Source organism: Aricia agestis, chromosome 20, assembly GCF_905147365.1.
Source record: "Aricia agestis chromosome 20, ilAriAges1.1, whole genome shotgun sequence".
Classification (NCBI taxonomy): domain Eukaryota; kingdom Metazoa; phylum Arthropoda; class Insecta; order Lepidoptera; family Lycaenidae; genus Aricia; species Aricia agestis.
Genome location: NC_056425.1, coordinates 4,904,308 through 6,057,740, shown reverse-complemented (window position 1 = coordinate 6,057,740; position 1,153,433 = coordinate 4,904,308). Strand labels below are relative to the sequence as shown.

Sequence of the window (1,153,433 nt, the reverse complement as noted above, 5' to 3'; positions counted from 1 at the left end):
CAACACTCTGGTGGAAAGCAAGATCAGTAAGGATGCAGTTGTATCCATCAGAACGACAGAAGATTTGGAAGAAATTATAGGTACCTATATAAATAACATCCAGGAAGTATGTGAAGAAACTATTCCGAAGATAGGTACTCATAAAGGCAAACCAGTGCCGCCATGGTGGGATAAGTCTCTAGAACGTCTTAAGAAGGACGTACTAAGGAAAAAGAGATGCATCCGAAATGCGGCACCATCGAGAAAAGATCACGTCATAGAGGAATACAGAGCCACGAGACAGGAGTACAGAAAGAAAATGGAGGAGGCTCAAACAAACAGCTGGAAGGAGTTCTGTGCGACCCAAAAGAAAGAAAGTATGTGGGGCGGAATTCACAGGATAATTGGGAAAAGTGCAAGGAACTAGGAGAACGTGTTACTAAGAGACACAGAAGGTAACACGCTAAGTCCGGAAAGATCCGCGGTCCTACTGGCCGAAACATTTTACCCCGATGATTCCGAAGAAACCGACCTCCAATATCACTACTAAAAAAAGGAAGGAAAGGACTATTAACACCACGAAACACAGAACGTGCACCATCACTCCCAGGGCCATCTACTGAGACGCCGAAGACAAGCGCGGAAGTCTGGGCTGAAAAGGAAAGGGAATTAAGGAGACAAAGGGCAGCTGAAAAACAAAAAGAGATCGTCATCGCGGCCAAACAACAGACCTCAGCCGCCAAAGTTGACCAGCATCCCCATCGGCTGGTCACAAAGGAGAGCCGACACTTTAGGAGAGAGTCTCAAAAAGGACTCGAGAAACAGCTGCTCCTACGACCGGACACACACCCAAGCAAACGCGCTCAGCAGATTCACAAATGCCCCAAAACCACCGCAGAAAACACCAAGAACACAACACCCAACAAAGGCACAGATAGGTCTGGTCAAGAGTCCAACCCTAAGGAAAGTCGTAAGACAAGAAGATCACATGATCAACGCGTTCCTTGAATACGTAGCCGTACTAGAGGCGAATAGGACCATCAGGATCAAGGAATGCGAAGATATCATGAAGTCCACCAAAAAGGCAAAGAAGGCCTCCTACAAATCCTACTAGAGGAGGCCCATGCAACGGTCCACAATAAGAACACAGCGACCGTCCTTAGGAGACAGGATATGACTACCCATATGGCGGCGTACAGCGCCACCTCAGGAATAGTCCTCCTGGACGAAGACCGGACCAAAAGGAGAGGACAACCCGTCTATAACATCCCGTCTCGCGACCCCATCGTCGTCACCACCAGGGGGACAGAAATATGGCTGGAAGACAGGATCCTACAAACATCCCAGATCCTGTCTGAGGTAGAGCCCCCCGACGAATGGACGATCCCAGCAATAACTTGGATAAATTGAGTCCCGGGTTGCGGGAAAACGACGTGGATAGTCCAAAACTTTAACGCCGAAGAGGATGTAGTTGTAACGACAACAATTGAGGCAAAGAAAGACCTCGTGGAGAGAATCCGGGAAAAGCCAGCCATGAAGCTACGAGGAGGGTGCGCACAATCGCATCTCTCCTAGTAAATGGACCGAAGGGACTCGAAGACCTGGAACGCAAGAGGCTGCTTGTAGATGAAGCACTTATGAGTCACTTCGGATCCATAATACTGGCGGCGCAGATCACCAAAGCCGAGAGCCTGCTATTAATAGGGGACGTAAACCAGCTCCCCTACATTGACCGGGATAATTTCTTCGAGCTGTATTACTATCGCCCGTATCACCTCGCAGACGTCACCGAAGATCTTCTCTGTACACATAGGTGCCCGCAAGATGTCGCCATGGCGCTCAAGCAAATACACAAGGGCATCTACTCCTCAAGCAACATCATCAAGTCCCTGGCAATAACACCCATGACCGGGACGGAGATCCCTAAAACCGACACCAACACCCTGTACCTGACTTACACACAGCTAGAAAAGTCAACTCTGAGAAAGTCAGGTAACGGAATAGGAGAGGCCTCAAAAGTTCTTACAATACATGAGGCCCAGGGATTGTGTTACAAGAGAGTGTACGTCATCAAACACCAAAAGAGGAAGTTGCAACTACACGACAGTGCTTTACATGCGGTGGTTGCCCTGACACGTCACACGGAACATCTAGTCTATTACACCGACGACATGGATGACGCGCTGGGCAAACTCATAAAGGGAGTGATGGAAACACCTGTTAAGGCCATCATGGAGTACAACGCCAAGATGGCCATCAAGAACCGGGACCATTCCACCATCAAAAAACTCGTCTCGGTCAAAGCTCCATGATGGCAACAAAACTGACAAAATATCGGACTAACAACAACTACGAATCAAGAAGAAGACATCAGCCACTAACAGGTGGCCCACGATGACGCCCTCACCACCAACAGAGGGCAGAGGACATCAGCCACCAACAGGTGGCCAACACAATATAATACCGGATTGAAATCAAGAAGATGACACCAGCCACCAACAAACACAAAAAACCAACCAAGGTGGCAAACACAAAAAACCAAACAGCAAGCCTCACGCAGTGAGTGGGACCGGCATGGACCAGGACTCTTTAACACCCCAGATACTCCACCCAGCTTTGGTGACCCCCTTACACCCGAGCCAATGCCACAACATCGAAAGGCAAAGGGTGGACGCAAATCGAGAGGAACTGGAAAATGCCGGACTTACCCCCTGGGCTCCAACTGAGGCCCAAAGAACACAACAAGAAGATGGATGACATCACCCCGGAAGATCCCAGTCAAGAAGATGACTTCCGGGAAGATGACAGCAGCCACCAACCAGGTGGCCAACACAAAATATCCTCAACAATATCAGAGGGTACGACACTTAGAGCCCCTTCAGGGCAAATTACTGAATGTTTGACGCGTATAATGTATGTTACTTGAAAGTTACAATGAAAAAGAAACTCAACAAAATATATTAAACTTAACAAAGGCACGGGCCACCTAGACCTGTGGAAATGAAAAAAATATAAATAAAAAATAAACCAAATTTGGAAATAACATGTTTCCAACGCGGGAGTCGAACCCACGACCTCCGTCCAGTCAAGAGCCGCGCTCTATACCACTAGACCACGGAGGCGTTACCTGAATATTGCTGTATTAAAAAATTTTTTTTTGAAGTGAACTCAAATCGTGATCGGGATCTGATCAAACATTCGTAAGACAGATGCCGGAGAGACGAAGGAGAAGTCATTCTTTCTCTATCTACCGCGTGTCAAAATGTTGTAACCATGTTTGTGTACGGCAGTGTAACAAATGAACATCGAGTTTACAACATAAACGATAGTACTTTATACTGATAAATAAAGCAATTCGTGTGAAACTATTCATCAAGTAACTAGTTCAAAATACACAAAGGAACACAAACTTAATATTTAAGTTTCTACTTCCTCCGGAAATCCCGGATCCGTTGTTTCTGTTGTTTCAACAATTGCTTCAGACCACTCTGATTTAAACGCATTCCAACATTTTTTACGTAAGCGAATTTATTTGTATCAGTATACAGGGTGTAAAAACTAAGTGATAACACTTTAGGGTGTGTAAGTGTGTATGTGTCCATTATATGGAGTTCACTGTGAAAATGCCCAAGCGCTGAATTAGCAAGTTTATTTGTGATTTGTATGGGCAAATACGCCTTGTGTTGTGAAGCGTCCATAGATGTAAAATGACGCTGGGGCGCTCGCGCTTGCCCATACATATCACAAAAACAAATTGTTCATTAAGAGGAGTCCACACCGCCCTTTTTTCCATACAAACGTTGTCCCCTGTTTCCTCCCTGGATAATGCTAGTAGAGTTATAATTTTTTTCCTGAATATCTACGACCACTAATACAATGTTCTTATGTTTTCTTTTTTTTTCATAATTTAATTATTAAATAAGATATGAACGTTCAAAAACCCAGAAAAATGGCCAGATTTTCCGCTGTGTTCAAACGTCCAGAAAACAGAATTGGCTAGATTATACAAAAAAAAGCAAAAAATAGGAACACAGCTTAAGCCTTTTTTTAATCTTTAATGAAAAAAGTACTTAAATCGGTTAAGTTTAGGAGAAGGAATCAGGGGACAACGAATCGTTGATTTTCTGGATTTTCTGCAGTTGTCTCTATCGCGTTCTGCGGTATAAGCTTGAGGTAAGGGAGACAGCTATAGATATTACACGTACTTTTTTTTCATTTCTCTAGCCCCTGGTGTATCCTCTTAAGCGTTACTTTCCCAGTGAAGTCTTAAATACTGCATGAAATTTTAATGGTTGTTTTCCCGCAATAAAATGATTCTATCTTAGCAGTACAATCGATTTGTGAAGTTTTTTTTTATTCAAATCATAAATAAAATTCGGCCGGGTCATAGCCGCTCGCGCCTATCGGCATAAAGTTGCCATAGTACGTCATACAAAATATTTTTTATTTTCAAATATTAAAATGATTCATGATTCCATAGTACTACTATAGGTAAATCGTTCTGCTGTGGGAAAACAACCACTAAAATTACATGTATAAGAGACACTTACACACCCTAAAATATTATCACTTAGTTTTGTTACACCGTGTATAAAATTCAATTGTGCCTAAAATGGCACCACTTTGGTTTTAAGGGGCTTACCACATACGGAAGGTATGATCAGCCGGGCTAGCACGGCCACCAGTAGAAATGCGAAAGTATAGACAAACGGTGGAGATAAATTTAAGGTGAAGTTCCGATCTTTTTTCGTTCCGAAAAATTCAATTAAAATGACACTTTATGACAGACTAAAAACCTAAAAATTCAAATAATATCCTACTATATATGACATATATTATAGTCTGTCATAAAGTGGCATTTTAATTGAATTTTTGTCGGTCGCGATTAGCCGCGGTAAATATCGGAACGGACCTTAAGTTTATGTCCACAGTTTGTCCATACTTTCGCATTTCTACTAGTGGCCGTGCTAGCCCGGCAGGCCGTCTGATCACACCTGCCGTGTAAAGTATCGAGTCAGTGTACACGGCCAATAAGATTGGCTGAATTCGACCGAGAGCACCATCACGCCACTCTACTAGGTATATAGCATAATCAGTCCCATCGTGATTGGTGTTCGTTCGAGTTGAGATCGAGTCGAGAACTCAATCGAGTGTCAGTAGTAGCGTCGTATTCGTCTCACGCAGGGTATTCGCACCCGGGGCACGGTATAATTTACATTTTCTTCAATTTAGCGAACACCAGCTGCAATTCTTTATTGACTCATTGATCACTCACCGACAGATTTTATAAGCCCAGGTGAGAACTTAGAACTCGATCAGAGAATGCGGATTCGCCGCTAACTATGAAAATGCCTTATTTTTATTAGTCGTCCGTCCCACTGGGTTATGAGAGTAAAGGAATAGAGAGTGCTCTTGTGTACTGCGCACATACATGGGCACTATAAAATTACTCCTGCGTAGCTGGCCTGGTTTCAATGGAACCGGCCACCGTCACCGAAACCGGTGTGGGAGCTATTATTATTATTATTATTATTACAGGGTGAATAAATAAGGCAGTAAGTACTATCAGAGAAGTTAATTCCTAGACGTAGTTTGGTCACCTATTGTCAAACCTAGCCGCAAATAAAGTTAAATTGACATAATCCGACCAAATGACGTTGGTCTGTCAACTGCTTAGGAATCAATTTCCTCAGATATACACTCAAACGCCCACAGACACTTTTTATATTAAACTACGTTTTATTTCATTTTGATAGATGGACCAAAGTAGATTTTATGATAATTCAATTTCCAGTAATTAATTCTCTTTGAACCTGTGGTTTTAAAATTTAAATTATATTTCAACTTCTGAGCTGTTAATTCAGATAAGGCACTATCGAAATTTATGGCTCGACGAACTTAATTGGCAACTTGATATTTTAAAAATTCAATACGTGAAATATTTTTTTATAATTTGTGAAATATGCATCTATCTACCTCTATGTTTCGTTCAATGTTTCTAAAGTCCGGTCTACACTGTATAATTATTGGTGATTGTAAAATGCCACCATGATTGCAAAGATTGCAAAGCTAACAAAGCCTTTGAATCCATTGTGGGTAATTTATGCAGTATGATTATTATTTTTTTCAAATGTCCTTAACCCGTATGTTTGCCCAAGCACATACGACATTCTCACAACATAGTCGGCCTCTATGCGCCGGTTTCCTTGCGATGTTTTTCCTTCACGGTACGAGCGTCTGTATTATGCACTTAAGATCTGAAAATGTCCCATAGGTACGCCTCCACCCGGGATCGAACCTGCACCCTCTCGAGTGCGAACCAACGGTCTTCCCACTGGGTCACTGAAGCTACCTACAAAGCATTTTATTTATTCTACCGAAAATGCTCTTTCCTTGGTGTCCAAAAATTCTTTCTGTATCAAAAAGATGTAATAAATTTCTTAAAGCTTTTACTTATAACTGTAATATTAATACCTATAACATCCTCCTACGTCCTTTCCCGGGACTCAAATATTTTATGAATACATATAGGTGACAAACGAAATGCGATGATGGCGCAAATAAAATATGACTTCAAAAATTGGCCCGCCCTTTATAGATTTTCATTTTTATCTATATTAGTAATAATATAATAAATGCGAAAGTGTGTCTGTTTGTTTGTCTGTCTTTACGCTTAAACCGCTGAACTGATTTTGTTGGGTATGTTATTGTAGATACATACCCAACAAAATCGATACTTTGAGTCCCAAGTAAGGACATATTATTATGACACTTATCCCGGAAAAATGTACGGTTTCGCGATAAACGCTTTTAATTTCAGAGCTACTTCCTGGCATCAATGATTAAAAAAATAAATCGAATCGAAATAATAAATATTTACATTTTTATAATTATTTGTCATTTTGACCAAAATATGTTTTTTTTTATGAAATAAGGGGGCAAACGAGCAAACGGGTCACCTGATGGAAAGCAACTTCCGTCGCCCATGGACACTCGCAGCATCAGAAGAGCTGCAAGTGCGTTGCCGGCCTTTTAAGAGGGAATAGGGGAGGGTAGGGAAGGGAATAGGGGAGGGTAGGAAAGGGAATAGGGTAGGGGATTGGGCCTCCGGTAAACTCATTCACTCGGCGAAACACAGCGCAAGCGCTGTTTCACGCCGGTTTTCTGTGAGAACGTGGTATTTATCCGGTCGAGCCGGCCCATTCATGCCGAAGCATGGCTCTCCCACGTATAAAGTTCCTCCATGTTTTACTTACATGCTAATAATGATTAATAATAATTAATTAAAATAATAATTAATAGCATAGTTAAATCAAATCTAGTATTACTGAGTTATGTTATGTACTTGTTTGTAACTACTTCTTTAACGTTTCTGACAGTCACAATCCGAAATAACGTAAAAACGTTTATCAGGCCACTTGTTGCTTTCCAAAACTTTATAGGACGAAAGTCTTTTCTTTAAACACAGTGTATAATATATTTTTAAACCTGTTCACATGAAAAATCACCGATTTGTGACGTCACTTCAGTGGCATTTAGCCACCAGTCGCCCAAGCAAAGGTTTGGGGCAATATAAAACGGTTAATAATGGTAATGCTATTGATTCGCCCATAAAACAACCTGTGTTTTATCATGGCCCATAACTCCGGGTGAATAATATCGTAATTCGGTGTTCTAGTCGTTTATTGACCAAATATTACTGGGGAGCGGTTCGGTAAAGATTTAATATACTTTTTAGTAGACGACGGAAAATTACTGGAGGCTTTAAGAGGGTTTTCGGGCTGACGTCATCACGTTTAGGCACGTTATGATGGGACGCAATGGAGCGGGCCGCATTTTGCATACGTGTTTTTAACTTATCACACTAGGTTACAAAATGTGTATGTATTTTGAAGTGACAATCCTGCTACGAAATGCTAAAATTGGTACAAAATAACAAACATGCTGCGAAATAACAAGATCGCTACGAAATATCAAATTTGCAACGAGATGGCAAAATTGTTACGGAATATCAATTTTGCTACGAAATGGCAAACTTGCTAAGAAATCACATTGAACTAAGCTACTATGAGAGACAATATAACTTACTCTACTACTTAATATTTATACTATGGTTTTAACGTACGAGACATTATTTACAACGCGATGTAGCACCATCTTGCGAGACTGCGGTCTTTGCCATTTGCAACAATTATGTCGTATGTTACATAGTTCTGTTGTGAACGACATATTACATGGAGGTAACTGTTATTTTGTATTTATGCTTCATCTGGACATAAGGATAATTGCACGTAAATATAAAATAGTTTTGTGCATTTAAATCTGGTTAAAATTGGGAGCGAAAGGCTTAATTAAAGGTATATAAATAAAATTATTTTTACATATTGTAAGTACTGCTAAAACTCGTCCACGGCTGAATCGATTGGCTTTTTTTTTATGAAATAAGGGGGCAAACGAGCAAACGGGTCACCTGATGGAAAGCAACGTCCGTCGCCCATGGACACTCGCAGCATCAGAAGAGCTGCAGGTGCGTTGCCGGCCTTTTAAGAGGGAATAGGGTAATAGGAGAGGGTAGGGAAGGGAAGGGAATAGGGGAGGGTAGGGTCAAGGACACATCTAAGTTACTCTACTGTATGTTATTCATATTGTACTATTACTGACATCTCCCAACGGACTAGCGATATCCACAAATACGAATCCAATATAGCTTGTATTGGATTTCTGAGGACTTTCTGAATCGTTTGTATATACAGTGTGTAACAAAAATAAGTAATAATACTTTAGGGTGTGTACGTGTTCCTTGTAGAGAGTTCACTGTGAAAGTAGCAGCACTGAAAGACCAAAATTTTTTTTCACTTTTGTATGGGCAAGGGCCCGAGCGTCACGAGTTTTCCCATACAAAAGTGAAAAAAAAATTTGGTCTTTCAGCGCTGCTACTTTCACAGTAAACTCTCTACAAGGAACACGTACACACCTTAAAATATTATCACTTATTTTTGTTACACCCTGTATACAAGAACTATTAATGTTGTATAATACAGAGAGATTTCAGATAGCAGATATATATCAAAAGAAAGCTTACATGGGCTTAATGAAAACAATATTTCACGGACACATTTTTAGTATAAAAATTAAAAATTTGCCGATGACTTTAGCCAGAGCCTTAATGCCAACTGTTGAAATCCGTTCTGTAGTTTTGTCTGCGAGTGCCAACCATCTATCCATTCTTATAAACATGCACATTTATTTTAATGAAATAAGGGTGCAAATGAGCTTACGGGTCACCTGATGGAAAGCAACTTCCGTCGCCCATGGACACTCGCAGAATCAGAAGAGCTGCAGGTGCGTTGCCGCCGGCCTTTTAAGAGGGGATAGGGTAATATGGGAGGGTAGGAAAGGAAAGGGTATAGGGGAGGGAAGGGAAGGGGAGGGAATAGGGTAGGGAATAGGGTAGGGAATAGGGTAGGGAATAGGGTAGGGAATAGGGTAGGGAATAGGGTAGGGGACTGGGCCTCCGGTAAACTCACTCACTCGGCGAAACACAGCGCAAGCGCTGTTTCACGCCGGTTTTCTGTGAGAGCGTGGCATTTCTCCGGTCGAGCCGGCCCATTCGTGCCAAAGCATGGCTCTCCCACGGCTAATCTTGGTCTTGAAATATTCTGTTAAAATTAGACCAACATCCAACATATTGCACACGTTTCATAATATTGACAGAAACGTTGTCAAACGCCGAACAAAACTTCTTGTTTACTGTCTCTGTTGGTGCTGCCATCTAGCATGAACAATTGCAGTAATATATTATACTTACTTCATTGAGAATTAAATTCTCAATGAAGTAACTTAATAGTACTATATATTTAATAGTATATAGTATATTTAATGGTGCTTAATAGTATATACTTATATTATAACGAGCTTTTGCCCGTGGCTTCGCTCGCGTTAAGAAGTATTATTATATACAAACTTTCATCCCCTATTTTAACCCCTTGGGGTTGGAATTTATCAAAATCCTTTCTTAGCGGATGCCTACGTCATAACATCTACCTGCATGCCAAATTTCAGGCCGATCCGTCCAGTGGTTTGGGCTGTGCGTTGATAGATCACCATGTCAGTCAGTCACCTTTGAGTTTTATACATATAGATTATATAAAGCCCTTTACATTATTTTTGTATAATATTTTTTTTTTGAGTGAGTCGATAAACAGTTTCTAAAATAACGAGAGTGAGATGTTTTCTATGAATTTCTGTAAAATATATCGAACTTTGATCGGTTCAACGAAGGGAAGATTAAAAATAAAGTATACTGCAAAAATTATCTTGGAAAACTAGTTAACTAACATTATCGGACGATCCGCCATCTTGTATCTATTTCTTGCTTCTTCTAATAACTTTCTTAATTTAGTTAAGAAAAAATGAGCTAAAATTACATTAAGTTATCCTGCTATTTTAACAAATTTTCAACGTGGTAGAGCCATGCTTCGGCACGAATAGGCCGGCTCGACCGGAGAAATACCTCGTTCTCACAGAAAACCGGCGTGAAACAGCGCTTGCGCTGTGTTTCGCCGAGTGAGTGAGTTTACCGGAGGCCCAGTCCCCTACCCTATCCCCTACCCTATTCCCTCCCCTTCCCTTCCCTCCCCTATACCCTTTCCTACGCTCCCATATTACCCTATTCCCTCTTAAAAGGCCGGCAACGCACCTGCAGCTCTTCTGATTCTGCGAGTGTCCATGGGCGACGGAAGTTGCTTTCCATCAGATGACCCGTAAGCTCATTTGCCCCCTTATTTCATTAAAATAAATGTGCAAGTTTATAAGAATGGATAGATGGTTGGCACTCTCAGACAATACTACAGAACGGATTTCAACAGTTGGCATTAAGGCTCTGGCTAAAGTCATCGGCAAATTTTTAATTTTTGTACTAAAAATGTGCCCGTGAAATATTGTTTTCATTGAGACCATGTAAGATTTCTTTTGATATATATCTGCTATCCGAAATCTCTCTGTATTATACAACATTAATAGTTTTTTTTTCAATATATTTATTCATAAAAAAATCTACATATTATTGTTACATTTTAAATCTCACCAAACTAATTGTTTGACGGCGAGATGCGCTCATCAATAAAGTTATATAATATGCTAAAATACTTAACTATACGTAAACAAAATTATCTTCTAATCTTTAAGTTACAAAACAAGAAAATAAGAAAAATATAAAAATTTAAAAATAGTATGAAAATATAAAAATAGTATGTTTTAACTAATATTCTAACACTAAATTATACTTCTTATAACAAACTTAATATTAAGTAATCAGTACATTCTTTCACCTCTTCTTAATTAATGGTGAAGACAACTTTTCTTCAATTCTTAACACATCTAAATTATTAAATATTTTAGGAACTATGTATTTATTCGTCCTCTCCCCATAATAGTTATATATCTTTGGTTTTTTTAGTCTTTGCTCTCTTACTCGTCTAGTGTTGTATTTATTTTCTACTGGTTCCTTATATTTGTTATCATAATAATACTGTAATCCTATTAGGTACTCAGTCTTTTTGTCTATCGGTAAAATCTTACAAACTTTAAATAACTTCTCATATTCTGTACTACACTCATATTTTTCCTTTTTGGTAACTAGATATTTCAAAAGTCTATTTGTAATTTTTTAATACTGTTTAAGTATGTTACGAATGTTCTCCCGTAAACAATCAGCCGATATCCTATCAACGAGTCTGCTAGTGCATAGTATACCATTTTTAAAGTCTCCATGTTTAGTATCCTTTTTAACTGATAAAATTTACCTGGTACAGATCTTAATCTATTGCATACGTCAGTTATGTGAAGTGCCCAATTAAAATGTTTATCAATTTTAAGACCTAGATACTTAAAATTATCCACGTAACAGATCGCAGCACAGTTGCAGCCCGATTTGTTTACGTGCAAACATTCATATGAATGTCCTATTATTTTTATTTCACTATCTCTAGTACTTTTAGCTTCTAGTAGGTCTTGTATATATACAAACGATTCAGAAAGACCTCAGAAATCCAATACAAGCTATATTGGATTCGTATTTGTGGATATCGCTAGTCCGTTGGGAGATGTCAGTAATAGTACAATATGAATAACATACAGTTGAGTAACTTAGCTGATGTGTCCTTGAGATTCAACTCGTTTAACACTAAGTTTTAATTCTGATGCTGATACAAGTACTGCATGCTATTTTGTATACGGGGTGTAACATAACTATAAGTGCTTATACTTTAGGGTGTGTATGTGTTCCTCGTAGAGAGTTGAAAGTAGCAGCGCTGAAAGACTAAGTTTTTTTTCACTATTGTAAAAAAGTTTAAAAAAATTGGTCTTTCAGCGCTGCTACTTTTACAGTGAACTCTCCACAAGGAACACATTTGTATACCCTAAAGTATTATCACTTAGTTTTGTTACACCCTGTATAATTACGTAATATAGGTAATATCTTTAAAATAATTATAGTGCGTCAAGAAAGTCATGACAGGCGGAAAAATTTTCTAAACGTAATCACGCTTATAAAGTTTTTTTTTGTATTTTCACAGAGAACGCTTATTATATTTTAAATATTGCACCTTGCACATTTTTATCTCGAATTAATAAAGTTTTCTTATTTTTTATTTCATTATAAATTTTGTCCCGCCTGTCATGACTTTCTTGACAGACTATATAACCAGCACGAAAATAAGTCATTTGTCAAGTAAAAGCAAACATTGAGTACCTTTTTTCCAAAACTACGAGTGGTACCCTAGCACCAAACAAAACTCAGGATTCAATTTGATTTCATTATTTTGACGAAGACGTGATCGTTCTATTAACCAGGCACGCTACTGTATATTGTTTATACTGTGGCAATAGCCACTATACGCCTCGTTTGAATCTGCTATTACATGATTGCACCCGCGGGTTAATATTGCGAAAACACATTAATTTTATTCCTTATACATTGAACTTGGTTACATTAGTAAAAGGTGCAAAAGAGGGTTAAAACAAAAAAAAAAAAGTTGGAGCAAACTGCGCAAAAGGTTTTAGCTCGTAATTTTTTATCAATACATATATTTATTCCAAGGATAACATAACAATACAAACACAATTTAAATATTTTAACGAGATATATTATAATAAACAAAAGTGGTATCTTTGCGTTGCATACAGTGTCCCAAAACACTCTTTGGATTAAATTAAGATGAACAACCCCCGATAAAAAAAAAGTGGATAAACCCAAGTTTTTTAGTACTAAGCAGGCTGATTATATCATATATAAGAAAACTCTCGATAGTCTCAGATTAATTTACTCAAAACAATAAACCATAAATATCAAAATCGGTAAGGGCGTTCGATGCGTTAAGCGTGCGCCCGGCGCGGCCACCCGCGAGGCGTGCTTGTTTCATGTCAGCTGCGTTGCGTTGAGCGGGTCAGCCGTCGCACGAACTATGGCGAGCGCACGGCGCGGGCGCCCGCGACGGGCAGCCGCGCCGTGCACACGCTCAACGCAGCGAACGCCCTTTAGAGGGCCTTAGTTTGGATGCTACGATACCACGGACAGACAGCTGTAGACACTAGACACAGTCGGACAGACAGATACGTTAAGCTTTTATTTTATTCCTTTGTAGAGCCAACTGCAGGACTGAGGTATTAGGTATGTGTTCATTAGTTTTTATTTTCTTATTAATTAATACTAGCTATTTGACCGAGCTTCGCTCGGTATTCGATAAAACACGAATAAAATGACATTTTCTTAAATTGATTCCTAGCTAGATCGATTTATCGCTCCCGAAACCCCCTATATACTAAATTTCATGAAAATCGTTGGAGCGGCCAATTGCCAACTTTACAATCATGGATGGAGGTTATGTGGTTATAAAATAATATGGAGTATACCATATTACGTGGCATTGTGTGGTATCACAGACACGTGATTCGTAAAACTTAATAATATCCCATATGTATACTGAATTTGGAAACAGAAATAATATTCTTCTATCCAAATGCAAATATTCGTTCTGCTTACATCAGGTGTACACAATTAAGGTATTTAACATATTATTTATACTTAATTTAAAAATCACATTGTTCTGGGTTGTACATGGTTATACTTATGTCCTAGGTTTTCCTTATCTTATCAGTGTTTTGTTCTATTTTCAGCTCTCAAATCATATAGCTTAGTACATACTTGTAGCTTCATCAAAATACCTTTTGGGTCTTTACACGTGGTGCACACAATACAGGTACCTACTTAACCTAAATTAAAGTTAAAGTTACAGTTATAGTTAAAGTTAGTTGGTGCAACCCAACCTAACTTACTAAGAAATAACTCCTGTTTTTGTCCAGATGTATTACGGTATTGGTGTCGGATTCTCCTGGGATGTGTTATTTCTGTATGGAAAACATGTCCACGACCGTCATACGAATGTGTTTACTTCGATCCGTCTCGGTTTGTTTTCAATGGCAATGACTAGTATTCATAATATCTGCGTTTAAAAATAATATGATAATTTAATATTACTGTAATATTTTCACATTAGAGGCAGCAGCAGCATAGAAAGTGAACAAAAAGTTTTGTACGACATTTCTGTCAATATTCTAATATGAAATTTGCATAGTCGCATTATTTACTGTATAGTGCTAGTAGCGTTCGTGAAATTTTTATACCATCTTTTATATTTTCACATCATATACAAGATTGAAAAGCACTGATATATGCAATGCAAATAAAGACAAAAAAACATGTACTAGTAAGTTGAGGCCAAAAACTAAGTAGTTGGATGATCCAATATTTTCATGTTGTGTACATTTCAATTTGATTAAGTAACGTCGTTTCCGTTTTCCTATTTCGGAATCCACTTCTGCAGTGCGATCGTGCCAAAACCTACAATCTAGATCAACGACGTACTAAGTTTCTGAAATGGTCAGTTTTTCGATTATTTATAACCTTTATTTTTACCAAACTTTCCCCTTTAGGCTCAATTCACATAGGGGCAGAGTCGAATCGGCACGATGCGTCACGTTTTTTTTGCCTACATGTTGTAGGCAAAAAAAACGTAATTCATCTCTATTATTATATTATTAAAATAAAAACTTCGCTCATCGACAATATTTTCATAGCAGAATAATTTCTGGTATGAAATATGGACTAACATGTTTTAGCTCGCTAATAGAGCCTTAGCTTTCCACTAGAGAATTAGCTTATAGAGTTTTAGCCCGCTAATAGGGCCTTAGCCCTCCAATAGAGTCTTAGTGCACGTCTGGAGCGCCTTTTTTTTGTTTTTTTTTTCCACAGGCCTAGGTGGCCCGTGCCTAGTTTCTTTTCATTGTAACCTTCATGCTCATGAAGCCTTAGCCGTCTTAAGACGCCTTAGCTTGCTTAAAGACCATTAGGCGGCTAATGTAGCCTTAGCTCGCTTATGGAGCCAAAGTTTACGGTTCACGCGTGATTAACGAATGTTGACGCAACGGAGTTGCAGGTGTCATTTAGTAATAAATAAAGCTTTAGAAAAGCGCTTAGCATTAGCACTACCTACTAAGCACATTTTATCACCTAGATTCTAGGTCTCCAAAAGTGCACCTAGGTGATCCACAAATCATACCTCCGGCTGGCAGTCGGCCAACGCTTAGGAGATAAATAACATTACACATTCAGGGGTTGCGGGACTTTTAGCACTCCATTATACTGGGATTTCAAAGCTGACTTAAAAGTTTAGTCTTCGGTTTTCATAAATATTATCTACAATTTACATCAACTTTATAATAATATATTATATTTATGATTACAATCAATTCTAATACTTAATGCCTTTATAACGTTCGTTATAAAGGCATTATGTAGATATTATAATTATTGATTTACACGCGGTAACAGACCTGAAAAATCGGATAATTAATTAAAATTATAACGCAAATATTCAATGTCAAATCAATATTATTCACGATTATTTAAATCTATATATATAAAACTCAAAGGTGACTGACTGACTGATTGACATAGTGATCTATCAACGCACAGCCCAAATCACTAGACGGATCGGGCTGAAATTTGGCATGCAGGTAGATGTTATGACGAAGGCATCCTCTAAGAAAGGATTTTGATAAATTTTAACCCCAAGGGGTTCAAATAGGGGATGAAAGTTTGTATATAATAATACTTCTTAACGCGAGCGAAGCCGCGGGCAAAAGCTCGTATATAATATTATAATTATGTAGGCTAAGCCTGAGGGGCTAGACTACCCGAACTACTCGACTAAATTACGAAAGTCTGCAATCCTGTAAATTTATTTGCTTCGAATATAAATAGATAGCTGTTAATATGAAAACAAAAATGTAAATGTCTTAGTCTAGAGTCTAGACCTTAGAAAAATTTTAATTGTTTTACTGTAAGAAACTGTTAATGTGCGACAGATTAATCTATATATTATATACAACTCAACGGTGACTGACTGACATGGTGATCGATAAATGTTGGGCTGTGCGTTGATAAACGCAGCAGCAAAATAGGGGATGAAAGTTTGTATATAATAATACTTCTTAACGCGAGCGAAGCCGCGGCCAAAAGCTCGTAATCTAATAAAGTGAAACTAAGTGCAAAGTGCTTGCTATGTTATGTGGGTACCTAGCGAGAGATAAAAACGGTCCAAAATATATTTTCGGCAAAGTTTTTACAATTTTATGGCCGCTGCAAAGTGCCAAAGTGTCAAATCTTTGACAAATATCAGGGGCCAATAAAAACTTTTTTGCTCACACCAACACTACGATAAGCACAAAATGCACCTACGAATCTCCAAAGTTTTTATTGTTACCAATAAAATCTTATCAAAGGCCTTCTTTTGTTCACTTCACTTTGTTTATTATCAAGAGGCCACTTTTTCCGGTTAGGTATTGTAATTGTATTATAATATTATTATGTAAGTTTAAGTTATAAATGAGGAAATTAAAAAAAAACCTGCAGTTAGCGAGTTGATGAATTGTTACCAAGATCTATCGTCCATCGTGTCAGCTTTCAAACAAAAAATTAGATCAAAATGGGTCTAATCGTTTGGATTCTACAAAGCCACGGACAGACAAGACATGTTAAGTAAAACTTGTAACCCCTTTCTTTTTCGTTGGGGTTTTAAAATGTGATACTAGATAGTAACACACGTGGGAGAGCCATGCTTCGGCACGAATGGGCCGGCTCGACCGGAGAAATACCACGTTCTCACAGAAAACCGGCGTGAAACAGCGCTTGCGCTGTGTTTCGCCGAGTGAATGAGTTAACCGCAGCCCAATCCCCTACCCTATTCCCTTCCCTGCCCTCCCCTATTCCTTTCCCTTCCCTACCCACCCCTATGACCCTATTCCCTCTTAAAAGGCCGGCAACGCACTTGCAGCTCTTCTGATGCTGCGAGTGTCCATGGGCGACGGAAGTTGCTTTCCATCAGGTGACCCGTTTGCTCGTTTGTCCTCTTATTTCATTTAAAAAAAAAGTAAATACTTCGCCGCCAAAAAAAAGACACAAGGAAGATCAGATTCTTAGAAAAATACTTCTCCGTAGGGTTATTATATAGGGTTGCTGTAAGAGATTTTTTTAGAAATAAATAGTTCCTTTGTGTCGTCTTTCCATGTCAATAATAATTGTACCTTTATGTTTTTTTTGTGTGCAATAAGAAGTTAAATAAAAAAATAAATAAAATATAAAATTTTAGTGAACTAGAAAGACAATCTAGCGTATAATAAGATCAAGAGAACATACTTATACAGAGTTTATGAAATTTTCTGAGAAAGGATTATACTATCACTATGATAGATGGTGCCCTATTCAACTTTATACTTTGTTTACTGTTTCATGAAGCTTGGGTAAATATAGATATAGGTCGCTTGGGGTAATTTTTCTAAAACTTACTTCTAAACTACTAAAAGTAAAGCGTAGGAGGATCCGTGTGAGTTAAACTTTACTTTGTAGTTTACGCACATGCCCTGTTATTATACGTGGGAGAGCCATGCTTCGGCACGAATGGGCCGGCTCGACCGGATAAATACCACGTTCTCACAGAAAACCGGCGTGAAACAGCGCTTGCGCTGTGTTTCGCCGAGTGAGTGAGTTTACCGGAGGCCCAATCCCCTAACCCCTACCCTATTCCCTTCCCTACCCTCAACTATTCCCTTCCCTTCCCTTCCCTACCCTCCTCTATTAACCTATTCCCTCTTAAAAGGCCGGCAACGCACTTGCAGCTCTTCTGATGCTGCGAGTGTCCATGGGCGACGGAAGTTGCTTTCCATCAGGTGACCCGTTTGCTCGTTTGCCCCCTTATTTCATAAAAAAAAACGCACATGCGTACAACAATAGTTTTTGACTGATGTAGAAATTTAGGGTTTAAGAGGAGTCCACAACGCGATTTTTTCCATATAAATCTTGTCCCCTGTTTCCTCCCTGGATAATGCTAGTAAAGTTATAATTTTTTTCCTGAATATCTACGGCCACTAATACAATGTCCCTATGTTTTCTTTTTTTTCATAATTTGATTATTAAATAAGATATGAACGTTCAAAAGCCCAAAAAAATGGCCAGATTTTCCTCTGTGTTCAAACGTCCAGAAAACAGATTTGGCTAGATTATACAAAAAAAAAAAGCAAAACATAGGAACACAGCTCAAGCCTTTCTAAAGAAAAAAGTACTTAAATCGGTTAAGTTTTGGAGAAGGAATCAGGGGACAACGAATCGTTGATTTTCTGGATTTTCTGCAGTTGTCTTTATCGCGTTCTGTGGTATAGGCTTGAGGTAAGGGAGACAGCTATAGATATTACACGTACTTTTTATTAATTTCTCTAGCCCCTGGTGCATCTTCTTAACAAAATACTGGTCATCCTTTTTTTATCCATCACGTCACGTTGTTTTGTTCTTATCCATACTAATATTATAACTGCGAAAGGTATAAGGTGTGTCTGTCTGTCTGTCCGTCTGTTACCTCTTCACGCCCAAACCGCTGAACCATTTCGCTTAAGCCTTGTATGTACTACTTTTCATGCCGGAAAATTTAACGTTTCCCACGTGATAAACGAATTTTGGCGCAATGGAGATGCGGAGATCAAGTTTTTAGGGTTCCGTACCCAAAGGGTAAAAACGGGACCCTATTACTAAGACTTCGTTGTCTGTCCGTCCGTCTGTCTGTCTGTCTCCAGGCTGTAACTCAAGAACGGTAATAGCTAGAGAGTTGAATTTTTTACAGATTATGTATATATGTTGCTGCTATAACAACAAATACTAAAAACAAAATTAAATTATTATTTAAAGGGACCCATACAACAAACGGGATATTTTTGGCCTCTTTTGCTCTATATCAATAATGGCAACAGGTAGGTTGGGTACTTGGCCAATTTTTTATAGCTAAGTATTTTCGCGTTATAAAAGTGATAATTATTATGCTTACATACCATTATTTTGTGTCTTGCGACAGAAGACATATTAGTTTAATAAGTCTTGCGTAGTTTGTCCTTTGTGTAAAGTTCGCTGTGAAATTAGCAGGGCTTTATTAATTACTTTTGAATTCTATATTGCTATGAGAAATGTCCGAACGCCATGAATTTGCCAAAAACTTCTATTTAACCTCAGTTTAAATAGAATTCTTTGGAATTTGCCCATATTTTTGAACCAATTATAATAAGGTTAGTAACCGTAACACAAGGTAAAATATTAATGATAATATATTACTTTTGAATTAGTGTTACGCCTGTTTACTCCTATTAAATTTTTTAAGTTAAATTCACGAATAAAATATAATTATAATATGATATTATTATTATTATTTGATACTTAAATGATAAAATATGAAAATTTCTCCATTTCTATTTTTAATTAATTCTTTCTTTTTGCTTGCGAAAAGAAAACAAACGATTCGGAAAAAATGTGACTAAAGAATAAAATAATATTTGCTTACATTCCTTAATGAGTAATTTAGCCTCTTTTCCTTTTCCAGGATCTTAATATCAAAGGTAAGAAATATAAAAGGTAACATTAATAAAATTAAATTGAGAAATAAACGGCTGAAATTGTAGGATGAAAAAAGGAATTATTTTATGAAAGATTTATTAAACTTTTAATCGAGTTCAAAAAAAGGAGGAGGATTCTTAATTTCACCATACATTATTATAAACTTTTTTGTGTATGTTCGCTGATATTTGTCGTTTGCCAAACGATTTTAATTCTATTTGTTGGAAAGAAGACATTTCAGCGGTGTTTCCATGATAAGAAAATACTGTTTGGTCATTACTCGTTGTCCGTTTTTTTGTTAAAATTTTATCCTACAATTCTATATATACCACCAAAAACGAGTCTGTCTGTAAATCTCGACAATATTACCAGTGACCAAGAATGTGCGGTGGCCATTACAAGAAAACAAAGGATAGTGTGGCTGGCTTATTAATTAAAGGGAATCCTTTGATGCTCCCAAAGGATTCGGGTAACACAAATATACGCAGGGCGAGATTGCGTTTCCTTGTAACATATATTGTGCAGTTCTCTGGTGTTTGATGACCAATAGTTTCTAACAAAACAAGAAATGGACGCGTGAATTGGGTCAAAAGGAATAAAAACCACTTTCGTTGGGGTAGTATAGTCCGTTTTGATAGTGACAGTGTATACTTATGTTTTTCTTGTTGCCGCTTTGTAGTTATCCCCAAAAAATGCCTCCTGTTTTGAGCGTTTTGATGGTTTTTAAGGCGACGCGACGCCTTGATAATTTGGCTGTAGCGATATCGACTTTTCTCAGCAATGACTAAAGCTAAGAAATTAAAGTTCATTGTCAGTATTCATCATGTCTTTGTCTTTGAATTACCAACTTTTATAACACAGAATAATCATTCAAAAAGACCTCTGTAAAAAGAGATTCCTATTTTGCCAACAGAGGAGAGTGATTTAAGCTTTCCTTAAATAAGTTGGTTCAAGCGTACACTTTAATTTGCCCATAGCATAAATGAAATGTATTTTATGATTTTTAAATTACGCGACAAAAAGCATTTTGTCGCTTACACCCTTTTCTCACTATTTTTTGCTTGTTTTCTATGAGAGGCCCAGCCGGCCTCCGAAACTTAACCGATTTATGTAAAAAAGTACATAAATCGGTTAAGTTTTGGAGAAGGAATCAGGGGACAACGAATCGTTGATTTTCTGCAACTGTCTCTTTCGCGTTCTGCGGTATAGGCTTTAGGTAAGGGAGACAGCTATAGATATTACACGTACTTTTTTGTCATTTCTCTAGCCCCTGGTGTATCCTCTTAATGTAGACTGATTCGATTTCGATGAATGATAAAATAATACTTTTTTATTATTTTTTTAATCAGAAGATTGTATGTGTGTATGTTTATCGCTTCTTCACACAAAAATTTATGATTTAATTTCGGTCAAAGTTGGCAATGAAATCCTTCCCTTGAAATCATATAAAATTAAAAAAAAAATTCAAAACAGGGATAGGACAATGATCTTTTTCTGATTCTGGACTGCATTAAACTCCAAGCAGATATAGACAGAGTGCTAAGTTGGAGCAAGCAAAATCGCTTGCAATTTAATATTAAAAAGTGTGCAGCTATATCTTTTACCAGGGCGACATCTCCTGTTGTATATAATTATAGAATCGGCCAGGAGGATATACACAGGGTGTCGGACGTACCCCCCGATGGTTGCACGCCTTGTCGTGGCGGTGGGGCTCTAGTAACCGCGGCTTGGACAACCGCGGTGAAGGAAAGAGGCAACCAGGGCCGGCCGGTGTCGCCGCCTGGCCCGAGGAGGGCGCTCCCAGCGGACTGGAGGAGTCCGCTGCGGATGCGCACCGAGGTGGGGCCGCAGAGGAAGAGGCAAGTAGGTATTACGGTGCGCCGCTTGCCCTATCCTCTGCGGCCGAGGACGGATCGCGGGGGGGGGGGGGGGGGGGGGCATTGTGGTAGGTTGCCGCTTTCCCTACCCCCCCTGCGAGCTGGCGGGGCCGTTCCGCTTCAACGGCATTGGTGGGGCCGCAGAGGAAGAGGCAAGTAGGTATTACGGTGCGCCGCTTGCCCTATCCTCTGCGGCCGAGGTGTGGTCGGTGGCAGAGCCACAGATTTGATCTGCCACATGGCCTCCAAGTAGCAGACTCGGGGGGCGTCTGCTACAGCCTTGGTGGGGGCCGAGGAGGAGGGCGCATGTGTTGTGCGCCCATCGTGGTGTCTTCGTGCCGCTGGCGGGGTCGCAGATGTGTGTATCGTTCCTGTGGCCCCGTCAATATGCGGCGCGGCGGTATACCGTGGTCTCATTAGCTACGGGAGTCCCACATAACCGCTCGGGTCGCCCCCTGCGCCTGGGTGGTATGCGTAATGCATTTCCCCCTCCGGGAAAAAAAAAAAAAAAAAAAAAAAAAAAGGGTGTCGGACGTAAAAGACCTGGGTGTAAAATTGACCGCAGCGTTAAATTTTAAGGATCATATTAGGGATGTATGTACAAAGGCCTACAGGAATTTGGGCTTTATATTGCGTACGGCGCGTGGTTTTAAAAATGTTTATGCCATAATGGTGCTATATAATGCTCTAGTGAGAAGTCATCTGGAAACTTGTTCTGTGGTATGGTCGCCTCACGAGATTAAATATTGTAAGATGGTGGAAAAAATACAGAACAAGTTTGCTAGGTTCCTGTATCTACGACTGTACGGTGTATATCCTTTCTATCCCCTGTCTTACCCGACGTTGTTCGTGCTCGGTATGGTAGGGTATACACAGCTGCGGGTCAGGAGGGATCTGGCACTGGTCTTGTTTGTGGTTCGAATTATGAGAGGTCCTCTGTACAACCCGGATATACTAGCATGGGTCAACCTTCACGTGCCACACAAGTACGTGTGGCGGCAAAGACGACCTTCTCTGCTCGCAGAGCCCCGCGCCCGCACCAACCTCCTGCAGCAGGCGCCGCTGACGCGGGCACTGCGCTACATTAATGTAGTTGCGTCAGAAACTGACGTTTTCTGCTTTGCTCAGAGTGAACTCACAAGGATTGCTATGTATAAAATAAGCTATTGTTCAGTTTCAAATTGAGGTACAATCATTCTTTGAATATTATTTAGTGGTAAGTTTTATTTTGTATGTTTCTATCGCATTGGGGTAAACCTGTAATGGTAGAAATAAGTATGGAAATAAATAAATAAATATTAAATATCTTTTGTCTAAAATAGGTTAGTAAAAGAATGTGCAGCTTGAATATTTTTATTTCCTTTACAAAACTGAATAATAAGGATGATGCCAAATGAGCGTAATTTTTAAGTTTGTTTTCATTCGGATGCGGATCAATCGAAGTCTATTAATATTATGGAAATTATCTAATACGACCGGAAATCTGCGATGAGTCATGAATTGTTCACGGAAAATATTCCACTCGTTTGGCTTCACTCAGGTGGTTTTCCGATTTGCATTTGAACGAGGGTCACATTTCGGCCTGTCATTCGACAGGGGTTGATTTTTGAGAAAAGTTTATCTGAGCTTTTTTGCTCTACTTGGCGCCCCCTATCGATTGGTATATTCAAAAAGGGTGGTTATAAGAGGTTAAAATTTTGACGAAAAATTTTTTCCATAGTGCCCCGTTTCCTTCAGTCCAACCCAAATGTGTGCCTTACGCTCTGGAGTAAAGGTTGAATTTGTTACTTATGTTCAATTTTGTGGTACTTGAAATATTATGTATTTTAAAACAACATTAAGTATATTTTTTTATATTAAAATCGCTTTGAAATATACCAAATAAATAAGGACATAACGTGATGACTGATGATATTTTATGGTGTTTGTATCCATATACAACCATGTGAGTTGTGACATTGGTGACCCTGACATGGTAGTGATGATTGTATTTTTTTTAATGAAAATAAGGGGGCAAACGAGCAAACGGGTCACCTGATGGAAAGCAACTTCCGTCGCCCATGGACACTCGCAGCATCAGAAGAGCTGCAGGTGCGTTGCCGGCCTTTTAAGAGGGAATAGGGTAATAGGGGAGGGTAGGGAAGGGAAGGGAAGGGAATAGGGGAGGGTAGGGAAAGGAATAGGGTAAGGGATTGGGCCTCCGGTAAACTCACTCACTCGGCGAAACAAAGTGCAAGCGCTGTTTCACGCCGGTTTTCTATGAGAAAGTGGTATTTCTCCGGTCGAGCCGGCCCATTCGTGCCGAAGCATGGCTCTCCCACGTATAAGGAATCCGGAGTTCTCTTAGTATCTTCGGAACCATAGTATACCTTGGTGCAAAATCTTGCGTTTTAGTAGCATATGCTTAGGATGCTTCTCATAAAACCAAAATCACCATATGTTTCCATATAAATTTTAAGGAGTTCCCTCGATTACTCATGGATCCCATCATCAGATCACCACTTTTGTGAAAATGGGACCAAATTGGAGTGAAACTTAATATAACAAAATAAAAATTTTGAAAATCGGTTCACAAACGGCGGAGTAGTGGTCGAACCTACAAAAAAAATTGACGAAAATTTTTTCTAAGTATTTTTTCCATAGTGCCCCGTTTCCTTCAGTCCAACCCAAATGTGTGCCTTACGCTCTGGAGTAAAGGTTGAATTGGTTACTTATGTTCAATTTTGTGGTACTTACTTGAAATATTATGTATTTTGAAACAACATTAAGTACCTATATTTTTTTATATTAAAATCGCTTTGAAATAAATCAAATAAATAAGGACATAACTTGATGACTGATGATATTTTATGGTGTTGTGTGTATATTGTATCCATATACAACCATGTGAGTTGTGACATTGGTGACCCTGACATGGTAGTGATGATGATGATGATGATGAATGTAATTTGCATAGTAGCATATGCTTTCAGTTCTTAAAACAACGCCTAAACCCCCAAACTTGTATCTATAAGAAATCCGGAGTTATCTTAGTATCTTTGGAACCATAGTATACCTTGGTGCAAAATCTTGCGTTTTGGTAGCATATTCTTAGGATGCTTCTCATAAAACCAAAATCACCATATGTTTCCATATAAATTTTGAGGAGTTCCCTCGATTACTCATGGATCCCATCATCAGATCACCACTTTTGTGAAAATGGGACCAAATTGGAGTGAAACCTAATATAACAAAACAAAAATTTTGAAAATCGGTTCACATACGGCGGAGTAGTGGTCGAACATACAAAAATAAAAAAAAATAAAAAAATAATCCACAGCCGAATATATAACCTCCTCGTTTTTTGGAAGTTGGTTAAAAAAAAGACCGGTTGCACTCCGGGAGTGCCGGCAGAAGTGAAAACTTGATTATTAACGTTGTGCATTATTTTTTTTACCCATTTTTTATGAAAATCGATTTTTAAACACTCGATTTTTTTATTTAATCGAAACCCTTACAATCGATTAAATTTTTAACCCATTTTTATGAAAATTAAAAAAACGATTTTTTAAATTAAGTAATCGAAACCCTTACAATTTTATTTAACCCATTTTTTATGAAAATCGATTTTTTTAATTAATCGAAACCCTTACCAATCGATTAAAAAATATCGACAATCGAAAAAAAAACGATTGTTCGATTAATCGATTTCGATGTTACAACACTACCTCCAACCGTCTTACGGTTTTTCGATCAGCACGAGAATCTGACGCGAGTTCCACAGTTTTTACCCATCCCACAAAAGTGCTCAACGCCGCTAAAGAAGTTTTCACTTTTAAAATATTGATAAGCAGCAAAGACCTACCTTTGCAGTTAGTTGATAAGATAGCATAATATTGTACATAATATACTGAATATACTGAAAAAAATCGTTTAGTGAAAAAAAACCCTTCCTTTTATCTGTGTAAAAAATATGTTTGCTCCGCTGTGTCTCGTGTGTACCGACCTGAGTACATAGAGGGCTAGATAAATTTTTAAACTATACAAAAGCCCTTTGAATATGCTAACACGTTTTACACTTTAAACCAACTTTGCGATTTTTGTTTTACTGGGTATTTAGACAACTTGTGTTGGGTAATATCAATTACGAAGTTAGACATCATAACGAATAGCATTCATGGTATTTTTATAAATGCAAAAGTGAGTCTGATTTTCTAAAGATCTGTATATGTGTATGGGCACCTATGTATACAGATGCACCTATAATCTATATATACTATTAGAGAAGTTGATTCATATCACGAACCTACGTATTATGGCTGCGTTTTGTCAAATCCAGTCAACATGACGACTTACATTGAATAACACATATAATATTATTACTAGCTATTTGACCGAGCTTTGCTCGGTAACCGATAAAACACGAATAAAATGACATTTTCTAAAAATGATTCCTAGCTAAATCGATTTATCGCCCCCGAAACCCCCTATATACTAAATTTCATGAAAATCGTTGGAGCCGATTCCGAGATTCCATTATCCAGATAGACATTCCAAATATCTATCTTATATCTTTAAACGAGCAATTCTTATATATATACAAGAATTGGTCGTTTATAGATAAAGGATAGACACAATCCGACCAAAATATGACGTAGGTCTATTAACTGATAACTATGTATAAATTTCTTCGATGTATAAATTTCTTCGACCGGTTTAACCGACAGATGGCTGAAATTTAAACCGCTGAAGCAATTTTCATGGGTGAATAACAGTTCCGGGAAAATTAATATATTAACATAAAATGCAAGTTGACTTAGTACCCTGCTTTTCAGAACATGCTCATTGAATCGCTTAATGTTTCTCTTCACTTTAAAAACCAACCATATTGTGCAAGTTGAAAACATCTTTAAAAGGACGCTTTGATAAATCCACATTTTTAAGTACTATTTCTAGAGACGTAGTCTTCATAATGTTATGTGTTTAGTGCATGAAGTAGTTAACTTTTACTGTTGAAGAAATATAGCACACACAAACAGTAGGTAATACTCTATAATCTATATTATACCTCATTTTATCGTCTACGTATGGTCGGCCCCCTTAAAAAAAACTAAAGCGCTTATTATTAACCCTCGGTTGGTCGCGCTTTTAAAATAACGCCGTTGGTCACCTGGGGTCTTTGAAAGCCCAAAAATTAAATGACATAAAAATGGCATAAATTTATATATTTCTTAACTTTTTTCTGTAAATTATTGTTATTTAATTCAATGTTAATCAGATTTAATCAAAAGATTAATTATATTTTTAATACTTATAACCAAAACTTCCAAATTAAAAATAGAAGTCAAAAAATTTCAAGTGGAAACCGTGAGTTGGGAAAGTTAAAAAAAAATCAACATTATTTTAAAATTGTGATAAAACGTGTAGGTAACTAAAATAACAGTTAAATTTCCTATAGCTTAGATTGAAATTTAAAAAGCTAAGTCCAAATAACATATAAACTATTGAATGTTAAACATTGACAAATTTTCAGCAACAAAACCTTATATATTTTACACATTTTCCTATTCTAATACTTTAAACGTCTTATAAATATACCCATTTCGGTGTGAAAACTGCATGAAAATATCAAATCGAATTTAGTTACGCGGTCTTTAAAGTACAGTCTTTAAAGACCCCAGCGTGAATAAACACATCTGTAACACATAATACATGTACGCGAGCTCAGATTAGTGGCAATTATATCGAAATATAATTTCTTTTAGGAAGCTACCTAAAGAGCGGAGTTGCTACGTTAATTTAAATATAGTTTTTTCTCGATTTCGCAAACTCCGGGCTTTTAAAGACCCCACGCGACCAACCGAGGGTTAAGAAGATTTTCAGTGAGGCTGTAGTATATATATTTGGTTAGCCAATTTTGATTTTGGCTTTCAAATTACTGCGATTTCCTTCAATCAATGAATCCAATTAATCAAAGCCACTAAATGCTATTAAGTTAATAGTTCTATTATGTGATTTGAAGACTAATTGTTGGTAGTCACGGCAGCTAAGTTAATCACTAAATCTTCCCAGTAGTGGCTCTCAGCACGAATATAATGATCTATAGATCTAAAGCCCTCGGTACCGCAGTAAGCACGTTCCAATTGGACGCTATTTAATTCTGTCATTGGTAGATGATAATTTTAAGTGGGTTTTTTAACTTATTTTCCTGTTCTGAGGTTTTTAATTATGTTTTTAAATTAATTAAATAAAAGTTTTTATAAATGTAATAAAAGAAATTGGAGGTATGACTAGCAATTATTGCAAATAATACTAGTCATACCTACGTCCTTATAATAACAAGTTTACAAGTAGATAATATTATTATTGTTTTATCTATATATTATATTAATACGTGAAAGAAAAACTTCGTATCCCTTTTGACGAAAATACGGAAACGTAGGTGAATGAAATTTTGCACAGTTATAGTTTATACTGTGAAGGAGTGCATCGAGCTAATATTTTTTGAAATTATGCTTTTATCATACATTTTTGAACAAATAAAACATTACACACACTACAATACGCACACTCAAGAAGATGACCGATTTTTGAGTGACAAGCCTATACATACGAATTAATATACTCTTTTATTTATGGTTGAAGTCTGTTGACAACAAGTTGACAAATTGAAAATGGATTATAGTTTTCTTATTGATACTATTACGGCCGTTCCCAATATTCAATCTATCTCTGGTTTGACATACAAGCGATCGCAGCTAACATTGAATTGACATAAAATATATGTCTCTAATGTCTAATGTGAGGTATTTCTTATCTCTAGTAGGGCAAAACCAGAGATAGATCAAATATTGGGAATGGCTGTTAGACAATGCTTAAAACACGACCAGATCATGAGATCAGCTGAGGCCCAGAGACAAGAGTTGAAAAAAATATGATGAAGTCAATATTTTTTACAAATTATAGGTAGTACTCCTAATGTCATTGAAACTAAGGTCGAATTTCGACCATTGGGCGATCTCTAGTTTTAATAAGAGCCTGCACAATATTATGATTGTGTCTATCCTACTGCAGGACTTTTTGATAATAGAATTTTATTTATTAAAAATATATAATCTGGGGGCACGGCAATGCCCCCGCCAAGTCGAGCAAAAAAGCGGCACGGCCGTACCATTCTTTTCTCGAACCAATTCAGGCTCTTTTTGACCCCTTATAACTTCATTGTCGATAAACCAACAAGCCTGAATTTTCAGCTGCTAAGCAAGCATTGTATAAACACGGTATATTTAAAATTTAATTCAATTTGAACGAGTAGTTTAAGAGCTGTAACTTGTTAAAGTTTCTTAATTTTGTCACTGACTGACTGACCGATCACCAAAAGTCTAAGACACTTCTAGCTGACATAGAACCTTCAAATTTAGTATATAATTAGTGTTTAATGACTAAATCAAGGGAAAATTCAAATATTTCAAAATTTCTGTCTAGTTTTCTAGATACACTAACTTCGTAAATAACTTTGTAATCCCATATAAATGTATAGGATTACAATGTTACATTTGCGGTTTTTGAATCATTGTACCCGTACCATCATAATATCTCCGGTTTATCGTCGGTAGAGAGATATCTAGTCTTAATTAAGGGAAAACCTAATAAACATTTCATGATTGCTGTCCAGTTTTCTTTTTCTTTCTCTAACTTCGTGAATAACCTTGTAATCCCATATATTACATGTATAAGATGACAAAGTTACATTAATTGCAATTTATGAATCATTGTACCGGTACCATCGATATTTCCGTACGTATTTTCGAAGGAGTAATAGTTGTAGATCTATAAGATATAGGAAGGACAATCAAACAAACACACTTTCGCATTTATAATAATATTAGTATGGATATTGGATAGTCATGAAAAGCAAGTATTTTTAATATCTATATCTATGGACGCTTCACACCACGTCAGTCTGGCCCCGTGCTAAGTACCTGAAGGACTTGTGTTACAGGTACCAGACAACGGAAATATATTTAATACTTTTATACTATACATATATTTAAGATTTTTATTATATCATACACATATTTAATACACATCCAGACCCGGGAACATTGAAAACTTTTTGTTCCGTCGGCGGGATTCGAACCCGCGACCCCCGGCTTGAGCTACCGACGTGCTCACCACTGAGCCACAGAGGTCGTCGAAGTAGTATAGTAATACTGTATACATAATGATTATATTATTATTAATTGGTAGTTTTATTTGTTTCTTATAAAAATCGTTATTGATATTTATAGCTGTAGTAAAAGGTACCAAAAAGGAGAAAAGTAGGACTCTACAAAAATGAGTGTGATCCCATCAAAAACATCCTGTAAAAAAACCAAGTCTCGCAACTCAGTTTTTATACCGTAAAAATTTATGAGATCCATGCAATACCAAGTCGGTTAATTTATTCAGTCCCTACCTAGGGGACCTTCTGTCTCAAGTTATTACGTAAGTTGTTATCATATCAATATTAAAAATCTTTTACGTTTTAAATAAATAGATCGACTTGGACATCGCATGAAAACACAATGTATCTTACAATTTATACATAATTATTATATTATTAGATTATTTAGTTTATTGCGCTCCATGCGATTGATATATTATACTAAACAATCTAATCATGCGATGTCCAAGTCGATCTATTTATTTAAAACGTAAAAGATTTTTAATATTGATATGATTATAACTTACGTAATATAATATTTTAATCGTAATATCATATAATATTTTAATCTTAATGTCTTCTTAATAATTTTTATTAACATCAATACACAATCAGACGCTACAGTTTTTTATTTCGTTCTCCTCTTATTTACATAAGTACGAATGCTCCTTACAGTTATTAATTAATAATATTATTATAATATATCTATGATAACAATTTTATACCTGTAATCATCAATAATTTTTATCATTCAACAATCATCTTTGAAAATGGACACCAGACTACAAGAATTTACGTAAAATATTTTATTTAAATAATTAAATATTCAAAAATTTACATAACGTAAAATTCTTGTAGTTTTGTACAGTACGAATAATCTTAGCTTAAGAGCCTGCTCATATTATGATTTATGATAATCATAACTTACACTAATATGACATTTTTTTTATGAATACTGATGATGTAATAATAGATATTTTAAAATGTAATTTACACACTAAAACAACAATACACTAAAACACTATAAGAGTCTGTAACACACCACACATCAAAACACGCTTTTTTGTTACTGTGCTTGTTCATACATGTAGAAAACATTTTTTTCAATAATAAAGTTTAAAAGCCGTATCACCACTTCCTGATAAGTGACGAATAGACTATCCACCAATTAACTTGACAGATCAAGTATGGAGAATCTGTCAAAACGTTGTGAATAGCCTATTAATTGAAACAGGCCTTAAGAGTCTGACTTATAACAAATTAAGCCTGTTGCCTCTTGTGAAATTGATTCCTATGCAAATCGGGGACCTAAGTAGTTTGGTTGCGTTACGTCAAACCCAGCTGACAGATCACAATTAACATTGAATTGACATATTCGACCAAATAACGTTGGTCTGTCAATTGCATAGGAATCAACTTCCTCGATGGTACATGGGTCGATAGTCGTCTAACATTATACAGAATGTAACAAATTAGGTGATAATACTTTAAGGTGGTGAAGGTATGTGTCCCCTGTATAGATAATACTTTAAGGTGGTGAAGGTATGTGTCCCCTGTATAGACCTAGCACTTTCAATGTAGCAGGCAGCAGCGCTGAAACAGTAACTTTTTAAACTTTTGTATGAGCAAATTCACGACGATTGGGACACACTCTTTACATTACTACATTATTATATTTTCAAGAATTCAATCTGAGCAAAAATACGATATCTAAAAATGTTCTCGATAGAAAAAAAGTTAATATTTTGACACATTGTATAAAAGTCTATCATTGAGAAACCGACCTAGCAGTTTTTTAAAAAGACGAAAGACGGGCGTGAATGTGAAGAGAGAAGGACGATGTTTGATTTTTTGGGTTAGTCGCCCTCTTAAGTATTATTACTTTGTTTTGTTACACCTGTATTTAACTTGCATTTTGGCGAAGCTATAGGTTGACCTAGTGATGTCAACTTCAAGACTTCGAGGAATAAGGGTAAATTCACATTCCCACGTTACTCGTTAACGCAATGCGATGAATTTTAAGATTCCATTGAAATATGAATATTATTTACTACACAAAAAGATGTACCATTAATGGCTTATCAAAATTCAAATACATCGCATCCACGCGTCTATTTTCAATGTGAATTAACTCTGAGGAATATTGCTAGGTATTTTGTTTGACTTCGATTCTTTGGAGCACAGTAAATTGACCTATCAGCGAATTGCATATTTCGAATATCGACCCCCCATTGGTTAGTAGGCAAATAACGGGCCATTTGAGCCTTCTTATTGGTCAGCGAGGATTTACAGTAACTTCACACAAACTGATGCATAACAAACACAACGTGTTTCTCCTGTGTCGTCTTGTTTCATGGAACCGACGTCTTCGCTCTGCAAACAGAAAATCCAATTAAAATCTCCATCCAATTTTAAATCACAATTCTGTGGTAGTCACAAGTACTGTTTACAGCTTAAGACGCTCCCCCTACGGAGATGCCTTATTAACTCATAATTTGAAAGCTACAAAATTATAATAAAAATACAGCAATGATCTTCAGTATAATATGAACGTTCCTTTCATAGTACTGTTACTAATTTCCTATTTTTGTTTTTTATTCTCATGATATCAGCTTCCAAAGTAATACCTACCAATTTATTTATTCATACATTCAGTATTTTCCTAGTATTTACAAATAACGGTTATTTGAAATACACGCCTATAGATCGACAATTTCATTAACTAGGTACATACTGGACGTTTTAAATTTATTAGGTCAATTTTGAATTAAGATAATTAAAAAAAAAGGATTTTGGCGCGATCTCGGCAACGCGGTAAGTAAATGTATGGTCAAGGTCGTTTGCTCAGGGGATGGCCTTAAGGTACCATTCTGATCAATGTGGTAAGCGACCGCGACCGACACAAATTAAAATAAAATGGCACTTTATGTTTCACTAGACGTTCCACGCGGCTTCGCCCGCGTAAATTAGATATAACACAGAAAAAATAGTCCACAAAAAAAGCCTATGATCCTTCACGTGGTCTACTTCTTATCTGATCCAAATAACAGAAAAAATGCTCTAGTAGTTCGTGAGATAAGCCCTTTCAAAAATTTTCCCCCGTTTTTTCCACATTTTCATCTATTTCTTCGCTCTCATTAGTTTTAGCGTAATAAAATATAGCCTATAGCCTTCATCAATAACTGGGCTATCTAACACTGAAAGATTTTTTTAAATAGGACCAGTAGTTCCTGAGATTAGCGCGTTCAAATAATTTCCCCCGTTTTTTTTCACATTTTCCTCTATTTTCTCGCTCCTATTAGCTTTAACATGATAAAATATAACTTATAGCCTTTCTCGATAACTGGGATATCTAGCACTGAAAGAATTTTTTAAATCGGACCAGTAGTTCCTGAGATTAGTGCGTTTAAATAAGCCTTTTCAAATAATTTCCCCCCGTTTTTTCCACATTTTCCTCTATTTCTTCGCTCTTATTAGTCTTAACGTGATAAAATCTAGCCTATAGCCTTCCTCGATAAATGGACTATCTAACAATGAAAGAATTTTTCAAATCGGACCAGTAGTTCCTGAGATTAGCGCGTTCAAACAAACAAACAAAGTAACAAACTCTTCCGCTTTATAATATTAGTATAGATTTTCTACCGACATTAGTCCGATTAGGTTACATGTCCTAACCCAAGTTATATTTTTACCCGTACCATAAAAGTGCACAACTCTAAAGGACCACTTCAATAAACTCATAGATTACTCGTGGACTTTATTAATCTTTGAATCTTTTAAAATAAAATTCTTAGTCAGATTTCATTTAATTACTCTTAGCATTTTGTACAATGTTCTACTATTTTATAGTACCCTTGGGAATCCAAAATTTCTTTTGTATTCATTAGTCGGGGACAAAAGGGAAGAGATTTAGTCCTCATTAGGTTTTTGCTTTTAATCCTTTTTGTGCTTCTTAATACTTGGTATTCATTATTCATAATTATTAATTAGCTATTAAATAAGGGTGATTAGAGTAGATATTACATTCAAGAAATTGTATACCACTGACATCTAAGGGCCGCCCTACACCGGAATGGCAGCGGCGAGGCGAGCACTTTCAGCGTCATATCCGGTGTAGCGCGGCCCTAACGCCACCGACGCGACACTGCGAACTGCGAAACAATTTAAGCCACGCGACAATGCGTTATATTGCATCTCACTCTATTCCTCTTTCGCAGATAATTCGCAGTTCGCAGCGTCGGTGGACTAGAGGCGTGACTATAGGTTTCATTTTCTATCGAGTACCGACATATTATTTGGTCTAGTGACCAACACCCCCGCTGCTTTATAGTGGCGTAAACCAAAACGAAATCTATGGCCTAGGTCATAAAGAGGAATTTCATTTAAATTTTTGTCGTTTACGTTTACTTATGAAATCGAAAAGTTCCTCCTTTTGCGACAATCGAAATAAAAGTAATATAGGAGTAGGATAAGCGTAATTTAGATGATTTAAATGTGCTTTTTCATCACGATAAAACGTTTTATTATACCCATCTCTCACATTCGGGTGGAAATGTATGAGATAACGTGTGACGGCGTTATGACCGATCTCATACATATTAGCAAATTATGATAATACCTCTAAACATAACAATATCGTTTCCTGGAGAGCTGCCAAGTTGCATTCATACAGGGTAGGTTCCGAAATGTTACCCAGTGTACTCGAAATGTTCATGACGTAGAATCGACGTCATACTGTTAATGAGCGTTTTTGTTATTCCATTTGCCACCAGGTGCCGCTATGTAGCCTTACGGTTAATCGTGTCAAACTGCTGTCACATGTAACAATACAGCTGACATGTGTCACGATAATATCTCTATTTGACACGATAGACCCTAAGACTACATAGCGGCATAGTCGCAAATGGAATATTAAAAAACCCTCATTAAGTCTGAAATATACGCTAGTGCATTGACGTATATGACTTTGTTAAGATGTCGTCATATTACGTCACACTTGTCTCACCAGTCGCACGCCAGTACCACAATAGACATAACGACCAGTAGTTCGACTGCAAAGAGACGGACAGGTTTCAATATCTGTCAAATTCGTCGGGTTTCACTAGGATTATGAACGGAATGTGCCTCGCGCTGGCTGATATAATTTATTTTTAAATATTTAAAATAAAGATTTCAAAATTGGATTCTGACAATTTTAATCGCATGTGCCAAAACACAAACAACAATACGACCAAAGAGGAACACGTCCATCGAATATGTCATAGTTTTAAATTCGTAGGTAACAAGTTAACAACCCGTTAGTAACGATTTTCGTCATAATACGTCAAATTTAAAAATTTAAACATCAGTTCTAAGTCGACATACTCTATAATTCTGTCTTCTCTGCCAGTACCTACAATATGGCATGCCTACATGACGTCTTTAACACTGGCAACTGGCCAGTATGCTGGGTTTTGTTTCAGAACCTAAGCACAATTTCATTCTACCGACGTCGACAATTTTATTGGGTTTTGTTCAATTCGGTGCGATAGTAAACTATTTAGGTATTGTTCATTTTTAAACCTGATCAAATGCCAATATTAAACGTTGCCAAGGACCGTTAATATGCTCAGTTTATAGCTGACGCTATTTTTTGCACTTTATTGTACGCAAATATATTGTAAAATCCGATAACATTATTAACAAGTGAATTTTATTACTATAGATGATACTTTGTTTATTTCTCACTTTTTCCGTATATTTGTAATATTTTACTATTATTTACAACCATTTTAAGTATTACTTACTTAAAATGGTTGTAAATAATGGTAAAATAATACAGAAAGAGATGGAAGATTTACATACGTATGAAGTCCGTCCGAGTGCGAGGGCTGCGGCGGCGGCCATCTTTGTATCTTGGCGCGCCACAGAAGATGGCGGAACGTCAGGCGAAACTGACGCGACATGCAGCAGTACAGCACGAAGTTGATCGCGCCGTTCATCAGAGCGAGAGCGTCCATTATCTCCCCGAACAGATTGTAGCAGCGTTTGAAGAAACATCGCCCTAGGAGCCCGCTCATAAGGCCCAGAATCCCCTGCGGGAGTTCCGTCACTAGAAAGAGAAGGAGAACCGCAACGAGCATCTTCGTCGTTCTATTCGTTCTTTTGTCTCCCTTGCACTTCCTCTTTTGCGCTTTATCGTTGATCGGGCAGGCGTTGTATACTCTTATCTTCTTTTGGTGCTCGTTCGCGCTGTATACTTCCTTTATCAGCCAGAGGCTTATGAGAGTGAGAATGCAGCAGGGCAGTAGTTTTATCACCACCGCGTGCACCCAGAAGTTGATCTGGTATAAGTGGCCCTCGTCATCAGAGTCGACGTGGTACAGAACAATGGGACGGTTCTGTTCCCAAACTATCGCTGTGTGGACGTCGAAAACCTGAAACAATATCACAAACGTTAGAGTAATAGCTAACAAACGTTGAAAGGTAAAATCTTTGTCTATTTGCGCTGGAATAATATAAAAGCATTATGCTTGTTGTTTTATCGTTCGGTGAACTCTGTGGCTCAGTAAGTTGGTACTTCGATGCTCAAATCGTAAGTGGCGAGTTCGAATCCCGCCGAGAGGATAAAAGCTTTCAATGGGCCAGACTGACGGGCGCGCGGGCGGTGAATCGTAGTAAATATTAGAATAGGCGGGTCCACACCAAGCGAGCCGCCTCGGCCGCGGCCCGCCTCGCGCGGCATGCGCCGTACGCTCGCTTGGTGTGGACGTTGTTCGGCCGAGGCGGGCGCATTCTCGCGCTCGGGCGAGCGCGCGCGCGCGTCCGAGCCGAGCGGTGTCGGTTTTTTGAAATGCTCAAAGGCGCCTCAGTTGTTTGCCGCGCGCAGTGTGGACGTCACATGTTTTGGTACCATCGTGTCTTTGTGCTCAACTGAGCGGCTCGGGCTGTTCGAGCGAGGCAACCTTGCTGTGTACGCTCGTCCGCCTCGCCCTCGGCGAGCATGCCTCGGCCGCGGCTGCTCGCTTGCCACGCGCAGCGGGCCTCGGCCGCGGCGGCTCGCTTGGTGTGGACCCGCCTAATAACACGTGACGTGGACGCTAAAATAAGAATGACCGGTGCATTCACCACTAAAACAATTTTACGACTAGTTAACACGGTAATAGTACAATCATAATAGAATGTGCGTAACTAATAAAAACTTACTTTTTTTATGAAATAAAGGGGGTAAACGAGCAAACGGGTCACCTGATGGAAAGCAACTTCCGTCGCCCATGGACACTCGCAGCATCAGAAGAGCTGCAGGTGCGTTGCCGGCCTTTTAAGAGGGAATAGGGTAATATAGGAGGGTAGGGAAGGGAACAGGTAGGTGATTGGGCCTCCGGTAAACTCACTCGCTCGGCGAAACACAGCGCAAGCGCTGTTTCACGCCGGTTTTCTGTGAGCCCATGGTATTTCTCCGGTCGAGCCGGCCCATTTGTGCCAAAGCATGGCTTTCCCACGTCACAAAACGTCTTTACTTTATACCGGTCTCCAGTGTGACTACTGACTACAGTTTATTTTTAATCACGGTTTTATTAAAGCATGTCTTCGACAGTTTTAGGAGCGTACTAATCAATAATTATATAACATAAAAATCTCTTTAATATATAATAAAAATCTCTTTAATATATAATAAAAATCTCTTTAAAATATAACCTCTGTGGCTCAGTTGGTGGGCTGTTGGTAACACAAGCCGGGGGTCGCGGGTTCAAATCCCGCCGACGGAACAAAAAGTTTTCAAAGTTCCTGTGTGGATGGATGTGTATTAAATATGTGTATCGTGATAAAATAAAAATCTTAAATATATTATGTATAGTATAATAATAATAATAATATAATATCTATGGACGCTTCACACCACGTCAGTCTGGCCCCGTGCTAAGTACCTAAAGGACTTGTGTTACAGGTACCAGACAACGGAAATATATTTAATACTTTTATACTAAACATATATTTAAGATTTTTATTATATCATACACATATTTAACCTTTTAATCCCCAAGCGGCCGGATCCGGCCGCCACAGATTATACTGCAGCCATTCCGTCTACACCCAAGCGGCCGGATGTGGCCGCGCTCTTTCGTTCGATTGAATTACGTATTTCGTTGACTTAGAGACTACTTTTGTATGAAGAAGTTTGGTTAGTTATGATCTACGATAAATTTGCCACATTCTGAATGCAAAATATTATACAATCTGTGGTCGACGAATATTTGTCAGTCATTTGAAAATCGTGAATTTTTCGTGTGTGTTCTGCCATGTTGTGTTGTTTGTTTGATATTATTGATGGATTTAACGAATGTAAGTAGTAAAATAGTTTAATTTATTAATTATAATTTATAAATAGTTTTAGATAATCATTTGAAAGAAATACTTACATCGTAATAACTTCTAGTTTACACGAGAAAATTTGGTTGTTATTTATGTGATTTGAACGCGATTTGTTTAATATTTTTGTAAATAATTGACGTTAAAAGCGTATATTATCGTGTACAAAACGATTTAGATCCTAGTAATAGTATATAATAGTATCGTTTTAGTAAAATAATCAAGATAAAAATTACCTATTTATAACGGCTTTTTGCCGGCCGCGGCCATTTTGAACTTTATTTGTATTGCACTAAGGACGAAGTTTGCTTGTGTATAATACCAAAACCGGTTTTTATTACTCTTATCTCTTATCTGTTTATTGATAACAAGTTAAGTTGTTTCAAAGAATTGTTTACATAAACAGTTTGTATAGCTCTGTGTTATTGAGATTATAATAATGTATTAATATATTTGTTGCGAAATAGTTAGAAACATAGATTTCAAAGTTTACAGTGATGAGACAAATATCACATCTGACTAAATACTATATTATGATGGCTTGATAGATAGAAAATTTAACATATATTATAATATTTTTCACACAAACATAAAATATGGATTAGATGTAAGGTTATTACATTATATGTACAAAGAGGGTAGGCCGAGCGCCATTTTTTTTTTGCAAACCACGTACCCTACATTTTTGCAAAGATTTTGGCACTTACTGAAGGGTTAATACACATCCAGACCCGGGAACATTGAAAACTTTTTGTTCCGTCGGCGGGATTCGAACCCGCGACCCCCGGCTTGAGCTACCGACGCGCTCACCACTGAGCCACAGAGGTCACAGAGTATAAAAGTATTAAATATATTTCCGTTGTCTGGTACCCATAACACAAGTCCTTCAGGTACTTACCACGGGGCCAGACTGACGTGGTGTGAAGCGTACATATATATTATTATTTAAAAAAAAATTGTCGTCTGTTACTTCTTCAATAAAAAATCTAAAATACCTCATCCAAATAAGATAATTCGTTCCAGCGTGACACACAGATAGTGTAAACACATTAAATATACGGATGGATATAATATACATATAGAATACTATCTATACGTGGGAGAGCCATGCTTCGGCATGAATGGGCCGGCTCGACCGGAGAAATACCACGTTCTCACAGAAAATCGGCGTGAAACAGCTCTTGCGCTGTGTTCCGCCGAGTGAGTGAGTTCACCGGAGGCCCAATCCCCTACCCTACCCTCCCCTATTCCCTTCCCTTCCCATCCCTACCCTCCTCTATTACCCTATTCCCCCTTAAAAGGCCGGCAACGCACCTGCAGCTCTTTTGATGCTGCGAGTGTCCATGGGCGTGGTTTGCCTGGTGGTGCTTTTCATCAGGTGATCCGTTTGTTCGTTTGCCCCTTTTTTTCATAAAAAAAAGAATATACGGTTGGACGAACAAACATACTATCAATTTGCAATATACGTGTAGTGTATAGTGTTTTGTTCGTAGCCTTCGTAGCTCGTAGCGCCTCTACGAGCTACGCGCTACGAAGCGCTACGCGGGATTATTTAGATTACTCGAAACATGGCCGAGGCGCTTACTATTCATAGCTTTGTAGCTATTATATCCATACATATTGCTATCTAATATCTATATCCAAGTTACTATCCATACTAATATTATAATGCGAAAGTGTGTCTGTCTGTCTGTTACCTCTTCACGCCCAAACCGATGAGCAAATTTTGAGGGATATAGAGATACTTTGAGTCCCGAGAAAGGACGTAGAAAAATGTACTACAAATGAATTTCTGCGCAACAAAATTGCAGCCGTTATCTTGACGACCTCTGTAGCTCAGTTGATTGGGCTGTTGGTAGCTCAAGCCGGGGGTCGCGGGTTCGAATCTCGCCGACGGAACAAAAAGTTTTCAAAGTTCCTGGGTCATGGATGTGTGTTAAATATGTGTATCATATAATGAAAATCTTTAATATAAGTATAGTATAAAAGTGTTAAACATATTTCCGTTGTCTGGTACCCGTAACGCAAGTCTTTCAGGTACTTAGCACGGGGCCAGACTGACGTGGTGTGAAGAGTCCATAGATGTTATTATTATTTGTATTAAATAAAAAAATTGACGCCCCCAGCTCCGCCAAACTCTGCGGGAACCGGTAACATTTTTCCGGGGTAAAAAGTATACTAGGTCGTTCCCCGGGACTCAAAGTATTTCCATATCAAACAGCAAGATCGGTTCAGAGGCTTGGGCGTGAAGAGGTAACAGACAGACACGCTTTTGCATTTATAATATTAGTATGGATGTTATAGTGTGTCTGTCTTAATGTTACCTCTACGTCCTCACCCCTAAACCGTTTAGGTAAGACTTGGTATAGAAATATTGAAGTGCCGGAAAAGTGTATTGCATAATAGCCGCTATATTTTGTACCTGGATATTTCAGTGAGGAATAGCCGAAATTCCTAACATAGTATTTCAGTTATTTTACTCTTACCTCAAAATAGACCAAAACTTAAATGCTTAGGATTTACATAGAGCCAACAACAATAATTAATATACCCAAGTTGCAGTAAACAATCTGTATTTTTCATGCTCACAGCATAATTTACGTGGGAGGACTTCCCTTCCCATCCCTACCCTCCCCTATTACCCTATTCGCTCTTAAAAGGCCGGCAACGCACCTGCAGCTCTTCTGATGCTGCGAGTGTCCATGGGCGACGGATGTTGCTTTCCATCAGGTGACCCGTTTGCTCGTTTGCCCCCTTATTTCATAAAAATATTTGGACGTGGGAGAGCCATGCTTCGGTACGAATGGACCGGCTCGACCGGAGAAATAACACGTTCTCACAGAAAACCGGCGTGAAACAGCGCTTGCGCTGTGTTTTAAAATTATATAAACGAATTTCCACATTAAAATGTACAACTCTAAATTATACGCCAGGCCTTCAAACTTCTGTGAAAAGTGAAAACATCCTCATACAGACATAATTAATGAGAAATCATTACTTTTTTAACCGAGGAGGAGGTTATATCTTCGTCTGTATAACATTGTCTGGCCAATTTCAAATTATATTATGTTAAATTTCGAGTGCTAAGGTCACCCAAAGAGGTACTTATAATTTTTATTATGGTCAAAAGTTGATTCTTTAGTAATAATCATCATTATCGAGAAACTGATGATAATGATGAGAAGATGATCCGGTAAACATCGTATCATTTCCCTCCTAAAACTAAATGATAAACCTTCGCTAGACTTCCATAAACATTTAAAGACTAAAATTAGCCAAATCGGTTCAGCCATTCTTCGAGTATTAGCAAGACTAGCAAAACGTGAAATTCATTTTTTTAATATAGAAGATGGATTAATTTATTTTCTACACAGTGTAATAAAACAAAATAATAATACTTTAGGGTATGTCCATGTGTCCCTTTAAATATGTAAAGGTGTACCCAAGCGTTTAATAAATAATCGGCCATGTGCGAGTCGGACTCGCGCACGAAGGGTTCCGTACCGTTAAAGAGCAAAATAGGCCAAAAATTGTGTTGTTTTTTGTTTGGGAGGGGGTTAAATTTTTATTTCATTCTAATTATTAAAGTGTTTTTAATTATTAAAGTACAGATATAATAATTAAGGCATTTTTGAAAATTTCAAGTACCTACCTGTTTCCATTATTGATAACGAGCAAAAAAACAAAAAAAAAAACACGTTTGTTGTATGGGAGCCCCCCTTAAATATTAATTTTATTTTGTTTTTAGTATTTGTTATTATAGCGGCAAGCGATATACATAATCTGTGAAAACTTCCGTAGTCTAGCTTTAGCGGTTCTTGAGATACAGCCTGGAGACGCACAGACGGACGGACGGACGGACAGATGGACAGACAACGAAGTCTTAGTAACAGGGTCCCGTTTTTACCCTTTGGGTACGGAACCCTAAAAAAAAAAGTTGCTCTTATAGCGTTCCTACGTTCACGGTACATACGTAACCTAAAGTGTTTATCACTTTATTTTGTTTCACCCTGTTTAATATTAATAAGAATTGACTCACCAAGTACGTAGGTATACAGAGTACGGGCGGTATGAAGAAACTGCTCAGTATAGCGGTACTGCATCGCCTCTCTGTACACAACACGTGACTCCTGTCCGAATATCTGTAAGAATATACAATGGGGTTTTAAACTTTATTCATAGGGAAATGATAGACGTCATTTTAGTTGGGCTATATCATACAGTTAATATACCTAGCGGAATAGAGCAACAATCTCGAGCTGTCAAACGAAACCGAAATTGGTTTCATCTGTGTGTAAAAATATGTGTACGTATACACTTACACAATCATGATTGAACATGAATTCTATGAGATTAAATTGTCAACGTGCGGTACGTGCCGACTGGACGTCAAAAAAAGAGTGCTGCTGTCATGTATCACACATCTCTTTTTACCACGCAGTGTTACTGATAGTGACATTCTGCTAGGTGTATTAACATTATGGGCTATATCCACCAATCGAGGAGATCACAACTATGTACTTGAACACACATATGTACAAAATATGCAGTTCAGCATATTATTATTTAGAGTAGGTTATGTAGAGTAGGAATGAGATGATCGCGATCTAGTTCACAATATGTTCAATGCTGAACATAGCCCGATAAAATGATTTAGGTATGCTATGCTGCTATTATTATAAATGCTATTATTATTTTACTTAGGAAGTATAAAGTTGACGTTGGCGTTTGATAAAGCTTAATACTTTACAATAAGCTATTACAATAAGAAGCCTCAAAAATAAATTCTTTCATACTACTTCTTTTCCACTTTCCTTACAAATTTTCAATCAGATTCTCGAGGGGGATTAAATTTTTATTTATTTCATAAAGTTCATAACGCCGTTAAAAAAATTTTCACTTTAAAATAACAAAATAAAAATATCTGCTTCGATTTTAATACAGATTTATTTAAATTAATGCAGTAAACTCTCAAGCCAACAGTCATAATAATAAACTCTAAAGAGTAGAATTTTCAAGGTTCATAAAACACAATGTTTCACCGAGATCATAAAGTATTTTATTAAAACGTGTTACGTATAAAAACATAAAAATTAAAGGCCGGAAAACCACATTATGTTAATGTATGATACACCGAAATATAGCGACAAAAGCGCGACTTTATACAAACACTAAAATACGTTATGAGTTTGATGTTGTAAAATACTATTTTTGTATTTACTAGATGCAATTTTGTTTATATCAACGTCAAAATAAAAGATGAAAACTTTTAGCTTTGCTTTAATAATATCTTAGAGTTATAATATCCTTAATTTCTTCCATCACTGCTAATTAATTTTTCTCTTATGCGTATTGTCACCCTCGCAAACTAATATGTATTCTGTGCCCGCGCTTGGATTTGGTCCGCATGCGGGTGACAACATGCTCCACGCACCAATGACCACGCACGTGTTTCCCGCATGGCAGGTAAAACCTTTAGAAATGATAGGATGCGTGCAACTTTCATGCGGACCATCCGCGCTCGGGCAATGACACGCATGACAGGAAAAGCGCTCTACGCTTGTATACAGAGTGCATTTAAACCTTCCGGCCAAATTTCGATATATTGATCCTTGTTAAAAATAAAAATACACGTATTTTACTAAAACATGTTGAGAAATAGCTTCCGAAAGTTTTCCTTAAAGGCACCAGAATTAATGGACACTACGCTTCGCCGGCGCGTGCCGCGGCTGGGCCTCCCGCGCCCCGACCCGCGTTACCCCCGCTCTACTCACCGCCGTGAAGTGACCGTTCTGCAATGATTTTAAGTGGGATAAAATATGTTATTGTGAAAAAAAATAACACCCTATTTTTTGGTTAAATGGACTCTCCTAATGATACCTAAGCCCTAAAAAAATTTGGCAGGAAGGTTAAATTGCACTTGTAAATACTCACTTGATAGCGATATATCTCCAGATTGCAAGGGACAGGGTCAGACAGATGGATGCTGTGTGGAAGACCTGGGCGAAGTGCATGTGGAACAGCAGGTACGCCGCCCAGCGGTACGGCATCTCGCGTTGGCCGGGGAGGATCTAGAACAAAGTTAGTCATACGGGTGACACATACGGATTGGTTTGCGGTGGATACTATGAGGAATTAATTTCTTATTCATACATATACTTTTTTTACATTTAAAATATTTATAAGACAGCAACTGTCTTTATTCTGTTTAAACCACGTTCAAACATCCATCCGTCCGTCATAAACCAAAATGCTACTAAGGCGCAGCGCAGACGACAGACTATACGTGATGCACTTTTTAGTCCGTGGAAATAGAACATAAATGCAATTATATGCAGTAACGCACACGTCTGCGCTGCGCGTCGTGTGCGTTACTGCATATTATAATTGCATAGGTTCTATTTCCATGGACTAAAAAGTGCGTCACGTATAGTCTGTCGTCTGCGCTGCGCCTAATACGGACTGAACTTCCGTATTTTTCGTGCGTTTATGGTAAAATTAGACTCTTATGACACCTATTCGTTCGTTGATTTTCCAAATACACTGTTTAACGTAGCGTGATGTAACTACCCCGGATTTATAAGAGGCCGTATAGGCCGCGGCATAGGGCGGCGAAAATAATATAATATCTATGGACGCTTCACACCACGTCAGTCTGGCCCCGTGGTAAGTACCTGAAGGGCTTGTGTTACAGGTACCAGACAACGGAAATATATTTAATACTTTTATACTATACATATATTTAAGATTTTTATTATATGATACACATATTTAATACACATCCATGACCCAGGAACTTTGAAAACTTTTTGTTCCGTCGGCGGGATTCGAACCCGCGACCCCGGCTTGAGCTACCAACGCGCTCACCACTGAGCCACAGAAGTCAAAATAAACTAGCCTACACTCATAAAAATATAAATTCGGCACTGATTACTAAAGAAACGTCTAAACTTTTTAATTTTAAGTAGTTTTAACTGCTCACAGTTATCGCGGCCATAACTGTTCTCGTCGTGTCAGAAACAGTTAGACTAATAAAATTAGTTTTTAATGGAATGTTAAAATGACTTTTTAATTAAGACTTTAATTACTAATTAGATGTTATCCAAAATATGATTTCTGTGCGCAAAATAAATACCGCGAAAACTGTTAAGGCGACGCCTTGATAATTTGGCTGTAGCGATATCGATTTTTCTCAGGAATGACTAAAGCCATTAAGAAATTATAGTTCATTGTCGTGTTATGCTATAGATAATTTTAATTATCTATAGCATAACACGATTGGTCAACTTTTATAGCACAGAATAATGAATCAAAAAGACCTCTGTAAATAAAAACCGGCCAAGTGCGATTTGGACTCGCCCATGAAGGGTTCCGCAGCAGCAATAAGGTTTGTTTCTAAGAAATTAAAAGGTTTCTGATTTATTTCTATATTTCAGTTGATTTAATGAAAGTTAAATTATGGTGTACCATTTATCATCTATAAAAAAAAAAAAAACTACTTGCTAGATCTCGTTCAAACCAATTTTCGTTGGTAGTTTTTATAGTAATGTACATCATATATTTTTTTTTAATTATCGTGCCCCTACTTTAGAAGTTAGAGGAGGGGGGCGCACTTTTTACCACTTTGGAAGAGTCTCTCTCGCAAACTATTCAGGTTAGAAAAAAATGATATTAGAAACCTCAATATAATTTTTGAAGACCTATCCATAGATACTCCACACGCATAGGTTTGGTTGAAAAATTTTTTTTGTTTCAGTTGTACCTATGGGGTCCCCTAAAATTTTTAATATTTTTTCCATTTTTGTATCAAAATCTTAATGCGGTTTACAGACTACATCTACTTACCAAGTTTCAACAGTATAGCTCTTATAGTTTCGGAGAAAAGTTTCTGTGACATACGGATGGACAGACAGACAGACAGACAGACATGACGAATTTATGAAGGTTCCGTTTTTTGCCATTTGGCAACGGAACCCTAAAAAAGGGATTCCTATTTTGCCAACAGAGGAGAGTGATTTAAGCTTCCAAAAGTACATAAATTGGTTCAAGCCTACACTTTAATTTGCCCATTGCTTAAATGTATTTATTGTTTTTAAATTATGAGACAAACCATGTTGTCGCTACGCCCTTTCCATTTTTGTTGTTCCATTGCTTGTTTTCTATGAGAGGCCGAGCCGGCCTCTTATAGAAAACAAGCAATCTAAAACATATTAAACACGGTTTTTTACTTTAACGCGGCGTCACTTTAATACGGCATATTATGCGGCACATTTATGTGCGGCAGCTCCGTGCGTTTTAGCTACTTGTTTTTCCCTTTGAGGACGTTAACTGTCGTTAACGTTCTCAAAGGGAGAAATGACTAAAACTTACAGAGCTCTGGTGGACTAGCTTTAATTAGGTTATTAGAATCAGCTGATGATGATCACAGTTATTGCAGAATGTTTCGCTATCATGTCCGGTGATAAGATACGAGACCACTCAAACATTATGGACGAATAATCGATATCACTGTGATTTAGTCTACGAATAAAATAAATAATTATTATCGCAGTAACATTAAATATATTTTTTTGTTTTTATTAAATCTAAATATTATTATGTAAAAATATTATGTCATATTACATTTGAAAATGCGGTCTACACCTACGGTTACGGTGCTAATTATACTCTCGTTATAAAGAGTCTGAGGTTCTGAGGTTTTTGACGTGACAACGTCTAAGGGCCAACCCCACGTACCACAACCACACCACATCGCAACGACAAAATGGCGTCGAGCAGTGGTTACGTGTGAATGGTGTCGCTGCAGCTTTTTGTAGTTGCGTTGTGGTACCGACAAAATGCCGACGTGGTTGCGTTGTCGCCAGTGGTTGAGGTGGCGCGATGTGGTTACGTACGAAAGTCAATGAAACGGAAGGGGGAAGAGCGCAGGCGGTGTGCGCGCACTGTCATTGCATCGACGCAACGTTGTGATTGAGATGTGGTCGGCCGTGGTTGCGATGTGGTCGGTATCACACAATTAGTGGTCGACTACGACTGCAAAATGTGTTACGTGTGAATAGTCCAATTTATTTACAATACCAAATATACGCCCGACTACGTGGTATGGTATGGTGGTTGGTGGTCTTGTGGTTGTGGTACGTGTCGGTTGGCCCTTATAATTCGATGGAGCTGGCTGCACGCACGAAAAAACATGACTCATGCGGCGTTACCTCGCTCTGAGGTGATCCAGTATCTATCAAACAAATAAAATTAACATTTTCCTTTGAAAAATGAAACCATTCCATCAGTATTTTCTTATGAAGTTGTCACGTTAGAACTATCGTCAGGTAGATCGTCAATAAACCGACTTCACGGACAAACGTTTTTTTTACTGGAATTTGTTTATTCACTAGCAGATTAGCTAAGCTGCCCTGATACCAGAAAAGACCGCTACGTGAAAAATACGTTATTTTTATTTTTTTATGTGTAAACTAAGCAGATTGTCAGCTTTCTGGTTCTATTTGACTTATATTTTTAAGTTTATTAGTTTCTGAGATAAGTTGCCGCTATAAGACCCCTTTTTTCAGTTTTTAGAGATGGCCATAAGATAAAAAGCCGCTAAACTAAATTGTTAAGCTATAAACATGTTATAATATCTTAACTGATGTTTATGTTAGTAAGAATTGAAAACATGGTTGGGGAACTACTACAGAAGAATGCCGTGAAATGGTCATGATAAGTATAAAAACCGTTATTTAACTATAACGACCTTAATACGTAGCAAATTTTTGCCCAGAACCATTTCCATTATAAGCAATAAAACGGCTAAATTATCGTCATACACTAGAACCACGTTATGATATCTAAACTGTTTTTAAGCGTAGTAGAATATTAATAAATCAAAATAAAAAACTATACTACAAAACTATGACCGTCATTTAACTTAGGATATTATTTAAATATTTGCATGATGGCATTTTATAAACGCGGTTTAATTAAAAAACTAAACAAAAAGACCGCTATTTAAGTTGATTTAGAGGAGAGCGGGGGGGAAAGCGAAGAAATACAGGACAATAGAGGAAAGCATAAGAAAATCATACTATTTGACCGAGATAATATAACACGACACATAGAATACTTTCATCCAACAGTTTCACACTACAGGAGGGAGCATGCTCCATTGAGAAGATACCTGCCAAGTGATATAAACGTAAAAATGATGCACGAAAATTTTTTAGAGAAAAATCCTAATCAACAGATGTCTTACTATTTATATAGAAAACATTTAAGGTCTTTAAACATATCGTTTGCTAGACTTGGCAATGAAGAGTGTGAGATCTGCGAAGCTCACCGTATTCATTCTGACAGCGAATGTCATGACAAAGATAATTTACCTACTGATTGCCAAGTCTGCAATGATTATTTAAACCACAAAATGCGAGCAAAAAAAAAGCTAGGATGTTATACAGTAAACATAAGAACAGCAAAAATGAATCGCACTTATATTTCAGTACAGATCTTGAGAATATAATTATGTTGCCGAGACTAGACACTTTTAAAGAAGTCATATTTTGTCAGCGCTTAGTAGCTTACAACCAAACATTTGCACCACTAGGGAAATCCAATGATGAGAAACCCTTAGCGGTTGTATGGCACGAAGCTATAGCTGGAAGGAAGCAGAATGATATCATCAGTGCGTTTAAAGCTTTTTTCAATAAATATCGTGATACCAAATATTTTGATTTGTGGCTTGACAATTATTCGGCACAAAATAAAAATTGGCTCCTCTATTTCTTTTTGGTTCATCTCATTAACTCGGATGAAATAAGCGCTAACAAAATAATATTGAATTATTTCGAAAAAGGGCATACGTATATGAGCTGTGATCATTTTCATCACCAAGTAGAACTCTCCATGAAGAAGTCAGGCAAACTCTATGACTTTCAAGATTTTGTTGATTGTGTCGAAAAAGCAAATTCTGGAAAGGTAGCTGTGAAAGAGATGCAATTAGGAGATTTTATCGATATATCTGACTATACTTCTAATCGAAGAATTCAAACTTCAACACCAAGAGTGTACATGAAAAATATCGTTCAAGTTAGTTTTGAACGAAAAAGCTACAATATGTTTTACAAATCGGATTTTGACGGCGATTATACTGAAGTTTGTTTGGATAAAAAAATGGATCTGTTCCCGAGGTGCTGACTCCTAGAGAAAGTGCGAGAGGAATATCAGAAACAAGAAAATTGAATATTTTAACCAAGTTAACCAAACTTATGCCTTCTCATAAACTTACATTCTGGAAAAGAATACCAACTAATAATATAAATAACGAAGAGACTGATTAATGATTAGGTTTTAATATATCTACTTTTTGATCTCTCATAGAAGTAATGTTTTTGATCTCTTTACAATTAAGTTTTTGATAAATATTTGATAATTATATTTTATTTTAGATGTGTAATATTTTTTAAGTTACTTTTTTATAATTTTCATATGTTTAGTTATGGTACTGTACTAGAAATTATTAGGACTGAAGTCAGTAAGAATTCTATTGATTGTTATGATGTTTACGTAACGTCGTTTACAATTTATTACCAAATAATAAATTAAGCATTTAAGTTTCTTTCACAAATAAACAATTTGTTTTGATATTATGGTTTTATTTCTGCTCAAATTTAATTTTTTTTGCTGTTGCATTTTTGATCTAATGGTCTTTTCAGCTAATGACTAGAATTATTTGAAGTGGAATACTTAGTTAAAATACAGTTATTAAGTGGGTAGTGCATTTAACTGCTTTCTTTTTTAGTATTATACTGATAACTTTTAAACCAATTTTGATTAAACTAATCAAAAATGCCGTTGACGTCACATAATGGCGTTTTTAGATTGATGAATCTGTTTCTTCTCAGTTACGTAATAATCTATAAAGCAGTTAGGCGACATAGCGGCATTTTTTCGTATGATTCATGTAAAAAATAGATATATCAAAATTTAAAGACAAAAATCATACGCTAAATGGCAGTTACCATCGAGGTAACTGCGTTTTAACCTAGCAGCGTGAATGAAAAAGTTATTTATGGGCTAAGCTAAACCAGAAATATGTATTTTAAATTACCTTACAAACATATTAAATAGAAAAGGAGAACATGAAAATATTCTACGTAACGTCACTTATTTTAATCAATAATTAAATCTTAACTAATCATAATACTTTTCAAGAAATCTGTTTTCCCGCTATTTTTGTCAATTACCAAAAGTTGCGTTTTGCACGTAGCGGTCTTTTCTGGTATCAGGGCAGTAAGATAAACATCAACCAATCAACAACCTGGTTAAGGCGACGCTTTGATACTTTGACTGTAGCGATATCGATTTTTCTCAGCAATGACTAAAGCTAAGAAATTAAAAGTTCATTGTCAGTATAATACCCATAGCACAACTTTTATAATACAAAATGATCAATCAAAAAGACCTCTATAAAAAAGGGGATTCCTATTTTGCCAACAGAGGAGAGTGATGTAAGCTTCCAAAATTTGAACATAGATTGGTTCAAGCATACACTTTAATTTGCTCATAGCTTATATGAAATGTATTTATGGTTTTTAAATTACGGGACAAAAACCATTTTGTCGCTTACGCCCCTTCCATATTTTGCTGTTCCTTTGCTTGTTTTCTATGAGAAGCCGGGCCGGCCTCTCATAGAAAACAAGCAATCTAAAACATATCCAACACGCTTTTTTACTTTAACGCAGCGTCACTTTAAAATCTCAGTAAGTCAAGATAATTTACAAGTCAAAAATGCCTTGGTCTTTGACGTGGGATCAAAACACTTTATTGCTTTCCTTTCAAATTCAAAAGCCTACTTATAATTCTGAATGGATGTTTCACGTCAACGAAACCTAAAAATTCGGTAGCCGAAATATCCTGTCATCATATTTCGAATATCTTTTGTAACTGGGCCACGTAATATTTAAGGGTTGATTCTGAAATTGTCCAGATTTACATAATTCCATGAAGTATTTTGTACATTCGAGACGTTAAGACCAGAATATTAAGTCAGCGAAGTCTATTTTCGGTACCTCTTGAAATTCCTTGATGAATTTACAGCGCTTAGAGTAAACACAATTTGAAGCTAAGCTGTTTTCGAGGTAAATTCTGAAACATATTTTTTAATATTTTTAGAGATTTCGAGACTCTCTGGTTGTCTGATGAAAGATATTAATGCAGTATCTTTACTCTTTAGTTTTCATAAGTGGAAATTCGTTATAGGCATTTAAAATTCTTATTTAAATAGTTAATGTTATTGCTTGTATCTGTGAGTTTTCCAAATAAAATTAAATAGACTAGGATTGGAACGGCATTGGCGCAACATTGATAATTTATACTTGACATAATATATATAAACCAGGTTCCTTTTAAATCATTTTTATTGTAAAATACCTTAAAATACATAAAAAAATCTTCTGAACAGGTAACGGTAGCTATTTAATTTACTGATATTATGCTAAAATATATAATTTAAAAAAAAATCCTGAGGCGTGATGCACTTAAAGTACATTAAGATGTGAACTATAAACCTTTGTACGCTCTGGATTTATCTATAGGCAGTATAGGCCATGCCGCTATGGCCTTTGGGCAGCAGCGTCCTAGGATTGCGGCAGAGTTCGTACATAGGGGCAGCAAAATTAAAGTGCCATATACACTATACAGTGTACTCGTAAAAGAGCCATAGACGACTCAAACTATAAAAAAAGTATTTAACTTACCATATACTTGTAAACAGCAAACGGCACGTACTCCATCATGACGAAGATGTCGGCCACCGCCAGCCACTTCAGCAGCCTGTTGATGGGCGCCGCGGCGAGGTCGCGCCGGGTGAGTACTGCCACATTCAGGGCGTTCGCAAGACTTCCGAAGAGACAGATCTGAAATATTCAAAGTTTAATATCTCGATCGTGGGTATCGCAGACACAATATATTTTCAAATGCGGCAGCCGCGATAATACGCCAAAACGGCGTATCCCAATGGTTGCAAATGTTTTGATATATAATTTAAATTACGTGTCACGTTACGTTTGTCCGCAAAAGGCTGCAAAATTGGTTCTTAAATAGTCGCTGTTAAGCATTTTTGCCCACCCAGAAAAAAATAATTTGTTGAGTTATGAATGCAGTCTTGTTCTTAATGATCTAAAGCACATGGCTGCATTCATAACTCAATCCGTAATTTTGTTGTGGGATGCTATAGAAATGCTCAACAGCGTTCAAATATTAAAAGCTTTTATCTTTAAATATTCATAATAATTAGTGTTTCTTTTCCCTTTAAATATGGAATCTCGGAATCGGCTCCAACGATTTTCATGAAATTTAGTATATAGAGGGTTTCGGGGGCGATAAATCGATCTAGCTAGGAATCATTTCTATAAAATGTCATTTTCATCGGATACCGAGCAAAGCTCGGTCAAACAGCTAGTGATAACATGATATAATTTTGTTTGTGTAGGTTTGTGTATTGTCTTCAACACACATCTTAATATATATATTTCTTGTGTGCGTGTGTATGTGACTGAACTCCTCCTAAACGACTGGACCAATTTTGATGAAATTTTTTGTGTGTGTTCGTGGAGATTCGAGAATGGTTTAGATTTACAGTTTGGTCTACTGGAAAATGTTTTTTCAATTAATTTCTTATTTATAAGGAGTTGTTGATTTTGGAATGTTTTACATTAGATCCGGCGGACGGCGCTATCATCGCATTCAATATTATTCTATTTCAATTTTAGTTCGTGCTGACAGATGGTGCTACGATTAATTTGAAAAAAATTTTGTTATTCAATTCATGTGCTGATTAAAATATTAAATAAATAACACATAGGCTACAATTTTAACCGACTTTCAAAATGGGGGAGGTGTTATGTTCGTTTTCTTATATTCAACGATTACTCCGCCGTTTGTTAACCGATTTTCAAAATTTTTCTTTTGGTATATAGGGTATCATCCCAATTTGGTATTATATTCAGAAAAGTGGTGATCTGATGAAGGATCCATAAGTAATCGAGGGAACTCCTCAAAACTTATAGGGAAACATATGGTGACTTCGGTTTCGTGAGAAGTATTCTAAGCATATGCTACCAACAAGTAAGATTTTGCACCGAGATATACCTGGTATACCGTGGTTCGGAAGGTGCTGAGAGAATTCCTGATTCTTTATAGATACAAGTTTGGGAGTTTCGGCGTTGTTTTAAGAACAGAAAGCATATGCTACTATGCAAATTACATTCTTCATCATCATCATCATCATCATCACTACCATATTATACCATTTCATAGTCTTTTAGATCGAGACTCGAGTTTGTCAAGCGATAATTAAAAAAAATCTATATCTACCTAATATTATAAACCTGAAGAGTATGTTTGCTTGAACGCGTCAATCTCAGAAACTACAGGTCCGATTTAAAAACTTATCTCAGTGTTAGATAGATCATTTATCGAGTAGACTCATCATTTATCGAGAAGGTTATATTATATTATTACTCTAAGACTAATACGACAGAAGAAACTCAGGAAAATGTGGGAAAAACGGGGGAAATATTTTTTATGGGAAAATGTACCTACGGATTCTGTAAAATTTCTAATTTACGCGGGCGAAGCCGCGCGGGACATCTAGTTATCCTATGAAAAACGAGTGAAGGTTGCGTATTATCTCTTGTATATTTTATAAGTAAGCCGGTATAAACTCATAAATAAAGATAATTAAGCTCAATATTATGGACGAATGGATGTGAAGTAAGGGCATCATCGTGTATAATAATAATATTGTTTATACTTAATACAATTGGTATTATATCATTGTGTTTAATTATAATAATAGTAAATGTATTTCTAGTTTACTAAGTCTTTCACTGTAAACAGTTTTTGTGTACAGAAATTATTAAGTAAATAAAATAATTAATACAGTAATTATCACGGACGTAAAAAAAAATATTGAAAATGCCGTACAAAAAGTATCCTCATAACAGTGTAAAAACAGTAGTTTTTAACAGTAGATAGACAGTATACACAGTATCTATATATTAGGGTGGAGCGAAAAATGTTTTTTGTTTTTATATTTGTTTCGGCATACCTATAAAAAGGTGTTGTTACTGTTCACAAATACACGTACAAATTTTTATTTAGATCATAATAAATTTAAAAGTGCCCCCAACGTCATGAACTTTAGAGAAATTCGAAAAACTTTGTCAAAAACCATCAACTTCAAATATTGCAAAATTAACGCTGAATTATATTCTGAGTATTCCATTACGTTCGTAACTGTTTAAGGTTGAATATTGCTCAGATAGATGAGGAGATTGAGGCAGGAGAGGTGATTTCATTGCACTTTTCAATTGTTGTCTGAACGCCATAAAGTGCGCGCTATTATTGTAACTCTGCTTGTGAGAAACAGTGATTTTAAGCACTGCTCACAAGAAAGTAAACTCCTGTAAGTAATATTTTTAAGTTCCTGTTCACTTATTGTTGATAAAATACTATTTTCGATATAATTTATACCTAGTATTTCTCTTTATTACAGTCACAATATGTCGTCAAATCACGAAAAGAGACATGTTATCCCGTTGTTGGTTTATCGGAGAAGTTACCAATTTTTCAACTAACGACTCGTATTTCTGTTATAAAAATTACATAATTATTAATTGATATGAATCAAAGCTGGACAAAACAACAAAAGAGCCGACAGTTCATGATGTATCCCAAAGACTGGCTACGGAAATTTTTCATATCTGGCGAAAAGCGTCGCTTCCCAAAAAAGAAGTATATTATTTACTTGATTAAAGAACTGCAAGAAAAATGATGATAGGCCGTGTAGATTTAAATGTGACAAAAAATATGAAGAAAATAAAAATACAAGACTAAGAATGACTTCGTAACAAAGAGATAATGGATCCTAACTAGACGTCTTGTTCTCGTTCTTTGCATGATTCTTTGCACTTAACAACCGAAAGAACGAGTTCCAGCGATTGTAGCTTCTTCTTGTAGCTTCTACAAGCTAATCAATCGCCAAAATAAGTAGCTGCTCAGCTACCTTGAAAAAAAAATTCAATTTTCCATCATTAGCTCTCGTATGCGAACGTACCTGAGACTCTGACAGAGCAGCTGCTATTATAGCTTTATCTGCTTCTTTATCTGTGTTAAAAGATGTTGATTGTTGGTATTATTATATCAAAGGATTCTAGTGCTGTCATTGATCGTTAAAAATGCGATGAGAAATAATAAAAAACAGATCACACACGATGCAGATCGCAAATATAAAAGTATACGCAGAATTTATTTTGATGGCAGAAAAGGTGGCTGTGATGGTACAGTTGTGAATATAGTTTTCAAAGGAAATGTTATTCGTTTTATGGAAGAAGTAATTAACAAACAATTAAAGTAGTTTTTTGTTTGAAATGCCTAATTGTGAAATAAAAAAACAATTTAATACCAAACTTTCACCGTTTTTCTGATGATCATTCCTTGATAATATATCATAAATATTTAAATTTTCTCGATAAAAACATTAATACCACTAACCAGAGCCTGTAGTCAAGACCTTTTCTTTATCGATTCTTTATAGAATCGTCGATCAAAATGTATAGAATTGACATTAGACGAGTCGAACGTCAACAGTCGAAAGGCATCGGGCTCTTATTTAACGTATTACAATGTAGTTTTTTTTACAAGAAACAGCAAATATAGAAAAATACTATTGGTCAAAACTAAACCAATGTTTTTAAAAAAATCGTATTTTTCGAATTTTCAATTGGGTTGGGGCACCTCATAACATCAAGACAAGTAAACTATATTTTGTATGCAAAATTTTCTCATCAAAAAGCAACTTTCTATTGTTATGCCATTAAAAAAAATTAAAAAAAAATTTCTTCATACATTATCGCTCCACCCTAGTATGTATGTCGCAGCCAAGTGGTTAAAATAGCCCTTTAACTGAACAACACCATTCAATCACACGGCTAGCTTTTTGATTGAATATTTGAGTCGCTCAAAACGTTCAACACTACAGCTGATTTTAAAAACCGCCGACTAATTTAATTTGTTCAGCGCTCGCCACTGCGCTGCGGTGCGTTTTATTTACAATATAACGTCAACTAGCCGGTGTTAATTGTCGTTGTTTCAGGATTTTTTTCGGAAAGAAAGTAGTGCACATTACAAGTATTATTAATGATACAGAAATTATGGGAGCACATACGAGTGATGTGAGTAAATCAAAATTTAAATACATTTTAGAGAAGAAATTACGAATTATGAAATGCATCACCGAGGCATTTATTGCGACTCTATAAATAATAAATCAAAGTTTTCCTATTCTCTCAAATTACATATTAAACTAATGGTCACCTTAGTTAATTTGCCATTTAACCAGTTGGCTAAGCGTCATCTAGCTGTAGTGTTGAACGTTGCAGACAACAAGTCAGCTAAACGATTGAATGGAAGTGTTCAGTTAGCTAGTTCAGGCTAGCTGTTTGATTGAACGGCTATTTAAACCAGTTGGCTGCGACATAATAATATACACAGTCACAGTATAATATTATTATGGCACAGTCTAGATAGGCACACCGCACAAGTTCAGATAGGCTATAGCCTATCTGGACTTGTAAAATCACAAAACGAAAGGAGGACATAATACCCCCCTTCTTTTTTTACTGAAGGCGAAAATGTATGGCTAACAGCGGATTTCGTTAGCAGTTTGTAAGTTTTGGCTTAATTAATTGTATAATTGCCGTCAATTTTTTATGATCTAATGCTAAGTACTCACATACGGTTTTGCTCGATAGTTTTACTCCAAATCGAAGGAAATGACATATTTGACATATTTAATTCCATCGTACCGGCGAGCGGCTCACAGCGAGCCTTCGAGCTGTCAGTTTTGCGGTCCACACGGTGGTTATTGCTCGATTTGGAGTAAAACTATCGAGCAAAACCGCATGTGAGTACTTAGCATAAGACTAACCAAACCATGACAGACTAACCAAACTATTAATGGTTTGGTTAATCTGTCTTAAATATATATTATTATCTATTAATTAATTTATTCTTTGCATAATTGAAAAATACGTGGGAGAGCCATGCTTTGGCACGAATGGGCCGGCTCGACCGTATAAATACCACGTTCTCACAGAAAACCGGCGTGAAACAGCGCTTGCGCTGTGTTTCGCCGAGTGAGTGAGTTTACCGGAGGCCCAATCCCCTACCCTATTCCCTTTCCTACCCTCCCCTATTCCCTTTCCTTCCCATCCCTACCCTCCCCTATTACCCTATTCCCTCTTAAAAACCGGCTACGCACATGCAGCTCTTCTGATGCTGCGAGTGTCCATGGGCGACGGAAGTTGCTTTCCATCAGGTGACCCGTTTGCTCGTTTGCCCCTTATTTCATAAAAATAAAAAATAAAAAAATAATAATACCTAAAAGAAATATAATTACCAGTAGCCAAGCTAACCCAGACTTAATAACGTATTGCAAATTTCTCGGTAATCATTAAAATTTTCCCTGAAAATCTCCCTTTAAATAATAATTCTTTGCGAGTTGCGACACTCTAAGTACTGGCTTTAGTCATTACGTGGACGGTTCCCAAAGTTGTTGACTTAGCCAATATTCAAGACGGTAAATACTTTATACTTTAATGTTACTTTCAACGTACATTAATTATATTAATTAATTAAAGTTTATTAACTAGCAGATTCTGCAAATGTTGTTTTGCCTTAAAATACGCTTGGGAATATACTTGAGACTTGAGAGCACTGACCTCTATAATACACTGGACAGGCTATGCCGTACAAACTGACAGCTATTTCTTATGCCGCTTTGACGCGCCGCGGTGAGCGTACTGTGAACTAATTTATATAGAAAATGACAACCGCCATTTGCAAAATAGTAGTTCCAAGTACACTCACTACTGCTTTCACATAGCAATCAGCGCCAATATGGCGACTTTCAAATAGGAATATTTTATTGATAGCGATCGCCTATCCAGTGTATTATAGAGGTCAGTGTTGGTAGGGCTTGCAGCGACGTCTTCCGTTTCTTATCAGCACTTATCAGCGCCAATATGGCGACTTTCAAATAGGATCATTTTATTGATAGCGATCGCCTGTCCAGTGTATTATAGAGGTCAGTGCTCGAGAGCCTAAACTAGCCCAAGAGCCAGTGACAGCCAGACTTTCATTATTTTATAAAAGCTGAAAGTTTACCTGCATAGAGGTAAAAACGAGCAGAAACTATGGAAGTACTTATCGAAGGTCTACCTTACCTTGGATAAAGAATAAAACTCATTTTTTATTCTTATTTCCTTCGGGATAACTCTAGGATCTCGTCTCTCACATCCGGACACTTATTGATAGTTGCTCACCTTTGCCAGACCACTTCAAAATCAAGTAATTACATGACTTTGAGGAAGTCTGGTAATTTACAATACAAAATATGTATTGTAAATTATTCAATTATTTTACAATGCATAACAACTTTATGAATTTTTAGGGTTCCGTAGCCAAATGGCAAAAAACGGAACCCTTACAGATTCGTCATGTCTGTCTGTCTGTCTGTACGTCCGTATGTCACAGCCACATTTTTTCCGAAACTATAAGAGCTAAACTTGGTAAGTAGATGTGGTCTGTAAACCGCTTCAAGATTTTGATTCAAAAATGGAAAAATTATTAAAAATTTTAGGAGTCCCCTAGATACAACTAAAACAAAAAAAAAATTTTTCATCTAACCTATGCGTGTGGGGTATCTATGGATTGGTCTTCAAAAATCATATTGAGGTTTCTAATATAATTTTTTTCTAACCTGAACAGTTTGTGAAAGACACTCTTCCTAAGTGGTAAAATGTGTGTCCCCCCTCTAACTTCTAAAGTAAACTTCTTCACGATAAGTCTAAAAAAAATAAATGATGTACATTACTACAAAAACTACCAACGAAAATTGGTTCGAACGAGATCTAGCCAGTAGGTTTTTTATACGTCATAAATGGTAAACCTTAATTTAACTTTCATTAAATCAACTGGAATTTGAAAATAAATCAAAAACCTCTCAATTTCATAAAAATAAACCTTATTGCTGCTGCGGAACCCTTCATGGGCGAGTCCAACTCGCACTTGGCCGGTTATTTTAACTTGACTTGGTCTCATTTCAAATTATACCCTAAGAGACATAAAACGTGGCATGCATGCCATTTAATGTTTCGTAAGAACAATTTTTCAGTTTATTTTCTCTGGAATTTCATCTTTAAATACCATTTAATATCCTGGAATCCCGCCCACAGGAAATTAAGGTTATAAATTCCTGATGTAAATGGAGTCTAGATTTAAAAAATATTCCTATTCATAATATTCCTATTTAAATAAATAAATAAAAAACTTCTTAGTGCAATATTTATGCAGCTCAATTCTTTTTTTATTTCTAGTATCGATTAATAGGAAACGTTTTCAAATTTGAAGACGTGAAACGACGAAGTGGGTAAGTAACAATAAAAAAAAACTAACATTTTCAAATGTGTTAACTACCCACTTCTACCATACGAGAAAATTATTCGATACAAACAAATAACACATGCTGTTTTTGTTTTTTTGTGTAGATATTATATAATAGCTTCACTTGACTCTGACATATAAAATAGTTTTAGCAAACAAAGTTATTTAGGAAATTGTATCAAGAAAAACAATAATATCTCTATTAAGAATTTGGTACCTTTTCTTCTTTGTATTTGTTTATACAGCAAAATGAGTACGCCCAATCCCCTATCCTTTTCCCTTCATAATAGGGAATAGGAGAGGGTAGCTCTCCTATTCCCTACCCTACCCTATTCCCTCTTAAAATGCCGGCAACGCACCTGCAGCTCTTCTGATGCTGCGAGTGTCCATGGGCGACGGAAGTTTCTTTCCATCAGGTGACCTGTTTGCTCGTTTGCCCCCTTATTTCATAAAAAAAAACCGTAGCGAACATTGTTATTTGTTATAAATGTGAGGTGTGACTGTCTGTCTGTTACCGTTTTACCCCCAAACCGAAGGACCGATAATGGTGTGTTATGGAGATACTATTTGAGTCCCGGGAAAGGACATACTGGATACTTTTTATCTCGGAAAAATGTACGGTTCTCGCGCTATAAACAAATTTGAAACGGCGTTGCGGGCGTTATCTAGTCTTGTTTTTAATATTTTTCTCAGGATAAAACTTATTTTTTCATCTTTTAAATTATTCATCCCATCGTGTTTGTTCTTGGTTTTTAATTGTTTTTACGAACTTTTGAGAGTTGAGATCCTTTCATAAGAATCTTATTTACGATTTGTTTGACTGGCAAATAAAAATATTTGAACATGAAATTAAAAATTATGTTTATCGATGTTAATAATATTATAGATAGACATTAAACCTCACTTATCATATAAAACTTGTTAATTGCCCTTACTTACATTGTAGATAATTTATAAGTAATTATTTTAAAAAGGATAAAATACTGTTTAACAGATAATGACCACACGATTGCCAAGGCATAAATTTTCAATACGCCATTTTTTCAACATAGTCGACCTAGTCCAGAAAATATAATCTGTATACTTAAGTACTTAAGTATATAAAACTCAAAGGTGACTGACTGACTGATTGACATAGTGATCTATCAACGCACAGCCCAAACCACTGGACGGATCGGGCTGAAATTTGGCATGCAGGTAGATGTTATGAGTTATGACGTTGGCATCCGCTAAGAAAGGTAAAAAAAAATTGATAAATTCCAACCCCAAGGGGTTTTAATAGGGGATGAAAGTTTGTATATAATAATACTTCTTAACGCACGCGAAGCCGCGGGCAAAAGCTCGTATTATTATATGGCTGTCAATACGTCTACTCTGGTCTGGGTCCAACCATGTGCGGGTTTCCTTGCGACGTTTTCCTTCACCGTAAGAGCACCCATGAACATTATAGTTATTTGACGTCAAAACGTAATTATCTAATCATTTTCATGTATTACTAAATTGCCAAATATAAACAAATCAATCATAATTTAGCTAGAGTGGGCAGTGAGTAACGTCAACAAACAACTCGGGCAAACACGCTAATTGATTTTCGAGAACCTTCCAATTTCAAATTCAAATAATTATAATTAATACATTGAGATAACACATTTGAAATTGGAACAATTCCTACTTCTTCTTTTTATTTTTAATTTGCCATAATATATTTGAAGCATTAGCGTTTTCGGTAACTGCCCCGGGGCAGGGCAGGCAGGGCGGGTCGAACGGATACGAAATTAGCCGAAGTTTAAATTAAGAACATAAACTACGTATTACACTTATAGGTACTAAGTCCACGTGCGTCGTGGATTATCGGTTTTGTTCGGCTATTTCCGTATCCATTCGGCCTGCCCTGCCTGCCCTGCCCCGGGGCAGTTCCAGATGCTGAAAACGCTTTGAGCGCGGCGATCGAATCAAGAAATTCCGTAACGAAAATAAACCTAACACCCTCCTACTCCGATCGGCACAGCACTGCGGCGTTGAAAGCCGTGCATCGTCTAACGTCGTCGTTTTAGTTCGGCACTCGGCAGACTTCATGCGACTAGATGCGTGTGCATGCGACTAGACATACACGAATTATAATTGCATAAGTTGATTAAAAATGCTATTTACAATAGCTTTACCGCGGCAGTACTCGATTGCCACACGTATTTGCTTTTTTTCAGATTCTACATATAATGCTACCATGCTTTTTAATGTTTTCGACAGGAGTTTGCTAAAGTCAAAGTTAACCAACCACAGATAGAAAATAAATATTAATATCCCATAGAAAAATTTGTAATTCCTGCTATAATAAAACATTAAATATATCTATATATATAAAACTCAAAGGTGACTGACTGACATGATGATCTATTAACGCACAGCCTAAACCACTGGACCGATCGGGCAGAAATTATCATGCAGGTAGATGTTATGACGTAGGCATCTGCTAAGAAAGGGTTTTGGTCAATTCCACCCCCAAGGGGTTAAAATAGGGGATGAAAGTTTATATATAATAATACTTTTCAACGCGAGCGAAGCCGCGGGCAAAAGCTCATAATATTATAAATGTGAAAGTGTGTATGTCTGTCGCTTACTTCTTAACGTCTAAACCTCTGAACCGATTTAGCTGAAATTTGGTTTGGAGATATTTTGAGTCCCGGGAATGGATATAGGATACTTTTTATCCCGAAAAAGTGTGTGGTTCTCGCGTTATAAATGAATGCGGTTGAGGGCATTAACTAGTTAAAACATAACTATTTTTTACTAAAACGCGTATTCTTTGCAAGAATTCCGAGCGTAAAATTCACTCTGTATTTTACGTCACAATAATTTATCTGATCCGGTACTTTGTTCCGGCGGATGAGCTTTGACAGATTCTTTGTCGGGAAAGAAGCGACTCTGATGACAATACTGTGTTCCGGTGTCCCGAAAAACTGATTGTTAAATGAATCGAAAAACGTGGTTTGAGAAAATTACTAAAGTTTATCATAAGCAAGCAAAAAACCGTTCGTTTCCTGTCAACGCAAACTACAAAATTGTTTTCTAACATAACGTTTGTTTGACGATTATGGGAATACAATTTTGCCGTGCAAAATAAAACGCCTGTCCGTCTGTCTGTTTCCCTTTTTCATGCCTAAACCTAAACGAGGTTTTTGGTAACATCCTATATCAGACAGAGCTCAGTCCTGAGTCCCTAGCCAAGCGTTCGATAACATAAAGTCGATATTCGACTAACGTCAAATCCATAATTTTGAATAAAAATTCTTTAAGGAATAAAGAAAACCTGTTGGGTAGGGTCTGAAATAGGACCCATCTTATTATTTCAGACCCTAGCCCCAACAATATGCTTGAGTCCTATATCACGCATATTGTCCGAATATTAAAGGCAAAACAAAGTTTACCTGATCAGCAAAAAAATAATCGGCCAAGTGCAAGTTGGACTCGCGCACGAAGGGTTCCGTACCGATACATAGCAAAAATAGGTTAAAAATTGTGTTTTTTGTATTAAAGTACACATATAACAAAATAATGTGACAAAAATTTAAGTGCTTCTTACCTCTTGCCATTATTGATATAGAGCGAAAACGGCCGAAAAAATCACATTTGTTGTATGAGAGCCCCCCTTAAATATTAATTTCATTTTGCTTTCAATATTTATTGTTATAGCGGCATTAACAGATATGAGATACACATAATCTGTGAAAATTTCAGAAGTCTAGGTATAGCGGTTCTTAGATACAGCCTGGAGACAGACGGACAGACAACGAAGTCTTAGTACTAGGGTCCCGTTTTATTCTTTGGGTACGAAATCCCAAAAAAAGTGTTTAACTAGATGACGCCCGCAACTCCGTTGCGCCAAAATTCATTTATCGCGTGGAAACCGTACATTTTTACGGGATAAAAGTATCCTATGTCCTTTACCGGGACTGAAAGTAACTCTGTATAGAAAAAGTGAAGAGGCAACAGACAGACACACTTTCGCATTTATAATATTAGTATGGATAAAGTAAAAAACTCTGACGTGGGAGAGCCATGCTTCGGCACGAATGGGCCGGCTCGACTGGAAAGATACCACGTCCTCACAGAAAACCGGCGTGAAACAGCGCTTCCGCTGTGTTTCGCCGAATAAGTGAGTTTACCGGAGGCCCAATCCCCTACCCTTTTCCTTTCCCTACCCTCCCCTATTTCCTTCCGTACCCTTCCCTATTCCCTTCCCTACCCTCCCCTATTACCCCTTAGAAGGCCGGCAACGCACCTGCAGCTCTTCTGATGCTGCGAGTGTCCATGGGCGACGGAAGTTGCTTTCCATCAGGTGACCCGTTTGCTCGTTTGCCCCCTTATTTCATATTAAAAAAAAAAACATGAAATCCGTTCACGTAACTTCTCAGCATCTATACCTCTTTATTCACGGTCAGAACACTCTGATGTAATCCCAACGCGTCGTATAAAGTTTATGACTTTTATTTCTGACTTTTTATAACTGTTTAACAGTACGGTTGTTGTAAAATTACCGTAAATGAGTCGATATCTTGATTTTCAATTTCGTTTTATTGATTTCTTGGTTACATCGAAACAACGAGGCAATGCTTAGACAAAATTAGAAAATGTAACATTTGTGACGTCATTTTAATTAGTAGTTTACCTACCAGTGTGGAGGTAATAGGAATTATTTAAAGACTGATTGTGACGTGACCGTTTATTGTAGGTGAGTTACAATTTTGCGAGCTTAAAGCGAAGTGTGTTCCAAATTACAAAAAGATGACTATTTATATATAACGTTGATGTTCATTGTCATTGTCATTCCTGTACAAATTGGGAATAGTGCCGCGGCCTAGAATCCTAGATGATGAGACCTAGATGATGCAACCATGAGTGACAAATAATAATTATTTGTTAACTATATTATAACTTAACATAAAATATACAATGTGCAGCACAGTAGTAAGTATTGAGATTTATTTATAATGGCTTCTTACAAACGAACGGCACTTGTCGACGCGTGCCGTGACAAGTGCCGTTCGTCAGTAAGAAGCTTATGATTGTACATACACTGCACTGCATAATTATTTATCCTCAGTAGTTCTCAGAGTCGCACGAGAGTCTTCTGTTTATAACAAAAATCTAACTCTGATACCAAATTACATCTAAATCTGTTCAGCCGTTTAAGCAAAGATGTAACAGACAAACAGAAATATATACCGAAAGGCAGACACTCCTTCGCATTTATAACAACTAGCTTTTTGACCGAACTTTGTTCAGTATTCGATAAAACACGAATAGAATGATATTTTCTAAAAATGATTCCTAGCTAGATCGATTTATCGCCCCCGAAACCCCCTGTATACTAAATTTCATTAAAATCGTTGGAGCCGATTCCGAGATTCCAACTATAAATATATAATATACTAGCTGTCCCGGTGCACTTCGTGTCACTTTTAAACCTTCCCTGGACTTCTACGAATATTTTAAGACTAAAATCATCCCAATCCGTTCAGCCGCTTTTGAGTTTTAGCGCGACTAACACATTTGAAAATCCATTTTTATATATATACAGTGAAAAAAAAATTCGTCTTTCAGCGCTGCTACTTTCACAGTGAACTCTCTACAAGGAACACGTACACACCCTAAAGTATTATCACTTATTTTTGTTACACACTGTAGATATACAAAAATTGCTCGTTTAAAGATATAAGATATTTATAGCTCGATATAAGATATAAGTAAAGATTTTAATATTACGTCAAACTTGTCAGTGATAAAGAGCTCATCCCCGAAGCTCATCCCAAACAAAAACACATTTGAACTTCCAACTTATGTGCTTCGTGATAATTTATTCGTACCTGTTCTGTCTCTTTTGACTTTCACCATTATTCACAACTGGAAACAGTAAAAGGACGTAAATAAATTAATACTGAAACGACAAAATATACTGACAGCCGTTGAGAAATTGGTCTAGACGTACCTATAACAAGTAAGGTAATGTTACTTGGAAGTATTTAATAGCTTCTTTTGTAGACATAACATTATATTTTTATAACCTGAAGATGTTTCTAAATACTTCGTGCACCCAAAAGAAATCTCGTGACAAATAACATTTTTTTTTTTTGGGATAAAAAGTAGCATAGTTCTTTCTTTATGTCTTTGGCGTTTATCAAAATCGGAGTACGATGCAAACAATATTAATATATAAGGCAAACAAGAAAAACCGTTCCTCTTTATTAGAATGGTAAATAAGGAAATAGTTACAGGAAATGTATGAAATCAGAGTATTTCATAGATCTCGAATAGAAAATTGAAGGTATACGGAAATTGCACAATAGTTTATTGTTTCAAACATTGCTTACGTTTCATTGTTATGATAGACTCCAATATCAATACTTCCATATCCATGCTTGCTAATATTATAAATGTGAAAGGGTGTCTGTCTGTCTCCGAATTATAATTGCATAAGTTAGTAAAAAATGCTATGCAATAGCATTTTTTATTAATTACAGCGGCAATCCCCGAGTGCCACCTGGATTAATAATATTGTATTTCAATTATCCCACGTATACAATAATAATTATGGGAGAGACATGCTTCGGCACGAATGGGCCGGCTCGACTGGAGAAATACCACGTTCTCACAGAAAACCGGCGTGAAACAGCGCTTGCGCTGTGTTTCGCAGAGTGAGTGAGTTTACCGGAGGCCCAATCCCTACCCTATTCCCTTCCCTACCCTCCCCTATTCCCTTCCCATCCCTACCCTCCCCTATTACCCTATTACGCACCTGCAGCTCTCCTGATCGAGTGTCCATGTGCGACGGAAGTTGCTTCCCACCAGGTGACCCGTTTGCTCGTTTGCCCCCTTATTTCATTTAAAAAAATCCTTGGTGCGAAAAACCTAATAAGTATATACAAAGATAGCAAAAAAGGATATGGACGAATAGCCCATAGACTGCCCCAAATTACATAAATTTTCTCTCTTCTCCACGCCTACTCAATACCGCTTATCATATTTCGTGTTGACTCAGTATGTTGACTTTCATACGAGTTAATTAACGATCGATTATTATGTACTGAAACTAATAATACTGTTTACACTAATAATTGTAATTGGTAAGTACATAGAAGATAATAGGGACCATGCAGGAACTATAGAATTATATTTTATCAAGCATTAAATATCAAATCAGTAATAATTAAGTTTCGTATTTAGGCAGTAGGCAACATTTTCTGTGTAAAAGAGAACGTACAGGAAATGTAGATCTTAGGGTAGGGGATGTATCATATAAATAAGCAATTTCAAGATGGACGACGTCGCCGTCGACGGCCTCGTAAAATATGGTGAAATGAAGTGGATGCATCCAAGCCAGGCTGGCCTGCAGTGGCGTTAGAACAAGACGGATAGACCTTGGAGGAGGGAGGAGGAGGAAAAGTTTCACACTAACGACATTATAGTTTGCAGCACCTTCGTGGTGCGTTCCCTATCCGTGTTTAGTTTACACTGTTTCCGTGCAAACTAAACATTAATAGATTTAAACGGTCGCACTCTGTGACATATTTTAATACTAACTCAATTTTAATGAAGAGTAATACATAAACTGGATATATTTTATGTCAAAATCTTCATTAAGCCAAAGTTAAGCAAATAAGTTATGATTAAGTCCCTCTAAGGACGGTCGTAAATTATCTACTAATTGAAGAAATCTCTATTTTGACGCTGATATAATATTTTGATTACCTTACGAGAATTTTCGAATAAAATTCTTCACAGAAGAATTTAATCCACTCGAAAAATTGTCCCCACTTACCTTTTTAACCCCCGACAAAAAAGAGGGGTGTTATAAGTTTGATGTTACGAATAACATCGCATCACAAAGCGCTTTATGAAGTTTTTCTTAGAAAGGTTGAGATATGACGTCATCTATTTTAGGCCTTCGGCCGTTGTTCCACTGTTCCATCACCGTCACTGACAAAAATTCTAATAAAATGCCACTTCATGAGTTTAACAGCGCTTGCAGCGACGTCTTCCGAAGCTCGGGAAATACGATCGTTGCCAAAAAATTACGAAAATTTCTATGCGCATTATCACTTTGGGTGCACTGTATGTAAATGACAGCGCGGCCGCACCGCTATTAAATAAATCGCTTGTGATCTCGCGGTGTAGCGGCCAAACCGCTTTTTCGCGCGGACCAATATAAATCCAGCATTATGGCGCATTTTCACTGGCCGCATGCGTGGTGCGATCATGCCACGACCAATAGACATGCGCCATTCGTTGTCATAGACTACCCGTATGCTGTATACCGTACGAGTTAACGACTAATGAAAATGCGCCCTTAGTAATAAAGTACTAAATACATAGCGAATATAATACGAGATGTTCTTGTCTTTGTCTGGCATATTGAAAACCTTACAACTCATATGACAGATTAAAGCAGCGATCCTTGCTGCAGTGCATTAATATTTTGCTCTGTAACTGCCGCACTAAGCGATATTGATAACTTAACTTTAATATAGTAAAAAAATTGTTAAGATGAAGTTAATCGTCAAAATAGCTATTTTATTGTCATAGTGGCCGCATGTGGCCGCTTGGGAGTTGAAAATAAGCCCTGAATTGTTTCTTTTTCTTAAATTAGATACTACTTTATATTTCCGAGAATTCGATCTGAGCAAAAACACGATATCTGAAAATTTTCTCGATAGAAAAAAATCACAAAGATGCATCTAATTTTCACGAATTTTTCATTTCTTTAACACATTGTATAAACTATAAAATTCTATCATTGAGGGATCGACCTAGCGGATTTTTAAAATGTTGTATATTTATCGAGTTATTGAGAAAAAACTAATTTGGCGATGAATCCGCGTCGTCCTTTTTCACCTGGCATATGAAAGACGAGCGTGAGTGTGAAGAGAGAAGGACGATGTTTGATTTTTGGGGCTAGCTAGGAGGGCCCTAATGTAAAGTAATCATCTCTAATTCTAAAGTCTGAACTCTCTAGAGTCTAGAGTGCGGGCCTACGTATTAATTTTTTTTTTTTATGAAATAAGGGGGTAAACGAGCAAACGGGTCACCTGATGGAAAGCAACTTCCATCGCCCATGGACACTCGCAGCATCAGAAGAGCTACAAGTGCGTTGCCGACCTTTTAAGAGGGAATAGGGTAATAGGGGAGGGTAGGGAAGGGAAGGGAAGGGAAGGGAATAGTTGAGGGTAGGGAAGGGAATAGGGTAGGGGTTAGGGGATTGGGCCTCCGGTAAGCTCACTCACTCGGCGAAACACAGCGCAAGCGCTGTTTCACGCCGGTTTTCTGTGAGAACGTGGTATTTATCCGGTCGAGCCGGCCCATTCGTGCCGAAGCATGGCTCTCCCACGTATAGCTGCGTAATTTCGTAGTCGTGCTACGCCGTAGCAGAACTACGAAAGCGTAGCAATAAGCTCATCGCACATAACACCAACTCGACGCCAACCTAATTCACAGCATGGCATGGAAATGTAAGCTATATTATTAGGAGATAAGAGCAACTTTTGCCTAACTCACAACGCGTGGACAGCCAGTCGGCGAGTCGTCGTCAACTAGTTGTTCGCTTGTTAGTAAATAAACTCCTAAGTAACACAACATAAAGCTGAGAATTCAATGTCATTCTGTGAGTTGAGTTGGAGTGGAGTCGGTGTAATATGCGATGAGTGAGATGACCTCACCAGTGAGATAAGCTCACTCACTCGGCGAAACACAGCGCAAGCGCTGTTTCACGCCGGTTTTCTGTGAGAACGTGGTATTTCTCCGGTCGAGCCGGCCCATTCGTGCCGAAGCATGGCTCCCCCACGTATAAAGTTTAAGACGTTTAAGACGCTATCTTATATTTAGTGACCCTTTGCCGGTTAAAATATCTTATATCTTCTCGGTCGGTTAGTTTTGAACCGGTACTATATCTTAGGACTTTTTGAAAGTATTTGGAAATTAAAATATATTTATTTTATAACATATATTTGATTATACGCTGTGTTATATTTATATTTATTAGTAAGAGGGATATTTTTCCGCTTTTAATAATAATAATAATAATGTTTATTCGACAATATGACACAGCATTACACTACAATGATAAACTACACGTTACAATACAAAGAAAGGAAATTAAAAACATCACATACTTACGCAAAAGACACAAAATTATAAAAAAAGAGAAAATAAAAAAGAAGGAATAATACATGAGACACGGTGATAAGACAGTAGGTATGCATAACGTAAGGACGTAAACTATGGGGACATCCCCATAGTGCTTATGGGTCAGCCATACGAGTAGTGTATTGTTATGTCTATTGTAGAAAAGGATACCACTCAGGCTTATTACCGTGGTGTACACCACAGTGCCTGGTGTTATGTGGTTCCTAATAACAGTCATCTAGAAATAGGGACAGATATGCACTCAGCGTTAACATTTTAACCTAACTAATACAATTTTTTTAACTTAAATCGACCGGATTCGTTATGTCATTATTCAGTTTAATCATCATTATTAGCCCGGCCGCACATTGACCGAATTCTGATCAGAAACAGAGGAATTCCGCCGGACCGCCACCCCGCACACTATCCGAAATATCCTTCCGGCGAGTTCGAGCTCACTCGGCTCAGTACAAAATGTAAGAGACAGCGCGGACGTTCAACTGTTTCGTATCAGAAATTTCGGACAATGTGCGGCCGGGCTAAATCTTAACATAATAAAATCGTAGGAAACTCAAAACTATGTGATATTGAATATTTTTTAAGAAGAACACGTGGGGTGTAATTTGCAATCGATATCGAATCCAAACTTAATATTATAGTTTTTAGAATTTTTATCTGTTTGTCTGCATGGATTTACTTTGCATGAATATAAGAGGTCGGGTCAACATATAGGCTACATATAATCACACTATCTTATACTTTTGGTGCTGTAGAGGCTTCACGCAGACGACGTCGCGAGCAGCAACTAGCAAAATATAGAACTATAATATAAGTATATTTATCTTCTACAAAGTTTCTTGTAATTAAAAACTTGGGTTCACAGTAAGTTCTGCAGTTCTTCGTTGACACTTGACGTAGTCGTTTATGGATAAGTATTTATATTCTTCGTTTAAATTAAAGACAATCTTGTCTCTGTATTTTATTTAAAGGTATGCATAATGGGGTTGAACGAGGGTTGAACTCAGAAAAGCATGCAGATTCTAAAATATGTTGTCAGGAGTTTTATTTATATATTTTTTTATTTGCCGAAATATGACTCCATGGAAGATTCAGAATCATAACCTGCATGCATTTCTGAGTTAAACCCGAATCAAAGAATGTAGTACTCAAATTTTTTTGCATACTCAACGCTAGTCGCCGCGTTACACCGGAATGGCAGCGGCGAGGCGAGCACTTTCAGTTTCATATGATTTTAAACTTTATCTTCATTTTTGTAATGCATAGTATCGCTTGAGAATTCTACGGCCGCTCGTGGCCGCTCGTTTTTGTCAAGCGATACTATGTATTACGATAATGAAGATAAAGTTTAAAATCATATTATGACACTGAAAGTGCTCGCCTCGCCTCGTCAACTGGCTTATCCTGACCGACTAACTATACTATCGATCGATATATAACAGCTACTAATATTATTATATGCATTATGTTATTACTAGATGATGCTCGTAACTCCGTTTAAAAAGTATTATATGTGTTTTCCCGGGACTCAAAGGATCTCCATACCAAATTTCAGCAAAATCGGTTTAGCAGTTTGGGCGTGCAGTGGTTACAGACAGACAGACACACTTTCGCTTTTATAATAACTAGAGATCGCCCAATGGTCGAAATTCGACCTTAGTTTCAACGATATTAGGACTACTACCTATATTTTGCAAAAAAATATTGACTTTATCATATTTTTTTCAACTCTTGTCTCTGGGACTCTGCTTACCTCAGACTGGCCGTGTAAGCATTGTCTAATAGTATCTTAGATTCAATAAATATAACTATAATCCATTTTCAATTTGTCAACTTGTTGTCAACAGACTTCAACCATAAATAAAAGACTATAATTCGTATGTATAGGCTTGTCACTCAAAAATCTGTCATTTTTCCTAGTGTGTGTGTTGTAGTGTGTATAATGTTTTATTTGTTAAAAATATGTATGATAAAAGCATAATTTCAAAATAATATAAGCTCGATGCACTCCTTCACCATATAAACTATAACTGTGCAAAATTTCATGCACCTACGTTTCCCCGTTTTTCGTCAAAAGAGATACAAAGTTTTTGGCTCACTAATATATAGAAAATTATGGATATATACGCACTGTTGAAAGATAATATTAAATCCGATTAATCTCCACATCAATCAAAAGGTATAAGGGAGGATAGCCCTTAACTAATTATACTCGATTGCTGGTATGTCAGAACTTCACTTTGATTATAAATTAATTGGCCCTTAACATGACTCAGTCAATCTATTGTGCGCTCAATATCTGAAGCTGTGTGCCCAGGACATAAGAGCCCTACATTAATAATAAATTAACAATTGATCGGTATAACGATCATCGGAATATAATTTAGGTAGGTAGGTTTAAAGGTCAATGTATACGCCTTTACAATAAAATCCCGGAAAACGTTCAAAATCTATCAATTAATAAATTTAAAAAAGTAATTAAAGAACGTTTGTGTGCCAAAGCCTACTATACGGTCAAAGATTTCCTAAACGATAGCACATCTTGGGAGTAGGATGGCTGCTTGCAAGGCTGCTTCTACATTTATTATATGTGACTTACAATTGTGTATTCATATTGTATAGATTAAGTTATTTACATTGTAAATTTTATTTTTTTAAAAGACAAATTTTCCACTTTTTTACTAAAAAGTGGCCCCATGCGAGTTTCTTACGCCGGTTCTTCTCGCCGGGTTAGTTCCCGAACCGGTGGTAGGCAACATGTAGTTCAACATTCTGAAAATATTTGATTCAAATTTATTCAGAAATAAAACAATTTTTATTATTTTATTTTATTTTAGGAGCAGAGGGCGCTACTAGCACATATAACAGTAAATCTGACCAAAATCTGTCATTTTTTATGAAATAAGGGGGCAAACGAGCAAACGGGTCACCTGATGGAAAGCAACTTCCATTGCCCATGGACACTCGCAGCTTCAGAAGAGCTGCAGGTGCGTTGCCGGTCTTTTAAAAGGGAATAGGGTAATAGAGGAGGGTAGGGAAGGGAAGGGAAAAGGGGAGGGTAAGGAAGGGAATAGAATAGAAGATTGTGCCTCCGGTAAACTCACTCACTCGGCGAAACACAGCGGAAGCGCTGTTTCACGCCGGTTTTCTGTGAGGACGTGGTATTTCTCCGGTCGAGCCGGCCCATTCGTGCCGAAGCATGGCTCTCCCACGTTACGTCATATCAGAATTCAGAAAGTTGACAGAAATGTTGTAAAACGTGGGAGAGCCATGCTTCGGCACGAATGGGCCGGCTATAATAGTATACTCTTAGCTATGGCGGCTTATGAGAGCTCGCACATTGCTTCCAACTATACGATTAAGTCGGTCAACTTGAAATTGTAAGTCTGCGGTCGCTCTTAGAAAGATGCTTGTGTAAGTGTATACGTAAACAAATTTTTACACACAGACGTAAATCAATTACGGTTTCGTTTGACAGCTCGAGAATGTTGCTCTATTCCGCTAGGTATATTAAATTTATGATTCCAAACTAAGTTATAGGTGACTTGTCTGACTGATATTTACCAGCACTGAGCGGCAGCGTTTAAACAAAAAGAACTAGACCATAATCAGTCCACTTCTTTGGGCGCTACGATGCCACGGACAGACTCACAGATAGGCATGTCAAATTTAGAACACCCTCAACGTCGGGGCCAAAAAGATGTTAGCTTACTTAAATTCTATAGATAGACCAGATTTTGTCCGCGGCTTCGCTCGCGTTAAAAAGTATTATTTTATACAATCTTTCATCCCCTATTTTATCCCCTTAGGAGTGGAATTTATCAAAATCCTTTCTTAGCGGATGCCTACGTTATAACATTTACCTGTATGCCCAGCCCGATCCGGTCCAGTGGTTTGGGCTGTGCGTCGATAGATCACTATGGCCGTGTTCAAACCAAACTGACTGTATGCCGCAGAATGTGAGCAGGCTCACTGTGAGCCCCAGTGTAAACGTGAAAATAAACGGTATCGAATGTCCGCGCCTACGCTTAGCGTAATAATGTCTTGTCGGTTAGGTGTGAACGAAAAAGTGAATATGTATGGAAATACAATAAACTGCGTAAAGTTCGCTCACTTTCAGCGGCTGACAGTCAGTTTGGTTTGAACACGGTCAGTCAGTCACCTTTGAGTTATAATATATTTTTAGATAGAGTGTGTCCGCCACCGCCGTCACCGGTACGCTTGGTTTTATTGTGTTCTACGACCTACAAAGCAGCGGCGGCATGGGTCGCTAGACTAATGTCGGTAGAAAATGAAATCATAAAGCCTAGGTCATAGGGCCAGGCCACAACACTGCGTTGCGGCGTCGTATCGCAAAAACATCGCACAGAAATGCGATGCGCTGTTACAACGCAAAAATTTCATCGGAAATGTCGCTGATGCATCGCAAAGGGGTATGAAGATTTTTATATGGAGCCTGGCCGACCTACTTTCCGCCATTGTGTTTTTCCGCGTTTACGAATATTTTTTTCAAAAATAGATAGCTGCTAACATCAATACAAATAAAATATTCGTGAACGCGAAAAAACACAATAGTGGTACGGTAGGTAGGCCAAAATCTTCGTACCTCTTTCCACGATGCATTCTGCGACGTCATAGATTTTCGAGATGCGACGTCGCAACGCAGTGTTGTGGCCTAGCCCATAAAGTGGCATTTTATTTAAATTTGTTGTCGGTTACGTTCCGATGACGGCGGCGCGGCACAAACGGCTTTACACCACCCCTCTTTTTTCGTGGGGGGAGAAAATTTAACTTACATTACATGCATATACTTACAATGAGACTGACGTATCCGTGTATGCCATTATATGCCAAAACGACGTCACGAAAGCCATCACAATAGTCGCAGTCCGTCTTGCTCAAATTCAACTTCGTGCGCCAACCGTCGACTAACTTCACTAGCGTTCCAAAATCAAATGTATCGTTGTTTGGTTTCTTCAGGGCTGTCATCAACTTCGCTACGCTGACGTCACTTCTGTTCTCTTCTCCGCCCATCATCTCCTCGAAGAGGCTCGACAGCGTCTGCGTTATGTTCGTCATCTTCTGGAACAAATTATACATTCACAAGACATTCTTGCTAAAGGCAGGGCCCGATCTAATGGGCGAGCCGGGTATTTGCCCAGAGCGGCAAAAATGAGGGGCGGCGAAATTGACTTATTCCTAACTTCCAACCTAGCCATCCACCACTTAAATTTGAGAATTTTACCAGCTAACCTACCTTAAGTTTGCTAGTGGAAATATTTGAGTATTTTACTTAAATATTCCTCCCATTTTCCCCCAACAAATATGTTTCTGTATATGTAAAGGGCGGCGAAAATGATCTTTGCCCGGAGCGGCTAAATGGCTAGATCGGGTCCTGGCTAAAGGTGGCTTTCGGATCTTTGCCGCGAGCGACCGCGACCGGTAAAAATTCAAATAAAATGCTACTTTATGATATAGAATATAGGTATTATTTTCCACTGACATTTGCGTGGCGACCCACGCTGCCGCTGGCGGCGGCGTAAAAACTAGTGGTAGAGTAAAATGAAACCTAAAGCCTATGTCATAAAATGGCATTTCGTTTGAATTTTCATCAGTCGCGGTCGCTCGCGGCAAAGATCCGAAATCCACTTTAATATTATAATTGAGGAAGTCTGTCTGTTTGTCTGTCTGTTAGCTGTTCACGTCTAAACCGTTAAACCGATTTTGCTGAAATTTGGTACGGAGATACTTTAGAGTCTCCGGATAGGACATATTTTCTGTCCTGGAAAATGTATGTTTCCCGCACGATAAACGAATTTTGGCACAACCGAGTTGCGGACGTCAACTCGAAGGTTATAATTAAATGCGAAAGTACGTACAATGTCTGTTTCATATATCTGTTTGTCTGAATGTTTCTTCTTCACGTTAAATCTGCTGAACCAATTAAAATGAACTGGACCAATTAAAACTCTAAATATTTACATACCGAATTGGTATACGGGTGATATTAAGAGGTAGAGGGACGGGAGAGGACATAGGACAGTTTTTGTTTCGAGAAAATGTACGGTTCCCGCGCCGCATACCAATTTCAGCGCGGAGTTGCGTCGTCATCTATAGTAAATAATAATTATTGTTCATTACCAAGACATAAATTACAATTATACATCACAACAAAAATAAATTATAATTACACATCTGCGACGTAAAACACGGGATTTGGAGGTTGATTTATTACTACATAGTACATTAACGTAATAGGAGCGTTTGGATTTACTCAAGCTTTGGGACATCTTCCAATGGGAATTTTATTACTTTATCGGTAAGTCTCTAACGATCGGAACAGTCGCACTAGATAGTTTATGAAGCATGTTATTAATGTTCACATCTAAAAGTAAAGGTAGGCATTCACGAGCGATCCACATGGCTCTCGCGCCATTGGCTCGATACTCGATGTCATGCCGAGCCAAATTCATGGCATTCACGAAAACGCCCGCGAGCCGTTCCATTTGATCATTTTGAGTGTAGGCGTCGACAGCACCGAACGTGTTCTAAACGCAAACTAAAATCAAAATAGCGTCTTTGGCTCGCGAGTAACACCATTCACGAACGAGCGAGCCATATGGCAATTGGCACGACGGCTCAGACCGACCGGACCATTGGTTTTTTGCATTCACGAGCGCGCCGCGCCAATTGGCTCGGCCGCGCAAATTCCATCGCGTCGAGCCGATCCATCATGGACGAATTTTGGATCGACGGCGTGTCAAATAGATCGATGGATCGCTCGTAAATGGTGGCCTTTAGTCAAAATTTCAGCATTGTGATTAGCGATTAGCATGGTTGATAAAATTTAAAAGTAATAAGATTTGGATAATTAAATATTAATCATGGGTACAATTACACAGAGAAAAGATGGTTAGGCTACTTATACTGTCACAAAATGCTTTTGTGGTACCCTAGTGGCACCGCACAATTACCTTTTGCACTTTCAAAGCTGCGGTCATTATCTAGTTTAAAATAAACTTATGTCTAGGATTATAATGATAATACTTTTCTTACTCTAACTTACGTAAAAAAAAAATTAAATACTAATTGTAATTATTCTTAATTTCACATAAAAATAGCCCTGAATAATATGTTCAATTTCAACTCCATATAACTAAATTTTTAAAATAAAAGACCTTGATGGACGTACAATAAATATCATAAGATCATAAATAAGGATTCCGTTTCTTCTTGAGCTACGGAAACTTAATATAATATTTTATAACAATGAAGCTTAAGTGCACTCGTGAAGGTCTCAGCCATGAAAAAACATCAAAGACTTTTTTAACGTGTAAATGGGTCACGGTAGAGGGCAAAAGTATAAATATTTATGAATAATTAAAGCACATGTTTTACCTTTTTACTTTTTGATTTCTAAGGGCCCGGAAGTGGAGTTTTGGCATCCAAATTGCCTTATTTGGGATTTGTAAGGATAATGTTGTGATGTCAACCGCAGTCTCAGTAAATAGTATCCCATAAAATGTTTGAGTGTAAAATATTCTGATAAAAATATTTTCCACTCCCTTGGTTGGCTGGGCCGAATTAGCTAAAATTTGGCGCAGATATACCTCTAAGAGTCTAGAGAACATAACGGGAAAGTTCTGTATTCTATCCATACTATAAATGCGAAAATGTGTCTATCAGTCTGTCTGTCTGTTACCACTTCACGCTCAAACCACTGAACCGATTTTGGTGAAATTTCGCATGGAGATACTTTGAGTCCTGGGAAAGGACATATGATACTTTTATCCCGAAAAAGTATCGGTCTCTGCACAATAAACGAATTTTTGGCGCAACGGAGTTGCGGGCGTCATCTAGTCTTTATATATAAAACTCAAAGGTGCTTGACTGACATGGTGATCCATCAACGCACAGCCTAAACCACTGGACGGATCGGGCTGAAATTTTGCATGCAGGTAAATGTTATGACGTAGGCAACCGCTAAGACAGGATTTTGATAAATTTCCAAGTTAAAGTCCAAGGGGTTAAAAAAGGCGATGAAAGTTTGTATATAATAATACTTCTTAACGCGAGAGAAGCCGCGGGCAAAACCCCGTATCAAATAAATCGATTCATAGGCAGATGGCGGACTTACGTACTCGTACTTAACTTTGGTCGTGTTATGTGAAGCTCAGTTGATATATCACAACTATACTCTACTCGGGCCAACTTGTCGCTAGCGGTCATTGACACCCTGTCAAAAACTTGTAATTTTCCATATAAACCGCGATTGACAATGAAGTGTCAGATATTGTCAATCGTGGTTTTATATGGAAAATGACAAGTTTTCGACAGGAAGTCAAAGACCGCTAGCGACAAGTTAGCCCGAGTGGAGTATAGTTAGGGAACATACCCATACTACGTGACCCATTTAGGGGGGGGAGCGGGGTCTTCAAAATACTACGCTCGGTCACAAGTGGGGGGGGGGGTCTAGACTTAGTCAATTTCGCCGAAAGAAACGTCATACGAAAAAATTTTTCTCGACATTTAATACTTGACACTGGCATTTATTATGGTTATTTATTGCCAAAAATTATTCTTAGCAATACCACGTGAACAATTGAAGGGGGGGGTTCTTGGCATATACTACGCGTGGTCACCAGGGGGGGGGGTCAAAAAATCTTAAAAAGGTCACGTAGTATGGGTATACTCCCTTACATTGACTTGACATAACGAAATTCTCTGACATGGGAATAAGTACCAACTTCTCCGGTATATTATAATAATTTAATATCGCGAGAATATTGTATTTAAAGCGTACAAAGTTAGAAAAACCTTTAGAAAAAAAAAATTAAACGAACAAAATTGTTTTTATTGTAGAAGATATTTTGTCGTTCGTTTACGTAATGCTTGCACCTTTGTTGGCACAGTGACTGTGACTCAGCCAAATTATCGTTGTGTACCGCCCCGTGACGTAACATGCAGACAGACGGAAAACCGATCATTATTTTTTATTACTTAATGTCTCGGTGAACTTAGTATCACTTAACTCAGGTGTTCCCAATCTTTTTCAGCCTGCAGCGCAATTACACGTCACTATATTTTGTCACGGCGCCCCACTCTACCTACAAAATGATAGATAAATAAACACATATTTTAATGATTCGGCATCTAATGGCTTTACATTATAATTAACTTCGCTTCGCTCGCTTCGCTTCGAACCTTTCGCTTCGCTTTTCGAATCTTCTCTTTTTCGAATTGCTTGACAAACTCGAGTCTCGATTTAAAAGACTAAGAAATGGTATAATATGGTAGTGATGATGATGAATGTAATTTGCATAGTAGCATATGCTTTCTGTTCTTAAAACAACGCCGAAACTCCCAAACTTGTATCTATAAAGAATCAGGAGTTCTCTCAGCACCTTCCGAACCACGGTATACCAGGTATACCTCGGTGCAAAATCTTACTTGTTGGTAACATATGCTTAGAATACTTCTCACGAAACCGAAGTCACCAGATTCCCTATAAGTTTTGAGGAGTTTCCTCGATTAATTATGGACTCTTCATCAGATCACCACTTTTGTGAATATAGTACCAAATTGGGATGATACCCTATATACCAAAAGAAAAATTTTGAAAATCGGTTTACAAACGGCGGAGTAATCGTTGAATATAAGAAAACGAACATAACACCTCCCCCATTTTGAAAGTCGGTTAAAATTGTAGCCTATGTGTTATTCTGATGTATAAGCTATATTATTGTAAAGTTTCATTAAAATCCGTTCAGTAGTTTTTGCGTGAAAGAGTAACAAACATCCATACATCCACACATCCATACATCCAAACAAACTTTCGCCTTTATAATATTAGTAGGACTAGCGACCCGCCCTGCCGTCGCACGGGTATAAAATATATATAGCCACTGAAAAAATGATTAAAATCTATAGCCTATGATCCTTCACGTGGTCTACTTCTTATCTGTGCCAAATAACATAAAAATTGCTCCAGTAGTTCGCGAAATAAGCCCTTTCAAATAATTTTCCCCGTTTTATTCACATTCTCCTATTAGTCATAGACCCAATTTCGACAACCTCTGTTTGTTAAATCCTAACAAGGCATTACTTAACGAACCTTGGAAAATTAAACAGACTGTTAAAATACTTATGTCCCACAGTAAACATTTAACAGCGGATTAGTAAAATATGCAATGTTAAGTGAACAACGAGTGAACAACTATCAATTCGTTCATTCTTGTTATAAGGCGATGAAATTGCAATGTACAAGATTATTACGACATGTTTGCTGCAATGTGTCACTTTCTTCCATAGTAGTATAATAGTAGATAATGCGACCAAATTAAAATATCACTGATCGCATACATTTGTTACGCTATAATAGTTCTTCTTAATTTAACAGGTTAATAATTATTATCTGTCAAAGCTGAAAACATGAATCATAATACAAACTTTTATTTACTTATTTCGGTTTGGAATTTTGATACAAGTTAGTATATTTGCAATGTCAAGGAAAATCCGAAGGCTGAATTTTTGACAAAGTGAAAATAAGTAATTATTCATAACTATGAAAATAATTAATAATAAGGACGTAGCGGAAACATGGCGGAAAGACTCAAAAGTCAAAACAGATTCTTTTATTGATATTGCATATTATTGTCTTTGAAAGTTGTTATTTTGGCTCATATAACAGCCTGTTAAATATTTAACGGACCTCCATAGCAGGAATTAAATTTAACACCGTGTTAGGTGATTTAACATGACATTAGGGCATGGTGGAACGCTCGATAGCTCTAACAGGCCATTATCTGATTTAACAAGCCATTATTTATTAAACATTGCTTGATGAAACTGGGTCTTAGCGTGATAAAATATAGCCTATAGCCTTCCTCGATAAATGGGCTATCTAACACTGAAAGAATCATCAAAATCTGTTGCGTAGTGTTAAAGATTAAAGGGAACAAAGGGACATGAGGGAAAAAAGCGACTTCGTTTTATAATAATATGTATAGATATTATTTGTTTATTCTATATTATAATATTTGAGGATCGACTCACGACGCCCTCTTGAGTCTTGCCTTGCCACGGCGCACCAGGGCGCCGCGGCGCACAGTTTGGGAAGTCTTAAATTTTCTCACCGCATAACCTTACCGACTTCCAGCAATATTTCTAAAGTTAGCCAAATCAATTCTGTCGTTCCCGAGTTTTAGCGAGACTTGTGTGTGATGCTAACTGGCTTATTTGATAATTTCTACAACCCTTAGGTCCTGTAAAATTCCGGAATAAATTATAAATCCAGCACTACCCCAAATTTTGTTCGCCAAATATTTAATAATTTATGATCAATTTCAGGTAGAAATTTTAAGGTAGGTATGTAAACAAATTGTTTACCGAAGGTATTTTAATTAATTTTCTCGAAACGGGAACAGCTGGCCTCTTAGACAAAGTATCTTTCGTTAAAAACGATTAGTCTAAGAAAATTAGTTTCAAAATCGTCGGTCCGTCCAAATAATTCATGTACTTTCAAAACTACATGAATTATTTGGTCTGAATTCCTTAATAATTTTCCCAGGCTAGATGACGAAATATATCAATGATCAATTCCACCTCCAAGGGGTTAATTTTGTATATAATAATACTTCTTAACGCGAGCGAAACCGCGGGCAAAAGCTCGTAAAATATATAACTGTACATTATACAGCAGTCTTGTATACAACAGAATAATCTCAGGTGCTGATAACAAGAAACCGCTCTGTCTAAATAGTGAACACAGAAATATACTTGAATTAAACACATACAGACTGTACATCCAAAGTACAGGTTGTACTTTGGATGTGACCCATTTTGAATAAATAAATAAAACATTATTTTATTTTTATTTAAGGTACATTCTTACTTTCTTATCTTGCTAAATATTAAATGCGAGAGTTTGTGTGTCTTTCTTATTGTTGTATCTTCAGCAGTAGCAATTTTGTATATTTAGTTACTTTAAGGCCCGGGATTTTATTACCGCCCCAAAATGTACGGTTCCCGCATGATTAACGTTTTTCTGCACAACGGAGTTGTCAGCAAAATCTTGTTTCATACCTCGTAGAGTCAAGAGTCTAGACGTGGGAGAGCCATGCTTCGGCACGAATGGGCCGGCTCGACCGGAGAAATACCACGTCCTCACAGAAAACCGGCGTGAAACAGCGCTTGCGCTGTGTTTCGCCGAGTGAGTGAGTTTACCGGAGGCCCAATCCCCTACCCTATTCCCTTCCCTACCCTCCCTTATACCGTTCCCTTTCCATATTACCCCTATTACCCTATTCCCTCTTAAAAGGCCGGCAACGCACCTGTAGCTTTTCTGATGCTGCGAGTGTCCATGGGCGACGAAATGTGATTTCCATCAGGTGACCCGTTTGCTCGTTTGCCCCCTTATTTCATAAAAAAAAGTGAGTCGCTATGCAATTTATATTTAACTAGCTGTTGCCCGCGACTTCGTCCGCGGCAATAATATTATAGCAGTATGTCTACAGGGTGATATACCTCAAGCATCGCGCTAGCTAGAAAGTTGAAATTTCAAAATATGTATGAACAAATATAAAAATTTAAAATATAACCTCCTCTTTTATTGAAAGTCGGTTAAAAAGTTGCCTAAGTTACTCCTTATTATATCCGCTATCTGCCAAAAAAAGTCCCGTTAAAATTGCCCCAGCCGTTTCAGAGATTAGCCGGAACAAACAGACAGACATACAGACAGACAAAAATTGTAAAAAGTGCTATTTTGGTATATGTACTTACATTAATATGCATGTAGTAAAAAACGGTTCTTTCAATATTACAAACAGACACTCCAATTTTATTTATATGTATAGATAGATGTATTATATAGATGTATAGACTAGATGACACCCGCAACTCAGTTGCGTAAAAAATCGTTTACCGCGCGGGAACCGTTTATTTTCGCGGAAAAAAGTATCCTATATCCTTTCCTGGGACTCAAAGTATCTCCATACCGAATTTCAGCCAAATCGGTTCAGCGGTTTGGACTTTAAGATATAACAGACAGACAGACAGACACACAATACAATACAATACAAAAACACTTTATTGCACACCAAAAAAATACAAAGTAAAAACATTTATACATAAAACAACAATTTATAATAATGCACAAAAGGCGAACTTATTGCAGCTAATAAGCAATCTCTTCCAGTTAACCATTTGTTTATCGAATGTCTGTTAGAGATTGCGAAGATTGTGTAGGTGTACAAACCAGGTAACTTATTACATTTAACTAGGGTATGTTATTCGAATATTCGAATATTCGTTTTATTCGAATATTCGACGATTTTATTATTCGAATAATTCGACCACAATTTTTCGAATAATTCGAATAGTACTAATATTTTTCCATACATGCTTATGTATAAAACAAACCTTGAAACTAACAATAATATGTTATAAAAATTAATCTGGCAATGTTTCTAAACACAATTATATCTGATATTACCTTATAATATTACGGTAGGTACTCGATAATCCGACAAACCTTTTGCACGGCCATGTCGGATTAGCGGATTTGTCGGATTATAGAGAACTCCATACATTTCACAGATTAAAATACATGAAAATCACAATGTTTTAATAATAAGGTTTTATCTTAACTACAAACTATTTTCCTAAAGCAAGTTACTTATCAGCAATCTGTAATCGTTACCGTTGCATGCACCCTACGAATAATAAAAACTAAGGAAAAGTAACTCCGTCAAAAAACATGCTCCACAATACTTGTCAAAAAAGTGACGTTGCATGACAGTTCGAAAGGAACCAAATTTAAAACGGTAATAGTATGGGACTTATGTTTCCTTAGTTTTTATTATTCGTAACATGCACCGTCATAAAAAAATACGTACCTTTGTAAAGATTGGGCAAAATAATATTTATGTACCTAAATTAACGCCGCCGGTACCTGATTAGACAGGGGCCGGATTAGCGGAAGTCTACTGTAATTTATTTACTACGGTTATTATAATGTATTAGGGGTATTTAATTTTTTACATATTCTTAACTAAAACCAAATAATTGGTGTATATTTTTTATTTGCAACACCGAAAAGATGCCATGATCATCGTCGTTCAGAACGACATGATCTTGTCGCTTGCCAATTCAGTCTGTACTTTGTTTTTATTAAAGAATCACTATTAATGCATTGTAAAGATAAATTAAAAATTCAACATTTCTAATTTGTGTGCAAAAAAAAATGTTACGTAATACTGATTTCGATACAAATACAATCTTGCTGATTATATTTCAGTAAACATAATACGTAAATATTTTTACTGGCAACACCGGAAAGACGCCACGCTCACGCGCAGTTTCAAATATGCGACGCCATCTTGTCTTTTGTCAGTTGAGTCGCTTCTCGATAACGATGCGCATGTCGCTAGTGAATAGTGATATTAAATAGATATTAAATAAATATGTTTTAGTGTTAAAGTGTTTGTTTCAACTTTTATAAGAGTGGACTGTAAGGTGAGTACCGATTTTTAATGTATATTGAGCTCTTTTTAAGAAGCGAAAGCCACGTATCCATCATAAATGTTTTAGACGCCTGCCAGGTTATTCAAATTTTTCGCAATAAATGATTTGTTATTAAAATAGGCTAAATAATACAATTCCCTGATACTCTCGTACACTGACTTGCCATTTTTTAAAACTAAAGCTTTCATTAAAGCGCCAAATAAATATTTTTTCCATTTGTATTTTTTTTCAAACACAGGTGTACAAAATATATTTATATAATATATATCGGTTTATAAATATTTTAGTACATATTCATATATCCATAATATTCTCGATTGAACTTAGAAATTTAAAAAATGAATGAATTAGAAATTTAAACTAGCGCAACATAATGGCGGCTTCAAAAAACGCAGACAAAATCATTTTCGAAAAAAATCCCCGTGGCGTAGTTGAAAAGTCGTCTGTTTGGCAATATTTTCTTCGCTCTACAGATGGATCATATGCGGAATGCCAATTATGTAAAAAAATACTGAAGACCTGTAAATCTACTACTCCCCTTCGTAACCATCTAAAACTAGTTCATTCTATGGACCTTACAAATAAAAAAGAAGTTGAAGCCAGTTCTTCTCAAATAGGTGAAGCTTCATCCAATTTAAATAGTTCTAAAAAACGAAAAATTGGGGACTATTTTGAGCAGAAGGAAGATAATTTGCAGTCTGCCGTATCGAAAATGACTGCATTGGACGGATTACCTTTTCGAGTATTTGCAACGTCTGAAACACTGAGAAATCTTTTCAAAAAAAGTAATTATAATTTACCTGCAACACCTAATGCAATAAAGATGATAGTTATGAAGAAACATGCCCAACTGAAAGAAGAACTAAAAATTGAAATAATTGAAATGAAAAAAAAACAGAAATTTTCGGTCAGCCTTGATGAGTGGACATCTACGAGAAATAAAAGATACATGAATGTCAACATCCATTCACAAAAATTTTGTAACAAGCCCTTTAGAAACTTAGGGCTGTCAAAAATAAACGGTCGGGGCACTGCAATAAACTGTCATAATGTTTTGACAGATAAACTTATTGAATTCGGACTTTCTCTGGAAGAAGACGTTGTGTGCATCGTCACAGATGGTGCCCGAGTTATGCAATCTTTAGGCCAGAGAATTACAGCTCAAAGCCAACTGTGTTTGGCGCATGGAATTCAGTTAGCTGTTTTAGACGTTTTATATAAAGATCAAAACACGGACGATATGGACATAAGTTATACAGCCGAACTTAACGAAAGTGATGATTCGGAAAGTGAGAGCGGTGATGATGGATTTGCACCATTCATAGAAAATACTACTAGACCTCCACTTACAGTTTACAAAGAATTAATATCTAAAGTAAGACAAGTAGTAAAGTACTTTAAATATTCGCCCACTAAAACTGATCATTTAAACTCATATCTGGAAACTGAAGGAAAACAGTTAGGTCTCATATTGGACTGCAAAACGCGTTGGAGTAGCCTGGCAGACATGATATCAAGATTTTTAGCCATAAAAGATGGTGTAATGAAAGCTTTGATCGATTTAAAAAACGATACTACTTTCAACAGCATTGAAATTGATATTTTAAAAGACATTTCAGAAGCTTTAAATATTATAAAAGCTACGGTAAAAGCAATATGTAGCGAAGATGCGAACATGCTGACTGCAGAGACTGCTTTGAAATTTATGATCGACGAACTAAGCGAAAGAAATAATATTATATCTCTCCAGTTAAAAGAGGCTTTAAAAACCAGGATTATTCAACGCAGACAACCTAAAATTGTTGGAACTCTTAAATACCTACATAGCCCCATAAATTTTTATGCAGAAAGTTCATGCGATACCTTCGAAAATCCTTCATTTAGCACCATCTTAAAATTTATAATGGACATTATAAAAACATATTTTCGCCCTGGGGAAATTGAATCGATAGACTCTGATGAAGATGACGTAGTCCTCAGCTTATATCAAGAAGAAAAAAGAAACGAAAAATCATTGCCATTAGAAGACCAATTAAGAAAAAAGATAGATGCATGTTTGTCAACACCATCGACATCAACCAACGTAGATTCTGACGACTTGGAAACTATTTTACGTATCCAAACGGCATTGTTTGATAGAGGGGGGCCAAGAAGTGAATATTTGGATCTAGTATATGACTTATTAATGACTATCCCACCAACAAGCGTAGAAGCCGAGAGGGTTTTTTCGTCCACAGGTTATATTTGCAATAAACTAAGAACGCGGTTAAATGACGATACTTTAGATTGCCTAAGTTTTCTTAGATCTCACTATCAAAGACTGAAAAAACATTAAAAGTATATTATAATATTTCTACTTAATTGTAAGGTCCGATTGTTATTATTGTTTTGATTTTTTTATCAAAAAGTTGTTGATTATGGCTATATTTAAATTGTCAAACAAATTAATACCTATTATGTGATTTCTTGTTGTAAGACTGATTGTTATGCTGTGATGATTTTTATTATTATTTATAAATGTAACGTATTCATATTTTTTTGTTTATTTTAAAGTATTTTTATCTATTATTAGATTACTCGGAAATTGAAGTAAAAAAAAATGAAAACATGTCAAAACTGTTTCGTAAAATATTATAATAAATATTTACAATTTTTTATTTTAAAAAATTTAATGTAACTTTATCTCCATGATCTCAATTACGACAGATTTTAAAAATTGAGATCTATTTAAATTACTATTTACTTACCTTCATTAAAATGTTATTTAAGCAGCGTATACGTATTACGTAATCAAAATTCTCTGTTTTTATATTATGTAACAATAAATATTATGGTTTTTTAAAACAGAAGGCATAGTTATTCGATGTATAAGTTTACGTAAGTTGTAAAGAATTGAGATAGCAAGAGTTTCTAAATAAAACATAAAAAATATCAACTCAGGATATTGTTTTTTTTAATTACACGAATTTTCGATTCAATTGTTCAAGGTGTGCATGCTTCACATTAACGGTTTGAAACATTATTTCGTCGATTTTAAAAATATTTAGTTTTTACGATTGTTAAACTTTAACTTATAATTATATAACAAACGATTTGTTAAATAAATACTAATTCTTTTTAAATAAAAATGCTAAAACTCAATATGGTTCTTTTATTTATGTGTTAAATACCAATTTTTCATAAAATACGAAATATTCGAATATATTCGAATATATTCGACAATTTTTAGAAATTATTCGAATTATTCGAATAGCAAATTTGTCGAATAATAACATTCCCTACATTTAACTAAAAAAATAATACAGAAACAATTTTAAAGCTTACGCATTTATAATATTAGTATGGATTACATAAGTAACAAACAGCTTGCAAGCACCTTCTCATTACTCAGTACTAGGGTATTATCAATTAAGAAGAATTCTCTATAAACCCTTTCATGATTTTTTTTGTAAACAAGTTTATATAGATGTAAACACAAAAACCATTAATCATTGTACAAAATGTAAACAACATGTGTTTTTTAATGTCTGAAACTTGGTTTTATTGCATGAGATATTTTGCCAATTGATGTAGTTCTGGGATTTTAAAATTACCGTAATGTTTAAAGTATTTTTAAATTGCTATAAAAATACTTGTAAAATACAAAATTGTTTTAGTAGTAAATGTATGGCTCCGAATTTATGGTGTTCTCAAGGAGATAAAATAACATAATTAAAGACAATAATGGTATACATTTTTTAAATTAAAATATTCATTTATATTTAGTTGAAAACTTATAATACTTATCAAAATGTTTATTTACTTCTTAATTTGTTTTTAAATTGTTAAAACGTCGACGTAAAGTTTTAAAATAATTAACAAAAACTTCCAACATTAAGCTCAACCAAAGGTAAAAACTCACCATTTATTATCCAAGTAACCACATTATCAACCACTATATCCACTTTATTATAATACTATCCATGGTTATGTATTTTTATGGCAAGCGAAAATGTTGGGAGAAAAGCTGTAAGAACGCTTTCCCTCTACGACCAGCCGGAACGGACTGAGTTTCGCCAAAATTCGCGCTTCGAAGTTTGAGTATGATGAGGGAAATCTGATAATACTGATATTAAGCGGGTTTTGAATACCCTGTATAATGGGTTATAGTGCCTGATAGTGATTTGTGAAGCTGTATTATGTTGTAATTAAGGAACTTGGTAAATTGAGAGCATGATTCAATATTTACTATTTTCCCGGTAGAGTGCTGGAATAATTTAGTTTTTATTAAGAATAAGAGCGTTTATTTTCATAAGTGATTATAATGAATAAATGAAGATCATAAATAGGTTAAGGTACAATATAAATTTATATCAAGTTAATTTTTAAAAAGAGTTGTTAAATACTTTTACATGCTTTCTAATAAAATAATCCCGGGCCCCATGCGAGTTTCTTAAGCCGGATCTTGTCTTTGGTTGATTGCCGAATCGGTAACAGGCATCATGTAGAATTTCTAAAAGTGTTAATTTTAAAAAACAATTCATTTTATTTTCATTGCGTTTTCAATTTTATTTCAAAATAGTCTGGATGTTTTTAATTAGTAAGAGATAGTATACTTTTTAATTAATATTACTACTGTATCCTATCTATATATCTATACATATGGGTGGTTCTACAAAAATTGGGTAACTTTTAGGGTTATTTTGTTTACTGTAGTTTTTATGGTAAATTTAGACATCTTTGGGTTTAAAAGATGGGTAATATAATGAATATATTGTTGCAAATCGGGACAGTCATTTTTTTGAGTACTTTTTAAAATATTTCGATTTTTCTGAATTTGACTGCCAGAGGACTGACGAGGGTGACACAGTACTGATATATAATGCAAACATATTAGAAATATATGACATTTGTGGCATTTACTAACCGCTTATATACTGTATTAGTGGCAAAGAAATGCTGCAGTTCTTAGCTGACAATATTACAAACTGAACATGATTAATAGGTATTTGACCATGTATACGTGTTTTTTTGGTGAAATTTTTTGCATTTGAAAGTTACACAAAGGACTGACGAATGAAACCTATGACAAAGTTTCCCCTCTTTTTTAAATACATTGTAAATATTTTTACATTATGAAAGCCCTGACATTCATCATTACGTACATTAAAGATTGTAATTATATATCAAGTTTTCTGAAATTAATCGTAGAATCTCATGTACAGTCTCTTGATTGAACGTTTTTGGGTTTGTGACAGGCCAAAGTACTGACGTTTAGAGCATACTCTTTCAATTTTATACAATTTCTAATTAAATTACGTCTCTGAATTTGAGTGACCAATTAAAGGAGATTACATACTTTTAAAATTAAGTATAAAATCTTTAAAATATAATGTGATTTAATATATTATATTGACTGGTGACAGCGAGTTACCCAATTTTTGTAGAATCACCCATATAAATAAAATTGGAGTGTCTGTTTGTAATATTGAAAGAACCGTTTTTTACTACATGCATATGAATCTATATCTATACACATAAATAAAGATGGAGTGTCTGTTTGTAATATTGAAAGAACCGTTTTTTACTACATGCACATGAATCTATATACGCTACATACACCAAAACAACATTTTTTGTCTGTATGTCTGTCTGTCCATCTGTCTGTCTCTCTGTTTGTTCCGGCTAATCTCTGAAACGGCTGGAGCTATTATGTCGGGACTTTTTTTGGTAGATAGCTGATGTAGTAAGGTGTAACTTAGGCTACTTTTTGACCGACTTCCAGGAGGAAAAGGAGGAGGTTATATTTTACTTTTTTCATATTTGTTAGCGGACTATCCATCTTTGTTATTATACTATGTTGACGCGGACGAAGTCGCGGGCAACAGCTAGTACATAATATTATGCTGAATTAAATTCATAAAGCATAGTGGCTTTATGAAACTAAACATGAAATCCTAAGCTGTTTATTATGAAAATACGAATTATTGTTTAGTTTTGATTTGATTTCACATTGACCTATCTGAAGGTAATGCCGAGATAAATATGTATATTGAAATAATAATATTCAATTAATGGTATCTGAATTCAAAACGGTTACGCGTAAGGGTCAGTTCATACTTCAACGTAATGATGCGCTGCATTTTTTAATAATCCATCCAAACCTAAACTTCATTTAATAATTCCCGCACCGATTCTTGTGACGGTGGCTGATTTTATTGAAACGAAGCCAGTTACGCAGGAGTTATTTTATAGTGCTCAAGTGTGTGCGCAGTACACAAGAGCACTGTATCTTTCTTTACTCTCATAACCCAGAGAGACGGACAACCGACATGACTGGCGATCAGGCGCAGGACCAACTTTTTACATGCCCATCCAACGCATGGACCATCTTACTTATCAGACAATCAGGTGACTTGTGAAAACTTAAAATACAATAATATCTTTCCTGTGTAGGAATCGAGCCACAAAACCACGAAGGCATTTATTTACTACTATTCCAATATTGAACTCACGTTGTTCGCTCTAAAGGGTTTCCATAACTAAGCCAAAAGAATTTATAACTACATAAAATTCTTTCGGCCCTATGCCTCGTGTCGCGGCATAATCTGTCAATGTCCAACTTAATAATTTTATTCCACACATTGTTTTGGGGATTTTTCTGTGGGCGTTACCCTTCGTGATCTCATGATCCCATCAAGTCTTGGTTGTTTATAAAAATTATAATGATGGAAAATCGATCGAAAACTTTCACTTATAATACCACAAGAGCTTCAAAATTATCGGGTTTTTCCGTCCCAAATGTCGGCCAATAGAATTAGAATTTGTTTTTTATATATAGCAACTACCAGAGAAAATTTTCAAAAAATTATCAGTATAATACCATGTAGGTTGTACCACGTGACGTCGAATGGTGCAATTCTATTGGTCGATATTTGGGTCGGAAAAATAATCAGTTTAGAATGAACGCTACTACCCTTAGCCAACACTTTACATTTTTGATGAGCTTCTCCATGCAAAAGCGATAAAAAAACGTGTTAGCTGGAGGCTGATATTATTGAATCAAAAAAAAATAAGCAGTACTGTGCACTTTTTGGCAACGGAATAAAAAAATAACCTAATACAACTCAAAGAACGCAAAACTGACCGCTTGAACACTTGACCGCGTGACCGCTCTCTGTCTGATAGGTCCCTAAAATGTACTCCTGATATTTCGTTTATAGGCCGAATCAAGAAATTCCGTAACGAAAATAACCTAACAGTCCCCGCTCGTACGATGCCAAACTTCGGCAAAATAAAGGATTGTTGATAAGGTTCCAGGAGCTTGGACATTTTTTTGGAAATTTCATGATCTTTAAGAATCAATTTTTCAATTTTGATTATCTCAAATAGTTTTCGAAATATTTAAAAAAAAACCTAACCCTACTTTTTTCGTTTAATACTTAATTGTTTATAATTTTTGCATTTTTTTCAGCAGGGCTTGGAATTTTGATAGAATATTCTAGATGGTATTCCGAATCGGATGAGACTAAAATCATAATTTTCGGTGCATGAGATCAGGTTGCGTGCGTACGACGTAAGCGAATTATAATTGCATAAGTTGATAAATATACTATGCAATGGTGTACAGCGGCAGTCCCCGAGTGCCACACATATATTTTCGTTACTATACAGTGTGTAACAAAAATAAGTGATAAATGATAATACTTTAGGGTGTGTACGTGTTCCTTGTATAGAGTGCACTGTGAAAGAAGCAGCGCTGAAAGACGATTTTTTTTCACTTTTGTATGGGCAAGGTCTCGAGCGTCACGAGTTTCCCCATACAAAAGTAAAAAAAATGGTATTTCAGCGCTGCTACTTTCACAGTGAACTCTCTACTTTTTTTTTTATGAAATAAGGAGGCAAACGAGCAAACGGGTCACCTGATGGAAAGCAACTTCCGTCGCCCATGGACACTTGCAGCATCTGAAGAGCTGCAGGTGCGTTGCCGGCCTTTTAAGAGGGAATAGGGTGAGGAGGATAGGGATGGGAAGGAAAGGGAATAGGGGAGGGTAGGAAAGGGAATAGGGTAGGGGATTGGGCCTCCGGTAAACTCACTCACTCGGCGAAACACAGCGCAAGCGCTGTTTCACGCCGGTTTTCTGTGAGAACGTGGTAATTCTCCGGTCGAGCCGGCCCATTCGTGCCGAAGCATGGCTCTCCCACGTCTCTACAAGGAACATGTACACACTCTAAAGTATTTTCACTTATTTTTGTTACACCCTGTATAGTCATCGTAATATATCCCGAGTCACGTCTTTGACAAAAAGCGATCTTACAATAACAAAGTGTTAATATCGAAACCTATGAATATCAAATGTGAAAAACACATTCGATATTGCGATGCGACCTTCAGGGCCCAGTGGTCAAGAGGACAGACCCTTGACAACTAATGGAACAATCTCCCGAAAGGATAGCGTTTTGTATTGAGGTGTAATGATATTGTACATGGAAAAGTAACAACATTTGTTTGATATGACCGAAAGAAGTTTTTTTTTTTTAATGAAATAAGGGGGCAAACGAGCAAACGGGGCACCTGATGGAAAGCAACTTCCGTCGCCAATGGACACTCGCAGCATCAGAAGAGCTGCAGGTGCGTTGCAGGCCTTTTAGAGGGAATAGGGTAATAGGGGAGGGTAGGGATGGGAAGGGAATAGGGTAGGGGATTGGGCCTCCGGTAAACTCACTCACTCGGCGAAACACAGCGCAAGCGCTGTTTCACGCCGGTTTTCTGTGAGAACGTGGTATTTCTCCGGTCGAGCCGGCCCATTCGTGCCGAAGCATGGCTCTCCCACGTATAAAGAAGTTTAGAACTCTTTCGAAAAGAAAATTGGATTAAAGTTTTTCCTAGCTCAATTCAACTATCTATAAATAATCTATATTATGTATGTCTGGCTGCTATCTCTACACACTTGATCAGCCCCGTTTTGGTAACAGAGGGGTTAGTGCGAGTTTTATTCGATCATACGCGTCGAGCACGTTAACGCGAATTTATATGGAATCAAAGCAGCGCCATCTACTGGCTAACGTGGATACTGCTTTAATCCCATATAAATTCGCGTAAACGTGTACGATGCGTCCGATCGAATAAAACTCGCACTAACCCCTCAGAGCTCGTTCCGTTCCGTAGTCAACAATGTTTTTTTTTTTTTTTTATTAAATAAGGGGGCAAACGAGCAAACGGGTCACCTGATGGTAAGCAACTACCGTCGCCCATGGACACTCGCAAAATCAGAAGAGCTGCAGGTGCGTTGCCGGCCTTTTAAATCATTTAGAGGATTGGGCCTCCGGTAAACTCACTCACTCGGCGAAACACAGCGCAAGCGCTGTTTCACGCCGGTTTTCTGTGAGGCTGTGGTATTTCTCCGGCCGAGCCGGCCCATTCGTGCCGAAGCATGGCTCTCCCACGGACAAAATGTCCGTCTGTCTGTCTGTCTGTCCGTCTCTCCGTCTGTCCGTCTGTCCGTCTGTCCGTCTGTCTGTCCGTCTCTCCGTCTGTCCGTCTGTCCGTCTGTCCGTCTGTCCGTCTGTCCGTCTCTCCGTCTGTCCGTCTGTCCGTCTGTCCGTCTGTCCGTCTGTCCGTCTGTCCGTCTGTCCGTCCGTCCGTCCGTCCGTCCGTCCGTCCGTCCGTCCGTCCGTCCGTCCGTCCGTCCGTCCGTCCGTCCGTCCGTCCGTCCGTCCGTCCGTCCGTCCGTCCGTCCGTCCGTCCGTCCGTCCGTCCGTCCGTCCGTCCGTCCGTCCGTCCGTCCGTCCGTCCGTCCGTCCGTCCGTCTGTCCGTCTGTCCGTCTGTCCGTCTGTCCGTCTGTCCGTCTGTCCGTCTGTCCGTCTGTCCGTCTGTCCGTCTGTCCGTCTGTCCGTCTGTCCGTCTGTTCGTCTGTTCGTCTGTCCGTCTGTCTGACTGTCTATCCGGGGTTTTTCTCATAGACAATAGGACCCACAAACCTATAATTTGGCATGAATGCACATAATAATGATGCCGACAAAATGGTACTTGAAATCTTAAAAAAAATATGTTTTTTTTATGGTACCTTCCCTATACACATCAAGCGGGGATGAATTTTTTAGGGATCCGTTCGTGAACTTTTCGTTCAAATTTCTTTGAAAGTAACTGAGATGATATTGTTAGTAATGTAAAACACGTTGTAAATGTACATTCATTGACCATACAAAAATTAAAGAAAACTAGCGGTACTACGGAACCCTATATTGGGCGTGGCCCGACGCACTTGGCCGGTTTTTTTTACTTTTTAGAATATAATATTTGGTATTTTATCTTTTGTTCTCCTTTTTGTGTTTTATTTAATACAATTATTTTTACCCGACTGCCAGGAGGATTAAGTTTTTATAGGTATTTTTACTTCAATATATTTTCTTTAATATTATAAATGTGAAAGTGTGTCTGTCTGTCTGTTAAATCAGCTCTTTACGCTCAAACTGCTGAACCAATTTTGCTAAAATACGAAGATACTTTGAGTCCCGGGAAAGGACACATACATAGACATTAGACATAGATAAAGGAATTTTTGCTGAACAAAGTCTAGAGAGGTTAGTGTCACCAATTAGAATATTACACTTTTGCGCGAAACATTAAAAAAGCAATAAATATTTCCATGAAAAATATTTCGCTCAAGTATTTCTTGATAAAATGTATTTTATTGTTATAAGTCCAAGCAGTTAAAAGTTAAAAAAAAACGAGTTAGAACTGAAAACGTTTATCATTCAGGTGCTTATGAAATGAAAAACGTTATTATAAATTCAATTCTTTCATATAATTGAGGACTTAAGTGGATGAAGTGGGTTACTAAGATTTTTAATTTTTTTTAAAGTTTTTGCATAAATGGAGGCTTTAGGGGAAAATGATTTGAAATAATCGGCCAAGTGCGAGTCGGACTCCCGCACGTAGGGTTCCGTACCATTAGAGCAAAATTAGGCCAAAAATTGTGTTTTTTGTATGGGAGCCTGCCTTATTTTTTATTTTATTTTAATATTATTATTAAATATTAAATTACACACATAATTAAGGACTTTGAGAAAAAATCAAGTACCAACCTGTTGCCCTTATTGATATAGAGCAAAAAAGGCCAAAAAATCACGTTTGTTGTATGGGAGCCCCCCTAAAGGGGGCCCACTAAAACAAAATAAATTTAATATTAAAATATTAAATTTATTTTGTTTTTAGTATTTGTTATTATTGCAGCAACAAATATACACAATCTGTGAAAAATTCGGAATTCTTGCTATAGCGGTTCTTGAGTTTCTGGAGACAGACGGACAAAATCAAAATCAAAATCAAAAATATTTTTATTCGGAGTAATTTTTTTACAAAAACTTTACCGAACGTCGATACTACGGTGCCTACCACCGGTTCGGGAACTAACCCGGCGAGAAGAACCGGCGTAAGAAACTCGCACGGGGCCATCTTTTACTAAAAAGATGGAAAATTACAATTTAAAACATATAACAGTACAACACGGTCACCTTCATGTACATTACATCCCGGGATGTATATCTTTACATTATATTAACCTGACGCACCACTGGAATGTACATGCAAGCATCGTAATGACGTCATCACACGACGACAGACATCGAAGTCTCAGTAATAGCACACGGAACCCTAATAAAAAAGATGTGAATGTTATGCGTAGCCACATATATTAGCCAGATGATGAAGTAGGTAAGTTACAAGGTTTGTTCAAATTATAAGTAAAAAATCGGCCAAGTGCGAGTCGGACTCGCGCACGAAAGGTTCCGTACTAATATAGAACAAAATTAGGCCAAAAATTGTGTTTTTTGTATGGGAGCCCCCCTTAATTTTATATTTTATTTTAATATTATAATTAAATATTAAAGTACATATATAACTAAAGATTTTGAGAAAAATTCAAGAACCTACCTGTTGCTATTATTGATATAGAGCAAGAAAGGCCAAAAAAATCACGTTTTTTTTTTTTTTTTTTATAAAATATGGGGGCAAACGAGCAAACGGGTCACCTGATGGAAAGCAACTTCCGTCGCCCATGGACACTCGCAGCATTAGAAGAGCTGCAGGTGCGTTGCCGGCCTTTCACGAGGGAATAGGGTAATAGGGAAGGGTAGGGATGGGAAGGGAAGGGAAAAGGGGAGGATCGGGAAGGGAATTGGGCCTCCGGTAGACTCACTCACTCGGCGAAACACAGCGCAAGCGCTGTTTCACGCCGGTTTTCTGTGAGAACGTGGTATTTATCCGGTCGAGCCGGCCCATTCGTGCCGAAGCATGGCTCTCCCACGTATGAAATTTATTCCCACATTTTTGTATGGGAGCCCCACTTAAATATTAATTTTATTTTGTTTTAAGTATTTGTTGTTATAGCGGCAACACTGCCGTCATAAGAAAAAAGGCCGCTAAGTGATATTCGCGTACTTTCAGGTTTTGAGTCCACTGAACTTAGTTCCTTTTTTTTATGGGGGCAGAACAGATATGCATAATCTGTGAAAGTTCAACTCTCTAGCTATTACCGTTCTTGAGTTACAGCCTGGAGACAGACAGACAGACGGACAGACAGACGGCCAGACAGACGGACAGACAGACGGACAGACAGACGGACAGACATCGAAGTCTCAGTAATAGGGTCCCGTTTTTACCCTTTGGGTACGGAACCCTAAAAAATAAGTACTTGCCCTTATGTTATAAAATGTTAGTTATCTAATCATCCATTTACGTCTTCAATTACATTTTAGTTTTGATGAAATATTTCATAAATTTCAATTAAAACTTAATACTAACGTAATAATTCTGAGCCTATTCATTATTCAAGTACGAGGCCTACTACAACCTCTTATAGCAGTATTATTTTAATCTTACTTTATGATTTCGTACCATCACCTCTTAAAAGTAAGATTACTTTATGATTGTTCCGTCAAGACGTTTTGTGACGTCATGTCCCAATATCATTCGCTCTCAGCGTACCATGAGCTCCATTTTAACACCGTTTGACAGACGAGCAAGATTACTTTAACGTCAAACTAGCGATCTTAAATCCGCTGTGAAATATCAACTTTTTTAAGATTGTTTTGCATTTTTTACTGTTTTTTAGTAAAATTATATTTGAAAATTGAGTACGGTACGACTTTAAATTACGCATATTATGTATTAACAAGAAAAGTCTTAACTTTATTTGTATTTAAAGTTTACCATGTACATAAAAAACGGCTTTTGTTTTGAGATAACCAATGAATTAAATATTTACGTACCTTCTATTTACCTTATAATAGAAAATATCGAAACAGTCTTCAAAGTCGCGCAACTCACACACCACTTAAAACTTTTTTGTTTTAGCGTACCACAACAACACTTCAAGTCTTAATTGGGTTTCAGCATTAGTTTTTCAACAATTTAACTATTTGATTTAATTCCTATTGTTAACAATTTAGCGCTGAATCGGTTTAATTTATTGAAATATTTTGGTTTAGTACCATTCAAATTCTCTACAGTCACTAATAAGTTTTTTCTACATTTGTTTAGACTAATTAGACACTTCATTTGTTTACACAATCGTGTGAGAGTGACAAAACGCTTTATAGCTGCTATCTCGCTTCCACCCATGACAATTCATTTGTTTACACAATCGTGTGAGAGGAACAAAGCGCTTCATAGTTGCTTATCTCGCTTCCACCCATTGATAAATGTAAACAAATAATTTGATATCGTTCGTTCTTTCCCATCACTTAGCAGGAATAAAACAAGATTGTTTTCATACACCTTAAAAAGTTCATGGTACGAATCAAAGTAAGGACTAAGGTTATTGTAATCTTACAACAAAGTGTTCTGGAAACATGATAGTTTTAGGAAAGGTTGTGGTAGGCCGCCAGGTCTTTAATCAAATAAATGTATTGTTTCACCAAAATATTTGATCCAACTGGAATTTACTTTAGGCTTCTAAATAAATTATTCAGTAAATTATTCAGGAATTAAGGAAATCAGATCATTCTAGGGAAACAAATACCTATTTAAAGTGTCTGCTGGAATCGGATAAGTCATGTCACTAAGGATCGATAGTTAACAATGAAAAAATTCACGTCCGCGCTATTTCGCACCGCGGCGCTGGCTGCTATTGTTGCTAAATTTCACTCGATGCGAAATAATACTCGACGCGATCGGTGCAATGCCGTGATTTTTAGCAATTAGCAAAGCAATAGCACACAGCATGCTATTACATTAAAATTAGCATGTTAATGAAACTAATTGTGAATAGCATTAATTACCATTTTTACTGTAGGTCCACTTATTGGATCATCAAACAATATCTTTAATGGTACTTTATCCCACATAACATCCTTATCGTCTCCTGTGTCCCTTCCCGGGATTTGAATATTTCAATACCTAATTAATTAAAACTGCTTCTCTAAACAGTCGCAAATTGTTTGATCAACACGTTTGTGAAACGAGACCCTTCTCGTTAAATGTTTAATTTATTTTGTTTTTGAAGAAAACTGATATTATGGAAGTTAGATTTAAGAGGATTAAAATAAAATAACAGGACGGAGCGTTTGATGAAAGATCATGTATTCGAGAGAGAGGACCACAGATTATACACAGACTATAGATGCGTTCATTATAGAATATAAAATAATATTAGGATGCGTTCATATTTCATCATGCTCCCTTGAACGCAGACCCATGCCGATCAGGAACTGATGATGCTTCGGTTTTGCCAAGGCTTTGGTCAGGCAGTCAGCAAGCATCATGTTTGTAGGTATATATTCAACATGAATGTCACCGGACTTGACCTTGTCTCGAATGAAGTGGTGACGTACATCAATATGCTTGCTCCTAGTATGATAAGCAGAATTACCTGTAAGTTTAATTGCACTTTGATTATCACATAATAAGGTAATACTAGTAGCCTTAGTGGAAGGCCACAATTCACAGTGTAATTGTCTCAGCCACAGAGCCTCCTGAGTCGCAGCTGAGATAGACATGTATTCTGCCTCGGTAGTTGACAGAGCAATAGTTTGCTGCCTCTTTGAGTTCCAAGATATGGCAGCGTCTTGACACATAAAAACATATCCAGTACAGGATCTTCTTTCTTCTGTACAGGATGCCCAATCAGAGTCACAGTATCCTATAATTTCCTGATTAACAGTACTTTTGTATAATATCTTTAGATTCTTAGTTCCTCGAAGATAGCGAAATATTCTTTTAACTGCTATCCAATGTTCTGATGTAGGATTTTTACTATAACGGCTAAGTGTATTAACAGCATAACAAATGTCTGGGCGTGTTCCCTGAGAAATATACAATAAGCAACCTATGGCTTCTTGATAGGGTACATCCACTGAAACATTATCTGAAAATTTAAGGTCACATTCCATCGGTGTTCCCACAGGTTTGCATGTCTCCATTCCAAATCATTCCAGTACATTTTCTATGTTTTTAGTTTGATCTATGTAAATTCCATTTTCATCATATTGAATGCGCAGGCCAATGTAGTAACTAGCTTTTCCCAAGTCCTTCATATTGAAATTTCTTAATAAATTACTTTTAATATCATTTGCAAATTCTGCATTGTTATAAAGCAGTAACAGGTCATCAACATATACAGTTAATAACAGTATATTTTCTTCAGTATGAATATAGTAAACACATGGATCCAACTGTGACTTTTTAAATCCAATTTTGAATAAGTACTTATCTAATTTTTGATTCCAAGTTCTACTTGCCTGTTTCAAGCCATAAATACTTTTGTTCAGTTTACAAACTTGGTCTCCTTTTTCATAATTAGGTGGTTGTGTCATGTACAACTCTACATTAATTTCACCTTGCAAGAAGGCTGTGATAGCATCGAGCTGTTCAATCTGTAGGCGATATTTAGCTGCCATTGCAAGTAGATATCTGATAGATGTTAGGCGTACTACAGGTGCATAAACATCACTATAGTCAATTCCATATACCTGTTCATATCCTTTTATTACCAATCTCGCCTTATATTTAGTAATGTTTCCATTTGCATCTAACTTAGTTTTAAAAACCCACTTACATGGTATTGCTTTCTTTTCAGGCGGCAACTTACAGAGCGTCCAGGTGTTGTTTTTTATTAACGAATTATATTCAGAATCCATTGCATTTTTCCATTCTAGTGCATCTTTCCTCTCCATATCTTGCTTTACAGTCTGAGGGTCAGGCGTCAGAGCACTATTCTTCAATAGATTTCGACACAGGTAAGTAGATAGTGTCTTATTCTTTCTCGGTCTCAGGTTGTGGCTGATGGAGGCGGTGGAGCTCAGATTGACATCATGTTCAGGTAAGTAATCTTCATCTTTATCATCTTCATAATATAAACTATCATTATCTACGACTGTACTAATACTTTCATATGAGCTTCCATCACTATCTATGGTTTTATCTATGCTATCAGTCTTTTGTTCTTCACTAGGTATACTCTCAAGTGGCACAAGTGCAAAATCCTTCTTAATAACTTCCTCTAAGAATACTACATCTCTACTTCTGACAATTTTTCCTTGTTCTTTATCATATAGTCTGTAGCCTTTAGATTCTGGACAATAACCTACAAATATTAGTTCCTTTGACTTACAATCCCATTTTTGTCTCTTTTCCTTGGGTATATGCATCATCGCCGGACAACCAAAGATTTTCATGTGTTGTAGGTTAGGCTTCACACCTGTCCACATTTCCTCCGGAGTTCTAAAATTTATTAATTTAGTTGGTGAGCGATTAATGACATAAGCTGCAGTAGCAACTGCTTCTGCCCAGAATTTCTTTGGCAAATTAGCATCAATAAGCATACATTTGGCTCGCTCAACCAGAGTACGATTCATTCGTTCACTCATACCATTCTGCTCAGGTGAATATGGAACAGTGAGCTGCCGTTTGATACCTGATTCTTTACAGAATTTATCAAATGCTTCATTAACATATTCTTTCCCGTTGTCACTTCTCAATGATTTAATCTTAGTCTGTAGCTGATTCTCGACAAGTGTCTTAAATTCTTTAAAGTAACTGAGAACTTGAGATTTAGAATGCATAAAGTAAACAAATACCTTTCTCGAGTAGTCGTCTATGAATGTGACATAATATCTGGCACCGCCGAGAGACTTTTCCTCCATGGGGCCGCATACATCCGAGTGTATTACCTCCAGAAGGCCTGAAGCTCTTGTGCCAACATTCTTGAATGGTTTTCTTGTTTGTTTACCTTGTAGACAAGTATTGCATGTCACATTTTTCTCCTCTTTAATTTCTAAATCTATTCCTGTAACAGACTGTACAGTGCCAATTAATTTCTTAGTTTGTCCATCATAGCTTTGTATATTTACTTTGCCACAGCCTTTCACGGGCAATGTTTTATTATCAGCAACAGTGATATGACTTATTGAAGCAGGTTCAAAATCATAAATCCAGTCTTTATTGTTAGTCATGTGCATTGCAGCCCCTGAGTCAAGGTACCAGCAGCTTTTTGTTAAGATAGGGGAAGCAGAAAAAGCAGCGACAAATCCAGAAGTCTCATTCGACTTGCCTTCTTTCTTATAAGTTGTAACACTTTGACTTGAGCTTTGTGAGCGACAATATTTAGCAACATGCCCATATTTATTAAATTTAAAGCACCTGGGGCCTTTGCCTGAAGACTTACCAGCCTTTGCTTATAACTTTTGTAATTTGAATAAAAAGCACCGGAGTCATTTTCATTTTTGACATCTTGTAGTATCTTTGTTTTCACTAAATCTGTACTTATGGTCACACCTGAGCTTTCCATTGCCATTATCATGGGCTTGTATATTTCTGGTAGCCCTGCGAGGAGGAGCGTACCCAGCCACTCTTCATCAACATGAAACCCAATGTTCCTGAGCTTGTGTGCACAAGTTATTACTTTATTTACATAGTTCTCTACATTACCACAGCTTTCCAGATCTGTAGTAATCAGCTCTCGCAACAATACAACCCTTCTTGTCAAGCCGGGGTCATCAAAAGCCTTACGCAAATTGCACCATACTTCTTTGGCAGTTTTTGCCTCTTGAATGTGGATATAATTGATCGGATCAACCAACAATATAATTTTTGACTTAGCTTTGATGTCGTCACTTTGGGTAAACTTTGATCCTTCCTTATGTTCAACGCATTTCCAGAGTTCTTCATGTTCTAGGTACGTCTTAACAGCAAAACTCCATGTGGTGTAATTGTCACGCCCTTTTAATTTTTCTATTTGTACCATGTTTCCATTCGTTGCCATTATAAATAATGATGGAAATATCTCGTCAGTGAAAAATTAATGAGTTTATTTCGGTGCTGAAAGAAAATACCTGAAACCTCGCGAAATTACTTCAGCCGGAAAGAGGTTATACAACAAATTACTTTATTTCGCGGAACTATTAAACTTTCCCTAATTCTAACTATCCGGGCGTCAAAAGGCCCATAACCTGAAGAAAACTGATATTATGGAAGTTAGATTTAAGAGGATTAAAATAAAATAACAGGACGGAGCGTTTGATGAAAGATCATGTATTCGAGAGAGAGGACCACAGATTATACACAGACTATAGATGCGTTCATTATAGAATATAAAATAATATTAGGATGCGTTCATATTTCATCAAGTACCTACACATTCTGTGAAAATTTCAGAAGTCTAGCTATAGCGGTTCTTGAGATACAGCCTAGAGACAGACAGACAGACAGACAGACGGACAGACATCGAAGTCTTAGTAATAGGGCCCCGTTTTTACCCTTTGGGTATGGAACCCTGAGAAAGGATATTTTTTTTAGTTTTCCTTAGCAAAATAGGTACTCATAGCTCACACTGCCGTATAGGGTGAAGACGTATCTGGCAGAAACACAAACATAGATAGAAACACAGACAAATAGACTGAAACACTTTCACACGTGACTTTTAGACGTGGAAGAGCCACGCTTCGGCACGAATGGGCCGGCTCGACCGGAGAAATACCACGTTCTCACAGAAAACCGGCGTGAAACAGCGCTTGCGCTGTGTTTCGCCCAGTGAGTGAGTTTACCGGAGGCCCAATACCCTATTCCCTTTCCTAAACCCCCCTATTCCCTTCCCTTCCCATCCGTACCCTCCCCTATTACCCTATTCCCTCTTAAAAGGCTGGTAACGCACCTGCAGCTCTTCTGATGCTGCGAGTGTCCATAGGCGACGGAAGTTGCTTTCCATCAGGTAACCCGTTTGCTCGTTTGCCCCTTTATTTGATTTAAAAAAAACATTGTTACAGCCATGACATATTTTGTATCGCTTGGAATACGTGACGAAAAAGAATTTATTTTATTCCTTTCCGGAATAGAAGCTTTAGTAACTTTTTTGTTCGAGTTTCGTAAAGATTTTCCTCATTTCCTTTTGATAACTTTGATCTTTCAAAGAGATATATTTTTACGATTCGTGTAGAAAAACGTATCATTTTCAATAATTATTATTGATTTTAATGTCGTGTCATGTAGAATATGAGTATCAGAAAATATTCAACAATATGAATATTTTGTATAGTATCATCATAGAATACAGTGCTATTTTACTGTAGTATACACTACTCGTAAATCGTAATATAAATATACCAAACTTAAGATAGAAAATCATCTAGTTCTAAAAAAATATTTAATATTAATTTGTGCAGATTTTTTTAACACACGGGAAAATTTTGACGGCAAAATATCTAGTCCTAAACTCCAAATAGCCGAACCTAAACATACGAGTAGCATTGAAAAATAATACAGGAATTTATGAACTGTATCCGAGGTTGAAACTTATGCAGATTAATTTCCAACTTCGAAAAGTTCGATGTCAAACTTGTGGTTGTGTGAGTGACTCCAAAAGTTGAAGTTTTCATCAACAGACCGCACAAACCAGCGCGCGAGGTAGTACTCGGCGTACGAGCCACTGACCACGACTTATTGCTGTAAGGGTTAATTTATACAAGCGCAGAGTCGAAGCGAAGCGAATTATTAAAACTGAACATAAGAAATTCAACCTTAACTCCAAAGCGTTAATGCACATAATTATTACTTCTGAGAATGTAAAAAGGCAAGCGCATTCGCGCGCACTTTCGGGAATTCGCTTGACCACCGCTTTTTGGTGCGCGCGCATTCTCGCGCATACAAGCGCACACGAGCGAATCTACGCCTCATCACTATAGAGTATAGGAATCTTCGAATCCGCGCGCATTCGTTCGACTTGTTGCGAATTTGACGCTTCGACGCGCTTCGCTGCGCTTCGACTCTGCGCTTTTATAAATTGACCCTTAGGTACAAGTTGGGGGCTTGTTCTGGGGCTCCAGTACTAGAACGTTCTGTAGATGTGTCGCGACACAACAGTTGTTGCTGTAGCTACCAGTCCCGGTGAAAAGTAGCGCGTTTGCACCGGCAGCATGTGCGAGCTCGAGTTACATGAGTTGGTAAAGCTAGATGAAAAGCATATTTGGCGACTATGACTACCAAGTTTGACGCGGGTAAATATTAAATTTGCATATAGAAATCTCAGATCAAACGACATGTAACTTCGTTTTATGTAACTGAAGTCACTTTAGTTACTCGCTTACGCACACATATGCGTCAAACTACGCTAGATTGCATTAAGTTTTGTTAGTGGACTGGCCGTAAGATTAAATAATTTAACTCACATATTGTAAACCATCTTTTTTTTTTATAAAGTAAAAAGTGACTTGGCCTGAATTTACTTTGTGGAATCAAACAATACGTGATGATCATTTCAAACAACATAAGTCAAATATTATCGCAGACAAATACAGAAAAATATAGTATCCTCTGTATCAACTTAACAAGGAGCTTTATATTGACTGTGTATTGACTCTATGACTTTAGCAGACAGAAAAATGGCGAGACAGAAATATTTAGCCGAAACTATTAATATCCTTGTATAAACTCCGCCGACCTTGGGATAGTCTTTCATTAGCTGTAGGTTAAAACATTCGGCTGATTGTTTACTGATCATCATCATCAACACAACACTATCAGAGAAGTTAATAAGCAGATGGCGGTCCTACGTAATTTGGTTGGGTTATGTGAAACCCAGCCAGTCACGAGTCACTATTAACATTTAGTCAACCTACGATACGTTATTTGGTCGGATTATCCGACCAAATAACGTATCGTAGGTCGCGGGCCGCGGCAACAGCTGGTAACCTTCCGAATTCCGATCGACGCGGCAAGAGACCGCGACCGACAAGAATTCAAATAAAATACAATTTTATGAACTAGGCTATAGGTTTCATTTTTCTCTACGCTACTACAAAGCAGTGGCAGTATCGGTTGCTAGACCAATGTCGGTAGAAAATAAACCTGGGGGGTGAGCCCACCTGCTCTATGTGCCTATTTGAAGCGGAATCAGCGCCCCCAATGCGGGGGAAGAAAACTAAATGTGACGTGACTTGCAAATGGCCGCTTAATCGTTATTGGTTGTCATCACTAATATTAGTTCCAAGTACTCTCACTACTGCTATCAGCGCCATTATGGTGACTTTCAAACGTCATTTTTACGTCAGATTTAGTTCTCTCCCCCCGCATTGGGGGCGCTGATTCCACTTAAAATAGGCACAAAAAATAGCTGTCAATTGAAAGGGAATAAGTGCAGCGTACTTGTATAATAGAGGTGAGTGACATAATCAGACCAAATAACATAGGTCCGCCATCTGACTATGAATCAATTTCCTTGATAGTACACGCGCCTATTGCCTACTAGATGACGCCCGCAACTCCTTTGCGCCAAAATTCGTTTATCGCACGGAACCGTCCATTTCTCTGGGATAAAAAGTATCTCGATACACAATTTCAGCAAAAGCGGTTCAGCGGTTTGAGCGTGAAGAGGTAAATTATTAAATATAAAATAAAAATTAAAAATATAAAAAAAAAATGTAATAATAAAATATTAAATAAGTATTATTTATAAGTATGGATTCTTGTTTCTATCATAATACTTTTAATGCAATCCTACACTATTTTATAAAAATAGCTATTATTAATGTCATGTGGGTGGTGGTATTTTCAACAGGATAACAGAAACGAACGCAAATTAACTAATTGGTGCCTATTTTTGGCCTGTCCAAGAATTGTTATTGTACATCACACCTACGATTTCAAATTATAATTGAATCTGATATCTATATAAAGCAGAAGAGATAATAATTTGAGCGAAACATAGCCATTTCTGTGTAATAAAAACCTACACAAAGTGAATAAAATTAGCTTCATTAGACTAAACTTACTATTTCACTGTTTATATTATTTATTTTACTCGTTACATATTCCTAATATAATACAATTTCTAATACAATAATTTCCTTAAACAAAAGTCAACTCAAAGAACACGTTGTATTTAAAAAAAAAGTTATAAAAAGTTCGAAATCATTTTAGACACAGAGAATGTAGAGTTGCAAGAGGTTTTTGGCGGTTGATGGAATCAGACTAGCGCTGCCATGCGTGCGTAGCAATAATATTATTATGCTTTCACTTGAAATCGTCGTTCAAGTCTAAGGGTTGATACAGATCGCAACGTGACGAGGCGAGGCGAGGCGCGGTGCGGCATCAATTTGTATGGATTTGACAGATTTCGATTGCGCGCGTCTTGCGAATCTGTCAAATTCATATAAATTTAGAAATGCATCTACGCGTCGCGTTGCGGTCTGAATAAACCCTTATTTGGAATGTGGTCGAAATTAAAACGAACCGTGGCTCAGTTTCCAATGCATCTGCTTTTGTTACACGCATGAGTCGTGACAATATGATCCACACCCCAAAACACGTTTGTAGATATAATCTATCTATTTAAATATACATCACAACGCTTTGTTACTTTACAATATAAACTGCCCATAATCTGTGACTTAAAAGCAGATGATGCAGTTTTTAAATTTACTTACTTGAAGCAAAGATCCAAATTAATTTGTCGGACGAAACAGTTTGTATTGATTTACTCCTTATTAAAATCCTATATTATAACGCCCGCAGCGTATTGTTGAGCGTCCTAATGATTGGCCTTGGCGTTCATGTTCCGTTGTTCTGGACTATGCCGACTATGTTGCGACATTTAAATCTTGTCCCAGGCACTACAGTATTCGAGGAGTCGCTCTGAAAACACTGTATAAATCATCCACAACGGATGTAAAGGCCTGATTTTATAATTATGACTAATTTTTTTCGGGATAAAAACTGTCCTATGTTGTTTCCCTGGACTTAAGAGATCGTCATACCAAAGCGTGAAGAGACAACAGAACTTTTCTATTCAATCCAAATTTTTTTTTTTATGAAATAAGGGGGCAAACGAGCAAACGCGTCACCTGATGGAAAGCAACTTCCGTCGCCCATGGACACTCGCAGCATCAGAAGAGCTGCAGGTGCGTTGCCGGCCTTTTAAGAGGGAATAGGGTAATAGGGGAGGGTAGGGATGGGTAGGGATGGGAAGGAAAAGGAATAGGGGAGGGTAGGGAAGGGAATAGGGTAGGGGATTGGGCCTCCGGTATTCAATTCTATTCAATCGCATGTGTTCTGAGTAAGTTTTTGTATATTATGTAATATATAATATATTTTGAATAGGTTATTGTGTTACATTCAAAGCATGAATTCCGTCAGACAGCGTTTAGAACAATTCAAATGTGTCGAGTGTATGAACATTTAATAACAGAACTAAATTCTAGCTCGCGCTGAGACGTTTTATTCGAATTTAAATGCAGAATAAAATTTTTAATGAATTTTTAATGTTATTCGTTTTGTATAAAGCTTTTTCTGGTATAAGAAAATGAAGAAAATAATACTGTATAATATTATTTTAAATAGACCCGGTGAACATCGTAATTTCGTAACACATCACCAGGGCCCCGTAAGGGCTACTGGCGCATGTGTACAAAAAAAGGATTTTGGCGCCCCTATGAGTTAGACAAATTTTTGGGACCTTAGTGTTGGCGCCCCTAAAGATAGCAATTTGGCACCCCTAGAGGATGGCGCCCGTGTGCATTGCACACATTGCACATAATATGGTAGCGGGGGCCCTGCATATCACTAACACTACCCCCCTAATATAAACCTTAATCCTTGTACTTTCACGAATATTTCGACTAAAATTAGTCAAATCGGTTCAGTTTTCATTTTTATTTAAAACTCGTTTCATATAGATGGCATTTATTTTCTTCACATTTACTTACTTAGTAGTTAATATTGTACCCGTTATAGAAATTCATATTAAGAGCCTGTTTCACCAGTTTCTGATAAAGCGCCTAATAGGCTATTCACAACTTTTTTGACAGATTCTCCATACTTGATCTGTCAAGTTAATTGGTGGATAGCCTTATCAGGAACTGGTGAAACAGGTCCTAAGACGTGTTATTGAGCATTATATTATACGCTCTCTATAATAATAATATTTTCATAGCAGGTACTTAAATATTAGAACAATAGAGATTACAGGGCGTTAAAACAAACTGATAATACTTAAGGGTGTATGTGTCCCTTGTAATGTATAGTTTAGTCTGCGTTTCCAGTTTCCACCAGAGATGTGTTGCAAGGAATGTGTTTTTGAGAACCAATAGAATCGCTTCATTGACGAGAGCTTGCCATAACATCGCTCAGCGCGGCGATGCTATTGGATCTTAAAAACACACTCCTTGCAACACATCCTTGGAGGAATCGCAGCCTTACTTTTAGTATATCAGCGCTGACATAGCACAATTGTTTGTGATTTGTATGGGCAGTAGCACCAGCGTCATGAATTTGGCCATACAAAAGGTAAAACAAAAATTTCTCACTCAGTCAACCCTATACAGGGGATTCATACACACCCTTAAGTATTATCACTTAGTTTTATTATACTCTGGAAACTATATAGAGGTTATATAGTTTACAAACTAGTTAGTAATAACAAAGTAAAATTATTTCGTCAATGCTATCCAAAGGTCTAAAGCCCTAAAGCCCCACTTCATATTCTGTCTATATTGTACTAGCTGTTGCCCGCGACTTCGTCCGCGTGGACTTTAGTTTATAGTTGTTCCCGTACATCGATTAATTCGTTTACGCGCAAATCAGAAAAGTATATTGTGTAGGAACCGCACATTTTTCCGGTGCAAAAAACATTCCTTGTCCCAGATTCAAATTAGTATCCCCAATCTCCATGCCAAATTTAATCAAAATAGATTAAATAGTTTAGGCGAGAATCATAAAAGTTTATTGTGCTGGAACCGTACATTTTCCGGGACAATATGTATCCTATGTTCTTTTCCGGGACTCAAAGTATCTTAATACCCAGCAAAATGGGTCCAGCCGTTTACGCGTGATGTCGTGACCACGCGAAATATAACGTTCCGCGCAGCTTCGCCCGCGTAAATTAGATATTTCACAGACCAATGAGTCCACAAAAAATAGCCTATGATCCTTTACGTGGTCTACTTCTTATCTGTGCCAAATAACAGAAAAATTGCTTCAGTAGTTCGTGAGATAAGCCCTTTTAAATAATTTATCCCGTTTTTTTCCACTTTTCCATGTATTTCTTCGCTCTTATAACGTTATATTTCTTCGCTCCTATTAGTCTTATCGTGATAAAATATAGCCTATAGCCTTTGTCGATGAATGGGCTATCTAACACTGAAAGAATTTTTCAAATCGGACCAGCAGATCCTGAGATTAGCGCGTTCAAATAAGCCCTTTCAAATAATTTCCCCCATTTTTCCCATTTTTTCCTCAATTTCTTTGCTCCCATTAATTTTAGCGTGATAAAATATACCCTATAGCCTTTTTCGATAAATGGGCTATCTAACACTGTAAGAATTTTTCAAATCGGACCAGTAGTTCCTGAGATTAGCGCGTTCAAATAAACCCTTTCAAATAATTTTCCCCCGATTTTTCCACACTTTCCTCTATTTCTTCGCTCTTATTAGTCTTAGCGCGATAAAATATAACCTATAACCTTTCTCGATAAATAGGCTATCTAACACTGAAAGAATTTTTCAAATCGGACCAGTAGTTCCTGGGATTAGCGCGTTCAAACAAACAAACAAACAAACTAACAAACTCTTCCGCTTTATAATATTGTTACGTGCTAGGGTTCGAGGATTTGGAGAGAAAGACCTGGTGACTCTCTTGAAGACTTTATTAACACTGCACTAAACACTAGGTCACAACACTTAGCACTAAGTCCAAACACTAATCACTAGGTCCAATCACTAAGCACTATCACTGTCCTAGGTCGTAGCCAAGTCGCAGGTTTCACTGGTTCACTCACTATTGTCACTCCGAAATCGCCTTGATGAAAGCTCGAAACGAACTGAACTTGCCGGGCCTGCCTGCGGCTCTTTTTATATGGCGAGACGAATTCCAGAAATTTCCCGATTCACGTAAACAAGTAAACAACCGTGGGAAATTTCTAGGCGGCTCGGGCATGTACCACAATAAAACTGCCGTCCTTGCGATAAGTGCAGTAAGTTGAATTTAATTTAGACCTTATGGACTCAGTCATAAGGTCTAAATTCAAACACGCTAACAAATAAAGGGTAAACACGTAAACAAACATTGGACCTTTTTAGAAGGTTCGAGTATGTACTTGCGCACCACGTGTCCGTATACCATGTACCGTAACACTACTCCCCTCTTAGAGATGCTCGTCCCGAGCATCATTGTTACTGCCATGGTAACGCGCCAGACGGTTCCTACGACTACTCCTGGTCTGTGGTCCCTTTACAGCAGCGCAAGTAATACATCTGTGGCACCAATCCTGCACATCATCTCTCCAATGCAACCAGAAGAATCGTTCTCGCACTTTCCTTAGCATCCTCTTGACGCCTAGATGACTCCCTGATACGCCCTCATGTATCTCGCGGAGAACATCTGGTACTCTTGCCCTTGGGACAATTATCTGAAAATAGAACTCTCTGCCGTTAGCCTTCTGCCATTTCCGGTAGAGTAGTCCGTCCTGAAGTATCAGACTGTCCCATTGCTCCCAGTACGCCTTAGTGACAGCGCCAGTGGGTGCAACCTCACTCCAGATTGGTTTTATGTCACCCCGTTTCTTCCATGTGATGATGTGCCGAAGGTCGTCATCTTTTTCTTGAGCCTTTCTCATAGCTTCATTCTCCATGTGCCCCAAATTACTTGTTCTCTTTGTTCCGCTCCGTGCCTGGGAGGTAACAGTTACCGGGGCTTTCTCCGCGTCATCCAGTACTCGCCCCTTAGTTCTGGATTCTATTCGTTCCCCATGACTCCGGGTAGGGGACGAAACCGCTTGCTTCTTCAACTCCTCCATTTGTTCCTCGATCCTTTTTATCCTTGCCATCTGGGTCTTCTTCCGCGGACAGTTTAGCTGAAGATGGCCCCTCTCACCACACTTATAGCACATGGCTTCAAGTCTTTTCCTCGTAGAAGCCTTAACTTCCTTGACTTCTTCAGAGACCTTGTGGATCTTATGGGTCTGCCGTATGTCATGGCGCACAGCCTCGACTTCCAAAGCATGCGCTAATGCTTCCTTTAGCGAGGTATGGTGACCAAGTCTTACTGCAGCCCTGACCTCCAAGTCTTTGATTCCGTCGACAAATCCTTGAACAATATTTGTGTCGACCATCTTGGTGTCGGCTCCTGGATATGCCTTCCTGACGAGTTTTTCAATTTCCAACGCCCATTGTTGAAGTCCTTCTCCTGAACGTTGGACTCTGTCACGCAGTTGGGCACGAAACACGTGCTCCAGGTGTCGCTCCCCGTATCTGGATTCAAGTGCCTCCATCAGGTCTTGAAACCCATTTCCTGTATGCGCTTCTAGGACCGACAAAGCTTGCCCTCTGAGCGCAACAGTGAGAGCGGTCAGGCGTTGTTCATCATTCCATCCGTTTGCGGTAGTAACAGTCTGAAATTGCCGACGATAAGCGTTCCAAGAAGTAGTGCCGTCGTACGGTGGCACCTTTACTCTTGGTCCTTGCGCCACACCAGTGACTCCACTAGACACCGCAACTCCCGTAGTTTCTAGGCGCACTACTCTCTTCTGTAGTTCTGTGAATCCGGTTTTCAAATTTTCCACAACCGTCTCTAACCCAGTAACTCGTTCTTTCATTACGTCGACATCTTTACGAAGCTTAGTCACCGTGTCACTGACATCCTTTATAGCTCCAAGGGCTTTTTCTTGGAGGTCTTTTTGTTGCTCTTGTGATTCTCGAATCGCTCTGATTTCAGCACCGAGCTTGCGTTCTTGTGACTCTTGTAAAGCGCCGAGCTTGCGGTCTTGTGACTCTTGCAAAGCGTGAATTTCAGCTCTTTGAGAATCTTGTAAAGCGCCGAGCTTGCGGTCTTGTGCCTCCATCATTGCCTTTTGAGAATCTTTCAACGCCTGACTTTCAGCTTTTTGAGACTCCTGCAAAGCCTGAATTAATTCAATTATGCTTTCCAATTGAAGAGCCATTTGAGGGGCCGTAGAAACTACGGGCGTAGCAGGATAGATGGAACTAGTCGACGGAGCCTGAGCAGGCGGGGCCCAGTGGGCGGCGCCAGTGGGCGTGGCCTGAGTGGGCGGGGCCTGGTGGGCGGAGCCAGTGGGCGTGGCTACGGCCAAAGTGGGCGGAGCCTGGGGGGCGTGGCCAGTGGGCGTGTCCCGGTGGGCGGAGCCAGTGGGCGTGGCTTCGCCAAAGTGGGCGGAGCCTGGTGGGCGTGGCCAGTGGGCGGAGCCATGTGGGCGGGGCCAGTGGGTGGGGCCTGCCTCTCAGTGGGCGGAGCTTGGTCCCCAGTGGGTGTGGCCTCCGCAACTCCTCTCTCGGAGTCAATGGCAGCAGCTCGCTGCGCCCTTGTCCTGACACTCCCCTTGAAGTCCTCTCTCGGAGTCAATGGCATCTCCAAATCGCACTTCTGACACCAGTTGTTACGTGCTAGGGTTCGAGGATTTGGAGAGAAAGACCTGGTGACTCTCTTGAAGACTTTATTAACACTGCACTAAACACTAGGTCACAACACTTAGCACTAAGTCCAAACACTAATCACTAGGTCCAATCACTAAGCACTATCACTGTCCTAGGTCGTAGCCAAGTCGCAGGTTTCACTGGTTCACTCACTATTGTCACTCCGAAATCGCCTTGATGAAAGCTCGAAACGAACTGAACTTGCCGGGCCTGCCTGCGGCTCTTTTTATATGGCGAGACGAATTCCAGAAATTTCCCGATTCACGTAAACAAGTAAACAACCGTGGGAAATTTCTAGGCGGCTCGGGCATGTACCACAATAAAACTGCCGTCCTTGCGATAAGTGCAGTAAGTTGAATTTAATTTAGACCTTATGGACTCAGTCATAAGGTCTAAATTCAAACACGCTAACAAATAAAGGGTAAACACGTAAACAAACATTGGACCTTTTTAGAAGGTTCGAGTATGTACTTGCGCACCACGTGTCCGTATACCATGTACCGTAACAATATTAGTATAGATGAATTATATAGTACTCGTACCTAAGGCCCGTATTTATAAACTGCTGTTATATGATACGCCCTCAGCGTTTTAAGGTATTCCATAATCTGTTTTCCATACCTCCATATCTAAATATACAGGGTGTAACAAAAATAATTGATAATATTTTAGGGTGTGTACATGTTCCTTGTAGAGAGTTCCCTGTGTACTTTTGTATGGGGAAACTCGTGACGCTCGGGCTCCTGCCCATACAAAAGTTAAAAAAATCGTATTTTAGCGCTGCCACTTTCACAGTGAACTCTCTACAAGGAACACGTACACACCCTAAAGTATAATCACTTATTTTTGTTACACACTGTATATAACTCAAAGGTGATTGACTGACTACAGACTAACATAGTGATCTATCAACGCACAGCCCAAACCACTGGACGGATCGGGCTGAAATTTGGCAGGCAAGATGTTATGACGAAGGTATCCGCTAAGAAAGGATTTTGATCAATCCTACCCCCAAGGGTATAAAATAGGGGATGGGAATTTTGTATGAAACTGTGTCAATTTAAAACCGATCGGGCTGGCACTTTGATACCTAATTAATAATAATACTTCTTCGAGCGAAGCCGCGAGCAAAAGCTATTATAAATGCGAAAGTGTGTCTGTCTGTCTACAACCTCTTCACACACAAACTGCTGAACCGATTCTGCTGAGATCTTCCGAGAAAGGAGGATACTTTTTATCCCAAAAATGTACGGTTCCCGCACGACGTGGGAAAGCCATGCTTCGGCACGAATGGTCTAGCTCGACCGGAGAAATATCACGTTCTCATGGAAAACCGGCGTGAAACAGCGCTTGCGCTGTGTTTCGCCGAGTGAGTGAGTTTACCGGAGGCCCAATCCCCTACCCTAATCCCTTCCCTACCCTCCCCTATTCCCTTCTCTTCCCATCCCTAGCCTCCCCTATTACCCTATTCCCTCTTAAAAGGCCGGCAACGCACCTGCAGCTCTTCTGATGCTGCGAATGTCCATGGGCGACAGAAGTTGCTTCCCATCAGGTGACCCGTTTGCTCGTTTGCCCCCTTATTTCTTTAAAAAAAAAAGATAAATGAATTTTGGCACAACGGTGTTGCGGGCGTTGGCGTCGAGTGTGAGGAGGTGACAGACAGACAAACACACACTTTCGCATCTATAATATATAAGTTTATATATTAAAGAAAACTCTAATTGTTTATATGTTTGAGGTAAGAGTGGTTTATTAATATAGGTATAAGATCCTTTACGAATAAAATAACTGAACTCTCGTTGTTTACACAGAGTATCTGGGAAGCCTTATACAAGATGCAGTATAAATAGAAAAATATGAGAAAACGTCTACACGTGTACGTTCATGCTTTTGTTTTTAAGGTTCCGTGCTCGAAGAGAAAAAGGTTCAATTAGGGAAGAAATACTTGTGAAGCCGTGAGCAACTTATTCTTTTGATAATTCAAAATAGTTTTCTTAAGAATTATTTTTATACTAAATACTTTTTGAACATCTACATTGATGGCTACTGGTTCTAAAGAAACTGAGAACTAACCCAATCAGACTGGCGTAAGAAACTCGCACGGGGCCATCTTTCACCAGATAGGTCCAAGATAGGACTGAAAGATTATTCTGAAGTTTAAAGCATAAATGCAAGTTATGAATTTTTCACAGCTGATAATATATATCTGTTGCGGCTATCACAGCGAAGAGTATAAGAAAAAATAGATAACCCATACTACTTCCAAACTTTTGAAAATAAATTTTTTACTTACAAACAATTTTTATACAGAAAAATAATTTTAATGTCATTAATAATGAACCCTTCGTGCACGTGTCTGACTCGTTCTTGGCATGGGTTTTGTTTCTATACTGTACTGTAATTTTATATTAATTGCTAGATGACCCGGTGAACTTCGTACCACTTCCCTACTTATTTATTTAACATAGCGGCATCTATTGAATATTTACTCAATCCAGTCAATAGATATCACTATTTGAGTCAAAAATCTGAGAAGAATGCTTTGGAGCGAACAGATAATATTTACTAAGGGCCTGTTTCACTGCTTCCTGATAAGGCTATCCACCAATTAACTTGACAGATCAAGTATGGAGAATCTTAATCGAAAAGAATCGTAATTTTATACGTGGGAGAGCCATGCTTCGGCACGAATGGGCCGGCTCGACCGGAGAAATATCACGTTCTCACAGAAAACCGGCGTGAAACAGCGCTTGCGCTGTGTTTCGCCGAGTGAGTGAGTTTACCGGAGGCCCAATCCCCTACCCTATTCCCTTCCTTACCCTTCCCTATTCCCTTCCTATCCCTACCCTCCCCTATTACCCTATTCCCTCTTAAAAGGCCGGCAACGCACCTTCAGCTCTTCTGATGCTGCAAGTGTCCATGGGCGACGGGAGTTGCTTTCCATCAGGTGACCCGTTTGCTCGTTTGCCCCCTTATTTCATTAAAAAAAATAAAAAAAAAATCTGTCAAAAAAGTTGTGAATAACCTATTAGGCACTTTATCAGAAAGTGGTGAAACAGGCCCTAGGTATCAAAATATAATTGACAAATAATAATTTGCAATAAAATAATATTGTGACTATAAATTATTATTGAGATGTAATGCATAGCATTACATCTCAATAATAATTTATAGTCACAATATTATTTTATTGCAAATTATTATTTTCCATGTTAAATCAAATTGCACTCGGTGTACAAATCAAATTTTAAATCGGTTCAGTAATTTACGAGTCCATCACGGACAAACATCGTGATACGTAATTTTTGTATTTTAATAAAATAAAGTTGCAATACATCATTTTCGTACAGCCCTACGTGCTACGCGCGTAGCACGTACAGCCTGTAGCCCTACGTGCTACGCGCGTAGCAGTGCTACGGCGTAGCAGTGCTACGGCGTAGACTACGGCTCTCGTAGACTCAAGCAAACTTGTAACATAAAAACTTTTTTTTTAATTTTATGTAGACCATGGACAGAGGACACGTTTGGGTACCGGAAAATACACACGTTTTTAACAAAAGGTTAAACGTTAAAGGTTAACGGTTCCTAAGCAACAACTTGTGCTTATTAAGTTGCAAACAACATAATACATTATAATATTATTATAAGTGGCACGCTGAGAAAATTATCTAACACAAAATACAATTTGATTGAAAATAAATTAAGATGAAATAATTATTTTCAAAGTTGATATAAAATTTGTTTGTCAAGTTTAATGAAAATATAAAATAATTATCGAAATAATTAGGTTTGAAAACTTTTAATTAAGTATAACACCTTTGAAAGATCTTTGTTGGTGTTATTTAACCAATCAATCCCCAAGCCACATAGCGATTGAAAATCTATTGTGTCTGCGATTCCCATGATCAAGGTATTAATGCTATTTAATGTGATCGCACATATTATATCAACACGCACGCACCGAACACGCCGCATTTCGTGTAAGTGTCTAATCCCACTAGGCCGAAGAAACGCGGCTGAAGTTCGAATGATTACGCCTGCAATGTATTTTAATGTTGTAATTCGGCCGCGTATTTTCGGCCTAGTGTGTTTAGACACTAAGGTATAAGCGGTGAATTCGACGCGCACTGTGGCACGCACAGCGCTGACTTATTTTTAATATTATATATTATGAAATCAATAAACGAAATCTACCTGACGTAATATTATACAACACTAGGTTCTATTTTAAGTCAGGCAGATCTTAAAAACCTCGTATGTCAGAAAACTCCTGGCTTGGTCTGAAAATTTTAGTTTTGCTCTCAAATTTGGCAAAATAACATATTCATTTTGCAATCTTTTTTTTTTTATAAAATAAGGGGGCAAACGAGCAAACGGGTCACCTGATGGAAAGCAACTTCCGTCGCCCATTGACACTCGCAGCATCAGAAGAGCTGCAGGTGCGTTGCCGGCCTTTTAAGAGGGAATCGGGTAATAGGGGAGGGTAGGGATGGGACGGGAAGGGACTACGGGAGGGTAGGGAAGGGAAAAGGGTAGGGGATTGGGCCTCCGGTAAACTCACTCACTCGGCGAAACACAGCGCAAGCGCTATTTCACGCCGGTTTTCTGTGAGAACGTGGTATTCCTCCAGTCAAGCCAGCACATTCGTGCCGAAGCATATACCACGTATAATACTAATAGATAAAATTAAATAAGTTAGCAAAATTACATGATGTTGTTTGTTCCTCAACCTTTTATAAGGGGTGTTTCAAATAAGATATATTAAGCCTAAAGGCGGTGACTCAGGGTGTTATTTTGAACATTTTTATATCTACGACTTTTGGAAATTGGTAAAATAAAATTTGCTTTTCCATTGTAAAAAAATCACGTGACGAACTAAGTTTCTATGAAGAATCAATATTCTTTTCGCGAATGTCAAAAAGTCGTAGAACAAAAGTCGTTCAGAATCACCCCTTGAGTCAACATCTTATAATAATAAAAATATACGTGGGAGAGCCATGCTTCGGCACGAAATCGGCTCGACCGGAGAAATACCACGTTCTCACAGAAAACCGGCGTGAAACAGCGCTAGCGCTGTGTTTCGCCGAGTGAGTGAGTTTACCGGAGGCCCAATCCCCTACCCTATTCCCTTCCCTACCCTCCCCAATTCCCTTCCCATCCCTACCCTCCCCTATTACCCTATTCCCTCTTAAAAGGCCGGCAACGCACCTGCAGCTCTTCTGATGCTGCGAGTGTCCATGGGCGACGGAAGTTGCTTTCCATCAGGTGACCCGTTTGCTCGTTTGCCCCCTTATTTCATAAAAAAAAAAAAAAAAACTATGGAGGCTTCACACCACGTCAGTCTGGCCCCGTGGTAAGTACCTGAAGGACTTGTGTTACGGGTGTCAGACAACGGAAACATAATATATTTAAGATTTTTATTATAATACATAAGATTTATCATTTAATACATATCCAAGACCCACGAACATTGAAAACTTTTTTGTTCCTTCGGCGGGATTCGACCCCCGGCTCGAGCTACCAACTCGCCCACCAACTGAGCCACAGAGGTCGTCGAATCTCTTTCGGCTTTATATACGGCATATTATAATTTGAAACACTCAGCAAAGTATTAGGGAAGTGGTAATATTGCCTGCCGCTCACATTTCAATCATAGGAAAGCCATTAGTGAAACTAAATATTTTAACAAAAAACGTAAAGGAATGTATTATCTTACTTTGTTACGAAAAAATACTGACAAAGGGACAAAAGGATCATGTAATAAGAAGCAATAAAGGAAAAAAAATCCTTGAATACCTGTTCCCGGGTAAATCTTCGTAAAAGGGAAAACTAACACCATCTAATAAGGCTTTTTGCATCCATCCATACTAACACTAAAAATGCGAAAGTGTGTCTGTCTGTTACCTTTTCAAGCCCAAACCGATGAACCGATTTTGCTTCAATAGCACATACGGTATTCTCACAACATGACGTGGGAGAGCCATGCTTTGACACGAATGGGCCGGCTCGACCGGAGAAATACCACGTTCTCACAGAAAACTGGCGTGAAACAGCGATTGCGCTGTTTCACGCCGAGTGAGTGAGTTTACCGGAGGCCCAATCCCCTACCCTATTCCCTTCCCTTCCCTCCCCTATTCCCTTCCCATCCCATCCTTACCCTCCCCTATTACCCTATTCCCTCTTAAAAGGCCGGCAACGCACCTGCAGCTCTTCTGATGCTGCGAGTGTCCATGGGCGACGGAAGTTGCTTTCCATCAGGTGACCCGTTTGCTCGTTTGCCTCCTTATTTCATAAAAAAAGAAAAAAAGTGGTCTTGGTCGATTTAGTGCAGAGGAATGAACAGGCCAATAATTCATCTGGGACTAACCATATGCGGGTTTCCTCACCGGACACAGATGTATTTCGATGTCTTCCTTCGCCGTACGAGCGTCCGTACTGTATCCTTTAAATTCGAAAATATGTCTCATTAATACACCCGGGATCGAACCTGCACCCTCTCGAATGCAAATATTACCCGCTAGAAACGCCATCTAGATAAATAACGTCATAATTATTATCATGTTATTTGACGTCGGTTTTCCGCCTTTTATAAAAATAAATTTTAGGCAGTAAGCATTAAATTGTCTGCATGTAATTTCAATTTTGTGAAATATTATTAATATTTAAACCTTTTGTACCTCGTGGTTTGTGGTACGCCTTGGGAATAATAAATTTCTCCTTCTAACCTAATTAACGTGCAAAATATCTGAATTGAAATATAATAGCTAAAATGTTGGTTTTGTTGAAACGCAATATAATATACAATACTTGATAACAACCGCAACTGCGTTGCGTCAAAATCAGTTTATCGCGGGGGAACCGTACATTTTTCCGGGATGAATAGTATCATAATGTAGGGACCACACATAAGTGCATGCTTGCATTATTAACTTGTGTTACGTGTTAACTACTTTTGTTATGTGTTTTATAATTAGTCTCTCTCTAACCTCCGTATGAGGAACTTATGAATTGTGTTTTGTGAAGACAATAAATAGTTTATCCGGGGCTTGGCGTTTATTTTATCTTTCTGTCATTAAACTCAACATTGGTGACCCCGACGTGATCCAATGTGGGATTATGCGTGGCCGCCACAAAGGAAGATCTTACGTGGTATGCCCGGTCAGGCCGAAGCCCACGTGATACATCTCAGCTGTCGTAAATATACCGACGCGCTCAGAAAACTTCGATAACGCGATGCAGGAATGTTAGATGAACTGTGGTTACCGCCACAATAATATAGGAAAGGATCCCAGAACTCAAAGTATTTCCACTCCAAATTTCATCAAAATTGGTTTAGCGGTTTGGGTGTGAAATAAGGTCAGTCGTTATGCTGTCAGTAAGTCAAATAATAGATATACAGACAGACTGACAGACACACTTTACCATTTTTATTATCGACTAGCTGTCCCCGTGAACTTCGTGTCACTTTAAAACCTTCCCTGGGCTTCTACGAATATTTTAAGACTAAAATTAGCCCAATCCGTTCAGCCGTTTTCGAGTTTTAGCGTTGTTAACGCAATTTAAAATCCATTTTTATATATACTTCTATAGACTAGCTGTTCCGGCAAACGTTTCTTTGCCATATAAAGTATTTCGGCCGTTTATTTTATTGAAGTGACTAAATAAGTATGTCACCATGACAACGTCCATCGCTATCCCGTCGCTCAAACAATGGTTGCCGTCAGTCTCGAGTTGTAATAATTTACTATTATTTATTCAACAAATGCACTTATCAATATAAAAAGTACCCAGTAGCCGATTCTCAGACCTACTGAATATGCATATAAAATTTGGTAAAAATCAGTAAAACCGTTTCGGAGGAGTACGGTGACCAACATTGTGACACTAGAATTTTATATATAAAAAGATAATGTATATACCTACAATGTAATAAAAGTAAACATAAGGAAGTGATAATAGTTTAGAGCCTAAAGTATTATCACTTCTTTTAACCCTAAAGTTTAGGGCATGTATGAGTCCCTTAGTTCACTGTGCAAGTAGCAGCGCCGAAAGAGTTAATTAAAAAAAAATTGTGTTTAGATATAAAAAATCATGAAAATCATGAATTTGCCCATACAAAAAACATAAATGCTATTATATTTCTGCGCTATAATATTATAAGTACTCATTGGCATAACATGCTAATATTACTAATGCAGTGTCTCCATATAATGTGCTGATGTGGACGACATGCCATCATAAATATCTCTGACCAGATGTTACTACTTACTATGTAATTCTATTAACATATCACGTACAAACCATGTACTGTGAAGAAATTAAGTAATTATTATGATAGACTGTTTGAGGACAAAGACAATAAATATTTCCCCCGGTAAAATATACGGTTTCCAAGTGATAAATGAATACGATAAAATCAGTGAGGAAATCAGCAGAAATACAAGTCTAAAGGAAAACGTAAGTACATTACTCGTAATCACTAAAACACCCGAATCTATGAAACGTTCTAAACAATGCACTTTGCATTTTGCACCTTGTTCAACTTCAAAGGAAATAGAATAGTAAAGTAAATATCTTATAGCCCGTGGATGTACGCTGTCGCCGGTCCGTCAATAAGTGCTAGCGGGAAGCCATCGCGACCGCGACGTGACCAGTGAGTAGTGACTCAATTCAACACGTTGCTAAGGGTTGATTCAGACCGTAAAGCGACGCGTAGATGCATTTCTAAATTTGTATGGATTTGACAGATTTAAATTGCGCCAGACGTCTTGCGAATCTGTCAAATCCATACTATTTTAAACTTTCGCGTTGCATTATAATTAAACTTTTTTAATCGGGACTTAACGCGACTTATTCTAGTAGTAATGCTACTACGAGTACATACTTTTTCTCGACGTTTCGGCCGTGTTGCAACGGCCGAAGCGGACTGCAGGAGCGCGACGTCTTCATTTGCACCGGGCGGTTTGTTCTACGACTACCCTCGAGTTGTCCAATATTTGTGTTCCAATACACTGAAAGTCAGTAGGTTCACTGCGACACACAACAACCGCCCGGTGGAAACGAAGACGTCGCGCTCCTGCAGTACCTACGTGACCACGGCCGTTGCAACACGGCCGTGTGTGTAAAAAGTATGTACTCGTAGTAGCATTACTATTTAAATAAATCGCGTTAAGTCCCGTTTAAAAAAGTTTAAATCCATACTAATTTAGAAATGCATCTACGCATCGCGGTCTGAATCAAACCTTAGACCATGGTAACGTCCAAGCAACGTCAGGCGCCTCTACGTCGCTGCAAAGCGCTGTTTTTCTTAAAGTTAAGTTTAAAACAGCGCTTGCAGCGACGTCTTCCGACGCTCGGGAAATACGATCGTTGCCGAAAAATTACAAAAATTTCTATGCGCATTATCACTTTGGGAGCACTGTACCACAGTATGGTTATACTGTTCTAAATAAGATAAACAAGAAAATCTAAATAATTATTTACCGTTGTAGTCCATACTGAGCTTTGTAAAAGTGTTGAATTGAGTGTAAGGAATATATCAATGGAACAAAATAACACAAAACTATTACAAACATTTATTTCTTTTAGTAATGATATATTGTAGATTAACAATAATAATAATTAATATAATTATTTAACGTTATTTTATACAATCGTAAACTAAAAATATTACAAAAATTATACAATATATTGACTATAAATGCTGTAACAGATTCGTATATTTTCCACATATTTATAATAGCTATTTAAATTATTATATCTTACATAATTAAGTATTTTTATATATTATGTCGCAGTCATCTGGTTAAATCTGCTATTTGATTGAATGACTAGCGAATTCATCAAATAAAACCATTTAATTTACAATCAAAGACATGACGAGTTGGCCTTTAGTTTTGACGTTAAAAGTTACAATCAACAACTTGAAGAGTTGGCCTTTAGTCACCCAATGAAATATTTTTATTCAGTGAACGCGCTAGTCATTCACTCAAATAGCAATTTTCCCGTTTTTTCCGTTTTCAATTTCCCGGCCCTAAAGCCTCCATTTACGCAAAAAATGACAGTTTTAAAATTGTTATACTTACCCGATTCATCCACTAATGTCTTCAAATTCTCTCCACACAGTAGTAAAAAACTGAGATCTTTATAAAAGACAGACATTTATAGATAAAAGAGGAAATTTTACTGTGAGATATTCAATTTATTTTTCTTTGGTGCGAGAATATATTCTCGTGATACAATTTATTTGAATCAACCTTTGTTATATTTACCTTTTTGTTATTATAATATGGTCGCTGTTAAGCATTTGTGTTACCCTCAACAATTTTTGTTGAGTTATGAATGCAGTCTTATTCTATATCATTTAAAGAACATGACTGAATTCTTAACTTAATACGTAATTTTTTGAGGGATGATACACAAAATATGCTTAACAGCGTCCATATTATGCGGATCCAGATGTGGATGTGGATTATGGATACGTCTTATAGTGATGAATTACTTAGGACTTACATGAGACTTTCAGAAAATTATAATAATGATTTATTCATGCGTTCAGACAATACACATTAAGGGCCTTATCACACTGGCCATTAGCGAGCGATTTGAAAGCGACGCGATTGCGCGGCGTGCACGCAGCTTGCCTTCGGCGTTTTGGACACTCAGCAGCAAAACGGATTCTGACGTCACTCCCTTATAGACGAGTCTACTATAACATATATAATAATAATCTGTGTAGACGAGGTACAAAATGGCGTCCACGCCACGCCGCGACGACGCAGTCGCGTCGCTTTCAAATCGCTCGCTAATCGCCAGTGTGATAAGGCACTAAAGAATTATCAATTTTACAAAATTTCGATAAATAATAATTTTATCTGTTGTTTTATTGTACGTAAGTAAAAATTATTATATTTTATTACGAAAGAACTAACAGACAGTTGCGTAACTCAAACATAAGGCATTTATATACAACAGCTAATAAGTTTCTTGACTTAGTAAAGACGAAATTAAAAACCTCTTACATTGGACTGAAACCGTTAATAGTTAATTTTATACATGATACAGTTTATTGACTGTATCATGTAAAATTATTAGTTCATATTTATATAGGACTCCGTCAATATTCATATTTTATTTACATTCTCATAGGGCCCTTACAAATCCTTTTTATCCTAGAAAACCCTTCTCAAAGAATACACCTACAGAGTACAAGCTTATAGCATAACAGCATAAGAAACGGGAAAGAATCGACATACTGACAAAATCTGTCAGTATGTCGAATTTTTCCCCGTTTCTTATGTTGTTATGCTAAGCTTGTGATGAAATTCTTCTTTATTCTTCCGTAGAAAGGAACCACTTCTACAAGTTGTAACAAAACTTAGTGATAAGTAATACTTTAGGATGTGTATAGGTCCCCTGTATGGAGTTCGCTGTAAAAGCAGCAGCGCTGAAAGAACCATTTTTTGTTATTTGTATAGACAAGCGCCCGAGCTTCATGAATTTTGCCATACAAAATAAAAATAAAAAAGTTACTCTTTCAGCGCCGCTATTATCACAGTGAGCTACAGGGGACCCATACACAATATCCTAAAGCATCATCACTTAGTTTTGTTACATCCTGTATAGTGACCATGCCTACTAGGGTTGCCAATTAAAGTTTACACATAAGTCGTCTGCAGTTCCGTCTGCGAGCTCGCCCTGGGCTTCTCCCGCCACAGGATCTGTCGGAAGGTGGTCCTGAACTGCTTGGACATGGCACAGTACAGGACGAAGTTAATGGCGCCGTTCAGCAGGGCCAGGGCATCCATCATCTCGCCGAAGAGATCGTAGCAACGTTTGAAGAAGCAACGCCCTAGCATGCCGCTTAGGAGACCTGTGGGAGAACGTCTAATGATATATTACATAATATTAATCCTTACTAATATTATATATGCGAAAATGTGTCTGTCTGTCTGTTACCGCTTCACACCTAAGGAGTGAGCACACTGAGACGGGCCGTGCCGGGGCTCAGCGTGCCGGGGCTCATCGCAAAAATCCGCCTCCATACAATTTGTATGGAAGCGGATGCGCGTATCGCACACTGTGTCGGGGCGCAGCGGATTTCCGCATCCATACAAATTGTATGGAGGCGGATTTTTGCGATGAGCCCCGGCACGCTGAGCCCCGGCACGGCCCGTCTCAGTGTACTCGCTCCTTTAACCACTTCGATCACAGAGATCTACATTAGTAAAAGCTTAATTTTTTTGGGTACATCTATCTTTTTTATGAAATAAGGGGGCAAACGAGCAAACGGGTCACCTGATGGAAAGCAACTTCCGTCGCCCATGGACACTCACAGCATCAAAAGAGCTGCAGGTGCGTTGCCGGCCTTTTAAGGGGTGATAGGGGAGGGTGAGGAAGGGAATAGGGGAGGGTAGGGAAGGATTTTTTTTTTATGAAATAAGGGGGCAAACGAGCAAACGGGTCACCTGATGGAAAGCAACTTCCGTCGCCCATGGACACTCGCAGCATCAGAAGAGCTGCATGTGCGTTGCCGGCCTTTTAAGAGGGAATAGGGTAATAGGGTAGGGAAGGGAAAAGGGTAGGGCCTTCGGTAAACTCACTCACTCGGCGAAACAGGCCGAAGATGCCGAAGATTGTCTCTCCTACGTCAAAATATTATCCATACTAATATTATAAATGTGAAAGTGAGTCTGTCTATCTGTTGCCGCTTCACGCTTAAACTGCTGAATTGATTTTGATGAAATTCGGTATAAAAATACCTTGCGCCCCTATAGAAAGGACATGGAATAGCTTTTATCCCAAAATGAACGGCTACCGAGCGATAAACTCGTTTTGACGCCAGCCTACCTAGCATACGCCAACGAGATATCTCACTCTCGAGATAATTAAATTTTGTCATTATGAGACGAGTAGTTACTCGTCTCATAATGTCAAAATCTCGACATTATCTCGACCAACCTCTATAAAAATGTGTTATTTCGATGATAGATCTACGCGAGAAAAAATGTTGGTCATGCTAGGGTCAATAGAAATGAAGAGACAAACCATCAAACATCGAGAAAACATGTAGAGTGAGATATCTCGTTGGCGTATGCTAGGTAGGCTGGTGGTTGCGGACGTCATGTAGCATAATATATTATGTAATAATAAACTACTTATAATATTTAAAATTAAATAACTATTATTAGAACTAACCCATCAATCCCCAAGTGACACCCGACTGTCACTTAACAATTGAAAATCAGCTATTGTGTCTACTCCACGATCGAGGTATTAAAATTTTTTTGTTACATTAATATCATCATTTCTATTCAAATAATATTTTATTGTACGTTTTAAATAGCGTGGCTTCAATAGAGATATATTTCGAGAAAGGTATTGGAGGTTTTTCCTGGAAATCCTGCCCTCTGGCGTAGCGGGAAATCAGGACATAATTACGTCACGACGCCCGGCGCCCCCGCTAACTGCGATGTAGCGACGTTGACACTTCGTATTATTAAGAGGGCGACTAACCCCAAAAATTAACCATCGTCCTTCTCTCTTTACACTCACGCCCGTCTTTCATATGCCAGGTGAAAAAGAACGACGCGGATTCATCGCCAAATTAGTTTTTTCTCAAAAACTCGATAAATATACAACACGAGCTTTTGCCCGCGGCTTCGCTCGCGTTAAGAATTATTATTATATACAAACTTTCATCCCCTATTTGAACCCCTTAGTGTTGGAATTTATCAAAATCCTTTCTTAGCGGATGCCTACGTTATAACATCTACCTGCATGCCAAATTTCAGCCCGATCCGTCCAGTGGTTTGGGCTGTGCGTTGATAGATCACTATGACAATCAGTCAGTCACCTTTGAGTTTTATATATATAGATTTTAAAAATCCGGTAGGTCGATATCTCAATGATATAATTTTATACAATGTCTTAAAATATTAATTTAGTTCAATGCACGGTTATGGCAATAAATGAAAAATTTGTGAAAATTAGATGCATCTTTGTAATTTTTTTCTATCGAGAAAAATATTTTAAGATATCGTGTTTTTGCTCAGATCGAATTTTCGGAAATAATATAATGTAGCATCTAATTTTAGAAAATGAAACAATTCGGGGCATATTTTCAAGTATAAAGTATAAAAATAAATTATAAAATCGACATTTTAAGGTTAGTCGCCCCCTTAAGGGAGATCGCAGACGACAGATTATTTGTGCGATCGAGTCTGCGGCGCCCATACAGTCGGCATGGCGCGGGCGCGCGGCCGTGCCGACTGTATGGGCGCCGCAGACTCGGTCGCACAAAAAGTATGTCGTCTGCAATCTCCCGTAACGTGACAAATAACGGGTAGGTTCCGAAATTTAACCCAGTATAACTGCTCTCATGACGACATTTGCGTGATTAGTATACCATCATACTGGTTTAATTTGGCATTTACGGTAATCGCATCAACGATATCTGGGGTAGGTTCCTAAATTCAACCCAGTATGCTTTAGGCATTACTCATGACATACAGGATTGACGTCATACTGATGATTTATTCCCAAATATACTGCCAGTGCATTGACGTATAATATGACTTGGGATGTCAATTGTCATGTTATTATATTATGACAATCTGTATGACGTCGGCTACACATAATAAAACATCTTTATTTTTAATGTACCGCTCCTCAAGTTGCATTTCGTTGTAAGGTGTACGTCGATTCTACTATAAACTAATCCTATCATAATTATTCTAATCCCTTTATTATAATAACCAGCGGGGCTTAAATGGTCGCTTTGGAGAGTCATATTATGAATCATAATATGATTAATTTTTTTTCAATGGCAAAATGGTCACTCTGCTTGCAATTCATGTCTAGTAAAACGTACTAATTTGGCATTCGTCAATTTAACAGTTTTGACAATTCATTTACTGAATAGATTGAGAGGAATTGCTATCAATGTGACCAGCCGGCCTCGCCACGCTGTTCTAAGTTTAGATGTCAAATATTTGAATAGCTGTCATACTCGATTTACACTCGCGCGCGAGCCACGAGGCGAGCCGCAAGACGCGCCGCGAGCCCTGAGTGTAAACTCGAGCTCGCGGCTCGTCTCGTGGCGCGGCTCGCGGCTCGCAGGGCTCGCATCGGAAGCGATTTCCAAAGGAGCTCGAGGGGGACGCGAGCTTTGTGTTTACACTCGCGCTTCGACGCGAGCTGCGAGACGCGCCGCGAGCCGAGCCCCGAGACGCGAGTGTAAATCTCGTATTAAATAAAAGTTTCGTTTGTTGTCTCGAGACCTTTTGAAGAGAATCACAACTTTATCAATACGGCATTTCATTCTATTTTAAAATAACTTTTATCTCTTCAAATATCACTCCATCGAAGCACATTATCACGTTTCTATTTCTGTAATATTTATTTAACTTTAAATTCAACGAATAAGAAACCAACTTTGTTTTATTCTAGCTGTGGATAATAATTATGATCAAATCGTAAGCGCTGCATTAATCAGTAAATTATGTACTGGAAAGACTAAGGACCACCAAGATACAGGCTCTGCCTAGTTTGGGGTCCATTGTAATTTGTATGGCTTACTACATAACTAAAACAAAACTGTATAATAAAACAATTTACCTAGATATTGTGTGTAAACTAAAGTTACTTTTGAAAAATATTGTAAAAATGTTATGTTATGTAATGGTTCAGAAATAAAAGAATATTTATTAAAAAAAAAAAAAAAAAATTATTTATTTATTGTGGTGACTGTTTATTTATTTTGAACTTAGAATAAGCATGCAAAAAGTTTATATTATTGTTTTGAGTGAAAACTTTGAAATAATCTTTATAAATATAAAATGTTATGTAAAGTTGTTTTTAAAGCACTCTCCTTTTTTAACTTCTTTAAAAATAATTGAGCAGCTTTTGTTAGCTAAGAACCCTATATTAAAACAAACTAAGCTTTTAACCTTCCATAGCTCGACTAAGAAAACAACATCATTACCTTCGATCACTAATATACAAGATACACAGTCCCATACAAAACCTCTCGAAAATCTGTCGCCGAGTAAAAGTGTTTAAAAAAGTATACATTTATCTAAAATCAACCTTAATTATAGTTATTAAAGATATTTTTATAAAACAATGTACAATGTGTGTTTACAAAGCAATAAATTTTTACGAACGACGCACGCTTCAAACTAAATTCAACCATCGTCCATATGTCTTAAAGTTTAAATTATTACAATTCCAAAAAAGCAATAATTTTACGGCCGCATGTCGCCGCTGGAACAGGGTGAAGTGAAGTATGAGTGGATCGACTCCACTCGAGGCCGGCTGGGACATGTTTCCCAGCGGAGCGTTCGAGCACTACTAAATCGAAAGTCCACCAGAATGTTGCATTTGGTGCTCTTTTAGTGAGGTCGTTTTTTGCCGCGGACTGTGTATCTTGTATATTAGTGATCGAAGATTATTACCAAACAAAAGACTCACCAAGAATCCCCTGAGGGAACTCCGTGAGCAGAAACAGCAATAACACAGCGACGAGCATCCTCGTCGTCCTATCCGTTCGCCGCTCAGCCTTCGAGCGCTTCGTTGGCTTCCTCGTAAATATATTCCCATTGGACGGACAAGCGTTGTAGCCCTTCAACGCTTTTTTCCGACTCTTCGTCCGGTATAGGACTCGGATGAGCCAAGCGCTGATCACAGTGAGTATGACGCAAGGTAGCAGTTTGATGACGACCGCGTGAACCCAGAAGTTGATCTGGTAGAGGCTGCCGTCGTAGTTGGAGTCCACGTAGTATACCTTGAGGGGAGGACGGTCGAAAGTGTAGTCTTGGTGGATGCTGAACACCTGAAATTCGAAGACGTAGCAGTGAACACCTTGAAAATTATGAGCTAAATAAAAGATTTCATAGGCAGATGGCGGATGGACGTTGGTCGGACTCTAATCCGATCCAGTAGAGCTACTATGAAACCGTTTTGAGACTCAAACAATCGAATGAGATACCGTGTCCTGCTCTAACAACATCATTTCACGTTTGTTAGAGTAGGACGCGGCATTCTCGTACGATTCTTTGAGTCTCAAAACTATGCGTTTTCGTCTTCAATTTTCGTCATCTTCTTTCATTCAACTTTCATTTTGGCGCATTCAATAATTGAATGCGTCAACGAACGCAACGCCAACATTGTCATTTTTGTTTTTTGGATACGGTCAGAGGGCATGCGTCGCGAGCATGCCTCGCGTTCGCTGTTGACTGCGCTATAACGCATGCTCTTGACGAACAGAAAACGGCACAGTGTTGGCAAGCTATTGACCAACAGAGACGATAGATACATTGAGGTTGCGAGGCGTTAAGTTTTAATTCAATTCAATTCTTTTTTTTTTTTATGAAATAAGGGGACAAACGAGCAAACGGGTCACCTGATGGAAAGCAACTTCCGTCGCCCATGGACACTCGCAGCATCAGAAGAGCTGCAAGTGCGTTGCCGGCCTTTTAAGAGGGAATAGGGTAATAGGGGAGGGTAGGGAAGGGAATAGTTGAGGGTAGGGAAGGGAATAGGGTAGGGGTTAGGGGATTGGGCCTCCGGTAAACTCACTCACTCGGCGAAACACAGCGCAAGCGCTGTTTCACGTCGGTTTTCTGTGAGAACGTGGTATTTATCCGGTCGAGCCGGCCCATTCGTGCCGAAGCATGGCTCTCCCACGAATAAATTCATTTATTTCAGATTTTCATCCATAGTGTTAGTTACAACAATATGTCCTTATTCTAGTGTTAGTAAAATATAAAAGAAATTGGAATTTAATGTGCCATTCATTCTTTGAACAAGCTGCCCGCTGGCCTACACGCGCGTTTGTGAAAACTGCGATCAGCGACATTTGAGGTATAAAATCGAGCCCATGATCGAAAATTTTTGCTGAAAGGAATCGGCGCGCGGTAACGCTCTCTTGCGACTGCTAGAAGAGAATCTATCCCTGGCCTACTATTTCATCTTTTTATTAGGGTTCCGTAGCCAAATGGCAAAAAACGGAACTTTAATATTTTATTTTCACCAGTCTTCGGGAGTGCAATCCATTTTTGACCGACTTCCAAAAAGGAGGAGGTAATACGTTCGGCTGTATGTATCTTTTTTTAGGCTGCGTTTCCACCACAGATCCAATAGAATCGCCGCGCTGAGCGATGTCAGGGCAAGGTCATGTCAATAAAGCGATTCTATTCGTTCCCAAAAACACATCCCTCGCAACACATCTCTGGTGGAAACACAGCCTTAGGCTATTGCATACGAGTATAGCTTTTATCGCGGGTTTTGAGCGCGGTGACCGAATCAAGAAATAACGTAACGAAAATAAACCTTACACCCCCTACTCCGACTGGCACAGCAGAGCGGGATTGAAAGCCGTTCATCGTTCCAGGTCGGCAGACTTCGGCACGGTGTTTGTGTGCGTGCGGCTAGACGTATGCGTGTAGACTAGCTATTGCTAAGCAATTACCACACGTATTTTTAGAACGAAGTACCTTATCGCGCGTTAGGCGTAATATAGGCGGCTAGACAGAACGATATTTGACCTCGACACTTTTTATTAGTACCTGCATGGTAGGGCAGAGGGCGTTGATAGTGTTCCTGTGCGTCAACTAGATGGCGTTTTTTGAGAATAAACAGCGACGCGTTGTTAGTATTCCTGGGCGTCAATAAATGGCGTTTTTTTAATAAAATTTTTGAGTGCAAGTATATCATGTATACAGGTTTTTTGAACATAAGAAATAACTTCGTTCCATTCGGGTGTCCCTTGACACCTCTCAAGTTTTTTTTTTTTTATTAGAGAAGGTCGATCTAGTAAGTACTAATCAAATCGGATAATTCTTCGTTGTCCAGTAATTAAGAATGTAATTCATTACTACCGCGGTGAAGCCTGAAGCAATCGGGTACAAATCCCAGTAATCCTTCACTAATGACCACAGGCTGGCATTGATTAAGTCGAAGTGAGGACGTAATGAGACTGTAAGTCCAAATTGAACACAATAAAATACTAGTGGGATATCTATCGGCTCGTTTCTTGGAAAAAAAATCATTTTTGCATGTTTTGTAAGTACTCGTATATGATATTATATTCTTATAATAATATGTTGAAGATAAGGTCGCTAAAATTCGTTTATAGCGGTTACTACCTCGTATTTCCGGTATAAAAACTGTTACGTAGTATATGACATTCTCTTTGATAAAAACTATCCGATTTCCTATTTCAGGATTTACTGACACACAAAATTTCATAAAAATGGTAAAGCGATGTAAAAATAAAAACGGGCAAAAGGCCCACCACACATTCCCACCACTACAAATCCTGTGTCGCCAGGATCAACAGTGGTAACCAACCACGAAAACCCTTTGATATGATCTCAGGGATGCCCGAGGGACAAGCTAAATCTGTCTTGGGACCCGCAATGAAATTAATCAGAATAATGATAGGAGGAGTAGGAGATAATATCTAATTTCCCTCCCCAAGCACAGCGGGAGACAGTCAAATTGTAATGACATTATAATGTCCGAACAAGAGTGGGAGCACCACGGGAAAAAAAGCGATGTAAGCCTACATACTGAAAGACAGACTGAAAAACAGGCTGATGGACTTATTTAGCATTTATAATAATACTAGCTGTTGCCCGCGACTTCGTCCGCGTCAGTAAAATGTGATAACAAAGATAATAAAAAAGAGAAAAAAAAATCCCCTTTTTAAGGTTCCTTTATAAAAAAAGTTAAATATATCCTCCTCCTTTTCGGAAGTCGGTTAAAAAGTAGCCTAAGTTATTCTAATGTGCCTAAAAAGTCCCGTCAAAATCGCTCCAGACGTTTCAGAGATTAGCCGGAACAAACAGACAGACAGACAGACATACAGTCAAAAATTGTAAAAAATGTTGTTTTGGTGTCTGTACCCTATATACATTCATAATATTATGCATTTAGTAAAAAACGGTTCTTTCAATATTACAAACAGACACTCTAATTTTATTTATATGTATGTATGTATGTATAATTGTATAGATGTATAGATAAAATATGTTTCCCAACATTGCTACTATGTGTCGTAAACTTTAGGTCGTAAAAAAAATTAAAAAAGAATATTCCAGATTCTGCGTTAGATGTAGAATATTCGACAAGTGAATATTCACTGTGATAGTTACTGCAACGACATTCAAACGAAATCCGCAACAACCCCGTACTCTCACGTTGTGTGTCTATTAAAATGATATATTGGATTCGCAGAATAAAACGTGTATAATAACTCCATAGAATAAAACGTGTCAGATATACCAGTCGGTTGGATTTCGCTTGAAATCTGGTCGACAGTGATGTTTTAAGGGCCCGGTGTGCCCGCACTACCTCGAAGGCTCGAACTAGCGCCACCCACAATTTCTTTTTTTAGAAAACCAGACTTTAAATAATCAGAACAGTCATGCACTTGATAGTCTTGATAGTTGGTGATTGTTATAACTTTTTTTTTGTTCAATAACATTCATTTACGACAATTTTTGGCTCCAAAAGTGGCCGTTATTTGAAAATTCTTCTAAACAATAAAATATTGATTATTGAAAAATAAAAAGTTACAACAAAAATATTACACGCTTTACCTAGCGCTCATATTTTTTGTTTTTTGAGATTCTAGAAATAGAATTAAATTATTATAAGGAAAAGTACTGCGGGCCAGTCGCAAATCTCAAAAGTCATGTCACATAACGATGCGTTTAGTCAATTTCCATACAATTTGGTTGCCAAATTCGCTGTTTAAGTTATCGAATGCAATTTTACTAATTCCTTAGCTTAAGTGCCATATCTACAATCTTTTAGCTCTGTCCAAGGTAGCCAATCGAAGTGATCGATGGCATGACGCAAATAATTAAAGTACGAGGTTCGTCCCGCCTTAATTAATATTGCCTTTGGGGTGTTACTTTCGCCAATCTTTCATTGACTAGCCTACCTAGCATACGCCAACGAGATATCTCACTCTCGAGATCAAAATCTCGACATTATCTCGACGAAACTCTATAAAAATGTGTTATTTCGATGATAGATCTACGCGAGAAAAAATGTTTGTCATGCTAGGGTGAATAGAGATGAAGAGACAAACCATCAAACATCGAGAAAACATGTAGAGTGAGATATCTCGTTGGCGTATGCTATGTAGGCTGGTATTGCCTCGACGAAATACAAATTATAATAATTTAATGATTATAGCTTTAGGATTTGTATCACGTAATGTTTTGTTGGCAAACTTAAATAATATTTTTGGCTCCAAAAGGTTGTACTGAAGGTAGCTTTTTAGGTATGACATAGGTACAGAAGTTGATTCTAAATAAAAACCATAAAAGCAGTTTTGCTTGTATAAAACTCAATATGAAAGTAGAAAAATGTAAAAAAATATATTTAGTACATTTTATAATATACTTAGTACATTTTTTTATATAAACTCTATGTGTATTTAAGAAGTAGGTATGTATAAAATTTCACATTTCTCTATAGCTTATTCTATTAGCCAAATATCAAAATATATAATAATCAAGTGTGCTAAATACTTAATTGAGATTTATCTAAAACTTAAAATACACAAGTATGAAAAAACTAAGTGAAATCTAATATTAGTACATGTTAAATTATTTTTTAATTGCAACATGGTGCCATAGATAAATGTCTTAATTGTCCTATTTGATCTGTCAATGTCAACGTCATTTTGTCATTGCCCTTGTCCTCTCTCTTTTGTATCTGCCATTCTGAATATAGTATTGTTCTCGTATGTTTTCTCGTTTTAATTTCCAAATCCAAACGCTATTAGTTAAAATAACAGTAATTTCCATTAGTACAGTTATTATTACCCTTTACTACGTTGCCATGTTCAAACTAAGTTTATTAATTTTTACAAACTACATTAAGGTTGGGTTGCACCAGAGGCGTGGTTAAAGTTAAAGTTTAACTAAAGTTATTTTTATAGTTAAATATGGCGTCCTTTGGCTTTAACTTTAACCGGAGAAATTCACGTATGAGCGGAGGTAAGGACGCCATATATTTTAACTTTAACCAAAGATTTGACATTTTGCACTGTAGTTAAAGTTAAAGTTAGCTGGTGCAACCCAGTCTATGTGTACTTAATTCATTTATGTACAGTCAGCCTGTTATGCATTACAATGCCCTAATAACATTACTATACTATACAGGGTGCAATTAAACCTTCCTGCCAATTTTTTTCCAGGGCTAAGGTATCACTAAGAGATTCCATTTAACAATAAAAAATTGGGTGTTATGTTTTTTTCAATGACATATTTTATCCTATTTAAAATCGTTGCAGAACGGTCACTCGCGGCGCGGGAGAATGAGAGGGGGTAACGCGGGAGACGCATCGTGTCCATTAATTGTAGTGTTTTTTAGGATAACTTTCGAAAGCTATTTCTCATTATAAAAGAAAAAATACGTGTATTTTTATTTTTAACTTAAAAATTAATAAAGGATCAATATATCAAAATTTGGCAGGAAGGTTTAATTGCACCCTGTATTATACAGGTAAGTTCATAATAATGCCTCCCACACTGGTTTTGGTTACGGTGATCGGTTTCGTGAAACTGGTTTCGCCTTCGTAGGCCGTAACCGTAGGATTGATATTTTGATAGTGCTAGTGTATGTGCCGTACACGAAAGCGCGCTCATGTTCTTAATCTTATAATTCTGACGTGAACGTGAGCCAAAAACTTTGTATCCCTTTTCTATTCTTTTTACGAAAAACGGGGAAACGTTGGTGAATGAAATTTTGCACACTTAAAGTTTATATGGTGAAGGAGTGCATCGAGCTAATATTATTTTGAAATTATGCTTTTATCATACATTTTTTTAACAAATAAAACATTACGTCACACACTACAACACACACACTAGGAAAAATGACAGGTTTTTGAGTGACAAGCCTAAACATACGAATTATACTCTTTTATTTATGGTTGAAGTCTGTTGACAACAAGGTGACAAATTGAAAATGGATTATAGTTTTTTTTATTGAATCTAAGATACTATTAGACAATGCTTACACGGCCAGTCTGAGATCAGCTGAGACCCAAAGACAAGAGTTGAAAAAAATATGATAAAGTCAATATTTTTTACAAAATATAGGTAGTAGTCCTAATGTCGTTGAAACTAAGGTCGAATTTCGACCATTGGGCGATCTTTAGTATACTCAGTTACGTAAGTTCATCATCTGCCGATAAGTACATTTCTCTGATAATAATTATAGGGTATACTATCTGAGGCTTCGTTTAAATATCACGTTATCACATTTCTGGTAATCATCATCAACAGATGTCGTGATTTTTATCACAGGATTAGTGGTTACTTATGAAGGTACAATCAGAGAGTTGATTCATAGGCAGATGGCCTACGTAATTTGGTTGCGCTATGTCAAACCCAGCCGTCAGATCACGACTAACATTGAATGGACATATAACCCGACCAAATGACGTATCCGCTGGACAGGTCCGTCATCTGCCCCCGAATCAATTTATTCGATGGTACTCACAAAGTATGAGGGTATGCACAGCACGGGTGGCAGGAGGAAACTGCACAGGATAGCCAGCGAGCAGCGCCGGTCAGAGCATAATGATGCGCCATGCGACGGGTACCTTGGAGAGGGACAAGCATACATTTAGAAAGAGGCAGCTATAATTATTATACTACTAGACTATATAGATAGATAGATTATGGAGATACTCTTTGCTAGGATAGGCTATCTACAACTTTTTTGACAGGTTCTCCATACTCTATCTGTCAAGTAAGGTGGTAGATAGCATATCCGGCACTTATCAGGAGTGGTGAAGCAGGCCCTTAGTCTAAAGCTTATTTTTGTTGATGGTTCTTTACTTCAGCAACATACTGTATTATTCTTGGTACAAGTGCAATATAAAACAATATACGTCTTGTCCTGGTGGAAATATGAGCAATATTCTTCATACTGTACATAGCTGGTGTACTGAACTCGACCTTATTCATATGGGGACAGCGTTCATAAGTGATAATACTCGTATGAACGATGTTATTAGGTGTGCTTCTCTCTTGGGTATTTTTATTTTTAAGCGATGTTTTCTATGCTAGTTATTTTCTATTTTATCTTCAACTTAGATATTTTTTGATCATGATATACTACGTTTTAGTAACAGATGTTTGCCAGGACAGCTAGTATTATATTATAATACTAAAAATCTGCTTTAAAATCAATAAGTACTTTTGGCTTTAACTTAATCAAGTAAACGAGTAAGATCTCTAGATCAAAGTCCAAAGTTGCTTGTATTTCAAGAGATAGTTGCACTTGCATCGGAAAATTTTATATATTCTTTTTTAAACTCTAGCTGGTAGCTGCAGCAATGAACTATCTGAAACTGTCAAACTTTATACGCTTTGAGCATTTTTCAAGCTTTCTGATTTCATAAAAACTATTTTGCTCAGCAAATTAAGTCATCAATCATCATCAACCTTATCCATAATTTTTAACAAATAGCATTTTCGGTCACAAGAATCGACTTTTGTAAAAGCCAAATTCTTGTAGATACGTTATATTCTGTACAGGTTTACAAAGCTTTTCTATAAAGCTTACAATGTAATCATCGTATATACAGTATACACAATTTATCTATTTGCCCATTAGCGAAATATGACGAAATTTTAAAAACATGTGAACTATCAAGTCCACATGTTTTTAATTTAGTTAGATACAGTGCAAGAAACTAAACTTTATGCCATAACGTTTGGTTTCTTGCGCTGTATCTTTGGTTGGTCTTGTTAGAGAAAAGAAGAAAAGAGAAGAGAAATGGCAAAAATGATCTGAATAGCAAAAGCGGAAGTCAAGTAAAAACTTCGATTGCAGATTCTTGGAAATCTACTGTTAATGCGGTCAAATTCGACCGCTTGGGAGTTGATAGTTTAATGCTATATCAACGTAGAAAGAATTTAATATCACCAGAATTAATTTTGATTTGATACACGAGGCTGAACCAAAAATAGATTATGAAATTAAGGAAAATTGATATCAATCAAAGTAATGAAAACTCTAGCTATCAGTTACCAAATATAGTAATTAATAGCTCTTCAAAGCGGACATAATATTTTATCATTACAGTAAGAGGAAATTACCTTGCTTATCATGATAGACCCTATAAAAGCCCGTAGGCCTGAAAATTTTATACCTATGCAATGTTATATAAAAAAAACCTGGAGAATCCATACTTCCTTACTAATATTACAATGCGAAAGTGTGTCTGTAAATAAATAAATAAACGTTTATGGGGGATTTTGACCATTACACCACAAGAATAATACAATTGAAAGACAAAAAAATTGAACGTAAAATTGAACGTAATTGTATATGTCGTAGGATGATTTGATAAATCCGTGTTTTCGCGAAATCCCTAGAATTTTCGCGAAAATTCGATTTATCAAATCATCCTACGATATCGTAGGATGATTTGATAAATCGAATTTTCGCGAAAATTCTAGGGATTTCGCGAAAACACGGATTTATCAAATCATCCTACGACATATATAACGTTTATGTTTTTCTGTCTGTCTGTTACCCTCTTCACGCCCAAACTGCTTGAGTGATTTTGGTGAAATTTTGGTATATGATATGAGACATTTTGTGAGCCGATAAAGGTCATAGACTAATTTTTCTTGCTGAAAAATGTACAGTTTCAGTGCGACAAACAAACTGAAGTTGTGGGTATTGTCAAAACTGTCAAACTGACAAATGTCAAATCAGTACCTACAAAAATATAGAAATGAATTGCAAGCAGAGTTGCATTTTGCGATTTTAGAAAAATGAATTATATTATGATTCATATCATGATTCTTCAAAGCGACTATTTTAGCCCTGCTGGTATAACTATTATAAATGATTGTTAGCTATCAGGCATATATTAATATGTGCACAGGCATTCTTTTAAAAGTGCGTTTTTTACACAGCTATAATATTTTTAACTGTGAAATATCACCGACTTTTTTGTATGTTTCAACGATGCGACATCTATTTGTTCCTTCACAACCTTTCTTAAGCTATACTCAGTCACGGATTAACCCTTTATCAAATTAATCAATTGCCTAAGGCAGGGGTTCCCAAGCTGTACGCCGCGGCGCCCTGGTGCGCCGTGGAAAGGCAAGAGGGGCGCCATGAGTCGATCCTCCACCATTATCCAAAACCACAAATATGTACTGTAAAATAAAAATATAATATTAATTATGCAAAGCAGGCAGATGATTAAAATATATTTGTTTATTATTACTTATTTACCTGCTTAACCTAAGGTGTTTATTTATGTATATTTTTGTAATAGCTAGCTAGAGTGGGGCGCAGTGACAAAATATTGTGCTGAAAAAGATTGGGAGCCCCTGGCCTAGGGCATAACGTCTGAGGGGGCACCAGAAGAGTAAAGAGTCAAAGACCGATTCTAGTTGAGATAATAATATGGATATGGATGTCCCACAGGCATGGATTAATCCGTCACTGGCTATACTTGTACTATCCTCCACTCGGGCTAACTTGTCGCTAGCGGTCGTTGACTCCCTGTCAACAACTTGTCATTTTCCATATAAGCCCCGATTGACAATGAAGTGTCAGATATTGCCAATCGTGGTTTTATATGGAAAATGACAAGTTTTTGACAGGGAGTCAATGACCGCTAGCGACAAGTTAGCCCGAGTGGAGTATAATATATTGTATTTGGTGCTATATTGTGCTATCTCTCCGAGACCACGTAGTTCGAGTTACCGATGCGACATTTTTTACGTTTGGAAGAATTTAATACATCGTAAAACACGTACCTAGCGTGAATGCAAAACTTTTTATAAAGGATTTCAGGCATAGTAAGCTCACGTGTTGAAGTTTAAATAGCTGAAAATAAGCTTTGTGTAAGTTTAGAAAGCGCAGTGACAAGTGCTATGAAACGAGCTTTTGTGTTAATTTCTGGTATTCAAATTGTAAAATGAATAATATTAATACATAATATTTTAACCCCTATTTACTTACTTTACAACAAAACATTGTACTTAGGGTATAACTTTTTAACGTTGTTCGTGGCGGCCGAAAAGGAAGATCTTCCAACTGAGCGAGATAGCATGTTTGGTTGGTTGTATATATTATTATGTCTTGCCGTTCGCCGAAACTTCGATAGCGCGATGTAGGATTGTTCGGCGAATTGTGGGTACCGCCACAACTTTATTGTTTGTTTATTATAGTGTGTTTTTTTTTATTAGACAAAGGTTAAAGTTATTTAAAGTTTAAGCAAACTTTGAAATAAAATATGGGCTCAGAAGCTGGTAGTTTTTAATTTCACCTAAAGTCATGTTTAATTACAAGGATTATTTCCCAAGTGTGTGCGTGTTATAGTATTACATTTTTAACTAATACATATTACACAAACATTATGGCAGTAGAAAGTAATACTTATCTTTAACACGTCAAATAGAGATGCTTCTTCAATCATGGCCCGAGCAAAAGTGTCGGAACACGTAAAGAACAGTTTTTTATAACGTGTCCCCACTCTTCGACCCGCCCACTGGTACAGTTTATACAAAATAATACTAGTTTCATTATTAGCATAGATTCTAAACTATTTACATATTTTTAAAACAATCATAAAATCATAATATTTATGTAATATGTATTAGTTAAAAATGTAATACTATAACATGCGCAGTTAACAAGAGACAGATGACCGACACGACTGGTGAGAGATCCGCTCCTTTTTTAAGCCCATCCGACGCATTGATCAACTTTCTTGTGAGAAAATCAGGAGCCGATCACATGATTTTTTGTATTGTCCTAACTAAACTTGAAAACATGGGCGATCGAACCCACAATTCACAAACTCGAAGCCAAAAGCCACGTTCTGAAACACTGGACCACGGAGGCGGCTCAAGATTCCTTACATTTTAAGTACTCACTTGATGGCCAGGTATCTCCATATAGCCAGGGTGAGGGTAAGCAGGATGGAGGCAGTGTGCAGCAGCTGGGTGAAGTGCATGTGGAACAGCATGAACACCGCCCACGAGTACGGCCGCTCCGCCTGTCCGGGGAACAGCTGGAAATATCATCAGCCATCAGCCAATCGATTTCAGTCAAATGTCATACTACAATTCTTTCTCAATTGGGAAGGGGATAGGCAAATAAAATAATAAGTAATATCATAATTATAAGAATGTGAGAAGAACGCAAATAAAGTTATTAAACTCTTCTTAAAAATCATGAGTGTTTTCTCTCTCCTCTCTCTCTCTCTCCCTCTCTTTGTTTACTGCTTAATAAATGACATTCCCTGTTTTTAGTATGTTAGGTCACACTGTAGTATACAAATACATTCTCTTTGGTCACACTGACCAGGGAATGTCACCGTGTGACTTACGTTAATATAAAATTTTTGTTGGTTAATAGGTAACGCGGGTTAGATCGAACAAGGCATGAATCAATTAATCCATCCATACTGGTCCATCAATCATCCATTGAGAAATTTGTATTTTATCACAATTGTAACAACGGTGATGATTAAAACGTTGAAAGTAGATGGATGAATTTACTGTCACACCATTAACGAGATAATCTTGTAACTTGTACGGTGTACCATCGTAGAACTTGATTCATAAGTAGATAGCGGACCTATGTGATATTGTCGCGTTATGTGAATTCAATGTTGGTCTAGATCTCCCGGCTGGGTTTGACACAACGCGACCAAATTACATAGGTCCATTAACTGCCTATGAATCAACTTTTATGATAGTACTATCAGAGAAGTTAATTCATAGGCAGATGGCGGACCTGCGTAAATTGGTCGCGTTGTATCAAACCCATCCGTCAGATCACAGCTATGAGCTAACATTGAATTGATAGATCTCGATTCTCGACCAATAGCTTTGTCCACGTTGTGCCTTTTTTTTGTTCAACAAGGGCATGCGTTTGCTATTTGAGGGACAAATGGCGCTATGTAGCTGCCGTAGAGTATCAATCGTCGTGTCAAACAGCTGTTACGTGTCACGAAATAGCTTTCACATGTCACGATATAGCTGTCATATATGTCTGTCTGACACGACATTTGACACGAAAGACCCTACCGTCCCTCTGGTGGCAAATGGTATCGAAAACCTTCATTCACGTAGGTCCATAAACCTATAATACGACAGTATATATTATAAGTCTATGCGTAGGTCCGTCAACTGACTGTGAATTTTCTTCGATGGTACCATCGAGGAACTTGATTCCTATGCAATTGACAGACCCACATTATTTGGTCGAATATGTCAATTCAATGTTAATTGTGATTTGTCAGCTGGGTTTGACGTAACGCAACCTAACTACTTAGGTCCCCGATTTGCATAGGAATCAACTTCTCTGATAGTACATACTAAATACCATTCTCGGCAACACGCACTAGTACATATTATCCTTATTTCTGTCTCTTTTCAACTCACCAGATACCTGTATATGGAGAAAGGGACGTACTCCAGCATCACAAAGACATCGGCCACCGCCAGCCACTTCAGCAGCCTGTTGATGGGCGCCGCGGCGAGGTCGCGCCGGGTGAGTACTGCCACATTCAGGGCGTTCGCTAAGGTACCGAAAAGGCAAATCTGAAAGATATATAAACATTTTGGGTTTTTAATCGTATTTCTTCATGCAAAAGATATATAATTTTTTTTACATAATATAAACGAGCAAACGGGTCACCTGATGGAAAACAACTACCGTCGCCCATGGACACTCGCAACATTAAAAGAGCTGCAGGTGCATTGCCGGCCTTTTAAGGAGGTCGTATTGCTCCGGAAATACTGCTGGTGACATTATAATTATTGATTTTAAATATTGCACTAACAGAGTAATGAATAATGATTGATTCATGCAAGGTCGATCTACGTAATTTTGGTCAGTTTTGTTAAGCCCAGCTGTTAGATAACGACTTTCATAACCCAAAGTACGTTCTTATCCGCCATCTACCTACAAATCTATTCCCCTTATAGAGTATATAACTATGAAAGACCTGGGGGGTGAGCCAAAATCTTTTCGTTTTCGCTTCGTTATAGAATCGCCGATCAAAATGTATGGAATTGACATAAGCGTTCGTTAGTATGACGTTGACGTTCGACTCGTCTTATGTCAATTCCATACATTTTGATCGGCGATTCTATAACGAAGCGAAAACGAAAATGTTTCGGCTAAATGGCCTGCTTGTCTTTATTTAGCACATCGAAAGGCAGCACCAGCATAGGCCGTAAAAAAGTTATATACGACGTTTGACAACGTTTTTGTTAATATTCCGATATGAATATTAGTGGTAGTAGCGCCCTCTTTACGACCTTTGCGTAAAATTCGTTGTGTATAAATATTTATATCATAAACTAGCGACCCACACGGCGTCGCACGGGTATAAACAGTGACGGATTAACCCTTAATCAAATTAAGCAATTGCCTAGGGCATCACGTCTGAGGGGGCACCAGAAGAGGCGAAAAAAAATTCCGTCCTTAGGGCATCACGTCTCACTCTAACTTCACCAAAAAACACACCAAAAAGTTTCTAGGAGAAAACTAATGTTTTTAGGCGGTAAAGGCTTAAAGACCGATTATAGTTGACATACGAATAGGGGGGCCCACAGGCATGGATTGCTTAGGGCATCAAGTAGTCTTAATCCGTCACTGGGTATTAAATATATAGCTACACTGAAAAAATGATTAAAATCGATAGCCTATAATCCTTCACGTGGTCTACTTCTTATCTGTGCCAAATAATATTAAAATTGCTCCAGTAGTTCGCGAAATAAGCCCTTTCAAATAATTTCCTCCGTTTTTTCCACATTTTCCTATTAGTCTTAGAATATAGCCTATAGGAAGGCTGTAGCCTTCCTCAATAAATGGGCTATCTAACACTAAGAGAATTTTTCAAATCGGACCAGTAGTTTCTGAGATTAGCGCGTTCAAGTTAGCCCTTTCAAATAAATAATTTAGGAAAAACTTTCCTAAAAGTAATTTAGGAAGCTTTCTCATTTCCTGATCTAATTCGTTGAAAGGCAAAGTTATAATGACGATTCACTATTCAAAGAAAGGAGTTTGTTTGGCTCTTCAACTCCAAATAAATTAACTGTTCATACTCGTCTCTACAATCTACATAATGCAGTTTCAGTCTAGCGTCTTTGAAAAATTTTATAAGTAGATTGGATCACAGGTCACAAAATGTAGATATAAAGTGTTTGTGACTAGCATTGTGGTTTAAAATCAGCAAGTATGATATATTTTTTTTTAATAATTTCTGGCCATTAATTTTACTCGCTCTCATTCATGATTTGTGATCAATTTCATATAAACGTAGAGTATAATTTTGCGGTTGGGGAGAGTGATTTCGGAGGCCTAATTTTTAGTACTTATTTGAAAAGAGAACACAACCAGATTGGCCAGTCTTTGGACTTTTCGCCCACATCCATTTTTATGTTATTATAAAAAAAATATAAGCCTACGATTTGCCTATAGCCAATGATGAAATACTCAAACCAGATATGTTACTACCGCGCGCGTTGTGAAGCTTCAAATACGGCCCAATTGGGCAGTCTGTTGTTTAGTCTGCATCGAGCACAGTCACGAATGTGCCGCGTCTTGTCTTACCTAAATAAATTGAAAATGACGTCGTGCGTGTATCGAAAATGCACCAATTATGACTCGAAAGTAAACAAAACACATGGAATCTCTTACCACATGTCTTGATTGCAATAAATACCTCGATTATTTACATTTTCAATTTTTTTTTCGGAAAAAAACGATTTTTCGTCATAGCTCAGGCGAAGAAAGAGACAGCGATACGATTCGACATTTAAAAATAGAACTGTCTCTTTTACGTAAATGGTTTTTCGTATCTTTTGTTTCACTCATCTGTCAAATTTGTCAATGTCTGCAATTTTGAATTTGAAAATTGTTCGGAAGAGATTTAAGCCGGAAAATAGTATGGACGTAACATATCTGTATAAGTAGAATATCATTGACTATAGCAGAAAAAAACATACCAAGAAACTAATATATCCATGGACGCTGTTATACGCCAAGATCACACTTCGGAATTCCCCCGCGCAGTAATCGGTAAAATCGCACCCTTTTACCGACACAGTAATATTGTATTTGCTTCTCATGTCTTCTAGAACCTTCAGCCATTCTCCTATGTCACTGTTGTTGTTGGTCAACAGTGATATGAGTCTTGTGTTGTCGACGTCCGTGTCGTTATAAGTTGTGTTGTACCGCTGTCTCTCCAGCATGTTGGGTGATTCTCAAACTGATCTTTGAACTGTGACGCGAGCCATTGTGTACCTGCAACAAAAGAATATGATAGCAATATAGAAACATAAAATGACATTATTTTTTTTTTGCGTTTCAATATTAGGTATTTTAGAATCTCGACAAGTGCAAGCGGATGATAGATTAAGAAGGATGTAAACGTCTTATGTTATAAGTAAATGCGAAAGTATATCCGTAAATCGCTGAATAGAATTTGATTTTGGTGTATGGGTGAATTTCCCAAACGCATTTTTTACGAAGCTGGAATGGAAATGGCAGTGTAAAAACGCTTTTCAGGATGAAATTAGATGTTATCAATTAGTTTGGGTATATTTTATAAGACGCGACTGTCATATTTTTTTTTCGACCACAATACATTTAAATAAAAAATTCTAAGAGTGGAATTTTTACCTTCGGTGACGTACCTAAACTTTTTTTAGTCCTAATTTTGTTAGCGAGGCAAAAACTAGAAGTAGTACATACACAGCGATTATTTTGTTCGATTAATAATTTCTCAGAGTCACAGAAATTTATTTTCGGTGATTTAAAAAGAAACGTGAATGATTGTCGAAAACAGGAGACTTATACAGGGTGTAACAGAAATAAGTGATAATACCTACTTTAGGGTTTGTTCGTGTTCCTTCTAGAGAGTTCACTGTGAAAGTAGCAGCGCTGAAAGACCAAAAAATTTTTTCACTTTTGTATGGGGAAACTCGTGACGCTCTGGCCCTTGCCCATACAAAAGTGAAAAAAAAATTTCGTCTTTCAGAGCTGCTACTTTCACAATGAACTCTCTACAAGGAAGACGTACACACCCTAAAGTATTATCACTTATTTTTGTTACACACTGTATATTATTCTAAAACTCAAGTGCTATAATATAGTCACGCATTCCGAACAAAATAATATGGTTTGCTGTGTCACTGCGTTTTCTCGCTGAAGAAGTTACTTCGGTGACTCCCGACAATTTTCCTAACATTTCCTTGACTGAATTTATCATATTATTATGATTGAACTACGTCATGAATGGAACATTTATGAATTACTAAAATATATTGCCCGAAACCTCGCTTCGCTTGCACAAAAAATTGTTTATCGTTATAAACAAATTTTTGTGCTAGCGAGCTGTGTTTTTCCACAAAAAAACTCACGTGTCCTAATGGCCTACTTGGCCTTTTCTGAGATACGTAAGTATCTTTATATATTTTTTTTCAATGGTAGCGTGAAGAGGCGACAGAAATAAACACATTTAAAACAGGCTAGCAATCCTGGCCCCTTAGACAAAGTCCCTTTCATCAAAAACGATGACGAAATTCGTTATCAAAATGTATGTGGTTTGACATAAGTCCACGTAAATGATATTTCGCTTGCGAAGACTAATGTCAAATCCCATACATTGTGATAACGAATTTCGTCATCGTTTTTAACGAAAGGGAATTTGTCTAAGGGGCCTGTTCCAAACGATAATGGTGGGATTCGATTACATTTCCTGCGTTTCGGGTTTCCGTACGTGATATTTGGGTAAAGTTCCGAATGCAGAAGCTTTTAATGGATGTAAAGATGTTTGATATTTGAACTGCTGTTGACCGCGTTTCGCGTCGTGTGTACAAAAGAATTCGTAAAGGCTAGTAGTAAAGCTAATAAATACTACTAATAAAACATCGCCCAATGGTCGAAATTCGACCTTAGTTTCAATGAAATTAGGACTACTACCTATATTTTGTAAAAAAGCAAGTGGCGGACCTACATTAGTTAGTCAGGTTATGTCAAGTCAAGATTCGGAATCTGCCCGATGGACTTGACATGTTCAGGGGCGTCTTTCCCTTAGGTGCAATGTGTGTGGTGCACGCGGGCGCCGCAGTCCTAGGGGCGCCGAGCGCCGCTTGCAGTCGGCGCGCGCCCGCGCTGGCCGGCCGCCACGGCCCCTGCTTTATTGACCAACGCAAAAAGAACTCCAGTTTGCAAACATTTTTGTGTAATATCCGAAGCTCTTCTTATATTTGTAGAATTACAGCAAAGCAAGACGCGCCATGAGCGGCTCGGCTTTTGCAATATAAATATTATAATCTTTATTTTTCAACGTGAAATGAACCTTAAAACACATAAATGAAGATTATATTATTTGGTGTAATAGTGAGTGTCCTATCGCTCGTTTATTCAAAATAAGTAGTGGGAGGATTTGGATTTAGATACAAAAAATCACAGTGTTCTAATTTAGAAAACAAACTGTGCCATGCTGGCTCTTCGGATGTAGAGAAGTTAGAGCTCTTCAATGAAATCGAATTAATACCGATGTTGTGATGATGTGATGTTTAATAAATATAGAACATGAAATTTAAAGTAAAATTGAAGTACCTACTTAAGCGATATAAAATTTACGTTTTGGGGTTAGGCTTGTTAGGGTCAGTCAAGACTCAAGAGCACATCATGGGCAAAACCGAAAAAAGCTTCAATCTACAAACAAATAACAATAGAGTTTGTTGTCTATATTATATTGGATAAATTTTACAGTACTTATGTGGTAGCTTGATGTGCTGTTATAGTTCGTCTGGTGGAACGAAAGAAGCCACTGCTTAGAGTCCTCACCCTTAAGCGGCCGAACAAACTGTACTTTTACTTTGTACCCATTTCATTTTGACCGCGCGCGCGCTTATTAGGGGGCGCTAGGGTAATGTTTGCACACGGGCGCCACATGGGCCAGAGACGGCCCTGGACATGTTAATTCGATTCAATGTTTTCACGCTGGAGACAACACCAGCATAGACAGTAAACAAAAAGTTTTGTTCGACGTTTGGCAACGTTTCTGTCAATATTCTGATAATATGACGTGTGAAACATATCGAATTTGGTCGGATTATTTACTGTATATGCTAGTAGCGCCCTCTGCTCTGACCTAAGCGTAATATTGCCTATTACGAACGTCTACCATCTGCCTATGAATCAAATTATCTGATATTTGCTAGCACAAAGCCAGCATTACTAATACAATAGCTGGAATAGCGCTTATTGGGTACATGTAGTCGTGTCATGTACTACACCTACATAATCTAATGCCAGGGGAATACTCGTACATGCTACATTTAGCACAATACACGGGATTCGGAATCACAAAGAACATTGTTCAAGGTTCATGTCATTGGTTGTAAACATAATATTACAGTACACACTCAATTATTTAAGGTATACCGACGCGGCGCGGAATGGAGTGGAAGCGACGGTATAAATTGTGCGGTGTGCTTAATAAGTTATAGTTACTCATCATATTATCAGAATATTGACAGAAACGTTGCCAAACGTGGGAGAGCCATGCTTCGGCACGAATGGGCCGGCTCGACCGAATAAACACCACGTTCTCACAGAAAACCGGCGTGAAACAGCGCTTGCGCTGTGTTTCACCGAGTGAGTGAATTTACCGGAGGCCCAATCCCCTACCCTATTCCCTTTCCTACCCTCCCCTATTCCCTTCCCTTCCCTACACTCCCCTATTACCCTATTCCCTCTTAAAAGGCCGGCAACGCACATGCAGCTCTTCTGATGCTGCGAGTGTCCATGGGCGACGGAAGTTGCTTTCCATCAGGTGACCCGTTTGCTCGTTTGCCCCCTTATTTCATAAAAAAAAAAAAAAAAACGTCGAACAAAACATTTTGTTTACTGTCTATGCTGGTGCTGCCTCCAGCGTGAAAACATTGAATCGCATTGACATGTCAAGTCCATCGGGCAGATTTCGACTCTTGACTTGACATAACCTGACTGAATAATGTAGGTCCGCCACTTGCCTTTTTTTTGGTCGGGAAATGCCCGGTAGCGTTGGGGAAGGACCACCGGGGTATGTGGGACTTGCTACGGCCGAAGAGATGGTAAGTGGCCGCAGCTGTACCCACTAAAACCCGACCGTGTTCCTACTTCCACGCAGGACGGAGACGAGCGGGCCTATTACATGTCTTCCGAAGCTTCCGTCCACTTGCCTACGAAGTAATTTCTTCTATAGTACAAAATTATAATTATTTGAGGGGCTTAAAAAACTTGTGAGTTGTGGTACACAAAAGTGTTAGAATTCTGCTTCTGTTTTAGTATTTGTGGCGGCACCCATAATTCGCCAAACATTCCTGCATCGCGCTATCGAAGTTTTCTGAGCGCGTCGGTATATATACGACAGCTGAGATGTATCACGTGGGCTTCGGCCTGACCGAGCATACCACCTAGCTCGGTCGGAAGATCTTCCTTTGTACCGCCACACATCATCCCACATTGGTGACCCTCGACAGAACACGCCTCCTTCATCATCATCACTCATCACATCACACATCATCCCACATATTAAACAGCACAACACATATACAAAATCTATCTTACGAGAAGAAAAGTTGCTTAATTAGGAGTGTATTTGGAAAACTGTCAAACTAGATTGTAACGATATGACAGAAAAGTATCGGTAAATGCTATAGTTGTAAGCTGTGCGTATTTATCTCTGCCTCTCTCTCTCTCTCTCTTTTTTTTTATATAATTTCGTTCCAACCGGGTGTCTCTTGACACCTCTCAAGTTTATTTTAAATCTAGAATGAAAGGACCTTATCATAGAACGATAATGCCGTCCTAGCTTAATAAAGTTTATTATCAAATTAGAGGTTGAAACTAATCCTACAATCTTATCAAGTCAGGCTCAGGCCAGAAAGTAGCGTCTCGACGAAGCTTATCCAAACTTCTCCCGACGTTTGAGATGGGTAAGTATAACAAAATATTTAGGGCTAAGTATATAATACTTAGTAAGTCTAAGGTAATTCCTGCATAGTCTCATAAGGGACTTGGGCTGATTTCGCAACACTCTTGTTAGGTTAGGTTGCCTGGGTCTTAATAGCCACAGATTAATCCTTCGGTCGGGGATTCTCGGGAATGCTATTGTATTCTACTGCTGTCGCGAACACCGGTGCTCGTACGGGGCTTGATGATTTTATGATTAAAAACCTGTAACTCGGCTACGTGAAAAATATAAAATATAGAGAAAAATAGCCTTTAACACCTGCGGCACCAATTATTCTCATATTCTATTACCACCTTGTTTAACTTGTACCAGTATTTAGCCGCTACGAGGACACATACATACATAAACAAACTGAATAATTTTCCTCGCTTTTGTATTAAAAGAAATCTCTAAACTGAATCTCAAACTCATGATATAAGTTTGTGTGATTGCATACCATCATAATGTCTTCTCTGTTACATACTAGTTACATACTAGATGTCCCGCGCGGCTTCGCCCGCGTAAATTAGGAATTTTACGGAAACCGTACTTTTCCATAAAAATAGCTCTTATGTCCCTACTCCCTTCACTTGGTTGACTCTATATCTGTGCCAAATATTGCCATAAAAATTGCTCCAGTAGTTCGTAATTTCTAATATTTCCCCCGTTTTTCCCACATTTTCCTGAGTTTCTTCGGTCGTATAAGTCTTAGCGTGATAATATATAACCTATAGTCTTACTCGATAATTAGCTATCTAACACTGAAATAAGTTTTTAAATCGGACCAGTAGTTCCTGAGATTAGCGCGTTCAAGCAAACATACTCTTCAGGTTTATAATATTAAGTTTTTTTTTCAATTATCGCTTGACAAACTCGAGTCTCAATCTAAAAGACTATGAAAAGTACCAATAACATTATAGGCTCATAAGTCATAACCATGGGACGATGTATGGTATAATATGGTAGTGATGATGAGGATGATGATGAATGTAATTTGCATAGTAGCATATGCTTTCCATTCTTAAAACAACGCTGAAACTCCCAAACTTGTATCTATAAAGAATCAGGAGTTCTCTCACCACCTTCCGAACCACGGTATACCAGGTATACCCAGGGCCGTAGCTAGGGGGGGGCATAGTGGGGCAATGCCCTACCTTAAAATCACAATGCCCTACCTTAAAAATACCAATAATCGGCCAAGTGCGAGTCGGACCCGCGCACGAAGGGTTATACCGCGCACGTACCGTTGTAGAGCAAAAATAGTATGGGACCTACCTACCTACCTAACCCTTAATTTTTTTTTAACTTTTATTATTAGGTATTTATTAAATTACATATATTATTAAGACCTTTGTGAAAATTTCAAGTTACCTACCTGTTGTCATCATTGATAGTTAAGCAAAAAATGTTAGAAAAATCACGTTTGTTGTATGGGAGCCCTCCTTAAATATTTAATTTATTTTGTTTTTAGTAGGTACTTGTTGTTATAGCGGCAACAGAAATACATAATCTGTGAAAATTTCATTTCTCTAGCTATTACCGTTCTTGAGTTACAGCCTGGAAACAGACGGACAGACATCGAAGTCTCAGTAATAGGGTCCCGTTTTTACCCTTTGGGTACGGAACCCTAAAAAGGAAGACCTAAAGGACTTGCATTACAGGTATTAGACAACAGAAATATACTTTATTCTTATATAAACTATACATTATATAGTTAAGATTTTTATTATACCTTTAAAAACTTTTTGTTCCGTTGGCAGGATTCGAACCCGCGACCCCCGGATTAAGCTGCCACACGCCCAACCATTGGGCCACAGAAGTCGTCGATAATAATTCTTTGTTCTGTGTATAGATGGCATTTGAATCACGATTACATGAAGCGATGCGTCCATTTAATTATAATAGTATCTGTGAATACCATAGATTACAATATCGGCAATCTTTCGTACGGGGAATCCCAGTTAATAAACATTTTACATTACCGAAAGGTTGTTTATGATTGTTGGTTGTTTGGTTCAAGTGAAGTAAAGTAAAGAGTGTTTTCTTTAAAAATAAATACAGTTCTTTTTTGTATTGACATAATATTAAATTGAATATTCTTTGATTTCGCGATGGATATACGGGCTTTCTTTGGAAAAAAACGGAAGGTTGAAGAGCAAATTGACGACGAAAAACCTCACTGCTCAAAACAGGTGAAAGCGCAAAATACAATCGCTACTCGTGGATCACTACATCCAGAAGTTTAACCATATTGTTCGCTTGTTCTTCGTAATTGAGGATTTAATAATATGTAGTTCTTAGATATAGTGCTCATGCTTTGTCACAGAATTTTTTTAAGTATCTAAGAATAACTATTGAATGAATTGAATACATCATTGACCTAGAGATAAATCAAAACAACAAATACTAAAAACAAAATAAAATCAATATTTAAGGATTCATGTTTTTTGGCCTTTTTTGCTGCATAGTGATATTAATGGCAACAGTAGGCACTGGACATTTTTGCGAAATCACTTAATTAATTAATAATACAATTAAAATAACATTTATATTTAACGGGGGCTCAATTACAAAAAACACAATTTTGGCCTATTTTTTATCTATAACGGTATGAAACCCTTCGTGCACGAATCCGACTCGCACTTGACCGATTTTTTTTGCTTCCGCCCTACCTGTAACCGACGCTGCCCTACCTCAAATTTGACTCTAGCTACAGCCCTGGGTATACCTCGGTGCAAAATCTTACTTGTTGGTAGCATATGCTTAGAATACTTCTCACGAAACCGAAGTCGCCACATGTTTCCATATAAATTTTGAGGAGTTCCCTCTATTACTTATGGATCCTTCATCAGATCACCACTTTTGTGAATATAATACCAAATTGGGATGATACCCTATATGCCAAAAGAAAAATTTTGAAAATCGGTTAACAAACGAAGTAATCGTTGAACATAAGAAAACGAACATAACACCACCCCCATTTTGAAAGTCGGTTAAAATTGTAGCCTATGTGTTATTCTGACGTATAAGCTATATTATTGTAAAGTTTCATTAAAATCCGTTCAGTAGTTTTTGCGTGAAAGAGTAACAAACATCCATACATCCACACATCCATACATCCATACATCTATACATCCAAACAAACTTTCGCCTTTATAATATTAGTAGGATTATGTTTACATTCGTAACTTCATATAGGTAAGTATCTAAATATACAGGGTGTAACAAAAGTAAGTGATAATACTTTAGGGTGTGTACGTGTTCCTTGTAGAGAGTTCACTGTTAAAGTAGCAGCTCTGAAAGACGAATTTTTTTTTCACTTTTGTATGGGCAATGGCCCGAGCGTCACGAGTTTCCCCATACAAAAGTGAAAAATTTTTTTGGTCTTTCAGCGCTGCTACTTTCACAGTGAACTCTCTACAAGGAACACGTACACACCCTAAAGTATTATCACTTATTTTTGTTACATCCTGTATATACTGTACTCGGCGACACGTCATGGCGGTAGCCGTCATTGACTCCCTGTCAAAAACTTGTCATTTTCTATACAAAGCCGCGATTGACAACATCTGACACTTCATTGTCATTTGCGGTTTATATAGAAAATGACAAGTTTTTGTCAATGTTCAATGACCGCTACCGCCATGTTTCGCCGAGTACAGTATAGTAAAGAATCCTACTCCAATTTTCCATTTGACATTACGTGCAAAATGCACAGTTTTTAAGGCCAGAACCACGTGTAAAAATTTACACATAAATCATTAATCAAAAATCATTGGAACGAAATGAATTTTAATATTGTTAATTTTCGCGTCATTCAGAATTATTGACATGAGGGGAAGAAGCCGGTAACTAATATTTCGCAACATAAAAACAATAAATCAATTTTCCCTTATAAGTTTTAATAAACCTTGTAACTTAGCTACTTTATCATCTAGCTAATATATCTATCTGACTACATATGGATTTTATAATAAAATCCACATTTTTTTATTTCAAAATTATTTTCCCCTGTTTATTCTCAAAAAACGCCATCTAGTTGACGCACAGGAATATTATCAACGCCCTCTGCCCCTACCATGCAGATAGTAATTAAAAAGTGCCGAGGTCAAATATCGTTCTGTCTAGTCTCCTTTACGTCGAACGCGCGATAAGAAACTTCGTTCCAAAACGGAACTTTTAAATTGTTAGTTACGACTTACGTGGTTCATCCACTCATTTCTTCAATTATTGAGCTCATTTCATGTATTTTCGTATCTCAAACAACGTAATTGTATATGTAAATACCTACCCGGCCTTACGCAAATATAATTCGTTGAAATCATATTAATATTATTTCATTTTCCGCTATTTATTTGATCAAATATTTGGTTTCTACTAATAGAACAATCAATGGAAGGGGCCTCATCTTGGCTCCATTGGTTCATAAGACTATATTGTAAATATTATAGGAATACTAGCTGTCCCGGCAAACGTTGCTTTGCCATAATATTTAAAAGTAGGTAAAATTTCGCCCATATTATTTTATTGAAGTGACTAAATAAGTATGTCACCATGGCAACGTCCATCACTATCCCGTCGCACAAACAATGGTCGCCGTCAGTCTCGAGTTGTAATAATTTACTATTATTTATTCAACGAATGCACTTATCAATATAAAAAGTAGCCAATAGCCGATTCTCAGACCCACTGAATATGCATGTATATAAAATTTGCTTAAAACCAGTAAAGCCGTTTCGGAGGAGTACGCGGCCTAACATTGTGACACGAGAATTTTATATAAGTATTATAAGATAATTTTTAGGCTATTGTATAGAGCGGGCTTTGAGCGCGGCGACCTAATCAAGAAATTCCGTAACGAAAATAAACCTAACACCCGCCACTCCGAACGGCACATGTGCCTGTCGGTGCGGCGCGGCGTTGCCATCCATCGTCTAGTTTAGTTCGAAACTCGATACGGTGTTTGTGTGCGTGCGACTAGACGTATGCGACTTATAATTGCTTATGTTAATGAAAATGCTATGCCATCATATTTTTTGGTTTTAAAAGAATCTTGGAAAAGAAGCTAATCTTCATTGATTTTGCATTCATATTGTTGAGTAAATAAACAGTATTGTAGCCGTGTATTTTGTAGCATCATAAGCGTCATAATATTGTAAATTTGATGGAAGTTCATTAGAATATGGCCGCCGACCGCCCGCTCGGCGCCCAACCCTACTGGCGATTAACCCTGATGTATATTGTGTACACTATAAACTAGTTAATAATAACATAGTTTATGTATTAAGTACATAGTAATGTTATGAATTCGAAAGTGTATTTGTGTCTTTAAACTTAAACCGCTGAATCAACGCCTTTTTAAAAGCTTTTATTTAACTTGCTCTGTATGTATGTAAGTATGTATGTTCGGGTGAAATCTTGGAACTCAATTTTGGAGTAGATATATTTAACTGATCGAGCTGAAATTTTGCAGGCGCGTTTAGTTTGGATGACAATACATGATATTGTATGTGATATCACTCTAAATCCAATATGGCCGACCATCCAAGATGGCGAAATAGTTATTTTCTATGCAGTTCTACAATATGGATATTAAATGAAAGGGCTTTTTGAGAGTAACTCGAAAACGAATGTAATGTCATACTACATCCAATATGGCGGCTCATCCAAGATAGAGGTATACTTAGTTATTTTTAATACACTTCTGCAATATGGGTATCAAATGAAAGAGCTCATTGAGAGTAACTTGGAAACGAATGTAATGTCATTCTTCATCCAATATGGCGCCTCATCTAAGATATGGGAATATAGTTATTTTTAATACACTTCTGCAATATGGGTATCAAATGAAAGGGCTCATTGAGAGTAACTCGGAAACGAATGTAATGTCATTCTACATCCAATATGGCGGCTCATCCAAGATAGAGGTATACTTAGTTATTTTTAATGCACTTCTGCAATATGGGTATCAAATGAAAGGGCTCATTGAGAGTAACTCGGAAACGAATGTAATGTCATTCTACATCCAATATGGCGGCTCATCTAAGATATGGGAATATAGTTGTTTTTAATGCACTTCTGCAATATGGGTATCAAATGAAAGGGCTCATTGAGAGTAACTCGGAAACGAATGTAATGTCATTCTACATCCAATATGGCGGCTCATCCAAGATAGAGGTATACTTAGTTATTTTTAATACACTTCTGCAATATGGGTATCAAATGAAAGAGCTCATTGAGAGTAACTTGGAAACGAATGTAATGTCATTCTTCATCCAATATGGCGCCTCATCTAAGATATGGGAATATAGTTATTTTTAATACACTTCTGCAATATGGGTATCAAATGAAAGGGCTCATTGAGAGTAACTCGGAAACGAATGTAATGTCATTCTACATCCAATATGGCGGCTCATCCAAGATAGAGGTATACTTAGTTATTTTTAATGCACTTCTGCAATATGGGTATCAAATGAAAGGGCTCATTGAGAGTAACTTGGAAACGAATGTAATGTCATTCTTCATCCAATATGGCGCCTCATCTAAGATATGGGAATATAGTTATTTTTAATACACTTCTGCAATATGGGTATCAAATGAAAGGGCTCATTGAGAGTAACTCGGAAACGAATGTAATGTCATTCTACATCCAATATGGCGGCTCATCTAAGATAGGGGAATATAGTTTTTTTTAAAGCACTTCTGCAATATGGGTATCAAACAAAAAGGCTTATTGAGAGTAAATTGAAAAGTCATGTCGTGTCGCGTCGTGTCGCGTAGTAGTACGTAGAAGTAAGTACGAAAAAATTAAGTACGATTTCTTAAAGACTTAAATTAAGTTAATGAGATTTAACAAATTCTTGAAATAAAACAAACCACAATCAAGCAGAGATAAGAAATCTAGTCAGAGATTTAACTAAAAAATTAATTATAAGTCTCGCGACAAGCTTTTATTATCATGCAAATTGTATAATATATTGAGGTTATAACTTAATAGTTAGAATTTTTAAAGGGAAATTTATTTTCTTCTTTTTAAAGTATTTAAATAAAAGCTTTTTTTCAAAAAGTTTTTTGCTTATAATTTATTAATTTTTAAAACATTTTCTTTTGACTCACAAGAGCTCACAAGCTTATTATTCTCTTATCGCCTGTTATTTATTATGTCAAAACAATTTTTGGCAGGTCAGCTAGATATATTATGTCCATTGTCCATACTAATACAAATGCGAAAGTGTGTCTGTCTGTCTGTTACCTCTTCACGCCCAAACCGCTGAAACGATTTTGCTGAAATAAGAAATTGGTAGGTAGATAATAGGTATGTAGAATGTAAATACTTTGGCGCATTGGAGTTGCAGGCGTCATTTACATAATTAATTATAAACTACACTTAAAGCTCTTCTCACAACTAATTGTGTAATTAATATACTTACTTAAGTCAATTGACATAATGTCTGTATCGCTAAAAGATTAATTAATACAAATTGATCGCACTGTAATTAATTATGCGATAATTGCACACACACCCAACTAGACACACAGACAGATTAATTATTGATCACTATGAACATCTGCAAACGACAAAATGCTTATCTGACCAGGCACATCTCATTTTAAGGCGACGCCTTGATAATTTGGCTGTAGCGATATCGATTTTTCTCAGCAATGACTAAAGCTAAGAAATTAAAGTTCATTGTCAGTATTAATCACTCTACCTAGCAGATCAAGTTAATGTAAATTACTTATTAGTATTAGTTAGGCTAGATTGTAATAATTATAAAATACTTATAGAGGTATTTATGTAAAAAAAAGTATTCATCATGTCTTTGTCTTTGAATTACCCATAGCAAACACGATTGCTCAACTTTTATAACACAGAATAATTAATCAAAAAGACCTCTGTAAAAAAAAGGGAACTCAATTTTGCCAACAGAGGAGTTATTATTTGCGATTTAAGCTTCCAAAATTTGTACATAGATTAGTTCAAGCATACACTATAATTTGCCAATAGCTTATATGAAATATATTTATGGCTTTTAAATTACGCGACAAAAACCATTTTGTCGCTTACGCCCTTTCCATTTCTTGCTGTTCCATTTCTTGTTTCGATCTAAAACATATCCAAAACGATTTTTATACTTTAACGCGGCGTCACCTTAAGCTAGTCTATTGGTCGTAAAGTGAATCGCTGTAGTGTGTGGCGATCACCGGCGTCAACTGTTGTATAAAAAGTGAAAACTACAGGAAATATTATGCCAGTAGCGGCGTCTTGTGGTTGTGAATTGTACGGGCTGTATATGTATGAAACGAAATCTTTGAACACGATTTTTACCTATATCCAGTAAGTTTCTAACTATATTTAGCGCGTTGTTAAATTCCGTTTGTTTCTGCGTGACTAATTAATTCGAAATTTGCATACGTCATATTAAGAGCCAATGACAATGCAATAAATTGGTAATTTAAAAAAAATTGGTTCCCGCACGATAGAGCTCGACAAGTGATCTAGTTGTAAATACATTAGTATCTTTATTTTTAACCGAGAAACTAAAAATTATATGTTCGGCTGTGGAGTGTGGATATTTTTTTGTTGACCGTACTCAACGGCTATCAGAACATGTACTGTTATCTATCGTTATTAAACTTATGCGTGTAATATTTCATGTAGTTGTAATCAAAGGTTTGCTGAACCACTCCAAATTCATCGATTGCAGGCGGTAATGGCTTATTGGAGAACAGAGCTTAAAACGCGGTATTTATACGTTGGCCATGATGGACAAACATATCGAGAATGTTTTAGCATATTCGTCATAAGCACAGAGGTATTAAACCACCGTTTGTTTCTGATATATTATATGGTCATAAGGCCTAAGCCAACGTCGATTGTGTATGCTATAAAGCCTTCATCGGGCTAACGCGTTGAGTGAGCGCATTGGGCCAACGCGTTGAGTGAGCATATTGGGCCATCGCGTTGAGGCCTACATTGGCCATAAGTTAGGAGCGACATTACATTACCACTACATCACGTACTTTACACTGGCTTAATGGGTTGGCCCAATATTGTTCCAAAAGGTACAGCGAGCTTAAGAGATGAGGGAACACAATCATGGTTATTTGTTAAGATGCTCCCTCACCGAGAGCATTCGCTTGTAATGTAACGTTACAGAGTCTAGCATTACATCAGTGAGGGAGAAGAGTCGAGCATTACAATGCGCACCTTGTAATGATACAGTGTGTAATATCTTGATACAACTTGTAACATCAATGCTACGTGTCAGTGAAGTCAACTTGTTGTGAAATGCTCAAAGTCGAATCTATAATGATACATTACACGCGAATGCTCTCGGTGAGGGAGCACCTTTATTTTTTTTATGAAAAGATGGAAAGCAACTTCCGTCGCCCAAGGACACTCGCAGCATCAGAAGAGCTGCAGGTGCGTTGCCGGCCTTTTAAGAGGAAATATGGTAATAGGGGAGGGTAGGGAAGGGAATAGGGGAGGGTAAGGAAGGAAATAGGAGATAGTAGGGAAGGGAAAAGGTTAGGGGATTGGGCCTCCGGTAAACTCACTCACTCGGCGAAACACAGCGCAAGCGCTGTTTCACGCCGGTTTTCTGTGAGCCCGTGATATTTCTCCGGTCGAGCTGGCCCTTTCGTGCCGGAGCATGTCTCTCCCACGTCAAAATATAGACCATGGTGGCCTTATTCTATATATTTTTGTTTTGGTTTTTTCTTAGGCTTCTACCAAATTTTGATAAAACACTAAAGAACCCATTCATACACATTGTGAAATTCATACAATGTCGATTCTTTTATCTCCGTAATTATCATAACATAATATTATTTTGTACAATTCATAAAAAAATTATTTAGATTGAAAAGAAGTCATTGTTTTTGTTTGAACTGATACATAATAATTTATCATTCAATTTATATTAATTACCGAAATGATAATGTTATGATAATGGTGGCTTTTAACATTGATAGTGTGTTTCGGTCATGAGGTCGAATACGTGAGTCTGTTCTCTAGAGATGAGAAAATATTCGGTCAGTATTCGGTCGTAACTCGTACCGCATAAAAACAAAATCATGTTGTAGCCTTTAGGCTTTAAAATCCATGCTTATATTTTAAATGTGAAAGGGTGTCTGTATGTCTATTTGTTTGTCTGTCTGTCTGATGCCTCTTCACGACCACATGAACCGATTTTGTTTAAAGGTATGCGGATGCTTTGATTCCCGGGAAACTCATCTAGCTTTATATAAAACTAGCTGTCTCGGCAAACGTTTATTTGCCATATAAAGTATTTCGCCCGTATTATTTTATTGAAGTGACTAAATAAGTATGTCACCATGGCAACGTCCATCGCTATCCCGTCGCACAAACAATGGTCGCCGTCAGTCTCGAGTTGTAATAATTTACTATTATTTATTCAACAAATGCACTTATCAATATAAAAAGTACCCAGTGGCCGATTCTCAGACCCACTGAATATGCATATAAAATTTGGTTAAATCAGTAAAGCCGTTTCGGAGGAGTAAGGTGACTAACATTGTGACACGAGAATTTTATATATAAGATACAATTTGATGCCGGCAAGTCTGTACTGCAAATTCGTTTATCGTGCGGGAACCGTACATTTATCCAGGAAAAAAGTACTTATCATATTTCTCTCTCTCTCCTCCATACCAAATTTCAGCAAAATCCGTACAGCTGTTTGGGCGTGAAGAGGTAACAGACATACACACTTTCTTCTTATGGATAACTTTGGGAGCCGAATCTAATATTCGGTATCTTGTATTAAATATTTTAAGTTAACACGTCTCTAGGAAAATAAATGTAATAGTAGATTAAATTATTAATTAAGATAAATAGGCGCCGACGTCAAAAGCCAGACAAAATACTAAAAGCAGATAAAATGTCAAATGTTTAGTGGATTATTTATGATAATGGAAATTAATTTATATTCGATTATTTAATTTAAAAACATTATCTTTAATGTTCGTGAGTTATTACTTATTATAATACCACGAAAACTATTTTTTTTTTATGAAATAAGGGGGCAAACGAGCAAACGGGTCACCAGATGGGAAGCAACTTCCATCGCCCATGGACACTCGCAGCATCAGAAGAGCTGCAAGTGCGTTGCCGACCTTTTAAGAGGAATAGGGTAATAGGGGAGGGTAGGGAAGGGAAGGGAAGGGAATAGTTGAGGGTAGGGAAGGGAATAGGGTAGGGGTTAGGGGATTGGGCCTCCGGTAAACTCACTCACACAGCGCAAGCGCTGTTTCACGCCGATTTTCTGTGAGTTCTCACAGAAAACTCTCAGTGGTATTTATCCGGTCGAGCCAGCCCATTCGTGCCGAAGCATGGCTCTCCCACGTATAATATTTTAGACTACTTGTTAAAAAGGGTTTGTTTATTTTTACTCGCTAATCTGAGGAAATACTGCGGATTTGAATTGAAAAATTAATTTTGTGTTGGAAAGTCCATTTATCAAGGAAGGCTATATACAACACCGCGGTTCGACCAATAGAAGAAATTAATTGGAAAAAAATGATGAAAATGTGGAAAAAGCGGGCAAGATTAATTTTTTGCACGCTCAAATTTCAGGAACTAATGGAGGGATTTTTATGAAATTTAGCACAGACATAGAGTAGACCACGGGGCAGAACATATTATGCTATTTTTGCGGGAAAATGCACGGTTTCTTCAGAGTTCCTTGCTTACATACTGAAAACGTCTAGTTATATAAAAAATTGTTCTCTTTATGTTTCTGTTGTTCTAGCCTCAATACTTACTGTACTCAATTAAACTCCCCCATAGGACAGGCCTCGCCTAGTTTGGGGGATCGTTATTTGTTAAAATGTTTGTAAAATTATCATGGTGAATAAAGATTTTTGTATTTATATATTATATCCAGTAAATCCAGGCACGTTCTAATTAGCTGTACATAAAGACGGTAATGACCAGAGATAAAACTGACATCAACATGAAATGAAACACGTTACGGCTTTATTATAAACTAAGGTACATTCATTTTTTACCCGACTGCGTCAAAGAGACCTTAATGTTTTTTTTTACTCTAGCTAGAGCCTAAGTGCCTTATCACACTGGCGATTAGCGAGCGATTTGAAAGCGACGCGACTGCGCAGCGCACACGCAGCGATTGCGCGGCGTGCACGTCGCGACAGCGCAGTGTCGTCGCGGCGTGGCGTGGACGTAATTATTTTGTAGTACTCGTCTATAGACACAGATTATCTAAATATATAAAACTCAAAGGTTACTGACTGACATGGTAATCTATCAACGCACAGCCAAAGCCGTGGACGGATTGGGCTGAAATTTGGCATGCAGGTAGCTGTTATGACGTAGGCATCCGCTAAGAAAGGATTTTGATCAATTCTACCCCCAAGGGGTTAAAATATTGTAGAGCAAATAAAAAAAACCGGCCAAGTGCGAGTCGGACTCGCGCACTGAGGGTTCCGTAAAATTTATGGTTTTCGTAATTTTTCCTTTATCTATGCTATAAGACGTTGCTTCGTACCAAATTTCAAGATTCTGAGTTCACGGGAAGCACCCTGTAGGTTTTGATTCCCTTGCAAGTGTCGAAAATTTGCGGCATAAACGGCTGTATCTTTTGATTGCGTTGGCTTAGAAGTTTGATTTTTTCACAGCTTCAAGGGACAGTAGACCTGAGTAATTGATATAAATTTCAGCTTCATACCTCCACGCGTTCCTGAGAAAAAGGGTCTTGACAGACGGACGGACGGACAGACGGACAACAAAGTGATCCTATAAGGGTTCCGTTTTTTCCTTTTGAGGTACGGAACCCTAAAAACACCAGACAATATATCTGGGAAAGCCAAACGTTGGATTATTATACTAGCTGTTGCCCGCGACTTCGTCCGCGTCCACAGCAACATTTTTTTTTCACAATAAATATATTTTTTAATAAGAAAGTATCGATATGTTACTTCTGGTAAGTACCTCCAAGAGTATATATGTACAAAGTTTTATTATGACCGCTTGAGACTATCTAAACAATAATAAGATCAAAACTATGTTTTTAAGGGAGATCGCAGACGGCACACTTTTTATGTGATCGAGTCTGCGGCGCACATACAGTCGGCATGGCGTCTCCCTGATGCACGCTATTTTCATAGCAAAACATGCCGGACTGTCATGTTATGTCATGTAGCAACTAACAACCCATGTAACCATGTTTTTGAGCCTACGAATAATAAAAACTATATTATTCGTAGTTTTGAGCAAATAAATATGATTGATTGACGGTTCGTCAAGAAGTTTTTGCGTGAAAGCTTAACAAACATCCAAGCTTTCAAATTATAATATTAGTAAGGATATTTGCACTGATTGGACTACGATTATAATACGAATACTAGATTGATTTTGATAAAATTAGTTCCAGATTACAATTTTAGAAAAAAAAAATCAATAAGAAAGCAGCAAAGTGTAATGAAAATCTAGAGTCTTCTAGTCTTTTCGGCATATAGAACTCCCCCGGGGCAACGGATACGAAATTAAGAACATTAACTACGTATTGCACTAGTACCACAAAAGACATAACTACCAGTAGTTCGACTGCAAAGAGACGGACAGGTTTCAATATCTGTCAAATTCGTCGGGTTTCACTAGGATTATGAACGGAATGTGCCTCGCGCTGGCTGATATCATTTATTTTTAAATATTTAAAATAAAGATTTCAAAATTGGATTCTGACAATTTTAATCGCATGTGCCAAAACACAAACAACAATACGACCAAAGAGGAACACGTCCAGCGAATATATCATAGTTTTAAATTCGTAGGTGACAAGTTAACAACCCTAGCGACTATTTATTATTCGTAGCCTAGCGACGATTTTCGTCATAATACGTCAAATTTAAAAATTTCAACATTAGTTCTAAGTCGGCATACTCTATCATTCTGTCTACTCTGCTAGTACTAAGTCTAAGTGCTTCGTGGATCTCCGGTTTTGTTCAGCTATTTCCGTATCCATACCGCACCACCGGCAGTATTTCCGGACCTATACGACCTGCAAACCTTCAAGAAAAGAGCGTATTCCCTCTTAAAAGGCCGGCAACGCACCTGCAGCTCTTCTGATGTTGCGAGTGTCCATGGGCGACGGTAATTGCTTACCATCAGGTGACCCGTTTGCTCGTTTACCCCCTTATTTAATAAATAAATAAATAATTCGGCTTGTCCTGCCCCGACATAGTATAATAGCCCCGAGGCAGTTCCAGGTACCGAAAACGCTAATAGACTGTAAATCAAAATATACTTAGCTACGGTTTATCATCTATAATCAAGATTTTAGTAATACCCTCCGATGTGGCTGTTTTATATATTTTTTTTTGTTTATCCATTTGTATGGAGCGCGAACTGTAAGGACGCCCATGGGGCGCCCACACAGAATCTGGCCAGTATAGATTCTGCTTTATGAATGTTAAGTAGATGGTCTATTTTTAAAAATAGAGACGCTCGATTATCCGGACAGCAAATATTAGGGGCTAGTTATTATAAGGGATAGTAATAATATAAGCTACAAATGATGATGATGATCATGAATCATAATGAATGATGATACAGCAAGAAAACGAGGTACACTTCACGACTCATCAATAAAATATAAAAAATACGGTCAAGTTCGAGTCATTCGCGAACACACGAAGGATTCCGTGCCATTACAGATTGAAAATATTATACCAACTTTTTTTATTGTTATTAAGGAGCAAATATATATTTAACTATTTTTAAATAAATTTTCCAAGTGCCTTCCTGTTGCATGTTGTAATGACACCATATCGATCGAATCATGATTGATTTAGAGCAAATAAAGGCCAAGAAATATTAAAATATTTATTGTGTGGGCTCCCATAAATATTCATTTTATTTGGTTTTTAGGGTTCCATACCTTAAGGGTTAAAACGGGGCCCTATTACTAAGACTTTAATATCTGTATGTCCGTCTGTTTGTCTAACGGCTAACCTAAAGGGGACGCAATCGGGTACAAACGGGACACCGCATTTTTATCCTTTAGGTACCATTAAAAACTAAAATCCGGAAAACCGAGCGCCTACTAATAATAAAGTTTTATTGGAGAACTCTACGGGAATCGGACATCTGTCTTTGTTAACATAATATCAACAGAAAATGTTACGGGAATATTATTTATAACCTCTCTGTTTCTACGGTTCGTTACTCTGATTATTTCCAGTTTATTCTTATGATATAATATTTTATTGCGTTCAATGTGTGCCTTTGTCGATAATGTGCATTAAAACCACTGAAATATAAAATATTCAATACGAATACTTGGTTTATAATAGCCTATTAATATATTATGAATAAAAGATATTTTTTTATATCTGCAGCAGTACCGAATTTATATTTTTATGAGAGTAGGCCACGTATGGCTATTTCCGCCGCCCCATGTACGTAATATGTACGGTTTCTATGGACCGCATCGTTATAGACCGCACCTAGGCCGCGGCCTATAACGACCTATTTATAAATCTGGGGCTGATCTGCAAGTAGGTATAGACTATAGCCTTTAAATAAAGTTAACAAGAATAGGGAATATAGCGTAAAAGTCGGAGCAGAGGGCGCTTTACTAGCACATACAGTAAATAATCCTTCGATCACTAAAAATAATCCGACCCAAATCCAATATGTTGCACACGGCATATTAGAATATTGATAGAAACGTTGTCAAACGTCGAACAAAACTTTTTGTTTAAGTCTATGCTGGTGCTGCCGTCGATCGTGAAAACATTACTGTAATTATAATATTATAATATAAATAAGCTAAAATGGGACTGGGCGGGCCATACAAGCCGCATGCATCCTGACCGCTGGGCAAAGATCACCACAGACTGGGTACCTGATGATGGACGACGCCGCCGTTGCCAACCTCGAAAAAGATGGTGCAATGAGCTAGACCAGAGTTTCTCAAACTTTCGGCTCCACGAACTCCTGTTAAAATTTAGAGGTGACAGCGAAGCCCTTAGTAACTAATGAAATCCTTTTGAAATCAGCTTTAAGGGTTTCATCTATGGACATTTCTAATAATGACTCCCTGCTGTGGAATGGCGAACCCCTAGGGGTTTGCGTACCCCACTTTGAGAAACCCTGAGCTAGACAAATACGAGCTAGGTTGGCTACGGCTGCTTTGGATTGAGATGATTAGAAGACTTTGGAGGAGGCCTTTGCCGAACAGTGGGACAGCATAGGCTGTTTAAAAATAGTTATAGTTAATTCGCTACAGTATTCTGGTGAAATTAAACTTAAAAATGTATGGATTTACATTTTTATGTTTAAAATTTATAATATCCAATAAATTATCCAATTTATTTTCAAACTGTGATTTGTGTTATTTTAATAAAAAAGCCTAAAAAAGGCAATTAAAATTTCCGCCCAAAAGTTTCGCGCACACTTTGTCGGCGCGTGCCGGGGCGGGTCGGGGCGCAGCGCAGCGCAAAATGCGCTATAGCACACTATTGCCGGGTCGGGTCGCATCGCATTGACGGATTTTAACGCTCACTGTGCCGGGGCGTGCCGGGGCGGGTCGGCGCGTAATGCATTGACGGATTTTGAGCCGAGGCTTGCCGAGCCGCATTTCATCACATCCGCGCGCCGCTTGCTTGCACGCTGTTGCCGGGGCGCAGCGGGTCATGTCGGGCCGTGTCGCATTGACGGAAATCCACCGAGCAAAAATGCGCGCCGTGGCGCCCCGGCACAGTGTGCGATACGCGCATCCGCTTTCATACAAATTGTATAGAGGCGGATTTTTGCGATGCGCCCCGGCACGCTGAGCCCCGGCACGGCCCGTCTCAGTGTGCTCACTTCTTTAACGGATTGAGTTTTTGCGATTGGTTCGATCATTCATGAATCATGATTGATTATATTATGTATCTAATAATCAACAGTTCTGTACAGTTACGAGTACACTGTCGCAGTGGATTTCGTACCCAAAGGTAAAAACAAGACCCTACTATTAAGACCTCGCGTTATCAGTCCGTCCGTCTGCAGGCTGTATCTCAAGATCCTCGCTAATGAACTATTATTTAAGGGGCTCCAACACAACAAACGCCTTTTTGGCATTTTTTGGTCGATATAATATGATGGCGTAGGCTGTTGGAATGTTTACAAATTATTCAATATTATACAACTAGTTAATTTAGTGTTTTATTGTAATTTTATTTATTTATTTATTTATTTATTAATACAACAAGATGAAAAAAAATATATATTTAGTACTAACAGAAAAACCACGTAGGTTTAATGACGTAGTACAAGTTATCAGTTTACGTCTCTGTACGAAATTTTTAGAAGTAAGATGAGTGCATTCCAATAGTATTACATAATATTTTGAAAATTAATATCAATGTTCCGAAAGAAAGTAAGATTTTAATTTATTTTTTATGTTAGAAGGAGTTATGGCAGTTATTAATTCAGGTGGTAATTGATTTAATAAGCGCGGTATTAGATATCTCGCCGTCCTCTCACCGTACACATTGCTCGCGCGCAATTTTTTTATTGCGTTTTGTAATTCACATTGTATTTGTAGAATAGGGTCCTATTTTGCCAAATTAAAGTTTATTTATATAATATTACGAGCTTTTGCCTGCGGCTTCGCTCGCGTTAAGAAGTATTATTATATACAAACTTTCATCCCCTATTTGAACCCCTTGGGGTTTGAATTTATCAAAATCCTTTCTTAGCGGATGCCTACGTCATAACATCTACCTGCATGCCAAATTTCAGCCCGATCTGTCCAGTGGTTTGGGCTGTGCGTTGATAGATCACTTTGTCAATCAGTCAGTCACCTTTGAGTTTTATATATATAGATTTATTTTAAATAAGTACTTTAATAATTAAAAATATATTAAAAATTAAATTAATTAATTAAGGGGGTTCCCATAAAAAAATACATTTTTGACTATTAATTACGCTTTGTAAACATTTTAATCTAAAATAAGCTGAAGGAAAATAATTTTAAAATAATTTTTCAATCAGGTCACGGTAAGCTTTTTTAAACTTTTTAACTTACTTAAAAAAATCGCCCAAGAACGAGTGGTCTCGCGAACATATCGTGCGCGAGACCACTCGTTCTTGGGCGATTTTTTTAAGTAAGTTAAAAAGTTTAAAAAAGCTTACCGTGACCTGATTGAAAAATTATTTTAAAATTATTTTCCTTCAGCTTATTTTAGATTAAAATGTTTACTTCAGAAATATTCATAATCTCCCCTAATAATAAGCTTAACGCCTATTCACTAGACACTTTTATAACGAGGTTGTTGTAGGCAGAGGAAAATTAGAAAATATAAACTACCTTATAAACTAACTTTTTTACAAGAGAAAGGATTTTATTTCTTAGTCTTATGTAGGGTTAAATATTTCTTGATGGTAGGTAGGACATTTAAAAAATGTAATTTTAATAGAGTAATTATTTTTTATTTTATTAACTACGAGCTTTTGTCCGCTGCTTCGCTCGCGATAAGAAGTATTTATTATATACAAACTTTCATCCCCTATTTTAAACCCTTGGAGGTGGAATTGATCAAAATCCTTTCTTAGCGGATGCCTACGTTATAATATCTACCTGCATGCCAAATTTCAGCCCGATCAGTGGTTTGGGCTGTGCGTTGATCACCATGTCAGTCAGTCACCTTTGAGTTTTATATATAAAGACTAGATTGCGCCCGCAACTCCGTTGCTCAAAAATTCGTTTATAAAAGTTACACTTTAGGGTTAGTCGCCCCTTAAGTTTAGACATTTAACTCTCTTTTGTTACACCGCGGCAAAGTTAGTCGTTCTAAAATAAGTTGAAATGCATTAATTCAGCTACACAAGTAATACATAAATTAAAATATATTAAGCCGGGAGCTCAATTCGCGCTGACATACCGTACAGTCGGAGGAAATAAGTGCTGAGCAGCCTCAAAATAAAATCGAGAATCGACCTAATGTAGATTATCAAGGTTACGTAACTTAAAAATATTGTATCACTTATTACTAATAAGCATACATATTTTCACATTTTTGACAATCATTTTTGTTTCGTAATAATATTTTACTTCACAAAAAATTATCTAATGATACCTCTAAAATGCTTCCAAAAATAAGCAAACATTTACGACTGCACTTAAGAGACAGATGATTTAATAAGGAGCTCTGTCAATCTCCTTTACTAAGGAGATTGACAGAATAATCTGATAATGAATGTTATGGGGATGTCAAAATCTCCATTTCATACATTTTTGTTATTAATGTTCGTCTCATAATGCGGCAGTTAAAGTATTAGTACGAAGTATCATATTATTTATAATCCCGGGACATAACTCTTCCTTTCGGGTTCGCCGCAAACGGGTAAAACCCAACAAGATAATACAGATTATAACATAAAAATGGCTATAAAAGACAGGAACGATAAAGTCCTAAGCCACATGGCGGGTAGATTCGACACAGAACGATATCTCTTTAACACCCTAGAAACTCCACCCAGCTTGAGTGACCCCTCTCCACCAAGCCAATGTCACAACATCTAAAGGCAAAGGGTGGAGCAGCATAAAATCTAAGAAAAAAGTGTCCATGGCGTGATGGACCACAATTAATTAAAATTCATAATATTATTTCAATTATCCTTGGTGCGAAAAATCTAAATAATAAAATAACAAAAAAAGGATATGGACGAACAGTCTATAGACGGCCACAATTTTATAATAATAAAAAAAAAAACAACATAATACACGTTATTGATTCAGTTGAAACTTTACTGTATGTTAGATTGTCTGTGTAATACAAAAACTGTCCAACTAAAAACAGGGCCCAGCTGTAGCCCCAATCATCATCATATTACATTAATCCGCGAGAGAAAAAATTTGTATCACTTTTGACGAAAAATGCGGTAACGTAGGTGAATGAAATTTTGCATAGTTATAGTTTATATGGCGAAGGAGCGCATCGAGCTAATATTATTTTGAAATTATGCTTTTATCATACATTTTTTTTACAAATAAAACATTACACACACTAAAAAGTGCACACTTCCATATTTTTCAATGACAAGTCTATACATACGAATATTATACTCTTTTGTTTATGGTTGAAGTATGTTGTCAAATTAAAAATGGATTGTTTTTTTTTATTAAATCTGAAATAGTCAATACTTTAAACGGGGAGCCAAAAGAAGATAATTAAGGTCGAATTTCGACCATTGGGCGATCTTTAGCAAATATACGAACCTAGATGACCCGGTGAACTTCGTATCACTTTCCTGCTAATACAGACCTTCCCTGAACTTACACAAATATTTCAAGACTAAAATTAGCCAAATCGTTTCAGCCGCTCTAGAGTTTAAGCGAGACTAACAAACTTTAAAATTCACTTATATTTAGACTAGATCCCGAAACTAATGAAAAAAAATTTTTCTATATATAATCTAACGCTCATCATACTCACATACGGTTTTGCTCGATGGTTTTACTCCGAATCGAAGGAAATTACATATTTGTCATATTTAATTCCATAGGAGCCAGCCTTCGAGCCGTCAGTTTTGCGGTCCACACGGTGGTTATTGCTCGATTTGGAGTAAAACTATTTATTTTTGTAGCATTACATCTTTTGACAGAATTCAAAGTCGTATACGTAAAACAATCAGTTTGGCGGCTTATGCGAAAAGGTGACGAACAGCACTTTCACTATTAATTCATCGGTCCTCATACGATCACTGGTGACTAAGACACAATATAAATTCTATTGTGTCTCGTTTTTCCACGATCGACAGGTTAATTATATTTTTACGGATTATCTCCTAATTTCCTCGACGGTACCTACTTTCAACACAGTAAACTAAGCATGGCTTAATAGGACTTGCTGATGTGGAATTAGTCATTTTCCACCATTTTATCTAATCACTAATGGTTTATTCATGCTACTGTCTACTGGCTGCCTATCTAGGGACTACTCTACATAACTCTATCAAGTAAATTATTTTGCCGAGCTTGGACGTTTTTGATAAAGTTAATTTGTCGCTCAAGTTTCGATATGGTTTCGATTCTCTTTCAGTATAAATGTCTTAAAAGTTTAAACGCTTTTTGAGTAGTTTAAACTCTAAGATTTTCAGATTCAGTCAGCTACATATTGTTAACTAGAAGTTTCCCTTAGCTTTTCAAATCAGTATCCCGCTGTAATGGTAAATTTTCCCTACATTAAAAATATCCTACTTATGTCCTTTCCTGTGGTACTTAGCGTCTCTGCCAAATTGCATTAAAATTGGTCCAGAAGTATAGACAAAAAACTTTTCTCTATATAATATTTCGTGTTCAGACTTTAAACAAATTGTTTAAAGTCTGAACATTAAGCGGCAGTGAAAAGCGGTTTCCTGGAAACACTTGACTTGGATTGTGTAACATCAAAATGATTGTCAAATTCGTCCGCTGTATAATGTTATTAGTTGTAGTCGTCCTTAATAAATTGTTCCAGAAATTTGACAAAGCTGTAAACAAAACAATTTACGAGTAATTAATTAAAAGATTTGAGTCCATCAGGTACTTAGCACGGGGCCAGACTGACGTGGTGTGAAGCGTCCATAGATATTATTATTATTATGTTTGTGTAAGGCATTCCTTGCTCACGGGCAATTAAATCCCGGACCTTTGGAAGGCATGCGTGGGGCCGAAGCCAACACGTAGAGGCATGTTACACAGTTTTAATCTAAATGTAATGTGACACTGGCCGGCGACTCTCCTGTCCGCACTATGGGAGTACGAGTGATATGACCAAGGAGAGCCAGCGGCCAATGCAGGACTATTACAGGGAATGGATATTGGAAATGATACCGGGCTATGGGGGTGAGGTGCTAGTGGACTGGATAACTGGGACTATGGAAGGACTATAGTCGTAAGTATTGTAATATCGTGGTAAGGTACGTCATAGTAGGTAGGAAAAAAGTGGCACGCTCGTATTCATACAAATGGAGCAACGTGCGGTATCTATTTTGATCTATGTCTATGATATCAGCTGAGAGTAGACAGAATACTATTTGCTCGAGAAAAGTTTTATTTGCTGTACAAACTAATTAAATTTTAAAATGTTTGTTTCATTGATACGAGTATGATAACAGTACAATAATTATCGTTTAACTTTATACTTTACCTACGTATATATTATTACTGCAATGTTTTCACGTTAGAGGTAGCACGACAACGTTTCTGACAAATCAAGATGGCCCCCGGCCATCAAAAAGCTAAGCCATACTCAGTACTCTTCGAATAATAAAATGGCCCGAACAGTTTACAGTGCTTACTCGAGTATAGCTAAATTTTCGTTGTATTTGAATGCCGGCTGTCGCCTAACAATTGAAAATCTATTGTGTCCGCGATTCCCACGATCGAGGTATTAAGTCGCCATAAAGCTTGGTGAAAATGGTGGAAATATGAGTGGAATTTTCCAGGAAGTAGAACAAAGTTATTATTTGCACCCCTGTATTTTCCCCATTTAGAGTTATATTACCTGTCACACAACCCTTATGACAACGCTATAAGGTTAAATATCGTAGGAATTCAGGGGTGAAATACTGAAGTAGATAAGTCAAATACAAGCGGCCCTTTGGAACAATTACACTTAATTGCTTCTGCTGTTATAACAATCGTTTACTGTCTTGTTAACAGGTGCCTTACTCCCGAAACTGATATCGATTTCTATTTTCGATTTCAACGGTTTTTGACACTTTAGACATGCTTTAGACATCTAAAATAGAGCTATTTTAGATGTCGAAAATCATATGAAAATGTATGGAATTGACATAACACGAGTCGAACGTCAACGTCATATTATTAACGAACGCGTCATTTCCATACATTTTGACCGGCGCGGCGGCGATTCTATAACGAAGCGATAACGAAAAAGTCTTGGCTAAATGGCCACTCTGCTATTTTAACTAAAATTAGCTTCGAGCCGGTCCGGATCTAAACAGTGAAATCGTATTTCGATTCCTCCTATGTAAATAACACAGACCAACAAAATTGAAAAAATGTTGCCTGAAAAAGTCTGTATCTGTAAGAGCTTTGTGCCCTGATCATAAAAACTAGGTAATTGGCCGAGCTTTGCTCGGTATTCGATAAAACACGAATAAAATGAAATTTTCTAAAAATTATTCCTAGCTAGATCGATTTATCGCCCCCGAAACCCCCTATATACTAAATTTCATGCAAAATCGTTGAAGCCGATTCCGAGATTCCAATTATATACAAGAATTGCTCGGTTTAAAGATATAAGATATTATGTTTCTAAAAAATTTTCTATCAGCTCAGGTTCTAAATATATTTCATACAGAATTTTCAAAAATACAAGATAAATAGAATTTTAAGATAACATACCCAAGCTTCGTAAATTATAGCCACAGGTTAACACAAAGTTTGGACGATATCTCTAAGCAAAATAATTGTTCTAATGTTCCCTTACCGTCAGAAAAACTTTTGTCTTTTCCGGGGATTCAAAATACCAGCTCCTAACCATTAATTTTTTTGCAGCGGTTAAACTGTACAGAGATAAATGATAACAGAGAGACAAACGTACTTTTCAGATTATAATAGAGACCATAGACCGCAGCCTCGTTCGCAACGAAACTTATCGATAGCGCGGGAAACGTAAATATTTTTACATTTATAAATTCTATTATAATAATTTTTATTTTTATTTATTTATAAATGATCACATACAGTAAAACACGCACTCAAATTTATAATAGAGCCTTTCCCGGGACTCAATGTAACATGACACCAAACTTCATCAAAATCAGTTCGGCGGTTTTAAAGCGTGCAGAGGCACAGTTATACAAACATACATAGACATTCATATTACGATATGACACAATTTTTTTTTCATAGTAAGTATTTATTTCAAAATAAACCAACGTGTTCATACTTAAAGTTCTACTAAACTTCTCTAAATAGAGCGCACTAAATATTTATACGTACCTGTTTACAGAAGTAGCCTCACACGGAAACATAAATAATAATTAACGAAAATACACTCCGTATGTTTGTTCGTGCACTGTTTACGGTACGGATAAGATAAAAAAGTTTATTCTTTCGCCTCAATTCGTGTACGGTAGCGCGCTACGCGAACGACGGAGTTGAACTGAGGTAAAACGCGTTTGTTACTTGTAGTTTTAATTATTATTGATAACCGAGGCCTCGATTTTAAGAAATTAATCACCACTGTATTTACTATTTTACGTTACGCACCATGAATGATTTGTTTCATTTCTCTTCTTTTTTCTTTTTAAATAAATTTGTTAATTGTTTAATTCTCTTTCTATTACTCTTTCTTATCTTTTTATTGTCCCTGCTCTGGGCCAGGTGACAACACTTGCACTGAATTCAAAGTACTGATACTAATTAGAATTAAAAATTACGTACTCGTCTCCAGTACAGCACTGTAACAAATTACTAATTATTGTTTCCATTATAATGTAAACAAAAATGTTCATAACTACTGACTAGTTCCAAAATAAAGTACTTAAACTTATTTTGGAACCTTTTTTTTTATGAAATAAGGGGGCAAACGAGCAAACGGGTCACCTGATGGAAAGCAACTTCCGTCGCCCATGGACACTCGCAGCATCAGAAGAGCTGCAGGTGCGTTGCCGGCCTTTTAAGAGGGAATAGGGTAATAGGAGAGGGTAGGAAAGGGAATAGGGGAGGGTAGGGAAGGGAGTAGGGTAGGGGATTGGGCCTCCGGTAAACTCACTCACTCGGCGAAACACAGCGCAAGCGCTGTTTCACGCCGGTTTTCTGTGAGAACGTGGTATTTCTCCGGTCGAGCCGGCCCATTCGTGCCGAAGCATGGCTCTCCCACGTGTGAACTAGTCATGAACTACTACAACTTACAAGCAATTGAAAAAGAAGTAGTAGGTAGTATAATGTTACTACACTATGCTACTGTACTACTGTACTACTGTATTTCCGGACCAATACGACCTGCAAATCTTCAAGAAGAGAGCGTATTACCTCGAAGGTCGAATCCAACCGCTTGGGGGTTTAGAGGTTAAAAGCCAACACGCACCTGCAGTTCTTCTGATGTTGCGAGTGTCAATGGACGACGGTAGTTGCTTTCCGTAAGGTGATCCGTTTGCTCGTTTCCCCCATATTTTATAAAAAAAATACGAACATATAGAGTACATTTTTGCTTTGCTTCAGCACAACAGCTTTGTTCATACTGTGCCTTTTTCTGTCCGTCAAGGGCATGCTTTATAGCGCAGTCAACAACGAACACGAGGCATGCCCGCGACGCATGCCCTCTGACCGTATCCAAAACTTTCGCTTTGTTATTAAAAATGGGAGTTGGCGTTGCGTTCGTTGACGCATTCAATTATTGAATGTGCCAAAACGAAAGTTAAATGAAAGAAGATGACTAAAAATTGAAGACGAAAGCGCATAGTGTGGATTAGCTGTCTACACTGTGCACTTTCATCTTCAATTTTCGTCATCAACTTTCATATTGGCGCATTCAATAATTGAATGCGTCAAGGAACGCAACGCCAATAATGTCATTTTTGAAGTTTTGGATACGGTCAGGGGGCATGCGTCGCTATTATCATACATAATCGACGTCGATCGTGCATAAATTCGCCATTTTGATGGCAATCATGATTGCCCCACATAGCCCAACGTGAAAGGAGGGACAGTCTAATATCTGTTAATCATGTAATGTCCAGCCTACACATGTAAAAGGATTATGACAGACAATATTTTATCATTTTGCTTTTTTGTACCTAAAGTTAAAATTTGTTTTCCATCAGGTGATCCGTTTCCTCGTTTTCCCTTGAAAATAAATTGAATCCGATGTCCAATTTTTTAAACATTTAACAATTATTTACAAAGCTTATTAAATATCCCGATTTGCTTAAATTATTTTTTATCATATTGTAAGCACTTGGATGTTTTATCTTTGTTTATAATTGTTACGGGGAAATGAAAGCTACATTATAAAAGCAGCCCCATATGACGTCACATAAAAAATGACTTCTTAGTGCCTTATCACACTGGCGATTAGCGAGCGATTTGAAAGCGACGCGACTACGCAGCGTCGTCGCGGCGTGGTGTGGACGCCATTTTGTACACTCGTCTACACAGATTATTATTATATATAGTAGACTCGTCTAGGGAGTGACGTCAGAATCCATTTTGCTGCTGAGTGTCCAAAACGCCGAAGGCAAGCTACGTGCACGCCGCGCAATCGTGGCGTCATCGCGGCGTGTGCGCTGCGCAGTCGCGTCGCTTTCAAATCGCTCGCTAATCTCCAGTGTGATAAGGCCCTTACTAGTTACTGCTTTCCTAGCTTAATAATTGGTGCCCAGCCCCAGGGAAAACACAACACTGCAAAACAACATAATTTAAATTATATCACTCTTCCATGTGGTTTACCAGTTCCTGACATAATGCATAAAAAAACTGTATGAAATATATTATACAGAAATATTGTATTGGATTGTGGTATAAACAGCGAAATTATAAAATACCAATACGTTGCAAAATTCAGTGTTACGCCTAGGGTCAACAGTTCAACACACACGACACGTAGATGCATTTTTAATAAATCTTATATCTTTAAACGAGCAATTCTTGTATAATATATTATCTCGGAATCGGCTCCAACGATTTTCATGAAATTTAGTATATAGGGGGTTTCGGGGGAGATAAATCGATCTGGCTAGGAATCATTTTAGGGAGATCGCAGACGGCACACTTTTTGTGTCTCTGCAATCTCCCTCGCGAGTCTGCGGCGCACATACAATCTGCATGGCAGACTCGATCACACAAAAAGTGTGCCGTCTGCTCCCTTAGAAAATGTAATTTTATTCGTGTTTTATCGAATACCGAACAAAGCTCGGTCAAATAGCTAGTTTATACTGAATTGACAGACTTCAGCTTTGCGTGAGACGTCTTCCAAATCCATACAAATTTAGAAATGCATCTACGCGTCGCGTTGCGGTTTGAATTGACCCTAATGCGGTCCGGCGGACCCTAAGGCTAAAAATAATAACGCTCAAATTGTTCGGTTTTGGACTTTGGACAAGTATATTATAGATAGGTTTAATTCATCAATTCGCACAAAATTTTGCTTGTCATTTCAATTGGAAACTGGAAATACCCTCTACGCAACAGGTGTAACCACAAACGGGTCAGATATTCGAATCATGTCAAATACAAATACCCAACTTTTACTTGTAAATATTTAGTTATCTGTTCTATTACATTATTAGGGTGTTTCCAAGGTCAATGATTAGCATATTTTTAAAAATAAATAAAGGATAAGTACCTTTTGAATTTGTTTTTGTTATGAGTCTTAAAATTTGCATAGGCAAGTCGATTAAAAAAAAGTCTGAATATTTGTATACGACTCGATAAGTTATGCAAATTATGATAACTTTTCATATGAAACCATTTTCTGAAACCCAATATTTAACATAGCTATCGAACAAGGTTCTCCCGCGATGCTGCATACAAACCATATACAAACTATGCGAGGTGTGACATCATAGCTCGCTGACACTTTTTAACCCCCGACAAAAAAGAGGGGTGTTATAAGTTTTAAGGAGCGTTTTGGGAAGGTTGGAACTTATATTCCAGATTTTAAGTGTGAAGGTATGTCTATCTGTTTGATGGAAATGAAGATATCTTGAGTGTCTAAACACACTAGACCGAAGATACGCCCGCAATGTATTTTAAATTACCGATGACACACTATTCCGTCGCGTTCCGTCCGTATTTTGTATGCGTTGACGTAATCATGCGGAATTTACGCCGCGTTACTTCGGCCTAGTGTGTTTAGAACTTTAGAGTACACTGAGACTCAGAAAAGGACGACGTAGGATTGGTTTTGTTCCGAAATTATCCGCAGCTTCGGAGAATAAGCACGAAAAGTAAACATTGGTTGCCTTTTAATTTCTTTCACTTCAGCCACCATTTTCACATATATTTTGGTCCAGTAAAAAGTCTGCTAGGCTTAGAACCACCATCCCTAAGGATTTCATTTATTTATATCTATTTACCTAATTGTTAATCCTTAATCGATCCATAATAGATCCATGATTTTTCACCTAGGTGTAAATAACATCTGCCTGCGAAGAGTGGAAGACCGAAGAGTATAGACGGGTTTTTAGTGGGTAGGGCTGCGGTCAATTCACCATCTTTACGGCCGCAACGAGTCCTACATACCCGTAGGACTCGCTGCGGAGTTGTCCCCAAACCCTCCGGCATGCGCAACAGCATTCCCCGTCTCAAAAAAAAGGTGTAATTAACATGAAGAGGAAAGATTTTATTGATTGCACCAAATGCTCGACAACTACCCGACCGATTTTGATACAATTTGGCACAAGATATAGAAAAGACTACCGAAGTACATAATAATATAAGATTTTTATGACGTGAAAATGAAAACGGCTCCAACAAAATGTTGTTCTCAGTGTATGAAATTGCTTTTCCTTCCTTTTTAATTTTACCTCTGTGGGCCGTAGCCCGTAAGTAACCTATGAGGAAATTGGACTGAAGTGACTAAAGACGTGTTAAGCGCCACGCTCACCACAAAATACTATCATTTTATAAAAAAGTATAACGTCACATGAAGTCATGTCGTCTACAAAGGCTTTTCAATAAACTGCACATGCAGTTTAATAAATTATAAAACTTACTCACATTAATAAGTTTCTTAAATCGTAGTTTACTTCTCAAAGTAAGACTCAGAGAGAGATACATTCCTAAATTAAGAGAACGCTAAAATTTTGTGGTGTCTCCCCTCTCCATATAATATCTAGAAGGAGAATATGCTATTTTACGAGATTCATAATATTACGACTTGCATATTTTGTATAATCGTTAGCTTTCAAATTGGGAGCGTCAGTCAAATAGGACTTCAAAACTGGGTCAATGGTAGGTAGACTTCTATGATAGCCAATAGGAAAATGTGCTTTAACTCGTTTATTTATTTATTAATTATTTTATTATACATATCTAAAGTTTACAATTCTGACAAGTATTTTCTTCCCGTAACCGCGTTGTGTAGACGATAATATACAAATGTGTATGTAATTTCGTATTACCAATAGGTTTATTAGTTATTGCACATCCCATTGTAAGTAGTAGACTATTTATCTATTGTGTAGTGGCGGCTTACTTACATCCATATAGGTACTCGGCGCCGATATAAAGGAGTGTATGTGCCAGGACTGCCAGCTAGTTTAGTAGGTAACTGAAATTCCTTATTAAATTGTAATGTAATATCCATACTAATATTATAAATGCGAAAGTGTGTCTATCTGTCTGGAGAGGGATACTTCGACTTTCGAGTCCCGGGAAAGGACATAGGATACTTTTTATTCACGGAAAATTGTACAGTTCCCGTGCGATAAACTAATTTAGGCGCAACGGAGTTGCGGGCGTTATTTAGTTTATTTTTAACAGGCTTTTGTCCACCACATGTTTCCACCACTGCTACTCCTGTAAGCCAAGATCGACGGCGGTTAGCGGTAATCAACCACAGAAAATCCTTTGATATTATGATCTCAGGGTGCCCGAGGGAAATTATAAAATATCTTGGGATCCACAACGAAATTGATCAAAAGGAAAAGGAGTAAAAATATTCCAGTTTCTTTTTTTGTTATTCTAAAATTTTGCACTTGTTTATAAAGATAATTTGATCTATGAGAAATAGATAAACTTGTGTCCTTTACAGAGTTCAAAAGGTGCAAAAAGTAGAGTTCCCTTTGACCCTAGACTGGACGCAAACACAAGCGACTAACGGCCATTTCCAATATTTGATCTATCTCTGGTTTTGCCCTACTCTAATTGCCTGTCTCTAATGTCTAATGTGAGCTATTCCTATCTCTAGTAGGGCAAAACCAGAGATAGATCAAATATTGGGAACGGCCATAAGACTTTGCATCATCTATCAATTTCCACCAGTGTAAAATCCCTATGACAGTGAATAAGCCTTTTTCTGTTCCCTATAATAGTTTATTGTCCACTCGAGCCAGGCATATTAAACAGGTGATCAACATATAGCAGGTAAACGATGCATCATATTAACATATAATGCACCGCATACTAAGCTGGCGAATGTTTGTGGTTGAGAGATGGACTGTATGACTAATAAGTAAATACTTATATCGAAGCCACATTCATTTTTTGAGTTAATAATGTTAAATTAAGGTAGGTAAGTATTTAATTTCGTGTGTGATACAGACACACACACATACTGTATGTCAAACTTATAACGCCACTCTTTTTGTCAGGGGTTGGGTTAGTTTTTATTATTCGTAGGTACGAATAAAAATGAGTGGAACTCTCGCACGAAGGGTTCCGTACCGAAACAGAGCAAAAATTGTGTTTTTTGTAAGCGACCGATGTTTTTTTTTATTTTAATATTATTATTAATTATTAAAGTACATTTATAACAAAAGAATGTGTGAAAAATTCAAGTGCCTACCTCTTGCCATTATTGATATAGAGCGAAAAATTCCGAAAAAATCACGTTTGTTGTATGGGGGCCCCCCTTAAATATATTTTTTTTTCAGTATTTGTTGTTATAGTGGCAACAGATATACACAATCTGTTAAAATTTAAGAAGTCTATCCATAACGGTTCTTGAGATACAGCCTGGAGACAGACAGACGGACAGACAACGAAGTCTTAGTAATAGCCAATAGGGTCCCGTTTTTACCCTTTGGGTAATGGGTACGGAATCCTAATAAAAACTAAGGAAACGTAACTCCCTCTTCAACCATTTTGAATTTGGTTCCTTTTCGCACACTACAATACGGCAATAGCAACGAAACACTACTCAAATTTACCAAATAAAGCCTTTGACATTCATTGTCACTTCTATAATATTTACACAAAATTGTGTACCGAATACATGCAAGTACGCTTGTAATAATAATAATAATAAAACATTTATTCATGAACTATGGACATTACACCACACTACATTACCAGAAAAAAAAACAAAAAAAAAACACAGAACAGTTAAAATTATGTTGACATGGCAATACAAAACAGTAGTCTAATATGAACTGTAACTAGCCTAACTAAGAATGAACAAAAAATAAAAATAAGAAAAGTAGCAAGTAACAACCATTTCAATCATAACCTAGCAAGCAAGAGTGTTATGGGAAGGTAGGAGGTGTAATGCTCAAGCCATTGAAATGGAGTCCACTCAGGTAAAACGACTATGGATAACCACAGTCCCTGATATTCTGTGGATCCATACTGTCAGGCGCAAAACAGACCACCCAAGGCTACAGTGTCGCAATTTAAAAATAAAAATTTAATTGTACATATTCGGGTCACATTTTGTAGACTCATAGACAAATTTTGTGACACAGGTACTCTTCCTTAGTTTTTATTATTCGTAGGGTTACAATAATAATTAGATTAAACTGTTAGTGCTGGCTGTAACCTTAGATATGAAGGCAGCAAAAATCCACCACAGATTAAAGACAGTGTTACTGATGATGATGATTACTCAAAGCGCTATTTTCGGTTTTTTTTATTTGTACCGAAATGCTCAGATATTGTTCAACAAGCAGTTAATAACACAAATCTACATAGATTTACATAGTCTGTAGCGGTGTCTTTGATCCTAGGTATAATTACAAACGGAGCCATCTAGCCACAGACGTTTATCATCATCATCATTTTCATCATTTGCATCACGACCATCAACTGATTAGACAATCCAAAGCGCGGATAATCTACTGGGATCCAGGTAATATGTATGGAGTTCCTATATAAGACTACGAGCTTTTGCCCGCGGCTTCTCTCGCGTTAACAAGTATTATTATATAGAAACTTTCATCCCCTATTTGAACCCCTTGGGGTTGGAATTTATCAAAATCCTTTCTTAGCGGATGCCTACGTCATAACATCTACCTGCATGCCAAATTTCAGCCCGATTCGTCCAGTGGTTTGGGTTGTGCGTTGATAGATCACTATGTCAATCAGTCAGTCAGTCACCTTTGAGTTTTATATATAACCTATATTATAGATTCTTATATTATTGTCTTCACTAAGCATTTTGTTTTACTTCGAGGATCGTCTAAGCTGGCTTCTTTCAGTTTAGAAAGAGAACTTTTCACTTTAGGAGCCATAGTTGCTGTGATCTAATAAAATAAATTTAAAAAATCGGCCAAGTGCGAGTCGGACTCGCGCACAAATGGTTCCGTACCGTTATAGCGCGAAGTATGGCAAATATACAGTGTTTTGTGTGTGGCAGCTCCCCTTAATTATTATTTATTATCTTGTGAAAATTCCAAGTGTCTACATGTTGCCATTATCGATTTCAAGCCAAAAAGGCCAAAAAAATCAGATTTCTTGTATGGGTGCTGTGTTGTGTGTTTGTTGTTATAGCGGCACCGAAAACACACAATCTGTGAAAATTTCAGAAGTCTAGCTAAGCGGTTCTTGAGATACAGCCTGGAGACAGACAGACAGACAGACAGACAGACAGACAGACAGACGGACAGACATCGGAGTCTCAGTAATAGGGTCCCGTTTTTACCCTTTACTGAAAGGGTAAAAACGTTATCGATACTCAATACCGACTACGTAAATATTTAGTATAGCAAGTGACCACTAGAGGCGCTGTAAAATTTACCTTACTAAATATTTACGTAGTCGCTATCGAGTATCGATATATACTATAGCTTTAATCTCATGGTAGAGCTACAGTAGCTCTACCATGAGATTAAAGCTATAGTATTTACGCCCGTGTTTGTTGATAATATTATAAAGTTTTCAAATACGAAAACTTCCTCAGCGCAAATGAAGAAAAATGTGCAAATTCAATACTTTATTCTTCAAGGAATCTCCAATAAACATGGCATGTTCGAGGCCCATCTGCTCAGCTTGAGAGGTAATTGAATTGTGTTTTAATTAATTAACCAACCATTAATACTAATTTGAGTGAAGTTTAAGGGGGAATGGATCTAAGCAAATTGATTTATAAGATGCAGGGATGAATTCTAAGCGTTATTAAAATAGATGATGGATATACCTGCCAGAAGAGGCAGGTATATCCATCATCCATTTTAATAACGCGTAGTCAAAAAAAATTTTATAGGGGACCCTCAAGGCATTGGGGACCTCAGGAATGGGCCCCCTATAATTTATTTGGTGGTAGCTACGCCCCTGGCTTATTTATGTGCACGGCGGCAGTGGCATAGTCTCTATAACTAATGTCTGCCACACCTACACGGTACGGCCTACCGGAGAGGTCCAACTGTGCAGGTATGCCTGCGCAGGTAGACCGGACCGTGTGTGGGAATAGACCTGTGTAGTTTTATCGACCTGCGCAGGCGACCAGCACAAAATCTATTCCCACACACATTCCAGTCTACCTACACAGGTAGACCACTCCGGTAGACCGTAGCGCGTATGGCTTAGGTACATTACGTAGTAACTACTTACTTAACTTAACTTTGTGCTATAACTATCGGCTAAGCAGCCCAGGATTAATAAATAGGCCGTATAGGCCGCGGCCTAGATGCGTCAGCTTCCCAAGGGGGCGGCAGATTTCGTAAATGGGTGGCGAAAATATAGTGCATGGCAGCTACACTCATAAAAAATCCAGTACCACAGCTAAGAAATAACCATTCCTCTCGGCTTTAATTACCTTCATTTACGAAGTACTTCATCCGAATTCCCAAATAATATACATATTTTTTATATTGCAAGAAATTCTCAAAAGGCATAAGGAATAGTTGTACTCTGCGATGCGACTCGGCATAGTGTTCACGAACCTTAATATAACATAAGTAGATCATTTTTATTTTTTACTAGATGACGCCCCCAACTGCGTTGCGCAAAATTCATTTATCGCGGCGGAACCGTACATTTTCCGGGATAAAAAATATCCTATGTCCTTTCTCGGGTCTCGAAGTATCCCCATACCAAATTTCATCAAAATCGGTGTAGCGGTTTGGGCGTGAAGAGGTAACAGACAGACAGACAGACACACTTTCGCATTTATAATATTAGTGTGGATTTTAAATAGTTTTTAAACTGTGTCCAGTGTCACTCAAAATGCAACGTGGGAGGACATCTGCATTTGAGTGATGGACAGAGAAAAATTATAATACAAATACAAGCATTGCGAAATAATGTTCTAAAGTTCATAATATATTTCTATTACATAAGGGCTTCTTTTTTATAAAATTAGGTGGCAAATGAAAAACCGGGTCACCTGATAGTAAGCAACAACCATCGCCCATAGACGCTCGCAAGTTCGCAACATCAGAAGAGAATTGCAGGTGCGTAATTGCCGGCCTTTAAAGACTAAGTTTGTTTCACCACTTCCTGATAAGTGCCGAATATATACGTGGGAGAGCCATGCTTCGGCACGAATGGGCCGGCTCGACCGGAGAAATACCACGTTCTCACAGAAAGCCGGTGTGAAACAGCGCTTGCGCTGTGTTTCGCCGAGTAAGTCAGTTTACCGGAGGCCCAATCCCCTACCCTATTCCCTTCCCTACCCTTGCTTATTCCCATCCCTTCCCTTTCCTAACCCTATTCCCTCTTAAAAGGCCGGCAACGCACCTGCAGCTCTGCTGATGCTGCGAGTGTCCATGGGCGACGGAAGTTGCTTTCCATCAGGTGACCCGTTTGCTCGTTTGCCCCCTTATTTCATAAAAAAAAAAAGAATAGGCTACTCACCACTTAACTTGACAGGTAAAGTATGTAGAATCTGTCAAAAAAGTTGTGAATAGCCAGGCACCAGGCACTTTATCAGAAAGTGGTGAAACAGGCCCTAAAGCTTCTGACCAAATTAAGGGCGGCTCCCATACAAGAAACATATTTTTTGGCCTAATTTTGCTTTATTAATGGTACGGAACCCTTCGTGCGCGAGTCCGACTTTTTTATTAATTAATTCTTACACACTTGCAACTCCTCTGGTGGTCGTGCAGTGTTCTGTTGTCATAAGGCAACCATTATGCTCCTACTACATTAAAACTTCCAGTCAATATTTGCTGCTCAGATATTAGTTTAATATAGTTTTGATTTGATTTGCGTTAGCGAGCCCTCTCGATAAAATCCAACTTCATACACACACACACACCACAGTCCATACTCCATGATTGAGACGCTCCCCCTACCGAGATGCCGTAATTTACCGTTTCTAGAGTATATTTAATATTATTATTTATTTACTCATAATTCGAAAGCTACAAAATTATAATAAAAATACAGCAATAATCTTTGCAGCATATATGAACATTCCTTTCATAGTTATTAATTTCCTATTTTTGTTTATTATGCTCATGATATCAGTACACATCAGTTATATCTCCGTACATTCAGTATCTCCCTAGTATTTACAAATTACGTTTATTTGAAATTCACGCCAATAGATCGACAATTTCATTAACTACATATTTGCCGTTTGAATTTTTTAGGCCAATTTTGAACTAAAATATGTAAAAAAATTGAATTTTGGTGCATTCTCGGCAACGCGGCAAATGTATGGTCAAAGCTTTTTGGGCTCAGGGGATGGCCTTAACCCTTAATCGGGCCTAACGAAAAAAACAGTTTTGCATGGTTTAAGTAGATGTTCTTAGGTCAATTAGGATATCAGCTGTGTTTATTAAATCAATTATAAATAACTGAAACTGAAAATAATTATGTTTTTACTGGTGGGAAATGATTTCCCTTTGCCTGTTTATGACCAGCCAAGGTGGGAAATTATTTACCTTTGCCCGATTACGTCTATAATAAAGCTATAAATAAATAGACTAGTTAGTTACGCTGACTCTACTTTTGTATTTATTTTCCTCAATAAATGTGCACAAAATTATTTGAATTAAAACGAGCTTAAGTATTAGTATCCGAATAAAGGATCCAATAAACAATAAAATACCCAATCTTTTAAAGTTACACGCACTTGGCAGTTGGCCGGTTTTGTATGTACCTAAGTATAATAATATGTTTAACTGTAAAAGCTCGAACTTCGGCAAATCTTAAGATTTGAGTGTAAATCTTAGGATTTACCGACACGAGTTGGTAAATGTAAGTATTTCTAAAAATACGACGATTATTTCGAACATTTACCATTTCAATTCGGTTTATGCTAGGTTTTACTACTGTCATTTGGTAAATGTTGGTTTTAGGAATAAAACAAAGAGTAATTCTTAATTATTAACCTTCATGAACTTCTAGACAAAACAGGTAGGTACATAAGTATAGTTATTATAGACGAAGACGATAGTAATGAATAATACTAACCTATTTAAATTATTTTCATACAGCATACAACATCTCTGAATATCTCATTCGCCGGCCCATTCGTGCTGAAGCATGTCTCTCCCACGTTTAATACCACTTTATTATTATTATAAGCAGTCTGCAGTGTCCCACTGCTGGACAATACCACTTTAATATTTTTTAATAATTTATTAAAATAAAATAAAGATTAATACCAAAAACACATTTTGGCCTGATTTTGCTCTATAACAAAACGGAACCCCTCGTGCGCGAGTCCGGCTCGCACTTGGCCTTTTTTTTTTCAACATAATATACCGTGACATTAACGTAAATCCTAAGATTTACCAACTACATGGTGGTAAAAGTTCGTATCGCAAACCAGCATGTCAGTACATATATAGTTTTGTTTCAACTAAAAAAGTTCTAAGTGAACGAATTAAAAAGACTTTTCAAAAAATCTTTAGACGGTCTTCTTTGTATAAGGGTTCTCCCAAACTCCTTTATCGACCTAATAAAGAAAGGAAACGTAAATTGTTATTATCTTTATAACGATGATATTATAGCATCAAAACTCCTCCTCAAAAGCTTAGGTATAAATGGCTATGGAGTAAGGACATTAAAAAAAAATATTCAATTCAAACTTCAATGCTTCTTTTACAAAAGATTTACGAGATTGTGACTGTAGGTATTATTAAATCCAGAATTCTTTCAAAAACTTTAAAATTATTACCGCCTCATTCATAGGCAATTTCATAGGATTAATTAGTTGGCTGAATTTACTTTTTCTGAACAAAGTTGTTCAGAAAAGTAATTAATTTGACAAGGTTCCATTATATTCTTTTTCCTGGTATTTTCTTATAGCAATATAGCTTTATGAAAATATGATATTGCTATACATACAATATTAGGCAGAAATAACTGAGCATCATAAAAATTATTGAAAATGAAAACAATATTAAAACTAATAAGAACTTAGCTGGAGCTTTATTCCCAATGTCTTAGATATTTTTTCATAACTGCTTTTGGTGTTCTATAGAATTTTATTAGTGCAAAAGCACCACTGCTGGACAACGCCATCTATCAGTAATTATGCAAGACAGCTAGGTTAGAAACTTCCATTTAGTTACAGAATTGCAGTATAGATGGTGCTACTTACAAAATGTAAAAAAAAATCTCAAAATTCTTTGAGACTTTGTTGTACCTTTAGGAAGTGGATTCCTATGCAATTGACAGACCAAGGTTATTTGGTCGAATCTGTCAATCAATGTTAATTGTGATCTGTCAGCTGGGTTTGATGTATCGCAACCAAACTACTAAGGTCCCCGATTTGCATAGGCATCAACTTCTCTGATAACACATAAATATAATCTTTCTTAAATTTAGCAAAATTATTGATTACTGTCGAGTGTCGAATTGAGATTGCAATTTCTTTTTGCTACATTATTTTCTTTCCCTATTTTCAGCGAACCGCCTGGTTATCATAGACAATTTTAGAATGACAAACACAGATGTTTAATCTGTGACATCTGATAACGTAAAAAAACAAATAATTGTCTATAGCGCGTCAAAATGGCTGCTTGTAGACATGTCCTTTCGGGATTTCTTCTTTGTTTACTATAAAATTATGTTATCCGTTTATATTTTTTGACTTTATTGTGACAAAATAGAATGTTTATGGACAAAACATTCTCGTACAATCGTTTGAATGTTTACGAGTGTGTGATTTTATTTACAACAAGTGATAGCAGACTCACCTTGTAAAGAGAAAATGGGGAACTGTTTTAGTAGCACAAGAGAGAAGGATTCCAAAAACAAAAATGAGCGAACAAATCCTCACGAGGAGGATCCTAGACAGTTCCAGACTCCCGTGCCGACCCCGCCCCCGGATCCGATAAGGTCCACGATTAATCAGGGCCCGGACACGAACGAAATCACTCCCACCCGAATATTTGTTGCTCTTTACGATTACGATGCTAGGACGGACGAGGACTTGAGTTTTAGAAAGGGCGAACATTTGGAGATCCTAAACGACACGCAGGGAGACTGGTGGCTAGCCAGGAGCAAGAAGACGAAGCAGGAGGGCTACATTCCATCCAACTACGTAGCCCGTCTACAGTCCATTGAGGCCGAACCGTAAGTAATCAAATCTGTTTTATGCAATCATTACTGTAGTGAATGGTTCCTGCGCGATTTCTATTCCTTAACATGCTTAACAGTCAAGTTTATAATTACCCAGTACTTGTTTATTCATAGAATTTGAATGTAAACAAATTTCCTGACAGTAAATACAACCTAACAGAAAAGAATGACTTATGAGGAAACAGCATTGGATTACAATTTTTATGTATTTCCATAAAAAAAACTGAAACCCAAGATTTTGGGTTAGTTTTTTCTAATTCTGAATCAATGGCATATTTTGTTCATTCATCCCATACATTAACACAACCAGACAGGATCATAATGTGTAAAACAATTAACCACAGAATATGATTCATAGGCCGAGTGAAAGTATATATGTGTAACTATAACAGCTATGTTTGTGTTTACTAGCATATTTAAACTTGGAATTTCCTAATAAGATATTTCATACTTGTAGGCTACAGCAATAGATATCATAGTTTTAATTCGATACTAAATTTTATGTTTTAACTAGGTATGATCAAATTAAATTATGTTTTTTTTTGTATTTAACTTAAAAAAAAAAACAAATAGTTATTGATTTGGAGATGTAGAAATACTATCAAAATTGAAATAATAGTATGACTAAATATGATTCTGATGCACATATTTTCATTATATTATAAAATTTACTCACACTCAAATAAACAAATACTGTAACTGTGATGACAGTTTGCCTGTAATTTACGAAACAATATATTCTTGCTCATATGGAGGGTGAACAACCTCTACTTATCTATTATGCCACTTGTCTATTTTACACCTGCTAGTTTGACCTTTGTCCTTTTAATATTCACTTACAATAGGGCTTTTAACCGACTTCTCAAAAGGAGGAGGTTTTTTGCACAGCTACTGACATTCTAAAAAGGAGGAAATTTTTTGCATAGTTACTAACATTTTGCAGTAGGCTAACATATTGTGCAACATTCATACAACTTTGGTTATTAAATCAAATAAATAGACTGATTCTATGTCATGCAGTAATGCTGCATATATATATATAAATAGATTTTCAATTGTGTTAGTAACGCTAAAACTCGAAAACGGCTGAACGGATTGGGCTAATTTTAGTCTTAAAATATTCATAGAAGTCCAGGAAAGGTTTTAAAGCGACACGAAGTTCACCGGGACAGCTAGTAAAATAATAAAAATACTTAACAGTATTCATAAGCAGTATTTGCAAAGACTTAAATATTGTGGTTAAGTCTTTCGGTTTTTATATTACTCAAAGGATGACTGATGAGTAGGCTTTTGTGATATTTGGAAAGGTTATGGACACTTTTTCAGGTCAATGTTTGCATAGCTTAATCAATTTACAGAATTCCTTGTGACTCATTTACTGTGCGCTACAATGTTTGTGTGACTCTTTTTGATTTATTAATAAAAAAAAACATAGTTTGAAGTGAATCATAGAAATAAAAAACATATTTTTTTATTTTATTACATATTTACTAGATCTAAGAGAGAAATTTAATAAAGGCTTTAAGCTATGGCTACTTATCTCTTTCAATTAATGCAATTTAAAATCGATACTTATCTGTCGGATATCATCTAAAATTCTTATGTCGCTCTTGAAACATGTGCATTGAAATTTGAAATTGAAATGAGATACCAATATTAAATTTGTAGCTTCAAGTGAAAGAGACAAGCACAGTACATTCCTTGAGTTCTTAGAATACATTGGGGACCATGGGACATATCAAAAAGTTGTATTAGAAAATTTGCAAGGGAAAGTTGATATGTAAGTTGTCAGACTTAAGGTATTATGACGGCTTCTATTAGATTAAAGATTTTATTTAGATTAGGTTCATAAAAAACTGCTACACTTATGTAAGGTGTATTTTTTGCAAGTGATAGCATATCATAGTACTGCATGTCACATAATTTTATATTGACGGGTTATATAATGACCTCAATGGAAAAATTTACTTTCTTCGTATAATTTGACTAGTTTGTCTATTAATTAGTTGTACATTCTAAGCAGTCATTTTTTAGTAATTGAAAATGATGACTGAATAAAATAATTAAAAGGAAAAATCTATAATTTTTATTTTTTTATTTAACCGATGATTTTAGAAGTTTATTTATCACAAATTTACTTGAAATGTAAAATATATTCTAGAATCTAGTCTAGTTCTCTAGTACTAGAATATATTTTACTTTAGAATATATAAATAACTCTTTTATATACTTCTGATCAGTAGAAATTCTATTAGTCTATTAATAGCGCTAGTCTACTCAAATCTGACCCTAGGTGCTGTTCACCTATTGCATCACCCAATTGAATATTCATATTGCAGTATTACTAATTATAGTAACTAGATACTCTATCCAATAAACTGAAATTAGGAAAAATTAATGTGAAACTCTGGCAGAGTTTACTTGAAAGGATTTTTCATATTTCATAATTTATTTGGTCACCAATAAATTATTATTGTTCAATATTTTGCTAAAAAAATTCTTTAAGTATCCTTCCGTCACTAAACCGTTACAGACATTTTAGTTAAGCAGTGTTCTAATTTTTATATATTTTTAATTATGTTCTTAATATTTTTAAAAATGTTACCAGCCTTCTATCATAGTCAAAAAACGGAGAAATGCTTAGACAGCAAAATAGTTAGTAATCACTAATCAGTAACAACCTGAAGGGTTAGTTTGGGACTTGTTTTTACTCTTTGAGAATGAAATACTTAAAACACTTATTATTTTTATTTACTTGCTTAAAATCTCTATGTACTGTACTAAAATGTTATTTACAAATAGAAATAAAAATACTTTCATAACATAATATTATATTTGCAATATTAAGAAAAATAGGAATTTGGTTGAATTTGTGGTTTATGATTATCCAACTTAATGTTAGGTTGTTAAGTTATTACATTATTTGTACAAAGGTTCTTAGGAGGGTAGGTCGCCATTTTTTTTTATTAGATTTTGACAGGATTTTGATCACGATTTTAATCAAATCACGGGGTTAATCAAAGCAATATACGCAAGCATTCGCTAGATGGCGCTACTGGTAGTGAAATCTTAACTTATTCTCAATATCATTTTTAAAATTCATTACCACTTACCATAAGTCATCATTTTATCACTAATTTTATTTTACCAAAAAACACATTATTTGTTGAGGATTTGGAGGATTTTAATTCTTTTTTATGAGATAAGGGGGCAAACGAACAAACGGGTCACCTGATGGAAAGCAACTTCAGTCGCCCATGGACACTCGCAGCATCAGAAGAGCTGCAGGTGCGTTGCCGGCCTTTTAAGAGGGAATAGGGAAGGGTAGGGATGGGAAGGGAATAGGGTAAGGTAGGGAATAGGGGATTGGGCCTCCGGTAAACTCACTCACTCGGCGAAACACAGCGCAAGCGCTGTTTCACGCCGGTTTTTTGTGAGAACGTGGTATTTCTCCGGTCGAGCCGGTCCATTCGTGCCGAAGCATGGCTCTCCCACGTATATGGTGCAGGGCCGACTTTTACACGCGCACACACGTGGGCACTATAAAATTACTTCTGCGTAACTCGCCTGGTTTCATTGGAACCAGAGTGCTCTTGTGAATTGCGCACACACTTGGTCACTATAAAATTACTCCTGCTTAACTAGCCTGGTTTCATTGAAACCAGAGTACTCTTGTATATTGCGCACACACTTGGGCACTATAACATAACTCCTGCTTAACAACCAGAGTGCTCTTGTGTATTGCGCACACACTTGGGCACTATAAAAATAACTCATGCGTACCTGGCCTGGTTTCATTGAAACCAGAGTGCTCTTGTATATTGCACACATACATGGGCACTATGAAATGACTTCTGCTCAACTGGCCTGGTTTCATTGAAACCAGAGTGCTCTTGTGTATTGCGCACACACTTGGGCACTTTATAATTACTCCTGCGTAACGTGCTCTTGTGTATTGCGCACACACTTGGGCACTATAAAATTACTCCTGCGTAACTGGCCTAATTTCATTGAAACCAGAGTGTTCTTGTGTATTGCGCACACACTTGGGCGCTATAAAATTACTCCTCAGTAACTAACCTGGTTTCAGAACGCGTCGTGGCCGTTTTCATTAGGGTCACAACATGGATTCGCGTCGTGGCTGTTCAGAACGCGTCATGGCTTTTCTTGATTACCACAACGCGTTGTGGTCGAATAGCACGTCAGCCACGACACGAATTTCGCTATGTGGTATTTCTGTGATTACCAGAACGCGTCGTGGCCGTTTTCACTAGGGCCACGACTCGGATTTCGCGTCGTGGCCGTTTCACTATAACCACAACGCGTTGTGAGCTATTTTTTCGCTCACTGAGCGTTTTCGGTCTTTGAGCGTAACATATATATTTATAATTGGAATCTCGGAATCGGCTCCAACGAATTTCATGAAATTTAGTATATTGGGGGTTTCGGGGGCGATAAATCGATCTAGCTAGGAATCATATTTTTTAGAAAATGTCATTTTATTCGTGCTATATCGAATACCGAGCAAAGCTCGGTCAAATAGCTAGTATTGATTTAAATAAATAACAAGTTAACCACATTAACCAAGTGGTTACTATTTTTGTGTTGTGCTAATCTATTTTTTGTTTCATAATTTTTAATCGTTTGTCGCATTTTGAAAAATTTAAAAAAAAGACAGTATTAGTAAATTAATATTATTATTATTATCATTTTGGGCTAAAAAATGTCTGGACCACAGCCATAATGTAACTTCTAGGCTTTGAAATAAAATGTCTAGCTTAGGTTAAACATATTGAATAATTAACATCAGCGGAAAGTTGATAATAATAATCTAAGGTCATGCAAATACTTAAAAAAATGTAAAATGTGAAATAATCATGTACAGTCTGTATAATGGCTTGTCACTTTTCGATCTTATTCCTAATGTAATAGAGTTGAAATTGTAACACGGCGATGGGGCCTGTACCTAGTTTGTAACTTTTATTAGGTCGATTGAGATAATTATCTATATAATTAAGTATTAATTAATTATTGTTGAGCATGCAATATGCTAATACATACTTTGTTTAAAAATATAGCTTAATATAAAATATCCATCCATCACTTTCATCACAATATTATAAAGGCTTTTAATATGGTGTAAGTACTTAACTTCGTAACGTCGACATGCCTAAACAACTGAACGGATATAATATAATATTATCTTTAGCATATTAGCTATTAGCTTTAGTTTTGACTTTATGGCTAACCTTATTCTCGAAATAGAACAGTTTTTAAAACCTGACATTTAAATAGGCAAGTAATATAATCTCATGCAGATATTTGTTTGCAGTTAGATTAAATTTTAAACTTAATGAAACGGAGTACTTATAATGATAATAAATTAATAATAAATGTTTAGTATAATATGTACCCGATTACTAATAAATGCTGTTACATATGCTTTGAATAGGTTATACAGTGTTTTGTCTTCTTCAATCCAATTAAAAATGTCACTTGTGTGACAGGAACAAAACACTGTATGGTGTATAACTATTCAAAGCTTATACAACGTTTATTAGTAAGGGGGGTACAGTTTAGGACTGGCATGAAATTCATTGAATTTGTATGAAATTCAACATTATTGTACGAATTAGTATGACCTTGTTGCTACAATGTATGACATTCGCGAATCGCGAGTTCAATACGCTTATTTGTATTTTGCATATTATTTGTAATCGTTATTGTATCGAGGAAACACGATTAGCTACAATCAACAAAAACGTCCTTACATAGTTCCGTTATTGTATTGTGAATTGTGAATTGTGATCGATGTATGTTTGTGAATATTCTAGAACGATCCCACTTCACCCTTAGTATGAATAAGTTAAATTAATACTTGAAAACACACTAGAGAAAAACACATCAGCCTGCCTAGCATACGCCAACGAGATATCTCACTCTACATGTTAAATTCTCGATGTTTGATGGATTGTCACTTCATATCTATTGACCCTAGCATGACAAACATTTTTTCTCGCGTAGATCTATAATCGAAATAACACATTTTTATAGAGTTTCTGTCGAGATAATGTCGAGAGTTTGACATTATGAGACGAGTAGCTTTTAATTATCTCGAGAGTGAGATATTTCGTTGGCAGGCTGATGTGTTTTTCTCTAGTGTGTTTTCAAGTATTAATTTAACTTATTCATACTAATCGCAACGCCTCCTTGGGAGAGTGGCTCTTGACTCGGAGATCCTGGGTGCGATTCCCGCGTTGGAAACATATTATTACCAAGTTTGGTTAGGACAATGCAGGCTGATCACCTGATTGGCTGACAAGTAAGATGATCCATGCGTCGGATGGTCATGTAAAAAGTTGGTCCTGCGCCTGAGCCCGTACCACGAAACGGTTTTGAGACTCAAACAATCAGACGACAATGCCACGTCCTGCTCTAACAACGTCATTTCACGTTTTGAGACTCAAACAGAGTCTCAAAAGTCAAAATCGTTTCTTGGTACGGGCCCAGTAGCTCTACCATGAGTTTATCTCTCGCCAGTCGTGTCGGTCATCCGTCCCACTGGGAATAGAGAGTGATCTTGTGTACTGCGCAAACACCTGGGCACTATAAAATTACTCCTGCGTAACAGGCCTGGTTTTCAATGAAACCGGCTACCGTCACCGAAACCGGCGTAGCAGTTATTATTATAAAAGCAAAAGTATGCCCTTTCCCGGGACTCTAAAGTATATCCATGCCAAATTTCAGCATAATCGGTTCAGTGGTGTGGGAGTAATAAGGTAACAGACAGACAGACGGACAGAGAGACAGACACACTTTCGCATATTTTATATATTTACTAGTATGGAAGTATGGATTAGTAACTAACTAACTATCCTTAGCCGTAGGGTGTGAGAGGTCACAGTTTTACAAATCCGAATGTATTGAGAAAACTTGTACGGCCCAAACCTCCTTTATTGATACGTCATACGATGATCATAATATCTTAACTTACCTTAGGGCCTGTTTCTCCACTTCCTGATAAGGCTATCCACCAATTAACTTGACAGATGAAGTATGGAGAATCTGTCAAAAAAGTTGTGAATAGCCTATTGGGCACTTTATCAGAAAGTGGTGAAACAGGCCCTAAGTCTTTTAAGTCCCTTTCTTTCATACAAAGGGCATATCGACAGTTATCTTTCAGTTAACGCCCTTGTTGGCACGGCCGTGAAGCCTTGTAAATTGCAAACATTATTTTTAATTACACGCAGACAGGCTTTTGTTTTTTTTTTCATATAAAATTAAATCCTTAGAAGCTTTGAAGACCTTTTGTAGATGATTTTGCTTAAGAGAACATGTATTCGGAAATTTCAGCAACGAAGAACCAAACATGGGATTTTTTTTTTAATGAAAATAAGGGGGCAAACGAGCAAACAGGTCACCTGATGGAAAGCAACTTCCGTCGCCCATGGACACTCGCAGCATCAGAAGAGCTGCAGGTGCGTTGCCGGCCTTTTAGGAGGGAATAGGGGAGGGTAGGGTAGGGAAGGGAATAGGGTAGGGGATTGGGCCTCCGGTAAACTCACTCACTCGGCGAAACACAGCGCAAGCGCTGTTTCACGCCGGTTTTCTGTGAGAACGTGGTATTTATCCGGTCGAGCCGGCCCATTCGTGCCGAAGCATGGCTCTCCCACGTATAAACGCGGACCACGGATTTGCGTCTGAGCTTCGCAAAATAACATGGCGCTTGCAATACCCTATGTCATATGTTTGGCATTTGGGCATTTCGTTTTAACTTTTAGTGCTTCGCCGTCGAAACTGACGAATTTCACTACAAAGGCTCCATCTTTTTTGGACTCATATACAGTGTGTAACACAAATAAGTGATAATAATTAAGGGTGAAAAAAAAATTCGGTCTTTCAGCGCTGCTACTTTCACAGTGAACTCTCTACAAGGGACACGTACACACCCTAAAGTATTATCACTTATTTTTGTTACACCCTGTATATATATGGAAAAAAATCTTGTCTACTTTATAACGCATATCTTTATCCTCGTCTACCTATACGGTAAACTTATTAATGAAGTAGGAGTTGGGCAATCCCCTAATTCATACTAATAGTTGCCGATAGGGTAAAACCATTAAGGAAGTCCACACTGCACATGGAAACAGTTGTTTATACGCGCAATTTGCTGGGCAAATATTGCTCGCCGCTAACTATCCCCGCTTGCTTAACGGTCCCCCATTAACTCCCAAACAGGAATCAATGTTGCAAACATACCGTGGGGTTTTGCGGGAGTTGGTTTTGTAAGTGTTGGAATCAAAGTCGGTTGTGTTTTTGACCGTGGAATCGTTTAACTATAATGGGCCCAACTTTTGGCTACGGAGTGTAGGATTTGTTTAACGGAGATTTACTCAACTTCAATTGCAACTTATTTAAACCTAGCAAAGGCACAAAATCACTCTGATAATATGCTGTCAAGGGTGTTTTGTGTTAATTCCATTTACCTTAAGTGTAGCCCATTAAATTGTAGTCAACATTTTAGACCAAGCTAAAAGCCTCTTCCTAAAAGCCTGTCTAAATCTTTTGGAAACCGTTCCATGGTTCTGGCGTTTTCGAGTAACAGACGTATGGTTTTTGCGAGTAGGCTGAAATAAAGAGATGTATAAATAGTTGTTGATATGCGCACACGCATGTGACAGGAAGTCGGGGGATTCGCCGAAGCTACCGACACCGACATTTAACACCGCATTCTGATTAACAATTAGCAATAAACGATTTGCATTTGTACAGTGATTGGCTACTGGGTACGGGGTACTGAGTTGGGTCATATAAGAGTTTGCTTAGAATTCCACGCTAAGCAATATTTTATTTTCACTGTGATTGTAATAAATAATAATACTTATCTTGCTTATTACTGTTAACGTATGTCCTTTACGCTCATCCACATATATACGTCAAGCGCCCAACACAACCTGATCATTTGTGGTGGAGCTGGAGTATTATCTCTTCCTAAGGTTATTATATCTTCATCTTATAGTATGGGCATTAAGGTGTTCTTCGCACGAAAACTTTTAAGAATTGAATACCCCGCACTCGTCTTGCAATATTAACAATATTTGATACCCACCTGACATCAAGCTCAATTTCATCCGCTCTACAAATTAATGTGTTAAATTGCATAGAGTCTGTGCAGTATATGGAATAGACTACATTGTCTGCAACAGGCAAGTTATAAAATAAATACAAAAATAATCTATAATTGGCAGTAAAAAGATGCTCTAATGATTCTAGAATGTCCTCGAAATATTTACTGATGGATGGGGGAACAATTATAATTGCTACCCGCAGGCTATGCTAATAACACCTATGCTCAGACAAAAACAAACCCGTAAATAGCAACAAAACTGTGAAGTATGTGAACTGTAAAGATTTACTGGGTTAAATGTATGAATTTTAATGGATTTGGAGCCTTTTGGCAAATGGAAAATCCAGATGTTTAATAGGTAAAATAGAGGCTTTAGGATTAAGGTAAAGTTAACGTTTTCGTAGTAATCTTACAAGGTTATGCGTAAAATATGAATCAATTCAAAGTTTTGCAATCACGAATGATCATATTTTCCTCGTTTATTTTTGATTTCTGCTATAAAAAAAATCAATGTCCTGTAAAGGAAATATTTTGTCATCCACAATTTTTGTTTGATCTTCATTCCACTCGGGACGCCGGACGAATAACTAACAGTGTATGTAGATGCATAGTATGAACATTGAACAAGGTGCTACTCTTCCACTTCCGGCTTTTTCAACCGAAATCCATAGATTTTTGTAAACCTCAACTACATGTTTTTTGCGAGGCATTTTTAAAATACTGCTACAATCAATAGCGAGTTTTAAACAATATCTATATACGAATAAAGCGGAACCGAATACGAACAAAAATATGCATCCAATCATTTTGATAAATATTCAAAGGAATTCACATAATATCCACTACACAAATCAGTTTGTAAATATACAAATTAAATGCGAATTCCTCAATATCTGATTCTAGTATTACCGGATCATCGGGTATTTGATTGTTCTATTGCGACGTCTTATTTGAGTTTCGAATATCTTATAGTGAAAACTGTGAAAATGACCCCTTGCTGCACGTAAACGAATATGCAAATAAATTGTGTGTATTAAAAAAATATCGTTAATAGTTAATACCCTGTCTCAGGTTTTTTTGGAAGGAGTTTCTCTTTATTAAAATAGTGTTGATTGGTTACATTTGTAACCAATTTGTTTTCTATTTAATTTTTCGCTAGCGAGTAGATAAATCCCGGATGAGTCGAATGGAGAACGGGCATCAAAGTTTATATAGAGAATTACATATTACCTTCTGAAAAGGTCTGGTCCTGCGTTGGCCAGAGTTGATGATAATGGATTTGATTAGTCTCTTATCATTTCAAGTTTTTTATTTTATTGGTATGCCGAACCGTGATGTTACCAAATTTATTTGTTGCATCACTCCGCGTAGATACAATGGGTGATCTATTTTTAAACGGATTCGCATGGCCTGAATGTGGCGAAGTATGTGGGGCTATAAATCTCTAGGCGGATGGTCGATTGACCCACCATTGAGCTAACGGCTTCTCAAAACCCACATTTCCTAGTTGAGGGACGGGATGCAGGATGCTGAAGGAGTCCACCGCCTAGGGTTGCCAACTTTCACAAGAAATAAAGTGTACCTCTGAAGTATTTTAAACAGTATTTTAGAAAAATGATCAGTATCAATTTATTTATTTACTCTTTTATAAGATCTTCTCGCAAAAATTCCTAAAAAAAAAAATATTGTCTGAGCGTTTAAGTTTAATACGTCAATCGTCATAATAATAAAGTGTTCACATTTTGATGCTGAAAACAGTATTTTGTACACTTAATTTTTGTCAACAGTAAAACGTATAATTTAGTGAAAAACACTATAATTGGCAACCCTGTCACCGCCCCGTCAGTAAACCTACACTCGGCTGCAACTTGTGGTTTTAGCCATCCATCCATCCATTTCTAATTTTGAATGAACACTAACAATGTGTACTTAAAACTGTTGTTTAGAAAGTATGTCATTATGTTTGTATTATATTGAACTGAATCGCTGCGTTTGACTGCGTGCACCTTAAATCTGAGCATGGGATTTTAATGGCAGAAAAGTAGCCCCAAAACTTGACGATATTTTTAAAGATGGGAACTCTACAATATCAAGTCATAGCTTTACCTAGACGATATCTTAACCTTTTGTAAAAAAATAATCAGTCAAGTGCGAGTCGGACTCGCACACGAAGGGTTCCGTACCGTTATAGAGCGTAAATACCTAGGGGAAAATTGTGTTTTTTGTATGGGTTGTTTTTTGTCTTAAGAGGATACACCAGGGGCTAGAGAAATGAAAAAAAAGCACGTGTAATATATATAGCTGTCTCCCTTACCTCAAGCCTATACCGCAGAACGCTATAGAGACAACTGCAGAAAATCCAGAAAATCAACGATTCGTTGTCCCCTGATTCCTTCTCCAAAACTTAACCGATTTAAGTACTTTTTTCATTAAAGATTAAAAAAAGGCTTGAGCTGTGTTCCTATGTTTTGCTTTTTTTGTATAATCTAGCCAAATCTGTTTTCTGGACGTTTGAACACAGCGGAAAATCTGGCCATTTTTTTGGGTTTTAGAACGTTCATATCTTATTTAATAATTAAATTATGAAAAAAAAGAAAACATAGGGACATCGTATTAGTGGCCGTAGATATTCAGGAAAAAAATTATAACTCTACTAGCATTATCCAGGGAGGAAACAGGGGACAACGTTTGTATGGAAAAAAGGGCGGTGTGGACTCCTCTTAATTATTTATTTTATTTTAATTTTATTATTTAATATTAAAGTACACATAATATACTTAATTGAGGATTTTGTGAAAATTTTAAGTGTCTATGTTGCCATTATGGATTACGAGCCAAAAAGACCAAAAAATAACGTTTGTTGTATGGGATTAATTAAGCCCCTCTTAAATATTAATTTTATTTTGTTTTTAGTATTTGTTGTTAAAGCGGTTCTTGAGTTACAGCTTGGAGACATACAGACAGACGGACATACATCGAAGTCTCAGTAATAGGGTCCCGTTTTTACCCTTTGGGTACGGAACACTAAAAATGAAACTGTACCGTCCATAATAGTTTTAAACCAAGACATCCTTGTTTTATTTTCCGCATATTTGCGTTAAATATGTAGTAGCATTAGTGAAGTAACCCAATAGAATTTCAACTAAATTAATAACATAGAAAGTAGCACGGAGCCACTGATAATATATGTATTATTGTGATTAATCATTACATAATACCAAACAAAATATTGGTCTGTAACCTTTCACATAACATCCGATTTGTAGAAGTTAGGGTCTGTCATAGGTTCTCACTTCTCGGTCGTTGGCTTGTTGCATCATTCGCCAGTATTCAATAGCTCCGGCTATTTACCTAGGATACTTAGTCAACCTGCATTCGATAACGAAGTTAGGAATAAATAATTTTTCCATTTTTGTATTAAAATCTTCATGCGGTTCACAGACTACATCTACTTACGAAGTTTCAATAGTATAGCTCTTATAGTTTCGGAGAAAAGTGGCTGTGACATACGGACAGACAGACAGACATGACGTTTATAGAAGGGTTCCGTTTTTTGCCATTTGGCTACGGAACCCTAAAAATGTGTAGGATTTGATGTAGAGCACAGTCACTTAGCGACGCGTTATTTCAAATGCCATGTTTCCAAACTATTTTGACTGGATATTATCGTTTCACTAGCTTTTTAATCCTTCGATCGTGGATTCTTGGAAATCTAATGTTATTCTATTGTGTCTCGCTCACCGGTGAGCTTATAGGGCTTGATGGGTTAATTGATTAACTTTTAGACGTTAACTAATCAAAAGGCTCCGAGCCGGAAGAAGCCGAACAATAGTCCTTCCGCAAAAATGATCATGGATGATCCACGTAGGTAAGTGGGGTTCTAGGGCCCTAGAGATTGATTTAAGAGAGAGCAGTGGCCGAGATCAATGCAATTAGGGTCACTGCAGACGATGTGTCGCGTACGAACGTCGCCCCCTTTTTACATGCTGGCTGCTGTTGCAGTTTTTGATGTGACTCGGCCCTATTTTTTAAGTTCCTATAGTAAAAAATTATAAGCGATAGTTTCAGGGATTGTGGTAGAACTTACATTAAGACAGTGATTGTGAAATCGAGGCAAATCGCATGTAAATAATCAATTTTCTAAAATAAGTATAATTCGTCATTTTAAAAATTAGAATATTGTTCTATAAAAGATTTGAGGAACTTGGTATAATAAGTCGCTTACATAATAATAGCGGTAAAACCCAGTGACGCCTACTGTCGAAAAACTAAAAGTTTATTCTAAGAAACATCAGATAATCCACAATAATAATAGCAGTTACCAGATGTAAAAGATAAGAAATGAAATATACAGTGAAATCAAATTGCAAAAATGAAACACATGACTTCTTTAGAAAGTAGGGTGACGCTAACTTTCAAGATGGAATATTTGGACAATTCTGTTGGTAGATTTATAACTTGTCTAGATTACTAAATTATCTATAACGATGCCCGCGCTTTTTATTAGATTCCAATGAGCACTCTATTATTATACTAAAAAACTGCATTTTGGCGTGTGTTATGGCTCTTACGGCACGAGTGGGCCGGCTCCACTAGATCAATACCAATTAACTGACAACAGTTAGCGCTGGTGTTTTCTTTCTATCAGGCGGCAAATTTGCTCGTTTCCTGGTTTACTTGAAACCTTTGCCATTTCTCGCAACGTGATCAAATTACACGTCTTGTAATCTGTCCATATCGGAGGCGGTAAGTGTAAAAAGCTTTAATTAAACTTGAATGAATTAATACATAACATTGTCGCCAGTAATCTGGTTAGGCTGCCGATCCGCCCCGTCGCCAAGAAAATGATAGCTTCCCTTGACTGCAGCCCGTTTGGAGTTATTTAACAGTTGAGGACCCTTTATGCGACCGTCATAAGGATCACTCTCTATGGAAGTGGCAGGTAAAATATGTCTGAATGGACGGTAATGCAGGGGAAAATGCATCGCACGCGCAGACGTACGATTAACGGCCAGGCGCCACGAATCGCCTCCCCCACGTCACGGATTTATGATGGCGAAATTATCTTATCACACAGATAGATTGCGACTAGATTAGATCTATTTATACCGATTAGATATACGGTGCAGTGCAGACGTCATGATTCGGAAAAAACAACAGTCAAGAAAATGTAAAACTCTTTTTGATGGGTTTGTGACAGGAAACAAAAATATTCTGTTGAAATGAGTCCTTAACTTAAACCATCTTCTTCAAAATTCGCAGAGGCTGAAGACTGACATCACCTGTAGTAGGCGTGAGGAATGCAAAGTCACTCATTGGATAATCGCACTTTTAGGTTGCCGATTGATAAAGGCAAGGCTGAACGCAAAATGGCTGCAGTTCGATAAGGCCAATTTTCTGAATGACTTAGTAAATAACAATTCATTACCTTTAAGTATCTCCATGCCACTAGCCACGAGGGCATATTAACGACAATGCCTGTAGGTGATTATAATAAAAACTGAGGTTCCACGATAAAACGTGATAACAATTACGTGGGTCGTGACGAAATAAAGGATTGTTTTTGTATTTAATTGGTTACCAAAGGAAATTTCTCAATTGTTTGACTTATTACGTATTTTTATCTTTTTGCTTCAATTCAATTATTTGTCTATTATTTTTGGATACAAAATTTTCTTGATCGTTTTGTTATAATTGCTCGTCCGGCTCATTTTGTATCACTCATTAGTTACAAAATCACATTTTATAAACTTTATGTAAGTTTACTTTGATCGTTATCTACTAATGGAGCACAAAGTAGTTTTATTATAGGTTTTCGATCGGGAGTTTTATGTCCCCCTATGGAATTACCTTCATTATGCCGGCTAGATTTAGTGCAATTGTCATTACTTTCTCGTACGATCCCAGTGGCGCCGATGGCTTACAGCCTGCGATTATTTTTAGATTAGAAATGGGCCCAACCGCTTTACGTAATTGAACGAGTCGCATACGCGGCTAGATCCAGAGTGTTTGCTTCTAAATATAGACACGGTGGTGGCGTGCAATTATACCTTATTATCGCATGTTTCCACTGGAAGGTAGGCAGCCTTTGCAACGATTATTATTAGATGTTGCAGTTTCTTTAGAAAGTCATGACGAAACTGAAAATGGCGCTTAATTTTAAAAATGAATATTTTGTCTTCATGTTCATTTGGTTTAGGGTACAGTTTAGTGTACATTTTAATTTGAAAACACACTGACCTCCATTATACAAGTACGCTGGACTTATGATACCCATTAGTCATTACCCACCTGCTTTTTTGTGCCTATTTGAAACGGAATCAGCGCCCCCAATGCATAGGGAAGAGAACTAAATCTGACGTCAATTGCAAATGGCCGCTTAATCGTTATTGGTTGTCATCACTAGTACTAGTTCCAAGTACTCTCACTACTGCTATCAGCGCCAATATGGCGACTATCAAACGTTGTTTTTACGTCAGATTTAGTTCTCTTCCCCCGCATTGGGGGCGCTGATTCCGCTTCAAATAGGCACAAAAATAGGTGTCATTTCAAAGGGTATCATAAGTCCAGCGTACTTGTATAATGGAGGTCAGTGTGAAAACATCTTCCGTTGCTACAAAAACTTTACTTGTCATGCCTACCCAATTCTCAGCTCTACCACAGAATAAAAAACATTAGCAGTCTAAAAGTTAAACAAGTGTCATCAAACTACTGATGACTAACACAAGTCTGTGGTATCTGGTAACTGCATTTTAGACAGAAGGCTTTTAATGTCTTAGTTTATCCCCAACGATTAAAATTTATAGCATTGCAGGACTCGTCGCTGGGTCCTATGCAGTTAAAAATAAAACTACCGTTTTACAGACTAGGTACAGATTATAACGACCAAGCACGGCTTCGGAATGTCCATAAACGCAGCAATTTCTCATAATAGTCCCTGCTTTTTTTTCTTTTCTTATGCAAATGTATGTGGTCACAGAAATTGCCTCAATGCAGAGTTATTTTTTTATGTGGACAGTGGAGCCATGCTTGTATCATTTGATACCGGTTTACGCTCCATACATACGAGTCGAATACAATTGCATTACAAGGAACATAAATAAAAGTATCCATGGTTGCGGCTTTGTGTGACACACGTGAAAAAAATCAGCCAAGTGCGAGTCGGACTCGCGCACACAGGGTTCCGAACCGGTATAGAGTGAAAGTAGACGAAAAATTGTGTTTTTTGTATGGGAGCCCCCCTTAAATATTTACTTTATTTAATTTTATTATAAATTATTAAAGCTCAAATATAATTAAGGATTTTGTGAAAATTTCAACTGTGCCTAACTGTTATTATTGATTACGAGCAAAAAAGGCAAAAAAATCACGTTTCTTCTATGGGAGCCCCCCTTAAATATTAACTTTATTTTATTTTTAGTATTTGTTGTTATAGCGGCAACAGATATACACAATCTGTGAAAATTTCAGTATTCTAGCTATAGCGGTTCTTGAGTTACAGCCTGGAGACAGACAGACGGACAGACAGACATCGAAGTCTCATAAATAGGGTCCCGTTTTCACCCTTTGGGTACGGAACCCTAATAAATGATGATCGATAAACAAGTAAAATGCAAAAAGATAAGAGATATGTAAGTATCTTTAGCATAGACCACACAGCTTTTTTAAACGTGTCGTTTAAACATAATTGTTTAATTGTGACTATACAAATATCACCTAATTACAGCTGGAACAGATGTTAGCGCCTAGCACCTACGCGTCAAGTCGCACCCGTGTCATGGTCAATTATGTGTGGATGAACCTCAAGACCGTGAAAAAGACTTGACACAGATCCAATGTAGTACACAGTGCAGGCTGGAGTGTTCGTCTGATAGCACTTTCAATTATCACTGCACCATCCCACGTAGGGTTGCCAGGTGAGTCACGAAAAAATACCGGACAACCTCAAATGGGGGGGGGGCCGGTTTGTTTGTATAGTAGGTCGCAAAAATACAGTTTTTTATATTATTATTGCGGTTATAAAATTGAGTACATATCGAAATAAAGGTAGGAGCTTCTAAAAAAATCAAAATCATCTAAAACTAGGTACAAGTAACACCGACGTTCCTCAAAATACCGGACATTGTTCTGTTCGGTATGACCGTTTATTTTTTACCGGACAGGCCCCGAAAATACCGGACATCTGGCAACCCTAATCCCACGCTCGTACCACCCGATTATTTTTAATCCGATGTAATTTCACTGTCAGTGGACTTTCTCCGGTTCCTCGTTTTTAGGGTTCCGTACTCAAAGGGTAAAAACGGGATTACTAAGAGTTCGATGTCTGTCTGTCTGTCTCAAGGCTGTATCTTAAGAATGGTGATAGCTAGATAGTTGTTAAAGATTATATTATATTTCTGTTGCTCCCATACAGCAAACATGACTTTTTGCATTTTGTTCGATATCAATAATGGCAACAGGTTTACTTGAAATGTTCACAAAATACACAGTTCCATTTATATTTTAACTAGCTGTCCCGGCAAACGTTTCTTTGCCATATAAAGTATTTCGCCCGTATTATTTTATTGATGTGACTAAATAAGTATGTCACTATGGCAACGCCCATCGCTATTCCGTCGCACAAACAATGGTCGCCGTCAGTCTCGAGTTGTAATAATTTACTATTATTTATTCAAGAAATGCACTTATCAATATAAAAAGTACCCAGTAGCCGATTCTCAGACCCACTGAATATGCATATAAAATTTGGTTAAAATCAGTAAAGCCGTTTCGGAGGAGTACGCGGCCTAACATTGTGACACAAGAATTTTATTTAAAGATAATAAAAATATAATAATTGAAATAAGTTATCCAATGTAAAAAATACAATTTTTGCTTATTTTTGCTCTATAACGGTACGGATAACTGAACCTTTCGTGCGCGAGTCCAACTCGCACTTGGCCGATTTTTTGTTTTGCACAAAGTCCCCCTGTCAAAGAATCTGTCACTCTTTTCGCCTTAGCAACGGCAATGATGCGATTCCAAGAAATTTAATACCCTCTTGAGAGTTCAATTCGAGGCATGCCGCATGTCGTCGTACGGTTCGGATCCTGGTACGGCGATGATGTAAAGAGCTTTCAGTTGTATTCTTCCGCTGGCCTCGATGTGATTAGAAACGTTAGAAGCGAAAATGATTTTTTGCCACCTGCCAATTTTATTTGGTAATGAACCGTCGTGAGTAGTAGATGCGAATGCGACATCCGCAGACCGCAAGTGAGAGTTTGCGCGGCCCGTTGGTGCGTGCTTAATTTTTTCTATGATATGTTTCATACGTAATAAACGTCCGGTAGCTGTTTATCAATAAGCAAAATCATTCTATTGATACTTAAGTCTTAACATCATGTAATCCACGTAATGCCAATTAGTATAGCTGCTTTGCAATGGAACTTTTTCAAATGCTATTCGCCTTTTACATGAGATTATGTTGTGTTTTACAAATTACTTATAGTCCTGGCATTTTAGGCTTCTCGAAAATGAGAATAAGTCTGACCCAAAATTAAGATGAATGCAGTCTGAATAAAATTTTAAAAGAACTGTTTCCAACAATAAAAATATTCAGGTAGACATCAGTAACCTAGATCTTAGTCTGGGTACAACAAAATCACCTACATAAAATTGTATTGCAATCCTGGCTTGCGTTCTTGTTTTATGATCTGTGGACTGTGGATCTGATCGTGGACACGAGTCACGACACATACATTCACTTGTGTAGAAAACTCGATTATTATAAACTGCGATGTTACGCGTACCATCATTGAGCAAGTATTATTTGAAATCATCAGTACCCATCAACCACTCCGCCGTCGACTGCAGGAAGAGGTCCTGAGCCGCGGCGGAGTGGTTCACATTAGCCTGTAGGACGCCGAGATGACCAGTCATTACTCTGTCATCTCGGCATCATGCGCCACCAGCCCTCTCCCGGATGGAGCAGCCGGGACGGAGCCCGGAGGGAATGCAAGTATCGACATCAGAAGTTATTAATTGTTAGTCATTATTATTTTATACTTTACTACTACGTATTGTACCATCTTATACTAGGAATTAGGATATATTATTATTTTTTAAATGTCTAAATATTTTCGTCTGCATGTACAGACGCGCCATTAGGAACGAGTTACGTTCGTAAACTAATAAATTCTACATAGTTGTTTGTATAATTTGTTCATTATGAATATTATAATGACGAGTTATGTGGCCCGCGAAGACGCCACGTCCATATCGGGTTTGGTTTTGGTGTTGCACGAAGGAAACGCCTGCTAGGTCGTTCGTCGACCCGCGCCGAGCGATTGTACAGCTCCATTATCCACTGTTTTGCTGCATCGTGACATTCCTTTGTAATCATTTTGTAATGTAGGTTAAGGCTCTTTCGTTGCTCCTTTGGTATTGTCTTCGCTCTTTATTGCTTCAGTTTTTTGTTGCACTCTGAAACGGAATTTTGGGCTAGGTTATGGTTGTTTAGGAGCGTTTGCTTCTTTATTATCGTTTAGTCGCTTCAATTCGTTAACGTTTCTCAAATAATGTTCTCTAATTTGTTTGTCTTTGTGTATCGAAAAGATTTTTTAAATTCTACAGTTACGTTGGAAGTTGTGTTAATTTTCAAGTCAATGTCGATAGATTTCCCAATGGTTATCAGTGACTCTGAGGCTGTCACAAACGGAAACTGGATTCTGACCGTAACCCGCTTTTGAATTATTTAATAGTCGTTCTAAGAATTCGTAGCTGATACTATGTTGATTTTCATCTTTCGTAAGCTTCTTCAGATGTTTGGGCTTGTTGAATCTTTAGCAAATAAAAAAGTATTTTATGTCAAATGGGATTTTGACATAAAATACTTTTTTATGTCAAAATCCCAGCTTTAAAAATATCTGAAACCACAATATGTAACGCGTACAACTAGCCAAAAATTATTTACCAATTCTATGGAAGCAAACTTTGAAGTAGTAAGTAGTAACGCCACTTGTTATTGAGAATGATAATATTATTGTTCATTCTATGGAAGTAAACTTTGAAGTATTAACGCTACTTGATATTGAGTACGATAATATTACGTTCCTTCTCTTGCAACTAAAACCCCTGTTGAAGTTATCTTAAGTTAATGTTTGTGCAACAACCGATTATTATTTTGTAGGTTTTTAAGTGCCCTATAAATTCTTCGCCGTTGTCTTTTATTCAATAGCTTCAATATGCTTTTGACATGTTCTTAATAAACCTGAAGTTAACTTTACGTCTAAGAATTATACAGTTTACGTGATTGAATTTGATGTAGTTATTTTTAAGAATTAATTATACTTATACCATTTTTAATGTTCTAGAGACTAGAAAGCTGCCTGTAGACATTTTTAAAAGATTGATAGGACCAGAATAATGAGAAATTATTATCCATGTTTAATTTATAATTTTTGCATCACTACAGTCTGTATTAGTCTTGCTAATTCTTCAGCTTTCACTTTAAGCCCAATTTCATCAACGTCTGTTAGTGTTAACAGCTTGTTAAAATGTGTTAGCGGATGTCAATGGACAAGCTATATGATATTATATTTATTTATTTAAATCGGTATATTATGTTAGTCACTACACATTATTTTAATAAGTGATTATTATATTTTAAATAGTAATGAGTAAGGTACTTGATTTTGACAAATAGTTGGTTATAAATGGCGGGAGGATTATTTACTTCCGTTATAACTTCCTCTTCTCATATTTAAGTAAATAATTATCTTAAATATGGGAAGTACATTAATTAATATTTAGAACTATGTATTTAATTTATTCTTAGCCATTTCTAATTATTTTACTATATTTGAATTGTCAACGGAAGTTCGTTTCTTTTGTGTAAAATGGTATAAAAGCCAGACATATTGCATTGATTGATTCTTTCTGTAAATAACTTTGAGACGTGTAAGGTGAAACTCTGCTCGAATAAATACCGCTCAATGTATAATTATTCAAGGCTTTTATTACTCTCTAACATCTGTCATGTCTTCTCTTTCATTCATAAGAAAAACGAAAGAGGTAACGTGATACTAATTCGAGCGTTAACTTTAACAGTCGTTGGTGAAATTGGGGCTTAGACATTTAAATGTTACAGTGACAGGTTCACTAAATTCAGTACCTGATAATATATTTTTTATTTTAATATGTACATTTGTAAATATGGTGTTAACCTTTATCAGAGAAGATTTGTAAACGAGTTTTAAATGTGACGATAGTATTAATTACCAAGCTCGTTTTAAGGTACGTTGATAAGATAATGGCTAAATAATGCTTTAGCAAATCAAGAAGAATTTTATGTCAAAATCCCAGCTTTAAAAATATCTGAAACCACAATATGTAACGCGTACAACTAGCCAAAAATTATTTACCAATTCTATGGAAGCAAATAGTAAGTAGTAACGCCACTTGTTATTGAGAACGATAATATTATTGTTCATTCTATGGAAGCAAACTTTGAAGTAGTATGTTACGCTGCGGATCCCTATGAAGAACGCCGACGCAGCACCCGACCACAGTCACGCGGCAGCGGCACGAGGCGCGGAGTCAGCATTCCTCAGTTTACAGCATTTTTGCAATAGTTATTTCGCGTCACTTATTATTCGATCGTCGAATAGTCGAGTCAATTTAATTATAGTTTAATTATTGTAAGATTTAATTAATAAAATATTTTAAGAAATTTTGGTTTTTTTTGGAAGTCGAACTGCTGCGAAATATAATTGGCGCAGTCGGTAGGATTCGGAAGTAGCCCTCGTAAAGGATATCGCAATAGTGCGCGTGCGATCGCTACTTGACTTCCAAAAGTCTTTACCGAAGAAAGAAGAACCTTCGCGCAGCAGAAGACTGTATCCAGCCATCGATACGCCCAAGAAGAGCCGAAATGCAGCTTATGTGAGTACTTTTAGAATCACTCTGAATTTGCTCCTTTCTTATCCTTTAAGTACTTAATTTTATTTCCAAGATTTTCCATCCGCGACAATCGAGGACTTCTAGAATTAGTAGTAGATTTAAATTTTTAGATACGATTAGAGAAATTAGTGAAGAAAATTCAAATTTAAATATGGCAACTATGGATGATATTTTTAAAGCATTAAGATTAGTACCAGATTTTGATGGAAACTCGAATGTCCTTACTAGATTTATTAAATTATGTGATCAGCTCGTAGAAAAATTTGTAGTTCCAGGGAATGATTTAATTAATTTAGCTTTAATTAATGGTATATTAAATAAAGTAACTGGACCTGCCGCCAGGTTAATTAATTCGAATGGCATACCCGATACTTGGCAAGGTATAAGGACAGCTTTAGTGAATAATTTTTCGGACCAACGTGATGAAACCTCTTTATATAATGATCTTGCACTTTTGACACAGGGGTCTTCAACTCCACAGGAATATTATGAAAAATGCCAGAACATTTTTAGTACCTTAATGACTTATATTAGTTTGCATGAGACGATTTCCACTACTATAGAGGCAAAACGTAATTTATATAAGAAGTTAACCCTGCAAGCCTTCCTACGTGGTTTAAAAGATCCTCTAGGTTCCAGGATACGCTGTATGCGCCCTGAAACTATTGAAAAAGCCCTTGAATATGTTCATGACGAAATGAATATAATATATATGCAGGACAGAAATGACTCACATACTGACCGACGTAATCATCATAAAACTAATAATAATTTTAATATGCCCGGTACATCTCGTTCATTTAACCCTCCACAACCACCACCTCAATTTTGGCAGCAACGACCTCAAAATAATATGTGGCAACCTAGGCCTATGTTCAACCAAAATCAAGGACCTTCTCGTACTCAACAAGTTTTCCGTGCTTTACCCCCAAATTTTAACCCTCAGAGTAATGTCTTTAGAATCCCCAATAGAAATAATTTTTCATCGAATAATTTTGCACAGAATAATTTTGGACAGAATAATCAGAATAATAATAATTTTAATAATAGTAATCAATCTAATAGACCTGTTCCTATGAGTGGTGTTAGTCATTTTACCCCTAAGCCGTTACCCTTAAGAGGACATGACTGGACTAAACAGGGAAATCCGCCCCCATCGAATTATTTTAAATCCCGACAGTTAAATTTAAATGAGTGCTATGACCAGACTTACTGTGACCCTTACATGTACTATGACCCTAATGAATATTATACAGAACCCATTGAATATCCTTATGACTATTACTATGACCAACCTTCTTTACCTATGACTGAAAATAATATTAGCTATGAAAATTCTGACTCTCAGGACACTGAAAGCCAAAATCAAAATTTTCAGAAAACCCCGAAATCAGACAAACCACGATAGAAATTAATTTACAGACTCAAAGACAGTTACCGTATATTCAAATTAAAAATCCTCCACTTAAATTATTAATAGATACAGGAGCCAATCAATCTTTTATAAGCCCTAATGCAGTTAGTAGATATTTTCCTAATTTTCCTTGTAATTATGAACCATTTGAAGTGACCAACGTACATGCTACAACCCGTAACGATTATTCTATTACAATACCTTGTTTTTCAGAATTTAACGACAGAAATAATATAACTTTATTCATTTATAAATTCCATGACTATTTTGACGGACTAATTGGACTTGACTTACTTGACAAATGGGAAGCTAAAATTGATTTAAAGAATAGAAATTTAATTACTACATTAGCCAGTAATCCAATTTTAATGTACGATTCAAAAAGTTGTAATTTATATGAAGATATAATTCCCGCTCAAAGTTCTAAAATAGTTAGAGTTCCTATAAATGTTCATGACGGAGAAGCAATAGTTAACGAGCAAATTGTGTGTCACTGTAAAATAAGAGATTGCATTACTAAAGTTAAAAATAATAGAGCTTATATACAGGTAATTAATGAAAGTCCAAATGATGTAATATTTTCTTTAAACCAACCAATTAGTGCAGAATCTTATAATGTAGAATGCCATAATTATAATATTGTTAGTGATAGAGCAAAAGCAGTTTTATCTAAACTTCGTACTTCTCATCTTAATCCCGAAGAAACTAAAAATATAGAAAATTTATGTGCCCGTTATGCAGATGTATTTTATCTAGATGGAGAAACACTTACATTTACAAATAAAATTAAACACAAAATTAGAACTACTGATGAATCCCCTGTACATGCTAAAAATTACCGTTATCCATACGTCCATAGAGAAGAAGTTAGGAACCAAATTAATAAGATGTTAGATCAGAATATAATAAGACCTTCAGACTCTGCATGGAGCTCTCCTATATGGATAGTACCAAAGAAGGCTGATGCGTCTGGAAAAACTAAATGGCGTCTCGTAGTAGATTTTAGGAAACTAAATGAAAAAACTATCGATGACAAGTATCCCATCCCCAATATTACCGATGTATTAGATAAATTAGGCCGATGTCAATATTTTAGCACATTAGATTTAGCAAGCGGATTTTATCAGGTAGAAATGGATGAAGCAGATATTCAAAAAACAGCATTTAACGTAGAAAATGGTCATTATGAATTTTTGAGAATGCCTATGGGACTTAAGAACTCTCCAGCTACTTTTCAAAGAGTTATGGACAATGTTTTAAGAGGACTCCAAAATCAAATCTGTTTAGTTTATTTGGACGATATCGTTGTTTTCAGCACTTCCCTTCAGGAACATATGGTAAACCTTGAAAAAGTATTCCAGAGACTTAGAGAATCGAACTTTAAAATACAGATGGATAAATCAGAATTCTTAAAATTAGAGACAGAGTTTTTAGGACACGTAATTAGTAACGAAGGAGTTAAACCCAATCCAAATAAAATTAAAGCCATTGAAAATTATCCCTTACCAAAAACCCCTACAGAAATTAAGCGTTTTCTCGGATTTTTAGGTTACTATAGAAAATTTATTCCAGACTTTGCCAGAATTACTAAACCCATGACCCAATGTTTAAAGAAAGACAGTAAAATAACTTTAGATGAAAATTATATCAAATGCTTCAATCATTGTAAAACTTTACTATTAAATGACCCAGTACTTCAATACCCAGATTTTACCAAGGAATTCATTTTAACAACAGATGCTTCGAATGTTGCAATAGGCGCTGTGTTATCACAAGGTGTTATAGGTTCAGACAAACCCATTGCATATGCTTCCAGGACTTTGAATTCAAGTGAAACCAACTACAGTACAATAGAGAAAGAGTTATTAGCAATAGTGTGGGCGACGAAATATTTCAGACCGTATCTTTTCGGACGTAAATTTAAAATAATAACCGATCACAAACCACTCCAATGGATGATGAATTTGAAAGAGCCCAATTCTCGCTTAACGAGGTGGCGCTTAAAACTTAGTGAATATAATTTTACAATAGTCTATAAGCAAGGAAAAAGTAACACGAATGCCGATGCCTTATCACGTATAGAAATAAATATTCATGAAGATCCAGGTTTAGAATTAGAATCTATTATAGCTAATATGTCACACGATAGCCGTACAGTTACAGCACCTGAAATAGCAGAATTATTAGATGACTCCAGAACACTTACCGTTCACACTTCCGACGAAAATCCAATTTTAGAAATCCCAATTACTGATGAACCCTTGAATAAATTCAAGAGACAGATAGTTTTTAGTATAGTAGGCGATATTAAAAGAAAACCCATTTTAACAAAACCCTTTGACACTCATACTAGAATTTCAATACAGTTATCCGAGTCAAATCTAGAAGAAGATGTAGTTAATGCAGTTAAAGAATATGTTCATCCCAATATTAAAACACCTTTACTTTTTAATCCCCCTTTGGCAATGTATACAGTTATTCCTATTTTACAAAGAATGTTTAAAAGTTCAGCTATGAATTTAGTTTGTGCAAAGAAAGAATTAGAGAATATAAAGGAATATTTAAAGCAACAGGAAATAATTAATAAGTATCATGATGGTAAAACAAATCATCGTGGTATTAATGAGTGTTATCTTGCCCTTTCTAGTAGATACTATTGGCCCCATATGAGAGAACAAATTACGAAATTTATTAATGAATGTATAATTTGCGGACAAGCCAAATACGATAGAAACCCTATAAAGCAGCAATTTAAAGTAGTTCCCCCAGCCAGTAAGCCCTTTGAATTAGTTCATTTAGATTTATTTACAGCTCAAAGTGAAAAGTTCCTTACAATAGTCGATTCATTTTCAAAGTATGCTCAAGCTTATTATTTAAAAGATGGTACAGCCATTAGTGTAGTTCAAGCTTTACTTCAATTTAGTACCCACCATGGATTACCCATAACAATTATTACAGATAATGGTCCCGAATTTTCCAACCAATTATTTAGCGAATTTATTAGGTTACATAAGATTCAACATCATAAAGTTGCACCGAATACACCGAATGAAAATGGTTTAGTCGAAAGATTTCATTCAACTCTATTAGAGCATTTACGTATACTTAGATTAGAAAAGAAACATGATTCCGTAGTACTTTTAATGCCTTATGCAATTTTAGGTTATAATAGCTCTATTCATAGTTTTACAAAATGCAAACCAATAGATTTAATTACAGGACATTTTGATCCAAGAGATCCTTTTAATGTAGACCTTACGTCGCATCTGTTACAGCAGTATATGGTAGATCATAAAGAACGTTTGAAATTAGCTTACTCCTTAATAAATGACATGACTACTGAAACTCGTAATAATATAATGGACAATAGAAATAAGAATAGAGAACCTGAAAAAGAATACTTACCTGAACAACAAGTTTTTATAAAAAATCCTTCAGCATCCAGACAAAAATTAGCTTCTAGATATACTCACGATAAAGTTATGGCAAATCTCCCAATTCATATTTATACTAAAAAGAAAAAGTTACCCATAGCAAAATCCCGGCTGAAAAGAGTGCCTAAAAGCGCTCAATTGTTACAGGACAATACTGACAATACTGACGACTCTACATCTAAGCAGAACGCAAGAAATTCAACTTGAGACACTTGACGACGGACCAGGACTCTTACCTTTCAAACTTGGACAGACCAGGATCATTCACCAATATCACACCTTTTTACAGCATGTTAACCTAGAAGACATAGAATCTAAAATTAATTTAGTGTATTCCCAAATTCAAGATTTTCGTCCTTTACTTAACAATAAAACCCTATCCTTATATGAACCACATTTAGAATATCTCTCAGGCAAATTATATAAAATTACAGAAATATTGCAAACGTTTAAAGTTTCGCGTGTTAAAAGAGGTTTGATCAATGGACTAGGATCTATTATAAAAAGTATATCAGGTAATCTTGATTATACTGATGCAATTAAATATGAAAATGCTTTAAAAGTTTTAAAAGAAAATCAATTTAAATTAGAATCTGAATATAATAATCGTATTAGTTTAACTAGAGAATGGTTACAGCATCATACTAAAATATTAAATACTATTGTAGAAAATCAAGATAAAATTAATAAGACTTTAAATTATATAATGGAAAAAGATTTTAAGAGAGAAACTGAATTAATTAAATACGCTCATTTATCTCAATATCTTTTAATTTTAGGTGATAATATAGATAGTTTAACGATTGAATTAGTTAATTTAGGAAATATGTTGAACTTGAGCTTTGCATCGAGCACAGCACATTCAATTATTAGTGTAGCTATGTTAAGAAGTATGATTTCGAAAATTAAAGTTTTATATTCAAATGAATTTACCTTAGATATAGATTTGAGAGAATATTTTAGAGTTATGAAATTTGGATATTACTATCTAGATAATAAAATAGTTTTAGTTTTTAAAGTGCCGATTGTCCTTCCTAAACCTATTGACCTTTTCAAACTCTCTGCAGTTCCTAACCGAAATCATCAAATTCTTATTCCCATGTCTCCTTATATAGCAATTCAGGAAAGAGATTCTAGGTACATAGAAACAGAATGCTTAAAAGCTAATTCGGCATATTATATCTGCGAGGAGAATCCTGCTCATACCTTCAATAATCATGATGAATGCATCCACACTCTTATTACGAAGCAGCAGCTCTTGCCATCCTGTAAACTTACCTTTATATCCCAAGAATCTGAAGCATTCGAGCAATTAGACCAGAAGCACTACATTCTTAGTTTTCCGAAATCAACTAAAATTCAAACATCCTGTGGAAAATTGCAGTATAAAACTCTAAATGGAAGCTATCTCGCTATTATACCTCAAGGCTGTTCCATCCAGACTCCAGAATTCACTATTTCAAATTCAAATGATATTATTAAAGGACAACCCTTAAGAATCTCAGATATCGTTCCTGTAAAAGAAAATCAACCCTCTGAACATATTTTAAATTTGAAATCTATCAACTTAGAAAAACTTCATAAAATAAATTCAGAAATTATGGCGCAACCGAAAATTGATTTAAGAAGCTCTCAAGATTTATCTATCTATCACACTACTATTCCTGTATATCTGATATTAATCATTGCTATCATTATCTGCATGACTATGTTCCTGTATCAGCGTTTTAGCAAGTTGCAGCCATCAATGGAGCACAAAGAGACTCAGAATCCTGGAGAAGTGAGGGTTGATCCATCAAGCATCCCAGCAACAATTTTAAGAAAATAGTTCCTGATCTTCGGGGGGAGGTGTTACGCTGCGGATCCCTATGAAGAACGCCGACGCAGCACCCGACCACAGTCACGCGGCAGCGGCACGAGGCGCGGAGTCAGCATTCCTCAGTTTACAGCATTTTTGCAATAGTTATTTCGCGTCACTTATTATTCGATCGTCGAATAGTCGAGTCAATTTAATTATAGTTTAATTATTGTAAGATTTAATTAATAAAATATTTTAAGAAATTTTGGTTTTTTTTGGAAGTCGAACTGCTGCGAAATATAATTAGTAAGTAGTAACGCCACTTGTTATTGAGAACGATAATATTATTGTTCATTCTATGGAAGCAAACTTTGAAGTAGTAAGTAGTAACGCCACTTGTTATTGAGAACGATAATATTATTGTTCATTCTATGGAAGCAAACTTTGAAGTAGTAAGTAGTAACGCCACTTGTTATTGAGAACGATAATATTATTGTTCATTCTATGGAAGCAAACTTTGAAGTAGTAAGTAGTAACGCCACTTGTTATTGAGAACGATAATATTATTGTTCATTCTATGGAAGCAAACTTTGAAGTAGTAAGTAGTAACGCCACTTGTTATTGAGAACGATAATATTATTGTTCATTCTATGGAAGCAAACTTTGAAGTAGTAAGTAGTAACGCCACTTATTATTGAGAACGATAATATTATTGTTCATTCTATGGAAGCAAACTTTGAAGTAGTAAGTAGTAACGCCACTTGTTATTGAGAACGATAATATTATTGTTCATTCTATGGAAGCAAACTTTGAAGTAGTAAGTAGTAACGCCACTTGTTATTGAGAACGATAATATTATTGTTCATTCTATGGAAGCAAACTTTGAAGTAGTAAGTAGTAACGCCACTTATTATTGAGAACGATAATATTATTGTTCATTCTATGGAAGCAAACTTTGAAGTAGTAAGTAGTAACGCCACTTGTTATTGAGAACGATAATATTATTGTTCATTCTATGGAAGCAAACTTTGAAGTAGTAAGTAGTAACGCCACTTGTTATTGAGAACGATAATATTATTGTTCATTCTATGGAAGCAAACTTTGAAGTAGTAAGTAGTAACGCCACTTGTTATTGAGAACGATAATATTATTGTTCATTCTATGGAAGCAAACTTTGAAGTAGTAAGTAGTAACGCCACTTGTTATTGAGAACGATAATATTATTGTTCATTCTATGGAAGCAAACTTTGAAGTAGTAAGTAGTAACGCCACTTATTATTGAGAACGATAATATTATTGTTCATTCTATGGAAGCAAACTTTGAAGTAGTAAGTAGTAACGCCACTTGTTATTGAGAACGATAATATTATTGTTCATTCTATGGAAGCAAACTTTGAAGTAGTAAGTAGTAACGCCACTTGTTATTGAGAACGATAATATTATTGTTCATTCTATGGAAGCAAACTTTGAAGTAGTAAGTAGTAACGCCACTTGTTATTGAGAACGATAATATTATTGTTCATTCTATGGAAGCAAACTTTGAAGTATTAACGCTACTTGATATTGAGAACGATAATATTACGTTCCTTCTCGTGCAACTAAAACCCCTGATGAAGTTAGTCGTTAATTTTTACGGAACCCTGTAATAAGAGGATCCTGAATTTTTTGCGCGTTCTTATTTTCAAGACGTAATATTATGTATTATATTTTCGCTATAATAATATTATAAATTCCAATAATTGAAAGGTCATTGTAGCAATTTAAACTTGTTTCGTCTTTTTTTATAGTCTATGTAGACAATCAAAAATATATAAAAGTAAATATTCGTACTTGAAAATATAATACAATGCCTAAATTAAAATCAAAATAAATATGCAATTAATGTCAAGAACTCAGTGAATATTAAAGATAGGGTTTTTTCTTGACGATGAATAATTAAAAGTTAAAAAAGCGCTCAACTCTAGAATGTAATAGTTTATTATGCTATCGTTTATAATTAATAATCTCTAACACTTGTTTTCCTTTATCAATTAATGATATCATGATACCTATCATTAAACTAAAAACAAACGTTTAATTAGTAAGTAAGTGAAAAAGTAAAGAAGACTCACTATTGACGTTTTTGCTAGCACGTCGAGTCGTAACAATTAGTAAAGTTAACATAAACTACTTCCATTCTAGATAATCCTATGGCCACATACATGTAATCGCTTATTAGCAATCCAAAAAAAAAAAACTAGCAGCCAGTCGCCAGTTTATGGGGCTCGAGCGTTTGGGTGCAACAAACTATTCATTAGAGTTTTATTCTTAGAACAGATAGCCTCGGATGCGCCCGATAATTGTCTATTTTCTCTATCGTCTAAGGTAGAGGCTTCGCCTTCATGATTTTGCGGGGACGATTTGCGCTTTTTAGTCTTGTTTTAAAGCTGAGAATGCGCAGGACACGAAGGCGCCGGCGAGTCGCGCCGCAACTTTCTACCTTAGCGTCTACAACGCTCTTAAACAGTAATCTGCACAGATTGACCATCAGGAATGTTACGCCAGGCAAATTAATTACAAATTACGTTTGATTGACAATTTCTACGTGTCCGGAAAACCCCAGAAACTGTAATTTGTTTGACTGCAACGATTTGCTTGATAGATGATGAATATAATTTTAATACTGATATCGAAGCATTGGTGTTACGTAGCAATGTTTTGAAAGCAACCTGTTCAGGATTATTTTGACAGAATAGTTTTACTTTACATGGAATATACGAGAAATATGGGGCATATGAAAGGAAAGGAATTAATGATGGTGGACGCGCCCCAAGGAGGTATTTGTTTACATTTACCAATTCCGAGTAGTCGGTAACCGGCCGGGCCGTGCCGCATCGGATTATGTAAATGGCACGAGGGATATGACGAAGCCTTTTAATTGTTACGACAAATAGCTGTGGGACGATACATTACCATAGGATCAAGAACCTTTACTGCATTTGTACAAACTCTCAGCTGAGTCTGTACGGCGTTTAGAGTTTTGGGAGGCAGGAAGGCTATTTATTGTATTTTAGATAAGGTGCATTGGAGATATTCCGAAAATGGCAAATAATTACCAAACAGAAAGTAATTTTGAGCTCTGGCTACATTAACCGAGACGCCAATTTAATCACCTCCCCCGCTTCCTTTCCCTCGAGCCGTCAGCCGGCAGTGTATGTGCGCTAAGTTCATTTTTTCGCGCCAAGTGCAATTTTATGATTTTTTTGGGATTATCGAAATTATCGAAATTACCCCGTATTGTTTTACACAGAAATTAGGTAAGTTACGTAATATTTTGTTTGTTTTAAAGAAGCTTTGACGTTTTTTGCTTTCCTAAGAATAGGTTATGTTGCTCTAGTTATGATTTTTAATAAACATTCGAAATAACCCCAGTGGGGTAAATTTGTTAACGAAATTTCCCCAAAAATTTTTTCATAGTCTTTTGCAGGGGTGCGCAACATAATATAATATTCCGATTTGATGGTCCTAAAATATGGATTGTTCTATTTGTAGGACAAGGTTACTCTTGAATTATATAACTATTAACCTATCATTATACAAAAAAACAGCTCGTTAGGGTACCGTTTTAGTCGTTTTAGTTCACTAATCAACAAAACTTAGTTGACTACGGAACCCTAAAACGCAACCCTACCCAGCTGATTTTCTGTATATTGATAGGTTAATAGTTCTATCTCTGTTAGCTACCACTTTCGAGAATTTACGCAGAGGAAATTGTTGTTCGTCTTATCAAAATGAAGCTGCTTACGAAAAATTTGCTCGATTGTAATAAAAAAAAAATGTTCTAGAGAACCTGTACGTCTATATAAAAATAGTTTGAGTGAAGAAGCCACTTTTATTATTTGCAGGTGTCAACTGCTCGGGAGCTGACTGCTGACGTGGTTTTTAAATGCAGAGCTAAGGCCCTAGCCTTTCCACTGCAATTGAAAACCACTTCCTTTTTTTAATTTAGTTTTAATTTTGATTTATTAGCTATTTACGAGACTGAGGAAAAATTATTTTTATTTTGAACAAAAAATGTGTATAGTTTTGCTGGGTACTAAATAAATACAATAATATCTAATGTTGGTTTTTTATTGTTCTTATACTATTTATTTATTTGCTCCAAATGTTGAGGACATTTGCGTCCCCGATGGGGTATTTTCGAAAATTTTTCGATACAAAAATTAGTTTGGTGTCTTCTATGGCTTTTATGCACAATGTTTTTGTATGGGGTAAAATAGAATAAAAATAAATATGTGCCTTAAATGTATTTTTACATTAGGTCGTGTTTCGGCTGTTATTCGAAATTACCCCTTGAGTATTCGAAATTACCCATGAAAAGTAAAAATAGAGTCATATTTTAAAAGGTTATATCAGAATCCGTAAATACTTTTGAACTAAAAAATATACAAATCACATGGAAATATGTTTATTATAACTAAAATGTTACAATTATAGGTAACAATATATACAAATTCGTCTTCTAAAGTTGAAACAATGACACAATATACTTACTCACTCTTCCAAAAAATTTACGAGATTGCCCCAATGCACCTTATATTATCTAAAATACAATAGCCTTCCTGCCTTATATATAACAAATTTATTAATACCTACATAAAACATTCTACTCCACTTTCCAGCACCTCTGACGGTTATCCAAGTTCAGCCCAAGCAGCTGCTAAAATAAGTCCAAAATCTTCGAGGATTCCGATATTTTAAACAAGAGGAAAAATACTTCCTTAAACATTAGTTACAATTCAAATCACACACTCCTGATGCCGAAACCCATTCAGCAAGACAAACTCTAGATTTTAGAACAACCTAACCCTGAAAATGGAGGATTTAACGCTTTAAAAATAACAAAGGGTTTAACTAATGAAATCAGTGAAGCGTATAAATTAACAATGACAGTCGATTCATAGTGAAGTATTATCGTTCTCTTGGACTAATTGTGTCATAAAATTAATGACTTACGTCAATCGCATAAATTGTTTGAATAACACTGAATAGTGATTGTGATGGTAAGTCATGAATGCCCAGAATATAAAATTTTGGACCAGAAAATGTGAATAAAACATAATCGTGTTTATGAATTTTCACAGCCGTAATGGATTAAGTAATAATGATAAATCTCCGGAGTCTAATCTGTTATACATTAGAATTCCCACCAGGAAAAGTAGAAAGAGACTAATGGAGTGCGCTTGTCAAAAAACGCGTATGTCGCTGATTGCGGCGCCGCGACGCTGGCGCCACCGCCGTGTCGCGACCGTTCCACGAACTAGCGACCAGGGCTGCTGCAATAGCTAGACGACCATTTAGACTGTGGACTTACTGTGTCAGCGTGGGACAAAACGACGAAGTGATAACCCTAGGTAGACATAAATATGCGTCGACAAGCAGTCCGCGTCGTTTCCGTGCTGAGAAGTCAGTTTCAATAAAACATTCGGCTGACAAAATTATGTACGCTCCTTTTGTCTGTAAACAATTCGTTAATTTACACGACGAATTCAAAATAAGTTCCGATGTCGACCTCGCTTAATGTAAACGATGTTGTAAATAAATGTGTTACCTCAATATTTTCAGAAAAGTGCATTTCCGACAAGGTTGACCGAAAAACCTTCGCCTTCAACTGTATAGTTTCCAAAATTGACTTTCTTTTTTTCTTTTGTTTCACAATTGTTATGAGCATGATATCACTAATACACTGACATTATTATTATCTTTATTCGTTTATTTCTCACGTCAACGTCACATCCTAATGTTAGATTTTGACGTCAATGATAGGTAATTATTGTTGATATCTAGATTTTTTATTTATTTCCTCTTTTACAGATTCATCAAGTTTTAGATAAAACTGTTCACATCGATTTCAGTTATCTTTTCCATTGTGTTTCCATTTGTGTATTTCCTCTTTTGTGTCCACTATAAATATAACGCTTCCTTCCCGGAAATTTAATTTTCAACTAAGCAATTCAATGGTAGTCACTGTTGTATGTAAAGCGATTTAAATGTCATTCATTTTTAAGACTTTGATGAGGGTTAAAAAGTTATTTTATAACTGAGAAAGACCGCAAAGGTTTGAAACGTTATAATGATTTGTACTACTGATTTTTTGTTAATTATTATTCTAATATTGATAAGGGCAGAATTTATACTTTAGAACTATAGAAGATAGTCTAGTAGAAAAGTAACTAACCTATCTACTAGACTATCTAAACAGAATTGTTAAAAGTAACAAGGCTCAATATTTTTGGAGGAATTTTAATTCTGGTCATGTCAGGCGCGTTGACACTTCTGCCTAAAACTCCCCTTCTAAATTAATAATTGGGAACTCCTGATGGAAGAGTTACTATGATTATAATAATCGAAGTGTTTGAACGAGCAGTAGATTTTTCTATATTATGTCCAATTACATAATCTAGCTAGTATACATATTTCCAATCGTTGCTTTGAATATTGCTGAATAAGTTGGCCGTGACATACACTGATGATAGCTAGACCAGATTAAAATGTCATAGACGCACTAAATAGGTCATTAATCAGCATTGACAATGCTACGAGGGCTGCTATTTATGTATCCGGAACTGGCCACTTACAAGAACAATATTTAAAAAGTAATTACAACATTTGAAAATAGAACTCTTTGGTTGAAGAATACATTTTGTTTCATGTGACTGTCAATTATTTTTCCATTGTGGCGTCATTTTGAAAATTGCGTGTCTTCATTTGCCATGGATTTAACGCGTGAACATTTTCGTGCAATGATTTACTACGATTTTCGGCGTGGGCTAAATCAACAACAGTGCTTTATTCAACTCACCGCAACTTTTGGAGATGAAGCACCATCAAAAACCACTGTTTATCACTGGTACAGTGAGTTTAATCGTGGGCGGTCTATGCTCACGGATGAAAATAAAGAAGGTCGCCCAAAAACAGCTGTTGTCCCACAAAATATAGATGCTGTGCGGGAACTAATAATGCGTGATCGTCATGTTACATATCGCGAGATAGAGGCGTCCTTAGGCATAAGTATGACGAGCATACATAAGATATTACACGAACATTTGGCTGTAAAAAAATATGTTCGCGTTGGATTCCGCACAACTTGACAATCGATCAAAAACGGGCTCGTGTCGATTGGTGCAAAAAAATGATAAAAAAATACAACCGTGGTACGCCAAAAGCCGTTTATAATATCTACACAGGTGATGAATCTTGGATCTATGCATATGACCCCGAAACTAAACAACAGTCAACGGTGTGGGTGTTCCAAGATGAGCCGAAACCAACAAAAGTTACTCGTGCAAAAAGTACTTTGAAGCAAATGGTCGCCTGTTTTTTTGGAATTAATGGACATGTGGCTACAGTGCCATTAGAGAATCGTAAAACGGTTAATTCTGAATGGTATACGACCATTTGTTTACCAGAAGTCTTTGAAGAAATAAGAAAGGACAACCGACAACGCAGAATCATATTACATCACGACAATGCTAGCTGTCACACCTCAGCTGAAACAACTCAGTTTTTGGAGGGTCAAAAGATCGAATTGACTGGTCATCCGCCGTACAGCCCTGATTTGGCACCTAACGATTTCTTTTTATTTCCATACGCGAAGAACAAATTACGTGGTCAACGTTTTTCGAGCCGCGAAGAGGCTGTTGATGCGTTCAAAATGCACGTTTTGGAGGTACCTCAATCAGAATGGAAAAAGTGCTATGAAAATTGGTTCCAGCGTATGCAAAAGTGTGTCGATCATCGCGGCGAATATTTTGAAAAGCAATAAAACCATATTAAATGATATATGTTTGTTTCTTTTTTTAATTCCGGATACATAAATAGCAGCCCTCGTAAGCTACTAGTCAAGCGTTGCGATAAAAAATCCTCAGGCTTTAAAAGCATACAATTTTTCGTCTTTTTAAATATTTTTTAAGAAATAAAAATTCATAAACAATATGTCGATTGGAATTTGATTCAGAAACATTTTTGATTATTTTTACTTCTCATAATAAATATTTAAAAAATACCCGCAAAACCTGATTCAAGAATTGAAGAAGGATGTATGTTGTACCGTAAATTACCTAAAAATGACAAAAACTAGAGTTCATCTGCATAAGCAGTTTCATATGTTTATGCAAAATGGTTCCAAAAATGGAAAATTTGATCACCGCACATGTCAAGCCACATGGATTATGTAAAATAAATAAAATATTGATAAAGCATGGTAAGTATTTGGTCAGATTCTCAAAAGGGAAATTTTCTTATCGCCTAGGATCCCTTAATAGAAGGACCTTCACCGAGCTGGTTAATGGATAAAAAGTAATTACGTATGTCAATAAATTAACTGCAAGTGAGTTGCCTAAATTTCAGTCCAGAATAAAAAAAAATAGAAAAATATTTTTTTTAACATTTCGCTGGTTAATAAAAAAATTCTATACCAATCGAAAGTATGGAGCCCGTAGAATATGAAAACGTTAGGTTATCCATTTTTTTCCTGTTTGGGAATGCAGGTAAATCGATACTAGTACCGATCTGGTTAATACTTAATTGCATATTCTACGGGCTTCATACTTTCGATAATAGTATGGAATTTGTCTATTAACCAAACCAGATAAATGTAAAAAAATATTTTTTTTTATTTAATTTTTTTATTCTGGAGTGAAATTTTTAGGCAACCCACTTGCAGTTAATTTGTTGTCATACGTAATTGAATATGAAATACTTTTCATCCATTAACCAGCTCGGTGAAGGTCCTTCTATGAAGGGATCCTAGGCCATTAGTTGATTTAATGAAAAGTTTATTTAATAAGAACCAGATAAGATTTAGCCAATTTTTTCAGACAAATTTTATTATTTAAATGGTAATTTTTTCAATTAGTCTATGCTGTCTCAATGGTAAAATTACAAACAAAAAATTAAAAAGTTTTATCCTCTTATCTAACCTACCTTCTAACAGTAAAAGACTTATTACGTATAAGTATGTAGGTACGATACGCTTTAAAAACTATCTCAAATGAAACAATGGCGAAACGAACATTTAGCCTTAAACCTGACTTGATATTTGTGATGATGTAAAGTTCAAGTCCATGAGTTACATGTTTCTATGCCTGCAACATGACTCGTGACTCATGAGAAGTAACTACATTTTCGTTGAAATTTGTCATTAAACATAACTTGTATGGTCTGGGCCACTTTAAGTGCAACATACGTCTTTATACCTTCAAAACCTACCTAAACTAGTATGTACAGAAAATTTTTAAGTCCTGATGTTTCCGAATTTTCCCAACGATTCGATTTTCCTCCTCATAAAAATTTGAAAAGTAGATACTTTCTTCCGTGTAAGACGAAAATGTAACGTCTCCGAAGCTGTGAATTCGAGAAATAACTGTAATGTAAACTGATAATAATTTTTCCCTGTTCCAAACGATCCTTCAAAAATTCCAGTTGAAAGTTTTCTTCGAATTCATACGTCAATGTTATGAGTGACGCTTGCGATTCGTGCATATTCGTTAAGTAGTTACGAACGATACTAAATTCTTATGTTACGAAATACTCTGAGAAATCTGTAATCCAAGGCGTGCAAGGCAAAGGCCGCGTCTGACGTCCAAATTCTTGGTAAGAATCGATATAAAAAAGAATAGAGAAAAAATGTTGAGTAACACTTGAGTACGAAAATTATTACACTTTTCATGCACTTTTTCCACTTTTATTAATAACAATTATGTTTTACACGGCCGGTTTCGATAAAATCATCATCAGATGTAGTGCAGGTAATTTTAAATTTTTAAATAATTGGTAAACAAAAATAGGCTTGTCAGCGTCATGAAAAATTTCTACCATTTAAAAGTGGAAAAAGTGCATGAAAAGTGTATATTATTACTGTGAAACATGAATTTCCACCAAGAAGTTACGGTACATTCAATATCATATATTTGAAAATTATTGAATCATGAATTAGACAGCAAGACTTTTGGGACAATGTTAGTGTCTCTTTTTAGACATTTTGCTTCCGCTTTTTAATGTAAGCCATCCATCCCGCTTTACATTCTTGTGAGGAGCGTCATTAGTAGAAAAATAAACATTTCCTCCGTACTGACCTACACGAAGGATAAGGTGTGGATAATTAATACCTGATTTGTCTGTGCCATATACGAGATGCGCATCGCAAATTACACCGGCGCCAAACCTAACTGTTGATCGGCTTTAGCACCCCGGTCCCCGCACAACTCAGCTAATTAACTCGAGCTGCAGCTAGTTTAATGACAATGAAAATAAGTCACGCTTTGTGCGAAATATTTTAGGGTATATTTAGACTATATTTTGTAGTAAATACGAAATTTGAATGGGACAGTAATGAGAAGTCAATTATGGAGAGCAACATTGAATGTTCATTAATTAGTGAAATATAATAGAAATACCTGTGTTTGCTTCGGGTATTAGATAAAAGTATTTCTATTGAATATGATTGGCTTACAAAAGTCACTCTCGATGATTAACTGATATTCCTACTACTTGTTAAATAACTGTTTTACGTAACAGCATGAAATATTTGGCTTAAAACTTAATGAATTGAGCTCGATGTGAATATAGATGGTTCTTAAATCTAGTGACAAAAAGTAGCGCACAGAGTGAGCGAACGTGCTACTAATTCCTTATTGCAAAATTTACGTAACTCAGTTTCAATTTGGAATGGATAGCTTTTTGGAATTGGAGAATTAACGCTCTACAGCTTAATAACTAAACTCGCTGATTTCTCTTGTCTTGTCACTGTGCCACACAAATCTCCAAAACGTAAATTAATTTAAATGTTGTCAATAGTGACAAAACTCAAGCAGATCACACACATTTCTTATGTAATCAGCTGATGATAAAGTAATTAGGATGAAAAATGCCGTACGAATCATCGGAGATGGTTTATGGTGTAGCGCAGTGGCGGGGCGGGCGCGGGCGCAGAGCGCGCTCGTGCGCGTGCGACTCTCACCGGCTTACCGCTTATCTCTCGTGACCTCCGCCGCGTCCGCACGCGTACTCGCGCCACGGTCCGCTCGCTCCGACTCGCGCCGCGATCGCGATATGTCGCCGCATCGACGGCCCATTCATGTGCTTGAATATCGATTTACTCTATATTTCATGAAAAGTCTACGTCTAGATTTATCGTACTGAACAAAGTGCTAACGTATTTGTTTTTCTAAGACTGAAGTGTTATCTATAACTTAGCCCTCGAGGTACGGACTCGACGATGGTGTCGGAAGGGGCTTTGCCCGTAGTATGGTGTATGCGCGATAACCAACTTGTGCCTCATCAAGTGTCGGGTGTTAAATTACAGGGAGCCGTCACTGGGGCACACATTGCTGCCGTTACAGACTTTTTGCGTATGGTCAGTGGGACTCCTATTATCTTACCTCATACGGCAGTCTCTGAAAATATAGACTATGACACAACTAAAGAGAGCCAGAGTACAACGAGACGACGAAAAATGTCCATGCAGGTCGAAGTTCCTTGTGTGTTTTTGTCCGAAAGCGCATTACAGAAAGCTAAAAGTAGAAGTAATTCTTTAGAGGAAAACACTATGTTAGAAAACTCTTTAGCGATAACACAGGAGAATCCTGACGTGTCCCATAGTGCTAATGTCGAAAGCCCTCTGCTGGACAGACAAACGTCTGAAAATGATTCTCCGCGAATTAGGATTATTGAATTAGATAAATCTAATACAGACACAATAAAGAATGACAAAGAACCAATGCAGCGAATAACTAGGATAATCGAATTCGAAAACGACGATGAATTCTCATCGATCACGTCGGTGAGGGAAGAAGATACCAAAGTGCCACAAAAAATTACTAGAATAATAGACCTCAATGCCCCAATTACAACAATAGTAGAAACAAATTGTGATCATGGTGATGAAAGTTTAAAGAAGAAATTTAGAGTAGAACCTGTCAAAGAAGAAAGTTTTCCAAGTATGGCTAAGATCATAGAAATGGAAAACGAGAAGTCGAATGAGAGGAGGATATCCCTCACGAGCGAACGAGAAATTAGCAGTGGGAATTTCGGTAACAGTAATGACGATGTTTTTTCGAAACCTAAAACAGTACAAAGAAGTAGACTTAGTGTTGACTCGTCCTGTTCCGAAAACTCTTATGCTAATATAGAAACGATAAGGAGTTTACAAGATTTAAGAAAATGCGATTTGACTGACTTCAATAATAGTCTAGATTCTTTCACGAATTGCAAACCTGTAATCCGGTCTCGGTTTCGAAGGAAAAAGAATTCTGTTTGTTCTATCGGTTCTTCTGACTGCGACGAAGAGGTAGATGTAATTTTTAAATCAAAACCTAAGTCTAGTCAATGGGTAAGTTTAGATTGGATACCGCCCCCGACAAAAGAAGAGCCAGTCATAGGACAGACTAGCTACAAAAGTGATTTCATATCCAAATGGTTAGCGGACCAAAATTCTCAAGAATCGTGTATTCTTTCTGACGAAAGAAGAAGGAGCCTTCCTCCGAAATCAAATGAGATTTATTTACAAACAATGAGACGATTCAGTGATAGCTTGCAAATATGCAAAGAAGATGCAGCTAGTGATTCTCCTGCTACAATTAAATGGAAATGGCAGGATATGGTGAAGAGGCATTTACAAATATTAAAAAGCGACAAAGGTTTTCGCCGCCATAGAGGCAGCTGGGTACGCCCTGGAAGCCGACTGTCAAACTCTAACGCGAACAACAATTCTGAGGCTGCCCCTTTAGATAACTACATGAAGCTAAACTCTATGCCGTAAGTAAACGCAACATTTCTCATTATAAAAAATCCACAGCCGAACATATGACCTCCTCCTTTTTGGAAGTCGGTTAAAATACTAGTCATATTTGTAAAGAAAACTTATTTTTTTAGATTCTTGCTTGTCTATGCAGTGGGTCGCATCGGTCCACTTAATAATAACTGGCTGGACAGGTCGACCATACTTTAGCTTAAGAAACTGGTTATAAAATTTTGGCCGCAGCGATGCAAGTGCACGATAATCATTTCTAATATCGGTATAAGTGTCGTTATGCTAATGTATGCAACTATGCACTTAAATAATATGATTGAACGCATCCGAGTAGTTTACTGTTATTTTATCTTTTCACCAATAAGCGGAATATTTTGTGTTTTCGATAACAAAACAAGAACTCAACTTTTGATAGCGATGTTCGTGCTACGAAAGCGTTCCTGAGGCACGCACTTCCGCAAGGCCGTTCGATTAGAATGCAGGGTGCTCGCGTCCAAGGCTATGTTACGCGGTCGGTCGCTGCACCAACACCCATCTTCCTGTAAACAGTTTGGCGATCGAAAACCCATACAGGAAGTGACTCGTGAAGGTGATGCCTACAAAATTGTATCTGCCCGAATCGGAAGTATTTTTCGTAGCATCTTTTGTTCTTTGTTTGTTTACTTCCTCACTAATGATTATTATATTATATCAGTTGGGTTTTATTTTACTGGCGCTGTAAAACGAGCCAACGACGAGGGTACGTGGGAAGTGGCGGTTTGTTACGCGGATGTACCGGTGTCGATTTCGCTTATTAGCCTTGGTGGTTATCTGATGTTGCACAATGGATATATGCAAATGTAATGACAAATGAGAATAATCGTTCGCTCTAGTTGTCCCATTAGTTAAATCAATAGAGCTTTTTGGGGTCAAATTTTGCCCTTTGACATTGATCTAAAAAAATTAAGATAATCGAATTCAAAACATCACTAAATATACTCTCCAAAGTTACGGGATTCATGCTCAAACTTCAAACCCTATCACATACATCTTATCTCTTTGGTCGTCAAAAGCTCTTCACATGCAGTTGGCTTTATATCATGAAGCGTACTTCACTGTCACAGAGCGTGCAGTGCACTCCAAAAGTGCAAGGACCCTTACCAGATAACATCGGTACGCCCTCTACACGGGCGATCCTCTATAGTCTATAAGATTTAGCATTAGCAGCATTTTAGCTGCAGCACTTTTTCTTCAAATCGAGCACAAGGCAAAGCACGTTGATTTATTGTTTGTACAGTTCATTTCATAAATTGCTTATTCGGCTCGCGTGCGAGATGACTATCAAAATTAAACATCATTGGGGGTGAGGCTGACCTGAGTATTAATAAGTTCTCCTCACCTCTGCTTCATTAATTTATATTGAAGGTACTACGTGTCAGGTCAAAGTTTGTTCGAAGGTTGGGTTATGTTATGACTTATGTTTAAATTGTTATTATTACATGGTATTACATAAAGTTCGTCACTCATATTCGTACTGTCTACTAAACCTACTTTTCTTGAGGGTCTTTGGTCAATTCACTCCAATGTTTAATATTTTACTTGTATGAAAATATTTTGAATCATTTTAAGGATGGAAAATCTTTTTAAAAATAACATCTGGTATGTATGGTACGTGTGTTTCTAGCCAAACTACCATAGTTTTAAAACTACTCAAGAAGTTTCCAGTTATAACACTGCCCATAATGTGGAATATCAACGAAACTATTGTATGAAACTTGTAGGCCCTGCAATGCGTACAAATTCACACTAATATTTACCTTGTATTGCAAACGCGATTTTCCCAGAAAGGTACTGTACAATATTTGAAAATTGTTTATGCAGCTCATATCTACAATGCACTTAAGCATTTCCTGTAATTTTCCTTCTCGTTTTAATGACAATGTACATCTCCTGTGATTTGAGATATACAAAGTACAGACAAACATACGATTAGTACATAGCCTGTAATATTATAACTTCTTCTTGTTTTATGGTCTGTACAAAATTGAGACTAAAAATCAAGATTGTAGATGGCTATCAAGAAACCTCCCTTTTTATCGCCGGCGATAAGTCAAAGAAATGTAAAAATCACGTATCGAATTGTCACCTTATCGATTTTACCTCGGGACCGATTGTTATCAAATTAAATGATTTATACGATACACTGACGTAACCATTAAATAAACAGCACTCGCCAGTTCTACGTGTCTAACGGTGTTTTGTTTGAGTGTAATTATGCAATATTATTAATTTGTACTTGAAACATTGTTTTGTGTTTTTTTCTTTGTTGAAGTAGACGGTTATTATGATTAAAACAGTGGTGAAGTTTCATTATGCGATGACTACAAATGTTCTTCGTACAAATCATGCAATCGAACTTAGTATTCGAAGCTGAAAGAAAACGCAGTGTGAATAAAAAGTAAATATATCCGTCTCGTTCCACACATAATTTGCTTTTAAATTATTATATGCGTTGCATAATCTGCTTCAAAATGCGCTGAGTATCTATGCTTAATCTATGTTTTATTTATGTTTAAAAAAAAACTTAAAAATATTGAAGAAGAACCAAGGCTGGGACTGCTAAAGTCCCATAAGCATAAAATACTAGTTACTCAATTGAAAATATAGTGTTAATTTTTAGGCGGCATGTTATACTGTACTTATACATGTCATCCAATAACTGGCCTCGGTGCAAAAACAACATTTTTGCATTTAAGTCTTTCCGCTGGGCAAAGATCTCAACAGAGTGGGTACCGGAAGGCTGGCACGATGAGCTGGAAGCATACCAGCCAGGCTGGCCAGCGGTGGCACAAGAACGAGCATAATGGAAGACCTTGGAGGAGGCCTTTGCCCAGCAGTGGGACAGAATAGGCTAGAAAAAAAAAACTTTACTAAACTTCTGCCACATCTAATTTCAACGTCTATGCTGGCCCTGTCTGCTAAGCATGTTCATCGTAAGAAAGGTTTTCTTAGGTAGTATAGACGACTTGACAGATGAGAGAGAGATCAGTTTGTCCCTTATATCTGCCAGTGTTTCTATTCTTTCACATTTCTACTATGGCCATGCCAAGCCTAGTGCTAAGAGTGATAACATTAACTGGCAGCGTGCTGACGATGATAGAAGACGCACGTGTAAAGGACGGCTTATCACGGCGCAAGCAGATCGCCAGAACAATACAACTGGTTTTTATGGTGTATTTTTTGCTTTGTTTGTGCACGCCATACCCGTGCACGCGATGATCTCGACTGTAACGGCTGGGAATATTTCCATGGTGGAATAATCGTCTGGAAGCTTGTAATTGAACTACCAGCTATTCTTGTGGAACTATAATAAAGGTTGCCAGTAAGTTCTTTCGCGCTCCTTTGTCGTGCGGAAAAAAAATCTGTGTAAACTATCTATATCTTATTCCTTCGTTCCTACATACCAAACAATGATAAAGTTCTGTGATTTAAGCATTAAGGTTCAGACAGACAGACACTTTGGCATAAGTTATTGAATACTACTAATCGCCAGAGTTGCCTAAGAAAATTCTATGAAAAAGTGTAACTACAATAATTGAAATTCGATAATGTTACCAATACAATTCCTTCTTAGTCTTCTGATAAGGCTTAACTCAAATGAACGTTAAACTCGTTCAAAACTGCTAAGGCTACGTAAGACCCATTAGACGTTTATTTATAGGTTAAGTTCTCCGATCTGAACCGTCATCCCCTACCCAAACAAACAGCAATAAGTCTTAACGACTCATTGTCAAGTTCGCTGGATGTTTTTGGCGCACTAACGTGTTGCTAAATTGCTCTTTTATCATTCCATTTATGTACAGTGCCTTTATATGATGTGTTTATATTGTTGTTATGATTTATATCGATGGATATGTTTCGGTTGTGAATTTGTGCGAACGACTTCTGTATAATATTTCGATTAAGCTTTGAAGTTTTCGAAGGAGCTAATGAGGTTATAATTTGATCTCAAACACAGCTTATCATTTTTTTAAACCATGTAATTTAAATTTCGGCTCAAATGGATAATGGGTACCCTTTACCTTTGGTAACAAATACTGACTTGTGTTAAGCTTTGACATTCAAGTAATTTATCATGCTTATCATATTTTTATGAAAGAGACTTACTCGTTTCATTGTATCCCTTCCTGTGTTATTATTTGTGTTTCACATTTCCGTGAATTTCTGAAAAGAAAATGCCCCGCATCCTTTAACAATCCTTGAACGTAATTTATTCTTGCCCGCATCGGCGTTATATTTTATGTGATTCGTTATATTTAATTTGACAATAGCTTCTGTTCCTTATACAACCTCTTGTCTCATTATGGACAAATATAAGCTATTACGAACGTGTAGGGGCTATCTTCAACTATAATTGCCCATGATCGACGCCATATTTTGTGATATTTGCATACAGCTGCATAATCATGATTATTCATCATGACCCACATTGACGAAAGGGATGCCGACTCTTCAACTTTAACTTCTTTTGGCTTAGCAGCATTTCACTCATTATTCATCCAATTGTGATAAAGCTGTACACAATTTTTGTTGACACATGCATTATCGTAAGTTATAAATTATTACGAGAACAGATAATATAGTTATTACCGCCGAGTGTGTTCAATAAGACTTGAAATTTATTAATTATTTTCAGTGTATGCTGTATGACTCTTGCATGTTCAAGTCAATCTGTCATATGAATGACTTATCCTTATCCGTCCAATCCTTTTCAATGAATAACGGAGAGACCTATATAACATGCAAAAATACCGTTTATTTTATTATCTTTAATGGGGTTTTCAGTTCAAGACTACAGAGGCCTTGCACTAAATGACGAACGCAATTTATTTGTACAATTTGGCTTAGCCTACATGAATAATGTTCATATTTTCTTGAAAGCCTTTCGAGACAGGCTTTTTCCTTGTTGGCTCTCCAATTTCAGTTTCATTTTTCACACCATTTCTTTAGTTGAAGATGTGTGATTATTTAACATTACCGTAAAGTTCTTTTATCTTAAGTAGGTTTTTATTGTCTTGTCTGGATTTTCTTGAAGTCTAGAATGAACCTGCTAAAACAAAAACCTTATGATTAAAGCACTGAAAAACCCCTTTACGACCGGATACTAAGATTATAAACTAATCTATAGTCCATAAAACAAACATTTGTTTTTACTCCATGCGAAGTAATTAAATTTTAATTATTGCTCGTAAAATATTTATAGCGAACCTCGTAAATAGGTAAGGTGGTTGAGGTGTGAATCATCCTTTGTCACTTTCTACGCTATATTTTATTATTTTAATAGTCAGCATTCTTTAGGAAAATGACCACATCTACTTTTCTAATGAGTTAGATTAGATATTTTTCGCATCTTGCTTTGCACAATAATTATTAGTTAATCTCGATTTCTAGCCATGAAGCGCTTCATGATAGCGTATTGCTAAATTCACTTATACTCTTGAGCTTAAGTGAATTTTGAAAAAAGTCCTAGGCCGATAGTATTGAGAAAGTTTCCTGACGTGGGAGAGCCATGCTTCGGCACGAATGGGCCGGCTCGACCGGAGAGATACCACGTCCTCACAGAAGACCGACATGAAACAGCGCTTCCGCTGTGTTTCGCCGAGTAAGTGAGTTTACCGGAGGCCCAATCCCCTACCCTTTTCCTTTCCCTACCCTCCCCTATTTCCTTCCGTACCCTCCCCTATTTCCTTCCGTACCCTCCCCTATTCCCTTCCCTTCCCTCCCCTATTACCTCTTAGAAGGCCGGCAACGCACCTGCAGCTCTTCTGATGCTGCGAGTGTCCATGGGCGACGGAAGTTGCTTTCCATCAGGTGACCCGTTTGCTCGTTTGCCCCCCTATTTTAATATAAAAAAAAAGTAATAATAACGACGCGATGATAACAATTATTATGACTCCTTGACAATGAGACATCTATAGATAGATGAGAGCTACTTCAATTGTTACATTGCAATTACAATGACGCCCCGCATCCTTCGAGGCTACATTACTTCTTTGCGTTGCGTTGTCGCAGCATTAACGCTTCGTTATTAGAATATGTATATTTTATGATTGATGCTTCGTCAAACGCCATGTTTTGACTTTCAGTTCAACCTTCAGTTAACTCTGATTGGAGGACATACCAAATTTTTGGCGAGCCACAACAGTAGTTTACACCCAAAAACTGTGGCAAAAAATTACCGGGAAGCGATAGCTGCGAAAATATTTCGATACAAGCATGAGCTTTTTCCAGCTTTTTCGCGTGACATTTGCGTTGCATCGTCAACCCGACGCAGACGTCGACGCAATGCGTTTTTCAAATGCCACGACGCGACGCAACAAAGCAAGGAGGCCACTTACTCTTGACAGTACCTAACCACCCACCTTAGGCTATAATAGGCAATTTGCACGGACACAATTGCACTTAATTAATTCCACATGTCTCGGCATGGGGACAATTATTGCCTTATATAAGTCGCACGAGGGTAGCACGGATGTCGCCCGCCTGATGAATATTGATAGGAATACCTCTTGAAATATTTAATAACTATTATTAGTAAATTGCTCATATTAATTGGTACTTTGTTGTGATAATTTATTTGAACTTCAACGAGTTGTTTATCAGTAATAGGGTTCGTTGAGAAATCGTTTGCTGCGAATGATGTACCATGGAGGAAATTGATTCCTAGGCGGTTGACAGACCAACGTCATTTGATCGGATCTTGTCAATTCAATGTTAATTATTGTGATCTATCCGCTGGGTTTGACTTAACGCGACCAAACTACGTAGGTCCCCCATCTGCTTAGGAATCAACTTCTCTGATAGTACATAATATTTCGTAGAGTTTTGTTCTGATTTGGTTATTAGGAACCAGCACTTAGCAAATGGCTGATGTACGTCGTTAGAAACTAGCACATAGTTCGAGTGATGAAAAACCTTATAACTTAACTGGCAAAGACTTGAAAAAGTTTTTGAAAGGAATCTCAAATTTTTAAATTGGAGCATCTCAAGAAGACAAATAGAGATAAAGATTAGTTTTCAACTTTTATAACTAAGTTGAAGCAAATTCTTTTTGTCACTTATTCAGCATTTTTATTAGTTTATACCTTTTTTATACAGTTACTGCTGTGTTTACTTATTATGCTCTTACTCTTAATTCTAATAGGGTCATATTATATGAATTTAAATTTAAACTAATCTAACATTTGCATTTTGCACGTTATTGTTTAAACTTTCAAACGTCTTCAATTGAAACATGTAAAATCAATATAGCGGATCAAGACTGACTTAATAACCTATAAAATTTAGAAAAGTGTTAGGTTTTTCTACTTATACGTTCTTGTTTTGTAGACTTTTGTCTTCGCTGTAGACCTACCTGTAGACTAAATGAAAAAACTGTACGGTTGGTAAAAATATATTTCTTTTGATGTAGATCGAATCTTCTCAAGAATATATTTTTCAAGGTCTTACACTTTCTTATAAATTGTTAATGAAAGTTTTAAATGAAGAAAATAGTCTTAATATTTATTAAAAAAAAACCTTAAATAAATTGCCTTTAGCAAATAATTTAAAAATAAAATAATTGTATAATTTATTAATTAAGGAATTTAGAAAGTAAGAGCTGGAGTTACTAAGAGGAAGAAATAAAAACCTATTGAGATTTCAAATACTATCTATTAGTTGGTGGTTTACCTTGCTACTATTGCTACTAAAAGTGAAAGTTTTTGACAAAGATCGTCTCAGACGGCTGTAGGTACCTTTATAAGCGTTTGGTTCTGCTTAGAAACCGATAAAATCTATGTTAAAACATCTATGGTCCCAACTACGATGCTAGTTACAGAATACAATACTTCTGTCATATTATAATGAACTGTGAGATGATGCGATTTGAAATAATTTTCTCGTTTCATGGTAAACACCATAAGTTGCTTTAATATTAGACCACAAATACCTACGTAAACATTAAAATTGAAATATACACGGTATAACATATTTGAATAGGTTACTTTTAAACTTTTTAGATATGATTTTTAGATACCAAACGAATGAATTGGAGTAACCAAATATGAACTTAATACGGAACAAAATTATATATACTTATTATTAAATATACTATTATATTTATATTATAAATATATTATATTATTAAATATAGTATTAAATATACTTACTAACTTATCTTGCAATTTACTTGCACTATCAATGTTGCATTTTATGAAAATGCAACAAACAGTGGAGATTTCACTTACATTTTAATTTGCAGGCCAAGGCTGGTAGTCTAGAGTTAGTTCGTTAAGCTTGTGAGAGTTTAATAACCGCTTTGTAATAAGTACAGAAATAGATCGAACGTGTCTATTCTCCAGGAGCCAGTGCTTCCCAACCAGTGGGCCACGGATCCTTGTGCCTGAAACCCTGGGAGAGCATAAAAAATGCCAAAGGGTTTTTTTTTTATTGTTTCAATAAATAATAGTCAGCAAGTTTTGTGGTTGAGTAGATACTCTAAATTACCGTTAGTTGGATCAACCAACTGATATAGAAAAATTGCAAGTGTATTGCATGAAGGGGCATGAAGAGATAACAAGAGCAGTATTTTTATCCTACCTAATCAGAATTGTTTGTGGCTGCAACTAATCTAATAACTGAATGCAGGATTGACCACTGTTACAAACCACGTCAGTATTTCTTTAGAAACGGATCATGAGGCATAAAGTCAGTTTTTGTAAACCATATAGGCGCCATTTGAAAGGTTGGGAAACCCTGTTATAGGCCTAAGTATCCAGGACTAGTTTTATGATGTAGAATCCGATGACTCAACGGCTGGCGATTAGCTTCAACGCTTGAACCATCGTTTCTCCCGACTTAGCCTTGTATCGATTTTTCTTTACTTTTCGTGACAATTTTTGTTGCAACCGATCGTGGCGTTTTTAGAGTATTTGTTAATGTTCCTAAATAAGTACTAGAGATTGGCAGTGACTTTTAATTATTTCCATTGTTGTGGTGTTCGTTAATTTTATTTAATGTTGCTACTTGTTCTCCAAAATCTTTATCATATTTACCTGTTTTCATTTTCATAAGCTACAGATTTATTATAAGGAAAACATTGCATTGTAGTAATAGGTCTCAGATCAGCATAAGTTCACAATTAAATCAAATGATGCCTAGTTTTTTGTATTTTTGACTGCAATTTATACTGTATTTACTGGCTTACATTTTACTGGCTGATTCAATTACATGGCATGTGGTCACCAATGTCAAAAATCTCATAACCCATGAAAAGGGCACCGTTTTATTACCGAGACCTTCTCACGTGTGGGCGTAGGGTCAATAGATAAGTCCAAGGCGATAGGAAACGCTCTCAGAATTGATTCAACATAAATTATCCTCGTCCTATGATCTGACGGGAGATGTTCCTCTATGATTCATTGCTTGGGTTCCGATTCTAATACTTTGAATGTCCTTTCGCATGCTATCTCACTCGCGTTTGAGGCGGTATGTGTGCGCGTGATTGAGATAGACTGCAATGGAAGAGACATTCGAGGTATAAAACTTGACTTCCTGAGCTTTTCGGCAAAGATGTGCGGTTTTCCAATGATTAACCTTTCGATCGCGGAAAAACGAGCTACAATGGCTTATCTATTGTTATCGCGGCCGGATGTGGCCGCTTGGGGCTTCATGAAAGGGTAGATAATGTCCACACAAAAGCCTGTACTTGCAACTGTTGCCGTTTACTCATAAAATATTGTCTTGGTTAGTGGCTCATTCATGCTGAATTTACTTCAACTTAGATGACTATTATTATTTATTACCATAACTAGATTTTCTGAAGTATGACGCATGCAGTTTCAATTCATGGTTGTTTTTCGTAGTATGCATTGTTCGCCGGCTTAGTTGTTCTTTGTAGTTTTAAATGGTTTTAAAACTAATCGATTATGTTAGGCGTCAATTTTAGCAGTAAACATATCTTTAGGAACCTCTTTTAAATAACAACTATATTCATAACTAAAAAATTCCAGAAAGGTCTTCTTCAGTAAATAACTTTCTTCTCTTCATCAGTTTTCAATTGAAAATGAATTGGTTTTCATAAGGCGCCCATGTCCCACTTACTATTGTGCAGCGGTATCTGTCTCACGATCTTTTCCTTAATACTAATTGAAGGATGCTGCTTCTTGGAATCCGCTCCGAGCTCGCCTGCAGCGTCTGCAATCACGAATGAAAAATAAATGCAATTATTGGATTATGAGTTATGACGGACGATGTACCTTGGACTAGAATTATAGATTTATCTTTTTAGAGTTCCGTACCCAAAGGGTAAAAACGGGACCCTATTACTAAGACTTCGTTGTCTGTCCGTCTGTCCGTCCGTCCGTTGGCTGTAACTCAAGAACCGCTATAGCTAGACTTCTGAAATTTTCACAGATTGTGTATTTCGGTTGCCGCTATAACAACAAATCCTAAAAACAAAATAAAATTAATACTTAAGGGGGGCTCCCATACAACAAACGTGATTTTTTCGGCTTTTTTGCTCTATATTAGTAAAGGCAACAGGTAGGCACATGATATTTTCACAAAGGCCATTATTTCATGTCTACTTAAATAATTATTAATAATATTAAAATAAAATAAAAATTTAAGGGGGGCTCCCATACAAAAAACACAATTTTTGGCCTATTTTTGCTCTATAACGGTACGGAACACTTCGTGCGCGAGTCCAACTCGCACTTGGCCGATTTTTTTTAGAAGTTTTTGCGTCGTGGTCATTAAATTCTTCTTTATGTTTAGCTTTATCTTATTTACTGAGGTTTAGGTTTAAGACATTTTTATAGTGTATTCCTGTATTGGCCAAAATTAAGGTAAAAATTTCTTGTTTTTATCAAGCGTTTTTTGTAAGGATTTTTACTAAAAACTAAAATAGTATGGTTAACCTAAAAGTGCATTTAAATAGATCATATAGACATTTTATCTTTATTAGGATGGTTGGATTCTTCTTCAGAAGACAACGCCCTAGGCTAAATTATAGGTTGATTTTAATGGCAATCCTTAAACTGTAATGGCAGTTAAGCCAATAAGCATTAAGTTATGGAGCCCCACATTGGTTAGGCGTATTTTTATTTAGGCTCAGCACTTTCATCAGGTGTTACCGGCAACAATGCCCTCTCGTCGCCGCTACACTATGCCTATTGAATGCTAACTACTGGGGTTATTCAGTCGACGCGGTTGAGTCGGTTGAGTCATTGGCGTTCTAATTTTTACACTCGGCGAATTACCATACGCAAAGTCTCGTGTCCTTAATGCTATTTAGCGCAGTCAACTGTGACTTCAAACAATAATATTGCTAATGCCTTCTTTCAAATATTAATTTTGAAGAAGAGTTAAAGAAGTCAATGTATGAACTAACCTCAATGTTTCGAAATTCTAATATTTTTTTTGCCATCATTGTTACTTTAACTAAGACCGCCTTTTTGCAAATTAAGGAACAAATGTCACGACTCACGTATTGTATTTATTTCTGTGCAGATATAAAGTTTATTTATTTATTGCTAAGTACCTACAGGTATCGACTATTTGATGTGGACTCTTCCTGAAAGTCTATGTATCTTGACGCAAATAATAAATTTACTCTTCTCATACGCTAAAGATTTTCCACCATGTGTTTCATAAATTTTATTACCAGTACACACTGTTTATTATAATAGTTGAAGAAATATAGACTTTAGTAAGGCATTTGACCGAATCGACCACTCTATCCTATTGCAGAAACTTTCCATCGCAGGTATACACGGGAACTTATTTCGATGGTTTTCGTCTTACATCAGTAACAGGTCGCAAGCAGTAGCTCTTAATGGCTTTATGTCAACCTGGATGCCAGTGCCCTCTGGTGTCCCTCAAGGATCCCTTCTGGGTCCCTTATTATTTTCAATATTCCTAAATGATTTATATCTTGTTTCCTTCATTCCAAACTGTTACTTTATGCCGATGATGCTAAAATAATAAAATATATTTTGTCACTTAGAGATTGTTGCCTTCTGCAAGAGGATCTTAACAGATTGAGTCACTACTGCACAATTAATAAACTAGATTTAAATGTATCCAAATGTTTTGCACTAAATTTTACCCGTAAGCCTAAGTTAATTAATTTTAAATATACACTTAATAATGAAGAATTACTTAAGAAGAACTCAATGAAAGATCTGGGAATAGTCGTTGACACTAAGTTAATTTTTGATAAGCACGTTGATTACATTGTGGACAAAGCTTCAAAAGCTTTAGGGTTTATCATAAGATCTTGCAAACATTTTAAGAACACCAAAACTATTAAAGTTTTATATTGCTCTTATGTGCGCAGTCTTTTAGAATATTGCTGTGAAGTTTGGAATCCACAATACAATACTTATATAATAAGAATTGAATCGATACAAAAGCGCTTCTTAAAATATCTTCAGTTTAAATGTGGACTTAATCTACCAGATTATGAAGCGAGGTGTAAAAAATTTCATTTTCTACCGCTACAATATCGCAGAACTGTTTCAGATCTAGCATATTCTTGTAAAATTATCAATAATACTGTCGATGTACCTGAATTGTTAGGCCAATATAATTTTAATATTCCTATCCGATATTTCCGTAATTTTGTGCCGCTTTACGTCCCGCCTTACAACACGTTTTATCGTCGCAATTCTTTTATATATAGATCAAGCGCCCAACTCAATAATTTTATTATAAATAATCACATAGAAGATATTTTCTCTCTAAAACCCTTAAAAATTAGAAAAGTATTGACGGATGCGTATTTCTCGAATTAATAAGCCCTAATAAACATATCAGATCATATTATATGAACAAGCCATTATTAAAAATTATTTTACTTTTTACTTTTGCAGTGGTCTTCTTATTATATATATATATATATATATATATATATATATATATATATATATATATATATATATATATATATATATATATATATATATATATATATATATATATATATATATATATATATATATATATATATATATATATATATATATATATATATATATATATATATATATATATATATATATATATATATATTACCAACCTTATTATTATTTAGCGCAAGTTAATCTATACTAAGTATACAAATAATTTTATTGTTCTAAATTTAAGTCAACTTTTGAGTTCTTGCCATGCAGAGCTTAATTTTCACTTTGCTTTAGTTACTATTTATATTTATTAGTGGAAACTTGTTATTGGCTCTCAGTTTTGTAATAGTTTTAGTTATAGTTATTATTATGTAGCTGTAAGTTTTCCTAAGAAAATAAAAATAAATAAAATAAATAAATAAAATAAAATAAAATATCCGACAAAAATATATGAGTGCTATTTCACCTTGTTCCATCTTTTGGTATGTACTATATTTTGCTTATTCTTATTTCTTCTTTTCAGATGGTACTTCCGTAAGATAAAGCGAATCGAAGCAGAGAAGAAATTGCTTCTGCCGGAAAACGAACATGGCGCCTTCCTCATACGAGACTCGGAGAGTCGACACAACGACTTCTCTTTATCAGGTAAATTGCTCCTAATTACTATTTTGATAACGACTATAATACATTAGCAATCAAAATAATTGGAGCCAAAGTTGGTAATATAAGTCCCTGTTATGGCCCATTTACACGGGTGACTAAAGCCGCACGATTTACGCCGCACGGCGAAAATTGACCGTCTAAATGGCAATTCGACTTCGCCGCATGCGGCTAAAGTCGCAAGCCCCAAAGTCGTGCGGCCAATGGCCGCATGCGGCTGGTGACTAAAATCGACCGTGCAAACGCTCAGTCGCAAGCGATCGCTTGCTGCGAATACTATAACTGTCGACTGGTGACTTGCCGGGTGACTAAAATCGACCCGTAATTAGGCACCCGTGTAAATCGACCATTATAACCAAAGTTTTGTATCTTTGGGAATGATGACACTACCTGTGGTAAACTTACTAGAGTAAAAACAATCTTTAACCCTATCACATATAAAGATATAGATGCAGCGTTTAAATTATTCAATGTTCGCTCTCTTTGTTAGGTATGTGACTTTTACAGGTATACCAGTAGTGTTAGCACGGCGACCAGCGGAAATGCGAAAGTATGGACAAACTGTGGAAATAAACCTAAGGTGCCGTTCCGATCTTTTTTCGTTCCGAAAAATTCAATTAAAATGCCACTTTATGACACACTATAGTATATGTCATAATGTAGGATATTATTTGAATTTTTAGAACTATAGTCTGTCATAAAGTGGCTTTTTAATTGAATTATTCGGAACTAAAAAAGATCGGAACGGCACCTTAAGTTTATCTCCACAGTTTGTGACTATAGTCTGTCATAAAGTGGCATTTTAATTAATTTTTTCGGAACGAAAAAAGATCGGAACGGCACCTTAGGTTTATTTCCACAGTTTCTCCATACTTTCGCATTTCCGCTGGTCGCCGTGCTAGCACTACTGAAGATGCAATCCTTGAATTGAACCAGCCTTAAAGAAATATTGATCATGGGCCGCGTTATCTTTGTTAACTGTTCTGTCGTAGCTTTTCTGTACATGTCTTTTTGTTCTAAGTTATATTTCCACGGCCTTAAAGCCAACAACCGTTCTTCATACTCTATGTATTGTCGATGGTCAAGATGCGCCATTGCAGATGTTTTTCAGAACCAAAACAGTTTGTTGTGTGTTTACAGTTTATACTTTTTGTACTATTGTTATCAGGTGAACATTTTGTGGCAAACCATTAAAATATGATCAGGTAAGACAAAGTTAGAGCTTTACCAGTCATGAAATTTGCATTTTTTTGAAACTATATATATTTCAAAATTTTAACATACTAGATGAGACCTTTAGATTTACGAGATTAAGGGGCCCGTTTCACCACTTCCTGATAAAGTGCGAAATAGGCTATTCACAACTTTTTAACAGATTCTCCATACTCTATCTGTCAAGTTAAGTTGTGCATAGCCTATCCGGCGCTTATCAGGAAGTGGTGAAACAGACCCTTACGAATGTGTATGCGTTGGATTTAATGGCATTGTGAAATGATTTTCAACACTAAACTTACTTCGTTGATGGAATATTTGGCAGTTCGACTCTACATTATTTTATTACCCATCTCTTTTGTGTGCCAATATAAATTTTAGTGTCTCGTCTCGAGGCTCGGATCGTATCTACCACAGTAGGCCGTTTGAGTATCGTGTGTATATGTTAACACAAGGAATAATAGAGTTCTAGTTGCGATTTTTGAAAGTGGGTCAACAGACGTGAGGCGTTCAGCGGTTATATTCATTTTTATTTTTTTATTCAAACATTTATTGCACACAAGACACTATTTACATAGAAATTGACACAGAAAAACGACACAAAGGACTGCTTACTTCCAAAGAAATTTCTTACAGCAGCCCTACGGAGAGAGATGTATATGACAAATACGAAATTAAACTTTGAATCTATGTTAACTCTATGCTTTTACTCTATGTCCGTACGTTTTTACCCGATTCCAATGGAAAAAGATGTTGTTTTTGGTACAGTTACGCCGTTTTTGACAATCACTCCCTATTCCCTAACAATGAGCGATGAAGTAATCTTAAGATTTTACCTACGCTTATTAACTCCTTTGATCTAACTTAGGTGACGTATAAATTACAAGAGAGGAATGGGTCCAGTAAAAACTTTTTGCCTTAAGAGGGCGAATAACCCAAAAAATCAAACATCGTCCTTCTCTCTTCACACTCACGCCCGTCTTTCATATGCCAGGTGAAAAAGGACGACGCGGATTCATCGCCAAATTAGTTTTTTCTCAATAACTCGATAAATATACAACATTTTAAAAATCCGCTAGGTCGATCTCAATGATAAAATGCATGCATGGTTATGGCAATAAATGAAAAATTCGTGAAAATTAGATGCATCTTTGTGATTTTTTTTCTATCGACAAAATTTTAAGATATCGTGTTTTTGCTCAGATCGAATTCTCGGAAATATAATGTAGTATCTAATTTTAGAAAATGAAACAATTCGGGGCTTATTTTCAAGTATAAAAATAAATTATAAAATCGACACTTTAGGGTTAGTCGCCCCCTTAAAGACTACAAACTAGAGTCTAGCCTCTCAATGAAAATGGGCATATTGTCGGTCCCATTGTAGTCGCTATTACTAGATAGCTAGGTTTCTAAACATAATGATAATGGTTATAATATTATATTAAAGACAGATTTTTGCATAGTATAAAAATAAAAAACTTTGAAACCAAAACGTTTAGGTACTATTTCCTATGCGAGTGCATACAAAATTACGTGTATAGTATCCAAAGTAAAACCTACATTTGGGTCGTTGGCCATAATTCGTAACAATATTAAAATAAGATCGGTGATGAAAATACATGTATTTTATGTAACCGTAACAGTTTGAGAAAAGATGGACCACACGTGGCTGAATCTAGTTCACTGAATTAAGTAAAGTGTGAAGTGGATAGGGTCATTTCACGTTGTAAATTGTAATGGAGGTGGTGGAGTCGGGCAGATTGTTCCAATTTCGAATTTTTTAAAATGCGGTTTTTATAAATTCAAAATTGGAACAGGCAACTCGACCGCATTTTTATCGACTCAATGTGTTCTTCATAGAAAATGATAGAAAATGGAGTACAGTTTTGAAGCCTCTTTTTGGGGCCAAAATCTCAATTGAAGCCACCATCTTGTAAAATGCACTCGAAAGACAGCTTCAAGATGCTGATTTCACTAGTAATTATAGAAGTATGTAAATCAAAATGAGACATTAGGTAGATAGTACAGTTCAAAAGTCGACACTTTCATCTGACTCGAACATGGCATATGAAACATGAAAACTATAAAATGATAATTTAAATCCCACTGAAAAGGGTACGCAATAAAATAAACCATAAACTTTCCATCGTTTCCATCGGAAATGTCAAGTACTGATCGTAATTGCTTCTTCCTGAATTCAGACTTTCTGAACGTCTAACCGCTTTAACAGTTATAGTATTGATTTTTAATACGTGTTAGGTTGCGTCCAGATTAGACATGACTGTAAGCAATAATAATCATAGGATTATTATTGGTTACCAATAATTCTATGGTATTATTGTAACCAATAATCTTAGGATTATTGGTTACAACCCCCCGCGACTAGAATATAAGGAGGTACTAACTACAGCACCCATCTAGGGATCAGACACAAATTTATTCTACTTAATAACACCCATTTCAAGAATGACGCACAGACAACAGGTTCCATGAAAACAATCTGTGCGATATTTTTATTTCGCCTTCAATGTAGGAGGCAGATATCTAGACACATTCACGTTCAAGCTAGGTTTTCTTAGAAGTTCTTGCGGTTTTTCCAGCATGTAATCAAGGTTTTTGAGAACTTAACAAGTTACGAGCTTTGCGTTGGCCATTGGCGTCTTTGAAATGCTCCTTTTTCTTCACCTGTCATATCAAATGCGGGAGAAAGCCTTACGGCCGTTCCCAATATTTGATCTATCTCTGGTTTTGCCCTACTAGAGATAGGAATAACTCACATTAGACATTAAAGACATATATTTTATGTCAATTTTGAGCTATTCCTATCTCTAGTAGGGCAAAACCAGAGATAGATCAAATATTGGGAACGGCCGTTAGGGCGTTGGATCGTTACGATCTCTTTGTGAATGAACTAACTTGTGGGGGTTGCTTATATTTTCTTTGTAAGAGAAGTGTTTATACCAGTTCGTTCACAACTGACTGAAGCGTTCAGTGAAGGTAATAAGTAATAGCCTTAAGGCTGTGTAAGTGTCCGCCCTTATAGACAAAGAAATTCCTCGAGTCTTGATTCACAAAGACATAACTGGGTTAGTGTGGTGGATTATGATTCAATCGTTAGTTATTTTGTGATTCTGACTACAATGTAAGGTTAAAGGAATACGGCACTACAGCACTAAATGGGAAATGGTTTTGGTCATATAGTTCTAATCTTTTAACTTTGACCACGTGTTCCTTGTTCTGTGTCCTAATATATAAGAAACTAGATGATGCCCTTAATTTTCGCAGGAATTCGTTTATCGCGCGCTAGTCGAAATTTTTTCCTGCACACCGCCGACTGTCTTAACTTAATATGTCCCTTCCCGACTTCCCGAGTCCCGAAGTAAGTGTCACAACTCCAAACTTCATCCAAGTCGGTTCTACAAATTAAGCGTTAATGGATATAAAATTCCCATTTTATATCCATTGCCATTCATTTTCCACGATATCATAGGCGCCTTGATAGAGGCGCTAGCAAATTCGCGTCCACGAGTCACCATGATGCATGCTCTTTACATTAGAGCCATTTAAACCGTTTTCGGGGTTTCCTCGTCTGAAGAAACAGTCTGCGTGCGGTCAAGGCGTTGACGTAATCGGTACAGCGAGACTGACGTGTGTGCGGTGTGCAAATGTGTGTTGTCACTCTACAGCCGTTACTACGTCTGCGACACGTACATTCGGTACTCCTGATTGGACCTTAATGCCAACAACGTAAGGGTTAGAGTCAGAAACTGGGTAATGCCTCTGCAGCACGTAGGCTATTAACTAATTGCCGCTGTTTCAAATCGGGCGGCTGACTACAAAGTAGCTGGCGTCTGCACGTTTAAGGCTGTTGGGCAAAAGTCGCGGTGACTTTGGTATGAGATTCGCAAGGTTTTGCTGACAGCAAGGCGATTTCGACCCTAAGTTCAGTGCCAAGTACTCTTATTACGTCGAACAAGTTTGAGACGATTGTTGAACTTTCTTAGCAGAAGTTTACTGTTCATCTATTCAAAAACGTTGTCGATTGGTTTGACGGCAACCAATCATAAGCGCTATTGAACAGATAAACTTCGGACAAAAAACTCAAAAAACGGGCTTGACTGGGTCGACGAGGAACGAACGAATAGACGCATTCAAAGTGGACCCCGAACGAATCGGGGTCCAGTTCGAATGCGTCTTTGGAATCGTGTTATCCAACTTCCACATCCTCTAGCTATACTTCAAGTTGATCTATTATCTAGACGCCAGATGTCTGGAAGACTGGTACCGTTAGCGAAGACTGGCGCCACCTTATATGGATGTTGCTTAGAGCCGATGCCTACCATGGACAGGACTGGTAAACTTTAGTTAACAGTTGATTAGGTTTGCTGGTTCTAGCCAGCCATCAATCTTTCGCAAATCATTGATGTTCTAATTTGCCTTAAGCGCTTAAAGTTCTTTATACATCAAAACCAAATGCCTAGAAATCTCATGCATCATCTGTTGTGCTGTCGTAATTTGTTGTTATACAAGTTCATTAAAACTATTATACCCTGAACCTGATTTACAAAGGCTGTACGTTATAGTAGATTAAGATGTACTAAAATATTTGATAAAGCTCAAAAACTTTTTGAAAAGTAGAAAATTCTAAGAAGATCTAACCGCCAATTAAGCAACGTTTAGACGTTGATATACACTGGCCTAACTGGTTTCACATTTTTTACGGACACTTGCAAAAAATAGAATCTATTCTCGATAGACTTCGTTCAATGCACCTTTGCTTTAGAATTTAGATTAAGGACTTTAAATAAATTAATTTAAAAAAACGTATACACAGCCAACACTTTCTTTTTACCTGGGTTTATAATCAAGTTGAATTTGTTAATTTGGTCAGCGGTGCTTTTTTTAAAACATTTAGGGCCTGTTTCACCACTTTCTGATAAAGTGCCTAATAGGCTATTCACAACTATTTTGACAGATTCTCCATACTTGATCTGTCAAGTTAATTGGTGGATAGCCTTATCCTAAGGCATATATGCAAGCATGGCTCTCCCACCTATAAAATTCTACATTTGTTACCTACTAATCAAATTATTCTATGTACTGCTTAGGTCTCCGGGGTTTTTACTGTATGTTAAATAGTAATGTAATTATATTCACCTACCTGTCAGCACGTAATAACACTAATAACACATTATTAGATTAGCATAATACTGCGTTGTTGTACAAAAATCAATTAATTGCATTGACTCATGCAAATATGATTAAGAAATAAAATACCTGAATAGTGAATATGCTTCGAGAAACCAAAGTTGTAGCTAACGGAATAGTAACTGAGTACATAACCATTGACAGTTTCGACAGAGAAATTATAATTATAACGAGCTTTTTTTACAAGATTATATACAAACTTTCATCCCCTATTTTAACCCCTTGGAGGTGGAATTGATCAAAATCCTTTCTTAGCGGATGCCTACGTCATAACATCTACCTGCATGCCAAATTTCAGCCCGATCGGTCCAGTGGTTTGGGCTGTGCGTTGATAGATCACCATGTCAGTCAGTCACCTTTGAGTTATATTTATATACTAGCGACCCGCCCCGGCTTCGCACGGGTATAAAATAAATTATGGCCTAGGTCACTGAAAAAATGATTAAAATCGATTCAGTAGTTTGATTTTAAATAATTTATATTAATTACTACCCGTGGCCCGCATTGGTCGGTACTGCCGCAAAAGCTACTTACGTCCCGCAATTTTTAAATCTCTAATGTCTTCGAAAATATTCATTTAAAATTAAAATCGTAATAATTATGCTGTAAAGGGACATAATCAATAATGTATTTAAAGTATTTAATTGAATAAGGATTATTGCCGTATTGGTTAAAATCGCTTCGAAAATTAGCCATTATTTGAAGTTAAAAGTAAATGACAAAAAAATATGTTATTGTGGGATATATCCATAAGAGATATACTGATACGTGGGAGAGCCATGCTTCGGCACGAATTGGCCGGCTCGACCGGAGAAATACCACATTCTCACAGAAAACCGGCGTGAAACGTGTTTCGCCGAGTGAGTTTACCGGAGGCCCAATCCGCTACCCTATTCCCTTCCCTACCCTCCTCTATTCCCTTCCCATCCCTGCCCTCCCCTATTACCCTATTCCCTCTTAAAAGGCCGGGAACGCACCTGCAGCTCTTCTGATGCTGCGAGTGTCCCTGGGCGACGGAAGTTGCTTTTCACCAGGTGACCCGTTTGCTCGTTTGCCCCCTTATTTCATTAAAAAAAAATGTAGAGTCGAGTATGCGTAATTTTTTAGGTTTTCACAATATCGGCAATTTTTATTTTTATCTTTTTTTATACTTTTGGCATAAAATTGACTTTCTACCTGAATTACTCCAGTAACTATACGTTACTGGAGGAACTAACGTTAAAAATATCATTAAGTTTAAGGCCGGCATAAATAGTCAGTACTCAAGATGCATCTCGGTCTCAAGACACGGTTCAGGCTCTGTGATTGGTTGGCTGTCAAAATTTGGACCAATCACAGAGCCGATTCGCGTCTTGAGACCGGGTCGCATCTTAAGTACTGACTATTTATACCAGCCTTAAAGTTTCTCGTGCGTTAAGAGGGCAACTGACCCAAAAAACTCTTCACACTCACGCCCGTCTTTCATATGCCAGATGAAAAAGGACGACGCGGATTCATCGCCAAGTTAGTTTTACTATGAATAAAAGACCAACTTTATTGACTATGAAAAAAGTATTTTATATAATTTAGGTTTTATCAATGCCTTTTTAGATAATAAAATATGTTAAAGAAAAGACAGCAAACTTCGAAGATCCAAGCAAAAATGTGTCTAAAACAAGGTTTTTTGTAAAAAAGAAACCATCGAGCCTTTTTTTTTAGTAATCGTGTTTTCGTCTTGAGAATTTAATCTTCATGAATTGAAGTTACTTGTGTAAAAAAATCTGTTTTCTAGACCTTACTGATTTTGAGATCTAGGTTTAAATATGTAGTCAAGTTAGGGTCAGGTGCATTCTTAAGTTTAATTGTTATTATTACCTGTATAGACAAAACTCCATAATATTGAATTTTATGTGTCATTAATTTCGTGGTTTGGACCATAAAAAAGAATAAGGATATTTCTCAAAGCCGGGCCCGGCGTCAAAGTTAGTTCTCCCAAGTCCCACGGTTACGCCTAGTTCCAGTGAATTGGCGTCAATAGGTCTCGTCATCACTAATATTTATGTAGGTATGCACTATGCAGTATTTATGAGATCTCCGTTACTTGACGTTGTCAGTCTTACGTCAATTTGATAAAGGTGATCGCACACTTGTCACACAACGCCACAGTCAGCAATCTATAATATCCAACCATAGCTCTCTATCCAACCAATGCTCGGTTTCTAAGGTTTTTTGACCGCAGTTAATTTATTCAAGCGCATTTGATTGGCTTAATTTGAAACGAAAACCCAATCAACTGCTCTAGAATAGGTAAGCTCCTGTAAAAATCCTAGAAAACAAGCAAAGTTTATCCGCCTAACACGGCGATAGGTTTCAGGATTCTTTTGTAAGCGACCGAGATGTTATTACGTCGAGATGTCCTGTTCATACGGTACCTTACCTTCCACGTTTAAAACTGACCGTTTTCATAATATTATGTCGAGTCGGCACATTTGTCAGTATCAACTAAACTGACCACCTCATTTCAGTCCGCGACGGCGAACACGTAGCTTACCTTCCTGTTTAAAACTGACCGTTTTCATTTGTCGGGCCGGGCCATTCGTCAGCATCAACTAAACTGACCATCTCCATTCCAGTCCGCGACGGAGACACGGTGAAACACTACCGCATCCGGCAACTCGACGAGGGTGGGTTCTTCATCGCGCGCCGCACCACCTTCCGCACTCTTCAAGAGCTGGTGGAGCACTACAGCAAGGACGCCGACGGCCTCTGCGTTTCGCTGAGCAAGCCCTGCGTGCAGGTTAGTGAGGTTGGAACGGCTATGGGGGTCTTGTACGGGTACAGCAGGGCAGCAATGATAAATAGACTGGCTTATGTCCGGTTGTTGAGTTTTTTGGCAGAAGTGTGTTCCTTCAGCAACGTATTTCTTTGAGGGTCAAGGTTGAAGCGAGCAGGGTTTTTGACGCACGGCGTAAAAAGCTGATGCCTGATTTCTGTGGTTTTGATAGAAGTTTATTCATTAAATCATAAAATATGTCGTGTTTTATTGGTTGGTGTATAACGCGTAATCAATTACTAATTAATGGATAATTTCCTGCTTAATACCAATGACTTAAAACCAAATGCGAATGAAATGCATATATTTTTTGAATTACTTACTATAATTTCTCTGCAGCAGGAAAAGTAAAATCTGCAGTTCGGAAATTTAATAAAAAGCGCTTTCAGATTATTAAACGTCACAATTTAACTTCTATTTTCCTTAGAGTTCGCAAATTATAGTCGTTTAAGCGTCTTATAAGTTATAAATAAGGTTTATATAATACGTCCGTTCATCGTGGAACAAGTTTTATAAATAACTTTTTATCGTCATATTGGTAAGCTATTTTTAGCTTTACATAATCTTCGAAGCTAAAAATAAGTTGAAGCTATAGTGTGTTTGTGCCACTTATAACTGTACGATGTAAAGGTCGTATATGACTCGCTTATGTAACGAATTCCTTGCGAGGAATGTAACTAGTCCAGACTCCAGTGTGAGCGCGGCTTAACTTGGGTTGAGGAAATTGAAGATGACTTTATTTTTAAAGGATCAATTATTTATGAGTCGTGTTTTCGACGAATAAATTTAATTATTGGTTATAATAATTTTGTGGCTCTAAATTATGTTTCCTTTGGTGTGATTAGTGATGACACAATAACAATATTCCAGTAAGCATAGGTAACGTTTAAATTATTAAACTGTATTAAATTATGTAATAATTCATTAAATAAATGTAGCGTTTTCTAGTAGGTAGGATAAAGACATTTCTGATAAATGATTTAATAATCTTTACTGCTCTCTTAATTGATTTATTATTGGAAAAATTGCGTAATTTTATTAGATGACGCATAACAGGTGTTAATAATTATTTCCAATGCAGTTATAATGTTATAATATGACACAGCTAATTTCTAGACGTTTGTAGCTCTCAAATAGATAATCTTTTATGACACAGCTTATTTCGAGTCGTCTACTTGTTTGTACAAAAGAATTGACAATTACGTACAAATTATGTACACTGTAGACAACTAAGTATTATAATAATGGATTATAATTGATCCTCGCTTTATTATTACATAGTTACTGCCAATGTCAAAGCATTTACTTATATCTTCAAACTTCGAATCAAATATCTGTTAAACGCTAAGTACTCACATACGGTTTTGCTCGATCGAGCAATAACGTCGAGCAAAACCCGCGGCTCGGGCTTTCGTCCACACATTCAGCATTGCTCGATAGTTTTATTCTAAATCGATATATTTAATTCCATCGAGCCGGCTCGATGCGAGCGGTCGAGCGGCTCGATGCGAGCCTTCGAGCTGAGAGTTTTGCGGTCCACACAGTAATTATTACTCGATTTGGAGTAATACTATCGAGCAAAACCGCAATTGAATACTTAGCAAAAGAGAGTGCAAAAGGCTTAGATCATTTTAATTTGTTTTTTTATTGATTTCATCACAAAGGTAACTTTAAAAATATAACAATCATAAATTATCTACTAGAGTCGGTATAAGGATGAGAAGGGGAAGAAGAGAAGTAACGACAGATTAAAAAATAATTTTTATCCGTTCGGTGGCCTTAAAATTCACGTCAATTTTTTTTAATATTTAACGAGCTTTAAATAATTATACACTTTCCTTGCACTTTAAATAATTATACACAATTTTGTAATAAATATATTAAAATAAAGTGGAATACTTTATTTTAATATATTTATTACAAAATTGTTAAATACACGACCAGTTTCGAAAAATCGATTAACGAGCTTTTGCCCGCGGCTTCGCTCGCGTTAATAAGTATTATTACATACAAACTTTCATCCCCTATTTTAATCCTTTAGGGTTGGAATTTATCAAAATCCTTTCTTAGCGATGCCTACGTCATAACATCTACCTGCATGCCAAATTTCAGCCCGATCCGTCCAGTGGTTTGGGCTGTGCGTTGATAGATCACCATGTCAGTCAGTCACCTTTGAGTTTTATATATATATAGATTTAGGTAGGAAAATAAGCCTTCAAGATTTTACTTCACAAAGTCATGCCTTGTATTCTTTCAGCTGCACATAAAAACAAAATAATTTACCGCGTAAAATTACAATTTTGACACTCAACCTTGAATTAATTTGAAAGAATCGGAAGTATCCTTTCCCTTTGTTTTTGTTGTTCAAAGCCGTGAAATATTGTTGTTCGAATTTTGAATTTTGTTTGTTGTGCAACAACAAAAATTTTCGTAACTGGGTATACCAGTGTTGATTCGATGACTTTTCGAGGTCTTCGATTACTTCTTGATGGCCAAAAGGAAATCTTGATGCTGGATATAACACAGCAAATGCTTCAGTTGTTGAACTCAAAGATTATTTCTTAACTTGAGCACAGAATATATATTAGTAGTAGGTAACAACTTGAGCAAACAAGACTAAACAAAAGCAAATCTGGTGCCTTACTCCCGAAACTGATATCGATTTCGATTTTCGATTTCAACGGTTTTTTGACATTTTTTAGATGTCTAAAGTGTCAAAAAACCGTTGAAATCTAAAATCGAAATCGATATCAGTTTCGGGAGTAAGGCACCTGTACATTGTCTTATCATTTTGAAAACGATTTGGGCGAATGATTAATGTTAAAAAAAAATCATAATTACCTAATTTATATTTTGTAAAAGATACTTAATAAGCAAGTTAATGTTACAAGGTTCTTAATTTTGAACGTCGTACAGAGGCCAGTTCAATGCCTGAAAAACGCCTTGAAAGTAAAAAAAAAAACAATAAAAAAATCAACAGTTATCGCGAAAATGGAATGAGTACGTATGCGCTTCGATTTTCAAGTCCCTTTGGTGACGGAGACATTGGTAGTTAAATGATTACTATGGACGTTATTGGTAGATCACGATATACTGCTTGTGATCCATAGATCATCTATACATATTATAAAACAAAGTCGCTTTTTTCCCTCATGTCCCTTTGTTCCTTTTAATCTTTAAAACTACGCAACGGATTTTGATGATTATTTCAGTGTTAGATAGCCCATTTATCGAGGAAGGCTATAGGGTATATTTTATCACGCTAAGACTAATAGGAGAATGTAGGAAAAAACGGGGGAAATTATTTGAAAGGGCGTATCTCGCGAACTACTGGAGCAATTTTTATGTTACTTGGCACAGATAAGAAGTAGACCACGTGAAGGATCATAGGCTATCGATTTTAATCATTTTTTCAGTGGCTATATATTTTATACCCGTGCGACGCCGGGGCGGGTCGCTAGTACTTGATAATATTGTTCTCATGCGCAGATTGTCCCGTCTAGTTTCGCCGAACAATCCAAAAGTTGTGCGTCGCCAGCAAAATGTAAATAAATCATGATCCCCGACACTTGCAAAAAATACAAAGTTTTCACTTTTTATTTTGCATGTCACCTAGTCGATAAAAGAAAACACTTTCACTGGTTTAAGGTCACCCATATTCCGATACAATTTGGCTTACATAAATTAATAACCAGTTACCGAGAGAGAAACTGGCCGAAGGGATCAAGTTCGATGTTACCTCACTTCCGATGTCCATAGTCCATTGTGAACTTGTGGCATGGTCGCCCATTGACCTACCTTTGACCCTTATTAAATAAAATTTAAACATATAATAATAATATTATGAACATGATTCTGGGATGAGGTCAAAGTCACGTCTTTGTCATGTACGGATTGTATGTGGACGGTTATAACTGTGTAGGTGAATATCAAACCCGGCAAGTCACACCCATACTCGAAACTGAACTCTTGTCGATTTAATAAAATTGTTTAAAATCATTTTTCTCACAAAATTCAATAGAATTTTGTGGGAAAAATGGAACAACGCAGTATATACAAATTAGTATGGTGAATCCTGAAAGAGCAAAGAAGATGTCTGTGTCAAAAGTTAAAAAGAAAAATGCCGAGAATAAAGTTAAAAAAAACATCTTTCTCTCATTTGCCAAGTTTCGCTTATGGTGGACATACCGGGATTTGATATTTGCCTACACAACTATGGTTGCCACCTTTTATTTTTGCATTTAAAGTACATTGATTACTCTAAGTAAAAAAAAAAAAGTAATACACAGTATAAAAATAAAGTACAATTTATTTTTCTTTAGTATTATATTTGATCGATAAATTTCGTTTAACGAAAAATACTTACGACTTCAACAGAAATCAAATTATAGGAAATAAAGTATTATCGCGTACCTACTTTATCTATCTTCTTTACTTTATATATATATATATATATATATATATATATATATATATATACAGGGTGTAACAAAAATAAGTGATAATACTTTAGGGTGTGTACGTGTTCCTTGTAGCGAGTTCACTGTGAAAGTAACAGCGCTGAAATACCAAAAATTTTTTTCACTTTTGTATGGGGAAACTCGTGACGCTCGGGCTATTGCCCATACAAAAGTGAAAAAAAAATTTCGTCTTTCAGAGCTGCTACTTTCACAGTGAACTCTCTACAAGGACACGTACACACCCTAAAGTATTATCACTTATTTTTGTTACACACTGTATATATATTTAAATCGCCGAAGACTTGTTGCGTCTTTTCAAAGTCGAACCCTATGGCGTCTACCATTTCCAATGACTTTTTAATTGTTATTCGTGCGAATATAGTTACATTGCTGTCATGTGAATTCTATTGTCGACGAGAAATTTTGTTTACGTACGAAAATTAGATATTCAATTTGAAATAATTCTCGCTGGTTTTTTGCTTCCGTTCTCGATGGAAATCATGTGACACATTGTATATTTTTGTATTCGTTCCATGCATTTAATCGTTTTTCCTACATCCATTTAAATGTATGGATATATTGATACCGTATATTGTACTATATTAATTCCATGCATTCTACTAATTAAATGACTCCTTACTATATTTGAGATTATATCGGTACCGTATATTATTTTTGTATGTACGCCATAAACTGTTGAGTTTGTTGCTTCCTCCTAACCTTATATGATCGATACATACATAGGTATCTATATAATAGATCCCAATAAATTCATTGCGTGATGTGGTCTCTGTCTACCCCAATGAGGGACAGGAGTGACGATATGTATGTATGAATAGAGAATCATCCCTCTTTATGAAGTCGATTAAAATGAAATACTTATTTCTATAACTTGGAGTACATAACAGACATTAAAAACAAGTTATCCCTATATTACATAGATTAATTAAATTTTAAATTATAATTAGGTAAGTCCGCTAGGCTAACTAAAAAATATTAAGGATAATTATGATAGATATGATAATTATGTGAGCGTGTTTCTTCTGAACTTAAGTATGAACACAAAATAAAACAATTGTTCCGGTAGTAGGTATTTTTAAGTTTTATTGTTTAAAATAAAGTAGGTGCAATAATAAACCCATAGTCATAATAATCAAAGTGTCGGACAAATCAAATACACCGAAATAGGAACATAAAAGTAATTTAAGAAATTAACAATTTTAAGAACGACCAGTTGAGAGGCTAATTTACTGTGACATTGACTATAATTAACTTGTGTATGTAAGCAATACTAGTTTTCAATCGTAGCTCTGCCCACGTGACAAGTTGATAAAATTTAACAAATTGAAATTCGTTATTAGCCGTTTAGGCGTTAAAAAAATAAAACAAAAATGATTAGAAAAATATTAACCTGAAGAATCACATATCAGACATACCTATCAGTACAAAGTCTCAAAAAAGGCCCTTTAGGCGTCGAAAAGAAAAATAAAAACGCTTAAAAAATTATTAACGCACCTATCAAAAATAAGATAAATCAGTCCAAAATCTCAAAAATTTACACAACTACACAAAAATTACACAACAATATATATACTTTGTTTGTAAATTTAAATTATGGTTATTATCTATAATAGTACCTATTATTTCTGTTCATTTGTTTTGTACAAAAAGAGGACGGTATTTGATTATAATACAAGTTCACAATAATAATAATTTTTTTCGTAAGTAGTAGGTTAACGCGCGCGCGTAAACAAACACGACGCGACGTTGCGTTCTGTGCTGTGACAGTCATAGTCCATCATGGTTGTCGTGATTGATGTAGATCGTTTCGATCGTTTTTTGTATTGTTTATTGTATCTTCTTCTTCCTAGTCGTATCCTCATGGCTGAGGGACGTGACCACCAAAATTTGCTTTTTGGGATAGGGCTCTCCACTTGTCTCTATTTTTGACCTGATGAAATGCCTCCTGGAACGTGCAGTCAGCAGCCTTGACAATCGCGTCTGTCCATCGTGTAGCCACTCTGCCTCTGCCTCTTTTCCCCTCTAATGGCCCAGCTAGTATGAGACTCTCAAGATTATTAGGCTCCCGGCGGGCTATGTGGCCAAAAAAGGCAAGTGATCGTTGTAGACAAAGCGTGGACAGGCGGGTGGTAATTTTGAGTTGCTGAAGTATAGACGTGTTGGTCCGGTGTGCGGTCCAAGGGATGCCGAGCATTTTACGCCAGCACCACATTTCAAAAGCGTCAATCTTAGCTCGAGTACGTGCTTTTAGTGTCCATGTCTCGGAGGCATATAAAAATATTGAAAAGATTAGGGAACGCATTAGTGTTATTTTTGTGCTACGATAGATGTTCTTATTCTTCCATATCTTTTCTAAGCGCCCAACCGCAGATTTAGCCATCTGAGCCCGTCGGACTGAGCCTCTCGCAGTTACCATTGTTGCTAATCAACGATCCCAGGTAGACAAACTCCTCTACGGGTTGGAGATCTTGTAGTAAGGATGTCTTTTGTATTTGGTTCAGCTTATCGACGTACATCAGTTTGGTTTTATTGCGATTGATTTGGAGGCCAAAGTCTCGACTAATCTTTTCGAGCCGCGCTAGAAGTTCAGCAAGTTTCACTTCGCAAGTACTTATAAGCGTGGTGTCGTCAGCGAACCTTAGGTTGTTGAGAAGGTATCCGTTAATTTTAATACCATCCTCCCAATCTTCCAACACTCGACGCATTATATATTCGCCTACGAGGTTGAACAGCTGTGGAGAGAGGATGCAACCCTGTCTGACACCACGCTCTGTAGCAAACGGCTCTGACAGATCATTGTCTAATCGCACCCTTGATCGACCTTCCAGATAGAGGTTTTGTACCAAAAATATGAGATGATCGGGGACGCCCAACTCTCTCATCACCTCCAGCATTTTGGACCAGACGATGCAGTCAAAGGCCTTAGCGTAATCCACAAAACAGAGTACTATTGGGACATTGAATTCTCTGCTCTTTTCTATCAGCTGACGGATGTTTAGGATTTGTTCTCGGGTACCCCTGCCCTTTACGAATCCCGCCTGCTCTTTGGATATCTGTCTAGTTATATAGTGTGCCAATCTGTTGTTTATAACATGGAGAAGAATCTTACTGGCGTGTGAAATTAGTGAGATGGTCCGATAATTTCCACACTTTTTAGTCCACCCTTTCTTATGTAGTGGTATCACGAGAGATTCTGTCCAATCGTCTGGCCACTGTCCTGTTCTCCATACTTTAAGACATATTGAATGCATTACTCTGATTCCAGACTTACCCAAGCTCTTAAGCACTTGTGCCTGTATACCATCTCCACCGCAAGCTTTTGTTTTGAGCTTATTTATAGCTGCTTCTACTTCATGGAGAACGATGTCGGGTTCTTTATCTGTAAAATCTAATCTAGTGTCAGGTTCATCAGCGTCATATTTGTACAGGTCTTGGCAGTAGTTCCTCCATCTTGTCATCGCTTGTTTCTTGTCTAAAATCAGGTTACCCTTTTCATCTTCTATGTTCCAAGATTTTGATTTTCGTTCCCGTGTGAGAATTTTCACCTTTTGGAACATGTCTCTTGGATGTAGGATATCAGAGTGTGTTTGTATATCTCTACATATGGAATTGATATATGCATTCTTGTCATGTCTACAGAGACGCTGTACTAGTGAGTCAAGTTCAGAATATCGCTGTTGTTCTTCCTTTGAACGAATTCCTCCAGTCTTTAGAGCCTTTCTTTGTGCGATTGCCTCCCAAGTGGTCATCCACTCAGATCTAGGGTGTTTTACTTTCCGTCCATTTGTGATTGTTCTAGTTGTCTCTTCTAATGCGGCCTTAAGCTGATTCCATGATGTATTGGCTGAGTCAAATGGGCAATACGTTTCACTGTCCAGTCAAGTTTGTAGTGTGTCCTCAAAAGCTTTCGCTTCTTGTGTTAGAAGAATATTTTTGGATGGTGGAGGCTTTGAAACTACTTTGAGGCGGACTCTGTATTGAGCTATTAACAGCTGATGGTCGCTGCCACAATCTGCACCCGGAAAAGTCTTTGAGAGAGTTATGCACGACTTCCATCTGCTGCTGATTAATATGAAGTCAATCTGATTTTTATGACCTGTTGGCGATCGCCATGTCCATAAGCGTCTTGGATGTTGTTTATATGCCGTGTTAGTTACGAATAGTCCTTTTTCAATGCAAAACTCTAACAACATCTCACCTCGACTGTTGCGGGCTCCTAAGCCGTATTCCCCAATAACATTCCTTAGGTGTTGATCATTATCAGTGTGCCCTATCTTAGCATTAAAGTCTCCCAGGATGATAGTACATTCCTTCTTTGGTAACGCTTTGCAGGTTAATTCTAGCTCGTGGTAAAATTCCTCCATCTCTTCTTCGGTGGCTACAGTGGTCGGCGCATAGACCTGTACAAAGTTAATTGGGTGTGGATGGGCTGAAATTTTTAAGGATATAATTCTATTGTTGATGGTATTATACCCCAATACCTTGTCTCGTAGCCAGCTAGCAACTATGAAGCCCACACCACTAAAACTATTGTCTTGCCTGTCAGAGTAGATTACCATATTTCCTTCAGGTGTGATGTGGTATCCGTTATCTTTGACATGGGTCTCACTCAATCCTAGTATAGCCAGATTATAGCGCTCCATCTCCGCTTCAACAACTTCGGTTTTTCCTGGCCTTAAAAGTCCACGGACATTCCAGGTTCCTATTGTTATTGCCCTTCCCTTGGGTGTTAGCTTGCTAGAGTAAGATGTTATGTTTCCAACAGTAGCAGAGTTTCTGCAAGCAGCCTGCTGGTTAACTGACCTGCAGTCGGTAGCCAATTTTACACCAGTCGGCCCGGAACTAAGCTGGCGCCGAGCGTTAGTCGGGTCGCATGACATCATATTATCTCTGGTGGCGTTCTTAATCATGGTGGTTTTCTTGGGATTATAGTCGCGGTAGTTTCCCGTTGCTTTCCGCGCTAGACTTTTTGAGGGTATTTAGTCCTCAAGGCCACTACTGCCTAGGAGTCAGGTTATCATATCCGCCGCCTGAGACTCGGCGTTGTTACTCGTTTAGCACCACCCGGGGGGTGTAGGGTAGTAAAAGGTAATTCCTACGGACGCGAGTAACCACCGCCCCCGTTTATTGTATCAAGTTTGATTAATTTTAAACATTGATTTAATTTGTAATCTAATTTTAATTGCCTGAAATGTAAAATCAGCGATATGCGATCAGTAGTTGGGAAAGGGTCCGGTGGCTTTAACACAGGTTATACTGTAACCTAGCTAAGCTGCCGGTTGCGATCTTAACATTCTAATATAAAAAACCATTGAAAATAAAATAATTTGCATGTTGTAATTGTCTAGATTAAGGTTTTTATGTTATCGAGCTGAATAAAAGTACATTATTATTATTATAAGTATGCCATCACAGTTACTATAAATCTTGTCAAGGGTGTCGATTTATGAATGAAGAAAGTCACCAAGTCAAGATTTTAAAAAAATCTCAGAACACTGTACAGTGTACAGCCTAGCCCATGACCCGGTAACCACTTGACGTTGAGTTTCGATGCACTTGTTTGGGCTATTTTCTCATTACCGTGGCTTTCTAATAGCGAAAGAATTATTTAAATTGGTTCGGTCTCGTAACTCGTAAGTTAAATAGTAATAAGCAAACGATTAAATATTTCGTCTCTACAATATTAGTAAGTATAGATATTTAAAAATACATTAGTCCCAACCCAATTCGCAGTCTAAACTCAGTCACTGATGGGCTTTTGTTTAAAATATACAATAGGTAAGTACTTATCAAAGAAAATCATATACGTAGGTATGTAGGTAGGGACATAGTAGTTAATACAATCGATCCAAAATACTTTTAGACAGGTAAGTATATAAACAGTTCAACAACAAACAGGACACTGGACGTCAGGATAATGATCGTAAATTGCATATTTATTTGTAAATAAATATGCTGCACCAGAAAAATGAAGATTTATATAGCGATTTTATGTTCTTTCGTTTCATAGGTAGAACAAAATGATTTGTAATAATATTGATATTATTCTTGGTCGTTGCACCACAATTAAAACATTTTTTTTGTATTACAAAATGGGTCGACGGCCAAGGCCATTTTATTTTGTCTTTAAAATAGTTTTTAAAATCACTTTTAAAAAAAAAACGATCTACATCAATCACGACAACCATTGACACGACAATCTAACACTGAAAGAATTTTTCAAATCGGACCAGTAGTTCCTGAGATAAGCGCGTTCAAATAAGCCCTTTCAAATAATTTCCCTCCGTTTTTTCCACATTTTCCTCTATTCTTCTATATCTTCGCTCCTATTATTCTTAGCGTGATAAAATATTGCTTATAGCCTTCCTCGATAAATGGGCTATCTAACACTGAAAGAATTTTTCAAATCGGACTAGTAGTTCCTGAGATTAACGCGTTCAAACAAACAAACAACCTCTCCTGCTTTATAATATTGAAGTGTAGATAACATTTTTACTACTTTTCTTACTATTCTACTACTATTTTTCGAAAATGTGTCAAATAACTACCTAATTGCAATATCGACATTGCATCGATTCGATATATTTGTTCCTGTTTTCCTGAAATACAGTTACAGATTTGATCATTATTCTGAATGATCGTCATTATGTTTTTAGGGCTATTCAGGAAAAAGACGTTCAGGAAAATGAGGAATTCACTAAATTCGTTTATAATTAAGTATTGATATAAAGAAAATTATTAAGAACTTAGAAATGTTGCGGGCCTTTATAACTTGGTATAAAAAAAGTAGTGAAAAACAGACAAATGTTGGCACACATCGAGAAATGTAAATGACGTCTTATTTGGAAATTTTTGTAGAACGTATTTCAAAGAGAGAGAGAGAGCATAAAACGAAGACCTCTATCCACACCAAAACACTGCGATCAAATAAAGTGAGCCAGCAGATTTTATCGCAAAATAGGTTTCAACCCGTCACGTTGAGTATATCGGCAAGGCATTCAAAACAAACAATGCGCAGGACAATGACGCGAATTTTATGAACATTTTAAAAATATAATTTTTAGTTATTTAATGTAAGTTGATGTGTTATTTGTTGGTATCGGATTCTTCTCTTCTTTATCTTCAAATTAACATTAAATTTTTAATCCTTTCTAGCTCATTTTTTTTATAAATAATAAATTGTGAGCGGCAGTATCGAAACGACACGCAAAAATTTCATAATGTGGTACTTTTTTTTATAATAACTTTTGAAATAATAACTCTACTTTCAAATAGTTTTAGCAGCATTTTTGTAAGTTAATTAGACATTGAAATGTGTAATGTTACATCAAATTTACGAAGGCGTTGTGAACCCAACTTTGAAGACATGAATTTAGTCTCTCTCAAATATTCGCCCCACTACACAATATTTATACCACAAGCGTCATTACGTCCGCGCTGGCCGGCAAAAAATATAAACAAAAACATGCCCTTGCATGTCGCGTGCGGACTCCGCCCCCTCGCCTCTGTCACCCCCGCGTTTCCTCTGGGACGATGTCGTTTTGTGGGACGTAATTAAATCACACATTAGAATTGATAAAAACTTTATTATATACAGGAATCCACATTATCGGCGTGTTATACATAAACAAAGTATCGAATATACGCCACCGATATACGGCGCACAGTAGCGACCTCCAAAATTCGCGCGCCAAATAGCGGAACTAAGAAATACGCCGAAAAGCACTCCGGTGACAAAACAACGTCCATGCCAATATTTCACCCAGCCATTGTACTAACCTTAACACTACTTCTGGCTAAATTTGAGAGATAGTCAATCTTGCGTCCGTATACAGGATGCAACAAGTCAGTCGGACGCAATATCATCGGTAAAAACCGCCATGTAGGACGTAATATCAACTCCGGGGTGGAAATATATATATATATATATATATATATATATATATATATATATATATATATATATATATATATATATATATATATATATAAAACTCAAAGGTGACTGACTGATTGACATGGTGATCTATCAACGCACAGCCCAAACCACTGGACGGATCGGGCTGAAATTTGGCATGCAGGTAGATGTTATGACGTAGGCATCCGCTAAGAAAGGATTTTGATCAATTCCAACCCCAAGGGGTTCAAATAGGGGATGAAAGTTTGTATATAATCTTGTAATACTTCTTAACGCGAGCGAAGCCGCGGGCAAAAGCTCGTTATTAATATAAAGTACAGAGTACAATTACCTTAAATAACGTACAATATTTTATTATAAAGTACAGATGGCAACCCTAGTTATGACTTATATCACAGTCCTTTGGACGCATCCTGGATGCTGTGAAAAGCTTGTTTTATAAACTCAAAAAAAATACAACTAGGACGGATTTAAAATGTAAAAAAATAAAAAGTACAGTATTATTATGTTTGTGGCACTTAAGGCACTCAAACTTTGTTTTAAGATTTTCTAGAAACTCGACTGCTCATCAAAATTTCGCAGAAACGACGCGACGGCCTTGCCGAAACTTCGACGTGCGTTTGACCCTAGACTTCTGTATAATATGTCTTGTAAATGTGTATAATATAAATATGTTGTATAACATTACACATACCACAAACGAAATAAAAGCAACATTAGTTAATTAATTGCAAATTAGAATATTATTCAAATTTATTCAAATGTTTGGCGCCAACATTTTATTATCGACTTGATCTATGAGTGAAAGAAGCTGCAAGTCCATTCGGAGTTGTTTTACCTGCGACAAGACTCCTACGTGGAGGACATAAGGATGAAACTACGACGTGATATACAAATATAATAAAGTGAGAACGTCGCATAGGCAGGCGCGTCGAAAAACATTAAGCATTTTGAAACGTTCGCAAATATGAAATAACTTATGTAACTGCGGGTTATCATTACCTGTACAATATATAAATAACTAGAGATCATAATGTGAATGATATAAAGTCAAAATTGGCAAGTGAACTTTTGTGTGGGACCGATGATATCCCCTTCTATTTTGTTATGCTAAGTACTCATATACGGTTTTGCTCGATAGTTTTACTCCGAATCGAAGGAAATGACATATTTGACATATTTAATTCCATCGAGCCGGCTCGAAGCGAGCCTTCGAGCTGTCAGTGTTGCGGTCCACACGGGGGTTATTGCTCGATTTGGAGTACTTAGCAGTGGCGGATTTACCAATAGGCTAAGTAGGCTGGAGCCTAGGGCGGCAGATTTAGAGGGGCGGCAAATTTAGCCCCATTTTTTTTTATCTTACAGAAATAAAAAATTCCACCAAAAACATTTCTTCCGAGACGACCACATATTAGGTTAACGGTTTACCCTGTGAAAAATATATGTGATCTCATGTAGATCCAAGCTTCTGAATCTACACGGCTTAACTCTACTGACTCTAACTTAAACAAATTCTACATACCAGTAAATATGTATGGCATCTCCGTTTCGCTACCGCACAGGGTGAAACCTTGTGTGGTCGTCTCAGCAAAAATTTTCAAAAAATGTTTTTGTTGGGATATGATTGTGAACTAAATAAACTAACGTATTGAATTTCAAAGGTCTGTTATAGGGGCGAAAAAAATTGAATAGCCTACAGGCGGCAAATTTGTAAATCTGCCACTGGTACTTAGCATTACTTTGTTGGACTTTACTTCCCTTTTAAAACTTTAAAGAATCGTCCTTTATTTTTTTGCAGAGATTTTATACTTCACAAGTTAAATAATAATAGATAATGATAGAAGTATGTATAATAATATTATACAATAATTATTATTGGTGTATTGTTTCTGCCATCATTATTACTATTCTGAATTAATTAGCCATTATAATTGATTGCTGAGATTCTTAAAATGTACAAGGAAAAGTAAAACTAGATTGATAATATCAAATAAGAAATATTTTTATATTATTTTCTTATTTAAAACCGGTTGCATTTTTATATTTAAATAGTTTTATATGAAAACTATGTTGTCCTCTGCTATTTCTTTATATATTGATTAGGTTAGGTTAGTATTTTAGACTAAAATTAGATTCCACGTATGTCAAAAAGAATGATCGGGTCGGTAATATTTTAGCAAAATATTTTTAGCTTATTATTTGTGATGGCAACAAAAATTTTTTGTTTGTTTTTTTTCTAAGCTCTTGTCTATTTAATTGATAATGCGTTCGATGTTTAATTTCTCAACGGATAAACTCTCTTCGTAATCTGTATTTCGACACGTTTAGTTTTGTAAGGTAGCGAAATAGTACTAGAATCACACTACGTACGTGCCGCGTTATGATGATATGGCGTAATCACGATAAATGGCATATGATTAATTGAGTTTAATTATTATTAAAGCTAATTAACATAGTATAATAATGAATTATAGTATAGCATAATAATTTTATTATGTGTACTTACTACATGTTGGTTTGCAAAATTGTGCTAAGGTTCGCTTATCGTGCGAGCATTGTAATGTTTCTGGGATAACAGTTAATCCATAATATAAATCGAAGAGGCAATTAAGGCTAAACTCATGTCATAAAACTTTATCATTTATTAAGTACGTCATTATTTAAATGGGGATACTTGAGTCACGGAAGTTACAGACCTGTCTATATCAGTTTCCTAGACCCATTGTAATTTGCACCCAATACCCATACAAATAACCCCATCCCAAACATCTTATGGCGGCTGTACACAGTACACACTCGTGACTCGACGAGAGGCTCTCGCCGAGATCCTGGGCCGTACATGCTTGCTCAGGGGCCGTACCACGAAACCGTTTTGAGACTCAATCTACCGAGAATGCCGCGTCCTAAATTAACAAACGAGAAATGACGTTGCTAGATTGGGACTAGGCATTCTCGTTCGATTGTTTGAGTCTCAAAACGGTTTCGTAGTAGGCATCCTGGTTTTCCTCGCGAGAGCCAACGAGACGAGGACGAGAGCTCCCGGTGGCCGGTGTACACACTCGCGCTCGGCATGTCTCGGGGTGTCTCGACGAGTGTGCTATGTGTACAACCGCCATTATATTGGTTCTTATCTAAGTATCTGACATATTTATATCGAAAAATCTGGTGAAAATCCTGTCAAAAAATTTAAGAAACCTTAATCGATACAAAGCTAAATCGTGGAGAGGTGATTGAGAAATAAACTAATATTCTAATTTATAATATTAGTAAGTATAACACCATTAAAATAATGATGGTGATGATGATTGTGGCCCAGAAAGTTATTGTTGTCCGCCATTTCCCCGTAAAATTGCAGGAAAACTAGTTAATGTGGCGCCAGACACCGCCATATTATGCAAATGCGTTACATCAGCTCATCACATTCTCCAACGTCGCAATATTATACCGAATTATAATAAAAAGATATCATCATTTATTTATAGACACTTCTATTTTTTAATTCTAGTAATTTCGAGTTCCGTGAAGTACCTACTTACTTAGTATTTAATTTTTATGCATATGTAGCTACATGAGGCTACGCTTGCGAAAATAATGAAAAACTTACGTTACACACAACAGACAAATTTTAAAAAATGCTCTACGTCGTGCATTTTCGGAATTAAAAGAGCTCATCCTCATCAGATTACGAATAATACCAAACCAATACTTGTCCAAAAGGCTTTTCAACAATTTATATCTCATTTGTCACTGGCTTCATGATTTGGACCTTAGCTAGATTTGATCTAATAATTTAGGAATTATTACATTATTCCTGTTTCTTCAGTTTGCGTTAAAATTGCATCTTTTAGTTGCTTGCTTAGTTTTCCAAGTGTATCAGTCGTCTCGGTGACATATGACGCCTACAAGAAACACGAGCTAAGTGTTTTCCCTGTGCAGTTGGTTAACGGTTTTTCCAAGGCAACCGCGTTTCGCAATCTACACCGCTTTCCTTGACTTTTCAGGTTTTCCTAGAGTTCTATCGATAGATCATTTGCCGGATTATGTAAACGAGTAAGGCTAAGTTGTCGGAATTAGATTTCATAGTAACTAACATAATGAATGTAAATGTGTGTCTGGCTGACAGTCTTATTTTTTTGGAGGTACGGCAGTGCCCCCGTCAAGACGAGCCAAGCGAAGTGCAAGGGCACTACCTACCTTTTCTGGCAACGTTTCATGTAAATTTTTTCGCCTAAAGTCCTTTTTTGTGTTCCTTGATAGGACGGAGAATTTTAACCCCAAAATGTACGATTCCCGTACGATATACGAATTCCGGCGCTACAAAGTTTCCGAAAAAGTTTAAATATAATTCAATGTATACTGAAGTTAAGAATTATATAGAATTACAGACCAAACGTTTTAAGCACTAGAGAAAATCTAGCTAATGAATGACCATTTACTGTTGTCACAGAACGCATTCATTGTTGTTATGTCATATTGTTATTGTTGTCACATATGTTTATTAAATAATAATAATAATAACCTCAAGTTATAAAACACCTATAAAGTCATGTAACATAAAGTAAGTGTTTTGTAATAGCTAACAAAGTATTCTCACATCGGTGTTAGAAGAATACCTTCATTTCTCAACCTGAATTAAAAATCTTTTCTCCGCACGTTCGTTCAATTGAAAAAAAAATTGTTTTGTTGGATTCAAATTATGTATTTGAAAATGGGCCCCTTTATTTTTTTTATTACACCTTTTGAAATCTTCCTTTTTTTTGGTGCTTGTATTTTTTTTCCAGGTACTCACTAAAACCAAATTATTCTCTCTAAAGTCATTTAATTAAGAGCTATCAAGTCTTTGCTCATAGAGTACCTGAATCTCCTACTTTTTTTTATAATGATTATCGTCATATTAAAGCTCTTTATGGTTCAATTTTTGTTTCTCTCGGAAACTCCATAAGACTTTGGTACGGCTACGGTACAGATTGTAGTCTAGATTATAGAAGAGTGGATATTCTATGTTTAATCCCTAGGGGTTTAAAATCTACACTTTCAACTACTACCCTTAATGTACCTTTGTTATGAGGGCGGGGGTTAAAAATCTAGGAATGCACAGTCTAGGGCCCAGTCGTATGGCGCAAACGTTCATTCTGAAAGCGTCAATGAATAATGGTATTAATACATAAGGACAATACACAATGTACAGTAAAACAAGGTTGTCACGAGTCCGACGTCGGTTTCCACTGGCGACGTGATCCGAATACATAACCCTGTACCAGGGCTGACCACTGGGACTTTTTTATGACCAAATTAGAGAGCCTCCTAATTTGAGGCTCTAAAAAGAGTTAGGTGTGCCTGTCTTATATTTTTCTTGGCATAGGAGTTAGGACTATCTCCAACGCTATGAGGTTCATACAACTATTGATATTAGGACGTTGCTTCTATTATTTTTTTCTAACTGCAAAAATCGCATTGTACTTGCTATAAACTTAAGAATAGCATTCACCTTAGGGACGGAATATGATAAAAAGGACGTAAAAAGACAGTCCTCGACCTCGAGGTCCGAGAACTGAGACCCAATGAGTCAAACAAGGCACAGTTTATCATGTTACATAATGTTATATTAAATTTGAAATAGGATTTTATACGATATTACATTAATTTTTGTTGGCAACCCTGAACAGTATCCATTGTGACCCCCCTCGTCTACTGCACCGAGCATCGGTTACAGACCTCTGATGTAATGTCACACCGACAGTTTAGACGCGATTAGTGAGACTACTAACAGCTGTAGCAATACAATTTACATGGAAAACTGCAAAGACGGGGAAATTGTGTTGTTACAAAACATTATATTTATATAAAATTACTAGCTGTCCCGGCAAACGTTTCTTTGTCATATAAAGTATTTCGCCTGTATTATTTTATTGAAGTGACTAAATAAGTATGTCACCATGGCAACGTCCATCGCTATCCCGTCGTACAAACAATGGTCGCCATCAGTCGCGAGTTGTAATAATTTACTATTATTTATTCAACAAATGCACCTATCAATATAAAAAGTACCCAGTAGCCGATTCTCAGACCCACTAAATATGCATGTAAAATTTGGTTAAAATCAGTAAAGCCGTTTCGGAGGAGTGCGCGGCCTAACATTGTGACACGAGAATTTTATATATAAGATATTATTAATGTTACAAAACAAGTTCAACTAGAGGTGTTGCTAAATGAAAATTAAAATTCGCATTTTCGTGCGAAAAAAAGCAAAAAGCGTGAAGATGAACCCAACGAAATCGTAATGTATTTATGGGAAATGTGAAAAACTTTTTGAGAGATTTTCAATTTTTCACTGTAAAACAACCTGCCTATGTTATAGCTTAAAATTGTTTTCTTGTATTTATTTGCTAAGATATTCATGTGTAAGTTTAACTTAAGGCTTTAGCACTTGGATTCAAATATCAAAATTCAAAATTTATTAATTAAGTATATTACTTACGAAAACAATAATTTCTACCCTCGATACTTTAGGCTTAAATTCAAACGTTTGGCAACATAGAAGCATTCGAAATGTGAAAATGCAAGTAACTGCCTCAAAGCAGTTAAGCTTACACCGCACAGTTTGAACAAAGAGTAACGTTTGTTTTTCTTTTATTTTATGTTGATAAACACGAAGACGGATTTGCATACGGTAAGTCCTGTGTGATTAGTAGACGCGTGTGTAGAGTAGATATACTAGGCTAGCCTAAGCTAGAATTTCATATGAGGCCTAAAGCAATAAGATATTACATGAATTACAGTAAACAAGGTGGTAATTAGGATGAACGGACAAAGTGAAATTATAGGTTCTTGTTGTCAACATGGAATTCTAAAAAGAGCTAAGAAGCTGACAAAACGATTGGTATCCGAAATAAACCAAAACGGAGCGGCAAAATTAGTTTTATATAAGGTTTGTAAACTACTCGAGGGCAAAAAATTTGACTTGTTGGATGCCGGAATGAAATAATATTTTTCCTGGAAACAGCTCTGTTGCGCGGTTAAATTTCACTAAGCTCTTATTGCAGTGTTTCGCCAGTAGGTCACTGGGCCAATGCTCGAAATAGTCAATTGCTGTTTGTTAATTTGGACTGGATCAATACTGGGATAAAGCCATATTTTAAGTTCTGACTCATCCTCAATATTCATTGTTAGATGACACAATATCTAGTTGTATGAAGTACATAATAATTATGATACTTGTTTGCTAGTTTTACATGCAATGTAATCAATTTAGTATATGAGTTTAAATATATAGAGTAATCTTGAATTCTGATTAACTTTTTTTTTCCTCAATTGAACTATTTACCACGTTTATTTGATAGTCGAGGTCATTAAAAAAATCGCAGATCTAAAGTCGCAACTCGCACTAGTTAGAAACGCGGTCTTTAAATAAGTGGGGTCTAATATTTTTTTTCAATCGTCGCGGCTCGCGGACAGTGACCGGCCATTACCGCTGGTTTCTAGAAAACACCTCGCCTCGCCTTCCGGCGAAGGCATCCTCACATTGTTAATCGCTCGTATTGAACTTAAGCTGTGAGAAATTATTATTGTTATCGCCTCAGAATACTTTAAATTCCTTCATAGTTGTGGAGTATTTAAAATCAGATGCTTCATTTGCGATTTTCACTTGCTATTACCAGATTAGAATGCTTTAGGATGTGATCATTTATATTTGGGTATGCAACATTTTTATTTGTCACGCGTTTTTCACTACAGCGATGCTTAGTTGCTTACGTCATATATGCAGATCCATTCCAAAAAGCCGAAATAGCATTTTGATCTTATAGTTCACAATTCACGTACCCAGTAAAATGAGAGCGAAATTATTTTCAAAAGCAAGCTTATAAGTGGAGCAATGCCGGTCAAAAGCAACTTATCGCGGGTTCAAACTATCCCCATACAGTTAAACTGCCTCGTTTTATGGCTTTTAATAAATGCTGAGCTGGCGCCGCGCCAAACCAATTAATATCGATGCCGTAAAATAAATTATAAACTATTAAACCTGACTATAACGTCTAATTGCTAAATGAATGTTATTGCTAGTAATGTGTTTAGGAATTACCTGAGAGCCAACTAACAGGTTCTTTCCATGGCGGACTAAATAAAAGCGTTATACTACCTAGCAGAGGATTTTCAATTGCCGTTCGACATGGATATGAAACTTATCCCTTGCCTATTGGTCATTGTTGACTCGCGCCTACACCAGTTGGAACTTGATTTTATCCGATATCTAAGTCTAACGGCATTGTTATTTAGGCCCCAGAAAGTAAAAAAAACGGCACTAGTAGTCAGATGACGAAAGCGTTTGTGGTGATATTGATCTTAGAATAAGATGCTATCATTCCAGACCCTTAGCACTCCCATGTAGCTCGCAAATCAATACATCCAACTTTAATTGAATGTTCAACTAAGCAATATCTCTCTTTTGTTTCTAGGTAGAGAAACCCGTAACGGAGGGATTGTCACACAGAACGAGGGACCAGTGGGAGATCGACAGATCCTCGCTCAAGTTCGTCAGAAAACTAGGACATGGGCAGTTCGGTGAAGTGTGGGAGGGCCTGTGGAATAACACCACCCCCGTTGCCATTAAGACGCTCAAATCCGGGACGATGGATCCGAAGGATTTCCTGGCTGAGGCGCAAATCATGAAGAAGTTGAGACACGGCAAACTGATACAGTTGTATGCCGTGTGCACGCTGGAGGAACCGATCTATATTATCACGGAGTTGATGAAGAATGGCTCCCTTTTGGAGTATTTGCAAGGTATGTTGGTTGTTGCAATTAAATAGTTTTCAATTAAGTAATTTGAAATAGAAGTATGTATCTGTATTATCTGTATTTGGACGAAAGGACGTACAGAATTTCGAGCGTATGGTGTGTTCTATGCGCCGTGCGCGCAGCGTGCAACATCAAAAATCTGTCAACATTTTGTAAACAATGATAGCGCGTACAAAGCGGCGAATGCAATTAAAACTTCTCAAATACAGTAATTTTTAAGTTATCATAAAGGTTCTGATAGCAACATAACTCCTATCGGACTATAATATGGCTTTTTGTAACATTCCCACCCGTTCATTCTAGGTAAAGGACGAGGCCTCAAACTGCAACTGCTGATCGACATGGCGGCTCAAATCGCCGCCGGCATGGCTTTCCTCGAATCCCAGAACTACATCCATCGGGACCTCGCCGCCAGAAACGTGCTGGTCGCAGAGCCCACCGTAGTCAAGATCGCCGACTTTGGACTCGCTAGATTAATTAAGGCAAGTGGATTTCTTATAATATAGTCGCGGAGATGGTGAAAAATGAGCCTATAGTCTTTCGGACAAAGATTAAGGCTGGGACACGCTATTGGTAGATGAGTGAACAGACATATTATTAGTCTGGAATTTATAGGTTGCAATCTGACACGCTATCGATAGATAATATTGTAACGTGCCCAAAATGCCTTTTCCAGTTTTAAAGCGATTTGAAAGTCGCACGCGGCCCTTAGCACGGTTTTGACTTCAAAGAACAACACTGGAGGAAAAGGCAATGCGTTGCGAATTTTTCGAAAATGTTAATAATTTCATCGGCTCTTATAAGAGCCGAAAAATCTCCTAGTTTATAAACTAGGAGATTTTTTGCGTAATTTTTCGTTCAGCACGATACGTAAAGGAGGTTAGGCATGACCCAGTAGGAATAAGCACCAATCGGTCATTACGATAACCAAGTACGAGCGTACACGTTTACAACTACACTGGAACTGCGCCATTTCCCTTTGAGGTTAATCACTATGGGTGGCAAACCTCACTTGCGGCTAGTTAATGGTTACTAACAATGTACACGGAGAAAAGTGTCACTTGTTAGCCGATGGGGACGGAAGGTCGGTTTTTGGTTGAAGCCGAAGCCGACTTGACGGTCTTCGAGACGCAAGTTCAAAATATTGATATAGAAACACGGACAGATTTTAGGGATTAAGTGGTAAAGTAGCAGATTTTCTGTCTATTCTTAGATCACACAGTGCAGTTTGACTACAAGTAATTTTTTTGTTCAAATATTTAAAAACAGAAGTACATTTATTGTTTACCAGCTGTCCCGGTAAACTTCGTGTCACTTTAAAACCTTCCCTGAGCTTCTACGAATATTTTAAGACTAAAATCAGCCCAATCCGTTCAGCCGTTTTCGAGTTTTAGCGCGACTAACACATTTGAAAATCCATTTTTATATATAAGATAGATATTTACTGTAAACCAGACAAAATTATAAAATTTTGGTATGTAGGAGTTTGTTTAACGTCAACGTTTGTTATCTCAAAAATAAACTAAAGTTAGGCCGAATAATAGTCATTCTATTTGGGCCGAAAGTGGCCGAAGCCAAAGCTAGAGTCGGACTCTATTAGCTGATGTGTTTCTAATACGGACCCAAATGACGAAATGATGAAGTGAAAACGACCCGATGATTATGTTAATGATCTCGTTTTTATCGACGGCAAATATAGAATTAATGACTTTTGAGAATCGGACTTCGTTTGATACGAGCTGACATGTGAAGTGAAAGTTTGCCTGGCTAGATTCCTAAGTAGTCTAGGTCTTTAGGCGTTGTAAGGCTAAGGTTGTTTTTTGAACACTTATAAGTTGGTAATCAACATGATTGCTTTTTTTGACAATAGTCTAATATATAAAAATAAGTCGGGTATTCCTTCCTGACGCTATAACTCCAGAACGCACGAACCGATTTCCACGATTTTGCATTCGTTGGAAAGGTCTCGGGCTCCGTGAGGTCTATAGAAAAAAAATATCAGAAAAAAACTTCAAGAGAAAAGCAGGAAAAGAGGGAAAATCATTTTATAGCACTTTTATTTGACGGTCAAGCAATCTTCCATCAGAAACTGTGGCAAAAAATTTTAGAACTGTTCTAAACTTTGTCTACAGTTAACTGATTAAATAAGTTAATAATTTATAGGAAACGTGCACAACGAATATTATGCCATGTGGTATAGTCAATCCGAAACTTGTACTTAATAATGATTTACATGTGCTGCATCCTATAAACTCTTCTGTTTATACAAAAAAAAGTGGAGTCTACTAGCGCCGCAAACCCGAAACTTTACTATATTTCACTAGCCGTGTCGTGTGCCTAGTTTCTGCGCGTTCCCTAGTAGTGGAATTACAGATCAATTGTCTGCGCTTATGCAACGCCGGCGTTTGCACATGAACGGCTGCTTACGTCACGTGCCATCAAGCCGGCAATTGATGGATTTCAATTTGCACAACCAATAACATCCAACCGCAAAATATCGGTTGTGATTTATTGAGGTATTACTCAGAGATCGCGGATACGTAATAGTCGATTGAAATGTTTCGACAAATACGAACGGGTAAATGTGAAATGGCTCAACCGATGAATGTCTTCTAATATAGCCAGGAGCTACATTATGTTGTACGAGATTTATACTCGCGCCTCGTGGCTCGGCTCGCGGCGCGTCTCGCAGCTCGCGTCGAAGCGCGAGTGTAAACACAAAGCTCGCGTCCCCCTCGAGCTCCTTTGGAAATCGCTCCCGACGCGAGCCCTGCGAGCCGCGAGCCGCGCCGCGAGACGAGCCGCGAGCTCGAGTTTACACTCAGGGCTCGCGGCGCGTCTCGCGGCTCGCCTCGTGGCTCGCGCGCGAGTGTAAATCGAGTATTATGGTGTTAAAGAAAACCTATCCAACACATAAAAAAGTGATGACGTACTTTTGTTTTAGTCCCCAGGTGTCTAAATACACTAGGCCGAAAATACGCGGCCGAAGTTCGGCATGATTACGTCAGCAATGCGCTACGCATACAATATAACGCGACCCTTATTTTGGCATGGTGTGTCATCAGCAATTTAAAATACATTGCAGGCGTAATCATGCCGAACTTCGGCCGCGTTTTTTTTAGACCTAGTGTGTTTAGACACTAGAAATAGTTTTTTACGAAATTATCAAAATTGAATCATCGAAAAAATTGATTCATAGGCCGATGACGGGCCTATGTTATTTGGAGGAGTTATGTCAATTCAGTATTAGTAACTAATACTGAAACTACCGTACTAATATTAGTACTTACTGTTGTCTGATTGATCTGGATTTAAAAACCGCGACCAAATTACATGTTTACCTTTATCAAAATCGGCCCTTTAGGCTGCGTTTCCACTAAAGCGGAGCGGAGCTTAGCGGTGCCCGAATTGACCAATCGTGCTATTCCAGCGGAATGACAGCGAAGCGGAGCGAAGATTTCGAGCATGGTGATTGGTCAATTCAGCACCGCTCCGCTTCAGTGGAAACGCAGCCTTAGACTGGTAATAGACTAATCACGGACCGCAAGTTGCAGTCGGGACCGACTGCTTCAGAACGACCGCGTTGAAATTTGTACCGACCGCTCAAGGGCTCGAGCGGTCCGTGTATTGCGGATATGAATTTTGTGGATATGAAAACTGCAGATCGCCGTGCGGCGACCGCATTTTGCAGTCGGCTTCGACTGCAAGATGAGCTCCGTCTATGGCCGGCCTTACTTTCGGAGTATTTTCAATAAAGCTAACAATTCCTCGTTATAATAATTATTTATTTACTAATAAAAATATTGTTTAACAGGAGGACGAGTACGAGGCGCGCGTTGGCGCCCGTTTCCCGATCAAGTGGACGGCGCCCGAGGCGGCCAACTACAGCAAGTTCTCGATCAAATCCGACGTGTGGTCGTTCGGTATACTGCTCACCGAGCTCGTCACGTACGGCCGGATACCTTATCCAGGTGGGTGGAAATGGTTGTATGTTACATGCGGTTACCGAGTGACACTAAAAAACAATAAGTTCAAAGTCACTTGGTAAATTCGACTGCAAACTCATAGATTAAAAAGCCGAGGGCTTAGCAGCTATTTGTTTCATAAATTATTTATATATTAGTTTTTAGGGTTTTCGCAATTCTGGAGTCCAAAATTGCTATAGGTACCAAAATCAAGGTAGTCGCAATTCTAACGTCGTAAACTTGGACTCCACGTCAACATAATTGTGAAGATGTCACTGCTTTAGTGCTGTAAGAGTAGTATATTATCATCTCATCTCATTTTCACTAATTTCATTTCGTGCTGTATTTCACCTGTCATTGGAAGTCATCTAACCTATAAGTTACGATCGTTTGTCTTTTATTTTAATGTACCAGATGACATTCTGTTTTTGAATCGTAATAAATAAATATTATAATTAAATTAATAAGAATGACAAGTGAGATAAATGTTTTGGCATCAATCATGCTTATATGCTTATGTCTTATCCTATGCAAGTACTTATAATGCTAACTCTATCCAATTTTCCAGGCATGTCGAACGCGGAAGTCCTGCACCAAGTAGAGCACGGGTACCGCATGCCGTGCCCGCCCAACTGCCCCCCTCCCTTATACGAGATCATGCTCGAGTGCTGGAACAAGGACCCGTTGAAGCGGCCAACCTTCGAGACTCTCCAGTGGAAGCTGGAGGACTTCTTCACGATGGACAACTCGGAGTACAAGGAGGCGTCCGCCTACTGAGCCCGGCCCTCCCTGCCGGCCCACCGACACGCACATGCGATACACGTTAGTATTACATAATATTGATCCTAGATGCTGCGTAAATAGCATGTTATTACAAGACAATGGTCTTCTTAACTTCGTCTGGTATATTGGAAAGGTCACATGACGAAGATAGCCGTATTTACGGCACTGTATGAACAGTGCCGTAAATAGGGCGGTGCCACCGGTGCCCAGGCACAGGGCGCCGACTCTGGGGGGGCGCAAGAATGGCCAGACCAGGGAGGCCTGTACATATAGGCAATGTGGCATTGCTCTGGGCACCTATATTTAAAAAATAACATCGGCGCAGTTATAGAAGCTCGCGCAGGGCGCAAAAAAGGCTATGTACGGCACTGAGTATGGAAGTGTATTTTAATAAAACATTTTATTTCGTAAGAAAACAACTCTCATATTTGTCCTATCATCGATTTTAAAACTACTCCCGTCAGGACTAATGACTAAGGAAATTCTAATGATTACTTTAAGTCTAAATGGAAATAATATATTTCCAATTCGCTTCTAGAATCCGGGGCTATACCACATGCCGGAGTTGCACCTGCAGCTGCACGGCAGCGCGTCGATGCAGCACCTCGCGCCGCACGCCAGCGCGTCCATGCAGCACCTCGCGCCGCTCGCGCCCCACCCGCACCACGCCCCGCGCCGCGCGTGCCCGCACCACGCGCGCACTATACACCGCGCGCGGTAGACGCGCACGCACGCACACACACGTCGCTCGTATGCACACAACGCGATACGCACGTCGTTCGTACGCACACGTTAACAGCTAGAGCGTGATATTTTCGTATTGTGGTAACAGTAAAACAGAGCCTGGACTGCGACGCGACGCGTAGATGTTTATAATATAACTAGCTGTCCCGGTGAACTTCCGAGTCACTTTAAAACCTTCCCTGGACTTCTACGAATATTTTAAGACTAAATCAGCCCAATCCGTTCAGCCGTTTTCGAGTTTTAGCGCGACTAACACATTTGAATGGATTTTCAAATATAAGACTTTGTATGGATTTGACAGATTTGCAAGGCGTGTCACGCAATTGAAATCTGCCAATTCAGTACTTTAGAAATGCATGTACGCGTCGCGATGCGGTTTGAATTGACCCTCATGCGTCGTTACTATTCAGCCCTGGTGGGCAGGGTAGTGGGCAGCGCGAGAATGTAAAAAGTTGTGGGCTGAGTGTAAACGCTCGCTCGCGTCGTTACTGCCGCAGAATCAGGGTAATATTGCGGGCAGCACGAGGAACAGCGGCTGACCGGTTCAGTGGCTGAACATAAACGTCCCATTAAAGTTGAGAACGCACTAACTACACTGCGGCGGAGCGACGCGTTACTTCACTTCCATATGAAACGAGGGTACCGTGGCGCATAAAGAATATTTGGCCGTGACGTTTCGCGTTTCTTATTGCTGACATGTCAGTTTGCTATGTATATCTATAATACGAAAATATCATGACAACACCAACTTGTTGACAACAAGGTTTGTTATATCAACAAGAGGCTGCATATGGCGAATCGGGTAAAAGCGGCGGATATATTTTCTTATATGCGTTATCACTCTATGGCTTTTATCCGAGGCTTTTTAGTTGTGAGTGCGATGCGACTACATCTCTGTTCACCTTAGTCTGCAGTCGATGCGGTTGCTTTGTTTCAATGTTCATTTTGTGTCAATACGTAACAGACAAACAACGTGCGAGCGACTCGGCTGCTACGTAAACATAAATCAGTGTTTCTCTGAATCGATTTTTTACTAACTTTTTTACTAAGTACGGTAATATTTTATATCACTGGATATATTTACGTAACGGCCTAACATTTTTCATTCATATACGTACAAGACGAAGACGGCTAGCGATAATTCTCATCATGTGAAACGCCTAAGTCAAATATTGATAAAGTCCTCGTAATTTTAGGCTTCCATTCCATAATACGGCTTAAATATATATCACAGAAGCTAAATATTAAAAGTAGATTTAATACTGAAAACAATTTTACACGCTTCGTATTTGTATAATTTTATACTTTAGTGCTGGCACTAACTTAAAATTACTTTGCCTTCGGGCTCATTTTATTTAGCTCATCGATCACCTTAGGTCTTTCTAGAAACATTCTCTTCTAACCATCGAAAATGTCTATCCTTACACTACTTCTTTATATTTGTCTAATAACTGATTTGCGTTTGAGAATTGTTCATAAAAATTAGATACTGGCGACTTAGGAAATACTTTCGATCATGTGATTGCTCAAAATAGTAACAAAATTGTCGAAACAAATTTTTGTAAAGGTGGTCGAAAACAATCGAAACTAAAGTTCGGTTATCGAATAGGGAGAAAATTTCATAAATGGATAACGCTCTCTTTTTCTATCGCTCACGAAAACATTGACATCGAGGTATTTACCTCGTACTTTGTAGGAATAAGATACTGTGAAAATCGTGTGGGGATGAAAGAGATAACATGCGTTAGGCCTCTATCGCTATTAGATAACCATTCTTTGAATGTGGGTAGATATAAAAATACTCATAAATCATAATAAATTGGTGTAATGTCCTATGAGTACTCATATTCGGATTAGTTTCTACCCACATTTAAAATGTTCGAAATACTAGTAAGTTACTAAATAAATTTGAGTCTAGCTTTTTCACTCATGAAATCATCATAGTAAATAATTATAATTAAAACTCATTTATTTAGTAACTTAAAATTTAAATGAGTATACCGTTTCACGATTTTAACAACAACATGTTTAAGAAAAATAATGAACACTAAGTATTACCGAATCTATGTTCTAATAATATAGATATTACTAGAAATACGAATGTTAACCGTTTACTATGGTTATTAACTGTTTGTTATAATAATAGTTAATATTTAGATATACTGTGCATTTTAAGATTCCCAAGTTGTATTCTCTGTTCCCGTGCATGGGAAATATTTTGTAATGTTATTATCAAGATGAATGCAACAGAAATGGCAACTTATTAAAAACATTCATAAAATAATTTTGATCTAAATGTATATATACTATAATACTATACGGCTATAATGTTACTAATTTAAATTTCAAGTTTTTGCCGTCGCAAAACAAATACAATAGCACATTCTCAGGCCGGGAGTATTTTTTTTTTTACATTTAGAGCAAAATGAATGGAAACGTATGTTGCTTCATCGTTGATAATTATTATAGTGAGCTTGGGAAATCACAAATCTAAGGACATTGAATGGTTAGCTTTTGCGACCAAATGCACTGCCGTTTAAGCAATTACTTCTCGGTCGACAAGTTAGAGTACGATAGGATAACCCGATTTTTCTCTAAGAATCTATAGAAAGGAAATACTGACTAAACTAGAGTGTTGTCGGGCTGGCATAATTGGATCGACTATAGTCTGAACTACGAGGGTAGACACTAAACACCCTTTGGAATGTAAAATTTCCATTAAATCTTGTTACTTGCATGGGGGTTTTGACCATTTAAAACTTGTTTGACTTAAGCGTACGAACGAGTACTGAAAGGCAGTTTTTATTGGAAGACTTTCACTCTAACATTGGAAACATTAATAAAAAGAGGTTGCAGTATACGCCCTTGTGTGACGCCGAATTCAATAGTGCTAGCCTGACATTCGATGCTACCGTTGAATATTTTATATGAAGATTTGTATGTGATGTTCGTTTTGCTATTTACGTATTGGAACAGCTTTGTTTCTCGTTGCGAGTGCGGTGGTGTGTGTGTGCGAGTGTATGTACAGTGTGTACAGAGGCACTTGTGTGTGTCAGGAGGATATTTAGGTCCGGCAGGGAACGTCGATTGACGATGGATTTATGTTTAGATGTTTATGGATTAGGTATTTTTTCACCTTTGTGAAAATCATGTTTAACCTAGAATATTGGTGATAGATGCCAAATAATCCTATAAAGAACTGAATTTTTATATTATTAAACGTTCTGAGGGTATCTAGAAGTATTTATGATTGCATATTTGACATTAATTTCTATATTATTTCAACAGATGTTATTTTGACGTATTGTGCCAATATAGAATAAGACGTAAAGACTAATTACTAAAGAATATAACATCTATGGTATACATTGGCCTAAGGAAATAGATTTTATATTACAGTATAAAACATATTTTATCATTTGTTAATGCACTAGTCTGTGCGATATTTATTGTATAAATAACCCGGTGCCTAGCGTCGTACCCTCAAATATATCTGTAAAATAAATCCTCAGAACTTTTAAGTGGAAAAGTATGTATCAATGTAAGATTTATCGATTTAAAAATTATATTATGTCACCAATACAAGAGATGATTTTTGTATTTCACACACTTTATGTAAATAGTATCGAATATTTCACAATAACGGAGTGATGTGTGTACTGCCGACTGGATAAGTTTCACAACCATTCCAATTGGGTCGCAATAATGTACTATAGACAGGTAGCGAGTTAGTTCAATGATCGCACAAATAAATTAGCATAAAATTGTGCCTCAAAATTATACACGTACTGATTATGACTGGATCGGTAGAGAAGCGAAACGTTTGTTTATATCCATTTCCTGACGCGTTTGCGTCGCACAAAGCGAATAGTGTTTCAATTCAAAAAATCCATTCTTTTAAGTATTAAGATTTATTTTTAAGCTGATTATCTTTTGTATTATTTTGATAATTTATTTAGTGTATTATTTATAGCTGTAAATTCGCTTCGCTTTGCTTCGTCGTCTCTACGTGTAAGGCAATAACGCGTTAAGTTAGCCAATGTCAAGTTACGCCATCACAATTAATGTAACGATGGGTCGATGAGGGTAGTCGTAAGCCTGTTAGTTGATCGACTGATGTTAGTCGAGCTGCTCGAGTTAGTCTTATTACCTCCGAGTATCGATTAAATAATTTAAGTTGCTGATGTTACACGACCACCGTTACACATATTCTCTCCCTTCGACGATACGACGGTCGTCAGTGTAACATCAGTGGTACGGTTATGATTATTATATTTCACTTATTTGTAAAGATTTTTTTAACAATAAATATAAATGTGGAATACCTTTGAGTTTTATTCAAATCATTGTTTTCAATTTGTGGCATATGTTTCTCAGTCTTCTTTTGTGGTCCTCGGTTAGAGTTTCTTTTTCTTGAACTAGACGTGACACTTTATCTTCTAGAGAAGATACCGCTTCTTCTATTACGCTTGAATCAGTTTTAGCTTTTTTAGGTACTGGCTCCTCCATAATATCTACTTCGTCATTAGTTTCACCTTTTTGAAAATAAACGTTTTCTGCACTTTCATCATCACATATATGTTTAAAAGCGTATTCAAAGCTAAAATCGCTCTTTCCTGTATTATTATCGAGGGTATTCTTGAAGGCTTCAAAGTCCTCGCACACTTCTTTCAAAATACTATCTTTTTTAAGATGTTCTGTAACGAATTTCTTCAAAGTTGGTTTCGATACTGCAATTATGAAGAAGCGTCGCAGAGTATCTTTATTTGCTCTCAAGAATAAGTCATTCAAATCATCGGAAAATTCTTCGACAAAACAGAACGTACTAATGGCCATTAACAATTCGCAGCATAGCTCAAACAGAATTAATGTAACTTGAATGTTTTTGACTTCTATAAGCTTGAACACAACATGCATGGTCTGAAAAGCAAGATTTTACTGAGTGTAGTAATCATCTGTATGAATTCGCCAGTCAACTACATCTTGGCAGTTCATGAAATAAAATTGGTTAATGAATCTGCTCACTATAAAAACGTTGCGTAATTTTTTGGAAATAAGTACTAGTATCTTATTTCCAAAAAATTACGCAAGTATAGCTTTGAAAATCCTAAACGCGCTTTTTAGTTTTGTTATATTTTGTTTGGTTGGTTGGTCAATAAAAATATTAAAACCACTGACCTCCATTATACAAGTACGCGTACATAATAGCTTTGTCCACACTGTGGCTTTTTCTGTTCGTCAAGGGCATGCGTTATAGCGCAGTCAACAGCGAACGTGAGACATGCCCGCGACGCATCCAAAAACCAAAAATTACAATGTTGGCGTTGCGTGCCTTTTTCTGTTCGTCAAGGGTATGCGTTATAGCGCAGTCAACAGCGAACGTGAGACATGCCCGCGACGCATCCAAAAAACAAAAATGACAATGTTGGCGTTGCGTGCCTTTTTCTGTTCGTCAAGGGCATGCGTTATAGCGCAGTCAACAGCGAACGTGAGGCATGCCCGCGACGCATGCCCTCTGACCGTATCCAAAAAACAAAAATGACAATGTTGGCGTTGCGTTCGTTTCAATTATTGAATGCGCCAAAACGAAAGTTGAATGAAAGAAGATGACGAAAATTGAAGACGAAAGCTCCTAGTGTGAACATAGCTAATGGAGGCGCTCACGATGCGGTGTTGCAAGTATGTATTGGTGGAGCTCGAGTCCGTCGCTGCTATGGTACTGCAATACGTTGCGGCGCCGCACTCACCGTGTGGTCGGTAGTCCGGCGAGATGATCAGCGGGGCTAAAATGGTCACATTTAGCAATTCCTCTCAATCAATTCAGCAAATGAATTGCCAAAACTGTCAAATTGACAAATGTCAAATTAGTACGAATTACTAGATATGAATTGCAAGCAGATTTGTATTTTGCGATTTTAAAAGAATGAATCATAACATGATTCATAATATGATTCTTCAAAGCGACCATTTTAGCCCCGCTGCGGTGCGGCGCCGCACCGCGGCGTGCCGCGTGTGGCATGGCTCTAACACTGTTTGTTGGCTGAGGAATTGATAATTAAGATAATAATGTTTTTGCCTTACCCACCTTTTCTATACTTATCCCCTCGAAATGATCTATAAATTTACATGTGCAGCTTGCAAGGGCTTCTATATATTTGAAGAACACGATGTTATTATTCAGGCAATTCTGTATGGCAGCACTGGGACAGCATTTCAACCAACAGTTAACTAAGACCGCCTCAATATCCTTTAAATCTCGGTGGTTGGTAGTACAGTTGGCCAACAATTGAATGTTTTGTATCTGAAAATTCGTATTAATATTATAAATGCAGTATCTCTGTCACCAATCACCACTAAACTTTTTTTAAACAAACTGTAAATTGTGTTTATTGTGATTAGTGGATCGGTTAATGAGTTGTGGCATTTAAATCCGTAGTATAGCGCACAATGAGCGTAATTTAGCCCTCATTCGCGCGATCGTTTTTTCAACGGACGTTGAAAAAACGTTTTAACGCAAATGAATACCCTTAAACAGTGCTCCAAAAGTGATAATGCGCATAGACATTTTAGTAATTTTTCGGCAACGGTCGTATTTCCCGAGCGACGATAGACGATATTGTATTTTCTAATTGCACTGCGTTTAAGTTACATGTATTAGTCAAAGTTCGTCGTGATATTCCTGTAGCTTTTGTAACACGGTCATTATTGATTATTGTATAATGCATCTGTAAGGGGGATATTAGATTATCATATACCGTATATTGGATCCGAGATCATTGAGTCAATTATATTGGATAATTTAATATAGATAAATGATTCATTTCCTCCTTGATCATAGATTTTTGACATTTGCTGAGAGATTGGATCCAATACGGTTATAGAAATAGGTGTTGCCAGTTATTTAATATAAAAAAAGAGTTTTTAATTTCTTGTTCGTTAATGTTTCAAATAATGTAATGTAAGTAATTATTTTTCTAATTATATACTTGGATAATCTTGCTGAAATAACAAAAAACAAAAAAATGACGATGCCTTTTGACAAATCGAATTCGCTGAGATCTAGTAACCCTGACGTGTTGAAACCACATATGACGTAAAATAGGATCAATGAAATATGATAATGTAATATTATGCAGATATGATCAAATGATCGTATATATTGGATGCTATTTAAGATCATATAAATGATACAATATAAATGATAATATTGTAATACCCCCCTAACACGGTCATTATTCACGGTCACTCACGCGCATTATTAATTTTGGAGTACCTACTGTAGTCTGTACCTATTTATTCACATGAAAGCGTTTTTAAAACGGGCCTTTTTTTTATCGACCACGTCCACGTCGATTTTCGACTTTGAGCATTGGCGTTAAATCACAGATAACTAAATAGTTATTACGTGTAGCGCCAACGACAGATTTTAACGCGACAATTTTTAAACTCCCCTGCTAACGAGGCCTTAGATTAAAATACAACATTTTTTCAATTAATCTGATACACTTACCGCGACATTTAAATCGCCAACACCCATAGACTTTAGCTTAAGAAAATCTTGTAAAGATGTTAAGCAGCGATCCGTTACAATATTTTCCGCTGTAACCCGTATATTATCCGGTAAATGGACCATCATTACCGTCCAAACTGAGCTATTTCTTCTATCTTGAATGTTACACTGCCTATAGATTAGTATCTTCTCATCATATGGTAGATTCTTGAACATTTTCTCTATGGTATGGAGTATGTACTGTTTCTGTGGTAGTATTTGGAACATTTTATTCGTTTCTAACTTCTGATAATTTCTTATTAAACCAGATAATGTATTGAGTTGTAATTGTGTATTGTTCCTAAAAAATGGACAGACATGTTGAGATACATTTCGAGAACTTTAAGGTGCGACCATATTAGAGAGAAGACTTCTTTCTATGTTGGGCCATAATAAATAACCACGATGACCTGTTTAAAGCATGCACAATCGACGACGACCATGGGCAATCCTGTTTTTCCCGACATGGGCCAATGTGGAGCCGCATGTAACAAAATGTATCCTCTTTCCAATGAAAAAATAATCATCAGAAACCGTCTACAAACGGCGAAGTTACTAACGAACAGACAAAAAAGGTAATACGGCCGAATCGATAAGCTTCCTTCTTTTTTGAAGTCGATTAATAAAAAGGGAAAACAAATTAAAACTTATTAATCAGGACTTAACGCGACTTATTCTAGTAGTAATGCTACTACGAGTACATACTTTTTCTCGACGTTTCGGCCGTGGTCACCAGGGGACTCAGTCCTCGCAGTCCCCAGTAGGAGCATAACTACTAGATTAAGTCGCGTTAAGTCCCGATCAATAAGTTTTAATTATAATGCAACGCGAAAGTTTAAAATGTTAAGGGAAAACAAACCTGCATAAAATCACCCACAAATCCGATGCAAAAGTCGCACTGTTATAATCAATACTCAATAATGTTTGAAATAATATCTGCTCCAATTTCGTATACTGTTCTTGTGAAAATGATGTAGCAAACGCCACAGTATGTATGACTAAGTACTGATACAGCTCATAAAATTTGTTGTTTAGTTTCAGTCTTGTTGGGTTAGTAAATAAACTTTGGCCTGTAAAAATATAACATTGTAATAACAATAATAAATTTATATTAAGAGATTTAAAGCCGATAAAGTTAAAAAAATATATAAATTATTTACATTTAGGTAAAAGTAGAAATACTTGTTCAATCAGTCTCTCCTTATTTTCTATAATTTGATGAGTATTCTGAATGATTTGTCGCATTATATTTGTCAATAAGAGAATATACAACACATTTTTGGAGTGCACAGGCAGTGTATAAACATACTGAAAGAAAAAACAAAATTAAAATATATTATGAGGCACTAGCTTTTGAGGACGCAGTACGCGCAGTACGCGCAACCAACCTATAATATTATCAATACATAAACTGAGCTTTGAAAAAATAACTAAAATGAGTAAGTGTAATACTTGTAACAAAAACGTTAATAAAAAGAACCCAGGGATCCTATGTGGCACGTGTTGTAAGTGGATTCATGGCGGATGCGCAGGACTTTCCAACGACCAGCTAAATGTTCTCGTCACGACGGACTCGGTGGATTGGAAGTGTAAGAACTGCGCCGGAACCAAACTTAGAAGATTGTCGGGTATAATACCGGAAGATGATGAGGATTATAGCGGATCCGCAAATAATCAAGCTCAAGAAATCCTGAACATCATCAGAAGAGAGGTTAGCCAGGTGATCAAGGACGAGCTACAACGTACTTTCGATTTTTATTCCGAAAAAATAGACGAATACGAAGCTAAAATAATTACCTACGAAAAAAATATGAAAAAACTTGAAAACCAGTGTACAGAACTACGCAACAATTACAAAAACCTATTTCTTAAACACGAAGTAACCGAAAGCAAAATGAATCAAATATTACAATCTCAGCTAATAAACAAACTGGAGTTGTGTGGTATTGAGTCCGGAAATAACAACGTAGAAGTCATCGTGCACAAATATGCCCAAATCATTAAGCAAAATCCAGATGACATAATAAAATCCTATAAAAAGGAACCACGCCATGCCGGAATCAAAAAGAACGTTCCGCCTTCCATCATTATTCAACTGAAGGAAGGAGCACGAAATTCTTGGTTGGAAACCTCCAGAAAAACCGAAGTTACTGCTGCAGCCATCGGTCTAGAAGGAAGTAGAAAAATCTATCTACGTGAATCGCTGACCCCTGCCACTGCATTTTTACTCTGGAAGACAAAAGAGGAACTGAAAAATGAATATAAGTATATCTGGTGCAAAAATGGATCGGTTCTAGTAAGAAAAGACGATAAAGGTAAAATAACTTTAATTAAAACTGAAAAGGACATTGAAAAAATTAAAAAATGAGCTAAAACAATGTAATACATATAAAAAAAATGTACTTACAAAAATATCAACCTAAGATATATTAATAATAGGTATAAAAATTGTAAATGAATACCTTAAAATCAATAAAAATGGATGACATAAATAGTAAAATTATTGAACTTAACCTTGGGAATTTAAACGAATTTTTGTATAATATTCCCTTGTATGAAAATTTCTTATTGTTCTTTCATGTTAACATTAGATCGTTAAATAAAAATTTTGCCCAATTAGAGCTAATTGTAAACAGTTCAAAATCCATTATCAATTTTATTATCATAACAGAAGCTAATATACAGGAAGCTATGTCAAATCAATTTAATTTACCTAGTTATAATTTACATTGCGAATTACGCAGTAATAGAAAAGGTGGTGGTGTGTTAATGTACATACATAAGTCTTTAAATTTTAATAGATATAACAACTATACTTTTAGATATATGGAATGCTTAAGTGGTGAGATAGTCATAAATAATTATACTCGTATCGGTTTATGTGCCATTTACAGACCTCCTCAGACATGCAAAAAAAAGTTTATTTGTGAATTAGATAACATGATTAAGAAATTTGACCATAAACATAGTTGTATTATTATAGGTGATATTAACATCGACTTAAGTCAATATAGCCCCATCGTCAATACATATTTAAATTGTTTAAGTAACGTAGGCTTCGAGTGTGCCATATCTCAGCACACACGCATAGAAAAGTATGGAAATTCAATTAGCAAGTCGAGTATCGACCATCTGTTTATTAGAAACGTTAACAACGCACTTGCATACAGCGCGGTGGTGCACACCGTGCCGGCCGATCACTGCGTTATCGCGGGTGCCTTGCCGGTCCCGGTCACACCATCCGCCGGTGCGCCGGCGCGTGTTGTTTATACATCGATAGATAACATAAAACTTAAAAATGAAATTTCTTCCATTGACTTTAGTAAATATCTGTCTCTTACGGACCCTAATACGATTATGTCGTTATTACTTAGCGACTTTAATTCATTATATGACGCCTGTAAAATTACAAAAAGTGTCAACACAAACTCAAAACGTAGTTCTTGTGCATGGGCTAATCAGCGCTTAAAGTATATGTGTGCTGAGAGGGATCGACTATATAAGGAGTGGCAAAAAGATGAAAATAATTGCACTAAGCGCCTTTACTTTAATTGCTATAGGAATAAAACAAATAAATATGCGCAGTTTATTAAAAATAGATTTATTATGGCTAATGTTTGTAAGAATTTTAATAATCCGAAAAAAATATGGGAAATAATAAATAAAATTTCGGGAAAAATTGTTCAAAGTATTGATGACATCCTACTCAAATATTTTAAACTCGAACCCCTAATTATAGCTAACAACTTTGCAAAGAAATTTGAGGACTCAATCAAAAAAATTAAAAATATTTGTAACATTAAATTATTAGATTCAAGAACATACGAAAATAAACCTACAATGTCAATTAGATTAAAGCGGGCTACTCATGAGACAATAGCTAAAATTATTAAAAGTATAAATATAAACAAAAGTCCCGGGCGCGACGGCATTCGGGCCCGTGACATAAAATCGTCCTCCGAATTATTGGTTCCTGTCCTGACGCACCTGATTAACTGTTGTATTGATACGGGTATATACCCGGATATTCTTAAAATAGGTACCGTTAGACCTGTATATAAAGGGGGTATCCATAACGACTATAATAACTATCGCCCCATTACTATATTATCGTGTATAGACAAGGTAATAGAAAGATTTTACGATGATCAAATATCATTCTTCTTTCAAAATAATAATATTATTAACCATAAACAGTATGGCTTTCAAAGAAAACGGAGTACGACAGAGTTGCTACGAGATTTCACTGATAGGGTTAACGGCTATCTTGATCAAAAATTTCAGGTAATTGCGCTGTTTATTGATTTTTCAAAAGCGTTCGACGTTTTAGATTTTAAAATACTATTCCAAAAATTATCGAACGCAGGGATTCAAGGCCCCCTTTTGAAAATACTCAAAAATTATCATACAGACCGATTTACGGCTGTTAAAGTTCTCGATAAGTATAGTGATTTGCAAAGCACCGAGGCGGGCACGGCACAGGGGTCCACGATCGGCCCTGACGAGTACCTGGCCTACGTTAACGAAATGTGCAATTTAATATTAGAAGGAGATATCTATCAATTTGCCGATGATACGTGTCTCTTAGTGGCTCATAAATCGATACAGGAAGCTCAAAATACCATGCAAAAAAATTACAATCTTATTTGTAAATATGCGCATGATGTGGGGCTTATAATAAACTCACAAAAGACTAAATTCATACATATTCATTCTGCTCATAATTTGCCTCTCATCTCCCCCACGATTATAGCACATACTCATGATTGTTTCCATTCAAATGTAGTTTATAACGCATGTAATTGTCCAGCATTGGAAAAAGTAAATCAACATACATACCTCGGTCTCATAATTGACAACCGACTGAGTTGGAAGCCACACATAGACCATGTATGCTCGAAATTAAGATCTGTACTCAGTAAAATCTATATTCTTAAATACAAGTTACCCTATAGAACCTTAAGATTATTTTATTTATCGTTGGCCCAGTCGGTTGTTAACTATGGTCTGAGTAGTTATGGAAGATCGTTTGAAAGTCACTTACTTAATATACATTCATTAACGTTACGCATATTAAAAGTGATTGTACCTAAAACGGTTAAAAATAAATTTAAAACAAATGAGGAAGGCTTATTTGAGTATTGTAATGTCATGCACATTTTTGATCTTGTTAAATTTGCAGTTTTAAATGAAGTTAATGACCCTACACTTTTAATAGAAAAAATAAGACCCAGCATTTTAAGACAAACCTGTAAAACAAAATTTGTTAAGCCAAACTGTAATAATTATTATGGAAGCAGAATGCTTAAGACATTAATACCTTCATTTGTAGAAGAGCTGCCAGAAGACCTACAAAAGTTGTATCGGGACAAGTGTAAATATAGACGGCAACTTAAAAAACATCTATTGAGTAAACTCAACTAATGCGACCACATCTTGTCCAGATAAACTCTTTGTAGTTTTTGAGGCAAGATTTCTTGTATTCTGTAGTATCATTGTATACAATATTGAACAAAATAAATAAATAAAAAATAAATAAATTTCTTTCTTCCTTTCTTTATTTGTATCACTACAAAGAAAAGAATTCGAGGTAATTGTAAATGGTACTTATACTTTAGTTTAGATGATAAATCCGTGAAATCCACGAAGACGCGCCCTACTATTCCTCCTAATCGTATATAGTATAATATGTGTGTACTGTAAGCTTTCGCCAATGTTTGAGTGTTATCGGTACACACTAATTACCTATGAGTGCACGCTCACACTACAATAAATAGACCAATAATTAAGAGAAAGCGTCACGGTCAAAGGGAAAGATGCTCACCCAAAAATTGGTGGGGCGCGTCTTCATGGATTGCACGGACTATATATATTTAGATTCAAGCAAAATAACTAACATCAAGGAATTCTTCGCTCAAAATTTCCTTTACTAAATTATCCACTGTTGACATTATAAGGCCTTCTATAAGATTAGAGTGTTCTGCTGCTTTTGCGTCAAATACCTCGTCTTTGTATCTAAAACAAAATATATAAGTAAATTGGTGAAATTCAAAACTTTTGTCACTATTTAATACTGAATAACAGAGATAGGATAAACTATTTATCATTATAATACATTTTAGGCGACTATGACACAGGCCTTGCTCAAAAAGACGGCGTTGCAGAAAACCGGCGTGATATGAACTATGAACGCACGTGAAAAACCTCAGATATTGTGAGCGTGGCGTAGATAATATAACTCCCACACCGGTTTCGGTGACGGTGGCCGGGACCTTCGAAACCAGGCCAGTTACGCCGAAGTACCGATGATGACCTCTGTGGCTCAGTGGTTGAGCGCGTGGTCAGCGCTCAAGCCGGGGGTCGCGGGTTCGAATCCCGCCAACGGAACAAAAAGTTTTCAAAGTACTTAGCACAGAGCTAGACGACGTGGCGTAAAGCGTCCATTTTATAGACGCGCAAAAATGTGCGCAATACACAAGAACACCATTTCGTAACCGTCATAATCCAGTGGGACGGATAACCGACACGAATGGCGAGAGATCAGGAACAGAACCGAGTTTTACATGACGTGGCGTAGATGCTGAGGATCAGACGATCCATTGATAGTTGTATAAGAAAATAGCCCTCTCTTTGGCCCTAATATAAAAAAATGTGAAAAGGCTTTACTTACTGATAAACAAATAGAATCAGTTCCAGAATATGCTCGTTTTTGTAGCTCAAATTTTTGAATATGCCGGCCAGCTTGAACAATATTTTAATAACAAATGCTGTAACTTTTAGAGATCTCACAATAACTTTGTCATCTTCCATTTGCTGAAAAACAAGAATAAATATTTTACTGAAAAACGATAATAATTTAAAAGCAATATCTCAGAGACATCATCATGGACCATAATCAAAACCATGTCAAAAATGCTATCATTTATATTTTATGGAATAAAAAGGTTTATTGTATACTAGCGACCCGCCCGGGCGTCGCACGGGTATAAAATATATAGCCACTGAAAAAATGATTAAAATCGATAGCCTATGATCCTTCACATGGTCTACTTCTTATCTGTGCCAAATAACATAAAAATTGCTCCAGTAGTTCGCGAGATAAGCCCTTTCAAATAATTTCTCCCGTTCTTTCCACATTCTCACATCAGTCTTAGCGTGATAAAATATAGCCTATAGCCTTTCTCAATGAATGGGCTATCTAACACTGAAAGAATTATTCAAATCGGACCAGTAGTTTCTGAGATCAGCACGTTCAAGTTAGCCCTTTCAAATAATTTTCCCCGTTTTTTTACACATTTTCCTCTATTTCTTCGCTCCTATTAGTCTTAGCGTGATAAAATATAGCCTATAGCCTTCCTCGATTAATGGGCTATCTAATACTAAAAGAATCATCAAAATCCGTTGCGTAGTTTTAAAGATTAAAGGGAACAAAAGGACATGAGGGAAAAAAGCGACTTTCGTTTTATAATATGTATAGATTTTTGGCTTAGCTAGTGGCTTTAAAGTTATAATTTGTCTTAGTTGTAGAAGTGACCTACATACAGCTTAGCTTTACCTGAGCTTTTTAGCTATAGTTTTTTAGTTTTAAAGATAAATTAGCCGAATCGGTTCATCCATTCCCGCGTTTTAGAGAATTAAGTAAATATTAGAGAACAACAAAATTTAAAATTAATTATTTTTATAGATATTAAGTATATAAATGTTTTGGCTATTATAAAAACCAATAGCATCCATACCATACCTCAAAATTCATATTATTTTTTACAGTAGCAACAACATTCTTAGCGCATTTATTGAAAATATCAGTTGTTTGTAAATATTGAGCATGTTTTTCACAGATAGCGGTGTATGCTTTCCAGTGCTCTGCCATAGTTTTAACATCTAGTGCCTGTGCTATATCACAGATGTTTAGATTGATTTCTAAACCTGAAACATAAAATGATGTTTGTGTATTGACTAACGGCCGTTCCTAATATTCAATCTATCTCCGGTTTGACATACGACCGATCGCAGCTAACATTGAATTGACATAATATATATATCTCTAATGTCTAATGAGAGCTATTCCTTTCTCTAGTAGGGCAAAACCAGAGATAGATCAAATATTGGGAACGGCCGTTAGTGTCTAAACACGCTAGGCCGAAGTTACGCGACGTAAATTCCGCATGATTACGCCCGAAATGTATTTTAAATTACTGATGACACACTATTCCGTCGCATTCCGTCCGTATTTTGAATGCGTTTGACATTGCGAACGTAATCATGCGGAATTTACGCCGCGTAACTTCGGCCTAGTGTGTTTAGACATAGGTAGTATTTAAACTTTTAAATTGTAACAGTGAAAAACATCTAATAAGAAGTTTCTTTATTTGAAATTCCTTAATTATAGTAGGCTAATAAAATTCTCAATAGCCTACTATAACATTAGTAACGAGAATTTCAAATAAATAAAATGTGTATTAAATAACATGCTTTTGAAACACCCTTTAAAAAAATTAAAAAGTGTACAGCTTAACATAGAACCCTTTTTAAAGTTAGATAAAAATAAAATAGCCTCCTTTTTTATTGGAGTCAGTTAAAAATACAATGAACATACTTGCCAAAAGAACTGCTTGTTCATCCTCTACGTCCAAATCAATTACGTAATACTTTTCCAATATCATTAAATATGTTAACTGCAATTCGTGGCATGAGCGAAACAAATCTTTCAGTTCATTTTCCAAACTTCTTAGATAGATACCATACAATTGTTCACTGGAATTGTAAATAATATTATTCTTATTAACTAGTGATCAAGATTTTTTTCCTATTATCTTATATCTTTAACTAGCAATTCTTGTTATAAATATAGCTAGGAAACTTATTTTCTTTATGAATGGTAAATTAATGGTGATAATATTTTACTAGCTATTTGACCGAGCTTTGCTCAGTATTCAATAAAACACAAATAAAATGACATTTTCTAAAAATGTCATTTTATTTGTGTTATATCGAATACCGAGCAAAACTCCATTAAAATAGTTAGTAAAATATTATCATCATTAATTTACCATTCATAAAGAAAATAAGTTTCCTAGCTATTTAGGCTAAATGGTGAAACAATACTTAAAATTAGGTGACACTTTTGTCACACTCTGCCAAGCAGTCAGGGAATAGAGAAGCTTTTGAATTTATCATGTGTTTCTACTCAACTATACATTATTTATTTAAAGATTTTGAAGAGAAGCAATATTTTTGATGAGCAAATATTATTAATAATATTTATTAGACTGTAATATTATAAGCTATTAAACAGTATAATCAAAGTTCACTTACCTATTTTTACAATGGTTGAACACTGTATAAATAATGTTACCAGTCATTGTTGGAAATGTCTTATTAGTGTTGCATGATGTGAAAGAACATTTCTCTAAATTTTTCAGGTGCCTGGCCAACATTTTTAGAATAGTTATTGCATTTTCTAACATAGCCCCAAGTTTTTTTTCATCAGTAAGTTTCTCCTTTAGATCAATAATAATGTCAAAGGTCTGTAAATTTTAAAATCAGTGTGTTAAGAAGAATACTAGACCTTTAAGTGCCAAGGTAAATGCAACAGGAATATGCCTTGCCATGTATGTGATGGAAATGGTCCATGGCCTACTTGTTTAGTTCATTAAATATTACTGATACCTACACTGCCTTTTTGACACAACAAACCTTTCATCCCAGTCAGGTCAGGTCACAGATATATTAGATGATCTAGGGCCTAATCAATGCTATTTGAACTTTGACTTGAATTCCAAAACTTACCACACAGTTACACACATGGACATGTAAAAAAACTAGTTTTTAGAAGTCTGTGGTTATTGGATATGAGTCAAAGTTATGGAAAAATAAATGTAGGAACAATGAAACAGGTGCAACTTGCCTGAGTTAAGCATTCTTCACAATCCTTCAATATTTTAGTTAGGTGTTCAGACACATCTTCAGATACTAAGTTGAAACAATCTTTTAACTCGGATATGAATTCTTCATAACATAAAGTATCTATCTGGTTTCATTTAATTAAGGAAAATAAAAACTTTACCCTCATAACATCATTAAACATCATAATTTAAATCACTTAAAACTAGCAAATGAAGCTTCAGGTAATGACTAGGCAATTTCATGTTTTTAAAATATGTTTTCACCATAAACTTATAATATACTGCATTATAAGTTTATGGTTTTCACAGATTTCTATTAATTTTATGAAAAGGATACAACGCAATCCACTTCTGAAAAAGTTGTAGAAAATTGAGAGTTGTCCATCCTGATTGTTTTCTGTATAATGATAATGTAGTCCAAATCTAAACATTCCGTACTTTAAAATCGTTTACTGCATTCACGGTTTATTTATAAGAACGCTGAACGACCAAATTAGGTGTTTTTGATAAAAAAAATATAGAAATTAACTTGAAGTTGAAAATAATGCGGCAAATTTTTTTGAACTTTCCTTCACCTTCTTCTTTATTTCTTTTTTTTTTTTTCTTATTATGGCACTTCGGCTATTTAACCATGGCCAGTGTCGAGTATAATATAGCAGGAAAACAATATTCTGTAGAGGCCTCCGCAAGTTTATGGCCTCCGCTGCCGGCGCCGGTTGCCGAAGTCACGCGATGTTTGCCGAATAGGCTGCCGGCGCCTAATAGGCAAACATCGTTTGTCGAATGACAGAATATTATGGTAATGATCAAAAACATCAGTCTTGAGCTAAAGGAGAAAAGTACAAAATATAATAAGGTCATAACTAGTTTTTATTATTCGTAGGTCATACATAACTCATAATATGTAAGGATATTATAAGTTTATGGTTTTTTTTTTATGAAATAAGGGGGCAAACGAGCAAACGGGTCACCTGATGGAAAGCAACTTCCGTTGCCCATGGACACTCGCAGCATCAGAAGAGCTGCACGTGCGTTGCCGGCCTTTCAAGAGGGAACAGGGTAATAGGGAAGGGTAGGGATGGGAAGGGAAGGGAATAGAGGAGGGTAGGGAAGGGAATGGGATTGGGCCTCCGGTAAACTCACTCATTAGGCGAAACACAGCGCAAGCGCTGTTTCACGCCGGTTTTCTGTGAGTGCATAAGTATATTTTAATGGTGGTGATGATGCTGATAAAATTGTGATCTGCATAGTAGCATTAATATAGTACCATAGTACCTTTGCTTCTTTATACAACGCTGAAACTCTATAACATGTATATTGTTTAAGGAGTCTGAAGTAATGGAGAATGTTACTAGGTATGCCAAATTGCTTGAAATTTTGTCACAGTAAAGTCTGTATGTACGGTATACAAATACACTAGTTTTTATTGTAGTCAAAAATACCTAGTAGGTACTAGTAGTTTTGATTATATAGGCATTAAAAGTTTGAAAAATATCAAGTCCCGCTAACAGTCCCGTGACAAATGCGATTTTTGGCATTTTTTGCTCTTTATCAATAACGGCAACAGGTAGGCACTTGGAATTTTCAGCAAGGCCTTAATTATATGTGTACTTTAATTAAAATAAAAATTTAAGGGGGGGCTTTGTTGGCCTATTTTTGCCATATAGCGGTACGGAACTCGTCGTGCGCGAGTCCGACTCGCACTTGGCCGATCATTTATTTGTATTTTTTAACCGACTTCCATAAAGGAGGAGGTTATATGTTTGTCTGTTTATATATATTTTTTTGTATGTTCAGCGATCACTTCGCCGTTTGTGGACCGATTTTCAAGATTTAATCCGAATTTGGTACCATGTTCATAAAAAAGGTGATGGAATCCATCGAGGTTAACGAGGGAATTCCTCGCTATCTATACTAATATTATAAATGCGAAAGTATCTCTGTCTGTCTGTCTGTCTCGCTTTCACGCCAAAACTACCGAACCGATTGTAATGAAATTTTGTATACAGATAGTCTAAAGCCTAAGAAAGGACATAGGCTACTTTTTTATCGGAAAAAAGGGTTGTAAGGGGGTGAAAATACGAAAATTTGTTCAAATTAAGTTAGTTCCAATAATTCATACTAGATGGCGCCGTGCGTCTCTTACATCGCGCTAACGCTTGCCCAACATCTTTCTATAAGAGGTGGTATCATCATACATTCGAGTTTTTTTCGATTGTAATTTCTTTTTTCACGTTATTTAATAAGTCAGTACTTTATATTATATATAGTGACGTAAACTTAAACCTATCAATGATAAATAGTTTATGGGTAAAGTTGTGTAATTGGGGGGCTAAATAAGCTTTAAAATTTGGCATAATATATAAAGTTTAATTTTAAAAAATGAAATATTATGTGCACACTGCACAGCTGTTTTGATTTAAGGGGTACCAGGGTTTTTTTTTATAAAAGGACGATTCCATTATCACGGGTGCAACATTTTGACGCACTTAAAGCGTCCTACTGACAAAATAAAACACATTTATTAATAAATTATCTTTTGAAGGGATACATTTTAACTAGTTCAATCATAAATTGTAAATGAAAACTAAAATTAAATCTAAGAAAAGCCACAAAACATGTTTGAAGTACTATCGTGGGTGCAACCAAATTGGTCCTCTATTAAGAACTCGGACGAATTCATTTCAAAAGTGTTTAAGACAAAGAATTTATTTAACTAGATAAAATTAATTTAAGTAATTAGTACTGGGAATTATTCACAATTTTCACGATCGCGGGTGCAACATCAGAATATCGCGGGCGCAACGAGTCTAAAGAAATTGAATTAATTCATAAGTCTGCGACTAATTTCTACATTTTTGATATGCAATACATAATATTATTAGTAAATTGTAATAATACTATTTAAAATTTTATTATTTTTTAATTATCAGTCATTTATCGATCTGAGAAAAGAAATCATCTAAATCACTAAAAACAATTAAATAATGTAACTTAAGCAAACCTTTTTTGATGTACCTACTGTTATAAAACCGAACTACAGCACACATTTAATTCATAATTAATATTTATAATTTAAAAGAATAGGGGAGAATTATTAGTAAAAATATTTTTTTCAAAGAAAATTATTAAATATTTATGATATTTCCTGTCATTTGTAGCATTTCTTCTAAAATATTTAAAAATAAAAGAATATAAATCATCATTTTGAAACATCTGTTAAGTAATACATGAAATATTTCGAAAAATATAAAACACGATGTGACTCCATTCAAATTTTTATAAATCTTGTGTTTAAATTACATGTAAAGTATTAATAACAAATATAATCTAACGTTATTGTTTACCTTATTAATATGAAATGGCAATTTTCCTTTAATAATATTTGAAAACTATTTCAAAATTGTTGTTTTTTTTTGCACCGAAATATACCCCGCGTTCCAGATGACGTTAGAAACGCTCACGCTCAAGACCGTAGTTTTTCCCGTTCCACTAGCTTGTGAGCGTCAGTGATACAAACCCAAGTGGAACGGATTAAGGATCGTTTTGAGCGTTTTGAGAAAAGTTTTAAAAAAGAACTATATTTTTTTATACATAGGTACATTGAACCGAACTTGGATATTACGATCCTTTTCTTCAAGTCGTAAATAAAAGTAATTTTATTGTTTATAGTTACATTTATTTTAATAAAATATGTAGGTACATAATATTATAATTGTTTCGTTTTTAGTATTACATTTTTTCACTTAAGTAATCATATTTTAATATAGTTAAACTTTTATTATATTTGAGTTTTCACATTGAATCATATTTTAATAACAAAACCACATATTTTGAATATTGACTATTGTCACAATATACATATAAACGTTAGGTAACAATACCGCTTAATGCTTAATCAAGTACGAGTAAGTCAACAGGTATAGGAGAGATGAGATGTTATTTAATTTATTTAATTAAAATATTATTTGTAATGAAATAATATAAAGTTTTTTTGTCTCTACTCTCTCCTGAAAACTTTCCAAACATGGCTTTCGCGATAAAGTTACGTTAAAATTAAAAAAAAACTAGAACGCCCACTTTGACCCATCTTCGTCAAGGGTAGTTTTGAGCGAAAATGATGACGTCATGAGTGACGTCATAGCCGCTATCAAAACGACCCCGGTCGCCAAAGGGAACGGCAGAAGGGGACGTTTTGAGCGTTTTGGTCAAAATTAACGTCATCTGGAACGCAGCCAGAAACTTATGTTATACAGTCAATATTATGTAATGAAATTAGGGTTGTTGAGGAAGTGATTATGAGGAAGAGGAGGAGGAAGAGGAATTGTCACGTGCAAATTTAGAGGATGCGGATGAGGAAGAGGATGCGGATGAGGAAGTGGAAGAGGAAGTACGTCCATATAGTGGCTGCGTTCCAGATGACGTTAATTGACGTTGATTGACGATAAAGAAAAAATGGCGGTGTTTTGTAGAGGCTGGGGGGGGGGGGGGGGGCTAATATTACACGTGGGAGAGCCATGCTTCGGCACGAATGGGCCGGCTCGACCGGAGAAATACCACGCTCTCACAGAAAACCGGCGTGAAACAGCGCTTGCGCTGTGTTTCGCCGAGTGAGTGAGTTTACCGGAGGCCCAATCCCCTACCCTATTCCCTTCCCATCCTTACCTTCCCCTATTACCCTGTTCCCTCTTAAAAGGCCGGCAACGCACTTGCAGCTCTTCTGATGCTGCGAGTGTCCATGGGCGACGGAAGTTGCTTTCCATCAGGTGACCCGTTAGCTCGTTTGCCCCCTTATTTCATTAAAAAAAAAAAAAAATATTACCGACAAATTTGTGGCAAGAGCTCCTTAATTTAAATTAGGAAAAGAAAGTAGGTGAAACAATGGGGGTGTTAAAACATATTTTGTTCTCAAAGTGGGCAGTGGACAAAAAAAGTCTGGGAACCCCTGATATAGCACTACACTTCGGTCTCATTTCGATTTTCGATAAAAGAAATCAAATTATTAGATTATTCGCACTGCGTAGTACACGCGTAAACAAAACAACGCTTGCTATGTTTGGTACTACTAATATATATTCTGTGGCTATGTCAATAAAATTAAAACAAACAGCAAGCTTGCTCAGCGCGGGTGGCGAGAGGGGAGGTCTCACTCGCCCGTTCGATCCGGCATCGCGCTCTGGCGTGTGCGTTGCCATGATTGGATACGCGACGCGCATGCGCAGTAAAATTTCTCATAAATTCCTCCTAAATTTTGAGGAAGCGATAGCGGAAGAGGATTTTTTTATTTTTAGTTATGAGGATGCGGTAATGGTTGAGGAGCCCAAAATATTGCGGAACTTCTTCATTATGAGGAGGAAGAGGAATCCTCAGCAACCCTAAATGAAATTCAACTTAGAGATAGTGATTTAGAGTAAAAATGATCATGTGTTGCATAAGCAGTTTTTCTCGCACCGTTTGATGATATCACTTCAAAATGCTCTAAATCATTCAAATTACAATTTTTACTCATAAAAGTTCTTTTGCTAGTAAATAAACATCTTTTTATTTATAATTCAATAAAAAAATGTAACAAATGCTATACTTTAAAAATTCGTGTTGAGGGTCGTCTCTAGCGGAATCGCCCAAAAGCTTTTGACACCAATTTTGTTGACATCGCGCGCTACAAACTGAAGTCCACGCGGACGAAGTCGCGGGCAACAGCTAGTTTATATTAAAACCGCTGTCTGGATGATAATATTGTGATTCCATTATTCATAATCTGAAGTACATATTTTAAATGTAAACTTATAGTGTTTTTGGATAAATAATGAAGTATTTCAAGTAAAATATCTTACCAAAAAGTAAGATTTTGCACCAAGATTTGCACCTGTGTAAGGTGGTGAACAGAACTCCAACCTCCTTGAAGATACATGTTTGGGGGTTCCGGGTTTCGATGTTGTTTTAAGAACTGAAAGCATAATATGCTACTAAGGATATTAGTTTATTCGTCATCATCATCACTTTCCTCACACCACGCATCACCGTATTTTGAACCTATTTAGTACTTTTCATAGTTTTTTACATAGACATAATATATACTTTTAGGTTGAGAGTTGAGACAGATGCTTTTGATCAATACACTGTCGTTTGATGACTTATTTTTGCGAAAAATAATGAGGGGTTTTCATTTATATTATTTAATTTTATCGATCGTGGAATAACGAGACACAATAGCTTATCTATTGTTATCGCGGCCGGATGCGGCCGCTTAGGGCTTCATGAATTAACAAGAACTGAAAGCATAATATGCTACTAAGCATATTAGTTTATTCGTCATCATCATCACTTTCCTCACACCACGCATCACCGTATTTTGAACCTATTCAGTACTTTTCATAGTTTTTTAGGTTGAGAGTTGAGATAGATGCTTTTGATCAATACACTGTCGTTTGATGACTTATTTTTGCGAAAAATAATGAGGGATTTTCATTTATATTATTTAATTTTATCGATCGTGGAATAAGGAGACACAATAGCTTACCTATTGTTATCGCGGCCGGATGCGGCCGCTTAGGGCTTCATGAATTAACTAGATAGCGTAAGGATAGACACTTTTAGATTTTCTATTGGTTCCTCACCGATCTGAAATTATCTGCAGGTTGGCATCACTGACTACATATGGGTTCTGTTTCCAAAAAATATCAGTGTACTGTCAAGTGTGACATTCATCAAAATATCTTAAACCTAAGCGATCATTGGCCTAAGCGATTAAGCCAGTATACTGGTAATAGTTCAGGAACACGCTGACATAATAAAAACTTGTCAAACTGAAAACTGACAACTGAAAGACTAGTAGACGAGGTACTATTGAAAGACTTCTGGCGGCCATGTTACTTTGAAACTTCTTCTACTTTTTATTGTTGGTGTGGTTTTTATTATTTTTTCCCAAATTGTGTTATTTGGGTTTTCGATGTTCATAATTGGTAAAATATTGGCCATTAAATATCCGTTATCGTGCAAAAGTGCAGGTAAGATGTTGTCAAAACCAAAATTTATAATTCCTGTGACATTTGGTGTGAATATCGATAAATAGGGCTATTTCTTCCGTGAGTTTTAACTAAAACATCATCATCATCATCGTGTCTTTTTCAAATTGATTTTTTTTTATTAAATAAGGGGGCAAACGATCAAACGGGTCACCTGATGGTAAGCATCTACCGTCGCCCATGGACACTCGCAACATCAGAAGAGCTGCAGGTGCGTTGCCGGCCTTTTAAGAGGGAATACGCTCTTTTCTTAAAGGTTTGCAGGTCGTATCGGTCCGGAAATACTGCTGGTGGCAGTTCATTCCAGCGTTTTACAGTGCGCGGCAGAAAGTTACGCGAAAAACGCACTGTGGAAGACTGCCACTCATCAAGGTGATGAGGATGGTATGTTTTTCGCGTGGGACGATAGCGAAAAGTTGCAGGTGGTATGATTCCGAACAATTCCTCAGAGCACTCCCCGTGATACAACCAATAGAGGATGCAGAGTGAAGCTACATCTCGGCGTAATTCCAAGGGGTCCAAGCTGTTTGAAACACTATGACAGTCAACAATAATTCGAGCAGCCTTTCGTTGGATACGATCCAGAGGGAGCAGTTGGTATTTTGGCGCCCCTGCCCAGAGATGAGAACAATATTCCATATGAGGCCGAACCTGCGCCTTATAGAGTTGTAGGCGTTGATCCGGACTGAAGTACTGTCTCGCTCTGTTAAGAACACCAAGCTTCTTCGAGGCTAATTTGGCCTTACCCTCAAGATGATATCGGAACTGGACTTCACTCGATATGTTGACGACAAGTATCTCAATGCTAGGGGAGATGGTTAAAGATGTGCACTCGAAACGAGGATAAACGACCATTGGTGACTTTTTAGTGGTGAACGCGCAGACTTTGTATCAAGTTTTACATTCTTTTGCCCACTTTTGTAGAAATTATTGATGGTATTGCCTGGTATTACCGATAGTTGTCTACCCATACGCCATCTAGTTACTAAAATGGAAACTGTTTGACAATCAAATTAAAAAAATAAGAAAATGCCTCATTTATATGGCAAATTATATACATTCATTCCAAAAGTTAAAAAAAAGTCAGCTGACAAGTGACAACTGACATATGTCAATAATTGTCAATCACCACAGATTACTAGTATAAATTTGTCAATCACACGTGTTTTTGAAGCACGTTTTGTTTAGTTCACCGGTTTCAGGCAATGTTATTCAAAAATAAAATTATTTTTTACATTGCAGACATAATTTAAAGAAATGGCTGCAAATTTCCTAACCGCTCTCAAGCACATACAATTAGAAACGAAGAATTCTGATTTAAATAAATCATGTCAACAACTAGCTGTAAGTAAACATTTCTAAACATGGTTCATTATTTAACTTATTTTTTGCCATAAATTTATATTCTAAAAGCTATTACGTACATTTCAGGATGCACTAAGGAAGAATGCCGTAGACATAGAGGGTGCAATCCAAAGATTATCAGAATTTCTCCTTGACTTTGAGGATGCCTTGCTATTCAGAAATTATTTATCCAACATTTTGCTGGCGCTGGTTACGCATAAAATACCCTTGAAGCCGGTATTCTCTAACAAGGAGTACGATTTGTGCTCTGACTTGGAGAAAACAAAACATTTGGAATATTCAGTTGTACTTGGACTTCTGAGTGATCACCCTGATATTATTCAGTAAGTCACCTATTTCCTACTGTGAACATACTAATGTTTGATACATTAGGTAATAAAAATAAACAAATTTTGCTTAAATTAAATAATTAGAATAAGTATGTATTGCCACAGTAGAATAGTAATAGAATTAAAATGCGTCGGATGGGCATGTAAAAAGTCGGTCCTGCGCCTGATCTCTCGCCAGTCGTGTCGGTCTTCCGTCCCACTGGGTTATGAGAGTAAAAGGAATAGAGAGTGCTCTTGTGTACTGCGCACACACTTGGGCACTATAAAAGTACTCCTGCGTACCTGGCCTGGTTTCATTGAAACCGGCCACCATCACCGAAACCGGTGTGGGGAGTATTATTACCCATTGTAAAAATTGACTGTTTTCCCAAACAAAATATCCACAAAGTAAAAATATGTAAAATACAATTTGTTAAATTTCAGATATGCACTCAAATATTTCCAAATCAATGCCGTTCCGCCTTTTGAAGTATTTATCCATCATGAGGACTCGTACAATGTGGCCCCAAAGAAGCGGAGACTTCTGGACTGCCGGCAGAAGATTAGTGACTACCACATGGTCTCCTGCTGCCATTCTCTGCTAACCAAACTACCCAAAGAACTGTCTACTAAATGGGATTGGACTAATTTTGTGATAAACTTTAGCCAACATGAAAATCCACAGATAAGATGGTAATGATTTATACATTTATTTTATTATTATTATAAACTTAAATAATAAACTTCATATAACCCATCAAGCCCCAACCGGCACAGCTACCGCACAACAATTGAAAAGCTATTGTGTCTGTGATTCCCACGATCGAGATATTTAATTAGTGTTACATAATACTATTACTGGTTTGTCTACACACTGCAATTTTTTTATTAATATGTAACATTATTACATATTTTAAAATAATTTTGATGTATTGCTTCATTTACAAGTCATAACAAAATAAAGTTTACCAATTGCAACTGAACCAAGCATTGCAAATACAATGTAAACTCCATGTAATGTCACTCTATTTAGCGACAAACTCTCTAAAGCGTCAAAATCATTTGACTTTGGTTGGCTTAGCTTACCTACCATACAACAATACACGCTGTATAGCATCACTCACACTCTCAATAACAACAAAATCACAACGATTGAATAATAAAAAGTACCTTTTAAGTAACTAATATTAGTATAAACTGCACAGCTGTGTACTTTTTTTGTTGCTTTACTATCCTAGCCCGCAATGAACTTGACTTTCGGCATTTCGCATACTGAACTTTCTAAGAAGTTATTTCTTTTGTTTACAAATTGGGATTGCTTGCACGTGTAGACTGTTTTTGAACAAAAAAGTATCTAAGCAATATCATTTTCTCAGTTGCTGATAAACTTCCAAACAGTAAAGGTTAGCAAAAAAAATTCACTGTATATTGACGGAAATTCTTTGATTTTTCTTCTCTCCATTTAACGACAACTCTCTATAACGTCATAAAATGCACAGTCCCTTCAGTGACGTTATATATATAGAGTTTACACTGTATGTACAGCCACTGCAATAACAAGATCTACGTTATGGTGTGACACACATATTACTCTTAAAATAAATTAATTTAATCTTAATATTGGTTTTATTTACAGGATGGTCAAAGAGTGCATAGTCATATTGACAAACATGACAGAGGCCCAATCTAAAGTACTTTCAACCAATCTAAGCATAACTGATTTCACTCCTAACATTCCTCATTATGTGCCAAAATTCAACAATGGTGATAATGATGATTTGAGCCAACACATTACCAATGTAGTTAACATTGACGGCATCTTATTACCCATTTATGATGGAAGTAATGTTCAGAGTGGAAATCTGGTACCAGTTAAGTCAACACAGAATAACTTGAGGAGTTTAGCACTTGCTGTTGCTTCAGGTAAAATATTTGCATACTTGTTGTAATTTTATATCACACAGATGTCCTGACCTGTCTTTTGCACTCTCTAGACGATGATTCAGTATTACATGCGTTACATGCTGTAATGCATGCATGATCGTTTATTGTAGTGATTGATGCCAATTACATGCAAACTACGCGCTGTACATTGATTGACAAGTTCTTCAATTTTTCGTCCTGCAGGCTGCAATATGTGCATTACATGCACACATCGTTTCGCGATCGGCATGTCATCCAAAAAATAATACTGTCATGTAAATGCATGTAATGCTGAATAACCATGTAGGGAGTGTTTTAAGGTGGCTTTCCAATCTTTGCTGTAAGTGACCACAACTGACAAAAATAAACAAAAAGCCACTTTAATATGTCCTGGGCTAAAGGTTCAATTTTCTTGCGACCCATACCGCTGCGACTTTGTAGTGGCGCGGGCATAGAGCCAAATGAAACCTAGGCCATTTTATTTGAATTTTTGTCGGTCGCGGTCACTTGCCGTGTTGATCGGAAATGTTTTCTTGTTCAAATCGAAACCATATTATTATTTTTTTAAATTAATCAACTAGAGAAACATTATGTAATTGACAGAATTGTAAATTACAACTTTTTACTTTTAGGTAACTCACTCTGTCTCATGGGACCAGTTGGTTCCGGTAAGACGAGCCTTGTGGAACATTTGGCAGCTATAACCGGGCGCAAAGGTGTCGCGTTCAAGAAGGTCCAATTAGGAGATCAGACGGACTCCAGGATGTTACTAGGCTCGCACCAATGTACTGACATACCGGGCGAGTTTGTATGGGCGCCGGGTGTTTTGACTGAGGTAAACAGTGGCTGAATTTTATCGGTATTTGGAGAGATAAATTTTATTTTAAATACTTACTGATAACTAAAAGATATTTTTTTAATGTTTGCAATGTATAGGCTCCGAAACTACTGGACCGACTTTGATGAAATTAGACATAAACAGAGTAGGCTACAGGGAAGGGCACATAGGATGTGGTTTACCGAAGGTTTCGGGGGAGACTCCGGAATGAAGCGCGCGTCACGTCGCCGTTAATTCGTGATAATGTGTAGTTGTTAAGTTTATATAATTTTTATGTATGTTAGTCATTAAGGTATATATTGTATGGGCCTACATAGCCTGATTTAAATAAATAAATTAAAAAAAAATAGGAATTTTTTCGCGGGAAATTTTGCTATTGATAATGATGATAATCGTGATGCATACTTATAACTGTAAGCAGTGGCGGCCTTACCCAATGCGAAGCCCCGGGCGGAATGTCTTTGCGAGGCCCTTAGTCTTACGAAAATATACCTTGCGAGGCCCCCGGCGATTGCACTGTTCGCTACCCCCTAGGGCCGCCACTGACTGTAAGGCGCCGATATAGTTCATTCTTAAAAGAGAGCAAGTATATAATGTTAAAACTAAGCATTTAAAAACAGATTTCCCATCAACATATCTCATCAGTCATCACCATTAGTGCTATTAAAGTATTTATAAATCTATTTATTTCTAATGTACATGATTTCTAGGCGGTCCGAGATGGTCACTGGTTGCTTCTAGAAGATATTGACTGTGCTGCATTGGATGTGGCATCTACACTCAGTTCACTGTTGGAGAGAAAAACCCTTTGTGTGCCGGGGTATAGAGATGCATTGTCTGTTACACCTGGATTCCAGTTGTTTGTTACCCAAAGGTAAGATTTCTGTCTTAAATACATAAATCCTTGTACCAAAAAATAGCTATAGAGAGATGCATACATTACCATTTAACATAAGAGACAGTAGACCTGCAGGCATTATTATGCGGTTCCCTAAACAGCAGACTCTAGAAAGACAAGAATATTATCATTTCTGCTACTACTACCTTGCTATTGTAACTTTTCTAATAATTTACTCGCGTTAAGAATGCGCTAATGATTTGCATAATATTGAAACTGAATGGTTTTTTTTTTTATTAAATAAGGGGGCAAACGGGTCACCTGATGGAAAGCAACTTCCGTCGCCCATGGACACTCGCAGCATCAGAAGAGCTGCAAGTGCGTTGCCGGCCTTTTAAGAGGGAATAGGGTAATAGGGGAGGGTAGGGAAGGGAAGGGAAGGGAATAGTTGAGGGTAGGGAAGGGAATAGGGTAGGGGTTAGGGGATTGGGCCTCCCCTAACCCCTACCCTATTCCCTTCCGAATAGGTTAGGGGTTCCGAAACTGGTGAACGAGAACACGGCTTAAGCGTATTTTTTTTTTCCTAAGAACACGTAGTTTGCTGTACGTTGACGAATATATTGCTATCACGTCACTATAGAGTTCACGTTCTATAGCGTTCTTGCGTAAATGCGATAAAAGGTATTTACTGCTAGAGTTAGTAAGACAAGTTAGCAGGTGTGGTCCGAAGGGAGGGGGGGTCACAGGGAACATGACCCCCTCCAAAATCTAAGGTCAAATTGAAAAATCTCAAAATCTTGCCAAATAATGAAAGAAAATTTCTAGTTATCCTATAACAGCGATAATTTTTTTTGTGTGACCCCTCCAAAACTTCAGGCTGCGACCGCACCTACAGGTTAGGTTATACGTTAGTTAAGGTAATTGTATGGTTGGTTGGTTGGTTGTTTGTAAGGTTGGTCCATACTTTTTTCTATTATTTATTGCTATTGCAGGACCGTCGTGACCAACTACGGATTTCAAAAGAAGTTATCGAACTCAAGTGCGTTACTTCAAAAACATTTAACGCAAATAAACGTCGAGCCTCTCTCGAGGTCCGAAATGGCAGAAATCATACAAATAAAGTTTCCCAGTCTTACAACAATATCGCCCAGAATGATAGAAGTGTTCATGATGTTTTCCATGGGTAGCCACGACTCGTCGTTACAGAATCTGGAGTCGACAGAAAAGGATAACACATTGTTGGTCAAAAGAGGTTCTAGGCTTATATCCACTAGGGATCTTATGAAGTGGTGCTCAAGATCAGTCGTCGGTTTCAATGTGACGTCAGCAGAATCGGCTCTAAAAGTCCTCCAAGATGCCTTCGATATATTCACGTCATCGATATCTTCTATAGACGACAGACTGGAGCTAGCCAAGAAAGTTGGAACGTGCTTAGGCATTGTCGAAACGAAAACAGAGTTCTATTTCAAGAACTACAAACCTAATGTGTCTCTTCATCCGAATTCCTTAGAGGTCGGTCGAGCGTCGATCCCAAGGTTGCACAAAACTTTGGAGCGACTAAACTTTGAGACAAAAGATGTTGTGTTCTCTTTCACTCGCCAGTCTGCTGGGTTGCTTGAGAAAATCGCTTGCTGTGTAGCGGCAAGTGAGCCAGTGCTATTAGTAGGTGAAACGGGTACAGGCAAAACATCTTCAGTGCAATACTTAGCTAAGCAGACCGGACATAAGCTAGTCGTAATAAACATGAACCAGCAATCCGATTCTGCCGACTTACTCGGCGGATACAAGCCAGTGCACCTAAAGTATATAATACAACCGATAAAAAACGAATTCCTCGACATGTTCAAGAGTTTCTACAATGTGGAGAAGAATCAAAAGTTCTTGGGTCACATAGACACGTGTTTTGAGACTGAAAATTGGTCGGCGTTACTGACTTTGATGAAACAAAGCCACAAGTCCGCTGTGAATCGAATGAAGAATGTGAAACAACAGGAGAGACTGAAGATTTGGCTAGCTTTTGGTTACAAATTAGCCAAGTTAGAGCAGCAGGTTAAAGCAGAGTTGAAGTTAACCTTCGCGTTCATAGAAGGATCCCTTATCAAAGCAATGCAAGAAGGTTACTGGGTGCTTTTAGACGAAATAAACTTAGCATCCGCAGAAGTGTTAGAATGTTTGGCAGGTCTTCTAGAAGATAAAGACGAAACTATTGAGTTACTAGAAAAAGGGGACAAGAAGCCAGTGAAAAGGCACCCTGATTTCACATTATTTGCGTGTATGAATCCGGCTACGGATGTAGGCAAGAAAGATTTGCCTGTTGGTCTTAGAAATCGCTTTACTGAGTTCTTTGTGGATGAACTAACTGAGAGAAATGATCTACTTTTACTTATCGGGGACTATTTGCGCCATATGAACTTAAGCGGTGCAATTTTAGAAGCGATCTATATGTTTTACTCGTCAATCAAGAAAGAAGCTAGACTCAACTTGGTAGATGGCGCTGGTATGTATTATTTTTATTCATGGTCCTCTGTCTTTGTCTATCTTGTTATCCAAACTAATATGTCAGTCTATCTGTTACTTCTTCAAACCCAAACCGCTAAACCGATTTTCCTGAAAGTTGGTATGGAGATACTTTGAGTCCCGGAAAAGGACATAATATAGGATACTTTTATCCCAAAAAAATGTACACTTCCCACGCGATAAACGAAATTTGGCATAACATAGTCGCGGGCGTCATTTGGTTTAACAATACGTTGTTGGTTGTGTAAATATTTTTATTAGTACTGGGGGGTTAGTCAACCTTCTATCTTTTTCTATCTTTTTTAGGTAATGCCCCCCACTACTCCCTTAGAACTTTATGCAGAGCGTTGACAGCCGCCGCTAAAGCCAAATGTGGTACCGTGTCGCGCTCCTTATATGAGGCGTTCTGCCTTTCCTTCCTCACACAGTTGGACAGAATGTCACATCCGAAGGTTGAAGCTATGATAGCCAAGTAAGTTGTAGCTAAGTATTAAACGTAACATATTTGTTTCATACTCACAAAAGTAATAAAATGAAAAGCATTTAACAGCATACATAATGTATAATAATGGCTTGCCTTGATGGGGTGATATGAATTTTTTTTTTGACATTTCACAGTTTTCAATCACTATATGAACAGTACTTAAAAGTATATAATATTATTAGCATTTCGGATATTTAAGAGAATTTTGCAACTTCTTTTGTATTTCAGGGCTGTCATTGGTAAGAAAAACATTAACGCAGTTCTAAAACAAATCATTCCCGAACCTAAAAGTTTGGATCAAAACTACCTGCTATTCGAAGGCCATTGGATCGCTAAAGGAAAGCTAGATATCAATATACCTGATGACTATATCTTGACACCGACTGTTAGAAAAAATCTACGTGACATAGCCCGTATTGTGTCACTGAGTAGACTCCCTGTATTGTTACAAGGTGACACTTCGGTGGGCAAAACGTCTCTTATCACTTACATGGCTAAAGCCTCAGGAAATTACTGTGTCAGAATAAATAATCATGAGCACACCGACTTACAAGAATACATAGGGTCATATGCCACTGACGCCAATGGGAGTTTGGTATTTAAGGAAGGCGTTTTGGTAGAAGCGATGAGAAAAGGCTATTGGATTATCCTTGACGAACTCAATTTGGCTCCAAGTGATGTTTTAGAAGCCCTTAACAGAGTGCTAGATGACAATAGAGAACTTTACATCCCAGAAACTCAGGAGACGGTTAGAGCAGATCCTAACTTCATGCTTTTCGCGACTCAAAACCCACCAGGATTGTATGGAGGTAGAAAAATGCTTTCAAGGGCGTTTAGAAATCGTTTCGTAGAGTTACATTTCGATGAAATACCCAGAAAAGAGTTGGAAACTATTCTTCATCAACGCTGTCATATACCAATGTCTTACAGCAAGAAAATGATCGAAGTTATGGCAGAATTGCAAGTAAGAAGACGTGGCTCGGCCGCGGTGCAGGGAAAAGATGGGTTCATAACCCTAAGAGATCTATTCCGATGGGGCCAAAGATATAAACACGCGTCGAAAGACAAGCTGACAGATGAAAAATTCTACGACTGGGATCAGCATATTGCGGACGAAGGTTATCTGGTCTTGGCCGGCAAAGTGCGACAGGCAGACGAAAGGGAGATCATAGTTGAAGTAATCGAGAAACATATCAAAAGGAAAGTTAGTCCCAACAATCTCTTTAGTTTGCACCAAAACACTTCCCCAGTTACAAAATCGATCCTAGAACTGCTATTGAACAATCAACTAGCAGAGTTTTCTCATGTTGTGTGGACGTACAATATGCGAAGGCTGGCAGTGTTGATAGCTAAAGCGTTTACCTTCGATGAGCCTGTTTTATTAGTTGGTGAAACGGGCTGTGGCAAAACAACGATATGCCAAGTTCTAGCGAAGTTGAGTCAAAGACAACTTCTGTCCCTAAATTGTCACATGCATACGGATAGCTCCGATTTTCTTGGTGGGCTTAGGCCTGTACGCCAATATAAAAACGACGGTAGACTTTTCGAATGGGTGGACGGACCTTTAATAAAGGCAATGGAAAATGGACACTTATTTTTAGCTGATGAAATATCTCTAGCGGATGATAGCGTTTTGGAAAGAATGAATTCTTTACTTGAGCCCGAAAGACAGCTGGTGCTTTCAGAAAGAAGTTTGGAAGACAATAATGATATACTAGTGATAACTGCACATAAGAATTTCCATTTTATCGGCACAATGAATCCTGGTGGAGATTTCGGCAAGAAAGAACTTTCACCAGCGCTACGCAATCGTTTCACTGAAATATGGTGCGACCACGTTACTTCCAGGAGTGATTTAGTAGCAGTATTAGAAAAGAGTGTAGTTAAAGGCATCTCTTTGGGTAACCAAGAAGATGGAAGCTCCGGTATTGGAAACAGTATTTTAGATTTTACTGATTGGTTGAAGAGTTCCGAAGTAACAAATAAGTTTCCATTCAGTATACGTGATTTGCTCTCTTGGGTTGAGTTTATTAATACCACAGTTAATAAAGAACTGCTTGATGTACCAGAAGCGTATATTCATGGCGCTTGTATGACGTTCTTAGACTGTTTTGGAACTACCTTAACTGGGCACATAGATACACAAACATTGATTGCAGTGCGTAAAAATGCAATAAATTTCTTACTAGCTCAAATTAAAAATGTCGGTAATGATACTGAAGGTCTTAAAGAAGTGTTATTTAATAAGCAACTGAGTCTTCAAACTGCGTCATTTAATTCGAAATTCGGTATTAAGCCGTTTTATATAGACCTTGGATCGTACAACAATAATGACGAAAAGAACTTCTCTTTTACTGCTCCAACAACTGGTTCGAATACCCTGAGATTATTACGTGGCTTACAATTGAATAAAGCTATCCTTCTAGAAGGAAATCCGGGAGTTGGCAAAACCAGTTTAGTCACAGCTCTGGCAAAGTCATCAGGCCACAAAGTTATCCGAATTAATTTGAGTGACCAAACGGTAAGTGTTTCTAATTCATATAATATTGTTAAATATATTTTGTTTAAAGCTACAATAAAAGTATAATTAAACACTTATTTTCAGGATATCACAGATTTGTTTGGAACAGATCTACCAACAGAAGACGGTTCGTTCGCGTTTAAAGAAGGAGCTTTTCTCAATGCTCTTCAAAATGGCGACTGGATTCTACTCGACGAATTGAATTTAGCACCCCAATCTGTCCTTGAGGGCTTAAACGCCTGCCTTGATCATCGAGGCGAAATCTTCATACCGGAATTAGGAAAAACGTTTAAAGTTAAACAACAAACCAAGTTGTTTGCATGTCAAAATCCCTTAAAACAAGGCGGGGCCAGACGTGGTTTACCAGTATCTTTCCTCAATAGATTCACACAAGTATACATTGATACTCTCACTAAAGAAGATCTTTTATATATTGTTGAAGCACATTATAATCAAATACCCAAAGACATCCTTCACAAAATAGTAGAATTTAATTGCCGTGTTTCGAAAGAAATTACTGAGTTACAATATTGGGGACATAAAGGTGGTCCCTGGGAAATGAATCTGAGAGATATTCAAAGATGGTGTGAAGCCATGATTAAAGATAAGGAGGATGGAAAAGTAACATCGCCAGGAAAGTTTGTAGATATGTTATATGTCAACCGTATGAGAAGCGAAGAAGATAAAGAAAAGATGATTTGGACATACAATCAAGTGTTTGGACCTAAATACGCTAGAAGCGATGAAAACCCACAATTCACTATTAACGATGAAGAAATAAGATTTGGAGATGTAACTTTACATAGAAATAACGAAAGAATGTTTAGCAACAAGTATGCAATAGAATCTGATCTGCTTTTACTCAGAAGTCAGATGGCTTCACTAAAAGCAGTAGCTCAGAACATAAAAATGAATTGGCTTTCAATATTAGTTGGTCCAACAGCTACTGGTAAAAGCAGCATAGTACAAACAATAGCTGATTTAACGGGAAATGATTTACACATAGTTCCAGTAACATCAGCAATGGACGTTTCTGATCTTCTGGGAGGCTTTGAACAAGTAGATTTTAACAGAAACTTAGAAAACTTGTATGATAAAATTGAAATATTAACTATCGAAACTACTAGAGCAATTTGGTTAACAGAGAAACCTAATAAATGGAAGTTAAATAAATTATTTAGTAACCTTTATGAATATAAGAAAGCATTAAATGAAAAAGACACCAATGAAATGGAGAAATATAAAACTAAACTAACTTATTTAGTAAATCATTGTAATAAACTGTTAGAACTCAACAAGACTTATAAATATAGAACTGAAGACGTGCAAATTATAATGAGTAAAGTAAAACATTTAGATGGTAAAATATCTAAATTATCTTCAGTGAATGCGGGTGGAAAATTTGAATGGATAGATTCGTTACTAGTCAAAACAATGGAAGAAGGATCTTGGCTGCTTTTAGACAACGTTAATTTAACTTCAGCAGCTGTTTTAGATAGACTTAACGGTCTATTAGAACCAAACGGTGTGCTAAGTATACCAGAAAGAGGTGAAACAAGTGAAATAAAACCACATCCTAATTTTAGAGTATTTTTCACTATGGATCCGAAGTATGGGGAGATTTCTAGAGCGATGAGAAATAGAGGTGTTGAAATTTACTTATTAAGGCCAGAAGATATGGATCTTGGTCTGTCTGAGACGATGGAATACTTTGATTTGATTGCGCTTCTGTCTTCTTGTGGCCTTCCGAGTCAGTATCATGATATCTGCATTAGATGTCACGAGTCTATGACGGCGTTTATTCAAGGTAAGATTTTCTCTCCATTTATGTTTAATTAGTAAAACTACTCTATGTAATGCCTTTTAAATATTTATATTGTTAAATATTGTTAATGCATACAAATTCTCTATTCCTTCCGGACTACTAGTAGGTTCTTAGATTTGCTAACAAGGCTTTTAATTTCAGGATTTGAAAGACCAACAATTTCACAACTCTTACAAGCATCTCGTCTGACTTATCAACAACTTGTGCGCGGCATTTCATCTAAAACGGCACTTCTGAACAGCTTCTCTGATGTTTACATAAAACCTAGGAGCGGTAGTGATTTTACGTCCAATGTAAATAAATCATTAGCTGAAATGAAAAATGCTATGCTTAAAGAACTACAGAATGAACTAGAAGAAGTATATAATGATATAGAAGATATCACAGGTCATACTCTAACAGTGCAGGGTCTAACAACTAACTCTGCTCGTGAAATAGCCAAACAAACTGCTTATCCTATAGTGAAACTAAATCTAGTTGAACCCAACGTTCAGAATACACTTCACAATTTATTTAATGTCCTCATAGGGTTCCAAAAGTGTCCATCAGAGTATCTAAACATCTTCTTTAATTCGCTAGAACAGGATATAAGTAACAAAAATTTGCAAGAATTGATTGCATATACTTACAATAATTTAAGAAATGAACCTGATTTAATTTCATACAAACGATATTATCCAGAAACATTTATTTTGGATACTGAAACAACTACACAGAGTAATATAAGTTCGGCGTTGTTGTATAATAAATTACTCAAGAAAGTTTCACAAAATTCTATAGTAACTAGTGGCTTTTCTGCGGCTGATTATGCAAACGCTGTTACATCAGGCAAAATCACGGATGACTTTTCAGAATATCCCATACTAAAATATTGTCAGACATATCTACAAGTAATTGACAATTATATAATAAAGACTATTAGAGCGTCACAGAATTATTTCAATGATAATGTATTGGGCCATATCATGCAACTTTTGAACTGGAGGATTAGATTCATAAAAATGTGTTCACAACCAATTTTCATAACTAGTAAGAATAAAAGAACGCCGATTTTGAAGGAAGATATAATTCCACTGTTGCAAGTGCATAGTAAATGGATACAGAAATATTTACTGGAAGAGCTGTTTAAATTACCACCAAACAAAACGTTGAAACAAAGTTTCCAACAAGAAATAGATAAAATGAACATATATGACGATCAAAGCAAAACGAAACTTGTAAAAGTAACAAAGAAACTACGAAAGTTATACGGTCAACCAAAACTTTATAAAAACGACACGGAATATGATATTTGCAATTCTAGAAAAGAATTAAATAAAAATATTACTATCGATATGAATCAACCTGTAGATAAACAATTATACAAAGTACTTACCAACCCCGTAGGTTTCTGTACTAGTGAACTAGCAATTGATGTTCCAGAAGAAAAAATAGTTAGCACACTTAAAAATAGCATACTTGAGTTAGTAGAAAAAGGTAAAGATGATAGTATACTACATAAAGATGTAAAGTTACTACCAATCAATTTCTATGTAATAAAAAGAGTATTACAACTTTTAAAACCTTATTTGCTGCATGAAGTGAGTGGAATACATGAGGAAGAAACGAATAATGATCAAGATGTGTCAGAAATTCTGGCGAATGTAGTCAATTTTGGTAAGGAAGCCAAAGGATTCCCGCCCGTACTTCTAAGTCAGTTGGAAATTATTCAGAAAGTTGCGAACAAGTCTGATCCTCTGTTGATGCAAAGGTATGTAAAATACTGAAAATATTAAACACAGTCATGTGGTGGTGCTGGCTTGAGTGGACAAAAATACTCTTATTTTATACCCTTACTTGAGATGTCTAAAAAATATAACTTGAAATGTCTAAAAAGCGTTAACCATTGACTACTATTACTTAATCTACTGATTCTATTATAGATCTATTGATAATTTGTTAAATTGTTCTTTGTGACGAATTGAATAAAGCATCCCATAGTTTCCTGTTCATAGGCCTTTTATTATCCTTGTCAAGCATTAACTGTCAATTTTAAATTTTCAGAACATCCTCCTTGATCGCATCGTTTTGGGACGAGTTCTACAGGCTTCTAGAGAGTTCCCCCGATCTTTATCCACTGTCCTTCTTCAATGTTAACGATTTAGTCCACTCTAATGACGCTTTGGAAGCGATCCCAACCAACAACAGACGGGTGCCAAGTAATTTGCCGCTCATGTCCTTCTATATTGACAAGTTGACTACATTTTGTGATGAAGAGAAACGTAAGTTTAAAACAGTTGTTTTTTTTTACTTGTAAAAAAGGAGGTTGTTATGTTTGGCTTTGCAAATACATATTTTATATGTTCAAAGTTACTCCGTCGTTTTTAGGACGATTTTTATAAACCTCTTCGTGAAATCTAATAGCAAAATTTATAAGTACACTCTTTTAGATACGTATTTTTACTTTTAACACCTCCATCGTGGGTATCGCAGACACAATAGATTTTCAATTGTTATGCGGCTGCCGCTAGGGGATTGATGGGTCCTACATCAACATTTATAGCTTCTTTCACTACCTACTCTCTAGCCGCCAATTCACATTGTTTTACAACTAAAATTCACATTATTAAAGTATTGTAATCCATTGCTTTTCTCTATTCAGTTCCTATTTTTTTATAATCTTAATGCATAATATTTCTACCAGATTCTCGTACTCAATTGGCATACAAGAAGGTAGCGTTAAGAGATCGTGTGGACTACTCCTTACAATTGCAAGCCTTGCAGAATGTTTTGTGGAAGAATATCGGATCTTTGGATGTTGCTGCTGCTATGAAGTTGTAAGTTATTTTGCCGCCTTTTTAGTTTCAATTAAAATTTGTCATATTGCCATCGGTTTATAAATTGTAATGCATGGAAGTCTTAAAGATAGAAATATTTTATATCGTAAACTTCTATTAAGGGACAACATTTTTTTATGTAAAAAAAGTTTCTATAATTTTAAAAGTCGTCATTTTAGTTAGAAAGAAATTTAATTATTTTCTTTTGCAGAAAAACCGACGCCACATTTGAATTAAACAAATACGAGCAGTTATTGAGATATCTTTTCCAAAGTATTTCGACTCAACCTGAAATCATTGATGAAACAGATGATTTAATCAAGACAGTTTTTAAGGAACTAGAGAATTACTTTAAAGATTTCGTCCTTATAGAGTTGATTGTAAAAGCTAATGTTGTCTATGAAAATCTTAAATCTGAGTTATTATATTTCCAAGAATCAGCAACGAAAATAAAAGTAAAGATTTTGACTGCTCAACTCGGATTGTTAACTAGCATTATTCTAGTAAGAATAATGTCGGAAATAAACCCTATAGATCATGTAGAAAAGTATCGATTGAAAATCGATTATATCGGCGAAGATATCGATATGTTTAACATACTACTAAGCACATACTATATACACGGTGTGGTATCTGGGACTGTCAGTGAGCAAAGAAACGTGGAAAACTCCACGCAAGTGTCCAAAGATTATTACAAAGAAGGTACAGAGAATAGAGATAGACTGAAGAAGGTTCATCCGCTTTGCTCAGTTGTAATGGAGTTAATAAGTAAGACAGCGGAAAAAGTTCATAAGTATGCCTCTGGTAATACTTATAGACCTAAAGAGGTGGCTTACAGCACTTTTGTCAAGGTAAGAAAACTATTAAAAACCGATACTTATGTTTTAAATATTTAAACTCTCTAACTATTAGAAAAACTAGACAAGGAAGCTATTCAACTTTGGAGATTTAATTTTTCTTTAGATTAGTATTTCGAGTGACTTTACCAATGTATCAAATAAGGACAAAACATTGTATAGCGTATCCATTGTATATTTTTTTATAAATGAGGGAATTAATGTTTTTTATCGATGCATGAGTAATCGATTTTTAACCTTACATTGTATATTTTTAAGTGTTTATATTCTACTCGTTTTTTTACAGGACTGCCGACATTTTACAAACTCAGTTCTTGCGAACAAAACTTTGACTTCTATGATCACGAACCTAATAAAAACCAGCAACAAGTTATCCAACGATAATATACAGAAAACCATAGACAAATCATCCATAAACGAAGCTAAAACTATCATCAAAGAGTCCACATCTTGGTTGCACTCTGTCAGAGCGTTTTACAAGAAAATAGACACGGCATACTCCGAAGCATTCCCAGATTTAGCAAAACCCTTGCAATGTACGCTCGCCCAAATTATATACTCTGTGGCGAATTTGACAGATGCGATTAGAGAGCTTATTGCTAAGATAGAACAAGGGCCATTGTTGCATGAAATGCTGGTGAACTTAGTGGTATATCCGAATGTGATACCGAAATCGGAGAGCGAGAAATATTTGAACAGATTCGTGACGTCGAATTTCATGCAACTGTTGAATAGAAATGTGATTGCTGGTAACGAAGATTTTTTCAAAGCTGAGCTGGAATGTCTAGAGTGAGTTTAAGTTATTTATACCTTAAATACTAGAAAGTAGTCCTTACTTTCTTCATTTCTATTTGATAGTAAAAAAAAACTAAAGTTAAAAAAAATCGCAGCAATTACTTTAAAAACATTAAAGCAGTCTGCAGGATAAATACAAATTCTATATTATTCCTTCTCGAGTCTTGTCGCTATCACTCTCACAAAAAATATAAGCATTTCATTTCCACGTTATGTGATCAGAATACCGATATATTCAAGCGCGTTTTGCATTTCTCTGTGTCCTGCAAACAATTTTATTTGAATACATAAATTATTATAATGCACAATTTTTTCTTTTAAATTTCAGAGTTCTCAAGATGAATCTCTCCGAGTTGAGCATGATATGCACCGCGCAGGCGCGCGTAGACACAACCGCCATGCGGGCAGTACTGACGACGCTCGGGGCACTGGTAAAGGCCTGGGAGAAACAGAGAGAGAGCATAGAGAGACAGAAAAAGGATGAGGAGGCGTTATATGTGACAAAGTCAGTTACTTTTTTTAACTTAACAGAATACACTACACTAGTAAGGTCAATGGGTCTAAACACATTAGGCTGAATTACGCCGGCGTAAATTCGAGCTGAGATACGGGCTGAGACGAGTTCTGGAAAGATCCATTCTAGATCGCGTAAGCAAGTGTATAGTGTTTCTAGAAAATACGAACATGTAATCGTACACCTAACGCCATCTAGTATCGAGTAGGGGATTTATGTTGTCTGTGTTCCTTCGATAAATTTCGCTGGTTTGACGCTAGATGGCACTATATCATGTCGCAAGTCCGTAGCAATACGTATGTAACTGCATGCTGTAATTAATGTATTGAAATATTATGTATTTAACTGTCACTTTTTAATTTCAGATCAAAATGCGAAGATGAGGATGACGATGAAATAGCATACGAAGAGATTATGGAGATGTTCCCATCGTATTCCGAAGACGATTTCTCAGATTTCAAACCTCCATCCTTAGAACAGAAGGTTGTTAAGAAACCAACAGAGAAACTAAAATACTTGCTATCTCCTGATGACGTCACTTTAATATACAAATGGCACTCAAACTTAGTGAAGAACCTGACAAACGCGGAATGGTTAGCCAGCCCGAAAAAATTGGTCGGCAATGATGTGAAATCTCCTATATTGCTGAGGTATCCTACGTTTAGTCGGATTATACAGGAGGCGTGGGACGCGATGGATGCAGACTTTGAGGGTGTCGCGTCGCCAAGTTTGTTGGTGCTTATAGCGCATATCAAGGCTAATATAGATGGAGGTAAGTTTCCTATTTACTAAAGTATACACAAATATAATAGATTTAAATATTTTAGTATTAGGATATAAGATAAGGAATACAGAGTATTTATTACGTTTTCGGACTTTGTAGGATGACACTCTTGAAAACTAGCTAAAATTAACTGCATATACTTAAGCGCCAAAGCATTTTTTGAAGCAAGTTGTTATTACAGAAAAAGTTAATTATGTTAAGGGCCTGTTTCACCACTTTCTGATAAAGTGCCTAATAGGCTATTCACAACTTTTTTGACAGATTCTCCATACTTGATCTGTCAAGTTAATTGGTGGATAGCCTTATCAGGAAGTGGTGAAACAGGCCCTAAGAATCGTATTCTATATTCAATCTGCAAGTCTCAAAACGGAATTTTAGTGTACCAGAATCGATATTTTATATTTTTCTAATATTGTCGCTGTCATGCCATCAAATTTTGATTTGAACGTGAAAATGAAATCCAAAATGTAACGTTAATCGCAAGTGATTCGACAGGGGACGAAAAACAATACTCGGCCCTATCTTAACTCATGCACATACCCTTATAAATTGTGATTATCTTGGATATTATTCCTAAAATCATTTTTTTAAATTCATGATCTTTGCTTATTTCAGAATCGTCTCAAACCAAATGTGATTTCTACCGCTCTGCCTGGGTCTCAGAGACTAGAGAATGTCTGCCGCTGCTACAGAAAGTCAAAGACAACACCAATGAGTTGTTGGACCAATGGCCTGACTTCCCCACTTTGAAAGATGTAAGTTTTATTAAATTTTTGACAATGAAAATAACATCAGACAAACTCTAGGCCCCTTACACACTGCGACTTTTAACAGCGATGCAGTCGCGCGTTTTTGAAACGCGCGACTGCATTGCGACACCAGCAATTTTTGCATCGATGCTGTCGCGCGTTAGCATCGATACACACGCGCGATACCAGCAACGAACAGATTTTTGCATCGATCGCGATTGCATCGATACTGCATCGCTACAGTTCAATGGCCAGCTTCTGAATCGCGACAGCATCGCTACTGTATCGATGCTTAGAGTAGCGCAAGTGTGTAAAGGTGGACCATTTGCGACTGCATCGAAGCTGCATCGCGACTGCTTCGCTGTTAAAAGTCGCAGTGTGTCCTTGGGCCTTAGATAGCATAAAATATGTAGTATATTATGTCGCGCGCCCGTAAAATTCGTTTCTGTTTCGCGCGAGTCTCATTTCAAGAACACGGCCAAGTCTGTCCTTTGTCATTCTCCGGGACTCATGTCTCCATAACAAGATTTCATCAAAACCACGGGTCAGCGGTTTGGGTGTGAAGAAGTAACAGACAGACAGACACTTTCGTATCTATAATATTAGTATGAATTAATATAGATTCGTACTTAGTTCCAGTTATGCAATTTAAACATTGTTCACGTAATATTTTCAGATTATCGTAATAGTCGACAGGATCCTAAGCTTCCCGATCACAAGTCCAATATCGAGATTCCTCACTGGTCTAGAGTTACTTCGGGACAAAATCGAGGAGTGGAATAAGAATGCACACAAGGAAAACAACATGATAGACATTTCTCTGGAGGTGGGCCAACAGATTGTGAACTGGAGGAAACTGGAGATGACGCATTGGAAGGAGTGTCTTAATAGCTTGTATCAGAGGTAATAAATATATTTGAGGAATTTCGGAAACCGTAAATTAGATTAATCGTTAATCGTTAAGAGCAAATGCGAGAGCAGTTACCCGATTTTGATAAATAATTCAGTGTTATTTAATGATAATTGATAAAGTTCGAAACCACATTCCAAAGCAACGTCAAACTATAGCATGATGACGAACTGATTGATATAGTTTCAGCTAATCAGAAGCGTTTGACGTTGGTTTGACATAAGAACATATGTTGGTTTGACATAATTTTGGTCGACCTACTTGTCCGCCATTTTTTTAAATCGCGTTCACGAATAATTCTTTCAAAAATGGATAGCTAACATCAATACAAACAAAAAATAATCTTGGACAAAACCGCGTAAAGCGTCACATTTAGAAGATATGAGCTGCCAAAGTTTTACTGTTGAAAATAAATAATTTAAGATATTGCAACTCTAAGGTTTCCAAGTGGCTTCAAAGTGCGATCTAGCTCAAAGAAGTGTACCGAAGATTTATAAAAAAATATCGGAAAAGCACTGAATCGTCAATACTGAGACTTTGCAGTAGCAGTTTCTCATTAGGTAGTTGATAAAATATTGTTTGAGCTAGATTGCACTTCTCATCACGCGACGGCGTGCAATCCATATAAAAATATTCATACCCCTTTGAAATGTGCTGTCTTTTGCAGCTTTACTTTTAAAACATCACGTCGCTACACGTTGAGTTATTTAAGCTTTGGTTAACCTACTATACCTACTTATGTTTATACGTCTGCATTTAATAAAAGTCCAAGGCGTATTCGTATGTTCTGATAATTTTTACTAAATAGCTTGCTTCATTACTAAAAACCTTTAATAATTTATAACAGAAAACAAGCTGAAGCACACAAGTACTGGTTCTACTTATACGGCGTGATCTCATCATATCTGGACGACAAGCCGACGGGCGAGGCGATATCTTCGTCTCGGGTTATAACCGTACTCAAAGATTTCATGGAGATGTCCAATTTGGCTGAGTATGAAGTGAGATTGGACATAGTGTATGTGTACCATTGTCATTTGCTGCATATGGAGAGTAGTGTTAAAAGAGGTAAGGTATATCTTCTATCTTTGTCTAGTTTAATAGTAATCAAGTGTTAATAAGTCTTGATACGTTTTCCAAAGCATTATCTGTATGTTAAGTAAACATGTAGAATACGGATTTAACTTTAATGCGTACATTGAAATTTTAAATTTTGCAGAGAGAAAAATAATATAAATGTTGATAGGCGTAATAATAACATAATATACAAAGACAGTTTTATTATAACATTGAAACCCTTTTTCTTTTCAGACGAATTAATATCGATACTGTGGAACACATACAACTACTACGCTCAGTTTTTGCCACAAGTGACCACTTATATCAAAGAGAAACGGGCACCCATAGAGAAGAAACTTCGAGACTTCGTCAAAATATGCACCTGGGACCGCGATCTGAGCTACTGGAGTGTCAAGAGTACTGTCGACAAGGTTCATAAAGCGCTGCATAAACATACTAAAGAGTTTGAGGTATGTTTTGTGAAAATTTATTATCTGCGAGCCTCTTTTTGTTTTGTCCTTTTCCGTTCAGTAATTTTAATCACGACAGTTGTTGCGTGACATTAGTTTTACAAAATACAAGCTTTTGCCCGCGGCTTCGCTCGCGTTAAGAAGTATATACAAACTTTCATTCCCTATTTTAACCCCTTGGAGGTAGGATTGATCAAAATCCTTTCTTAGCGGATGCCTACGTCATATCATCTACCTGCATACCAAATTTCAGCCCGATCGGTCCAGTGGTTTGGGCTGTACGTTGATAGATCACCATGTCAGTCAGTCACCTTTGACTTTTTTATATATAGATATGAGCATGGCACAAAATTAATCCAGTGTCATGTCATTTTCTTGATGACTAGATGACGCCCGCAATTTCGTTTTGCTAAAATTCGTTTGTTGCACGGGAACCGTACATTTTCGGAATAAAGAGTATCCTATGTCCTTTCCCAGGACTCAAAGTAACTCCATACCCATGCAAATCGGTTCAGCGGCTTAGGCGTCAAGAGGTAACAGACAGACAGACGCACTTTCGTATTTACAATATACAGGATACAAGATATGGGTATTAAACATAACTAATTTCGTGTCACTAGTTTCGTAATGTAAATTCGGCTTATTTTTATTTTTTTATTTTTTTAGAAAGTTCTAAAGGAGAGCGTGCGGGCGCAACTAGTTGCGCCGGGCGGAGGGGCGGGGCTGTGGGACAGACCGCGACGAGGAGCGGCTGCGGGCGGCGCCTACCTCATAGACCCGCTATTGCACCTACCGCAAGCGAGGACGCTCAAGGTATATAGATTAAGGTCCAACTAAAAACCAAAATGAAGACTTCTTAGTAACTTCAACTAAAAACAAAATGAAGACTCGCAGTGACCAAGGCTAGCTATTTTTCTCAAAGAGTCTTAGGGTCAATTGAGACCGCAACGCGATGCGTAGACACATTTATAAATTTGTACTAAATTGACAGACTTCAATTGCGCGAGACGTCTTGCAAATCTGCCAAATCCATTCAAATTTAGAAATGCATCTACGCGTCGCGTTTCGGTCTGAATTGACCCTTAGCCTGCATGATAAAGGCGTTTTGCGATGCTGCTACGTAATGAGGACATCCTTGTACGATTTCATACAAAGAATTTTATTTATTTCTCTGTGATGTGTCACATCACTCCGCTACAATGTAGTTACGACCTACGCTTATTGCGGTCTCACCTAAAAATATCCTTTATTTATTGTTATGACAAAGAAAATGCTTTATTACTTTTTAGAAAGAAACATCTCAACACTAATTTTTAACGAACACAATAATAACGTATTTTAGCTAATAAACCTAATACAGTCAAAGGGACCGAACATGTGGCGATTTCACTCTAAGCATATCTTAGAAATACGCTACTTAACTTTCTAAAATATGTTCGCCGCCCTTTTCATCGTTGTGTCCACAACATTTCTGAGCTGAAACTCTATTACGTTGCAGCGAAGCGAATTTAGCGATTAACATGTGTTATGTTCGGGCCACACTAACGAGAAACGCCGTTAATTATCGCGTTAATTCTAAAACATGTTATAGCATTATCGCCTTTACATGCCACTAATTAAAGGCTATAATGCTATAACATGTTTTAGAATTAACGCGATAATTAACGGCGTTTGACGTTAGTGTGGCCAGGCCATTACGTTGTTTCTTGTCATTGTCCATCCGGTAACTTACCTTTAGCTTTTTTTTTCTTTTCAGAAATACCTAGACGTATCCGATCAGCCGCTACCGATGTTATCAGACAGCAGTCTACTCTCAAAGATACCGAGTCTGTTGAACAAAGCTAAGGCGCTCTGTAAGGACACTATAACAAACACCGCCTATCCCTCGCTAGTGCAGGCTTTGGATGATTTCGTCACCTTGGTCATTGAGACTTCTGCACATCTGGGATCCTTGGAGGTAATTGTTAAGTTTGCAGGGAAATTTCCTTGGAAATGTCAAAATAGCTTTGATATAAATATTTTACGTCATTGGTTGATAGGGCATTTGCACTAGTAATTCTTGGGAATAAAATTTTATTTTCTGTAATGCGTATTGACATTTTTTTTAAACGTTTAATTGTATGATATAGATACTCGTAAATGATTTTCTGATTGATGGTTGTTACTCATTCTATATAATATGGCGTTATAACCAACTATTTGTTATTTAGTTCTTAAACCTTAGATATCCAGTGAACATACATTTTAAAATTCACATTCATTGAATGAGTAGAACCATGGAAATGTATAATTCGTCTATGGTAGAACGCAAAACTTTACATAGATTACCCAAGTTCTATCAAGTGGAAACAACATAGAATGTGAGCTATATCTAAGACACACATTTTTAGCTATTGCATAGCTTTTATCGCGGGTTTTGAACGCGGCGGCCGAATCAAGAAATTGTGTAACGAAATAAACCTAACACTCCCCGCTCCAACCAGAACGGCGCGGTGTGGCGTTGCCAAACTTCGGCAAATGTGTGTGTGCGACTGGACGTATGCGAATTATAGTTGCATAAGTTGAAAAAAAAAGTATTTATGATCACACTGATATACTAAATTCTAAAATAATGTTTTCAGGTCGACTCCACAGCACCCAAAGAGAAGCAACTGTCACAAGCGAAGAGTTTCGTCCAACAAAAGAGGAAGGCGCTGGCAGATCTATTCAAATACTTAGCTAGAGTGGGTCTCAACTATCGGACTGGTCTAGTCATGTTGTCGGCTGACGAAGAATTGTATGACTTTACTATACCGCCCGTTGATTTAGAAGCGGCTATGAGCTTCTTGAAGAGCAGGTAATTTGATTTTTGTAAGCTAGAAAAAGATTGATCGATAATTTTAATATTTTCTTTCAAGTCTCGTGGTGTAGTTTTAGCCAAGAGCCCTTCTCTTAATTAATAATTTAGGTATATTATGTTTGTTCAAGTACTCAAACTACTAATTCGATTTTCACAAAACTAAGGCCGGTATAAATAGTCAGTACTTAAGATGCGACCGGTCTCAAAACGCGGTTCGGCTCTGTGATTGGTCCAAATTTTGACAGCCAACCAATCACAGAGCCTGAACCGTGTCTTAAGACCGAGATGCATCTTGAGTACTGACTATTTATACCGGCCTAAGGGCCAGTTCATTTTTACCTAGTGATGGCCAAGGTAACATAGTCTTTATTACCAACGTACTAAGGTTTTAACTGTTGATTGTATCAACAGGCGATGTGACGCCTCCATGTCACAACTATGGTCGGGCTGCGAGCAATACTTCAACATCAACATAGCGCGGCATCGACACCTCAGTGAGGCGCTAATTTCACCACACAAGGACTTGGGCGTGCAGAATATTGAGAGGGTTAAAGGTTTCGCCGCGCAGCTAATGGTAAGTACTGCTTAAATTGAGTGTTTGCCTATAATCACATGAGCAAATAGTCCTCTTAAGATAAATACAGGTATTACAGAAATAATGAATCCTATATTTGCTCAAGACACAGAAGAGATACAAAGTGACAAAAACAAAAGAAATAACAACATAGAAGGAAACAAAAAATACATGCAAATGAAGCTAATACATATAATAATTATGTAAAATCGTGGTTTCAATAATTCGCTTCTACAAGCATGTCACGTCAGTGTGACATTTTATTTATTTTATTATATATTTGATTTTCTATTTCAGAAACTGACAAATACACAAAAGAAGTCAATATCCAAGTACTCTAGATATATGTATGATTTGCGATATGTTGTTACAAATATTACTAATGCGCTAGACCTAGATGGTGATGAGATAAACATATGTGCAGTTAAACAAAAGTTACATCTACTAGCTGATTGCTACGCTAACACTAGTGTACTACTTGACCAATTCGTTGCTGTATTAAAAGCACTACCTGAGAAGACACTTAATAGCTGTGAACCACAATTTGATACTGTGTTTTCTAATTCACCAATCGCAAACTGTTTCAAAAACTCAGAAGAATGGCAGGAATTGTACAGCCAAGTTAAAGCTATCATAAATATAGTGGATAAACAAAAAACGATCGTTAATAAAGTAATAAATTCAGTACCGAAACAAATTGGAAGAAACGTAGAAACGCCAATCGCTTCACAGAATTATATTGACGTTACTAACGATGCTACAGCTAAATTGAAAGATGTTATTGATAAGAGTGAAAGCATTCTCATTGCGTTTGATTTTAAACTTAGAACTAATATTTGTGGCGATTACAAACCACAGCACCCAGTATTAAGAAGTATTAATGGATTAGTTGATTATCTTCACGGTACAGTTAAAGAAATAGAAAAGCTAGACGCGCCTATGGATACAAAAATGGATGAGGACCAACAAACAACTATAGTAAATCAAACGGAAGATCTAGTCGCTTCCATGTTACTTATCATACAATCTTTATACAAAAATCATTTACCGATTGAAAAAAGCAATGAAAATATAGACGTTCTTAATGCCATAGATGAAATTATAGACGAAGGAAATAAAGAATCAGAGTCTAAAGATATTTTAGAAGAGAAACATCTAAAGGAGCTACTACAAGAAAAATTAACGAATGATTCAAGAATGTTGCAATTGGATTCATTGATAACTAAAATGCGTACTTTGCTAGTAAATTATGTTGAATACGTCGCTTCTTCAAACTGTATAGAGGATGTGAAAACTGCTGTTATGAGACTAGTACCAATTATGGAGCAGATGGTGTTGTTTGTGCAATACTTTATATCTCAGAAGGTGGCAGTCCATAGGGTGTCCTGCAAAATGCTGTCTGTTCTATTGAAGATCTTCTCCGATTTGGCTGCTAATGGGTATGTTTGCTACTTATTATTTTTATAAATTAAATAGTGCGATAAACAAAGAACAAGTTATCTTAATTATATATTTTTTTAATAAACACTGGTAAGGGTAGCCAAATAAAGGGAAGGAGAAATATTTAGAGCTATAGCATTGTAAACTAAACTATACGTATAGTCATAATGTCGAAAATATTAATGACTCAAGGACTTTTTCCATTACCATTCAATAAAACAGCACTGTTATTCCACATTTTTTACACTGCTATGTTTTCAGTTTCTGTCGTCCATCGGATCTAGACATGGAGGAAGGTGAAGGAGAAGGTGGTCCTGGCAAGCTGGCTGGCGGCATGGGTCTGGGCGACGGAGAGGGACAGAAAGACGTGTCCGAAAGAATAGAAAACCAGGTTAGTCGTCAAAGTAGACTCGAATAATTTGTAAGACATTAAGCATTGTTAACGAATGAAAGATTATAAATAACTAAATATCCATGTTAAGTCTTTGTTATCTATCTTTGTTTTATACGTTGTAGTTAATCCTGTTTTATGCTTCTGTAAAGCACGTTTAATTTTTCTAAGCAGCCAGTCACTAGTCGTAAGCAGCACTTTGTCTTTGTCCGAATCGCACTACTCAACTTTACTAAAGAGTGAATTGATGAAAACATTGTTTTATCTCCAAAGGACCAACTAGATGACGCTCAAAAACCGGGCGAAGAGAAGAATCAAGAAGACAAAGATTGTAAAGAAGAAGAGAAGGGAGTTAACATGACTGACGACTTTGACTCACATTTACAAGACGTCGAAGGCAAAGGTAAATTAAATTATTATAATTTTATAAGTCTCCAATGATCACTCCGACTCCGACTTAAATAAATATTTTCTTTTTTAATTTATTATAGATGATAAAGATTCAGACGAAGAAAATGACGAAGACGATGCTGATAAGCAAATGGGTGAAACAGAAAACGCTGCTGAGAAGTAAGTATTTGTGGAAGCATAAAAATCCTGAAAAGCTAGCGTTAAATGCAGCAGTGTTTTTTAATGTAGAGTCTAGTAGTAAGCAACTTTTAATGTCATATTTAATGATTTACAGACTGGACCAGCAAATATGGGGTTCCGAAGATGAAGAGGACCCTGAAGAGCATAATAAAAAAGATAAGGAAGAACGAGGTACGGGCGAGAGCACTGGAGAAAAAGAGATGGGTGCTAAAGAACAAGAGAAAGGGACAGACGATGGATCGGATGGTAAAGATAAAAAGAAACAGAAAGATATCAATGAAATGGAGGAACCCGAAATTGATGATGATCAGGTTAGTCATTTTACAGGGAAACTAAAAATACATAAAGAAAGTTAGAAGTATATAGTATAGTTATTGTCACTACTACAGTTTACTGATATTGAATAGTTAATATACTCATCAATACACTTTCAGATTGATCCATACCACGGCAATCAACAACAATATCCGGAGCCAGAAGATTTTGATTTACCCGAAGATATGAATGCGGATGGTGAAGAAGGGGAAGATGATAAGGTACTTAAGTTGTATGAAATTGCTAAGGAAAATGTCGTCGAAATATGTATGACCAAAAATTAGTCTTTTAGTAGTTGAAACATGAAAAAAATCTTCGTTCGTGTAAAAAAGTTTAGACACTTAGAAAAGTTTATACACATTTTCGGATGCTTCGTACGACACTAATATTAATAATTGCATTAATTAGGACGGTGAAACAGAAACGGAAAATCCATTTGACATTGACGTCATGAAAGACAAAATACCTGAAGAACAAGACGATAAAAATGAAGAAGACAAAGAAAAAGACAACAAAAACGGTCTAGAAGTTTCCAGCGATGAGGAAGATGGCGACGATAATACAGAACAACAGGTAAGATCACTTACCATTATAATTATTGATGTTAATTTAAACGATCACCCCCTTACTCCACACAAATCAAATACAAATCCAAACTTTTAGACGTTATAGTTATATATTGTTTGACTATAACGTGTATAGACTGTAGATGTTTTATAAGTAAGAAAGTAAGACTATAAATGTTGTTTAAGATGTGTGTAATGCGCATATTAAAATTTAAAAAACCTTATCTAAATGCAAATATATTGCCTTTAGGATAACGAAAATCAAGAAGCAGAAGACGGTCCAGAAAAAGAATCTAAAGACGAAGCGGAAAATGAAGATGAAGAAGGTGACAACGAAGATAATCAAGGAGATTTAAATAAAGACGAAACTCCGGACGAACAACCAGAACCGGAGTCCAAAGAAGATAACTTACCAAAGAACAACGATGATATCAACGAAGAAGATAAAGTAGAAGAGAAAGGAGAAGATCCGAATCCTCAAGCAAATCCGTCCAATGATGATCCAACTGCTGAAGATAAAGCTGAAAACGCAGAAATGGAGAGAGGGACCAATGATAATGTTCAAACGAACGCGGAACAAGCTAAGGACGATGATGCGGCGCCATTTGTAAGTTATTATTCTATTTTAAAAGACTTTTGTTGTACATATACACGCACACAATAATATAACTGAAACTATGGCATAAAATGTGGCCTTTTCGACACTTATAAAATAATATAAAGATTTGATGTTTGCGATGCGTAGCATTAATAAAATTACTACACTACTTGTCTTATATTATTCGGATTATAATAAAGATTTATATCAGTAATTCCAATTTCGAATAACCAAACAAAATTATATTTAACTATCTGTGCCCTGCGGTGTTACCCGCGGTTGATTAGGGAAAATGAATAGTGATATTTTCCCACACTAAAAAGTAGCCTATGTGTTAATCCAGGGCATAACTATATAACTAACTAATCTAGGGCTTAGACGAGAAGAAGTAACAAGATTTAAACTCGCAAACTTTCACCTTCATAATATTAGTGTCATTGACCAATAAATTACTAAATATTTTATTATTAAAACTTAAACAGGAGCAAACACAAGAGCAAGTTGGCGAAGACCAACAATCTACTGGTCGCGCGGAGTTGGACAAAAGCGACAAAGGTCACCGCGGCGACAAGCAGGCGACTCGTGCCGAAGCACAGAACAGTCAGAGACGCTTCGAGAACAAACCCGGCAAGACTGACCAGGAGAGGACGCTTGGTGAGTTTATGAGTTTAAAAGAAAGTTATGTGATTAGGTTTGATTACGTTAAACTATAATATGACTACATAAATTATCCCTATGTTCCATTTGCAATAATAAATACACATTTGGCAAAAGACAGTGTGCCGAGTGTGAGTTTTTTGTTTCACATTCGATCGTGAGCTCGTTTGGCGTTTACTAAGATTTTGTGAGCATCGCTAGGTGGCGCTGTACAAATCCCATTCAAAATCTTAGTAAACGCCAAACGCGTTCACAATCGAATGTGACACAAAAACTCACACTCGGTCCTCAGAAGTCTGATATTATGACTGTCATGTTAGTATTGTCTTGGAAAAAAAGACAGCGTTTGGACAACAGCTGTCCTGATATGTCCAGCCTGCCTAGCATACGCCAAAATCTCGACATTATCTCGACAAAACTCTATAAAAATGTGTTATTTCGATGATAGATCTACGCGAGAAAAAATGTATGTCATGCTAGGGTCAATAGAGATAAAGAGACAAACCATCAAACTTCGAGAAAATATGTAGGGTGAGATATCTCGTTGACGTATGCTAGGCAGGCTGGTATATTACTCATACCATCATCACGAATCATCTGTCACCTTTATGCTCGATTTACACGGGTGACTAACGGGTCGATTTTAGTCGCGCGGCAAGTCATCAGTCGAATCGCCTGCAGTCCAAGGCGAATCGCCACCCCATTTAAACATTCTACAAAAATCGCCTATTGCGCCCGAGATCTCCGCTATGTATTTGCAGCAAGCGATCGCTTGCGACTGAGCGTTTGCACGGTCGATTTTAGTCACCAGCCGCATGCGGCCATTGGCCGCACGACTTTGAGGCTTGCGGCTTTAGCCGCATGCGGCGTTGTCGAATTGCCATTTAGACGCTTAGTGTTAGTGCGGCTTTAGTCACCCGTGTAAATCCACGATTATTCATCTAAAATCTAAATCATTAGTTTTACTTCAGTGCTACGTTAAAACCAAAATCAGCGTTCCTATTGGCTTTGTCGTGGTTGAGTAAAAACTACTTGTGTAGTCTGCCAAAGTCACTCTCCTCTTAAAGAAACTATAAATAATTGTCTTTTCTCAGGTGACATAAACGAGAAGAAACACAAGAAAGCACATACCATGGAGCAACAGGACGACGGTGTAGATGATACAGGCGCCGACGGGGAGAAGGACGCAGACGCCTACCAACATACTAAAGAGGGGAAGAAAGATGATATACAGGTAACCCGTAACCCCCATATATATATATATATATATATATTGGAATCTCGGAATCGGCTCCAACGATTTTCATGAAATTTAGTATATAGAGGGTTTCGGGGGCGATAAATCGATCTAGCTAGGAATCATTTTCAGAAAATGTCTTTTTATTCGTTTTATCGATAATCGATAAACTGAAAAATATGACTCTTCCTGACCTTATCTATTGGCGAATAATAATACTATTTTGTTGGCAACTAATTGTTTTAACGACCAGTAGATGGCGTTATTAAGTAACACGAAGTCAATGAGTGTTTGCTATACCGAGCAAAGCTCGGTTATCCAGGTACTTACTATGAATTGCAAGCAGACTTGCATTTTGCGGTTTTAAAAGAGTGAATCATAACATGATTCATAATATGATTCTTCAAAGCGACCATTTTAGCCCCGCTCTTCTCGCGCGATAACCGAATTTTTGAGCAACTAAATTGCGGGCACGGCGTAGCATTCATATTGGTTATGCAGCCGAGCGAAGGTCATTTTTTTCTTTGTTGTTTATGTGATGATTTCAGTACGCTAGACAAAGATCTTGTAATTTCGAACAAAATTCTAGTTTAATACAAGGGTTATAAAACTAGAGATCCCTCTGGTTGATATTTGCACATAATTGTAATTCATATAACTGAATTTCATACGGCTTATTTCGCTACTGAAACAGAAAATTAAAAAAATATTACATGACACTGAATTTGGAAGAAGTTTTTAATACTTATACTTTATCTTATTACATTTCTAAGGTGGTGGACGCTGCTACAAAAGAACAAGCAGACCAGCAACCAACCCTGCAGCATGAAGATGAAGAAGGAGAGGAGATGAAAGAAGATGATGATGTAGCTATGGACGTTGATGAAGATATTGAGGTAAATATTTACTATTAAAATATGCAATAGTTAACCATAGAAAAACTTTAAAGTAAAAGAAATTTTGCAGATTTAAAAGCACCGTTACTTAGAACAACTCCGTACTATAAACAGAATATTTTGTGCCCTATGTCAAATGTAGTGTGCTTTTTGGTTACGTGCGAAAGAAAAACAAACATTATTTTAGGTGTTTTTTTTTTTTTTTTTTTTTATTAAATAAGGGGGCAAACGAGCAAACGGGTCACCTGATGGTAAGCAACTACCGTCGCCCATGGACACTCGCAACATCAGAAGAGCTGCAGGTGCGTTGCCGGCCTTTTAAGAGGGTATACGCTCTTTTCTTGAAGGTTTGCAGGTCGTATCGGTCCGGAAATACTGCTGGTGACAGCCCATTCCAGAGTTTTACAGTGCGCGGCAGAAAGTTACGCGAAAAACGCACTGTGGAAGACTGCCACTCATCAAGGTGATGAGGATGGTATGTTTTTCGCGTGGGACGATAGCGAAAAGTTGCAGGTGGTATGATTCCGAACAATTCCTCAGAGCACTCCCCGTGATACAACCGATAGAGGATGCAGAGTGAAGCAACATCTCGGCGTAATTCCAGGGGGTCCAAGCTGTTTGAAACACTATGGCAGTCAACAATTCGAGCAGCCCTTCGTTGGATACGATCCAGAGGGAGCAGTTGGTATTTTGGCGCCCCTGCCCAGAGATGAGAACAATATTCCATATGAGGCCGAACCTGCGCCTTGTAGAGTTGTAGGCGTTGGTCCGGACTGAAGTACTGTCTCGCTCTGTTAAGAACGCCAAGCTTCTTTGAGGCTAATTTGGCCTTACCCTCAAGATGATATCGGAACTGGACTTCGCTCGATATGTTGACGCCAAGTATCTCAATGCTAGGGGAGATGGTTAAAGATGTGCCCTCGAAACGAGGATAAACGACCATTGGTGACTTTTTAGTGGTGAACGCGCAGACTTGTGTCTTGGCGGGGTTGAATTGGACTAAGTTACGTCTACCCCATTCAGAGACCTTCTCCAATGAATTCTCCACCTTAGACACAAGTTCGTTTCGACTCTCAGTGACATTTTGCCGAGAAATATTAGGGGAGCCGGTATATACAGCATCACCTGTACTATCATCCGCATAGCAATGAATGCCTTTGGTTTGTAACATGTCATTGATATGCAGTATGAATAGAGTAGGCGATAGCACACAGCCCTGAGGGACACCAGCATTAACAGACTGAGTTTCCGAGCATTCGCCGTCAACTACGACCTTTATGCTTCTGTCTGCTAAGAAACTAGTGACCCACTTACATAATTTCTCGGGTAGCCCGTATGATGGAAGCTTTGATAGCAGCGCTTTATGCCAAACCCGATCGAAGGCCTTCGCAATGTCCAAACTAACAGCCAATGCCTCTCCCTTCGACTCAATTGCCTGAGCCCAACGATGAGTCAGGTATGCCAAGAGATCACCAGCCGAGCGACCCTTACGGAACCCGTATTGTTTGTCGCTTAGCAATCCCTGGCCGTCCAAGTATCGAAGAAGCTGGCTATTGATAATGGATTCCATTATCTTCGAGAAGAGAGAGGTTATAGCGATTGGTCTGTAGTTGGAAGGATTTGAGCGATCACCTTTTTTGGGGATCGGGTGCACCAAGGCTGTCTTCCAGGAAGCCGGGACGATGCCAGTGGAATAGGAGAGCCGAAAAAGACGCGTCAAGACCGGAGCCAACTCTGGAGCACACTTTTTCAACACAATAGGCGGGATTCCGTCAGGCCCACTCGACTTTTGGATATCAAGGGAACAGAGGGCTTTTCGCACTGAGCGCTGATGAAACCGTATATCCGACATGATGCTCGTGCATCGCGGTATGGTCGGCGGTTTCTGCCCCCCGTCACCCAGGGTCGAGTTTGACGCAAAGAGCTTGCCCAGAAGATCGGCTTTGTCTTTTGCGTCCTGGGCCAACGATCCATTTCCTACGTGTAGGGATGGTAGGGTTGGCTTGCAGAAATTTCCTTCAATAGCTTTGGCCAGAGACCAGAATGCACGGGTTCCCGAGGGGAGGCGCTCAAGTCTCTTGCCAATTCTATTGACGTGCTGTTGCTTTGCCCGAGTAATCTCTTTCTTGAGGGACCTAGAGGCAAGGTTGTACTCCTTTTTATATGTGCTGGTATTTAAATCTCGAGCAGACACTGCGTTGGCCCAGGATTGGTAAGCCTCCTGCTTCCGGCGAGAAGCTTTTTTGGGGGATGAACCAAACCAGGGACGAAATCTGCCGCCAGTTGGCACTACAGAGGTCGGAATGAAAAGTTCCATCCCCTGCATCACCACATCGGCAACAGAGTTGGCAGTGTTGTCGAGATCATCCGGCGAGAAGCACACGTGCCCCCAAGGATAGGATGCAAAAAACGACCGCATCCCATCCCAGTCTACTGACTTGTAGTGCCACACACGACGGTATTTAACAGCGCGCTGTCTTAACACCGTCGTAAGTGGCACAGAACTCCTAACAAGGCAATGATCCGATGAACCAAGTGGTGCGGTTACGGATATTTGGTAGCCGTCAGGATTTGAAGTCAGCAGGAGGTCCAACAAGGAAGGATTCTGACCATCCACATCTGGGATTCGCGTAGGCGTAGTAACCAGTTGTGTCAAGTCGTTCGCAAGGGCAAAGTTGCAGACAGATCTCCCCGCGTGATCAGTTTTACTGGAATTGAGCCAGTCGGCGTGGTGGGCATTAAAGTCGCCAAGTATTATGATCTCTGCGGATGGGATCTGCCGCTGCACAAAATCTGAAGCAGCTTGTAGGTGCTCCAAGAGTCGGTCCGTCTCGGGGTCACCACTATGGGACCTATATAGGCACGCATAGACGCGAGGGTGGTCGTCGCAATCTATGCGGAGCCATAAGTTTGATAGGTCCATGACCTCAAGATTGCTGAGGCGGCGAGAGCTGATATCATCTCTGATATACACACACACTCCAGCTTTGGGTAGAAAGGAGTGCTCGAGGTAATACCCTGGGTGGGAAAGGTATGATGTGTCACTCGGAGATGATATCTGCGTCTCGGTTAAAAAGAGCAAAGCCGGCCTTGCCGTCTCAAGGTGGTAATGGACGGCATTAAGGTTGGAGTGTAATCCCCTGATATTACTAAAGTCCATGTTTAATATCGAGGGGGGTGCCTTTGTGTGTTTGCTCTTGCCCCGAGCAGATTGGAGCGCAGTTTTGCCCTCCCCAGAATACGAGGGGCAGCCTGGACGTCCACGTTCAGTTCCAGGGGTTCCTGAGCATGGACGTCCAGAGAGGGATTCTCCAACGCAGTTGGTACCCTCCTGGGGTAACAAATTGTTTTTCAACTGCGGCATTTCTAGGGGGGGTAGGGGATTGGGCCTCCGGTAAACTCACTCACTCGGCGAAACACAGCGCAAGCGCTGTTTCACGCCGGTTTTCTGTGAGAACGTGGTATTTATCCGGTCGAGCCGGCCCATTCGTGCCGAAGCATGGCTCTCCCACGTATAAAAGGTGTTATATAAGGTGTTATAATCATTTGTTTTGAATGTAAATTAATTCTGACATAACTCTGCTCTTATTGGCCAATAAAGTTGCGGCTGCGCAGCCATTGGTGCGAAACAGCTGTCAGTGATAAAACATTTGACTAGTTTCTTGCAGTGATTAAAATTGTCTTTTTTATTTTTTAGATCGAAAAATCCGAGGAACTAAAACCAGAGAAGATAAAAGAAGGTAAAGAGCAGGACGAGACGAAGTCAGGCAAGAACAAAGAGGGAGACGACGCGACGGGCGAGACGGGGATAGAGATAGAGGGAGACAAAGTTGTGACTGAGACTGTACCACGAGGGCGGGACACTACTTATCATACTAGGTAAGTGTTATTGTTCGTTTCTTAAGTTTGTTAAGGCTGGTAAGTACCAGATTGCATAATATTTGAGATGGGGAAGGGGGGATGTATTCTTCACTTGTTTCAGTGTGATCTGATGTCTTGGTCAAATCAAATCTTACCAAATACAGTGACAAGTATACTATTACATGTTTTTTTATTTAAATATTTACAAGCGCTTATCGCTGGCGCGATGTTAGTGTCTGCCGCCCGATATAAAGTAAAGAAAGACTTCCGAATAAGCTGAATGATAAACTTAATCATTGCAATGTATGTCACAAATTGCTGAAAGCAATAAAACTTTTATAAATTTCAGGGACATTTAACATTGAAAAATTCTGTGTCCATTATTATTATTAACAGATTTTATTCCTTTTTCATTACAGGTTGGAAGAGAACAAAGAGTACGCTGACGATCTCACCCTAGAGCAGTACATACAATCTCGCCAATCTATGTCATGTGTGAGCGGGACGGGTAGCGCGGAGGCGGCGGGGGCGTGGCGGGGGGCGTGGCGCGGGGCGGCGGGCGCGGCGCGGGCGCTGTGCGAGCGACTGCGCCTGGTGCTGGAGCCGACTGCGAGGTCGAGGATGGCCGGTGAGTGATCACGTGCCAGGCTATGCCGTGTGTGAGCGGGACGGGTAGCGCGGAGGCGGCGGGGGCGTGGCGGGGGGCGTGGCGCGGGGCGGCGGGCTCGGCGCGGGCGCTGTGCGAGCGACTGCGCCTGGTGCTGGAGCCGACTGCGAGGTCGAGGATGGCCGGTGAGTGATCACGTGCCAGGCTATGTCGTGTGTGAGCGGGACGGGTAGCGTGGAGGCGGCGGGGGCGTGGCGCGGGGCGGCGGGCGCGGCACGGGCGCTGTGCGAGCGACTGCGCCTGATGCTGGAGCCGACTGCGAGGTCGAGGATGGCCGGTGAGTTATCATCAAGCATGTACTTTTACGGAATGTGACAACTAAAGTCTTACCTAAATACTAATATTTTATGCAAATGCGAAGGTGTCTTTGTGTTTTAGTCTGTCAGTCTATTACGTTAGAAATTAGAAGCGAATGGAAGGCCTCAGTTATATCCTTTTAATTTTAGTAATCTAATAAAATATGTTAGGAAGACTTTATATGGACTACGGAAAGTAGTAATAATTCTTGCGCTATTTGCTTCTAGTGTTTTGTGAGTGTCAAACATGACAAAGCACTCAATAACTTAAGATTATTATGTAGTGAAAATAAATAAAAATTTCCAGGTGATTTCCGAACTGGTCGCGCTATCAACATGCGTCGTGTTATTCCATACATCGCCTCTCACTTCCGCAAAGACCGTATCTGGCTGCGGCGGACTAAGCCGGCCAAGCGCGAATACAAGATCGCTATAGCTATAGACGACTCGAGTTCCATGGCTGATAACAGGAGCAAGGAGCTAGCGTTTGAGAGCCTGGCGCTGGTGTCGCAGGTAAGGAATAAATAGATTGATCATGTATATGAGGGAATTGTAGCTGTTATGTTTGTGTTTGGCTACACCAATAAGAAAAGCAGGGCGATTCTTGTTCGACACGGATTCGAAAACTTTACCGTGCGGTCATTAGCTATGTCCGCACTATGCACTTTCATCTTCAATTTTCGCCATCTTATTTTTATTCAACTTTCGTTTGGCTTTTTCAATAATTGAATGCGTCAAAAAAAGCAACGTTAACATTCTCATTTTTGTTCGGTTGCTTATTGTATGTTGTAGCATGTGCGACGAGAACATTTAACTGTGTGGAATATGTGCGGCTTATTTGGTTATATAAGAAATTCCAGAAGAAACGAACAAAGCGAAAGTTTTGGATATGGTCAGAGCGCATGCGTCGCGGGCATGCCTCGCGTGCGCTGTTGACTGCGCTATGACGCATGCCCTTGATGAACAGAAAAAGGCACAGTGTGGACATAGCTATTGGTCAATGCCCAGCGCGGCGAGCGATTACTGGATGTCGCGCGATGAAGACTGAAGTTTCCGAATCCGAGTCGAATTAATTATTATTAATTAATCGTGAATTTATTTATTAATCGTGAATCGCCCTGTTGGTGTCTTGGTAAGAAGACTGCAGTAATATTGTGTGCGTGAAAACGATATACTAATATTGTTGTATGCGAGTAAAAGAGACAGGCAGTTAGTTATATGTGAATGGCTGAATTTCACTCTGTCCTGCGGCGAACTATAAATATAATACACAATATACTTTTTCCTTTTATAATCTGTATGCCAAACAATGCATAATCATTTATTTAGTCTTATGCTTTTATACATAAGTATAGTTGTGTATATTTATGTTAAAAAGCTAATTTGCATTACGTATTTTGGTCTTGACTTTCTTATTCTCTTTCCAGGCACTCAACCTGCTCGAATCGGGTGACCTAGCAGTGCTTAGTTTCGGCGAGAACCCGAATCTACTACATCCATTCACCGAGCAATTCTCAGAGCATTCGGGCTCGAAGATTCTAGAACAACTGCGCTTCGAACAAACCAAGACTAAGATTGCTCAATTACTGGACTTCTGCACTGTCATGTTTGACCAGCAATCTGCTAGGAGCGACGCTTTGAATGCTAAATTGTTGGTTATAGTGAGTGACGGTAGAGGGATATACTCGGAGGGGGAAACGAAAGTGTTACAAGCCGTGCGCCGCGCGAGGCAACAAGGAATATTCCTGGTATACGTCATCATAGATAATCCGGACAATAAGGTGAGATAGTGCAACTTAAAATCGTTTCTACATTTTAGTATAAATCTACTCGCAGTAAATAAGAAAAGATGTTTGAAAAAGATTTTATGTTACTTATAAAAATCAAATTAAATGGAAAAAAATATTCTCTGCCCTTAAACAAAATTAATATTGCACAAGTAGTAGGATCATTGAAGTTCTTTTATGGACAGGTGGCGGACCAACGTTATTTGGTCGTTTTATGTCAAATTAGTGATAGTTACTTTACGTTAGAAGAGACATTACTCAATCAAATTACTTAGCTGACTTAGCTCCATGATCTATTTAGATGATTTCTTACTACATAAAACTTTACTTCATACTTTTTGATATAAATAAATAAAAACATCTTTATTAAACACAGAAGGGACAAAACACAGCCAGAATTAAATAGGAGTATTACAAGTAAATTGACATGACGCACACAACAAACGTACACCACTTAAAATGAAACAGTACTTACTATTTATTTTCTTCTTTTCCAGGACTCCATAATGGACATCCGTCGGCCTGTGATGGACCCCGTGTCGAACACTCTCAGCGGCTTCGTCCCATATTTGGACACTTTCCCCTTGCCCTTCTATCTCATATTGAGAGACATTACCGCTTTACCGAATGTGCTGGGTGACGCGCTAAGACAGTGGTTTGAATTAGCCGCTAATACAACTAGCTAGTAAGTAATATTTACCACTAACGTACGTGCAATTTATAACGGGGCGCAGCGCGGCGGGCGCATTATTTTTATAATCTATCGCGCATACCTTTTCTTATAATTTAGAAATAAAACATGTAGGGAAAATGCCTGATGAAGTGATGACTTAGCCCGAGTGCGCACTAGCGGCCATCGAAAGTATGGTGTGGCCGCTGGCCGCCGTGCGGCCAGGTGCGCGTCGTCTATGGCGGTTTCATACTAAGGTATCTATCTCGATGGCTGCCGCGACCAGGGGCCTTACTCCCGAAACTGATATCGATTTCGATTTTCGATTTCAACGGTTTTTTGACATTTTAGACATCTAAAATATGTCTAAAAATGTCAAAAAACCGTTGAAATCGAAAATCGAAATCGATATCAGCTTCGGGAGTAAGGCACCTGGCCGCTGCGGCTTGGCCGCTAGTGCGCGCCCGGGCTTACTCCTGACAGAATCAGAATCGAATAAGATCGATCTCAAAGCCTTTGCTATTTCCGACATATATACTAGCGCTAAATCGTGCTGCGGCTCAATTTGGAACTAATTCGATCTCAACGGCTTTTCCCACTTCTGACAACTATACTAGCGCACGATCGTGCTGCGGCTCAATTTGGAACTAATTCGATTTAAACGGATTTTCCCACTTCTGACAGCTATACTAGCGCACGATCGTGCTTCGGCTCAATTTGGAACTAATTCGATCTCAACGGATTTTCCCACTTCTGACAGCTATAGAGAGATCGCAGACGGCACACTTTTTGTGTGATTGAGTCTGCGGCATGCAAACTGTATGTGCGCCGCAGACTCGATCACACAAAAAGTGTGCCGTCTGCGATCTCCCATACTAGCGCACGATCGTGCTGCGGCTCAGTTTGGAACTAATCAGACTCGTAAATCAAGATCGTATCAGTTTTGGGGGTAAGACTGCTGCTGCTATCCATTGTTAGGTGCGCGTATTGTAACAATAGAGAGCGGTAACTACCGACACTGCTAACTAGCGAATAAAGAATAAATTGTAGCACACAATATTGTTATTTGTATGTAACAACTTTTCTAAAATGTTATAAATAAAGCCAAAGTCCATTTGGTTAAGATGTTTTGTTTAAGATATGCATTTTGTTAAAATCCGCCTCTGGATGCAGATGTAATGTTGTAAATAGTGAAGCAATAAGTATTTCTCGAAGAGGAAAATATAGGATTAAGAAATAATAATACAATTAATTTTATTTTTTGTATTCTATAAGACTTTATGCGGCGAAAACATTTTTTTTTCGTTATAGTATATTTTGAATTGCTAAGAAGTGCCTCTATTTTTATTTTCTTCTGTGGGTATAGATTTCTTGTAAACCGTGTACACGTTAAATATTTTACAAAATTAGATTATTATAAGTTTATTTTGACATGATGTATTATGTCGGTAAGAACTGAGAATACTGGACGTAGAGGTAGACGTAGAGTATGTTTATGTTTTCAAAATCATACAAATATATATTTTTACCAAAAGAAATAATTGTTTTATATTTTATACTTTATATATTTAATTATTTATTAATATTGTAGCATTTGCTTTCCATGCCTACACGCTTCTGTAGTCTATTTCCTTAGTTTAGACAAAATGTACTTATCGACTTTTTCAAAAGCTTTAGTCTTGTATGCCACAATTTCTAACAGAAAGACGATAAAACAAGTTACGTAGCCTATGAGCAAACACAGAATACAACTCAGGAGCTGGTTTATAGTGAGCGGGGTAGGATCAAGAATCCTCAAAGAATTCATTAGCGGTTTCTTCATAGTATCTTTATCCAGTAAGCCACTTTCTAAGAACCTTACCACCCAAAGTGATATGGACTTTTTGAAAGCGGAATTCTTCTTCATCCATACCACCACTGGTACTGTCATTATGGAGTCAGGTATGACATGGCCGCATTCTTCCTCGCTCCAACCTTGGGTCAGGCAATACGCCCAAGCGTATTCTAAAAACATTGCGAAGACAAATTTCGTCCGGCCGTCGAGTACATCTCTGAATCTCTCTACGTACTTATCCTGCGTTATTATCTCATAGTTTTCCTTTATAGTCGGATCGTGTTCAAAATGAACAATAACATCCTCTTTTCCGCCGAATCGGTAGCCGTTTTCGACCGCTTCTTTCACGCTGAGGAATTTCCCGATCGTCACGTTCGATTTTAGAGCGCCGATTAAAACGCTCTGGTACGCGCTTCGTATGACGAATGTGAACCAAATCCACAGGCCGATAATGTAGAAATCCCTGAAACGTGTTGGCGCAAATCGTATCGTCTGACCCATCATAATGCCCCAAGAACGAAACGCGACGTTTTGCAACTTGTCGAAATTCTTAAAATAGCGACGACAAAACCGCTTCACACTTTTCAACTTCAGGATCAGCGGTAAGCTATTTACAGGTACAATCACCAGTAATAGTATAAGCCAGAGATATCCGCTGAGGGGTGAGTATAACGGCCACCAAATAGGCGCAGGTTGCGGCGGGGGAGCCAACCATCCTAGTCTTACCCTGAAATAGGGGATAGTGAAGTCCAGCACGCTGAAACCGTCAATGCCCAAAGTGACGGTACAAGTAGACATATTGGCAGTTCCTTTCAGTATATCACTGAGCGCAGCAGACCAGTTTTTTGACGAATCAGAATCTATATTTACGTAGTCTATACTCGTAGTAATGGGAGTGAAATTCATAGCAGCACTGAGTAACCTTGTAAGACTTTGTTTAATAACTTGTAAAGTAACTTTTTGCTCTGTTATAGGATGAAAGAGTTTGTCCGTTGATATGTAGAGGGGACAGCCGCGCATATTTCTAGTTTTATCAACATACAAGTTTTTAACACTTGTGTTAGTATACTCAATAAAACTGGGCTGAAAGTTATGGCAGTTGAAATGATCTTTGTACGGATAGTAGGTATATAAAGCGATTCTACGGTTACTATCTCTAGTAACTACAATAACATCCGTTACATAGTACTTCCATAGAATTTTGTTGATGTTGGCCAGTCTATGTGGATAATACATGATCATTATCAGAATTTTAGCGCCACTGTGTAACAAGGAGTTTCCTTTTAGATCCGGCGTGAGTTTGTCCAGAATTTTCATAAAGGAGTTAAAGGATTTCACTAGAACAACCACCTGCGTTTTAGGCGATTCGTCGTTCGTTTCTATAGTCACAGTTCCTTTGTAAGTTGATATGAATTTATCGATGTATTCTCTAGGAACATCTTTGGAAACTATAGTCGTTTGGACTCGAAAATTAAAGTTATTATTAGCTATATTAATTGCACTTTCTATAATATCAACCTGTAGGTTTTCTTTGATTTCAAAACCTGTAGCGGACGAAAATATGAGCAATATGAGCCACATTGTTGTAGTAAACAGTAATACTAAAACGCGTGCACTTTTATATCATTGCTTTGTGCTAATCATTTGTCATCTTTTGTTTCCTAATGGATGCATTTTAAACTGCATTGGCAAGCTTTATTTATGAAGGATAAATGCTTTGAAAATATCGAGAGATGGTTATCTAGATTCGTAGAAAAAACTTTAGTAAAGTAATAATAATAGTAATAATCTTACAACCTATTTACCGCAATTTTAACTTCTTAGAAATATTATGCTAAATTAAAAACAAATTAAAATATGATCTGTATATTGTCAACCAAATTGAACATTGTATCTTTAATTTGAATAAAAAAAACAGAACTTGTTAACATTTTAGGCCTATAGTAAGATTATAAATAATAATTAATTTTAATAATAAACTTCGCGAACTATACCTAATAGCATGGACACTAGAAATCAAGAGGATCTGTGTAACGCAAATGGCCGCCAAAAAAATCAAGATGGCGCCGAAGTTAAAATTATAGCTTATCTGTCAGCATTTTTTGTTACTTTAATCCTGTTTTGGTGCTATAATTGCGACAGCATTCTATTCACAACTCTCAATTTATAGTAACCATGTTCTGAATTAAATATTAATATAAATTAATTGTTTCAGCGAAACAAAACATAACCTATACTATGCACCGCTTACAACTACTACTCATATACATACAAATGTACAAAATGGACTTACACATTGTGTGGAGGGGTATAGATTTTGTGTAAACCATTTCGTAATCAACAAATATAATAGCAAAATATAAACTATTATGTTTATAAAATATACTAAATCATGTGTAATATTAAATTATTTCGAATATACTATCTGCATATGCGATGTTCCAATTGGAGGTTTATTTCGAGCGCAGTTCGATGAAGGAGGGTTTAATTATTGTTATAAATAGAAGTGTATAAAATATAATAAGGGTTAGAATACATTTTATTCAAGAAAGGCAATAATATTTATAACGGAACACCGTAAACAGTAGATAGTAAAATCATTAAATTAAGTAAACAAACGATACAAGTTGAGAAAAAATACTTCCTACACATATTTTTGTCTTGCAGTAGTTTTTTTTTAATTTTTAATGCTTTAAAAACGTTGTGACATTTTTTTATGGACTTAAGAGTTTTTTTCTCAACATGTATTTTAGTGCAAAGGAAAGCTTAATAATTGACACTTGATATCGCTGTCTTCGGAAAACACAATAACAATTACCTCGTTACAAAAATATAGGTAATAAATTGATTATATAACTATCAAATTTGATCTAAAGTGAAGGCATCTTGGTGCTTTAGATATCACATACTTAATAGACTTTAAATGACTGATAATATAAGCCATCTCCTTTGGGAAACTGAATCCATTCAAAATGTCGGCTCCATAGAAATAAATCAAGATAGAACGGCTAAGCGGGTGGAGTACGCGTGTTTCAATCTTGCTCTGTCGTGCAAGATTCGTTGAACGTTCATTCAGTCAGCGCGCACGTCTCGACTTGATTACTACGGAGTGGTTGTGCAAAAATGCCTCATTGTGCAGTGTCTAATTGTAAAAACAGGAGTACGAAAGTAATCGGTCAAAAGGAGGTATATCTTGCCACGGGTAAGTTATTTGTTTTAACTAAAAGCAAAGCAAAAATTGACACGAGCGATTCCTTAGCAACGCACGCGCGTCGCCATTCTATCTTGATTTATTTCTGTGGTCGGCTCAATTTTTTTCTGACTACCTTCGCCAAATAGATATTATGTGGACGTAATTTTTATCCATAATTGTAAAAGTTGAGTATAGAAGTATGTAGTAAATGCTATTTAAATATTGTGGTAGTGTTTTAGGAATATCTAAATTTTGAACAAAATGCTCAACGCCAACGTCGTTTCGACGACGCAAAGGACCAGTGTAACTTCGTTCTAAATTCTCATAATTTACATTCTGCATTGTAAAAAGTGACAGCCGTTTAGGGAGCCCCTAATTTTAAGCTTCTATTGTGTGTATGTGTGTACAGTGTATATTTGTATTAAAATTTTGTATTTCACTTTGCTTCCTTGGACGAATGGTTATTTGTCTCATCAGTCTTTTCGCCATCCCCGTAGAACTTTGGCTGGAAAAGAAAAGATATATATTTTCGTAACATTACTTTGGTGTTGGATGGTGCCATCAGTTCAGATAGTTATAGTGCTATCAATATAGTTTAATTAATTTTAAATACGTATCAATACAGGGTGCAATTAAACCTTCCTGCCAAATTTTTCCTTAGAGAGCTTAGGTATCACTAGAAGAGTTCATTTAACCAAAAGAAATTGGGTGTTATTTTTTAAATGACATTTTATCCCATTTAAAATCGTTGCAGAATGGTCACTCGCGGCGGTGGGTATGAGCGGGGGTGACGCAGGGGGAGGCGCGCGCGTGTGGGTACGTCACGCGCGGGCGACTTGTAGTGTCTATTAATTGTAGTGTTTTTTAGGATAACATTCGGAAGCTATTTCTCAACATTTTAGTACTGAGTGATTATAAAAGAAAAAATACGTGTATTTTTATTTTTAACAAGGATTATACTATATTAAAATTTGGCAGCAAGGTTTAATTGCACCCTGTATAAAAATGCTTTATTTAAGAGAAAATATTCATCAATATTTTGACACAAACCAATTTATTCTTACAAAAAAAAAATAGCTGGGTCAATTTTGATCCAAACAGTAAGAAGACATACTTTTTCATAATATAAAAAAGGTGAAAAAGGCAAAAAGTAAAATAAAAAACAACAAACAACGGAAACAAAAACAATGCATGAACATATTATTGTGTACTAGATTATGTTGTATGATTAGGGCATACGGGGAAATCAAAATTTAAAAAATCATACATATTTGTTAGCATAAACTTAATTATTAAAACTAAAACAAAAACTTATTATGTCTTAAATCTAATATTTTAAAACGTGTATTTATAATACAGTGTTAAAAAAATATCTTGAGTGATTGAAGGCGAAAAGGCAAAAAATTGCAAAAGTTACAAAAACATGTACAAAATTGTGTCAGATGTTGCTTCAAAACCATGACAACAAAGCAAGAACCACACTCCAAACAGCAACACTAGAGAAATACGGAAAATGCGATGACGATGTGAAAAAAAAATCACACAAAAAGTGGGAAAAATCTATGTGAAGCTCTGACATTGGTCAATATGGAAGACTTACACCAACTCAGTATTCTCAAATACTATACGGTCGTCACTTTATTTCCGATTCCGTTTTTGACTCCGTTATAGCTAGTGAAACCCTAAAAATAAACATCTCTTTATACACAGCAGATACTGTCTGACATATGGGTCTATTTTGACGTAGATTTTGACCCAATAATTTTTTTTATGAAATAAATTGCCTGAATTTTATTTAACGTTTTCTAAAAATTTACTATTTTTGCTGGCTATTAATTAATTTTATTAATATTTTTTGCAAGTTTATTAATCCAAGTTAAGGCTGTGTGTAATATATTACTATTCACACAGTTTCGCAAGCACTTTCTGTGTGTGGGTCATATTTGACCTCAATCGTCGGTACACCTACATCTCGACGGCGTGCAAGCTTAGTTTTGTCTCGTCGTGTTAACTTGACTTGGTCGAATTCTATTATGTACAAAAACTATCTCGTCGTATTCTCACCTCGTCGTGTTTCTCGTCGGCGTTGTCGCGGTCGTCGTCGTCGTCGCTGTCGTCGTCGGCCGACGAGTCGCCACCGGACCCGGCCGCGTCGGCTACCGGCTTGCCTGAAATTAAATGCAATAAAATATTGAACTATGGTTGGTATAGTGTCCATAGTGTTGGCACAATATTATTATTATTTTGACTACTCATGACGTGACCTTGACATTTCACTCTCAAGTTTCACTTCAAAATATTTTGATTCGAATAATTATTGAAGACGTGCGTTGAAGAACACGATAAGTAGCATTTTGTAACATACGGACATTTATACATAATAATTTGAACAAACCTTGTAACTGATCTACTTCATTATCTTGCTAATACAGTGGATTTCGTTAGTAACGACCTCGGTTGTAACGACATTTTGGTTAATATAGCGACGCTAAACTTACGCTCCTTGAATTTAAAGCATACTTTCGTAAGAATGCGGATATTGTGACTCAGTCGACAAAGGCAAAGACTCGTTTGTAAAACCATTAAGCTTTCTTATTCTTTGTTTACGTTCACAGATATTCAAACAAATGCTTTGCTTGTTACATGTAGGAATGCTAAGCATGTGCATTTTGTAAAAAAAATGAATCAGTAAGACAACGAATTCCAATGTGTAAACAGTGTTTCTTTTACCTGTAAATATGGCTCCTAGACATAAATTTACAACCAATTACAATTATTATCAGCGGAGGCAATAAAAATAAATAAAGACTTAGTTCTGTTTACTTGGTGAAGGCCAAAATAATTTAGATTTAGAAGGAATTATGACAAAGGAATACACCTTACAGCGTGCACTGAAAACTAAACTTAAACAGTGCACTATAACACGTTTTTCAATAAGACCCATCCATGTATAATTTTATTATTTCGTGTATTGAGACCTCCGGATATCGCGACGACATTTACATGGTCCCTTCGGCGTCGTTACAACCGAAATATACTCTATATTTGGCTACAATACTTATCGTGTTCTTCCACTCACGTCTTCAATTGTCACGAAGAGCTTAAGACCTAATTCAGACCTGTTTCTGCATGGGTGACGGGCAATTTCACTGTGTCTAAACTAGCACTATATTTTTAACACACTTTTATTAGCTTGGGCTGTATGTATGTAACGGAATCTTTGAGAACGATTTTTACCTATCTCCAGTAGTCAGTTATAACTGTTATAAGACAACAACAATGCAATAATTTGTTAAAATTATCGAATAAAAGCGTGTTTTTTTTAATCATATTTATGTTATAACACATTAGTATACAAAAGGGCGTGTACACACCGGGCGGGGCCTCCTGCGGCGCGGCGGAGCGGGCTCGCTCGCGGTTCAGCTCGTCGTAGCACTGCAGACAAACCCGCAGCGGCTTGTCGCTCTGACCGCGCAGCACCCAGCGCTTGGACGAGCACGGCCCGCACACTACAGACCCGCACTTGCGGCAGTGATGCTGTGGAATGTAGATAAATTTATCTAGATAACTTAGAATGTACACATTGACAGATTACGGTGACGCCGCGTTAAAGTAAAAAACCGTGTTGCATATGTTTTAGATTGCTTGTTTTCTATGAGAGATCGGCCCGGTCTCTCATAGAAAACAAGCAAAGCAAGCAAAAATGGAAAGGGCGTAAGCGACAAAATGGTTTTTGTCGCGTAATTTAAAAATCATAAATATGTTTCATATAAGCTATGGGCAAATTAAAGTGATTACTTGAACCAATTTATGTACAAATTTTGGAAGCTTAAATCACTCTCATCTGTTGGCTAATTGGAATCCCTTTTTTACAGAGGTCCTTTTGATTAATTACGAGGGCTGCTATTTATGTATCCGGAACTGGCCACTTACAAGAACAATATTTAAAAAGTAATTACAACATTTGAAAATAGAACTCTTTGGTTGAAGAATACATTTTGTTTCATGTGACTGTCAATTATTTTTCCATTGTGGCGTCATTTTGAAAATTGCGTGTCTTCATTTGCCATGGATTTAACGCGTGAACATTTTCGTGCAATGATTTACTACGATTTTCGGCGTGGGCTAAATCAACAACAGTGCTTTATTCAACTCACCACAACTTTTGGAGATGAAGCACCATCAAAAATCACTGTTTATCACTGGTACAGTGAGTTTAATCGTGGGCGGTCTATGCTCACGGATGAAAATAAAGAAGGTCGCCCAAAAACAGCTGTTGTCCCACAAAATATAGATGCTGTGCGGGAACTAATAATGCGTGATCGTCATGTTACATATCGCGAGATAGAGGCGTCCTTAGGCATAAGTATGACGAGCATACATAAGATATTACACGAATATTTGGCTGTAAAAAAAATATGTTCGCGTTGGATTCCGCACAACTTGACAATCGATCAAAAACGGGCTCGTGTCGATTGGTGCAAAAAAATGATAAAAAAATACAACCGTGGTACGTCAAAAGCCGTTTATAATATCTACACAGGTGATGAATCTTGGATCTATGCATATGACCCCGAAACTAAACAACAGTCAACGGTGTGGGTGTCCCAAGATGAGCCGAAACCAACAAAAGTTACTCGTGCAAAAAGTACTTTGAAGCAAATGGTCGCCTGTTTTTTTGGAATTAATGGACATGTGGCTACAGTGCCATTAGAGAATCGTAAAACGGTTAATTCTGAATGGTATACGACCATTTGTTTACCAGAAGTCTTTGAAGAAATAAGAAAGGTCAACCGACAACGCAGAATCATATTACATCACGACAATGCTAGCTGTCACACCTCAGCTGAAACAACTCAGTTTTTGGAGGGTCAAAAGATCGAATTGACTGGTCATCCGCCGTACAGCCCTGATTTGGCACCTAACGATTTCTTTTTATTTCCATACGCGAAGAACAAATTACGTGGTCAACGTTTTTCGAGCCGCGAAGAGGCTGTTGATGCGTTCAAAATGCACGTTTTGGAGATACCTCAATCAGAATGGAAAAAGTGCTATGAAAATTGGTTCCAGCGTATGCAAAAGTGTGTCGATCATCGCGGCGAATATTTTGAAAAGCAATAAAACCATATTAAATGATATATGTTTGTTTCTTTTTTTAATTCCGGATACATAAATAGCAGCCCTCGTATTCTGTTATAAAAGTTGACCAATCGTGTTATGCTATGGGAAATTGAAAGACAAAGACATGATGAATACTGACAATGAACTTTAATTTCTTAATTTAGTTATTGCTGAGAAAAATCGATATCGCTACAGCCAAATTATCAAGGCGTCGCCTTAACAGTAACTTACCCTCCTATTGAGTACGGTGAACTGTGTCTTCTTGCAGTGCATGCAGATGGCCGCCTCGTTGTCCGGCACCCACACCGCCGCGTGCTCCGACGGCGGTTGCTTGCCACCTAAAAAAATAAAAGTTTTGAATTGTATTAAATGTCTCTGAGTACGGACTGCGGCCGTTATACATTTTAAACAATAGGGTTTATAATATTAAGTCTATACTTAATGATAAGGGACTGATCATCTTGAACTAAGAAAACCTGACTTTTTTAAAATCACATTACCGGTGTGGATATGTAAATTTTTGGACCAGAAATGTGATTCAAAGGACAAGTTGGAAGCCGGCTGCATGAAGCGGCAGCAGACGACGTGTCGTCGCGACACCACTGGTTTCTATGTATTTCTATGTAAAATGTGTTGCTAGCTGCGGAGATTTTTTTTATAGAAATACACAGTATACCAGTAGTGTCGCGACGACACGTCGGCTGCGGTTGCTTCATGTCGCCCGCTGCCGACTGGCACCTCAATTGAGAGATTTACATGAAATTTTATCTCGTGTTATGAATGTTACATAGTGGTTACTTTTGGGACGAGAAACCGGCTTACCAGCACCCAGGATGTTCATCATAGAAGCAGTTTCTTTACGTCAAAGAATAAATAGTCACAGATTGACAAAAGAAACTTGTCAGTTTATCGCCAAACTCTGTCAGTGTTTCTTCAGTCAGTACTTATGATGTGACCCGGTCTCAAGACGCGGTTCGGCTCTTGGTCCAAATTTTGACAGCCAACCAATCACAGAGCCTGAACTGTGTCTTGAGACCGAGATGCATCTTGAGTACTGACTATTTATTAATACGGGCCTAAGTCTCGTTTTCTGGTAAATTTAATCTAAAGCACTTACTTTTCCGTAACAAGTCCTCTATGCATTTCTCAATGTGTGCCATCCATTCTTCTTTCTCAGTGGCCGTGGCCGCGTACACAGCGAACGACTTCGAAGCGGTGCGAATAAGCCAACCGTTGCGGTACTCTGAAAAAAATAATATTTTTTCATGAATTGAACAGGTTTTTTTAATATTAATTTTGGTGCGTTGAATATAGAGAATTATAATAGGTCATTCCATATTGTAAAGTAAAGATGCAACAAGAAAGTCATGATTTTTAAATGACGGTTCAAAATTGGAACAGGCAGCCCGATTATTTCCGGGATTAAGAGTATTCTTTGTCCTTTCCCAGGACTTAAAGTAATTATTTGGAAAATATAAATGTGAAAGTGTGTCTGTCTCTCTGTCACCTCTTCACGCCCACATAGTTGAACCGATTTCGCTGAAATTTGGTATGGAAATACTTTGACTCCTGGGAAAGGACAAAAGATACTCTTTATCCCAGAAATAATCAGGCTGCCTGTTCCAATTTGGATGTTTAAACTATAAACTATAGTTTAAACATGCATTGTATCACATCAGCTCGTCAAATTGTAAAGTGAAGTGACCCTAAGATGAAGCTTTGGTCAGACACAAATCACAATATAGATAAGAAAAACCCAGCAATACATACAAATAATATTTACTGAGTCACGTCATTGACTAGCACTCAAATAAAAATAATATTATTACACTCTGAGTCATAATGATAATGGTGTATATGATTCACAATTCACCAAGGTTTACTTTTATAAATTTTAAAAAATTTGATATAACTATTCTTTCATAAAAAAAATTAGGTAACAATATAAACTACATTTAAACAGTTTAACAACCTCTGTGGCTCAATGGTTGAGTGTGTAATAAGGGGGCAAACGAGCAAACGGGTCACCTGATGGAAAACAACTTTAGTCGCCCATGGACACTCTCAAGTCTCAGCATCAGAAGAGCTGCAGGTGCATCGCCGGCCTTTTAAGAGGGAATAGGGTAATAAGGGAGGGTAGGGAAGGAAATAGGAGAGGGTAGGGAAGGGAAAAGGGTAGGGGATTAGGCCTCGGGTAAACTCACTCACTCGGCGAAACACAGGGCAAGTGCTGTTTCACGCCGGTTTTCTGTGAGCCCGTGGTACTTCTCCGGTCGAGCAGGCCCATTCGTGCCAAAGCATGGCTCTCCCACGTCAAATGTGTACTAAATAATATGTATGATAATATAATAAATATAAAATAGGTATGGTATTAAAGTCATAAATGTATTTCGTTGTCTGGCACCAGTCCTTTAGGTACTAAGCATGAGACCAGACTGACATGGTGTAAGTGTCTATAGATATTATAATAATATTAATTAATATCACCAATCATCCAACATGTAATTTTACAAACCATAACAAACATACATACACTTCTAAAATATTTGATATTTTTTGTCTTGGTATGGTAAAAATAACATCTTATCAATAACATCTTACAAGATAAACTATGAAAAGGTGCATGACCTACTAATAAGTACAAAGAAAGAAATAAAAACAATTATTTTTTTGTTTCAAACTTTTAAGTTTTTATTAACATAGTAAATTGAAAAAAAATTTGTATATTTTCAAATATTTCATGTAAGGCAAGCATGCATCAGTCTAGGTTAATTGTACTGTTGCCGAAGCATTCCTTTACTTGGCTGGAAGTCCAGTCCCTTATGAGGTAAATCCAGGATACCCTTCTAATGCTAATGGCAAATCGCAGGTGGCTTTAGTGTATAGGGTTACTTCTATGATTTGAAAAACCAAAAACCACACAAAATGCCACACTTTCTATTTGCATAAGTACAATGAATGAGAGAGGTTACATGATAAACTTCAATCCACTATTTACTTTAGTTCAGACTGGTGCAAGTAGAATATTAGAAAGGAAAAAGAAAATTACTTACGGCCTTCATCCTTTAAAGACTCCAGTTTGACTTCTTCCAGTGGAATCACATGTTGTTTGTTATATTTCTTTTTGTTTATCACAATGTTGCCATACACCAATGTGTCGTTGAAGAGGAAGAATTGACGAGCCTTAGGCTTCTTCCGGCACATTTTTGTCAGGACACCCTCGCCAACGAGCACTCTGCCCTTCTCTGCCAATGGCTGAAAATTTATCATAATATCAAGAATCATCATTCTAAGTTTAATGTAAGGAATAGAAAGCCAACTGATGTCGGATATTACAAAATAGCTTTTTTGCTCAAGTTGCTCTTTTTGTGATTGACAAACATTATCATGTTAAACTAAAAATTTTATCATGGAGTTCATTAGTTATACAATTAAAACTTTCACATTGGTACATAAATTTTTATTTTCGTAATTTGAGATAACTGCTAGCAAAAATAATCATGTTGATAAAATGATATCGAACCCACGTAATGTAGGTACTTGTTACAGACTTTTATCTTGCTTTTTGTCGGTTGATAATAGGGGAAAAGCTGACTTAGTTTTATCTTCAATATGCCTGCAATAAAAATAATACATACCTGTCCAGAACTGCCGAAGCAGTTCTCGACCATAGCAATTCTTCTAGCATTTGCTTCACTATTTACTGTAAAATGGAAAGTTATCACATAAAATTTCAGTAGGTACACAACTCTAAATTGACGTCAAACAGTGAATGAACAAACAATGTCATCCAACAAAAAATTACATTTTGCATGGTATTTGAACATCAAGGTAAGATATTGTAGCACTTAAATTACATATATATTACCCACCTAAACGATCCACCATTATATTAGCTTTTATTTATAATACTATTTCGACGGATATATAGAACAGCAAAAATTACGGTCTACAAAATACAAATGACGGATAAAAAATGTGTCATTCAGTAGCTGTCATTTCATAGTTTTTTATGTTATCTGAATATGAGGCAAATGTATTTATTTTTTCAGAAAATTAAAATACGTTATTATAATTTATATGTAACGATTTCTTAACATAGGATTTCCGTGTTCGTAAATCGTTGGACGTAGCGACAATAATATATAATTAATATAGTTGTGAAAATTTTTTTTAGTTTAAAATACATGACAAACCATAGACTAGGAAAAATCATGTGAGTGTACTTCATTTTCTGAATTTTGACATTATTCATTGACAAATTCTGGTCGATACCAAAATTATTTTGTTCGTAGTTTTATAAAATAAACGAACAAAATGGCTTTTACAATTTGTGGCCCGAAACTATCCCTGTGTGGACTTGTATTGAGTGTTTGGGGAATCATCCAACTGGTATGTTTAAACATTTTTCCTCCTAATTTATTTTACCAAGTTTCACACTGAACTATATGAAAACTTATCTATACAGACTCTCATGGGCGTATTTTACCAAATAAAAGCAGTGGCTCTGCTAGAAGATCTTCCGCTTGGTGAGGCACACAATAGTATCGAAGACTTCGTTGCTGAAGTGGAACTTGGTTACTCAACGGTATGACTTGTTAATTTGTTATAATTTGCGCTATAGACCAGTAATTTGATGCTAATTGAGTAAAATTTGTGTATTATTCTCTTGTTTTAAAGTTTCTTGAAGAAACTAAGCTTGGATTCTTGGAGGTTCAAGGTCAAAAGAAAATAAATACACACTATTTTGCACTCTTCTTACTTACTTTAGTAGGTACCTTTTTAGTGGAGCGTAATCGTTGCGATGTACTTAATCTTGTTTTCCTCAACACACATAACATAAAAATCCACATGAAGATATTGTTTACAGCAGTGTCCATCCATGAAACTTATTAAAAGTTCATGATACTATTGAAGCTGTTGTTGATATAAGCTGTACTCAATTATATTTCTGTCTTACATTTCGATTGTCTATAATGTAAAATCATTTTCATTTTCAGAATGCCCAGAACTGCTGGATTGCTGCTTTGCTGTATGTCATCACATTACTAGTTTCGGGTCACCAGTTTTGGATGAATAACCGCTCTTCAGTTAGCATGTAAAGTTAAGAATACACAGTATATTAATTTATAAATAGTTCCATTCCATTTTCAAAGTGCTAGGAAATAATGGCACATGCCTTTCTAACATGGCATAGTTTCTCAAGGAATAAAAGTGAATTTATTTTATTCTTACCATGTATATTTAAAACACACAATATAAGATTGAGAAATTATAAGAATGCATTTTATTGATGTGTCATAAACATGAGTATGATTTCTTCAAATAGAGTATTATTTGATCCATAATGTTATAAAAATGCTGTAATTAACTATAGGTATGTTGTAAATTGGTTCTAATTGTTTTTCTCCAATAAATTATAAATGTTATGCTTAGTATGCTTTTATTTTATATTTCTCAGACCTAAAAAGTCTTTAAAAAAATTGTGGTTTTCAAATGATCAATGTCATTTGTCGAAGCAAGAGTTCAAAGGCTGTCAAAACATAAAACTCTGCAAAATCATAATAATTGCTCCACAATTGCTCATAGTATCACATAGTATGAATAATGGGTTTTTCATATTGTTGTAGTGTTAGCTGTCTGATTTTGAGCATTTGGGCGGTTGTGCAACTGGTATTTATAAAATACTATTTTATTATATTCTTGGGCACCATCTCTGAAATTGGGTACAGAATCCAGATTGGTACATATCCATAAATGGGGCTCCTGTCCTAAACAATCTTCATTATAATTTCTAATCGAGTTTGGCATATGTATTTACAAAATAGGACAACAATGTAAACAAAAACACCAAAAAGAATTTAATGACTACATGAAAAACACCACAACTGTGTGGACAGGAAACCTATATGGTTGCCTGGCCTAGTATTTATTGACCATAAAATTTGGCTTTTATTCCTAGTACTTAACAATATTTTAAGGTGATAATGGGAATACTGTTCAATATGGAAGTTGTTGCATTCATAGATGAAGCAGAAGCCAGTGTCTATGATGATTATGAGGATTTTATTATGAAAACTAAACAGAACTACCAGTCGGTATGGCTTATTATATTTGGTTTTACTAAAATAATATGGAAAGCATATTAATTTGAAACTTGTTTGTACAATAAGTATTATTTTTGTCAGTCCAGCGTAATCGAGTTACAAAATGCAAAATTAAATATTTACCTGATGAAGTTCATCAGGTAAATATTTTTTCAAGGTTTCAAGAGAAGACCATGAAACATTGCTGTGTTAAAAATGTACGGCTTCCCAGGATAATATGTAATTTATATTATCATTATCCGCATGTTGTAACGTGACGTTTAAACGCTGCCATCTAGTCTACTAGCCAAGTATTTTATCGGGGCGAGATTTTTATTTGGTTAGATAGATGTAAGGAATTTTACGGAAACCGTACATTTTCCCGCAAAAAAAACAGCTTATGTCCCTTTACGTGGTCTACTCTATATCTGTGCCAAATAACATAAAAATAGCTTCGTTTCGATCGTGAGATACCTTTCAAATAATTTTCGCCGTTTTTTTCACGTTTTCCTCTGTTTCTTCGGTCCTATTAATCTGAGCTAGGGGGGTACCTATTACATTATCATTTATAAGTATATGATCATTTCTATGATCATATATAGGATGCAATATATCATTTGATCATATGTGCTTATTACATTATCATATTTCATCAGTGTTGCAGAAACGACATTTATGAAATCGGTGTTGCTACCAACTAAAATTCATTTTTAATATGGCTTGTTTTTTGTTATTTCAGCAAGATTATCCAAGTATATAATTAGAAAAATAATTACATTACATTATTTGAAACATATTAACGAACAAGAAATTAGAAACTCTTTTTTATATTAAATAACTGGCAACACCTATTTCTATAACCGTATTCCAATACAGTTTTTTTCCTGTAAACTGGTTAATTGGATCCATCCAATCTCTCAGCAAATGTCAAAAATCTATGATCAAGGAAGAAATGAATCATATGTCTATATTTCATTATCCAATATCATTGACTCAATGATCTCGGATCCAATATATATGATAATCTAATATCCCTCCTAGCTCGATAAATGAGTTATGTATCTAAGAGGGATATTAGATTATCATATATATTGGATCCGAGATCATTGAGGCAATGATATTGGAAAATGTAATATAGACATATGATTCATTTCTTCCTTGATCATAGATTTTTGACATTTGCTGAGAGATTGGATCCAATACGGTCATAGAAATAGATGTTGCCAGTTACTTAATATAAAAAAGAGTTTTTAATTTCTTGTTCGTTAATATGTTTCAAATGACATGCTTGGTCCGCAAACAATGGGTCCGGCGCGGCGGTCCGGATGCGCGGTCCGCCATTTGGTGACCCCTGTTCTATAGTTATTGAAAAATATTACTGTATTTATTTTCAGATAGCTACTAACTGCTTTATAGCTGCGGCCGTATACTTCATATTTCTACTGATATCCTACTGTTGTATAAGGAGGTCGACAAAAGCTGAGAGGCTTGCCGCTAAACAATCAAAAGACATCGACGTCCTATGCTCACAAAACACCACATTTCCGAAGTAGCCATATTGGATTTTATTTCTAATAAACATGGTTGAATAAAGTAAACCTACATACTTATGCCATTTTTATTTTATAAATTAAGGGGAAATGAGCAGACGGGTCACCTGATGGAAAGCGAACACAGTCGCGGGTCGCTACTCGCCCATAGACAAAACTGCAAGCCACGAGAGGAACCTCATGTGCGTTTTTAAGAAACCCGACCCAGATCCATACAACGACCACCACCCAGCCAACTTATTCTATTGATCAAACAATAATACTAAAAGAAATAATACTTACTAAAGATTCCTAGTCGTACTAAGAAAGAAAGAAAACTGCAATTTATGGGTATCACATTTTATTATTCCATTTTTTTTTGTTTCATTTAACTTCGTATGGCCTGTCGTACGTTATGGTGCCAATGTTTTTGGTTTCTTCTTTTGTCATGGTTTCCTGTTAAATTAATATTTAAATTATAAATAAGACGCCTAAAGTTTTTGCTTTTCAAATATGTTTTTCTCTTGTGTTAGGTCGGTGAAAGTAATATCTGAATACACTTATTCTATATTTTACCTAAGTAGCTAAGTATATAATTTTAGACTAAATTGTTACTCTGAATTTTTTGAAGATAAAGGATAAATTAAAATAAACCTTCATACTTAAATTTTAACTACTTACTTACCTGTTTCATTTCGTCGTCTCCGTCTTTAGCTTGCTGCGGGTTAAGCCATGGGTCTGCCAGAATTTGCGGTATTTTAGCGCGAATTTTTAGTGGCGACAAAATTTTGCTGATGAGCCTGCGACACTCCACCGATACTTTTGGCTCGCGTGGAAAGGAAACCTTATTTTGAACTTGCTGAAAATAACGTGGCTTGTTAGGCTTGTCCTGTATTGAACGTTCCTACTTAGTTAATTTTAAAGAGAAGCGAGGTAGGAACTACATACCTAGATACTTCTGAGTTCTGACCACGGAGCTAATACTAAACTTCTGACCATTAATTGTATACGAAACACAACCATACATACCCTCAACAGTTGCGCGAAATTCGAATCGTCAAACGGTAAGCGTCCGTAAACTATGGCGTAAAGGACCACTCCCATGCTCCAAACGTCGGACTCCTGTGGTTTGTAGGGGACTCCCTTCAAGATCTCAGGAGAGGCGTACGCGTAACTCCCACAGAAAGTTTCGCTGAGCGCATAAACCCCGTCTTTCGGTTTCATGTGACCTCTGGCGAACCCAAAATCAGACAGCTTTATATTCAAGCCGTAATCCATCAGTAGGTTCTCACATTTTATGTCACTAAAAAATAGTTAGCCCACTTAGCAAATAGTAAGATCAAAACGTACCTAAGGGCGGTATTACATTATCATTTATGTTGGATCATTTTTATGATCATATATAAGATCCAATAAATTATATGATCATTGGATCATATCTGCGTATTACATTATCATATATTTTCATTGATCCTATTTTACGTCATATGTGGTTTCAATAGCCAATGGAGAGCGCTAACGCTGACAGGTATTGACGTCAGGGTTACTAGATCTCAGAGAATTCGATTTGTCAAAAGACATCGTCATTTTAAATATGGCTTGTTTTTTGTTATTTCAGCAAGATTATCCAAGTATATAATTAGAAAAATAATAATTACATTATATTATTTGAAACATATTAACGAACAAGAAATTAAAAACTCTTTTTTATATTAAATAACTGGCAACACCTATTTCTATGACCGTATTGGATCCAATCTCTCAGCAAATGACAAAAATCTATGATCAAGGAAGAAATGAATCATATCACGTCTATATTACATTATCCAATATCATTGACTTAATGATCTCGGATCCAATATATATGATAATCTAATATCCGCCTAAGGGGGGTATTACATTATCATTTATATTGGATCATTTCTATGATCATATAAAGGATCCAATATATATGATCATTTGATCATATCTACATATTACATTATCATATTTCATTGATCCTATTTTACGTCATATGTGGTTTCAATAGCCAATGGAGAGCGCTAACGCTGACAGGTATTGACGACAGGGTTACTAGATCTCAGAGAATTCGATTTGTTAAATAACCGGCAACACCTATTTCTATGACCGTATTGGATCCAATCTCTCAGCAAATGTCAAAAATCTATGATCAAGGAAGAAATGAATCATATGTCTATATTACATTATCCAATATCATTGACTTAATGATCTCGGATCCAATATATATGATAATCTAATATCCCCCTAAGTAAAAACTAAAAAACTAGCTAGAGAGTCTATAGTTATCTAGCTAGCGAAATGGTAAAGTAAATGGTAGGTTTCACAGTATATTTCAAAGTGACATTATAAATGTTTTAGCTGTCTTTTAATGGAAATCTTTTCAAGATTCTCATGGACATCGAGGCCGCACTAGGCGTAAGTTCTACACTGCAGCAAAACGACGCGACACATCACGGCCAAATATTCTTTGTATGAAATCGTATGAGCTATTTATACCTCCTTATCTGTGAGTTGATTAATTGACCTAAGCCGCAATACGCGGCAGCAGTGGGCTGCGCGAAAATGCCAGTAAAGTTCGACAAGCATTGAGGTATTATATAGTGTCGACATTAAGGCTTTAAATTAACGTGGTGGCGCTGCTGGTAGCTAGAACTGTCAAAAATGGCGTATTTTTATGAGGGCAGCGTTAGTTCATTTTTTCGCCACGTTCATTTAAATCAATGGTCCCCAACCTTTTTTATACACGGGCCACAAACCTGTTTTGATCTAAGTGTTGCGGGCCGCAACATAAATTTTTAGGGTTAAAAAATAACGTTCTTCAAAATTAACGAATTAAGAGTGGAAAAAAATTTACGACTTAAACGACAACTTTACATTATTTTGCCGGTGGCCGTGAATTCCAAAATGGTTTAACATCACATGGGCCACAGATTAAGTTCCAGCGTGCGGGCCACATGCAGCCCGCGGGCCGCGGGTTGGGGATAGCTGATTTAAATCCTTGTGGAGCTCAGCTATAACCATTGAACGTGCAATTGCGTCATGCGACCTCGCCTTTATGCTTTATGCTTACAATGATTATTAAGGCGTGAACATAATCAGAATACCTATGTCAAAATGTAAAATAACTCCGTCTGCTTACCGATGAACCACGCCTCTTTCATGGCAGTAATCGACCGCCTCTACAAGCTGTCGGAACCACTTGCGACCGCGGTCCTCGTCGATGTGTTCGTCCCTCCTAATGATGTCCAGGAGGCTACCATTCTCAGCATACTCCATTACAATGTATACCCTAAAATGTGCCATCATCATGAGACATGTTAGACCTTTTGAGCCTGAAATAAAAATCCAAAACTCGTCTCCGATTAGACGACTTCCTTGCGCAACAGCGAATTTAAGCTCCTTGGTAAGCTTTCGAATCCGAGTCGAACGTTACCAGTTACCATTCGACAAATGGATTCACAGGCAGCGGACCTACGTAATTTGGCCGGCTTATGTCAAGTCCAGCCACCATTACCTAGTACCTACTAAGTCAAGATCACAACTAAATAAACGGTCGAGCAGGTCGTGGACTACATCAGGAGCAAGACCCACTTCGTCTTGAGGCGCTTGGAGTCTCACCACAAAGTGAATTTTAGCTCCTTTGTGGTGAGAGTCCCAAATCCCAATGCATCATCTACCGACCCTCGAGAAAGAGGAGTTCTGGCCGATTGGAGTCGTCTACAGGAGGTTCCGAGGACGACTTCCGAACACGTCGCGCCCCACGTCGCAGACAATACGTGTTTAGTGTTAGTTTTAGTACGAGTATAATTGTATGCTTGTTAGTCTATAAGGTATTTATAATATGGGCCAAGATGCCTGAATTAAATAAATAAATAAATAAATCTGACGTGACATAATAACCCGCCCAAAGAAATAAATCGCCATCTATTTACCTCATTAATTTCTTTGACAGTAAGTGCCTTCAATGTTTCAGCGTTAGGTTGGTAGAACATACCAATTTCCACCATGCGTATAGCTTTTATAAAAATAAGAAAGGTTACCTATGAGTGGTTTCGATGGCTTGTAGGAAACGTATCAGATTTTCGTGCTTCAGTCCCTTTACGACTTCTATTTCTCTCGGCAGAAACTTCTTCAGATAGTCTCCGGGTGCTTGGAATTTGCTAATGATTTTTATCGCCACTTGACAGTTGTGTCTTTCGCTGGAAGCTACCTGCAATTTGCTCTACTGCAGCGTTTGTTGTGAGGAAGCCTTCTCTAGATGTTCAGAAATAACCACAGTATAGCAGTACCTGAGTAGATACTGGGCACTGGCCACAGACATATAGATCAAGATAGATATCGCATGTGTATGTACTTCGCGTGCCATATCGCGTTCCCAAACGACGAGCAATGCTCGTCTTTCGAAAGTCTGTTATTAGTCTGCGCTCCACCGTTATCAGAATCGGACGACATTCGGATTGAAAAAATGCCCAATTGTGCCGTATAGAGCTGTAGAAATTCGAATAGAAATGTTGGCCTAGTTATAAAATATATAACTTTATGTAATGGACACGTCTCTAATTATTAGGTACTTATCATTGGTACGTCACAGTAGTAGGTAGGAAAAAAGTGGCACGCTCGTTTTTATACAAATGGAGGGACATGCGGTATTTATCTTGATCTATGTCTGTCATGGCACTGGCGCATATGACATGGTCTTTCAAAGGACACTTTAAGAGACTGTACCTTTACTGTTGCGTATGATCCCGAACCTATAGTCCTCCCTAAGATGTAGCCATGTGTTTCTAGGACCGTTAGCTTCCGGTCCTTTACTTCTTCACTCTGCCCAGGAGGTGTTGGCTCCGCGGACACTTCACCGAAGACATTCTCGTCGGTTCGTATATTCGGGCCGGGCATATCAATTACATCCAGAATTTGTAGTGTATCATGTCATAACGGATTACAAAGCCACATTATAAGGTATTACTTGTAAATTTTTAATTTTGAGTAATTTATCTTTGGGCCATTTCTGACAAACTGTGATTGATGTGAGCAATGTTGATTGACATTGTTTCCGTCAAAAAATAATTTTGTTTGCTGCCAGTATTGTAAATTAGACTTTACCTATTGTAATGGTACAATTATTATTTCATAGACCCCTGTACAATTACATTAAAAAAAACACACATGTCAATGATGTCAACTGTCGTCTGTCATTCATACTTGTCAAGTTGTCAAAACTCTGACACAAAATGGCGGGCGTGTAGCGTTTTGAAAACAAAAACAATATTTCGATCGTCTTGGTTTGTTATTAAATCGGACAATATTTATGAATTGTTAAACAATAAAAGAAAATATATTTATTCTTGGTTGAAGAAACGTTTACAATAATTATTAACTGAACGTGCTATAACTTTGAACATAGATAGTGTAAAATTATATTATAAATTTTGAAAACTGTGTTTACTCGTGAAAAATATAGACTTTAAAATAAAGTTTCTCTGTCTTTATACAAAAGGTAAGATTTTTATTCAATATTAGTGTGTCGTAGTGCATGTTTGAATCAAATCATTACTTTTTTAAAGTAAGTTTATTGCATTGTAATTTATGAGTGAAAAGCTATATTATTGAGAAAAATCTTTATTCGCTGTTTGTTATGTGACTTATTTTGCAATGATTTTGTAAAAGTAGATTGATGATTGTTAATCAGACTTTTGTTGAATAAAAGCATCATGGTACATGCCCTTATTTAATTAAAGTTTTTGCAATTTTACATTTCAGACAAAAAGGGTAGGTACGGTATATCTTAATTCTCCTAGGATCAAGTATGTTTTGGATTTGCCAAGCGCGTACACCCGAAAGGGACAGAAGGAAGGGGCTCAGTACGGCTTTTACAGCCGGTTATATAACAAATAACCATGTTAAGTTTATGTCTTTGTTTTACCACATAAATTACTGTAAAGCACATAAATAAACGAAGTAAATATCGGTCGCAACTGATTTGTTGGTCGCAGGTTTTCCTTGTGACAATCAGAAATTCCGACAAAGACAAAAAATGTTGTTTCCGTCCTTTTCATTCCTTACTGTTTTCGTATGTTGTGATTTTGTTCACACACGGTAATAATAATTGCGTAGCAAATCCAGAGCATACTTTCATCCTAGTAACTCTCTTATTGTTACTCATATTCATTTATTTATATATTATAATTAAGTATATTATAATTCTTCAAAACTTTGATACTGATTTATGAATAAATTTAATTTTTTTTATATTATTATTGATTTGTTTTATTTTAATTCCTTTTACTTGCATGACTGATTTAACTGATATTTGAATGATATCTGATGAGTTATGAGTTATGACTATTAACCCATAAATCCCCAAGCGGCAGCCGGCTGCCGCATAACAATTGAAAACCTGTTGTGTCTGTGATACCCACGATGGAGGTGTTAAAATTATACATACTTATTGCAAATAAAACTACTTTTACAAGGTTTTTATGGTTTACATTTTTCAATTTTAGTTTATCCTGATTCCAACGACTTGGCTACTACCATCCTTTTCCGTTATCTACAACTTACCATAACATGGTATGTAAATGTATGTAGCCAGACTGAACAAAAACAAGTAAATAGTAGTTTTGTTTGCTATGTAGCATTTAAATACATTTTTGTACTTTGCTTTTTTTTACGAGCCTATGCTGATCCATTGCGGCAAAGGCCTCCCCCAAGATTTTCTGTTTTTCTTATTCTAGCACTATCTTAGGCCAGCCTGACTGGTACCATCCAGCTTGCCGCGGCCTTTATACATTGGTTATTTCCTATTTTTTACTTTGCTGAGTCCTCAAATACCAAACTGTATTATGTGTCAGTTGTCACAAACTCACAAATGATTACTTACAAAAATATCATCATCAATAAAAGTCATGATACATATAAATACTAGGCCAATAAATGCTATACCTTTTAGTAAATAAATCATATTATAAAGCTATTTTATGTGGTGTCTGCTTAGCATAAATTCAACAAGTCAGAACTAGATGTCGCTGTAGGTACTAATTTCAAAAGATTCAATGCAAAAAGTGCTGTCATTTGAAGTATTCACATTTGAAGTACAACATTTTAATCATTGTTTTTACTAATAAGCCCCAATTTCACCAACGTCTGTTAGTGTTAACAGCTTGTTAAAATGTAATGTCTTCTCTTTCATTCATATGAAAATCGAAAGAGGTAACGTGATACTAATTCCGGCGTTAACTTTAACAGTCGTTGGTGAAATTAGGGCTAAGTATAAAAAAGCTAGGTATCTTTCTTTTATTTTTCTTTAAGTAAAAGAAGTGCAAAGAGTATTTTTGGGTTTCAATGACGGACAAGTGGAGTAGGTGAATGGCCGAATTCCTTTGTGTTTGGTGACGGCCTGACCGGTCTGTACAGCTTTGCTGTAGAGCTACTTCCTACTAAGACTATGATCCAAATGTCTAGCTATTTTCATAAAGTAAAAAAATATAAAACTTGAGAGGTGTTAAGGGACACCCGAATGGATCGAAGTTATTCCTTATGTTCAAAAAACGTGTAAGTATACATTTAAGTATACAATTATACACTCAAAAAAATATTAAGAAAAACGCCATTTATTGACGCCCAGGAATACTAACAATGCGTCGCTGTTTATTTTAAGAAACTTCGTTCCAAAAACGCCATTTAGTTGACGCATAGTAAAATATCGTTCTGTTTAGCCTTCAGATTTACGCCGAATGCGCGATAAGGAACTTCGTTCCAAAAATAGGCAGAAGAAAAAAGGTCTACTGTCTAAACACACCATGCCGAAGTTCCGCGGCGGAAGTTAGGCATGATTCCGCCTGCAATGTATTTTAAATTGCCGATGAGTGATGAGTTGATGACACAACATGCCGAAATTACGTCGCGTTATATTGTAATCGTTTGACATTGCTGACGTAATCATGCCGAACTTCCGCCGCGGAACTTCGGCATGGTGTGTTTAGACACTAACTGCCGCACTCCGAGTGGAACATTAATTACATTAAATAAAAGTTCAAAATTTTGACATAAGCCTCATACACTATCTGTCAAACTCTTCATTAAATTGGAAGTTAATCGTAATTAAATGTCTCTGAGTACGGCGGTAAGTGTCTAAACACTAGGGCGAAAATACGCGGCCGAAGTTCGGCATGATTATGCCAGCAATGCGCTACGCATACAATTACTTATTCTGTAATTTCACTCGCCTTCCTAATCGCTCCACGCAAAATGGCTGCCCGATAAAAGCTAACGTCATTCAGTATTCTATTTTCGAACACAAAGAAAGCGATTGCCGCGATTGTAACTTGGGATAGTCGTGTGCTAGTGTGGACTACGGTCTACGCAAAGGGTCTACGAGTAAAACTATAGACTATAGAGAGAGAGAGCTGTAAAACGCTGTTGTGTTCTAGACTCTAGTGATAAAAATGACACTAAATAGTAAATACTTTAGGACAGTGGTCCTCAGCCTTTTTTTTATACGGGCCACAAACACGTTTTGGTCTTAGTGGTCGCTGGCCTCAACCAAAAGTTTTTAGGGTTAAAATAATATAGTTCTTCAGAATTAGCGAAAAATTTTCACGACCATCGTGACGACTGAGCTGTTTTGCCGGTGGGCGTGAAATTCAAAATGAGTTAACTTCACTGTAAAGTCCCGCGGGTTGAGTATAGCTGCTCTAGGAGTTAGGACATGGAGTCAGTATAGAGTAGTGTTAGTGTAATTTTTGGCACTTCTCACGTGATAATCAAGAATGTAATCGTAATAATATATCGTAATACAATAATCATCGTAATGATCAAGAAGTTGCGACGGTCTTTGAAAAGTTTTTTGCTGACATTCCGGTCTCAACCACAAAAAATTTAAATTTTTCGCCTGAAGCTGCCGAAAAGCTACTCAGAGACAATGTAAAGGAATGTGATGTCAATTTTAAGTTTAGAGAAATTAACCCCAGAGATATTATTGATACCTTTAAATTGTTGAGTATTAAAAATACTGCTGATCTCTGGAGCATGTCCACAAAAATTATTAGATCAATAATTGACATCGTAGCTCCTCATTTAGCAATGATTTTCAATGACTGTATAAAAATGGTGTTTTTCCTGACTTAATGAAGCATAGCAAGATTGTTCCTTTATTCAAAGCCGGAACTAAATCGGATCCCACGAAATTCAGGCCTATATCAATTCTACCGATCTTTAGTAAAATATTTGAAAAAAATATTTTAAAACAATTACTAGTACACTTTAATTCAAATAATTTACTACATGATAATCAATACGGATTTACTAAGGGTCGATCCACAACGGATGCTGGTATAGGACTTCTTTGCAGTATTTTTGAGGCATGGGAATAGTCGCAGGATGCCTTAGGTGTGTTTTGCGATCTCTCCAAAGCCTTCGATTGTGTTGAGCTTGCTACATTGATCAGGAAATTGCGCCACTAGGGAATTAAAGACTCTGCTCTCAGCCTTTTGACTTCTTACCTTAAAAATAGGACTCAAAGGGTTGAGGTAAATAGTAAAAGGTCCAAAGGAACCAAAATAGAATTAGGTGTCCCACAGGGATCTATATTAGGCCCATTTCTTTTTCTCATCTATATAAATGACTTACCTTATCTAGTTAAGGGTAATAATAATGAGATAGTGCTTTTTGCTGATGACACTTCACTTATTTTTAAAGTGAAGCGACAACAGTCGAACTACGACGAGGTAAACAGTGCTCTCTCAAAAATAGTACATTGGTTTAATGTTAATAACTTTTAAATTCTAGTAAAACTAAATGTATAAAGTTTACTTTGCCCAATGTTAGGCAAGTCCAAACCAATGTAGTAATAAATGATGAGAAGATGAATTTAGTAGACAACACTGTATTCTTAGGTATTACACTTGATAGTAAATTACAGTGGGGTCCTCACATTGTTAATCTTGCAGGTAGGCTCAGTTCTGCAGCATATGCAGTCAGAAAAATTAGGGAAATTTCTGACGAAGACACGGCACGATTAGTATATTTTAGTTATTTTCATAGTAGGATGTCGTATGGAATCCCTTTTATGGGGAAACGCTGCCGATATTAATACCATATTTGTGCTGCAGAAGCGAGCCATACGTTCTATTTATAAAATGTCTGCTTTAGAATCTCTGAGAGATAAATTGAAAGAAATTGGTATTGTAACTGTTGCTTCTCAATACATTTTGGATAATGTAATATATGTTAGAAAAAATATTTAAAGTAAATTTAAAGTTAAAAGTGACATTCACTCTAGGAATACTAGAAATAAGCACAAGCTAGATATGCCGGTGATCAGACTTAGTAAAGTCAATAAATCTTTTAATGGTCAATGTATACGCCTTTACAACAAAATCCCAGAAAACGTTCAAAATCTTTCCATTAATAAATTTAAAAAAGTAGTTAAAGAACGTTTGTGTGCCAAAGCCTATTATAAGGTTAATGATTTCATAAACGATGGCACACCTTGGCAGTAGGATAGTTTCTTGCAAGGCTACTTCTTCATTATTATAGGACTTACAATTATGTATGTGGATATTGTATATAATATTTAGTTACAAAATTGTAAACTTTAACTTAAACTTAAAATATTTTTTTCTCACTTTTTTTGGTAAAAAAGTGGGCCCCGTGCGAGTTTCTTACGCCGGTTCTTCTCGCCGGGTTAGTTCCCGAACAGGTGGTAGGCATCATATTGTAGGCATTCTGAAAACATTTATTTTAAATTTATTCAGAAATAAAACAATTTGATTTTGATTTTGCATGTAGGACCGAAAAAGCGCCTCTAGTGGTAACTGGTAAACAGTGGTAACTTATTCAACGCTATAAATATTTCGTAAACATGATGAGAAGAAAGAACTCACACTCAGCCCTCAGATGGTTGTGGAGTTCAATATTACGACGTTGGAATTATTGCTTTATTGCTTTGTAGCTAAGTAACCTTTGAAGCAACTAGCAAATAGCAACTTTGGACTCCAAAACTAGGACAAAATTGCTAAAATAACCGAAAAGTCTATACTTAGTAGGGTATATATTTTTTCTTTTGCTCTTTTCTCAGTTTTTGCGTATAATATTTTGTGAAACAAATAGCTGCTTTAGCTTCGGTATTCCTTCCGTGGTCTTGCGAATCTTGTTCTATGCGTTTTGACATATCGTGCCCACCACTAGAGACCTCCGTCGGTGCCTTGCTCGTAACATTTTCAAAGCGAATTGAAAATTCACGGAGGTCTTTTTACATCGGACGCGTGATACTCCATTCGATGACCCGTTTTCGTACATTTACCTCTTTTTGTGCGCTTTCATTTAGAAAGCATATTTCAGGGCGCCCGTGCGCTTTTGTTATCGTAATTGCGAAGTCGGTCTTGTGCAGTGCGCAGTTCATTTCGATGTGTGCGAAGTAAATAATTCATTTTCATATTTGCACAGTGAAATATTAAAATGTTTATCGCGTATTTCGTTTAACGTTTAGGTATTTGCACGTTCATTATTTGTCGGAATTGTTGCGAGGTTGCAATTTAAAATTATTAATTATGAAAATATTTGGATTAGGATTGCTCTTTATTATTTATTTGAGGCTAAATGTATTCTAATTTCCAGTAAGCATTCCCATATTGTTATTTTATTCCAACATAATACAGCTTTGATTCAGTATTCAATCAAACATTGTAGTATTCGTTTTTAGCGCCAAACAATATTATCACAAAACAAATTCATAAAACATTTTCCCTAAAACAAGATTATTCTTCCAAAACTGTGTCCATACTCCATACACAAATTTCCACCTATTTCACAAAGTAATGAGAATTACTGGCATTGTATCACATTCCCTTTGTCCAGGTGGACGCAGGACGAGGGAAACCGTTTTTCGTCCCTTTTGTTATTCACAGAATTTTAATACAAGTGTGCCGTCGACCTCTAAGCTCGTTCACGTTTCGGTGAAGTTTTTCATGTAGTACCCAATGTGTGGTGTAGAATCCAGGGAAGATAGACAATTTGCATTCGATAATTTTGACAGCAAAGATAGCTGAGAAATTAAGCCCGGTTTCGGACTATAACTCAGAATACTGGCAGAGCTCAAAACTGTGTATGTGTGTGCTGTTTAAGTATTTGACGGTATATTGTACTCACTGGTGAGATTTTAGATCTCATGGGCGCTGGCCAGCATTCTAATTTATATTTCAAAATACCCAAATCCCATACCATTTTGATATCTAAGGTAAGCGAACAAAACTATCGAAAGCAATTTGACCACTCATCCTAAATGATGACATGATGACTTGAACAGTAGTTCTAAAAGTATAAAAGGGTGCTCTACGTCCCTACATTTTAAATTTTTAAATAGTTGGGTTAATGTTTGAAATTCTGAAACCCACTATACCACGTGTATGTATGTAACTTAAGAACCGCTATAGCTAGAGTTCTGAAATTTTCACAGATTGTGCCGCTATAACAACAAATATTAAAAACCAAATAAAATTAATATTTAAGGGGGCTCCCATACAACAAACGTGATATTTTTTGCCTTTTTTGCTCTATATCAATAATGGCAACAGGTAGGTACTTGAATTTTTCTCAAAGTCCTTAATATATTATGATTAAGGACTTTGAGAAAAATTCAAGTACCTACCTGTTGCCATTATTGATATAGAGCAAAAAACTGTGTGTGTACTTTAATATTTAATAATAATATTAAAATAAAATAAAAATTAAGGGGGCCTCCCATACAAAAAAACACAATTTTGGCGTAATTTTGCTCTATAATAGTACGGAACCCTACGTGCGCGAGTCCGACTCGCACTTGCCCGATTATTTTCATCGGTTGAGGGAAAGGCTCTCAAGGCAGATTAATGATCTAACCCAACAGATTATGATCTTGACTTTGGCTAAGTTTTCTTTCAATGAGTTTATATTGTATATTTTAGGATAATAATTAGGATTGTTGAAGCAAAAATCAGGGCTTCTTCAAACAATTCTCGAAAACCCAATTTAGATTTCTTACTAAAGTCTGAAAGTTTTCTTTTGCCTTCTATAGATAACTAGCTATCCCGGCAAACGTTGTTTTGCCATAAAATGATTTTCCCTGTTTTCCTGCTTTTCTCTTGATGTTTTTTCTGAATTTTTTTTCCATGGAAAAAAAATTCAGAAAAAATTTTACGGAGCCCGAGACCTTTCCAACGAATGCAAAACTGTGGAAATCGGTTCGTGCGTTCTGGAGTTATAGCGTCAGGAAGGAAAACCCGACTTATTTTTACATAGGTATATTAGATTGCTAGACTTTTATTCAGAGACCACTTAAGGACAATTATATCTGGGACAATTATACACAATTGTATCCTTAAGGACTAGTGGGGACCGTACATTTAAGGGAATAACCATTAAGAGTTTCCCCTCAGCGTGCAATAAATGAATGGGAAACTTTCTCAGACAATTGATAACTTGCCCGAAGCTTTTTGCTTTCCGTTATTGACGTCGCAGAAATCGGAGCGATCGTATCTCTCTTTTTTTATGACGCCATTAAATTTTGTAGATAGTTCTATGCGGGTTTTTAGGTTACAAAAGTCTGAATTTAGGATTTAAAAAGTTTTTATACGCACTTCTAATAGTCTTTCTGTAAAATATACGACTATAAAAACATAGTATTTTACAAGGTGTTATGACTTATGAGAAGCGATCCTTTAGTGTAATCGTATACAATTTAATTTGTGTTAATTTTTTAAACTCGTGTTTTTTACAAGCAAATACATGAAGAGACCTCTGAAGATGTTTTTTTATGAAATAAGGAGGCAAACAAGCAAACGGGTCACCTGATGGAAAGCAACTTCCGTCGCCCATGGACACTCGCAGCATCAGACGAGCTGCAGGCGCGTTGCCGGCCTTTTAAGAGGGAATAGGGAAGGGAAGGGAAGGAAATAGTGGAGAGAAGGGAATAGGGTAGGTGATTGGGCCTCCGGTAAACTCACTCACTCGGCGAAACACAGCGCAAGCGCTGTTTCACGCCAGTTTTCTGTGAGCCCGTATTTCTCCGGTCGAGCCGGCCCATTCGTGCCGAAGCATGGCTCTCCCACGTCTCCCACGTCACGGTTTTAGTACATTACATGGTTCTTTTCATATTCGTGAACGTTTTTACTTTTTTTAATTTGTAAAGTTGCAGACCGAGCTTTACTTAACTTGGATCGCAATAAATTGAACAGGTTACACAGTAGCGTAACAAAACTAAGTGATATTAATACTTTAGGGTGTACTAATAGCTAATACACAATAAACATACATTAAGTATAAATAATAATAATAATAGCTCCCACACCGGTTTCGGTGACGGTGGCCGGTTTCATTGAAACCAGGCCAGCTACGCGGGAGTAATTTTATAGTGCCCAAGTGTGTATTGCACAAGAGCACTGTCTATTCTTTTACTCTCATAACCCAGTGGGACGGAAGACCGACACGACCGGCGAGAGATCAGGCGCAGGACCGACTTTTACATGCCCATCCGACGCATGGATCATCTTACTTGTCAGGCAATCAGGTGATCAACTTGCATTGTCCTAACCAAACTTGGAAATAACATGTTTCCAACGCGGGAATCGAACCCATGACCTCCGAGTCAAGAGCCGCGTTCTATACCACTAGACCACGGAGGCGTGCAAGTATAAATATCTATAAAGAGGTTAACCTACAAATATAAGTATATTGTTTCTGTACCGGGGCAAACCTACAATAATGTCTCGACTAACACGTTCGCGATTCGCAAATACGTGTATTTTCAGCGTCCCTTTTCTATTTTCAAACACTAAAGAAGGAAAAATCGAACTCGTTAATTGCTACAAGCTGGGCAATACGAGACTAGAGCATTCGATTGCGAAGAAAAAGTCCGCCATGATTGATTCTATATGAAACTCCAATGTTTCAATTAAAAGAGAGCCGGTCAAGTTATATTACGGAAAGTAATCAAGTGCGCAGTCCGTCTTGTGCTGCTGTAAATTGGCACTTGGTGTAGAAAATATCCCGTGGGAACTATATATTTTTCCGATAAAAAACATCAACTATAGGTCTACCAGAATCTAATGGTAAATTTTGATGGCAGATTTTCAAAAAATATACTTAGTTGATCATTGGATAAATTTTTATATTTGCATGTTTCACACACAGAATTAGCCGCTAAAGGGAAAAAAAGGATCAAAATGTTTTATTCCAATTACCCCGGTATTGCTAGAGTCAGTTTATTTTCTCATTTTTGCCATCAGATTCTGGTAGACCTATACATTTTATTGCGTGAAACTTGAAAGATAAAAAGAGTATCCTTAAATATTCAATTGCTAGTCAAAATATCTTGCGAAAGCAATTTTAAGGATCTTTCATCAATGTAGAACCAAAATAACAATACTTAATCAAAGATTTTTGGCGGGAATAGGGCATCAGTATGCTCTATTCCCGCCAAAAAGAGCCAGTGCTCTTAATATGAAAAACATTGAATAACTCATCGATAGACAAGATATATTCGAAAATACAAACGCAAATAGAAAAACAAAACGCGGGTAAGTGAAATATTACTTGACAAATAATGATTTATAACCCGTACAGTTTGGGGGTAGTTTGCGAAAGAATCAATATGCAGAGCCGCCGCCCGCTTGCTATTCTGGTCGTGTGCCACGCCGTAGCCCGTAGCGCGTAGTATGGTTAACCTTAGCTTCGTAGAGACTGAGCTACGTAGCTCCTAAAATAGTATTGATGTCTAAGGCCGGTAATAAATAGTCAGTACTTAAGATGCGACCCGGTCTCAAGACGCGGTTCGGCTCTGTGATTGGTCCAAATTTTGACAGCCAACCAATCACAGAGCCTGAACCATGTCTTGAGACCGAGATGCATCTTGAGTACTGACTATTCATACCGGCCTAAGTATTGTGATATTCGGATTTATACAGGGTGTATCAAAACTAAGTGATAATACTTTAGGGTGTGTATATGTTCCTTGTAGAGAGTTCACTGTGAAAGAACAAGCTCTGAAATACCTTTTTTACACTTTTGTATGGGCAAGCGCCCGAGCGTCACGAGTTTCCCCATACAAAAGTGAGAAAAAAAATTAGTCTGCTACTTTCACAGTGAACTCTCTACAAGGAACTCATACACATTACACACCCTAAAGTATTATAACTTAGTTTTGTTACACATTGTATATATTTTTAGGGTTCCGTACCCAAAGGTTGAAAACGGGACCCTATTCATGAGACTTCGATGTCTGTCTGTCCGTCTGTCTGTCCATCTGTCTGTCTCCAGGCTGTAACTCAAAAACGGTAATAGCTAGACAGTTGAAATTTTCACAGATTGTGTATATCTGTTGCCGCTATAACAACAAATACTAAAAATAAAATAAAATTAATATTTAAGGAGGGCTCCCAATTCCCATGCAACAAACAACAAGATTTTATTGGCCTTTTTGGCTCTATATCAATAATGGCAACAGATAGGTACTTGATTTTTTCTCAAGATCCTTATTTTATGTGCATTTTAATATTTAATAATCATATTAAAATAAAATAAAACATTAACGGGGGCTCCCATACAAAAAACACAATTGGTCTAATTTTGCTCTATAATGGTACGGAACCCTTAGTGCGCGAGTCCGACTCGCACTTGGCCGATTATTATGAGTAAATGTCACTTTAATTTTGCTGCGCCTATGTATAGGTACGCGAACTCTGCCGCCATATCCTAGGACGCTGCAGCCCCCCTAGCACGTCATAGGACGATGTTGCCATAGGCCATGGCCTATACATAAATCCAGCTGTTAGGTTTGAGGTTCATTTCAATTTTAAGGTAAAGATCTAAAGGTCAATTTGTTAAATACGGAAAAATTTTGATGACATCACATATTGAATATTCTGTTGTTCTGAAAATATATTATGTTTACAATTAATTACATCGAACGGAAAATTACATTGTGCTCGTGATGGAATCATACATACTGATATCCGTACTAATATTATCAATGCCAAAGTGTGATCCTGTCTGTAACCTCTTCACGCCCAAACCGGAGGGCCAATCCCCTACCCTATTCCCTTCCCTACCCTTCTCTTTTCCCTTCCTTACCATCCCCTATTCCCTCTTAAAAGGCCGGCAACGCACCTGCAGCTCTTCTGATGTTGCGAGTGTCCATGGGTGACGGAAGTTGCTTTCCATCAGGTGACCCGTTTGCTCGTTTGCCCCCTTATTTCATAAAAAAAAAAAAACAAAAAAAAAGCCGTTTAATCTTTTACAGAAATTTTGGTACGGAGATACTTGGAGTCCCGGGAACGTATTTTATCCCGGCAAGATTTTCTCGTGAACTAATTTGGGCGCAACGGAGTTACTGGCGTTAACTAGTTTAGTATAATTTAACGTAATTTATTACTAATTAAGATAAAACCGACTTCAAATTATACGTAATTAAGAATTAAAATTCCCTATCTCAAAAACTACTGAACCGATATTAATGAAACTTGCAGTATTACCTAAGTTAAACAATACCTGGTACAATAAAAAAAGAATCACTTAAATCGGACTTGTAGTTCCGGAGATATGCGTGCACAAACATTACATACATACATACACATTTGAAATTTGGCACATTTGTTCAAAAGCTGTTATAGATTAACATATTCAAAAACTGGGCAGTTCTGGAAATATTACATACATACGCGTCGAATTGATAACCTCCTTTGAAGTCGCTTAAAAAAATAATACTACAAGGGTTTTTGGCGCATAAACTGTCAGATTTCTCGCAAAAAGGTTTTAAAGTCACAAAGATACACTTCTAAAGCTTAAACTACAGTCACAGGACTGCGCCAACTATTTAAGGATTATTCTCATAGAAACTCCGAGTTAAAATAACTCTGAACTATATTTGTTCTCCGAGTGAAATTATTGCCCTAGACATAAAATTTGATTGCGTCTAGACACACCTTTATGCACGTGAGAGACCTAAAGCTTTATATGTAGCAAGTGTTATATTAGTACTACACACACTGGCTATAATGGACCACGTCAAACTAAATAAACTTTCTATATCTATACATAATATTATTATACGTAGGTATTATAAAACAAAGTCGCTTTTTTTCCCTCATGTCCCTTTGTTCCCTTCAATTTTTAAAACTACGCAACGGATTTTGATGATTATTTCAGTGTTAGATAGTCCATTTATCGAGGAAGGCTATAGGCTATATTTTATCACGCTAAGACTAATAGGAGCGAAGAGATAGAGGAAAACGTGGAAAAATCGGGGAAAATATTTTAAAGGGCTAACTTGAACGCGCTAATCTCAGTAACTACTGGTCAGATTTGAAAAATTATTTCAGTATTAGATAGCCCATTTATTGAGCAAGGCTATATTTTATCATGCTAAGACTAATATGAGAATGTGGAAAAAACGGGGGAAATTATTTGAAAGGGCTTATCTCGCGAACTACTCTCTGCCTAGCATACGCCAACGAGATATCTCACTCTACATGTTTTCTCGATGTTTGATGGTTTCTCTTCATCTTTTTTGACCCTAGCATGACAAACATTTTTTCTCGCGTAGATCTATAATTGAAATAACACATTTTTATATAGTTTAGTCGCGATAATGTCGAGATTTTGACATTATGATACGAGTAGTTTTTAATTATCTCGAGAGTGAGATATCTCGTTGGCGTATGCTAGGCTGGCTGGAGCAATTTTTATGTTATTTGGCACAGTTAAGAAGTAGACCACGTGAAAGATCATAGTTTTTAATCATTTTTTCAGTGGCTATATATTTTATGCCCGTGCGACGCCGGGGCGGGTCGCTAGTATTTGTATAAAAATGAAATCGTTTGCGTTTACTCATTTATTTAGGCTCTCAGCCTAACTTATTAAACAGTCCTGTGATTAAAATTATTAGGCGAACCTGTCTGTTGTTCATTTTTAAGGTTCCGTACCCAAAGGGTAAAAACGGGACCCTATTATTAAGACTTCGATGTCTGTCTATCCGTCTGTCTGTCTCCAGGCTGTAACTCAAGAACGGTAATAGCTAGAGACATTAAATTTTGGCAGATTATGTATTTCTGTTGCCGCTATAACAAAAAATACTAAAAACATAATAAATTAAATACTTAAGGGGAGCTCCCATACAAAACACAATTTTTTCCTATTTTGGTACTACAATGGTTCGGAATCCTTCGTGCGCGAGTCCAACTCGCACTTGGCCGATTATTGTTTTTTAAAGCACAACGCCCTTTTCTCCAGCAATTTACTTCTTTCTATCAAAGATTGCCTGGAAGAAATTTCTATGTAGTAATAATACCGCCTTCGTGTGCTCTCGCCATTTTATGAATTTTTATTTTATGTATGTTGTTATTGTACCTAACTGTGATTGTGCAACAATAAAGTATTCATTCATTCATTCACGATTCCGGTCAGGTCGGCCTGCGATTATTCCGACGTGATCCGATTGGCCTCCTCGTTTTAGCAGGTCATACACGCAAGGGCGTACCTGACAGGTTTGCCTTAACAGGTCAACTTTACAGGTTAACCTCAGCGTGTATGTTCAGTCTACAGAACAGCTGTGTAGGTAAATTGTCTCTTTTTTAACTTTGCCTGAAAGGTGTAACAGCACAGACAAAACTGTAAGGTACACGGTACACCCTTTCGTTTATGGTCTACTGGACCTTTATTGGCTCAAGCCTATCTGTATAGATCAGGTAAATCTGTCAGTTATTTCATTAAGGCGGGGATTAATCTCAATCCAAAACTATAACTTTGCACACAACCAAAGACCAAGCGTATACGCTTATACGCTTGGTCTTTGGTTGTGTGCAAAGCAATAAGATTCATTTTAGCTTAGCATAAAACTGAAGTCACTCAAACGGATTTTCTCTATTTTTCATATTTTTTTTAAATATCTTTGGAAATAAACATTAAGAAACAAAATTGTTCGGTTAAAGAATTTTTAATATAGATTACCTAACAATTTATTCAAATAAAATGTATAATTATCATAGTTAATACTTATATTTCGATGAAATAGATTTTTTTCGGAGGTGAGTTCGTAAATTAATTACAGCCAAAGTATTAAGTTTTATTAAAATGTTTATGGTTTAAGGTATTTTAAATATTGTGCTTTATACCTCATAATTTTAAAACTTCGTTATTATATTGGAACTAGGTAAACCGGAAGTCGCGGAATAACAAATTGAGGTTTATCCTCGCCTTAAGGGCGCTATCACATTTTTTCACAAATATCAGCGATTTTCAAGTACCATTTTAAAGAATTAGGAGTCACACTGCGAGGATATTTTGGTTTCAAATGAAAGATAATATATTCATCTCCACGTCTAAACCATAAAAATTTTATTGCCGCATACAAAATTTTCTCATATATACGTTTTAACCATCACAATAATCGCGAAAGATTAATAAATGGGGTTTGATTAGGTACCAATTACCATTATAGCTAAATTAACCGAACTTAGGAAAATAAGTATACAAAAAAATTGTTGCTTATTTAGTCCCCTGTACGAATAGCTAAATATTTATATAAAAATTAGAGATGTGTCGACTAGTCGGCCACTTTTGTAGTCGGCGACTAGTCGGCGAATAGTCGGCAAAAACCGCCGACTATCCGGCTTTTTATTATTTTACTATTATTGTAATAACATTTAAGAAAAACCTTGATTATTATGAAATTAAATGAATTGTTTTTTAAATTACTTGCTGGCAAAAAAATATCTATGATAAGTATTTAGATAATAAATAAAAATTGTACCTGTCTTGAATACCAAACATAACAACATAATAATTTCTTCTTCAATAAATATTTACTTATAACGAAAATTTATTCTTATCTATATATATAAAAATGGATTTTTATATAAAAATGTATTAGTCGCGCTAAAACTCGAAAACGGCTGGATTTTAGTCTTAAAATATTCGTACAAGGGAAGGTTTTAAAGTGACACGAAGTTCACCGGGACAACTAGTTTAAAATATAAAAGACTCGGATGATGTATCATGATTCTTGATGTGAACATAACCAAAGTCCAAAACACGATCCGACACATTTTACCCGCTATAATCAGCAGTAAACGAAGCGTTACGGAAACATCCGAAACCATGATCGGTTTGGCCGACTAGTCGGCCGATTAGTCATCTTCTTTGCAACCGACTAATCGGCTAGTCGGCTAAAGTCATGATCGGCACATCTCTTAAAAATATATAACATTTCCATTTATGAGAAAAATAAGAAACGCTCTCTTTCTTCATACATTTTCACCTATCAAGAACGCGGCGAGCGTCGTAACTGCCACTGTACAGGCGCGCTGATATTGAATGTTATTTTAATGTCCTTAACGTCGATATTCGTATTGATCTGCTAATTTTTGTAATAATTTTTGTGATAGCGTCCTTAAACTGATAATTCTGTGGCGTTGCGTCGCAGTGTGAGCATACCCTTGCAGTGATCCGCCTATGATATCGGTGAATTCAGAATGCGTTACGAATGGGCGAACGTGCAGCGCGCCATAACGAGTAAAATTAATTAGGTTATTAATTATTACGAGCAACGGCTGCGGTCGCTTTACGTGTTTTCATTTTGATTCCTTCATTGTGTTTATAGCCTTTATTTTGTTGAAATTCGAATATTTATCTTTTAATATATATTGAAACTAGACGTTCCACGTGGCTTCGCCTGCGTAAATTAGGAATTTCCCAGACAAATTAGCCCACAAAAAATAACCTATGATCCTTCACTTGGTCTACTCTATATCTGTGCCAAATAACATAAAATTTGCTCCAGTAGTTCGTGAGATAAAATATTTGAATGGGCTTATCAAATATTTTTTTGTTTTTTTTTTCCACATTTTCCTCTGTTTCTACTTTCTTTGCTCCTATTAAGTAGTATTAGCGTGAAAATATATAGCCTATAAACTTCATCGATAAATGAGCTATCTAACACTGAAAGCATTTTTCAAATCGGACCAATAATTCTGAGATTAGCGCGTTCAAACAAACAAACAAACTCTGCCTCTTTATAATAATATTAGTAATAAGTATAGGTGATAACTCATTAATTAATTGACTGCCCAAATAGATATTACGAGTTACGGCCGCACTCAGGGAAATTTGATGACGATTAACTTAAATTTAATGAAGAGTTTGACAGATAATAATAATAATAATATCTATGGACGCTTCACACCACGTCAGTCTGGCCCCGTGCTAAGTACCTAAAGGACTTGTGTTACAGGTACCAGACCATGGAAATATATTTAATACTATTATACTATACTTATATTTAAGATTTTTATTATATCATACTCATATTTAATACACATCCAGACCCGGGAACATTGAAAATTTTGTTCCGTCGGCGGGATTCGAACCCGCGACCCCCGGCTTGAGCTACCGACGCGCTCACCACTGAGCCACAGAGGTCGTCATAAGATGTATGAGGCTTACGTCAAAATCTAATTTTCGTCTCTGAATACGGCAGTTACTGCCATAAAAACGTAACTTATAGCTAGGGCAAAAAATTGTATGACCGACCCGAGTAGGACAACCAACATATGTATTTGTTGTGCTGTCTGTGTATTTGTACGCATAACTCATCGAGATGTGCATAGTAGCATTTACGGGGGAGAGCCATGCTTCGGCACGAATGGGCCGGCTCGACCGGAGAAATACCACATTCTCACAGAAAACCGGAGTGAAACAGCGCTTGCGCTGTGTTTCGCCGAGTGAGTGAGTTTACCAGAGGCCCAATTCCCTTCCCTATCCTCCCCTATTCCCTTCCCTTCCCAACCCTACCCTCCCCTATTACCCTATTCCCTCTTAAAAGGCCGGCAACGCACCTACAGCTCTTCTGATGCTGCGATTGTCCATGGGCGACGGAAGTTGCTTTCCATCAGGTGACCCGTTTGCTCGTTTGCCCCTTATTTCATAAAAAAAATACTAAATGCACTACTTTTTAACCACACTTCGTAGAAGCATTTTATGACTCGGTTACTCTTCTGTAGTACTTATTATTCGTAGTCTGTAGTATAACTCCCAGTACCACAAAGCAAGCTCTCAAGGAATGGGGTCACAGACTATGCAGGAAGCAATGGGCTGAGACCCCTGGCCTTGAACACTCCAAGGCACTAATTCCTGTCTTCAACAAGAAACTATCAGAATTAGTGCTCACCTTGGATAGGAACCAATTAAGAATCCTTACCAGAAGCCTAACTGGGCACTGCAAGCTCAACAAACACCTAAACAGAATGGGTATTTGTAGCATAACGACTTGCAGATTCTGTGAGGAGGAGGATGAAACTGGACTGCTTTTCTCTACTACAGAGCAGGAACAGGCACCTTGGTCGCCACGAATACTCGTCCACAGAGGAAATTTGTGGCACCAACCCCAACCACATCGTTCAATTTATGAGCAGTATTGGGTTGGGGATGATACTCTAGTGCGAAGGAGTCACAATAGATCCTCATGGGTCGCAGTGACGTCAGGGCTACAGCGACCTGCCTTCTTTAAAAAAAAAACTTATTATTCGTAGGTATTCTACCTGTGGTCGAAAGGAGTTAGGAGATACGAGTCCAATTTTAACTAACGTCCGACTCTGTGTTTAAATTGAAACCCGTAATTTTTTTAGCCGAGCGAATAAACCAATCAGTTCCAAAGTAAACAAAAATGGGAAACGCTTTTAATCCTTTAAATTTTTATTACTACCATACACTAGTCTATTCCTAAAAAGTTAGAATAACTTCTAACTAAAAAACTTAACTACTGGTTTAATTCATTCACCTTAAACGCCGGCTTTCTATGAATGAAATTGTATCTATATATATAAAAATCAATTGCTGTTCGTTAGTCTCGCTAAAACTCGAGAACGGCTGAACGGATTTATCTTATCTTGGTCTTGAATTATTCGTGGAGGTCTAGGGAAGGTTTAAAAGGTGAGAAAAATTCGAATAATTGCCGGGAAAATCCTCAAAACAGCATTTTTCTATTTCCCATACAAACGTTTTCTAAATAAAATGGAGAGTCAATTTGTAATTTATTACCGCTGCATAAAGTTCAAATTCGCGTGCGCGTTGGAGGACCTAATATCGCGTTCTGAAACTCAACAAAAGTGAAAGTGAATCGCGAACGCGACAAAATTGCATAGTCTCAAAATACATAGTACATAAATAAACACAATTTTAGCTAACTTCAGTTGTTACTCTGTCCGATTATTTTTTTATTTTAGCTAACTTAAGTTGTTACTCTGTCCGATTATTTTTTTAATAAGACTATATAGAAATCGAAAGATAAATCTATATATATAAAAATCAATTGCTGTTCGTTAGTCTCGCTAAAACTCGAGAACGGCTGAACGGATTTATCTTATCTTGGCCAATTTTGATGAAATTTTTTGTGTGTGTTCGTGGAGATTCGAGAATGGTTTAGATTTACAGTTTGGTCTACTAGAAAATGTTTTTTCAATTAATTTCTTATTTATAAGGAGTTGTTGATTTTGGAATGTTTTACATTAGATCCGGCGGACGGCGCTATCATCGCATTCAATATTATTCTATTTCAATTTTAGTTTGTCCTGACAGATGGTGCTACGATTAATTTGAAAAAAATTTTGTTATTCAATTCATGTGCTGATTAAAATATTAAATAAATAACACATAGGCTACAATTTTAACCGACTTTCAAAATGGGGGAGGTGTTATGTTCGTTTTCTTATATTCAACGATTACTCCGCCGTTGGTTAACCGATTTTCAAAATTTTTCTTTTGGTATATAGGGTATCATCCCAATTTGGTATTATATTCAGAAAAGTGATGATCTGATGAAGGATCCATAAGTAATCGAGGGAACTCCTCAAAACTTATAGGGAAACATATGGTGACTTCGGTTTCGTGAGAAGTATTCTAAGCATATGCTACCAACAAGTAAGATTTTGCACCGAGATATACCTGGTATACTGTGGTTCGGAAGGTGCTGAGAGAATTCCTGATTCTTTATAGATACAAGTTTGGGAGTTTCGGCGTTGTTTTAAGAACAGAAAGCATATGCTACTATGCAAATTACATTCTTCATCATCATCATCATCATCATCACTACCATATCATAGTCTTTTAGATTGAGACTCGAGTTTGTCAAGCGATAATTAAAAAAAATCTATATCTACCTAATATTATAAACCTGAAGAGTATGTTTGCTTGAACGCGTCAATCTCAGAAACTACAGGTCCGATTTAAAAACTTATCTCAGTGTTAGATAGATCATTTATCGAGTAAGACTCATCATTTATCGAGAAGGTTATATTATATTATTACTCTAAGACTAATACGACAGAAGAAACTCAGGAAAATGTGGGAAAAACGGGGGAAATATTTTTTATGGGAAAATGTACCTACGGATTCTGTAAAATTTCTAATTTACGCGGGCGAAGCCGCGCGGGACATCTAGTTTATAATAAAAGTAAATGGTAAAAATGGTATTTATAATAAAAGTAAATGACGCGGCGCCCGCAACTCCGTTGCGTCAAAATTCGTTTATCGCGCGGGAATCGTACATTTTTCAGGGATAAAAAGTATCCTGTCCTTTCCCGGGACTCAAAGTATGTCCATACAAAAATTAAGGACTATCGGTTCAGTGGTTTGGGCGTGAAGAGGTAACAGACAGACACACTTTCGCAATTATAAGGCCCAATATCACCAACGTCTGTTAGTGTTAACAGCTTGTTAAAATGTCATGCCTTCTCTTTCATTCACATGAAAAAAGGATAGTGTGATAATAATTCGAGCATTCACTTTAACAGTCGTCGGTGAAGTTGGGTCTTATAATAAAATAAATATTATTCATCCTATTCTCCTAATTTGTCATTTTTGTGACACTTCGTAGAATCGTTAACTTGCAGCAAATCTGCATTAAAACCTTGAATTACGCTTGTTACCAATAAATTACAGAGGGAGTAAGTTATTTGGAATTATGGCAACACTGGAGTTTTCACTTACAGTGTCATCCATGTGGAAATCTCATTTTATGCTCCGCGGATACAACAATTAAATTGGACGCAGGGATGGTTTTTTTAATACACTGCGTAGTTACATGTTTTGATATAGCTTTGGTTAATCTCAATTCTCACTTCGTTGGGCCATGCTTGATATCCATGATAACGAATGGGCAACATAATATATGGGCAATCATTCTTACAATTTTCAACAAGAAACAAAAACGATAAATCCACACGTCGAATATAATGTTAAATGTAACCTTCTTTTTTTGAAAGATCAAAAAAATGTACACCCGTATCCAATGTCATGTCTCAAATGTCTTAAAAGGCCGGCAGGCAGCAACGCACCTGCAGCTCTTCTGATGTTGCGAGTGCGGTAGTTGCTTTCCATCAGGTGACCCGTTTGCTCGTTTGCAACCTGATTTTATAAAAAAAATGTCATTATCCCCAAATAAAATGCTTCCAACCACGTTATACCATGTCTAAAATTTATAATATATTAACCACTATTCCTAAAATTTATAATATATTAACCACTATTCCTAAAATTCATTGCTTACTCAACCTGAAATCTTATTTTGCTTTTATAAACTCTAGATTGAGATTTGTAAGTTATTGATGATAATAAGATTAGACTTTATAGCGTTAATTAGAAGTTTAGAATGTAAATAGGGGTCGTTTGTGAAACTCCGTGAAGGTGCCTCCCGAAAAGTTTATTCTGTTATAACTCCAAATTACCTTAGACTTTGTCATTGTGTGTATTGAGTTTGCGTATTTTGTTACCCCCACATCGGTTTCGGTGAAGGTGGCCTGTTTTATAGTGCCAAGTGTGTGCGCAGTACACGAGAGCACTCTCTATTCTTTTACTCTCATAACCCAGTAGGATGGACGACCGACATGCATGCTCGGATAGACATTTAAAAAAGACAGATTTTAAAAGTCTATCCGAGCATGCATCATCTTGTCAGACACGGTGTCTGTCAGGACTCAGGAAACAACACGTTTCCAACGCGGGAATCGAACCACGACCTCCGAGTCAAGAGCCACCTGCCACGCTATAAATCCCTGAACCACGAAAGCGTTATTTATACTAGAAGGATTGTTATACCACAGAATATAATTACTGGTAACTGAATAAATTACTTACTCGAATTTTGAGCGTCGCGGGAACTGTTATCCATACTTACTTAATATTATAAATGCGAAAGTGTATCTGTCTATCTGTTACCTCTTCACACCCAAACCGCTTAACCGATTTTACTAAAATTTGGTATGGGAATACATAAGGACATAGGGTACTTTTTACTCCGGAAAAATGTACGGTTCCTACGCGATAAACGAATTCTGGCGCAACAGAGGTGTGGGCGTCATCTAGTTCAAAATAATTGTTGATATCATAAGTATCTACGTGGTATCTACGATCCCTAGACTTTATTACGAACTGGATAGTACATTATTTATCTTAATGTAGCTGTAACACACAGACCGCGGTGACGACAGTATAAAGTAGTGTATTTTTATGACAAAACCTCTATTAGTTTAAGTGGTGGACTAGCGGACATTGTGGTTGTCTTTACAACTTTGCTGGCACTTATTTTATTGCTGTCTTAAAATTTAACATCATCCGTACTAATACTATAAGTGTGTATGATATCTATACGCTTATACTGCTGAAATGGTTTTGATTTATGGAGATACCTAGAGTCCTCTGAAAGGACATAAATGATTGTTTTATTCATCAAAACGAATCGACTTTCAACTCATTTTGATAAGGAATATTTCGCAAAAAGCTACTAGCACTTGATACGTTAAATACAGTTCGACAAAGCGTTATATGAATATGTCAATGATGTCAATGGGCGCTGCTGGTAAAGGAGAACTGTCAAAAATTACAATTTTGTATGATAGAAGCATTAGTTCCTTTTCTCGCCACGTTCATAAACAGTCTTGTCGAACTGTTATCCGACCATGATGCGACATATTATGTTGCTCACATCAGAATATTGACAGAAATTTTGTCAAACGCCAAACAAAACTTTTTGTTTACTGTCTATGCTGGTGTTACTCTAGCGTTAAAACATTGCAGCTCTTATTGGGCCAAGTTCAAAACTCCGAAAATCAACCATTTGACGTTTAACTATGGATTGATATAGCAAAATCGGGGGTACTGTTCTTTTTTTTTTTTTTTTATGAAATAAGGGGGCAAACGAGCAAACGGGTCACCTGATGGAAAGCAACTTCCGTCGCCCATGGACACTCGCAGCATCAGAAGAGCTGCATGTGCGTTGCCGGCCTTTTAAGAGGGAATAGGGTAATAGGGGAGGGTAGGGAAGGGAAGGGAATAGAGGAGGGTAGGAAAGGGAATAGGGTAGAGGATTGGGCCTCCGGTAAACTCACTCACTCGGCGAAACACAGCGCAAGCGCTGTTTCACGCCGGTTTTCTGTGAGAACGTGGTATTTATCCGGTCGAGCCGGCCCATTCGTGCCGAAGCATGGCTCTCCCACGTATACAATTAATTTTGAATTTACATGTTCGATGTAAATTCAAAATTAATTTATAATCTAGTAGGACTACAAATTGTAGTGATCTGTGACGGTTAATAGTAGTTTCGCTAACGTGATTGGCGAGGGGAGCGCTGTATTTGCATATTTATAGGGACCTAGGGCCAAAAAGGGCCAAACTGTATCTGACATAATGGCCCTTTGTAGCAACGATGCCCGTAACTATAAACTATCTTGTCTCACATTTGTTATGTAGTAAATACTAGACGTTGCCCACTGCTTTATTCAAAAGTATTACCCCTAAAACTCTACATTTTACTTTGATAAAAGACACCCTTTGTTCACCGTGATTTATAATTTTCAATATGCAATCTATATATATAAAAATGGATTTTCAATTGTGTTAGTAACGCTAAAACTCGAAAACGGCTGAACGGATTGGGCTGATTTTAGTCTTAAAATATTCGTAGAAGTCCTGGGAAGGTTTTAAAGTGACACGAAGTTAACCGGGACAGCTAGTTTTCACTAAAATTGGTTAAGTATTTTCGGGATCTAGCCGATGTAAACTGTGTTTGCTCTTAGAATCAACAGGGTGTTTGTTATACGAGTATGTAAGTGATAATACTTAAGGGTTGAAAGAGCAATTTCTTTTTGTGATTTGTATGGGTATTACAAAAATCCTCTTTCAGCGCTGCTACTTACTTTTTTTTTACTCTATAAAAGGAACACAGACCCTAAAATATTATCACTTAGTTTTGTTAGACCCTGTATTTTGATTGCTGACTCGTGATATTATGCATTTTTTAGTTTTCTCGAGGCTATAATAATGATATCCTTTACGATGTACGAAACGTTACGTAATTCTCGTTTACGATCAACTCTGAGGATACATTTAAAAAGGTGTTCGCGATCCATGGGGAAATTAAAACACTACCGTTTGTTTTATTGATATTATGCGGAAAATTGAGATAAAAACGGCTATTTTTTATAGTTACCAATGTCGTAAGATGGAAGAACATCGTCTTGCACGTTACATTACGTCGGAAAAGTCTTAAAAAAGTTTATTAATAAAAAAATATATACAATGTTGGTGAAAAGCAAGCGCGATTTAAGCCCATACAAGCGCTTGCATCACGGCATCTATGCGCAGCATGCAACTTTTACACAACTGACCGATAAGCTAAGAAATAGATATTATAGAAAAACTCTTAGAGAGCCTTATCATGTTATATTAAGTACACAAATACTTGTCAGATGAAAGTTCTAAGAAAATAAGAGCCATGTTTCTGCATAGTGATGGTCGATGCATAGCGTCGCCTTAAACGCCTTGATATAATTTGGCTGTAGCGATATCGATTTTTCTTAGCAATGACCATGGGCGTACCGAGGGGGGGGCGAGGGGGGACCTGCCCCCCCCTGGATCATGTTCGTTCCTACTAAGTATATTATCTAGTACTTTTATCTATAAAAATTAAAAATTAAGAACGAATTTTTGCCATTTGTTTGCAATACAATATTTTTACAACTAAAAATTATAAATGTTTTATTCTTTATAAACACATAGCTTATGAAAAATCTGATTTGCCCCCCCCCTGGCCTAGAACCTGGGTGATTCCCCCCCCCCCCCCCCCCCCTGGCACCTGGGTAATTTGCCCCCCCCTGGCCCAGAACCTGGGTACGCCCATGGTAATGACTAAAGCTAAGAAATTAAAGTTCGTTGTCAGTATTCATCATGTCCTTGTCTTTGAATTATCCATAGCATAACACGATTGGTCAACTTTTATAACACAGAATAATCAATCAAAAATACCTCTGTAAAAAAAGGAATTCCTATTTTGTCAACAGAGGAAAGTGATTTAAGCTTCCAAAATTTGTATATAGATTGGTTCAAGCATACACTTTAATTTGCCCATAGCTTATATGAAATGTATTTATGGTTTTTAAATTACGTGACAAAAAACATTTTGTCGCTTACGCCCTTTCCATTTTTTGCTGTTCCATTCTAAAACATGTCTTACAAGGTTTTTTACTTTAACGCGGCGTCACCTTAACCTCAAAATTCATCTTGGAATCTTTGCCATCATCTAAACCATGGGAACTATTGATTAATAAAGTAATGTGTATAAATTGTAGCAGAACGAATTGCTTAGTCCGTGTTCGTAGGGTGTGTAAACATTTGTTATAAATTATATTGCATCATCGAGGGATAGGGGATGAAACGGGGTATCATTACCCTAGTATAAACTTTGATATCGATTTGGTTGAAGTACATTTTGCGATCGGAAGATACAAAATTATTGCCTTAGAACTCATTTAGTTATGTACAAGGCGAAAATTCGTAGGCTCTAGATTCGTGTTGAGAAAGAAATACAATATTAGGTATATACTGAGGGTGGGTTGCACCCACGGAGCTAATACTCCGGGGTTGCACCAACTTACTTTAACTACTTATAACTTTAACCGTAACAAACTGTCAAATGAACTGTCAAATTCCTAGTAAAAGTCCATAATAGACGCCATTTTTGACGATAACCTTAACCTTAACTTTAACTATGCCCAGTGAGACCAGAGGCATAGTTAAATGAGTTAAAGTGACCCACCCAGAAGAAAAAACCCACCCTTAACGTCATTGTAATATTATAATATTCCTGTTCTCCTTGTAAAGAAATCTTTTATTTCGTGTGATCTACTACTTACATAAAGACGTTTAGAGAGAGAAATAATAATATTATCATTAAAAAAAATTGTTTTTTTTATTTAATTCATTAATAAACATTGTATTTCACGTATGAACGTGAAATACAATGTTTATGTAACTAGTGATTTGAGAATCACTGCTACAAAAATGAACCACTCATATATACACAAAATATGTATGTAGTTCATTTTTTACTTATTATATATATTAAAGATAATCACCGCAGCTACTAAAAGATTTATCCTATCAATAAAATAAAACAATGACTGTCTGTGTGTGTGTGTGTTAGAAAATTAGACAATTAGCCACTCGTCGCCCGCATCCGGATCACAAAGTAAAATGTATTCTCAGGACCCAGCAGTCAGCAGCCAGTGTGATTGTAACAATACGTTAGCATTCTTTATGTGTTTATCCTTTCTAAAATATACAAGATTAATTTACCCCTTTCCTACAAAAATACGCGTAGCACTCGGGGACTGCCACGGTAAAGCTATATTGCATAGCCGGAATAGAGAAACAAAGGCCTGAGCAAGCGAGATGTCACTATCAGTAACACTGCGTGGTAAAAAGAGACTTCTGATACATGACAGCAGAACTTTTTTTTTGACGTCCAGTCGGCACTTATCGACACGTTGACAATTTAATCTCATAGAATTCATGTTCAATCATGCTTGTGTATGTATACGTACACATATTTTACACACAGATGTAAACCAATTTCGGTTTCGTTTGACAGCTCGAGATTGTTGCTCTATTCCGCTAGGTATATACTATACTATTAACTGTATGCGTCGCATACAGTTAATAGTATGCGACGCGCGACGCGGCGAGCTCTACGCCCCGAGTCATACCGAGCCGAAGTCTGCCGAACTGAAACGACGTTAGATGAATGTTAGTTGTTCTTCGTTACAGAATTTCTTGATCCGGTCGTCGCGCTCAAAGTCCGCGAATCGCGATAAAATTTGTGTAATAGCTTAAAAAATTTAAATCTCAAATAGTCTAGAATCGATTTCCTGGAATTTAGTATAAGTAGTAGAACATTAGGAGTTTAAGAGTCCGGGTGCCATCGCAATTTTCATACAAACGTAATACCAAGATCATTTCCCATACGAGAATATTCACCATATTTGAGTTATTATTCAACTAAAGATAGTGATTACCTAGGCTCCTGTACAAAGTTTCACTGCAAAATATTTACATACCAAAAAATTTGAACGATTACAATTATTATTTAGTATGTAAATATTGTAATCGTTCATATTTTTGGTATGTAAATATTTTGCAGTGAAACTTTGTACAGGAGCCTAGGTAATCTATATCCTAATTCCTATCGTAAGCTGAATAATAACTCAAGTATAGTAAATATTCTCGTATGGGAAATTATCTTGGTATTACGTTTGTATGAGAACTGCGATGGCACCCGGACTCTTAAAGGAAGAAAAACTTTCTTTCGGAAAACTAAAACGAAACATTAAAGAAACCTGTCGAATTCGATGTAACCGATTTTTTCCCTTAATTAGACACTAGGGCTTCAGTAATAGCAGCCATCTTCAGGGCGGAATTAACGACACTCCCTCTTATTAACCCTTCGGCTTATACTATTTCGGCTTCGGGTAACTACGTTAAACAGTCTGCCTCGGTAATTTTCTTGAATCTTGCGACGACGTTTTGTACAGCTTGGTATGCATTTTAGTTGAAAGGTTACAAAATTCAGAATCAGGCATGATTTATTTTTAACTAGTTGATGTTCGTTACTCCGTTGCGCCAAAATCATTATCGATTAGGAACCGCACATTTTCTGGAAAAAAAGTATCCTTTTTCCTTTCCCGGGACTTAAAGTAGCTTTATACTAAATTTCATCAAATTAACCTCCTATTTAAGTTGGTTAAAAAGTAGAAGTATGTATTGAGTGTAGACTAATGCAATATCTTTGTCTAGTTGTAACCAACACATCAAAACACAAGTTTTGTTCTTACCCAATGATATTCTACTTATACAGATCTGTTACGTTCATACTCTTTTCCGGTTTAAATCTCTTCCAAACCACATTGACAAATTTGACAGATAAGTGAAACAAAAGATACGAAATGCCATTTACATAAAAGAGACAGACTTAATAAAAGACGACCCAATTGGGTCGTATTTGAAGCTTCACAACGCGCGCGGTAGTAACATATCTGCTTTGAGTTTTTTATAATATAATATATCATTTTTCTTACCTTTTCTTTATGGAACCATCAATTGGATTCATTGGATTTGTTTGCACGAAGAAGTGTGGTGTGTTCGTGATTCTAATAAAACGCAAACCGACCCTCAATCACTAAAGTTAACTAAAGTATAAGTGCATTTTACTAGAAGTTTATTTTGAATAAATCCATATAAACAAAAATTTATTTTAAATTTTGTTAGTCTTGCTATAACTCGGAAACGTCTGAATGGATTTGGCTAATTTTAGTCTTTAAATGTTCATGGACGTTCAGGAAAGGTGGAAAGTTATGCGTTCACCGGGTCATTTACTAAAAAACTAAATATTATTTTTGATGCTCGAAGAAGTTATTAACAGTAAAACTTAAAACCCTTTAAATGTTATGCTCATACCTATAATAAAAGCAAAAATAATTTAGAAGAGTTTACGATTTCAATTTTACAAGAGTCCCATGTAATTTTCGCAGTGTAGGGCCAATAAAACTAGCTCGTAATAAAGTTTAATTTATCGGGAGTTGATAATAGATGGCGTTGGCAAGCGGTGGAGTTGTGTTTTGCTGTATTGTACGAGATTGATCGTTGTATACATGACTTTAAGGCTCTATCTGGAGTAAAATGATCCTGAACGGAGATCCAACATTCATAAGAGTAGGTCATATAAACATACACTGGAGTAGGTGCTTGCTTTCGTTTTTTGGGCAAACTCAGAAGTTGCCATCTTGTCATTTGACACAGCTGCCTTTACCAGCCATGTCAATTAACATTGCATGTAGCTGAAATAAAACCGCAGACGCCTTTTTCGCTCACAAAATATACTTTGCATCCTTGACATGACAATATCATCCACGTACACACATCCTTGTAGATCTGTGTACCCGTATTCTTTTATTTTTTCCTTTTTAGGCCAATATTACCTTTTTTTCCCCAATTGTGATTTAAAAAAACCTTATTCAGAACACGTCTTGATTTTTATGCTTATATCGTTGTTTCCATTAAAAACTCACCGACATAATATTATGCACGCCGCATTTCCAATCTGGAAGATGAAAATGATCTAATACGCATACGGTATGAAGAAAATTTCTTTCTCGAATAAAGTTTGAAAGGTGCATTCATATTTGTGTTCTGTGTGTGTTTTATTGTATACACCTTAATTTATACTTTTTAGTTTTTTACTACCGCTACCGCATTGCTCTCGCAAGATACGAATTATAGAGTATACCGACTTAGAACTGAGGTTGAAATTTTTAAATTTGACGTATTATGACAAAAGTCGTCGCTAGGGTCGTTACCTACAAATTTAGTTGTTGTTTATATTTTGGCACATGCAAAGAAAACTGTCAGATTTCTATTTCAAAATCTTCATTTTAAAAATAAATTATATCAGCCAGCGCGCCAGCCCTTAACTTATCCTGGCCAAACCCGAAAGAAATGACAGGTATTATTACGCGTCCGTCTCTTAGCAGTCGAAGTACTGGTAGTTATGTCTATTGTGTCATCGCCGCTCGCGCCTATTGGCATAAAGTTGCCACACTACATCATTTAAAACCTTTTTATTTTCAAAAAATAACTTGCATGATTCGATAGTACTATAACTATTAGGTAAATCGTTCTACTGCGGGAAAACAACCATTAAAATGTCACGTATTATAGGTGAAAGTGTGTCTGTCTGTCTGTTACCCGAATTAAGTTTTTTTAAGAGTTTCAATAAAAATGTTTCAGCCGATGCCTTTTTCTCCGATACAATATCGTTACATCGTTTCTTTATCCCTTGTTTATTGAAAAGAAGCCAGGATTTTCCTTAAAGTACTTGTTAGGAATTACGCCTGTTTTAATAAGTAAAAAAAATACTGTAGGTCTTCTATTAATTATTATGCCCATTCGCAGAAACAATACCTAAGACTTAGTGCTCATTAGAAATCATGCCGCATTAAGAAGCGTTCCAATAATATGGCAGACATATTATAATAAAATCTCACAATTTACAGCATAAATAAAACTATCCAAGAAAACTAGCTGCCACTAAGCGATGTAGACGCGTCCTAAGTCAACCTCAGTCGAGTGTTTATTTTCCACAAACTAGGACATGGATCGATCTTAGGTTAGATAGTCACTTAATCTGAGATGTAGTTAAGATAATTTCACGCCCCGAGCTGAGCCCGGTATGCTGGTATCAATTCAATTTCATAACTCGAATCGACTACCTTCGGAATAACTTCTCGCGATAACCGCTTCGGATACTCCAGATTCTTAAGTTCGGTTAATAACTTTATTCACATTGTTTATGTTTCAATTGTGTTTCTGTTTTTGGAAATGGGTACAGAGTTTTTAGCGTTTAATATTGTAAATGCGATTGTCTTTTATCTCGCTTGAATTCTGAACTGATTTTGATGCTCTCGCAAGATACGCGCCTATTGGCATAAAGTTGCCACACTACATCATATAAAACCTTTTTTATTTTCAAAAAATAACTTGCAATTTTCGATAGTACTATAACTATTAGGTAAATCGTTCTACTGCGGGAAAACAACCATTAAAATGTCACGTATTATGCTAATGGATGCTAATAAAGTCTTTGAATCTTTGAATCTTTGCTTATGGAGATAATTTAAAGTCTTGGGAAAGGACATAGGAATATATAGGACGGACATATAAGTATAAGAACACATTGCTATTCCCATAATCAGTGATCAGTGAACCATTCAGTAGCTTCAGAATTATAAATAATCGGCCAAGCGCGAGTCGGACTCGCGCACGAATGGTTCCGTACCATTTAAGAGCAAAATTAGACTAAAAATTGTGATTTTTGTATGGGAGCCCCCCTTAATTATAAAATATTAAAGTACACATAATATAAGTCAGGACTTTGAGAAAAATTCAAGTACCTACCTGTTACCATTATAATTATTGATATAGAGCAAAAAAAGCCAAAAAAATCACGATTGTTGTATGGGAGCCCCCCTTAAATATTAATTTTATTTTGTTTTTAGTATTTGTTGTTATAGCGGCAAGTGGCAACAGATATACATAATCTGTGAAAATTTCAACTCTCTAACTATTACCGTTCTTGAGTTACAGCCTACAGACGGACAGATGGACATGACAACGAAGTCTTAGTAATAGGGTCCCGTTTTTACCCTTTGGGTACGGAACCCTAAAAAAGCTCTGCCTTTTTTTTTGGTAATATCTTATGTCACAAAAGACAATGTTTTTTGGAATACCTCTCACTTCTGGTAATCCAAAGCTTCATGGTTCAAGAAAACCTAAGCATAATCTTGTTGATGATTTTACTGACTTTCATAGTTATGTAGAATTTGGAGTCGGGTCTAAATAGAGTGAAAACGCCTCCGTGGTCTAGTGGTATAGAGCGCGGCTCTTGACTCGGAGGTCGTGGGCTCGATTTCCGCGTTGGAAACATGTTATTTCCAAGTTTGGCAAGGACAATGCAGGCTGATCACCTTATTGTCTGACAAGTAAGATGATCCATGCGTCGGATGGGCATGTAAAAAGTCGGTCCTGCGCCTGAACTCTCGCCGGTCGTGTCGGTCTTCCGTCCCACTGGGTTATGAGAGTAAAGGAATAGGGAGTGCTCTTGTGTACTGCGCACATACTTGGGCACTATAAAATTACTTCTGCGGAGCTGGCCTGGTTGCAATTAAATCGGCCACCGTCACCGAAACCTGTGTGGGAGATATTATTAGGTACTCGCTTTCCCCTATTAGCAAGGCAGGGGGTGCAATACCTTCCATTCTATTAGTATTTCATGTGGAATGAAATAAAAGTGGTTCATATTATAAATTTTTCTTTTGATACCAGTTACCTGTTTGAAGATGGTATCAAATCTCTACCGGGCTTTCGTCAGAAGAAGAATCGGCCTTCGCCAACGGTATCCTTTGCGACAGCCCATTTGGAATTCTCCCTATACCCAGCCCTGCACTGCGATAAAACAGTTTGATACACTCTGGAAGCAAATGGATTTGTTTCAATCTCTTTTTGGGTTGATGCCAAATTAACATAGAATATTCTGGCGTTTTTGCCAAAAAGTATGATTGTATTTTTTATGATTGCAACTATTACATCGCAGATCCAATCTTGTCTTTATGATTTAGGATAATATCTGCTTCATCCGAACTCCGAACCCTTATTAGTCTGAAGGGATTCTCTGATTACATGTACAAATTGTGTTTTTTTTTTATGAAATAAGGGGGCAAACGAGCAAACGGGTCACCTGATGGAAAGCAACTTCCGTCGCCCATGGACACTCGCAGCATCAGAAGAGCTGCAAGTGCGTTGCCGGCCTTTTAAGAGGGAACAGGGTAATAGGGGAGGGTAAGGATGGGAAGGGAAGGGAATAGGGGAGGGTAGGGAAGGGAATAGGGTAGGGGTTTGGGCCTCCGGTAAACTCACTCACTCGGCGAAACACAGCGCAAGCGCTGTTTCACGCCGGTTTTCTGTGAGAACGTGGTATTTCTCCGGTCGAGCCGGCCCATTCGTGTCACGTATAATGAATAAGATTAATTAGCTTTATTCTTCTGTTTTCTTCGCATAATCGCTATTATATTTTAATGAAGGCTTAGTTTCTAGAACACGTTTATCCATACTAATATTATTAATGCGAAAGTGTCTTTCTGTCTGTCTGTCTGTATGTCTGTTCATCACGCCCAAGTCACTGAACCGATTTTGCTGTTTGATATGGAGATACCGTACTTTAAGTTCCGGGAAAGGTCATATTATGATACTTTGTAATCCCGAAAAAATATACGGTCATTCTTCATCTAGTAGCTTGATAAAATCATCATAAGTTTTCAGATATAGTAGGGTAATAAAAGGCAACATAATATCACTGGACAAGTTTTGTTCGTATATATTTGAATTTCGATAGAGTAAAAAATGATGATTCGGTAACCTAGTCTTTTCAAAAAGGGTTGATGTTTTGTGTGCACCAATTTCGTCTTTTAATACCATTCATATTAGTAGGGGGGGGGAGGGTGCTATTCGTGTAGTCACTCGAGCGTCATGGAGACCTAGTAGGTTCTTAGGTAAAACTGATTAAAAAAACCAGGAACCCTTATAGTTTCGGTCCGTCTCGTCGGTCTATCCGTTCGTCTGTCTGTCCGTCCGTCCGTCTGTGTGTCCGCGGTTTTGCTCAGAGACTATAGGATCTACAAAGCTGTAATTCATCATGAATGCACATATTTTGTCGGCATTAGATAAAATGGTATAATAAGATCTTTGAAAAAAATAAACTTTCTTTGAAAAAGGCTTATCTAACCTATGAATCGTCAGTGCTTTAAACGGAAGCTTCTTTGGGGTACACACCGCATAGTACTAAACATCCGCTATCTTAATCTGACAGATCCGATGACATTTCAACAATCGAAAATAACTATTTTTAACCCACTACGTGAGAAATCTGATTTCTATACCATGATAACTAGACACTAGATACATGTCGGAAGCCTACAATGAAATTTGGTATGGAGATAACATATCCAGCAAAATCGGTTCAGCGGTTTAGGCGTGAAGATGTAACACACAGACAGACACATTTTCGCATTTATAATATTAGTATATATTTGCGAACAATACACTACTCTATGTAGAATCTAATAAATCTAACAAGATTAATCACTATCTTCAGAAGCTAGTAAAAGGAAAGCTATGAAAAACGTAAGTTACCGCGGACGCTGTTAGCATAGCAAATACTGAGCTCGCTCAGATTTAAAACTAATCGTGGGATAACTTTACTGATAATAGTTTTGTGGGTAGTTTCAAAGGTAAATCTAGGTAGGAAATCGAGGTAAATTTTACCTTAAGTACGTATTACTCACTAATAAAAAAACTTGAGAGGTGTCAAGGGGCACCGGAATGGAACGAAGTTATTTCTTATGTTAAAAAAACCTGTATGTACATAATAATATTATACACTCAAAAAAAATATTTAAAAAACGCCATCTATTGACGCCCAGGAATACTAACAACGCGTCGGTTTATTCTCAAAAAACGCCATCTAGTTGACGTACAGGAATACTATCAACGCCCTCTGCCCCTACCATGCAGGTTCTAATAAAAAAGTGTCGTTTACGCCGAACGTTCCAAATACGTGCGGCACTCGGGGACTGCCGCGGTAAAACTATTGCATAGCATTTTTTATCAACTTATGCAATTATATTCCGCATACGTCTAATCGCATGCACACAAACACCTTGCTGAAGTCTGGCAACGCCGCACCGCTGTGCCGGTCGGAGTAGGGTGTGTTAGGTTTTATACGTTACGGAATTTGTCGATTCGATCGCCGTGCTTGAAGCTTGCGATAAAAGCTACGCAATAGCAAAAAAAAAAAACACCCATCATCATGATGAGTGGCATTCTTTCGTGGTGGGTTTTTCGCGTCAACTTTCTGCCACGCACAAAACTCTGTCGCTTGCAGTATTTCCGGACCAATACTTAGATAGAGGAGTAAAGGTATATACTTACCATCAGGTAACCCGTTTGATCGTTTAATGTGTTGGATAAAGACGAGAAATTATAACTACAAGGTCTGCTCCACCTTGTATAATTTTTCGTCGCATATTTTTTTAACACAATTTTTGGTCTAATTTTGCTCCATAACGGTACGAAACCGTGCACGAGTCCGACTCGCACTTGGCCGATTATTTTAGAAATTAATTTCATTTCAATTCCGTAATATTTTTAAGGGTCAATCTTTTGGTTCATAATATAAAACATAGCCATTTATAATATTAATCTAACTCAACTTCAATGTATATAAGTCGGTTAAAGAGCAGGACTCCATCTATTTATGTTGTACCCTGTAGTGGACAAACTTTCCTAGATAGTTGATTCCAGGAATCGCCGCTATTCCTTGAACCGATATTGAAGTCTTGGTATACCCAGGAACAGGTAACCTAGACACTACAAGGAACAGAATATTGTGAAATCAAATACACTTAAAATCGTTTACCGTAATACATTAATTTATTAATAAACTTTTTTATAGGCAAAACACTTTTTTGCGGTGAGTAAATAAGACTTATTGAAAATTAGTAAGGCGGAGTAAGAGAACACCTCCGGCGCGGCATAGGAGAAGAAGCAAGGAGAAGAAACACAGGAGAAATTAGTATTATTACGAATAATACTAATTACCTCGATCGTGGGAATCGCAGACACAATAGATATTCAATTGTTATGCGGGACCCGGGTGCCGCTTGGGAGTCGATGGGTTAAATTAGGGATAAATAAAAGCCGCCAAGTGCGAGTTGGACTCGCCCATGAAGGGTTCCGCAGTAGTAATAAGGTTTATTTTAATGAAATTAAAAGGTTTTTGATTTATTTTTATATTTCAGTTGATTTAATGAAAATTAATTTAAGGTTTACCATTTATGACGTATAAAAAAAAACTACTTGCTAGATCTCGTTCAAACCAATTCTCGTTGGTAGTTTTTATAGTAATGTACATCATATATTATTTTTAAACTTATCATACCCCTACTTTAGAAGTTAGAGGGGAGGGGGGACACAAATTTTTCCACTTTGGAAGAGTCTCTCTCACAAACTATTCAGGTTAAAAAAAATGATATGACAAACCTCATTATGATTTTTGAAGACCTATCCATAAATACCCCACACGTATAGGTTAGATGAAAAAAAAAAATTTTTTGTTTCAGTTGTACCTATGGGGACCCCTAAAATTTTTAATAATTTTTCCATTTTTGTATCAAAATCTTAATGTGGTTTACAGATTACATCTAGTTACCAAGTTAGTATAGCTCTAATAGTTTCGGAGGAAAGTGGCTGTGACATACGGACGGACAGACAGACAGACAGACATGACGAATCTATAAGGGTTCCGTTTTTTGCCATTTGGCTACGGAACCCTAAAAAATACTTACAAAAACACTGCCAACATAATCCAATATAGTGAAATATGTTTGTGTTGATTCAATATCTCCACAACACGTCTTACACGACGGCAAACTTCATATTTCAGCTCGGCCAAGCGTGTGTCGGACCGTACACCGTGGGTACCGTAGGTGTATCATCGTCAGTCTTAATTTCATTAACATGACTTTTGCCCGGTTTCTGAGGTTATTTGACAAAAGTTATCTCTTCACTGGCGTTGTTCATTGGTTAATTTTTTAACGTGAGCCAAATGCGCTATTGAATAGATCAACTCATGTGAAAAATCCTCTGAAAACGACTATTTTTTTAGAAGTTTATTAAATAAGATAAAAGAAGCTACAAGCATATTTTAAAATGTGGTATCAATGTTACAAAGATAGAGTCAATTTTAAACCGGCAAATTCCCACCACTTAAAAACACACTACATATAGATTGCTCTAGCTCTTCCTTAAATTGCCTTTGCATTATTGCTTTTCACCGATAATTCAAGATTTCCAGGGAACCCTAAAAAGTTAGTAAGTCTCAAGGGCTGAACCTTTAAAGTAGACACTGAAATATTTCATAATATCTGTCTCGAGGCATAGATAGAAATACTTTTACTTTCATACATTTTTGTGTTTCTTTATTGTTATACAAAAAATAGTTTTACAAGTATTCCTCTTGTATTTTACGGCGATATATTAAAGTTTGATTGATTAAAAAAGTTTTTGTTTTTCGAGGTTAGGTTACGATTTTTTTGTTTTAACACAATATCTGATATTTATTTTAGTCTGTATTTTAAGGGCGTCATAGACGATATTATTTCATCTTAAAATACATTAGATAATTTTAAGGTATAAGGTACCAATAATTATGTGGAAGTATGTCTGTTAACTCGTGTTACCGTTTAACCAATTCTAATATAATCGTTGAACATATAAAAATAAAAAAAATAAAAATATATCCACAGCCGAACATATAACCTCCTCGTTTTTTGGAAGTCGGTTAAAAATAAGACGCAGTGAATAAAAGGGTGGAAGGACGACATAGTTTTTATCATGGAAAAATGCATGGTATGATGGTATCGAAACAACAGACAAGGTCAAAAACAAGAAAAAAACTCCATAAACAGGGCTGCACTTTAAGATGAGATAGACATACTGACAGATTTAAGTGACAAAATGCCGGATTTCCTGTGTCAATCTGTCACTTTGTCTATTTTTCCGTAGAAAGAAACCGTTTCTATGGTGACCATGCTAAGCCTGCTGGTAAATGAAACTACTTCGCAAAAACGCATTCCTCAACACGCAGCACCGGCGGAAACGCAGTCTATTCCTAAGGATATTAGAGACGTATTATAAGATGTGTTGACACCATAAAGTTAATATACCTAGCGGAATAGAGAAACAAAGGCCTGAGCAAGAGAGATGTCAGGCGTCACTATCAGTAACACTATGTGGTAAAAGGAGACGTGTGATACATGACAGCAGCACTCTTTTTTTGACGTCTAGTCGGCACGTGCCGCACGTTGACAATTTAATCTCATAGAATTCATGTTCAATCCTGCCTGTGTCAGTGTATACGTACACATATTTTTCACACAGATGAAAACCAATTTTGGTTACGTTTGACAGCTCGAGATTGTTGCTCTATTCCGCTAGGTATAATAACTTTATGGTTGACACTTGACTAATATTTTAAGACGAGTGTAGAACATACGAAACACTTAACATCCATCTTGGCTGCGCAGGACGGAGCGTGGTTTATTTCACTAGTTTTTACTTTTTACTGGTCTGTTAGTTGTTACACGACTGTTTCTTATAATTGTGCTAAATGTAAATAAACTAAGATTCTAAGACGGTTTGGTAAAATTTTGTATTAAAAAACTAAACATCCGACCAAACCGACTTCCAACTCACAAAAAGTATGAAATAATTCTTATCATAACAGGTTGTTCGGGTGAACACCTTTATTCTTAAGGTGACGTCACGTTTAAGTAAAACACCTTGTTGGATATGTTTAAGATTGCTTGTTTTCTATGAGAAGGCCAGGCCGGCCTTTTATAGAAAACAAAAATCTTAGGAACAGCAAAAAATGGAAAGGGCGTAAGCGACCAAATGGTTTTTGTCGTGTAATTTAAAAACTATAAATACATTTCATATAAGCTATGGGCAAATTAAAGTATATACTTGAACCAATTTATGTAAAAATTTTGGAAGCTTAAATCACTCTTCTCTGTTGGCAAAATAGGAATCCCTTTTTTGCAGAGGTCTTTTTGATTGATTATTCTGTGTTATAAAAGTTGACCAATCGTGTTATGCTATGGGTAATTCAAAGACAAAGACATGATGAATACTGACAATGAACTTTAATCTCTTAGAATTTACCGTACGCGCCAGAAAGTCAGTGAAAGACTGCCACTCATCAAGATGATGAGGATGGTATATGGATATTTCTATGGCTTTGAATATTGGATATGTATAGTATGCATACTTCCATAGCTCTGGTTATAAGTTTTAACGGGGTATGGGTTATAATTAATACTAAACACCATGAAGGAGGGTGGCGTAATGGTCGTTATTCATAATTTATTCCCTCAATTAATAAGAGTCGATTGTTCTGCGAGTTGAAGATCAAGTGCTCTCGACTTTCGGACTGTAAATGGGTGATTTCATTTTGATTTTGTTTTGTTGATCTATATTCCGATTCCGCTACTTGAATGCAACTTCTTTCCTATACAGTTCAAAATATATTTTATGCCGTTGCGCCGAAATACGTTTATCGCGTGGGAACCATACGTTTTTCCGGGATAAAATGTATGCTATATCCTTTTTTTCGAAAGGGTCTAAGCTACTGTAGCCCTAGTACTCGTACGGCCACCAGTAGAAATACGAAAGTATGGACAAACTGTGGAGATAAACTTAAGGTAGCGTTCCGATCTTTTTTCGTTCCCAAAAATTCAATTAAAATGCCACTTTATGACAGACCGGCGTCCTAAAAATTCAAATAATATTCTACTCTATGACGTATATTACAGTCTGTCATAAAGTGGCATTTTAATTGAATTTTTGTCGGTCGCGATTGGCCGCAGTAAAGACTTTAAGAAGGCGGCACCTTTAGTTTATGTCCACAGTTTGTCCATACTTTCGCATTTCTACTGGTGGCCGTGCTAGGGCTACTGGTCTGGTTAAGACCACGGTGGTTTAATCGTGGCTATAACTAGTCTGTTGTTAGTTGGTTTGGAGATATGCTATATCCTTTCCAGGGCCTCACTTAAGGGCGATTTCATCATAGAAATGGAACGCGTTCAATTCACACTGAACGCGATTATTATAACATCGAATTGCATTTCACCAACATAAACTGAACGCGTTCACAGCAAATCCGTTTATCATCATCATCATCATATATTAAGTTTCATCTTTTGAACCAAAGTCCGAAGTTTAACGTCATAAAACTCGTTCAAGCCCTGACATGGCGGAACGAAAAAACATAGACAAAAGAAATGTCAAGATGATAGTTTTGAACGATATGCGATTCGTTAGTTTATGTATTGTTTCTTGCTATTTTGTAGTTAAATTAATTGCTATTTTGTATTTGTAGTTAAATTAATTGCTATTTTGCTATTTTGTAGTTTAATTAATAATCGCATGACGTCATGTAAACGTAGATTTAATAATCGCGATTAAAAGAAGTTTGTGAAATCCATTTGAAACAGAACGAGATTTACGTCATCGCGTTAAGAGGATTCCACACCGCCATTTTTTCCATACAAACGTTGTCCCCTGTTTCCTCCCTGGATAATGCTAGTAGAGTTATAATTTTTTTCCTGAATATCTACGGCCACTAATACAATGTCCCTATGTTTTCTTTTTTTTCATAATTTAATTATTAAATAAGATATGAACGTTCAAAAACCCAAAAAAATGGCCAGATTTTCCACTGTGTTCAAACGTCCAGAAAACAGATTTGGATAGATTATACAAAAAAAGTAAAACATAGGAACACAGCTCAAGCCTTTTTTAAATCTTTAATGAAAAAAGTACTTAAATCGGTTAAGTTTTGGAGAAGGAATCAGGGGACAACGAATCGTTGATTTTCTGGATTTTCTGCAGTTGTCTCTATCGCGTTCTGCGGTATAGGCTTGAGGTAAGGGAGACAGCTATAGATATTACACGTACTTTTTTTTCATTTCTCTAGCCGCTGTGGTATCCTCTTAACCCGTTCAATGAGAACTAAGTTTTATAAAACGCAGTTTTGAGTGTGCCTAGTGAAATCCCACCTTAGTACCTATATCCATACTTTTCAGCAAAATTGGTTCAGTGGCTTAAGTGTGAAGTGAAGTAACAGACTGTTTCTTGTTCAGAACACTTAAACCTAGGAATCTGTCCATTATTCTATCTAACTATAATAGTTAATCGTCAAATTACTCAAGAATTAAAACAGAAATATTAAATCCATACTCTCATTCTAATATAAAAATTGCGAATTTGTGTCGGTCCGTCTGTCTGTCTGTTACCTCTTCACGCCCAAACCGCTGAACCGATTTTGTTGAAAATTGGTATGGAAATCCATTGAGTCCTGGTAAAGGACAAAGACACTTTTTATACCGAAAAAAATAGTAGGGTTCCCGCGTGATAAACGAATTATAGCGAAAAGGAGTTGCGGGCGTTATCTAGTCTTCTTATATGTATATAAAATTCTCGTGTCACAATGTAATAGGCCGCGTACTCCTCCGAAACGGCTTTACTAATTTTAACCAAATTTTATATGCAGATATTCAGTGGGTCTGAGAATCGGCTACTGGGTACTTTTAAAAGCTTTTAATTAACTTGCTCTGTATGTATGTAAGTATGTATGTTCGGGTGGAATTTTGGAACTCAATTTTGAAGTAGATATATTTAACCGATTGAGCTGAAATTTTGCATGCACGTTTAGTTTGGATGACCATGCACGATATGGCATATGACATCACTCTAAATCCAATATGGCCGACCATCCAAGATGGCGAAATAATTATTTCCTATGCTGTTCTACAATATGGATATTAAATGAAAGGGTTTTTTTGCGAGTAACTCGAAAACGAATGTAATTTCATTCTACATCCAACATGGCGGCTCGTCCAAGATTGGGGAATAGTTATTTTTATGCACTTCAGCAATATGGACATCAAATGAAAGGGCTCATTGAAAGTAACTCGAAAACGAATGTCATAATGTCATTCTACATCCAATATGGCAGCTTAGCCAAGATAGGGGAATACTTATTTTAAAGCACTTCTGTAATATAGGTATCAAATAAAAGGGCTCATTGAGAGTAAATTGAAAAGTAATAGTCAAGTCGTGTCGTGTCGTGTCGTATCGTGTCGTGTCATGTCGTGACTTTACGTGACGTCACGTGACATGACGTGAAATGACGTGACTGACTGTTGGGTTTCATAAAATGCCCGGTTGAATCCGGTCACTTTTGTTAAATGAAATTTAACTTTTTAGTCTTGCAGAAATCTAGCCAGAGATAACTAAACAAAAAATAAATTATAAACAAAAAACTATTTGATAAAAAGCTTTTATTTAAAGAGTCTAAAAAGAAGAAAATAATTTCTCCTTAAAAATTTTAACTACTAAGTTATAATCCTCAATATATTATACAATTTGCATGATAATAAAAGCTTGTCGCGCTATCAGTACTTGATAAATATTTATTAAAATAAAATGAATATAAGTAATATTAATTTACTCAGTTAAATTGTACTACTTACTTAGTTTATTTACAAATTTTTAAGGAGAAATTATTTTCTTCTTTTTAAACTCTTTAAATAAAAGCTTTTTATCAAAAAGTTTTTTGTTTATAATTTTTTATATTGATAAGTGCATTTGTTGAATAAATAATAGTAAATGATTACAATTATTCGAGACTGACGGCGACTATTGTTTGTGCGACCTCTGTGGCTCAGTGGTGAGCGCGTTGGTAGCTCAAGCCGGGGGTCGCGGGTTCGAATCCCGCCGACGGAACAAAAAGTTTTCAAAGTTCCTGGGTCATGGATGTGTATTAAATATGTGTATTATATAATAAATATCTTAAATATATGTATACTTAGTATAAAAAGTATTAAATATATTTCCGTTGTCTGGTACCCGTACCACCAGTCCTTCAGGTACTTACCACGGGGCCAGACTGACGTGGTGTGAAGCGTCCATAGATATTATTATAGCGATGGACATTTCCATGGTGACATACCTACTTATTTAGTCACTTCAATAAAATAATACGGGCGAAATACTTTATATGGCAAAGAAACGTTTGCCGGGACAGCTAGTATTAAAATAAAACTACCAATCAAGTTTTTAAGCCTTCAATAAGACCAATATGCCCAATGATAAATAGTTAAGTTGAAAAGTTAGATATTGCCAAGAGTTGTACGAAATCGCACCGCAAATTCGCCCGATAACTTCCAATATGGCGGCTATATCGTTCTGATTTTTTTTTAATGTTTAACCGAACTTTTTTATCAATTTCTCTCTTTATTACGATATTCAAACTTAATTACATCGTGAGAGTGAACAGTTTTTTAGACCTGCAAAAATAATTAAAATTTGTATAAGTTTCACATATTCTATACAAATCCGAAGACGTTTAATCAATATTTCGACAGTTTTTAACTCAGAAAGAAATAAAACTCTATGTGATGTAGTAGAAACTATAAAACAAACCTTTTAACTTATAAGTTGTAACAAATTTATTAAAAATATGAATTTTAATTAAAACTATACCAAGACATGTTCTAGAATGTTCGACTTAATTTATTTTACACCTACAAGATTGGAAATGGTTTCTTGCGGGAACAATTTTATTAAATTTCTATACGAGATAACTTTCTTATATTAATTCTGCGCCTCTTTATACTCCGCGTGAAGTTATATGTGTTAATTGAATAATTCTAATATACGCTAAAGTAATAAAGTAAAAGTCTACTTTTAGAACATTGTTTTATGTTTGTATTCATAATATGTGTGGCACTCAGGTACTACCGTGGTAAAGCTACATTGCATAGCATTATAATATGTATTTTGCATAAGTACGTCTAATCGCACGTACACAAACACCGTGCCGAAGTCTGGCAACGCCACACCGCTGTACGTCGATCGGAGTGGAGGGTGTTAGGTTTTTTCGTTACAAAATTTTTTGATTCGGTCGCCGCGTTCAAAGACAGGCAAAATAAAAGCTATGGAATAGCTTAACAAATGAATAGAGTAAAACAATGTAGTTTCGTATTGTCTTTCCCTAAATATGCTTAGATCTTGAAAGCTGTGCAATGGATTCTGAAGGAACATAAGAGGAAGGTTATGAATAAATCTTTAGTCTTTTATTAAATTGCAGTTATAGAAAAAAATAAAAAAAAGGATGACCCTCAAAGTCAAACAAATCTAACTCCCAAGTAAACCATACGCAAACATTTATTCTATTGATTTTCACACGATATATCATCTCTAACTTGGACAAGGCCCTAATTCAAGGCCCTAATTCACCAACAACTTTGTCGTATTAATAATAATGAAAATTGCACACCCTCAGGCCACGAAGTTATTTCGACAAAGTTCCATTATGTTTTTTGTGTGGCACCAGTTGGAACTCTGTTCCACTCACTGCTGGCCGCCATTTTGTTCAGTAACGTGTGATTAATTTTATTAGGCGTGTTATTAGAATTTTTCGTTTGTCGTGTTGTTTTTAAATTATTGTATGCACTTTGTGATATTGGTGTAGCGTAAGTTGTTTGTTAAATATTAGTTTTGTGTGTAATTTTAACATTAATTGTATTTTCTATGGCATATTACTGTTAAGTAATTGTTTTTTTAAGATGTAAGAAACCATTCTAGATATTTTCTGTTAAGTCTAAGCAGAATATAGATTTCAAAATAAAGCCATATAAGACTTTATTTTTAAGGAGGGTATATTCTGCAGCTTTGAAATTGCTTGTACTTAACATTTAAAAACTATTTTCTTTATTGCAACTTTACTTATTGCAATAGTACAAAGTTTGCTGTGACTCAAATAAACAGTCGCTTGAACAAAGCTCGCTTTACGCTTTTTCCGCTTAATTAGTGCTTCCTGCTTATTTTCGACGATTATGCCGCAATATTTCATGCAATTAGAATGTAAATTGTAATGCTTATGTATTTTTGTTTGTTGTTTTTATATTTTAAGGTGTGATAATCTAGAAAATACATTTGTTTTAATATCATATTTATTGAGAGATTAAAAACAAATTCAAATTACAGACAATTATTTTTAGTAATGTATCTGTCGCAGTCATCTGGTTATCTGCGATTCGATTGAATGACCAGCGCATTTATTGAATGACACCATTCAATTGAATGACTAAAGGACAACTCGTCAAGACACTGTGACGTTTAAAGTCTTGACTAAAAGTCATATATAGTGATGTTGTTATATGGGATGCTATAATTTTTAAGTAGCCGTTAACGCGGTAGTTATAGATAAATCCACGCTGTCATATTATTTTATTACAAATAAAGCACTTAAAACTTTAAATTAACAAAAAAAATTTTTAAAACTTTTTTTTGTTAATTTTTGTTTGACGCCATATTTGTTTTAGTGACTACTAGCGCCGCAGTGGGAAAAAAATTTAAAATTTAATTACCTGACTGATTTCATGTCCGCTATCTTCAAAGGGCTATGTTACAAATCGCTGAGTTGAACGTTGAGTGAGAATCGTTCAATCGACGTTCGGCCGAGACATTCAATTGAATGGTGTCATTCAACGAATGCGCTAGTCATTCAACCGAATCGCAGATTGAACCAGATGACTGCGACATATCCAATACCTGAGTTTTTTGGCAGGTTTCATCTATTCACTACCACTAGTGCGTTGGTTTGGCTAACGCCAAAAAATTAACCTGTCAACAACTCTCAGGTTGCTTCTGTCTAAAAAACTCAGAAATTCTGGACAAAAATATAGTAACTGTAACTCCGGTCTCATCAAAATTCTTGTGCCGTTCTAAGTCTTCTTGCATGAAGGACGGAGGAAGAGGATATTAACAACCCAAATAAACAAAACCCTTAGCGTATGCAGTTTTTAACGCGATTATGACGTCGCAGGGTCGGTGCTAGGGGAGGCTAGGGGAAGGCTGCGTCACGTGGCGGTCCGCACTGAGGCACGCATGCGAGACCGCGGGGCGCCGGGCGCGCAGGCGTCCCCTACTCAGTTGGCAGTCGGCCCCCGCGCCCGCCGCGCGTCGCGAGTGACTGTGATGAGTGACTAGTGCCATGCTCGTGCTCCGCTGCGCCCTCTTCGCGGGCCTCCTGGCCGCCGCCGCCGCCGCCTGGCAGGAGAACGTCAGGCCCAAGGTCTTCGCGCAATTAGGTCAGTCACCCCCACCAACAGTTCAATGTCCCATTTCGCAAAGTTCGCCACTGCATGTTTATAAACATAACCATACCAGCTTTCATCAATCTTATTAGAATCGCGTTGTACTCGAAGTCGAGTTTCAAACATTTTGTGTCATATTTACAGTGTAGATAAATTGAGTAACATAAACTTTATTTTATTTGAATCATTCATCATTATTATATAACTGAACACGGTATTCTGATGGATTTGTACGAAACAACATAGTCAAGTTGGTAAATAAAGCTTCGACTGCATCGGATACCCCAGTTCGGACGCGGCTCGCAGTCACGCGATTGTTTATATATTTAGGGATAAGGCAGGGTATTGTCTTGCAGTCTGCAATGCGGGGGCTGCCACGTGGCTCCTATTAGTGCCATTGCATGCATGGACTACATTGCATGCACAAAGCGAGCACTGAGCGATGCAAGCTAAACTTGCCGGACGATACGGACGCAATTGTCTAAAACACTTTAATAGACTTGTTAACGTTTCGTCCAATTAAAATATGTCTGGTTGGTTTAATTTCTGTTACTATTGGAATGTTATTGCAGTTTCTACTCGGTTGACTTTGAAAGCTTTTGTTACGTTTATTGTTTAAGCAAATGTAATTAATAATAATGGTAATTTCATTAAAGTTTGGGAAAGTTTTAGCTTTAAATTACGTTCTATTCTGTCAGCTTTATTGTTCTACTTTATTCAAGTTCACTGTATCATTTAAACCCAGTCATTGTGGAAATTAGTGGCAAGGTTTTATTAAAGTTATCAAATCAGTCAATGCTCTTAATCAATGACATCATGCGGTGTTCATTTAATGTCTTATCTTAGGTCAAAGCGTTTAGTTTTATATTATTTAGAAATTTCTACTTTATCGATTTAACGAAATATTTATTTTAACACTGTAATTTGAGGAGTGCCTGCCACAAGGACCTGTATTAGGTCAACTTTTTCATTAATATTATGTAAATCGTAAAACTGTACTCTCTAACAAGGTGCCCTAAGGCATATAAAAACCTTGCTAAATTGCGAATTAATATTCATCAAGGATATTTGGTATCTGCATTCAATCAATAGGTCCTGTTAAAATTCTTGACGTGTCATTAAAAACTGCATATAAGTAGCGGTGATTTGCTAATTCAAATGCTTCATCAATATCATAAGCTCATAGGTATGTCCTGCTAAAATTCTTGAGGATGCGGCTACCAATTTAAGGATCGGTGGTCATCGGACGTGTATCCGCCTATTGTATCCTGCATTGTTTGACTGTACAATACCCGTGGAATACTAAACTATGTTTTTGTTCCATTCAGATGTTTCATCAGATGTGTAAAAATTACATGTTTTATACGGTTTTATTTCATCTTTCTTTATTATTATTTTATTAATGTTAGTTCGAATTTAGTGTTTATTTTACATTCTGAGATGTTAAATTACATTATGATAAAGAAATTTGTCTCATTCGACTTAAATAAATTGAGTACTTAAATAAATGTTCTGGGGGATTTATAATCTAAATTGTTACTTGAAAGTACTCTGTAAATAATAGCTTAGTTTTATTCCCTCTTTTGTTTACACTTAGATTTAAGATTTCATATTAGTAATTCCTATTGGAAAATGTTTATCTTGTGTCTCATTTTTATAATATTGCTGTCCCTTTCGCACGGGAATGTAGTGTGTTTCACACAATTGTTATTGCTGTCTCTTTCTTGCATAGTTGCACTCGAACTATTGTTGTCTCTTTTTTACATGGCTTTGTTTTACACATTTTATTGTTTATTTATCTTATAAGAATGTTTGTTTACCATTGTATTAGCTTATAAGAATCCCATTTGATGTCATATTATGTGTAAAATGTTATATTTCAATAAACGGACTGCATTCGTTCGACAACAACCGATAGAACCCCACGGGCTCTAACGGTACAAATTTCATATATAAACACGCACTTTCTCGGTGCATACACATTCACTTCCGACAAGCCAAGCAGATGCATGCGTAAGCCCTGCTCCACCACACTCCGCTCCAAGCAGTACCAAGTTCACTCCTGTGTTTCCTTCTCGTCTCCTGCACCTCCTTCTCCAGGAATCTTCCATCCGGCATCCTTCACCCTTCAAGATACAGTCCACTGCTCTGCCACCCGGCGACCACGGCCCCGCCGAGTTTGTCGTGTCGCCAACAACTGGTCCTTCAGAAGCCGGATCACTGCGTCAGCTCGTGAAGAAAGAAGCTCGCCCTGAAGATTGCAGCCAGCCCTGGAGAAGAGAGAAGCTCGCCCTGAAGACGGCAGCCCAGTCCCGGAGAAGAGAGAAGATTGAAGAGAGAAAACACAGGAGAAGAGACGAAGCCCCTGCAGCCAAGGCCAGCGTCTACCTTCTGAAGAAAGAAGAAAGAAACAAGTACGCGCGAGTGTTGGTGGTTGGCTTTGCTTACCTCCACCGATTACTTGGAAGCAATCCTCATTAACGTGCGTGGCCACCTAGCGGTGTTAAACGGCCCCTGCAGAGCGCACGGAAGCATTGTGGATGACCTGACGCCTCCACACACCTACCCAGGTGAACAGTCAGACCCCGCCGGCACGGTACGGTAACGCTCTGGGGCCACAAGTTGGCACGCAACGACGGGTGCGGACATTCCTCCCGCACTCTGATGCACCCGTGAGCGCCCGCGCCCTCTACCGGGAGGTTCCTACCTTCCTATTCCCTGCATTCCTATTCCCGGTTCGGCATCACCGCGGTAGCAAGCTGACCGGGCTGTTAGTAGTAGGCTCGGTAGGTCGCGTTACGTAAAGACATTAAGTGAAGTGAAAGTGAAAAGTGTTAGTTTTAAGGTTAGGGCCCCTCGTGCGCAATGGAGAACGCGCGTGTGTTGCGCTCGGGCAAGTCCACGCCCTCGCGGGAAGAGACGCCATCGTCAGGGCAGACCACGACCCACGAGACCAACACATGGAGCAGAGGCACCGGCGTTGAAGACACGACGGAGAGCAGCACGCGTACCGACGCTAGGGCCAAACTAAATTCAGTACCCGCACAAATCGACAACGTAGTCGAAAATGTAGGAAGTGCGCCGGGTACTATAGTTAACGTCCCCGGGGACAGAGCGAGCAGCAAATTATCCGCGTTGCAGGCCGAATTAGAGTATCACAACTCCGAACTAGCACGGGCTAGGGCGGCGTCCGCAGCTGCCATGAGTCGGCTGGAAATAGCTAGGATAGAGCTAGAAGAATCCACCGACGCGGACCAGCCACCCAGATCGAATAAAACCCGAGTTGAAGGCTGGATCTCGGAGCAATGTGTTAGGCCGTCAACAAGCGCTCAAAACCCGGGACGAGACCCGCGTCCGACCGAAAACGTCGAACCGCGCGCCGGTAACACGTCGCTTAGCGACATGACATTGCTAGCCAACGCGATAGTTCAAGCGGTCAATTCGAGTAGGTCGGAAGCGACGCCTAAATTCATTCATGAGTTGCCCCACTTCGACGGAACAATTACGGAGTGGATGGCGTTTAAATCCGTTTTTAATGACACCGCGGATATGTTCTCGGACATTCAAAATGTAGCTAGGTTAAGAAAATCATTAAGAGGCGCGGCCCGCGAAACAGTTAGAGCTTTGCTATACACAGTATCGGACCCGTACGAAATAATAGATACGCTAGAACGGCGATACGGCAGGCCAGAACTACTTATTCTCTCCGAAATCGAAAACATAAAACGTTTACCCCGTATGACGGAAGACGGGCGCAATGTTAGTAGTTTCGCGAGTAAAATATCAAACACGGTAGCGGCCATAAAGTCACTTAACCAGCCACAATATTTGTATTCTCCCGAGTTAGTGGGTCGAATAGTCGACAAGTTAAATATTATTTTAAAATATAAGTGGTACGAGTTCAAATCTGAACGACCCGGAGCACCGGAGCTCGAATTAATGGCTAGATTTTTAAACATTATGGCGGATCAGTGCGGCGCGATGTTCGCGTACGAAACAGCTAGGGAGGAAAGGAGAGGCAAGATGAAACCTCGCGCGGTAAACACGACTCGCACACGGACTCATAGATCGACGCGTTATGATAGCGATAGTTCCTGTGATAGATCAGATTGCGAAGTCACGTACGAGCCGCGTAATACCGTAGCAGCCGCGTTCAAACCCTCTGCTAAAAAGGCCGAACCATTCAGGCCGAAGCATCGCACGCCGCGCCCCGCGACAGAGGCGCCACGCTCCGCGACGGAAGCGCCGTCAAACTCGTCCAATAGAAATAATTGTCCCGTATGTTCAGGCTCCCATACGACTATTAATTGTGCAGATTTTATTAAACTTAGCGTATCGGAAAGATGGGACGCAGCTAAAAATAGTAAACTTTGCTTTAGATGTCTAAATAACTCGCACGGACGAACTTTCAGATGTAAATATATTCCGTGCGGTATAAACGGTTGCGAAGCGTCTCATAATAAGCTATTACACGGCAGCGGCAGTGCAGCGCCGCCCGCAAGCGGCAATGTTAGCTCAATAAATCACGTTCGTGCGTCAAACACCTACCTCAAAGTAGTGCCGGTTGAGATAAGTGGCCCAGTGGGCACCACCGCTACATACGCCTTGCTGGACGAGGGCTCTACATTGACCCTAGTTGAGCGTACGGTAGCGGACAGTGTAGCACCCAGGGGTCGCAGCCAGCTACTTAAGTTGGAAGGGGTAGGCGGTAACCAAATTGACGACCCCGAATCGTGCAACATATCGCTAACAATCCGCGGCGCGTGTAGTCGAAATCTAGAAAAAATGAACGCGAGCACGATTAGTAATTTGAATCTTACGCCGCAGTCCGTAAGCAAGGACCTAGTTAGACAGTGCAGCCACCTAGCGGAATTAGAAGACGAACTGTGTTACGAGCAGGCTAAACCTACGATACTCATCGGCCAAGATAACTGGCACTTAATTACGTCTCGACAATTACGTATCGGAAATAAGGGTCAGCCAGTGGCATCGTTAACTAAATTAGGATGGGTCCTGCACGGGCAGGACGCAAGCTCGCGTAATTTAAATAATATTCAGTTCATAAGTCACGTAAGAACGTCGCAGTCCGAGGATCCCGCGTTAGAATTGATAAGGAATTATTTTAGCATAGAGTCGTTAGGTATAGAGCCGCGTAAACCTAAAGCGGATCCGGACGAGCGCGCGTTAACTGTTTTAAATAGAACTTGCAATAAAATGAACGATTGCGATCGGTATGAGTCAGGCTTATTGTGGAAAACCGACAATGAAGTAATGCCGGACAATAAGAAACAAGCTCTAAGCCGTCTGTACAATCTAGAGAACAAATTAGATAAAAACTTAAACTTAAAAATAGAGTATTCGAAACAAGTAAATAACTTGCTAAGTTCGGGTTACGCAGAACTAGTGAGCACCCCAGCCACATCACCTCGCACCTGGTACTTACCTCATTTTTCAGTGGTTCATCCCCAAAAAGGTAAGGTGCGACTGGTTTTTGACGCTGCGGCTAAATGTGGGGGAAAATGTTTGAATGATGCGCTACTAACCGGGCCCGACTTATTGCAGTCGCTTTTCGGCGTTTTAGTTAGGTTCCGCGAAGGAAAAATAGCAGTAGTAGCGGACATCAAAGAGATGTTCTTACAAATAAAAGTGATTGAGTCAGATCGCGACAGCCTTCGGTTTCTGTGGCGAGGCGACGATAGAAACATCCCCCCGCGAGAATACCGTATGACCTCGCTTATTTTTGGGGCGGCCTCATCGCCGTGCGTGGCCATTCATGTTAAAAATAAAAACGCGCAAAACTTTAGTTCAGAGTACCCGAAGGTAGCTAAAGCTGCGGAACGGAACTTTTATATAGACGATTACTTAGACTCATTCGACGACGCGGACGAAGCCAGGCAAGCGGTCAATGCCATGTATAGGATTAACTTAGGCGCTTCGTTCGAGTTACGCGGTTGGGCGTCGAATGTGCCCGAAGTAATAAAAGACGTTTCCGATAAGCGAATTAGCGGCGCGACGACTTTAGGAAAAAGCGATACAGAGAGGACTTTAGGTCTCATTTGGAACCACGCTCGCGACACTCTAGGATTTAACGTGAATCTCAGAAACACGCCATCTAATGTAATTTCAGGGGAAATTTTACCCACCAAGAGGCAAGTCACTAGCGCCGTCATGTCGGTTTTCGACCCGTTAGGATTAGTTTCGCCGGTAACTATGGTAGGTAAGTGCCTCATTCAGGAAATATGGCGTAGTGGCGTAGGTTGGGACGATCCTATAACTAAGGAACACCACATTACGTGGATGTCGTTTATTAATAATTTAAACTTGCTGAGGACTTTCGAAATAGAAAGATACGTACCTGCCCCGCCCTCTGGCGAGGGGGAGTTACACATATTTTGCGATGCTAGCGAAAAAGTTTATTCGGCCGCAGTTTATTTCGTTAGCATGAATAATAACACAAAGACGGCTAGATTAGTTACGGGAAAGGCGAAAGTAGCGCCGTTGAAACCAATTTCGATACCGCGATTAGAGTTGCAAGCCGCGGTTCTTGGTTCCCGCTTAGCAGAGTCAGTAAAACGGGAATCTGACTACAAAATTACAAAGTCGTATTACTGGTCGGATTCAAAAACGGTATTAGCTTGGATTAGATCCGATCCGCGTACTTTCAAGTCGTTTGTCGCGCACCGGCTAGCCGAGATCGAAAGTACAACGACCCCGGCCGACTGGCGATGGGTGCCGAGCGCCGACAACGTCGCGGACGACGCTACCAAGGGCATTCCGGTGAATTTTAGTTCGACACACAGATGGTTTACAGGACCTAGCTTTATTTTAGACGACCCCGCGACATGGCCGTGCGAAAAGCGGACCGCGGCTCCCTTACCCCCTTCAGGGGAGGAGAGAATAATTAAGCAGGTTCACGTCTGTGTAGATCATGTAAATAACGATTACTTGCCTAAAGTTGAAAGGTTTTCGAAGTATAAGCGCCTGGTACGCGCTGCTGCCACCGTCTTGCTCTCGGCTGAGGCATTTAAAGCCAAATTGCTCAAGAGAAAAGTAAATACGGAAATCTCTCCTGATCACATCAGACTAGCAGAATTACTGCTTATCAAGAGGAGTCAGAACATCTCGTTCGCGGACGATATAAAGACGATAGAGGCTGGGCAACGACCTCCGAAGAGGTCCCCCTTTCACAAACTTGCTGTGAAACTCGACCGCAGCGGGATATTATACCTCGATAGCAGAGTTAAGGAAGAATATAATCTGCCTGTCCTACATGCGAAGGAAGAATTTACCCGACTGTTAGTGCATCACACGCACGCAGTATTTAACCACGGCAATCACCAAACCGTGATGAACGAGCTCCGACAGCGCTACCACATAATTGGACTACGCAGCATCCTTCGCTATATATGCAACAAGTGTCAATGGTGTAGAACCTACAGGGGAACTCCCTCTAAAATTCCTCTGGGTGACTTACCTCCTGAAAGACTGGCCCACAATCAGCCGCCGTTCACAGCCTTGGCGGTTGACTATTTTGGCCCAATGCAAGTCACGATCGGGCGAAGACACGAGAAGCGGTGGGGCGCACTTTACACGTGCCTCACCACTCGGGCCGTGCATCTGGAGCTGGTGCCTTCCCTATCTGCATCCTCCATGATCATGAGCTTGCGCCGAATGATGTCCCGCCGTGGCACTCCGACGGTCATATATAGCGACAACGGAACCAACTTCGTGGGCGCCGAGAAAGAAGTGACGGAAGCTCTTCAGCAAAATGACGACGCGATGAAGGTCTTCGCCTCCGGAAAACAGATAATTTGGAAAAGAATACCCCCTGGGGCCCCGAACATGGGCGGCGCCTGGGAGAGATTAGTGAGATCTGTGAAGGCGGCATTACGAGTCACCTTAACTGAAAAGACGCCCCCAGATGAAGTATTGCATACGCTGTTGCTGGAAGCAGAACATGTCATAAATACGAGACCGTTAACACCAGTAAATCCTGATCTAAACGAGGAATCACTGACCCCAAATCACTTTCTAATTGGGAGGTCAAGCGGGATGATACCTTTCGGCTCGTATAAAGACTACACAGCAGACAGTCGCTCGTGGAAAGCTGCGCAAAAGTTGGCCGAAGCGTTCTGGGCTCGATGGGTAGCAGAGTACAAACCCCAATTGATGCCTCGGCTCGGCAACCCGCAGCACAGCAACCTCAACCCCGGAGACATCGTTATAATATGTGATAGAACGATGCCCCGTGGAATATGGCCTAGAGGTGAAATAATAAAGACTTTCCCAGGTCCAGACGGGCGGGTTAGAGTAGCAGAAGTCCGTACAGCCGCCGGACTAATTCGTCGCCCAGCCTCTCGTCTGATTCTCGTAAGCAGCCAGGAATAAAACGTTTCGGTGCTTGCGCACGAGGGGGAGACTGTAAATAATAGCTTAGTTTTATTCCCTCTTTTGTTTACACTTAGATTTAAGATTTCATATTAGTAATTCCTATTGGAAAATGTTTATCTTGTGTCTCATTTTTATAATATTGCTGTCCCTTTCGCACGGGAATGTAGTGTGTTTCACACAATTGTTATTGCTGTCTCTTTCTTGCATAGTTGCACTCGAACTATTGTTGTCTCTTTTTTACATGGCTTTGTTTTACACATTTTATTGTTTATTTATCTTATAAGAATGTTTGTTTACCATTGTATTAGCTTATAAGAATCCCATTTGATGTCATATTATGTGTAAAATGTTATATTTCAATAAACGGACTGCATTCGTTCGACAACAACCGATAGAACCCCACGGGCTCTAACGGTACAAATTTCATATATAAACACGCACTTTCTCGGTGCATACACATTCACTTCCGACAAGCCAAGCAGATGCATGCGTAAGCCCTGCTCCACCACACTCCGCTCCAAGCAGTACCAAGTTCACTCCTGTGTTTCCTTCTCGTCTCCTGCACCTCCTTCTCCAGGAATCTTCCATCCGGCATCCTTCACCCTTCAAGATACAGTCCACTGCTCTGCCACCCGGCGACCACGGCCCCGCCGAGTTTGTCGTGTCGCCAACATACTCAATAGAAATAAAGCTCTTATGTGACAATAGAAAATGATAAGACGAAAACCTAAAATTAATGGAATTACCATTGTTACCAGATAATATCTTGCCCTAAAGTGATAATTGTAATTTACTTCGAATCAATATCGACTAATATATAAATTAGGTGTGTCAATATAATAAAGTATAGGGTTGTCGCAGCTTGATTACTCAAGCATAGTGTCTATTTGATGTCCGAGTCAACACCTACGTAACAGGATCCGTTTCCAAAGTCAGGGTCTGATTGACCGCACATTGAGGTTTAATATACGCACGATCAAAGGCCATGGGGATTAAGGGTTGGTATTTTTATTTAGGCCTCAAATAAAGGGTTGGAATTATATTTCTGCTAACAGCTTTGTTGAATTCTGTTTTTGAATTTTGCCGTCTCATAAAATATGAACATTATATTCCACTGGTTTGTTTTTTTGTTCAAGTTCTGATTCACAATGTTCCAGAGGTATACATGGTAAAAGTAAATAATAATTTACACGGATAGATATATAAAGAGACAGACATTTAACTTACAAACCCCATTTTTTTGTGCAATCGCCTAAAATATAATGCTGACGATTATTATAATTGTTTTGCCGCTCTATCTTCTTATCTCCTATATATAAAATTCCCGTGTCACAATGTTAAGCCGTGTACTCCTCCGAAACGGCTTTACTGATTTTAACCAAATTTTATATGTCCTGAGAATCGGCTACTGGGTGCTTTTTATATTGATAAGTTCATTTGTTGAATAAATAATAGTAAATTATTACAACTCGAGACTGACGGCGATCATTGTTTGTGAGACGGGATAGCGATGGACGTTACCATGGTGACATACTTATTTAGTCACTTCAATAAAATAAGTATGGGCGAAATACTTTATATGGCAAAGAAACGTTTTCCGGGACAGCTAGTAAGATATAAGGGAACATCAATAATCTTAAGTTTTATTGTACTCATTTATAACAAGAACGGCTGCTAGTTTATAGATATTGTAATCCGATATGAAATTGCAATGGCGTCGCAGGTACTGTTAGACACTGGTTCTATGCAACATATCAAATACCATTCAAACTTGTATTTTAAACTCAGCAAAGTCAATATAGATAAATATAAACACTGATGTAGTTGACTTAAATAAACATCTTGGAATGTAGCAAACAATACAATAGAAAACTTAAGAAAAAACTAAGTAAATGATCTAAAATAAGAATCTAGAATGTTGATTAATCTGATAATGATATCGATTATATCAAATCCCGTTTCGTAATAAAACACTAAATTTCATTAAGTAACTTTATTGTGTGTTAATTAAAACTAAAATGCCAGACTTCAGTTCGTGTCTCAATGAATAATTAAGTGTCATAGCCCCAGGGGGTTTCCGAATTAATTAGAATGTAACAGTTCAAAAATTCAGTCATTCTGATAGCGAACTTTGTTGTTATAAAGGTTTCGGAAAATGGATTAAGCTAAGCCCTTCCACAGTTCGTATAAATTTCATTAGTTCGTTTATTTTTACAGTTCGTTTGTGTTTTGGTGTTTTACCAATTAAATGAATGAAGGTTATATTCTGTGTTTGTAATATGTAAGTACTAAATGTACATTGTAAAAGTTTATCGCATTGAACTACATTTTGAAAGCTTTTCTAATGTTTATTTATTCTTTAATTTTCGTCATTCGTAATTTCTACAAAATATTTCGATTAATAATTTGTAAAATGGTTTTATCAAGACTTATGTTTATTATGTTCTTAATCAATAAGAATCCTTGAATATCTATTATCTGGCCATTTTACAGATCAGACAAGGGCAAAAAATAAGGTTAACCGTAGCAAATTTTCAGTATAGTATTTATTCCAGGCATAACCTTCATATGGAAATGGAGTTCAATAAACATTATTGCATTCTCAACTCCAACTTCTATAGTTTTCTCAAAATCTAATTACGAAACATAATTGTAATTATGAACTCGGCCCAGATGCGGTAGAAACATCACAATTTATTTAATGTTATGTCCGTCAGTGCGATATGAAAGTGGGACACCAGAATTTTGTAACTTCACTTAATTTAATTAAACTACTACTGTAAATGGAAAAGTTAGTGGGATTATTTGTAACTCTTACAGGTGACAGTTGGATTATACCAAAATCATCAGAGACTTTCCAGAAAGAGTTATTTTGTAACCTAATCGGAAACAAAACTAATTGTTTTATTTATTTCAAAATAATATGCATCATTGATTTGGGGATTGGGTCTCGTGTTAATTTTTGGGGATGTGAATATTATTTGCATGAACGGAGATATCGAACTTATAAAATCAATATCCTATTGTGTGAAGTTACACATTTCTTTAATTATTTACTTACTAACCGATCAAATAATTGTTTACATTTATGATGGGTTTCATGATGATGATGGGTTCATTGAGATCAAGACTAGACGTCTTGAGTGATGAGTTAATAAAACCCTTCTTTCTATATTTAATAAAATATAAAGAGAAAATGCAAATAAAATTCCGTAGAACTACAAAGTTCTCTCTCGTCAGCCTCAGAATTTATGTTCGTTTGTTCCACGATAACTTCGAAGTAATGGTAATAAGCTGTTCAGAGGACATTAGTTATTAGTCTCCCAGGTCCAGTTTCGTGTTCTAGATAACGGCGATAGATCGCTGCGAGTAAATCATAAATGTTATCGGTAAAAGAGACGACAGTAATACTAGAGGTCGAAGAGTTCATAATTGAAACTAAGCCAACGATTGCTTTATCTTAAGTAGTTTGTAAGTTGGTTTTGATTATACGATTTTTGTATACATTTTGAAACAATCCCGACGGAACCACTTTCTAAAATTAATCCGCAGAAACTGCATCCACTAAATTATGGTAAAAGATGTCTGACATGCATAATATTATAATAAAAAGTTTATCGTATATAATAGTAACAAGATTTTTTTTTGTAATAGCGTTTTCCTAAATAAGCTGCATCTTAAGTCATAACACATAGGTAATATTATTAATATTTTTTTACATTTTACCATTCTTGTGCATTGTAATTTGTATGCTTTGTCTGTATTCGTTCTTAAATACATTGTCTTTTATTAAATTGCACCCTATATTCAATAATAGCCTATAGTCGTCCAATCTCTCTCTCTCTCTCTCTCTCTCTCTCAATGAACGCCAAGATGACCGATCTCCTGCTACTCGCATCCAACATGGGCCTGCAACTAATGCGGAGATCGTCGTCCCACCTAGGACGACTATAGGCTGATATGATGATGATGATGATTCAATAATAAATTTTATCACATTTATTATCATCTCAGCTTACGCAAAATAATTTTTTTTATTTTAAATAGGTTAACAAAGTTAACACTTTTATAACGTCTACATGAGGCCCACCACCAAAAGATTAAGAGGTTAAATGTTCTTGGACACTTAGCTTGATTAAATTTCTCGTGTGTTTTTAGGGTTCCGTACCCAAAGGATAAGAATGGGAAAATATCACTAAGACTTCGTTGTCTGTCCGTCTGTCTGTCTCCAAGCTGTATCTCAAGAACCGCTATAGCTAGACATCTGAAATTTTCACAGATTATGTATATCTGTTGCCGCTATAACAAAAAATACTGGAAACAAAATGAAATTAATATTTTAGGGGGGGACAACAAACGTGATTTTTCCTGCCTTTTTCTCTTTATCAATAATGGCAAGAGCCAAGAGGTAGGCACTTGAATTTTTTACACATTCTTTTGTTATATGTGGACTTTAATATTTAATAATAATAATATTAAAATAAAATAACAATTTAAGGGGGGCTCCCATACAAAAAACACAATTTTTAGTCTATTTTTGCTCTGTATCGGTACGGAACCCTTCGTGCGCGAGTCCGACTCGCACATGGCCGATTTTTATTTGGTTACTTAAATAGTGTTTAATGAAGACATAAAGAAATTGTATGGGGTTTAGGTATGTCAAAAGCTTCACATTTAAATCATAAGTGCTGATAACACGTTTAATGGTGAAACCAGCCCACACTATGTCATTATGTAAGTTTACGTTGGAGATAATAGTGTATATTGTATCGTGGCATCGTAAAGTATTGTTTCGACCGGTTCTGTGGGTGGGATTGAGCTCGATGCTCCCGAGATATGACTCATTATACTCAGGTTCATTTTGATCTGTAAGTAAAGAAAGCTGAATATAATGGCATTATAATATAGAGAATATTACGCAAAGGAGCAGAGGGCGCTGCTAGCATGCACAGTGAAAAAAATCCGACTCGCTGTATCAGAATATTGACAGAAACGTTGTCAAACATCGAACATAACTTTTTGTTTACAATATTTTGCTGGTGCTTTTTGTTTGCTGTACAATATACATTCACATACAAGTATTATCTTTAAACGAGCAATTCTTGTATACAGTGTGTAACAAAAATAAGCAATAATACTTTAGGGTGTGTACGTGTCCCTTGCCCATACAAAAGTGAAAAAAAATATTCGCCTTTCAGAGCTGCTACTTTCACATTTAACTCTCTACAAGGAACACGTATACACCCTAAAGTATTATCACTTATTTTTGTTACACACTGTATATATATGTATAATTGGAATCTCGGAAGCGGCTCCAACGATTTTCATGAAATTTAGTATATAGGGGGTTTCGGGGGCGATAAATCGATCTAGCTAGTAATCATTTTTAGAAAATGTAATTTTATTCGTGTTTTATCGAATACCGAGCAAAGCTCGGTCAAATAGCTAGTAATATATTATGCTAGAGGCAACACCAACATAGATAGGATATAAGTATTGTAATTGTTTTTTGTGATTACATTTTTTTATGTAGATCTTTTTTTATCACAGGAATTTTTTTTTTGATCTACAAAGTAAAATACAAAATATATAACAGCATAGTGATAATACTCATTGCACTCGGATGTAGAATAGACAACACAAACAAAACAAGTAGCGAAATGTGAACGTATAATAACAATACATAAAGATTGCATTATTCATGCGTTGTTTATGAATATGTTTAAAATTCTAAAATTTCCAAATAGACTAACCCTCTTATTAATAAACGTTGTATAAGCTTTGAATAGTTATATAGTGTTTTGTTCCTGTCACACAAGTGAAATTTTTAATTGGATTGAAGAAGACAAAACACTGTATAACTATTCAAAGCTTATAGGGCGTTTATTAATAAGAGGGTATATGTTTACCTCATAAATAAGTATAAGTAAAGCTACGAGAGTAAAGTTTTGTGATCTTGTTGTGTTAGTCGTGTTTGAATAAGACGATGCAAACACGACACAAAACTTAAGTCACATAAATAAAAACCGAAAAACTTTAATCTTAACACGAGTAAAAACTGAGGACATAACAAGAACCTCATTTAAACTGTAAAGTGAACATAAATTTCGGAATTGCTTCAAATAGAGATTTATGGGGTAAACTTACAGGTGCTGGCCGGTACACTTTGAAACGGTTTATGATATTGCATTACGTTTACACTCCCTTTTATAACTGGTCGGATTAAGGAACGCTTAAGTGGGCCATAAAAAACGTTACCTGAAGAAGAAATAAATTTACGAATAATGCTCCAACGTACGTGACGCGTTTTGCCTCTGAGTATTTATTGGGTCATTCGTCAAAGAATTGTCGTAGTCCCAGGGGTGCTGTTGCGGCTAGGGTGCATAATACTATGTTTATGATTGGACTCTCCTGCACAATTTATTAACTCAAGTCGATGGGGGCTCATTTCGGTAATGAAGTTTAAATTATATTTCACTCCTTTAGAGTTACGACTTAAAGGGGATTCGAGTTTAACAAGCGTTTTTTGTGAGTGAATTTATTGGTTTACACAAACGGTAAAATGGAGATTACATTTTTGTGTATAAGACATATTTATGTTCAGAAGGTTGTGACTGCTCTAGCTAATGGTTTAAAATGTGTGCTGTGAGTCACGGTACTTACAGCTTTAAGTGCATCCGGCTGGGATGATGCACGAGATGCTAAATTAAGTATTCTACATTAGAGACTAAACGGCTAAAATGAGTAAAGTATGAGTAAAAATGCAGTCAACATCAAAAAAGGAAATAAGAGTGAATAGAAGTAGAATCAATAAACGTACTTAAAAGGCGTCTTCTAAAGCTTGTAATGAAACCAAATAATGAGTACTGGGAACTTTGTGAATGCTTTAAAAGTGAATCATTTGAAAAATCAAGCACGGAGATAAAAATCGGTCGGGCTCGTACACCGATAACCGCTAATCAAACGACAAAAGTTCAGACTTCAATGCATTCTGTTGTGGCCAGTAATTGAGAAAACGAACTTATGAATGACGCAATAGAGTATACAACTGTTTTATCGAACGCCGATGATAGGTTCCGAGTGAATGAGGACTTTGTAGGATCGGAATAAGGTACGTTTTAGTCTGCAGATGGGAGACAGTACGCACGTGCGTGCGTTCGGTTCGGGAGACGGGGTATCATGGCGCCGCCTTGCGGGAGAGGGACAGTTTAACGACCATACCATAATATTGTTTTTACACAGTATGGCGCTAACGTTATTTCCTTATGTTTTGCTGCCGAAGTTCTTATAAGAATTCTGTTTGGTATTGTTTTCTATAATGGACCAAAGAGTTTTTGTACCGACCTTTTTGTTCTGATTTCACGGAAAATCTAGGTCAATATTAACATTTTTTGTTCTCATTATTTCTACTGCCGCTCGTACAAAGAGTACGCAAGTATGTGAGCAACGAATAAAAAGAACTTCTAAATTACAAACGCTATCAAACACGAGGCGAGCCATTGTACTTTAACGGAAACAAAAAAACGTCAGGACATGCGATAGAGATGGTAGATACTCTCTCTTTCTTTCCCCACAAATCACAATCTGAGAGATCTAATATGGAAGTAGAGAATAGAGACGTATAATGAATATGAATTAATACAAACGATTTACCACTATCTCCACAACAAAGATGCAAATTGACGTCACCCCCATTGTGTCTGGAAACAATACTCCTAATTTTGTGTTTGTTTATTTGAATAAGTTGTTTTCATCCATAAGGAAAAGAAATGGTTAATACAAATTACAAAGGTATTAACCATTTCTTTTCCTTCTAAATTATTTTACGTTTGTACCTCCATATTCCTTAGTCTATGTAGATTACGTCATATACGTGGGAGAGCCATGCTACGGCACGAATGGGCCGGCTCGACCGGAGAAATACCACGTTCTCTCAGAAAACCGGTGTGAAACAGCGCTTGCGCTGTGTTTCGCCGAGTGAGTGAGTTTACCGGAGCCTTCCCTTCCCTATCCTCCCCTATTCCCACTTACAAGGCCGGCAACGCACCTGCAGTCCTTCTGATGCTGCGAGTGTCCATGGGCGACGGAAGTTGCTTTCCATCAGGTGACCCGTTTGCTCGTTTGCCCCCTTATTTCACAAAAAAAAAAAAAGATTACAAGTGGTAACATCTATCCTATGTCGATCACATTTTATAATCGTTCTGTCGGATGACACATTATATCGGTATAATACATGTATATTATGTAAATAGGCTTTGTATCTTTCTGAATTATCAGGAAAGCAAAAATTTACATTTTGGTAAGAAACTTTAATCTGCAGAGGAGTTTATACGGAACAAAAATTTTGGAGAACTTGGCCTAAAATTACGATATCCCCAAAAGAGATTGTATTAAAAGCTATTTATTGCAGAATTTCACACTCCCTTCACACGTGTATCACATTTGCGGCATTTGCATTTCCGGGCAGGGTCTTGCATATGCATGCAGTTATTTACACTTGTTCCCAGGGTTGGCAACTGTCTGACTTTTTTATGCTCGTGATAACATCAAGTTGTTTCAGAAACTTTGTACAACTGCCAGCCCTGGTAGTTCCTGAAATGTCTCTGTTGCACATACCAAAGAATACTTTACGTCATTTGCATTTTCGTGTTCGCGACATGCTCATAATATCTGGAGAGCTGAAAATTGCAATTTCTGGCTTATAAAGTATCAGTAGTTCTTCCTTCTTTATGAAGTAGTTCTAATTCTAATATCATCCAAAGCCATTCGAATCTATCGATAATATTTCTTTACATTTTATAACAAGGGGTTGTTTCAGGTCACATGACTGTGATTCAATTCAAATCCAAAAAATAAAAAGGTGCCCCGTTAGATAATGTTTTTATTGCACCCTTTCCTGAGGGTCTGTAAATATTGGTTTAGTTGTAATAATATTTGTTAAATCTTTATTCCATGCAAAGGATTCCGGCTTTGCGATGTGTCTAGACTATTGTCATGCAGTTTTTAAATCCGGATTAAAAGGAAGCTTAATAAGGTCGATAAAGGACGCCTTTCCGAGTTGCAATTTTGTTGCACGTTTTATTTTTAAAATCCCCTTTTTGCTTACAAAGTTTGCAATTTATTCATACACTCTCATCGAATTTCATTGTACCTTTAACGTTTTTAATTGGTCATTATAAGTGCGAAGTTTTGAGTTTGATTATTATAAAAGTTGTCTCTTTTGTTTCATATACATATTATTATTATTTTTGTATTATTAGCAAATATTGTTTAAGGTATTATATAGCTTTTACTATATTAGTTTTGTTTATCAATTTACAATGTCTTGTCTATTTTCAATTTTAGGAATCCAATCTATTTCAAACGTAATATATCCCTCAATTAAACTTGATTTTACTCCATAAGTCACTCGCTACAATAGCTTCCCCTATTAATTAACTGGTGTGGTTCGACTTTAACGTTTAATTACTTTCAATCTTACCTTCTGTTACTTTCGATTCGATTTAAATCGAGCGTGGGTCATTGTTGGCGGCGACTGGAGTCCTAATAATGAGGCAGGTGGTCTCGGCACAATGTGACCTATTAACAATAGAGGGTAGCTTTCTATCGCGTGCTCTCTTGACTATTGAAAAAATATTTAATTCTTTTTTTTGTCGATTCGTAAAAATGATTCACAAATCGGGAGTTCCCCTGCGTTACCCCAAAGAATTTCTGTTCCCCTTGCATATTTGTTATATCATTACAAACAGCTGATGCTTTGACTAACTAGCCTTTGATTGTTATGAACACTTAGTTAACTATTGTTTATCTAGTCTAGGCTAAGTTAAGCGTACAGTTTATCCTTTACTTAACTTTGTTCAAATAAATTAAGCTACGCAATAAGTATCTCAATTTGATATTTTGTAAATAAAAATTAGCCAACATTCTTCACGCTTTATTGATCAGTATTAAAATCTTGCAGGTTCTTTATGCAAACACCTTTTACTAAATACATATAACCTCTATTTACCGCACCTGTGTAAAATGATTCCCAAATAAGTTGTAGACCTCCAACAAATAGATTGGATTTCACGTCAGTATAGATTACAAACTAAAGGTACTTAAACTACAGGTTGTTCCTATTTTTAGAGGTAATAAATAACGGAGTTCACTAAATTTTACTGCCTTCGCCACTTCTATTGAGGTACATAATATATTGTCGTTATCTTGCCTTTCCTCAACTGACCGAGCTAGTTTCCTGACTTTTTTGTCAAATTTGAACCTTACTACAGTAATATTAAGTTACCAAAAGTTTTTATCTGATGTATAATGAATCAACGCCTTTATCAGATTTCTGACCATAGTGGTACAACCTAATTTGGATACATTGTGGTTCACAACCATGACTCAGTTGAGGTGGCCTTTGGACAGGGATAACATTATGTGTTGTTCTAATAAAAGTATTATACTGTTAGAACAGATTTACTATTTTTAATAGATTTTTGTCTAAAGTAAGAGTTCTTAAGCTAATTCCTCGAAACACAAAACTGTAGCTTTACATAGATTATCTTCAAGACTCATTCGTTCTGAATTCCACCTCTAACTATAATATTTGCTAGTTTGAATATGAATCGTATATCAGAAATCCAGTATTAGGTCTATTCCGAGGCCTTGAATGTAGATATCGAAGTCGCATTGCAGATGCTCATCACTGGCATTTACATAATAGTGCTATTGTGTCTTGGCCATGTGTCCTGATGTGTAGCTTCGCCCATAAAATCTCTAGTTTTCAATATCCCTTTTATTTCTGTTTGTTTCTGGATTATTGAGGAGAACTATTTTATAAAAGACCTGTACCTAACTTCGTTTCTTTGTTTTTGCGCGGTTAAATATACGTGTACATTTTGCAACAGTCAAATTTTTTTTTAATGAAATAAGGGGGCAAACGAGCACACGGGTCAGCTGATGGAAAGCAACTTCCGTCGCCCATGGACACTCGCAGCATCAGGAGAGCTGCAGGTGCGTTGCCGGCCTTTTAAGAGGGAATAGGGTAATAGGGGAGGGTATGGATGGGTAGGGAAGGGAAAAGGGTATAGAGGATTGGGCCTCCGGTAAACTCACTCACTCGGCGAAACACAGCGCAAGCGCTGTTTCACGCTGGTTTTCTGTGAGAACGTGGTATTTCTCCGGTCGAGCCAGCCCATTCGTGCCGAAGCATGGCTATCCCACGTATATAAAATAGAGGTTATTAATTTGATCTACGTCTTTTCTACGCCTTTTCGCATTGAAAACGCTTATAATATTTTAGCATACCCATGTACAGTCGGAGTTGTTAAAGTATTCCAAAAAATATTTTGGGACTTATTGTATTTCTGTCCAATTTTTTTTTCTAAATCAGTTCAGCGCTCTTTGAGCTCAACTTCGATATTTTATGAGAATAAAAAAAACGGGCAAATGGCCCACTCCACATTCCCACCACTGCAACTCTTCAAGTATCGCCAGGAATAACAGTGGTAACCAACCACGAAAACCCTTTGATGTGATCTCAGGGGTACTCTTAATATCATTAAACATATTTACATCATTGGAGGCGAACAATGCAAAAACCTAGCACTTAACTTAATAAAATCAAGGATAAGCAGCAAATGCCAAAAATATAAAATAATTTCGTTTATCAAGCCTGGAGCTACATCACAAGAAATTTTAAATACAATCGCACAGTTTACTCTCACGGAAGAGGATAGAGTCATACTATCGATTGGTGAACACGACAGGAATCCACTGGAAGTCATGATAGAGCTTGGCTCAGCTCTTAAAGGTCTAATTTGTCCCTCATTTATTCTAAGTATAATAGACAATAAACAACTAAATGTAGTAAAGCTAAACAACATGATAAAAAACGTTTGTAACCACTTCCCTAAGAGTAAATTTCTTGATATTTATAAGAAAATGTTAGAAGGGAATTCGAATTATAATTTTTTTATTAAATATTGTTGCCAAGGTATTAATTTTGCAATAGACCAATTAGATTATAACTTAAAATATGTAAAAATATGTAAACATCAAAAATACAAGAATGTAAACATTTATGATTGGAAAAAATATTCATTATATAAAAATACACTAAATAGGCAAAATAAAAGGGACACATTGATTACTATACCAAATAAGCTAATTAAAGGAACTATCCCATATTATTTTCCCGTTATTAATAAAGTGGAAAAGTTTTTTCAGCCCTACTGATATGCCAGTAAACCTATTAAATATTGGCGATCAAAACAATACCTCGTCTTGTGATCTCGTAAATAGTAGTAACCTAAATAAAGCACATTCATCCATTAAAGTTTTACACCAAAATATTTCTGGGCTTCTCTCAAAATTAGACCTAATAGATGTTACGTTTTCCGAACTATCAACCCAACCAGATGTACTCTGCTTCACAGAGACGTTTTTAAACTATACAAGCATACAAAATGTTAAACTAGCAGGCTATCGCGTAGTTTCTAGCTTCTGCAGAAGTAACAATAAGAATAGAGGTGGAGTCTGTCTGATTTTAAAAAACGGTATGTGCTACAGGGACCTGCCTTCCATAAGAAATAATTATGCGGAAGATAGAGTTTTTGAATGTTGCGGGATAGAAATTCCAACGTGCAATACTATTATAATAGGCCTTTACAGAACCCCTGGTTCCGACGTTATTATTTTTCTGCATAAATTGGACGTCATGCTTTTTAACCTCACAAAAAATAATAAAAAGAAATTAATTATTGCAGGCGATCTAAATATTAATATATTAAAAGTTTCTAATGCAACGAATAACCTTAAATCCTTAATAGAAAACTACAACCTTATTTTTCATATTACAGAACCGACCAGACAGCAATCATGCATCGACCATATTATTAGCAACATAAAAAATGCTTCAGGCTCCTTGTCTGAACTTCATCTTTCTGACCATAACATGGCTCAAATATTAGATATACCAGTTATGCGTAAAAATACTCTACCTTCGACTTACTTTATTTATACAAAAGACTACTGTAAAGAAAACATGGAAAAGTTTCGACGCTACCTAAGCTGTCTGTCTTTCCGTTGTGTACTTGAGACGAAAGATAAAAATAAAGCGTTGGACTCTTTTTATGACGACTTTACTCTACTATATAATTTGTGTTTTCCCCAAAAAATAATAAAAAAATCGATTGAATACAAAACACCTGTCTGGATAACAAAAGGTATAAAAGTAAGTTGTAAAACTAAAAGAAAGCTCCGCTTCGCATATTACAGAAACAAAAACAATGTGACTAAACTTAGATACCAGACATACTCTAAATTGTTACATAAAAGTATGTTACAGTCACAAAGAATTTCTAATGACAACTTTTTAACAACATCTAAAAACAAGTGTAGAGCGTCATGGAATATTATTAATAGACAAACTACTGACAAATGTAATATTGACCTGATAAATAGAATAAAAAATAAAAATAATGACATAATAACTAGCCCCTTTGACATAGCTAACGAATTCAATGATTATTTTATAAATTTAACTAATAATAAAAAATAAATTGACAATTTACCCAATACTAATACTACGTTTATTCCAAATTCTATTTTTCTGACTCCTTGCAGCGATAAAGAAATTTATGACGCCATTAAGCCTAAAAATACAAAATCCGAAGGATACGACGGACTGTCTACAAAGGTAATAAAGTATTGCAAACGTGAAATTACGCCCATAATAACCTACTTGGTGAATCTTTCATTTGAAACAGGAAGATTCCCAGATCGATTTAAGACTTCGATAATAAAACCTTTATTTAAGAAAGGCGATAAATGTAAATTAGAAAACTATAGACCAATAACACTTATACCTATACTGTCAAAAATTTTTGAAAAGTTAATGCACAAGCGGCTTACATCCTTTTTAAATAAACATAAAATCATAAAAGAAGAACAGTTTGGCTTTCAAAAAAATAAAAGTACTGTCTCAGCAGCATCCACATTGATACGCAATATACTTATTAATATTAATAACAATAAATCAGCTATCTGCATCTTCTTTGACATGTCTAGGGCTTTTGACTTCGTGTCACATACGTTGTTAATAAGGAAATTGAATAATTTAGGCATCAGAGGTCCTGCCTTGAGTTGGCTTGAGTCGTACTTATCTGACCGAAAACAATACACAGAAATTAAGTACATTCGTGACAAAAAGTTTTTAACGTCCAAAAAATCAAAACTTAAAATTAATAGAGTAGGTGTTCCTCAGGGAAGCGTCCTAGGACCACTTTTATTTCTACTCTATATAAATGATTTTCCAGAAATAACGAAATTTATATGTACACTTTTTGCGGATGACATATCTATTCTCATGAACAATTGTAGAGATATTAAAACTGAAATAAATAAATTAATCAAAAAGGTAATTGATTGGATGAATAATAATAATTTAAATCTTAATTTGACAAAAACCAACTATATTGAATTTAAAAGTGGCAGAACCAAGTCAGTTAGCTCCTCACTATTCGATAATGAAAATATCAAAAGAACAACACAAACCAAATTTCTCGGTTTACATATTGATGAAAATTTGACTTGGAAGGCTCATATCGAATATGTATGTGCCAGATTAAATAGGTTCGTTTTCGTTCTAAATAGGCTCAGACAAGTAGCGACTCTACAAACGGTCCTGGCGGCCTATCACGGCTATGTCGCTTCAGTTTTGCGGTACGGCTTATCGCTTTGGGGTAATTCTACGGACATAGACAAAGCCTTCATCGCTCAAAAAAAATGTATTAGAGCTATATGTGGTAAGCCACCATATGATTCGTGTAAACCGCTATTTAAAAAATTAAAACTGTTAACTTTACCGAGTTTGTACATCTATGAATTAGTAAATTATACTAAGTTAAACTATCATAGTTTTAAAGAAGCTCGTGACATTTATCCCCGCAATACAAGAAATCCCGACCGACTAGTGTTAGATGTGGTTCCCAAAACAACCTTATACCAAAAACAATTTTATGCCATGTGCATAAAAACATACAATGCGATTCCATCGACCCTTAAATGTTTGCCATACAACAAATTTAAAAGGGAAATCATAAAATGGTTGTTAAGTAAAAACTTCTACTCAGTCAAAGAGTTATTTAATAGTAAGGCTGAATGAATCTTAAAATCATTTTGACATAATTTTATAATATTAAACTTTTAACTAATTATATTATCTTTTTTTTTAAATTATATTATTGTATTTTAATGATTGACATTGACATATTAATCTTGTAACTTAAACTAAATTTATTATTCTTGACATTGCTGTATTTATTGTAATTGTATAATTGTAACTGTCCTATTGTATTCTAAAAATGTTATGCAGTTATTACTAACTGTTATTTTAATAATTTTATGGAATGATGTGACATTTTTATTGTTTTTTCTGAATATTTTCACACAGACTGCCTTGTATTATTAGTTAAATGTTGTTAGATTCTATGACTTTAAAAATATTTGCATGCTATCTTCATAGTTAAAAGTGTAAGACCTGACCAATGAACTTATGTGAACATCTAATGTACCACTTTTAATGCAAATAAATGATTGATTGATTGATTGATTGATTGATTGATTGATCTGTCTTAAAGGACCCGCAACGAAATTAATCAGAAGAAAGGTAGAAGATGTCCGATGTATGAGATTGCATGAGAATATCATAATCATAATCTTTCTTAAATAATATAAAATTCTCGTGTCACAATGATAGTTACCGTACTCCTCTGAAACGGCTTTACTGATTTTTACCAAATTTTATAAGCATATTCAGTACGTTTGAAAATCGGTTTCTGGGTACTTTTTATATTGATAAGTGCATTTGTTGAACAAATAATAGTAAATTATCACAACTCGAGACTGATGGCAACCATTGTTTGTGCGACGGGATATATATATAATCTACCTAGCCGTTTTCGGCTTCAGTGACTTGGTTATGTTTAATTGTTCATAACATTATGTTTTGCTCTTATATGGCTAATATACCCAATCTTAGCAGTAAAGGTGCGAGAGCAGGATTCGCAAGTTAGGGCACCATTTACATAATTATATCGTATATTAGCAGGCGGTCTTGCTTTTAGCTGGTCACGTTTGAGATCTAGTTCCCGCCTTCGTTCTTCCTCGAGGAAGGAAGGAAGGAAGAGCGACGGGATAGCGATGGACGTTGCCATGGTGACATACTTATTTAGTCACTTCAATAAAATAATATAGGCGAAATACTTTATATGGCAAAGCAACGTTTGCCGGGACAGCTAGTAATATTAACCCCCTTACTAATAAACGTTGTTTATGCTTTGAATTATACAATGTTTTGTTCCTGTCACACAAGTGACATTTTTAATTGGATTGAAGAAGACAAAACACTGTATAACTATTCAAAGCTTATACAGCGTTTATTAGTAAGGGGGTACTTATATGTTTTACAGTGACTGTTTAAAATCATATCGAAACCATATAAAAACCCTGCTGATTGCTTTACTCCCATCACTTTTACTAAATGAACCCACGCAGATACACTTCATTCCTTCATAAAGGACGCTTTCATTTCAATGCTTTAAAGAACGTTTACTACCCACACTGGGCCATTCGTGCGTGTGGTCCTATGTGTTGGAAACAAAGATTGCCACAACAATATAATCTGATAAATAGATCTTGTACCAATAAATTGTGAAACTTTCATATTCGAAATCGTATCCCGTTTTTACAATGAGACAACTTTGTTTTTTTTTTTTTTTTTTTTAATAATTTCTCATCCCCCTAACTGTGTCAGGGCTCGTTGCTATCTTCTTATTACATTAACTTACCAAACGTTCGAAACGTAATGTTGGTCGAGTTTATTGCTAATTTAACGCCATTGAAGGTCAAACAAAGGTTAAACATATTTGTTCAAAAATATAAGTAACTATATGTAATAAAAGTACATGGGTATTTTTTTCGTTTATATACAGAAAAACGATCACTGACCTTATTCCTCGAAATGTTTTTGTAATGAGCAAAATTAAAAAAAAATGGACAATCCCCATTCCGGACGTCCCTTTATCGTGGACGCCGACTTCTACAGTAAAACGCTGGGTACGTTAAACGCCCTCTTGATTTTACGCATCGCGGACGTTTTGGCGGTTCAGAAGAGTGTAGCTACGTCGTGATGTCCTCTAACGTGCACGTTAAAAAGTTATCGTCGACGGAAATTTAAAAGCGTCTTCATATATTTTCATACATTTTACTTCCCTATGTTATCGTTTTACCGTGAACGTTCACGATATTACCGCCACGTCCAAAATTATAAAAGCGTACAATATCTTAAAGATTTGTAGTTTAAAAAAATATATCGAATTGCAATATTGGTCACATTCTTACAAGTTACAACGCTACGTTCGTTCTGAGTTTTTACCAACTGCACCCTTATGCCGCTAAATATCCCCTAGCGGCTATTCAAGATTTCACCAATTTGAGGACTTTGGTGACACAGTTTTGCTAAAACTTTTTTATCCTAAGAGCCACATGAACCTAAAACACCGCTTAAATACAACTGTGGACATTTTAGATTTTAATTTGCCATCTATTCGCAGATTCAAGTAAAAATTGGACAAAATCAATAACCCTATCTGCGAATAACTTTGTAACCAAAATAAAACGACAGGAAGCGACGTTAACCCGTTCGTTGACGGTACAAAAATAACCCATGCGCTCTAATCTTGAACTTGACTTGGGTTCAATAACCACCACTTTCTTTCTGTTGGTATAGGTTATAAGCTATATTAATAGCTGTTACTATAAGTAGGACTTTGACTAATATAATGAATCATAAGGAGTTTGATTTTATGGTTATAATTTACAACGTGTTGCCAGCATTTGCGTCGAAAATCAAACAGATTTTGAGATGTAAACCTTATCTAATGTATCTTTTATTTACTTTACTTCAAGTATCTTCATTTTAAAATAACGCGTGAAGAGGTAACAGACAGACAAATACTTAGTAGCTACATTATACATACTTTTGCATTAATATTAGTATTGATACACAATGTCGTTGTGGTTAATACAGTTTTGGAGCAATAACTTTGGTTAAAAAGATTAACATACGAAAATATACAGCGAAATTTCGTAAAGGTTACAAAAATATGCGACACGAAATGTCTAGACATAAATAAAATATTCTAGAAGGTTGAAACATAGTCCTAGATCCAAAGGTCAGACCGCAAAACTACTTAAATATTTTTAAAATATTGGCAACATTGCAAGTTTTTCGTTGGCAATTCATGCTGACATTTGAATTTAGAAGGGTATCGTCGAAAGGGTGTTTCTGAATGGGATGTTGTTATTTTGCGATATTTTTCGGCTAAATTTCCGTTCTAGATAACAGACTGTCGCTAAATGTCAAATGTATTACTGTTCATAATGTACAATGTCAATGCAATCTTCTTTTTCGTTACCGCAGAATAAAGGGGGAATATTTTGGTAAATATATATTTATTATATGTTATATTATAATAATAACAATATTTTTTTTTATATAAGTACTTATTTTATTTAATAATTTAAATATTTATTCCAGGCTTATTTGTAAAATTAAAACCCTAAAAGCCAAAACCTAGCCAAGATTCGCATGTAGGTAATTCAGTATCGATTTTTCCTATATTTAACTCAGACTCTGCTGAATAATATATATTAGGACCTTTTAGATTCTCTGTTGGACGTTACTTAAGTAATTAGACTTACACCGAACTGCTGGCGAGCCATTATTTGTAATGTGCAGTTAAAATTCCTTTTCTGAAATTGGAATTATTAACCCAACTAATAAACTGATCCATATTGTGTAGACTTTTTAGTTCTCTTCTGTTCTGTGCTTATCTGTCAAACTACTTTTCTAATATTGTGTAACAGATGGATAAAAAATGTCATGTCATGTCAAAAGTTATGTAGGAACTTTTTAGTGTTTTTTAGGGTTCCGTACCCAAAGGGTAAAAACGGGACCTTATTACTAAGACTTCGTTGTCTGTCCGTCTGTCTGTCTCCAGGCTGTAACTCAAGAACGGCTATAGCTAGACTTCTAAAATTTTCACAGATTGTGTATATTAGTTGCCGCTACAACAACGAATACTGAAAATATAATAAAGTTAATATTTAAGGGGGGCTCCCATACAATAAACGTGATTTTTTTTGGCTTTTTTTGCTCGTAATCCATAATGGCAACAGATAGGCACTTGATATATTCATAAAATATTTAATTATATTCGAACTTTAATATTTAATAATAAAATTAAAATAAAACAAATATTTAAGGGGGGCTCCCATACAAAAAACACAATTTTTTTCTCTTTAACGGTACGGAACCCTTCGTGCGCGAGTCCGACTTGCACTTGGCCGATTATTTTGTAAAATGTCTACTATGTGCCCCGTTAGTTATTGAAATAATTACACAGCGAATAAAACAAGTCTGAAATATTGTTTATTATAATATATATAAGTATTATTATAAATGAATTATAATTAAACCGGCGTGAAACAGCGCTTGCGCTGTGTTTCGCCGAGTGAGTGAGTTTACCGGAAACCCAATCCCCTACCCTATTCCCTTTCCTACCCTCCCCTATTCTCTTCCCTTCCCTACCCTCCCCTATTACACTATTCCCTCTTAAAAGGCCGGCAACGCACATGCAGCTCTTCTGATGCTGCGAGTGTCCATGGGCGACGGAAGTTGCTTTCCATCAGGTGACCCGTTTGCTCGTTTGCCCCCTTATTTCATAAAAAAAATATATATATTATAGTAGCCACAATATGACAATTCACAGACGAAGAAAGCGGACCAAATATTTTTACTAGTAAGGGGAAACTGTATGTCATGTGTGTAACCTTTTTATTAGTAAGGAACTTAGTGCCTGTATAGATACAAAAGAAGAAATTAGTGTGCAGTTGATTTTATTACACAAAAATATAGGTATTTGTGGTAGTAACTTTTACCGATTTTTATTACATTTACAAGTGAAGTTAATATACCATGTATTGCAAACGATCTTCCCTGCTTGCTACAACAAAACATATTCGGTCTTACTACAAAAGATTTAAACACCCGTTGAACAGTTGATTAGAGAAAAATTCAGTACAAAATGGTCTCAAAACAACTGTTTAACAGATGTTTAATCTTTTGTGGTAAGACCGATTAAGTTTTAAACCTATAATATCGTAACCCGAAAAAACTCTGAACTGAATAATATCGTTTTGATAATGATGAACCAACTTAGTTCAGGCTGAACCTTAACTGAGTTATTTTTAACTAAATCCTTAACTTTACAGTCCCGTTTAAGTAAGTTTGCAAAGAAAATTAAGCGCCGGTTCCGAGTCTTTGGTACGCTAAATTTTGTAGCGCCAACAATAACGTGGTAAAGCTTTGACACGCTGGCTCTTTGACTACACTGACCACTACTGCAAGCTAGCTCTTTTATTATACGACTATACTGCTAGTATAATATTTTCATTATTTTTAATTCGATCGAGGAATCTGAGAAATACATTTTTTTTCAGAAGATATCCTAGATTTCTGTTTTCAGTTTTATGCATTTTCTGTTCTCAATGGTTGTGTGTGAGGTTTCAAGCCGTGGGTCGCAGGTTCTAATTCCACCTACGGAACAAAAAGTTGAAGTTTGAAATCTCCCAAATATTTTTCATACTAGTTTTCGATAACACGTTACACGACCTCGGTGTAGAACAAAAGAGAGAAATAAAAAAAAATATCCACAGCCGAATATAATAATTATAATCTCCTCGTTTTTTGGAAGTCGGTTAAAAAGTCAAGGCTGGCACCTGCAAGCCACCTGGTGTATCTATCAAAGAAAACAATTAATATTCAAGCACAATTGATTCATAATTGAAGACGCGAGTGGAAGGACACGATAAGTAACAACTAACAGTAAAAAAGTTGCCGTTTTTTTTGCATAAGTTGATGTTTTAGGGCCGTAAAAATGGTTTGAAATAAAAAAATAAAACTGCATTTTATGTGTAGCCAGATATGCTCGTATTAGCCAGGTGATGAAGTAGATAATTTTCAAGTTTTGTTTAAATTATAAGGGAAAAAATGAGTAAATGTCCGTATCTCACAAAATGTCACTTATAATCTTGTTCATCCGCTTACATCTTCCATTAACTCAGTGTATTCAAGCACAGACGATTCACAATTAACTTACGTCGTATTACTTAGTTAAAATTTACCCCTAGTTAAGTAAAACTTTAAGGTAGAGTACCTAAAGTATAACTAAACTAGATAGGTTGATTTCGTCCAAATTACATTGCAGTTTTTTCTAAGTAATAAGTTATCAAGACTCGAAGTCTAATAAGACGGATAGAAAGACAAGACTTTCCCATTTATATTATGGACGGCTTATATTTATTCCAATCCGGTGACCAAATCCAGCGCTGGATTGCACTGGAATGCACAGAATTGCATTACAATTTCCAGTGCCCATATACATTATTCCAGTAGTAATACTTTTCCCTTCCCTTCCCTATTCCCTTCCCTACCCTCCCCTATTCCCTTCCCTACCCTCCCCTATTACCCTATTCCCTCATAAAAGGCCGACAACGCACCTTCTGATGCTGCGAGTGTCCATGGGCGACGGAAGTTGCTTTCCATCAGGTGACCCGTTTGCTCGTTTGCCCCTTTATTTCTTAAAAAAAATGCAGCGCTGTAAGCGATCATTGGATTGGATTCATGTAAGCCCGATATTATAGCTAATATTACTGAGATTTTTAAACCTATATGATAATAAAACAAATAATTAGTTGCATATTTTGTTTGAGTTAACGTATACACAGAGTTTATCGCAAGTTGGGTCAACGCTGTTTTTTTAAGTAAAATCGATGTTGCGTCTCTTTTAGGTCGTGTCGGTCATTCACCCATATAGGGTAGGAGTCAAGAGAGGCGTGAGTGCACTTGTTTTACGCGCGCATTTTATGGTATACGACAAAGCTAAAGGAAAGGTCAAATTTTCGTGTTTCAAAATTCAAAGTACGAGATTTCGACCCATGAACAAAACATTATGTACTTTTCTGTCAAGTTCTGTGGACTGTGACAAGTATCCGTATGAATTTGACAGTTGACAAAAATTTTAATATTAAGTAATGTTAGTTAAAATCATAAAGTTAATAATTAATATACCTAGCGGAGAGCATAGAGCAACAATCTCGAGCTGTCAAACGAAACCGAAATTGGTTTAAATCTGTGTGTAAAAATATATGTACGTATACACTTACACAAGCATGATTGAATATTCTATGATTTATTTGTCAACTGTCATTTAAATTGTTTTAAATTTGTCAACTTAAATTGTCAACATGCCGATAAGTGCCGACTGGACGTCAAAAAAAGAGTTATGCTGTCATGTATCACATGTCTCTTTTTACCACGCAGTGTTACTGATAGTGACATCTCGCTTGCTCAGGCCTTTGTTTCTCTATTCCGCTAGGTATATTAACTTTATGGTTAAAATATAGCGCGGTAGATGATTATATTCTAGACACCCAGATGAGTTACAAGTGCGTTGCCTTACTTTTAAACCTTGACACTGACTGCCTAGGTATATTTGGCGAAACATACTTACTAGTAGTTTCTTTAAGAACTTAATATTTTCCGGTCGATCCAGCTTCATACCGAAAAGAATCTTATTCCATACCGAAAACAAAATGGCCACTCCAGTCCCCAATCGTAATCCGACACTAGAATATTCGAATATTTTTACCATATTTTGGCCCCATAACGGTTTTATTACATGTTCCCTAATTGCTCTGGCCACGTCTCCCCCGGGAACCGCACTCGTAATAACCTTTGTCGTTCTGTTATATTTGATATGATCCACTATAATTACGGACATGATATCTCATATTATTATCGGTGTCAAATTTCGGTTGCGGATGCGAATTTATTCCGAAATAAATTTTATTAACATTAACAAATAATACACCTTAATTACCTTAATCTCAAATCTCAAATCAAAATTACTGATATTGTAAACTAATACTTAAACTTGGTTATACCAAAATGAGTTTATTCATAACTATTCATTTTGTTAGTGACTCTATTATATAACACAAATATAATAGATTAGACACTAGAAAAGTAGACAAATGTACGGTTTAGGGGTTACATATTATTATAGTTCAGTAGTTATAATATTATGTTAGATACTTCATACTCCATTATTTTTTGAAGTTCTTAAACCATCCGATTTCAATAAGCATCATATTTTTCATCACTCATCAGAGTCTGATGGTCATAATGAAGGTATCTTAACAAAATAATATATTATCATCAAAACACCGCGTAGACTAACATACGTTCACCCTCGTAGTAATTCATAACAATTTTTGTTTTGAGTTTTGACCCATTTACGCCGTAAAACGAACCATTAGCAGATTGTTAATTATAACCCGGGTAGTAAGCCGTGCTACCGCAACACGAAATTATTTTGTTATTACTGTAACTAAACTTAAAAATTGTGGTATGTTTATAATTTCTAGGTTTGATATTTTCATAATTAATACAGCCGCGCCTGCAGCAATTTCGTATTTATTACTTTAATAAATTACTTATTTCTGATAGATACTGTACAGATATCGCCTGTTGCATTCTGTGCTAAGATACAAAATTACACTGCCAATGTTCTTTTCGACCCTATTTAATAAAAGCAAATAGAACCTTCTCCTTTTTCGGAAGTCGGCTAAAAAGGTATTAGTCTTGCTAGTCGTCTCACAAAATCTTGCATTGCCTGAAGCCTTCCAGACTATTCCAAAAATGTATTCGTTTGAAAACGCTTTGGTTCAAAAGTAATTGGTGGTTAATCTTGCTAACCCTAACGGCATATTTCATCATCTCAGCAATGTGCACGATGCAGTGGGATAAAATACACTTTCTACATCAAGTCAGATGTTTTCGTTTTTCATTCGGTTCAAAATTGTTACCATTGATTGAACTTGTAGTAATTTAAGAAACAGATTAATTCAAAAGATAGTGAAAATTAATTAAATCTACTTCCATCATAGACATAATATATACTATGACTTCCATCATAGACATAATATATACTGTCGACTTCCATAGATCAAGACGAAAGATTTACTTTGATTTCTTTTAAACTTTAATTAATTAAAAACTAAAGAATCTCTTAAATTAAGTAATAGCCATCAACCTATTAATTTGTAAGCATAACAGTAGCTGAGCTTGTCCATTCAAAAATATACCCTATGCTGCAGTGTTAAGGTTCAAAATCAGTATCCGGATCTAATTCCCACATGAACGATCATAGGGAGAGGGATAAAAAACCAACGCCAGATGTTTGGCACATGATGGCGAAGCGATGAAACGATATAAAACTACCACGACTTGGAGTTTTTCTAGTGGTTTTTATAATAATATTTTACCGATAAATTTTGCGATGAACATCACTATCACTCGAGTTTGTTGGAATTTCAAGTGGCCTACTATTATGTCCATTCACCCATACTAGTTACTAAGGGTGGGTTGCACCAGAGGCGTGGTTAAAGTTAAAGTTTTGGTTATAGTTACAGCTAAATTTAACCTTAACTTTGACCGGAGAAATTGACAGATGACATCTGGTCCAACAAGATTATAAATGAACGTGGGCGGGGGCGCTGCTGGTAAAGGAGAACTGTCAAAAATAACAGCGTTAGTTCCTTTTTGCGCCACGTACATTTAAAACCTTGTCGAGCTCTATGGTTATGGTTAAATATGGCGTCTTGATGGTATAACGATGGTATAATGGGTGGTGATAACAATATTATAAATGTGAAAGTGGGTCTGTCTGTCTCTAGGTCTGTTACTTCATCACGCCCAAACACGTATGGGGCTACTTTGAGTACCGTAGGACCAATTTTGATGGAATAAATAAAGATTCTTAGGAATCACAGGACATCTATGTGTATGATATCTGGTAGTTCGTAGTTCTGATCTGATAATAGTTCATAGTTGAATCGTTAGTTGCAAATTCCGACATCAAGTACTATTGCTCAAAAAAAGGTCACGATAACCCTTAAACGGCTTAAGTGAGTCTTCATTACCCGTGCAGTCGGGCTGGCCTGATTGGCCCCGTATTGTTTGCTAACACAACAATTGCATCGGGATATTAATGGCCACGCTCGGTCATCGACTTATGATCGATACAGGTTAACTATTATTTCTGAGTTTGGCTAATCATTTGTCAAACTGATACGTTATACTAATCAGAATGATAGTATCAAACTGGTCATACATACGCTGCTTGGAATGATATTAAGGGAAGTATATTACCCAATAGAATAATTAGGGCCTTTTTCACCACTTCCTGATAACTGACGAATAGGTTATCTACCAATTAACTTGACAGATCGAGTATGGAGAATCTATCAAAAAAGTTGTGAATAGCTTATTCGGCACTTTATCAGAAAGTGGTGAAACAGGCCCTTAATGTCTAAATACCTGTGGTTTTCAGATATAGTTCTTTTAATTGGTTTCAAAATATTACTACCAAGTACATTATAAGTCGATATTGAAAAATTGTAAACGGACAAGAATCCCGTTACCTTTTAACCTGATAGGTACCTCATGGTTTCTTGAAAGAGGGAAAAATTATGGTGTTCACTATACATTATGCAAGAAAACTATTTAGGAAAACTCTATGGTCTAAATAGGTTGATTTTGTTATCCACCTATTAATTATATTATATCGTCTAAATATATTGATAACATAATAATTATTATTATCAACATATTGAGATGATAGTTTCTCTCTCTTAAAAATTGTAGCGCCCCCGTTTATTTAACTCCTACATGCAAAACATTGAATGCTTACCTCCGTCTCTTCCAAAATCCTTTCCCTGCGGTCTACATAGGTGGGTGAAGCGCCACTTTGTAGATCGTTCCCACTCCCACCACCACGAGTGGGTGTAATTTATTGGCGACAAAAAGACTCATAAAACAAATTATGATCAAGACTGACATTGCAAATAGGTCTCAATAAAATTCTAGATCTAAATCAATTTAGATTTTAGACCGTTTTCATTTTGCGACCTATTTTTTCATTATTGTAAGCTACTTCCTTAGAATTAACTGCGCACTATCCAATTTTAAGGTCGCTTGGGAGGGCACAACGGCTCATATGACGTGACGATGACGTGGGAGAGCCATGCTTCGGCATGAATGGGCCGGCTCGACTGGAGAAATACCACGGGCTCACAGAAAACCGGCGTGAAACAACGCTTGCGCTGTGTTTCGCTGAGTGAGTGAGTTCACCGGAGGCCCAATCCCCTACCCTATTCCCTTCCCTAACCTCCCCTAATTCCTTCCCATCCCTACCCTCCCCTATTACCCTATTCCCTCTTAAAAAGCCGGCAACGCACCTGCAGCTCTTCTAATGCTGCTAGTGTCCATGGGCGACGGAAGTTGCTTTCCATCAGGTGACCCGTTTGCTCGTTTGCTCCCTTATTTCATAAAAAAAAACGACTAAATGCGCGTGCACTTGCAACACTTACTTCTCCCCCACCAAAGATACCAAAAAATCAACACTGCGGATCTAATTCATAATTTTGGCTGAGCGAACAACAATCTAGCAGATTGTGGTTCTTGAACTCCAAGTAATAATAACTAAAGCCTAGTTTCTGGTTTTTTGGCAGGACTTTATCTATTCCCTACATATTCTTTTGAATGGCTAACGCCAAAAAGTTGACCAATCAACGGTGCTAGTAGTGGGGAGATAAAAAACTTAAGAGATGTTAAGGGGCACCCGAATGGAACGAAGTTATTTCTTATGTTCAAAAAACCTGTATACATATACACTTAAAAAAATATTAAAAAAAACGCCATAAATTGACCCCCAGGAATACTATAAAAAAGTCTCGGCGTCAAATATCGTTCTATCCAGCCCCCTTTAATTCGAACGCGCGATATGGAACTTCGTTCCAACTACTATTAAAAGATCTCAGAAACCAGGCATCAGTAGCTTAGTCTATATCATTGTTTTGATTCTACCAAGTACCAACATAAATCCATTTGCCATGAAAGTGCGTACTAATGACAAAAGTACAAGTAATAAGCACAATGTACTCTGTCGGATGGGAAACGCTTCGTCAGCGCAAAAAACACAATGGCTCGGTCCACAATACCCATACCCCACTAGCGAATTGATCACTTTGCGGTCTTGAAATAACAAATGAATCGAGAAAATCCCATCCTTCGACCAGTGTAATGTGATCCACCATTAGAAGGACCAAACATGGTGCCAGGAGCCACCAGTAGAGATCCTCCGCTTGAATGGAATGAACTCAAAATGTACCCTTGTCAATTTATGATCTAAATGACTCCACGAAAAATTTTTCCGCCTCGGATTGTTTTTTTTTCTCCATTTGAGAAATTGATATTTTAGATTGGTATTGATGTAAGCTTTTAGAAAATGAGCACGATTTACAGTACAATAATGTTTTGGCGCGAGGATGACATCGTCATGTGGAAACAGATGTGACTCAAAATGATATCAATAATTCTTATGGTGTGTTCCGAATATAACCCAGTAAACTGACCAGTGTTTTTGACGTCTAGAGATATAGAGATACCATGGTGATTTGTTCCGAAATATACGCCAGAACATTGACGTATATGATTTTGTTAGGATCCAAATGAAACAGTCATTGTCTCACCAATGACAGCACAACATGGCGTCGAAAATACGACGTCTTGAACACTGGTCAGTATGAGAATATGGCGTCGAAAATGCGACGTCTTGAACACTGGTCAGTAGGCAATACTGGGTTTTTTCGGAACCTAGATCCAATTTGACAACCTCTGTGGCCCAGTGGTGAGCGCGTTGGTAGCTCAAGCGGGGGTCGCGGGTTCGAATCCCGCCGACGGAACAAAAAGTTTTCAATGTTCCCGGGTCTGGATGTATATTAAATATGTGTATGATATAATAAAAAAGTATTAAATATGTTTCCGTTGTCTGGTACCTGTAACACAAGTCCTTTAGGTACTTAGCACGGAGAAAGACTGACGTGGTGTGAAGCATCCATAGATATTTAAAAAAAAAATTTGGCCACACGCAAAATTATACTTGGATGACATTAAAACAGGGAACATTATGGATGTGAAACAGCAATGATTGCTGAGCAATCATAGGCGGCAATTCTTATATCGGCGTAAGAATTCTTGTAGAACTATAATTGGTATCTTTTATCTTTTTCTGTGATAGTTAATGAGGCCATGGTCTAGAACGAACAAAGGCGTTTCCTTAAAATCCTTTTTAAAAGCCTAGCCAACGACACTTCATACAATGGCAGAGATAAGACAAAGTGTTCTGAAAATTCCAGCGCTCCATCCTTTTGTTTTATTATTTGTGTTTAACACACACTTTTTCTATTTGTGTTTAATCAACTCTCTCTTTCTTGAAGAAAATGCGATGCACCAATTTATTGATATTGTTTGTTCAATACTTGATATTATGTGTGTTCTAAAACATACACCAGTTAATGTTGCTTGCAACTTTGCGCGCTGAAATTCGTGTTTTGCTCAAGAACTCTACTTTTTCTGATTAAGTGTCTAATGTATTTTTGTGAGGCTCTTTGCTTTACATCATAAGCAGTTTAACGGTTTTATCGTTATAACTATCTTATCCATCCATTCCAACATTAAAAATGCGAAAATGTCTGTCTGTCTGTTACCTCTTCACATGCAAACTGCTGAACCGATATGCTGAAATTTTCCCGAGTCCCGGAAAAGGATATAGGATACTTTTATCCCGGAAAAATGTACGATTCCAGCGCGATAAACGGATTTTGGCGCAACGGAGACGCGGGCATAATCCAGTTATTCTAATAATAGAGAATAACACACAAATGAACCTTTTTTCATTAAAAATGTCAATTGTAAATTAATTTTTCGATATCTTAATAAAAACACTAACATTATTGAATAATAATATAGTAAACATCCATATACAAACAGAAACAGTTATTTAAGGGCAGCAATGTTATTGAAACGTTTGTAAAAATTTAATTTCCGGCGTCGGCTGGGCTGCAATTGGGTCAAGTTGTGGACAAAGGAACAATGTACACCTCTCTCTCTCAGATAGATATCTGCCAAGGAAATATCTTGTGTGGTACAATCGAGAGCGGTGAAACACTTCAAAGATACCTTAATAATAATCATTGTCCTAATAGTCCTGAAAATTATATGACAAGCTTGTACCTCCTAGTCCTAATAGTCTTTACCTAATCAATTCTAACCTAGCTGTTTTCGGCCTCAGTCAAGCCAAGCTTCATTGATGCGTTAACCCTGTCAAAATGTCTTCAGACTTGGTTTGAAGACGTCAGATCAACATAAATGAAACAGACAAAAATTTTACAATATCTGCCAAAACAAAACCTTTCAAAACTATTTATAGCTAGGAATGCAAAGTTCTAACCGTTTTGGCTTAATCAAAACTGATAAACCTGAACTCGAACAAAAAAGGTTTTCATTTCGAAACCCTTTCTTTTCAGAGCTTATATCCTTTAGTATTCTAAATATAGATAGATCAGCCTTTAGGTAGTTAATCTAGTAAGGTCTGATAATGAAGACTGACGTCTCTGACACTTTGAACTCTATACAGAATTACCTTTAACCAGTTGATTTCGGCTGATTTCCGATTAATGATTGGCTCATACTATTCTTGGGTTAGAAAGGTAGCATAAATTATTAGCAATATTTTGAAGTAAAAACTTTTTTAGCGTTGCGCTTTTTAACGACGTGTATTTTTACACGCTTTTATTAGCGTCACATGTAGCTATTATAATAGGTTGGGGAAAAAGTCTTTTCGCATTATAGTATGTATGAACTTGTCATAAAATCTCTTGGGCTATACCAATTGTCTCTGGCTGATTTTGGTATCATTGAAAAGTTTTGTACGTAAGAAAATCTTGGAATCTTAATTTGACCCACTTCCCGGTATTCGATTAGGATGAAATTTTGCAACGCTCTGAGTTCTCATGACAATACATGACTAGCTATGAAACGTTATTACAAATCCAATATGGCGGCCTCCCCAAGATGGCGGACAGGCCATTTGTAACGCACCCCCATGATATGGGTATCAAATGAAAGGGTTTGCTGTCAGGAATACGAAAAAAATAGTCACATCACACATGACTTAAATTCACATGGCGGACATCTAAGATGGCAGATTGGCTAAAGCTTGTTTTTTTAGTTTTTTTTAACTATTATATTACTACTAGCTGTCCCGGCAAACGTTGTTTTGCCATATATATTTTTTCGGTATGAAAAATAGATGTTGGCCGATTCTCAGACCTACTCAATATGCTCACAAAATTTCATCAAAATCGGTCAAGCCGTTTCGGAGGAGTATGGCAACGAAAACTGTGACACGAGAATTTTATATATTAGACTAGCTGTCCTGGCAAACGTTGTTTTGCCATATAAATAATTTTTGGTATGAAAAATAGATGTTGGCCGATTCTCAGACCTACTCAATATGCTCACAAAATTTCATGAGAATTGGTCAAGCCGTTTCGGAGGAGTATGGCAACGAAAACGGTCACACGAGAATATTATATATTAGATTTAAATTTAAGGCCAGTACTTGATCGAAATTTCGTATGTCGGAGAACAGGCTACCAGCCTGGCGCAGGAGAGACTTTTGATAGAAAGGGGATATTTAAATATCTCAACACAACAAATCATCAATCCATTCAATTTTATTTTCATTTCTACCAGCACTCCAGCAGGCTTATCATAGTCATCATAGAAATGCTTTCTTTCGACGGACGAATAGACAAACTGACAGATAGACAGAGGAAATCAGCCATTTGTCGCTAAAATCTGTCAGTGTGTCCTATCTTTCCCGTTTCTAATGTTGTAATTATAAGCCTGTTTATATGCAACCCATTGTTTTTCATGCGATAAATCAACGAAATGTCTATTTATCCCACAATATGATACAAGGTACAAGTCCTGAATGCTACCCTTTACAATGAGAAAAGTTGGTCAGAGTTATTGGGGCCGGCTCTCACGGTTCACTGCTCAGCCTCTGTCAACTTATTGCGAGCGGTACAAAGATGGCTGCTGGGATTGCTCTTGCAATACTATCTATAGTTCATACTATAGATACATACACATTCAACGCCTCCGTGGTCTAGTGGTTAGAGCGCGGCTCTCGGCTCCGGAGGTCGTGGGTTCGATTCCCGCGTTGGAAACATGTTATTTCTAAGTTTGGTTAGGACAATGCAGGCTGATCACCTGATTGTCTGACAAGTAAGATGATCCATGCGTCGGATGGGCATGTAAAAAGTCGGTCCTGTGCCTGATCTCTCGCCAGTCGTGTCGGTCTTCCGTCCCACTGGGTTAAGAGTGAAAGGAAGAGAGAGTACTCTTGTGTACTGCGCACACACTTGGGCACTATAAAACTATTCCTGCGTAACAGGCCTGGTTTCAATGAAACTGGCCACCGTCACTGAAACCGGTGTGGGCAGTATTATTATTATAGTTCATACTAACTATATCTATCTAAATTCTAAATAATAGATCAAAAAAAATATAGGCAATGAGAGGTAGAATTTAGAACTCCCTTTTAAGACATAATATTACTTACCTAACACACCATATTAACACAACAATATTTACTTAAAAGTCCCTTTAAATTTAAATTAGCCAGTTACCATAGAGGTGGAATATAATATTATTGAAGTATTTAATATTTACTACAGATCGCCTAATGGTCGAAATTCGACCTTACCTGCAACGACATTAGGACTACTACCTATATTTTGTAAAAAATATTGACTTCATCATAGTTTTTTTCAATTCTTGTCTCTGGGACTCAGATGATCTCAGCCTGGCTGTTTAAGCATTGTCTCATAGTATCTAAAATTAAATAAAAAAAAAACAATAATCCATTTTCAATTTGTCAACTTGTTGTCAACAGACTTCAACCATAAATAAAAGAGTATAATTCGTATGTATAGGCTTGTCACTCAAAAATCTGTCATTTTTCCTAGTAGTAGTGTCATAGTGTGTGTAACGTTTTATTTGTTAAAAATATATATGATAAAAGCATCACTTTAAAAATAATATTAGCTCGATGTACTCCTTCACCGTATAAACTATAACTGTCCGAAATTTCATGCACCTACGTTTCCCCATTTTTCGTAAAAAGGGTTACAAAGTTTTTCTCTCACGTATTAATATATAGATGTAGTAAATTCAGTAATAATGGCAGTAATAACCAGCCCAAAGTGATAAAACTTGACACTGAGTCCGTAGGCGTATAATATCCTTTACCTGGGATAAATAAAATTAATAATCATCCGTGAACTCTATTAAAATTTTTATTACCCATAATTTATTATTGCTTATTTGAAAGTACTTACACATAAAACCTGCCTGTGTGATTAGTACGGACATAGCTGAGTTGGTGTACTTATAAGTTATACGTCTATTGTGATAATATCTTATACTTATACTAGCTGTTGCCCGCGACTTCATCCGCGTTAACATAGTATAATAACAAAGATGAATAGTTTTCTCCTTTTTGTTTTTGTGGTTCCTTATACAAAGGGTAATAACGGACCGTATTTAAGCAAACGTCAAACGCAAACGTCAATAAACTTTCATGTTTCTAACTCAAGAAATGACGGACTTTCATTCAAACTTTCAACCCCAATTTCACCCCCTTGGGGGTAGAATTTCCAAAAACGCTTAAATACGTATCTATACATTTTTAATCAGAAACCCAAAAATAAAGTTTCATGTTTCTAACTCAAGAAATGACGGACTTTCATTAAAACTTTCAACCCTTATTTCACCCCCTTCGGGGTAAAATTTTCAAAATTCCTTCCTTAGTGGGTGTCTACTTAATAAAACAACCCTACTCACCAAATTTCGTGGCTGTAACTTTTACAGTTTTTGCTCAGTGATGATGAATCAGTCAGTCAGTCAGGACATGTAATTTTATAAGTATAGAAGATAAAATTCTCGTGTCACAATGTTAGGCCGCGTAATCCTCCGAAACGGCTTTACTGATTTTAACCAAATTTTATATGCATATTTAGTGGGTCTGAGAATACTGGGTACTTTTTATATTGATAAGTGCATTTGTTGAATAAATAATAGTGAATTATTACAACTCGAGACTGACGGCGACCATTGTTTGTGCGACGGGATAGCGATGGATGTTGCCATGGTGACATACTTATTAAGTCACTTCTATAAAATAATATAGGCGAAAATCTAAATACTTTATATATGACAAAGAAACGTTTGACAGGACAGCTAGTTTCGTTCTAATATTTTGTCTGTTTCTTGCCGCTTGTTGAACGGGCAAACTACTGAGTCTATTTTTACGTAATTTGACACAGATATAGAGTAGACCACGGGGAAGGACCTAGGTTACTTTACAGAAAAATGTACGGTTCCTACGCAAGTCTAAGGCTGGATTTATATGCGTCTGCCCGAACGCGCGGTTTGGTTATGTCAATCAATAATGGCCGAACTTTGGGCCGAACGAACAGGCGTTTCTCCCGCAACAAAGCGAACCTTTTCGGTCACTCGAATTTGACGTTTAATGAAAACTATCACAATACATCCGGTAAACTTTGATACATACAACATAATTCGGTAAATTGATCTCGTATAAGTCTTCGCAGTCGCGGGGACAATGCCCAGCCTTTGTGTCCCGACGTTTGGAGTTACAAATGGTACGATCGGACGATTTATTTTCTTCAATTCAATGGATCTTTTTTCGGGGCAAAAATAACTTTTTAATTATTTTCCCTTCGATCTCGATCAATCGTCTCGGATTGTAAAGGATACCGAGAGAAGAGGTTTGGAATCAACAATGCTTTGGACATTAAATATTGGGTACACACAAGTCACAACTTACGTTTTGACAGTGAAGAACTATAGAGGAGCCTGCGACGGCCAGATTTTCCTCAGTTTAGAAAAGCTGAAAGTTTATCTGTTTGTGACCTTAGAAAACAAAAACATACCCAATACCTATGTCCACACTATGCACTTTCATCTTCAATTTTCGTCATCTTCTTTCATTCAACTTTCGTTTTGGCGCATTCAATAATTGAATGCGTCAACGAACGCAACGCCAACATTGTCATTTTTGTTTTTTGGATACGGTCAAAGGGCATGCGTCGCGGGTATGCCTCACGTTCGTTGTAACTGCGCTAAACAGAAAAAGGCTCAGTGTGGACAAAGCTAATGGGATTTGATGCTTCGCGTTGCTTACGCTTTTGATTTGATAAATCCCGTACATTTTTCGTTGCCCAATTTCCTTATGGAAATTATAAAGATAATCATGTAGATTGAACAAGTTAACAGATATAATTAATCTAAAATGCTGTCAATAAGGATTAAGAAATATATAAATATAATATACAGTAAATTAAATGCTTAGCAGCTCGACATAATCGAAACATAATATTCCTTACCAATTTTAAGTAAGAATTATTCTTCTTCCTACATCTTTCATTTTCAAGGTACAAACCCAAAAAATACTGGGAAAGTATCTTACTGTACCTATTTTCTACATCTACTGCGAGCAACATGCATTTTCCCTGGCTGTACTTGCAGTCTCCTTGGACTTAACGCTCCACCGACCACGTCCCAGTCTTTTCTTATATTTCAAAATGTATTTACATCATTCTTATATTCTATTCCAAGTCTTAGTACAGTTTAAAATACAGTAGACTAACAGCTGATTGCACAAGCGCACGCACAAAATTATTATAACGTTAGGATAATTTAGAGTAACAAAACAATACAATTTCATGTCGGTCATAAAAGGTAGACTAAACGTTAAAGTCAAAAGTAAGAGAAGTAGTTAGTACTTAAAGTAGTTGGCAATTTTACTCATTTAAATTTTACCTAGACTAAAGTATTAAACTCCCGAATCTCCGCACCCACATATTTTATACGTAATTTAAAATACTTTAAAAGAGCAAAACAATGGTTTTAATTTTAAATATAAATAACGATAAGTTTAAAAATCATGTCTTTGTTTCATAAATACGAATAAATTATTGCGGCCTCTGTGGTGAGCGAGCTTAATTTCACTGCTGAGTTACTCTACTGTATGTATACTGTGGTCTTTGCCGTTGACCTTACATAATATTTTATACTTTCTTGGATATTTCCGGAGGTATTACTTACCCGGGGAAAATGTAAATGTTATATGTATTAATTTGATCTACGTCTTTTCTGCGCCTTTTCGCATTGATAACGCTCATAATGTTTTAGCATACCCATGTACAGTCAGAGATGTGCATGGGTATGCTATGGGTATGAAATTTGTTTAGTAATAAAATGTTATCTGTCATAATTTTATTATTACGATCTGAGCTTGTACCACGAAACCGTTTTGAGACTCAAATAATCGTACGAGAATGCCGCATCCTACTCTAACAAACGTGAATTGACGTTGTTAGAGCAGGACGCGGCATTCTCAGCCAAACAGACCTTGAATATTGAAGTTATTTGCTATGCGAATAATTTTATTAGTATGGGTAAGAGTTCTTAATTAGATACCTCTATTTTACGTAGGTTCAAATAATTCACACCTCTGTGGATGTTAAAAAAGTATTAATTTCTAATTAATATTCGCTTTTTCAACTTAGCTTACTTTGCTTTTACCCACAGCTCCACCACATTACATATTCCTAGCTAAAAGCCGAGCTTTGTCTCGACGACGACGACGACGTCGCGTCGTGGAAACTCACGATGCGTGTTATTCAAAATTCAAAGAATTATCTGCAACAATTCACCCTGCATTGTATTGACGGCGTCGCGTCGTGCCGTGTATCGTGGCACGTTACGATGTCGCGACGTAGTTTTTTACGATGCTCGTCGTAGATTCCCACGACGCGACGTCGCATCGTGGTACGACACGACGTCGTATCGTGTTTTCCCGGCCCTGACACAGGAACACATCGTGAGTTTCTACGACGCGACGTCGTGCCGTAGAAACTCACGATGCGTTTCTGTGTCAGCGCCACAGTTGTTATTCAAAATTCAAAGATCGTGTCGTGTTTATGTGCCCCGGCCCTCATGGTTGATCTTTCGTGTCAGACTATCTGTTGAGATTTGAGGCTGCATTTTCCTAACCAAACTTGGAAATAACATTTTTTCCACACACAAATCGAATCCACGACTTTTGAGTCTATGGCCATGATCAAAGCCAATGGACCACGGAGACGTTATTATTCCACAAGTGACAAATCGTAAAGCAATTTTATGCTTCCGATAAGCCTCAAGGTGTAAAACAGATCGTGAATGCAAAGCCCTGAAAATTATTAGCTACCTGTCCTCATTGTGGTAAAAAGAGAGAGAGACAACCTGCGAAATGGCTCTTCGATTGAGTATTCAGCCATTCGACGAATATTTAACAGCCTTTATAAGTGCCAACATAAAACCATGATAATTACAAAATATAAATTCAAAAGGCCATAAAAAGCGAAGTCGTAAATCCGAGAAAATAACTTCCCAGTATTCGTAATAATTTTTCTGTATAAATCAATTTTTTCGAGCAAGAATTAATCTAGAAAAATATTCGCAGAATCATATTATCAATAAGAACCTGAGGCCCAGGACACGAGTGTAAATTCTTTAAAATTACTGAACCGATTTTGATTTAATTTAACATGGTAGTAGTTTAGGCTCTGAAGTATCGATAAATATCAGAGAATACTTATCAGGGCGAGCGAAGCGAGCCCTACTATATTTCTTAACCTGTACATTTTGTGGCACTTACACTTTACGGAAAAACTATCAAGCCTATTAATTTGTACTTTAACATGGTATTTTTTATTTATATGTAGATGTCTTATCACCAGTCTGTCAAGGTCTGACGATGCGAGCCCTCACAAAGCTCGGCTTTTAGCTAGGAATATGTAATGTGGTGGAGCCGCGGGTAAAAGCAAAGTAAGCTAAGTTGAAAAAGCGAATATTAATTAGAAATTAATACTTTTTTAACACCCACAGAGGTGTGAATAATTTGAACCTACGCAAAATAGAGGTATCTAATTAAGAACTCTTCCCCATACTAATAAAATTATTCGCATAGCAAATAACTTCAATATTCAAGGTCTGTTTGGCTTTGTGTATCCAGATCATAATAATAAAATTATGACAGATAACATTTTATTACTAAACGAGATAACGCCCGCAACTCCGTTGCGCTGAAATTCGTTTATCACGCGGGGAACCGTACATTTTTACGGGATAAAAAGTATCCTGCATCCTTTTTCGGGACTCAAAGTTTCTCCGTACCAAATTTCCGCAAAATCGGGTCAGCGGCGGTGAAGCTAGGTAATAGACAGACAGACACACTTTCACATTTATAATATTATTAAGTATGGATGGGTTTACGCATCCGTATATAAATTCTGAATTTGTGTCAATTCTACTCAAATCCATTACCCAGATCCTGCAATTCTTTAGTGATTCTTTTCAATTACTGAAGGAGTTTTGTGAGGAGCACGTATTACTTCCTCTACCGACTGTACTGTACAAGAACGTGACGAATTCCGATGCAAGAAATGCAGTCACTGACAAAGTTGATACTTTTACTATGTCGCGAGGATCTGTTGAAAACTTTGTATGTTTATTCTATTGGCTTTATGGGAAGAATAAAAAATACTAAGTTTCGTCCATCCATATTCCGTACTAATTAATATACTTAGTTATAAAACATAAGAAATCGGATATGATGCACCCTAAGGGTTAATTTATACTAGCGCAGAGTCCAAGCGTATCGTACGCATAAACGCACATAAACACGATACGACGTCGTGTCGTACCACGATGCGACGTCGCGTCGTGGGAATCTACGACGAACATCGTAAAAAACTACGTCGCGACATCGTAACGTGCCACGATACACGGCACGACGCCGTCAATACATGCAGGGTGAATTGTTGCAGTTAATTCTTTTAATTTTGAATAACACGCATCGTGAGTTTCTACGACGCGACGTCGTGTCGTGTTTATGTGTCCCGGTCCCTTAGTCGGCAGGACTTGTATATTGTAAGTGTAGTCAGTGCTACGCCTGATCTCTCGCCAGTGCAGTCTGTCATACAGTGGAACGCCACTGTATGGTAAAGATTTATGAGTGTAAGTTAAAGAGAGAATACTCTTGTACAATGTACGTACTTTGGGGCACGGTTGGTCGTAACTTGGGGGAGCCATGTTTACCGGAGGCCCAATCCCCTACCCTTTTCCCTTCCCTACCCTCCCATATTTCCTTCCCTACCCTCCCCTATAATCCCTTCCGTACCCTCCCCTATTACCCTATTCCCTCTTAAAAGGCCGGCAACGCACCTGCTTCAGATGCTGCGAGTGTTCATGGGCGACGGAAGTCGCTTTCCATCAGGTGACCCGTTTGCTCGTTTGCTCCCTTATTTCATTAAAAAAAAAAACTTGGGCACTTAATAAAATACTTGTGCGTAGCTGGCCTGGTTTCAATGAAACCTATAACTGCCGTCACCAAAAATCGGCGTGAGAGGCATTACTGACCGGATTTTGATTAATTAACCCACTACATTCCCGATAGAATTAAGATTTCGATTAAAAAATATCGTTAGCGATAAGTCTATCGCTATCGGCCTGACGTTGACTGATCGCCCGGACTGGATGGGAGCCTCCGAGTTAAGTCGGCAAACTCGGAAAATAGTTGAATCATACAAGCGAAATTGAAGAGTTTGTTTGCCTATACGATACAAAGCAAAAATGTTAAAAATTACGTGTCGCACTCGGGGACTGCCGCGGTAAAGCTCTGCCCTGTTAGGACAAAGCGCTGTAACAATTGCCTGTAAAGCAACGTATGCTTAATGCTACTAGCATTGGTTAGTGATTCATACAATGTTTCGACCTGTTTTTAAACGACTTTTCAAAGAATTAGAAAAGGTCAAAACTGTAGCAATATAATAATATTGTGTGGATGTTTATTATGAAGATTTTGATACAAAATGTATGTAATGGATTTGACATCAAAACCTCAATAAATTCTGAGTTCACTCTGAGCTCTGGTGCCTTACTTCCAAAAGTTATATCGATTTCGATTTTCGATTTCAACGGTTTTTTGACATTTTTTAGACATTTTTTAGATAGCTAAAGTGTCAAAAAACCGTTGAAATCGCAAATCGAAATCGATATCAGTTTCGGGAGTAAGGCACCTGGTGTCATAGTAACTCCTACTCGAGTTTCGTAAAAACGAACTTTTAAAAAACTGTTTTGTCCAATTTCGTTGTCGCTGACAGTTTGGCTCACAAAGCATTATTTACCTTGTCAATTTTAACGTTTCAAAAAAAATGTAGCACTCTTTTAAGTGTATTCGTGAATATTCATGAAAGATATTTTAACATAAAACGCGATGAAAAATTCGGTCGAAAGTTGGGGCTTATAAATTTGTTGAAATTATGATAATGCTTACTGGAATTTTAAGAAACCTTCACTTGAACCTAGCGTGTATTTTTGATCCAATTGGATGACTTTTCAGCTGGTGTTTTTATGTAGCGCGTAATAAGACGACAGTGGGGCTAAATATAAATATGGTCGCTTTGGAGAATCATATTATGAACCATAAAAATATTTTTTTTTATCGCAAAATTGACACTACTTTGCCTATACGATATGACGCCTCCGTGGTCTGGTGGTATAGAGCGCGGCTCTTGACTCGGAGGTCGTGGGTTCGATTCCCGCGTGGGAAACATGTTATTTCCAAGTTTGGTTAGGACAATGCAGGCTGATCACCTGATTGTCTGACAAGTAAAATGATCCATCCATGCGTCGGATGGGCATGTAAAAAGTCGGTCCTGCGCCTGATCTCTCGTAAGTCGTGTTGGTCGTCCGTCCCAAAATTACTCCTGCGTAGCTGGCCTGGTTTCAATGGGACCGGCCACCGTCACCGAAACCGGTGTGGGAGCTATTATCTATTCGTACTAATTTGACATTCGTGACTTTGACAGTTTTGACAATTCATTTTGTGAATTGATTGAGAGGAATTGCTAAATGTGAGTCGCAGAACTGAAGGGGGCAGACAACGCATGTATCAGAATCATTTTGTAATAATGTAGGTATTAATAATTAGAAATTTGAGACACCACCCCCGATTCGAAGCCCTGATGTCAGGTGCATCAGAGTTCAGAATGCAAAATTTTGAACAGATCACTGAAGACTGACTTTCCATAAAATAGACCCAAATTTTCCAGCAATGAGCTGGCTCATGATGATGAAATATAACTTAGAAAACTCTCGATCTAGTTATCTTTCTAACAAAACAACCTAGATCAAAATCCGTCTCCTCCGTTTGGATGCTACGATGCCACGGACAGACAGACAGATACGTCAAACTTATAACACCCCTCTTTTTTAGGTCCTCAGGGTTAAAAAGCAGCATTTTCAGAAAGCTCTTTTTTGGTTTGCAGCGTCCCTTTCGTTGTAAATTGTAATTCAATCGGCCATTTTGTTTACACGTCATCGCGTTCAAAATGGCGCATTTTACAAACAATTATTTAATTTGCCTCGTTACTGTATTTATATTGGGAATGTGCATTTTGACCCAGTTCCGAGCTAGCGTGCACAATTTTAACAAAATAGTTAACTGGGTGTTTTGAATGGTGTACGAGTTGACTACCTACTGTTTTAATCTTAGGTAAACCAATTATGTTGAAAGTTTAAGGCGAAGACAACTGTTAATTATCTTCTTCTAAAGTATAAAATTCTCGTGTCACAGTGGGAATAAGTTTTTATCTACTTTTTATATTGATAAGTATTAGAGATGGCAAAACTTAATTTTAAAAAAATTAAGTTTTGCCATATTTTATTTTAAAATATGGCAAAACAACGTTGCCGGGTCAGCTAGTTTACCAATAAAACGAAGCAGCTTTCAAATACTTAACAAAATTCACTATGACTGACCATAACTCTACAAAATTTTTGAGACGCACTATAAAGAAGATTCGCTTTACGGGATATCCGTCTTAGGAATTTTAGATCATGTCACGTGTGCTTTCGCGAGTTTAACCTTTTTTACTTCCAAAATAGCATACAACGCTGCTAAAGAAGCTTCTAAAACGTTAAAGGCGAATAAAATGGCGTTATTAGCGCGAGCAAGTTATCACCGACTGAAATTATCGACCGGCTTATATTTGGCTCGTTTGTCGGTAACTTGACTTAATTGTTCCGAACTGGAAGCCAAAGAGTAGTTACGTCATAAACGTATTAGTTCACTGTCTCGTTGTGTACAAAACTGCGACGCAACTTGTATAATTCATAGGATAGTTTCTAGTTGAAATCTTGGTGATGTCTGCCATTAAACTATGGATACGGAATTCTAGGTAATCTTCAGATTCAGACGCTTGTTCAACTTTAAGTTGTAATATGCTTATTATGCGTCCAATTATTATATCTTAGACTTTTTTTATGAAATAAGGGGGCAAACGAGTAAACGGGTCACCTGATGAAAAGCAACTTCCGTCGCCCATGGACACTCGCAGCATCAAAAGAGCTGCAAGTGCGTTGCCGGCCTTTTAAGAGGGAATAGGGTAATAGGGGAGGGTAGGGAAGGGAATAGGGTAGGAGATTGGGCCTCCGGTAAACTCACTCACTCTGCGAAACACAGCGCAAGCGCTGCTTCACGCCCGTTTTCTGTGTATCATGGTATTTCTCCGGTCGAGGCCCCCATTCATGCCGAAGCATGGCTCTCCCACGTCTACTCGCGGAGTAGATTGTAAATTCGTATGACCAATTATCATTATTCATATTTTGACTCTGTCTGATATAATATTGCTATCTTATCTTATATATAAAAATGGATTTTCAAATGTGTTAGTCGCGCTAAAACTCGAAAACGGCTGAACGGATTGGGCTGATTTTAGTCTTAAAATATTCGTAGAAATTCAGGGAAGGTTTTAAAGTGACACGAAGTTCACTGGGACAGCTAGTATATTTTTTATTGCTAAGTTTACTAACTGTTTTATTTTGTTCCAGGTACGAGTGGCAGATAGTTGCTATAATACGCCGAGGAAATAATGAACTGTAAGGAGGTTTATTCACAGGACATCCTCGCTTTATAACGCTTCTAGATACTTACGACTTTTCTTACAAATTTTTAATTAATAGTACCAATATGTCTTAGGGCCTGTTTCACCACTTTCCGATAAAGTGCCGAATAGGCTATTCACAGCTTTTTTGACAGATTCTCCATACTTCATCTGTCAAGTTAAGTGGTGGATAGCCTATTCGGCACTTATCAGGAAGTGGTGAAACAGGCCCTTAGTGTTTGAAGTCTTGCAAGCAACTTCGTTTGTTGCGTGAAAACCCTTAAATTTTTTCAGGATAAAAAGTATTATGGCCAGGGAGCCCTAGAACAATTTTTTTTTATTACTATCAAGCAAATTTTTTGTGAGTAGCTTCATTTTGATAAAACAAACAACATTTTTATCTGCGAAAAATCGTGAAAATGGTTGCTAACAGAGATAGAATGGATTTCATACTTTGATTTGATGGTTCTAAAATATCGATTGTTCTATTTGTAGGACAATATTACCTACTCTTAAATTATTTAACTATTAACCACAGACGTAAAAAAAGTACGGACGTAACCTTCTCTAATCACGAGTGAAGCCTAGTTATGGCCGCCCGTGTAGGACGTGTGCGTGATATGAGGGTTGCCATATAAATCATAAATTTCCCTACTTTTAAATTTTGTAAACTCAGACAAGTTAAATGTACTTTTTATACTTAAACATATTTTTATGTTTTTTTTGCTTCAGAAATGTAAGCGGTTGTTAAAGATGTCATAATGAAAATATTATTTTTATGACACTATAGATAGAAAAAAAAACACATGTTACGTACAGAGAAGTATATTATTTACATAACATTATTAGTAATAATGATTATGTACAAACATTTACAATAATAAAATTATACTAGCTATTTGACCGAGCTTTGCTCGGTATTCGATAAAACACGAATAAAATGACATTTTCTAAAAATAATTCCTAGCTAGACAGATTTATCGTTTAGAGATAGATATATATAAGAAACCAGGGTCCGTACCACGAAACGGTTTTGAGACTCAAACAATCGTACGAGAATGTTGCGTCCTACTCTTACAAACGTGAAATGGCGTTGTTAGAGCGGGACGCGGCATTCTCGTTCGATTGTTTGAGTCTCAAAACGGTTTCGTAGTAGGCCTACTGTATACGAAAAGATATAAGATACTTAAGTCCCGTAACCCGTTTCATCAAACAATCAAGTAATATTAAATAAATAATGGCTTGTTAAATCAGTTAACGGCCTGTTAGAGCTATCGAGAGTTCTACCATGCGCTAACGTCAAATCAAATCACCTAACATGGTGTTAAATTTATTCCTGGTCTAGAGGTCCATTCAATATTTTCATTCCTACTAGGTCTCAATGACGCTCGGGTGACTACACCAATAGCACCTTCCCTCCCCTACTACTGAAGGAAATCTAAGACAACAATTTTATCTATGGACGCTTCACACCACGTCAGTCTGACCCTGTGCTAAGTACCTGAAGGACTTGTGTTACGGGTACCAGACAACGGAAATATATTTAATACTGTTATACTATACATATATTTAAGATTTTTATTATATGATACACATATTTAATACACACCCATGACCCAGGAACTTTGAAAACTTTTTGTTCCGTCGGCAGGATTCGACCCCGCGACCCCCGGCTTGAGCCACCGACAGCCCACCCACTGAGCCACAGAGGTCGTCAAACAACAGTTATATCCACTTTTGTAAATTAAGAAATTAATAGGGGTGTAGACTATTTTAGGAAATATATTTATTTTACAGATGTACCATCAAGGAAGTTGATTCCTATGCAACTGACAGACCAACGTTATTTGGTCGAATACTTATGTCAATTCAATGTTAATTGTGATCTGTCAGCTGGGTTTGACGTAACGCAACCAAACTACTTATGTCCCCGATTTGCATAGGAATCAACTTCTCTGATAGTACATAAGTATTTTGTTACACCTAAAAATATGTATAAAAAATAAATACACTCTTATTTAAATAAAAAAAATCACTTATTAAATATAAAAAATATTATAAAGTTATTAAGTAAAATATGTCCATTTTTGGTAATTCTATAATACAAACTCTCAAAAAAACAATAATTTGTATTAGATTTCGTTTACTGTCTACACCCCTATTATTGTATTCCTGCCTAATTACTGGTCAATAGTATGCTAAATACTTACATGACACTAATAAAAGACAATAAAATTAATTATTTGATTATTTAAAAATAATTTAAAATTTTCCCCGGTTTGGGGAAAATTTCCCCACTTCGTTATGGACATTACTGACCTGTTGAAGTTGAATTAATATTTACATTATTTTATCAAAATACTTTAAAAATATGTTATCTTACCTATGAAATATTATTCCTTGATGTTTTTTGTGTAAGGTTGTATTGTTCTTGCACCATTTTGCAACACAAGATGGCATATTTATTTTTATTTATGAATGACAAAGATGTGTCACCGCGATGCAGTCTAATTGCGTAATGGCGGTACGATCGGCTTATTACAGTGCGAGTGTTTGTGCAAGATGTGTACATATGATCGCCTGGGCTTATTAAGGGTGCTTCACTCATTTCTTAATGGCGATCCGTCCGTATTTTTTTTACGTCCGTGCTATTAACCTACCGATGTACAAAAAATCTGCTGGTTAGGGTTACGTTTTAGGGTACCGCAGTCAACCAAGTTTTGTTGATTTATTATTTTCCGTAGGTAGTCAACCAAGTTTGGTTGATTTTTAGTATTTTTTACGACTTTCGTATTTATATAATATTATCATGGATACCGAACCCTATAATAAAGTAACACCCTGCATATACAGTTACACACACTGGCGCAATGATATTCTATGTTACTAACGTAACTAGATTGGAAGTTTACGGTAGCAACGCGTTGCCACTTCGAAGATGCCTGCAGGCATATCTCACATACATAATGAGTAATGACATAACGAATATATGACTTGACATTGTCTTTTGAACAAAAAAGTGGTTACGCATTTCTGAGAATCTTTTGTAAGACATTGCTACTCTAGTATTTTAGAAACTCATTGCACTGGCGTCACAATCCCCAAATAAGTAAAAATTCGATATGTCTAGCGAATTCTAGAATGTAGACCACAGCTGAAAGCGGCATAATTATGCAGTGAATCGAGTTGCTCAGTACCCTGGAGATGGGAGTATTGACGTCCCGTCCATCCCCTGGCCGGGTAATTTGACTTGTGAAACGTTAAGGACTGACTCCTCTTTACAGTTTAGAGTGAAGCCACATTGCTATGCTGCGGCGCGTTATCGCAGCGCCGTTTTAGCGTTTCACATGAAAATTCCCAAGCGGCACCCGCCTAACATAACAATTGAAAATCTATTGTGTCTGCGATTCCAACAGTCGAGGTATTAACACTTATATTACTGTGGACTAATATTATAAACTCGAAAGTCTACAGCTACTATTTTTTGGTCTGCTAAGTCGATTTTGGTACATCTAGGGGTAGTTTTATCCCAAAAATTGCTATTTTGCAATGCCTTAGGCACAAAATTGTCGCCAATATTATCTAGTGTTTTATGAAACATAATAATATTATGAAAAGTTGCATCGGACGCATAAGGAATACAATCACACTGTGATGATCACAGTCTTGTATTTTGAACACTCGCGACGCACCGCACCAGAGCAATGTGGCCTCGTTCTAAAAGAGATTTTACCTAGGATTCTTAAATGATCCTTATTCCGTCTGCATAAGGGTCAGGATGTAATGTCAGAGACCTAATCCAATTTTGTAGGTTCAGAGACCTTTTTTCAAAGCAATTGATATCATTGCATGTTATCGGATATCAATCTTCAATCTTGTGTCTATGGTATACATACTTAATATCCGTTATCCGTACTTAATTAATATTATAAATGTGACAGTTTGTCTGTCTGTCTTTCTGTTACCTTTCCACGAAAGAAAGGTTGAACCGATTTCTCTTATACTTTAATCCTCCGATATCATTCCGATACTTTGAGTCCCGGGAAAGGACATAGGATACTTTTATCCCGGAAAAATATACGGTCCCTCCATCGTCGAGGAACCGTACAGTTTTCCGGCCGAATTTTGGCACCACGGAGTTGCGGGCGTCATCTTGTTTGATTCTAAAGATGTATTGTTATTTTTTTTTTTTATGAAATAAGGGGGCAAGCGAGCAAACGGGTCACCTGATGGAATGCAACTTCCGTCGCCCATGGACACTCGCAGCATCAGAAGAGCTGCAGGTGCGTTGCCGGCCTTTTAAGAGGGAATAGGGTAATAGGGGAGGGTAGAGATGGGAAGGGATGGGAATAGGGGAGGGTAGGGAAGGGAATAGGGTAGGGGATTGGGCCTCCGGTAAACTCACTCACTCGGCGAAACACAGCGTAAGCGCTGTTTCTGTGAGAACGTGGTATTTCTCCGGTCGAGCCGGCCCATTCGTGGTAAAGCATGGCTCTCCCACGTATGAAATATGTATGTCATTTGTATCGAATAGACAACGATATTAATTAATTAATTTTTATGAAGGGCAATACAGTTTTAAACTTCTGTCTTCGAACACTACCAATCACCTCTTTGGGACATTATTACCATAAAGTTAATATACTTAGCGGAACAGAGAAACAAAGGCCTGACAAGAGAGATGTCACTATCAGTCGCGTGGTAAAAAGAGACGTGTGGTGTGTAGGGTTGCCATCCGTCCGGATTTCCCCGGATTTGTCCTAGTTTGAAGGACGTCCGGGGACCGTCCGGCCGGGTTTTTGAAAAGTGTCCGGGTGAAATCCGGATGGAGACTTTTGTTGAGAGAAATCCAACTTTTTAGCCAGGCAGCAATAAACGAAAGATAAAAACTCGCTAAGCATTTCTTCCTTCTTTGATCAAAATCAAGTAGGTACGATTTCAAGGACTTAAGATAATCAAATTTTTACAAATTTTTGTTGAAAAAAATTGGGACGTAATAGTAAATATAAAATAGTTTTAATGGGTGTCCGGGGAAATAGCCATATTTCGGCCAAATGTCCGGGATTTTTGTCGTGCTAGACCGGCGACGGATATAAATGTGATGGCAACCCTAGTGGTGTGATACATAACAGCAGCACTCTTTTTTTGATGTCCAGTCGGCACGTGCCGCACGTTGACAATTTAATCTCATAGAATTCATGTTCAATCATGCTTGTGTACGTACACGTATTTTTACGTACCTATACGAACACATACTTATTTTTCACACAGATGAAAACCAATTTCGGTTTTGTTTGACAGCTCGAGATTGTTGCTCTATTCCGCTAGGTATACTTTATGCTTCGAACACTACCAATCACCTCTTTGGGACATTATTACTCAAGTTATTATAGAAAAAGAAATATTTTGACAACATTGGCTACTAAAATAGACTTGCAGTCAAAGTTAAGCCGGAACGTACTCGTAGAAATCTTCCGTAATTTGTAGGGCAATAAAATGTATTCTAAGGGTTTCCATTATGGAAATCCTTTTAACCAATTCAATCGGGCTTATTGTAATAAAGCCAGTTCGGACCTTGTTTTATGTCCTCGAGTAAAAGAAGGTTGTAAAAGGTTGAAAATTTAAGGGACAAAATACTACATACAGGCCAATGTTACCGTTTGATATTTTAGTACTAGTGTATTTACTACTGGACTTTTTCTTCTAAATTTTTTTGAGAACCGGATTTTTTTTTGTGATAAAACTATCACGTCTTTACCTGGGACTCAAGGTATCTTCGTACCGAATTTCTTCCAAATCGGTTCTCGGTTAAAGCGTGAATAAATAATAGATAGACACAGTTTCGTATTTGTTTATTATTAGCATGATTACTTTGATTCCAATTATTTAGATTTAAATAATAGCAAAGCATGTTGGGTATAATTTTACCAATTTAAATGTTCGTAATATTAGCCTCGAAATAAGGAAACACTATCACTTTTATTATTTTCTACTTTATTTTCATTTACTATGTTTGAAGTGCTTTTTAACGTCAAACCTTTTTAACCGACTTCCAAAAAAGAGGAGGTTTTATGGTCGGCTGTGGATTTTTTTTATATCTACTTTAAACAAACAACAACAACCCTTAATCTGAATTTAAAAACTTTAGACAAAGGTTTTTTCCTATCAATACACGTGTTAGTTTAAAAATTCAGGATATTGTGCGACCAACATAAACAAGCTTGAATAAATAATAATAATCAAAAGTTAAATACCCTTCAAAATAATTTATATGTTGTAGGGTTAACCCTTTACTTGTTTGGGCAATTTCAATAATTTTATTTTAATTACTTTGATTCATTACGAAATGAAAATCTTGATTAGCATAATACTCTATAATATTCTACTTGTTAACCCACCGCTTTGGAAACCCAGCGGAAGAACCGGTGCTTCGTCAGAACTCTTTAACTATGTAGTGTATTGATAAACAAAGATGGCCGCCTACCAAGGTGGGGCGGCAAAGATATTATGGTCGCCAGACGTGAGAGCTGTCGCCCACTTCTCAACCAGCCGCCGCCGAGAGTAGAGTATTCAGTGATTCAGATTGAGTATTTAATTTACTCCTCCTACAATAATGTACGAACTATAAAAATCGTATAGTGGTTTAGGCGCTGTAGTAAAACAAACAAAATATACCTGCACAAATACACTATTAAACCTGCCTTTTCGTAGTTAGATAACAAAGATCTGAAAACTATCATCAAAACAAAGTGTCAAACCTCGAAACCTATATTTCGTCGGCAGTCATTACCTGAAGGAACTAGGCCGTTTCAAACTGGAGCACAGTGACATGTCGCACAAAAGATTTCGAAATATTCATTCTTCGCTCCGTGCAGACGAGTTAAGTGGAAATAATCTAACAAAAGCGTAATTTAAAGGTATACGAGGTTCCTTTGAATTCATTGACGTAAAATATGCTATAGGATTCTAGGAAATTCGATCTAGATATCATAGTTCAGTGTGCACTGGAATTGTGACTAGAAAAATAGCTTTAACACTTTCAATCTAATCTTGAGTTCTTGACGTAGTTCATGTGATTTCGGCTATTATTTTTATACGATTTTTCTAAATTGAGATAAATAGGAAATTAAAGCAGAGAGAAGTGAAATATAAGTAGGACCAGGCAAAAAATAAGATGCTTTTTAAGGGTGGTAAAAATCTGCAAGATAACTTTGTAGGTCGGAGTCATAGTCACATAGGCATGGATGCAAAACAGGTGTCATTATTAATGTTTTCAATTGGTCAAATGCTAATCTACCGCTAAAATCTTCATCATCCAAAGAATTGAATTAAACAAAAATTAACAAAATCGGAAATAAAAGTATCGATAAATAATGCCAGTAAAAATAAAAGGTAACATCGGCGGAATAAAATTAAACGCTGAAGTTAACCTATATTTAAAATAACTTGGTCGAACCGCTCACAGAAATATTAAGTAATTTCTAAAACTTTAGCTTTACAAAGCTTCTAATTAAGATTGTAATGATTTACGCTAATTCGAACTCTAATCACGCGAAGCATGTAGTTTCGTATAATTCACGGTATAAAAACATTTGTTGTAATTAAAAGTGCTTGTAATATATAATTACCCCCCAGCTACCGTGGTGTTGAAGCTATAAACCAATTTTGTAAGAAATTAGGACATTTTTGACTGTTGAAAAGCATTCGACAAAACTATTTGTTATATTCTGTGCCCAAGTTCTTAATTGAGATAGCTAGTTTAATATTAAATTAATATTTATGCTAAATATATTATTTCAAATGCACGTTAAAGGATTTTCTGGCGTAGCATGCATTGAAACAACGGGAATTCCTCAGGGTTCTGGCCTAGTGCCTTTGTTGTTCACTAATACAAACACTCTAAACATTAAATTGTTTTTAATGTTATTTAGTAAAGCTGAAATGTGATGAAAATAATAATTTCTTCACAAAATCATGTAAGTAATGTAAATCGTTAATATACATTTGAAATTGTTATCTATTTCATGGCTACAACAAAGCCAAAAAAGGGTATTGATTATGTTATGTAGCGTTTGTTTGTTCTAACGAAGCAGAAATATTTTTATAAGATCTAATCAGATTCGAATGAATAGAGGGTAAGTGGATTTAAAATACAGGCCACAGTAACAAAAATGCTATTTGCGTATTCGGGTTATTACAAGATCATTTTAAGCCGTGTTATGAATGCTTTAAACGGCATATGGGAAAAATATGAAAATCCGCGTGAACAATAGTAAAATTGCATTGGAGTCAGTGCCAACGCCTCGTCGCATCGGAAACGATTCATTAGAGTGCTCAGAGACTTTCACATCTAGTGCCTCTATAGCTTTTAATTTAACTTCAATGGTGCTGCTACTTTAAACACCATTGCTACATTTATTGTTCAATTAAGGACGCTATCACATTTTTTCACAAATATCAGCGATTTTCAGGTACCATTTTAAAGAATTAGGAGTCACACTGCAAGGATATTTTGGTTTCAAATGAAAGATAATATATTCATCTCTACGTCTATACTATAAAATTTTTATACCCGCATACAAAATTTTCACATAAATACGTTTTAACCATCACAATAATCGCAAACTATTAAAAAAATGGGGTTTGATTAGGTACCATTATAGCTAAATACACTGAACTAAGGAAAATAAATATACAAAAAAATTGTTGCTTATTTAGTCCCCTATACGAATAGCTAAATATTTTATATTAAAAATAAATGACATTTCCATTTAAGTATAAGAAAAATAAGAAACGCTCTCAAATTTCTTCATACATTTTCGCCCTATCAAGAAAGCGGCGAGCGTCGTAACCGCCACTGTACAAGGCACGACGACGACGATTAACGACATTAAAATATTAAACGTTATTTTAATGTCGTTAAGGTCGATATTCGTACTGACCTGCAAATTTTTGACATCATTTTTATGGTAGCGTCCTTAAACGATTGATTCATCATTGTTTCTATAATTCACACATGTTTATTGTTTCGTTACATTCTTAACAAATCTTAGTTACTTTGATTATCACTTTCAGATGCACTGCCACAATTTTAAAAACAATTAGACTTATAAAGCATATTTTTAGGGGTTTTGAAACTACGATTACTAAGTTTATGGTACGTTATTATTATTGCTACAATTACTTTCACTTATATTATTATTTCACTACAAAAACTAAGCAGACAAGAAATATGTAGATCAAGTAAATCGATGAAAAACAAGAATCTCAAGGCTGAAGTGAAGCATGGATCATTTCGCAGGATGATCGTCGCATGGGAACAACAATGGACCTGTCATTTACAGATTCCCGCCATTTGTATTCAACTCTCATTTCAGCCACATTCAGCTTGTAAACAATGATATTCGAGACCATTGTTTTTTTTAATGAAAATGTGGGCAAGGCAATGTTGATTGCAGTTTGTAATGTATTCTTAGAAGGTGAAGCAACAAAATCAATTGATTGCGGAAAAGTTGCTGAAAATCTGCGTTGTCCAATCTAAATCGAAAGAAATAATAGAAGGACATTTTAGGCTATTCATAATTTATATTTGAAGCTATATAAAGGTTAAGGCAAATGCTTTTGCCTACATGTAAAAAGTCTAATCTGGACCCGTACCACCAAACCGTTTTGAGACTCAAACAATCGACCGAGAATGCCGGGTCCTGCTCTAACAAACGTGAAATGACGTTGTTAGAGCAGGACGCGGCATTCTCTTTCGATTGTTTGAGTCTCAAAACGGTTTGGTGGTAGGTCTCCTGATGCCGTATCACGCAAATCACAATATCAATGACTGGTCATCTCAAGATGTTCTGCAGATAGAACCTACACTACGCAAACACAAATTCTTGGAAACGCCTACAATAATATAGGTATTTGGCAAGGATAATTCATACAATGTATTGTTTCAGGTCTACTGAACCCCAAAGTTGTCTTTGATCTCAAAGTTTGGACCGAGTCTTTGTACGATACTGCTCGGTAATTCAATTGGGATACATTTCAGATACATATTAAACTATATCCGGTGTAGACACTGATATAGACAGTAATAGACGGCTCCAATTTAGCTATCGCAGGCCGCAACTAAGTCGTTCTGAAATGGAAATACTTCTTTATTTGTAGGTAATCTATATATATAAAACTCAAAGGTGACTGACTGATTGACATAGTGATCTATCAACGCACAGCCCAAACCACTGGACGGATCGGGCTGAAATTTGGCATGCAGGTAGATGTTATGACGTAGGCATCCGCTAAGAAAGGATTTTGATAAATTCCAACCCCAAGGGGTTCAAAGAGGGAATGAAAGTTTGGATATATAATAATACTTCTTAACGCGAGCGAAGCCACGGGCAAAAGCTCGTCTTATATAAGGTCAATGTGTCGAAGTCCGGCATACTTTTCTAAAATTAAAGTTTAACATAATTTTTTGACTTGAGATTCGCTTTTTAAAGTTACTTGTGTTATCGGAAATTATAGGCTATATATTAATTAGACCTATAATTATTAAAAATAATCTTAGTTGCCGTATTTTTTTACTTACGAGGTATTTTTTAAAAACTCGGCGTGTAGACGGACTTCCCTTACAGTTTGAGGTAAGTCCGTCTAGCAGCAGTATAGCCATAACTTGTGAAGTAAAATGCATGGCAACGGTGTCTAGCAAAGCCGCAAAACGGCCATTCAAACATGTGTTTAAGGTGTCGGTAATACGGTTCGCATTTCAGAGAAAAATAATTTCATATCATTTTAAGGCAAGTCCGGCATATCGTAAGTCTAAGTGGCTGCAAACATTTTCATTAAAATTATAGTGATTTTTTTGAAAAATTAAACACTAAGTATAAACATAAATGTTTATTACAACAAAATTATATTAATTAGTGCCGGTAAAATCTACAACTTTGCTTCATCATCATTTATGGGATGAGACATTTTTCAACATACTCCCCTACTTAATTTTGATTTGATTATTGTTATTGATACGTCTACTTAGTACCTATTTTTTTATTCCGTAATATTAATATTTAGTTAGTTAAAATAACTTTTTAGTTTACGTGGTAGATTGAGGTCATGCACGCGAAAGTTACGCGTTTTTATTTTCGCCGCTCAATTAAAATTATAAGTTTTGTTGGTCCGGGAGGTAGGATTTTTTAAGGAAATTTCCTGCTCTTTAAGGATCTTTTTTCAAATTTTGATTATCTCAAATAATTGTTGGTTTTGGGAATATTGAAAAAAACCAAACCCTTCTTTTTTTAATTTGTTGTTCATAACTTTTGCCATTTTTATCAGCCCCTCTTGTATGCTCCTTTCGTGCAGTAAAATTTGGGCAATGTTATGATTAAGTAGTCCTAAGTTTAAATTCAAATTAACAATAAAGACATATATATATTTGAAAATGTTGACAATATCTGATTCGAGGTAAGACCGGCATATGACGGCCTTTCCTTATGAAAACTAGACGGACTTCCCAATTATTGCAATTTTAGGTTAGACACATATTGCAGGTGATAATAACGAAATTAAAGCGATATTAATGAATCGAACACCAGTAATAAGTAAAAGGATCACTTAATTACTTACGTAATCCAAGAAACTCCAAAAACTCCTTCGTATTTCCACTTTTTTTTATTTTTTTTGGCAGAGACTTACGCTCCGACTGCGAGTACAAAACGGAAAAAAAAATTTGAGATCGTTTTTTTCGTAACAGGTAGTTAGTAGCGACATGTCTGTTTCTTAGGTCAAACTAACTTTGCAATATTGTTTTACCCACTGAGCCATATAAAACTAGTCGTTCAAATATGGAAGTTATTGCCGCTAGACGGACTTACCTCCCAGACGGACTTCGACACATTGACCTTATATTAAATTAATTAATTAAATTCTCGTGTCACAATGTTAGTTACCGTAATCCTCCGAAACGGCTTTAATGATTTTTACCAAATTTTATATGCATATTCAGTAGGTCTGAGAATCGGCTACTGGCTAATGTTTATATTGATAGTGCATTTGTTGAATAAATAATAGTAAATTATTACAACTCGAGACTGACGGCGACCATTGTTTGTGCGACGGGATAGCGATGGACGTTGCTATGGTGCCATACTTATTTTGTCACTTCAATAAAATAATATGGGCGAAAATCGGCGAAATACTTTAAATGGCAAAATAACGTTTGTCGGGACAGCCAACTTAAGATAAGTATACTTAAATTTGAATTTTGTAGGTTAAAATTTTTATGTATAAACTACTATATCCACCGTATAACGTCTGTCTTTGTCTTAAGTAGGTACTAATAATTATAATTTCTTTAAGCAAAATCACAGTATAGCAATATGACATATCCCTGTGACAAAGCATATTAAAATGTGTTTATCGTAATATGAAGAAACTTTAATAAAGGCTTTCCTTTTCGAGAACTCGGGAAAAAATACAAATAATTCCAACTTACAAAATTCTGTTAAAGCGAAATTTTCTCGGGAGCGTTTACTTTACTCGCGAAGGAATATTAATTAAGAAGATTAGTTGTCTCTTTCAAAGATTACGTCATAACTTGAGATAGGTAGAGCGGGAAGACGGGGCCTAATTCTAGAGATATCTCTCTTATTTTAAGATTTAGCTCGCTATGCCTTTGCATTTTATTCTTGCAACGCCTTCACCATTAAATTCGTTCTTACTTGTTGCTTTTATGTGTTCTGATAACAATGAAAATTAATTATAAAAGATATCAAAGAATTCAATCTTAAAAATCTTTACTTAAATTACATTACTTCAACTGTTAAGTTATTAAAAAGAAACTAATATAAAGTTTCTTTATAAATATTTGACAAAGATAACAAATATTTATAAAGAAACTTTATATTTCCAAAATAACAGTACAAATTGCCCGGATCGGCAATTTGTATGGGTATGACAACGGATTTTTTCGAGTTCACAGCATTGTTCTTATAGTTTTTCATTTTGACGTGCTCATTTGATGGTTTTAAGGATAACGGTGTTCACCCTAACAACCGTATATTACGCCGAAGTCAAGACCAATAACGTGCAGCTCGTAAACCTAAGTGTCCATGTTATGGCTGATCATATCAAACGCTTGCCATAAATCGATGACACAATAAACGTGAAATGTATCCTTTTATACTTCATTTCAATTCATTTTGATCTAAATGTAACAAAAAAATTTTACTTGCACTCTGGGAGTGCCGGAAGAAGCGAAAACGAAACAACACAGATACATTTTTGCTGCGGTAGAAGCAGAAGCAGGCATACATTTTTGCTGCAAGAAGTAAACCCCCTTTTTTTATCGAAGTAAAAATTAATCGCCCTCGAATGCTGCGCCAGCGGTCTATTCTCTTACACTGTCTTACGAACTTTTTGGTTTGTCAGTAAAATGTTGGTGCAGATCTGATCAACTAGTCTGTTAAGGGTGGGTTGCACCAGAGGCGTGGTTAAAGTTTTTTGGTCAGATTTCCTGACGTGATATAAATATATTTTTACCCATGTCAAAAATGCACAACACCATTAGAGAAGTTTTCACTCAATAACATTTGAAATAGGTAGCATTATATGCACTAATACTTAGGTTTGTCAAGAAAAAAAGAGACAGAGTATAACAAAGAAGAAAATGAAGTGAATAAGTGCTCCAATTTGGCATTTACTACGGCATGATAAGGTTTTAAGTTATTAGTCTCAGTACTCGTGATTTTTCCCAACAGAATTTGTGATTCTATCTGAAGAAAATTTGCGTTTAATTTAGATAAAACAACGTGGTTAGATAAAATGGAACGACTAATAAAATTCAGTAATTGCATTTTTAATGTAATCTTTGCTGAAAATAAATTTTTGTTTGTATTTAAATGGTTAAATTGTTTTTTCATCATGGATGGATACTTTTTTTACTAAGGAGGGAAAATGGGTTAGCGGTTAAGCACTAGGGCCTAATTTTTGTATTGTAAATAATATAAAATTTATGGAAAAATTACGTTTGCCTAATCAGCTAGTCTCATATAAAATAGTGGTTCAGGTTATTTTACCAAATTAAATAATATTGTGTCTAGATGAAACTGAAATTAGATCAATTTGAAAGCAATAAACCAGACATTTATCTCCAGATATTTTGCTACACAAGTAACGAGGTTAAACGGGAGATATCGATGAAATACTAATGCAATCTTCTTCAGAATCGAGCAATTGCTGAACCATTACGGTAATTTCAAAGCTACGTGTAAGCAAATACACTGAAAAGGGCGCGGCTAGGTGTGGCTGTACGCTATTAATTACAAATAAATTATTTTCTTGTAGAGAACTCTGATATGTTATCAACTTTTAATAAACATTAACCTAAAAGTTTATGTGATGAACGGTTTTTTGACGAAGAGTGGCAAGACTTGTCGTTGTACATGATAGTATCGTTAATCGAAAATTAAAACCACTTATCAACTTATGAAGATTAAGAAGAAGGAGAGGTTACAGACAAACAAACAAACGGACAGATAGAGCAGTATCAGTAATAATAACCAAACTTATTCAAGTTTTTCAATTTTTCATTATGTTCACATAAATAAACTTTCAAATGTGTTTTTTGTTTCATTACACAAAATTATTTCTAAGGGAATCTTAACCTGCTTTATAATACTAAACTAGTACAGGACCTTTAGCCAAGACGTTTTTGTTATCGCTTCTTTATAGAATCGTCGATCAAAATGTATGAAATTGACATTACACGAGTCGACGTTAACATAAGGTCGAACGCTTATGTAAATTCCATTTTGATCGGTGATTCTATAAAGAAGCGATAAATAAAACGTCTTGGCTAAAGGCTCATGACTAGCTAATTAAGCTGTCACTATCCAAATGACTTCTTAGCATATAAGACAAAACAACATAGATTAGCCACGTTGCTCGTGTAAAATAACATACCTATCGAGTATACGTCAGTACATAATGGGGGCAAACAAGGCGCGCGTTTAACATTCTGTACGTCAATACGAAAACAATCGAGGCTCATGACGAAAAACAGGCAAAGGCCGCTCCCCCCGGGAACACGCGACAGCCAAGGTGCTATTATTTATTCACCAACTAATACCGACACTTGACACATATCACGTTTCCGCCAGGGTTGCCACACGCAACTACGTTTGTGATGGTTTCTCAGGTTATAGCTTCACGTTGGGGGATTAATTGATTGCCACGATTACGACTTTGAAGCTGTCTTTAGCATGCTCAATTAACGTTGATGATAGACAATCATGGAAGAATATTATATCCAATGGACCTGATCTAATATATAAAAATAAGTCGGGTTTTCCTTCCTGAGTCCTGACAATATAACTCCAGAACGCACGAACCGATTTCCACGGTTTTGCATTCGTTGGAAAGGTCTCGGGCTCCGTGAGGTCTATTGAAAAACTTCAAGAGAAAAGCAGGAAAACAGGGAAAATTATTTTATGGCAAAACAACGTTGCCGGTACAGCTAGTGGCTTATTAATATCCATCAATTCCTGGTATGAATGAAGATGTCTGTATAGTATACGCAATCAAAGGACAATCTTAGAGAGATGTGCCCCAAGTAATCGTAATCAAGTGTATGGTCTAAGGTTGCATCAGTGCAAGTGGACAAGGACCACCGATCAACTCTGTAGTCTTCCTAATAAAACTCGAATAAACTGTAAGTTCTAACATCAGTACAGTAGCTCTACCATGAGTTTAAAACTATAGCATTTATCGATACTCGATACCGACTGCGTAAATATTTAGTATGGCGATTTTAGTTCCGCAAGTAACCATTAGAGGCGCTGTAAAATATGCCTACTCCTGGTTTTTAGAAGTTTTTTCATTTCCCTACTGGGTATTTGTTACGTTACATCATTACATCGTCTCATCCCTCCTTTCAAACGCTGCTCACGTAAGGAATTTTCTCGTTGCCAGCCCTGTGTGACAGCCAGGACAAAAACTCGTATGCGAATGATGGCAAGATAGATGGTCTTTATTGAGATGTTTCGTCGCTCTCACATATTTCAGGACGCCATAATTTATGCAACTAACTTGAGATGCTTGAACATGTACGAACTAATCTTTTTTTTTTAATGAAAATAAGGGGGCAAACGAGCAAACGGAATCACCTGATGGAAAGCAACTCCCGTCGCCCATGGACACTCGCAGCATCAGAAGAGCTGCAGGTGCGTTGCCGGCCTTTTAAGATAATAGGGTAATAGGGAAGGATAGGTATCGGAAGGGAAGGGAAGGGAATAGGGGAGGGTAGGAAAGGGAATGGGGTAGGCCGTAGGGGATTGGGCCTCCGGTAAACTCACTCACTCGGCGAAACACAGCGCAAGCGCTGTTTCACGCCGGTTTTCTGTGAGAACGTGGTACTTCTCCGGTCGAGCCGGCCCATTCGTGCCGAAGCATGGCTCTTCCACGTTAAAATCTCTCGTTAAAAGCTCTCCATCCATACTTAATATCATAAATGCGAAAGTGTCCGTCTGTCTATTATGGTATAAATCAAAAAAACTTCCTGTTCTCTTTATATGACACCTGGCTACACAATACTAGTCAAGTATTGTTTTAACAGCTGTACAAAGGTGTGTCGTCGCGGGTAAATATGAAAAATCATTATTGTAATGAGCTTTATAATAAGCTAAGCGGCCTTTTCAGATGCACAATATTTAAATGTGAGCGAGTCGTAATTCGTCACTAATGGGTGTTTATATACTTGACTTGATCAATATCACGTTCTCACAGAAAGTAGAGTCGTAGAATAATTATAAAGCTTTTGTTGTGATTTATCTAGTGAGTGAGCTAAGTTTGCAATTAAAGGACCAGTAATAATAATAATAACATCTATAGACGCTTCACACCACGTCAGTCTGGCCCCGTGCTAAGTACCTAAAGGACTTGTGTTACAGGTACCAGACAACGGAAATTTCCTACTAATATTATAAAGGCCAACGGCCAATCACAAACCCCAACGTCCATACAGACACACTTCACATCAACCCACACCCCAGGAGAAATACATGCGCCAACACAATCACAGGCACACACAGAAATACAACGGGCAGTTTCAACCGAAATTGTAACACAGCCCACCCTAGAGCAAACCCAACAATTACTAGCCCGCGGACAAAACGGGGAACCGAAAATTAAACTAAGGCCGATCCCTCTCTTTATGTCAAATCCAACCGAAACATTGGGTATAACATACAGCCGTCTTAGCACTCCCAACCACGTCAACATCTCACCGGGACGAACATGAAAATGAGCAAATATTTAGCCCTCCCAACAACTACCTTCGCTGGCCAACCATGCAGAGTACTGAAATCAGACACCAAAACGATAATAGTATTCGAATGGGACGCGCAAACAGCCTTTGAACGGGCATGTTCGTCTTTGAAGGAGTTGGGAGCAATGGGGATAAGACACAGTACCACCCCACGCATAATCAGCGTAGACGCCATGTCACTGGGACAGGACAAAGGCAGGGCTGCAAATTACTATGGAATAGTAAAAGCCTCAGAACATCATGAGATAATCGTCTACGAGAACAGAGGGGATGACCTAAGCTTCCTCAAAAAGAATCGTGATGATCAGCCAGCAGCGTCCCAACCCAGCAATAAGGCGAACTCATCCTACGCAAGTGAACGACTCCAAGCATCACGGGAGAACAAAAAAGAGGATGAGAAAGAGAGAGATAAAAATGAAATTAAGAAGTCTGTAAACTCAACGGCCAAATTAAAAGCGTTTGTGGGCTCCATCAAAAAAGTACTTCATCGTAAAGGAATGATCGAGGATAAAAACACCCTTTCTCGGATCAAGGCTTCGTCACAAACAAATCGGCAGGCTTTAGCAATGGAGGCTTTTTTGAGGGAACCATCTACACAAACACCGGCAAATAAAAACAAAAGATATAGGGCCGATCTCGGGCAAGTGCTCCCGCCAAAACTCAGACTGGCCCAGAACCCCGAAGATCATATAATAAATGCCTTCCTCGAGTTCCAGGCGATAATAAGAGCAAATAAGACCATAAAGCTCTTGACCTGCAATAAGATCATGCAGGCCTATCAGCGGAAAAATCAAAAGCTGTTAGAAGTGAGACTCGAGGATGCAAAAGCATACGACAATGTCACCTCCACAATAATTGCCGGGGCGATGACAGGGCAGTATATGGCGGCATTAAGTGCCGACTGCGGATTCGTGGTTCTGGATGAGGATGAGACAAAACGCACGGGAACACTCAAATTTATCACAAAATCTGAGGATCCAATAGTGGTAATAGCGGAATGTACCATAATAATGCTGAAAGACAGGATACTAGAAATGGCAGAAGTCCTATCTGGGGACCCCGAATCCAGCATGGACTGGGATATATTCGCGAAACCTATCAACTACTCGTGGGTCAATGGGGTTCCTGGATGTGGGAAGACAACTTGGATCATTAATAACTTCAATGAGGAAACAGACGTTATAATAACAACGACAATCGAAGCAGCCGAGGATCTAAAGCAAAGGCTATCGCTACGAACTGGCAACAAAGTTAAAGATAAAGTTCGTACCATGGCCTCTTTGCTGGTAAATGGGACAAAAGAAACCTACAAAAGGTTGATAGTTGACAAGGCCCTCATGAATCATTTCGGCTCAATCGTCATGGCGAATCAGTTAACCACATTAATGTCATCCTCATTGGAGATATTAACCAACTCCTGTTTATAAAGCGTGAAAACCTCTTTAAACTTAATTACACTCGTCCAAACCTGGTAACCAGCATCACCCAGGAGTTGTCTTGCACACACACAGGAGCCCTATGGATGTGGCATACGCCTTAAGCATGGTCTATAATAATATATATTAGATGTTATTCATCGAAGGAAATTGTGCGGTCCCTAAAGCTAATGAAGTATACAGGAGCGAGAATACCTAAAACCGATCTAAATACCCTGTCCACACACTAGAGGAGAAAGCAGCGCTCACTAATACAGGCTATGGATCGGGAACGGACTCTCGCGTCCTCACAATCCATGAAGCTCAGGGATTAACGAGTCCCTCGGTGATCATCATACAGACCAAGTCCCGAAAGCTGGCAATCCATGACAGCGTTCCTCGTGCTGAGAGAACTCCTGATTCTTTATATATACAAGTTTGGGAGTTTCGGCGTTGTTTTAAGAACAGAAAGCATATGCTACTATGCAAATTATATTCATCATCATCATCATCACTACCATATTATACCATTTTTCATAGTCTTTTAGATCGAGACTCGAGTTTGTCAAGTGATAATTAAAAAAAATCTATACCTACCTAATATTATAAACCTGAAAAGTATGTTTGCTTGAACGCGTCAATCTCAGGAACTACAGGTCCGATTTAAAAACTTATCTCAGTGTTAGATAGATCATTTATCGAGTAAGACTATAGGTTATATTATATTATCACGCTAAGACTAATACGACCGAAGAAACTCAGGAAAATGTGGGAAAAACGGGGGAAATATTTTTTATAGTAAAATGTACGGTTTCTGTAAAATTATCTATCGTGAGGGGGGGGCGCCCCGTTAGATTTTCTGGTACACAAATTGCAAAAGTAATACAGAACATGACTAGGGGCAAGTCCCCCGGTCACGATGGCCTCAGTATTGAACATCTTACGAGTAAGTACGCTGGTGGCCACCTACCACGGGTGCTGTCAATGTTTTTTAACCTATGCATAAGTCACAGTTACTTACCTGCGGAGCTTACTAAGACTATTGTAATGCCAATTATCAAAAATAAAACTGCGGATGCCTCTGATATTTCTAATTACAGGCCAATCTCCTTGGCGATTTTGTTTTGGTTGTTATCGCAAAAATACTGGACAGTCTGGTTGATACAATCTTAGCTAAACACATTGTACTTGAAGATGATCAGTTTGGTTTCAGACCAAATTTGTCTACGGAAAGTGCAATTTTGTGTCTCAAACAGACTGTTCAGTATTATACAGTTCGTAAAACGCCTATAATAGCCTGTTTTCTGGATTTATCAAAGGCGTTCGACTTAGTTAATTATAATTTGCTCTGGCATAAGTTAGCTCACGATACATCCGTCCCAGACGATATTATCTCACTGTTAAAATGTTGGTACAGTAAACAATCAAACACAGTTAAATGAGCTGGCTCATACTCTGACTCGTTTGGGTTAGATTGTGGCGTGAGACAGAGTGGACTTAGCTCACCTCGCCTGTTCAACCTGTATATCAATAAGCTTATAAGTGAGCTGAATAAAGCCAAAACAGGTTGCCACATAGATGACGTAGTGTCAACAATGTCAGCTATGCAGATGATATGGTTCTGCTGAGTCCGTCAGTCCGCGCGATGATTCTTAAAATATGTGAAAGCTATGCTGCGGCCTATGGGCTGAAATATAACACGAAGAGTGAGTGGATCGTCTTCAAATCTGGTTTTGAGGGGTATAAGCACATAACTGATCTCTCTCTCTCGGGATCTCCCCTAGTCCGGGTTCAGAAGTTCAAATATTTGGGTCACTGGGTCACAGAAAACATGAAAGACAATGTCGACATTGATAGGGAGCGCCGGTCGTTGGCCGTCCGTTGCAATATGCTGGCTTGTAGATTCGCTCGCTGTACTGAAGCAGTTAAAATCACGCTCTTTAAATCTTTCTGTCAGTCATTCTACACGCGTAGCCTGTGGACTAATTTTTCCCAGCGGGCGTACAACGACCTGCGCGTCCAGTACAACAATACTCTTAGGATGCTGTTGGGGTTGCCGTGGAGATGCAGCGCGTCAGGCATGTTCGCCGAGGCGCGCGTGGACGGGTTCGCGGCCATAATGCGCAAACGCTGTGCCTCAATGCTGGCGCGCTTGCGATCCTCCTCCAACGGCATCCTAAGAGTTTTCACCGACGGATGGGACTCTCGTCTTCTACATAGGTGGATTACGATTCACTGTTGTTTTTATTTGTAGTTTAAGATATGTAATTTTACTAACAATAGGTTAAGAATAAATTGTTACTAACACCTATGGATGAATAATCTGAAATAAATTATTATTATTATTATAAAAATTCCTAATTTACGCGGGCGAAGCCGCGCGGGACATCTAGTATTTAATACTTTTATACTATACATATATTTAAGATTTTTATTATATCATACACATATTTAATACACATCCAGACCCGGGAACATTGAAAACTATTTTGTTCCGTCGGCGGGATTCTGCTCATTTCCTGTTGCATTTCGCAAAAAGGTCCTGTCATGTCCTGTCGGTAAAGTGACTAACGGCCCGATTCTCAACTTTTGAAAGCTCGATCAGCTATCTCACACGCACCCATACATGCAGTCTTACGCGCGAGTGAGACAGTTCACAATCGAAATTCGAGGTATGAGAATCAGGCCCCTGATCACTGAATGCCCCTCAAAATGAAAATCAGCAACGAAAGTTCGCGTCCATTGTTTGGCGCTATCGCAAATTGCAACGGCTATCTGCGTGTTAAACTCGCACGTCACATGTAAGCAGTTTACCGCCCGTCGCCTGTTTGGTGTCCATTTTGTAACGTTTTGCGTCCATTTTGTAACGTTTTGCATCCATTTTGTGTTCATTTCCATTGGGGATATTGGTGAAAGTATTGTTTTGTGTAATATTTTGCCAAATTAGAACTTTTTTGGCCCTTTATTAATATTGTAAAATATGCAAAACGGTGCTACCTAAGCCGGTGTATCGATTTTAATGGAATTGGAAATACTTTAAGATCCATTAAAGGATAAGATACCTAGTTTCATTGCTTACTTTTAGTATAACTTTATCTAATTTCCATACTACAGATACATTTAGTTAACGCCTCCGTGGTCCAGTGGTTAAGAGCGTGGCTCTTGACTCGGAGGTCGTGGGTTCGATTTCCGCGTTGGCAACATGTTATTTCCAAGTTTGGTTAGAACAATGCAGGCTGATCACCTGATTGTCTGACAAGTAAGATGATCCATGCATCGAATGGGTATGTAAAAAGTCGGTCCTGCGCCTGATCTCTCGCCATTCGTGTCGGTCTTCCGTCCTACTAGGTAATATGAGAGTATAAGGAATAGAGAGTGCTCTTGTGTACTGCGCACACACTTGGGCACTATAAAATTACTCCTGCATAGCTGGCCTGGTTTCAATGAAACCGGCCGCCGTCACCGAAACCGCTATGAGGGGGGGGGGGGATTATTATTATTATATTATATATATATATATATATATGTTATAGTCAAAGTCCGATACACAGTCTCTTCGCGGAAGGACTGGTTTATCCTAGGTTTGGCCAAAGCCGTCAGGCGATCCCCGAAATACATTTCAATTTCGCCCTTTGCCTGAAGTATTTTTAGTCAAACCCAGGAGCTCCTAACTTTTCAGTCAAACGTCGAAAGTAAATTATTCTGTTTCGGTTTTGGCCTAGTCAATCCTAGCTAGAAGCGACTGCAAAACTCGGTCAAACGTTGATCTGAACATGTTTAAACAGGTTCATAATGTCTCTCGCGGTGTTCCGACCGATTGTTTTGTCATTTCATGTTCGTTCATTGAGCATGCGGGCGTGTAATTGTGTAAAATTGAAGATGAGTGAATCAAACGGAGTTGTTGTTACTAAAAACGTGGATAAAGAAGCTTTATTAAAACAATTAACATTAACATTAATGCCTCACCATGTCAGAAAAATGATTAATTTGCCACTTTAACTACCTAAGAAATTATTAAAACAATTAACATTAAAGTTAATGCCTCACCATGTCAGAAAAATGATTAATTTTCCATTTTAATTACTTAAGAAATTATTAAAACAATAAACATCAAAATAGGCTTGATGACTATTTTTTTTTCTTATTGGTAATTGAAAGACCCTTAAAAAATAGAAACATTGCTGAAAGAATGACTCTGATAGCTTAAAAATTCACCAAGATATGACTATTCAAACATCTCATAAAATAGACCTGCCCAAAACGCTCCATACAAAGTGCTACGAAAGACTGACGTCACTCTTTCGTAGTTTGTACGCATCGGGAGAGAACTTTGTTCGATAGGTATATTAAATACTGCGTTTATGAAAGTGTTTTCATAACAAAAGTTGCTTTTAATTGCATAAGATATCGAATGGTATACAAATATTAAGAAATTTAATTTAAAAAAAAAAACGACTTGATTATCCAACTTTGAAGGCGCATAACAAAAAAAATAAAAATGCTATCGAGCTGAAATTTTGGGAACACTTATTTTTCACCGTGATTTCTTTATTTTATTAACAAAATTCGCTAATCTTTGACCTTGTCATCATCCCTATTTTAAAAATGTTATTTTTTTATACCTAATCTTACAAACTAACCTCCGTATATTCCAAAGCATTTCTTTATTTATTTTATACTTTACTAGCTGTTGCCCGCGACTTCGTCCGCGTGGACTTCAGTTTATAGCGCGCGATGTCAACAAAATTGGTGTCAAAAGCTTTTATAAAAAAACCCTGGTACCCCTTAAATCAATACAGCTGTGCAGTGTGCAAACAATAAGTACTTCATTTTTGTATGTTAAACTTTATATATTATGCCAAATTTTAAAGCTTATTTAGCCCCCCAATTACACAACTTTACCCATAAACTATTTATCATTGATAGGTTTAGCCCCAATTTCACCAACGTCTGTTAGTGTTAACAGCTTGTTAAAATATCCTGTCTTCTCTTTCATTCATATGAAAAACGAAACAGCTAACGTGATACTAATTCGAGCATTAACTTTAACAGTCGTTGGTGAAATTTGGTCTTAAGGTTATGTCACTGCCTGCACAGATAAAGTACTGAGTTATTTAATACCGTAGAATAGATATAACAATCGAAAAAAATCGAGACTTAAATGTAAGATGATACCACCTCTTATAGAAAGACTTTTGAGCAAGCGTCAGCGCGATGTAGAAGACGCACGGCGCCATCTATTATGAATTTTTTGAACAAATTTACGACCCTTACAACCCTTTTTTCCAGTAAAAAAGTAGCCTATGTCCTTTCTCAGACTTTAGACTATCAGTATACAAAATTTCATTACAATCGGTTCGGTAGTTTTGGCGTTTGGCGTGAAAGCGAGACTGACAGACAGACAGACAGACAGAGATACTTTCGCATTCATAATATTAGTACAGATTATGTGCACACTGCACAGCTGTTTTTGGGTATTTTGATTAATTAAGGGCCGCGCTACACCGGAATGGCAGCGGCGAGGCGAGCACTTTCAGCGCTGCCATTCCGGTGTAGCGCGCTGCGCGGCCCTAAGAGGGGTACCACTTACCAGGGTTTTAAAAAGTTTTTAAATTTGACACAAATTTTGTTGACACCGCGCGCTATAAACTAAAGTCCACGCGGACGAAGTCGCGGGCAACAGCTAGTTATGAATAAAAACAATAATCTACACTACTATTATAAAGAGAAAAGATTTGATTTTTTGTTTGTTTGTTTGAGTCGAATAGGCTCCGAAACTACTGGACCGATTTGAAAAATTCTTTTACCATTGGAATCCTGCATTATTTCTGCTGAACATAGGCTAATTTTTATTTTGGAAAAATATAAGGTTCCGTAAGATATTTGGGATTTTCGGACGCAAGGTTTAAAAAATCAACCAGAAAAGTTACTTATTTTGCGTACGCTGCCTAAACTATAAAAGATAGAGGCATAAAATATTCTAAGTAATTATAGATCTTTTAAATATCTACAAAAAAGTCCGCGACACACTATACCTATCTATGTTGAGTGAGGCACAATAACCATTTTTTTATTAAAAAATCTAGAATTTTTTTGGACTATATTTAAATGCGTTTATTTAAATCATGCTATTGACCCTTATCAAAATAAATTATTTCATCACTAAGTACAGTTAATGTAGATAATATTTGGTCTTTGAATGATTAAAATTGGACGTTTGGTTTTAATGTTATGGCGAAATTAAAATATTACGATTTCTGCTGCACGTTGCGAATTGGGCGTCAAGGCGCGATGCGCGGGTGTGCGTGCGGTAGGGGAGAGATTTAATTATCAGTGCCACAGACTCGCCCGGAGAGTCCACGTAAATATTACCTCGATCGTGGGAATCGCAGACACAATAGATTTTCAATAGTTATGCGACAGCCGGGTGCTGCTTTATTGATTTGATATAGACTATCGTGCTTCATTATTATAATCCTAATTTCAAAAAAGCTTTAAAAGTTATGACTACGAAAGTAATATTTTTAGAACTTTTTAAAATAAGTTTTGAATGACTATTATTTTTGATTGCTATTATAATTAATTAATTTCTTTAACTATAAATCTCCAATAGCGGCAGCCGGCTGCCAGCATAACAATTGAAGATCTATTGTGTCTGCGATACCCACGATGCCGATGCACGATGGAAGTATTAATGCATATTTTTTAATCCACACTATTTCTGCTGAATATAGGCTATATTTAATGAGAGAAAAAAGGGAACCGTATTAAGTGTTAATAATTGTGTGAAAAATCTACCAAAATATTCCTTCTTGCTTATGCTTTATAAATTATAGACTATACTTACTTATCGCAAAGTGATGTACTATAGTCTTATAGTTCTGCAGGTAAGGATAAAATAATCAAACATAACACTTAAAATATAAAAATATAAAAAAAAATACAATAAAAATGTGTTATATGTACATAATAATTATAATATAGTAGTTGCAGGCTAAATAATGTAAACTATTTTTATGTTCTGCTTAACATATAGATTGACTACCTTTATTTAAAAAAAAAAAATTAAAAACCAATGTCCACCCGTGCGAAGCCGGGCCGGGCCGCTAGTATATAATAAAGTAGGTATGATTAGTTCTGTTATAATAATGAAGTAAAAAATAAAGCGCCATCTGTTTTCATATATTAGAATTAAAATGTAAAAATATTTTCTGGATGGAATATAGGCCAACACAACACACTCGAACTCCTTAGAAATGCAGTAGGAGTTCTATAAGATAAGATAGATTGATTATTATTATAGCAAGTGATAATATTATTAAACATAATATTCTAACGTATTAAAAACTATAAACAAAAACATAATAACTAATAAGTATGATTAGTTCTATGTTACAACGAAGTAAAAAAAAGCGCCATCTGTTGAATCGTATTAGAACTAAAATGTTCATTGCATCGCGTCGATATATTTCTGGATTTTTTATAATATTATACATAAAATATATTTAAGATTTTTGAAATATTATTTTAATACACATCCAAGACCCAGGAACATTGAAAACTTTTTGTTCCGCCTGCGGGACTCGAACCCAGGACCCCCGGGATGAGCGCTGGCCACGCGCAATGCGAAGTAATTTTCATCGATATTTTCATGGAAATAAGATATTTTCCCACATCAAAATGTAGCCTATGTCCTTTCTCAGACTCTAGAATAACTGTGTACAAAATTTCATTGCAATCGGTTCAGTAGTTTTGGCGTGAAAGCGAGACAGACAGACAGACAGACAGACAGACAGACAGACAGAGATACTTTCGCATTTATAATATTAGTATAGATTGCACATCGTACAAAAGGCGGGCCTAATGCCACACGGCATTCTCTCAAAGCATCTCAAATATAAAAGTGAAAATCACGTAAGCTGACCAATCAGGTGTCAGAACTGGCAGAGTTAAGCGGTTAAGACTTGAAAGCTGCTTAAATGATAAAATGCTTCCAAATATACGAAGATAAGACACTTCATACCTATATCGGAGTTTGACTCGTCAAACCCCGATTTAATAAAATTGTGTTTTGACGTTTGCCTGACCAAATTAGTCCCTCCCAGGTTTGACGAAAATTGTTTAGTCAAAGGCCGAAAATTTACATTTGTTTGGGCTTTGACTAAGTCATTCAGTCTGACCTGAGGATTGACCAGTCCAGCCTAGGAGCGCCGGAGCTTCGGAGTTTGCCTATAACATATACATTTAGGTACTTATGGTGATGTCACAAATCAAAGTCTGTCAAAATTCTACCACCCTTACTAATAAAAAAAATATCCACAGCCGAACATAATATAACGCCCTCCTTTTTGGAAGTCGGTTAAAAAGAAATCCACACTATGTTTATAGAAATCTTCTTTTTCTACTAGCAAACAGACGGACAATTCCTAAGTCCATTTTACGTGGTAGAGCCATGCTTCGGCATGAATGGGCCGGCTTGACCGAAAAGTACCACGGGCTCACAGAAAACCGGCGTGAAACAGTACTTGCGCTGTGTTTCGCCGAGTGAGTTTACCGGAGGCCCAATTCCCTACTCTTCCCTTCCCTATTCCCTTCCTTACCTCCCCTACCCTGTAATCCTATTTCCTCTTAAAAGGCCGGCAACGCACCTGCAGCTCTTCTGATGTTGCGTGTGTCCATGGGCGATGGAAGTTGCTTTCCATCAGGTGACCCGTTAGCTCGTTTGCTCCCTTATTTCATAAAATAAAAAGTCCAAACCAAATAAAGATAGAAAAGAGACTATGAAATAATATTGAGGTATTTTTAAATGGAATTAAGTTGTTCCAACTTCCAACACTGACCGATTCACAAAAGCAATCGACTTTTATCATTTTCGAGCTCAATTGATCATCAAGCGGCTCATTTTCACCCAATTAATTCTTTTGACAGTCACTTGACGCGTTTATGGCGATTTTTAAATGGATATCGTTTTGATGTGTTGATTCGTCTATTTATCATGATTATTGTGTTTGCAACTTGCGTCGACAGTGATATCAAAATGTTGGTTATAATAAAAGTGTTATTCCCTTTTATATTGTCGTTTAGTTTTTAGTTTGATCTTCAAAAATTATTTAAAATTTAATCTTTTAGTTTTTAGTTTGATCTTCAAAAAAAATATTTAAAATTTAACCTTTTAGTTTTTAGTTTGATTTTCAAAAATTATTTAAAAATTTATTTTAATTGATGTACTTTGGCAAATAAAACAGTTCCAGGAAAAAAAATGTTGTCGTGACCCTAATATTATATCTAAGGTTGTTTTTGCTAAATAACCTCAATATAAAATATAGGTTTCGAATTGATCTGGATACAAATATAAAATTAGTAAATGACAGGAAATCTCAGTTCATTTTGGTTCAAAGTCAACAAAATTGTTTTTCATATTAATATCAACAAAATACCTAGACGATTCGTTTATACTTCAATGAAAGTAATTTGAAATTCTGAGATAAATACGAGAATCTGGAATTGTTGTTGTTTTGTGAAACTGTGTCTGATAGGTTTGTACACAAAATACACTTGATTGTTAGATAATAATGTCTAGATTCTAGACTACAGACTTATTTCTAGACTTTTCATACTACGTTACTAGTTAATACATTATGTTTGTCACGTGATAAATTTTCAAACAAGTCATGTTAGAAGCATGATAATTAAAACAAAGGTACTTATGCACTCCAGGAATGCCGGCAGAACTGAAAACGAGACAACAGGCCAGGCATACATTTTCGAGACATAGCAGAAAAAAGGAGAATATTAATACAGGTAGTATTAATATTCTCCTTTTTTCTGCTATTCCTACACCGCGGTCTCTTTTCTCTCTGTTTTACGAATTTTTTATGAGTTCACGTATCCTGACACATTTTTTAACCATCACAAAAAAATGCACAGCGTTGCTAAATAAGTTTTTACTTCTTAAACGTATATTTAAAATGTATAATAATATACAATGTGTCCCAATACCAGTCTCCGGTCCTTAAATGTTATATTAAATGAAATATAATATCATATAATCGACGAATTAAAAATTCCATATTTGATAACTTAAGGATTGGACACTGGTGTCGGGACTCATAATATAATATAAAAGTTTAGACTTGTTATTTCAGATGTTTGTTATATTATAATCTAACAAACACGTAAAACATCCAATCTAAACTATTTACAAAATTTCAAGGATCTGTATTCCAATACTGAGGTCAATCCTGACATAACCATGTAGCACACCTGGGACCAGCACAGCACATTTATGTCAACTACATAAGGTTTACTTTCGTAAAGTCAAAGGTAAAATACAGTGACAGAATGAAATATCACAGGGTGTAAGATAGAGCTTGTTAGGCGCTACAAAAAGTGTGTTAGAAAACCTAAAGCTGAATTCAGATGGTGCACTCAAATAAAGTGATAATACTAATTTTAAAGGTGTATGTCCCTAATAAGTAATATAGAGTTCACTGTGAAAGTAGCAGCGCTGAAAGAGTTACTTTTATGGGTATGGTCAAATTTATGATGTTGGGCATTACTCCTAAGTCATATTACTCATAAAACATAGAAGTTAAAACTTTCAGGATAGAACTTAGAACTCTACAGGGTGTAACAAAATAAAGCGATAATACTTTACTCTTTCAGCGCTGCTACTTTCACAGTAAACTCTATATTACTTATTAGGGACATACACCTTTAAAATTAGTATGAATTCAGCTTTAGGATTTCTAACACACCTTTTTGTAGCGCCTAACAAGCTCTATCTTACATCTGTGATATTTCATTCTGTCACTGTATTTTACCTTTGGGATAGCTTACCTTTATATACATGGGACTCAAACACACACCAAAAATATTAACAGTTATCACTTAGTTTTGTGACACCCTGTTTAAGGGACTGACATACACACCCTAAAGTATTATCATGTTGCGTTGTCACCCTGTATACTACGTGTGTTATTTTTAATTGAAAACAAGTGGTCACAGTACGGCGGAACTTCTGACACAATGTGAAAACTTCCCCGCGCCATTTCTAGCACATGGTGTCAGGAGTTCGCAACATTTTTCGCCAATTTTCACCATTTTTTGGTTGACTTTAATATCACAATGTTTTCGCCTTTTTAGACACAACAACAAGACAAAAAGTGCAGTTTTCTTTTTACGACGGCAAATAAACTGAGCGCCATGTGTCGCTTGAAATATTCGAAAGTACGAAAGTAATAGTTTCATGTTTTGAAGAGAAAATTTTAAATTGAATTCAGGGTTGCTAAACTTTCTTTTTGTTTTTCGCGAGCAATTTATATAAAATTATTTGATGTATTTTGCGACATAATAGAGAATTGAAGCGATGCGGTCACGGCTTATGAGAGTATTCTAATATTCATTTTAATGATAATATTATTCTAAATAATCGTTTATGCTCTAAATGGACAATTGTAATCACAATTATAATTAAAGTGTACTTAGTATGTAGTACTTTAGTTTCATAAATGTTCATCAGGGGGCATCTGCTATTTAATGAAAGTAACTGTTTACATATTATTATCATTAAATGATTATTCTCTTTATTGACCGTCGAATAGTTAGCGTACTCATGATAATAACGAGCTAACATAAGATCAATTTTATTTTAACTATGGTGCACAATGTTCTGTTCAATTATTATAATTTCATGGTATAATTTTATTTTTTAGTCACTCCATGTTTTTTTATGAAACAAACGTACAAACGAGTCACCTGATGGGAAGCAACTTCCGTCGCCCATTGACACTCGCAGCATCAGAACAGCTGCAGGTGCGTTGCCGGCCTTTTAAGAGAGGATAAGGGTGATAGGGGAGGGTAGGGATGGGAAGGGAATAGGGTAGGGGATTGGGCCTTCGGTAAACTCACTCGGCGAAACACAGCGCAAACGCTGTTTCACGCTGGTTTTCTGTGAGAACGTGGTATTTCTCCGGTCGAGCCGGCCCACTCGTGCCGAAGCATGGCTCTCCCACGTATAATGCCCATGTTACGCGTTCCCCTGCAACTATCATTAAGGCGTCCATATACGTAAGGTCGATCGTTCCGGTCGGCCTGATAGCAGGCCGACCTGCTGGGATTCTCGGATTAGACTTTAGAGTGTTGCATTGTCAGTGCCTGAACCTAGCCTGAACATAGTAACATTCAGGCGCAATGGCGCGTTTGCTAATATTATTTAACAGTTTGAACTACCTTATTCTCTGTTACAATTACGAAATTAGCCGTACTGAACAGTTTTGTTTTTGAACATCACTTTTCAGTACAGCCATGAGCCAGTACAGCAAAAATATTCCATCATTCATCCATTCAAAATTGAACTTTATTTGCTACAGAAGAATATACAATATACATTAACTTTCCGACAGACTTGCCGCCCACTATGTTGGATGTATCAAAGTTTAAACGCATCGTTAAAAAATACATCGTTTTTCTTTGTCACGTCGCTATGTCATCTGACCCTTAACGTGAACTAAACAGTGGTCAAAGTTGTCAAAGTGTAATGATCACGGAGGACACGATCACCCGCTAATCTCACGATTAAGACCGGACTTACTGACCGGCTTGACAGTTGTTAAGTAGCTTATGTTTTGTTGTTAAAAAATCGGCCAAGTACGAGTCGAACTCGCGCACGTAGGGTTCCGTACTGTTATAGAGCAAACATAGACCAGAAATTGTATTTTTGTATGGGAGCCCCCCTTATTTTTTATTTTATTTTAATATTTTTCTTATATATTGAAGTAAACATATAATTAAGGCCTTTGTGAAAATATAAAATTATTGATATCGAGCAAAAAAGGCCAAAAAAATCACGTTTGTTGTATGGGGGCCCTTTATATATTAATTTCATTTTGTTTTTAGTATTTGTTGTTATAGCGGCAACAGATATACACAATCTGTGAAAATTTCAGAACTCTAGCCATAGCGGTTCTTGAGATACAGCCTGGAGACAGACGGACGGACAGACATCGAAGTCTCATGAATAGGGTCCCGTTTTCACCCTTTGGGTACGGATCCCTAAAAAGAACAATTTAATCAATTATTTAGCAAACATTTTGCAAAATTTTTTCCTGATTGCCCTTCCTGTTTCTGACAGTTTTATTACGAAAGGAACAAAATCAAAGAAAAATAAAGTAATCTATTTATTTAATACCAAATTACCTTGTGAGTATAATACAGCTTAAGAAAAAAATACCAAAATTAATGCCATAAGCTAAGATGTTCCTTGTAAGGTACTAAGACGGGTTTTTCCACAATTTGAGTGTTAATAATTGGAACATGTACCGTGTTCACTACTGGTACGTGTTTCACAATCGGTACCGTGTGGACAACTGGTACCTCCTTTATGACGGGTACCTCGTGTAGGATTGGTACCTTCTCGACGTGGTGATGGTGCACCGTGTGGACTTCATGGGGAATATGAATTCTGACGCTGGAAAGAAGAAAAATTTTAAGTATTGTAGATTCAAAGATTCAAAAACTTTATTTGCAAACCAAGTAGAATATAAACAATAATTATTGTTGTAAGTACAGACTAAGGCCAGTATCAAGACGCTCTGTGATGGTTCGGCTCTGTGATTGGTCCAAATTTTGACAGCCAACCAATCACAGAGCCTAAACCGTGTCTTGAGACCGAGATGCATCTTGAGTACTGACTATTTATACCGGCCTTAGTACCTTGTGCAGGTGTTTGCTTTAGATATATTTTGCAATTGTCAAACGGTGTTTTATTCTTATTAGTAATTAATTACATAAAATCCTCCTGTCGATGTTTTTTTGGTGCCTATTTCTGCCGAAATGAAACGATTTTGATAAATGTTCAGTGCTAATTGGGTTGGTCTAAAAATCGATTAACATCTATTAAATTGGACGCTGTTAAGCATTCGTGTACTAACCCACACAAAATACGTATTGAGTTATGAATGCAGTTATGTTCTTTAGATGATTTAGAACAAGACTGCATTCAAAATTTGACAACAAAAAAAATGTGGGTTAGGACACTAATGCTTAACAGTGACCATTTTTTATGCGACCGTAACACTAACAACATAAGTCAAAAAGCCCTAGAACAAAATTTTTTTTATTACTATCAAGCAATTTTTTGTGAGTAGCTTCATTTTGATAAGACAAACAACATTTTTATCTGCGAAAAATCTTGAAAGTGGTAGCTAACAGAGGTAGAAAGGATTTCATACATTGATTTGATGGTCCTAAAATATGGATTGTACTATTTGTAGGACAATGTTACTAATTTTATAACTATTAACCTAGAAATATACAAAAAATCAGATGGTTAGGGTTCCGTTATAGGGTACCGTAGTCAACCAAATTTTGTTGATACATGACATGAAAAAGTCAGAACTTCATCACACAAAACCACGCGCAGCCGAGCTCACGACATCATCTCATAAATGGCAGCTTTGCTAGAAAAGTAATGCTTAGAAATTGTTGCTTCTATAAAATCTTAATAGTACCATAATGTTGTCACTATAATTAAGTATATTTTTAATACTAAAATCAGGTATTTTATTTTTTAATTTATAGGTATAAGTTGATGGTGCACTTTTACATGGAATTGCCCTATAAGTAAATGTGAAATAACCAACAAAGAGAGAGAATTAATTCGAAGCGTTCATTTCATATTCATTATTTGTTGAATAATTGATGGTGGGGATTAAAACATATTTGAAACGGAGTTGCCGTGTCAATAACCCGATGTTTACCCTAATATTATGTTTACCACAAATTAACCTAAAATATTGGAAGGTCCCTTTTGTAATTTATCGAGTTGGTAGGGACCATCCATAAAGTAAGTCACACGATTTTCTAGAATTTAAACACCTCTCTCCTCCTCAGTCCTCAGTGTGACTTAACAAAACAGCAACATCGCTACGGCTTGAACATGAAGTGTGGAGCTTGGTTGTATCAAAGAATTCTATTATAGAAGTATTTGGGTTGGATATAGTCGTAGCTCATAGAATAGTGGTTAAACCTCGTATCAGCCACTATTATAGTTTGGACGGATTTAGTATATTAGTAGTATGAAACCGACTAGAACTAGTTTTAGCTGGCTAAAGGTAGATGTAACCGCACTTCTGGTTTTATAGCCGGTTTACATATTCCAATCCAGTGATCCAACCCAGCGCTAGATTACGATTGGACTAATGTTAACGGGCACTGATATGTGCTGGAATGCTTTTGCAAAAAAGCGCTGGATTGAATCACTGGATTGGAATAATTTAAACCTGGCCATTAACCTCTGTACGGCATGACATAAGCATTCCATCGGATGGGTATATTTTATTTTGGCTTGACAGGTAATCGACATGAAATCCGAATCATTTTAACAAACATTTATTTGACGGGTCCATCCACAACTTATTTGACAGATTCTCCAAACTTTGTCTGTCAAGTTAAGTTGTGGATAGACTATCTGGCACTTATCGGGAAGTAGTGAAACAGGCCCTAAGGCTTTATTAAGTGTAAAATATAACATGAATAAAGTAATAAACACAGTAATAAAAATTGTAATAAAACATTTTAGTTTATATATAGTTGATTTATAAATTATGACTAGTTAAATAGCTACTTTTAAAAATACTATTATTAGGTTTATCATTACTACTACAACGTAACAACGTCTACTATTAGGGTAGGTTAGGCTTACTAAAACGAGTAAATTAATAGATTTACTAAGATTAACTTTACGACTAGGACCTAAAATTACTAGACTAGAAAATCTACTAAAGCTTACTTAATTAGTAGGTTCACTAAAATGAATTAGTTAGTAAGTTCACAGACTGGCGTAATTGGTTACTAAAATTGACACGCTTAGTAGGCTTACTAATTATAAGTAAATTAGTAAGATCACTAGACATGGGTTCCCAAACGCTGCAGCACAAAACGCGCACGTCTGAACGCGCCGTTCTCTAAATTACTAGATTGATTTGGTTCTATGATTAGTGTTTATTCAATTAGTGGATCTACCTACCTAATAATCTACGAATAATAAAAACTACTAATAATAAATTAGTAAGGTGACCAGACTTACTGGGTTCGGTGGATAGGGTTGGGTTCAGGGTCCGCGAAAGGCAACGCCGCGCACAGATGGCTGGCGATCACTGCGGCCCAGACTAACTGAAATTTCAGAAGAAAATATTTAGGCTTATGTTGATTATTTTAATAGCATATTTTGATATATCTTTCCTGAAAGTAATGTGGATCAATGATTTGGTGAAAATAAACTGCATTAATAATACAAAGACTCTTGATCCAAGATTAAAATTGACCATGCGGCGTTTTAATTTCAAAATTGTCGCGCATCATCAATTTATTTAATTAACAATTCGGGTTTTTTTAAAACCTGTAAAACTGTCAAGGAATATTAAGAGTTAAGATACAATTGCCCATCATAATGGGAAAACACTTTTTTTTTAATAAGAATAAAAAAACAAATAAAAGATAAAAAAATAACAAATTACTGCATTGTCATTGGCTCTTAATACATATGCAAAGTTTCGAATTAATTAGACTACTGGAGATGGGTAAAAATCGTGCTCAAAGATTCCGTCACATACATACAGGCTACAGCCTAAGCTAAAAAAAGCGTGTTAAAAAAAAAATAAAAAAAGGACTCACAGCGACGTTGCGTATCATGTTTGAGTTGGATGCGTGTGAGGCGATGCGTCCACCGCCGCGCCTAATATTACCGCGGTTGTGCAATACTGGATCAGGAGTATGTACACAATATTGGTAGCCAATATATTGCTAATTTTCTACCTTTGGTAGAGGAGGCGTATATACCAAAATCCGACTTAAAAAAAATATAAATCTTTCGACTTGTACAAATCGATGGGGCAAAAATTTGAAGTATAGCTGTATTCCTTTTGGCCTAAATGGTTCATAAGAAGGAGTAGCGTAATAAGTATGTAAAGATGACAAAAAGTTGACTGCAGTAAGTCTGCAGTTTTGACAATTTTCCCTGTTACCACTTTTACCCTTATATGACTTATCATGTGAGGGTAAAAGAGGTAATGACAGATATTTTGGACACCTTGAAAGATACAATTTTAACAAAATCTTTAAAACAGGGCAAACAGGAGATCACCAAAACTAAGTAATAACATACGATATGAATACTAAAAAATCTATTTGAAATTATACCAAAATCGCATATCTAAATGCCAATTGCCAACTAAATAACGCCTAATAATAACAAAGATCCAAATAATTCTTCTTTTACATTATTTTCGTTTAATGTCACTCCAACTGTGTTTGCAAATAAAATAAATACGTCTCGTATACATAGTACATGTGCAAAAAATAGTCATTCGACTGGTCACGCAGGAGTATACATAACAAACGACTTTTCTAGAACAAACACGTACATACTTCTTATTAAACGGGCCGTAAGCAGGTCACATGTGTTAATGCTTCTTTAGAATTACAAGCAACTAAAAAAGCGAAGTTTCTACGTTTGCGTCAATACTATGATTTAGCTCAAATACATGCGGAAAATAATGTTGAAGTTTTAATTTCTTCATATTGATGTAGCTTGTCCTTAAAATTAGTGTTGACAATCTCTTTATTAATAACTCAAAACATTATTGAAGGTAACTTACTGTAAAACTGTACTTTTTATGAAGGTAAAAAAAGGTTAAAATGATGAGACACCTAGAGGAGGACGAGACCTATTCACCTTCTCCTCGACTGTTCTGCTCTACTACAGAGCAGGAACAGGCACCTCATCCACAGAGGAAATTCGTGGCACCAACCCCAAACATATCGTTCAATTTATGAGCAGTATTGGGTTGGGACAACTTGGGGATGATACTCTAGTGCGAAGGAGTCACAATAGATCCTAATATGGGTCGCAGTGACGTCAGGGCAGTGACGTCAGGGCTACAGCGACTTGCCTTATTTAACACAAATAAAGGTTAAAATTGAATTAGATTACTGCAAGTGGCAAAGAAAATAGTCAAGGTACACAAAATACTATCGAAACCCGTACCAGAATGGTGAAAAACAATATCCAGATTTCGAATTTGAGGGACCGAGGCATTTCCTTTGTGCTTAATTCAGCAGGCCGCTTTGTGCATGTCTCTTCGTCCACAAATAACGTTGCACTGTGCTACACCATTTTATGGGGTTACCCAACATCATCATTATTATCACCTTTATTATAGGTCTACCAGAATCTGATGGCAATTTTTGAAAGCAGATTTTAAAAATATATCCTTGATCATTGGATAAAATGTATATACTTTGCATGTTTCACACACAGAATAAGCCGCCAAAGGGGAAAAAGGATCGAAATGTTTTATTCCTGTTACCCCGGTATTGCAAGTCAATTTATTTTTTCACTTTTTGCCATCAGATTTTACTTTTTTCCTTAGCAACATTTAATTTGGTATTAATTTAGCGCATACTAAGCTTCGATTACATTTAGATCGACATGAATTAAAAATATATTATAGATCTAGTACCTACGAATAATAAAAACTAAGGAAAACTAACTCTGTCAAAAAACATGCTCCACAATACTTGTCAAAAAAGAGTACCTTAGGTACACATTTCAATACATTTGCAATATTTAGGTGACCTTGAGCGGTACTAGGCTGACGTTACATGACAGATCAAAAGGAACCAAATTTAAAACGGTAATAGTATGGGAGTTACGATTCCTTAGTTTTTATTATTAGTAGTCTAGTACCTACAAAGTTGATCCATTAAAAATTTGCATAATGCAAAATAAAAAATTCAATAAGTTGTCTCACTGCAAAAATCAATTAAAAATGTGACACATTACATGTGACGTTTATTGTGACACAAATAACAATAACAGATTCGTATTGCTAAAGTCTCCGGGGATGCTCTGGTTGCGCGGTTCATTACTGCTATTTCATTATAACCAGTTGTAGCATGTCAAGGCGGAGTGTGATTGAAATATTATTCGTTCAATTATTCTTCAATTTATTATTCCAATTATTAATGAAAGTCCAATTTTTGTTCATTGGCTGAATTAAGAGAATTAAAAGGCTTGATAAATGAAGTTTCTGTATTTAATGATGCAGTGGCGGCTGCGTGGGGTTATTTAATTCGAAGATTTAAATTGTATAAATTCTTGATTCGATTTGTGTTTTCTTTACGTTTACACATAATGTACATACGAATAATAAAAACTAAGGAAAAGTAACTACAGCCTACGAATAGTAAAAACTAAGGAAAAGTAACTCCGTCAAAAAACATGTTCTACAATACTTGTCAAAAATGTGTACCTAGGACCTAGGTACACATTTTCAATACATTAGCAATATTTAGGTGGCCTTCACTTCACCTTCATTCGAAAGGAACCAAATTTAAAACGGTAAATAGTATGGGAGTTACGTTTCCTTAGTTTTTTATTCTTCGTAGTTTACACCAAATTTTTTTTGCAATGTGTGTCACATCTCGATTATTGTGGAAACAATTTGGGTGATAAAATTATCTACTTTTTTCGGGACTTGAGACACTTTATTATAACATTGTTTCATCAAAGTCACTTTAGACTTTTCTTGCATTATAAATTATAAATTTATAATGGTATCTCTGATAACAATAAAAGAATTAAGCATATCGTTGAACAAACGACTCAGTAACCACAACTGAAAAGGTCATAGAATAGAACAATAACTGGAAAAGACATGGAATAGAACAATAACTGAAATATATTTAGAATAGGAAATTGCTGGAAAGAACGCACTCCCTTCAGGTGAAGTGGAATAGTGAATGAGTGCAATCAGACGTATTTCCCTAAGGGGACAGTACATTGACAGGGGCATCTGACTGGGAGGAATTATCAATACCATGAGAATTGTTATAAATGCTTGTATTGTTGCTATTTTTACTGGTGAAGCTAGGGTAGCATTTGTTCACCCAATATGCTGTGCTACAGCATCACTCTATTCTAAAGGGCTTGCATAAGTGTCTTTGAATGATATCTAATTCATGAGATTTTTTTTAATTGTGAAGGAAATAGACTGTCATGTCTTTTGCGAAATAATAACAATTAATCTTTGCGTCCATACACCCGACCAAAATCGCAATCAACTACTTGTAGCTCTTATGTTTCGTGAATATTTAATTTTGAAGAGATTCATGATATATCGCATTTCAGAAAATAGCTAAGGCTGAGTACACAGTAGTCAGAGAAGTACCGACTTTTTCGACCTATAGGAGCGGGAAAATAATAAGCAATGAAAAATTTGGATACGATGTATACTCACAAAGTTAGCCAGAATTGATGGTGAAGTAGGTAAGGCTCCTTCAAATTCAAAAATAGAAATGAGTAATTGCTCTTTAAATGTTATAAAATATTAGTCTTCAATTAGTTTAAAATTGCGAACAACACGTACCCTTCATAATAATTGTTCCTAAAATAATCGTGACCTTTCAAGACATTTTCAAGAAGGCAAATGATATAATCAACGTTTTAAGTATTCATCGAAGGGCCAGGGTTGTGGCTAAACTTAACCCTGTCCCTCAAGGCCTGTCTTCCTTCATTCATTAGCGTCAATATTATGGTATTAGCATTATAAATATTTTAACCAAGACCCCCTTTGCAGCGTGTTTAATAATGGAGAATTAGTATTTCGGAAAAATTATCTTTCAAGTTTTTCTTTTTTTTTTTTGTTAAGTGCGCCCTTATTATAGTCGTCTGTTCTGTTAACATAATACAGAGAATTATCAGCTTGTCAATGTTTCTCAATAATCTTACAAAAAACAGTTGTTTAAATTGCTTGAAATGGTGTTCCCATTAGATTTCAAACCAATATTAAACGCATTCTGATTATTCTAAAATCCAAAAATCTGTATATGATATAATATGTATACTGAATAAATATCAAGACGATTTGTTTCCTATCCAACGAAATATAATTTGAAAGCTTATTTGAGTAAAATAATTGGGTTAATTAAATAAGAAATCTTAAAAGTCGCAGATTAGATCCAGATGATAACAAAACATATTATATGACAGATCTAAAACCATATCTGCCCTAGTTGTAAGTGGCAAGCGATTATCGTAAACGCTAACAAAATGTATGCGATTTGACATAAGTCATCGCTTCGCTAGCGAATACTAATGTCAAATCCCATACATTTTGTGGCGTTGACGTTGGCGTTTACGATAATCGCTTGCCGCTTCTCTAGGGCCCTCAGAGCTACTGACGTCACCTGCTAAAAACAATTACGATGTTTATGTCTGAACCGAAATCCTTAACGTGATGAGCATACGTCCCTACATAAAACACCGAAAGAGGTCCGTAAAGTCTCTTTGAGGCCTGAGCAGCTTACTGCGGTAATCCCCTTACAGGTTACTCAAGGACCACCTGTGATCATATTGTTTTACAGAGTTTTTGTTGTATCCAACATTTTGATCCCTTAGTTTGGTTATCTTCGGTTTTTATGGTGCAAAGCGTTGATTCCATTTAGTATTACATTATTCCATCGTAGAATCGAAAGATTCTGCTGATGTAGAAAAAATGACGTAAGGATTTCATTATTATCAGTTGTAATAAAAACGAAAAATACGTTACGTTCATCTAGCGAATATAATCGAAAAGGTTTGAATATTAAAAAAATGTTTAATTGAAAGAGACTTTTTGTGCGTTTGAATTTTTAGAGCCTTTACAAACTATTATATCTATCGTAAAGAACGAGTCATGCAGAACGCAGAGATTTGCTCACTTGTTCACTGCCGTTTGATATATTATTGCATGCGCTCAAATATATTTTAATAATAAATGCATTTCAATATGGACGGAGGTATTTTCAATTCGAGCTTGTATTCTGTTGACTAGATCACAAATCATTTTGACGTGTGTCAAGTTACGGCCAAACATTTATCTTCTATGCGTTTTGACAGTTGCCGCCATGCTGTATTGATAGAACGAAATTCGGCATTCTTTATTCGAAACTGTGCAAGTTAATCCGCAAATAAGTTTATGATTGTTATGATTTTTTAATGGTGGCACTGACATGGCTATTTTTATTTGCGTATTTGATGTATTCGTCAAACAATCACGGTATGTTTGACAAAGTATTGCCCTTATTTGCCTATTTGACAAATATGACCAATACACGTATCCGTACCTTTGTCGGTTTCTGACGCACATCAAAAGAGTCAAATAGGCAAGTAAACAAAGTCAAGTAAAAGTTTGGTATTTGACGTCCATACAGTGTGGAAGGCCGTATTTGCCTTTATTTGCTTGTTTGTGTATACGTCAATAATTTTGCCAAATGCGACAAATAGCCAATAGCAAATACCAATAGCCATGTGAAGTGCCACCATAATACCTATAATATTTTACTAAGTGTTAATTCAAATGAGATGCCTCCAGCAGACGTTGATCTTTGAAAAAAAAAAAGTCAAAATTCACTTGCTTAGTGCAAACTGCTAAGCAATGTGATATCACAGAACTCGGAGTAATTAAAGAGGAGGGAGTCGGGCAGGTGAAAATGGAAGCTTGCAAACCCGCTTTCCTTATCAATAAGACGTAATAGTACCATTTATGTGGTGTTGGCTTACTGACCTAATATTATGTCACTCTTACATGTTAGGCATCCGTTTATTTTTTGTATGGTAATTGGTATGTTCTACGAATTTTAAATTATAATAAAATATCGTGAATATTCGTGTAAAATATTAATGACGATTTTTTTATTACATTATATTCTATTTTTTTTATGAAATAAGGGGGCAAACGAGCAAACGGGTCACATAATGGAAAGCAGCTTCCGTCGCCCATGGACACTCGTAGCATCAGGAGAGCTGCAGGTGCGTTGCCGGCCTTTTCAGAGGGAATAGGGAAATAGGGGAGGGTAGGAAAGGGAAGTGAATAGGGGAGGGTAGCGGAGGGATTAGGGTAGGGGATTGGGCCTCCGGTAAACTCACTCACTCGGCGAAACACAGCGCAAACGCTGTTTCACGCCGGTTTTCTGTGAGAACGTGGTATTTCTCCGGTCGAGCCGGCCCTTTCGTGCCGAAGGATGGCTCTCCCACGTATAAAATCTATATAATAAATTAATAATATTCAATGTTCCTTAATTTATTACAACTAACCGTACCAATTATTTTACGCACGTATTCAACTGCCCTATTTTACATGGCATCCGTAACAATTTCCTCGAACTTAAATCCATCGTTCATATGATAGGCTTTAACAGAAAAGCAACATTGAATTTTACTTCGGTATTTTTGGTTCCATCAACAATGAATTTCATTGAAGCGTCTTTTATCCTTTCAATGCTACTTTTTTTGTGATATTTATTTTGTACATGAAATACGAGTTCTGTTGTATCAATGTTGTTGATAATAATATGAGGAGATTTTAAAATGAGAAGATGGTTATTACCTTGTAAACGTAGGTAATTATCTTGCATTTTAACTATTTAAGCGTTTAAATTATTATCGTTTAGAATGTGATCTTTTGCAATAAAAAAAAATTTATTATCTCCATCGTATCGAGTATCAATCGCTCTAGACCTTATATAAAAGCACTCGACACAGTTAAGGCGCGTGATCAAAAATGCAAAACGAAAGCTCCCTAAGACGCGGTTCTTATTGCATCTGAATTCGGATGTGAAGTCGTGAAAAGGAATATTAAGTGAGTTAGGACCACTACAACATAAGTTAGTGCGGTTGTAGAGTTTGTGGTGTTAAAAGCACTAAGTTTGAGACTTGAGTGTTAGTCTTAATTGTAACGTTTGCTTAGAACCATCACATACTAATGATGGGTATAAAATAAAGTTATAATGACAAAAGCTAAACTTTAAGTTAATTCATGAAGCCCTAAGCGGCCGCATCCGGCCGTGATAACAATAGATAAGCTATTGTGTCTCGTTATTCCACGATCGTTGGGTAGTTTAAAATATTGTCAATTAGTATGAAATTGCTCAAAGAATCCGTGCTATGGCAAAAGTATTTATGAAAATATTTGTAAATTCAAATATTATGTGGACAGTTAAAAAAAAATATCCACAGCCGATTACCTCCTCGTTTTTTGGAAGTCAATTAATTAACAAATGTTATATTCTGTCACAAGTGAAATAATACTGAGAATATTATGTAGTTGTAGATAAGTTGTAGGTTAAGTTATCGTAACGTTCAACCTTCTTGTTAGACCAAGTGGATTTTAATCTGGATTATTGAACGTGCTCCATAAATAGGCTACTGTGAAGGCATCCATGTTATTATCATATTATAATTTGGTGGCAGACTGAACTCCGCTCTGTAATTTGATATTAAACACGCGCCTGACATGTGACGCGACTGCATAGCGCGTTCATTACCGATATTAAACTTGAGGAGCCTAGGTGTGCTTAATAGGTTGAGCTTAACACTCAGGACTGAAAATAATAAAACACTTCACTGTGTCGTTTCGAGTCAAAATATCTAAGAAAAGTGACTACAGCAAGGGACACCTTTTGCACCCACTCGCTTCTTTTGTAACATCCCTGAACTTATTCTAGCGGAACGTGATCGTATTTTTTGTGATAATTAAATTTCCGTTAATAAATCGACTGCCATTTGTAAGGTAATAAAAATATTATCACGTTTTTATATTTTTTATTGGGGCCTACGGTGGAAGCGTCCGTTCATTTGTTCAGAATGCACCACTTGAATATCTTCGCCATCTTAATTTGTACGTGACTCAGGGAGTTAATTAGTGAAATTACGAGATCTGGTGGAGTGGATTTTTTTGCACTAGACTTGTCCTCTGGCATTTAGACAGCCATTGTGGAAATTAAATTAACATTCAAACTAGCGGCCTCGGATATTACTAGGTATTCGCGAAATTATTTTCACTTTAGAATTATTAATGTGATAACATGAGATGTTTGTCAGTTTTTTTATAAATTAAACAAACTTTAAATTAGAAAAAAAAAGAAAACGACCTTCTGAAAAACAACCGAATCAATACGTGAAAGAGGTGTCAAATCTTGTGGAAATAATTATGAATTATGCAACAGGGCAGTAGGATGTTAAGTGATGTGAGAAAACGGAATATTCATGATAGTAACCGTTACGCCTTGTTAGTCACCAGCGTGGGATATCCATAAATTTGGCATAAGATATATGACTTAAAGATTTATCGCCGCTGTTTCGGACTTGGAATTTTAGGAAACTGTTTTCGACTAAAACATTATTTGGAACTCTGCGACGCTTTTGACAAAAAGAACAAAACGTTCTCGCATGTTTCAATTTATGTGTTGATAATCTTTTCATTTTTGTTGCAGGTATGGCTGAAATTTCCGACTACGTCTTACGAGGACAGTGGTAAAATTAAAATATAATTTTTAACCTAAAGCCTATTCTATCCCCTTTAGTATCGGTCTCGTTATAACTTATAATGCGAGATACATGATTACTAGTGTTATTGTTGTTCATTGAAATAAATAGGTTTAATCCATTTTTTTTGGCTGTCTGAATAAAAATTTATTTGAGTAAGTATAGATTTTATGGGTAACGGAAAGTAATAAAACGATTTAAAGAAACAAATTAATCGTCAGCTATATAATTAAAAAGACAATTTGAAAACATTCGAGCGACTTACGAAGCAATTAGACAGAGCAAACATTACGGCCATTAATGTGAACGTTTAATTAACACAAACATGTCTAAACGGTAGATAAATTCTATTGATATAGTTTCACGTGAGATGCTGCTGAATAGAGATAATAGTATCAGCTTATTGGCTTTGTTACGCTCGTGACGAGCGCACCTGAATACAAAAACGTAGCAAGCGTTTTGCGGAGCGGGGGAATTTATATCATAAACTATTCCATTAAGGTAACAATTTGTGTGAAGATTTCATCGCCTTAGGTGAAACAGGTGCAAAAATGAAGACGTTCTTTTGACGCACCCTTCGTAAAATACTCGAGATAGAGTGCATTTCAATATTAGAAGTTTGCAACAGTTTAAAGCGAAAACTGCAGAAGACTTCCCGGAGCCTTCGGTGACGTGGAAAAATATATTGAAATATGCTCCAGGATGTTTCATGGAATAGTATTTTAATGTTCTTTTCCACGATATTAGTAAATGTAAGGATTCTCCGATTGATTCTTTTATCTCTTAAAATACTTTTGGTCTATATTTTTCAGCTAGGTGGAACGACGGTCTCCGCTTAGTTGCAGGCCCATGTTGGATGCGAGTAGCAGGAGATCGGTCATCTTGGCGTTCATTGAGAGAGGCCTATGTCCAGCAGTGGACGGCTAATAGGCTGATAATGATGATGATATTTTCCAGCTGTATGCCCTAAATATACTCCAAAAAATTATTCTGTGTCATCTAAGTATGTACTTTTAGTTTCATTTCTATGTGCAATTTAATTCGCATAATTTTATTTTCAATTCGAATTACATTGGAAATTCAATGTTTAACAAGAAAATTGACCTGTAACTTGAAGGGTCTGGCTCGAACTGAAACTACTCCACATTCTGAATTCTGATTACCCCCGGGCTTAAACTTTGTTTATACAAATGTTACAACGAATTGTGCTCTGTTATTGATTTTGTGTCAACTCCGTTAAACATTTATTGCAATAGATCAACCAATTTCAATGTAAATTAATTACCATAGTTACTTGAATCATCAGTGTTATTTGACTTTGTAAGGACGTAGAGTATGGTTTGAGACCTTGTCTATAATAATAATCTATTTATATCTTTATATATATAAATAAGAATGAATTTTCAATTTCGTTAGTCCTGTTATAACTCGAGAATGGCTGAACCGATTTGGCTAATTTTACTATTGAAATATACGTGGAAGTCCAGAAAAGATTTACATTAGGACGAAAATGATACGGGGCTCACTGAGTCATTTAGTAGTAAACTATAAGTATGTTGAAAAACCAACCACACACCAAAAACCAAACCAAACCAGCAATTTTTAATTGCTAAAAAAGTAGTGCCGTTTTGTTTTCTTATACTTTTTGTATATATATTCACGCGTTCCAATTGTTTTGTAATTAGTTCTCGATACAACTGCAAAAACTGTGTAAATCAAGTCAGAGATATTGTAATAGATTTGCGTGTAATAGCTCCCATCAACCGTGAACATTACTTAATGCGGCATACATTTCTGTTAATATTTAACGTATATTTAATAAATGCCGTAGTCGTGAGACGTTGGAAGCATCTAAAACGGATAATCCGTTTATTTGTTCTCGGATTACGTATAGTACTCTTAGTATCTTTTGCAGCAGTATTAAGTCTCGTTACTTATCCTTTGAACGTCGTCTCTCTGTTATTTCCTTATAAATAAGTCGCATTATTTGAATTACATGTACACATCAAAGAACGACGCGCAATTTAATATGTTGTATTGTTATTAGATCTGACGACATCTTTGTAATTTTGCGTTCGCAAATGAAGTCATAGAATCGTCTTAAGTCGTCATATAATCTTCTTTAACTATGTCAGTAAAAGCAAAGAAGATTGACTGAGAGAAAGCATCGTCAAATTCCTATGCGTTTATCATCATTATCATCATAATATTAATACGCGAATGAAAACGTTTGTAACCCTTTTTACGAAAAATGGGGAAACGTAGGTAATTGTTTATATGGTGAAGGAGTGCATCGAACTAATATTATTTTGAAATTTTATCATATATATTTTTAACAAATAAAACATTACACACACTACAACACACACACACATGAGAAATGACAGATTTTTGAGTGATAAGCCTATACATACGAATTATACTCTCTTATTTATGGTTGAAGTCTGTTGACAGCAAGTTGACAAATTGAAAATGGATTATAGTTTTTTTATTGAATCTAAGATACTATTAGACAATGCTTACACGGCCCCGGAGACAAGAGTTAAAAAAATATGATAAATTCAATATGTTTTACAAAATATAGATACTTAGTAGTCCTAATATCATGTCGTTGAAACTAAGGTCGAATTTCGGCCATTGGGCGATCTCTAGTTATAGTTAATGTGCCAGAATTACTATTTTACGCGAGCGGTGCGACGGGCAAAAGCTAGTCTTCTCACAAATCTTTGATCGTTTTATTTACTTCCATAACTTATTATTTTCATGTCTTTGTTTATTTTCCGTGTATTTCTGTAAAGATTCAGCTTTTTACTTTAACAGCACTCACGTTTCTAGTTTGTAGACATTATGTGCAGGTAAAACACACCGTGTAGCTCCAAAACTGTTGGGGCCGCTGTTTGCGAGTTGTGGAAATTAGTCTAAACTGTAAAGTTCAAAATTGCACATTTACAGGACAATGAATAAGCTGTCTAACTAAACGTTAAAGTATAATGTGTTTAGGAGTAACGAATTTGTTTCAACTCGACTATACAGTATACAGTGCATAATAATTATCACCCATTAATATTATTGTTATCTTCGTTTGCTATCCTATTTTGTTGGAAAACTAAATAAAATTATATGGATACGAGCTGTCCCGGCAAACGTTTATTTGCCATATAAAGTATTGCGCCCGTATTATTTTATTGAAGTGACTAAATAAGTATGTCACCATGGCAACGTCCTTCGCTATCCCGTCGCACAAACAATGGTCGCCGTCAGTCTCGAGTTTTAATAATTTACTATTATTTATTCAACAAATGCACTTACCAATATAAAAAGTACCCAGTAGTCGGTTCTCAGACCCACTGAATATGCATATAAAATTTGGTTAAAATCAGTAAAGCCGTTTCGGAGGAGTACGCGGCCTAACATTGTGACACGAGAATTTTATATAAAACTTGTCCTATGCATTGGCAAAGGACAAGTTTTCATCTTAAAAAAATCTGAAAAAAGCATGATAATCGAATTTCTGCTCAAATCAGGTTAAGGGCTAGGACCTAGGCTGTATTTTTCTATTTTTACTATCATCAAGTCATATAAAATGACTCAAAATTTCAAACATCATTTTTACCAAGTTTAGTATTATAAAATACAACACTGTTTGATCGAATTCTGCAAACAACGTCACATTTCATTCGCGAATTCTATTACGTCGCGACAAAAACTTTTATTACTTATTACCGAAATGGAAATTTTCAATTGACAATATAATATTTTATGGAATAACCTAACGCATGTGTTTTTGTGATGAAAATCTAACTCACTTATGCGGCGAGTTGTAACGAGTCCATTTTATTCTGTACGAAAACCAAATTGTTTTTGTACAACACTCGACAAAATTGAAAGGTTTTGTGAAGTTTTATATGGTCGTTATTCCTTTCTTTTTTGCGAACCGTTTAAAAGGTTTTCCTATAGGAAATGGCCGTTTGTATAAATGATCTTTTTGTTCTTTTATCGTGGCAGGCTTCTAGAAAATACAATTAATATACGGTGCCACTTTTCGAAAATAAACGTAAACAGAGAAACCAAAGGGTTGCTCTTCGGGAGTCCTGGAAAAACTAAAAACAAGTCCTTACATAAGGCTGAATTCATATGCAACCGCGCGTTTGGCCGCTACACAACGAGATCACAACTCACAAGCAGTATGTAAGCGCAGTCGCGCTGTCATTTACATACAATAGCTTGTGTGTGATCTCGCGGTGTAAGGGTCAATTTATACTAGCGCAGAGTCGAAGCGCATCGAAGCGAAGCGCATCGCAGCAAGGCGTTAACGCACATATTACTTCTGAGAATTTAAAAAGGCGAGCGCATCCGTGCGCACTTTCGCGAATTCGCTTGACCACCGCTTTTTGGTGCGCGCGCATTCTCATTTCTCGCGCATCCAAGCGCACACAAGCGAATCTACGTCATCAGATAACTGTAGGCACTCTGGCGAATCAGCGCGCATTCGTTCGACTTGTTGCTAATTTGACGCTTCGACGCTCTTCGCTGCGCTTCGACTCTGCGCTATTTTAAATTGACCCTCAGGATCGAAGCGTTGAATTCGTTATGTTCAGATTTGGTAATTCGCTTCGATGTGCTTCGACTCTGCGCTAGTATAAATTGACCCTAACCGCTAAGCCGCGCGTTCGGGCGGACGCATATTATAATTAAACACGAAACAGCGCGCGGTAGGAATCGAGGGGAAATTACTACTCTATTCCATATTATAAATGTGAAAGTGCGTCTGTCTGTCTGTCACCTCTTCACGCCCGAACCGCTGAACCGATTTTGCTGAAATTTGGCATGGACATACATTGAAACCCGGAAAAAGACAAAGGATACTTTTCGTCCCTGAAAAATGTACGGTTCCCGCGCGATAAACGAATTTTGGCGCAACGGAGTTGCGGGCGTTATCTAGTAAAATTATAATCGAATGAATGCCGGTACACAAATTAAGATAGAGCTTTCAGATGTTTTCATCTGTCAGCCTGAATAACGTGACACCGATGTCACAATATACATAACTACCAGTAGTTTGACTGCTAAGAGACGGACGTGTATTAATACCTGTCATTTCTTTCGGGTTTCGCCAGGATAAGTTAAGGGCTGGCGTGCTGGCTGATATAATTTATTTTTAAAATTAACATTTTGAAATTGAATTCTGACAGTTTTCGTTGCATGTGCCAAAATATAAACAACAACTAAATTAGTAGGTAACGACACTAGCGACGACTTTCGTCATAATACGTCAAACTTAAAAATTTCAACCTCAGTTCTAAGTCGGTATACTCTATAATTCTGTCTATTCTGCCGATGTTATCCTAAAAGTTTGAATTAATCTCCTAATATAGAAGTTAGTAAGTATGAAATTTATGTCCGTCGCCGATGAGGCTGCGACAAACACTTTTTCATTCACTCCCCAAAGCTATATAAGTAATATTTTTCACTCTTACGTCATACACATAGATCGTTACATACTTGTTTTGTTAAAAATATTATTTTAGCAGCTCGGAAAGTTGTTACGTTTGATATTTTTAACCGATTTCCAGAAAGAAGCTCTATGTCTCAAACTTACAGAATAAGCAATTTTAACACAACCGGTTCAGCTAGATTTACAAGAACAGGATCTATTACTCCCATGTTTAGAGATTAGACCACGTTTAGACGGTAGAGCGAAGTACCAGCATAGACAGGACCAAAAGGTTTCTCCGACGTTGGACAACGTTTCTGTCATTCTTAATGAAATAAGGGGGCAAACGAGCAAACGGGTCACCTGATGGAAATAAACTTCCGTCGCCCATGGACACTCGCAGCATCAGAAGAGCAGCAGGTGCGTTGCCGGCCTTTTAAGAGGGAGGGAAGGGAGGGAATAGGGGAGGGTAGGGAAGGAAATAGGAGAGGGTAGGGAAGGGAAAAGGGTAGGGGATTGGGCATCCGGTAAACTCACTCACTCGGCAAGCGCTGTTTCACGCTGGTTTTCTGTGAGCCCGTGGTATTTCTCCGGTCGAGCCGGCCCATTCGTGCCGAAGCATGGCTCTCCCACGTCACAAATGTCATCAGAATATTGATAGACATTAGACACGTTGTGCAACATGTCTGATCATTTATTATATGTGCTAGTACCGCCCTCTGCTCCGATCTTTCCCTGATATTCCCTGTTAAGATGTAGGTGTATAAGCAAACTTTCAGAATTTACTAGTAATTAAGTCGTCGCAATACCCACCAATATTGCAATGTAATTCGAAGCACTCAGATTGTCTAAACCCTCACAGTGCGACATGACACTTGCATTAAGCGGCTTGCGGCGAACGGCTGTATCCATTCAAATGGGATTTATTGTAGACCAACACTATTCGATATTACAAGCTCAAATCGGACGCCCTATGTCTTATAGTATGATCGTCAAACATTTCTAACTCGTAGGCCCAGTCTTTGAGCTTTTAGACAGGATTCTAGCCACTAGATTTGATGATTGGCTATAATGAAACACGCTAATAAATCAACAATTATATGAATTTATAAACTCCTGTAATAACCTTAGAATTTGGGCAGATAAAGCCTTCAGGAAACGGGCAAAAGTCGCAGGCAGCATTAAGTTTCTTCCAAAATTATATACTTAAAAATCTGCAGCAACCGTACATCATTCGCAAACACCGTCTAGTTGTCTCAAAATAATCTGCCAAAAATCTTTAACAATCGGGCATAAGTCGCAGGCAGCATCATTTATCCCAAAATTATCTGTCAAAAATCTACAGCCATACATAAATCGCAGATACTATCTAGTTTTTCTAAAATATGCTGCTTAAAATCTTCAGCAATGTTGCATAAGTCCGACTTGTGCCCGAATGCTTCTAGCATCATCATTTGTCCCAAAATAATCTAACAAAAATTTTCAGCTAGCATAATTCGCAGATCTAGTTTCTCCCAAAATAATCCCAAGTTAACCTCCCGATTCCTGGGAAATATTTCATTAAATTACCGCCCAGCACATGACACGTTTATCAAAGGGCCTCTCGGCCGTAATAATCTTTCTTCGCCGGCTTTTAATCCGGTCATTATTTAAGATTTTCCACAAGACCTGGTGCCCCGGTCATTGGTCAACACGACTAATTCGTTTAATGCTACCCTCGTCTAAATTGACCGTTACTCTGACACGTTAATTCGGTAAGTGGTGTTCAGGAATAGAATTGTGGGAGGAGAAATTAAAAATTCACGGTAGATTAATTATTGATTGACTGATTACTGCTGAAGTTACTTTTATGTTATTGATATTTTAGGTTTACGATGTACTAAATAAATAGACGTTACACAAAAAGGGCATACTGAACCCAGAATCTGCTATTTTAACGCGACAGTAAAGAGGCTTCGTCAAATTCCTCTAAACTACAAAATGGCATTCTTATCCATCATATAATATTAAAAATGCAAAAGTGTGTCTGTCTGTCTGTCACCTCTTCACGGCCAAACCGCTGAACCGATTTTGCTGGGTATCGAGATACTTTGTGTCCCGAGAAGGGACAAAGGATATTTTTAATTCGGGAAAAATACATGGTTCCCGTGCGATAACCGAATTTTGGCGCAACGGAGTTGCGGGCGTCATCTAGTTGAATACCAATACAACGCTACGTCAACGTCACGAGTTTTCTGGTCAAAACACTTTTGGCTCGACCGGAGAAATACCACGTTCTCACAGAAAACCGGCGTGAAACAGCGCTTGCGCTGTGTTTAGCCGAGTGAGTGAGTTTACCGGAGGCCCAATCCCCTACCCTATTCCCTTCCCTGCCCTCCCCTATTCCCTTCCCTACCCTCCCCTGTTCACTTCCCTTCCCATCCCTACCCTCCCCTATTACCCTATTCCCTCTTAAAAGGCCGGCAACGCACCTGCTGCTCTTCTGATGCTGCGAGTGTCCACGGGCGACGGAAGTTGCTTTCCATCAGGTGACCCGTTTGCTCGTTTGCCCTCTTATTTCATTAAAAAAAAACTCTAGTCGTGACGTATACGAGCTCAATAGTGAAATAAACGAACGGACCACGGGGGCTAAAATGGTCGCTTTGGAGAATCATAATATGATTAAAAATTTTTTAATCGCAAAATGGTCACTCTGCTTGCAATTCATGTCTAGTAATTCCAAAGTAACCTAATTTAACATTCGTCAGTTTGACAGTTTTGACAATTCGTTTGCTGAATTGATTGAGAGAAATTTCTATGTGACCATTTTAGCCCCGCAGATCTAACGCACAACGAAGCTGCATTGGTGTTGCAATAGAACAGTAGATTTGGGATACATGAGTTAGTTTGAAGTTTACGTTTACAGCGGTGGTGATGGGCGTGATTGTAAAGTTAACTTCAAACAGATATTTGTTCGGTGTGGATTGTACGTGACCCTTTCAGGAGTAATTCCTTCTATTGACGTCACCGACTACACTGTAACTCACTTTGAGTATTCCTATAGCCTGGTCTCCGAACGAGAAATTCAGTTATTAACCACTAGCTTTCTCTTTCATTGACTGCACGCGCGTTCTACTGTTGTAAGTACTATAATACGACCTGCAATTCCTGCAAACCTTCAAGAAGAGAGCGTATTTCCTCTTAAAAGGCCAGCAACGCACCTGCAGCTCTTCTAATGTTGCTAGTGTCCGTGGGCGGCGGTAGTTGCTTTCCATCAGGTGACCCGTTTGCTCGAAAAAAAGTACCAGCGGAAGCACGATGTGTTGCATATAATAATATGATCGTTTCGTAAATATTAACTTAGCCAACTGAAATCTTTCTTTTTCCATCTGGTTCTTTAAAATTAGCATATTTATTATCAGTCAAGCCTTTTTAATATATTTTTTGACGTTTAAGTGTTTAAGCACACCATGCCGAAGCTCTGCGGCGGAAGTTCGGCATGATTCCGCCTGCAATGAATTTTAAATTACCGATGGGCGATGGCTGATGACTCACAGAAAACCGGCGTGAAACAGCGCTAGCGCTGTGTTTCGCCGAGTGAGTGAGTTTACCGGAGGCCCAATCCCCTACGCTATTCCCTTCCCTACCCTCCCCTATTCCCTTCCCATCCCTACCCTCCCATATTACCCTATTCCCTCTTAAAAGGCCGGCAACGCACCTGCAGCTCTTCTGATGCTGCGAGTGTCCATGGGCGACGGAAGTTGCTTTCCATCAGGTGACCCGTTTGCTCGTTTGCCCCCTTATTTCTTAAAAAAAATCCATGCCGAAATTACGTTGCGTTATATTGTATGCGTTTGACATTTCTGACGTAATCACTAATCATGATTCATGCCGAACTTCAGCCGCGGAACTTCGGCATGGTGTGTTTAGACACCACTTACACCACGTCATTCTGGCTCCGTTCTCAAAGATCTTGTATTTCATCTATAATAAATATTTTGGTTATACTGTAGGCATAGTAAAAGGAGGGGAAGTAAGTTATCTTCATACAAAGTCACCGCCAGCGGGTTTTATTTGTGCGCCATAGTATCAATGCGTCGCCACGTACGGCACACAACAAAATCTCGGCGGTACCAGCCTTATAAAACTGGCCGAGATTTTGTTGTGTGCCGTACGTGGCGACGCATTGATACTATGGCGCACACATACGCGCGCGGTGCCTTTATATTTATATAACTTACTTCCCCTCCTTTTACTATGTTGTAGGTTATGTTGTTTTTTTTACCACATTGAAAATTCCTTCAGCTATGGTATAAAGGGTATTAGAAAGGTCAGAGTCGTCTGGCTTAGAATTTAGGTTGACAATTTATTGGCCTATTACTGGCACACAAGCCATTAGGTCGCTTTTACATGCTAATGCGGCATTGATGCTCAACAGCTTGCGGTGATTACTCCTTTACACATGCTACCCGAATTATTGGGTTGCATCTCACTTATTAATCTACTTGCAAATATGTTATCACTAGGGATAGACTATAGAGTATGGCGATTTATGTATTCGTATAATTTAGCGTTTGGTTTAGACTTTAAATCAGCGGTACTCGACTTTTTTTTATGGACACAAACATTTTGTCTTGGTGTCGCGGGCCGCAAACAAAATAATTTGCCGCGGGTTGCATTTTAGATCATAGACTAATGTCCGGTTTGTAATTTTTAACATTTAACTAGCAATTTTAATTGGCTAAGTTATGTTAACTTCAGTCCAAATGATGACAGCGATAATTCATATTTTAGTTTCATGTAAAATTCATAAGTGTTCTAAATACTTTATAAAAAATACAGTATTTAGCTCGTGTTCTTGTAGGAATATTATAAAATGCTGTTAATGTTACGGATCAAACTCAGAAATAATTAATTCAGCTTTATCTAGTACTTGTTTTTTATATTTATGATAATGTTCCTTGGTCTTAATTTTTTTGTTAAGAAAATTAACATTAAGTACATACCACTAATGATATTTAAATAAGCGTTGTATTTCAAATAGCTACACAGCACTCTCATTATAAAATACACCACCAATTTATATTTAAATGTATCTGCATTATTCTAGTCATAAAATATTAGAATTTCACAATCTCCAACTTTTAATCTCCATCATTATGCAGTCAAGATTCATCTAACTTTCCTATAAAACTTATCTAGTTTGTTACTTCTTCCCACTAACGGAGGTGAATAATAGAGTACGTTAAATCAACGACACACTGAAAAGGTTAATAAGGAGCGACAAGGATGAGCAACTTGAGTTTTCATACTTCGAATTAGGAAAATAGTTTTTGTAGAAGGAGTTTATCATTTAATACCCTTTAAGTGGTCCACAATATAGCACCTTTCTGGCTGCTATATTGTAGGAAAATCTATTATATAAAATGAGTATCGTTATATAGTTTTCAAGGTCTTAGCATAGGTACTTAGTGACTGACTCCGATAGCGACTCCTATAAACTTTATAGTAATTGAAAGACATATAATTATTACTTAATATAAATATAAATTAATCCTCAAGACAACTTTATTTAACGCGATTTCACCTTTGTTTAAATTTAAAGCGTAATTAGAAGTAAGTTTTGTCTGCGTATCTCGATTAAACAGTCCTCTGGCAGACGTAAATGACAGGGTAATGACGATTCGGCTCCGTGCATAATGTTATTAGCGTGGCTCTACTTAAGGCTCTTATCGTATTATCTAAAAGCTCCAATCTGACAAGATTATCTTTATTACACTTTTTTGTTTCCAATTTTCCTTTGTTTGTAAACGTTGTGTAACATTACAATGGGGATTTAAAGTCAGTCCTCTGGTCAATTCGTTTTACGTAATCTGCTTTTGCAGAGTGTTCCATTTTTAGATTACTTGCTTGAATTGTTATAAATATTCAATTCATTATGACACGGATACCTGATTTACGTATTTAAGAAAAGAAGAAAACCTAAGTAAAAAAAACATTAGACCTCGCACTTACTTGAGAAGTTGAGACAGTCTTAAGATTAATATTGTTGCATGTACACATACAAATAAATATTTTGTATATATATTAAGTAGTAATAAAATATATAAATGAAGACTTTTATAAAAAAACATATTTAATGCATAGAGTTGCCATTTGCGGATCCGCCATTTTGTGGATCATTTTGAAGGTAAAACATGTTTTGTGGACGTGTAACTGACGTGATGATGTGAAACCGTATCAGTTTCGTTGAAAGGAAACGAAAATAACAATCAAACCCATTCCGACCGCCCGAGCCCACCTACAACTTAAATGGTAGTGAAAGAAATGAATGTGTTCCTTACACATACCTTTCTTGGATCCATTTCGTCCTTTATTGATTTTGTCTTACATAAATACTTAGAAAAGATTAAAGACGGGCTCAACTTATATCTATTAAAATGAAAATAAGTAAATAAAGACTAAAATAAAGTTGACAGAAAAATAACATGTGATTTTTATCGGGATACCCTACACCTAAAAAATTCAGAAGCTCAAACACTTCTAGCCATAGCCAAGCCTAATCTGGATACACCTTTGAGGCTACGAATAATAAAAACTAAGGAAAAGTAACTCCGTCAAAAAACATGTTCTACAATACTTGTCAAAAAAGTGTACCTTAGGTACACATTTCAATACATTTGCAATATTTAGGTGACCTTGAGCGGTACTAGGCTGACGTTACATGACAGATCGAAAGGAACCAACTTTAAAACGGTAATAGTACAATAGACATAACTACCAGTAGTTCGACTGCAAAGAAACGGACAGGTTTCAATATCTGTCAAATTCGTCGGGTTTCACTAGGATTATGAACGGATTGTGCCTCGCGCTGGCTGATATAATTTATTTTTAAATAGGTATTTAAAATAAAGATTTCCAAATTGGATTCTGACAATTTTAATGTGCCAAAACACAAACAACAATACGACCAAAGAGGAACACGTCCATCGAATATGTCATAGTTTTAAATTCGTAGGTAACAAGTTAACAACCCTAGCGACGATTTTCGTCATAATACGTCAAATTTAAAAATTTCAACATCAGTTCTAAGTCGGTATACTCCATAGACATAATATATAATATATACCTAAAGACCAACAAAGAGTGCGAGAGAGAAGAAAATCCTTTATGGAATTATAACAAGATGAAAAGAGAGAGGCAGTCTAATGAAAATTGTAACAACTTTTATTTGACAGGTCGTCAAAAGTCGTCAATCGTTTTTATGCCCTTTCGGTATTTGCAATTTATTATTTAAATCGTATGTTATTTTCAACAAATACTATTATATATAACAATAATAACTTGTGCTGTGAGTGATTGCAGTGTAAATCATAGGAATAATCCTGAAAAATATACATTTCACCCGTAATTAATCTTCATGTCCTAATTGCTACGATGTGTTTATTTTTGCTATATTCTGGTCTTTAGTTCTCTATTTCAAATAAAATATTGTGAATCCTCCCTTTTACTTTCATATTTTGCGTAACTAAAGGTACTATTGTTCCTATATTACACAAATTTTGAAGAAAAATTTTTCATCAAAATTTCTTACATATACGCTAGTGCTTGAATCAAATTTATCGATATGCTTATCGATATTTTACAATAACATAAATCTAAAATAAAAATCATTTACCTTTATATTTATCACCTTAAGCCCGGCCGCACATTATCCGAAATTTCTGATCAGAAAAATTCGGACGCCCGGCGGACACTCTGTTCATACATTTTGTTGTAGACCCATCATACTAAAAGAATTTCTGACGTGTCAAAATGTATGAGCGGGGCGGGGCGTCTGAATTTTAGTGATCACAAATTCGGATAATGTGCGGCCGGACTAAAAGGACATATTATCTTATTTTAACTAATAGTAGCAAAATATGTAGCAAACATTTCATTGAAAATTTTTAAAGAAAAATTAGAATAAATACTATTTTGGTTAAAGGAGCTATGCCAACTTTATTTGTGCCAGTAAGTTTGACATACTGTTGCACTTGTTACTGAAGCAATTATTAAAAATAAGCAATTATAAGCAATTAATGCTTTTAGTTCATTTAAAATTATGCTTATATGAACTAAAAAGTATTAAATAATCCTTATTCTGTACTCAATCTTCATAATTTTGAAGTCGGTACCAGTCCTAAGTATATAAGTTGCTGTTATACCTATTCTGTCAGAGAACTGGCGATTAGGTTAGCTGGTACCGATTGCAAAATAATGAACATTGAGAACAGAATTATACTGAGTACAGAATAAGAATTATTTAATACTTATTAGTTCATTTAAGTATAATATTACTATTGTCATTGCCTTGGAAGTCGGTTTTAATTTTTTGTTTAAAAATAATAATTTTACTCTTTTTAGCTGTCCTTAACGTTTTCTATACTTACAGTTGGTGTTTTAAAAAATCAAAATCAAAATTGCTTTATTTCTGAACAAATCTAAAATAAAATATATTTTCAGAATACATGGTGCCTACCACCGGTTCGGTAACTAAGCCGACGAGAAACTCGCACACCGGCGTAAGAAACTCGCACGCCCACTTTTTACTAAAAAAAGTGAGAAAAAAAATATATCTTTTAAAACAAAATTTACAATGCTGTAACTAAAAATTAAACAATGTAAACATAGATAGATACATAATAATTGTAAGTCATGTAGAAGTAGCCTTGCAAGCAGTCATTCAGCATTCTACTCCCAAGATGTGCCATCAATTATGAAATCATTTTGGCTTTGGCACAAAACGTTCTTTGACTACTTTTTTAAATTTATTAATCGAAAGATTTTGAACGTTTTCTGGGACCATATGTTCCCATTTGAATATCAAGGAGTCACTTCGATTTCTCATTGTTTCCATCACCAGACCACCACTTTTGTGAACATGATACCTACTCGGAACAATACAATGTACAGCAAAAAAAAAATATTTGAAAATCGGTTCATAAACGGCGGAGTAATCGTTGAACATACATAAAAATATATCTACAGGCGAACGTCTAGACTCCTCCTGTTTGGAAGTCGGTTCAAAATAATTGTAATAAAATATTATGATATTTTATAATATGTATTTAATTTAATAATAAAATATAATATACTATGTGTGTTGTTTACTTTCAACGTTTACTTTCAATGTAAGGACTGATTTACCAGATAGATTTTACCTGAGTAATAAATAAGTAACTTTATAATGTGTTAAGTGTAAATTATTTACCCCTATAAGAACCTCATGTCATAACATATCCGACGATTGAAAAATCATTCCAAAAGAATATGTGTATCTACTTTTCAATCGTCACCTTCGTCATCGTCATTTTTTTGCCAATTAAAATTTATATTTTTATTTCTTATAGAAACTCAGGTAAAATAACTCGAACGGACTAAACTATCGATAGCAAAATACTATACTATCGATAGTAAAATATACATCACTAGCACACGCACACATTGACAGATCAAAAATGGTCACGCATTTTCGAGTTGTCAGGTGGTCTTTACGACAGTATATTATGTCTATGGTATACTCTATCATTCTGTCTACTCTGGTAATAGTATGGGAGTTATGTTTCTTGTTGATGTAATAAAGTGGTATTTGAATTTTTGTCGGTCGCGGCCGCTTGCCGGTATCGGATCGGTGCCTTTAGAATGCGAAGTGTGAATGATCATTCTCGGCCTAAAACCATTGGGCCGTGGCGTCACAAAGACCTTTCTCTTAGAGGATACGGGTTGATCACTTTGATATCTTATACTCCATTTAGTTTGTGTGAACCGTTGCTGTAAATGACAAAATGGCCGAAGAGTTTTCACACTTGCCGTTTTTTACTCACTGAAAACTTTTTTTTTAAAAGCCTATGCTGTCTGAAGCCTCCCCCTCCTCCTTTTCCACTGCTGCGTAGGCCAACCTGACTCGTATTTGTTTCCGAGGACGTCCTCGGCGGCGACGTCCGTCGTCTGCGACCATCTTTGCCAAGCGGTCAGGTCCCACTAAAAATTAACCGCGAATAATACTAGCGTGTGTTGCTTGTGAGAGTAGATTGTCAAAGAAAGAAGATTTTCTACTGGTTGACTGCTCACTATTTGTCCACTATTTTGACAAAAAATAAGATTGATTTATAGATTAATTTTTAATGATCTAAATTCTAATCTAAAGTAATATATTTTATATCGTTTTTAAATAGGTCTTATAATCCAAAGTATTGCTTTAATATCAAACAGCATTCTAGTAACTTGGAAACTTAGTTATATTGCGTTCCCAAAATCAAAGAATTTCCCTTTGCCCGTTATGCTGCCCGCGAATTATTTAGAGTACCGAAATAACATTGCACTTAGGATATTAGTTATCATATTTGATTTTAAACGAAAAAGTTTTGCGGGTAGTTTTCAAAAATTTACTGCTCATTTAAAAAAAGGTTAGGTTTGTGTCTTGTTTATGTTTTTCGAAGGGGAAGATCAAAGGTTTTCAAAATAAGTAGAAAATCATTCTCAAGTCAAGAATAATGAGATGATGACGACGATGAATATTTGTAGATTTCGCCCGCAACTTCCTTTGTAACAGAAATTCGTGTATCGCCCGTTAACAATATATTTCTCCGTGACAAAAACTATTTTATTATCCTTTCCTAGGACTCAAAGTATATCTATACCCATCCAAATCGGTTAAAAAGTTTAAGCATAAAGATATTGTAAAAAATGCAGTCTACTCGTTCACATTTACTAGATATTTGACCGAGCTTAGCTCGGTATTCGATAAAACACGAATAAAATGACATAGTAAGTTTATGTTTAAGTTGATTATCGATTATCGATAAAACACGAATAAAATGACATTTTCTAAAAAAGATTCCTAGCTAGATCGATTTATCGCCCCCGAAACCCCCTATATATTAAATTTCATGAAAATCGTTGGAGCCGATTCCGAGATTCCAATTATATAGTATAGAAGAATTACTCGTTTAAAGATATAAGATAAGATAAACATGGAAGCATGGATATGCATAAAAATGTATAAGTAGCAGTACGGATAATTGTAACCGTGCGAGTTTCTTACTCTGGTAATTTTCGCTTTTTCGGTTAGTTCCCGAAGCGGAACAATAAAAAATAGTAGGTCAACAAGTGGACAATTCTAAAAACATTTGTTATAGTTTTTTTTTATATTACGTTGATGATGCTACTAAGCGATTCGACATCTTCTAAGCCTGGCACTAAAACTTTAGGGTTTTGATAACGAGCGCATTTTGTTTTCCATTACAATAGCTGCGAAACGCACTTATTGAGATTAAGGTGGAATTTAGTTAAAGATACTGCTAGAATAGGCTCCGACGTGGACTCAATTCACTTAATTAAGGTTTAGCGCAGACGAGCGACTACAGCTGCTGCAGCAGCAGCTGTCGCGCGCGACTCGTCTTGTACGACTACAGTCTTTAAGCCTTGTATTTCTCTCATAAACTTTCATTAAACTTTAAGTTTTTGTAAATATTTAGCTAAATTGTAAGACTAGCTAGCTGTTAAGACATATAAGACACTATGTCTTAACAGCTAGCTTTTAAGTATTAAGTATTTTTAAAAGAGTTTGTAAAAGATGTACTCAACGTCTGTTGTGTCGTCAAATAGAAAACTATTTCAAATTAATATGCCGCGTCTATGATTGTTTTATAGTAGTAGTAAACATTCATTATTATCTTTAACGTCACATACTAAGAACACCTATTTGAATTTTGTGTCGCGACTCGCGAGGTTGCTCAATTGTCGCCAGGCGTTTGCAGCTCGTTTGCACTGATCCTAAAATGTTCATCGGGGTTATCAGAAGTAACTGCTATTAGTATTCACGTTTATTACCCTCGATATCATTTAAATTCATTATTATTTCGGGATAAAGAGTTTATTATTTTAAACGCTTAGTCTTATTAGGAAACAAAATCTGGAGAACTTATAATTTGTTAAATAAAAAGGCCCTTTAGGTTAGCCTTAAAACATTTTGAGGATAGTAGTTGTGATGTATTCATGTGATTTATGTCATACACCTGATGCAGTTAGACATGTTAGACAGAAAATGTACGGTTTCTGCCCTTGGGACGTAATTTGGTAAAAGTTATATCGAAACAAAACGAAAATTACAACTTGGCTGCTCTCAATATCATCAAAGAAATTGCGCCCGACAAGATGACATTATAAAAACCTTTGGGAGCAAAAGTTGGGAGTACGATACTCCGAGTAGACCTCCATCAGGTGAAGTTGACAGCTCGTACAAAGGCCGTCAATGTTTATTAGTCAAATAGACGCGTCAGTTGATTACTTCCAAATATATACCAGCAAATATGTTGCTTGAATTATTTTGTCGCATTTTATTTGAAGTTATTATTTAAATTCGAGAGATGCTTCGTTTCTTTACTAAAACGCCGGTTAGACCGGAATTATATCCTAACCTCACAGAAAACCGACGTGAAAAGTTTCTAGCTTTAAAAAAAAAGTAACTTCCGTGCCAAAACTTCAAATGATAATTTGAAAACAGAAATAAAAAATAGAAACTTTACAGACAAGAAAGTGAAGAAACCAAGAAACAAAAAAATAAACAAACAAGCGCCGGGTAAAAATCTAATAACAATTTGAAAACATCAAAAAATACAGTTCTAAGAGACGCAGCTGACAAGAAAGAAACCAAAATGTAACTAAACAAGATTAGTGAATCTGAGTCATCGGTACGAAATTATCAATTTCCTGTCTCTGAGTAAGAACTTTTCCGCCCGTAGATTAAATATTGCAATCCCTATAGCTACCCGCAGTGTATAGTAATGCGAGAGGTATTGGCAGGGTACTGACTACTACTGCGGGGCTAAAATGGTCGCTTTGAAGAATCATATTATGAATCGTGTTATGATTCATTCTTTTAAAATCGCAAAATGCAAGTCTGCTTGCAATTCATATTTAGTAATTCGTACTAATTTGACATTTGTCAGTTTGACAATTTTGACAATTCATTTGCTGAATTGATTGAGAGGAATTGCTAAATGTGACCATTTTAGCCCCGCTGGTAACTTTTGAGGAAGGGAACTGGGAGGGTAATAAAATAAATACTGTGTTGCATGTTTATTTTTTTAAATTAAAAATAGGGGGCAAAGGGTAAAAATAAGGGTCACCTGATGGAAATCAACTACCGACTCCCATGGACACTCCCAACATCAGAAGAGTTGCAGGTACGATGCAGGCCTTTTAAGATACGCTCTCTGTGGTCTGCAGCGGTGATCGTATTGGCCGGGAAATACTAGAAGCAACTTAAATTACTATACTAACCTAAAACATTTTACCCATGTTAAAATTATGATCAACTAGATGACGCTCACAACTCGTTGCGCCAAAATTAATTTATCGCGCGAGAACCGTACATTTTTCCGGGACAAAAAGTATCCTATGTCCTTCCTCGGGACTCAAAGTATCTCCACACCGAATTTCAGCAAAATCGGTTCAGCAGTTTGGGCGTGAAGAGGCTACATACAGACAGACAGACAGACACACTGTCGCATTTATAATATTAGTATGGATTTAAGAGAAGAATAAATTAAATAGGTGGTGTTTTTAAAACTGAAACTCAGAATAATATGTTGGAATCAAATAATGGCTCGCTTTGCGTCAAACGTCTAAAGCGCGTTTTGCAATACGGCTGATACCTGCAACTATGCTGCAAAACCTAAAGAAATATAAAATAGAGACATAAAATAGGTTAAAAATTTCATATCGCTTTCTGGAAATACGGCTTTGGCTAAGTTAATTCATACTGAAGTTTTTTAATCCATATAAATGAACACTGAATCATCGATAAATTGTGTCTTTTCAAAGCCAATTTGTTGGATTAAAGACATAATTTTATGCATGGTTTTATAAAGCGATGTTTCATATTATTTTTCAAATTGCAATATGCATGGTATATTGCGTATCGACAGTAATAAAAACTACTACATTAAATTTTAATTAAGAGTACCTACATGTCCGTTATTGTACTTCGCGAATATACAGTTTTTAGAGTTCCGTAGTCAACAAGGTACCCTTATAGTTTCGGTCTGTACGTCCGTCTGTCCGTCTGTCTGCCCGCCTGTCTGCCCGCCTGTCTGCCCGCCTGTCTGTCTGTCCGCGGTTCTGCTCAGATACTATAGCACCTACAAAAGGCTGTAATTTGGCATGAATGCACATATTAATGATGCCGACAAAATGGTACATGAAATCTTAAAAATATTTTTTGTGTCCTCCCCCCCCCTTCTACCAGCTAAACGGTTGCTTCTGAAAATGTGAAAAAATTCACTGGAGTAAATTCCTTTGAAAGTAACTGAAATGATGTCGTTAGTAATGTAAAACACGTTATAACTGTACCATACAAAAATTAAAGAAAAGTAGCGGTACTACGGAACCCCTATATTGCGCGTGGCCCGACACGCACTTGGCCGGTTTTCCGTACTTAATTTTTGTTGCCATGGTTACTCTATTAAAAACACTTTTTGAGGATTTTGCCTGGTACCTTAACAATACTTTTAATTTCAATACCATACTAGTCGTACCAACTTCAATTCATTATTATGATTGGCAAGTACCAATCTTCTATATATTAATACGTAAGCCAAAAACTTTGTATCCCTTTAGACGAAAAATGGGGACACATAGGTGAATGTGCACAGTTATAGTTTATATGGTGAAGGAGTGCATCGAGCTAATATTATTTTGAATTTATGCTTTTATCACACATTTTTTTAACAAATAAAATATTACACACACTACAACACACACACTAGGAAAAATGACAGATTTTTGAGTGACAAGCCTATACATTCGAATTATACTCTTTTATTTATGGTTGAAGTCTGTTGACAACAAAGTGACAAATTGAAAATGGAATTTAATTTTTTTTTATTGAATCTTAGATACTATTAGACAATGCTTACACGGCCAGTCTGAGGTAAGCTGAGTCCCAGAGACAAGAGTTGAAAAAAATATGATAAAGCCAATATTTTTATACAAAATACAGGTAGTAGTCCTAATGTCGTTGAAACTAAGGTCGAATTTCGACCATTGGGCTATCTCTAGTCATAATAATTTGTTGAAGGTAATCTGAGCCGATCACAAAAATAGCTAAAACGAAGAAATTATATGTAACATTAAAGTAACAGTAAACTTGGAACAGTTGAATATAATTACATTCGGCTCTACAAAATAAAACAGTTCAAAAATATTTTTATTTAACATTCAGAAACTCCTACCAAATTATTCTCCTAACCACGTACTTTCATCGAAGGCAGCATTTGTGGCATTTGCGACACGTCTACCGTAATCTCCATGTGCAAAAACTTGTAATGTATTCCGGAATTGCTCGCATGTGGCTACGCTGAATTCAGCAAACAATTCACCAAGATGTACTTCATTGGGCCATAAAATGTTCTGTTTGTTATTGTCCCTTTCGTTCCAGGTTCCGCTTGCGAGGCTAGGCTTAATCCGAATAGTTGGCTCCGCCCGAATAGTTTTACGAGCAAATCTTTATTGCACCCGCTTAATTTCGCTCAACTATGCACCGGGCGCTCGGCTAAATGAATTTATTACGCTGAACTGTACCTCGTAAACGATGCCATATTTTTTATTTCTGAAAGGTCTTTTCATCGGGATTTGTAATATTTGGTGTATATTTTTCCGCCCCATTCAGCGGAATCAGGTTAATAGCATTTTGTATTGCACGCTCTAATTTGATGTTTAATTTTCGTTTTGAGGATACGTGTACTTTATACTAATTTGTGTTCGTTTGATGGAATTAAGTGATACTTTTCGTTTCAGTCGGGACTGCAAATTCCTCTACTCTCCGAAGATTTATAGCATCGAATAGAATCGCGTTTCCTCATACGGACATGGTGTTCAATTTTAAGGACTCTTACGACTTTATGTCATCTCTAAGATGTCACTTTTCAAAATACCAATGAGAGTATCGGACTTCCAAATTGAGAAAAATCAGTCAATCTTGAATCGATCGATTTTTCCCAATTCGGAAGTCCTCCATCTTTTTTTTCACTTATGGAATGTTGCCTTTGTGAAAAAATAATGCAGTTTTTCCGTGTAATATTTGTCACTTTCAAATTTTGTCTTTGTCTTCACATTTGTTTCATCATAGTTTATCACAAACCTGTAGATCTTAATCTATCTCTCTATCCACCTCGGCCTAATATGTAGGCGGAACTGACATATACGTTACTGCTACAATGCGATTCGGTCTTAGATAACGATGTATTGTGGTCCAATATATTGTACATGGTATACACCTTGTGTTAGTTTATGTGTCTTAGCATGAGATATCAGTACATCTTCCTTACGTTATCCATCTAAAACGATAGCTTCTTCACAACCGTTGGTAGTACAACGGGTTTTTAAGAAGAATGGTTCAAGTCACTTATTTTTAACTTCAACATAAATATTTTTTTAATCCATGCGTATTTAATTTTTATAAAGTTGTTCTTTATGGAACTAAGCTCCATGCTTACTTTTGAAATTGTTGATAAATAGCAGCTGTAGATCGATTTTGCTGCACTGTTGTTTGTAAAATGGTGATCGAATAAAAATCAACCTCGAATACTTCTGAATGATTTACAACTCAAAATAATATTAGTTGTTTTTAATGTATCGCATAAAAACAGTCCTGTATTAATGTTGTAAATTGTAATAGATCGAAGCTGTATGGATTAAGAAAACTGAATCAGGATGGGTTAAATTACATTAAATAAGAGCCAGGGTTAAGTTAATACATTCCCAAATACGACAAATTACAACTATTAAACTAACTTAAGGCTTCGCCGTTAAGTTCATAAGAGTAATAAGCCTAGGTAGATTAGCTTATGCAGCTGGCAAATAGCCATACTACGGTTTTCTTACCGCAAACACAGGTGAGCCATTTTGAATTCTATTATTACCAGCTTAAGGTGCATTATTGTGTTTTAATAAGTTTTATTATGACCCCACAAATTATATTTTAGTACTCACTCTGTAGTTAATTTAGTTGTAATGTTAGATAGTCCTGATTGTGTGGTAGTTCGTGGAGTCCAATTTTGCAGTTGAGTTGATCTTGAACTATGCTCATAACATTCAAGACCAACTTATTCTACTATTACTTCTACGCTGTCGATTATCACTTCTACTTGTATTTTTTCGGTCTACCACTTCTATTCTTAAGGAGAAACTTTTTTTTACGTTTTCAAGATTCAAATCAGTGTTATAAGAATTGAATTCCTGAACAAACAAATATTTATTGGAATGAAGTTCCTTATCGCACGTTGCGAAAGGGGGCTAGACGGAACGACACTTTTTGACCGACACTTATTTTAGTACCTGCTTAGTAGAAGCAGAGGGCGTTGATGTGGCGATGACGTCAACTGGCGGGAAATTTAAAACTTCGTTCTATCCGGATGTCCCTTGAGACCTCTCAAGTTTTTTAAGGCCCCGGGAAAAAAGGAGAGGCCGTTCTTCCGGATGGCCTGAACGCATCGTTTTGTGCATTCCCCTGTATTGACGAGTTCGAACAGAGCCCTTAGCCAAGACGTTTTCTTTATAGCTTCTTTATAAAATCGAACGTTTATATTTTAAGTAGGTATGTCAATTTCATACATTTTGATCGTCATTTCTATAAAGCAATAAAGAAAATTCTTCGCTAGGGGCACAATTCGGTCTGCGATCATTCCGATTGAACAATCTGTCTTTAAAAAAAGGAAATAAATAAAACACGTTAACAAATCTATGTTAATGTACCGCGGTAACCTCACTTGCATTATGCATAATAGAAAACCCGATGGATAGATCGATAAACTAAGTTTTAATGATGCATGGTTCCTTAACGGTACTCGCACATGTTACTACATCGCAACCTGCAGAAACCTTTTATGTCAGAGTAAGATAAAAATGGAAGAATATCCACAGCCGTACATAAAATTCTCCTTTATGGAAGTCGGTTAAAAAGTAGATACAAGACGCGTCAAAGGTGTAAAGTTAACAAACGTTAGTGGATGAAATAGATTGGTTTCACTCTGGTGTACTGACATCACAGTTCATCATAACAAAAACGTGACTTTATATTATACTGTTTATACTGTGAGAAATGGTTGTTTTCCCGCAGTAAAATGATTCTATCTTAGTATCTAATTGATCAGCGCTAACGGTATACGCTTTAATTCTATCTTAGTAGTACAATAGATTTGTAAAGTTTTTTTTTAATCAAATCATAAATAAAATTCGGCCGCTCGCGCCTATCGGCATAAAGTTGACATAGTGCGTCATACAATATATTTTTTATTTTAACATTAATGATCAAAGCGCATGGAAGTGCGCAGGCCAAGTTCCATCTTTCGATAGTACTAAGTACTTTATTTGAATCGTTCTGCTGCGGGAAAACAACCACTAAAATGTCACATTGTATATTATACAATCCGAGAACATTGGCAGAAGTGATAGGAATTAGAAGTATTTAATTTTATGCATTTAAAATTATTATTACGAGTATCATTTTCAATAACTAATCGTTTTTTTCAGTCTTCCCATTCCCTTTATCTGTACCGTTTTCAACATTCCTTTTTTGCTTAGTGTTATATCGTTTTAAAAATAAACCATTCTTTACTTGATGGCTAAAGTAAACTGTCACACCAGGTATAATTACATCGGCATAGCTCGGGACCTAACAATCTTAATTGCTATCTAATACAGCGAGTAATTAGCGTTTAGGGAAAACATACGGAAACTCCACTCGCCGAGCCATTCTATAATTAACAACCCCTTTAAACTAAACTCGTAATGTCCTCGTCAATAATCGTTTTTCTATGTTAATGATAGGTAATATAAAGTTATTCAGTTATACTTATAACTCTATAATTAGAAAGTAGCTATATATCTTTTATAACCATGTTTTTATTTCCCTTGCTTAACTTTAGTTACATACTAGAATTTAAAACGTAAACGCAACATAATAATTCTTAATCGAATGTCGTTGTAACTATATCGTTGTGCTCTTACATTTAGAACTAGATATTTTTTAAGGTTTTGACAGTGAAAATGTCGATATCATTTTGGCTGAGCATCCTAGACTTTTTCAACATTTCACTCGTAAAGTACACGCCTGTCTTTGATAAAATGGCCGCATCTAATCTCGGTGTTTTTGTTCATATTCTGACGCCGAGCTCCGATTTCCATATACTTCGAATATATCAAAACGTCCCGAATATTTCATGTTGTCGGTATCTAACAGGCGTTTTGTGGTAATGTGAATGATATATACCAGTCAGAAGCACTCGTCCTAATATCCTAGTGACTACATTAAGATATGGCTTAGTATAATCACAAGATTAATCAATACTTCTTCCTTGTTATTGTTTTGTGAATTCTCTTTGTTGCCAGATTTTGTTTTTATTTACTCTTTATTAATTATTTAAGGAGCTGTGTTTTCCGAGAATTGAGAGTTACTAAAAATGTTTTAGCTCTCTATTTTATTTAATTTTTATTTGGTACATTTGTATATTAAGAGCTTAGATTAATTTTGAAATTTGTCAGTTTAAAAGTGATGAATATATTCTTTAGTGCGTTTAAAATTAAGATTAAAACAATTTATTCAGTTAGCTTAATATGGAGATGAGGGTTGCAATGATATCGTAGTGAACGTGTAGCTGCTTTGCATTTTCAAAGCTTCTTTCTCAATTTGCTTACCGGGCCCCACTTTGGGCGCCATTTCACGTTGGGATCGGTGCAAACTGACTACAAACTGCGACTACAGTCTACAATGGCTTTTTTTTAAATGAAATAAGGGGGCAAACGAGCAAACGGACGGAAGTTGCTTTCAATCAGGTGACCTGATGGAAAGCAACTTCCGTCGCCCATGGACACTCGCAGCATCAGAAGAGCTGCAGGTGCGTTGCCGGCCTTTTAAGAGGGAATAGGGTAATAGGGCAGGGTAGGGATGGGAAGGGAATAGGGGAGGGTAGGGAAGGGAATAGAGTAGGGGATTGGGCCTCCCGTAAACTCACTCACTCGGCGAAACACAGCGCTAGCGCTGTTTCACGCCGGTTTTTTGTGGTATTTCTCCGGTCGAGCCGGCCCATTCGTGCCGAAGCGTGGCTACTCGCTTATCTGGCCACTAGCTGTGAGTGTCACTCTTTCTTATACAATCCTACAAGGTTGGTTTTGGATGTAAAAACGCCATCATTTTGAATGACTTGAGACTTAGAGACAGCTGTTTCAAACCCTTCTGTCGATGACAAGTATCCATTTGTTTATGCCCCATTAATGATTACACTTTTCAATGTTTTGCAGTCATTCGTAATATCTATTCTGTATATATTTAGGGTTTATTGTGTGTATTATTTTACCTGATTGTAATTACTAATTAGTTTCAGTCGTAACAACTGTTGGTGGACTGTTGAAAATTATGTCAAGTCGCACTGCATCCAAATTAAGTAGCAGTTACACTAGTCGCGAGTAGTCCGCCTGCACGAAGCCTTCCACCGGCCCCCGTTTGGGCGCCATCCCATGTAATTCGCCTGCGACCACGTTAAACTTAACTAAGGCTCACACCGATGGCGGCGCTCGTTTCAGCCTTCTTATTTTTCTGGCAACGTTTCAAATTAAAAGCGATAAGAGTATGCTCGTACCGACTACTTTCTTTAGCGTGTCTGCACAAAAGAATAATTTGTAGGTAATTTTAAAACTGGAGTTCTCTTTTGCTTCGTATCGAATTTTTTCAGGGAAGCGTTACATTTTTAGGAGCATATAAAAGTCGTTTGATGAGCAATCGATTTTATGTATTTTAATTACTGTGCTTTAAATTATTTTGATTCGGATGAAATAAAAACATTCAGTACGCATATTCTTGATTAAGTATAATTAAAATCCAAATTAAAATTTAAAACGGATACAAAATGTAAATCAAAAAGAGAGGAGGCTGGATTTTCACTGCTTTCAATATTAAATGAGTGCTGACCCTGGCTTTACAGGCTCAAATATAACTTTAATACCAGCTATCACACTCAGTACAGTGCCTAACAAAACAGTGCCTTTACGCCGATTAGAATTTGCACACACAGTGTTTGCACAGAGCAAAGGTTTGAAACATTATACGTGCTCAACGCTGGGACTCTCAGTCAGCTGAAATAGCAGCTACTTACCACTAGGTACGAAGTAATTTAATAAGCCTGCTTATGTGCAACGTTTGATATCATCAAATCAACTATTGCCATGGTAATCAGGTAAATAACGTGTTGCCAGCCCTAAATCTGCAAATTTTCTTTTTTAAGCTATTTTACATGAAAAATAAACCCATTTTTGTGATGAAATAAAAATAAACGTCCAGAATTTAATTCGTCGGATGACTAGAGACTTTATAGATCCCGACTCCCGCTTATACCGAATTAGGCCAAGTAAATTGTATCAGCTGACCTGAAAAATAAAGTCAATAAGAAAAGGTAGTGTCAAGTGTCCGAGAATTCGTTGACAATCGGTATAAAATTTAGTGCAAGAGATTGTCGTCAGCAGGAGCAGTTATTATTCGTATAAACTGGAATTTGTCTCTTCAGGACATGGTTTTGTTCGAGTTGGCCGTAAATTCGCACGGTTCGCTGGTTCTTTTCAAAACTCGCGGTTGGTTTTACGCTTTTGGCGGTATTGTTCGTGGCGTTTTGACTTTGAATTTTAACTGTCCCGGTTCAGAAATTGCAGCGCCATGAATAATATTCGTTGCAAGTTGCTCTCGTTAATTGTACATTTGCGACTTTGCAGATTTTACTTTATTAAAGTCTGTTTTGGTTATACTTAATTAATGTTCTCTGTGAAGCTTTCGAGCAAAATATCAAAGAAATTAGTTAAATGAGCAAAACCATGCGGCAATGTACTCTAATAGATTGTCAATTATGCTAGTGTGTTATTTTGCGAGTTTTATTTTGAAGATGTTGTTATTGTTAGAAACTATCGACTGTTTCATATTTAAATCTTCTAAAAATGCTTCATACTCATGATTATCCTGGAAAAGCAATCATCAAAACGACAATGCTAATGCAAAAATTGTAATCCATAAAAAGCGAACTTTAAACTAAAACCCAAAGACGTATCCAAGGAGACGCTCACTAAAAATGCATCAGAATTCAGAATTTCCATCGTGGTAAATAAATCCGATTCCTGCAAGCCTACATGGACAAAGGAGGATGCATCGACGTGCCTAATCTCTGAAATCCGTTCGATCGGCCGTCGCTAAGAACGTCGGAATGTCAAGAACGGGAGACGGGGGGGGGGAGGAATTTATGAAAAACGTGCAGTAATCCCGCCGGACAACTGCTTTCAGTGGTGTATTTTAAAATGTCCGCTGATCGGGCGTATTTTGTAGAACCACGTACAAAATGCGCCCGATCAATAAGCGGACATTAACGTCCGTTTTGTAACGTTGTTTTATTTGTCTCGTGTCAATAATTATTACATCCCGATTTTTTTCATTATCATAAAATCATAAAATATTCTACTATTTTTTTTCACCTTGTGAAATTATTTTTTTAATAATTACAACAATCTTGATAAAATTGCAAATAGTTGTATATTTTATGGTCATGATTTTCGTTGTTTGTCGCTGATATTTGCCGACAATAAAGCTTTTCACAATTATTTACCGCATGACAAGTCTTTAAAGTATTTAACGGCGGATCCTGTCAATTGTTTTAAATTGAGCGCAATTCGCAGGCGCCTCTTCAAATTAACGGTTTTAAAATGGCGTAAGTATGGGTAAATAAAAGCTTTTGTACGCACTTGACTACAACTGAAGTGATTATAATGATTGTTTTCATGGTATTTCTGTTTTGATGGAAAGAAATGAAGTTACTTCATATTTTGTTTAGCTCAAGTATCTAAAATCTCTAAAAGGCTTCCCAATTAATCATGTTTACCAAATGGGCAATCATAATATTATGTAACATCTCGTTAAAAACCTTGAAAAAGTTTGGAAATATTAGGTGTATGCTTTCCAGGAGTTTTATCACCTGCGAACTACCTCTCAGACTGCGCAAGATGCTTTCTTAAATAAGTTTAATCACGAAGACGAAAAATACTCGATACCAAGTCAAAAAGTGATAAAACGGCGCTGATGTTTTTCGTTACAAAATAGATGATACCAGTTTTGTGTTTTTTATAAAGTTAGCTTTTCCTTTATCAGTTATTATGTCATATATCATCGCTTACGTGAAATAAGCTTTGCGGATATAAGACGCGGAAAACTAAACATATAGGGGCGTCCGTGAACCTATAAATCTTTCGAGATATACCCGTAACGATTTTCCTGTTGCCGACTAAAATTCTTTTACTTGACCACTAATTTCCTACTAAACTCGAACGTATAAAAGGATTTGCAAGGTGCCGATAATAAACCTTGCACATTTATATGAATCCTCTTTTCATTTGGAAAAACATTTAAAAAATAAAAAAGTATAAATTTCCAAATTAACGATGCGAAAAAACAAATAGAGAAACCTTTCTATTGTCTTAATGGTGGCAAATTGTCTCGAAATAAAATTCTCTAAAGACAGAACTTATATCGTAGTCTTGAAACAATAGGGTATTATTTTTCGCACTTTGAGCTAGACAATAGTCTTCTCATAGTTCTCAGTTACTAGCGAAATGAAGTAGTGGTAAACTTATTTACTTATTCGACATTTACTAATATAAACTATAATATAATATATAATACAGTGAGTGATAGCTGTGCTCCTTTTATTTTGTTTGTCTCTTAGCATGTCTTTTTTTCTTCAGCAAAGAAGTCGACTGAAGTTCTTGCACATTGTATGTAGTGCTTTAACTTTAGTTTCAGCTTATTACGACGCTTTTAATTGCCCAAGTTTTTTTAATTACACCAGCAGATACTTTCCTTGGGAGCTTTTTCCAGAATTTTCTCTAAAATGGCTTCTGATTTTTTGTCAACATTTTCGAAGCGCTTAAAGAAGCTCATTTTAGCGTAGAATTCTTAATTCTGCTTCGTTAACGCAATTAATTTTATATCAATGTGACGTCTGTTTGGTGTCTGTAGCAATTTTTTGTGTTTCTTCATTATCAACCTGTGCATCTCTTATGAAATACACTTTTAATATTAATGTAGATTGTAGAATCCATGTCCTTTCATGCGGTATCTCTTTTGTTTTGTATACATTTTGTTTCTTCTATTCCTGTTACTGGATAACCCCGATATTTGTTAGAATCACAAAATTGGCACCAATTTTAATTAATTTTCTTAGTAACCACGGACGTAAAAAAATAGTAACTATAATTGGAAATCTTGGAACTGTCAACGCGATTTATGTACTGTGGTATATTATGTGGTATGTGGTATTTCTTCGAATGACAAAAATACTAGTAAATAATGAAGGTTATCTCAAAATATAAGAATACCTAATAATAATAATTGTGTATTAAGATTTATAACCTTAATATTCTATATTGAATCTACTAAATCTTATATATAATTATTTTAAATCTCACCTTAATTTTCTATTTTATGTAGGTACTTATTATTCAAAATGAGTTTCTGAACCCATGGAGGCAGACAAAGCAAGATTTAGGCTCCTGGCTTTAGGGCCTTTGGAACGAAAACGGACAAAGTCTAGAGTCTAGACGGACGTCTGCATTATATAATACCTGTAAGAATTAAATTGCCGTCAAATAGTTCCCTCTCACCTGCCGACGCGACGTAACACGGTCGTCGGTCTTCGGGCGGGGTGTCAGAAAACACTTAACGTCACTCGTACCTATGAGAAGAGCTAAGTTTCTGCTTTGATGTTTTGCTGATAAATTATGCAATTGTTTTTGTTGTTGTACAGTCGCGAATATTGTTGACACCAACTGTTTAAAAGAATATTTGTCGATAGTGACATATTTGTCGATAGTTTTAAGTATTTTATCTTATTTCTGTGCTACAGTTGTTGCTATTGTGCTGTGCTATTGTTGTTGTACAGTCGCGAATATTGTTGACACCAACTGTTTAAAAGAATATTAGCATTAAATACATTTTTAAATGTCTACCACATTCCTAGCAGATCCATCACCACTTCTGTTTCTACTAAACAGTAATAGTGTAAATCAACATAATAGAGAAATTAAATCTAGAGACCGTTACCTAAAACTTTACTGACTACACAAGTCTAGTGTTTGTTGAGATACTAAAACTTGTGAGAATTACACCCTAACGCTTGTGTAACTGTTTACCTCCTTACTCGTTGTTTATATTCTTGAGCAAATAATTTTGTGTGTTTAATATGGTGGCCATCTTCACTGTCTTTGAAGTTTATTAAATTCGTGGATGTATTTTGAATTTCTTCAGGTAGGTCGATTTGCCGAATTGTTTGTTGTTGTACATTACACTAAAAGATAAACGTTGGTAGTTAAGTTACAGCATGCTATTGCTCTCGTAAACAGTAATTGATACTTTTGCAACAGCATGAGTCAAATGGAAGCATGTTATTTGGAACAAAATTATCATTCGAGATATAATTCTGGATTCCAAAATACAATTAAATAATGACCGTATGTCATTAAGCACATATTTCAAATTCGAAAGTCCGCCATTAGCAAACAAAAATATTCCACCGTACTCCTGTATAAACACGAGAGCTCCCGAATTTCAACACAATCTCTGCCCCTAAACCGACAATATATCAGCAACTTGTGACATTCCTACCTAATGTTTCAACCGAGGCTATATATGAAATGGCACAATTAATGGAGGCCGGATTTAGGGTCGAATTACTTAATTTAATGATTTAATACTTTGTTCAAGGACAGTTGAATCGAATGTGGATAGTAACAAAAGGATAGTTAATAAAGTGGATAAAGAATTGTGTTTATTTTTTCTTTTCATATTATAATTTTAACTAAACGTCTGGAATGTAATTAATCAAAATATGTAATTTACGTCATTTCTAAAATATAAAAATAATTAAATCTACAAGACATTCCACGTCGATTAATTATTACGTTAATTTTTCTTACTTACACTGAGATTACATTTTCTTACTCAGATGTTGGAAGCCTTGAGCAAATAAGAGTATCAGCAGAATTTTTCACACAAGAAATTGCAAGAGATTTTGCTGAAGAAATCCAATACATTTGAATTTTATGCTGCCTAGAGAAAGTCACACACCGATATCCAAACAAAATCGGATTACACAAGTTCAGTAAAAGAGACCTTTAATATTATTCCTGTTATCATTATTTGAATAAATAATAATGCAATCTCCGCCGAAAATTCAGCTTATTTAAAATTTATGAAGAGAGATCAAAACGGACGCAAAAAAGGAATACGAACAAAGAAGATACATATTATGCACGTACATAACGTTACTTATAATAAACCATGTAAATTAACCGCGTTAACTCAAGTTGAAAGCTGGTTACAGCCACTTATACGCTTTGATGAGCCCTTAAAGGAACGAGAAGAACTGTGTCTAAAATAAATACCAACACAATATGTTAACACATTATAATTAGTTACAGACGCGTAGGTTCATTACAAAGAAACGTTTGTTCCCTCAGATTATCATTTTTGTGTGGATTAATTATCTAATGATATATTGCGTGGCATTTATTGGCTGTCATTAGCTTTGTCCATACTGTGCCTTTTTCTGTTCGTCAAGGGCATGCGTTATAGCGCAGTCAACAGCAAACGTGAGGCATGCCCGCGACGCATGCCCTCTGACCGTATTCAAAACTTCAAAAATGACAATGTTGGCGTTGCGTTTGTCGACGCATTCAAGTTGAATGAAAGAAGATGACGAAAATTGAAGACGAAAGCGCATAGTGTGGATATAGCTAATGGCATTCATTGCTTCGGATCTTTCATATATAGTTATATACTATTTGTGATGTATACGATTATAGAGATTTTAGACACCAGCTGCTTCTGAAACTTTGGAATTCTGAAACTTTTTTACTTTTTCAGTTGAATATCCGCGAAGAATCTGCCTACAGTTGTGTTGCTTCATAAAGAAAAATATAATCTGAATAGAATTACTCCGGAGCTCTGCCACAAAACAAACAATCCGAAAGAGCTGTTAAATGAGCCAGACGAATGAAATATTTGCTGCATTAAAAGGAATATATAAAAGTTTCAGATATTACTTTCGAGCGCTTGACTCAGTGATCCTCAACATTTATTAAAGGAAAGCAGTAAAGGGCTGCATCACTAACGAAGCTCGAAAGCGAATTAGATTTAATTTTTGATTCTGTTTGCTTACTCACGACTGCTTCGGCTAAATTATTTAGTGGTTCAGACGGGCCTAGCTTTATCGCTTCGCTTATTTGTGAACCATCAAAATAGAATTCGGATCTTCTAGTTAACCTATTTATGAGGAACCTGAAAATATGAAAGTTTATTATGAAGATGGACTAGTTTTAAGCGAACGAAGTTTCTAGGTCACTGTTTTGGTACTTTCGGGTATGAAGGAAAAAATAAAGTCAGTTATGTAAGCGCCGAGCGGGCAAGGTTGTTCGCTGCAGTTTTCTAGCACTTAGCTATAATTTGTTTCTAAAAACACTTTCATTAGAAGTAATGTTTTTAATCTTTATAATGTTTACTTTAATTACTTAAAAGTAAATGTTTATTAGAAATGTGGAGATAACAAGACTTTTAAGATACGATGATAATATCATATGCAAATGATTCCCTTGCGTATTACATTTTATTGATTGTAAATACTATTACAGTAGATTACAATCAATAAAATGTAATACGTAATAATCTTGTGTGTGTGTGTGTGTGTGTGTGTGTGTCTGTTTATTATAACTTATTATGAGAACATATCAATATCATTGTTCAGCTTAGTTAATTGGTAATTATTCACCCACTCAATTATCAAAATAAACGTTTATATTCTCAGCTTATAAGTGTCTTAATTGGTTGCGATAAATCTCAATATCTCGTGGGTTGTGAAGTGAATCTTTGTTGATTCAAGTGTCTGGCGACAGAGATTCGCTAGTTTATTGGCTCGATCATTTATATTTAATACACCGTTTAGTTCTTTAAGGTGAAAGCTAAGTACACAAAATATTTCTATTAGTGTCGACGAATTATTATAGGTTGCAAACCTCTGCTTCTGAATGATTATTTCCCTTAAAATTTCACTTTTTTCTAACAGTCTACAGTCGACAGTGTAGAGTAGCAGAGTCTACACTTTCCCACTGCTTGGCAAAGGCCTCCCCCAAGATCTTCCAGCTGTCTCGTTCGAACGTCACCGCAGACCATTATAGGCATTCACCTTTACTTAAAGAAATTGATTCATTGGATGTAATATTAGAGCATAAACATAAACTACTGCAGATATTATATCCTATGCTTCTATTTTATCGATATTTTATGTTGTATTTTATGATACACCATCTTGTCTGTCGTCCTACTTTACCTCTAGTTCAATCGGTCGGCCTTTGTTATTTCGCGAACTTTATATTTCTTATAATGAATCTTAATGCTGATTAGAATTTTTATTCAGTTCGCCAATAATAATTTTACTTCATCTTTATAAATTATAAGTTATTCAACTATAATGTTAATCAACTATGTTTCGTTTCTGCGTTGTAGTTTTGTTTTAATTTCGTTAAATATAAATGAAACTAGTTCGACCAAATTATTGTGATATTATGACATTTAAATTGGTAGCATTATAATCGCACATATAGAGCTTTGTTTGTTATTTAGATGAAAATGACGGACTATAGATTATATTGTGTATGTAACACTCCTATAGTTCGTTGTAATTTGCGATATCTTTTACTAACTCTACGTTTGCTATAAGCCATACATTTTGAATATGAGAGGAGTTAATAATTTTAATAGTTGAAAGGCCTCCGGGAAATTCAATATGAGTGCCTATTACGGTTTTGCATTAAATATTAGGGGATTAGCATGGTTACAATTGCATTTATCACAGTAACTGTGTTATGTGAACTTTATATGGAATTTCAGTGCGCCATTTATAATAATACCATTAATGAAATGGGTATTTTGAGTTTCTTTTTACGCATGTAGTACCAAACTAGATGACCCGTGCTCTTTGTATCACTTCAAAATGTTCGTTCCGTATTAACCTTGATATTCTATGAATATTGCAAAACTAAAATCAGCCAAATCCGTTCAGCCATTATCTAGTTATAGCGAGACTAAAAAAAAAATCACTTTTATACAGATTTTTATTTATACTTACACATTTTTTCTTTATCTCATGGATCCCAGTCTGCTTTTGTCACATAGTTTGTTATCGTCTCAGGCGTCGTGTCTGTCACCGCCATTTTTCCTATCACAAATCCTTATTCCAACGCTAGAGCCGATATCGGGTTCATAATTAATGCGTTGTTCAGGATCAAAAGCTATTGTTTCAGTATTATTATTCATCGTAGCCGTCTTTGGTCGGGCATTAATCGCAGAAGTGCCGGAAGCGTTGAAAATTATATCGCCTACCTTCCGACCGCTGCGAATAGAATTCGGTACGTTTTAAGGAATGCAGAATGAACGTTGATTTATAAGTTCACGTTTGTGAATATGTTGCGCAAGGTGACTTTTATTGCCATTATTTATTCTTATAGTTGTATCGTTTGATACAAAGGTACTTTCTTGTCAATTACATCCAAATATGATGAACTCACGACTTGAAAAACTGCAAATTGTAAAAAATGTAAATGAAAATAACACCAGCGTCATTTTCATGTAGATTGCAAATGCATAATTATACTTGGGTGACATTGTCAGGAGGTGAGTGCAGCTCTCTTTCAAGTGACATTTTCTAATATTATGACGACGTTAGTTTTGAGTTTGGCCACACTCCAAAACAGCCTCGTACAAAGTATAAAACATGGTATGAAATATAAGAAGTGTTTCATCTTTATGAAATTACTCGCAGCCAATATCACTTTCCAATGGCTATAACTCGGCCTTTCCAATAGCTCTCCGGACCACTTCGAGTCGAGCCTACCCGAGAATTGCAATTAGGCATCTACGCATAGTTTGGGCGGAATTTCATTCATAACCCTGTCTTAGATTCATTGCCAGGAATTTCACCACATTCGTGTCTTCATTCGTGCAAATGTTGAGGTGTATTACTTTTATTTTATAATTATAAAGGTTCTATTTAGTAGTCATCATTTTTTAAACAAAAACAAATAAAGATAAAAAATATTTTGTAAAAAAATAGCTATTTTAAATGATCATTTAGAAAGCCAACGTTTCTAAATATTCTTATACTAGCCAAGAAAATATACTTTCATAACAAAATAATATATTATAATACTTAAAACTTATATGAAAAACCTATTTAATCGATCACATAAATGATATAGGTACATTGTATTCTACGTCTCGTTATTAACGATAAAGAGTATAATGCACAAGTTCCCAAGTCAAGTAGTTGTGAACAATGGTCGGATTATGCTATATCGGTGTCCTTTATGTAATGAAGGTCCAAGTTTTCCCGAATTGAAAGCTCGCGACAATCAAAGTCCTCTGATCATATTTCAGAGAGATAAACTTGGACAAAAGAATCTCCTCCAATTGGGTAATGAACCAGCATTCGTTATCTCTACCCATTATTTCTGTTTGAAGGAGGTTGTGGTTTCAACTTAATGCCGACGCGAAATCTTTATAAAAATCTCCGATAAACTTGCCCATTTGATCCGAGTGGAGTAATGTCAGAATGAATTGCTTTTACGAGTCCAAGATGGGTTGTGTATTAACGTTTATGTTTTACGATGTGAGGACTTACGAGAACTTGGATCATGGAGGGAATACTTTTTATTTGTTCGCCGCATTCAATGTATTTTACCCTTGAAGTTTTGTTTAATCTAACTTAATTTAGAGAATCTTAAAGATTTGGGATGGATTCGAGTTGTCTTTAAATTATGTTTACTTATAAAGTAAGCATACGCTTGTAAAATACCAGCATTTATAAATAATTGATTTAAGATTACTTCTGTATTTTTATAATTTATTAAGAATTAATACATTTGCTTCGTTTAGCGCAGTTAGATTATTTGTCTTAGAGCTCTTTTGTTTTTCTTTATTACTTCTTAACAAAATTCAAGCTCTTCTTTATCTTGTTGCAGCTTCCAAACACTATTTTATTTTAGTGTTAGCATAATTCAGTTCTTTATTAAGCCAGCTTCGAGATAATGTAACAAATTGTGAAAGATAACACTAGTCTCCATTCTCCTTGAACTAATGCGCTTAGTTTGTGTTTTATCTTAGTCCTGCTCACTGTTTGTATATTAACCAAAATAATATACGTGTTCCTTGCTTGTGTAAATAAGAATTTTTAAATGTTCCCGTGCTTATTATCTAAGTGCTAGCTTTTAGTTTCATTACTTTGAAGTTTATTTGAAAAAAAAACGAGTAAGTATGTATATATATTTATATTTTATTTAACAATAGTTTTAAGTGTTAGCTTTATTAAATAGATGAATTGTAATGAAATCTCTGTTAATCATTTGAATATTAATAAAAATGTTTGAAATTTGCTTTCGGTTTTGCATTTTCGTATTTTATGGTTAATTTAATAATAATATCACAATATATTTTGTTAAAAACTGTACTTGCCTTATTAAAAGCTTCAAAGTGGAGTGCGGTTGAGTTTTTATTACATAAATATTGTGCTGTTTATTTTGCTCATAGATTTTTACCTTGAAATTCTCTTTGTCTTGTACGTCAGGCGCAGTTTAATAACCCAGCACTAATGAAATATATTGGCCTTTGAAAATTGTTATGTGAAAGGTTTATAATATACAGCTATAGCAGCACTACAGTATATTTTTATGCCAAAGTCTATGTTGTTTTATGTAATTTTTATTGTAAATTTTGTATATTTGGTCCTAACTGCAAATATGACGTAAATAATGACGTAAAATCATCCAGATAATCATAATTTGGAGTTAAAATTGTTTTAAATTAGCAATTTCAATCTAATATTCCAACGATGAACTTTGATGTTACCCAGTTTAAAAGAATTCGGGAACGCGTGATCTTAACGATTGAAACCGCATTACTTTTTAATTTCGAATGTCAGGGCCCAAAGACTTTATTACGGAGGCCCGCTTTGAATCCTACTCCCTTTGTGGATGATATTTTTTATTCATTTCTACGGATTCATACGGGATAACTCCCGTAAATAAACGCTCCCTTAGTTAGCGTCCCTTTTCGATGTTTTCGTTTCAACTCCCGCTTAGACTAGAATATTCGATTTTCCGATCCGAATAAAATAATGCTTTCGATGTTTTGACGTGAATAGTGAAACGTTTTAGAACTTGCTTGTTGAGTTGTATTTTTCACTGTTTCATCGTCGTTATTGGTTATTTTATTAGCGTTTTATATTCTGTTACATAACCATAGGCAATATCGTTAGCTTTTGTGTTAATGTCTTATTTATTTTGTTTCAGGTGGGTGTTTTCAAAACATATTTTACTTAAAATCCACGATTGAAGATTCTATATCCTCATCACAGTGAAAGATGAATTACGTAAGTGTTATTGTATTGTAAGAATTACGTATTTTATTAGTGTAAAATTGCGTAATAATATATTTAATTAATTTTTGATCTATTTAACACATTTGAGATGACACCGAGACCAAGTTTCGACAACGATAATAATAATTATAGGTCTACCAGAATCTGATGGCAAATTTGGATGGCATAGTTTCAAAAATATCCTTGATCATTGGATAAATTTTTATATTTGTATGTTTCACACACAGAATCAGCCGTTAGGTATAAGGAAAAAAAAAGAATGAAAATGTTTTATTCCAATTACCCTGGTATTGCTAGATTCTTCTTTTCTCAGTTTTTGCCATCAGATCCTGGTAGACCTATTATAAAATACAAGCGCTACACTTATGCAAGAATCTCAACGTCTACTTAACACTGAATGTAGTTACACAATTATATTGATTTTCATGATGTAGATTGTAGATTTATGTTATTATACAGTTGTGTGGACATACATCAGTCCGCCTGACATGTCATGTCAGTTATTGATGTCACGGCTAATTGATAAGTACGGTCATGTTATTAATATGGATTACAATAGTGTATTCGGCACTACGGGCGATTCCTACTATCGTAATATTATATCAATGTTTTGTGGTGGAAATGTAAGGAAACCGTAATTTTTTCTGCTATAAAAAAGTCTAATTTTCCATGGCCTAGTTAAATCGGCACGTTTTTGAAAATGTGATTTGTAATTAGAAAATTTATTTGAAAAAACAAACATAATATTTTGCATAAGTAACACTCAAAATTATAATTTAGTCTCCTTACAGAAAACTTTTTTGTTAAAGCTACCTAAACATAGTCGCTAAACGCTAAAAGAAAATAGTAACATAAATGTTTTCTCCACTCTTCTTATCTCTTCTCTTTCAATCTTCGGGTGTATCCAGCGATCTATATCTGGTATGACAATGCGGAGTCAGTTCTGGCCACTGACAGCTGACTGCCTTTCATTTTCCGCTCCACGGCCGGAGGATTTCCATTTCTACGCAAGATACTTGTTTATCAAATCCTCAATATGAAAAACGATTTGTTTGCAATACGGATTTCTTTATTAGTATCAGCTTAGCGTCTTGTTTTATATTTTGTATCAATGTGATACTATAAGTTCCGCGCGGCTCCGCCCGCTCAAATCATTATTTCTACGGGAACCGTACACTCGCAAAAAGTATCTTATCTATATCCATCCCCGTGGTCTACTCTACATCTAAGCCAAATTGCACAAAAATCGGTCCAAAAGTGAGATTAGAGCGTTTAAACAAAAAAACATAATCTTCATCCTTATAATATTTGCATAGATCGTATAGATGCTCAAAATCTTTCTCTACTTATTTTGTGAACAATATTCCGAAATCAATGACTGATAATAATAAACTGAAAATTTAAACAATAGATATGAAAACATTTCCGAAAAATACACACATTCCATACAGACATGAAGAATAACCCACTGAAACCAAGAAACAATAAAACAGTTTTATAATACCAATTTATATTTTACAAGCGCTATAAACATAGATGCTATAAAACGACCATTATTTTGGTCCACTTTTTAACTCTCCCAAAACTTCTCAACTCCTAGGACATTTGACCTAGTTAAATGAATATCACTGCGCCGAATTTGTACCGGATTTTAATGATATAAAATGTTGGTATTACTTTCTTCTTTCTCTTTCCTTTGTTAGTTTTTAAATAACGTTGATCATCATATTATTCATCAGATCATCACCTACATATTTCTTTTTCCTTAAAAATGACTGTTTGATCAATTATTATGAAGTGAGTAGTGAAGTGGGTTTTCTATAAATCAATGACATTTGTAGAAAACCAATATTTATATTCAGCCAAATTCAGCAAATATCTTCCCTCATTCATTAGTTAATCATGGATGTTAGAAATTATGAAAAATCGATCTTCAGAAGCTAGTCAAGTCAAGCAGTAGATAAGTCAAATCCCTTAAAAAACTCTACACTCTTCCTTATAAAAAAAATATTGCTACTAGACATTCAAATTAAGGCAGTACGGTACTCTAGAATTAGGCTAAATGAGGTCAACATTTTTATTTCAAAATATGTATAATGATTTATTCAGCGCGATAGACCCAATATATTATTATTAACATATCTGGTATACATTTCGTATGAATAAAAGGGACAGATAGCGGAATCGGTAATGACACGAGCGGGTTCAGTGACCTCCACTTTGGGGTGCCGAGCAGGGGTGGATATTAGGGTACAGAAAACTGGATGCATTTTCTAATTGAATCGTTGGGTACATCTAATCCATTTCTTCAACAACTTAATTCTGATTATGAATGGAATAAATTATACCTTTCATTCAATGTGATGTGATTGATAGATATGCAGAAATCACGGGGTGGTTCAAAGTGTAAGTTACATATTATTACAAGTGGTTAACAAAATCCTTACGCACCCTGAATAAGGGTTTTTCATGAAACTGTTTGCAGACAATTACATAGACATCAATTACTTAAATAAAGAACGAATAAGGTTGCGTTAGAAATTGTTATTTGGACAAATGTTTGGACATAATAAATGTTTGTTATATATTCTGACGTATTCATAACTTTGTCAACGATAAATCAAGTGTGAAAAGAAAAAGATTTACGATCATTGCTATTTATTCATCTACAAAAACATCTACTACAATTTATGTATTTGGATTTAGTGCTCTATTTCTTTTTTGTATGCTTATTGTTTCATTTTACATTTTTTCGATTCATCAAGTTTCAAATTAAAGCGATGCTAATAACATTTTCGCTTTATAAATATACGGAAAACGTTTAGAAATATCCAATGACCCATTTATGAAGGTTGTATGTGAGGACGTATGGGATACTCATCCATCACACTAGAGTGACACAACAAAACTTGTACGACAAACTTCGTAATTACGCACCGAACCCGTTCCCGATCTAGCTGACTTCCCATCAATATGTCAATAAGGAAAAACGAAACTTCTGCGCTTTTATATTTAGCTAATAGTAAATAAATAGATAAATACTTATGTAAGAATAACATTAACTACACCAACTCAATTATTTGTGATAATCTAAATAATAAAATAATGCAAATTAATAATTAAATTAATTAAGACAAAAGCAGTGTAATAAATAATAAAAAAGACTTTGGCACGGCAAAATTACGCGCTGAAAGAAGAAAATGTGTTAAGAAACACATGTTAATAAAACTGTATTGCAAAACGCACTTTCAGATAGATCCTTGCCAGCAATTAATCGGGCTATGACAAATATTGCCGGTATATTGAGGATCGATCTGAAAGATGAACAAACCGAAATTTCGTCCCCAATTAAGTGAACGCCATAAAGCCGAGAACCGTAATAACACTGGAGTCTATCCGCGTAACTCTAACCATCGGTCACTTACACCCTTTGTTCCTTTGAGTGGCGTTGATTGGATGTGTTATGCGACACGGCCGTTACCTCTTCATTTCGCTAGTTCCAAATTTCACCCAGATTTGAGCTCGATAGTGCATTTAATTTTAAGCGACTGGGATTTCGCACGGTCCAGAATCCAGATTGGTTCTTTGATTACCATTGTTCTGTATTACTGTTCCCTCGATTATTCATTTCTGTGTAAAAGGAACTTAAAGTTTCTATGCCTTACTTTTTAATGGAAATAGATTAAAGTTACTTTTACTTCTATTATAATATTATTTTTATTCATGTGTTATTATTTTCTAAATTATTTTATGGCTACTATGAAACATTGTGTGATCCCAATCACTCATCAACAAACTCAGGCACTGAGTAAAAATCATTGTCGTGTTCATACAAATGTTCCATCCGATTCATTGCAACGGAAACATTGCTCAGTTGTTTAAAATAGGAAGAGTTGTCTCCCGCATGTCCCTTGCATGTGTATTCGTTTTTCACGCACCAATGGGGCTCAGTTTTGAAACCAGTCCAAACCGATTTCAACCAGACTTATAAAGGGCGATTCAAATGAATAAACAAACGATTGCTTTCTCTCCACTATTGATTTTTTCGTCTTTACAACGATTTCATGTTTCCAGCCACAGTGTTTTCCGAGTTTTGACGATTCAGCTTCAGATTTTTGATAATTGATCATCGCAAAGATTTACAATCATATTATCTTTTCTGCACGAAGCAATTTGGAACGAGGACGTGGTGTGAAAATACTAAAATTTATGGAACTAGCAAGACATAAGCGGATCATAATTAAGCAATGCGTCAAAGAGAGCTGAGCTTTGTGAGTGAGGAATGACTCACTAATGGACAAAGTGTGATTTTACTCGTTTTTTCATTACCTAAGTGATGTTACAAAGCTTGGCCATAATGCGGCGTTTACAAACAAAGAATTTGAATTTTAAAATCTCTCGCATAATAATCTGTTGGAAACGTCATAAAACATAATCATCCACAAAACTCATAATTATGAGCAAAACTAAAGTTAGTGGAGACCATAGTAAGAAATAAATCAATGCGTCCTAAATTCTGAGTGACCTTGAGTATGCGAACGGCTTAGGAAAAGGCAAAATATCTTTTGATAAGCTGTGTGAACGTCTGACATTTCAGCAATAAACCCTAAGAAGGGATAACGTAAGCGACCGGGCGAAAGTTGTCTTTCGCTCTGCAAAATGAACTTCATCTTATTGCCTTTTTTCATCATTATCATCAGTCACTTTATTTGGTTATTTATTATTTATTACAATTTATTTTATGTAAGTCTAGTAATCATACCAAGTCTGTATCGTAATATTATAGTATGAAAAAATGTATTATACACAGAGCACAAAATAATTTTAGTATAACATCTACACTTAAGTTTACACAATAAGATGAGGTTATCATTTAAAATTCTTATGAAAGTTATGTTAAGCTTCTCCGGCATAACTTTCATAGTTTCTGGGTATTGTTTTTGATCGTAAACATGAAATAACTTCCCCCAGGAATTAAAGACGAGAAGTTGAGAAAAGTTTCAAGATGAAAATCATCTTTACGACCAAAGTATAGCGAAGATTTGTAATTGTTCTTCGTATAAGGGAAATTCTCGCTGCGAAATTTATAGCTACCATATGCCTCGGAGTAAATTTTTCATTACACATTTCATCTTTGAAGTTACTAAAATATTATAATATATTTGTAGATTTCACTCTGTATTGAACTTTGATTAAAACCTACGTAACAACATGTTTTTTGATGGAGTTGCTGTTCCTTAGTTTTTATTATTTGTAGATTAAAACGCAATCTTTTTCTGTTGCATTTTTATGAACATAGATAATTCAATGAGTAATATAGGCTCTACATATTTAGCAATAGTAGTACGTATGATTGTTGAGGTTTCAGATGGTGAAATTACAATTTGGAAATGTTTGTGCAATTTCAAATAATCGACTCTAATCTAACGCACTCTATTTGGAATATACTCTGGCGGATAGAATGTGTTGTAATATTGTGTGAATTCAATTTTGTTTCAGCATTATGTTTGAATATGGGATAACTTTTATTAACTTTTTGTTAGGTACTAGAGATTCTATAAAAAATTCATTCTACGCATTATTCTGTTTTTACAACGCATCGCGACAATGTCGCTTCTTACTCCGCCACTATAAAACTAATGGAACTGCCGATTTAAATTCTAATACAACTAAACCCAACGACAGTTATATACACAGAGCACAATTTTTTTTTAATTCGATTCCTCCCAGAGCGTTATCATAGTGAACATAAAATATTATAATGAGTCGATACGAGTCGGAAGATACATTAAGCACTAAAAGCGTACCCGTGTACGCCAAATTGGATCAATTTGCAAATAATCTGGCGGCATTGTGAGCGTCTATCGCCTGGCGCTGCGCGTTAATTGATGCGTGAACGTTAGTAAGCGTTTTCTTGCTTATTTGTTATTTGGAGTACCATTAAAAATTCGGAGATGCCCAATTTGTTTGGATAAGAAAATTTTTTGAGATGTCATAAATGTTTCGTGTATTTGATGGTGGGCTTTTAAATATAATATTTAATTTTAACTAAAAATATTAACCTGTAAAATATTCATCGAACAATAATTGTTACCAGTTAGTATGAATGTCCTGCTGAATATAGCTGACTAGATGACGCCAAAATTAGTTTATCGCGCGGGAACCGTAAATTTTTTCGAGATAAAAAGTATCCTGTGTCCTTTCTCGGGACTCAAAATATATTCATACCAAATTTTAGCAAAATCGGTTCAGCGGTTTGGGCGTGAAGAGGTTACAGACAGACAGACAGACAGACAGACAGCCGGAAAGACAGACAGACAGACACTCTTTCGGATTTATAATATTAGTAGGGATGATAAACCATCTTCGTTCTTCTATAAAAATGACAGCAGTATAGTCGTGCCGCTCTATCGAAAATAACTGGGTTCCATTTGGTGCTATGCTTAGCTTCTCCTAAAAATCTATAGCCAACTCTCATGCCAACTTCGTTAAGCCTATCATCATAAGAAAGTATCCTATACCCCATTTTTGGTTCTAAGCTACTTTTCGTGCAATTCGTGCCAAATTGGTCCAGCCACTCTTTCAAGAACTGTTTGTTATTCATTTTAAATATTCTTGTAACTACAACATGAACGTTTAGTAGTACCCCTATGATCGAAGCCCGACTAGTCACAATATTTCATACTGACATCAAGTTTTGTAGTTTGGACCAACTCTAATATAAAATTAATGTTATTTTCACGGAGACGGTGAATTTAGCATGACAAAGGGCCAGGCTCGTCCATTTTCAGCAATGTTTGCTCACCATTGTTCGATGCACCCCCGTTACATTCTTCCGGTTTTTACGCGCCTTTGAGGTTTTACGGGAAAATTAAAAAAAGTTTGCGGGTTTATTGAAATTGTTTATGTAGTGAGTTGTGGCTGTGTTTGGTACTTGCGATTTATTTGTGACGTGGGAGAGCCATGCTTCGGCATGGATGGGCCGGCTCGACCGGAGAAATACCACGGGCTCACAGAAAACCGGCGTGAAACAGCGCTTGCGCTGTGTTTCGCCGAATGAGTGAGTTTACCGGAGGCCCAATCCCCTACCCTTTTCCCTTCCCCACCCTCCCATATTTCCTTCCCTACCCTCCCCTATTCCCTTCCCTACCCTCCCCTATTACCCTATTCCCTCTTAAAAGGCCGGCAACGCACCTGCAGCTCTTCTGATGCTGCGAGTGTCCATGGGCGACGAAAGTTGCTTTCCATCAGGTGACCGTTTGCTCAATTGCCCCCTTTGCCCCATTTATTTCATAAAAAAATGAGTTTTTTAAGCGTTGCTTTTGTAATATTAACTTCTACCTAACCTATCTATCTATAAAACTTTTCGAGGGATTTTAAAATATCTTTATTCCTTTTAGGAAAATTGGTTTATTGGTTTAAGCAGTGATGATGTATGAGTTACAGACAAACTAACACATTTTCACCCTTGGTATCACACCAAGCTCTCACTTCTTTGATTTCCCAATGCTTCACAAGCAAAGCTCTTACTCAAAAAGAAAGCAGCCTCTTCAAGGGCTTGATACCTCTAACCAATATTTTCTTATTTTAACATTTCCTTGTTATCGAAAATGTTTCGAGATCTCCTCAGTTATTTCTGAGCTCAAAATAAAGCCGCAAAGTGGCCAATAAATTCATAAAATATTGCCTCGCCTGGACCGAAAAAGTGCTTTTTACCGAACCGGTCAACGCACTTCCCTGTCCAAGTGAGCAAAGCCGATTATAATTGTGATAAAGCGATCCCCCAGTGGCGCACCCCTGCCTTATCGCGGGAGCTGTCAGAAGTTCTACCAATTTATGTACAACAATACCCCACTATGTCAACGGCAATTCTATACGGTCAGGGGTTGTCAACCAGCTAATTCAATAGTAGCTCGTTTGTGATATAGGAAATCAATCAGATGAAAAGTTTGTGCTTGTGATCAGCAAAACTGTACTGTACATATAGTACTTATTTATTATAGTTATATTATTATATCTTATAAATATAGCATTTTGTATTATATTGATATTTATTATTTATTTGTTTCGTCATTTTCATATATATTATCTTTTGTCGTTTTAGTATTATAGTAAGTATTAGTTTTACTTTTAACGAGCATATATTATTATTGTAAATTTATTGTAATCATATTCGTGCACGTCCTATCTGCTGTTTTAATCCTATCTCTCTCCGTAGGGCTGCTGGAAGAGATTTCTTTTAGAAATAAGCAGATCCTTTGTGTCGTCTTTCTGTGTAAACTGTTATATTGTTATATTTCCTGTGCACAATAAATTATAAATAAAAAATAAAAACTCCACTTCTAACTTTATAATGTGTGTAACTGTGTAGGTACATTGATATTTCACGGTGCTATATAAATACTAATAATCTAATATATAAAATTCTGTCACAATGTTAGATAGCGTACTCCTCCGAAACGGCTTTACTGATTTTAACCAAATTTTATATGCATATTCAGTGGCTGTGTGGGAATCGGCTACTGGGTACTTTTTATATTTATAAGTGCATTTTGTTGAATAAATAATAGTTAATTATTACAACTCGAGACTGACGGTAACCATTGTTTGTGCGACGTGATAGCGATGGACGTTGCCATGATGACATACTTATTTAGTCACTTCAAAAAAATAATACGGGCGAAATACTTTATATGGCAAAGAAACGTTTGCCGGGACAGCTAGTCTTCTTATCTTATATATAAAAATGGATTTTCAAATGTGTTAGTCGCGCTAAAACTCGAAAACGGCTGAACGGATTGGGCTGATTTTAGTCTTAAAATATTCGTAGGAGTCCAGGGAAGGTTTTCAGTGATACGGAGTTCACCGGGTCAGCTAGTAATGTAATATAATGATGTGATGTATAGTCTCAAGTCTGTCAAGAAAGTGAAGAAATTAAAAAGTGAATCCTTTTTTTCTTAGATTGATTTGAAAGGGATGACACTACGATGTTGCCACTTTTTTAATTTCTTCACTTTCTTGACAGGCTATAACTGGTCTTTGTTTACAAGCAAAAAGAACTCTAGGTTTAAGCTATTTTATTAATTTTCTAAAAAAATATATTTTAGTATTCAATATACGATTGTTGTTTCTTGTATCGTTACCTCTGTTGATTCAGTAAATTTGGCACTATAAACTGCTTAAAATTTGTGTTCTATCTGGAGATAAATTGCGTTACAATTTTTACAATCATATAGCCCAAACAGCTTAGTTGGTCAAAGCTCCAAATAAATTAATATGTAATAACAAAACAATATTATCAAGACTAGATAGAATTTTTTATTCGATGAAAGTATTTTGAATTTAGTACACGAGTTTTGTCCAGATGCAAATCACACAGAATCGTTTTGAGCCGTATCTATATTCCTTCGTAGTTCGTTCGTTTAACGATTCGCGTATCAGTTATGCTCCGCCATGCTCTATGCAAATGCGAAGTTAATTCATTTACAGCGTACGCCCGATATTGTGCAGTTTTGAAACGTCATTCTGTTTTGATTGGATAATAGTTGGGATAAAACCTCTGTGATTGGTCCGGGATTTTAAATGTCAGATTCTGCGACATTTTTTGTTAGTTTTTTGTTTCCGTCGAATTCTTTTTTCTGGATATAGGTATAACGAGTTTGTTAGTACAATGCCAATGGAAGACTTTCATAATAATTAATAAGTATAATATTGATTCTGCTATTTTCTTCTCGCAAATTTTGCTTTGGCCCAAGTCAGAAAACTTCTTAATACATGTCTGAAGAATTTTTTTGCAACGAAGTTCCTTATCGCGCGTTGCGAAAGGGGGCTAGACGGAAAAAGTTGTAACGACATGACACAAAAGCGTCGGTATATTACAACTAGAGCAAAAATGCTATAGTTGTAAGCCGTGCGGTAGCGCGTGTTACTCTTTTTTTTTTGTTTTTGTTTGTTTTTGTTTTTATTTTTCATTTTATAACTTCGTTCCATCCGTGTGTCCCTTGACATCTCTCAAGCTTTTTTATAAATGCAAATGTGTGCCTGTCTGTCTGTTACCTTTTCACTTCCAAACCTCTGAACCGATTTTGCTGAAATTAAGTATTGAGTTTTTTCCAGTCCCGGGAAAGCACATAGGATACTTTTATCACGGAAAAATGAACGGTTCCTACGCGATAAACGAATTTTAGTGCAACAGAGTTGCGGGCTTTATCCAAAGAATTCTATTTATGAGTTTAAATAGAAGTCTTTGGCGTCATCTAGTTGATAGAAGAACCACCCAAAATCCGCCGAAAAGAAAAAAGATTAATAGCGACAACACAAAGGGGAGTGTAATTGTGGTCCGCCATTTTTAACAATGTTATCGTATTTCGTCAAAGTTTTGTACACAAATACCGCTCCATCAAAATTTACTCGCAGCTGGAAACTAACCGCTAAGCTTTTAGCGCTTTAACGTTAAACGTCCACCAAAAACCAGATATTTGCTAGGTGCGGCCCGCTGCTTCGCCCGGGTTTGGCTTCTCTGAAGTTACTGAAACTTTTCTGAATTCCGTGCATGGCTAGAATGAAGTCAGTTCTTTGACTAATTTTTATATCTTTTAGTCTACTTTAGAAATTTCTGTCATTTTCAGCAATGTGAAACTAGGGTGTAGCTACATACGAATGTCGTAAAGAGGTAGTTGTATTTTCATATTAAGAGCTTACCTGACTCTAAAAATCAAACATCGTCCTTCTCTCTTCACACTCACGCCCGTCTTTCATATGCCAGGTGAAAAAGGACGGCGCGGAATCATCGCAGAGTTAGTTTTACTTGAATAAAAGACGAACTATAATGATTATGAAAAAAGTGTTTTGAGCAAATTTAGGTTTTATCAATACCTTTTTAGATATTAAAAAATATTAAAGAAAAGACAGCAAACTTCGAAGATCCAGGCAAAAATGTGTCTAAAACAAGGTTTTTTGTAAAAAAGAAACTATCGAGCATTTTTTGAGTAATCGTGTTTTCGTCTTGAGCATTTAATCTTTATGAACTGAAGTTACTTGTGTCAAAAAATCAGTTTTCTAGACCTTACAGATTTTGAGATCTAGGTTAAAGTATGTAGTCAAGTTAGGGTCATATGGGCTCTATTAACTACTGGACATATTTTTTATCATTAGAGTGCTACCATATTCCTTACCATATACAGGATTTTACGTGGGAGAGCAATGCTTCGGCACGAATGGGCCGGCTCGACCGGAATAATACCACGGGCTCACAGAAAACCGGCGCGAAGGAGCGCTTGCGCTGTGTTTCGCCAAGTGAGTTTACCGGAGGCCCAATCTCCCACCCATTTCCCTTCCCTGCCCTCCCCTATTTCCTTCCCTACCCTCCCCCTCCCTATTACCCTATTCCCTCTTAAAAGGCCGGCAACGCACCTGCAGCTCTTCTGATGCTGCGAGTGTCCATGGGCGACGGAAGTTGCTTTACATCAGGTGACCCGTTTGCTCGTTTGCCTACTTATTTCATTAAAAAAAAAGGCTTTAATTCATCATCCTAATCAAAATGTGATTAGGTCAATAATTATCTTATTAAATTTTCTTCAACGGTTTTGTATATTTTTAACCGACTTCCAAAAAACGAGGAGGTTATATATTCGGCTGTGGATATTTTTAAAGCTACATTTGTTCTGAGTAATAGAAAAATATTATCTACACTAGCTGTCCCGGTGAACTTCGTGTCACTTTAAAACCTTCCCTGGACTTCTACGAATATTTTGAGACTAAAATTAGCCCAATCCGTTCAGCCGTTTTCGAGTTTTAGCGTTACTAACACAATTGGAAATCTATTTTTATATATATAGATAAGAAACTTCTTCAGTTCTTTCATAAAACATCTAGTAATTTTTATCCCATTATTCTTTAACAATCTAAGAAATCTAAGACTGTTTGAAATAAGACTCGGAATTTCCACTGGGAGTCTCGGAGTGACTGAGCTGAAGAAAGCGAGGATAATATCAGTAAACTAACATTAAAATATAATAGAGATGACAGTACAATATTACTTTCAAAGTTGCTTGCATTATAAGCAGTTTCTTACAGTGGATTTTAAAGTGGCAACTTTTTATCATAGCGATGTGTAGAACGTTTTTTGCGTTCAGTATTTGCGGAATTGAGTAATGAAAAGAAAATATTATGCATTTGTGTTATATTATGTTCTCATAATTAATATTTATCTAAGTTTATTATATTCGTGCAAAGTAATTTTTTTTATATTCAAGATAATTTAATTGTGTTGTCTATGTATAATTACTCTAGTTTTACTTTACTTTTATTGCTCAATAAAATCTTCGGTACGATAGGTTTTAGGTAAATGAGATTTTGTATCTTCAAAATTTCATCTTTAGGAAAGTATCCAAAAAGTCATGCCTCAAGGAACACACAAAGAGAAAAAGGAAAAACAGAGAAAAAAATTGTAAAAATACATTTTATTAAGTGCCCTCCATGGTGGTACCACAATTTAATAATATACAGTAGTCCATCTTCATACTAGACCACCCGAATCGGTAGCTAGCTATAATACGACCGAGTATAAACTCTACTGCGGAAATGGCGAACCTTTTTTTTATAAGCGTACCATTTTCTTCAAGAAGTATTCAGTGAGGTTACAGACTAGCGCGACTGGTTTGAAAATTTAATACCAGTAATTGAATATTATTAAAATGTTGTGGAAACGGGCCCAAAATAATGTTTACTGGTGGCACGCGTGCCAAAGGGCCAGGCCACAATATTGCGTTGCGACGTCGTATCGCAAAAACAACTTTTGAAAAGCAATGTAGTTTTTTGCGATGCGGCGATGCAATGCAGAGTTGTAGGTCGGCCCATTGGCCATTCTCGCTCTACTGTATGAAACCTATACTTGGTACCATCAAAAGGATCATAACGCCCGCCGAGACTGGGGGAACGCCGATATTTATTACAAAGATTAATGACACATACAACCATAAATATAAATATATGCCCGAACAGATTCAACGAAATGTACTTTGAGAAATTGTCTAGTTTTTGCTGGAGAGCAAAGATTTATTAACAAAACATTTTAGATGAAATAAACAACGGCATTGCTATCTAGAGATATTGCCCCTGAAACGACCTTTAGGGTCAGTTCACATTGCAACGTGACGAGGCCATCGTGAAGCTGTCTTTAGCCTGCACAAACAATATCGATCATTGGCAACCATAGACAAATATTCGTAACCGCTGGGATCATCATGGACCAACGTAGCAGAGGTGCGTACGTGTTCCTTGTAGAGAGTTCACTGTGAAAGTACACATCCTAAAGTATTATCACTTATTTTTGTTACACACTGTATAAAAGTTTTACAAGTAACAAAAATAAAACTTATTAACCATTTCTAGAAACCAAACCTAACGCCAAATATGACGAAAATATCACAAAACCTAGTGGTGTTATGGGTTACTCCCTGTGACGTAGGTCGTTAAAAACCAAGGAATGTTTAAAGTTACCAAGCACCCTCAAGAAGTCAAAAGCGCGGGAAAATTACGGGTTCCTTAAATCACTTTGATTCTTAACTAAAAGCCCCTCGCAAAGCATAGGAAATCAAATCTGGCGTCGTAAACGGAAGGGTGTAAAACAAAATAACAGACTACAGAGGAATACATGTTTTGGTCGCAAAATCGGAACTAATCGGACCTACCATGTTATAAAATATATGTTTCTTCTTCTTTTGGCGTATATCTAATGTAACCATACGTCCCGCTTTGGGCCGGATAGTCCCGCTTTTAGGCAGTTTGTCCCGCTGTCGCCCGCAAGGCCGAAATTGCCCCGCTTTTGCAAACAGACCAAACGACAATAATTTAAAAGTATTTTTATGTTTGAAATGCCTGTGCAATAGCCTGAAAGCGCATACATTCAACTATTGTGATTATTCTGCCATATTGTGCCAAATAACATAGGAATTATTGCTTCAGTAGTTCGTTAGATAAGCCCTTTCAAATTTTTTTTTCCATTTTTCTACATTTTTCTCTGTTTCTTCGCTGCTATTAGTCTTGGTTTGATAAAATATAGCCAAAAGCCTTCCTCAATAAATGAGCTATCTAGAACTGAAAGAATTTTTGAAATCGGACCAGTAGTTCCTGAGATCAGCGCGTTCTTACAAACAAACAAACTCTTCCGCTTTATAATATTATATTATAGTAAAGTTAAAAATAATAATTAATGTAACATAGGCACTTTGAATATAACACGTCATATTCATAAATTATTTGGTGGGGGGGGGGGGGGGGGGGGCTATTCTGTATTTGTCCCGCGTTGACAAAAAAAAATAATGGTCACGTTACGTATACCCCGATTTAGGAGGTGCCAGCGTCAGAGTGGAGATGCAAATGTTCAGCTGTTTTATAAATCATATCCTATGTCCTTTCCCGGGAATCAAAGTATCTCCATACGAAATTTCAGCAAAATCGGTTAGCGGTTTGGGCCTGCGACGTAATAGACAGACAGACATCTTCATATTAATTTATAATATTAGTATGGATCACTGGAGATACATTAGCTTGACACTGATATCCCTCTGTCAATGTCATCTGAATAATTTTGAAACGAAAAGTAGAATGGAATCTAGAGAATAGCTCTTAAAGCATAGCAAATATTTGAATATCCGAAAGTTATATATCCAAATTCCATAATTGGCAACAGCGTAAATAGACCTGATAGTATTTACTGTGGTCGCGGGCAACGAAATTAATACTCAAATTTTCAACATTTTCCGACATTAACAGCATCCGGCCCGTATGGGTGATGTGCAAACAGCACCCGTATCTCTGTGTGCCGTGTCAAAATATCTTTTTTCCACCCGATAATATATCGCAGCTCGTGCCCATTAAAGGGTGTGTCATTATCGCATATTGCTGTAAACTTGCAACTCCAGCAGCAATTTTATTAGTAGTTGAAACTGGAATAGAATATAATATTACTGTACTGTATTACTAGCTGTCCCGGCAAACGTTTCTTTGCCATATAAAGTATTTCGCCCGTATTATTTTATTGAAGTGACTTAATAAGTATGTCACCATGGCAACGTCCATCGCTATCCCGTCGCACAAACAATGGTCGCCGTCAGTCTCGAGTTGTAATAGTTTACTATTATTTATTCAACAAATGCACTCAATATAATAAGTACCCAGTATCCGATTCTCAGACCCACTGAATATGCATATAAAATTTGGTTCAAATCAGTAAAGCCGTTTCGGAGGAGTACGCGGCCTAACATTGTGACACGAGAATTTTATATGTTATATAAGATTTTCATAAACGGCAGCGCCAGCACAGACAGAGAACAAAAAGTTTTTTTCGACGTTTGACGACGTTTCTGTCAATATGTTGACGTGTACATGTTGGTGTTTGGTCGGATTATTTACTGTCTGTGTACTGTTAATTATGTCCTCTGCTCCGATCTGCGTAATATTCCGTAAGTTAAAATATGATATAGCGGATAGAGCTACCTCTTACTAATAAGATCCACGCTATATCACAAGGTTTACACTTACGGATTTTGTCGCGGATCACTTTTATTAATTCCGACGTTTCGGCTACTTTACAGTGGCCGTGGTCACGGGTGGACTGAGGTGACAGGCGTCCAATTTATTGAAGTTCTTCAACTACCCGAAGATTTATCAATTTTTTTTGCGTTCCGATCTACGCAGAACGAACTCACAGTGTCATGAAGCCGAGGTATCAGATACGTGATACTCGCGTAAACCTAAGAAATCATTAAGATCCACGCTATTTACAGACAGCATTGCTATACAATTTTTGTCCTTTCGGATACGTTAGAAATTGGTAATTTGTAGGTCCTAGTGTCCTAACCCACAATTTTTTTGTTGTTAAATTTTGAATGCAGTCTTAAATCATCTAAAGAACATGACTGCATTCATAACTCAATACGTAATTTTTTGTGGGTTAGTACACGAATGCTTAACAGCGTCCATTTAATGAGCGTTGAGCAAGCTACGTGAGTATAATATAATAATAATATCTATCGACGCTTCACACCACGTCAGTCTGGCCCCGTGGTAAGTACCTGAAGGACTTGTGTTACAGGTACCAGACAACGGATATATATTTAATACTTTTTATACTATACATATATTTAAGATTTTTTATTATATGATACACATATTTAATACACATCCATGACCCAGGAACTTTGAAAAACTTTTTGTTCCGTCGGCGGGATTCGAACCCGCGACCCCCGGCTTGAGCTACCAACGCGCTCACCACTAAGCCACAGAGGTCGTCAAACGGAGGAGTATGAACGCTATTATCTAATTCAACGAAGTCATTCTCATGTTACCTTGATTCCTTAAAGTGCTTTCCAAAGCACTTAAACCGTTCACGTTACTTGCTAATAATTATCTACTTAGATATCAAGATTAGCTGAAATCTAGCGTGAGCGTACGTGAACACGCCTTCGATCGTTGCAATCTCATTTGCTGCTGAAACGTTTACATTTACACCTAAAATAAACGACATTTTAGCGTCTGTATTAAACTTATCTTCACCTAAAAATTCTCTTTGGAAGGTAATGCGGTTTCATTGCAATTTCTTCCCGGGCTTATCGCCCGCTGCGAAGGTGCCACCAATCATGGCTAACGTATCCGATACCAACACCTTAACGGTCCGTACAAGCGTGGCAGATTTTATAAATTCCCGCAGTAAAGGCAATATTTACTTCTTTATACAAGTTTATGCGCTACCTACTTCTTTAATTTTATCTTAGCCTAGCTGTCCCGGCAAATGTTGTTTTGCCATAAAATGATTTTACCTGTTTTCTTGCTTTTCTTTTGAAGTTTTTTCTGATTTTGTTTCTAGAGACCTCACGGAGCCCGAGACCTTTCCAACGAATGCAAAACCGTGGAAATCGGTTCGTGCGTTCTGGAGTTATAGCGTCAGGAAGGAAATCCCGACTTATTTTTAAATATTAGATTATTATTTTAGGTTTACATCGAAGTTAAAGAGCGTTCATTTATTTAAACACATTTTCATGAAAAGAAAATTTCTTCTATTACCAAATTTATCTAACTAAGGAATTTCAAATTAAATTGTGGAAATGAAAAATAAATATTTTCGTTTTAAGATGTGTAAAAGATGAAATAGAAGAGAGTGTAAAATTATATTACATAATAAATACACATTTCTATTAAGCAAATAAAATAATGAAAGAATAATGTTGTAATACTCAATTACTACTCGGTCATGCATATTTAAAAACACATACAGCAACATAACTAAAAGCCACAAACATTAAAGTCAGCTAAACAAATCCACAGAATATTAGCGCAGCGCTCCGGGTGTGCATTTAAAAATTTCCCAGACAATTTATGTCCGCAAAATTGAACGCGGCCACTAAAAACAACGACTCATTGTTATCTACCCTCCAATGTGTCATAACTTATATAAAACATGGTGGTTTTAATCTCGGTCTCCGGGCAGTGTCTCTTTGATTTTCCGCAGTGCTGCCCACTATTGATTTTCGCTGATTCCAAGGGATTCTCTTTCCCGTTTTAATCGTGGGGTCGTGATTCTGCGGTTGCCGGTGGTTTGCCTTGTAAACGATTGTTTATGTTGCCAACCTTGCTTAAAGTGTTGCCGCTTAGGTCTTTTTAAGGAGCAAGATAATTTTATTTCATACGGACACGCGTTTAACTTTTTTGCGTTTGGTTATCGTTTTGTCGTTTGTGTTATGACAGGGTTCGAGTTTATTTAAAATTCTTTACTATTTTATTTTATTCCTTTGTTTAGTTTTTGATAAGGGTATAATAAAATGAAGGACTCGATTTTTTAAAATTGAATAAGTATTTTCCTAAATGTTTTCGTTGATTTGCTGTTCGAAAATTTTGATTGCGAAATAAGAGAAATTCATTTGAAATCTATTTCTAATTGGCACCAGCACCTAAACCTATCAACAAAGTGTTCTCTGCCGCGAGCCGTTCCAATTTTTTCTGCTCTCAAACTTCGTACAAGTTTTGGGGTTTGAAGTACTCGTTTTTGCACAGCTTAACAAGCTGCTAATAAAAACTTCGAAATGGAAAAGTGATTAGCTGAGAACTGCGAATTAATGTCTTCATTAAGCAAACACTTCACTCGTTTATCAATATTCTATTCTGCTCGCGTTAATTTTGTTATAATCATGAAGTGAGACAAACAAGTTATCTCAACCTTTCGCCTCACTATTTATCTAGTAAAGTCTTTACTCGGCGCCAATTTAGCTCCATTATGTGGAACATCATATAAAAACAAACTCAGAAATGGCTTTCGTATTCTAGCCGCACGACATCCATTTTTATTCTCATATTTATCACGAGGACGCGACGAAATAACAAAATATCTAGTGTTACATCAATCTTTGTCCGGCGCGGCTCATCGGTCACGCAATCAAAATGCTAACCCATCGTCACCCGTCGGAATACTGATGCCATTTTGAGATTCGGCCGAACTTATCCGCAACTTATCCTCCCGAGTAAATAATGCTGCAACGGAGGGTCTGGCGTCATTTGAAGTGTTGAATTTGTAAATATTGGGCCGCCGCGGAGGGAAAGTTATCTAAAATTGAGTCATCTGTAAGGGTTCGGTTACATACTTGTAACTCTTATTGACCACTTACAGCACGTGAGGGTCACAATTGCTCTGTCAGGATACACCCACTGAATGTTAAATTCGCAGATTTATTCGTTCAAATAGTTCCAGTCGCTGGTCGGTTGTTGGGCTGAATTTATTACTCTCAAAACCACAATGGGCTAGCGCTAATCGACCAAATGAGTAAGCATTTCTAAGCTCAGGGTTACAGATTTTGTGCTATCTGAAATTGCTACATATCTATACCAAAAGTAGTAGCATGAAATGATTGATAACTTGTATATTTACTTGATACTGGCAGAATCGTGGAAAAACGAGACACAATAGAATTTCTATTGTGTCTTGGTCACCGGTGACCGTATGGGGCTTGATGAATTAAAAGAAGAAGTGATGTTTTGCCGTTAATAAAAGAAGAAAAAGAACCTGTATCAGATATAATCACTAGTATTAGTTCCAAGTACTCTCACTACTGCTATCAGCGCCAATATGGCGACTTTCAAACATCATTTTTACGTCAGATTTACGTCTTACGCATCGGTGGCGCTGATTCCGCTTCAAATAGGCACAAAAAACAGGTGGGTAACATAAGTCCAGCGTACTTGTATAATGGAGGTCAGTGGTTTGCTTACCTATTACAAAGAAATTTGACAAAATAATGAAGAGTGTGGGTTATTTTCGCTACAGCAGAATGCACAGTTCCTATAGTTTCCTATTGCGAGCAACATCTAGCCCATGATGTTTTGACAACATGCTAATTAAATATACAATCGCGGAATTGCGAGGGCCTCGAAACGTTTTTTCCAGAAGGATCCGAATCGTAAATTATCGTACTTTTTGCTCGTTTGCATTAATTTTTTCGGGGTGGCATCTGCGGATAATAGCATCTTGAACCCGTATATAATCATTTATTGAATCTATCAAGCTTGAAACTCTTTTGAAAAATTGACACCTATTACCAAAATTGAGAAGAATATCCCCCATGTGTTCGAATTACGTTAAAACATAAGGGTTTTTTCGTTTAGCTTATGATATTATATTGGAGTTTGTTTCACAATATTTTAGATAACGTTTAAAAAGCTTATATATAATATAATTAGAATAAAAAAAATTAGATACAGCAAACAGAAACTGTAAATAAAATCCATTTCAATAATTTAGAATTTTCTCGTCCAAACGATTAAAATTTTTAAGAAAAGGATACGATTTACCAATAAGTGAGATGACATAATCATAATTCCATGAATACAACGCGGGCGTCGAAAATACAGGAGTTTTCCGTAAATAACGTTATCGCTGTGTCCGGCCACGAACACGATAACTTCATATTATACTATTTATAAGTGTGATGTACAGTTAAATTCATTTATTATATTCAGAAACTCGAAGCTAATAAGATGCTTATACTAGTGACGTTACCAGCTATAATTATGTTACTGTTAGGCAGCGCCGCGAACTACAACATCAAGAATACAAAGATGCCTCTCAGAGTGCGTAGAGACGTAGCCAATACTGTACCAGAGATGACCCAAAAAGAAATATATCTTGAAGTTATAAAAACAGCAGAAGCAGAAGAACTACTGAAAACCATCATAGACAAAATACGGACGAGCAAAAAACCTATTGAAAAGGAAGCACAAAATAAGGAAGCGAATTCACATCTACTGAAGAAATTGTTTCGTGACAAGAGAGATGTGGAGAAGAAGAGGAGGGGGTTTTGGGCAAACGTGTCTAACGTATTCCATGCTATAACTGGAACGGAACAGAAGATTCACGTTGTCATACCAGATACATCTCTCCAACCTAAATACGAGAAATATACAGATACAAACAATATGAACAATAACTATGTAAACTACACTACACCCAAAAGTGCGCAATATCCAAATAACCCTGGACAAATAGAAAACGGAGGGTACCAAGATAAAAATGTGGAATCTAATACACAAACTCTAGGTCTTGAAGACACGGGGACAACAGAAGAAGTGATTGATATAGCATGTGTGTTATACTGTGGGGGAATGAGGTGTCCAACCGGATACCGAAAAGTAGGGAACCGGTGTATAATAAATAGGGGATAGTGTAAAAGAGAAAAGGTTTGGAAGTGAACTGTGAAGTGAGTTACATTGGACTATAGTTCCCATCTTATCAATTGACGTGCAGACAATATACTAATAATAATTGAAGACGTGAGTGGACGAGGATATCTAACATTTTTTTAATATACTTAAGTACAAGTAGAAAATGTTTTCCTTATAATTTGAACAAACCTAGTAACTTCAGGATTTGTTTAAATTATAAGGGATAAGATGATGAAGTACGTAAGTTTTCTTACTTTATCATCTGGCTAATATATATATTTTTTTATGAAATAAGGGGGCAAACGAGCAAACGGGTCACCTGATGGAAAGCAACTTCCGTGGCCATGGACACTCGCAGCATCAGAAGAGCTGCAGTTGCGTTGCCGGCCTTTGAGAGGGAATAGGGTAATAGGGGAGGGTAGGGATGGGAACAGGGTAGGGGATTGGGCCTCCGGTAAAGTCACTCACTCGGCGAAACATAGCGCAAGCGCTGTTTCACGCCGGTTTACTGTGAGAACGTGGTATTTCTCCGGTCGAGCCGGCCCATTCGTGCCGAAGCATGGCTCTCCCACGTAAATCTGGCTATACTTACAAAAAATCTAAATTTTCTAGGTTTAAAATCATTTTCCCAGTCCTAAAGTCTCAATTTATGCAGGAAAACAAAAAAAAAATCGAATTGTTAGTTACCCACATCTTTCACTTACGTCTTCAATTATAAGTGATTTAAGTTATGGAAAGGCAATGTCTAATTGTGTGTACCAGAGTTTTTTTTCTCAGCAGATGTTAGATGTACTATCAGAGAAGTTGATTCGGACGGATAGTGTGGTCGAGTTATGTCAAACCCAGCCGACAGATTACGACTTTAGATTGAATTGATATAATCCGACCAAATGATGTAGGTCCGTCAACTACCTATGAATAAATTTCGTCAATAGTACATTATTTGTCGGGCTACGTAAAAATTAAAATAGTAATTAACATAACCAGATTATGGAGGTCTGCCATATTTGCCTATGAATTGCCTTGATAGTGTTTATGCCCATTTTGTATTAATAAAATCTCATCCTCATCTCCTAATATACCGTATTTATTATTAACCGCCGCAATCTGTTTAAAATAACAATACAATGGGGGAACATTCTAAAAAATTCATTTTCACTAAACTCGAAATCATTTAGACTGTAATGGCCATAAAACCGCATTATTTTCGCTATCTCTCCTTTTATTAGATCGCAAAACGAACGAGGAAAAGATCGTTTTGAGACGCAATTAAAGTTTAACCTCATTAATGAGTTACTTATTTTCTTACTTAAATAAAAGGGCTTTCATAAGTTACGCAAGGTATTTGGGGGGAGGAAGCAAGAAGCAATCTCATCGAATCTGATGTAGGTTAGAGGGGATTTTATTAAAAAGTGACTAAATTTTAGTAGGTTGTGTATCTACTAGTTTTTTATACATTATTGTGACATTTTTCGATGATATGATGTTAACTCCTTAATAACCGGATCAGTAGTTTGTTTTTAACTATTTTTGTATTTTAGTATTGGTCATATTGGGTTATTTTTGATGCTGTATTTTTTATCTTACACAAGATCAGGGGGGACTTGGGAGTAGGGCGTAGGCTCACCATAACTTATCATAGGATTAAAAAAGTTACAAAAATATCTCATGCAATTTGTGAACGACTCCTAATATCGGCCATATTGTTGACTCGAGTTACCCCATTATGTCTTTTAACAAAACGTGTTCGGTGTTTGACGTCACAGTTTTTCCCTAATTGGGCCACGAAGCGAAATATCAAAAGGGCATGAATATTTGAATGACGTGTAGTATGTACAGTTACATTAGGACCCCACCAAAAACATTTCATGTAAAATGTTGCCAAGACGACCACATAAGGTTTGCCCTGTGAAAAAAATATCAGATCTCATGTAGAGCCAAGCTTTTGAATCTACACGGCTGAAACTCTACCGACCCTAACTTCAACAAATCTATACTAATATTATAAATGCGAAAGTATCTCTGTCTGTCTGTCTGTCTGTCTGTCTGTCTGTCTGTCTCGCTTTCACGCCAAAACTACTGAACCGATTGCAATGAAATTTTGTACACAGTTATTCTAGAGTCTGAGAAAGGACATAGGCTACATTTTGATGTGGGAAAATATCTTATTTCCATGAAAATATCGATGAAAATTACTTCGCATTGCGCGTGGCCAGCGCTCATCCCGGGGGTCCTGGGTTCGAGTCCCGCAGGCGGAACAAAAAGTTTTCAATGTTCCTGGGTCTTGGATGTGTATTAAAATAAAATTTCAAAAATCTTAAATATATTTTATGTATAATATTATAAAAAATCCAGAAATATATCGACGCGATGCAATGAACATTTTAGTTCTAATACGATTCAACAGATGGCGCTTTTTTTTTTACTTCGTTGGAACATAGAACTAATCATACTTATTAGTTATTATATTATTATTTTATTATTATATTATAAATGCGAAAGTATCTCTGTCTGTCTGTCTGTCTGTCTCGCTTTCACGCCAAAACTACTGAACCGATTGTAATGAAATTTTGTACACAGTTATTCTAGAGTCTGAGAAAGGACATAGGCTACATTTTGATGTGGGAAAATATCTTATTTCCATGAAAATATCGATGAAAATTACTTCGTATTGCGCGTGGCCAGCGCTCATCCCGGGGGTCCTGGGTTCGAGTCCCGCAGGCGGAACAAAAAGTTTTCAATGTTCCTGGGTCTTGGATGTGTATTAAAATATTATTTCAAAAATCTTAAATATATTTTATGTATAATATTATAAAAAATCCAGAAATATATCGACGCGATGCAATGAACATTTTAGTTCTAATACGATTCAACAGATGGCGCTTTTTTTACTTCATTGGAACATAGAACTAATCATACTTATTAGTTATTATGTTTTTGTTTATAGTTTTTAATACGTTAGAATATTATGTTTAATAATATTATCACTTGCTATAATAATAATCAATCTATCTTATCTTATAGAACTCCTACTGCATTTCTAAGGAGTTCGAGTGTGTTGTGTTGGCCTATATTCCATCCAGAAAATATATCAATGCAATCAACATTTTAATTCTAATACCTATATGAAAACAGATGGCGCTTTAATTTTTACTTCATTATTATAACAGAACTAATCATACCTACTTTATTATATATTATTGTTTTTATTCATAACTAGCTGTTGCCCGCGACTTCGTCCGCGTGGACTTTAGTTTATAGCGCGCGGTGTCAACAAAATTTGTGTCAAATTTAAAAACTTTTTAAAACCCTGGTAAGTGGTACCCCTCTTAGGGCCGCGCTACACCGGAATGGCAGCGCTGAAAGTGCTCGCCTCGCCGCTGCCATTCCGGTGTAGCGCGGCCCTTAATTAATCAAAATACCCAAAAACAGCTGTGCAGTATGCACATAATCTGTACTAATATTATGAATGCGAAAGTATCTCTGTCTGTCTGTCTGTCTGTCAGTCTCGCTTTCACGCCAAACGCCAAAACTACCAAACCGATTGTAATGAAATTTTGTATACTGATAGTCTAAAGCCTGAGAAAGGACATAGGCTACTTTTTTACTGGAAAAAAGGGAAGTAAGGGTCGTAAATTTGTTCAAAAAATTCATAATAGATGGCGCCGTGCGTCTTCTACATCGCGCTGACGCTTGCTCAAAAGTCTTTCTATAAGAGGTGGTATCATCTTACATTTAAGTCTCGATTTTTTTCGATTGTTATATCTATTCTACGGTATTAAATAACTCAGTACTTTATCTGTGCAGGCAGTGACGTAACCTTAAGACCAAATTTCACCAACGACTGTTAAAGTTAATGCTCGAATTAGTATCACGTTAGCTGTTTTGTTTTTCATATGAATGAAAGAGAAGACAGGATATTTTAACAAGCTGTTAACACTAACAGACGTTGGTGAAATTGGGGCTAAACCTATCAATGATAAATAGTTTATGGGTAAAGTTGTGTAATTGGGGGGCTAAATAAGCTTTAAAATTTGGCATAATATATAAAGTTTAACATACAAAAATGAAGTACTTATTGTTTGCACACTGCACAGCTGTATTGATTTAAGGGGTACCAGGGTTTTTTTTTATAAAAGCTTTTGACACCAATTTTGTTGACATCGCGCGCTTTAAACTGAAGTCCACGCGGACGAAGTCGCGGGCAACAGCTAGTTCTACATATTAGTAAATATGGATAGCTTCGGCCGTTTCGCTACCGTCGCGTCATGGATGTGATGCAAATATTTAGTTTCTGATCTGAAAGAAGTAACGAAACAGCCAAGCCATACATATTTACTGATATTATGTAGAATTTGTTGAGAATTTGTTTTAGCGGTTTGGGCGTGAAGAGGTAATATACACACTTTCGCATTTTTAATATTAGTATGGATAGTAGGAAACCCCCTAAAAAGGTGTAATTTTCATTCAAAAACGCTTATTTCTACATGAATCGTCTATGTGAATTCGAGCAAAATGTAACAAAGCATTGAAAAATAAATTGGTGTATGTGCAATGTTATTTTTCGTTATATCTTGAGCAGGTGCAAGCTGGAACTCTGTTTGTTCAACACACTCGGCGAATATAAAACACGGAGGTATGAAAACTATGAATTCGTAAATTTTATCACTCTCTTTATGATTCCTATTTCAGACTGACCTATATTGTCTTTAACGCCACATGTTATTATACTTAACTGGTATAATAACATAGTTATTTCAGATTATTTGTTTTGCACTTTAATTTGCTTGATTACATTAGAAATATCTTATAGCAAAGTAAATAAATATTCACAAAAACCTGGATTAGTACAGTAAATTTTAAATCACACCCTGAAATGTAGTCTAGAGTGTTTGCTATAAGTCTTATTGTACTACGAGCTTTTGCCCGCGGCTTCGCTCGCGTTAAGAAGTATTATTATATACAAACTTTCATCCCCTATTTTAACCCCTTGGAGGTGGAATTGATCAAAATCCTTTCTTAGCGGATGCCTACGTCTAATCATCTACCTGCATGCCAAATTTCAGCCCGATCGGTCCAGTGGTTTGGGCTGTGCGTTGATAGATCATCATGTCAGTCAGTCACCTTTGAGTTTTATATATATAGATAGATAAGTACTTTTTTCTATTTTAACAACTTTTTCTTCAACCTCTGATTTTCAACACCCGAAAGAAGTAACGAAATTTGACGGTCATAAAAGTCTAATAATTAGACTTAGGTTAATTATTAACCTTAGAATGATGTTATCTATACTAATATTATTTAAACGCGAAAGTGTGTCTGTCTGTCTGCTACCTCTTCACGCCTAAACCACTGTACTGAAAGGTATGGAGATACTTTGAGTCCCGGGAAAGGACATCTAAGGATACTTTTTTCCCGAACAAAGTACTATTTCCGCGCGATAAACGAATTTTGGCAACGGAGTTGCGGGCGTTATCTAGTTAGTATAATATTACTAGCTGTGCCCCACAGTGTTACCCGCGGTTTAAGTGATATAATATCATAAAATACTATAAAAAGTACCAATAATAGGGTCAAAACGGGACGATACATGGTTCTATAATGGTTTATGGTAGTGATGATGATCATGATGAATGTAATTTGCATAGTAGCATATGCTTTCCGTTCTTAAAACAACGTCGAAACTCCCAAACTTGTATCTATAAATAGTCAGGACTCAGGATTTCTCTCAGCACCTTCTGAACCATGGTATACATTGGTGCAAAATCTTACTTGTTGGTAGCTTATGCTTAGAATACTGCTCACGAAACCGAAGTCACCACATATTTGAGGAGTTCCCTCGATTTCTTAGGCATCACTTCATCAGGTCACCGCTTTTATGAATATGGTACCAAATTGGGATAATAACCTGTACACCAAAAGAAAAATTTTGAAAATCGGTTCACAAAAGGCGAAGTAATCGTTGAACATAAAAAACGAACATAACGCCTCCTCTATTTTGAAAGTCGGTTAAAATTGTAGTATATGTGTTATTCTGATGTATAAGCTATATTTATTGTAAAGTTCCATTAAAATCCGTTCAGTAGTTTTTGCGTGAAAGAGTAACAAACATCCATACATATTATATACATCCAAACTTTCGCCTTTATAATATTAGTAGGATATTCTTCTACTTACGATAAAAAGCCAATATTAAGATATCTTTGCGGTAGTTCAGCCAAAGCGCGTGCCCGCGTGGACATAATTTATTGAAAATTTTTTGCTACATCAGTTATCTCAAAGCGTAAAACTACAGAGCTAGACGTGTCCTTCTTTGTGCCCAGACCCTGGCTGCTTGCCAAGGGCGAAGCTTATGTCCCTGGGTTATCCTCGCCCGTGGCCAAAACCCGACCTTCGCATTCACGTGTTAAAGCTCAATTTAGCATAACAATAGTTTCTATTAAAATCTTTTCGTGAACTTCTCTTCACCTTTTCTATCGGGCATCTGAAAAACGATTAGACCCTATTACTTACGTCGTAGGGATTAATTTCGCGCGCACTCTGCCGTGTTCCCCCTTTTGGGTTCATTAGCTTTCACACACAACTGATTGGCATTTATCTTTTAAAATTACGTTCAAATTAAGCTTTAAGTTGAGGCTGTCTACCAGTTACCACACGTGTCCGTTTTGTTATTGCGATCACATTTTTTTTGTAAAATCAGTAAAATAAGAATATTTTGGATAAATAAAAAATAAAATCGGCCAAGTGCGAGTCGGACTCGCGCACGAAGGGTTCCGTACCATTATAGAGCAATATACGTTTGTTGTATGGGAGCCCCTCTTAAATTTAAATTTAATTTTGATTCTAGTATTTTTTGTTATAGCGGCAACGGCATAATCTGTGAAAATTTCAACTCTTTAGCTATTACCATTTTTGAGTTACAGCCTGGAGAGAGACAGACAGACGGACAGACAACGAAGTCTCATTAATAGGGTCCCGTTTTTACCCTTTGGGTACGGAACCCTAAAAGGATATCTAATAATACCACTAACTTGCGCTAGAAATATGTAACATAATTATTCTCTTCTTCATAGTTCCATTCGTATTCACGAAGAAAGGCCATGATACTATTTTTAAGAAATAGTTAAAGTGGCTCTACATTAATTAGTACTTTTATTAGCAAAATAGATGATGTCCCGTCGTGTCCGCAACTCCGTTGCGCCAAAACTCGTTTCTGGGACTAAAAGTATCCTGTCCTTTCTCGGGACTCAAAGTATATCCATGCTAAATCGTTGGGCGCCCATGTTTGGGCGTGAAGAGGTAACAGACAGACAGATATACAGACAGACACACTTTCGCATATTTTATAATACTAGTATGGATACAATGCTTGTTTCCGTTAATAATGATATTGTAGCAGCAAAACCTAAATACATACTTTAATACCCAGTACCTGGATGACCGAGCTTTGCTCGGTATAGCAAACACTCATTGACTTCGTGTTCGCCATCTGCTGGTCGTTAAATCAATTAGTTGCTAACAAAATAGTATTATTATTCGCCAATAGATGTCAGGAAGAGTCATATTTTTCAGTTTATCGATTATCGATAAAACACGAATAAAAAGACATTTTCTGAAAATGATTCCTAGCTAGATCGATTTATCGCCCCCGAAACCCCCTATATACTAAATTTCATGAAAATCGTTGGAACCGATTCCGAGATTCCAATTATATATATACAAGAATTGCTCGTTTAAAGATATAAGATTCAAAGAATATTTTAGTCAAAGGTCTATATTTGGTCGCCTGATGCGTTCAAAACAACCAGAAAAATGCCAAATCGCATCCTGCTATCCTACTAATATTACAAAGGCGAAAGTTTGTTTGGATGTATAGATGTATGGATGTGTGGATGTATGGATGTTTGTTACTCTTTCACGCAAAAACTACTGAACGGATTTTAATGAAACTTTACAATGATATAGCTTATACATCAAAATAACACATATACTACAATTTGGTATTATATTCACAAAAGTGGTGATCTGATGAAGGATCCATAAGTAATCGAGGGAACTCCTCAAAATGTATAGGGAAACATGTGGTGACTTAGGTTTCGTGAAAAGTATTCTAAGCATATGCTACCAACAATTAAGATTTTGCACCGAGGTATACCTGGTATACCGTGGTTCGGAAGGTGCTGAGAGAACTCCTGATTCTTTATAGATACAAGTTTGGAAGTTTCGGCGTTGTTTTAAGAACGGAAAGCATATGCTACTATGCAAATTACATTCATCATCATCATCATCATCACTACCATATTATACCATGCATCGTCCCATGATTATGAGCCTGTTATTGGTACTTTTCATAGTCTTTTAGATCGAGACTCGAGTTTGTCAAGCGATAATTTAAAAAAATCTATACTTATAATATTATAAACCTGAAAAGTATGTTTGCTTGAACGCGCTTATCTCAGGAACTACAGATCCGATTTAAAAACTTATTTCTAATTTCAGTGTTACATAGCTCATTTATCGAGTAAGGCTATAGGCTATATTATTATCACGCTACGACTAATACGACCGAAGAAACTCAGGAAAATGAGGGAAAAACGGGGGAAATATTAGAAAGGGTTTATCTCACGAACTACTGGAGCAATTTTTATGGCAATATTTGGCACATAATATGTACATATATAGAGTAGACCACGTGAAGAGAGTATAGCTATTTTTCATGGGAAAATGTACGGTTTCTGTAAAATTCCTATTTTACGCGGGCGAAGCCGCGCGGGACATCTAGTTTTTTCTATAAAAGGAAATGCCCCGCTACACCTGTACTTCAAAATTAGAGTCATATACTACGGTATTGAAAACACCACGCCGTCAGCGATATATTTGAATTCAAAATATATTGCACTGAACCTTGAATTGCGCCGCTATTGTTTAGAGGTTAAGGTTTATTTTGCGTGCGCAACATTCGGTCGGGGTTCGTCTGAGCTAGAGACCGTATACATCAGTCGGTTGGCAGTCTGCCAGCTGTGAGGCTAGTCTTATAGCCAGAAGGCTTCGGCCGCAGCGTTTTGTATTCACAATTGGAACTTGTAATAATAAAATTGTTTGGCGTTTTAGAATTTCAACCCGCCACTTCAAAATTAAAATGCAATTAGTTTAAGTTCCGAGGCAGTTTGAGTTTAGTGTTTGCCGTTTACGTGTACGGGCTCGTTTACTGAGCGAAAGGCATATATGCCTGTGAAATATCTGTATATATAAAACTCAAAGGTGACTGACTGATTGACATAGCGATCTATCAACGCACAGCCCAAACCACTGGACGGATCGGGCTGAAATTTGGCATGCAGGTAGATGTTATGACGTAGGCATCCGCTAAGAAAGGATTTTGATAAATTCCAACCCCAAGGGGTTCAAATAGGGGATAAAAGTTTGTATATAATAATACTTCTTAACGCGAGCGAAGCCGCGGGCAAAAGCTCGTGTTATAATAAAACAGCTCCTAGCGAAATTTTTGCATTATGTTATTGATGTAAATAATGCTTCATATTTTAACATTTTTTATGCTTTTCCGTTGTCGTATTAGTAGTTCACTTGTGAGGAATTCTAATTTAAAGACCATCTTATATGGTCGTATGATGTCGTCTATCTCCATGCCAAGTTAATAAATGTTTTTTCTTACCCAACATGATAAATGTCTCGCAATTATGTTCTTTAGATGATTTAGAACAAGACTGCATTCAAAATTTAACAACAAAAAAATTGTGGGTTAGGACACTAATGCTTAACAGCGACCATTATATTACAGCCTTCGTAAAAATAAGTTTGTCTTGCAATATTGGGTCGTCAATTGCCACACGCGCGTAATTACGCCATAAATCGCCGACGTTAATAAATGCGGTTGCAATTTAAACTGTGAATATTTCACGTCAATAAAAGTGACCACATATTATGTACAACGAAAATTAAATTCCGACGCATATTAAAACGCACGACACGTCGCGACTTGCGCCCAATGTGTAGTACCCCTTATTATAAATTGTCTACGGCTGTCGTGGGGTTAATAAGAGATGCGTGCTGCGTGTGGCTTGAATAAGTGAATTTTCCGGCGCTGAAATGGATGGACTTCACAAGTGTGGAATGTGGCATGATACTTTATTTTTGTGTTTATGTTACTATTAGCTGTTACAGAAGATGATGGAGCTGGCTCAAGAAAACTGCGCATTTTTGAGTTCTTTCATTTCTTGTACATTTGTCTGAACCAGGCGCGGACATGCCCCCGGTAATTTCTAGCTATCCCCTAACCACCACTGCGTCCGACCTTAGACAGCTGTAAACCCAGAACCATCCGAGGGCGCAGATAAAAAAATATTTTAGTATAGTGACTAGTGAGTGACCCCCCCCCCCCCCCCAAATTTCAGGCTGCGACCGCGCCTGGTCTGAACCGAGTTCAACTTCAAGGCTTGGTAGCTTCAGACTAATTATTATTGATGCATACGGCATACCTACAGCATAGGCATTTTACGTTGGAGAGCCATGCTTCGGCACGAATGGGCCGGCTCGACCGGATAAATACCACGTTCTCACAGAAAACCGGCGTGAAACAGTGCTTGCGCTGTGTTTCGCCGAGTGAGTGAGTTTACCGGAGGCCCAATCCCCTAACCCCTACCCTATTCCCTTCCCTACCCTCAACTATTCCCTTCCCTTCCGTTCCCTTCCCTACCCTCCCCTATTACCCTATTCCCTCTTAAAAGGTCGGCAACGCACTTGCAGCTCTTCTTATGCTGCGAGTGTCCATGGGCGATGGAAGTTGCTTTCCATCAGGTGACCCGTTTGCTCATTTGCCCCCCTTATTTCATAAAAAAAAGGCAATATATAAGTACTCAAGTCAATGTAAGTTTTGATTTGAGGCTGAGATATAACCCCATCAAATTACGTAATAGTAATTCTACTTATAATATAAATATTATACCTAATACTACTGTACCTATTTATATTTAAAATAGCCCATCCATATACTTCTTCTACTACTAATATTATAAATGCGAAAGATGTGTCTATCTGCCTCTTCATGCCCAAACCGCTGAACCGATTTAGCTGAAATTTGGTATGTAGATACTTTGAGTCCCGGGAAAGGATATAGGATACTTTTTGTTCCGAAAAAATGTACGGTTCCCGCGTGATAAACGAATTTGTGCGCATCGGAGTTGCGGGCGTCATATAGTTAAAAAACTTGAGAGGTGTCAAGGGACACCCGGATGGAACGAAGTTTCAGTTTATTATTTCTTATGTACAAAAAACCTGTATACACTAAAAAAATTGTCGCTACACCACCCTGTTCAATGCGAGAAAGAGAGATAGAGAGCGAAACACGCGCTACCGCACGGCTTACAACTATAGCATTTTTGCTATTAGTTGTAATTTTTTTCTGTCTCCCTTTTTCAACGCGCGATAAGGAACTTCGTTCCAATATAATATCTAAATGCTTGTGCTATTTGATGTTTAAAGTATATATAACATGTTATATGCAATTTGAATGAAACCATACACGATCGGAGCATAAGCTGATATAAAGTGTAACACAAGCTTTATGAAGCCATACGCCTTTGGAAATGCACGTACATAGAATTGCTTTTAATATGTTTCAGAATATACACCAATAAGACTCTTATTCTTTTATTCATAGAGCTCGAAATTGAATGAATTTGATGAAACGTGCATGAAATAATTTGAGATAAAGAGCATGAATTCCTGAAAAGATGTTTAAACCATTGAAAAGTTATAATATCATTATATTCGACCCGCTTTGGTAAGTTACTCGTGTCTTAACTATTTTTTTTTTAATTTGGTATGCATGATGCAGCCGTTGTTATAGCATTTTATTGGGCATTATTAAAATAGGCATAGTAGACGAAATCCGAAAACTATAGATAGCGAAGTTCCTCTCGATTTTGGTAAACATTAGAGCTTGATGATTATTAGATCTTTAGAAATCAATTTTCCTACGCTGGAATTCAGATGACTTTAGAAAAAATAGGTACGCGTATTTCTGTTTAATTGTTTCGAATCCTCTACATAAATGTAAAGCATTTATGTAGAGGAGGTCTAAGATAAACACTTTTTAGGTCGTTACTTATTTTATTTTATCACCCAAATTACACAGCAGTTTTCTAGTTAAGGCGTCTTGCGAGAGAGAGACATAGACAAGAAAACATTCATAGATCATAGACCATGACATAGACTATTGACACAGAGTAAATAAAGTTATTTGTTTATTGATTAAGCGAAGTACCTACACACTGCAAAAATAAAAAGATCCTACATTTATAGTTTACAAATACTCATTTTTATGAGTCCTCAAAATATTAAACAAAAGAACAATATGGAAACTATGAAACGGCAAAGTGTAGATTTATTTGTTGGCTTCCCGGCGCCGCCAACTTCGACTCTAGGCATAAATTTCACCAAATGCCGCTGACACTTTAGCCTAAAAACTAAAACCCACGAATAACGTGTCGTTTATTGGTTTTGATAGTTTTGAGGTTACTTTTTGCTGGACAGTGCGAAAAGAAAAGGTAATAATATGTCTTTTCTTTCTAGCAGTTGTATGCTGTAAGGATGTACAAGATCCTTTAACCCATCAATACCCAAGCGGCAGCCGGCTGCCGTATGACAATTGAAAATCTATTGTGTCTGCGATACCCACGATCGTGGTATTACGCCTTAGGCTGGTATAAATAGTCAGTACTCAAGATGCATCTCCGTCTCAAGACACGGTTCAGGCTCTGTGATTGATTGGCTGTTAAAATTTGGACCAATCACAGAGCCGAACCGCGTCTTGAGACCGGGTCGCATCTTAAGTACTGACTATTTATACCAGCCTTAATAATATGCAATAGAATCGACGTTCGACGGTTGAGAATCGAGGCCCAGCCGTCTGCGCCGAGTCCAAATGAAATATTAGTCGACAAAACTCCACTTTTTCCTCCTCTTTATCCTGACTAATGTCGCCGGCGTTATTGCGAACATCTAATGTGGGCGTGTATCATTCTCGTCTACATCATTCCGTCGGTTAATCTGCTGTAAATTTGTCATTGTTAATGCGTACTGACGAAGGAAAGTGTTCTTTTGGTACTTTGAGTGGAAAAGTAGCAAACATCCATCGGCACAAACGTACCGTGGCAATACAGTCTCAAAGCCCGGTGTACACTTTGGCTTAAACATTAAGAGCCAGTCCACACGGCGTGTTGCGTCAGCGTTGCGTTGTTTTACATGCAAATAACCTGCAAGGTGTTCACACGGCGCACTGCGTCGTCGCAACGCACGTGTTAGATTTGAAAGAAAAGTATAAATATAAAAACATACTTAAAGTAAATTTTAATCAAAGTATTAAAGCAGATTTTACGTGGCGATAGTATTATTCATTAATTTATTAAATTTATTCAAAGGGCTTGAAAATAAAAGAAAGTTATATAGATCCATTTAAGCATTTATTTAGCAAGGTTCATAACATTGAAACAACGTAAGTACTTCTTATTAACCATTTATAGCTTGGTATACATCCACTAATTTACTTAAACAGTTAAATCACTATAATATTATATCACATTATGACTTTACACAAACATTATGGCAGTAGAAAGTAATACTTATCTTTAACACGTCAAATAGAGATGCTTCTTCGATCACGGCTCGAGCAAAAGTGTCGGAACACGTAAAGAACAGTCTTCTATAACGTGTCCCCACTCTTCAACCCGCCCAACGGTACAGTTTATACAAAATAATACTAGTTTCATTATTAGCATAGTTTCTAAACTATTTACAAATTTTTAAAACAATCATAAAATCATAATATTTATGTAATATGTATTACTTAAAAATGTAATACTATAACACACACATGACGGACTATTACGGTTAATACTGTTTCGTAATAACGCTTCGATGACGCAGCGTCCATGTAGCCGGTTATGCGTCAAACGGCAGCGCTGCGTTGACGCAACGCCCATGTGGACTGGACTGGCTGTTAGCCAGCCTACACACAATGTAGAGTCATGGCTTTATGGCCTAGTAGGCCTCTACAACATGTATATCTATAAGCTGGGAGCGGCATTTCATACTCCACACGTTGGCCCAATACACTGGCTCCATGCGTTGGCCCAATTTTGGTCCAATGCGTATGTGGGCTTAGATAAAGAAGCTTTCCAATAAATATTATGTAATAATTCGAGAGATAAACGAAAAAACGACGGTATAACGTCCTTGTGGACTGTGGTCTGTCAAGTGACCTATGTTCAGAGGTCCCGACTTGGAGATCGTTGAGGAGGTTTTCAATTAATCCTTTAATGGCGTTGCAATAGATGGGATGTCATCAAAAGCTGCACATTTAATGTGATTAATTCCAGAAGCAAATCCAACCATTTGGAACAGCCTACCCATTGTATTAAACGACTTTTTGTAGAAAAAAAAACAAAGCCTGTTAAAGTTGCAATGAACCAACACCCTTAAACACTAGCTTCCTTTTAAACGCTAAACTCAACGACTGTAAGATTGATGTTCCAAATATTAATCCAGAAAACAATCCTAAAGCATTTCCATTCCGAAAATTAAATTACCCGCCTTGAAAAATGCACCTAAATCCACATCAACTGACAGCTTCCAAAGCTGGTGGTAAATTCTAGAATTTAGGTCTTGAGACTTGAGCGCTAGGTTTTATTTTAGATATTTTTGGTTCTTATGTAAGTTGGCACACGTATACTTATGGGAATCTAGGCAAGATAGGTGTTTTTATGGATCTTAATATTTAGTTACTGTAAAATTCTATTGTGACAAGATAAAACACTTTGCAATAAAATGAGTCACAAACTGGCCCATTGTTGACAGTCATCCCAATATTGGCACCTCAGATTTCTGTTTGAAAATAGCAGGAATGCCAATAATACGATTTTTGTAATAATAAGAACTCTGACAGTGGCAATAATTGGGTGTTTTACCTGCATAATATTATGACGTTGGGGCATTTCTCAGAGACGAAAGTATTACCTCTGTAGTTCTGCTACTTTTACATTAAACTCTATACTCTTATAATATAGAGTACTATAATTGTACGTATCCTATAGACTCTATAATAGAGTCTATAGGATGCGTACAATAGTTTTTTAACACCCCATACTCCTTTATCTATAATGTATTTTCTCAGTTTCTGAAAACAAAATTTATAAAATTTACCCGCATTTTAACTCTGCGCTACTAACGGGACGAAATAACGCAATATCGCCCCAAATCAGTGCAATAAATAGATTCGGTCGCAGTTCCATTACGGAATTAGCACCCACCATCTGTCAATATGCGAACTGTTCATTTGGTCCGTGGTCCCCGCTCCCCACACGTTCAACTTTAAACTGTTTGGGAAATTTACATACAATGTATAGCGACGTATTTTACTGTATCCATGTATGGTAAATGACTCCTCCTCCTGGTTTGAGGGATATTTTAAAGCATGAGCCATGACTCATGACCTATTAAAAACTATTTTTGAGTTACTTTTAATACTATTTTTTCAACTTTAACCTGTTTCGGAAATTCGCATACAGTAACGTATAGCACCGTATTTTACTGTCTACAAGTTATATACTTAGGGTTCAAGAATCCTCCTCTGTCTTTGGGATATTTTAAAGGGTTATTCACTTAAAATACTCCTAAAACTTTTAGATTTACTTTCAATAACACAAATAATAAGAAAAAAAAATCAACATTTTCAAACTCTGAACTAGTTCTCTATATTTAGCTTTCGCGCACAAAAATCAGGCAGGCAGACAGACAGACAGACAAACAGCAACGTCAAACTACTATGACACCCATTGCTCGGTAGTAAATCAGTTATCGAATACTGAAAGGTAACGAGTTAGCTCTACCAGTTTTTATCGTAGCAATGTCAATTTTTACAATAATTGAATAGCTATGTCCACACTGTGCCTTTTTCTGTTCATCAAGGGCATGCGTTATAGCGCAGTCAACAGCGAACGTGAGGCATGCCCGCGACGCATGCCCTCTGACCGTATCTTAAACTTTTGCTTTATTTTGTTTCTGGAATTACTTATGACCAAATAAGCCGCACAATTCCACCCAATTAAAATATGTTCTTGTCGCACATGGTACAAGAAGCTGACAGATGCTGCATGCAACTGAACAAAAATGACAATGTTGGCGTTGCGTTCGTTGACGCATTCAATTATTGAATGCGCCAAAACGAAAGTTGAATGAGAGAAGATGACGAAAATTGAAGATGAAAGTGCATAGTGTGGACATAGCTAATAAGCAAGAAAAATTAATTGAATGCAACCATAATAATATTAATATTGTATTGTATAGTATCATCAAAGAAATTGATAGGCTGATGGCGGATCTACGTTATTTGTTCGGGTTATATCAATTTAATATCAGTAATGATCTTGATATAACCCAACTAAATCAGTTCGCCCTGACGATTTCATTCATAGGCTTCTACTATGAATGAAATCGTCAGGGAACTAAATAATTCCAAACAATAAGAACTGAATTACCATTTCAAATGTACATTTGCCATTTGGGTCTTGCTGTTGCAGTATTTTTTCAGTGTCTATTAGGGGTTCTAGCCACAAGTAAATAGCCGTATTATGCAAGCGATTAAGTCGTTAAACACCCCAAAGTCGTATTTAAACACTACTTACAAAGAAATAATAATGTGCCACTTGAATAACAGAAGCCATTTATATGCTATTTTGTTCCCCCGCGTGTCAAAATTGAGGGGTAAGGAATGTTTTAAAATCTTTACAGAAAACTGTAAATGTATAGGTAGTCGTTGTTTTGAATGGTTGTAGGTACAAAGATGGATATTTTTTTTTTGTAAAAAGAACAAAGTTAGATAAGTGGGCAGGCAGGAACTTACCTGCCCGACAAATGGTTACTTTCAAGTTTCAGTGTTATTATACTATTTTAGCGTGGCCATCAAAGGGTAATATAATAATAGTTAATACCTATGCTCTGACCACTTAAAACGTGACCCTCGTAGCAAACATTTAGTATGCTACGAAGGTCGAGCTCTTAAGGGGGCGACTAACCCTAAAGTGTCGATTTTATAATTCATTTTTATACTTGAAAATAAGCCCCGAATTGTTTCATTTTCTAAAATTAGATAATAATAATAATAATAAAAAATAAAAAAATGACCTTACTCCGTCGTTAAATCGATGTCCCTATCGTCAACCGTAGTAACGAGACAAACTTCTAAAGCACGCGACAGACTTCTCGGCCCAAGTCCCGAACTTTCGAGCGAAAGCAATTCGGAGTAAGAAACGGCCCGATCATTCCGTCGAAACATTGAAATTTGCACTACGGAGTAGACTTACACGTACGAGAATCAGACCCCTGATGTGCAGAAATTATAAAAATCGAATTTTCGACCTTTCGACCTGTTATGGCGTGTGTCGATATTGTAACGTGTCGGGAATACCGTGGCTTTAATGAGTTGACACTTAATTATGAGTCGGGGATTTTTTATATGGCGGTCTGTCTCGCCGATTTAATCCCGGTTATGAATGCAGATGTGTACGCATGGTTATCGATTTAAACAATACATAAATTGAGACATGGTTTAAGTGGGCATTGCAATTAATAATCCGATACATAATATAATATTGTGTTCTCAATTATTTACTTGACACATATTTAAAAGGCCTGATAGACGTACGAAGTTAAAGCACGCGGGTTTTAAGTTCGCGAACTTACTCGGCTCGCGTCGGTGACACACGAGAATCGCTCACACTGGATTACCATGCCCCCAGGCTCGCGGCTCGCGGCTCTTTTCTGTCACCCCTTTTATGCTACTTACACGGAGATAGTGCTGTTTTCTGGCGTCACAACGGCGAAACTTTTACTAAATTATTTACTTAACATCTGACCTGTAGTTCCCGCACATTTCCCTACATTGCAGGTGCAAGCGTGGATTTTGACGCTATAGATTTTTCACAAAAATGACTATCAATGCATTTAACAACAAGTTATTGTGTTATTTATTATGAAAACATAAGGTATCCTTTCCTTCGGGGTTAAAAATATATTTAGACGCGACATAATATTATAATGTTCTGTTTGTCAATACCACGTCCTCCGTTTAGGCCGCGATTAATGGCATTCTCACTCGCTTTTGTCCGGGATGTGATGGTCGCCATTTTTTCCCGTAAAACCCGCGAATCCCGGAGTAATTGAGTTCTGTTGCGCTGTTCGTTGTGACATTATTGTGATTTACACGAGATTTGTCTTCGTTTGCTCAAGTGTTATGAGTTCTTTAGCCACTTTGGTCAATGGGTTTTTTTGGTCGCAATAAAAAGTTTTTTCAGATACAGCTGTAATCTGTTGCATATTTCGTCGTTTCGGGACACGGAATAGAAATAACAGCGTAAATAAAAACCTGCAATAATTATCTTCTTTTAAGGACTCTTTACAGCATCACAGTCTGTGGTAAGGTATTCAAGTTATCAGAAAACGGAAATATTTTAATTCATTTGTTTATTCTTGGTCTGTGTTCACTTATTTTCATTCCATAAACAGGCAACGCAATTATAATATTTGTTTGTGTAGTGGTGACATTACTATAATTCTTCCTGTTATCTGAACCGGCGTGAAACAGCGCTTGCGCTGTGTTTCGCCGAGTGAGTGAGTTTACCGGAGGCCCAACCCCCTACCCTATTCCCTTCCCTACCCTCCCCTATTCCCTTCCCTTTCCTACCCTCCCCTATTCCCTTCCCTTCCCTACCCTCCCCTATTACCCTATTCCCTCTTAAAAGGCCGGCAACGCACTTGCAGCTCTTCTGATGCTGCGAGCGTCCATGGGCGACGGAAGTTGCTTACCATCAGGTGACCCGTTTGCTCGTTCGCCCCATTATTTCATAAAAAAAAAAGATAATTGGTAATTGGACACGTAAACAGTGACAACTCGAGAAAACAGTTATTTCTACCATCGTGACTTGATACCAGGGCGTTGTGTTTCACATTCCCACAGAGTATAACGTATCTTGTGCCTCGTTTACACTCAACTAGAATAAAAACAGCTGTAAAATCATTGAAGTAGTTACTTTTGTGAGAGGTAGTTTTTTTGCGCGCAAAAAAATACACAAAATTATTTTACTATAACTATTTTTCGTACATCACAGAGCCTATATGTCAATCAATCGAATCAGCCTATATTCCACTGCTGAACATGGGCCTCTCTCAATGACCAAGATGACCGATCTCCTGCTACTCTCATCCAACATTGGCCCGCAACTAAACGGAGATCTTCTTCTTCGTCTCACCTAGTTGGAGGTCGACCTACACCCCGTATACCCAGCCTTGGCATAGTAAAAGGAGGGGAAGTAAGTTATCTTTATACAAAGGCACCGCGCGCGGCTTGTATGTGTGCGCCATAGTCAAAATCTCGGCCAGTTTTATAAGGCTGGTACCGCCGAGATTTTGTTATATATATATATATATATATATATATATATATATATATATATATATATATATATATATATATATATACAAGAATTGCTTGTTTAAAGATATAAGATGTATTAAGAAAAATATTCTGTTCACCTGTTTACCTAATTCACTTATACAACACGTAACATTTTAAATAATTCTTTTTAAAAGAGGCTCAAAAACGTGTCTGTATTCTTCGTTAAAATTTTCTTGTTGTTTAAGGAAACTTCAATTTTATTTCAGCAAAATATTATTTACATGTGATAATTTCGTTTGATGATCCCTAGAGGTACTTTGGGGGTAGGGAGATAAGGGTTAATTTTATCATGTCTTTGTTTAATTTAGGCAAAGCTTTGTAAGTAAATGAATTGGATTTATTCAGAAAATGTCGTGCGAAATTGTGATTGTTGGAAAATTTCACAATTCTTGTTTGTATGTGAGCTTTTAAAAATATCATTTATTTATCAGAGCGAGCGTACGAGCCCTAGTATATCCCACAACCTTTACATTTTGTAATACACTTTACGGAGAAACTATCGCGCCTATTGATTTATGCTTTAACATAGTAATAATTTTTATTTATATGTAGATGTGTTATCACCAGTCAGTCAAGGTGTGACGACGCGAGCCCTCACAAAGCTCGGCTTTTAGTTCACTTAACCGGTAACAAAACAGAAATACGACGAATAATGTCGTAATATGATTTACTGTATTATTCAAGTAAATACATAATTAAAAAATAATCTCAAGTCTCACATATAAATCTGTCGATTCAAGTATCATGATGATGAAACCTACAGAACCATAAAGGGTGCCAATTAATAATTAACCTCTCCCGAAATAAAGGATAAGGAAAAAGTAAAAAATACTGTGACCCTTTTGGTGAGTTTTTCTTTAATTACCGACTACGAGTTCTGAAGATATCGGGTATCAATTGGAATAGAATCCTTTAATGATAGATAGAAGTACTTCTATGGACGCCATTTTTGTACCACTAACAAAGTTTTTGTTATGTAATATAATGCGGTTCCTCTCTCACCCATGATGGACCAATACAAGTGATTACGAACATGTTAATATACATTATGATTGCCTAAGATCGCCGGCAATTGCGCAGTGTGGTACAAACAGCTTTGCAATAATAATAGCAATCATATTTTCTTTTTGTCCTGAAGACAGGTCATTGTAACCCTGACGTCACTGCGACCCTTAGGGTGGGTTGCACCAACTTACTTTAATCACAATAGACATAACTACCAGTAGTTCGACTGCAAAGAAACGGACAGGTTTCAATATCTGTCAAATTCGTCGGGTTTCACTAGGATTATAAACGGAATGTGCCTCGCGCTGGCTGATATAATTTATTTTTAAATATTTAAAATAAAGATTTCAAAATTGGATTCTGACAATGAGGGATTTTCCTATATTTTTAATTTGATTGTCAAACAGTTTCCATTTTAGTAACTAGATGGCGTATGGGTAGACAACTATCGGTAATACCAGGGAATACCATCAATAATTGCTACAAAACTGGGCAAAAGAATGTAAAACTTGATACATTTCAACTTGAAAAAGACGCAATAATATTCCAATGAATAGGATAATAAAGTTATTATAACGATGTTTTAGCTAAAATTCACGGAAGAAATAGGCTCCCTATTTACCGATACTCACACCAAATGTCACAGGAATTATATATTTTGGTTTTGACAACATCTTACCTGCACTTGTGCAAGATAACGGATATTTAATGGCTAATATTTTACCAATAATGAATATCAAAAACCCAAAAACCACAATTTGGGAAAAAATAATAAAAACCACACCAACAATAAAAAGTAGAAGAAGTTTGAAAGTGCCCAAACTCTTTCAGTTGTCAAGTTTCAGTTTGACAAGTTTTTATTATGTCAGCGTGTTCCTAAACTATTACCAGTGTACGGGCCTAATCGCTTAGGCCAATGATCGCTTAGGTTTAAGATATTTTGATTTATGTCACACTTGACAGTACACTGATATTTTTTGGAAACACAACCAATATGTAGTCAGTGATGCCAACCTGCAGATAATTTCAGATCGGTGAGGAACCAATAGAAAATCTAGAAGTGTCTATCCTTACGCCATCTAGTTAAAATTGTTAAAATTAAAATTAAAAAATATAAATGAAAATCCCTCATTTTAATCGCATGTGCCAAAACACAAACAACAATACGACCAAAAAGGAACACGTCAAGAGAATATGTCATAGTTTAAAATTCGTAGGTAACAATTTAACAACCCTAGCGACGATTTTCGTCATAATACGTCAAATTTAAAAATTCAACATCAGTAATTCTAAATCAGCATACTCTATAATTCTGTCACTCTGCTTTAAACCATAACAAAATGTCAAATGAACTGTCAAATCCCCAGTAAAAGTCCATATTGGACGCCATATTTGACGTTAACCTTAGCCTTAACTATGACTACGCCTCTGGTGCAACCCACCCTTAACCCATTGTGTAGATGAGCGACCAAGGTGCCTGCTTCTGGTCTGTAATAGAGCAGGACTAGACAGTCAAGAAGAAGGTGAATAGATGGTAGCAATCATAGTGATTCATTATAACGTGTAGAGACGCTTTTATGGAAGAGTATCTTTTTGAGTAAAAAATCTGAAACTCATATTTTTACTGTTTATACAGTGTGTAACAAAAATAAGTGATAAAACTTGAGGGTGTGTACGTGTTCCTTGTAGAGAGTTCACTGTGAAAGTAGCAGCTCTGAAAGACGAAATTTTTTTTTCACTTTTCTATGGGGAAACTCGTGACGCTCGGGCCCTTGCCCATACAAAAGTGAAAAAAAAATTTGTCTTTCAGAGCTGCTACTTTCAGTGAACTCTCTACAAGGAACACGTACACACCCTAAAGTATTATCACTTATTTTTGTTACACCCTGTATATTATGCAGAATATACATTTTTACATAAGATAATCAAATGTATGTACATAAGTAAAAAGATTACAGTCATCTTTGTACTTTCAAGATATTTATAAGAGCAAAGGTTATGTTAAAGTAACAATAGACTAATAAAAACTTTATCTTTTTTTCAGGTAATAAAGAGAGATTTTTATAAAGAAGATAAACTCAGAATGCAGCTATAAAGTAAGATATACGAGACTAAATTATAGGTAAGAAAAGAATTTCGCGCCACACGCGAAAAAAGGCTGCATTTAGCGCGTCAAACAATTTGAGGGACGCGTTTCATACTTTGCGGGCTTTTTGCGTAGTAGCGGGATACTCAAGAACAGTGTGTAGTGGGCCTAAGAGATATTTGTACGGTTCTAAAGTAAATTCCTTTTTTTCGATACAACTTTAAGTTTATAGTTTGTAGGTTTTATTAAACATCGTCAAAGTCAAAGTCAAAATCTTAGTTCTGTTTTTTTTTAATGAAAAGCAACTTCCGTCGCCCATGGAAACTTGCAGCATCAGAAGAGCTGCAGGTGCGTTGCCGGCCTTTTAAGAGGGAATAGGGTAATATAAAATAAAGGGGAGGGTAATATATAAAATAAAGGGGAGGGTAGGGAAGGGAATAGGGGAGGGTAGGGAAGGAAATAGGAGAGGGTAGGGAAGGGAAAAGGGTATAGAGGATTGGGCCTCCGGTAAACTCACTCACTCGGCGAAACACAGCGCAAGCGCTGTTTCACGCCGCTTTTCTGTGAGCCCGTGGTATTTCTCCGGTCGAGCCGGCCCATTCGTGCCGAAGCATTGCCCTCCCACGTTAATAGTTTAAAATTCATATTGTATAATAGTGTTTTTAGACGACATCTAGTATAAACTTAAAACGCATCCCTCTCAAACTAAAGCCTGCTGATAAACACCTACACAGTAAGTAAACACCTACACAGTAAGTATACACTATACAGTAGGTATACAGTATACTGCTAAGTAATGAGCTATAGTCAGTGAATATTGAGCACACTTATCAGTAATTAAGCTTAAGATAATTAGTGTGGTTGTTAGTTAATCACTAGCATGTTACATGAGTTAGTGCTCCAGTCAAAATTCGTGGTACATGAGAACTAACTCAAATAATAATATTATGTACAAGGTCTTTAAATAAGTAAATATATTACATAATTTAAATTATCGAATAAAAGTGTTTAATGCTAAGTACGGTTTTGCTTGATCGAGCAATAACGTCGAGCAAAACCCCCGGCTCGGGATTTCGTCCACACATTCAGCATTGCTCGATAGTTTTATTCTAAATCGATATATTTAATTTCATCGAGCCGGCTCGGTGCGAGCCTTCGAGCTGAGAGTTTTGCGGTCCACGCAGTAATTATTACACGATTTGGAGTAAAACTATCGAGCAAAACCGCATATGAGTACTTAGCATAAGAGTCATCCTTTTTATAAAGGGCCTGTTTCACCACTTTCTGATAAAATGCCAAATAGGCTATTCACAACTTTTTTGACAGATTCTCGATTATCTTGATCTGTCAAGTTAATTGGTGGATAGCCTATTATCCTATCAGGATTCAGGAAGTGGTGAAACAGGCCCTAAGTTTACTGCTAAGTATGCTAAATTGAATATGAAGGCGATGATTTATTGAGGGTGTTTGTTATTTTTTCACGAAAAAACTAAACGGATGATATTCTTTAGCAATCCATGGCCTTTTTTAACCGAATAAAATACAACTACTTGTAGCGTACTGTTGCATCTAGGAATTTTAAAATTCCATCTATTTAAACTTTCATCGTATATTTTTTTTTCTTCTAGTTTTCTAATACGTATTAATATTATATAACAATCTTGTGCAGTACAAAACATATCTGAAGTTTACATTTTTTAATACACTTTGTACAATCGTACGGAAAAATGTTAACGCGATCCGAATAAAATATTCGTCGGACTATCTTAATAAATCGTACCAATTCGTATCTAGTACGAATGGGACGGACCAATTCGGTACAGTGTCCGTAATGAATTATTTCTGTCCGTGCCAGCTTGCGACGGGCCTGCTTAGTGCTTATGTAATATATCTAGACCTAGGCGTCACTTACACGTAATTAATTTTGCCAATCCGTCTTCGTCTTACACTTGGATGTCCACAGAACACTTGGATGTCTACAGAATTTCGTTGTCTACAGTGTTATGTTGTCTTTAAGCTAGGGTTTAAAGTATACGAGGCATTCTATAGTATAATTATTACGCTGTTACCAAGTAATATTATGAATGCACTTTATGAATTATGAATGTACTTAGTTCTTTAGATCATTTAGAACAAGACTGCATTCATAACTCAGCAAAAAATGGGTTTATACACAAATGTTTAATAGCGACTATTTAGTATTTTAGAAATAAGAACCGAGACACTATTACCTATCCTGGGTAATAGGCATCTTGGTAATCTAGTTACCTTTATAATACGGCATGCCGTCCGGACGACATACATAGAAATAGGTACGAAATAGAGTAGTCATTTAGTAATTAAAAAAAAGTTTTATTTCGCTGCTGTATGAAAAGGCTGAGTTAGAAAAATATACATTATATAAAAAATTTAGACATGCTATTATTATTCCTAATGTTATGCAGACGATAAATTGCAGGCATGGTAAACATTATAGTACTCCCAAATTAATAATGCGCATGAAAATCTTCGCTAATTGTCGTAATCACGGAAACACCCGAATCTTTGAAACGTAAGAGCCCCAAACAATGCTTTTGCATTTTGCACCTTGTTCTAAAGAAATAGAAGTAAATATTATTATAGTCGGTACTTGGTACTCGGTGGCTGTCGCCGGTCCGTCAATTTTCTCTATTTTTGGCGCATGCGCCACAAAAACTTTTATTGCGCATGTCCAAATCATGTCAATGTCGCGCCATGTCAACGCCACCAACAAGTTGCTTATATTTGGTTACGCTCTAGTCGTAAACAATTGGCGTTGCCATGGCATGACATGATTTGGACATGCGAAATAAAAGGTTTTGTGGCATCGTCTTTCGACGCTCGGGAAAAACGATCGTTGCCGAATAATGACGAAAATTTCTATGCACATTATCACTTTGGGAGCACTGTATAATAATCCATACTGATATTATAAATGTGTCCGTCTGTCTGTATGTTGCCTCTTCACCCCCAAACCACTGAACCGATTTTGCTGAAATTTGGTATGGAGATACTTTTAATCCTGGGAAAGGACATAAGATACTTTTTACCGCAGAAAAATGTACGGTTTACGGAAACCGTACATTTTTCTTTCGTGTTTGCCAAAATTCGCGTACTTCACGGGAAGTACACGAATTTTGGCGCAACGGAGTTGCGGGCGTCATTTAGTATCTATATTATATGAAATTTCGAGTAATTCAAACCCCTATTTTGTTTAGGTAGGAATTTTTAATTTGGCATGTTTGTCGTGGTCGGAACACGGTGTAGGTAATTACTCGGCGTTTGACGGTGCGGCTTCAATAAGGCTCTTCATTTTCCCGCTCAAGGTGCGTATTCAACTCATTAACCCACAATTAGTACGGATATGGTACCGGTACATATACTGGTACAAACATCGGTACCATAGTACCGGTACGAGTATTCTTGGTACATTTTTAATTTAGTTCCGCGCGACTGTACCCCGCAAAGAAATGAAAGGTGAACATTTTATTTTAATTAAGACTGGATTTAGGTTAAAAACTATTCGTGGAATATTTTATTTAATTAAATGAATAGAAAGGGCCGTGTTCAAAGGTACTTGGTACTTTTTAAACATATTATTGTTGAGCTTTGTATCTACTTTATTGTCTGTTAGTCACACAGTGATACAAACAATAAGTACTTAATTAATTTTATACGTAAACAATAAGTAATTTTATACATGAGAGAGCCATGCTTCGGCACGAATGCGCCGGCTCGACCGGAGAAATACCACGTTCTCACAGAAAACCGGCGTGAAACAGCGCTTGCGCTGTGTTTCGCCGAGTGAGTGAGTTTACCGGAGGCCCAATTCCCTTCCCTATACTCCCCTATTCCCTTCCTTTCCCATCCCTACCCTCCCCTATTACCCTATTCCCTCTTAAAAGGCCGGCAACGCACCTGCAGCTCTTCTGATGCTGCGAGTGTCCATGGGCGACGGAAGTTGCTTTCCATCAGGTGACCCGTTTGCTCGTTTGCCCCCTTCTTTCATAAAATAAAAAAAAAAAAAAAATTAACTATGATGCGTCTATGTTTCTCGTACTTTCATGAGGCTCAACTGAACATAGTTTTTTGGAACGAAGTTCTTTATCGCGCGTTCGGCGTAAATCTGAAGGCTAGACAGAACGATATTTGACCTTGATTTGACCTCGACACTTTTTTATTAGTACTTGCATGTTAGGGGCAGAGGGCGTTGATAGTAAGTATTCCTGTGCGTCAACTAGATAACGCTTTTTTTTTAAATAAACAGCGACGCGTTGTTAGTATTGTTGTTAGTATTCCTTGGCGTCAATAGATGTTTTTTTTTTTGAGAGTATAATATGTAAGTATACAGGTTTTTTTAACATAATAAATGACTTCGTTCCATTCGTTCGGGTGTCCCTTGACACCTCTCAAGTTTTTTTTATCAGCACTTTCCCCTTCTATTCTATTATATAATTATGTAGACATATTATATTATATAGATCAGGGTTTTATATTTTGTACCTATGTATGTAGATACTTAAAGGGGGTATGAAAGTGTCGTTTATACACTAAAAAGTTTGGAAATATGCCATGTAGTATTATACGAGCTAATTACTTCCCCGCCTATGCTGCGCCGCGCCGGCAGTCTACTCCGTCTTACGAATTTTCAATCAGGTACTTGTACTATTATCTATTCTGTGGATCAGGCAACGTGTCTTGATGCGAATTCAAAATTTTTACCCATCTCAAAAAAGTGCATGCTAAAGGAGTTTTCACTCCAATATGTTAGGGATTCGGTCAGTACCCTACCTATGTTTGCTGGTGTAGCATAATCTTGATTAAATTCCTCCATCCCATCTGTCTGTCTGTATGTAACGCGATATTATGTAACAATCGAGATTAAATCCCAAATTAATTTGGTGGCTCGTGTTAGCTGCGTCATTTCCGCAAGGTAAGGGTCATTAGGGTCTGCACATACTCGTAACGGACTAAGGCCGTGCAGACTGTGCGATTGCACCATTGTATAAAATCATTTACGGTACGGTACTTTGAACTAAATGTCAAGAGAAAACTTGAATCTCTTGGTAATCTTTATTTACATTCAGATCAAAATGTTTTCAACGGATTTTATTATACAGGGTGTAACAAAAATAGGTGACAACACTTTAGGGTGTGTACGTGTTCCTTGTAGAGAGTTCAATGTGAAAGCAGCAGCGCTGAAAGACGCCGAAAGATTGAACTCTCTAGAAGGAACACGTACACACCCTAAATTATTTTTGTTACACACTGTATTCTTCGCTGGCTTTTTTTTATTTCTAATGTTCACTTTTTTGAGGTTGACGCTATGAAGTAATGAACAAACTTGCACAAGATAGTATTTTGTGTTACCGCTGATACTTTTGGTTTTTTTTCCTTTTAAACCGGTTTACATAATGTTTGCCGTCTACTCGACAAGTGCAAAAGCACCCTAAGGCTGTGGATGAGGGCTGCACACACTGTTGTTATAAAGCCTTAAGGGCCGTCGCACACAGAACAATTACGCGCTCAAATAACGCGAGGATTAAATCGCTAGGTTGAGCTTACAATCCGGTTTTAAATGGACGGTCAATTATTTATGTATTTGAGAAATGTATTTGTTAATGATATATCGATATGCTTATACAGGGTGTAACAAAAGAAAGTGATAATACTTTAGGATCTGTATGTGTTCCTTATACATTGTGTAAGAAAAATAAGTGTTAATACTTTAGGGTGTGTACGTGTTTCTCGTAGAGAGTTAACTGTAAAAGTAGCAGCGCTGAAAGACCAAATTTTTCCCATTTTATGTTTTCAATCTTAACGAATATATATATAATTATAACTATTATCCTTCATCCACACTCGGTCACCACCGCATCTTGTATTCCTCGCCTAAAGTCACAGAAATACAATGAAATGTATAACAATAGCTCTCATACATCTGACCTCACAAATACGGTTCCAGCCATGGGCGTACCTAGGTAGGGGCAGGGGGGGGTGGCAGCTCCCCCCCCCCCCCTGGAAGATAAAATAAACGTAATTTTTCCTGGCAAGTGGGAACTAAAAACGCAAAATAAAATATTTTTCAGTCAGATTGTGTTGAAAATAAAGTAGGTATGTCTTGGTATGCATTTTTTGAACCATTTTTTCCTTTCCACATACCACTCAGTTACTCTTTTATTGTATTTCTATGCCCTAAAAAGCCAGCTATCGAATAAAACTTGGGGCTATAAAAATTTATGTACGCCTCGTTTGCATTGTGGAATCATTTTTTGACTCAAATACTTAACTCTTCCATATCTTAATGTTTCGATGTCTAAATAAAGTCGCCTATCGAATAAAACCTGAGGCAATAAAAATGTATGTAGGCAGTTTGGAATCACTTATTGACTTAACTACTCTTCCATATTCCAGTATTTCGATGGCCAAAAAGCCACCTATCGGATAAAAGCTAATACTCCATTAGAATTTGGCCACACGCGTCGACCTTCATGATATATGTGGGACCATTGTTCCGACGTTAATTATATTTGCACTGGCGGAGCCCGCGGCTTTGCGTAATTAATACGGTACGCGGATTTTTGGAAGATGAGGCCGCGCACACAATATTAAATACTAGATTGAAAGCCCCGGAGCTGCACAGTTTTGTAAAATGTTGATAAAAACTATTCTTTGAAGGGCATTTTTGCAATTTAAATGTATGTACATAATTGGTTGGTTTAAGTGTGAAGGGGTAACAAATAGGCAGATATTTGAGAGACAAAATATGTTGAAGAAACGAAGAACAAGTAACTAAATTACTGCAAACATTTTTTGGAACCACACTAGCTAGTGTGGTTCCAAAAACTGTTAAAACATTACAAAATTTGTGTCCAATTTCAAGTGTGTGCGCAATACATACTTTCTGTTTTATTATTTTCGTAACCCAGTTAGATAAACCGCCAAGAATGGTGAAAAATTTAGGCGCAAGACTTTTTACATGCCTATCAAACGCATAATACCATAATTATGTCGAACAATCAGAAGCTCCTAGTGCATTGTCCTAGCAAACATAATATTTTTAGTTGTGACTTGTGCCATAGTAGAAATCGAACCCCTTAACTTCAGACCACTAAACCAAAGGCTATATTTAGTACAATATACTCGTCAATCTAGACGCCTAATCCGCTACAATATTAGCTGTCATATTGATAATGAATTCACTCAGGATTACCGGCAGTGACAGCACTCCGTTAAATTAGGGCTAGCACAAGATACGTTGTTGTTAATAAAACAAACAAATTAGTAAGTAAAACGACACAAATTTAATTAAACAACATTTAAAAAATATTTACAAGACACAGACAATGTTTTGTCAAGAAAAATTCAAAATTCCGTTACTGAAAGTCATTGACATGTTAAGAGGGCGACTAACCCAAAAAATCAAACATCGTCCTTCTCTCTTCACACTCACGCCCGTCTTTCATATGCCAGGTGAAAAAGGACGACGCGGATTCATCGCCAAATTAGTTTTTTCTCAATAACTCGATAAATATACAACATTTTAAAAATCCGCTAGGTCGATCTCTCAATGATAGAATTTTATACAATGTGTTAAAATATTAACTTAGTTCAATGCACGGTTATGGCAATAAATGAAAAATTCGTGAAAATTAGATGCATCTTTGTGATTTTTTTCTATCCAGAAAATTTTATGATATCATGTTTTTGCTCAGATCGAATTCTCGGAAATATAATGTAGTATCTAATTTTAGAAAATTAACACAATTCGGGGCTTATTTTCAAGTATAAAAATGAATTATAAAATCGTCACTTTAGGGTTAGTCGCCCCCTTAAGAAACAGCTGAAAGTAAATAACCAACACCACTTTTGTCTATGGCAATTGGCAATCAACACCAATTGAAAGTAGTAAAAAATATGCTGTCAAAAAATTTGACATTTTTGTCTTTTCATAATATTTTCTACTCGAAATGCAAAAGAATCATACATAAGTAGTTAAAACTTTTAAATGTATAATAAAGATTATAGGCAAACTTCACGATCTTCAGTAAAAATTATTGTAGCTTTTAAGAATTCGTTTTGAATCTTCTATGGCAATCCGCATGTAACTTTACACGCGCTATACAAAAGTTGCATATGACTCGGTACTTGTGGGCGCCATTGTGTTCTTTGTTCCTCAAAATCAAACATGGCGGACCATTGTTTGCGCCCCCTAGCGGTTCTTTAAGGGAAACTTTAGTTTCGACTCCAAGCGTCTGTTTTCTTTTATTATTCGACCATTATAGAACCACAGTTAAAAGTGTGAAGTTTTCAAGGACATAATTCTGATTTCACTTTATTTACTGAGTCGGAGATTAAAAAGTTTATCCGCTATGATTAAGTTATGGAAACTTTATTAATTAATGTCTGAGCGGACTTTAATTTAGAGATGATTTTATCTGTTTTGTTACTTTTTTAATTTAAACGAGACTGAGTATTTAATGTGTAAAATTTATAATGAAAATATACTCAGAAATTACTACTTACATTCAAAACAACTCTACCAAATAAATTCTTGGAATATAACAATTTGACAAGAGTTCTAGTTCAGACGGAATTTATTATTGTTTGGGCGAGCAGACAATACGTTAGTGATTCCCATTCTAACGTTATATTTCTTGGCGCAATGCCCAAATCGATTTTTGGCACTTGGCGTTAATTATACAATAATGGCCGTCGATAATCGCGAAGTACCCGGCTCACAGGGGCAGGCAGGCGTTCTCATTTAGAGCTCGACAAGGCTTTATATGAACGTGGCGAAAAAAGGAACTAACGCTGCCATCATACAAAAACGTAATTTTTGACAGTTCTCCGTTTCCAGCAGCGCCCCCGCCTACGTTCATTTAAAGCCTTGTCGCACGTTACTTTATACTAATTCGGACGCCATTGGTACGCAATTTTTCGCCCGTTATACAGGCTGATGTTTATTCTCCCCAGGGGGGAGAGTGGGGGTGTACGTGATTTGAAAACAAACACGTTACATTTGTTGAATACTATATTCGTCCTCTATAACTCAAACGCTCCCAGAAATGAGACGTACGATATTTGCAGTCTTGTTACAATATAATAAATATTGTTACAATATACATAATAGAATAGTTTCTCCCGTTACGAACGAGAGAATCTTTTATTCTCAAATTATTTGTTGCTACTTTTGTTGTTCTAAGAAATGATGTTAGATATTAAGTGGTTTTCAATAAAGGTTCGTTTTATTGGTATAGTTTTTTTGTTTATATACTTTTTTAAAGAATTTAGATGTGAATAAGAACGGTTAAGGTAGTTGTGTATAAAATAAAATTCTTGTGATACGACTTTTTGTGTTTTAAAATAAACATTTTTTGCCACACAGACATATATCCGAAGAATTTTGTTTTTTTTTTTAATTTGCTGAAGCATGGCATGTGATAGCGTTAATTAATTAATTATTATTATTATTTTAAAAATTCCAGAGATAATAACCTCTGTGATGGAAAATATTCTATTTCTAGTTCTATCGTTTGTTTTTCCAATTCAAATCTTCGATCAGCACATATTTGTTTTGCGAATTCCACACTTTTTATTTGTGTCACGTTTATTTATACGTCCTGTATTTACTTTTTCGTTATAGAATAAAAGTAATTTAAAAGCTTTCTTTTTTACTTTTGCCGAATCAAACATTTATTCCAACCGCGGATTTTTCAACCATGGGAAAATCCTGTGTGAGGTAAAACTGTATTTATCGCCAAAGTAATATTATATTGTTTAAACCCTACCTACTTACCCTATCCTTTCTGTCGAGTCTCATCAGATTATATCGGCCAATATTTCGGAATAATTATATTTGATATACGTTATTATACATATTGTGTATTTATTATACAAGCAGAGTCTCTGGCTAAGCTTAAGCCGTTCTCGTGATTTAACATAATGTTTCTGGCAACGGTCAAACTGTACCCTAATTAATAAATAATAGAATTGTTCTTGCGTTTGGCGGCAAAATGGCGACATTACTCACAACCCCCACTGCTACCTAAACAATGTCTCTAATTATTTCCTCTATACCCCATTTGCCCCCCATTCTGGCATGGGGTACACCCCATGGAAAATACTGTCCAATAATTCTGTAATTAGATTATTTTGGGATAAACTTAAGACAATAGATAAGTTTTAATGGAGGTATACCGTTTATATAATATTATCCTAAGTTTTGTTTTCGAAATAAAATATTGTTATGTTTATTTCGAATTGTATTATTTAAGTAGGTAAGTACTTAACTGTTTAAATTTATTTTATATAGTAATGTTTTCTACTTTGGTCTCTTAAAATCCTATTTTTAATGAAATAAAAAAAATCTAATCTTGAGACTATCTCATCAAATTCTTTAAATTAACATCCGAAACAAGACTCTAGTCTCTACTCAAGACACAACTAATAGAAATACTGATAGATTTGAGTAACAAACTGGCAGATTTTCTGAATCTGTTACTATTGCGACCCTTTCTATGGTGAGATTGGTGACTGTGTTATGCAGAAAAAACATTACCAGAGGTCTCATCTCTCATAAACTTCAAATTTTCGTGTTTATATCTGTCACTTTGTCTATTGTACAGTAGATTTCTTAGCTGTACCACAGTATTAGAATTGCACTAAATAGCTTCCAAGCATTCGTGTCTTAAAAACATTTACTCTGCTATGTCACCTAGGCCCTAACAATATATTATGCTTAATGGTTTCCCAAATATATAGACAGGGGTCAGTGAAACCCAATAAGCGTTACCCAGAATTTATAGGTTGTAATTCAAAGTGCAGCCCTATTTGTCAGTACCCCGGCAACCCTAGTCTTAGCGCCAAGATTAAGACGCTATTGTAACCCAATAAGACGTATTTTCCTTTGATCTGTAATTATATTTTAATTGCTGGGTGCTACCCGTGTTTCGCCACTTACTCGTTTGAATTATTGTCACCATGCCCTTGTCTTTGTATAAGCGCCATTCTGAGAGTCTTTTACCGCCTTAAAATGAGTTATAACTATAAGTTAACGAGTAATAGAACTTAAATTAATATTAGAAACGGCTAGAACGATTTTCGTTTAATTTTGTGTTCTTATCGAATAAGTCGAAGAATCTGCCATCTTTAAGCCCTAGACGAGAAATTTTTATTTTATTTTATTTTTATTTTTTATTTTATTTAGGTAACAAACAGCCATTATACAAAAATACTTAAATATAAGTTTACAATCAAGCCTAAAGTACCATTACTTAATATAAAACTAACACATATTATGGTGAATTCGTAGCGTTGAGTCATTAGAACACATTGTGTATTACATACAAAAGTTTAAAGTATATGGTAATATTATATAATAACACCTTACAATCATCTTACAATATTATATTATTGTACATTAAATGTTTACAACTGTACTTATGTCTTATTTAACATGAGTCCAAAGTTATTGTTTAAATAAATCACGCACTTTTGATTTATATGATAATAAATTGTTGCAAAATATGTCAACAGTGTTGCGTTTATTGCGCAATATCTCGTATTGCGTAGAACCCGTCTAACAAACATCGCGCGCCTTCAATCTAATATATTGAAATAGATATTGCACAATACAATTGATCGTCTAGGGGCCGGCTAATACATACCTGAAATGACGCTTACAGCAGAACAACGCTGCCGGTTCAGTCAACTTATTAGTTTGCCAAAATGAAGTGAATCGGGCACTATGAAGTTTGGCCAAAATGAAAGTTGGTCCGAAGTTGTGATGTGGTTGTCATAAATCGTCTAGCAAGTTGCTGACGCGGCAGGTAACTATTAAGATTATATCAACAAACTTGCCAACTTTGGGATGCTATTGCTCGTTTGGGATATAGATATTGGACAAATCTTGATCTACATAAGATATGATTGCTTATTGCTTATTGTTGTATAGGGTATCCTTAGATAAACCTATCTCATCTTATATCTTTAAACGAGCAATTCTTGTATATATATCCTACTAGTCCTACTTCCTACTAATATTATAAAGGCGAAAGATTGTTTGGATGTATGGATGTATGGATGTGTGGATGTGTGGATGTATGGATGTTTGTTACTCTTTCACGCAAAAACTACTGAACGGATTTTAATGAAACTCTACAATGATACAGCTTATACATCAGAATAACACATAGGCTACAATTTTAACCGACTTTCAAAATGGGGGAGGTGTTATGTTCGTTTTCTTATATTCAACGATTACTCCGCCGTTTGTTAACCGATTTTCAAAATTTTTCTTTTGGTATATAAGGGTATCATCCCAATTTGGTATTATATTCACAAAAGTGGTGATCTGATGAAGGATCCATAAGTAATCGAGGGAACTCCTCAAAATTTATAGGGAAACATGTGGTAACTTCGGTTTCGTGAGAAGTATTCTAAGCATATGCTACCAAAAAGTAAGATTTTGCACCGAGGTATACCTGGTATACCGTGGTTCGGAAGGTGCTGAGAGAACTCCTGATTCTTTATAGATACAAGTTTGGGAGTTTCAGCGTTGTTTTAAGAACAGAAACCATATGCTTCTATGCAAATTACGTTCATCATCATCATCATCATCATCATCATCATCATCACTACCATATTATACCATTTCATAGTCTTTTAGATCGAGACTCGAGTTTGTCAAGCGATAATTAAAAAAAAAAACCTACCTAATAATTATTATAAGCCTGAAGAGTATGTTTGCTTGAACGCGTCAATCTCAGGAACTACAGGTCCGATATAAAAACTTATCTCAGTGTTAGATAGATCATTTATCGAGTAAGACTATAAGCTATATTATATTATCACGCTAAGACTAATACGACCGAAGAAACTCAGGAAAATGTGGGAAAAACGGGGGAAATATTTTTTAAGGGAAAATGTACGGTTTTTGTAAAATACCTAATTTACGCGGGCGAAGCCGCGCGGGACATCTAGTAAATATATAATTGGAATCTCGGAATCGGCTCCAATGATTTTCATGAAATTTAGTATATAGGGGGTTTCAGGGGCGATAAATCGATATAGCTAGGAATCATTTTTAGAAAATGTCATTTTATTCGTGTTTTATCGAATACCGAGCAAAGCTCGGTCAAGCAGCTAGTATACTATAAATAATATACACATTTTAAAGATGGCATTGTTTGGATAATGCTATTAAAGATGAAAGGATAGATATAAATAAAATTATTGGATGGGCAAAGCTTGCTGTTTAGCGGTTTCCAATATTTTCTTTTGCACTAAATCGTAGATAAATCAAATAGGGCTAGGTTTAGTATTTGAATAGACTAAATTGTATATACGTATATTCTGAATTTATTAAAATTAGTATTGTAACGACTTATTTCTTTTGTTTCAGGTAATTTGAAATTTCCGGCAGCGAAATTTTCAAATTTTCAAGTGAGAAATTATGAGGATAAATTACTTTTAACACAATGTTATGTTCATCTTTTTATATATTATCACAAACAATATTATTATATAATAGATACAGTTGACAATCAGGGATTAAGAAAAACCGCGTCTTAATTTTTACCCCCCAATCAAATCATGTCAGGCCGAAGGCTTATCTCAAAATGTTCAGTGAAGATAATTTATATTTCAATTAAAAAAAACCCCTCTTAACCTTGCCGCTCGACTGATTCTTATATTTATGGCGGTTTTAAAAAAGGAACAAGTTATAAAAAAGTTTCGACGTGTCAACCAACTTCGCCATCAGGATAACAGCGCACTTTTTAAAGTGCTCAAATAAATTGTGCCTGAGATGACAAGTTTTTATACGTATGAGAGTTTGTTCTTAGATAAAGTGGTACGCAAAATCATCATGATCCCTTAAGTTTAAGGTTTGAGTACAGAATTATGGCTAGTATTAAGTTATGGATATTTTATGCAAATAAAATGTTTGTGGTCTTCAAAGACCCCAACGGTTTTGCAAAAAACACGACTAATTAGATTAGTAGAGCCATTTTCATCAGTATTCGTTTGTTATACCAATCAGCAGTATGTATAAATAATCAAAATAATTTTAATAGCACATTTCATAAGATGATCCTCGTGATAGGCGGAAATCGCGAATTCTCATTACGTTTCCGCCGTAATTCCGCAACAAATCAGCCGAAAATATCTCCACTCAAATTAAATTACAGGAATCATATTATAAAAGCGTTATTGTATAATGATGAATCGAAACAAAATAATGATGGAGTTCGTTAACAAAACCCTTAATGTTATTCGCCAATTGTTGAGTGTCTCGCCTAATTGCTGGCTTTCCTTAATTAGAGCGAGACGGACGACGTGTCTTCTCCGTCTGAGGGGAAAATCTGATGATATCAAAATGGGGTTGACGAATTTTAAACGAATCAAAAATTAAAAGCGTCGTCTTTGTAAGTTTTGCGAATCTTGTTTTGGTAATGCAATTTTTTGATGGGGTCTTTTGGTGTCTTCTATTTTTTCATTATGATGTTGCAATAAATGACAAAAGACAATGGCATCTTCAGTAAATATTAGATATCTACAAGGTAATACACTACAAATATTTCAAACTAGCTGTCCCGGTGAACTTCGTGTTACTTTAAAACCTTCCCTGGATTTCTAAGAATATTTTAAGACTAAAATCAGCCCAATCCGTTCAGCCGATTTCGAGTTTAAGCGTTACTAACACAATTGAAAATCCATTTTTATATATACAGATAGATATGGGGCACAGTATTAAAAATTATTATCCTTATTTTATTAAACCTTTCAACAAAGCCATGTAATCTATAATGTATTTCTAACGCGATTAAATATCCTTTCGTATAACAATTGAAAAAACCAAGTTCTCGTGGAAAGCACTAAGTTATCTGAAGACCACAAGGCAAGTTTCACAAGTAAACGAGACGACTTAAACGATTTCCGTTTCCGAGAAAAACGAACATTTACAATCCAGGACTATTATGGAAGATATTACAGAACCGTCAAAGTTTAATCAACTCGGCGATTTTCACATCGAAATAAAGTATTCAGTATAGTATAGTTATTATTATTCATTGGATTTTAAGTAAAAATGTTGCAGCTCTTCAAGGCTATTTCGGCTTGTGGAAGCGGTCCACACAGCAACTTTAACGTGAATATCTATACTATTAGTAAGTAATTGATACATAGACAGCTACAGACAGGCAGATATGAGCTGCCGAATTCTACGTATTCGAACTCAATGTAACTCAATGTATGAACGTTCATATACTGAAGATTATTGATGGAATTTTTATTATAATTTTGTAGCTTTCAAATTATGAGTTAATAAGACTTTAAAAACGATAAATTGCGGCATATCCGTAGGGGAAGGGCCTTAAGGCTGCGTTTCCACCGGAGATGAACTAAGATGTGTTGCGAGGAATGTGTTTTACAAGAACCAATAGAATCATTGCGCTGAACGTGGCCAGGCAAATGAAGCGTTTCTATTGGTTCTTAAAAACACATTCCTAGCAGCGCAGCTTAGCTCATCTTCGGTGGAAACGCAGCCTAAATCTTAAACGCGCCGCGTGCTGGGGACAAAGCCTATAAAATCATGATGATGATTCTGTGTAGCTTCGGCGCAGCTGCACCAGCTATAAACCGTATCAATCGCTCGTCGAAGCTGTATCCAAGCCGTATCGTTTACATACAATCAATACCTGACCTACTTACCGAATATAAGGAGCAGTGAAAATTGTAACAAACAACCTTTATAGACGCTGGAAAACGTCATTATATTTTCATAACTGACTGAATTCGTATGCAAAATGATAAAAAGTGCTCTAAAAACACCTATCTTATTTAGGGTTAGTTCACATTGCACGTGACGCGGCTATGTATTTTTAATTTTTTTGGAACTGGGCAAACACCTCACATGGTAAGCTTGTATATCAATCAAATATTAAGTAACGAATGTTGAGTCCATCCATACTATCCATACTAATTATTATATAAAGTGTGTCTGTCTGTTACTTCTTCAGGCCCAAACCGCTGAACCGATTAAGTATTACGAATGTTGAGTCGAATTAAGGAATGTTGTTCGAAAATGCCTAACATTATGAATATGCATTTTTGTGGTACGCGCCATTGGGGTCTTTTCGCACAATTAAGCCCCGTCCCCCCACTTCCGGTACAGTACTTCCGGTCGACGATTACCGCCAGATATTGATTAAATATGTGGGGTGAGGACTGTGCTCCTGTGAGCATATAAGACCACTAATGAGAACATATTATCGTCATGGTCTGATCACAGATTACTAAATTATACCGTACTTACTAGTTACTATAGGTCTACTGGATCTGATGATGTCCAAACTTAAAATAAATGAACTCCCTGCAGTGTATATTTAAAATATTTGCGCCACTGCAGCTTAAGCTAACCTAATATACCGATTTTTAGGGTTCCGTACCCAAAGAGTAAAAACGGGACCCTATTACTGAGACTTCGATTCTATCCGTCTGTCTGTCTGTCTTCAGGCTGTATCTCAAGAACGGTAATAGCTAGAGAGTTGAAATTTTAACATGTTATGTACCATCGAGGAAGTTGATTCCTAATTTCCTATGCAATTGACAGACCAACGTTATTTGGTCGAATATATCAATTCAATGTTAATTGTGATCTGTCAGCTGGGTTTGACGTAACGCAACCAAACTACTTAGGTCCCCGATTTGCATAGGAATCAACTTCTCTAATAGTACATAGTATATTATTCTGTTGCCGCTATAACAACAAATACTAAAAAGTAAAAACTAAATAAAGCTAATCACGTTTTAAGGGGGCCTCCCATACAACTAACGTAATTTTTTGGCCTTTTTGGTATCTAATGGCAACATGTAGACACTTGAAATTTTCATAAAATCCTCAATTGTAATATGTGTACTTAATAATATTAAAATAAAATAAATAATCAAGGGGGGCTTCCGTCCAAAAAACACTTTTTCCCTATTGTCGCTCTATAACGGTACGGAACCCTTCGTGCGCGTGTTAGACTCGCACTTGGCCGATTTTTAAAGTAGGAAAGTTTCTGCCATATAAATATTTGCTGGAAAAAAACTCGAAACTGAATAATTTATCACCCTGTATATTTATTGCTTCAACTTTAAAGAGTAAATAACATAAGATATTATGAAATTTTGATCAGAAATACAGCTGAGAAGATGTAAAACAAAACTAGTGCAAAACATTCATTTTGTAAAGCCATAAACTTTTCATACGTTAGGCGTATTGTTTTTATTATTTCCGATTTGCATCAACCATATACCTCCCATCGCTTTTTGTTGGTACAATATTGTTTTTACGCGACTTTTATGGTTCATATTGATATGGATCTATAAGATTGCTTTGCGTTTATTATTGCTATTTAACCGACATCTAAAAAGGAGGATATTTCTCAATTGGACGAAGATGATAAAAATGTAATGATGATAACGATTGTGACATTGAAAATGACAATAACGAAAAAGATGATGATAATGATGATTTTGACATTAATGATGACAACGATGATAATGGTGATCATTCAATGTAGTTAAGGCAGTATTTCCATGGACTTGTTACGATTTAATTTTGTCACGTATCGACGTTCATTTTGTAACCTCTTCGAGGAAAAAAAGGCTCCTGCCAGCATTTTATACCGCCATAAAGAATTTATGATAGCCTCCCTAAGATCAAAATTGAATATGAAATCAGCAGAACTTAGTACTCAATCTCGATCTCAATATCGACACTAAGCACAATACTTCTGACAGACGCTGTGACGAATATCTTAATTTAATGGCGGAGAACGGTCTATTACCAGCGCACCTGTTTCCCACTAGAGAGTCAAACTGTCTTGATCACGTTTTTATAAAAAGTAAATTAGAGACCCAAACATTTGTAATAAATACCCATATAACTGACCATCTACCAGTATTACTAAATATAAATAAGACACTCCCCCGTAACAACCCATCAAAAACTATCAGCGTAACTAATTATGATAACGCCACAAGAGATATAAATAATGGTGACCTTTCGTATATTTTGAAAATTAATGACCCAAACATTGCAGCCGAATGTTTAATTTCTCATCTCAGAGAAACATTGAACCGTAATACCACAATAAAAAAAATCCCTAACAGGAAAAAAATCATTAAGCCGTGGATCACTACGGGCATTTTGCGATGCATTGCCCATCGAGATGCACTCCATAAAAAAGCTAATTCCGCACCGAATAATGAAATTATTAAAATAACTTACCGTCGATACAGGAATTTCTGTAATGATTTACTGCATCGACTTAAATCCGAACACCATAAATCCGAAATTGATAATTGTAAGAACCCGAAACAAACATGGAAAATAATTAGAAAAATAACCAACACGACAAACATCAAAAACCCGGCTAAGGAATTACTAAATCTAGACCCTAATGGCCCACAAGCGTCCATTGACAAAGTAAACTGTTTTTTTGCTGGTATAGGTAAAAAATATGCTAAGAACCTAACAGAATCTAATGATACACTGACATCTGAACGTAGCGAAATTAAAAACTCTTCTAGTACTAGTTCTTTTGCACTATACCCCACTGACAATGTTGAGATAATGAATCTAATAAATTCCTTAAAAAATGAATCTGCTACAGGATGGGATGGTATCTCTGCTCTATTCCTCAAATCTATTGCTAATAAAATAGCCCCCATACTTACATATGTCGCAAATCTCTGTTTTAATAATGGCGTGTTCCCAGACTCCTTTAAACGAGCTATTGTTCACCCGATTCACAAAAACGGGACCAGAGATTGTGTTGGCAACTATCGGCCTATTTCGGTTCTAACGACCTTATCCAAAATTATGGAAAAGCTCTTGAACACACGATTGATGAGCTATTTAAAGCAGGAACATCTGATTTCACAGTCTCAATTTGGATTCCAATCTAAAAAGTCTACCACTGATGCTGTTACACGCCTTGTTGATAACCTGGCCTCAAACATGGATAAAGGCAAAAAATGTGTTGGGATATTCCTAGATCTAGCCAAGGCGTTTGACACCGTTCATATACCCACCTTATTAAGTAAATTGGAGTCCTTGGGCATTCGAGGAATTCCACTTAAGATGTTTCGTAGTTTTCTTACTGACAGACTCCAACAAGTAAAAATCGGTGATAACCTTAGTTCCTACCAATTAATGACATTTGGAGTTCCGCAGGGCAGTGTTCTAGGCCCAAGTCTCTTCTTAGTCTATATAAATGACCTCTGCAATTACAAGCCCCATCATGGAAACATTTACTCATATGCAGATGATACTGCTCTAACTTTTACAGGAGAGACCTGGGCAGAAACACGCAGAAATGCTGAGAAAGGACTCAGGAATGTTATAGCTTGGCTACATAAAAACTTTCTTACTTTGAATATTAAAAAAACAAAATATTTAACATTTAGCATAACAAAAAAGACTAAACCTGCGTCCACCTTCAACTTAAAAGCACATACCTGTGGAATCGAATCCGGTTTATCCTCATGTAGTTGCCTAACGCTGGCAAAAGTCCGTGAGATTAAATATCTAGGTGTCCAGCTTGATGATGCTCTGTCCTGGAATGCTCACATCAATCTGCTTTCAGCACGAACACGAAAATTAATTTGGGTATTTAAAAACTTACGTGACATCGCCAAACCTCAACTACTCAAAACTATATATCTCGCACTAGCTCAATCTATATTGGGCTATTGTATTACTGCTTGGGGAGGCGCATGTAAAACTAAAATGATAAAAGTTGAACGCGCACAACGGTCTCTACTCAAAGTTATTTTTAAAAAACCGTATAGATATCCCACCAGCAAACTTTACGAATGTTCACAAGTTTTATCGATCAGACGTTTGTATATTCTAAATGTCACATTATACAAACACTCTGAGCTCACATATGATCCTGATATACATACCAAACGAAGATCAGATAAGGTATGCAGTATACCTGAACACAAAACTGTGTTTTATACGCGTCATATATCCTTCCTTGCATCATATATCTACAATAGAATAAATAAATTAATAAATATCTACGACAAAACACGCAACAAATGTAAAACTCTCGTTAAAAAATGGCTCCTTACACTAAATTACAATGAATCAGAAGACCTAATAAAAATTATAAATTAGTATAATCCATACTAATATTATAAATGCGAAAGTATCTCTGTCTGTCTGTCTGTCTGTCTGTCTGTCTGTCTGTCTGTCTGTCTGTCTGTCTGTCTGTCTGTCTGTCTTGCTTTCACGCCAAAACTACTGAACCGATTGCAATGAAATTTTGTATACAGTTATTCTAGAGTCTGAGAAAGGACATAGGCTACATTTTGATGTGGGAAAATATCTTATTTCCATGAAAATATCGATGAAAATGAATTCGCATTGCGCGTGGCCAGCGCTCATCCCGGGGGTCTTGGGTTCGAGTCCCGCAGGCGGAACAAAAAGTTTTCAATGTTCCTGGGTCTTGGATGTGTATTAAAATAAAATTTCAAAAATCTTAAACATATTTTATGTATAATATTATAAAAAATCCAGAAATATATCGATGGAATGAACATTTTAGTTCTAATACGATTCAACAGATGGCGTTTTATTTTTTACTTTATTGTAACATAGAACTAATCATACTTATTAGTTAGTATGTTTTTGTTTATAGTTTTTAATACGTTAGAATATTATGTTTAATAATATTATCACTTGGTATAATAATAATCAATCTATCTTATCTTATGTAGAACTCCTACTGCATTTCTAATCCATACTATCCATACTAATATTATAAATGCGAAAGTATCTCTGTCTGTCTGTCTGTCTGTCTGTCTGTCTTGCTTTCACGCCAAAACTACTGAACCGATTGCAATGAAATTTTGTATACAGTTATTCTAGAGTCTGAGAAAGGACATAGGCTACATTTTGATGTGGGAAAATATCTTATTTCCATGAAAATATCGATGAAAATGAATTCGCATTGCGCGTGGCCAGCGCTCATGCCGGGGGTCCTGGGTTCGAGTCCCGCAGGCGGAACAAAAAGTTTTCAATGTTCCTGGGTCTTGGATGTGTATTAAAATAAAATTTCAAAAATCTTAAACATATTTTATGTATAATATTATAAAAAATCCAGAAATATATCGATGGAATGAACATTTTAGTTCTAATACGATTCAACAGATGGCGTTTTATTTTTTACTTTATTGTAACACTAGCTGTTGCCCGCGACTTCGTCCGCGTGGACTTTAGTTTATAGCGCGCGGTGTCAACAAAATGTGTGTCAAATTTAAAAACTTTTTAAAACCCTGGTAAGTGGTACCCCTCTTAGGGCCGCGCTACACCGGAATGGCAGCGCTGAAAGTGCTCGCCTCGCCGCTGCCATTCCGGTGTAGCGCGGCCCTTAATTAATCAAAATACCCAAAAACAGCTGTGCAGTGTGCACATAATCTATACTAACATTATATATGCGAAAGTATCTCTGTCTGTCTGTCAGTCTCGCTTTCACGCCAAACGCCAAAAGTATCTCTGTATGTCTGTCTGTCTGTCTGTCAGTCTCGCTTTCACGCCAAACGCCAAAACTACCGAACCTATTGTAATGAAATTTTGTATACATATAGTCTAAAGCCTGAGAAAGGACATAGGCTACTTTTTTACTGGAAAAAATGGTTGTAAGGGGGTGAAAATACGTAAATTTGTTCAAATTAAGTTAGTTCCAACAGTTCATAATAGATGGCGCAGTGCGTCTTCTACATCGCGCTGACGCTTGCTCAAAAGTCTTTCTATAAGACGTGGTATCATCTTACATTTAAGTTTCGATTTTTTTCGATTGTTATATCTATTCTACGGTATTAAATAACTCAGTACTTTATCTGTGCAGTGACGTAACCTTAAATCTATCAATGATAAATAGTTTATGGGTAAAGTTGTGTAATCGGAGGGCTAAATAAGCTTTAAAATTTGGCATAAAATATAAAGTTTAATATAAAAAAATGAAATACTTATTGTGTGCACACTGCACAGCTGTATTGATTTAAGGGGTACCAGGGTTTTTTTATAAAAGCTTTTGACACCAATTTTGTTGACATCGCGCGCTATAAAGTACTATAAACTGAAGTCCACGCGGACGAAGTCGCGGGCAACAGCTAGTATTCCATATAATATGTGTATATGTGTATTTATCATAATATCATGTATTAAGACTTAAGTATATGTATGTATATTGTTAATAATATAATATTATTCTTATAAAAATATAAAACTATAACAAAATATATTACTTACTTACATAAAAATATTAATACACATAATATACAAACATCACACACACACCCACCCACACACCCACACACACACACACACACACGCGCGCTCTCACACACACACACACACACACACACACACACACACACACACACACACACACACACACACACACACACACACACTAACACACACTCGCGCGAACGTACAGCTTTTACTGTATCTGCGGGTGGAACCTGGAGTCCTGAAATACAGGGTCACCTAGTTTAGGCTCCAGTTCACACAAAGATTTAGCTATTGAGTATAATATTTCATGTACCTAATTATCTTGTAAGTTCCTGTTGTGTGAAGAATAAAACATTTTTATTTTTATTATTATTATTATTAGTACTACGAGTAAATTTAATGAAGTGTTAAGGCGGGCCTTCCGAATAAACCTTATTAAAGCAAAGAGGTAGCGGTATTATTTTCATTTTGAGCCTAGTTGAGAGTTGAGAGAGCCTAGTGGTCAAAGAACGATGTACAAGAGGTAGGAAATAACTATTAAAAGTGGCAATAATTAATACTTTGATCATAATCTCAAAACTAGCAACCTTTGCGCATAAGTCAAAGGTTTAAAAAGCAAAGCTCATTCGACTTCACAAAAGATATTCATGAAATGAAAAGCCAGATGAAAATAAATAATCCGCGAGCAAAACAGTCAAAAAAACACAAAAATCGAAGATATATTACAGTGTAAAAGTATGGGATTTATTAGACCCGCGCCAATACCACGCTTTCAGCTGATGAAATATCGCGCATATTTTTGAAGGGTTAAAACGCCATAAATATCCCATATCCGTATAATCGGCCCATCTCCTCGCTACATTAACTGCGAAGGAATTCTCAACTGATATTAAGATTCATTAAACTTGGTAGTTCTCGTTATCTGATTCACAAACTTTCGGTCCTTCGAAAACATACGGGCGACACGTCATCATTAGATGAGTTAGGGTTGAAATATTCTTCACTTGATGCCAAAGATGATAATTAGATTATGTTTCATCACTGTCATCTATATATTAATACGCGAATGAAAAACTTTGGAACCCTTTTTATGGAAAATGCGGAAACGTAGGAGCATGAAATTTCGCACAGTTGTAGTTTATATGGAGAAGCAGTGCATCGAGCTAATATTGTTTTAAAATTATGCTTTTATCATACATTATTTTAATAACTAAAACATTACACACGAATTATACTCCTTTGTTTATGGTTGAAGTCTGTCGTCAAATTAAAAATTCATTGTTGTTTCTTTTTATTAAATCTGAAATAGTCAATACTTTGAACGGGGAGCCAAAAGAAGAAGATAATTACATTTAAGGTCGAATTTCGAACATTGGGCGATCCCTAGTATTATAAATTACTAAATGACGCCAGCAACTTCGTATCGCCGAAATTCATTTACCGCGCGGCAGTGCCGTAAATAGCCTTTTTTGCGCCCTGTGCGAGCTTCTATATAACTGCAACTTTGTTTTTTAACCGACTTCCAAAAAGGAGGAGGTTATATGTTCGGCTGTGGATAGTTTTTTACTACATTGGGAAACATCTCTGGGGCGCTATGACAACTTTCAGCAAAATCGATTCAGCAGTTTGGGCGTGAAAAGGTGACAGACAGACAGACACACTTTCTCATTTATAATATTAGTATGGACACAGAATACGTATTACTACAAGGTATGGATTACAAGGTTTGGTATGATTAGGTTTGGTTGGAAAATGGTTTTCATCGTCTCCCGTTTCTTTTTCCATTCGTCCCTCTGCCTTAAACTCTTGAGTATCTTAAGGTAGTTTAAGGACGATGCCGTCTTTAATAATTTCAAATTGGAGCACTACATAACTTTCTGCTACTCAATCAAAATATACATAACGAGCTTTTGCCCGCGGCTTCGCTCGCGTTAAGAAGCATTATTATATACAAACTTTCATCCCCTATTTGAACCCCTTGGGGTTGGAATTTATCAAAATCCTTTCTTAGCGGATGCCTACGTCATAACATCTACCTGCATGCCAAATTTCAGCCCGATCCGTCCAGTGGTTTGGGCTGTGCGTTGATAGATCACTATGTCAATCAGTCAGTCAGTCACCTTTGAGTTTTATATAATATATAGATATGACAGTTGTATCATCACTTCAATAATCTTGGCTACAACGCTTATTAGATGTTTCATAGTATCTGTACCCGAAACTGAAACGACAAAAACTGCCTCCTATTCCACATACTGAACATACATTACAGACGTGCCTGTAAGCGAAACACATTTAAGTAAATATTAAAAAATATCTCATATTTCCTGTGTCGAGTTGGCATTACGCTTTAAAAAACCTAGCACGTTCTTAGCACGCTCTTACAATAACTGTCCACGATTTTGGAACACGCTGTATTCTGTACATTTTTGTCCCGTATGACTTTTATGTTTCGTACAGGTTATGTTTATTGTAACTGTACGTTCCTATGATCTGCCACATTTAGTTTTATGAAGTTGCTCCTATTATGTTTTGTGTAACGATTCTGTTTGAACTTTTATTTAAGAGCTAACGTTCTCTTTGCTATATTTAGTGTCAGAGAGAAGATCATTAAAGTAATTGTTAATATTATCAGTTCTTACATCGCAATAAAATTGAATAGAAAAGTACTAAAGACCAAAATCTTTTTATGCTCTATTTTCTAACGCTACGCTATAAAAGTAAAAGTAATAGGTAGTCTAGAACATTGTTATAACCTAATAAAACTGTTATAGTCTTTTGTGCTGATAAGCAAACCAAAAGAGATATTATCCAGATCAGAGACAATTCAAATCATCTGATTAATCAATTTGCCAGTAATTTGCAGAGGGAGCATTTAGTATCTTAATATCTTTGTTGTAATTTACAATGTTACGGTGATGTCGACGTAGTAAAGGAACTACGTCCGTAAAGGAAAACAAAAACATGACCAAATGGATATCGTACTTTATCGGTAGCAAACTTGCATTTAGATCAAAACAATATACTGAAACATACTCCTTAATTTTTTAATGAGCTTTTACTGCAAAGTGTATTATCTGGATATTGGAGACCTGCAAAACAGGCTATGCCTAGGACCGAAGTAGACACTAATAATGATATTATAATATGGTATGAAAATAATTTAATTTGAACTATGGATTCATGAATTCTTTGTTAAATAATTATCGTTACTTGTTAGATTTTCTCAAAAGGAACCTACTAGACTGTAGCCAGAGTATCTCTAATGGAGATGTAATAATGATGATGATGCTAGCATTTTAGGCCTTCAGGAAATAAAATTAGACTGGAATATTGATCCACAGCCCTCAGTACCTCCGCCTATTATTTGAGAAGGGCCCTCGCGAAATTTGAAGAAGCGTCATGACTCATGATTTCGTCGCCCTGTCAGGGTGACGTTCGGGGATCCATGTCTGGAAGCTTTCGTTTATTTGTCATGTATTGTGTGCTTCGTAAAGGCTGTAGTCTTTTGTATTTGAAAACGTGGTTCTTGGCTGCTCTATTAGAATTTTCAACCCTTCAATTTATGTTTAACATTAATACCGAAATTATAAAAACCATAAAGTTAATATACCTAGCGGAATAGAGAAACAAAGGCCTGAGCAAGAGAGATGTCACTGCGTTTTGAGTAACACTGCGTGGTAAAAAGAGACGTGTGATACATGACAGCAGCACTCTTTTTTTTGACGTCCAGTCGGCACGTGCCGCACGTTGACAATTTAATCTCATAGAAATCATGTTCAATCGTGCTTGTGTAAGTGTATACGTACACATATTTTTACACACAGATAAAACCAATTTCGGTTTCGTTTGACAGCTCGAGATTGTTGCTCTATTCCGCTAGGTATATTAACTTTATGATAAAAACAAAATCTGTCCACTGTAATCCTTAGGGCCTTGTTTTTTTTATGAAATAAGGGGGCAAACGAGCAAACGGGTCACCTGATGGAAAGCAACTTCCGTCGCCAATGGACACTCGCAGCATCAGAAGAGCTGCAGGTGCGTTGCCGGCCTTTTAAGAGGGAATAGGGAATTAGGGGAGGGTAGGGAAGGGAATAGGGGAGGGTAGGGAAGGAAATATGGGGGGGGTAGGGAAGGGGAAAGGGTAGGGCCTCCGGTAAACTCACTCACGTGGCGAAACACAGCGCAAGCGCTGTTTCACGCCGGTTTTCTGTGAGCCCATGGTATTTCTCCGGTCGAGCCGGCCCATTCGTGAGCATGGCTCTCCCACGTCAAGGACCTACCTGACAAATCTTTCAGGCAATTTGATTGGCCATGAGTACCATCTCTCCAATGTCTTGCCACTTTACTAGGTGTAATCAGGCCCCTAGTTCTTTATGTATGTCCTAAAATAGTAAAATCTTTAGTATAAGCCCATTTCCAAATTAAAGAATAATATTATTATGATCAAAAGGTTTCAACTCTATCTTCATGACGTCATAAGCTAGTTCCATACAAGTATTTGTAGTAATATCCAATAGTAATATGTCCTAAAATAGTACAATCTTTAAGTATAAACCCATTTCCAACTTGAAGAATAATATGATCTAAAAGTTCAACCCTATCTTCATGACGTCATAAGCTAGTTCCATACAAGTATTTGTATTATTATCCATAAACCCATCTCGTCTGTGCCAACACTCGTGTTAGCAGACGGACAGTGCCCCGAGCGTGCTGGCAATACATTTTTGTTCTCTACTTGACCCATATCCGAGACTACTGTCACACCATCCCACTTCTGACACTAGCGTGCAAGCCAAAACACACCTTAACCACCCACATTTACAGTCTCAATTCCAAAACCGAGTCGATCTACTCAAAGGCGAGTCCCCACGCAATTTAACACTTTGTTTTTCCTTCAAACATGGCAGAATATTCAATGGTGGCGGAAAATGAGTTGGGTGGGTCGACTTAGCAATTTTCAACTTAGCTCTTAACGTAATAAGATTCATATTGGAGCGGCGAAAAGTTGGTACGTAATGAATTCTTTATTCGGCCTACACTAGTTATAATACGTGTTACCTATGTGTTCGCTATTCACGTGGATTTTTTAATTATTTACAAAACGGATGCATCGTGCCATTTCGCATAAAACAATTTTCGTGTTTGTATTGAAATAGACAGCCACGGACGGCTTTTGTCGTAGTTTCGTAGAATTTTAATCCAATATAAATATTAGGTATTCATAGTACAGTTCTGTGTACTTTTGTGGTGTAAATAAAATAGAAAATACTATTTTATTTTCCCCTACAATAATTGAAATTTTTATATCCTGGAATGACGCAGCCGATTGAATTTAATAAATAACGTACTCCATACAAATGTTATAAACGCGAAAGTCTGTCTGCCTGTCTATTAGTCTATTACCTCTTCACGCCCAAACCGCTAAACCGATTTTGCTGAAATTTGGTATGCAGTTACTTTGAGTCCCGGGAAAGGACATAGAATACTTTTTATCCCGGAAAAGTGTACGGTTATTATAATAAGAACAAATTTTGAGTGACACTAAGGGCCATTCTACACGACGTATTTTTTGCGTCCTGACGACGCGCGTTTCTGATGCGCTCGTCTTCTGCGTGTTTTCATCGCGTTTTGGCAGATATAAAGTTTAAAACGTGTCGGCTCCCTTCCGTTTGCTGAGCGTTCAACTTGCGTTTGTATCGATACAAACGAGCGTAAAAGAACCTCGTGTGGAAGGGCCCTTATTTTGTTCATGTGTATTGAATTAATTGGAAATTGAATGGATCTTACTGCTCATAGTGGTGTTTGAAAGGTGATATTATGTGATTAATGGAATGTAAATCATAAATGTCTATTTGCACTGTTTCGTTCATTCTTTTCATAATAATTTTCTATCTATAATTCTATATCTGTGTATGTAGATTGTAGACCTTTATTTCCTACACTTAGGGCCTGTTTCACCACTTTCTGATAAAGCGCCTAATATGCTATTCACAACTTTTTTGACAGATTCTCCATACTTGATCTGTCAAGTTAATTGGTGGATAGCCTTATCAGGAAGTGGTGAAACAGGCCCTTAGTCTGCCGGTTAGGAACTGTCGTACACATGAGATTTTCGCTTCGGGGCCGAAGACGCTACAGTACCAGCAGTAACTTCAGAAATTAGCCGTATTCAGTTTGTAGCTAAGTTTTAATTGGTTTAATAATTCTTCGGGTCTCGATGTAAGCGAGTATTAACTTTTTCAATTACGGTCCACAATTTCGCAAACACCGCGACTTATTTTGTTTATTAATATTTTGTATTCCTGCTAACCGATTTAGAGTTAACCGGCTGTTGAGCCGTGATTAGGTTTAACATTATTAGGTTTGTTGTATTTAGTTTCTAATTTTGTATTCTATATCCTATCGAGTACTCCAAGTCCAAACAGTGAATTGTGGCACAAAATTTAATGTAAAATATTTATATAAAATTAGATGACTATTGATTTGTTATTTGATGAAATTTCATTTATCGCGCGGAAACCGTACTTTTCCGGTATAAAAAGTCTCATAATGTCCTTTCCCGGGACTTAAACTATCTCCATACCAAATTTGAGGTTGGCTATCTGTTAGATAGATACTTTCGCATAATTTATAATATTAGTAATGCAACTCGACAAAGCTTTAAATGAACGTGGGCGGGCGCTGCTGGTAAAGGGGAACTGTCAAAAATGACGATATACTTAAGCGTTACTTCCTTTTTCGCCACGTTCATTTAAAGCCTTGTCGAGCTGTAAATATAGATGACACTTCGTCATTATCATCCAAACGACGTGACGAAAAGATACAAAATAGCGAACATTATATTATAACGAGCTTTTGCCCGCGGCTTCGCTGGCGTTAAGAAGTATTATTATATACAAACTTTCATGCCCTATTTTAACCCCTTGGAGGTGGAATTGATCAAAATCCTTTCTTAGTGGATGCCTACGTCATAATATCTACCTACATGCCAAATTTCAGCCCGATCGGTCCAGTGGTTTGGGCTGTGCGTTGATAGATCACCTTGTCAGTCAGTCACCTTTGAGTTTTATATATTATATAGCTGATATACACTATTTGACATTTCGAGTTTGCTTTAATTTTCGCACCGTCGAGGCGCGCCTCGTTTCGGTACAAAGTACAAACTGACCCTGTGTTATGAAATACACAATAATGGCGTCAATTTATATTCATCATCTTTACTGATGTATAAGAGGCATAAATGTCTAATGTTTCGGCCCACGCACAGCATTAATCCACACAGAGTTATGACAGTCATTTTGTTTAGGTATTTTAGTTAATCTGTGTCATAATTATATGGGACTTTAAAACTTGTTAGAAATATGTAATGTTGCTAATAAGGTGTAATAAAGACTTGGCGGTGGTACTACCGTGCCTCCAGGTTAAGAAGTCCTTGGATTGTAACAAGTATAGTCATTAACATAAAAACAAAATCTATATCTATATCTATACTTATAATAAAATCGTAGAGGTAAAATTTTTGTACATTGAAAATAAACTTGAAAAATCGAGTCAGGGGCATATAAGAAGAGTAGTAGAACACATTTTAACCGTTTTTGAAATTTTTGTTTTTCTGTCTGTTTGTCTGTTTGTCTGTTTGTACAGGCTAATCTCCGAATCCGCTGGACCGATTTCAATGAAATTTGGCATGATGATACCTTACATCCCTGGTCAACATCTTAGACACTTTTTAACCGACTTTCAAAAAAGGAGGAGTTAATGTTATCTTTGCTGTTTGTGGTCAGATTTTCAAAATTATTTTTTTGTTGTATAGATTGTCCGAATTTGATACCATGTTTACAATCAAATCGGCCAAGTGCGAGTCGGGCTCGCGCACGAAGGGTTCCGTACCGTTATAGAGAAAAAATAGGCCAAAAGTTGTGTTTTTGTATGGGAGCCCCCCTTAAATTTTAATTCTATTCTAATTTTATTATTAATTATTAAAGTACACATATAATTAAGAATTCTGTGAAAATGTCAACTGCCTGCCTGTTGTCATTATTGATATCGAGCAAAAAAGGCCAAAAAAATCATGTTTGTTGTATGGGAGCCCCCGTTAAATATTGATTTTATTTTATTTTCAGTATATTTTGTTATGGCGGCAATAGATGTACACAATCTGTAAAAATTTCAGAACTCTAGCTATAACGGTTCTTGAGATACAGCCTGGAGTTAGACAACGGAGTCTTAGTAATAGCGTCCCGTTTTTACCCTTTGGGTACGGAACCCTAAAAACGGTGACTTGATAAAACGTAATGGAATTGAAGGAACTCCTTGAAATTAACAACGACAACCAAAGTGATTACCAATTCTAGCAAAGGTCGATCCTTAAAACTTTTCCTAATATTCGTAAACGATTACCCAAACCCTGGATGGATAATGGATATTGACCACTGCGTATCTCAATTCGTTACGGCCACGGAAATTTTAAAGTCAAACTTTACTGATTTAAGTCACTAGCATCAGTCGAGCACATAGGTAGAAATGGTAGAATATGTACGACCGAAGGCAGTATGTTTAAATAAACCTCTCATCATGTTCTCTGGGAGAGTTTTTTCTGCCAAGACGAAATAACTACAATGCTAGACAATCTACAGTGTACTTAAATCTGATGTCGCATACTACGGTGATATCGTGGACAGCGCTACAGGAACTTAATCCGTGCCTTCAAGCGATTTTCTCACAATTATTATTGGCAACAGTCCACAACAAATTCCAATATTAATTTAGCTATACCTACTGTGGCCCCCATCGCCTGTCCACGCCAAGCGGTCTTCAAAGAAAGGATTTTTCAAAACGATAAGTATCTAAGGTTCAAGGTCTTTGATGTAAATTAACAATTTCGTGTGTAATATAGATCCAACTAAAATAGTCGTAGATAGGTGTTCAATTTTCTAAATCTCGATTTTAATAACATACATTCACGCGGACGAAGTTGCGGGCAACAGCTAGTAAACGTCAAAACAAACGTCATTTTCTTGGCCTTTTTTGCTCTATATCAATAATAGCAACAGCAAGGTACTTGAAATTTTAATAAAGGCCTTTGTTATATAAGTCTACTTTAATTATTTTTGAATAAAATAAAAATTTAGGGGGGGCTCTCGATTCTCATACAAAAAACAATTTTTGGCCTATTTTTCGTCTATAACGGTACGGAACCCTTCGTGCGCGAGTCCGACTCGCACTTGGCCGATTATTGAGCTATTGCATAGCTTTTATCGCGGGCCTTGAGCGCGACCGAACCAAGAAATTCCGTAACGGTATAAACCTAACACCCCCCACTCCAACCGGCATTGTACATATTGTAATACATGTACATTATTTGCGTATATTTAGCAACTGATAAATATACGCAAATAATATTTGCGTAGCAGTTGCTTGTTTTAAAAATTCAGGGAAGCGTAACCATTTTTCAGAGTTTATTTTCAACCCAGTTTTGTTACTATTATGCTAATAATGTTTATTTTTCCGCAGTTTCCGTTTTTGTACATGTACCTGTAGTACCTAAAATATGTTTGCGTATATTTTGCAGTCATGTAGAGCTATTTCCCGACGGGGGCGACCAAAACAATTGGTACGAGAAATTAAACTGTCATTCATATCGTCCAGTTTGTTAACTAATGGCGACATGTAATTTGTGTTACAAACTTAAATTTTAACAGAATGTCAATCTATTTCACAAAATTCGTATTAAACTCAGTTTTTAATTAAAATTAACAAGGGGTTTTGTAGTAAGTTTTTTTTTACACAATATGTGCACAAAACATAAGTACTAAAACATTAAAAGTATATTCTTCAGGTACAAAGTTTTTATTGGATTTACAGTTCTTCAGTCTTTACTAGTTATAAAACATGTCTACCGCCATGTTAAAATTAAGTTACAAACATTATAATGTTCTTGTAAGTACTTGTTATAGTTTTTAAACGTATCCATCTTGTAGTGTATTAAGGCTAGGTTATTCCAAATTCACGTTTCTAGAATGAGTAATTTTTAAAGAAAGCGTCATTAAAAAAAACTGAAAAATATATACATGTATAGATACATCTTCTAACTAGTGACTTTTACGGTTAGAAACACAATACAGATAATTTTGCTCGATAAAAAAAAATTCCGAAACAACCTCGATTTTAAAAACATTTTCAGTTTTATAGGACTTACAGGGACTCAATCAAAAAATAATTTGGATAGTTCGATTACTATTCAAATTTTACAGGGAAATGTACGGATACATGTTTAGTTATACTATTTTTTATCTAAGTAAAAAGGTTTTTTCTCCTATTTCGCCCTATCATGGACGCGGCGATCGTCGTAACCGCCACTGTACAAGGCGCGCTGATATGAATGTTATTTTAATGTCTTTTACGTCGATATTCGCACTGACAGACATCGGCCTGCTAATTTAGGAATAACCTCCCCTTAAGAGCCCATATGACCCTAACTTGACTACATACTTTAACCTAGATCTCAAAATCTGTAAGGTTTAGAAAACTAATTTTTTGACACAAGTAACTTCAGTTCATAAAGATTAAATGCTCAAGACGAAAACACGATTACTCAAAAAATGCTTGATAGTTTTTGTTTTAGACACATTTTCGCTTGGATCTTCGAAGTTTGCTGTCTTTTCTTTAATATTTTTTAATATCTAAAAAGGTATTGATAAAACCTAAATTTGCTCAAAACACTTTTTTCATAATCATTATAGTTCGTCTTTTATTCAAGTAAAACTAACTCGGCGATGATTCCGCGTCGTCCTTTTTCACCTGGCATATGAAAGACGGGCGTGAGTGTGAAGAGAGAAGGACGATGTTTGATTTTTAGAGTCAGGTAAGCTCTTAATAAATAAAGATATGCCCCGCCTACTTGGGTAGGTAGTGGGGATAGTAGTAGTGGTCGCTCGACTTCGGTCTGACGATCACTGCTTCTATCATCCACGAGCCAGTCAAGTGGTAGTGCAGAGTGATACAGTATTCTGTGTTTAATTTACTCTCCCTACAAGAGTGTACAAATTGTATCCATCTTTATTTCATAGTTAAACTATTCTTTTAAAATTTCACATACCGTTTCACAATTTAATACAAGTAACATGACAATATGCAATATGCAGCATACAAAGAAGTACAATCAACAACGTAAATGTATATTTGTTACGTGCACGTAACGTAACGTAAAATACATTCCATTCCTGAGAAGTAATAAATATTTGATTTTATGTCGCGCGACTTCAGAAAGAGGAGAGGAAAGTTTTTAGCGCAAATATATACACCGTCATAGTAAAACTTCACTGCGAAAACTAACAAATGTCACTATAGTGACTTTATAGTGACGTTAATGACTTTATACCTTTATACAAGACGCCTGAATAGGCTTCATACATTCATTAGCGTTATCCATACTAATAATATCTCCCACACCGGTTTCGGTGACGCTGGCCGGTTTCATTGAAACCAGACAAGATACGCAGGAGTAATTTTATAGTGCCCAAGTGTGTGCGCAGTACACAAGAGCACTCTCTATTCCTTTACTCTCATAACCCAGTGGGACGGAAGACCGACACGACCAGCGAGAGATCAGGCGCAGGACCGACTTTTTACATGCCCATCCGACGCATGGATAATCTTACTTGTCAGCCAATCAGGTGATCAGCCTGCATTGCCCTAACTAAACTTGGAAATAACATGTTTCCAACGCGGGAATCGAACCCACGACCTCCGAGTCAAGAGCCGCGCTCTATACCACTAGAACACGAAGGCGTTCCATACTAATATATTAATACTAGCTGTCCCGGCAAACGTTTCTTTGCCATAATATAAAGTATTTCGCCCGTATTATTTTATTGAAGTGACTAAATAAGTATGTCACCATGGCAACGTCCATCGCTATCCCGTCGCACAAACAATGGTCGCCGTCAGTCTCGAGTTGTAATAATTTACTATTATTTATTCAACAAATGCACTTATCAATATAAAAAGTACCCAGTAGCCGATTCTCATAAATGAGTATGTCTTTTTGTCTGTTATCTCTTCACGCCCAAACCACTCGACGGATTTTGGTGAAGCTTAGTATGGATAATGGATATACCAGTTATCTTGTTACTAAGTTAGTCGTTTTTTTTTTCAAGGACACCGCTGAGTTAGTTTACATTTGGAGGTTTTTGTCCACAAAAAGATCATTACAGGATCAAAACAAGTATAGTGTTTCTATCCAGCTTCTCAGATATCGCGATGTTTATTTAGGAGCGGCCTGTATACACAGCGCCCTTTCATGTCATTGGTCAAATTTGCACTTTATATTTGAACGTAATTAAGTGTAACGAGAGCGCCAAGCACAGGGTGTTGTCTAAACAGCATCGCCCTATGAATATTCAAGCGTGCGTCGACTCGTGTCTACTTTTTAATTATATTTTTTATTTATCCTCCTTGCAGTAACTTTTGCAGTAAAATTTAAAATGTTGATGACCCCTGTACAATTCCAGAAGATAAATATTAACTGTTTCTGTTACTCTGAAATTCACATAAAATGTTGACGACCCCTATTGTTTATTTGACAAGTACTATGATTTCCATAGAAAGTATCTACTTTTTAAATAGACAAGAGGGTAGAACGTCATAATTTCCAAAACGTTTGGTTTGTGGGGGTTATAAAGTGACATTTTTAGACAGTTGACTGTTTTATTAGGACTAGAGATCGCCCAATGGTCGAAATTCAACCTTAGTTTCAACGACATTAGGACTACTACCAAATACCAATATTTTGTAAAAAATATTGACTTTATAATTTTTTCTTCAACTCTTGTCTCTGGGACTTAGCTGGCTGGCTGTGTAAGCATTGTCTAAGAGTATCTTAGATTCAATAAAAAAAACTATAATCCATTTTCAATTTGTCAACTTGTTATCAAAAGACTTCAACCATAAAATATAAAACTGTCACTCAAAATTCTGTCATTTCTCATGTGTGTGTGTTGTAGTGTGTGTAATGTTTTATTTGTTAAAAAAAGGTATGATAAAAGGATAATTTCAAAATAATATTAGTTCAATGCACTCCTTCACCATATAAACTCAGGCTCAGTTCTGAGGCATATGCAGTCAGAAAAATCAGAGAAATTTCTGATGAAGACACGGCACGATTAGTATATTTTAGTTATTTTTATAGTAGAATGGCATATGGAATCCGTTTATGGGGAAACGCTGCCGACATTAATACAATATTTGTGCTGCAGAAGCGAGCCATACGCTCTATTTATAAAATGTCTTCTCTTGAATCTCGGAGACATAATTTAAAGAAATTGGTATTCTAACTGTTGCTTCTCAATACATTTTGGATAATGTAATATATTATGTTAGAAAAAATATAAGTAAATTTAAAGCTAAAAGTGACATTCACTGTAGGAACACCAGAAATAAGCACAAGCTGGATTTGCCGATGATCAGACTTAGTACAGTTAGTAAATCGTTTAAAGGTCAATGTATACGCCTGTACAATAAAATCCCAGAAAACGTTCAAAATCTTTCGATTAATAAATTTAAAAAAGTAGTCAAAGAACGTTTGTGTGCCAAAACCTATTATTATAAGGTCAATGATTTCATAAACGATGGCACATCTTGGGAGTAGGATGGCTCCTTGCAAGGCTACTTCTACATTATTATATTATGACTTACAATTATGTATGGATGTTGACATTGTATAATTTTAAGTTACAATTGTAAATTTTATTTTAAAAAGATTAATTTTTTTCTCACTTTTTTGGTAAAAAGTGGGACCCCGTGCGAGTTTCTTACGCCGGTTCTTCGGATAGTTCCCGAACCGGTGGTAGGCACCAGTAGTATCAACATTCTGAAGGTATTTGTTACAAATCTATTCGGAAATAAAACAATTTTTATTTATTAGGTATTATTTATTTAAACAATAACTGTGCAAAATTTCATGCATCTACGTTTCCCCATTTTTCGTAAAAAGGGTTACAAAGTTTTTCGTTCGCGTATTAATATTATGATTTTTTACTCTTATAAAGTGCGTCTATTCTTTATCCGTTGCCTTTTCACGCCCAAACCGCTGAACCGATCTTGCTGAATCTTGGTGTGAGTGAGATAACAGACAGACAGACAAACACACTTTGGCATTTATAATATTAGCATGGATTGAAGTATACTACTACACTTCTTGTAGTAGACACCCATAAAAGTAGTAAACTGCAAAAAAATATAGTAATTGATGATAGTGATGTTACCGTGTATTGCACTATTTGCCAAGCCTGAAGCCGCTTACCTCTTTGTCATTTAATCTCTGACATTTGTAGGACTTTTACTACACAACTCATGAGCGGGGAAATGCCCAAGTTTTTATTTATTTATTTTTTAGTTTCTTTTAAATAATTTATTACATGTTATGTAAGACTAGATGACGCCCGCAACTCCGTTGTTTGGCGCACTCGTTTAGCGCGCGGGAACCGTACATTTTACCGGAAAAATAATTATCCGATGTCCTTTTCCAGGACTTATACTATCTCCATATCAAATTTCAGCAAAATCGGTTTAGCTGCTTAGGCGTAAAGAGGTAACAGACAGACAGACACACTTTCAGCATTTATAATATTAAAGTATGGATATGGAGGTTACATGGGTATTAATGAATGTATCTACAGGGTGTAACAAAAACAAGTGATAATACTTTAGGGTGTGTGTATGGGGAAACTCGTGACGCTCGGGCCCTTGCCCATACAAAAGTGAAAAAAAAATCTCTTTCAGCGCTGCTACTTTCACAGTGAACTCTCTACAAGGAACACGTACACACCCTAAAGTATTATCATTTATTTTTGTTACACCCTGTATAGTTCAATTAAGGAGGTCTATTTTGTCATATCAGCATTTACCAACCTATTTGGTTATGATTCGATACCAGCGGGGCTAAAATGGTCGCTTTGAAGAATCATGATATGAATCATAATATGATTCATTTTTCTAAAATCGCATAATGCAACTCTGCTTTCAATTCATTTCTGTATTTTTGTACTGATTTGTTATTTGTCAGTTTGACAGTTTTGACAATTCATTTGCTGAATTGATTGAGAGGAATTGCTAAATGTGACCATTTCAGCCCCGCAGTACTACACTTTGAAACCACAACTTACACCTTACCTCCCTATCAACGTATGTTTTTTCGCATGTAAACGCCTGATGAGTGATGACAACATCAATAAGCATAGTTTCCCCTCATCGCGAGTGCAGACTTCCATTAACAGATTGTGGTGATGGATACAAGGGCGCCGCGAGTTATGATGTGCAGGATGGCAATTTTCTAAATTAGCAACAAGCCGGGGAAACCTTGAAAACTGACAGAAACATTTCGCAAACTGGGGGAGCATAGCTTTAGCTCCTGACGAAAAAACAAAGGAGTTTTAGCCATATAGGTATGTAACTATTTAACAGGAAAAATATTATTTATTTTCAAAATAATGATGACTTATGGAATAAAAAGTACATTATGAATCCTCCTATGAAACGTTGACTCATAATTCACAGCAATAATTAAAGATAATATTATACAGTGTGTAACAAAAATAAGTGATAATACTTTAGGGTGTGTACGTGTTCCTTGTAGAGAGTTCACTGTGAAAGTAGCAGCGCTGAAAGACGAAAAAATTTTTTCACTTTTGTATGGGCAATGGCCCTAGCGTCACGAGTTTCCCCATACAAAAATGAAAAAAAATGTTGGTCTTTCAGCGCTGCTACTTTCACAGTGAACTCTCTACAAGGAACACGTACACACCCTAAAGTATTATCACTTATTTTTGTTACACACTGTATAGATGCTGCACACCACGTCAGCCTGGCGTCGTGCTAATCAGGGCCCCGGTAAGGGCTACTGGCGCCTGTATGCAAAAAAAGATTTTGGCGCCCCTTTAGGCAAATTTTTTGGGTCCTTGGTTTTGGCGCCCCTAAAGATGGCGATTTTGGCGCCCCTAGAGGATGGCGCCCGTGTGCATTGCACACATTGCACATAATATGGTAGCGGTGCTAAGTACCGGAAGGAATTACAAGTACGGATAACGGAGTACCTAATTTAAAATACTTTGCGGACCTAATCATGCGGAATTTACGCCGCGTAACTTCGGCCTAGTGTGTTTAGACTAGGTTTAGACACTTAAATTCGCTTGAACGTTTCATTTAGTTCATGTTGAAATATGATTTACAATTTTTAACGACTTTTTTTTTTTTTTTTCTTCTACCTACTACTATTTACGCAGAATTTCGTTGCCTTTATCTGTTATTTGAGTTTTCCAATGAGCCAGGTGAAGACCTAGACCTAGTATAAAAGATTGCTGTGTAAATAATTTAAATAGAAAGTTTTTATTTTTATTTTTTTATGAAATAAGGGGGCAAACGAGCAAATGGGTCACCTGATGGAAAGCAACTACCGTCGCCCATGGACACTCGCAGCATCAGAAGAGCTGCAGGTGCGTTGCCGGCCTTTTAAGAGGGAATAGGATAATAGGGGAGGGTAGGGATGGGAAGGGAAGGGAATAGGGGAGGGTAAGGAAGGGAATAGGGTAGAGGATTGGGCCTCCGGTAAACTCACTCACTCGGCGAAACACAGCGCAAGCGCTGTTTCACGCCGGTTTTCTGTGAGAACGTGGTATTTATCCGGTCGAGCCGGCCCATTCGTGCCGAAGCATGGCTCTCCCACGTATATATTTACACTATTTTGGGACTACAATACTTTATTTTAGTCCCAAAATAGTATAAACAAGTTTTTCTATTTAGTGAAACCCTGTCGTGAAATAATTGTATCTGCATTCCCGAGTAGCTTTAATTCTGTAAGTGTTGTGGGAGGGACAGCAAACAAATCTCCCAAACCTTTGTTTACCGCGCATGATATATTTTTTCACATTACCTATTGCATATAAGGAGATGATATTATGGTTATTTTCTGGAGAGTTTTGTTAAATAAAGCCCTTTGCACCAGCCTGGGTTATTATTAATCGTTTGTCAATTTTGAATCATAATATTGTTTAATTTTTTTTAAATGAAATAAGGGGGCAAACGAGCAAACGGGTCACCTGATGGAAAGCAACTTCCGTCGCCCATGGACACTCGCAGCATCAGAAGAGCTGCAGGTGCGTTGCCGGCCTTTTAAGAGGGAATAGGGTAATAGGGGAGGGTATGGATGGGAAGGGAAGGGAATAGGGGAGGGTAGGGAAGGGAATAGGGTAGGGGATTGGGCCTCCGGTAAACTCACTCACTCGGCGAAACAGCGCAAGCGCTGTTTCACGCCGGTTTTCTGTGAGAACGTGGTATTTCTCCGGTCGAGCCGGTCCATTCGTGCCGAAGCATGGCTCTCCCACGTTGTCAATTTTGATACCATACCTAAATAATAAGAACCATTGTTACAAATTTCCTGGAAATAAGTATACTATTCTATTATAGCTTATATGCAATGTTTTTTCCTTTTATAGACATTTTAATAACACCTAAACTTCAATCAATTTTTATACTGTTTGGCGATCGGTAACAGGAGCCCCGCGTAATAAAATAAAAGTGATTATATGGGCTGTAAACATTCTATGAATGTAAAGATATTTTTTGCTGACACTACCACTTGGGAGGCCAAGCACGTCCGGGCCCGTACTTGGGATAGATTATACCGCACCGTCGTAAATTTTATAGCCACAAAAATTAGGCACTGCAAGTTAGCAGTATAGCAACTTTATAAGGCCCAGTTGCACAAATCTGAGAGTTAAACTTGGGTTTATTAATCTGATCGTCCGATATGAAGAACAAGAGATAGGCAATCAAGGATTAATTTTAACCCACATTTACGCTAGTTCGTATTTATTGTTGTGCTTGAAGTTTAATTTCAGAAAATTATGTAATGCAATATATAATTATTATGTCACTTCTATAAATAGAAGCACCTAAACTACCGGCCAGATCTTGATGAATAAGACCAACATTTTGTGTTAATATTACTAAGCATGGGCGCCGGCAGAAATAATTTCCAAGGGGTGCAGATTTTAGTTTTCTTTCTGTTCTTTTCTTTTCACTTTTTACGAACAACAGTGACTGTCTTTTTACGTCAACATAAAACATGTTCCGAAACATTACAAACTATCCTTGTACGGCATGGTAATAGGCACTAATAGGGTTACAAAATGCTTTTTATTTCAATAATTCCTGTTGATCCCGAGATTCCCAAGGGGTGCAAGTGCGCCCCCTGGCACCCCCCTGCCGGCGCCCATGATTACAAGCCATCAGCTTCAAAGTGCAAAAAGCGTGTGTCCTTTCGAGTGCACGAAGAAAGAAACATCTTAGTGTATTTGATCAAGGATTAGTTTAACCCAGATTGGCGCTACTGAGCCTAAGAAAGTTCTTAACCCCCAACTGTACTATTGTACCTCATTATTGATTTCTATTTTCTAATGAATGTCAAACCCGACCCAACCCGTCTCACGAATAAAGAGATGTTATCAATGTTAATAAATTAATCGATATTGTATGGCTGTTATTGTACGTGTTTTATATTATGACGTGTGGTGTATAGTCCAGCTTATGACCAGCACTCCGTATGAACAGCTTAGAGAATAATAGTTATATTAATTTACTGAAACCCCCAAACAACTCTACAAAGATCAAAATTGGATCACTAGTGGTGAAACTAGACGTTTCACCACTTTCTGATAAAGTGCCGAATAGGCTATTCACAACTTTTTTGACAGATTCTCCATACTTTATCTGTCAAGTTAAGTGGTGGATAGCCTATTCGGCACTCATCAGGAAATGGTAAAAAGGCCCTAAGTATGAAGAGATAACAGTTGCATTTATTACATTACGAGCTTTTGCCCGCGGCTTCGCTCGCGTTAAGAAGTATTATTATATACAAACTTTCATCCCCTGTTTTAACCCCTTGGGGTTGGAATTTATCAAAATCATGTCTTAGCGGGTGCCTACTTCATAACATCTACCTGCATGCAAAATTTCAGCCCGATTCGTCCAGTGGTTTGGGCTGTGCGTTGATAGATCACTATGTCAATCAGTCAGTCAGTCACCTTTAAGTTTTATATAATTTATAGAAGTATGGATGGATAACCTCATCTCCAACCTCTCGTTTAGTATTGAGAGGCGTATGTCTTCTGTGTTATTGCTTGTAAACCTCTCACATAATACCCGACCTCGTTATGCAAAAAACATTTCTTTGTGTTGAAGCATTCCTTTCTGCGGAGCACTCTTCAATTTTCTATATTAATACCGAAAACCTTTTAAACATAGTTCCACAGAACACTCTCATTGTATCTGAAGAGACGAAAAGGTACCGAGGATTTGTCTACATATTTAAAGATATTAGCTTCACTTGTTCAGTGTAATAAAAGAAAGTAGGCTCGGGTTTTGGATGGTCCTTTTGGTCCTTTAATTTCGCTCATCCTCGACTGACGGATCTCGAAGTATTTGCGGGGTTTCCTTTCCAAATATTTTGAAGTGCCTCCTATTCATATTTTCCTACGATATTATTATGGTTTTATTACCATTCTAGGGGATTTTTCACATATCGGAATAGATGGATGCGTTAAATGTAAATATTGTGTGCAATATTTATAAGTTAATTGACAAGAAGGATTAATGCGTCATTGGTCATAATTTACACTGTTTACTAGTTTTCTGAATAACTGAATAGACTAAAATATATTATAATACTTTATCAAGATCATATTATAAGTAGAAGAAATATAAAATATGAAAATAATATTAAATTAAGGTGTGTAATAAACTAATTATAGTGTTGTTTTTGTTACAGGTAAAATATAGCTGATTTAACTAGAAAAGACAAATAAATAGTAAGTAATTACAAAAGTATATTTAAAATTCAAATGAATTAGCAATGAAAATTACACAGTATAAAAATAAAAATTAATCATAATTGCAAATAAAAGAAAAATTATAAAAATAGTGACGACTTAATGTTTCATCAAAATGTATCATTTTGCTCCAAATTCAATTCGTCTGCCTCTGAATTTGGGAATCATTCAATTTGAATACTCCTATCTTCTGAATTACCATCTTTATTTGGATGTTCAGCTCCTACACTATTATACACATGAGTCATAAGAACCTCAATTTCGGGTGCTAAATTCAGAGCTTCTATTTCCTCTTTGGCTTCTTTAATTTCATTACCTTTTTCTGAAGCCTCTGTCAATTCTGGATCTCTAGTAATTTCTAGATCTCCAGTGATTTCAGGATTTCCCATCGTTTCTAGTGCCTCAGTCAGCTCCTGGGCTCCTGGTAATTTCGGCCCCACAGAATCAGCATCAGCTACTGAAACCTTCGGATTTATACTCGACTTTCTTATGGAACTGCGTCGTTCCTCCGCTGTTGGCACTTTATTGATTGGCCGAGATTTCCTTTGCTTGTTCTCTATCGGCGTATACAATTTGTAATCTTCAGGCAATTCCTCCTCCGTATAAAGCCTGTCGCAGAAGTATATTCGTCGCAAACGGGCATTAGCATGCACTTGTACTCGCAACGTCTCCATATAGCTCGTCCCGTACGCTCGCTTAGTGAAATCAGCTAAATTAAATTGTATCTGATTCCATCCGCCAGACAGGCCGATTGGCATAGTCGTGCAAAAAGGTTTGATTTTTGTAGTCGACTGAAAATTGGATATTCTAAATCGTCGTCTCATTTTCTTGTCGTCGAGGATGCAGATTTCGAACGAGAAATATTTCTTCAGATTCTTCACAATCATCACGAGAAAGGGGAGTTTTATACTCAGTGTTCTGTTCCCTTTAGGACACGATATGTATGTGGTGGCAACGTTTGCGCTGCAAATCTCCAGTACGATCGACTGCACATCGCTGTCGGTGACTCTTTTTATGTGTCCATTCTGCACTTCCGAATCCCATAATCCCAGAGGATTAGAACCGCAGCTATAAAATATTGATAATAATCCTCGTTGATATGAGTTTTTGAACATTTTATTTAGTTTTGCTATCGATTTGACGTATGATATTTCAGTGACGCGGATATATTATATTTTGATGTTAGATTTTTTTTATTTTATTTTACTTCGGGGAATGGTTTTCAAATGAATAGGCCAACTAGATTTATCATTTTGAGCACTCTATATCGCTGTTTTTTATTACATACTTAAATACATAAAACACATACTTTTATTTATCGTTTATTTAGACAAAAATATCAATTACAACAAAAATAAAACACACTTCATATCACACTAATATAACAAGTTGATGTAATATTTAAACTATAAACACTTTAGTATTCAAAAACTTAAAATTCGTATACAATTTAATATTTAAATACTAGGAATAGTCTCCATTGACGGACTAGTCGGCAAGAGTCTTCTATTTATTAATCCTTCACCTTTGCCACATAGCGTTTCTACTACTTCCTGAATAACTTTAGCCTTACTTTCCTCCTTATCTACAACTGCTTGAGGCTTTACTTTTTCCTCTTTTGCTTTATCAATTTTACCTTTCGCTTTTGATGCTAAAGGAAAGAATAACTTATATTCCGGTGGAAGCTCCTCGTCTGGAACTAGCCTTTCAGCGAAATAGACCCTTCTCAATCTTATATTAGCGTTTATCTTGAGTTTCTGTACTTCCACGAACTGTTTCTTGTAAGCTCTTCGTGTGAATTCTGCTAAGTTGAACTGTATCTGGTTCCAGCCCTCGGCTAGTCCGATAGGCATGACGGTGCATAGAGGTAGTATTTGGGTGTTGCTTTGAAAATTAGATGCTCTGAATCGTCTGCGAGTCTTCGTCTCGTCTAGTATCGTGACTTCGAACGAGAAATATTTCCGTAGGTTCTTTACTATCATCACCAGGAATGGCATGGATATCCCCAACACCATGTTGCCTTTAGGGCATGTTATGTACGTTGTACTCACGTTGGTTCCTCTTATCTCGAGTACCATGGACTTGATGTCCTGGTCCAAGAATCTTGATATGTACCCGTCCTGCATGTGTGTATCCCATATCGCTAAAGGCTTTGATCCAACGCTGAAGAAAATTGTTACCATTCCCTGTTGGTACGAATTTCTGTACATTTTCAGTTACTTTATAAATATCACCTTTTCTATTTGTTTATTTCTTTGCTATTATCTTGACAGGCTGGTATTTGACATACATGACAAATCGATGAAATTTAGAAAAGCGGAATCTGAAAGAAGTCTGTATAGGAAGTAGGACCTATTTATTGGAATAAAAGTTTTCTCCAAATATTCCAAATTCTCTTGCATTAATTCCATGATTTTGTCCTTCTTCAATGGCTAAAAAGAAAACATGTCATCAACGCTAGTTATAGCGTTGATGACATGTTTTCTTTTTAGTTTTACTCCATGTAGCTCAACAAAGCAGCAAAGAAATGCCTTCAAAGCGTCACGGCGCCGATGGCTCATTTAAAAACTTTCCAGTCCTGACTAAAGTAGGAATATTATTTTAAAAATTCTCTACATGCCATCGAATTTGAATAAGTATGAAATTTTAACTGCGTCGGGGTGAGTGGGGGTGCATAACCGAATATAACGAACCGTCGCCGCCGGAAATGAACCCTTACCAAATCGCTCTTTATCGCTGTACCTACTAGTACAGTTCACTTCGTTTATATGGAAATTTTTATGAGCATTTTGGAAATTGTGATGCGCTTTTAGAGGCTTTAAGAAGAATGGAGATCTCATTTGCTCAGAATTGCGTTATGTATTTAAGAACAATATCTCTTGAGTTAAAATAGTTTTAGTGATATTTTTGAAAGTTCCGTGTGTCATTCAAAGTGTGTCTGTCTGTTACTTCTTCACGCCCAAACCGCTGAACTGATTTTGCTGAAAGTTGGTATGGAGATAGTCCCGGGAAAAGACATTCTTTTATTTGGGGAAAAATTACGGTTCTCGCATGATAAGCGAATTTTGACACAAAGGATTTGCGGGCGTCATGCCCAATCAAAAAATACTATTTTTAAGTTTGATTAAAGTCTAGTCGCCGAAATTGCTACTTGTCTCATTCACATACGCGCAAACATATTTTGTAACCTCATTTCCACACATACGTTATGTAAGTCGTAACTCTTCATCCAGCTACCAGACTTAAATTATAAAACGTTTCAGGAATCTATGCAATGTTAAGAAAATAACTACGGAACCTATCGATCACACACAGCAAAAAATAACAGGGCTGTCACGAACGGAAAAGTTTGCTTCGTGATTTATCTGAGCATTCGTCGGTACTAGGAAAATGTGTCACATACCCTCACAAGAGAATGTTTTCGCCAAAATCACTAGAACGTTGGAACAAAAGGAAACGATTCTTTCAAGGCAATATGCAGTGAGTTGTGTCCAGAGTTGTTTTACCTTCTAAAATGGTCCTTATGTCGTCCACATAAACGCGATAACTACTAACGGATTGCATATGGGTAGGTATAGATACAAAGTAGAGATTTGTTCCCCTGTTTCTATGCGCTTAGGGTTCCGTAGCGAACCATCGGTGAAATTGCCTGTCATTTTATGTTAATAATCTTTAAACGAGACTATCTATGTAAAGTATATTGCAACGGAAGCAATTATATCCATGAAATTTTGTATGTAGATGTTTTATCCCGGAGAAAAAGATCTGGCTAGGTTTAGTCTCTGCAAAACAGCACATTTTAAATTATTGATACGAACTACTACTCTATTCTAGACAAAACTCCCAAGCACGTCAATATTTGGCATTAAAGGCTAAGAATTAATTATTGTTTTTACCTTTTAAACGCAACGGAAAGTCTCAAACTTAAGAGCCCATATGACCCTAACTTGACTACATACTTTAACCTAGACCTCAAAATCTGTAAGGTCTAGAAAACTGATTTTTTGACACAAGTAACTTCAGTTCATAAGGATTAAATGCTCAAGACGAAAACACGATTACTCAAAAAATGCTAGATAGTTTCTTTTTTACAAAAAACCTTGTTTTAGACACATTTTTGCTTAGATCTTCGAAGTTTGCTGTCTTTTCTTTAATATTTTTTAATATCTAAAAAGGTATTGATAAAACCTAAATTTGCTCAAAACACTTTTTTCATAATCATTATAGTTCGTCTTTTATTCAAGTAAAACTAACTCGGCGATGATTCCGCGCCGTCCTTTTTCACCTGGCATATGAAAGACGGGCGTGAGTGTGAAGAGAGAAGGACGATGTTTGATTTTTAGAGTCAGGTGAGCTCTTAATTCTTTTTCGTACCATTACGAATATATCATTACGAATATCGCCATTTTCAGTGCCATTTAATAAAATAGAAACCTACAGGACCCCTCCAAAGATGACGACAACACTCTTAGCCAGTTTTCATATAACATGGGGGAATCTGACAATGTACTAAAAATTTATTGACACCAAAAAACTATAAATAAGAAAGCCAATTTTCCTTCTTGCCCTGTTTTTGTTTTTGTCAAAACGTGTGACCGATTTTGATGAAACTTTATTATAACTTATGGGCTTATTGATTCAGAGTTTGATAGCTTTCATAATAATATTAAGATCGCATTTCGTCGTCTCGCTGCTAATGCTGAGCTGGGGTCCGTTTTTGGCATCGCACAATATAATGTTAAATTGATTGTATTGTGTCTTTGTTATTTCGTCTGTTTGTTAATATTGTGTTGTGATGTTCAAAATAAATGTTTCTTATTCTTATATACATACGTACTCCTACAAGGATTTTTTTGGTACTTGGGTGAACTTGGGTGAAATAATTAAATATCATTATGTCAGCGATTAGTCGTAATAATTCAGTTACGTATGGAGTAACGAATAGGCTTAGAAACTAGACCAACTGGGTCATTTTTAGGGTTCCGTACCCAAAGGGTAAAAACGGGACCCTATAATTACTGAGACTTCGATGTCTGTCCGTCTGACCGCCTGTCCGTCTGTCCGTCTGTCTCCAGGCTGTAACTCAAGAATCACTGTAGCTGGCCTTCTGAAATTTTCACAGATTGTGTATTTCTATTGCCGCTATAACAACAAATACTAAAAACAAAATAAATAAATATTTGGGGGGCTCCCATACAACAAACGTGATTTTTTTTCCTTTTTTGCTCGTAATTAATAATGGTAATAGGTAGTTACTTGAAATACTCACAATATTCTTAATTATATTTGTACTTTAACAATTAATAATAAAATTAAAATAAAATAAATATTTAAGGGGGGCTCCCAAACAATAAACACAATTTTTTGCCAACTTTCGCTCAATAACGGTACGGAACCCTTCGTGCGCGAGTCCGACTCGCACTTGGCCGATTTTTTTTCATTTGCCGAGCGCTCATAAAGTTGTGCGTGTCTTATCTTTGTGCTCTTAGTTCTTTGATTTGTGGCCGAAAATCCCAATTGAGATGATATTGATCGACCGTCTATTGTCTCAAATTCCAATGGAAGTACTTTAGAAATTAATTTATTAAGTTCCAACTTCCAAGTTTCGGTCTTTCAAACTGTGCACAATGAAAAAACAGCTGATATATAATATCCTGAATGGTGCTTTAGACTTTATTACATTTGTATATATTGCGAAAGATCGTTTCGATCCAAAAGGATAGCAGGGCTAAAATGGTCGCTTAGTAGAATTATAATATGAATCGTAATATGATTCATTTTCTTAAAATTGCAAAATGTTCACACTACTTGCAATTCATGTCTACAAGTTCGTACTAATTTGACATATTTTGTCAGTTTGACAGTTTTGACAATTCATTTGCTGAATTGATTGAGAAGAATTGCTAAATGCGACCATTTTAGCCCCGCTAGTCATTTATGCTGGCTTTCAAAGATTCAAGAAGAAAGGAAGTTCAAAACGAAATGATCCGGCTTCTTGAAAAGAAAATTGGCAGTTAGTTTACTACAAATCACACCAAATTTCATCCAAATTGGTCCAACGTATTACCGTTGTCCGTTACAGACTAGACGTATTTTCGTTCTTTCTTTCTTTTTGTATGTTTCAAACAAAAGATGATTCTATGCAAATTTTGAGTTAGTTTCACTACTTATAAACTACACCAAATTTTATCCAAATTCGTTCAGCGGTTTGAGCGTGACAAACTAGACGTTTGTACCTTCTTTCTTTTTTATTTTTAGATGTTTTAAGAGGGTGACTAACCCCAAAAATCAAACATCCTTCTCTCTTCACACTCACGCCCGTCTTTCATATGCCAGGTGAAAAAGAATGACGCGGATTCATCGCCAAATTAGTTTTTTCTCAATAACTCGATAAATATACAACATTTTAAAAATCCGCTAGGCCGATCTCTCAATGATAGAATTTTATACATTGTGTTAAAATATTAACTTAGTTCAATGCACGGTTATGGCAATAAATGAAAAATTCGTGAAAATTAGATGCAGCTTTGTGATTTTTTTCTATCGAGAAAATTTTGAGATATCGTGTTTTTGCTCAAATCGAATTCTCGGAAATATAATCCAGTATCTAATTTTAGAAAATGAAACGAATATAAAAATGAATTATAAAATCGACACTTTAGGGTTAGTCGCCCCCTTAAGCTGAAGATGATTTGTCTATTTTGCTAGAAATATGTCGGTCTAAGCGGTGGCTAACGGAATTAATAACGCCGCTCAAAGCCAAGTCTGGTATGCAGATGATTAAAAACTATAAACGGCTCAATATTTGGAGAGAAATTGTGTATTACATAATAACCGGTAACGATAGACAGACAGACAGATAAAATTCGTATGTAAACCTTTAAAAATACAGGGTGTAACAATACTTACTTTAGGGTGTGTACAGGTCACCTATATAAAGTTCGCTGTGAAAGTGCACCGCTGAAAAAGTAACTTTTTTTACTTTTGTATGGAAAAGACATGACTCTGGGGCGCTCCCCCATACAAATATTTAAAAAATTGCTCTTTCAGCGCCACTACTTTCACAGTGACCTCTATGTAAGAGACACATACACACCCTAAAGTATTATCACTTAGTTTTGTTACACCCTGTAAATATCTACAGCTGTAGAAGAATTTCGGAACAAACAATATTGGCATTTAAAATTAAGTTTTGCGCCTCGATTCAACATTTTGACTTTAACACCAAAAAAACTCGAAAAATCTCCAAAATAAGTCCATCAACAAAGATCATTAATTTATAGGACAGCGGAAGCAAACATTGTCCGAATCGACATTTTAGATTTACGAGGGAGGGAGACGGCGGATTAAAAAAGGGACAGAGATATATCGCTGTTACGTCAGCGTTAATGACGCTAAATCCGGGGATTACCCGGGACTTGTATATTATGTACAGCTCTTACGCCATTAAACTTTGAACACCGAAAAATTCACGTCATTATTTATGTACACTTATTTATGCCTCTAAAATTATGACCCAAGCGAGGCGAGGCTCAAAAAATATATCATAATGTTTCTATTAAAAAGTCTTTTTTAGGGTTCCGTACCCAAATTGTAACAACGGGACCCCATTACTGAGACTTCGATGTCTGTCCGTCTGAAGTCTGGAGACAGACTTCAGCCTTCCTCAATAAATGGGCTATCTGCCCATTTATTGCGGAAGGCTATAGGCTATATTTTATCACGCTAAGACTAATAGGAGCGGAGAAATAGAGGAAAATGTGGAAAAATCTCACGAATTACTGGATCAATTTTTTGTTATTTGACGCAAATAAGAAGTAAACCACGTGAAGGATCATAGGCTATTTTTTGTGGACTAATTTGTCTATGAAATATCTAATTTACAAGGGCGAAGCCGCACGGAACGTCTAGTATTATATACCACGCCTGTGTCTTTCGTCATAATCGATCCTGTATATTTCTGTGCCCATTCAACACAAACAAGCAAATATATTTTCTTCTTCTAGAATACTAGTTTTTATGCTGATCGGTCTTCTTGATGGTGATATTGAATACATTTTATGTTCCCTCTCTAACAAAGACACATACCTTGTCTATTTTACTGTCATTACAAAATGTGCGAAATCTTTGGAAATCCTATACGTGTATTGCGTAAGGCCTAAGGGAAATTTATATTATCTGAAGTTCTCCTTACTAACAATAATATGAATGCGAAAGTGTGTCTGTCTGAACAGATGCTTAAGTTGATGTCGCTTAAACGGCTCAGATAAAATTTATAAATACTTTGAGTCCTGGAAAAGGACAGGATAGTTAGTATTACCTGGTATTACGGACTGGACAAATGACTGGTTTCCGCGTGATTTTGGAGCAATAAATTGATAGACTTTTTATATGAAATTATGGGACATGCGAACAAACACGTCACCTGATGGAAACATCAGAAGAGCTGTTGTAAGTGCGTTGCCGACCTTTAAGTGGAAAAATGCACGGTGGAAGACTGCTACTCATCAAGGTGATAAGAATGGCATATTGGCATATTTTTCGCGTAGAAATATGGCGATGGCTAGGGCCATGTATAGAAAAACAACAGAAAATAAAACATATTTATTATATGTATACGAATTTCCTTTCACACGAGTAAATGAGGGTTCTTTACAAACGATTTCTCGTGTCGCCCAGACAAAGGCTTTTAATCTCCCAAGCCTTTTCGTCTTGTCCTATCATTAAACTTATTTGTTATCTAGTTAATGTTATGTGAAAATATATTTGTTTTGAATGAAGAAACCCATTGTTTCTTCATTTATAGAACCAATGTTTTATGCTACTTTTATACGACTGCTTTTAGGCCGATAGGATTAGCCTGTATATACACGTGATGCCTAAAACGCTTATTTTAACCTTTGTGTCGCTTTAGATAATTCTGCATTTTGAGTAAAACAAGTTTTGTAGTTTTTAGTACTACTAATAAAGCTGGCTGTTAAAAATCAAGTGTCGAAAATTACAAAAAATCATATTTAAGATTCACCTGTTGGTCCTGAAACTATACGAAAAAAACTTGAGAGGTATCAAGGGACACACGAATGGAACGAAGTTATTTCTTATGTTCAAAAAACCTGTATACCTACATATACACTCAAAAAAATTATTGACGCCCAGGAATATTAACAATGCCTCACTATTTTTTCTCAAAAAACGCCATCTAGTTGACGCACAGAAATACTATCAACGCCCTCTGGTACGCAGGTACTAATAAAAAAGTGTTGAGGTCAAAAATATCGTTCTGTCTAGCCTTCTTTACGTCGAACGCGCGATAAGGAACTTCGTTCCAAAAATTTATAAGTAACTTTACAATTTTTTAAACCCGAAAACTTAGCGCTATCGGTCCATTAGAAAAAGGGGTCAAAATCATAATTTGATTTTGACCCTCTAACTGCCGCACTCAGAGATGAAGTGATTAATTAGGTAACTGTAATTACATGAAGATTTTGACATAAGCCCCAGACATTATCTGTCAAACTCTTCATTAAATTGAAGTTTAATCATTATCATGCGAGCTCTACACTCGCGGCGCGAAAGCCCGCGAAGGCCGCGAACCACGAGTGTGGAGGGTTTCGCTGCTTCGTGTTTGCGCTTCGCGGCTTCGTATTTGTACGCATCGTGTTCACGGCGCGTAGAATCCGCGAATCGCGGCCGCAATTCGCGCCGCGAGTGTGGAGCCCGCATCAAATGTCTCAGTGCGGCCAAAAGAGGTGTTGCAAGTTTGACGTGTCGTAATTTCTAGCTATTGTAACTTCTAAAGAATTTTTGTATCACTTTTATGTTTATTTTAACCCTCCTACTTTCCCAAAAAAAAAAAAAGCGGTTATTTCTAAGTAGATTTTCATTTCTGATCCATCGTTATTGACCATATTTTCAATCCTAGAACTTCTGCAATTTTGCTACACATAGACGCATAACAGGAACAAACTTAAAACTGAATATGTGGTGGGGTGTGTATGTACTTGTAGTGCACACATATTCACACCCCAATCACCTTAAGTGTGAATGTAAAAGCCCCCTACAGGTTTACGTTGCTTCTCTAATGGACCATATGCATTTTATCGTCGAAAATTGCATTTGTGAGAACATTACAGCGGTTTTATTGTAACGAACCCTAAACATAACGTGTTATCTTAACACTTACAAGTGCTTAGTGCTTTTTTGCAAATGGCCGACGTCTTAATATATTATACTTGGACGCAGAAGTTTTATCTTATTACAAGTATTTTTGGAGTTAAAAAAATATCTAACTAAAGTGGAGTTAAAAAAACTTATTATCGATTGTATTTACATTTAATATTAAAGTAATTATTATATTTTATTCGCAGAGTCCATCCCACCAGTCCCAAAAGCTTCAGATATTCTGACATTGACTCACGATAAAATTAGCTGGTACCGACTTCAAAGTAATGAAGACTGTAGTATGTACAGAAATAGTTGAGATTTAGACGAATTCTGAAAAAGGCATTATTATAGAGTAAGAGTTATTTAATACTTTTTAGTTCATATTATTATTGTTTTTACCTTGGAAGTCGGTTTTAATTTTTTGTTAAAAATAATAATACATCCACAGTCCACACCTACTTGACAATGTCATGCAACATCCATGGATCCTTGTAGGTCTGTCGATCGATACGAGGGAGTGATAGATGACTCCCCGTTCTTCAATTTCTGTAGTAAAATATTCAACTCTTTGTCTTAATTTAAATCCGTAAAGTTCTACCATAGTTTAACAACCGTTTAGTGTATTGATTTCTAAATATTTCTCAAAGTTGCGTTGTTCGAAATTAAACCTTACCTCAATTTGAGTGGGTTCATTTTTCAACGGCGGACCCATTAGCACTGTCATCGCGACGGTGTTGTAAATTATACCTTAGCAGCGTTAACACAACGTTTGTTTTTAAGTGGCTACCTGTAAATCCCATACTAACCCGAAGTAAGCACCTAATTTCTCAAGCCGTCAACGATGTTTTTACTTAAACACGTTGGAAATTAATTTGTCTGTTTATTGACTGTTATTTATCAAGATTTATAGACTTCGAGTGTTAATATCATAAAACAGGTGTAGGTTTCAGTTGATCTTGTAATTTATAGCTTGTTGGTTTGGTGTTTAAATCCATCTTTTTCGTAAAGTTGGTTCCGTGCGAGTTTCTTACGCCGGTTCTTCTCACCGGGCTAGTTCCCGAACTGGTAGAAGGCATCATAGTTCGGACGTTCCCAAAGAATGTTGTTAAAAAAACTGAATAAAATTGATTTGATTTAATTCGAAGGTCCTGATTCTAATTCGCACTTCGATCGTAAGCTGACTTACACAGGAGTATGACAGCATTCGATTGAAGCAACATAATTCGAGGTGTGAGAATGGAACTACTAATCTAAAAATCGGTCTAGAATTTTAATGTTTTTTTAGAATATCTATCTAAGATGTAGCAGCAGCCTCAGCATGATTGGCGGGAAGGGTCGCATTTTCATAAAAAATATATAAAATGCGACCAACCCCTTGCGAGTTTCTTACGCCGGTTCTTCTCGCCGGGTTAGTTCCTGAACCGATGGTAGGCCTCATCTACACGTTCTAAAAGTGCTGTTTTTAGCCGATTTAGAATAAACATTTTTAATGTTTTTTTCATTTTCCTCATCGTAATGTGCACTTACCACAAAACGTCCAAGTTTTCGCTTCTACGAAATGTCAGAAAACGAAATTATTTTCAACGAAATCACACAAAGTGACATAGAATAGTGAACAACACATAAATATTAAACCGTAGATACTTGGCAGTATTTTCAGCGATTCACAAACATTCGCCGAATCGCTTTGTTTTCAGACTACAGTATTGATTTGACTAGCGCTTACATAAATTATAGAGTACTGCGTCTTTGCAATATGACTCGAATAACGGCAAACGAACAGACGGGTTGACTTATATAATGCTAATCATGCACACTTATAAATTTACAGATATAATTTTTAAGGAAGGACTTATAAATTAACGCACTTCTGATTATAAGCAACTTTTTCTATGCCAACTTGTATGATTGCCGATTTTTGGTGAGGCCGTACCCTATCATCCTTTACAAAGTTTATATGCATCGGATGGGCAATGGGCATGTTAAAAGTCGGCCTTGCACCAGTACCTGTAGCATGGTTACAGTAGAAATACGAAGGTATAGATAAAGTTAGAGTATAGTAAAAGTCTTGAATTATACATTGAGCGATATTTATTCGAGCAGAGTTTCACCTTACATGTCTCAAAGTTAATTACAGAATGAATCAATCAATGCAATATGGCTGGCTTTTATACCATTTTACACAAAAGAAACGAACTTCCGTTGACAATTCAAATATAGCAAAATCATAAAGAAATACATTAAAATTAAGAATGGCCCAAATAAGTTAAGTACATAATTCTAAATATTAATTAATGTGATATTTTAGGAAGTTATAACGGAAGAAAATAATCCTCCCGCCCATTTATAACTAACTAATTGTCAAAATAAAGTACCTTACTTATTAATATTTAAAATATAATAATCACTTATTAAATTATATATAGTGACTAACATAATATACCGATTTAAATAAATAAATATAATATCATATAACTTGTCCATTGACATCCGCTAACAATAAACAGCGGAGATAAACTGAAGGTGCCGCGTGCCGTTCCGATCTTTACCGCAGCTAGCCGCGATCGACAAAAATTCAATTAAAATGCCACTTTATGACATAGAGCATAGCAGGGCCCACCAAATGGCGGACCACGGTCCGCATCCGGACCGCCGACCCATTGTGTGCGGACCGAGCATGTTTAGAACTTCAACATCTCCAGGATTTAATGTCAATATCTATAGCTTGCATCAATATTTCACTCCAAACTTCAGAGAGATATAATAAACTCCAAAAAATGGTTACTTTTCTCATTGACATAATTATAAAAAATACCTTTGTATTTTCCGTAATTTCCTTTGTTTATTTTTTTTTTATAATGTGTGGACCGCGAGGGTCATTTCATGTCTTAAAACGGACCCCGAGCGAAGCTAATTGGTGACCCCTGGACTATAATAGTCATAAAAATGAATTTGACTGTGAAAATGATTTTTGGACTATAATCTATGTCATAAAGTGGCATAACAAAGGCGAAAATATGACGTTGATAGAGAAGGACGCGGCATTCTCATTCGATCATTTTCATAATAGGCCTACAGGTTTCAATGAAACTGGCCATCGTCACCTAAACTAGTGTAGGGTGTGCGCCATGTTGTAAATAATAGTGATGTCAATATATCGATAAAAATGAACAACGGATTATGTTGATAAATCACAAAGCGCAGGTTTGTTTTAATTAATAATTTCGGTGTTCGATATTTCACAACAGCCTGGTTTTAGTGATGTGACGTTAATCACAAAAGTTATTACGCCATACTCATAAATGACGTGTAATCACTAATGATTACGTATTGCTCGTATCGGAATATTTGGATATTAATTATATGGTTGAAATTTTGTGTAACAATGCTTCAAGGATTTACGTGTGAAATCAGAACTATAATATACTCAACGAGAACTGTAAAATGTTTCATTCTGAGGTTTTGACTGTTGATTATTTATTCACTAGCGCTTTGGCTAACAACAAGTCCAAAAAACCTGAGAAACCAGAAATCGTGTTATGTTATATATAATCGTGTTATATTGTATTTTAAATGAATAAAAAAGTTATTAAACTAATGGAAAGGAACTATTTTATGCAAAGAAAATAAGTTTTTGTTTCGCGTGATAAAACAATTGATAAAGTTTAAATTTTCCTTCCATCCACGATTTTTGACTGCTGTATACAATAAAATAAATAATAAGGGAGGGGCTAGCCCCATCGATATCGACATATCGATATTTACTATCGATAAGTTAACATCCACATCGATACAGGATTAAGATGTAGCTTTTGGCATTCCCCGCACATATGCGTGAAAAAAATTGAAAGGAGACTCGAATATGTTTTCTGAATATTAATAAGATACTGAATAATGCAGAACGGGCCGCGAATAATGTGAAGTAATTGGTAAACTTGTGGAGCGTAACTCTTTACGTAATTTGAGTTTGGCAGCCATTTTAATCGTAGGGAGAGGACATTTTTATCGACTGTTCGAGAAGAGTAATGTTACAATATTATGTTGTTTTAATTAATATAAATATATGTGGTTTTATGTAATCAAAAATTTAAGATTAAAATTATCATAATTTTACAATAAATTATTATTATTATCAAAGATCAGAGAATTACTATATTATTTTATTTGTTGTACTAAGAATAGTTCAACTTAGGAAAAGTTTCATCAAAATCGGTTACCTAAGTAGTTTTTGAGATAGGGAATTTTAATTCTCAATTGTGTGCAATATTGAAGTCGGTTTTATCTTTTTAAAATACTATCTATTATTATTAATATATACTAAACAATTTTTTTTTGGCATCTTTCTAAAGTTTTTTGAGAATTTCATTACAACAATTTGTTTTCAAAATGATTGTTTAGCATCCTTTTATAATATAGTTCAAATAAGCCGATATGCTTGAATTATAATAACGAAATATTATGCTAATGTACGTACTGGAATACACAGATTTGAGTGTTACGACTTCTGAAAGTCAATTTGGACCCAGAGCGAGGACAAGTTTGGTGACCCCTGCAAAATGTTGCCCCTAATATTTTATGTGAGGTCGGTGAACATATTTTTGTTACTACTTTTATTAATATCATAGTAATTACAGCGTGGCTAAAATAGTCGCATTTAGCAATTCCTCTCAATGAATTCAGCAAACGAATTGTCAAAACTATCAAACTGACGAATGTTGCTTGCGATCGTTCTTATTGCGTCAAGACTTTAAATGAACGTGGGCGGGGGCGCTGCTAGCAAAGGAGAACTATCAAAATTGACGTTTTTGTATGATGGCAGCGTTAGTTTATTTTACCGTCACGTTCATTTAAAGTTTAAATGAACGTGGCGGTTTTTAAAGCCTTGTCGAGCTCTAAAATATACGCCAGTGCATTGATGTAGGTACAGTGTATATTATAATATGACGCCCGCAATTCCGTTACGCCAAAATTCGCTTATCGCACGGGAACCATTCATTTTTCCAGGATAAAAAGTATCCTTTGTCCTTTGTCGCGACTCAAAGTATCTCTATACCAAATTTCGAAAAATTCACTTTTAAATTAAACATTGATTTCAAACATTGGTCCCACCAGTAAATTATAGCGTCGTAACATGCCGTCTTGAGCAGTGGCCAGTATACTGAGTTTTATTTCGGAACCTAGGCATACTTACGAGTAATTTCAGAAGGCATGTCCATAAAAGAAGCACAGTTGTCTGTCCATAGCAAAAGTACATTCCCATATTATCGTGATTTCACACCATTTCAGTGGTAATTTTCAAACGAAACATCAGCTCGGTATAATTTGGCCCATTTTTCCGGCCCAGCGCCCACAGAATGACCAATTACGTTCCATTTCGCGCCTTCTGACGAGTCTCGTATCGCTGGAATATTATTTTAATATCTAATAATATTGTACTTATACGCGAGAATCTTGTAAAACAAGTAAAATTTTGAAAAAGAACAAGTTTAGCCATATTTGAAATGTAAACACATTAAAAACCCACACCTGTATTATGTCGAAAGTGTTGCCAGAACAAAGCATGAAAAGAATTAGGTTATGTTCTCTCAAGTTATCTATAACTAGCTTTTGCCCGCGGCTTTACTCGCCTAAATTAGTGTTATTATATACAATCTTTCATCCCCTATTCTAACCCCTTGGGGGTAGAATTGATCAAAATCCTTTCTTAGCTGATGCCTACGTCATAACATCTACCTGCATGCCAAATTTCAGCCCAATCCGTCCAGTGGTTTGGGCTGTGCGTTGATAGATCACCATGTCAGTCACCTTTGAGTTTTATATAATTAGACGAGCTTTTGCCCGCGGCTTCGCTCGCGTTAAGAAGTATTATTATATACAAACTTTCATCCCCTATTTGAGCCCCTTGGGGGTAGAATTGATCAAAATCCTTTCTTAGCTGATGCCTACGTCATAACATCTACCTGCATGCCAAATTTCAGCCCAATCCGTCCAGTGGTTTGGGCTGTGCGTTGATAGATCACCATGTCAGTCATCTTTGAGTTTTATATAATTAGATGAGCTATTGCCCGCGGCTTCGCTCGCGTTAAGAAGTATTATTAAATACAATCTTTTATCCCCTATTTGAACCCCTTGGGGTTGGAATTTACAAAATCCTTTCTTAGCTGATACCTACGTCATAACATCTACCTGCATGCCAAATTTTATCCCAATCCGTCCAGTGGTTTGGGCTGTGCGTTGATAGATCACCATGTCAGTCACCTTTGAGTTTTATATAATTAGATTGCGTTTATGTGTGCGTGAGCCGATTCAGATGCTCTAGAATCTAGTATAAAAATAGTAGTCCACTTCATACTTATTATTTACCTGTCCAAAATCGCAGTCTATGCCGTAAATTAAATGAACTTGTAAAAAGTCAGAAAACATGTGATGATCCCAATCAATTTTGCAATTAACCCTCAAAGAGCATCGTGGACAGACAAATGCAATTCGCTTTTTTCATGATGAGGTCAAAACGGCCCGATGGAAGCCGTCAGCAGAGCAGTGCATTTGTAAATTAGATTCTAACCCTCCGTGTCTTACCCTCGTGGATTTTCGGATCCCTTTGTCTGGGATTGCAGATTCGATTGAAAAATTTAGTTGTCCAAGTTGATTTTTGCATGGAATTGCCGATGTATGTTTAGGGTTAAGTTGTTTGTTGTAACTGGTATCTTAACTTTATTGTTTTGTAACTAGCCATGCTTTAAAAAAATTAGAAGTAAATTAGGATTTAAATATAAAGTCAATATTTAAATTAATATGAGCCAAAAATATATCCATAATCAATTATACCGAATATATTTTCCCAGTTAACTACTACAAGAAATATAAACCAAGAACAATTTTACCGACATTTAGAGTACTAAACGTGTTTTATTATAATCATTAGTCTGTATTCATTTACATTTATTTACATTCCGAGATTTCAATTAAATTGTTTTCCCCTAACAATAAAGAAAAGCCTAAATTATCCTCCAGACATCCAATCAGCCTGCCTCCAGGGTTGCCAAATGTACCCAGATTTGGTAACTCTTGAACCCTGGAGGCGATTACTTGAGTTTGTTTGCGGCAACCCTGCTCTCCAATTTTCTTCAATAGAAGATGATGATGATCTTTTTTTTTAACGAGCAAACGGATCACCTGATGGAAAGCAACTACCGTCGCCCATGGACAGCGCTGCAGCTGCAGGTGCGTTGCCGGCCTTTTAAGAGGGAATACGCTCTTTTCTTGAAGGTTTGCAGGTCTATAGGTCCGGAAATACTGCTGGTGACAGTTCGTTCCAGAGTTTTACAGTGCACGGCAGAAAGTTACGCGAAAAACGCACGGTTGAAAAAATGTTTTTGTGTTGTTGTTGTTTTTTACTACGACAACAAATTTAGCTTCAACGTTTGTACGTAAGCAACTGATCGTATGTCCTTTTAAATAGCAATCTTTATATTATTGGTAAACCAAAGAACTTCCCAAGTGAACGACGTCACGTTATCCTTTATTTGCGGCAACCCTGCTCTCCAATTTTCTTGAATGCAAGATGCGTCGACTTTTGGAATATTTAAGAGCGGAGGGTAAAAACGTTTAATGGTCGGTTCACACTCGATTTGGCTCGAAAATTGCTGCCTCTGGGTAACGCGAGTCAAATGCAGATTTAAACAAAGAAAAGAAAAATAAGCAAATAATGCTGAATATTATTTGCTGTGCGAGCAAACGAAGCTTCTTGTAATTTCAACATAGTATTTCTGCTTTTGCGGGTTTTTATCGTATTGAGGTTCGTTATTGATTAAAAAATACATTACGTTAAACTATACTGTATTTTATTAATAAACTAGCTGTTCCGGCATACGTTGTTTTGCCGTACAAAGTATTTCGATTTTCAGACATATTATTTTATTGAAGTGGCTAAATAAGTATGTCACCATGGCAACGTCCATCGCTATCCCGTCGCACAAACAATGGTCGCCGTCAGTCTCGAGTTGCAATAATTTACTATTATTTATTCAACAATTAATGGACTTAATATTCTCAGACCTAGTGAATATACATATAAAATTTGGTTAAAATCAGTAAAGCCGTTTCGGAGGAGTACGGTAACTAACATTGTGACACGAGAATTTTATTTATAAGAAGATTATTCGAACAAAATAATATGATGCTCTGAACTTCGTTCTACCTCGACATTTTGCCGAGATAAAAACTATTCTTTTTGGGACTCAAAATACATCCATACAAAATTTTATGAAAATCGCTTTAGCCGTTTAAGCTTAAAGAGGTTAGACACTTTTGCAAATGGATTTAGATAGGTCCAATCTCTCTGAACATGTAAAGTAACAAAAATGCTTTCGAATTATCCGACCATCGTTTGGGATAAAATTTTCGTTTGTAAACTAGCAGTGCATAAACTCGAATGTGAGCCAACCAAAGCCTATGTTTCGGTTCGCTGGAACAGTAATGTAATTAACTATGATGAGATTAAATTCCATATTTGTGAGGGCTTGACATGGGACGTAAGAATTTTGGCCGCAATTACTAATTTTGCGACGAATAGAAACTGAAAATTCGGCTTGCATTCAATTTTCGTCTTATTTTTCGGATATATGAAGTTTTATGAAATTTCAAGTGCATACTACAGTACTACAAGGGTCTTGTGGCACTTGGATAATGTCCTGGACCATGGTCCATATAGGCGAAGCAGCTGTCAGTTGTCACTCATGACGTGAGCGAGTTCCATCGGCTACATGGAAAAAATACTTCAATGAAATATTTTAACACCAAGGCGAGGACATAGTGACACAAAACAAGATGGCGGCGGTACCACTCACTAAAAATCCTTGTAGAAATGTATTTCTTTTATGCGAAATTAGACGGAATGCCAAGCGCATAATATAAAGGATGTTCTTTACTATTACAATAATTTATGCCTAAAGAGTAAAGATGTATACGTAAGAATCATAAGAATTATATCATTTGCTAAAATTTTTCGATTCTACCAATCCTTATAATAATAGCTCCCACACCGGTTTCGGTGCCGGTGGCCGGTTTCATTGAAACCAGGCCAGCTACGCAGGAGTAATTTTTATAGTGCCCAATTGTGTGCGCTGTACACAAGAGCACTCTCTATTCCTTTACTCTCATAACCCAGTGCGACGGAAGACTGACACGACCGGCTAGAGATCAGGCGCAGGACCGACTTTTTACATGCCCATCCGACGCAAGGATCATCTTACTTGTCAGACAATCAGGTGATCAGCCTGCATTGTCCAAACTTGGAAATAACATGTTTCCAACGCGGGAATCGAACCCACGACCTCCGAGTCGAGACTCTAGAGCTGCGATCTATACCACTAGACCACGGAGGCGTTACCAAACAATCCTGATATTGGTGAACCATCAAAGCCCAAGTAACGACTTCACGTAACCCAATTATAGCGTTACGTCACGTTATCCATCATACCAGTACATTTAATAACGTTGATTGGGGAATTTCGTCCGTCAGTTCGCGGGCCATTGGTTGCGGAAATTGCGTCTTTTTGTACGACCCGTCCGCGTCCAAGTTCGTGTTTCTTTTTCAGCGTTTTCATATTGTTCTTTATTAATGTCTGGTTTGGTTGCCCTTCGATTGGGTTTTTAATTTGCCAAGCTTTTCTATTTCTCTTTTAGTTGTGCGTGAAAATCGATCGTTGTCTATTGATACGGAGGAAGAAAAAATGATTTTTCAATTGTACGTATTTTAATACACTAACTAGGTGAAACATAATTATTTCATTTTTTAACAAATACAACAATAACGAATTTCAGCAAAATTACATCAGTGGTTTGGTCGTGAAGAGGTAACAGGCAGACAGACACACTTTCACGTTTATAATATTAGTATGGATATGATGTAACGAGTAAAACTTGTAGATAAAATTAGAAACACCTTACTGCGCTCACAAACCGGAGTGAAAGACGTAGCTAGGTAGGAATTAAGGCGGCCAAGTTAAAGTGGGATTGGGCTGGCCACATAAGCCGCATGCACTCTGACCGTTGGGCAAGGATATCGACCGAGTGGGTACTGGAAGACGGACGACGCAACCGTGGCCGGCCAAGGAAGAGATGGCGCGATGAGCTGGAGGGATACTAGCCGGGCTGGCCAACGGTGGCGCAGGATCGACAAAAATGGAAGACTCTAGGGGAGGCCTTTGCCCAGCAGTGAGACAGCATTGGCTAATTTAAAAAACATGTTGTAAATATGCTAAGTTCACAGGTCTTCTAAGTAATAATTGATATTTAAGTTTTGACTTTAGTTCTTTCTTCGTCTTCATTAAGTAGATTGCAATAGATGCACTTTAAAACTTTCTTTTCCGATTAGGTTCAGTTGGTAAGAAGTCAGCAAGTATTAACTGATATCCATTAGATAGTTAGCCGGAGACTCCTGACTCGTGAGTCGTGACATACAACAAACTTCTACATTAACTAACTTGGAGAGACCTACAGACGGACAATCTTAATGTGTTTATAGCGATTACATTAGATTATTATTATTAGTAGTAGCGATATCGATTTTTCTCAGCGATGACTAAAGCTAAGAAATTAGAGTTCATTATCAGTATTCATCATGTCCTTGTCTTTGAATTACCCATAGCATAACACTATTGGTCAACTTTTACAACACAAAATAATCAATCAAAAAGATTTCTGTAAAAAAGGTATTCCTGTTTTGCCAACAAAGGAGAGTGATTTAAGCTTCCAAAACTTGTACATAAATTGGTTCAAACATACACTTTAATTTGCCCATAGCTTATATGAAATGTATTTATGGTTTTAAAATTACGCGACAAAAACCATTTTGTCGCTTACGCCCTTTACATTTTTTGCTGTTCCATTGCTTGTTTTCTATGAGAGGCCGGGCCGGTGATGCGTTTAATGTATTATTTCCATTTTTATGTGTGTCTTATATTGTTTTATCAATTGTCTGTAGTTTAAATACTTAATTATTGTTTATAGTTTTTATTCTAGAAACGTGTACATTTTCCATGAGAAATTAAATTTGACGAATTTATATGTATTTAGCCATTAACTCTAGTTCTGCTTTATATAATTCAATATAAAATATACGTGGGAGAGCCATGCTTTGGCACGAATGGGCCGGCTCGACTGGAGAAATACCACGTTCTCACAAAAAACCGGCGTGAAACAACACTTGCGCTGTGTTTCGCCGAGTGAATGAGTTTACCGGAGGCCCAATCCCCTATCCTATTCCCTCCCCTATTCCCTTCCCTACCCTCCCCTATTCCCTTCCCTTCCCATCTCTACCCTCCCCTATTACCCTATTCCCTCTTAAAAGGCCGGCAACGCACCTGCAGCTCTTCTGATGCTGCGAGTGTTCATGGGCGACGGAAGTTGCTTTCCATCAGGTAACCCGTTCTTGCTCGTTTGCCCCCTTATTTTATTTAAAAAAATGGTGGCTGTGGTGGCCCAAAGCCTGTTAAGAGAAAGCTCCTCCTTTTTTTCAAAGTCGGTTAAAAGGTATTTTAATGAAACAGCTCTGAATACGGGCAATTTGCAACAGTTCTTTCGATCATCTTCATTAGTGTGGGATCGTTTAAAGTTCCCAAGAATCCGGCTTCAAACTTCCCAACTATTTTTAATGACATTATACCGTGGAAGAATTAATAATTGGTGAAATTGAATTTTAAAACGTGGCCCTAATGAGCAATAGTTTGACAAGTCTGGAGTTTTAAGCTGAGACAGTTTTGTTATTCTTTTGACGCTGAAATTAGCTATTGAATTTTTATACTTTAATGGAAATTTTAATTATATTTTTATAGTCTTTTTAGTATTTTAATAAGTGCTTTAAAATTACATTTTAAAGAGTAGCACTACTAACAATCCAGTAAAACATGTGTCAGACATGATTTTAAATTAATTAATTTTCTTTTGTGTTACAGGTATGTTGCTGTTTTTTTTTCGTATTGTAAGTAAGCTTAAAAAGTGATTATTTACCGACGACTACGACGTAACTAAAATAACAAGGCACAGATTAATTTCATATACAATTTTCACGTGAGTTTTTGTGTGTTGTGCCTTGATTTTTTTCTCACTTTTTTGGTAAAAAAGTGGGCCCCGTGCGAGTTTCTTCTCGCCGGGTTAGTTCCCGAACCGGTGGTAGGCATCATGTAGACTTTCAGAGAACATTTGCAAAAATTTATTCTGAATAAAAAATTTTGAGTTTGAGTTTGATTCGCTGTTTGTACAATAGTTTATTATTATTATTTTTTATGAAATAAGGGGGCAAACGAGCAAACGGGTCACCTGATGGAAAGCAACTTCCGTCGCCACTGATGGACACTCGCAGCATCAGAAGAGCTGCAGGTGCGTTACCGGCCTTTTAAGAGGGAATAGGGTAATAGGAGAGTTTAGGGAAGGGAATAGGGGAGGGTAGGGAAGGAAATAGGGTAGGGGATTGGGCCTCCGGTAAACTCACTCACTCGGCGAAACACAGCGCAAGCGCTGTTTCACGCCGGTTTTCTGTGAGAACGTGGTATTTCTCCGGTCGAGTCAGCCCATTCGTGCCGAAGCATGGCTCTCCCACGTAAAATATGCGAAAGTGTACCTGTCTGTCTGTAAACTTTTCACGCCGAAACTGGTAAACCGATTTTGCTGAGGTATGCAGATACTTTGAGTCCCGGGAAAGGACATTGGATACTTTATCCCGGAAAATGTACAGTTCCCGCGCGATAAACGAATTTTGGCGCAACGGAGTTGCGGGCGTCATCTACTCTCCAATAAATTACTAACTCTGTCTCATAATATTACTAGCTAAAAGCCGAGCTTTGTGAGGGCTCGCGTCGTCACACCTTGACTGACTGATACACATAGCTATTATAAATAAAAATTACTGTGTTAAGAGGATACACCAGGGGCAAGAGAAATTGAAAATAAGTATTTGAAAATGTATTGCTGTCTCTCCAATCTTAAGTCTCCCACCGCAGAGCGCGATAGAGACAACACGACAAAAGATCTAATAAAAGAACAGAAAATCTTCGATTCGTTGTCCGCTGATTCCTTCTCCAAAACTTAACCGATTTAAGTAATTTTTTCATTAAGAATTAAAGCAAGGCTTGAGCTGTGTTCCTATATTTTATTTTTTTTGTATATTCTAGCCAGTTTTGTTTTCTGGGTGTTTGAACACAGAGGAAAATCCGGCCATTTTTTTGGGTTTTTGGACGTTCTTATCTTTTTTAATAATTAAATTATGAAAAAAAGGAAAACATAGGGACATGCTAATAGTGGCCATAAATATTCAGGAAAAAAATCATAACTCTACCGGCATTATCCAGGGAGGAAACAGGGGACAGCGTTTGTATGGAAAAACGGCGGTGTGGAATCCTCTTAAAGCACAAATCAATAGGCGTGATAGTTTTTCCGTAAAGTGTACCACAAAATGTTCAGGTTGTGGGGCATACTAGGGCTCGCTTCGCTCGCCCTGATTATTTATTTACTATGAGTCTAATTCGATAGCTTACATAACTCAAGTAGCAATATACGTTATAACCGTAATAAACCGTATTTAGTATTTACTCTAATACGTGGTCGTACAAACCACACTCGGCTGCTACATCACTAAACTCGATACTCAAAGCGTTTGACGATTAATCGATATAATATGGGTTTATATAGAAGGGTTTCAGACGGGAATGTATCGAGTGTTTACCCGTTTTAAACTTAAAATCGATTTTAGAATATTCGAATAAAATTTGTGACACAATGTTTGGAATGTATTTGAAAGGATTATATGATTTAAATATATAAGTTTATTATGCCATGCCCTGTTTCTTGTCTCCCAACAAAGACTGCGGATTCCACTAGTCTTTTATTCAAATACTGCGTACTGCGTACATGTATAATGCATTACAATTGACATTGAAACACTTAATACCCCCCCTCGGCTTATGTCGGGGCAACTGTGCCCACACTTGGGGTAATAGCGCCCGCTTTGGAGGCTAACGTGGCCACGCACCCAGTGGCATAGTAAGGTAGGGTGGTGACCCGGCGCGCCCGAGCTTTTGCGGTCCCTCAACCTCTCAATTACAAGCTAAGAATTGCTGATGTTTTGAAGCTGTTTTTTTTTTCTCTTTCAGATAGTAAGCATTGATTAGATTTAACTTAAATAAGTTAAAGGCACGTCAAATTTCCAAATACGCCTCTAATCAGGCCTCGTTCACATACATTTTACGTCTTGCGAGTTGCGTCGCCTCTGGTCGGGGCCTGGGTCCCTGGGTCCTCGGTTACCTAGCTACGCCACTGCCGCCACCCCCGTTGGGTGGTCGGCAATAAATATAATGGCATCTTATCGGTCAAGATTATGTCTGGAGGCCCCTAATATGGCCTGATATATCAGTGTTTGTCACATCGCAACATAAATATCGGAATTCGACTTACGCCGATTTATTCGTATTAGAGTAATTGAAAAGTTATGTTGTATCGGAATATTGCTTTTTTCGGTTTATTGGGTTTTTAACCATCGACATCGTAATATCCATACTTTACTAATATTATAAATGCGAAAGTCTGTCTGTCTGTTACCTCTTCACGCTCAAACCACTGAACCGATTTTGTTGAAATTTGGTATGGAGATACTTTGAGTCCCGGGAAAGGACATAGGATAGTTTTTTATCCCGGAAAATGCACGGTTCCTGCGCGATAAAGGAGTTTTGGCGCAACGGAGTTGCGGCGTCATCGTATAATATAATTTTTTACATAAAGGCAATTTTTAAATTGACTGTTACCATAATTTAATTTAACGGGCAATAATATTATATAACATTTTATTATACAAGCTTCCATGTCTATTTTCTAAGGAAAATGACTTATCGTTACTTTAGATACTATAATTATTATCTTTAGAAACGAGGAATATAATTTGTGGGTATTTTTATGGTTTCAAATGATTGCCGTATCAATGGTATTACGTTAGCAATTAGCATTTAATTTGTGACTTCCTAAAGAAAAACCAAATTATTAAAGACTTTTAGGTTGTGTTGCACCAACTAACTTTAATAATAACTGTAACTTTAACGCCATATTTAACCTCCGCTCATACGTATATCTGAAAATTTACTATGTTTTACGGTGTTATATTTTTCCTGTCGATTTTTACGGATTATTCAATTTTTTATACCCTCAATCCCGTTACCTGTAGCTTCAATAAAAAAATTATACGCAACTGACATCTGTGAATTTCTCCGGTTAAAGTTAAGGTTAAAGTTAAACGACGCCATATTTAACTATAACCATAACTTAAACTTTAACTTTAACCGCGCCTCTGATGCAACCCAACCATAATAATTATTTTATTTATTTATAGCCTTCATTATTTTTCAGACTTGTTGATTTTTATTTTAGCTTATCCCACTGACTCTAGCGGGTCAGTAGTACCATAGACTCGGTATGTTTGTCTTTTTTTTGGCAAAGGCCTCCCCCATTTCTTTCCATTCTAAATATTCTGTTTAGCGCTGTCCTTGTCCAAGTTTTTCCTGCTGTCATTTTTAATTTATCTTCCCACCTCCGGAACTGTCTTCCTCTATTTCTTTTACCATTTCTTGGGTGTTAAAGACTAGTTATGATTTAATATAATTATATATTTAAATGGATCTAGTACATCCAAAAGTTAACGTAAATACATTTTTATTTTACAAGATGGCTTTTCTAAATTGTTTTTTTTTTTTTTATAATAAAATGTTTTAAAACTTTTCAAAAATTAGTTTAAAAATTTTATTGCTCATATTTTTTTCTATCTTAAAATGTGTAACAGTATTATTTTAATGAATTTAGGTATACATGAATTTTAGGGAAGAAAAACGGTCTGGCTAGATCATTGTGTATTTAAAACCGTGCATTTTTTAATTACAACACTAAATATGATTTCTCGCTTGGAAGCAAGTGTGGTGTCTAACTTTTCAACGTTTTAAAATTTTTTCAGCTGTTAACTTTAACATTCATACTTCCATACTAATATTAATATAAATGTCGTCTGTCTGTTACCTCTTCATGTCCAAAGCGCTGAACAGGTTTGCTGAAATTTGGTATGCAGATAAGTACCTTGAGTCCCGAGAAAGGACATAGGATACTTTTATCCCGAAAAAATGTATGTGGTTCCCACGCGATAATCGTATTTTGACGCAACGAACTTGAGCGTCATCTACAGTCCTTAAGGCTGGAATTTCATAATCGGAAATTCATATTCTTACAGATCGATCTATGAAATTCACAATCTGAAAAAATATTAACGTGGGAGAGCCATATTTCAGCACGAATGGGCCGGCTCGACCGGAGAAATACCACGTTCTCACAGAAAACCGGCGCGAAACAGCGCTTGCACTGTGTTTCGCCGAGTGAGTGAGTTTACCGGAGGCCCAATCCCCTACCCTATTCCCTTTCCTACCCTTCCCCTATTACCCTATTCCCTCTAAAAGGCCCTCTAAAAGACCTGCAGCTCTTCTGATGCTGCGAGTGTCCATGGGCGACGGAAATTACTTTCCATCGGGTGACCCGTTTGCTCGTTTGCCCCCTTATTTCATAAAAAAAAACAGAATGTGTGTGGAGTGTACTGATATTGTATGGTATTCCGGTCTTTCTGAATTAATAATATGAATTTCCGATTATGAAATTCCGGCTGTGTGAGGCCAGCCTTACTAGTCAACAATTTAAACCGTTAAATTTTCTTCAACTGTTTAACATATAAGAATGAAACTAATAACTGTCTATTACGTAATCCACTTCCGCACTGCTCACGCTACTAATTAAGCTGGTGAACACGAGTGAGCCCCAAAACTTGGGAATTTGCATATCGCGTCAGACAGTAATATACTAAACTCAATATCCATGCACCTGGCGGGAGGTATAGTCGGCAAAGATATTGCAAAAAGGAGTAAATTTAATGCCTGTTTTCACCAACGGTCTCCTAACGCTAAGTGTTCCCTAGCGATCTTTGCGGGTCAAATATCTCTTAAAACAAACACATTTAAAAAAAAAGGAATATTTTGTAAAAGTTCTTACGCCCTAAGGACGAACGTGACACACAAAAATTCGTGAAATCTTGAAGGTTATGTATCCTTAATGGCCGCCAGGGGACCACTTAGCGTTAGGAGGTGGTTGGTGAAAACAGGCATCAAACACTTAAATTATGTGTCATAAACTGGGTAAATTCTGCTACATGGTCAATCAGGGTAAGTACGGATTCAGACTTAATCCGGATAATTCGAGTTAACGCTGAATCTTTAAACATTTCTATAGGTCCTACGCATACTTTGTAAGTGCAATGATTCAGACGGCACTAAACACGAAACAATGATACGCCATTTTGTCTTACCACCGCGCATTCGTGGATATACAAAATGCTCTCTGATTCAACGTGAACTTAAAATATCTGGACTTACCCTGTTTCTGAACTTAAACCCTGATTATAGCTTTGCTCTCAATTAATTCTTTAGCTATAGCTATATCTTCGCTATGTTTGTAACATAGCAAAGATATAGCTATAGCTAAGGAAACTCGGTGACCAAGAGCAATCAGCCAAAATAACTGTTTCTTATAAAACTACAGAAGTCAACAATTTTGTCACTTAATCATAGAGTATTTTGCCTCTCCTTTATTAATAGCGTATCGCCAATTTTCAGAGTAAATTGGAGATACCTCGTCTTGTAGTATTGGGTGGATTTAGTTATTTTGCTAACTGTACACATCACCTAGTATTTATTAAGTTACATAAGTTTTTCAATGAAACACATCTGCATAGTAATAAAATATGAGGTTTTCCAACATTTTCTTGAAGTAAAGCGGGGAAGAAAGTTTATCGCTAAATATATGCCAAACTATAAAAGTTACAAGATTTTTTGTAAAGCTAACAATCTAAAATCTTCCAGACTGTACACCACGCCTGTTCGGGAGCTAAACCTGCATTTATAACAATACCGATGTTTTTCTTTTAATGAAATAAGGGGGCAAACGAGCAAACGGGTCACCTGATGGAAAGCAACTTCCGTCGCCCATGGACACTCGCAGCATCAGAAGAGCTGCAGGTGCGTTGCCGGCCTTTTAAGAGGGTATAGGGTAATAGGGTAATAGGGGAAGGTAGGGATGGAAAGGGAGGGTAGGGAAGGGAATAGGGTAGGGGATTGGGCCTCCGGTAAACTCACTCACTCGGCGAAACACAGCGCAAGCGCTGTTTCACGCCGGCTTTCTGTGAGGACGTGGTATTTCTCCGGTCGAGCCGGCCCATTCGTGCCGAAGCATGGCTCTCCCACGTCAAAAATGTTAACTGTCGAGTCTAAATTCAAGTTTGAAGCAGAACATTTTGAAATTAGATGAAACAGAACTTTAAAAATCCAATCTTAGACCGTCATCGGGAACTACTAGAAATTCTCAAGTCGGTTTTGCGGAGAAATTTTCTCGACTTGTTACAGTATTGGTTATTGTGAAAACTTCGGCGCTGTCACTTGGAACTGTTCTTAATTAACTTGTTATCTTCAATTGTTCGTATGGTTTAGGCTTTATTTGTTGAGAAAAGTATTTGTGAGTGTATGTGTAGGCAAGAATGTACGAAAAAGGACACTTTTGAGTAATTGTAATGCCAGAAAATATAAGTCTTGATTGCATTTGGTGTACATATTATAAGGTCTTAAAGAATCCAAATTTTTACTAAGGGTTACTAATTAATATTCTGCCATTTTATTGTAGAATTACAGTAGGTTAAGAAACATTTGATAATTTAGACTCGAGACACTGTCTGTTTTTGTATTTTTCTATCGTCGTAACTAAGGTGGTCGAATGACCGACAGATCTTGCAAACTTTAATATGCCCATCGGACGCATGATTCATTTTTCTTGTCCGACAATCAGGTGTTCCTGCCTTCTCATAAAACCAACACAGAAGCCATACCCACAACCTTCGAGACGGTATCCAAGTTTTTTATTACCTACACAGAGGATTCACGGAAAAATATGCACAAAATAACAATTCTAAACGCGGAAAAACACATTTTCCTCCGTATTCCATCCAACCGAATGGCGCGGCCTTTCGCTGCGAAAAGTATTGTTAATTATAAAAATCAAAATAATCCGCAGTGGTTTCCATCACGTTTTATGAGAATGAATTTGACAAATAGCGTTATCAAACTTTGTTGGCTTGTTTTCTTTTATTTTAAAAGTATAGGAGAAGTTTGGACAGGCCACGGCAGATATATCTTCAGTTATAGTTTATCGGGAAACAACATTATCGGCTATTTTTTAACTGACTGCGCTAGAAAAAGGGTTTTGTATTTGAGTGTGTTTAGTAATATTAGATGACGCCGCCAACTCTGTTGCGCCAAAATTCATTTATCGCACGGGAACCATACATTTTTGCAGGATAAAAAGTATTCTATGTCTTTTGACGGGACTCGAAGTATCTCCATACAAAATTTCAGCAAAATTGGTTCAGTAGTTTGGGCGTGAAGAACGTAAAGGTAACAGATAGACACTTTTTCATTTATAACATTAGTATCTCTAGAACAATTTTGACTATTACTATCAAGCTAATTTTTTGTAAGTAGCTTCATTTTGATAAGACGAACAACATTTTTATCTATGAAAAATCTCGAAAGTGGTAGCTAACAGAGATAGATTGGATTTCATACTTTGATTTGATGGTCCTTAAATATGAATTGTTCTATTTTAAGGACGATGTTATTTTTAAATTATATATAACTACGAGCTTTTGCCCGCGGCTTCGCTCGCGTTAAGAAGTATTATTATATACAAACTTTCATCTCCTATTTTAACCCCTTGGGGTAGAATTGATCAAAATCCTTTCTTAGCAGATACCTACGTCATAATATCTACCTGCATGCCAAATTTCAGCCCGATCGGTACAGTGGTTTAGGCTGTGCGTTGATAGATCACCATGTCAGTCAGTCACCTTTGATTTTTATATATATAGATTAACTTATCAATATACAAAAAATCAGCTCGTTAGGGTTCCGTTTCAGGGGTCTGTAATCAACAAAACTTAGTTGACTACAGAACCCTAACCATCTGACTTTTTGTATTTGGATAGGTTAATAGTTATGTAATTTAAGAGTACCATTGTCCTACAAATAGAACAATCCATAGTAGGTTGGGACCATTAAATCAAAGTATGAAATCCTTTCTATCCCTGTTAGCTATCCCTTTCGAGATTTTCTGCAGATAAAATTGTTCTTCGTCTTATCAAATTAATTTTATACGTGGGAGAGCCATGCTTCGGCACGAATGGGCCGGCTCGACCGGAGAAATACCACGTTCTCACAGAAAACCGGCGTGAAACAGCGCTTGCGCTGTGTTTCGCCGAGTGAGTGAGTTTACCGGAGGCCCAATCCCCTATCCTATTCCCTTCCCTACCCTCCCCTATTCCCTTCCCTTCCCTACCCTCCCCTATTACCCTATTCCCTCATAAAGGCTGGCAACGCACCTGCAGCTCTTCTGATGCTGCGAGTGTCCATGGGCGACGGAAGTTGCTTTCCATCAGGTGACCCGTTTGCTCGTTTGCCCCCTTATTTCATTAAAAAAAAATGAAGCTATTCGCAAAAAATTAGCTTGATAGTAATCAAAAATAAATATGTTCTAGGGGTCCTGGACTATAATATGGTTTTTTGCTTTGCAAACTTCTAGATCCTTAGCATTTAGTATTTCTCATGAGAGTGACACCATAGCTACTAGTAATAGCGTAAACTAGTAATCAAACATAGGATTTTTGTTTTGTTCAGTTTTCTATCTTAAATTCGTTCTAGTATCCGTTTTATTTTAAATTATAATAATTTTGTGGATCTATAACGATATTCTCACAAATAATATAATAATAAAATATGCCTGTCTCCTCTCACAGCAACAAGCGTATCACAATCCCATTTCACTCGTCCCAATTGTGGGACAATTGTCCCAACATCTGGGTCCCACTGCATTACCTTATTATTCGGCGGATCTCGTTATTTCTAGGTCAGTTAATCCTCGGCTTACATTCCAGTTCTTTAATTGTCCCCCCACTTCGCCCCCTGGAGGGGGGAGCAGAACGGTGTAGGGTAGCGGGGGTGCTGTTTTTCAGAGTTTACTGTCTCGTTAACGTCGAGCTATAAATTGTTTTAAGTGATGAGAGGTCGGCGGTTAGGAGGATGCTCTATTTAGCGTCGTTTTAATTATATTCTTGCTGTTATTATGAAGTAAGAGCGTCCGTGGCCTAATGGGCAGACCTTCAGTTCGCACTCCTAGAGGGTGCAGGTTCGAACCCGGGTTGAGGCGTGTACCTATGAGATATTTTCTGATCTCAAGTACATAATACGGACGCTCGTACGGTGAAGGAAAACATCGTGAGGAAACCCGCACATAGTTGGTCCCAGACGTATTGACTAGTTCTTTCCTCTGGACTAGGCCGACTATGATGCGAGAATGCCGTATGCGCTTGGGCAACCATACGGACATTTAAAAATCTTGTCCCCGGCACTACAGTATTTGAGGAGTGGTTACTTGGCTCTGAAAAATACTGTATAACGCATGCAATTCATGCAATTCATTAATCGCGTGGGAACCGTATATTTTTCGGAATAAAAGCTATCCTATGTCATTTGCCGGGACTCAGAGTATATATGTTTTGGCAAAATCGATTAAACGGTTTGGGTGTAAAGATTTAACAGACAGACAGACACATTTTCACAATACATAATTATAATATTAGTATTGATGTCATAGTGTGTCTGACTTTGTCGCTTAAACCGTTAAACCATTGTCGGGTGTAAAGATACAATGAGCTCCTGGAATGATCATAGTAGGTACAGAATGATGGCAGCAGAAGTAAGACTTTTTTTATGAAATAAGGGGGCAAACGAGCAAACGGGTCACATGATGGAAAGCTACTTCCGTCGCCCATGGACACTCGCAGCATCAGAAGAGCTGCAGGTGCGTTGCCGGCCTTTTAAGAAGGAATAGGGTAATAGGGGGGGTAGGGATGGGAAGGGAATAGGGGAGGGTAGGGAAGGGAATAGGTTAGGGGATTGGGCCTCCGGTAACTCACTCACTCGGCGAAACACAGCGCAAGCGCTGTTTCACGCCGGTTTTCTGTGAGAACGTGGTATTTCTCCGGTCGAGCCGGCCCATTCGTGCAGAAGCATGGCTCTCCCACGTACGTAGGTAGGTAGGTATTTAGGTAGACATTTAAAATGCGTTAGTGTGATTATGGTCCTGACGCCATCTTTAAATGTTTGAGAGGCATTACTTCATGTCGTTAATTTTCAGTATTTTTTACAAATCCGCTTTATTTTGTAACTTGGACTGATATCTCTTGTCTGTTATCTTTAAGACGCATTCATAATTACGCCTGTATTTCTGTATTCAGCCGTCCTAAGCCTTCAATCCGGCTAGCTCAAACCACAGAACCGCTAGTCTTTGTGTGTAAATAAACCCAAATCTTTGAATTAACTTTATGTTCAGTTCTTTGTTACTGACTATTGCCAACGTAGAAAAAATATAACTAAATGTTATTATTTTATTTTTAGAAGATATCTATTAGGTAGGAACCGTTCATTTTGACACACATAGACTTGACATCCAATCAAATGATATAGGTCCACCATCTATGAATGCAATGGAAGAAAGTACATAAAATAAAAGAAACTATATAATAATTGTAATAACTAGGGAATATCATTCTCTTAATGCCTATTTGTGCAAAAATACTCGTTTTGCCACTGGTAAATGTTTATGACATTGACAGATTCAACTTTAATTACGTCCCACATTATCCCATAAGCGGGGAAATCGGGCATGTAAGGGTAAACATTTTACCTCAATTTTTTTAATAATACTAATTTCGGTTGGAGTATATTATGGACTTTGTATCTTACGTTTTTATACGTGGGAGGGCCATGCTTCGGCACCAATGGGCTGGCTCGACCGGAGAAATACCACGTTCTCACAGAAAACCGGCGTGAAACAACGTTTGCGCTTTGTTTCGCCGAGTGAGTGAGTTTACCGGAGGCCCAATCCCCTACCCTATTCCCAGTGCCGTAAATAGCCTTTTTTGCGCCCTGTGCAAGCTTCTGTAACTGCGCCCTTTTTTTTAGATGTTATAGGTACCCAGACCAATGCTATGTATAGCCCTCTCTGGTCTGGCCATTCGCGCCCCCCAGAATCTACGCCCTGGGCCTAGGCACCAGTGGCACCGAGCTATTTACGGCACTGCCTATTCCCTTCCCTACCCTCCCCTACTCCCCCTTCCCTTCCCATCCCTACCCTCCCCTATTACCCTATTCCCTCTTAAAAGCGTCTGATGCTGCGAGTGTCCATAGGCGACGGAAGTTGCTTTCCATCAGGTGACCCGTTTGCTCGTTTGTCCCCTTATTTCATTAAAAAAATAGCAATGATACTAATTTTGATTTTAATATAGTCTTTTAAATGTTCGAAATATTGATAATACATGAAGTAGCCTTAAGACCTTTTAAGGCCTTCCACCTCTGCCACCGAACCCTACGTCGGCCCTTAGGGCTATCACAATTCACACATAACTGCTAGTATCGCATCACAAAAATGTGGATTAAGGTTTTCCATTGAAAAAAAAAACCAGTTACCATATTATTCCCTCTTAAAAGGCATGGGCGACGGAAGTTGCTTTCCATCAGGTGACCCGTTTGCTCGTTTGCCCCCTTATTTTATTATAAAAAAAAATGTTGCCTTCCACGAGTGCCAGTGAAAACGAAACAGTAGAGTCAGTCATACATTTTCACAGGGATCGAACTTTTTTTCCTACGCCGCGCTGGCGCTGCTGCAGCTGCAGGTGCGTTGCCGGCCTTTTAAGAGGGAATAGGGTAATAGGGGAGGGTAGGGATGGGAAGGGAATAGGGGAGGGTAGGGAAGGGAATAGGGTAGGGGATTGGGCCTCCGGTAAACTCACTCACTCGGCAAAACACAGCGCTAGCGCTGTTTCACGCCGGTTTTCTGTGAGAACGTGGTATTTCTCCGGTCGAGCCGGTCCATTCATGCCGAAGCATGGCTCTCCCACGTATAAAACTGTCTGTCTTACGTACTTTCGATCAGGTCCCATGTGCGTGACTATGATTTTAGCAATTTTTATCCATCCCAAAAAGTTTCCATAAAAAAAAATATAAATAATTCCATTAAAGCCCGTCACAGACTTTGCTATATTATATATTAATATTTTTATAGCTAGGCATATTACTATATATTTTCTATACTAATTTTCGCGTGACCGCAAACTCAGCTATAATATATATTTCTGGTAGCTACTATAATATATATTATTGTACGGTATATTAATATATATTATAGCTAAATCTGTGACGGGCTTAAAAAATTAAAAAAAAAAAACAGGAAGTCTTTTTTCAACTCATCAATGCAAGGGGCACGTTGCAGAGTTGTCACGTTTGTCGACATTCGTCGGGGTCAACGACCTATTTCGTCGTCACGTGCCAAGTTTACAGAATAATGTATTTTATTAAGTTAATGTTTACGGAAAATACGGAAAAAATCTCCTATTTGCATTTCATTTCCGTTATCTACTTATTGGAAGTCTTATTAAATTATGGGATACTGTTATCCTTAATCTCACTCGATATTCATTTTGTTTTTATCCGTATTTATATTGTTAAAGCGAAAATATATAGAAACTCAATTTATGTGTCTGTCTGTTAACTCTTTACTCGCTGAAAAGATTTTAATAAAATCTAGCTTGGAGATTGGAGGTACTTTGAGTTCCATGTCTTCGTATCCTCCTTATAAAAGTACCTTCCCTGGACTTTCGAAAATATTTCAATACTAAAATTATCTAAGACGGTTCAGAAAAAAATTTAGCGATACTAACAACATTTAAAATCCATTTTATTTACAACTTTTTTTGCAACAAGTTTCTTTGCAACTTTTGCCTTGAATAGTCTCCAGAAGTACTTGATATTTATACAACTTCTCTCTAAAACGTAATATCCTTCTAAACAATGCCGTGGATAATATCTAGTTACCCAATAACAACCATAATAATATAATTTACACAAGTAATAAAACGTAATGGAAATTATAATTTCTATGTTAAACAGTGCGATAAATATTTTATTACATAATAATGCTTTTAATTTGTTATTTATTACCTTATTAATGTAACACGCAAATCTTTGGCGTTGAAAGTTATATTCAAATAGTTATAATTAAGTATAGTTAACTGGTAATTCAAATTAACAACTTTGAGTTTTGTAAACGATTTTGTACTTACCTTATAAACTTAGCAATGGCATATTAAAATCATCCAATCTTATTTTTACATTTTTGAATGATATGTGTTCTAATTATTATACTATCATTCGACATTAATGTAGCTTCCTTTCTTGTTCGATCCAGTCCGTTTCTTTCCAAAATTGAATGAAAATGAAACTTGAATGAAATTTCAATGCGAAAATTTGTTTTTTTTTTTTGTGAAATAAGGGGGCAAACGAGCAAACGGGTCACCTGATGGAAAGCAACTTCCGTCGCCCATGGACACTCGCAGCATCAGAAGAGCTGCAAGTGCGTTGCCGGCCTTTAAAGAGGGAATAGGGTAATAGGGGAGGGTAGGGAAGGGAATAGGGGAGGGTAGGGAAGGGAATGGGGTAGGGGATTGGGCCTCCGGTAAACTCACTCACTCGGCGAAACACAGCGCAAACGTTGTTTCACGCCGGTTTTCTGTGAGAACGTGGTATTTATCCGGTCGAGCCAGCCCATTCGTGCCGAAGCATGGCTCTCCCACGTATATATTTCATGGGAATACCGTTAATTACACAAAACGGACTAAGACCAATCCAAATTCTATTATAGTATGTTTTGTTCAGTTTCTGTAATTTGTTTCAGTAGGTACCTTTATTTGCTGTATTATATTTTTCAAATTACAGTCTCCAGAGGTGAAACATCAAACATTACCTTCCATTATTATCGCTCGAAAAATCCGATACTTTATCCGGTAATCCGGCGGTCAAGCGAGTAAGCCGATTTTAATTAGAACCGGGCACAAAACATTGTATAAATGAAAAACGACTTATCATTACAACGGCTTTTAAAAAATGCGGGTAAAAAATATATAAAATCAATATTGTGAATGTGAACTGCGGCACCGATTTTGATGAAATTTGGCAGCTATAAAGATGTTTTGAGTCACGAAAAAGGATAGATTTTATTTTTAATAGATACCTATGATAGATTGATTTCGCGAATTTTTGGTTCCTGCGAAAAAAAACATATTTTTTCAACGTGGTAGCAGAATATTTTTAATAATATAACTGATGAATTATGACGTCATAATTATTCAGTTAAATTATATAAGTATGGCGGCCATACTTAATCTTCCCTTTAACTTTTGTCCAACATATTTTATCAGTATTGATGATCATGATGATTCTGTAAATACTTTCCCTTAAAATACACCCCTTCTGCCCATCAGCGACTTCTAGGACATAAATTTTATGGGATCGAAAGGGTTCTTTATGACCTATGAAAATTTTGCAAGTCACTTTTTATCGACGCCATATTTTATAGTTAAACGGTCCGTTAATAATTTAATATTATCGATCCGTTAAGGTATTGAGCTGATGGGAACATAATTAAAACCTGATTCTTCTATTTAGTACAACTTCAATATAGTGCAAATTTTTTCAAACAGCTTTTTCACTATAAAAACTACAACACTTCGGCTCAGCACTTTTTCGAAACTATAATAATGTTGCATTTAAATTCATCTCTCTAACATTTTTCTACGTAAGTAATAGTTTAAAACTGAGAGTAATTTAAATAAGCATAATGTGAATTATAAATGTTTTGATTCTAATTGTACATGGTGCAACTTGGCCAAAATGCCATGATAAAATAATTGTATCCATAGGCGTACCCAGGTTCTGGGCCAGGGGGGGGGGCCAAATTTGATTTTTTATAGCTTATAAAAATAAGGTGTTTATAAAGAATAAAAAATTAAAAATTTTTAGTTGTAAAAATATTGTATTGCAAACAAATGGCAAAAATTCGTTTTCTTAATTTTTATCTTTTGCCCGCGGCTTCGCTCGCGTTAAGAAGTATTATTATATACAAACTTTCATCCCCTATTTGAACCCCTTGGGGTTGGAATTTATCAAAATCCTTTCTTAGCGGATGCCTACGTCATAACATCTACCTGCATGCCAAATTTCAGCCCGATCCGTCCAGTGGTTTGGGCTGTGCGTTGATAGATCACTATGTCAATCAGTCAGTCAGTCACCTTCGAGTTTTGTGCCCAAAGTATTCTGAACAATTTGACACCATTAAATGCTCCGTTCCTCTGCACTCACATAAATTTACAATAAACGCTTATCCCCGAAATCCTCTAAATATATTATGTGCTTCACTGCCACTTATATATTGAGACTATCTCTGGAGTTAACTTTATACCCAATAAAGTTATCTTACATCTTTGCTATACGAACAATTTTTAGTATGATCTTACAAAAACATAATATTTAAACTATAATATTATGTCGGCATCAAAGTTGCCCCAAAATTCGTTTAAGTATTATGTGGGAATCGCACGTTTTCCGGGATTAATAGTATGCTATGTTCTTTACCGGGACTCAAAGTATCTCCATACTAGATTTTAGTAAAATCAGTTCAGAGGTTTGAGCGTGAAGAGGTAATTTTTTTTAATGAAATAAGGGGGCAAACGAGCAAACGGGTCACCTGATGGAAAGCAACTTCCGTCGCCCATGGACACTCGCAGCATCAGGAGAGCTGCAGGTGCGTTGCCGTTCTTTTAAGAGGGAATAGGGGAGGGTAGGGAAGGGTAGGGAATAGGGGAGGGTAGGGAAGGGAATAGGGTAGGAGATTGGGCCTCCGGTAAACTCACTCACTCGGCGAAACACACTGTTTCACGCCGGTTTTCTGTGAGAACGTGGTATTTCTCCGGTCGAGCCGGCCTATTCGTGCCAAAGCATGGCTCACCTACTTTTTTTAAGTATTAGTATGAATCTCTCTATTCTTATCATTTTTATGCGGCCTTCTCGCGTTGGCCCATGCATATCTATGATCGCCTATTATCGATATTGAATTTGCATGATATTAACAGCTTCGTAATCATGATAACCTATCGTGGCTCAACCACAGAAGACAGGAGTAGACAGAACCATGGAGTACCTCGACTTCAAACATGCGGGCGAATATACGCGAGTTGGACGCGACTGTCACTTTCAACCATAAAGTTATTATACCTAGCGGAATAGAGCAACAATCTCGAGCTGTCAAACGTAACCGAAATTGGTTTCATCTGTGTGTAAAAATATGTGTACGTATACACTTACACAAGCATGCATTCTATGAGATTAAATTGTCAACGTGCCGATAAGTGCCGACTGAACGTCAAAAAATAGCTCTGCTGTCATATTGTATCACACGTCTCTTTTTACTACAAAATGTTACTGACAGTGACATCTGGCTTGCTCAGGCCTTTGTTTCTCTATTCTGCTAGGTACATTAACTTTATGGTCAAACGTATAAATTTCGAGATCTCTTCTGAGTCGACCTACTCGTTAGTTCTGTTTACTCTGATGGTAATCTATTATGGATCTAGGAGAGCGTCTACGTCACATTTTTACCTCTAAAAAAATAAAACAAAAGAGATAACATATTAACAAACATAATATAATACAGAGAGATAAAAAGCTTTATTTAGGTCAGAATAATCCTTACGATAATTGGCCCAGCCTATTAATTATAATTTATAATACATTATAATCCTAACAGCGTATTGTCATTAAGAGCGGTTGGAGGCATAAATCTAAATCATAATTTGCGTGCGTCAGCCACGGCGGCTGGCGGTCAAATGATGGATGGCCGTTCCAAATTCAAACCCGCCGACAAAATGGCCGACAATCAATTGAAGACAATATGAGCGGATGTAGTGGGTAACTTACAATTTGTTTTTTCTTTTGCATATATATATAGGCTTTAGAACCGAGAGTATGATTTGAAATTAAAAATAAGATTTTAGGGCAGTTCCATATAAAAGTCTACCATAAACTAAAATAATAAATACCTGATTTTGGTATTAAAAATACTAAATTATAGTCACAACATTATGGCACTATTAAGATTTTATAGAAGCAACAATTTCTAAGCATTACTTTTCTAGCAAAGCTGCCATTTATGAGATGATGTCGTGAGCTCGGCTGAGTGTGGTTTTGTGTGATGAAGTTCTGACTTAGTTTTTACGTTATTTATTTTAAACTCTTGTCATATTTTGTTACACACTGATTGTTCACACAATTAAATACCGATATAGCTTTTGAGATTCGGGAAAATTCATTTTTATAAAGATATAATAGGCTTGTAAGATCACAGTGTCGAGTTGTAGTCGGTCACATAAAAATCATTACTTTTGTCTATAACTACAGTAAAATTACTTTTACATCAACAAAATTAGAAACTGGTACCGGCATTAAAAATTTGTCATCTTTTTTTATAACACCTAAACTCTAAAAAATATTTTTGTAGTGTCGGTCGACCACGCCCAAAAGTAGCGTTTTTTTTTGTTATTTTTGCTGATAGATGGCGAAAACAGCTAAATAAAGCAGAAAGAGAAGCAGAAAGCTAAATTATTATTTTAAGAACCTGCCAGACCACCTCAAAGTCAAATAAAATCTAAAATTTTGCGATGTCTGGAAATGGGAAGCAATTGTCACAAAAAATCTGGCAGTAGGATATGAGATTATTACAGATATCGCAAGAAAATAAGATAAAATTATTGATTTTTAAACTTTATTGAACGTAAGATAGACCTGCAGAACTGGAAACCTTCTAAAGTAATAGCGACCGAAACTCCATAGTGTCTGGTCGTTCTTACCTCTATAGAGCTCATATAATGGAAAATTTTTAGCTTAAAAAAATGACGAAAGTCTGCCTATCGCTGCCTTTTGGGTTATTATGTTAATAGTTTTTGAGAAGATTTCGTGTTGAGTTATTGTTTGACTAATTATTAGTGATTTCGTTTTTGTGACGTTTAAGTTCAAAAAAGCATTTTAATGAATTAACTAATTACTGATTAGCTTTTATATACTTTTAGAGTTCGTACTGTACGTGCTGAGATACATAAATTTTAAAGTTTAATGTAAAACTACCGACTTTCACCTGCACAAAGTGAGTGTAGGGTCGGTCACGTTTTGGGCTGTAGTGTCGGTCACAATTTATTTTGCTAATAAATATTTTTTTAATTAACTTACAGGTTATAGGTAACCATTTTATAATAGTTTGTTTCATGCACTTTCGATAAAAAGACAAAGTAGAGTTATTTAGCACACAGAGAGAAAGATTATTGGTGTTTACAAACACTCTCGTAAATGACTTCCTTTTGCATGTAGTGTCGGTCACGTTTATGTTTGACTAAATAAATGCTATTTGAAAACAACAGTGTATACAATTTTTTCTATATAAGTTAACTTGTTTTATCTGCTACAAAGCCATCTTAAAATTGATACTAATAACATGATAGTAACCATAACATATGACAAAATAAAACGCATGTCGTATCAAATGTAGAGTCAGTCACATATGGAATTGCCCTTTATGTGTAGCCAAATATATTTACCAGACGATGAAGTAGGTTACAAGGTTTGTTCCAAAAATAAGGGGAAAATGAATAATTATTGTCCATATATTGTTACAAAATATTAGTTGCCCACTTCATCCACTAATGTCTTCAATTCAGCGGATCTGTTAAAAATCCATTAGACACAAAAAATAATTTAGCATCTGTTAAAAACCCATTAGAAAAACAGATTGCGTATTTTACACACCTTACGGCGACGCGTCAACAAATTAATTTTTGATTTACACGCGCAAGTTTAGGCGTAATTTACGTTCATGTGATTTAATGGGACATAATTTTAAATTAAAATTCAATAAGCAAAGGGATTTTCTTGTATGTACACTTTATAATGAGTTTGTGAATGTTGCTCATACTTTCGAGTCCCAGGGTAGGATTTAAGACAGTTTTTTTAGCGGAAAAATGCACGGTACCGCGCTTTATAAATGAATCATTTCATATCGATGCCTTACTTCCTCAACCTCGTATCTTAAAAATAAGACAAAAAAAACTGATTATCTTTTGTTTTCTTACTAATTGTACAAAACTAAATATCATTTAGTTAGTTAGTAACATCTATAAATAAAACTCAAAGGTGACTGACTGACTGATTGACATAGTGATCTATAAACGCACAGCCCAAACCACTGGACGGATCGGGCTGAAATTTGGCATGCAGGTAGATATTATGACGTAGGCATCCGCTAAGAAAGGATTTTGATGAATTCCAACCCCAAGAGGCTCAAATAGGGGATGAAAGTTTGTATATAATAACACTTCTTAACGCGAGCGAAGCCGCGGGTAAAAGCTCGTTAAAATATATAAAGCAAACATTATCTCATTTTCTTACACTACGAGATACGAAAAACGTATACGGCGTAGCAGTGCTACGCGGCCGTAGCTACGTTACGTAGAAGCTGTAGGCGTGCTACGAGCGTAGCATATCTACGTAGCTTGTCTACGTGAGCTACGTAGAATACTAGCCATAGTGACTTCGTTATTCATACTTTACTTACTATAAATGCGAAAGTGTCTGTTTGTTTGTCCGTCTGTTTCCTCTTCATGCCCAAACCGCTGATTTGATTTTTCGGAAATTCGGTATGAAGATACTTTTCAGAGTCCCGGGAAAGAAAATCGGATACTTTTTGCCCCGGAAAAATGTACGGTTCTTGCGCGATAAACAAATTTTTGTGCAACGGAGTAGTTTATCATAATTCATAATCATTCTGATCATTAAAAAAATCACCATCACTTGGTGAAAACATTTTTGATCATTGATAATAAAAAAATCCATTTTTTTATGACGAAATAAAAACTTTTCATTCTAAACTACAAATGTTTACATAACATATTTAACCACATAACCGTACACAATAACCCAACGACTGTGTTAAATATTGATCAATGTCTCATGCCGAAACGTACCATTATGCATATTCATGAGATTAGGCCGCGTGCACACAGGTGACGAATACGGGTATCGAGGGAATATGATAAGGATTGAGCTATTTTCGGATTTTCAGTCTAGTGTAGATTATTATGCAGCGGGGCTAAAATGGTCACATTTAGCAATTCCTCTCAATCAATTCAGCAAATGAATAATTGTCAAAACTGTCAAAGTGACAAATGTCAAATTAGAACGAATCATGAATTGCAAGCAGAGTGACCATTTTGCGATTTTGAAAAAATTAATCATAATATGATTCTCCAAAGCGACCATTTTAGCCCCGCAGTTCTTGACGACGCTAGGAGGTATTTACGTGTGTATTTAGAGAGCGACTACGCAAAAAATCGTACCCTGCTTTGTAAGATAACTTATGTTTTTTTTCTCTTGGATATTCAAAGATCAAGATTTGGGACCACGTACTCAAAAAATCCATATTTTATTACTTTATTTTTTAGAGTTCCGTACCCAAAGGGTAAAAACGGGACCCTATTACTAAGACTCTGATGTCTGTCCGTCTGTTCGTCTTTCCGTCTGTCCGTCTGTCTAGATGTCTCCAGGCTGTAACTCAAGAACCGCTATAGCTAGTCTTCTGAAATACTAAAAACAAAATAAATTAAATATTTAAGGGGGGCTCCCATACAGCAAACACGATTTTTTCAGAGCACATACAGTAAATAACCCAACCAGAATCCGACATGTTGCACACGTCATATCTGATATCAGAATATTGCCAGATACGTCGAACAAAACTTTGTATTTACTGTTTAATATGCTGGTGAAGAAGCGTCAAAACATTGCCTTAATAAGTATATCCTACTTTAATAACATGTTTGGTTCGATTCTAGGCTATCTCACGCACGAGTTATCTTACCAGTGAGCTACCGAATCGTAATTCGAAATACGAAAATCGCGGCCCTGACGTCATTTAAGAATAACAAATCTCATAACTAAAGAGCCAATTCGATCATTATCTAAGCCATAATCCATTTATGCGGAGATGTTTTTATGACGCCATATACCTCCCCAGCATACTATGTCGTTACCGGGGACATTAACGAAATGAACTCCAAGATGGCGTCGTTAACTTTATTAACGAACTTTCAAATATTAAAATTAACTCCAGTGTTGCTTGAGAAGTGTTGAGAGGTCAGAATTTTTTGTTGTTAGTGGAAAAGTGTCTGTTTGTCATATATGAATAAGCTACGGTTTTAAACAGATTTTCATGTAACTTGGTATAATATAATACTTTGAGCATACCAAATTTGAAATATTTTGTGAACGAAGTTCCTTATCGAGCGTTCGGCGTAAATCTGCAGGCTAGACAGAACGATATTTGACCTTGATTTGACCTCGACACTTTTTTATTAGTACCTGCATGTTAAGGGCAGAGGGCATTGATAGTAAGTATTTCTGTGCGTCAACTAGACGGCGTTTTTTTAAAATAAATAGCGACGCGTTGTTAGTATTCCTGAGCGTCGATAGATGGCGTTTTTAAATATTTTTTTTGAGTGTATAATATGTATACAGGTTTTTTTAACATAAGAAATAACTTCGTTTCATTCGGGTGTCCCTTGACACCTCTCAAGTTTTTTTTTACTTAACATCATTTACATCGTACATGAAGAATCCTGCGCAAACTTCTGCTCAATAAAGAAATTTCTGCCTAAACGAAATTGATAAAGATGAAACTAAGAATACTTTACATTAGCAGGTCATCGTGATTCATCGTACGCATTTTTTTATGAAATAAGGGAGCAAACGAGCAAACGGGTCACCTGATGGAAAGCAACTTCCGTCGCCCATGGACACTCGCAGCATCAGAAGAGCTGCAATTGCGTTGCCGGCCTTTTAAGAGGTAATAGGGAAGGGTAAGGAAGGGAAGGGAATAGGGGAGGGTAGGGAAGGGAACAGGGTAGGGGATTGGGCCTCCGGTAAACTCACTCACTCGGCGAAACACAGCGCAAGCGCTGTTTCACGCCGGTTTTCTGTGAGAACGTGGTATTTCTCCGGTCGAGCCGGCCCATTCGTGCCGAAGCATGGCTCTCCCACGTATAAATACGTTTACATTGCGATGTTGTTGTGCAAACCCTCAAACAAAGAATATAATTCAAGCTCGGGATATAACGCTAAGATACTGAAACGTTAGCTCTAGATTTGCATTAAGATAAACGCCGTTCCCGGCAACTATGTATTTAGTTTCAATTAGTGTTAACGTTTGTAATTTATTAATGACTTCTGCTGCAGTGAACGTGTTAAACGCCGGTTACACAACTGATTTGTAGAGTTACGTTTGCTTTCATAATTATAAAGAGGAAAAGTTTGTTTGTTTGTATCGAGTAAGCTTTAAAACTGCTGATTGAGCCAAACCTGCCATCAAACACTGGGATGATTTTATTGAAATTAAGCATGGAAATTGATAAAACTAACACACCGACATCATGCGTGTGAAGTTGCGCACAAGTTTTAGCAAAATATTATAAATGTATACATGTATACATGCTATACGTGGGAGAGCCATGCTTCGGCACGAATGGGCCGGCTCGACCGGAGAAATACCACGTTCTCACAGAAAACCGGCGTGAAACAGCGCTTGCGCTGTGTTTCGCCGAGTGAGTAAGTTTACCGGAAGCCCAATCCCCTACCCTATTCCCTTCCCATCCCATCCTTACCCTCCCCTATTACCCTATTCCCTCTTAAAAGGCCGGCAACGCACCTGCAGCTCTTCTGATACTGCGAGTGTCCATGGGCGACGAAAGTTGCTTTCCATCAGGTAACCCGTTTGCTCGTTTGCCGCCTTATTTCATTAAAAAAAAATGTTGCCATAACCTCATTCGCGTTACGCGTAGATATTTTTTTATCGCACAGTAATATTTTTCTATGAAAAAATGTTACCGTTGTCTTTTGAGACTCGAAACATCTACATCAAGTTTCATAAAAATCGATAAAGCAGATTAAATGTGAAGAAGTTAAAACACATAGAAACTTTTTCACATTTTTTTGCCAAAGAATGTACCTAAACAATTTTGGACTTTTCTCTATCGCGCTAAAATTCTTAGAAACATCCATCTATAAACTCGGGTAAAATTCGTTGCAGAAGCGAAATAATGATTTTATCGCGATAGTTTTAAAATGGCGTGAATTTCCCCGTCAGTGTAGTGGCAAGTGGCAGTTATTTTTGCCACGCTCCGTGCCAAGATAAGGTCGTGCCAAGTGCCAGGCAGATTTAGACAACCTATTTACTTAGTGATTTGTTTAGACACCTACACTTTTGTGACATAACTAGAATGTATGAAACTTTGCATTTGGAAAATTAATAAAGTTTTCAGCTTTCCTAGATTAAAAGTATTAAAATTTTGGCTTTACTAGGTTTTCAATGCTCATGCAAAAAATATGCATGGATTTGAGCAATTGGCAAAAAAATACAATATTATTTTTCATTGAATTGTGACAATAAGGACGCAGTTGTTGTACATTTGCCTATCATTTATGTTAGAGCTTATATTATATGCCTGTAGTATTTTGTATTTTATCAACGCTACATTCTTTACCACAACGTAAAATGTCGCCCAGGGGAGGTGTCACGATATTGGCAGGTCGCCACGATGCCAACTGCTGTTGTCATTCTGTAGCCTGTAGGTTTAGGAGGTTAGTTAGTTAATAGTTCTAGCATACAAATAGCGTGGTCGTGTTCTTGAAAATTTTGTATTACATAGAACGCATGCGATGTTACTGCATAGTGCATTGTACTGCTCTCTTAGTTTTAAATTCATGCTTATGTATGCTTGCCATTCAGCCGGCCTTATAATATGAATGAATGGTCTGTGCATGCTTTGTATTTAAGAATAGAAGCACATTACAAATTTAGTAATGTGGCTATTTATTATTTTAGTAAATACCACCTCTGCAGTGCTACTGGAACTGTATATTTTGCCGAAATAAAGACTATTCTACATAATGTCATGTTCAATATTGATCCGGGTGACACAGGAGTTGCAGTGGTGGGAATGTGTGGTGAGCGATTTGCCCGTAAAAAAACATAATGTCATGAATTAATTCATTAGTTCAACTGTGAAGTGGTAACAGAGAGCCAAACAGACACTTTGTATTTTTAATATAAAGATAAACATAGATAATGGACATTTTATATAATCCATTCGGCAAATAAGCCCCATCGATGGTAAAGGAATGAAAACGGTGCTTAATAGAATATCCCGAGAACTCTTTGGAGATCCGCCAATGGTGGGCCAATCCTTTTAGGATGGCTCCACTCTATTCAATTATAATAATCGGGATACCTGCCGTCACGGATGACTCGCTTTTATGACTCTGAAACACTTATTACTTTCGTATCCCACTTCTGATGTTGTGCTTGCAGACTAATGTGTACTTTAATACACGGAGATATGGTTTGATTTTGATTTGGCATTTTAATGTTTTTATGCAAAACTTAAAAATTAGGATTAGATTTTTTTTAATATATAGAACTGTTGGTTTATGTTTCTCTTAGGTGGCAACAACTGAACATAAATCAAAACTATAATCAAAGCCTTCTAAAAAGAACAAAACTTATCTAGTACATTTTTTGTCTATGTCACGAGACTATAGGAAGACGGTCTTTATAATTAAAAGTATAGTAGCTTGTCTATCTAATCACCTACCTATAAACTTGGTACAGAAGAAGAAATATCTGTTGTAACCGTTTAGAACCCTATTGTAATTAAATAAAAACCAAAATTGTTAAACCGCACCTGTCTTCGAGTGTACACAAACGAATCGGATACCGTAATTGTACCATTAAAGACAACGCGAACAAAAGACGATAATGACTGTACGGAACCCGCAGCGGGCAAATTGACATGCACTTGACCGGGTTTGTTACGGGAGTTGCTTGTGCCAGCGCCAAACATGCCAGTAACTTGCTTGCTAGCGTTTGGATTATTATGTACTAGATGTATTTTGTATTGTCGCATAATATTGTAACAGTTAGGTATTTTGTAGTTTTGAGATAAACGAAATGTTTTATTATACAAGGTTTAAGGTTTAAGGTGTGTGTGTGTGTGTGTGTGTGTGTGTGTCCTTCATATAGAGTTTACTGTGAAAGTAGCAGAGCTGAAGAAGTTAATTTTCTTAATTATTGTATGGAATAATTCGTGAGATTGGAAGCGTTTTTTAACAGACTTTAACAGACTTCGTCCGAATTTTAAATATCTAGTTACTATACTCACTTGATAGTTAGTCTAATTAAAATATCACGATGAGTTCATAATTAGGAGGTTAATTAACACAAAACCTTGATCTCAATTTCAAAGTATACGAGTATGTTGAAATTTTCGGCACTCTTCAATTTTATTTAATCTCTATTTTATTTGTTTCATATACATTAGAACAATAATCTTATAGCTCAGAAATTTACACAATACTTTGCTTGTTTTATGTTAACTCTTGTCTAAGGTCTCGTAATATCAATAATATTTAAGTAAATAAAAAATATAAGTTAATTCTTCGTTGTTGAGGTTGTCATCGTTGCCAACTGGCGCGAGCAACTGGCGTAATGTGAACGCGGCGTAGCCCATAATGGTTGTTAGATCGATACACATGTGCGGGAAAGTTTTCAAATAAAAAACTTCTAGACTTTATCGTATTTGGTTACTCCGGGCTCGGCCACTATACCAAACACAATCAATGTTTCCCCTTGTTTCCGTGTCAAATGTTTGACACAATTTGAATATAATCAAATTGAGTTTTCAGTTTATTGATCAGTAGTTTTTGCTTTGGGTAAACTCGCATTGCGATGGCCGATGCATTTTAAGAGCCCATATGACCCTAACTTGACTACATACATTAACCTAGATCTCAAAATCTGTAAGGTCTAGAAAACTGATTTTTTGACACAAGTAACTTCAGTTCATAAAGATTAAATGCTCAAGACGAAAACACGATTACTCAAAAAATGCTCGATAGTTTCTTTTTTACAAAAAACCTTGTTTTAGACACATTTTTGCTTGGATCTTCGAAGTTTGCTGTTTTTTCTTTAATATTTTTTAATATATGAAAAGGTATTGATAAAACCTAAATTTGCTCAAAACACTTTTTTCATAATCATTATAGTTCGTCTTTTATTCAAGTAAAACTAACTCGGCGATGATTCCGCGCCGTCCTTTTTCACCTGGCATATGAAAGACGGGCGTGAGAGTGAAGAGAGAAGGACGATGTTTGATTTTTAGAGTCAGGTGAGCTCTTAAGCTATTAAAATGAAGTAAGTATGTCAATTCAATGTGTATCACTCCTTATGTAGTAGGTGAATAGTGTTTAATTTTGAATAATTCATTTAAAAGTGAATCGCGTTGCATCGACGCGCTACGTTGCAATGTGGTCTTCAAAAACAAAAATTGTGCAAGCTTTATAAAATTTAAAGAATAATATATATAAAGCTTGCACAAATTCAAATACTGTATGCAAGCTTAGTAAAATTTCTTTAAATTTAACATCTGAATCGATTTACGATTACTGGTCGATTATTTATAATTGTACTGGTCAATTATGTTTAATAATTGTCCAACTCTTCTTAATATTGATTATATACACATATACCCATACACGGGACAATTTGTCGTTTCGATCGATCGTCAAGAAAATCGTCCAATCGATCTTTTGAACGTAAAATCGTTTGCGATATTGCTACACACGTACAATTTGTCGTTCGATTTTAATATCGAGGAGATAAATCGTTACGATAATTGTCCCGTGTATGTAACCTTTAATGATTAGCCTGTCATTTAAACATTTGGGATTTTAGCCATAAAAATGTTAACCCTTAATTGGACGCGCCTGCACAGGAAATCCGGTATCATTTCAGTTTTTTCTTCAATCAGTTGCAAAATCGCATAAAGCACTTACGAAATTAAACATCATAATTAGCACAAAACAAGGAACGGATGTTTGCGAAAGGGGTCCGTGCAGCGCAAATAGAACTAATTGCGTTAGGATATGAAACGGGAATCAAGAAAATGTTGAAAAATGTAGAAAAAGTTGTGACGGTGCGTTATTAAGTTAGTCCAACAGCGGACAATGTTAACATCTGGATACAACCGGTTCAAACTGGATTTTTCTGGAATGTTCCAGTTTTTTGCTGGTTAAAAAACATCTATAGGTATCTAGTTGATTTCGTGCTATTAAAACCAAAATATCATTATATTGAAAGAATTTATACGTGGGAGAGCCATGCTTCGGCACGAATGGGCCGGCTCGACCGGATAAATACCACGTTCTCACAGAAAACCGGCGTGAAACAGCGCTTGCGCTGTGTTTCGCCGAGTGAGTGAGTTTACCGGAGGCCCAATTCCCTACCCTATTCCCTTCCCTTCCCTACCCTCCCCTACTACCCTATTCCCTCTTAAAAGGCCGGCAACGCACATACAGCTCTTCTGATGCTGCGAGTGTCCATGGGCGACGGAAGTTGCTTTCCATCAGGTGACCCGTTTGCTCGTTTGCCCCCCTTATTTCATTAAAAAAAAAAAATTGACATAGCTACTTACCTTATAAGTTAAGTCAAGCGAATAATGTTTCAGGGCTCTGCATCATAAAACTCGTTCTATTTGGAATTTTCTTGGAATACTCGAGTTTTTTTTTCCGGTAAGAAAAATTAAAAATTTATTCTATGTACAGACATCCAAATTATGATATTAATTAAGTTTTCAGCGAATAATGTAACTAATAACTATGGTCTGGATACAGCTCGTTCAAAGTGGATTTTTCTAGAATATTTGAGTTTATCAACGGTCAATACTTGAAAGACATCAAAATCTATTTGAGTAGACGTATTTATAAACAGTAAATGATTATATTAAAGAAATTGAAAGAGGTACTCAAACTATACAAAATAAATTAGCTGATTGAATTGCGAATCAAAATTTCAATTTGGCTTTATCTGTATTGAAATGGCTAACGGGGTGAATTTTTCCATTGACCTTATGGGGTTAAAGTGGCCCCTGAATACCCCAAAATGCGACAGATGGGGAAATAAAAATACAACCCTTATTTACATCAGGACATTTCATGTTGGACTCGGGGGCTCTAATCCCGTAATACCGGAATTTGAATACAAATAACGTGCCAGTGCATTTTGGAGTTTATGACACGGGAATAAACGTTATTGTCGTTGGCAATGTAATTATATTTTTATAAGCATTATTATGGACTCTAATCCCTGGTGATAAGGTTTAAATGGGGGTTATTTATTGTCAGAAGGTGTCAAACACTTGCTTATGTCAGGGGTTAGGATATTAGGCTCGTATAGGTCAATGAATATGAATGCATTATATTTTTATTGCTATAAAACTCAATTTAGTGTAGTTAATACTAGATGACTCGTTTATCACGCGGGGACCGTACATTTTTCGGAACCAAAAGTATGTCCATGCCAAATTTCAGCAAAATCGTGCGGTTTAGGCGTGAAGAGGTAACAGACAGACAGACAGACACACTTTCGCATTTATAATATTAGTATGGATGGATAATATACTCAAAGTTCTATCAAAATCGATATAGTCTGCATATTTTGATTAAGCTTAATATTGTTTTAATCTTTTCTACAATAAAAATACAATTTTCATAATTAATATTAGGTTAGTTCTAACTTGTAGTCCTAATAATATTAACAATAAATAACGCCCGCAACTCCGTCGCGCCAAAATTCTTTTATCGCGCGGGAACCGTTCATTTTTCCGCGATAAAAAGTATTCTATGTCCTTTCCCGAGACTCAAAGTAACTGCATACCTAACATTAAACATAGTTGAGCGGTTTAAGCGTGTGAGAGGTAACAAATAGACACACTTTCGCCACATATTACTAAATAATTATGCCTTCGCGTTTATTATATTAGTATGTATAGAAATGGAATACTATCTTAATATATAAAACTCACAAGTGACTGACTGACATAGTAAGTGATCTATCAACGCACAGCCCAAACCACTGGACGGATCGGGCTGAAAGGCATGCAGGTAGATGTTACGACGAAGACATCCGCTAAGAAAGGATTTTGATAAATTTCCCCCCTAAGGGGGTAAAATAGAGAATGAAAGATTGTATGATATAATAATACGTCTTCTTAACGAGAAATACTAAAATGAAACAAAATGTTCTTACTCAGACATTACAGAAGAACATATTTTTCAACATCTCAAAAGAAACATCACTAACTATTTGGAATTACCGAAAATAAACTTCGAGATAATCCGAAGGACGAATCGGAAACGTTGGCAAATAAAATATAAGCATTTCTTACACGTGTCTTGTCTGTATCCTGATACTCTGCTGAATCATTTTAAAAAGCTCTCGCAAATAATAATAGTGTCTTGTTTATGTAATGATAATTTTGACGACCTCTGTGGCTCAGTGGTGAGCGCGTTGGTAGCTCAAGCCGGGGGTCGCGGGTTCGAATCCCGCCGACGGAACAAAAAGTTTTCAATGTTCCCGGGTCTGGATGTGTATTAAATATGTGTATGATATAATAAAAATCTTAAATATATGTATAGTATAAAAGTATTAAATATATTTCCGTTGTCTGGTACCTGTAACACAAGTCCTTTAGGTACTTAGCACGGGGCCAGACTGACGTGGTGTGAATCGTCCATAGATAAAAATAAAAAAAAATTAAAATGTAATATTCATTTTTTTTTTTAAATGATAAAAGAAAATAAACTGTATTATTGGACTTCTATATGGTAGCCATATTCGCGTGATAAAAGAAAAATGGGCGTTTTCATCATCCCTTTTCTCCAAATTTGTATTACATTTTCCATGGAAGTAGCTTAGCCCATCGATCGTGGAATAACGAGACACAATAGCTTATCTATTGTTATCGCCGCCGGATGCGGCCGCTTAGGTCTTCATGAATTAGGGCAGCTTTTGATCCCGAAAACTGCAGTGCAATTAGTAAGTTTAAAATTCAGCATCTAAACAAAAAAATTAACTTCATGAGTGCCGACAGAATCTCCTAATCCTCCTCTTCTGTTTAATTTCGTTGCGGGTCCCAAGACACACACACACACTGTTGATCCTGGCGACAAAGGAGTTGCAGTGGTGGGAATGTGTGGTGGGCCTTTTGCCCGTTATAAAAAAAAGAGTGCCGACAGAAGTGAAAATGAAACAGCAAGTATAGGCATCCGTTTTCGCCGCGCGGTAGAAAGGGTCTGCTCTTCCGCCATCTTAGTAGTTTTCGATCAGATCAAGTACAGAATTTTCAAAGAATTTTGAAACAATTTTAAAAAGCTAGACTAAAAAAGTGTTATTGCTTCACTGCAATATCAACGCGAGGAGACTATAGCTATAGTTCAGGCATGTCCCACAAATCCCTTAATTAGAGGATATTTCTCCCCCTATCATTGTCACACTGCCGATTGGTACGAGTTTGATTAACATCATATGGCTTCAACCATCATTTGATGCCTAGAGCTGTTATTTATATAATTATGTTAAGTTTCGGATAGTCGCTTATTAAAAAAAAATATTATGAAAATTAATGTCTCATGAATGAATAAAAAGCGGCCAAGTGCGAGTTGGACTCGCCCATGAAGGGTTCCGCAGCAGTAATAAGGTTTATTTTAATGAAATTAAAATGTTTTTGATTTATTTTTATATTTCAGTTGATTAAATGAAAATTAATTTAAGGTTTACCATTTATGACGTATAAAAAAAACTACTTGCTAGATCTCGTTCAAACCAATTTTCGTTGGTAGTTTTTATAGTAATGTACATCATATACTATTTTTAGACTTGTCATGCCCCTACTTTAGAAGTTAGAGGGGGGGGGGGACACATTTTACCACTTTGGAAGAGTCTCTCTCGCAAACTATTAAGGTTAGAAAAAAACGACATGAGAAACCTCAATATGATTTTTGAAGACCTATTCATATAGATACCCCACTCGCATAGGCTAGATGAATTTTTTTTTTGTTTCAGGGGATTTCTATGGGGTCCCCTAAAATTTTTAATAATTTTTATATTTTTGTATCAAAATCTTATTGCGGTTTACAGACTACATCTACTTACCAATTTTCAATAGTATAGCTCTTATAGTTTCGGAGGAAAGTAGAGGCTGTGACATACGGACGGACAGACAGACAGACAGACAGACATGACGAATCTATAAGGGTTCCGTTTTTTGCCATTTGACTACGGAACCCTAAAAAGTAAATTAATTTGACTGTGAATGTTCTTATAGTAATTATGTTTATATACAATATGTTAAGATAACAACATAATAATAAACGTCTTAGTAATTTAAAAAAAAACATATTTTTCCTTCGGGGCTTTACTGCTTATCACTAATATTTTTCTATTTTTGTTTCAGGTACATTTGCAGTCACAAAATTAATGTATACCGAGCCTCTTTCTTCAACAAAACTTGGATTTATTTTGAACTAAAGTCGGGTATGGAACTTAAAAATGTGATACAAAAACTGGTCTAAAAATATACTTATAATCACAACTTTTTATAATTACTTTAAAAACCACCACGGCAGTTTAAAAAAAATTGATGTTCCATTTTCGAAAATGAAAGTTTGGCTAATTCGAATTTGGAACTTTTATTTTTTATCGTTCGAGCCAGCTTGTTTACTTTTGCCACGTCTTAATTCTGTCGTTAGCGATTTTTTGCGTTCGCTAACGATCTCTTTGGAATTGCAAATTTGGTTAATTGTCTGATGGAAGTTAGCTACTTTAAACGCGAGTGATTGTTGAAATATATTTTAACAGACGAATAATTCAACGGGTTTACATTGACTTTCTAATCATTCGTTTGGATATTGAAACGAAAAGCCATTACTTAACTCGAATTATTTCTCCTGTATTTTGAATTACAGTTTGAGATGTTTAGGGATTTGCATTTGCGAATAGTGTTTAGCGTTTAGTTATAATTTTGTATTTATACTCCAGTATTTGTGAAATTAATATTCATTTATTACTGATTAGATTTCTTGCAAATTAGAATTTTATGGCAGCACTTAACTTCAATTTAATGAAGATTTTATCATACATTATTTGTCAAATTCATCATTAACCTAAAATTAAGACTTCATTCAATGTCTCTGATGCATATTTCAGAACGTATTATTATATTTTTGACTTTTTTACGTCCGTGTTTTTGACTATATAAGTTAAAATAAAAAGATTTTTCTTTGTTGTCTGACCTACTACTGTCTATAAAAAAAAAAACTAGTAAAGTACATAAACTAGCTGGGCGTAAATACCCAAACTTGTATTTTCCAAATTCGAATTAGCCAAACTTGTATTTAGGCCTGAATTAAGGCCGAATATGAAAATCTTCATCCGTACATTAAATCGTTGAAATTACAAAATTTTGAAACGAAATTTCCTCTTAGGAGTTTCCATTTCGATTGGGCTCTTAAAAGTTCATTCGGAATCATCAATTATTGTCCTTCAAGTTCGACAGATGAATAATTATTTACGAACTTATCGCATTCTCTTATCATCACCCCTGAATCTCTAGTTTTACCACAGTATAAAATTATACAGTAGATGAGCTTCATACCCTATGAACCGTGCCCGTGCATACATCTTGGCCATAAAAAGTTTTAGCTGTTTCTTCGTAGCTGTCACATTTTTGACGTAGAATGCTTTCACTTTTTGGCCAGGCTCTAAGGGCGAAGCCAAACGAGCGTAATTGGTGAGTTTTGAGTCGCCGAATTTCTGCCGGGCAGAATTCTGCTACATTCAGTTTCATACAAAAGTCATGTTTGATTCACACGGCGACTCAAAATGAGTTGTCATTTGTATGAAAAAATTTTGCCCGGCAGAAATTCTGCGGCTCACGACTCACAAATTTACGCTCGTTTGGCTTCGCCCTAAGTGTCTAAACTTAGGGCAAACACTATGTCGAATTTCCGCGGCGGAAGTTTGGCATGATTCCGCCTGCGATGTATATTAAATTATAGGTCTAGCAGAATCTGATGGCTGATGGCGGATTTTCAAAAATATCCTTGATCATTGGATAAATTTTTATGCCGAATTTCCGTCGCGTTATATTGAATGCGTTTGACATTGACATAATCATGCCGAACTTCCGCCGCGGAACTTCGGCATGGTGTGTTTAGACAATAAAGTTAATATACCGCTAGGTATATTAACCAGATGGGCTTGTTATATCCAGTTTTGTTACATAGGGACTGGTGTGATCCAGTTTGATCTGGTTTAATCTACTCTAATCCAGTGATTTATATCTGCGAGATCACTCTGGACGTCACCAATTCACTTCCCTTGCACTGCGATGAATTCATTTGCATCGAATTAGTATAGAACAAAAATCAATCTCGGTTATTGACACCAGTAGCTTGAAACGTTAAAATAAAGCTATTAATTCCAATTTCACCTACGCCGGTTAATACTACTTATGAAATCGGAATTAAATCCTTTTAGAACAAGACAAATCCCCTAGACGGGGGTCTACGTTGCGACGGTCTACTTTGGCCCTGACAAAAAATGGCGGTCCACAATTATTGTAGGCGGGGGTAAATGTAAATTAATTTTGTTAGCAGCGAAGAACTTTTATGTATGCTTGATTTCTCTTAATGAAAAGCATAGGCCAGGGATGGACCCTGCCTTATCAATGTGCCACTTTTTTGATAATCACTAAAGTAATGTCAAACACGTTCCACTAAATAATATTTTTCTTTGTAATCCTGACGCGTATATAAAATTTTAAAAGTGGGTTACGAAACAAATGAGTTTGGGAACCTCTGATTTAAAATCTCAACTACTACCAATACGCCTAAAGTAACAAACATACACACTCCCAAACTTTAGCCTTAATGTAATAAACTACCTTTAATATAGCCAGCATTTTATTAAATAGACCGACAGCAATAATTTTCATATTCTCATTTCCTACCAGACGAGTACGAGAGATAATTTTTTGCCTGTGCCGCTTTTTCCTTTTTGACAAGTTGTCATTTTAAAAACTCCTGGACGATCGCCAGCCAAAATGGACGGAGCAAAAAGAATTTTAAAGTATTTATGAGTGCACAATAAGTGAATTTAACGTGGAGTATAAATTATATTTGCGCAAGATAAAAACTGCTAAACAAGAGAATAAATGGTTTAGTCGGCGGTTTTTTAGCGTTTAATTTGTAGAATACATTTTAAAGTTAGTTGCACTCGTTGGAAAAAGCACCAAAAGCGTATCTGAGCAAATAAAATGGCCGCTACATAATATATTATATCATTTTGAAAAAAATTGGCCAAGTGCGAGTCAGACTCGCGCACGAAGGGTTCCGTACCCGTTATAGAGTGAACATAGGGAAAAATTATGTGTTTTTTTTATGGGAGCCCCCTTAATTATTAACTTTCTTTATTTTAATTGCATAATTAAATAATATAGAACTTATTACATAATAATTGAGGATATTGTGAAAATTTCAAGTGTCTATAATATGTTGACATTATGGATTACGAACCAAAAAAACATCGTTTGTTGTATGAGGAAATTTAATAAAAACTTAAATATTAACTTTATTTTGTTTGTAGCTGCGAATAATAAAAAGTATCCTTACTTTTTATTATTCGTAACTCCCATACTATTACCGTTTTAAATTTGGTTCCTTTTGATCTATCATGTAACGTCAGCCTAGTACCGCTCAAGGTCACCTAAATATTGCAAATGTATTGAAATGTGTACCTAAGGTACAATTTTTTGACAAGTATTGTGGAGCATGTTTTTTGACGGAGTTACTTTTCCTTAGTTTTTATTATTCGTAGGTTTTTAGTATATTTTGTTGTTGTTGCACCAGAAACATCTGTGAAAATTTCAGAAGTCTAGCTATAGCTACAGCCTGAAGACAGACAGAGAGACAGACAGACAGACGGAGAGACATAATTGAAGTCTCAGTAATAGGGTCCCGTTTTTACCCTTAGGGTACGGAACCCTAAAAAAAGTGGTTATTGCACAATTTTTAAAAGAAATGAAATATTCGTGAAATTTAGATGCATCTTTGTGGTTTTTTTTTCTAAGTATAGAAAAAAAATTAAGATATTGTATTCCCGCTAGTAGAGACCTCTCGCAAATATAATGTATCTATGTTTAAAAAATGAAACAATTCATAGCTTATTACCAAGACGTATAGAAATGAATTATAAGATAATCTATTTTAGTCGCCCCCTTAATACGTATCCAAGGTAACCTCAAAACCAGCAACCAAACCGAGACTCCCAATCATCATAAAATAAAGACCGCCCGCAGATTGGCTCCGCGGTTATAATTAATCTTGAATCAATAACGCTGCACCGGCTCCTATACTACGACCGATGAACCGGGGTTTAATCATTGTTTACCAATGATTAAACCCCGGTTTACCAATGGTATAACGTGTGCTTACTGCTTAGGCTATAGCATATTAACCATGATATTGGTTAGTTTTGCCAATGAGTATGAAATGAAAACTCGAAAATGCGTCATCGAAAAATGAATCACAACGGGCGCGCGTCGGCTATAGCATACTTGGACGCTATCACAAAAATTATTACATAAATTAGCAGGTCAGTACGAATATCGACGTTAAGGACATTAAAATAACATATTTTAATATCAGTGCGCCTTGTACAGTGGCGGTTACGACGCTCGCCGCTTTCTTGATAGGGCAAAAATGTATGAAGAAATTTGAGAGCGTTTCTTATTTTTCTTATAAATGGAAATGTTATTTATTTTTATATAAAATATTTAGCTATTCGGACAGGAGACTAACTAAGCAACAATTTTTTGTAAATTTATTTTCCTTAGTTCAGTGTATTTAGCTGTAATGGTACCTAATCAAACCCCATTTTTTTTAATCTATTGCGATTATTGTGATGGTTAAAACGTATTTATGTGAAAATTTTGTATCCTCGCAGTGTGACTCCTAAATCTTTAAAATAACCTACCTATAATCATTGATATTTGTGAAAAAATGTGAAAGCGTTCTTAACCATGATATTGGTTAGTTTTACCAATGAGTATGAAATTAAACTTCCTTTGAATGTTGCAATGCAATGCGTCAGCGAAAAATGAATCAAGCAATTTAATTTTTTTTTAATCCTTATTTTCTTATCGTTACTAATATTATAATTGCGAAGGTGCATCTGTCTGTGTCTTCATACTTAAACGGCTGAACCGATTTCGATAAAATTTTGTATGTATCTCCATACAAAATTTCAGCTGCGGGAAAGTATTTAGAATTCTTTTTATCTTAGAAAAATATACAGTTCCCTTGCGATAAACTAATTTTGGTGCAAGAGTGATGTGGGCGTCATATCTAGTTATCTTATACTTTTTAAGCAATAACAATATCCTAATGTCTTTCCGTGAAAGCCGCTCATTTTTAACCGACTTCCAAAAAACGAGGAGGTTATATTATGTTCGGCTGTGGATATATATATTTTTTTTGTATTTTCGACGATTATTCCGCCGTTTGTGAACCGATTTTAAAAATTTTTGTTTTGTTATATTAGTATTTTCCCTATTTAAACTCCGAGCTGTGCTCGTTTTACACTTTTATTTATTTATATCACAACCTTAGTGACTTTAGCAACAACATTTCTGAAAAATATACCACAGATATACACAAAAAATAACAATAACAAGATGACAAATCGTTGGTATCACTCGGAGAGAACATTAATTTCGACAGATCCTTGAAGGGGCGAACTTGGCCTCATAAGTCATAACGTAGTATTTGCATAGGGGCTAGGGCTTATATGTTACGTTATTACAGTGGTTCCTAACCTTTTCAGAGCTATTACCCCTATGGCCTGTTAGAAAAGTGTATTAGTGTGAATCTCGCTTTCCGCTTGGCCGCCATTTTATGAACGTTAAGACGATCAAACAGTTTAATTCAAACCTTAAATGAAACCGTTTGATGTCGGTTTGAACAGTTGTCAAACGGCATTGCACAGTTTGGTTTGGTGCGCCGCCATTATTAGACTTGTACGATGCAGAATAGATGCTCTCAAACTTCAAAATCCAGTACAAAATTAAGCCAAGTTTGTTCAAACGCGTCGGAACACGATCAAACGGCGCGTCAAACACAACAAGAATATGAAATTTCATCAAACAAGCTTCAAACACGTAAATGTTTGACAAACCGTTCAAACTAGCTTTGTAAACGATCAAAATGGTTTGAGTCAAACCAAAATTTATACGTGTTTGAGTCAACACGTATAAATCACCTACCTACTATATTATTTTATTTTAAACACAAAAACATATTTTTTGCCGATTCATCTATTTTACGTACCACCTCTGTTACCCCTATGCAATAGCTGTTTTACCCCCCGGGGGGTAATTACCCCCAGGTTCGGAACCACTGCGTTATTACATGTATGATGTACGTCTTCATGTTGGCCACTCGTGTATTGGCTATTGCCTCTACACGTAAGCACATGTTGGGCCAATACGAACGATAAATTAACTGATAACGAACGCGTAGAAGGGCTTTGACTATGATTGACAATGAATCATGATCGATATTGCTGTGCAATGTACTTGCAAATCTAGAACTTTGCAATAATAGTGCCAATCATGGTGAGCCATCTTAGCCCAATGTATAAATTCTTAGACAAACAACAAACAAAAACGACAGCGACAAACGCGGCCACATAACATAATGTCGTGTCCATTCACGTTAACATGATGGGCCAATACAAGCGAACATGAAAAGAGCAGGCAAATGTTCGTATACGATTGCCCAACGCAAAACCATTGATCAAAAAAAAAAGTCAGGAATTTTATAATAAGCGTTGGATATTTCTATAGGTCATAAAATATTTATATATATATATATATATATATATCATATATATATATATATATATATATATATATATATATATATATATATATATATATATATATATATATATATATATATATATATATATATATATATATATATATATATATATATATATATATATATATATATATATATATATATACAGGGTGTAACAAAAACAAGTGATAATACTTTAGGGTGTGTACGTGTTCCTTGTAGAGAGTTCACTGTGAAAGTAGCAGCTCTGAAAGACGAAAATTTTTTTTTTCACTTTTGTATGGGCAAGGGCCCGAGCGTCACGAGTTTCCCCATACAAAAGTGAAAAAAAATTTTCGTCTTTCATAGCTGCTACTTTCACAGTGAACTCTCTACAAGGAACATGTACACACCCTAAAGTATTATCACTTGTTTTTGTTACACACTGTATATATATATATATATGCTTCGTTACAATAATTTAAGTAGATAAAGGCGGCTCACCTGATGGTATGACTTATGAGTTATATTTTGTTTGTCATAGCCCAGGTATGAGGTAGCTATTTTAGCGTGGTCCTGCGACTATATTGCTACATAAATAGTTTTATTAATATTAAATAAATAAAGAATATTAATAAATACTATAATTATGATGACGTACTCGTAAGTCGTAGTATTAAGCCTAATTATGTACCTCTATAAACTTTAGCTCTACATTTTTTTACATTTTATTTCACAGTAGGTTGTATAACTTGTATGTTAGCATATTCTAATGTAAAATGCATATTTTAGTCGAAAATGCATATTTAAGTGTAAAATGTATTAAATAAATGAATAAATAGCATTTCTTCAGTTTCAGGTGAGTCTTGCCACTTGGAGGGCTCGAAGGTACTCAACAAGCTATAGGAATGTTTGTTGTATGAATTGATTTCTCGAGTATTTATTTTCAGTTATCGATTGGCTGAAAACTGAGTTTTGGGTGTAAGTAATAAGGTCGGATTTCGTTTGAAACGTTTATAAAATAAGAACCAATAAATATTGCCATTTATTGTAATGGTGTTAGAGTTTTCTTTATAATGTAAAAAAATGAAATCCGACCATAGCCTATGTGATATAAAATAATCTCGAGCTTAGCTCATACCTCCGAATCACTGAAAATTGTTTCTTTTTTATTATTCTGTCCGTTATTTTGCAGTAATTATGATTTCAACTTTCGAATCATACTCTTCCGAATTCTTCTTTATTTGCCTTTATTGTTCCATTTTCATCGTGTCACTATGTTATGCACGAATCATAATATATACGATCCTTACATAATACTATACTAAAAATTTAACTACTATCCTGTAACACTCGATCTAAAAGAAACAAACCAAAACAATTTGTGTTGATACACATTTTATCCTTGTCAACTCGGAAATATGCTTAATATAAATAACTAGTAAACATGCTTAAAATTTTTAAAGTTTTCAGATGCCCTTTTAAATTTTAAGCATATTTCCTCAAGTTAAGCATATTTTGAAAAAAAAATATGCACGAAACATATTCGGATCGTGTGTATGTGACCTAATTTTTGCGCTTTACCGTTGTGACGTCTAGCGCTCTCTGTCACTGCTTGCTCCCATTTCTGGATTTAGTTCGCCTTTGTATAATCATGTAGTTTTGACCTACAGTCTACTCGCGGTTTTAAGTGAGTCTGTGAAATAGGGGGCTTAGCCAAAACGTTTTTATCACGTTTTTATTGGATCAATTAAAAATGTATCGAATTGACATATAAGTGGGATAATAATATGAAGTCGACTTTCGACTCACGCTATGTAAATTCCATACGTTTTGATCGGCGATTCTATAAAAGGAAGCAAAAAATACGTGTGGCTAATAATTATTGATAATGCCTCTTTAATCTATTAGAGAAAAGCCAGCTCAAACGCTTGGTCAATATTCATTTTAATCACACGGCAAGTAGACTATAGAAATATGTAGACATAGTATTCGTCGTTGTATTATCGTGTAGAAACTTGAGGTATTGAAGTATCATTATCTCTTGGATTATTAAAATATTATGCACCAATGTACTATCAGAGAAGTTGATTCCTAGGCAGATGGCGGACCTAAGTAAGTAATTTGGTCGCGTTAAGTCAAACCCATCCGACCGATCGCAGCTAATATTAAATTGAAATAAGCCGAGCAAACGTAGGCCTGTCAAGTGTCAGCTGCCTAGGAATCAATTTCCTCGGGTATACCTTACCTATAAACACTGGTACATAATATTAAAAAGGAAAAACTACTCATGAGTGTATCGAGTATGCACTATGTAAGTATTCCTACAATTCCTACATTATCAGGGCGAGCGAAGCGAGCCCTAGTATATCGTACAACTTTACGGATTTTGTGATACACTTTACGGAAAAAATATCACGCCTATTGAGTTGTGTTGTGCTTCAACATAGTATTTTTATTTATATGTAGAAGTGTTATCTTCAGTCAGTCAAGGTTTTTTATATGTAGATGTGTTATCGTCAGTCAGTCAAGACTCAAGGTGTGACGACGTTTAGCTAATAACTGATAAGTATGAAAATATTTATCACGTTCTAGTCAACCTATAATCGAATCTACAGCGTATAAGAATCGGACGCCAGATTTTTTTTTGTAACTTTAAAGTTCAAACATACATAATTCACAGTTCACACAGGTGTTTCTAGATAAATCCTTATTTTGAAGCTCACCGTAACCGCACATTTTTCAGAAATGGCTGTAACTTCTTGCTGTATTGTTATTTGCATTTCATTACTTCATTATTAATTAACTAATCATATTATTATTTTAACTAATCATAATTATTATAATAGCCACACGATCCATCAAAAGTCGTATTTCTAATAATATTGTTAGCCTAGAATGAAGGCTACGAAATTAATTTAAAAATGGAATCAAAAATCACGATGCAATTACAGACATGAGCCAAAACTGCTCCATTCAGCACATTTTATCTCAAATTGTACCTTAAAACCAACTACATATGGATCAATTCCAAATGTAACTCTGAACGGGCTTTATGGAGCTGCTAAAAATTTCATAGGGCAGACTGCGGACCTCAAAATATCGACCGTCTCGTTCACACTCAAGCGATGTGACAAAGACCGATACACCGCACACATGCATGCATGGTGTAGGGTGAGTGCACACGATATTCGGTTTTTAATAAGTATTGGATTTTATAGCATTTTTGGAGGATTGAAATGATGTTTAATGATTTTATAATATTATGTAATTTATTGTACAAAACTTTTCTTTTTCATTATAATATGTCAATGATTTAGTATTTTGAAAATAACCATCTGTAATCATTATTAAAGAACGGTTAGTTTTCAACCTTATAATATACAGTCACAGGCCACAGCTTTGTATTAATTTTTAAAATGTTTACTATAAAATTAAAACGATTTTAGCGTGACAAAAATTGTCTGTAAAATTGAGTCTTCTAGCTAGGGTAATTGAGTAACAAAGTTTATAATAATCGTAAACTAATAACTACACTGTCCAGTTTATTTATGCCAAACCAATATTAATTTATTTGACCTTCTCTACGTAGGCCTTAATCGATACCCCAGGCAGATTTACAATCACGGTTATCCCCAACGTGAAGACGCCTTTACTCTTACCTTCTGTCCCCAGCTTTACAATATTAAAACCATTACAATGGGCGTCGGTAAGGAAGGCATTAGCGCATGCGCCCCGCTTAGCGCCTGCAGCGCTGTTACAACCTAGACTGACAAATTGCTACGCACTTTTTGCGCTTGTTTGCGCTATTTGGAGAACTGTGCGGCAAGTCTGAGGAATTGAGGGGGGAGGGGGACGACTTGTCATTGCAAAATTCTATTTTTTGTGAAATATTCTATCAGAGATGTTGATTTATAGGCAGATGGCGGATCTACGTAATTTGGTGGGGTTGTGTCAAGCCTAGCCGATGGATTACTACTTACTATTAAATTGACATAAACCGACTAATTGACATAGGATCGTCAACTGCCTAGGAATCAATTTCCTCGATGGTACACCAATCCATTCTAGTCCATACTGATTTTTACCAATAAAACCTCTAAACCGATTATTCTGGGTATGCCGTATGGAGATACTTTGAGTCCAGGAAATGGACAGGAAAAATGTACATTTCGCGCGCGGGGGAGGGGAGGGGGAAGATTGATTATCGTAAAATACTCCATCTGTTCTAATCTAGTAGTATTTTAAATGTAATGGGATGTCTGTCTTTTACACTTTATTTGCTAATCAATGACATCTGGTATAGAGATTGGAGATACATTTGGCTCTCTGGTAAGGACATCGGGTTCTCCAATTGTAAAGAAACTTACACGCAACAAAATTGAGGGCACCGTTTAAGAATCATCACAAAAGAAATGTGTTTGTCTGATTGTTACAATATACCTTTTAACGCTGAAAAGGCGAAACCGATTGAAAGGCAAAAGATACTTTGAGTCGCATGAAAGGAAAATTGATAAGTAGTTTTCATTTCAGAAAAATGTATGGTATCTTTTTTATGAAATAAGGGGCATACGAGCAAACGGGTCACCCGATGGAAAGCAGCTTCCGTCGCACATAGACACTCGCAGCATCAGAAGTGCTACAGGTGCGTTGCCGGCCTTTTAAAGAGGGAATAGGGTAATAGGGTAGGGGAGGATAGGGAAAGGAAGGGAAGGGAATAGGGGAGGGTAGGGCAGGGAATAGGGTAGGGGCATAGTAAAAGGAGGGGAAGTAAGTTATCTTCATACAAAGGCACCGCGCGCGGCTTGTATCTGTGCGCCATAGTATAAATGCGTCGCCACGTACGGCACACAACAAAATCTCGGCCAGTTTTAGAGGCTGGTACCGCCGAGATTTTATTGTGTGCCGTACATGGCGCACACATACAGATAACTTACTTCCCCTCCTTTTACTATGGTAGGGGATTGGGCCTCCGGTAAACTCACTCACTCGGCGAAACACAGCGCAGGCGCTGTTTCACGCCGGATTTCTGTGAGCCCGTGGTATTTCTCCGGTCGAGCCGGCCCATTCATGCCGAAGCATGGCTCTCCCACGTTTCCACGCAATAAGCGAATATAGGCAGAACGGTTGCGGGCTACAGTTACCTCCATGTTATACTAGCTCGCCATCTGATTGTAATTGTCAATTTTTATCAGGAAATTAAATTTCCGATAGAGAGTCGTTTTGTTGATAAATATTTCGCTCGTAAATCCAGCCACAGCATTTATTTTTGTTATTTAGAAACAGTAAAAAATCCTGAATGTCAATCGTTGGTGTGGATGGTCTATAATATAATTGGAATCACGGAATCGGCTCCAACGATTTTCATGAAATTTAGTATATAGGGGGTTTCGGGGGCGACAAATCGATCTAGCTAGGAATCATTTTTAGAAAATGTCATTTTATTCGTGTTTTATCGAATACCGAGCAAAGCTCGGTCAAATAGCTAGTAGTATCTAAAACGTATAATTCTGTCAAGTAGCTCTCATGAGTACTCATGACAGTTGTAACCGCCTGTCTGCGGTGCTGGAGTCTGGACTTCACTCTCAGAATACGCTCATATTACATCTAGACATCCAAAACGTGGCTGTGAAATAGGTGAGTCCTAAACATTTTGCTATTACTCGAGTTATATTACAACTAAACTAGATGTATGCGACTTAATAAAAAATAAAAAAAAAACGTTTATTTCAGGTAAAATATAACCCATAGAAAAATTCTTAAACTAGCAGGAAATAAATGTTATTAATTTAAATATTTGCCACCCTCTGGTGCACCCACCGGATACATGCACGTGTGCACATAAATACATGCTAAAAAGAGCCTATGTCCTTTCTTCAGTTGTAGAGCCTATTTGACGCAAATAAACTTCTTTATCAGATAAGCTGATGAATGTCCGCGAGATCGAGATTATTAGGATTCAGACAAGACACGTGTAAGAAATGTTTATCGCAACTTCTTTGCGCCAAAATTAGTTAATCGCGGGGGAACTGAACATTTTTCCAGGATGAAAAGTATCCTATGTCCTTTCCCGGGACTCAAGGTATCTCCATAGCAAATTTCAGCAAAATCGGTTCAGCGGTTTGGGCGTGAAGAGGTAACAGACAGACAGACAATCAAAGAGACAGACAGACACACTTTCGCATTTATAATATTATAGTTATATAGTTAATAGTTATTATATAGTTATAGTTAATATATGAATGGCTATATGACTAATTTTGGCGCAACAAATTCGTTTATCTCGTGGGAAAAGCACATTTTTCCGGGATAAAAATGGTATTTCTTTTCCCGGGACTCAAAAGTACCTCCATACCGAACTTCAGTAAAATCGGTTTAGCGGGTTGGGCGTGAAGAGGTAACAGACAGACAGACACACTTTTTGCACAGTAATAATAATTATGGTAAGTAAAACTTACCACATTTTATTTCCACAGTTTTTCAATGACTTCTAAAACTAAATCTGCGTTAATTAACTTTTGTGGGCCGTCCAATAATGCGTACGTATAAAATTATGAACAGTTTGTAGAGTTTTTTGAGAGTTCGTTAATTTGAAGTGGCCAGGGGGAGCCAAAAGTCATGTTTTATCAATGTACCCTCAAATTAAATTTGCACGAAGTAACGCCTTTGTGTCTAAAACCCGTGTGTCAGTTCCACGAGGTATTTTTGTTGATATTTGGTTGATATTCTCCTGTTTTTTTTCTAAATATGCGCCAAGCAATTAAAAAGATTCAGTCAATACTATATAATAAAAAGTATTTCTCCCACCTTAAATTGCTGATATAATTTTGATTAGTATATTGACTGTAGTGCATTAAACACTAATGAAAATCGGGAGTCCCGAGATAGGACAGAAACTGTAAGGTTCCCGCAAGACAAGCTAAATTTTGCACAACAACTAATAAAACCTAAGTACCTACAATATGATATGCCACCAAAATGCTGCTTCTGAACTATATATTTCCAGAGTAGACATTACGTTAGCTGTGTTTACTCTGGTATTTCTTTGACGAAAAAAAATGGCGCTCAAAATAAGAACACAATATTTAAATATTGGCGGGAAGGCGGTAAATATGTGACACAATAAACCCGTCAATAGGTATTAGCCGAAGCGGCCTTGCTCTATGAACCCCGACGAATTTAATTAAAAAATCCCGCCATTTAATTGGAAAAGTATTCATTTACAGACTCTTTTGTTTGCTCTTTGATTTATATTGTGGCGTGAGCAGTTTTTTTTTACCACTAACCATTGGAATTTGGACTTTAAGTAGTAATATTAGGATGTATTTTTGAGTTATGATAGTCAGTAAAAAAATCTTAGAATAGATTTATTGATTTATCAGAATTTTGCGTATCGCAGACTTAGAATAGGATTTGCCTTTGACCTTTTCTTTTATTTACCTAAATTTTAATCTGTCTCACTGATCCCTAACCTAACATTTCTCTTGTAACATAGGAGAAGAGATTAAGAGAATAATATTATTATGACACCTTTTTTTTAATTTATCCATTTAAATAGGTTCCAAGACTGGAATTTTTATGGCAAAATTTGTGGTTTCCTGTATACAAAATTTGTCAAGAATGCATATTTTAAACTAGCCCTTTTCGCACTCGCATCTTAGCATCCGTTTTAAGTACTAAGGTATTAGCTAAACAGTGTCTTGTTTCTGCCCAATACTTTACATTAGCGGCTTGTCAGACAAGGGGAAAACTATAAACTATAACCTCTGTATACAGTGTGAATCTTTTTACTTAATATTATGTGTAGTTTAGTACAGCAATAGGCATGATGACTATTTTTTTTTCTTATCGATAATTGAAGGACACTTAAAAAATAGGAACATCGTTGAAAGAATGACTCTGATAGCTTAAAAATTCACCAAGATATGACAATTCAAATATCTTATAAAAAAGACCTGTCCGAAACGCTCCATACAAAGTGCTACGAAAGACTGACGTCAGTTTTTCGTAGTTTGTACGCATCGGGAGACAACTTTGTTCGACAGGTATATTAAATATTGCGTTTATGAAAGTGGTTTCATAACAAAAGTTGCTTTTAATTGCATAAGTTATCGAATTGTATACAAATATTAAGAAATTTAATTGAAAAAAAATTCGACTTGAATATCCAACTTTAAAGGCGCATAACAAAAAAAATACAAATGCTATCAAGCTGAAATTTTGGAAACACTTATTTTTTACCGTGATTTCTTTATTTTATTAACAAAATTCGCTAATCTTTGACCTTGTCATCATCCCTATTAAGAATATACATAGAATATTCCTGCGACATTTTGTACAACAGTGACCTATAAAATTTCAACACTCCGTACATGGTAACCCCAAAATGGCCGACGTCCAGCCAACAAGAGCCGTTCAGCCTAAATTGTTGGCAGCTATAAGGTGATTACCGACTAACACAGCTGAGTGCGGCCCAGAGTTCGCACACGTCATGCTGAGCCGTAGCGGGGCGGAGCGCAGCGTGAAATGCTAACCTTGCATCTTGGTGACAGGCTGGGTGGCAGAGTTTTGGGTGGAGCGCAGCGCATTGATTTTTTTAACTATAATTCGTTTCAATTTATCGCACAAGAAACACTCACTACACAGGTTAGAGTAAATTTTCCGGAAAAAAAAGTACTTATCCCATATCATTGCCTGGGATTCAATGTTACATCTCCATACCAATTTTTATTAAAATCGGTTTAGCGGTTTCAACGTAAAGAGGTTACAGGCAGACAAATTTTTGAATTCATACTTTTAGTTTACATAATATAGATTATAGAGTGCTGCCAGAATTCATGCATGTACACCAATCAGCTTGCTATACGAGACTTTTGATGGAGGCGGAGTGGGCTGCATTACACGTAAATCCGCCTCGTAATAATGCGAACCGCTGCGGTCCCACAAGGTGTACGTTAATTAATATTGCATTCAAGTGTTTCAAGCGAAGTTTTGCGCTCCGCTCCGATAATCTGCGGCGCGGCATAGTGTGCGTGCACTCTGAAAGTAATAAATAAGTCGCCATATTTCACAAGTTTCCGTCAGCGGCGAATATCTGCAAGTATAATGCGCCAACTTGGAATAAGTACGCCATGCATTCAAATGTGGCGGCATTATCGCAACATGTCAACTTACGAGTGGATTTTCTAGATTTCACTATAAAGTTGGCCCTATTCGTCATATATTACTATCGGGCAATATTGTAATAAAGTCACAATATAAATTTGTCTGGTTGGAATAAAACATTTGGCATATTAGGGCCGGGACACAAAAACAAGATGCGACGTCGTGACTCGTGTCGTACCACGATGCACCGTCGTTTCACGATGCGACGTCGCGTCGTGGGAATCCACAACGAACATCGTAAAAAACTACGTCACGACATCGTAACATGCCACGATACTCGGCACGACGTCGCGTCGTAGAAACACACGATGCTTTCTTGTATGGTAAGTTTTTATCTCTGACTAGTTTAAAAAGGCTCTGGCTTATTAATATGTCATGTATCACGTATGGTGTGAAATCTTTTTAAAACCCTTAAATGAAACAAGTAGGCGAAAAGGTAGGAAAATAGCCTTCTTCCAGCGGTTTCGCCTGCGTTAAATACCTATTTACACCCTCTATGAAACCTACCTGCCAAATTCCAGTAGTTTTGACTTTTAACTTTTAAGTATTTAAATATAAAATCTTTGATACCTTCGTTCTACATAAGTCGGCACTACATATAGGCGAATGCGTTGGCCGACGCGTTGGCCGGCGCGCTGGCCCAATGTGTAGAACAGATGAAATACCTACCGCCAACGCGCGAACGCCCGTTCTACACATTGAGCCAGCGCGTTCGTCGGCCAACGCGTTCGTCGGCCAACGCGTTCGTCTATATTATGTAGTGCCGACATTAGATATATAACTTTTAAATTTAGTTTGTTATTATTTTTAGCAATATTCCGCGAAAACAACTTCCACCTTTAAGTAAATGAGTGAGTGTACGCTCACTCATTTACCTATGCGTACTCTCACTCATTTACTTAAAGGTGGAAGTTGTTTTCGCGGAATATTGCTAAAAATAATAACAAGCTAAATTTAAACTATGGATTTCCGCAAAGTAACGCCTGATTCCATTAACTATATAACTTTTAATGATAAAAGACAAAGTAATACAAAAAACATAAAACAATTAGTGTTGTCTCACATAAAACAACGTCATTACAAGGAGATAGCCGGAGGCGCTGGACGCTCGCACATAAGTGGGCAGGACACAACTCATTCATTTAGAATTTAGATGGTCTAAAGACTATTTTACATTAGGAGAAACATTTTTAAACATCTTGTTTATCATGCCCCTAACTGATGAAACTTTTGCACTCTGGAAGTGCCGGCAGAAGTAAAATACTTTACTATAAGATAAATAATTCATGACTAACATTATCTTGGCTTAGTGCGACTAAGGGCCTGTTTCACCACTTCGTCATAAGTGCCGGATAGGCTTATCTGACAGATACTCCATACTCTATCTGTCAGATAAGCTGTGGATAGCCTATCCGGCACTTATCAGGAAGTGGTGAAACAGCACCTAAATGTCTACCTATAACTAAATAAATTTCTTTGATGGTACATTTCTAAAAGAATTGAGGGGATATTACTTAATCTTCTACCGCGTAGGCGGTCTACTATCCCTTAGTCTTACGAATTTTAGGTCAGGTCACGTGTTCTGACACGAGTTTACCCATCCCAAAAGTTTCTACTTCCGTCACTCCAAAACCCGTAACCAAATTAGATCGGAGCCAAAGGCTGTTTATAAGTCAACTCCTATTATTGGTTACGAAAATGTCAGATTCCGCAGTTGATCGACTGCCATGACCGAAATAATATAAAATAAATACGACCTTCAGCTAAAGTTCAAATGTGCGGGAATATTTGCACTTTCTAGGTCATTGAGAGTGTAACACTTATATGTAAGAGTATTACTATTTTCAGATTCTACAACCCGCGAATACGCTTATAATGAGGGAACCGAACGTTTTCCGGGATAAAACTAGCCAATGTCCTTTTCCAGAACCTAAAATATCCCATACACAAAATTGGTCCTGCGTTTAGTGTGAAGGAATTTAAAGTAAAATAAAACTCCTTAGGAGTAACGATACGTCCTTAAAAAAACAATTCAAAAATCACGATACGATTTTTTATATTTCACTAAAACATGGCGGAACAACCAAAACATGCTATAAATTTAATGAAAAGGAGATAAGAGGAATTCTCCCTCTCAAAGTGGCTGACATGATACGAGATCGCAATAACTGATAAGTGAAGGAAGGAGATGGTTTTATTTTTTAGATTTACATGGTTTCCCCTTTTGTCTATGGTAGGAAAAAGGAAATAAAACTGTCACTTTTGATGAACGAAAAAATTAAACATTGCAAATAATTTGTTTTACACTGTAAGGAGTTATTTCAACAAAAATGTCCAAGTTCAATTTTCAAAACCAAATAAAGTAACTAAAAATTACTCGCAGTCGAAAGGAAACAAAATCGTAACGACATCTTTGTCAACATTTGCCAAAAATGCCATCGCCTCTAACGTTTCGATAAAAAAAAAATACAATTTCAAAAATGGATCGAACATTGTACACGCGCTGTAAGATAGCCTGCGGTCCTGGCTGAGTGGGAATGCTTGTATGCAGGCCCTATAAAGTGCGAACAAGTGTTAAAGTGTCTTAATAGCATGCGATGCGATATCACAGATGTCGGAAATCGCTTTTATGTCCACAGTATGCGTTTTTTCGAATTTCAACCACATATCGTAATAATTACAAAATATCCTTCATATTTAAATTATAAATGCGAAAACGGTACACTGATTCTAATGTTGGATTGCAGATACTTTTAATTGCTAATCTTTCACCATAAAAAAATCGGCATAGTGAAAATATAGCGAATAAAATAAATTAAAGTTATGAAACAATAGTAGATAAATTATTTAAATTATTAAAATATAAAAATTGTTGGTTTTTTTTCTTTTTTTTTATATTTCAATATATCTCATACTGAAATGTTATAATAATATAATAATAATAATAATAATATCTATGGACGCTTCACACCACGTCAGTCTGGCCCCGTGCTAAGTACCTAAAGGACTTGTGTTACAGGTACCAGACAACGGAAATATATTTAATACTTTATACTATACATATATTTAAGATTTTTATTATATCATACATATATTTAATACACATCCAGACCCGGGAACATTGAAAACTTTTTGTTCCGTCGGCGGGATTCGAACCCGCGACCCCCGGCTTGAGCTACCGACGCGCTCACCACTGAGCCACAGAGGTCGTCATTATATTATACAGTTAAAATATGATCTGTATTTTACATCTTAAGTCTCAGCGCAACAATCGATATCGTACCGGTATATCGCAACATGTGAAGACGCTCTTGTCTACTACATGGAAAGCTGTCTCTTAAATACGGCCTTCATAGTCGTAAAGTAGTTTTGAAAGATAATGGCGTCATAGTTATTACGTCATAAAGTTTACCTAAGTAGTTACACGGTGCACTTAAGTAAAAAAATTAACTTATCATTTACTGGATGCTACCTGAAACTTTGTTGCGCCGAAATTAGTTTAACTGGCGGTAACAATACAGTTTTTCATTGTTGTGATAAAAATAACTTGAGAGGTGTCAAGGGACACCCCGATTTAACTAAGTTTAAAAAATCACAACTTGCTTGCTTTCTATGAGAGAGAGGAAGAGAGAGACAGACAGAGAGAGGAAAAGAGAAGCACAGACATAGATCAAGATAGATACCGCATGTCTCGCGAAGTATATGCGGTATCTATTTTGATCTTACAACTTTTTCTGTCTAGTCCCCTTTCGCAACGCGCGATAAGGAACTTCGTTCTAAAACTAACTCTTTCTCTCTTTAGCATTTTACTGTCATTTTTTCAGTGTAAAGCAACGCGGTATATAATAACATTATTAATTAATGTGTAAAAACTCAGTTCTTACGCAACCTCTCCAAATAACAAAAGACTACAAACATAATATTATTGTGCTGGGAGATCTATTTTTTCTGTTTGTCAACAATGACTGATATCGATTGTGCATGACGTAACGACAGCTTCGAAATCATGGTAATAATCATGATTTTTCCTTAGTCCAACGTGTAAAGCGTCTCCCAGACAGACGCGGCCTGCGGTGGCGGTGGCGGTGGCGGTGGCGGTCAGTTGGATGACTTGGCCGCGTGGCCGCGTGTGTCTGTGTCGTTCCTAGAACTCTCAAGTCATCCAACTGACCGCCACCGCCACCGCCACCGCAGGCCGCGTCTGTCTGGGAGACGCTTAAAGAGTCCTTTGCCACGATAAAAATAGTGTTCGGGCCTAATTAAGACACATTAAAACTGGCAAAAACTTGCACTATTTTATATTCACCGACTTATAAAAAGGGTGCTTTATTCCTATGGAGCTAATAAGAATATCGCTACTCAAATTATTTACAAAGGGTTAACCGGGGTGTACGCCAGAGGGCGTGGAAAGGTCTTAATATAAAGTTACTTATTGCCCGGGTTATTGAAGGGTATTCGGTATTGATATTGAAGATAAGTCTAGGTAATGCGCCATTTTGTTTGAATATTCGTATACCTTAGACAGAAAAAATGTTGGTAAAAATAGCATTAGCAATATAATAATTAATTGCTAAATACCCATTAGCAATAATTAAATTAATTGGACTTGCTAAAAAATATGATCGCTAATATTATCGTGCGCATCAATAGTCTGCGATCATGAAAAAAATCACGTCCGCGATATGACTTACTATAATATTTCACTCTATGCGTAATAATAGGTACCCTACGCGAGCGGTGCGATGCGAACTGAGAGTTCACGATGCCGTGATTTCAGCAAATAGCAAAGCAATAGCACGTAGCATACTACGACATGAAAATTAGCACGCCAATAAAGTTAATAGAAAAAACATTAATTCCCATTACTGCAAGCGTAGCATGGTCACCATAGAAACGGTTTCTTTCTACGGAAGAATCGACATACTGACAGTTTTTATCGACAAAATGGCGGATATCCATTGTCTAACTGACACTTTGTCTATTCTTCCGTAGAAAGACGAAACCGTTCCTATGGTAACCATGCTACGCCTGCTGGTAAGAACAGTACATATTTTGCTTGTGATCTTGTGGTGTAGCGGCCGAACCGCTCGTTCGTGCGGACGCATAAATAAATCCAGCCTTATCGCTTTTGGTACGTCTGATGACACCGTTAATATTACTATTCAAAAGGCCGGAAACGCATCTGCAACTCTTCTGTTGTTGCGAGTGTCCATGGGCGACGGTAGTTGCTTGCCATCAGGTGACCCGTGTGCTCGTGCCCTTACTTTTATAAAAAAATGCCAAAATATTGTATGGCATTCCGCATTAGACACAAGGTATCGCAAATTATGTCAAATTCCTTACTATTTAACCGACTTCAAAAAAGGAGGTTATCAATTCGACCTGTATGCACTATCGAGGAAATTGATTCCTATGCAGTTGAACGTCATTTGGTCGGATCATGTCAATTCAATGTCAATTGTGATCTGTGCCGGTTTTGACCTAACGTGACCAAGCTATGTAGGTCCCCCATCTGCCTAGGAATCAACTTCTCTGGTAGTACGTAATAATTCCAGAACTGCCCAGTTTTGTACATGTTAGTTTATATCAGCGTCTGGACTAATGTGCCCAAAAGTGTATTTTCGAACTCTGCCTTCGAAATTTACGACTTGACTTTTTTTTTAAATAAAATAAGGGGGCAAACGAGCAAACGGGTCACCTGATGGAAAGCAACCACCGTCACCCATGGACACTCGCAGCATCAGAAGAGCTGCAGGTGCGTTGCCGGCCTTTTAAGAGGGAATAGGATAATAGGGGAGGGTAGGGATGGGAAAGGAAGGGAATAGGGGAGGGTAAGGAAGGGAATAGGGTAGAGGATTGGGCCTCCGGTAAACTCACTCACTCGGCGAAACACAACGCAAGCGCTGTTTCACGCCGGTTTTCTGTGAAAACGTGGTATTTCTCCGGTCGAGCCGGCCCATTCGTGCCGAAGCATGGCTCTCTCACGTATAAGAACCAACTCAGTTTAACCAACCAACCCTGTTGGATTGGTTGGTTAAATTGAGTTGGGTGGGTGGATGTAAATGTTTTACGAAAAAAAAAAACTTTGATACCCAAAATAATATTTTCAGATTCCTAAGTACCTTGACGCTCGTCAAAGGTTCTAGGGTATATTTTTGTACCAATCATAATCTAGATTCCTAGAATCCTTAGAGCTTTCAAACATCAAAGTGTTCATGCTCGTTATCCCTCCCCAGGCATCGATCGTTAAAAAGGCAGTCGCCCTGGCAACGTATAATCAGTGCTTTGTTCACACAGGTGTAGGTATCCTAGAGAACGCGATGATTACTGGGTAAAACGACACATAGATATTTAAAAAAATCGGCCAAGTGCGAGTCGAACTCGCGCACTAAGGGTTCCGTACCGATATAAAGCGAAAGTATAGAAAATTTAATTGTTTTGTGTGGCCCCCTTTTTATTTAGTTTATTTTAAATTTTTTACTACTATTAGAGAGTATTAAAAGTCTTGAATAACTATACATTGAGCGGTATTTATTCGAACAAAGTTTCACCTTACACGTCTCAAAGTTATTTACAAAATGAATCAATCAATGCAATATGGCTGGCTTTTACACCATTTTACACAAAAGAAACGAACTGCCGTTGACAATTCAAATATAGTAAAATAATTAAAAATGGCTTAGAATAAGTTAAATACATAGTTCTAAATATTAATTAATGTACTTCCCATATTTAAGATAATTATTTACTTAAATATGAGAAGAGGAAGTTATAACTGAAGTAAATAATCCTCCCGCCATTTATAACTAACTAATTGTCAAAATCAAGTACCTTACTTATTACTATTTAAAATATAATAATCACTTATTAAAATTATATATAGTGACTAACATAATATACCGATTTAAATAAATAAATATAATATCATATAGCTTGTCCTTTGACATCCGCTAACACTACGTATCAGAATGCTATATTATCTATGTTTCTATCTAATGCTACTTATCAGAATTTCTCGCCAAACGATGTTGCACATCACAACTTCTTGACTACATAACCATTGACACAAAGTACAGTACATTATAACAGTGCTTTAACTTGCAAAGCTTACAATGTAGTTTTGAGCTGGGACTATACAGTATACGTGCCGAATTTTGGAACGACAAAAAAATTCTGGGTACTGCCAATAGAAATTTTTGCTAATTAATCAGAAAATCGATTACGTAAAAGTCGAATTGTATTTTAATATTTAATTTTGAGAATTTATCAAATTTAATTTTTAAAGGTTAGGTAAAAGAAAAACCAACTTATCACGTCAATCGTTAAAATTGCCTTTGTTTAGTATTTAAAAAACCTAAAAACATTTAAACCCACATCTCGACATTAGATTTTAAACTCTATTGGTTAAACGTAAGGTCGTATTTTCCGTGCTTTCCACGCAAGAGTGGAATTCTAGTACTTCCAGCCTTAGTCGTTTAAGTGTTTTAGTGCCAAAACTAGTGCATCGAGTGCTTTGATGTCTGCTAAAAAGTACATAAATCAAGTGGAAGCTAAATAGTTGGGGAACGTTAGTTCATTACGAGCATGCATCTGCATATGCTATTATGCTGTCAGCATAAATCTTACGGAGCGTACAATGTTTGTATATAGTGTAAACTTGGTACTTTTAGGTAAAGTTTACAACTGAAATTAAAAGTATTGAGTCTCCGCAGTTAATAAGCACTACGTGGGATGCTGTTGCCCAGCAGTCGGGCAGCATATTATTATTATTCTTATTATGAGCCTAAACTGTCCCACTGCTGGGCAAAAGACTTCCGTCTCTCTCCTGCGCCACCGCTGGCCAGCCTGGCTGGTATGCCTCCAGCTCATCACGCCATCTTTTTCTAGGCCGGCCTCGGCGGCGGCGTCCGTTTTCGGGTGCCCACCTAAGCATAAGCTAGTAAAAAAAAGCGAGCTGAACATGATGAATAGAAATTTATTTGTAACGTGATTAAATTATAACAATAAAATTTGTTTACTTTGTTATTAAATGTTATGTAATTATAATGGTATAATCACACTGTCCTTACTAAAGACTATACTCCACTCGGGCTAACTTGTCGCTAGCGGTCATTGACTTTCTGTCAAAAACTTGTCATTTTCCATATAAAACCACGATTGACAATATCTGAATTTATATGGAAAGTGGCAGGTTTTTGACAGGGGGTCAATGACCGCTGGCGACAAGTTAGCCCGAGTGGAGTATAGTTCAATATCGATTCATCTGTTTAGGAGCTGTTATGCCACACTCAAACCTATAGCATGTATCAAACGCACAATACTAAATCGCTATCAAAGTTTCTGACGCGATATTTAGTAAACTTACATTAGAAATAACGGAAAATATAACTTATAACAATAGATGTAAAATATTTAGTCAACATTCGTCGCGTGGAATTTTTTCATAGGAACTATGAATTTTGGGGATTTCATTACTCGACAAAAAATTGCGCCTATACGCGCGATATGAAAAAATGTGTATGCGAATATTTTTACCCCGGAAGTGCGGTAGGTGAGCCCGAACAGCGGATTTATGGTGCCACTTCCGTTTCCTCTCGATCGTGAGCGTTTTATTTTGGGCAAAAAATTAACGTTCGTAATGGACGTGAAATGTTATGTACGATGGGGAAAAATCAATGATGTTTTGAGCTTGTCCTGCTTATAAAGACGTTCATGCAGAAAATATAAGGATAATAATAATATTAGCAGGCCCCCAGACGATCGATTTTATTGTGCAATATGACGCTTCAATTTTTATTGAACAGTTTATTTGAGAATTAGATTGAAGGCGCACGATGTTAAATATCAACACTAGTCGGTCAGTAATATTATGCAATACGTGATATTGCACAATAAATTTGATCGTCTAGGGGCCCGCTTACTGAAATGTTTTCACGCCGCGCTAAAGCCAGCATCAGCATAGACAGTAAACAAAAAGTTTTGTACGACGTTTGACAACGTTTTTGTCAATATCATACGTGTGCAACATGTCAGATTTTGGCCGGATTATTTACTTTATGTGCAACTAGCGACCCGCCGCGGCGTCGCACGGGTATAAAATATATAGCCACTGAAAAAATATTAGCTTTTAAGAATAAAGTATTACTAACAATTGGGCCAAATGTAGTCTGAAAATAAAATTTATTATTATTATTAAAATCGATAGCCGATCCTTTCCGTGGTCCTTAATTTAAACCTTAATTTAAAAAAAAAACACGAATGACGAATCAACAACAAAACCCCTCAGAAACCGAGAATTAATCGTCCATTTAAAAGTTACGTAGCTTAGGCAAACGGCCAAATACTGTGGTATCATAGCAAATGATTGCTATGATACCACAGGCATTTTTAATCGAGATTATGAAATCCCGATTAAAAATGCCCGGCTGAACCTAAACCTTTAACACTAAATCAACTCACTTAAGGGTTATATCGGGAATGGTATAATAAAGTGAAATATCTCGGGGCCGATATGATCGGGCCACATTGACCTAAATGAGCAGCCGTTTGGCAGCCGCCCACGGTCTATCAGGTCGTTCCAACCCTCTCCTTAACGTTCGTGTGCTTATCATTTTTTAACAATTTTAGGGTTGGATGTAGGCGTTTACGGATTTGAATGTTCGAATTATTTAAATATGTAGATGAGCGCAACATGATTTATTTATTTATTATTCAGAACAACAACAGCCATTATTCTTATATCACTAACACTTGTATAGCTAATTTTATTCTGTAAACTATTACATAAGCATATTATATATTAGGCATTAAAAGCTATACTAACAATAGGAAATAGGGCCAATAACTGTTGTTCACCTATAACAACTTATAAAGATAGTATAAAATCTTAATATTACAAACTTATGTAAGAAAATAAGTTAGTTGAGTTAAATTACTTTTATTACATACTAGAGTGAGTTACTTAAATGTCTATTATAAATAAATGTCTATGATGATATCATGTTGCGCTAAGGTAACCGTGATTGTGAAATTGTCTAAGCGGGCCCCTAGACGATCAATTTTATTGTATATAATATTATTGTCCGTTTAGGGTTGATATTGAACGCACCCGCCTTTCAATCTTTTTGTCAAATAATTTGTTCAATAAATATTGTGTGTGATATTGCGCAATTAAATTTATCGCCTAGGGGCCTGCTAACGTGAACAATCGATATAATATCTTGTGAATGGCAAACGAGCAATAAATTGTTTTTTTTTTATTGTAAACATAAGTATTATGGACAGACATACATAATATTATGTGACGATTTTTCAAAAAAGTCGAAAAACCAAGGATACTGCATTGTACATGTTTATATTATCGACGTTATGTCATTTACGTCATGTCATACTTTTTAAAATGACAAAATGACCCATTTTTGGCCCATAAAGTTAATATACCTAGCGGAATAGAGAAACAAAGGCCTGAGCAAGAGAGATGTCACTATCAGTAACACTGCGTGGTAAAAAGAGACGTGTGATACATGACAGCAGCACTCTTTTTTTGACGTCCAGTCGGCACGTGCCGCACGTTGACAATTTAATCTCATAGAAATCATGTTCAATCATGCTTGTGTAAGTGTATACGTACACATATTTTTACACACAGATGAAACCAATTTCGGTTTCGTTTGACAGCTCGAGATTGTTGCTCTATTCCGCTAGGTATATTAACTTTATGTTTTGGCCACGCTGTTTGTCACAATATGCCATCTTTGCCACTCTACTGATATTTTGACACGAATATATTTATTTCGGCCAACTTGAAATGTTATATTTTAACATTGACTCAATTTAAATTCCCCTTAACGAACGTTCATTCGAAATTTAAATTCCAATCGCGACACGAAAATGGAACTATTTTTATCTTCGTCACTCGTGCAAAAAATGGCTGACGTTTTTGATTGCCGCAGTGTCCATATTTTTTCGGTATCATGTTCAGCGCCATCTGTTGATTCGATTCGGAAACCGAATCGGAAAACTTTCGAATAAATAATTAATTAATTTCATTTCATCTGGTCCCAACCAGACTAGTGAAAACATGAATGAAACGGTTCGGAGTAGACGTAGAACTATTTCTATGATAGATGATAGATTGCGCCTTTTGAATATTATAAAAGGCTAAGGCTTTTGAACATGTATACCCCTCCCTCCCTCTTTTCTTTTCTATCCGTAGAGCTCTATTGCATCTTAAATTCTGCGACATCATGTCTAGAGTAAATGTCAAAAAGTGAAATAAAAGGAATGTAGAGATCGGACTGTGGAGTCTGACAACTGCAGTACAAAAAGTAAATTGTAAACGTAAATTGTACAATATTTGCTGTCAATAAAAAAATGTATAGGATATGTTGCATTAGTGGCGTAAGACAACCATTCTGAGATTTCTCTACGTCTTGTAATTTTGTCGGTTCGGATCGAATTCCGATCGGACGTCGTGCGAAACCGTCTAGGGGAAATTAAAAATAGTCGTAAACCAACAAGGACGGAGAAGTTACCGCCAATATTGCATTCGCTAAGGACTTCGCGAGGACTTGCCCGGCTCTTGATAGCGTTCATAATTAGTATTTGAATACCTTAAGTTTCCTCAAAGTTTATTTACTCGAGAAAGACAATCACAGTTTTGTTATATATTAATGTTATAAAGTTTAATAAAACTTGTTAATAAAATAGTGGATGTTTTTAAAAGAAAATAATATTTTAAGATATTTTAAACTCAATTGTGGATGCAAGGACCTTATAGGCAAAAAACAATTGTCTTGCTCAATTATTTCTACTACAATCAGTCACCAGACAATAAAAACTTGAGAGGTGTCAAGGGACACCCGAATGGAACGAAGTTATGTCTTCGTTAAAAAACCTCTATTATACATATTATACACTCAATAAAAATATTAAGAAAACGCCATCTATTAACGCCCAGGAATACTAACATGGCGTCGCTGTTTATTCTCAAATAATATCTTCTAGTTGACGCACAGAAATACTATCAATGCCCTCTGCCCGTACCATGCAGGTACTAATAAAAATTGTCCAGGTCAAATATCGTCCTGTCTAGCCTCCTTTACGCCGAACGCGTGATGAGGAACTTCATTCCAATAAGATTGGCATGTTAAATTAAAAAGAGTTAGAAGCCATTACTGCAGTCTCTTATCTGTAAAGTATGTATCTTCTTTTCAAACTAGGTACTCAAAGTTAAAAAAATCTATTATCATGTACATGATAATTTCTGATTTATCTAGGGCAAGCGTAAAAAATACTGATGAAAGTGTTACAGATGGCAGCGATAAAATTAAAAAGAATAGCACCGTCAAGGTAAAATATGAATTCCGAATTTCCGGCATAATCGGTCAATATTGACACTCCGAACAATTTGCATGAGATCCGTATATTAAACGCTGATAGCTGACACAGTTTAAATATTATACAGTATACTAACGGCTGCTCTTGGAGAGATTTAATGGCTACTTAACTTTCATGTAATGAAAAACTATATACTTTTTTCTGTCTTAGTCTGTTTATTTAATTCAATTATTATTATTAATTTAAGTTAGCTAATATTAAATCTCTGTAAGTGCGGCTGTCGAAAGTCGAAACCAGACACAGCCAGGCAGTTTATCTGTTCAATAACAAATTTTGTTAGCCAATCCAAAGCGCTGAAGAGCTGCAGGTGCGTAGCCGACCTTTTAAGAGGGAATAGGGTAATAGGGGAGGATAGGCAAGGAAATAGGATAGGGGATTGGGCGTCCGGTAAACTCACTCACTCGGCGAAACACAGCGCAAGCGCTGTTTCACGCCGGTTTTCTGTGAGAACTTCTTCTCCGGTCGAGCCGGCACATACGTGCCGAAGCATGGCTCTCCCACGTCATCAACATAGGTACAAATGTGCGTGTCATATGATACTTAAGATGCTACATAAAGTTATCTGAAATCTTGCTGATGTGCGCGTTCACCTGATTCGGGTGGCAACATGTATGAAGATGGTTTACTGTTTATTATTTAAACTGTGTAGTTAGTGTACATAAAGGTTTCAATAACGATAAAGTGATGTAATATATCGATATATTTATCGATAACGATAACGATTTAGTTCGTGCTTGAGGGTAGTATATTTTGATTATGATTAGAACCTCATCTTCTACGATCTAACGATGTTTTATGGAAATATAATATAGATATTATGAGCTTTTCGTGTTAGAAATATTTAAAAAATGTTAGATATTTCTTTTAAGGTTTGATGGAAATATGGGACTTTCTTTTAGAATAAAAATGTCGATTTCTGAGCACCATTAGCAAAAATTATTTGTAAACAGCCCCCTTAGACAAAGTGTCTTTCGTTAAAAACGATGACGTAGTTCGTTATCAAAATGTATGCGGTTTAACATAAGTCATCGCTAAATGACATTTCGCTTTCGAACACGAATGTCAAATGCCATACATTTTGATAACGAAATTCGTGATCGTTTTTAACGAAAGGGACTTTGGCTACAGCCCCAGGATGTAAACAAAGTAGATAATACGAGTATGTATGCATAATATAGAGTTCACTGTAAGGCCCTTTTCACATCCATACGGTTGCGGCACGGACCACGGTCGCCGTGCCGTACAAAGTAGAAATGTATGAGCTACTTGACAGCTTTCACATGGCACGGCTTAGTAGCGCATACATTTCCACTTTGTACGGCACGGCGACCGTGCCGCAACCGTATGGATGTGAAAAGGGGCTAAAAGAAGCAGCTTTAAAACTCTACACATTTATGACGTGGAAGAGCCATACTTCGGTACGAATGGGCCGGCTCGACCGGAGAAATACTACGGGCTCAGAGAATACCGGCGTGAAACAGCGCTTGCGCTGTGCAGTTTCGCCGAGTGAGTGAGTTTACCGGAGGCACAATCCCCTACTCTATTCCCTGCCCTACCCTCTCCTATTTCCTTCCCTACCCTCCCCTGTTCCCTTCCCTACCCTCCCCTATTACCATATTCCCTCTTAAAAGGCCGGCAATGCACCTGCAGCTCTTCTGATGCTGCGAGTGTCCATGGGCGACGGAAGTTGCTTTCCATCAGGTGACCCGTTTGCTCGTTTTCCCCCTTATTTCATTAAAAAAAAGATTCTAAACTATGATCACTATGTTTTGTTACACGTTGTATAATTTTTATATGCTACGCTGCAGTCTAGAATCTAGATGCCACACTTTTATACAAAATATACATTACTAGATGACACCCGCAACTCCGTTGCACCAAAATTCGTTTATAGCGCGGAACCCTATGTCCTAAAAAAGTATCCTATGTCCTTTCCCGGGACTCAAAGTATTTCCGTACAAAATTTCAGCAAAATCAGCTAAGCGATTTGGACGTGAAGAGGTTACATTCAGATTAGTTTTGTCCACGCTGTGCCTTTTTCTGTTCGTCAAGGGCGTGCGTTATAGCGCAGTCAACAGCGAACGTGAGGCACGCCCGCGACGCATGCCCTCTGACCGTATCCAAATTCCAAAAAACAAAAATGACAATGTTTGCGTTGCGTTCGTTGACGCATTCAATTACTGAAGGCGCCAAAACGAAAGTTGAATGAAAGTAGATGACGAAAGCGCATAATGTGGACATAGCTGACAGACAGACACACTTTCGTTCATAATATTAGTATGAATACATACCTTTACAATATTAATATCTCCAAAAGACTGCTCGACGTGAACCTTTCACTCAAACGTTACGAATTTACGTTAAATCTTTCCCGTACGTTCGGAAACACTTATAAATCCAATTTCTTGACGTTACAATTTTGCCGTGGCAAATAAGTCGGGAATATCATTACACCCAGCTGCCGCTGATTTTAATTTCCTGCATACGAAACGTAAATAAATACAAGTCGATGTGCCATCGAAATACCATGTTATGGAAGAGGAATTGCATACTGAGGTGTACTTTTAGTTTGTTATTAGGGTTGGTAATTTTTCTGCCCTAGCTGCGTTTTTATGTCTTTAACGTATACTATGGAAGATTAACTAGGTAAAAAAATGCCTACAACGATGTACTTTTAGTTTATTGTCGTACAAGCGTCGATCATATTTTTTCTTGCCCGAACTACAATTTTTTGACGTTAACTGGAACATATTTGAGCGATCCAATCTATGAGAGTTTTTGTTCTATACTATTGAATCAATGTACCTTCTTGATCTTATTAAACAGGTTATGTTTAGGTACATAAGACATTATCATCTGTACAGAACTACCGCACTATAATGCCTCATCGGTCCAATGGTTTGGAGCGTAGCTCTTGAGTCTTGACTCAGCGGTGGGTTTGAATCTAGCGTTGAAATATGTTGTTTCCATGTTTAGTAAAGACAAAACCTGATTGATCTTGATCACCTGCTTGTCTGACAAGTAAAACGACTCATGTGTCGGGAAGTCGATATCTTTCGCCAGTCGTGTCCGTCATCCATCCTATTTCTTACGAGAGTAATAGAAGAGAGAGTGCTCTTGTACACTGCGCACACACTTGGGCACTATAAAATTACTTATGTTTCTGATGTCCTGGTTTTAATAAAACCTTACGTCATCAAAACCCGGTGTGGGATTTTGGCCATAAGGTATACAATACTACCACTCAATTCGATGTTTTAGTTCGCGAGTTGGTTCGAATGGAAAAATATTTGCGAACAATTTTATGAACGCAATTCAGGTCATATGTTTAAAGTTTGAGGTTAGAGTGTAAAGGCAAAAATCTCGATGAACTGAATTGATTTGGCTCTTGCATTTTAAACTTGCTGGCTGGAAGTTAAGCTTTCAGCCTGTTGGACCAAATAGCAATATAAATATTATGATTTTTAAGTCAAGATGTTTGTAAAATAAAAGACTCGTACGAAACAATCTTGTACCTACCTATATTTCTAAATAATTAGTATCTTGGCAACTTTGCTCATTAAAGACCTGCGTTAAATCTAATTATTAGTATTTGAGACTAGTTAGATCTTAAACCGTAGAAATCACTTATTTTTTATTTCTTTTTTTTACATGGATAACAGTTTTGAACGTAGTACATGTGATTTCTTGCAATTTACTACAACACTGAGCAAAGTATACAATATAAAAATTAAAATAAGAAGGCGCCTTAACAAACTTAACCTCTTTGTAGTTCAAAATGCTACGTTTAACTTTTCTTCTACGACGTTAGACTAAAACAGGTAACCAGCTAACTCAATTTATCTCAGACTATAAAACTACCACTTAAACTGCGAACTTATGTAAAGTTACCGCGTGAGACTGGATAATGGGATTGTCTAATACCCCTATATACAAAAGGGAATATTCCTCACTATATTTTAGTTTATGAATAGGTTACTTACCTAATAAAAAAAATTAATAAAAAAATTAAAGTCCATCCATTTCTAAGAAATTTAAAAACTAGCGGTCTTACCACAAAAGATCTAAACATCTATTGAACAGTTGTTTTGAGACCATTATATTGTACAGAATTTTTATCTAATCAACTGTTCAACAGGTGTTTAAATCTTTATGGTAAGACCGTAGATCTTTACACGATCTATGATGAGAGACGATGCATGAAAGATGGTGAGAGACGATGCGAGATGATAAAAGACGATGCAAGACGATGCGAGACGATGAGAGACGATGCGAGACGATGCGAGACGGTGAGAGACGATGAGAGACGATGCGAGACGATGAGAGATGATGAGAGATGATGATATACGATGCGAGACGATGAGAGACGATGAAAGATGATGAGAGACGATGAAAGATGATGAGAGACGATGAGAGACGATGCGGGACGATGAGAGACGATGAAAGACACGATATTGTATGATATTATTATGAACTTTGAGGTCGAAATTTGTCAATTGCACTGGAATGCCACATCGCGGCGTGAACTTTTACCATAATGAATCTGGATATATATTTTTATATGTCAGTGTGTCTGTCCTTCCCTTTTACGCCTATACCGCTAAACTGATTTTGAAGAAATTTCGATTGGAATTACTCTGAGTCCCGGGAAGACTACCTACTATAGTTTTCAACCCATCAATATGATATTTTAGGAAGTATATTTTTCGGAAAAATGTACGATTCCCGGACGATAAACCAAGTTGCGGGCAACATCTAGTTACGTATATTGTGCCACGTAGCTCGCCGTAAATCACGCGGCGTAATATCGAAAATACATTTTAAAAGCCATTCATCTTGCGAGCATCGGATATTCATAATGCACGTGGAAATTATCCTTTATGGGTTAAATTAAACGGGATTTTGGCCAATGAGTCTGTACTGTTTGTGTTTTTTAATGAAAAAATATTCGCAGCTGAATTATCAATAAAGGTGCTAGCTTTCATTACAGCTATAATCAATGTCTAATCTTCATATGCTTTTTGTTATGTAGATAACAAAAAGCATATTAATTACAATCTCCATAGAGTAAAACAATATAATTTAAGCGTGGTTGGTTGGCCAGAATGGCTCCAAGCACAATCCAAATGGAGCCTATAATTCTTACAAGCTTTTATATACGCTAACCTGTCCGTTGTATGTTATGGATTATCACAAGTTTAATTTGACCTAATGACTGGTTTCCAAAATCAAATCTTGCACAAATATTCAAACCGCGTGTTGCAATATTATGATGACTGACGATGGAGCTGAAAGGTGGCTATAGGAACTCAGTTATGAAAGAACATAACTCCACCGAGTTTGCGTTCGTTTGAATCGTCTTGATGAGGACTTTAAAGGTTTTAGTTCTTTTATTGATCCTCAAAGCTTTTCATAAAAAATAATGACTCACCTTTATTGACAGTGTGTAAATGTTTGAAATATAGATATTTCCTTAGATGTAACGTAATATTTTACAAAGTCCTTTGTGTCTTCAATACAAGTGGTATTATTGAGGGCAAGTGTAAACAGGAAGTGCAAAATGGCGGCGAACGGCCAACATGGATACACTTCCGGTTGGACGCTGGGGAACAATTAATCTTGTGTTATTTTGCTCCGTGTTCAGATGCTCGGGAATTAATTGAAAATGAACTCTGGATAGTGGACATGTTTTTACGCTTGTTTTTCGTTAATGTGCATTTTAGAGAATTGTATGTAAAGATAGTTTAAGGTAGTGCTTTTTGTTTGAAACAACGGATTTCACTCTGAGAGTGCTGAACGAAAAAGTACATAGCGAAAATCGTCTACTTGTAGCTTCACTCTGCATCCTCTATCGGTTGTATCACGGGGAGTGCTCTGAGGAATTGTTCGGAATCATACCTCTTGCAACTTTTCGCCATCGCTCCACGCGAAACTTTACCATCCTCATCACCTTGATGAGTGGCAGTATTCCACCGTGCGCTTTTCGCGTAACTTTCTGCCGCGCACTGCAAACCTTTAAGAAGAGAGCGTATTCGCTCTTAAAAGGCCGGCAACGCACCTGCAGCTCTTCTGATGCTGCGAGTATCCATGGGCGACGATAGTTGCTTTCCTTCGGGTTTGCTCGTTTGCCCCCTTATTTCATAAAAAATATCGTCGTGTGGTAAAAATAAAGGGCGTCATACTAGCTACAATTAAGTAAGGTCACAATTAACGAACAAATTCATCCGTAGACATTGCTGCTTCTCGCTTACTCGCACTGACGATCTATTATAATAGCGACTCTATCGCCTATCGGGCACGAGTGAAAAATCGGCCAAGTGCGAGTCGGACTCGCGCACGAATATAGATATATGTATATACATACGCGCCGCTGTAATTGTTGTTATAGCGGCAACGGATATACATAATCTGTGAAAATTTCAACTCTCTAGCTATTACCGTAATTGAGTTATAGCCTGGAGACAGACGGACAGACATCGAAGTCTCAGTAATAGGGTCCCGTTTTTACCCTTTGGGTACGGAACCCTTAAAATGGCCAAAAAAATCACGTTTGTTGTATGGGAGCCTTCTTTAATATAATTTTTTTTAGTATTGGTTGTTATAGCGGCAACAAATATACACAATCTGTGAAAATTTCAGAAGTCTAGCTATAGCGGTTCTTGAGTTACAGCCTGGAGACAGACGGACAGACGAACAGACATCGAAGTCTCAGTATAGTGTCCCGTTTTTACCCTTTGGGTACGGAACCCTAAAAAGTAACGGTAGGTCAATGGACTAATTTCTAGCAATCCAGTGACCGTAATACATTGTGTTTTTTTTTTTTAATGAAATAAGGGGGCATACGAGCAAACGGGTCACCTGATGGAAAGCAACTTCCGTCGCCCATGGACACTCGCAGCATCAGAAGAGCTGCAGGTGCATTGCCGGCCTTTGAAGAGGGAATAGGGTAATAGGGGAGGGTAGGGATGGGAAGGGAAGGGAATAGGGGAGGGTAGGAAAGGGAATAGGATAGGGGATTGGGCCTCCGGTAAACTCACTCACTCGGCGAAACACAGCGCAAGCGCTGTTTCACGCCGGTTTTCTGTGAGCCCGTGGTATTTCTCCGGTCGAGCCGGCCCATTGGTGCCGAAGCATGGCTCTCCCACGTATGGTAATACTACATTCCACTAAAACACAGTCACCTCTACGGCTTCGTAGTCGCGCTACGAAGCCGTAGCAGCGCTACACATTCGTAGCACTTCTACGAAGCTACGAGGTGCTACGTGCAAGCTACGTAATTATAACGTAGCAACGCGGTTTCGTAGAGCTTCCATATATTAAGGCAGAGGTTCCCAATCTTTTTCAGCTTGCGGCGCAGTTACACGTCACAATATTTTGTCACGGCGCCTTACTCTACCTATTAGAAAAATATACATAAATAAACACCTTTAATGATTATTATAGTTAGGTTAAGCAGGTAAATAGTAAATTAGTAATAAATAAAATATATTTAACCATCTACCTGTTTTACATAATTAATATTATAATTTAATTTTATGTTAATACTAGCTGTCCCGGCAAACGTTTCTTTGCCATATGAAGTATTTCGCCCGTATTATTTTATTGAAGTGACTAAATAAGTATGTCACCATGGCAACGTCCATCGCTATATCGTCGCACAAACAATGGTTGCCGTCAGTCTCGAGTTGTAATAATTTACTATTATTTATTCAACAAATACACTTATCAATATAATAAGTACCCAGTAGCCGATTCTCAGACCCACTGAATATGCATATAAAATTTGGTTAAAATCAGTAAAGCCGTTTCGGAGGAGTACGCGGCCTAACATTTGGACACGAGAATTTTATATATAAGATATTTTGTGGTTTTGGATAATTATGGAGGATCGACTCACGACGGCGCCCCTCTGGCCTTTCCACGGCGCACCAGAGCGCCGCGGCGCACAGTTTGGGAACCCCTGTTTGTATTAAGGCGTAGCACGAAATTATCAGAGCTAAACCGGTGTACAAGATTATAAGTTTACGTTCTAAAGCTACGTCACATAGCTTGATTACGTGTACGTGCTGTGTTATTGATGTTAAGTTTACAATGGGACAACGTGAATGCAATCCGCTGTTACTGTGGTATGTACGATAAAATTTTGACAACATTTTAAAACATTATGTATGTACGGTGCTATTCTAAAAGGCTATGTATGTATGTTGCTTGCTTTTTGTCTTATTGTGCTAGACCTCTACAGTGTGTAACAAAAATAAGTGATAATACTTTAAGGTGTGTACGTGTTCCTTGTAGAGAGTTCACTGTGAAAGTAGCAGCGCTGAAAGACCAAAAAATTTTTTCACTTTTGTATGGGAAAACTCGTGACCCTCGGGCCCTTGCCCATACAAAAGTGAAAAAATTGTTCGTCTTTCAGAGCTGCTACTTTCACAGTGAACTCTCTATAAGGGACACGTACATACCCAAAGTATTATCACTTATTTTTGTTACACACTCTATAATCGTAAATAGTGGTGAAAAAACAGTAAAATATTTCTTGTTAATAAGTTATTTGTGCAAATAAATGTAATTACGTTACCACCATCGCGTAGTCGCACTCGCGAGGGACATAAACTACAGATAAAGTTGATATAATGTGCTCGGGTTCCGTTTAGTGATCGTTACGCCGAGATGCGCCCTCTTAAGTGTGTTTAAATTAAAATATACAAATGTTTTGAGCCAAACTTAACTTCATTTTTGTACAGAAATTACTTACTTATTTAGAAAATAGAGTATTTTAAAGTAATCCAGGTTAAGGTACTAGAGAAATAATCAGCGACTAATTGGATTTATTCGCTACCATCGGCCACATGCGTCGTTACATAGGTATACTAAAACACTTTACGCTTGCCGTCTGTGTATGAACTCCTCCAAATATGCAGTTTTATATTTGTTTTTCTTGTTCTCATCCCCACAGGGCAGGCATCGCCTAGTGTGGGGATCCGTTATCGCATTATATTATGTTAAAATTTTTTGGCCAATAAATATTTGTATTTGTATTGATACATTTGCTGAATGTTGACTTAAATTACAAAATAAGTTGAAGGCTTGGCTTGAATGTGATCTGAAAACTTTTTACGATAGAAGTATTGCATAGCTATGCAATATTTTGCTTGGCTCCTCTTACATTTCATGTTTTTGGTGGGATTACTTTTTCGAATCGTAGCTTAGGCGCTGTTACAGAACAAACATACAACTTTCATTTCCCTTCGCTGCAGTCGGATAAAGTTAAAATCATGTTTTAGGTTGAACAATGCAACTCACATTCTTGTGTAGCTTATTTTATTCCTTTTCACTTAATATGAACAGTCGATTGTATTATAGTTATTATGAAATATTAAATAATATAAGCGCCTTTAACTCACTTGATCCTATTTTCTACCTCTAAGGAAACGTACAAACGTTCTCCAAATTCACAACACAAAGCCAAACCTCAGTGACGAATCGATATAATAATCGATATAATGGCACAATCGATATCAATTTGGGCTCGGATAAGATCGGTAATGGAACAGAGGTGCAAGATTAATCGAGTAGTCCCCCCGGCGAGGCGGCGCATCGATATCTGTCCGACTATTTAGTGCACTGTCCGGCGCTTTTTACTGTACTGTCGAGCATAATTCTACGGCACTGTCGAGTGCAAATGGTACTGCCAAGTTAAAAAAAATATGGACTGTCAAGTGAAAAAGTGTAAGGTACATTCAGGGACTGTCCAGTGCAGAGCTTTTTTGTTTGATGGTCGTTTTACGTCGTTAAGATTGAGATAATTCATAATATTATGTTAACGAATAATCGCTTTTTACGGTACTGTCAAGAAAGTAGTTTTATGTACAGACAAGTACATTACACTTGACATTTACTGTCAAGTGTAATCTACTTTGAGCTTAACAACGTTAAGTGCAAAGTTTTATTTTTAACCGCAGCTACGTGGTGTCGGCCAACGTACGGTTAACGGTCGTGACACTACTATTTTCTATGAATAAGTTTCGCTAGCTTCGTGTCGCTAGCTGCGCAGTACGCAGGGTCTTTCATAGAAATACATAGAAACCAGTAGTGTCGCGACGACAAGTCTGCTGCCGCTTCATGTAGTCGGCTTCCAATTTGTACCTTAAAACATCAGCTTTCAAACAAAAACCTTTTGCACTTGACAGTACAGTAAAAAGCGTACTGTCAAGTAAAAAAGTCTAAGCATTCCAAGACTGTCAAGTGCAAAGGGTTTTTGTTTGACAGATGTTTTACGTGAAAAGCTTAAATGGTACTGTCAAGAAAATTAGTGCAAACATTTTTGGACTATCAAGTGGAATTCAATCAAAAGATATTTTGTTTGACAGTTGATTTTTTTTATGAAATAAGGGGGCAAACGAGCAAACGGGTCACCTGATGGAAAGCAACTTCCGTCGCCCATGGACACTCGCAGCATCAGAAGAGCTGCAAGTGCGTTGCCGGCCTTTTAAGTGGCAATAGGGTAATGGGGAGGGTAGGGATGGGAAGGGAAGAGAATAGGAGAGGGTAGGGAAGGGAATAGGGTAGGGGATTGGGCCTCCGGTAATAATAATAAAAAAAAATACAATAAAATGAATGAAAATGATGAACCATACACGGTAAATCGTAGACCAATATGGTCATTTACACGTTCGTTATCGCTTGTTACGGTTCATCATATTATGCCAACGTAGAGAGGCAGTATTAAATATATTTGGAGGCTAATATAGTTGTAGTATTTTTATTCACCGTTTTTAGTAGCACTAAAAAGCCAATTTAACAGCCTTCTAGAACTTTGAAGAGTATTTTGAGAATATACTTGAAAATATACTATTTACTACAACACATGAGAGTACTCAGTACAGTCAACAAAAAAGTGTTCCGATATCGAAACGAAATAAGTGTACACTTCACAAAAGCGGGCACGTAGCCTCACTTGAGTGTATAGAGCACTCCGGTGTGCAATCACCTTTATGTCCAAGGCATTGACGACATCGACGTGAATGTACCTGTATCGGCAGATAAACGTGACTCCGAGAGTGTATAGCAGCTATCCCCAACCCGTGGCCCGCGGCCCGCATGCAGCCGTGACTTTATTTGTGGCCCGCGTGATGTTAAACCATTTTGAAATTCACGCCCACCGGCAAAATAATGTAAAGTCACCATGAAAGTCGTGATTTTTTTTTTCACTTATTAATAGTTATAAGAATAAGAATAAGAATCATTTATTTGCAGAAAGTACCGTTACAAAAGATGTTACAATAATTATACAGGATTCCAGTCTTTCTACCTAATAACTATAGGCATGCAAAATTTATAGTAATCAGTAATCACTTATCACACATATAATAATTTAAATAAATTAAATAAAAACACATTTCATGAAGATAAATTTGATAGAAAGTGTTCTGTTTGGATAAAATTGTATTATCATTGTATACTTAGTCAATTAAAAAGTAATATTTAAAAACAGAATATTATAGTTTAAATAAGAATCATAAAGAAAATATAATACATTTCATTCAAACATTTCATTAAAATTGTCAATTGGTATTTGGTAGTCATTATGATCAATATACATATACATTACATAGCATAAAATATTATAAGTCAATCATTAAATTTTATTTGCATTCATTTCATTCAATTCAATATTATATTACATGTCATAAGTTAAAATAATTTTTAAAATTTTCAAATGTAGTTACAACCAACAGTCATATTAATATTTGATTTTTTGATGTAATAAATTAAATTAAATTAAGTAATACTTAATTATTGATTTTTATCATTCAGATAGTCTAATAAATTATAATAACATTTTTCTATCAAAAACTTTTTCAATTGTTTTTTAAATATTTTAAGATTCATTGCTTTTAGGTCTTTTGGTAATTTATTATAAATCGCAGGAGCCATATGGAAAACACTTTTATGCATTAGCGTGGTATTTGTCATACGATTACATAGGCGATATGTATCACGTTGACGCCTGTTGCTCGCTATCGATGCTAGCTCAAAAAGATTTGTATTTTGTTTGACAAATGTTGCAACTTCATAAATATATAGACATGTAAGAGTGAGAATTTTATATTTCACAAAAAATGGCTTGCAAGTGTCGGTTTGTGATAGACCAAACATAGCTCTTACACATCGCTTTTGTGCCTTAAAAACTATTTCAACATCTGTTGAGTTTCCCCAAAATACTATGCCATACCTTAGTATCGAAACCACTAATCCATTGTATGCAGTTACTATTGTACTGACACTTGCAATTTGAGTTAATTCATGGAGGGCATAAACTGATTTATTAATTTTTTTACAGAGTTGTTCGATATGAGCTTTCCACGATAGTTTACTGTCTATTGTGAGTCCGAGGAATTTGGTAGTTTACACTTCAGAGATTGACTCAGATTTGTAATTAATATCAAATTTGGGAATATTAACACGTTGTTTAAAATGCATAAGCTTTGTTTTTTTTAAATTAGCTTTTATATTATTTGTGTCTAACCATTTAATTAATTTAATTAATTTTGGAGAACATTACTTTTTAAACCTAAATTTTATTGTTGCGACCCGCGACACCTAGACCAAAACATGTTTGGGGCCCGCATGAAAAAAAGGTTGGGGACCACTGGTGTACAGGGTCCGTTGTACAGTCACGATATACCATACTTGATAAGATACATGCAAGTAAAAAAAATCTAAAAGCGTTGTATGAGAGCCCCCTAGGCCACACGACGTTTTTTGTATCGAAACAAACGCTCAGCAAACGGAAGGCCAAAACGCGATGAAAACGCGCAGACGACGAGCGCATCATAAACGCGTAGTCAGTGCGCAAAAAATACGTCACGTGGAAAAGCCCTTAATATCGCGGGAAAAAGATATCTATCAAAATAAATTTTTCCCGCGATTTGGTACGTGAAAAATCTCGCGGGAACCGCACAATTTTCCAAGATAAAATGTTACCTAGATGTCCTTTCCCGTGCTTCACCCGCAAATTTTTGCAGCTATAGGATCCCATTTTTGTCCTTCAAGTACAGAACCCAAAAATCCCAAAAACTATAGGTTTATGATGTTACAACGTGACATTTTAGTGGTTGTTTTCCCGAAGCAGAACGATTTACCTATAGTAGTTCTGTCGAATCATGCAAGTTATTTTTTTGAAAATAAAAACTATTTTGTATGACGTACTATGGCAATTTTATGCCGATAGGCGCGAGCGGCTATGACCCGGCCGAATTTTATTTATGACGAGCTTTTGCCGCGGCTTCGCTCGCGTTAAGAAGTATTATTATATACAAACTTTCATCCCCTATTTTAACCCCTTGGGGTTAGAATTTATCAAAATACTTTCTTAGCGGATGCCTTCGTCATAACATCTACCTGCATGCAAAATTTCAGCCCGATTCGTCCAGTGGTTTGGGCTGTGCGTTGATAGATCACCATGTCAGTCTGTCACCTTTGAGTTTTTCATATATAGACGAACTTTTGCCCGCGTTAGAAAGTATTATATTTTCTTTATCCCCTGTTTTATATATATATATTACTTTCATCTCCTATTTTAACCCCTTGGGGTTAGAATTTATCAAAATACTTTCTTAGCGGATGCCTTCGTCATAACATCTACCTGCATGCCAAATTTCAGCCCGATTCGTCCAGTGGTTTGAGCTCTGCGTTGATAGATCACTATGTCAATCAGTCAATCAGTCACCTTTGAGTTTTATATATGTATAGATTTGAATAAAAAAACTTATATAATATGCTTATACATATATAACTCATATGTATAATTGTACTACTAAGAAAGAATCATTTTACTGCGGGAAAGTATCCATTAAAATTTGACGCTGTATATGGCCGCTTTATAATAAAGAAAACTTAAAATTACATTAAAATACTTGATCTTTTTAAGTCTTACACGCTTAAAAGTTTCCGAAATGGCGTAAGCGGAGGGAAATGAGATCACCGTCTCAGGCATTATCGCACACCGCCGGAGCGCTCCAGGAATTACCCCTATTACCCCCAATTATACCCCTGTTACCTCCTTACTGCATACGTGCATATAATAACCACTTTACCTAAAAAAAAAATGAAAATCTTTTTTTTATTTTTCATTCATTTTTATTTTCCCGTTTTATTGGGGGACCTATCAGCTTACTGCATATGGGTGCAATGTATTTTTAAAAACCAATGAATTAAAAAATATTTTTGGCCTCATTTATACGTGGGAGAGCCATGCTTCGGCACTATTGGGCCGGCTCGACCGGAGAAATACCATGTTCTCACAGAAAACCGGCGTGAAACAGCGCTTACGCTGTGTTTCGCCGAGTGAGTGAGTTTACCGGAGGCCCAATTCCCTTCCCTATCCTCCCTATTACCCCTCCCTATTACCCTATTCCCTCTTAAAAGGCCGGCAACGCACCTGCAGCTCTTCTGATGCTGCGAGTGTTCATGGGCGACGGAAGTTGCTTTCCATCAGGTGACCCGTTTGCTCGTTTCCCCCTTCTTTCATAAAAAAAAATAGTCTTTGACATAAAGCTTAGAACAAACCTACGGGTCAGTGACGGAGCGTCAAGTTGTCAAATGTGTTTTTTGTATACAAAACACACATTTGACGTTGCCATACATACTTATTTAGTGATTTCAATAAAATAATATGGGCGAAATACTTTATATGGCAAAGAAACGTTTGCCCGGATAGCTAGTCTATATATATAAAACTCAAAGGTGACTGACTAACATAGTGATCTATCAATGCACAGCTCAAACCACTGGAACGATCGGGCTGAAATTTGGCATGCAGGTAGATGATATGACGTAGGCATCCGCTAAAAAAGGATTTTGATCAATTCTACCTCCAAGGGGTTAAAATAGGGGATGAAAATTTGTATATAACTAGAGATCGCCCAATGGTCGAAATTCGACCTTCGTTTCAACGACATTAGGACTACTACGTTTAATTTATAAAAAAATATTGACTTTAACATATTTTTTTTCAACTCTCGTCTCTGGGACTCAGCTGATTTTAGACTAGCCGTGTAATCATTGCCTAAATATAGTATCTAAGATTCAATAAAAAAAACTGTAATCCATTTTCAATTTGTCAACTTGTTGTCAACAGACTTCAACCATAAATAAAAGAATATAATTCGTATGTATAGGCTTGTCACTCAAAAAGTTGTCATCTTCTTGAGTATGCGTATTGTAGTGTGTGTAATGTTTTATTTGTTAAAAAATGTGTGATAAAAGCATAATTTCAAAATAATATTAGCTCGATGCACTCCTTCACCATATAAACTATAACTGTGCAAAATTTCATTCACCTACGTTTCCGCATTTTTCGTCAAAAGGGATACAAAGTTTTTCGCTTGCGTATTAATATATAGATAATACTTCTTAACGCGAGCGAAGCCGCGGCCAAAAACTAGTCTTAGATAAGTTTTATTCAAATTCCAATCGTAATTAAATCATAGTTAAAAAAGCAAATAATAACTCAGTCTATTTAACTCTGAAACAAAACGGGGGACAAAGCATTATTAACACAAGTACTAGGCTGACAGGAAATTATAGGAGATTACATTTTAAAGAGGATTCTCATTCTTCGAGAATAAATTCGAAATATCGATGAGGTATTGATAAGGTTAGCGTTAAAATTTATATTACTAATAAATATAAGACGATTACGTTAATAGGAAGACCCTTGGATATTATAACGAGATTCTCGGTCAATCATTATTATCACTATGTAGAATGTAGACTTAAAAATCTATATATTACTAGCTGTCCCGGCAAACGTTGTTTTGCCATAAATAAAGTATTTCGCTCTTCGCCCATATTATTTTGTTGAAGTGACTAAATAAATGTGGCACCATGGCAACGTCCATCGCTATCTCATCGCACAAACAATGGTCGCCGTCAGTCCCGAGTTGTAATAATTTACTATTATTTATTTAACAAAATATGCACTTATCAATATACAAAGTAGCCAGTAGCCGTTTGTCAGACCTACTGAATATGCATATTATAAAATTTGGTAAAAATCATTAAAGCCGTTTCGGAGGAGTACGGTGACTAACATTGTGACACGAGAATTTTATATATAAGATAAAAACTCGAGTGACTGTGTTTATTTCACTTCCCAGGACTCAAAGTATCTCCATACCATATTTCAGTAAAATCAGTTCACGACCGTTCTCAATATTTGATCTATATCTGATTTTGCCCTACTAGAGATAGGAATAGGTCATATTAGACATTAGAGACATAATATATTTTATGTCAATTCAATGTTAGCTGCGATCGGTTGCAGAGTAGACAGAGTAGTTATGTCTATTGTGTCGGTTGTATGTCAAACCAGAGATAGATTAAATATTGGGAACGGCCGTTAGTGTTTAAGTAAGAGGTAACAGACAGACAGACGACAGAGGCACTTTCGCATTTATAATATTAACTAGCTTTAGCCCATGGCGTCGCTCGCGTTAAGAAGTAATATTATTATTTAAGTATCAAAGTCTCAGCCTGATCGGTTTAAAATTGACAAAGTTTCATACAAACTTCCATCCCCTATTTTATCCCCTTAGGGGTAGAATTTATCAAAATTCTTTCTTAGCGGATGCCTACGTCATAACATCTACCTGCATGCTAAATTGCAGCCGGATCCGACCAGTGGTTTGGGCTGTACGTTGATAAATGACTATGTCAATCAGTCAGTCACCTTTGAGTTTTATATATTTAGATAACTCCTCGAAATATCTTCCGTAGAGCCATCCGTATCCGTATATATGGCAAAACAACATTTGCCGGATCAGCTAGTTTCATTATAAACATATTTTATCATCGACAGAAACATAAAATCTAATTGGCTCTCCAACCTTTAGCAACTACTTCCATTAAAATAACGTTAAAACAGAGAAAATAAATTAGCCTTTTTAATTTTTTATCTTCTGTTGACGTTCTTGACAAAAGAGAATATCATTTTTTCTCGGGGAAAAATGGCTCTAAGTGTGTCAAGGTACGGAGCTACTTAAATAGAAATGTGCCATTTTGCTTACGGCGGCCCCGACACTTCAATATGATAAAATCATAATCTAGAAATAATAGCTTTTATGTTGGAGTAGTTTTTTTTTTATGAAATAAGGGGGCATACGAGCAAACGGGTCACCTGATGGAAAGCAACTTCCGTCGCCCATGGACACTCGCAGCATCAGAAGAGCTGCAAGTGCGTTGCCGACCTTTTAAGAGGGAATAGGGTAATAGGGGAGGGTAGGGAAGGGAAGGGAAGGGAATAGGGTAGGGGTTAGGGGATTGGTCCTCCGGTAAACTCACTCACTCGGCAAAACACAGCGCAAGCGCTGTTTCACGCCGGTTTTCTGTGAGAACGTGGTATTTATCCGGTCGAGCCGGCCCATTCGTGCCGAATCATGGCTCTTCCACTTATATAATCCAGTTGGGAATGTTTGCGAAATATTTTGTTTTGTTACTTTTACTTATTTCAATATTATTACTAGCTGTCCCGGCAAACGTTGCTTTGCCATAATATAAATCAAGTATTTCGCCCATATTATTCTATTGAAGTGACTAAATAAGTATGTTACCATGACAACGTCTATCGCTATCCCGTCGCACAAACAATGGCCGCCGTCAGTCTCGAGTTGTAATAATTTACTATTATTTATTCAACAAATGCACTCAATATTAAAAAAAGTAGCCAGTAGCCGATTCATAGACCTACTGAATATGCATATAAAATTTGGTAAAAATCAATAAAGCCGTTTCGGAGGAGTACGGTGACTAACATTGTGACACGAGAATTTTATATATAAGATATATCTATATCATACAAATATTATCAATAATACGAAAGTCTGTGTCTGTCGGTCTGTTACCTTTTCATTATGTAACTGCTGAACCTTATATTAATGAAATTTAATATGGAATTACTTTGAGTCATGTAAAAGGCGAAGAATAGTAATTTTATCCAGAAAAAAATGTACGGTTCCCGCGCGATTAACGTATTTGCGGGCATCAACTTGTGCTAATTAAAAAATGGATGAGTTTATATTTTGTTTCTTTCCTTCAAATAGACTCGAAAACTACTGAGCCGATATTTTTTTTTTATTTGCATTGAGTGGAACACAACGAAGAAAATAAGTGCTTTTTGTAGCCAGATCATGTATAGTGCGTCAAGAAAGAGAAGAAATTAAAAAGTGGCAACATCGTAGTTGTCGTCCCTTTTTTCTTAGATTGATTTGAAAGGGATGACACTACGATGTTGCCACTTTTTAATTTCTTCACTTTCTTGACGCACTATACATATAATGATAATACTCTGGGTTTCGTGACATCACAAGTCACAACTCACAGGCTTTCTTTCTTCTTGTTTAAATGTTTTATTTCTATGAGATACAATTTATCGTTTAGGATTTATGCGAAAAGAAATTAGGCGGTTGATGATTATTATTTGTCTTACATGTATTATAAAGATAACAAAAGTGTACATGTAACCTACATGGGTATTTTCTACTTGTGAATTATCCGGACAAAGGCGCATATAGTTTGTCCGCTCGTTAGGCCTAATGACCAATTCACAGGACAACGACACTCGTATCTTATCAGTTCCTTCACAATTACCCAAAAAAGTCGACTATGACCATTGCTTGGGCCCCTTAAACATTAATTCTATTTTGTTTTCAGTATTTGTTGTTATAGCCGCAACAAATATTTCTGAAAATCTGAAAATTTCAGAACTCTAGTATAACGGTTCTATAGATACAGCCTGGAGACAGACAGACGGACAGACAACGAATTAGTCTTAGTAATAGGGCTCCGATTTTACCCTTTGGGTACGGAACCCTAAAAAGCAAGTGATATTAATAGATAAATACATCGTAATCGTGTTATAATTTGAAATTTTGTTGCAGTATTCCATGTAATACTGAAATCACCGTCAACCGCAACAAACACCGTCACTTTTCTCGGAATATACAAAAAATCGGAAACTCAGCATTCCTGGACAAAACATTAGGCTTATCGTCTGAAAAACCGAACTAAACCCACTGAAAAATGGATATTGAATGTCAATATAGCGTTATCTAAATCGTTACAAACAAAATGGCCGAACCTGACTCGCATGGAACCGGATGGATGCGGATAAAACCGAACTTAGCCAGTTCAAACTGGGTCAAACGTGTACGCCACGCGGAAAAAAAGATATAAAGAATTATTTTGACGTTTCAGAATTTTACATGAATTCGATTTGCATAGAGTATGCAAAATAACGTTAAAAGTAAAGTAAGTATAAAATTATCAACACGTCGCATTCAGAGACGCTTAATATTATTTACTTAATTTGAAGAAGAGTTTTAAAAAATTGATGAAGCTTATGTTAAAAATGTTATATTCATTAGGTTTAAAGTTAAGATTCGATCGGCCCTCAGTTCTAGTTTCGCCACGGATATCAATGTTTTTCATTTGTCAAAATATAAAAACTTCACCTAATTAATGAATTGTAAAATATTCCCATATGGCCACATTTTTAAATTAGTAGCAATAAAGCGAAATACATAGATTTGTTTAAGTACATTTACTTTAAAATTCATACGATGTACCTTATTCATTATTGTGTACTGTGTATGGCAATACTCTTTTACGAGTACGGGTTGTAACATTAACTTGAGGAAATGTAAAATTTTATGAAAATGTCTCGAAAACGTTCATTGTTATCGTGCGAATATGTTTTATTTTATCAGCGAAAATAATCCGAAATGAGGTGATAGGAAAATTCGAGGAATTCGATATTAAGATCCAAAAAATCGAATGTACTGTTCAAGTATCATGAATATAGCATCAGAGAAATCGATATCCACCCTAATAAGCGAATTTGTGTATCTGTCTTTATGTGTGACTGTAACCTCTTCACGCCTAAACGTCTAAACCGATTTTGTTGAAATCGTATGAATATACTAGTCTCGGGAATGGACATTACGATACTTTCGGTCCCGGAAAAATGTATCCCGGTACGGTACGTTACGGTGGTGCTGAGTTATGATTTCCTATCTTAAACTATGCACTAAAAAGATTCTGATAAGGTCTTAAAGCTCGAGCTTTAAGACCTTATCAGACTTTAACATTTTCTAAAATGGGCACATAATATTTGGGATAGAAATTATGCTGACGTATCTATGCTTGTAGCAGTGAAATCGAATCTGCAGCTGCCACGGTTACTATACTGTTTGCCTGCCCAAAAGCAATTTTTGTACAGACAAAAAGCATAATATTATACTATAAGCTCGAGCTTTAAAACCTTATCGTACTTTAACATTTTCTAAAATGGACACATAATATTTGGATAGAAATTATGCTGACGTATCTATGCTTGTAGCAGTGAAATCGAATCTGCAGCTGCCACGGTTACTATACTGTTTGCCTGCCCAAAAGCAATTTTTGTACAGACAAAAAGCATAATATTATACTATAAGCTCGAGCTTTAAAACCTTATCGTACTTTAACATTTTCTAAAATGGACACATAATATTTGGATAGAAATTATGCTGACGTATCTATGCTTGCAGCAGTGAAATCGAATCTGCAGCTGCCACTGCTACCTATGCTGTTTGCCTGTTCAAAAACAATTTTTGGACAGGCAAAAAGCGTAAACACTCTGTGTAATTAGTTTAATAGTCCCTTTAATATTATACGTCCACTTAATATTTCAGATAGCGGTAATAAAATTAGTTGTAAAACAGGAAATAAATCCATCAGGGAGTCGACAACAAAGACCTAGGTAATTTCCGCGCAAAGCAGCTGCAGCCTGCAAGGCGGACAACATAATTCTAGTGCTCCTAGATCGTTGCTTAGATTGTTTTGTAATTAAAATTCTACACTTCGATTCTAGAGGGTCAAGGAAATTGGTTAAATCGAATAAGTTTTGGAAAAAAACAATTGCTTTGAATAGCTTTGTCCACACTGTGCCTTTTTTTGTTCATCAAGGGCATTATAGCGCAGTCAACATCGCACGTGAGGCATGCCCTCAACGCTATGATACTTTTCTTTCCAACGCGGGTGGACTGTCACGCATTCAATTATTGAATATATATGCAAAACGAAAGTTGAATAAAAAGATGATGACGAAAATTGAAGATGAAATTGCATAGTCTGGACATAGCTAATAGGTAATATTACTGCAATGTTTTCAAAGTAGGGTCAGTACCAGCATAGACAGTAAACAAAAAGTTCGACGTTTGACAACGTATCTGTCTATATTTTGATGTGAGGTATGCAACGTGTCATATTTCGGTCGGATATTATTTATGTTGTTTACTGTATGTGCTAGTACCAGACATATTACTTATATAATTTATATACTCGTATATATCTATCATCAGGTGTAATTTTTTAAAACCCAATAGCAATACTGATATTTTTTAGAATTTTCACATATTATCCTTTACCGGTATAACAACAAACGCCTCCGTGGTCTAGTGGTTAGAGCGTCGCTCTCGACTCCGGAGGTCGTGGGTTCGAATCCCGCGTTGGAAACATGTTATTTCCAAGTTTGGTTAGGACAATGCAGGCTGATCACCTGATTGTCTGACAAGTAAGATGATCCATGCGTCGGATGGGCATGTAAAAATTCGGTCCTGCGCCTGATCTCTCGCCGGTCGTGTCGGTCTTCCGTCCCACTGGGTTATGAGAGTAAAGGAATAGAGAGTGCTCTTGTGTACTGCGCACACACTTGGGCACTATATAATCACTCCTGCGTACCTGGTCTGGTTTCAATGAAACCGGCCACCGTCACCGAAACCGGTGTGGGGAGTATTATTATTATAACAACAAATAAGTACTAAAAGAAAAGTCAAGTGTCGACCATGAAAATAACAGAATATCACTAGACTAAAATAACCTAAGCGACATACCATACCTTATAGTAACCTCGAAACATACAACGTATATTTAGCTCACCACGAAAATATACTTAATATTATACACGTGGAAAGTATCATTAAGTTTTCAGTCGTTAATGCGTTATTGTTGAGCTGGCCAGCTGCGCCGAACCTTTTTAATGATTCCACAGTAATTAGTTTTTTTAACGGCCCCCCAGAGGTCGATCGAGCCGAGCACCGTTTATTCTGCTCTTGTACTTTTATGGTTTTATTTGTATGCATACGTTTTGAAATTATACACATTTTTTTAAATACATTTGAATGTTTTGTAATTATTTTTGCAATAAAAAGGATCGCACGTGAAAACGAATTTGATGATTAAAATGATCTCATTCTATCTAGTCATATAGAAAGATAATGATTACTTGACTAGATTTTCAAGAAACCATGATAGTTATTAACGTAATAACGAAAGTCTTATAGCAATACAATTCAATTACTTTTTTTTTATAAAATAAGGGGGCAAACGAGCAAACGGGTCACCTGATGGAAAGCAACTTCCGTGGCCCATGGACACTCGCAGCATCAGAGGAGCTGCAAGTGCGTTGCCGGCCTTTTAAGAGGGAATAGGGTAATAGGGAGGGTAGGGAAGGGAAGGGAATAGTTGAGGGTAGGGAAGAGAATAGGGTAGGGGTTAGGGGATTGGGCCTCCGATAAACTCACTCACTCGGCGAAACACAGCGCAAGCGCTGTTTCACGCCGGTTTTCTGTGAGAACGTGGTATTTATCCGGTCGAGCCGGCCCATTCGTGCCGAAGCATGGCTCTCCCACGTATAATACTTGGCACTTATAAGTAAATTACGAAGTAAAACAAGATGAATCAAAAATCGTAATTACAATTTGAATACATCAATAAGGAAAAGCGAAAGCTATAAATATTGTAAACAATCATATTTCTTCTGTAAACGCGAAGCACTTAAAAGTCTCCAGCTATGAAATACTTTAACTATTAAACCTAATGCAAAAACTTTACGAGTTTGTTATTGGAGTTAACAATGCTCTCGCGATACAACTCCGGCGAACGGAAATAGACGTGTCGACCTAGATGCCACAACTTTGCTTATTGAAAATACGATTTATTTGCACAAATATGGTCTTACGCACGACCTGAAATTTCGTGCGCCAAAGGTTGCATAACTCTGATATATTTCGAACGCTCTTTTGTTAATAAAATTACAAAAATATATATAAGTATTCTTCAATCTTAATTTTGATAATCAATAAAATATAACGTAAAAAATGAGACACGTTCCTACATTAAAAATAAGAATCTAAATTGAAGCATTTACCTCCGCCGCGCAAAGCGACGTAACTCACGAAATGACTTTTTTTGTTACAGGGGTGGATGATACACACAAATTCCTCGGCAACGAGACGCACACGGATTATTTTCGACTGTTGCTGAGGGACGGAAATTATTTACTTGTCGGCGGCAGGTGAGATATTTTCACTTAATTATGTCCCGTTATTTATTTGTGATAATTAGATTTCCTGTGATACAAACACGGGATGGCAAAACAATAATTGAGTTGAGGATAAATAGTGTTACACGTGGATGCCTTGTTTTTCCTCTTTACATAAATTCTTTTGCTTGGATCCATTAGCGAATCGGATATTAATGCTTAAAGACAATGTGATTTAATAGGAAATTTTTAATGTCTGTAAATCCTTTTTCATAATAATTTTAAGATAAAAAAGTATTTACTATTAGCATCAGTTTTTTGTATTTATGTCCTAAGTAATATATATATTTTTAATAGGCATGACTGATAAACCTGTGATAAGCTAATACTAGGATTAATTTATAGGCAAATATTAGTTGCTAACCAGTGAGGAAATAAAACATTTTTAATTTTTAACTCACGTACTTTTGTTTAGAAGCATTTGTATTAAGGTATACACTAGGATCTGTAGTCTGAGTGGTCATAATTAGTCATAATACAGTGACCTCAGTGACCACATAGGATTGAGCATGGTCAGCAATTATGTGGTATTGGCACAGAGACCGGGGCACCGGGGCAGACCACAAATAGCAATGGCTCACCGAATTGATCCTTGATATTATATACTGTGACATATGGCTTTATCCATGTATTTATCGTGTTAGCTTTAATAAATGAGTTTTCGATAATTTTAAAATTTCAGGCTTACTGCCTTTTGCACACTACCCTTCACAGATTATAAAAATATAATGTACGCTTCTTTTAAAAAAAAAGAAGCCTAATATTATATCTTCTGTATGTTGTATAAACTATATGCTAATAAAATTTGTTAATGTAATTTGATCTGTACGTGTATACCTATGAGTCTTGATACGAGTACTTGAATTAAATGATTATTATTATTTTAAAATAAATGAGAGTAATAAAATAAAATGTTTGACCTTTTGTGAATAATTTCAAGAAACACTTATGTACCTAGTTCTCAGAAAATAATTAATTATAAGGGTTAAGAACATTAAAATTATAGCTTTCAGCTAATTCTTAGAAAAAAGTATTTAACGTTGATAATATTAAAATACAAAAGGAGCACTAGATTGTCGGTGAAAGCTTTTTCTCGAAATAAAAAAAATAACTCATTACACATAATATTTTGTAACAAAATGGCGCCAACAATTTAAAATGGCCGACTTTTAAAACAGCTTATACAAATAACTTCGTAACAGTATTGATATAGAACAAAATAAATCCCTTTTGCATCTTTTTCGTTATTTGAAAGAATCCGAGGGAACTTTGCGAGATTTAATTAAAAGAGTTTTTGTTCGTGCTGCGTTTGATATTTAGTATTCGTTTTCATTCGCCTCACTTGACTATTGTGCTAGGCCAATATTGTGACGTAACGTATGTAGGAATATTAAAAAATACGTGTAGCACTCGGGGACTGCCGCGGTAAAGCTAGTGCATAGCATTTTTTATCAACTTATGCAATTATAATTCGCATACGTCTAGTCGCACGCACACAAACACCGTACTGAAGTCTGGCAACACCGCTGTTAGGTTTACTTGTATAATGGAGGTCATGACCCATTCACACAACCACGCTGTTTTGTTATGTCGGCGGGACTCGAACCCGCGAATCAGCTTTACCACTGAGCTTTAGAAGTCATCGCAAAGAAGTCAACATAAAAATAGTTTTTAAGTTATGACACTGTCACAATAATATAACACGACGCCTACAAATAAAGGCATATTTGTTTATCGCTTCAATTTCTCCGTTCGTCTCCAGCGGGTTTCCCTAAAACCGCAATGTAAGTCGAATGCACATATCTCCGTCCCTATCCCATTTACACGTGGTCGTATGTTCCGTCTCGTTTAAATTTGGATCTAAAGATTTTTGGCTAATGTTTGGAGGAGCGACTTAAAAACACCCCACGCGCCTCCGGCCTTGCGTTATTTGTAGTGATGGGTATCGAATATCGACATTTCCTTAAGTGTCGAAGATTAAAATACGTTTAGATATGGAATTAATTAAAACTAGTTATTTTACAGTACATAAATAATAATACAGTTAGATCCACTTTAAAAAAAGAGATGCTGTAATGACTTTGTGTATAGGAAAGGTAGTAAATGTTGCTTAAATGAATACCACTTTGATTATAAATCTGATTATGATTATGTAAAACTAAAAACGTGAGCGTTAAACCCCTATGGTAATTTCAATTAGCCCCGGCAAACAGCTCTGAAAACGTGAAAAGGAATATATGAAAATTTTGACAATATACCGCTCCGGACGCAAAATCGCGCAGCATAATTTGAAATATTCATTCGCTCTAGCGAAGTTTGCATTTCTTTTCCAAATCAGATTTACATGACAATGGTCACGTTGTCGCCCGATGAAATTCTCGCTAGAACTGTGTGACGGATATATTAAAGGGAACAAAATGGTTGACACTGAAGTCTGACGTTTTCTTTACAAAAGCATAACTCTCAGTCTTATTTTCTTTAAGATTAGCATCTGTCTAATCTAATATATAAAATTCTCGTGTCACAATGTTAGATAGCGTACTCCTCCGAAACGGCTTTACTGATTTTAACCAAATTTTATATGCATATTCAGTGGGTCTGAGAATCGGCTACTGGGTACTTATTATATTGATAAGTGCATTTGTTGAATAAATAATAGTAAATTATTACAACTCGAGACTGACGGCGACCATTGTTTGTGCGACGGGATAGCGATGGACGTTGCCATGGTGACATACTTATTTAGTCACTTCAATAAAATAATACGGCCGAAATACTTTATATGGCAAAGAAACGTTTGCCAGGACAGCTAGTCTTTTATTATAAATTTCTCGTGTCACGGTGTTTATTGCCAAACTCTTCCGAAACGATTGAAACGATTGTGTGGAAACTTTGTGTTTTATGTCTGAGAATCGGGCAAAAAATCTATATTTCATACCTTTAATAAAGTTGTAGCATACAAAACGGCCTACAGTCTTGAATTGCGTTATCGAAGTATCTGAGGCCGGCGTGACATAAATTACGTCTCCATTGCGCCAACGAGATATCTCAATCCGAGATAATTAAAAACTACTAGTCTCATAATGTCAAAATCTCGACATTATCTCGACTAAACTCGATAAAAATGTGTTATTTCGATGACAGATCTACACGAAAAAAAAATGTTTGTCACGACCTTAGGTCAATAGAGATGAAGAGACAAACCATCAAACATCGAGAAAACATGTAGACAAAATTTTCTCGTTTACGCATCTTAGGCCGGCATTTGTCATGAGTCATGAGTCATGACAACATCCGAAATATTAACTCAGTGGCTCAACCTTTTGTCATAGCATCGTGACAACATGTCGCGATGTTAATTCAGAATATGTCACCTTTCTAATACAGCATGTCACAAAAGAGGCAGTCGATACTTCCGTATGCTTTTTTCCTCTAGTAAAATATCGATATCGCTGCTTAACTAAGCCCATAACTTTACACTATCGTGTGTATGCTTGAAAATGTACCTCGGGCATTCTCGTATATTAGTAAATTTCTTATATTGTTTTAACTTGTTAGTGAATATTTTTGCCGTAAAAAGAAATTTTGTTGGAAACTTATATTTTTATAGCTGGATTATTTTTGCTGTTGGTAGGAATATACTCAATTATTTTCTAGCCTTGGTGTAATTTTTGAGATTTTTTAATATTAAGTAGGTAACTTTTTTGTAGATTTCACGTACGACTTTTTTGTTTTGTTAGACACGTTATTTTGGGTATGAGAAATAGACGTAGGCCGATTCTCAATCCTACAGCATAAGTACGCTCAAAACGGTCCAGCCTTATTTGGCAAGTATGTTTCGCGGACACGACAACCTATACTTCCATACTAATATTATAAATGCGAAAGTGTGTCTGTCTGTTACCTCTTCACTTGATAAAAGAGTTCGAACCTTTTTGTATGGAGCGTGGCATACCTAATTAGTTTCAAGTACTTAAAATGTCGTATTTTGGTGTACACCTATGAAACAAACGCCAATCGACAGATAAATAAATTTAAGAAAGTCAAAGAGCGATTGTGTGCCAATTGCCAAAGCCTAAGGTCAATGATTTCATAAACGATGCCACATCTTGGGAGTAGGATGGCTGCTTACAAGGCTACTTCTACATTATTGTATGACCACTTATATATGGATGTTGACATTGTATAATTTTAAGTTACAGCATTGTAAATTTTATTTTGAAAGATTAATTTTTTAACTCACTTTTTTTGGTAAAAAAGTGGGCCCCGTGCGAGTTTCTTACGCCGGTTCTTCTCACCGGGATAGTTCCCGAACCGGTGGTAGGCACCGTAGTATCAACATTCTGAAAGTATTTTCTTAAAATCTACTCAGAAATAAAACAATTTTTATTTTTATTTAAGTATTTTTTTAAATAATTACAAACAACAAATATTATTTGACAAAATGTCGTAAATGTGTACACCAAAATACGACAGGTATGCCAATAAGGTTGGTTGTTCTTTGTTACTTTGATTCCTACAAGTTATAGGACAGTTTTTAACCCGGAAAAATGTACCGTACATTTTTACTGCGCGATAATCGAATTTCGACGCGTCAGAGTTCCGTTTCCGTGTGTACTTCCACGTGGAAGTTGATATATATGTCGCAACCGACTGGCTTAAATAGCCGTTCAATCAAACAGCTAGCCCTTTGACTGAACAACGAAAATCACACGTCTAGCTTTTATATTTAATATTTTAGTCGCTCAATACGTTCAACACTACAGCTGATTCAAAAGCCGCCGTCTAATTGAAGTAGTTCACCAAGCGCCACCTGCGGCGCTAGGTGCGTTTTATTTACAATATGGCGTCAACTAGCAGGTGTTTTTTGGTGTTTGTGGTTGTTTTTCGTAAATAAAGTAGTTAATAAAAGTTACAAGTGTTATTAAAGAGACAAAAATTGTGGAGGCACATACGAGTGAATCAAAATTTCAACAAATATTCAAGGAGAAATTACGGGATTATGAAATGGACGGACGCAGCCCCCCTGAAAGGGGGAATGCGTCCGTCCAAAACAAAAACAAACCCCATCCAGAAAGTCCAAAATTTGGTTAGGTTAGGTTAGAACTTAGACCACAACACAGAGGGAGCCGAGCGAGCGCAGCGAGCGTGCTGCGGCAGCAGCCGGCGCCCGTCGTCAAATAAAAGGGGGGCTTGGGGGGCGCAGCCCCCCGCCAAAACAAAAACAAACACAATCCAGAAAGTCCAAAAGTAGGTCAGGTTAGAACTGTGACTGTGCTGCGGCAGCAGCCGGCAACCGTCACAAAACACGCCTCAGAATTTTTTATTTTTACTTATTGCATTAAACTTAATCCGAGAATAATCTTTCAATAAAATACAAAAAGATTTCCTATTCTCCCAAATTACATATTAAGCTAATGGTCGCCCTAGTTAATTTGCCATTAAACCAGTTGGCTAAGCGTCGTCTAGCTGTATTGTTGAACGTTGTAGTCAACAAGTCGGCTAAACGACGTATAGCCGTGTGATTGAATGGCATTGTTTAGTCAAAGAGCTAGCTGTTTGATTGAACGGCTATTTAAACCAGTCGGCTGCGACATATATAAACATATAATTTGCAAAGGGCTAATTCAGTTAAAAGGGCAGCTCACACCCCCGCAAAGTTACACGCGTCGCATAAGCAATACGGACGTGGTGTGCGTGGATTCTGTTTATGTATTTTTGTATCAGTATGTCAGCAGTTTAGAGCATACAGTGCCAAAATCTTTTGTTAACCAAAATTCATTATCGCGCGGGTACCGTACATTTTTTTTAATAAAAACTATCCTATGTCCTTTCCCGAGACTTCAAGGTTGGGTTGCACCAAATAACTTTAACTATAACTGTAACTTTAACTACAATGCAAAATGTCAAATCTTTGGTTAAAGTTAAAAATGGACGCCATCAAGACGCCATATTTAACCATAACCATAGAGCTCGACAAGACGACAAGGTCTTAAATGCACGTGGCGAAAAAGGAACTAACGCCGCGCTGTCATCATACAAAAACGCCATTTTTGACAGTTCTCCTTTACCAGCAGCGCCCCCGCCCACGTTCATTTATAACCTTGTTGGACCAGCTGTCATCTGTCAATTTCTCCGGTCAAAGTTAAAGCTTAAGGTTAAGGTTAAATTTAGCCTTAACTTTAACTTTTATCACGCCTCTGGTGCAACCCAATCTATCTCTATACCAAATTTCAGCAAAATCGGTTCAGCGGCTTAGGCGTGAAAAGGTAACAGACAGACAGATTCACTTTCGGATTTATAATATTAAAGTATGGATCATAAAACAATATACCTATGGAAGATGTGCCCCACCCCAATGCGCCACAATGTGCGCATTAACAGTAAGATAATTCGCGTTGTAATTCCGGCCGTGTTTCTCTAATTCAGCGTTTCCGAGTTCGTGGCAAAAAAGGAATTAAGGTAATCATTGCATCCATCACGACAGCCCCACCAAGTGTACCCGAGGGATTCTCAGCTAGGGTCCTGATTTTCAGCCCGGGGACGTTTGCTGGTCGATTATTTGCGTATATTACAGGGTAATATGGTGATTAATTCTTGAGGAGGCGTTCAATTTTGATTGTAAATTTTAAGAGATGAATAGAAAGTGTTTGTTACTTTTATTCACGATTTTATTACAATTTAGATAATATTTTATTCTTTTGAAATTAGTAGCAATAATAATTTTGGCCTCCAAAACTGGGACATCCTTAGAAAAAGCGAAAAGACAAAGACATTTTCTGATGGGATTTCTCTTTGATATTTTATAAAACTACTAACTTTTAATACTTATTTCGTAGGGTCCATTTTGATTAATTCTCTTTTTCAGCACTCAAATTTTTCCTAAATTCTGAATTTCGGAAAACAAAACCAAAGGCACGTAGACCGGAAGAAACCTAAATGGTTGATCAAATCTATTTTTAACCACATTCCCCTTTTGATTAAACAAAGCGGAACTCGCAATACAATTGCGGTGTTTGTTGGCCTGAGCCCTGAACAAATAAAGTAGTTGGGCCGCTAACTTATTAAGTGCCTGATGCCTCCATGATATCTTTGTTTTTACCAGCATCATCACTTTTATCCGACTGGAGTATGGTGCGGTTTTTGGGACCAAATTAGGTATAGGTCTACCAGAATCTGATGGCAAAAAATTAGAAAATAAATTGACTTTAGCAATACCGGGGTTGGAATAAACTATTTGGATCCTTTTTTTTCCTTATAGCGGCTAATTCTGTGTGTGAACTATGCAAATATAAAAATTTATCCAATGATCAAAGATATTTTTTGAAAATCTGCCCTCAAAATTTGCCATCAGATCCTGGTAGACCTATTGGTATAACATTTATAACGTGTTTCCTATATACGCCTCAGGGCGAACCCATACGAGCGTTATTTCATAAGTCGTGAGGAGCAGAACTTCGGTCGCGTCAATGATATTCTACTTATACAGATATGTTACGTCCATACTATTTTCCGGCTTAAATCTCTTCCGAACAATTTTCAAATTCAAAATTGCAAACATTGACAAATTTGATCGAGAAGTGAAACAAAAGATACGAAAAACCATTTACATAAAAGAAACAGTTCTATTTTTAAACGTCGAATCGTATCGCTGTCTCTTTCTTCGCCTGAGCTATTACGAAAATTCGATTTTTTCCAGATTGTTCGAAAAAATAATTGAAAATGTAAATAATCGAGGTATTTATTGCAATTAAGATATTATGTGGTAAGAGATTCCATGTGTTTTGTTGACTTTCGAGTCATAATTAGTACATTTTCGATACACGCACGACGTCATTTTCAATTTATTTAGGTAAGACAAGACGCAGCACGTTCGTGACTGCGCTCGATGCAGACATATATATACATCTGTATTATCTATGATGCAGACTAAACAACAGACGGGCCGTATTTGAATCTTCACAACGCGCGCGGTAGTAACATAATATCTGCTTTGAGTTTTTTATCATTCGGTCGCGTTAATTATTTTACATACTAATCATGACTCGCAAAATTGCGCTCGTGTGACTTCACCCTTATAGGTTTCAAAGTCTGAGTTTCTGAACAACGAAAATTCTAGAACAAAAAATTTTAAACAGGACTGTCATCGAAAATATTTTGTAACCGGCCAGTGCTGTTCGCTTCTAATATAAATGTTTAAATAAGTTTGGCATTACGTGGAAAAGCCGGCTGTTATAAAAATAACATTTTAAAATTGTGACAGTACCCATAATAATTCGTCCAAGTATAATCACGCACACAAATTCTAAACAATTTAATTAAATAGGCCATTGTAGGACGTGTTTGATTAACGGCGTTTTCGGGTCCAACATGGCTGCGAGGAATTTTTAAACAATAGAAAATTACGTCTTTGTTGCCACACCCCACAAAATATCATTTACAAGAATGTGCGGAGTCGTAAGTGACAAAAGAAGGATCTGTATGTCTGTCCGTAGATCCCAAAGAGAAAATCCGATCAAAATCTACTCATCGATTTTTGATCAGATTTTTTGTTTGTTTATTATCACCAACAGCAATGCTGTAATTATGCACAATTTGTTTTGCAATTTAGTTAAAATTTAATATGTGGTGGATTTTGAGGCACTTAAATTTGCCAAGGTAAGTTTTATCCCCAAGAAAATTTTTAAGATTTTGTGATATTACTTTTTTGTAATTAAAAAAAAATAACTGCGAATATTTAAGTTATTAGTACATTAAGTAAAACAAGAATCTAATAACTCTTAATAATAACTCTTTTCGTAGATTTAAGATTTTTGAAGAATCTGTGAGTATTTAAGTTATTTAGCTATATGAACTAAAATATAGTGCATCAAGAAAGTAAAGAAATTAAAAAGTGGCAACATCGTAGTGTCATCCCTTTTTTCTTAGATTGATTTGAAAGGGATGACACTACGATGTTGCCACTTTTTAATTCCTTCACTTTCTTGACGTACTATAAGAACCTAACTTATTAATACTTAATTCCATCTTTTTTTGTGTAACAGTCTGTAATATTATGTAATAGTACTACAGCAGTGATTGGCCAATTACGAAATAGCTCGCATGTGACTATCGCGTGACAGAGGATAAAGTAATAAGAGAAATACATTGATATTCATGAAATTTTTCCCCATTTTGAGGTTATGTTTTAGTCTATTATTACTTACGAAAAATTGTTTAACTGAAAAGCATTGGATTACATTAGCATGATGGATTTTTGTCTGCAATGCTCAAAATTAGAAGTTTCCAAATGTAGTTTGAGTTAAATTGTCATTGTCTCATAATATGGCGTTTACATGCTCCGTTGCAAGCAGTTTAGAAAAGGTGGTAGGTGTTGCTCCGTATAAAAGCAGGCCAAAACATATTATGTTTTACTACACAATCTTCAAAAACAAGCAAACAATATTTTTTGCTTGCTTTTGAAGATTGTCTAGTGTGTATATCTCGCATTTATACTAGATGACGCCAGGAGGCCTACCATGAAACAAACGTGAAACGACGTTGTTAGAGCAGGACGCAGCATTCTCGTTCGATTGTTTGAGTCTCAAAACGGTTTGGTGGTACGGGTCCTGTAACGCCAAAATTCGGATATCGCTTGGGAACCGTATATTTTTCCATATCAAAAAGTATCTTATGTCCTGTCCCGGGACTCAAAGTATTTTCAATTAGGAATCTCTAAGGTGCGATTTCACCATAGACATTAAACAGAGCGTTTAAGTGCACACTAAACCGTTTTTAAACGTATAATTATAGCGTTTATAATACCAAATTGCATATTTTCACCAACATAAAATAAACGCGTTTATAGCAAAACCGAGTTTTATCTTCTGAACATGTTCGAGGTTTAACTTCATAAAAACGAAAAAAATATCAAAATGTCAATTTTGAGAGATGCGTTTAGTTATTTTATATATGCCACAGTATAAGTAAAGTCTACTGTACTTATATTGTATGACGATGTCCTACTGTACTTATACTGTGACATAAAGGTCCTGTCAGTAAAACAGCTCTGAACGAGCCGTAACTTAAGCGATTTATACAGGGTGCACAGTAAAGTTGTATACGCTATTTTATAGCTCCTAAACTGGGATAGATAAACTTATAGGGTAGCTCCAAGGGTCTGCAACGCATTTTATACTTTACTCCCAATGAATTGAGATATAAAAAGATTGGAGATCGAAATGAGAAGTAAAAGTATTTTTTACTTGTAGCGATATTTCGCTTATATGTAACTTAAAAACTACTTGTGTTATGTCTGGTTTCAGCATGGTTGGTCGGTTTACGTTGCGAATTGCGATGTTTCATGTTAGTCAATCAAAGCATCTGCTGAATAACACCAAAAACTGTCAAAAACTTTAGAAGCCAGGCATTATTCGAATTTTAAAAACACATTGACTTATCTATATATTAATACGTGAGCCAAAAACTTTGTATCCCTTTTGACGAAAAATGAGGAAACGTAGGTAAATGAAATTTTGCACAGTTATAGTTTATATGGTGAAGGAGTGCATCGAGCTAATATTATTTTGAAATTATGCTTTCATCATACATTTTTTAACAAATAAAACATTACACACACTACAACACACACACTAGGAAAAATGACAGATTTTTGAGTGACAAGCCTATACATACGAATTATACTCTTTTATTTATGGTTAAAGTCTGTTGACAACAAGGTGACAAATTGAAATGGATTATAGTTTTTTTTCATTGAATTTTAGATACTATTAGACAATGCTTACACGGCCAGTCTGAGATCAGCTGAGTCCCAGAGACAAGAGTTGAAAAAAATATGAGTCAATATTTTCATCAAATCATCTTCAATTTTCGTCATCTTCTTTCATTCAACTTTCGTTTTGGCGCAACCAATAATTGTATGCGTCAACGAACGCAACGCCAACATTGTCATTTTTGTTCAGTGAGCAGCAGATTATTGTAACATGTGCGACGAGAACATTTTACTGGGTGGAATATGTGCGACTTATTTGGTCATAAGAAATTCCAGAAAAAATAGACCAAGCTAAGGTTTTGGATACGGTCAGAGCGCATGCGTCGCGGGCATGCCTCACGTGCGCTGTTGACTGCGCTATAACGCATGTCCTTGACGAATAGAAAAAGGCACAGTGTGGACAAAGCTATTAGCGCAGTCAACAGCGAACGTGAGACATGCCCGCGACGCATGCCCTCTGACCGAATCCAAAACTTCAAAAATGACAATATTGGCGTTGCATTCCTTGACGCATTCAATATGCGCCAATATGAAAGTTGATGACGAAAATTTAAGATGAAAATGCACAGTGTGGACATAGCTATTAAGTATTAAGTCTAGAGTCATATTAATGTGATAAAGATGTAGGTAACCTTTGTTTATTATGGCAAAGTACTTACACCCCGTGGCAGCGCCAAAATCCCAACAAGGAAAAGATTTGGGTAAACACCATTTTGAACAGTAGTAGAAATAAACTGCTTTTAAAATGTGGAGTTCGAAATGGCCGACGCAAATATTTGACAGTATCGCGTTCTATATTTAAAATTTAAGCAAAATATTTAAATGTGTAATTCAAAATAGCCCGACGCTGAAAATAAAAGACTGGAGCACTAGTTGTGTTTACCTAACGAACTGAAACCGAATACTGAATTGACTCTCAAAATCCAGTCGGATTTGAATATAATGTACGCGGGTCCATAATAACTCCCACACCGGTTTCGGTGACGGTGGCCGGTCCCATTGAAACCAGGCCAGCTACGCAGGAGTAATTTTATAGTGCCCAAGTATGTGCGCAGTACACAAGAGCACTCTCTATTCCTTTTTCTCTCATAACCCAGTGGGAGGAAAACCGACACGACTGGCGAGAGATCAGGCGCAGGACCGACTTTTTACATGCCCATCCGACGCATGGATCATCTTACTTGTCAGACAATCAGGTGATCAGCCTGCATTGTCCTAACCAAGCTTGGAAATAACATTTTTCCAACGCGGGAATTGAACCCCCGACCTCTGAGTCAAGAGCCACGATCTTAACCACTGGACCACGGAGGTGTGAGGAGGACGCAGGTCCATACTAATATTATAAATGTGAAAGTGTGTCTTTCTGTCTGTTACCTCTTCACGCCCAAACGACTGAACCGATTTTGCTGAAAGGTATGGACATTGGACATACTTTGATTCCCGGGAAAGGACACAGGATTCTTTTTATTCCTGAAAAATGTACAGTTCTCACGTGATAAACGAATTTCGGCTCAATGGAGTTTCGCCTTTTGGGCGTCATATATAATTTAAATGAAGGTTTTGAGATGTTCAATAGAAGTAATAAGTCTTTAGAACGTTAAAAGTATACGTAAATATAATAAAGTTCATCATAGAAATCGCTTTATTAATGAAATTGGCTTTAAAACAGGTTTAACTGTTCAAAGAATCTGAACAAACGAAAATGTAAAACTTGGCTTCAAAAGGTTAAATAATCAAACATTTAAATATGTAGAATCAAATATTGGCTAGCAATTTCATTTCTATTCGTTATTATTAAAATAATAAATGTTTAGCAACAATCGCAATAAAGCTAGAAGTTTTCCAATATCGCGCCAAAAACGATTCCAAGATGGCCGTCATGCATTGCATGAGCCATTTGACAGTCAAATACTGATGACAAACACCGCTCGCGACTGTACGAATGTCATTGAATTTTCTTTAAAATGATTTTCTGAATGCGAAATCAGAAATATTGAAGTATTTCTATGGTATTTCTTTACGAAAAATTATGTATATAGCTTATTGACTATTGTTAAATGGCTTTTTGTACTTTTCGGGAGGCAGTTCGCGTTGTAAGTACTAAAGGAGTATAGGTAAAATGTATGAAAGCACGGTCCTGTACCTATTCGATCCGCATTAGCTATAATATTATGCCACTTATTACATATTATGATAATATTTGTAAATAATGGAGATTTCTCTGTCGATAAGAGGAACAAACATACATATCATATTCCCAAATTTAAACATAATTTATTTGCACCCGTTGTAGGGTAAGGCCGCCAGTAGTCACCCCCACACCAGTAGTCGGCCTTTTCCAGCTAAAAACCTATAGAAATAGCGTTCTATTGCAAATTAACCAATCAAGTTACTTTTAAAAAAAGCTTGGCCATCTTATTGGTCAGTTCAGAACGACACAATGACTACTGGTAGCTATTTGGCCGAGAACTGGGTTGTGACGGCTGATTACTGGGGAAATGTGCCTTATTTTGAAAAATACTTTATTTTCAATACTTATTAAGAAAAATTATCTTATATGTTAATTTCATAACAAAGTTTAATAAATGATTAAGTGAATGAGTACATAGGTTTTTGATTACTATTTTAAACAATTTTCTATCCACATTTAAACTTGGGCTTTCCACTAAAAGGCTGACTACTGGTGCCCGTACCCTACCACTTATAAAAGTGGTACAACGCATTACAAAAAAACTGAAGTCTTTGAGTCCACCGAAATATAGCGTAGATGTACATCCAGTAAGCAAAGTCAAAGTGTGTTGAAGTACAAAAAAGACGTTGCTGATTAAAAGTTACAATTATTAACATAATCAGGGCAGCGCAGCGAGCCCTAGTATATCCCACAACCTGAACATTTTGTGGTACACTTTACGGAAAAACTATCACGCCTATTGATTTGTGATCTAACATAGTATTTTTTAATTATATGGAGATGCGTTATCACTTATTGTTGTCAATCAGTCAAGGTGTGACGACGCAAGCCGACACAAAGCTTGGATTTTAGCTAGTTATGTAGCGTGTATTGACTAGGTACACGACTTTGCCACCCTCCTTTCGCCGACTCGACGTCTTTTTGCGTTGTGTAGACTCTGTAGAGTATTGGACACGTGTCCCAATGCGCTATTGATATTGTTCCAAACTGAGCTTGTAAAGTTTTCCAATATCGAAACTGTGTCGAGTGCAGGCAAACAAATTGCATCAGATATTCGCCACTAGATTCATATTCAGAGTTGGAATAGCTTAGATAATTCTACTGTTTATAACGCTTTTTGGAAGTCGGTTATAATATTTTAATACGTTGGAGCTGCATATCTCGCTAAGAAGCTAAAAGTTTGGGTACTAAAATATCATTATAGAAATTTTCGAGTTTACCCCACCTTTGAATATTCATTAAAATGTTACTAAAAAAGTTACTTTTATGTTTTTATGAGAAATGCATCAACGAACGAATTTTCCCATATTTATAAAAAAATACTTTTTTCAGCAGTTTCAGCTCTGCTAGTTTCATCTAAGTCAACTCTTTATAAGGGACACATAATATTATGCATCCTTAAGTATTCATCTACTATTACTTTGTTTTGTTATCTCTAGAAAAAATACTCCTTAGTAGGTGAATTTACTTTTACCTTTAACTTCGTTGAATGAAACCGACCAACAACAAACAACAATAAAATAAAAAATGCACTGCTTCCACGAACACTTCTAAGCACAAAAGAAATTAAGCAAAATGAATCGCTACAGATTACACTTTATCTGATCGCAGCCCTAGGGTTGTGCTCGCTGATTGTGAGGGGATAGATCCATTTATCTGCAAGATACAGGGTTGCCACGCTTTGGGTATTATCTGGACATTGTTTTTTAATAGTGATTGATTGACTAGCATTTGGTTGTCACTTGTGAGAAAAATTGTGTTAGCTTTAATTTATGTTAATGATATTACTTATATTTTTTTTTGTTTTATCTCATGTTATTTATTTTCGGCGTAAGTTCGACGCCACTCATATCATAATAACGATAAACTTAATTTTTTATACCGCGCGAAAACCCAACATTTTACAGGGATACAAACTATCCAAAAACTCAAAAAATTACTTTTCATATAAATCTGCTCAGTAATTTAAACGCCAAAATACATAATAATAAGCAGACATGTTTTCGTCTTTATCATTATTTTTATAGTATGTATATGTGATTATACAATAAATGGAGAAAATAGTATTATAATCTGTACTCACGACAATATGATAATGGTCTCCAAAATAAAACCGTATCTCCAAACTTTGGACACACAACAAATTACGCGCATTCACTTCATATCACGAGCAGAGCACATTATTTCCGCAAAAAGGCCGAAATATATGCACCCCGAGATACTAGAGATAATTTATTCTTTCAACAATGCAGCCACAGAAGACACAAAGAACCAGTAGGCCGACTTAGGGTTAGACTCAGACTTCAATTGCGCGCGACGTCATGCAAATCTGTCAATTCAGTACAAATTTAGAAATGCAGCAACGCGTCGCTTTGCGGTCGGAATTGACCCTTGATTCTCAAAGCTTATACTTTTGAAGTAGTATGTCATATGGGCCGGCGCGCGCCCTGCGTCGTTGCTGAGCCGTTCATAGCATGCTTGCAGCGGTATCGATTCGTCAGCTCGTTCGAAGTCTAGCCTACTGGTTAGTTGTATATTGTAATTTGTGATGCAGTATCTCCCCCTGTCGTCGTTGTTTTAGACATTTTATGCTCCCGAGTAATCCCATAAGACTCATGTATCGTGTTTAGATCGGGACACAAATTTGCTATGTCATCGAAACTAGCGTTGTCCTGAACGATCAGTCCCACATGGTTATGAAGTATTCAATTCTATATTTCACACTCCATAGTTGTATTTGTATTGATAAATGCAGATTTGATCGAGACACAAATGGGATTTAGGGTCTATTTCACCACTTTCTGGTAAGGCTATCCGCCACTTAACTTGACAGATCAAGTATAGAGAATCTGTATAATTCGATCGATAATAAAGTTGTGAATAGCCTATTAGGCACTTTATCAGAAAGTGGTGAAACAGGCCCATAATATTGTAAATGCGATAATGTGTATATCTGTTTATTCTGTAACCTCATCGGAGTCTACATATTATGTAAATGCGAAAGGCCCATTGCGACTTTTTGTATCGATGCAGTGGCAATACTGTCGCATATTTGCATCGATACAGTCACGATGCAGTCGCTAACTGTGTGTCCTGTATGGCGTTGCAAATGTGACTAACGCGCGTTAGTAGTGATGCAGTCGTCGCGACTGCATCGCTACTAAAGTCGCAATGGACGAAGGCCCTAACTGTTTAACGGGTTACCTCCTCTGTGTCTACATGCTTTAGACGCGTTTACATATAATACTATAATTTCTAAAATCTCAGAATAACTTCCGAATATTACAAGAGTGGTGTCATTTCATTCTTTATAATTTTTGAAATTTAGAAAAAAGGCTGAAAACATGCACAATTTCTAAGCAATTTATGGAAATAAAAATTAGTGTTTGGTTTTTAACTCGAAAGATACTTACAAAAAAAGATCTAGAAAGAGCACTCAGTAAAACTCAATGTGCTAGTATATTCAGCAATATTCTTGAAGACTCGACAACGTTGTAGCTGTGGACACGGTAGGGTAACTCCCTAAAATATCGTCTCTCCGATCTCTTTGTTTAGGATAGCCCTCGGTTTTAGTTCCACAACACACACACAGCGTAACACTCAATATAATATCATCTCCTTCTGTTTATCACAAAAGAGATAGAGCTATTATGGGTAAATAGAGTTTTGGTTTTGACTTTGCACTTTGCTCAACAAAAAAATGGTTATTCAATTCAGTATTTACATATTTTTGTATTTCAATAGATACAGTCGAAAACAGATTCAGCTTACCACTTTTAGTATTATTTAATTGTAATTAGAAGACTGTTGAACTTTGTACTTCGCCCCCCTTATATAATTCTTACCTGGTCTTCCACGAATCTTTATTATAGGCTGAACCGATTTTGCAAATTTCAAGTAGCCAAATCAGTTCCGCCATTTTAGAGTTTTAGTGAGACTAACAAAACATAAAATTCATTTATTTATATACAGTGTGTTTGTGTAAACACTGTTATTTTTGAAACCATCAAATGAGACCGTGATATTGAACAACTTTTTCTATGAGAACAATGCTGGGAAATTAAAAAAAAATGCCGTCTTCATACCCATACGGATGCCCGGATCGGCAAAAAAAGTTGTTCATTTTGACGGTCTCATTTGATGGTTTCAAGTATAACGGTGTTTACACAAACACACTGCATTGAAGAAAGAAGATAGATAAAGTTCAGAAGTGCTAAAAATGTCTGCGATCGTACCAACTACATAGTACCCTTTAAAATAACTAAATCCAGGACCTTTTTAAGGACGATTAACCATTTTGAATGCCTGTTTTCGGTTATTTGAAGTTTAGAAACGCACGTTTGAAGTATTGTGCGTTGGAGGGTAGTTGCAAATAATGCCGCTCACGTATGGAGCGCTTCGTTAGATCCTCTCCTGTAATTTTACATACACATAATATTAGAAAGTAACTGTATCCTGTGGCCTCGCCCGCGTATTGGGACTCCTTAGTGCTTAGTTAAAATCCAGTCAATAAATGTCGTATTGGATTTGACATGACGCATTGATAAGGTGACGCCTTAATAATTTGGCTGCAGCGATATCGATTTTTCTCAACAATGACTAAAGCTAAGAAATTAAAGTTCATTGTCAGTATTCATCACGTCTTTATCTTTGAATTACCCATAGCATAACACGATTGGTCAGCTTTTATAACACAGGATAATTAATCAAAAAGACCTAGGAGAGACTAGGAGAGTGATTTAAGCTTCCAAAATTTGTACATAGATTAGTTCAAGTATGTAACACTATAATTTGCCCATAGCTTATATGAAAATATATGTTTATGGTTTTTAAATTACGCGACAAAAACCATTTTGTCGCTTACGCCCTTTCCATATTTTCTTGCTGTTCCATTTCTTGTTTTCTATGTGAGGCCGGTCCGGCCTCTCATAGAAAACAAGCGATCTAAAACATATCCAAAACGATTTTTTACTTTAACGCGACGTCACCTATGTCATGACGCTTGCGATGAGTTATTTCATAGAGTTCGACAAGGCTTTAAACAAACGTGGTGAAAAAAGGAACTATCGCCATCATACAAAAACGCCATTTTTGACAGTTCTCCTTTACCAGCAGCGCCCCGCCTACGTTCATTTAAAGCCTTGTAGCAATTTATATCAAATCCCATACATTTTTGACATCTTCCAAGTACCGAGTAGAGTGCAGGCGAGACAGTGATAGAAAACAAGCAATGGAACAGCAAAAAATGGAAAGGGCGTAAGCGACAAAATGGTTTTGTCGCGTAATTTAAAAACCATAAATACATTTCATTTAAGCTATGGGTAAATTAATGTGTATGCTTGAACCAATCTTTGCACCAATTTTGGAAGCTTAAATCACTCTCCTCTGTTGGCAAAATAGGAATCCCTTTTTATACAGAGGTATTTTTGATTGATTATTCTGTGTTATAAAAGCTGACCAATCGTGTTATGCTATGGGTAATTCAAAAACAAAGATATGATAAATATACTGACAATGAACTTTAATTTCTTAGCTTTAGTCATTGCTGAGAAAAATCGATATCGCTATAGCCAAATTATTAAGGCGTCGCCTTAATCAGGCCTTTACTTCGCTATCGAATTTCGATTCCCTTTTTCACACCCTTAGTGGTGATTTTGAGAATCCTCGGCTGAATAGTTTTTTGAGATAAGAACATTGTTACGAACAAACTAATGGTCGAAGATAACATTTTCATGCACACCTACGTACTGCCACACTCAGAGACGAATTAATTACTTCACTGTAATTAAATAATGATTATGACATAAGCCCATACATTTTCTGTCAAACTCTTCATTAAATTGAAGTTTTATTAAATGTCTGTGTGTGCGGCACTTATTGGGTCACCACATTATGTGTTCGCGGAATAAAATTATGAGATTTCGGAATTCGAGAAACCCCGTAGATGGGTCCGGGAATCGGTCAATATCCGGACAGCTGGTAATTTATGTATTAATTCATGGAACAATTATTATAGCATGAATATTGACAAACATGGGACACAGATAACAGATATTACGAATGAAAATTACCATGACAATGATGTACCATAAAATTGATTCATAGACAGATTTATTAAGATATTGCATTTAAGAAATTCCGTAGCGAAAAAAAACCTAACCCCACTCCGTCAGACTTCGGCACGGTATTCGTGTGTGTGCGACAGTGCGATGTGAATTAATATGATTACATAAGTTGATAAAAAATGCTATGGTTTACCACGGCAGTCCCCTAGTACCAAACGTATTTGTCTAAAGCATCGTTTGAACAAGGCATGTCGGCAAAAAGCCCGCGATAAAAGTTGATATGCAATATTTTCTTCTTCTAATATATAAAATTCTCGTGTCACAATGTTAGGCCGCGTACTCCTCCGAAACGGCTTTACTGATTTTAACCAAATTTTATATGCATATTCAGTGGGTCTGAGAATCGACTACTGGGCACTTTTTATATTGATAATTGCATTCGTTGAATACATAATAGTAAATTATTACAACTCGAGACTGACGGCGACCATTGTTTGTGCGACGGGATAGCGATGGACGTTGCCATGGTGACATACTTATTTAGTCACTTCAATAAAATAATACGGCCGAAATACTTTATATGGCAAAGAAACGTTTGCCGGGACAGCTAGTCTAAAATAAATTACTCACAGCCTGCAAGCAAATAAGAAGAGAATAGAATATAATAGAGAAAATAGAATAGACAACAATAGCATGTAATATTGTAGATGCTATGTGGAGATAATGAGATTATCAGTAACTGTCGGTGCGGCCAAATTGATCGTCCAATCGCACTTCGTTAGGGAACAAAAAATGTCCATAATGTAGGGTCTTGCCCTTCCGAATTGTCTTCGCCCTGAGAATTTTTGGGTAGGCTCTATACTATATTAAATAGCTATATTATATTGCCGCATCTTCATTATTGGGCATTTTTTTTATGTGATAAGGGGGCAAACGAGCAAACGGATGACCTAATGGAAAGTAACTTCCGTCGCCCATGGACACTCGCAGCATCAGAAGAGCTACAGGTGCGTTGCCGGCCTTTTAAGTGGGAATAGGGTAATATGGGAGGGTAGGGATGGGAAGGAGATAGGGGAGGGTAGGGAGGGAATAGGGTAGGGGATTGTGCCTCCGGTAAACTCACTCACTCGGCGAAACACAGCGCAAGCGCTGTTTCACGCCGGTCTTCTGTGAGAACGTGGTATTTCTCTTGCTGAAGCATGGCTCTCCCACGCATTAAAATGTTTGTTAACATTATGGTCAAGCACATTAACTTTCAAACGGGCTCGTATTCTTTTGTGACGGCAGCGGTCGCGCGCAACCGGAATGTGGGGCATATTGGACAAATCTGTGAAACATTATAAAATCTACAGTTTCAACAACCTGAAAAGCTAGAAGATTCAACTGTTCAATGAGTTATTTCTTATCGGATTACAACTTCTGTTGGTATTTTGTGCGTTACTTTAAAACGCGTCACGATATTTGCGTCTTCAGTAATGATTTTGGTTTTACTATATTGTAGAACAGTTGTCTTTATTTTGCTTTGGACTTTTGGAATAAAGAGAGAGAATTCTACTTCACCGAGTGTGGATGTTACATTTGGGACCAGCAGAGCAACTTCCACTAAACTTTTCTGATTAAAACCGCCGGTTTGTTCTGAATAATTAACTGTAGTGAGCAAGGGGGTTTTATTCTCGTGTGTTTAACTTCACAGTGCTGTACTTTAAGCAGCTGCTTTGTCTATTTGGCACTCGTATTCTTGTGAAATATCTTCTAACGCTTTTATAAAATGTTACTTGAGTGCTTAGACAAAGTGTATGAGTGAAGTGTATGAGAAATGCACTGACATCCATGACAGACAAGTACGCTGGAGGTCAGTGGAGAAATGGCAAAAAGCACCACCACTTGACATGGCGCTTGCAATACCAAAGAGCAAGTATGTTTAAATAGATGACAAGCGCTCAACACGCGTTTTGATAACGTGCGTTTAGCGAAGTGTGTTGTAAACATGCATTAAGCGTTTCTTCATCTGAACATATCTACTCTTACGTACCTCTTATATAATTATTTGGAACTGTACGAAATTTTACTAAAGTTATTGGTTCGAAATTACACCACTCTCATGACTTTACAATATGGCAAAGTCACTTTTTTCAGCACGTAAGAAGGGCCCACCAGACATGTATTTCATGTCATATTATTTTATTTACCTATATCCAAACTTTTCATAAACATTATAATCAAGCTCCGAGCTTAATTGTAGCAACATTGCGGGCGAACATTAGATTTGCTTATAATTGCTAGCAATTATCGGTAGGGGGGCCTGGAGGGAGGGGGTTTCATGAAGAAAGGAAGGGGCGGGGTTATGAAGAAATCCCATGAACTTCAGTAATTAAAGGCGGTGTGACTTACCTGCGTAATGATTTAAACAGATCGTGTTTGTTGTGAAGAGTTGGCCGGAGTTGCCCAACAAAATTCGGATGAAATGTTTTGTTTAAAAGTCGTGCGAGTGGGGGAAAATATTGATACTGGATTCTGTATACCTGCAGATTAATTTTTTTTAATTACGTGACTTAGCCTTATTAGTTAAAAGTTAGCCCATCATTTTTGACTGCCACGAGCAGGATTTTTGTTACGTCGCACAAAATGATTTTAAAACTACGCGCAAGAAATACATTGACTACAAAATAGTTTTACAGCATGCTTTCAAAATATATAGAATTCGTAGCACTAGCAATATACTTTATACCTATTTATTAAAAATAAATCTCATAAAATTATTTTGCAAAACGTCGGACTATGCCTCCTAAAACTCTACTTATAAAAATTATCTATCCTTAGGATATTCCAAGCTTAAACTAGGCCCAATTTCACCAACGTCTGTTAATGTTAACAGCTTGTTAAAATATCATGTCTTCTCTTTCATTCATATGAAAACGTGATACTAAGGCCTAATTTCACCAACGTCTGTTAGTGTTAGCAGCTTGTTAAAATGTCATGTCTGCTCTTTTATTCATACGAAAATTGAAAGAGGTAAAGTGATATTAATTCGATGGTTAACTTTAACAGTCGTTGGTGAAATTGGGTCTAATTCTAGCAGTAGAGTTTAACAGTCGTTGGTGAAATTGGATCTAATGGTTTTTTCCAAGGCTCGTTATGTAACTTTTGTTTGTTTGTTACAGGAACGTCGTGTACAACCTCAGCCTGACAGACCTGACAGAACAGAGGAGGCTGGTGTGGTACTCCACAGACACAGATGTACAGATGTGTGTCGTTAAAGGGAAAGATGAGGTAAGACCGTAAGAACTGGGTTATTAAAATAAAATGATTCATTCACATAATTCGTCGTTGAAGTTCTAACACCACGTAAGTCAAAAATAGCAACTTTTCAGGAGAGAGAAAAAGTGAATTGAATTTTGTACAGATGCCATAGTAGCTCTAATTTACTTTTTACTATTTTACGAGTTTTTTGTTGACCGACACGTGTTCCGATTGGCTAAAACGACACGTCTTCCGATTTTCTAGCGAATTGCATCAAAAGGTTAAAATAGGCAAAAAGTGACTTATGTGGTGTTAGACTTGCCATCCAAGGTGGCAATGCTGTCAGCTTGCTGGGCACTCTGCCAGATGGGGATGACCTGGGGAAGTTTTTCTTTATACAGTTTTATAGTTTAAGTTTATATATATATTTGTATTATTAGATTGTATTTTAGTGCTTAGATATGAAGGTAGGCGCCTAAGAACATCAAAATTAAAAATATATAATGATACTAAATCATTGTTTAAAAAAAAAGATGCCAAGTCTATACTCTATACCCATTACCCATACTAACTTTGCTGCTGAAATGACCGAATGCCACTTTGCTAAGGGCCTACTATTATTACAAACATGTAAATGGCGGAAAACTTAACAAAAATCGTTACTAGATGTGCAGTCGGAGACACAAGAAGTTTTTTGACCTTATTGCTTGGTAATAATCCTAAAACTTGTCACCGTCTAACATCTTGGACCGTACAGTCAAATACATAATTTTGCCCTTAAAGCTTGACAATCCCTCAAAAAATCAAATACTCGCATTCCTGCTATTTCCACATATAAAATTTGCTTGCTAAGCCTGAAAGACTAAGGGCCTGTGTCACCACTTTCTGATAAAGTACCGAATAGGCTTTTCACAACTTTTTTGACAGATTCTCCATGCTTTATCTGTCAAATTAAGTGTTGGCCTATTCGTTACTCATCAGGAAGTGGTGAAACAGGCCGTTAATCTTATATCTTTAAACGAGCAATTCTTGTATATATATATAATTGGAATCTCGGAATCGGCTCCAACGATTTTCATGAAATTTAGTATATAGGGGGTTTCGGGGGCGATAAATCGATCTAGCTAGGAATCATTTTCAGAAAATGTCTTTTTATTCGTGTTTTATCGATAATCGATTGAAAAATATGATCTTCCTGACATCTATTGGCGAATAATAATACTATTTTGTTAGCAACTAATTGTTTTAACGACCAGCAGATGGCGTTATTAAGTAACACGAAGTCAATGAGTGTTTGCTATACCGAGCAAAGCTCGGTCATCCAGGTACTATAACTTATTGGTACAATGTTACTTTACTGTACACTCAGTTTATTAAAAGACCGATACGTTCCATTTATATTTCATTTCGACATTTCGTTATCGGTCACAGGGTTCGCATCGAGCACAATGGGGTAAATTTTACCCCAGGTACTTTAGCATGTAGATTACGAGCTGCTCGGTCGGAAACTCATGCTCCGATAGAGACGCAGAGACGAGACGTAGACGGGACCTAGAAACGTGCTTAGACGTTACAAACTGATTTTGGTTTATAGTGCATTCGAAATTCTATTTATGTGTTTGGGACTTTTAAGGTAAATAAGTAGGTATCTTAGTATGTATAAGTAGACGCGGCGCGGCAATAAGATATTTCGCGGGAACCGTACATTTTCCCGCAAAAACGCAGCCTATACAAAATATATGGTAAATAAATATATGGTACATAAATGGTAAAGGAAGAATCGTGGGGGCTACCATAATATTTTTTATGTATTATATTGATACAGCCTTTTTTATGTTGTTAAAAACCTTTGTTTCTTTTTTAACGTTACTAATTAGTTAATCACATTTATTGTATTCGTAAGATAAAATCAAAAATTAAATATATAAATAAAAATGTCTTCAAATACTGTATTGCCTGGGATAAAAGCTGCATTCTCAAGTCTCAATCATGACGCCCATATTTATGTTACTTAAGTATCTCAATAGCATATCAAAATCATTACCCTTTTCCCATAGTCGGGTAAAAATATGTTTGAATATTGATGGTCAACGTTAGCAATTCATACGACAGAGAGCAGGCGGATAAAGGAAGATTTGATAACATTAGCATTCCCATATGCCGCCCGATACCATTCACTGGATTATCTTAAATAGATGTAGTGTCAATTGGTACGCTTTTAGTGGAGATGAGAATATGGAAAGTGAGAAAACTCTTGTCCACTATATCTAAATTGGACTTTTCTTTAGGGAGATCGCAGACGACAGACTTTTTGTGCGATCGACACCATACAGCGGATTCTTCTTTGACATGCTAGTATTCGAGAGCCTACCTACCTAAAGCGTGACAAAAGAAATTAGCTTTTCCCTATTTGATGTTACTTAACACACACGTTTTGCTAATGTCACGACACGAGCAGTGCAAAAAATCGGCCAAGTGCGAGTCGGACTCGCGCACGAAAGGTTCCGTACCATTATAGAGCAAAATTAGACCAAAAATTGTGTTTTTTTTATATGGGAACCTTAAATTTTTATTTTATTATATTATTATTAAAGTACACATATAACTAAGGACTTTGTGAAAAATTCAAGTACCTTTTAGTACCTGCCTGTTGCCATTATTGATATACAGTGTGTAACAAAAATAAGTGATAATACTTTAGGGTGTGTACGTGTTCCTTGTAGAGAGTTAACTGTGAAAGTAGCAGCTCTGAAAGACGAAAAAAATTTTTCACTTTTGTATGGGCAAGGGCCCGAGCGTCACGAGTTTCCCCATACAAAAGTGAAAAAATTTTTTGGTTTTTCAGCGCTGCTACTTTCACAGTGAACTCTCTACAAGGAACAAGTACACATCCTAAAGTATTATCACTTATTTTTGTACAGCCTGTATAGAGCAAAAAAGGCCCCAAAAATCAGGTTTGTTGTATGATGAGGCTGGGAGCACCCCTTAAATCTTAATTTTATTATGTTTTTAGTAAGTATTTGTTGTTATAGCCGCAACATATATACATAATTTGTGAAAATTTCAACTCTAACTATTACCATTCTTGAGTTACAGCCTGGAGGCAGACACGGACAGACAACGAAGTCTTAGTAATAGGGTCCCGTTTTTACCACTTGGGTACAGAACCCTAAAAAAGGAAATTTTCCTTCTTTAGTTGAGGGTATATGAAAGTCGTGTCACGATAATAATATTATAAGACAATGAAATGATGAAAGATATTTACCCCTATCACATCTTCTCTGTCACAAAGTCTGTACTCTTCGTGTTTTTCCAGGAGCGGTGTCAGAACTACATCCGGGTGCTGGTCTCCCTCGGCACCGGGAGGCTCCTGGTCTGCGGCACCAATAGCTTCAAACCCTACTGCCGGGAGTACAGCGTCCAGCGAGACTCATACCACATGGAGAAGGAGAAGTCCGGGCAGGCGGTCTGCCCGTATGACCCCGACCACAACTCCACTGCTGTTTATGCAGGTAAACCTTGAATAGTATAATTTATGTTAAGGGCATAAGGGTGAGGGGAGTCCAAAATTAAATCTGAATGCACTGTAGATAATTAAAGCTGAAATTAATGATTTAGAAGTATAAAACAACAGCACTCCGGTAAAAATAACAACAAATTTAACAACCGGATAATACATCAAATCATACTGGGCAGTATACTGTTAGGGAAAGAGAACGCACCTGTCACTTTTGAAAATCGAAATATTGAGAATTTTGCCGGGAATTTGAAAGAGTGCTGTTGTGTTTTGTATTATTTTCTAATTTCTAATCTAATTGTATTAAATGTGTAATATTGGTAGAATATTAACCATTATATTAGATATTCGTTATCATGCACAAGTGTAGGCAAATCCTGCAACTTCCAGAAACGTGTTTTTTTTGTGTTCCCTCCAAATATCCGTCGAAAGTTTCAGTAAAGTGTCTACAACTTTACTGAATTGACCGACTTGACTCCTTGACTGTTTTGACTTTTACTTAGATTTGACTAGACTTTAGACTTGACGATATTATAGTAAAACGATGATAAAAATATTGTAAGAAGAATTTTACCATTGTATGTGGCAAAGTACACCCCCGGTGTCAGTGCCAAAAGCCAAAAAAAAATCGAAATGTAGAGCCGAACGTCAATGTCAAATCTGACAATTCGACACTAGAGTTTTCGATTTTAGCTCTATACAGGGTGTAACAAAACTAAGTGATAATACTTTAGCGTCCCTTATATTGAGTTCGCTGTGTTTTTTTATTATTTGTATGAGCTAACGCAGTGGTGCTTGCCTATACAAATCACAAAAAAATCGCCATTTCAGCCCTGCTACCTTCACAGTGAACTCTATATAAGGGGCACATACACACCCTGAGTATTATCATTTAGTTTTGACTTTTGTTACATTCTGTAAACTGTATACTGTGTATAGGGTCAAAATTTAAAATGCGCCTGCGTATTTGAATTTTTCTGATAGCAAAAAACTATGAGGCTCCTGAAGATTAAGACAAGAACATTAAAAGAATTTAAAAAACGGACAAAAGAAAACCAGAGTAACTTTAAACGGTTATATAATTATCTTTGCGATTTACTTTTTATTCGAGACCGTTGTCATTCTCTTTATACAACTTCTCTTAGGTTTTAAAAAAGTTTTAATGTTTCCAAAGGACACTTGTAACTCCGCTTCCAAGTTGTAAATACCCCCGTTCCGGTATCGTTATAACAGTTTTTATGTCCACAATGAATAAATAATATTATTATTCTATTGCCGAAACGTGCGTCCACGTCTTTGCTGTAAAAAATATAATTTGAATGACGCGAATGAGGTTCCAAATTTAAAAAAATATATATTTTTAACTAGCTGTTGCCCGCGACTTCGTCCGCGTGGACTTCAGTTTATAGCGCGCGATGTCAACAAAATTGGTGTCAAAAGCTTTTATAAAAAAACCCTGGTACCCCTTAAATCAATACAGCTGTGCAGTGTGCAAACAATAAGTACTTCATTTTTGTATGTTAAACTTTATATATTATGCCAAATTTTAAAGCTTATTTAGCCCCCCAATTACACAACTTTACCCATAAACTATTTATCATTGATAGGTTTAGCCCCAATTTCACCAACGTCTGTTAGTGTTAACAGCTTGTTAAAATATCCTGTCTTCTCTTTCATTCATATGAAAAACAAAACAGCTAACGTGATACTAATTCGAGCATTAACTTTAACAGTCGTTGGTGAAATTTGGTCTTAAGGTTACGTCACTGCCTGCACAGATAAAGTACTGAGTTATTTAATACCGTAGAATAGATATAACAATCGAAAAAAATCGAGACTTAAATGTAAGATGATACCACCTCTTATAGAAAGACTTTTGAGCAAGCGTCAGCGCGATGTAGAAGACGCACGGCGCCATCTATTATGAATTTTTTGAACAAATTTACGACCCTTACAACCCTTTTTTCCAGTAAAAAAGTAGCCTATGTCCTTTCTCAGGCTTTAGACTATCAGTATACAAAATTTCATTACAATCGGTTCGGTAGTTTTGGCGTTTGGCGTGAAAGCGAGACTGACAGACAGACAGACAGAGATACTTTCGCATTCATAATATTAGTACAGATTATGTGCACACTGCACAGCTGTTTTTGGGTATTTTGATTAATTAAGGGCCGCGCTACACCGGAATGGCAGCGGCGAGGCGAGCACTTTCAGCGCTGCCATTCCGGTGTAGCGCGGCCCTAAGAGGGGTACCACTTACCAGGGTTTAAAAAAGTTTTTAAATTTGACACAAATTTTGTTGACACCGCGCGCTATAAACTAAAGTCCACGCGGACGAAGTCGCGGGCAACAGCTAGTTATGAATAAAAACAATAATATATAATAAAGTAGGTATGATTAGTTCTGTTATAATAATGAAGTAAAAAATAAAGCGCCATCTGTTTTCATATATTAGAATTAAAATGTTGATTGCATTGATATATTTTCTGGATGGAATATAGGCCAACACAACACACTCGAACTCCTTAGAAATGCAGTAGGAGTTCTATAAGATAAGATAGATTGATTATTATTATAGCAAGTGATAATATTATTAAACATAATATTCTAACGTATTAAAAACTATAAACAAAAACATAATAACTAATAAGTATGATTAGTTCTATGTTCCAACGAAGTAAAAAAAAAAGCGCCATCTGTTGAATCGTATTAGAACTAAAATGTTCATTGCATCGCGTCGATATATTTCTGGATTTTTTATAATATTATACATAAAATATATTTAAGATTTTTGAAATATTATTTTAATACACATCCAAGACCCAGGAACATTGAAAACTTTTTGTTCCGCCTGCGGGACTCGAACCCAGGACCCCCGGGATGAGCGCTGGCCACGCGCAATGCGAATTCATTTTCATCGATATTTTCATGGAAATAAGATATTTTCCCACATCAAAATGTAGCCTATGTCCTTTCTCAGACTCTAGAATAACTGTGTACAAAATTTCATTGCAATCGGTTCAGTAGTTTTGGCGTGAAAGCGAGACAGACAGACAGACAGACAGACAGAGATACTTTCGCATTTATAATATTAGTTTTTGGCGTGAAAGTGAGACAGACAGACAGACAGACAGACAGAGATACTTTCGCATTTATAATATTAGTATGGATTAGTATAGAAGTATAGATACATAAAATATATTTAAGTAAAAAATAAAACGCCATCTGTTGAATCGTATTAGAACTAAAATAAAATAAAACGCCATCTGTTGAATCGTATTAGAACTAAATTGCATCGATATATTTCTGGATTTTTTATAATATTAAACATAAAATATATTTAAGATTTTTGAAATATTATTTTAATACACATCCAAGACCCAGGAACATTGAAAACTTGTTCCGCCTGCGGGACTCGAACCCAGGACCCCCGGGATGAGCGCTGGCCTGCGCAATGCGAATAAATTTTCATCGATATTTTCATGGAAATAAGATATTTTCCCACATCAAAATGTAGCCTATGTCCTTTCTCAGACTCTAGAATAACTGTGTACAAAATTTCATTGCAATCGGTTCAGTAGTTTTGGCGTGAAAGCGAGACAGACAGACAGACAGACAGACAGACAGACAGACAGACAGAGATACTTTCGCATTTATAATATTAGTATAGATTATCATGTAGGTGGGTAAGAATTTAACTTAAGTTTTTTTTTTTTGCCGAAGTTTAAATTAAGTACATATATTCTATAAACTGAACTGTACCAGTACCAAGTCTTAAGTGCTTCGTGAATCGTGGTTCACGGACCATCGGTTTTGTTCGGATATTTCTGTATCCATTCGGCCTGCCCAGCCTGCCCTGTCCCGGGGCAGTTCTAGATGCCGAAAACGCTATAAGTTAAATAAAACTTACGCTATTTATTCTTCTAATTCTATTTAAATGTTCTATTAATAATAATACTAATTATTATTATTATTGATTCGTATATTGGAACCTCGTCATATTTTGGACAAATTAAAACACAACCCGACTAAATTACATAGATCCCTCATCTGCCTTTGAACAAATGCACTGAAATTCTCTATGCTTTGGAATATAGGCCAGCTATGTCCTTTTATCCAGATTCATTTCTGTAGGCACGTCATGGGCCGTGACAAACGTGGCCCTAGCCCCTAACTAACGGGCTGGACTAAGCCGACGAATGGGCTTAACCCGACACGAATTACGCTCACACCCGATTAGGGTGAGGTCTCATTGCGTTGCGTTGGTTTTTTTTATGAAATAAAGGGGGCAAACGAGCAAACGTGTCACCTGATGGAAAGCAACTTCCGTCGCCCATGAATACTCGCAACATCAGAAGAGCTGCAAGTGCGTTGCCGGCCCTTTAAGAGGGAACAGGGTAATAGGGGAGGGTAAGGAAGGAAATGGAAGGGAATAGGGGGGGAGGGTAGAGAAGGGAAGGGAAGGGAATAGGGGAGGGTAGGGAAGGGAATAGGGTAGGGGATTGGGCCTCCGGTAAACTCACTCACTCGGCGAAACACAGCGCAAGCGCTGTTTCACGCCGGTTTTCTGTGAGAACGTGGTATTTCTTCGGTCGAGCCGGCCTATTCGTGCCGAAGCATGGCTCTAACACGTATAAAATAGTGCGTCGCCAGAGCGTCGCTGCGACTACTTTTACAAATATAATACCAATAATGTGGGGCCAGTAGTTTCTTTTTATCTGATCTTCAGAACTTTCCCGCAAGTGAGCGGACACCGTGCTTTTTCGTAATAAAACTATACTCGTTTCGCAAGTATCAACCATTACCCTGCATGTGTTTCATCCATAAAGTTAATATACCAAGCGGAATAGAGCAACAATCTCGAGCTGTCAAACGAAACCGAAATTGATTTACGTCTGTGTGTAAAAATTTGTTTACGTATAGTCGTATACACTTACACAAGCATCTTTTTAAGAGATTAAATTGTCAACGTGCCGACTGGCCGTCAAACAGATGGAAAAATTTGTTCTGCTGTCATGTATCACACGTCTCTTTTTACCACGCAATGTTACTGATAGTGTAATTAGTGAGTAGTGACACCTCGCTTGTTCAGGCCTCTGTTTCTCTATTCCACTAGGTACAGTACTCCAAAATTAATAAAGCGCATGAGTGACCGTGAATAATGACCGTAGGTTACAAAAGCTACAGGAATATCACGAAGAACTTTGACTAATACATGTATCTTAAGCGCAATGCAATTAGAATATGCAACATCGTCTACCGTCGCTCGGGAAATACGACCGTTGCCGAAAAATTACTAAAATGTTTATGCGCATTATCACTTTGGGAGCACTGTATATTAACTTTATGGTTTCATCAAAATGGGTTCAGCGGTTGAAGCGTTTAGAAGTAACAAACAGACATACACATTGATCATATCAGAATGTAAGATTTAAACACACCTACGAACCTTCGCATTGCAGATGGCTGCAAATGATAGTTGATGAAGATGATGAATCCTAAACCCAATTAAAACGCGACCTCAATTATACAACAAGCTCCACATTTTATAGGTATAAACGTCGGAATAATGTTTACTTTAAATAAAGCAGCTTTCCTCGATGGTACTCGTAATGTTATTAAATAGAAAATATAATTTTATGTTACAATTCGTCTTGAGATTAAGCTAGATCTAAAACCATGGGTGTACCGAGAGGGGGGACAGGGGGGGCAGCTGCCCCCCCCTGGATCATGTTGACGTCCCTACTAAGTATATTATCTAGTACTTTACTCAAATCAAAAATTAAGAAAACGAATTTTTGTTATTTGTTTGAAATACAATATTTTTACAACTAAAAATTATACATTTTTATTCTTTATAAACACCTAGCTTATAAAAAAATTAGTTTTCCCCCCCCCCCCCCCCCCTGGCCCAGAACCTGGGTACGCCCATGTCTAAGACTATGAATATTGATTTGACGACCTCAGTGGCTCAGTTGGTGGGCTGTTGGTAGCTCAATCCGTGGGTCGCGGCTTCGAATCCCGCCGACGGAACAAAAAGTTTTCAAAGTTTTTGTTCCGTCGGCGGGATCATGGATGTGTATTAAATATGTGTATCATATAAAAAATCTTAAATATATGTATGGTATAAAAGTATTAAATATATGAAGCGTCCATACATATTATATTATTATTATTATTATTATATTATAATACTGCGAAAAATATGAACATCTCACTAATATTATAAAGGCGAAAGTGTGTCTGTCTGTTTTTTACCTCCTCACGCCTAAACCGTTAAAATTTGGTAAAATACCTACTTAAGAGTCCCGGGATACCCGGTGACCCGGAAAATGTACGGTTCCCGCGCGGTAAACGAATTTAGGCGCAACGAAATGGCGGGCGTCATTAAGGGGTGTATTCAATTTAAGCAAAAAATTATTAAATTTCTTTGCTTAATATTATGTAGTAGTAGACGATGATGATACAGAATGTTGCAAAATAATTTCCTACAAATAATGATTATATCGCAACAATTATGAATGTTTGTCCAATTGTCATTAAAATCGCAATGGCGGTATAAAATACGAAATTTAACGAGCAATTTTTTTAATTAGCACCGGTAATTACGCTTCGATCAGTTTTTAATTAGTTCGTTAACGAGTAACTAAATTTAATTATGGAACATCCGAAGAGAAGGTGTTGCGAGGTGCGATAAAAACTCCCGAAATTGTGGCAATATTAGAATTTCACGTACGTACTTAGCTTTAGTTTATAGGCATTCCACACTAATATAATAAATATGAAAGTGTGGCTGTCTGTTACCTCTTCACGCCAGAACCACTGAACCAATTTTGCTGAAATTTGGTATGGAGATACTTTGAGTCCCGGGAAATGACATAGGATGCTTTTTATCCCGGAAAAATGTACGGTTCCCGCGTGATAAACGAAATCTGCGCAACGGAGTCATCTAGTATTAAAATATGTTTGTGTGTCTGATCTCTGACTCTTAAGAAGCGCTTACACGGGCAATAATTACAGCAATAATTGCTCGGCGACACGAATGGAGCGATCTTGAGCAATTAGTGGAGCAATATGGAGCAATTTATTTCATACTAGATAATGCCCGCCTAATAATAAAAAAGGAAGCGTGTATTTTTATGTGACAAAAAGTATTATATGTCCTTTCCCGGGACTCAAAGTATCTACATGCCAAATTTCAGCCAAATCAGTTCAGTGGTTTGGGCGTGAAGAGGTAACAGACAGACAGACAGACGGACAGACAGACAGACACTTTCGCATTTATAATATTAGTATGGATATTAGTATGGATCGCTCAAATATTCGATGGCCACATCACTCAATATTGTATTGCGCAATATTGCTGCTTGTTGCCGCAAATTGCTTGATGTATTCGTGACGTCAAATTTGGCGAGAATTGACTGGAGTTGAGCAATTTCAGTTGCCAGTATAAGCGCACCATTAATGATGTTGGTTTACCAACGGACTGATGATGGTGTTGCTGTTAAAACTATTAATGCAATCCAAAAGGCACTTTGTCTGCGCGTTTGTATTCAAAAAGCAAAAACGTTTACATTACTTTGCAACTGAGGATTACGAATTTTCAAATATTTTAAAGACGATTTTAAGAAAATTCTCTTAGCTCCGCCACTGACAATGGGACCCTATTATACCCATTCAGGAAATGAAGGGGCATCGCGTTTACAGTCTACTGACAAAAGTATTGAACGCTCCGTTCGTAGTTATTTTACCCGTGATAGAACCCTTATGTCAACGACATAGAGGTCTTTTTTGTACAAAAATGTTCCTGAAGGGAAGGTACGTGACAATTCCGCACGACCCGCTCCTGTAAGGGGCGCCTATTGTGTGATCCTAAATGATTTTTAATATAAGTGGCCGGTATGTAGATCACCTGCGTTTCGACAGTGAAATTGATAGAAGATTTCATCCGAAAAAAGTACCTATTATAATATAACATACGCTCTCAAAGTTTCAACTATAGTTTACGCGGTGATCCGAGGCGACATCGGTCATTGCCCCCTGTGAAAAAACTACTTATTTCATCTTTTTTCATGTCATGATTACTTTCGTATGTCCAATTTTGGGAATTGTCCGGACACAGTGACATCCAATCTGGACATACCATGAGATAGTTTTTGGAATACTGTACATCGGTCCGATAGTTGCGAAGCCTATTAATTTTTGTACAAAGGAAATTTATAAAAGTCAGTTTAAAATTTTAAATACTTAAATGTGCATTTAAAGTATTAATTATTCTACTGAAGTTTAAAAGAATTTTATTGTTTTGCTTAACTTTCGGAATAATTTTCTAACACTTATTAAGTTATACTTTACTAGCTGTTGCCCGCGACTTCGTCCGCGTGGACTTCAGTTTATAGCGCGCGATGTCAACAAAATTGGTGTCAAAAGCTTTTATAAAAAAACCCTGGTACCCCTTAAATCAATACAGCTGTGCAGTGTGCACACAATAAGTATTTCATTTTTTTATATTAAACTTTATACTTTATGCCAAATTTTAAAGCTTATTTAGCCCTCCAATTACACAACTTTACCCATAAACTATTTATCATTGATAGATTTAAGGTTACGTCACTGCAGATAAAGTACTGAGTTATTTAATACCGTAGAATAGATATAACAATCGAAAAAAATCGAAACTTAAAAAGATGATACCACGTCTTATAGAAAGACTTTTGAGCAAGCGTCAGCGCGATGTAGAAGACGCACGGCGCCATCTATTATGAATTGTTGGAACTAACTTAATTTAAACAAATTTACGCATTTTCACCCCCTTACAACCCTTTTTTCCAGTAAAAAAGTAGCCTATGTCCTTTCTCAGGCTTTAGACTATCTGTATACAAAATTTCATTACAATCGGTTCGGAAGTTTTGGCGTTTGGCGTGAAAGCGAGACTGACAGACAGACAGACAGACAGAGATACTTTTGGCGTTTGGCGTGAAAGCGAGACTGACAGACAGACAGACAGACAGAGATACTTTCGCATTTATAATATTAGTATAGATTATGTGCACACTGCATAGCTGTTTTTGGGTATTTTGATTAATTAAGGGCCGCGCTACACCGGAAGCACTTACCAGGGTATTAAAAAGTTTTTAAATTTGACACAAATTTTGTTGACACCGCGCGCTATAAACTAAAGTCCACGCGGACGAAGTCGCGGGCAACAGCTAGTATTATACATAAAATATGTTTAAGATTTTTGAAATTTTATTTTAATACACATCCAAGACCCAGGAACATTGAAAACTTTTTGTTCCGCCTGCGGGACTCGAACCCAGGACCCCCGGGATGAGCGCTGGCCACGCGCAATGCGAATTCATTTTCATCGATATTTTCATGGAAATAAGATATTTTCCCACATCAAAATGTAGCCTATGTCCTTTCTCAGACTCTAGAATAACTGTATACAAAATTTCATTGCAATCGGTTCAGTAGTTTTGGCGTGAAAGCAAGACAGACAGACAGACAGACAGACAGACAGACAGACAGACAGACAGAGATACTTTCGCATTTATAATATTAGTATGGATAAGCAAGAAGGAATATTTTGGTAGATTTTTCACACAATTATTAACACTTAATACGGTTCCCTTTTTTCTCCCATTAAATATGTATAGCCTATATTCAGCAGAAATAGTGTGGATTAAAAAATATGCATTAATACTTCCATCGTGCATCGGCATCGTGGGTATCGCAGACACAATAGGTCTTCAATTGTTATGCTGGCAGCCGGCTGCCGCTATTGGAGATTTATAGTTAAAGAAATTAATTAATTATAATAGCAATCAAAAATAATAGTCATTCAAAACTTATTTTAAAAAGTTCTAAAAATATTACTTTCGTAGTCATAACTTTTAAAGCTTTTTTGAAATTAGGATTATAATAATGAAGCACGATAGTCTATATCAAATCAATAAAGCAGCACCCGGCTGTCGCATAACTATTGAAAATCTATTGTGTCTGCGATTCCCACGATCGAGGTAATATTTACGTGGACTCTCCGGGCGAGTCTGTGGCACTGATAATTAAATCTCTCCCCTACCGCACGCACACCCGCGCATCGCGCCTTGACGCCCAATTCGCAACGTGCAGCAGAAATCGTAATATTTTAATTTCGCCATAACATTAAAACCAAACGTCCAATTTTAATCATTCAAAGACCGAATATTATCTACATTAACTGTACTTAGTGATGAAATAATTTATTTTGATAAGGGTCAATAGCATGATTTAAATAAACGCATTTAAATATAGTCCAAAAAAAATTCTAGATTTTTTAATAAAAAAATGGTTATTGTGCCTCACTCAACATAGATAGGTATAGTGTGTCGCGGACTTTTTTGTAGATATTTAAAAGATCTATAATTACTTAGAACATTTTATGCCTCTATCTTTTATAGTTTAGGCAGCGTACGCAAAATAAGTAACTTTTCTGGTTGATTTTTTAAACCTTGCGTCCGAAAATCCCAAATATCTTACGGAACCTTATATTTTTCCAAAATAAAAATTAGCCTATGTTCAGCAGAAATAATGCAGGATTCCAATGGTAAAAGAATTTTTCAAATCGGTCCAGTAGTTTCGGAGCCTATTCGACTCAAACAAACAAACAAACAAACAAACAAACAAACAAAAAATCAAATCTTTCCTCTTTATAATAGTAGTGTAGATTAGTTACAAATTACAATATGTGAAATATTGTGATATTTCGCACTAGTCTAATACGTAGGTGAGGTTATTACTTATTAGACATTAAGGACCAACCATTATGTAAGGTACACTGCTGCAGCTCATAAGCTGGCCTCATACTTCATAGTATGTTACATAAGTAGTTAATGCTTTAAGTGAAATTCACTAAAAGGCGTATTAATTATGGAACACGAAATCATATACCTTATTGTCCAACGTCAAGGGTCATTAAACTTTAACGCCGTTAAATATGCACTACATAAGCACCCCTACTTCGGCCGTGTTTGAGCGAAAACCGCGCACAAAATGAATAATTTATAAAGTAAATTATCAATATCTGCACCGGTGCGGCGCTTACAATTAAAATAATTTCGTATCAACCATTTCATGGATGTAAAATTTAAAATGGCAACACTGCAGGTATGGTTGGTAATTTATTGGATTTGTTAGTTAAGGCCCAATTTCACCAACGTCTGTGTTAACAGCTTGTTAAAATGTCATGTCTTCTCTTTCATTCGTATAAAAAACGAAAGAGGTAACGTTATACTAACTCGAATATCAACTTTAACAGTCGTCGGTGAAATTAGGCCATGCTTGCAATCGCTTTGGCTTTCGACCAGTCGCATCACTCGCAAGACAGGGTTTCCAGAAAGCGAATTGTTTTCGATAGATCGTCAACATGTCAAACTTAAAGTCTACTAGATGATGCCCACAACTCCGTTGTGCTAAAATTCGTTTTAAAATAAATTTTTCCGCGATAAAATGTAGGATACTTTTCATCCCGGAGAAATGTACGAATGTCCTTTCCCGGGACTCAAAGTACCTCCATACTAAATTTCAGTAAAATTGGTCCAGCGGTTTTGGCGTAAAGAGGTAATAGATAGACAGACAGATATAAGTAAAAACATATTCAAAGCCCCGTAGTTCTTGCATACTTTTCTCAATCTCCTCCAGAAAACCTACATTTTGTTGACCACTATTGTGCATGTTTTGGATACATTAAATAAAGTTTAAAATCATTTTAAATATATTCCTTATTTGGTCACAATGTACCTGAAACCCTAGAGGACAGTTAGACAACAAGAACTTGTATTCAGAGAGCCGGAGGCTTGTGGTCACCCCATGTTGGATAGCCGTATTATTGTGACAGTTTTACGACTACACACTCAAAATTCTACATTTTTCACTTCAAAGAAGCCTATATTGTTATTCTGTGTGATCTCCTCCATAATATATTATATCTATGCGAATTTTTTGTCATAATTGAACCAACATTTATTGAATAATTACGGAGTATATTTTGTCTACTTTCTGAACTTGAAACATTAAATAGCCTCCGAAAAATAATGAAAAAATTACATTAATATTTGTTAGAAATAACAAAAAGATATTATTAAAATAAATACGAAAGATTTCACACCATAAATAATCATATAACAAGCAAGCATATAATCACAATTATAATTAATATATTATGTATAGCGTATAAGATATTGTGTAATTTGTAGGTACACGAAGGTCCAACATTACAGTAAAAGGGCAGCGCACAGCGTTAATTACCGTAGTCCCTTTGATTCCCCGTGACACTCAGGTGCGGATCAGTGTAAGGGCTTTGAGGGCCTCTCACCGGTCCCATGGGATGAGAGGCCCTTAGCCATTAAATACAGGGGACGATTTTTGTATCGATTCTGATAAAACGTGACTTTTATGCTGTTTAGTCTAATAATCTAGAGATTATAATTTAGTGTTGCACCTAACTTCATTGTTGACTATGAAGGTGCGGGAAAACACTGCCTCGTGGTTACTGTATATTTTACCTAGATGAAATCTACCTTAGGTCATTTCCCGATATTCAAATTATCTCCGTACCAAATTTTATCAAAATCTGTTTAGCTGTTTAAGCGTGATTAGCGAACATACACAGATACTTTTAATATTTTCAACACTCAACAGTATCTGATTGTTACGTCTTTAATCTACAACTGTTTTAGATTATATTGAAAAAGTAAGTATCTCATTTTGGGTTTTAAAGAATAAAAAAAACAATACTTAAGTATCCAAATTACGAGCGAATTGGTTTAAAAAAAGGAAACATGTATGTTCGGTAAAAAATATAATAATATGATGGATTCGCGAACGAATTTTCAGAATTTCTACGAGGTAATTTGCATGAGAATCCGTCTAAAAACAATTTATCTGTATGATACATTACGTCAATGTCAATATAAACACTTTATGCAACGATGACGATCATCAATTACTGTCACTTTGTACAATTTCTTCGTGGGGCCTTTCTGAGGCATTCATGGGCCTGCGTGGGGCCCCCGCGGCCCCCAACCACCCGTCTAATTTATCACGCGAACACCGAACCAAAAATGACACATAATTTAATGAAACGCCTAAACGGCTTGCATAATTTTGCCATTCACTTATCGAGTTTGAGAAGCGCTGGAGCCTGGATGTAATTTAAGCGTAATTTTTAGTTGTGATACCTGTAAAGGACAATCCTTTATGCATTATGTTTGTATCACAGTTAAAAAATAAACTTTTCAAAACCACAAGGCATTTGGATGACATTTTCCAGCGTAAGTTCCGAAATGTTACTCAGTATACTAGCCAGGTATCATGAGAGAGATGAGACAAATCGGCCACAGTATGCAAAACACTGACCTCCATTATACAAGTACGCTGGACTTACGATACCCTTTGAAATGACTGCTGGTTTTTGTGCCTACGAGTATTTGAAGCGGAATCAGCGCCTCCAATGCGGGGGAAGAGAACTAAATTTGACGTAAAAATGACGTTTGAAAGTCGCCATATTGGCGCTGATAGCAGTAGTGGGAGTACTTGGAACTAATACTAGTTTCTACAACCAATAGCGATTAAGCGGCCATTTGCAAGTTACGTCAGATTTAGTTCTCTTCCCCCGCATTGGGGGCGCTGATTCCGCTTCAAATAGGCACAAAAGCAGGTGGGTATCATAAGTCCAGCGTACTTGTACAATTGAGATCAGTGATGCAAAATGATTCTTGATAAAAATAATTGACAGGAGTTTCAATAATTTTTTTCTGTGACTTCACAAAATGGCGGCGTTCGCCAAAAGGTCTCCTTGTAGAGCTGTAAGCGTTATACTTTAAACTGAAACCTTTGACACGAAATTTAGAAAAATATCTCCAACAAAACCGTTATCGACTAAATTGCAAATCTCATAAAATATCTGGCGGTTTATGAGCGTGCCAACTTGCCAAACTATTCACTGCACCACATACGGTTCACTGAACTATAAATAAGATTTATTATACCAACTTACACGAGCTACGCTATTTTTCTTTTTAATTTTTTTTCGGTAGATACTGTACAGACATTTTAGAAAACAGTCGAGGACTTTTTCTCCCCTTCTTATCCAATTTAAAATACTAACGGTCGCATCATCATCAGTCCAACAGTCAGTCAAGGTGTGACGACGCGAGCCCTCACAAAGCTCGGCTTTTAGCTAGTGATGGACATACTCAATACAGTTTACAACTCTTTAAATTCAAAATGCCTAACACATACATAAGCGCCAAAATTAAACAACAAACAAGGATAAATTGCTATGATTACAATCGTCAACACAAAATTTGGTAAATTGTGCACAAGTATTTGAAAAGGCAATCGCTATGTTAGTAAATATAATATAACATTCGTAGCTTTTAGCTCATGGAGTGCATAATAAATAAAGACAGCAGAAGTGCTTTATAAAGCGTAAAGTTCGCCCTGGGTAGGGCTGCCAACATCGGAATAAAATATTCTTTCTTTTTACTTAAAATAATAATATTTTATTGCGACTTATCCTTAAAAATAATTTCTATTGTTTTTCACTCATATCATTTTATTTATTTAGTTAATTTTTCCAAATATGTACTCATCCAATCTACTCTAGTTTCGGGGTTGTAACAACCCTGACATACCATTAGCTGTAGCCATTTAACGCTGGTGTCATTTTGCGGGAGCTAAGCGACGAAGAAGAGCAATGATATTGGTTAAATTTTAAAACATTTCAAACCATATATTTGGCAAAAATAAATTAGTTTCGAAGTTGCGAAAACCTTATCAGTTACTATTACACCTCCACGGCTGGTTATCCATTGATCTGGTCCAAAAATATTTTGTTTTGCATTTCTTTTGTTTGTCGCTTAGCTCCTTTTATCTTTTCCGCTTATTTATTTTTTTTTGTTAAAATTATCTAGCTTCAATGTTCTGACAGTCCTCGAAAGAGCCTTTTTGGTTTATTTTACCAAAAATTTTGCTAAATAAAACCTCAAAACCAAATTTGAGGTTGTTACAACCGTCAACGGTTGGTTATTATCTATTGTTTTGTCTGAAATTATTTTAAACGTAATATCTTTTGTTTGTCAAGTGACAAAAAGCAAGCAAGTGTCTTGTCGGCTGTGATAACCCTAACCGTAGCCATTAACACCGCCACTGCTGGTTATATATTTACCTGATCCAAAAAACATTTTAACGTCATTTATTTTGTTTGTCGCTTAGCTCACTTTTCCTTTTCCATTGATTTTTGCAAAATTTCAAAATCTGGTTTCGGGGTTGTGACAACCCTAGCAGTGGCCATTAGCACTGCAATCTATTGATTCGGTCCAAAAAAATTTATACGTAGTCTAAAATATTTTTAAACGTCTTTCTTTTGTTTGTCGCTAAGCTTTTTTTTTCCCTTTTTTCAGCTAAAATAATTTGGTTTGTCGGTTGTGACAACCCTAGGACTAGCCATTAGCACCGCCACGGCTGGTTATCTATTGATCTGGTCCAATTAAGTGCAGCCGGCCCGCGGGACAGTCTGGACCACGTAACTTATATAACAACGAGATTTGTAGTTGGATTTGAGATGAACAATGTTGTGTAGAAGTACATTACAAAATACCCTCGTGTGCTTATGTGGACAAGTTTTGGTCATTTTATCAAAAGTTGAAAACTAAGTACTACGTAAATTACGAACATTATGAAAGAAAGTAGAATTGATACCTTATGTATTAAAATTAGATACTTATTTATAGCTAAGCCAACTGCAACATTAGAAAAAAAAACAAACATTTCTAGAATTTTATTAAAAAATCATTACCCTGACTTTGTACTTTGTTATAATATTTATTACTCTTTATTATTACCGATTACTTATTGCTTTATTACAAAACGGCCTAGCCACATTACCTAAAATTCTAGACTTGAGGAGTAGAGTTTTTGTAGTAAGTAAAGCCAAAAATAGTCAAGAGTGTGTACAGTAAAAATATTAGCTTACGCAAGAAGACGAAGAGCCGTAGATACTTCCGCTATAAAACATAAAATATTTACTAATAATATTATGTGATAATATGTCCTTATCAAAATCAGTTCAGCCATTTTATACAGGGTGTAACAAAAATAAGTGATAATACTTTAGGGTGTGTACGTGTTCCTTGTAGAGAGTTCACTGTGAAAGTAGCAGCGCTGAAAGACCAAAAAATTTTTTCACATTTTGTATGGGGAAACTCGTGACGCTCGTGCCCTTGCCCATACAAAAGTGAAAAAAAAATTTCGTCTTTCAGAGCTGCTACTTTCACAGTTAACTCTCTACAAGGAACACGTACACACCCTAAAGTATTATCACTTGTTTTTGTTACACACTGTATAGACGTAACAGGCTGGCGCACTTTCGTATTAATAAAATTAAATATCTCAAAACGTAGGTACGTATACCTTGACTATAATAATACATTCAGTGAACAATAAACAATATAACTCTCTATACCTGAAGTACTAGAAACACGTCAAATTAACTGTATGTCGTTAATTACTATTATATTAGAGTGCAATAGTTCGCTTAACGACCGACCAGCCCACTGCAATGCGGTACTATGCAGGCCACTACACGAAATACTACAAACAATATTGATATCTGTACTCCACACAATACGGCGCGTTTTTGTGTGAACGCCGAACAAAGGATGGCGGATAGGCATTTTTGCCGTTTCTTGTTTACTGGGTATGAAAATATTTGGTGCTCAAACTTATTTAATTACATCCTTATTTGAAAAATTTTTTCCGTGAGATCTTTTCGATTTTTTCGCTATTAAAACAACAATTATTAGCGATGGCTCATTCACGCTATTTACACCTTGGCCTTCCATCAATACTTATTTATTATATTACTAGCTGTCCCGGCAAACGTTTCTTTGCCATATATTTTAAAAGTATTTCGCCCGGATTATTTTATTGAAGTGATTAAATAAGTATGTCACCATGGCAATGTCCATCGCTATCCCGTCGCACAAACAATGGTCGCCGTCAGTCTCGAGTTATAATAATTTACTGTTATTTATTCAACAAATACACTTATCAATATAAAAAGTACCCAGTCACCGATTCTCAGACCCACTGAATATGCATATAAAATTTGGTTAAAATCAGTAAAGCCGTTTCGGAGGAGTACGCGGCCTAACATTGTGACACGAGAATTTTATAGGTATATAAGATGTTAGTTTTAGAGAAATTTTCTCGTGTCGCAGTGTTTGTTGCCAAACTTTTCCGAAACGGCTGGATTGATTTTGGTGAAATGTGTTACATCTCAGAATCGCCTAACACCAATTTTTCGTACCTGAAATAGCGTTTGACAAAAGAGATACATAGAGTGTTTTAATTAAGTATTGGTTTTTAATGAAATACTTATTTCCTTTGACCTCTGGCGACCTCCCTAAAAAAGCTTCGCCCCCAGGAGATCGCACAGGCTGAAAAGCACTGTACTATTGACAGATAGATATGTAGTTATTATTATCTAGTCAGGCATTATACTAATCCAGCTCTGGTCATTTAGTCTGTATGCTGGTCACGCGTCGTGTTAGCTCGTAGCATTAGATTACTCATTAGTCATTACAGTCTCTGATGTTCTCATTAGTGTTGACTTTGTATTATGTCACCTTATAATTTGGCTTGATTTTATGCCGATTTATAATGTTGGCATTTTTTACGTCCAGTACAAATTTACCTTACGCCGGTTCTTCTCGGCGGGGTAGTTCCCGAACCGGTGGCCTCATGTAGACGCGACGTTTTAAAAGTGTTAACTTTGTTAACCTACTTAGAAATAAAAAAAAATCATTTATAATATTATTATTTACTCCTAAAATTGTAAAAATTGTGTTTAATCCTAATAAAGGGATAGCGTTTAAAAATTCTACCTATAGACGTTGAAGTTATACGATCTATTGTACCTGTCTAATATCTAGTTGTGTTCTAATGATGTTATGATAACTTGAAGTTTAAACAAAGATCTTCACACGTGGGCCTAAGACGCTACCCTATTTCAAATTAGTGTCCCATAGTAATTGGTACTACTAATATATATTCTGTGCCCATAGTGTGACTCTCTAAGTTGTACTTCTACCATAGTAAAACTCTACACTCTACAGTCTATAGCAGGGGTCACCAATTAGTTTCGCTCGGGGTCCGTTTTAAGACATGAAATGTCAAATGACCTTCGCGGTCCACACAATTTTGAAAAAAAAATTTAAACAAAGTTAATTACGTAAATTACTAAGGTATTTATTTAGATATCGATGAGATGAGATAAGAATGAATCTCTCTGAAGTTTGGAATGAAATATTGGTGCAAGCTAAAGATATTGACAATTAAATCCTAGAGATGTTGAAGTCCTAAGAATCCTAAGATGAACGAAGATCATCTTCGAACATGCTTGGTCCGCACACAATGGGTCGGCGGTCCGCCATTTGGTGACCCTTGGTCTTTTACTATAATTCCTAGTCTGTTTATTACAGTAGTACTAATATAAGTAATATTTCATTCTTTTCAGACTCGGAGCTTTACTCGGGCACAGTGGCGGACTTTAGCAACATGGAGCCCATCATCTACCGGGAGCCGCTGCAGACGGAGCCCTACGACTCCATGACGTTAAATGGTAAGTTCTGAATCGCACTGTCTATTTATTCTTACTTTGGGAAAGTGCTATGTCGTTGCGTTGGCATTGAGGGCTCCCGCACAAAACTACGAATTTGCATCGCATCACATCGCAATGTCATCACAACGGTTCCCGCACGTTCTGCGAAAGAGAAAAGGCATATACAAAGTGTAAAAAGGGTGTCAGACAGGCGAGTAAGTACGCGGACTTATGGCTCGACGATGTTAATCGCCTGTGTGTCAGCAAAGAGCCGCGAGCCGCGAGCCTGGGGGCATGGTAAATGATAATCCAGTGTGAGCGATTCTCGTGTGTCACCGACGCGAGCCGAGTAAGTTCGCGAACTTAAAACCGTTCATACGTCTATCAGGCCTTTAACAAAATTAAATGATAATACTTTAGGGTGAGTATGTGTCCCGTATATGGAGTTCACTGTGAAAGTTGCAGCGCTGAAAGAGCAAAATTTTTTATTTTATTTGTATGGACAAAAATTCATAACGCTCGGGCGAGCGTCATGATTTTTCCATACAAATGTAAATAAGTAACTCTTTCAGCGTTGCCACTCTCACAGTGAACTTATAGGGAACCCATACACACCCTAAAGTATTGAAATTAGTTTTGTTACACCTTGTATCTAAATATATAAAACTCAAAGGTGACTGACTGGCTGACATAGTGATCTATCAACGCACAGCCCAAACCACTGGACGGATCGGGCTGAAATTTGGCATGCAGGTAGATGTTATGACGTAGGCATCCGCTAAGAAAGGATTTTGATCAATTCTACCCCCAAGGGGTTAAAATAGGGGATGGAAGTTTGTATATAATAATACTTCTTAACGCGAGTGAAGCCGCGGGCAAAAGCTCGTATTATAATATATTTTGTGTTCGTTTATTTGTCTAACGGCGGTTCCCAATATTTGATCTATCTCTGGTTTGGCCCTACTAGAGATAGGAATAGCTCACATTAGACATAAAATATATTTTATGTCAATTGTGAGCTATTCCTATCTCTAGTAGGGCAAAACCAGAGATAGATCAAATATTGGGAACGGCCGTTACTCGTGTTCGTTAAACAGCGTTATGTGTTGCAATAACCATCCATTAGCATTCCGTTGCGATCGCCATTACGAGCGATTAGCCGCGCCAATCACGTTAGAGCGCCATCACTGATTTTGTGAACATTGCCAATTAAAACTTGGGAGGAAAATTGCAAAAATCGAGCCGTAGCATCATGTTTGTTGACTTTGTTACCCTCGGGAATGTAATACTGAAAGTAACAATACTTGAAGCTTAGTAAAAAGTAAGTCATAGATCAGGTACTTCCGATTATTTATTCTGCAAAAATAAAAGGCTTTTTAAGATTAAAAGTAAAAGATGTTGGTTGCGCTTCGTTCTAAGATTGTTCCAGTTTTAGATTCCAAAATTACTATTTCTAATTTGAATTATAACTAAGTAAATTATTATAAAATATGTTGTTCAGTTTTAATTCCCAGGGGTCGAACACGGAAATGTTTTTTTTTTGCCTTCAAATATAATTTCAAAATAATAATTGTCGATGGATTTATCGCCGAAAAAACCGGATGATAATATTCCTAGTACAACGTATTTTCATCTGACATTGTGTTTAGTATTCAGTGATTTTTCATTTCCCAGTAACAAGGCAAATAACACAGCTCAGCTATCGAATATATTCTACCCACGCTCACAGTGAGAGTGGGGCCACAGTGACTAGGTGCGTCGCGTCGTCGTAACGAAATACCGCATCGTATTGTGTTGAGTCAACACACTGTTTAGTCGACGCTCGACAGCATAATATTAATACTAGAACGGGACAATGGTTATTCCCTTGCTCATTTCATAATATGTATGTAAAAGTTTCCAAGTTCAGCCATGATGAATACATAGTCATGCAGGGGCGTAGCGTACCTTGGCGAGGCCCCGTATAAAAATTTGTTTGGGGGCCCATAGGAAGGGTAAAGACTTCTCAAAAAAGAAAAAAACATATTTTGCATAAAATTAAAAGAAATATTTATTCATCATAATAATTACTTATCTATCTGTCACATTATTTAAAAACAATTCAAATTAAATATTAACTCTCCTTGCCCTTTTTCGGCAAACTGATTAAGTAATTAAATCATTCATAGCTGATGATAACTTTAGTTTTTGTAAAGTTTCTGCCTCTATGGACAATAGTGACAGGTCTGACCGAATTTCTTAAAATTTGAACGCACGCTTTACTCGGGAAAAAAGAAATCGTTTTTTTTACTTTTCTCTTTTCTGAAATTTAAAAAATTTGGGAATTTATTATTAATTTTTGCTTACGCACCTTGGGGGCCCTCGTAGGTTGGGGCCACGTATAATTGATACGGCTGATACGGCGGTAGCTACGCCCCTGTAGTCATGTTAACACCATAATAGGGATGATGACAAGGTCAAAGTTTAGCGAATTTTGTTAATAAAATAAAGAAATCACGGTAAAAAATAAGAGTTCCCAAAATTTCAGCTTGATAGCATTTGTATTTTTTTTTTTGTTATGCGCCTTTAAAGTTGGATATTCAAGTTGATTTTTTTTCAATTAGATTTCTTAATATTTGTATACCATTCGATAACTTATGCAATTAAAAGCAACTTTTGTTATGTACTTAACCACTTTCATAAAAGCAATATTTAATGTACCTATCGAACAAAGTTCTATCCCGATGCGTACAAACTACGAAAGAGTGACGTCATACTTTCGTGGCACTTTGTATAGAGCGTTTCGGGCAAGTCTATTTTATGAAATGTTTGAATTGTCATATCTTGGTGAATTTTTAAGCTATAAGAGTCATTCTTTCAGCGATGTTTCTATTTTGAAGGGTCTTTCAATTACCAATGAGAAAAAAAATAGTCATCGTGCCTTTTGCGCAGCTGTCTCAACTGCTCAAGCATGTGCAATCAGCGTCAATCATGGGCAATCATAGACGAAAATTAAGCCCCATTACATGTTCGTAATCGATGGTTCATCGTCGAACGTCGAAATAACGTCGCTGCGATGAAGCACCGCAATCCGCAACGCAAAGGAACAATGAGGCCTCGCTGTAATTCGTAGTTTTTGGGAGTGATCCTTATGTCGTTGGAGTAAGGTCCTCTTAGAGGTAAAATAACTGTAAACAGATCTACACGTGGAACTAATTTGGTGATTTTCCAGGTAAAATTACTAGTTACATTTTCGTTTCTTATCAAAGACTGAAGTTTTTATATTAGACTACATTTTGACCGTGACTTCACTTAATCCAGTGTCGTATTCGCTTAATTATGTATATAATATAGCTTATTATTCCCGTGGATACCGTACTGTTTCGGCATAAAACCATTGCTGAATAGTTAATAGTTACTTTTTTACCACTACGCCGAACTTAAAAGACAACGGACACTCCGGGATTGCCGACAGAAGTAAACAGGCTAGAAAGAAACGGAAAATTTTACTTTCTCTCTTGCGTTCGTCCTTTAAGAGACAGAATATACTCTCCCACGCTTTACTCCGCCTTACGAATTTTCACTCTTAGGCCATGTGTCCTAACGAGACTAACATTTTTTACTCATCCCAAAAAAGGGCACAACGCCGCATAAAGAAGGTCTTACTTCAAAAGCAAGTTCTTCGGTTCCCTTTACGCCGTACTCCATAAAATAACTCAAACTACTCCATGTTAATTGAATAAAACGGCCGATGTTTGATGCTATGGTAATATGATTAGGACGCTATTCATAAGCATCGCATATTTAGGGGTGCCACTTTAGGGGATCAAAATTCTGATTGGCACTATTTGTGACATAACTTGACATGTGATGTCGAATGCGGTGAAATGAGCGAAAGTAACTTAATTTAGTCGCATTATGATATGCCTTGAATAATAACATGACAGTCTTTTCGGCTTTATTGAATTTATATTTTCTAAGGGTCATTGCATTAGGAGCTTATGATACTTTTATCCCAAATATTAAGATGTTTAGTATTGACACTATAATATTCGCTAGGTAAAAATGTTCTCACATAGAAAATATTGTTTATACTTTATCAAGTAAATTAAAACTGACCTTATCGATTGCTATTATACGCATTGTATACTCCGTAGACCGTAATTCTCTCATTTACACTTTCTTTATCTCTAGTCTCTACTTTCGTAGACTTTAGGTAGAGTAAGGTTGGGTTGCACCAGAGGCGTGGTTAAAGTTAAAGTTATGGTTATAGTTAAGGCTAACTTTAACGTTAATTTTGACCACAGAATTTGACAGAAGACGTTGCTGGTCTGAAGAGGCTTTATAAGAACGTGGGCGGGGGCGCTGCTGGTAAAGGAGAACTGTCAAAAATGGTGTTTTTGTATGATGACAGCGTTAGTTCCTTTTTTCGCCACGTGCATTTAAAGCCTTGTCGAGCTCTATGGTTATCCTACTAATATTATAAAGGCGAAAGTTTGTTTGGATGTATAGATGTATGGATGTGTGGATGTATGGATGTGTGGATGTATGGATGTTTGGATGTTTGTTACTCTTTCACGCAAAAATGACTGAACGGATTTTAATGAAACTTTACAATAATATAGCTTATACATCAGAATAACACATAGGCTACAATTTTAACCGACTTTCAAAATGAGGGAGGTGTTATGTTCGTTTTCTTATGTTCAACGATTACTCCGTCGTTTGTTAACCGATTTTCTAAACTTTTCTTTTGGTATATAGGGTATCATCCTAATTTGTTATTATATTCACAAAAGTGGTGATCTGATGAAGGATCTATAAGTAATCGAGGGAAATCCTCAAAATTCATAGGGAAACATGTGGTGACTTCGGTTACATAGCTCATTTATCGAGTAAGGCTATGGCTATATTATTATCACGCTACGAGACTAATACGACCGAAGAAACTCAGGAAAATGTGGGAAAAACGGGGGAAATATTAGAAAGGGTTTATCTCACGAACTACTGGAGCAATTTTTATGGCAATATTTGGCACATAATATGTACATATATAGAGTAGACCACGTGAAGAGAGTATAGCTATTTTTCATGGGAAAATGTACGGTTTCTGTAAAATTCCTAATTTACGCGGGCGAAGCTACTGGTTAAATATGGCGTCTTGAAGGCGTCCATTTTTAACTTTAACCAAAGATTTGACATTTTGCATTGTAGTTAAAGTTAAAGTTACTTACAGTTATAGTGCAACCCAACCTAAAAAATTAAGTTAAGTAAGATACTTTCAGCTGCACATATATATTTACCGCCTTACTAATAAAAATAATATTTAGGTACACAGTGAATAACTTTATAGGATTGCGAAAATTTAATTTCTAAATCTTAATAATATTATAGTAGTTAAACTACGAGTACTTTGTAGCAAGCGACAACCCTAATCGATTTACATGACGTGTTACAATATAATTTTATAATGTGTTTCAATTATTTATCTGTGCAATCCATACTAATATCTATTAATTATCAATGCAAAAGTGTGTATGTCTGTCTGTTACCTCTTCACGCCCAAACCGCTGAACCGATTTTGCTAAAATGTTGTATGGAGATACTTTGAGCCCCGGCAAATAACGTATCCCGGAAAAATTTACGGTTCCCGCGCAATAAACCAATAACGCGTGACGAAGTTGCGAGCGTCTTCTAGTCATAATATATTTTTTTTGCCTTTATTAAGTAACACATACTTAATATTAAAAAAATATATGTTTTTGTATCGAAGTTCCTTATCGCGCGTTCGGCGTGTCAAGGCTAGATAGGCTAGACAGAACGATATTTGACCTCGACTTTATTAGTACCTGCTTGGTAGGGGCAGAGGGCGTTGTTAGTATTCCTGGGCGTCAATAGATGGCGTTTTTTAATATTTTTTGAGTGTGTATTATGTAATACAGGTTTTTTGAACATAAGAAATAACTTCGTTCCATTCGGGTGTCCCTTGACACCTCTCAAGTTTTTTTTTGTATGTGCAGATAAATAATTAATTTGTTGTTTATTATTATTAATGTGTAATGTAATTATATTTCAGCGCCGGACTTCGTGAACTCGCTGGTGCACGGCAACTTCGTCTACTTCTTCTTCCGGGAGACGGCGGTCGAATACATCAACTGTGGCAAGGTGTGTGGCTACAAATTATAGATTCTAAAATTAAAATTTAGATTCACATTTAGATTATGAAAATATAGACATTTAGATTACATTGTATAAGAAGAGTACTGTATGGTGCTTAGATTGAATGCACAAATTATTAAAAAGTGGAATCTTCACACTTTTATTTCTCTACCTGTTTATCAGCTGAGCCCAATAGCAGATTTCTTAGGGTGCCGACTGCCGCTATAACAACCCTTTTAAATATCAGCTGAAGACGTAATGTACAATGTAGTACCCTGTACATTATAAGAACCAGTGACGGATTAACCCTTAATCAAACTAAGCAATTGCCGAGGGCATGACGTCTGAGGGGGCACCAGAAGAAGGACAAAAAACATCCGTCACGTCTCACCACTCTCAATTCACCAAAAACCTCACCAAAAAAGTGTCTAAAAAATAAATAATGTTTTAGGTGGTAAAACAGATTTTAGTTGATATACGGATGGGCGGATCAAGTAGTCTTAATCCGTCACTGATAAGAACTATAACAAACGAAGTAACGATTTTAAAGGTGCCGGTTGGCAGCGGGCGACATGAAGCAACCGCAGACGACGTGTCGCAGCGACACTACTGGTTTGTATGTACTTCTATGAAACACCCTCCGCAGCTAGCGACACGAAGCTAGCGACACTTATTCATAGAAATACATAGAAACCAGTAGTGTCGCGACGACACGTCGTCTGCTGCCGCATCATGTAGCCGGCTTCCAACTTGTACCTTTAGGCTTTACGACTCTGCCCCAGGCTTCAAGCATGGGCTATAGCTATTTGCTTTAATATTTATTTGTTACTTGTATATTTCCAGTCGGTATTCTCCCGCGTAGCCCGCGTGTGCCGCGACGACCGCGGCGGGCCACACCGTTTCAAGCAGCGCTGGACATCCTTCCTCAAGTCACGGCTGAATTGCTCAGTAGCTGGAGACTTCCCGTTTTACTTCAATGAGATACGTGAGTATTCATAGTTTTTACATATAATATATCCAAACTAGCTCTTTAGCGTAGAGCAAATGTGGCAGTTGTCCAGAACCTCAACAAAAGGGCCTTCAAAGTAGACTTTGAAAAGAAAACTTATAAAAGAAAACTATTTTGTTTCGAATTTTACGTTTATCACTAGACGTGTGTTTTCTTCTTCACTAAGTTCTTTGTTACCAAAGCAGTTTACCTAACCTATTCTTTCCATCCAATCCCTAAATTGACCTGGGGGAAAACCCTATAACAAGATTACTTCAAAGAGTGTTGTGTGTACGACGAGTGTAACAATGACCTCACAACAAATCTTAACATTCCAGAATCAACGACAGAGCTGATCGAGGGTGTGTACGGGGGTCTCAACGCTCAGCTCATCTACGGCACCTTCACGACTCCACCCAACAGCATATCGGGCAGTGCGGTGTGCGCGTTCAGCATGCAGGACATAGCTGACACATTCGAGGGGACCTTCAAAGAGCAGAGCGCGATCAACTCGAATTGGCTGCCCGTTAACAGTGCCAAGGTAATTTGGGTTGTATAGCGTTAGTGCTTGGGTCTATTATGCGTTGGATTAAGGGGCCAACGCAGTTCATCTACGGCACCTTCATGACTCCACCCAAGAGCGTACTTGTGTACCATGGCCCGTTGAGGTGTACGCCTCAAAATATGTCATCCTACCTACATGTTCCTAGTTTATAAGAATCAAAAAAGGGAATATCTCAGGACGATTTTCATTTATCTAGATGTACCTACATTGAACACAAAGTTTGTGGAACACTGCATTAGAGCACACTAAGTTTTATTAGTAAATCGTACACGAAGACTTTGAATTGGCTTTCGTTTAAAAAAGACGTACTTACCATTTTAATTACCGGCCTTTTCCCCTCCAGGTGCCAGAGCCCCGTCCAGGCACGTGTCACAACGACTCGCGGACGCTGCCGGACCAGACGCTCAACTTCATCAAGGCGCACGCGCTCATGGACGAGTCCGTGCCCGCCTTCTTCGGCGAACCCATCGTCATCAGGACTAGTTTCCAGTAAGTTTAACTGTATACTTCCTACTCCTTCTATTTTGTCAGTAAGTTAAACTGTATACTTCCTATTCCTCCTATCTTCTTCTGATTAATTTCGTTGCGGGTCCCAAGACAGCTTTAGCATGTCCCTCGGGCTCCCTGAGAGCATATTAAAGGGTTTTCGTGGTTGGATACGGCTGTCGATCCTTGCGACACAGGAAATACAGCGTTGGAAATATATAGTGGGCCAAAGCACGATTAAAAAAAAATAGCTTCCAGTAAGTTATACGTAACGAGTGCATGTTGGATGCGAGTAGCAGGAGATCGGCCATCTTGGCGTTCATTGAAAAAGACCTACCGCTTATTTCCAGCAGTGGACGAATATGGGTGGATTTGATTGATTGATTGATACGTAACGAGATGTTGCCCACAACATTGCACCGAAATCCCTTCGTAGTTCGTTGTATAGAAACCGTAAATTTTTCACTCAAGTATCAACCGAATATATCGTGTTATTCGTGGTACACAATAAAACTCCGACTCCCTTAAGTGGAACTTTGGAGTTTGGAGTATTACAAGTCAGTGCCGTAAATAGGGCGGTGCCACCGGTGCCCAGGCACAGGGCGTAGACTCTGGGGGGTGCAAGAATGGCCAGACCAGAGAGATCCTTATTTTTCGAATTGCTCCCGATAAGATATATCTACAGACGAAAATATTATAACCTCCTCTTTTTTGGAAGTCGGTTAAAAAACAAAGGTGCAGTTATATAGAAGCTCGCACAGGGCGCAAAAAAGGCTATTCACGGCACTGTTACAACTATAAAAAACTTTTGTCACCCGATTTATATTTATTTTCTTATTTGTGTTTCAGCTATCGGTTTACACAAATAGCTGTAGATCCACAAGTGAAGACGCCGGGAGGAAAAGCCTACGACGTGCTCTTCATAGGCACAGGTAAGATATACCCCTAGTCCTTACTTTCTCAGAACTGACAGTATCTCCATGCCAAATTTCATTTCAATCAGTTCAGCAGTCTAATTCATTAGCGTGAATAAATTACAAATAAACACTCTTACCAACGTTCGCCAGTGCAATACTAACGTAACATGATAATTACCCATTTCTTAACGCATTCTTAATTTCCAGATAACGGCAAAATCATCAAAGCGATCAACGCAGTGTCATACGAGTCCAACAAGCGCGCGGTGCCCGTGGTAATAGAGGAGCTACAGGCGTTTGCGGGCGGCGCGGCGGTGCGGGCGCTGCGTGTGGCGCGCGCGGGCAGAGACGCCGCAAGACTGATAGCAGTGTCCGATAGAGAAGTGCTGAGTTTGCGGCTGCATAGGTGCTCCAGTGACAAGATAAGCTCGTGCTCGTGAGTATAATCTCTTAGGCCCACTTGCGCCAAAACTTTGAGTTAAATAAATAACCCGGGGCTTAATAATTCAGTGTTAACGTTTTTAATTTTTAACTCATACTACATATTGCACCAGAAGAATTTATCCCAGAGTCAACTAACCCGGGCTTATGTCATGTTCATTCATTCTTTTTACATCCAGCCAAATATGATAGAGCGAATGCTGAATAATTTAAGGCTCTCTCTCGCTCCACAGTACTTTAAATAAGGCTATCTCCTTATGTCAGATTTGAAATGACACGTGGTTTTATGTCGCATTGTGTTGTGAATTGTGATATTTTGTGCAAATAAATTAAGCGGAAAATGATAAAAATTGGGAAGAAACACTTGTGTCCAATGTTTATCTAGTCTACCTATTTAAAGGAGTTCACTAAAGACGCACTAATCCAATGATATTATTATTAAACTTTGGTAGGGAATTACTTTTTATGCTCATTTGTATATTGCAATTATTTTCAATTTTATTTAATAAAAAGAAAACAGTTTATTTTTCTAGGCGAAATCTTCGATTAAAATCTTTGTCTCTTTGTGAGTAAATAAGGGACCCTAAACAGATCGGTCCGTTCTACAATCCTTCTGTAATACAAGTCCGAACTAATGTATTCGATAATTTCTTCATCATCATCAGATAACAACCACTGATCATATTTTATCATGGTTAAACACAAAGTAAAACCGGTACCTATTACTGAACACAACAAAGTACATAAGTCATAGCCGAAAAATCTCAGTTTTGATATTACTAACCCAGAGTTAGTTGATTTAACCCTCCGACATCGGTGGGTTAAAATTTTAAAAAATTAACTCGAGGTTAACTCCTAACTCTTGGTGGTGCAAGTCATGATGTGAATTTAAATTCGAAGTATAATTTAACTCAGAGTTAAGCATGCTAACCCAGTCTGGCGCAAGTGGGCCTTAGAAGGGTTTTGATGACGGAGATAGGTTTTTTTGGTTAGGGAACTAACACAATATGGATCCCGCACCCATTTCGGTGTTGGTGGAATCACACAAGAGCATTCACTTTTGCTTTTACTCTTATATTAAGTTAACACTCAAACAAATGATCAACACCACTGGTGAGAGATTGGGTTTAGATTTTAGGAGAAACTTTTTAAATGCCCAATGCTCATCCGACGCATGGAACTTTCTTGTCACACAATCTGATGACCCTGTAATATTCTAAGTTGATGGTGATTTTGAAAATAACATTATAGTTGCTTCAACTCAGAAATAAAATGAAACACTTCCAAGGTCAGCCAAACTCTAAACCAAGGTTTCCCAAATTTATGTAAAATTTCCGTTTTGCTGAAGTAACTACATATATTACTGTTTGCAAAGCTCTTTTCGAAACTTCTTTATCACGTTGTCATTAACAACAATCATCACATAACTTCCATCTTTCAGAGAGTGCGTGGCGCTGCAAGATCCGTACTGCGCGTGGGACAAGCAGGCGGGGCGGTGTCGCGCGTACTCGCACGGCGTCGCGCGCTGGCTCGACGACAACTCCTTCTACCAGAGCGTCAGCACCGGCAGCCACGCCGCTTGCCCGCACAGTGAGTACAAACATGGCCTTCATAATGTACTTCAGTTCCTTGACAGAACTTTACACCGCCTGCCCACGCATAGAGTACAAGCAGAACCTTCGACTTCTAAAGGACTAATGCCGGATTTGTTAGGTTTCTTGACAGCAGTTTCTCCATTCTACAGAGTTGTTGTTTGGTTAACTTCTTGATGTTGGCCAATAACGTTAGTAAATAGATAAGCACCTGTCAAGAAATCTCAAATACTGGCAGTATCCTGAAATAGTGCTATCGAAGGTAGGTAATAGGGTATCGACAAGCTGTAAGAGCCAAATTCTGCGTGGCAACTTTTCATTGTGACTCAAGAGGTCCTTAGGTTCCATGCCCATTATATTTGATGCTAATTCCGAACTTGCTTGCTCTTCAGGTAAAGACGCGGGCGCGGTGGGCGGTCTGAGCTCGGGTTTGTACGACGACGCTCGCGGCGAGAGCAAGGGCGAGGTCATTAACATCGTGCAGGACAAGGACGGGAAGGGTGGCAGCAGCAGCAACGAAGGTTGGTTCTCCGTTTTTGATAGAAAAAACGAAAAGTAGCAGTAAGTAGTAACACTGACGAATTGTGTTAAAAGGATCCACCGCCGAATATAATATATCCGCATTTTAACCGACTTCCAAGAAAGGAAACGTGGGAGAGCCATGCTTCGGCACGAATGGGCCGGCTCGACCGGAGAAATACCACGGGCTCACAGAAAACCGGCGTGAAACAGCGCTTGCGCTGTATTTCGCCGAGTGAGTGAGTTTACCGGAGGCCCAATCCCCTACCCTTTACCCTTCCCTACCCTCCCATATTTCCTTCCCTTCCACCTGCAGCTCTTCTGATGCTGCGCATTTCCATGGGCGACGGAAGTTGCTTTCCATCCGGTGACCCGTTTGCTCGTTTGCCCTCTTTATTTCATTTTAAAAAAAGGAGTATAATATATTATGTTCTTTTTTGCATGTCCATTCAAAATAGAAATTCCCCAAGTTTTGCAGCATCAACTGTTGGGGCCAAATGATCTTATGTCTTAAGAGGGAATTGGATGTAAAATGGGGTAGAAATTTGTCATAAGATGAGTTATAGAGTATAAGATGAATCATAAGAGAGAAGTTTCACTTCTAAATCACGACTGAATTTCTTGCATCGCTCGACCGTTTATTTTAACTGTATTAGGGCATAGGCCAAACTGGGGTTGACATAGCATGCAGAATATTGGGTTAGCCAAACCATTAATTCTTCCACTACATCTTCACTCTCCAATCCAGGTCCGGAAGTCCTAGCAGCGGATCCGCCGCCCGCAGCTTACTCAGTGGAGACCCTGGCATTGGCGGTAGCGGCAGGGGCGCTGGCGGCTTTAGGTGCCGGGTTCGCAGCCGGATACATTTGTGGCCGCCGGTGTAAGAAGGACGATGATGACAACATGCCCTACCCCGATACTGAATACGAGTATTTCGAGCAGAGACAGAATATTAACAGGTGAGTTTTGTGATCAGAATCTTGAAGGTTTAGTGCAAGATAATACCTAGAAAACCTTAGGGTCTATCCATAAAGTTAATATACCTAGCGGAATAGAGAAACAAAGGCCTGAGCAAGCGAGATGTCACTATCAGTAACACTGCGTGGTAAAAAGAGACGTGTGATACATGACAGCAGAACCAATTTTTTTTTCATCTTTTTGACGTCCAGTCGGCACTTATCTGCACGTTGACCTTTTAATCTCTTAGAAAGATGCTTGTGTAAAACATACATATAAACATACGTAAACAAATTTTCACACATAGACGTAAATCAATTTTGGTTTTGTTTGACAGCTCGAGATTGTTGCTCTATTAAGCAGATTATTAAGAAAATCCTAAACTTAGAATTCATGGTTTTTAACAAAATATGAGCGAACGAACTGGGATTGAATACCTCCCCTCTCACCCCGCAAATTTCTCCACTGCACGTTTAGGTATGAAACTCGTAAGCATTAACAACCGATCGCTCTTGTAGGGGGGGGGGGGGGGGGGGCCCCCCCCGCCCGTACCTCGCTACGCCCATGGTCACACGTCACTACAGCGAGAGCCATGGGCGAGGGCGGATGTGTGCCAGAGACCTGCCAGTATCGTGTGTCGAGCCTGTGTAATTTTGAATATAAGTAAATAATCCAATACATTACATGCACTAATACATATCTTGTTCCAGGATCCAAGCGGAGCCGAAACTCCTGCAGCAGGTGGAGGAAGTGACGTACGCGGAGCCGGTGCTGGCGCCGCAGCCGAAGCCGGCGTCCCCGCGCGCGACGCTCCGCAAGCACCCGCCCTACCACCAGCAGCACCCCCACCACGAGACGCTGTTCCAGTTCCAGCCCGACTACCGCCGAGACTTCGCCACGCTCCGCTCGCACCAGGTCAATGTCAGTGCCTTTTGTATATGTGCATGGCTTCTGTAGCAGGTCCCATTTCATTTTGAGGGGGACAAGAGATTTTGGGGGATTGTGTCGAGGAAAGAGAATTGCATGATACTATTGAGGAAATTTATTCCAAGGCAGTTGACAGACCCATATCATTAGGTCGGCTTTAGCTGTGATCGGTCGGATGGGTTTGACATAACGCGACCAAATTACTAATTAGGTACGGCATCTGCCTAGGAATCAACTTCTCTGATAGTACATACACCTAGATTTAGGGGGAGGTTCTAATATATCTTGTGACTTTTCATTTTTAAAATAACAAATTGGAACCCACTAGCGCCAGTCCGATAATTATATTGCTAAATACGTCCTTTGCTAAAATATCTTGCCTTTACTTTCATAACGAGAAACAATATCTGACTGGCGTCTGTGAGCCTAAGTAACTAATCAAATGCATCGTGCAAATTCAATATTTAGTTACTATTTGATTGTTTGTGTCTCTAATGTGAGTTCTGACCTACAAAATATTAACATAAATAATTGTTGAACATACAAAAAAAAAATTAAAAAAAAAATCTCCACAGCCGAACATATAACCTCCTCCTTTTTGGAAGTCGGTTAAATAGACATCAATTCAACTATTCTTGCATGTTAATGTTGTCTCAATCATGTCTGTCGTTCAATGTTAATCACCGCTTTCTCTCAATCACTTCCATCATCATTCTAACAATGCTTTAATTCATGCCAAAATTCATGCAGTGATCGCGGCAAATTCCTTGACATGAACAAACTTGGATCTGAATTGAAATTTGAATTTCAAAAACAGAATCAAGAAAGAATTAAACTGTCATCTGTCACTTTTGACATCAATTTTCTTTAATGGAATATAAAATGCCAAGGAGTTCTCCCCGGTCTGCCCACTAACCATTATCCATACTCACCATCGACGCGCACGTCAGTTAACGCAGGAGTATTCCGGCAGGGCGATGGCTACCGGCGCGGCGCCGACAACGGCTTCTCGACCACGCGCTCAGTGAAGAAGGTGTACCTCTGAGAAACAAGTGGGGCGGACGCGCGGGAACTCCATAAACACAACACGCACCACCACCATACGCTGGGTGAGACGCCATCTTGATTACCAGCCTAGATAACTGTAGGTTGCAAATGTACAATTTACTAAACTTCTGAAGCGTTGTAATGAAACACAACACGCAGAGTAAACTAGGAAAAAGGACAAGGGCTACTTTTTGTCACAGTAAAATGTACGGTTTACACCGGACTTTCGTAGTGCATAATGTATTTTGTAGTCCACCGGACCGAAAGCGCTCTGATTTTTGTAATTTGTAGGTAATTTTTTTACTTCGATTTAAAATTATATTTTCAAATCGTTCAAATTTGGAATTGCAGTGTCGCAGCGCAGCAGCGGGTCGGGGTCGGGGTCGGGCAGCGCGTCGTCGTCGTCGCCGTCGCCCCCCTCCTCCTCCCCCTCCCCGTCCGCCGAGCGCCCCCCCACCCCGCCGCCGCCCGCGCCGCAACCCTGCGCGTACATCTACCGCAACTAGCGCCGCCCCGCAGAACTTGTTATATGCGTAGCGCGCTGAATAGCCCGACGATTCGATAAGACCGATTGAAGCGAAATATAGGAAACGGTTGCGTATTCGACATATTTGGGCTTCATTTGTCTTTAAAATGTGTCAGTTGTTAGAAAGTTTTGTGAAAGGGCGAATGAACTCTTCACACGAATATATTTTGGTATCGGTTTCCGAACGTTTCGATAGTGATGTGCTCGTCGAATCGAAAACGTCACCGTCCGATTGTGTAATCGATTTTCGTGAACGAGTCTTCGGGTACTTCGGCGCTAGCTACGAAAATTATTGTTGGGAGTTTGGGTCGATGTAACGTTACATGCATCGTACGAGATTTGCCTATAAACTAGAAACATTAGAGCCTATTTTGCGTGTCACCGACGGTAGGCCGGAATAGTGCTACTGAGATCGAATCGAACAGTTCAAAGTCGAATGTGACTCAATCATTCTTCCATGATAAATGACATATACGTACTCGTGATTATCCCCTTACCTAAATTCGTACGCCTATCGAGCGCGATAGAGAAATTGTATTTTTTTTAAAGGACGAAACGATGTCGACGTGTATGTACGATGATTATTGTAACAGAGTAGTTCGTTAGGATATAAATAGTTTACCTAATTCTAGGTGAAATATAAGTTTTGTTGGTAATGTTGACGAGTTAGTGTTGTGTTGTGACGTCATTGCGCCGGCCCCCGCGTGCGCCCCGTGATATGTCCGGGACGGACGGAATGACCTCACAAATCGCTTTTTTAAAATAATGTAGCGTTACTAGCGACATCTCGCTGATACCAAAAATTTATTGTTATAACTGGACAATGTTAAATACTGTAATTTTTTTTGTTTTAACACGGTGTGGAAACAATAGCTTAAGTTGTTTTTATGACCTAAAATACATTCGAGTACGACATGTGATTACTGACTTGAATATTATTTATGAATTCGATAACCATGTTAGATACAAATATTTAACATTGTCGAGGTATAAATGCGATACGTTTACAGATTGTTACGTAAACGTTACAAAAACTTGATATAAATTATATTTATCCTGTATAAATATTATGTAAAGTCCTGATACTCACACATTGATTAAAAGTGCTTCTTATGGATGTATCTAGATTTTAGGGGATCGTTTTGATAATTATTCGATAACGTTTTAGATTTAGCGATTGTATACATAGATTATAGAGCGTAAGCGCACTGAGGTGCAGTATTGCCAATTCGAGTCGGTGCGCCATTATGTAAACTTACTGTGGTCTAGTGATCATTATGTACATACATTCTGTGACACTGAGGTACGTGGTAACATTTTGTAACTCATATTTGAGTCGAAACATTGTTTAAGACAAAAATAATTATAAACGCCTTTTGTTACACCCGCAAATTGTAATTTCTAATTATTCTAAGCTAAACCTTCGGATGGGTTGAAAGTGTTGCCACGTACACTAATTCTAAAACATCTTTTTAGTCAACGATTGATTCTAAATTTAAAATCCAGAAAAGTGGGCCAAATGTTAAAAGTTTTTTTCTGAAACGTTCCTGTTGCTGTTTTATATACTTAGTCATTTCTTTATAGCTTTCAACATTAGCTAGCATGTTATTTCCAATCTGAGAATTTATACTCTCCTTCACTAATTGTTGACAATTGAATGTATGTAAAGAAATGTCAATTCTATTTGTAATAACCTAGTGCCTAAGTATGTGTGGCGAGATTGTGATCTTTGTGATCTGTATCGACTCCAGTAGATCAGTTCAAGAGAACTAATCAATACTACTCGTAGAGACCGGGAAGAGTAAGAGACGTTATTTAAAGTTCAAATAAGAACATGATCTAACTGAAACGTTGGAAACGATACATTTCATTAAATCGGCTTTGGTTTTAGCTTATATTAGCGCGATCGTTAGAGTAGCGAGTACAATAGAGAACGTTGAAAGACCAGATGTTATGATAACATTTTATACATTATTATTACTGTAAAAGGCATTCTAAACATTGCCTTCTTAAATACTCTCAAATCGTTTCAAGTAATATACCAAAGATGCCATGACTTTTAAATATTTATTTATAGATGTAATTTATATGTAATAATAATTAGTGAATTGTTATTTTAATTGTATATGTAACTGCCAATTTTCGAATATATTTTGAATTTTAATAAAACGCACACGGTTTGGTTAGTTGTTAATTTATTGGAACGTGTAGACGCTTGCATCTACAAATACAATTGGAAATGATTTTTTAAATGGTAACTCTGTATTTTTGTACTTCATAAATTTGGACATTTTATATATTATATTGCACACTTTTTAATGTTTGTTCATAATAAAGTACTTACTAATTAATCTTAGTTAACTTTCTCAAATTAACAGTGTAGTAATACATTATTCTTTGCCTCAGGGTTACCATTTAAAAATATATGGTACAAAATTTGCGAATTCATACATACGTAAGGCGAACTAGTATTTAAATGTAAATAGCGAGTTCTGTAATTTATACTTTTTGTCGAGTTACTAGTATTAAGCGTTAGACACTAAGCGCAAAATCGAAAAGTAAAATTGTTAAGATTGTTCATTTTGTATTAATTTAATGGATATCGATGAAATGTACAATAATCATTTCTACGATTTAATTACTGAAACATCTTTTATACTCATAATACATGCCTAGAAAGTCTTTCGAAGTAAGCGTAAATTATTATTAATTTATAAAATATTGAGAATTATATTATTATAACGTAACGTAGTTTATTATGTAGACCGCTTCAATTTATTTTGAGACTCGAAGCCTTAGCATTAGAAATTGAAGACTTTAATAATAATAATAATTAAAGAGGTTACTGTAATTAAAAGGGATTCGAAATAAAGCATCCAAGAAATCATAATTATAATACTTAGCTGATTTTCTTCACGCTGATCTCAAACTAACCATCGCTAAGCACCTACAGCTTAGATTGTCCAACAGACACTATGAGAATGTAAACAACGCATTTTTAATACGAGAACGCTGAACACGCGTTTTCTTCAAATGATAATGTACAAATAAAATATCTACTTATAGATCAATTCTGAATTCAAGTTCTTTTATCCACTTCTTTTGACTGCAAATATATTTAATTAAAGCAATATAATGTCTGCTTGGTTAAAAATTAAAAGACTTAAACATAATATTATGAGAACAGAAAATTATTAATTTTAAATTTGTTTTAAAATTACTTTACTACACAAAACAAAGTATAAAAGATCAGTCATCGTTGAAATGGAAGTGCCTAAATAAAACAATTGTAGACCCTACAACAACCAACCTGTCCTTGTACATAACTTTAGCGTGCCTTTAGTACAGTGGCGTATCTACCTCTTGGAGATGTGGTGCAGCGCTGATAATTCAAGGTCGAAGGTGTCAACTATCACAGCACTTTTAAATATTAGTAACCCGTGATTTTTGCGCAAAATTTTCTGCAGTATTAAGTTACTAACAGAGTGGTTAAAATATTTTCAACCAACAATTTAAAATGACTTAAATAACCCTTCTTAAACAATTATTAATTGCGGACACCAGCACACAGAATTTAACATGCATTTTATTGTATATCACATCAGCTGATGGTGGTTTGAGAAATATGTATCCCTACATCTGCCACATCATTTCGTATATTACCTTCCCATCAAGATAGTGTTAATCACAATTATTCTATACTAAGTTGTTAAGACCGCATTTGTTTGCTTTTTAGACACTCCATAGGTTAAGTAGGAGTTTTATAATATTACTATAATAAAGCAAAATCCAAACGCAGTGATAGAACTGTTACACTGTAATCGCTGCCCATGTTTATAGAGTGCAATTTTTTATAATTAGAGATGAATAGATTGACGGGCATATGTATGAAATATAATATTATTATGTGTTTGATGGTGTAAATTTTTATATTTCATACCTATGTTGCAATGTTATGATCATTTTCTCATTAAAATATTAAATATATGCTAAATATTTTAGCAAAGGATAAAATGTATTCCTTTTCTTTAGTAAATAAAACATTGAAACTTTCTTGTGTCTTATTCTTCAATTTCCTAAGATAGTTTTAAATAAATTTATGACCCCAAATTTTGGATGGCTACTCGGAATTAAAGCAGCTCTTATTCTCATTAGTTGGCGCTACTGTTGACTGAGGTTCACTTAACCAGTGATAACCAATTACCAAATAATCCATATATTTTTTATATTTTTTAATGGTTTACTACAGAAATTATAATTTGTGCCAGGAAGCCCGCTAAAAGCAATAGGTAACTGAATTCTATGAACCTTACACGTGACACAAGTGCCGAATGGGGGCTACCGCGTGTGAATTTTCCGCTAGTTGTCCAATAACTGGTTTTGGGTGTCCAATAACTGAAATGTTGTCCCAATAACTGGCTTTTTCCTAATGTTTATTTTTACCAAAAAATCAATAAAAGCTAAAAATCGTCCGCATTTTCATTTATGCATAGGTATCCAAAGTTAAATAATTTAAGAACACAAATATATTACATAATATGTCTATTTCCATTATATTATTTTCTACAGCTATTTCTGTAAAAAAACCTTAGAAGTCCAACAACTGGTCATTTACGATACGGATTTAAGCAAAACCCAACAAAATCAATTCGATTTAAAAATTGGAAATAGCAACAGGCTATATTTTTTCTGAATCGATTACTACGTCGCAATATGATCGCAATATATAGATCATAGAATAAAGATATAAGGACATCACTATTACTTGTCAAATGTCAAAATGACGTCAAAGATTTTGACATTTGGGAAGAAAACACGAAACATGTGTGGATCTTAGAATGTTTACTTCTGTGAATATTTTGATTAAAAGTTTATAAATTAATAATTCAATTAAACAATTAATGTCTCTGTCGATATACTAACAGACATGGCGTTTTTAAAGTCCATTTCTCTTAATTATAAAGACATTCTAATAACAGAGATAGCTCTTGATGGTTTGCAAGGAATTGGTTTCAATTTACTCTGGAAGAGAGTGGAAAAATGCCTGAATACACCGGTAACGACAAAACAAAAAGGTCGGTACTGGGATTTCATTAAAAACTATCGTTCTATAGAATTCTATCTTCAGAAGCAACCATTACCAGAAGTAGAAATATTGGACAGATTTTCCATAATTGACGAAAACACAGGCCATATTTTAGATCCAGTAAGTACTTTTAGTTTATTTAGGACTGACATTATTGCAATTTGAATTTAGAATTATAATTCAAACATTCTATAGAAAAAATGTACATAAACTTACACACCATCTTGTGTATATTATAATAATTATGTTTTTTAACCTTCTAGCCAGATTTCGTAGATGGCCCCTATGAATATTGTCCAGTAGATGGCCAGTATGGTTCATGTACAAATTTTGATGAAAGGGAATCACTTTCTGTAAGTGAAATAGAGAAAATCTCATATGAAGAAGTGGAAGCCAAATATGGAAATAGATTAGTAATGGTGGCTTCCATAGAAGAGAGATGGAGAGCTTTGGCCTCTAATTTACCCATCTCATATTTGACTATGATGACTCCTATACATTACTGTATGCTGGAACTAATCGGACGAGCTAGAGAAAATGTAAGTTTTCTTTTTAAATTTTTAAATGCTACCCAAGATTTTCTTCTCTCAAATAAAAGATAATGCTAGATTTATGTTACTTAGTTAACTAACAACATTTTTTGCAATTAACCCATCAATCCCCAAGCAGCACCGGCTGTTGCAGACCAATTGAAAATCTATTATGCCTGTGATTCCCGCGATCCAGGTGTTAAAATTATAATGTTCAATTATAAAACTCAAAAACAATCTCAATTCTGTAGCCAGAAGTCTTAACATCACTCAATTTATAAAACCTATTGTTAATGATGAACAAAGTATAAAAAGAATGTGTAATATTTATTTTCAGGGTCAAATCACTGTAGGCAAAACAAACTTAACAAAAATAATTAATGAATCAAAGCTTTTGTTTTACAATCGTAAACATTTACTTAAATTGAACTTGATCAGTGTGGTCTTTATCACACAAGTAGTCGCAGGTAGGTCCATGAAAACCCTCCTGTTAAGAACAAAGAAATTCCATAAACCTCTACTATTGTCTTTGCCCAAGTCGGGAAAGATACATGAAATGGTTGAGTATCTGTTGAAACAGCCTGATTACTGTGAACGAACTGATATGGTCATCAAAAAAGGACTTCTAACATCAAAACAGAGTAAAAGACTCCAGAAAACGTTTAATATATTTTCCTTTGTAAGTATGTTCTATGATAACAATTTCTTTTTATTAATTATTGTTTATACTTTATGTGAAAATTCTTTAATATTTTCTTTTTTATTTTATAAAAAAACTATAAAGACACTCTTTTTTTATTATTTGTTTTTCAAAAATTTTAACAAATTATTGCATTGTCATTGGATCTTATTAGCCTGCATGCAATGTTTAAATACTTATTATAATTAATTTTACTATAGATAGAAGATATGTAAAAATCACTATCAAAGTTTTTGTTACATACATGCAGCCCAAGCTAATAAAAGCATGTAAACAAGGATATGACTTGAATTACAGGAAGAAAAAGCTATAGAGACAACTTCAAAGAAGGGTCCAGCCTATGTGATGAGGCGAAAATTTGTATGCCTCAACCCCGGAAGTGATGATGATGAGACAGATGATGAAGACCAGGAACCACCATTAAAATGCACATACAAAGTTGGGGTCGGGCTCCTGAGACAAGCCTACGAGAGATTTTTAGATGCAGGACAGAGTGGGCTGACTCAGATAGAGCTCGCTCAACTGCTCGGCGTAGAATTCTACACAAGCAGAAGTATATGCAGAATATTTAGAGATAGGAAGATAATAAGAGAGTTTCTAGAAGATAAAGGCAGACAGAGGACTGCAAGGTAAGTTTGTACTCACTTTTTTATTGAGTTAGTTTAGTTGGTGAATTTATCAGTATGAATGTGTATGGTGAGAGGATGCATAAAATATTGTAAGTATGAGTTATTAATTATGTAACACATACATAAATATTGACCAAAATCTATAGGCTGTGATTTGATAGTTTTCATACTAAAACTTTATGTAAATAAGTTTTAAGTTTCGGAAAACAAGCGACGCGCTGAAAACGTGCAAGACTGAACGCGCCCTAAGTCTCAAATTTAATTCATTTGTATAATATAAATGTTATTCGAAGGTTTATAGCTATAACGGCACAAAATTTGGACGAGATGGATGAAAAGTATGCAGTTGAAAAGAAAAAATTCTTGAACCATTTGAATGATACAAAAAAAGCAGTTAAGAGTTCAAAGAAGAGAAGCGCAGAGGAATCGAGCGAAAGCACATCTAAAGTACCCAAAAAGAAAGTCAAACACAATGAAGAGGAAAGCATGGACAATGCTATAGTAGAAACAAATTCCCTAACAGGAATTGAGACTATGCAAGGATCCATAATAAACGCAAAGAAGGATCTGACACTAAAACAACTCATGTTCGCGAACGGCACTCTAAAAGTTATCAAAGAGAGACAATTCGTCATTGGCTTTCAAACATTGGGATCCTTGGTGTCAAAGGAAATCGGACAACCGCCAATGGACACGAAAGCGATGAAACTTTTCATACAGAAGTTGGCTTTCGACAAGCAATTGAAAATATTAAAATTGAAATGGCCCGGATCAGACAATAGGTACTCCTATCTGATATGCGCCCAACATATAAAGGCGACGGATCCGATCATCAAAGCCAAATACAAGGAGATATGTTTAAAGGCAGAAGAGAAAGAGAAGAGCAAAAGTGACAAAGAGAAGACCCAACCTCTGGCGAAAGTCACGTACCCGAGATATATGAAAGTGCAAAAACTACACGAACTCATTATGCAATCTGTCTATTTCAATGAAGTCAAAAATGAGGGATTGCCTACCGGTTTCTCCACTCTGTTCTCTATAATACCCGAGATCACCGTCGAATACGCGATAGGCTCCATCGCGTTCGTAGCCAAAGTCGATAAGGAAACTCTGGGAATGAAACTCAAAGACGCGCCCGCGGAGGTCCAGAAACCTTTGCTGCAATCTACTAAGCTGCAGAATTCAGTTTGCCATAGCCTAAAAATGTTGGCAACGCTCGGTCTCATTCAGGTCATCGAGAAACCCACCCCGTCGCTGTTCAAAAAGAATACCGTCCTCTTTTACGTGTTCTACGTTAATCGTCACGCCAAAATCTTGGATACGCACGGCAAATGGCCGAGATGCGAGGACCTAAAGGCTCTGGAGAGATCCTTCTCCTTCGAAACAATGGAGGACGTTCATCATTACTGGGACGAAGTTCGCAATATAAGCCTGAACACAATCGTGACCGTCAACGAGCGGGAACGACCCAAAATGTATTTCCCGATGCGCGAGGAAACAGAGGTCGAGGAGCACGACAACGGCCAGAGATATGGCGACGGCATGGGCCCCTGCGGTTTCGATTCCAGCATTTTCATGGATATGCCTCGCTTATGGAACAAGTATTTCACAAGAAACAAAAAAAAGACCTTGGGCGGAGGGCCCAAGAAAGTACCGAAGGTCGTCAAAAGGAGAGTCAAGAAGAAAGTCGTTAGAAAATCGAAAGTAAAATTGGAAACGATCAAACGAGAACCAGGGGAAAGGGTAAAAGGTACGGGGTCGGCACCGAGAAGGAAAGATTTCACGTGGAACACCCTCGAGGATAAAATCCTGACGCTGTGCAAGGTCGCCGTCAAAATAATCAGTCCGACTACACAGGCGGGATCGCTGATGATCAGAAATTATGTCGCCAGGGACTTGCTGTCTTTAATAGATCCCACCAAGACAGTAACTGCGATTATCAGAAGAGGAACGGTACTGGATTCCAATTCCATCTGGAAGCATTGGAAGGAGCGAGTCCTGTGTGAGTTGAAGCGGCGGAGGGGTTCCATAAAGGATTACGAGGGTCTGCTGACGAAAAACAGAGTCTACAACCAGGGAAACATTCTGAAACTGGTCAACGAAATGAGATTACCTATGCTGGAGCTGATTTGGCTGATATTGCAGATGGAAAAGAATAAGGGGATACGAGACGAGTACGAGTGCATCGCTAGAAGCATTGACGATTTTAACAAGCAATACAGTATAGAGCTGTCCACTCCGGCTCAGGATGTGAACGTGTACAAAACTCCGCCGTCCCAGGAGATGCAGTTCGGTATGCTGAAAGAGTTGATAATGACCATCGTTATGCTCTCCAACGACGATGGTATACCCAAGAATCTCGCGCATAAGATATACTCACTGCTCAAAACATACCCAGAGAAGGTTTTACGCGATGCGATAGAGCAGCTGAGAAAAGGAGGTGCTATCGTGATAAGGGAGAAGTCGTCGTACTTTCACAACAGAGAAACTTTCGACAAACTTTCGCACTCAGCGTTCAAAGTTTCAGCGATGTATCGTCGAAAATGGACGAGTAAGTTGATGAAGGAATTCTTTAGGGACCTCTCGCAGCTTTTGAATTCGGAGCTTCCGACCTTCGGTCTCAAAGGGCGTTCTGAATTAAATTGTTTGCTATTTGAGCTGCAAAACTCTGATGCTATAGACATATTCTCCGATAGCGTCCCAGTTGTCGTTGGGTCTGCAGGATCTATATTATTGGAGGACCAAATAAATGTCGCAGACGTAGACACAAAATATAAACTGAAGTCTGGATATATCGGTTGGAAGAATAAAATGAATGTAAAATTATTTTCCGATCTATACAAAAAAGTTGACAAGGATGATTTAATAAGAACAATATCAAGGTAATATTTTATATAACAGTGTGAAATAATACAAATGTAATTAATTCTTATGTTGCATGTATTTTAATACTTTTTTTTTACAGAGATTCCATTGTCACTATAAAAAATGTGGACTATGATAAAAACGACGGGATATTGTCATATTTAGACGGAATAGGTTTTAAAGGATGCTCATTTAAAGAGCTAAAGGTAATTTTTATTCACATTATCATATATGTAACCAAATTGATTGGTATGGCTTTACTTTTGGTGTAATTTATCATCATCGCAAATCATTACGATTTTTTAATAATATTGCAAGTATTAAAATTATTACCAAAGTGAAAAAAATATTTAAAGATTTTATACTACATAAATAATATTTTCTGATTTCCAGGACCACTTATCAATTGATGCCAAAGAATTATCAGAAAAACTATCAGAACTTTCTTCTAAGGGAATTATCAGAACAGTTGGCTATTTCCAAAATATCATAATGTTGGCCAAATACACAAAGCCGTTTCTACAGAAAATTTCGCCTGATACTTACTTGGAACCAGCGCCGTGGCTGAATTTGGAAGGTCAAGTCCAAGAAAATGTGTTTTTTCAGTGGGCAACTGTCGTTGTAAATAAAATCTTTGAAAGCCCAGGCATAAATATAAGTACCATAAGCGACCATTTTGACTGTATTTCCAGTAGAAGCGTCCTAAATATTTGTATGTTTTTAGAGAAATGTGAATGTATGATATTGAAAACTTTACAACCTAAAGAAATAGATTTGTTCTCGGATGATGATTGTGCACTGGAAGATGGTGATTTCAATCCGTATTATTCTTTTGAAGACATTTATGTATATCCTGATAAAAATTGTTTGACAAAATTTGCATTAATACTACCACAGGAACCATAATAGTTGTTGTATGTAATGTTATTAAATGTTATTTTTTATATAATGTGCATAAATGTAAATGCAGTGGTTTGTTGTTACTGTTAATTGACTGTATCATAGTTACTTTATTATTAAGTAGTTAATTTAGTTATGTACAGAAAATAAAAAAGTTTGAAAAATATTTTTAATGTGGTTTATTTTTATACCATTACTCTACAAATAATAAAAACTAAGGAAACGTAACTCCCATATTTCAACCGTTTTAAATTTGGCTCCTTTTCGAACACTAAAATATGACAATTCAGATTTTCGCCAAGGTCGTACGAGGGCTGCTATTTATGTATCCGGAATTAAAAAAAGAAACAAACATATATCATTTAATATGGTTTTATTGCTTTTCAAAATATTCGCCGCGATGATCGACACACTTTTGCATACGCTGGAACCAATTTTCATAGCACTTTTTCCATTCTGATTGAGGTATCTCCAAAACGTGCATTTTGAACGCATCAACAGCCTCTTCGCGGCTCGAAAAACGTTGACCACGTAATTTGTTCTTCGCGTATGGAAATAAAAAGAAATCGTTAGGTGCCAAATCAGAGCTGTACGGCGGATGACCAGTCAATTCGATCTTTTCACCCTCCAAAAACTGAGTTGTTTCAGCTGAGGTGTGACAGCTAGCATTGTCGTGATGTAATATGATTCTGCGTTGTCGGTTGTCCTTTCTTATTTCTTCAAAGACTTCTGGTGAACAAATGGTCGTATACCATTCAGAATTAACCGTTTTACGATTCTCTAATGGCACTGTAGCCACATGTCCATTAATTCCAAAAAAACAGGCGATCATTTGCTTCAAAGTACTTTTTGCACGAGTAACTTTTGTTGGTTTCGGCTCATCTTGGAACACCCACACCGTTGACTGTTGTTTAGTTTCGGGGTCATATGCATAGATCCAAGATTCATCACCTGTGTAGATATTATAAACGGCTTTTGACGTACCACGGTTGTATTTTTTTATCATTTTTTTGCACCAATCGACACGAGCCCGTTTTTGATCGATTGTCAAGTTGTGCGGAATCCAACGCGAACATATTTTTTTTACAGCCAAATGTTCGTGTAATATCTTATGTATGCTCGTCATACTTATGCCTAAGGACGCCTCTATCTCGCGATATGTAACATGACGATCACGCATTATTAGTTCCCGCACAACATCTATATTTTGTGGGACAACAGCTGTTTTTGGGCGACCCTCTTTATTTTCATCCGTGAGCATAGACCGCCCACGATTAAACTCACTGTGTACCTACCAGTGATAAACAGTGGTTTTTGATGGTGCTTCATCTCCAAAAGTTGCGGTGAGTTGAATAAAGCACTGTTGTTGATTTAGCCCACGCCGAAAATCGTAGTAAATCATTGCACGAAAATGTTCACGCGTTAAATCCATGGCAAATGAAGACACGCAATTTTCAAAATGACGCAACAATGGAAATGGAAAAATAATTGACAGTCACATGAAACAAAATGTATTCTTCAACCAAAGAGTTTTTTTTTTTTGTTAATTCGTCCCGGTCGGGACAGGCAAAGGGAGTGTTGCCCATACAGCCACAACCAAAGAGTTCTATTTTCAAATGTTGTAATTACTTTTTAAATATTGTTCTTGTAAGTGGCCAGTTCCGGATACATAAATAGCAGCCCTCGTATCCCAGGTAACGTATCATAATATTGCGCGCCGAACGACAGCCTGCGCGGTTATTGTCATTGTCATAGTTATGAAACAATAATTGTCAAAAGTGGATAGTATTATGCAGTATACACCTAGCACATCTACTATCACGAAGAAACAAGCACATTATTATTATTTTGAAATCAAACATTTTCCTCTGATCCTTAATAATAATATACATGTTATAATTATTATGAACAAACCTTGTACGACTCGGGCGAATCTAAAACTGTCCAAGCACCTAGAGAAGACGATTTCAGATTACAAAAATCTATGTGCTAAATTATTACAGAATTAAAATAAAAACTTACGTAAATTTTGTACTTATAACTCACAATTAATATAATATTTTAATAATAGTTAGCAGTTTTTTTTTATTTTTGTTCATTTACAATATTAAAGGAAATACTTATTTGTTTTTGTCGATTGAACGTAGTTACGTTTTTTACAACAAAACAAAAAAAATATAATGTAATATGTTTTACATTATATTTTTTTTGTTTTGTTGTAAAAAATCCGTAGCAAGAAATATGAGAATACCCATTCATCTTATAACGCATTTATAGTTTGTGCGTTTTATGATGATATGCGTGACACATTATAATTGACAATAGTAGGGAAGTTACCTAACAAAAATTAATCGATAGTTTAAAAATATCGAATCACATCGTAAAGGAATTGCAATCGAAATTATCGATTTCGTACTGACATTTCAGTGGTGCCGGCGATTTAAGATGGCCGCCCTTTTTTATCGATTTGATTTCGATTCAACAGAGTCAATCTCTATTGACATAAGTTCCGTTTCATGCATATGACATTTTTCAAATGTTTTCATAACAATAATTTTATACTCCTATTTCACAGTTAATATTTATAATTTTTATTAATAAGTTAGCATTTAGCATCTTTTCATTTTTATTCATTTACAATTATAGGAAACATTTGTTTTTGTAGATGGAATATAATTTATTACATTTAGATTTTTTTGTTTTCTTTTAAAAAAACCCGTAGCAAGGAACATGAAAACTGTCACCCATATCATCTTAGAACGCACAAACTATAGTATAATGTCAGCCAGACCCTAAAATTTCGTTTATGATTAAATTGTTACATCTTGCATAACACTGTCCATGGCGACTTTGTAAAAATGTTGTAATTATATTATTTATCATCTTCGAAGTGGCAACGCGTTGCTACCGTAAACTTCCAATCTAGTTACGTTAGTAACATAGAATATCATTGCAAAAATACAAGAAATTTATGCATAATTTTAAACAATACACTTACAGATGAAAGGTTATTCCTGTATTAAAAGTCGTATATGTATGACTTCTACATCATTTCACAGGGCATTTAGGCATTTTAACAACAAAAATATTGTAAAAAGCTACGTAAAACGTAAGTAAACAAACCTATGTAAACAAATTGTAAAATGAGTTTGACAAAATTGTCATGTCAAACTGGTTGAATGTCACTCGAGTACATATACACGAAAAATGTGTACCGAACACATGCATAAATATGCATGTATTCGGGTCACATTTTGTAGCCTTTTGGTGCACTTTTTTTGACGAAGTTACTCTTCCTTAGTTTTTATTATGTAATGTCGCTTCATAAATGTTACGTAATTTATGACATTCTCTTTTTCATAAAGTTAATATATAGAGTTCGACAAGGCTGTTTATGAACGTGGCGAGAAAAGGAACTAACGCTTCTATGGCCGTGTTCGTCGGCGTAAATTTTAGCGCATTCGCTGCAAAACCTAGTTAATGCGCATGTCCAAATCATGTCATGCCATGGCAACGACAACTGTTTACGACTTGACATTTAACGCAATTGCAATTTGTTGGTGGCGTTGCAATGAACAAACCAGTGGGACAGCCATGCTTCGGCACGAATGGGCTGGCTCGACCGGAGAAATACCACGCTCTCACAGAAAACCGGCGTGAAACAGCGCTTGCGCTGTGTTTCACCGAGTGAGGGAGTTTACCGGAGGCCCAATCCCCTACCCTATTCCCTTCCCTACCTTCCCCTATTCCCTTCCCTTCCCAACCCTACCCTCCCCTGTTACCCTATTCCCTCTTAAAAGACCGGCAACGCACCTGCATCTCTTCTGATGCTACGAGTGTCCATGGGTGACGGAAGTCGCTTTCCATCAGGTGACCCGTTTGCTCGTTTGCCCTCTTATTTCATAAAAAAAACAATTAAATTTTTAAATTTTTCCAAGTGATCCATATCCATATTTTCCAAAATAAAATAATCAAACACTATCATAGTGCTAAATAAATTATTTGTGCGGCTGTTAGACAATTTAGGCTTATGTATTTATGTTTAGCTTTTATTATTTTAGCATGTATAAACAATTAAGACGTTGCTTACGACTTGACCAGCAACTTGTTATGGCGTTGCCATGACATCTCTTGGACATGCGCAATAAAAGGTTTGTCCAAAAATACGCTGACGAACATGGCATATCATACAAAAACGTCATTTTTGACAGTTCTCCTTTACCAGCAGCGCACATTGACTGACATTGACACATTCAATTAAAGCCTTGTCGAACTGTAGACGACATATAGGTATATCAACTTTATATTAAGTTTATGTGTCGCTTCGATCGCAGGCTGTACACTCACGCGTGCGGCGTGACTCGTGAGACATCGGTCAGTATCCGCTGTGTGCGCAAGTGAGAGAGCCAGCGCTCGAAGTGATATTTGAGTCATGAAAATAAGGCTCCATAAATTGTCTTATGTAATTTTTATAATAATATAAAAATGATCGTTTATCGTACCGACGGCGATGCGACGATTAAAATGAGGTATGAGGTATGAGGGCATAAAGGGCCCATTCACGGCAGTATATCTCGAGGAGTAGTAAATTATGTACCCATTTTACAATACATTATTATCGGGATTTTCCTATTTTTTTAAATTTGATTGTCAAACAGTTTCCATTTTAGTAACTAGATGGCGATGGGTAGGCTAGAATGCGAAATACTACAAAACTGGGCAAAATAATGTAAAACTTGATACATTTCAATTTGAAAAAGACGCAATAATATTCCAATGAATAGGATAATAAAGTTATTATAACGATGTTTTAGCTAAAATTCACGGAAGAAATAGCCCTATTTACCGATATTCACACCAAATGTCACAGGAATTATAAATTTTGGTTTTGACAACATCTTACCTGCACTTGTGCAAGATAACGGATATTTAATGGCTAATATTTTACCAATAATTAATATCAAAAACCCAAATAACACAATTTGGGAAAAAATAATAAATACCACACCAACAATAAAAAGGAGTTTTTCGGAGAATGTGAAAGAGTGATGTTGTGTTTTTATATTATTTTCCTAAAATTGTGTTATCTGGGTTTTTAATGTGTAATATTGGTAGGATATTAACCATTAAATATTCGTTATCGTGCACAAGTGTGGGAAAGTGATGTAGTAACCAGAAACGTGCTCTTTTGTGTTCCCACCAAAACTCCATCAAAAGTTTCAGTAAAGCGTCCTACCACTTTACTGAATCGACCGACTTGACTTCTTGACTGTATTGACTCTAGACTTTGACTAGACTTTGGACCTGACTGACCTGACTATAATATATAAAAAATTGTATTAAAGAATATTGTTTTCCCGCCATAATATTATACTCGACACTGGCCATGGTTATAGCCGAAGTGCCATTATATGAAAAAAAACAATAAAAAGTAGAAGTTTGAAAGTGACATGCCCGCCAAAACTTTTTCAGTTGTCAAGTTTCAGTTTGACAAGTTTTTATTATGTCAGCGTGTTCCTAAACTATTACCAGTGTACTGGTCTAATCGCTTAGGCCAATGATCGCTTAGGTTTAAGATATTTTGATTTATGTCACACTTGACTGATAACTGTAAACTGATATTTTTTGGAAACCCAACCTATTTTTATTTTTTTTTGTTAATTCGTCCCGGTCGGGACAGGCAAAGGGAGCGTTGCCCATACAGCCATTTCTATGTTTTCTCTATTTAATGAATGATAGTGAAGGCCGAAGCCAATTCTTTTATATTAACCATCTGAAATAGAGTTTTCATCAGGCCGAAGCCAATTCTTTGGTATAAATAATATGAATAATAAGTTTTTTCATCAGGCCGAAGCCATTTCTCATGTTTTGATAGTATTGTTTTGTTTAATTAATACTGTCCCTTCTTCAATTTGACATATTGTCGTCATTGGTTTGTATGTAGTCAGTGATGCCTACGGGTTGTGTTTCCTGCAGATAATTTCAGATCGGTGAGGAACCAATAGAAAATCTAGAAGTGTCTATCCTTACGCCATCTAGTTAAGATTGTTAAAATTAAAATTTAAAAAATATAAATGAAAATCCCTCATTCCGTGAGTGTGAGGAATGACGATAGATTTTTCGCCATGTCCCATTATTATTCACTAGCCTTTATAATTTTTAGATAGAAAAAGTATTCACATTTTGTCTATGAAAAATTTATAAAGACTGGCAACATCGATTTATCTGATTATTTTTTATCTGTGTTTTGCAGGTGAAGTTTGGGTCTACAAATATATACAGTAATCTGTGGTTTGGGTGAAGTTGACCGAAGTAGGGCAATCCTGTTTCGCCATTTTAATTTTTACTTTTCAGTGAAAGGAGATTTTATATTTGTCAGGCTGGAGGTCGAAGAATATTTCGAAAAAAGTGTGTCCTTAAAATTTATTATCAGTAGTCGAAAGTATTATTTGTGAGTTTTAGTACTATAGTGTGGTTTTATTTATTACTAACGTTTATGTAGTGCTATTCCATCGTAATATCGCTCGTTGGTGTGTGGCTTAGCTAATTCGATGGCTATGATATTGAATAATTAACGTGACGAGTCGCCGTGACGTTGTCTGCGAGGGCTAGAGAGGAAGGCGAAGCGGTGCGGTCAGAGATGAGCAAGCCCCAGAGCGGTCGGATCCAGGTCCCGGATGACCTCAGAGAGATTCTCCTGGAGTTCACTATAAGCTACTTGCTGGAGCAGCCCGGCGACGTCATAAACTATGCCGTGGAGTTCTTCACGAGGTTACAACAGAACAGAACCACAACCGTAGTGCGGGGTCCGTCGGCGGGGACTCCGGACGAGTCGATTATATCAGACGAAGAAGGTACTATTTCACGTTATTTTACACGTATATTATTACTGATGGCACCAGCACCAAGGTTAGTCGGCAGCCTGTCGGTTTGAAGTGATACAGACCAGTTTTTGCTATCGGGTTGTTTAGTTAGAGGCCAAGCTTATAGTTAACCTTTTGGTTTTTTCATGCTAAGTTTTAGATCATCACATCAAGCACTGAAAGAAATTATTCAAAACTAAACTATACTCTTAGAAGACATGTAGCTTTATATTTTTAGTTTAGGATAAAATATTAATTTGATATTTTCATAAGCTCTAGAGTCTAGACAAAACTAAGGCAATACCATGAAACTTGAAAAAGTAACTATGCAAATGAAATATCTAAATTGATCTGGGTCATCAGAAAAAGTCATTTTATTTTTACTTCTGCAGAATTTGTCTTTATAAGTGTTCAAACTGTCAATGAAAACATGCCAGTTTTCACCTCAGAGAACTCATACATAATACATGTCTTTTTAACTTTATTTGAACAGCTGTTAAATTATAGTATTTATATAGCTGTGCCTATACCCAGCAAGCTGTAAATTTTGGCCGTATGCCATAACCATTGCGTGTAGTGAAATGTTTGTTTTACGTACATAAATTTTAACACTTCCAAGGCATGTGAGGTGTCAAAGGATGAGCCAAATACCAAGAGTTTGCATATAAATCTTCAGCATTATAACATAAATTTTGTGATAAGTTCCATCTGGAGATTTTATTAATGTTTTGTTTTGAAAAAAGCATGAACCAGCAAATAATCATAATAATATATTATTTTATTTTTATTTCTAGATCCTAGATTTTTTAAGAGGGATTGCTTTTTAAATTAAGTCAAATAATTAGTAGAATAGTTCTAAGAATTGTACTACAATAAGTTTCAGAATATAATATATATCGAAGTCAGTTTATCATTACTTTAAGTACTAGTTTCTATGAGAGTTATTCCTCTAAATCTCTGTTGTTGGCATTAAAATTTTGCAGGGAAAATAGCTTTGAAGTGACCTAAAGTTTAATGTAACTGTCATAAAACTATTAACAGTTTACACATGTCTACAATTCTGTGATATAAACCATAAACTAATTCGTGCATCCGACTCTTTGATGCTGTATAATTTTCATATTTGTTTATTACAGCTCTAGATGCGCTAAACTAAAGCAGATGTTGGCCTTTTTAATGTGTAAAATTAGTCAAGGTGATATATTGTATCTGCCTTTTGGGTGGCTATAATATACAGGTGCTAAAATCCTTGGACATTATTTGTTATAGAAATTTAATGTGACATGTGTCTAGGGTTGTCTATTTAATATTTGTGTTTGATTTAAATTTTCAATTTAACATTAGTTTTCATTTTAAAATTTGTTATGAAGCAAGTTCATTTATATTTGAGACCCATGGATTAAAGCTTAGTTTTCTATCTCAAGTGCCCTGTTTTATTTTTTTATTGCATGATATAGTACATATTATGATTATACCAATATCTATTGTACTACTATAGCCAAATCTGCAAATTTTTGCTATTATTCTTACAGTATAACTGTAGATAAAATTTGAGGAAGGTCTATTTCATTATTATTGATATAAATATTAAATGTTAATAAGACTCTGATGTTACTCAGGAAATACTATTATTACATTACTTCAAAACAGTATAAAGTTTTTCTTAATGTTATTGAAAAATGAAAAATGAACTAGTGGCAGCCCTATTACAAAATAGTTACACTACTAACCAAGTAACAAAAACATGACTAATATTTTCAGTACCACCTGCTCAAATATAAAATAGATTATAAAACCTACATTACCAAAATATACACAAGTTTTAGCTAAAATATGTACATGTTTTGCAATAAAACATTTCTGTAAAAATAGATTTTTTAAAATGCATGAATATAATTTAGTACTTGAGTAAAATTAAAATTTATTACTTAACTTTACTATTATAATATGCATGGCGTATGACCGTAATGCAAATTTTTATGAGTTGTACAATGCAGTCAGCAATATAAATATGATTTGGTAGTTTTATCAACCTTTATTTTCTAAGTAAATTAAACTTAAATTATTTATTTATTTATTTAAAACTTTTGCAAGTTTCTGTACAAACTACTACTACTGCTTAATGCCTCGTGGCATTATCTTCCAGCCAAACCTTAGGGTGTTGCAGAGAAAGTGAGGTAGATGCAAACCCTTAAAGGACAAGTGATTAAAATACCTTCAAATTAATAATACAATTATAGATATATAATATATAATCATATATGCAATTTAAAAAAAAATAAACACATTATATTTAATAATCTATCGGTAGAAAGAGTGATAAAGAGTTTATACTGGAGATGATAGTAATAGTACTATAGTCCGTCAAAAAAGTGAAGAAATTAAAAAGTGGCAACATCATAGTGTCATTTTCTTTCAAATCAATCTAAGAAAAAAGGGATGACAGTGATGACATTACGATGTTGCCACTTTTTAATTTCTTCACTTTTTTTGACATACTATACAATAATTATTATTTAAAAAAAAAAAGAGAAACCTACAAGTCAGCAATTTACCATACTTACTTGTTACAACAGTCAGCAATTTACCATACTTACTTGTTACATTTCAGATTTCAATATTATGAATGTATAATATGTACTTAATAAAAATTACTTAATTTACTTTAGTAACAATAAATTATTTATTAGCTCATAAACATACTTCAAACTTCTTATTGATTTTTTTTATCAGAATGTAACAAACAATAAATAATAAACGAAATATGTAATATGCTTGTCGAATAGAAAATCATAATTAATTATTTTTTGCATATATGCACGTGAAATATAATCTTATTTGGTTTAAATAAAGTTTAATTTATTTCATTAATACAAATTCAACTTCATCAGTGCCATCAAGTTTTTAGCTTCAAATTATAGAGTATTTATAAAGCCTGTCGTAACTCGTAACTTATTCAATCTGATTGTAGGGTAGTTTTTTATTTTTATTTTGTATAGGATGTAACATATGTATTATTGTTTATTGAGAGTTACTTTACCTTTAAGGATCTTTAAATAACAACGACTTTATTATTACTTATTTCATTTATTGAAACCATGAGGTAAAATAAATCTGAATGAACAATTAGCCTTTGTCAAGTGCACAGCTTTATAAAAAAGTTGAGACAATTTCTATGGTTCTAACTGTTCCATTTTCAAAACAGAGCCGCCGGTGGCGCGGTTCAACAATCGGCGTAAGTCTGTCTTCGCGGAGACTTACGACCCAGAGGAGGATGACTCGGACGAGGGTGCGCCGGTCGTGTTCCCCAAGTCGGACGCCCAACGCGCCCGCTTAGCGGAGGCGGTTCGCGGGATACTGCTCTTCCGCTCGCTCGACGCGCAGCAGATGCAACAGGTAGGGTTGTCAACTTACATAATATTGTTATAGTTTTAAGTATTTACGGATATTGTCGCGGGGCACTTTGTTTCCAATTATTTTAAACATCATATTATATTTTATGTAGATGTTAATGGCTTTAGGCAGATATTTGTGCCCTAAAATGTCTAAAATCCAAATACTCACAAACTTGGATAGTTTTATTTATAAGTTATAACACTTTACAGGTATTAAGGAAATATGGTTAATGATATTATAATTTAACAACTTTTACTAAAGCAACAAAGCAAAAAGTAAATCAATTAAAAGTTATTCCAATTTACGACCTTACACAATCATAATAATATTATTAAAACATAAGAAAAAGTTAGTAAATAGGTATTATCAGCTTATCAAAAGTGAAATCAAGATTTTGACTGGATCTCTACTACGTCAAAAAGATTGTTTATCACAATCATTTTTGATATTGAGAATACCCAGTAGGGAGACGTTGCTAATGTTAAAAATGCTAAATTATCTGTTTATCTGTGTGTAAAATTTGTTATGGCCTATGGGAATATTTGGGGTCCCGGGAAAGGATATTATTTGTTACATTTTGATCTCCATACTATATATTACTTTCGTCTTCACGTTGAAAAGTGATAAAATCTTAGTAAGTAGTTATAATTGTTACATAAAACTCCGTTATTACTTTCGTCTTCACGTTGAAAAGTGATAAAATCTTAGTAAGTAGTTATAATTGTTACATAAAACTCCGTTGTGACTTGTGGCAACCCTTTTTTTTTTTGATGCGCAGGGGAAACCCATTTGTGCCTCAGTTAGCTGAAGCACCCCGGGGGTATGTGAGACTCTCACTCACTAAAACCACCTGCGCTTCGCCTTCAGCCGTATAAAGGAGGGATGTCCCGGATCTAACAAACACAGAACTCCCTCCACGACCGGCCGGTCTACCTCAGAAGGGACCGGACTTCCACCAAAGTTAGGGAACGCTTCGGCAAACTGAAACGTTCCCTTCGGGGCCGGGACTGGCTATGCCGGGGAGGTTTACTTGTGGCAACCCTAGCTCAGTCAAGGATATGTCGGCATATTCTATTTGCTGTGATTCAATCTGCTCCGAATGCTATATTGATTTGTTTAGACGGCCGTCAATGGTGGACATGACTTCATGAGTGTTAGATATTTGACGTACCAGGAGGTAAATAAGAATGAAATCCATTTTGGCCAATGATGGACCAATACATAGCGAACGTGTAGAGCGGAATATTTGTTTATGACTTCTCATGGATTCCATAATCTACGTGGATGCCCTTAAATAACTTTAACTTTCTTAAAGTACTTAAGACTTTGAGGGTGTCTAGCAGGGGGAAGTAACTGTCAAAAATGTCCGGCACTTTAAGACAAGATTCCTCCACTTACCGTGAAGAATATAAGCTATGAAATTGAGCTTTACTCCTTCTCGAAGGTCAGATAGCCCTTCAGAACTGGATACCTCCTAAAGTAACCGCGACCGAAACTCCATAGTGGCTGGTCGTTCTTACCTCTGTAAAGGTCACAAACAGGTACAACTTTCAGCTTTACAAAACGAAGGAAGGTCTGGCCCTCGCGGGCTCTATAATATGCCATTTCTCAAGACCTTAAGGCTGCGTTTCCACCAGAAAAACACATTCCTCGCAACAGCGAGGAACGTGTTTTTGAGAACCAATAGAATCACTTCATTGACGTGAGCTTGTCATGACATCGCTCAGCGCATCGATTTTATTGGTTGTCAAAAACACATTCCTCACAACACATATCTGGTAGTCGCAAGTCGGTACCACAACGCAACTACAAAAAGCTGTAGCGACACCATTCACACGTAACCACTGCTCGACGGCATTTTGTCGTTGCGATGTCGTGTGGTTGTGGTACGTGTGGGTTGGCCCTTAGTTTCGTGAAAATCATTTCAACGTGACGGTTTTGAGCGTAAACATTTTACAGACAGGCAAACAGACAACTGACAGGCATACTTTTGCGTTTATATTATTGGTATGAACTGAGCAAATTGACTGTCCTGAGGGCCTAGACAAGCGGCAAGCGATTATCGTAAACGCCAACGTCACAAAATGTATGGGATTTGACATTTGTATTCGCTAGCGAAGCGTTGACTTAATATGTCGTTAATATAAATCGCATACATTTTGTTAGCGTTTACGATAATCGCTTACCACTTGTCTACTGAGGCTGCTCTACTACAGAGCAGGAACAGGCACCTTGGTCGCTACGAATACTCATCCACAGAGGAAATTCGTGGCACCAACCCCAACCACATGGTTCAATTTATGAGCAGCATTGGGTTGGGGACGGTACTCTAATGCGAAGGAGTCACAATAGATCCTCAAGGGTCGCAGTGACATCAGGGCTACTTGACCTGCCTTCAGCAATAAAAAAATAACAAATTCCTGTAGTTTGTGCGCTATTTGTTCTATGTAGGTGCAATATGTAGAGCAAGTTCTAAAAATATTCCTAAAGGCTGGTGGCCACATTTGACAGTTCAAGGTAGGTACTTGTGATTTCACGATACAATTCTAGGCTAACGTGGATATTATATCCTAATATGGTGAAACGAAGTAGAGAATAGATAGTAACTAATAACTTATGTATGACGCTAGAATCTAGATATTGCATTTTGTTCGTGCAATGTATCACGCGGGAACCGTACATATTACAGTGAGAGAAGGTACCAAGTTACAGTTATAAATTCATATTATGATATTATCATCAAGTCCGTTCAGCAGTTTAAGCGTGCCGCGTGATTGCCATATTAACATTTAACACTAGCTAATAGAATTCGCATTCAACCAACTTCACCTTTAGGACAAAATATTCGATAAACTATTATGTCTCACCAAATCTTGTATGTTTGGGGAGGGGTGTCAGCCAAAATAATGAAATTTTTTTCTAAGCTAAAAATCCTCACAAACGTCTAGAGTTATTTATGAATGGCCCCTCATTATTTAGTAAGGAAGTACAGATTTTGGACGGTGTAACTTTGTAAATATCAAACAGACCGCAAATATTAATCCGTAAACATTTTCATTGCGATGAGATTACGATCGCAGTTATTATCTTCTTATCTGTACTGATTAAAGTATTTATGTAACTTGAGTTAACTAAAAGATGTTGAATGTTGAGTTGTTTAGCGATTACCCCGATCCTACTATTTTAATACAACAGCCTCATTTTTTGTGATCCAGTTCGTTTCCTATCAAACTACAAAATGACATCTATACAAGTTTATCTATTATAAATTATAATATTATAACTTATAATATTATAAAGTGGAAGAGTTTGTTTGTTTGTTTGTTTGAACGAGCTAATCTCAGGAACTATTGGTCCTATTTGAAAAATTCTTTCAGTGTTAGATAGCCCATTTTTCGAGGAATGCTTTAGAGTATAGGCTATATTTTATCACGCTAAGACTAATAGGAGCGAAGAAAAAGAGGAAAATTTGGAAAAAAACGAGGAAAATTATTTGAAAGGGCTTATCTCGCGAGCTACTGGAGCAATTTTTCTGTTATTTGGCACAGATAAGAAGTAGACCACGTGAATGATCATACGCAATTTTTTGTGGACATTTTGTCCGTGAAATATCTAATTTACGCAGGCGAAGCCGCGCGGAACGTCTAGTTCTTATAATATGAGAATATCTACAATTTTGTAGTAAATCAAACCACTTTTATAGAGTTTCAAGTTTGAGATCGCATAATTTGACTTCACTTTTGCATTTTATGAGAATATCTAGTACCTATATAGACTAGGCAACTGCATTTATGTTGCATTAACATAGTAGCAGAAGTACCAAGGTATAGGTACCAAGGTACATATTTCACCTAGGTACTGAAGTGAAGTTTCACATAATACTGTTAAAGCTCTCATATCGATTTTCTGCAAATCAGCAAGGTGTAAACGATGCTTAACTTGGCATCGGTTCAGCGGTTCTTTAGGTCAGCACAAATCGATACTGAATTACCGGTAAACAATCAAAATTGAACCCTAACAGCTGGATATAAAGTTGAAATTATGACAGTTAATAAGCCGCTTTGATAGAGGCTTATTCGTCCAAAATTCTTCATTATCTCAGTCTGGTTCCAGTTAGAAAATCTTTTCCTAGAAATGGGATTATTGAAGTTATTAAGGGCCTGTATTGGGCACTTTTAGGTTTCCGTACCTAAAGGGGGTAAAAACGGGACCATATTTACTAAGATTTCGTTTTCTGTCCGTCTGTCTGTCTCCAAGCTGTATCGCCGCAAAACCGCTATAGCTAGACTTCTGAAATTTTCACAGATTTTGCTATAACTATAACGGTTACTGCTATAACATCAAATACTAAAAACAAAATAAAAATATAAATATTTAAGGGGGACTCCCTTACAACGAACGTTATTTTTTGGCTTTTTGCTCTATATCAATAATGGCAACAGGTAGGTACTTATTTTTTTTAAAGTCCTTAGTTTGTATATGCACTTTAATAATAATATTAAAATAAAATATTAAGAAGGGCTCCCATACAAAAAAAAAATGTTGGCCTACTTTTGCTCTAAAATGGCACGGAACTCTTCGTGCGCGAGTGTGACTCGCACTTGGCCGATTATTACTTTCAACAAGAAATAAGGTAGACTATAGCTAGTTCTAGCCTACAATATTATCACAGAAATTTGTCCTACCTACCTTTGTGTATCCTACAAGTCAACGTATCACAGAACTTTGTACTAGAATGTGGACTTGTTTATGTCGCGTTACTGAACTGAACGACCGATAGAGATCTAGTCTGGAATGACTTAGATTTATGTTCAGATTAACTTGTAACTAGCTAGTGCAAAAACATGTGTTGTTAACCTTATAATAACTCGTAGAAAATTATAGTTTAAATCTTTATTTTCACTTAAATAATAGATGCGAAAGTGTGTATGTGGACTGTGTGTGTGTGTGTGTCCTTTACCTCTTCACGTCTAAACCGCAGAGTCGATTTTGGTGCAATACTTCTTGAAGTATCTTCGAGTCCCAGGAAAGGACGTAGGATAATTTTTATCCCGGAAAAATATACGAATGTCTACGCAACGGAGCTGTGGGCGTTTACTAGTACTTAATGTCTAAACTATTGTAATACATTACAATAATATCAATGATGATGAGATCCCTAAATTCCGTAAGTCGTAATTCGTTTGTCGTACAGCGTACTGGAACCGTATATTTTTACTCGATAAATTTATACTCTCCTCTATCCTATGTCCTTACCTGGGACTCAAAGTAACTCCATACAAAATTTAATCACAATGTTTCAGCAGCGGTTAGGTTGAAGCTTAATAAAAGTTAAGAACACTGCAGGACTGAAAGAGTCTCGTAATTAAAACCTTTTGTTGCACACGGCCTGCATGAGTGTTGACAGAGCGGGAAAAGTTTGCGCGCCAAATGGATTAAAAAAAAGAAACGTCAATTTTATTTTTTTATGCAAAGCCATAACGGCGTTGCAATTCAGTTTTAGTTTTTATATATTTGAAGAAATAGTTGAATTGTGTTTTTTAAAGTAATTTAAATTAAATGAAAACTTAACACACGAAACAGTCATCAACCCACATGATCTTTGGAAAGTTTTTTTTTCAAACAATGTAACATTGTAGTTGCAAAGTTTTAAGATACAAGTTTCTTTTATTTGAGTTGTGTATTTGAAGCTCAATGTTGAAGTTTTACTCTTTAGGGAACAAATAACGTGCATACACCATCCATACTAATATTATAAATGCGAAAGTGTGTCTGTCTGTCTGTTACCTCTTCACGCCCATACCGCTGGACCGATTTTGCTGAAATTTGGCATGGAGATACTTTGAGTCCCGGGAAAGGACATAGGATACTTTTTATCCCGAAAAAATGTATGGTTCTCGCGCGATAAACGAGTTTTGGCACAACGGAGTTGCGGGCGTCATCTAGTTTACACAATATTTTTGTGATGTTTATCTAGATGTTACGAGGTTGGTTTCTGAGGATTTTAGGTAGGAGTTTGTCATTTCAACAGCGTTGATAATAATTAATAACCAATCAACAACACCATTGACCTGATAAACTGGTATACGTGGGAGAGCCATGCTTCGGCACAAATGGGCCGGCTCGACCGGACAAATACCACGTTCTCACAGAAAACCGCCGTGAAACAGCGCTTGCGCTTGTTTCGCCGAGTGAGTGAGTTTACCGGAGGCCCAATTCCCTTCCATATCCTCCCCTATTCCCTTCCCTTCCCATCCCTACCCTCCCAAATTACCCTATTCCTTCTTAAAAGGCCGGCAACGCACCTGCAGCTCTTCTGATGCTGCGAGTGTCCATGGGCGACGGCAGTTGCTTTCCATCAGGGTACCCGTTTGCTCGGTTGCCCCCTTCTTTCATAATAAAAAAACTTGTCAAAACCTAAGAAACCAGCAAGCTCAGCATAGCTACCCACAGTACAAATTCGAAAGAATAATTAGCGTGGACATTTTTGCAGACAAACTGACATAATTACTTTGTTAATCTACCACTTTGTCTACTTTACCGTAAGGGTGAAGCCAAACGAGCGTAATTTGTGAGTTGTGAGTCGCAGAGTTTCTGCTGGCAGAAATTCTGCTGCATTCAGTTTCATAATTATTAATTATGAAACTGAATGCAGCAGAATTTAGTTTATTTAAAAATAGTAATTTTGTGAGTCATGATTTGTATGAAAAGATTTTACGTGACCGAAATTCTGCGACACACGACTCACAAAATTACGCTCGTTTGGCTTCACCCTAAGAATAAGCCTTTCTATGGTGGTCATGCTAACTGCTAAGCCTGCAGACATTAGTTCACTAGAACAATATACCTTGCTGTATGATTAGACCAATTTGCCCATTGGTCCGTCTGCTCATCCCGAGGGGCTCTAGTCTGCCACGAGTTCATGACGGCCCGTCATTAACCGAAAATTAGACCGGACACCGTCGTATCCGAGTTTCATTATCGTCATGTACAACCTAACAAGATGATAGGTTAAAACCAGTTTATGTTATATATAAAATTCTCGTGTCACAATGTTAAGCCGCGTACCTAATCCTCTGACACGGCTTTACTGATTTTAACCAAATTCAGTGGGTCTGAGAATCGGCTACTGGGTACTTTTTATATTGATAAGTGCATTTGTTGAATAAATAATAGTAATTAGGGATAGCGATAGACGTTGCCATGGTGACATACTTATTTAGCCACCTCAATAAAATAATACGGGCGAACTAGTTTAAGAAAAGTTTGCCGGGACAGCTAGTATTGTTATAAAGAAATGAGATCTTGTCTATGTCCTTCGTTTACTAGTGATCTACATATTCTATGGTGTGCGTCAAATTCGATTCAGAATGTTCAAAATTCGAATCACTCTAAATATGGACAGTTCAATTCATTTGAAATTCGAATAAGTTTCTGCAAATCTGTTCCAAGTTCCATTTGATAGGATGAACGGTGATTTGAAAAAGCACAAATTAAAGTGAAGTTACTAGAAGAATATTTTATACTAGCTGTTGCCTGCGACTTCATCCGCGTTAACATAGTATAATAACAAAGATGGATAGTTTTCTCCTTTTTGTTTTTGTGGTTCCTTATACAAAGGGTAAAAACGGACCCTATTTAAGCAAACGTCAATAAACTTTCATGTTTCTAACTCAAGAAATGACGGACTTTCATTGAAACTTTCTACCCCAATTTCACCCCCTTGGGGGTAGAATTACCAGAAAGACTTAAATACGTATCCATTCATTTTTAATCAGTAGCACAAAAATAAAGTTTCATGTTTCTAACTCAATAAATGACGGACTTTTATTCAAACTTTCAACTCCAATTTCACCCCCTTGGGGGTAGAATTTCTAAAAACGCTTAAATACCTATCCATTCATTTTTAATCAGCAGTCCAAAAATAAACTTTCATGTTTCTAACTTAAGAAATGACGGACTTTCATTTAAACTTTCAACCTCTATTTCACCCCCTTGGGGGTAGAATTTTCAGAAACGCTTAAACACGTATACAATCATTTTTAATCAGTAACCCAAACATAAAATTTCATGTTTCTAACTCAAGAAATAACGGAGTTTCATTCAAACTTTCAACCCCAATTTCACCCCTTTGGGGGTAGAATTTTCAGAAACGCTTAAACACGTATCCAATCATTTTTAATCAGTAACCCAAAAATAAAGTTTCATGTTTCTAACTCAAGAAATGACGGACTTTCAAAACTTTCAACCCTTATTTCACCCCCTTCGGGGTAAAATTTTCAAAATTCCTTCCTTAGTGGGTGTCTACTTAATAAAACAACCCTACTTACCAAATTTCGTGGCTGTAACTTTTACAGTTTTTGCTCAGCGATGATGAATCAGTCAGTCAGTCAGTCAGGACATGTAATTTTATAAGTATAGATTTTTAACGGCACATAAATTATTCTGCGGAAATCGCATCAGAGATAGTTTCTTTGAAGCGTATTGATCGAGTACTAAAAATAAATGTCTAAGAAAATTATGCTTATTACTTTATTAGTATTTGCCGAGAAGAGCCTAGCTTTTTCACGTCGAAAGGTTAGATTTACAAGTCATTTGGCAAATTGAAGAATAGAGCCATTTGACCTTTCAGATAAGGGCATACCTGATTGTTGAATGATTATGCGAAATTGCCTGTAAAAATTCAAAGACAGTAGACATGAGATGAAGCTATGTTACTAGTAAGGATCACTATTCATGTTAGACAGCGTGGTACTCTACCGAGATTTTATTTTATTTTCGTTTATTGGGGTCTCCAAACAGTCTTACATGAATATTAGTAAAGTTTATTAGTATATTTAGTATGCGATTATAATATTTACTAAATGTAAAACCAACAGCGGTGACCACAGATGAATAATTTAGTATAGGAAAAAATAGAGATCAAGAGAGCAGAGAGTAAATTATACATATAATTAATATAAGGGTTATTTTGTGTGTCAATTGTGTGTTAAGTGTTTGTTAATAATAGTTAAAATAGTAGTAAAATTAAATTTAGTATAATTGAGATTGTATAATTGTAATAAAACATATTTTATGAAGGTTCGTTATCGTTGTGGTATTCAGTCACTTGCCTACCAAACATCTAAAATACATAGTGTGTTAGTGTAAACACCGTTATCCTTGAAACCATCAAATGAGCCCGTCAAAATGGACAACTTTTTCTATAAGAACAATGCTGTGAACTCAAAAAAAAATTGCCGTCTTCATACCCATACGGATCGCCGTATCAGCAATTTGTATGGGTATAAACTATAAGCCATAAGGACGGATTTTTTTGAGTTCCCAGCATTGTTCTCATAGAAAAAGTTGTTCTCATTTGATGGTTTCAAGGATAACGGTGTTTACACTAACATCTTGTATTATGTCAAACGACTTTATTTATGCTATTATGCGTCCGCCTGAACGCGCGGTTTGGCGGCTACATTGCTCCCAAGTCCCAGATTATGGCCAAGTAGGCCTTTATCTACACTTTGGCCTAATAGCGCTGAGCCATTAAATATTTAGGTTAAGAGAGATGTTACCATTAAAAGAAAAGAACAAAAATGCTAATAAATAGGCAATTAAGAATATATTTAAAAACTAGATGACGCCCGCAACTCCGTTGCGCCAAAACTCGTTTATCGCGCGAGAACCGTACATTTTCCGGGATAAAAAGTATCCTATGTCCTTTCCCGGAACTCAAAGTATCTCCATGCCAAATTTCATCAAAATCGGTTCAGCGGTTCGAGCGTGAAGAGGTAACAGACAGACAGACAGACAGACACTTTCGCATTTATAATATGAGTATGGCAATTAAGAATATATTTAAAAAAAAGCAAAGATAAAAGATTATAAAAGACAAAAGAAATAAACTAGAAAAAATAAAAATCCCTATTAATGTTAGAGGGCTGGAAAAAAATAGCTGGCTCAATACGTTGGCCCACTGTGTACCTTGTAGCCGGCTTTAAGTGCTTAAAACATTCGTTTATGTTACCCTCAATTATTTATTGTTTTCAAATCGTCATTTTTCGATCAATCGGCTTAAAAATCTCAACTAGTTGGCCGTTTTACAAAGTTAAATAATACGTAGGTAAATGCATTGTGTATGCTCCGGCCATGAATAAACCATGTGACACAGCACATAGACTTTCTAACGTCTAAGGCTGATCTAATCAGCTGTCGACCTTATTAAATTGTTTATCGAATTTTCGATCGTTAACAGCTTATCCGGTATGATTTTCGGAGATTATGTCATATTAGCCATCTGGATAATCGTTGACGTATGATCGTGTAAAGAATAGATTGCTAAAATAATTGGGTTATTACTTATTAGCCTCAGCAGCGAAAGAGCACGTGACATTTTAGTATGAAGCCTGGTATACCTACAAATTCGCGATTAAAAAAGTCATTTTGGCGGCAAGAGATGAAACATGTACCAAGCAGCAGTAAATTGTGCGGTTTAGTTTTCTGTACAAATGATTTTAGAAATGCTTCAGAACTATTAACCTGAAAGCTGGTTAGTTAGGTGGTTAGGTTTGGTAACCTTGGCCCTTACCACGAAACGGTTTTGAGACTCAAACAATCGGACGAGAATACCGCGTCCTGCTCTAACAACGTCATTTCACGTTTGTTAGAGTAAGACGCAACATTCTCGTACGATTGTTTGAGTCTCAAAACCGTTTCGTGGTACGAGCCCTGGATGTATCGGTAATAAAACCCGATGGCTAACATTATTAGCGCTATACTGCAGCAAACCAATTACTAAATTATATTGTTTTTAAATATAACTGTCCTTTAACAGGAGTCACGAATCATCATGAATCATGACAAATGACAGAAGCGTAGGCCTTTTTTACCCAAAACGATAATAATATACCGTATAAAAATTAAAGAAAAATCGGCCAAGTGCGAGTCGGACTCGCACTTGGCGATCATCTAAATTCTAAGGGCATAGGGCTAGGCATTACTTTATTAGACTCTTTAATCTTTATTTTTTATTTTTTTGTTTAAAAATTTGAGTGTACGAACGAAATATTTTGGAAGTGAACAATAAAAGTGGTTGTAAAAAATATGGACAATAAACTGCATGGCCTTGAATTTTTATAGGTACTCAAAATACTAAATTCTTGTACCTACGCGGTGCACTCAGTCTTTTAATGAGTGACAAAGGATATAAGAGTTTTATGAAGCTTACGGTATTATTTTTGTATGTAATACGACTTTTATGCAGCTTACATAAAAAGTACTTATTCTCATTTTGAAAAGATACTTAGAGGTAGACTAAAAACGAAAGGCAACAGATATAAAGTTTTTTTGAGTCTATTATCTGTCTTATAATTATTGTGATTTGAAATACATAATTAAGAAACTAAAAAACACGCTTTAGCCAATCAGCCATCTTGGATTTAAGTCACGTGACTATTTTTTTTCGTATTCCTGACAGCAAACCCTTTCATTTGATACCCATATCATGGGGGTACATTTCATATAACCTACAGTACGTCATCTTGGGGAGGCCACCATATTGGATTTGTAATGACGTTTCTTAGCTAGTCATGTATTGTCATCAGAAGTCATGTATTGTCATCAGAACTCGGAGCGTAAAAAGGGAGCAGAGTCGAGCGTGCAAAGTTTCATCCTAATCGAAGACCGGGAAGTGGGTCAAATTAAGATTCAAAGATTTTCTTACATACATAGTTAAATAGTTACAGGTGAAGCTAATAAAAGCGTGTTAAAAACATATTTATTCTTTACCCTAAAAACGTGGGAGAGCCATGCTTCGGCACGAGTGGGCCGGCACGACCAGAGAAATACCACGGGCTCGCAAAAAAGCGTTGTGTTTCGCCGAGTGAGTGAGTTTACCGGAGGCCCAATCCCTCACCCTTTTCCCTTCCGTACCCTCCCCTATTTCCCTCCCTACTCTCCCCTATTCCCTTCCCTACTCTCCCCTATTACCTTATTTCCTCTTAAAAGGCCGGCAACGCACTTGCAGCTCTTCTGATGCTGCGAGTGTCCATGGGCGACGGAAGTTGCTTTCCATCAGGTGACCCGTTTGCTCGTTTGCCCCCTTATTACATTAAAAAAAACCAATATGGTAAATAGCGACTACTGTATAGCCAAGGAATCATAAAATTAACGCTATTTGCGAGTTTCTTACGCCGGTTCTTCTCGCCGGGTTAGTTCCCGAATCTGTGTTAAGCCTCATGTAGAGTTGCCATCACCCAAAGTCCCTCCGCCGGTCAGGCACGACAAAATTCCCGGACATTTGGCCGAAATGTGGTTATTTCCCCGGACAACTCTTAAACAGTATTTACGATAACGTCTTGCCAATTTTTGCTTTTCCAACAAGAATTTGTAAAAATCTGACTAACTCAAGTCCGTGCAAGAAGCCGTGTGTATGCTTAGCGAGTTTTTATCTTTCGTTTATTGCTGCATGATTTAAAAGTCAAATTTCTCTCATCAAAAGTGTCTGGATTTCAACCGAACACTTTTCAAAAACCCGGCCTGACGCACCCCGGACGCCCTTCAAACTAGGAGAAATCCGGGGAAATCCGGACGGATGGCAACCTTAGCCTCATGTAAAGTACGTTCTAAAAGCGTTAATTTTTAAGCAATTTGAGAAACTAATTTCATATTATAGAAAGAAATTACTCTTGTTTACAATAATTCTGCCGTGCAGACACTAAAGCGCAGTAAGGAGCATTTTTGTGATTTTCCGTTTTTGATATATTCTAAATCTACATTTTTTTCTCTTTATTTCTGGCTTACTCACATTATCCTACGTTAAATGGAAGTATTTTATTTTTAAACATAAAGTTTTTTGAAAATGCAGTAACTACCCCATTTTACCGCCAAAAAGACATAATTGCTATATAAATCGCAGTAAAATCACTTTCTGCAAGCATTTTTTTGTGATTTCAAATTAAAACGCAGTAAATACAAATAAAATACTGTTTTTTAAATAGTTCCGTATACACACACAGTCACGTGAAAACCTAATTAAAACGCAGTATATGTTAACTCCATACAAACAGTTTTTACTGCATTTAATCATCACTAGTGATTACTAATTAAAATGCAGTAAATTCAGGTATAATACTGCATTTTAAAAAGTTAATTGCTATATTGATATAATCTATACAGTTACTTACTAAAATGCAGTATTTGTATAGTATTCTTTGAAAGAGTTGTATGTATGCAATTCGTACAACTATCTTTTACAAAAATAAATAAGTACTTGCAGGCTATTATAAATCGTATTTTGATATTCAATTATAATGATTATTACTGCATGGTGAGGTCAATAATCAATATATACTATTTATATCAACAATGGTTAAAATGACGCCATATTAATTAACGATTCAGATTTTTAATAAATTTTTAGGTTAGAAACGAAGTTCAAATGAAAATCGCATCCTATTTGATTATTAAAAATAAAATTTTCATAATTAAATTATTATGGTCTTTCATTTGTATGCACTACTTCTTTTATGTTCCAGAACACAAGACTAACTAAAGTGCAGTAATGCACCTTTTTTACTGCATTTTAATATGTAATTCTCGGTTTTTTTCTGTGCAGTAAAGGGGCCCCAAAAATATTAATGCCCGTAATAAATTATTTATGGGGTTTTCAGGGCATTCTTTACGTCTTTCCTTTTGAGATAAAGTTGACAAAGAATAGAACAAATACATTTTAATATATTTTTTTACGTTTTTAAACTTTAAATGCGTTTTTCTCCGAATCATGATTTTGCACTTACTGCGCTTTAGTGTCTGCACGGCAGAATTGAATCACAAAAAGCAATAACATTATTTATAACGGCTATCCTTAACCCATATTTAAGATTAATGCACTGTTTGATTATAAGCCAATAGTAATTATTACGTTTAACTATCTATTTGTCGTAAGCAGACAACTCAATATCTCAAATTCTCAATGCGGTGTTTTGTATTTAAAATTAACGTTTTAAAAAAGTGACAATCGGCTAAGTGCGAGTTGAACTCGCGCACGAATGGTTCCGTACCATTACAGAACAAAAAAAAAATAGGGAAAAAATTGTTTTTTGTATGGATTGGGAGCCCCCCTTAATTATTTATTTTATTATTAAATATTATCATTTTGTTATAAATAAAATTGAGTATTTTGTAAATATTTCAGGTGTCTATCTATTGCCATCATTTATATCGAGCAAAAAAATCACGTTTGTTGTATGGGAGCCCCCTTAAATATTTAATTTATTTTGTTTTTAGTATTTGTTGTTATAGCGGCAACAGAAATACATAATCTGTGAAAATTTCATCTCTCTAACTACACACACTGGCAAAATTAGCGGAACATAGGTAAAAAGGGCCATAACTTGAACTCAAGTGGGTCGGGCTGTCTGAAAGCCTTTTTTATAGCTTCTAAGCTCATTCAAGAAATAAAATATTGAACAAAACTGGCAAGTTGACAGGTTTTTATAGCAATTATGCCCTAATAAGTGTTTTTCGATTATTGACGTTGTAAGTGTTCCTGATAAGAATGGCGTTTTAGCGGGGTGCAAGGTGTGCTCAGCTCATTTGATTGTTTGGTTTTTGGAAGAACACATTGCTTAGATACAAAACTAGTGATTTCCCAGCATCTGCGACAACTAGAGTTGTAACCACGATGGAGAAAGGTCACACCTACCGTTCGGTCAGTCAGGCCTTACGTGTGTCGGCTTCCGTGGTTCATCGTAACTTTCAACGCTTCAGAGAGACTGGATCTTACGTTCGGAGACGAGAATAAGGCAGATATCGGGTGACAATGGTTCAGGATGACCATTTTGTAAGGAAACAAAACTTAAGAAATCGACCTCAAACTGCTATGCAGACACGAAACCTGTCGGAACAGGTCCAAGATGAACGTGTAAGTGATTGTACAGTAAGAAGAAGATTCAAAGAAGTTAAATTAAACTCAAAAGTGCCAGCAAGGGCACCAAAACTTGAGACAGGACACCGAAGAGCCAGGCTAAGATTTGCGCGTGAACATCAAAATTAGACAAGCGAGTGAAATCTTGTGCTGTACAGTGATGGGAGCAAATTCTGTGTACATTGTATTGACAGGCGATAAAGAATGTGGATAAATCATAGGGAAAGCTACAGGCCATCAAACTTACCGGAAACAGTGGCCTATGATGCAGGCTTCGTAATGGTTTGGAGTTGCATATGATTTGGAGCCCGCATGGAGCTGATGATTATAGATGATGGTACTTTGACAGTACAGGGCTATAGCACCGACATCCTGGAACTGCATGGTGTGCCTTTTACACAGTTTTAGGTAGTAATTTCAATTTTATGTGCGTCCATAGAGTAAGAAAATCGGGCATTATTACCTAAACGATGCTGGCGTAGCCCAGGTGGAGAGGCCAGCGTGGTCTACGGATATGGATCCGATTGAAAACGTGTGGCACATCAATGGGTGAACGGTACGAGTTAAAACTCCAGCTCCAAAATGTGTCCAGGAGCTCGAGTTAACGCTAGTGGAGGAGTAGGAGAATATCCCACAGGAAATGATTGACAATTAAAATGCAAGCATGGAATGGCGTATCCAGGCCCTCTTGAGATCCATAGAAGGCATTACACGCTTTTAACATGGCATTTCTTTAATAAAAATGGAGAATTTATCTTAAAAACTTACTACTGAAATTTCAAAGATTTTCTTAATTTTTTTATTTTTGCTGATTTTTTTCTATTTTTAACGTTTTTATGCCCTAAATTTATATAAAATTTCTTTTTAATAATCAATTAGTAAATAAATAAATAAATATATAAAAATCAGTGAACAATTTTAAAAAAAATGAAAATTTTGTTATGTTCCTCTAATTTTGCCGGTGTGTTTATTACCGTTCTTGATTTACAGCCTGGAGACAGACAGACATCGAAGTCTTAGTAATAGGGTCCCGCTAGCTAAGTTGCTTTCCAGCAGGTGTCCCGTTTGCTCGTTTGTCCTCTTATTTTATATTAAAAAAAAACTAATTCTCTATGGGTCAGCTAAATCATTTTTTTTTTCTGCAGGTGCTGGACGCCATGTTTGAGAAGCGCGCCGAGCCCGAGGAGTACGTGATCCGGCAGGGCGACGACGGCGACAACTTTTACGTCATCGAGAACGGCGTGTTCGACGTGCTCGTCACCGGCGATGACGGCGTCGAGAAGGTGAGAGATGGACGCAATGATGAAAAACTTAAAGCAAAATATATTATGTTACTACCGCGCGCGTTGTGGAAATTCAAATACGGCCCGTCTGTTGTTTAGTCTGCATCGAGCGCAGTCACGAACATGCCACCTCTTGTCTTATACCTAAATTAATTGAAAATGACGTTTGCGTGTATCGAAAATTATGACTCGAAAGTAAACAAAACACATGGAATCTCTTACCACATGTCTTGATTGCATTAAATACCTTGATTATTTACATTTTCAATTATTTTTTCGAACAATCTGGAAAAAATCGAATTTTCGTCATAGCTCAGGCGAAGAAAGAGACAGCGATACGATTCGACGTTTAAAAATAGAACTGTCTCTTTTATGTAAATGGTTTTTTCGTATCTTTGGTTTCACTTATCTGTCAAATTTATCAATGTTAACAATTTTGAATTTGAAAATTGTTCGGAAGAGATTTAAGCCGGAAAATAGTATAGACGTAACATATCTGTATAAGTAGAATATCATTGGATGGACGATCATAGCCAGCACCGTGTTTGCTAGTGCTACCTAGCTTTATTTCTTTATAACCAAAAACTCAGGGTTATTAGTGTAGAACAGAGGTTCCCAAACTTATTTTGTCTTTTTTTTTTTTCGAAAGGCTGGTGTTAGAAGTACCAAACTTATAATTTCGAAAGCATAGGCCAAGTTTATGTTAAACCTCTATATTATGAGAGCATACGCCAACTATTCCCAACTACGAAACTTTAGTCTATTATTAACTGTTCCTAGTATGTTTGGGGTGGCTCCGTGACATATTTTAATAGTAAGACTTACCTACCATGTACAGAAAACCTATATCAATGTTCAGAAATGTTTATATGTGGGTAAAAGATTACGTATGGAACTTCTGGTCTTGTATTGTGTTAACATTACTTATTTGTAATTATTAATTATATTATGTGAGGAACAAAGTAGAGTAAAAAATTAATCGAATATAATGAATGCCTTTAATGATAATAATAAACAGAACCACATGGGCGTATATAAGAGGGGTGTCCTGGGGGTCCGGACCCCCCCCATTACTATCCATCTTACTTGTCCAATCGACAATAATATATGTACCTCGCCGATTAAAATCGGTGCGGTACATAATATATTTTAAAAAATATTTTTGATTTCCTAAACACGTTTCCTATTTGCTGTTGCGGAACCCTTTATGGGCGATTCCAACTCGCACTTGGCGTCAGGGACCCCTTATCAAAGCTATATATACGCCCGTTCAACCAGGCCGTGTATACAGGGTGTAACAAAAACAAGTGATAATACTTTAGGATGTGTACGTGTTCCTTGTAGAGAGTTCGCTGTGAAAGTAGCAGCGCTGAAAGACCAAATTTTTTTTTAACTTTTGTATGGGGTAACTCGTGACGCTCGGGCCCTTGCCCATTTAAAAGTGAAAAAAAATGTTCGTCTTTCAGCGCTGCTACTTTCACAGTGAACTCTCTACAAGGAACATGTACACACCCTAAAGTATTATCACTAGTTTTTGTTCCACACTGTATAAGGCAACAAAAAGTTTTTTTCTATAAGTAAACATTTTGTTGTAACTCGCTAATATTTTCTGTAGCTGCAATTTCAATGCCCTAAACTTTTTTTTACATAACAAGTAAATGAGTTGCACAGGATTTATAATAAACTTTATTGAAAATTTAAAAAAAATACTTGAAGAAAACGCAAGCTTCAAATAAAACGCTATCAATTCCACTTAACATCCCTGATTCTGTCGAGGAAAAGTTGAAAAAGAAATGACGAGGGGTCAACAGTCGAGTGTCCCTCTTATTACTTTGTCTCAGCAAAGAATGATGATCCAAGAGAATTGTTTTTGTTGGAATTTATTTTGAAAACGACAAGCGAAGCTATTATCCCGATTTCGAGAAATAAGTTGTTTTTAAAATTAGGAGCCATATTATAGGAATATTACCATATTATTATTACTTCGTTTCAATTCATTTCGATCTAAACAAACAAACTTAGGGGGTATCAAATTGCTAATTTGAGTGTATTTTTATAATCATTTATATATTTTATAATCTGTTTTATTTAAATTTCGCTAAAACGGCCAAATGAAATTTGAAACAACAATTTTGCCAGCCTTTCTGTATAACATCATTCTGCTGATATGCACCTTACAGCGGAATGGGCATTGTCCAAAAAAAATCACATGTACTTTTTATATTTTTTTTCGTTAAAATAGAGTATTTTAAGAATATAAATTAAATAATTTTGAAATTCATTGGCTAGTTTTTTCTCAATAATTTTTTAAAGTTTCGCTCTGACGTCATCATCGGCCGCCAATTGACCTCTGCATATGTTTTAAATTTCTTTTCAATCTTATTTATAATGGCTGGTTTGTCAAATGCAAGTTCTCATTGTGTGAAAGCTGATACGAGAAGCTTAAAAAAAGTTCGAAACGTAATGTTGGTCGAAGTTATTGCTAATTTAACGCCATTGAAGGTCAAACAAAGGTTAAACATATTTGTTCAAAAATATAAGTAACTAATGGGTATTTTTTTCGTTTATATAAGTACAGAAAAACGATCACTGACCTTATTCCTCGAAATGTTTTTGTAATGAGCAAAATTAAAAAAAATGGACAATCCCCATTGAAAAAAAACACATACAACAAGTACATAATAATATGATAGATACTTTATTCATTTTTCAAATGGTTACATTGTTTTTTTTATTATTCCTTAATAGGAAATATTAAAACAATTACGGTAATTTTACACTACGTTTATCTATTTTTGTAGGTTTAATTGCTTTTTTACGTTGATAATAATATAAACAACATTTTCGGGTTTTAGATATAAGATATACAATCGTTTACATAATATACAAAGTTTTCGTACTAAAACAATAAAGTATAAAGAATCTTTGTACACCAAAACATATTTTCAATCACATAAAATTCTCTATTGGTCTATTGCTTCTTATAAGGTTAAAGAACTTAAAGAAAGCAATTTATTTTATTCCATATTCGAATTGCAAGATTTTTATTCATTTGTTTTCAGAATAAAGTGAATCTTTACTTTTGAATAGAAAAACAAATGTTATTTTGGTTACTGGACGTCAAAATCAATAAAAGGGGCGAAAGTTCACGTTGCATTGGCAACTGCAATAGTTTAACTTTTTTTATGAAATGGTTTGTTTTAGGGCCGGATCTATTTGGGCTTAAGCCCAGGGCCCCATGAGTTCAAGGGCCTCCACCCCCCAGCTAAGTAAAGTCAAAAATAGACGATAATGTGAAAGAATTCATAATTTTATTAAATTTTTGTTGGAAATACTACGATCAAGGCTTATTAATCTTATTATACAATTTAGGTGTTGGTACTACTAACTGACAGTTAAAATGTTGTGGCCCTAAAAGTAGTTTCAGCCCAGGGCCTCGTAAGCTTACGGTCCGGCCCTGTTTGTTTTACGAAAATATTCACCACGAAAGATCCACACTAGTATACAGATGATATAGCTATGTACCTATAATATGTCCTTGTAAGATACGTTAGTCTGATCTATTTGTTCGACATTGTATAATGTATAGTCTGCAATACATACGATCCTTTTATTTGTAGTTTTGTATTAGCGTAATATGGCTAATTAAAATATAATGTTTAATTCTTCTTACTACTAAGTTTATCGCCTTAAAAGGAGCTATCGATCTTTCGTCACATAGATAGATACTATTTAGATAGATACTAAACTTCTGAAACTGTATATTTCTACTATAAACTTTTTTATAATTGCCTTAAGCTCTTTCGGTAGCACACACCCCTGTTAAAGAAGTGCAACAGAATTTTCGTGACGTCACACCAGAGCGGCCATTTTGAATTTCCCGGGACGTCACGCGTAGGCAGCGCACAAAGACAGGATTAATTTGCAGCAATATTGTTGATAGAATTTCAGATTTATGCACTACGCTGTACGAGAGAGGCTTCTCCTTGTGTTCTGTAAATGTTAAATATTATTTTGTGGTTAATCGTGTAGTACTGTGTTCTTTGTTTAGTTATTTGTTTGGGATTAATAGCTCCCCATTACCACAGAATAGATAATAGTACACCATTACTAAAGTTTCATGAAGAAAAAGTTTATTCTCTATGGTTATCGTTTTGATGTTTGTTTTTTTTTATTGGAAAAAAATCTGTCACAATTTTTACAATGCATGTTATAAAATTCTGTATAGTAATCACCCGTTAAAATTATTGCTGTTTGCTATGCAGTTCATGTTAAATATGATTTTATAAATTTATAAAAGTTGGCTGCTCTTTTCACGATTGCTAATATTTTATCTGAAAGTTTTGTGTCTATTCGCTCTGTAAAGTATTAAGTAAGCAATTACACAACTTCCCGATAAGCTTTTCTTCACGTATTGACGCGAAAATAAGCTACTAATGAATAGTTGTTGGGAGTGAATTACTTTTAATTCACTTTCGTCATTTCATTGTTTGTCGGCATTCGGCGCGTTATAACCAAGGTGTCTCATTGGCTGTCGGCTGACCATTTCAACTAAATGGCTGCGATTTGCGACAGATTTATTAAGCAGTACGACGTTTAATATATTTGCCTTGCTTTTTCCCGCAGCATTTGCGGCCTTACTTAATAAAATTTTGATCCTTTTAACCCCCCTTATGGGTTGAATTTTAGAAGTTCCTCTCCCAGAAGAACATGTGTGCGAAATTTCAAGTGTCCATCACTTGTGTGTGCTAAATGCTAATCAGGCTAAGTGGCTGTATCACTACTTCCTGATAAGTGATAAGTCCCGGATAGGCTATCTAGTATCTACAACTTATCTGACAGATAGAGTAAGTATGGAATATCTGTCAGATAAATTGTGGATAGCCTATCTGCACTTACCAAGAAGTGGTGAAACAGGCCCTAACTCCTAAGGTTTTAGAATTCAAGTTGACGCTAAATCAGTCCAAGTATTTCTTTCTATCTGCTGTGCCGTGGTCTCATGCCTCATTTTGCTATGCCGCACTGTGGTGCCAGACCACACAAATACGCGCTTATTGAGCTCCAACTTGAACAATCCTTACCTATTCTGTATCCAAACTTACCCTAATTTTACCATCACATTGCAGATTTAACATTCTGGAATTACCCTTGCTTACCCTGTGTCCGAACTTACCCTGTCCATCCCATCGATAGCAAATTTAACAAAGTGTTTCCCTCACAGGTGGTCCACACATACAACGGTTCCGGTTCGTTCGGCGAGCTGGCGCTGATGTACAACATGCCTCGCGCCGCGTCCGTCCGCGCCCAGTCGCCCGGCGCGCTGTGGGCCATGGACCGTCACACCTTCCGCCGCATCCTCCTCAAGAGCGCCTTCAAGAAGCGCAAGCTGTACGAGGAGCTGCTGGACAAGGTGCCGATGCTGAAGGCCCTGCAGGTATGTTGATAGCTAAAACAGCCTCTAGGTTAAGCCATGATCATTACAGGAGAATACGAAAGTATGCGTTTGGGCTTTGGATTCAAGGCTGATATACGTGAAATATAGAGGTATATTTTGGTTAGAGGACACGGAAAACAATGGTTAATTTAGCGTTAATTTAAACTATCAGGAATTACCCTATATCTGAATTCCGTAACTACCCTGTTGTTGTTACTTGTTTATTGATGCTCATCCATTGGTCATCAGCTGATCTGTAGAAAGTCATCACGATTACAATTTTGAATTTAGTATTGAAACAAATTTTTTGCATAACATGAAGTTCCGTAGCATCAGCGGGGCTAAAATGGTCGCTTTGAAGAATCATGACATGAATCATAATTTTTCTAAAATCGCAAAATGCAACTTTTCTTGCAATTCATTTCTGTATTTTTGTACTGATTTGACATTTGTCAGTTTGACAGTTTTGACAATTCATTTGCTGAATTGATTGAGAGGAATTGCTAAATGTGACCATTTTAGCCCCGCTGCTAATTAAAGTCATCTCAATTATGGATGACAGAACCTATGGATAAAACCCGATTCCTCGCTGATATAGTATTCGTTAATTAAGTTAATTTATAAACTTAAAACATAACTTCATACCACAGAATATTAACAAACGAAGCGTGTAGTATGATATTGAAATATGTACTTGTATGCCTTCCGGCTAGACAGGGTGTGTCAAAGGACTAGGTAAGGTTAGGGATACCTTGTTTAACTAGCTTACCTACACTAATTGATCAAGTTACTACATCCTGAAATACGTCCTGGCCACTGGGTATTTAGTCAAGGCGCTTTCGATAATTTGCGAAATTAGAAATGGTATTTGACTAGTCGCATCGATTAGTGATTTTGCTGGCGATGCCTTTTGGCAAATATCAAACATTTCTGATTTTAACTTTACTGTGTAAATGTCGAATGCAACGTGAATCGTGACTAAAGGCTCTGTTGAATAATGAATTTAACCGCTTAGAATTTTCATTTCGCAATGCCCGTTGCATTGGCTCATGATGTACAAGCATTACAAACATTTAGAGGGGTAGGTATGTTCGTCCATGATTGCCCATAGCCATGGCCCATGATTGACTTCGATTGTTTATGCCACAGACGACTTCGCAATCATGGCTCTCTATCATATCCCAACGCAACGTGAAGAGACAACTTTATCAGTTAGGTAAAAATGGGTCTTCAACTTAGCACGGAGTTCATGGTTATTCTAGGCTGTTAATCGACTTAGCGGCTAAAGTTAGCCGGTGTTGGTTAATCCTGATTTAAAGCTGCTCATGAAGGGAGAATTATTTTTAGTATAAAATCCTTACTAATACCATAAATGCGAAAGTGTGTCTGTCTGTCTTCTGTCTGTTACCTTTTCACGCCCAAACCGCTGAACCGATTTTACTGAATTTGGTATGGATATTGGATATACTTCATTATTATATACTTAGTCCCGGGAAAGGAAATAGAATACTTTTTATTCCGGAAAAATTAACGGCTACCGCGCGAGTTTCGTTTAATTAGGGCTCTTGCTCAAAATGACACGTATATGGACGTTACTAAAATCGATTAGTTAAATGTGATAGTTTTATGAGGAAATGTCTTAAGCCGTTGCCGGAGCCGGCTTAAGCCGATTACGGCCGATATGTGCCGAGCATCCGGACTCAGGAGGAGGGGTACCCGGAAACGTCCGATTTTTATCGCCATGCCATTTAGGGAACGTGCGCACTAGGGTACCATACACAAGTCATTCAGCGCATCGTTTTCTTACTCCGTTCTCATTTTATTGAAGAAAAGACGAGCCGCATTCCGAGAGTGCCGAAAAAGTACGGAACAGCAGCAGCTGCTGCAGCAAGCGTACACACAATATTTTTACCCATCCCAGAAGATCAGTTCCAAGTTCCAACGAAGCTATGACTATTTTTTTGCTTGTTTCAATATAATATCTATTTCTAATAAGAATTTAAGTATTGACCCATCGCTACCTCTCTCTTTCACTTGCGCACGAAAATATTGTGGAAACGACAGCCAAATATTGTGACCGGTATGCGATAGCGATGTTTCCATGCAAATGAAAGAGACAGATATATCAAAGATTGAGTATAATATAAACCTTATTGACTTGCATCTCGTCAACTACTGTGTACGTACATCCGCCTACCAAGCCAAGAGGAAGTCCGTTCGACTCCGACACGCCGACGCCGCTTAAGTAAATAAAATCCCCAACAGTTATAAATCATCCAGAATACAATTAAATAAATATAGGGAATTTATCACGGATTCGTGCCTCAAATTCTTAGGCGTCGACGCTTGCAATGCGCCCTGGAGTATTCAGATTTCTAAGATCATCTTTGCTAGACGCTTTGTTGGATTGATATGGAGTATAGGACTTAATGGGGATTGTCCATTTTTTTTTAATTTTGCTCATTACAAAAACATTTCGAGGAATAAGGTCAGTGATCGTTTTTTTGTATATAAAAGAAAAAAATACCCATTAGTTACTCATATTTTTGAACAAATATGTTTAACCTTAGTTTGACCTTCAATGGCGTAAAATTAGCAATAAATTCGACCGTAATGTTTACGTTTCGAACTTTTGGTAAGCTTCTCGTATCAGTTTTCACATAATGAGAACTTGCATTTGACGAACCAGCCATTATAAATAAGATTGAAGGGAAATTTAAAACACAGAGGTCAATTAGCCGCCGATGATGACGTCAGAGCGAAACTTTAAAAATTTATTGAGAAAAAACTAGCCAATGAATTTCAAAATTATTTAATTTATATTCTTAAAATACCCTATTTTAACGAAAAAAAATATAAAAAGTACATGTGATTTTTTTTGGACAATGCCCATTGTCTGATAATGATACATTGGTTTATATCTTAACAGATGACTCCCTCAACTCTGTTGCGCCAAAATTCGTTTATCCGCAGAATTGTTGGCGGAGACCTTCTACCCCGCGGACCTGGAAAGTGATGAAAGTGAGGAACATCGACGGACGCGCCGGCGTGCAGAGTCTTTGTACTCTGAACCGCCGACGGGCCCGGACGACCCTCCTTTCATCATCGAGGAGTTGAAGAGAGCCATAAGGTCCTTCAACCCCAAAAAGGCCCCCGGGGCGGACGGTCTCACGGCTGACATCTGCCAGTACGCTGTAGATTGTAACCCGGAATGGTTCCTTGCCCTGTTGAATAAGTGCCTCACTGTCGGCTACTTTCCCGAAAAGTTGAAGCAGGCGACAGTGGTGGTGCTGAGAAAGCAGGTAAGGAATCATACCGGGTACCAAAAGCCTATCGACCAATCGGCCTTCTTCCTGTTCTCGGCAAAATCTTTGAGAAGATGCTGGTCTCCCGACTTAGGTTCTACCTGTTGCCCAAAATTAGCCCCAACCAGTATGGCTTCATGCCCCAAAGGAGCACCGAAGACGCCCTCTATAGGTTGGTGAACCACATCAGAAAGAAGAGGGAGAAGAAAATTTCTGTTGTGGTATCACTGGACATAAAGGGGGCCTTCGATAGTGCTTGGTGGCCGGCTATAAAGGTTCGGTTGGCTGAAGTTGGGTGTCCGGGGAACCTGAGGCGGGTGATCAGTAGCGACTTGAGTGGAAGGAGTGTAAATGTGAGATATGCTGGTGTGGAAGTGAGCAGGGATACCGACAAGGGGTGCGTGCAAGGGTCCATCGGTGGACCCATCCTGTGGAACCTCTTGTTGGACCCCCTGCTATGGATGTTAGAGGAAATGAATATTTTTAACCAAGCCTTTGCCGACGACATTGTGATGGTGATAGATGGCGATACTGCGATAGAAATAGAGCGTAAAGCGGACGCAGTACTTGAAAAAATTTGAAAATGGGGAAAAGATAATAAGTTAACCTTCGCTCCACAAAAAACTTGTGCTCTGATCTACACCAGGAGACTTAAATATGATAGACCGAGACTCGCAATGGAGGGTGTTGATATCCAGTATTATGAATCAATAAAAATACTAGGATTGACAATAGACAGCGGCCTAACTTTTAACAACCATGTCAAGAACGTATACCAAAAAGCAATTGTTCGCTACCAAATCTAGCCAGAGCAGCCAGAGTAGGTTGGGGTCTTAACCCCCAAGTAGTCAAAATTATATATACAGCGGTCATAGAATCGACTATTTTGTATGCATCAGCAGCATGGGCACCCACCGTGGAAAAGATGGGGGTAGGGGTCGCAATACCGAACCATTTAAGCAAAACCGGTATTTTCGGTATTGGCTCCAGACCAATACCGGTAAACCGGTATTTTCGGTATTTCCGGGATTAAGCTAAAGTTAACAAATTTAGTACAATAAAATTAGTTTGCGGAGGAATAGTAAGTAGGTATCTAACCTAAATCAATTTATCTTCCGAAAAAAAAACAAAATTTGAACTGATTTTAAAAATTATTTTATCTTTGAAAAGCTACGTTCTTTGTAGTTTGTAGGTTATAAACTCGAATTTGGTACCACGTTCACAAAAGTGGTGATATAATGATGGAATCCATGTCAAATCGGGAGAAATTACACAAAGTAATAAGTTTTTTTATGAAGTAATCCAAGCAAATACTACCAAAAAGTAAGATTTATATCAAGGTATGATCTTTTTTTCATGGGGAAATGCTTTGCGCATCCCCGGCGGATTGGGGCATCGGCTGGGGTATGTATGGGACTCACCGAGGAACTACCCACTAAAACTCCACGGTGCTTCACTCCCCGCTTAGGCATAGTTATGGCCTATGGGCACGATCAACCCATCCCAACTGTACCAACGGTTGTCCGTATTTCGCAGACTCATCAAAACATGTAGGCATAGGATTCCGTCAGGCCCACTCGACTTGGATATCAAGAAAATAGAGGGCTAATCACACTGAGCGCTGATGAAACCGAATATTCGACATGATGTTCGTGCATCGCAGTATGGTCGGCGGTTTCTGTCACCCGTCTATAGGGTCGAGTTTGACGAAAAGACCTTACCCAGAAGATCGGATTAGTCTTTTGCGTCGTGTGCCAACGAACTATTTCCTACGTGCAGAAATTCCCTTCAATAGTTTTGGCCAGAGACCAGAATGCACGGGTTCCCGAGGGAAGGCGGTCTAGTCTCTTAGCAATTCTATTGACCTGCTGTTTCTTTGCCCGAGTGATCTCTTTCTTGAGGGACCTATAGCCAAGGTTGTACTCCATTGTATATGTATGTGTAAGGAGGTATTTAAATCCCTTAAATTGTGCTGGTATTTAAATCCCGAGCAGACATTGCATTGGCCCAGGATTGGTAAGCCTCCTGCTTCCAGAGAGAAGCTTTTTTGGAGGATGAACCAAACCAGGGATGAAATCTGCCGCTTTTGGATACAAGGTTGCTGAACAGAACTCCCGAGTCTTTAAAAAAAGGTGTTTGAGAATTTCAGCATTGCTTAAATTAATGCAGCCGTACACCACTTACTGATTTGATGAGTTTTCATTCAAAGTTGTTTGTTGGTTCAGAAATCAGAAGTCACTAAAAGGATCTTCTGAATCTTTCAATATAAGGGATTTAAAAATGTTGGTGTTCCTTATAACTATAATAATAGCAAGCATAATTTGTGCTATATATTTGAATTTTATGAGTTCATGAGTTGTTTCCTGAATCTGATGTTACTGAACAATGAACGTTACTCTTGAGCCTTTAACGATAGACACGTGAAAATTTCAGCATTTGGGAACGTAGACGTTTAAGACAACTACGATAAAATATGGTGTTTGACGTAGTATAAAGCTGTGGCTGATAAAAGATCCACAATCCACATATTATGTGAATCTTTTTGAAACGCATTAAGTATTAAGTACTTATTTAATAATTATGGTTACCCATAACTAAAAAGAACGTAATTTGAATAAAATGGCGCCTAACTTTTGCTATTTGTATTTGTTTTTTTAATTAATTTTACTAAAACCGAAAATACCGAATATCCCGGTTTTTGTAAAATGAATACCGGTATTGATAAGACCTAAATTTGGCCAGGTATCCCGGTATTTTCGAAATTCGGGATCCCGGTTTGCGACCCCTAGATGGGGGTCCAAAAGAGGCTTAACTCCGTCCAACGAAGTTTTGCCTTGAAGATCTGCAAAGCATATCGGACCGTCTCTCTGAACACCGCGCTGCTGTTGGCTAGAATACTCCCTCTTGATCTCAGAATACTCGAAGCATCGAGACTTTATGGGATCAAGAAGGGAGTGTCATACCCGGCATTGGGGGACAGGGAGGTGGAACGAATGGCTTCCGCGATTGAGGACTCGTATGCCGATGTGGTTGATAACCACATCCATAGGATCTATACGGACGGCAGCAAGATTGAGGGTCGAGTCGGAGCCGCACTCTCCGTATGGAAGGGCGAGGCCGAGACAAAGGCCGTCAAGCTTGCCTTGTCGCCGTATTGCACCGTCTACCAAGCCGAACTTCTAGCGCTCCAAAGAGCAGTAAGTATAGCCTGCAAGAGTGGAATGGCAAAGGTCGGTATCCTTAGTGATTCCAGATCGGCTCTCCAGGCTGTCACCCTTAGTTCCCCTCATCCCCTGGCAGTGCAAACAAGGGCGGCCCTCCGAAAAGCTGCATTGCAGAGGCGGGAGGTCTCCTTGTTTTGGATTAAGGCGCACGCAGGGTTGAGAGGGAATGAGAGGGTTGACGATTTAGCCAAGGAGGCCGCGCTGAAATTGAGAAGGAAACCTGACTACGATCTGTGTCCTGTTTCATTCGTCAAGCGTATCTTGAGAGAGGATTCGATTGAGGAATGGAACAGGAGATACGAAGTGGGAGGGACGGCCGGAGTCACGAAGCTCTTTTTCCCAAACGCTGCTGCTGCATACAAAATAGTACAGAAAATAGACATCACACACCACACCACACAGATTCTGACTGGTCATGGCGGATTCGCCTTCTACTTGAACAGATTCAAGCTGAAGGAGGATCCGTCCTGCCTGTGTCAGCTAGGAGTTGAGGAGACGATTCCTCACCTGCTACTCGAGTGCCCAATTTTTGCTAGCAATAGATACGATATTGAGCAGAAATTGGGTACATCGATAACGGGTGAGAATCTGCCATCCATCCTTGGGGGTAAAAAGCGGGATATCTTCCTGGCTTTTTGCAGGACAATCGTGGGTGTAGTAAATAAGCGTAACGGTAGTATTTTGTGTGATAACAATAATTAGGTTCAAATTTAAGCTGTGATATTAGGATAGTCTCTATACTTTTGGTTTTATATTTGTGCCGTTGTTTTATTATTTGACATTTTAATTGTATTTTATTGTAATTGTTTCTTTTAGTGGAATCATTTATTGTATTTTTATTGGAATTGATATTTTAATCTAGTGTTAATTACATCGTATATTTATATTGGATATCATAAATTTTGTACAAAATATAATAAGTATTGAACATAATTGTAACATCAAAGGCTGATTAGAAAAATTGTATGTATAGACAAATAGAAAATAAATAGCCCTGATAATGTTAGGGGGAAGAAATAATAAAATAAAAAAAAAAATCGTTTATCGCACGGTAACCGTACATTTTTCCGGAATAAGGGTGTTTGTGCACTACACGGAATTTTACCGTCCGGCGTGGCGCGGCGTCCCGATTTCTTACGTTTTGATATGGCAAATGTGAAATAACTTTCACATTTGCCATATCAAAACGTAAGAAATCGGGACGCCGCGCCGCGCCACGCCGGACGGTAAAATTCCGTGTAGTGCACAAACGCCCTTAGAAGTATCTCCGTACCCAGCAAAATCGGTTCAGCAGTTTGGGCATGAAAAGATAACAGACAGACAGACACAAAGAAAGACAGACAGACAGACATACACACTTTGAGGCTGATCTATTAGTCAATTTAAGAATAAGGCTGCGTTTCCACCAGAGCTGAGCGGAGCTGTGTTGCGAGGAATGTGTTTTTGAGAACCAATAGCTTCGCCGCGCTGAGCGACGTCATGGCAAATTTAAGTCATGTCAATAAAGCTATTCTATTGGTTTTTAAAACACACTCCTCGCAACACAGCTGCCCTCAGCTCTGGTGGAAAAGCAGCCTAAGACTACCTACCACCATGTTTCTACGATGTTAGCATTAATAACAGTTTTTAATAAAATTTCTCCGACAGGTTTAACAAATAGAATAGCGACAATTTTGCCATATATTCGTGTATGTTCAATCTAGGCAGTTTCTTAATCATGGCGGCGATCATAGAAAATTATGGCCTTTTTAAGCTCTAAATGAGATAATATTTCGTAACAGGCTGGCCTGTTTCGCGTGCAATAAACGGATTATCGGCCATGATTAACTTGCCTATTACGGCGCATGACTCAAATGGCCATAAAAATCACACGCTAATTACACCTGTGGCTTACACCATAAATAGTTTACGCTCTTGAATAGAGTTAGTAGGGCTGCTCAGCTGCAAGTAAGCTAGCTTGGAGACTATTTGCTTCAGAACGTAACTAAGAGCTGGTCAAGAGTCTGGACATAAAAACAGTTCAAGATCCTGAATAGAGATGTCAGTAGGACTGGTTCTAAAGATAGAGCTGCCATTTTGGCAGAATCTTTAGAGTTTAGGTTAAAGCCAGGACTCAGGAAAGGCGAGTGTCTGATATACAAGCTAATTTATATAAAAATATACAAAAAATTTAATCTCAAATCTTAGCCGGCTTAAGATGCGTAAACGAGAAAATTTTGTCTACATGTTTTCTCGATGTTTGATGGTTTGTCTCTTCATCTGTATTGACCCTAGAATGACAAACATTTTTTCTCGTGTAGATCTGTCATCGAAATAACACATTTTTATCGAGTTTTGTCGAGATAATGTCAAGATTTTGACATTATGACTTATGAGACGAGTAGTTTTTAATTATCTCGAGAGTGAGATATCTCGTTGGCGCATGCTAAGCGCACAGAACTTAACTAAGACCATGTCAAGAGTCTGGACTCTGGACATGAAAACAGTTCAAAGTACTTTTATACGTGGGAGAGCCATGCTTCGGCACGAATGGACCGGCTTGACCGGAGAAATACCACGTTCTCACGGAAAACCGGCGTGAAACAGCGCTTGCGCTGTGTTTCGCCGAGTGAGTGAGTTTACCGGAGGCCCAATCCCCTACCCTCCCCTATTACCCTATTCCCTCTTAAAAGGCCGGCAACGCACTTGCAGCTCTTCTGATGCTGCGAGTGTCCATGGGCGACGGAAGTTGCTTTCCATCAGGTGACACGTTTGCTCGTTTGCCCCCTTATTTCATAAAAAAAAATAGAGGCGTCATAAAGCTGGCCCTGAAGATAGAGCAGCCATTTTGGCGAAATCTTTGGGTTAACAACCAGGACCTAATTAGCACAGTGTCCAAGAAACGGAAGAAGCGGCCCTGGCATCTTCTGCTCTTAATTAGTTAGATTCTCGTAAGATTCTTCACGTTAGCAAAAGAGGACAGACGGGCGGATAAGCAAAATTATAAGAGGCTTTCGGGCACCTTAAATATTTAGCGTTGCCTGAAGCCCAACTATTTTAAACTTTAAGCAATGCAAGGTTGGGAAAAGAGTGTCGGCTTGTAGATTTACAGAAATGTCAGGGTTGGCCAACTGACCCAAAGAGTTTAAAAGACCGGCTTTATTGCCAACACTTTGACAAGCCTAGAAAAAAAATAAACAATGATTTGGACGGCTTCAAAATATCTGTCAAATTTTCTTGGCAACCCTAGCAACGAGCATTATTCTTCTGAAAAGACGGCCGTTAAATATTTCAAAGGCGCGTTTAATGTGTTATTCTAGTGTTTGGTCATGAACAAAGCGCGGCCCGGCCCGGTTGGAGTCCGAAAATACGCGTGACCGCCTTTAAACTACACTTAACGTAAATCAATACGTACGTGTCAATTCTCCATACGATACGGTTCGGTGTTGCCAGCTGGGAGAATTTCCCAGAAGTCGGGAAGATTTTGAATTGAGGTAAGGCTAAGATTTAAGATACATGCTATGTTTTCGTTTTGATGTCATGTTTTGGTAAGAAAACACACGCAAATATAAAATTTTGCACACCAGCAAAAGCATAATACTATGTCCTAAGCGGAGATATTTCTGTCTCTCCTACGCAAAGCCAGGCACCGGCGGTTACTCTCTCCCGTATTACAAATAATTGATGTCACGTTTGACGCGAGTTATATAACGTTTTTTACCCCTAAAACTTCAAAAGTGTTTTCTTAAGTTAGGTAGTTCCTAAATCCTATCTAAAATACTAAAACCAGTGTGATCCGCACGTAAACAATGCGAGTATTCGTAGCGAGTTTGGTATGCAGTCTCGTGATCGGTTATTTCGCAATTGTTACCTAACGATGTGACAATATTGAATGATACAATAGGTGCACGCACGCACTGGCTCGCTGACTATAGTACAAGAGCCCACGTCAGAAATACCCATGTTTAAATCTTTATTGCAAACGAGACCTATGCACTTTATCAGTTTTCCCCAAACGGAACAAATCTTCTCCCTGCTTTATGTAAAAAAAAAAATAAGTGATATATTATGTGTCGTTTACATTATTCTAAACCAGTGATCTAATCCAGCGCTGCATTACTATTGGAATAATATAAACGGACACTGGAATGCAATTTCTCCAAAAAATACTGGAATTGATCGCTGGACTGGTCTAGACCGGCCATTAAGAATAAACTTGCCGTATAGCCGAGACCTTTTCTTTATCGCTTTTTAAGGTTCCGTACCCAAAGGGTAAAAACAGGACTCTATTACTGAGACTTCGATGTCTGTCCTTCTGTCTCCAGGCTGTAACTCAATAACGGTAATAGCTAGAGAGTTGAAATTTTCACAGATTATAGCATCTACTATAAATAAATAAAATAGTATTTAATAGTAATTCCATACAACTAACGTGATTTATTAAATATTTTTTGCTCGTTATTAATGATGACAACAGGTAGCCACCTGAAATGTTCATAAAATACTCAGTGTTATTTTTACTTTAATGATTCATAATCAATAAAATTAATAATTAAGGGGGCTCCCATACAAAAACGCTTTATTTTTTTATTTTTGCTCTAAAGTGGTACGGAATCCTTGGTGCGCGAGTCGACGAGACTCGCGGATAGCTGATTATTTATAAATAGAATCGCCGATCATAACGTCATATGGAGTAGTATAGAGTTGACATAAGACGAGTCGGACGTCATCGTCATATTAACGAACGCTATGTCAATTCCATACATTTTAATCGGCGAATTCGAGAGACGATTCTATACAAGCTTTGATAAGGGGTCCCCCTTACTCTAACCTAACCTAACGTAAAAAAGCGGCTAAGTGCTAGTTGTACTCGGCCATGAAATGTCATGGGCGAGTCCAACTAGCACTTGGCCGCTTTCCGCAGCAGCAAATAGGTAACGTGTTTAGGAAATTAAGTATAGAAGCGATAAAGAAAACGGCTTGGCTACAGGCTCTGCCTATTAAAGCGTTTTTCCCTGCAACAAGTTAACTAGAAGACATAGTTATGATTTTCCACTAAGGGTCTTCGTCCCTCGAGTCGTTAGCCGGCCCTGCGGCTCGTACATAATTAAATCCACTCACACTTAAGACGGACCCTTATGACTTTGTCTTATTCACTAATTTATTCAAAACTTTGAGTTGGATGGCCTTGAAGGTTTTAAAATTTTAAACTTTAAAGAAAACAAACGTGGGTAATTTTATAGTGCACATTTTGCCTCCGAACTCTTGGACTATAATGTTAGAAAAAATATAAAACTTAGTTTAAGCTACGTTATTGTGTTTTTATTAACTTTTTCCGATTTTATGTTTAATTGGTAACTTTGTATATTACCTACTTTGGAAAAGTCTTTATGGACATAAAAAACTAATAGCACAGATTAGTAAATTCTACGTAATAATAGCCATAATAACTACAAGGTTAAGTGTGCGTTTATCTTTAAAGTAATATTTCTCAGAAACTAATTTTGTCTTGACGTATTTCATTTTAGGAATTGGGTACATAATGCGGTATCTACTTTGGTCCATGATGGACCAATACAAACGATTAGCAACATGTGACGTTTGTCTATGATTGTCTGTGATCGACAGCGCTTGTAAATATTATAAAGTATAAACAGTTTAACGATCAAATTAGTCATGGTTATCCATTAATGGCCCAAACTGGAGAAGTGCCTCAACAATAATGTTCCTAAATGTCAAGAAATAAATGAAAAAATTGCATCGATTTTACGATGTAGTCGAAAAAAACAGAATCGTGGTCGAATAAAGATAATAATGATAGCTCTCTTGTGATCTCTGAGGTCGTGGGGTCAATAAAGACATGATAGCAACTTTGACTGCATTAATTGCATATACATAGTTCCAAAAATGGTCTAACATTCTATTGTAATATCACAATTTCTGTCGCTACATAGCATAAAGCAAAATATTTTCAGGCTGTCTTGTTCCTATATTATGTTATGTTTTTATCTTGAAACCAACATTTTAAATATTACATATGCACTTCTAAAACTGTAGTGCTATGTATTTTGTGTGGCATCTACTATGCATATAGTCAAAATTATGCTTCATGTCAAGACAAAATTCACATCATATAAATCTGTTTTATTGGTTTTGTGTGAATTCCCTTAATGTTAAAAGTTACCTTATGTTTGTATGTCATTTGTATGTCAAGTATGCCTGTTACCTTGTTATAAAAATAGCAAGCATTGTTGAATATTTCGTTTTAGTGGTGTGTCATGGTGGATTTTAATTTATTACATTAATTAATCAGTAACGAACTTTGGATTTAATTAAAAAACCGACGCGAGCCAACCTCGCAATAAGTCAACCATAAAAAAAGAATAATTTAAAAATTTACGTTCATTCTCTCTTTCAAAAATCTCTTTTAAATCAGTATAAAATGGTTAAAAATTTAGGACGGATCGTAGTACTTGGAATATATTATGCTGGTTGTAAAAGCTACATAACTAGGTAGTTATAGTAAAAGCATCCACACAAGGTTTTTGAAATTTCACCACCAAAGGGATGAAAAAGTCCACTCAAAGTATAGTCCAAAAGATGGTGTAGAGTTCGTGAGCTGCAACGTAAGCAATTTCTTCAGAAATGTGTTCAGGATGGCCAGAAGGTAAACATACTAAAAGTCCCCGCCCCTAGGGGAGAGCCGGGGTGGGGGAGGGGTGTAAAGTTCCCGTTTTTTGAGTTTTAAATCGAGAAAATCGAGTACTTTAGAAGCTTATAGCATGGCAATGATTGGAGATAGATACAAAGTGTTAATCACACAGGTGTAGTTTTTATAAGCTTTCTTTATGTAGAAAACACTTTTTCGCTACGACGTACCGTTTTAAAGATATTATGAGCAAAAAACTTAAAAACGGGAACTTTAAACCCCTCCCCCCAACCCGGCTCCCCACCCTAGGGGCGGGCCGGGGACTTTTAGTATGTTTAGTACTCTATACCTACTTTAAGTGGACTAAAATTTCGAAGTTGAAATGGTAGGTAAAGGCTGGTCGGACTCCTAATATCACGAAGTATGATTTTACACGATTGGCATGGCATCGAAGCGGTGTTCGAGGTATGAGAATTAAGCCTCTGATTTTATTATTATATCTTTAGTATTTAAATTTTTTTGTCCTTTTAGGGATAAAATTTTAAAAATATCTATGTTTGCTTTTGCTATACAGGGTGTAACAATACTAAGTGGCAATACTTCAGGGTGTGTATGTGTCCCTCGTAGAGAGTTCACTGTGAAAGTAGCTGCGCTGAAAGACCAAATTTTTTTTTCACTTTTGTATGGGGAAACTCGCCGTCAAGCAGTAGTTACGTGTGAATGGTGGCTCTGCAGCTTTTTGTAGTTGCGTTGTGGTACCGACAAAATGTCGACGTGGTTGCGTTGTCGCCAGTAGTTGCGATGTGGTTACGTACGAAAGTCAATGAAACGGAGGGGGGAAGAGTGCGGGCGGTGCGCGCGCACTGTCATTGCATCGACGCCGGTCGCAACGTTGTGGTTGCGGTCGGTGTGGATGTGGTCGGTATCACACAAGTGGTCGACGACGACTGAAATGTGGTACGTGTGAATAGTCCAGTTCTTTTACAATACGAAATATACGCCCGACCACTTAGTGTGGTTGTGGTGTGGTTTTGGTTGTCGTGTGGTTGTGGTACGTGTGGGTTGGCCCTTAGTTTTGTTACACCCCTGTTTTGTTTTGTTATTGGGTAGCTCTCGGTGTAGCAGACATAAGGTAACAGCACATATATCAACTCGGAAAGGGATCGGCACCGTATCGCCTCGAGCCGTTCAAATATTGTTTGTATGAAACTCCCTACTGCAACGCACACTAAGCGGAGCCGTAACGTAATCGCCTCGCCTCGGAACAGGCTCCGAACCTAGATGCGACGCGTGGTCAACTAGTAGTCCCCCCGCTTACGGCTGGTAGTCCACCCGCTTACGGCTGGTAGTCCACCCGCTTACGGCTCGTCGTGCACCCGCTTACGGCTTGTCGTCCCCCCGTTTACGGCTCGTCATTACCCGTGCTTACGTCTCTCCGTACTCAAGCTTACGTTTCTTCGTCCACCCTTGCCCTTTTCCCCTTCCCCGAGCCGTAAGCGAGGCGTCGCCTAGCCGTAGCCGAGTTGACGTGCAGGCGCTACTAATACGTTTTAGTTGACGACCTTCGTGGCTCAATGGTTAGAGTGTGTGGCAACTCAAGCCGGGGGTCGCGGGTTCGAATCCCGCCGACGGAACAAAAAGTTTTTCAATGTTCCTGGGTCATGGATGTGTATTAAATATGTGTATGATATAATAAAAATCTTAAATATATGTATAGTATAAAAGTATTAAATATATTTCCGTTGTCTGGTACCTGTAACACAAGTCCTTCAAGTACTTAGCACAGTGCCAGACTGACGTGGTGTGAAGCGTCCACAGATATATTATTATTATTATTAGTTACGTGCATACGTTAGGTTGACGCCAGGGCCTAGAGAGAAGAGTCAAGCGATTAACGTAAACGCCAACAAAATGTATGGGATTTGACATTAGTATTCGCTAGCGAAACGATGAATAAGTAAATCGCATACATTTTGTTGGCGTTTACGATAATCGCTTGACACTTGTCTAGTAGGGCTGGTTGACGGCTAGGCGAAAGGCGATACGGTGACGATCCCTTTCCGAGTTGATATATTGTGTGGTGTGAGTTGTGACCTATAATATGAATCGTCCGTTCCTTTGGAATTTTAAACACCAAATTTATAGTGTTCTACCTTTTTGTACGATACGAGCTATCTTGATAACGGTAAGGCAATGTCGTGACGTCAGCTATCAGAATTTTGGTGTCACATTGGATTAGGCGAAGTAGCTATTATAATGAAATAAGACGCCTGATAAGTGATAAGGTGTTCGATCGTTGCGACACAACTACGAGTCATTTAACTTATTTTTTTGTAATAAACTATAAAGTTGACCAATAAAAAAAACATCCTTTATTGTTTTGTCGCCACTTATACTCACCAAATTAGGTTTAGGTTTTTAAACGTGAAAAGTTAACAGATACTAAATTCCTAGTAACGCCTAAACATACATATTTCGCCCGAAGCTACAGATCTCGACGCGTAAAAATAGAGATAGAATGTCTATTATTTAAAAGACTTTTTATTTTTTAAAGGGCTTTGGCCCACCACACGTTTCCACCGCTGTATCTCCTGTGTCCTATTTAAAAGACTGCTTTTTATTTATTTATTTTTATTTAGTTAATATCCAGGTAACTAATATCGCTGAGTGTACATGGATTCAAGCGTAAAAAGTTTCCGAGACCTATCGAGGCTTAAAAAATCGTGCTATTTTTGCTCTCAAAATTCAAAGCTACGTTCGGAAGCAAGCTAAAGTATTTTTTCAATATTTCAACATTCGTTTCGTGCCTATGTCGAGCTGACTCGCGTTACCCAAAAACTGATCTATGTTTTTCTCTCCATTTAGAGGCCATATATCGTAAGATTAAGTTGGCCAAAGACCCAAGTTTTTTGTACTTTGGCTGATCAATGAATACCTCAGCTGCCAACTAATAAAGTAGGTTTCTTCTCGCCGTGCTAGTTCCCGAATTTTTAAAGTACCTAACCCACGTTGAATTATTATAGCTAGTAATATGTAAAGCGAGAGATGCTTGGCCGAAACTCAAACTCATATTTTCATCCTTCCTGCCTTGAGCCTTCATACCTTCTAAAGTAACTCTAGAACTTTCTGCAAAGGTGATTAGATGAGAATATTGCGTTGAAGTTCAGAAACTCCATATCATACACGTGTAAGACTATTTTCGTTGGAAATATGTAAAAATCCATGTTTACGTGTTACGTGTACCATTGATGTATGTTTACGTTTCTGTCGGAAATCTCAGCATGTTTTTCTCGTGATCACCGTGTTTTTATCGACATACAAAAAAAAAGAAAGGTTCTGTATTCGATTGAATGAAATATATAATAATATTATTATTCTGTTTCATTCCACTTGCTAATTTTGGCTATGATAGATTACCGTAATTTCACAGCCTCCCATAGCATGCGCAATTGACCAGCATAGACATTAGACAATCAGCATAGACATAGACGAATATGCCCCTCTGCACATTTATAGTCTCTTGTATTGGGATTTGGGACATCATGGGCTAATGTAGAATTAGGGCTATGATAGATTACCGTAATTTCGCAGCCTCCCATAGCATGCACAATTGACCAGCATAGACAATCAGCAAAGACAGACGAATATGCCCCTCTGCACATTTATAGTCTGTTGTATTGGGATTTGAGACAACATGGGCTAATGTAGAAAGGCCACATCCATACTAATTATATTATACCTAAATGTAAAAGTGTATGTGTCTGTCTTTCTGTTATCACTTCACGCCCAAACCGATGCACCGATTTTGCTGGGTATATATTCATACTAGATTTGGAGTACCGAGAAAGGACGTATAGGTTCCCGCTCGATAAACCAATTTTGGAGTTGCAGGCGTTATCTAGTTTAACTATAACCCATAATCGTGTGCTCCAAACTACAGGGTGAATCCTTGTATTAAAATATGTAAGAATTTCTATGAAATTTGATTAGACTTGTGGTTTGGACCATAGTGTTCTACGCTAGATCAGCTAAAACTTCTAGCTGATGATGATGGCATAGCAACAGACAGTATTAACGCAACAATCAACATGCACGTTAACACCATGGCGTGCGTCACGTGACGTCACGGCCGCCATCTTGTACACAAGTCATGATATATTATGACGTGTTCCATTTTTAAAATTCTATAGGAATAACATTTGTTGCTTGGAGGTTACAAAATGCGTCTTGAATAATGTTACTACAATGCAAGGTAGTTATAAACCAAAATTAGAATCGGAGAGATATTAAATGATCTGTGGGCACAAATGGTCAGAAAAAATAAACTCTTTCTTAGGCCTAAACAGAAAATTAAATAATGCTTTGAATTGGACCATAAGTCGATGTCAATTTTGAAGATAGTCAATAAATCTTGAGTAACTTTCATCCAACAAGTACCAATAAGGTATTTACATCAATTAGCCACATCCATATCGGAAGTCAGAACTATCTAGAATAGGTCTAATATGAAAGCCATAACATATAATACTCCCACACCGGTTTCGGTGACGGTGGCCAGTTTTGCAAACCAGGCCAGTTGCGCAGGAGTAATTTTATAGTGCCCAAGTGTGTGCGCAGTACACAAGAGCACTCTCTATTCCTTAATCCTTTACTGTCATAACCCAGTGGGACGGCAGACCAACACGACTGGCGCGAGATCAGATCAGGCGCAGGACCGACTTTTTACATGCCCCTCCGACACATCATCAAGATCATCTTACTTGTCAGACAAGTGATCATTCTACATTGCCCTAACCAAAATTGGAAATAAGTAATAACACGTTTCCATCAACACGTTCCAAATATTTTTTTTTAACTACATACGTCTATTCAATTAATAATCGAATGCAATTTGACTAAGTATAAAGTATATAAATCTGTTATCGTCGTGTCAACATTTCCGTGAAAATAATTTCTGGAAAGAAATCACTCGTTGAATGATTGACAGCGACGTTATGAGTTGTGAACAATTTTGCGTTTTATTTCTGTTTTACATTTGCGACTTTTAAATATTATGCTCGGTGCGGAATGTATTTTAATTTGCGAGTTCCTCCGCTGAAAATGTGCAGTTTCTCTCGTTGTTTATATAAATAATTATTTACGATGGTTATTGGATTCTGAGAATGATTTTATGGTAAGGGTGGGCTATAACGTGCATAAAAATCGTACAAAAAAGTTACGTTACGCCACCAAATTTAAAATTTCCTCAAATAACCATAGAGATGGGACAGCTCGAGATTATATAATTTGAATCTGCGATCTGCGGCGAAGAAATTTTTTTGAAATTTCTTCGAGGCCAGGTCATGATTTGAGTTTATCTGCTGTATCAATATTATAAAATATAAATGCGTCTCCGTCACCTCTTACGCTAAACTTCTTCACTTCACTTCGTTTGGATTAGTTAAAGGTATGAAGATACTTTTAAGGGTCCCACACATTAAGGGTAAAGCTAAACGAGCGTAATTTTGTGAGTGGAGTAGCATAGTAGCATAGTAGAGTCGCAGAATTTCTGCCGAGTAAATATATTTTCAAACAAATCATGACTCACAAAATTACGCTTGTTTGAATCAAACAGGACTTTTGTATGAAACTGAATGCAGCAGAATTTCTGCCAGCCGAAATACTGCGACTCATAAGTCACAACTCACAAAATACGCTCGTTTGGCTTCACCCTAACAATCCGCCTGCAAGCTCTGCCCTAGTAGCAAGCGATTATCGTAAACGCCAAGAAAATGTATTATGCGATTTGACATAAGTCATCGCTTCGCTAGCGAATACTAATGTCAAATCCCATACATTTTGTTGGCGTTTACAATAATCGCTTGCCACTTGTCTAGGCCCTTCGGCAGGCTGCCTGACAGTCATCGACCGTCTATACAATTTTATTAGTCCCACGTTTCCGTGGGACTAATAATTGTATTGATGAATATTATACAGGGTGTACCGTGTAACAAAAACAAGTGATAATAATTTAGGGTGTGTACGTGTTCCCTGTAGAGAGTTCTCTGTGAAAGTAGCAGCGCTGAAAGACCAAAAATTTTTTTTCACTTTTGTATGGGGAAACTCGTGACGCTCGGGCCCTTGCCCATACAAAAGTGAAAAAAATTTTTGGTCTTTCAGCGCTGCTACTTTCACAGTGAAATCTCTACAGGGAACACGTACACACCCTAAAGTATTATCACTTGTTTTTGTTACACGGTACACCCTGTATAATATTCATCAATACAATGATTAGTCCCACCCTGTATAGATTGATGATAATATAGTTTATTTTACAGCATTAAACGAATTTCTCCGCGAACGAATTTGGAAATATCTAGTACAGTTTAATGTACATTTTCAAATCACCCTCCTGGCACAATAGCGCAGCTGCAACTCGTATCATCACATTAAAACTTACGAGCGCATTACGGAGGCGCCTGCAGCCTCCTCTATAAACACCGTCTCTTATATTAATAGCTCGTCGCATAGCTGTACAGCTTAAAAAATGTGCTGTATACAGGTTGTTCGGGTGAACACCGCTATCCTTAAAACCATCAAATGAGCGCGACAAAATGAACAACTTTTTCTATGAGAACAATGCTGAGAACTCAAAAAAATCCGTCGTCATATCCATAAGACGGCATTTTTTTTTTGGGTTCCCAGCAATGTTCTCATAGAAAAAGTTGTTCATTTTGACGGGCTTATTTGATGGTTTTAAGGATAACGGTGTTCACCCGAACCTATGTTGGAACTTGGAGACCACGTATAATCATGATTGCCATATGGACTGCGAAGTCTATTGCATCATGCATGTATATTATAATAAAAATGTCGATCATGTCACATATTGTGCGATCATAGACGAATATCTACCCTTTAGCAATCGCTCATACTGGTTACGACTTACTGGTACGATTATGAACAAATAAATTTTCGTTGTTTTTTTTTAATTATTGAAATTGTTGACATGACTTAAAAGTTAAAACATGACGTCATCAATGTTCCAAAAACGTAAGTTGATTTGACTGATGAGGACGGGCCTTACTACACCAAAATTTTGCCAAGCTCTTTAGAATCAGGTGTTTTTTTAGTGACAAATGATTTTAATTTTAATTTAATGCTATGTACAATTATTACAATTATGTTTTTAGAAAATATGTATTGTTCCATGCAATTAACTGTATTTTTAATTTTTAATAATTTAATTTAATTTAGTTTTAGTTTAAAATATTGTTTATTATTTATTGCATGTTGAGGCCGAATGTAACTAGTTATTGTATCTAGCTGTAATTTTTTATTAATCATGAATTTATGCATTTAGTGATACAAAACTGTATTTGGTCCTTAAATAAATAAATAATATAAAGCCGTATGTGTGTTGTGTGCGGAAGCGTGTGTGGGCTGGATTAGACGCGTTACGGTGCACGCTACACTACACTTCAAAGGGCCAGGGGAGACCCAGCGAGACCCAGGGCTGACACACGTATCGGCCCTCACATAGAGCTCCAATAGACTGTCATGTCCTAAGATGTGTGTACGTGGTAACCTACGTGGACTGTGGAGTCCAATTTCACGACGTTGAAGTTACGTTTTTATTGCATTACCCGCAGGCCGCAGCTCACAAGTCACAATACAGCGCAAACCCGTAAATTTTTCTCAAAGTATCTCAATATTCCGAATTTTATCCCCCCTTCCCTAGAAGAAAAAATAAAAGTCAATTTTCCTGGCAAGTGGGAAAACGTGTAACCTACTCTACGCAAAATGAAGTTTCATCAATTTCAAATCATGACTCACAAAATTACGCTGCAAACAGGACTTTTGTATGAAACTGAATGCAGCAGAATTTCTGCCAGCCGAAATTCTGCGACTCATGACTCACAAATTACGCTCGTTTGGCTTCACCCTTACCCCATGATATGCTTCTACACTAGGAAGAGTTTGACAACCCTACTTGCCGGTCTTTCGCCTCAGATACGGAGTGCTTTTTTTCTATACTAATGTTGCAAAAATAAATTGTAAAATATTATTACCCTTATGGCATAATGTGTGCCAATTTTACCTCTAGGATAACTTAAGAGCTAAAGTACGTAACTTATAATGTATAAGCAATGTTATAGGTTCAAATGTGACTGAAGTTTTCATAAATTTTAAATGGGTATAAGTTGTTTTCTTCGATGTCTAATATTCAGTTTGGGCCTGTATTTACTTTGATTAGTAATAAGTGCAGGTGATATCAGGAGAAAGCAAAACGGTCATTAAAAAACATGCATACCTACCCTACATGTAGCCGGGCTACATAGAACCCTTCCCCTGTCTGGGAAAAAAACATTGTCGCGATAGTCTTTTAGGTTATATGATGTCCTATACGTGAGCTCTACCCCTCATTTGCATGTTATTATAATATTATGTATGTCAAATTGGGTGCTACTTTACATATTTTTACTATTTTTAACCCAGTCCCTGAGGCGTCTTTATATTTCAAACGTGAACTTCGCGCCCCTTTCTGCCTAGTTCTAGTACGAAAATAAAGTATTACATGGTGGAAAATTCATCACCTTCTATTTTAATGAAACTTGTTTATGCCATTGTAACCGTACGTTTGTGGCGACAAAGACCACTATGTCCTTCGCCGTGTCTTATAAGTTACAGTTCGACAAGGCTATTTATGAACGTGGCGAGATAAGGGAACTAACGCTGCCATCATTTTTGACAGTTCTCCTTTACCAGCAGCGCTCATTGACACATTCATTTAAAGCCTTGGAATACCATAAAGTATGTCCATACGAAATTTTACCTAAATCAGTGCAGCCGTATATTAGCGTGAAGATGTAACAGACAGGCAAACACACTTTCGCGTTTATATTGTTAGTAAAGACGCGTTTAAAATATAAATTCTATGAAATATTCTACGTAAACTGCAAAACTTACTATTATTAAAAATTCCAACTAGAGAAGATTTCATGAAAGGAATAGAAGGGATTTGTATCGGGTTGAAAATATACTGGAAAATAAACTATTGTTGTTATAAGGACAGGCCCTGTCTCAGCTTTGAAGTGTCTCCAACTTGAGTGCCTAAATAAAGGCAACGCAACTTGTTGCAAACTCTACCCTCCGCGATTTGAGATTTTGAGAACGGTTTACAAGTAACCTATATGATATGAAATAGGTTTATTATTTTACATGTTTAGCAGATTCGTAATGTTAAGGTTAATTCAGACAGCAACGCGACGCGTAGATGCATTTCTAAATATGTATTGAATTGACAGATTTGCAAGACGACTCACGCAATTGAAATCTGTCAAATCCATACTTTAGAAATGCATATCTACGCGTCGCGTTGCGGTCTGATTTGACCCTTACTTGGCTTAGGAGTTATAGGACTTTAAAATATATAATATTTATTTAACAATTCTTTACAAGTTGGCACTCCGATTTTACTAAAGGTATAATTAATGTAACATTAGCACTTAGGAGCTAGCGCGCACCATGAAATAACAAAATGGTAGGTATTCTCATGAAACGCCGAATATCGTTGTTTATACATTTTACGAAAATACTATTAAGTATTTTCCCGTTTTATGAAAAACGGATTGGAGTAAACAACAAACTAAAAATTAATGTTGCATTTGTGTTGCATTAAAGTAGTAAAAAGATATTAAATCGCATTCTGTTTTTTCCAAACTACATGACAGTTGACATCAGTGATGTTAAATACTTACATGTATCCGGGCCCATCCTTACGTTGGAAATCATAGTCTGGTAGCTCACTCGTGCATGGCTTACTAATTGAATTGCAGCCTTTATAACGTATAATTAATTGGCTTTCAACGTAGCAACGTTGCTACGTTGTTTTCGCTGGGTTTTTCACGTTGCTATTACTATTACTAAATATAGAGTTTGAACTTTGACTCTATCGCGCTGGTTTAAGGTCTTAGGTCAAAGTGTTTGTCATCTTAGGACCATTTGCGCAGATCGGCATGTGAAGGCTCGATTCATAAGCGTCTGCGTTACACAACAAGCTTAATTTGAGTCAGTCACTCTTTTGTCAAACCGAGCAAAGCGAGCCCTACTATATCCCACAACCAGAACACTTTTGTGGTACACTTTACGGAAAAACTATCACGCCTATTGATTTGTGCTTTAACATGGTAATTTGTATTTATATGTAGATGTCTACGAATAATAAAAATTAGTAGATGTGTTATAATCAGTCAGTCAAGGTTCGTTACTATTAAAATATAAAAAAACTGCCTTTAAGATTATTACCACGCAGAAAAACGACGCGAGCCCTCACAAAGCTCGGCTTTTAGATAGTAATATTTATTATTTGTAGCGCCATGGTAACCTTTGAGGCTCTGGCTGATTACAAAGATTAAAGAATTTTATCAGAGAGATCAGAGATTTTATAGCATGCACAATCGACGTCGATCATGGTCACAGCCGTAGACGGATTTGCCCTTCTAAGCGTTCATAATCGCTTCTCAATTGTCCACATGGCCAGGTGGGAAGCGGCATAAGAGTTCCTGACATGCGTGTCAACTTCTACATGCAAGTTGCCCGTATCCTATCATTTCATAGATGTTTTTCCTGTCAAGGCGCGCGTGGCCAGGAGCATGTTGTCACCCGCATGGCCAAACTGCGCGCGGGTAACAACACGCTTTTAAACGGGAAAAGCCCCCTAAAAATACTTTTTAGCTATGAAATTCTTGATATAACATTATAATTATTATGCGCTAGTAAAATATCGTTGCCAAGACTTCTATGAATTAGCAGTTGGAGATGTTTCAAAGATGAATTAATGCATAACCGGATGACGTAGTTACAGAATTTTGTAACTTTTTGGCAATTTGTTGGGATTCCGTCGCCAAATTCCAGCCTAATTGTATCGTAAACATTTAGATATTTTGTGTGCTCACTGCTCATGGCAAAAATAGAGCTAACTCTTTTTCAACGGAAGAATAGACGATGTTACAGATAGGCAATAATTTATCATTATCTATAGAATCTGTCATTAGGTGTTTAATGTATTCGTTCAATTCTGCAGTTGAAGTAGATAAGTACTTTTTTTACACATGGGGATATGCTTTGCGCATCCCCGGCGAATTGGGAGACATCGGCCGGGGTATGTGGGATTCTCCGAAGATCTACCCACTAAAACCCCATGGTGCTTAGGTATAGTTCCGGTCACGATTAACCCACCGCAAACCATTTGAAATAGATACTACACAACCCCTATAGGTTATCGACCAACGTGTATACTTATAATAATATCTATGGACGCTTCCCACCACGTCAGTCTGACCCCGTGCTAAGTGCCTAAAGGACTTGTGTTACGGGTACCAGACAACGGAAATATATTTAATACTTTTATTCTATACATTTAAGATTTTTATTATATTAAAATACACATCCATGACCCAGGAACTTTGAAAACTTTTTTTTATTCCGTCAGCGGCATTCGAAGCCGCGACCCCCGGCTTGAGCTGCCAACAGCCCACCAACTGAGCCACAGAGGTCGTGAACTTATCACCATTATTCTCTCATCCGCAGGCGTACGAGCGCGCGAACCTCGCGGACGCACTGCTGCCGCGCACGCTGGCCGACGGCGAGCTGATCATCCGGCAGGGGGACACCGCCGACGGCATGTACTTCGTCGAGGACGGCTCCGTCTCCATACAGCTGGCGAGGGATGACGGCAACGAGCACGAGATTAAGCGCCTCGGTGAGTACCTTATGCTCTTGTATTGCAGCAGATGGTGGAAGTAATTTGGTTGGGTCGTGTCAAATCCAGCTGCGAGGTCTTGACATATCCGAACATTGACTTGAGTCCAAAGATACCGGTTGGCAGCGGGCGACATGAAGCAGACGACGTGTCGCAGCGACACTACTGGTTTCTATGTAATTCTATGAAATACCCTGCGCAGCAGACACGAAGCTAGCGACACTTCTTCATAGAAATACATAGAAACCAGTGGTGTCGCGACGACACGTCGTCTGCTGCCTGCAACTTCATGTAACCGGCTTCCAACATGCTCTGATCGAATGACGTAGAACATCCATCTGTGAATCGGTAGGTTTAAGATACACAGAAGCGGTTTTTCAATGTCCAAATTTTGTTTGATGCCAGAAAGAGACAAAGCTGGTATATCTCTCATTACTTAAATGTGTAACTTCTAACACTGATGCTCTATCAACGCGCAATGTGTAAGAGTGTTATACGATACCGTGTGCCGAGTGTGAGTTTTTTGTTTCACATTCGATCGTGAACGCGTTTGGCGTTTACTAACATTTTGTATGGGATTTGTACAGTGCCTAGCGACGCTCACGGGAGTGACTAGTGAGCCCAGCCCAGTGAGTAATCCCATACAAAATCTTAATAAACGCCAAACGCGTTCACGATCGAATGTGAAACAAACTCACACTCGGCACACCGTTTAAAAACAGGACGCATGCGCTCCTAAATTAAAGTCCTATAAACTAGTTAGTCGTTTCCTCAAGACTTTCTCGACTCGAATGAACCTCAGTCCTAAAAAATTATGACGTTTTGTTGAACTAGTAACATATTTTTTGACGATGTAGGTTGAGCCTTGTGGAGGAAATCTCAAGGAAACGTAGTCGTAAGTACCCGTAACATTAGTATGATACGCGTGCTAGACTTGCTGGTAGTACAAAAATAATATTTAAACAGGACGGCTAGCAACCATATTTTGTAAGCATAATATTATAGAGAGCGATATCAGACTTTTAAGCGTTCAAAATTATTAGAAAATTAATTCCGATTTGCGCTGTTCTAATATAATGTAATGTTTTCACAGGCAAGGGTGGGTACTTCGGTGAGCTGGCTCTGGTGACCCACAAGCCGCGCGCCGCCTCCGCCTATGCTGTTGGACCCACTAAGGTGGCATGTGAGTATATTATGTACTTATAAGCTTAAGGACTTTCAAAATTGGAGTCCGATCCCACGCGGTGAAACAATGAAAAAAGCGATACTTTGATATTTTTAACACCCATTTTTGAGAGTTTTTGATATTATTCCACTTGCCACCAAGGCTATGTAGCCTTAGGGTCCATCGTGTCAAACTGCTATCATGTTAAGGGATATGTGAGACTGGTCGACGAGAAGCGCCGAGTCTACCCACTAAAACCACCTGCGATTTGCCATGAGCCGTATAAAAGGGATGTCCTGGATCTGACAAACAAAGAACTCCCTCCACGACCGGCCGGTCTACCTCTAAGAGACCGGACTTGCACCAAAATAAGGGAACGCTTCGGCAAATTCAAGCTTTCCCGTCGGCGCCGGGACTAGCTAAGCCGAGGAGATTCCTATTCTCATCCGGAGCCCCGATTACTCGAGAGTTAGGAGGTTCACGTAACGCCCTACGCCGGCGGAGCGGAACGGAGGATGGGTCATCCTCTCTATTCTCTGCTCTCCGCTCTGCGGTATCTTTCTGTAAAATTACGGTTTCACAGAAAAAGACCGCTGCCTGCCAGGCCTCGTCACTCTCGAGCATGCAGCGAACCACACTCGAGAGCGAGAGGTCCCGCCCATGCACCGCCGTGAGATCATGGCGCTGTACGGCCCAAAGATCGCACACCTCGAGGGTGTGCTCCGCAGCGCTGTACTCATGGCAGGCTGGCGTAGGCTCTATATGTCTGCAATAAATGATTTTTCATTGACTTCTTTTAGCTATAACTTTTTCCCACAAAGATATGAGGCTGGTCCCCATAATATAAAATGATAACCAAGAAAACTGAACCCGCTTTTCTTTATGACTATCCAAACGCTTAACGACATAAATTAGTCCAGGTAATCGAGTTTTTACTGTATTTTCAAACGTAATTTATTAAAACCAATTTATCACAATTCCAGTCTTGGACGTGGAGACGTTCGAGCGTCTGCTGGGGCCGTGCATGGAGATTATGAAGCGCAACATCGACGACTACGAGGAACAGCTCGTAAAGCTGTTCGGCGACAAGAGCAACCTCACGGACGTGCGATGAGCGCGCTCCCCCGCGCACCCGACTGCCGTCTCACACCCAACTCGCCTGGCCCCATAACCTCGTAATTTACGGACTACCCCCAAATTTGTAATTCACAATTTAATATTAAATTGTTTGTAACTTCAAATTATGATCTGTCTATAAATAAACCAAATTAAAATGTTCATAATTTGATTAAATTTCGGTTAAAATGTTATGAACACTTCCAAACCTTAAATGAGTCAAATTCGCGTTATATTGGGTAGATTTGTTTGTGAGACTGCATAAAATGTATTTAGTTCCATCGATTCCTTTTCTGTGTACCTCAAGGTTCTTTATATTTATTTGAAGAATGTCTCTTTGAAAATATTTTTTGCCTAGAACTTAAGTCTTTCTAAATTGATATATTCGCACTAAAGCTATCACTTCTAATGTGGACCTTACCATTATATAGATCTTACCCTAAACCGATAAATAATAATCTGCATACAAAAAATATGTTAAAAAGTTCCATCTTGTTTTGTTACAGGCTAGGTCACTTTAGAAGTGATGGCTAGATATAATGGACATAGAATAAGATTCTAAATTTCCTAAGCGAAATTAACTAAATACATATGAGAATTTTTCTTCCGGGCAAAAGAGAAATTTACACGTACAATATGCCAACAATAATGTATTTAAAAAAATGTGGACATTAAATTATTTTACATATTTTTAGATTATTCCGTTACCGTAAAATAGATGAAAATATATTTATTTTCAAATATTATTTAACGTGTAGGTGCCATATTATACAAAGTACATCCTATATTTTTGTCTACATGCTATTTCTTACAATATCGTACCTAACGTGAAAATTTCTTATTCCTACTTAAAAATTCCTAGTTTGATTTGAATTTTCTTGGTGTGTGTCGTATATTGTAGTTGTTTTCTCTTTGTAGCTAAATTCAAAGATTAAGTGCCATTTTTTATGATTACGTCGTGGATCGGAACGGACAAGAGACGGTGCAGGATAATATTGCATTGTTATAAAAATACGCTTATATTAGATAGATAAAATGCCTTAGTAGACATAATTTTAAATGCACTTATGATCTGTCATTGGAAAGCAACCACAGACAAGATTTTAATTTTTGAAATTCGAACACTTTGGCGCCTAGCGTCAACCAGCCAGTATTATGTTTCAATTCCACATTCCAAATTTGAATAAATAGGTACTTCATTTTTTACACTTGGTTGCTTAACAATGACTGCAAATGGGAACACCTAGATAAACTATATTGAAAGGCATTTAGTCGTTAAATTATTATCATTAAATATGTCTTTTAGTGGAATGACGATGCAATTTTATCTGGCACTCGTCTACATTTCCAGCTGTCGCCAATTTATTTATTAAGACATTTATTTGACCAGGCGTCTATGGCATACCTTGTGGGTAATTAATTTTATTCGGTGATTAGATTAAATCTCTTCACGTGGTAATTTATTTGTTACGGTTAGTGGATTAAATTAATGTATCTGTGTATATTGAGAATGTATTATGGACATACTATATGTGGAACATCTTGCACTTTGATGCAAATTAAATCATTGTTTAAAAACAAATGTATTTATTTGCAGAGTATTTTTTAAATGTTGTAAGTTACAAATATATGGGAATTTGTGTTAGTTTAGTTCCTATATTTCAGTTTGCAACACTAGATCTGAGGTGTAATGAAATGAGACACTGAGATTTATGAAAGAAAAAAAGCTTTCCTTCGAATCCGGGCTTGGATCATTCGGAGCCCCATTAATGAGAAATTTGCACTCCAACTCGATTCCCTCAGGTAAATTGCACCAGTATTAATTTGTGTTAAATCCTTGATTTGTGAAAGCCAAAGTAGTTGAGTACATTGAAATCATGTAGCACTATATTTAAGGCTATATTTACTATGTAGTAGTTAGTTTTTGTCACTTCTTATTGTAATTTAAATATATGTAGATTAGGTAATTGGATGGAGTGTAGCTGTCCTGAGGTGTGGCCTCTCACGCTGTGTACGAATGTACACTACTAATTGTTTACGTTGCCATACAATATTTTTGAGTTGAACCGTACCTCGTCTGATTTGCTGTTTGATTTTATTTATGATTTGACTCACCAAACATAGAAAACATAAATCTAAAATAAAAGTTCTTTAAAAAATATGTTCTAGAATTATTCTTTAATGTGACTGGTGCTGCTCAACTCAAGTTGTTAATGAAATACAGAAGATGTTTTTGTTTTTTACCGCTTCACGATATATTTTGACCTTGTTATCTTTTACATTCCCTAGTTGATGGTATGTTAATATGATTATTTTTGTTATACAAATAGTTTTGTTTTAATTTATTTAAATGACATTTATTTTTGTTGCTGTAATTGTATCTCTCATTCCGAGTGCCTAAGAACAAACTATTCCTACAACCGTTCTCATGTTTTTGACTCACTCGTGCTGCCTTCATTGGAATTTTGTGTGGGCTATGACTCGTGTGGTGTATTGATGTAGAGTATATTCCCTAATATTATTTGAGTACCAAGTCGAACTTGGCATTAAATTATTTAAGCGATTAGCACAAATTTAATTTTTACGATCCATATGAAAATGTCCATAACCCGGTGCGGCTGAGATGAAATTATTTGATATACATCTAAATATACAAGTGTACCTATAATCCATGCGTCCAATGAATATTTTTATTGAAGATTATATATTATTTAACGTTTCTACGATGACATTGTTTTATGTACACTCTGTGTGTCCCCGTGTACCTCCCGTAGTGGTAATATTGTGCAATAAATAACTGTCATTGTTGTCATATATTAAATTCTTTCGGTGTAAGCTATAATATAGATTTTATTAAAATAGATAAGACATGTCTATGTAAATTGATGTTTAATAGGGTTGCCAGATGAGGACATCGGGATATTCGCTGGTTGAATATTTTGAGTTCAAATATCAGGTATATTATGGCTGATAATTTATTAAAACACTTTGAACTCCAAAGTAATATTTATAAAAGCACAATGGGTCAAAAATGTTTGGTGGTATCACATATTCTTCCAACATCTGGTAACCCTACATAATGGAATCCTAATATACAAGGCTATCCCTAATGTTAATTAGCAAAATTTTCAATTACGGAGTCTCGATTGCATGATACAAGCGCAGCTATCAAGTCTTGTGTTGTCTTCCAACGGGACGCACAGAAAACTTATCGAGTACAGGTGAAACATTAATTAGATGTGAAGGAATTTTATACGCTTAATACTAGCGTAAATTTTTATAAATTACTAGTCATTGGTGTCTAATGTAGATTTGTAATCTGACAAGGACATAGTGTCCATGGGACGTTCATAAGGAAGCATATCAGTGGGAGGGTCTCTAGCTACATCCTACATTGCACACAATACATCTTGTAGTCAACAAACTGTCGCTTTATCCACGTCATGAGCTTACCCTGTACATTAATTATGTATCGTAAAATGTTAGAAAACTGAATTATATTTGTTTGTAGATCTTATATTGTTGTTTTTTTTTGTGTCTCCCTACTCACAATATAACTAGAATAAGGAGGATATTAAATTATCATAGGTATATATTGGATCTGAGATCATTGAGTCAATTATATTGGATAATGTATTATAGACATATGATTCATTTCTTCCTTGATCATAGATACTGTACTGTCAAACTGTCGCTTGAGCGCGCAACGTAAGTATTAATAAACGAAATCTTGCACTCAAGTGTACTGTCAAACTGGTGCTTGAGTGGCTAATTCTTGAGTGTGGGCAGACCTTGACTTAAGCGCGCTCAGGGATACCAATTTAGGGATTTTCCCCACAATTAGGAGAAAAATACCATCTTAGGGATACCATCGTAGGGATTTTTCCCACAATAAGAAGAAAAAATAAATAATTTCAAGAGTATTTTCTGGGATATGGAATGCTTATTTTCTAACACAAAGTTAATATACCAAGCTGTTAAGTGCGTAATGTATATTTAAAACGAACTTACAGTGTTTAATACATTTTGACCTTAAATCGGGGCAAGAGTAGTCATCACATTACATTATTTTATTAATTAATCTATTAAAAGTAAGTATATAAACCGCCTTATCAAGCTAATATAAATACTTAATAATGAATCTCAAATAAACCATACTCTGCAAATCTATTTTGCCACAAGTACTAATAAAGGCTTATGCAGTCTACTGAAATTAATTAATAAACAAATATAAGTAAGTAAGTACTTTATTGTGCAAAAAATACAATAAAACTTAAATATTAACAACAATTATTGAATATTGATAAATAAGACATATAGTAAGTACACAAAGGCGGCATATTACATAGAAGCAATTTCTTTCATGCAACCTTTTAACATTCAGTGATAAATCCAGGAAAATGGTGATGTGCAAAAGTATAGTTACTTACTATTAAAAACTATCAAAAGCACAAAATTAAACATGCGATTTAAAATACATTAATAAAATTACTTATACAATAAAATAAATAAATAATACTTAATAATAAATACAATATATACAATAAAATATTTAAGTTAGGAAATTACAGGTTTAATGCCAACTAGTAAGGTTATATTATATTGCCTAATGCCTTCGTCATCAGTAAATGAATTAGTAAGATAGACTTGCTCTGTGGACTGTGCTAAAGTAACAGAATTCTAGGAGGTTTAATTAAGTCCCTTTCAACTATTATAGTCCAAAAGACACAATTGGGATGGATTTTATTTGGTAAAATAGGATCTTTAATCTTTTCAAACACCACAGGTTAAGTATAAGGTAGGGATTATAAAATACTCTTTTACTTCAACATTATCCTTATTTTAACTTTTAGCATAATATGTTTCATCAGTTACATTATAAACTCTTAGCCACAGAAACAAAACAAAATATTTAAAGTATCCTCTAAAAGAAAATGAAAATTGTTATTGAAATTTTTAATATTTAAAGTATACACTGTGTCTGCGTTATCAAGTTCTAAAGTAAAGAAAAAAGGTAAACTTTAAACTTCAATTTTTAAGTTGGATTCAGATAGGATTAATAAGATTGGATTCAGTAGAAGGTCCAAAGAATATTTCACTCAACTTACTGAAATATACAAATGGATCAATCAAACTTCAGAGCCAGATATAAGTAGTTATAACTCAATAGAGATATAACATCATCTTGCCAAGATCTTAGGGTTAGATAAACTCAGACAGCTCTGTGTGAGCTGTTGATAAATATACCTAATCTATAATTTTGCTAACAAAATTACTTCTTACTAAGTAATAATATTAAAAAAATTGTTTTAGATACAATAAGGTACTTACTTAAATAAAAGACGGTGTCAAATATTTTCTTGTTACCTTTTTTATAAGTATAGAAAGTTGTACATATTTAGGAAATTAAAATGTAATAAGGCTAATAAGCTTTTTTGTACAGAACAATTTCATAGTTTATATTTTTATACTTATATTATTATGCTTGAAAAAAAATTAATATTCATTTTCTTTATTGCTCTTTTTTTTAAGTTATTAAGTACTTCCAATTGATGACTGACTGATGTTCTTTCAGTAGTTTCTTACATTTTTCTATGATAACATTCTTCTACATCGACGACCTTGGTAAGGCAGGTACAGTTCTTTAATTGAATCTGAATTTATCTTCAAGAAAGCAAGAATGTGTGTTATTACCACGGACGTAAAAAAAATAACTTATTAGTAGTCACTGTTGGACAAACCACGTATGTTGGCATGAAACAAAGAATAGGGTTAACAAATAACATCCCTTTGGACTATTTATAAAGTATGCAAGTAAATAAAGAAACACAAAACATTATGACACACTACACAGCTTTCGGTAAAGTTATAAATAACTTAATACATGCTTAGTACTTGTAAGTTCTAACGAAAAAATTAAAGATTTTTACAAAGTTTTAACAATATTCTTCTTCTTTGAAAATAACCTAGAAATAAACATATACTTGACACTTGACAGTGACAGCAGTCAGCTGTTGACTTCAACGCGTTCCGTTTGACTAAACGTGTTTTATAAAATATGTTATAGAGTTATGTGTTTTTTCATTTAATTTAAACGAAAATGAGTTAGGATAATACAAAAATATCAAGGCTAATTACTTTTGGTAATTTGTGTTATAAATATGTGAGTAAATAAAGATAATATAGTAAAATTTTATTTTATTAATAAAATCGATTTTTAATCGTATAAACGAAACGTAATTCGTATGTGTAGAATAGGCTTATAATATTTAGTTGCTGATTTGGATTGGTAGTTGCTGATTTGGGGTGATTGAGTCGATATCATGATATTAGTATCAACCGAAACGCTCCTGATGATAAACTATTAATTAGATAACATCCTAAGTTGCTGATCAGTGTTTGAGAGGATATCAACCAACTAGCGTCTTGACATGAATTTTGAAAGCCAACTATTTATACGGGCCCTAGTAACCCTGACGTCAATACCTGTCAGCGTTAGCGCTCTCACATATGGCGTAAAAATAGGATCAATGAAATATGATAATGTAATATGCAGATATGATCAAATGATCATATATATTGGATCCTATATATGATCATAGAAATGATCCAATATATATGATAATGTAAAACCCCCCTAAGACTCATTTTGGGTTGGTGCCGAATTAGGCGCTTTGCAGACGACGGGGCGGGGCGGGCCGGTCAATTTCGCCGCGAACGATAGCACAAAGGGAATCCTATATTAGCAACGCACACGGCGGGCAAAAAGGGCGCTGCAGGTGCCAGTGCGCGCCTGGCGCTGTCTAACATTTTGTACTGAGCCGAGTGAGCTCGAACTCGCCGGAAGGATATTTCGGATAGTGTGCGGGGTGGCGCGGGCGGTCCGGCGAAATTCAACTGTTTCTGATCAGAATTCAGACAATGTGCGGCCGGGCTTAAAATAATGTTCCTCTGAGTGCGGCAGTCGTCTATTAATTTTTTTATGTAACAGCTATAATTTCGGTCATTTATTATTTTTTGTTTTCGAGAAAGCTTGGCTAAGGTTCACAAACCTACCCCAAATTTTTTGGTGCTCACATGGGTTGAAGGATGTTTTGGGTGAGAAAAACCTCCTCGTGCCATTTCCACCCACCCCTTGATAACTCCCCCCCCCCCCCCCCCCTATTTAGGAGAAATTTACATTTGAAATTTTCGTAATCTTGAGATAAGGTCATCTGTTTTATGGTGTTTATGTGTTACTTACTATATAGGTAGTGCCTCCGCTGCCGGCGCTATAAAGTCCAAAAGTAGGTTAGGTTGGAACCTAGACCACAACACAAAAGGAACCAAGCGAGCGCAGCGAGCGTGCTGCGGCAGCAGCCGGCAACCGTTATAAAATAAAAGGGGGGCTCGGGGGGGCGCAGCCCCCCGCTAAAACAGAAATAAACACAATCCAGAAAGTCCAAAAGTTGTTTAGGTTAGAACTGCGACTGTGCTTCGGCAGCAGCCGGCAACCGTCACAAAACACGCTGTAGGTTAGGCTTTAAAAACACCATGCAAATTGCCGAGAGTAAAATATAATTATGATGTAGCCTCAGAATTCCGAAAATTTCAAAGGTGAGTAGCACCAAAACTGGGGGTTTCTCAGTGTAGATTTGGACTTTGGTACGACGGCGGGTGTTTACCCCTCCTCCCCCCTCACCCCGCTCCCCATCAATTTTGGGGTAGGTTTCCGAACCTTTACCTAGGTAAAGGTTCGGAAACCTACCCCAAAATTGAAAGCTCTAGAGCTTTGTCAAGAAGATATTAATATTATTATCGACTATATTTGTGTCTTAATCCTGATTGTTTCACTTTGTTTTTTGCGTGAGTATATAAACTGTATTTTATTATAATCCTACCTGCAGATCAGGAGCATCGAACTTTTCAGACGGTTTTCCAGCCGCGTTGACACTGTTCTTCTGGAAAGAAACACTTTAAATTAGTAAAATTTGAGCCTGTTGAAAGAATAACTACAGCGGGGGTGTAATTTGAAAACCCATGATATTCAACAAAGCACTGTAATTTAAAGTCGTTGAAATATTATTACCGGTAGAAATATTACCTGAGTGGTGGCGATGCGGCGTCCCGCGGTACAGCTGTGTACGGCTCAGCACGGCTCGGCTCGGCACAGGCCGACGCGGCTCCGCTCGGCTTCGCTCGGCACGGCTCGACTCGGCTTTGCTAGCTGGGCTTATAAGCTCAGCATCGCTCGGCTCGGCATGGCTCGGCTCCGCTAGGCTCAGCTCGGCCCGGGTCGACGGGCTCCGCACGGCTCGGCTCGGCCGCCACTACACTGCACCGCACTCGAGTGCACGCCACGAAGTATCCTACCACAATTTAAACGCACGCGATGCAGCTGCCTATCGAGGGATGCAACATCAACCTCGGCTGCCGAACGAAATACGTGCAAAAAACTCCCTATATCCCAGAGAACTCAACACGATTTGTCGGTACAAATCGTAGTCCCAGGGCTCCGGGATGAGTCCGGACTTATCATCGCGACCACGTAAACGCGACTGCGAGACTCGAGACGTTAATAAAATGTGAGCTGAGGCGACAGCCGACAGACTGCTAAAAATATTTAAAACTACCCTACAATTCATTATAGGAGAAGGTGGTAATATGGCCCCCACTTTGTTTTTCAAGATTATTTAAAAAATATAGTAGTCAGAAACCTAAATAAAATCAGCCAAGTACGAGTCGGACTCGCGCACGAAGGGTTCCGTACCGATACAGAACAAAAATAGGCTAAAATTGTGTTTTTTCTAAGGAAGCAAGAAGAAATTTTTATTTTACCTTAATATTATTATTAAATATTAAAGTACACATAACAAAAGAATGTGTGAAAAATTCAAGTGCCTACTTCTTGCCATTATTGATATAGAGCGAAAAAGGACGAAAAAATCACGTTTGTTGTATGTATGGAAGGAAATAATATTTATATATGTGGGATATTTAAATTTTATAATATTTAATATATTTACATTACAATTTAAATTAGCATGGGATGGGATAGCGGGAATGGGCATGTGGGATTGGGTATATCTGTTGCCGCTATAACAACAAAATATACTGAAAACAAAATAAAAGTAATATTTAAGGGGGGCTTCCATACAAGTCATACAACTGACGTGGTTATTTCGGCCTTTTTCGCTCTATATCAATACGAGCTTTTGCCCGCGGCTTCGCTCGCGTTAAGAAGTATTATTATATACAAACTTTCATCCCCTATTTTAACCTGGGGTTGGGGTTGGAATTTATCAAAATCCTTTCTTAGCGGATGCTTACGTCATAACATCTACCTGCATGCCAAATTTCAGCCCGATCCGTCCAGTGGTTTGGGCTGTGCGTTTATAGATCACTATGTCAGTTTAAGCTGAAGCTCATACCATTGAGTTTTATATATATAGATAGAAGATTCAATAGTGGCAAAAGGTAGGGACTTAAATTTTTCACACAATCTTTCGTTATATATGTACTTAATTATTTAATAATATATTAGAATAAAATAAAAATGTAAGGGGGACTCCCATACAAAAAACACAATTTTTAGCCTATTTTTGCTCTGTATTAGTACGGAACCCTTCGTTCGCGAGTCCAACTCGCACTTGGCCGATTTTTTAAGCTAATCAGCTGGAGCCGTAAGCCTTTTCTGGCATTATTTTCACTACCAGATTATGTTTAATAAAGTAAATAGAATTCTATATCTAAACTCAAAATTAAAATCTTATGGCTATTCAGGAAAATTTGCATTTTACAGATGTAGAGCATAGAAGGTGTCGATATTATAACCTATGGTGACGTAAGTTATTCTGGAGTTTGCAATGTTGAATAAGTTACTTAAAATGGGGGTCTGCTTGGAAAAGTCGAAAGCAGAAATTTTAACTTTGGTACTTTGTTTAGAATAGTTAGGAGATAAACATACTAAAAGTCCTAACCCCTCCGAGGTGAGCCCGAGGGAGGGGGGGAAAGAAGGTCCCGTTTTTTGGTTTTTTTGCTTACTCATCAAAAACGGTGCTTCGTACGAAATTCTCTTCTACTACATAATAAAATCTAATTAAATTATCCACAACTTCGTCCTTTACACTTTGTATCTATCTCCAATCATTTCCCCGCTATGAGCTTCTAAAATTGGCCGATTTTCAAGTGTGTTTTTAGGGTTTCGTACCCAAAAACGGGACCCTATTACTGAGACTTTGATGTTTGTCCGTCTTCCTGACCGTCTGTCTGTCCATCTGTCTGTCCGTCTGTTAGTCCGTCTGTCTGTCCGTCTGTCTGTCCTTCTGTATGTCCGTCTGTCTGTCTCCAGGCTGTAACTCAAGAACGATAATAGCTAGAGAGTTGAAATTTTCAGAGATTATGTATTTCTGTTGCTGCTATAATAATAAATACTAAAAACAAAATAAATTAAATATTTTAGGGGGGCTCTCATACAACAAACTTGATTTTTCTCATACAAAAACAATAAAATGTTGAATATCGAACCTTTGCCTGATTTATTCGTTTAATATCACTTTGGACAAATTGTTTATAATTAGCAAAACTAGCGCATGGTGCGATAATAAAGGGTGTTTTTTTTTATTTCTTAGGAAAAATAAAACACCCTATATTATTGCACCATTCGCTAGTATTGCTTATTATAAACAAATTCTCCAAGGTAACGATGTACGGTTAAATCCAGGAATGGTTAGATTTTTAAGGTTTTATTGTTTTCCCATACATTTCTTAAAAATATGAAACAATATACTAAAATACAACACTTTCCTCAAGTTTGCCATATACAATTACTTTCCAGAAGTCATTCCTTACCAGCAACACTATAAATTGATGCAATAATCTAGGGTGTTTTTATGTGATTTTTTCTTACCTTCTACCGTCATTAACTTTTTTCTCCCATGGTTTAGAGATTTTTCGTCATACAATAAAATGTTTAACTTTTCAAGCCCTTTCATTTGGCGTATGTCTCAAAGTGCTACATTAGTTTGGACGATATGCCCCTCCTTCTTTAAAAATTAATTATTAAAGTATTTAAATATAACTAAGTATTTTGTGAACATTTCAGCCTACCTTATACCATGATAGATATCGAGCAAAACATTGCAAAAAAATCAAGTTTGTTGTATGAGAGCCCCCCTAAAATATTTAATTTATTTTGTGTTTAGTATTTATTGTTATAGCGGTAACAGAAATACATAATCTCTGAAAATTTCAACTTTCTAGCTATTATTTTTCTTGAGTTATAGTCGGAGACAGACAGACGGACAGACAGAAGGACAGACAGATGGACAGACAGACGGACAAACAGACGGACAGACAGATGGACAGACAGACGGTCAGGAAGACGGACAAACATAAAAGTCTCAGTATAGGGTCCCGTTTTAACCTTTGGGTACGAAACCCTCAAAATCATGTTTATGATATTATCGTTTATGATGAGTAAGCAAAAAACCAATCAAAAAACGGGACCTTCTTTGCCCCCCCCCCCCCCCCCCCCCCCCCCTCCATCGGGCTCACCTCGGAGGGGTCAGGACTTTTAGTATGTTTATCTCCTAACTAGTCTAAACAAGGTACCAAAGTCAAAATTTCTGCTTTCGACTTTTCCAAGCAGAATCATTCGTTTACTAGGCTAAATACAAAATAAACTTTATTTGAAAACTCATTTATTTTGTTAATAGCCAATGCCACATTCTTATAAATTAATATTTAATTAGGGTCACACTATATTGGTTCTGGTTCTCGACTATAAACTTGCATAATCTTTTCCATTATTTCCCAGTTCTTGTCTTTTTGCAAATCCTTTGTGAATACCTGAAAAAAAAACCATTTGAAATAAATAAAAAAAATAATAGATTATTTTGAGAGTATTTTGCTAATGTTTAATATAGGCAAACTTCATAAAAATAATTTTGCCCAATAAATCACAGGGACCTATCAGACAGAGCGTTCAAGTTATAAAGCTACTTTAAAGTATCATCAGATAAATAGATAAATTATAGGTAGATGACAGGCCTATGTTATTTGGTAAGGTTACGCTATATGGTAATGTTGGTAAAAATAGCATCAGCAACAATAATTAATTGTTGAATGTCCATTGGCAATAATTACAATAATTGTACTTGGTTAAAAAAATATGATAGCTAATATTTTTGAGTGCAGCAATAGCCTGCAATCATGAAAAAAATCTATGCTGTATTTTGGGCATGATATCTACTGCATAAGTAAAGAGGTTTTAACTAAACTTACAGAATACCATGCTGTGTCATCATCTAGTGTGGAGGCTAGCGGCACGGACACGCCGAGGACATGCAGTGCCAGGGTTAGGCAGGCCACAGCAGTGTGCGGTGCTCTATACTCTAGTATGGCCGGGGAATGGTGGAAGTCTTGTAGGAACGCCATCGCAGTCCGCGCGATCGGCGCCGCACGCCACTCGTTGGGTGGGAACCACTCTTGTAGTGACCTCAAATAGTGCAACAGATATCTATGCGGGGAGGACGTGTCCAAATTGAAACCTAGTAGACGTAGTACTAGCAGCTCCGCCTGGGCGACGGCTCCTCTCCACGTCCAATATTCTTCTCCGAGCTCCAGCGGTCCCGCACCGCGGTTGATGGAGTTGTGCGCCACGTTCACGGCGTCTCGGAGCCGCACCGGCTCATCCCTGGACTTCCCCGCCGCGCAGAGACATGCCGTACATATAACGTAGCAATCGTAGTCGTTCTTGTCGACCTCTTTGAACACTCTGTGGTAAAACACGGCAGCGGCCGCGACTGTCGCCGGCTGTAAGCCGAGTTTGATGCCGCACTCGAATATGAAGTTGGTGGCCAAGCTGTGACCGGTGGCACTACGGTAGTCGGGCAAGCGTTTCTCGCGTCGATTACTTTGTAACGCCATTACATCAATAACGTCTTTCATTTTTTAGTTGATAGTAATATAAATAACACATTCACCTAACCAAAAATCAAAATGCCAAAATAATTCAGAATTCTTATTTCATTGACAGAAGCGTCGTTACCAAAATCTATAATCTATGGTCCTCTTTAGGATGTTCTTTTACTTGTCCCAGTGTCATGACCAGTGCGATTTGAACATTTCGGTGACATTCGATTGGCTATTAGACGTCAAATGGTACTGGCCTGTATACTGATAATGTTGCAGAACACACTCTTCCCACGCCCACGCCAACTTTTTTTTCAAGCATTTGTCAATTTGACACTGACGCGGTGTTTGTTATTTTTTTATACAACTATTCGGCTTAGCTCATCATCAGAAAGTTTTTACACCGTTTTCATAAATTAGGAAAATGCAGTATTTTCATTTTCTCAAATTAAATTTTCACGTAAGAATCATCACCACTATGCTACGTGCATAAGCCTAAAAAAGCTGATTTTATTTTGCACGTACACTATCCTTGGATAAGTGTCTAAACACACTAGCCTGAAAAAAACTGGCCAAGTGCGAGTTGGACTCGCCCATGAAGGGTTCCGCAGCAGCAATAAGGTTTATTTTTACGAAATTAAAAGGTTTATGATTTATTTTTATATTTGAATTGATTTAATGAAAGTTAATTTACGGTATACCATTTATGACATATAAAAAAAACTACTTGCCAGATCTCGTTCAAACCAATTTTCGTTGGTAGTTTTTATAGTAATGTACATCATATATTATTTTTAGACTTATCATGCCCCTACTTTAGAAGTTAGAGGGGGGAGGGGGACACAAATTTTTCCACTTAAGAACAGTCTCTCTCGCAAACTATTCAGGTTACAAAAACATTATATGAGAAACTTCAATATGATTTTTAAAGACCTATCCATAGATACCCCACACGCATAGGTTGGATGGAAAAAATTTTGTTTTGTTGGTTTAAGGTTTACCATTTATGACGTATAAAAAAAACTACTTGCTAGATCTCGTTCAAACCAATTTTCGTTGGTAGTTTTCATAGTAATGTATATCATATATTATTTTTAGACTATCATGCCCCTACTTTAGAAGTTAGAGGGGGGGGGGGGGGGGGGGCACACATTTTACCACTTTGGAAGAGTCTCTCTCGGAAATTATTCAGATTAGAAAAAAGTTATACTAGAAACCTCAATATGATTTTTAGAGTGGGTTGCACCAGAGGCGTGGTTAAAGTTAAATATGGCGTCCAAACACCCCATATTCTCATACGACATCTGTCAATTTTTCCGGTTATAGTTAAGGTTAAAGTTAAAGTTAGTTGGTGCAATCCAGTCTTAGAGACCTATCCATAGATACCCCACACGCATAGGTTAGATGAAAAAAATTTTTTTTAGTTTCAGTTGTACCTATGGGGACCCCTAAAATTTTTAATAATTTTTCCATGTTTGTATTAAAATTTTAAGGCGGTTCACAGATTACATCTACTTACCAAGTTTCAAAAGTATAGCTCTTATAGTTTTGGAGAAAAGTGGCTGTGACATACGGACGGACAGACAGACAGACAAACAGATAGACAGACATGACGAATCTATAAGGGTTCCGTTTTTTGCAATTTGGCTACGGAACCCTAAAAACACGGCCGAAATTCGGCATGATTACGCCTGCAAGTTCCTGCAATGTATTTTATTACTGATGAGTGATGACACACCATGCCGAAATTGCGTTGCGTTATATTGCGTAGCGCATTGCTGAGTGTTTTTTTTTATGAAATAAGGGGGTAAACGAGCAAACGGGTCACCTGATGGAAAGCAACTTCCGTCGCCCGTGGACACTCGCAGCATCAGAAGAGCTGCAAGTGCGTTGCCGGCCTTTTAAGAGGGAATAGGGTAATAGGGGAGGGTAGGGAAGGGAATAGGGTAGGGGATTGGGCCTCCGATAAACTCACTCACTCGGCGAAACACAACGCAAGCGCTGTTTCACGCCGGTTTTCTGTGAGAACGTGGTATTTCTCCGGTCGAGCCGTCCCATTCATGCTGGCGTAATCATGCCGAGCTTCGGCCGCGTCTTTTCGGCCTAGTGTGTTTAGATACGTGCACCACTACAGCTGTAGTCTATAGTGTATATATCCTTGGTAGATAGATATGGTGTAGATGGTGAACTAATCAGAAAGTTAAGGCTGGTTTTATAGTTAAGCGTTTCGGCAGCGCCGTTGGAGCGCCGCGCGTTCGAAGATGTATGGGGGTAGTAGTTGCGTTTCTAAGTCGCGCGCTTGAGCAGCGCCGTTCGCCCGTATGTTCGTTACATCTTAGAACGCGCGCGCTCCGACGGCGCTGCCGAAACGCGTGACTGTAAAACCAGCCTTATATTATGCTTTACCAGTACAAGCTCTAAAATATAGTCATACATTATACAAGTATGTATTGTGCATTATTTTAATAATATTTTGCGGATGTAAATAATAGTTAGTTGTTACTGCATCTACTTATTTTTACAAAATGCTAGGGGACTTTAGGTCAGTAAATAAAACAAGCATCATTATTTGAACATAAAAATTAGAATATAATCATTTTCAGTAATTATTTAAAATTATACACTTAAAGTACATTTATAGTAAATTCAATAAAAAATACCAGTGCAGGCGAGATACAAAAAAGAGAAAATATTGTTTAATAACATCGTTGGTTAAATATATCGCTTTCAGTAAATGCATCACAAAAAATAAGTTCCAACATAAAGTAATATAGTTTACAAAGTCACTCGATATAGAAAAATAAAGATAAGATTGAATCACATTCAAAAATTACCCACTAGTGACTAAAAATTTACTTTAAACGTTTGTTCAATAGTCGGGGACCGTTCGGCGAGCGACCGGCGCGTTTGTGCGACTCCCTCCGCTGCGGCGCGCCGGCCGGCCCCGAGCGGCCCCGCGCGCGCTACAAGTTAGTGTTATATTTCAATTCTAAACGAAGTATCCTTCACATTGTACTCTGATCGGTACCCGCGAACATTTACAGTATAAATAGTGAGGTTAGTAGTAACTTTGGCAAATATGAGTGAAGCGTGATACCGTTTTAGACTCGATGACGCGACGCGAGAGTGACTACCGAACGCCGCCGGCACGCCGACCCGAGCGTAACGGCACTTACATAACACATCTAAGCTGATATACCTAACGCTAACTTCGATACTGACCTCGCCGGTGTGAATCCAGACGCGGTCTGTTGAGACTTGAGCAGCAACAATTCAGTCTTCACACGGGAAGTCTACTCGCGTTGCCGGCCGACGGCCGATCGGAGTGAGAGAAACGGAGTTCTAAACGATATTTGTAAGCTGAGCCTAGCCAACACGTTTTTTTCGTTTTTATAGAATCGCCGATCAAATCTGAATTCGACAATATGAAGTCGACATTCGACTCATATCCATACATTTCGATCGGCGGTTCTTTAAGACTATAAAGAAAACGGCCAGGGGCTCCGAAGTAGCGGCCCTGTCCGGTCGGCGGTCGGCGAGCGCTCGGACGAGGGCGGGATGGGGGGGGAACAACGCACGCACTGGATTCGCCCCACTGGTACCGTCCGTGTCGGTCGCCGTCACCCTTAAACTAAACGTGATTCGAGCGAACAAACAATGCGGCAGTGTACAAAATTTACATCACATCCACTCGAAATATTAAAGCATACACGTTATCAGCGGAGGAACACTCGAAATGCAAAAACAGACGCGACAGACCGCCGCGAACCGCCGATACCCCCTCGAAAAGTGAAGCTTACTTATGACATAGATATCGGATCGTAGAACGGCGCTAATTATATATATTAGTTTTGTTTACATACACATATCGTTACATAACAGTAAAAAACCTACCTAGCAACAAGCGAGCGCCGCGCTCGGGGCGCGGGCCCCCGGCCGCAACGACTGTCGACTGTCCGTGTCGGCGGTGGTGTGTCGTCGATGCGGTCACGCCGGGGGCGCCCGCGCGGTCGGTGTAGGCGTTACATCATACGTAATCACTTTTTACATACATCGTAAACAAACGAAAATAAAATACCTAACTATGACAATAGTAAAGGTTTACCGCCTAATTGCTTTATTAATTAATGTTTATTGATACAATTACTGCCCTAATGCTTAAAGTAAGATTTTTTTTATTTTAGTATTAATAATAAATTATGTTATATAGTTTATATATGTATAGTGTTCGCTTACGCCATTTTGCGAGTGTATACAAGTTTATATACTCACGTATCTTACTCTAGACGCGAACTGAACCCGGGCTATGGGCATCGGCTCGTGCGGCTCGCTCGGGATGATCAGTATCGAGACCGAGCGACGCAAACACTGCGAGCGTACGGTACGCAAACGCGCACGCTGCGAGCGTACGGTACGCAAACGCGCACGCTGCGAGGGTGCGGTACGCAAACGCGCACGCTCCAAGCGTACGTCACGCAAATATGCACGCAATGTGCGCTAAAGTGACTCGCAGCCTCACCCCTCGCCCCTCACAATATACCCACCCCTATGATCATAAACGGTTACTTATAAAATTAATTGTGAAAAATATACTCGTTCGATACAAACGCTAGACGAAATAAATACCTAAAATGATTGTATCGTCGATTACAAAAAGATTCTTACATTAAACCCTTAAAAGTTACAGTAAAATGATATAGAAAATATGAACACAAAAAATTATATACTCGTATATATGGCATAACGAATTTTATAGTAGGAATAAAGTTTGTGCATTACATCGCTTAAAGTAAATAAACGATTAGCTTACGACCGACTCGAGGTACACGGCTCCTTAATATAAACGGTTACAGTTTGTGCTTTAAAAGTTTACAAAAATAATTTCTCGTGAGTGATAAATACCTAACAAATGGAATGATATTATGCAAAAAGTACTCAGTAGGCCTGTGAACATATTCTTGCGTCTCACTACTGTTCGCTAAATTGGTTCCATTCTGGTTTGGTCCGTAAGAGAGTGAGTATATAAGCACACGTGGGCGTGACGAATCGCTCTGTACCTTCGATAAATACAAAAGAAAGAAATGCCTCCGAATTGAGCATTAAAACTACTCTTAGTCTCGTCCAACGGAAAAACTCGCATCCAGGCCCCAACAAAATATTAATCTAGCACCAAAATTTAGAATCGTACAAGTATTTGTGCTAATCAATAATTCGGTGTTTGAATAAACTACAATTATCAAAGAGACCTAGACGCACACTATGAAAAAACGCGGGAATGATATGCTCAAAATGCTATTATAGGAAAGGGCGACCCGTCAGCACACGACCACAAAAATACACGTTATATGAAGTCCGATGCGTATGTCGCGTCCAAACGCAGCGAAAGCACACAACATACTGCCATGCGATTATTAAATTGTGACATAAAATCTTAACAACTAGCGACTTCCGTCTATCCCTTTCGCTCGGTTAAGAGGCGACATGCCAATACGATACGATAAGACATGACTGACTGCGGGCTTCACAGAAATAAATCAAGATTGAACGGCTAAGAGTGGATGGGCAAGGTTCGTTGAACGGTCATTCAGTCAGCGCGCACGTCTCGACTTGATTACACCGGAGCGGTTGTGCAAAAATGCCTCATTGTGCAGTGTCTAATAGTAAAAACAGAAGTACGAAAGTGAATCGGTCAAAAGGAGGTATTTCTTTCCACGTGTAAGTTATTTGTTCTAACTAAGAGCAAAGCAAAAATTGACACGGCCGATTCCTTAGCAACGCACGCGCGTCGCCGTTCTATCTTGATTTATTTCTGTGGCGGGCTTCTATGTAGTCTGACCGGCTCGCGATAACTTCACACAGTTACAAAGTACAACAAAACACCGACACAGCGTAACATTTAACAACTATCAATTAGATGTATTTAATTAGCTAGATAAAAAGATCGCAGATTACCTAATTTTACAAAAATAAATGCCATTATAATACATATTAGTCTAATCATAAATAATATTATGCATTGGATGCATCGTTTTGATACTAGGTAAAGTAAACGTGAGGGGCTACAAGTCTCAGGAGCGAACGGTCACGCTATACAGAAGCCGTACATTTGAAAATTCGAATTTCGAATTCGAAACGGATCCGCCGGTTTCGACCAATCACAACCGTTCGCGCCATCTTCGATAATCGTTGGCAATCTTTGAATTTCGATCAATCACAACCGCTCAATATGACCATTAGTCGAAACGAGTTCCTAATGAAAACTTTGACTATCATATCTGACAATAGTTTGCCTTCGTCTTGCGCTAGAGGGATTTTGCCTTAAACGACCTTTGTGCTAGTGACATACGATAATAAAAAAACTCTAAACGCATAATTCCAAACTTGAATTCAAATCCGGCGGTTAAAAACGCGAAGGGCGGTAACTGGCCGAAACTTTGAATGCCAATTTCACTGTAATGCCTGTTCGTTCGTTATATCATGCTTGGATCGTTATTGGTGATGAAGGAGGCATAACCATCAGGCCCGCTACACACGTAACGATGCTAAACTGTACAGTTCGGACACACTAGATCACTCTGACAACGCTACGTCTTTACAGCGCTTATTAAGAAAAACCTCAAGTTGTATTAGCAGCCTTATGAACAATTTCGTGTGCTTTGGGTTTTTTAGTGTACACTAGATCAAAGTACAAATTAAAGACACTTGTACACATACAAGTGATTATAGTGTCACTTCAAACTGTTTACTTTCCTCGTTACCATCTGTAGCGGGCTACCGAAACCGATCTTAGTCAAAACGAATTCGCCAGTATCATTAGCGAAGTTAGGTGTTAAAAAATGTATTTGACATAACGCAGGCGCCATGATACCTAGCGATGCGTCAAATCCCATCTGGCAAATCCTAAACGTACGCCAAAAGAAGACGTCGCTATCGAAACTGGTTAATGCATTTTGAATAAAGGCGAGACCGCATTGCGCCACACTACGCTGCAGCAACGCGACAGAGCGCAGCCTAATTAATCTTTGTACGACATCATATGAACTAAGCCTAGTGAGGCAGCAGAGCGGAAGTGCCGCTGCATTATGTCGCTTAGTGCGTTCTAGCCTTTAGACTCGGTTCGGACACAGCGGTAACCACGTTTCAACCGTTCGCAGCTTATTACAAAGGTGTTGTTATACTAACTGCTCGGTATCTGCACGGTAAACGCGCGGTTCTCTCTGCAGCTCCTATGCCTCTAGCAGAGTAAACAGAACTAACGAGTAGGCCGACTCAGAAGAATCTCGAATACACTTGACTGTGACATCGGTCGGCGCGCCGTACTCAGCATTGCGAAACTTGTCGAAAGTGGTACTGGCGCCCAACTTGCGTAATCAGGGTTAAATTAGACCGCAACGTGACGCGTAGATGCATTTCAAAATTTGTATGGATTTAACAGATTTGCAAAACGTCTCCACGCAATTGAAATCTGTCAAATTTAGAAATGCATCTACGCGTCGCGTTGCTGTCTGAATTGACCCTAAGTTCTGTACTCCTTAGTTCCGTCAACTCCGCCTCTATCATACAAGCATCTAATACAGGCCGCAGCCGCGCAGGTTGTTGGCGATGATAACGTCGGTAACGGCGTCGAACACGAACTGAATGTTGTTGGTGTCGGTGGCACACGTCATGTGGCAGTATATCTCCTTGGTGGTGGACTTGTTCTTGGCCTCGAACTGCGCCTGGATGTACGCAGCCGCCTCGCCGTACTCTTGCGCTCCTGAAATTGCAGGTGAAAAGTGTTAATGATTAACTTAGCCCTGCAGCTACTGGTACGGTAAAATGCGGTAAAATACGTGGGAGAGCCATGCTTCGGCACGAATGGGCCGGCTCGACCGGATAAATACGACGTTCTCACAGAAAACCAGCGTGAAACAGCGCTTGCGCTGTGTTTCGCCGAGTGAGATTACCGGAGGCACAATCCCCTACCCTATTCCCTTTCCTACCCTCCCCTATTACCTTCCCTTCCCTACCCTCCCCTATTACCCTATTCCCTCTTAAAAGGCCGGCAACTCACATGCAGCTCTTCTGATGCTGCGAGTGTCCATGGGCGACGAAGGTTGCTTTCCATCAGGTGACCCGTTTGCTCGTTTGCCCCCTTATTTCATAAAAAAAAATGCGGTATTAAGCTATGGTAAAACTGGCTTACATTCTGATCTGTGAAAAGAAATGTATTGTACGACACAAGTTTTCTTTTTCAACGATTTATTTATATACGTTAAAAAACTTATAATTATTGTGCTGTTTTTAAGCCGACCCCTAGGGCCTAGACGATCAATTGTATTGTGCATTATCACACTTCAATTTCATTGAACAGTTTATTTGACAATTAGATTGAAGGCGCGCGATGTTAGACGGACAATAATATTACGCAATTCGTAATATTGCGCAATGAAATTGCTCATCTAGAAGCTCGCTAAGATAATGAAAAGTAAATGTTAAATTGACATTTTCAATTTTTAAAATATTGTGATTTGCAAAGACCAAACGTGAAAATGGTTACACGTGGCCATATCATGGTTATTCATGATTCAAAAAAGTTAGGGCAGATCTCATCCAACAGATCAACATCCTACTAAGACTGGATATAACCCGACCAAATAGCCTAGATCCCATATCTGCTTGTTACGCTATACATACCAGTGTACTCCGGGAAGCATATGGTCAGCGGGGACTTGCGGATCTTCTCCTCGAACAGATCCTTCTTGTTGAGGAACAGGATGATGCTGGTGTCCGTGAACCACTTGTTGTTGCAGATCGAGTCGAACAGCTTCAGACTCTCCTGCATGCGATTCTGTAACATTACATTTTAAAATAAGAAGGAGAAGTGGGGTATGTTAAAATATAAGGCAAGAAGGAGAAGAAGAAGCGGGCTGACACGTTCCAAATTTAAATATTAATGAGTCGAACTGCTTCAAACGCTCTTGCATGCGATTCTGTAACGTTAAAAATATAAGGTAAGAAGGAGAAGAAGTAGCGGGGTGATGCGTTCCAAACTCAAAATATGTTTTTTTTTTCGTTCAGCGCGTTGCGTATTGCATACATGATTCATGAACAGTGAACAAAAATTATCTTTTTAATTGAAATTAGGTAAGCGAAGAATACACAAGTAACTTTGCAAAAAAGATACAAAACGTACGTCATTATTTGATCGTTCATAACATGTTCCTACATGTAATACTTAATTAATCTTTAAGTATCATTAACTTCACTTTACTCAATTATACAACACGCATAAGTTAGCTAGACACATTGCTTTTAAGAAACTCTTTGGAAACAAGTACCATTGTAATTTCTATTGTAGCTCAGGCGTGAGTAACTTGCATTCATACACCTTGATTGAAAAATTGCCTATTGATGGTAAAGATGCTTACAATAGGCCGTTTAGTTAATTAGTATTAAAGCAATATCACCATCGTCCTAACTAGTCTACACTAGATACAATCATTATAAGCCAGGGTTAGGATAGCTTATAAAGACATTTCTGACCATTCAGATTAAATAATGCCCAATTCTTGAGAGGCTGGCCCTTGCCCGGGCGTCAAGGACACATAGTTTTTTGCGCTAGGCATGTCCTGCTTGCTTATTACAATAATCTTTTTTTATATAAAATAAGCGGGCAAACCTATAAAAAATGGGTCACCTGATGGCTGATTGAAAGCAACTACTGACCCCCATGGGCACTAGCTACATTAGAAGAGCTGCAGGTGCGTTGCCGGCCTTTTAAGAGGGAATACGCTCTCTTCTTGAAGATTTGCAGGTCGTATTGGTCCGGAAATACTGCTGGTGACAGTTCGTTCCAAAGTTTTGCAGTGCGCGGCAGAAAGTTATGCGAACGCACGGTGGAAGACTGCCACTCATCAAGGTGATGAGGATGGTATATTTTTCGCGAGGTAAGTGTCCATGGGCGACGGAAGTTGCTTTCCATCGGGTATAGGTAGGTATCAGGTATAGGTCAGGATAAAAAAAAAGTTGCGAAAAGTAGCACAGAACACTCCCTGTGACACAACCGATAATAGGCACTATCTAGCGTCACGACTCACGTACCGTTGTCTCGTCCTCGTGCAGCACCTGGTCGTACTCGGACATGGCGACGCAGAATATGATCGCGGTCACGTCCTCGAAGCAATGGATCCACTTCTTGCGCTCCGACCGCTGACCGCCCACGTCGAACAATCTGGAAACACGTCATAGAATAATGTTACAGTATAATAATTAAATATGTTTGTGGGATATGAGTGGCGGCCACAAAGGAAGATCTTCCGACCGAGCGAGGTGTTATGCTCGGTCAGGCCGAAGCCCACGTGTTACATCTCAGCTGTCGTATATATACCGACGCGCTCAGAAAACTTCGATAGCGCGATGCAGGAATGTTAGGTGAATTGTGGGTACCGCCACATGTTAATAAATGTTATAAAAGATTAAAGAAGTTAACTAGGCACTTCATTCAAAGGATAGTTTAATAATATTATGTAGGTGCCAAGTTAATTCTACGTGTTGTAGGTACCTACAGAATCAACGAAATGATGATGGTAATACATTCTGCTTAGACCATTACAAGTTGCAATGCAATGATCAATTTAAGGTGACGCCGCGTTAAAGTAAAAAATCGTTTTGGATATTATGTTTTAGATCGCTTGTTTTCTATGAGAGGCCGGGCCGGACAAAATGGTTTCTGTCGCGTAATTTGAAAACCATAAATATGTTTCATATAAGGTATGGGCAAATTATAGTGTATACTTGAACTAATCTATGTCCAAATTTTGGAAGCTGAAACCACTCTCCTCTATTGGCAAAATTAGAATCCCTGTTTTTATAGAGGTATTTTTGATTAATTATTATGTGTTATAAAAGTTGACCAATCGTGTTATGCTATGGGTAATTCAAAGACAAAGACATGATGAATACCGACAATGAACTTTAATTTCTTAGCTTTAGTCAATGTTGAGAAAAATCGATATCGCTGCAACCAAATTATCAAGGCGTCCGCGTCACCTTAAGGTCCACTTGCAAAGTTCCTTTTCTTATATCATATACATAATTATGTGATATACAATACGTAAAAAGATGGCGCGATTATTTAATCTGTGATTATTTTGGGGACTAGTGAATGGATAAATTAATTTGGGCAGATTTAGATTTGTAATAGTTAAAGATTAATAATATGTATTTTGTTCACTACACTGTTTAATTTACAATGGATAAACTGTGTAGTTCTCTCATCAGTCATCACAATTCACATGTAAGCAGCAGTAGGTACTAAGAACGCCAAATGATACTCACTTGAAATTAAGGTTCTTAAATGAGAAGTGCACTTCGACGATGCCGGTGGTCTTGACTCTGGTCCGGAGGATGTCCTGCTCCGTGGGCTGGTAGTCCCGCGCGCCCAGCCGGTCTAGGTCGTCTAGGAAACTGGAATAGAGAGAGATATTGGTTAGATACTGTAAGCGGAAATAAACGAGAAGGAAATGAATATTATGTGTTAAGCCGGGTCCAGACGAGTGTAACGTGTAATGTAAGATTACATGTAATTTAGCGTCAACACTGTGGACGGCACACGAACTCAAAGCGAATTGTCAAAACGAGCCTTTGTGCTCGCGCGAAAACCGACAGCCGATGGATAAACACCGTGAGTTACATGTAATGCTCGTAGTGCCGTCCACACGTAGAATTCGAGTTACACTACACGGTGAATTACATTACACGTTACACTCGTCTGGACCCGGCTTTAGGTACAAGTTATACCTACATAGAGTTCGCCTTTGTAAAATCTGCAGCTTAATCGTACCTAGACAAATCAACATTAAATAAGAAATTTATATTATAATTTGTCTTTGACTCTCAACATGAAATAAGCCGCAGAGCAAAGTATTGTACATTTATATATTAAAAAAAAACTTTTACGCCGATTTCTCTTGCGGGGGTAGTTTCCTAAACCGGTAGGGACCAAGGAGAACCATTTTCAAAGTAATATTTCATATATTAAATTCGAATTGTGAAACAGTTTACCGAACGCCTTAATTTTTATCATTCATGCCTTTCATCCAACAGCTATATATCTATAATTAATAGTATAATAACGGTATGTTTATGAAAGTACGCGCCATCCAACGGTTCATACATACATGGTGGACACCATGGACAATGCAAATCGGTATGTAAATAGCGATATAACTGTCACTAAGTGTTGTTTGATTGCACGTATAACGTGACGAATTTGTAAGCTCATAAGTCTAGACTCTAGCCTACAGTTGTGCTACAGTTATAGGTGGACTACAGTACAAAACTAAGCTCTTATGCCCGTTATCACTAGGGTTGCCAGCCGTACTTTATTATAAAGTATTGTACGTTATTTCAGGCAATTGTATTTTGTCAAATCAAATCAAAATATTTTTATTCAGAGTAATTTTTTTATGAATAATTTCTTTGCGGGTCTCAAGATAGCCTTAGCATATCCGTCGGGCCCCGTGACATCATATCAAAGGGTTTTCGTGGTTGGATACCGCTGTCGGTCCTGGCGACACAAGAGATACAGCGGTAGGAATGTGTGGTAGGCCTTTCGTTAAAAAAATAGATTCGTGATTAGCGCATAAGGCCCCCGATAAATGATGATGAAAAATACCTTTACAAATTATTAAATGTCATACAGTATGTCTTGACCACGTTTTGACAAAAATGTATAACCGGTAATAATTATAGTGTGTCATAATACCCTAAATGGCCGGTATACTTGATGTTAGGGACCGGTGGTGAAAATAGGCAAACAGCGTTAAAATCCATTTAATATATTATTTTTCCTACCAAAGGCCTAATCAGTAGATATGTAGTATTTCAGCAGCTAATAGATTCTATACTCTATCTTATTTACCCGCAATTTTTCACACCGAAAAACCAAAGTTAATATTGAGAAAATCAACGAGTTATAATAAATATTTAACAGAATGAAAACATGTAAAGTATACAATACGCGATAAACTCTTATATAAAACCTGTTATTAAAAATATGCAACCATAATATAATAGGTAATGACTAAGTTATAAAATTTTATGATTCATTGTTAGGTATTACTCATGATATTTAACGTTATTATGAGAAAACATTGATTGCGTTCAAGTAACTGAGTATAATAGTGCATGTACTGGAACAAATAGCAAGAGAGACATAAAAGAAATATATTATCTCAAATCTTTAAACGAGCAATTCTTTCGAAACCCCGTGTATACTTAAGTATACAGGGGGTTTTCATTTTATTCGTGTTTTATCGAATAGCTAGTGATAATATTATGTTAGCTTGCTGATCCGGCAACGTTGTTTTGCCATTTACGTTCTGGGAATATGCCCGAGAGCCTCAAAGGATGATCTTCCGACTGAAGAGTAGCAATTTCCGACGTCGTAGGTACACATATCACACAGGCCCAAAAACTTTACAAAAGATACAAAATTTCAACAAAATCTGTCTAGTCACTAGTGCCCAAAACGGCAAAATTGGGTAACAAACACCACGAAACGAGAATCTTTAACGAAGTCAACCTTGAATAATAATCCAGATTGTAAATGATACAATTGTTATTTATTATCCGCTCACTAAAAAATATCCACATGTATGTACAGATGTAATCTATACTAATATTATAAAGCGGAAGAGTTAGTTAGTTTGTTTGTTTGTTTGTTTGAACGCGCTAATCTCAGGAACTACTGGTCCGATTTGAAAAATTCTTTCAGTGTCAGATAGCCCATTTATCGAGGAAGGCTATAGGCTATATTTTATCACGCTAATACTAATAGGAGAGGGAAGAAATTGAGGAAAGTGTGGAAAAAACGGGGGGAAATTATTTGAAAGGGCTTATTTGAACGCGCTAATCTCAGGAACTACTAGTCCGATTTGAAAAATTCTTTCAATGTTAAATAGCCTATTTATCGAGGAAGGCTATAGGTTATATTTTAGTCCGCTAAGACTAATAAGAGCGAAGAAATAGAGGAAAGTGTGGAAAAAACGGGAGAAATTATTTGAAAGGGCTTATTTGAACGCGCTAATATCTCAGGAACTACTGGTCCGATTTGAAAAATTATTTTAGTGTTAGATAGCCCATTTATCGAAAAAGGCTATAGCTATATTTTATTACGCTAAGACTAATGAGACCGAAGAAATAGAGAAAAATGTGGAAAAAATTGGGGAAATTATTTGAAAGGGCTTATTTGAACGCGTTAATCTCAGGAACCGATCCGATTTGAAAAATTCTTTCAGTGTTAGATAGTCCACTTATCGAGAAAGGCTATAGGCTATATTTTATCACGCTAAGACGAATAGGAGTGAAGAAATAGAGGAAAATGTGGAAAAAAAACGGGGCAAATTATTTGAAAGGGCTTATCTCACGAACTACTGGTGCAATTTTTCTGTTATTTGGCACAGGTAAGAAGAAGACCACGTGAAGGATCATAGGCTATTTTTTGTGTTCTTATTTGTCTGTGAAATATCTAATTTACGCGGGCGAAGCTGCGCGGAACGTTCACGACATCACGCGTAAACGGCTGGACCCATTTTGCTGAAATTTGGTATAAAGATACTTTGAGTCCCGAAAAAGAACACAGGATACATTTTGTCCCGGAAAAAATACTGTTTACTGCACACTATACTGCAATAATATATATACTGCAAAAATATATATGTAAACTATTCAATCTATTTTAATGGAATTTGGTATGGAGATACTTTGAGCCTCGAGAAAGGACAAGGAATACTAATTTTGTCCCGGAAAATGTACGGTTCCCGCACAATAAACTTTTATGATTACCACCGAAAGTCTAAACTATTCAATCTATTTTGATGAAATTTGCTATGGCAATACTTTCAGTCTCGGGAAAGGACAAGGGATACTTTTTATCCCGGAAAATATACGGTTCCCGCACAATAAACTTTTATGTTTCTCGCCTAAACTATTTAATCTATTTTTATGAAATTTGGCATGGAGATTAGAGATACTAATTTGAATCTGGTACCCTTGTACCAGATTCAAATTAGTATCTCTCATGTTTTTTGTCCCGGAAAAATGTGCGGTTTTCACACAATATACATTTCTGATTTGCGCGTAAACGACTCAATCGATGTACGGGAACAACTTTAAAGTCCACGCTATTGGATCTTAAAAACACATCCGTCGCAACACATCTCTGGTGGAAACGCAGCCTAAATTACATAAAAACCTGTTAGCGGTTTGGGCGTGAAGGTGTAACAGACGGACATATAGACATTTAGGCGCATACTGTAATAGCTGTAAAAGGTTTTGTCTATGTCTGTCAAGCGACTAACGCAAGTACTAAACATTTTAAAACACTAGAATAGTACGCCAGTAATTATGTAGCACTATTTTTTTCTCGAATTTTAAACTCTTGCCCTTATGGTTAAACGGTTAATTTCGGCCGCACTAAAAGTCTTTGCTTTGATCTTCCTTTGAAGGTAATTCCCATCCCAAAGAGTTTCATCTTCAGCCCTAAATCTGGGTTATAGCTGGCAGCTATTGGCTTTTGGCTTTGGCATTTGCCAGACGAAAAAAGACGAATCTGCATACAGAGGGAATCGCTAATGTCGCCGAATGGATTTCGAATTCAACAGCTGGATTTTGCTAGTCAAGTCGACACGACTGCAATCTGCATCATATTTCATGACGAGTATCCGCTTTTTAAATCCAACACTTCGATTCAGCCCGGATCTGATTAAATAGCAAAATAGTATTCTTACATCGTTAAACGAGCAATTCTTGTATATATATAATTGAAATCTCGGAATCGGCTCCAACGATTTTCATGAAATTTAGTTTATAGGGGGTTTCGGGGGCGATAAATCGATCTAGCTGGGAATCATTTTTAGAAAATGTCATTTTATTCCTGTTTTATCGAATACCGAGCAAAGCTCGGTCAAATAGCTAGTAACAATTAAAGGCTTTTTTTTTAGTTTTGCAGAATTTCAAATTAATCAGAATACGTTTGAAATTTATGAGAATAACATTCAGTATTATATTCAGTAATAACACAATCATGTTTTATTATACCTCGAATGCATTTAAACCATAATATGGAAATCATGTAATATTATTTATCAGAATCAACCAACTGATATAACCGTATGCTCTACTTCCTTCAAATTGATATTTTTGCAATATCTTAGTTATTGCTCTTGTAAGAATGGCAAATTGTCTTAGATACATGTATGTTGAAACAATTTTAGAGCAGATTTTCTATTATAACAAAGAAAAACCCCGATTTATTTTAATTGAAAATGTGCAATGTCCACTTTAATACAATATTATTATTATGCAGGTAATGTTCATAATTTAAATTTATTAATTAAAAAGAAAAACTTTATTTTTCATGGACAATGGCTCTGGGCTATATAACTTTGTACTGCTAACTTTCACGGACTTCTATGAAAGTTTTGCGTTATACTTTATCATTTAAGCAGTAGGTCCATTATGCATAAAACTATTAGGTTGGGTTGCACCATAACTGTAACTTTCACTATAACTTTAACTACAATGCAAAATGTCAAATCTTTGGTTAAAGTTAAAAATGGACGCCCCCAAGACGCCATATTTAACCATCAGCTCGACAAGGTTTTAAATACACGTGGCGAAAAAAGGAACAAACGCTGTCATCATTCAAAAACGCCATTTTTGACAGTTTTCCTTTACCAGCAGCGCCCCCGGCGACTTTCATTTATAACCTTGTTGGACCAGCTGTCATCTGTCAATTTCTCCGGTCAAAGTTAAAGCTAAATTTAGCCTTAAGTTTAAACACGCCTCTGGTGCAACCCACCCTTAGTCAGATAAAATCCATACTAATATTATAAAATATGCCAAAGTGTGTCTGTCTGTCTGTTACCGCGGTCTCAAAATCAGCCGCTGACTTTGATGAAATTTGGTATGGGGATACTTTGAGTCCCGGGAAAGGGCACAGGATAATTAAAAAATCCGGAAAAATGTACGGTTCCAGCGCGATAAACGAATTTTGGCGGGCGGGCGTCATCTAGTTATTGAATAAACGTTTATCTATTTAAAGATTCACCGATTTTCAGAACCCTGAACCACACTAAAACTTAGAAGCCCGCTCTATATTTTTACCATGTTTTATTATTATCATAAAATATTTTATGATAATATGACGTCAGGAATTACAATAATGTATATAATGGTCTCGTTAACATTATAATGAGCACGTGCATCGCATTATGCGACAACGTGAAACAATGTTACATCTAAATAGGTAGGCGCTTCTTATGAGTTGCAATTTGCAAGTTAATTATTGCAGAATCTTAATGACTCAATGACTAAATGTCTTTAATAAAACATTTCAGCAAGTAGGAATAATTGAATAATTGAATGCTATGGTCTTAGACACGAAGCAAGTTACAATGGAACATTACGCATATGCAGCATAGGTCAGAAGCCAGAGCAGAGGGCCCTAGGCTCTAGCGCATACTGCATACAGTATAGAATCCGACCAAAATCCTACATTATGTCGTGTGCACAGTGCAACACACCTCATAGCAGAAAATTGTATTGACCATCGTCATCTTGGTTATTTACCACGGCCCAACGTGAAATAAACTTTCAGGAAATAATTTTGACATGCAAAGACAAAACATGTATAGCCATCAGCTCATATACAGTATATAAAATTGTCGAGTTTGTGCGCGAACTCCTCCAAAACGGCTCAACCGATTTAATGAAATGTTGTATGTACCATCGAGGAAGTTGATTCCTATGCAATTGACAGACCAACGTTATTTGGTCGAATATGTCAATTCAATGTTAATTGTGATCTGTCAGCTGGGTTTGACGTAACGCGACCAAACTACTTAGGTCCCCGATTTGCATAGGAATCAACTTCTTATCAGAGAAGTTGATTCCTACTTTATTATTATATACTTATATTTACTATACTACTTAATTATTATATACTATATATCTACATAATACTATATATTGTACATTCGTTAGGCCTGAGAATAGGTTTTTATGTAATTTTTATATTAATATTAGAGATAATTTATATGACAAACCAACGTTTGCCGGGTCAGCTAGTAGTCTATAGAAATGCGCAGATCTTTTTATTAATAAAGGGGTAAAAGTATCAAAACTCTTGTATTGTAAAAAACAATTTTCATTACACTGTAACCTACAGGCTACACCTTTGTCTTAACGTGTGTACAATAAAATCCCAACTAATGCAGGAAAGCTTTTAGTATAACAACTACAAAATTGAAATGATCTTTTTAAAACCCTCTATGTGAAAACATTTCCTTTTCAATGCAAATGTTATCAGTTTAATGACTTTTGTAACCAAGTTTTTGTTTCTGTTTTATACATATATATAAAAGAATAAAAAAATATTTGCCTTGTAGGTAGGTCCAGTTATTTTTGAGTCTCAACTGGACCTGTCACTAAGATTATTTAATAGATATATTTTAATATAATATTTTATCTATTCCCTAGCGTTATTGATTGGTTATCGTCAAATAATTAAACAAACCAAAATGCTAAAAAACCTTAGAAATTGAGCATTCGAGTAATTTTAACCGACTTCCAAAAAGGAGGAGGTTATATGTGCGGCTGTGATTTTTTGTGCACATAATAATAGTGTAACGCTAACTACGAAGCAAAGGTGATAGTCAAATATTCCAATTTGGGTTATTTTTAAATTTTTCATGCCAAGCAACCATGCCCAAATTTTCCGCCACTACTTGTTACTAAAATATGTATTCTGTGCCACTACCTAATACCTAAAATCGCTTATATCCTACTTACATCATCTAGCCAAGCCATTACATATCAGACACTTGATACCTCATTTAATTGGTCCAGGACCTTACAAGTGGTCAATTAGTCGTCCATTATCAAACATTAGCGCCCAAGGCCGGTCTGATCGACCGAATCTGAATGGATGGGGTCAGGTCGCGATGATTAGTGAATCACGTATTCGTCATCTTCCGAGTATTGGAGGCTGGGTAACGGTGAATGGATCATGACGTTTCCTTGTGACGGATGTGGAAATAATGGTACGGTCCAAGACAGATTTAGCCCTTTTGAACTTTATTACCAAGTAATAATGCAAAAACTGGTAAACCAGACCAGTGACTTTAAAATCCGTTTAAAATTACTGTACTTTCTGAATATTTATAGCCACAATTCCTACAAGAGGAGAACACACCAAGTGTAAAGCAATCCGAATCAGCCACAATGAAAAAGTAAGAAAAGCATTGTGGATAAAGTATGACATAATATAAAGCATTAGAATTCAGAATGACACGCCTATAGATAAGTACTGTGTACACCAGCCTTTCCCAAAGTGGGCGATAATGCCCCCTAGTGGGCGCTGAAGGTATAAAGCGATGTGGGACCCAGAAAAAAAATGGGGGCGTTATGTAGAGGCTTTGGGGGTGATTTATTTCATCTGGATGCATTTTAAATTGAAACAATGGGGGCGCAAATTTTTTTTTTCTCAAAGTGGGCAGTAGACAAAATAAGTTTGGAAACATAAGTTTGTACACTGTACAATTTTATAACCGTATTGCTACAGTCAGCGTTGCCAGATTTTTTTTGTGCCAAGTCGGGACTTTGGAACTTTTTAAGAGAAAAAGCGGGATTCTTCAGTGAAAAGCGGGACAAAGTAAAAAAAAGTACAAAATCAAAAGCTTTTTGAAGTTATCTTTTTATTTGCGTTAGAATAACGTATACGTGACAATAGATAGCTAAAGTAGCCAAAGGAAATCCACCCCTCTACCTCCCACACTCTTATATTCATTACGCTCCTTTCTTTCTCAGCAGTCAGCACGCTGCACGTACCTTCGGGCTTTCCCCGAAAAGCGGGACTGAGCCTGTCCCGCGCGGGACATTTAATTTTGATGGTAAAAATCGGGACGTCCCGCCAAAATCGGGACGTCTGGCAACGCTGTGCTACACATACGAAAATTATGCTCTACTTTATGACACGAAGTATGGATCCAAAACCCTCCGCCGCCGAGTCCCCAAATAATTTTTCCTCTATTACTTGCAGGCGAGCCCTCTTCAGACCCGCAGACGCAGCGTCGGCAATGTTAATATATAACCAATTTTTCTTTTTCTTTCATCAGCGTATTAATAAATCCATCCATCCATTGATTATAAAAAAGAAAGAAGGAAAGAAAACCTAACGCAGATAGCAAACCTAGAGTAAAAAAAAAATAGACAACTAGATGACGCCCGCAACTGCGCCAAAATCAGTTTATCTCGCGGGAACCGCACATTTTTCCGGGACAAAAGTATCCTATGTCCTTTCCCGGGACTCAAAGTATCTCCATTCCAGATTTCAGCAAAATCGGTTCAGCTGTTTGGGCGTGAAGAGGTAATAGACAGATAGACAGACAGGCACACTTTCGCATTTATAATATTAACTAGATGACGCCCGCAGCTCTCTTGCGTCAAAACTCGTTTATCACGCGGGACCCGTACATTTTTCCGGGACAAAAAGTATCCTATGTCCTTTCCCGGGACTCAAAGTATCTACGTGCCAAATTTCAGCAAAATCGGTTCGGCAGTTTGGGTGTGAAGAGGTAACAGACAGATAGACAGACAGACACACTTTCGCATTTATAAAAGTAAGCTGTCCCGGCAAACTTTGTTTTGCTATATAAAGTATTTTCGCTCATATTATTTTATTGAAGTGACTAAATAAGTACGGCACCATGGCAACGTCCATCGCTATCCCGTCAAACAAACAATGGTCGCCGTCAGTCTCGACTTGTAATAATTTATTATTATTTATTCAAGAAATGCACTTATCAATATTAAAAGTAGCCAGTAGCCGATTCTCAGACCTACTGAATGCATATAAAATTTGGTAAAAATCTCTAAAGCCGTTTCGGAGGAGTACGGTAACTAACATTGTGACACGAGAATTTTATATATATAAGATAGTATGGATTAGTATGGAAGTATGGATTTGTACGCCATTTCCACATTTACGATACACTAGAGATCGCCCAATGATCGAAATTAGACCTTAGTTTCAAGGACACATTTATGTTTTGTAAAAAATATTGACTTTATCATTTTTTTTTCAACTCTTGTCTCTGGGACTAAGCTGATCTCAGACTGGCCGTGTAAGGGAGCATACCCATACTACGTGACCTACTTTTTAAGATTTTTTAACCCTTGATTTTTTTCTGTAGACCTTTTCAATGTGTATAATACTTGGTCCAGTACATTATTTTGATAATTCTCGTAGGGTTCAGCCTGCGTTTGCAATGTAAGCGGAAAAAATGTAATTATTTATGACATTACATTAGAAACCCCAACAGTATTTCTCCACTATTGTAATGTTATTATACTTATAAACCTTCCTCTTGAATCACTCTATCTATTAAAGAAAACTGCATTACAATCCGTTACGTAGTTTTAAAGATTAAAGGGAACATAGGGACATGAGGGAAAAAAACTTTGTTTTATATTATTTTGTGATAGTATAAATTACAACAGAACAATCAGAGAAATTAATTTCTAGGCAGATGGCGGACCTAAGTAATTTGGTCGCGTTTAAAGTTTAACCCGTGTTCCGTAGTATGGGTATGCTCCCTAAGCATTGTCTAATAGTATCTTAGATTCAATAAAAAAAAACTATAATCCATTTTCAATTTGTCAACTTGTTGTCAACAGACTTCAACCATATAAATAAAAGAGTATAATCAAAATCTTATATTATTTATTCGAGGGAAAGCCATATCAGGTGCTCCCAATATTAAAGGAACTAATCAATTACCAAATCCTCCAATTATAATAGGTATAACTATAAAAAAATTATAATAAATGCATGAGCTCGTATACAATTCTATACAATTCGTATGTATAGGCTTGTCACTCAAAAATCTGTCATTTCTCATGTAGGTGTGTTGTAGTGTGTGTAATGTTCGATGCACTCCTTCACCATATTTAAACTATAGCTGTGCAAAATTTCATGCACCTACGTATCCCCATTTTTCGCAAAAAGGGTTACAAAGGTTTTCGTTCGCGTATTAATTAATATTAATACGATGATAACCATTAGTCCATTACGTATTATGCTGTACATTGTACAATGTAACAAACCCGTACTAACACCAACTTACAATAGCATAACACATACTTTATTCTACCTACATTATGCCGCCAGCCCGCTAATGACGCACGCCAACTTAAAAGATGCAAATAACACACCACAATACTGGAGGGAAATGAATCGCTTTTTACGTAATTGGATTTTAATTCGAAAATTATAGACTATAGAGTATCTGTCATAGTCAGAGATTACGTTTATAGCAGGTAAAGAAGACATAAAAGTTAGCACTTTGCAAGATAGAGTTCACAAGTATTCCGTCAAAATAGGATCTTATCAAAGGAGCAATAAGGGGGCGTACACAAATTTTTTTTATGAAATAAGGGGGCAAACGAGCAAACGGGTCACCTGATGGAAAGCAACTTCCGTCGCCCATGGACACTCGCAGCATCAGAAGAGCTGCAGGTGCGTTGCCGGACTTTTAAGAGGGAACAGGGTAATAAAGGATGGGATGGGAAGGGAATAGGGGAGGGTAGGGAAGGGAACAGGGTTGGGCCTTGGGCCTCCGGTAAACTCACTCACTCGGCGAAACACAGCGCAAGCGCTGTTTCACGCAGGTTTTCTGTGAAACCGTGGTATTTATCCGGTCGAGCCGGCCCATTCGTGCCGAAACATGGCTCTCACACGTCAAAAAATTACATGAGATGTTTAGGGTGGGGGGGGGGGGCGAGTCAAATCTCATCTAATCTCACGTTGGGGAGAGGGGGGGTCTCGGCAAATCTCACGTAATTTTTTTCTCAACAAAATAATATTACATATTTTGGTAACTAGCTGTTGCCCGCGACTTCGTCCGCGTGGACTTCAGTTTACAGCGCGCGATGTCAACAAAATTGGTGTCAAAAGCTTTTATAAAAAAAACCCTGGTACCCCTTAAATCAAAACAGCTGTGCAGTGTGCACATAAAATTTCATTTTTTAAAATTAAACTTTATATTTTATGCCAAATTTTAAACCTTATTTAGCCCCCCAATTACATAACTTTACCCATAAACTATTTATCATTGATAGGTTTAAGGTTACGTCACTGTATATAATATAGTATAGTACTGACTTATTAAATAACGTAAAAAAGAAATAACAATCGAAAAAAATCGGAACTCGAATGTATGATGATACCACCTCTTATAGAAAGATGTTGGGCAAGCGTTAGCGCGATGTAAGACACGCACGGCGCCATCTAGTATGAATTTTTGGAACTAACTTAATTTGAACAAATTTTCGTATTTTCACCCCCTTACAACCCTTTTTTCCAATAAAAAAGTAGCCTATGTCCTTTCTCAGGCTTTAGACTATCTGTATACAAAATTTCATACCAATCGGTTCGGTAGTTTTGGCGTGAAAGCGAGACAGACAGACAGATAGACAGAGATACTTTCGCATTTATAATATTAAGTATAGATTTTATCCAGATTGTACGTATGCTTAAGAATCGTAAGCGTAATCGTTATACGATTAAGATCATTCACAAATTCGTTCGAAAGAAATCTACTGACTGTCAAAACCAAACGTTTACGTAAGAAGCCCACATTTTGAAAAATCTCAAAATTTGTGGGGGGAGAGGGGGAATACAATAAATAAATATATATATTTTTAAATAAAATAATAAAATCTCACGAAATCTCACCCCCGGCCCCCCGGGGTCAACAAATTAAAAAAAACACCTCACGTAATTTGTGGACGCCCCCTAATTGTATGTTAGACAAAAATGGAGAAACATGATTGCGAAGTCCATAGCATGCACGTTCATGGACAATTAAAACGAACATTCCCCGTTCGCAATCTTGTATTGGATCATGCACCATTATTGACAGGTCACATAACAGCAAAAGCAGCCACAAAAGATATAAGAAAGACGCAAAGTGGACAAACAGGCCATCTGCATCGTAAAGATTAAACGAGCTAAACCACAAAAGATGTTTCGCCGATCGAGATGGGGGTAACAATGCACTATCAAGCCCTAGACACCCTAGACGGCCTAGGTATCACGATCAAGGCCTGCTGGCAGCTATCCAACGTATCGTGTGTCAGGGTGAACAATAGCGAGCAACAGTGTACTTGAATTTTAAACTAGTTTCACTCCGGATTGGTGTGGAATACCGCCAATATGAACGAAAACAATAGTTTTCGGATTGTGTGCATCTCTGATTGGTTTTGCAAACAGTAAATTGAATTGAAACCTATATCAGAATAAACAAATTTTGATTTTGAAGATGCTCCGAATGGTGAGCTACAGTTTATGGCTAGTAAAGTCAAGATGAATTCAATTAATACTACGCCGGAGTTTGCGAAGAAAAACTGTGGGTTTTGGCATAAACCGCCGCCAAGTGACATGAGCTTGCGTTGCCTTATCAAATCCTTTACATTTTAGATTTTTGACTTCGATATCGAATGCACGTTGTCAAAGTACCCTGAAGTCACAGTAAAACTCAACTGCAAAGCGCCTATCTGTATGCTAACAACATTTGAATCTTTAGAATATTCTTTATCTTTGCGCTACAATTTGTAAACCTTGGTTTTTGCAAGTCTAAAAACTAGCATAACCAAGTACAAGTAGCAACAATAAAGTTTTCACAGACAAACTTCAACAAAAACTACTTAACCGTTCCGGATTTGAGGTTATCAAACAATTAAATATACTAATTTTATAAAGGATTAATTGATTATATAATATTATAAATGCGAAAGTCTGTCTGTCTGTCTGTTACGCCACTGAGCCGATTTTGCTGAAATTTGGTATGGACATAGGTACTTCGAGTGACAAGTCCCGGGAAAGGACATAGGATACTTTTTATCTCGGAAAAATGTATAGTTCCCGCGCGATAAACGAATTTTGGCGCAACGGAGTTGCGGGCGTCATCTAGTTTCATATATTTCATGTCAGATATCAATGTCATATGACATATCGTGTACAACGGCCGTTCCACACCCGCTTCTGAACAGATTAGGTTACCTCAATTACATTAAGTAGACACGGCATTCACCCGTGATATCCTATTACAGTTATTTATAACACAATGAGGTTATCAAGGAGTAAATGTTTCAGATGAAACGAAAAACACCTACCCGTAAAGGTGCGCGCCTGTTTGACGAGGTCACAGAATACATATTTAGTGCATGATAACGAGGTGCGAAACGGATTTAAATAACTTTTCCGCGATGGGCCACAAAAATTCATGTGCGAGCACCTTAAAAATATCGAGGAAATCTCTTCAATAGTCTTTACAATAATAAATAATCCAATTATAAACTATAGAACCTAGAGATGTTACAAATACCGTAATTCGGACATTCAGGAGTTATTCAGGTTTTGATTCATGTTCAACAAAAAAGTGAACCAGACTATAACCCTTACTCATCTAAAACCAACTCAAAAAAAAAACTTCACAGATATTATAAATCATCTACAGTACAACTCCAGTAATACTACTACTGGAGTTGTACTGTAGATGTTTTATAATATCTGTGAAGTTTTTTTTTTTTGAGTTGCTTTTAGATGAGTATGGGTTATAGTCTGGTTCACTTTTTTCATCAAACATCTACAGTACAACTCCAGTAGTAGTATAACTTCATATTCCACAGAAATCGATTTAGGATAAAAAGCTTAACTTTGGCCCACACATCTTACACCACTCGACTGAAAGCGAGAGCCTGTTCTTCAATGTCAGTTAGTGGCTATTGGCGTGACGCCAACCCAAAGATCCATTCTACTTATCGCTAAAATTCGAGCATCGAAAACCTATCCGGCTGATAGCTGAAACCTCAAAGGCGATTAAACGAGATGTTTCATCCCAAATACAGAATGCATTTAGAATAACTAGAGCGGGATTTAGAAATAGAAGCGAATTCATTAGGAAATTAAGTAATCGTCAAATAGTTTTCAGAAACATTTAAACATTTTATAGGATTGAATAATATTTCATAGCATTGGAATTAATTCGATTCTCCATTCCATATGCCGTCAATAAATATAATGCCTGTTATCAAGCAAAGTGTGAAGTTTTATGATAATAAAGTTATCGCTAGCTACTTTGGAATTACATAATTGAAAAAAAATAGTATGAGGTCAAGTCACATTACCCACCAAAACTGAAAGAGTTCAAAATATATAAACTTAAAAGCATACGGAAATAGAAGCGACTCCATCAATTAAAGAATTCAATAATATTATAATTGAGAAATCGCAACAACAAACGAAAAACAAATCATCTTTAAATATATTTTGCTCATCCAATAAATGATCGTCCATCGGATTCACAGGTAGGCTTACCCTCGGTCCTTGCTCTAGCATCTCTGACGTCAACTGTAAACATAAATAGGTCAGGACTCAGGACGCGGATAGATCGAGTTCGGATCATCACGCTACCATTGCATTGCGAAAAACTTGAAACTACATAGCCTAGTTGGCTACTGAATTTTCGCATTAATTTCGGCTTGTAATTAAAAACCAGAAGCATTAGCATACTTATATTACCTACGTTACGTATGCGCTGTTTTTAACGGCAGGTTCGTTAACGCTAGTCAAATTACAAAATTCGTTGCCACGTCTACGCTTAGTTCGGCCACCATAGAAAAGGTTTCCTACAAAAGAATTGACAACAGCAAATCGGAACGTAGCTAAGTTTGTCAATATTTTTATTTTTTCTCATTTCTACTGCTGCACAGCCACATCGTTGCGCTTAGCGTGGTCACCGTAGAAAGGGTTTCCTATGGAAGAACAGACGAAGTGAAAAATCAGAACAGACATAGATCTGTACTTCTATTCGTTCTCACTTCCTCTGCTAACAAAAACCCAAAACCGATGCGTCAACTACGCAGCGCTCATCTCTATTCTCTACATCTGATTTGGGATTTTATTTGCGTGATGACGACTCCTTTGGCTGTCGTGTCTAACTACTAATTATTGGGAGACCGTAGTTAGAATTGCATAGACTATAGTCTATGGACGTCAGCCTGTCAAATCCTGAATATTTCTATTAGCATTTCTATTTTCTACTGGTCCTACCAAATGCCTGCTGAACCGAATATATGCGTCAGACACGCAGCGCTCATCTTTACCTCTTCTTTGGCATTTAATTTGCCTAATGCCCTTTTAGCTCTTTAGGTTATCTAACGCCTAGTTATCGGCAGTGGTTAGAATTGCAGCCTATGGGTGTCTGCCCGGCAACAGGTCTGGGTGTCTGGGCGATCAATAAGCGCCGCGCCGCCGCACGAGCTCAGCCCCGGCCGGAGTCGACACGGTACGGCCGTGCACTGAGCACAATCGATATGCGAAACGATATCTATCGACAATGGAACGGATTTTGACTAATTTATACTACAACTCTTTGCATAAATCGATATTGCACCGAAATGTTGTTGGATAGATTTTCGATTTTTGTCGACATTGCCGATTAATAGAACGGATTTTTGACTCATTAAAAGGTTAACTTGAGTGTAGGACTGAGAAATAATCAATTAAAAAAAAAAAGTCCCACTAAAACTTGTCCTACTGAAACCTAAACGTTCTCCGACAGATATCGTCAATGGAACAGATTTTCTTTGCGAATGCCAACTACAGCTACTCGAATGTACCCCGATTCTGCTGTCAATGATACAGCTTCGTTACTTGTTCGGTTCAGTCCGTTTCCTATCAAACAGCAAATTAATTTTGTCATATATACATACATCAAAATATAGACCCTAGGTTTTTTTTGTAGTTTGGTCAACGAAAAATCGACAATGCTTCCCATTACATTAACCCTGTGCAAATTAATAATTACTGCAGCAGCCACTATATAATATTATGTAACTGCGTAGTTAGTTAGCTGCTGCTAATCAGTAATAACAATTTTTATTTAGGTCATTAAAGTTTTACTGATAAAAATAATTTAACTTAATGCAAATTGCAAATTCTGCTGATTTCTTCGCAACTTCAATACTAGCTAGAAGTGTTTAGTAATTTATATTTACTTACGTATTTTTACTACGTTTTAAGTACTAATTTAATATTTTTAGAAGTTGATGGAGTCATTATTTTTGGTAATTATAGGAGTACTTATATATGCATAATCTGTAAAATTTTGTTTTGATCCCCATTTCATTCATCTTCAAGAGTACTCGATAAGGTTGTTTACAAGTGCCTTAAAGTACTCCTTCCATCAATTTTATATTAATGCTCATTGCTAATATTATTATAACAACGTGTGTCTGTCTGTAAACTAGGTACCTCTAAATTATAACCTCTGTATACACTAAAACCTCTAAGTGTATTGAGCATGGAGATACTGCCAGTCCCAGTAAAGGACATAATATGATAGATCGCGGAAGCACAATATACTTTAGTACTTCTAGTAGACGATAAAACAGTACACTTACACTAAATCAGAAGGAACTGGACAGTGGACATACAAATTACAAAGGTTCCATTGTAGTGGGCTTGGGCCGAATTGCGTACAAACAATAAATCTGTCCTCGGCGATGCAGTCGGCTGCAGCTGGACTGAATGTGACACTGTTAGAGATCTACGATCGTTCCAGCTTGTTCTACACAAATTGAATTAGAATTGAGCAATGAAAAACAAATATCGGACATAGAGCTTTAAATTATATAGGAATTTGGTTAAAATTTTATTTTAAAGTAATTGCATGAATCATTGACGAAAATATCGCCAGTAACGTCCGTTTGTCATGCGAAAATCGTACATTTTTGGGATAAAAACTATCCTTTGCCCTTTGCCGGTACTCAAAAGTATCTACTAAATTCCATCAAAATTGATTTAGCGGTTTAAAAGTGAAAACGTAACATAGAAACTGACCAACATAAAGTCACAATTTTGCATTTATGATATTAAAAAAATATAAAGGCATACAAGCGAGGTCGCTCATAATGAAAACAAAACATAAACAACGGGGTAAAAACCAACACTTCAAGGTAATTAATGCATCAAAAGATTGGATACAAACGAGAAATATTCACATAGGGGTGCAATATCCAATATTAGGTCCATAAGCGAAACGTTGGGTTGAAGCCAACAGACACTCAGCACGAAGCTCTAAAACATGAATATTCAAGTGGGCCGAAGGTATGACTTTAAAATACCGGGTTTCTTTCAATTTTTAACATTTCATGGTGGATCCACATTTAGATTTGAGACTATGAAATGTATCCCCAGATGGCGATTTGTATGAACAATGGGCTTTAATCCAAAGTTAGAGGACATTTTAAGGTCCCTTACTTGGTTGAACCATTATTGCCAGTTGCCACCATGCGATGGTATTTATTTAAACCTTAATTATGGACCAACATGGAGAGTGCATAACACAACTGACATAATACTTATTGATCGTACAAAAGTAATGCGTTACGATTAATGATCATTGTATTTTGTAGCAGCAAACACAATTGGAATTTTCAATCAACAATTTACAAGTTTTACCAATGAACGAATAATGACAGCTTTCGATTGCCTTTCCGTTGTTTACGAAACGATTACGAGGAGGACATTAAATAGCAATTTTCCGAACACACAAGCAGAACCGATGACAGATTACGAGGCAAATTGTAATGTCGAAAGGTATAATACCAGAGAAAGATTTGCGCAATCATTCGTTAGGCATTAATCAGCGGTGGAAGTTGGAACAGTGCAGGCATTATTATATATCATCACGCCAGCATCCGCGAGCTGCCACGATAAACACAAGTAGGGAGATATCATGTTACTTATTCGCAGGATACGTAAAATAATACGCGTACATGTCTGGTTTGGAACACGGATATACTCGAAAGCAAAAACACCATTTTGATACCCCTATCTCAAAAGTTAGGGGAGTTTTAGATGTCAAGGTCATGGCGTTTAAGTTGAGCCAGAGAAAAAGAAAAGTGTCAGTGCATAAGTACACCTACAAAGAAGAGTGGTCTGCGCTAAAAATTACTCCGCCTTTGTATTTGGAATGAAAATCTTAATTCCCACTGCAGAAAACCCAACACAAGTAAATTCAATTAGAACCTGAAATACGCAGTCAAAGAAGTGGGACACTGTTTTTCTTTGAGCTTTGTGCATCTTTTATGCACGAGGGTAGCGAGTCTCCGCCAGATTCCATTAAACATTCACGAGGACTGGTGTGAAATGCCTAATTACAAAACGAGTTCGATACCACCTATTTCAAAAGCTGTTCAAACACCTGTCACGGTTTTAAAACAATAGTAAATGTGTCATTTAGGATGTTTAGCACTGTTTTCAGAAACACGCAAGTCACAGCTTGCATTGTGGACAGGCCATAGATAATGCATGTTGCGAGACTTATTGATATACGATACTAAAGGAATGTAACTATGTAAAAAATTGGTACCACAAAAAGGCTACCACGATAGCCAAGAATCTGACAGCTGTTGTCATTGGCTTTAGTTTCTATTATTTAGAGCACGATATTCGGTGCGCAGGTTTTTGCCAAGCATCCCGGAAAATTATCTAGGCGATACAAATCTCAATTAAACATACATTCAGGGAATGAAAGTGTTTAGTTGTTGCTATATTATTTTTGTGCGTTTCGCACCAGAATCAAATCAGTAGATATATGAGTTTCCACTGTTATATTATTTCGATGGCAAGACCACTCAATTTCAGATGGAATTGGAAGACCGATTGTACGATATGACCCAACGGGATTCAAATATAGAATTTATCGGAGAGATTGCGGAAGGAATGAATGGATGTGCAAATGTAACGCGTGTGTTCCCAGCCACCGGACGAGGCAATCGGCGCGCGCACCCATAGAGGGAGCTAATTGAACGATGTTACGTCATTAACCGTTCTCATATTTAGGCACAGTTAGGTCGGCCATAGACGGACCGCAAGTTGTAGTCGGGACTTTTTCGACTGCAAAATGCGGTCCGTCTATGGCCGGCCATACACGGACCTCTCGAGCAGTTTTTGAGCGGTCGGAGTTCTGCGGTCGAGTTTCGCCGTGTGGTAGAAAAACAAAGGTATGTTTGGTCGACTGAATGATGCGGTCGTGTTGCAGTCGTGTATGACTTCTACGTGACCGCTCTAGAGCAGTCAGTTCCGACTGCAACTGACCGCTCTAGAGCAGTCAGTTCCGACTGCAACTTGCGGTCCGTCTGTGGCCAGTCTTAGAGTGCCTCTTCACACGCGTGGCTGTCGCGCTGCTCTTTTTAGTATAGATGTCGCGCTGCTGCCGCACTACAGGCGACCTAATGTGGAGGCAGTCTAACTGCCAAATAATCGCGAATATGAATTACAAGTAAGGTTGTCGCTCATAGGTTTCCAACATTTACGAGGACATGCTAAGTGAGAACGCATTGTTGCACACGCATGTTTAGCCGAGTCATTCGAGAAAATACAATCGAAGCTTAGCAGTGGCACTACCACGGGACTACCATAGCATACAACAATATAATTATTATCACTTACACCACCAATTCTCACAGAATCAACTATAAAATGTTACTTCTATAATCTATATCTATACATATTATAAAACAAAGTCGCTTGTTTCCGTCGTCCCTTTGTTCCCTTTAATCTTTAAAACTACGCAACGTATTTTGATGATTCTTTCAGTGTTAGATAGCCCATTTATCGAGGAAGGCTATAGGCTATATTTTATCACGCTAAGACTAATAGGAGAATGTGGAAAAAACGGGGGAAATGATTTGAAAGAGCTTATCTCGCGAACTACTGGAGCAATTTTTATGTTATTTGGCATAGATAAAAAGTAGACGACGTAAAGGATCATAGGTTATCGATTTTAATAATTTTTTCAGTGGCTATATATTTTATACCCGTGCGACGCCGGGGCGGGTCGCTAGTTAAAATACAAAGTAATAAGTTATGGATATAGACGTGGAAAATTGACAGAAATTGTAAACCAATAAAAGCGAGGGCATAATTTCAGAAACCCAATAAGCTATTATTGCTTTCAAATTTCAAAATCAGATATCTTAGTTAACAGACATAGAGTTACTTAAGTTTTTTTTAACAATCGAGTTACATAATCAAAATTCTAATCGAACTCGAGAAGCTTAGTAATTTACTAAGACATTAGACACTGGTATCTCAGTAACATCACATTACTTATGTAACGATCCAATCACTGTTTTTTTTTCTATAACGGGCATTCGCTAATTAGCCCCACGCGATGGTCGCAAAAACTATATGTCCTAACAAGACACGTTGTTCCAAATCCAAAAAAAAACAAAAGATAATGGTTCTCATGGGACCATTGTACCATATGCGCATTTCACTATTCTTCGTTAGCCACAACGCGGTCACGCATTACGAAACATCTGAAAACGTAACAGAGCCCCACTGCCGCGGCGGTTACATCTTCAGGGGCTGAAGAGTTAGTGTTGGGGACGCGATGAACCACGCACGACGCTTCACGCTGATGCCGGGGCCGAAGCCCCTGCCCGTGCTGGGCAACTCCTGGCGCTTCGCCATCGGCCAGAAGCCGTGGAGCACGCGATCCCTGGACGTCACGCTATGGAACTTGCGAGCGATGGCCGGCGCTGGTGGTGCAGCTAAAGTGGCTAAACTCTTCGGGCACCCCGATCTAGTTTTTCCGTTCTGTGCGGAGGAGACGGCGAAGATCTATAGGCGGGAGGACTCTTTACCACATAGAGCGGTTGCGCCGTGCCTGAAGCACTACAAACAGGAGTTGAGAAAAGACTTCTTTGGGGACGAGCCGGGTTTGATAGGAGTGTAAGTGACCTCCTCTTTGGTGAAACCTTTCTCCTTTCTGACATATTTTACTCAAATGAATTTTACCATCGCAGGCATGGGCCGAGATGGTCGAAGTTCCGATCCAAAGTATCAAAATCCCTTATCGCTCCAGAGGCGGCTAGAGCAGCGGTGCCTTCGCTGGATCATGTGGCTGAAGACTTTGTAAGAAGGTAAGTTTAGAAACTCTTTTAAGCATTGCAAAATTTTAGCAGAAACAGCATAAAGACAACAAAATCCGAAAGAATTTTGAAACTATGCTTAATTCGTAAAAAAGCTCATTAATTTTTTACTTGATTAGAAAACTTTATTTAACAACATACATACGAAAGTAAATTGAAACAAGTTAAACCAGAATTAGAAACACTTATATCATTAATAGTAAACTCTTGTGGAATTTTAAATATAATTTTATCTGATGGTGTTTATGAGTTTTGTACACTGAATTAATATGGCGAAAGTTTGTGAATGTCATGCAGATGAGACGGTCGTGGGAAACATAATAATATAATTAACCACGTCTGAATACTATCTTATAGAACAATAAGGGCCTGTTTTACCACGTCTTTCTTATAAATGCCGCATAGGCATATAGAGTATGGAGTATCTGTCAGATAAGTTGTGGATAGCCTATCCGAAACTTATCAGGAAGTGGTGAAACGGGCCCTAAGCCTGTTGATAAGCCTCCAGTTACACTCATAAATAGCTAGAGCAATGAAAATTGTATTACAGATCCTAGTATGATAAGACGTGAAAACCAACTAAAAGTATGCCTTGGTAATTTTTGGGCTTAGTTACACATTTTTATTTGGATTTCGGTTTACAAACACATGCCAACTAGAATATAGTAACTAAACATCAACATAACCAGTAACCACAAATATGTAATACAAAACCATGTTTTATTAATGTTAATGTTTATAAAAATTCTTATTTAAGCAATCTGCTAAAATTTAAAATTTTTGTTAGTTAGCAACGTTCAAATGATGAATAATTACGCAATTTATGTGAAATTCTACGAATTTTGAAAATATATAACTGCCAAGTTTTTACTTATTTTAAGTACATAGTTTAAATTAACAGATAAATCTGAAATCAAAGAATTAGTTGAGTAATTTTAGCAACTTCTTAAAAAACGTTTAAAAAATTAAAACAACCTTTGACCTACGAATAATAAAAACCCTTTGACACATATTATAGCGAACGATTTCATCAAAAATGTACGGCCTCACAAAATAATTTCAATCTAATTTCTCAACCAAAGCACGAAAGCTCTTATCGCGATGTATTTTGATTTTTGACATAATTCGCTGTAGGCCTGGTTTTTTCACGGCGAGCGAGATTCTCAACCCAACTTAGTAAGTAATAGGCATGATGACTATTTTTTTTCTTATCGGTAATTGAAAGACACTTAAAAAATAGAAACATCGTTGAAAGAATGACTCTGATAGCTTAAAAATTCACCAAGATATGACAATTCAAATATCTCATAAAAAAGACCCGCCTGAAACGCTCCATACAAAGTGCTACGAAAGTATGACGTCAGTCTTTCGTAGTTTGTACGCATCGGGAGACAACTTTGTTCGACAGGTATATTAAATATTGCGTTTATGAAAGTGGTTTCGTAACAAAAGTTGCTTTTAATTGCATAAGTTATTGAATTGTATACAAATATTAAGAAAAATTGAAAAAAATATCGACTTGAATATCCAACTTTGAAGGCGCATAAGAAAAAAAAATACAAATGCTATCAAGCTGAAATTTTGGGAACACTTATTTTTGACCGTGATTTCTTTATTTTATTAACAAAATTCGCTAATCTTTGACCTTGTCATCATCCCTATTAATGTTCTGAATATGATTTAAGAATGACCGTTTCGCCACCTGGGTCCACTAATATTATAATTATTGCAAAGGTGCGTACCCAGGTAGGGATACCCCCCCCCCCCCCTGGAAGATAAAATAAACGTCAATTTTCCTGGCAAGTGGGAATTAAAAACGTGTTACCTACTCTGCGCAAAATTAAGTGTTGGAAACAAAATTATATATTTTCAGTCAGATTAATAAAAGTCAATTTACATGATTTTCTTTTCAATTACTACCAGACCGACCATCTTCTCGAAACAGGTATGCTGCTGCCCCCCCTCCCCCCCCTTAAACCCCTTCACTGATTATAGTAATTTTGACAAAATTTTATGAGTAAATAATTTGAGTCCTGACCCTGTGAATCCTGCTAGGAAAATTGCAGCGCTTACTTGCACAAAACATCTAGTTCCCTTTGGCCCACTTGCGTGAATTTGAGATAAAGTTAAATCTGTGTTCATTTAGGCACGAGAGAAACAACATAATTTTTAACCCAGGGTCACCTTTAAACACCCTAGTCTGGCGCTAGTGGGCCTTAAATCTTATATCTTTAAACGAGCAATTCTTGTATATATATATTTGGAATCTCGGAATCGGCTCCAACGATTTTCATGAAATTTAGTATATAGGGGGTTTCGGGGGCGATAAATCGATCTAGCTAGGAATCATTTTTAGAAAATGTCATTCACATCGAATACCGAGCAAAGCTCGGTCAAATAGCTAGTAACAACTAAATCAACACTAATCTGCCCATATCTTTGGCATATTCCTTTCGTTCTCACATGTTCAATAGTACCATTGTGAATCTCAGCGTTCACTGTAATGGCCACATCCGTTGTTGAGCGTTAGCGTTGACTCACATAACACTCCCATTCATACAACGCGAATGTGTTATCATGTTTGAGCATTAACTCATTAATTTTGCATGTCTTTATTGTGACATAGACCTTGGTAAGTTAGTTTTTCGAAATAGTTTACAATTTGGTCGCATTTTAATTGTTTCTAACAACGTAACGTAGGTTACGTTACGTTGTTAGAACGGCGTTAATTTCGTACATCGTTTGTTTCACAAATCAGAGGACAACAACTCATATAAGCTTTCCTAAGGTTTTCTTTTGATTTAGAAGTTGCGTTGCTAGGAATATGTTTTTGAGAACCAATAGAATCTTTGCGCTTAGCGAAATATGGCAAATGAAGCACCTAAAACTATTGGTAACTAAAAACGAAGTTATTGAAATGTCGCTAAATTGCATTCTATCCCCCTTACTAATAAACGCTGTATAAGCTTCGAATAATTATACAGTGTATAACTATTCAAAGCTTATACAACGTTTATTAGTAAGGGGGCAAGTCCATACATCTGAGGACACTACCTATACAGCCTTTTCGCGTTTTCTCTACACCGTTCTTGCTCTAAAATTAAAATTGCCATTCCTATATTTTGAAAATAGACTTTACATGACTTCTGATCTTTTCCTAAAAATGTATTCACATTCGAAAAGGTCAAATCTTTTCCAGGGGATCAGCTAGACGTGTCAGGAATAGATCAGCCGTAAATAGATCTTCACTTTTACAATTGAAGACGAAGGTGTTTTATGGATGAATTGAATAAGTAACTAACATTTTATAACATGACAAATTAGTCCACAAAAAATAGCCTATGATCCTTCACGTGGACTACTTCTTATCTGTGCCAAGAACAGAAAAATTGCTCCAACAGTTCGTGAGATAAGCCCTTTCAAATAATTTCCCCCGTTTTTCCCAGATTTTCCTCTATTTCTTCGCTCCTATAATTAGTTATAGCATAATAAAATATAGCCTATATCCTTTCTCGATAAATGGGCTATCTAAAAATGAAATAATTTTTTAAATCGGACCAGTAGTTCCTGAGATTAGCGCGTTCAAACGCGTGGAAGAGCCATGCTCGAGCCATGGTCGAGCCGGCACGAATGGGCCGGCTCGACCGGAGAAATACCACGTTCTCACAGAAAACCGCGTGAAACAGCGCTTGCGCTGTGTTTCGCCGAGTGAGTGAGTTTACCGGAGGCCCAATTCCCTTCCCTATCCTCCCTTATTCCCTTCCCTTCCCATCCCTACCCTCCCCTATTACCCTATTCCCTCTTAAAAAGCCGGCAACGCACCTGCAGCTCTTCTGATGCTGCGAGTGTCCATGGGTGACGGAAGTTGCTTTCCATCAGGTGACCCGTTTGCTCGTTTGCCCCCTTCTTTTATAAAAAAAAACAAACAAACTCTTTCGCTTTATAATATTAGTATAGAGTATTTAAACTATAGATAGACAATGAGTAATGACCCATTTTTCCCTTTATATTTCGAAGAAACCTTGTAACTTACTTCATAATCTGGCTAATATATCTTAGCTGTACCTACATAAAATCCACATTTTGGATTTCAAATAAATTTCCCGGCTCTAAAGTCGCCATTTATCTAAAAAAAACGTAAATGTTCAAATTTTTAGTCACCCACTTGATCCACCTACGTCTTCAATTTTAAAACTCCATTCACGTGTCTAGATTCTACTATGAACTTTGGGTCTATAATTGGAAACCGCCTTGTTCAATTTTAGACACTTAAATTCAACATTTCGTGTTATACTAGATTAACTTTTAAGCTTGTTACATAAGTTCATGCACGGATCTGGGTTAAGTTAAACATGGGTTAAATACTACTATTATTCGTAGGTTACATATAAATATTGTGTGATCTCTTTTATAAATACGAAAAACTATAGACATTACTAAACGACGAATCCAGGGTTAACTTCAACTTTTGCGCATGTGGCCCTTATTATCATTATTATTTTAAATCTAAAACGGTTAGTGTTCAAAACATGTACTATATTCAAACTCAATTTATTTTAGACAGCAGTTTAACCAATACTAACTAAATTGCTTTCAAATAAAAATATGCAAACTTCCTTTACACAGGTAAATACACTGATACGTTACAAAAGACAATTGCAAAACATTGTAGTCTGTCAAGAAAGTGAAGAAATTAAAAAGTGGCAACATCGTAGTGTCATCCCTTTTTTCTTAGATTGATTTGAAAGGGATGACACTACGATGTTGCCACTTTTTAATTTCTTCACTTTCTTGACAGGCTACACAACTATTATAGAGTTCACTGAATCTTTTCAGTAAGTTGCTAACTAATTATCTAATATCAAATATTTCTTGTCTAGGATGGAGGGCTTGGTCGATGACACAAGAGAGTTGCCCAAAGATTTTCTCACCGAGCTGTACAAATGGGCCTTGGAGTGTGAGTTCAATTACATAATTCAAGTTCATATGTCTCATAATTAAAGACGTAAGTGGATCAAGTGGGTAACTAATAATTTGAAAATTTGCGTTCGGGACCAGGAAAATCATTTGCAATGAAAAAATATGGATGTTTTTTGCTAAAGTGTACATAAAGTCCATAAGTCCTCCATTAAGCATGTATTAGCCTCCTTTTATGCAAAAAAAAAAACGAAAAAATTCAAAATATTAGTTTCCCACTTACGTCTTCAATTACGCTTAGCCTTATATGACCCCAATTAATGTAACGTAAATCACCATCTTCGTTAAACACGTAACGTGCAATCTTTGTTCTATCGCGTTAACTCTGTCGAAAGTAGACATACTAATATTAAAAACGGGAAAGTGTGTCTGTATGTTTGTTGCGATGTCAATGTCAGACCGATTAACCAATTCTGATGGGCGTCGAAATACTCCATCAAGGATCAAGAGCAATGTCTTGTTTGGACCTATGATCATAATCCACCGAATCATTATTCGTGAAGAAACGTCACTTATTAAAAAGAACTATCAAAATCCAGTGCATAGTAAAAACTTAGCATACATAATAACAGCCACCAGTGACTTAGTTTTATACGTAGTTCTTCAATTTTCAGCGGTAGGAGCTTGGGCGCTTGGAACCAGATTCGGCTGCCTGAGCGACGACGACCACGAAGCCAGGGACATAATCAGGAGCATACATGGCTTCTTCCACAGTGTACCAGAATTGGAACTTTCTGCACCATTATGGCGCCTATATTCAACACCAGCTTACAAGACTTATGTAGAGGCTTTGGACGCCTTCCGTTCTTTATGCTTAAGAAGACTAACAGACAAAGGCGTGTGTGCCCAAATCGCAAAGAACTACGGCGAAAAGGTGGCAACTATTCTGGCTTTGGATCTCTTGCTCGTCGGAGTGGACACCACAGCCGCTGCAGCAGCCAGCACCATGTATCTTCTGGCCACAAACAGCAGAGCACAGAGGCGATTACAGTCGGAGCTGGACAGTAATCTGCCTGAGGATAAAGTGCTGGATTGCAGAGATTTGGATCAGCTGCCGTATCTGCGCGCCTGCATAAAGGAAGCTTTGCGGTAAGCCAATTAATTTTTAAAGCGAATTCAAACCGCTTAATCCGGATGAAGATTAAAATTGCACTAAAGGCAAATTTTGAAGTCTTTGACCGAAGTTTATACATTCAAATTGAATATTCGTAGTGAATGATTCATTAACGTGTTTACTTAGATAACGTCAAACGCGTAACTTATCAACAACGCTCTAAATCTTAAGCAGACAAAAATGTTAAACTAGAATCTGTTAAAAATACCCCATATTTTATTTGTTTGATAGAAAACTGACTGCATAACGACACAGAATTAATGTTGCATAATTTATTAGAATTAAAGTCCTATGATAAATAGCTTATGGTTGCTTGAACATTTGTCCTATCGCGTGCCAAGAGGTGTTCGCGGTAACGAAGTCACATCTAAAAGAGCTCATCAATCACATTAGAGAAAATGCTGCACAAAACCAAGTGTAACAATAGAGTAACAAAAACCCGACAACATTACCACTGAAACCCAACACGCAACACTTCAAATTATGAGAACATAACAATAGTACGTGATACGATAAATCAAAATTAAGTTATGAAACTAATTAGAATTAAAATTACAAAACTATATGAACGACTCTACTTCAGCTCTTTGAAATAGAACCAGTCCTGTTCTCATGAAATGTCAAAACAAAGAAAATAACATTTCACGGCAATAACATTCTGTGACTTGATAGGAAATAGATTGAATCGAATAAGAAACTAGATTGCATAAATATTGCCTTATAAGTAGATGTAAAATGAGGGGGAAGTATTCTCTACCGAAGGGTGAAAAATCAAACTTTTAAGACGATGATTTAAAGAAACATTCAGAGACATTTCGTGATTATTAAACTGCAATTTAATATGAAGAGTTTGATAGATAATGATCGGGGCTAATGTCAAAATATTCATTTAATAACAGTGAAGTAATTAATATTCGTCTATGAGTGCAGTAAGTCTGTGATGGAATGACAACTTCAGACCTTGATGTCATGACAATAATAGGTTCTAATGTAGCTAACAAGCATATAATGATGAATGAGAGGACATTCAACTCAACGTTAATGATAGAAATGACAAATTAGCTAACCTATGGCCAGCACGCTTCACGAGACGAGTCAGAAAATTTCAGACATGCCATCCTTACTGATATCATAAATGCGAAATTGTGTCTTCACGCTCAAACCACTGAACCGATTTTGCTAAAATTTGGTATGTACTTTGAGAAACGGTAAAGGACATAAGATACTTTTTATCCTGGAAAAATGTACGGTTGCCGCGCGACAAACCGATTTCAGAACAGAATTCCGGGCGTCATCTATCTTAATATATAAAATTCTCGTGTCACAACTCACAATGTTAGTCACCGTACTCCTCCGAAACGGCTTTATTGATTTTTACCAAATTTTATATGCATATTCAGTGGGTCTGAGAATCGGCTACTGCATTTGTTGAATAAATAATAGTAAATTATTACAACTCGAGACTAACGGCGACCATTGTTTGTGCGACGGGATAGCGATAGACGTTGCCATGGTGACATACTTATTTAGTCACTTCAATAAAATAATACGGGCGAAATACTTTATATGGCAAAGAAACGTTTGCCGGGACAGCTAGTCTAGTTTATAATATATTTGTAATTCATAGTAGTTGAACTAAATAACCTAATGTTTATTTAAAAGCTCCATATGAAACTCCATGCACATTTTCTCTAAAGCTCTAGTCAGCTATGCAAATGGAAATTCATTTTATAAACATACGCTTTTAATTTTAATGAATCACTCGTATGAGGGATACTTGCGGTGGAAAAATCGTGTTATTTATGGTGTAGTTATTTCGAAGTGGTTAATAGTACTACCAGGGTATTAGACCTAAATGTACCTATTGATATTAAATGTAATGCAAGGGCAGTACAAGGAGGAATGTAATGTGAGGACCATTGATTTTGTATAATACAGGTGGTGAGAAAAGAAAAACTAACAGACGTTAACAGAACTTCAAGTAAATTTGGTTGGTACTATAGTAATTATTGTTAACTAAATGTCGCCCGCACCAAAATTCGTTTACTGTCGGGAACCGTACATTTGTCCTGGACAAAAAGTATCCTATGTCCTTTCCCGGGACTCCAATATCACCAGACCCAGCAAAATCGGTTCAGCGGTTTTGGCGTGAAGAGGTAACAGACAGACAGACAGACCCACTTTCGCATTTTTTATATTAGTATGGATACTGATTTCCATGGGGACCTAATCTGTACAGCATATTGCAAAGTATATATTAATTCTAGTACCACAAATGGGACACTAACGCTAGATTATATTAAAGTGAGACCACATTAGTCTGCTGCGTTGCGACGACTAGGCAAGTCACAAAAATATAATTTACTGGATGTTCCCAACTTTTTTGCATTTAAACTCATTTATCGCTGGAGAAAATTAAATTTTTAAGGATAACCTTCCTGTGTTCCTTTTCCGGGACTCAAAATAGTTATGTCTATACCAATGGCATCAAAGTTACATCCGCGAATTAAGCGTGAAGAGGTAATAGACAGAAATACACACACTTTCGCAATTTATAATATTAGTATCCAATATCCATAGATGATAATATTGACTAATTGCTGTGCCAATGGTGTTTTAATGGATCGGAAGGAAGGAGATGAAGTGTTGTATTGTCGCGGGTAGCCACAACGCAAGCTAGGTATGTTTCATTCAATGCGATATTTTGTTCCGACGACGCAACGCACCACAGCAGTGTGGCCACGCTCTTATTAATTATTTATGTAGGGTAAACCAGCATACGACAAACCAAAACTTTACGTTATCATAATACGATAAGCTCGTAACAATTTACGTAATTATACGGAATGACGTTAAACAACTTATGATTTTCTAGAACAATCACTATTTTTTGCACTTGACATAACAGCAACAGAACCTGAAATTGTGTTTGTTCATGCAGCAAAATTCTCGTACTTTAACAAGAACTTTACAATTCTAAACTACATTCCTAAATACGTAAACAATTATTTTTTAGGGACAAAAAAAATAATATGGAATCGTTGCATTCATTAAAACATTACTGTACCAGTTTAAACCAAGTTTAATACAATTTCGTATCAACTTTGTCCAGCGGAGTACCGAAATTCTGCCATTTCATTAAAAAAAATAGGTGCGTCCACATTTGTATCATTTGCGCGATCAGATCTCCGTCGCGTATCAAAATGATACGCGTATCATGATACGCCCCGATCGCTATTAACCGCGTATCTGATACGTGTCGTATCAAATACGCGCGTGATCGGCAGAATGATCTAATAGGCGTCCACACTATGATACGCATATACTTGATACGGCGCGATGATCGCGACGGAGATCTGATCGCGCAAATGATACAAATGTGGACGCACCCTGCCTTTTTTCAGGATCAAACCGGTCATTTTGGGAAATGGTCGCTGTTTGCAGTCCGACACGGTGATAGCCGGATACGAAGTACCCAAAGGCGTAAGTTGTTTCGTACTTTACACACCCCGAGTCTCAATATTCTTTTGTTCTCGGAGCTATTATAATAATGACTGCACAACAGTCGCAGTGAGACAAAAGCCATCTATTTTAAGTTATTTATATCCCTTTAAAGCTGCGCTAGTCGACTTTTTCTACACTCTCAAGTTTCTGAGGTTTCAGACGGTAGTTTATCTATTCAACAGCGTTTTTCATTGGTTAATGGCATAAGATAAATCAAAGGCTAGTAAATAAAATATGAGGTCCTGTCAAAATCTAAGAAGCTGGTAATATTGATTCTGAAGTTAAACATTGTAGGAGGATACGGAGAACCTAGAGGATTTATCCATGTAGATAAACTACGTACTTTTTCCCCTGATCTAGGATAAATAAGGCATTTTTGACGTATCCATTGTTTATTTCAACGGGTCGACTAGTATACCTTCCCTTAAAACACCTTCAGAAGTTGTTCGAACTTTTTTTACAGTCACATGTCGTCTTCCCTCACTACATCATGTCAAACGAGGAGAGATACTTCCCTTCACCCCAAGACTACGTGCCTGAGAGATGGTTGAGAGAAATGCCTGAGAAGACCACGGAAACCTGCCCCCACTCTAAGGCCCAAGCAGTGTGCGAGAAGCAGAAAGAAGTTGGCATACATCCCTTCGCGTCTCTACCTTTTGGCTTCGGACGACGAATGTGCATTGGAAAACGATTTGCTGAGGCGGAATTACAATTATTGTTGGCTAAGGTAAGTAGTTTTAATATTAACGAATTAGCACTTTTCGTATTTGCCAGCTTGTAATGAAAACTGCCTGGCAAACTTTGATCCCTATTTAACCGCCTTAGGGCTCGCAACAACTAAGAAATTTTGAAAAATTCTGTCTTAGTCGATGCCTTCATCATAGACGGAACGCGTTTGCGAAATTTGAAGCCTACGTCGACCCAGTCAGTCAGCTATACCTACCTTTTATAAAGATAAGTTTGAGATTTTAGACAGAAATTAACAAGAATAACAGGTCTAATTCGACTGAATTAATAAACGAGGGCTAGCGTGTAGTCTGAAATTTAGGACACCAAAACAGTTGCTGACTGATTAAATCGTTAATACTCGAAAGTAGGGTAATAGCTGTACTTGTATACGTTTTCTTCATATTTTGATTGACTGATATTTTCATTGCTTTAATTTACATACAATATATTCATATTTTTATTTTTATTCACCTTTATATTTTCACCTCTTTTGGGAGACATATTATGCGAATTGCGAAGTAATTTTGAAAAAAAAAAAAAAACAATATAAACCAGACTCAGAGGGCTTTCGGAGTCCTCTTCATGCATAAAATAAGTCGTCTCTACACGTCGGCGGACGCATCTGCTGATATTCTTCACACCAGCCGATGATTTCTGCAGATATATCTACCAATGTAGAGTCGTCTTAACATGGAGTTTATTTTTTTTTCAGACCTTCCACAAATACAACGTATCTTGGCGTTACGGCGAGTTGACATACAGCGTCACACCAACCTACGTACCCAACGAACCCCTCCAATTCACCCTCCAACCACGAAAACCAGCGGCCTAATTCACAATGTCCGTTCGAAATCAGTTTAGAAAACACACCGCGCTGTGATCGGTCAACGCTAGCCACAGCAAGCGTTTATTGGCGCAAAAAAGTTGTCATATCCGAATTTCGCATTGGGAATTCACCAGAACTGAATTGAAATAGGTTAAGTTTTTTACGTAACTAATTAACATTTCATACCAAATATTATGTTAAATGTTTTTTATTTTGAATTACAATGGATACATTTACATATCGCGTTATGTGATAGCTCTACTTTATGTTTTATAAATAAATGTTAAGAAATTGTTGCTGTTTTATTTCATATTTTATCTGTTGATTTAAGGTAATGGTGTCAAAAGTAATGGCGTGGAAAATAGCCTTAGTTCTAAGACTAAGGGCCTGTTTCACCACTTCCTGATAAGGTGCCGGATAGGCTTATTTGACAGATTCTCCATACTCTATCTGTTAAGTTAAGTGGCAGGATAGCCTTATCAGTAAGTGGTAAAACAGGCCCTAAGGATTTTTTCAGCTAACGTTGAATTGACATAAGCCGACCACATGGCGTAGGTCCGTCAACTGCCTGGGAATCAATTCCCTCGGGTATACATAGAGCCTGTGAAGGCTGTGATGTATAGTCTACTGATTCTGCAAAGACTCACTCCATATAACGCAGTACAATGAGAAAATTAACGACCGAAATCAATAAATAGTTGTCTAAACGCGGGTTGATCCAATACTTATAATGACCGCTTTAATTTTAACGATTTAACTGTACAGTTTAAGTCTTGTGTTAATTTACATGTTTCATACCTCCAAATCTCCGCACCTTAACACAACTCCCAGCGACCGAACCGTACAGTTCCATCATCACATCTACATAACCTTCAATACTCACTATTTGGCGGAATCATTGAGCTGGTACTCGTTGGACCGTCCGAAGCACTCCTGCACCCCGGAGTCAGCCCACAGCCTCTTCATGGCGGCGAGCAGCTCCTCGCTGAACGGCTCCGTGTCCTCCATCCGTTGGATCACGTCGAACACCATCTTGCCGTCGGTCTGGAAGGTTCGACATACCATTAGGATAACTATTAACTAGTCTTGTTTAGTAAAGACGCGAGACTCATAGCTTTTTAATTAGACACGTAGACTTTTATCTCGCTTTTAGGAATAAAAAGACATACTATTGTATAGTGTATACAGACACTACAGTTTTACTACTATGGACGCTTCACACCACGTCAGTCTGGCCCCGTGCTAAGTATCTAAAGGACTTGTGTTACAGGTACCAGACAACGGAAATATATTTAATACTTTTTATACTAGACATATATTTTAAGAATTTTATTATATTATACACATATTTAATACACATCCAGACCCGGGAACACTGAAAACTTTTTGTTCCGTCAGCGGGATTCGAACCCGCGACTCCCGGCTTGAGCTACCAACGCGCTCACCACTGAGCCACAGAGGTCGTCAAGTTATACAATGGTTTGCCTGTCAAGTGACTTTTTAATGTATCAGACAAGAATAAGACATTTATATTTACAAGACATATCCTTTAGGCTACGCGCTTGTAAAATTTCTACATCAATGTCAAAAAGTATACAGCAAAACACGTAGGAGATGCGAAAAACTCTCAGAAAACAGAATAGGATCCCAGCTAGGTTCTCTGCAGCAACAGTTTTTAGCCATCAAAAGATTTATCATTTACCGTGGTTAAAATTGGGTTAAGCACCAACTTTTCTGTATGGTCTGTTAAACCCTTTGTCAATGCGATTGGCTAATGAGCTGTCGGTTTGTTCATCTGTGAATTGAAGACATAAGCGGAGGAAGTGGGTAACTGACAATTTGAAAATTGTAGTTTTTTGCACAAATGGAGGTTTTAGGCCAGGAAAATTATTTGAAAAAAAAATGTGGTTTCTATGTATAGCTAGATATATAATTTAAGCTAGCTGCTAGATGATGAAGTAGGTTACAAATTTTGTTCAAATTATAAGGGAAAAATCGTGCACGTTTGCTGTGCGCGTGACTTCAGCGGCAGCGGCACGTGTTTTCCCAAAAGCTACAGCAGAAGCTGAAAACGCGCACGTCTGATCTGACTCATGTTGTCAAATATTAGTTACCCACTTTATTTGCGAACGTCTGTGAATTTCGGTACGGAATCCCCTTTCCCCACATCCGCAGTGTGCAATTAAACCTAATTAATGTTGCACTCAGTTCGCTGTCTACAGTCGGATACTCGCGAACTTAATAGCTTTTTACCCGATTGCGTCAGGAGGGTTATGTTTTTTGCAAGCATGTACGGTTGTTTAGCACGCTCTCCAGCCTGAACAGTTTGATCAGCTTGAGAGATGTCATTACCTATGTCCACACTATGCGCTTTCATTTTCAATTTTCGTCATCTTCTTTCATCCAACTTTCGTTTTGGCGCATTCAATAATTGAATGCGTCAGCGAACGCAACGCCAATTGTCATTTTTAATAACAAAGCGAAAGTTTTGGATACGGTCAGAGGGCATGCGTCGCGGGCATGCCTCACGCTCGCTGTTGACTGTGGCTTTGACGAACATAAAAAGGCACGGTGTGGACAAAGCTATTAGGTTTTAGTGTGAGACTGACACTTGGTATACCAAAATGAAGTTAAGTTTTTTACTTTTCTAAAATCTAAATTATTGCTTTACATGTTGCTTTCTATTTACTGCAATAAGCCAAAGACTAGGGTTACACGATCAGTCTGCCATTAGTTCAGTCCATCAGTCTCAGACTGGCCCCAGAACGATGGGGGAAAGTAATATAATAGAAAAATGATCAGGTCCGTCAATCACACGGTTACACGATCATTCTTTCATCAGTCTGGATCAGACTGATAGACTGAACTGATGGTAGATTGATAGTCCGTAAGACTAGACTATCAGGTCTAGTGGTTTAGAGCTCTAGACTCGTACATTCGAATCCCACGCGTACATATGATCCACATCATGCAAGTACTTGGACAATGGGCACACAAAATTTAAACTTTTTGCTTTAACAACTCCTTGGCGCAGTTTCTCCAAACTGAATCTGACCTCTACGCTTTATACGTACACAATTAAAGGAACGCAGACACGTACGATACACCATTTGGATAGACGTACTGTATTGTTGCTGCCAAATGTGCGATGGCCAATAAATATGCGAACGCTACCAAAACAGGAGGAAAATGTACCACTTTAATGTCACCGAAGGTCGAAACTCTGAATTCTGATAACATTGTTTTTGTATCTTGATGACGTGGTTATATTTTTGTGAAAGTTAGGTACACTTCATACATGTACAGAAAAATCGGCCAAGTGCGTGCGAAGGGTTCCGTACATATCCAGGTTATGCAAAATGAGGCCAAAATTTGTATTTTTATATGGGTGCTTAATTTTTTATTTTATTTTAAAATTATATATAATACTCCGTCCGACCTTAGACAGCTGTCAACCCAGAACCGTCCGAGGGTGCTGATAAAAAAAAAGATTAGTGTAGTGACTATAGTGAGTGACCCTCACCAAAATTTCAGGTTGCGACCGCGCCTGAGCTCTCGTGCGAGTAGCTAATACACAGGTGCAGTAGCTGCCTACTGTCACTTCAGCTGCTCGCACTGTGTAACCTATCCTTAATGATATCCAAGTACGAGTCTGACTAACCCATATAACATATTAAACTTAACGCTGTCGTAACCGAGAGTGAAATATACCCGCATATGTGCAGATGCTGACATAAATCAGATACAGAACCTTGGAGTGGCTTTTGCGCTCCGCTAATAATATAATATGAAGCCTAGATCTGCCTAGGCTATGTTTAGAGTTCCGTACCCGAAGGGTAAAAACGAGACCGTGTAAACAAAACCAAGTTAAAATATTCACAAAAACTCAATAAACATGTCTATTTATTGAGTTTTTGTAAATATTTTAACTCGGTTTTGTTTACTCAATAAACATGTCTGTTTATTGAGTTTTTGTAAATATTTTAACTCGGTTTTGTTTACTCGGTCGGACCCTGTCGGGTCTTCAATACAAAAAGACGCCATATTTGCCTATTTTTGCTCAATATCAATCGTATACCAAGTCAGCAGGTATACGGAACACTTTTTAAGCGAGTGCGGTCCACACTTGGCTGATTTTTTTATCTAGACACTGAGATTTTGGCACCGAGCCACTATGTTTTATATAGTCTTAGATATATATGTAATGGGTAGCCTTTTTATATGTGACCACATCCATTTAATTTGTATAGACTATTGGAGTTTGCCAATTTCGCTCTTTGTTAAAAATAAACTCAATAAATAAAACCAGGTCTTTTGAATTAAGTTTTGAATCCAACCATAACATAATATCTGTTATCAAGGGCTTCTCAAACTTTTTACATAACGAAACCAACATTTCTGAATTTTTGGAACCCTCTTCCTAGAACCCAGTTTGGGAATCCCTGGACTAATGTAATCCTTGCCTATAAAACTCTTGAGTCTTGACTCTTGACTGTGCTCTCGTAATAAAACAGTACATTGACCACTTATGGCCTGCTGCAACAGATTATTTATAGAGTGAAAAATATTTTAGGAGCATTGCTGTTCATCAAAGTTTTAACATGATTTGTTACTAGAGCTTTGATATAAAATATCACTGTTTCCAATTGTATGGAAACAAGATAATTTGCAAAACATTACATTCCTCAAGCATTGTTTGAAAACAGATATGCTCTAACCAACCTTTGGTTCCTTGGTACCGTAACATAGCTTTCATGATAATATATTTTAGCTACATTAAAAATATTTTAAATCCCAAATGATGTATGTTTGTATGTCCGATATCTCCATACCAAATTGAACCGATTTTGCTGCAATTTGTTATGGAGATATTTTAACTTCAGCCTGCCTAGCATGATACGCCGACGAGATATGTCACTCTACATGTTTTCTCGATGTTTGATGGTTTGTCTCTTCATCTGTATTGACCCTAGCATGACAAACATTTTTTCTCGCGTAGATCTATCATCGAAATAACACATTTTTATAGAGTTTTGTCGAGATAATTTCGAGATTTTGGCGTATGCTAGGCAGGCTGGGAAAGGTACGGTTCCCGAGTAAACGAATATTGGCGCAACACCGTTGCGGGCGTCGTCTAGTGAGAAGTACCTACCCAGTATGACTATTGACTATTAATAATGAAAAAACATCACGATCATGGAAAGTGAAACTAAATCGATACATCACGAATAAGGTAACGAGATCACAGGCACAACCTTCGTGATCTAGCGAGTCATATGGCGGCCATGTACGGTACATACGCGTATTGTCACGTAACTCGCCACGAGACGAAAAAATTAACACTCCTTACGTGGAGCTGGTGACACGCAAGTCGCTAGGGCTGCCTACCGCTGATAATGTTTTAAAATAAGTTAAGAAAGTAAATCGGGGTAAGTTGACAATATAAGTACGGATTACTCGAGTCAACATTAAAGCTGATCGCACATTTGTCCGCGCCGCATAATAAACGAAATGCGGTGCGTACGGCGCGGACGAATGTACGAGGTTTCACAATATCATTTCTAACAGCGAATTCTAAAATGCGGCGCGTTCGGCGTATACGTGCTGATAAATGTGCAATCACCTTAAATCGACAAGTGAGCATGATCACGGTATTGTCGGATACAAGGTAAATCCGGATTATCCAAGTCGGAAATCAGTGAATACTTGTTTGGCACGGTAAGTCATTTTGTCGTACTACTTCACTCCGTGGTACCAACTGCCAGGCCAACAAAATACTCGTTGGTCGTTGACTAGCGTAAACTTGAATAATCCGAACTTATACAGATACTGATACAGGGAAGGAATACCTTTCCCAGATAATAATCCTTACTTTAACGTTAAACTAAGTTTCTCCCTGAAGTCTTGAACGACAAATAACTATTTAAAGCTTATACACATTTACATTATGCAGACTTCTGATAAAAAATTAAACATAACAAGATCTTAAATGTGTAAGTAATTTGCACACCATTTTCAAAGAAGTAATTAAGCAGTAATTTATCAAAGTTGACAGCCCTATCTCGATTGCCATTTATGGAACCGAGACTGAACGTTCTCAAGATTTAGATCTTCTAGCGATAGAAACATAAACTTGGCTGGCTTTTTACGATCATTATCGGCCACTGTTTCATATGACCTAATGAAGTAATCCAAAGTAAATCATTAAACTAGTCGTAAGTCGTGACAGCGTGATAGATTTAGTACCTACATAAATAAGTTTGTCTGTTGCTGATGTACGGTTAATATCGTTTCTGCTTGAGGACGTTTCACGTTAAGTACATATAATGCTGGCCATACCGCATCCTTCCTATCGTCCAATCGGCATGTTAGTTCTGCTGATCCAATCGGTAGCGTCATGCCGATTGGACGATAGGAAGGTTGGTGTATGGCCACCATAAGGGCCGCGCTATACCGGAATGGCAGCGGCGAGGCGAGCACTTTCAGCGTCATAATATGATTTTAAACTTTATCTTCACTATTGTAATCATATGACACTGAAAGTGCTCGCCTCGCCGCTGCCATTCCGGTGTGGCGCGGCCCTAACTTGTATGAGATCAAAATAACGGCTTTGTAACAAATTCGACAATCAACGGCATAGAAATTGTCATTTGTCATCGACGTGATCATGATAAAAAGGCACAGAAAAACTAAACAAAAGTCCAAACACCGAATCGAAACACAAAACTTCATATTATTAAAGAATGAAAAAATATAAAAATCTAAAAAAATATAATAATCTATGAAGTGTGCTGTGTGCCTCATTGTACAGTACATATTTTGATTATACTATAAGACAACCCGTAGCTTTAGTTTGTGGAGTTTTCTATGACAAATGATCCAAGTGTCGCCCCACACGGCACACGGGCCACACGCGACATCCACAAACGCCGTTTTAAGATAGCTGCTAGTCTATTGGTCGTATAATGAAACGTTGTAACGTGTGGCGGTCACCGGCGTCAACCGTGGTATGAAAACTAAAGGAAATATGCCGGTAGCGGCGTTTTTTAGTTATGGCCGGTGGCCCGTGTGCGGGAGCCCTAAGCCCTAAAAGATCCATGGCATATCTCACCTCCCGATCCTTGTTCCCATAAGGGATGCCGAGGTTGGGCTGGGCCCGCAGTATGGCGACCAGCGACTGGATAGTGTTGCTGTACACAACGGGCCGGTACTGTTTGAAGTCCTCGTTTGTGAAACCACTCTCGTGGATAATTCTGTGGACAAGATTCATTGAATTAAAAAAACTCTCTCCTTTTTTTAAATCGTACTTTTTCTATTTTGGCAACTTGATGCAAAGGATGCGTATGTTGTGCCAAAGACAAAAAACCAGTATTCGAATGATATATTTTAGTATTTACATACTAGAGCTCTACAATATATTTAGGCTCTACAATAGGGCAAATATGTGTAGATGCTATAACATTATATTTTTTTTAACTTGTCCATGGCTAATAAATTATTAAAAAGATGAAAAATTTGCCGTTGGCTAATTAGTTGAAGTTAAACTAAGCAGGAAATAACATTCATTCATTCATGATTATTGCAGCTTTTAACTTGGGAATTGGGATTTCCCCAGTTAGATTTGTCTGTGTATTTCCTCGTTTGTATAACTATGTTCGGATATTAAAGATGACAGTAGTGTAGCTAGGTTTTACGACCGCACTCCGAGATATTGATGATTAAGAGGAGTCCACACCGCCCTTTTTTTCATACAAACGTTGTCCCCTGTTTCCTCCCTGGATAATGCTAGTAAAGTTATAATTTTTTTCCTGAATATCTACGGCCACTAATACAATATCCCTATGTTTTTTTTTCATAATTTAATTATTAAATAAGATATGAACGTTCAAAAACCCAAAAAAATGGCCAGATTTTCCGCTGTGTTCAAAAGTCCAGAAAACCGATTTGGCTAGATTTTACAAAAAAAAGCAAAACATAGGAACACAGCTCAAGCCTTTCTTTAATCTTTAGTGAAAAAAGTACTTAAATCGGTTAAGTTTTGGAGAACGAATCGTTGATTTTCTGCAGTTGTCTCTATCGCGTTCTGCGGTATAGGCTTGGGGTAAGGGAGACAGCTATAGATATTACACGTACTTTTTATTCATTTCTCTAGCCCCTGGTGTATCCTCTTAAATATCAATTTAATGAAGAGTTTGACAGATAATGTATGGGGCTAAATATTGTTATATAATCTTCGTTAACAATTAAGTAATTATTATTCGTCTTTGAGTGCGACAGTCTCAATGTAAAATTTTTTGCTAAGTTGAGAACTGCCTTTTGCAAGCATTTGAAAACAAGTTAAGTAGTTAACATTTTTAAGTTTAATATTTCATCATCATCATTATCATCATCATAACTATTGCCGTCCACTGCTGAACGTAGGACTCCCCCAATGACCAATCTAACTCCTCTGCCAACCATTCTTAGGCAGCTCTCATCCATTCGCTGCCAGCCACTTTCTTCAAGTTATTTAAGTTTAAAATTTACAATCTACAAACAACTTCTATCTATATATATAAAAATGGATTTTCAAATGTGTTAGTCGCGCTAAAACTCGAAAACGGCTGGACGGATTGAGCTGATTTTAGTCTTAAAACATTTGTAGAAGTCCAGGGAAGGTTTTAAAGTGACACGAAGTTCACCGGGACAGCTAGTATTTTAATAAAAATATTGAACGTAGTACGTTATTATTATGATAAGCAATAATTATTTTCATACTAATTAACACACTGCAGTTGACTTAATGAGATACAATCACAGAGTGAAAAATATAATTAATAAAAACAACATTTATTCAGTTTCTATCCATTTTGATATGATAAATATAAATCTAACCATCCTCATCACCTTGATGAGTGGTAGTCTTCCACTTTCTTTCCTCTAACCTGAACCTAAAGGAACTAAGATGGCGCCAGAAAATTTAGTATAAAAGTTGCTGCACGAGTAATGTTGCCCGGGGTCTTTTTGCTTCCAATCATTGAGTCGACAAGTTGGACCTTAAAAGTATTTAATCAAAGTGAAAGTACTGTGAGTTGGAGTGTTGATTTGGTGTGTTAAATAATTAATTTATTGTACCGTGTAAGACATTAATAAACGCTGTGTTACTTTGGAGGAATTTATTTATTTCTAATATTGCTTTCCATCAGGTGACCCGTTTGCTCGTTTGCCTCCATCTATAATATAAAAATGAGTCGCTAAATGTGTTGCTAAGCGCAAAACTCGAGAACGGTTGGACCGATTTAGCTAATTCTTTTTTTTAAATATTCCTTGAAGTACGAGGATGGTTCTTACGGAGAAAAAATTCTAAAAAAAATTAATTTCCTGAAAAAGTCTAAAAACAACACTTTTCTATACTCCCATACAAAAGTTAAAGAATCGACTGTTAGGCGATACGAAGTTCGCCGGGTCAGCTAGTATTTTATATTAAAAAAACCCAGTGTACAAGTGAATCCGCACTGCGAATTTTAGCCGCGCGAATTTTATTCTCGCGAATTCATTCATATAAATTTATCGTGAAATTTTTATCGCAAGTCCAGAATACACTCATTAGTGGAGCGCCCAGGGCGTAAAAATTATGCAAACCTCCGATTTCCGTTGTAGTGGATGAAAATTAAAAAAAAAATGTCTAGCTGATAACGTAAAGAAAAAATCTGAAGCATAAAAAAATTGTTGGTAAACTTTGCAAGTTATACAAGATGTTAGTGTAAACACCGTTATCCTTGAATCCATCAAATGAGCCCGTCAAAATGAACAACTTTTTCTATAAGAACAATGCTGGGAACTCAAAAAATCCGTCTTCATACCCATACACATTGTCGATCCGGGCAATTTGTATGGGTATGAAGACGGATGTAAAAAAATGACACCTAAAAAAACATTTACTATTTAACCTTCTATGAGTGATATAACAATTTTCGTAAGTCAAAACCCCTGGGAGCTGCGCTACAATGAGATTCAATTAAATTGAATCAATTTCGCAATTTTGTTACAAAAGTGCGAAAAAAATTCGCGCGGTTAAAATTCGCAGTGCGGACACTCCATGCTACCAAATTAAAATAATAATATATTATGTTAAGTATTAACCAAGCAATAAAAAATAGAATGTTATTAATTTAGTCATAAACAAAGGAAAATATTAGTTGAATTTTAATATGTTATTCTACAGAGTTTACCAAGTTTTACTGTTTAAATAATAAGAATAAGAATAAGAATGGATTTATTTTTAGCATCACACAATACATCATAATATAAGTATACAGTTCGACTATAATATTATTATAAAATTAACTACTACAATGCTGTGTGACACCAAAAATTGGCCCCAGCTCAGTAATACAGTTACCAACTCTGTAATTATATAAAATGAATGGAAATCTGCGTAATCTCTCAAAAGGAATATTTTCAAGAAATTATTATGTTTTCGAAGCATTTGATTTTGAAGAACAAAATAAGAAAGAATCTGAATTCTTCTGATAATTATTTTAATACATTAAATTATACACCCATACTAAGTAATATTACTAAGTAATTTCGTATGTCTGTATGCACTATGCTGTAACAACTAACATCTTCAGGCTAAAACCACTGAAACGATATTAATAAATTGTTTAAAGTCGTCATTTAACAAAAAGAAAACATTTTTCGGTATAAAATAAAAACCACAGTTCAATCAACACAACCCGCGCTGTTTCATTGGATGCTGCGGTGTAAAAAGTTATTGTTATGACAAAATTCATCAAACCGAGATGAAATTCGCACAATCACGATAATACAACGGATATTTGCATTTGAACTTGTTTGCATAATTCTCTTTTATCAAGTTAGGATTCAATATTTTATACTATAAAACTTTTAAGCACACAGGCAAAGACTAACTTGGAGGTAACGTTTACCTTATTATTGATGATGATGAATTACATATTATATGCTTATACAAATTTTTTTCATTCATTTTCATCATTCATACATTCTTATGCAAAGGAGTTATATGAAAGAAGCATTTTCCATCTGAAAAAAAAAATGTCTAATCCCAGGAGTCAGGACTCTAAGTGCCTTATATCGCACTGGCGATTACAGCCTGGAGACACACAGACAGACAGACGGACAGACATTCAATGTTATTCTTAGTAATAGGGTCCCGTTTTTCCCCTTTGGGTACGGAACCCTAAACAATCCACACAATGCAGTGACATAATCACATCGCACACGTACCTATTCGTTGTACATTTTTTGTTAAAACACGCCACGATTCATGGAAACTGGGGTGAACACGGCACCCCCTTAAACCCCACGAGGGGGAAGGACGGGGTGGGATGTGTGGAAACCCCGGCGTGACTCATTTAGGGAAGGTCAGTCGATTGTGAAGCCTGTGCATAATCGAGGGAGCGGTAGGATACCTGGGCTAGTTTTCTATACTAGGCATACGCGAGCAGATATTAAAATATGAAAATTATTAAAAGTAGAGAGAACATAAACAGGGATATTCGATAGTCGTGTATTCGTAGAGGCCGGCAACGTCCATGGGCGACATAGTAACTTTCCATCAGGTGACCCGTTAGCTCGTTTGCCCAATTATTTTATATTTTTAAAAAGTTTAATGAAAAGGTCATAGTACTGAGCCCTAAATCTAAAAACCTTAATTTTACACTATAAAATTAAGGTTTTTAGATTTAGGGCTCAGTATGTAAGGTTAGAAACTTGGCTCTACATGAATTGAGATCTCACTACTTTTTGACACGACGAATAATTATAATATTATGTTCTCATCTTGGCAACATTTTTACATGAAAATGTTTTTAATGGGATTTCATTTATTTTTGTAAGCTCATAAGCTGGTTTACGTTGTTTTTTCTTTTAGTTCATTTTTAAGGTTCCGTACTCAAAGGGTAAAAACGGGACTGATTATATTACTGAGACTTCGATGTCTGTCCGTCTGTCTGACTCCAGGCTGTAACTCAAGAACCGCTATAGCTAGACTTCTGAAATTTTCACCGATTGTGTATTTCTGGTGCCGCTACAACAACAAATACTATAAAGTAAATATTGAAGGAGGACCTCCATACAACAAACGTAATTTTTTTTACCTTTTCGGCTCGTAATTCATAATGGCAACATTAAGACACTTGAAATTTTCACAAAATCCTCAATTATATAAGTACGTTGATAATAAAATTGAAATAAAATAAATAAGGGGGGCTCCCATACAAAAACACAATTTTTTCCCCTACTTTCACTATATAACAGTACGGAACCCTTAGTGCGCGAGTCCGACTCGCACTTGGCCATATATTTTTTTTGTGTCAGTATTTCTTTTAGGTTTCCGTACCCAGAGGGTAAAAACGGCACCCTATTACTAGACTTCATTATCTGTCCGCTATCCGTCTGTCTGTCTGTCTATCTTGGATGTATCTCATGCCATAGAATATATAATATTAGTCGTACCAACTCATGCATCTAGCGACGGCCGTCGTGACTTACCGGCTATCATAATCTATACTAATATTATAAATGCGAAAGTATCTCTGTCTGTCTGTCTGTCTGTCTGTCTGTCTCGCTTTCACGCCAAAACTACTGAACCGATTGCAATGAAATTTTGTACACAGTTATTCTAGAGTCTGAGAAAGGACATAGGCTACATTTTGATGTGGGAAAATATCTTATTTCCATGAAAATATCGATGAAAATTTATTCGCATTGCGCAGGCCAGCGCTCATCCCGGGGGTCCTGGGTTCGAGTCCCGCAGGCGGAACAAGTTTTCAATGTTCCTGGGTCTTGGATGTGTATTAAAATAATATTTCAAAAATCTTAAATATATTTTATGTATAATATTATAAAAAATCCAGAAATATATCGATGCAATTTAGTTCTAATACGATTCAACAGATGGCGTTTTATTTTATTTTAGTTCTAATACGATTCAACAGATGGCGTTTTATTTTTTACTTAAATATATTTTATGTATCTATACTTCTATACTAATCCATACTAATATTATAAATGCGAAAGTATCTCTGTCTGTCTGTCTGTCTCACTTTCACGCCAAAAACTAATATTATAAATGCGAAAGTATCTCTGTCTGTCTGTCTGTCTGTCTGTCTGTCTGTCTGTCTCGCTTTCACGCCAAAACTACTGAACCGATTGCAATGAAATTTTGTACACAGTTATTCTAGAGTCTGAGAAAGGACATAGGCTACATTTTGATGTGGGAAAATATCTTATTTCCATGAAAATATCGATGAAAATTGCTTCGCATTGCGCGTGGCCAGCGCTCATCCCGGGGGTCCTGGGTTCGAGTCCCGCAGGCGGAACAAAAAGTTTTCAATGTTCCTGGGTCTTGGATGTGTATTAAAATAATATTTCAAAAATCTTAAATATATTTTATGTATAATATTATAAAAAATCCAGAAATATATCGACGCGATGCAATGAACATTTTAGTTCTAATACGATTCAACAGATGGCGCTTTTTTTTTACTTCGTTGGAACATAGAACTAATCATACTTATTAGTTGTTATCTTTTTGTTTATAGTTTTTAATACGTTAGAATATTATGTTTAATAATATTATCACTTGCTATAATAATAATCAATCTATCTTATCTTATAGAACTCCTACTGCATTTCTAAGGAGTTCGAGTGTGTTGTGTTGGCCTATATTCCATCCAGAAAATATATCAATGCAATCAACATTTTAATTCTAATATATGAAAACAGATGGCGCTTTATTTTTTACTTCATTATTATAACAGAACTAATCATACCTACTTTATTATATATTATTGTTTTTATTCATAACTAGCTGTTGCCCGCGACTTCGTCCGCGTGGACTTTAGTTTATAGCGCGCGGTGTCAACAAAATTTGTGTCAAATTTAAAAACTTTTTAAAACCCTGGTAAGTGGTACCCCTCTTAGGGCCGCGCTACACCGGAATGGCAGCGCTGAAAGTGCTCGCCTCGCCGCTGCCATTCCGGTGTAGCGCAGCCCTTAATTAATCAAAATATTATGAATGCGAAAGTATCTCTGTCTGTCTGTCTGTCTGTCTGTCAGTCTCGCTTTCACGCCAAACGCCAAAACTACCGAACCGATTGTAATGAAATTTTGTATACTGATAGTCTAAAGCCTGAGAAAGGACATAGGCTACTTTTTTACTGGAAAAAAGGGTTGTAAGGGTCGTAAATTTGTTCAAAAAATTCATAATAGATGGCGCCGTGCGTCTTCTACATCGCGCTGACGCTTGCTCAAAAGTCTTTCTATATGAGGTGGTATCATCTTACATTTAAGTCTCGATTTTTTTCGATTGTTATATCTATTCTACGGTATTAAATAACTCAGTACTTTATCTGTGCAGGCAGTGACGTAACCTTAAGACCAAATTTCACCAACGACTGTTAAAGTTAATGCTCGAATTAGTATCACGTTAGCTGTTTTGTTTTTCATATGAATGAAAGAGAAGACAGGATATTTTAACAAGCTGTTAACACTAACAGACGTTGGTGAAATTGGGACTAAACCTATCAATGATAAATAGTTTATGGGTAAAGTTGTGTAATTGGGGGGCTAAATAAGCTTTAAAATTTGGCATAATATATAAAGTTTAACATACAAAAATGAAGTACTTATTGTTTGCACACTGCACAGCTGTATTGATTTAAGGGGTACCAGGGTTTTTTTATAAAAGCTTTTGACACCAATTTTGTTGACATCGCGCGCTATAAACTGAAGTCCACGCGGACGAAGTCGCGGGCAACAGCTAGTGTAAATTATAAATTTTCACCTTATTTTTAAGTTTCCGTACCCAAGGGGTAGTGACCCTGTTACTGAGACTTCGATGTCTGTCCGCTGTCTGTCTATCCGTCTGTCTGTCTGTCTATCTGTCTCTAGGATGTATCTCAAGAACAGTAGAAGCCAAAGAGTTGAAATTTTCATCGATTATGTATTTCTGTTGCTGCTATAGCAATAAATACTAAAAACAAAATAAATTTAATATTTCGGGGGGGCTCTCATACAACAAACGTGTTTTTTTTGGCTTTTTTTGCTCTATATAAATAATGGCAACAGGTAGGTACTTGAATTTTTCTCAAAGCCCTTAGTTATAATTATGTCTACTTTAATATTTTATAATAATATTAAAGTAAAATAAAAAATTAAGGGGGGCTCCCATACAAAAAAACACAATTTTTTGCCTAATTTTGCTCTTTAATGGTACGGATATAGGTTAAATTGGGTTTGATAATTTTTTTGTTGTTTCAGTACTAGTATTATGTTACATACCAAATTTCAGCTTTCTAAGACTTCGGGAAGTACCCTAACAGTTTTGATGATCGGTGAGTCAGTGACCAAATTGTGGGTTTTTGGACACCTATAAAATCTAAAGTATAATAGCTACGATATTAAAACTTTGCGCATTTAATAACTATACCCATGTCATTATATCTTAAAAATTTCAACTATCTGGCATCATTCAAACCAAAGTTACGAGGGTTCAAAAATACGACGAAACGTTTCGAGAAAAGGTAGGTTGCGCGCTTCGCTTGGCTCATTTTGGCGGGGGCACTCCCGTGCCCCCAGATACTTTATTAAGGGCGCGTAGTGCCTAGCACCCATAATTTAATTATATTTGGGAAAATATGTCTTGAATATTAGCTAGTTAGATACGGGATACCTAATGAAGTATGTAAGTTACCACCATTAAATGTTAGTTATCCACTAAACATCTACAAATACGTCTTCATTTGCGTAGTATTTTTATTAAGTATACTTTTTATTACTTAATCACTTTGATATTGTATAAGAAAAGTTTCGGTTAGCGTCCAAAGTGACCACCAATACGACCCACTGTAGTTCGATGGCCTTCAACTTTGACGAGTTATTATTATTATTAATGAAATTCATATAAAGTAGTAATTATTTCTATTTTCACCAACCAATATGGGTTATTGAAAAGGTCGTTTATTACTGATAGTAATTTCTCCAAATATAGTATTGATAACGTCTCGTATCGATTTCCTTTATTGTAAAGTTTATTTATATCCGACTCAAGCCTAAAAAGGCTTAATGGGTGCTGTCATCATTTAATAGAAATAATTTTTAATAATATTAAAAACTCATGCGCACTAGATTGACATGTTTCTAATGAGAACCAACTGGGTACCATAATGGTACCAAAGCTTCGTAAATGTGTTGTGGGTGCCGAATATTCTCGTATTTTCCACAAAACATGTGCAAGTCACGGCAATTTCCACTGGTTTAGGGTGAAAGTACTGCTGATTGGGTACTACTTAAATGGTACGATAAAAGTTTGATGTGATTGTTATCCCGATTGCCAAAAAGGTTATTTCATTGTTTTAGTGAGATTTTTCATTTTTTCTTATGCAATTATCTTATATTTAAATTAAACCTAGTATGCAATTTCAAAAACCGCGTACCCGCATTTTGAAGTCTTAATGATTTTTACCAATGTAAGTTGTAACTTGTAACCATTTCTACAACCGAACCAAACTCACATTTTAGTTTATATCCCAAATGGCCCGTAATGTCGATGGCCGTCCAGTAATCGCTCTCCATCAGGCTATTCACTCGCTCTTTTGCCAATTACCCGCTAGTAAAACACTGTAACATGTAACAAGTAGCAACAGTGCACAAACATCTGGTCCGGACAGTATCATTTTGTTTGTTTATTTAATTCGTGGTCAATAAAAACTAACTATAAAACGCAACAGTTGAGTTATGAGGTAACCTGCAATATATTCCAGCCGAGTCTAGTGCCAAATTTTATAAATTCTTCGAGAGGAACCTTACTTAACCTCAAAAGGATACACCAGGGGCTAGAGAAATGAAAAAAAAGTACGTGTAATATCTATAGCTGTCTCCCTTACCTCAAGCCTATACCGCAGAACGCGATAGAGACAACTGCAGAACATCAACGATTCGTTCTCCAAAACTTAACCGATTTAAGTACTTTTTTCATTAAAGAATAAAGAAAGGCTTGAGCTGTGTGTGTTTTATTTTTTTTGTAAAATCTAGCCAAATCTGTTTTCTGGATGTTTGAACACAGCGGAAAATCTGGCCATTTTTTGTATTAGTGGCCGTAGATATTCAGAAAAAAAATTATAACTCTACTAGCATTATCCAGGGAGGAAACAGGGGACAACGTTTGTATGGAAAAAACGGCGGTGTGGCTCCTCTTAAGCTTCCAAAATTTGTACATAAATTGGTTCAAGTATACACTTTAATTAATATAAATGCCCATAGCTTATATGAAATGTATTTATGGTTTTTAAATTACGCGACAAAAACCATTTTGTCGCTTACGCCCTTTCCATTTTTTTGCTGTTGCCTGTAATTCCATTGCTTGTTTTCTACGAGAGGCCGGGCCGGCCTCTCAATTCTCAGAAAACAAGCAACCTAAAACATATCCAATACGGTTTTTTACTTTAACGCGGCGTCACCTTAACTAACCACAGATACAACTCGACCAGGCGTAGTTATGTCTATTGTGACTAGGCCATACTAGGCGGTGTTGCAGCTTCAATGCAAGAACAATGATACTGACAGATTTAAGATACATTTAACAGACAAGATTTTCATAGTTAATGGTATTGCTATATTATTTTTTGGTCCATTTCATAAAAAATAGTCACGAGCGTCTAAAGTGAAAACGTTTATGAATCACATAAAATCCGGAATCAATAGAGCAAATTAGTTGATTCACACTGTACAACCACGGTCACGCATAACTAGCCACCTCGTCATACATTCTAGTACGACGGGTGGGTCATTTTGCGAAGGCGTCGAGCGTACGGTCACAGAATTTGCGAGATTGATCCTTATGTGATTGCCATAAAGGCCATATGAGAGGCAAAATCCCTGAGCAGAGCCGCGAAATTTTTTATCACATGGCTCTGACGTATGGCCCGCGTCATCGTCTGTGAAGGACCGTTAAACAAGTATTGATCTACCTTATCATGTATGCGCCGATAGAAATCACTGTAAATGTTACTGAAACCTGGCCTAGTTGGCGCCAATAGTTTTGCCGCTGTTGATAAGGGCAACCCACATATAACTGCGAATTCGTGCGAATCCGCATCTCAATGTGATTTATATTAGATGCGAATTCGCCGTTTTGAGTGGGAGCCCTAAGGTTTCAGTCTGTAGTAAAAAAAAAACGTTCGAGATTGTTCAGTTTTTTTGGACCTGATGAGTGATGACACCTTCACGAATATTGATTCATGATGAGGAATCTCATGATGACTCAACTTTCGAGCTAAAAAAGACAATCCAACTTTAGGCTCTAACTAGAGAGTGTCAATTAATAATAATACATACATTATGGAATACAACCTTATTTAAGCGAAGCTATGTTATAATAAAGGAGATCTAAATAAATTCCCAAAGTACCTAATAACTAAAGTCCGGTCGCCAAATGTATAGAAACGATTGACCTCCTTGGCGTGTATTTTGAGCTGTGTGCAGAGTAGACAGTTATGTCTATTGTGCTGTGTGTATTAAAATTCAAGCAGCTATAGGCTAAAAAGCTAAAATCTAAATCCTCTCTATCCGGCGACTGGACTACAAAAGTAATGTTTACTTTTGTAGTCCAGTCGCCGGATAGAGAGGATCCCTAACATATAATTTACCGTCAAAATTGCATCACAAAAGGTACAGTATAACCTCTATTACACCTCGCTTATCACAACATCGCCTTATCATCGTTGTGTAACATTTTTATCGGTTTTAAAGTCGTCAAGATAATATACCATGTAGATAATATCTTGCTAATAAGTAATAATCTTATTGGTCATTCATTGATGTTTAATAAGATTACTGTTATATAGCTAATAGTGATAACAACACTATTAATCAGTGATTATGAAGCACGCGACCACAGAATACAGATTACAATTATATCATTTTTGTATGAATTTGTATAATAATGACAACAATAAATGTACATCATTCTTCGTAGATTAGCTAGATACTAGGTAAATACATAATGCATAGAAAAAAGATAAACTTACTTCATTTGTTTAACTATTGTACTCTTCCCCGACTCGCCCGCACCTGAAAATAGAAAAAAAAGTTAATTTTGACCAATAAAATGCTGGAAACTATATTCGTACAGCGGGGCTAAAATGGTCACATTAAGAAATTCCTCTAAATCAATTCAGCAAATGAATTGTCAAAACTGTCAAACTGACAAATGTCAAATCAGTACAAAAATACAGAAATGAATTGCAAGCAGAGTTGCATTTTGCGATTTTAGAAAAATGAATCATATTATGATTCATATCATGATTCTTCAAAGCGACCATTTTAGCCCCGCTTATACACCGATAAACGCTGTGCTGATTTTAAATAAGGGTCGCTACACTTAAGAGTCCCAGTACTGTGCCATAAACGAAATTCTGCTTAATGGCCAAGGGGTACTTATGGCCTCATTCTGATTTTTTTTACAGAAGCTAATCGTAGCGTTTTTGATTGGTCAACTTTTTAACCAATCAAAATCACTACCAAACAGATAAACTTCTATCCTGTCAAAGAGCCTTATAAACCGGGCATGATCGTGAAAACTTAATAATGAACGAAGATTCTGGCTGCGCGCCAGAGTCACGATAGTATCACGTAGTGTTGACGTCCATATAAAATATAGCCAGCTTTGCCTGTGGCCTGTGAGCCAATTTGAAGTATTAATTCCGATTATAACTAAGAACATTGGAGTAGGCAAAACACTTGACGGTTAAATTTTAAAAACAGTTAGTCACAGAACTTTTAAATATTCATTGTCAAAATTTGTATGATGTTGGGTGACTGTAGAGTGGTAGTCCAACATTAGTTTACCACGTTATGGCGCATCCACACATGCCGCCGGCTTATACCGCCGGGTTTGTCGCCGGCTTTCAGACTGCCTTGCCACCGAAGCCGGCGGCATATTGTGTAGTTAGCCGGCGGCAGGGCCTCCGACCATGCCGCCGGTGTAAGCCGGCGGCAAGTGTGGATACAGTATAAGTTTGACATTTTATGAGAGGACTATTCCAATTGGTAAAACCCTCAAAATTTGTCGTTTAACGTTTTATGTTATGAAGTTATAAACATATAACGAACTGTAGTAACGCTGTTTGATAGGATCCAGATTGCTCCGAAGCTGTATAAATATTGGATTAAAATATCGCAATCAGAGTGCCATGTTAAAAAAAAACTTACAATAACCGTTAATTGATTTTAAGAGCCATAACCAACAATTAGTTCTATCAAGTATCAGCCTCCAACTAAGTTTCATTATTACAAGCTCGGAGGTAATATAGCCCAACACTCGTAGGTGTTGCAGAATGATGTCAAATGCAGCTCGTATATAATTGTCGACGAACGGCCGCCCCCTGACCCCCGATACTATCACATACAATGAAATTACTGAATCAATTGGACGGACCAGACTATATTATGTTACTAACAGGTTACTGTATTATATTATTTAGCAGAGATAACATATTATCCATATAATCCATACTAATATAATATTATAAATGAGAAAGTGTGTCTGTCTGTCTGTCCGTTAACTTATCGGTCATCATTTGAGAGTAAAGGAATAGAGAGTGCTCTTGTGTACTGCGCACACACTTGGGCGCTATAAAATTACTCCTGCGTAGCTGGCCTGGTTTCAATGAAACCGGCCACCGTCACCGAAACCGGTGTGGGAGCTATTATTATCAGTCATCAACTCGTCATGCTTAAACGGCTTAATCGTTTTTGATGGATTTAATGGATGGATGGATATATGGAGATAGATACTTTGAGTCCCGGGAAAGGACACAGGATAGTTTATAACCCAAAAGAAATTACGATTCCAGCGCGAATATACGAATTTTGGCGCAACGGAGTTGCAGGCGTCCTCTAGACGTATTGTGTATCATGTCCCTGCCCACTGCCACAAATAATACTCTGTGATTTATCACAGAAGAATCATACACTATCGGATTGTCTTAATACAAGGCATGACAATGTCATATAAGTCACAAGCGAACAAAGTAGTGGAAATTCGACTTTTGTAGTCGGCGAATAGTCGGCAAAAAGCGCCGACTATCCGGCTTTTTACTTTTTTGCTATTATTGGAATTACATTAAAGAAAAACCTTGATTATTTATAATGTGTTCATATCACACTCAATCAATGTTATAACACATTTTAAAATTTAATTAAATGTTTCTAAAATAACTTGCTAGTAAATAATTTTTTTTTTAAATATATGTTTAACAACAAATTAAGTATGAATATTAAATCGAGATATGCAATCTCGATTTAATATTCATACTTAAATTGTTGTTACACATGAAATATTTAATGAAACCGGCCAAGTGCGAGTTGGACTTGCCCATGAAGGGTTCCGCAGCAGAAAGCTAAGGTCGAATTTCGACCATTGGGCGATCTCAAGTTTAATGAAAACTTTCATCAAATGTAAACCTTAATTTAACTAAATTAAGGTTTTTAAAAATTTATGACGTATAAAAAAACTACTTGCTAGATGTAGATCTCGTTCAAACCAATTTTTGTTGGTAGTTTTTATAGAAATGTACATCGTATAATTTTTATACCTATCATACCCCTACTTTAGAAGTTAGAGGGGGGGGGGGGGCACACAATTTACCACTTTGGAAGAGTCTCTAATCATATTATAATCATATCATATTATATTCTAATCATATTAGAAACCTCAATATGATTTTTGAAGACCTACCCATAGATATCCGACACGCATAGGTTAGAATATTTAAAAAAATCTTTCAGTTGTACCTGGGGCTAAAATTTTTAATATTTTTTTACATTTTTGTATCAAAATCTTAATGCGATTCACAGACTACATAATTATACTTACCAAGTTTCAATAGTATAGCTCTTATAGTTTCGGAGAAAAGTGGCTGTGACATACGGACAGACAGACAGACATGACGAATCTATAAGGGTTCCGTATTTTGCCATTTGGCTAACTTATAAGATTTGGGAAATCTATTATCCTACTTAAAAAATTATAAAATAAATTCATCTCTGCTGTAGATCGAGCTACCCTTTACCCACATTAATAAAGTTTTAAACAAACTCTTCAAAAATCTTTTTAAGGGTGGGTTGCACCAACTTACTTTTTAAACTATTAACTGTAACTTCAACTATAACTTTAACTACAATGCAAAATGTCAAATCTTTAGTTAAAGTCAATAATGGATGCCATATTTAACCATAACCTTGAGCTCGACAAGGCATAAATGAACGTGGCGAAAAAAGGGAAAAATAATTATTAACGCTGTCATCATACAAAAACGTGATTTTTGACAGTTCTCCTTTACCAGCAGCGCCCCCGCCCGCGTTCATTTAAAGCCTTACTAATAAAACACACTTTTCTTGCACTTTTTCCACTATATTAAGATATTATTATAACTTTTAACAAATAACACGACCGGTTTCGAAATCGGTCGTGTTATTTGTTAAAAGTTATAATAATATCTTAATATAGTGGAAAAAGTGCAAGAAAAGTGTGTTTTATTAGTGTACAACATGAATTTCCACCAAGAACCGACAGTACAATCAATTACATATATTTAAAGCCTTGTCGGACCAGCAACAGACATCTGTCAAATTCTGTGGTCAAAGTTAAGGTTAAAGTTAAGTTAGCCTTAACTATAACCATAACTTTGACCGTAGCTGTAACTATAACCACGCCTAGTTTGGTGCAACCCACTACACTTATCGTTCAAAAAAGCCATCAAACTTTTTTGAATTTCAAAAGGCCTCACGGGATTACCCGCCTTCGTCATTCTGTTTCGTTTTTAAATGATTCGAATTTTAAAACATCCGTGGTAGTCTTTTGTCATTCTGTAATCTGTTCCGATTTTAAAATGATTCAAATTTCGAACATCCGTGGTACCTATTCAATAAGTCAGGCCACAAGGTATTTAGTCTAATCGCTACGGAATTTCTAATTTTGTACTTTAACCAATAACCATCCAATAAGTTATCGCAAAACATCGCCAAGAATTTTTAGCATCGCTATTCGCTGCAGTGAAATTAAAATTTTAGGTCAGATAATCGGCTACTATGTGTGTGGTAGAATAAAGTTTAAGTTTAAAGTTAAGTACAATTTTTGATAAGCCCTTAGAGTGAACTTTGGTCCATTACAGGGCTTATATAAACGTTTTTGTTTTTGTTTTATCGGTGGCCTCCAAAAAATTTTTTCTGACCAAATATGAAATTTTTGCTTAGCATAAAAAAAATCTGTCTTAAAACTAATGGACTACGTAAATGTTTTAAATACACTCAGAATAAAATTTTGAACCCTTTAAGAATATGTAATAAACACATATTTCAATATCATTTAACAACTGAGACGAGTTTCATTACAATCAGGCCAGCTGCAGCTCGTACAGAAGAACTGCAGGAGTAATTAATTTCGTCAACAAGCTATTAACTAGATTCTCGAAAATTCCTAAAGGTGGCCATACACGGGACAATTATCGTAACGATTTATCTCCTCGATGTTAAAATCGAACGACAAATTGTACGTGTGAAGCAATATCGCTTATTTGAACGCGCTTATCTCAGGAACTACTGGTCCGATTTGAAAAATTCTTTCAGTGCTAGATAGCCAATTTATCAAGGTAGGCTATATGCTATATTTTATTACGCTTAGACTAATGGGAGCGAAGAGATAGAGGAAAATGTGAAAAAAAAACGGGGGAAATTATTTGAAAGGGCTCATCTCACGAACTAGTAACTACTGGAGAAATTTTTCTGTTATTTGGCACAGATAAGAAGTAGACTACGTGAAGGATCATAGGCTATTTTTTGTGGACTAATATGTCTGTGAAATATCTAATTTACGCGGCCGAAGCTGCGCGGAACGTTATATTTCCCGTGGTCACGACATCACGCGTAAACGGCTGGACCCATTTTGCTGAAATTTTATATAAAGATACTTTGAGTCCCGAAAAAGAACATAGCATACATTTTGTCCCGGAAACATGTACGGTTCCTGAACAATATACTGTTATGATTTGAAACTATTCAATCTATTTTGATGGAATTTGGTATGGAGATAATTTGAGTCTTGGAAAAGGACAAGTAATACTAAATTTGTCTGGGAAAATAATTTTTTCAATGTCTAATTTCTGTAAGCAATGTAGCTTCTAGTGATACATCCTTTTTAAATAAATTATTTTATCTTTGAGTTTCTTCGAGAAAATGATCTTAATGTTATCAAAATACACATCCATATATAAATAGTTTTTTAATTGTATTCATGACCAGATTTACAAAAAAGTTAAAGGTGGTCTTTGTGAATTACTAATGTCAGTGCTTTTGTAAAGACTGCCTAAATTAATGCCCGTGCCCCATACAAAGCAACAAGGGGACAACACCTACTAGAAGACAGTTGCTACCAGCCAGCCTTCAAGAAGAGAGCATATTCCCTCTTAAAAGGCTGGCAACGCACTTGCAACTCCAGAGGAGTGTTTATGAGCAACATTAGTTGTTTTACAGCAAGTGGCCCATTTTCTTGTTTGCCTATAAAAAAGAGAAGCTAGTAGAACAGAGGTCACCAATCACATTCTCTCGGGGTAAAAATGAAGTGGCCTTCGCGGTCCACACATTTTGTAAAAAAAATATTTATTAGCAATATCAATGAGAAAAATAAAAAGGAGAAAAAAAAGTGTAAATTTTTGGTGGTCCGCCATATGGTAACCCCTAGTATAGGTACAATATTTACTCTATGGTAGGTAGGTATTTGTATAGGTGTGACACATTCAATTAACTAATGGAATGCACACAATCCATGAATCATCAACCAAGATAATGATGTTAATAATCTCTCATTGTAAACAAAATGTAAGGAATGTCAATTGTAGCAGAGAAATTGTTACAGGCAGTGAGGAAAAAAAAATCTTTATGAATCAGTTTACACCAAGATTCTGTAGGATAAAGCCAACTATTAATAATAATTCACGTGTCAACAAAAAATTTAAGTACTATAATTTTTTTTTTTTAATTAAATGTCTGCCACAAGTCACAACAAATATTTTTTATTTTGATTTTTCACTAATTCTTTAACTAAATTAACTAAACTATAACTTCTTTAACAAAAAATCCCTTGTTTAACTTGTCCCGGGAAAGGACATAGGATACTTTTTATCCCGGAAAATTGTACAGTTCCCACGCGATAAAGTAATTTTGGCTCATCTATTTCTAGTATCATGTATTTTTAGTATACATACATAGATTACCAATAGAATATGCACAATGACAACATGTTTTCAATTACAAATCATAAGCTTTTATTGATATTCTTTGTACATATATTCATTCTAACAATATAAAATTGTGATGTTTTACTAACCTCTATATGTTTGTGTTTGTTTTAGGTATATTCAACAGAATTTAAGGTATTATTAGATACTGTACCTTGTTTCTTCACCAGACCTGCAATATAGAGCAAAGTCTACCCAAAATCACTCTGACATTGGCAACTCACTGAGGCCGCCATAAAAAAAGAAGAAGAAGAAGAAGTGCCAGTATATCCTGTGGAAACCGTACATTTCACTGTGTCAGAATAAGAATAGCCCTACATAATATTATGTTCTTAATAAAAAAAAAGTCCATTATTATAAATATATTGTACATCTAGGACCTTTTTAAACTTTATTTATTTAAACGCAGAAACATAAGTCTATTTTTTAAGGGCTCGCCTCAGGTAGCTTGCCATTGTTTGCTACAAATATAAATAAAATACATAAAGTTTTTAAGATAAGCAGCAAAATATATAAAATAAAAAAATTCTTTCAGCAAATTCTAATCAGTCTTAGACCTCAGTAATATACCTTTCTCCCTACTCTTTTGATGTTTTAAAATAAATAGTTATGACAAAATCTGCATTTGTATTAAAAATACTCCTAAATTAGTAGAGTGGTTAAGTTTATATGCATACACTGCAACGCATAATACAAAACCCAGCTATAACATGTTACAGCTGCATTTAAAAGTTGTGGCGTTCATCCAGATTTCTAGTCTACTGTCTATAGTAATTCTAGATACTAAGTTGCAATAGATCTCAAAGCCGTCTTTAAAATGTTATGATCAACACATATATTTCATTCCTAGATGACTCATAACCTCTCAAGAAGCCTTTGAACTCTGAATGTTTGTTTGTATGCAACTATGTACCATAGAGGAAATTGATTCCTAGGCACTTGACAGACCAATGGCGTTTGGTCGGATATGACAATAGGCTTGATGACTATTTTTTTTTCTTAGACACTACATGCAAAAGGAAGTCATTTACGAGAGTGTTTGTAAACACCAATAATCTTTCTCTCTGTGTGCTAAATAACTCTACTTTGTCTTTTTATCGAAAGTGCATGAAACAAACTATTATAAAATGGTTACCTATAACCTGTAAGTTAATTAAAAAAATATTTATTAGCAAAATAAATTGTGACCGACACTACAGCCCAAAACGTAACCGACACTACACTCACTTTGTGCAGGTGAAGTCGGTAATTTTACATTAAACTTTAAAATTTATGTATCTCAGCACGTACAGTATGAACTCTAAAAGTATATAAAAGCTAATCAGTAATTAGTTAATTCATTAAAATGCTTTTTTTGAACTTAAACGTCACAAAAACGAAATCAGTAATAATTAGTCAAAAAATAGCTCAACACGAAATGTTTTTAAAAACTATTAACATAATAACCCAAGAGGCAGCGATAGGCAGACTTTCGTCATTTTTTCAAGCTAAAAATTTTCCATTATATGAGCCCTATAGAGGTAAGAACGACCAGACACTATGGAGTTTCGGTCGCTATTCCTTTAGAAGGTTTCCAGTTCTGCAGGTCTATCTTACGTTCAATAAAGTTTAAAAATCAATAATTTTATCTTATTTTCTTGCGATATCTGTAATAATCTCATATCCTACTCCCAGATTTTTGTGACAATTGCTTCGCATTTCCAGACACCGCAAAATTTTGGATTTTATTTGACTTTCAGGTGGTCTGGCAGGTTCCTAAAATAATAATTTAGCTTTCTGCTTCTCTCTCTCTGCTTTCTATAGCTGTTTTCGCCATCTATCAGCAAAAATAACAAACAAAACGCTACTTTTGGGCGTGATCGACTCTATATTGTGACTGACACTACAAAAATAATTTTTAGAGTTTAGGTGTTATAAAAGAAGATGCCGGAAAATTATTATGTAATCAATTATGGTATCACTTGAGTAACGCCGTCACGTAGGAAAGTTTCTAATTTTGTTGATGTAAAAGTAATTTTACTCTAGTTATAGACAAAAGTTATTATTTTTATGTGACCGACACTACAACTCGACACTGTGATCTTGCAAGCCTATTATATCTTTATAAAAATGAATTTTCTCGAATCTCAAAAGCTATATCGGTATTTAATTGTGTGAACAATCAGTGTGTAACAAAATATGACAAGAATTTAAAATACATAACATGAAAACTAAGTCAGAACTTCATCACACAAAACCACACTCAGCCGAGCTCACGACATCATCTCATAAATGGCAGCTTTGCTAGAAAAGTAATGCTTAGAAATTGTTGCTTCTATAAAATCTTAATAGTGCCATAATGTTGTGAATATAATTAAGTATTTTTAATACCAAAATCAGGTATTTATTTTTTTAGTTTATGGTAGACATTTTTACATGGAACGGCCCTTTTGTTCAGTTGTTAGAGTGAAAAGAAAAATCTAGAATTTTTTCCAAAAATGACTCAATTCAAATTGAATAGAAAAACCGGAAAGGTTTATTCATTTTTATTTTATTGTTCTAATTCAATGTAGTGAATTTTGTTGAAATCTTGGTGGATTTTTGTTCATGTTTTTTTTAAATAATACAAAAGATTTTTTTCCTTGTCTAGTTTTATTTGTATGTTGTCTTTTGTTGAGATAAGCATAAAGTGAAAATTTGAATAAAAACTAACAAATTTATGTTTTTTGTTGAGATCTGTACTATTTCATAAAGGCATTGAATTATCATCATCAAAGCGACATCAGATTTTTTAATGCCTCAAATATTTGATGATCACCATGAAAAACTAATTTAAAATGTAAAAAAATATAGCAAAACAGTATTTTAAATTCTACTTAACTGATAGTAATTTGTAACTGACCTCTATTACTATTTAATCACGGCTTATCCGTCTGTCCTTACAATGTAAAAGATTATGTTCATTCAACGACCACTCACAAGTTCATGGCAATAAGCCAAGTGTCAGTTACCTCACTTTTCATTGAGAGACACAGGTATAAGTTAAGTTATGACCTTTTTTGCCACAACAGTAGGTTGGGAACAGTTTTATAGTTAATTTTGGTTTAGTACTTTTACTGTAAGTTAATCTTGTAGAATTGTTTGTTTAGATGATTTCTTAAATTCTTACAAGTTTCAGCATCTATGCTGTGTGTGTTTGATGTTATTAGATGCATATAAACCTTAATTTGTGTAACTTCAAGTTTTAAATAGCTCATTCAAGTTAATTAAGTGTGCACATGGGCAAATGTATGTAAATCTGAATACCTAGTTGAGATAAATACAGACATCAGAAACTTGACTTTTGACCATATTGTATTGATCATGTAACATGTGAGTAAAGATCGTTTGGGGCACATACTATAATATTATATTTGTTTGTAACACAGATATAATTGGTTTCCTTTTCAAGCGATTAAGGGTCATTAGAATAATCTTATACGAGCACACACGGAACAATATACTAATTAGCGATTCAAGAGAAAGCTGTGCATTTCCCTGTGTATTTGCAATTCAATCGAAAACCGACGTTACGACGTGATTAACTACTCGACTGTTTCTAATATATTGTTTCTATGAATTCGGAATACTTTTTAACGGTTGATGGTTCTAATCTCGCATGTTCGTTCGATTATTTACGATACTGACGCAAATACAATACATGGGTGCGGCCGTTTCTCGCGAGGGGAATCGGAGCGTGTTTCTCGTACCTAGCAGCAATAATTTGATATCCTTGGAGGCCTGCATGCCGTCTTCTTTCAAGTTCCTCTCGATTTGTCGGCTCCGAGCCGCCGCCGCGCGCTCCTCGGCCGACTGAGTGCACCCCATATCGGCAGCTGTCCCTGTGCTCCGACCACGTCCGCCCCGACACCCGAGCCGGGCGCGCTCTCACCGCACCCTCTGCATACGCTCCACGCGCGTCCTGCCGCTCCGGACTCGCCGGAGCTCCCACAACGTAAAACACTCAACACAGTAACCTAACTGTACCACTTCACACGGTTCCGCGGCGCCGCTAAAACACTCACACGGTCGATCGATTAGCACCACGATCCGGAATTTCAGTTAAGCACGACACGTTACATGAGAAGGCGACGTAAACTCCAATTGATTTTATGAAACGGCAAAAGATAATGGCGGCCGGATGACAAGCACCAGCTCAACTCCGTGACGACTGACGGCGACCGCGCCCCGCTCGACTGACGTTCGGATGCGTTCGGTATTTTTCGCTTTGGCTCGCTCACACATGCGTTAAAATAGGCTACAACATGAAACGGAACGAAATGAAAAATGCCGTGAGCCGTCGAAAGGAGAAAAATTAAAATAATATTATTGCAATGTTTTATTGAATATAGAAATTATTTTAACATAAAATATGGAATGAAATAATTTATTACAATACCATAATAATTGTTTCTTCATATAATTAAAATAATCCATATTAGCAATCACAACAAAATATATTTTTGAACTGGTAACATTGATCTATACAATAATCATCATCAAGCCATGCACCATGCATCAAGCAGTAGGTATGCACTATGCATGTTTTGGAGATGTTTTCTGGAAATTACTGAAAGTAGTTATATTGTTATAAAAATTAGTATGAATCGAGTAGCTATACCGTCGACCATGCATAATTTCTACAAGTAGTTACCTACCCAATACTACTCACTCTACTATAGATATCATACAATATAGAGACACTCTAACCTCGTATAAGTCATAATGTAGGCTGTACCTAATTCCAGTTTTGTAACTTACACTATGTTTGTACTCTCTGAAAAATCTAGATTCTTTATAATTACTTATTATGATTTAAAATTACACGGAAATAGTTGATCCAGTATTCCAATCATAAGACGAGGAACTAAATTGTTCGCGATCATTATTAAGTAGGTACTTTTGATTATATACTACACTAGATAGAGCGTCGCCTAAGAAATACGCTCGCATGCATGCGTGTGCGTGACCGCTTTGTTTTACACTCGCGTCATGTCATTTAATATGTCTATGTGTGTGTGCAAAGTGTTGCCACCTATTAACATACCTCCCGATAAAAAGGATAAATCGATCGGGATTGTTATTAGTGAATGTTCCTGTGTACGATTTGATTCGAATATTATAATTGTAAATATATTATGTATGTTTGTATTGGCTAATGTATCTAATGTATTGGCAGCGTTTAGTTGCATCTCTGTTTTATTGTTTACGTTGTAAGAAGTATAACAAGGAGAGAAAAAAATCAAATATTTTATTTATATTAGATGATAGGTCGTATTTTGAGTGATCTACGACGACCATTTTGGACGAGAGGTAATATGGTGGAAAATTTTCATAAAATAACTGACAACACTGGCAAAAAAGTCAAGTAAGAGCTGTGACAAATAAAAACTAAACCAAGTTAGCACAATTATATATTTTTAACCATATCGATCCAACCACTACTCATATTATGGTGGGAAACTTTCAATAAAAAACTGACAACACTGGCAAAAAAGTCAAGTAAGAGTTGTGGAAAATAAAAAATTTAATCAAGTAAAATCTATATACATCGATGCAACCACTACTCATAATATTATGGTGGAAAATTTTCATTAAGAGACTGACAACACTGGTAAAAAAAGTCAAGTAAGAATTGTGAAAAATTACTTAAAACAATAAATATTTTGCTGCGAATTAAATGATCTCAGGATTATTTAACGTCATCGTTACTTTGGGTGACTTTTTTACTCGTTTTAATCGTCCTCTGTAATTTCTGTGGTGCAAATCGCCATTTTCAATCACTTTTTTAACAACTTTTATCAAGCGCGTGGCGTGCGTATTCAGTGATGTCACAAATAGCTTATAGCACTGACGGGCGAATCGCGGCGTTGTGTCCAACAGTTGGGCGCAATTGTTTTGGACGGAATCGTGCGGCTTAGGTTCTATCTAGTGTAGTATATAATCAAAGGTAAATAACCTATTAAAAAATAATGGAAATTATAAAAACAATAGAATTTTGTTGTACTTAAGTAACGCGAGTCCACAACACGTGTAGGTATCTACCATCTAGGTATACAAAATACACGTGTTGTGGATTCGAGTTACTTTTAAATTCACGTCACGTTATTCTCTACAAAACTAAGTATAGGTAGTTGCGTACTCAGTAACGAATTAACCCTTAATCAAATTATAATATAAAGCAATTGCCTAAGGCATCATGTCTGAGGAGGCACCAGAAGAAGCACAAAAAAAATCCGTCCTTAGGACCGGTGATGCCCTACTCGCTTTCACTTTCATGTCACCAAAAAGCACACCAAAATAGATTTGTAGTTGACATACGGATAGGGGCGCCCACAGGCATGGATTGCTTAGGGCATCAGGAATTCAGGTAGTCATCCGTCACTGTACATAACTATATACTCTCCAGTATCCACTCTCCAGTCGGTACCGGTTTTAGCACTACCAGCGCGGCGCCCTGGGCGACATTTTTTTTGGCACCCAGGGTGCTGGTCGTGTTGAAAAAATTGGCATCCTTTTTGTTTGTCTTCAGCGCCCCTTTTTAGCCGGCGCCCTGGGCCGTTGCCCAGCGTCGCCACCCCAACTAACTTTGCTACTGCCACTTGCCAGTTTCTATTCCTTACCGTAGGTAAAAGTGAAAGGCTTGTTGGTAGATATTTGGAGAACTCTCTTCAGATTGAGAGTAATCCGCCTAAATACTAAAAGAATTTTCTCATTACGAAATTTCTTTTTGCTGGCAGATTGCACTCGGTGTTATAAGCTAGTATAGCATACCACCAGGGAGATTCTGCTCGTTTCATAGTCCATTTAAGAAAAATCACCTGGACCTCCACCTATTACTACTGCCAACCTGCTTTGAGCTTAATAGCCTTCGCTTTTATATTTTACACTGTAAGATAGGCTCAGCGCCAACATAACCAATGTCTTTTATGTCGATTCTTAATACTCTTCCATTTTAATAAAAGAGAAGGGATAATACTTATATCTTAAGGCCGTCCCCAGAGCAAACGACCTTGGCCATACATTTGCCGCGTTGCCGAGATCGCAACAAAACCCTATTTTTTTACTTAGTTAAGTAATAAAATTAGGAACTAAGTTTAGTTCAAAATTGTCCTAAAAAAAATTAAAACGGATTCCCCGTTTTAATGTAGTATATTAAGATATTGTCGATCTATTGGCGTGTGTTTCAAATAAAAGTAATTTGTAAATCCTAAGGAGATGCTGAATATATGCTTGAATTTTGATAAATTGGTTTTACTTTGGAAGCTTTCGCGCGAATCATCGTCGAAGTGTTAAAAAAAACCGGCCAAGTGCGAGTCGGACTCGCGCACCGAGGGTTCCGACAGCTTAAAGGTATTATAGACCTGAGTATTTGGTATGAATTTCAATTTAATACCTCTACGCGTTTATGAGGAAATGGGTAGTAAGTTTAAAATTATTAAAAAAAATATATTATGTGATGTAACTAAAAATTTATGGTTTTCGTAATTTTTCCTTTATCTATGCTATAAGACGTTGCTTCGTACCAAATTTCAAGATTCTGAGTTCACGGGAAGCACCCTGTAGGTTTTGATTCCCTTGCAAGTGTCGAAAATTTGCGGCATAAACGGCTGTATCTTTTGATTGCGTTGGCTTAGAAGTTTGATTTTTTCACAGCTTCAAGGGACAGTAGACCTGAGTAATTGATATAAATTTCAGCTTCATACCTCCACGCGTTCCTGAGAAAAAGGGTCTTGACAGACGGACAGACGGACAACAAAGTGATCCTATAAGGGTTCCGTTTTTTCCTTTTGAGGTACGGAACCCTAAAAATATCATGTGTGAACATGTGGACAGCATTTTTGACGACCAAGGTGATAAAGAATATTTTTTTTTATTATTTGACTGATAAATAATTGACTGATTATTTAAATTGTAAATGTTTTATTATTTGACTGATTATAAAAAAAATATATTTGATGAAACTTTGCTTTTAAAATTTTTAAGGCGCGAATTAAAATTAGAAATTCGTAAATCTCTGGTATGAAGCGCGATTCACAAAAAATAAAAATATTGTAGTGTAAAGACTATACCAAAGTATTTTTCAGTTTGGACAGAAGGTGCGGAAATCATATAGGAAAGCAGAAAAAAAAAATAAAGTCTAAATATTTAAAAACATTAAAATCTCAGGAACTACTTGAATTGTAGGAATGAAATAAAGTACAAAATTTGTGTCTCTTAATGATCAATCTAATCAACTGGGTAGCAAGTTTACAAACCCTCGTAATTACATAATTTAAATAAAATAATTTCGTTTTCAGGGAGTCAAAAAATGACTATTTTAAAAATTGAATTTTCCCAAAAACGAAGTAAAATGCGCACACGGGAGTTTTACTCTTGCATTTGAAATATAAGACGCCATCGACTCATTGCATTTGTTGAGGTAAACCTCTTTAGTGTAAGATGGTGTTGGCCGTTCAGATTTTAGAAGATGTTTATTTCCTATGTTTTTTTTATATTTGACACCTTGTCAGTTTCGAATGTTCGGTTGATCGTCTAAAGAAAACCAATATATGATTTACTTTATGTATATTGCTTTTTATTAATTTCACAAAGTACTTCATTCCACCGGAGCCGAATTAGGATAGAAAACGACTCCCTGTAAAAGCATTAACTTAGTCATGTTCGATTTTGGGGATTTCTAAAACACTGTGCGTGGCCCGCGGGGTAATGGTGTTGTCAACACAATACTATAGTGGTCGGATATCTGTCTACAACTGAATCATAGGCACCTAGGGATTTCATTCATAAATTGTTATTTTATGTAGTCTATAGTGTGCTGTGTGACTGATCGCCTGTCGAAAGAAATTCGGTTGAAGCGGAGCTTTTCAAAAACAAATATTTTTAAGAGCAGCGGTTCCCAAACTTTTTTAGTGGCTACTGGCTGCTATGCTTTTGTCGAGTATAAATTATCTGCGCTGCATTTGCAAGTTGCAAGGCATAATGTGTAAAAGACGTTCTTTAATGAAGTTCCGGTAACCTTAAAGGTAAATAAAAACCAAGAAGTTTTAACTTAAATAACCTGATTCTTGATAAACCCGAGCTTAGACATACTTATATAATTTACAATAGCTATGATGTACGTAGGTACTCGTAGTTTAATCCAAATTAAATTAGTGGTGAGTTTTTATAGGGACACTGTCTCATGGAGAGTAATATAGAGCCAAAGATCTTTTTGCCAAAGATATAGGTAGGTACTTATAAAGTACTTAGATTTACCCTTCGTTTTACATAACTAACTAACTAATTAGTATTAGGTGCAGATCCAGATTAACTGAGAGCTAAGTACAGATATTCCTACGTTACTCTATGGGTTTTAGCGGCTAATATCACAGAAGATGAATCTGAACCCTGATGTTGCAGTATCATAGTAAGCAACAAGCTGATCAGTTGGCAGAAGCCGGCTCGACACCGGTAGTCAATTATAGGGAACGTCAACAGGCCCGTGCGCGCGCATGCAGAGGAAATTACCAAGAAGAAGCAGCTTGATGTCCTTCGCGGCTTGAATTCCATCCTCCTTGAGGTTCTTCTCGATCTGCTTGCTGCGCGCGAGGGCGGCGCGCTCCTCGGCGGACGAAGCGCAGCCCATGGCTATGGCGCGCACGGCTTGGCTCGCTACGCGCGGCAGCGCCGTGCTTCTACCATGCTCGCGGCTCGTCGTTGCGCGTGAAATGCACGCACGCGCTTGGCGCACGCGTGTACTCGGTCTGTATTACTATCCACTGATCGCGCCAGGAAGGAGATGGCGCCGCGACGGTCCACGTCCGAATGACCCGCGCACGGCCTCCGCGCCGGCCGCACTGCGCAACTCCAACCGTCCGACGCAGGACTGCGCGGCCCCTGCCACCCCCGAGTCCTGATAATCACTGGAGCACCCTACGTCATCGACAGCCTTTCGATTCGCTCTCCTGCATTAGCACCCATAGGCCATAACCCATTACATACAGATACCGTATAATATGCTAATAGCTCAGACAAGAAATTTTCAGAATGAGTCAATGTGTGAAGACGATTATAAACTTGAATGTCACAACTCATAATAGTTAATCAAAGATTACTAGTATATTGTAGTTAATCGTATTAATTCTATGTACAAAGACCTGTGACTGTGGGAATAAGCGTGGCGGCGCTAAAGGAAGATCTTCCGACCAAGCGAGGTGTTATGCTCATTGCTCGATCAGGCCGAAGCCCAGGTGATACATTTCAGCTAGCATAATCTATACTAATATTATATAAGTAATATATACCGACACGCTTAGAAAACTTCGATAGCGCGATGCAGGAATGTTAGGCGAATTGTGGGTACCGCCACAGATCTTGAGGTAGGTAGACATATTAATTTAACTTTAACGTTTTATGGCCTAATCCTATTGGACAAAGAAACTAAAAAAAAATTGTCATGACTACTTTTTGATACTGTAATGTCGGCTGTACACTCTCGCCGAGACACAGCGAGGCGGCCCGAGTGCGAGAGTGTAAATGGGTGCGCTCGCCTCGTCTCGCCTGTCTCGGACCCTCTCGGTCCGGTGTCGGTATTTTGCGCACGAGACAAAGGGTCTCGCGAGGAAAGCGAGCTCGCATTACTGTACACTCTTGCGTTTTTTACTACTAGTCGCGCCGCTAGACAGTGCAGAACAGAAAAATAACAATAATAAACGTCATTATCAGTCACTATCTGTGAGATAAAATTAGATTAAGTATATGATTATAGATCTTTGGATTACAATGATATCTTTCGATGCATGGTGAATAGTGATCAATGATCACTGATCGTAGATACGTTTACGCCATTTTTTTTATTTTCATTGTGAAAAATATATTTATAATAGCTCATAGCACAGAGAGCTACGGCAGCTGCAAGAGAAGTGTTTTCGTCCATCCCATAGAGAAAAAGTGCGGTCCATCTTCTCTGAGTTCATAACTGCGATTGAACTAAGCGAGAATGATCGCACTCGGGCAAGGGGCTCTCGCACGAGACTCTCGCCCGAGAGCTCTCGGCGAGAGTGTACAGCCGACATATTTAGTGATAAGCGGGGAGTTTTGCAGGGAATGTGAAAGAGTGGTGTTGTGTTTTTGTATTATTTTCCTAACATTGTGTTATAGTAGCTCGACAAGGCTTTAAATGAACGTGGGTGACATTGACGGTAGCGCTCATGGGTAGCGCTGCTGGTAAAGGAGAACTGTCAAACACATGTCAAAAACAAGTCAAAAATGACGTTTTTGTATGATAGAAGCGTTTAGTTCCTTTTCTCGCCACGCACGTTCATAATGCTAAATATAAAGCCTTGTCGAACTGTAACTGGGTTTTTAAATGTGTAATATTGGTAGGATAACCTACATATGCCTTATCGTGCACAAGTGTAGGAAAGTGATGCAATATCCAGAAACGTGCTATTTTGTGTTCCCTCCAAAACTCCACTGAAAGTTTCAAGCGTCTACCACTTTACTCACTGACCTCCATTATACAATAATGGAGATCAGTGACTTTACTGAATCGACCGACTTGAATTCTTGACTGTATTGACTTTATAGTTTAACGCCCAGGTTCTGGGCCGGAGGGGGGGGTGTCAAATTGCCCAGGTTCTGGGCCAGAGGGGGGGCAAATTACGCAGCTACTAGGCCAGGGGGGGGGGGGGGGGAAATCAGATTTTTTTTATAAGCTAGGTGTTTATAAAGAATAAAAATTTAATAATTTTTAGTTGTAAAAATATTGTATTGCAAACAAATGGCAAACATTAGTTTTATTATTTTTAATTTTTATAGATTTAAGTACTAGATAATATACTTAGTAGGGACGTCAACATGATCCAGGGGGGGCAGCTGCCCCCCCCCCCCCTCGGTACGCCCATGATAGTTTATACGTCTTTGCCCGGTTTCTGAATTGATTGACTAGACTTTAGACCTGACGGACCTGATGATTTAGAAAAACCACTTAAGAGAAAAACTATCGACTGATGAAAATTGTAATAATTAAGTATAGATATAGAATATTGTTTTCCCGACTATATAATTTATTATACCTACTCGACACTGGCCATACCACCATGGTTACATAGCTGAAGACCGAAGTATTACATTAGGAAAAAAAAGTGATAAGCGCGTTCTTACATACTGGCCAGTACAAAAATAACACAGACTCAAAGGGAGTTAAACGTTTTAACGAGATTTGATTGGCGGCCTAGACAACAGATCATATTATTTAGTGTAATGGTACAAGATCTAGTCAGTAAAAATTGACATCTGTCTATAATAAAACGTTTAACCATCGTTTTCTTAGCTAAGATTAGGGTTAAGGATAGTTCTTTGTGTGAGTGTGGCCTTGTTGTCCCAAAAAACCAGTCCTCTCAATATGACCTCCTTCCTATCAATATTCCTCGCCTATTAATTTTAAATCAATTTTATGTTTTGTAAATACCTCTTTTATTGATATTCTGTGTATATTTGTTCTAACAATAGTGATGTCTTACTAACCTCTATGTTTCTAATTTAAAGATATAAATAAACACTATTTTATTAGAATAAATATAGTTTTAATTCTTTAGCACAAAGTGGTGTACAAAAGCGAGCGAAAACATGACAAGTATAATAGACAACTGTCATGACATTGACATTACAATCTCGTTCATAAACTATGTTCGGGAACATCTCCCTTTCTTTACAAAAATAAGCTTAACATACGTAATCACTTAAGTAACTAGGTTTAGTTCTAGTACGAACACTTCTGCTTCTGTGAGGTGGCTCTTCCGAAAGCTGCTCGTGAACATTTTCATTGATATAGGGCTCCGAAGGCTGACATGGTGTGTACAGATGAAATCCAGCCGCATCACTATGTACAGTAGGGTCAGGAGGTGGTTGCTCAGTAACTGGTACATTAGTTGTTTTACTTTCAGGACACTGATCCCCTGCGAAAGGTTTAATGTGGACCCTGTTTCTTCTATAATATTTCCCATCAACTGTAACTATATAAGATCTATCATTAATAACTTTGGTTATAACTCCAAAACTCCACTTTTTATCAACTTCAGGATGTAGCTGAGTGATCACTCTCTGGCCAATAGTTAAAAGGGCTAGTTGTTTACGATGCTTATCTACATTTCTCTTTATCTTCTCTTTTCTTTTTTTAATATTCTCTGCAACCTGAGGGATAACTTGAGGCTTGAGATGCTGTAGTGTGCAAGGTAGACCGGTACGTGTACGCCTAGAAAACAGTTTCTGTGCTGGACTGGTGTTATCCATTTCAATTGGAACATTTCTTAAGTGAAGTAGACTATACCACAAATCTTTTTTAGTTTGCAGGCTCTGAACCACTAATTTCTTTGCTATTTTCACAGCTGCTTCAGCCTTGCCATTAGACTCTGGGTGATGAGGCGAAGATGTCACATGTTCTATTCCCCATGCTTGTGTGAAAGACCTAAATTGTTCATTGACAAAATTTGTAGCATTGTCCGTACAGATTCTTTGAGGAATACCATGTCTTGCGAAATTTTTCTTGCATATTTGTACAATTTCTCTGGCAGTAAGTGAAGTTAGGCTGTCTAATTCAAAAAAATCTGAGAAGTGGTCAACAGATACTAAATATCGCAGATCGCCAACTGAGAAAACATCCATAGAAATATATTGAAAAGGATATAGAGGAACATCATGACACACCAGAGTTAATTTCTGTAAACTTGGTGAATGAGCTGCACATATTAAACATTTCTGAATAAAATCCTTTATGTCTGCTGACATGTTTGGCCAGTAAATGTTAGCTCTAGCCAGACGAAGTGTACTTGATACTCCATTGTGAGATACATGTAGTCTATGTAACATTTCACTTTGTAATGATTTCGGAATAACTACTTGATCATTTCGAAATATCAAGCCATCAGAAGTAGATAATTCGTGACTAATCCCATTAAATATTTTCAGAGACTCTGGTAGTGCAGATATGTATTTAGGGAATCCATACTTTATATATTCTATTAACTTTAACAAAGTATCATCCTTCAATGTTTCTTCCTTAATTTTTTTTTAATAACTGATCTGCAATTTTTAAATACTTAATCCTGGATATGTTAGCTATAATTTTGAATACTTTTCTTTCCTTCAACTTAGTTTCCAACTCATAATTCTTATCTATCTCTGACGTGACAGGAGCTCTTGATAAAGTATCTGCAACTTGATTGTCTTTACCTTGAATAAACACCAGATGGACATTGTATTTTTGAAGTGTTAACAACATCATTTGCAGACGCTTTGGAGCGTCTACCAGTGGCTTGTTAACAATATTTATGAGCTTCCTGCAATATATTGATTGAATCTGGTACATGCAAAAACTACCGCCAACATCTCTTTTTCTATCTGCGCGTATCTTTTTTCTGTAGAGGTTAAACATCTGGATGCAAAAGAAATTATCTTGTTATCCTGATACATAGCCGCACCAAGTCCAAACTCACTGGCATCACATTCTATAGTTACTTCTTTGTTTACATCGAAATATTGCAAGGTAGGTAAGTTACTAATGAGATTCTTCAAAGCTTGAAACTCTTTTTCTTCTTCAGCTGTCCAAACAAATTCTGTATCTCTTTTAGTCAAATTTCTCAGTTTATGTGCATGGAAACTTAGATTATTAATGAACTTGCTGAGGTAGCCTACCATGCCGAGGAATCTAAGCACATCTTTTGCATTTTTTGGTGTAGGCATATTAACTATGGCATCTACTTTGGTTTCATCTACCTTTAGACCTTCATTGGTAAGTACATGGCCATAAAATTTAACAGACTTATGAAGCAACTTAACTTTTTCTCTATTTAATTTACAGTTAACTTTACGTAATCGTTGCAACAATTTCTCAAAATTTTTATTATGGTCTACTGTAGCCTCCTCAATGGTATCTCCCACTCCATATATTAGGATATCATCTGCTATGATTTCAATTCCTTTCAGGTCCTTCAGAAGACTTGTAAGTTGTTGTTGGAATATCTCGGGTGAAACGCTGAGGCCAAAGGGTAATCTCTTCCACCTGAAACGGCCAAACGGGGTCCAAAATGTTGTTAATTTGCTACTACTTTCATTTAGTTTACATTGCCAGAAACCTTTTTTTGCATCGACAGTACTGAATATTTTAGCATTTTTTAGCTCAGGTAACATTTCATCCAGGGTATTAAATTGAAAATGGGGTCGTTTCAGCGCCTTATTCAAAGGTATAGGGTCAAGACAAATTCTAAACTTCTCATTTCTATTAACAATCAAAATATTATTTACCCAATCCGTGTGCTGTTTTTCTTTCACAATGATGCCCTCTTTTTCCAACTTCTCCAATTCCACTTTCAATTTCTCTCGAAGACAGATTGGAACACGACGAGCCGGTTGTATGCGGGGAGGAACAGTTTCATCAATTTCCAAAGAAACTTCACCAGGAAGACTGCCATAACCTTCAAATACATCTGCATAACTTTCCAAAATCTTATTTATGTCAGTATTATGGTGAGATGAAATAGTGTTGCAGTAATTAATGAAACCTAAGGCAACACAGGCCTTTTCTGAAAGTAGTGGCTCATGCTTAACATCAACAATATGGAATTTAATTTTAAAATTTGTGTTCTTTCTTTTACAGGTAAATATGGCAACACCATAATTTGATATAGGAGAGCCATTAAAGCATTTCAACTTCTGAGTAGCTGGAGCAAGAGAAGAAAGATTATTTTTTCCAGTTATTTTTTTATACTGCTCGGCTCCCATGACACAAACTTGTGCCCCGGTATCTAAAGTACAATAAATTTTATGCCATTCATCACCCTTTTTAAATAACAAAGGCGCTTCCATATGACCAGATACTTTATTAGCTCGGACCTCTGAAATGTACACGCTGTCGTCCGATGAATCATCTTCTACTTCTATTTCCTTCACCGAAACACCTTTCTTCTTACATACAGATTTTAAATGGTTACGACCTCCACAGCCTTCACATCGGGTACCCCAAGCTGGACAAACTTTTTTCTTAAACACATGCATATTACCGCAGAACTTGCACTTTTTAAGTCCTTCTGTAGCTTCCTTCTTCACATGTTTAGATATCTTGTTAACCTCATTAAAATTCTGCAAGTCTGACACATGAGCTGATGCCCTTTCTGCTGAACGGCATATGTTAATAGCAACATCTAAGGTAAGGTTCTCATTTCGCAGCAGTTCTGACATGACTTTGCTGTCTCTAATACCTACTACGATCCGGTCCCGCAGCATTTCTTCCTTGATAGTGTCGGGATAATGGCAAGGTTTTATTAATTTTCTTAGACTGAGCAAAAAATCATCAAAATTTTCGTCCGTGTTCTGGCCTCTAATATTGAAAACATAACGGGAGTGAATAATATTAGTCTTCTTTATGATTTCTTCTTCCATTCTAATGAATATAGATTTTTCTTTCTTTTTATCTTTCTCTGACAGGTTAAAATCCATGTACTTCTTCATAGCTGCGTTCCCAATGGCATTTAGTAGAATGCCCGCTTTTATTTCGTCTTTCTCGGGGCCCCAATTGTTCATACCAGTGGCTATACAGTAGTTTTCCCATCTGTTCCGAAAAAACTCCATATTCTCGTACAGGTCTCCAGTTTCCACTTCAAGAGGCTGGGGCCAGGGCACGCTTACGCTGGATTTTAAAGTGGATCCGACGGCGGCGTCGCTGGATGGCGCCGACATCCGAGTAATTTGCTGTTGCATCAATTCCATCTGCGTCTCCATAGTGCGCATCAATTGCGTCTGCTGCTCCAGCAGACGGATCAGATTTTCGTCAGCCATTTTTATGACACCATGTTTCTAATTTAAAGATATAAATAAACACTATTTTATTAGAATAAATATAGTTTTAATTCTTTAGCACAAAGTGGTGTACAAAAGCGAGCGAAAACATGACAAGTATAATAGACAACTGTCATGACATTGACATTACAATCTCGTTCATAAACTATGTTCGGGAACACTCTATATGTTTGTGTTTGTTTTAGGTATATTCAACAGAATTTAAATTATTATTAGATACTGTACCTTGTTTCTTCACCAGACCTGCAATATAGAGCAAAGTCTACTCAAAACATATATACTAATCTGTGACCCAAAAGCACTCTGACATTGGCAACTCACTGAGGCCGCCATAATAAAAAGAAGAAGAAGAAGAATCGTTTAACGTTACCACTTACCGGTTACCGCCTACCGGCTTTATTGTTTTGTGTACATTTCACTTTTCATTTGTTCTTTATATAAATTATAAAACAGCTTAGTAAATAGTAAAAGCCAGCACTTGAAATGGATTCTGATGAGGAATTTGAAAATCCCCCTGTTTGGAAAGGAGTGCCAGGTACAATTATTCTTATAAACATTTTCAAGACTGCAGAGTTTAATACTTTTACTTTGGGGCATGAAGCGACTTGTCGCCTGCTCAAGCAATACATGCGATCAGCGAGTAATCAAAATATTGCCGTATGTGTGTTTGGAATAGAAGAAAGTAATGCCTCCTTGCTTGACTGCAAGTCTATTACTGAAATTATACCCTTGGCGCCACCGTCCTTGGAGGACTATAAGAAATTTAGAGACACCGAAATATCAAGTTTTAAGGAAGCAAAACAATTAATATTTTCCGAGGTACTAAGACAATGCAGTAAAATGTTTACCAACTGCAAAAGACAACTTTCTTATAAATGTATACACTTGTTGACTCCGCTGCACGTTCCCCCTGCCGAAACCGACAAGAGACTAACTATCACGCAAGTGGAGGATTTAGTAGACTCAAACATCGAAATAAGATTAATTAATGTCTCCCCAGAGAACTATTCTCCTGATCCTTTCTTTGACAAGTTTTATGCAAAAGCAAACAAAGGCTTGATACTTGATTTGCCAAAACCCATTGCTAACGCTAGGGATATAGAAAAAATTATGTTCTTTGAATCACACCGTAATTTAGCTTTGGCCAAACTGAATTTTGCAATTGGAAGCGATGTACAAATAAGTGTTGCACTGTACAAATTGATAAAGTCCGGGCAGACATATCAAAAGAAATCTTATCTGCATAGTGAGACTAATGAAATGCTTACAAGTTCAATTAAAACCACAAAGGTAAACATAAATGCTGAAAATATGGACTTGGATGAAGCAGAGTCAGAACAAAATGCAGTGCCACTTCTAAAATCTGAACTTCTTTATTATGTTGAATATGGTGGAGAGAAAATTGAGTTCACACAAGCTGAAAAGAAATCAATGGATAATCCTTTTGGTCCACCTGGCCTGAAATTGCTCGGTTTCAAACCAAAAATGATTGTTTGTAAAGAGAAATGGTTTACAAAACCTGGATACTTTCTGTTTCCAAATGAAAATGATATTGAAGGATCGACAGTGGCATTCAAAGCAATGCACAAGGCTTGTGCAGAAATGGGAGTTGTTGCTGTATGTGTACTTTGTCCAAGAGTTAATGCAAAGCCGATTCATGTTGCTCTCTCTCCGTGTACAAAACCTTTGAATCTCGATGTAGAAATTGGATTTTATGTGATTGTAATACCATTTGTAGAGAGTGTCAGAGACTTCGATGTAAATGAAGGCAATGATGACTGTTTCAACGTTGAGAATAAAAATAAGGAGCTCATGAAAGAAATCATTACTAAAACACAATTTGATTATCGGGCTGACATGTTTGAAAATCCCAAATTGCAGTCAGAGTACAGAGCTGTAGAAGCAAAAGCTTTAAATGAAGACGAGGTTGAACCTTTTGTTGATACTACCAAACCGATTATTAGTAACTTTAAAGACTTAAGAGTGGATTTATTTGAGGAACTGTTTGGGCCCTTCGGTGCTTTGAGTGTTAAGAGGTCAGCAGCGGCTTCATGTGATGATGCAAAAAGGTCTAAAATTGAAATCGATCAAGAATTGCTAACAAATAGAATAAACTTTAATACTGTTAAAGAATACACAGTGGCGGAACTCAAAAAAATACTAAAATCTAAAGATATAAAAGACTTAACTGGCCTCAGGAAAAATGAACTGGTAGATTTAGTTTATAAGTTTTTTAAAACTTAAGGTCATTTCATATTTTTAATGTGTAAGAATTTTTTGTTTTAATATATAATATACATTATAAAATATGGTTGTGAAAGTTGCACTGGGTGAGAAGAAAACCCCTGGATAGATTTAACATTGTTTTCTCTTACATAATGTTTATTTTTATAAATATGACATCATAAACACCTACAATAAGTTTTATTTTTATCACTTATCACTTCCCTTGGTAGCTGTTTTAAGATTGTGTGTGATGAGTCTTTGTCTCCTAATAAGTTGGAAAAGGTCAGACTGATCACAAAACTTTCAATTTTATAAAGTGATGTGTTAGAACCGTAGAAGGCTAAATAAATCCTGATCTCTGGACAGAGCTATCCCAAAGATAGACAATAGACACAGCCGTAACCGGGCTAGGAAAAATGCATTGATGATTGAGTTGGAGGCATACCAGCCAAGCTAGCCAATGGTGGCGCAGCATGAGCGCCAAGAGAGCAAAATAGACGACCCTTGTGGAGGCCTCAGTCTCAGAGTTCAGACCAATGACTGACTAACTGCAGCAGTGAATAGTGATAGGTTACCAAAAATGGTGTAAATGATAATAAATGTAATTTTAATTTACGGAAAAGATATTCAAAGTTTCCACGAAATTTATCTAAAGTGTATCTAGTTCAACTACGAGGAAATCTTGAAAAGCATTACCTATACTTTTATTAGCATTTTTTCTTTCTTTTGGCGTATTCTTTCTTGTTTTTGCGCTAGTTTTGTATATTCATAAAAAAGTAGCACGTCAATGTCAAATCTGAAATTGTCAAGCACAGAGTGTCAAGTGTCATAAAACAGCTGAGAATTGAGAATGTCGCAAAAAGCGATGAATTGCCGTAAATAAAAGAAGAAGAAGAAGAAGATTTGCACACTTACACTTGTTACTTCACATACTGACAGATGAAATCTTTTCACGTGAGATCTTTCCGACGATCGTGCATCGGGGGGCTGACCTCTACAAATATATACTAGTAATCTGTGACGACCACAGAGTACTTTATTATATACTGGAATAGAGACCTCACTCCCTTTATTTTGTGGAAACCGCAATAAAGCGCCATCTGTAACTTTACAACGGTCTAGTACCGTCGTAAAGTTACAGATGGCGCTTTATTGAGGTACTATGGATTCTAGTATTACTATATGTACCTAAATATTTATAGAATATTAGATGTACATTTAAAATTAAAATAAAACAACAGAATTTTATACATTTTATTTATTACAAGAACATTATTTTATTTCAAAACATTTTAAAGCAACACAACACTTCTACAAAGTACAAAGAGTCCTATCTCAGTTCTTGCACAGGAGCAATCTCACAGCACTTACAATTTACAAACACACAGACAGGAGGAACGGAGGCTCTACTCGACGGACATATGCACAGAAACAAACAAATTTCTCTGCATTATATATTAAGTCTATGTTTAAGCCGCAAGAAAAAAGCGTAGACGCATATCTATGACAGATAGCACCAAACTCTTCTTCTTCTTCTTCTTCTTTTTAATAATGGCTCCTTGGTGAGTTGCCACTTGCCAATATCAGAGTGAGTGGCAAAGACTCCGTGCTGAAGAAGGTCTAATGCTTAAAATAAAATATTTTCAATAAAAGGTATGTATTGTGTTGTATTTTTGTAACATAACAGCTATAATATTATTTTTCCTTCTGGTAACATCGATAAAAATATCCCAACAAAGATGTCAAAGTCAATCAAACTTTTTGCTTTCGAGTGTGGTGCGAACAAGAAGTTTACACCCTAACTTCTTGGGTGCGAAGCATGTAAAACCATAAACTTAACAGTGTGCTCTACAATTTGTCGAGTTGTTACAGTTACAGGCTCGGACATTGTTGCTCGCCTGTCTTTCTTGCAAAAATTAGGATAAGGGATAGTTCCCTTTGTGAGTGTGGGCTAGACGAAGGTACATCACGATCATATATTTTTCTCTTGTCCTAATAACCATTGTTCCCTATATGATCTTCTCCCCGCAACCATTCCCCGTCCTATCAATTTTAAATCTGTGTTATGTTTTGTAAATACGTCATTTATTAAAGTGTTATGTACATTTATTGATACTAATAAAATAAAATTGTAATTAGTTAGTAGTTACTAACCCTAAATGTTTGTGTTGTTTTAGGTTCTCTCAACAGACTCATTTTATAAAAGTAGTATACCGTACACTTGTTTAAAATACTATTTTCATAAAAGATTCTCAAATTTTGTATATTTACTTATGTATTTTAGTTGCAAATAACTCAGTAGTGACATCTAGTACAATTTATGATAAAATCTGATGCGAAAGCTTTACAAGCGCCATCTCTTATTTTGCGACGGAGTTATTAACTATTATTATCCTACCAAATTAAAAAGTAAGCATTTCATACAATAATTAGGTACTTGGCTGGTCTTCTTTATTTTGGAGGTTTAAAATTCTTATGTTACCGTGTCAAACATTCTAAGATTGTACACCCTGGTGACGACCTTCACTACAGTATAGTAGAGCAAAGTCTTTCGAGCCACTCTGACATTGGCAACTCACCGAGTCGGTCATTTTTAAAAGAAGAAGAAGAGAATTGCACACAGATTACTGATTTGCATATTTTTTGAAAATTATCCCAGCTTTCTTTTAAACATTTTTTGTTCTAAAGTATTATTTTACAGACCTACAAGAGAAATAAACTTAAACTTAAAAAACTCTTCCTTTATAAAAGAGAATATAGTTTATATGCGCAAAGCTTACTTCTAAAATCTAAACTTTTAAAGTGATGCTAAAGTTACGTTGCATATGATTTTAATTTTTATCAACAAATTGTTACATGAGCTATTGTACACCAATAACTAGGCGAAAGGATGTCTTCGTCAAATTATTTATCAATAACAGATATTTTAGTTACAAGTGAAAAAGTACCGTGCAAATTTCTTCATGATTTACCGAAAATGGGTAAGTTAAAACACAGAAACTATATTCAAAGTTCAAACTAACTACTAAGCTAGTCTTTCGTAACTCGGTTATATAATATATTTAAGGCATAATGGCCTGGTTATTCATAAAAGAAAAAAAATGGTCCCTAAGCTGAAACCGGTTTTTAAATTCAAATAGATCAGATATCACTGAATGCTCTTGCTTTATTGAATGATTATTTAAAACATGTATAATACTTGCGATATTTTTTTTTGTAATTTCAGGGTTCCTAGATCCATCTGCTGCAGAGGAAGACTTAAAAAGTGGTACAAGCCTGGAGGTTCCATTGTGGCTTGCTGAGTCACTTTGTTCAAGAAGACCTCCATTATTGAGTATAGATTTACCAAAAATATACAAAGAGACGTACAGAGAGATACTCAATGCTGATGCTTGTACAGTTGATATGCACAAGATGAACCAGCATTTTTATGAACTGGGTTGTTATATAGCCAAATATGACATAAAAGGAGAAGTGGCCAATACTTTAATTGATGTAGGTGTATTGTTTATTTTTATTAATCCTTCAATCGTGGATTCTTGGAAATCTATTGTTATTCTATTGTGTCTCGCTCACCGGTGAGCTTATGGGGCTTGATGGGTTAACATTTGAACTTGTCTTAAAACACTCTTTGGTTTACAAAACTATTTTTAAGTGGTTAAAAAGGAGACAAAGAAAATATAATAAGGGCCTGTTTCACCACTTCCTGATTAGAGCTGGATAGGCTATCCACCACTTAACTTGACAGATAAAATATGGAGAACCTGTCAAACTCAATTTTTTTATTCAGAATAAATTTTTTCAAATATTCTCTAAAAAAAGTTGTGGAAGAAGTGGTGAAACAGGGCCTAAGTATCATTTTATATTTAGTAGTTACCATATTTTTATGGTATTAATTATTTGGTTGCAGACCTTCAGGCAGAGATTTAGAATGATAATGTCAGCGAGTGTGTCCACCGACACAGTGAACGCTCTACAACCTTTATCTAAGAGTGAAAGAGAGAGAACCGATGCTGCTATGGTAACTGAAAAGGCCTTGTGTGATTGGCTCAAAAAAGGCAGTTGTCCCTTGAAAATAGCCAGCATGGTGGCCAATCATAGAAAAAGAAAGAGGGCAGAAATGGAAATGCTATAAATAAGATTACTTAGGCTGCTTTGACACCAAACTGACTGTCAGGTGCTTACTGTGAACAAGCATGACAATATGCTTTACAATATTTTTATAATCTATTATCACACCTTCTGTTATTTTATGTGAATTGTGATTAAGCTATTGGGCCTGCTCAATATCCATAAGTAGTTGAGAATAAGTAGTTTGGTGATAACATAACAATTTTTAACTTCCAAATTTAATTTTTCAAATGTATTAGTAAATAATAAATATAAGCTAAGGAAAGACAAAAATCATGAGGTAACATAAATATTTGCTAAAATAATAACATTATATTATATTGCATGGTATTCTTTATTTTCCTTTTAATTTTTTAAGTTCATTCCAGTCTTTAGACATTGATTTTATCTAATTATGTAAAAATGAGATCAAACATACTCCAAGCTAATATGAAAACAATATTTAACTGAATTAAGTTGTAATTACTAGCAGAACTTCCCCTAAGCGCGTATGCATATATCTAAGAAGCTATAGAGCTTCTATTCCTGAGTTAACACATCGTGTTAATTATTTTCATTATGTCTTCTATTCTATTACAATATATAGGAGAGAGAAAGAAACAAGACAATAATATTCAATGAATAACTTCAAAACTTGTGAAATTGGCACATACACTCATCTTGCTTCATCAATTCTAAACTTGATGTAAATAAAATATATATAGTGCATGGTATGCACATGGCCTATTGCTGGAACTTGGCCCGCGCACGTCTGTGCACTTAGATATTGCAAATTCAATTTTAATTTGGTACCTGCTTCTCATAAATTTGTACTACTTAACCTTGACTAAGCTTAGAGCAAAACATGAAAATAATATTATTTTCTATACATTTATAAAACAAGAAAGTTATAATATGCAAAAAAATATATACTCTAACCCAAACAATGCTTAACCAAATGTACATATAATATTTTTAAATTAGTCTAAAATGCATATAATTATTTACACAATAAAACAATTAGAATAAATTACTGTTCTTATGTATAGTTAGTCTATTTGTTATTATACTATAAATAGAAATGCAATCCTGATTATAAAAACTGCAAACCCTAAACTACTATCTTATGTTCAGGTCACACAGATTCACAACAATGCATGAAGTTATTGAAGCTCTTATACAGCTCAATTTTGAACTCTTAAAACAATTTCAAGTATAGTAGCCCTTACTATATAAACTGACCCTTACAAAACACTTAGTTCTACATTTTGCCATCAATAGCATAGTTACAGGTCTCGATGGTTTTATGAAAAATGCACTTAATACCAAAATTTAGTTTGTTTTTCCCTAAACAATTTAGAGTCTAGAGCAGTGATTCCCAAAGTAGTCCAGGTGGACCTCCAGGGGTCCACACGAGACTAGACGGGGGTCTACATTGCTCCTGACAAAAAATGGAGGTCCACAATAATTGTAGGCATGTAAATTAACTTGGTTAGCAGTGAAGAACTTTTGTGTAGGCTTGATTTCTCTTATTAGAAAGCATAGACCAGGGATGGCTAACCCTGCCTTATCAATGTGCCACTTTTCTAAATAATCTCTAATATGTCATAGACGTGCCACCAAATAATAATTTTATTTGTAATCCTGACACGCATATTTCAAAATATGATGCCCCTAGCCTAACTTGGCGCTTTTGATAATAATTTTGTGATCAGTAGCATGCTGCAATTGTAGGGGGAGAGGGTGCTTTAGGGGGTCCACAGTATGCAGCAACACCGTAATAGTGGGCCACGAAACAAAGGAGTTTGGGAGCCTCTGGTCTAGAGCCTACTTATTGGAACCATACTATTGACGGTTGCACTATATCTAGCACAATCTATGCCATTTTATACCTATTACTAGGTACAACTACAATTGATTAGACTGTTCGTCACACTGCTGCACCTCATCACTGTCTTGTTTCTTATCACTGAACAGAAGTTCGGAGGTACACCGGTAAGGGTGTATTGACTGTTAACATCGGTCGTTCTTCACCGACGGATTCAAGTCGTGGAAGTATGCATGTGCCATCGCATCATCAGCTGGCATCCGTAAAGCGGGGTTGCAGGTGAGGAGACGGGCCAGCAGGTCTCGGCCCCTAGCAGACAACCTTGGGACCACCTGGGCTAAGCCCAAGCTCGGTTGGTACACGGGCAGTGGTTTATAATCTGGCAGTTGAGTCACTCCTGGCCAAGTGTCTTCATTTGGAGTACCTGAAATTTTTACAATGAGAAAATATGCTGTCATAAGAAACATAAGTATAGAAGTACCAAAATAATGTGACCTTTGCACATTTTTTTTAAACAAATAAATAATAATGAATTATACATACCAAGTAACTTAAAGATCCTTTTCAATTGATCATCAACATCAGAACCAGGGAAGAGTGGTCTCCCCGAATTAGCCAACTCTGCAAAAATACATCCAGCGGACCACATATCAATGCTTGTGGTGTATAACTTGGCGCCAAATAAGACGTCAGGTGGTCTGTACCAAAGCGTAACCACCTCCGCAGAGTAACACTTCACTGGTATACCAAAAGCTCTGGCTAAACCAAAGTCGGCTAATTTTAATTCGCCATTCTTGTTTATTAATAAGTTCTGTGGCTTGAGATCACGATGCAGCACATTGTGACTGTGACAGAAGGCGAGACCCCGTAATAATTGATACATAAACGATTTAACTACGTCCAAATCGATATCTCCATTTAAGCTATCGAAGTACTTCTTTAAATCTTGATCGCAGTGCTCGAATACTAGGGTCAGCTTCTTCTCACTGTGCAGTACGTCGTATAATCTCACTATATTCTTGTGTTTTAATTCTTTGAGCAAACAAATTTCGCGTAAAGCGGAGGATGGAACTCCTTCGTCGTCGTCGTCTAATCTTACTCGTTTGAGGGCGACTATTTCATGAGTTTCTTTGTTTTTTGCTTTAAATACTGTTCCATAGGTTCCTTCGCCGATTTTTTCAAGCTTTTCATATTTCTGCATTATTAGAAATATTTTCCTCTTTGTGAAAAACCCGGAAAATGGGAAACTGAAATTAGAATTTTTAGAAATGTCATGTGTCAATCAATAAATTCTGTCAAATGAAAAAAATTTGAACGGCAAAGAAATAAATGGACTTCCGTCTTCCACCCACGAGACTTTCTTCAATCAGATGATTGATAAAATATAATTTTGATGATTGATGTTGATTAATGATTTCAATAAATTATAAAGTGCTACTGTATAACAGTTGTGTTACGCGGTATGCCTAGCCCTAGCCCCTTGGATTGGATGATAGTAATACTAATTAGTAGCCGGTGCAAAAAAAAATCGGTTCTGAAAAAAAACTATAAAGTAACAAAATACTTACCCGCGTTCCATTTGATGTTAAAAAAGATCAAAACGCTAAAAATAGGAGGCATTTTAAGAGCGTTTTGATCGTTTTTATAACATCAAATGGAACGCGGGTGTAGTATCCTGTTGTCTGTGGTAACTTCAGTCTGTCAAAAAAGTCATGAAATTAAAAAGTGGCAACATCGTAGTGACTTTTTTCTAATGTCAGCTGTACACTCTCGCTGAGAGCTCTCGGGCGAGAGTCTCGTGCGAGAGCCCCTTGCCCGAGTGCGGTCATGTACATTCTCGCTTAGTTCAATTGCAGTTATGAACTCAGAGAAGATGGACCATTATTTTTCTCTATGCATCGAAAGATATCAATGTAATCCAAGGATCTATAAACATATTTAATTTTATTTCTCACAGATAATGACTGATAATGACGTTTATTATTGTTATTTTTCTGTTCTGCACTGTCTAGCGGCGCGACTAGTAGTGAAAAAACGCGAGAGTGTACAGTAATGCGCTCGCTTTCCTCGCGAGACCCTTTGTCTCGGGCGCAAAATACCGACACCGGACCGAGAGGGTCCGAGACAGGCGAGACGAGGCGAGCGCACCCATTTACACTCTCGCCGAGACACAGCGAGGCGGCCCGAGTGCGAGAGTGTAAATGGGTGCGCTCGCCTCGTCTCGCCTGTCTCGGACCCTCTCGGTCCGGTGTCGGTATTTTACGCCCGAGACAAAGGGTCTCGCGAGGAAAGCGAGCGCATTACTGTACACTCTCGCGTTTTTTCACTACTAGTCGCGCCGCTAGACAGTGCAGAACAGAAAAATAACAATAATAAACGTCATTATCAGTCATTATCTGTGAGAAATAAAATTAAATATAGATCTTTGGATTACATTGATATCTTTCGATGCATAGAGAAAAATAATGGTCCATCTTCTCTGAGTTCATAACTGCAATTGAACTAAGCGAGAATGTACATGATCGCACTCGGGCAAGGGGCTCTCGCACGAGACTCTCGCCCGCGAGCTCTCGGCGAGAGTGTACAGCCGACATAACACTCTCGCACTCGGGCCGCCTCGCTGTGTCTCGGCGAGAGTGTACAGCCGACATTAGATTGATTTGAAGGAGATGACACTACGATGTTGCCACTTTTTAATTTCATTATGGCTGTATGGGCAATGCTCCCTTTGCCTGTCCCGACCGGCACGAATTAAAAAAAAATGTCTGTGGTAACAAATGACGTCAATTGTCATTTTGATTGTCATCACGCATTTCTCAACGTAGTACGGCTGCTGTACAACAAAAATATTTATTTCTTTTGCGTAGTGCTATGTTCTAAAGATATTTCTATTTTTTATAACGAATCTTATTACATTGTGAGCGATATCAAACGGAAAGGTACGTATATACCCATGTTATTTTACTGTTAAGTGAACTTTTACGACCGATGATATCAAAACATGTCATGTATGAATGAAATTACGTAGGTGATAAACAGTAAATCACAAGATCTTATTCGTAGATGAGCGAAGGAGAACGTACACTAGTGGATCAGTCCGAGAGCAGCTCGTTTGAGGATTTAGCATCGGCTGCTGCTCACGAAATTGAGGAAGCAAAGATCGCTGAGGCTGCTGCTTCAGCTGCAGAAAAAGAGAAGCACACAGAACATAAAACAGTAGAAAAGACAGAAAAGACTGCAGAAGAATGGCAGGACGTACTTGGATCAGGAGCTTTGATGAAGAAGGTACTACTACAGACTACACTATGTACAGCAAAGGAATGTTGTTCTTTTAATATTTTAGAATCTAGATATTAATATGTACCGCGATCGTGGGAATTCCAGACATAATAGATTTGGGAGTTGATGGGTTAAAGTATCATATCATATTACTTGCTACATACTAGATTAGTTTTTGTCTAACTTCTAATAGTTCACAATGATTTGTTATAGATATTAAAAACTGGAGACGAAGAGGAAGGATTGCGGCCACAGAGAGGCAACATCTGTAGAATAAGCTATGAAATCAAATTACGCGATGAACCAAATGTAACTGTTGAAAAACGTAACCAAGTGAAGATTTACCTTGGTGACAATGAGGTAAGTGTCAAAAATACATTATAGTCGAAAAAAAAAAGATTTGTAGACTAAATTAAGTTATACTTTGACAATAAACAATAATACTTTAAGGAGAGAAAGGAATAATTAGTTTGTATATTGTAAACAATGTTGCGCTCAAAAACTACAGAACTTTGATAAGCTTTAGTATAGTTACAGGAAGGACATTGGTTACTACTTGTCATATAACTATGATTCCTGTAGGATTTTATTACACAATGATAGTATTAAATTAAAGAACAGTATTAAATTAAATAGTAAACACAAGTTACGTAACTAAAAGTAATAAGCCATAAACAGATTTTAATTACCTTTTACTGAACATTGGAATAATATTGTTATTGCATAATGTATTGCAACACATTAGTAAAAAGTATGATTTTATAACAACTGGTTTTTTTTACAATACACACTTCAAAATATAACCCTTGTAGAACAACTTTCTGTCTATATAATTTTAGCTGTTATATTGAACTATGTTGCGTTTTGGTGAAGTTTCAAGTTAATATTATGTTTGATAAAGATAATGAAATTCAGATATATATCCTTTCTTTCTTTATTTTAATACATAGATATGTCTAATTAGTCTTTTAGAATAAATTAAGTCTACAGTTACTGAGTTAGATAACTATTTTCTGTACCATTTTATAGTTTATAACAGGGCTTCCCAAACTGTGCGTCGTGACGCCCCGGGGCGTCGCGACACTGTCCCAGGGGCGTCGCATGTCAACACAACCTAATCGAGTGAGCGCCGCGCGCATTATATCAATCATACATCCCGGGATTCCCGGGCAGTCTAAATCCTCGGTTTCAGAAGCTATGCTCAGAAAAGCAAGTGTAGCCTTCACATTAGCCAGCCTTGCTGGCTTTAATATCTTTCATAAATATCTCTTTTTTTATGTTTTTATGTTTATGTTTTGATTTGGTCATTATTTTCTAATAAATAAATATCCAAATAGTGTTTATATGATAACCTATGTGGGCTGTTTCTAAAATTAGAAAGTATTTTTGGGGGCTGGGTTAAGGGGCGTCATAAGGAAATGGCAAAGTCCCAAGGGCAGTACAAATAAGTTTGGGAAGCCCAGCCTACCTAGCATACGCCAACGAGATATCTCACTCTACATGTTTTCTCGATGTTTGATGGTTTGTCTCTTCATCTCTATTGACCCTAGCATGACAAAAATTTTTTCTCGCGTAGATCTATCATCGAAATAACACATTTTTATAAAGTTTTGTCGAGATAATGTCGAGATTTTGACATTATGAGACGAGTAACTACTTGTCTCATAATGTCAAAATTTAACTATCTCGACAGTGAGATATCTCGTTGGCGTATGGTTGGCGTATGGCTGGTTTAAACCATTATAACATATTTTATCAAAACAATAATAATATCTTATCTAAACACAATTGATTATTTTGAATGCATTGTGATGTTTTGTATGTTGATAAACAAGAGTGGATAAAAGCTGCTACTTATCTGAAATAATTTAGGTCTATAGAGTAATAGACTCCACTGTGGCTATAATCAGATCAAGGAAACCATTGCATATTAATAAAATTAATATTTAATAATGCAACCATAGTAATATAATAATTATATAAATGTGAAATTGTCTGTCTGTAAATTGTTTATTAGTTACTGTATTATTGAATATTAACGCCTTCATGGTCCAGTGGATAAGAGTGTGGTTCTTGACTCGGAGGTCGTGGGTTCGATTACATTAGTGAATTTGCCATAATTATGTATTCATTTAATCACACTTCCCCATATAAAAAACTATAAAATATAATAACCGGGGTTGCATTTGAATTACGCATTATAGGGAGGGGGCGGGAGAGGAAGGGGAGGGGGGAGCGAGGGGGGGACCCCCCTACCCCCTCCCTAAAGTTAGGAAATCAGTAGTTACCACGAATATTTTTTTTTTTGTTTTTGAGCTATGTTCAATAAAACAACCAAATTAGTGGACTTATGACAAAATTAGCCTTTTTTTGGGTGTGGGCAAACTCAGTTCAAAGTATGTCTTATATTGTAAACTAGCAACCAGCCCCGGCTTCGCACGGGTATAAAATATAAATAGCCACTGAAAAAATTATACGTGGGAGAGCCATGCTTCGGCACGAATGGGCCGGCTCGACCGGAGAAATACCACGTTCTCACAGAAAACCGGCGTGAAACAGCGCTTGCGCTGTGTTTCGCCGAGTAAGTGAGTTTACCGGAGGCCCAATCCCCTACCCTATTCCCTTTCCTACTATCCCCTATTCCCTTTCCTACTCTCCCCTATTACCCTATTCCCTCTTAAAAGGCCGGCAACGCACTTGTAGCTCTACTGATGCTGCGAGTGTCCATGGGCGACGAAAGTTGCTTTCCATCAGATGACCCGTTTGCTCGTTTGCATTATTTCATAAAAAAAAATATATATTAAAATCGATTCAGCAGTTTTGATTTATACTCATTATAGCGGTCGCCCGCGGCTCCGCCCGGTGCAAAAAGCACACCCAGGATCAAGACTCGGTCAGCAAAATGATTGCCAGGTCAATTCACAGACTCCGACACTAAATCGACGACGACGATGGATTCATTATAGGTAGGTACCTATAATGAACCCGTCGTCGTCCACGCAGACTGCACACTGCACAGATTTCCTATTTCTGGGTGGTTCACAAAAAATAACCACGATGGCTAAGGCGGGAGCTTCTCTGCGCTACGCTCCCGCCTTAGTCATATAACCTAACCCAACCAAGTTGTATGGGCCAGCATGGAGTTAAATACATTGCTATAATTAATTACCTAAGAATTTTATACTGTTCTTATATTTATAACACTTAAATACATTTTACAACAAATTACGCGTAAAACAAAACGCAACTATAGTGAAAAATTAATATTATAGACATGTTAACAAAAAGTAACGTTCCGTCACACGTAACTTCAAACATGTGTTAAAAAACACTATGCATCTCCTACACAAATTATTAGGTGTCATTTGAAAGGGGTCACTAACCCCTATAAAATGCCACCGTTCCCCCCTCTCTACCTATAATGCGTGATTCAAATGCTAACCCTAAAACTTCCCCATGACTGGGATTCAAAGTATCTCCATACTTAATTTCATCTGAATCGGTTCAGCGGTTTTAGCAATAACCGACAGGCAGACCTACACACATTCTAATATTCTGCTAACCTACACATTATTAATTATAATATTATTAATATGGAATTTATAATATTAGTTTGGATTTGTTTTAGATACTACAAGGCATGGATTTGGCCCTAACTCTTATGCACAAGGGTGAAATTTGTGAGTTGCAAATTGCACCACGTTTTGCATACGGAGACACTGGGCTAAAAGCCGGGGAGAGCTTGGGATTGGTCGGTGAAGCTGACAGTCCCAAGTACGAGGGGCCAACGATAGACTCGGAGACATGGCTGTTGATCCAACTGGAGTTACACGATTGGGACGAGGAGCCTGATCATGAAACTCTATCTATTGCTGAGAGGATGGAAATTGGGTATGTATTTATTTTTTAAATATAAAATAAGGCGGCAAACGAGGAAACGGGTCACCTGATGGAGAGTGTAACTACCATCGTCCATACCGATACTTTCAACATCATAAAAGCTGCAGGTGGTTGCCAGCCTTTAAAGTAGCTTATGGGTGCCCATGCTTGGTGCCAGGGGATGTCACCCAGGGCCTCCGCTACCATATGTGCAATGTGTGCAATGCACACGGGCGCCATCCTCTAGGGGCACCAAATTGCCATCTTTAGGGGCGCCAACACTAAGGTAAATTTGCCTAAAGGGGCGCTAAAATCCTTTTTTTGCACACAGGCGCCAGTAGCCCTTACGGGGGCCCTGATGTCACCCCCTAAAATCTTGGTAATTGCTATACTACGAATAATGAAAACTAAGGAAGAGTAACTGTGTCAAAAAATTGGTCCACGAGTCTACAAAATATGACCAGAATACATGCATAAAGTATGCATGTATTCGGTAAACAATTTTGGATAATTATAGAAGTGACAATTAATGTCAACACTCAAAGGCTTTGTTTGTGTGTGCGAAAAGGAACCAAATTCAAAACGATTGAAGTATGGGAGTTACGTTTCCTTAGTTTTTATTATTCGTAGTTGCCATGTAAGTATATTATTTCGACATAGCTTGTGCCTATTGGCTCATCCCCAAAAATATGACCCTCTCCCAAAATTAAGGCTCGACGTATATGTGCTAGCCCAAACGCGCGATCACATGCTTGATCTCGCGGCGGCCAAACCGCTCGTTTTCGCGGACGCATATACTAAAGCTGTTCCCGCGCCTGTCAATGTCCTGAAGACAAAGCTAATTTAAAAAGCATGATTCTCCAGGAATAAGATATAGTTTTTCTTCAAACATGTATTTGTGACGTATTCAGCGTTTACACTTTAAAACAATGTGCGTAGGATTTGGTTACCAAATGATATAAAATTACCCAATACGGTCGTCCAATAAAAATTGAGTTATGTAAAGTAGTTACGTTAAAATGTATGTGTGTCATGGCCGTGTTATCTCCTTACTTGTTATCTGACGTCAAAATAGTAGTAGTGTAAATATTTTTTGCTCAAGGGCACGTAGGCGTGTTTGTTGACAGTTTGAGGCATTAGACTTCTTTATAGTTTATTAGCTAAGTTTTTTTGCGTAGTTTTTTTGATAATCATTTAAATTTAACGTTGACACATGTTTTACGGCCGTTCCCAATATTTGATCTATCTCTGGTTTTGCCCTACTAGAGATAGGAATAGCTCACATTAGACATAAGAGACATATATTTTATGTCAATTGTGAGCTATTCCTATCTCTAGTAGGGCAGAACCAGAGATTGATCAAATATTGGGAACGGCCGTAAGACTATGACAAATTACTATCTATTGATTACGTATGAATCTATTAAATATATCTATACTAGATGACGCCCGCAACTCCGTTGCGCCAAAACTCGTTTATCGCGCGGGAACCGTACATTTTTCCGGGATGAAAAGTATCCTATGTACTTTCCCGGGACCCAAGGTATCTCCATGCCAAATTTCAACAAAATCAGTTGAGCGGTTTGGGCGTGAAGAGGTAACAGACAGACAGATAGACTCCTATCTGTCTGTCTGTTACTGTTGTTATATTAGTATGGATAGTATGGATAGATTCCTATCCATACTATCCATACTAATATTATAAATAACTGCCCAAGATTCGTTAAGTAGGCGATGATGATAACGATGATGATGATGAAGTCAGAGTATAAGAGCCCTTCCACGCGACGTTTTTTTACGCTCGTTTGTATCGATACAAACGCAAGTTGAACGCTCAGCAAACGGAACGAAGCCGACACGTTTTAAACTTTATATCTGCCAGAACGCGATGAAAACACGCAGAAGACGAGCGCATCAGAAACGCGCGTCGCCAGTGCGCAAAAAATACGTCGCGTGGAAACACGTGGGAGAGCCATGCTTCGGCATGAATGGGCCGGCTCGACCGGAGAAATGCCACGTTCTCACAGAAAACCGGCGTGAAACAGCGCTTGCGCTGTGTTTCGCCGAGTGAGTGAGTTTACCGGAGGCCCAATCCCCTACCCTATTCCGTTCCCTACCCTCCCATATTCCCTTCCCTTCCCTCCCCTAATACCCTATATCCTCTTAAAAGGCCGGCAACGCACATGCAGCTCTTCTGATGCTGCGAGTGTCCATGGGCGATGGAACTGTTTGCACCCTTATTTCATATAAAACAAAAAAATAATAGTTGTTATTCCACAGCACCCGTCGTCGCTGCCGCGGCAACTGGTGGTACGGCCGGGGCGAGGCGACGCTCGCCGTGCAGCTGTACAGGCGGGCCCTCGACGTGCTGGACGAGAGCGAGGGCGGCATCACCGACCCGACGCCCTCCGGCGCCCTCGCCCCTACCTCCGACGCCCTGCACGCGCTCCTCGACGAGCGGATACGCGTGTACAACAACATGGCAGCCGCGCAGCTGAAGGCCGGCGCCCTGGACGCGGCCCTGCAGGTACAGTATCGACGCCCTTGCCCCTACCTCCGACGCCCTGCACGCGCTCCTCGATCAGCAGATACGCGTGCAGAACAACATGAATCAAACCATAAGGAAAACCTTTTATAGTCAGTAAAATCAAGGAAGAATATTATTTTTCCCTAATCTTTCATTTTGTTTACGGTGAAAAATGAAAATATCGTATATTGACCGCTCTTTCATTCCATCATTCAAAATGTTTGCTCATATTTAAGGTTATGATTAAAAATATTAATGTTAATTTCCAGGCGGTATCCCGTGTTCTACAATGTCAGCCCGACAACGCTAAAGCTCTGTACCGCAAGTCGCGGATACTGTCCGCCATGGGCCGCGGGGCGGAGGCGCTCGCGGTGGCGCGGGGGGCGGCGGCCGCGGCGCCTGAGGACGCCGGGGTGCTCAAGGAGCTGAAGGTATGTTTCATTTTTTTTAACGAAGTTCCTTATCGCGCTTTCGGCGTACATCTGAAGGCTAGACAGAACGATATTTGACCTTGACACTTTTTTTTATTAGTACCTGCATATTATCGGCAGAGGGCGTTGATAGTAAGTATTCCTGTGCGTCAACTAGATGGCTTTTTTAAAATAATGTGAAGTGTATATGTATACAGGTTTTTTGAACATAAGAAATAACTTCGTTCCATTCGGGTGTCCCTTCACACATCTCAAGTTTTTTTATAAAATAAAGTATAAACGAGCAAACGGGTCACCTGATGGAAAGCAACTTCCGTCGCCCATGGACACTCGCAACATCAGAAGAGCTGCAGATGGGCTAATTACATACATGTATAATTAGCCCATGTTACAACCCAAAAACTGTCTAAATCGAATACAAACCTTTGCAGCTTCAAATACCTAAAAGTTTTATTTAATAACAATTTTATATCAAGTAAATAACAATTGATATTTTTATATACAACTAAACGTATATTTTATATTTCCAGCGGTGCGAGCAACGCGCTAACCGCGACAGGTCAGTGGAGCGTCGCCTCGCCCGCCGCATGTTGGGCACCGCCCCTGCGCCCCCCACCCCTGACAAGAAGCCCTCCAGATCGGTGAGTATGCCACTGACTTAGTAGTAGGAGAGCTGGTAACAAATTTTGGGTAGGTTTTTGAGGCAAGCTAAAAACTTGTCCTATACCTCTCCATTTATATTCCAACACGAAAGTGCAGACTTAATTTCGGACTTTAAATTTTTCTTTAATACCTGGTGCATTCGAATGTCTATGATAAATTAAATCTGTCGTTTTGAAAATCTTTTTTTTAGCTATAAAAATATAATATCCTATTAAAACAAGATGCCTCAAATACATTTTTTGTATTTTTTTGCAGAATATTTTTGCACGCTTCTGGCAGTGTTCAAACCCCGACTAAATCGTCTGGCTTATTTTTTATACTCTATAAACATTAAACTACAACATATAAAATTTGCAGATTGCCTCAAATATATTTTTTGAAAAAAAAATTTTTTTTTACTTAGTCCCGCCCTCACCAGCCAGGTCTGCGGTTTCGTGTTGGGGTATAAAAGGAGAGGTATAGGACAAGTTTTCAGCTTGCGTCAAATACCCAAAATTTGCTGCCAGCTCTTAGACTATATTAGTAACTTTATCAGGCATACGCACAGAAATAGATCAAGATAGATACCGCATGTCCCTCCATTTGTATGAAAACGAGCATGCGACTTTTTCCTACCTATTGTGGCTTACTGATGATAAGAAACGTGTCCATTATCTAGGCCAACGTTTCTATTCGAATTTCTACAGCTCTATACGGCACAATTAGGCTTTTTTAAAATTCCGTGACGTCCGATTCCGATAACGGTGGAGCGCAGACTAAAGAACAGACTTTTGAAAGACGAGCATTGCTCGTCGTTTGGGAACGCGATGGAACGCGAAGTACATACATATGCGGTATATATCTTGATCTATGTCTGTGGGCATACATATATTGAGTACCTTAAACATTTAAATAAGTATTATATCACATTTAAATAAGCATTAATAGCGGCTGTGCGTCAACAGACCAACATTCATTTGTCATATCTAAGTCCTGAATCGCGCCTATCTAATTTTCTGAAATCAGCTTTACATAAACAGCTTCATGATAATGTTGGAAATAATAACAAAAAAAATTGGGTGTTATGCATACTCCTTTACTGTATATGGCAAACAACGTTCCGGATGAGCTAGTTATTTTATAATTAGTAATTAAATCGACAAAATAAATAATTATTCTCAAAAAATATATCATCCTCATCACCTCGATGAGTGGCAGTCTTCCACCGTGCATTCGCGCAACTTTCTGCCGTGCACTGCAAAACTCTGGAACGAACTGTCACCAGCAGTATTTCTGAACCAATACGACCTGCAAACCTTCAAGCAGAGAGCGTATTCCCTCATAAAAGGCCGGCAACGCACCTGCAGCTCTTTTTTTTTTATTAAATAAGGGGCAAACGAGCAAACGGGTCACCTGATGGTAAGCAACTACCGTCGCCCATGGACACTCGCAACATCAGAAGAGCTGCAGGTGCGTTGCCGGCCTTTTAAGAGGGAATACGCTCTTTTCTTGAAGGTTTGCAGGTCGTATCTGTCCGGAAATACTGCTGGTGACAGTTCATTCCAGAGTTTTACAGTGCGCTTTCTTCTGATGTTGCGAGTGTTCATAGGCGACGGTAGTTACTTTCCATCAGGTGACAGTTTGCTCGTTTGCCCCCTTATTTTATAAAAAAAATTGCTACATAGTTTAGTCCTATGTATGTTTAACAGAATATGTTGGTGTGGGGTTCGCTGCTACTGAGTCTGCTGGTGGGCGTGGCCAGCGTGCTTGTGTACAGGTACAAGATGCAGGCGCAGTAATATGTGAGTATTATTTTATTATACAGGGTGCAATTAAACCTTCCTGCCAATTTTTTTTCCAGGGCTTAGGTATTATTAGGTTAGGTTAGGTTAGGTTAGGCCATTTAATAAAAAAAAATTGGGTGTTATTTTTTTTTATTACATATTTTATCCCATTTAAAATCCTTGCAGAACGGTCACTCGCAGCGCGGGGGCATGAGCGGGGGTGACGCGGGGGAGGCACGCACACGGGGGCACGTCACGCGCGAACGACGCTTCGTTTCCATTAATTGTAGTGTTTTTTTGCGATAACTTTCGGAAGCTTTCTCAACATTTTAGTACTGAGTGATTTTATAAATATAGCGGTTCTACGTAACCGGCCGCCTAGACGAGCAATTTTATTAACAACTAGATGTTTCGCGCGGCTTCGCCCGCGTAATTTAGGAATGTCACGGAAACCGTAAATTTTTTCCGCAAAATAAGAAACCTATGTCCTTTCACGTGGTCTATTCTTCATGTGTGCCAAATAACATAAAAATTGCTCCAGTAAGATAGATAATATTAAGTAATTTCGAATAATTTCCCCCGTTTTTTCCACATTTTCCTCTATTTCTTCGCTCCTATTAGTCTTAGCGTGATAAAATATAGCTTATAGCAATCCTCGATAAGTAGGCTATTTAATACTGAAAGAATTATTCAAATCGGAGAATCGGAATCAAGAAATTTAAGCCTTACTTAACTTTAATTTGATGAAGATTGTGACATAAACTCTTTTCTGTTCATTCTGTAAAATAACTTTTTTTTGTTTCAGGTGGGCTTAAAAGCCGTGACGTATGAAAATATTTATCAGAAAATTATAAAATATCGTTGTAAATTATCAGATATACTTAATAGTTGTAGAGGATGGGGTATATCATATTTGGTTTCTGACCACTTTCTATGGGAACATTCTTAGGCAGGGCATATTCGATAGAAGACAAATCTATTTTAAACACAATTTTAATAAAAAAACCTAACATTTGAGATCCAAGTTTTACCAAAGCCTGCTATTAACTATTCAAATATCATACCTTTTCTTTCGAGAAGAAGATAGCGTGATATTTTTAACAACTGTTAGCATTAACAAGGGTTGGTGAATTTGACTCTTAATTCTAAAGGCAACTCATTTCTTATCAGAAAATCATTATTTTTAATAAATAATAACTTAAAATTCTTCGAAAACGCTCTGTCCGTCTAATGTGATAGTCAATGTTAAAATCATTTAAAATCTTATTGTACCTTAATACTGTATTAGTGAGTAAACTGCTTTAATAACTTCTAGTGGACAGCACAGAATAAAATATCCCTCTTAGTAATAAAAAGAATCCACAATGTATACAAATGTTATTTATACGTATACTAGCTGTCCCGGCAAACGTTGTTTTGCAATATAAAGTATTTCGCCCGTAATATTTTATTGAAGTGACTAAATAAGTATGTCACCATGGCAACATCCATCGCTATCTCGTCGTACAAACAATGGTTGCCGTCAGTCTCGAGTTGTAATAATTTACTATTATTTATTCAACAAATGCACTAAATCAATATAAAAAATAGCCGGTAGCCGAGTCTCAGACCTACTGAATATGCATATAAAATTTGGTAAAAATTAGTAAAGCCGTTTTGGAGGAGTACGGTAACTAACATTGTGACACGAGAATTTTATATATAAGAAGAATATACTATACTAAGGTATTTACGCAGAGTCTATTCAAGGTTCGCTACCTTCGTCGCTTATAAAGATAAGAGTACCTGGATGACCGAGCTTTGCTCGGTATAGCAAACACTCATTGACTTCGTGTTACTTAACAACGCCATCTACTGGAATTTATAGATATAAGATATTGTACTATAACCTTTGTATACAAAGTGGAAATCTTTTTATTATTAAGAAAAAAATTTAAAAAGACTAGCGCATTGATTCACAATTTCTGTTCGAAAACACGATCAAAAACACAACGGTAAGTGCTCGATTCTAAGTCGAAAGTCATTGTGAATCAGGCCTTTGATTCGGTGAAAATGTTTGATGAACAATCCATATTTTTGTAGAAAAAAATGTCGAGTTATGTATTCCATGCTTTTGCAATTCATCGAATTTGGTCTAAAAGTAAATAAAACAATACAAAACTCGCTAAGCTAAACTTACTGTACTTCATTTAAGTGGCGTATTTCTGTTTGACTTCTAAAGTCGTTAAAAAGTTAATTTATTCTTATAAGAAGTTGTGACTTCCCAACTTAATTTTTATTTACCAGATTTAGTAATTTTTGAGACATTTTTTCTTACTCCATTATCGTAAGGCTGAAGATTGCATTTTTGCGATATAAAAACTTAACACGTTCATTGCCACACCACGCGACGTCGCGTGGTGAAGTCTTTTACCCTGTGGCCAACCACGCGACGTCGCGTGGTAGTGCCTTACGATTTTGTTTACGCTTAAAAAGTGGCCGTAGCGTAATGGCTAATGGCATTAGTATTGGTCACTAGGGAAAGGATTTACCTTTTTGGCAGGGGGCGTGGCCTGTATAATATAGAATAACAAAATAACCCATATTAAATGTTTTGGCCATCTCGGGAAGTTCACTATTTTTGGCTTGGCAATCAACGTGTTTAAAGATTTTTGAAATGAAACTTCTTTAGGCGTGTTGAGAGCGAAATAGGGAACGTGCGCAACGAAGGTGCTGCGAACTGGCATTCCTAATAAGACTGGACATGTGCTGTCACCGATAGTTCCTGCACGTTCCCTATAGCGTCTTGACAGGTTTTTAAAAAATGTTTCACTTCTGCATGTGTACACATGTACTTGCAATTTTTTATTAACTTCCTTTTTGCAATTGCATTTTAAACGTGAATTCCATACTAAAAAAAAAACACTTTTAGTTTATCTGTGATTCTTTTTCTGCAAAGAAACTGCTTACATTTATTTAAAAAAAAAATTGTATTTCGATTCCTACGAAAGTACTTATTTGAAAAAAAATTCATGTGTATATTGCATTTTAAACTATAATATGTTCCTTAAAATGTAATGACGGAATCACTAGTAGTATTTTAAAAACGGGCTTAGGTTAGTTTTAAGTTTATTGTGATTATTGTAAGCATATCTTGTTTTTTGTAAAAATTATAGTTTTTTCATTATATCAAAGTTATTTCATTATTTTCTTTGTTAATTAAAACATATTTTCATTCTGATTAAGACTGCAGTTATAATATATAAAATTATTATTGTTTTTTTTTTGGCAAAACAAATATCTTGCCATATTCTCAATTGCTTAAGGAATAATAGTTATTTTTTTGATAAACAAAGTATGCTTACAGAAATTACAAATTTAAATAACATCTGGTGTTAGAGTAAGCGGTAGCTAACTGTATTATTCTAGTTAATGGTCTAGTTACAATTTCTCGTACTTTTGTATCTTAGTTTATGGCGGTGCCAATTTTTTGTTCGAAGTGTCCATAATCATATTTTTGTAAAATATGAATATATTTTTTGAAGTGTTTTTATTGAAAATATTCTATTCTCGAAATTGTGGGGTGCTTTATTGTTTTAAGATAATTTTGCTGATTTTTGCTATATTTCAATAATTCAACTTGTAAGATCAATGTGAAGCTTTGAAGCTTAAATTTCAATTTATACTGTATTCGGGGAAACATGGCGGTAGCGGTCATAGACTCCTTGTCAAAGACTTGTCATTTTCTATACAAAACCGCTATTGACAACACATCTGACACTTCATTGTCAAAAACTTGTTATTTTCTATACAAAGCCGCGATTGACAACACATCTGACACTTCATTGTCAATCGCGGTTTATATAGAAAGTGATAAAACTTACTACGGGCAGGCCTGTCCCACTCGCGCCTTTACGTATCGAACTGTAAATACCCCTTTAAAGGGGCAGATCACAAGGGACTCACAAGCGAGCGGTGACGCGCGCGCAAGATTTTTTCGTCGCATATATCTACGTACTGATTTAACCGCTGTGACAGAATCATTATTAATCTGATAAATATGAACAATTGAAAAAGTCAAAGAAATATTTCAATAAAGTAATTTAAGACTTTAAAATACAAAAAAAGATAAAAAAATACACAAACATAGCAAATAAACCAATTTGTTACAAACAAACCGCATACTACACATAAATAAACACAAGGTACTATGTTTAAGTTGTAAAAAATTCCTGACCAGCTCCTTCACTATAATCGAATATAAAACTATTATAAAATATACGTTGGGTTACTAAAATTTGATTATTACTATAAAAAAGTTTGCTATTAGTAGCTATAGTAATTAAAAGAAGATTATTTTATTTTCTAAAAGGTGACAATCTTGATTTCGTCAGAAAGGGTACCTCTTACGCGATAGAAAGAGAGCGCACATGTAGGCAAATATAATTGTAGGCACCTAGCACTGCGCGGTCGGAATTTGAACTTTATAGTATCGCAGCAAGAGTTGTTATTTTTTTAAACGGGTTTCACGAGTTGGACTTCTGTTGGTACTACTAATATATATTCTGTGCTACGGGGCCATTTAAAAAAAAGTTTTTGACAGGGAGTCAATGACCGCTACCGCCATGTTTCGCCAAGTACAATATAGAAATAAATAATTAGCTCCAACGTCAATGTTAGTAATTTCCTTGATTGAGATATATAATATTCAGAGTATATTCTTGTAATCAAAGAGATTTTAATAACATGCTCAAAACTAAATATAAAAAATACGTGTTGTTTTAAATTAAGCTTAAACTTTGCCTTCCATACGAGTAATTCCAAATGTATAAAAATGTTAAAATTGTATTTTCTTCCTGAACAAATGTTGAAATTTTAAAATAGATTGGATGGTTAGTGGTATAATATATGTAAAATAAATAAAACGTTACATAAACTATAGTTTTATTCGTATAAAATAACCGTATTTACATTATTAACTTAAATCTTTACAACTTAGTTGAAAATCATTTTAGTGTCATGAAATTATATGCCGATAAAAAGTTACAATAAAATAGGATAATAATTTAGTTTAAACTATAAGTTATAACAATACTGAAGTGTCTCACTATTTTTATGGCAACACTGAATATGACCATAGGTGTATTTATAGAATGGCATGCAAATGGCATGCTAAAGGTGGTCCAACGAATGGCCCTCAGAAAATGGCAGCGAGAAAATGGCATTACCTTTATTTCTATGTACTTTTTTTATCATATATACGTCGTAGCACATTCTAAGTTTTGAAATGAAAAAGCATATTCTATGTTTTCAAAAAATAAAAAAAGATATTAGAAAATACAGGGTGCACTTAAACCTACCGGCCAATTTTTTTTAAGGCTTAGGTATCTTTAGTAGTCTATTAAACTAGAAAATAGGGCATTAATTTTTTCACAATAACACATTTTATGCCAACTATATTCGGTGCAGAATGACGTCGGCCAGTCTGTCGCGCGGTACTGATCAGCTATAGGGGTAAAAAGGGGGTGGGTGACGGGGGCGGTGGGAGGCGCGGGGTTTCGCCGCCTGCGCCGTTAGTCTCGCGCGCACTTTTGTATAGCGATCACGTAATTATTTTGTTTGTCACCGCCCCTCGCGCTCGTAATTAGTGTCTGTGACAATGTACCCTAACCACGATCGAGTGTTGAGATAGTGAGGTGCTACATTTTGAGTGACGAAAGTTTACGCGGAGCCCAGAGACTGTATGAGCCAGAAAGCCTTCCTCGTCTTCGTAACGGCGGATTCACGAATGCAGCTGTACCGAATCGCGAAACAATCTTGTCCATTAAGGGGGTGACATGTTTACCGCGTGCGAGTAAGTATGCGGACTTATGGCTCGACGATTTAATCACCTGTGTGTCAGCAAAGAGCCGCGAGCCGCGGGCCGCGAGCCGCGAGCCTGGGGGCATGGCAATCCAGTGTGAGCGATTCTCGTGTGTCACCGACGCGAGCCGAGTAAGTTTGCGAACTTTAAGTTCGTACGTCTGTCAGGCACTTCAATCACATACCTCTTCTTTTACTCTTGGATCATGGACAGTTCGCAACACCTGCACAGTGCACACGCCTCGCCAGCCTCGAAGATCTAAAATCGCGCATCGAATGTGCCTCTGACGAGAAAAAAAGTGACAGGGTTGCGCTTAACAAACTTAAAGACTATGTGGAAAAACGCGCTAGACTCTGCTTAGAGCGAAATGGATTGCAGTTTGAACAATTTTTAAAGTACTGTTAAGTGTAGACAAGATAAGTTATGTATTATCTAAATAAGATTTAGAGGTGGGGGTGGTTTTGATTTTTAATTAGTTGTACTTAAATAAGTTGATTAATTTTTTTAAATACGCCATAATGCAAAGGATGTGGTTTAGACTTATTGTTCGTAATTAAAAAGTTGTAATTTTTCCATTCTTTTGATGTACTATCAATTAATTTTATTCTAAACATACCTACGTCCTTTTGACGGTCCTAAGCCCGTCAAAGTATAAAGGGAAAATTCGCAACTATAGTAATAACAAGAATTATTGTTATCAATGAATATGTTTAAGTGCGAGGGCGGGGCGGCACATGGCGCCCGTATTTTGTGGTGTTTTGTTGGATAACTTTCGGAAGCTATTTCTCAACATTGTAGAACTGAGTTATCCAAATTTGGCCGGAAGGTTTAATTGCACCCTGTTTATTATTTGGAATGTTTAATATTTTGTTCATTATAACTTTAAAATAAGATTTTTGGCAAAATTTCTAAATTTTTACTCGCGGAAATTAGGCAAGTACACACTACAAACTTTTGGTAAGTCTGCTGTTAGCTTAAAAATATTTCCATGAAAATTTCTGAAGACATTTAACGCACAGAAGTCAGTCAGTGAAACTGTGACAGTATACTTTTATGTATTAGCTTATTCCAGTCTTTCAACACATCAACTAGTTTCAAATCTCACATTTCTCCGTACGCACAATTCAAGTCTATTGCTCCCCCGATTTGTTTTATTAATATGTATAGGGAACGTGCGCAACGATGGTATTACGAACTGATGTCGCATCCAAAACTTAAAATTCATCTTTTTTTATTGATCTTTCCAACATAAGTGCTGCCACCTATAGTTCCTGCACTGTCCCTATACCATAAAGTAAATATACATGGCGGAATAGAGAAACAATTCCGAGCTGTCAAACGAAACCGAAATTGATTTACACCTGTGTGTACAAATTGATTTAAGAGGATACAACAGGGGCTAGAGAAATGAAAATAAAGTACGTGTAATATCTATAGCTGTCTCCCTTACCTCAAGCCTATACCGCAGAACGCGATAGAGACAACTGCAGAAAATCCAGAAAATCAACGATTCGTTGTCCCCTGATTCCTTCTCCAAAACTTAACCGATTTAAGTACTTTTTTCATTAAAGATTAAAAAAAGGCTTGAGCTGTGTTCCTATGTTTTGCTTTTTTTGTATAATCTAGCCAAATCTGTTTTCTGGACGTTTGAACACAGCGGAAAATCTGGCCATTTTTTTGGGTTTTTGAACGTTCATATCTTATTTAATAATTAAATTATGAAAAAAAAAGAAAACATGAGGACATTGTATTAGTGGCCGTAGATATTCAGGAAAAAAATTATAACTTTACTAGCATTATCCAGGGAGGAAACAGGGGACAACGTTTGTATGGAAAAAAGGGCGGTGTGGAATCCTCTTAAGTGTGCGTGAAAATTATGTTCCTACATACATTTTTCTTAGAGCTCAAATTGTCAACGTGACGATAAGTGCAGACTGAATATCAAAACAGACGAAAAAAAGGGTTCTGCCACTTCATATCACGCATCTCTTTCTACCACGCAGTGTTACCGATAGTGACATCTCGCTTGCTCAGCTCTTTGTTTCTCTATTCCGCTAGGTATATTAACTTTAAGCTTTATACTAACAAGCCTGTCAAATACACTTTTCACAGCGCCAACGGGAATGTTCTTTGGGCACCATACGCGATGGTTCTCGCTATCCAGGCAGTGAAATGAGTCAACAACACAATCTGGCCGATCGTGCTTAGAGCTTGGACGGAAAACACTGTCGCCACAAAGTCGTATAGCAGTTTAGGAGAAAACACCGACCATACGAACAGATGGTGGCGAAATACTGTGGCTACGACGCAGTATACCATAAGTTGGTATACTCGGTGCAGCGCGTATATGTTGACCACTCGCCATATGCGCTGTAGATACCTGTAAGAACAATTTATGTGTTAATAGTTGAGTTCCTACTGCCTATAATTATAGTATTCTGTACTGGGTTACCCAGAATAGAAGATTTTTTTAAATGAAATAAGGGGGCAAACGAGCAAAGCGGGTCACCTGATGGAAAGCAACTTCCGTCGCCCATGGACACTCGCAGCATCAGAAGAGCTGCAGGTGCGTTGCCGGCCTTTTAAGAGGGAATAGGATAATTGGGAAGGGAAGGGAATAGGGGAGGGGACTGGGCCTCCGGTAAACTCACTCACTCGGCGAAACACAGCGCAAGCGCTGTTTCACGCCGGTTTTCTGTGAGAACGTGGTATTTCTCCGGTCGAGCTGGCCCATTCGTGCCGAAGCATGGCTCTCCCACGTAATAAATTATGTCAGGTCGCGCTTGTTTAGTAATTGACGTTACCTATATTAACAGTGATTACTTAATAATATATGGTTTTGATTATGTCCACATGGCATAAGGTAATATCCCACCTGGTCCAGTGCGGCGCGGTGTGAGCGACTACGGCCAAGAGGGCGGCGCCGGCGATGGCGGGCGCGGCGTAGGCGTGCAGCCCCACGCGCGCCGCCACCAGCGGGGCGCTGTACTCGCGCAGACCCACGTACCCCGAACCCAGCTCCACAGTGCTGCTACAAGTGAGGTAATATCCCACCTGGTCCAGTGCGGCGCGGTGCGAGCGACTACGGCGAAGAGGGCGGCGCCGGCGATGGCGGGCGCGGCGTACGCGTGCAGCCCCATGCGCGCCGCCACCAGCGGGGCGCTGTACTCGCGCAGACCCACGTACCCCGAACCCAGGTCGACTGATGCGAGGCTGTTGGAGTTACCCTGGAATAATGAATACACTTAATATACAAGTTTCGAAAATATTGAATAAAATAACACTTCAAGTTAACGCCAAGTTCCTAAAGCTAGTCTATTTTAAAGTTGCTTAAACAACTATATTGCTTATTCGTTTCTAAATGTATAAAAAAGTTTGTTACATTTGGGACCTGTTTCACCTACACTTCCTGATAAAGTGCCGGATAGGCTATCAACAACTTATTTGACAGATACTCCATACTCTATCTGTCAAGTTAAGTGGTGGATAGTATATCCGGCACTTATCAGGAATTATCACTTATCAGGAAACAGCACCTTAAAGTTTAAACCAAGCAAAATATGATTGTTGGACATATCACATGACTTTTAAACAAAGTCATGTCAATGGACGAAGTCTGCCATTGAACTATATAGTTGTTTGTCTCTATCACACGCAAACGAGATTTCATTTTTTTCGTGTGCATGAGAAAGAGACAATCAGCTGTAATAGTAATCAGTCTTTATAAACTTAATATCTAATATATAAAATTCTTGTGTCACAATGTTAGATAGCGTACTCCTACGAAACGGCTTTTCTGATTTTAACCAAATTTTATATATGCATATTCAGTAGGTCTGAGAATCGGCTACTAAGTACTTTTTATATCGATAAGTGCATTTGTTGAATAAATAATAGTAAATTATTACAACTCGAGACTGACGGCGAGCATTGTTTGTGCGACGGGATAGCGATGGACGTTGCCATGGTGACATACTTATTTAGTCACTTCAATAAAATAATACGGGCTATTATAATAAATGTTAAGTGTACGGATGTAAATCTGATTCAAAAAACAAAAACCGGCCAAGTGCGAGTTGGACTCGCCCATGAAGGGTTCCGCAGCAGCAATAAGGTTTATTTTTATGAAATTAAAAGGTTTTGCTTTATTTTCATATTTCAGTTGATTTAATGAAAGTTAAATTAAGGTTTACCATTTATGACTAAAAAAACTACTGGCTTTTATAGTAATGAACATCATATATATTTTTTAGACTTATCATGCCCCTTCTTTAGAAGTTAGAGGGGGGGGACACACATTTTTCCACTTTGGAAGAGTCTCTCTCGCAAACTATTCAGGTTATAAAAAATGATATTAGCGACCTTAATATGATTTTTGAAGACCTATCCATAGATACCCCACACGCATAGGTTAGATGAAATTAGATGAAAAATTATTGAAAATTTTAGGTATGGGGATGCCTAAAATTTTCAATAATTTTTCCAATTTTGTATCAAAATCTTAAAGCGGTTCACAGACTACATCTATTTACCAAGCTTCAATAGTATAGCTCTTATAGTTTCGGAGAAAAAAATCTAAAAATAAAGTTTCACGTAAATATCTGGCAGTACGACATAATATGTACGATCCATCTACCGGCTCAAAAATTTTCTTTCCACTCCGGTCAGGACCTTGCTGGCCATTCCCTTATGTTTCCTATAATTAACTATGGTGACCTGTGCTGTTTAGATCTTAATGCCGATAAACTCGACCGATTGTTTAATAATTGCCTCCGATTCATATTCAACCTTCGAAAATACGAACATGTTTCTTCGTATCGCTCCAAGCAAAACCAGTACGTCAGCGCCGCTCTGTGCAGGCACTGTGTGTGTTATATTCACTGCATCATCCCTATACTCCCGAATATCTCGCCCCTCACTTTCAATACCGTTTTAAAATTTTTAAAATAAATAAATATGTAAATATAACACGCTGATTAAACAGATTAAATGATAACATTTGCATTACAAGCACAATATTTTATTTTTATTTTATTTCCCGTTTCGTGGCAACCCTGGCATATCTGCTCGGTAGCTGTCATCGATGGCGGCATCGTTCGACATCAAAGGCGTTTCGTTACTGTAGGGACTAATATTGCTATACTGTGACTATACTCCACTCGGTCTAACTTGTCGCTAGCGGTCATTGACACCCTGTCAAAAACTTGTCATTTTCCATATAAACCGCGATTGACAATGAAGTGTCAGATATTGTCAATCGTGGTTTTATATGGAAAATGACAAGCTTTTGACAGGGAGTCAATGACCGCTAGCGACAAGATAGCCCGAGTGGAGTATAGTCTACGAATAATAAAAACTAAGGAAAAGTAACTCCGTCAAAAAACATGCTCCACAATACTTGTCAAAAAAGTGTACCTTAGGTACACATTTCAATACATTTGCAATATTTAGGTGACCTTGAGCGGTACTAGGCTGACGTTACATGACAGATCAAAAGGAGCCAAATTTAAAACGGTAATAGTATGGGAGTTACGATTCCTTAGTTTTTATTATTCGTAGAGTATAGTACTATTATAATTCAAATTACTAAAATCATACCAACAACGAATAATAAATATACAAATTACACTCACCTGATAGAAGAAAAACAAGTGGCCAATCCACAAATGCGCTAACGCTTGACTTAGGTATTCCACCGCTTCAGTGTCCCTCCCCGGTCTAGAATCTAGCAGCTTATGATCAAGACACTTTGACGTCAGCATACAAGTGAAATATATACTCGGCACCATAATCACATTGTGAGGTCTCATCAACAGAATAATAATCAACATCAACTGATTCAACATAACATGTGATAATGAACAGGCCAACTTAAGTTTCACTTCATCCAAATTCCACGGATCGTCCATTTGATCGTAGAAGTAATCCTCACTTTTTTCCTTTGGCTTCTTATATTCAAACTTATTCTCTCTTAATCCACATTTTAATGCGCCAACATAGGTAGCTAGCTCGAATAAAACTTGGGCTATTAATAGGCACCAGAATACGTTGACTATGACAACGGGGTCCCATGTTTTGAGAGTTGGGAATGGTGTGTATAAGGAGTCTGCGGCTACTTTGTGGCATAATATACAGGATGTAGCCACTACAGTAAGTGCTGCATGTATCTGCATGTAGTTGTTCATGTATCGGACGTTCCACAGACAAATCCCGAGTGTCACTATTGTACCTGAAATAGAGCAAAATATTGACATATCAAAAAAAATGTCTGTGAAATTCTTTTACTAGTTTTAGGGCCTGTTCCACCACTTCCTGATAAGGCTATCTACCGATTAACTTGACAGGTCAAGTATGGAGTCTGTCAAAAAAGTTGTGAATAGCCTATTAGGCACTTTATCAGAAAGTGGTGAATGGCCCTTAAGGATGTAAAAATCATTTATATAATTAGGAATGAAGACTGAAACAGCAATATTCCCGCGCACGATAATATTTCTGTCAATACTCTGTAATAATGCTGGACCAAAGGCGCAAGTAAAAGGGACAGAATTAGCCCGTATCAAAATTTATTTCTGTTCGATGACAAAAATCAGAAAAAGGCAAAAACTTGTATTAACCTATGACTAGATGTGCTTGCAAGTAAAAAGCATTTTCAGGCGCGTTGAGCCAGTCAGCCGTGTCGGGGAGGAAAAGCCAGCGGTCACCTGTCTGATTCATTGTGCGAAGATACCTGGAAATTGGAATAAAATAGAGTTATTTAACATCTATAGTCTGTCAAGAAAGTCATGACAGGCGGGAATTTTTTTAAATGAAATAAAAAATGAGAACTTTATTATTTCGAGATAAAAATGTGCAAGGTGACAATATTTAAAATGTAATAAGCGTTCTCTGTGAAAATAAAAAGAAAAAAATACACCTTTTAAACAGAATTACGTTTACGAAAAATATCCCGCCTGACATGACTTTCTTGACAGACTATTAACAAATTATTTTTTTTTGCTATAAAAGTTGCGAGCAACATCTACAGATATATTACAGACATTTTAGATGTGAGACTATATTAATAATATTTTATGGGGGTGTAGATATTGGTAGGTAAATCAGAAACCACATATACAGTCTGTCAAGAAAGTGAAGAAATTAAAAAGTGGCAACATCATAGTGTCATCCCTTTTTTCTTAGATTGATTTGAAAGGGATGACACTATGATGTTGCTACTTTTTAATTTCTTCACTTTCTTGACAGACTATATTTCCTGCACGTTCCCTACAGGGTTGATGGCCTAATTTTTATGTAACTTTCTTTAGATACAGAATAGAACAACAAAAACTATATAGCCTTACATAGGCCACTTTGCATATTTACGGCAAAATAAAAAGAAAATTCCTTTTCACACATACACACATACAGACATCTACTAAACTTATAACAGTAGGATATAGTAACTCACCTATGTAAAGCAATTAACAAAACCCACTGCGGGACAATCCCAATGCCAACAGAGCTCATACGGTTCTCCAAGTGCGGTTTCTCTTGAACCTCAGTCGCTCCGGACCACCTCTTAGCAAAATACATCACTATAACCACTATAGTTCGCACCAGCACGAAAAACATCAGAGTATTCCAAAAGTAGTACCACGTCATATGCTCTTCCTCAATAAAACTGGTCCCGAAGAAGGACCAAGCGTGGAATAATGTACCGATGATGAGTAAATAGTCAATAGCGTTCAGATCTTTGAGTATGCTTAGGTCTTTAGTTCTTTCCACTCCTGCTTTGACTATAAAGTAGCATATAGTAAATGCTAGAGATGCCACCAAGAATGGTATAAGCCATAGAGCTGTGAAAGAACAGATCTGGCTTTTAGTCTCCGTTATGAAGCATGATGTGGTAAGTATACAAGTAGTTATGGTGAATATTATGAAGAAAGCCAGTATTGTGCCTTTCTTGCTGTCACGATGCATACGTGTTGCGCTAATCTTTCTGTTGTTGTCAGATTGTAAAGAGTATAAAGTTATGCAGAGTAATGCGGCGGCAATCTGGAAAAAGAAAATACTGTTACTGAGATGAAGTTTGATTTGTAATATATTCAACTAACTACATAAAAACGTTACGTTTTAAGTGTAAATTAAAAGGTTAGGGGTTAGGCATGTATTACGCTTCTTACTAATAAGCCTAAACACAGCGGATAACTAATACAATGTCTTTGATTTTGAGTTTAAAAAAAATCTTGAAAGGTTTCAGATTTGAGTCTGGAACCTTGTTTAAATAGAATAAAGAAGCATGCGTTGCATAAAATTTATTATGTTTTCAATCTTGTTTAAGTTATGTGCTGTATAAATATGTATAGCGGACAGTATTTAAACAAAAAAAACTCACAGAATACAGCAACACAATGGCCAAGCCGATCGCGAACATGTCGAACTCTGTGGTCGTCTCTGTGAGCATTTTGGCCATCTCTCCCAAAGACTCATCGTAAAACTCCTTAGCAATTTTAGCGGCACTTTGCGCCCCCGTCGCTAGATACCTCGCGAATTGAGTCTGAGCCCGCAGGAATTGCTTGTACACCTCTGAAATTGTACAAATTAGTGATAAACAATAAATCGATAATTTAAAATACTATATGACTTTTAATGGCGCAGTCGGGTAAAAATATTACTACGTTTTTATGTAATATTTGTATCGACCGGTCTCACTTGCTCTCGCCTGCTACCTACCACTCTCACCCGCTTTTGCTCGCTCTCACTTGCCTAATTTACCTAGCTCTCACCCACTCTCACTTGCTCTCGCCTGCTACCTACTGCTCTCACCCGCTTTTGCTCGCTCTCACTTGCCTAATTTACCTTGCTCTCGCCAACTCTCACTTGCTCTCGCCTGCTACCTACCGCTCTCACCCGCTTTTGCTCGCTCTCACTTGCCTAATTTACCTTGCTCTCGCCCACTCTCACTTGCTCTCGCCTGCTACTTACCGCTCTCACCCGCTATTGCTCACTCTCACTTGCCTAATTTACCTTGCTCTCGCCCACTCTCACTTGCCCTCGCCTGCTACCTACCGCTCTCACCCGCTTTTGCTCACTCTCACTTGCCTAATCTTTCTTATTCTCGCCAACTCTCACTTGCTCTGGCCTACTCAGACCCACTCTACTCCGCCCTTACCGCTCCACCTCACTCTCATACGCTCTTGCCCCACACCCACCCACTCACCTCCTCTATCCTTCTGTCACTCACCGGTGTCAACGCTAACATGTCGCGCGTCATGCGCCGCTAGCACGTGCAGCAGATACAGGTGCTGTCGCGTGTCTGCCGGCATGAGGGCAGGCAGCACTCGCCCGGTGCTGTCTCCGGGGATTGGCGCGTTGAGCAGCCACGCGACAGTCGGCGCCACGTCGACTTGGGCCACCGTGGGACCGGGGCCAGGCCTGGGAAAGTTTAATGATTAAGGATAAATATTGTTAAAAAATTATAAACTGCCATTTTCGAGTCGAAGCCGAAGTCGAAAACGGCCGAATTGATTAGCCAAATTTTTAATCTTTATTGTTTTTCTTTACTGAAATATAGTTTTCTCGAGTATTGACCCATGACGACCCCCCTAAAGAAGCTTTGCAAGCCACCGGCTGCAAAATACTGACCTAAACAATTTATATCTCCTCAAACTAACTCACAATATCTCGTCACAAAACTTTGTCACAAAACTCTGTCACCATGACATGCCACCACCCTATGTCACAAGTTGCGTCACCACATGTCATGTCATCACGTGCAGTAGTCACGGGTGCAGGCACTGGAAGTCAGCAGGTCTGGCGATCACCATGGGCACCAGTACTTCAACAGCGGAGGAGCCACCGTGGCCGCCCGCGTCATGCCATGTAACCATGTCATATCATGTCATCACGTGCAGTACTCACGGGTTCGGGTACTGGAAGTCAGCAGGTTTGGCGACCACCATGGGCACCAGTACCTCAGCAGCGGAGGAGCCATCGCGGCCGCCCGCGTCATGCCATGTCACCATGTCATGTCATGTCACCACGAGTACTCACGGGTGCGGGCACTGGAAGACAGCAGGTGTGGCGACCACCATGGGAACCAGTACCTCAGCAACGGAGGAGCCGCCGTGGCCAACCGCGTCATGCCATGTCATGTCATCACGTGTAGTACTCACGGGTGCGGGCACTGGAAGTCAGCAGGTCTGGCGACCACCATGGGCACCAGTACTTCAGCAGCGGAGGAGCCACCGTGGCCGCCCGCATCATGCCATGTAACCATGTCATCACGTGCAGTACTCACGGGTGCGGGCACTGGAAGTCAGCAGGTTTGGCGACCACCATGGGCACCAGTACTTCAGCAGCGGAGGAGCCGCCGTGGCCGCCCGCGTCATCATGTCACCGCCATGTCATCACGTGCAGTACTCACGGGTGCGGGCATTGGAAGTCAGCAGGTCTGGCGACCACCAAGGGCACCAGTACCTCAGCAGCGGAGGAGCCGCCGTGACCACCGGCGTCGCGCATGCCGTGGTCGCCGCAGACGATCAGAGTGCCCGGACGGTTCTGAAAATAGGGATGACGCAGTGACTATTTGCATTTCAAAGCACAAACAGTAAGTATAAGATAACATCACTCCTGTATTTTTGTTTGAAAAAAAGGGAAAAAATTATGTTTATCTTCGCTGTACGTAGTGTACTGCCAAAATAATCGTGACGACATTTTGTGTTAAAAAAAACGTTTCGATCCACGTTTTTTAATTAAATTTTTTAACAAAAATCAATGTTGATTGCAGTGAAAGCATGACCAAATAACCAAATAAAAATGCATCTCAGTGATAAATCATACGCCAAATACCAATCTATATAATGTCTGTACTTATTGAACATATTTACTTATTATTTTGTCATTTACGAAAAAAAAGGCAAAACAACAAACAAACAAAACTTACCCATGTCTCCATTGCAGTATATATTTTCTTGACCACCTCATCCATTTCCGACAGCTTAGGTTTAATTTTAGGACTCCTAGCGCCCTCTAAGTGCCCTATGTGGTCTAGACCGAGGTAATGTAGGACTAGGAAGTCAAACGAGGGGTTTCTCTTTTCATCCGGAGTGAGAATCTTGTCGAGATGCCTTGTGACATTGTGGTCGACCTGAGAAATATACAATAGAAAATGTATTTATAAAAACTTAAGAATATACTTCAGAATTTTCTTTTTCTTTATAAGATTGCTAGCTATGGTACTAATCTGTGGTACTAATACAACAAAATCTAGCTATACATATAATAGCTCCCACACCGGTTTCGGTGGCGGTGGCCGGTTTCATTGAAACCAGGCCAGCTACGCAGGAGTAATTTTATAGTGCCCAAGTGTGTGCGCAGTACACAAGAGCACTCTCTATTCCTTTACTCTCATAACCCAGTGGGACGGAAGACCGACACGACCGGTGAGAGATCAGGCGCAGGACCGACTTTTTACATGCCCATCCGACGCATGAATCATTTTACTTGGGAGAGCCATGATTCGGCACAAATGGGCCGGCTCGACCGGAGAAATACCACGTTCTCACAGAAAACCGGCGTGAAACAGCGCTTGCGCTGTGTTTCGCCGAGTGAGTGAGTTTACCGGAGGCCCAATTCCCTTCCCTATACTCCCCTATTCCCTTCCTTTCCCATCCCTACCCTCCCCTATTACCCTATTCTCTCTTAAAAGGCCGGCAACGCACCTGCAGCTCTTCTGATGCTGCGAGTGTCCATGGGCGACGGAAGATGCTTTCCATCAGGTGACCCGTTTGCTCGTTTGCCCCCTTATTTCATAAAAAAATAGTAGTAACCAGTTTTCATCCCCATACAGTGCTACAAGAATCTTTGTCACACTGTTTCTTGCCACTCACCTCAGTATAATCCGTGACGTAAAACGAAGTGGTGCCATCAGACTCCGCCCACATCCCCGGGAACAGTCGCAGCCAAGTATCATCACCGTACATGACAGACTTTCTGCCGCGTGACGCGAGCGCGCGTAATACGCTGTCACCTCGCACGGCGGGCGCGCCGAAATTCAACGCCACGTCGGCAAACGTCGACACACTGCCCGTCATCATGGCCTGGTAATAGGAGTAAAGTTATGTAAGAGTGACCAAGTTATAAAATACTAGATGATACCCGCAACTCCGTTAAGCCAAAATTCATTTATCGTGCAGGGAACCGTACAATTTTAAAAGTATCCTATGTCCCTTCTACAGGACCCAAAGTGTGTCCATATCAAATTTCAACAAAATCGGTTTAGCGGTTTGGTCGTTAAGAGGTACCTAACTGACAGACAGACAGAAGGATACACTTTCGCAATAATTATAATGGTGACACACTTATCCATACTAATATAATAATATTAATATGGATAACTATAATTGATCACACAATCAGCATTAACCAATAACCATGCATTAATGGGCGTGCAGCTACGAATAATTAAAACTACGGAAAAGTAACTCCGTCAAAAAACATGTTCTACAATACTTGTCAAAAATGTGTACCTACCTACTACCTAGGTACACATTTTCAATATATTTGCAATATTAAGGTGGCCTTCAGGACAGCGAGCGGTATTAGGCTGCTGCATTACATGACAGTTCGAAAGGAACCAAATTTAAAACGGTGATAGTATGGAATTTACGTTTCCTTAGTTTTTAGGGTTCCGTAGGCAACAAGGAACCTTTATAGTTTCGGTCTGTCCGTCCGTCTGTCCGTCTGTCTGTCTGTCTGTCTGTCCGCGGTTTTGCTCAGAGACTATAGGACGTACAAAGCTGTAATTTGACATGATTACACATATTAATGACGCCGAAAAAATGATATATTATTATAAATGACGACCTCTGTGGCTCAGTGGTGAGCGCGTCGGTAGCTCAAGCCGGGGGTCGCGGGTTCGAATCCCGCCGACGGAACAAAAAGTTTTCAATGTTCCCGGGTCTGGATGTGTATTAAATATATGTATTGGCGGCTCTCGACATAGGCGAACGCGTTGGCCAACGCGTCTGCAGACGCGTTGGCCCAATGTGTAGAACGGGCGTTCGCGCGTTGGCCAACGTCTAAATACCTACGGCCAACGCGCGAACGCCCGTTCTACACATTGGGCCAACGCGTCTGCAGACGCGTTGGCCAACGCGTTCGCCTATGTCGAGAGCCGCCATATGATATAATAAAAATCTTAAATATATGTATAGTATAAAAGTATTAAATATATTTCCGTTGTCTGGTACCTGTAACACAAGTCCTTTAGGTACTTAGCACGGGGCCAGACTGACGTGGTGTGAAGCGTCCATAGATAAAAAAAAAAAAAAAAAAAAATCTTAAAAAAATATTTTATTATGGTACCATCAAGTGGGGTGAATTTTTTTTCGGGCCCACCCCATCGCCTGGGGTGTCGTTGGATAGATTTTTTAAAAAATATTATGAATATTCATAGATCATTTTCCGATTTGGGGATCCGTTTGTGAAATATTAAGTTTTAAATTGGAAAAAATCGTTAGAGTCCAGTGTCCCCCCGTCAACCAGCTAAACGGTTGCTTCTGAAAATGTGAAAAAATTCACGGGAGTAGAAAATATGCTGAATTTAAAAGGAAAACTATCGCGGCTAAGAAGACTTCATAAGTTATTGAGTAATAGTCGATCAACTAAAAAAATGTATTCGGCGACGTATAAAGGAACTTTTCGTTCAAGTTCCTTTGAAAGTTACTGAGATGATTTTGTTAGTAATGTAAAACACGTTTTGAATGTACATTCATTGATCATACAAACATTTTCAAAAACTAGTGGTACTACGGATAACGGAACCCATTGCGCGTGGCCCGACACGTACTTGGCCGGTTTTTATTATTCGTAGGCGTGCAGCAACTAAATTAATAAAACAAGCTCTTTTGCAATGTAAAATGTGTTACTACTTAGACTAGAATTAATTAGAGTACCTACTGAGTAGACAGAGTAGATAAGTCTATTGTGCTATAGTCTATACTAATAGCTTGCAACGTATATTATTCTGTGATTAGTAATATATTCATTCATTAGTAATATGTTAGTAATTATGTTAGATTATGTACCGTGTATGTAAATTATGAGTCTGTTGACACCTCATTAATCAGTTGTTAAGGATGCTGTGGTGAAACATACACACATACACACATTACCTCTAGACTGCCTTCACATTAAGTTGCGAGCCGCGCGGCTGCTGCACTACCCACGAGTTAATGTGAAGGCAGCCTTAATTAGCTTTGTTTTTCAGTTCAACTTTTTAACATTTTAAAATCTAAGTAATACATTTAGTTCAGGGACCAGTAACTACTAAATATTTATTTCAATATCCCATCAACTTAAATTTTGATATAGAAACTCTACTCTCTCAGATTACCTACTTAAGTATCTAACTACTCTCTTTGACCTGATTATATTATTGCAATAAAGGTGTAACTTGTTCATATGATATCTATTACTTCACAATCGGCAACTGAACCATGGATATTACACAAAAGTTATTGCAGTAGTTAAATTTCAAGCCTCATTAATTTTAGTAGTAATTACTAACAGTGTTTTCGTTGTGGTTTTCTATTTGTAGTTGATCTGTAAGTATGTATAGGAGTTTCTAGGACTAGTAGGTTGTGCATTTTCTATACCGTCTAAAGCCGCCATTCCACCGCGGCGCACGCTGTGCACGGCCACGCGGCGCACGGATTTATTAGTTTGACGTGGGTCAACGTTTCCACTGCAGCACACGCTATGCACACGGCCACGACTATGTACAACTGTAGCGCAGCACAGTTTTGAATACTATGTACACTTTCGTGTATCCCGTGCACAGCATGCGTAGCTTGGCCAGCGTTGAGCTACGTGTGCACCATATTCGATCAGGCTACGTGAGTCAATTCGTGCGTAGCGTGTCCGTGGGTTGCAGTGGACACAGTCACATATATTTTCTTACAAAGCAAAGCTTGACGCACGTGCGTAGTCTCTCTGTGCGCTGCGGTGGATTGGCGGCTTTATTTAGACTAAGTGACTGTTATTTCTATCTGCTAAAAATATAGATTTGTGATTTCAACATAATTAACAAACAGGAATACCAAATTGCAACCAAATTGTTCTGTAGATACAGGTAGGGATTTTAAATTTTCACAAAGTTATATATTATACGAGCTTTTGCCCGCGGCTTCGCTCGCGTTAAGAAGTATTATTATATACAAATTTTCATCCCCTATTTTAACCCCTTGGAGGTAAAATTGATCAAAATCGTTTCTTAGCGGATGCCTACATCATATCATCTACCTGCATGCCAAATTTCAGCCCGATCGGTCCAGTGGTTTGGGCTGTGCATTGATAGATCACCATGTCACTCAGTCACCTTTGAGTTTTATATATATACTTTATTAATTAATAATGATATAAAAATTTAATTTCCCATGCAAAAACACAATTTTTCGCCTATTTTTATTCTATAACAGTATGGAACCCTTCGTGCGCGAGTCCGACTCGCACTTGGCCGATTTTTTTTTTAATATTCTTGTTTGTTAAACACATGCATATAAAGCAATGAGAACTGCATCAAAAATATTTATCTAGTCAACAACCACACCAAAGAAAAAACAATTTTTGTTTAAAATTAATTTGTTCTTTGCAAATACCAAAAATCTGTAAAAAAAAATTGTTTAATGTTTTTTCTTTGGATACTGGACCACCACCATGTCTTAAGCACATTGTATCTAGCTTTGAATTAAAAAAAAAACAAAAGCAGTGAATATACACAGTGACACTTGCAAATATATCTCGCCAGAAGTTTATTGTGCGCCTCCACTGTGCTTTCTCCTTCTTACGTTCTGGTGACTGTACAGAACATAAAAATAATTTAGTTAATATTATTATTTACTCTTTCTAAATTATTTTTTCTTTGGTATTGTTAATGTTGTGACTGTTCTTCTTCCTGTGTTCTAGATATTATCTTTTATTAAGTAATCTTCTTTGTTACAAACAAAACTGGTTTTTTAATATTATTCTGATATTTTAAAAATATATTTATCAGTTTATTTGTTACTTTAAACACACAACATTTGAAATACTATGGGATTGAAGTTTTATTAAAAAATATATTCTTTTTATGACTTTCATAATTCAATTTTTTTTACCTTTATTCTAGGCATGGTGACTGTTGGTGGTTCTGCCACAGATACATAAATGCATGCAGACTTGTTCCTCAGTAGCTGGCCGGTAAACGGCATGTACTCCTCACTGGCAAAGTCGTACCGCAGTCCATCTATTACCATCAATATGACAGTGTTTTCGCCAGCGTCATACACGCTATGACCATCAATACTGAAAGGTCAAAATAAAATGTTGTTACTTTATATAAATGCAATATTAATAATGGAATATTGATGCAACTGATGGAAAACAGTATGAAAGAATATTTGCTACAATGTTTCTGCTACTACAATGGTAAAACAACACTGTCACATTTTTAAATATAAATACCATAATGATTTTCACTTTTTTCTTACCTGACACCTTCTATGTAGTTTGGGAGGTCATCCATTCTACCCAACTTCCCTGAGTGATATTTTAAAGGAAAGAATCCATATAAAAACATCGTCAAGGAGCCCAGGGCCGTGAAAAGCAGCCACAAGGCTGTCCACCGGTGGTTTAACCATGACAACATGATTATGTTAGTTATGTTCGAACTATAATGAAAACGTAACTTGTATAACGATTTCCTTCTAAATGCTCACATCCATGCTAGCATTTTCCCCACTAGTATTAAGCAATTTCCAGTTTATTATAAGCCGCGCTATCAATATATTAGATCTTGATAGTAAAGATAAAGATATGTAGTGTTTAGTTTTTCTAGATAATATTTTGAGATTTAAAACTTTTGTTAGCGGAATTTAATATTATATGTGAAGATGAAATATTTAATGAAGTAGGAATTGTATTTTTATAATACATTATAACATATTTTTATTAAAATATGAATTTGTTTACATAGAATTCTTTCCGAAAAATAACCTCAAAACATTTGACGTTGACATGTGTAAATTTGACATCCTATTTTTTTTAGGGTCAAGTTACTACCACAAGGTCAAGCTACATTGAGAGCAATTTAAGCTAACGAGAGTAAAAGTTATAAAACTTATTTTATATTTTGAATTATGATTATTCTAATACAAAATTTAATAGGGCCCGGAAAAGTTAAGGACACAATTATTTTTAAAATCTGATAACCTGCAATAAAGAGGAAATAGGAAATTACCTACTTCAGAATAAGGAGATGATAATATCACAGAACAATGTGATATCTATTACCTATTTCTGACCCCCCTACCTACCAAAAACTTACGTGACCTGAGTCACAGAATACACTCATACCGGAGCCTGAAATTATGACCTCCTAAAATTTCGGGCTGTAATGTAAGGCCTATAATTAGTCATCTGTATGATTTTTTAACAATAAATTAAAACCGACTTCCAAGGTAAAAACAAAAGTAATATTCTTAAAAAAATATAAAAAGAATCAAATAATTACTATTCCTTATTATAGAATTCCTCTTCAGACTTCGCCTAAACCTCAACTATTTCTGTACTCAATCTTCGTACTTTTGAAGCTACCAGCCCGGAAAAATTCTGAGATCCTTCGCATCTGGGAGCACGGCAGTGCTCCAGCCAAGCTTTTTAGCAAAGGCACGGCCGTAGCATACTTTTCTCGAAGCGGTTCGCGGCTTTTTCACACCCCCTTTATAGAACTTACGCTAAGGTAAGCTGGTACCGACTTCAAGAGCATGAAGATTGAGTACAGAAATAGTTGAGGTTTAGGCGAAGTCTGAAGACGGCACTATAATAAGGAATATTAATTATTTGATTCTTTTTAGATTTTTTCAAGAATATTACTTTTGTTTTTACCTTGGAAGTCGGTTTTAATTTTTTGTTAAAAAATAATAATTTTCCCTTTTTTAGTTTCCTATGAGACCACAAGACTATTATATTATAGCTTGTTGTCTTATGGCCGATTTACACGGGTGACTAAAGCCGCACGATTTACGCCGCACGGCGAAAATCGACCGTGTAAATGGCAATTCGACTACGCCGCATGCGGCTAAAGTCGCAAGCCCCAAAGTCGTGCGGCCAATGGCCGCATGCGGCTAGTAACTAAAATCGACCGTGCAAACGTTCAGTCGCAAGCGATCGCTTGCTGCGAATACTACTATTGACTGGTGACTTGCCGGGTGACTAAAATCGACACGTTAGTCACCCGCGTAAATAGGGTGGCGATTCGACTGGTGACTTGCCTAAAATCGACCCGTTAGTCACCCGTGTAAATCGACCATTAGAGTTGTACATATTATTACTAGCGGTCATAGTTATATCATAAGGGCTGCAAAAAGCCTACCCAGAAAAGACTCGGTCAGCAAAATGATTCCCAGGTCAATTCACAGACTCCAACACTGACGTCGACGACGCGGACGCAGTCATTATCCTAAGGGATGCATAATGCACACAGCACACTGCACAGTCATAGTGCACACTGTACCTGATTGTCTTCCTCCCGCACGCGCACCCCCGCTTAGTGACGCCCACTATCGTTATATTTTAATTTCGCCATAATTTCAAAACCAAATGTCCAATTTTAACCATTCAAAGACCAAATGTTATCTACATAAACTGTACTCAGTGATGAAATAATTTATTTTCATAAGGATTAATAGCATAAGTAAAATAAATGCGTTTAAATGTAGTAAAAAAAATTCAAGATTTTAAATAGAAAAATGGTTATTGTGCCTGACTCGACATAGATAAGTATAGTGATAGTATGTCGCGGACTTTTTTGGAGATATTTATAAGATCTACAACTACTTTGAACATTTTATGGTTCTATCTTTTATAGTTTCGGCAGCGTACGCAAAATAAGTAACTTTTCTGGTTGATTTTACACCTGGCGTCCGAAAAACCCAAATATCTTACGAAACCCAATTTTTTACAAAATAAAATTTAGCCTATGTTCAGCAGAAATAATGTAGAATTCATTGGCTTTTGCTTGGAGTAGTTTAAATAAAGCCAAAATCCTCGAACTTGTATCTACAAGGATTCAAAAGTTCTGTTGGGTACCTTCGGAACCAGGGTACATCCTGGTGCAAAATCTTACTTTTTGGTAGTATATGCCTGAAACACTTTAGAAAAAATTTAAATCACAGTAATCACTATATGATGTTTCCATATAAATATATAAATTTTGAGGAGTTCCCTCGATTATTCATGGATCCCATCATCAGGTCACCACTTTTATGAACATGGTACCAAATTCGAGTCAAACCCTACACAACACAAAAAGAATTTTGTAAATGGAACCGAATCTAATCTTTTTGGAAGTCGGTCAAAAATATGTTAAGTTTACTGTATACAAGTTGCGAGTTGCAACTTGAGAGTTGCGTCCGAGATTACTCTAGAGCAGGGGTCACCAATTAGTTATACTCGGGGTCCGTTTTAAGACATGAAATGATCTTCACGGTCCACACATTTTATGTTATAAAAAAATTATTAAACAAAAGTAATTACGGAAATTACAAAGGTATTTTTTAGATATCAATGAGATAAGTAACCATTTTTTGTATCAAATTATCTCTCTGAAGTTTAAAGTGAAATATTGATGCAAGCTATAGCTGTTATTGACATTAAATCCTGGAGATGTTGAAGGCTTAAGATGAACGAAGATCATCTTCGACATGCTTGGTCCGCACACAATGGGTCCGCGGTCCAGATGCGGACCGCGGTCCGCCATTTGGTGACCCCTGCTCTAGAGTCTAGATAAGTATGTATATTGTATGAACTATCTATAATAATTATTATTTAAGACCTGAGTTATAACTTTACCCACATTACACTAATTTATAACTCAGGTAAGTACTAATTGTATGCTGGGATTGTATGATTGTTATTAAAATAGTCTTATTATTAATATTTTGTAGGTGTCTTCGCGAAATAAATAGTTGCAATGAAATGCGTAGGTGAAGAGTGTAAAGTCATCTAAAATAAGAAATGTTACGTACCTAGGTCGTAGGTATGCTAAAATCATTGTTTTCTTTGTCATCAGGTTAAAAATAATATTAAGCAGGTTGACTTTACAAAAACCTTTTTATTTTATTAAGTCAATAATATATTATGTTTGATTATAATGTATTCAAATAATTCTCATTTATATACCATAATAAATTAATATTTATCTTGAAAAATAAAAAAACAGGGTTTCTCAAACTGGCTAGGGCCCCTGAGTGGCCCGACACTCGGTGTCTTGGAGCGATTCGTGTCTTTTCCTCAGAAAGAAATTGAATTTTGTAAATAAATACAAAAATTAACTTAATAAAGTTATACTTAATAATTATTATTATAATCCCATCTTCTCAATTCTGTATCCAAAAAACTTTTTCACTAACCGAAATTCTACGTGCTCTTTTACGCTAATTTTGTGTGAGGCATGTGGGTGATGTGGGCATATTATATCAATATTTCTCTCCCACGGGACCCTGACGTGATTAATGTTCCTCCCCTGACGTATCCACTGTATTTTCTGGAGTTTTTCGCGACCCTGACGAAGTTCAAGGTGTGAGTCACCGAGTCAGTCGTGACTCGTGTGGGATGCTGTTCTATTTAAATCACCACTGAAACACCCATCCCGTAGTCTCTCGAGAAACGCAGCGCGCGCCTGCAACGAACTTTACATACACAAGGTAGATTTTTTAAATTACAATACTTATGTGATTTTTTTAAATTTGTGACCAGTGAAAGTGTTTTGAAATTTTCCCCAATTTCGAATTTTCTTCACAATTATTAATAGGTGTTATTTTTCGATGTTTGGTCCTGAATTGATATAATAATTAAAACCGTAATTATAGTAAAGCTTGTCTTGCTGATTGATGCTTGGTGTTACAAAATGTACTTTAGTTATTTGCTTGAAAAACACAGTGAATTTAAATAAGTAAAACAAAAATCCAATTCACGAGTGCTAAATATATACGGTGTTTTGTTCATTTGGTAGACTTTTTATTCTTAATAAAATTGATAATTACAAGATTATCAGCCTGTCTATCTGAGATCGCTTTAAGAAAATTAAACTGCTAAATCAATTTAGATGAAAGTAAGAAGGAGATATCATATTATATTGCAGCAAAATTTATGTTTATAAGCAAATCTTTGTGCCGATAAATAAACCCCTCACAATATCAAAACTGTGTCTGTTCTATCATCACTCATCAGAAAATGTATAATTAAAGGCACTGAAACAAAACTTATCCGAAGCACTTATGTCAATTGCATCACATCCAAATGAATCCACAATCTTCAGTGAAACAGATTCTGGAGAAGTTCCAAAATTCTCCATCTGATAATATTGTTTTAGAATACGTCCCTGACTTGTTTTATGTTTACCTGAGATCTGTTGATCATGTGACAAAAATAATAGTGGGTAAAACCAATATAATATATATATATATTATATTGGTTTTACCCACTATAAAAGGTGGTGTAATATATATATATATATATATATATATATATATATATATATATATATATATATATATATGTACCAAAAGCCACTTGCCAGACAATTACATAGTTTAAGTGGATTAGCTTAAAGTTATAGTAAATATTTTACATGTTATTTTTGTTAAAAAAAAACGCTTCGCGCTTCACTGGCATTTGCATTGTAGGAGATGAATAATTGCAACCTTTCTCCAGCTTGTCACAAAACTAATAAATAAGCAACCCTTGCCGAATGCCGACAGCTCTGTTTGTTTTGTCGGCGTTATTTTCGGCGATTACGAAAATGTCGGCCGGTGTTAAAATAACTCGGCTATTATTGAACACAAATAAATGCATTTTCACGGTACGAATAGCCGTGATGAACCTTTATTATCTGCACGAAAATTGTTCTAAATTTAGGTACTAAAATTGTTACAAATTACAATTCATACAGATTAAATGTTATAGAAGTCTTCTATTTGTTTTTTAAATATATTAATATACCTAATTTAAATGTCATGCAAAAGCAAAGAGAACAATTTACTTAGAGAACTTACTAAATACAACATAGCAATAATATATATTATGAAATGACGTAACTAGTTCACAATAATTTATGTATGTAAAAAAAATAATATCTTCCAGATGTCGATGGTACCAATGCTTTTCCGCGACTGGTGGGACGACTGGGAGAGGCCCTCGCGTCTCCTGGACCAGCACTTTGGCATGGGCCTCAAGAGGGACGACCTGCTGTCATCCCTCTCCACCCTGCCCCTGAGGAACTCCTACTTCCGACCCTGGAGGACGAGCCTGGCCAGACAGGAGTCAGCTTCCACTATTAACCTGACGAAGGACAAGTTTGAAGTAAGTTCACTTTTTGGAAAAGCTGATAATGCACTTGCAAAAGAATTTGGTGGTTGCAATATGAATCAAATTTGAATCTTGGTCTTGAAATAAACAAAGCTTATGGGGAAATTTTATGTCTCACAAGTCACTACCGCGAAATTTACAGGAGTTGCCAGATTTTAAGACATTTTTATTGGTGTTTCAGGTCATTTTAGACGTCCAACAGTTCACCCCCGAAGAAATCACTGTCAAAGCCAGCAACAACTGTGTAGTAGTTGAGGGCAAACACGAGGAGAAACCGGACGAACACGGCTTCATCTCCCGCCAGTTCACTCGCAGATACATCCTGCCAACCGGTTATGATGTCGCCGATTTAGTCAGCACTCTATCCTCCGACGGAGTCCTCACGATCGTAGCACCGAAACGCCAGCCCCAAGTTGCCGGTGAAAGGATCATTCCCATCACCAAAACTGGCCCAGCGAAGACGCCAGAGCCCCTGAAATCAGAGCAACCCAAGGAGCAGACGGTGCCTATCGTCACTTCCCCTTAAATTTTTTCCTTGTCTCACTATCAACACTTTCCCAACCCCAAAATATCATTTTTAACGACGCGATGTTTCGATCGAAACATGAATAGCATTTATTTTTAACAGTTGGATGTGAAAATTGTACTGCAAGTGGCCTTTTGCAATGAAAAATGTAGAGATTCTTAAGCTATTAGTGATCAAATTATTGAGCTATTGCTTCATCTCACTTTCAATTTTCTATCCCTCACAAGCAGTACAATTTTATGTCTACCTCTACCCCGATGTTGGCCAACACGGGGAACGAATCGACAACGAATTATAAAATGGAATGAATAACATCACTATTTTTGTAATAAAATTAAATAAAAAATATTGTAATATAGACCAGATGTATTTTTATTATTCACTATAGTCCCCAATCTTTTACCAGCCTACGAGTTACGATTTAAAAACAATGCACAGTATGAAACTGAGCTGTCTATTTAATACACTATTTTATGAATTTTAAAAAGCAATTTTTGAGTCGGAAATTAGTGGTGTTTCACAGTGTTCCAAGGGCCAGGGTGCCACAGGAACAAATGGCGGAAAAAAATCAATTACGTGATAATAAATGAAACAACTTTTTTTTTGACAATATTACGTGGATTTCTAGTTTTTTGTTCAAGTTAAAAAATTATTATAAACAAAGTATTAAATTTTTTTTAACTTTTATGGCGTGATCTTGTTAAGAGGATACCACAGCGGCTAGAGAAATGAAAAAAAAGTACGTGTAATATCTATAGCTGTCTCCCTTATCTCAAGCCTATACCGCAGAACGCGATAGAGACAACTGCAGAAAATCCAGAAAATCAACGATTCGTTGTCCCCTGATTCCTTCTCCAAAACTTAACCGATTTAAGTACTTTTTTCATTAAAGATTAAAAAAATGCTTGATCTGTGTTCCTATGTTTTGCTTTTTTTGTATAATCTATCCAAATCTGTTTTCTGGACGTTTGAACACAGTGGAAAATCTGGCCATTTTTTTGGGTTTTTGAACGTTCATATCTTATTTAACAATTAAATTATGAAAAAAAAGAAAACATAGGGACATTGTATTAGTGGCCGTAGATATTCAGGAAAAAAATTATAACTCTACTAGCATTATCCAGGGAGGAAACAGGGGACAACGTTTGTATGGAAAAAATGGCGGTGTGGAATCCTCTTAAGTATGTTCATATCAAGGGCTCCACGAAGTGAAAAAATTTACGAAAATTATTTAAACGTTTTCTTTAAAGTACAATGAGGACGGAAGTTCGAAAAAATTTCGTTAGTTAACATTTGTCTAATTTGTTGAAAAATTAACTGTAAGTTAAATTCTTAACGGAAGCAAATTCTTTGAAGTGTTCGTAATACACCATAATTTTTTGAAAATTTGAAATTAATATTTAATACCTTTAAAAAAATAATCAGTGTGACGTGCTCGGTTTTGAAGCCACGCGCGCTACCTAAAAAGGCCTCGCGAAGGCTTACTTTCAGCGTTAAATTAAAATTATAAATAATAGAGATAGAATTCCGGGAGTTGGGATTTTTTTATGGAAATTTCCTCTTCTTTAAGAATCTTTTTTTAAAATTTCTTAAATTTTAATAGTTTCGGAGTTTTTAACAAAATACATAATACCTTTTTTTTGCAACCTAATTTGCTTATAACTTTTGCAATTTTTTGTGTGCTAATACACGCTTCCGATACATTTTTCTAGACGTCTTCTCGAGTCTAATGAGCTATCGCACGTATTTTTATGACCCTTATCTCTAGAGATATTTCGCCATTCTCAACTTATCGCTTAGACCAAAAGCCCCGACTGTGTGCCATTAAACTCGAGTCAATAATATTGTTAATTAATCATTGTTTGTGTGTCTGTAATCTGTATCGCTCATCACCACCCCTTGACTTGGGCAATGTCACGCTTCACACCAATTTTAATGATCCAGCCGTAATAAGACGTCTAGAAATGTAAATTTTATTGTATGTAGCATAAAGAAGTTACATCTTCTTATATATAAAATTCTCGTGTCACAAATTACAATGTTCGTTCCCGTACTCCTCCGAAACGGCTTGACCGATTCTCATGAAATTTTGTGAGCATATTGAGTAGGTCTGAGAATCGGCCAACATCTATTTTTCATAACCCTAAGTAATAAGGGTTGTTCACCCTTAATAATTTATATGGCAAAACAACCTGTTGCCGGGTCAGCTAGTAATCTATATTATAATACCTAAATAAAACTCAAAGGTGACTGACATGGTGATCTATCAACGCCCAAACCATTGAACGGATCGGGCTGAAATTTGGCGTGCAGCTAGATGTTATGACGTAGGCATCCGCTATGAAAGGATTTTGTTCAATTCTACCCCCAAGGGGATAAAATTGTGTATGAAACTGTCAATTTTAAACCGATCGGGCTGAGACTTTGATACCTAATCTAATCTAATTAGCCGTTTGTGTCCCACTGCTGGGCAAAGGCCTCCCCTCTTTCCTTCCATACATCTCTAATATCTATCCTTTCCTGTGTCTGGCCCACGAAGCTAAAACAAATTAGCTTCATGGTCTGGCCACAGCAAAGGATAGAGCGGCTATCAACAGCGTCTAGTTCGTCGCGGCACCTTTTTCTTGGGACTGCCTCTGTTTCGCCGTTTACCTTTTTCTTTGATACCTGATTAATAATTATACTTCTTAGCGCGAGCGAAGCCGCGGGAAAAAGCTAGTACATAATATAATAATAATAAATTAAATATATTTTGGTCCAATTAGATATTGTTTGAAATGATGTTTGAACTACAAAATTAACCAAAAATTATACGTTGCATTAAAAGCGCCATCTATTTTTGATGTACAGTAGTAAAATGAATAATAAGTTACTTGTCGGGTAGAGCGTGTAAAAGTATGCCAAAAGGAGAAATAGATGTCGCTGAATACAGCATTTACATCGACATTGATGTAATTTTAATCAAAATAATAGTATAATAAAATTTAATCCGGGGTAATATGTACGGTCTACCTATTAACATTATTTTGTTTTTAATGTTTGGCAACAGAAATACATAACTTGTGAAAATTTCAACTGTCTAGCTAGAACGCTTTGTGTTCTTGAGATACAGCCAAGACAGACAGACAGACGGACAGTGAATTGTCTTAGTAATAAAGTTCCGTTTTTACCTTTTGGGTACGGAGCCCTTAAAAGTAGCTGACAGACCGAAAGCCTTATTTGCCAGATTTACGACTTTGTCGCTAGTCTTCATGGTTTGCAGTTCGGAAAATGGACCTATTGGTCCGGAAATACTACAAACTGCGGGGGCCCCGCAGCGGGGCTAAAATGGTTACATTCAGCAATTCCTTTCAATCAATTCAGCAAATGAATTGTCAAAACTGTCAAATTGACGAATGTCAAATTAGTACGAACTCATAAAGTTAATATACTTACGGTACCTAGGGGAATAGAGCAACAATCTTGAGCTGTCAAACGAAACCGAATTTGGTTTCATCCATGTTTCATCTGTCTGTAAAAATATGTGTACGTATACACTTACACAAGCATGATTGAACATGATTTCTATGAGATTAAATTGTCAACGTGCAGCACGTGCCGACTGGACGTCACAAAGAGTGCTGCTGTCATGTATCACACGTCTTTTTTTACCACGCAGTGTTACTGATAGTGACATCTCTCTTGCTCAGGCCTTTGTTTCTCTATTCCGCTAGGTATATTAACTTTATGGAATTACTAGACATGAATTTACCATTTTGCGATTTAAAGACAATTAATCATATTATGATTAATAATAATATGATTCTCTAAAGCGACCATTTTAGCCCTGCTGATCTCATGAACACGGCCTAACTCTACCGACTCTAACTTCAACAAATTCTACATATCAGCAAATATGTATGTATGGCTTGGCTGTTTCGTTACCACCTCCACGACTTACATATTTTGCTGATATAAGATATTAGAATTTGTTGAAGTTAGGGTCGGTAATAGTTAGACCCTGTAGATTCAGAAGCTTGGCTCTACGTGAGAACTGATAATATCATCCTACTTCCTACTAATATTATAAGGGCGAAAGTTTGTTTGGATGTATGATGTGTGAATGTATGGATGTATGGATGTTTGTATGTTTGTTACTCTTTCACGCAAAAACTACTGAACGGATTTTAATGAAACTTTACAATAATATAGCTTATACATCAGAATAAAACATAGGCTACAATTTTAACAGACTTTCGAAATGGAGGAGGTGTTATGTTCGTTTTTTATCTTCAACGATTACTCCGCCGTTTGTGAAACGATTTTCAATTTTTTTCTTTTAGTGTAAGTGTAGGTTATCATTCCAATTTGGTACCATATTCATAAAAGTGGTGACCTGATGAAGAGATCCATAAGTAATCGAGGGAACTCCTCAAAATTTATATGTGGTGTCTTCGGTTTCGTGAGCAGTATTCTAAGCATATGCTACCTACAAGTAAGATTTTGCACCAAGGTATACCGTGGTTCGGAAAGTGCTAAAAGAACTCCTGATTCTTTATAGATACAAGTTTGGGAGTTTCGACGTTGTTTTAAGAGCGGAAAGCATATTATGCTACTATGCAAATTACCTTCATCTTAATCATCATCAATACCATGAACCGTTATAGAACCATGTGTTGTCCCGTTTTGACCCTATTATGCATAGTCTTTTATGATATATCACTTAAACCGCGGGTAACACTGCGGGCACAGCCCAGTACATCATACACCTACCGAGTACAGTGGCGACTGGCGACTGGCGAGACAGTGGCGACTGGCGACAGTGCTTTCGGCTTTATAATCTGTGACTGCGGGGCTAAAATGGTCGCTTTGAAGAAACATGATATTAATCATAATATGATTCATTTTTCTAAAATCGCAAAATGCAACAATGCTTGCAATTAATTTCTGTATTTTTGTACTGATTTGACATATTTTGTCAGTTTGACAGTTTTGACAATTCATTTGCTGAATTGATTGACAGGAATTGCTAAATGTGACCATTTTAGCCCCGCTGTTTCGCTAACCTACTCGGCAGTGCCGAATTTATATTTTTTATGACTTATGAGAGTAAGGTTGGGTTGCACCCTTGCACCAGAGGCGTGGTTAAAGTTATGGTTATAGTCAAATATGGCGTCCTTTAGCTTTAACTTTAACCGGAGAAATTCACAGATGTCTGTTGCGTTTTTTTTGTTGAAGCTACAGTTAACGGGATTGAGGGTATAAATAATTGAATTATCCGTAAAAATCGACAGGAAAAATATAACACTGTAAAACATAGTCATTTTTCAGGTATAATACATATGAGCGGATCCTTGGACGCCATATTTAACTTTAACCAAAGATTTGACATTTTGCACTGTAGTTATAGTTAAAGTTAGTGGGTGCAACCCAACCTAAGCCACTTTATATCCGCCGCCCTCATGTAAGTAATCTGCAGGGCCTCTATGGACTAAGGTAAAAAGTGTACCTAGGTGTAATCAGGCCCTAAGTTTTATACGAGAAGTAAATTATTATAGGAAATTCATAATATTCCAGTGGTAGGGCTAGGGGCATTACCAAACAGGTCTTCTAACAATCATTATTAGGTACCCCCTTATCCATAAAATAAGTAGTCCGTCTTGTAGGAATTTTAGTGGTACCCCCTTATCCATAAAAAAAGTAGTCCGCCTTGTAGGAATTTCAATTACTTATTTGTAAATTACCTACATGAGATCTCATAATATTATCTTTTTCACAGGGTTATGTGGTCGTCTGTTTACAAGAAATAGTTTTGGTGGGGTTTTAGTTATTTTTGTAAGTCACTAAGCTGTATTGTACTTCACTAAGCTGTATTGTACTTATTATGTATTTTAGCTACTGTCTAAAGTCCCGTGTAAACTCTTAGTCTCTCTATGTCCTAATTCATAAAATTGGTGAAAGTCACATAAAAGCCTCCACCCCCCCTTTTAGGGGATTGGGGGCGAAAGATACAAGTTTATGATTTTTTTGTTGGTTATATACTAAAATTAGATTACATAGCCAGCTTTCTAAGTTTCTAGCAGTTTAGGAAGTAGCCAAACATTTTGATGATCATCAGTGTATCAGTGACGAAATCGGTGTAAGTATCTTAGATATCGATAAAATCTAAAGTATTAGAGCTGTTCGATTGAGACTTCGTATGTTTAATTTAGGGTTGCCATCCGTCCGGATTTCCCCAGATTTGTCCTAGTTTGAAGGGCGTCCGGGGTGCGTCCGACCGGGTTTTTGAAAGTGTCCGGGTGAAATCTGGAGACTTTTGTTGAGCGAAATCCAACTTTTTAGCCATAAACGAAAGATAAAAACTCGCTAAGCATACACACTTTCTTCTTTGATGAAAATCAAGTACGATTTCAAGGACTTATGTTAATCAAATTTTAACAAATTTTTGTTGAAAAAATTGGAACGTAATATTAAATAGTTTTTAATGGGTGTCCGGGGAAATAGCCATATTTCGGCCAAATGTCCGGGATTTTTGTCGTGCTAGACCGGCGACGGCAATAAAGGTGATGGCAACCCTAGTTTAATGAGCATAATATTATTGACATCATATCCTGAGAATATGAAATATCTGTTACATCGGAAACGAACTCTATGAGGGTTCAAAAAACGACGAAACACTACTAGAAAAGGTAGGTAGTGCCCTTGCGCTTCGCTTGGCTCGTCTATGAGGGTTCAAAAAACGACGAAACACTACTAGAAAAGGTAGGTAGTGCCCTTGCGCTTCGCTTGGCTCGTCTATGAGGGTTCAAAAAACGACGAAACACTACTAGAAAAGGTAGGTAGTGCCCTTGCGCTTCGCTTGGCTCGGCTATGAGGGTTCAAAAAACGACGAAACACTACTAGAAAAGGTAGGTAGTGCCCTTGCGCTTCGCTTGGCTCGGCTATGAGGGTTCAAAAAACGACGAAACACTACTAGAAAAGGTAGGTAGTGCCCTTGCGCTTCGCTTGGCTCGTCTATGAGGGTTCAAAAAACGACGAAACACTACTAGAAAAGGTTGGTAGTGCCCTTGCGCTTCGCTTGGCTCGTCTCGGCGGTCGCACTACCGTGCACCCAGATGGAGATACTTTGAGTCCCGGGAACCCAGATGGAGATACTTTGAGTCCCGGGAAAGGACATGGAATAATTTTCATCCTGGAAAAATGTACGGTACCCGGGCGATAACTGAATTTTGGCGCAACGGAGTTGGGGGTGTCATCTAATACCTAAATAATAATAATATAATCACTTATTAGTGCCCCTCAATCTCGATCCAATTTTAAAAAATCTTTAAAGGCGAGCGAACGGGAATCTCTTTTTTAAGGAGAATGGGGCAAATGGTTCACCGCGTGGCTATCGCGTGGCTCAAAAATTTTGCTCCTCTTTTTTAACAAGAGAGACGTGCCCTTGTTTACGTAGTAACTAATTTAGTAATCTGTGCTTTTGTGTAATAAAATTATTCAGAGAAGCACCAACGTAGGAAGCTGGGAAGTAGGTATCTAAGGGTCCCCGCAGACGTACAATTTAAAGTTGGCCGACTGTCGTACAAACGACAGAAATAGATCAAGATAGAAGGGCCATGCCGCTCCAATTTGTATGAACACGAGCGTATGGCGCTTCTATCTTGATCTATCTCTGTGGTTTTTACGATAGTCGGCCAACTTTAAATTGTACGTCTGCGGGGACCCTAACAGTATCTAAGTTACAACTTACACCGCACACCGCAAGATAATGTCATGCTATTTTCAATATTTGCGTGAAAGTACTTGCAACTAGACATTATTATTATTACTACGTATTAGTAATGATTTACCTATTGTCATTCTAATACAGGTATAACTAATAACAAGCAGCATTATTACCAACATTACATTTCACAATAGATTATAACAATCTCATAGCGATTATAAGTTACAGGCTAATTAGCGTAAGCGCCTGGAATTGAACGAATCGCGCGTCGATTATAATATTATAGCTCGAATAAAAACAATATAAGCGACGGGCGGAGCGTATAACAGAAATATCAATTTGATATCCCGCGTTTGATTCGCCGTGGCGCGAGACGCCCTAGGGGCGGAGTCGAGGGAGTGGGGGCGCCGCGCGCCGGCATACCTTTCCGTGCCGGTCGCGGGGCAACACGTAGTCAGTGTAACGGTGCCAGTGCTGTGCTTTATCCCTCGTGCCACTCAAACCGTCAAGATTCGCGTGAAGAACCGAGTGCCGATGCCGGCGTACGCCATGGACGACGCCGAGCGAGATTCGGACCTCGGCGACAACAGTCCCCTGGTAAGAAACACTTTTTTTAACAACTAGCAATGAGTTACAAGTTACAACACAACTAACAACTTCACACGACTCACAACTTTGAACTGAATTTGAGCACCATTTAGGCTATCAAGCAAATGATTTAACAAACAATTATTACATCTTAAATAATAAATTGTCTATTCTAAGTATGCCGGTGACATTGAAAAGAAGAATTACAGTCCCCTGGTTCTCTTTTAAAACTTCACACAACTCACAACAACTTTAAACTGAATTTTAACTCTATCCCCGTCATTGAGCAACGAATTTAACAAACAACTACTGAACATCTCCTATGTATTGTCTTCTTCTTTAAATTAAATGTAACAAGGACAGTCCCCTGGTTATCCCCTGGTTGTCTTTTAATAACTTTTAATGCAACTTGCTACTTTGAACTAAATTTCAACTTCATTTAACAATTTAAAGAAAAAAATTGCTTTCAAAGTTTCAATGAATAGTCTTTCTAAGTTTGCCGATGCCGTTATTGGCGACAATCAGGAGTCCTGATGCAGGACCTTCTAGAAAAGCTCGAAAGTGAAAACATTGTCGGCATATCAATAAAGTAGCAATTGCTTAGTAACGGTTTTTGCAAACAAAAAGCAGTAAATAAGCTTTAATTAAATGCTTTTTGTCACTTATTTTATTATCAAACTACCTACATAATATTATAATCATTAGGTATGATAACAATAATTTGTAAACTTATGACCAAAAGGAATTTATTTTCAAAATTAATTGCTTCAATTACGGTAGGTCAGTAGTTATAATTAGAATTTGGTACTAAAGCCTAAAATTAACTTTAGGCAGGTAGTTTTTATAGTGTTTTCTTAATACTAATTGAGAATTTAGATTATGACTATTGTAGATTTAAATGTATTCTTACAATTATCTTTTGAAAAATATGTAAGTAAATGAAGGAGGACAGGTCAGAACACTATACCTAGGCTAATTTAAAAAAAATGTAAATGTAATAAATGAAAAAAATATGTTTTATGAAGTTTGTTACTATATAATCCATTTCTTTAAAATTATAAAAGCGAAAATGTGTCTGCATGTCTTTAACCTCTCCACGCCCAAACCGCAGGACTGCTTTTGCCGAAGTTTGGTATGGAGATACTATAAGTCCCGGGAAAGGACGTTAGGATACTTTTTGCACCGGAAAAATGGACTTTACACCTTTAAACTTTACACCGTACTGGTTCAATCGGGCGCGTTATCCTCTTCTAGATAAAAAATATTGCATCTAGTATGCGATGCTCATTTGTCACTTTTTATTTTAATGTGTAGTTTGCATGTTATGTTACCTACCGCGTAGATAAATAATAATTTCTCTTGCTTTACATAATATAAGATTAATTATGAATATGTACTTTCATCGTTACAAATATATCTAAGGTAGATACTTATACGGATGAAATAATCATTTTAAACACCAGGGTAAGAAATAGTACTTATAAAAAACTTTCAATAATAACAGAGATTTAATGAAATGTTTACTTTTAATAAAAAAAAATCGGCCATGTGCGAGTCGGACTCACGCACGAAGGGCTCCGTACCGTTATAGAGGAAATATAGGCCAAAAATTGTGTTTTTGTATGTGACATTTTTATTTTATTTTAATAAAAATGTAATCATAAATTTTTTAAGTAGGCATATAACTAAGGCCTTTATAAAAAGTTCAAGTGCCTAGCTGTTGCCATTATTGATGAAATGGGCCAAAAAAATAACGTTTGTTGTATGGGAGCCCCCCTTAAATATTAATTTTATTTTGTTTTTATTAGTATTTGTTGTTATAGCGGCAACAGAAATACACAATCTGTGAAAATTTCAGAAGTCTAACTATAGCGGTTATTGAATGGAAACTGGAGATAGACAGACAGACAGACGGACAGACATCGAAGTCTCAGTACCGTTTTTACCCTTTGGGTACGGAACCCTAAAAATAATTTGACAGAAAACGCATGAACTTTACGTCAGTGTTAAATTCGAATGTATTTAAATTATTCGCCAGAACATAATACAGTTATTTTCAAAACGCATATTATTTTCGTAATTTTATAAAATTTTAACTGTATTGAATATTCTTATATTTTAAAAGGCAACCGGTAACTTATCAACATTGAAAAATTATAAATTATTATAGTGTAAAAATGCAATACAAATAATTCTAAATAAACATGACGCTTACGCTATTATGCCTGTTCATATTTTAGCCAAGCGGGCGTAGTAAATTTTGAATTTCGAAATGCATCAAAAAGCACAATAGACATAACGACCAGTAGTTCGACTGCAAAGAGACGGACAGGTTTCAATATCTGTCAAATTCGTCGGGTTTCACTAGGATTATGAACGGAATGTGCCTCGCGCTGGCTGATATTATAATAAATTTTTAAATATTAAAAATAAAGTTTTCAAAATTGGATTCTGACAATTTTAATCAGATGTGCCAAAAGACAAACAACATTACGACCAAAGAAGAACACGTCCATCGAATATGTCATAGTTTTAAATTCGTAGATAACAAGTTAACAACCCTAGCGACGATTTTCGTCATAATACGTCAAATTTAAAAATTTCAACATCAGTTCTAAGTCGGCATACTCTATAATTCTGTCTACTCTGAAAAAAGCGTGCTGATGGGACATAAAAGGGACCAGAGGACATATTTTGCCGTAGACAAACTTTTTTTAATAAGTAAAGCTGTGCCGATGACTTTATTAATAACAAATTCTGGGCCAGATTTTATAATACAGGATGAAGGACGACCCTTTTGACATGTGCGTCGGCTTACTTTTGTTTATTTAGCGGAACCATAGAGTTTTTTTTTTAATTTTTGATGAGCGCATTTAACAAAGTTTGTAAAAGTTTATTTGTAAAACACATGTGCTTGCTTTTAAAGCACAAATGCTTTAGTGCATTAATTTGGTGCAAAAATTTCGACTTTATTAAGCGTATACCATTTACAGAAAGCGCGAAAACTTGATTAATTACAAAATTATTCAATATTGTTCTTGATTTTGTTTTTTGGATTTTACTGAATTTTTTTAGAAATGATCACGTTCTTTTATCAGGCACATCTAAGCAGTGATATTTTCTTGCGCTACTATTTTACACATAATGAATATAAATAACTTTTCCTTTTGCAAAAATATTCAGCACACCGCACGATATTCCGGTATCATTAATAATAATGTCACAAAATTGAATTTAACCGCGTACTGATATAAAGGCGGTCCTTTGAATGTGACGTTTTCTGAAAATAGCTCCGAATCCTAATGATCTAACGGCACCAGATCTGAAGATATCATTATTGCTTACCTGTATAAGACGTCGTTAGTCTGCTATTTTAGTTTACGCCAGTTGTCATGAACCTTTGGTGTGATAATGTATAAGTGTACCTAATTGAAATGGAAAAAGTATAAAAGTTTTAACTTGAGAAAAGACAAATGCAGGCTATATTATAACAATGTTGAACCTCTTATTTTTATCAAATTTGTAAGTTAGCCTGCTTTGTTTATATTTAGGTACTTACATATTCCCAATCTTTGTAATCGACGGCTTGCAAGCTATCTGATCCATAAATATTATTATTTTGAATTAAAAAAATCTTATTAAGTATCGAACGCCCAAATAAAATCTTAAGGAATGCCCCATGAGACCCATGACAGTTAACAGCCAAAATCGTCATGTTGATCAAAATACAATTTGGAAGTTGGAACCGTTTCAATAATAATTAAAATATAACTAACCGAAAAAGTTGTCAAAGTCTGTTCCACAGATAATGTTTGTTAATCATTTATACTGGCGACATCTCGCGGGAGGCCGCACGATTTATTATCCTCCGAATAGAACGAATTAATTAATCAAACCCTGTCACTCAATGTACAATCAGCTAAGCCAGCTTCCTTTTCCTGTCCGCACGTATTATTAATTGATATAATTGGCGACTTTCGTGATTTCGAGATGACAACACCGCGCACAGTTTTGACGTATGGTTTGAATTAAGAATATTTTATTTTTAAAATTCCGCGGTGTGTTGACGTTAGAATTTAGACGCGTGATTTATTTTTTAATTTGTTTCATTCGGTCAAGGAGTTCTCAGCGTATGATTTTCGAGATAAAGTTTTTATTTTCATTGCATCTTTCAGCTATCTCTGATCATCTTCCTCTTTCGAAGCCGCGACGTATCATTAATTGATATAATTAGCGACTTCTCTATAGCATGTGAAGATTTTAATTTTAAATTTTTACTATTTCATTTCGTTTTCCTTTTAAACTGAAGGCATAAACTTGATAGGTGGTAGCATTCGACCTTTTTTTAGAAACCATGGTGGATACCATAATTATCTCTAAAACACATCCCTGGTTAACCGCTTTTTGTGAGCTGGGGTGTGACGTGTGGTGTCAAATATTCGGTCAGGTGATTCGAACCCGCTACCTGGTCGCGTGCTGGCGCCCTACTCACGTGCCCATTGTACTGATACCGCCGGATTTTGATAAAAACTAACCGTGTACGTTATTATCTCTTATTGCTCTATAGTCTGTGGTTATTTTTTTGTTTATATCAAGTGTTTTTTTTTTATCAAACGCAACTAAAGCGTGGCGACGAACATTCCTAGTAAAATATTATCAATGATTAATCTGGTATATTTACTAGTATTAAAGGTTAAATTTATGATAGCAAATCGTGGGGACACCGGACAAGTACCTAAGTGATTCACACGATTAGATTTCTGAAGCATCTATGGATCATAGATGCTTCTGGCTGAATGAAGTATTTAGCATATTAAGCTTTGTTTTTCTTCTGACTCGTTTATTACTTTGCTACCGCATATATTCCGCAAAACATTTCATGATTTCAAATACGTTATACGGTTGATGTATTATGTATCTATGTCAATCAAACATGTATGTGTGTCAATCATTGGTACAGAAGTGATATCATTGTTACATTATGATTAATTATTGATCCTATTTAGCATATCACAGTTGACAAAGCGCCATTGTCGTCAGATCTCTCGTTTGTATTCAACGTGTAAAATCGCATTGAGATTTAATATTTATAGAGGTTGCGTGGGTTTATCAGGCTGCCACTTACACCGAAATGTAACGCAAATCTTTATATCATACCTTTTATCTGACGAGTTGAGGATTTTAACGTTAGGTTCATTTCCAAGTTTTACGACATTTTGGTAACTCAACCTGTGCTCGCAAAAAGTTATATTTAATTTATACAAACCTGATAAGACATAATTGTAACCTCCTACGTTTAACGGAGCATAAATTGCGCAACTTGTTGAGACATTTGATATGACAGTTCACAGTATATAATTGCACTGTCTGTTCGTTAGAGATTATTATAACTGTCTGTATGTGCATGTTCTCCTTCAAATATGTCACAGTGGATTTGATGTGTTGTATAAAACAAACAGTTTATGTTTTAAATTGTATAAGTTTACTCACGCACATTTTATTTAACATTTGAGTACTTGTGATACTTTTATCGACTGCTTTCATAATGAAACTAGTGTACTTATAGAGTTTTGGCCTAAGTCAGTATCTCAAAGTTTCTCATTCATCTCATTTAATGGAAACAATATTTTTTTATTAACTAAGTACTTATTATTTTCATTAGTTTTATTAATCGAAATTATTTTAATTTATAGAACACTAGGCTTCTTTTAACGTTACTTGTGCTTGACTTCTGTCGTTATATTTCGGTGTGACAGCAGCCAATATCGATATTGTTGTGTATTCTATTAATAATATCCTTTTATCTGATCTGACCGTGATGCGGCTTGCTCGCGTCACCTCCGTTGTGTCTGAATGTAAACCGATAACCTATAAAAGGGCATTTCCTTTATTTGGTGTTAGTAGCGGATTTGGTTTTTAATTTAAATCAGAATGGTTCATAAATTTGACGAAACTGATTTTTTTTATCGAATCATGACAACAAAGTAAATGCTAAACTAAAAATTTCGACGATTATAATAAGTACGAATAAAAGACAATTTAAAAACATATAAGTAACTAGAAAAGAAACAAAATGCTATTCTAAGTTCTAATGTCTAGTTCTACCAATACTTATCAATAACAAAACTACAATTTGTTGCTTGCAACAATCATAATTATATTTTTAATACTATGGTCATATTATTATTTTTATTTCATTTTTAAAACGGCATATTTCCGTTTAACCGACATTTGAGAATACATTTTAATTCATTGCAATAAAGTCGACATTAAATTGATTTTATGACAGTGAGGGTAACCCGCATTGCAATTATTTCGTTATTTATTCATTATTTAATAACATTCCGATTAATTATATGGCATGGTGGTTAACGGTTTTGTGACGTTACGTTTCCTCAGTTTTGAATATAGAACAACACATTTTTAAGTTTTTAAAATATTTAAATAGCGTTCTGTAATGCTATATAAGTTTTTCTGCACATGCTATTAGAAAATTAATAAAAAACTACATAAATTCCTGCAGAATTGAAATAACTATTTGATTCACTTGTCCTCACTAGAAAACATATTTGCAAGCTATTTTGCGGCGAGAGAAAGTGTAGGGCTTTTTAGAAAGTCCACAGAAATATTGTTATTAATTTCTTGTGTACAATGTACATTGTTTCATTTAATGTACCCATATTTTCTATGAATTAGCATTTGACGTGCTGTATCTAGAGAAGTTTTTACATACCGAAAGTTTTGTGAGATTTCGTTTGAGCAAACTAAGAGAGTGCAAGACTATAAACTAATGCCAGTAATAGTATTTAGTAATATTTATCTTAGAAATATAATGTGTGAAAAAATATTCTGTATCAATATAATTAAAGAATCTCCTTTTTGTTCACAGATTGCCAGATTTCCAAACGCTGAGGTAGGGTAGAAATAAGTGTTCAGATAATATCCTTGTGTCTTACTATTTATAACGTACTTAAATGGAGAAAAATTGTTATTAAAATGCAATATTATAGGTCGTAATAGTAAATCACAAATCACAATGTATAGTTATAACATATAAGTATTGTGTAGTTTCCTGTGGACCATCTGGATTTACTTAAAATCTGTACTTATACTTACATAGTACCATGTATAAGAAGTTTTTTTTTTGCTATAACAATAACTTTTACCTAATGGCCTGTTTCACCGCTTCCTGATAAGGTGCCCGATAGGGTTATTTGACAGATTTTCCATACTCCATCTGTCAAATTAAGTGGTGGATAGCCTTATCAGGAAGCGGTGAAACAGGCCCTAAAAGTCGTAAAAGAAACAAAAGATCTTTTGTTCCATTCATAGAATTTGGTCTGTCGCGGTCTGTTTGAACTCTGATTTGATATTTTATTACTTATTCCCCGAATAATTAAACAAAGATTGGCAATAAATCATAGCAAAAACAATCGCCAGGCAGATTTTAAACATGGCGTCGCGTCGCTCTACAGTCGACTATAGCTCCGCGTTCCATTTGATGTTAAGAACGATCAAAACTCTCAAAATAGGAGGTTTTTAACATAAAATGGAACACGGGGTAGGTCTACCAGAATCTGATGGCGGATGGCAGATTTTCAAAAAATATCCTTGATCATTGGATATAATTTATATTTACATGTTTCACATACAGAATCGACCGCTATAAGGAAAAAAAAAAGGATCAAAATATTTTATTCCAACTACCCCGGTATTGCTAGAGTCAATTTCTTTTCTCACTTTTTGCCATCAGATACTGGTAGACCTATAATTAGAAGTTTCTTAAGTTAAAATACTCTTACTGTTTTTTTTAATTATAAAGTTGATTATTATCGTTTATTAATATCGTATAATTTTTATTAATATCGCGCGAAAATCGCGTAGAATCCGTACATTTTTCCGGGATAAAAAGTATCCTTAGATGTCCTGTCCCGGGACTCAAAGTATCTCCATGCCCAGCAAAATCGGTTCAGCGGTTTGAGCGTGAAGAGGTAACAGACAGACAGACACGCTTTTGCATTTATAATACATATTAGTATGGATGATAAAATGAACGCATTTTTAATTAGGGCCATGCAGCGATATGAACGCGATTATAATGTGTATGACTTCGGGAAGACCGTGCAGTGCGGTGTCCGCTTACGTAACAACTGATATTGCTTATGATATGTCTACCTGTCATAAAAACGCTTTTCCTCATTGAGGAAATATTGAACAGAGTTTTTAACTCGTTGATTAGGGGTTTTGTAGTAATTTGTCTGAATCAAAATATTTGAATCGGCTACTTTGAATACGGCTGTCTTGAATGAGCTTGTTTCACCACTCCTTGATAATAAAAGTGAAAGGCTATCCACAACTTATTTGACAGATTCTTCATACTCTATCTGTCAAGTTAAGTGGTGGATGGCCTACCCGGCACTTATCAGGATGTTGTGGAACAGCCGCCTTAAACTTGTACATAACAATATAACTATAAATATAATTATAAATTCTTTGCCGTAATTGCAATTTATAATACTTTCTAGACGTGTCACTGAGATGCCTAATTTTGACATTGACAAATTACGACATTGACAACTCTTTCATCATTGTAGATCATTGGCAGAACGTCTGCCACGTCACAAATTGGCAAAAATAAAGTTTATTGACTTTGCTATGTCGCTTAGAATATTTTGCATTTGTGCTATGGCGCTTAGCAAGTTTTTTTTAAATATTTTTTAAAGATGCTTCACACCACGTCAGTCTGGCCTCGTGCTAAGTACCTGAAGGACTTGTGTTACAGGTACCAGACAATGAACAGTTACAGACCTACCAGACAACGGAAATATATTTAATATTTTTATGCTATGCATATTATATTTAAGATTTTTATTATATACACATATTTAATATACATCCATGACGCGGGAACATTGAAAACTTTTTATTCCGTCGGCGGGATTGGAACATGCAACCCCCGGCATGAGCGCTGCAGACAACACGCTCAACCACTGAGCCACAGAGGTCGTCAAGTTTCATTCGTTGAGATAGTTTTTCCGGTCCCACAATGGCGCTTAAGATATTTTACCTCTTATAGTAATTTTACTGATTGTTTAGAATTACGAGTATACTCTAAATTATCTTTAAAAATGTCGTTTCACGCACGTAAGGCTAATTTGCTGTTTCATAGGATTTAGGCTGGATCAAAGCTGTAATAATGTTGGGTATACGCTTCCGTGGTCCAGTGGTTCAGAGCATGGCTCTTGACTCAGAGGTCGTGGGTGCGATTCCCGCGTTGGAAACATGTTATTTTCAAGTTTGGTTAGGACAATGCAGGCTGACCACCTGATTGTCTGACAAGTAAGATGATTCATGCGTCGGATGGGCATGTAAAAAGTCGGTCGCCTGACCTCTCGCCAGTCGTGTCGGTCTTCCGTCCCACTGGGTTATGAGAGTAAAAGGAAAAGATAGTGCTCTCGTGAATTGCGCACACAATTGGGCACTATAAAATTACTCCTGCGTAACTGGAATGGTTTCAACGAAACCGGCCACCGTCACCGAAACCGGTGTGGGAGTCATTATCATTATTAATGCTGGGTTTAGCAGAACTGTGGTCCTCGCTAGTTTCCAGCTTAATTACGTATTTAAAATGGCTCGTTTTATTTGCCTCCTCGCTAAATATTATATTGGCTATTATTGTTCAAAGATCGGGCATTTAAAGCCATTAGCGTGTTACAAATGATTAAATATGATACCATAATACCCTGTCTATACGCTTCTCTTTTGTTTGTGCGGAAAGTATCGTGCTGTCTCGCTCACCCACGCTCATGTCACAGACGACTTGTGTTTCCAACTCTTTTACAGAATTATTACTATACTAGATAGTTATTCCCGCAAAAAATTAAGTGCTCTAAAGTGTTTAAAAACCGTAACATATATTTTGTAAAGTTCTTGTGATTTAGACATTGAAAAATTTAGTTTTCTGTAATAAAAAAAAATCTGCACGTTTTTCGGCTTTCTATCAAAATCTGCTACATTTTTTTTATGAAATAAGGGGGCAAACGAGCAAACGGGTCACCTGATGGAAAGCAACTTCCGTCGCCCATGGACACTCGCAGCATCAGAAGAGCTGCAAGTGCGTTGCCGACCTTTTAAGAGGGAATAGGGTAATAGAGGAGGGCAGGGAAGGGAATAGTTGAGGGTAGGGAAGGGAATAGGGTAGGGGTTAGGGGGTTGGGCCTCCGGTAAACTCACTCACTCTGCCGGTTTTCTGTGAGAACGTGGTATTTATCCGGTCGAGCCGGCCCATTCGTGCCGAAGCATGGCTCTCCCACGTATGTATATATATATGAAATATTTCAGGCTGTGTAGCGGTTGAAGTCGTCAACCGCTACAACAAATATCCATTAAAGCTGGCAAAATCGCTAAGCTGGCAACACCGCAAATGTGCGAAAGAGATAGATGTCCATTTGGAACAACACCTTGTGGAATTTTATTTGTTTCTGTCTCAGTCCTTGGGCGAGCCCTTTAACTGATGATGGCAATTTAAATATTATGAAACTTACACCGACTGTTCGTTCGCCTTTTTATTTGCAGCTTTGCAGAACAGTTTATCGATTGCGAAAGGAGGGTTATGTTTTTGTAGTATCCCTTTCATTACTGGATTTCTGTTGTCAAATGAAACCACTGAGCCTATTTGGATGTACTCTTTAAAACGCTTTAGGCTCCAAGAGACAGTAAACGGTTGGTAAATGGTCTCTTTTCTATCCGTCTGTCTATCTGTCACGATTTTGGTAGAATAGGTATAATAGAATAGTAGGTAGAATATGATTACTAACCCGACTCCCGGGACGGGATCAATAATTATGTATTGTTGTATGAATAGCGGAAATGTATAATTATTACGCGATAAATGAATTTGTTCGAAAACTTCTGGGCAATAAATAAATATTTATAATATAATCCTTAGATTAAGTATTTAAAATTTTATAGTCGAAATAAATAATAAAAAAAAACAATACAAATACTTTAAACGCTCTACGCTCACCATTATAAAGGGATTCTGTCGCGTTGAAATCTTTTATAGCGTTTTATCAATCTTGTAGCATGTTTCTTTGTTATTGGCTGAATTTTACTTGTTTTACTTTTATTTTATCTTCGTTTTTTTTAATATGAGATAAGGGGGCAAACGAGCAAACGGGTCACCTGATGGAAAGCAACTTCCGTCGCCCATGGACACTCGCAGCATCAGAAAAGCTGCAGGTGCGTTGCCGGCCTTTTTAGAGGGAATAGGGTAATAGGGGAAGGTAGGGATGGAAAGGGAACGGAATAAGGGAGGGTAGGGAAGGGAATAAGGTAGGGGTTAGGGGATTGGGCCTCCGGAAAACTCACTCACTCGGCGAAACACGGCGCAAGCGCTGTTTCACGCCGGTATTCTGTGAGGACGTGGTATTTCCCCGGTCGAGCCGGCCCATTCGTGCCGAAGCATGGCTCTCCCACGTCTGACGTAGATCCTACGACTTAAATAGTAATCATGTTCTGTTATGCCTAAAAGAACTGTAATATAGTAACACTTGTGGTAACACTGTAGTTTCAGTAACTAAATGTTGGACTGGTGATTTAATCACGCCAATCAAATAAAACAGGTTACAAAACATAAGTTACCCACATAATATTATTTTGCAGTATGTAAGTAATTAGATACTACATTATATTTCCAAGAGTTCGATCTGAACAAAACACGTTAAGTACCTTAAAATTTTCTCGATGGAAAAAAATCACAAAGATGCGTCTAATTTATCTGCATGCATGCATCATATTTATATGCATTTGCATATTAGCATATGCAAATGCATATAATGGCACTTTTTAAACGATTATATAATAATAATAAGAAGATTATTATTATTTTTGCTGTATCTGAAAAACCTTGAAATAAAAAATCCTGGATTTGATGAGACTATAAAAATTGCGCTTTTATTAATGGCACCACCGGAAAACTCTTCAAAAATAATACATTTAATAAAAAGTGACTTTTGATTGTGCATATTTCGGCTATTTTTCGTGCATATTTGCATGCATATTTCGGCACTTTGATCGTGCATAATATAAACCGATGTCTACTTATCATAATTCATACTGTGATGTATGACTAGCACAACATATTGTGTAACAATATAAACTAAATACCGTTAAGAAAGTGCTTCTTATTAATATAACGTCTTAATATCATTAGTGTAATTAACATATTATGTTGATCGAGGCAAGGACGCGGAACTATCGTGTTACATATAAGTAATCGATACACTTGTACCATCGAGGAAATTGATGCCTAGGCAGTTGACAGACCAACGTTATTTGGTCGGATCATGTCAGTGATCTCTAGAGTCCGACACTCGACAGATGGGTTTGACGTAACGCGACCAAACTACGTAGGTCCCCCATCTGCCTAGGAATCAACTTATATTACATCACTAGAAAGGACAAAGGGGACAATTCCCCTTCTCAGTAGAAGGGATTTAAGCTGCTTGATTTTATTACTGAGGGACAAAATATCCTTAGTTCTTAGGTGATGATATAATACGAACGTGATTTGGTCGGGTTATGTAACATAAACCGACCAAAAAGCATAGGTCATCCATCATCATGTTTTTGTGATACGATAATCTTATATTTTTTAAGATACAGGCTATCATTACAAACTCCTCTAACGGCTGGACCGATTGTGTTGAAATTTTGTGCACTTATCCTGTAGGTCGGAGAATCGACCCTCATGTAGACGTTTTAAAAGCGTTATTTAACCTACTTGGAAAAAATCTGCCAACATCTTTTTTCTGAGATCGGTGTGACGTACAGAACGTCAAACTTCTTCATTATTTCCTTTGATATCAAGCATATTCCTCAATGGTGCGAAACAACGTTTGCCGGGTTAGTTAATAATTCTAGTGGCCACCGTATAAATATGATACAGTATTGTTTTGATACGCGATTAGAGTGGGGCTTCCCGCCTTGAGACCGCCGCCGACGTAACTCGATACTATTGATATCGCCCGATACTGATTTATACTACTGCATACGGCTTCCTTTATAATCTTTTAAAAGAAAACGATCTTTTACTTATTAAAAAAGGTAATGTAATTTCACTAGATGACATTTTGCGCTGTTTGTTTACCGCGCCGAAACCTAAATCCTATGTTTTTTTTTTTGGGACTCGAGATAACAACTGCAGACAAACGCTCTTTCGTGTTTTTAATATATTAGTATGATTTATGAATCTTTGAGGGAGTAGCGCTTAGTCTACTAATTAAATGAAGGTAGACCATGACTTGGCTGAGGATCATCCTTCCTATAACCCCTTTTCCTATTTAGTAAGTATCTACTGTTAAATCATATATTATGTAATATAATACTAGCTGTTGCCCGCGACTTCGTCCGCGTAGACTTTAGTTTATAGTTGTTCCCGTACATCGATTGAGTCGTTTACGCGCAAATCAGAAAAGTATATTGTGTGGGAACCGCACATTTTTCCGGAACAAAAAACATTCCTTGTCCCAGACACGTTCCAGATTCAAATTAGTATCTCCAATCTCCATGCCAAATTTCATCAAAATAGATTAAATAGGTTAGGTGAGAATCATAAAAGTTTATTGTGCGGGAACCGTACTATATTTTCCGGGATAAAAAGTATCCCTTTTCCTTTCCCGAGACTGAAAGTATTGCCATACCAAATTTCATCAAAATAGATTGAATAGTTTAGACGACAATCATAAAAGTTTATTTTGCGGGAATCGTACATTTTCCGGGACAAAATTAGTATTCCTCGTCCATTCCCGAGACTAAAAGTATCTCCATACCAAATTCCATCAAAATAGATTGAATAGTTTACGCGCAAATAATAAAAGTATATTGTGTAGTAACCGTACATTTTTCCGGGACAAAATGTATCCTATGTTCTTTTTCGAGACTCAAAGTATCTTTATACCAAATCTCAGCAAACTGGGTCCAGCCGTTTACGCGTGATGTCGTGACCACGTGAAATATAGCATTCCACGCAGCTTCGCCCGCGTAAATTAGATGTTTCTCAGACAAATTAGTCCACAAAAATAGCCTATGATACTTCACGTGGTCTACTTCTTATCTGTGCCAAATAACAGAAAAATTGCTCCAGTAGTTCATGAGTTAAGCCCTTTCAAATAATTTCCCCCGTTTTTTTCCTTTTTTTCCACATGTTCCTCTATTTCTTCGCTCCTATTAGTCTTAGCGTGATAAAATATAACCTACAGCCTTCTTTGATAAATGGGCTATCTAACACTGAAAGAATTTTTGAAATCAGACCAGTAGTTCCTGAGATTAGCGCGTTCGAATAAGCCCTTTCAAATAATTTTCCCCCGTTTTTTCCACACTTTCCTCTACTTCTTCGCTACTTTTAGTCTTATCGCGATAAAATATAGCCTATAGCCTTTCTCAATAAATGGGCTATCTAACACTGAAATATTTTTTTAAATCGGACCAGTAGTTCCTGAGATTAGCGCGTTCAAACAAACAAACTAACTAACAAACTCTTCCGCTTTATAATATTTTATTATAGAAGTATAGATAACCTTGCAAATGCCGGGGAAACCAAAAAAAAAAAAACAATAACTATGTCAATATACTTTGGCACATTAACAATCTTCTGGTTTTCCCATAACGTTTTTCTAATTTGCGCTTTTTATGAAATAATACAATTTAACATCTACTTTAACATGCGACGTTGACGGACTTAACGGACCACGTTATCCACAAGTTTAAAAAATATATTTTTTAAACATTAGTTGAAAATGTTGAAATCCATACTTAAAAGTTAATACTTATACATATTATAAATGCCAATGTGTGTCTATCTGTCTGTTACCTCTTTTCGCCCAAATCTCGGAACCGATTTTACTGAATTTTGGTATGGAGGTATCCAGATAATTTTTGGCACTTAGCCGACATAATTAGACAAGCAAAATCGCTTAAGCGCCATGGTGGCGCCATGGCGCTTAAGCATTACAGTGTCTATCTTCTGGGCTTATAATTAAGTGATCACCAGAATTAGTAACATTTCACAGACAAAATTGTAAACGATCACCAAAATACTGTCTGTATTTTGGTGATTGTTTGCTATTTTTGTGTAAAATGATAATAACCAAAGATTTAACATCTCGCTATCCTATTTATGCAAAATTACTCCAAATAAATCATTGTAAAACCAAAAATTTGGTGATTATTTACTATATTTGGTGATCATTTACTATATTTGGCGTTCGATTACAATTTGATGTCTAGTCGTGACTAAAATGTAATGAAAAAAATGTAAAATCTGGTAGTATTGCAATTTTAGACTATCTTTTTTGGTAAACAAGTTTAGGGTATCAGAGCATTTTTTGGTGGTCATTATATTAGTTATTGTTTTTTGCACTGATTACTCATTGCGAACTTATCGTTTTAATTGTTTGTCCTTACTAATCTTATATCTCTACTCAATCTTTTTTATCCAAGATATTATGTTCATATCTTGTATACATTTAGATTTAATTGAATTTGATTATACTATCTAATCTAACAATATGTACTCAATCAAAAATTAAAACTTGATCCAACTGACACGTCATTATAATATTAATTCTATATTACGAGTTTACAGGCATTCAAATTAGTACCATAATATAAGAGCCGCTCGCGCTTTATTTATTTAGATCGTAATACTTAATACTTGTGAAATTCCTAGAAAGCATATCTGTTTTCCCCAAAAACGTGTTACCAGGAGCGCATAAACAAGCGCAGATCGTGACAGCCCTGTACATAAACTCTTCACATTACCCAACCATCAAATTATCCACCTAATTCATTTACTACCACTAAAACGTACTGTTAAACCCGACCAGCACACCCTGACCTCTCCACCCAAAGCGGAGAAGAAAAATACATGGAACTCCTTAAAAATAAAGGTAGCGGAAGGTTCAAAGTACGCTGGTCGTTTCTGAGTACTAAAACTCGGAAATAAACTAGGGCAGGTGGATGTGCTGATTAAACGCTTGTAAGAATTACAAAGTTTCGGGTGAAATTCGTTTACTATTCAGTAAACGAATTTCACCTAGGTAGTGTTTATTTACCCTTAAAATATTTGAAAATTATCTATGATGTATTTACCTACATTGAGTATTTAAGGCAAAATGCATTCGCTAGTTACGAATTACGATAGCGCAGTTAGATGTCAAAATGTATGAAAGTGTTGTGGCCCTTGCAGCCTTGCGATGCGTTATGTCAAGGCCCATACATTTGACTTCTAATTTCGTTATATTATAAACTAACGAATGCATTTTGACAGCGCACTCTGGAGTCATTCCCACAGCCTAGAGCAGGGATTCCCAAACTTATTTTGTCTACCCACTTTGAGAACAAGTTATGTTTTAGCGCCCCTCCATGATTTCAATTTGAAATGCATCCAGATGAAATATAACAACCCGCCAAGCATCTACACAACGCCCCCATTTTTTTTCTCTGTCCCACACCGTCCGCCTTCAGGTCTTCAGCGCCCGGGGGCGTTATCGCCCACTTTTGGTAAGGCTGGACTAGAGTCTAGACGAATCTACAAAACGCCAAAACTTTGCCGTTTCTATTATATTTAGGTTACATAAGATATTGCAGTTTTTGCTTTTAGATAGGACTGGATTTAAGTTTTAAGTGGAAACAGCAGAATCGGTATACCTGAATTTACGTAATTTTGCATGATGTGAAAACTTAATCTATCTTTGCCATACCATTTCGCATATGAATATCACTTAACCTCATAGGGCTTGCCGTGATCTGTCGCAATAGACATATCGACATGTTTGTCGACACCGACAGAGTTAGGGTTGTCACTTGTCAGTCATCAAAAATGTATTTTAAATTACCGACATTGCGGTTTGCGGGCGTAATCATGCGGAATTTCCGCCACGTAACTTCGGCCTAGTGTGTTAAGAGTGATTAGATACAAGTATCATTTTAGGCGTGGTAAAAAAAATTTAACGCTGTCGTTATTTCGATTGACAGATTTGACAAACGCGCCAAAACATCGATGTCAAGAAGAATTTTCATATCAAATTCTAGGTAAAAAGGTATATAACATTTTAAGCCGGATTTACAATCAATGTCCGGCTTTATCCGGATATGTCCGGACTCTTGGCAAGAGGCAACCCTAGTTGACACCGATCACAGGCGCCGCCATTATCTGAGCTTGTTACGTGTTTGATCAAGACATACGATTTTGTTGAATGTTTAAGTTGTATTAGAAAAGCTAAAAACTATACACCCATTCCAAAAATTATTCCTCTGCTGTCCATAGCATTATAATGTGCATATACTTATTATGTGATAATTATGACGTTAGCACTCTGTATCTAAAAGAATTTTAAATAATTATTTATTGAAAATTCTTTTGGATAAATAAAATTATGATAATTTTAAACAAAATTTAATATATTATTTTATTTAAGTATATAAATATTAAATTTTCTTTTCTTATTTAAAAATTCGAATCTATACGGCACAGAAGTAACATGGAAGTAAAACCACTAAAAAGATAAAACGATTGCTTAATTTCAATGGTTTTTAAGTGAAATAATGAACATAATCCTCAGAAACTTAATTTTAATATAAGTAAGATGTTATGAGTCTTTACCAACAATTGCGTACCTGCTTTTACCGTTATGCCTTCATTGACTCAGGTACAGGCAGTATAAATATTTTGAGAAAAAAAAAACCTTTGTGATAATGAGAATTGCCGACGTTTTATTCTGTAAAATTATATGATTGTTTAAAATATTTTATTTACTTAGTTAGATATTTTAGAGATTTCTTTTGCCAGGGGACCTATAAAGAGTGCAGGATAACGAAGTTCTAAGACTATAATATTACTAGACGTTCCGCGCAGCTTCGCCCGCGTAAATTAGATATATTTTCACCAACAAATTAATCCACAAAAAAAAGCCTATGATCCTTCACGTGGTCTACTTCTTATATGTGCCAAATAACATAAAAATTTATTTCTCCAGTTGTTCGTGAGATAAGCTCTTTCAAATAATTTCCTCCGTTTTTTCCACATTTTCCTCTATTTCTTCGCTCCTATTAGTCTTAGCGTGATAAAATATATAGCTTATAAGCCTTCCTCGATAAATGGGATATCTAACACTGAAATAATTTTTCAAATCGGACCAGTAGTTCCTGAGATTAGCGCGTTCAAATAAACAAACTCTTCAGCTTTGTAAAATTAAGTACTTTATAATATTACAATTATTGTGTCGGGGCAACAACGTCATTTACTAACGAAATAAAATGTCACAAAATTTTCTGTAGGTAGAACTGTATTATCTTTAAGATTTTATCGTCTGACATTAAAAAATGACTTGCACGGATTTGATAATTATTTCAAAGCTCGACATAACACTGAATATAATTAATGTTAGCACTATTATAAAACGTCTGCGAGTAACAAAAGTTGAATAGAGCTCTTCTTTTCAAAGCCGTGGCGCCAGCTCGCCATTTTTTTATTCTGTACCTTTGATATTTTTTGTAATCAAACGAAGAGAGCAAGTAGACTTGAGTCATAACAATAAAATTTCGATTGTATATTTTTTCTGACCTAAGTGGCGCCATTTTTTTCACGGTTTATTGACAGATCGTGTAAGCGCCATCTTCGTGTTAGTGCTGTAATTAATGTCAATAAATACGCATTAGATATTACTAACGCTTAATTATATTTGCTGATGCAGTGTTTGCTTTTAATTAATTTTAAAGTACAAACAATTTATCTCCATTTGCGAGTTTAACATTAAGTTTACAATGACAACACTTATCCTTATAGTCATGATAAATACTTGTAGAGGCCATTGTACAGTCTGGAACTTATTCCTACCCTAAGGCGGAAGTCCGCAGGAATAGCGTTGTTGAGACTGCTCCCTCCCTAAAATTAGCAAGTCGATGTCTGTCAGTACGAATATCGACGTAAAAGACATTTAAATAACATTCATATCAGCGCGCCTTGTACAATGGCGGTTACGACGCTCGCCGCGTCCTTGATAGGGCGAAGTAGGAGAAAATTATATTTTTCACATGGACGTGACTGTTCGATTAAGACTGGATAGCAAATTATATAAAAATAAATAAATAAATAAAATAAACCAAAGCAATAAGACTTAAGCGCCACACGAATCGATGAAGGCCATTTGGATAATCATACAAGATATAGCTAATTATGTAGAAATAAACCCAGTTGCATTTGCCGTTTTGCATAATATACACTTTAGATGTTATATCTTGTTATTAGATATAGTTAACATAATGACCAATTGGAACTGACTATTAGTGGTCTCCGCTTTTAAGCTACACAAAATATTAATTCTGAAAATATATAAATGGAAAAAAATATATTGAAATATACACAAAAAGAAATTGATGTCGCTTAGTACATTTAACCTGAACTGATCATCTAAGTACCTTAATATAAATCGCGTATGAACCATTTTTCCATCTTGACCTATTTTCAAAAAAGAATTCTCAGTTATAATCGAAATTTCAATAAAATGACTTTTATTTTTATTTTCTAAAGACCAAGTTTAAATTTCTTTCCATTTTACAGAGCAATATTTCAGCTTTTCTTACAATTATTGTAAGTTTAAATTTAAACGTACTTAGACGATCAGTTCAGGTTAAATGTACTAAGCGACATCGATTTTTTTGTGTATATTTCAATATTTTTAGTGCTATTGATCGATTATTTCGATCCACCTACAAAAGAAACAATCAGTAAGTCGGCTCGATATCGTCTCACGACCGCGCCGGTCTAACACGCCACGCAAAAGTCAGATATTCTCAAACTGTGCGCTGCAGTAGGTAAGGTACCAAAGAACGTCAAAAAAGGTTTCATTTTTTTTCTGTTCCAAAATCATGCGATCAGTCTTTCAGACTATGAGCAGATGAGTTTAGCGAATTGTGGTAGGCGAAGATTGTTCCCCATTGGGCATATCTCAATATTGATCTTAATCAAGTGTGTCTAAGTTTTGTTTTTAAGTAAAAAAAAGGTTACATAAATTTGGAATTTCAGTACTTCAAAAAATGTGGATTTTTTTTAATACTCATGTTTGATGCTTCTAATCGTTTGCTTTGGTTACTAGATATTGTGTCGTTTTAATGACACAAAAATGGACATGCCGATTGTAAAAAATGGATAAACGATTTTAAAAAATTTCGAAGAACAGCTTAGTTCCACTGTTAAATGCATTTACTGCAATCATTTAGATTTTAGAATATTACAATAGTGAAATAAACCCGCGCGACAACGAATTTTGGCGCAACGGAGTTGCGGGCGTCATTTAGTTATTATAATAAAATAGAGAATGTTACAGTTGGTGTAGTTTGAAAGGCGGTGGTTAACAACAGTTAATGTTGCGGGTAAATTATGTCGTTCCCAGAATTAAGATCGGCATCGACATAATGATACACCCGATATCGGCCTCATCATCGTCACCGACTGTTATGTGAAAAGTTGGAAAACGGATTACATTTAAATTTTTTTGAAATAGGAATGTCTTCCAGTTCCAAGCAATCAACATATTGAATTTATGATAAAAGTTTTAGGTTGATCAAGTGCGATAGCCAACTCAGGTTTATCAATCTGTGATACGATTTCGCACCCTAAGATACTAATATTTTTTATACTTACAGCTTACGGAATTTTTGTCTTTATCTGATTCCTTAGGAAAGTCTCTAGACTTAGTACTTATTATTGGATAAATTAATAATTATTATCCTTTGTGTAAATTAATTATTGCTTCTAATAAAAGTGAAATGTTATTGTGACACAATTTAAAATCGAGCAAAAACTATTTCATCAAAATGGTATCAAATTGGTCTGTAATCGATTAGGATCGAACAACATCGTCGCGTGCGATCACGCACGCCGCGGGGTTCGCTACCGAATTTTATACCTTCGATTAGTACAATTACCTTATTTGCCTAATCTTCGCAAAGGACAGGAGCCGTGGGAATAAATAATGGGAGAAAGATGTAATTTAATGGATTAGAGAAATATGCAAAGTATATTATTGCAAAAAAAAAGCTTTATTTTGTGTGTGGCGCTTAGACTAAACTCGCTATTCTCTTTATTAAAGATAAACTTTCTTCGCATCTCGGCAGTTTATATTTATCTCATATTATATGCATTATGGACTGAAATAACGTAATGTCTTTTATTTTTAATAGTGTTTGGGGCTCTTCGTCAACGGGCAAATCATGCGCAACGCAAGGGTGGCTGTACCGAAATAGATACAATATCAGGAATAAATCTAGCAGGCGTTAAAATTTCAGATAATCAATAATTATAAATAGTAACAATTATAATATTTTCTCTCTTTCTTCTAAAGCTGCGAGTGTCCATGGGCGACGGAAGTTGCTTTCCATCAGGTGACCCGTTTGCTCGTTTGCCCCCTTATTTCATAAAAAAAGGGTTATCAGCTTTTACCTTAAAAGCGTAAGCGACATAAATGTCGTTTAAGCGAATTTATCTATATATATGAAAATGGTTTTTCAATTGTGTTAGTAGCGCTAAAACTCGGAATCGGCTGAACGGATTGGGCTAATTTTAGTCTTAAAATATTCGTAAAAGTCCAGGGAAGGTTTTAAAGTGACATGAAGTACACCGGGACAGCTAGTTTCTTAAAAAAACATTTATAAGATACGGGAAAAACAATATTTTGCTCTGTAACAAAATAATGTTACAATGTTTTGATCCTAATATCAATTTAATGTAGGTAAGCATTTATCCCGAGGGCAACAGAAGCCGGCAATCGGCGCTGTCAGCCTGACTGACACGAAGTTAGAATCGTTCTCGATTCTCGATTACTCGTGGGAATCGATTTTATTCGCAATCATTGTTATTTAACTTAAATTCTCCGTTAAAAATGTCAGAAGTCAGAACTTAAGAGAAGAGCAAAGTAGTTTTTACGTATAAATATCTCTATAAGTGTATAGTGATGTTATTTTAATTTTGCAAATTGTTTATTACTTTAGTTAAGCCTACGTTCTTAGATAATAAATTTCGATGGATTATTGGATGGGTTGGATGCAATCGATGCTTAAGGCTTTAACAAAGATACATAAATTATTTCGGAATCAATCCCGCCAGCCGGCGCGAGCTCCCGCCTAAATATTTAAATTTAGAACGGCGAAGGGATGGGACACGTGTGTCGCAACGTTTGGCGAAATGATTATTCGTAATTAACGAGCCGCTATTTATGTCGCAGACGATATTTTATTTCGAACAAAAGCGAGTTTCGGACATTTCGGCCACAATTCTTTTAGCATTGTGAAAGTGTTTTACCGTTGCCCAACCGCGTCCGTCCTGTCCGTTGAAATAAAGCACGCTTTCAATTGCAGACTAATTATTCCAACACGAGAAACACATTGAGCGTCGTCCGTTTTACGTGTAAATAGAGATTAGTCGTCTTAATGACACACTCGAAGCCATTGTGAGGCAATAATGATGATACATTGAGTAGGTATTTACTCGTGAAACGGTTGAAAAGGCGTTTTATAAAGTTTTTAATTTGGATTCGTGTCGCGTCGCCGCATAGGCTCCTTATGAATACATTACGGTGGTATACATTAATTTATTGATTGTTATTCAAATTGGGTCTCTCGAGTGAGGCTGGAGGTGTTGTGCGCCGCTTTTTGTTTCATATGAAGTTTTGAGGTTGACTAATGTGAATTTGTATGAGCGGTCGTGAACGGTGAACGATTGCGATAAACGCTATTGTCTGTGGTCATTAGCGTCTATGATTTAAATGCGATGAACGAATAGGAACTGGGTCGGCTGGACATCACTAATTCACTAGTGTTGTAATAACCAAAGTATAATTAATTAGCAATAATTATTAATAGGCAAATTTTATTTTAATTTTACTATTTCCTAAGTATGTAGACGAAATACTTATGAAAGACCTAAAATAAGTAAAATGGTTTAAGAAATTTATAGGATTTAAGCACCACGTTCGGTGAAATTTCCCAATTTTTTGCTATCTGACAAGTGACAATGATCTCCGCAATCTATTAAACTATTGTTTTGCGTGAACTAGGAAAACGACGCTGAAAATTATTTTTAATATCGCTAGATTGTCACTTACGTAATTTATGACGCAAATAATTATAAAGTATGTAATTAAGCAGCCATTTTGTTTTGCTTAGGGTTAACTAGTATAAGAATATAATATGTATTTTATGTACGTAATAAGTCCTCTAAAATTGTTCTTGTTATTCTGCAAAAAATCTTGGCAATTTTCAGTTTTAAAGTTTTAACAAAAATTAGATGAAAATAAAATATTAATGTCATCATAATATTATATAACCATAGATGCAATTACATAAAGAAACACAGATGCAATTGTATAAAGAACATAAAATTGGAACAAGTTTTATATAATTGCAATAATAAAAACACTATCCTAAACGCCATTAGGCCGAAAAGTGAAAACCAATTTATACTAAGCGACAACTTGACAAGTGACAACCCTACAGCGATTGGCCAGTCGATTTACTTCTAGGAATCGTAATGACAAAGAAGCATTTTATAGCCGGCTCGTTTGGGTTTGTTTCGCCGTTTTATCATGCATATGGCCGCCATTGCATATGCAAATCACCGTATGAAAGTGTGAAGAATTCTTAAGGTACGTACGTGAGCTTTTCAAAGCTTATAAAATGCTCTCAACATACTCGAGTTTCTTGGATTGGTCACATAAGTCGTTCACACTACGTTCACACCAACTGGCTGACTGACTGTCAGTTGCCGAAAGTCAGTCAGTTTATTGATATTATTATTATGGCAGGTGTTTTTGTATAATTTATAGTGTAGGTTGGTACTACTAATATATATTCTGTGGTATAGGTTAGGATATTATTCCCTTTTTTGTTTACACGTAACTTGACCTAACCGATCCTAACCTAATAGAATTAGATTAAAAAAGTATTGTACTTTTTTAATCTAATTCTATTGAGGTACTTAGTAAGCTAGCTCACCGTCTGCTCACGCCTCACACACAGTGCACAGTGTGACAGTGCCTGTCCTACTGTTTAGTTTTTATTACTACTGCCAAGTGTGCAACCTGTTTTTGGGCCTACTTAGGCCCTATGAAACAATTAACAAATACAATGTTCATAAAAAATGAAATACCAAATACCAAACATTAAATTAAAATCACTAGTGAAACCTATTAATTTAAATTCAACCTACAATTTCGAAAGTATGATAATTAAACATTAGTGTGATATAGTATGACTGTAGTCTGTGAGTCAATTCGATCGGTAGCACAGTGGTCCATAAGGCTTTTACTTCAGTGGAAAGCGATAGATGTACAATTTACATTTTACCTACCGAAGTTTTTATTTTTATAATTTTAGTAGTGTTATTCCTAATTAATTCGAAAAATAAAGGTTTTACACTTGTGCCGCCAGAACGGAAGGCATACATGGGAATAAGCCATCACCCATGTTATATGTGTAGCATAATATATTATGTGCGATAAAAGAGCATATAAAAGAGTAATATAATATAACTTCCTTCTCTGCCACCGACTTACGAATTTCTGATAAGGACGCTAACTGTCCTGAAACTAGTTAATTTTTTTACGAGCCTAAAGAAGTTATCATTATGTAATGTAAAGTTATAGGAAAATATAACATTTTTTTTCCGATTTTTTAATGAACAATTTAACATTCCGATTAAGTAAGTACTTGTTTATGGAAAACTTAATGTTTTTGTAATAAAAACTAAATTTGCTGGGTGGGAAATCCATTCTATTAGGTCGTGTTTATTCGTTTAATATAAATGATATAAATACACAAGCATGTGAGCAAATGTTCTTAGAATGTAGGATGACTATACGATTTGGTGTTGTTGGGATTTGCGGACATAACCTAACCTAACCTAACTGCCGCACTTAGATCGTTTATTGATGATTTGATGAACTTTAATTCAATTAAGTGCTGAACCGATAAGGTAAGGGTCTTATGTCAAAATCTTTATTTAATTACAATAAAGTAGTTAATAATCGTCTCTGAGTGCGGCAGTAAGCTACAGCTTAGTAAAACTTCTATACAAATTGATTCGTAAAACGAATCGGTTTCCCTTAGAAATACCAGTCTAATTCCGGAATATAGATTGAAGCTGATATATATTTTTTATTTGTGTGTGATTTTGTTTGCATTTTCAAAAAGTTTTGTCAATTCGGAAGTATAAAATGCTGATTCATACATGTAACTGTCGTCAGGAGTTGCCCAATATTTCTCGAAGCAAATGACCTTTGCAGTTAACATGGTTGTGCTAAATAGATTGACTTGCAATTATTGACGTTTGGTTTTTTATTTAGCGGCTAGCAGACTTGGAACATGGGCGAAGCATAAAAGATACGCTTGCAACAATTTGTTAATCCCTACTTTTTCTGGGATAAAATCATCATACGTTGTTATTTCTTTAGCAAAGTGAAGAAGAGGTAACAAATAGACAGGCAGACAATTTATATCCACAACTTTTGAAGTTTGTACACTATTTCTTTATGTAAAAACGTTTTTTTACGTTTTTTCAAAATTTTGCTACTCTGTTTCCAAAATATATTTTCCATATATTATAGCTTCGTTATTAGACGCACGCAGCTATGACTAAGCTAGTTTTTAACTTAATTTGACTTTCTTATGCGGTGGTCTGTTTGCTCGCTGCACGTATTGGACGCATCTCATTATGGTGATTCAATAAACTTATAATGTGGCCCCCTAAAATGTTTGCTTCTTCGCTTACGTATGTGTGTTTTTATCTTACGTTTTTACTCATTTTAAGTGATTCGTCTCCGTGATTCTCAAATTAAGTGGTTAAGTAAATAAGAAACAATTTAGCAGTATATTTTATAGTCACTATATCTTATGACTTATACGTCAAGATATTGAAATAGTTTTTCAACGAAGATAATAACGACGCTACACATGTAACACATAGATATCCATACTTATTGCAATGAAGTGATTTATTCCCGCGCAATATACGACTAGATTTGCATTATCCAATAACTGATGTAGAGTAACGTTTTTTTTAACACGTTTAAGCAAGATCATTTTTTATCTAATTCTAATTTAAGTTTCAATAAGCTATCCACGTGGTGAGCAAGTCATACTCTCGAGTGAAGTGGGCTCCCGTGCTACGATCTCGCCCCCGCTGTTTGCGGGCTGTCCTTACAGTGTCACTTTGGTGGTCTCCCTACATTGGGGTATATCATGTTTGTTTTGATACACTGTGGTCTGAGAGCCTGAGAGTATATAAGCTGATATAGCCTTGGGGTGGATCCAGGGGGATCATGGTGGTCATGACCCCCCTCTTGGCGACAGGTTGGGTCATAGGTGGCTACTGCAAATTAATCTAATTTTATTTATAATCGTAAACAAATTATACGCGATTGACAAACATGCTTTCACGTTCTTTTATATAATATTAAGTATTAAGTATAACTATATATATCCGAAGTCCGAACTAGACTACGGAGTCAAGCTGTCTGTGACATGGTGATACAAAAGATGGATCCGCCGTTGGATATAGCGATAATCTAAAGACGTCGAAATAAATGAATAAATCCATATCTCGCCCTTTTTCCTTCACAAAAATGGAACGATAAGAAGCAGTATAAGCCGAAATTAGATCAAAATCTAGTTTTAGTTCTAGTTTAGTTATATTATATTCAACAGTTATCATGCCATAGGCTTTTAATACTCCTCTCTTTTCGTCTTAAAATTTTACCCCATTTTCAAATGGTTGAAACTTGAACTCCCAGAATGAAACCGCACCAACCGACCTACCAGTCGCCCCGCTAATAAGAAGTGTTCATGTCCATTCTCCATATTTATTTTTAATCCCTTTTATAAAAAGCGCGGAATGCGCGAACAAACTGTGGGCTCTAATGGATAGGTCAATAGGAGTTGCAACCTTATTTTAATGGAATGGGTGAGTGATTCTTTACCAAGAAGAAAAGTTATGTTTGTACGATTCGAATGATAAATGCGCTTTGACCGACGTTTTAGCCTCGTTAAACCAGCTTGATATCCACGGATCTCGGTGTATACGGTTAGAAGGATCTAGTTTCTTAATTTGCCATAATATTTTACATGCGATGATACGATCTGGCTCGAAGGACCAAGTTTCATTCCTTTCCGAAACAACTTAATATACGTATCAGTTTGATTTCAAGGACCGAGTTTTATAATTTGCCAATAAATACTTTACGTACTGTTCGTGGGACCAAGTTTCATTACTTCCCGAACGAACTTTACATGCGATCTGGCTCAAAGGAACAAGTTTCTTAATAACTAACCTTAAAAGCTTTACCTACTATCCAAAGGACCAACTTTCATTATATGCCATGCCAACCTCACATAACATTTGTAGACTTATCTATCCAACAGTATCTTATATCTTATAATATCTCATATCTTTAAACGAGCAATTCTTGTACATATTTATAATAATTGGAATCTCGGAATCGGCTCCAACGATTTTCATGAAATATAGTACATATATAGGGCGTTTCGGGGGCGATAAATCGATCTAGCTAGGAATCATTTTTAGAAAATGTCATTTTATTCGTTTTTTATCGAATACCGAGCAAAGCTCGGTCAAATAGCTAGTATTAACTAAAAAGTCATAATATGACCCTAATGCAATCGACTTGAACGATTCGCGATACTGACGCGGCAGGAAGAGGCGTGGCGGCACGTTAGCACTTCGCCGAAACGACGACGACACCCGACCACTGCCGATAATAACCGACAAAAGCCGATTATATCCGACGAGTGACGACTGCCGATAATACCCGAATCCCTATTTACTTTATAGCTATTACTTTGTATGACCTCGAATTTTGTTAGGGGGTAGAAGTGTATTACAAGTGAGGAGGGATTTGTGTATCGTCTAATAATAGTGACGAATAACTTAAGCTAATAAGCATGCGAAAAGGTTTTACAATAAGCTATTATGTTAGGCGACTGTAAAACAAGCCTTAATTATAAAATTCGAAACGAGAGTATTTAATTTACTGGAAACAATGATAATTGTAGGCTTGCAGGTACGTTCATATCGGCCCTTCTTAACTTCAATTTTAATCGGCTTGAGATGGTCATTTATACATTACACATATTACAGGCTAGGGCTTCTATCAAAATAACCAGCCTTCACCACTAAGCACTCTAAAGCGAAATGAAAGCCAATTTCCGAATCGGTTAAAAAACGTTTTGATTTGATTGTTTGCCTTATTGCTACTTGTTTACCTGTAAAATACTAAATGTTTCGATGTTGTTATAAGGGCCCATATTGACGATCGTGTGTGGTCTGGGCTTGCATAAACTCCTTTAGAAGCTTTCGACCGTATGCCCCATGTAATAAAGGTTAAAAGTTATGAAGGGTTCAATGTTTGTTTTTAATAAGACAGGCGCTTTTTTAAAAGGTAATAGCGCAAGTGTTAGATTTGGTTCGGCTTGTTCGTTTTTTCCAGCTGGTATAGGCCCCGTATAGCTTTACGATCGGTTGGAAAAAAATAAGGGGAGTATTCGATTTTCAGGTCTCTTTGGTGGGGCGAGGAGTGTGCGTCGGTAGATATTATTGTCCCAGTTTTTCCCACCGATCTTAAAGTGGTGTGTGGCCTATATCTGGATGTAAATTAGGGATCCCTGATACACGTGGGTTCTGTCGCGTGGGTGCGCCATTGTGTCTCATAATGTGACGGGACTCGTTTAATTACATCATTACAATTGTTTTTATGTTGTGCGGGGATGAATTAGTGCAAATTCAGAGTTTAATAAGTATATATGAGTCATGAGCAAAAATTGATTTAATGGTTTAGGTAAACGTTAAATCTCTCTTAATTTTTCAAGCCCCATAAGAGCACCGGTGATGGCGACAACAATAGAATACAATAGCATTTCCTGGAAACTGTGATCGAAGTATTAATTAAATCTTTAATATATTTGAAGTTAAGTAACAAGATAAAATAAATTTTAAAATAAACGCGTTATTACCTGAAAAATTAAACAAACTTAAAATTATATTCTGTTGATCAGACTGGCCACTGTGTATACCAAGTACCAACGTTAAGAGGATTCCACACCGCCGTTTTTCCATACAAACGCTGTCCCCTGTTTCCTCCCTGGATAATGCCGGTAGAGTTATGATTTTTTTCCTGAATATCTATTGCCACTATTAGCATGTCCCTATGTTTTCTTTTTTTTTCATAATTTAATTATTAAAAAAGATAAGAACGTCCAAAAACCCACAAAAATGGCTAGATTTTCCTCTGTGTTCAAACAGCCAGAAAACAAATCTGGCTAGGATATACAAAAAAAAAATACATAGGAACACAGCTCAAGCCTTGCTTTAATTCTTAATGAAAAAATTACTTAAATCGGTTAAGTTTTGGAGAAGGAATCAGCGGACAACGAATCGAAGATTTTCTGTTCTTTTATTAGAACTTTTGTCGTGTTGTCTCTATCGTGCTCTGCGGTGGGAGACTTGAGACTGGTGAGACAGCAATACATTTTCAAATACCTATTTTCAATTTCTCTCGCCCCTGGTGTATCCTCTTAAATCTTATGTTTTTGTCTGATACGTTTGAAAAGTTACTTGACATTTACGGACAACTTCAACCCCTGTAATTTCTGTACACTGTTAATTTCTTTATTAACATACTTAAATGTTATGATAAAATACAAATTCATTATATTAGTTGATAACAGCGACGATAAGTGGCTTACGTTAGTTACGTAGCAAACTCGATGTAAATAAAACAATGCAATAGCCATCAATACAGCGTCTAGCCGCCATTAATTTCTTAATGACAGTATTGACAGCTGATTATCGCGCCATCTAGCGGAAAACGCGGGTCAAAACAAGATGGCGGCTTGATTTAGTACCCCTTTCGTCAGGAACTGCATTGATTTATCAATAATTTCAAGCATTCGACCGGGGCATACCTCTTACTTTCATGTCATACAGTTTAAGATTCATAATTAATAATTCCGTATCAGATTTGGATGAGTTATTCTTTAATATCGTATGTGGAATGTGTAATGATTAAACTGTTATTCATACACATTGATGTATTCGATACGAAGACACAGATATCGTAAAAAATATGTACGAATAGTGTAGGTTTGTAAAGATCTCTCTTTGCGATAACCATGATTGGCAAGATGATTGCTTAGTTGGCTGCTGCATCTAATGTGTTACTGCAGCAGTAACAGATAAGATGCAGCAGCCGTATCAGTTGAAATGTACTATCAGAGAAGTTGATTCCTAGTCAGATGGGGGACCTACGTAGTTTGGTCGCGTTACGTCAAACCCAGCCGACAGATCACAGTTAACATTGAATTGACATGATCCGACCAAATGACGTTGGTCTGTCATCTGCGTAGGAATCAATTTCCTCGATGGTACAACGAATGTCTTTCACGTTCCTAATCACATGTGTTTGCCCATCACAGCCCAAAGTGGAGAAATGCAAAAACATTTGTTTTAGCGTTACATTGATTAGGCGAAACTACAGTTCTTTTCATAAACGGAAATATCCAGATTTTTTACTTATCAAATCTCCACTTTTGACTCAATTCTAATAGTGTATAATATTTTCAGTGCTATACGTTTTCTCCCGTCGAAAATATTCCGGATACAGTCCGGGCTAATGCGTGAATAAAAACGCAAATGCGTTTGTCGCGTCGTATTGTTTGTAAATAGGATGCGCCTGCGCAGCGGGGTGCGGTGATCCCAGGACATGACCAGCTGTTATTAATAACTGAATGATAGGGTTATGATAATATAAGTTTAGGTAATAATATTGACAAATGACAAACAAAACTAAATCTTATAGTTTGTTTAGCTTGTGTAGCAAAATTTGCATAAACTATAGCTTGAGAGTTTTTAGCAGCCTAAATTAGCTTAGCTTAAAAATCCAGATCTTTTTACATGAAAAAAGCTAGATGTTCTATGTTCGGTTGTATATTTCACGTATTTTAGTACCTTACCAATGTTTATGTATGGTAATTGATAAACGAAGCAACTTCCAAATGTTAAAAAAATATTATTTAAATTTTCCTTTTCAGGAAATTTTCGATTCGGAAATAATTTTCTGTTACATCGGACTTTTTTTTCGAATATTGAATACATCAAAGAATTTTCTTTATTTGTACTTCAAATATTAGCCATTAAAAGTATTTGATTGCATTATAAACTAGATTGGCTTAAAAAGTCCTCGTTTAATCAAACAAACCTCAACCTGCCCTTACAATAACATTCATATTGATCGTCAATTCAATAGAACTAGTTTGAGCGACTAAAAAGGAGGTTATTGTTTGAATATCAGGAAGGGTTCTTATTGATTTTGGTCTGTTTGTATTGATGGACATCTATGAATTCTGATATTTTGATTTTTCGGGGACCACATAAAAAGTTGAATGAATATTTGATTTCATACAAAAGTTCTATTGTCTTTGAGGTCACATAGATAAAAGTTAATTACAACGTTTATTAACCTATATAAAAAATCAGCTCGTTAGGGTTCCGTTATAGGGTTCTGTAATCAACAAAACATGGTTGACTACTGAACCCTAAAACGGAAACCTCCCATACTATTACGTCATATCATGCATTAAGATTTTTTTATGATTGAAAAAATGTTCTCTTAAGGCTGCGTCAGTGTTTTTTTTGTATTTACTATTCATGCCTATTTTTGCATGCAGAGTAAAACTGAACATACTTTCATGCCCGTTGTTTTGATCGGCTCGTTCTGCGTTTAACGCATCGGTCCTGTATTATGGCGCCTGGGCCTTTAAGTAATTTATTTCTGATCGGAGTCACAATAAAACATTTCTTACTTCTCAAAAGCTCATACTTTAAAATCGATATGTCAATCGAATTGATGGTCGTCGGTCGATCCACGACATTACCCGCGCAAGGGTGAGCGCGAGGGGCGCGCGGGGCGCGGGGCGCGGTGATGGATAACGGAGGCGCTTGTTATGACTCTGATTGATGTGATACCCCGGTTATCGGATGTGAATTGTTGACGTTATCGATAACACATCGTGTATTAATCGTGGCTTTGTTTTACAACTGTATAGACTGTTTAGATAGGATTGGGATCACAATTTATTTCAAATGAGACGCGACGCAATTCTGCATTTCAGAGATACAAGTTTTCAGAATTCTTTTAGCTATTAGAGTCATACTAGCGGATACTTATTAGTACGTAGTTTACTAAACTTCAAAATTGAACGTTTACGCGTAAAACGCTGAACCGATTTCGATTAAAGGTATGATATCTTCAAACTGAGTTACAGGAGAAGACATATATTATAAAATTACTTCTTATCATGGTAATTCTGATTACGGAAAATCGGCTTAAGATGAAACATTAAGGGCCTGTTTCACCACTTTCTGATAAAGTGCCTAATAGGCTATTCACAACTTTTTTGCCAGATTCTCCATATTTGATCTGTCAATGAATAGGAATAATACGAATATATAATAGGAATATAATCCTGATAAGGAAGCGTTGAAACGGCCCTAAGTGAAATTGCAACATTGAGATTTGAGATAAGTATTTAAAATATCTGAATTTCTAATCATTATGTTAAGTTTTGTACATAACTGCATTGCTTAATCGGCCTCGCTGTAGCCGCAGTTACATTGTAACCACGTTTAGATAAGGACAATGGGATAGTAAAGTCCACCGTTTAATTACTTGGTTTTGTGGTGACCATAAACAGGGAAGTCTGACCGCAGGTCAGCTACACTGTATGACAGGAACTCTGCAACATTCCGATGATATTGCTAGGAAAATTCATGAAAGTGTTTCAACAATTTTCCACGTAGATGTTGCACGCGGTGTAGCACCGACATTCGTTTGAAATCGTTAGTTTTTCTGGGGTAAAACAGCGTTGCCAGATGTATCAAATTTGGCGGGACGTCCTGATTTTTTCATAAATGTCCCGCGCGGGACAGGCTCAGTCCCGCTTTTCGGGGAAAGCCCGAACGTACGTGCAGCGTGCTGACTGCTGAGAAAGAAAGGTGCGTAATGAAGATAAGAGTGTGGGAGGTAGAGGGGTGGATTTCCAATTAGAAGAGGAAATATCAAAGCCAACTTTAATATTTCCTCTTCTAATGGCGGCTCTCGACATAGGCGAACGCGTTGGCCAACGCGTCTGCAGACGCGTTGGCCCAATGTGTAGAACGGGCGTTCGCGCGTTGGCCGTAGGTATTTAGACGTTGGCCAACGCGCGAACGCCCGTTCTACACATTGGGCCAACGCGTCTGCAGACGCGTTGGCCAACGCGTTCGCCTATGTCGAGAGCCGCCATTAGAAGAGGAAATATTAAAGTTGGCTTATTATTAATAAATAGGCTGCATTTATCAGCGATAGAGCAAACGCGCGGTTTGGCGGCTACAACTCTCGATTACAAGCAAAAGCACAGAATACATAATATGAGTACAAGCAAAAGTGGGAAAACAACGTGGTAGAGACTAGAGACATGCTTCGGCATAAATGGGCCGGCTCGACCGGAGAAATACCACTGTCTAATAGAAAAAGCGGCGTGAAACAGCGCTTGCGCTGTGTTTCACCGAGTGAGTGAGTTTACTGGAGGCCCAACTCCCTACCCTTCCCTTCCCTGTTCCCTTCCTTGCCTCCCCTACCCTGTACCCTGTAATCCTCTTAAAAATCCGGCAGCTCTTCTGATGTTGCGTGTGTCCATGGGCGACGGAAGTTGCTTTCCATCAGGTGACCCGTTTGCTCGTTTGCCCCCTTATTGCATAAAAAAAATGAAAGCGCGACCGCGCCGCTATTGAAATAAATCTTTACATATTTGCCTGTAATCACGCTGTGCAGTGTGTAGCCGCGAAACCGCGCCTTCGGATAGACGCAAATAAATCCAGCCATATAATAGAAATAGCATATCGTGGCAAAGTGCATAGTCAAATAAATTCGGCGTAGTTTGGGGCCATTTTTACACTTGACACACATTTTAAAGCTCAGGATAGGATACGTCATAGGAATTGTGTGCCGAATTGCTGATAAATGTGCGACCACCTTTACAATTCTACGGTTTTCACGTGTATGTTATTTGTCACGATGTCAAAACAATGCCAATGACTTTGTGACAGTCGTCAACCTAAAATTACCGCGCAAATACACATTTTCCTCGTGATTAGGGTTGTATTAGAACTTAGAACTATCTTGGCAACAACAACAAAAATATATCAACATTGTAAATTCTAAAGCCTACTAGTTATATAATCAAGTTTTATATAACATAGGTAAGAAAATTTCCTCAGAAAGTAAGCTAAATTTGCCAATAATCTGCTCTCTGTTGATAAACTTGTTCACGTTGAACTGATTCGGAAGAAATTTGGTATGCAAATTTTGCATCTTGAAAAAATTAACGATTCTCACACGGTACTAATTTCGGCCGCGCAGTTACGAACAATATGTAGCATCATTCATCAAGTATGATACCTTTTGATACTTATTACCACAAAATAGATAGATAGATAGATAGTACAAGCACTTATTACCTAAAAAGTTTATGGCGAGTGGCAGCCCTAACAACATTCGCGGATTTTCATAGTGAGTCACTCACAAGTCACAAAGGTCTCGATGATGGCGGACATACAAACACGCCCTTGCACAATAATTCACTTTAACACCGTGTGTCACCATTGTTGATTAAACCTAAATAAAACCCTCATAAAAGAAATGTTAGCACCATACGGTTTTTGCATCAAAGATGTAGTGTTAGGGTTGTCAAAAATTTTTTTTTCGTCACGAATGATATAATATTAAATGTTTTATCATGTACGGTTACTGGAGGGAATGTCTTTTAGACAACAATATTGTATTCGTGACGTTATCGAATATCCAGTATATGGAAACTGGAAACTGTCAAAAGTTTCATACAAACATTTTTAAATAGTTAATGGAATCAGGCGTTACTTTGCGGAAATCCATAGTTTAAATTTAGTTTGTTATTATTTTTAGCAATATTCCGCGAAAACAAAATTGTTTTCGCGGAATATTGCTAAAAATAATAACAAACTAAATACAAACATTTTTGATTATAATGACTGCAGAACTTATCTCTCTGAAAAAAACTAAGGCCGGAACATCCCAAAACACTATTTAAATTTTTTCCACATTTCAACCCGTTTTAAAAGTTTTAATTTTAAGGTGACAAAATGATCAAAATATGTCAATATCACTTTCAAATGCATTTACAGCATATACTTTCAATATATAAAATGTAAGTTTGTCATGTCACTTAGCGCTCGTTCCCCGAACTATCGCCTCGCGCAATAAAGACGATCGATTATTACTTATTTGTGTGAAAAGTGGAAGGATGAGTTCGTGAGAAACGTCAATATTTGACGTACTTCGAAATTGTCTCAACGATATTTTCCAATAACAAATACGATTAAAACGACGGGACACTAAAATGTTGACGGTTTTTCTTTTTTCAAAATGGTCGTCACATTTGAATTTCGAATGGTTTAAGAAAAAAAAAAGAAAATGTAGTTCGATGTTTTTTTGTTGGTGACATGGTGCAGAGCTGTCTTAATTAAACTGTCTTAACGTTTAAAAGTAGCAATTTTCAGCCATCTAGTTCAATAAGATTTGATGCTTAGGCTGTTTATGAGATACCACGTATGACATAATATTATGCATTATGCAATGTAAAATCTAAGCGCCAATACTCGATGAACATAATATAACTTCATGACATATATCACTACATATTTAATAATTCATAACAGCTTATATAATGATTCTAGCTGCCTAAATAGCATAACTTGATAGTTGCAACAGTTGATAAAATATCCATTTTAAGATTATTTAAAATAAAATAAGGGGTAAAGAGTAAACGGGTCACGACTCACGGGTCACCTGATTGAATGCAACTACCGTCGCCCATGGACACTCTCGATCAGAAGAGTTGCAAGTTTGTTTCGTAATGGTCTGGTAAATGGTAGTACTGCTGGGGACAGTTCATTCCAGAGGTTTATACTATAGTTTTACCGTACGTGGCAGAAAAAGACGCGGAAAGTTACGCGAAAATAGCACTGTGGATTGTGGAAGACTGCCACTCAAGGTGACGAGGATTTTATTTTATTTTTATGAAAGAAGGGGGCAAACGAGCAAACGGGTCACTTGGTGGAAAGCAACTTCCGTCGCCCATGGACACTCGCAGCATCAGAAGAGCTGCAGGTGCGTTGCCGGCCTTTTAAGAGGGAATAGAGTAATAGGGGAGGGTAGGGATGGGAAGGGAAGGGAATAGGGGAGGGTAGGGAAGGGAATAGGGTAGGGGGTTGGGCCTCCGGTAAACTCACTCACTCGGCGAAACACAGCGCAAGCGCTGTTTCACGCCGGTTTTCTGTGAGAACGTGATATTTCTCCGGTCGAGCCGGCCCATTCGTGCCGAAGCATGGCTCTCCCACGTATGGATGGAATAAAACTAAACACATATAAGTAATTTCCTAAATTATTTCGGTTTTTTCACTATCTAATGTCATGCGTCAATCATGCCATGTCATTTTGTCACAAACTTCTACAATGGCGTACAATAATTAGAAGATACACATCTTTGACCGACGCGGCCGCTTTCTAGGTTTTGTTTTCTAAAATAATTATCATCACAATAAGCACATCTTTCCACGCCGCTAGCGGTATTTGAAGTGACGAATATCGTTAACTTGAACGAATTAGTACGTTCTAGAAATATTAAATGCGTCGTCTTCATAATATTAATTATTAAGTAACTGTTGCCCGCGACTTCGTACGCGTTAACACATACTGCTGAGATAGATGAATAATTTTCCCCTTTTGTTTTACATTTTCCACTGATTCCTCGCTCCTATTGGTCGCAGCGTGTTTTTTTATAGCCTAACTAAAGCCTTACCAGATAAATGGTCCTTCCAACAGCTTTCACCACTACTCAAATGTATATTTAGTAGCTGTATTGCTTCATGCATGGTATAGCTTATCCTTAGTTTTGAAATCATTTGTTAAACCGGTAAATGGTGTCGTAGTTTATCTTTTCTTCTGAATATATTAAATATTTTGTAAAATGTATGCTATAGCCCATATTCAGTTTTGAAAACCTTGGTTGATCACTAAACCGTTGTTTTGACGCTGGCGTAAGTCAGTGGCCGCGGTAGTCGTGTCATACTTGTTTACCTTTTCTTATCATATAACTTGAAAAACAACTCCAAAAAGGTTTTACAACGCAAATCATATTATACAATAACATCAATCAAAACAAACTACAAAATTCATACTTTTATCATGTTATATTAAGTTTGTGCCTCGACTAATATTATGTATACTGTGGTCTGTGCCTCGATTCGTTTTAACTTTAGTTAAAAGGTTTGTAGGTAAGCAAAATTTTGTTATTTTTTTTTAATCGATAAATTCTTTATTCAGAAAAAACATAAATTAATTGTTAATGTGTAATTCTAGAATGGAAAGCTTTGGCAAGTTCAGTAAGTTGGCGGGTAATTAAGTCTTTTTAACTTAAATCTAAAAATCTTTATAGTAATTAAAAGAACACATAGCGAAATCATGAAACTTATGACGGTAAAATATCTCAAGTTAAAGATGAACATTATGCCACTATAAAGGAGTGAGCACACTGAGACGGGCCGTGCCGGGGCTCAGCGTGCCGGGGCTCATCGCAAAAATCTGCCTCCATACAATTTGTATGGAAGCGGATGCGCGTATCGTACACTGTGTCGGGGCGCAGCGGATTTCCGCTTCCATACAAATTGTATGAAGGTGGATTTTTGCGATGAGCCCCGGCACGGCCCGTCTCAGTGTGCTCAGTGCTTAAATGATGCGAGGTCCGAGGAATAAAAAATTCCTTGCCATCGACAAATAGATGAAAGTGAAACGGACACCGATCGGGAGACGCAGGGATGTCAAACAAAGACGCAGGTTGATCGACCTCCAGGGCTGGCACACGACAGAAAAGTTGCACAAAAGTTATATTTGACTTTTTGTATCCAAAATCAGCTTAGATTAGAGGGAGCTGTTATCGCGTTGATGTTTTTTATATGCAGCAGTTCTTATCTTAGGAGAATAGTTGCATTTTTTTGTACGACCGTGTTTCTTAAAGTGGTATGTACCGCACAGATTTTTTATTCCGCCTCGAGCTTAAAATACTTTTGTTTTTAACAACAATAATTGGAATTATTGGTTTTGATGCCCGCTTTTTGTAACATAAACGTTAATTTTTCGTGCATTGGACATTAGTTCATTTCTTTTCTACCATTATTTTCCTTTGTCCAATTTCTCGCGTGTGCCAACCCTACGTCCATTAGCGTGGAGTGTATGCAAACACAGGGTCACCGAAGGCTTTTAGCTCCAGAATAACCCCAGGATCGGCAAACATTTGCCTGGAACCTGTTGCTTTATAGCAACATTCTTTGTCTGATCTCCGAGGTGTTACAATGTTGATTACAATAGTGATCAATAAACTGACATTTGACGCAGGTGTTAAGGCTTTTGAGATTTATTTGCCGCTTTAATATTAGTATCGGGAATCGGATTTTATAGTTTAGTTTGCAATGAGTCACTTGTGCAAATGTCAATGACAGCTGCACGTACTGTTACTTGTTAGTATTTGCAAAATGCTAAAAGATTCGTGCATATCGATATTGCACACACTAATCAATAGAACCAAAATATGCTGACCTTCCGTATTGCCCGATTTAAGAGGATACCACAGCGGTTAGAGAAATGAAAAAAAAGTACGTGTAATATCTATAGTTGTCTCCCTTACCTCAAGCCTATACCGCAGGACGCGATAGAGACAACTGCAGAAAATCCAGAAAATCAACGATTCGTTGTCCCCTGATTCCTTCTCCAAAACTTAACCGATTTAAGTACTTTTTTCATTAAAGATTAAAAAAAGGCTTGAGCTGTGTTCCTATGTTTTGCTTTTTTTGTATAATCTATCCAAATCTGTTTTCTGGACGTTTGAACACAGTGGAAAATCTGGCCATTTTTTTGGGTTTTTGAACGTTCATATCTTATTTAATAATTAAATTATGAAAAAAAAGAAAACATAGGGACATTGTATTAGTGGCCGTAGATATTCAGGAAAAAAATTATAACTCTACTAGCATTATCCAGGGAGGAAACAGGGGACAACGTTTGTATGAAAAAAATGGCGGTGTGGAATCCTCTTAATTGGGAACGCTTAGTTGGTGCGACTGCTTTAAAAAAGTTTAACTAATAACTGTAGTATGAAATTGTCGAAAATTTGGAACTTTGCAAAGTGGTTTAATACTTCGACCACAGTTTCCAGGAAATGCTATTGTATTCTATTGTTGTCGCGATCACTCTTATGGGGCTTGAAGAATTAAATGTTTATAAAATTGGTAGTAATAAATTATTTTCAGTTTATTCCAAAACTTCGACCTGGTGCTTGGGGTCTTTCACTGAATCTATTCACTAGCATTTTTAATTAACTGACATAAAATTTTAACCAAATAACAACGATCGTAAACATAGTTATAAACTCAAGTCAAAAAGCACCAGAAATAACACAAATAAACGGCTTCGAGCACCTTATTTACCTCATGGCGCCACATAACAAACATTTGAGACACATTTAAATAATTTCTTCAACATAGATTGTAGCGCCAAAGATTATATAATTACAGATTTTCCTTCGTGTCACAACGCACGCCTTATGCCCATGGCTAACACTGCTAATACAAGCTAATACACCTTCCAGGGAGTGGAATATCTTTGTGGATTTCTCCGTATTCACAAATCAATGTTGAAAATGTGCATAAACAATGTAAGCGATGTCCAAGAATGAGACAAAAATAGAGAGTATCATCTGCAGGTGATATTTTGTTGGATTTGTTAATACTAAGTAAAATAATAAATTGAATGGAGACGGCGCTATAACATTAGTGTTGTCAGCAGCATGCAGCTACAGAGACTAAGACTGGGTTGCACCAACTAACTTTGACTTTAACCTTAACTATAACCGGAAAAATTGACAGATGTCGTATGAGAATATGGGGTATTTGGACGCCATATTTAACTTTAACTATAACCACGCCTCTGGTGCAACCCAACCTAAGTTAAGGCAAAGTTTAGACAAAGGTTTTGTAAATAAAATTATGTATTTATTTAGATAGGTATATCAAAATTAAAAAAAATAAAGACTGACTGATAAAGACAAAATAAAGATGTTGCCCGCAACAAATTCGTTCATCGTTTGGTATTTTTCCGGGATAAAAACTATCCTTCTTTTGTTTACTGTTTCTGTTCCTTCCCGGAACTCAAAGTATCTCAATGCCAAATTTCAGCAAAATCGGTTCAGCGGTTTGAGCGTGAAGAGGTAACAGACATACAGACACACTTTCGCATTTATAGTATGGAAGTATATTAGTATGTATTATATTAAAGATATTGCTTACAAATGCTATTAAAATATTAAAACATAGAATCAATATTCTTGATGTACACACATATTTACTTTGACACGTGGGCACATCCATTACAAGTTTCTATTTGATCGTTGGACGAGGCCTGGCAATTATGATTTCTATTACATTTATATAAATAAACGTTTTCACCGGCACGTATTATGTGCTATGTGTTAAATGGACGTTCGGTAAACATAGACCGTAATCAATTCCAAATAATCTTCGTATGGAAGTGACGAATGCTTTGAAGTTTACCGTAATATCATCTAAGATCCATACTTCCATACTAATATTATAAACTAGACATTCTTATCTGTGCCAAATAACATAAAAATTGCTTGAGTAGAATAATTTTCCCCGTTTTTTCCACATTTTCCTCTATTTCTTCGCTCCTATTAGTCTTAGCGTGACAAAATATAGCCTATAGCTTTCCTTGATAAATGGGCTATCTAACACTGAAATAATTTTTCAAATCGGCCAGTAGTTCCTGAGATTAGCGCGTTGTCTCTCTGTCCGTCTGCCTGTTTGTCTGAGTTAACGCTTCACGACCAAACCGCTGAACCGATTTAGATAAAATTTGGAACGTAGATATTTTTATCCCGGAATAATGTACAGTTCCTGCGCGTAAACGAATTTTGGCGCAACGGAGTTGCGGGCGTCATCTAGTCTAATTTAAAAAAAATATGGGTCAGGCGCAGTTGCGAACTTTTGATTTTGCGAAATGTTCATGAATAGGCACATTTGTGAAAATAAGTCTTATTTTGGGGTGGATAAACTCCCGTCAGGTCACGTGATCCTATCGCAAAATCGTAAGACGCAGGAGACTGCCAGCGCAGCGTAGGAGAGGATGTATCATGTAGTATACCAATTTTTTTTACGGCGAAACTGTATCATGCTGATTTTACTTTTGCCGGCACTCCCAGGGTGCAACCCGATTGTTACATTAAGTACTTTATTTTTCGTTACCAAAGCAGTATGAGTTCTCAAAATGTTTATCAATAAACGATTTGAGTGATTGCGGTCAACAGAAACAGGAATTCAGTAGCAGTCGGAAACCATGGGAATATCGACTGGTATAAAAAATATACACCCGAAAATATTGAGGTTCCGCAGGAGTTTCCTCGGCAGTCGGCACGGCTCTAAATAAATAAAGATCTATGTTTCAAGTTTAAACGGTAATGATATCAATATCTTGTACATTTTTTAAATTCTAAATGAGATTTTAATTTAAAGCAAAGGTTGTATGTCGGGTTATTCGATCATAATTATTTTCCCTCGCTAACGATGATTCGTTATCACATTGAGAATTAATGTAAAATATGATATCATTTAAGCAAGTATTAAGGTATTTAGAAGCACGAAATTTAAGTACAAGCTACAATGTAAAGCCTCTCTGGTAAAGGGGGGTTTATACCCACCAAAACTCAAAAAGTGGCTTTTATATCCACCAAGGGAACCCTAGCCGATTGCGTGTTGGCTGTTCCAGTCAGCGTTTATCCGAACGAAGCATTTCTCCGATAATCACACCACACAATATAATAATGCGAATAATAAAAATGAAAAAATAATAATATAATATGGTAATTGTGCGCCTCGAGCGTTCTCGGTTTTGGCGGATTGTATAAATATAATATAAGTATAAACTTATCCTTTAATTTATAAGACTGGTTCGATGATTGCTGTTCGTGTACACAAATTGTAACGTTATGAAAATGAAACAGGAATCGGAAAATTATTGTGGACCGGTTTGACGCGCATGGTGGAAAAACTTATGTGCGCTACAGAGTTACATAGAAATGGATTTTTGTAATGAATAATGATTGTTTAAAGAACAAAATCTATGTGATCGAAAGCTAGGTTTGACATAATGCAACCAAATTAAGTAGGTCCGCCATCTGCCTAATTGCCTATGAACCATAATGTTAATATACCTAGCGGAATAGAGCAACAATCTCGAGCTGTCAAACGAAACCGAAATTGGTTTCATCTGTGTGTAAAAATATGTGTACGTATACACTTACACAAGCATGATTGAAAATTATTTCTTTGAGATTAAATTTAATTGTCAACGTGCGGCACGTGCCGACTGGACGTCAAAAAAAGAGAGCTGCTGTCATGTATCACACGTCACTTTTTACCATGTAGTGTTACTGATAGTGTCATCTCTCTTGCTCAGGTCTTTGTTTCTCTATTCCGCTAGGTATATTAACTTTATGCTATGAACACAGAATAGATAATAGTACAAGTATGCTATGAATCGACTTCTCTGATAGTATTTGCATTGAGTAGTATAAATTAACAGTTTATAGAAAAATGAAAATATAGTTAATGTCAAGTAGATTTATACTTTACGTAGATTCTATTCTAGACCTTTTTATCTTTCAAAAATCTATCCAGCTAGCTTGTCAGTCGTTGTAAGGCGTCAAAGATACGCGAAGGCGGTCAAGCTTAGGTTATATGTATGCTCTTTTACTTAGTCGGTACTCAGTACTCACTATAATATTATTCTCATTGTTTGAGAGAAAAATAACGATTTGCCCCAATTACGTTGCAAGTTTTGAGGTTTTGTAACGAGTAGCCCGGGGGTTCCCCGGCTACCATATGCCATGGAAATAAAATAATTACTCGCCCACTTGCTTTGTTTATAGTCGTACATACTCCGAAATATTCAAGGCCTTTAAGAGGAGTCCACACCACCGTTTTTCCATACAAAAGTTGTCCCCTGTTTCCTCCCAGGATAATGCCGGTATAGTTATGATTTTTTTTCCTGAATATCTATGGCCACTATTAGCATGTCCCTATGTTTTCTTTTTTTTTCATAATTTTATGAAAAAAAGATGAGAACCTCCAAAAAATCCAATAAATGTCCAGATTTTCCTTGGTGAGACAGCAATACATTTTCAAATACCTATTTTAAATTTCTCTCGCCTCTGGTGTATCCTCTTAAGTACCTATGGTACAAGCCACGACTCACGATTCTGACTAGTTTCACAGCTCCGAATTTGGACGTCATCACGAATTTGATTCATAAGTATATGTCAAACCTACATAATTTGGTCGATTTATGTCAATCCCAACCGACTGATCCTGAATCATGTAGAGATCCATGTTACACAATCCAAATTACGTAGAACTGCCATCTGCCTTTAAATTAATTTCTCAAGCCTACCTGCCGACGTCCAAGTATAAGGTGAAAATGTTTATTATTTGTTTCATGCAATTTAAAATACCTACTTGATGCTTACTTATATGAAACACGAGTAGATATCGTGGCATATATACTCTATTCTAGGAATCAACGAAGAGTAAGACAGCAGTACAGACTACAGTTACAAGAAGGAAAGAGAAATACATTATTTTCTGCTACTATATTATCAACTTTAATGGCGTTTTAATAAATATGATACATATTTAATACATATACACGCACGCGAGGGATATTAGTAGGAAAAAATTGAAATAATAACATCGTAAAAGACTCCGCGACATTTGAGTAATTGCAGCCCGATGTGCCCACAGTGCCTACACCTGCACACAAATCCAACTGCAACTATTGAAAAAAAGTTGTCTAGTTGACGAACACTGGATTTTTTATAGGAAATCCCTCTGTCCTAGTATAATAGATAGGGACTTGGATGGCGGTCTTAAAAATGTAGGCACGATTGAGTTTTAGGAACATCGCGCCACATCAAAAGGAGAGAAAGCTATACTATACGATAATATGATAAAAGGGCGTAACTTCCACAAACATTATGATTTTGAGATAATTGCATTTTAGTAAAAAGTGTATTTCAAACTATTTGGCTAAAATTTTTGATTCTGAATGTATTTATAACTCTATTTGGCCAAAAATGGAAGTTACGCTCTTTCTTCTTATCAGGGCTGCATACTTAACCACAGATTACTGAAGTTACTGATTTGACATTAGTGAAACTGTACGTCTGTCCGTTTTGACGCTCAAACCGCTAAAACTATTTAGATGAAATTTAGAAAGTGACACTTAGTCCCAGGAAAGGATACTTTGAATCCCGGATAGAGCTATTTCCGCGCGATGAACGATATCTAGTACCAAATAAACACTAATTCTTTCTATTGTCTTCAGCCCCCTCGTTCAGACGACTTCGCGGACCAGTCCAGCGAGAGCTCCGACGAGAGTGTCACTCGGGAGAACCACAGACACCCCGCGCCGCCGCCCGGCCCCATGCCGCACCACGTGCCGCCCCCTCCCCCCGCCATGGGCCGGCCCCTCAATGTGAGTACCTAAAGCGAGTTTCTTACTTAAAAGTGTATTTTTTTTTATGAAATAAGGGGGCAAACGAGCAAACGGGTCACCTGATGGAAAGCAACTTCCGTCGCCCATGGACACTCGCAGCATCAGAAGAGCTGCAAGTGCGTTGCCGGCCTTTTAAGGGGGAATAGGGTAATAGAGGAGGGTAGGGAAGGGAAGGGAAGGGAAGGGAAGGGAAGGGAATAGTTGAGGGTAGGGAAGGGCATAGGGTAGGGGTTAGGGGATTGGGCCTCCGGTAAACTCACTCACTCGGCGAAACACAGCGCAAGCGCTGTTTCACGCCGGTTTTCTGTAAGAACGTGTTATTTATCCGGTCGAGCCGGCCCATTCGTGCCGAAGCATGGCTCTCCCACGTATAAACGTGTATGTTTATAACCTGCAGGGCTTCGGCCTGACCTAGCATACCAACCACCTTCGATAGCTTGAATCCACCACCTAAGTCCAATACTTTAAGGTCAAAGTCAAAGGTTTTTTAAAATAGGTATCTAAATAAACTAATTTTTGCTACAAATTAGAAAATACTCACACCCTCTTCTCTTTCAGATGCGCGAAAACTTTGAGTCCTTCAAGACTTCACTCCACCCACATCTCTCGTCGCTCGTCTCCCTGGCTCAAGGCGCCTCCCTGTCTACCACCAACAACGTTTTCGCCATCGCCGGGGGCACAGGCAACTTCTACAACCCACCAGCCTTCGTGGCCCCCGCGCAACCACCGCCGCCGCCGCCTCAGCAGCCCGTTGGTTCCGCGTCCTCATCATCGTCAGAAGGCAGTGCCGCCGGGTGGAGCTTCGAAGAACAGTATAAGCAGGTCCGTCAGGTATGATCGTTTTTTAGATATTTACATTAAGATACAGTAATAATGTGTTCTTTTGTTTTAAAGTATTTGGGAGATCTTTGCTAGGTGGTTGCCCAAATGCGCTGTTTTATGGAAATCAAACTTTGATTTGTACGTCTTCTTTCCTTTTTGCAGAGATATTGCCGAGAAACCGATTGAGCGATAATGTTTATAATTTAATATTTATAAATATTTAAGATCGAGTCATTTCTAATATGAGGAGGTATAAGTTATGACTTATGAGTTATGACTGATGTGTGTATTCATCGATACAGCTCTCGCAAATCATATTGGCGATTTAGATGTCTCCATTGAAGTTTAGGTTTCCGTATGTGATAAATCAATATGACACACTTGAAATTCATTCTTCCCTATAGTTTGTGCGTTTTATGATGATATGCGTGACACATTATAATTGACAATAGTAGGGAAGTTACCTAATAAAAATTAATCGATAGTTTAAAAATATCGAATCACTTCGTAAAGGAATTGCAATCGAAATTATCGATTTCGTACTGACATTTCAGTGGTGCCGGCGATTTAAGATGGCCGCCCTTTTTATCGATTTGATTTCGATTCAACAGAGTCAATATCTATTGACATAAGTTCCGTTTCTGAATGCATATGACATTTTTCAAATGTTTTCGTAACAAAAATTTTATACTCCTATTTCACAGTTAATATTTATTATTTTTATTAATAAGTTAGCATTTAGCATCTTTTCATTTTTATTCATTTACAATTATAGGAAACATTTGTTTTTGTAGATGGAATATAATTTATTACATTTTGATTTTTTTTGTTTTCTTGTAAAAAAAACCCGTAGCAAGGAACATGAAAACTGTCACCCGTATCATCTTAGAACGCACAAACTATAGTACTTAATATATTCTAAATGTTACATATTGCGTAATATTATAAAATATAATAAAGAGAAACTGGGAAACTGTACTTTCTCAGATTTAAAGAAACGAAAAAGTCGATTTTCACAATTATTTGGCGGAAAAATATACCATAACCGTACATAGAGAAAACCGGGTTTTAGTGTCGTTTTCCCCCCAAAAACGTACAAGGCCGGTGAGGCACATTCAAAATTGCGTGAATATTCGCAGTCATTGCCATTTGCCTACGACATTTGAAATCTACACGTACATAAATTGTCACGTAAACTATAATTACAATCAAAGTACGCATAAGATACAAAAAAGTCAGTTTTCACAAATTTTTGGCGGAAAAACGACACTAAATCTCGGTCTTATCCGTACATACAGAAAACCGAGTTTTAGTGTGGTTTTTTCCCCAAAAACGTTGTACGTGGGGCGCATTCAAAATTGCGTGAATATTTGCAGCCATTGCCTACGACATTTGAAGTCTACACGTACACGAATTGTCACGTAAACTATAACAGCAATCAAAGTACGCTATTTCTAAAAGAAACAAATGAATGGTTTCCAGACGCACAAACGTTTACCATATTCAAATGCAATTACGCTGTCAGCCGGGCATGTTTTGGTATAAATATTTACGTCACGATACCAATCACAGTGCAACCCTTACCAGCAACCCTCGGCAACCCCGCAACCCTACAGAAGGGTTATATAAGTTATTCATATTCCATCACATTAGGCGCTCGCTTTATTCGCTAAACGGTCAGGCGGCTATTCGTTACATATTTTATGTAGGGATACAAAGGGTGGGTAATAATCATGTCATGAGGGGACTGTGGCGACTTGTGTTTATGGCTTTGACAATTTTGATGACTATATTCCTGTAGACAAGACGCATAAAGTAGACATCGATTATTGTGACGACTATAATATTTCTGTAGGTCGGTTGAAACTGCTACCGTATCTATTTCGTAGAATAATTTAAATCAATATGATTTTGATGCTGTCTCGAATCTAGATGTAGTAAATTTATAGAATGGTATGCTCATAATCATACTTCAATCTCAAATTTACGTCAGACGCGTTCTGAATTCTGATTGGTTATTGGTCAAGACTCCCAATAAGTTTTTTTTAACGTTTATCTGATGGATTCGAGACCAAAGCTGGACAAAAGCTATATTAAAATCGATTAAAACAACATAGTCTGGGTATATATGCTTAAATTATAATTTAAATTTAAAAGCAGCTTAGCAGCTTTTAAAGCAACAAGTGCCATAATATTGAACTTCCAAACCACTCTTATGTTACGTAAAAGGATCCGCCGAATCTCCGGGGTTCTTTAAGACTAAAGTTGGTTTTGCGCAACCAAAAGCTTCGAAAAGCATGAAGGTTGCTCCTTTTGTTGCAGTAGTTAACAACCTGTTAACTTCTTTATTGCAATAAACTCTTTTATTGCAATAATTGTACCGATTATTTCGATCACGCTCAAAGAGAGTTATTTCTGTCCGTACTTTTATTGCTTCATTCAACTTTGTATTGTCATACTTTGTTCGCCTTATATAACTATTGTTTCATAAGTAATAACGATATTCTGCATTATTTTTAATTCTGTTTTTCAATAGGTAGGTAACTTGCATAATCATTTTGAAAAGTAATTAATGTTTGCAAGGCTGTAAGTTGATAATATACTTTTGCTTTTTAGCTGGGGTGATGCATCAAAGATGACGTCTCATGTGTTTTCTATGACATGCATATACGTCTGTCTGTCTGTTACCTCTTCTTAAAATTTGGTATCTAGATACTTTTATGTCCTGTGAACATAATATAACGGTTTTTGTCCCGGAAAATTGTACGGTTGCTTAATAAACGAATTTCGTATTTAGTAAGAATTTCGTGTTAGTTTTTTTATCACTCGCTGAATACGTTATGTAGGTGAAGTCTTTATGTTTCTTTGATTGGGCTCAGATCTATTTGTCTCTGAGGCAAAGCCTAGTTTTTATATGGCGAAATATTCCCATAGATTTTATCGTACGTGTCGGGAATCGAACACGTACACGGTGACACGGCCCCGCATTACTCCCGCGCCGGGGGGCTCGTGATACACGCCTGATGTATTCCATTCCTACGTTTGGTGGGAATCGTGCCAAAATAAAGGAAGAAATAGAAAATAAAACAATTATTGTGCTGATATAGGGTTAAGTAAATAGATAAATAAAATAAGATAATCTAAGTGGTTACGTGGAAAGAGTGTCAAAGATTGATCATAACGATTAACGATTGAGCGAAAAAAGTACGTGTTGGTGACAGTTACACAATATCAGTAAGTAATAAAAAAAATGTTATTGTAACGCCTAAAATCTGCGTACAGTAAAATATATATAAGTACTACCCAACTAGGGATAGGGACGATATGGTTAATAGTTGCGACGGGTCATATTATAAGTAAAAACTTGCCTTTTAAACTCAGCTATGAAAAACGTAATAAATAAGAATACTGACTACATCAAGTCCCCCACACCCATAGAGCCTATCTTAAAACGTTAAGCGTACATCACATGGTAGATTCGCTTTAAGTGCAGTAGGTGGGGTAAAAAACAGCGATTAGCCAAGTGAGCAACGTTTCTGGCATTCGAGAGCCATATTTATTTCGTCTAGACGCGTTATCTTGTTCGTTTATCGTTCCGGAATGTTCGAAATTCGAATTCGATTCGTTTAATGACGTTTTGTTTTTTTAATGTCGGGGTTAAGGGTTAAAGTAGTACGGCCGAGAGTTTTGTAAAAGTTTGGTCGATTAATTGAGTGATTTCAGTTTCTATTTATTGACAATTTAATGTTAATAATTGTTATTCTGAACAATAATAATAGGAATAATACTATTATTACTGTTAGTTTTACGATTCTAAATGGAGTTTTCCGTGTTCATAATAATTAAAGACAATTTATTAGATTTCGAACGATTATAAAGTAGTTAACATCCTATTATTAACATACATAATCATTACATTTAATTGTTCGACATGTTAGTATGACAATCAGTAATTAAAAAAAACATAATAATTAGAACGAAATAGAAGATTTAAAATTTAAATTGAAAATATTAAAAGAGCAATTCGAAAGAAACCAAACATTTCATGATTTTTAGTAGCTTGTAGCTTACCATACTTCATTAGACTTATAATAATTGTACTGTAATTGCACATTGTAATTGACGCGTCAACTGTCAGTTTGACAGCAGTAACGTCATAATCTGCGCGCGCGCACTATCTGCGCCCCCGAGTTATTTCCGTCGAGCGACGGGGGTTCGATGTCAGCTTGATAACACTTTATTAAATCAAAGTTTATTATTACCCAATTGAAGGAAGGGTTATGCCTATGTAAATGTGTATATTCCGCCTTAGCGTCTAAATTACTTGTCAGATTTTGATAAATATGGTGGCAAAAGAAACTCAACAGCGTGTGCGTATGATACAACTAGTAAGTGTCTAAACACACCATGCCGAAGTTCTCTGGCGGAAGTTCGGCATGATTCCGCCTAAAGTTATACAGTGTTTTGTTCCTGTCACACAAGTGACATTTTTTATTGGATTGAAGAAGACAAAACACTGTATAACTATTCAAAGCTTATACAGCGTTTATTAGTAAGGGGGTAATAGTATAGGTACTCATAAAATGCCAATTCAACGTCAAAAGCATTCTTTGGCCAAAAGCTCAAAAGTCCAAAAGTAAGTCGTTTGGACGTTTATGAGAATAGTATTTTCTTTTTATTAGGTTCTAATTTGTAAGGTTTGGTCTGTCTGTATGAGTACATAAAAGCTGTATTATAAAACTATCGGCTACAGACTGACTAAAATCGACGTTCAATCAAGATTTTCAGTCCATTTTCATATGGTAAAAAGTGTTGCATGCGTCAAATCCGACACCGCCATATGTATCACCTCAGCGGGCATTATCGTCTCGGGTTCCGGCCCGGCCCGCACTAAATATAACTGCATTAGATGCGAAATTATATTGTGAACCATAGACTATGTGACTATGATAAAATCTAGATAAAGATAGAATAGGAGATAGGACTAGAATATAGAGTGTAAGCACGAAAAACAACAAAAAGCGAAATTAAATTGGTTAAAACCATAGACAAGATACAGTAAAAAAATATAGTAAAGTATATCAATGGCAAAGTTGATCTACTGATATATCAACGCACAGGCTATACCCTTAGATATAATATAATAGCAACTCGTTTCCATGTACACTAAATCAATTAGGTAAGGATTTTACAAAATCCTCTACCTAGTCCCCTTGACTAACAATTTATTTACAAATGTAATAGACATAAGAGAAAAAAAACACAATGTGCAAACAAACAAAGTCCGACAATATAGGTAGCGATGAATCTCAGAGTCTGAGATACTTAAAAAGTCGAAGATACAACGCCGGATAACTAAGCTAAAACACATTTAAAATTAATATAAGACGCATAAACCACCCATTCCATATCACGAGCATATTTTTACAAACGTGATTATCGTAAGGGGATAAGAAACTAAGTTTCGTATTACTGCACGCGCGGGGTGAGTGCATAGGGAGAGACGGAGGAGAGGGACAGAGGGACAGGGGGAAGGGGGGACAGGGGGGGACAAAAATAGTGAGCACGGGACACAGGGAGCATCTGCGGGACAGAAATAGCACCCTCAGTAGTATCAAGGACGTGCGTGTTTATGTAATTCCATTGTGCGGTGATAGCGTGATGATTTGGATATGTAATACATGCTATATCTTCTATCTATACATATTATAAAACAAAGTCGCTTTTTTTCCCTCATGTCCCTTTGTTCCCTTTAATCTTTAAAACTACGCAACGGATTTTGATGATTCTTTCAGTAATAAAATATATAGTAATAAATAAAATATAGCCTATATCCTTCCTCCATAAATGGGCTATCTACCCATTTATGGAGGAAGGATATAGGCTATATTTTATCACGCTAAGATTAATAGGAGCGAAGCAATAGAGGAAAATGTGGAAAAAACGGGGATTTATTTTTGAAAGGGCCAACTTGAACGCGCTAATCTCAGAAACTACTGGTCCGATTTGAAAAATTCTTTCAGTGTTAGATAGCCTATTTATTGAACTACTGGAGCAATTTTTATGTTATTTGGCACAGATTAGAAGTAGACCACGTGAATAATAATAATAATAATTTTATTTGCAAAATATGGTAAAATAAGATGGTACAATGAATGAAATGAAGAAATGAAGGATCATAGGCAATCGATTTTAATCATTTTTTCAGTGGCTTTATATTTTATGTGACGTGCGACGCCGGGGCGGGTCGCTAGTCACGTTATAAATGTACTTATGGCTTCTGAAATGCTATATAGACATTTGGCTGCTGTTCGACACGACACCTGCCTGCCTGGTGGTAGGTGGAAAATGCGCGAAATTCCTATTGACAGTTTTCGAACCACAAAGCCACATTTTATTGATTGCGATTTTGATTGGCTAATATCAACGTCAACCAATCAACAACGCTGTAAAAAACCTATTAAAAACCACAGAAACCGGACTTAGGAACTTAACCTGTAAATTCTTGATATGAAACCTAACAAAAATCCATGTTTAATACTGATGTATTAAACATGGATTTTTGTTAGGTTAGGTTAGGTTAGGTTAGTGTCCCTTAACATTGTTTTGCAACTTCAAGTTGTCTAAAATTACGCGTATTCAGATTTCAGAGTGCGTGCGTTCGATTCAATACGAAGGAAGAATAATTAGTAATTACTATTCACTGATAAGTGATATGGCTTTATACTAGATAATAATATGTAACTAATGTAAGTTCTATGTAAGCTATCTAAATGCAGAAGAATTTTGAGGATTACACTTATAAATTATATTGGTCGCCCGTCGTGTATCGAATTTGAAGCAAAAAAATCAAGCGATAAAATACGCAACTCAAGTGCTTAGCGTCCCTTAAATCCCATTTCGAGTACTTTCTTGGCGACAGTAAATTTATTGCTTTTTTAATCATAAGCTTCCTGTAAACAACTCTTGTTCTAACTCTAATCTATACTTCTATACATCTATACATATAAATAAAATTGGAGTGTCTGTTTGTAATATTGAAAGAACCGTTTTTTACTACATGCATATGAATGTATATACGCTACATACACCAAAACAACATTTTTTACAATTTTTGTCTGTATGTCTGTCTGTTTGTTCCGGCTAATCTCCGAAATGGCTGGAGCGATTTTGACGGGAATTTTTTTGGCAGATAGCTGATGCAGTAAGGAATAACTTAGGGTACTTTTTAACCGATTTCCGAAAAGGAGGATGATTTTTATGTATTTGTTCTCGGACAACTACGCCATTTGTGGACCGATTTTCAAAATTATTTTGTTGTTGTTTAAGGTGAAGCCCGATTTCGGTCACATGGTCACAAAAGTGGTGATCTGATGATGCAATCCATGCGAAATCGACGGGACTCCTTGAAATTCATATAGAAACATAACTAAAGTTTATGCCGATGAAGTCGCGGGCAACAGCTAGTTAAATATTATATATTAATTATAAGGGAAGTAAATCATGACTTCCTCCGCCTAATCCCAATATCGAACGCCACATTTGGGCGCAGTTTTTACCTCCTTACATTCCTATAAAATGTTTATCGTCGCACATGTGGTGATTATTTCGATGCCAGAATGCCACCCCGGGCAAAAAATAAATAATGCACAAAAAATGTGATCCTCAAGTAGTTTCAAGATCGCTGTGAGCTGTAACTGTAAAATGGTGGATCGTTTTTTGTATTGGTTAGTTACAACTGGGACAGGTTTTGATCGAAACGCTTCATATTTCGAAATTTTCGTTATTAGGTTATAGTTCTTGCAATTTACGAGCGCGCGCAGCCTTTATTTGTAGTTATAATGTGAATAGACATTTTCGTTAGTGTGCGTACCTGACGGAGCAGTCAGTAGCGAGCGAGCCATGTACGCGTGTATAGATATGGTCACTCACACAACTAAGGGCGCCGCGCACTCGTAGATTGCAAGAACTATAGGAAGACTGGAACCTGTACTATAATTATTGTAACATCTATTATAAGGGTACTTTCTGCAAATAAATGATTCTTATTCGTTGTGATAATGCTGAAGTCGGCTCTCAACACCACAATAGGTTTTTTTGACGAGTTGAGTTGAGTTTTGAGTTTATCTATTTAACAGCGTTGTTAACTGGCTAATATTTTGACGTTAGCCAAAAAAAGGCCTTTGCACCCATTGTGGATGTTTATACAGTACTGTTGATGATGATGATGAGATGACGCCCGCAACTCCGTTGCGCCAAAACTCGTTTATCGCATGGGACCCGTACATTTTTCCGGAATAAAAAGTATCCTATGTCCTTTCCCGGGACTCAAAATATCTCTATGCCAAATTTCAGCAAAATCCGTTCAGCCGTTTGGGCGTGAAGAGGTAACAGACAGACAGACAGACAGACACACTTTCGCATTTATAATATTAGTATGGATTTTTCAAATACTGTAGCACAGAATATAATATGAATACAAACTGCCTGGGACAGTCTTTTAATGTCCGTATGGTTGCCCAATCACATACGGCATTCTCGCAAGATAGTCGGCCTAGTCCAGAGCAATGAGCAGGTCAATACGTCTGGGACCAACTATGTGCGGGTTTCCTCGCGATGTTTTCCTTCAGTAGCCAATCAAATGCGTAAGTAAATGGATTAACAGTCAAAAAACTTCAGAAATCGGCCGTAAGTTAGTATTGTTATCTCACTCATATTTTGTTCCTAATATAAAACGACAAGTTGAGGGATGGTGCGAATGTGTGCGTGAGGGTGTCGCTATATCGCTTCCTGTTCCAAATTTGGATTCAGATACATATTTTGATATCATATATTTTTTTTCTATTTCATAAGAAAAACAAACGATACATTTGTCGGTACCACAACGTAACTACAAAAAGCTGCAGCGACACCATTCACACGTAACCACTATCGACGACATTTTCTCGTTGCGATCTCCTGTGGTTGTGGTACGTGTGGGTTGACCCTTAGGCTCTAAGTATTTTGTTAGTTACCTTAAGAAATATGTTACAGATTTTAGGCACTAGAGGCGGTTGCATTGGTGATAAAATATATCTCAGCAATTTATAAAATACATATAAATATGTATAGTTCCACATAACAAACAATCGCCGATTCGGTCGATAAACCGGGAACATTGAATGTAATTGTTTATTAGGTCACTCGTCGGCGGCTTTAGCGATTCGCCCCGCGTGTGTGCGCGCCTTTAGCAATTCGCGACGCGTGTACGCGCGCCTTTATCGCCTTGATTATAATAATATGTAGTAGCCGGTATCAAAGTTATCGATCGCATATGTTATACTTTATAATAATATCTACGAATAATAATATCAATACACAAATAGTTATGTAATTGCTAATTATTAATTAATGTAAAAACCTTCGAAAAGAGGACGTAATACCCTTACCCTCTTAAAAGGGCGCAAGGCACCTGCAGCTCTTCTGATGTTGCGAGCGGCCATGGCCGACGGTAGTTGTTTTCCATCAGGCGACCCGCTTGCTCGTTTGCCCCTCCAATTTTATATAAAAAAGCTTAATAATTACCACTTACGTTGTCTCGCCGAGACAGTTCAGTGCTCCAATGAAACCTGTCGAGTCTTGTGACACCTCTAGTGGTAAGCGTTTACCATCATCACTTTTCTGAATACCACCATGAAATCTCTTATGACTCTTCTAGTAAAGCTGGTAAGCGCTTACCTTATTGCCTTTTTCCCATCCCTTTTATGTGGAAACCCCTAAATGCCTCTCCCTTGATCAAATTGTGTAAAAACAAACAGCTCTTTGATGAAGTTCCCGGAGACCACTTAATGACTTAACAGTACTGTCTACACGGACAAATAAACATCGTGATCGGGTCCACTTTGACCAAACCTAGCACGACAGCAAAGTATTCGTAAGTCGTAACGTTATCGAATTTGTCGTATGAAAGCAACTTTGTATATTTTTTGGTGCTTGAGCTACGGAAAATTTAAGAAATTTTCCGTAGCTCAAGCACCAAAAAATAATCTATCGATAAATTTTCTGGACATAGACGTGGGAGAGCCATGCTTCGGCACGAATGGGCCGGCTCGACCGGAGAAATACCACGTTCTCACAGAAAACCAGCGTGAAACAGCGCTTGCGCTGTGTTTCGCCGAGTGAGTGAGTTTACCGGAGGCCCAATCCCCTACCCTATTCCTTTCCCTACCCTCCCCTTTTCCCTTCCCTTCTCATCCCTACCCTCCCCTTTTACCCTATTCCCTCTTAAAAGACCGGCAACGCACCTGCAGCTCTTCTGATGTTGCGAGTGTCCATGGGCAACGGAAATATTTTTGACCTCCAATAGAGAATTTTCACCAATATTCTCATGGCTTCTTGGCATGATTTACTTTACATTCAAGTCATTTTACCGTTGAATGCCAAAATGAGAAAATATAAAATGTATAAAAACTGTGTTTTATGCTCAACTACAGGAACAAAACCAATAAGTCTTGTGGAGTTATTATAATGTGAATTATATCAGTAGTAGGTCTATAAAATGCTTTTTAAATTATTTTCTTAAATATTTGTTCTAAAATTTGATTAAGTTAGATTTATAAATAATTACATGATCAATAAAATGCAAAAGTAAAATAATGAGACACACAAAAAACGTTAAAACATACGACGGGTCATTTGACCGCTCTTGGTTTTTCTAGGAAGTTCAGAATTTCGGTCTTTCTAGTGTTAAACTGATGGCTGTATATTATATTTAACGATTTTTATTAGCGTCGCGGTCGCTCTGTCATTTACATTTCCGCCAAATCGCGCGTTTGCGAACGGAATCATAAGTCCACCAAATTTGAGCGGAAACTTTCAAGAAATTGGATGTAAATTAATCAGAGCTATTTATTTGTGTAACTATGATACCGCCAAGGACCAAAGGGATCCTTATAAAAGTTTGTTTGGACTCACCGCATGCAACATCTCCTTCTTAACGAGCTGACCAACTGGTGTTTTATCAATTTCAATAATTTATGTCCCAGTGAGAACGTACAGCGTCTATCCTCACAAACATGTCTATTTTTGTGGCTCTTTGATTTGGATATTTTTAGATATCAATTGAAATGTTTCGTGTGAATCGCGCATTTTTGTGCTTATCTCATGCCTGGGTCGACTGCGTCATAAATGAATTCGCTATTATGCGAAGCTATAATAGCTTTGTCCACACTGTGCCTTTTTGTGTTCGTCATGGGCATGCGTTAATAACAGCGAACGTGAGGCATGCCCGCGACGCATGCCCTCTGACCGTGTCCAAAACTTCAAAAATGACAATATTGGCGTGGCGTTCCTTGACGCATTCAATAATTGAATGCGTAATATGAAAGTTGATGACGAAAATTGAAGATGAAAGTGCACAGTGTGGACATAGCTATTAACCCATTACCCTATTCCCTCTTAAAAGGACCCTATTCCCTCGGAAACGCACCTGCAGCTCTTCTGATGCTGCGAGTGTTCATGGGCGACGGAAGTTGCTTTCCATCAGGTTACCCGTTTGCTGGTTTGCCCCCTTATTTCATAAAAAATACATATATTTGTATGGTTATTTGCAATTTGCAAATCGGAAACATGTGGTCCTAGTGGTCTTTATTCTATAATCTGTTGTATAGTATAATCTGTCCGTTTTGGTCCTAGTCACGAATATTTTTGGTCCCAATCATCATTACAATAGATAAGCTATCGTTAATAACTATTTTATGAGCTGATAAGCTTACTGGGAAGGGTTGAATAGGCTGATGCTTTTGTTTTTGGTATAGATTGGTGAGTAAGTTACTTTTCCTTTCTGTCTCTTACTTTTTTGTTCAATTTAGTCTTACAAAATAGTAATATTTACATTCTACAGAAACCAATAAGCATAATTAATATAAGTAGGTCTATCAGAATCTGATGGCAAAAAGTGAGAAAATAAATTGACTCTAGCAATACCGGGATAATAGGTATAAAACATTTTGATCCTTTTTTTCCTCAAGCGGCTTATTATGTGTGTGAAACATGCAAATATAAAAATTTATCCAATGATCAAAAATATTTATTGAAAGGCTGCCATCAAAATTTGCCATCAGATTCTGGTAGACCTATAGTTCTGTCACTATAAATTCGAATAGATAAATATATATTGTAATGATGATGATTGAAAGCTGATATCTAAGTTACTCGTTAAAAGCTATATGCCGGTGAAATTTGCGTCAAAATCGATCTAGCCATTGCAGAGATATTTTTTGAAACAAAAAATATTTAAAATATTTTAGTCTATTTATATAGTAATCCTGTGCTTTAGGGTAGAATAGACTACATATTATGACAATAATAATTGAGGTTTCTAATACGCAAAGGGTAAAAACGGGACACTATTGATAAGACTTTGCTGTATGTCCGTTTGTCCGTCTATCTGTCATCAAGCTGTATCTCAGGGACCGCAATAGCTAGACAGTAATTTTTCTACTAACCTATGGCAGGTTGATGATGATGATGATGACAATGAAGACATCTCAATCGAGTGATCTATTTGATAATTTCAATTTGGGGGTGTACTCCCAACACGTTTCGTTTCGCACGGGGGGCCGAAGATTTATCACCGTTCGATTTAATTATCACCGATAATAGACCCCCTGTTATTGGACCCCCTAATTACGACACAATTCTCCAAAAATAGTCCAGTCTAAATGTGAATATTTGCACGATTTGGGTATTTTTGTTTGTGTCAATTAATACTGTACTTCAATAAGTAAAACCTAATTAACTATTTTTATTGATTAGTTGATAATATTATGAATTACTTACGACCGTTCCCAATATTTGATCTATCTCTGGTTTTGCCCTACTAGAGATAGGAATAGCTCACAATTGACATAAAATATATGTCTCTAATGTCTAATGTGAGCTATTCCTATCTCTAGTAGGGCAAAACCAGAGATAGATCAAATATTGGGAACGGCCGTAAGTGTGTCTATTACCTTTTCGTGCTGAAACCACTTAACATTATTTTGATAAAATTTTATATTACCTATACGGTGTACCAGAAGTTCTGGAAAAGAACACAGGAAAATCTTTATTGCGGAAAATTGTACGGTTCCCGTGCAATAAATGCATCTCGACTCTCGACCATAAAGTTAATATACCTAGCGGAATAGAGAAACAAAGGCCTGAGCAAGAGAGATGTCACTATCAGTAACACTGCGTGGTAAAAAGAGACGTGTGATACATAACAGCAGCACTCTTTTTTTTGACGTCCAGTCGGCACGTGCCGCACGTTGACAATTTAATCTCATAGAATTCATGTTCAATCATGCTTGTGTAAATGTATACGTACGTTTCACACAGATGAAAACCAATTTTGATTACGTTTGACAGCTCGAGATTGTTGCTCTATTCCGCTAGGTATATTAACTTTATGCTCTCGACCAAAGCGCAGTGAAATAGCGGAAAAAATCTTGTCATAATCATATTTTGTCGCAACAAAATATCCGAATTCCAAAGCCGAACATAGAACCTTTTTTGGAAGTCGGTCAAAATGTACTTGTTGTTACTTATAATTTTATTCACGAATCGATCTACAGTTTTTAAAGTACCAGATTCATTAACGGCCGTTCCCAATATTTGAACTATCTCTGGTTTTGCCCTACTAGAGATAGGAATAGAAACATTAGACATTAGAGACATATATTTTATGTCAATTGTGAGCTATTCCTATCTCTAGTAGGGCAAAACCAGAGATAGATCAAATATTGGGAAGCGGCCGTTAGTTTTCAATCAGTCTGAAATGACAGCTATAAACTGTCGATAAACTGGTGAGTACCGATAGTATCTACCACTCCCTACCACGGGCGTGTTGCCGTCATTACACTTTTATATCCTGGTAATAAACCACATTAATTACACCTAATACGAACATCTGTAAGTACTAACTGACAAACGGGCATGCAGACAAACATTGTAATTATTATCATCGTCTACTAAGGCCACTCTTTTTTGACCCCCGAAGTGAGAGCAGTTCGTGGGGTCAAACTGCGTTATTAAATAAAAAAATATTGTCAAAAAAAAACTATTAGATTTGCATTTATAATGTCATTTAAGTACAAAGTAAACTGTTACAGATTAAAAGTAATTATAGGTCTACCAGAATCTGATGGCAAATTATGATGGCAGATTTTCAAAAAATATCCTTGATCATTGGTTAACTTTTTATATATTTTGCATGTTTCACACAGAATAGGCCGCTAAAGAAAAAAAAGATCAAAATGTTTTATTTCTATTACCCCGGTATTGCTGGAGTCAATTTATTTTCTAACTTTTTGCCATCAGATTCTGGTAGACCTATAATTACTTTTACGGCCGTTCCCAATATTTGATCTATCTCTAGTTTTGCCCTACTAGAGATAGGAATAGCTCACATTAGACATTAGAGACATATATTTTATGTCAATTCAATGTTAACTGCGATCGGTTGTATGTCAAACCAGAGATAGATTGAATATTGGGAACGGCCGTTAATCTATAACAGTTTACTTTGTACTTAAATGACATTATAAATGCGAATCTAATAGAAATAAAACTGATCAAAAAGGAAAGTACTTTTGACCAGGGTTTCCAAACTTTTTCTGTGGACCCCCTGTACCTAATAATACTTGATTATTATAATTTTGTTTATTCATATTGCTAAAATATTTTAAAATGTACTTAATAATGTGTTATGATATTCTAATTGTTATAAGTACATATTAAATCTTTGCAAATAAAGTCGTTACTGTAATGAAACTACCTATTCAGATAAGTCAGGTAGCGGTAAACAACTTATTAAGATTCGAGAACATTCCAACATGAAATAATATCTTTTACAATGTCTATCGGCAATAAGAATGTTAATTACCAATGTCCTTATGCTTATCTCAGGTAAAAGTAATATTCAAATACAATGAATAATAAAATAAATATGGCGTCGTCGGTCGGGTGGATTTTTTGTCTTTTGTTTAAATACGTGGCTCCAGATAGTTTTATAATACAATAATTCTAGGAAATCTTCTAATATTTTATTTGCCGACAAAATAGACCCGTTTTTTGTGGAGCGAGGAAATTAATTGTTAAGTTTGTACCGTTCAGAACTGTAGGTAATGAGCACCATGTGGGTTTTTTGGGAAATTGGGAGTAAATATAGGATAACCTTGTCTGTAGTATTATAAATATAATTTTTGTATTATTATAATTTAATAGACACTTTTATATCAACTTTTGTTTATTGAATTTCTTAAGGCAAAAAAAATCATCAATTTTTTTTTTCTAACGCTTATTTGAAAAATCGGTTTTATGTGAATTAAATTTTATTTGATTTTAAAGACAAATGCATAATGGTGAATTCCATAAGTGCATATCCGAAAAAGTATTCTTTAAAACAATGTATTTTTACCATCCATTGTTTGAGCTTTACATTGGGTTTTAACCTCCAGTAAAAAAGGTTGGCCTTTGTGAGATTATTCTGAATATTTATATAATTACTTACGTAATAAAAAGTTGTCTTTTACATCTACAATAATTATCCTCTAATCTCTCAGGATGCATTCTAATATCTAACCACCTGGCACTTACTCAGTAAGTGTTAAGGGTGCATACCAAAAATTCTCAAATTCTGGCCTAAGCAGTAATTCTTCCTCCTTAGACCAGAACCAAGAGTGTTTATCTTAGGCGAGAAATTTGTTACATCTTCATTACTTACACTATATTTAATTCCGTTACTAATTTTCCTATCTGGTCGTATCGTCTTTGTCTACACTTTTTGGTCAATTATTATTCTTAAAAGATAAAATTGTTCTATCTTCGGGGAGCAGTAAAAAAAGGTTTTATTGAATTCAATCTGCTGGCAGTATGACTCACTCATTGTTACGGAGACAAAGCTCTGGAAAGTTCCCATGAAGACGAGCAAAATGAGCTTAAATATTAAATTCAACATGAGCAAATTGCCAGATGTCACAATACTTCTAATAATTCTTAGTAAAAGTTTGTCATCTCAGAAATTCTTCATTTACTACAACAAACCAAATCTTATCGAAAATAACCATTAAAATCAAATAAAATAATAAATTAATGGTAGTTGAAATTGCCCATTATAAGTTTTCCCAAACTTTCCAGGGTACCTTGTTATTACTTTTGATGCAGATATAAAATATATCTAAGTAATCCTTTACTTATTAAGACTGTCACAACTTTGATCCATCTACCCGTATCAATTGTCGCCCGTATCCAGATTTGGCCACTCCAGAGATATCAATAACTAGATAAGCCTGAGAAGGGCGAATTTAATCGATTGTTCCGTTGATGCAATAATTTTCTGGTAAAATTTCAATTTACAACCCCTCGATAATCCATAACAACTGGCGTGCTACTGTCACCGCTAAATTAATTTATTATTAGTAGGAATTTCACATTCTACGAGTAGCAAAGTTGTATTCAATTTTGTGTTGTTTATAAAGATTGAAGTAGATAGTTTAATTATTTTTAAATTATATTGTGTTGTTATTACAGTGGTTTCATGCCATCGTCTGTGTAAAATGTAATTTGTAGTTCGTAAATTGTAATCTTTGCGTGTATTTTTACAAAAAGTTTATACCTAATATACATCTTAATATTAATAGTAAACAATCCCTAAATAACAAAACAATACTGTAACAATTAACAATACAACCCCTGTGGGGTGATATACCTGTCTCGTTCTAGCCGAATTAATATTATTTATCGCTGTCTCATCCGGCCAAGTATTTGCGGCCGAATTTCGATTTAGTTTGATATTGGACGTTGGCGCAGTGGCCGCGCGCACGTGTTTGACAATCTGTCACTTGACTGATTGGATTTGGCGGTTCCTTCTTCTTCTTCTATTTAGTGTTTTTTCGTGAATGTGTCCAATTGGCAAAATGAGTATTTCCGTGAAGTACGATGTGGTGAGTAAAGTGTCTATTTTAGTACTGGTTTAGTAATGAAATTAAATCTTTTTAAACATTATTATATAGATATCGTTCATTTGTGGAATGACAATAAATAATAATATTTCATTTAATAAGTAACTTTATATTTATGGCAATCTTATGAATTATTTGTATTTTAAACAATATTTTTAAGTGTTTAAATACTATGTATTTAAGGTTCAACATTTTATTATTTTTTTATATTATTATAGCACAGATTACTGAATATTTAAAATAAGTCTTCAGTTTATAATAATGCATTTATCGTATATTACGATCAAATTATAATTAATTATTTAATTAGTTTCCATTAATGAATGTCATTATTTTATTGCAGTTTACACTCTTTAAATTTTAGATTTTATCATTATTAATGTGAAATTATGTAGTAATGATCATTTAATAATTATGATTTGTGTACATAAACAATGAATTGTTCATTGATAAAATATTCCAAACTTGAGTCGTGACATTATCATTGTGCAGCTTTTTATGGGGGTAGTTCTGAGTAATTCTCCGAGGCCCCTCAAAATGTGGTCACACGCACTACCCTAATAAACATACAGCCTTAGGACCAAACACACGTTATTCCTCATTTATTTAAGTATCTGATTTCAATAAAAAACATCTATAATTATTTATAGTTTTTGTTTAATGGTTAATTCAATGTCGAAATCGGGGGCAAAATCGGTGTTCTCCGCGTGTCACACACTGTTCGCGCTTACGGAAAGCTTTAATAACTTTTGTATTCTATTTATTAGCATAAAGTGTGATACATCAAAATAATCTAGATTAACTGGGCTACCTAATTCCTAAAATAAAATAATGTTATACCTTAAGTTAAAAAAGTTAATAGGCATAACGTCTCACACGATTTTGCTAGTTTCAGGAACGGGTAATAAAACTGCACCTATCTTCCAAACGCGACGACTTGTGGTTACACGTTTTAGCTGCACCAACGTTCAGTGCTTTCCAGCATCAGTACAGGGGACACAAACCCTCGTTGTTTCAAAACAAAGAAAGTATAAGATAAGATGTTCCTTAAAAATTATGTGGTCGCTGTAGTCACGTAACTTTTGCGAGCATGTTTTGAATGATAATAATTTATAATTATGACACTCATATCAAATTAAGGAATAAGATATATGATCGAGATTATTTCCTAGTACTTTGTTTGTTTATTTACCTATTAATTTAATCATAATTCTAAAAAATGAAAAATTTTCGTAACTTTCGTGGCACAATTTTCGTGGATTTTCATCCATGAAAGTTACCTAGTAACCTACGAAAGCTACGTAGGCTGTTTTGTACACCGTTTTCCTATGTGAATTGGCTATAGTATAGTATTTTCAGCTATGGTTTTGGTACCCAGAACTAATTTTTCACTCTACAAGCTTTTTTTGAAAAACAAAACATGTGGCTTTATACATCAATCTACCTTCCGATCTTTTCCCCAAATATATCGAATCTGCTTCTAATCTAGTGGATTTACCTGAATATCAGTATTTTACATGAACAACTGATATTACATCCTCAATCCAAATGCAATGCGATACGATACTCAGAGTCCTAAATCTCCATATTTAGTTGAAAACCCCCTTATGTGACCTCCTAAATCACATAATCTTCACGAATTTCAAATAAAATCACCTGAACCTCGAAAAAATCACAGCATTTCAGGACCGGCTACTTGACAGATTAAGCAACAAATTAAAGCTCCACGCTCTTTAGTATTGTTGATCTTAATAAAAACTGATTAAATAAATAATAATTTATTTAATTTTTTAACAAAAAAAAGATTTCAATTCATATTTTGTTCCTAGAAAATTCAATCGTAGCTTTCGTGGAGTTTGTCGCAACTTTCGTGGGGACCAAAATTTCAAATTTGATTATCTCCGTAGTTTATAAACCGATTTACATGCCTTAAAGATCGTATTTATTATCTTTAGAGCACCTTAAAGGTGTTAGCATTTATTTAAAGATAACTCTACAATAAAAAAATTGCCACGAAAGTGACGCGGAGAATCATTTTTGAAGAATCACTCTTCTGAGTAGTTTCATTAGCTAAGCTCTATTATAAGATAGACTTAAATCGAATATGGGTCGAAAATAGTAATATCCATCATTTATTACAGTATTTTTAGATTTCATAATAATTATTTCAAACTGTTTTTGATTTTATATCAACAAAATACAAATAAGCTTACGTAGCTTAATTATTAAATCATTAGTATTTTAAAGAATTTTTGAAAGATTATTATTTCTATAAAAGCTTCTTGAAGAAAACATAATGTCTAAATTGGTATTATTTATTAATCACAACATAATAATTAAAAAGAAATATAAGTGTAAAACGACGCATTTATTAATTTTGTTAATCTTTTAACGCGCCGATCTGTTTGATGATCGTTAATTACAAGTTTTTATACAAAAATTAATATATTTAGGATAAAAAATGGTATCGGTATAAATTTACGTAATTTATGTTTTATTTTATGAGCAACTAATCTGTTTATAGTTTTTATGATAAATGTTTATGCTCGTAAGCGATGTAGTAATTTGGATGACATTTATAATTTCATTTCGTCGTATCAACTCGTTGGGATTTATTTTTATTGATCTTCTTTTTATCCCCTTGATCTTGAACGATGTTTATTGCAATAAACTTTAGGCGTTTATTGCGTGATCACTTCTAAATTCCAATACGTAAATACATAATATTAATATAAACCACTGTCAACTTTTTCATAATTAGAATTTAACTTTGTACCGTTAGATATCTATAATATTTAATTTAGGTTATTGTTACAATATTATTTTATCCAGCCCACATAACATTAAATATACATGCGATAATATTATTTTCTTACTGAATTACTTTGTTAGAAAAACTCTCAGGACCCCCAGGGGGTCGAACCTGTATTTTGAAAACCACTGCTGACTTTTTTGCGTCAATCTAGCAACAATTTTTTTGCTGTGCTGTACTTGATATTTTTAACCGTCTTCCAAAAACGGAGAAGATTATAGGTTCGGTTGTGGATATTATGTTTTTTTGTAACTTTTAACCATCTAACCGTCCACTCTGATCTACGCGCGACGAAAAACCGCTTGTATATGGGCCATGGCACGCACCATGGGGTGGGCACTTTACTGCCTAGTGTGAGGCGTTTTATAGCTCATCTTAACTACCGGATAACGCGACAAACTAATGATTTTATACCGCTCTATCGGCTTACTTTATAATTTATCTGTCGTCCACGCTTTAGATTTTATTGCGAACATTATGGTTTATATTTATTACTCCAATAAAGGTTGCGTTTGGAGTTAAATCGATTACGTAAGCGAGAGGTAAAAACTGGTTATAATAATATACCCTACTAAAAACTTACAGTAGGTTCAAAGGCAAAATGGTGATTTAAAAAAGCTATGATTCTACTTGATTCTTTTTCTTACGTATATCACAGCATTCACAGCATAGTCCGCAGTTATCTCAATGGCAGGTATTACAAGTATCAATATTATCATGATTCTAGTATCACGCGATTCACAAATCACAAGTGTACTGTGATACTGCGATTCGGCCTATTACACCATCAATATTATCACGGAATCGTGATAATATTGATGGTGTAATACCTGCCAATGATGTTACCAGTTTACATTATCAAAGCAATAGGTACTATATTATTATACAATCTATCTTTGGAATCTGGGTAGGCCCAGATTCCAAAGATAGATCAGTCATCAGTAGCTGTCTGCTACAAAAGTATACCTTACATCCATCTTTCTTCACAAATATGACTTCTGTATGTAGCCAATGTAACTTACATTTGTAAGTTTGTCACGTAAAGAAGTAGAAATGTGAAATTCAATTAACATCATCGTCGTTCGCCCAACTATCATGGCGGCCGATGCACCTGCGAATAAACACCTCACGCTCATGTGCTCATACATGTGTGGGCTTACATGTGTTTGTACTCAGCACACATGTAAACCCACACAAGTTTGCTTGCCGTACATGCATTATGAAATACGCGTATTTTGCGTGTGTGCTATTAGTTTATTACTTTAATGCAGTTTCGTTCTTTGTTCGATCCGGCCCGCTTTCTATCAAACTATAAAATTCTGGAATATTCATCAAACGTCAAACGCATAAATAATAATAAATTCTTTATTTACACGTAAAAAAAACATAATTTACACATAGAAAGTGACAAAAACAAAATAAATAATCAACAAAAAGAAATCTAGACAACTAATACGCGTAGTTTGCTGTTTGACTAGAGACTGAGTGGTTTCAATCAAAAAATAATTTTAATCAATGTTAACGTATGTATAATAATCGTAGTGCTGTACTTGTGTGTGTGCGTATGAAGCCTTAAACTCGAAAATCCAGCATTAAGATCTTTATGTACTAGGAAATGCCTCAGCGTCTTCTAGTAATTAGTATTCATTATCTCGTACGTGCCTGGAAACCGTACTCTTTGTACAATACTATTCAAATATAAAGCTCAGAATATAATTAAGTTTGCTTACTGTAATCTATTACGCGATTTGAGAGGCTTAAGCTCATTCTTGTGGCTTTTTGAATGAGAAAAGTTAAGACAAAATAAAGAACATTTTTCTGAAATATTACTTCGAGGGGTCTTCGTGAAAAAAGGTTGGGAAACTCTAGGTACAGTAATAGATCAAGGAAATAATAGTGTCGAAGTAATTATTGGTAGTATGGTGTTTAGACAATAAAAATAAATATTTTTATTTTATAGATTAACCTAGTACTGTTCAAACGTAAAACTAGACGGACAAGATCAGAATATTTCATTTTTAACTAAAACGACGGTTAAGGATATTTTTATTACTAAAGGGATAACTTATAATAACTTATATTTCCAAGGAAACAAATACCTAGAACACACCACACTCTTATTAGCATCAATTATCAAGTCCGGCTGATCCTTTTTCGATAAAACTTTGCATTACCGTCGCACGTCGCCGTTATTAGCGAGTGCGTGCGACAGCCTGGGTGGAAATTGCAAATATTGCGTTAAAGTTCGTTCACAGTTATATCCCCTCTAGCAGCACCTTTATGCCGAATACACAAGGTTGAAAAACAGACTTTAAAATACGCAGCGAAACGCTCGTTGATATTTCTCGTTATTTCTTCAGAAAACATGTTACCCGCAAAGATATTTAGCCGGAACCATGCATTTTAAACATTTCAAAGCCTTTGATAAGTTAAAAAAAAAAACTTGTAACCTAAGTTACCGGTTTTGGGGATCAATTTTATACTACCGATACGCCAGACCTTTGGAAAAATACCTTCCCCGATACATTTATTATATATACGAATAAAATTGATGAGTTCGCCGCTATACAGGATTGTTTTATCATAGGCAAAAGATTTACTATTTTAATAAACTCATCGGATGAAGGCAAGTCGGAAGGCGGTGTATTGATGGGGTCTAACATTGTACTTCGAATGGCGCGATGGTATTCGTCGTCTAAAGTGGGCTCGTCGTCTGGAATCAAGATGTTCAGATATGCTTTAGCCGTATCCTCTAGGCTACAAGTATAACTGTTGTTTATAAAACAGTACAGTGACTGTAGTAATTTTGTAGATAATGATTTTCTTTACAGTTCTAAATTTCTTGTGTAAAATCCGCAATTTATCGGTCAAAGTGATATCAATGGGGAGAGCTTACAGCTTTCAATGGAACTTATTAAGCTCTTGTATTGAGCTTTTGTGAAAGCTAAGTGAAAATTTGTATTGGGTCTAACTGAAAAATACCGCTTACCGTAATTTTGGATGTAAAAAAAGCGAAAGAGATACTGATTCACGTAGATTCAATAGAAATGTGAAGTTGCAGTGCAAATATCATTTACCAACTAAGCTAGATTGCTGCTGCATACAAGTATTGCCCAACTGAAGTATGGCATACTTTTACTTTTTATTAACAAGCACTCATAACTTACAAATAAAAACATAAAATAAAAACTTTACGAAAAGAAAATACAAATAATGTCCTGCAACTTTACGCCAAAAATCCGTACTTACATAGATTCTCTAGGTACTTACAATAAATAATGTCCTTTTCCGAGACCAAGTATGTTAACGCCAAATTTAACCAAATTCAGTCCAGTAGAGTAAGCATGAACATTGAAGATGTAACAGACAGACATACATTTGCGTATACAATATTAGTATGGATTAAATAAACCTTCACCCCATTCAAAAAATACAATAATGAAATCACTACAAAAGCTCCAATCGAATCATAGAAAATATCAATACAGTAGTGTGACTAATCACATTGATATCAGTCGTAATTGCTGTGTGGCTTAGGGCGGATTACACGCCCTCGCCCCGCCCGCCCTAGCGGTACATTATTGCTTTTATTGGAAAAGCGTTTTCATTGCTTCTTTATACTTTACACCTTTAGTAATAAACATGCAGACGTTTAATAGTAAGGTGAATAAGTTTTGTTCATGTTTAATACGTAAGAAAAGTTGCTCTATAGTGGGTAAGTGGGTACATATACAGGGTGTAACAAAAATAAGTGTTAACACTTTAGGGTGTATACGTGTTCCTTGTAGAGAGTTCACTGTGAAAGTAGCAGCGCTGAAAGACCTAATTTTTTTTTCACTTTTGTATGGGAAAACTCGTGGCGCTCGGGCCCTTGCCCATACAAAAGTGAAAAAAATTTTTTGTCCTTCAGCGCTGCTACTTTCACAGTGAACTCTCTACAAGGAACACGTACACACCCTAAAGTGTTACCACTTATTTTTGTTACACACTGTATAACTACTTTTGTAGTGAAAGATTGGTATAAGTTTTTGTAGAAAAATGTATATTTAAAATTCTTACATTTCGTATAGGGTAAAGTTATTTTAGGTGGTAGATAAAAAATAAAACTAAAAAGCGTGAACAAAGCTTTCTAGCTAATGAAATACTTTAACGGTACATAAAAATAGCCAAAAAGAACGTAAAAAAACGTTGTACATATTTATTGTATTATTAGTTATATTAACATAGGAACAAATAACTTCTTCGTGCCAGCCCTGCTTAACCCTTTGCGCAATTCACAATACATATCAGGTGTAAGTGGGTCACATGGGGCACAACATTCGTCCCCTACGTCTATCACGGGGGAGACTAGGGGCAGACAATGCGGAACCCCAAAATGTTCATCTAATTGGAGATCAAAGGGAGGCGTGTAGTGTGTATTACTGTATATTAATTCGCTGGATTGGGATGTTGGCGAAACAATGAATATATTATGTACTTATTTTATTTTTATTTATTTATTTTAATGCACAAAACACATTACAATCGAAATGAAATAACATGATAAATACAGTTTATGACCTGGATTGTAAAGTAACATATATGTGCACACTGTTAAAAAAATACATTGCGTTATAAGGACGATTATAGTTATATTTGAGCATAATATTATATTATGTTGAGCTGATGAGTTTCCATGAGTGTAATGATAGAAAGAAATTCACTGAACAGTACTTTAGAGCCTTTAAAGACAGGCGTATAAACATTAATTTTATCATTACTTGTCTGTACAAAAAACCAGCTTAAATATGACTAAAAAGAGTGAAATTGTTATTTTTAACAAAAAATTAAAACCGACTTCCAGGGTAAAAACAATAATAATTTATAATGAACAAAAAAGTGTTAAATAATTCTTACTCTTTAATGTGCCTTATGCATAACTCTCCTAAACCTAAACTATTTCTATGTACACAATCTTCATTATTTTGAAGTCGGTACCAGTATTAAATATTAAAAATATTTTGTTATAGAACTCAGCATTCTTAGCTGGTACCGTCTTCAAAATAATGAAGATTGTGTACATATAAATAGTTTAGGTTTAGGAGAGTTATGCACAAGGCACATTAAAGAGTAAGAATTATTTAACACTTTTTTGTTCATTATAAATTATTATTGTTTTTACCCTGGAAGTCGGTTTTAATTTTTTGTTAAAAATAATAATATAAGCATATTTCAGTTAATTCCTTAAAAAATATCACTTATAAATTATAATATACTAAATTACTAAGTCAGTTCCAGTGTAGCAACTACCCGATTGTTTTTGACGATCACAGAACTATTTGACCGGAATAATACCCCCCCCGGTCATTACCCATCCCTTTGCCCACTATTCAGTGGCTTAGCTTTATAATTAAGACCTCTTTGATTGTGTGCGACTTATGTACTAATCCTACATGGACACTAGCTTAAATGGAAATATAATCTGAGTATTTTGGTCAATTATTGGCAAAACAAAGGCAAGCCTTGCAACTCCGTATAGTTATTATTTGGAAAAGTGAGCGAAAGAATATTCACCTTTTTGCACGAGCAAAATAAAATGTTTGTTACACACAAAACTATTTATCGTATTTTGATGATAATATGTTGCATACAACTTAATACTCAGATTATATTTCCATTTAAGCTAGTATTACCATATTAATTACTAATTTGTTTGGATTTAAGCGCACATAATATTGACTACTTTTCATATCTCAAAATCTATTTATGAGTGTAAAGACGCAACAAAAGTTCGTCTACATATCAAATCTGTCTTTAAATGTTCCTGGGGGACGAAAATTTTGAACTCACTAACTAGTGAGCTATAAGTGATAATGTAAAGTGTACTGTGAACGTAATGAAGTAATGTATCAATCCGGACGGACGGACGGACGGTCGAATTGTGTGTAATTTTTGTGTAAATATGGCGGTTAGCGCGCCCTATCAAAAGCCGGCCGCTGGAAGTTGGGACAGTGTTATGTTAGATGCACCAAGCTACAAAAGTTTTTTAATAGTTAAGTATAGGTCTACCAGGATCTGATGGTAAATTCTGATGGCAGATTTTCAAAAAATATCCTTGATTATTGGACAAATTTTTATATTTGCTTGTTTCAAATACAGAATCAGCCTCTATGAGGAAAAAAGGATCAAAATGTTTTATTCCAATCACCCAGGTATTGCTAGAGTCAATTTCTTTTCTCACTTTTTGCCACCAGATCCTGGTAGACCTATAATTATATTTATTAATTTCTTTGCTATAGAAGATGTTTAACAACCCAAAGGCCATTGAAAGTTGATGAAATTATCAAAATTTTCGAATACAACGCCAAGTAACAAAACACAAGGGTCTATAAGTCGTGTTAATGAGCTCTCAATAGTCAAGTCCACAGAAATAAATCAAGATAGAATGGCTAAGCGGGTGGAGTACGCGTGTTTCAATCTTGCACAAGTGAGCAAGATTTGTTGAACGTTCATTTAGTCAGCGCGCACGTCTCGACTTGATTACACCGGAGCGGTTGTGCAAAAATGCCTCATTGTGCAGTGTCTAATTGTAAAAACAGAATCGAAAGTGAATCGGTCAAAAGGAGGTATTTCTTTCCACGGGTAAGTTATTTGTTCTAACTAAATGCAAAGCAAAAATTTACACTATCGATTCCTTAGCAACGCACGCGCATCGCCGTTCTATCTTGATTTATTTCTGTGGTCAAGTCCTTTAAGGAAGTACCAGAATTTGACTTGTGAGTACCTAAGACTTATAAATCGACTCGTACTTTATAATATTAGAAAAACTGTTTGTTTAGTTTTCTTATTTTTCAGGCCAATTACAACCTAAATAGTAAATAGCCAGCAATCGGAATAGTATTATTTATACTACTAAAACACTCATCTCTTACAATGTAAAAGCTACAAATTTATACGTTCATATCGCTCAGTTAGGGAATCAATCAAGTCTTTGTTCTAGGGCAGTGCCCTCAAGTTAGGAACTACTTTGCTAATTAACAGCTCTTGTAAGGGATTTGGCCCTTTGGAACCAGCTGGTGTAGCCTTTATTGGTTATACAACCAAGGAATAAGAGAATAATTATCTTAAAACTAGAAGACGCCGGTAAAAATAATTTCGCTGTTTAAAAATTCGGACATGAACCGTACTTTTGACCGAGAAAAAATATACTCTACTAGCTGTCCCTGTGAACTTCGTGTCACTTTAAAACCTTCCCTTAACTTCTACGAATATTTTAAGACTAAAATTAGTCCAATCCGTTCAGTCGTTTTCGATTTTTAGCGTTACTAACACATTTGAACATCCATTTTTATATATTATATAGATGATTTTTTCACGGGACGCAAATTATTTAATTCCTCAAATACATTGTGTGATGACTGATGTGTCTGCCATAGTTAAACCATATAAAAATATAAAGTCTGTTACATAAGAAACAATATTACGTAAAATATAAAACATGCTTAGCTAAAGCACCCTACTAACTGTTATTTTACCCTATCATGAAGTTTACAATTTACATTGTATACACAAGTCACTCAGACATTGACTTAATTGCTCGTAAACCCTCAATCACGCGAGTTTCTCTGAACTTTTTTATTAGGTAGCAGTTTAGAGGAAAATGCAGTAAAATACTGTGAAATTAGGGTGATATACCTAATATGCTCGTTGGTTTTTCATGGAAGATATTGTACATTCATCTCTAAAGCCCCTTGGATCTTGGAAATGACTTCGAAAAAAGAATATATTGTGCTGGAAAGAATTCCCGTGTTAACAATTTTGGCTGAATATTTCATAATCCAATGCTTACACGCAAAAATTAAAAAGAAAAAATGTTAATGTCACATCTTTCATAAATCGATCATCTACAGTTACGTACAAATGTGATACAGAATCAACAATTATAAAGTTCATTCACGAACTCGGTACAGTTAGGTACAATCGTGACGAAACGTTTTGTGGATATTGTGTCAATAATGGCTTTTATGATCATCTTGTTATGTCTCCTCTCCACGTACGCTATATGATCTGTGGCTATGATAGACAAGCGATAATGTGTAGATGTGCTATGATCGACCAAAAACTATATCCTGACAACGTAAAAATACAGAAAAATCTATCTATTAAAATAAAAATGAATTTTCAATTTAGTCTCGCTAAAACTCGAGGATGGCTGAACCGATTTGGCTTAATCTAGTCTAGAAATGTTTTGAGGTTTATGTTAGCAGGAAATACGATGGTCACCGGGTTATCTAGTAATTTAAAATAATAATAATTAGAACCTAAAAAAAGTTTTATCCCCACTTATGCTTACCATTGTATAAAACAATACAATTATGCTACAAAAGGGAATGTGGCAAATAAAAAGACACAAGCGCCGCGAGACACACTCAAATTGCCGATAATAATTCAAATCCTGCATTACTGGGGTGCGCGTATAAATAACTGAACTTACGGCGAGATTTACACTTATTGAGTTTACATTTTCATGTATTTAGATGAGGATTGTTGTTACATAATAAACTATTAGTGTCTGTGTAGTGTAAAAGGTAGATTTTGGCCCAAGCCAAAGACTAAGTTTCGGTATTTTAAAATTTCAAATGTTGATTTTTTGGAAAACTTTTTCAATCTGGCATCGGTCTAGATTGTTTTCTGTGTTTCCGAAGAGAAAGAGAACGAACGAGATACCCCGCCAGAGTAGACAGAATGATAGAGTATGCCGACTTAGAACTGATGTTGAAATTTTTAATTTTGACGTATTATGAAGAAAATCGTCGCTAGGGTTGTTAACTTGTTACCTACGAATTTAAAACTATAACATATTCGATGGACGTGTTCCTCTTTGGTCGTTTTGTGTTTTGTGTTTAGGCACATGCGATTAAAATTGTCAGAATACAATTTTGAAATCTTTATTTTAAATATTTAAAAATAAATTATATCAGCCAGCGCGAGGCACATTCCGTTCATAATCCTAGTGAAACCCGACGAATTTGACAGATATTGAAACCTGTCCGTTTCTTTGCAGTCGAACTACTGGTAGTTATGTCTATTGTGATTTGTGACCCCGCGTTCCACTTGACGTTAAAAACGAAACGTCAAAATAGGCATTTTGAGCGTTTTGATAGTTTTTAACGTCAAGTGGACCGCGATGTGACCGGGGGGTAAATAGGTTCAGATCATTCGATTTTTGAAAATTGTTCGATAAGAAATTCAAAGTCGAAATCACCGAACCGAATATGTTGCCAGTGCCATTTTAACTTACCAGGAACAAATCAATTATTCGTCGCTTTTCTATAAGACCTTAATATTCTAGTCAATTAATGCTGAATAGTGTCTAATACGGAGAAAATTATCTTTAATCGCTCGTTAACTATAAAACCTTAACGTAACACCTATTTCACTTCGCAATAAATAATGAATTGTAAAGGGCTTTCACACCGCGATGGCATACGCAGAAAAGTGCGACCCGATAGGCGTTGCGATTTCATACTTCAATTCGTTGTATCAAATTATCATCGGAACTTTTTGTAGGTAATTCTAAAATGCTGATGACTTTACCTTATTTCGTAATGTTTTTGGATGGATAACATTGCAACCATGTTACTAAAAATAATGAGTTTTCGGAAATTGCCATATAATATGGCAATTTCCGGAAACTCGAAGTTTGAAATAATATGGCCCATATTATTTCAAACTTCGAGTTACTTCAAGACAACACTATTATAGTCGTACTACGTACGCAGTACGACCAATTTAAACGGCTAAGTTCTATGCGTAACACATACGTAAATATTATGTATCGCTGGAGCGCTTCACTTAGTGATCCTTGCCAAAACATAACTCGCACAACCATATATATGCATTTTGGGCATTTATAAACGTCTATCTAACTAAAAAAGGAAAGGTAACCCCCGAGAATATTCCTGTAATTGGAAAGTTCTCGGGGCATAATATATGGACGTTTTCAGTTTTCACCCACATCTGCGGCGCACCGCACGCAGTGTGAAAACCCTGAGCCATCAACAATTATCGTTACGACGCGATAACATAAAAATCTTGCATTATAACATGCAAGTAGGTTTATAGTCGCACGAAGGCCTAGCGTATATAGTCTAACAATGGCCTATCAGAATGTCGTATTATCGCATACAACTATACACCTTAAACACCTTGTCCCAGTAAACGGTGATTCAATCGGATGCAATGTATCACGATTCCGATTATTGCTAGCAACAGTAGGCTCGATCGTGGGAATCGCAGACACAGTAGATTTTCAATTGTTATGCGGCAGCCGGATGCCGCTGGGGGATTGATGGGATATTAGCGCAAAATGTTAAAAGCTATTCGTATAGAATATAATATTATACTGATTGCAGTATCTATCAATGTTTTTACGCTAGAGGGAGCACCAACAAAGGCAATAAACGTAAAGTTTTGTTCGACGTTTCACAACGTTTCTGTCAATGAATGTTACAACTTATGGCGGCTGTACTTGTCGAGACACCCCGAGACAGGCCGAGCGCGAGTGTGTACGGCGCTCTCGTCCTCGTCTCGTTGGCTCTCGCGAGGAAAACCAGAGCAAGCATGTACGGCCGAGGAGCTCGGCGAGAGGCTATCGTCGAGTGTGTACAGCCGCCATTACAAAGGACATAGAAATTATCATACAAACCACAGCTTACATCAAGAATATTCCAAAATTCTTGATGCATCAACTTTTAATTGCTAAACACATTCCCATACGAATCTCGTGAATCTCACATGGAGTATGAATATTATCATAACTAGTCGCCCACAGGGCCGGCTAAGCCGCTGATCCCCATTGTTATCCTCCAATTAGCCACTAGCCCCTTCCGCTTGAATACACGTATACGCAGTAACAGTTCAGTACAATTTAGCCACTAACCCCTCTCGCTTGAATAAATACACGCGGTAGCAGCTCAACACAATGGCTATTGACAGTTGCATCAAAATTTGTTGTTATGAGGGTTATTTTGAAATTATCATTGGGGGTTGATGCTGTATTATGAGTACTAACTGCCGATGACAAAATTATAAAATATGTATCTCTATTGTATTATAATGATGTAGTTAAAACAATTTACCAAATAAACAAAGTTCTGTAATTGTAAACAATTGGCAACTAAATATAACAATAGATTAGGACTGAGGTAAAATGTAGTAACTCCTTGTATGTCTGTGGTCAAGCTTTAAGATTAATTATTATTAGTAGACGTTTGGAAGAAATGCAATGGAAAACTTAGACGTAGTACTCCTTGTGTATAAAGAACAAATCCATAAGATAATATTGTGAATTTTGATAAGTTATTTAAACGCAAGCATCCGTCTTATCTTATTACATCTAATAACTAACGGAAGTCAAATATGAATAGAAACCTAACAGTTTCTAATATCTGGAAACGAGAGAGAAAAGGTCTCGTATTTGTCAAATTAAAATGAATCCTTTTAGAAACTAAAAAAAAATAACGTTGATTAAATGAACATAAAACAAAGGCAATAGACAAATTATTGTAGCCAAACATCCGTTTTTAACAATCTACGTAAGGAAACGAAACAACTTCCACTTCCCTGCGGCAAAAGCTAGTTATCACCCAGCGATAGGCATAAGATCGGTGTCAATAGGGGATCAAGCGCTCGCCCATCACTCTGTCAGCCCACGATTAATCACCAGGCGTTTTCGATTAGCGCCGGGGAAGCACCAATTATATGGCGAGTTTGTTTTTAACTATTGTTTTTTAATATAGTCTGGAATATTGTTTTTAATATAATCGGTAAAAGGGGTTGCATTTTACAAAGAAGTGATCCGATCCAGCGCTGGATTGCGACTGGAATAATGGAAACGGGCACTGGAATGCACTGGATTTCATTCTATGGCAGGCGGAGATTTCGGGAAAATTATTGATATTGTGATAATATTGGTTACAAATTAGAATATGTTCAGATGTAATTTGTAATAAATATGCAATGTATGTTATGTATTTATCGTATTTTATTATTCATCGATGTCAATTGTCAACCATCTTGTATTTCTTCATATTAACCACTAACCCCTTTTTACACGATTACTTTAAAAAACCCTTCTAATTTGCTGCTTACATCACCTATAAAACTTATTCTCCATTTTTTAGGAAAAAATATACTTTTAGAAGGTGTATTTTCAATTAGACCTTTTGCTTACTACTTTAAAGTTTTAAGGAATTAGTTCAACCATTAAGCAAAGCGAATTTCCTTCCATTTTCTCCTCAATTAAAGAACGTCACTTTAAACAAAGGCTATATAACTGTAATTTCTTTGTTACCATCACTAATGACGCTATGCAAATTTCTCTATTATCTATTAAAGAGGCAGGAAGCGTTAAATGGTGTTTCGATGTCCCGACGTGTCGCCTAAGTGGTCCGATGTAGGTAAACGTATATGTCAACATATATGCCAACGTATATGTCAACATAGTATGTCATAGTGCGGCGCTCGGACCGGATAACTTGTGTGCTTAACGGGCGTTTTATGAATGAAAGTGTTTGGTCAGATTCTATTAATGAGTGTTTGAAATGCGATAAAGAGATGAAATAGGGAAAAAAGGTCGTACTTATTAATCTTTTTAGATGCTCAATAATATGTGGGGTTTCAAAATTGTTTAATGTAAAAACTATTGCTGCCCCTATATGGTCTTCTAGGTCTAGCGCAAAAAATAATGAGAAACAAAGGCAAAAAAAAACATACATCGAATATAGAACCTCCTCCTATTTGGAAGTCGGTTAAGAAACACTTGCCGGACCTTTAGGAAATTCATTTATCACTCTGCTTGGTATGGTGTCGCCATAAAGTTAATATACCTAGCGGAATATAGCAACAATCTCGAGCTGTCAAACGAAACCGAAATTGGTTTCATCTGTGTGTAAAAATATGTGTACGTATACACTTACACAAGCATGATTGAATATGATTTCTATGAGATTAAATTGTCAACGTGCGGCACGTGCCGACTGGACGTCATAAAAAGAGTGCTGCTGTCATGTATCACACGTCTCTTTTTACCATGCAGTGTTACTGATAGTGACATCTCTCTTGCTCAGGCCTTTGTTTCTCTATTTCGCTAGGTATATTAACTTTATGGGTATCCCTAAAGCGCTGGTTGTAAGTATTGTGAACGGAAAAAATCTTAAGTTTTGTGCCGTTATCGTTACTGTCATGTTGTGTCAAATATTGTTGTTAGTTGTAATAAGGCTATAATAGCCTGAACATCATAGTCACTATAACACCAACGGTGACAAACGAAGGCATATTATGACTAAGTGCCGGATATACTTGCCATTACTGTCAATGTCACGCAAGATATGGGGAGGAAGGGGGTACATCCTCTTCAAGAGGGGAGTAAGTGCGGGTGCAATCTAGAAATTATGCTATATCAATGTGTCATTACTACTGAGTAAGTACCGCATTCTTGTGTTTTCCGCTGTATGTCAATGATATGATGCAGTTTCCGGCATTTATATTCCAGAAAAATTTATCCTCCGTTAGCTTAAAAAAAAAACCCTGGGGGAGGCCTTTGCCCAGCAGTGGGATAGCATAGGCTAGCAAAAAAAAACTTAAATTTTATCTCAATAAAGCCTTAGCATGCTTAGCGTAGTCGTCATAGAAAAGGTTACTTCCTAGGGTAGATAAGACAAAGTAATAGTTTCACAAAAGGAATCTGTCACTATTCAATATCCGCCGCACTCACAGACAAATATTAATTACCTTAGGACATGCCTTAACCTCACCAATTCCTGGTAAGTGACGAATAGGCTATTCACAACTTTTTTGACAGATTCTCCACTGTCAAGTCAATTGGCGGATAGCCTATTCGTCACTTGTCAGGAAGTGGTGAAACAGGCCCTTAATGTAATTAAATGAAGATTTTGACACCATTGATCTGTCAAACTTTTAATTAAATTGAAGTTTAATCATCAATAAATGTCTCTGAGTACGGTAGTTACTCCCCAAATACTGTCAGTGTTTCCATTCCTTTGTTTCCTTCATCATCCTTTTATTTATTCTTTGGCGATGCCAAGCCTGCTGACTTCTAGCTTCTAGTAGCTAATTTATATGTGAGAATAATTTGTAATTGGAATACCAAGTGCTGCCCGCATGTCCGACGCAGGTGGCGGCGCATGCGCATGCGCAGTAGCCCGCGTCATTTTACTAAACTATAACGGACTTTTCTCATACTTAAGCTATAGTAAGTGTGAATAAACAGTTTAAGTTAGTACCAAAAGATACAGTTAATTATAACTATTGGAATGATTTCAAAAGTAACAATCAACTCCACCAATTTGCCTTAAAGTAATCACCTAATTCAGATTAAAATGAGGTACTTTTTTTTCAGTTTATATTTTCGTCTTAACTTTTGACCTTTGGCATAAATACCATTCTTATTTGGATAAAGGATGTGTCACTTAGGTTGGGTTCCACCAACTAACTTTAACTATAACTGCAACTTTAACTATAACTTTAACTACAATGCAAAATGTCAGATCTTTGGTTAAAGTTAAAAATGGGTGCCATCAAGAAGCCATATTTAACCATAACCATAGAGCTCGACAAGGTTTCAAATGCACGTGGCGAAAAAAGGAACTAACGCTGTCATCATACAAAAACGCCATTTTTGACAGTTTTGCTTTACCAGCAGCGCCCACGTTCATTTTATAATCTTGTTGGACCAGCTATCATCTGTCAATTTCTCTGGTCAAAGTTAAGGTTAAAGTTAAAGCTAAATTTTGCCTTAACCATAACCATAACTTTAACCACGCCTCTGCTGCAACCACACCCTTAACAGACTAGTTGATCAGATCTGCTCCAACATTTTACTGACAAACCAAAAAGTTACAATCAACTCTTTAGTTATCTCCAACTCCAAACACTCAACTGATTCTTGCAACTGACATTTAGTTACTGTATTACTGTTTTTATTATTATTAACGTATTTTTCTTTTGTTTCAGCTTTACGAGATAAACGATGATCCACAGAGGAAGGAGTTTCTGGACGATCTGTTCGCCTTCATGCAGAGAAGAGGTAAGTGCATCTTTGATTTAGAATAAAATAAGAACTATGGTGCTATTTAATACGGCTGTTTTGAGTATGTCATTTTTTATTAGGGTCAGGTAATAAGAAGCCTAGCTTGTTGTATTGATTCAATAAAAAATTAGGAGAAATCGCATTATTAAGTGGAGATGTCTTCTGAATTTGGCTGAAGTCTTTGATACATTTTTTTGAGTTGCCCTATTTATTATTCACAGATAATATACACTTTTCATGCACTTGTTCCACGGAACTTGTTTCCAGTGCATGAAAAGTGTATATTATTACTGTGAAACATGAATTTCCACCAAGAAGTGACGGTACATTCAATATCATGATATATTTATTATTGTCAATGGAAATTTTAAAGTACGAAGACTTTTAATGTAAAAGCACGTAAAAGTACGGTAAATAGATATTTTTACCGTGGTTAAGGTTAGTAATATAGCTTAATTAAGTGTTCCTTATTGATACTAAAATAACCGTAAAACAGCTATGTAACTTAACAAGTTGTTATTAATTAAACCTTCAACATTTTTATTTAGTCAAAGATCTATAATATGAAGAGCGAGACTTACAATGTACCAATAAATCACGGTAATCTCGGTCTTATTATTGTATGATAAATTCCCGATTGATATAACTTGTAATTTATCATTGATCCAAATGATCTATACACGATCCGGCCGAATTGCGATGGACCCTGCGCGTGACGCGGGCGGAGTGCGCGGGAGGTCTCATTTAAATGGCCTCTGATATTGATCGGATGTGTATTAGACCAAGAGCCGACGGTTAAATGTTTTATGAATATTTTTGTAAGATGGTTACTTGGAGAACCTGAATATCACTTAAAATTTTCGTCAAATTTGATCCTAAATGATATTAAATAGTAAAGAAAACTAATTATATTTCGCGGGTGCGTTTACTTTAATAATTTATTTAGCACTCAGTTATTCATAAAACAAGACAAAATTGTATAGTCCCGATTTTTTTGCATAAAACAATATAATTTGAGTAATTTTATTTTTTAAACACGACTCCAAAAGTGAAAAAATACAAACAATGAAGTCTCAGTTATACGATAATTTCTAATTTAGATTAAAACAAACTCCACGTCAATACAGCAAGTAAAACCGACGTGGGCTCTTGGACTATACTAAACAGATTGGTGTACTGATAAGATGTCGTGATTGACGACTGGCTGTATGAGATATTATATGTAATTAGCTGGGTATTAGTGCCTTGATTATTCCTATGTCAGCTGCTATCTACAGATGTACGTGGCATGTAAGTACAGGGTGGTTACAAACTATGACGATACGTTATAATGTTGTTATAGTAAAAAAAAGGCTTTAAAAATGTTAGTGAGTATCAAAAATATAATGCAAAAATATTATAAATTTAACAGCCGGTTTTAATAAATATAATGCAAAAATATTATAAATTTAACGCTAAATCACAAATGCATATTGCGGTGGATTTGGCATTTGCAACAAGACATGTTTTGTATGAAGACAAAATGAATAGGTAGCTGTCAAAAAAACTGGGGGTGACTGAAACAAAATTATTATAAATTGTTGATGAGGATACTCCAACATAAACAAAAATCATCCCAAAGTTCGTGTGGCAAAAAAAAAGTCATAATTTTGTCGACTAGTGTAATTATTGATATTTCAATCGAAACCGACTATAACTACACAAAAGATAACGAAACACGATTCAAAATAGGGGTGCAAAGTCAAATGGATGAGTTGCCCCAATAGAGCAAGAACCTTTTGACCCAAAATACAACTTAATCCCAACAGGTCTGACCACAGATAAAATTCAACATTTGAGTAATATTAATTGGATGGGGATATGCTAATCCCACAATTAGCCCCAGAATTTACTTTTGACCCAATCCTTCCCGAATCAAAACCGGTTGATGCTGTTTCATCCAAAATTGATATAAACAATGTCAATAGGAAACAGGAAAGAGTATAACGGCAAAGTTTAAATAGAATTTAGGATAACGACATTGTAGATTCAAATAATCGAATATTCTGACAAATTGTGTCGCTGAACTTTAGTGGAATATACTTTTTTATTTTTGTAATTCGGAGATAGAAGATTGCGCTTTGAATGTGGCAACGAGTGTGGGAATTCGCCCAAACATATCAATAGCTATCATTGTTGCATCTAAATATCATAATAGAAATAATTATGAGATCGACGATAGCTCCGGGCGATCACATCCCGCGCTTTTGATTGATAACTCTATCTGTCTCGCTCTAACAATTCCTCATTCAAATCTTTTGTTTTTTTACTGGCCAGTATTTGTACGCAGTTAATTAAACAAAATCTAAGTCTTTGGTTTAGTTTATGGGTATTTAAAGCGCATTTTGTCTTTTAAACGTGTGTGGCATTAATGAAGATGATGTAAACGACAAAATTAATGACTTGATCTTGTCGGCTTCCATATTTAATTTTAATCCGAAATAAATCGCCGAAGTAATAAAAGATGAAATTAATTTTACGATGACAATATTTATTACGTGTCCTAATTTATTCCCACAAGATTCCTTCAAAACGCCCGAACCGAGAGAATTAACTATAAATTAGTCGTGTCTCTTGGTCTAGTTTCATAAATTCATGTCCAGATTGTCATAATCGAAATACATTCCATTAAATTACAATTTACAAAAGATGGACGTCATCTGCAAAAATTATGCAACATGTTTTGAACAATGTTTTGAAAAAATTTTGTATTCACATTTTTCATAATGTAATGTTTGATTCATGTTCTGTTTGATTCTATAAAAGCATTCTATTAACTATTTCTCCATTTGTAATCAATAAAAGGTGTTTAAGTGTATCAAAAGCCTATCAGAAATCGACGTTTGCGCGCGCTAAATTTAGCGTGTCCATTCAAAATTATTTACCTCCTTTCTAAAATTTTCATTCTTATGTCATTGTCATAAAGGTCCAGCCAGAGGCAAAATATGTCCGGACGGTTTGTTTCTTGTCCGTTTAATAGTCGTACACGATCATGGCGGGCGATCGCTCTTATCTTGTCCGTAATAAATTATTATTCAATTTATCACCTCGAAACACAGCCAATAAACTTCTGCTTGTTATTACGCAGGCGATAACAGAAGTTATTTTTCTGTTAACAATATCTAGAACGAAATTGATTTCAATAATGATACGCTTAATCGAATGCAAGTTTATTCGTGTGAAGTTGGCTGCGGGTGGCCATGTTATGTAACGGAGTTATTGCGAAGTTCAGACTGCTTTGTTTATATCGAAGATTTGGCCAGGACAAGTTTCTCTGACTTCAACTTACTGTTCCTTTATTTGCTAATTTCTGCGTTTATATATTTTTACTTTAAATTATTCTTTATTTAAAAATTGTAAAATGATTTCGAAGTAAACATGATTTCTGTTAATTTCGTATTTCCTTCGGGTGTCATGGTTTTAATTACTGGAATTAATTTATCCTTAAGTTCTCCATCAGTCTGATCTGGTATTAATAATGTTTTATCATTTATTATCGCGGTGAGTAATGAAAACCGGCCCCGCCCAGCCTTCGCCGCACTTTGTCTTCATCAACCTTCTAAATTGTAATCTAGCATTTTTTATTTTTAATCAATCATCGAGATTTCGAGGATAATCGATGTTTAGTTCAATCAGTCATTTAAATTGAACAATTTCGGCATTTTAAGATAGGGTTAGGTTTTTGTTTGCAAGACTATATAAGAAAATATTTAACATCTTAATTTAGAGCATTCTATTCTTATTTCCTTCTCGTCTTTTTGTCATCAACCCTATTTAAACATAAAGCACTGTTTCAATTTCCTCATTATCAAGACCTCTATTGTTATTCAGTAAGAGCTCACTAACACATTCATTTCATGATTAATTATGTGTTTAATCGTTATAAGATGTAGTGCTAACAACCTCGAGAGTTCATCCATAGTAATTTCAATTCTATTCCTCGATGTTATAGCTTAGTTTTGCGTAATCGTAGATTAGATTAAAGAGTTGATGTATCAAACTTTTTTCTCGCTCATTGAAGATCTTTGGAGGTTTAATTGGGGTTTTAACTGGCTTGCGGTTAATTCGATTTTGGTCTTCAACCATTTGTTTATGTCTGCTTAGCCTCATGAGTGTTAATCTCGGCTTGATTGATTGCATCTGAATCTGATTCTTTTGAGGCTATTATGATTCCGATTGATTGTTATATTGAACTTTACCTTTAGAGTTATAATTGTTCATAATGATGGTATTTTCTTAATGTATTTTCACTTTTTATAATCGATTTTCCTACTCTTTAGTTTTTATTTCCAAAGTTTCTTAGCCCATCAATCCCCAAGCACCCGGCACCCGGCTGTTGCATAACAATTGAAAATCTATTGTGTCTGCGATTCCCGCGATCGAGGTATGAATCGATTATTATCATCAGCTTTATGATTTATTTTAAAATAAGTAATTAACATTTTTGTACATTTTTTTGACATAAAAATTTAATTACTTATGTGTGCATTATCCGAACTAGAAGAATTTTTACACTACTTAGCTATAATATGTCTTACTATACTTGTATTAGCTCATGTCATGCTATTCTACTCAGCTGGATACAGTAGCTTCTGATAAGCTACTGCGTCCGACCAGTAGCTTATTAAGATTTATTGTAATCATAGACTTGATCCATTAATTCATTTACATATTCATTCGTTCATTCATTATTCATGCATCCATTGTATGTAGATATATTAAATACTACTTAAGATGAATCCATTAGGGAAAAGAATTGAGTATCCACTTATAAATTTAATTCTTAATCGGAATTAAATGATCAGAAATTAATCGTTTGTTACTGACAAGTTTATAGGACCAAAATTTATAGCACGCTGTATCATTTATCAATTTCAAATTAAGTTTAAAAGAATCTGTTAGTAAAGAGGTATGTTTAAGGTATTATAAAATGCTACATAGTTAATACCTTCTTTTCCTTGTTAATTTAAATATTCTAAACTAATTCTTTTATGTATTCCTGTATAATTCGATTCAAAAATAAATTTTAGCCCGGCCGCACATTGTCCGAAATTTCTGATCAGAAACAGTTGAACGTCCGCGCTGTCTCTTACATTTTGTACTGAGCCGAGTGAGCTCGAACTCGCCGGAAGGATATTTCGGATAGTGTGCGGGGTGGCGGTCCGGCGAAATTCAACTGTTTCTGATCAGAATTCGGACAATGTGCGGCCGGGCTTAAAGTTCTAAAATCAAATAAGTCGTGTTGTTCATTCGACACACTGTTACTGTAAATAACTGCATTAATGATGTCCATGATACAGGGAAGAAGATTAATGACGTCACAGGAACGTCAGATATTGAAATTCCACATCACTCACCCCCATGATATGCTAAATAGAGTTTATTTCCGGTTAGGTTTGTCGTCGTTGTCGTCTGTTTGTTATGTTTGATGTATAGCTAAGTCACAGCCAGGTTAATATAGTTCATGCGTTTTTTTTATTAAAATATTTTCCGAAATCATAAATTTTATATCTCTTTTCATACAATACATTAGACTAAATACTATGGGCGATAAGGTGATAAATGATAATTTTATGTGTTATAGAAGTAAACTTGGCACTCCCTGTTTCTACACGGTTTCAAGCGATTTTCTCTCTTTCGCCAATCATTCGAAAAAAACTTATCAACACAAGATACTTCTTCAATATTATATTAAAAATAATCTCTTCAAGAGTCAACAAACTATAAGCATTATTTAGAACGTAAATAGAGAGAAAGAGAGTCCCAATAAAGTATCACTAGCGTTATACAGGGTGTACGTGTGATAAATCGCTAAACACGTGGATATTGTGTCGGTCATCTCGCGCCAATAACGCCGCGCCAGTCATGCAGCGAACGTGGTGTATGTTGCAGGAGGAAGCGGGAAACTTTTTATTTATTAGGAGGCAAACGATCAAACATGTCATCTGATAGAAAGCAAACTACTGCTGGATCACAAGATCTACAGGTGCGTTTGCTGGCTTCTTGAAGGTTTGCAGGTCGTATTGGTTCGGAAATACTGCTGGCTACGGTTCGTTCCAGAGTTCGTTCGTTCGTTTTCTATCCGACTGCGCTAAGAGGGCTATGTTTTCCAAGTGTTTGGCACGCTTTAGACATTCAAAGGCCAGCTCAATTTGAGCTTGAGAGGAATCAATAATCATAAGATTTTGAAGTTAATCTTAGTAGTAAGAGCGCTCCTTAAAAAATGTCAAGTTGTTTTTTTGCATACGATCGAAGCAAAGTTTTGTCCGCATTACATTTGGAACTTTCCTTTTTACTACTTTTTTTTTAAATTACGTTCAGAAAAGATGTGAAAAAAATTTACTCTGAATAAAAAAAAATTGAGTTTGAGTTTGAAACTCCGCGATTTTATGATTTCAACGTCATTGAACATTAGATTAAACAAACTGTATTGTCTTAGCTGCGTCAAACGTACGTTGTAGAACAAGTACGTAGAGGCAATTCATGATTACTAACATTTACGTATGATGTACTACCACGAAAGTCTGTGACGTGAATTAGCAAACCGATATTTGCATTGCATATTTTATAAGACAGTTAGGTACCTGCAACGCGTCTGCCCATAACTTGCACCATCGCTCCAGAAGCCCGGTATGCTGATGTTTGGCCAGGGAATGAATGAGTCGGAAACTCAACGATCCTTCCCATCCCATCTAAATACCAAAAAAGTTGGTCCCATAAGGGACCAACTTTTTTGGTATTTAGATAAAACACCCTATATAAAGTCAATCCTTTTTGGATGTTTCGTAAAAAATTACCGCCTTAAGAGTCTGAGTGTCATCGCAGTTCTCATACAAAAGTAATACCAAGATAATTTGCCATACGAAAATATTTACTATATTTGAGTTATTATTCAGCTTAAGATAGGAATTACCTAGGTTCCTGTACAAAGATTCACTGCAAAATATTTACATACCAAAAATATGAACGATTACAATATTTACATACTAAATTGTAATCGTTCATATTTTTTGGTATGTAAATATTTTATAAATATTTTATTGATGAAATTGTAAAAAATAAAGTTTATATGACAAATACTTGAAAGTCGTTAAAATATTATACTATGTACTTATATGTTACCTTTGTGATTAACATAACATTAAACATATAACATTAATGTGCTCATGACAAAGATATAGTTCGCAAATCACTAGTAATCTGACAAAACTATTTGCAAATACATGTCAAAAACGTATACAGAGTGTTACAAAAACGACAACTTGCGCTTAATTTTTTTTACAAAAAAAAATAATCATAAGATCACCGTTTTATAAAACGTTCTTTTTATAAATTTTATATCATGCAATCTATGATGTATTTTCGTCGTGTTTATGAAAAATGTGTAAGACATTTCTCGCATAGCGTGTCGAGCATCAAACGCGCAGCTGTTACGGCCGGCAAATCAAATTTATATCAATCAACGTTATCTTGATCGTGTATAATCTTAATTGTGTTAATAGCTTGTACAAATATACAGTTTTTAAATATTATATTCTTCATCATGTTTATTATTGAAAATTAAGTACAAATAAATAGCATTTGTTTGATGATTAATTTTGTTAATAATTGGAATGGAGTACTATATCCACTATATATAATATTAAGGCTGAAGATTTTTCCCTTTTACTTGGGCTTAGAATGATGCTGATAGCAATTATTATAATTAGGCAATCCTTAAAACATTATTCATGTGTTTAAAATTTTAATAGCTTTGAGTAATTACAACTATAATGATCTATTTAGCTGTTAATCTCGAGTCGCCTAACGCCATTTAGATAATAAACACCACAATTATTTAGAAATGGATCACGCTAGCTCACGTTTAGATATTATCATATCCCGGTTTCTCTTTTAATCTTTACTTAGACAACGTTTAGTAACTATTTTTAAACATTAACGATTGAATACTGGTATGAAGAATAAAATCAATGTTAAAAAAATCAAAAAGTCTGTAGGCACCATGTATGTGTGAATGTGCGAGTGTCAGCAGTTTTGTGTCTGGGAGGCGATGTATGCGATGCGAGAGACGACGGGCAGTCACTGCATGAGGCCTTGTCTGAATGAACGGGTATTAGTTTTGGGATAATAAAGGCCAAGTTTAATATCACCAATTGGTTTTACTAGTGCATAGACTTCAAGTCCAAAGAATTGTATTCAATTGTCCACGTAACATCTAAGTCATCGATTTTTATGGAACTCTACAAGTTTATGTAACATAGATTTATACAAAAATATGGCTGATAAAATTCTATAAATATTTTTATTTGCTCTTTTTATTCTTGTGTTAACTCTCAATAAAAGTCTCTTTGATCCGGTAACAATAGAGCGTGTTTATCTTAATATGAGAATTCATTGTTACATTATAATTAGAACGAAACATTCTACGAGGCGTCGAAAATAGATTGTACAGTGAAGTATAGTGTATGGTGTGATTATTTCGCTGTGTTGATTAAAGTGAAGTATTTATAGCGTAAGGACCTGATCGGTACAGAAGCTATCAAAGAAACAAAGATAAATGTGACTTTTGAAAAGACCATAATTTCCATTTTTATTTAATTGAAAATTCCTAGGGCATCGTTTCTGACGATTGAGAGTGCGTAAGACGGATGTAGACTAGATTGGCGGCGCTACGTAGAGTAATAATATCCTCTTTTTTACCCTGTGGCAAAAATGTTTGTCTGCGTTCTTGTTTTTTTTTTCATTTCTGCCTGTCACTCCCAAAGTTCAACCCTTTTTTTTTTTTACAAAAAAAGGTGAATTTGTAACATACACTACTACTCTTTACTCGCAAATTTTATTGCGTTCGATTTTTAAATTTCAAAGATGCTTACATAATGAGTATTCCCACTATCCTCCATCAAGTGGTGCATCAATCAAACATTTAATATTTATCGTTGGTTAGCTCATCAGAGCGGGCGTTTTGCGTATTTTTAATCCCCATTAATACAAGTCCATATAGAACGGCGCGTTTACAGTGATTAATTGTGGTAATATATTAGATTTTCGCTTATAATTATAACGATATAGTACGTTGAACTGTATTAAGATCATTACGGTGGTAAAACAATAAGTTATAAGGAAATCATTTAAGATTTTTAGTAGGTGTAATTCTAGAATGTTGAAGGTTCTAATAGCAGCCTGCATATTCATCTCAATAGTGCTAGATGACCCGGTAAACTTTGTATCACTTCCTTTCTAATATTATGAACCTTCCCTAGACTTCCATGATTATTTCAAGACTAAAATTAGCCTAATCAGATTAGCCGTTCTCGAATTTTAGCGAAACGAACAAAAAATTAAAATTCGTCGTTATTTATATGTATATACAAATGTAATAATTTGTAATTAAATTATTTAAACGATATTCAAATATTTCTTTTTACAATTAGCTGAAATCAAAATAATGTAGAGCTCAGGAACTTATCAATACGCCAGATAATAATTAATTTGTTCTTTTATTTAGGTTTATAATTACTATAGTAAAAAAAAATAAAAAAAAGGAACATAAACAGAACACGCTGTATACGATCGACTCGTGGGTGGTTAACGTTCATCATTCGTTTAGATTTATTCAGCGAATAAATTTTATACGACGTTCTGATTGCGCATACCAGCTTTATTGTCTGTTTGGCTGTTTGTTAATTACGTCAAGTGGATTAAAATAAAATCCAAGATCAGAAAGATACAAACAATATGGTAATGACGCAGATAATTGATTTAACGTTTTCGAACGCTTAAAAATATAGAGATTTTGAACACCCTGTATAAAAAATGTTCCACATAACACATTTCAAGTAAAAAATATAATTTCTTAAATGTTTTTTTAGTATTTAAAGTACTTTTCTGTTCAAAAACCTTTTTTGTTCGAATTTCAAAACATTTGATACTTACTTTGTTTTCTTTATTTCAAAATAATGTGGACGATGAACTCGCAATTGCAATATTTTATTCGACAAAGCATTGTTCGATGTAAGTCCGTGTTTAATCGATTATTTTGGCAGCGAATACGACACCACCGAAACGATTCGAATAATTCCTCAGTTGTTCTTAAAATGTTCTAAGTGTTCAGAATGAGGACTTATAGCATTGAGAATTGAGATATTGCTAAATAGCTCTGTCCACGCTGTGCCTTTTTTGTTCATCAAGGGCATGCGTTCACACTGTGCCTTTTTTGTTCATCAAGGGCATGCGTTATAGCGCAGTCAACAGCGCACGTGAGGCATGCCAGCGACGCATGCCCTCTGACCGTATCCAAAAATTCAAAAATGACAATATTGGCGTTGCGTTCAATTATTGAATGCGCCAATATGAAAGTTGATGACGAAAATTGAAGATGAAAGTGCACAGTGTGGAAATAGCTAAAGGTATCCTCATTATGACTTTATTGCAATATAGATTTAACTTTGAAGCCTTTCAAATTAAAAGCGATAGTAATTTTGGACTCCGAAACGAGGACCACCTGAGAAGAAAATTCAAAGAGGTACCAACTAGTAAGTACCTAACTTACAACTTACCTTGGTTGTTTTGACAAATAAATTGCAGCTTACGATTTAGTATTAGTGTTTCATGATTTTATTGTTCGTCGTGCCATTACCTCTATAAGTATTTTCTTGCCGAGCTTAATTTACATCATTTAAAAAGCTATTTGAATAAAACTACAATACCAAAATACCATTGTGGACCACATTTGTTTCCGAGAAGAGTATAAGTAATAAAAACCAAGTGTGAGTGCGACCGCATTATAATATTAAAAACTCGACGATTCTTTCACCAATTTGTATGAGGCTATTGTTGTCCGTCTGTCCGTCATCAAACTCCATAAATCATATTCGTCGTAAATTCGATATTACAATGAGAGATCTGTTCTTATTTAAATTTCGAATTCGTGTGTGACATTTTTTTTAATGCGACGTATTGAGATTTGAGACTCAAGAGTAGATAGGTTATATTTTTAGATGAATTTATTATACCGATAAAAGAATTTAAGTTATCGACGTTAGAGCTACTCTACTACTATTGGCAATTAATTATCACAAAGCTATAAGTTTTCCCCCATTTTCATGTAGGTACAAGCACAGAATACATAATTAGCACCTTACGTACAAGTTTTCATTTTAAACTAATTCAGTCTTAACTTTTTAATTACCATGGTCATACAAAGGTTGTATTGTTAAGTAATTTATGTCGACAACATAGTAGTAGACCACCAGTAACCGATTTGGCAAAAAGGGGTTGTGATATAGACGAACTAGGAGCTCCGGCCGCACACGCGGTGTTTATAATGGGAGCACGTACGCACTACATTGTCGGGGGGACATCTGCTTAAAAGAAAAAAAAAAACCGGCCAAGTGCGAGTCGGACTCGCGCACCGAGGGTTCCGACAGCTTAAAGGTATTATAGACCTGAGTATTTGGTATGAATTTCAATTTAATACCTCTACGCGTTTATGAGGAAATGGGTAGTAAGTTTAAAATTATTAAAAAAAATATATTATGTGATGTAACTAAAAATTTATGGTTTTCGTAATTTTTCCTTTATCTATGCTATAAGACGTTGCTTCGTACCAAATTTCAAGATTCTGAGTTCACGGGAAGCACCCTGTAGGTTTTGATTCCCTTGCAAGTGTCGAAAATTTGCGGCATAAACGGCTGTATCTTTTGATTGCGTTGGCTTAGAAGTTTGATTTTTTCACAGCTTCAAGGGACAGTAGACCTGAGTAATTGATATAAATTTCAGCTTCATACCTCCACGCGTTCCTGAGAAAAAGGGTCTTGACAGACGGACGGACGGACAGACGGACAACAAAGTGATCCTATAAGGGTTCCGTTTTTTCCTTTTGAGGTACGGAACCCTAAAAATGACGTGCGCCGACGCGTTCGTGCTGAAGCATTGGCCACTAGATACTTTCGTGATGAAAAATATGATACAATTAATGAGGTATGCAATGTTTTGTAACAAGTGACTTTTCTAACTTTTTAGACAAGAAAAATATTTTTTTAGCTTATATCCATCCTTATCCTTACCAAATATAAAATGCGAAAGTGGGTCTGTCTGTTAACTCTTCACGCTTAAACTGCTAAGCTAATCAAGATAAAACGGTATGATAGTGCGGAGAAATGTAGAGAAAAATATACGGTTTCCACGTGATAAACGATTTTTGGCCTAAGAATATCTCACTTTAATTTTTATTAGGGTCCCGTACCCAAAGGGTAAAAACGGGACCCTATTACTGAGACTTCGATGTCTGTCCGTCTGTCTCCAGGCTGTAACTCAAGAACGGTAATAATAAATAGAAAGTTGAAATTTTCACAGATTATGTATTTCTGTTGCCGCTATAACAACAAATACTCAAAATAAAATAACATTAAATATTTAAGGAGAGCTGCCATACAACAAACGTGATTTTTTTAACCTTTTTTGCTTGTAATCAATAATGGCAACAGTTAGGCACTTGAAATTCTCACAAAATCATTAATTATTTGTGTTCTTAAATAATTTATAGTTAATAAAATAAAAATCAAATAAATATTTAAGGGGGGGCTAAGTACGGAACCCTTCGTGCGCGAGTGTGACTCGCACTTGGCCAATTATTGATTAATGTTTCCCACTTTTTTGCTAAAAAGTGGACCCCATGCGAGTTTATTACGCCGGTTATTCTCGCCGGGTTAGTTCCCGAACCGGTGGTAGGCACCATGTAGACTTTCTGAAAACATAAGAATAATATAAATAAAACAATTTTTATTTATTTTATTACTTACTTGTTTCCTATGCTTACAGTTAAATAGAGCGGCTTTTTATCCGCGTCCATTTCACATTTTTGTGTCGATTAGCTTCTCTAAAACAGGCGTGAATCCTTAGTAGTCAATTTGTTGACAGCCCCAGAAAAACAAACAAACATTACCCACGGAGGTCCTTAGATGACCAATTTGTTATCATGGAACAAATATGGCCACCAACACTTTAATTCGTTTTGTTACATTTTGAATCCTATCCGTGTTATTTTAAGGTAAATTTTTCGATAACAGTCGTGTCATTAAGGTGATAAGTCCTTTGTAGTAGTTGACGCCACGTCTGCTAATTGTCTTGTCTCTCAGGTAAAAAACCGTTCTAAGAAGGTAAAAGAAAGGTGATCAAATTCTTTGCATACCTAAATTAGGTAGTACAAAGTTACCTACTTATAATCTTACCTGATTATAAGTAGGTTTTATATAAGAAAATGTGTAATCAAAAATCTGGATGTAAATACGTGGGAGAGCCATGCTTCGGCACGAATCGACCGGAGAAATACCACGTTCTCACAGAAAACCGGCGTGAAACAGCGCTTGCGCTGTGTTTCGCAGAGTGAGTGAGTTTACCGGAGGCCCCATTTCCCTTCCCTATCATCCCCAATTCCCTTCCCTTCCCATCCCTACCCCCCCCTATTACCCTATTCCCTCTTAAAAGGTCGGCAACGCACCTGCAGCTCTTCTGATGCTGCGAGTATCCATGGGCGACGGAAGTTGCTTTCCATCAGGTGACCCGTTTGCTCGTTTGCCCCCTTATTTCATAAAAAAAAACCAACATTAAAATCCATACCACATAAATTTCGTCTTCACGCCTAAATTGCTGAACTTATTTTGATGAAAGGTATGGAGTAACTTTGAGTTGCCGAAGAAGATAGTTTTTATCCCTGAAAAATGTACAGTTCTTTAGTGATATTCGGCGCAAGCCGCGACGAGGCTGCCGGCAACTTTTTACTTCACGAAAGCACTAGTTAACTATCAAGATGTATCAGTCGTTTTACAAGGCAAGTATCAAGATTTGTCAGTGACTTGACGTTATTATGACGTGAACGTTATAAATGTGATTTCTACGTGACGTAAGATTATACAAGTTACAAACAAAGGCCTATTACGGCTTCGGCGTCGTAAGGAAATGGCAACATTGTATTTGTGGCCGATCAGCGAATTAATTTTGACTCTATAAATATTGCGACCGGCTCATATTGATGCTTTAACGATACTGTAACTTAAGCGATTTATTGTTACTGTAATTTATACTTTTTGTATCTTAAGAGGTAGAGTTTTAAGTGGTAGAGAGAAAAGTAATCGCAAGTTTCAATTTTAGACGATTTTTAGGTATCAATATTAATAATATGACGTAGGAATATTACAAAAGTAATGCTTTTTTGGTACGTTTGTCGCGTTTTACCTTAAGGGAGCCTACTTATAAAGCAATGTACGTAGGTTAATTGCACAGACGGTCACACGATACTACTATAACAGTCTACATTGTAGACTGTTATACATACTTATATATTAGTCTTGAAGACTCTATAACATGGTTTAAGTATAGTAATATAGTAGGTAGATAGTCTTGTAGACTCTACAACATGGTATACTTTCATGCATAAGAGTATCATGGGTGGGTCGTAGCTAGTCCTAGCATGGAATCAGCGAGTGAAAGTATAAAATGAGTTGTATCATAGAATATTCTTTACCTCCACGAACCAGTACGAATTAGAAAAAAAAACAATAAACGTCACGAGCATCCCGCAATTGACAGGAGCTGTCAATTACAGTCGGCGTACACGTCAGTATCGTGAGCAATTTGCGCGGTTCGCGGAAGACGTCGCCACCGCCGCCATCGCTGTTTATACCGACGTAATTGCACCCTTCACGCCCCCCGATAAATGTTTTACATTGTATATGGGTTTATATTATGTATCTGGCCTATTTAAATGAAGTTAGACAAGTTTAATGTGTTAGAAATTATATTTGAAATCAGTATTAGTTATGTCTGGAATCGCCTTTCAAATCATACACATACTTACATTTTTCTATTCACTTTAATAGTATTAGCTTCGATGAATGGCAAGATATTCTTTGATTATAGATTCAGAAACAAATTAAGTATCAATTTTCCTTAAATTCTTTGTCATGTTTTTAACGTAGGTATCAAAAGTGTCGAAAACACATTTACGACTTTTAACATCATCGACAGGACTCAAGTTTTACATTTTATAAAATAATATTTTATTAAGTACTATAATTTATGCATTCAAAAGAATTACAAACAAGTTCGCGTTTACAAGATGGCCGCCATTGTGCAGCGTTGATTGTTTAATAACAAATAATTGCTTAATTGTCGCACGCAGATTGCGGCTCGCTTTGATTGTTCCAATCGCACTTACAATCTAACCGCTGGATTAAAAACACGGAACTCTTTCTAGTTTCTACCCGCAATTTCATAATTTACTCAACATAGCAAGTTTTCGGTAATTATTTTTAATAATACGTGTGTTTATGAACTGTAAATTCAGTGTTGCAGCTTGCAAATAATACTTAATTAAATGTTGATTATTTAGATCGAAACATCTTTTAGTTTTATTTGGGTAGTATAATTATTGTCAATTTACTGAAAAGATCGTTAATATTATAATATTTTTTCTATTCTTTATTAAAATTGGATAAGGAATTAGGAGCTCAATTTGCATGTTTTGTGTTGACAACATTTTTATTTTATTTTATCACGTATCAAGATCGTCGAGGTGCGTGATTTAGCGATCAATTTTCGAGATTGATTTTCAACAAAACCAAAGTAAGTACTTACCTACCATTAAAACTCCTTCAAAAGCTGATTTTCAAAATTTGTAATCATTGAAGCAGCAAGGACTAAAATATAAAAATCCTTTTATCTTGTAAGTCTATATATATAAAACTCAAAGGTGACTGACTGACATGGTCACGCAGCCCAAACCACTGGACGGATCGGGCTGAAATTTGGCATGCAGGTAGATGTTATGACGTAGGCATCCGCTAAGAAAGGATTTTGATAAATTCCAACCCCAAGGGGTTAAAATAAGGGATGAAAGTTTGTATATAATAATACTTCTTGACGCGAGCGAAGCCGCGGGCAAAAGCTCGTTGTACCTAAGTACGGTATATAAGAAAATGTAACTTCTCATTTCCACTACTTATTTCGTAATCTGTGGCAAAACTATAAATTACCCAGTTTACAATAATAATTGTTGTACAATATTACAATAATAAAACAACCGTGAAGGAGGCCAGATTTTATGATAATAACACAGTTTCTAATCTATAATTGAAATGGATATCATGTTTCACTAACATCATAAATTGTTGGCGACTGTTCGCATATTTTGTTTAATGTTATATAAAATATTGTTTCATCATCATTATCAACATCATCACCATAATTGTGAATTTGTGATCATCATCATCATCCTAACAATTAGCGACGATTTCACAACTAATTTTAAGCTAAAGTCCACTACGTTACCCCCTAAATCCTAATAAAAACTTACGTGCAAATATAATAACTTAGTAAATACTTCAAATATGTTAATTAATACTAGAACATGCAATAACTGATTATTGAGAAAGTGGTACTTAATAAAATGTTTAGGTAGAAATGTATTGAATTTTTAGAGAACTGGGAGTTGTAGTAGAGTAATTTTGTAACGTTAAGAACTAAAGATCCCGTGGTGCTTTCCCTTTAGTTCTTTGACTTTCGGTCATTGCAACTTTGTGCTGTCTCCCGCTTTTTATGGGGAGGGAAAACTGTATACTTCCTACTCCTCCTATCTTCTTCTGATTAATTTCGTTGCGGGTCCCAAGACCGCTTTAGCATGTCCCTCGGGCTCCCTGAGATCATATCAAAGGGTTTTCGTGGTTGGATACCGCTGTCGATCCTGGCGACACAGAAGATACAGTGGTGGGAATGTGTAGTGGGCCAAAGCCCGTTTAAAAAAATACTAACATAAGATAAAAGAATACACTCAATATGTAAGGCCATGACCCGACTGGGAAGGTTTCAAAGGTACTCTACTACTCTTACTTGACTAAAAATGTAATCCGACTAAGAACGTTACAAAATTACTCTACTATTAATCCGAGAGAAAGAGAAGTGTCTCTTCTCTACATTAATAATAATACTCCCCACACCGGTTTCGGTGACGGTGGCCTGTTTCATTGAAACCAGGCCAGGTACGCAGGAGTAATTTTATAGTGCCCAAGTGTCTGCGCAGTACACAAGAGCACTCTCTATTCCTTTTACTCTCATAACCCAGTGGGACGGAAGACCGACACGACTGGCGAGAGATCAGGCGCAGGACCGACTTTTTACATGCCCATCCGACGCATGGATCATCTTACTTGTCAGACAATCAGGTGATCAGCCTGCATTGTCCTAACCAAACTTGGAAATAACATGTTTCCAACGCGGGATTCGAACCCACGACCTCCGGAGTCGAGAGCGATGCTCTAACCACTAGACCACGGAGGCGTTTACATTAGCACTTCCTTAACTTTTACCTTTCTCAATAGTTATAATCAGTTGTTGCTTGTCAATTATTATTTATTAGCTATATCCACACTATGCGCTTTCGTCTTAAATTTTCGTCATCTTCTTTCATTCAACTTTCATTTTGGCGCATTCAATAATTGAATGCGTCAACGAACGTAACGCCAACTGTCATTTTTAATAACAAAGCGAAAGTTTTGGATACGGTCAGAGGGTATGCGTCGCGGGCATGCCTCACGTTCGCTGTTGACTGCGCTATAACGCATGCTCTTGACGAACAGAAAAAGGCACAGTGTGGACAAAGCTATTAAGCTCTACAATATATCATACCTCCACAAATATTCTTCATACAAGTTACGTATAAGTTACGTAACAATTTCGCCCACAATATGGGATGATACACTGCCCTATTTAAGTCGTCTCCTGCGACTTCTATTATTAAAAACACTCCCGATTAGAATTTATGTCATTAATCATTTCTGTGTGTCACAGCATTCTGTCTGATCTTCTAAATTAAATAAATTCGTTAACAATCATGTAATCCTAACCTGAATTTAGGTAAAATTAAACGTTGAAAATAGTATTTTCAACCGTATTTTTAAGAATTGCGTAAATGTTATGTTGGTTTTGGCTTTATTTCGATGTTAGAAAAAAATATGATTGTACTGTCACGATTAGGGGATGTACCCATACTACGTGAGCTATTAAGGGGGGGGGGGGGGGGTTGTCTTAAAAATACTCGGTCACAGGAGCGGGGGAGGGGGTTTAGATTTTTGTCACGTAGTCGATTTCGCCGAGAGAGACGTCACGCTTTTTGACAATCTTCGAATCTGGAGCTCAAGTAAGATGTAATTCATAGTTCGAGGCATGAAGTAGTAGAAATGTGTTACTACACAAAGTTAGTATCAAGATAATAATTAGATAATTTAGATTTTTGGTGGGTAAGATTACTTGAGACTGAAATTAATATTTTACAGTTCAATGCAATAAGGGTGGGTACCCCTTATTGCCTACTTTCTATAATTAAGTACAGACTCTTTCCTTTTGGTATGATTTTCAATTTTCCTCAGTTTTCCAACAATGATAACAAAGAACGCGGCACCTAATCAATTTTCATTTATTGTAATAATGGCAAACGAAGGCTACTTATAATTAGATGGTGATTTTGGCGCCTCTCCAACTCCTGGTCATTGTTAAGATCATCAGTATTCGCCTATTGTGATAAATCATTATTTATATTCGCGCGTTTTAATAAATCTAACGAAACGAAAGAAATGTGATAAACATTTCTTTGTAATTCACGAATCACATGTTTCGAGATGGCGTCATGTTGTTCCATATTTAAAATCTTTTGTTTTTTTTTAAAGGAATTATAAAAGGCAAACATTTTGGTATTCATCCATTGAGCATGTACCAACTTTATAGCTAGAATTTTAGATATACCTAGACCAATGGCTTCACACTTCGTATTTCTGAGGTGGTAATTAAGAAATTAATAAGGGCTGCACGTTTCCTTGCAAATATATCACGATGTTTGATCTCCCTGCCAAATTTCCTAGGTGGATAAAGCAATAAACAGAAATTATAGCGCGGTGGCCATATATGTCATACTCGAAATATGTATTTAATACACTTAAGTCCTCAAATACTTTTACTTCAGTCTGATTTACGCGGCTCTTTGATCGCGGCCCGCCGTATTTGTTTCGCCGGAATGATATTAATCAAAATCATTTATAGCGGTCGCATTCGCGTTTAACTGCCGCATTATGTTAGTTCTCAGAAGTGGCTATCAAATATTCCACCGCAAAACGGTTATTACACTTCCCTGATTCTGTTCCACCGTGTTCGATGTCATATCCCTGGCCGCCAGCCAAATCATAAACGTTTTTAATTCGCGTGACAATATAAAACTATTTGTACCAGGTTTCGGTATTCCAATTTCAAAACGTTCCAAATTCAAGTGAAAACTTTTTAAGCGGCGTTGTACTTTTGATAGGATGGCTGGATGGAAAATGTTAAACTTCAGTCACGTGACCTGATCGAAATTTCGTAAGACGGAGTAGAGTCCCACGCGCTCCTTTCAACCAGCACTGCCGCAGGTAGATTTTATATCATACAATATTTTTGACAGACGGAAGATATTTTACAAAACCTGCTGTCAAACTGTTGCATTGCTGTCGCAAGATACAAAATCACCCTGGCGGAGTGCAGCCCGAGGTTTATTATGTCGTCAAGTTATCAAGGTTAAGCCACATCTGGGGCAAGGGCTCGTGCTTATAAATAAAAAGCAATCAAAGAAATTCCAGCTGGATACGAAATCTCCCGCGACGGCTGTCAAAGTAGCATCACTAACCGAAATAGCATCTAATTATTTTGATGACTCAACTGGAATACAATTAATCTTGCCGCTTCTGTGAACTGTCCGAGTGACGGACGGACCGAAATATCGTCGCGTTTCGCGATCAATTAACTGTGAATATCGAATTTCGATCGGTGCCGCGTATCAAAGTTGGTAGCCGAGCGCAGTGCCGGTATAGCGTAGACAAGTCACTACAGACTACAAATACAATAAAGCCAGGTCTACACTTGTGGCTACAGAGTAACAGATAGACTAGTGACAGGTCTGTAGTCTACTGTCAAACTGACATTCTGTACTTTGTCACAATAAAAATATAGCCAATTATACTGACGATGGAGTAAGGTCAAATAAAAAGAGTGACTAAAGTTCTAAATAATAATATAATAATAATAATAATAATAATGAAGTAAATAGAGGCGTTCAAAATTTGGATAATTCAGTGCTAACCTCTATGATTTAAGCTAAAAGAATGGTGACCAATTGTTTAATATTATCGATACTTAACTGATAAGTATAAATAAAGCTAAAATTTCGCGCTTAAGGCGAGGATAAACCCCAATTTGTTATTCCGCGACTTCCGGTTTACCTAGTTCCAATATAATAACGAAGTTTTAAAAAATATGAGGTATAAAGCACAATATTTAAAATACCTTAAACCATAAACATTTTAATAAAACTTAATACTTTGGCTGTAATTAATTTCCAAACTCACCTCCGATAAAAATCTATTTTATCGAAATATAAGTATTAACTAGGATTTATTTATTTATTTATTTATTTTACATTTTATTTTAATAAATTGTTAGTAAATCTATATTAAAATTCTTTAACCGAACAATTTTGTTTCTTAATGATTATTTCCAAAGATATTTAAAAAAACATGAAAAATAGAGAAGATCCGCTCGAGCGACTACAGTTTTATGCTAAGCTAAAATGAATCTTATTGCGATGCGTATACGCTTGGTCTTTGGTTGTGTGCAAAGTTATCGTTTTGGATTGAGATGAATCCCCGCCTTAAGACAATTTGAAAAAAAAATTACTCAGAAATTGAATCCCATCCAATCAAGCACCAAGATAATTGAAATGAAGATGTTAAATTCACGAGAACCGCGGAAGGAAATCGAAGTTAAATCTATCAGCTTCGACGTATAGCAACTAGATATGCGGTGTTCACTAGAAAGTGCGTTTTGAATAGCATCAATAATTCGTTTTGATTTTACTTAGAAATCTAATAAATCTACTAAGATTAAACGTATTAATTTACGACTAGCTAAAAGCCGAGCTTTGTGAGGACTCGCGTCGTCACACCTTGACTGACTGATAACATCTACATATAAATAAAAATTACTATGTTAAAGCACAAATCAATAGGCGTGATAGTTTTTCCGTATAGTGTACCACAAAATGTTCAGGTTGTGGGACATACTAGGGCTCGCTTCGTTCGCCCTGACTTAGGGTTGATTCAGACCGCAACACGACGCGTAGATCAGGGCTGTTGAGGAAGTGATTATGAGGAAGAGGAGGAGGGCAAATTTAGAGGATGCGGATGAGGAAGAGGATATTTTTTAAGGAAGAGGATGCGGATGAGGAAGCGGATGAGGAATGGGATGATAGGAAATTATAAGTACTAGCGGACCCAAACCAAAAGCCTTTGTCCAGTCTGTACATTACTAGGTACATACATTACACACAAAATAATTAAAAGGGCATTTTCCAGTGGACCAAACTATGAATCTAAACCATTCTCAAAACAGACACAACAAAGAATCATCAAAATCGGTCCAGCACTTAAGAAGGAGCTCAGTCATAATCGACCAAGTGCGAGTCGGACTCGCGCACGAAGGGTTCCGTACCGTTATAGAGAAAAAATAGGCCAAAAATTGTGTTTTTTGTATGGGAGCCCCCTTTAAGAAATAAAGGGGGCTCCCATTTTATTTGAATATTATTATTAATCATTAAAGTACACATACAATAATTAAGGACTTTGTGAAAATTTCAAGTGCGTACCTGTTGCCATTATTGATTACGAGCAAAAAAAGGCCAAAAGATCAAGTTTGTTGTACTAATAAATATTAATATAATTTAATTATTAGTATTTGTTGTTATAACGGTAACCAAAATACACAATCTGTGAAAATTTCAGATGGTTAGCTATAGCCGTTCTTGAGATACAGCCTGGAGACAGACAGACAGACGGACGGACATCGAAGTCTCAGTGATAGGGTCCCGTTTTTACCCTTTGGGTACGGAACCCAAAAAAGATGAGTGAATGATACAATTCTCGCGCTCTGGCGTGTGCGTTGCCATGATTGGATACGCGACGCGCATGCGCAGTGAAATTCCTCATAAATTCCTCTTAAATTTTGAGGAAGCGATAGCGGAAGAGGATTTTTTTATTTTTATTTATGATTACGTAACGGTTGAGGAACCCAACTTGCTTGCGGAACTTCCTCATTATGAGGAAGCGGAAGAGGAATCCTCAGCAACCCAATCCAGCGTAGATGCATTTCTAAATTTATATGGGTTTGACAGATTCACAAGACGTCTCACGCAATTGAAATCTGTCAAATCCATACAAATGTATGCCGCGCCGCGCCTCGCCTCGCCTCGTCGCGTTGCGGTCTGATTTGACCCTAAGTAGTTGTTATTTTTTTCTGTCAATGCAAAACTTTAAGATCCTTAGCATCGAATGGCTCTTTGGTTGGGTGAGGAGGTATCCAAAAATCTCTAGAACCGAATGAAATTATGCTTTCGTATGTTATTGTGCTATAAATACTGAAAACATGAAAAACATACGCCGTCGTCTGTTATTGCGGTCTAATTCTTGTAGAATTCTACACAATGCATAATTTATGTCTCGTCTACTTTCCGTCTAGCGGTAGGAAGTAAATCATACGACACATTAATAAATGCTCGAAATCTAATCTCATAAAAATATGATTAGGTTTTAATTCCGTGGAGTTTTTATGGCGGTGTTAAACTTGATTAATACGATGCAGTCAAATAAGATTTATAAAATTTTCATCGCTTCGTAGAATTTTGAGATATTTGGCTGAAATTGTTGGTTTTTATTTTCTGTAAATAATATTGATTTCTTTAGTTTATGAATTATGATTTTTTAACGATATTATGTCGATGATAGTAAAAGCCAAACCCTCTTATACTAATTTTATATACCTAAGTGTACCTACCGTATAAAACTACCCTAGCACCTATCAGTCTTTATCTGTCATGTGAGTGTTCCAATATATCAGACAAAGACAAGCAAGTTACTGTATAGTAAGTAATGTTATAAAAAAATAGGATAGTTCTTCAAATAAAAATCTCCAAGAAAATAGATTTTCTCGTTATGTCACTTAAGCAATAGAAAAATATCGTAACGATAAAATGATCAGAACAGCAGCCAAGTCCAAGAATACGAGTGTCAATCACCGTCAGACACGACGGCGCGGACGGAATAAGCTTTTTCTGATGTTTCTGATATTCAAGACGTCGCGTGGACGCAAATCGCCCGTGTGTCATCGGCGTTATTTTTTATCTGTCACATGATTAAGGTCGCGGCTAGTTTTTTTTTAAGTACCGTATTGCAATGATAATTGCAATAATTTTGGAGATTTGGCGACTAGTTTTTTTTTCGTTGGATATCTCGTAAAAAACTTGACAAATAAATGTAACTTCCACTTCGAATCATTATGGTAATTATTATTTTTGCATCTTTAAATTAAATTGATATTTGTTATCGAATTAAATGTAAATGCCATCTCGTTACCGTCGGATTTATTTATCGGACGCGTATTTTATTGTCGTTCGCCACGGGGCGTTATTTAATCGAATGAGTAATCGATTGATCGGCCCGTAATTAAAATCGTAACTCATTAAAAGTTTTATTAAACTTGTCGAGTTTCGCGCGTAACAAATTAACTTTTATATCAAAAGTTAATTTGATTTTAAAATCGATTTAAGTTTAAAAATCTGATATTTTCTTTTATGGGGTTTTTGATAGCTTAACCTCCTACGCAACAATTTCTCACCCATGTGTCTGCTATATTCCATTTACAAAATATCGACTTGTTACACGCAAATATCTAGAAATGAGCAGCATACATATCGATAGAATTTGTCGATAACTTTCTTTTTTTGTCAATAAAACTTGTTGATCGGATTTACCGTAACAATTTTGTAGGTACATATAGATATTACAATATACTTAATTTGAACAAAAAACAACAGTCCCCTACGTATTTATTTAAAAGCGTATTTTGTTATGTGGATTTAAGATCTGAAGTTTATGTACTTATCTAGATTTTAAACAATTTAAACAAGTAGGCCTATAAAAGATTTCTTTCTACGTTTAAAAATATCGATACATTACATTGAAGCCTCCAAGGACGCCATCATATATCTCGTTTAATAAGGCGTTTGACATCGCCTCGGTGTTTATTACATCGCGATGTGTGAACTGAGATTTTAACATAACCTCAGGCTAGATTGTATTGGCTCTTCACTATTTTATATTGCCTTATAACTTGTAACGATCAATATCGGTAATACTCTACCATCTAAAAATACTTGAGAGTAATTTTATGATCTTTAGTAAAATTATACTTTTAATAAAATAATTACATATATTCACACCTGATGATGATTTTATCGAAACCGGTCGTGTAAAACATAATTGTTAATTAATAAAAGTGGAAGAACTGCATGAAAAGTGTATATTATTACTGTGAAACATGAATTTCCACCAAGATGTTACGGTACATTCAATATCATATATAAAAATAATTATGGTCTTAAATCATAATTCTCTACGATCAAAGATTTCAAAATTCTGGAAACGACGAATTTGACAATAAAATATATTAAGATAGTCCACGTAAGTCAAATAATCTCATAGTTGATGTCCCAAGCAACCATGAATTCGTTTGACCACGGTTATTTCTTTGACATGCCATGTCTAATCTATGACAAAGATGTCTATGTGCCAAGAAAACGCAGCTTATGTCAAAAGCATATAGCAACAAGTGAGCATAAAACGATAAACCTGAAAGTGCATAATTTCGATGCAATAATAATTTACAGCCATCACTGTTTTGATGCGGTAGTATTTCATAAGCTCGACAACTGCGCGCATCACTAAGTTTTACAATCTGTTGCGACTCGCTTTTCACAAATTATTGTCTTTGTTTTGCCATTTAAAAATGGAACGGTGTATTTTTTTAATTTGCATTTGCAAAGAGAAATTCTAATGGTGATAGAATGAAAATATTCAAGTTAAAAAAAGTGAACTTATGCTGGCCAGTTAAAAAGTATAAATCAAATCGAATGTTTTATTAGACACGTAACTAATGGAGATTATTAAAAACAAAGGACAATAATGATGAAGTGCGTTTGATATCAAAGTTTAAGGGCATTAATGAGTTATTGTGGTCGTACACCATAAAGAATCCGATCTCACTGATACGTCATAAGGCCATAAATATAGGGCCATAACTCGCGCGAGTTAATTACGAATAAATAAATAATTGAAAGTGAAGCCCCGGGCCTGATGTGGAGGTGCTAACAAGCGCAGTACGATATATTAGTCGGAATTTAATAAAATCCCCGCAAATGAGTTTTTGTCGATTTGTGAGTTGTGACATTTTTGTGGGTGGTTGGACTTGGAATACACCGTAATCGGCATGGCAGGAGGGTGTATTTTGCGATAGCTAATTGCAACGTCTTTCAAAATAAAAAAAATGCTGTCATACGCCTGTTTCAATGCTGATTCAAGATAAATATAGGTCTACCAGAATCTGATGGCAAATTTTGATTGCAGATGTTCAAAAAATATCCTTGATCATTGAATAAATTTTTATATTTGTATGTTTCACACACATAATAAGCCGCTATAAGGAAAAAAAGGATCAAAATGTTTTATTCCAATTACCCCGGCATTGCTAGAGTCAATTTAATTTCTCACTTTTTGCCATCAGATTCTGGTAGACCTATATAATATTATAATCACCTTGCAGGTTTTATTTATTTGAAAGTTCCTCATTCCTATTGGTAATCTCGTCAAAAGCTGAATTTAATAGAATGCAACATTTTTCATTTATTTAAATTCATAGACAAATAAAAAGAAAAACAAATTAAATTTTTAGCTAGTCGCTAGTCGGCCATATTTCTTTTCGAATTTCGGGCGTTTGAATTTAGAAGACAATTGAAACCGATACCGTTCCAAAGATAACTCGGAAGTGTCAGATCATTTTTGAAGCGGTATACATTTCCGAATCTCAGAATAGTATAAAGCAGATCTCTCATCAGGTGACCACAGATCGTTAGAAGGCAATTAGCCCGGAGATCACTCAACGCGCTCTATTTTACTAAAATATATTTTATATCTGACGGATGACATCGTTTCCGAATCATCTTGGCCACGAATTATAATGACATCTATTTTTATTGCGATTTTTATGTTGCCAACTTTTCGAACGGACAAATTGTTGGTGTAAACACGTTTTTATGATTTATTATTTTGCGTTTTTTACGAGTTGAGACCCTTTTATATACGCAAGAATGTTATGATTTACGTAATTCAGTACTTAGTTTATTGTTTTTAGAATACTAAATTATTGTAACTTAACTATTTTTGACTAAATTAGATGGTAGTTTTAATATTTAAATCTGGCCACACTGACAACGTGAAATCCCAAGGCTACGTTCGCTTCACTTGGAGTGGGGGTTGACGGGTAAAAATTGTGTATACATTCCATAATAAGGACTTCTTAACAGAAACAAACAAAAGTGATAAAACAGCAATAGGCTAATAACCCATATGACATATCCATACTTAAGACGCGCCCCCTACGGAGATGCCACAATTTACCGTTTTTAGAGCCTTATTAACTCATAATTTGAAAGCCACAAAATTCTAATAAAAATACAGCTATAATCTTCAGCATATGAACGTTCCTTTCATAGTTATTAATTTCCTATTTTTGTTTTTTATACTTACTTACTCATGATATCAGCTTCCAAAGTACTACCAATTAATTTAAATTCAAGCATATATTCAGTATCTCCCTAGTATTTACAAATTACGGTTATTCGAAACATACGCCAATAGATCGACAATTACATTAACTACATACTGGATGTTTGAATTTTTTTAGGTCAATTTTGAACTAAGATAAGTAAAAAAAAAAATAGGATTTTGGTGCGATCTCGGTAACTCAGCAAATGTATGATCAAGGTCATTTGCTCAGGGGATGGCCTTAACATTATAATAAGTGTGATCGTCTGTCTATCGGTCTGAAATTTGGTATGATAGATACTTTCAGTCCCGGGAAAGGACATAGAATACTTTTCATCCCGGAAAATGTATAGTTCCCGAAAGGAGTTGCAGGCGTCATTTATGTAGTAATCAAATAAATCTAAGCTTTATTTTTAGTTTAACTGTCTTCTTGGGTCTTCCTGCATAAACCCTGCACTTAAGTAGCAATTCATCATTTTCATATGTCATATTATTATGGTGCCAAATATTACCGGTACTGTACATTATATTATATGTAATATTATGATGTGCTTATTTTGGAATTTTCTGATAAGATCTAAGGCTCCTAAACTAGATCGAAAACTGTGTTAACTTTTAGCACAGTTATCTTAAATCCAGGAGGAACCGTACATTTTACTCAAAATGTACGGATCCCCTGGATTACCTATTATGTCTATTATCTGTTTCCGGACAGAGTTTTTATATTGTCTTAATAAGCAAACTTATAATTACAATAGTTAATATAGAAAGCAATCAGGAATACCAACAATTAGATTATATTTTTGAGCTCCATGATTGAAAGCTATCCAGGCTGGCCAACGTGATGGATGACCGGCTAAATTACCTCGCAGGGCTGCCAACTTGGATGCTTCGGCACGAGTTGCCTACCTTAAAACCAAGGTGTCATGTCTAGATGTTTAAATCAGAAAAAATAGTTTTTAATGCACAGCGTTTGATGTGTATCTGTAAATTTGTGGCTTTGATGGATTCTAAAATATTATGTAGGTAGTGATTTAGGACGGTGTTTTATTTTTACTTTTTCGACACAGGGGAAAGATAGAACATTGGTGTCTCTGTGGTCTGTTTAGATTTTGACATTGTAGCTCTCAAATGGTGATCCGATTTTGATCCCCTTAGGTATTTAAGTACTAGTAGCATATTTAGGCTGTAACACTATTCCTGTCGACCTCTACAATTTTGAAGATTAACATCCATATTCCTACATATAATATGCTACTTTGAAGGAGATCAAGCCTTCGCCTCTGGTAAGGTACTCATTACGACAAAATTTTTTTGTTCACAACATAATTTCCCAAATATTTTTTATTAATTTGTGACACCCCTAGCCATACCCCCTTTACCCCGTGCTAACGAGTCCAGTGATTATTTATAATGGCGACGACAGCGTTTCCGACTTTAATCTAGGACAAAATGAAAATCAATTTTGTGGGTATTTGCCCATTTATCAACAGGTGTCTTAAAAAAAATGACGTCATCGCAATTCGAAATGACAGTTCAAGACGCCCGCGCGACAATGTTTGAAAGTAATTCAAAATTCTTTTTTTGAATTCATTCAAAATTGATTGGCTGAGATTTTGGAGGGGTTTTGGCAGAATTTTTTTAAGAAACCTTCTCGTACTTACAGTCAAATACAAACCTTTAGGCTTTCAAGTCTTTTGACTGCTAGCTTTTCTGGGGGCATCTTTAGGGAGTGAGGGTTTCTCTTCCTTCCTAAATCTTCCTTGGGTTAGAATAGTGTTAGAGAATTTCGCGTAATTTTGCCCAAATAAAAACAGCGCTAAACGCAAAAATATGATATCGATTTTGATGAAATTTGGCAAGGAGATACTTTGACTCTCGATAAAGAAAGTAGAATAATTTTTATATAATAATGTACAGTTTTCACGCAATAAACGATTTTTACAATAAAGTTACGGCCAACACCTACTGTTAGAACATAAGTTAAACTTTCCAGAATTTCCAGTAACTTATAGGTAGTAATTGGAAAATTCTATCAAGATATAAGAGGTTATGCTGTAACCGGAAGTGTGTCCACATCCGGTCAGTATCTATGTGTGTCGGGCGGTCGGATACGGTTATCATTTCCGCATGTCTTTCCCACGACACCTGGATAATGTTTGGCTAGTGAAAGTTTTCATACTGTCTTATTATAATATGTGGAATTATTATGCGTTTAAAAATATTATTGTGTAAATTGTAAACTTCTTTTACAAGCTACTAACAATCACCTTCAAGTTACACTCGCAACGCAAAAATTCTTTTATCGCGCGGGAACCGTACATTTTTTCGGGAAGATACACATACCATGTCTCTTCCAGGGACTCAAATTATCTGCATACCATTCATCAAAATCCGTTTAGCAGTTTAAGCGAAAGAGGAAACAGTATGTACTATCAGAGAAGTTGATTCCTAGGCAGATGGGGGACCTACATAGTTACGCGTTAGGTACGTCAAACCCAGCCGACAGATCACAGTTAATATTGAATTGACATGATCCGACCAAATGACGTTGGTCTGTCAACTACCTAGGAAACAATTTCCTCGATGATACCTTGCGAAAGTACCTAATGCAACAGTGAATATTGTACAAAATCTGCTGTTCGTCAATCGAACATTTTTCTCCTAAACGAATCAGAAAAACAAATTATTTCATGAATTTAAACAGATTTCACTCAGTAGGTTAAATAGGTTTTATGTACTTATTGTATCTACAACGATAATCATTTCGTTCGTCAGAAACTTTTGTGATTTTCCCTAAAAAAGTGGGCGGCGCCCTACCCGCCCGCCCTCGGCTAGGGCGGACGGGTCGTGATTTATATTCGTCTTATTAAAATATTATGTGAAATAATTAAGAAAATATATTTCTATTTATTAAGTTTACAAATTCCTAAAACTAGAAAATGATAAATGTTGCCTTATAAAACATTTCCAGTTATTCTCTATTCGGAGAAAATTTTCCATAAAATATGATTTGACAGTCTATGAAATCTTCTAAATTAAAATGGTATTATTCTTTTGTTACTCGGCAATTAAGAAAAATAATATTCAAAATATCTACAGCCAAACATATGTATAACCTCCACCTTTTTGGAAGTCGGTAAAAACTTGTGTCTTGTATACGTTCAATTGAAATTTGATCTGAACAGAGATGAAAAACCACAGACATAAAATACGGCTCGATAATCCATTTCCAATCCTTGCATCTATGTCTATTGTCTATGCCTTCAATATTGAAATACCATCAACAATATTCCCTATCATAATGCAACACGACAAAGTATAATGGGAACCCGATTTACACGATCGATAAATAATTTTAAACTCTATCCTTTATGGAATTAAGTTGATTATCCTTTGTGTATTGTGAGGATAGGTGTTATCGTTGTAATATCGCGTTTCCTGCCACCCGCCGCGCCTACACCGTATCTTGAACATTACAATACCTAACTACTGTATTATTATCAGTTGAAACTATAGGTGTTGATGTTATTAGGTGTTAAATAGAGAAGAAATGCTATATTTAAGCCTGTGCTATATGAATCATTAGTCATTAGTTATTACCAAAGAATCGATCATTTTCTTTCATAAATACTGGATGTAACAAAACTAAGTTTAAAATACTTGAGGGTATTAATAATCAATAAGTACTATTTCTTTATATAAAGGTAGGTATATAGAAAAAGTACCGTAACGCACTGTGAAAATAGCAGTACTGAAAGAGTAACTTTTTTAATTTTTGTTCTTTCCCCATGGAAACAAAAAACTTGACGTATCCATATTATTGTTGTTAAAAAATCAATTACAATAATATTATGTAGGTAATTCCAAATAGCTGAATATTTATTTTTAGTAAAAACAATCATAGCTTGTAAAAGGTCGTATCCTTTAATATTTCATTGTTAAAAAAATAAAAATTTCTCCGCCGCGTAAAGAGATGCATTGTCAAAGTCAAATTTCGAATTAACCCTTCGCTGGTCGTATGTTAATGTTGCATTGTGCGTTTGTTCTAACCTGTCGCACTCGACTCCATTGTTTTTTTTTTCTTTTTTGTCCCCGATCATTTTATTTCCGTTAGATTCTTCTCAACATAATCGAATCACTTTTTATGCTTCCTAATTTGAATACGCCAATCATTTGATGTCAAAATTTGGATTGTCATTTATCTGATTTGAATTTACACGGTTCAATGATTTAAGAAAGTAGGTGTGTTTTTTGTCTCCTCGGCCGTATTCTATTCACCTGTATGTTAGGTTGTATTAATTTAAGTTTTAAATTTACATTAATTGTGTTGATTAGAAAATTACATACTTAAAAGTAATTTTTTATTATTATTAGTTCTCATTTCATAATTACATACAAAAAGGTGTACTAGGAAAATCCTTTTTTTTAACATTGGGAAATGCTTTACGCATCCCCGGCAAATTGGGGATATCGGCCGGGGTATGTGGGACTCCTGTCTACCCACTAAAACCCCATGGTGCTCCACTCATCGCTTAAGGCAGAGTTGCGGGTACGATAGAACCTGCCGCAACAGTACTAGGAAATCCTAGTTTAATACCTACTTTTGTATAGTGTCTCATGCAGTAATAACTCATAAATAGAAGTTTAGTGTGAACTGGAGTGGAAAACAAACATGTTATTTTACTGCAAATTCTTAAACTACGGCACCTTAAGTAAAAAAAAATAATATTTGAAATTCGAATTTTAGCCCCCACGTGTTTGTGTAAGCCACAAATACACGTCATACTAAAAAAACAGGCTAAAATGATCAAACCATTGAGGTACTATATACTGGAGAGAGCCTTATATCGGTGTATAAGCGTCAAAAGCGTGTAATGTTATGTCCTACTTACTAGGACATAACAAAGGAGTCGGTCTGCATATTTCATGTAATAAAAGTGTTAATAAAGGTTTTAGTGAACATTTAATGCTAGATATTGTTGAGTTTTGTGGTTCCGCTAAATAATAAACCATAAGAATGGTCAAAGAATGCCTCAAACACGTGGATTTAACATTAAATACGTATGTTTTGAACAACGTTTTTTGGGCTTTTCAATCGGTATTTTTGTTAGCTAAAAAGATAATTTATAAGTTTATCAATCCCTTATTTATGCCATATAAGGCACTAGTGCTAAAAATGTCACATCAATTAATTTGCATAGCTTTTTACGTGTGTTTACGGATTCTCATCACTTGAACTATAGTTAATCGATATCATAAACTAATTGACTTTCTTTCCTGTATCATAATGTGCTTCGAAATAATCGACAAATAGAAATATTCAAGAAAATAAACGCACACTACTTGTATGAAAATATGCACAAAATGGCCACGCGATGACGGGCTAAGACTACATCTATACTATAATACTTTATCTATGGATCAAACTATCAAAGCTTCCACAGACAACATTAGCTGCGTCATGCATCAGACGCCGTACCGTATTGTAATGGGTATTGTTATTCAAATGCACCGAGGGCGAAGGCCTAAGACAGTGGCAGTCCTGTCTCGACACCTTCGCTTCGGTATAATAGATACGAGTGACGCCTCCGGTATAATAACTGAGGAGACTCCGTGCATTGTAATGAACTGAGACTTCGGATTATCGAATATTGATTTGAAAGAAACGATAATGAAACTAACATCTACATAAATAAACATGAATTAAAAAAATTGTGAGACTAGCTGAAACTAGAGAATTTAATTTATTTTACTCTTGAAATATTCGTGAAAGTCCAGGGAAGGTTTATATTAGGATGGAAGTGATACGAAGTTCACCAGGTCATCTAGTTACTCATAAAATGCTTAAAACGCGAATATACAAATTGATGTTGAGAGAGATGACAGTAAAAAACCTCGATTACTAATAAAATATTTAACAATAGCTTTGCCTGGTCACATTGGAAGAGTAATATGAGAAACAAAAGGAATTAAGACGATACGTAAATATCTTATTATTAAGAGGGTAGATAGAAAACAAGGAATACCTCGACTGCAATCATTGAACGACTGCATAACAATTTACTCGTAGAAATATAAAATTAAAAACATACGACTAGTAACTGCTTAAAAAGGGACTAAGGTATGATTGCGTTTTCGCATACATTGTGATAACAAAAAGATAAACGAAGTCGAACATCAAAATGGGAACATTAAAACAGAAATAAACGTAAATGGTATCGCCACTATAATTTCGTTTCATACAGAAACACATAAAAACTATCAACATTGTAAAACGGCGATTAGCAACACTGCAACAGTATGATAAAGAAAATTAAAGGTTTCCAATGATACTTTACGATTCCTGCAAGCGACAAGAGGTTGTAAAAGCGAGAATAGGAATGATGTATTACTTATTATTGTGTACGGCGAATCGAATAGATCAGGAGTGCTAAATATAAACGCTGTTCCCTGGCTGTTATGTGGTGGGGAAATAATGAGAGAACTTTAGTGGTTTAAGAGAAATAATGCGACTAAAATATGGGTGGTTATTTTAATGGAAATACTGTAGGCTGCTTAGTGCTCAAATGTAAGAAAATATTGTTTACAATAATTTTTTCTGTCTGACTGTTTCCATGTCTTTGTGGCACCTCCATCGTGGGTGTCGCAGACACAATAGATTTACAATTGTTATGCGGTAGCCGGCTGCCGCTTGGGGAATGATGGGTTAAATTAAGATTTTTTAGGAATTTAAAATAACGTTTACGTAGCTGGTTAGAGAAACTTCCAATTACAATTGAATTACATAATATCACTTCAAATTAATGTAAAGTTTTATCAAATGTTACTTCTAAATATAAGAACGTGTTATGTAAGTAAGAAAAAATCAATATTTAGTACCAACTAAAAATAATTTTGATAGAGCATTCTTTTCACGAAGTTATAACTGTGAAATGTTAGTTCAATTGAGTAGGCGATGTAACTTTGTACAGGTTTATAGTTCCCGATACTTGCCAGTTGCCACCACCGCTCTTTCCATTGTTGCATTCATCGCAATGATCCGCCGGAGTCCTTTCAGCCGCATCTGACATTTCCATTGTTGGCATTTTATTGCCGGTGTTACCGTGCGCGATCGTAAAGAACGCCTGCGCCGATTCCCCGACTCGATCCTGATGGGATCCGCGACCGCATCGGAAACCGAAGCCACCGCAACGACGAAGATACGTTTCTAATAAATTGATACGAGGGATTGGCCGGCGTTCCGCAAGGTTCGACTCTCGGCCCGCTGTAAATCATACTTTACAACCTTTAATTACAGATCGCTTCATGTGTAGATCGGAGGGCTGCGCTCGCGAAAATATCGCGTAATAATGGGTATTGACCGGTAATGGCTCCCCGGAGGTACCGCCGCCTTTGTCTTCTTATTGCCAATTACGGCGAATCGCTCTCCACTCCCGAAGTGTTCGTATTTGATTGGTCATATAAATGATTTACGTTAACCGATCCGTGCTTAATCGCGGCCGAAATTAGTGTCGATGTAAATCAGTGGGGGTGATTCTAATAAGAAAGGCCGGACAATGTTGCACCGGAAAGGCCGGCCGTTTTAATGTCTCCGGAGCGGAGTTACGCCGGATTGTTCTCGGGTTTACTGCTGCTGGTGTGATTGATCATCGTATCTGTCGCTTCGGCGAGTTCCATACCATGTGCGAGCAGTAAATGTGTATTCGGCTTTGATGGCTTCGGAACAGATAATGAATGAAACAAATTCCATGTTGCTCACTATGTATTTACTTTATTATGTTGTTTTCTAAGATTTACTCTATTTTCATTCGATTTATTCAAGTCAATGTAAATTTGAATCAGTTTTTGCCCCTGTAGTTGTCGGATTAATCAAGGAAAGGAAATCAAGGAAATAATATGTTCTATGACGGTTATCTTTTTGTTGCTCATAGTTCATTTGCGTCTTTACAATCTTTAAAACTACTTATTTTAATCCATGTCATTCGCACTGAGCACTTCAAACTTCACGTAAATGGAATAACATACGTATCTAAAGCGTTAAAATACGAGTTTAATTTAAAACTTCTCTCATGTTCGCAATAAATTCTTACAGCCATAAAACAAGAGTGTCTAAACAGAGGGAAGCCAGCATTTACTGCCGTAATATGAGCTATTAAACCACTATTTACTGTTATTTGCGTCTTTACGTTCATCATTATCACTTCTTATCTGATTCCTATTTGCAATTTTAATGCTTGAAATAAATGAGGAATATAACGATGATAATAAACGTCGAATCAAAAATATAAAACTTAAAAAAGTGCTAATAAACTTCTGCAAGAGAATAATAAGAGTAAACATATAATATTATGTTTTTAGAAAAAAAGGTAATACCATAAAATAGCTACGGATAGTTCGCAGATGAGTAAGATAAGTGATGCAATTACGTATCTACCATTACCACGATCATCGCAGTAGCACAGAATATATATTGGTAGTAGGCAGTACTCAGTAGTTATATCGTGATGGATCGAAACTCCGATCGAGAGGGGGCGGGGCGATCAAATGCACCGACCAATGCGAGCTCGCCGTTAAATGATAGCCCGCTATTGGCTTGATAGGTCGTCTCGAGGGCGTCCGATCGATTATCTCCCGATCTCTACCTAGTGTTTATATCGAATTTATTCAAAATGTCGGAAAGTTTTATGTTGTATGGTTTTAATGATAATAATGACTAGATGTTTTTAGTAGTAGAATGGCTTTAATGAGAGAAGGCTTATAACTTATAGAGTTATACCTATATAGCTTGCTATTGACTTGATATCACTATTCCTTATTAAGTTGCTACTTAATGACTCTGTAAATAAACCGTTTCAGATACAAAAGTAAATTGAGGTAGCTTAAAAAGCTTTAAGTTTCAAGAATAGCGTTCAATAGATTGTTATATTATTATATCGCTTATTTAAATTCATATCGATTTTGTCATTTTAACCGTCTTCTTTAACGTTTGAAACGTTCGTGAATTTTAATCTACGTTTTTAGTATTCTTTAAGCCTTCTGCTACCTTACTTTTTTTCTAAATAAAAAGAAGTCCATTCCGATGTTAATTTTCTTCATCTTTAAGTACTTCGGAAATCGGAAGGTCTGATTAGGTGTATAATTTACTGTGGTATTCCAGGTAGCTGTTAGTCAAATTGCATTTTAGTATTGAGAACTAATCGTAATTTACAGCCCTTTATCTGAGGTGTTAGGTTTACGATGGTTTCGACGTAAGTGCCGTTAAGCGTGTCAATACTACATTGTATGTCATCGTCAAAATCATCATTGTAATCTTCTTTATCATCAAAATTTAAAACAATCTCCTTGACAATCAGACTTTCTGATGAAGCTGTATTGCTGTAGAAATTAGTAGAATTATTCAGGAAAACCTAGACTAATTATCTTCATAATTATTATCATGGAATTTATTTAAAACAATCTCCTTGACAATCAGACTTTCTGATGATGCCATGTTGATGTATAAATTAGTAGAATTATTCAGGAAAACCTAGACTCATTATCTTTATAATTATTATCATGGAATTTATTTAAAACAATCTCCTTGACAATCAGACTTTCTGATGATGCCACGTTGATGTATAAATTAGTAGAATTATTCAGGAAAACCTAGACTAATTATCTTCATAATTATTATCATGGAGTTTATTTAAAACAATCTCCTTGACAATCAGACTTTCTGATGATGCCACGTTGATGTATAAATTAGTAGAATTATTCAGGAAAACCTAGACTAATTATCTTCATAATTATTATCATGGAGTTTATTTAAAACAATCTCCTTGACAATCAGACTTTCTGATGATGCCATGTTGATGTATAAATTAGTAGAATCATGCAGGAAAACGTAGACTCATTATCTTACGTAACTCTTTTAATTCTTGCATTCAAGAATTAATAACTATATCGATCGGCATTTTCTACGTAAATTCCAATTTTTTCAATAACACAAAGTCGGACACTCTTGCATTTTTTATTAGGAGTGGAAAAGCTAGCTTTCTCAATGCCTTGTTCTTATTTATAATCTGATTTATTGTTTAATACAATCGCTTTAAATCCAATTAATTTGCCATTACTATTGCGGAAATTTAAAATTTCCTTGTTGCAATGTTGTATTGTAATGTAACTTTAGACTAAACATGAGAAATATTGAAATAGGCGTTTACTTATCTATTTAGTATTCAGCATTTACTAAATAAGCAACATTTTCCCGCGCAACTATAAATAGCAGCGAGGTTGTCGATATGAATGTTTCTTCGAAGCAATAATTTGTCACAATTGGATATACAATTAGATTGGCTCTGTCGGCGATATAACCCGGCCGTGTTAAGTGGGACGTCGGTACTGTTAGTGCGGCCACATTGCTTACTTGCGGTGCGGTGCGACGACGCAGATATGTTACATTGATGCGTTGCTTTGTCAGATATTTTTGATATCGGATTTTTAACACGGGCTTAAAAAGGGTTTCTTCCTACGGTAAAACAGACAATGCCCCTCAATCATTCTGTTAGGGTTTCTATTCTTTGCTGTTTCTACTGTGGTCGTGATAAAACTACAGGCTGTCATCGTCTTGTAATAAATGTCCAGTCTGTATGACGTAATAATTGATGCGTTTCGACAACGCAACGTACTGGAGCATTGCGGCTTAGGTCTAAGCTATTAAAATTGATGTTTTGAAACGTCAACACATTTTGTCCGACGACATCAATACATAAACTTAATATATCTAGCGGAATAGAGCAACAATCTAGAGCTGTCAAATAAAACCGAAATTGGTGCAAAATATGTGTGCGTATATACTTACACAAGCATGATTGAACATGAATTCTATGAGATTAAATTGTCAACGTGTGGCACGTGGCAACTGGACGTCAAAAAAGAGTGCTGCTGTCATGTATCACACGTCTCTTTACCACGCAGTGTTACTGATAGTGACATCTCTTTTGCTCACAGCTCAGGCCTTTGTTTCTCTATTCCGCTAGGTATATTAACTTTATGATGTAAAACGTCCAAGAGTTGTCGCACCGCGACCGAGGATTGTGGCCTCTCTCTTAGCTGTTAAAATGGGTGTTTTGTAGCGGTCGGATAATAGCGTGCACTGGTCCAGCGCATGCATAACGAATCTCAACGCCGATTTGAGGAAACAGTTATTGGGGTGATTGTTTTCATAAACAATACATTTCTCGACTTGTTACTTTGAAATATCTAAACATAAGTGGGACGAATCGTGCCCAATCTTGTACGGTTGATTCTATTCGGTGGAGTTCAATTGGTGTGTAAAGTTCAAGTATTTATAGTATTTTAGTACATTACTGGTTTCCTAGTTATTAGTTACTACTTTCGTAAGGTAGTTTTTAGAAGACTCTTAAGTTCTAAACTGAATTGTTTACCCTAATCTAAGCTCTACTGTTGCTATAAAAAAGAAAATATTACCAATTTTCATCAATTAAATAAGTATTCTTTGCAAATCTTTCAAATAAGTATATATTTTGTGAAATGTAAATATATTTGCATATTATTGATGGTTCGTTTATTTAACTGACCTAAAGCAAATAGTTCACAGGGAGTCAAAGTAGTGTAACCAGAATTTTTGCTTTTTTGTATTTTTCGCCCGCAACTTTGATCGTTGTTGTATCGCGAGCTGCGTTTATGACATTATGTAAATCTGCGTTTTAGCACCGTTTAATCTGCATTTAACAGAATCTAATCGTCGGCTTGTCCTTCTCGGCTATATTCGCACGTAGATGGATTTTCCGTGTAATAAATGTATGATAAATATATATTTTATTGCCGTTTTACGATCGTACGGAGGATTTCGTATTGATAGAGTATGTCACGTCTATTTGAACACATCAAAGTTGGGATGACGCTTCGGTTAAGGTGTTTACTATAATGTTTTACGTTTGATGTGTTATTTTGTATTCTGAACACTCATTTAAAGAGGACATTGGATAGTTAAAACACGTCTTTATTAAGTTCTGGAGGCCGCCCGCAATGAATAAAAAGTATCCTTTCCCGGGACTCAAATTATCCCCATACCAAATAGCAAAATCGGTTCAGCGGTTTGGACGCGAAGAGATAACAGAGAGACAGACAGACACACTTTCGCATTTATAATATTAGTATGGATATTTAAGTGACCTAAGTTTAGATTCTATTTTAAAATATTCTCAAACTTTCTTATCGTTATAAGAAAACATCACGTCATTTCACTGCGTTTCTTGTTAACTAACTGCGTAGATAAATTTAATACGTACTAGTAACAGGGCTAGCCAAGAAGTTTTCTTTATCGCCTTTTTATAAAATCGCCGATCAAAATGTATGGAATTGACATTACACGAGTCGAACGTCAACTTCATATTATCGAACGCTTATGTCAATTCCGTACCTACATTTTGATCAGCGATTATAAAAAGAAGCGATAAAGCATCTCCCAGACAGACGCGGCCTGCGGTGGCGGTGGCGGTGGCGGTCAGTTGGATGACTTGAAAGTTCTAGGGACGACACAGACACACGCGGCCACACGGCCATGTCATCCAACTGACCGCCACTGCCACCGCCACCGCAGGCCGCGTCTGTCTGGGAGACGCTTAAAGGGTCAGGTCTATCTAGATTCTAGTACATAAACAAGTCCTAAATCCTCATTCATCTACCTCTTAAACCTTTATACAGATCAATCACCGGGAACATTAACAAAGCGCCCGTTTTATTTGCTCTAATTTTCCGCTCATCACGTTCAACATAAGCTCAGCAATTAATCTCTGGGGAGACGTTCGGGAACTCATCAGCCCCCCTCTCCGTCCCCCCGTGGACCCCCTCGAGGGGGGGTGGGGGGTCACACGCCCCCGCGGGCCGGATAACCAGAGTGATTAACTGCCAGGAAGACGTATTGACAAATAGTCGTTTAGGTATTCGCTAATGCCTCTCTCGTCAAACGATCGGGGTTTATTGATGTTTGAATAAATGAACACCCTGTATTAGGGTGGGAGTTTGAGGGTATTTCAAATTGTTTTTCCGTTTTGTAAATTGTTACGATTTCAATTTATAGTTGATTTTGCCTATAACTTGATTGCTCTAAAGTCTATCGAAAACCGTACATTTTTCGCGATATAACTAAAAACTTTGGGACTCGGAGTATCGGGTATATTAAAATAAAAGTTTCACGATTCATGCTTCAAGCATGGTAACAGACAGACAGACTGATAGACTTTCGTATTTATAATATTAGTATAGTAGGAGTAAATTGTAAGGTATGGCATAGGGTAAGGGCCTGTTTCACCACTTTCTGATAAACTGCTTATAGGCTATTCACAACTTTTTTGACAGATTCTCCATACTTGACCTGTCAAGTTAATTGGTGGATAGCCTTATCAGGAAGTGGTGAAACAGGCCCTAAATATTGTAATACTGTGGTACCGGTAACTGAAAGGTTACTAAAATAATTTTCATACTTTATTAGTGTGAAGACGGATTGAATTTATTTTTTCATGAAAATCTTTCGTAATGCACTCATAAAAATGACGAAGCACCACAAATGATTGTAGAACATAAATATTTATATGTGTGTTTGTTTTCGCATTTCGCCTGAACAGTTGTGCGACGTCGACGCCTCAGAAACTGTAAACTAGCTCAGTGTTTTTCAAACTTTTTCATGATGTGACCCCTTGGTATGAAACAGTATGTCGCGACCCCCCACCCGTTGCTTCTTTAGCATGTATGTTTATGAATATAATATGCTTTTGTTAAAATAAGCCTACTTAATATCATCTTTATAATCTTTACTAGACGACGCCCGCAACTCCGTTGCGCCAAAACTTGTTTATCGCGCGGAAACTGTACATTTTTCCGGGATCAAAAGTATTCTATGTCCTTTCCCGGGACTCAAAGTATCTCCATGCCAAATTTCAGCCAAATTGGTTCAGCGGCAAACCGCTGAACCGATTACCTCTTCACGCCCAAAGGCATGAAGAGGTAACAGACAGACAGACAGACAGATACACTTTCGCATTTATAATATTAGTATGGATAGTATGGATTGTTTCTACTGAAATAATTGTTCTCTCGAGAGAGAGTTTCGTTTCTGTCGTAAGAGGTCGACCTTTTACGACAGAAACTTCGTGACCCCCAGGGGGTCACGACCTACAGGTTGAGGAACACTGAACTAGCGGTTATACTCCTTTCCCAGGGAAGTGTTATCTCAGTGTTTGTCAATTCGTATCTTGTGTGAAAAATTGATTTTCCGGTCCGTGACACACCTAGGTCGCGTGTTTAAGATTATGTTCATAATCGTGACTACAGGACGACAATCTTTGAAATGACTAATGAGAAACATTATTATTTAAAGTCCAACTCCAAATATTGGCTGTTATTTATGATTGAGAAGACTTGAATAAAATTGTCGTCGAATATTTTTCTGTGTGTCTATCCGTCCTTCTGTTTCTCTTTTAGGTATATCTAAACCACCATTTAAGCGTTTTTGTAGAATCTAATTCGATAATTGAATTTTGTATGGATACTGAATTTCGGCGCATCAGGATCGTTGGTAGTTGGTACAGTAGGATCTTTTCAATTCAAGCAACGCCATCCGACAAAAATGCATTTTATGACTTGCAACCTTTTGCCTTTCTCCGAATTTCTTACTTTATCACTTTATATCAACACTGGTAGATAGTATCCCGTCGAAATCAAAGAGTACCTCGTCTAAACTCCTTGTCAGTTGTCGTACTCGTCTAAATCTCTCGTTCTCGTCTAAATCCGACGGAACTTAACAAATGATTTATCACCAAATATTATATTTAATATCTTTTTGGTAAAATTTCCATCTTTTTGATGAAAAGATGGTCCCGTGCGAGTTTCTAACGCTGTTTCTTCTCGCCAGGCTAGTTTCCGAACCGCCATAGGCACCATAGTCTCGACGTTCAGAAAAGATTTTGTAAAAAATTAACTCCGAATAAAATTATTTGATTTGATTATCTGAACATAGATAGTAGTAGCAGATAGTTCGTCTTAACCCCTCGTCTATATCTCGTCTAAATCCGTCAGCCATAAACGCGCGATCTGCACGCTCGTAAATCAGTATCGCGCTGGTTTACGGCGCAGAGCAAAACGCCATAACCCACCAATACAGTTATACGCAGGATATTATCATATGTGTGTCATATCCGCGGCTAATTCTGTGTGAATGATTGTCTATGCTTGTCTATGCCAAATATTTGAACTAGGTAATTGCAATAAACATGTAGAGTTGAGTTTGCTGTGTTTTTCGAAGGAAGACTTTTTTGCTTATTCTACAAAAGACTTACAAGCATAAATGTATCAGCCAAATTCAGACATAACCAAGCGTGATAGATATAGTTCCTCATACTAAAAATCAATTTTATACAAAAATAGCATACGCTTTGCTACTAAATACTAAATATAGGTATAGGTATATGTTTTATGTTAAGAGCTTAAACTTCTACCAATGAATCCAAAATCCGTTTACTATTTCCGCAATAGTCCACCGTACAACTACCATAAGATTCAAATTTTGAAATAATATTATGTATCTGGGGCCACCGTAGTGCCCCCGCCAAGACGAGCCAAGCGAAACGCAAGGGCACTACCGACCTTTTCTCGATGTAGTATAAATTATAATCAAAATACTTTTAATATCATCTTCTCTTATGCACAGTAGGATAAAATACTCAAAACCACCACCTTCTCTTCCAGGTACCCCCATCACCCGTTTACCCGTCATGGCGAAAACAGTACTCGACCTCTGCGAGCTGTACAACCTGGTGGTGGCCCGGGGCGGCCTAGTAGCTGTCATCAACAAGAAGCTCTGGCAGGAGATCATCAAAGGCCTCAACCTGCCCTCGTCCATCACGTCTGCTGCTTTCACGCTGAGGACGCAGTGAGTTATTTTTCAACACGCTTTTATTAGCTTGGGCTGTATTCAAATTCATATTCAAATTCTTTATTAAGCATACAATACAACCGGAACCTCCGGTAAACTACACCGGCGCGCCAGAACTCCTCCACCTCGAAGATGGATAAAACTTGAGTCGGCACTCTCACCACAAAGGAACCGAAATTCACTTTGTGGCGAGAGTACAGACGCTCCACTCTATGTTTGTATGTAACGGAATCTTTGAGCATGATTTTTACCTATCTCCAAGTCCTATCTCCTAGTCAAACTAATTCGAAACTTTGCACAAGTGTTGAGAGTCAATAACAATGCAATAATGTGTTAAAATTTTTGAAATAATAAAAGAGCGACTTTTTTTTAGTTTTTTTTAACTATTATTTTTAATTTGGGAATTTTTGTGCAGAAGATGACTAGGTATGTCAGTACCATAGTACCACAGTGGAATATAATTACGTAGGTAAAGATAGCCTACAATTAGAAATTTAAAATTAAGTTTATAATAAAAAAAATGCCTAAGCTGAAATTTGGCCCTTGTCTGTTTAACTACTGTTAACAATGCATAAATTCATACAATGTTTTGGCCTTCTCTATTACATTGGAAAAAGCGCTTCATAGACTTATCTATGAAGCGCTTTTTCCAATGTAATAGAGAAGGCCAAAACATTGTATGAATTTATGCATTGTTTCTCTGTCAATTCTGAAGCTACTTGAATGCTTTATTCTTTAAACCTCTTAAGGTTTAAATAATAAAGCATTCAAGTAGCTTCAGAATTAGGTGAAAATAAAATGCTAATGGATTCGAAAGAGACGTAACTTAAGAATTACAAAATTGAATCTATGATGTTGTGAAAAATAGAGTAAGATATGATTTAGGGTAGGTATAGGCTTTACTTAACTTATAAAAAAATATTTATTAAATTAATTTTTAGATGTTATTAGGAATCTGAATTTATGGATTCACAAAGGTCAAAAGTGCCAAAATGGAAACTTCTGAGTTTTTAATTTTTGTACACTGTACGCATTACAAAACACTTTAAATCTTATTATTTTATTTTTAGCTTAGCTTATTTTATTTCAATATAGCCCGCTCAAAATCTCATCCTTTGAAATTATAATAAGCATGAAGACGTATTATACGTAATATAACATATTATTTATGGGCAGTATTATATTAGTGGCTAGTATAACGCTGGCCATTTGAGTGTTCCATATTTGAATTTTTATTGTACTCTCACGACGACACAGCCGACGACATTGGCCTTATGACTATGAAAATAAGAGCTAAATTATGCCTCAAATTTGTCAACCATAGTAAAGACAGCGGAGACATTATGTCAAATCTATAATTAATAGCTCCATCCCAATTTCATATACATAATATAATATGAATAATGTTGAACTCTTTGTCGGTCCGTCTGTCCGTTTACCGTTACGCGTTCAAGTGTTAATTACTGATTAGATTAAAGGGTTTTATTGTTAGTATCCACTGTATGCTTACGACTCTTTGGGCTTTGGGTAGCTAGTAGCTACTGAGTGCTGAGATAATATACACAATAAAATATAATATTGTAAATAATAACAATGACAAACTAAGATATTATTTAAATATCTGATAATAATTTGTGACTAAAAGCTTTTCACTTACGTATGTTCTTTATCATTTTAGAAATTAGATCTTTGAAGTCATTGCAGTGATATTAATCTATCAATCTAGCATAATATTTTTATCGTTAGCTGTAGACTGTAGTATTTAATTTCAACTCATTACAAGTACCTAAATTTTATAACTACTTATAATATTTTCTTATAATATTTTTTGTAGTTACTTAACTTAAATTATAATTTTAGAGTTCTTAATAATTTTAAATTTATTTCTTCTCCGTGATTATTTTAATATTTATCCGCCGGTAACACACGTAGGTATTTAGGTGTCGTCGCGATATTTATTCCCGTCATAACTCATCGTGCTCGTGACGAAATCTTCATTTTATGACTTGTGACACTTTTGATAGAGACGCCGTAATGACTAATGTCAGCTTTCCCGCCATGAATAGGTAGCCGGGTCGTCGGCTCCTCAAAGGATTGTCGTTTTATATTATGATTTATTGCCACGATATAAAATAACTAGATAAGCACTTAAATTTGATGGCCATGAAGGTCCTTTAGAGATTCGGTGTTTAAGAAAAGAAAGGTCAGATGGGTCATACCTTTTAACTTTATAGAGATGCTAGCGATCAATTTTAAATAATATAATTTGCATACGCTAACGTTGATATACTTATATCACACTTGCAACTGCGGGATTTCCAGTCAGGTGACCTGTCTACCATTTGTCATATTTCAATATACAAAGACGAGCCAAGCGAAACGCAAGGGCACTACCTACCTTTTCTCAAAGCGTTTAGTCGTGTTTTGAAACCTCATAGCTTATTTTTTTCTTTTTCTCCAGATACATGAGATTCCTATACGACTACGAGTGCCACAAGAAGAACTTCTCGACGAAGGCGGAGCTGGACGTGGCTATCGAGGGCAACAAGCGCGAGGGTCGCCGCCACTCCGTCGCCGCCAACCAGTACGCGCAGGAGGTGCAAGCGCAGGCTGCTCTGTCTATGGTGATTGTCTATAATTAAACACTACTCACTAGTGACTAGACGTTCCGCGCAGCCTCGCCCGCGTAAATAAGGAACTTCGCAGACAAATTAGCCCACAAAAATAGCCTATGATTCTTCAAGTGGTCTACTTTTTATCTGTGCCAAATAACATAAAAATTGCTGTAGTAGTTCGTGAGATAAACCCTTTTTTCCACATTTTCCTCTGTTTCTTCACTTTTATTAGTCTTAGCGTGATAATATTATCCTTGATAAATGAACTATCTAACACTGAAGTATTTTTTCTAATCGGACCATGTAGTTCCTGAGATTAGCACGTTCAAACAAACAAACTCTTTTAAATAATATTAGTATAGATTGCCTATGATATTTTTGGGTTGACTTAAAAACATTAATGCACAGTGTCTCAGTTTTTCTACAGGAGTTAATCTACTCACTATCGCTTTTGATTGGCATTGCTGTCAAAAAATTTACCAATCAACGACGAAAAGTTAAAAAATTTCTGAAGCCGGACATTTATGATGTCGCCAAACGTCGTTTCAGCAAAAAATAGTTTTTCTGCTAAAATGACATATTTATCCAATGAATGTTCTATGTCCGTTCTTTGGACTCAAAGTCATACTTTGGAGATACTTGTTTCATTTCATTAAATCGCAATTTTGTTTTCCTTATTTAAAAAAGAATAATCTTCATTAATTCCAGCCGCAGTTCAACCGCATGCCGTCAGTGGCTTCGTACACCCAACACATGCAGCCAGTTCTCCCCGGCGGCGGGCCCATACCCCACCTGCCCTCCCTCCCCCTCCACCCCTCGCAGTACTCCCAGAGGGACATGGAAAACCTGCAGAAGCTAGCCCGCATGATACAGGAACACCAACGCGAGTTTCTACGCAACGGTGAGTCTAGAATCTAAATGTTTTATATCGATGCCGCTTTTTCAAATTTGGAATTTTGATTTACCGCGTTCGCTAGGTGATGTTCGAATTTTAAATTTTACGTAATGTCAAGTGTCAACTGCCAGTGCTGAGAAATGACGATTTTTTTTTATATGTGGTAGGCAGATGCATGCCTACTTAGTATATTTTTAAGTATTGTGTAAAGCGTCATTGTGTAGATATTCAAATAATCGCCTGTAATGCGTTAAAAAAGATGTGTGTCAGGCCCGCTTTTACATTATGATAATTAGATTGTATTGTATGAAACTTTCTCATTTCTCTCTTGTGTAACGTTTTTCGCGGTATTTGTGAAAACCATGTCACAATCAATTGTCGCATTTCAAAGGATTATTCAAAATAATATTTTGAATATATAACCAAGGCATTGTTATAAAAAAAACTACCAAATTGTCGATATAATAAACATGGGGCCACGGCAGCGCAGCAGCCAAGAGAGACATGATCTGAATGGAATGGACAAAGTATAATTTTTTAATTTTCTTTTTCTTAGCGGAGTCACCACCGTCGGCGATGGACATGACACAGATGTGGTGGAACCTGTACAACCCGCAGACCGTCAACCTCGAGCCACAACGGTAAGTATCTATTGACCAACTTCAACATTTTTACCAGTCTACACCAAACTCAGGATTACCTTAATAATTATCATTTGCTTAACTTTAACATTAATTTAAGTACGCCAACTTAGGGATAAGTCTTTTTAACAACTTGAGTAGTGCACAATCTAGGAATTAAGAAGTTATAGCAGCTACTCGGTCTTAATATAACGTAATCTTTAGTGAAGTTAGGTAAGGTCCTGAAATCTTGCATTACTATGTATTGACCAATGATGTTGTTGCAGCGAGGCGCTGAACCTAGCGGAGAGTCCGAGCAACGGCATCAAGCGCGAGGCGAGCCCCCCTCCCGCGGCGCCCCCCAAGCGCCGCGTCACTCACTCCTCATCCATGTCCATATCGCCATCCCGCTCCCCTCACTATCGCTCTCCCATTCACTCGCCAAGAACAGCGCGCGCGCCTCGCTCCGTCTCGCCTCGTACGTCGGTGTCGCCCCGCGCCGTGTCGCCTCACGTTTCGCCGCGCGTGCCCGCACACAACCTGCCCACGCCGCCGCCCTCGCTAACGCACTCACACAACGGCACGGCGTCTATACTCAACGGAGCCTCGTTTAGAATAACATCTAAAGGTAAGTAATTCTGAACAAATATTCACCGTCAGATGACTTGTTTTGCTCATTTAAATTTTGACTGGACTATTTTATAAAATCTCTAGAATTTGTGTCTCTAAATGATATATTATAGCAAATTTAGGGGCATAGTAGCACCTCGACAAGTTTTTAAAATTATCAAATTTTTACACTCTTATATTTTTTCCAGGCGACACCAGCACGGGTGACCAGGAGCTGAATGTCTCCATCGACCTCAACGGCATCACATACGAGGGCATCCTCTACCCCTCGCAGAACGGCATGTAGCCACACAACTAATATAAGGATCGTAACCAAAAATAGTTATATACTTCACGAGAAATTATATATACAGGGGTATTTGCAATCATTATTTATTACGATTCATACCACGAATGACAAAATGGACGAAAATTTAAATGCAACTTTCGTATTCTGCTTATACAATATACAGTCTGCTAAAAAATTGTGTTCAGTAATTGAAAGCAAGCTGTCTTACTTTTAGACACTTTAATTAAAAAATATTTTGATAGATCAACAAAAGTAACTTCCCAGTGTTGCCATAAGCGATGTTTCTCTACCCTGTATATCAAAATTATATTCTTATATTTAAGCAGCACATTCATCATTTTACTTTAGCTTGTTACCTTTTTATCATTAATTTGACACTGCCCATTTTGTAATCATGTCCCTTAGCTAATTTTAAAGGTATGACAATTTTTGTAAATATTATTTAGTAATTTATGGAGCATATATCATTTTTTTCACAAATTCAAGTTCTACTTTGATTTCTTCTACTACGTTACCATGTTGGCTATACACATTGGCCTAAGCCCTTTTCAACATGCACTTTTACTGCACATTGGCCTTGAAACCTTAAGTTGATGTGCTAACTCGAGTTTTCAGCTCAACATTTAAAAAAAATCCTAAATTAAAGCCAGTTCACATTGAGACGTATCAGACGCTTGCACTGACGAATAAATTATGTTCTTTATGAGAACAACTTCATGAAGCTTCGATTCGTCTCTTTCGTAACAGTATGAATTGAGCCTTTCGATATTTTATACCTTAACCCACAATTTTAACACCATTTTACGAAGTGACTCGGTTACAAAAGTGTTAAAAATGTTGTCCAATATAGCGGCGTAGTAAAATAATCACAGAGACTTGGCGCATTTTATCGTGTGACAATTTTTTGTAAAAACGTATTTATGATAAAATATTTGGTTTTTGTCCATTATTTTTTATTGTACAATTTTGTAAATAGTTCTCGTTTAAGTAGGTATTTAGTTACAATTTTTATACTTGTGTTTTTTATTGGGGTCCTGTTGTATGGACGTTATTACTGAGTGTAATTGTTATTCGTAATGTTAGCATATCTCAGTGTAAAATATTTAAGACTAAGATTAATATTAACTGAACCACTTTGCAAGTTAACCTAAAACATTTTGCATTACATTTTGTATTATTTATAATAAATACAAAACATCAGTGCTCGTTAAGAATAAAATGTAAGAATGTTAAAGCAGTGCAGCGTAAACTTTAACAGGTCATTTGTTATGCGATGAATGTATGAAATGAATTAAAAAGTTTGGTGACTACATACCGAACTTGCTGCTTGTTTATGTGATTTTTATGTTGGCATTTAAATGTGTATAAAGTATACATGTCATCATAAACTTAACATTTAGGAGAATAATGTAGAATAAATTATTTCGTTAAGGCCAAGTCTCGAATAATCTTTAATTGTCTGATTTGCACCTATCGAAAGTTGAGAAACCAAAGAAGTACGAAATGACCAACATCGGTGCAAATAAGACTAATACAGATTATAAGGCAGTATAGGTGGCGCCACATATCTATGTAAATAGAGATGAACAAATTAGAGAGCCTGTAGGGTTCAAGCTATTGCTCCAGTAATTAATTGTATCGATATAATAAGATATTTGTAATATTAATTTTGTACTTTAGTTAAAAGTTTTTATACACATGTTTCTCAAGTTTCACAATAAAAATCTCTTTGAAAAAACCTTCGCGTAGTTGTAAAAAAAAACTGTAGTGCAGCTATTCCAATTTCAAATTTTCACAGAGCGTACCCGTTCTTTTACTGGTAGACTGATTAGTTTATTTAAGTGTTAATTTTTTACAATTGTATTTTAATATAATGTTTTTCGATTAACTAGTTCGCCCTTCGCTGATGTAGATTAGGGCTTTTAGAACGCCGCGAATGGAATAGTATTAACTACATAATTAATAAGTAGATGTAGTTTAGTACATTCCCGTCTATGTGAGTAAGTACAATGAATCAATCAGTAAATGTAATAAAAGCTTAAATTATGGACGTCTTACATAATATTAAGAATGTATTGTATGAAAGTATTAAATAAAAAGATGATAAAATGTGAGATTGTATTTTATTTCACCTATTTAATGTAGCATAGTGTAAGAAAATAATAAAATTCTACTACCCTGTAATGTCTAAATTGTATAAATTAACATTGTTGCTCGGTCGAGATCGAATGTTATTGTTACATATATCTGTCCATGATAGACTGAAAGTACAGAATATTATAGTAATGTAGAAGAATTATTATAAGTATTATCTTAGATCGAAAGGCAAGAAACTATTTTAATGCTTTTCGATTACTTTATAAAGCGGAAGAGTTTGTTAGTTTGTTTGTTTGTTTGAACGCACTAATCTCAGGAACTACTGGTCCGATTTGAAAAAAATCTTTCAGTGTTAGATAGCCCCTTTATCGCGGAAGGCTATATGCTATATTTTATCACGCTAATTCTAATAAGAGAGAAGAAATAGAGGAAAGTGTGGAAAAAACGGGTGGAAATTATTTGAAAAATTATTTCAGTGTTATAGATATCATCAGATAGCCCATTTATCGAGGAAGGGATATTAAAGGCTATATTATTTTATCACGCTAAGACTAATAGGAGCGAAGAAATAGAGTAAAATGTGGAAAAAAAACGGAGGAAATTATTTAAAATGCTTATTAACTTAAGAAACTACTGGAGCAATTTTTATGTTATTTGGCACACATGAAGAATGTACCACGTGAAAGGACATACATACATAGGTTTCATTTCTTGCGGAAAAATTTACGGTTTCCGTGACATTCTTAAATTACGCGGGTGAAGCCGCGCGGAACATCTAGTAATTAAATAATTATCTAAAAGTATCTCCAAAAAGCTTGTTTGGTCTCTGGTCATGAAATTAAAAAAAATAATTGAAGAATAAAAACTCGCTTTTTACGACTTGGTGGCTGTCCTTCCGCGGCCTCAGATTATTCGTGCTCGTTCGTTCGACAAACGAGTGTGAACTGGTGGGGCTAGTGTAGACTTCACTGTAGTGTCAACACCAAAATATTATCCATTGTCAACGATATATTTGAACGAAATATTTAAAAAATAGGACAAAAATTATAAAATTTTAAATATTTTTAAAATCGTAGTTTCATCTGCAAAGCGTCATCTGTCGCCTGACAAACGAAACACTATGTGACGTCGCGCCGTTTCGTTCCTCGTCCGCCTCATTAAGAACGACGTATGCTAGTAAAATACGAAGTTCCTAAATGTTGCAATAGATGGCGCTACATATAATATCTTTTACAATATTTTTAACAGCTTCAAGTCGTAAGTTCGTAATTCTAACAAATGAAAATTACTTTTTTTTTGCATAATAGACCGGGAGATGGTGACACAAAATTCTTGATCATTTGTACCAGTATGGCAGATTTTCAGGGGTCTAATTACTTAAAGGCATGATCAAATTGCTATCTTAGTACCCGCAACACTGGGTCAAAGTATACTAAGTCGAAGCGCATCGAAGCGACTCACTAATATTGAACATAACAAATTCAACCTTAACTCCAAAGCGAAACGCACATTGTCATGTGACATTGGTGATCCTGATGTGGTAGTAATGACATCCTGATGGTGATGATGACGATGAATGCATAGTAGCATATGCTTTCAGTTCTTAAAACAGCGCCCCAACCCCTAAACTTGTATCTATAAGGAGTTCGGAGTTCTGTTCAGCATCTTCGATGTTCGAACCATGGTATATCTTGGTGCAAAATCTTACTTTTGTTAACATAATATGCCTGG

The 1,153,433-nt window shown here is 36.7% G+C and overlaps 25 protein-coding genes and 3 long non-coding RNA genes across 41 annotated transcripts; 14 read left to right on the top strand and 14 right to left on the bottom strand.

The window, feature by feature from the left end:
• Positions 1 to 31,911: 31,911 nt before the first annotated feature.
• On the bottom strand, positions 31,912 to 75,148 carry LOC121737092 (G-protein coupled receptor dmsr-1-like). Its single transcript, XM_042128639.1, has 6 exons — positions 74,885 to 75,148; positions 52,126 to 52,284; positions 44,315 to 44,451; positions 42,420 to 42,522; positions 35,876 to 36,447; positions 31,912 to 32,404 (listed from the first exon to the last, which is right to left on the bottom strand). Exons 1-6 carry the CDS (start codon positions 75,146 to 75,148, stop codon positions 32,383 to 32,385), a joined length of 1,257 nt encoding a protein of 418 aa, XP_041984573.1. The 3' UTR covers positions 31,912 to 32,382.
• A 33,969-nt stretch (positions 75,149 to 109,117) lies between these two features.
• On the top strand, positions 109,118 to 131,736 carry LOC121737273. Its single transcript, XR_006037115.1, has 3 exons — positions 109,118 to 109,133; positions 114,074 to 114,082; positions 131,622 to 131,736. It is a non-coding gene; the product is annotated as an uncharacterized LOC121737273 (long non-coding RNA).
• LOC121737272 (G-protein coupled receptor dmsr-1-like) lies at positions 124,853 to 174,658 on the bottom strand. The gene is made up of 7 exons (XM_042128896.1): positions 174,513 to 174,658; positions 145,517 to 145,814; positions 142,943 to 143,101; positions 141,428 to 141,564; positions 137,016 to 137,118; positions 129,960 to 130,320; positions 124,853 to 125,358 (listed from the first exon to the last, which is right to left on the bottom strand). Exons 2-7 carry the CDS (start codon positions 145,760 to 145,762, stop codon positions 125,144 to 125,146), a joined length of 1,221 nt encoding a protein of 406 aa, XP_041984830.1. The 5' UTR covers positions 145,763 to 145,814; positions 174,513 to 174,658; the 3' UTR covers positions 124,853 to 125,143.
• A 13,705-nt stretch (positions 174,659 to 188,363) lies between these two features.
• LOC121737377 (tyrosine-protein kinase Src42A) lies at positions 188,364 to 279,891 on the top strand. Of its 2 annotated transcripts, none has more exons than XM_042129048.1 (8): positions 188,364 to 188,927; positions 243,888 to 244,009; positions 253,057 to 253,220; positions 274,109 to 274,436; positions 274,755 to 274,933; positions 278,266 to 278,422; positions 278,985 to 279,238; positions 279,738 to 279,891. In XM_042129048.1, exons 1-7 carry the CDS (start codon positions 188,563 to 188,565, stop codon positions 279,191 to 279,193), a joined length of 1,524 nt encoding a protein of 507 aa, XP_041984982.1. In that variant the 5' UTR covers positions 188,364 to 188,562; the 3' UTR covers positions 279,194 to 279,238; positions 279,738 to 279,891. The 2 variants fall into 2 exon arrangements, with proteins under 2 accessions (XP_041984982.1, XP_041984981.1); XM_042129047.1 differs by lacking the exon at positions 188,364 to 188,927 and adding an exon at positions 228,655 to 230,443.
• On the bottom strand, positions 278,405 to 297,948 carry LOC121737378. 2 transcript variants are annotated; one of them, XM_042129050.1, is made up of 13 exons: positions 297,735 to 297,948; positions 297,400 to 297,522; positions 296,808 to 297,019; positions 296,089 to 296,246; positions 295,234 to 295,418; positions 294,163 to 294,305; positions 293,390 to 293,507; positions 288,653 to 288,800; positions 288,352 to 288,562; positions 287,454 to 287,793; positions 286,029 to 286,244; positions 284,269 to 284,863; positions 278,405 to 278,466 (listed from the first exon to the last, which is right to left on the bottom strand). In XM_042129050.1, the coding sequence occupies exons 1-12, from the start codon at positions 297,780 to 297,782 to the stop codon at positions 284,282 to 284,284; spliced, it is 2,484 nt and encodes an 827-aa protein (XP_041984984.1). In that variant the 5' UTR covers positions 297,783 to 297,948; the 3' UTR covers positions 278,405 to 278,466; positions 284,269 to 284,281. The 2 variants fall into 2 exon arrangements, with proteins under 2 accessions (XP_041984984.1, XP_041984983.1); XM_042129049.1 differs by lacking the exon at positions 278,405 to 278,466 and having other exon boundaries at positions 284,249 to 284,863.
• A 7,644-nt stretch (positions 297,949 to 305,592) lies between these two features.
• On the top strand, positions 305,593 to 343,589 carry LOC121737415 (midasin). The gene is made up of 41 exons (XM_042129089.1): positions 305,593 to 305,766; positions 305,854 to 306,110; positions 306,540 to 306,788; positions 307,732 to 308,018; positions 308,651 to 308,853; positions 309,567 to 309,730; positions 310,687 to 312,191; positions 312,518 to 312,683; positions 312,924 to 315,216; positions 315,301 to 317,023; positions 317,183 to 318,791; positions 319,085 to 319,302; positions 319,725 to 319,857; positions 320,069 to 320,708; positions 321,001 to 321,503; positions 321,838 to 322,014; positions 322,389 to 322,795; positions 323,423 to 323,562; positions 324,233 to 324,459; positions 325,314 to 325,534; positions 325,778 to 325,995; positions 326,662 to 326,808; positions 327,752 to 327,952; positions 328,617 to 328,831; positions 329,246 to 329,408; positions 329,706 to 330,847; positions 331,110 to 331,239; positions 331,513 to 331,642; positions 331,731 to 331,809; positions 331,925 to 332,141; positions 332,265 to 332,366; positions 332,554 to 332,718; positions 332,962 to 333,318; positions 333,792 to 333,963; positions 335,061 to 335,200; positions 335,977 to 336,099; positions 339,797 to 339,978; positions 340,380 to 340,588; positions 341,231 to 341,436; positions 342,351 to 342,704; positions 343,208 to 343,589. Exons 1-41 carry the CDS (start codon positions 305,680 to 305,682, stop codon positions 343,394 to 343,396), a joined length of 16,050 nt encoding a protein of 5,349 aa, XP_041985023.1. The 5' UTR covers positions 305,593 to 305,679; the 3' UTR covers positions 343,397 to 343,589.
• Positions 343,590 to 344,979: 1,390 nt separating this feature from the next.
• On the bottom strand, positions 344,980 to 346,908 carry LOC121737416. The gene has a single exon (XM_042129091.1). It carries the CDS (start codon positions 346,793 to 346,795, stop codon positions 345,005 to 345,007), a length of 1,791 nt encoding a protein of 596 aa, XP_041985025.1. The 5' UTR covers positions 346,796 to 346,908; the 3' UTR covers positions 344,980 to 345,004.
• Positions 346,909 to 348,482: 1,574 nt separating this feature from the next.
• On the bottom strand, positions 348,483 to 357,506 carry LOC121737417 (pleckstrin homology domain-containing family F member 2). 2 transcript variants are annotated; one of them, XM_042129093.1, is made up of 9 exons: positions 357,401 to 357,506; positions 357,167 to 357,231; positions 356,582 to 356,783; positions 354,646 to 354,771; positions 353,760 to 353,866; positions 351,782 to 351,944; positions 350,472 to 350,575; positions 350,008 to 350,089; positions 348,483 to 348,912 (listed from the first exon to the last, which is right to left on the bottom strand). In XM_042129093.1, the coding sequence occupies exons 1-8, from the start codon at positions 357,414 to 357,416 to the stop codon at positions 350,030 to 350,032; spliced, it is 843 nt and encodes a 280-aa protein (XP_041985027.1). In that variant the 5' UTR covers positions 357,417 to 357,506; the 3' UTR covers positions 348,483 to 348,912; positions 350,008 to 350,029. The 2 variants fall into 2 exon arrangements, with proteins under 2 accessions (XP_041985027.1, XP_041985026.1); XM_042129092.1 differs by lacking the exon at positions 350,008 to 350,089.
• Positions 357,507 to 357,762: 256 nt separating this feature from the next.
• LOC121737419 (ribonuclease kappa-like) lies at positions 357,763 to 358,966 on the top strand. Its single transcript, XM_042129095.1, has 3 exons — positions 357,763 to 357,920; positions 357,997 to 358,116; positions 358,529 to 358,966. Exons 1-3 carry the CDS (start codon positions 357,846 to 357,848, stop codon positions 358,628 to 358,630), a joined length of 297 nt encoding a protein of 98 aa, XP_041985029.1. The 5' UTR covers positions 357,763 to 357,845; the 3' UTR covers positions 358,631 to 358,966.
• Positions 358,967 to 359,013: 47 nt separating this feature from the next.
• Positions 359,014 to 361,220, top strand: LOC121737418 (ribonuclease kappa-like). The gene is made up of 3 exons (XM_042129094.1): positions 359,014 to 359,201; positions 359,510 to 359,626; positions 361,009 to 361,220. The coding sequence occupies exons 1-3, from the start codon at positions 359,136 to 359,138 to the stop codon at positions 361,165 to 361,167; spliced, it is 342 nt and encodes a 113-aa protein (XP_041985028.1). The 5' UTR covers positions 359,014 to 359,135; the 3' UTR covers positions 361,168 to 361,220.
• Positions 361,221 to 361,487: 267 nt separating this feature from the next.
• Positions 361,488 to 366,187, bottom strand: LOC121737350 (testis-specific serine/threonine-protein kinase 3-like). 2 transcript variants are annotated; one of them, XM_042129013.1, is made up of 6 exons: positions 365,890 to 366,187; positions 365,205 to 365,374; positions 364,304 to 364,453; positions 362,173 to 362,446; positions 361,829 to 362,002; positions 361,488 to 361,599 (listed from the first exon to the last, which is right to left on the bottom strand). In XM_042129013.1, exons 1-6 carry the CDS (start codon positions 366,058 to 366,060, stop codon positions 361,528 to 361,530), a joined length of 1,011 nt encoding a protein of 336 aa, XP_041984947.1. In that variant the 5' UTR covers positions 366,061 to 366,187; the 3' UTR covers positions 361,488 to 361,527. The 2 variants fall into 2 exon arrangements, with proteins under 2 accessions (XP_041984947.1, XP_041984948.1); XM_042129014.1 differs by having other exon boundaries at positions 362,173 to 362,374.
• Positions 366,188 to 411,584: 45,397 nt separating this feature from the next.
• Positions 411,585 to 801,101, top strand: LOC121737306 (semaphorin-1A). 4 transcript variants are annotated; one of them, XM_042128942.1, is made up of 18 exons: positions 411,585 to 411,842; positions 734,861 to 734,957; positions 757,173 to 757,281; positions 760,568 to 760,763; positions 779,331 to 779,435; positions 785,470 to 785,558; positions 786,396 to 786,537; positions 786,879 to 787,081; positions 787,449 to 787,594; positions 788,441 to 788,523; positions 788,716 to 788,944; positions 790,391 to 790,539; positions 790,934 to 791,062; positions 791,809 to 792,019; positions 792,728 to 792,938; positions 793,918 to 794,053; positions 794,343 to 795,364; positions 801,090 to 801,101. In XM_042128942.1, the coding sequence occupies exons 1-16, from the start codon at positions 411,746 to 411,748 to the stop codon at positions 793,987 to 793,989; spliced, it is 2,268 nt and encodes a 755-aa protein (XP_041984876.1). In that variant the 5' UTR covers positions 411,585 to 411,745; the 3' UTR covers positions 793,990 to 794,053; positions 794,343 to 795,364; positions 801,090 to 801,101. The 4 variants fall into 4 exon arrangements, with proteins under 4 accessions (XP_041984876.1, XP_041984877.1, XP_041984875.1 ...); XM_042128943.1 differs by lacking the exon at positions 801,090 to 801,101 and having other exon boundaries at positions 792,728 to 792,932; positions 794,343 to 796,276; XM_042128941.1 differs by lacking the exon at positions 801,090 to 801,101 and having other exon boundaries at positions 794,343 to 796,276.
• LOC121737321 lies at positions 473,503 to 479,301 on the bottom strand. The gene is made up of 3 exons (XR_006037125.1): positions 479,291 to 479,301; positions 476,265 to 476,272; positions 473,503 to 473,555 (listed from the first exon to the last, which is right to left on the bottom strand). It is a non-coding gene; the product is annotated as an uncharacterized LOC121737321 (long non-coding RNA).
• On the bottom strand, positions 494,241 to 497,805 carry LOC121737318. Its single transcript, XM_042128962.1, has 3 exons — positions 497,745 to 497,805; positions 497,158 to 497,243; positions 494,241 to 494,538 (listed from the first exon to the last, which is right to left on the bottom strand). The coding sequence occupies exons 1-3, from the start codon at positions 497,760 to 497,762 to the stop codon at positions 494,307 to 494,309; spliced, it is 336 nt and encodes a 111-aa protein (XP_041984896.1). The 5' UTR covers positions 497,763 to 497,805; the 3' UTR covers positions 494,241 to 494,306.
• On the bottom strand, positions 629,996 to 631,126 carry LOC121737312 (cilia- and flagella-associated protein 20-like). Its single transcript, XM_042128954.1, has one exon. The coding sequence runs from the start codon at positions 631,049 to 631,051 to the stop codon at positions 630,101 to 630,103; it is 951 nt and encodes a 316-aa protein (XP_041984888.1). The 5' UTR covers positions 631,052 to 631,126; the 3' UTR covers positions 629,996 to 630,100.
• On the top strand, positions 799,348 to 805,285 carry LOC121737304. The gene is made up of 7 exons (XM_042128935.1): positions 799,348 to 799,723; positions 799,867 to 800,142; positions 800,471 to 800,812; positions 801,131 to 801,462; positions 801,756 to 804,344; positions 804,428 to 804,533; positions 804,721 to 805,285. The coding sequence occupies exons 1-7, from the start codon at positions 799,445 to 799,447 to the stop codon at positions 805,231 to 805,233; spliced, it is 4,437 nt and encodes a 1,478-aa protein (XP_041984869.1). The 5' UTR covers positions 799,348 to 799,444; the 3' UTR covers positions 805,234 to 805,285.
• Positions 805,286 to 811,524: 6,239 nt separating this feature from the next.
• Positions 811,525 to 867,815, top strand: LOC121737310 (cAMP-dependent protein kinase type II regulatory subunit). The gene is made up of 7 exons (XM_042128951.1): positions 811,525 to 812,081; positions 815,296 to 815,486; positions 831,546 to 831,683; positions 836,905 to 837,117; positions 861,846 to 862,017; positions 863,111 to 863,200; positions 864,166 to 867,815. The coding sequence occupies exons 1-7, from the start codon at positions 811,868 to 811,870 to the stop codon at positions 864,294 to 864,296; spliced, it is 1,149 nt and encodes a 382-aa protein (XP_041984885.1). The 5' UTR covers positions 811,525 to 811,867; the 3' UTR covers positions 864,297 to 867,815.
• Positions 848,132 to 862,597, bottom strand: LOC121737320. Its single transcript, XR_006037124.1, has 3 exons — positions 862,520 to 862,597; positions 860,544 to 860,546; positions 848,132 to 848,145 (listed from the first exon to the last, which is right to left on the bottom strand). It is a non-coding gene; the product is annotated as an uncharacterized LOC121737320 (long non-coding RNA).
• Positions 867,816 to 868,306: 491 nt separating the features above from the next.
• LOC121737314 (cyclin-Q) lies at positions 868,307 to 877,308 on the bottom strand. 2 transcript variants are annotated; one of them, XM_042128957.1, is made up of 3 exons: positions 876,563 to 877,308; positions 876,021 to 876,127; positions 868,307 to 868,323 (listed from the first exon to the last, which is right to left on the bottom strand). In XM_042128957.1, the coding sequence occupies exons 1-2, from the start codon at positions 877,226 to 877,228 to the stop codon at positions 876,038 to 876,040; spliced, it is 756 nt and encodes a 251-aa protein (XP_041984891.1). In that variant the 5' UTR covers positions 877,229 to 877,308; the 3' UTR covers positions 868,307 to 868,323; positions 876,021 to 876,037. The 2 variants fall into 2 exon arrangements, with proteins under 2 accessions (XP_041984891.1, XP_041984890.1); XM_042128956.1 differs by lacking the exon at positions 868,307 to 868,323 and having other exon boundaries at positions 875,966 to 876,127.
• LOC121737311 (guanine nucleotide-binding protein G(o) subunit alpha) lies at positions 870,323 to 956,557 on the bottom strand. Of its 2 annotated transcripts, none has more exons than XM_042128953.1 (9): positions 956,247 to 956,557; positions 940,452 to 940,494; positions 928,508 to 928,649; positions 922,280 to 922,440; positions 888,512 to 888,640; positions 887,276 to 887,405; positions 885,869 to 886,022; positions 884,683 to 884,948; positions 870,323 to 870,336 (listed from the first exon to the last, which is right to left on the bottom strand). In XM_042128953.1, the coding sequence occupies exons 1-8, from the start codon at positions 956,362 to 956,364 to the stop codon at positions 884,761 to 884,763; spliced, it is 1,065 nt and encodes a 354-aa protein (XP_041984887.1). In that variant the 5' UTR covers positions 956,365 to 956,557; the 3' UTR covers positions 870,323 to 870,336; positions 884,683 to 884,760. The 2 variants fall into 2 exon arrangements, with proteins under 2 accessions (XP_041984887.1, XP_041984886.1); XM_042128952.1 differs by lacking the exon at positions 956,247 to 956,557 and adding an exon at positions 950,447 to 950,931.
• LOC121737317 (probable cytochrome P450 49a1) lies at positions 909,706 to 910,241 on the top strand. Its single transcript, XM_042128961.1, has 2 exons — positions 909,706 to 910,046; positions 910,121 to 910,241. The coding sequence occupies exons 1-2, from the start codon at positions 909,706 to 909,708 to the stop codon at positions 910,239 to 910,241; spliced, it is 462 nt and encodes a 153-aa protein (XP_041984895.1).
• Positions 956,558 to 963,967: 7,410 nt separating the features above from the next.
• On the top strand, positions 963,968 to 965,981 carry LOC121737307 (X-ray repair cross-complementing protein 6). Its single transcript, XM_042128945.1, has one exon. It carries the CDS (start codon positions 964,056 to 964,058, stop codon positions 965,814 to 965,816), a length of 1,761 nt encoding a protein of 586 aa, XP_041984879.1. The 5' UTR covers positions 963,968 to 964,055; the 3' UTR covers positions 965,817 to 965,981.
• Positions 965,982 to 968,504: 2,523 nt separating this feature from the next.
• Positions 968,505 to 970,249, top strand: LOC121737315 (DNA replication complex GINS protein PSF3). The gene is made up of 3 exons (XM_042128958.1): positions 968,505 to 968,779; positions 969,025 to 969,293; positions 969,709 to 970,249. The coding sequence occupies exons 1-3, from the start codon at positions 968,689 to 968,691 to the stop codon at positions 969,931 to 969,933; spliced, it is 585 nt and encodes a 194-aa protein (XP_041984892.1). The 5' UTR covers positions 968,505 to 968,688; the 3' UTR covers positions 969,934 to 970,249.
• A 236-nt stretch (positions 970,250 to 970,485) lies between these two features.
• LOC121737313 (cyclin-dependent-like kinase 5) lies at positions 970,486 to 982,890 on the bottom strand. The gene is made up of 3 exons (XM_042128955.1): positions 982,880 to 982,890; positions 972,280 to 972,942; positions 970,486 to 972,160 (listed from the first exon to the last, which is right to left on the bottom strand). Exons 2-3 carry the CDS (start codon positions 972,935 to 972,937, stop codon positions 971,922 to 971,924), a joined length of 897 nt encoding a protein of 298 aa, XP_041984889.1. The 5' UTR covers positions 972,938 to 972,942; positions 982,880 to 982,890; the 3' UTR covers positions 970,486 to 971,921.
• LOC121737309 (peptidyl-prolyl cis-trans isomerase FKBP8) lies at positions 974,549 to 985,612 on the top strand. Of its 2 annotated transcripts, XM_042128949.1 has the most exons (9): positions 974,549 to 974,675; positions 974,800 to 975,021; positions 975,229 to 975,375; positions 978,644 to 978,906; positions 981,175 to 981,421; positions 981,691 to 981,852; positions 982,383 to 982,493; positions 984,204 to 984,294; positions 985,084 to 985,612. In XM_042128949.1, exons 2-8 carry the CDS (start codon positions 974,800 to 974,802, stop codon positions 984,291 to 984,293), a joined length of 1,242 nt encoding a protein of 413 aa, XP_041984883.1. In that variant the 5' UTR covers positions 974,549 to 974,675; the 3' UTR covers position 984,294; positions 985,084 to 985,612. The 2 variants fall into 2 exon arrangements, with proteins under 2 accessions (XP_041984883.1, XP_041984884.1); XM_042128950.1 differs by lacking the exons at positions 984,204 to 984,294; positions 985,084 to 985,612 and adding an exon at positions 982,771 to 982,881.
• A 6,463-nt stretch (positions 985,613 to 992,075) lies between these two features.
• LOC121737319 (GPI ethanolamine phosphate transferase 2) lies at positions 992,076 to 1,006,983 on the bottom strand. Its single transcript, XM_042128963.1, has 13 exons — positions 1,006,632 to 1,006,983; positions 1,006,260 to 1,006,446; positions 1,005,895 to 1,005,960; positions 1,001,991 to 1,002,200; positions 1,001,045 to 1,001,248; positions 1,000,526 to 1,000,659; positions 999,344 to 999,534; positions 998,495 to 998,685; positions 997,568 to 998,154; positions 996,735 to 996,847; positions 995,754 to 996,349; positions 993,175 to 993,347; positions 992,076 to 992,500 (listed from the first exon to the last, which is right to left on the bottom strand). Exons 1-13 carry the CDS (start codon positions 1,006,787 to 1,006,789, stop codon positions 992,227 to 992,229), a joined length of 3,084 nt encoding a protein of 1,027 aa, XP_041984897.1. The 5' UTR covers positions 1,006,790 to 1,006,983; the 3' UTR covers positions 992,076 to 992,226.
• Positions 1,006,984 to 1,010,733: 3,750 nt separating this feature from the next.
• Positions 1,010,734 to 1,013,398, top strand: LOC121737316 (protein lethal(2)essential for life). 2 transcript variants are annotated; one of them, XM_042128959.1, is made up of 3 exons: positions 1,010,734 to 1,010,846; positions 1,012,285 to 1,012,503; positions 1,012,691 to 1,013,398. In XM_042128959.1, the coding sequence occupies exons 2-3, from the start codon at positions 1,012,285 to 1,012,287 to the stop codon at positions 1,013,033 to 1,013,035; spliced, it is 564 nt and encodes a 187-aa protein (XP_041984893.1). In that variant the 5' UTR covers positions 1,010,734 to 1,010,846; the 3' UTR covers positions 1,013,036 to 1,013,398. The 2 variants fall into 2 exon arrangements, with proteins under 2 accessions (XP_041984893.1, XP_041984894.1); XM_042128960.1 differs by having other exon boundaries at positions 1,010,798 to 1,010,843; positions 1,012,284 to 1,012,503.
• A 7,775-nt stretch (positions 1,013,399 to 1,021,173) lies between these two features.
• On the top strand, positions 1,021,174 to 1,151,087 carry LOC121737308 (protein dead ringer). 3 transcript variants are annotated; one of them, XM_042128947.1, is made up of 11 exons: positions 1,021,174 to 1,021,337; positions 1,028,218 to 1,028,241; positions 1,065,980 to 1,066,129; positions 1,066,709 to 1,066,972; positions 1,101,782 to 1,101,854; positions 1,144,370 to 1,144,553; positions 1,147,018 to 1,147,180; positions 1,147,880 to 1,148,072; positions 1,148,623 to 1,148,707; positions 1,148,974 to 1,149,314; positions 1,149,505 to 1,151,087. In XM_042128947.1, the coding sequence occupies exons 1-11, from the start codon at positions 1,021,275 to 1,021,277 to the stop codon at positions 1,149,600 to 1,149,602; spliced, it is 1,638 nt and encodes a 545-aa protein (XP_041984881.1). In that variant the 5' UTR covers positions 1,021,174 to 1,021,274; the 3' UTR covers positions 1,149,603 to 1,151,087. The 3 variants fall into 3 exon arrangements, with proteins under 3 accessions (XP_041984881.1, XP_041984880.1, XP_041984882.1); XM_042128946.1 differs by having other exon boundaries at positions 1,066,709 to 1,066,981; XM_042128948.1 differs by lacking the exon at positions 1,028,218 to 1,028,241 and having other exon boundaries at positions 1,066,709 to 1,066,981.
• The last annotated feature ends 2,346 nt before the right edge of the window (positions 1,151,088 to 1,153,433 follow it).

Bases quoted from the DNA above. Each gene is read 5' to 3' on its own strand.
- LOC121737092 (XM_042128639.1), bottom strand. From the start codon at position 75,148: ATGACGAACATAACGCAGACGCTGTCGAGCCTCTTCGAGGAGATGATG. The intron at 52,285-74,884 runs GTAAGTATATGC...TGAATATTTCAG, and splicing joins ACGGATACGTCAGTCTCATT to ATCTGTCTCTTCGGAAGTCT. The intron at 36,448-42,419 runs GTGAGTCAATTC...ATATTGTTTCAG, and splicing joins TCTGTATACCTACGTACTTG to GTTTTCGACGTCCACACAGC.
- LOC121737272 (XM_042128896.1), bottom strand. From the start codon at position 145,762: ATGCTGGAGAGACAGCGGTACAACACAACTTATAACGACACGGACGTC. The intron at 143,102-145,516 runs GTATGTTTTTTT...TATATCTTTCAG, and splicing joins ATGGATATATTAGTTTCTTG to ATTTGCCTTTTCGGTACCTT. The intron at 125,359-129,959 runs GTGAGTCTTTTG...GTTCTCCCACAG, and splicing joins GTTCCCTCAGGGGATTCTTG to GTCTCCTAAGCGGCATGCTA.
- LOC121737377 (XM_042129047.1), top strand. From the start codon at position 228,906: ATGGTGTCGGAAGGGGCTTTGCCCGTAGTATGGTGTATGCGCGATAAC. The intron at 230,444-243,887 runs GTAAGTAAACGC...TCTTCTTTTCAG, and splicing joins ATGAAGCTAAACTCTATGCC to ATGGTACTTCCGTAAGATAA. The intron at 253,221-274,108 runs GTTAGTGAGGTT...TTTTGTTTCTAG, and splicing joins TGAGCAAGCCCTGCGTGCAG to GTAGAGAAACCCGTAACGGA.
- LOC121737378 (XM_042129050.1), bottom strand. From the start codon at position 297,782: ATGGACAACTCTCAATTTTCTACAACTTTTTCAGAAGTGGATTGCGTT. The intron at 288,801-293,389 runs GTTAGTTATTTT...TTTTTCTTTCAG, and splicing joins TGAGCGAAGAATTCCTTGAT to TATGTTTATACACTGCCTGT. The intron at 288,563-288,652 runs GTAAATAATTTA...ATATTTTTACAG, and splicing joins ATTTCTACTTTTACCTAAAT to GCCAAAGTTTATTTACTAAC.
- LOC121737415 (XM_042129089.1), top strand. From the start codon at position 305,680: ATGGCTGCAAATTTCCTAACCGCTCTCAAGCACATACAATTAGAAACG. The intron at 309,731-310,686 runs GTAAGATTTCTG...TTGCTATTGCAG, and splicing joins CAGTTGTTTGTTACCCAAAG to GACCGTCGTGACCAACTACG. The intron at 341,437-342,350 runs GTAAGGAATAAA...TTCTCTTTCCAG, and splicing joins GCCTGGCGCTGGTGTCGCAG to GCACTCAACCTGCTCGAATC.
- LOC121737416 (XM_042129091.1), bottom strand. From the start codon at position 346,795: ATGTGGCTCATATTGCTCATATTTTCGTCCGCTACAGGTTTTGAAATC.
- LOC121737417 (XM_042129092.1), bottom strand. The intron at 354,772-356,581 runs GTAAGTAATTTT...TATTTTTTTCAG, and splicing joins GTCTTTAAAGGATGAAGGCC to AGTACCGCAACGGTTGGCTT. The intron at 348,913-350,471 runs GTGAGAATACGA...TTTCTTTTCCAG, and splicing joins CCGACGAGAAACACGACGAG to CCAAAGTTCTACGGGGATGG.
- LOC121737419 (XM_042129095.1), top strand. From the start codon at position 357,846: ATGGCTTTTACAATTTGTGGCCCGAAACTATCCCTGTGTGGACTTGTA. The intron at 357,921-357,996 runs GTATGTTTAAAC...TTATCTATACAG, and splicing joins TTTGGGGAATCATCCAACTG to ACTCTCATGGGCGTATTTTA. The intron at 358,117-358,528 runs GTATGACTTGTT...TTTCATTTTCAG, and splicing joins TGGAACTTGGTTACTCAACG to AATGCCCAGAACTGCTGGAT.
- LOC121737418 (XM_042129094.1), top strand. From the start codon at position 359,136: ATGGGTTTTTCATATTGTTGTAGTGTTAGCTGTCTGATTTTGAGCATT. The intron at 359,202-359,509 runs GTATTTATAAAA...CAATATTTTAAG, and splicing joins TTTGGGCGGTTGTGCAACTG to GTGATAATGGGAATACTGTT. The intron at 359,627-361,008 runs GTATGGCTTATT...ATTTATTTTCAG, and splicing joins CTAAACAGAACTACCAGTCG to ATAGCTACTAACTGCTTTAT.
- LOC121737350 (XM_042129013.1), bottom strand. From the start codon at position 366,060: ATGCCCGGCCCGAATATACGAACCGACGAGAATGTCTTCGGTGAAGTG. The intron at 362,447-364,303 runs GTAAGCAGACGG...ACTATTTTTTAG, and splicing joins GAAAGAGGCGTGGTTCATCG to TGACATAAAATGTGAGAACC. The intron at 362,003-362,172 runs GTATGTATGGTT...CGTTATTTTCAG, and splicing joins ATTTCGCGCAACTGTTGAGG to CAAGTTCAAAATAAGGTTTC.
- LOC121737306 (XM_042128940.1), top strand. From the start codon at position 411,746: ATGCTCGTGCTCCGCTGCGCCCTCTTCGCGGGCCTCCTGGCCGCCGCC. The intron at 411,843-734,860 runs GTCAGTCACCCC...TTTTTGTTACAG, and splicing joins CAAGGTCTTCGCGCAATTAG to GGGTGGATGATACACACAAA. The intron at 788,524-788,715 runs GTAAGATATACC...CTTAATTTCCAG, and splicing joins CGTGCTCTTCATAGGCACAG to ATAACGGCAAAATCATCAAA.
- LOC121737318 (XM_042128962.1), bottom strand. The intron at 494,539-497,157 runs GTAAGTCTGGTC...TCTTCTTTCCAG, and splicing joins AACCCTATCCACCGAACCCA to CGTCAGAATTCATATTCCCC.
- LOC121737312 (XM_042128954.1), bottom strand. From the start codon at position 631,051: ATGTTCAAAAACTCATATCAACGAGGATTATTATCAATATTTTATAGC.
- LOC121737304 (XM_042128935.1), top strand. From the start codon at position 799,445: ATGGCGTTTTTAAAGTCCATTTCTCTTAATTATAAAGACATTCTAATA. The intron at 800,813-801,130 runs GTAAGTATGTTC...CTTGAATTACAG, and splicing joins CGTTTAATATATTTTCCTTT to GAAGAAAAAGCTATAGAGAC. The intron at 804,345-804,427 runs GTAATATTTTAT...TTTTTTTTACAG, and splicing joins TTAATAAGAACAATATCAAG to AGATTCCATTGTCACTATAA.
- LOC121737310 (XM_042128951.1), top strand. From the start codon at position 811,868: ATGAGCAAGCCCCAGAGCGGTCGGATCCAGGTCCCGGATGACCTCAGA. The intron at 837,118-861,845 runs GTATGTTGATAG...TCTCATCCGCAG, and splicing joins CGATGCTGAAGGCCCTGCAG to GCGTACGAGCGCGCGAACCT. The intron at 862,018-863,110 runs GTGAGTACCTTA...ATGTTTTCACAG, and splicing joins GCACGAGATTAAGCGCCTCG to GCAAGGGTGGGTACTTCGGT.
- LOC121737314 (XM_042128957.1), bottom strand. From the start codon at position 877,228: ATGAAAGACGTTATTGATGTAATGGCGTTACAAAGTAATCGACGCGAG. The intron at 876,128-876,562 runs GTAAGTTTAGTT...TTTTTTTTTCAG, and splicing joins ATGACACAGCATGGTATTCT to GTATTCACAAAGGATTTGCA.
- LOC121737317 (XM_042128961.1), top strand. From the start codon at position 909,706: ATGAACCACGCACGACGCTTCACGCTGATGCCGGGGCCGAAGCCCCTG. The intron at 910,047-910,120 runs GTAAGTGACCTC...TTACCATCGCAG, and splicing joins GAGCCGGGTTTGATAGGAGT to GCATGGGCCGAGATGGTCGA.
- LOC121737311 (XM_042128953.1), bottom strand. From the start codon at position 956,364: ATGGGCTGCGCTTCGTCCGCCGAGGAGCGCGCCGCCCTCGCGCGCAGC. The intron at 940,495-956,246 runs GTAATTTCCTCT...TTCTATTTTCAG, and splicing joins CATCAAGCTGCTTCTTCTTG to GTGCGGGCGAGTCGGGGAAG. The intron at 888,641-922,279 runs GTGAGTATTGAA...TCTCTATTCCAG, and splicing joins CTCAATGATTCCGCCAAATA to TTTCCTAGACGACCTAGACC.
- LOC121737307 (XM_042128945.1), top strand. From the start codon at position 964,056: ATGGATTCTGATGAGGAATTTGAAAATCCCCCTGTTTGGAAAGGAGTG.
- LOC121737315 (XM_042128958.1), top strand. From the start codon at position 968,689: ATGTCTTCGTCAAATTATTTATCAATAACAGATATTTTAGTTACAAGT. The intron at 968,780-969,024 runs GTAAGTTAAAAC...TTGTAATTTCAG, and splicing joins TCATGATTTACCGAAAATGG to GGTTCCTAGATCCATCTGCT. The intron at 969,294-969,708 runs GTAGGTGTATTG...ATTTGGTTGCAG, and splicing joins TGGCCAATACTTTAATTGAT to ACCTTCAGGCAGAGATTTAG.
- LOC121737313 (XM_042128955.1), bottom strand. From the start codon at position 972,937: ATGCAGAAATATGAAAAGCTTGAAAAAATCGGCGAAGGAACCTATGGA. The intron at 972,161-972,279 runs GTATGTATAATT...TAAAAATTTCAG, and splicing joins AAGGATCTTTAAGTTACTTG to GTACTCCAAATGAAGACACT.
- LOC121737309 (XM_042128949.1), top strand. From the start codon at position 974,800: ATGAGCGAAGGAGAACGTACACTAGTGGATCAGTCCGAGAGCAGCTCG. The intron at 975,376-978,643 runs GTAAGTGTCAAA...GATTTGTTTTAG, and splicing joins TTTACCTTGGTGACAATGAG to ATACTACAAGGCATGGATTT. The intron at 981,422-981,690 runs GTACAGTATCGA...GTTAATTTCCAG, and splicing joins CCCTGGACGCGGCCCTGCAG to GCGGTATCCCGTGTTCTACA.
- LOC121737319 (XM_042128963.1), bottom strand. From the start codon at position 1,006,789: ATGTTGTCATGGTTAAACCACCGGTGGACAGCCTTGTGGCTGCTTTTC. The intron at 996,350-996,734 runs GTTAATACAAGT...GCTCTATTTCAG, and splicing joins GCAAGCACATCTAGTCATAG to GTACAATAGTGACACTCGGG. The intron at 992,501-993,174 runs GTGGGATATTAC...TTGTTCTTACAG, and splicing joins ACCGCGCCGCACTGGACCAG to GTATCTACAGCGCATATGGC.
- LOC121737316 (XM_042128959.1), top strand. From the start codon at position 1,012,285: ATGTCGATGGTACCAATGCTTTTCCGCGACTGGTGGGACGACTGGGAG. The intron at 1,012,504-1,012,690 runs GTAAGTTCACTT...TTGGTGTTTCAG, and splicing joins TGACGAAGGACAAGTTTGAA to GTCATTTTAGACGTCCAACA.
- LOC121737308 (XM_042128946.1), top strand. From the start codon at position 1,021,275: ATGCCGGCGTACGCCATGGACGACGCCGAGCGAGATTCGGACCTCGGC. The intron at 1,144,554-1,147,017 runs GTGAGTTATTTT...CTTTTTCTCCAG, and splicing joins GCTTTCACGCTGAGGACGCA to ATACATGAGATTCCTATACG. The intron at 1,149,315-1,149,504 runs GTAAGTAATTCT...TATTTTTTCCAG, and splicing joins GTTTAGAATAACATCTAAAG to GCGACACCAGCACGGGTGAC.